The sequence below is a fragment of the Macaca thibetana genome, chromosome 7, assembly GCF_024542745.1.
Source record: "Macaca thibetana thibetana isolate TM-01 chromosome 7, ASM2454274v1, whole genome shotgun sequence".
Taxonomy (NCBI): Eukaryota; Metazoa; Chordata; class Mammalia; order Primates; family Cercopithecidae; genus Macaca; species Macaca thibetana.
The window spans coordinates 160,376,804-161,191,544 of NC_065584.1; the positions used below are offsets into that span (position 1 = coordinate 160,376,804).

An 814,741-nucleotide genomic window follows, 5' to 3' on the forward strand; every position below is an offset into this window, starting at 1 on the left:
TCCATTTGCATTTTATCTCTGGCAATGTCTAAACCAAAGAAAATCACACTTGTCTTCTCAGAAGAGGGAACATATTCAAATACCCAGAATTGCAGTTCCTGGTAAAACCTTTCAGCAGCAGCAACTGGAAACTCAGCAGAATCTTTGAGTCTAAAAAGAGTGAAATGGGCCAAGACTTGAACGGCCATGGTTGAAGTACCCCAGAGGACTGGGGTGGGAAGGGGAGATTCATGGCTATCTAAAGCTTAAGAACCACAAACCAGTTCTTTCTTACAAATCACATATATATATTTACATTGTGGATCTGGGATACACTTATCACAGTAGGAGCTGCTCAAATCAATCTGAATGCTACCCAATCTGGGAACTTCCCCATAACTGTTTGAGCCAGCATTTCAGATTATAGATAAGCTGTTTCCAGCCAGACTGGCTTTGGAAAGTTCACTCTAAAGAATGAAGTCACCTGTTGTCACTGTCCTCCTGCCCAGGATTCCTTTTGGGGCCGGGTACCATCCTGTGGCTCGTTAAGGAGGCTTCCCTCTTTAATTCTCCATGAGGCTTCCAGGGTGGTCTGGGCTATGGGGAGAACTCTTCAACTTGGGAGTAGAAAGGTGCTCCAACTCATAGTGCCCATTTTCAGAGGCCGTGTGTGTGAGTTTCTCCTTCATGCCTTCCTTCTGGCTCTTTTTGTGCTCCATAATCTGCTGGAGCTGGTGCCCAGCATAGTCTGGCTTGGTGGTCAGCGGCCCAGCTGGCACAGCTACACCAAGGACATCTGATACCATGTAGGGACGCAGCCAGCCCACCAAGGGAGTGCTTCCGGGGCTGTAGTGGGTCTGCTTGTGGTAGAAGAGAAGTCCATCTACCTATAAGATGGGGGGAAATTCAGGATCAAAATGACTTCTGGGGCCACATGTTTCTAGGAGAGCCTATACACACAAGGGCAGCTCTTGTGGTCCAACTCCTTTTTCTGGGTCACTGAAAGAGGAAAGAGTCCCAGCTTCTCACATATGCAGTTTCTCTAAATAAAGAAATGGCCTAGAAAACTAAATTTGAGAAAATAAAAACATTGGCTGGGCGTGGTGGCTCATGCTTGTAATCCCAGCACTCTGGAGGCTGAGGCAGGCAGATTGCTTGAGCTCAGGAGTTTGAGACCAGCCTAGGCAACATGGTAAGACCTCATTTCTACTAAAAATACAAAAAAATAGCCAGGCATGGTGGCACATGCCTGTAATCCCAGCTACTCAGGTGGCTGAGGCACCTGAACCCAGTAGGCAGAGAATGCAGTGAGCTGAGACCGCACCACTGCACTCCAGCCTGGTGACAGAGTGAGATGCTGTCTCAAAAAAAGAAAAAGAAAAGAAAAGAAAAACATAAATAGCACTTTTCTGTTTACAGAGTGCTTTCCTGCCCACTATTTCCCTATCTTACCCATGACGGTGTCTGAGAGAAGGGGCTGCTCATACTCAGGGAGTTCTGAGGACCTCCTTAAAACACACAGTGAGTAGGAAGCAGGAATTCAACTTGAACTCTGGTTTTCTGTCCCTAGATTCCACGGACTTTCCACCACTTAGGGGTCTGTTTTACGGTGGATGAGCTCTGTGCATGGAATGAAAAGCAGAGGAACTGGACAGGCCCCTCTGAGGCAGCAGACTGCTGTGTACAGGGGAAACAGGCTGTCCAGATGCCCTGCTTCCCTGGCTACCACGGGCTGCCTAAACCTCCCCCTAAACTGTGAGCCATATTCTGGGAAACAGTTTTTCTCAACGGGAAGACCTCCTCCACATTTTATTTTCTATGATTTAGTGACTCATCTCTAAAAAGCATTTATTGTCACTGGGGCATAAGGGTTATAAATAAAGATGGTATTCTTACCACCTTCTTAATTGACTGAAAGAAATGCTGGCAACTCAGCCTTTGCCATTTCCTCATTCGGGAAGCTGTGATCCTTACACAAAATTAAATCCAGTTCAAGCAAATGCTTGCAGTGACTAGGCAGTTTTTTTTGTTTTTTTTTTTAATCTTTTTTGAGACGGAGTTTCACTCTTGTTGCCCAGGCTGGAGTGGAGTGCAGTGGTGCAATCTCAGCTCAGTACAACCTCCACCTCCCAGGTTCAAGAGATTCTCCTCCCTCAAACTCCCAAGTAGCTGGGACTACAGGCATGTGCCACCACGCCTGGGTAATTTTTGTATTGTTAGTAGAGATGGGGTTTCACCATGTTGGCGAGGCTGGTCTTGAACTCCTGACCTCAGGTGATCCACCTGCTTCAGCCTCCCAAAGTGCTGGGATTACAGGTGTGAGCCACTGTGCCTGGCTAAGGCAGAATTTTTTTTTTTTTTTTTTTTTTTTTTTTTTGAGACGAAGTCTCGCTCTGTCACCCAGGCTGGAGTGCAGTGGCCGGATCTCAGCTCACTGCAAGCTCCGCCTCCCAGGTTTACGCCATTCTCCTGCCTCAGTGGCCGGATCTCAGCTCACTGCAAGCTCCGCCTCCCGGGTTTACGCCATTCTCCTGCCTCAGCCTCTGGAGCAGCTGGGACTACAGGCGCCCGCCACCTCGCCCGGCTAAGTTTTTGTATTTTTAGTAGAGACGGGGTTTCACTGTGTTAGCCAGGATGGTCTTGATCTCCTGACCTCGTGATCCGCCCGTCTCGGCCTCCCAAAGTGCTGGGATTACAGGCTTGAGCCACCGCGCCCGGCCTAAGGCAGAATTTTTAAGGGAATGATGGGCAAAGGAAAATGTGCTTGTTGAGCCTAGAGAAGGTAACTGCAGGTTCTGAGGCCGACAAGACTGTCGAGGACTTGGGAGCCTCTGGGGCTGTGAGACTTTTTATTTTTGAGACAGAGTCTTGCGCTGTTGCCCAGGCTGGAGTGCAGTGGCTCAATCTTGGCTCACTGCAACCTCTGCCTCCCAGGTTCAAGCGATTCTCCTGCCTCAGCCTCCCGAGTAGCTGGGACTACAGGCATGTGCCAATATGCCCAGTTAATTTTTGTATTTTTAGCAGAAATGGGGTTTTGCCATGTTGGCCAGGCTGGTCTTGAACTCCTGACCTCAAGTGATCCACCAGCCTCAGCCTTCCCAAGTGCTGGGATTATAGGCGTGAGCCACCGTGCCCGGCTGCTGTGAGACTTTCAGTGCTAAAACAGGGCGAGTCGTCAGCAAACTGGAATGAGGTAGTCACCTGACTCATGCGCCTGCTCAGCAAGTGCTCCCGTCCCCAGGGGCCATCTTCTTTGGTGATGAAAGGATTAGGGGGTTTGGACATTTGTTGGGGTCATTCAGTCACAGAAGCCCTTTCACTTTATAAGCAGCCACGACAGTCAAACCAGGGACCTGGGTCTCAGCTTGCAGTAGGAAGAGGCACACAAGAAGGATCTAGGCATGGGAGTCTTGCTCCTATCTGGGCCTCAGTGTCTCCATCGGTAAGATGAGGGAGTTGGACGAGCTGTCCACTGGCCCTTCCAGTGCCAGCATTCTGACTTATCCAGCAGGGGTGGAGCTCAGGCTCTGAAGGGCAGCAAGTACATCCTTTCTCCAGAATCAGCTTTCAGTCCCTTTCTGATGCTTTGACACAGCACAATCAAGGAATATTTTAAGACTTTGTGTAACCAAGTCTCTCTGCAGCCTATTATCATGTCAAGGCAATAAAGACAATGGTTTCGTTACCTCAAAAGGGAAATCCATAGACAGCACATCACACAGGCTTTCGGGAGTGCAAGGGAAATTCTTTAGCCCCACAAATTTAAACTGAAATAGAAATTAGAACAAGGAATTAGTACATGTTATAAATGATATTGGCCCAAGCAACTGAAAATCTCTGTCAGGCCGGGCATAGTGGCTCACACCTGTAATCCCAGCACTTTGGGAGGCAGACGCAGGCGGATCACCTGAGGTCAAGAGCTCAAGACCAGCCTGGCCAACATGGTGAAACCCCATCTCTACTAAAAATACAAAAATTAGCCAGGCATAGTGGCATGTGCCTGTAGTCCCAGCTACTTGGGAGGCTGAGGCAGGAAAATAGCTTGAACCCGGGAGGGGGAGGTTGTGGTGCGCTGTGATCGTGCCACTGCACTCCGGACTGGGCGACAGAGCAAGACTCCATCTCAAAAAAAGCAAAAAGAAAAGAAAATCTCTGTCAAAGAAGAAAAATCTGTAGTCCCAGCTACTTGGGAGGCTGCTGAGGTAAGAGGATCGCTTGAGCCTGAGGTCAAGGCTGCAGTAAGCTGAGATCGCGCCACTGCACTCCAGCCTGAGTGACAGAGCCAGACCCTGTCTCAAAAACCAAACCAAACCAAATTAAACCAAGCCAAAACAAAAAAACAAAGAAGAAGAGTTTTCAGTCTCATCCTTCTCTACCAATTCCCCTGTACTTACTCTCTTAACTACTAGGTCGTGGTTCCCAATCTTCCCCTTTTGTTTTAGAGATGAGATCTCACTGTCACCCACGCTGGAGAGCATTGGCACAATCACAGCTCACCGCATCCTCAAATTCCTGGGCTCAAGGATTCTCCCACCTCAGTTTCCCAGTATGTTGCGATTATAGGCATGAGCCACTGCACCCAGCCCCAACCTTCTTTAATCTACAAGAATCATCTGGGGAGTTTTTAAAAATTACTGATACTCGGGAGGCTGAGGCAGGAAAATGACGTGAACCTGGGAGGCGGAGCTTGCAGTGAGCCGAGATGGCGCCACTGTACTCCAACCTGAGCGACAGAGACTCCGTGTCTTAAAAAAAAAAAAAAAAAAAATTACTGATGCGGGCCAGGTGTGTGGCTCACACCTCTAATCCCAGCACTTTGGGAAGCCAAGGAGGGCAGACCACGAGGTCAGGAGTTCGAGACCAGCCTGACCAATATGGTGAAACCCCATCTCTACCAAAAATATAAAAATTAGCCAGGCATGGTGGCGCATACAAGTAGTCCCAGCTACTTGGGAGGCTGAGGCAGAAGAATCACTTGAACCTGGGAGATGGAGGTTGCAGTGAGCTGAGACTGCACCACTGCACTCCAACCTGAGCAACAGAGCAAGACTCTGTCTCAAAAAAAAAAAAAAAATTACTGATGCCCAGGCCCTACCCTGCGATTCTGACTGAACTGGTCTGGGGTAGGATCCAGGTTTTTGTTTTTTTGTTTTTTTTGAGACAGGGTTGCACTCTTTTACCCAGGCTGGAGTGCAGTGGCACAATCACAGCTCACTACAGCTTCAACCTCTTGGGCTCAAGTGATCCTCCCACCTCAACCTCTCAAATAGCTGGGACTCTATAGGTGCATGCCACCATGCCTAATCTGTTTTTGTATTTTTTTGTAGAGATGGGGTTCTGCTGTGTTGCCCAGGCTGGTCTCAAACTCCTGGGCTCAAGCAATCCACCTACCTCAGCCTCCCAAAGTGCTGGGATTATAGGCACATGTCACCATGCCTGGCTAATTTTTTTTGTTTGTATTTCTTTTGTAGAGACGGGGTTTTACCATGTTGCCCAGGCTGGTCTGGAACTACCGAGCTCAGGCACTCCACCTGCCTTGGCCACCCAAAGTGCTGGAATTACAGATGTGAGCCACTGTGCCTGGCCCAGGTATTTTTTTAAAAGCTCTCCAGTGGGCCAGGCGTGGTGGATCACGCCTATAATCCCAGCACTTTGGGAGGCCGAGGCAGGCGGATCACGAGGTCAGAATGAGACCATCCTGGCTAACACAGTGAAACCCCGTCCCTACTGAAAATACAAAAAATTAGCTGGGCGTGTTGGCGGGTGCCTGTAGTCCCAGTTACTCAGGAGGCTGAGGCAGGAGAATGGTGTGAACCCGGGAGGCAGAGCTTGCAGTGAGCTGAGATTGCGCCACTGCGCTCCAGCCTGGGCAACGGCGCGAGACTCCGTCTCAAAAAAAAAAAAAGCTCTCCAGTTGATTTTAACATACAGTCAGGACTGAGAACCACTGTATTATACTAGGTTGAGAGGTTGTGTGTTAATTCTCTTGGCCCCATGACAGCTACCACTAATAAAGGGCTAGTGAAATCCTTTTCACACCTGCAAGGGTTTTTAGACTGAAGCAGCATAACAAAGTGATTAGAACGACAAACTCTAAAGTCAGATTCCTTGGGTTTGAATCCCAGTCTGCCAATCATGTAACCTCCATATACTTCCATCTTGTAAAATGGGACAATAACAGCACATATCTACTTCATAGCGTCGCTGTGTGGATTCAATGAGATAATATACATAGAGCACTTAAACCAGTGCCTTAGAGAAAGCAGCCTTCCCCTTCCTCAATGCATGTTCCTCCAGGACCTAGATGATAATAACATCACTGAAAGTACTGATCATATTTATTCTCCTATAACTGGTTGTCTAATTCCCTTTAACATTTTTTTTTTTCCTGAGATGGAGTCTCGCTCTGTTGCCCAGGCTGGAGTACAGTGGCACAATCTTGGCTCACTGCAACCTCCGCCTCCTGGGTTCGAGTGGTTCTCCTGCCTCAGCCTCCCAAGTAGCTGGGATTATAGGCATGCACCACTACACCCGGCTAATTGTTTTTGTATTTAGTAGAGACAGGGTTTTGTTTTGTTTTTTTTTTGAGACTGAGTCTGGCTCTGTCGCCCAGGCTGGAGTGCAGTGGCCGGATCTCAGCTCACTGCAAGCTCCACCTCCCGGGTTTACGCCATTCTCCTGCCTCAGCCTCCCGAGTAGCTGGGACCACAGGCGCCCGCCACTTCGCCCGGCTAGTTTTTTTTTTTTTTTTTTTTTTTTTTTTTTTAGTAGAGACGGGGTTTCACCGTGTTAGCCAGGATGGTCTCGATCTCCTGACCTCGTGATCCGCCCGTCTCAGCCTCCCAAAGTGCTGGGATTACAGGCTTGAGCCACCGCGCCCGGCAGAGACAGGGTTTTGTCATGTTGGTCATACTGGTCTCGAATTCCTGACCTCAAATGACCCATCTGCCTCGGCCTCCCAAAGTGCTGGGATTACAGGCGTGAGCCACCACATCCAGCCCTTGTCTTTAACATTTTTTGTAAGCAATCCAAGCAAATACCAATCTGCAGGGCTAATAAAATGCCCTGAAAGTAGTTGTCACATATTTAAATCACTGAGTAGATAGCAAGATGCCTGGGGTATCACACTGGACTGTAAGACTTTGAGGAAGGCAGTCCCCTCTCTGAGCCTATGTTCTCATCTATAAAATGAAGGCACTGAATAGAGGAAGGCAATCTCTGCTCAGACACGAGAGCAGTGGTTCTTGAAGTGTGGGTGCCAAACCAGCTGTAGTAGTACCACCAGAGAACTTGTTAGAAATGCATATTCTCAGATCCCACCCTAGACCTACTGAATCAGAAACCCTGGGAGTGAGGACTAGGAATCTATGTTTTACCAGGCCTCCAGGTGCTGCTGATGCATGCTCAAGTTTGAGAACCAATGAACTAGAATTCTTTTTTTTTTTTTTTTTTTTGAGATGGAGTTTCGCTCTGTCACTCAGGCTGGAGTGCAATGGTATGATCTCAGCTCACTGCAACCTCCACCTCCCAGGTTCAAGCGATTCTCCTGCCTCAGCTTCCTGAGTAGCTGGGATTACAGGAGCATGCTACCACGCCCAGCTAATTTTTGTATTTTTAATAGAGACAGGGTTTTGCCATGTTGGCCAGGCAGATCTTGAACTCCTGACCGCAAGTGATCTGCCCACCTCAGCCTCCCGAAGTGCTGGGATTACAATCGTGAGCCACTGCACCTGGCCTATTTTTATTTTTTTTTTGAGACGGAGTCTTGACCGCCCAGGTTGGAGTGCAGTGACGCGATCTCAACTCACTGCAACTTCTACCTCCCAGGTTCACGTGATTCTCCTGCCTCAGCCTCCCGAGTAACTGGTATAACAGGCATGCGCCACCATGCCCGGCTAATTTTTTATATTTTTAGTAGCGATGGGGTTTCACCATGTTGGCCAGGCTGGTCGCAAACTCCTCACCTCAAGTGATCCACCTACCTTGGCCTCCTCATCCGCCTGCCTCAGCCTCCCAAAGTGCTAGGATTACCGGCATAAGCCACTGCACCCAGCCATCAATCATTATTTATTGAGTGCCTACCATGAGTATTATGTTAGGAGGACTTGTATGTAATAATTCGGTTCTTGTAACAACCCTGTTTTTCAGATGTTATTATCCTATTTTACAGATGGAAAAATCTAAGGGTAAGTGAGATTATTAACTTAACCTAGTAATAATTATTTTTAGTCTTTTTTTAGTTATTATTACTTCAATAGGTTTTTGGGGAAGAGGTAGTGTTTGGTTACATGAATAAGCTCTTTAGTGGTGATTTCTGATATTTGGTGCACTCACCACCCAAGCAGTATACACTGTGCCCAATTATCTCTCACCTCCCTTCCCCTTCTCCAGAGTTCCCAAAGTTGATTGTATCATTCTTAAGGCTTTACATCCTCATAGCTTAGCTCCCAATTATGAGTGAGAACATAGGATGTTAAATTAGTAATAAAAGCCAAAAATGGAATTCAGATCTACATGATTGATACTCTTCCCTTTATACCATGCTGCCTCAAAAAAGATCATTTTATACATAATGATTGTATTTAGATAACAGACCAATCCACACTACTCCCCATAAGGAACTCTGTGATCCTAACACCAGGTCTTACAGGATTGAGCTTGGTTTTCTCTCCCAGTCCTTCTTCTTCTGGTAACTTTGAATGCATCCAGTAGAATCGGAAATCAGTCTGCCACAGAGAAGGGAAACAGAAAGATTAAATACTTTCCGTTTCAAACTCTAATATAAACAAAAACACCCTATTCTATTTTTTTTTTTTTTTTTTTTTTTTGAGATGGAGTCTTGCTCTGTAGCCCAGGCTGGAGTACAATGGCACGGTCTCGGCTCACTGCAACCTCCGCCTCCTGAGTTCAATCGATTCTCCTGCCTCCCGAGTAGCTGGGACTACAGGCGCCCAACACCACACCCGGCTAATTTTTGTATTTTTGGTAGAGACGGGGTTTCACCATGTTGGCCAGGATGGTCTCGATTTCCTGACCTTGTGATCTCCCCACCTCGAGCCTCCCAAAGTGCTGGGATTACAGGCGTGAGCCACTGTACCTGCCGGGCCTCTTCATTCTTTTAAATTATTTTGCTTTTGGAAATTTAAAAAGGCACATAGAGTCCTTTGTTTAAATTATAAAAATATATTTGGTTTTAGTTACCAAATTTGTAGGTTGTGAATACATGTAATAAAATATCCTTCAGCAGAATTAAAGCAAAATATGTTCTAGATTGAATTTATGTTCTGAGTTGTAGGCTAGGTTCTGCATTTGGGCAAGATACTTAAGACCCGTGCTTCTTAACATCTCAGCTTCCGTATCTATATGTCAAGGACAGGCCAGGTGCAGTGGTTCATGCCCAGCACTTCGGTAGGCCAAGGCGGGTGGATCACTTGAGGTCAGGAGTTCAAGACAGCCTGGCCAACATGGTGAAACGCTGTCTCTACTAAAAATGGAAAAATTAGCTGGGTGTGGTGGCAAGCGCCTGCAATCCCAGCTACTCAGGAGGCTGAGGCAGGAGAATTGCTTGAACCCAGGAAGCAGAAGTTGCAGTAAGCCAGATCGCACCACTGCACTCCAACCTGGGTGACAGAGTGAGACTCCGCCTCAAAGAAAAAAAAAGGATAATAATAGTACTTACCTTACAATAAGGAGGTGTTGTAAGGGATTTAATGAGCTAATGCACAAAGCGCTTAGCAATGCACATCTTGATTGTTATTGTTTGAATGAGATGCACTTTAGAATTCTGACTGCCAACACCTAGCGTGTTTCGGAAACCTAGTGTGCAGGAATGGCTTAGAAAGAAGCAGACTATGGCAACAGGCTGCATGAAGATCACTGGAGGCCTGTTCACACATCGGCCTCGGGCCCATGGCTTCTGGTTCAGCAGGTCTGAGAATGTGCATTTCTACAACGTTCTGATATGCCTGGTCTGGAGACTACACATTGAGAACCACTATAATAAACTAATTGACAGGGAGCAAAAGGAAGTACAAAAACCCCCAAACCCACTATTATACAACTGGGACAATGATGGGGAGAGTGTTGTTAACAGGGATGGAGGCCTGTGGGGTTCACTCAGCCTCACCTGATGACTGCTGCTGTTACCTATTAAGAATCAGCAATAGTAAAATGTTGGGGGTATGGTGAAACTAAAGGGGAGAATATTGGGGCCTCTCTTCACTTAAAAAGTCTCCTCCTAGAGCTAACCTTTGAGATTTGAGGTTCTGGGTCATACCAAGGAGGCCCTGCCATTTTCAGGGTCAGGATGTGGTTGGTGAAGGAGTGGAGGTTGCAGGAGTCTAGTAGATGGTGACTTACATTCAATTCCACCTTCTCTTCCTGGGGCTGCCTGCACAAAGTGGCACCCCCACCCCCTTGCCCCACAATCTTCACTGCCAGAAATCCTCCCATACTCTGGAGAGAGATAAGGGGGTGGGTGCAGCTGCTACCAAGTCCCAGCCTACACCCCTGCCGTTTCTCTCTTTCCTCCTCTCAAGAACTGCATGTTTCTCTTAGTTCCTCCTATTTCTCTTTTAAAACTAAGCTAATTTAAACACACTCAAAGATGCAGGGAGCGTTAGATAATGTTCTTGATACACCACATCCTGTACACACCAAGAAGTTGGTCACGTACCAAACCCACATGCTGAGCTGTTTTCCCGGGAGGAGAGGAGAAGACAGGAAGAGCCATGAGGGGAGGATCCATCCCTACCTGGCAATCATAAAAAGGGTGTCCCCGCCAGCACATCACATCCAGAACGTAGTAGGTCTGGTTTACCTCACTGTAAATGCAATCTAGAATGGTGTAGTCTGGGGACACAAAGCAGAAAGTTAGCACAGAGTTCTTCTTCCAACCAGGTTCCTTCCACCACAACCTAGGGAGCCCCATCCTAGAGGCTCCAGTCCAACAATCCTCAGTGCTTGCAGCAGTCACTGGCACTAAGGACTAAGGATTCACTGGGGAGAGAACCCTGCCTGGCTACCAGCTACAGCTTCATGGTGACTTGGGGTAAGACAGCACAAGACGGATCAAGGCAAACCTTAAGCAAAGTGAGAATTCTGAAGTTTTAGATAAACTGGCACATTTACTCACCTCAGAGAGGTTTAAAAGCAAGTCATCTTCCATTTTAGTTTACAACTGCTTTTTGAGTTTCTATCATAGGCACTGTGTTATGTGGGGAATATTAACTATAAATATTCCCTGCCTTTAAGGAAATTACCATTTGGTTAAGGGGATAAGATGATCACGGAAGAAAGAACTAAGAGTTAAATTACAGAGCTCATACTAACAGCAACAGGAGTTCCAGAAAGAGAAGTCTGGAGCAGCAGGAAATGCTTCAAGGGAGAGACGCAATACAAATAAGAGTCTTCTGGGACCAGGAGGGTTTAAACAACACGGCAGAGAGGTGAAGAGAGGGCATTTCAGACCCATGTACTGATGTGGCATGAGCAAAGGCCCAGAGGCAGAATGAACTGGGCACATGAGGGGAGGCAAGTCAGCTGAACAGAAGGTGGGTATAACGAGTAGGGAAGACATGGGATGGGGGGACAAAGCCTGCATGTGAAAGGCACTAAACACCAGTAAAGAAGTCAGATCTAGGCCGGGTGCAGTGGCTCACACCTGTAGTCCCAGCACTTTGGGAGGCGGAGGCAGGCAGATGGCTCTGAGCCCAGGAGTTCCAGACCAGCCTGGGCAACATGGCAAAACCCCATCTCTACCAAAAGTACAAAAAATTAGCCGGGCGTGGTGGCGCACTCCTGTACTCCCAGTTACTCAGGAAGTTGAGGTGGGAGGATCACTTGAGCCTGACAGGTAACGGCTGCAGTGAGCTGTGATCATGCCCCTGAACCCGAGCCTGGGCCACAGAGTGAGACCATGTAAAAAAATAAAAAAGAGAAGTCTGGGCTCAGTACAGAGGACATGAGGAACTTCCAAAGGAGCCTGAGCAGGTAGAGAAGAAAGCAAGCCTAGATCTGTCAATTCCTGCCTGAATAACCATGGGTAAGTTATTTCTCCTCCATGACCTTAGTCCACTTAGCTAGGCCCAGTGGGGAGGAAGAAGCTAAGGTTACAACAATGAGAAAGGAGAAAAGGGAGTTTGGCAGGGAAGCGCCAGCATCAGTTGACTGTACCATTATAAAGCTTGGTATTCTCCAAGGGACATTTCCCCCCAAATCTGCATCTGTTGTCTCGTAATAGAAGTCCAAAGACATGCTGACCTTAATTCAGGAATTTATGGACCATCAGGCCTCATGGGACTGCATTTATTCTGTACCTGAGGAGGCTTGACCTTGAAGGGGAGGTGCTTGGTCCAGGGACCAGGATGGTGTCTACATGCAGTTTCAAAGATAAGCTTTCAGGCCAGGTGCAGTGGCTCACACCTGTAATCCCAGGAATTTGGGAGGCCAAGGTGGGCAGATCACTTTGAGGCCAGGAGTTCAAAACCAGCCTGGCCAAAATGGTGAAACCCAGTCTCTACTAAAAGTACAAAAATTAGCCGGGTGCAGTGGCGAACGCCTATAATCCCAGCTACTCAGGAGGCTGAGGCAGGAGAATCACTTGAACCTGGGAGGCAGAAGTTACAGTGAGCCAACATTGTGCCACTGCACTCCAGCTTGGGCGACAAAGTGAGACTCTGTCTCAAAAAACAAAAAAAAACAAAGATAAATTATCAAAGTGGGTCTTTAAAGCACATTACACTGTCTTTTACTGATTAATAAGTAGACACTCTATGTAGGTACCTTTTGCTGTTGAGTTTCGCCTATTGCCTCCTGGCAGAAGGGAAGAAAACCTGTTGACACAGTAGCCACTCTTGGTGTAGGCACTGGTAGAACCCTGCGTGGAGAGAAAGTTACCATTCTCATTAGACCTCAAGGTCTCCTCGCCCTCTTGCTTCCTCATTCTGCAGGAATGTTACTGGACCAAAGATGACTCTCAACAAATCCTTCCTGCAGGACAGTGTTTCAAGCTCCACTCCAGGCACAGCTGTTGTGGTGGATGAGGAAAATGGAGCAACAAACAATCCCTCCCACTACAGACTAGGCCTACTGGCATGGGGGCAGACAGTTACTCACCCTGGAGGCCACAATAAGAGCTCTTTTTCCAACAGGGCACACGACCACAATCCATTCCCGCCCCAAATCTGAAGGAACGTCAATTAACCACTCAGAAAGCATCAACTGGAAATGCAAAAAATAGTGTTAAAGATCAGCAAAGGTGTGCTACTTGAATGTCTACAATGTCAAGGCATTCATATCCTGTGTGTATATTAAAAACCCGAGTGAAAGAATGAGGGCAGAGAGTTGGACATGGTGGCTCACACCTGTAATCCCAACACTTTGGGAGGCTGCAGCAGGTGGATCACCTGAGGTCAGGAGTTCGAGACCAGCTTGGCCAACATAGTGAAATCCCGTCTCTACTAAAAAATACAAAAACTTAGCTGGGTGTGGTGGCAGGCACCTGTAATCCCAGCTACTAGGAAGGCTGAGGCAGGAGAATTGCTTGAACCCAGGAGGCAGAGGTTGCAGTGAGCAAAAATGGCACCATTGCACTCCAGCCAGGGCAACAAGAGCGAAACTCCGTCTCAAAAAAAAAAAGAATGAGGGCAGAAAAGGCTGACAGTGGCACCTCCATCCCATGTGCTCTAGGGAGTTGGTTGTGTCTCCTGCACAGCTGACAGGATGATGGGGGCCACTGACTGTGAATTTCGGCTTCTCTCCTCCATCTCCACCTGCACCCACACCATGCTTACTGCCTCACCTCCCGGGTCAGGGTGATGAACGCTCTTCCTTTCCTTACTTTGTCCATCTCCTCCTATCATCATTACTATTATGTTCCATGGTCACATCTCAGAGATGAATAAGATCCCTGACCTTGAGATGCTCTTCGACTAGACCAGCATTTCCCAAACTGATGCCCCAAATACGGTACTAAAGGATGTTAGGAAATCTGCCTTAAAAAACAAAACAACACCAAACCAAACCAACAAAAACAGTGATGTGGTGAAATTAATTTGGGAAGACAAACTCTTCCACTCAGTCTCTTCCATCTGTAAAGACTTTGTCCCATGGGCCGGGCGCGGTGGCTCACACCTGTAGTCCCAGCACTTTGGGAGGCCAAGGTGGGCGAATCATGAGGTCAAGAGATCGAGACTATTCTGGCCAACATGGTGAAACCCCGTCTCTACCAAAAATACAAAAATTAGCTGGGCGTGTTGGCGGGCACCTGTAATCCTAGCTACTCAGGTAGCTGAGGCAGGAGAATAGTTTGAACCCAGGAGGCGGAGGTTGCAGTGAGCCAAGTTCATGCCACTGCACTCCAGCCTGGCAACAGCGCGAGACTTCATCCCAAAAAGAAAAAAAAAAGACTTTGTCCCATCAATTAATCCCTCCCATTGAATCTTTCATTTCTCCTTCCCTTTAGACACTCACTCCCAGTCTTAAAAAAAAAAAACTTTTTGTGGCCGGGCGCAGTGGCTCATGCCTATAATCCCAGAACTTTGAGAGGCCAAGGAGGGCAGATCACGAGGCCAAGAGATCAAGACCATCCTGGCCAACAGGGTGAAACCCCGTCTCTACTGAAAATACAAAAATTAGCTGGGCGTGGTGACGTGCACCTGTAGTCCCAGCTACTCAGGAGGTTGAGGCAAGAGAATCACTTGAAGCTGGGAGATGGAGGTTGCAGTGAGCCGAGATCGCACCACTGCACTACAGCCTGGCAACAGAGCGAGACTCTGTCTCAAAAAAAAACTTTTTGTCACTCAGCATTTCTGCTGAGCTACTCCACTTTCTCCTAGTTTAAAACTACCTAATACTTCTTGATGCTGCCTTCCTGCTCACTCTGACAGTCACAGTCCAGATTTGCTACCCACAGTCCTACTGAAGGCCCTCAGTGACCTCTTCCCATACCTCTTCCTTTTTTTTTTTTTTTTTTTTGAATTGGCGTCTCACTCTGTCGCCCTAAGCTGGAGTGCTGTGGCACAATCTCACTTCACTGCAACCTCCACCTCCCGGGTTCAAGCGATCCTCCCATCTCAGCCTCCCTAGTAGCCGGGACTACAGGCACACGCTGTAGACTCCGTCTCAAAAAAAAATGAGCCCGGCTCATTTTTGTATTTTTAGTAGAGACAGGGTTTTACCATTTTGGCCAGGCTGGTCTCGAACTCCTGACCTCAGGTGATCCACCCACCTCGGCCTCCCAAAGTGCTGGGATTACAGGTATGAGCCACCAAGCCTGGCCTCCCATACTTCTTCCTTATCCTTCCCACTCTACTCCTTGCCCTATATAATGCTACCAGCCACATCTTTCTTCTTGACACACGTTCTCTTGGCCCCATGACATAGCACTACTCTGTTTTTCCCTCTAAACATTCCTCCACACACTCCCCCAAAATATGTAATCTTCAGGGGGCTGTTTTAGGTCCCCCTTTTCTCTTAGATGCTGTCCCCATTAGGGGTGGATCTCATCTATTTCTATAGCTTCACTTGTTACTTCTAAGAGGATGCCTCCTAATGCTCCTTCATCTCCAGACTTCTTTCCTCCACACCCACCTATATTGCCAGATGTCTGTTTGGTATCTCTTTCTCTGTTTGTCTCCTCTGCACCTAAAACTCAGTATATCCAAAATGGAATTAACTACCTTCTGTTGCCTAAGTACTTCCACCCCTGAAACACCTACCCTTCCCTTCTGTATCTCATAACCTTGTTAATGGCATCACCACTCTGTTACTGAATCTTAGATTTTAAGCATAATCTAGACAAATTAGACTACATCAAAATTTAAAAATTCTGTGCTGCCAACAATATCACCAAGAAGACAAAAAGAATGAAAGAAAATATGTGCAAATCATGTATCTGATAAGGAACTTGTATCTAGAATATATTAAAAACTCTTGGCCGGGCGCGGTGGCTCAAGCCTGTAATCCCAGCACTTTGGGAGGCCGAGACGGGTGGATCACGAGGTCAGGAGATCGAGACCATCCTGGCTAACACAATGAAACCCCGTCTCTACTAAAAATACAAAAAAATTAGCCGGGCGAGGTGGCGGGCACCTGTAGTCCCAGCTACTCGGGAGGCTGAGGCAGGAGAATGGCGTAAACCCGGGAGGCGGAGCTTGCAGTGAGCCGAGATAGTGCCACTGCACTCCAGCCTGGGCGACAGAGCGAGACTCCGTCTCAAAAAACAAAAAAAAAACAAAAAAAAACCAAACTCTTATAGTTCAATAATAAAAAGATAAATACTCAATTAAAAAATGAGGCAGGCAGATCACGAGGTCAGGAGATCAAGACCATCCTGGCTAACACGGCGAAACCCCATCTCTACTGAAAATACAAAAACAAATTAGCCAGGCGTGGTGGCGGGTGCCTGTAGTCCCAGCTGCTTGGGAGGCTGAGGCAGGAGAATGGCGTGAACCCAGGAGGCGGAGCTTGCAGTGAGCCGAGATCGCGCCACTGCATCCAGCCTGGGCGACACAGCGAGACTCCGTCTAAAAAGAAGAAGAAAAAAAAAAAAAGGGCAAAGGGTAAAGGATTTGAATACACATTTCTCCAAAGAAGACATACAAATAACCAACACGCACAAGAAAACATGTTTAACATCAGGCCAGCGCAGTGGCTCACGCCTGTAATCCCAGCACTTTGGGAGGTTGAGGTGGGCAGATCACAAGGTTGGGAGTTCAAGACCAGCCTGGACAATATGGTGAAACCCCATTTCTACTAAAAATACAAAACTTAGCCGGATGTGGTGGCAGGGGACTGTAGTCCCAGCTACTTGGGAGGCTGACACAGGAGAATTACTTGAACCCAGGAGGCAGAGGTTGCAGTGAGCTGAGATCGTGCCATGGCACTTCAGCCTGGGGGAGAGAGCGAGACTCCATCTCAAAAAAAAAAAAAAAAAAAAAAAAAGATGTTTAACATCATTAGTCACTAGGGAAATACAAATCAAAACCACAAGACACCACTTCACACCCACTAAAATGGCTATACTTTAAAGGATGGACAATAACAAGTGTTGGCAAAGCTGTGGAGAAATTGGAATACTTACATGTTGCTGGTGGGAATGTAAAGTAGTGGAGTCACTTTGGAGAACAGTCTAGCACTTCCTCAAAAGGTTAAACAGAGTTATCATATATAGACCCAGGAATTCCACTTCCAGATATATACACAAGAGAAATGAAAACATATGCTCACACAAAAACTTGTAGTACATGAATGTTAATAAGGGCATTATTTGGCCAAGTGCAGTAGCTCACACCTGTAATCCCAGCACTTTGGGAGGCCAAGGTGGGTGGATCAGCTCAGGTCACAAGTTTGAGACCAGCCTGGTCAACATGGTGAAACCCGCGTCTCTACTAAAAGTATAAAAAGTAGCTGGGTGTGATGGCGCACACCTGTAATCCCAGCTACTAGGGAGGCTGAGGCAAGAGGATCACTTGAACTCAGGACATGGAGGCTGCAGTGAGCCAAGAACATGCCACTGTACTCCAGCCTGGATGACAGAGTGAGACTCTACCTCAAAAAAATAAATAAAATAAATTTAAAAATCAAATAAAAATGGCATTATTCATAACAGCCAAAAAGTGGGAGCATCTCAAATAGCCATAAACTGAAGAATGAATAAACGAAATGTAGTCTATCCATACAGTGGAATATTATTTGGTAATAAAAAGGAGTGAAGTACTGATACATGGTACAACATGATGAACCTTGGAAACCTCATGCTAAGTAAAAGAAGCCAGTAACAGAAGTCCACATATTATATGATTCCCTTTCTATGAAATGTCCAGAATAGGCACAGAAAGTAGATTAGTGATTAGGGGCTACAGGGAAGAATGGAGAGTGACACTAATTAGTATGGGGGTTTCTTTTGGGGATAAGGAAAATGTTCTAGAATTAAATAGTGGTGATGGTTGCACAGTCTTGTGACTACACTAGGGCACTGAGTCAGGTTTATTATAGTGATCTGCTGTTTCATGGCCTGAACTTCACCCTGGCTGGTCTGGGGTGGCTGGGCAGGCTCACTTTATTCAAAAACATTAAACTACACAATAAAAATAGGCAAATTGTATGGTATATGAATTATATCTCAATATAACTGTTTAAAAAATAGTCGTAGCAGCTAATACTTGTGGGGCAGTTATGGGCTCTGGACTAGGTATTTAAGGTACATTAGCATTATTTCATTTAATCCTCCTACCAATCCTGTGTGATAAGTACTATTACTATCCCCTATTTTACAGATAAGAAACCAAAGACTTAGAGTGGTTAAAATATCTTGCTTAAGGTCAACACAGAGCCTAGCTTTGAGATCAGATCTATGTGACCTCAAAGCTTACATCCTTGACCACTTCTTATACTGCCTCTCATATCCAGTCCACTGCTAAGTTCTTCTATTCTATCTGGCAACATTTATTTTTTATTTATTTTATTTATTTTTTATAGAGATGGGATCTTCATATGCTGCCCAGGCTGGTCTCAAACTCCTGGCCTCAAGCAATCCTCCTGCCTTGGCCTCCCAAAGTGCTGGGATTACAAGTGTGAGATACTATACCTGGCCTCCCTGCATATATATATATACATATATATATATATATATGTTTGTTTGTTTTGAGATAGACTATAGTTTTGTCACCCAGGCTGGAGTACAATGGCATGATCTCGGCTCACTGCAGCCTCCACTTCCCAGGTTCAAGTGATTTTCTGCCTCAGCCTCCCGAGTAGCTGGGATTACAGGCACCCACCACACTTGGCTAATTTTTGTATTTTTAATAGATGGGGTTTCACCACGTTGGCCGGGCTGGCCTCGAATTCCTGGTCTTAGCCTCCCAAAGTGCTGGGATTACAGGTGTGAGCCACTGTGCCCGGCCCCTACACATATTTTTGAGGCCTGTTACATCTCTTCTGCCATACTCCTTCCCCTAACTCTATGACACTCCACCCTAACTGGACTGCAAACTGCTCCTGGGCACACCATATACTCCTTTCCCGCTTCTGGGCCTCGTGCTCAGCCTGTTTGTTCCCACTGCCTGGAATGCCCTAAAATGCACTGCACTTCTATATATTAATGTCCTACTTACCCTTCAAGGCTGCCTCTTCCTTCATGAACCCTTCTCTGATTTCACGCCCCCTCCTTCCTCCCTGGTTGGAATCTCACTTTTTTTTTTTTTTTAGATGGAGTCTTGCTGTGTCACCCAGGCTGGAGTGCAGTGGCGTGATCTCAGCTCACTGCACGCTCCGCCTCCCAGGTTCAAGCGATTTTCTGCCTCAGCTTCCCAAGTAGCTGGGACTACAGGCACCTGCCACCACGCCCGGTTAACTTTTTTTTGTATTTTTAGTAGAGACAGGGTTTCACTGTGTTACTTTTTGATAGCACAAAACATCTTCTACACCTATTCTAGGAGTACAGGGGCTATTTCTGCTCCACATCTATCTTCCCATGTCATAGCATAGTTTAACACAGAGCAGGTCTTTCAATAACGCTTACTGAACAAAACTGAATTGTACTTTGTCACAGAGGATGTTATCTATACTGTATTTGGGGTAAAGAAACGGGCTGTGGGAGTGCATGCAAGAACCATATTCCATTGTTTTTTATTTAGAGATGGGGTCTCGCCGGGCGCAGTGGCTCACGCCTGTAATCCCAGCACTTTGGGAGGCTGAGGTGGGGTGGATCACCTGAGGTCAGGAGTTCGAGACCCACCTGGCCAACATGGTGAAACCCTGTCTCTAGGCCGGGCGCGGTGGCTCAAGCCTGTAATCCCAGCACTTTGGGAGGCCGAGGCGGGTGGATCACGAGGTCAGGAGATCGAGACCATCCTGGCTAACATGGTGAAACCCCGTCTCTACTAAAAATACAAAAAACTAGCCGGGCGTGGTGGCGGGCGCCTGTAGTCCCAGCTACTTGGAGGCTGAGGCAGGAGAATGGCATAAACCCGGGAGGCGGAGCTTGCAGTAAGCCGAGATCGCGCCACTGCACTCCAGCCTGGGTGACACAGCGAGACTCCGTCTCAAAAAAAAAAAAAAAAGAAACCCTGTCTCTACTAAAAATACAGAAAAGTAGCCAGGAGTGGTGGCAGGCGTCTGTAATCCCAGCTACTCAGGAGGCTGAGGCAGGAGAACTGCTTGAACCCAGGAGGCAGAGGCTGCAGTGAGCCAAGATTGCACCGCTGCACTCCAGCCTGGGCAACAAGAGTGAAACTCCATCTCGAAAAAAAAAAAAAAAAAGAGATGGGGATCTCACTATGTTAGCCAGGTTGGTCTTGAACTCCTGGCTTCAAGTAATCCTCCCACCTTGGCCCCCCAAACTGTTGAGATTACAGGTATGAGCCACCACACTCAGGCCCAGGAACCATATTCTAAAGGCAGGGGAGAATTCTGAGATGACAAGATACTTGGGTTCTAGACGCAAGTATATGATAGCAGGGTAGACCTCTCTCCCAACTTGGACCCATACCCTGCTTCCTGAAATACCTGAGCTGCCTGGAACACAAGAACAGTCTCTCCCCATGCTTCTTTCCCTATGGTACCACAGCCATGTTGGTTTCCTCTCCAGATCTAAAAGGGCACTGAGTCAGGTTTATTATAGTGATCTGCTGTTACATGGCCTGAACCTCACCTTGGCCAACTGGCTGGTCTGGGGTGGCTGGGCAGGCTCGCTTTATTCAAGAGCAGCTATACTTCCCACCTGCCACCGCCTGAGTGTGAAATTTCAAAACTGGCCTCATAGTACACTGCCTGGGAAAGATTCTACCACCCAGAGAAGTGGAAGGAGTCAGTGGTAGTCTGGGCAGGCCCCATCCAGAACAGTTGTGCAGTGACAACTAAAAAAAATGACAAGGACAAGGAGTCTGTTACTATATCGATAGCTCAGGGACTTTCTGCAGTGGGCTGGCAGCCTTTGGTAACAGCATAGACTAATAGTTCCCAAACCCCACCACCCACAGACTCCATCAGTGATTCCTAGTCAGTCCATAGCACAGTAAGCCATCTCTTCTTATCATCCCATACGCTCTATGTACATTGGCATGTTCTTTGCAGTTCCTATTCCTTTTCCCTGCCTCATTCTCCTCTCTTTATGACAGCATTTATTTCAGTGGGCTTTGACTGCATAGTAAAGGGAGTGAGATTAGTTGGGTCTAATCTTCTCTGGACCACTTACTTGATTAGCATAGCGTTTTGGTAACTTCTTGACAGTGTCAATGTCCATTTCTTCATCATCTTTCTTATCTTCTTCCTCACTCTCCATCCCTGTCCAGTCATCTTCAGCCAGTCTTCTGGCATGGTTCACATAATCCAGCCGCTTGCTGGAAGGAAAAAAAAGGCATAAGGACAGATCTTTTTTTTTTTTTTTTTTTTAAGACAGGGTCTCACTCTGTTGCCCAGGCTGGAATGGTGCAATCTCAGCTCACTGCAGCCTCGACCTCCTGGGCTCAAGTGATCTTCCCACCTCAGCTTCCGGAGTAGGTGGGACTACAGGCACATACCACCACCCCTGGCTAATTTTTGTATTTTTTGTAGAGATGGGGTTTCACCATGTTGCCCAGGCTGGTCGCAAACTCCTGGCTTCAAGTGATCTGCCTACCTCAGCCTCCCAAAGTGCTGGGATTATTAGGCACAAGCCACCACGTCTGGCCAGGGCAGGTCTTTATGTCTTCTAGGAAGATGCCCTATAATGCGACACATTTAATTCGAAAGCTCCAAATTTGGGAGCAGCTTAGGGATTCTGGTGGAAGTAAGAAATGATGGAATCTCCTTTGCAAGGCTAAACCAGTGACTGCCCCCTCAAAATCCTAAATAGGGAAACCCCCTCTGAATACACTCAGTCTTCCTCAGAGTTTCCTAAGAATGCAAAATAAAATATCTAAAGAAATTTCCAAGGTTCACTAGCTGGAAAGGCTAATTTCACCCCTACCCCATCCCACCCCAGATGAGAGCTGACACCTTCCTGCCTAACAGACAGCTCATCCAAAGACCCCAGGGATGGAAGAGAAGAGCCACTGAGATGTAGTGAGAAGTCTAAAGCAAGGACAGCTTCTGGAGATTTCTGCTTTATACACCTTTTTTGTTTTTAAAGAGAACTTTTTCTTTTGTAGGGACTGTAGGTGTATGCCACTGTGCCCAGCTTATACAGCTTTCTCAGAAGCCTGGTCTTTCTCCAGTTCCTGTCTAACTTTCAAAAAAGGCCACTTAGTTTACAATTTAATATATTTTATTTATTTGTTTCCCTTTATCATTATCTTGTTTTAAAACAACACATGCTAGAAAGTTTGGGAAACTGAATAGAAAAAAAAAGAACTTTTTGGAACCTAATTGTTTCAAAGTGATTTGGAAATACCACATAACCTCCCACACTTGATTTCTTCAATGCTAAGGCAGGAATTCCACCACTGAGGCAGTGAAACCAACATAGCTGGTTTCTCTTAAACACATACATGTTCATGCTCACTACAAAAAGGCACACACCGGCCGGGCGCGGTGGCTCAAGCCTGTAATCCCAGCACTTTGGGAGGCCGAGATGGGCGGATCACAAGGTCAGGAGATCGAGACCATCCTGGCTAACACGGTGAAACCCCGTCTCTACTAAAAAATACAAAAAACTAGCCGGGCGACATGGCGGGCGCCTGTAGTCCCAGCTACTCGGGAGGCTGAGGCAGGAGAATAGCGTAAACCCAGGAGGCGGAGCTTGCAGTGAGCTGAGATCCGGTCGCTGCACTCCAGCCTGGGCGGCAGAGCGAGACTTCGTCTCAAAAAAAAATTAAAAAAAAAAAAAAAAAAAAAAAAAAGGCACACACCAGAGAGAACATATGAAAGCACAATGGTCTTTTATCTCGAGAATAAAAGAGCTGGTATATTTGTACATGTGTGAAAGAAAGTCTGCCTGTGGTTATTTCCTGAGCATTGTCTGTCATCACAAAAGAAGAAAACTGCCCAGACGCCCATCAGGAAGGACTGGCTAGATGGCATTATGAAGTATCCATTCCATGGAATACCTGGCACCATGAAAAAGGAATGATGTGGTACTTTATGAACTGATATAGAATTTCTCCCCCAAAACACCACTAAATAAATGTGCAGAACAGTATATAGTATACTGCTACTTGTGTTTAAAAAAAAAAAAAAGGCCAGGCGCAGTGGCTCCTGCCTGTAATCCCAGCCCTTTGGGAGGGTGAATTGGTCAGACCATTGAGCTTACGAGTTCAAAATTGGCTTAGGCAACATAGTGAAATTCTGTCTCTACCAAAAATATAAAAATTAGCTGGGTGTGGTGGCCTGTGCCAGTGGTCCCAGCTACTTGGGGGGCTGAGGTTGCAGTAAGCCAAGATCATGCCACAGTACTCAGCCTGGGTGACAGAGTTTAAAAAAAAAAAAAAAAAAAAAGGCCAGGCACGGTGGCTCAAGCCTGTAATCCCAGCACTTTGGGAGGCCGAGACGGGCGGATCACGAGGTCAGGAGATCGAGACCATCCTGGCTAACATGGTGAAACCCCATCTCTACTAAAAAATACAAAAAAACTAGCCGGGCGAGGTGGTGGGCGCCTGTAGTCCCAGCTACTTGGGAGGCTGAGGCAGGAGAATGGCGTAAACCCGGGAGGTGGAGCTTGCGTGAGTCGAGATCCGGCCACTGCACTCCAGCCTGGGTGACAGAGTGAGACTCCGTCTCAAAAAAAAAAAAAAAAAAAAGCTTTTATACATATATTACCACACACACTTGCTCATATATACATAGAATATCTTCAGAAGGGCCGGTCGTAGTGGCTCACATCTGAAATCCCAGCACTTTGGGAGGTCAAGGTGGGAGGATCAGTTGAGCCTAGGAGTTCAAGATCAGCCTGAGCAACAGAGGGAGACCCTATACCTACAAAATATTAAAAAATTAGCCAGGTGCTATGGAGTGTGCCTGTAGTCCCACCTACTTCAGAGGCTGAGGTGGGAGGATCACTTGAGCCTGGGAAGTTGAGGCTGCAGTGAGCCAGGATCTGCACACTCCAGCCTGAACAACGGAGTGACACCCTGTCTAATATATATATATATTTGGAAGGATACACAAGAAACTAATAATACAGGAGAGGAACTGGATAGCTATGGGACAGAAATGGGAAGAAGACTTCACCATATACTCTTCAATTCATTTATTTTATTTTTTTGAGAGAGAGTCTAGCTCTGTTGCCCAGGCTGGAATGCAGTGGCGTGATCTTGGCTCACTACAACCTCCAGCTCCCGGGTTCAAGTGATTCTCCTGTCTCAGCCTCCTAAGTAGCTGGGACTATAGGCGTGCACCACCATGTCGGGCTAATTTTTGTATTTTTAGTAGAGACAGTTTTTTGCCATGTTGGTCAGGCTGGTCTCGAACTCCTGACCTCAGGTGATCCACCCGCCTCGGCCACCCAAAGTGCTGGGATTACAGGCGTGAGCCACTGTACCTGGCCTCTTCTGTATATTTTAAATTTCAATCATATAAATGTATTACCTATTCAAAGATAACTACATTTTTAAAAATGGGGAGAGGAATGATCTGGAAATGTATTCTGCAAAGCCACCCAGAGCCACAGGGAACCAACCATCTCTGCCAAACACAACCAGTGATGCAACACTGGGCAAAATGCAGACTGTATGGAAACTATGCAGCTGTTAGTAGTTTCTTCTGATCCCTAATTCCTTAATTTATGACCCAGAAGAGGCCCATGCTGCACTGAGAATATAAGAATCGGCCCCACCTTCAGAGCAGCTCAGCCTTAAACACTCTTATCCTGCCCTATTTCCCTGTTTGCCCATCTTGGCACTTAGAATTAAGTGTATGGAAGACATTTCCTCAGATTCCCTTAGAAATTATTTGTCTTGAACTCCCAAGAGTGCCACAGAAACATTTGGGCTGACGGCAGATGGGAAGACCACACCAATACCAGCATTCAGAGTACAGAAGCCAAACACAAGCATCCCAGGAAATGTGGGGAGTGAAAGTCTGGGCGTGGCTTTCACAAGTTCCTAAACCACAGAGCTCAGTACAGCTGCCAGGAAAAGAAAGAAAAACTTAACCAAATAATTGAGCTTTCGGTTTAAAAGTTTGGTCTTTCCCTACTTCCTCATCTCCTAAGCTCTGGGTATAAAAGAAACCTATTGGCCGGGCGCGGTGGCTCACGCCTGTAATCCCAGCACTTTGGGAGGCCGAGAAGGGCGGATCACGAGGTCAGGAGATGGACACCATCCTGGCTAAACCCCGTCTCTACTAAAAAATACAAAAAATTAGCCGGGCGTGGTGGTGGGCGCCTGTAGTGCCAGCTACTCGGGAGGCTGAGGCAGGAGAATGGCGTGAACCCGGAGGCAGAGCTTGCCGTGAGCTGAGATCGCGCCACTGCACTCCAGCCTGGGCGACAGAGCGAGACTCTGTCTCAAAAAAAAAAAAAAAAAAAAAAAAAAGAAACCTAACTCTGCCAGGATTTACCCCTCCGAATCCCAATCTGTGGGCAAGAAGATCAGCCAGCCAACAAAAAGTCTACTTTGAAGGGGGACTCTGTAGAGACAAGCCTAGAGCCTTCGGAATGGTTCACAGCTCCTAGCCCAGAGAAAGAAGCCAAGGAGTTAAAGCTTCCTTACGATTTCTGCAGTTCCAGTAACCGCCGGCGGCGCTCACTCTGCTCCAAAGAACTGTACTTGGACTTGTACTGGGATAGGCGGGGGTGTGGGGCAGCTGTGCTGTTCAGATCTTGAGACACAGAAAAGCTACTAGCCAGGGCTTGACTCAACTCTTCCATCTTCCCTACAAGAAAAACGTAAGAAAATGGTTCATTCATTTCATATCATCTCCTGTATACAGGCAGTTATGCAGTTATGACATAATATGATGTCCACATTCCTGAAAAAACATTAACTTAATGCAAAATCACAATTGTTTCCATGAGAAAAAAGGAACTGAAAGGGTAAATTAGTCATATATTAGCAATAACATTATTTTCCTACAGATATTTCCTTTTTTTCTTTTTTTTGAGACAGTGTCCTCTCTATCACCCAGGCTGGAGTGTAGTGGCGCAAGCATAGCTCACTGTTGCCTCAATCTACTGGGTGAAGCGATCCTCCTACCTCAGCTTCCCCAGTAACTGGGACCACAGGTGTACACCACCACACCCAGCCAATTTTATAATTTATCAGTACAGACAGGATCTCCCTATGTTGCCTAGGCTAGTCTTGAACTCTTGGGCTCAAGCAATCTTCCCTCTTCAGCCTCTCAAAGTGCTGGGATTATAGGTTTGAGTCACTGCGCCCCGCCTTTTCTGAGCAGTTCCTCTATAGTTTCCTGAATAGCCACCACTCATTAACCAATGTAACTCTCTATGCAGTTTATTCAACTGTTTAATTGAATTAATTTCAATTAATTCAATTAATTACTTTATTCAATTGTAAATTGAATTAATTTATTTAATTCTCAACTAAGTGTCAACTCATATTATGAAAATTTAGTTCCAGAGGAAACACTGGTTCTAGGGTCCCTGGAGGAAGACAAGAGGAGTCAAAAACCCCAAACTTGCTGGGCGCAGTGGCTCACGCCTATAATCCCAGCACTTCTGGAGGCTGAGGTGGGTGGATCACGAGGTCAGGAGTTTGAAACCAGCCTGACCAACATGGTGAAACCCCATCTCTACTAAAAATACAAAAATTGGCCGGGCACGGTGGCTCAAGCCTGTAATCCCAGCACTTTGGGAGGCCGAGACGGGCAGATCACGAGGTCAGAAGATCGAGACCATCCTGGCTAACACGGTGAAACCCCGTCTCTACTAAAAAAATACAAAAAACTAGCCGGGCGAGGTGGCGGGCGCCTGTAGTCCCAGCTACTCAGGAGGCTGAGGCAGGAGAATGGTGTAAACCCAGGAGGTGGAGCTTGCAGTGAGCTGAGATCCGGCCACTGCGCTCCAGCCCGGGCGACAGAGCGAGACTCCGTCTCAAACAAACAAACAAACAAACAAACAAAAAAACCCAAAAATACAAAAATTAGCTGGACGTGGTGGCAGGCACCTGTAATCCCAGCTACTCGGGAGGCTGAGGTAGGAGATTCGCTTGAACCTGGGAGGCAGAGGTTTCAGTGAGCCAAGATCGTGCTACTGTACTCCACCGTGGGCGACAGAGCAAGACTTCAAAAGAAAAAAGAAACTCTAGCCAGGCATGGTGGCTCATGCCTGTAATTCCAGCACTTTGGGAAGCCAAGACAGGAGAATCACTTGAGGCCAGGAGTTCAAGACCAACCTGGACAATGTAGTGAGGCTATGTCTCTACTTTTTAAATAAAAAAGTAAAAAATTACTTTAAATTATATTTTATTTTTAAAAAATCTGGCTGTTACTTCCTCATAGTCTAGTTTTGTTTTGTTTTTAGGTGGGCAGAAAGAAGGTTTCAGGGTTACTTATGTGGGACTCACTTGGAAAAGAGCTAGGATGTGGAGGGCTGCTTAACAAGTAACACCAATGCGCCAGTAGTATGAAGAACTTACATAAAGTACATTAGGGAAACAAGACAAGTAGATGTCATTTTGAAAACAGACTTCCCACTTCAGGTGGACCCTAAAGAATGGGAGTGGGGAGAAAGGTGAATTCACACTTTATTCACACTCCTGTGAGCCTTAGACTATAAGAAAACAGGAACATTTGGGAGAAATCTGACTCGCACTGCTGGGCTGGCCCAACCCTCTGGTTCTAGTGTAAACCAGAGGGCACCTCCAGTGCTTAACTTCCATCCCAGGCCAGGTCCAGTGCTCTCAGCACCAAAATCAACAGGTTCATTCCAGAGCCTCTACAGTGAAAAATACAACTCCATAGCCCTCTACTTGGCCAGTGAGTTACTTTCCATTGCCCAAGTGAAGTCAGATCTTTTTCTTCATTTGAAACATTAGATTTTGTTTAATTAATTAATTTTTTTGAGATGGAGTCTCGCTCTGTTGCCCAGGCTGAAGTGCAGTGGTACGATCTCGGCTCACTGCAAGCTCTGCCTCCCGGGTTCATGCCATTCTCCTGCCTCAGCCTCCCGAGTAGCTGGCACTACAGGCGCCTGCCACCACACAAGGCTAATTTTTTGTATTTTTAGTAGAGACAAGGTTTCACCGTGTTAGCCACGATGGTCTCGATCTTCTGATCTCGTGATCCGTCCGCCTTGGCCTCCCAAAGTGCTGGGATTACAGGCGTGAGCCACTGTGCCTGGTCGATTTTGTTTAATTTAAAAGGAACTTAAAAATTGTGGTTTGCCAGGTGCAGTTGTGCTTGCCTTTAGTCCCAGCTACTCTGGAGGCTGAGGCAGGAGGTACGCTTGAGCCCAGGAGTTTGAAGCCAACCTGAGCAATATAGCAAGACCCTGTCTGTAAAATGAAAAAAAAAAAACTGTGGCTAAATTCATGTATCATGAAATTCGTCATCTTAACCATTTTTAGGTGTACAGTTCTGTAAACTTAAGTATGTTCAACACTGCTGTGCAGAACTCTCCAGAACTCTTTTTATCTTGAATAACTGAAACTCTATAACCTTTAAACATAAAAGAAATTTTTTTTTTTTTTTTTGAGACAGAGTTTCGCTCTTGTTACCCAGGCTGGAGTGCGACCCCACCATTTCAGCTAACTGCAAGTCCCGCCTCCTGGGTTCACGCCATTCTCCTGCCTCAGCCTCCCTGGTAGCTGGGATTACAGGCGTGCGCTGCCACGGCTGGCTAATTTTGTACTTTTTTTTTTTTTTCCAGTAGAGATGGGGTTTCTCCATGTTGGTCAGGCTGGTCTCGAACTCCTGACCTCAGGTGATCCGCCTGCCTAGTGCTGGGATTACAGGCGTGAGACGCCGCGCCCCGCCATAAAAGGAACTTTTTAGTAGATAAGATTAGCCTATTATCAGTGTGAATTTAAGATGTGTCTTTTTTTTTTTTTTTTTTTTTTGAGACGCAGTCTTGGCTCTGTCGCCCAGGCTGGAGTGCAGCGGTGCGATCTCGAGCTCCGCCTCCCGGGTTCACGCCATTCTCCTGCCTCAACCTCCTGAGTAGCTGGGACTACAAGCGCCCGCCACCACGCCCGGTTACTTCTGTTTTTGTATTTTTAGTAGAGGCGGGGTTTCACCGTGTTAGCAAGGATGCTCTCGATCTCCTGACCTCGTGATCCCGCCCGCCTCGGCCTCCAACAGTGCTGGGATTACAGGCGTGAACCACCACGCCCGGCATTTTTTTCTTTTTTTTGAGATAGGGTCTCGCTCTGTTTCCCAGGCTGGACGGCAGTGGTGTGATCTCGCCTCACTGCAGCCTCCACCTCCTGGGTTCAAGTGATTCTCCTGCCTCAGCCTCCTGAGTCGCTGGGATTACAGGCGTGCACCACCATGCCCGGCTAATTTTTGTATTTTTAGTAGAGAAGGGGTTTCATCATGTTGGCGAGGCTGGTCTGAAACTCCTGACCTCAAGTGATCCGCCTGCTTCAGCCTCCCAAAGTGCTCGAATTACAAGCATGAGCCACTGCACCCGGCCTGAGGCATGTCTTAATATCTTTGCAGTGCAACCAGGGATTGCCATTCCTGAGTGACTGAGGCCTCATGATGAGTGCTTGGGATTCATATGGTATGTTATTCAAATCATCCATAATGGTATATATGCTATTGTCTCTACTTTTCTGTACTTTTGTGTAAGTTTGAAATCTTTCATAATAAAAAAAAATTTAAAGTCATTATGTCTTCAGTTCATCACCAAAGTAATGACCAAATCCAAAGCACCTTTACTAGGCCTATCATGCACTATCTTGGTGTGGGCTCCCGCTCTGCCAAGAACCACACAACCTTTGAAGCTGATGTCCTGGATACTGGGGCGGTTCCTTTACCTTCCTTCAAGGCTGTTCTTGGCGAGCTCCTGCTGTTTCAACCCATTCCTTGGATGGTGCTGCCTCCAAGTGTTCGGACCTTAGCCCAAGGTGGTTTTATTCTCCACCATTATCCTCCGCCTCCAACTCCCTAAAGTACGACCCCACCAGGCCCCGCCCACGCTTCACCCTCCCTCCCTGTCTAGCCCCTTCCCCCATCCGTTCCCCCTCCTTCGCGTCTTCCCATCCGGCGCCCCCGCCTCGCGTTCCCTGGGTCCACATCCTGCCAGCCTCCGCGTATCCCTACCCCTGCTACCGGGCTCCAACCCCGGGGACCCTATCTGCTCCATTCGGCCGTGCGCGCCGCCACCGCCCCGCACCGCCTTTTTCTAGGCATGGGGTCATCTAGGCCATGCGTGATTCACCCCTGCCCCACAAAAGTCCCTGAAGGGTCCTGGCCGGACAGTACGGAATAGAAGAACGAAAACTCTCCCAAAAGGAGTCCCCGGCCTGGCTCTACCCCTCCAGATGACGCCCCGGGAGGCCAGAGTGCGGGGCCGGCCACAGGGAGTCACAGCCCGGCACCGAGAGGCAACTCGGCAGCTGGCGGGGCCCGGGCTCGAACCCAGGGACTCACCCAAACCGAGGTGACCGTCGCACGCGCCGCTGCCGCCACCGGGACCGACCAATCACCTGCCCTGGGAGAGCTGGGCCCGCCCCCCCTAGCGGCTGCCGCACCGCTGGGCCCACAGGCCTCGAGCCCTGAGTTTCCGGCTCCTCCCTACTTTGCGAACGCTGGGAGTTCCGTTGCCTGCAGGCCGTTACTTCCGCCTTCAACGGCTGGCGCATTTCCCAACGGCTAGGGTGGGGGCCCTCCTGCATTTGCTTTGCACTGTCCGGGACCCTTCCTGCAAGATGACTTGACCAGGCCGAGGCCTCCCTCCTGAGCACAAGCTCTCGGGGCTCCTTTCGCCAATGGGAGGAGGCTGATCTTGTGGCCCGGCATTCAAGGCCCTGGGTCCTGCCGCCTCCCGCAGATGCTCCCGGGTCTTAGGGCTGCACCTGGAGTCCCTTTCCCCCTCCTGCGCCCGTCCTTTTAAACGGACAGTGCCAATTGCGTGGATTACTCCTCCTAACCCCTCACACCCAAGTTTCAGACACAGACCTTCGCTCCCCCACTTGCCCTTACAAAAGCAGAAACATACCCCGATTATTGCCTGTTTGCTGCTGTTGCCAGCTTCTTTCTCACTCGGCTGCGGGCTGAGTAATGGCAGGGACCTGGCTTGATTCCTACTTAAGTAGCCAGAGTCCAGCATAAGGGATGGTGCTCAGTAGACCCTGGGTGAAGGAATGATTGAATTGGTGCAAGAGATTAGGGGAAGCGGCAGAGATTTAGGAAATTCAGTCCTACCAGGGTGTAGCCTCTGCAAGTCGGGACGGCTGAGATTACAATTTTAAAACAATATTTATTGAATGCTTACATTCATCCACACCCTGCTTCACACCCATCATCTCATTTAATTTTTTTCCTTTTTTTTCTTTTTTAAGCCAGTAGATATTAACTCTCAATCATGACACGAAGAAGTAGACACACTGAAGCTCAGAGAGGTTAAGTAATTTGGCCAAAGTAACATAACTTTCAAGGAAAATGTTTGAATTTGCTGAATGTTTGATGTATAGAGAAGTTGACTACTAACGTATGACAGAAGCAAAGTATCCACCTTTGGCACATTTTTTAGTCCAGGGAATGCTAAGATGTGGACTTGTGTATTTCATGCACATTACACCATACATTCAGACTAAAAATAACAGGAAATTAGGCTGATGAAAGGCTACTACTAGACTGGTAAAAAGGGTGCTGGGGCCCTCGAAGGCCAATTTTTTTGGACCTGAGATTTTATTTAGGTGGCTCTTTCAGTGGCCAGGCTGAGCAAATCTGTCCACTAGGGTATTTATTTGGTGCATCCACGAATAAAAGCTCATGTCTGCCTGATTTATGAGACTGACAAAAAAAGAGAAGCCCAGGGCCTGACTTCACTAGGGAATTTTGACACACAGGATATTAGGTATTTTCTTTTTTTTTTTTTTTTTTTTTTTTGAGACGGAGTCTCGCTCTGTCACCCAGGCTGGAGTGCGGTGGCCGGATCTCTGCTCACTGCAAGCTCCGCCTCCCGGGTTTACGCCATTCTCCTGGCTCAGCCTCCCGAGTAGCTGGGACTACAGGCGCTCGCCACCTCGCCCGGCTAGTTTTTTGTACTTTTTAGTAGAGACGGGGTTTCACCGTGTTAGCCAGGATGGTCTCGATCTCCTGACCTCGTGATCCGCCCGTCTCGGCCTCCCAAAGTGCTGGGATTACAGGCTTGAGCCACCGCACCCGGCCAGGATATTAGGTATTTTCTTTTTTTTTTTTTTTTTTTTTTGCCCAGGCTGGAGACAGAGTCTCACGCTGTTGCCCAGGCTGGAGTGCAGTGGCGCAGCCTCCTGGGTTCACGCCATTCTCCTGCCTCAGCCTCCAAACAACTACATCCCTTACAACCACTAATTTTTTGTATTTTTAGTAGAGGTCACATCTAATGGTCAGGACTGCACAGAAGAGAACAAAGACCCTAAACGTTGAAGCACAGAAGAGAACAAAGACCCTAAACGTTGGAGGAAAATAGACTGAGACAGAGAAAGAAGTTCCCAAATTCATGCATGGAGGTCCAGGAGAAAGGTTCTAGTTCCTCACTTAGCTGAATAACTTCTCGTATCACTGAAAAAACAAAACAAAACCAGGCCAGGCACAGTGGCTCACGCCTGTAATCCCAGCACTTTGAGAGGCCAAGGTGGAAGTAGCCCATGAGTTTGAGACCAGCCTGGGCAACATGACAAAATCCAGTCTCTACAAAAAAAAATTAGCTAGGTGTAGTGGTGTGAGTCATGATCCCAGCTACTTGGAAGGCTGAGGTGGGAGGATCACTTGAGCCCCAGAAGTCAAGGCTGCAGTGAGCTGTGATTCTGCCACTACACTCAGCCTGGAGACCCTGTCTCAAAACAAACAAAAACCAAAGCACCTGGCCCAGGGGTTCATTTAGAGCCAGTGGATGTTTCAGAAGGGGCTACCTCTGGAATCTCAGCTTCAGAATGTTGGCCACATACACACACTGTGCTTAACGGCTTTAAATCAATTAATTTAAGAAAAAAAAGCCTGACTACATGTATTTAAAAGGGCAACATTGGCCAGGTGTGGTGGCATATGCCTGTAATACCAGCACTTTGGGAGGCCAAGGCGGGCGAATCACCTGAGGTTAGGAGTTCGAGACCAGCCTGACCAACATGGAGAAACCCCGTCTCTACTAAAAATATAAAATTAGCCGGGCATGCTGGTGCATGCCTGTACTCAGCTACTCAGGAGGCTGAGGCAAGAGAATTGCTTGAACCCAGGAGGCAGAGGTTGTGGTGAGCCAAGATGGTGCCATTGCACTCCAGCCTGGGCAACAAGAGTGAAACTCGTCTCAGAAAAAAAAAAAGTAATTGCAGTTTTTGCCATTAAAATTAATGGCACCAACCTAATATAATCTTGCTAGATAGATGTGGATGTCTGCAGAAAGCTGTAAGTCTGGAGACTTTATAAAAATCAGAGATTAGCAAGTGTCGAAGTGATAAGGAGTCACACTAATAGAATTTTTCTTTGATGTAATCAGAAAAATTCAAAGAGGACAGAAGAGGGAAGAACCACTTTCTCACTCTATTATTCAATGACATTAAAGTGGAATCTGTGTATCCCTTAAAATCTTCTAGTTGCCCATGGGCAGGAGAATCCTTACCTAGAGAAGAGGAGGTTGAGAGCAGGAAGGTGTCCAGCCCAGAGAGGAAGTGGAGGGCGGTAAGATCACAGAGGCAGCTGGGACACAGGGGCAGGTAAGGGCCTGCAGGCCACAGTGGGGAGTTTGGATTTTACCTCCATTGCTGAAGAGGTTTTTTTTGGGGGGGGCTGCAGAGGGGCTTTATTTTTGTTTTTGAGACAGATCTTCCTCTGTCGCCCAGGCTGGACTGCAGTGGCATGATTTCTGCTCACTCCAACCTCCATCTCCCGGGTTCAAGCAATTCTGCCTCATCCTCCTGAGCAGCTGGGATTACAGGCATGCACCACCATGCCTGGCTAATTTTCATATTTTTAGTAGACATGGGATTTCACCATGTTGGCCAGGTTGGTCTCGAATTCCTGACCTCAGGTGATCCGCCCCCCTTGGCCTCCCAAAGTGCTGGGATTACAGGCATGAGCCACCATGCCTGTCCGCAGATGAGGGTTTTTAAATAGTTATGAGATAGCAGATTCCAGCTTTAGTGAGCTCTCACTGGCTGCTTGGTAGAGAACTGAATGTAGGCAACTAAGTGTGGAGGCCTGGAAGTCAGTGAGCAGACCTGGCATGAAAGTATGTTGGGGGATGTGATAGGAAGTAGCTGGATTAAGATATAATCTAGAAATAAAACCTGGACATTTTGTTACTCTTTTTATTGAGATGGAGTCTTACTCTGTTGCTCAGGCTAGAGTGCAATGGTGTGATCATAGCGCACTGCAGCCTCAATCACATGGGCTCAAGTGATCCTTCCACCTCAGTCTCTCAAGTAGCTGGAACTACAGCTGCATGCCACCACACCCAGCTAATTTATTTATTTATTTATTTATTTGAGACGGAGTTTCACTCTTGTTGCCCAGGCTGGAGTGCAATGGCGCAATCTCAGCTCATTGCAACCTCCACCTCCTGGGTTCAAGCAGTTCTCCTGCCTCAGCCTCCTGAGTAGCTGAGATTACAGGCATAAACCACCATTACTGGCTAATTTTGTATTTTTTAATAGAGATGGGATTTCTCCACATTGGTCAGGCTGGTCTCAAACTCCTGACCTCAGGTGATCTGCCCACCTTGGCCTCCCAAAGTGCTGGGATTATAGGCCGGAGCCACCAGGCCCGGTCTAATTTATTTTTTTAGAGACGAGGTTTAGCTATGTTGCCCAGGCTGGTTTTGAACTCCTGGGCTCAAGAGATCTTCCTGCCTTGGCTTCTCAAAGTGTTGGGATTACAGGTGTAAGCCCCATGCCTGGCCAGTTTATTACTCAAAAAATAGGGGAAATTAGCAAGAATTATACATGCGTCCTAGTCTAGTCCCCAGCCAAGACTTTCCCCTTGAGGTTTATTAGATCTGAGAGAAAATAGGAAAGGGAACAACTTCCTCCCTAACTCGATGTTGTTAAAGGCCAAGGCCATGCACTGTCTAAGTCATCCTGAGGACCAGTGCTTCTCATTGGCCGCTTGGAGACACCTTGTAGGACAGTAAAGTCAGTTATGGGCCGGGCGCGGTGGCTCACACCTGTAATCCCAGCACTTTGGGAGGCCGAGGCGGGCGGATCATGAGGTCAGGAGATGGAGACCATCCTGGCTAACATGGTGAAACACCGTCTCTACTAAAAAATACAAAAAATTAGCTGGGTGTGGTGACAGGCGCCTGTAGTCCCAACTACTCAGGAGGCTGAGGCAGGAGAATGGCGTGAACCTGGGAGGTGGAGCCTGCAGTGAGCTGAGATTGCACCACTGCACTACAGCCTGGGCGACAGAGCGAGACTCCGGCTCAAAAAAAAAAAAAGTCAGTTATGGCTGGTCGCGGTGGCTCACACCTGTAATTCCAGCACTTTTGGAGGCTGAGGCAGGTGGATCACGAAGTCAGCAGTTTGAGACCAGCCTGGCCAATATGGTGAAACCCCGTCTCTACTAAAAATAGAAAAATTAGCCAGGCATGGTGGCAGGCGCCTGTAATCCCTGCTACTCGGGAGGCTGGGGCAGAAGAATCACTTGACCCAGGAGGCAGAGTTTGCAGTGAGCCAAGATTGTGCCACTGCACTCCAGCCTGGGCAACAGAATGAGACTCCATCTCAAAAAAAAAAAAGAAGAAGCCAATTATGCTAGGAGGAAGAAGCAGACGTGAAAGGGTGGCAAAGTCAGGCAACAAAGGGAGTCACAGGAGCCAGGCTGCAGAAACTATAGCCACACGGGACCCTAAAGCTCAAGGGAGCCAAACCTCTTCCCTACTCCCACCGCACCCCACCCCACCCCCATTCCAAGGTCCCTGAGCCAGTCCTGGGTGAGAGGAATCATGAAAGTGGTTAAGGGTTAAGGTCTTGGGCCCTGGAGCTAGATGGCCTAGATCCAAATCCAGACTCAGTTACCTGCTGGCACGGTTGCCTGGGTTTGTTATTTCACCCTCTGTGCTCAGTTACCCTCTCTGTAAAATGTGGTTAACAACAGCACCTAGCTCATAAGGTTGTTACAGCGTTCATTGAGCTAATCTAGGTGAGGTGATTAGACTAGTACCTGGCACAGAGTAAGTCTTTAAAAATGCTGTTTTGTTAGTCTTTAACTTGTTATAAAATAACCTCTCCATGACTGATTTACTTATATCTACAATAAATAAATTGACGCCTACTTAGGTGAGCCCAAGAGAATCTCTTCCCTGCAGACAAAAGTGCTTGCCCAGACTTGAGGGGAAATAGTTTGCCCGGGTTAGGTACAGGCAGAGGGTGAGGATTTTAATCCAGACTTTCAGCCCTTATGGACTCCAAAATCCCTGATTTTTTTTTTTTTTTTTAGACGGAGTTTTGGTCTTGTTGCCAAGGCTGGAGTGCAGTGGCACGATCTCAGCTCACTGCAACCTCTGCCTCCGGGGTTCAAGTGATTCTCTTGCCTCAGCCTCCTGAGTAGCTGGGATTACAGGCGCACGTGCTACCATGCCTGGCTAATTTTTTGTATTTTTAGTAGAGATGGGGTTTCATCATGTTGGCCAGGCTAGTCTCAAACTCCTGACCTCACGTGATCCATCGCCTTGGCCTCCCAAAGTGCTAGGATTACAGGCGTGAGCCACTGCGCCTGACTTTTTTTTTTTTTTTTTTTTTTTTTTTTTTTTTTTTGAGACAGGGTCTCACTCTGTCACCCAGGCTGGAGTGCAGCAATGTGATCTTGGCTCACTGTAACCTCCACCTCCCAGGCTCAAGCAGTCCCCCGATCCCAGCCTTCCAAGTAGCTGGGACTACAGGTGCTTGCCCCCACACCCAGCTGATTTTATTTTATTTTATTTTTTTAGAGACGGACTCTTGCTCTGTTGCCCAGGCTGGAGTGCAGTGGCGTGATCTCAGCTCACTGCAACCTCCGCCTCCCGGGTTCTAGCAATTCTCCTGCCTCAGGCTCCCGAGTAGGTGGGATTACAGGTGCACACCGCCACGCCTGGCCAATTTTTTGTATTTTAGTAGAGACAGGGTTTCACTGTGTTGCCCAGGCTGGTCTCAAACTCCTGAGCTCAGGCAATCCACCAGCCTCAGCCTCCCAAAGCGCTAGGATTACAGCACTTAGAGCGTTTACAGCACTTTCAGCCACTGCGCCTGGCCTGATTTTAGTATTTTTAGTAGGGATGGGGTTTCGCCATGTTGCCTAGGCTGGTCTTGAACTCTTGACTCAAGCAATCCACCCACCTTGGCTTCCCAAAGTGTTGGGATTATAGGCATAAACCTGGCCAAAATCCCTGATTTTTATCCCATGGACCCATGGAATGTTACCTGCCCTGTAATTTTTTTTTTTTTTTTTTTGGGAGACAGGGTCTTCCTGTGTTCCCCAGGCTAGAGTGCAGTGTTGAGATCACAGCTCGCAGCAGCTTCTACCTCTTAGGCTCAAGTGATCTTCCCACCTCAGCCTCCCTGAGTAGCTGGGACCATAGGTGCATGCCACCAAGCCCAGTTACTTTTTTTTTTTTTTTTCCCCTGTAAAGACAAAGTCTTGCTATGTTGCCTAGGCTGGTCTCAAACTCCTGGGCTCAATACTCCCACCTCAGCTTCCCAAAGTGCTGGGATTACAGGCGTAAACCACTGCACCTGGCCCCTGCCTTATATTTTTAAGGGGTCTACTTTCACTCCTGATTTTCAGCTCATTTGCTGAATGAGTGAGTGATTTGGTTCATCTCTGCTGAGACTTTGCCCTTCCATGCAGGGAAGCAGCCTGGCCCCAGGTAGGGGGGAAATGTCCTTTACAAACTGCCCAGGGGCTTCAAAGTTGGGACCCATTCTTGGATTTTTTTTGGGTTTTGAGATGAAGTTTTGCCCAGGCTGGAGTGCAATGGCCTGATCTCGACTCAGTGCAACCTCCACCTCCTGGGTTCGAACGATTCTCCTGTCTCAGCCTCCTGAGTAGCTGGGATTATAGGGGCCCGCCACTATACCAGGCTAATTTTTTGTATGTTTAGTAGAGATTTCTTTGTATGTTTAGTAGAGGTTTCTCCATGTTAGCCAGGCTGGTCCGGAACTCCTGACCTCAGGTGATCCACCCGCCTCGGCCTCCCAAAGTGCTGGGAATATAGGCGTTAGCCACTGCACCCAGCCTTTCTTGGATGTTAAAACCAAGGTTTGTCCTAAAGATTGCACAGCTTTCCTGAGCCAGGGCTGGGGATTGTTGGGGCAGCAAAGCACCTCTAAATTTTTCTCTACTTTCCAAGTGTTGACAGCACTCTTTTATATCCTTTTCTCTAAATCAGAAACAGAGCAGAAACTAGAGCCATCTCATCCTGCCTCTTCCTGTCATAGAAGGGAGATGGAGGGAGGCCTAGAGAGAGAAGCAGCTTATGCCCCTAGTCCCACAGCAAGTCAGAGGCAGGCAAGACCCCTTTTCCCTGAAGCCCCTGCAGCCTCTCTGCCCCTCTGGTGCTGGAATAGGATGCAGCATCTGTGTGATGTTTGCTCTGTGCCAAGCACTGGGCTAGGAACAAGCCCTGTGCTTTTCAAAGTGTGGTCCCCTGACTAGCAGCACCAAAATCACCTGGGAACTTGTTAGAAATGCAAATTCTCAGGTCCACCCCAGACCTCCTGAATCAGAAACATGAAGGGGGCCGGGCGCGGTGGCTCATGCCTGTAGTCCCAGCACTTTGGGAGGCCAGAGGTGGGCGGATCACGAGGTCAGGAGATCGAGACCATCCTGGCTAACATGGTGAAACCCTGTCTCTATTAAAAATACAAAAAATTAGCCTTGTGTGGTGGCGGGCGCCTGTAGTCCCATCTACTCGGAAGGCTGAGGCAGGAGAATGACCTGAACCCGGGAGGCGGAGCTTGCAGTGAGCTGAGATCCAGCCACTGCACTCCAGCCTGGGCGACAGAGCAAGACTCCGTCTCAGAAAAAAAAAAAAAAAAAGAAAGAAAGAAACATGAAGGGAGTGGAGACAGCATTTGTTTTCACAATCTTTCCCAAGGTTCAAATGTGGCATGCTCAAGTTTGAGAACCACTGCTCTAAGCCATAGTAGGCTCACTCCCGGTGTAACTGAGTGGCTAAAATTGTAGAACCCGGAGCCAGAGGGAATTAGGTGCAACCTGCCTCCATCACTAACTCTGTGACTCAGGTAAGCTATTATCTTTGAGCTTTAGTTTTGTCAGCGATAAAATGGCCACAATAATAGTGCCCATAAGGTTGTTGTGAGGACTACATGAGACAGCACAAAGCCTAGGGCGTAGTAAGCACTGTCGGGGTAGCCATTATTAGCTAGCTGAGTGATTATTTATTTTATTTTTTATTTTTTTGAGACAGTCTTGCTCTGTTGTCCAGGCTGGAGTGCAGTTGCACGATCTCGGCTCACTGCAACCTCTGCCTCCCGGGTTCAAGCAATTTTCCTGCCTCAGCCTCCCAAAGTGCTGGGATTACAGGCGTGAGCCGCCATGCCTAGCAGATTTTTTTTCTTAAGTCTAAAGCTTTTATTCTTGTTTTATTTATTTATTTATTTATTTAGAGACGGAATCTCACTCTGTTGCCCAGGCTGGAGTGCAGTGGCATGATCTCGGCTCACTGCAACCTCTGCCTCCCAGGTTCAAGCTATTCTTCTGCCTCAGCCTCCCAAGTAGCTGGGTTTACAGACATGTGCCATCACATCCGACTCATTTTTGTATTTTTGCTAGAGACGGGGTTTCACCATGTTGGACAGGCTGGTCTTAAACTCCTAGCTTCAAGTGATCTGCCTGCCTCGGCCTCCCAGAGTGCTGGGATTGCAGGCATGAGCCACCGCACCTGGCCTGAATTTTGAGGTTTTTATCTGCTTGGGTCATGGGTGCAGGATCCAATTACTCCAAGGGGGCTGATCTATCTGCCATGCCTTGTGGGTCTGGAGGGCCACAGAGGTCCTGCCTTGTACAGTCACTTTCTTTTCCTCCATGAGATCCACAATCTTGGGAGTCCTGAGGATGTTCCTCCAAATGGGCAGACTATGCCCAGCCACCAGAGCTGGAGAGCAGGATTCTCTCTCCTTCCACTTCTAAAGGGACAGCACTGAAATAAACATGGCCTCTGGAGTCACGTGAGACTGGACTTGAAACCTAGCCTTGGACAAGTTCTTATTCCAATTGTTTCCCAAACTGAAGTTACAGATACCACCAACTACCTTGCAGAGTTGTTGGTAAGAGTGAATGGCAGCCTAGCATTAGCAGGGCCTAGATGAGAGTTCGTTCCCTTCCTAACTTGAATATCACCTTTTCCTTAAAGCCTTCCCAGTACAATGTTTGCTCCCTCCTCACACCTTTATACAGCATCCTGTGGAGACCGATCACATTGTCTAGTGCTGCTGCTTTTCTCTGCTGGTTTGTAAATTCAAGTTCAGAGACTCTTTCTGAACTCTGACACACACCAAGGGCTGGGTGTGCTGATACTGACACAGTCCCAGTCCATTGCTTACTGGCTACATAATCTTTGGTAATTTGACCCAGCTCTGCCTCAGTTCCCTCATCTGAAAAGTTGAGAATTGGATTTTCCACTTTATAGGATTGTTGGGAGGTTGAAATGGGCCAATACAGGTGGTGCACTTAAAAATGGGGCTGACATATAGCAGAAGTACTTGGTATGACATCATCCCATGATGTAGTAAGTCCCCTTCCCTACATCATTTCTTCACCAAATGCTGCCTCACCTGGGGAAGCGAACAAGGAACCCCTAAAAGCCAATCCACTGATCTCAGCATCCTATTTATTCTCCTTTTAGAGGACCTGGCCAAGCACGGTGGCTCACACCTGTAATCCCAGCACTTTGGGAGGCTGAGGCAGGAGGATTGCTTCAACTTAGGAGTTTGAGATCAGCCTGGGTAACATACCAAAACCCTGTGTCTACAAATATTAAAAACTAGCCAAGTGTGGTGGCACATGCTTATAATCCCAGATACTGGGGACGCTGAGGTGGGAGGACGGCTTGAGCCCAGGAGATGGAGGCTGCAGTGAGCTGTGCCAACTCCACTGCACTCCAGTCCGGGCCTTGTGTGAAAAAAAAAAAAAAAAGAAAGAAAAGAAAAAATAATAAAGAAATCTTGAGTAAAACTTGGTAGTCTCCCTTCTAATTCTCTATCACTGCTGTCATCTAAATTTTCAGGAACCTCCCAGGCCACTTCTAACCGCTAGATGGCCAAGCTACAGGGTGATTATTTCCTTAGGCAAGCAAACATCCCAGCCCTCTAATACGGTATTTCCTGGGGCTGGAATATCAACAGGAAGTTATGTGAGGAAGAGCTCTGCCAAAACACTCATTCCAAGGAAGGGACTGGTAAAGTGACAAATTTGCCCAATCCTGTACAACATCCTGCATCCTCCACATCTGGCCCCTGTTGCACATCCCATCCATAGGCAGGTCGCTCGCTGCTGACCCTATTCTTCTCTGGGCTCCTAGGACCTATAAATATGACTCTATATAAGAAAACCAGAGTCTGGGCACAGTTTGCTCATGCCTGTAATCCCAGCACTTTGGGAGGCCGAGGCGGGCGAATCACGAGGTCAGGAGTTCCAGACCAGCCTGGCCAACATGGTGAAACCCTGACTGTACTAAAAATACAAAAATTAGCCGGGCGCGATGGCGGGTGCCTATAATCCTAGCTACTCGGGAGGCTGAGGCAGGAAAATTGCTTGAACCCGGAAGGCGAAAGTTGCAGTGAGCCGAGATCGCTCAACTGCACTCCAGCCTGGGTGACAGAGCGAGACTCCATCTCTAGAGAAAATAAAGGAAAACCAGACAGATTAAAAAGTTGCACTTACAAAGCAGTTGGGGCATTTATTGGCATTTAAACAAGGGAGGAGATCCTGAACACTAGTCTCGCTCAGTTTATAAAAACTTAAGGCCAAACTCTCCATCATCTGTACACAGCTTAACCACGGCCAGGAGCAAGAATTGGAGTTAAACGAATTGAACCAGTCCAACTACAAGACTAGATAAAGGGAAACAGGGCGTAGGGATTTGCGGTTTTTCCTTTTAGATTACCAAGTTTCCAACACAAGAAGCCAACAATACCCCAGTGCAGCACCAACTTACTTCCCACTGCTTTCCAAGGCAGAGTCAATTAATAATCAGTAGTCCAAGTTCTAAGAACATTTCCTGGAAAACAAGGACGCATCTCCCGTGGCTCTATGCAAGGCCTGCCACTGATGAATCAAGTTCTTAAGAACCTAAGACCATCTGACACCCTTGGGGAAAGCACCCTCATAGAATCTCCAGAATCAGGCCTCAGTTTTCCCATCTGTAAAAGACAGCCATGGAAAGTGGGAGATCCGCTAGGCTTCCAGATCGAAGTCATCGCGCTCCTCATTGTACTCCAGCACGTGCCGCTTGATCTTGGACGAGTCCACCCAAGTGACAAAGTCCTCCATGCTGCGCGTGACAAGGAAGGCGGGGTCGGTAACCACATCAGGGCCCACGCGTACGTGCCCTTGCTCCACAAAGGCTACGGCAGCCTGAAGGTGCTGCGCCATGCGCAGCTTGAGGAGCACGGTGGGAAGGCGGCGGCGGCAAAAGGACGAGGCCGTGACGAAGTCGCAGAGTTCTAGCGAACCACGCGTGGGCACCAGGCCGAGAGCATACAGCTTGTCCAGCAGCGCGGCCGAAGCGCGCACGCGGAACTGGTCGCGTTCGGGCAGGTCGCGCAGGCGCCGCGCCAGTTCACGGACCGCACGGCTCAGCTGGTTGTAGCGCGTGTAGTCCTCACGCCGCTGCAGCCGGTAACGCCGCAGTACGCGCAGCTCGTGCAGGTTGTGGTCGGTGACCTCCCAGTTCAGGAAGTCCACCTGCTTCAGCAGTTTCTGCTCGTGGAACTTAAGCTTCCGCACCATGATGGCGGCAGCCGCAGCACCAGGACCCGAAGCTGATAGTGCGTTTCAGTACCCGCGCGATTTCCGCCGCGGCGCACCAAGACCTGGACGGTCTGGGACCCTGGGCCAATGAAAGAAAGGCTTAAAGTCACGCCCTCATTTTCCATTGGCCAGGGTGGGACCACGCCCCTGCACTGGGATCTCGCGTTTCTTTTCTGCGCGTTTGCATAGGGAGGGGGTAGAAGCACTGCGCGGGGGGGCGGGTCCCTAGGCGGCTACGCGGGGTTTTTACGACTGTATCCCTTTGTGCGGCAATCATTTCCTCCTAGACTTCTGTCCTTTGGGGACTTTCAGAGTCTCCCCCGCAAGAGCTGAAGAGGCCATTTCTGGGGAAGAAGGGTGACTGCGGCTTGTTGATTGGGTTTACTGTGCTAACTTCCACTGGGCTCTTGCCATGCCGTGGGGGAGCTTGCCGGAGCCGGCTGTCCTGGGACTGACGTGGTAGTCCCCGCCTCCCGCCAGCGTCAGGTCCTTCACCTGGCAGGCAGAGCGATCTCTCATTGTCACGTTGGGCTGGGTAGCACCGAACCCATGAAATCCCGATTGCCTGGCCGCTTCCTAGGCGCACATTATAATCGGGATCTATAAGGGAGCCGCCTGGACATCTGTATTATTAACTAAGGTGTCAGATGATTCATAAAACCCAGCAAGTTTGAGAAACTTGGACTATAAGTACAAGTCCAAACCCTTTAGTCTGTGCTCAAATGAATTATCCTGACATAAATTTCTGGCCACCAAGTATTGAGTTAACAAATGTAATGCTGTTTCGGCTAGTTGCAGCTGTAAGTTACATCTGGTGTAGCGCTGCAGACCTAACCCCTTTTTGCCCAGGCATTTAACTTCTCACTGATCATTTTTGTTTTGTATGCTTTTCATTGTCTTTTACAATACAATATTTCTGGGTGGGGCGCGGTGGCACACACCTGTAATCCCAGCACTTTGGGAGGCTGAGGTGGGAGGATCATTTGAGGCCAGGAGTTCAAGACCAACCTAGGCAAAAAAAGAAAAGAAAAGAAAAGATAAAAGCGAGATCCTGCCTCTGTAAAAATTCTTAAAGAATTAGCCAGGCATGGTGGTGTGTGCCTGTATTCCTGACTACCTGGAAGGCTAAGGTGGGAGGATCACTTGAGCCCAGGACTTGGACGCTGCAGCGAGCTACAATGGTGCCACTGCACCCCAGCTTGCACAACAGAGCCAGACCCTGTCTCAAAAAATATATATATTAAAAAAAAATTCGATATCTGGAAAATAATAAACATAATATGTAAATTATAAAGTATAATAAATACTCATGAATTTAGCCAGTTTAAGAAAACATCACCAGGCTAGGCATGGGGCTCATGCCTGTAATCCCAACACTGGGAGGCCAAGGTGGGAGGATCACTGGAACCCAGGAGTTCAAGACCAGCCTGGGCAACATAGTAATACTCAGTCCCTGTGGACAAAAAAAAAAAAAAAAATTAGCGAGGCATGGTGGCAGCACCCATAGTCCCAGCTACTGGTGGGGGTTTCGGGGTAAGAAGGGGGAGGATCCCTTGAAGCCAGAAGTTCAAAGATGCAGTGAGCCATGATCACACCACTGCACTCCAGCTTGGGCAACAGAACAAGATCCTGTCTCTAAAACAGAAAACTAATACAGATCATTTGCTTTTTAAAATCTAATGGTTTTTTTTTTTTTTTTTTTTTTTTGGAGACAGAGTCTTGCTCTGTCACCCAGGCTGGAGTGCAGTGGCATGATCTTGGCTCACTGCAGCCTCCGCCTCCTGGGTTCAAGCTGTTCTGTCTCAGCCTCCTGAGTAGCTGGGACTACAGGCACCCGCCACCACGCCTGGCTAATTTTTTGTATTTTTAGTAGAGATGGGGTTTCACTGTGTTAGCCAGGATGGTCTCCATCTCCTGACCTTGTGATCCACCTACCTCGGCCTCCCAAAGTGCTGGGATTACAGGCATGAGACACTGCACCTGGCCCCAGAGTAGGTCTTACTGAGAAGGTGATATTTTATAGGGTGTAAGCCATGTGTGGATATCTAGAGGGAGAACATTTCAGGAAGAGGAAACAGTGGAAATGCCTTAAGGCAGGAATGTGCCTGGCATGTCAGAAGAATAAGAAAGCTATTTTGGCTGGAGCAGAGTGGGCAAGGAGGAGAGGAAGAGATTAAAGAGCTTGTAGTCCCTTGAAAAGACTTTGGCTTTTATGTTGAGAGGCAGATACTTCGGGGTTTTGAGCAAAGGATTGACACTTATGTTTTTTGTTTGTTTTTGTTTTTGAGATAGGGTCTCACCCTGTTGCCCAGGTTGGAGTGCAGTGGTACAACCAGGGCTCACTGCAGCCTCAACCTTCCAGCCTCAAGCGATCCTCTTGAGTAGCTGGGACTACAGGCACATGCCACCATGCCCGACTATTTTTTTTTTTTATTTTATTATTATTATTTGAAACAGAGTCTTGCCCAGGCTGGAGTGTAATGGCGTGATGTCGGCTCACTGCAACCTCCGCCTCCCAGGTTCAAGCGATTCTCCCTGCCTCAGTCTCTCAAGTAGCTGGGATTACAGGCACCTGCCACCACGCCTGGCTAATTTTTGTATTTTTGGTAGAGATGGGGTTTCGCCATGTTGGCCAGGCTGGTCTCGAACTCCTGACCTCAGGTGATCTGCCCACCTCGGCCTCCCAAAGTGCTGGGATTATAGATGTGAGCCACTGTACCCGGCCGCTAATTTTTAAATTTTTTGTAGAGATGGGGTATCACTATGTTGTCATGGCTGGTCTTGAACTCCTGGGCTCAAGCGATCCTGCTACCTCAGCCTCCCAAAGTGCTGGGATTACAAGCATAAGCCACCACACCTGGTTCAGAAATTCAATTTTGGACATTTTGGGTTGGTGGCATCCATTAGACTTCTGAGGGGAGATGTCAAGGAGAAATAGATATATGAGTTAGGAGTTTTTTTTAAAAAGGGCTGGAGATTTAAAAAATTGGGCATTACTAGAATGAGTGGTATTTGAAGTCATTCGGCTGGATGAGATCATCAAAGGAGTGCCTGTGGATACAAAAGACAAGAGGACAACTCTACTGTGGTTACTCTAATGTTAAGAATTATAGGAGGCTTGCTGGGCACCGTGGCTCATGCCTGTAATCCCAGCACTTTGGGAGGTTGAGGTGGGCGGATCACGAGGTCAGGAGATCGAGACCAGCCTGGTTAACATGGCAAAACCCCGTCTCTACTAAAAGTACAAAAAATTAGCCGGGCATGGTGGCAGGCACCTATAATCCCAGCTACTCGGGAGGCTGAGGCAGGAGAATGGCATGAACCCGGGAGGCAGAGCTTGCAGTGAGCCGAGATCATACCACTGTACTCCAGCCTGGGCGACAGAGCAAGACTCTGTCTCAAAAAAGAAAAAAAAGCCGGGCGCGGTGGCTCAAGCCTGTAATCCCAGCACTTTGGGAGGCCGAGACGGGTGGATCACGAGGTCAGAAGATCGAGACCATCCTGGCTAACACGGTGAAACCCCGTCTCTACTAAAAAATACAAAAAACTAGCCGGGCGAGGTGGCGGGTGCCTGTAGTCCCAGCTACTCGGGAGGCTGAGGCAGGAGAATGGCGTAAACCCGGGAGGCGGAGCTTGCAGTGAGCTGAGATCCGGCCACTGCACTCCAGCCTGGGCGACAGAGCGAGACTCCGTCTCAAAAAAAAAAAAAAAAAAGAATTATTGGAGAGAAGAGGATGAACCAGTGAGGTAGAAGGAATATCAGGAGAGTATGTTCTCTCCAATGCAAATGAAGAAAGTGTATCCAGGAGGAAGGAGTGATCAACCAGGTCAAATGCTACCAAAAGGTTAAATAAGAGAAGGACTGAGAATAATACCATTAGGGTCCAGCAACACCAAGGATATTGATGACCTTGACAAGAATAGTTCAGTGGAGTGTGGGAGTAAAAGATTGGCTAGAGGGATTTAAAGAGAGAACAGGAGAAAAGAAATTGGACGCACTTAGGAGAGAGAGTTATTTCAAGGAATTTTGCTGCAAAGGTGAGCAGAGGAATGGGGCAATAGCTGGTGGGGAAAGTGGAGTAAAAAAAAAATTTGAGATGGAGTCTTGTTCTGTTGCTAGGCTGCAGTGCAGTGGCGGGTGCAATCTCGGCTCACTGCAACCTTGGCCTCCCGGGTTCAAGCGATTCTCCTGCCTCAGCCTCCTGAGTAGCTGGGACTACAGGCACACGCCACCACGCCCAGCTAATTTTTGTATTTTTAGTAGAGACGGGGTTTCACCATGTTGCCCAGGATGGTCTCAAACTCCTGAGCTCAAGTGATCCACCTGCCTTGGCCTCCCAAAGTGCTGGGATTACAGGTGTGAGCCACTGCACCCGGCCCTGATGCTATTGTTAAACTCAGTTTAGAGAAAGGCTATGTGGACAGAAGATAGATCACAGGGAAGAGGGGTCCTAAAAGCATGTGGGGAAAACGTATATTCAGTCTTAGAGATGCTAGGAGGAACTGTGTCTTTAGAATCAAGGCTGCCCCATGACAGGAAACAAGGTTTTAAGGTTACTTGACTAAGAGACTCGTCATACCTTTTCCCCTCTTGGAGGTTCCGGACTCACTGAGCTAACTTTCTGGTAACTGGGCTTCCCAAGGGGTAGCCCAAACTGCCTTGATCTATTGATGCAGAAATTCAGTTCTGCTTGACAGTTTTATTTCGCTGTGCAAATTAATACCTAGCCTTCTGGGGTTTGTACACAGGCCTTTATTCTGGTCAAATGCCAGACCTGCAAAGCTAGTCGGATGCACTCACTCAACCAGTGAAACTGGGTTTTGGGGCCAGAGGTCTGGGAACCATGTCCCTCAAAACAGCCAAAGGTATCCATCTTTAGCAGAACTACCTTGTACCAGTTAATCTGCAATAAGTGACTAGAGAGAGAATGAAGGGAAGATCTAGCTGGACAGGGTAGACAAGACTCCAGGGTACAGCCAGGAAAGGGGATCCTCCTGAAGCCTTTGCCTCATCTTAGGCACCTCCTCCTTCAGGAAGGTTTCCTTGATCCTTGCTCCACCCAGGCTGGAGTAGGTATCCTCATGTGCACTTTTCATGGCACTGACTAGTCACACTGGGCAGGGAGCATTTGTCTACTTGTCACAATACATCTGAGCTTTTGGAAAATAAGGATAATGTCTTAATTGTCTTTGTAGCTCAGGGGCCTGGTGCAGAGTAGATACTCAGTTAATGTTTCTTGAGTGCATGACTTGGCTGAATGAATGACTGAGAATGGATTGATTAAAGACAAGAGAGGATGGCCTGTAAGCCCCCCAGGATAGGAACCCCGACTGACTTGTGGTGTACTCCCCAGTGCCCAGCACAGTGCCTAGCAGATTCAGTGCCCAAAGTGTTCCAGATATGCTGACCGAGGATCAGATCCCACTTGCCTCAAGACTCTCTACCTGACCACCTCTCTCCTTGCTGCCCCTGGCTAGTACAGAACATCCAGTCCCGCTGCCGCACTAAGCAACACGGAACCGGGTGGCACCTAGACTTGTTCCCTGTCGCTGCAGATGTAGGGTAGTGTCTTTCCCTCCTTCCAAGCTAGTCGCCCAGGGCAGGGTCGCCCTATCTGGCTAGGGTGCTGCACCCTCAGCTGTCGGTATCTTAGGTCAGACGCCCGGAACGCGCAGGCCGTTTCTACCCCTCCGGAAAACAATCTCCGAGCTGCGCCACGACCCCGTCCCTGCGGAGCAGGAGTGAGGAATGGGAAGGTGGGAAGGCGAGCCCGCGACTCTGCTCCCCAACCCCAGCTGGCACGGCTTTTCACGCACCTCTCCCCGCCCGGCCCGATTTCCCCATCCTGGCTCTGGCGCGGTGCTCCTTGCAGCCCCACGCTTTGCAAACTTTGGGAGTTTTACTCCATTTGCGTCACGGAAAAGGCAGGAGGATGACGGAGTCCAGGAAGCGAGGCAGCAGTGGCTGGCAAGCTCCACCGCCGGGCGCTCCAACCACGGGGGCGTGAGGTGTCTCCCGGCGAGGGCAGACAGACGGAGGGAGAGCAGAGGAGGTGGCGGTCCCAGAGACCAGCCCCGGAGGCTCTCGGGCTCCCTCGTTCCCGGGTCGTTTCCTCCCTCTTGCCTCCGGGACTGAGCGAGGGCACTGGCCAGATGGGAAGCCGCGCGGAGGAGTAGGCGGGGGCTCGGCTGCAGCGCCCCGGGCCCGCGGGAGGGCGGAGCTGGCCGTCCCTGCCCCGCCGGGACGCACGGAAGTGCAGCGGAATTTGCCCGATTCTCCAGCCTGCTTCCCCCTCCCTCCTCCCTCTCCCCACCCCTCACCTCCCCTTTGGCGATCCCCTCCTTCCTCGGGACGCCACCTCCCGGAATCGCGTTTTTGTTTTGGAGCTGCCTTCTCGCTGGCTGCGCGGAGGGTCTGCGAGCGCAGGGGAAGGCAGGCTGGGGGCGCAGCCCGCCCCCCACTGGCCGGGCCCCGCAGGGCGGAGCGGAGGACGGACGGACAGACGGCCAGCCGCGCCATCTGCTCGCCGGAGCTCACTCTCCAAACTCCAAACTGTTGAGTGTGTGCGTGCACGCGAGGGTGGGGGTCGGGGGTCGTAAGTCCCGGGTGAGGAACTGGTTTCTGCTGGGGTTACCTTTGGACGGGGTTCCTGGGATTCAGAGCAGGGTCAGCGTCAGTCTCAGAAACTGCTGAGGAATTAGGCAAACAAAAGAGACCACTCAGCGACTGGCCAGAAGTCGCCCGACCGCCTCGTCGCGCCCCCTCCTTCCTCCGGGGTTGGGACTGGCCACTTCTGGGGCGGGGAGAGGGCGCCCGAGCCGGCGGGGGCTCCGGCTGCGCAGCCGGGGTCGAAGAGTTGGCGGCCTGTTGTGTAAGCCTCAGTCCTTGTTTTCCCGGCCTGGCTCGTTGTGAAGCCGGACACATCCACCCTTGGACTCGATTCAGGCGGCTGCTGCTTTTCTCCTTGCCCCTCTTGGATTTTCCGGATATTTGAAAACCCAGTGGCCCAGGAGCAAGAGGAGGAGGAAGGAGGAAGGGGCAGATCTGCAGAGGAATGTGAGAGCCTCCCAAAGCGAGAGTGGCCAAAAGAATCTGGGAGCCAGAGGGACAGCCGAGCCCTGCCTGGGTTTCTGGAATGGTGGTTTCCGAGTGAGTCTCTTCTATTTTAGAACGTTGTTCCAGTGGAAAGTGTCGAATTTTTCCCCTCGCAGGGCAGATTTCTCCAGGTCACTTGACTTTTCTTCTGGGAGTAGGAGTTAGGAGAGACTCCCCTCTAATCCCCCAGGGGCTGCTAAGGGAGGAGGCTATGGACATGAGCCCTCCCTGCTCACAAGCATATGCCCGGAGACCTGATAGGGCAGTTTCTGGGCCGTGGACATTGCTTTGAAGAGCAGGAGATTGGACAGCATCTGTGGGTGCTGAGACCCCACCTTAGGACCTGAGAGATTGAACTGTGTAAGCGCCATTCAGCTGCGAGTGCATTCTTGGACTTCCTTGTGAGCATCCCGGGTCTGGACAGGACCCTCTCCTTCCCATCTGTCTGTACCACCCAGCCCAACCATGGCACTGAAAGGCCGAGCCCTCTATGACTTTCACAGTGAGAACAAGGAGGAAATCAGCATCCAGCAGGATGAGGACCTGGTCATCTTCAGCGAGATCTCACTGGATGGCTGGCTGCAGGGCCAGAACAGCCGTGGGGAGACAGGGCTCTTTCCTGCCTCTTACGTGGAGATCGTCCGTTCTGGCATCAGCACCAACCATACTGACTACTCCAGCAGCCCTGCAGGCTCTCCGGGGGCCCATGTGAGCTTGTACAATAGCCCCAGTGTGGCCAACCCAGTTAGGAGTGGTGGGGGCAGTGGCTTCCTCTCAAACCAGGGTAGCTTCGAGGAGGATGATGATGATGATTGGGATGACTGGGACGATGGATGCACAGTGGTGGAGGAGCCACGGGCTGGTGGGCTGGGCACCAATGGGCACCCTCCCCTCAACCTCTCCTACCCTGGTGCCTACCCCAGCCAGCACATGGCCTTCCGGCCCAAGCCACCACTGGAGCGGCAGGACAGCCTGGCATCTGCCAAGCGAGGCAGTGTGGTGGGCCGTAACCTCAACCGTTTCTCATGCTTTGTGCGTTCTGGAGTGGAGGCCTTCATCCTGGGTGATGTGCCCATGATGGCCAAGATCGCTGAGACATACTCCATTGAAATGGGCCCTCGTGGCCCCCAGTGGAAGGCCAACCCCCACCCATTTGCCTGCTCTGTGGAGGACCCCACAAAACAGACCAAGTTCAAGGGCATCAAAAGCTACATCTCCTACAAGCTCACACCCACCCATGCTGCCTCACCTGTCTACCGGCGCTACAAACACTTTGACTGGCTCTATAACCGCCTGCTACACAAGTTCACTGTCATCTCAGTGCCCCACCTGCCTGAGAAGCAGGCCACAGGCCGCTTCGAGGAGGACTTCATTGAAAAGCGGAAGCGGAGACTCATCCTCTGGATGGACCACATGACCAGCCACCCTGTGCTCTCCCAGTACGAAGGCTTCCAGCATTTTCTTAGCTGCCTAGATGACAAGCAGTGGAAGATGGGCAAACGCCGGGCGGAGAAGGATGAGATGGTGGGTGCCAGCTTCCTGCTCACCTTCCAGATCCCCACCGAGCACCAGGACCTGCAGGACGTGGAAGATCGCGTGGACACTTTCAAGGCCTTCAGTAAGAAGATGGACGACAGTGTCCTGCAGCTCAGCACCGTGGCGTCAGAGCTGGTGCGTAAACACGTGGGGGGCTTCCGCAAGGAATTCCAGAAGCTGGGCAGTGCCTTCCAGGCCATCAGTCATTCCTTCCAGATGGACCCCCCTTTTTGCTCTGAGGCCCTCAACAGTGCCATTTCTCACACGGGCCGTACCTATGAAGCCATCGGGGAGATGTTTGCTGAGCAGCCCAAGAATGACCTCTTCCAGATGCTGGACACACTGTCTCTCTACCAGGGCCTGCTCTCTAACTTCCCTGACATCATCCACCTACAGAAAGGTAAGACCCAGTGCAGGCAGGAAACCCATCCTGAGTCTGACTCTCTGCTGGGCCCTGGGGAGATGGGGATGGCCTGGATAGAATGGAGCAACTTATCTTTATTTCTCTGTCTCAATCATTCATTTAACAAATGTGTTGGACTGGGCATGGTGGCTCATGCTTGTAATCTCAGCACTTTGGGAGGTTGAAGTAGGAAGATCAATCACTTGGACCCAGGAGGTTGAGACTACAGTGAGCCCGCTTGTGCCACTTCACTCCAGCCTGGGTGACAGAGTGAGACCCTGTCTCTAAAACAAACAAACAAACAAACATGTTGAGTATGAACTCTGTATCTGTGCAAATGTGCTTCTAGGTACAGGAATATTGTTGTGCACAGGCCTGGTCTCTGTCCTCATGGAGCTTGATATTTACCTTCTTGTCAATTCATTCATTTTCTCTGGATCTCATTTACCCATCATGCATGGTGTCATGCTGGGTTCTGAGAACACACAGATGACCGGGCCCCAGGCCTTGCCCTGGAGGAGCCGGTAGGCCCTTGGGAGACAGAGACCCAACCCAGATAACAAGAGCTCAGAGTGGGGGCCTGTCTTCTGCCCCTTGCAAGTTCACCTCCCCACCTTTGCAGCTTTGCAAGTTACTCTCACCACTGTGTATTCTCTCTATGAGCGTCTTGTCTGTGTGCAGGAAGATCCCTGTCCCCATTTTGCGGATGAAGGAGTTAGTGTCCACAGAAGAGTGGTTGCACAGCCTGTGGCCCGGCTGGGACTGTCCTTTCCTCCTGCCACCTCCCCAAGGACACGTCCATGTTGGCCGCTTCCCAAGCCTAGCCGTGTTTTCAGTTGTCATGACCCCCTCCGTGGGGGAGGGACAGGATGGGCCTCTGCCTGTTACTGCTGGGGCTGTCAAGGAACTGCCGGGGAAATGACTCATCCTGGGTCACACAGGGGCACCCTGGCTGGACCAGGATGCGGAATCAGGGGTCCAGAGCACTGCCCACATGGCCTATCCAACTCCTGCTTCCCAAGCCTGGCTTCTCTTCTTGCCTGAGGAGACAGCCAGTGACTGCCCCAGCAGGTACCTGAGTCCTGGGGACAGCTAGGAGGGCAGATGTCAGGAGAGAGGTGTGATCCTCCCTGGGGCTGCTGGGTAACTCGTATGCAGGGCGTGGAGCTGGCTCCCTGGCCCTTGGGCCCTGAGGTCAGGCCTGGCTTGGTGGGGAGTTTGACTCTGGGTGGGGCCAGGAGGCAGACCTCTGGACTGAGCCTGGGGAACAGGAAACATGTCACCCACCACCACCAGGGAGGGCCTGGGGTAAGCTGGCCTTACTTTCCTTTACCAAGAGGTTGACTTCTATAACTTCTCTAGCTCCCAGCCTCCTTTCTCCCCTCACTATATCCTCTTCCTCTTCCTGTTTTTTTTTTTTTTCTTTTTTCTCATCTCTACCTTTCTTCTTCCTCCTATGAACTCCACGAAACACAAACCTGAGTGCTAGTCTTGGCTCTGCCCCTAGATTGCTGTGCATCCCTGGGGAGTGCCTTTGTCTCTCTGGGTCTTAGTTTCCTGGTCTGTAAAACAAGGGAAGGTCAGGTCTTCGAGGGAGTGGGTGGGAAGGGACTCTTGGGGAGGGTCTGGTTCAGAAGCAGAATGACACCTTAGCTCTGACTCTGAGCTCTGGGGCAGGAGTAGGGCAGGGGAGATGGCCAGGCCTGCTGGGGGCCCACTGGGGCAGGTGTCTCCCTGAGCAGAAGTGGGAAGGCTGGTTCAACCAGCTCCTTAGATGGCTTGTTCCTGCGCAGGCAGCAGGAGGGGGAGCGCAATGATTAAACAGATGCTCCCATGTAGTGGCTGGGGACCCCCACCCAGAACAGAGGTGAGGGCATTAGGGCAGCCCCACACCCAGGAAGGACACCAGGGCCTCCCAGGCTGAGGGGGAAGCCGGACTGGCCTTTCTGACCCTGGGCAGAGAGACCGAACTGAGAGAGGCCATTTCTGAGTTTCGACTTGAGGTGTTTCTAAGAGTCAGGGGCCACTGTCCTCTGTGCTGATGCATTTGACCTGAAGCAGAGGCCAGCCCACCTCCTTCCCTTCCCGGGATGAACCCTACCAATGGGCTAAGCCCCCTCTGGCTTACTCTAAGTTCTGGGCTCCGCACTGCTCCTCCCAGGCCTGTGGTGTGGGGCAAGTTAGGGAGCAGGTACTGAGACAGAACTGGACAGGCTTTGGGGACCACAGCCCAATGGGGGTGATAAGGAGGGGGTCCTATGCTGGCCCTAGGGGTGGAGCCCTTCTCACAGAAAGGAGAAGAACAGTTGGGTCCTGGGCCCCAAGGATTCTGTTCAGCTTGTCTGGACATCTGAATGGGTGGTGAGTGTGTGGGAGGAAGGACAGTGGAGGCCTAGGTGGGAGTCAGGAGACCAGGATTTGGACAAACTTTGCATCTGACATGACTTTGGGAGAGATTTCTCCCCTCAGTCTCTAGGTGAACAAAATGGGACCTGAGGGTCTTCATTTCCTTAGGAGGGCTCCATGTCATGTGAAACTTACATTAAACAAATTTGTATGCTTTTCAAAAATAAAAATAAAATGAAATAAAATGGGACATAAACCCTGGCTGGAGCTGAGAGGAGCCTGGTCTTCCCACGGGCCTAGTCCCTGTAGCCCAATCCAGGGGTCTCCTAAGAGAAGGGTAACCATAGGCAGTTTGGGGCATAAAAGGGGGCCCTAGCAATAGTGATCCCAGGACAACAAGGGGAAAGTGTCCAGGACTGTCCGGGGCAAGCCGGGACCTATGGCCCCCCAACTTAAGAGCCAGCAAGAGCAGGGCTGGTCCTAAGGCTCATGACAGGTCAGGAGGGCAATGTGGTCACCTCCGTTTTACAGACGAGGTGCAGCAATGCAGATGAGCCTCAGAGCAGGAGCTGGCGCCCAATGTGTCTGACTCCGCAGCCCAGGATTTCTACTGTGTTTCTACTGTGCCCCCCAGACAGGGGAGGGGATCCCCAGGGATGGAGAGCTGAGCCAGAAGGGGAAAGAGGAGGGAGGAAGGCTTGGGTGCTCCTTCACTGGTCCCATGGGCTAGAGATAGGCCCAGGACCACAGAGCATCCATAGAGGGGCCACAGGGACAGCGTGGTCAAAGCAAAGAGGCCATTGTAGGGACAAGTTCTTGCTTTGGGGACAGATGGGTTCAGCCTCTGGGTTCTAAGCCATTATCTAGCCCTCCCTCTACCTCACCCCCCTAGGCGTAAACAAAGAGAATAATACTCTGCTGTGAGCTACCACCTGAAGGTACTTGCTGTGAGCTCATGGATAGAAAAGCAGTTTGCACTGGGCTCCGTGGCTCATGCCTGTAATCTCAGCACTCTGGGAGGCCAAAGTGGGCGGATCACAGGAGTTCGAGACCAGCCTGGCTAACATAGTGAAACCCTGTCTCTACTAAAAATACAAAAAAATAGCCAGGCATGGTGGCGGGCACCTGTAATCCCAGCTACTTGGGAGGCTGAGGCAGGAGAATCACTTGAACCTGGGAGGCGGAGGTTGCAGTGAGCCGAGATCAAGCCACTGAACTCTAGCATGGGCAACAGAACAAGACTCCATCTCAAAAAAAAAAAAAAAAAAAAAGAAAAAGAAAGAAAAGAAAAGTAGTTTTCAAGCTATAGCATGTAGCATCTGGAGCTCCTATTCTATCTCAGATACGATCCTTTCTACTATGTACATATTAGTTCAGTTAAGCCTCAACTATACTATAGGGCGGGTACTATTATTATCCCATTTTACAGATGTGGAAACTCTAAAGCACTATACCGTATGAGAGGTTGTCAACAACATCACATCTAGGGCAACCTGTCCCACTGCAGTGGGGAGACCTGGAGCCCAGGCAAGAGCAGTGGCATGCTGGAGAGGACACAGCTAGGACTAAGACTCAGACCTCCTGCTCCCTCCTGCCCCCAACCTGGGGTGGGTGGATGTTAGCTATCTCCAAGAGGTAGCGGCAAGATGGATTGAGGTGGGAGCTTAGGGAATATCCCTGGGACTCTGCAGCTGGTGGGCTCCAGCCCTCCTTTCTGCATTTCTGGGACCCAGCCTGTAAGAGGAGTGCTGAGGCAGGAGGTCCTCCTGGGTCCTCAGCTCTCAGGTTAAGTCTTAAGTAGAATGTAGGGGGGATGCTGGACAGGCCGGAGCCATGACTCCCAGCCTGTGGGGTGGGGTGCATTAGCATTAGCTGGTCCTGGCCCCAGAGCTGAGTCACAGGGTGGAGGGGTAACGGAGAGTAGGGTGGGGCCTCTGTTTCCCCCCGACCTCTGTGGCCTTTGCTCCCCATCCCTGGCCTCCTGCCTGTCTTTGGATACCTAACCATTGCAATGGGTTCATTCTTACTCTTTGGGCTCCTCATTAGCAAAAGAGACCTTTCCTTCCTTCAAGGCCATGGGCAGGAAAAGTCTACAGATGTACTTCCACTGTGCCAACTTTCTCAGGCAGGTGGAATCCAGGCTAGTTCAGTATCTCCCGTTTAGCTGGGTTCCTTCTGTGGAAGTTTAACTCCAGTTTCTTCACCCTGCTGTTTTCTACCTTTCTTGTTACAGTTCTTCCTACTCCTTGGGACCTTCTTGAATCCCTGTGTCCAATGTCTGGGGGCCCCACACACATGCCCGAAGGACCTAGCATGTACTCCCTGCAACAGAAGTGGTGTCCAACCCCCAGCTGTGGAGGACCAGGCAGGACAGAGGCTGGGAGTTCTGGGCAAGTTCCTGTCCCTCAGGGCCTTGGCCTCCTCTGTACAGTAGTAGGGTGGAGGTGGAATTGAGGGTCGGACACCTGACCTTTTGGGCCTTTCCAGCTCTGATGTCTCTTTCTGGGTCCTATCCTGGGCCTTGGGGTGATCCCCCTTCTGCTGCCCAGGGCTGGGCTGTTGAGATGGTGCAGGAGGTGGTCCAGGGAAGGTGGCAGAAGGACTGAGTGGGCTGGGAGCTGGGGACTGCAGATTTCTTTTGGGTGCTGTGTGAGCAGCCCTGGAGACTCTCTGAACTTGAGTCTGTTTGCCTGAAATGCTACTATTAGCCGATTAGCCATGCACTTGTCAACTAACATGGATGCTGTCCCTTCTAAAGGCATCCAGAATTATTCCCAGCATGTAGAGCCCTGGGCCTGATATACAGTAAGTGCTCAATGAATGCATTTAGAAAGCACTGGACAATTTCAGTCAGGGAGTGAAGAGAATACCATCTAGACGGCCCTCAAGAGCCCTCCTTAAAGGAGAAGTGGGAAAGCATGGATATTGAGCGTGCTGTCTGTGTGCAGTGGGTGCGTTTGAAGTGCTCAGGGGTGTGCTGTTCGCTGTGCCAACCCTTCCCACCTCCTAATCTTCTTTGCATGGTGGATTCCCTGTAGCCCTCGGTGACTGAGTGCCAGGCACAGGCAAACTTCCTTCTCTTCCCAGCAACTGTCCCTACTGGCTTAAAGGCAGAATTAGTCAAGTCCCTTTTAATTCAGAACTGAAATTCATTCACCAACTGCTTGTTCATTCATTCAGATTCTTCTAAATTGGGTCCTCTGCTCAGGTTCATCTCCACCCCCCATCTGTTACCTGGTTATTACACAACCTCCTCTAGTTCCCTGGGGGCTGGGATGAGGAGGGAACAGGGCGTGCATGTCTGGGAGATACACCAGGTGGCCTTTGAAGAGTTGCTTTAGAATCATAAGTGTGATGGGGGTGGGAGTGGGGAGCCAGGGCACAGGTGACATGGGGGCGGCATTCTGTCAGGGGAACTGGGAGAGGCTCCAGTGTAGAAGTGGCACCTGATCGGGACCATGAATTATGAATAGGAATCCAGGGGGCAGAGGTAGGAAAGAGCCAGGTGAGTTTGATGAACATGGGGGTCACTGCGGAATGCATGCAGGGGCCAACTCCAGAGGTGAGGGCGCCCCAGGCCAGGCAGATTGGTGTGGACCTTGATCTGTTGGTGGTGGAGAGCCAGGAAAGGTGCCCAGCTTGGAAGACCTCTTCAGATGCTGCAGAGAACCTGTCAGAGGCTGGGGCAGAGGGCAGGGAGCCGTGGGGGGACTGTTGTGGCAGTCCAGTGATGGACAGGGTTGAATCAGTTCAGCAGGCCTATATCAGGATCTGCTGTGGGCCAGGCCTTGTTCTGGGTACCAGGGACACACAGAGGTTGAGGACAGGCTGTATCCTCATTGAACTCATAGTCCATCAAGCAAGGCTGTGACTGGTCACGTGTGGGCTACTGGTGGCACTGCAAATTTGGAGGGAAGATGATGTGCTTGGTTTAGGAGGTACTGAGGGTGAGGACCTGGGGAATGTCCTGGCAGAGACACCCAGGTGGCTGGAATGTGGGTCTGGGGCTCAGGAGTGAGGTCCGAGTTGAACTGATGAGGGTGCTGTCTGCCCTCAAGGGTATAGGGAGCACATGGAGATCAGAGCCCTAACACGCTGTCCTCTGCTCTGCCTATGCCAGGCGCCTTCGCCAAAGTGAAGGAGAGCCAACGCATGAGTGACGAGGGCCGCATGGCGCAGGACGAGGCAGATGGCATTCGCAGGCGCTGCCGCGTGGTGGGTTTCGCCCTGCAGGCCGAGATGAACCACTTCCACCAGCGCCGTGAGCTCGACTTCAAGCACATGATGCAGAACTACCTGCGCCAGCAGATCCTCTTCTACCAGCGGGTGGGCCAGCAGCTGGAGAAGACCCTGCGCATGTATGACAACCTCTGACCGCGTGTGCCTAGGCCCCCTCCTTCCCCCGGGCCTGGTCACTGCAGTGTACCCCACTTTCCCAACCTCCCTATACCAGCAGTGGCTGGGGGAGGGGTCAGCAGTTGGGGAGAGAAGCGGCCTGTCCTGCCTCCTGGGAGAAGGAGCTTTCAAGGAGTCATGAGTACCCCTGGGAAATTCCCCACTCCTTAGAAGTGGGGCACAGCAGGGGTGAGAATGGAGCCAAGAGCCCTCGAGGCCAAGGCCTGGGCTGCCGGTTAGTCAGTGAAGGTCAGGCCAGGGTCTCAGCCTCCCCTAGAGCCTATTTTGCTTGCTCACCTGGCCACTGCTGCCTTATCCATTCAGCAGACACCGAGGCCTGCTGCACCCCTGGGTCGGACACTGGGCACCCAGGGCTGTAACTTGCCTGCTCTTCAGGAGTCCTCAGTGAAGGTCGGGGTTAGACATAGACAAAGTCAATGCAGTGTGACTGATGGTTAAGTGAGGGATTTCTGGAAGCTCATAGAAGGGGCCACAGCATTCCACTGGTCAGGGAAGACTCCATGGAGTAGGCAACATTCGGACAGTGTTTTAAAGGATGACAAGGGCCTGCCAGACAGTACACGGGGAGAAGGACTTTCAGGGGAGAGGAACAGCATGGGCAAAGTTATGGAGACATGCAAACATCTCCCTCTTCTCTCCCTTACTTTCTAAGCAAGTTAGGTGCGCTTTCCTTGGGGATTCTGGCCTGTGTGGTAGGAAGGGATCTCCCTTGCTCCCATGTTGCTGACTGTCCTTGCATCACCCTGTCCCCTGCAGGAGGGGGCTACAGGCCATCTCCCTCCTGTAGGCCTCTGACTACCCTCCACTTTTGGGCCCCCAGCTTCTCTCAGGTAGGAGACCATTGCAGCATCCTTCCCTCCTCGGGTTCAAGGTGCTGAGGTATAAGCCCTGGGCCCCAGATCCCTGGTGACACCTTCCTGGAGAAGACTCTCGAAAGCGACTGTATATTTGAGTTCACCAGCAATAACTCCCCACACTCGAAGCAGGTCCAAACCCAGGATCCCAGGGTCCTTGGGCTCCTTGGCACTGTCTTCCCCAGATCCCTCCTGTTGCACAATGGGAAACCTAAGAGGAAAAAGACAGGGGCCTGCCTGCCTGCCCACCCGCTCTCTGCCTGCCTCGCTGGAATGCAGGCCCCCGCTCTGGGTTGGGTTGTGCTGTCTCTGACCTATGTTTACATCCCCAAGGAGTTACTGCCTCCTCCCCACCCAGGTCAGGGTGTGGTCCAGCAGCTTGTTGTGGGGTGCTGACCTGTGTCACCACTGCCCTCCTTTCCCCCAGGGGGGTCATGGTCTCCTCCTGGATACTGCTGCTTGAATCTTTTTTCTTGATAAACCTTTTACAATTAAGATAACACAAGCATGACTTTTTCTGTTTGGATCCCAGAAAGGTGGAGGGCGGAAGAAGGATAGAGGCCTAATTGCTCCTGGGAGCCATTGGATGAGATTCTGAGGTCCTGGTGGGCACAAATTTACCACAGGACCTCAAAAGTTGGGGGGAGGGCTGTGCTGGTGGAAGGTGCCAGCAGGCAGGAGGAGCTAGAGGTGGCTGTGGACCCCCTGGTGGATCCATCCCTCTCTAGAACGCACTGTTGTCTCTAAAATGGGTGGAGTGCTGCCCAGGGGACTGGCTGTATTGCCTTGTGATCTGGGGCTGAGGGTTGTATGAGGAAGGGACAGGATGCTGTGCCCCAGGACAATTTAATAGATGGTGGCTCCTCTCCCCAAGCAGCCATGCCCTGGCCTTGCCCTTGAAAAGCCCTAGTCCACAGGAGAGAAGTGGGGGACTCAGAAGCTGTGTCTCTTCCCCAAGCTGTCCTGGGTATCCAACAGAGCAGAGGCTCCCACACTGGAAACTGAAGAAGATGCTGGCTGTGCCCTTGGGGGTGCCCTGGTCAGGATGAGCAGATCTTGCTCTTGGATCTATTCATCCACAGAGGAGAGGAGGGTACTGGTTGAGACTTGGCTCTCCTTTGGAGGCAATGGGGACTTGGTGGAGAGAGGGCTTCCGGGGTCAAGGCCGTCAGGGAAGGTTGGCTAGGCCAGGGACCAGGGAGCTTGTGCAGGAAGATGGGGAAGGTCCAGCAGGTGCGGTGGGGGAAGGGGCGGGCAGAACTCCCTGTTCAGGGCATAGAGTCCTCAGAGGAACTTCTGGAATGAGTCCCCCTGGCCCTTGGTCAACATTAGGTCAGATTTGGGACTTTCTGAGGAATTTTCCCCTCTCCACCCTGCCCCATTTTCTAACCCATCCGAGGAACTTCCCGCCCTTAACCTCTTCTCAGCTCTGCCCTCCATGTAGCCGTCTGCAGAGGGGCTCAGCAGTGACTGCTGGGCCAGGCCGGGGCAGGGCTGGTGGGAATGCTCCTCCTAACCCATGGTGCCTGGAAAGTCCCCTGCTCATGCTTCCTGCTCTGGGAACAGTGTTGTCCTCTGTGTGCCTTCCTTGAGGGGGGACCACCTCCCAGGCCTCCCATCCTCAGGGTGAAACTGTCAGTCTGATACTTTTCTCAGGAGGGACTTGGATGTAGGAGAAGCATCAGGAAGTGGGGTCTTGGGATAATGCCAGGCCTGCTCCTGGTATCCTGAGGTCTCTGGGCTGGGGCAGGTGTGTGTGTGGTGAGGAGGGAGACTGTCCTGGCCCTCCTCTCTCTTTTCTTTCTGCCTCTATGGGGGTGGGGGTATTGGGAGAACTTGGGGCTGTTCTGGGGTAGCTAAGCCCCTTTCTTAGAGATTGGGGGACCAGTGTCGGGGGCATCCTGGTGATGGCAGATGCCTGCCTCGTCACATGCCAGGCAGATGTTCCCGACTCAGCTGGACCCAGCTGCTCGTTTCCTCCCTCGCTTTGCTCTGAGGAGGCAGAAAACAAGGCCTCTCTTTCTGCCCTGAGCAGCTACCAGCGCCCAGGGTAGGGGATCCCCTGGTCACCAGTCTTGGCCCGGTACAGGAAAAGGAATCCGCTTTGTGGCCACAAGTGGGGGCTGGGGATGGAGGCAGACCTCGGATCCTGCATCTCATCACCCGCTGGACACAGGAGGGCTATGAAGCACTGGGCCATGACTGCGCCACTGGCTGGAGCAGAGCCAGGCCTGGGAGAGGCAGGTGGCCCCATCGGCCCCTGCTCTGCACCACCCCCCCCAGATGACAAAGCCATATGTCTTCCACGTGTCTACACACTCACAGACTCACGCACGTAATCGCTCAGTCTCACAACAAGCACATGCAGTCACATACCTGCCCACAGGCACATAGGCCACACAAGCATGCCTGTGTACTCACACAGTCATATTGCCACACGCTGTTACACATTCACGGCCATATCCACACATGCCTTGCCATCCATTCAAAGCACCAGTGGCTACTTTGTCACACACAGCCACACCACAGTCCCATGCACATGGTCGTAGCCTCACACAGTGACACACACTCAGGCACACACTGCCACAAAGCCATGCTTGCACAGAGCAAAGATGTCACAAGCATCTCTGTGCCTGGACTGCACCTGCACGACCTCCCAGGGCCCCCACCTCGTCAGAGATTCAGGAAAGCTTTGCATGGAGACACCACCCCTGGAGGGGGTGTCTCCAAGCGGGAGTACAGTCAGTCACAAGCACCACGTGCAGGCACACAGGCCGAGAGGTCTAGGGATGCAATTGGGATGACTAGATACCACCAAGTTCAGCTCTTTATTGCACAGATGGGCACCTGAGGCCCAGGGAGCAGTGGTGGCTGGCCTTATCACCCAGCAGGGCAGGGGATACTCTGGGTCCAGTGCCTGGCTCTGGGCAGACTCTGTGGCCTGGCCCTGCCCTCCTCTGGGCCAGGCTGCCTCGGAAGGCCCCTGGCTGAACTGATCCAGCAGAGCTCAAGGCAGCTCCCATCTCAATCTAGAGCCAAGCTGCAGTGGCCATGGGAGCTGGAGCCAGGATGCGGTGGGCAGGGCCTGGGCGGGAGGAACATTCCTGCACCATCTCCTCCCGAAGCATGTGAGGACCCGGCCCGCCCTGCCTGCCTGCCCGCTGACTCAGGCCTCCAGGAGCCAAGCCTGCTCAGCTCCCCCACCCACCCCAACCTGCTTCTCCACTAGTTCGGCTCTGGTTCCTCTCTCCATTGGCTGGGGCAAGAGGAGACGGTGAGCCCTGGCAGGAAGACCATGGGGAAAAATCAAACCTCACCACCCCCAGACATAGCTCAGAAGGGCTGATTGTGAAACCCAGCTCTCTTCAACATAGTTGAACACAAACTCTTTTTTTTCTTTTGGTTTTGTTTTGTTAGTCAAACCCCAGTGCAACGCAGTCTGTTTAAGAAGTAGTGCTCACATAGCTGTGGCCTGGGTCTGTTCAGCAGCCCTGGTAGGCAACATTTATTCCTTTTCACAGCGAAGAGAAGACTTGGCCAGAGGGAAGATGGGACCTGCCTGGATTCACACAGGGAATCTCTGGCAGAGCTGAACTCGAATCCAACTCCCTGCCATCACTCCTTAGAGTCACACTGATGAACTCATTTGGGCCAAAAGAAGGGGAGGCAGGTTTCTCCTCTAGATCAGTGAAAGAATAGGAGGCTGGTGAACCCAACAGCTGAAATGTGAAGGGTGAGAGGGTACGGTGAGTCCCACCAGCCCTGAGGGATGAAGGGTCTGAAGATGGTGCTGCGCGGTGACAGCTGCAGTGACTCAGGAGCTCCGTTTACAAAGGAACATGAGTGAGGAACATAACTTCATTTTTAAAATATCTGACCTGAATTTCTCTTTTCCTCCCCCATTCCCCACATGGTAGAAGTGTAATCTCAAATCAATTTGGGGACCCCTTTTTTCCCCAGGGATGCGTAGAACTTTTGGGGATGGCACATTTGAAGACCTTAGGGAGCCCCTAGCACTTTGCATTTTAAAGGCTGAATCCTACACTCTATCATACATATTAATATTTACCTGCATTCCACATTAAAGGGTTCAGTTTATGACTTGACAGTGTCTTGTCTTGTAGATACTTAATTAAACTGTATTAATTTTGATTTTGCCCCTTTCTGTTGGTGCTCTGCTCTCTTCCCTCCTCCCCACCCTGCCCACCCAGTGGCACACATTGTTATGGTTGCTTCTTGCAGAACTCCTGGACCTGGATGCTGCCGTTGGGCCTGCGGTGCTCGCCATGGTCCTGGTAAGCATTGGGTCCTCTGATCATCTTGCCCTGCCTCCTGCCTTTCCCCTGCATGCTCCCTTGATGCCCATCCTGAGGCTCTGTGTGTCTGGCTCCTTCTCTGCTTTTGGGCACTCAGGGCTCCCTCCATTGCCCTGTACTAAGGGGCTGACAGAGGTCCTTTCTGGGGCCTGTGGTGATCATTCCATAGCTTCCACTTCGCGGTCAAGCACAGGGAGCTCTAGGGTGCTGCTTAGACACCCCATGCCACCCTGTTTCTTCTGGGGTCTGGCTGCCTTCTTGGGGTTCTACCTAGAAAGGGGATATGAGTCCCACTGCTTCAGAATCTCCCAGCCTCCGGGGATTCTACCATCTCCCAGTGCAGGCAGCACCGTGATGGGCACTGGATGGTCGTTATTTTACAACCACCCCATGTGCAAGAGATTATTACCATCATTTTACACACCAGGAAATGGGGTCCAGCGAGGGAGGTGCTGGAGTACTCAAGGCTGGTGTGAAACAGTACCCAGGCCTGGGCCACCTGTGCTGAGAGGCAGATGGCCAGTGCCAGGGCTGGGTGTTGGAGGCTGGCTGAAGCCTGGAGGCACCTGGAGCCGCTTCTAGGCTGACCTGCACCCCCTTGCTGCCATTTGGCAGGAGTGCTCTGGGGTTGGAGCAAGGGAGTATGAGGCTCCTCCATATAGCCCTGCTGCCCCCAGATAGCAGCAGCCCCCACCCCGACCCCGCTCCTTTCCCTTCACCACCCAGAGACAGGACCGCAGAGTGGCTGAGCCAAGTGCAGATCCTGCCCAGTGCAGCCTTGCTGTAGGGATGTTTCTTAACTGCTTCATGCTTGTTTCTCCACTGAGAGGGGAGTTCCAGATGGCTGTTAGGAGGGTGACGTGAGCAGAACACATCATCTGGGCAGTGCCTGCACAGCCAGCGCCACTGAGGAGCAGCTGGGGTCATCAGCCTGAGTAGAACTGGAGCAGCTCTGGGGAGAGACAGTGCTATGAATATTGGTACCCCCACTTCATAGGTTGGAAAACTGACTGGGCAAGCCCTTTAAAGCTACACAGTGGGTAGATGGCAGAGCTGGGCCTGGAACTAACCATCCCCAGACCTTGAACCTTGCCCTGTGTTGCCACACTGCCTCCATGGGGAGCAGATTCCTTGGGGTCCCTGGCTGTCATGGTACTTGTCATCCAGGGCAGGAGGGGTCCACTGGGCCACTGATAGTTACATGTACAGGATAGCACAGCCCAAGGTTAAGAGACCCAGTCTCATACCCAATGCCTCCCATAAACAGATTCACTGGGTGACCTCAGGTGAGGTCATCACTCAGTCTCAGTTTCCTCCAACATCACTCAAGTGATGGTTATCACGATTACACATGGCCACGAGTTCACGATTGTCAACACTGTCACTGCCTCAGGCCGGCTGCATCTCAAAGCCACACAGGTCAGCCTGGTTGTGTGGGCCTGATCGCACAAGAGCTACCATTTTTTCAGTCCTACTCTGTGCTGGTACCATGACTGTTTGGAAGGTAGGAACTCCTATTGTCAACATTTTCCAGCAGACGGTGGCTCAGAGGCATTGAGTCACTGTGAGATTGCGCGGCTGCCCCATGGCAGGCCTGGGCTGAGGTCTGCCTGCACTTGGAGCCGTGCCCTTCCCACTGCACCAGGCTGCCTTTTGAAGGCTGCGGGGCTAGGCAGGGCGGGGGCCACCATCCTGCTGCAGTGTGAACACAAGTATGCTGGGAATTGAAGGGAATGGGGAGGGAGAGGGGCAGGTGGCCGTGGAGGGGCAGGTGGTGGGTATTGGGTGGAGGTGGCTGTGTTCCTTCAAGTCAGTGAGTGAAAGGGCAGAGGGCTTGGCCCACAGAGAGTGCTGAGCAAATATTTGTAGAGAGAGAATTTTCTGGAAGGCCTGAGGCTGGGGCATGGGGTCAGGTTCTGGCTGTGGAGGAGGGGGCTAGACAGGTGAGGCCATGGGCAGTGAGCTGGGGGAAGAAGCAGGACTCTGGTCTCTGAGAATAACTCAGTCAGGAGCCTCCTTACTCCAGCAGACAATATGGGGGCAGTGAGAGCTGGCAGGAAAATGTCGAGACTCCGTGGGGGCTTGTGAGTGCTGAGCCAAAAAGGGCTTTGGCCCTGGGGCTGGGCTGGGGCGTCAGGTGGAGCAGGCAGAGGTAGGGTGATGGAGTCTTTGCCTGCGTCTGGTACCCGGAGTGTGTGGGCCCACCTGTATGGTTGCGGGTACCTGTCAGTGTGTGCACCTGTACCTGCGTATATGTCCCTGTGGTGGTGCTTGGTACCTATAGTCTTTCAGCCACATGAGCTTTTCCCTGTGTTTCTCAGCCTGGAAAAGACAATTCCTTTCACCCTGAACCTCAGGCCCACCTTGGACTCATGCCTGGCTCCTCTCTTTCTCTCGCTCCACATCCCATCCACGAGTACAACCTTGTTAGCCCCCCAAAAGAGACCCCAAATCTGATGCTCTCACCACCTGGGTCCAAACCACTAGGCTTGCTTGCACTATTGCAGCAGCCTCCAAGCTGCCCTTCTGCTGCCTCTCCTGCTCCCTAATGGTCTAACAGGGGCCAGAGTGATCTTTTACAAAAACACGTGAATGTATGTATACATATGTACACATATACACATACACACACGTGCACATACACATATCTATAAATATGTATTTTTTTTTTTTAGAGACAGGGTCTTGCTATATTGTCCAGTCTGGTCTCAAACTCCTGGCCTCAAGTGATTCTCCTGCCTCAGGCTCCTGCACAGCTGTGATTATAAGCATGAGCCACTGTGTCCAGCTCAGAGTGAACTTTTAAAACCATATTATTATTATTATTATTAAAGACGATGTCTTGCTCTGTTGCCCAGGCTGGAGTGCAATGGTATGATCTCAGCTCACTGCAACCTCCGCCTCCTGGGTTCAAGCAATTCTTCTGCCTCAGCCTCCCTAGTAGCTGGGATTACAGGCATTCGCCACCTCGCCTAATTTTTTTTTTTTTTTTTTGTATTTTTAGTAGAGATGGGGTTTCACCATGTTGGCCAGACTAGTTTTGAACTCCTGACCTCAAGTGATTCACCCACCTCGGCCTCCCAAAGTGCTGGGATTACAGGCATGAGCCACTGTGCCTAGCCTTAAAACCATATTCTAAATCAAATCATGTCTCTGCTTTCAACCTCAGGGCTTCCTCCATACTTAGGAAAGTTTCCAAACTCCTAGCATAATCCACAAGGCTCCTTTCTGGTCTTGTCTCAGACCCCTCTGCCCTTCAGTCATGGAACTCCAGATCACTGGTCTGCTGGTTTCCTCTTCCACGTTTGCTCAGACCTCAGGGCCTTTGCATTTGCCGTCTCCTCTGTCTGGAATGTTCTTCCTCCCAGATAAACATGTGGTTCTCACCTCAATTAATTCAGGTCTCTGCATAAATGTCACCTCCTTGGAGAAGCCTTCCCTGACCCTGAAATCTAAAGAAACTTCCTCATCCCTCTGTTTCCTTACCCTGCCTTATTTTTTCTTCATTTTACTTATTACCAGCTGCCAATTATAAATGTGTATGTATTTAACTCTTATTTATTTATTTTTGTCGCTGCAACCTCTGCCTCCTGGGCTCAAGCGATTATCCTGCCTCAGTCTCCCAAGCAAATACAGGCCTGCCATGGTGGCTCACACCCACCACTTTGGGAGGCCGAAGTGGGCGGATCACCCGAGGTCAGGAGTTTGAGACCAGCCTAGCCAATGGGGCGAAACCCCATCTCTACTAAAAATACAAAAATTATCTGAGCGTGGTGGTGCATACCTGTCATTCCAGCTACTCAAGAGGCTGAGGCAGGAGAATCGCTTGAGCCTGGGAGGCGGAGGTTGCAGTGAGCCAAAATTGCACCACTTCACTCCAGCCTAGACAACAGAGTGGGACTCTGTCTCAAAAAAAAAAAAAAAAAAAAAAAGTTTCAAACATACACAAAAGTAGAGAAACAAATATAACAGAACCCCACATGCCCACCTCTTGGCTCCAACAATTCTCAACACTGGGTCCCTATTTTACTCCCCCGTACCCTTTGCCTTCCAGCGGACTCCAACATCACACAGTCTCATGTGTGGCTACTTCAGTGCAAAGGTTATATTTTAAATGTAGCTGTTTCTGGTCTCCCACGGTAGAAAGTAGCTTTCTGGGGAGTTGGTGTCTGTCTGTCTTGCTCACTGCTGTATCCCCAGCTCCGGGCACAGCGCCTGGCTCTCAGTAGGTGACTGAGGAGCTCTGCATGGCTGTGTCTGCAGGTCTCTGGGGAGGGCATGTGTGTAGGTGCTGGTTTGCACATGTCCACCACCATGTCAGCGAGTGTCTGCGCATGCCTTTGTGTGCGGCTGCATGTGGCAGTCCTGTGAATACGTGTGCATGTGTGTGTGTATGTTGCCACAGCAGCTGATGGCTAAATGCGTGCCTACTCCCTGATGTCATTTCCCACACCCCTGGGGACCCAATGACTCATTCTGGGAAGTGTTTCCCTCTTTCTCAGCAAGGGATGGGGTGTGAAGGGGTGGAAGAGGGGTGTGCACCAGTCTCTGCTCAGCCTTCTGGAGGACCCAGAGAGCCCCGTCTTGTCCTTCCTTACTAGCAGAGCGCTGTGCTGTCCCCACCAGTACAGCAGGCAGCCTCCTTCCTCCCTGGCATTGAAACCCAGCCAGATGGGCCAGCATTAGCTGGATGGGGTGGGGGGGCGGTGTATGACGCGTGGTAGTGGCCCATCCTGGCCAGCTCCGAAGGCTTCTAGGGTGACTGCTGGGTAATTGGGCAACTGAGGCCACTTAAGCTGGGGACAACTCGGGGTAGACGTCTGGTCCAGTGCCCCAGCAGTGCCGCCACTCCCCCGCAACAAGTTCTGCATCTTAAAGGGCTGGCCCTGGAAAGTGGGCAGTGGTGGAAGACCGTGCTCTCAGCCCAGCACCAGGTTCATTCCAGGGGCTCCTCGCTGTCGGGCCAAGAGCTCTACAGTGGCTTCTCAGCCTGCTCTCCAGTGCCCCTTCTGCCCCCAGAGGCCAGGGTCCACGTCCTCTGGCTCTGCATCGTCCTTCTCACCTCCCACCCTGCCTTAGGCTCAGCTCTCCCCCTTTTTCAGGGCCCAGCCCAGACAACCCCTGTGTTCCAGGAGGGGCCTGCCCCTTCCACCTGGGCAGTTGGGTTCTTTGGGGCTCCTCCCTCTTGGATCCCTGCAGCCAAGACCTCCCCACCACGTAGGCCAGATGGTCCCCACCCACTCCACCCCCAACCTCAGGGAGAGCCTTCCGAATCAGTGAGGTGGGTGTGCAGGAAGGAAGGGCAGAGTGGCACTGCCAGCTGCTCCCACCCAGAACTGGATCCCTTGCTGCACACCTCACTTTACTCCCTGCCACAGCCCAGTGAAGAATGTCCCTGTGTCTCTCTTTGCCAGATGGGGAACACATGCATTCGGCCATCCACAGAAGGACTGAGCATTTGTTCAGCATCTACTATGTGTCAGGCACTGAGATAGCCGCCATAAATTATGATAATAACAATAACGTCAGCTTCTACCATTTATCAAGCACCTACAACATGCCAGACCCATATGCTGGGCCATTCAATAGGAGGAACCATCATAACAGCACCAATAATAAGAATGGTCGGCCTGGCGTGGTGGCTCATGCCTGTAATCCCAGCACTTTCGGAAGCTGAGGCGGGCAGATCACTTGAGGTCAGGAGTTCAAGACCAGCCTGGCCAACATGATGAAACTCTGTCTCTACTAAAAATACAAAAATTAGCCGGGCATGGTGGTGTGCACCTGTAGTCCCAGCTACTCGGTAGGGTGAGGCACGAGAATCGCTTGAACCTGGGAAGCAAAGGTTGCAGTGAGCTGAGATCGCGTCACTGCGCTCCAGCCTGGGTGGCAGAGTAAGACTCCATATTAAAAAAAAAAAAAAAAAAAAAAACAAAAAAAACAAAAGCAAGGCATGGTGGCTCACGCCTGTGATCCCAGCCCTTTGGGAGGCCGAGGCGGGCGGATCATGCAGTCAGGAGATCGAGATCATCCTGGTTAACACAGTGAAACCCCATCTCTACTAAAAAATAGAAAAAAAAAAAAATTAGCCACGCGTGGTGGCGGGCGCCTATAGTCTCAGCTACTTGGGAGGCTGAGGCAGGAGAATGGCATGAACCCGGGAGGTGGAGCTTGCAGTGAGCCGAGATCGTGCCACTGCACTCCTGCCTGGGCGACAGAATGAGACTCTGTCTCAAAAAAACAAAAAACAAAACAACAACAACAACAACAACAAAAACAAAAAAAGAACAAAAAAAAAGATCAACATTTACTGAGCATTTACTGTGTGTGAGGGGCTGTTCTAAGAGCTTTGCCTTAACATTGACCCTTTGGAGAGAAACCTTGGTTCTGATATACTGTTTTGGTAGATCTGCACTCAGGGAGAGGGCAGAAGCTGGGCTGGGGCCCTCTGGCCAGACACAGCATGAATGCTGGAAGGGACAGGAGGAGGGCTTCTAGGCAGAAAGCAGGCACTGAGTTCCCAGGCCTGGCTCAATACTGTCTCGAACCAGTGATCCCTTCTTGAGTTAGAACAGGTGGGTGGACTTGTACAAGCTCACCAAGTGGACAGTCACTGCCTCTGCCCTCCCTCCTTCAGTTCATGGGTTCTCTCCCCAGACTCTGAGCTTCTCAGGGCAGATTAGGGAGCAGGGGTCCTGGGGCCTAGAACCTTGGTGGGGTACCTGGGCCTTGCTTCAGTCACTTGTCCAGGTGCAGCACTCACAAGGCAACCTTTCAGCAGGGCTGACTCAGAAGGGGCCTTTCTAGCCTGAGTCACTGACTTCCAGGAGTGCTCAGGCTCTGCCAGCCTCACCCACCTGCCTGCCTGCCTAGCAGCCCTTTAGGTCACCCCAGCCCAGGCGCCACCTTCCCCAACAAGACTCAACGAGGCTCCCCTGCCGCACTCTGGTTCTTGAAGGTCTCTGCCCTGGCCAGCGTGTCTGGCATCCCTGGCCCACTGCCTGGCCCCAATGTCTCTCCAGGTGCTGGGCATCCCACTGCTGAGAGACATATCCGTGGCATCTGAAAGGTTTCAAGCCTCTAGGAGGCCTAGCTCTGCCAGCAAATTGCTTTGTGACTGTGGGTGAGTCACACCTCTTCTCTGGGCCCCTGATTGAATGCAGGGTCATGTGGGTGGGGGAGAGGTGAGGGCATCTGTGGCTCTGCTCTGCTCCTTGTCCCCGAAGGTTGGGATCAGGTGAGCCATGTGAGTGGTTAGCCCAGCTGGCACAGCGCCCCACGAGCCTGGATGTTCTGAGGAGGGCTGTTGGGCAGGGGGAGGCTGAGTGTAAGGGGGTTTGGGGTCACCTCCTCCTCCTGCCCCACTTAACTTTGCTTCTATCTGTGGTGAACTCCCACGTGTGATTTGGTGAACGCGTTCTGCCCATAGGGTTCTGAGATAGACCCAATAGGCAGAACACATTCAGGCAGATAGACCTCAGGTGTCTGGGTGGGAGGGAGCCTGGGGTGAGTCTGAAGGAAGTGTGCAGTGAGCTCTGAAGTGTCTGGGAGGGAAAGATTAAACCCACCCCACAGAAACTCAGGGCCTGGGGCCAGGTCAGCCTGGGCCCTAGCAGAGATCTGGGGCCAGAGCAGCCATCGAGAGCCCAGCCAGCAACCCTGGGGGTGAGGGGAGCAGGGGAGCCAGGGTGGGAACCCAGGAGAGATCTGGGTAGGAGGGGTGGTCAGAGGCCTCTTGGCTTGAGGGCATGTCTAAGGGAAGGGCATGTGCTACTGTTCTGGTAGTAGATGTTTGCTGGACATCTACTCTGTACCTAGCATGGGCACAGTGGTGGCTGGGCCAGGCTACACACGGCCTTAGTGGAGTGTGTAGAATTGAACGATGCGTACTGCAGGGTATGGGAGTCTGGGGCCTTCACCTGGGCTGTGGCTCAATAACCCAGGAGAGGAGTAGAGTTGGTGGGGTCCCAAAAGCACTCCCAGCACCAGGATAGCCCACAGGCTGGGGGCCATAGACCAGCATTCCTTCTGTGGGCAGGAGAGACAGTGTGGCACCTCTGTGGGACAGAAAGCTCTGGGTGTCCCCTGCCCTCCTTCCGACCAGGCCTGGCTGGCAGCCTGACAGGTGGCTTCTTTCTCCTCTCCTGCTGGCTGCCCTGCTCCTCCACGGGGGGCCCTGTGCATTACACAGGCACTGACCTGTGACGTTGGCCAGACATTTCCCTTCATCTCTTCCCCTGACAGGTGAGACCAGATGGGCAGGGAGGGGACAGGAAGGGAAGGAGCAGCCAGATTGCAGAAGGTGGGGTGGTGGGGCTACTGCCCTCTTCCCAGGGTTCCGTCTTTGGGAGGTAAGGATGGGAGTGGGCTGTTTCCTGCAGAGCCTCCCCATTGGATCAGATCTGGCTGCTGGTTCCTCTGCTTCCCTCTCTTGTCCTCACTGGAGTTCCCTGGGGAAGGAACCCATGTCAGAACCCATCCCTCCAAACCTGCAGCGGATGGGGACTTCGCAAGAGTGAGAGCTGAAGTGGAATAGAAAGCCCTGGGACAGGGCTCGAGGTCTGACCCTTCTTCCAGCTCAGCCACTAGCTCACTGTGTGATCTTGGTCTGGGCCCTGCGTCTCCCATTTCAGTATCCCCTAATTAAAGGGTGAGGGGAGGACTTCAGTCAGGACTTACACTGTGTCATGTGTCTTCTACTCACCAAGGACCTTCTTAAAACAGTCTGATTCAGCTACTCTGGGGTAGGGCCTGAAAGTCTTCATTTCCAACAAGCTCCCAGGTAATGCCCGTGCTGCCAGTTCATGGACTCCACTTTGAGCAGCAAAGATTTAGGCAACTCATCGAATTTGAGTCTGCAAGACACAGAGACTGTGTCTCTTGGGCCCTTTGCAACCTCACGAGGCATCAGAAAGAAGCCTTGGGATTAGCTCCAGGCTCTGGACTAACTGCAGACCTCAGGTTGGCAGGCAGGGGAACTCCCCTAGTCCCCTGCTGAGGCTGTGTTTGGATAGAAAAGTCCCTTCTTGGCCACTGGGCGATTTAATCCAGGGCTGTTTCTGTCTCTAGGGGCTCACAGGACATCTGGAACGTGAAGGAACACAACACAACCCACCAATTATCTCGGTGGTCACAGAGGGCCCTCCAAGGAGCTGACAGAGGGCTCTCCAAGGAGCTGACGCCCTTTGTGAGGCTAGCAGCCATCAGTTAAATACTATAATTCATTACACTGAGAATAGAAATGTAACCAGGATGTAGCTGAACATGCCCAGCTTTAGCTGCCGTTTGGCTGGGCCTTCCATGGAAAGACCAGCCTTCTCTAAGGAGAGGAGGAAGCAGACAGAGGCAGCGAGCGCTCCCACTCTGGGCTTCCCCTCCCTGACCTGCTCACACCACTGGGTGAAGGCACATGTCAGGGTTAGGTAGTTATTCACTGGCATGCCTGCGGCTCTTCAGGAAGGGCTGATTGGATTCCTATCTGCATCTTCCACTGCATTTTTGGCACAACATGCCCTTGCTGTTGCCTGACCAATCTTAGCGGTAACTCCACAGGGATGGCATTACCTATGAGAGGCCCTACGGTCAGAGTGGAGCTTTGTAGAGGAGCCCAGCGGGTCTGGTTCTCTCTCTTGGTTCCACCTACTTACCAGAGCTTCCTGACATGTTACGTTCAGGAATGGGAGATCCAACCAGAGATGTCTGGAGTTCTGCCCAGGAAGAACCTCCACCTCTTTGAGATCTGGAATCCTCAGGGCCTGGAGGAAGAGGCCAGCAGCCCTGGCAGTTCTCATTGGTCAGGGGAGTTCAGTATGGGGTGGCGGAAGCACTTCTCTAGCTTCCTATTGGGGGATGAGTGTGCCAGCTCAGTGGGCTCCGTGGCTGCCAGATCAACCCGCTTAAAGGGCTGGCTTCTAGTATGCAGAGAAGGGCTCAGAGGGAGCCCTTCTCTAGTTCCTGAGAGGTGGTAGGCAGGGTTTCTAAACTGGGGTCCTGGAGATCTGGGCCCCTCTGGCAACTCCTACCCTGTCCCCTTCCCCCACCCGTGGGCTCACTTTGCAATTCTGCTGATGTCAACTTGGGTGGCTTAATGGGCAGAAAATCCTGACTCCTTTGCTCAACTAGGCTAGCTGGGACTGCAGGGGGCCCCAGGTGAGACGCATATACTTCTGAAATTTGTGTGTGCCCATGCGTATGCGTGTTTTTCTTAAGTAGGTAGGTATTTATCTCTGTGTTGTGTGTCTGAAGGTCATGCATGAGCCTGTGTTCACATACACAATGGTGTGCACAAATGCACATTATGCATTTGTGTGTGTTTGCGTGGAGAGGGTCAGGAGCTCCCAAACATTCCTGAACACTTGTACACGGGTTGGGTGTTATCTCCAGCACCTGGGAGGAACTGGCTCCTTAAAGGAGGGGGATGGTGAGTTACTTTGTAAAGTAGAGACAAGCCCCTTAAGCCCTGGGGCAAGGGATTTACATAAACCAAGGCCCCACGTTTAGGTTGGGTTCTCAGCTCTGGTGAGCCAGTGAAAGACCCTCTCCCAGGTCCTAGCAGAGCTGCTGGCACAGTGCCCTGGGTGCTAGCCCACTGTCCCGCACGGGCTCAGAGGAGCTGGAACTGTGTCAGCTGGTGCCAGCTCCCTGGGGGCAGGGCAGGCCGGGCCAGGCTTTGTGAACAGAGTGTGTTCTCAGTCCTCTGGGGGAAATCGGAGACCAGGCCAGATCCTGCCTGATGGGTCTGTCACCCTCTTCTCAGCTTACACTTCCAGTGAAACTGGTCACCCTGGGTAGAGAGTTGCTCCAGATATCAGGGCCCTGGGGCTCCAGCCCGAGCTCCCGGGAGGGGAGGCAGATCATGGGATGTGGTGTGGAGATACCCTTGGCCAGGCCCCTGTCTGAGGCTGGCCTGGGGTGCCGGAGAGACCAGGCTTGTAGAAGGAACTGAATGAGCTCACACCGAGGCCTGAGCACAGTGAGCTCGGTGCAGAGGGATCTCTGGGGCTCTGGTCACCCTCCCTGGGGAGTCCTGCTTTTCAGTGTGGCAAGAAGCGCCTTGCTATGTAATGGCCCTCTTCCCCTCCCTGACTCTTAGTCTCCCCTGGGTCCTCTGGGGGCCCTAACAGCAGGATGTACCTGGTCTCCTGCCTGAAGCCTCTGAGAGGAGGACCTAGGAGGCTGGACACTGAGATGTGAGAGATGTCACAGGAGGGGCGGTCCGGGGCAGGATGGGGAGGAGCCTTCTCTCTTGCTCTCATTCCTGGTTCAGATGTTGGGGCGCAGGGAAGAGGTGACTCTGGTCCCCAGATGCAGGTCAGCTGCCAGAGGCTGGCCAGGGCTGTCCACCCACTGACCTGGCTGTGCTCAGAGGCCTCTCACGTTTCTCTTCCTCTCTTCAGTCTACTCTCAGGGCCAGGCATATCCCCTGGGACCCAGAATTTGTCTCCATTGCCCCCAACCCTGCGACACCCTCAAGAGAGGTCTAGAGGGTGGTGACTCAGCAACTCAGAGAGGGCCTTCTGGAGATGCCGCGGCCTCAGAATCCCTCTGTAACCCAATGCTGGCCTCTCAGGCCATGCGCAGGGATGCCTGGCTTTTCTGAATCCTTGCTGCTTCCTCTGGCTTGGAGAAGCAGCACCCTTGGTCCTCCTGTTGGGAGGGTGGAGACCAGCAGAAGCCTGCCTTGTAAAAGTTTCTAGGAGGCACCTATGGTGGTTCTCCTCCCCCTCCCCCTCGGTACCACGTCCCAGCCTTGGGATCCCCAAGTCCCCCCACTCCCTTCATTTTGCTGCTGCAACCCCTTCAGAGGTGGCTGGGGAGGAACAGGGGTGTGGAGGTCAAAACTCAGGCTAATAAATCTAGGGTGGGGAGCATTTATTTTAATTTTTGTCTTGAAGCTCTTTGTAGAGGACCTAGCCTTTCCCTACTAAACTGAAGGGGTTTGGTCCCATCACCCAAAGACTGGCCCACCTGCCCACACACGTGGGGGCACAGGAGGTCTGGGAGGCCCCAGAAGGTGGAAGTTCAGAGGTCTACCTGGCCCTCTCTATCCCACTGGCTGAGGCCAGGCCAGAGGGCCGACTCCAGGGGCCCTTTGTATGCAAGCCGACGCAGACAAAAAGGCCCAGTGCACAGTTAAGACACAAACACCACACAGCTGTCCAGAACCTCCAAAGCACTGTTTATCCAGGCTCCATGGAGCCAAGTGCCCCCAGCTGCCTGCCCCCTAGTCCTCAGGGGGGCACTGGCACTGCAGTGGCCTCGGCCTGAGACCCTCCATGAGCCCCAGCCTAGCCTGCTCCAAAGCCGCTGACACATGCATGCTTAGCCCTTGCCCCATCAAGGTGGGGCCCTGGGAATGAACTGGCTGCAGACCCTCCTCCATCCCACACCCCCAGGGGCTCCATCAGTCCTTGCTAGCTCAGCACCATGTTAAATAGCTTCCTCGCAATCTCCCTTAAATAAACCCATCCCCAGAGCAACCTACCCACCCTGCACCCTGATTATATTATTCTATTGGCTTATGCCTTCTAGAGTGGAGGCGCTCTCTCCTCCTGCCCTCTACTCCAAGGAATACCATCTCTGTGAAAAACCAGGGAGGAAAGTTTTTCTCTCAACTCTGGGGCAGAGACAAAGGGTGGCCTGGGTTGGAGTGGAAAAGCCAGGAATACCCTCCTCTGTCCTTTCCCTCCCCAGGGTACTTTCTTCTCCTTGCCCTCTTAGCAGCCTGGGTCAGACGTGACTTACCCAAGGTCACAGTCCCAGGACCCAGAATCATGACCCATGTGAGAGGTTACCCTGGTTTTGACAGCCTAAACCAGCTCCAGGGCAGGACTGAACTTAAGCCTGCCTCCACCGTGGCCCCTGCAGTTCTTCAGGCTCAGAGTGAGCCGAGGGAGGTTCCAGCTCTTGATTCACTCTGTCCAGGACCCCTGGGACTATCTCCCAGGACCCTCCACCCTTGGTGTCTCCAGGTCTCTCTTGCTCTGGGGATACTCAGACAGCACCCGGGCATGGAAGCAATGGGGCCCAGGACATAGGCAAGCCTGTCCCTGGCCCGATCAGCATCTGGGCCCAGGCCAGGCCTCACACCCAGTACTGGCCATTCTTAAGGGCAGGGTTGGGTGTCCGGCAGAACTGCAGCAGCTCTGGGTCAGGCTGGCCTCCCGGAGGGGGCCCCTGGCCAGGCACAGCTGTGAGCGGGATGGCCTGGCCTGGCTCCACCTTGCGAAAGGTCTCGGTGTCACCAGCCAGACCATTGCGGGGCTTGGCAGTCAGGACCTGGACGTCATGCTTGCCCGTCTTGTTGCGTTTTCGGAGGTAGAAGAGCAGGGGCAAGATGAGCGCCAGGAGCAGAAGGACCAGGCACACGGGGATGATGACACTGAACATGTTGGCCTCAAGGAAGCCCAGGAAGCCTCCCTTGGCCACAGCAGGCACAGGGCTAGATGCCATGGGGCCTGGCTCGCCTGTGGGGGTGCTGCTCTCTGGCTTCCCTGCTTCCGTCCGGGTGGCCTCGGGGACACTGAGCAGGGCCACGCTGTAGGGCCGGGCAGCATTGTAAGGCTCAGTGGCAAAGTCCAGGGAGGCCACAGCAGGTGGGACGCCCTGTGCCCACAGCTCCAGAGTGAGACTGTCGCCTGTGGGGCTGGGGGCCCTTCCCTCTGGCCTGCCCACCTCCAGCCCCAGCCTCCCATCCTCAAGGTCCTGCTGAGTGAACTGCTCCACCAGCTGGCTGCCCCCAGGCTCCGTCCTGGCTCGGGGCACACGGACCACGCGGCCATGCCGGGGTCCCTCCAGGAGGCGGAAGCGGGGCACACTGCCTGTGCGGTTGGCCAGCTCGCCAGCATCTAGGATGGTTGGGTCCAGGCGCAGGGTAGCACCCTGGGGCCATGGCCCACCTGCCCACACGTGCAGCAGAGCCCTCACAGTGATGTTCACTACGGCTGATGCGTTGACACCCCTAGCCAGTGCCAGGACTCTGAAGTGGTCATGAGAGGAGGAGAAGTTGGTGAAGGCAAAGACCACCTCGCCCTGGTCTATCTGGAGTTGGCTGAAGGCCGAGGCGGGCCGCCCACCCACCAGGAGATGCCCGTACTTCGGTCCCTGGATGAGGCGGTATGCTGCCTCTGGCTCCTCCCTATCTGAAACCACCCGGAGCTGCTGCTGGCTCAGTGAGGAGCGCCCCAAAGCTTGGGGCACCTCCAGGGGTGCCTGCAGCTGCACCTCGATGGCGGATGGTAGGATGTCCACGGCCAGGGACATGGGCAGCGGTGGGCTGGCCCCATCAGACATGCTCAGCTGGAAGACGCCTGCCACGCTGCTCCCGTTGGCCACGAAGGCCAGCCGCCCCAAATCCACATCGGCTTGCGTGAAGCGGGTCACGGGCCCCGGGCCACCACCCACCAGGCTGAGGAAGCCGTTGTGGGGTGCCCGCTGGACCTCATACTCAATCTCCCCAGGAGCTGAGTCTGGGTCCACGACGCTCAGCTGGGCCCGGGAGATGGGGGCGCGAGAGCCTCGGGTGATCCGGAGTGGGACAGAGGCCTGTGGCTGAGGGGGCCGCTCATTTACATCCCGCACCGTGATGGCAAAAGCCTCTGAGGTTTGGGGTCCAGCCACGGTGGCCCCTGCTGGCCCCTGGAGGTGGGCACGAAAGTGGAAGCCATCCTGTTGGGTACCCCCACCGCCGTGGGCATACACTAGCTGCCCTGCAGCCAGCTGGGACTGCAGGAAGTGGGGCTGCCCAGCGTGGAGGGGCTCCTCAGACACCAATAGCTGGCCCCGGCTGGGGAACTGCGTGACCTGGAAGAGCACATCATGCTCTAGGCGCTGGGATGATGGAACGCTGGCCAAGAGGTTGGAGGCATCCAGGGCAGCCATGGTGATCTTGGCCCGCTGGCCCTCGGGGACCCAGAGACCTGGGGGTGGGACACAGGCTATGAGGGTCCAGCCCACTGAGGGAAGAGCCATGGACCCTCAGCTGGAGGTGCCCCAGGGCAAGGATATGCCTCCCCCACACCCTCAAGCCAGGTCCTCCAGGGTGGGGCTCAGGGTTCCCAGGAGGACAAGGACTGTGTCCCCGCTCTGATGCCAAAGCTTCCCCACTCACCTTCCCTGTGACTTCCCAGGTTCTGGGGGCTGAGACAGGAGCTGCTGACCCTGGCCTTGTGTCCCTTCCTCCTGGGCCCTTCCCATTGTCCCTCCCCACAATCTTGCCAGTTCACCATGCTGTTCACCTTTGTTCTTCCAGAGGTGGCTGGGGCGCTGGGGACAGGCAGCCTCAAAAGACACAGCCACAGCAAGGGTGGCAGCCACGTCCCGGGCAGGTGGTGAGGACAGCTGGAGCTCTAGGGTATCATGGGCCTCCCAGAAGGGCTCGGTGGGCATCTCATGCTCATACAGAATATTCCCAGCATAGACCTAGGGGAGACACCATCGTGGGGTGAGAGGCAGGTCCAGTCCGGCTTGTCCAGATACTGAGCACTTTTGTCTCCTCAGGCCCCACTCTGGGCTCTCCTGGCTGTGCCCAGGTCTGTGCGTGTGACCCACTCTCTCCCTCACTAACTCAGTGGGTCACATCAGGCAATGCAGTGCAGAGCTGGGCTCTGGAGCCGGAGTCTGGGCTCAAACCCCAGCTCTGCCACCCTGGGGAAATCGCCTAATTTCTCTGACCTCTGGGGAATGCTCTCTAAAGCGAGTATGATCTGTCTGTGCTGCTCTCTTGAGACGGAGTCTCACTGTGTCTCCCAGGCTGGAGTGCAGTGGCGTGATCTCGGCTCACTGCAAGTACTCCGCCTTCTTGTGCACAGGATCTCATCCCCTCTTGCCTTCTGAAGCCCGCCCACCACCTAGTTTTTTTTTTTGTATTTTTGTCTTCTGTTAGCAGGATTTCTCCTATGATGCCAGTTTCCCCCCAGATGCATCATTCCCTTCATTATGCATTTATGCTATTCTTTTGTCTCACTTACATTAAAGCTATTTAATTATTATTATTACCATTATTGAGACACCGCAGTGGCGTGATCATGGCTCACTGCAGCCTCGACCTCCAGGGCTCAAGCAATCCTCCCACCTCAGTTTCCCAAGTAGCAGGGACTGCAGGCAGGTGCCACCATGCCCGGCTAATTTCTGTTATTGTTTGTTGAGACAGGGTCTCACTGTGTTGCCCAGGCTGGTCTTGAACTCCTGGGCTCAAGTGATCCACTTGCCTCAGCCTCCCAAAGTGCTGGGATTACACGCAGGAGGCACTGCACCTGGCCAGAGAAAACTATTCTTGACTTCACGTTTTCCATCAACAACACCCCTGCCCCTTTGCTTCTCTTTGCAGCAAAACTTCAAAAAGCATAGTTCACACTCTCCCCCAGGCATTCTTGGGTCTCTCTACCCAGGATTTTGCTCCCCCATCACCATATCTCCTTTTGCCAAGGGCACCAGGGGCCTCCGTGTTGTTGGATCCAGCAGTCAGCTCTCAGCCTCCTCTTATCTGCTCAGCGGCACTGACGCCACCAAGCAGCCCTTCCTCCAAGAGAGCCACGGACTCCGGGATACTTCAGTCTGGGGTTCCTCCTGCCTCACAGATTCTCCTGGCTGTTCCTCCTCTTCTCCCCAACATCTTATGGCCAGGTCTCCAGGTTCTTTTCTGTCTACAGGCACTCTCCATGGGTCCTTGTTCAGTTTCCTGGCCTTAAATGCCAGGTGTGCTGAAGACCCCCTTATTTGTAGCTCCAGCCCAGCCTGCTCTCCCCTGAACCCCAGACTCATGTTTGCAGCCGCCCCTGCGGATATCTAGTGGACATCTCAAACTCAACCTGCCCCAGCTGCACTCCCGATCGGCCCCACCTGCTACAGTCATCCCGCTTCAGAGACCATAGCTCCGTTTTCAAGGGCTCAGACCAAACCCTTGGAACCACCCTTGCATCCTCTCTTTCCCTCAAACCACCTCATCTCTCACCTGGATTATTGTAACAGCTTCCTGTGTCCCAACTGCAGTCCCCCACCCATTACATTTTGTTCTTAACACAGCAGCCAGAGGGAGCCTTTTGAAAAGGAAGATTATGGGGCTCTTTGGCTCACATAGTGCGGTGTCTCCCCATCTGTCCACTAAGTCCTGGCTGTGACCACATCACCCCGTGACCTCAACTCCCCTCACCTCCAGTCCAGCCACACCTGCTGTTCTATGGGGCTGCCTGCAGTTCAACACCAAAGAATATTCTTCACTCCAGGAAGAAAAGAGGTCTCCTCCCACTAAAATCAAAATGTGTTCTTTTGGCCTATCTTTTGTTCCCCACCCCTTTTTTTTTGAGACAGAGTCTTGCTCTGCTGCCAGGTTGGAGTGTAGTGGCGTGATCTCGGCTCACTGCAACCTCCACCTCCCGGGCTCAAGCAATTCCCCTGCCTCAGCCTCCTGAGTAGCTGGGACTATAGGTGCGCGCCACCATGCCCAGCTTATTTTTTGTATTTTAGTAGAAATGGGGTTTCGCCTGTTAGCCAGGATGGTCTCGATCTCCTGACCTTGTGATCCACCCGCCTTGGCCTCCCAAAGTGCTGGAATTACAGCCATAAGCCACTGCGCCCAGCCTTATTTTCCCCTTTTAGGAAACACTGGGAACTATTTTTCTTCTCAGAGAAAAACAGGACTTGCACAATAGTAACATGGAAACTTAACAGGGTCTTAACCTGTGAAGACTCTAGGAGCAGAACCTGGAGTAAGGGGAAGCAGGGGCCAGAGTAAGGGCAGCAGGGCCCGGGCTAAGCAGGGCCAGCCTAAGGGGAGGCAGGGCCCAGTCTGAGGTGGGGGCAGGGCCCGGTCTGCGGTGGGGCAGGGCCTGGTCTAAGGGAAGCAGAGCCTGGGCTAAAGGGCAGCTGAGCCCAGTCTGAAGAAGAGCCGAGCTATCTACATAGGGGCTAGCACCTGTTCTAAAGGAAGCGGCTGCTCCTCTGCTTTCACTGTAAGAGGGAACACAGGCCTTTTAAGAAAATGGGAATCAAGTTTTTTGTTTAATTTCCCAAAGGTGGCCGGGCGCGGTGGCTCAAGCCTGTAATCCCAGCACTTTGGGAGGCCGAGATGGTCGGATCACGAGGTATCGAGAGACGATCCCGGCTAACACGGTGAAACCCCGTCTCTACTAAAAAATACAAAAAAATACGAGGTGGCGGGCGCCTGGGTCCCAGCTACTCGGGAGGCTGAGCCCAGAGAATGGCGTAAACCCGGGAGGCGGAGCTTGCAGTGAGCTGAGATCCGGCCACTGCACTCCAGCCTGGTGACAGAGCAAGACTCCGTCTCAAAAAAAAAAAAAAAAAATTTCCCAAAGGTTATATGTTGACAATTAACTTCAAAGTATTAGCTGCTGTGTGCAGGCCAAATAAACACATCTGTGGGCCAAATCTGGCCCAGGACTAAAGAGCTGCCAGTGGCAACTTCTGGTCCAGGCTGAATGGTAGGCAGGAAGGAAATGGAGCCCCCAGGAGTGGGAGTGGGAGCTGATGCCTGGATACAGGAGCTCTGTGGGTGGGAGTGAGACTCCTGAGCTCTGGGGAGCAAGCAGTGTCCTCCGGTGAAGGAAATCCTGGACTCGCAGGCAGAAGTTTTGCCTCTTACTCGCCATGTGCTCTAAATAAAGTTACCCTGCCCTCCAAGAGCCTCCGTTTCCTTATCTGAAAAATGGGGACACCTGACCCCTTCCCTGCCCAGTTCAGTGTTGTGGGACAGGGCTGCTGTCAAGACAATCCCCAGTCCTGCCCTCCTCCCCGAGCGGGCCAGGTAGCCCACATAGCCTCTTCCCCGCTTTCCTGGGTGGCACTGCCAGCCTGGCCTCTGGTGCCAATTCAATCTAGTCCTTCATATTGCTGGGGCATGGGGAAGCTCTGAGTAACGTGGGACTATAGAGTGCGAGAGGGTTGCTGATGGCCAGGTCCCGTGCCCTTCCCATTCCTGGGCATTCTTGACAAAGGCTCCCAGCAACCGAGGGTACACAGCAGCTGTAGACACCAGCCTGATGAATATCTCATTGTGGGGAGGGGGCCATAGCAGGAGTGGGGCTCCAGGGAAATACAGAACCTGGCCTGGGAGGTGTTGATGTGAGAAGCCCAAGAAACTATTCCACCTGTCAAAGCCACCTCCTTCCAGATGCCCAAAGGCTCCCCATCTGAGCCACTTGCTGGGCGGGAACCTTGGCTTTGCACTTGCTGAATACCATCTGCGCCTCTCAGGAGGGAGAGTGCCAGGCTCAGGAGGTCCCTGCCCAAGCAAGGGAGCTTGGAAAGGGGGCTGGGGTGTGCTCTGCCATTTTTGAGGGCTGGCGGGGGGACCCCTCTGGAGGTACTTGGGGCAGTACCGCGTGCCGTGGCTCCTGAATGACAGAGTCGGCTTTGCGCCCCACAAGACCGCTCCCTACTCAGAACTCACTGTGATCATGTGCTGGGTCCAGATGCCCCTGCAGCCTCCTGGCGGGAGCACCACATGTGCCGCTTGCCTGGGATGGCCCTTGGAAGAGTCTGCCCCGTTCTGCCCTGCTATGGAACAACCCCGTTCTGCCTTCGGGAAGAGGTGTTCATTTAAGCGATGACTGGACTGGCCCCCATGGCACATTATCACAGAGTCTGCTGCTACCCACGGCTGAGAGCTCTAGTTCTTCCTAGTGGTCTCTGAAGCTACCAGGATGGATGAACGGTGGCTTCACCCTCTTGGCCGACTCAGCTGCCTTTCATCAGCTCATCTGCCCCTAGGATCCACTCTGCCTCTGGCTGGCACCTGACCCGAGCCCCAGGCTCACACCTCTGCCCACAGGCCCAGCGGCTACTTCACCTCCAACCCTATCCCCCACCAAGCACTGCCCCTCGCCAGCTACTGGGGTGCCACTAGTGCCCCCACATGGTGCTCCCTCTCCAGACCCTTGGGTCCGGCTGTAGCTTCCTTCTGGAAGCTATACCCCAAGACCCCAGCCCTACTCTGGGGCCCTGTATCCCCGACTTTCTGTATCCTTCTCCCTCCTTATGGAACATGAACTTGCCCTGCCAGCCTGGCAGCTCCTGGAGGGCAGGACACCAGGGCCTGGACCATGGCAAGACCGGGAACGTCTGCTGCCAGTGATGCTGGAGCTGGCACCCATGTCCACGTGATGTCCATGGCACCGCATCCACCTGAGGCTGGGGGTGTCTGAGTGGTGGCTGCAAAGTGGGGCCCTTACCTCTGCCTGAGTGAAGTTCACCAGGGCCTCCCCTGTGCTGTCCTGCTGGGCATGGAACAGCCGGCCTAGCTGGGGGCCCCGCACCACACGGTAGAGCAGGAGCTGGGGGTCGGTGCCTGCGCTGGAGCTGGCTCTGAGGGTCTGACTGCTGAGTGGCTGCACGGACCCTGCCAGAGGCAAAAGGGGCTATCAGACTTTGACTGGGAGCCAGGCCCAGGCCTGTGTCTGCAGAGAGGCAGTGTGACCCTGGCGTGCCACCCTCAGCTCTGCCCCAGCTCCTGGCACCCAGGAATGCCCACGATCAGCACACCCACCTGGGCAGACAGTCAGTGTCCGGCTGCCCTCCAGCGAGAGGAGCACTTGCTTCTGGGCCGTCACTCGGAAGAAGTGTCCAGAGGAAGTGTGCTCGCCATCGGAGAGGCCGAAGCGGAAGCCTCCATCCAGGGTTCCTGGGGACAGGGGCATTGGGTCCAGCTGGCCCGAGCTGGCTCCCCATCTCAGGGCAACCCTGTGGGCAGCAGGAACCTGAGGCCCGGCCCTCAGCACCCACCTCTGTGTGAGAACAGCACGAGTCCGCCATCCAGCTGGGCCTGCGTGAAGCTGCGCACCTCGGTGCCCGGCGCCGCCCGCAGCACTACCCGTCCGTTGCTGGGCTGCTCGATGGTGTAGACCAGATCCTCGGACCCAGAGTCGCCGTCCGTGCTCCTCAGAACCTCCGCAGGGATGGGCGCAGTGGCCCCCTCCCACATCTGGGGACACAGGCCTGTGAAGGTTCTGCCTTGCCCTGCTCACCCACCCCTTCCTCCCTGGCTCTGGGCTGCCACCAGGGTTCCAATTCTGCTGTGTCTCAGGCCCTCAGGTGGCATCGAGGCTGGCACCGCTCTGGCTCCCCTGCACAAAGGGCCCTCCCCACGTTCACCTTCCCTGTCACCCCAGGGAAGGCCCCAGGGAAGGTCACCCTCCAGGCCCAGCCTCCTTGCTCTTCATCTGCCCTAGTCCTGCATGTCCCTCAAGGCCAGCTTGTGTCCCCTACCCAGGAAGGCCCCTGTTCTTACCCTCACCAAGTTCTCACCCCCAGAAATCCCCAACGTTGACCAACAGTGCTCCTTAATCTGTCTCACTGGTGGGGCAGGGGTCTCCTTTCAGAACCTCCGTGTGTGCCTGGCCAGGGCCGGGCACAGGTGGGAGTGGTGATTTTAGAAACGGGCCCTCCCTCCGGCTGAGGGAGGGGTGGGTGGTGCGGAGAGTGGGGGGCTGATGGTTGGTATGTTCTGCAGCACAGAATCAGCGCTGCGATGGGCCCAGGTGCTTCCAGAGCAGTTACGGGCCCTCGTCATGTTGGGTGAAGGGGACCCTTTTTCAGGTCTCCCACTTGCAAGCAGAGCAGGCGCCTGTTCCTGAGGTCCTGGTACCAGTCTTGCTGGGTCAATTACTTGCAGGCAGAGCTGCAGTGGGACTCACATGCCCAGGAAACAGAGCCTTCTGGCATTCCTGGGCTCCCTGCCCCGGCCCCAAGGAGCCCTCAGGCCCAGCCCTGGCAGGAGGGGCCATAATGTTGCAGGGCCGGACCCTAGCACTGGGCTTCTGGAGCAAACACAGGTAGATGGCACCACCTGGTGGCCATGTTGCCACACAGCTGTCCCAGCCTGTGGTTCCAGAGCACTGTGTCCCACTCTTCTGTGGCCTCTGCACCACCACGCTGCCCGCTATGGGCACATCCTAGACCACCAAGGCCTCCCCCGCAACCCCTGCCCCAGGTGCCCCATGTCAGAGACAGCCCAAGTCAGTCCTCTTGTGGAACCTTCAGTGGCTCCTGCTGACCCAGGAGGACGCACCCCAGAAGCTGGCATTCAAAGCCCTGCCACGTGGGCTTAGTAAAGCTATGCCCTTTCTGTTCTACCAGAACTACTTTTGCAACCATGGAGAAGTTCCATCCCATGTCTGGGCCTCAACTTCCACCTGCAGAGTGGGGCCCTTACCTCTGCCTGAATGAAGTTCTCCAGGGCCTCCCCTGCACTGTCCTGCTGGGTGTGGAACAGCCTTGTGCAGGAGTTTGGGGACCCAAGCTGTAGCCTTCACTTGCTGGGTGAAGGTGGGAAACAAGAGCTTCCGCCCTGATGCCTGCCCTTAAGGGTTTGTAAGTGATTCTGTCGGGAGTTCTGGTCCTGAGCCACAGGAGAAGGAACAGCAGAGCCACCTGTGGCTGCTCAGAAGTCTGCCTACCTTACTTGCAAGCGTCCAATAACAAAACCTCCCACCTGTGTTCTGTTTCAGCACAATCTCACAACTCTCCTTCCAACAACCCCGTGAGGCATGCGGCAGCGTCCCCATTTTGCAGAGGAGGAAACTGAGGCTCAGACAGGGGGAGCTCTGTGCTGGGAAGTAGGGGACGCTGGCCTCTTTCTCGAAGCAGACATGGGGGATGGTGCCAGGAATACTGTCACCTGCAGGCCTGTGTTTGTAGTGAGGACGGGGGGTTGGTCATTGACAGGCAGGACGGTGACAGTGAAGGCCACAGGATGGCTCTGGCGGTCCATCTCGGAGGCGTTAGCCATCAGGACAAAACTGTCTGTCAGTGTCTCGCTCCCGTCGTGCACGTAGCGGATCAGCTGCTCTTCCACCTACGGGCAGGCCCAGGGCTAGTCAGGCCCCAGCAGCACCCTTCATGTCCTGCCTTTGGGTGCAGGAGGAGGCTGACTCTTTTAGGGCTTCATTTTCCATTGGTGGAAAATGGGGACCATAAGTTCTGGCTCCAAGGAGTTGTGAGGAAGAAAAGAGATATGGTATTTAAAGCACAGGTGCTTCTGAAATGCGACTCCCCATCTCCTCTCTGTGTATAACCCCCAGACTGGGAGTACCTGGGGCTCCCTCCATTCTGCCCCCAGAGCTGGGCTGCAGCCCCTGGGCCTCTCTCACAGCCATACCTCTCTCCAGGAGAAGGCGCTGAGGGTCCTGGCTTGAGGTTCGTCCTCTTTCTGTAGGGCCCCATGCCGGGGTGGCTCCAGCACCTGCAGACCGAGGCCCGGGAGAGTGGGGAAGTAGGGCCCGGTGACACGGAGCAGTGGAGGGGCCAGGGTGAGGCTGCCACCCTCAGGGACGCTGAAGTTTTGCGCATCCAGTGGGATGGCAGCGGGCAGCACCTCCAGCTCCATGCGGACACCCTCGAGGGGAGCACCCAGGCCCGAGGCCACATCCAGTGAGAAGGCATCGCTCCAGGCCTCAGGGCGGGAGTGCAGGTACAGGACTCTGCCCGTGTCCACTGCCTCCTGGGAGAAGCTCTGCACAGGGTCCAGGCTGGGTGGCTCATCTGCCAAGACGCCACGAGACACCATCACCAGGTAGCCAGCACTCGGTGGCTTCTTCACTGAGAATACGATGTCTGCCGGCGGCACTCCCTCCTGGGCTGCCTGGTTAACAGAGGTCATGAGGACTCACGGGGCCACAGAGGGGGTCTCACAGGGGTCCACTTGGCCCTAAGCAGCCAGAGCAGGCTTGATCTTGCCTCACTTATTCCTCCAGATACCACTGCTCCTCATTTAGACAGACAAACACACATGTGGGTTCACACACACAGCAGCTAGACATGCAGCTGGTCACATTTTTTGTTTTTTGACAGTCTCACTCTGTCACCCAGGCTGGATGGAGTGCAGTGGTACAATCACGGCTCTCTGCAGCCTCAACCTCCCAGGCTCAAGGGATCCTCCCACCTCAGCCTCCCAAGTAGCTGTGACCACAGGCACGTGCCACCATGCCCGGCTAATTTTTAAATTTTTTGTGTAGAGATGGAGTTTCACTGGTTTGCCCCGGCTGCTGGTCACATGTTAATACCCACCCCACACACGGTTACAGGGGGTCAGTCACACAGCTTGAGATGCACTCCCCCGGGGAGGTGCATAATCACATATCCCCAGACTCAGTGACACAGACACACGAGTTCATCATATGCTGACACAGTCACACATGTACGTATGCACGTGTGCACACACACACACACACAGGCCCCCCTGCTCAGGATCTGTTCAGGCCTGTGGCTGGTTTGCAGGCAGCGTCCTCCCCAACCCCTGCTATTACCACCCAGGACCATCAGAGGGCGCCTCACCCCACCCTTCCTGGAGGCACAGCCGCCTTCAGCGCAGGCCCTACAGAGCTCAGGCCCCGAAGGCCACATGGGCTCCCTCACCTGACCGGCCAGCCATGAGAGGCTAAACCACGCCCAAACTCACATTCCCGTTCTATGCCTTTGCCCGAATGTTCCTTCTGCCTGGAATACCACTCCCCATTCTCTGCTCCTGATGGCCTGTGCTCTTAGAGCCCGGCCCAAACGCTGCCTCCTTCCTCGAGGCCTTCCTGACGCCAGATCTGCTGGTTTGCCATGGGCCCCAAGCTCCAGACATGCAGACCAGAAGGGTCTCCGAAATGAGCAGTGTAGGGGGGGACACGGGGGTCTGAGGAGCAGCCGCCTGTCTCTACGGTCAGCAATCCCCAAAGCTCAGGGCCCGTGATGCCCTCCCAGGGAACTCACTGCAATGCAGAATCTCGGGCTCCACTTCAGAGATTCTGTAGGGCTGGGTGGGGCCCAGGAATCTGCATGCTCAGCCACACCATGGACACGAGAGGACACGACCTCTGGAGGCACACACAACTTCCAGGAGGATGGGTGTACAGCAAGCTCCCCAGAAATTTAGAAACACAGCATATACAGAAACACATCCGAGGCACGTGCACACATGTAGCCTGGGGCCACCACAGCCACAGCCCAAGTCACATGTGTACTTGTGACACTCCGGCATGGAGGCTGGGCGGGAGGCCCTCTACCTGGCCCACACCCCTGCTCATCACCTCCAGCTCCTCACCTCCAGCTGGTCCCTTCTGATCTCAGCTGCCTCTCCCTGGAAGACGTAGATCTTCTTGTGCCGGACCAGCTTCAGTGGGGCCAGCGGGCCCTCTAGGGCAACGGTCACTTGTAGGGTGGCATCTGTGTGCACTGGCCCCGCTTCCACAGAGAAGGCCAGGGTGTCGCGGGGGCTGAGGCTGCCATTGTGGCTATAAAGAACGGCCCCATCCAGCAGGTCCTGCTGGGAGAAGGCTGTGGCTGGCTGACCAGCCCGGAGTACCTGTCCCCACCGAGGGCCGGCTGTGACGTGGTAGTGGACCTCATCCCCACTGCGGATGTCAAGGTTGGTGTCCAGATGGAACACAGCTGTGTCGATGGTGCCCTGGCCTCCTTGAGGGACCACAAGTCTGGAGCCGTTGGCCACACGGAGGTAGGGCTCCGAGGCCTGCACCTCCAGCAGCGCAGTGGCCTGGTGTTGCCCATCGGACACCTGCAGCTGGATCCAGCCACGGTCGGCCCCTGAGTGCACAAACAGGACCCGCCTCTTTCTGAGGTCCTCCTGGGTGAAGCGGTAGATGGGCCGCGTGGGCTCATCCACGGCCACGATACTGCCAAAGAGGAGGTCCTTGCGGGTCAGCACCAGCTGGGCGTCAGCAAAGCCCGAGTCAGCATCGCTGAAGGCCACGTCGTCTGTAGTCAGCAGCCGCCGCCCACCCCGGGCCACATGGAAGACGCGGCTGATGGTCTGCACAGGGGCGTGGTCATTCACGGGTTGGATGGCCACCCGGAAGACTCCCCGTACCTCCTCCCAGGCCATGTCACCACTGCTCTCACCCTGGCGGGTAGCAACAAATGGGATATCATCTTCTGTGGTCTCAGAGTCATCATGCTGGTAGACCAGCCGGCCATGCAACAGGTCTTCATTGGTGAAGGATGTCACCATAGTGGTCTTGTCCTGTGTCCCACGCCAAGCCAACCTCCCATGGCGGGGCCGCTCCATGACCTCATAGAGGTAGCTGGCACTATTGAGACTCTTGACAAAGAGGTGGTCAGCAGAGAGGACACCCTCACCACCCTCGGGCACCATGAGGAGGACATTGGTGAGGACGGGCGCGTCTGGGTCACCACCAATGTGGATGGGGAAGGTATAGAGCGGGGAGAAATATGGCGGAGCTGTGACACGGAAACGGAAGGTGTCCTCGACTGCCTCCGAGGCACGTGCCGTGGCCCCATAGGTCACCCGGCCAGCCTGTATGTCATCCTGGGTGAAGCCCTGACCGTCTGACAGCCTCGTGCCCTGAAGTTGAAGGTTGCCTTTCCTGGGAGCCTGAACCACCTCATAGTGGAAGGCTGGGGGGCTTGGGCCTGCCTCCTCCAGGCTGGCCTCCAGGTGGGCTGTGGTGAGGGTCTCCTGCTGGGTGTTCTGAGTGTGCAGTGGCTCCAGCCGCAGCATCCACACGGTGGCTCTCTGGATGGTCACTGGGAAGGACAGATTGCTCAGGATCTCCTGGCCCACCTGCACCTCCAGGGCTAGGTTCTCCACGGTGTCCTCGGTGCGGTGCTGTGGGTCGGTGCTCAGGTACCTCACGCGACCCTGCTCCACATCCCGCTGGTGGAACGCCTGTGTAGCCCACCACTCAGCACCCTCCACCCCACCTGCCCCCTGCTTCTGTAGCTCCCCGAACTGCAGGGCTCCGGTGACGCGGAACAGCACGCTCACATCCTGCCCCACGGCATTGGTCTCCACCGACAGGTTGGCGGGCAAGATGGGCATGGCAGAGCCTTGGGCCAGGCGCAGCCCTGTGCTGCGGTGGATCTGTATGGCCGGCCGGACGGCCACCACCTTCAGCGTGGCCGGGGGGCTGGCCTGTAGTCCATCGCTGACCCGGAATGTCAAGTCCTGTGCAGGGCCTCCGCGGTGGACATAGACTAGGCTGCCGGCCTCCAACTCCCGGCAGGAGAACTCGGTTGCCGGCTCCCCAGGCTGGTCTCGGCGCTGCACGGGGAGGCCAGAGGGGGTGCCAAGGAACTGGAAGGTGAGGCCCTCACAGGCAGAGTCTGGGTCATAGGCCTGGAAAACCTCGGGCCCCAGCGGCTTCTGTGTGTGTTCCAGGATCACCATGAGGCTGCCATGTGGGAAGATGATGCGGGGAGGGTCATTGACAGGGTTGACCTGGATGGGCAGGAGGTAAGTTTGGCCCCTCCGCAGGCATGAGGGCATAGGCACCCGAGCCGTCACTGACACCTCCAGCACCAGCTGGTCGGAGGTGTCCTCAGAGCCATCGTGGATGAAGCGGGCCTTGCGGTTCACCACGTCCAGGAGGGTGAACATTTTTCGTGCCTGGGCTCCTGGGATGTCCAGCTCGAGCTCGCCATGGCGTGCCCCTTGGGTCACACTGAACAGCACCTGGGATTTGCGCAGTTCAGCCTCCATCAGGTCCAGCGTGGGCTGCAAGTGCCGCCACTCAAGCCAGGCTGTGCCCCCCTCGGCCACCACCAGTGGGCTGATAGTCAGCAGCTGGGTGAAGTTGGCAAAGACAGGAGGTAGACCTGGCTCAGGCACGCATGGCTCAGGCAGCTCCATGGCAGGCCAAGCCTCAGGGGCCAGGGTGGAGAAAGCTTCATAATGGCCATAGGCATCGTCCTCATACTCCTCCTCCTCCAGCCTGCAGCCAGCCACCATGTTGCGTGTCAGCAAGGCTTCCCGCAGCCCCCGCCTCTGGCCATTGACACTGAGGTCTTCCATGCAGCCCAGCAGGGAGGCATTGGTGGCCTCTGGTGTCAGGCCCAGGCGGTGTTCCTGGAGGTGACGAGAGGCCTCTGCATCTAGCCCCCCGAGAAGGAGACTGCCCCGTGGCTCCAGGTAGCTGAGGACTCCTCGGTTCGAAGTACGCGTGGGGTACTGGTCCACGGAGACTTCCAGCTGGTGAGCATTGATATGGACACTGACCTCATGGGGCTGCCCGTCGGCCACAGGCACACTGTTGTGGAGCAATACGGTACCCTGGCCCTTCTCCACCACGGCCCGCAGGTGGCCCTCAAATATGTCCACATAGATAAAGTCCCCACGCCGGCCCCCTGCCTGGAAGGCCAAGGGTGCCTGCCGGCTCTGTGTGGTGAGTGTAAACTCTAGGGTTCCTTCATCCTGAGTGCCCCAGGCAGGGAAGGCAGCCAGAGAGTGGGGCCCAGAGAAGCCCAGGGCCACATCATCACCAGCAGAAAACTCTTCAGCACAGCCCTCATGCACGTCAGGGGTCAGAGGCCGGAGGAGACTGCGGCCATTGAGGGTGGCTGCATGGAGGCAACCCCTCAGGGGTCGGCTGGTTCCCCTCAGGTAGGGCAGGCCAAGGCTCCCAGTGCCCCCAACAAAGAGCCCATAGGGAACCTCGAGGGGGGCTCCTGGGACTGCAGAGGAAGCGTTCAGAAACCCATCGACTGACAATGTGGCCCAGCCCTCTACGACAGTCAGCACTGTAGTGTGGGGAACGGAGTCACTCAGCAGCGTCTCTGCTGGGGTCTGCAGCCTCAGCTCCTCCTGGCCTAGAACAAGTCTGACCTGAAGAGAGATGGGGAATGGAAGATGGGGGACAGCACTTTGAATCCATCATTTCCCTTATAAAAGCATAGAGCCAGGTGTGGTTGCAGTGGTGGCGTGGTGGCTCACGCCTATAATCCTAGCACTTTGGGAGGCCAAGGTGGGCAAATCACCTGAGGTTGGGAGTTCAAGACCAGCCTGGCCAACATGGAGAAACCTTGTCGCTACTAAAAATACAAAATTAGCCAGGCATGGTGGCGCATGCCTGTAATCCTAGCTACTTTGGAGGCTGTGGCAGGAGAATTGCTTGAACTCGGGAGGCAGAGGGCAGTGAACTGAGATCATGCCATTGCACTCCAGCCTGGGCAGCAAGAGCGAAACTCTGTCTCAAAAAAACAAAAACAAAAACAAACAAAAAAAAGCGTAGTGGGTTCCCCACACTTGGGGCCCCAGAGTGGAAAACCTAGGACAAGGACCTCTAGTGCCACTCCTCTTGCCGTCCTGCCATCTCTTTACTCATCCTCCAAACACTCACCAAAAAGAACTCTGGGCCAGGCCTGGATGGGCTCTGGGGACCCTGATGTGAATCAGGTGTGGTCCTCGCCCACAAGGAACTGACATACAGCAAGATGCTGTCTTAGAAATCCAACCTGTATTTAAAAATGTTTCCCCTCTTTCCTTGAGTGAGAGGTGCCAGAAATATTGTCTTGGAATCTGGATTTCAACTCTGGAATAATGGGTAACTGGGAATCCCTTGATCAGTCCCCCTCAACAGGGCAAAGTTTCTTGGGGTCATTGAAGGCAGCCAGGCTCACTGTTCAGAGACAGGCTAATTTTTAAATTGAAATTTAAATACTATATGTTCTGAGAAAAAGCTCCCTGACCTGGGGTGGAAGGAGATCTTGGGGAGAGATGGATATAGTTCTGTCTCCATGACATTGACAGCAGAAATGGCTCTGGTACAGTGCTCCCAGATGGTAGAATGGGAGGTGGCAGAGTATGGGAACTGCAGAATCAGGGCACTAAGAACTATAATTTTGGAGTCCTGGTATGGAGCATCTCTGTAGGGGTGTGGCATCATTGTACTTGCAGAACTGGACAGTCATCAGCACCAGCCTGCACCACACCAGCGTTTAACAGTGACACCCTGTGGCAATGAGAAGCAATGAAAGCAGCAAACTGATCAAGCCCTCGTCCTCTCCCCACGGGGTGTGGAAGGAGATGGCTGCCCCCAATTTTTTTTTTCTTTTCTTTTTTTTTTTTGAGATGGAGTTTGGTTCTTGTTGCCCAGGCTGAAGTGCAATGGTGCAGTCTCAGCTCACTGCAACCTCCTCCTCCTGGGTTCAAGTGATTCTCCTGCCTCAACCTCCCAAGTAGCTGGGATTACAGGCATGTGCCACCATGCCTGGCTAATTTTTTTGTATTTTTATTTTTTATTTTTATTTATTATTATTATTTTTTTGAGACGGAGTCTCGCTCTGTCCCCAGGCTGGAGTGCAGTGGCGCGATCTCCGCTCACTACAAGCTCCACCTCCCGGGTTCCCACCATTCTCCTGCCTCAGCCTCCCGAGTAGCTGGGACTATAGGCGCCACCACCACGCCTGGCTAATTTTTTGTATTTTTAGTAGAGATGGGGTTTCACTGTGTTAGCCAGGATGGTCCCGATCTCCTGATCTCATGATCCGCCTGCCTTGGCCTCCCAAAGTGCTGGGATTACAGGCATGAGCCAGCACGCCCAGCCTTTTTTGTATTTTTAGTAGAGACAGGGTTTCACCATGTTGGCCAGGCTGGTCTTGAACTCCTGACCTCAGGTGATCCACCCGCCTTGACCTCCCAAAGTGCTGGGATGACAGGTGTGAGCCACCGTGCCCAGCCTTTTTTTTCTTTTAAAAATAGAGATGGGGCCGGGTGCGGTGGCTCACGCCTGTAACCCCAGCATTTTGGGAGGCCGAGACGGGTGGATCACGAGGTCAGGAGATCGAGACCATCCTGGCTAACACGGTGAAACCCCATCTCTACAAAAAAAATTAGCCAGGCGCGGTGGCGGGTTCCTGTAGTTCCAGCTACACAGGAGGCTGAGGCAGGAGAATGGCGTGAACCTGGGGGGTGGAGCTTGCAGTGAGTGGAGACCACGCCACTGCACTACAGCCTGGGCGACAGAGTGAGACTCTGTCTCAAAAAAAAAAAAAAAAAAATAGAGATGGGGGGTCTCACTGTGTGGCTCAGGCCAGCCTTGAACTCCCAGGCTCAAGTGATCTTCCCACCTTGGCCTCCCGAAGTGGTGGGATTATAGGCATGAGCCACTGCACCCAGCCTGGCACAAATTTGGAATAAGACCCTGGGTTCTTAACTCTTCATGGTTTGGGAAAAGACTCAAGAAAGAGCCACAAGACTCCTCACTAACAAAGCTTGCGGTGTCTTGAAGGATGAAATGGAAAAATGAGGAAGCTGAGGCAGTACTGGTGCTGTTACTGTCGTGGACAGACAGTGGTGCTGCAGAGAAATTGGTGCAGTGCCACAGGGAAGCACAGGGGTCATGGGGACCCAGGAGGGGGCCTCGCCCAGGAGGAGGGGATGTCCACACTGAGACTTTAAGGAGAGGCTGGAGTCAGGCATGTGCAGGGAATGGGTGAGGCACGCACCTGGCAGAAGGAGTGTGGTGACCAAAGGCCTGGCATCAAGCGACTGTAAGATGGCCGGGAACTGAAAGCAGTTCAGTGAGGTCAGAGCACAAAGGGCCAGCAAGGGCTTGTGGTGGGAAACGTGGTTGGAGGGAGCCCGTGGGCAGAGCCAGTTCATGAAGGATTTGCCATTTCTAGGCTGCTGCTGCCCATCCCACAGTGGAGAACTTGAGACCCTAAGATAAAAGTGACTTACACAAGGTCACACAGCCAGCTGGGGTTCACTCAAAGCTAGAGAAGGAATCCCACCCTGAATCCCGCCCGGATCCCAGGGGGACGTCGCTGACCTGCAGGCGTCCAGAGTAGAGCTGCAGCAGGAGGTGGTCAGCTGGGCCTGCTGCCAGGAGAAGGAGGGCTTCGGGCTGGGACGTGGAGAACTGCAGCTGTAGGTCTATGTCGGTCAGAGCTGTGGCCACAGGCACCTCCAGGTGGTTCTCACCGAAGAAGGAAGCTGTGTGAGAGAGGGAGCTGTGGTCCAGGCTCAGATGCTTGCCTGGAGGAGGTGAGGTGCCACAAAGAGGTACCGGTGGGTTGAAGAAAGGGGTCCATGCTGGCGCACCCTCATGGTTCTGCTATATGGTGCTGTCTGTGAGTACTGCCTGGATCCCAGCATCTTCTTGGTCCTGGCACCAGAAGGCACAGCCTCACCTTGTGTCCAGCCAGACCTTGACTTTGCAGGAGGTCAGACCCAGAAATTCCCAGCAACTCAGGTCTCCTCCTTAGAGGTTCCTGGAGCCAGAGGCCTTTGCCAGCTCTGACTCACCTCCCCTGGGCCCCAGAGGAGTCTTCCTCCCGGGTCTGGGTCCCCTACCCCCCCAAAGGGAAACATCACTGGCCTGATCACCTGGCTTGGTGGTCACAGCCCCGAGGAATGGAGTTTCTGGAGAATCACCCCCAGTCCAGACTGATCCCTGCTCAGATTCCTTCTCCTAAGTGCCCTTGTGCTTGGGCTCCTGTGCAGTGCCCGCCGTGCCATGCCCCGCCTCCATGGGTTGGCTGGGGCCACGGCTGGGATCTGGCAGTGGTGTCAGCATGGCCCACCTATCCCTGCTTCTCTCTCAGGCCATTCTTCCACCTGCCATTGAGGGTGGGGGCGGGAGCTTATTAGCCTGAGTCTGAGAAGGAGCAAAGGCTCTGAGGCCAGATGGAGACCATGTGCAGGGTCAAACCAAAGTGGGCCCACACTTCCTCCATTACCCTGCTATTGCTTCCTGCTGGAGAGCTATTCACAGTCCCCGATGAGCAGTCAGATCCGGCCCCATTGTTTCCACCATGGCCAAGGAACCAGGGATGAGAACAGCTGAGCTCCCAACTTCCCCAGGCCACCACGCAGGCTGAGGCTGAAGACAGGGGCTGGAAGGGGCTGAGGATCTGCTGGGCAGACCAAAGAGGGCCTCGCCAGGCAGAAGGCCATGCCTAGGCTTGCCTGGGGTTAGTGGTTCCTATACAGGGCCCATTCTGTCCCACACCGGGACTCCTCCTCTTTTGAATTGCTGCTTCCTCCAGACAGTTTCCCCAAATTAGCCTCCCTGACTTCCAACCTGCTGCCACAATTTCTGGTCTATGCCTTTTGTGGTGATAAGAGCCAAATATAACTTTGACTTTGCCTGCAGATGTCCAGGGCTGGGGGACAGACAAACACGGGTTAAAAACGGTGATTCATCCCTGTTGGGTTTCCCTCAAACCCCGAGAGCAAGCACAGGCTGACGGCCTTGATAGGGATGATCCGGCACCGGCCCCACATGTGCTGGTCCCTGGCCAGCCTGAGCCAGCTGCCATCCGCCTGAGAAAGCAGCTTCAGCCATTGGAAGAGTTGGAGACTTGTACGCCCTAAGGGCAGCCTGTAAGAACCTCTTGGGCTGAATTAAATCCCCTCTAGTTATCTCCTCCTGCCAGTACTGCTGGCAACACCAGCACCTTGTCTGGGAAGCTAAGGGAATCAAGCGAGCCCTGCAGACCATCTGCATAGAGATGGCCCAGCAGGCTCAGCAGAGCTTGGTGCCAGCAAAAGGCAGACCAGGGAACTGCAGGTGGCGGCCACCTACCGGGGTGCCTTATTTACAAAGACATTGATTCCTAAAAGCAAAAGACAGCACACTAAAGTGAGGGAGGCCATAGCACAAGGGGTGGGGGCACACGGCCCTGCAGGATGGAGCGGCTCACAGCAGCTGCCAGGAGCTGACTATTGAATTTTCAGGAATTTTGAGAGCCAGGTGATACTGCCCATAGTGAGAATATTTATACCAGGAAAAGAGGCAAGCACTGTAAATAAGGGTTCCCCCTCCCCAAGAAAGCCCATTGCTAAACATTTACCTACCCAGCACATGTCCCTGCCACTACCCACCCTTGCACTAAAGGCATATGTAGACCAGCCAAGGCTTGGTCAATGTCAGGGCTCTGGGCCAGACAGGAACTGAATTAGATGGTTGGCCCTAACCACTGAACCACCTGCCTGCAGCCCCCTCCCAGCAGAAGACAGTAGAGCCTGTTTGGCTAGAGTGGGAGGGTGGCAGGAAGCAGAGGTACTTTCCAGAGCGCTGGGGTCTGAATGGGTCCATTGAGGGGCTGGGCCCTGCTGCTTCCTGTGGGGCTGAGTGGGAGGGGCTCACACAGGCTGTCTTGTGCTGCTGGAGCGCATAGCCAGGCAGCCCCCCATCCCAACAGAGGCCTCTGAGGCCTTGCTGGCCAGGGCTTTGGAAACTCTGACAGTGCCACTCCCTCCACCTCCTGGTTTCCTTTTTCTGCCCCTCTTACACTCTCTGAGGGGCTTCAGTTGCAAGAACCCAGAATCCCTGTCTTGGAGGTGGTTGGCGGGGACAGTTGAAGAGGGGCTTTGAATGGAGAGGGTGTGCAGGATAAAGATGTAATAAGCTAGGAGTCAATCCAGAGGACTTCCTGGAGGAGGTGACAGTGGTGTACAGTCACAGAGAGGGAGGAAGCAGCAGTCTCTGAGGACAGCAGCAAGGCCAAGTGAGAGACTGGCAGGGGTACACAGGTCCCCCTTGGGGGGGTTGAGGAGGGTTTCTGCTCTCTCACCCCCTAGAGACTCTGATTAACTTGAAGCAAGAGAAGCAGAGGGGAAAGTAGAATGGGTCAAGCCAGGCTCAGCTGCCTGCCTGGGGGGAGGGGGGAATGGAGGAGGTTGTGGGAAGACATCGGCACAGGCTGGATCGGACCTGCCCTTGACTCTCCTGGGTCAAGAGGACCCACGATTCATCAAAACACCAGTCCAGACCTACAGCAGCTCCATGGGCTGCCCTCTGAGCCAGGAGAAGGGGCCCACTTCAGGCCTCAGTGTCACCATTCTGTAAAATGGGCACATCCCTCCCACCTCTTCCCCCTCCTGACTGTAGGGATTAGTCCTGGGGGTCCCTCCCTGGTCTAGGAGTTTGCTGTCCATATGGATGTGGAGAAGGTTAATAGCATGGGGTGTCTGGAGGTGCCAAGCCTTGGGCATGAGAGGAGCAGGATGCCCCACAGGTCTGGGGGCCCGTGGGAGGGGCAGGAAGAGTGCTGCGTGTATGGGCTTCTCTCTGGAAGGTGCGTCAGTGAGCGTCCAGGGCTGTATATTAATAGATGTGTATTTGTGTGTGCCCGCAAGCATGTGGGTGGCTGCTGGGGGTGTGCTTTGGGTTTGAGTAAGGCTGTGTGTTTGTGTGTGTGTGCGCGTGTGTGGGCCGGGAGCTGCCAGGACAGAGCAATGATTGTGCCTGGGCCTGTCCTGCCCTTCGCTGCCCGCCTGCCATTACTTGGCTGGGCCTGGCTCCATGAAAGGGGCTGTGTGTTCTTGGAGGGTTCCTGCCCCTCCTGCTCGGCGCCCATAGAGAGGTTTGCTAAAGGTGGGTATGTCCTCAGGCTTCCCACCCTTCCTCCTCATGAACAGGGCACTGCTGTCTGGGCCTGAGGGTGGGGTGGCTCCATCCTTCCTGAGACCTAGGCCTGGGGGCACAGAAAAAGCCTGTGTCCTTCCCTCCCAAGTCCCTTCTCAGGGGCTAGGGGAAACCTCGGTCAAGGTCCCCAGCAAGCCTCCTCTGGCAGGGCAAGGGCTGCGCTGGCATCTCCGGGCTCCCTGGAGGCACTGCTAGGAGGAGTGTGGATGGGCCCCTGAGGCTTCCATCCTGACGCCCAGCCCTCTGTCTGACACCAGGCTCTGGGGACAAGGGGTCACCGTGAGGGGAGCATCTCTGCCCATCAGGCCCGCTTCCCCCTGCCAGGGCCCCACCTTCCCCAGCCAGCCCAGGGCCAGGTCTCAGGCACAGATGCCTCTTCCAGGCTGAGGGTTGCTGTGGGCTCTGTTCCTTCTGAGTCCTCAGAAGGCTGCCTCTGTCCCTGTATCTGCTCCATCTCTCCTTCGACTCTGGCCATCCCTGCTGCCAGGCTCTGCCTCTGCTCCCCCTGGTCTCCCCCTAGCTCTTTGGCTCCCTCTTCCCTCTGCCCCATCCTGGCTGTCTCTGGGCACATCACCCTTTGCCCTAGGACAGTCTGGAGGGCCTGGCCCGGGGCCTCCTGCCTCCCCAGCCCGGGGCCCCACCCTTCATGGGTGCTGAGTCCCACAGCGTCAGCGTTCTCTGTAGCTCAAGCCTGCGGCAGGGCACTCAGCTTCCACCTTCCAGACAGACACACTGAGGCTCCAGAGAAGCGATTTGACAAAGAGAAGCAGAAAGAGATCCAGCAGGCCCAGCATCACCCGTGTGAGCCCCACCCACCCAGGCACCCCCACTACACCCCACTCTCTGGCAGTGGATCCCTGTGTGCCCCACTCCTACCACATTCCCGGTTGCCTGGGGGCAGCCCCACAGCCAGGCTGCGTCATGGGAGCAGTAGCATTCCTGGGTGTCTGCTGCTGCCTGACTTTATAAGGGAGAAAGTCTGGGAGCCTGAAGTTGCTGGGCAGGATGGCTGGTGGAGAAGTGCCTGGGCCCGTAGTTGAGGGTGAGGGCAGGAGACCTGGACATCTGTATGTGGGGGAAGGACACCCAGTGCCACAGAAACAGAGCAGGAGGTGAGAGGTGGAATGCGTAAGGGAGACCCATTCATTCATTCACTCAATCACAAATACAGCAATGCAGTGATGGGAATCAAAGAAGACAGCCAACATGGGAGAAAGTTATTAAAACTGAGAAGGAGAAATCAAGATGCCCTCCTCCATAAAGACTGAATTCACATACAGACCGAGGCCCGAGGAAGGGGATGGAGGAGGAAAACTCGAGGGAGACAGAGAAGGCGGGATGTTGGCAGCAAGCCTGTTGCTATGCACAGGAGTGAGGAGGGGACACCCAGCCAGCCTGCTGGGGAGGGAGGGCCCTGCTCCAAGATGAAGCTGGACTTCTCCACCATAGCCCCTCGGAGTTTTGCACCACGGGTAGAGATCCTGGCTCCGGGTCTAGGCAGGCAGGGGTGAGGGAGTCTGAGGGGGCTGTGGGCTGGGGTGCTCTGGGAGGGCCAAGGCCAGGATGAAGGGCTGTCTGTCTCCCCTATGGGTGTGTGTGTGGTGGGGCGGGGGTGGGGTCGTGGCTCACCTGGGGGCTGAATGCCGGCTGTGTGAGAGCATGGACAGGCCAGGTGCGCTTCCCCAGCAGCAGACCCTCCCTGAGGTCACCTGGCCCTCTAGACCTCAGGTCAGTTCCCCTCCCCTTGCACCTCCAAGGGACTCCCCGATTTTTCTTCCACCAGCAATCTACTTTCAAGCCAGCAGGCGGGGCGTGGGCGAGTGTGTGTGCGAGAGTGTGGGTCAGTGTCACGTGTACACGTGTGTGGCGGCAAGGCAAGCGAGGAGGGGGGGTGCTGAGTCCACGGTCTGGCCCCACTGTGGGCCCTGGATACTGAGCCATAACTGGAGGCTCCCTCCCCAGCACATTGGTCTCCCTGGGCTCCTCGGGCAAGGGAGAAGCTGTCTGATGTGCTTACTCAGGTGCCAGCCCCTCTCAAACCTCCTCTCGGCAGACCCCCCAGGCTCAGCCACCCACACTGAACTGTCGCCTTCCCCCAACCTGTTACTCTGAGGGTTACAAGGGGGTAGGTTACAGGGGAGACTTAAGGTCAGTCTAAGGGGACCACATAACCTCCCCAGTGATGACATTGGGGTCACCAGGGCTCAGGCTAGATGGCTCATCGCTGGCCAGGGTGGGCTGCCTGGGAGACACTCACACACCTGCAGACCCCACAGGGCTCACTGCCCATTAGCCACTCTTCCTGGCTGCTTCCAGACTGGGATTCCACCACCCAGGGCCATTCTCATGGCCCACGGACTGCCTGCTCCTCTCCTGTCCCATGAGCTACCGAAATGTGGACAACAGTAGGTTAGTTCCAAATCCCATGGAGCTTACAACAGCAGCCGTCCTCTCAGGAGACACTGCTTTATCCCAGTGGAGCACTGGGGTGCCAGGCACCTGCTCGGGTGACTGCCTCCATGTCTAAATGCTGCAGAGACCTCTGTTGGGGTCAGGGCAGCACCAAGAACTCTTGAGCCAAGAGACACACACTCAGGTCAGCTGACCTTCTGTTTAGTGGCCTTTCCGGTCCCCTGCAAGGCCAAGGAAGCCAGGGAGGAAAACAGTTTCCTCAGCTATTGGCTGGGCCCTGACCCTGGTCACTGGCCTCAGCTGCAGTCCTCTAACCAAGCGCTCTGAGTCACCCACCTGGAGGAGCATGTACTGGGGAACATTTCCAGTTAAGGGAACCCGTCTGGAAGAAGAGTGGAAGCAGGGGCAGGTGGGGTGGGAGAAGCTGAGCTTGGTCCACAGAGGCTGATAGGGGCCGCACGCTGGGCTCCCGGCCACATGTCCCAACCCTGGGGCCTAGTGGAGCACAGAGGAAGCAGGAGGGGAAATGAGAGGTTTTGAGGGAAGAAGCAGCCCAGAGTCCACCCAGGCTGGAGGGCTGGGCCGGGGGAGGAGGAAGCGGGGCCTCAATGGTGTCTTTGTGCAGGCCCTGCTGCTCCCCAGGCCTCAGGCGAGGAGGGTGGGGTGGCTGCGGAGGGGAGTGGTTCCAAGAGGCTTTTCCCTGCCTTATAATTTTCCCCCTTGTACAGGGAGATGGGTGGGTTTCCAGGCCCCTTCCGTAACCTCCTTTCTCCCCACTTTCCTGGCCCTAGCGGATCTGGGACCCTCACCTCAGTGGACCCAGGCTGGGGTAAGGTTTCTGGCAGGGAAGAGAAGAGTGAAGGACCCTCACTTGGCACTGGGGCTGCCCAGCACCCCCCTCCCAGGCCCAGCAGGCTCCTGGGAGGCATCTCCCATTTTACAGGTGAGGAAACTGAGGCTCAGAGAGCGCAGTCCTCTGCGCTAGCCTGTGGAGCAGCGGCAGGGCTGGGACTTAAGCTCCTGCGGGTGTGGCTCCAGAGCTGGGGGCTGTGGGTGTCGGCAGGGCACATGCACCGTGTGTACACCCAGAGAGGCGTGGTGGGTTTACTTGCTGCCTGTGAATCGGAAGTGGAGCATCTGCCGAGGGCCCCAGTGGGAGGAGGGTGTGAGAGCTGGACCCCAGCCTGGGGAAGACACACTCTTTCCCTTCTTGTCCCCTGGGGCTCTTCTGTCAGGGCCGGGTGGAGGGGGCAGCGAGGAGGGGAGGGAAGCATCTGCTCTCCTTGGAAGGTTTGGCAGCCCCGCCTCTCTGGCTCTGGGGCTGGCTGCATGGGGACGGCCCTTCTGCAGGGGCTGGCGGGGGATGACTCAGTCTAGAAGTCAGTGATAAGTGCCAGCCCTGCCCACTGGAGACTTGGAGGTCCGGGAGGAGGGTGGAGAGACAGGGGGTCTGGGTAGGAGCTGCCCCCAGGAGGCTGAGGGCCAGGCTCTCTCCTGGGCCGCATCCAGGACCAGGCAGCCCATGGCTCATCTCTGAGTCTCCCCTTGGCTCTGGCAGCAGAAACCGCCAAAGACAGGGCTGTTGGGGCGGCGTCTCGGGGCTTCCCCAGCCTGGCGGGCTGGGTCTGGAGATAGTGAGTGTGAGTTGGGGTGGGGGAAGAACAGAGGAAATGGTGACTGTGGGTTTGGATGGCTGCCTGGACCTGAAATCTGGTGGCACAACTTGTGCACAGTAGCTTGTGTGCCTCCTCCTCAGTTCCCCTGTCTGAATACAGGGCAGATGCCTAGGTCAGGACTCACACCCCCAGCCCACACACAGGGCTCAGAGCCATGTGCTTCCATGCTTTCCCTGGCCTCAGTGTCCCCATCTGTAAAAGGGGACCTGGATAGAGGGACCCAGATCTGGCCTCTGACCAGCCCAGCAGACTGGCAAGAGGTGTGGCCACTACTGTGGGTACAGTAAAGCCACCTCTGGCCTAAATGGCCACAGGTCCGGCCAGACTGGAAACTCTCGAGGACAGGACCAGGGCCCACATCCCCTGCCCAGGGCGTGTGTGCAGCCAGGAGGCCCACGGACCGGTGATGAGGGAGGTGACAACAGTATCTAAGGGAACGAAAGGATCAAATGAGGTAGCATTTGGCCTGCATGAGGGGTTTTCTATCAGGCAGAGCTGTCCCACCACAGCAGGCCCGGGCACTGGTCGTGCTCCATCGGGAGGGCATTGCCGGGAAGGTGCACCAGGAAACCTCAGTGTCCTTGCTAGTGGACCTCTGAGCTAACCAGGCCCATCAGAGATCCCGAGACTGAGACCTCTCTTCCTGGGCAGGCCTGGCTCCTCCTGGAATAGGTTCCCGCCTAGCACCACCACCTGTCAACTGCCTGGAAGCCTGCAGCCTGTGGGCCCCCCGGAGCCGTGCCCACCACGGCCACACTCCCCCTGGCCCTCCTTTTCCCTCCCGGCCTCAGGCCCAGCCTCTTTGCTGATGCACCATGTCTCTCTCCCTGGCACCAACTCTCCAGGACTCCCGGCCCCTGCCAGTGTCCCTCAGATGTCCACGCCACGAACACCCATAGGAACCCCCAAGCCCAACCCCACCCAAAGCAAGGAGGACTCAGTGTCCTCTCCCCTACAGCCTGCTCCCCAGCCCCGTGAAGGTCCAACTGTCCACCGTTGCTGAGTAGACATCTGAGGGTTGCGCTGGACTCTCCTCCTCCTCCCTCCCCGTGGCCACTGCTAACTAATACTCAGGTTCCATCCTTCCTGCTCCCAAACTCTCCTTCAAATTCATCTCCCTCTCTTGCTCCCGGTCCATCCATAAGGCAACTGGCCACGGTCCTTGGTCCGGTTTAATGAATCTCCTGCCTCCCTTTGCTAATAGCAGCCCCAGTTAACCCAAACTGAAAGCCGCTCCCTCAGCCAGCCTCCCTTGCCTGGAAGCCTTTGGTGGCTCCCCCTGCTCCAGGGTCAGGACCCCACCCCCGAGTGGCACTGAAGGCCAGGGTGCCCTAGACTCTGCCTGCCAGAGTCTCCTGCTGTCTTCCACGGACACGCCACGCCTCTGCCTCACTGGATCCTACACTGCTTTTGCACAAGCCTAGCAGGGCCTGCCTGCTGCCTTCGCTCAGGATGGGCCTGCTGCCCAGCCAGCTCTTCTCTCCTGTCCGCCTGTGAACTGTCCTCATGCTCTTTCAGGAAAAAAGCCCAAAGCACCTTCTTTGTCCTTGGGGTGCAAACACACTCGCTGTGGCCCAGGGGCTGTGCTGTTGTCACCTCTCTCCATTTACACTGTGAGCCTTGGGGACAAGACTAACCTTGCTTGGGGACAGGAGGTGGGAGGAAAGGAGGGAGAGGCTGCCTCTGGGAGCTTGCCTCAGCCCTCCCCACCTTGTCTTACCTCCAGGCTCCTTTCCAGGCCTCCTCTGCCCTCCAGGGCCCCAGGGCTGAGGCAGAGGACTGGACACAATGGCCTGGAAGGGCTCGAGGGACTGTCACAGCCAGAGACTGCTTTTCTGGGCCTGTGGTGACAGTCTGGTGCTTGTTTTTAAAGAAAATAGAATCTGAGCCCCTATTTATAGCCGGAGGCCACAGCCACAGACAGGAGACGATGGGGTTTGAGGCTTACGGCCCCTGCTCTGGCTTGGCTGGGAGGTGGGGCCATTCCCAGGCCCCCCTGCCCGCCTTTCTCAACTCCCAAGGAAGTGCCTGTGGGATCCTGACACTCCCTGGGACAGGATGTAGCCGGGGAGGACCTGGTGAGGGGGCGGAACATTTCTCAGGATTGGTCCCTGGGGCCCGGAGTCCCTTGTGGGAATGGGAGGAGGTGAGGGTCTGTTATGTCTACTGAGAAGGCAGAGAGGGCCCTGGGGAGGGGTGGGGTGCTGGCAGCAGGGAGCACTCTGACTGCCACGAACCGGAACCGGGTAAAGGAGAAGGGAAGGAGAACAGAGCAGGATTGGAAAGATGGGCAGACAGAGAGACAGGGTGGGAAAGACAGACGGAAAGAGATGGAGGAACCAGAGCCAGGGGTGGGAAGGGACAGAGAGATGGAGAGAGCAGGATGGGGGGGCGGACAGAGAGACAGGGGAAAGCTCTGCAGCCCGGTTGACCCTTAGCAGGGGCAGACAGAAGCCGTGAGTGGAGACTGAAGTGTGGCTTCCGTCCCATAGAAAGTCTTCATGGTGCTCCATGCAGCGTGGTCAGAGTCTGGGTAGAGCCGGTGAGGACGGAGGGAGCAGGCGCCTCTGTGGCCTTCACCCCGGAAGGCCAGGCCTCGCCCACCCCCAGCCCCCAGGGCCCAGGGCCTGGAGACCCTCTATTCCTGGCAGTCCTGCAGGGGAGGCCCAGGCCTGTTGGAGGCAACACAATGCGGTGGGGCAGAGCCCAGATTGACCTTGTCACCAAGATCCCCAAGGACTGTCTTGGGCACGGCCAGGACCTCAGGCCAGGATCTCGAGGGACAGGTCTGGTCTCTGGCTTGTTATGGGATGAGTTCCCTAGGCCTGGAGGGCTCACAAGCTAAGGCTATGGCCTGGACTCACTCCTACTGCCAGCCTCTACTCAGACCCCTCCCTTGGCTGCGCTTGTAGGGGGCTGCGGGGTAACTGTAGCCTGGGGCATGTGTCATGGAGCCACAAGCAGTGACTCAGACAGTTAAAAAAGGAGCAGCTCTGAGTGGTGACTCAGTTGGCTCTGGAGGGGCTGGGTGGGTCTGGCTGGTACAAGATGGGGTGGTCTGGGTTTATTTTTGGCAGGGCGGGGCTGGGGCCAGGGGTGGAAGATGGGAACCGGGGGTGGAGAGGAGCCGCTGCTCTCATCCCGGGGAGAGCCCCGGGGCTCCATGCCAACTTAGGAAAGCGGCTTTCCAGTGCCAGGGAGCCCTGGCAGGCTGGCTGCTTCTCAGCCCCACTCCAGGCCTAGCCTGCCTTGCTGCTTGGCCCAGGACAAGCAGCTGGCTCTCTAGATAGAGGCAGAGCCCCCTGTCCTGTTCCCAAGAGGCTTAAGCGCAGAATTTAGAGCTGACCCAGGAGACTGAAGATTCCACTCAGAGGCCCAAATAGGGCCAGGGGTCTCCCCAAGGTCACACAGTGGGGCCAGGAAGCCCAAGGGCTGTGGCACCATCACCCAGCTGGCTGAGGTCTCTACAATATCTCCCCAACTCCAGGGCTGTCCACGGTTGGAGGGGCAGCCCCTGTCTGAGTACCCACCCCTGGAGGGGCTCAGCCAGGCTCCAGATGGGTGGCCAGAAGCACATGGGCCCCAGATGCCCAGAGATGGAACCTCGGCCAGGAGCAGCCACCTGGATTCCGTTAGCACACGTGGGTGGGGGGCCTAGCCAGGCCCTGCCCAAGGGTCTGTGGAGAAGAGTCACCACTATGGGGGTGAAGGCATTGGGAGCCTGCACAATAGGATCTCAGCCTGGGAGCTGAGGCGTGGGCCAGCTCCTGTCCGGGGTCCCTCCAGTGTCCCTGCTCTGAGCTGCACACCCCGCTCTGCAGTCACCTCAGTCACCTCCCCACACCTTCCCCTACGCTGAGCTCACACATACACCCATACCCCTGAGGGGTCCTAGCAGCCCAGAGCGGAGAGGGCTGTCCCCTCCCCTCAGTCTGGATTTCTGCTCCTCGTGATGCAGCCACCACTGCTTATATCATGAGTGCTGGTAAGAGCACCATGGTGACTCTGGCAGGTGAGCTCTCTCACGTCCCTGGGCCCTGGCCTCCAGCCCCCACCTCCAGAGAGGGACTTGCAAGGGGCTGGTAGAGAACAGAGAAAAGAAAGGCTTCTAGAGTACCCCACCCCATAAAAGGTCCTGGTGCCTGCTCATTCTCTTCTCCCCACCCACCTGCTCTGGGGACCGGGGGTTCCTGCTGTGCCCCGGCCCAGTGAGCTCCATCCTAGGGGCTGCTAGGCTTGGGAGAAATAGGCCCTGGGGAGGGGCTGTCCCCAGTTCTTCTAGCACTGGGAGAGGGGTGTGGGCCTCAGCCCAGTTAGCCAGACAGATGCAGACCCCCAGCCCCTCCCACCTTCTGAAGGGTCCTGGGCTGGCAGGCAGCCGCTGGCTGATCCCCCCTCAAGAGCCCACCTCTCCTTTTCCACGTCACCTGGTCCCACACAGACTCACAGGGCCACCTCCTCCAAGCCTTTGCCTCGGAACCTTCCTTAAAGATTCCTAAGCAGAAGCCCCACGTGGCCGGGCCGCTCCACCCTGGGAAGAAGATGCTAATAGCAGAGTGACTGCAGCCTCAGGAGCAGACGCCACTGAGCATTGATTCCAGGCACAGTGTCTTGCTTAATTCTCACAACACATAAGAGGTTGAAATTATTTATCCCCATTTTATAGAGGAGAAAACTGAGGCTCAGAAAGACAGAGTTACTTGCTCAAGGTCACGCATGGGGTGTTAGGGCTGGAATTCAATCTGAGCCCTCTAACGCCGTGTTTTACCACCCGTGCCTGGCCTCCCGCTTCCCTGTATGGGTGCCCACAGCTCAGCACTCAGAGGAGGGAGAGGTGGGGCCTGGGTCAGGGCTGAGGGGCAGGGGAGGAGCTCCCTCTCAGCTGCCCGCAGACTCCCAAAAAGGGAGATTTGCTCCTTCCTTGGCCAGGGTGGGAAGTAAGAGTGTGTGTGTGTATGTGTCTGTGTGCATGTCTGTGTATGTCTGTGTGTGTGTCTGTGTGCGTGTGTGTGTGCGTATGAGTGTCTGTGTGTCTATGTGTGTATGTGCGTGTCTGTGTCTGTGTGTGTGTATGCGTATGTGTGTGTCTGTGTCTATGTATGTCTGTGTGTGTGTCTGTGTGTGTCTATGTCTCTGTGTGTCTCTGTGTGTGTCTATGTCTCTGTGTGTCTATGTGCATATGTGTCTGTATCTCTATGTGTGTGTGTCTGTGTGTGTATGTGTCTGTGTCTCTATGTATCTGTGTGTGTCTGTGTGTGTGCGTTTGTCCGTGTCTATGTCTCTATGTGTATGTGTCTGTGTGTGTCTCTGTGTGTGTGTATGTCTGTGTGTGTATGTGTGTGTGTGTCTGTGTGTGTATATGTCTGCGTGTGTATATGTGTGTGTATGTCTGTGTGTGTATGTGTGTGTATGTGTCTGTCTCTATGTGTGTGTGTATGTGTGTGTGTGTCTGTGTGTGTGTATGTGTGTATGTCTGTGTGTGTGTATGTGTCTGTCTCTATGTGTATGTGTGTGTCTGTGTGTCTGTGTGTGTATGTGTGTGTGTATGTCTGTGTGTGTGTATGTGTGTGTGTATGTCTGTGTGTGTGTGTGTATGTGTATGTGTCTGTCTCTGTGTGTGTGTGTATGTCTGTGTGTGTGTGTATGTGTGTGTATGTCTGTGTGTGTGTATGTGTGTGTATGTGTGTGTGTATGTGTATGTGTGTGTGTATGTGTGTATGTCTGTGTGTGTGTGTATGTGTCTGTCTCTATGTGTATGTGTATGTCTGTGTGTGTCTGTGTGTGTATGTCTGTGTGTGTCTGTGTGTGTGTCTGTGTGTGTGTATGTGTGTGTATGTCTGTGTGTGTGTGTATGTCTGTGTGTGTGTATGTGTGTGTGTATGTGTTTGTCTCTATGTGCATGTGTGTGTGTGTCTGTCTCTGTGTGTATATGTGTGTGTATGTGTGTGTGTGTATGTCTGTGTGTGTATGTCTGTGTGTGTGTATGTGTGTGTATGTGTGTGTCTGTGTGTGTGTATGTCTGTGTGTGTGTGTGTGTGTGTGTGTGTGTGTGTGTGTGTGTGTGTATGTCTGTGTGTGTGTATGTGTCTGTCTCTATGTGTATGTGTGTGTGTGTGTGTGTATGTGTCTGTCTCTATGTGTATGTGTGTGTGTGTGTATGTCTGTGTGTGTGTGTCTGTGTGTATGTCTGTGTGTGTGTATGTGTCTGTCTCTATGTGTGTGTGTGTGTGTGTGTATGTGTCTGTCTCTATGTGTATGTGTGTGTGTGTGTATGTCTGTGTGTGTGTGTCTGTGTGTATGTCTGTGTGTGTGTATGTGTCTGTCTCTATGTGTATGTGTGTGTGTGCGTGTCTGTGTGTGTGTATGTCTCTCTATGTGTATGTGTGTGTCTATGTGTCTGTGTGTGTGTATGTGTGTATGTGTGTGTGTCTGTGTGTGTGTATGTGTCTGTCTCTATGTGTATATGTGTGTGTGTCTGTCTCTATGTGTGTGTGTGTCTATGTGTGTGTGTGTATGTGTGTGCATGTGTGTGTGTCTGTGTGTGTGTGTGTATGTGTCTGTCTCTATGTGTATGTGTGTGTGTATGTGTCTGTCTCTATGTGCATGTGTGTGTCTGTGTGTGTGTATGTGTCTGTCTCTATGTGCATGTGTGTGTGTGTCTGTGTGTGTGGCTAGGCCTCAGGCCTGCCTGGGTGGCCTCCAGCTGCAGGAGAGCTGGTCTGGCCCCAGCCGCTGTGCACAGGGAAGGGGCAGGGAGAAGCGGGTGTCGTGGGAATCAGTGTCCTGGTCCTACTGGTATTTATAGCTGCCCCTTCCTGAAATGTGGGTGGGGGAAGGGGCTGCTCTTAGGTGGGAACGGAAGTTGGTCTCCTCTCCCCAGCCCCCTCTATCTCCCCAGAGAGTGGACTGGCCCAGGCCAGAGGGCCGGCTCTGGCGGTGGGACGAGGCACTGTGTCCTGAGTTGGCGGTTTTCCCTGGGGCTGCTGGCTCAGGGGTGGGACACTCCTTGCCTGCTGAGCAACACTGTGTGTGTGTGTGAGAGAGTGTGTGTGTGTGTGAGAGTGTGTGTGAGTGAGTGTGTGTGTGTGTGTGAGAGTGTGTGTGTGTGTGTGAGTGAGTGTATGAGTGTGAGCGTTGTGTGAGTGTGACAGTGTGTATATGTGTGTGTGTGTGTGTGTGTAAGCGTGTGTGTGTACGCACACACATAAGAACTTTTTTTTTTTAGATGAACCCTCACTCACTCTGTCGCCCAGGCTGGAGTGCAGTGACGCGATCTTAGCTCACTATAACATCTGCCTCCCAGGTTCAAGTGATTCTCATGCCTCAGTCTCCCGAGTAGCTGGGATTACAGGCATCGCCAGCACACCCAGCTAATTTTTGTATTTTTAGTAGAGACACTGGGTGTCAGGCTGAAGAAGGTCATGGACCGGGGACAGAGGCCAGGTGAGGGTGGGGGGAGAAAGGCCTATAACCCCACAGAGATGGAGGGCAGGGCCCCAGGAGAGGCACAGTCCAGGTCATGGGTCTCAGAGCAATCTGTGGTTAGAACAGGCTCCTGGGGGTGGCGATGCTGGAGCTGAGCCTTGGAGGATGAGGAAAGGGAAGGCCGGTTGCATGGAGCAGCTTAAGCAGAAGTGGAAGGGTGCCAGCCGTTACGGGTTATTATCTGATGGCCTAGTTCTACCTGATCAGCCAGTCTGTGGGACACAGGATCACCTTGACCAGGGAGGATGATATATTTGGGGAGAGAAAGACATAGTGTAGCACAGTTGAGCATCCCTAATCTGAAAATTCAAAATCCAAATGCCCTTAAATTTTTGAGTGCCAATAGGATGCCACCAGTGGAAAATCCCACACATAAGAACTTTTTTTTTAGATGAACCCTCACTCACTCTGTCGCCCAGGCTGGAGTGCAGTGACGTGATCTTAGCTCACTGCAACATCTTCCTCCCAGGTTCAAGTGATTCTCACGCCTCCGTCTCCCCAGTAGCTGGGATTACAGGCGCCGCCAGCACACCCAGCTAATTTTTGTATTTTTAGTAGAGACAGGGTTTCACCATGTTGGCCAGGCTGGTCTCGAACTCCTGAGCTCAGGTGACCCACCCACCTCAGCCTCCCAAAGTGTTGGGATTACAGGCGTGAGCCACCACACCTGGCCTCCACACATAAGAACTTAACATAAATTTCTCTCAGGCAAAAAATTCTTTAAAAAAATCTATAACGTTACCTTCAGCCTATGTGTACAAGGTGTATATGAAACACAAATCAGTTTCATGTTTAGACTTGGGTCCCATCTTCAAAATATCTCATTATATATAACAAATATTCCAAAAGCCAAAAAATTCCTAAATCTGAAACACTTCAGGTCCCCAACGTTTCAGATAAGGGACACTCAGCCAGTGTGGCATGAGGGCCAGCAAGCAGGGGCAGGAGCAGGAAGCTGGGGCAGGAAAGGCCACACAGCCCCAGGCCTGCTGTGAGGAAGCTGGGACCATCTTCTGCTCCCGGCTTCCAGTCTCCCAGACTTGGGGAAGGACATCTTCCAAGAGCCCTTACTACCAATCTTCATGGAACCCAAGAATTCATGCGGCTCTGCATGAATTGGGGTGGGGCAAGCATCCCATAATCCCAAGCTCAGCCGCCTCCAGGCTGGCTCAGCTGGAAAGCCCTGGGGTGCGTTGGAGCACAGCTGGAAAATCCCTGGTTGGCTCAGTGATCTCTACACCCCTCTGGGGACCAGGCTGTGAGCCCTACGATGGGGGAGACCCCTGAGCGAAGCAGGTGGGATGTGTGCTCCCGGGGAGCTGCTGGTCCTGAGGGTGAAGCTACCGCCCAAACCAGGGAGAAAGAGTAGGGAGCTCACCCCCTAATCTGCTGAGGACTCGCTGTGTGACTCTGAACAAGGAGGCTCCTCTCTCCGAGCCTGGGTTTCCCCAGGATCCACTGGGCGCTGGTCTGGGGTCAGGGGTTTCTGCAGTAAGTTCCGGGAAGGGAGACAGCCTCACTGACACGCCTCAACCTTAGGCCACAGGAGAGCCACACTGAAGTGTTGAAGCAGGAGCGATGGCTGGAGGCCTGGCTAACACACGCCAAGGCTGGCAGAGCCCGCGGGCTCCTCCACAGGCTGGGAGCGGCATGGGCGTGGGGAGGAGCTGAGCAAGAGGCAGGAATGCTCAACAGGACAGGCACTGTTCCTGACGGGGCCCACCCCTGCCACCAGGCCACCTTGATGGCAGCCCTACAGCTATGACCCTACAGAGAGACAAACGTGGCTTCATTGGCAACCCCAGCTTTTGGTGGGGGCTTATTTGAAGGGGATTTGCTTAGGCTGTGAGAAAGTGGGGAGGGTTTGGAGAGGGAGAAAATGCTGGCTGGTGGGGGATGGGGAGACAGGAACAAACATCTGGAGTCCTCAGGGAGCTGCCTGTCCCTGCAGACCTCTCTCTTTCCCCTAATGGGGCCTAAGCCCACTGGTGGGTGGCTGTCCACCTGGCCTGATGTGGGGAAGCTCACTGCTGTTGGGGTGAGTGAGAACACCACGGCCTGTGTGCCCAGAGAGAGACCTGAGGCAGTCCCTGCTTTTCTCTGAGCCTCAGTTTCCTCATCTGTAAAATGGGAATGTTGGACAGATATGGTGGCTCACACCTGTAATCCCAGCACTTTGGGAGGCCCAGGTGGGAGGCTTGCTTGAGCCCAGGAGTTCGAGACCAGCCTGGGCAACATAGTGAGAACGAGACCTTATCTCTACAAAAGATAATTACCCTGGTGTGGTGGCACATGCCTGAGGTCCCAGCTACTCAGGAGGCTGAGGTGGGGAGATCGCTTGAGCCTGGGAGGTTGAGGCTGCAGTGACTTTCCTGACCTGCAGGGCTGCTGTGGGGCTGCAGGACTGACAACATGGTTAGTACGCACTATGGGGTGTCCCTGGAGGTAAGAACGCAGCAATAAGACAGCTCTATCCTCTCCCGTTTGGAGTTACGGACCCTCCAGAGAAGCGGAGAGAGCTAGGAACCCTTGCCCCACGGAGGAGCCAAGCACAAAATTATTCATACAAATTCAGTTCCTTCAAACACTCCTCATACAAACTCAGTAGGAATGGTAATATAGTAAATTTGAAACCTGCCCTAAGCCTGCAGCTGGAGGAAGAGTCAGCTCTCTCTACAAGGCTCTATTGATTTGACATATGCTGGGGCGGAGGGCATGTTGGAGGCAAGAGGAGAGCTGGATGGGGCAGGAGTCGGGGGAAAGGCAGTGAAGGAGCAGAGGGACCAGGGAGGGATCAGGCTCCAGTCCCAGACCCAGAGGCCCCTTGTTCATTTGCTCCTGGCCTTGAATAGAAGACACAGCTCAGGGTGGCACGCCGTCCCCATCCTGTGCTCACTTCCTTCCCCGCAAGCGCCACTGACCCAGGTCTTTAAGGTAGGGGACTCGGAGACAGAGGCAGTAGCCTCTGTCCCGGGATCCTGGTCCTGGCCACCTTGTCCAGGTCTGTGAGAGTGGTCGTGTGCACGTGTGTGTGCCCACATCTGTGTGCGCCAGTAAGTGTGGACATCAGGGCTATTTCCAACTCCCCCTCCCCTGCCCGCCTCTCCTGGGCAGCACGCCCAGTTCCCAGACATAGCCTATACACTTCCTCCACGAGCTCCACACGCACCCCACTCCCCTCCTGCCATCATCGACAGCCACCTGGCTCACCTGGCGTGGCCCACCCCGGTCCCCCCAGACGGGCAGCACTAAAAGGCCCTTCTTGTCCTGCCTGGGCGGGCAGGCGTAGGGAGGGAGGCTCTGTTACACTTGGCTCTAGAACAGTTTTTCTCGAGTCCGGGTGGGCTGGGCCAAGGGCGCTGGCCACTGGGCCCCGGCCTGCTCCAGAGGCCTGGGGCGGCACACAAGGTGCACACAAGGCTCAGTGCCTGTCCCGAGCACCATTGGTCCCCTCAAGCCATCATCAGAGGCAGCAGGATCTACCCTGCTTCAGTTTCTTGTACCTGGTGTCCCTGCGGCCGTGCATGCTAAGATACCCCCATCAATTCTGAGTTCCCACCCAGGTAACACACAAGCCCTCCCTGCCAGGTACTCCCCCACCTGGGTCCCACTTCAACTCCTCATATTCTGCCTTTCAAAGTCAGTGATGCCAGGGAAGAGGTGTGGGAGCCACCATCCCTGCCTGCCCTGTGCTCACTGTGACCCCCCGACTAGAATGTCACCTCTTTCCTTCTCTGCCTGTCCTTCCAGTATCGGCTCAAATCCAGTCTCCCCTGACGCCTGGCTCTCTGCTGGGGCCTCCCACACAGCTCAGAAGGAGCTGGACACTGCATCTGTCATCCACACTGTCACAGTGGCCCAAGCCCAGGCCCCCACGCAGGCTGGGAGCACCCTCAAAGCAGGGCTGGGGGCTCTTCCTGGGCTGCTGGGGTTCTTGGTGGAACTCAGAGTACTTTTCTTCCTCTCTGGGGCCTCAGTTTCCCTCTCTATACAAGTGGGAGATTGGTCCAGATGGCCTCTAGGGTGCTGACTGCCAGGCCCCCTGACCCAGATGCCTCAAACGTTGATGAGTGGAGGGAGAGTCTCCCAGCATGCCTCACTTGGATACAGGAGGACAAGGACCTTTGCAGCCAGGGGCATCCGGGAGGGGTGAGAGGGACGCTTCCCTCAGGCAGGAGCTGCCCCTACTGCAGAAATCAGGACAGGGAGCTGGACCAGGAGTGGTGACAGAGATGGGCTGCTGGACAGGAGCTCTCCCACCCCCTCCTCATTTCTGAGTCCTCCTAAAGGCAGGGGGTGGTATAACTTTATAAAACCCCACAGCACCATGCTGTTCTCTTGCCCTAAAACCCTGGTGGCATCTCCTCTGCAATAGGGCATAAGGCCGTGGGCCTCATTTTGCCATTTAAGGCTTCCGTGCCCCAGCCCAGTGGTTCTCCCTGGCCTGTGCTCGAGATGTGCCTCCCAACCAGGCTGCTGGCCTTCCTGTCTCAACACCCCTCTGCTTACGCCCACCTCGGTACCTCTGAGTCAGTGCCCCGGCCTGGAGGACTGACTCCCTTTCCATCCACCAAGGCATGGTTTGAGGACCACCTGTGTCCCGCCCCAGCTTGCCCCTGATTTTCTCCCCTCCATACTTTTCATCCAGATATTTGCTGTTTGAGATTTAATTTGCCTTTCTGCCTCCTGAATGAGTCTCAGTTCAGTCTCTCAATATCCTGTGCCCCTGAGCCTAGCACCATGCCTGCATGCTGTCAGGGCTAAGAAGGTATTTGAGAATGGCTCTCAGTTGAAGCGCAAGGAGGTGGGGGTACTGGAATCCCTCCTTGGCTGGAGGCTGGGGCCTGGATGAGCTGACTGCCCTGGTCACCTTGGATGCTCCCTTCCCCTCTCCCGGGCCGCCCAGCCCATCCCTCAGGCCCTGAGATCTCAGGGGATCTGGTCCCTGCAGGAACAGGGAGCCTGGGGATCCAGCCCTGATTCACCCCGGGGGGTCCTCCCTTGACTCACTTCCCTTCTGGGAACCATGTGATGCCCTCTTTTAGAGCTGCTTCTCCATCTGAAGGGAGAAGGGTGTGGCCTGGGCCCTTGTGAAGGAGGCTCAGGCCCTTCCTTGGCTCCATGTTGCTCTTGGGAATGATCTCGAAGGTGCAGCTGAAGCACTGAATCACACATGGGTAGTGATGATGGATGGGCCCTAAGGCCACAGTTCTTATGGCATAAGTAGAGCTGCCTTCGCTGAAGGAAGAATGCTGTCATGTCGGGGTTTCTGGCATGGAGACAGAGAGGGGATACATCCCAGCACTTCTGTGAAAGCGAACTTCCATTCAGCCTCTGCTGGGTCAGGCGTCAGTGCTGGGATGAGGAGGTGTGGCAGGGGGTGGTCCAGGGCTATCTGTAGGACAAGCCCCCGCTGGGGCACAGTGTATCTGAGGGGCACCGGCTCTGCCTCTAGGAGGCTGAGAGTGGGTGGTGGGTGGGGGGTCCTGCCTGTCAGGAAGAGGAGGAGAGAAGGAAGAGGGGAGGTGGCGGATAGACAGACGGATCCTCAGGGGAGCAAGGAGAGGGGAGAAGGGGCAGAGCTGGGGGGTGGCTGGAGGGGTGTGTGTGGGGGCTGCTCACAGGGGAGGGCAGGGTGGCTCCTTCCTCATTTCCCGCCTTGTTCTCCCCGTTCCTGGCCCGGGGCATCTGAGGCTGGAGGACCCACTTCTCACTGTCGCCGGATCCCTTTGGACCCCAACATAGTCACCCCAAACTTGCCTGGCAAACAAAGCCCGGCCAGCATTGGGGTGCCTCCACTGGTGTCTCGGGCAATCCAAACGGGCAAAGCCACGCCCTAAGCAATCTATGCCTGGGGCACCTGCCCCCGCCCCTAATTGGCCAGCCTTGGCTAGCTAGAAACCCCATAACCTGAGATAGCGGGGTCCCGTGTCCACCCCAGGATTGAACCCCTTGCGACCACAGCCAGTGGTGGGAGAAGCGCAGCCTGCTTGACTCCCCATCTACGGGCCACTTCTGGCTCCTCCTGTCCCTTTTCCCTCCCGGAGGAACCCCTCTAGTTCTGCCAGGTTGGGTCGGGGTCTCAGGACCCTCACTCACCGGTGGATGCAAGTCTGGCCAACATAGCCAGGGTCAAAGCCAAGGCCAGGGCGGGGGCTGGAGGTGGGGGCCGCGGCCCGGACTGCATCCCGGCGGGCTGGGCGGCAGGACTTGAGAGGAGCCAGTGGAGTCCTGAGAGCTGGGAGCTGAGTGGAGCCAGCGGCTCTGCTCCTGGGCGCGGGCCGGCTCCGGGTGTCCGCGCACTTAACTCCGGGGGCGGGGCAGGCGCAGACCCGCGCGCCCGCTCGGGTTTCAGGCTTGGGCTCCCCCACCTGCCCCCACCCTCAACCTTCTTAAAGGGCCCGTGCGGGGCTGCTCCTCTCCGGGGCAGGAGTGAGGGGGGCCCTTACAGCTGGGCCAGCCCCCAGCCCCACCCTAAAGACTGGGAACAAAGTCAGAGAGAGGCCCAGACACCCTGAACTCTGGCCCCAAGAGCCAAGCCCGGGAGACCCCCTCAGGGAGGAGGCATGAGCTGGGCCAGCCCCCACTTTCCCTGCTTTCTGCCTTTGCTGGAGTTCAGGAGACCCGTCCACAGGCACACTCCAGCCTTAGGAGGAAGGACAGACACCCGCCACAGGCAGCTTTTGGGCTGCTTTGCCTCGGAGGCCCCCTGGGAACTTCTCCGGACTCCAGAGGCACCGCCCAAGGTCCTGTGGGGCACTGCCCATGGGTGCAACAGTGACCTTCTCTGTCTGGAAGGGCCTCACCTCAGTCTCCCTGTCTGTAAAGGAGAGATGTCTGGATTTCCTCACAGGGCAAAGAATTCTCAGTCCCGCCATGACATTTGCCTCAAAATAACCTTGCAAGGTGGGTGATGAGCATCCCCTCCCCCATTTCATAGAGGATGAAAGTGCAGCTCAAGCTGAAAATGGCTCTTACAAGACTCCAGGTGGAAAGTAGATCCAATCTGGGGCCAGAAGCCCAGGTCTCCTGACCCCTGAATCTGGGTGTTTCAACTTCCCAAGGCTGCCTCCGGGAAATCTGGCCCTGGATTTAGCTCCTACCTAACAGCTTCAGGCTGGGGCCCTTCTGCTGGCTCCCTTCCAGGCAGCAACATCAGCCTAGTCCCAAACAGGAGAAAGGACAACGTTATTGTAGCTTCCGGTGCCTAGAGGCTGTGCCTGTTCTCTGTCCAGTCCCAATGTTACCAGGTCTTGGTTTACTTTCTCCATCCAGGTCCCTCCATCTGTCTGCTCCAGCCCATCTCTAGTACAACCCCACCTTGCACCCTCTTCCCAGCTCCTCCCTTTCACCAGTAACAGTCCCACAATGTGTACAGCACTTCATACTTTGCAACGAAACTGAGGCCTATTTTGCAGATGAAGAAACTGAGGCTGAAAGAGATTAAGGGACTGGAGCTAGTCTACATAGCTGCTGAGAGATGGGGCCAGGTCTTTGACCCTAAGTAAAGTGCTCAGGTGTGATGGTGCCTGGTCTGTGTGGGGGTTATGAGTATTGGTCTTCAAATCAGAGAGACCTGGGTTCGAATCCCAGCTCCTCTACTTGGCTGTCAAACCTTGAACAAGTCCCCTCACCTCTCTGTGGCAGTTTCCTCATTTGTAAAATTGGGTTAATGAGGATTAAATGCTTCAATGTACCTGAAGTCCCTAGCGCAGGGCCTGGCATACAGTAGGTGCTCAAGAAATGCTTATCCTTTCTCCTCTGCCTCTGTCATCCTGCACATTCCCTGTGATTCACGGTTTACATATAGCTTTACACACATCACCTCCCTTGTTGTAAAGCTTGAACTTTCTCCTCCAGAGGCTGATGCATACAGTAGGTGTGCAATAAATGCCTGCTGTAGTTGACTAAGAAACCAATTGCTGCTGTTCTGTAGGGATTTTGGCAAACCTAAGAGCTTCCATCCAGGTGCCCTAGGAGGCCTGGGATGGAGGCTGTGCTAGGCTCTGTTGCCCAGGCTGGAGTGTAATGGCGCAATCTTGGCTCACTGCAACCTCCGCCTCCCGGGTTCAAGGGATTCTCCTGCCTCAGCCTCCAGAGTAGCTGGGATTACAGGTGTGCGCCACCAGGCCAGGCTAATTTTTGTATTTTTAGTAGAGACGGGGTTTCACCATATTGACCAGGCTAGTCTTGAACTCATGACCTGGTGATCTGCCCACCTCAGCCTCCCAAAGTGCTGGGATTACAGGCGTGAGCCACCGCGCCTGGCTGTCCCTTGTTTTTCCTTCTCCTCAAGTCAGCAGGACACTTGGTCCTCATTAGGGGCTAATTACTGACCAGCTATGGGGCTGGGGTTGGGGGGTCTGCTTGGAAGACTGTGTTTGGAGGAAAAGAGCTTTCTTTTCAGGAATGAAAAAAGAAGACAGAAGGATTTTTGCTCTATGAATCAAAAATTTGGGTGAAGATCCCTACTGGCCCCATCTCCCCTTCCCTTCCCCCTCCCCATCTTCCCTGCTCCCCACCTACACAGATGTCTATGGAGCCTCCAGACAGGGCGCTCCCGCCCACAGCTGAGATTCAAGTCTGGATTAGCTGGGAGCCTCCCCCTGCCTTGTTGCTAGCTGTGCAGAGAAACACAGGCCTGGAAAATAATGGCAACCAGCACAGCGGCAGTAACCCGGCTGGCGCATCTCTGCTGGGGCTTCCCAGTTTACAAAACATTCACCTGCTCTCTTGACAACATTGGGAAGTGTATGTGTTGGCCGACAGTGTCCCTGCTTCCAGATGAGGAAACTGAGGCTCTCAGTGAAAAAGGGATGCTGTGGCTCCAGCGCACACAGGCCTGGCCTTTGCTCAGCCGTAACCTAGGGCTGGAACTCTGGACCAATGCTGGGCAGCATCATGCCAGGCAGACTGGCAGAAAGTCCAGGCCCCTGTGTGCCTTTGAAACTGACCACTGACCGCCTCCCACTGTCTTGGAACAAAGGCTGCTGGACCAGCCGTGCCTGCTCCGCAACTGTCCCCTCTCCAGCTCCTCAGCAAGCTCTCCCGAGGCCCTGAAGCCTCAGTGCTGAGCAGAGCTGACCTGGGCCTCCCTGGCATCCTCAGGTCTGGCTTGGGACTTCTCCCTTCTGCCTTCCAACATTTGCCATGGCTTTGCTTGGCCAGGCGTCCTTGGTGGCCATCCCTGATTGCCCCTAGCTCCCTGGCCACATCTCACCTTCCTCCAGCAAGCCCTCCTAACCCTCCTTCGTGCACGGTGACTTCTCTTTCAAACGATTTCCTGGAGTCCTGATCTCCGTAGCTCTCCAAGTTTCACCTGGGGCCTGCCTAGCTGGGTCAGGAGGTGTCCATGCCTCCCCAGCCAAGCATGGGACAGGGGACAGGGTGGGAGGGAGGAGGAAAGAAGGAGGCTTAGAACACGCTTAGAAGAAGGAATAAGGATGTTCCCACCCAGGGGCAAAAGAAGATTCACACTTCTGTGAAGCTACAGTGACCTGTGGTATGTGCTGCCTCCATTTCTCCAATTGTTCTCGGAGAAGAAGACAACAGAGGGCTCAGTAATACCCACCTCCCTGCCAGCAGAGTTCAGCCAAGCATGCTGGCCAGGCGCTGCTGGTCACTCCTACCCTTCTTGGTTCTTAGACTAAGAGTCCCCGCTCTGGGCAGTGGCTGTGGCTTGGCCCCACCCTTGGCCAGGGTGTTTTGCACACTGGTCGCCTGGGCCCCACCCAAGGAGCCTGTGGCCAAAGCCAGCTTGCTGGTAAATGGTGTGTGCCTGTGCCCTAGATGGGGTGGTGCCCAAGCAGGGCTGTGCTCCTGCTGCCCAGGGCCTGCCCTCAGGGAATTGGCCCTCTGCCATGAAGGTCACAGAACCTAGGCCACTACTGTGCAAGAGGGCACGGGCTTTAGGCACTGGCTCAGTGGCCCTGCAGTTTTGTGGCCAAGAGCTCCACGGCAGCGGGCCCTGGGCCTGGGCCTTTGACCTGGGGCCTCTGTTAGGAGTGGTGCTGATCCTGCTTCTGGCAGAGGCACACATAGGGCTCCTCCAAGTACAGGCAGCTAGGCTCAGGAGGGGCGGGAGCAGCCAGTCCCAACAATTTCAGTTCGGGAGCTGGAAAGTTATGTTTGCCCCCCTCAGGAGCCAGGTGTGGGGGAGGCCAGTGGAGGGCTTTGCCCTGGGCTCTGATCCACGCACAAGCCATGCTGGGAGGACAAGGGCCAAGGGCGGTGAAGGAGCCTCTCGGAGCCTTTGCTCTGCAGAAACAGGCACTCGTCTTCCATACCACGTTCACAAGGCTGGTGGCTTCAGTGGCTGTGACCAGCTGGCCACAGCTGACTCCTCTGGGGTTGTACTGTTTCTAAATATTAGTTCCTACTGTTAACCCTTGCTGTGCCACCCCAGTAGACAGCCGGCTGCCAGACAGAGCCTCTTAGAAGGAGAGTGGACAGTCCCCACCTGGATGAAAAATTTGTGAATATATTTGCTTGAGGGCTGGGTTGGGGCTCCCAGCAGAAGGGTGAGAAATACCTGCTTAGGGCTGGGAATGAGGCTTGCAGTAGATGTCAGGGGATGTGGGTCTGAGCTGGCCACTGGGCAGGGCAGTGGAAAGAATGTGGGGTCAGGAGCCAGGAGCCCGGTCCTGCCAAGCCTTTTTTTATGTGGCCCCAGACAAGTCACTTCATCTTTCTGTCCCACTTTCCTCATCCGTAAAATGTACGGTCACCGAGGTGCTTGGATGATGGCCTCCAACAGAAGTGCCGGAGCTTTATAAACTCTGAAGACCTGGTGGTTATGATGATTTTTATGTCAGGGTCCTGCTGTCTGCCTGACTCCCCGGAGTCCCTTGGAGAAGAGGCAAGACTGACAACCAAGAGACAGCTGGAGCAAGCTGGCGGGCCTGCTGTTAGCCTGTGTGGAGCTTTAGTGGGGACGCCACCCTACACAAGAATACACAGCTTAGAGTTCAGCCCCTACTGGCCCCATTGGCTGTTGTCCTTGCACAGTGAAAAGCCTTGTGGTAGCCAGCCTCTGAGATGGCCCTCGGTGAGCCTCACCTTCTGGCATTCATGCCCTTGGGTAGTTCCCTCTCATGTTGAATACAGATGACCTGTGCCGCCAATAGGGTGTTGCAGAAATGATGGGGTGACGTCCAAGATGAGGTCAGAAAAGATATGGCAGCTTTTCTCTTGCTCTCTTCTGATTGCAGCCACCATGATAGGAGGATAATTAAGTAGCCTGTGGAGGTGCCGATATGGAGAGGAACTGAGGCCTCTTGCCAGCAGCCAGCACCAACTCACCACTCATGTGAATAAGCCATCTTGGAAGTGGATCTGCCAACCCTAATCAAACCTTCAGATGAATACAACCTCTACTTTTTTTTTTTTTTTTTTTTTTTTTTTTTTAGATGGAATCTAGCTTTGTTGCCCAGGTTGGAGTGCAGTGGTGTGATCTTGGTTCACTGCAACCTCTCCCTCCTGGGTTCAAGTGATTCTCCTGCCTCACCCTCCCGAGTAGCTGGGATTACAGGCACATGCTACCACGTCCAGCTAATTTTTGTATTTTTAGTAGAGATGGGGTTTCACCACATTGGTCAGGGTGGTCTTGAACTAATAACCTCAAGTGATCCACCTGCCTCGGCCTCCCAAAGTGGTGGGATTACAGGCGTGAGCCACCGCACCTGACCTCTACTGACATCTTGACTGTCTGCCACCTCCTGAGAGACCTGGAGCCAGAACCACCCAGCAAAGTCACTTTTAAACTCCTGACCCACAGCAACTGTGTGCAACAGAAGGAGATTGCTGTTTCCAGCAATTAGATTTTGAAAGTAATTTGTGAGATTACTGATAGAAGCCAGCACATCGTAGATGGCAGTCCATTGAGTCAGACCCGGCACGTGCCTGGGGCTCAGAAAGCAGGACTCTGCTTCCATGAAAAGGAGTGACATTCCTCGATCAACAAATTCATTCATTCAACAAATATTTCTTAAGCACAGATCATATGTCAGGCACTATGCTGATGCTGAGGGCTGGGGACACAGGTGAATAAACACAGGACCCTGTTTTGGGGGAACTTACAGGCTCCCCAAAGTGACTTGGTGATTGATTGGATGTGGGAGTCAGGATGAGGGAGGTGTGCAGGACAAGCCCAGGTTTCTGGCTTGGGCACTTAGAAGGGTGGGTGGTGGTGTCATGGATTGAGATGGACAGGGACTAGGGGGTATCTCACAAGGAAATCTTGGGGCATGTTGATTTTGAGGTGCTTCTGAGAAACCCAGGTGTGCAGGCTGCTGCATATGTGAGCCTAATGCTCCTAAGAAGGTCTAGCCAGGGGGAGTTATACTTGGGAATTCCTGGGGTATCGATAATGGAATTAAAGCAACCAGAGGAGATGAGACTGCCCGGGAGAGAGGAGCGTGGTGCAAAAATGAGAGGAAGACCAGCACTGAGCCCTGAGACACCAATGTCTCTTCCTTAAAATGTTTATTTTGACATAATTTCAGACCCAGATAAAAGTGGCAAGATGATTACAAATGTTTCCCACATACTCCACCTAGATTTCCCAAATGTTAATTATTTTCCACATTTTAAATTCTTTTCTCTCGCTCTTTTTTTTTTTGAGATGGAGTCTTGCTCAGTTTCCAGGCTGGAGTGCAGTGGCGCAATCTCAGCTCACTACAACCTCTGCCTCCCGGGTTCAAGCAATTCTCCTGCCTCAGCCTCCTGAGTAGCTGGGACCACAGGCACGTGCCATCACGCCCGGCTAATTTTTTGTATTTTTAGTAGAGATGGGGTTTCACTGTGTTAGCCAGGATGGTCTCTATCTCCTGACCATGTGATTCGCCCGCCTCAGCCTCCCAAAGTGCTGGGATTACAAGCATAAGCCACTACGCCCGACCATCTCTCTCTCTATTTTTCTGAACCATTTGAAAGTAAGTTACAGACATAATGCTCTTTTATTCCTAAATATTTCAGTGAATGTTTCCTCTTTTTTAATTTTTTTTTTTTTTTAATGAGACAGGGTCTCGCTCGGCTGCCCAGGCTGGAGTGCAGTAGTGCCATCATAGCTCACCACAGCATCAAACTTCTGGACTCAAGGGAGCTTCCTGCTTGAGTAGATGGGATTACAGGCACACACCACCGTGCCTGGCTATTTTTTTTTTCTTTTTTGGTAGTGACAGGGTCTCACTGTGTTGCCCAGGCTGGTCTTGATCTCCTGGGCTCAAGCAGTATTTCCTAGAACAGGACCTTCTTTTTCATAACTGGAGTGCAATGATCAAAATCGGGAAATTAACATTGGTACAATACTTTGAACTAAACCGTAGACTTTTTTTCTCCGTAGCTTTGCCAATTTTCCCAAAAATATCCTTTATAGCAAAATAAAACACCGGCTTTCTTCTGAGTGTCTATTCATCTGGCATGGTTATTCAGTGTTTCATTGTCTTCCATGATGTTGCCATTTTTGATAAGTACAGGCCAGTTCTTTTAGGTGAATTTTGGTTTGAGTTTGTCTGTTTTCCTCATGATTAGATTCAGGTTCTGTATTTTGGTGGGAACGCCTGGGAACTGATGCCATGCCCTTCTCACTCAGCCTATCAAGAGACACATATCTGGCTGGGCACGGTGGCTTACACCTGCAATCCCAGCACTTTGGGAGGCCAAGGAGGGCAGATTACTTGAGGTCAGGAGTTTGAGACCAACCTGGCCAACATGGTGAAACCCTGCCTCTCCTAAAAATACAAAAATTAGCTGGTCATGGTAGCAGGCTCCCAGCTACTCAGGAGGCTGAGGCAGGAGAGTTACTTGAACCCAGGAGGCAGAGGTCATAGTGAGCTGAGATCACGCCACTGCACTCTAGCCTGGGTGACAGAGCAAAAGACTCTGTCTCCCCCCCAAAACCCAAAAAAACCCCCAAAAAGACAAACAGAACCAAGAGGCACACATCTATTGTGCCATCATTAGGATGTTGACTGGTATCACTTGGTTGAAGTGATGCCTGCCAGGCCTCTCCCTTGTAAAGTTACTGTTTCCTCTTTGCAATGAATAAGCATACACCAACATTGAAAGGTCAGGTTGAGGAAGGAAGCCAGGAAGCAGGGGCAGCTGAGAAACAGGAGGAAAGCAGGAGGGCGTCCTGGAGCCGGCAGCAGGGGCAGCATGAGGGAGGCGGGGCTGGCATTTGAGGCCAGTGCTGCTGAAAAGCCATGCATTAGAGGATGAAGAGTGTCCCCTGGAAGCAGCTGCCACCTGCAGGTGGCAGGCGTCGAGTTAAGCCTGGTTCGGGTGGAGTAGTGGGCCTGGAGCCAACAGGCTAAGTCAAGTGTGAGAGGGAGGTGAAAATAGAGATGACCGGAAAACGCCTCTGTGGGGGAGGTGGTCTGTGGGCTGGGCAGAGAGGGACAGGCGGTGACGGAGAAGCACGTGGGCTGGGGGACGGTTTTGAATAGGAGGGGACTTAGGATATCTAGAGTGTGACAGGAGGGAGCCAGATGAGAGGCACAAGTCCAAGGAGAGGGGTGCAATCCACAGTGTCCCGGGGGGAAGTGGGAGCCGATAACAAAAGACGCGGCGGTTCTGAGGCTGTGATGGGGGGTGCTTGTCAGAGCCCAGCCTGATGGGGCAGGTGGATGCGGGGGGCGGAAGGATGGCCAGGCCAAGAGAGAAGAGTGAGCCATGCGGGGGATGATCCCATGGGTGGGGGAGGGGAGGAGGGCAGGCTGCCCAGAGGTGGAGGTGGGTGGCAGGTGGCGAGGAGGGCAGGTCCAGGGTTCTGGTCATGAGACTGTCCTGGCAGCTTTAGCTGCCTGATGCAGATGGACAAGGCAGACCTGGGGTATACAGAGCTGGGATGTTTCAGGAAAGGGGCTGGACGAGGGGGGTGGTGAAAGCTGGAGGGGCCTGAAGGATGAGGCAGAAGTGGAGGGAGTACAGGGTCAGCACTGGGGTCTCAGCGGTGGGGGTCAGGGGATGGCCTCCCAGGGAGTCTGGTGGTCAGTGCTGTGGTGGGGGACTGGCCTGTGAGGGAGTGGAGTGGAGGGGTTTCTGAGGAGGTCTGGGAACGGGGAGGCCAGGGCATTGGTGGTGGTCCCTGGGGAGGCCCCAGCTATCGGGGTAATGGCAGGAGTTGGGGTGGGGTGGAGGTGGCCTTGTGCCATGGCTGCTAGGTTTATGAGTAGGGACCCAGGGCAGCCCTGAGGAGGTGAAGGGGACACACCTGGACACCAGGGCCCCAGAGGAATGGTGCATTTGATGGGGAGAGCACAGTCTGAGGACCAAGGCAGCCAGAGAGACTCTGAGGCACAAGGGATGTGAATGACCGAGCAGCCAGCTTCGGAGAGGGCCGAGGGCCACCTCCAGGGGCATGCTGGGTCTCCATCAGAGCTGGAAGAAAGGGAGCATTTGGAACAAATTGGAGTGGCTTGTGACCTGCTGGGGTGCGGGGTGGCCTGGTTTCCAGAAAAGCTGTGCACCAGGATGATGGGGCAGAAGCAGTGAGAGAGGAAGGCAGGAGGGTCCCTGGGACTGAAATACTTGGGGACTGCCCCCTCACCAGGAAGCTGGGGATCCCAGCCCCAGATCCGGCCCCTCTCAACACTGGGGGACCATCAGGGCTCGCAGCTTCCTACAGGAAAAGCTGACGTGGATGGGGCTGAGGACATAGCATTGGTCCTGGCCTGAGGCCACTGAGGCTGGGTCACTCCCAGCCTGGCCCAGCTCTCCTGTCCCCAGAAATCAGAGGCTCGGTTGCCCCATGGGCATGCAGGGGCACTCAGAGGGTCTGCTGCTGGCGGGGCTGGGCCCCCGTCCTCTGCTGCTCTGAGCCCTCACTGTGCCTGCTGACTGGAATGTGCTCAGAGTATGGCTTGGTTTCTATTCAATCAGAGAATATGATCCAAGGAGAGCCCTGAGTTTTGTGTCCTGGTTCCATCTCTGCTACTTTGATGTAATAGGAGACTTTGGGCAAGTCCTTGTTCCTTTCCAGGCCTCAAGTTTTCTTAACTGTGTACTGGGGTGGTGACAGACACCCTGTCTAAAACCAGCAGTCATCTGGTTCCTGAGATGGACACCGCTGACCCAGTTCAGGTCAAATTCACAGTCTGAGTTACGAACCAGTGGAGGTGACAGGCCCCAGGCCCCCAAAGCCTCCTCGGTTCTTAGGAATGAAGAGGTTGCCAGCACGTTTTCAGGCCTGGGGCTCATCTATCCCTCAGATGGGGCTGGCTGCCTTCCCTCCCCTTCCGTGTGTCCTCTCATACCGCCCCCCAACTCCAACTGCTCCCCTGCCAAGGGAGTGCTCTTGGTTACAGGCACAGGAAGTAGCCCCTTGAGGGCTCAGCATCACCCCTCTGTCCTCCTTTATTTGCTTCCCACTCCTTTTTGTATCCATTGAGCTAGACATGGATCTTTAAAGATACCACGCCCTGGGATAGGATTCTGGGGAGGATCTATCAGACAGTCACACCTTAGTGATAATTGACTTGATCTTTTGCCAAGGGAAAAACAGACTTGACAGAAGGGAGGGCATGTCCAGAGCCTGGGAGGTAGGTGGGAGAGGCAGGCGGTAGAGAGCCCCCAGGGGGCTGTGTGTGCTGCACAAACCCTTCACCCATGACCCATCCACCTTTTCCATTCCTTTCCCCAACCTTAGGGCACCCACTGGGAGTGAAGCGCTGGCTGATATGTAACGCCATCTCTCCCTTTGCCCTCCCTGACCCAGAGTCCTGGGGACCCCCAGGCCACTTGGCCTGGTTGGTGGTGGGGGACAGTGGGATAGTCAGGGTTCTATAACTAAGCTCCCAGCATAGAATTTCCACGCCACAGTTCAGGTGCCATGGCAACCAGGGGAAATAAACACTCCGAATTTCACAGTCCAAGTTCTGCCGTGACGTCATCTCCAGCTCCAGCCTGCTGGGGCCTGTGCTGGCTGTGCCCCAGACAGCCTCAGCTGCTCAAACCGGAGAACAGTCTTCCTTCCCAGCTTCCTCAGTGTCTGGGGTGGGAGGTGGGGTGTCTCAGGCAGGGCTACCCCAGCTCCTTGCCTGCTGTTTAGACCCTGCTGTAGCTGCTGCTGCTCCCTCCCCAGCCCCAGCCATGAAACCGCCCAAGGGGACCAGGAGCTCTGTGTACTTTGCACAGCAGCGAGAAAAGGAGCCATTGCCCTCACGGCAGGAGGTCAAGCAGACCCCTGTCATCATGGCCATGATAAAAGGTGAGAGCCATCCCCACCCTGGGCTTGGGCCCCCTCCCCTGTCGCCAGGACTCCTTTCAGCCTGCCACCTGCAAAGCCCCTTCCAACTTCCTTGAAGCCTTTCGGAAGACCTGAGCCTCCAAGCTGACCCTCATGGGAAGTGTTGGCTGCTGGGATTGTCCAAGTGGGTGCGGGAGGAGGGGAGCATGGGGCTGCAGTGAGGCCCGCTTTGGAAAAAGACTAGGAGCCTTTGTCCTAGCTTTAGCTTTCCTCACTTCTCTTCAATTTTACTCTCAAGGGACAGCAGACACTAATTCTTCTATGTTAGTAATGACTGACTAGTACTTTAAGTGGGAGTAGTTTAGTGCAGGGATTAAAGGTTTGGGTTCTACTGGATGATTGTTTAGAATCTTCACACTACCAGTTTGTGATATGTGGGTAGATTGATATTTCTAAGCCTCAATATTATGTGAAATGGGAAAAACAAGAGCATCTACCTTACAGCATTGTTGGGAGGCTTAACGGAAATAATCCATATCGGATGCCTAGTGGAGAACTTGGAGCAGAATAAGTTCTCAATTAACTGTAACTATTAGCTTCTTATTATGCATTGTCTGTCCAAGAGAAACTGCATTTTATCTGGAAATACTGCCTTCCCCCAAATGAAGCAGCTGGATGGATGCTGGGTTTGTGGCAGTGCGATAGCAGCAAGAACAAAGACCCCCAATATTCCCATGGTGCGCTGTATTGGGGCTTCCCCTGCCTCTGACCCGGTGGGCCCAGGTTGAGGACTGTCATGTCCATCGTTACAGGTCCGGGGCCCGCCAAGTACCTCCGGCCATCCTGCACGGGTTACATAGATCATGACATCTCCATGTTCAAGGCACCAGCTTATACCCTGCATAGCCGGCACTCAGAGAAGCGTGAGCGTCGCCACCCGAGTCATCCCCCTTGGGTTGGAGCTTTTGTTGGAGGTTGAGGGGAGAGACATGGAGCCATTCTCTGTAGCCACTGGGAATCTGAGTGGGACACTCAAGGGGCCCCCTGGGTCCAGAGGAAGCCAGCAGGGATTGAAGATGGGGCAACTCCATGGGCGAGCCTGTAGGGGATCCTGGCGCTGTCCAGCTGGCACAGCAGAGTCTCCTTTGTCTGGCCTTTGGCTGGGGCCCTTCAGCTCCGGTCGCCATGCTCTGCTAGGGTGACTTGCCATGTGGCCAGGCAGGAACAGTTAGGGGGCCAGGGGGGAAGTGGTGGCCCCCAGAGCTCCCCAGGTGGCCTAGAACCCCCTGGAAGGGCAGGAGCAGCGGCCACAGATGACCTAAGCTGCTGGGCAGGGTGTGGTGGCATGCACCTAGGGGTCTGAGATCTGGGGTGCCTGTCAGGCTTTTCTCTGGGGAGAACAGCCATCTCAGCAGGGGAAGCCTCTGGCCTGGCTAGGCCTTTTCTGAATGCCAACAGCAGCCACAGGGCTATTACTTCTTGGCCCCAATCCCTGATTGGGTGGGTGGTTGCCCAAGCTGCTGGGCAGCTGTTATTTTACTGTTCCTCTGAGCAAGTTCTTGAAAATATCAGGTCATGTGTTAAAAGTCCAATTTTACAGATGAGGAAATCAAGAGTCCCCAAACACCCAGGAGCCACAGAATCTGAAGTGGGAGGGAAATCTTGCCTGGAGGCAGGCCAGGTGCTCAGTGGGGCAGCCTTTGGGGCTGACCAGGCCCTCTCCTTGGTTGCCCTGCAGGGAACGTGGGCCACAGCAGCCCTGGGCCTTGCTATCTCTTGGATCCCAAAGTAACTCGGTTTGGAATGTCCAGCTGCCCGCAGGTCCCCATGGAGGAGCGCATCTCCAATCTGCGTAAGATGGGGTTATGGACAGATGTTGGGGGTTGGGAGGTTGGGGGGTGGAGTGCACCCTTAGGACCTGGCAGGGGCAAAGGGTCAAGACTGTCTCCTTGGGAATGTCTGGATGCCGGTATCTCCCTGCAAGACACCGACATTGCGATGCTGACATCACCATGTCTTGAAGTCAATGTTATGACATGCAGCATGTCACCAGGTGATGTTATGATGACATGGGGCTCCTGTTGTGGATGCAATATTGTCATGCAAATGAACTTACAGACTGTAGTGATCTCAGGATGTTTCTGTGTCCCGATGTCAGGATGGCCTAAGTGGCCATCTTTTTTTTTTTTTTTTTGAGATTGAGTCTCACTCTGTTGCCCAGGCTAGAGTGAAGTGGTGTGATTTCAGCTCACTGCAACCTCCGCCTTCCAGGTTCAAGTGATTCTACTGCCTCAGCCTCCTGAGTAGCTGGGATTACAGGTGCACACCACTACGCACAGCTAATTTTTGTATTTTTAGTAGAGATGGGGTTTCACCATGTTGGTCAGGCTGGTCTCGAACTCCTGATCTTGTGATCCGCCTGCCTCAGCCTCCCAAAGTGCTGGGATTGCAGGTGTGAGCCACCGCGCCTAGCCTAAGTGACCATTTGGATGTCCCTGCCCTGCTGCTGAGGTGGTCAGCCTAAGGTCACAGTGGATAACCAGGACCATCAGTTGGCTAGCAGAGAATGAGGTCTGTTCCCTGCTCTGAGAGCCCTCCCTTCCCACCACTCCCTTTCAGGCCTGAACCCCACCCTCGCATCCTGCCAGTACTACTTGGAGAAGATCCACCCACCGGGGGAACGTAGGGCTCCCCAGTACACGTTTGGCTACCGGCGCCCATACAGAGTGATGGACCCCAACCCGGCCCCCAACCAGTACCAGATGCCACTCTTGCTGGGGCCCAACACCCCTGTCAGCCGAGCTGCTCCCAGCTACAGTCTGGCCTCCAGGGACAAGAACTGGTTCTACAAGGAGGATGTGGCAGGAGGCCCTGGACCTACCAGGTACGCCCGACCTGAGCCATCCACCTATCAGAACCGCAGCCCCACCTACAGCATGGCCAAGCGCTTTGCCTACCCTCTGGACCTCACACCACGGCCTGGCCCTGGCTCCCACGAGGTCCAGCAGGTCACTGTGCACAAGCCCCACATCCCTGCTTTCACCATGGGCATCAAGCACTCACTCCACCTGTGCCCACTGGTCATCGATGTTCGTGACTGAGGCCCCTCCTGGGGCACTCACTGCCCCTCATCCCCAGAAATTATTTTTCTACACCAAATTGAGCGATTTGACCAAGATTTCTAGTAGCAGAGCCGGTGCCTGCTGAGCGTCCGGCACACAGAAGGCATTAGAGATATATTTTCATGTATTCGTTTTCTCCTTTTCTATTCACAGTTGCTTCCTGTGGGTCCTGCTCTGGGTGAGGGGCTGGGGACACTGGAAGGAATGGTACAGTCCCTGTCCTTGAAGAGTTCCATTCTGGTTCACCAGATGGGGAACCATACGTCTGTCCTCCAATGAGCCCCAGGCAGGGACTCGGGAGAGCTGTTCCAGTCCTACCACTAACAGTCTGTGTGGCCTTGTGCAGCTCCTGCCTCTCTCTGGGCTCAGGATTGCCCTTTAGACAGTGCAGTGGGTAGGCCTGGAAGAGGTCCAGGTTCCCCCAAGTTCCAGAACTGTGGGACTGTGCTGACAGGGGACAGTCCCAGAGACAGGGGCAGGGCAGGTGAGGGTGAGGGCAGAGGAGCGGGGTCCCTCTGGTTGGGAGTTGGGAGAGGAGTTTCCTTGGGGAGGGACCTAAGAGGACAAGAGGAGACTGTGCTGGGGAGGGCGAAGGTGGAGGTGAAGGTGAGAGCAAAGCATGCAGGTGCAGTGACAGGGAACTGGGGAGGTGCAGAGCGGCAGGGGCCTGGGGTGCAGGGGTGGGGCTGCTAACGAGGGCCACATGGTGGGCAGCTGGGAGGGGCCTCGGGCTTTGCCCTGAAGGTGTGAGGGCCGGAAGATGCTTTGGGCAGTGAGAGAAGCTCGGACAGGATGGGCAGAGCGGGAGGCAGCTCTCAGCCGGGCAGACTCCTGGGAAGGGTCAGCTTGTCACATGCTGTTTTTGGGGAGTCACTTGCTATGTCCCCAGCCTCAACAGCTTAGCCGGGCAGTGCCTGTCAGAGGAGCAGCCATGAATTAGCCAGGAGAGGGCAGCGTTGCCTCAATCTTCAAGCCCAGGCCTGTGCCCACCCACCCAGGCCCCCACCTGCTCTGGCTTTGCCGCTGCTGGGCGGACAGGCGCCAGCTCCTGTTGGTCTCGAGGAGGCGAGGGTCTCTAGGGCCGACATTTGTCCTTCCTCCGTTCTTGGCATCCAGAGCCTCAATTCACCTCTACTCCTGGACACAGGAAGGTGTGAGAGGAGTTCTACTTTGACCCGGCAGCTTGAGGCCAGCGAGAGGCATGGAGGGGATGTGGCTGAGGTCAGCGGAGGGGCTGGGAGGGAGGGTGGGAGCCATGGAGTGGAAGTGAGGTGGGGGCGGTGAGAAGAGCCCCCAGACCCGATGGCTCAGGCAGAGGCACGCCATTCCGCAGAGCAGAGGGAGACGGGAAGAGAGCACCGCCTCAGAACCAGTGTCTAATGGCTCATCCTTATAAACCTGAACAATTTCCAGGTTTTAATTTAAAGCAAAAATTGAGGCTGGGTGCAGTGGCCCACACCTGAAATCCCAGCACTTTGGGAGGCCAAGGCAAGCAGATCGTTTGAGGTCAGGAGTTCAAGACCAGCCTGGATAACATGGCGAGACCCCGTGTCTACAAAAAAATACAAAGATTAGCTGGGCATGGTAGCGGGCACCTATAGTCCCAGCTACTCAGGAGGCTGAGGTGGGAGGATCGCTTGAGCCCAGGAGGTCGAGGCTGCAGTGAGCTGTGATTGTGCCACTGCACTCCAGCTTGGGTGACAGAGCAAGACCCTGTTTAAAAAAAAAAAAAGAAAAGAAAAGAAAAGAAAATTGAATTGAAGACCTAACTTTGGACAGAAAGGAACAGAGGATATAATATTATTTGGAATATTTTTAGAAGCACACATACAACTAAATATTTAGAAAAGAGCCTGTGGTAAACCCCACTAGGGATGTCCTTGACTCTGGGCCCTGAGGTCCCCTCTCTATCTCACCTGCCCCCAGGCCCTGGGCTTTGCGTCTGGGCCTCTCAACAAGGCTGGCCTGGGCTGGCTCTTGGGAGGCTGCAGGAACTCAGGGATCCATCTGTCTTGTAGCAGATTAGAAAGATGTCATTTTGGCCGGGCGCGGTGGCTCACACCTGTAATCCCAGCACTTTGGGAGGCTGAGGCGGGCAGATCATGAGGTCAGGAGATCAAGACCATCCTGGTTAACATGGTGAAACCCTGCCTTTACTAAAAAACACAAAAAATCAGCTGGGCGTGGTGGCAGGCGCCTGTAGTCTCAGCTACTCGGGAGGCTGAGGCAGGAGAATGGTGAGAACCCGGGAGGCAGAGGTTGCAGTGAGCCGAGATCGCGCCACTGCACTCCAGCCTGGGTGACAGAGCGAAGACTCCGTCATTTTGCCGACAGTGCCATTTATCACGGCAGCTGCAAAAATTAGTGATGCTTGGTCTGTAAGTGTTGGGTGGGATGGGAGCTGGCAGGTGACAGCTCCCCGGCATTACCAGGTCAGGGAACTGCAGGCCAACCTCTGAATAGGGGTTTTCTGACTTAACACTGAGCCCAGGCGAAGGCCCTCTGTTGGAAAGATGAGGAAGCTGGCGCTCAGAGCCTGGAAAAAACTTTGGCCATATGACAATTGTTATTACTATTATTATTATTATTATTATTATTATTGAGATAGGATCTTGCTCTGTTGCCCAGGCCAGGGTGCAATGGCACAATCTTGGCTCACTGCAGTAGCTGGGACTACAGGCACACGCCACCACACCTGATTAATTTTTAATTTTTTTTGTAGAGACATGGTCTTGCTATGTTGCCCAGGCTGGTCTCAAACTCATGGCCTCAAGTGATCCTCCTGCTTGGGCCTCCCAAAGTGGGATTACAGGCTTCAGCCACCATGCCCAGCCCACGTGACAGATTAGTGGCCCATCTCTAAATAAAGGTCTAGGTTTCGTGTGTGACCAGGGCCAGGGCTCGTCGGGGGTGAAGTGCTTTACTTCTATTAGGACTAAGTATTACTTTTGCCTTTATGGCTCAGTCTAGGACAGACCTTCAGCCTGGCCCCAGCTGCCACCAGACAGGGGCAGGATTGGGAGCTGGCCCTGGAACTAGGACTCACTCTTGGGATGGGTTTATGGTCCCAAGGGAAGGGGAGAAGGAGGATGGAGGATTCGGAAGGAATATCTGGGGGGTGAAGATGTTCAGATGAGAGATGGCCCCACCATCAGAGGGATGCCAACTCCAGGGAAGATGAATGGGGCCTCCCTTGTGCCTCGGTTTGCAAAATGACAGGGTCATTTAGCTTGGGATCGACCTCTGGATGAAGCAGTCCCATCGCCTGACGCTGCCTTTCCTGTGGTAGTGCCCCCAGAGAGGTGACCTGCAGAAGGTCAAGCATGGCCTCCCGGGTCTGGCTGAGTGCAGCGTGGCCCCTTCTGAACAACTCAGGGGGTTCTCACTTGACCTTGCAGGAAGCCCTGGTTTGATCCTTGTAGGACTTGAATCCGTATCTTCAGGTCACTAGACCCCACAGCCCAGCACTTGATCACACACAAAGCCCCCATCCATGCATTCATTCATTCAACAAGCGTTTGCTAAGCTCCTGCCCTGTGCCAGGCTCTGGCTGGGCCCAGGGATATGGAGAGATAATCTTCACCTGGAGCCCTGGCCTCCAGGACGTCTGAGGCTGTGTCAGTGGGAGGGTGGGAATTCGCCCTTTCCCGCCACAAGCAGACGTTGGAGGGCGGATGAGGCTCGGTGCCTGGCAGGAAGCCAACCTGAGGTTCCTCCTTTCTCTCTAGGGGGCAAGACAGGCCTGACTCCATGTTGAGTTACCTCAGCCAGAGCTTGGTGGTGACATCGCAGTCCCACGAGCCTACTGGACACTGGCTGGGGTGGGGGCTGGTATCTGTTGTTCCATTGTTGCTGGAGGAAGCCCCAAGGCCAGCCACGACTCTGGTTCCCAGGACCTCGGATGATGGTGGCCCTGGGCCAGAAGCGGAAGAGGGGCCCTGCCTTCAGGGACACATGGACACACCATCTGGAGGCACACAGGTAGGGGCTGTGCACACACACATGTCCCTTACTGCACACATGTGGGGCAAGACACATGCACAAATGCGCAGACCCACACCTTACTCCACACACACACACCTGGTACCACCACTGCCTTCAAACACATGCTTCATGCTAGTCACAGGGAAAAAGCAGACACGACCCACGCTTATACCACACATGTGCACAGGCCCCACGCCACGCACGGCCACACCTCTTACTCTCCCCACCCCGCCCCGTCCCTCTCTCCCAGGCATCTCATCTCATGCACAGATACATGCCCACCCAGGCTCACTGGTGCCCCCCGCTGCCCTGGAGAAGCAAGTCCACAAACCATGAGATGCCCCGACATGCAGAGAGAGGTGGGATGGGTGATGGGAGGGAGGTCAGAGAGTACCTGCATTCCCACAGGAGAGGGGACCACTGGCTTCTGTCAGCCCTCCATCCTCGGACCTGGCCTCTGGGCACTGTACATGTGCTTGTGAGAGGGCATCTCCATGAAGACAAGCCAAGTGCCCACCCCTGCTCCCAGCACACAGAGACGCCCACCCTCGGGGCTGCTCAGGGATGGGAGGCCTAAACAGGAGCTCCTGGCACCTGGCTCCTTTCAGGGTGGGGTGGGGGGCTGGTGGGAGGACATATCCCCCTGAGTCCGTGGCCCTGCTCACTGGTGGAGAGTCGCCCGCCCCTCCCGTTCCCTCTGCTCCCTCTTCCTCTCTGCATCCACATCCTCCCAGCTGGCCTTTCTCTCCCCTAGATCCTCTCCCAGGACCAGCTTTCCTTTCCCTTTCTCTCTCTCTCTCTCTCTCTCGCTCCCTGTGTCTCTGTGACTTGCTTATCCTCTAGAATAATGATTGACATTTTCAATTACCCCCAAAGTAACAGCCGTTCTTGGGGCCTGGCAGAGGAGGGCTGCACGGGCGCGGGCACGGGCGCTGGTTTGTGTGTGGGGTCTGCAGGTGGCGGGGGTGGGGACGCCCACAGTCCCACTGTCCTTTGTTTGCTTTTTCTCATCCGGAGCCTTCATTTTTTCCTGGAAGATTGGAAGCACGTTTCCCTTCAGAGGAGGAAGGGAGACAGAAGAGAAATAAAAACTGTCATCGTCTTGTAAACACAGCGTAGCACCAAGTGGGGGCTCGGCAGGAGAGAGGGACACAAGGGAGAGGCCGGGACAGAGAAAGGGGGCCGAGAGGGATGGGGTGGGAGTCAGAGAGCAAGGTGGGAGGTGAGCAGGAGCCCCCCTTAAGGCCGGGTGGGTGGGTGTCCTGCAGGAAGGACTGATGGGAGGGGAACGAGGCGAGGCTGATCCAGGGCCATGGGGGGGGGGGGGGGGGGGGTTTGAGGAGACACAGCGTCTGCTGAGTGCCAGGCAGGCCCCGGGAGGTAGGCGCTATTCTCCGAATCCCACCCTGCGCCAGGCTCTGGGGGCGCTGAGGTGAGTGACAGATACGTCTTCGCACTCATAGAGCATAAACTCTACTGGAAACAAAGCGGTGGCTTCGTGTGTTCAGCACTTATATCAACTGAGGTTCAGAGACGGTGGGGGACCTGCCCGACGACACACAGCCGGAAGTGAGGGGACCAGGATCCCAGCCAGATCCGTGTGACCGCAGTCTCCTTTCACATCGCCTCTGCTGTGGGCACACTTTACTCTTATGTGACCTTGAACAAGTCCTCCCCTCTCGGCCATCAGTTTGCCCGTCTGGAAAGCAGCCAGCATGCTGGCTCTCTGCAGGGCTGCGGGTAGCATCAGATGTCTGGATGTGAAGGACCCTCAGCTCTGGCTCTCTGCCGAGCTGGCTGGCGGATGGAGGAGCAAAGACCACCAGGTGCTGGGGGAGGGACTGGCCGGCAGGGAAAGGAGGCCGGATCGCAGATTTACTCCCTGCTGCCGCTCAGTGGCAATAATTGGGTACTGCAGAGGGTTGGTCTGGACGGCCACCTTCAGTTGGCACAAGGGCCAGAGCAGAAAGGCGCCTCTAGGGAGTGTTGTCTGGTCCTCCCTGGCCCCATTTCTCGGATGTCCAGAGAAAGGAGGGACTCCTCCTTAGGTCATCCAGGGCAGAAGCTTGGGCTGGGCTTTCAGGGTAGGGTGCTTCCCTCCATCCCTGTGGCACTCAAGAAGCCCCCAGTCAGCTTCAGAGCAAGAGAAAGAGTTCTACATCCTCTGCTTGATGCCACCACCTCCAGGGAGCCTTCCAGGGTCTCCTTCAGTGGGAAGTGGCCTCACTCCTGCCCTGCAGTCCCACACTCAAACTCTCCTTGCTCCTCCTGCCCCACCCAACCATGACTGTCCTCCTGCCTGCAGCAAATCAGTCAGTGGAGCCCCTTGAGGCATGAGAGATGGTGGAGAGCCATTGTCACCACTCAGGGAGCATGTGCCAGGGGCCCACTCTGTCCTGCGGCTCTGCCTGCGTCCTCTCACTTGAACCTTGTAAGAGCCTTGCTAAGTTGGGGTTATTTTGAGCCCCATTTTTCAGGTGAGGGAAGGGCACAGAGAGGTTATGACTTTTACACACAGAGTGGTGGGGCAGGGACTCAAACCCAGGTCTGTCTCTTCTCTGGAGACGCGCCTGCATTTGGAGGTGAAAACTACCCCCGTGGCCGTATGACAGTCCACTGTGACTGGACACTGAAATGACCAGTCCAGGGGGCTTGTGGGCTGGGGTCTGGCTTCACCACTGTGCTGCTGAGTGACTTCCGGCAAGGCCTGTTCCTCTCTGGACCCTGGTGTGTGTGTGTGTGTGTGTGTGTGTGTGTGTGTTTTCTGGGCTACCTCAGAGATCCATTCTGGCTTTGAGTGTGGCATGTCCCATCTTGGGCAGGTCCCAAGGCTTGGGCCCTGGGAGGGAAGGGTTTTGAAGGTCATGGGGAAGGGTTGCAGATGGCAGTGTGGGAGGCAGAGTTCTGGCTAAGAGCTGGACCCCTTGGGTGCACCTCCTGCTTGCGTGTCAGTGTGTAGGGCTAGGGATCAAGGGGAGGTGTGGACTGTGAAGGCACGAGGGATCCGGCTTTGGGACAGGTATGGGGCTGGCCCAAGGGCCTGGATGCTTCTCCCTCCGCTGCCTGCCACAGAGGGAAGTTTGTCTTGCAGGAAACAGCCTCATCCATCAGCGGCAATGGGGGGCTGACAGCGGCCACTTCCCGCCAGCCCCGGCTGGAGGCAGACTCATAAATCCCACGCCAGGCCGGGCTGTAAATTCCTGTGATTCACATCCAGCCTCTTGGAGGACAGAGACATTTGGGGCTGTGGGGCTGGCTGTTCTCTCCCGGACAGGACAGGTGGGCACTGGGGAGAAGCCTCTTCATGGGCCCAGCCGTCTCAGATGGCCCCCTGAGGAGATGCGATGCTGAGCCACCTCTGCCCACGCCCAGGCCACCGCTGCCTGGGCCATTCCTGTGCCCTGGCCCAAATCACCCTGGAGGTCACGTGTGTGGACACGCTCTGTGGCCTCAGAGATCTCGTGGGGCCTGTGGCCCTGTGGCCCTGTGAGTGGAGGATTACCCAGGCGCCGAGGCAAGAGACTGAAGGCACAGACTGTTTCAGCGTAACAAAGAAAATAGAATAAGAATAGTCAAAATACAAATTAGATATAGAGATGATCATGGATAATTATCAATTATTATTATAAACATTATTAATCATTACCTTTTAATTACTAATATAACCTAGGAATAACCGGCGGGTATAGGGTCAGCTGCTGAAGGGACATTGTGAGAAGTGACCTAGAAGGCAAGAGGTGAGCCCTCTGTCATGCCCACATAAGGGCTGCTTGATGGCTCCTTGGTCAAGCGGTAACGCCAGTGTCTGGGAAGGCACCCATTACTTAGCAGATCGCAAAAGGGAGTCTCCTTTCCTTGGAGGAGTCAGGGAACACTCTGCTCCGCCAGCTTCTTGTGGGAGGCTGCATATTACCCAGGCCTGCCCGTAGTCATCTGGAGGCCTAAACCCCTCCCTGTGGTGCTGTGCTTCAGTGATCACGCTCCTTGTCCACTTTCATGTTCCTCCCGTACTCCTGGTTCCTCTTTGAGGTTCGTAGTAGATAGCAGTAGAAGGAATAGTGAAAGTCTTAAAGTCTTTGATCTTGTAAGTGCATAGAATAAAATGCTGATGTATGCTGTCTTCTCTCTCTCTGCTCCGGCTGCCTAAGAGGAAAGGGCCTCCTGTCCTGTGATCAAGTGATTTGCTTCACCTTGTCAATCACTTAGAAGATTCATCCTCCTTACCCTGCCCCCTTGTCTTACGCAGTAAATATCAGCGCACCCAGTCGTTTGGGGCCCCTACTGGTCTCTGTGTTGTGATGGTAGTAGTCTCCCAGGCCCAGCTGTTTTCTCTTTATCTCTTTGTCTCCTGTCTTTATTTATTACAATCTCTCGTCTCTGCATATGGGGAGAACACCCGCTAAGCCCCGTAGGACTGGACCCTACATGACCGGGAGGGTTGGCTCCATGAGCCCCACAGTGAGGTCTCCTGCCAATCTGCAGGGCATTCTGTCTTGGGGTTGTGAGGACACAGTGGGAGATTGGGGCCCAGTCTGTACATCTCTCATTCCAGGGAGGCCAGGGCCCTGAATCCACTGTCCCTTAGGCAGGAAGGGGACAGGGACACTCAGGTTAGGGCTGCAGCCATTTGTCGACTTTCATCAGGACTTTTGCCACACTCACATGCCACCGGAACTCTTCTTAGTGTTTTTTAGAAATCAGCTTACTTTTAAAATTTAAGTGTGTGTTTTAGCCTCGTCTTTAGCCATATTTGTGAAATCAGGGTCTGATATACTAGTCAAATATCCGCACACATGTACACATACACATGTGCACACACACACTCGCACAGACACACACATATACACATATATGTGAAAATATACACATGAAATATATCCATGAAAGTAAACACATAGTTAAAATAGCAAATGCTCAGCTCCGTGTACCATCTAATCCTGCTTTAGGTTTAGAGTGGCTCTAGTCTCCCCCATTATGGGTGATTCCTTACGAGTGATACAAAACAGGTTCAGCTGGCTCACAGAGCTGAGCATTTACCAGCCATTCTAGCCTTCCCCCACTTTACAGACAAGAAAACCTAGGTCCAGAGAGGTGCAGGGCCTGCCCGAGGTCGCACAGCACTGGGATTAGTGGCCAGCCTGCCTGACTCCCAGTTGAGTGCTCCTTTGTGGAAGCACACTCCGTGTCTGCGGTGTGCAGGGCTCCTTCCTCCAGAAGCACATGTGGACTCACAGAGGCCTTTTGGAGACAGTGGCCTAACACGCCTCCTTCCCCCCCACCTCCCAGTGCCCAGCACCCTCACTGGCCGGCACGGAGCTGGGTGTGCAGCCACTCGGCACACTGATCCATACACGTGGGCAGAGTCACAACACAGAAGCTTGCCTGCACACAGAGGCATTTGCGCCAGCTCCCTGCACACTCGTGCCTGGTGTGCTCAGAGGACCACCTGTGCTGCTCATGGAGACAGGGCTAATGTCCAGGAGACAGGAGACAGCTAATGTCCAGCTGTCATTTCTCTACCTCAGGTCAGAGAGTCTGACCCACTTAAGAGCCTTCCATGGCTCCCTACGGCCTACAGCATTGAGCCCCAAAACTCATACTCTTCAGACTTCGAAGATTCTCCACCCTATGCCCCACCCTCCCCACAGAGCTCTTCCTCATTCTGTCTCTGTTCCCTGCTTTGGCCAGCAGCTGTCCTGGATGCGGCCCACACTACACCTCTGCCCACACTGCCACACTGCAGCCTCTTTACCCAATACCCTCCAATTCCTCGCCACGTAATTCTTTCTCAGTTATGCCCCGGACTGCATTGAAGCCAGGCTGTCTTAAAGAAGCTCTCCCAGACTGCCCTTTTCACCAAGGCAGGGTCATGACTTGCCAAATGTTTTGCTTGCGTTAGTAAGATTAGAGTTGGAGCAGGCATCAAACCTTACATCCCATATGTCACACCTCACCACAGACCTGGGTGCCAAATACCCTGAAGAGTCTGAACTCACGTTGGTAGTTAGCAAAGTGCTCCTATGGCCACATCTACAGTTAACACAGCATCCCTATGGCCACTGTCTCCCTTGATCCCCACAGCCACTCTGGGAGAAAGGCAGAAAGAAATCATTTGATAGAAAGGACGCTGAGGCTCTGGAAGGGAAAGGGACTTGCCTGAAGTCCCAGGGTGAAGCAGCATCTCTGGACTCCCAGTCCAGTGCTCTTGCCCAATACCATGCTGCTTGCCTCTACCCATCTCCGTTGGTCATCAGAGCATCATAGAGCAAGCCCCAATCCTTGCCTCATTTTGATTTATGGGCGCTGGACCCACAGCCCCACCCTACAGTCATTTGGAGACAAAAACAGATGCTATTGTTCTTCCTTAGAGAATGTGGCCAGTGGAAACAGAGCACACTGGGAATCAGAGTGAATGTCCTTGCAAGAGGGCCATGGGTCAACAAGGCCAAGCCAAAAGATGCAGAACGCTTTTCCTTAGAAATCTTCGGAAGTGAAGCAGGCTTCAGACACTCCTGTCCCTGCCCCTGCAGCCAGCCCTACTATATTGGTTTAGATCCCGTAGGGTGGGGCGGGGGTGTGGGCGTGGTGGGGGTGGAGGAAAATATCAGATTGCCCATGGCCCCCAGGCTCCTGTCCTGGTCCAGGCCTGGGTGCCATTCTTACACACTCACACTCGTGTGCAAGCTCCCCCCCACACATAACACACCTTGATGATCACACAGTCACAGCCTGGTCTCTGCTCCTGTGGGCCAGTGGCCGGACACCCCTTGGAATGGCTCAAAGGAGTCAGGACTTGGAAGTGGGGACATCAGGGTAGCTGAAGGAAATCCACACAACCAGAGCAGATCGGAGTTCAGACTCTCTGACCTGAGGTAGGCTCCCCAGGGGCTGGGAGAGGAGTTGGAGGGAATGGAGGATGGAGCACACACAGAAGAAGAAAGGAGGAGGAATGCAAGGTGTAGGGCAGCTGCCAAGAGTGAATATGGAGGGAAGCGCCATGTAAGTGCTGGAAAGAAGCGGGCAGGTGGGACGAGCCCCATAGCCCCCTCCCTAAAAACGACCACCTCCGGGACTCAGTACTCCTTTGGGGGCAGGCTCCGTCAGCCCTCGGCCACTCAGGGCTCCAGCACCCACGGTCCGAGTGCCTGGGATGGAGACGGCCAGTTCTGGCTACCAGGTCCGATACTCTGGAATCCAGCCCCATTTCCCTCCTGGCCACGTCCGTCCGGCGGCCTCTCCCGCCCTATTCAGCTCCTACTCACCTGGGGACCCCGGGCGGGAGCGCGAGGGCACCTGCCAGGGGAGGGCCAAAGGGGTCGGGGAAGCCCCCTGGTGCCTGCGTCAGGCCAGGACGCTCTGCACCTGCGGCCAGGACGCTCTGCACCTGCAGCCAGGAGTCATCCACGGGCGCCCGTGGGCGTGCTGACAGTGGTCGTGTTGATGTCACCAATGGTGCTGGGCGCCTCCCTCAGCACGTGGTGCATGCGCAGCATCTGGTCTCCCCGCTGTGCCTGCTCTGTCCACTCCTCCATCAGCATGTTCTGGTTCCCACTCGAGTACAGGCTGGCCAGCAGCTCCAAGAAGATGAACTCCTTGGTCTGAGAGTAAAGGGGGAAGGAGGTTGGAACCTGATACCTTGCTGCTCTGGCCGCCCCACGGGGCCCTGCTGGGAATGTGTGCTGGACTTGGAGCCCCGAGCATGGCTTTTCAGGTGGCTTCTACACCGCTTAGATTGGAAGATCTGCCTGCCCACTGCCCTTTTCTCACTCAGATGAGGACACTGAGGTCCAGAGGAAGAGTCACCTGTCCAAAGTCACAGTTCTGGGAAGGGACTTAGGATCTATCATGCCACCAGGACACCTGTCTACTCAGTTTTTAATTTTTGGAGATAGGATCTCGCTCTGTCACGAGGCTGGAGTACAGTGGGCGAGATAATCGCTCACTGCAGCCTCAACCTCCTGGGGTCAAAGTGATCCTCCAACGTCAGCCTGTCGAGTAGCTAGGACTACAGGCACGTGCCACCACCAAGCCCAGCTATTTAAAAAAGTTTTTATATAGAGATGAGGTCTCATTATGTTGCCCAGGCTGGTCTCGAACTCATGGGCTCAAGTGATCCTCCCACCTCGGCCTCCCAAAGTGCTGGGATTACAAGCATGAGCCACTGTAATCCCACGTTATATTTCTATGGGACAACTCTGGTCTGGACCGTGCCTCCCTTTCTGAGGATGGTCCCACAAGGCTGGTTGGCATCTCCCCCAGGCCAACATGGCCACCTGGGTCCCCAGTGCCACAGGAATTCCCTACCCCCATGAGGCGGCACATGCACGTTGTTGATCATGAGGTGGATGATGGTCTTGGGCATGAGGTCCTGCACATTCTTGTTGACAATGGCCATGTTCTGAATGGTCTCCACTTGCTGCTCCAGCTGTGGTCCATGGAGTGCATGAAGCTGTCGGAGCCATTCCCCTCGGTCTTGCTGGCCTGTCATGAAGAACACAGGGCATCAGGGTACACAGGCCATGTCGCCAGGCTCCAGGCATCTCCTGCAAGGGTACCTGGAACATTGATGCAGAGAGAGAAGCAACTGGCCTAAACAGACACCCAGATCCCCACATGCTCTAAAGGGTTTCAGGTCTCTGCCCATCCCTGTATCTCTCAGGACCCCAGACTCCCCTGATTCAGCCTCATCTTGTTTCTGACTGTAGTACCCAGAGTTTGCCTCAATTTCCCAATCCAGAAATGAGAAAACAACATCTGCAGGTCCTTTGCTTAAAGATCTGACCAGAGCTGGTGCCAGGCTGCAGACGCCTGGCAGGAAGCAAGAGAAGGTCACACTCACTTTCTTCTCGTCCTGGGAGGCCCACACACAAACATTGCCACCACTGCTGGCACCAGGGAGCACAGCCAAAGTAGACACACACAGCAGGGAAAAGGGGAGAGATTGAGTGAAGCTGGGACACTGCACCCCAACTCTAAGGCTCCTCTAGACAGTGCCACAGTGAAATAGGGGAGAAAAGAGAAGGCAGTCACAGGATGAAGGGGTGGCCTACCCCTCTACACCTGTGGGCGTTTCTCATTAGGTGGAACTAGAGACTTGAGAAAAGAAATGAGACACAGAGACAAAGTATAGAGAAAGAAAAAGTAGGCCCAGGGGACTGGTGCTCAGCATAAGAGGGCACTGGTCTCTGAGTTCCCTAGTATTTATTGATAATTATCTTTGCCATCTTAAAGATAAGGGAGTGGCAGGATAATAGGATCATTGTAGGGAGAAAATCAGCAGTAAGACATAAGAATAAAGATCTCTGTGACATGAATAAGTTTAAAGGAAAATGCTGTGCCTTGATATGCATATGCAAACATCTCCATAAACCTTTTAGCAGCATTGCGCCAGCAAGTCCCACCTTTGGCCGTAAGGTGGTTTTCTCCTATCTCAGTAAACAGAGCATACAATCGGGTTTTACACCGAGATGTTCCATTGCCCAGGGACGGGCAGGAGACAGATGCTTTTCTCTATCTCAACTGTCAACAACCGCCAAGAGGCCTTCTTTCCTCTTGTACTAGTCCTCCTCAGCACAGACCCTTCACGGGTGTCAGGCTGGGGGATGATCAGGTCTTTCCCTTCCCATGAGGCCATATTTCAGACTATCACATGGGGAGAAACCTTGGACAATACCTAGCTTTCCTAGGCAGAGGTCCCTGTGACCTTTGGCAGTGTAAGTGTTCCTGGTCACTTGAGATTAAGAGAATGGTGATGACTTTTAACCAGCAAGCTGCCTTCACACACTTCTTTAACAAGGCACATCCTGCACAGCCCAAAATCCATTAAACCTTGAGTCACCACAGCACATGTCTCTTGCAAGGACAAGGTTGGGGGTAGGGTCACAGATTAACAGCATCTCAAATACAGAACAAAATGGAGCCTCTTATGTCTACTTCTTTCTATATAGACACAGTAACAGTCTGATCTTTCTTTCTTTTCCCCACAAGAAACCAGCATCATAGAAAGGGCATGCAGGAAATGCCATCTGTGGCAGAGACGGAGACACAAAACTGCCACTGGAGAAGGATGGGAGGACCAGAAAACTTAACTCTGATCTCACCCCCAGAGTAGATAGTGGGGAGGATTCCTGGTTATTTCTGAGTCAAATAAGGGCTCAGAAACATGGCATGACTTGGCATCGCTGTGGATGGTGCCCCAGGGCCCCCTAGTATCAGCAGCTTGCCCCTCCTCTCCTTGCCCTGCTGCTCACCCCAACACACTCAAGGTACACGCCAGCCCTCAGAAAGGAGGACTTCCAGCTCTTCACCTCCTCCTGTGTCTCACGGGCCAGCTCCAGCTGCTGATAATCCTTGTAGAAATTCCTGCAAGACAGGGCAGGCAGTGAGGGCAGATGGGCAAAGCCCCACCCTCCCTGGGGGCTAAGGGTATGCCTGGACTTTGGGGTCATCATACCTGAGGCAAGTCCTGGCTTGCTCATTTCCCAGCTGTGTGATTCTGGGTAAATCCCTTCCTTTCAGCCTCAGTTCCCTTATTGGGAAGATGGGTTAATAATAATTCCTGCCTTGTTATGGTTTGGCTGTATCCCCATCCAAATCTCAACTTGAATTGTATCTCCCAGAATTCCCACACGTTGTGGGAGGGACCCAAGGAGAGGTAATTGAATCAGGGGGGCTGGTATTTCCTGTGCTATTCTCATGATAGTGAATAAGTCTCATGAGATATGATGGGTTTATCGGGGGTTTCTCCTTTTGCTTCTCTCATTTTCTTCTGCTGCTGCCAAAGTAAGAAGTTCCTTTCACCTCTCCCCATGATTCTGAGGCCTCCCCAGCCATGTGGAACTATAAGTCCAATTAAACCTCTTTTTCTTCCCAGTCTCAGGTATGTTTTTATCAGAAGTGTGAAAATGGACTAACACATTAAATTGGTACCCTTAGAGTAGGGCATTGCTGAAAAGATACCTGAAAATGTGGATGTGACTTTGGAACTAGGTAACAGGCAAAGGTTGGAACAATTTGGAGGGCTCGGAAGAAGGCAGAAAAATGTGGGAAAGTTTGGAACTTCCTAGAGACTTGTTGAATGGCTTTGCCCCAGAATGCTGATAGTGATACGGACAATAAAATCCAGGCTAAGGTGGTCTCAGATGGAGACAGGGAACTTGTTCGGAAGTGGAGCAAAGGTGACTCATGTTATGTCTTAGCAAAGAGACCGGTGGCATTTTGCCCCGCCCTAAAGATTTGCGGAACTTTGAACTTGAGGGAGAAGATGTAGGGTATCTGGCCGAAGAAATTTCTAAGTAGCAAAGCATTCAAGAGGTGACTTGGGTACTATTAAAGGTATTCAGTTTTATAAGGGAAGCAGAGCATAAGTTTGGAAAATTTGCAGCCTGACTATGCGATAGAAAAGAAAAACCCATTTTCTGGGGAGAAATTCAAGCCAGCTGCAGAAATTTGCATAAGTAGCAGGGAGCCTAATGCTAATCCCCAAGACCATGGGGAAAATGTCTCCAGGCCATGTCAGGGACCTTCATGGCAGACCCTCCCTCTTGGGCCCACAGGCCCAGGAGGAAAAAGTGGTTTTGTGGGTTGGGGCCAGGGACCCTGTGCTGTGTGCAGCCTAGGGTTTTGGTGCCCTATGTCCCAGCCACTTAGCTGTGGCTGAAAGGGGCCAACATACAGCTCAGGCTGTGGCTTCAGAGGGTGGAAGCCCCAAGCCTTGGCAGCTTCCATGTGGTGTTGAGCCTGTGAGTGCACAGAAGTCAAGAATTGAGGTTTGGGAACCTCCACCTAGATTTCAGAGGATGTATGGAAATGCCTGGATGCCCAGGCAAAAGTTTGCTGCTGGGGCCCTCATGGAGAACCTCTGCTAGGGCAGTGCAGAAGGGAAATGTGGGGTCAGAGCCCCCACACGGAGTCCCTCCTGGGGCACTGCCTACTGGAGCTGTGAGAAGAGGATCACTGTCCTCCAGACCCCAGAATGGTAGATCCACTGACAGCTTGCACCATGTGCCTGGAAAAGCTGCAGCACTCAATGGCCAGCCCATGAAAGCAGCTGGGATGGAGGTTGTAACCTGCAAAGCCACAGGGGTGGAGCTGCCCAAGACCATGGGAACCCAACTCTTGCATCAATATGACCTGGATGTGAAACATGGAGTCAAAGGAGATCATTTTGGAGCTTTAACATTTGACTGTCTCACTGGATTTCGGACTTGCATGGGCCTTGTAACCCCTTTGTTTTGGTCGATTTCTCCCATTTGGAACAGCTGTATTTACCCAATACCTGTACCCTCATTGTATCTAGGAAGTAACTAGTTTGTTTTTGATTTTACAAGCTTATAGGTGAAAGAGACTTCCCTTGTCTCAGATGAGACTTTGGATTGCGGACTTTTTGGGTTAATGCTGAAATGAGTTAAGATTTTGGGGGACTCTTGGGAAGGCATGATTGGTTTTGAAATATGAGGGAGGACATGAGATTTGGAGGGGCCAGGGGTGGAATGATATGGTTTGGCTGTGTCCCCACCTAAATCTCAACTTGAATTGTATCTCCCAGAATTCCCACGTGTTGTGGGAGGGACCCAGGAAGTGGTAACGGAATTGTGGAAGCTGGTTTCTCCCGTACTATTATCATGATAGTCAATAATTCTCATGAGATCTGATGAGTTTATTGGGGTTTCTGCTTTTGCTTCTCTCTCATTTTCTCCTGGCACCACCATGTAAGAAGTGCCTTTTGCCTCCTGCCATGAGTCTGAGGCCTCCCCAGCCATGTGGAGCTATAAGTCCAATTAAACCTCTTTTTCTTCCCAGTCTCAGGTATGTTTTTATCAGCAGTGTGAAAACGGTCTAATACATCCCTCTTCAGATCACTGTGACGATTCAGCCAAACATTATCCTAAAAAAAAAAGTTAAAAGTCTTGCTTAAATATGACAAGCTTATAAAAATCAACAGAAACATTATATTAGAATTTCTAAAGTAATTTCCATTGAAATCAAGAATAAGAAAAACTGCTGCTTTCCCCAGTGTTAGTCAACATTATTTAAAACGTTTAGCTAATTAGGCCGGGCGCGGTGGCTCAAGCCTGTAATCCCAGCACTTTGGGAGGCCGAGGCGGGCGGATCACAAGGTCAGGAGATCGAGACCACAGTGAAACCCCGTCTCTACTAAAAATACAAAAAATTAGCCGGGCGCGGTGGCGGGCGCCTGTAGTCCCAGCTACTCAGGAGGCTGAGGCAGGAGAATGGCGGGAACCCAGGAGGCGGAGCTTGCAGTGAGCCGAGATCGCACCACTGCACTCCAGCCTGGGCAACAGCGTGAGACTCCGTCTCAAAAAAAAAAAAAAAAAAAAAAAAAAAATGTTTAGCTAATTAAACTGAAAAAAAAAAATTGGTATGTATATTGTACAAAAAAGGTAAAATTGCATATTTTTGTATATAATAGAGAACAGAGAAAATCTAAGATTTTAATAAGATAAATACTACAATAAATAATAAAATATGATATGTCAAATATATATATATATGTCAAATATATATATACAGCACATAAAAATTAGCCTTTCTCAGTAGGAAGAATAACTAGTCATGGATGTAAATTTATTTATTTATTTATTTTTTAATTTTTTTTTTTTTTTTTTTTGAGACGGAGTCTCGCTCTGTCGCCCAGGCTGGAGTGCAGTGGCGCGATCTCGGCTCACTGCAAGCTCCGCCTCCCGGGTTCACGCCATTCTCCTGCCTCAGCCTCCCGAGTAGCTGGGACTACAGGTGCCCACAACCGCGCCCGGCTAATTTTTGTATTTTTAGTAGAGACGGGGTTTCACCGTGGTCTCGATCTCCTGACCTTGTGATCCGCCCGCCTCGGCCTCCCAAAGTGCTGGGATTACAGGCGTGAGCCACCGCGCCCGGTGTAAATTTATTTTTTAAATAACACATAAAAGCATTATATATTGCTTAGGAATACATATAAAACCATTATCTATTATTTAGAAATGCAAAAATACATTTAAAAAATGTTTAAATGTTTGGGAATTATAAACACTGGCTTCTAGACACTAGTCACATATCTAGAAAGGGGGAAGATGAAAGAATGTCATCACATTCAATAAATATGTCAAAATGTTAAAATCTAGTAAGTATGAGATGAGGGTGCATGTTGCCTGGAATATTATTTTTTATATTTCTCTGTATATTTGAAATATTTAATAACACAATTTTAAATTTGAAATATCTTCTTTAAAATCATGGTAAGGCCAGGCGTGGTGGCTCACGCCTGCAATCCCAGCACTTTGGGAGGCTGAGGTGGGTGGCTCACCTTAGGTCAGACGTTCGAGACCAGCTTGACCAATATGGTGAAACCCGTCTCTACTGAAACTATAAAAATTAGCCAGGCGTGGTGGCATGCACCTATAGTCCCAGCTACTTGGGAGGCTGAGGCAGAAGAATTGCTTGAACTTGAGAGGCGGAGGTTGCAGTAAGTCGAGATTGTACCACTGCACTGCAGCCTGGCAACAGAGCAAGACTCCATCTCAAAAATAAATAAATAAATAAATAAATAAATGTCTGGGTGCGGTGGCTCACGCCTGTAATACCAGCACTTTGGGAGGCCTAGGCAGGCGGATCACGAGTCAGGAGATTGGGACCATCCTGGCTAACACAGTGAAATCCCATCTCTACTGAAAATACAAAAAAAATTAGCCAGACATGGTGGCGGGCGCCTGTAGTCCCAGCTACTTGGGAGGCTGAGGCAGGAGAATGGCCGTGAACCTGGGAGGTGGAGCTTGCATTGAGCCAAGATTGTGCCACTGCACTCCAGCCTGGGTGACTCCATCTCAAGAAAAAAAATAAAAATAGAAAATAAAAATAAAAATCATGATTAAAAACAACAATAGGCCGGGTGCGGTGACTCACACCTATAATCCTAGCACTTTGGGAGGCCAAGGCCGGTGGATTGCCTGAGCTCAGGAGTTTGAAACCAGCCTGGGCAACATGGTGAAACCCTGTCTCTACTAAAATACAAAAACAAAACAAAACACGAAAACAACAACAATAATGGCTAAGAACGTTTGTATATTAAGTAATTTTTAAAGACAGAAAACAAGATCTAAGCAAGTGGAGAGACATGCTGGTACTCCAGAAAGGATAGTGTTAATGTTAATTCCTAGAAAAATTAATGTATAACTATGATGCAATTCCCACTAGAATCACATTGAATTATGTCTTGGTCCATTTTGGCCACTGTAACAAAATACTATAGATTGGATAGCTACTAAACAACATAAATTGACTTTTCCTAGTTTTGAAGACTAGGAAGTCCAAGATCAAGGCACAGGCAGTTCAGTGTCTGGTGAGAGCCCATTTCGTTGTTTATTTATGGTGCTTTTTTGTTATGCCCTCAGCGGGGGAAGGGACAAGCAAGCTCCCTTGGGCCTCTTTTATAAAGGGACTAATCCTGTTTATGGGAGCTCTGCCCTGACATCCTAGCTACCTCCAAAAAGCTCTACCTTTTAATACTGTCACCTTGGGGGATAGGATTTCAACATAGGAATTTGGGGAGGGCACGAACATTCAAACCATAGCAAGTCATTTTACAAAAGTACATGAAATGAACGTAAAGTTCAAATGAAAAAATAAATGAATAGGCAAGAAAACTATGAAAATAAAAAATAGAAACAGGGAGAATTGCCCTACCAAATATTAACCTATATGATAAAGTCAGTATAATCAAAACAACATTAAAAGATGAATAAAAATGTATCCATGGATCAGAAATTGATCCCAAAATCAATGTAAGTGTATATAAGTATATATATATACTTATATTAGTATATATAATATGTAGTATATATAGTATATATAATATATAAAAGTATATATTATATGTAAGTATAATATTATACATAAGTAACTATATATAGTATATATAATATATAGTATATATAAGTATATATAATACATATAAGTATATATAATATATGTAAGTATATATGTAAGTATATATAAGAACATAAAATATAAAACATAAAGTATATATAAGGACAAAAAATATAAAAAATATTCAGTGGGAAAAGGTTAATTTTTTAAATATAAGCTGGCTATCAATCTGGAAGAAAACACGATCTCATGCCATTCATAAAAATAAGGTTCTGATGGTTTAGAAATTTAAATATAAGGAATAAAGAATATGAACATGGAATGCACAGAAGAGAAACATGTGTTTTATAATATTATGACAATACACTCAATGTCATTAGAACTCAGGAATAAGTGAACTGAATACTTTGTGGTTTTACCAATAACTTGGAATATGATGTAGTTTTTAAAAATATTGATCCAGAGTCTCACTTATTGAGACAGAGAGATGAAAAAACCACATTGCTTAAGTGTGATTTTTTTTAATCAATCATAAAACATACTATACTTAAATATACCAATTTTTATAGGTCTGTACAAGCATAAGGAAAGATATGGACCAAGGGACATCGAGCTGTTACTATTGCTTGTTTTTGGGGTGAGGATGGAAGGGACTGCAAGAAGATTATTAACGTTATTCTTATATATATATATATGTATATATTTTACTTTTTAAAATAAGTAGACTTGCTGATATAATTTAAAAATAATAATTTTAAATATTTAGGCATATTGAGAAAAGAAAACCAAAGAGGCTTTGCAGACGCCCCCGCCGTTGGGAGCCCGGTACTATCAGCCGTGGCTAACCCCACTGTGTTCTTTGACATCGCCATCGATGGCGAGCCCTTGGGCCATGTCTCCTTCAAGCTGTTTGCAGACAAGTTTCCAAAGACAGCAGAAAACTTTCATGCTCTGAGCACTGGAAAGATAGGATTTGGTTATAAGGGTTCCTGCTTTCACAGAATTATTCCAGGGTTTATGTGTCGGGTGGTGACTTCACATGCCATAATGGCACTGGTGGCAAGTCCATCTTCGGGGAGAAATTTGATGATGAGAACTTCATCCTAAAGCCTACAGATCCTGGCATCTTATCCATGGCAAATGCTGGATCCAACACAAATGGTTCCCAGTCTTTCGTCTGCACTGTCAAGACTGAGTGGTTGGTTGGCAAGCATGTGGTCTTTGGCAAGGTGAAAGAAGGTATGAATATTGTGGAGGCCATGGAGCGCTTTGGGTCCAGGAATGGCAAGACCAGGAAGAAGATCACCATTGCTGACTGTGGACAACTCTAATAAATTTGACTTAGGTTTTATCTTAACCACTAGACCATTCCTTCTGTAGCTCAGGAGAGCACCCTCCACCCCATTTGCTCACAGTATCCTAGAATCTTTGTGCTCTTGCTGCAGTTCCCTTCCATGTCTAGCTGGATTGCAGAGTTGAGTTTATGATTATGAAATAAAAACTAAATAACAACAACAAAAAAAAGAAAAACAAAGGAAAAAAATGAATTGGACTCAAGAGGTATAATGGCTATTATCCTAGAGTGGTGGTAGAAGAAAGGAAAGGATGGAGAGAGATTAAATAAATTAGTTGGTTATTGACACTTTTTTTTTTTTTTGAGATGGAGTCTCACCCTGTCACCCAGGTTGGAGTGCAGTGGTATGATCTCGGCTCACTGCAAACTCCACCTCCCAGGTTCAAGCCATTCTCCTGCCTCAGCCTCCTGACTAGCTGGGACTACAGGTGCCTGCCACTAGGCCAAGCTACTTTTTTGTATTTTTAGTATAGACAGGGTTTCACCATGTTGGCCAGGCTGGTCTTGAACTCCTGACCTCAGGTGATCTGCCCACCTCGGCCTCCCAAAGTGCTGGGATTACAGGCCTGAGCCACTACACCCAGCCTGAAACTAGTTAAGCACAGGCAGAGTTCTTGGGGCCCAGAGGGATACATGAAATATAAGGCACAGACCTTACTCTCTATTGGCATAAAGTCTGATCATGGATGAAATTAAAACACTTGAAACCATTTACATATAATGACACAAGCCCCTCCAAAACTGTCAGGTTATTCATGTTTTATATAATGGTAGTTTCCTTTTCAACAGGTGAAAAATTAAAATTTTATTAACATGTTATAGGGTTGAAAAATTGACATGTATGTTTTAGAATCAGGAGTTGTGGAAATAGGAAAACTTGACGAGACCTGAAGAAATAGATTAAAACCTGTTTGGGGATGTTTTGGAAAGTTCTAGAGCAGATGCTTTACATATGTACCCACTTTGTGGGACAGTGTTTTGCTAAAATATAAATAATTATATTTCTGTAAATGGACTTTTCCCCCGAATTTTAATAATTTAAGTGTTCTTGGCATGAAAATGTGGAGGAATATTAAACTTTGCTTTTAATTTTAGTAGCGTAATCAGAACCAACTCTACAGGAGAGAGGTGAGCTTAATTATGTGGCTGCTTGCATAGAAGCTGGGTTCCCATTGGGATCAGGTGTAAGAAAGGGTGATTGTCAGGATACTTCTCCCTCTGGGAAGCAGAGGTCAAGATAGATTAGAAACACAGCAGATTTCTTGGGGGAAGTGCCTGTGAAAGATAAAGGACCAAGGGAGCAAGAGCAGGCAGGGAAACCCTTCGGACTGTAAGTCAGGTCTGACGCCTATGAAAGAAACAAGAGAGGGAAGGAGAGAAGGGTGAGAAGAGCCTACTCTCACCCTGTTTTCCTGTGCAGCTGTCAGAAAGTCAGCCTGTTCAAGAAGAAACCACAAAGCAAAGACTTGCCATGAGACGAGTCCTGCGTTAGGCAGGAATGGTCAGGCTCTAGTATCCCTGCCATGCTCAATCTTTTAAGACAGCATGGTTTCAGTGTGTGAGTGTGTGCATGTTGCACAGGATCCAGAAGGTTCTGCAGCTGGAGGCTGTCAGCTAACTATCCTCTATGCAACAGACTCTCTTGAAGGGAGATTTGAATGGCACAAATCCAAGACCACTGCAGTTCACCCCATGTGAACTACTTTCCCCTGCATGATCAGGGAGCTGCTCCTTCACAGTTACTGTGAGCTTTGCTTCCTGGGGAGAAGCTCAGAAGAGGGAGGTCAGATGAACCTCAACCCCCATCTCCTTGGTTAGTTTTGGAGTTGCAACTGGCACTCATTTCCTCTCTTCTCCACTATGTATTCTAACTGCCCTTTACCCTTGGCTATGACCTCTGCAAGTTTTGGATGCTTACTTGGTGACGTGTCCCAGACCACATTACTGCAGGGGCTGAGTCGTGAGTAATCTCTGGCCAAAGTTGCTATACAAAGGGGTCCCTTCACAGTACAGGTGGGTATGGGAATACTAAGAGGCACCCAGGTAGGTCACCTGAGTTCCATATGTACACCATGCCTCTGCCCATTGTATAAAAATGTTCTTACTTTCACTTGCTGATCAAGATAAATTACTCCTGCCAGGATGGTGACTTCTCTTCTCACTTGCTCGTCTCTGGAGACAAAGAGCCCAAGGTGCCCTGGAAGGCTGCCTTAACCTTGTGTTCAATGGAACTCTGGATTTGCTCCCTGGCTAGAGTGCACCCACTTTGAGGACCAGGAGCTCTAACCCTACAGAGACCACAGTTTTGCAGCCAGGAAGTGAAATGTCCCCTTTGAGTCATTAGAAGGGATGAGAAGATGGTAGAAAGGAAGGCACTCCTGCTCCTGCCCCTTGGTTTCTGGGTCCATGCATTCTTCTCACTGGAGACACAGCTGCATGCGTGAGGACAGGCCTCCCCAGGTCTTTGATTCAGTGCATATGCTGCATCCTGGAGGATGACACCCGCTCTTACAGAATATTGTGTCTGGGCTGGCACTGAAGTTGGGCAGTAAGAAGGTTATTGCAGTGCTCTTTCAGGCTGGCTGCTTCTGGATGGTTGTGGTACAACAAGTTGGCCCTGTGGACATGGGCTTCCTTTAGTGTGAAGTGCGTCTCCTGTTGGATGTTATGTTGTGTGGGATTCCATGCCTGTGGATCAGATATTCCATAAGCTTCCAAATAGGGAGCTTAGCAGGCTGAGGCTCCGTGGGCAAGAAATGCAGACTTTTACCAGTATAGCTATCTACTCCAATAAGAATTAATCACTGGCCCTCCAATGAGGAAAGGGAACCAATGTAGTCAATTTGTCACCAAGTGGCAATTTGGTCTCCTCAGGAGATAGCGCCATATAGGAGGGTCAGCGTTGGGATCTATTGCTGGAAGATTGGATGTTCAGAGGCAGCCATAGCTAGATCATGGGAGTTCATGCTGTTGGGCCCAGCTCTGCTTCTGTGGCAGCTTCATTCATGGGCAGGTCATGCTAATTCTGGGGCAACTAATGACAAAGGCTGGATAACACTGGCTGCCCAGGTCATTTTTGCCTACTTGCTTTTTCAGTGCTTCTTCCTTGGAGAATGCTTTCTGTAGGGTCATCACTTTCTTCGTGCTTCCAAGAACCACGCAGACATGAATCTGCCTATCTCCTAAGAGACACGGTGTTAAATCCAGTGTCCTAAGACAGTGTCCCAAGACTATGAAGTCTTGCTCATCCAGTCTTATATTCTGGCCTCTTTGATGTAACACCCTCAACATGAAATCCCAGGAGTTCTTCCCTTGGCTTCTGCCAGTCCATGGTGGCTAATTCTAGCTGTTTTGGGATGTGATCTTTTTCTTCCATCATTAGGCACAGCATGTCCTTAGAAGTGGTATGCTGGGGTTTAGGTCTGTTTATCCATCTGGCACCAGGAGAAGAGGTAGTATTCTGAGGGGACACTTGTTGTATTGAAGAAAAGAGGCCTCTGCAGTGTTCTCCTTCCTGGGCAAAAGTCTCAACTTGTTGTGGGGTGAGGCACTTCTGCAGCCTCTAAGGGCTTGAGAGTTTGCAGAGCCACAGTCTTCAGGGGTCCTTCACCCAGATGTCCTTATCCCATGTTTCAGGGTCCCAGCTTTTCTCAACTAGGGCCTTGACCTTAGCATAGCAGACCTGCCTTGCCTGACCACTCATTGACTTTGTAGTTCTGCAACTCTATGAAATGTTGACTTTATACCGCAGCTATGCCCACTTTGCACTGTTGAACACAAGAATGCTGTGTAAGCTACCAAAAAGGACCTTTGTCTATCGTACTTATTTTTTAAATTCAGGTTGATGAAGGTAAAATCTACATAAAATTTAGATGTATACTTTGATCAGTTTTTGACAAATGTATATATTTGTGTAAGAACCATCACAATTGAGATAGAGAACATAAGCGTCACCCCACAGAATTCCTTTAGGATGCCCCTTTGTAATTAATCTTCTTTCCAACCCCAGCGCTTGGCAACCACTGATCTGATTTCTGTAGCTGTGACTTTTTAGAGGTATCATATAAATGGAATCACTCATGAGGTCTTTTGCACCTTGCTTTCTTCATTTTAACACATTTGAGATTCATTCACATTGTAGCACGTATCAGTACTTCATTCCCTTTTGTTGTGAATAGTATTCCATTGTATAGATGCATCACAATTTGTTTACCCATTTCCTATTAGGTGGGCATTTGGGTTGTTCCAGTTTTGGGTAATTATGAATAAAACTTCTAAAAACTTTCACATTCAGGTCTTAGTGTGAAGCTATGCTTTCATTTATCTTGGGTAAATGGCCAGGAGTGAGATTGTCTTTTTTTTTTTTTTTTTGACAGGGTCTCACTCTGTCACCCAGGCTGGAGTGCAGTGGCACAACCTCGGCTGACCGGGGCAATCTCCGCCTCGCAGGCTCAAGCAATTCTCCTGCCTCAGCCTCCCGCTTAGCCTTACTGCCTGGCTAATTTTTGTATTTTTAGTAGAGACGGAGTTTCGCCATGTTGGCCAGGCTGGTCTTGAACTCCTGACCTCAAACGATCCACCGGCCTCGGCCTCCAAAAGTGCTGGGATTACAGGTGTGAGTCACCGCGCCTAGCCAGACCTTGTCTTTATAAAAAAAGAAAAAAAAAAAAAAGAAAGAAAGAAAGAAAGAAAAATGTAAGGTTAAAAAAAGTTAAAAGTTAAAGACAAAGAGGGAAGAGATGTGGCTATAAAAGAATGGCAAGAGGGAGACCCATGATGATGGTCCAGTTTGAGTATCTTGATTAAGGGGGTAGTTTCACAAGGCTACACATGTAATAAAATTGCATAGAACTACACACACACACACACACACACACACATCACACAAATGAGTCTACACTGGTAAAATACGAATAAATTCTATGGCTTGTACCAATGTCAATGTTTTTTTTTGAGATGGAGTCTCACTCTGTCACCCAGGCAGAATGCAGTGGCGCAATTTCAGTTCACTGCAACCTCTGCCTCCTGGGTTCAAACGACTCTCCTGCCTCAACCTCTTGAGTAGCTGGGATTACAGGCATGTGCCACCATGTCCCACTAATTTTTCTTTTCCTTTTTTTTTTTTTTTTTTGAGACAGAGTCTTGGCACGATCTTGGCTCACTACAACCTCCACCTCCCGGGTTCAAGCAATTCCTCTGCCTCAGCCTCCCAAGTAGCTGAGACTACAGGTGCACGCCACCACACCCGACTAATTTTTTGTATTTTAGTAGAGACAAAGTTTCACCGTGTTGCTCAGGCTGGTCTTGAACTCCTGAGCTCAGACGATCCACCCACCTCGGCCTCCCAAAATGCTAGGATTACAGGTGTGAGCCACTGCACCCAACCTTTTTTTTTTTTTTTTTTTTTATTTTCTCCAGGTGGAGTTTTGCTGTTGTCGCCCAGGCTGGAGTGCAATGGTGCCAACTCGGTTCACTGCAACCTCTGCTTCCCAGTTCAAGGAATTCTGTCTCAGCCTCCCAAGCAGCTGGGATTACAGGCACCCGCCACCACGCCGGCTAATTTTTGTTTTTTCAGTAGAGACAGAGTTTCACCATGTTGGCCAGGCTGGTCTCAAACTCCTAACCTCAGGTGATCCACCTGCCTTGGCCTCCCAAAGTGCTGGGATTACAGGCGTGAGCCATCATGCCCGGCCAATTGTCACTATTTTTCTAATTAAAAGTGGTACATCATTGTTTAACATGTGATTAGCAACCACAAAAACCCACTGAATGAATATCAAAGTGAAGGTCCTGCCTGTAGGGATTCAAACAACATAACTTTTTCTTTTTTTTTTTTTTTGAGATGGAGTGTTGCTCTGTCGCCCAGGCTGGAGTGCAGTGGTGCACGGTCTCTGCAAGCTCCGCCTCCCAGGTTCACGCTATTCTCCTGCCTCAGCCTCCCAAGTAGCTGGGACTACAGGTGCCCGCCACCACGCTTGGCTAATTTTTTGTATTTTTTTTAGTAGAGATGGGGTTTCACCATGTTAGCCAGGATGGTCTCGATCTCCTGACCTCGTGATCTGCCCACCTTGGCCTCCCAAAGTGCTGGGATTACAGGCGTGAGCCATGGCGCCCGGCCAATTTTTTCTTTTAATCAGTCTTGGAAGGATAAAGGGAATTTAAAATAAATAATATTTGCACTTAAAACATGGAAAAATCATACATTATTTGCTAAGAGGTTTGGCAATAACTTGACTGTCGTTTGCCTTAAAGGTGCTTGCCAGCCTGCTCTCAGCGGGAAGACCAGGTTAGACCCTTGTGTAGGAAAATCAGATTATTTCCTGGGTCTATCTCCTGATCATTAACAATGATTGTTGAATAAGGACTACTCCTTTCCCTCATGATCAGGAAACCCTGAAGATAAATTTGTTCTGCTCTGTTTTCAAGGCTTTGTGCCCACCCAAGCCTTCAAAGAGACTGTGGCAGCCTCAGCTGATGGCTCTTTGCTTCGTATCATAAAATCCCAAGAGAAAGGTGGTGTATAAGCTTAACATTTGCTCATTTCCCTTAAGCAGGCATAATACTAATATTCACGGAGGCCTGCGAAGAGCCACTTGATGCAGAAGCCAGGTGACTATAAGTGATAGAGGAAATTTACCTGAATTGGTTCAAGATGTGTGTTGCTAGGAAACTATGTTCACAGGCGAATAATCATATTGATTCTAGGAAAATGGTGACACTAAGTAAGCAAACAGACAGGTGCAGCCACACAAACTCCATTTAGCCTTTTTATGCTCCTTAGATGAAAGGCTTGCTCTTGTTTTGTATTAAAGTCGATAGATGATCTTGAGGAAAGAGAAGAATAAGGAATGATTATTTTCTATGATCATCATATTATTAGTTAGGTATATTTACCAAGCCCTTTTGCAGACATTATTTCTAAATTTTAAAACAACTTTTCCCTTTTTGCATAGGGAGAGGTTAAGTATTTCCCCAAAGTCATAGGGCAGAGTTAGGATTTGGAAGCCAGGTCTGTCAGATTTCAGCCTGGGCTCTTGTTACCACAGCTGCCAAATGATCACATCCTGTGGTCAGAGGAAAATATTAAAATAAAATAAATGGCTGAGAGTGATGGTTCACACCTGTAGTCCCAGCACTTTGAGAGGCTGAGTTGGGAGGATCCCTCGAGGCCAGAAGTTTGATACCAGCCTGGGCAATATAGTGAGACCCTGTCTCTATAAATATTAAATTTAAACAAATAACAAGAAATGTATTTGTGGGGAACAGAAGGATGCTGAACGTGGCCTTAGATTCCATTTTTCAGGAATTGTATTTATGTTTGCAGTGAAAATATTTTCTGGTGTTTTCCTAATACATAATAGAGGAAAATACTTGGCGTCCCAATTAGATTGGGACCACACCTCCCAAGCGTGTGGAGGGCAGGGCCGTATCTCTGTTGTGTCCGTGGTGCTCTATTGTAAAATGGGTATAACAAGGCTTCCAGGTTAGGAGCCAGCAGGCTGTCATTTGTTAATTATAATGACATTGGGGAAGTCACTTAGGACATCTGAGCTTCATTGATATCTATATGGGGATCATGGCACCCATGTTGCAGACATGTTTAAGGGGTCTGAATTTTATTGCACAATCCTGGGGGTAAGACTCACATTATTTTTCTAAATCAAATTTAACCTGACTTCAAACCCTATATGTCAGGGTGGGGCAATCTTTCCTTTGGGGAGTTGGGGCGCTGCTTTTGGGATGTATGGAAAACAGAGAAAGATCTTTATTATTCAGTCCATCTGATTGCCACTGAGATGCTCGTTGTCTAAGCCAATGTTTACTAGAGTTGTCTCTCTGAAGTTCAGGTTCTACTGTCTCACAGCTGCTCCCAAGGCCATGGCTCTTGGTGGCCAGTCCTCTGGTGGCCAGGAATAGCACTGCTCAGGAGTGGGCCAAGAGCTTCCACCACCCAAGGAAATTCCCTTTGAATCCCTTTTCCTCAGTTCAGGGCAACGTTTCCCAGTGTATAGTTGCCCTGTTATTACTGCAACATAACATGGTTTCAGAGGTATGCTGAGGGAGAGACTTTTTTAAATTTCAAGAGTTATATATTTAATGTGTATTAACAATTTGAGCTAATATATTAAACCCATGATCTATAGCTTCCTTTTAAAATAACTTTAAAATGTCAGTCAATATAAAGTGAAAAATAATAATTTCATAATATTACCATCAGTAATAGCAGATATTGCAAAAATCTTGAAGAGTTACAGAGATTTCTGAGGTCTGGGAAACATTTGTTAGACACAGTGCTGTTCAATAGAAATATCACATGAACCACAAATGCAAACCACCTATGGATATGTATTTTAAAATTTTCTAGGAGCCACATACAAAAGAAACAAGTGATATTAATTTTGATAATATGTTTTAACTTGATATATCCAAAATATTATCATTTAATATGTAACCAATATGAAAATTATTTGAGATATTTTACATTCTTTTTCCTTTAATGCAAAGTTGTTGTTGTTGTTTTTGAGATGCATTCTTGCTCTTGTCACCCAGGCTGGAGTACAGTGGTGTGATCTCTGCTCACTGCAACCTCTGCCTCCTGGGTTCAAGCAATTCTCCTGCCTCAGCCTCCCGAGTAGCTGGGGTTACAGGCACCTGCCACCACGCCCGGCTAATTTTTGTATTTTCAGTAGAGACAGGGTTTCACCATGTTGGCCAGGCGGATCTACGAACTCCTGGCCTCAGGTGATCCACCCGCCTCAGCCTCCCAAAGTGCTGGAATTATAGGCATGAGCCACCGCACCTGGCCAATGCAAAGTTTTTGAAACCTGGTATACATTTTATATACCTACTGCACATCTCCTTTACACTAATCGTGTCCCAGGCACTCAACAGCCACACATGGCTAGTGGCTACTGTACTGCAGGACGCAGGTTTAGGGAAGTGAGGATAGATTCTGCCACTTAAGCCTCCAAATCCCACAATGGCTGTTGCCAAACATTTTTTGGCTCGGGTACCTCCAAAAGAGTTTTAGAAACCTATGTGCCCCCTCCCCACCTTCCTTTGCCTCACAGACACACATTGCTAGATTGATAACTATAAGTTCTATAAGATTAAGTAGTTGTTAAGGGTATAATTTGCAGTCTTGTAAATATTGACTTTAGGCCGGGCATGGTGGCTCATGCCTGTAATCCAAGCACCACTCCAGCCTGGATGACAGAGCGAGACTCTGACTCAAAAAAAATAAAATAAATAAAAAATAAATATTGATTTTAAAACAAAACTATAACAGCATTTTTAGAATAGTCAATGGAATGTAAGTATCATAGCACTCTGTTCTCTACCATCGTTCAGTTATAGAAATCATTGAGTAAAGTCTTGCTTTTCTTCATTCTTCTTCTTAAAGTTGTATTTCTATTTCTCTTTCCTCTACCTAACTTTATCTAAAGTTCTCTCATTGTCTCAAATGAGCCTCTCTGCAAAAGGAATTTATATATAAATTTAAATTTAAGAACGACTTCCTGTGACCCTAAAGCTGTGTTATTTAAACAGTACAATTATTTTGGAAACCCTTATCTAAACAATAGAAGTGGTCTTGCCTCCCGCTTCGTTCGTGTAGCCATGGATGAATATTTCAGGCGGTAACAAAGATCAGACCCTACTTTTACCCTGGGGTGTAAACTAAGCCCAATGAAGGTAATCTTCAGAACTTGTTTAAAGATGTGCTTCAGCTCCTTAATAACTATTTTTGTTCTCAATAGGTAAGGTTTTGGTTTAATCTTGACACATTAGAAGGAGTCAATCTGAGAAGCTTGGATGGGAGGGCAAGGACAGTTAAGAGTCTAGGATGAGTATGTTTCTGGGTAGTCTCTATCCCATTTTGTGAAATCCTCTCATTACTAACATCCAAATAAATGCACACTGAAATCAATAAAATCCTATACCTAAACTGATTGGAAAGCAGGAACAATGAAAAAAATATATATATGTATAAACAAGGACTTCATTTTAAATATCTTCTTCCATGAGTTGCAAGAAGCAGGGCCACTAATCAGGATTTGATGAGATCAACAGGGCTTTGTGTGCCCCAGTTTTTCAATGGGGAAATTACATAGTGGGAATGCAATTTTATTTAAAATGGACACATACAGACCTAAATAGTGGGTGGATCACAGACTAGAGAAAAAAAAGATTTCAGGGCACCTCCAATGGGACACAGGAACTAGGAGGAGGGCTACATAACAGTAAACTTGAGCCTGTTCTCTGTGCCCTCAGATGTTAATCTTCACAGCTTCCAGTTACATCCCTCTCGGATGCGAATAACGGTATTTCTCAAATTCCCATGTGGGCTGTTAATGACATGTTATAGAAGCACAAACTATTGGAAATTTTTTGTTTTGTTTTGTTTTGCTTTGAGACAGAGACTCACTCTGTCACCCAGACTGGAGTGCAGTGGCGCAATCTTAGCACACTGCAACCTCTGCCTCCAAGGTTCAAGCAATTCTCCTGTCTCAGACTCCAGAGTAGCTGGGATTACATGCATGTGCCACCATGCCTGGCTAATTTTTGTATTTTTAGTAGAGAAGGAGGTTTCACCATGTTGGTCAGGCTGGTCTTGAACTCCTGACCTCATGTGATCCACCTGCCTTGGCCTCCCGAAGTGCTGGAATTATAGGTGTGAGCCACCGTGCCTGGCCTGAAAGTTTTAAAATTGGATTTCATTCTTACTGATTTCTCAATTACACATCTTTCAATAGGCTTTGGCATCTAGAGTTAATGACAAATAACAACCGTTATTCACCAAACACCTAGAATCTGTTGGGCACAGCGCTAAGCCATTATATGTGTTATTTCAGCCAGGAGTTTGAATATCACACCTTGGAGAGAGTTTGGTGCTGAAAACTGGCTCCCACAACCTAAACGCACATGATACTGATTGAGTCTCAACTCAGTGGATTAAGTTTCAATGGGGAACATGCCCTCCCAGTGATGAGAAAAGGGTTGTCCATGAGCCATCCCTCCAACCTGGAGTAATAATCAGAAAGTAGCAGACTGAACATGGAGCCAGGAGAGAGAGGCAGCTGGTGCTGAAGGATCCTTCAACCAGACAGGAGGACAAGTCCCCAAATAGCCTTGTCTGACCCTCTCTTGTTTGCAGTTCTTGGGCAGAATGTATGGAGAATGAAACGTGCTGAGATGAGGAGGAAATGCCCAGAATACTCCAGGCTTCGTCTCTGTCATTCCTAGAAGAGCCTGCACTGCTTGGCTCAGCAACCCAAGTGGCCTCTGGGGTATAAAACCAGAGCAGAATGCTTTCAGGGTGCCTCAGCTGTGGTGCTATATTAGTCCAGTTTGTGTTGCTATAAAGGAATATCTGGGTAATTTATACAGAAAAGAGGTTCATTTGTTTTATGGTTTTGCAGGTTGTGCAAGAAGCATGGCACCTGCATCTTCTCAGCTTCTGGTGAGGTCCTCAGGAAGCTTCCACTCATAGAAGGCAAAAGGGGAGCCAGCATGTCACGTGACATAAGAGGAGCAAGAGAGAAAGGAGAAGGCGCCAGGTTCTTTTAAACAACCAGATCTCATGTGAACTAATAGCGTGAGAACTCACTCATTACCATGGGGAGGACACGAAGCCATTCATGGGAGCTCTGCCCCCATGACCCTAACACCTCCCACTAGGCCCCACTTCAACACTGGGGATCACATTTCAACATGAGATTTGGAGGGGACAAATATCCAAACTATATCAGGTGCAAAGTAGGGCACATACAGATAAGTCTGCATCTACCGTGGGCAGCCTCCCTGAGCCTTGGGGGCCAGCACATCATGGATCCTAGACTTGTTTTGGCCCTTGCTGCCTGTCTGGGAGTACTAAGTTGCTTTGCCTGACATGCTGCCCAAGTGCTGTGTCTCACCAACACTGGCAGCTGGGTTTGGGCAAAACCTCCTGCTAGATCTAGAAAACTGCTAGATCTAGGAACCTTAGTAGTAGTAGACGTTGGTGAGTGTTTAGAGTTCTCCCCTGGGATTAATAAGTACACAGAATTCCCCTGCAGGGATTGATACCCATACACAGTATTCTGCTTAACAGAGACCCTGGTGGTGCTGATGAGCACCTACTCCCCACGCTCCACCACACCTTCAGGGAGTCCAGAATATCCACGTCCATCAGAAAGTCAGGCTCTTCTTCGGGACAATATTAGACTCTCAAAATTATTATTATTTTTTCAGACACAGGTTCTCACTCTGTCACCCAGGCTGGAGCGCAGTGGCACAATCATAGCTCACTACGGCCTCCAACTCCTGGACTCAAGTCATCCTGCCTCCTCAGCCCGCTGAGTAGCTGGTACTACGAGTGTGCACCGCCAAGCTCAGATAATTTTTTTTTTTTTTTGTAGAGAAAGGGCTTCACTATGTTGCCCAGGCTAGTCCCAAACTCCTAGCCTCAAGTGATTCTCCCACCTCAGCCTCCCAAACTGCTGGGATTCCAAGCATGAGCCACCACACCCAGCCCCCTGTAAATTCTTAACTCACAGTCATCTCCATCCTAAATTTGATGAGTTTAGATCTTCTTCCTTGTGTCTTAATCATTCCATCAATTTTTCAACATATTTTTCCTCTTTTCTAAACATGTAGACAGTGTTACGTCATGTACTGACAAATAAGGATTATCAACAGACACACGTAATGCCAACGATCCCACGGCTTTCCTGGGAAGATGAGTCTCCTGCCCCTTCCTTTGCAATGTCTTCCAGATTTCATCTCCACTGTACTTATAGAAATGATGTTCTCAGCCCTCCACTCATGTCCCCCGACCGATTCTGGCAGTCAGGCCTGCCCCGGGATCCCCACAAATCTGACTGACAGAAATTTGTGTGACCTCTTTGCTAGGTTTCACTGGTTATTAGTGAATATGTGGTGTGTTATCTTCCCTTCTCTTAACTACCTTGTCTTTGGGGGCAAATGCAAAGCAATTCTGTACACCTCACCTCTCTCCATCCAAGTCAAGCCAAGGGCCAGAGTCCCCAGGTGACTATCCTGCCCTGTGGTCAGGCACACCTTCTGGCTCTGCTACAAGGCAAACTTGGTCTTTTTGTTTCTGCTAGCCTGCAAAAAAATTAACAATCAACCATTGCCGAGACCACCTCGGTCGGGGAGACCCTAACCCAGCAACGCTAGAGGAATTAAAGACACACACACAGAAATAACAGAGGTGTGAAGTGGGAAATCAGAGGTCTCACAGCCTTCAGAGCTGACAGCCTCAAACAGAGATTTACCCACGTATTTATTGACAGCAAGCCAGTGATAAGCATTGTTTCTATAGATTATAGATTAACTAAAAGTATTCATTACAGGAAACAAAGGGATGGGCCCATAATAAAGGGATGGGTCTGGCTAGTTATCTGCAGTAGGACCATGTCCTTCAGGCACAGAATGCTCATGCTATTGTTTGTGGTTTAAGAACGCCTTTAAGCGGTTTTCCATTTTCCGCCCTGGGTGGGCCAGGTGTTCCTTGCTCTCATTCTGGTAAATTCACAGCCTTCTAGGGTGGGTGTCATGCCCATCACGAACATGTCACAGTGCTGCAGAGATTTTGTTTATGGCCAGTTTTGGGACCAGTTCATGGCCAGATTTTGGGGGGTCTGTTCCCAACAAACTATCACAACCTTTATACCACATTTATCAATCTTAAAGGGATGCCTGGACTTTGAAAGCTTTTTAGCATGGTTGGCTGCCCAAGAAGTCAAAGACCAGACCAGCCAATTGTGTCAAAGTTGACCTCGTTCTTTAGAGCCATAACTAATACTTGTTTGTTTGTTTGTTTTGAGACAACGTCTCGCTCTGTCACACAGGCTGGAGTGCAGTGGTGCAATCTCAGCTCACTGCTACCCCCGCCTCCGAGGTTTAAGCAATTTTCCTGCCTCAGCCTCCTGAGTAGCTGGGACTACAGGCACATGCCACCACACCTGACTAAATGTTTTGTATTTTTTTTAGTAGAGGCAGGGTTTTGTCATATTGGCCAGCCTGGTCTCGAACTCCTGACCTTAAGTGATCCACCCGCCTCAGCCTTTCAAAGTGCTAGGATTATAGGTGTGAGCCACTGTGCCCAGCCTACATTTTTATTTAATATATTTTAAGTCACTGTGCTCAACTAAGCAGTAAGATTTGGAATCTGATCGACAGTTCTTATTTTGGGGCATCAAGGAAAATTTCCAGCTCAGTGAACAAACAGGCAGTTTAATGTGGTATAGAACAGTGGCTTTCAAACTGGCTTCACAATAAGAAATCCATGTTAAATGATAACCCAGTGCATGCACGTGTGCACGCGCGCACACACACACACACACACACACACACACACACACACACACACACACACACTCCTACATCACTGAAACAGAAAAAGCTGTGCTGCACTAGAGGAAAATGCACATGAAAGTGATTTCTTAGGAAATATTCCCAGGGAAAAGAGAGAAGTGAGAAAGTAGGAGTAGCAAGATGTCACGTAAGGGTACAACATCAAGTCAAGTCCCACGGAAGGGAATTTTGATTCATTCCCGCAGAGGGCCCAGGGAACATCATAGGTCACACCTCAAAGTCATCCCAGTGAGACGGCAAAAGAGCTGGAGTATGTCTGTCCCCACCCTCATCAGTCATTGGTTAAGGGCTGTGCCGGGAGGGAAGGGACACAAATTCTCAGGCGCTTCTGGCTCTCTTGCACCTTCCAGCAGAATGCTGGCTTCTGTGAAAGAATGCACACTGGAATTCAGCTGGTCTACAAAGAGATGGCAGAGGGATCCCAGATGACACAGGTAGAGCAGGGACAGCTTCTGCTACAAACACCCTATATTGCTTTTGTTTTCTGATATTTTTCACAGCAAAGCAAACTTTCTTGTTGCTCTGCTAACTTTGTTACCGCTCACCCATCTGCCTTCCATCTTCCAGCATTTTGTTGCTAGTTCTTGTCTGTTGTTGCCTCTTCTGTTCTCTTTATCCTTCCAGTTTTTATAAGATTGTTTTTATTCCTTTTCAGTCATTTCAGAGAGGCTTCAGGATGGAGCTGTGATAAACACATGTGTTCAGTCCACGATGTTTAACAGGGACTGCCTCCTGATTTTTCCACATGAATTACTGAAGAGTAGGTAGCAGACTGTCTTGATGCCCTTCCCCATGTCCCCTGAACTGAGCTGACCTGACCTGCAGCTGCAGTGAACTTAGGAATCCTAAGCATGCTGACGGCTTGCCCACTCAAGCACCTGCCTCATTCTGCTTCTCTGACTGAGGATTTCCTCCAGTACAACAAAAGCTTGCCCAACCTTCACAAGGCATCCTAGAATTGCTGGGGACAGAACACCCCTCAACCCATGAAGGATGAGGATCAGTGGATTAATATCCAACCATCCCATACCTTGGTGGGACTATTATAAGGCATTCTGTGTGGTTCCTCAGAGGTCCCAAATGGGAATGAGCCCAAATTGCCCACAATAATAACCCATTCATCAATTCAGTTTTCTGTTTCACCTCTCTCACTTTCCACACTCACTCACTTGCTCTACCTGGGATCCTCTCCAAGAGAGACTCTTGTATCCAAAGCTTTGTCACAAGGTTTGATTTTGGAAGAACTCAAATTAAGGTAACGGGTACTGGAAGTGACTATAGAAAGTATATTCTCAATGGTATGGTGGCAACAAAAACCCCACTGGTGGTGGTGAGTAAGGTGGTGACAAACCCTGGCACTTCGAAGATTCCATACCTACACTTGACCCATGGTGTACTTGGATGAGGTAAAGGTGAAAGAGAAGCTTAGCTTATGCAGTAGTGCTCATCCTCCTGAAGGATGTGGGGTTGTGATAGTCACAGGAATTGAAGAGTTGTCTTGTTCTTGTTAACTGCCTTAGAAGAATTGGGAAAAAAGAAAGACAGGTTTATATCATCCAACTATCCATTCAGAGCATAGCAGTGAAAGCCAAAAGGCCTCCTTGGAAGGATTTAAAGTGATCTCCATTTCCTTAGCCAGGCGTGGTGGCTCACACCTGTAATACCAGCACTTTGGGGGGCTGAGGTGGGTGGATCACTTGAGGTCGGGAGTTCACAACCAGCCTGGGCCAACAAGGTGAAACCCCGTCTCTACTAAAAATACAAAAATTAGCTGGGCATAGTGGTGCACGCCTGTAATCCCAGCTATTCGGGAGGCTGAGGCAGGAGAATTGCTTGAACCCAGGTGGCAGAGGTTGCAGTTGGCCGAGATCATGCCACTGCTCTGCAGCCTGGGCAACAGAGAGCCAGATTCCATCTCAAAAAACAAACAAACAAAAAAACTCCATTTCCTACAACCAGGAAAAAATGTTCTAAAAAATGACACTCAGGGGTTCATTGCAAGAGTAACAGAACTACAAAGCCGACTGAAGGCACAGTCCAAGCAGGCCTCTGATGTAAAAGTCAAAGCCCTAGAGGACGGAAACGGTCCCTAGAACCACTGGGGTGCAGGCAGGCATCTGGGTAGACATGCTTGAGAACCTTGAACCCCTACATTCCCTGAACCCTCCAGTCTAGAAGTATCTTGCACCCCATTAGTTGAAGAGAACAGCTTCCCACTGCCTAGAGACTCTACACTGTCCTCCTCTGAAGCAGGCACCTCCAAGATTGCTTCAAGGTCTGCCACTGCCTGCCCCCATTGCGTCTATTCCAAAAACTAGGAACAAGTCTCAGCAGGCCCCGAGCAGGGCAGCATAGCTCTTGCTGTGAGAGATGTGGCAGGTTGTATTTTCTAAAGAAGGCTGCAACAATATCTCTCATCCCATGGCCTGACAAGGGCAAGGTAATCAAGGCTCAACCACTCAGAATTGAAGGTGCGGTTATTCACTGAGCAAGCAACGATGACTAGTGGAAGTGCTAGCCAAGGATTCGGGAAATCTAGAAGAGGTGGTGGAGCAGAGGGATGATGAGTATAGATTATAGCCTTGGGACTAGTGGCAGCAGTGAAGATTGTAACTTGTTCCACATATTCTTCTATTTTCAATCATTTTTGGAGATTGCAGCCAGCTACAACCCTGAAATGTCAGTAACAAAGCAAACTCAGGGTGGGCATGAAAGGAACGAACATGGTAGTCACTATTGATACCCTGCCCACGGCCCACCTGTTAGTTCCCCTGCAGCTTGCAAACATGTCCATACACACTGACATCTTCATACCACGAGTGCCGTAACTCTGCTTCTCTGCTGAGGCCCTTCTCAGCCCGTGGTGAGAGTAGCCTGGAAGTGCTGAGGGCATAGTGCCCCCAAGGTCAACCTTTAATCAATAAGGTTCAAGAGTTAGAAGATAAGCACTCCCAACTTCCCCATCCCTCAGTGAATTCCTCCTGAGGCGTATTCTACACGGTTTCTCAGAGGCTCCCCAGTGGAAGTGAGCCCCAGTGGCTTAGGAAAATGGGACCTACTAATTAAGGCACCCCCTTCGTACTTTTCTCCTTTCTTTCTCTCCCTTTCTTCACTCTATTCCATGAAGTTCCTGGGATCACCAAATAAACCATCTGTAATCAAGTCTTTATCTCAGTCTGCATTTTGGGGAACCCAAACAAAGATGTAAGTTTTCATCATAAGTCTGCCTGTCTACATTTATTTCTTATTTGCTACAAATATTATTGGTAATTTTCTTGACAAAAGAAATATGCTGTCAGTTGATAGGCTTAAATAATACATATTTGTAGTGATACCTGCAGTAAAAATGTGAAGAGCAATTTTAAAAAGTTATTTTCATTAGTTTATGAAAAACGAAGAAATTGAACTTTGAAAAAATGCAGCAGTACATCCTAACACTGTATAAAGAGGAATATTTTCATAACTGTAGAAATGGTTGGCAGGGCTGTCAACTATCCAGGGATGATTTTGAAATTGCTGTCATTGGCCAACTACTATGACCAACGAAATCAACATTTTCACAATGCAGGCAAAATAAACATCATAAGTCAAATTTAATAGGTGTATGTTTTTCCTTTAAAAGTTGTTGAACTATCTAGGATACTCAGCCCTTTATTTTTCATTTTACAGCAGAGTTTTTACATACACAAATACACATACACACACATTTGCATTCAGACATACATGCACATATCTTTTTGTATTTTAAATATTTTCAAAGTGTAGCTCTTTAGACTCATGTATTTTAACTTTGGTAATGGATGCAGTATTCCCTTTGGAATCCAGCTTATGAAGAAATTCATGCTGAGGGGAAGTATATAGTAATTCTTTATCTCCTGCATATACTAGGAAACCCTCTAGGAGGGATATTACTAAGACAAATTTAGAAAGACCTCCACATGCAGAGACAAAAATGTCAGTGGCATACTGAGAAAGCCAGTGAGTGGTCAAAAATCAGGAATAAACAAGCTTTGCTCATTTAAAACCATATAAATATTTGTTGATACATCTTGTTTTGTTTTCACTTTTGATGGTATGTTAGTTTGTGAAACCAAATGATATCCAGATTCTTTCTTCCCATAGGCTTATTAATACCGAAATATGGCATATTTGCCTCCATATACAGGCTTTGTTGAACATCAATTGTTTCTCTCTACCTTTCTCCATTTCAAACATGTGATTCTAGTGCGAACTTCTAATTATGGACCCCTGATCTCTCTGTTCCAGTCATAGGGCAGGAACGTGGTTAATTACCTGCATCAAGCATTGTCTTTAGTGATTGTTCAAAGAGGCTATGAAAGCTAAACCAATCAGAGGCCTTCCCCAGAATTCTGAAGTGGAGTTCCACAGGGAGGAAGAGCTTTCTATTCTAGTGATGATGTCTGGAAGCAGCCGTGTACCTCCACCACATGGAGAAGGCTGGTATGAAAGAATGAAGTCGAATTGTACAGACACGTGATACAAAGTGCCAAGTCCTCAGTTCTAGAGCTGGAGAATCCCACTGGCCAAATCTGTGCCCCCTGTCTTCTGGGGGGGTAGATCATGAGGTCAGAAGTTCGATACCAGCCTGACCAACATGGCGAAACCCTGTCTCTACTAAAAATACAACAATTAGCTGGGTATGCACCTGTAGTCCCAGCTACTCAGGAGGCTAAGGCAGGAGAATCACTTGAACCTGGGAGGTGGACGTTGCAGTCAGCCAAGACCATGCCACTATACTCCAGCTTGGGCAATAGAGTGAGACTCGACCTCAAAAAAAAAAAAAAAAAAAAAAAAAAAAAAGAAACACAAGCACAAAACATATAGCATTGTTCCTTCCAAAACACCAGAGAAAGTATCAGAAATGCAAAGTCCCCAGAAAAACCCGACTGAAATACTAAGGACTCTCCTAAGTCAGCTCCGACTTGCACTGTGTGACCTTGACCTAACATGCAACTTAGTCACTCAATCTCAGTGACCACCGAATAAACAGAGATAGTAACACTCATCTTTATATTCTTACGGGGGCATCTTAAGGATTAGCAATGGATCAGATGTCAAAGCACTTTGAGCTTCATTGGAAGAAAGACAATTATCTCAACTCCATTATTATCTATTTTATGAAGTTTCAGACATGCTCATACATCTCCAATCCAGTCTTGGCCCCTCAGTAATTTATCTTAAAAATGTTAGCTCTAAGTTCTAAATTTATCTTCAAAGAATCAATATGTCAGTACGTTCAATTCTTTGCCTTCTACTTTTAAACTTAACTTCCTTGTAAAGCAACTTTTTTGATTACCTACTCCACCCTGACTCATTCTGATCATCTGCTCCACCCTGACTCATTCAGATTACCTGCTACCTGCTCCACCCTGACTCATTCTCCACCTTGCATAACCATTTTTTTCCCACCAAAGCACTCACCCCTGTCACTCTCTTTAAATCAGCCAATCGGAATTAGTTTAGCCTGCGCGGTCTAACCCTAGCCAATGGGTGAACGACACAGCACCAGGGGCCATGTGTGTCAGAGATAAGAACCCCTTCCCCTCCCTTGTCCAAGTGTGTGCTCACCATTGCTCCATCTGTAAGGGCGCACCCTTCTATAGAAGTAACTTGCCTTGCTGAGAATCAAAAAGAAAATTTTATATTCGAGTGCTATGTCTTTTGCGGCACGAAAACTTTATATATAACAACAACAAAAACCCATCTTTGCAAAAAGAAATGTATTTGCAAGGACACAAAACCACATTATTTCTAATTCCAAAAAATTGAGTCCTTAAGAATCCACCAGTAGGGGAATGGTTAATAAACTACGGCACATCCATATAGTAGCACGTATCAGAAACTGTGGTATAATAAAGGCTACCTTTGGGTGGTAATGACAGGGACGGGGCTCAAAGGAGTCAACTGGGATGCTGGAAATTTTCGGTATCTTGATTTGGCAATGGTTGCATAAGAACAAACATGAAATTTAAGATCTGTGCATTATACTATATGTATTTTTAAATATTTTAAAAATTATACTCACAAAGATTAATCACTAATGATTTAAGATAATCCTTCTGATATGAAATGAAAATAATGTATAAACACAAAACCAGCAGGGCAGAAAAACCACAGACACAGTAAGTCCCCAATTCCCTTTAAAAATGGACTCACACAGGAAAAAAGAACCAGATGGCAGCTACAAAATACTGAGAGCGGTGGAAATTGCAAACGACTTTAAATAAATATTATAAAAGCAATACAAAATTATTTTTAGGACAGGCACTGTGGTTCATGCCTGTAATTCCAGCACTTTGGGAGGCTGAAGAGGGAAGGTGGCTTGAGGCCAGTGTTACAAGAAAGGGGTCCGGATCCAGACCCCAAGAGAGGGTTCTTGAATATCACACAAGGAAGAATTCAGGAAAAGTCCGCAGTGCAAAGTGAAAGCAAGTTTATTAAGAAAGTAAAGGAGGCCGGGCGCGGTGGCTCAAGCCTGTAATCCCAGCACTTTGGGAGGCCGAGACGGGCGGATCATGAGGTCAGGAGATCGAGACCATCCTGGCTAACACGGTGAAACCCCGTCTCTACTAAAAAATACAAAAAACTAGCCGGGCGAAGAGGCGGGCGCCTGTAGTCCCAGCTACTTGGGAGGCTGAGGCAGGAGAATGGCGTGTACCCGGGAGGCGGAGCTTGCAGTGAGCTGAGATCCGGCCACTGCACTCCAGCCTGGGTGACAGAGCATGACTCCGTCTCAAAAAAAAAAAAAAAAAAAAAAAAAAAAGAAAGTAAAGGAATAAAATAATGGCTACTCCATAGACAGAGCAGTCCTGAGGGCTGCTGGTTGCCCAATTTTATGGTTATTTTTTGATATGCTAAACAAGGGGTGGATTATTCATGCCTCCCCGTTTCAAGACCACATAGGGTTACTTCCTGATGTTGCCATGGCATTTGTAAACTGTCATGGCACTGGTAGGAATGTAGCAGTGAGGATAACCAGAGGTCACTCTGGTCACCATTTTGGTTTTGGTGGATTTTGGCCGGCTTCTTCACTGCTATCAGGCCGTATCAGCCACTGTGACTGATAAGGCCATAAAGACCTTATCAACAAGGTCTTTATGAGCCGTATTTTGTGCTGACCTCTTATCTCATCCTATGACTTAGAATGCCTTAACCATCCGGGAATACAGCCCAGTAGGTTTCAGCCTCTTTTTACCCAGCTCCTATTCAAGATGGAGTTGCTCTGGTTCACAAGCCTTTGACACCGGGAGTGCAAGACCCGCCTGGGCGACAGCTTGAGACCCCATCTCTACAAAAAGGAAAAAAATTTTACAAATTACTACATCATAAAGACTCAGATAACGACCTCCTCAATAAAAAGGGGGGAAAGGTAGGAAAAAAAGGTGAAAAAAAGAGAAAAAAGATGAAGAAAAAGCTAGTAGGAAAACGGAAGCTCTCAACATGTATTTTACTCAAATGACTAGAAGAAACAGTGGCATATGGTGTAAGAGAACCCTTCCTACTTGAGAGCCTAGGAAAACTGCCCGGTCAGCTAATTTGCCGTCTGACTTGGGGCATCACACATCCCTTCTTTTTTTTTTTTTGAGACGGAGTCTCGCTCTGTCGCCCAGGCTGGAGTGCAGTGGCCGGATCTCAGCTCACTGCACGCTCCGCCTCCCGGGTTCACGCCATTCTCCTGCCTCAGCCTCCCGAGTAGCTGGGACTACAGGCGCCCGCCACCTCGCCCGGCTAGTTTTTTATGTATTTTTAGTAGAGACGGGGTTTCACCGTGTTCGCCAGGCTGGTCTCGATCTCCTGACCTTGTGATCCGCCCGTCTCGGCCTCCCAAAGTGGTGGGATTACAGGCTTGAGCCACCGCGCCCGGCCTACACGTCCCTTCTGAACCTCAGTTTCCCCATCTGTAAAACGCGTCGGTTGCGCGGGATGTCGTCGAATGTCTCTTCCCGTCCAAAGTCTGCGCTTCCAGGTAGGAGACGCAAGGAGCTCTCAACCAGGGAGAAGCGTCGGGGACTGTTCTCGGGGCGTAGCCGGGCGCGTAAATCGACGCTGCCCGGGCCCGCGGGAGACGAAGTGCGACCCAGATGCCCCAGCCCAAGCAGGGCTGCCAGCAGCTGGCTCCAGAGCCGCTATTCCCTCGCTTCGGGCTACTGAACGGGGTCCGCGCTGCTCAAGGCCTGCCTCTCCGGCTCACCTCTAGGGAGACCACGTCCCGCAGTAGCGGATGCTCTGTGTGCAAAAGCAGCCCCGGCCTCGGCCCGCCCCAAGCATTGGCACTCAAGCCTGTGGGGTACAGGGAACCCTGGGCAGGAGAGGTCCGCCCACCGCCGCGCTCATTGGCTTCCGAGAAGGGCCCTGGGAATTCTGCCTTTCTATTGGCTGAGACAGCAGCCGTCGGGGGGGGGAAGGAGTCTGGGCCCAAGGCATTGTGGGAGACGTAGTCCGCCCGGAGACAAACCCGATCGCGGTCCCCGGAGCAGGGTTGGGGCTGATAGCCTGGGCAGTGCCCGCAGGCCAGAGGCAGGAAAATCCGCAAACTGGCCGTCAGGACCCCAGTGTTGGCCAGAGCTGTGACCCGAGGCAAGCCATTTCACTTCTCTAAGGCCTCTGTATATTCGTCTATAAAAAGTGAAATGTGGAAGGACGGACTGGAAGGTCGTTTTCAGTTGCGAACCCGTGGCAAGGATTATTGTTTGGCGCCCCCGAGCAGCTACAGAGGACCCTGGGCAGGAAGGGAATCCATGCAGGAAAAATCCCTCATCGCCCAAGCCTGGCGTCTGTTTTCCAGTTTGCAGCTGTACACATGCACTCGGCCTTCGCACACCGCTTTGTTTTCGCACGTGGTATACTTGTGTTTGGAGAAAAGCTCTGCCCACCTCCTCTGCCGTGGAACTCCCATTCTTTCAGCTCCTCCTTGGTGGAGCCTGCCCTGTCATCACCTCCCTAGGCAGAGACGCTGCTCCAGCACAGCTGTTGGACGTCTTCATTTTATTTTAAAAAAAACAAAAAAAGAAAGAAAGAACACACACGCACACACACACACGGAGAGAGTGCGCGAGAGAAACAAGATCTCTCTCTCTCTCTCTCTATATATATTTATTTATATGTTTATATCTATCTATCTATCTATCTATCTATCTATCTATCTATCTATCTATAGATATCTATACTTATCTCTCTCCTTGAACTCCTCGCTTGAGCCCAGGGTCTCCTCGAACTCCTGGGCTCAAGGTATCCTCCTTCCTCAGCCTCCCGAAGTGCTGGGATTACAGATGCACCTGGCTGACTCTCCATTTTAGTACCCACCACCATGTTGCTTACTTGTCAGTCTCAGCATGGGGTGCTGGAGAGTGGGAGGTTGGCCTGTATCTTGGTGTTCCTAGGACTGGCGCTGTTGAAGAAATGGTTGCCCCAACCCTGCTTGAAAACAGGTGAGAAGCTGCCTAGAAACTCAAGTGGAAAATCTCAGAATGGAGAGAGGCACCCTTCATGGTCTGTGATGGAATAGTTGTATATTTTGCACAGAGCAATTACTGGAGGCACATGCAGTGAAATGACTGCCTTTTTTTTTTTTTTTTTTTTTTTTTTTTTGAGACAGAGTCTTGCTCTGTTGCCCAGGCTAGACTGCAGTGGTGCAATCTCGGCTCACTGCAACCTCCACCTCCCGGGTTCAAGTGATTATTCTGCCTCAACCTCCCGAGTAGGTGCGATTACAGGCATGTACCACCACGCCCAGCTAATTTTTTGTATTTCAGTAGAGACAGGGTTTCACCATGTTGGCAAGGCTGGTTTCAAACTCCTGACCTCAAGTGATCCGCCCATCTTGGTCTCCCAAATTGCCAGGAGGCATGAGCCACAGTGCCCGGTCCTTTCCCATTTTTAATTGGATTTATTTGTAAGAGCTCTTTGTATATTAAGAAAATTATCTCTTTGTCACAACTGTTGCTACTATTTCTCAGTTTGCTGTTTGTTTTCTGCTATAGAAATTTGAAGTTTTTATGCAGTCAAATTTGTTAATCTTGTCTTTTTATAGCGTCTGAGTTTTGTGTTAGAAAATCCTCTGCACCGGCCGGGCGCGGTGGCTCAAGCCTGTAATCCCAGCACTTTGGGAGGCCGAGACGGGCGGATCACGAGGTCAGGAGATCGAGACCAGCCTGGCTAACACGGTGAAACCCCGTCTCTACCAAAAAAATACAAAAAACTAGCCGGGCGAGGTGGCGGGCGCCTGTAGTCCCAGCTACTCAGGAGGCTGAGGCAGGAGAATGGCGTAGACCCAGGAGGCGGAGCTTGCAGTGAGCTGAGATCCGGCCACTGCACTCCAGCCTGGGCGACAGAGCGAGACTCCGACTCAAAAAAAAAAAAAAAAAAGAAAAAAAAAGAAAATCCTCTGCACCACTCCAAAGAAGTGGAATTCACCTGTTTTTCACTAATTAACCTCTTTAATCCAAAAAAGAGATGCAAAGTGAAGTTTAGCTAGTGAATCTTATCCACTACCCTGGTAGCATCTTTATTAGTCCAGACTGACCACATGCAAACAGCACCACCTCCAAGTCAGCCTAAGAAGTCTGCACTAAGCAGAACTCCAGGTCATAACCCCTCCAGTGATTTTCTGGGGGTGACATTTTATTAACAAAGATGGGTTTCCCCACATGTCCATTCTTACCAGTAATGGAAATTTACACAAAAGGGAAAAGATACCGGGGAGGTTGGGGATGCACAGCTGGAACTTTCCAGCAGCCCAAGAGTTCATTTACCTCTCTGTTCCTAACCCATGTCAACCCTTGACCACAAGAACTGGCACTAGCTTGTCATGAAGAGTCCTAGAGAAGCCGTCTCCTCTGTGTCTGATTCTGGGAGGCTGGTCTTTGCCAGTGTCAACTATCTTACATGAGACAGAGAAAGTCACACTTAAGACCAATATATGGCATAACGATCCTACTGAGAAGGGCCCTGGTAGCCGAGGCAGTACTCTAAGACCAGCCTGCCACAGTGAGGCAAGCCTGGAAACAAAGCCAAGTTCAAGGTTGCTCCCCCAAGACATTCCTTTCTCTATTGGCCAAACCACAGGGGTAAGAGAGGCTCAGTTCCACCAGGAAGCATTCTTGGTTAAAAGCTTGAGAACTAATCTGGCTAACTTAAGTAAAAGGGACTTATTGAAAGACTGTCAGGGAAGTGACAGAATAGAAGGAAGCTGATGGATCAGGCTTGAGAACAGTTAAGAACTGAGAAACAAAGAGGAAGGCCCCAAGAACCACAACAACAGTCTCTTAACAGAAACGGTTCAGCCTGCCCACCCCACGACCTCTGGTGGTACTACAGCCATCTCTGTTTCCCCGCCTTTCTCACTCAAATTTCCACAAGCAAGGAAAGAGCATTTGGTTGGCTGAGTCTAAGTCACATGTGCACTCCCTGGCTGCAGCAGGGCGAGAGAGGATCTGATCTGGATCCTAGCTTTTCTTACTAAGACCCCACACAAAGGCAGATTCTCCACTCTGGAGACTGAAGGTCTATTAGGCAGAAACAGTGTCACTACTTGTCTTTACACTCTGAGCAAGAAGGGACTTCTCCCCAAGGAATGCTAAACCTAAGGCATTTGGGGGCCCTTACATCATCTAGAGTTGATGAAAAATGATGTGGGTGGGGATGGGGAGAACTGCTTTCCATAATAGTTCTTTCCATAACAGTTTTGATTGGAGAGTTTAGTCCATTAACATTCAAGGTTATTATTGATCAGTAAGGACTTACTCTTGCCATTTTGCTATTTGTTTTCTGGTGCTTGTGGTTTTCTCTTTCTTCTTTCCTTTCTTCCTGCCTTCCTTTTAGTGAAGGTGATTTTCTCTGGTGGTATGATTTAACTTCTTGCTTTTGTTTTTTTGTGTGTGTATTTTTTTTTTTTTTTTTAATTTGAGGTTACCACAAGGCTTGCAATACTATCTTATCACCCATTGTTTTAAGCTAATAACTTTACACTGCTTACATAAAGGACCGAACAAGCAAAAAGAAAATGAACAAAACTCTACACTTTAAATTTGTCCCTCTGCTTTTTAACGTTTTGTTGTTTCTACTTATATCTTATTGTACTGTCTATGCCTTGAAAAGTTGTTGTAGTTGTTATTTTTGTTTGGTTCATCTTTTAGGTTTTTTTTTTTTTTTTTTTTTTTTTTTGAGACAGAGTCTTGCTCTGTCACCCAGGCTGGAGTGCAGTGGTGCCACCTCAGCTCACTGCAACCTCCACCTCCTGGATTCAAGTGATTCTCCTGCCTCAGCCTCCCAGGTAGCTGGGACTACAGGTGTGTGCCACCATGCCTGGCTAGTTTTTTTTTTTTTTTTTTTGTATTTTTAGTAGAGATGGGGTTTCACCGTATTAGCCAAGATGGTCTCAATCACCTGACTTCGTGATCCACCCGCCTCGGCCTCCCAAAGTGTTGGGATTAAAGGTGTGAGCCACCGTGCCCAGCCTCATCTTTTAGTCTTTCTACTTGAGTTGTTTGCACACCACAATTACAGTGTTATAATACTCTGTGTTTTTCTGTGTACTTACTATTACTATAGTTTTGTACCTTCAGATGATGTCTTATTGCTCATTAATGTCCTTTTGTTTCTGATTGAAGACCTTCCTTTAGCATTCCTTGTAGGATTGGTCTGGTGTTGGTTAAATCCCTCAGGTTTTGTTGTATGGGAAAGTCTTTATTTCTCCTTCATGTTTGAAGGATATTTTCACTGGAGATATTATTCTAGGGTAAAAGATTTTTCCTTCAGCCCATAACATATATCATGGCACTCTCCCCTGGCCTGTAAGGTTTCCACTGAAAGTCTGCTGCCAGATGTATTGGAGCTCCATTGTACGTTATTTGTTCCTTTTCTCTTGCTGTTTAGGATCCTTTCTTTATCCTTGACCTTTGGAAGTTTGACTATTAAGTGCCTTCAGGTAGTCTTCTTTGGGTTAAATCTACTTGGTGTCCTATAACCTTCTTGTACTTGAATATTTATAGCTTTCTCTAGGTTTGGAAAGTTCTCTGTTATTATCCCTTTGAATAAACTTTCTACCTCTGTCTATTTCTCTACTTCCTCTTTAAGGCCAATAACTCTTGGCTTTGCCCTTTTGAGGCTATTTTCTAGATCTTGTGGGGATGCTTCATTCTTTTAAATTTTTTGTCTCCTCTAATTGTGTATTTTCAAATAGTTTGTCTTCAAGCTCACTAATTTTTTTTGATCGATTCCACTATTAAGAGACTCTGATGGATTCTTTATTATGTTAATTGCTTTTTTCATCTCCAGAGTTTCTGCTTGATTCTTTTTAGTTACTTCAATCTCATTGTTAAATTTATCTAATAGAAATCCAAATTCTTTCTCTATGTTATCTTTAATTTCTTTGAGTTTCTCCAAAACCACTATTTTGAATTCTCTGTCTGGAAGGTCACATATCTCTGTTTTTCTCTGATTGGTCCCTGGTGCTTTAATTAGTTTGTTTGGTGAGGACATGTTTTCCTGATGTTTATGGATATTCAATGCCTGAGCACTGAAGAGTTAGGTATTTATTGTAGTCTTCTCAGTCTGGCAGTGCATTACCCTCCTGGCTTTCCTATGTGCCAATACACATGGAGTATTCACAGCCAGAGAGGCTCCCTCAAGCCTCAGTGTTCAGGGTTTTTACTGGAGCTTCATCACAGAGGCATGCTTGATTGTCCACGTGGATCCTCTCAGTTTTGAGTTTCCAGTTCTTCCGGGGTGGCCTAAAGTCCAGACTCTAAATCTCTTAGTTGGTTTTCCTGGCCTGGCTAAACCCCACACTAAATCTCATTATTAGACTATCCATTATGACCCAAGACCCCCAGGCAAAGATACCCCTGTTAGGCATTACATGTTTCAACAGATTACCTCCCAGGAGTCTAGGACAAAGGCCAGACCTCTTTTTGGTCAAGGTTAATTTTTATTTGAAGCTATACAACATGCCATCACTCTGTTATCCTTTCTGTTTTATCTTTAAAATAACCCTAATTGATGGGCAAGGATGTTTATTATTATAAACAAGATCTCAAGAGGGAAGACACTTGGGCAAGGTTGCACAGTTGATCCTGGACTCATGGTACAAGACTCTTTCACTCTTTGAGAGCCCCAAGTCCTGAGAGGAAGATGGAAACAAGGTGTGCATATGTGTGTGTGTGCACATGTGTGTTTGTGTGTGTAAATGTGTATCTAATGAGTATGTGTGGATATGTGTATGTCTCTGTGTGTTTGTGTTTATATGTGGATGTTTGTGTGTCTATAAGTATCGTTATATATGTGTGTATCTGTTCAGTGGTGCACATCTGGAATGCCAGCTACTCAGGAGGCAGATGAAGGAGGATCACTTGAGCCCAGGAGTTTGAGACAGAGAAAATTTCAATGATCTTCTTGCAGTTAGGAAAAGAAACCTGGGGCTGGACATAAAAAGACATAAAGCACAGCACAAAGAGGCAGAGAAATATCTAATGAAAAACAAGTGACCAAGAATTAATTAGTTCATCTACAAAGAAATATAGCACTTTAGCAGCAGAATGCAACTGGAAGATAATTTCTTTTAGAACCCTGATAATCTTTGTGAGAAAACTGTCGATCACATATATTAATTGCCAAAATGTGCAGGACTCTGTGCAATATAACTGGCTGGTAAAACCATCTTTCTAAAACTCATGCTACAAGTGGCATTCAACTCTTTCTCAACCAAGATTTCACAAACCTATCTCCAGCTTCCAGATGGTGAGGGAAAGTGTGATGAGATTTTATGATAAATTGTGCTTGTCTCTGAGCCCATCTCCTCCTATTGAAGAGAAGGAAAATGAGGCGAGCACATTACAGCCCTGCCGACAAAAGTCACAAGATAAGCAAATAATTATTATTTAAAACCAGAGAGTCCTATAATTTATTTATGAACGCCACACATTCTATATTAGATCATCCATTTCAATTTACTTGTATTCTTTGAAGCAAATTTGTAAGATTTGAATTATTCAGAAAATGCTCCCAAGCTAATAAAACACTTTAACCACAGGAAGTATCATGCCACACAATATGGTGTGGTGGTGAAGGGTGCAGGCTCTAAAACCAGAAAACACAGGTTCAAGTCCTGGCTCTATCACCTTGGCAAGGTTACATGGTCTTGTTGTGCCTCCATATCTCCATCTAAAATGTAGGGATGACAATAATAGTGTCTATTTCATAGAGTTGTTTTGAGGAAAATAATATATATAAAAAGCACTTTGAACAGCAGTTATTGCTATTTAAGTGTTTGCTATTGTTATTTTAACATTTCAGATTATAAATATCTACCCTGTTATTCAGATGACAAGCATCCCTAAGCTGATAACATGATGAAGAGCTTTTGGTTTTCTCTCTTATTTTTTTTTTTGAGATGGAGTCTCGCTCTGTCACCAAGCTGGAGTGCAGTGGTGTTATCTCAGCTTACTGCAAACTCCACCTCCTGGGTTCTCACCATTCTACTGCCTCAGCCTCCTGAGTAGCTGGGACTACAGGCGCCCACCACCACGACTGGCTAATTTTTTTTGTATTTTTAGTATAGACGGGGTTTCACCATGTTAGCCAGGATGGTCTTGATCTCCTGACCTTGTGATCCACCCGCCTGGGCCTCCCAAAGTGCTGGGATTACAGGTGTGAGCCACCGTGCCCCACCACTTTTGGGTTTCTTAATTTCCATCAGCTTTGTGAGGGAAAAAAATACCACATGAAGAAGAGCAACTGAAGCAGGCGTGAGAAGGAAGCTTGGCTTAAGATTGGAGGGTTTGAATTTATTAGGCTTTTGTCTTCCAAAAATTTCCTAAGCTCCATCGATAAGAAGATGTTCAATAGCAATCTAGCTAAAAAGGACAACAGACCCCACAAGATACTGAGTAGACATAAAAATAGAAGGGTAATAAATGAAATATGGAAAACTATACAACCAGAAAAATAAAGAACTACCAGTACCCAAAACATGGCTAAATCTCACAGGATTATGTTGAATGAAAGAAACCAGCCACAAACGTGCACATACTGAATGGTTCCATTTATATGAAGTTCAAGAACAAGTGAAACTAATTTTGTCATGTTTTGGGTGCTGCCAAGATGGGACCTTGAACAGTGTGTCCTAACATGGTGGAAAGGACAGAAAAACAAAAGAAGAAAACCGAGCTAGGTAGCTCCCTCAAGCCCTTTCATAAGGTCCCTAATCTCATTCATGAGGGGGCTCCTCCCTCATGACTTAATCATCTCCCAAAGACTCCACCTCTTGATGCTATCACATTGGGGTTTAAGTTCAACATGAATTTTGGAGGAGACATAATCATTCCAACCATAGCAAATATACTTTACTAAAAAAGAAGAAAAAAGAAAAATCTTGTCTCTAAACATATTTTAAGAGTTTATATATTTACACTCCAGTTTTCCACTTGCTTACATACATATTTTTGACTATGAGTGTCATTCTTAGCTGAGAAAAGTTTCAGTAAGTTAATTTGTTTTCTCACATTATCTATTAATATCTTATTCAGATAAAACCAAATTTCTAACCTAGATTTTAGGTTAAGACAGGAACCCACAGTCATTTGTTGCAATGTGAGAATGACAGAGATATATATATATATATATTAACTAGCAGAATCCAACTATAAAAATAAATTTAAGAGCACATTTCTCTACTAATGACTCTCCCAGACAAATCATTACTTGGATAGCAATGAATCAACCAAAAATGGAAGTGAGAACGGTTTGAGTCCTTTTCGCGATGGATGGATGTTTATGAGACTATTAAGTGAAGAGGGTTCAGAAACAAGGGGATAAATGGCATGCTAATTTGGGGTTGAATGGAGTAATGAGATGATCTTGGAAATGTAAGAATCATGCTTAATGGGACTTGTCTACTTCAATTCAATAAACCAATAAACCAATATAGTAAATTCAAAGAGACAAAGGACATGAGCACTCAGGATAAAATTACAGGAATAGTGCCGGGCGCAGTGGCTCACGCCTGTAATCCCAACTCTTAGGGAGGCTGAGGCGGGCAAATCACCTGAGGTCAGGAGTTTCTGATCAGCCTGGTCAGTGGGGTGAAACCCCGTCTCTTCTAAAAATACAAAAATTAGCCAGGCATGGTGGTGGGTGCCTACAGTGCCAGTTACTTGGGAGGCTGAGGCATGAGAATCACTCGAACTGGAAAGCAGAGGTTGCAGTGACCAGATTGCCCCACTGCACTCCAGCCTGGGCGACAGAGCGAGACTCCGTCTCAAAAAACAAACAAACAAACAAAAATTTACAGGAATAAATTTGGCAAAGAGGCATCAAAGTTGAGATAAGGGTCACTGTTCCACGTCTGACATCTTTAATTCTTGAGTCATGGGAATGGCAAGCCAGGAACAGAGTCTTCTGACTGGAAGCTAAAACCAGCCTTTGGGGTGGGTTCAGAGAGACTGTTCAGGCTCAAGATGCGAAAGCAGACGTTGCCTGGTCGAAAATATCCCGAATGCAAAAGCATTTTCAAAAACAGTGGTGCTCGGGGAAAGAGAATGCTATGTGTTTAAAAATAAATTAAAAAAAAAAAAAAAGCCAACAAACTTAAATGAATAGAAACAAGGAAGAAAAAGTGACTAGACGGTAGGGTGACCATAAGGTTATGTTTGTTGTCCTGGTGCAATTATTATGGTGCCCCTTTCACTCTCTGAAGTGTCTGGATTTGGATGAAAAAGCATATGATCACCCTACTAAAGAGAGGAAATTAGCCAGAAGACCCATGTGTCTATTTTAAAAGATATGGACTGGCCCACAGCCGGGTACCGCTGCCCAGCTGAGCGGTGTGCACCACCTCTGCCTCGCCCCACCCCGCCCTGCCCCGGTCTCCAGGAAGGCTGGAGCGGAACCCTTGGCTCCCGCGCTGTTCTCGTGCCATCTGCAGGTTTTATGGGGGAACTGCTTCTCTGCATACCACTATCCTCCACCCCACCTCCCCATCCTGACCCTGGACAGCCTTGGACTTGGCCAAAAGACATCTAGAGCACGAGAATCCCTGGCTGGGAAGTGGGCTGGACCCGACAGTGAAGTCCACGTTACAGAATCAGACGGGACCAGCTTAAACCAACAAACCTAGCTGCTCCTCTTCCTACCCACTCCTGTCCTGTCTCGTTTTGTAGACGGGAAACTGAAGCCTAATTCAGATTTTTCATTGGTAGGATTGTGAAGCATATAGCTGGAGCCTCCCAGGTGCTATTCCCCACATCTCTGTCTTTCCTCTAATAAGAAACCAGTCAGGACTGCTGGTGGCATGTGCCTGTGGTCCCAGCTACTTGGAAGGCTGCCTGGAAGGATGGCTTGAGCCTGGGAGGTGGAGGTTGCAGTGAGCTGAGATCATGCCACTGCCCTCCAGCCCTCCAGCCTGGATAACAGAGTGAGATCTTGTCTCCCCCCCTCCAAAAAAAGGGGTAGGCATGGTGGCTCACATCTGTAATCCCAGGACTTTAGGAGCCTGAAGTGGGTGGATCACCTGAGGTCAGGGGTTCAAGACCAGCCTGGTCAACATGGTGAAATCCCATCTCTACTAAAAATACAAAAATTAACTGGGTGTGGTAATGTGCACCGATAGTTCCATCTACTCCAGAGGCTAAGGTAGGAGAATTGCTTGAACCTGGGAGGCAGAGGTTAGAGTGAGCTGAGAAGACACCATTGCACTCCAGCCTGGGCTACAAGAGAAAAATTCCATTACAAACAAACAAACAAACAAACCAAACCCATAAATGGCTCACACATTGGAATTAGCAAGGAAGAGCTTTAAAGCAACTATATACATACATTAAAGAAATATCAATACTTGCTGAAGATGGTTAAAAGATAATTTAAAGAAATAATTTTGGCTGGGCGCGGTGGCTCAAGCCTGTAATCCCAGCACTTTGGGAGGCCGAGACGGGCGGATCACGAGGTCAGGAGATCGAGACCATCCTGGCTAACACGGTGAAACCCCGTCTCTACTAAAAAATACAAAAAAAAAAAAAAACTAGCCGGGCGAGGTGGCGGGTGCCTGTAGTCCCAGCTACTCGGGAGGCTGAGGCAGGAGAATGGCGTAAACCCGGGAGGCGGAGCTTGCAGTGAGCTGAGATCCGGCCACTGCATTCCAGCCTGGGCAACAGAGAGAGACTCCGTCTCCAAAAAAAAAAAAAAAGAAATAATTTTTAGTATAAGTATGTCCTAAATATGCATGGTACATGCATACTAAGTAATTATTTGTAATCAGAAAACTAAATTTAAGTGGGTGTCCTATATTTTACCTGGCATCTCTACCCCAAAGCCAAGCAGGAGAGAGTCCAGAGTGCTATCTTCCAGCAGATGACCTAGCCTAGGACAGGGCCTGACCAGGGGCAATTGTGCATTGGATGGGTTAGAGATGTTAGTCATTCAATGTGTCTAAGGTTTTGCCAGACCTGCATACAATCAATATTATTTTTATTTAATATTTTTGTCTAGAGCAACTTTATAAATTTTAACCTTTTATTTGGAAATAGAGATTCAGAGGAAATTTCAAAGATGGTACAGAGAGGTTTCATGGACTCTTCACTCAGTTTCCTCCAAAGGTTCTATTTTGGATAAATGTAGGACAATATCTAACAATGTCACATGTCTAGGTCTATGCCATTTTATCACATATGTAGACTCCTTTAACCACGGCTACAGTCAAGATACAGAACTGTTCCACCACCATGAAAATCCCCCTCCTGCTATTCCTCTGCACTCATTCCAGGCTCTTTCCCTCTACTATTCCTACTCCTGGGAACCGCTAATCTGCTTTCTGTCTTTACAATCTTCCAACTTCAAGAATACTATAAAATTTTAAAATTAGCCAGGCATGGTGGCACGAGCTTGTAGTTCCAGCTATGTGGAGGCTGAGGCAGGAGAATCGCTTGAACCCAGGAGGTGGAGGCTACAGTGATCCTGCCACTGCAGTCCAGCCTGAGAGACAGGGTGAGACTCTGTCTCAATGAATGAATGAATGAATGAATGAATGAAGGCCTGGCACAGTGGCTAACACCTATAATCCCAGCACTTTGGGAGGCCGAGGCAGGTGGATCAGTTGAGGCCAGGAGTTCAAGACCAGCGTGGCCAACATGGCAAAACCCTGTCTCTACTAAAGATACACTGACATCATGGTGTAAATACTCCACTAAAAATGACCAAGATCATGTCACTATCCTCCAGAAGGGCCAGAGTGAGACTTTGTCTCAAAAACAAAACAAAAATCAAACAAAAAAAGAACATTATACAAATGGAATCACAAAGTATGCGGCCTTTTGAGATTGGCTTTTTTTTTCCTACTCAGCAAATGCCCTTTGAGATCCATCCAAGTTGTACATGTTCCTTTTTATTTATTTATTTATTTATTTATTTTGAGATGAAGTCTTGCTCTGTCACCCAGGCTAGAGTGCAGTGGTGCGATCTCAGCTCACTGCAACCTCCACCTCCTGGGTTCAAGTAATTATCCTGCCTCAGCCTCCCGAGTAGCTGGGATTATAGGCACCCACCAACGTGCCTGACTTTTTTTTTTTTTTTTTTTGAGACAAAGTTTTGCTCTTGTTGCCCAGGGTGGAGTGCAATGGCATGATCCCAGCTCACTGCAACCTCAACCTCCTGGGTTCAAGTGATTCTCCTGCCTCAGCCTCCCAAGTAGCTGGGACTACAGGTGCCTACGACCACGCCCAGCTAATTTTTTTTGTATTTTTAGTAAAGACAGGGTTTCACCATGTTGGCCAGGATGGTCTTGATATCTTGACCTCGTGATCCATCCACCTTGGCCTCCCAAAGTGCTGGGATTACAGGTGTGAGCCACTGTGTTCGGCCACCATTTTATATTTCCACCAGCAATGTATGAGTTAGTTTTGTCTGCATCCTCGTCTCAATAATTTGATATTATCACTATGTTTGATTTGAGCTGTTCTAATAGACATCTAGTGATATCTTACTGTGGTTTTAATTTGCATTTCCCCAGTGGTTAGTGTTGAAGATCTATTCATGTGCTTTAAGCCAACTCATTTTTTTTTTTTTTTTTTTTTTTTTTTTTTTGAGATGGAGTCTCGCTCTGTCGCCCAGGCTGGAGTGCAGTGGCGCGATCTCGGCTCACTGCAAGCTCCGCCTCCTGGGTTCACGCCATTCTCCTGCCTCAGCCTCCCGAGTAGCTGGGACTACAGGCGCCCACAACCGCGCCCGGCTAATTTTTTGTATTTTTAGTAGAGACGGGGTTTCACCGTGGTCTCGATCTCCTGACCTTGTGATCCGCCCGCCTCGGCCTCCCAAAGTGCTGGGATTACAGGCGTGAGCCACCGCGCCCGGCAAGCCAACTCATTTTTAAAACCTAAATACATGTATTTAAAAAGGAAACTTTTGCTTTAGGAGGCCAAGGCAGGTGAATTGCTCAAGCCCAGGAGTTCACCACCAGCCTGAGCAACATGGTGAAATTCCATCTCTACAAAAAATACAAAAATTTCTGGGCATTGTGGTGTGCACCTATGGTTTCAGCTACTTGGGAAGTGAGACAGGAGGATTGCTTGAGCCTGGGAGGTCGAGGCACCGTGAGCCATGATTGCACCATTATACTCCAGCCCGGGTGACAGAGAAAAGCCCTGCCTTAAATAAATGAATAAAAGGAAATTTGTGATTAGTGGTTCTCAAAGTGTGGTCCCTGAAGCAGTAGCATCAGCATCACCATCACCTGAGAACTTGTTAGAAATGCAGATTCTCAGGTGCCACCGCAGACCTCCTGAATCAGAACCTCTGAGGAGGGAGTTCAGTGATCTGTGGGTTAACAAGCCCTCCCGGTGAGAATCAGTCTCATTTACTACAAATAGAAGGTAATGGTAAAAATAAATGCATCCGCATATCACCTGAAATCCTCTTGTGGGCACCAGGTTCACACACCACACTTTCGGACAGGAGTCCCACTCACAGAGGCTATGACAAGAATGCTCCTGTCCCTGGGGCTGTGCGGTGACAGCTCACACAGCTCCACGTGGCAGTTCTGAGTTTGGGAAGCGCTGATGCAGTCCTACCACAGCCCTTCCTGCCCTTCACTGGGCTGAGAAAATCCAGGCTCTGAGGAGGGCGAGACTTGCCCAAAGTCACCCAGCAACATGGTCAGTCTCCTTTCCCAGGGCCCTCACAATGCCTGGCCTGTTTAAAGCCTGCCTCTATTCACTGCTGGGTGAAAAATCCAGCTCCAAAACAGAATATGGGGAAGGATACTATCTTGTGCAGCTTATGTTTATAGCTGCAGACACATGGGGAAAAAAGTCAGAAAATACTGTCGAAGCAGCTATTTGGGAGAGAAGGGGTTTGCTGTTTTTTTTGTGTGTGTTAATTTTTCTATATTTCATAATTTTTATCACAATAATCATGTTTAGTTACATAATCAAAACTTATTAAATATAATATTAAAAATTGACATGAAGCCTGATCCAGCCATGGCCTATTATTGGCAGAGTCAGGAAGCCTTCCAGATAGAGCAGCCCCGCACCTGCCCCAGGTCACACCCTGGGCCTGGGCACATGCTAGGCCCTACATCTGGACATTCTCACCCTGTGGTGGCCTCCACATCCATACCCACCAGCACCTCCTGTGGGCGAGGCCCTCCCCTGCATCCAGCCCTGAGCACCCCCTAGCCCAGAGGGCATCTCATGGTGTGAGAGTCCGCCTGTCTGTCTCTAAAGAGAGGAAAGCTCCTTGGGACATGTGTTCCGCTTGACCATCACCCCGGCCTGGTACAGAAAGGTGGACAGTGAGTATTTGGTGAATAAATGAATGAATGATTGGAATGAATCCCCAAAATGGTAATTTCGTGAGGCCCTTCTCCAGTTGGCCCAGGTGGAACCAGTTCCACTTTTCACAGCAAAGCCAGGTGTGAGGAGCGGGGCAAGTATGTGTGAGGGGCCAGGTTCTCGAAGGTTGGATGGACACGGGGCTTGTGGCGGGTCTGGGGACGGCAGTGCTGCTGTGGGAGCCTCTAGGAGGGCTCATCCCTGGAATCCCCCCGGGTATCCTGGTGCCTCCAGCTGCTGTGTGGCATGAGAATTCCTGGCTGGTGGGGACTAACAGGGACTTGTTTGGATTGGCCACCTGGTCCAGCCCAAAGAGCTGCACCTCCAGCCCCTCAGGGAAAAACTCACTTCTGATGTGTGACAACAGCTGCAGGCAAGGGGAGGGAGAGGTGTGCTGGGCCTCAGCCTTAGAAGTCAGAAGCCAGTTCATGCCCCTATGTGGGAAAAGGATGATATACGTGGGAAAGGGATGGGGCCTCGGCTAGCTCTAGGGTCATGGGTTATGGTCAGAACCATCCCTTATGGACTCAGTAACTTGGGCTGACCCAGCCCCTCCCTGAGCCTCATCGGTGAAACCAGGGCTGGGCCAGGGCTCTCAACAACTCCCAGCTCCAACCTCTGGCTTTGTCCCAGGAGGGCAGGAGATCAGACAGAGGTGACCTAGGCTCCCCTGTTTACCTCAGCCTCCTTGTGGAGCTTCTCTCTTTCTGCCAGTGAGGTGGGTGGGGCCAGAAGGAAGGGCACTCACCTGTGGGTCTCTGACTTCTCTGCCCAGGTGTGCCTGGAGAGCCTGGTCTATACCCAGTGCTCTGCTATACCCCATGGCCTGGTTGCAACCTCCCTGCCTCCAGAACAGCCCTGGCCCAGGGAAGAAGCTGGTCTCTGCATCAAATGATAGGTAGAAAATGGAAGTGGGGATGGTAGCTCTGGAAAGGAGTCAAGAAAGAGGTGTCGTCCCAAGGATGTGGAGGTTTTTTCCAGAATGGAGCTTGACCGGTGCGGGCAAACATCAGGAGTTGGGAAGGGTGGCTCCCTCTGTGGGAGCTGGGGCGACTTGCCTGAACCAAACAGTGGTAGGCTGTGGGTAGGGCAGGCAGAGCTGGGGTGCCTGGAGCCTGGGGTCCCTGTCCTTGCAGAGGACTGGAATGCAAAACAAGTGTCCCCTGCCCTCTGGCTGGGGGACATCCTCTACTTCCAAGCCCAAACACACACCAGCTGCCACAAGCCACTGGGGCTCTTCAGAGGACCAATGGGCAGCCACACCCATGCTGGGCCAGCCTTCTGGGCCCACCCGCACCCTGGTCGGAGCCCATGACTGAGGGGACTCTCTAGGGACAATGGGGGCAGTCTCATGCTGCCTTCTTACAGGTGGATCAGTCCCTGGGATCTGGTGTTGGGCTGGGGTGGGCTGAGGATGTTCTCTGCTGGGGTGCCTGGTGGACAGCAGGTGGAACAACTACTTGGCTTTCCTGGACCCCAGGACACAGCTGAACACTGCACTTTACCCTGGATGCCTTCGGATTCTCAGGGGACTCTGCGAAGGAAGAGGGGGATGCCCCAGCAGGAGGCCAGGGCCCTGGGCCAGGTTTGCTCCCCCTAGTCCCTCCAGCAGGCACCTCCTCTCCAGATCGACATCACCTGATTCCTGGAGGCCTGGGTTACTGACCAGAGCCCCAACTCCCTCACCACAGCCTGTTCTTACATCAGACCAGCTAGTATGAGTTCGGAGCTGAAGCAGGTGGAGAGAGAACATAGGGCTCTGTAAGAGTTCTCGGCTCCCTGCTGCAGTGGGCCCCATAGAAGGCCCCCCAGAAATCTGCAGCTGCTGTAAGTCACTGGGAGGAAGCTGCAGTAGACATGTGTTTCCCAGCCTGGTAGATGCAGAGGGGTGTCCAGGCCCCCAGCGGGAGGCCCAAACATGGCCTTGGATGTGGCAGTGCAGGAATTCTAGCCAGCTCAGGGGCCCTGGGCAAGTCATTTAACCTCTCAGAACCCCATTCCTTGTCACCATAGGGCTCTTGTGTGGATGTAAAGGACCCCCAGGGCACTTATGTCCCATCAGTGGAAGCCTAGCATGGGTGGAGACCCCCGATACTGAACTCAGAGGTGGGATCCAGCCTGCCCAGCTCTCCTACATAGAGCCCAGAGCCAGCAGGGTGGGCTTCCTGGAGACACGGGTGCTCCTGCGGGCTGGGGAGCATGAGCAGGGGTCCCTTTGCGGGGGTGGAAGAGGCTGTGGTCAGTGGAGGCCATAATGAGGCAAAGCTTGGGCAGAAAAGGCATGATGATCGGGGGATTGAGACCCGACAGAGCCTGGGCTGAGGACACTGTGGCCACCTCCTCCAGGTGCCGCTCAGGCTGTGGAAGCTGAGCTAGGGCTGGGCCCCCTTGTCCTGAGTAAGGCCTCAGCAGTCTTGGAAGCTATATCCAAGGTGACTTCATGTAAGGGAGCATCTGAGCATTTTTTTTTTTTTTTTTTTTTTTTTTTGAGACAAGGTCTTGCTCTGTCATCCAGGCTGCAATTCAGTGGCACTATCATAGCTCACTGCAGCCTCAAACTCCGGGGCTCAAGCAATCCTCCCATCGCAGCCTCACGAAGTATTGTAATTATAGGCCTGAGGTACGGAGCCCGGTTTTAAATCTTAATAAATATTTGCTCCTGGTCTGCTTCCCTGGCTGACACACATGCTGACATCTTGCATCTAGACAGACATGTTTCTGGACTTGGTTCCATTTGTTCTGACGGGCTCCTCCCTCTCAATGACCACATGTTACAGTATGTGGCTATTCTTACACATTTCTGTATAGAACTGAGGGTTAATGTATTAATGTCAAAGTTCTACTGGTTTTCGAGGCTGGGTGGAATGTTTGGGTTAATTTAGTGGCGGGCATCTTGACAATATAGGCTTTCCCTCCGGGAACGGTGATTCTGGGATGCAGGTTTTGCACATTCTGGTTTATTGCTTGGCTCGCTGCCACAGAGGGATGGCACTGCTCCACACGCCATGCCCAAGAGATGTCCCACCTTATCTTTCTAAATCAAGCTGAATGTTCTCAGCTGACAGCATATCATCGGTGCTGTGGGGACTCACTCCCTCCAACCCGAGATGAAGTGAGGCAGAGACTATGGAGCAGATTCGTGCTGACTGCATTCGTCCTTCCTGACCCGCACTGCTGCTGGCTGGGGCTGTGTCTGAGCTGTTAGAGGACACTGATTTGGTGATGGGGTGGGGGGCAGTACTGGAGGGATGCCCCTCACCTTCCTCAGCTCCTCCTGTCCACCTAACACTTGGCCACCAAGGCCCCTGACTTCCAAGCCCCAGTCACCACTAACAGGGTGCTGCATGGGAACAAAGTGTAGGCACAGAACCTGGAGTTCAGGTCACTCTTCCTTCCAGTCGAAGCCTCTGCCCCTCCCAGGTGATTCCACCCTCATTCCTCCATGGGCCAAATATCCCAAACAAAGGCCTGGACAGGGGGTCTTTATCCAAGTGCCCAGAAAACACATGCAGAAAGGCTCTGCATGCCCCCTGTGGCCTGCCAGAGGTAAGAGCCTGCCCGTCAAAATGCACAGTCCAGGTTCTTGCAGGGAGGTGAGGAGGGGAGGAAGAAAAGGTCCCCTTCATTCTTTCAGAAGGAACCTAAACTTGGGGAAGCCACACCCAATACATTTCTTAATTCTGATACTTTTATAACTGGTTACAGCGGGGTCACACGCACAACTATTTTCCAACATCTTTCAATGGTCCACACAACATCCTGTACCTTCTTTGTTTTTTTATTTTTATTTTGTAAAGCCAGGGGCAGTGGTTCATGCCTGTAATCTCAACACTTTCGGAGGCTGAGGCAGGAAGATTGCTTGAAGCCAGGAGTTTGAGACCAACCTGGGCAACACAGCAAGACCCTGTATGCAACAGAGAAAAACGCTGTCTCAAAAAATTTTTTTTTAGTACAGTGGCATGATCACAGCTCACCATAGCCTCCAACTCCTGGGCTCAAGTGATACTCCCACCTCAGCAGTTGGGACTTTCAGAGCGCACCACCACATCTGGCTGATGTTTTAATTTTTGGTAGAGATGCAGTCTCACTATGTTGCCCAGACTAGTCTTGAACTCCTGGCCTCAAGAGATCCTCCGAATGTGACCTCACAATGCACTGGGGTTACAGGCATGAGCCACCATGCAGCCCCTGCAAAATCTAACTGTTCTTCAGGTGCTTCTTTTGGACCTCCTAGCTAGACTGTCATTGGCAAATACTAGTTTATTATTTTCCCACATTTATGTTAATGGATTTCCCATGTTTTATTTCTCTAGACTAGGGTTTCTCAACAGCAGCACTATTGATGTTTTGGGCTGGATAATTCTTTGTTTTGGAGCTGTTTGTGCCTCGCAGGATGTTTATCAGCATCCCCAGCCTCCGCCTGCTACATGCCAGTAGCACTCCTCAGTGTGACAGCCAGAATCATTTCAGATATTGTCAAATATCCCCAGGGGGCAAAATCACCTCCGGTTGAGAACTGCTGACCTAAAAACCTCTGGAACAATGTTAGATCATGGTAATGATAGCACATACTGCTCCTGACCTTAATGGGAATCCCTCTAGCATCAAAGTATAGCAGTACCTACATATTACTCTCTGGGCTGTTATTAGTACACTGTATTAGTCCATTCTCATGCTGCTATGAAGAAATACCCAAAACTGGGTAATTTATAAAGAAAAGAGGTTTAAGTTGACTCACAGTTCTGCATGGCTGGGGAGGCCTCAGGACACTTACAATTATGGCAGAAGACACCTCTTCACAGGGCAGCAGGAGAGAGAAGGAGAGCCGAGCAAAGGGGAAAGCCTGTTATAAAACCATCAGTTCTCATGAGAACGAGAACAGCATGGGAGAAACCACCCCTATGATTCAATTATCTCCACCTGGTCCCACCCTTGACATGTGGGGATTATTGCAATTCAAGGTGCGATCTGGATGGGGACAGAGAGCCAAGCCATATCATATCCTTTATATTAGCATACTATATCAAAGTATAATTTTTTTTTTTTTTTTTTTTCTTTGAGACAGAGTCTCAGTCTGGCTGTAGCTGGAGTGCAGTGGCATGATCTCAGCTCACGGCAACCTCCACCTCCCGGGTTCAAGCAATTCTTGTGCCTCAGCCTCCCAAGTAGCTGGAACTATAGGTGTGTGCCACCACGCCCAGCTAATTTTGATTATTTTTTTAGTACACATGGGGCTCGACCTGTGTCAAACAGGTGTCAAACTCTTGGCTTCAAGTGATCCCACCACTTCGGCCTCCCGATGTATTGGGATTACAGGCATGAGCCACTGCATCCAACCTGAAGTATAATTTTCACACTGTGAAAAGCTTGACTTTCATACAAATAATGAAGGAATAGGTATAAGATATTTTCTTTAATTTACAAGGGAGTCAGCAACATGGTGAAGCTAGTTCGAGGAGTGTTTTGAGAGACAGTGTCTGCAGTGTTCCAGGAAGGGCATTCTGAAATGCATTCTAAGATAGAGACAAAACTTGTTAATATCCTATAGGGAGGCTGGGCGTGCTGGCTCATGCCTGTAATCCCAGTACTTTGGGAGGCCGAGGTGGGCAGATCACCTGAGGTCAGGAGTTCAAGACCAGCCTGACCAACATGGTGAAACCTTGTCTCTACCAAAAATACAAAAATTAGCCAGGTACGGCGGTGGGTGCCTGTAGTCCCAGCTACTTGGGAGGCTGAGGTAGGAGAATCACTTGAACCCGGGAGGTGGACGCTGCAGTGAGGCGAGATCATGCCACTGCACTCCAGCCTGGGTGACAGAGCAAGACCCTTGAGACTGAACTCAGTGGCAGGATCCAGCCTGCCCAGCTCTCCTACATAGAGCCCAGAGCCAGCAGGGTGGGCTTCCTGGAGACGCAGGTGCTCCTGCAGGCTGGGGAGCATGAGCAGGGGTCCCTTTGGGGAGGTGGAAGAGGCTGTGGTCAGTGGAGGCCATAATGAGGCAGAGCTTGGGCAGAAGGGGCACGATGGGGGGATCTGAGACCCGACAGAGCCTGGACTGAGGACACTGTGCCACTCAGGTGGTGGAAACTGAGCTACGACTGGTTCCCCTGGTCCTGAGTGAGGCCTTGCCAGTCTTGGAAGCTGTGCCAAAGGTGGCTCCATGTAAGGGCACATCTGAGCACTTTTTTTTTTTTTTTTTGAGACGGAGTCTTGCTCTGTCATCTAGGCTGGAATGCAGTGGCATGATCATAGCTTACTGCTGCCTCAAACTCCTGGGCTCAAGTGATTCTCCCACCTCAGCCTCCCAAAGTGCTGAAATTATAGGCCTGAGTTACAGAGCCCAATTTTAAATCTTACTAAATATCTGCTCCTGGTCTGCTTCCCTGGCTGACACACATGCTGGCATCTTGCATCTAGACAGACATGTTTCTGGACTTGGTTCCATTTGTTCTGATGGGCTCCTCTCTCAATGACCGCATGTTACAGTATGTGGCTATTCTTACAAATTTCTGTATAGACCTGAGGGTTAGTGTATTAATGTCAAAGTTCTACTGGTTTTTTGAGGCTGGGTGGAATGTTTGGGTTAATTTAGCTGTGGGTATCTTGACCATATAGGCTTTTCCTCCAGGAATGGTGATTCTGGGACACAGGTTTTGCATATTCTGGTTTATTCCTTGGCTCATTGCCACAGAGGGATGGCATTTCTCCATGCGCCATGCCCAAGAGATGTCCCACCTTATTTTTCTAAATAAAGCTGAATGTTCTCAGCTGACAGGATATCATCAGTGCTGTGGGGACTCACTTCCCTCAACCTGAAATGAAGTGAGGCGGAGATTACAGAGCAGATCAGTGCTGAGTGCATTCGTCCTTCCTGACCCACACTCCTGCTGGCTGGGGCTGTGTCTGAGCTGACAGAGGGCATGATTTGGGGACAGGGCCGGGAGAAGTACTGGAGAGATGCCCCTAACCTCCCTTAGCTCTTCCTGTCCACCCAACACTTGGTCACGAACGTCCCTGACTTCCAGGCTCCAGTCACAACTAACAGGGTGCTGCAAGGGAACAAAGTGTAGGGACAGAACCTGGAGTTCAGGTCACTCCTCCTTCCAGTCGAAGCCTCTGTCCCTCCCAGGTGATTCCAGTCTCATTCCTCCATGGGCCAAATATCCTAAACAAAGTCCTGGATAGGGAGGGGGTCTTTATCCGAGTGCCCAAAACACACGTGCAGAAATGTTCTGCATGCCCCCTGTGGCCTGCCAGAGGTAAGAGCCTGCCCATCGAAATGCACCATCCTGGTTCTTGCAGGGAGGTGAGGAGCGGAGGAAGAAAAGATCCATCTCATTCTTTCAGCAGGAACCTAAACTTGGGAAAGCTAGACCCAGTGCATTTCTTAATCCTGATACTTTTATAACTGGTTACAGCGGGGTCACATGCACAACTGTTTTCCAACATCTTTCAACTGGCCATATGACACCATGTAATTTATTTTTTTCTTTTTCTTTTTTAAGGCCGGGGTAGTGACTCACACCTGTAATCTCAACACTTTCAGAGGCTGAGGCAGGAAGACTGCTTGAGGCCAGGAGTTCGAGACCAGCCTGGGCAACATAGCAAAACCCCACATGCAAAAGAGAAAAACCCTGTCTCAAAAAAAAAAAAGTTTTTGAGTACAGTGGCATGATCACAGCTCACCATAGCCTCCAGCTCCTGGGCTCAAGCGATACTCCCACCTCAGCAGCTGGGAGTCTCAGAGCACACAACCACATCTGGTTAATTTTTAAATTTTTGGTAGAGATGCAGTCTCACTATGTTGCCCAGGCTGGTCTTGACCTCCTGGCCTCAAGAGATCCTCCCAATGTGACCTCACAATGCACTGGGGTTACAGGCATGAGCCACCATGCAGCCCCTGCAAAATCTAACTGTTCTTCAGGTTCTTCTTTTGGGCCTCCTAGCTAGACTGTCATTGGCAAATACTAGTTTATTATTTTCCCACATTTATGTTAATGGATTTCCCATGTTTTATTTCTCTAGACTAGGGTTTCTCAACAGCAGCACTATTGACGTTTTGGGCTGGATAATTCTTTGTTTTGGAGCTGTTTGTGCCTCACAGGATATTTATCAGCATCCCCAGCCTCCGCCTGCTACATGCCAGTAGCACTCCTCAGTGTGACAGCCAAAATGATTTCAGATATTGTCAAATATCCCCAGGGAGGCAAAATCACATCCAGTTGAGAACTGCTGACCTAAAAACCTCTGGAACAATGTTAGATCATGGTAATGATAGCACATACTGCTCCTGACCTTAATGGGAATCCCTCTAGCATCAAAGTATAGTAGTACCTGTATACTACTGTCTGGGCTGTTATTAGTACACTGTATTAGTCCATTCTCATGCTGCTATGAAGAAATATCCAAAACTGGGTAATTTATAAAGAAAAGAGGTTTAAGTTGACTCACAGTTCTGCATGGCAGGGGAGGCCTCAGGAAACTTACAATTGTGGCAGAAGACACCTCTTCACAGGGCAGCAGGAGAGAGGAGAGCCGAGCAAAGGGGAAAGCCCGTTATAAAACCATCAGTTCTCATGAGAACTCACTCACTATCATGAGAACAGCATGGGATAAACAGCACCCATGATTCAATTATCTCCACCTGGTCCCACACTCGATGCGTGGGGATTATTGCAATTCAAGGTGAGATTTGGATGGGGACACAGAGCCAAACCATATCATATCCTTTATATTAGCATACTGTATCAAAGTATAACTTTCTTTCCTTTTTATTTTTTTTCCTTTGAGACAGAGTCTTGCTCTGGCTCTGGCTGGAGTGCAGTGGCACGATCTCAGCTCAAGGCAACCTCTGTCTCCTGGGTTCAAGCAATTATTGTGCCTCAGCCTCTCAAGTAGCAGGAACCACAAGTGTATGCCACCACACCCAGCTAATTTTGATTTTTTTTTTTTTTTTTTTTTTAGTACACATGGGGTTTGACATGTTGGCCAGACTGGTGTCAAACTTCTGGCCTCAAGTGATCCTGCTGTTTTGGCCTCCTGAAGTGATGGGATTACAGGTACGGGCCACTGCACCCAGCCAGAAGTATAATTTTCACAATATGAAAAGCTTGACTTTCATACAAATAATGAAGAAATATATATAAGATATTTTCTTTAATTTACAAGGGAGTCAGCAACATGGTGAAGCTAGTTCAAGGAATATTTTGAGAGACAGTGTCTGTAGTGCTCCAGGAAGGGCCTTCCGAAATGCATTCTGAGATAGAGACAAAACTTGTTAATATACTATAGGGAGGCCAGGCATGGTGGCTCACGCCTGTAATCCTAGCACTTTGGGAGGCCGAGGCGGGTGGATCACCTGAGGTCAGGAGTTCAAGACCAGCCTGACCAACATGGTGAAACACTGTCTCTATTAAAAATACAGAAATTAGCCAGGTGTGGTAGCAGGTGCCTGTAGTCCCAGCTACTCAAGGGGCTGAGGCAGTAGAATCGCTTGAACATGGGACACAGAGGCTGCAGTGAGCCGAGATCATGCCACTGCCTGGGCAACAGGGCAAGATTCTGTCTCAAAAAAAAAAAAAAAAAAAAAAAAAAATTGGAAAATAAAACTGTCCTCTTTGGGAGTTATCTTTTCTACTGGACAGAAATCTGTAAGTTAACTTATATACATATTCTCCAGTACATTCATAACATATTCTCTAATTTATTTCCCTACACTAGTGGTTTTCAAAGCATGGTCTCAAATTGGAAGCACCAGCATCACCTGGGAACATAGACATGCAATGCTCAGGCCCCACCTCAGTCCTGTTGGTGTGGGGCCCAGCAGTCGGTTTCACAAGCTTTGCAGGTGATGATGATGCACTCTAACGTTTGAGAACTACTGCTCTAAATAGTCAATCTTTTTTTTTTTTTTTTTTTGAGACAGAGTCTCCTTCTGTCACCCAGGTTGGAGTGCAGTGGTGTGATCTCAGCTCACTGCAAGCTCCACCTCCTAGGTTCACGCCATTCTCCTGCCTCAGCCTCCCATGTAGCTGGGACTACAGGCGCCCACCACCACCCCAGCTAATTTTTTAAAATTTTTAGTAGAGACGGGGTTTCACCATGTTAGCCAGGATAGTCTCAATCTCCTGACCTCATGATCCACCCGCCTTGGCCTCCCAAAGGGCTGGGATTACGGGCATGAGCCACTGCACCCAGCCTAAATAGTCAATCTTTATTTGTAAAACAAGTATCTATGAAACAATGCTCCAGTATGACATTAAAAGGGCACACCACCCACCTTTTAACTTTATTTCTGAATTTAAATATTCTGTCCGTCTGATGTTAAATTTGCTGTTTTGGTTTTCAAATACTCTTAAGACAGTTTTCATCTGTTCCTAATTTTATCTTTTTAAATAAAAAATGGTTTTCCTAATCTATCCATTTTTCTCTTCTTTAAGCTATTGACAGGAAGAAACAAAAGTTGAGCCATTCTGACATCTATTTTTTTTATTTTTTATTTTTTTAGTAAAGACAGATTTTGCCATGTTGGCCAGGCTGGTCTCCAACTCCTGCCCTCAGGTGATCTGCCTGCCTTGGCCTCCCAAAGTGCTAGGATTCCAGGCATAAGCCACTGCGCCCAGTCTTTTAAAAAATTTTTATTATTTTTTGTTTATTTATTATTTATTTATTTTTTGAGATGGTCTCCTTCTGTTGCTCAGGCTGGATGGAGTACAGTGGTGCCATGATGGCTCACTGCAGCCTCCACCTCCCAGGCTCAAGAAATCCTCTGACCTCAGCCTCTTGGATAGCTAGGACAACACATGTGCACCAACACAAGTGGCTAATTTTTTGTAGAGACTGGGGTCTCCCTATGTTGCCCAACCAGGTCCAGAATTCCTGTGCTCAAGCGCTCCACCGGCCTTGGCCTCCCAAAGTGCTGATTACAGGTCTTATGTTCTTAAAATTTTTTTTCGACATGGTATAGGATAGTCTAGTAACTTGACATATTGTTGTTTTCAACAGGCTAGTGCTTATGATTTGTAAAATAACTCTTCAGAAATGAGCTCAATTTTACCATGAATTGGGACACTTTCCATTTCTTTCTATTCTATAGAACAGTTTGTCATGAGCTCTGTCTTTTGAAAACTTGAAAGCCTGCAACAATAAAACCAGCTGTACCTGGTGCATGGGATAGGCATGGAATTGAGGACAGAGCTCAAACTACGATCAGTCCTCTGTATCCTCGGGTTCTGGATCCTTGGATTTAACCGACTGTGCATCAAAAATATTTGGAAAAAGTAAAACAATAAAAAACAAAAATTTATAAATACTTTATAACAGGTATTTACAAAGCATTTATGTTGTATTAGGTATTATAGTAATCTAGAAATGATTTAAAGTCTATGGAAGGATGTGCATAGGTTATTAGCAAATACTATGCCATATTATATTAGGGACTTGAGCATCGGTGAATTTTGGTATCTCTGGGGTCCTGGAACCAATATCCTGAGGTTACCAAGGGACGACTGTATTCAATTTCTTCTCTGGTTATTAGTGCATTCTCTAATCTATTTTTTTGTTGTTGTTTTGTCTTTTTGTTTTTGCCTCTTCAAGTCAATGTCGGAAACTTACTTGTTCTAGACTACTCATTAGCTCAAAGCTACCAGTAAGCTGACTACCAATGCAATCTAGGCAACCGATTTTTTCCCCATCAGATTGGCAAAAATTAAGATAAGCATCTATTGATGTTGAAGCTGTAGGGAGTTTTCCTGAGCATGTTAATTATGACAGCCCTTTTAGTTAGGCACCTAGACGATTCATCAAAATGAAATAAAATACCCCTGCACTTGAAGAAGTTATCTGGTTATTTCCTTATCTGGGTGCTGGTTATGTGAGGTCTACAGTTGATGAAAACTTATTAAGCTTTATATTTATAATAGGTACAATTTTCTGTATGTGTAGTAGATTTCAATAGTTCTAAAAATGTCTTTTGCCACAGCCCGCAGCTGTGTATAATGTTATTCGCTTAACAGTGGAAAACATGGCAATGACCTGAATCCCACTGGCTCCCAAGATCCTACCACCTTAAGTTAAACAAATGAAATAACTCCCACTGTCAGTTAAACTGGCGGTTGGCGCTGTTTTTTTTTTTTTTTTTCCAGGGAAGGATTCTGGGAGAGGAGGAGGAGACTGCCAGCGTTTAGACCCGGGCATTTCCAGGGGGCTGCGGTCCGCTCTCAACCTCACTGGACCAGCCCCCGCCCTCCCAGAGTCCGTTAGTCAAGGTTACCTGATCGTGGAATCAGCTGACCAGGCGCCACCAGAAAAAGAAATTCCCGGGCCCTGGCTTCCTGGCCTGATGATGAGGCACCAGGGGTGAAGCGAGGGGGCGGCTGCTGGAGCGGGAATGAGGGGGCGCCAGTGGCTCCGGCAAAGCAGGGAGGTCTGCCCTGGCCTCTCCGCAAACACAGTGTGTGCGGGCGTGAGGGCTGCTGGTCTGGTAGAGAAAAGTCCACCGCCATCCGGCTCCCCAGACGGGGTGGGGGAGCGGGTAAGACAGAGCGGCCCCCGTGCTCAGAGTTCCCGCGCTTCCCTGGCGGAAGGAAGGGCCCCCACCTCCCTGGGCAGGAAGTGGGGCTTGTCTGGAGCTGGGAGGCCTGTCAGGTCTTCCCCAGCCCGGAGAGGACCTCCCAAGGGCACCACCTTCCCCAGTCCCTGCTGTGGGACTTGGACACGTGTTTAGAATCAGTCTCACTCTTCCACACTGTTAGGAAGCCCCTCTGCTCTTTCCAGACCCAGAAAGTAGTAGTGTTGGGGTTGAGACTTATCCATCCATCCATCCATCCAATCCATGCATCCATACGTTCTAAGTGCCTAGTCTATACCACGAAGTGTGCTAGGCACTGGGAGGACTTGAGCTGCTGAGGGAAGGGGGAATCAGAGGTTTGAATTGGCAGTCATAGTTAAGGCTCCAGGGGCAGAGACCTAACTGCACTTTGCATGTAGTGCTAAAGATGCCATCAACTTTAAAGGCGGATGGCAGGAGCTGGCTGGCTGAAGTACAGTTTGTGTGTAGCAGGACAAGCCGCAGACAAAACTCAGACACCGAGTTAAAGCAGGAAGGGGTTTATTTGGCCGGGGGCATTGGTAAGACTCCTGTCTCAAGAGCCGAGTTCCCCGAGTGAGCCATTCCTGTCCCTTTTAAGGGCTCATAACTCTAAGGGGGTGCGTGTGAGAGGGTTGTGATTGATTGAGCAAGCAGAGGGTACATGACTGGGGGTTGCATGCTCCAGTAATTAGATCAGAACAAAACAGGATAGGGATTTTCACAGTGCATTCCTATACAATGTTTGTAATCTATAGATAACATAACTGATGAAGTCAGGGGTTGACCTTTAACTACCAGGCCCAGGGTGCGGCGCCAATCTGTCTGCCTGTGGCTTTCATTTCTGCCTTTTGGTTTTTACTTCTTTCTTTGGAGGCAGAAACTGTGCATAAGACAATGTGAGGGGTGGTCTCCTCCCTTATTCCCCCATTTTGAGACTCTCACTCATTAGTGGGAGTTCTCACTTTCATTTTCACTACCTATATCTTCTTACAAGACAGATCGATAGTGATTCATATAGTACACTTGTGCTGAAGCATTTTGGTGAACTAAGGTAGCGATGAAGCTTTTTATCATTTGAAGAAGTACAGGTAGCAAACAAGGGAGGAGTAGGCAGGTTCCTATTATTATTATAACTCCTATTATAAGAGTTTTAAATCCTACTAGCACTGGGAACCATTTTCTAAACGTGGCCCCAGGATCAAATCCATGCCACACTTGCACGGGCACAGGTGCCAGTTTTGTCTTATCTCTAACTATGTCTTCAACTAGTTGCCCTTGATCATCTATGTGTAGACAGCAATTAGTAAGGTTAAATTTCCCACAGACCCCTCCTTCACATGCTAGCAAGTAGTCGAGAGCCAATCTATTTTGATAGATGGCATTTCTCATCTGAGTTTCTTGCCGGGCCAGAATAGTCAAAGCTCTGCCGGTTTTATTAGTGATTATTTTTAAGCCAGCTTGTAACTGTATGATTTGGTTGATCATGTAAATGGGGGTCTGGTATCCCCACGAGCCATCTTGTGCCCAGGTAGCAGACCCATAATATTGTATAATTGTGTCAGGGGGCCATTCATCATCTTTCCAATTTCCTATAGCTATGCTTCTCTTTTCATGGGAAGCATAGACAGGGAAACCCAGGAGTTCGCCTGTTTTTCTGGGCAGTAGGAAGAAAGATGGTTTAATAGTGCCAATAACACAACTACCTGCCCACTGGTCAGGTAATTTGGCATAAGCTCTATGCCCACATATCCAGTATAATCCAGTGGGGGCTGTCCAGTCCTGGTGGGACTCCGGGTGGGTCCACACAATTTGCAACTTTGGGAATTTGCTAAATGGATTCCTCTCTGATTCGAACTCCCCAAGTGACTGTTTTTGTGTTTCCATTATACAGTTTCTGTCCCAGAAAACTAAGTCATCCTACAGGGTGAGTGAATTATTTTCCTTCTCTAACTATGCACTACTGTCTAATAATTGAGGCTTTTAGGACCCAGAAATTATCAGGGTGATTCTTTTGAGCCAAGAATTCATCAGGAACTGGGTCTGTAGGTATTAATTCTCTGACTTCCCATGGCCATTGATCTCCCATTACAGTTCCTCCACATACATAACATGAAGTGACATTGAGACACTGGGCTACATGCTTGGCTAATTGCAAAAACAAATTTCTTGTTTTTCCTGGAATTTCTTGTACTTGTACATCTAGTTCATCATAGAAAGTTTGAAACACTGGCTCAGGAGAGCGTTTGTAAACTTCTCCTCGAACCAAGATATGTACTCGAGGATCCAGTCTGGCCCCATCGATTCCTAGGGTCACATGCTCCCCTTTTTTTCCAGCGAGTATCAAGGGGATTGGTTATTACTAGCTCTAAGGGGTTACATTGTCCCTTAGTACAGGAAGGGCCATTTTTTCCTTTCTGAAGGTGGACTAGATCCTTTTTATTTTTTATCCAAGTGGCCTAAATGACACAAGACCAGTATCCACATTCATTTCCACACAGTCCTAATTCATGACAAATGTACTTATTTTCGGTCATATAGCCTTCTTCCCAACTAAAAGAGCCACATTCCCTTCCTAACTTACTGCTATTAATGACGGCGCAGGCGTCAAATTTCAAGATTATGCGTTTGGGCACCGCTTTTTCTTGTGTTCTGGCTAATACTTTACTTGTATCATTTATGAGTCCTCACCCGTCTTCAGTCCTTAATCTTATTTCAAAAACTGTGGCCATGGGAGGCTCAGAGGGGTCATAACACACATCTGGTTGGTCATTTCCTGGGCTACATACCTTGTACTGAGTGTCATTATATAAACATGTTCCTTTTAAAGTTCCTAGGCATTAATAGTAACTATAGAACAGAAAGATTGTTTTAACTTGTTGCCCTACCTCGGTAACCTGATGTATACACTGAGAGCAGTCCTCCATGCAGGGAAAATCAGTGGAAGTTTTTACTACACAAGTCCAAATTATAAGGAAAATGAGTCCCACAATTATTCTCCTCATGCTTCGGCCGTGCGTAGACCAGTCAGCTTCTTGGTGTTACTGGAGCAGGGCTTGTCGTCTTCCTCAGGGTCACTTCGCAGGGGTTGTCTGGGCTGTTTTACCTCCCAGGTTTTATTGGTTGCAGGCTTCACACAGCTGTGGTGGATCCAGGCTGGGATTCCTTCTACCTTTACAGCCATGGGGGTGGTCAGGATGATGGTCTGAGGTCCTTTCCACTGTGGCCACAAAGGGGATACATTCCAGTCCTTGATCCACACATGATCACCTGGAGAGAAAGGGTGAACTGGGGAGAATAAGATGATGGGACATCTCTCATTTACCTAAGTTGAGATTGTTTGTGTAATTTTATCTAAAGCCTGTAGCTGTCGCTGTAATTCAATTTCACCTAACTCTGGGGGAGTGCCTGGAAGCTCCTGTAGTATAGGAGGAGGCCTATGATACAGTATTTCGTAAGGGGAGTAGCCTGTTTTCTTAGAAGGAGTGCATCTAATTTTAAACAATACCATAGGCAGGGCCTGTATCCACTTTAATCCTGTTTGCTGACACACTTTCCCCAAACTATTTTTGATAGCCTGATTCATTCGCTCCACCTTTCCGGAACTCTGAGGTCAGTAGGCAGCATGTAGCTTCCAAGTGATTCCTAATGCCTTTGCTGTCTTCTTTACCAAGTCAGCCACAAACACTGGCCTGTTATCTGAGCCGATTCATAAGGGCAGTCCAAACCTAGGAATAAGATCTCGGACAAGCACACAGAACCTCGTAGGACTTTTCAGTTCGTGTTAGATAAGCCTCCACCCACCCAGAGTAAGTACACACAAGAACCAGCAAATACTTGTTACCTCCACATTTTGGCATTTCTGTGAAATCCACCTGAAGATCCTCAAAAGGAGCTGCTCCATAAGCTTGTATGCTGGGTGGAACAGTGGGGCCTTGTCTTGCATTGTGCTGTCGGCAAGTAGTGCACCATTGTGCTACTTCTTTGGCAAGGACTGGCAAGTGTGAGATGTAGAAGTACTGGCCTAACAATTTTTCAAGTGACTCTTGACCTAGATGAGTGGTTTTGGTCACAGCCAATATGATTGTGGCTCCCAGCAACTGCAGCACAGCTACTCTCCCATCTGGCAGTCTGATCCATCCTCCTTTTATTACTTGCCCCTCTTCTGTGTGGAAGAAGTCTTTTTCTTCCTTAGAATAGGTAGGTACCAGGTCAGGTGTTTGAGGGAGTAAGGGGGCTACTACTGATACCCGGTAAGGGGTAGATGCTGCTTTTCAAGCTTCTGAATCAGCTCAAGAGTTTCCTAAGGCCACTGAAGTGGAGGCTTGCTGGTGTCCCCTGCAGTGCATGACTGCCATCTTCTGAGGTTTCCACACTGTCTCTATTAATTATAGAATTTCTTGTTGATATTTTATGTTCTTTCCCCCAGAGTTTAACAGACCCTTTTCCTTATATAATGTTCCATGCACTTGGAGGGTTAGAAAGATATATCGAGAGTCAGTGTAGATGTTTACAGTCTTACCTTCACTGAATTCTAGAGCCCAGTTAAAACAATGAGCTCAGCCTTCTGGGCTGAAGTGCCCTGTGGCAACGGTTTGGCTTCAACTACAGCATCCAAAGTTACCACTGCATATCCTGCACATCTTTCTCCTTGTGGGTTAATGAAGCTGCTCCTGTCCACGTGTAATTCCCAGTCTACTGATGCCCATGGCTGGTCCCGAAGGTCAGGTCTGCTAGAATAGACTGAGTCCAACACCTCTACACAGTTATGCTCAACTGGGTCTTTGATATTGGAAGCAGGCTGGTGGGATTTAGGTGTTACAGGCTTCAATAGTTATGCGGAGATTTTCACATAGCAAGCTTTGGTACTTGGTTAATGTAGCATTTGTTAGCCAATGATGTCCTTTTGTATTCATCAAAGTTACCACAGCATGGGGGGCCTTTATATTCAGGTTTTGCCCAAGGGTTAGTTTCTCTGCTTCTTGTGCTAACAGGGCTGTTGCTGCCAGGGCCCTTAGACATGGAGGCCAGCCTTTGGAAACCCCATGTAGTTGTTTTGAGAGATAGGTCACTGGCCTTGGCCAGGGCCCTACAGTCTGGGTTAAAACTCCAACTGCCAGTTTTTCTCTTTCTGCCACATAGAGTGTAAAGGGCTTTATCAAATCTGGTAGTTCTAGGGCTGGGTCTGACATAAGTTTTTCCTTTAACTTACAAAAGGCTTGCTGTTGTAGAGGCCCCTGTTCAAAAGGCTCCCAGTCACCGCCCTTTGTAAACCTGTATAGGGTCCAGCCCCACAGGGTGGGTGAGTTTTTCTCCCCGTGTGCGGAGACGAGAGATTACAGAAATAAAGACACAAGACAAAGAGATTAAAAAAAAAAAAAAACAGCTGGCCTGGGGGACCACTACCACAAAGACGTGGAGACCGGTAGTGGCCCTGAATGTGAGGCTGCACTGATATTTATTGGATACAAGACAAAGGGGCAGGGTAAGGGGTGAGAGCCATCTCCAATGATAGGTAAAGTCACGTGGGTCACGTGTCCACTGGACAGGGGGCCCTTCCCTGCCTGGTAGCTGAGGCAGAGAGAAAGAGAAAGAGAGAGAGAGACAGCTTACACCATTATTTCTGCATATCAGAGACTTTTTAGTACTTTCACTAATTTGCTACCGTTATCTAAAAGGCAGAGCCAGGTGTACAGGATGGAACATGAAGGCGGACTAGGAGTGTGACCACTGAAGCACAGCATCACAGGGAGATGGTTAGGCCTCCAGATAACTGCACATGGGCCTGACTGATGTCAGGTCCTCCACAAGAGGTGGAGGAGTAGAGTCTTCTCTGAACTCCTCCAGGGAAAGGGAGACTCCCTTTCCCGGTCTGCTAAGTAGTGGATGTTTTTCCTTGACACTGACACTACTGCTAGACCATGGTCCGCTTGGCAACGGGCATCTTCCCAGACGCTGGCATTACCGCTAGACCAAGGAGCCCTCTGGTGGCCCTGCCCGGGCATAACAGAAGGCTCACACTTGTATCTTCTGGTCACTTCTCACTACGTCCCCTCAGCTCCTATCTCTGTTTGGCCTGGTTTTTGCTAGGTTATAATTATAGAGCAAGGATTATTATAATATTGGAATAAATAGTAATTGTTACAAACTAATGATTAATGATATTCATACATAATCATATCTATTATCTGTATTTATATGACTATTTATATGACTATTCTTATTTTATATATTTTATTATACTGGAACAGCTTGTGCCCTTGGTCTCTTGCCTCAGCACCTGGGTGGCTTGCCGCCCACAACCCTGTACAAAGGTTTGGCTAGTACTGCAAAGTTTGGAATCCATAATCTGCAAAACCCCACAGCTCCTAGGAATTCCCTTACTTGTCTTCTGGTTTTTGGTTCTGGCAGGCTGCAGATGACCTGCCTTCTTTCTGACCCCAGGCTGCCCTCCCCTTTCCGAATAGTGAATCCCAGGTAGTGTACCTGCTGTCTTCAGATCTGAGCTTTCTTCTTGGACACCTTATACCCACAGTCCTCCGGGTGCCAAAGCAGGACATCAGTCCCTTTTGTGCACCCAACTGCCATGGAGTGTCCCAGCAGCAGGTCGTCCACGTACAGGAGCAAGACGCAGCCTAAGTCTTTAGCAGGAAACTTTTGCAGGTCTCGAGCCAGGGCCTCCCCGAAGATAGTAGGGGAGTTCTTGAACCCTTGGGGAAGCCGGGTCCAAGTGTACTGAGTAGTGACACCTGACTCCGGATCTTCCCACTGAAAGGCAAACTGCTTCTGGCTCTCAGGAGCTATTCTGACGATAAAGAAGACGTCTTTTAAGTCCAGACAGGTAAACCAGCTGTGCTCAGCTGGCAGCAGCCCTAACAGTGTGTAAGGGTTAGGAATTGTTGGGTGCAGAGTCACTGTAGCTTGGTTGAGCAAGCACATGTCCTGTACTGGCTGGTAGTCCTTGTCCCTGGCTTAGGGACAGGCAGGAGGGGGGTGTTCCATGGAGACTGGCAAGGAACTATAATTCCATAGGCTTTCAAGCACCTTAGATGAACCTGGATTCCTCTGAGAGCTTCTCTGGGAACCGGATACTGCTTTTGTCTAATTTGGTTGGGTCCCAGGCTTAACTTCTATGAGTACGGGGGCTTGGTTGACCACCAGTCCTGGAGGATTATCCTTTGCCTATACTCGGAGCCATTGCTTAGCTAGAGCTGGTTTTATCTCTTGGCCTGGCACAGTTAGAAAAAGTCTCCATTCTTCTTCCTGGGAGACTGTAAGGGCCATGATAACTCCTGTTCCTTTAGCCGTAAAGAGCCCTGTTTTGTAAAGGAGATGGTGGCTCTCAGCTTGCTAAGCAAGTCTCTTCTGAGCAAGGGCAAGGGACAAGCCAGGCATGTATAAGAACTGGTGAACTATCTCATGTCCCCCCACTGAACAGGTCCATGGTAGACAGAAAGCCTGCTTAGTAGAAACTCCTGTTGCTCTGATTATATCAATGGTTTTCTTGGATAAGAGGGTAACCGGGGTGGTCACTACTGAATGTTCAGCACCAGTATCAACCAAAAACTTAATGTCCTTGCCCCCAACTGTAATCCTGAATGCAGGCTCCTTGTGGGCACTTCAGCCCAGTCCCCTTCAGTCCAATAACCCTTCAGCCAGATTGAACAAAGCTCCATCGTCTTTATCTAAGGTCTCTTGTTGCAAACCACCTTGCTTTTCCTTCAGTTGGGGACACTTATCTTTCCAATGTCCTATTTCCTTACAATAGGAGCACTGGTTATGTTGCAAGTGTGGGCGATTAGTGGGTATTCTTCCTGGAACCCCCCTTTCCCTCTCCTTTCAGGGGAATTCCCTTAATGGCCATGGCCAGTAAGTCGGCATTTTGCCTAGCCTGGCGTTCGCCTTCCTTACAGCTTTCTCTATGGCTTGTTGCATCTCTATTCACAAGTACTTGAGTGGCTATTTCCAGTAACTGTGAGGTATTCATACCCACAAACCCAGCCTGTTTCTGCAATTTTCTTCTGATATCTTCCATGCTTTGACTAACTAAGGTCATGTTAATCATGCGCTGATTTTCAGGGCTCTCTGCATAAAAAGGAGTGTACATATGGTAAGCCTCACACAGTCTTTCATAGAATTGCGCTGGACTCTCCTTTATTCCTTGGATGACCTCAGAGACCTTATATGCATTTGTAGCCTTTTGAGCCCCTTTCTTTAGACCTTCTATTAATGCCTCACGGTACCATCTTAGCCTCTCCATGTCTGGTCCCTCGTTTGGGTCCGATTGGGGGTCTGTTCCTGGCAGTTGAATTCTTATATATTCTTGGGGGTTTTGGTAATCGGCTGGGATGTGCTCCTCTAGCCACTTAGTTGCCGCCTGGAGCACCCTTCGCCTTTCATCTGTATTAAAGGGGTACGTGAGCAGCTGGTGGCAATCAGCCCAAGTAGGATTATGAGTCTGTTTAATTGTTTGGAGCAAGTCAATTAAAGCTTGAGGTTTTCAGTGTAAGATGGAGTATTACTTTTCCAATTGAGGAGGTCAGCAGAGGTGAAAGGTTGATACACAAAGTCACGCCTTTCCACCATGTGTCCATCCTCATCTACCCCAGTATATCACTGCTTTCTCAGGGACATTTGGATTGCAGTCTTGGGCCATAAATGAGCTGCCAAGGGAGGAGTTTCTCCCGCACCTTCACTTCCTCTGTTTTCTACTCTGGGTGGTCTAGGGGTGTGGTTATCTGGTGGAGGTGGAGGTGCTGTGGGCTCAGGGGTGGGGAGTCCTTCCTCCCGATAAGGAGGGGGTATTCCTCGTACAAATTCCTGCCATGATTCTTCTGGTGTTGGGTCGGACAGGACTTTTGGTGCCGACTTACCTCGGCAGTTGGAGCGAGAACCTTCCTTAACTAACTGTCCCTTTGCTACTAGTACTGCTGCTGCCTGTCCTCTTAACCACTGTGGGGGGTCCAAAACTAGCTGTAACCATGAATCTATATATGGGAACTGATATAGGTACCCTGGCTTACAGGTTACCCTGTGCCATACCTTTGAGACAAGGATCCTGTCCAGGCTTCCTTCTGATGGCCAACCCACCTCTAATGCTGGCCAGACTATCTCACACAAAGTTCTAAGTTTTCCTGGTGTCATGGTGACTCCATAGTCTCCCTTAAATCCCTTTTTGAAATTTTTCAACATAGTTCCTAGTGGGGTGGGCTTACTTTGTGCCTGACCCATGTTTCCTCAAGACAAAACACCACAGTCACACCACACACACACACCACAAAACAAAGAATGGGTAAAAAGGGCACACACACACTTTTACAGTTTATGCCAAACCAGAATCAAAACCAAAATCAGAGTATCAAGAAATCTAAGCCAGGTCAAAACCAAAACCAAAGTATCAAGCAATCCAAGTCAAGTCAAAAACAAAAACCAAAGTGCCGGTACAGGCACACCGTGGGTGATCAGGCCATGCTTCCACTCAAATGGAGTAGGCAAGTTCCCAAGACCAATCCTGTCAAGCAATTCAAACCAAGTCAAAACCAAAACACCAAAGTGCCGATAAAGTCATGCTGTGGGGGCCGGGCGCGGTGGCTCAAGCCTGTAATCCCAGCACTTTGGGAGGCCGAGACGGGCGGATCACTAGGTCAGGAGATCGAGACCATCCTGGCGAACACGGTGAAACCCCGTCTCTACTAAAAAATACAAAAAACTAGCCGGGCGAGGCGGCGGGCGCCTGTAGTCCCAGCTACTCGGGAGGCTGAGGCAGGAGAATGGCGTAAACCCGGGAGGCGGAGCTTGCAGTGAGCTGAGATCCGGCCACTGCACTCCAGCCCGGGCGACAGAGCCAGACTCCGTCTCAAAAAAAAAAAAAAAAAAAAAAAAAAAAAAAAAAAAAAAAAAAAGTCATGCTGTGGGTGATCAGGCCACACTTCCACTCAAATGGAGTGGGCAAGTTCCTAAGACCAATCCTATCAAGCAATTCAAACCAAGTCAAAACAAAAACCAAAGTGCCAATGAAGGCATGCCATGGGTGATCAGGCCATGCTTCCACTCAAACGGAGTGGGCAAGTTTCAGAGACTAGTCTTACCAAGTTTTAGATGTCCAGACTCCAAGTGCCCGTTCCTTCCCATTGTTCAGCCACTGCGTTGATCCTCCACGGGGACCTGCCACACCCTGCTCTGGCGAGGTGTCCCATGGGGGCAAATGCCTACCTGGGAGTGCTCTCAGGATCCACATGGCTGGGTCTGGTTGGAGTCCCCTGCAGGGATGTTCCACAGGGCAGGCTTAAGCCGCCTAAGGAGCTGCCTCGACCATCTGCCAATCACCTTGATTCCTGGTCAGGGAACCAAGAAATGTAGCAGGACAAGCCGCAGACAAAACTCCTCAGACACTGAGTTAAAGAAGGAAGGGGTTTATTCGGCCAGGGGCATTGGCAAGACTCCTGTCTGAAGAACCGAGTTCCCCGAGTGAACAATTCCTGTCCCTTTTAAGGGCTCACAACTCTGCATGTGAGAGGGTTGTGATTGATTGAGCAAGCAGAGGGTACGTGACTGAGGCTGCATGCACCGGTAATTAGATCGGAACAAAACAGGATAGGGATTTTCATGGTGCATTTCTATACAATGTATGTAATCTACAGATAACATAACTGTTTAGGTCAGGGGTCAATCTTTAACTACCAGGCCCAGGGTGTGGCGCCAGGCTGTGTGCCTGTGGATTTCATTTCTGCCTTTTAGTTTTTACTTCTTCTTTCTTTGGAGGCAGAAATTGGGCATAAGACGATATGAGGGGTGGTTTCCTCCCTTATGTGTGCCAGGAGTTGGGAGGCAAGGGTGGAGGCGTGTGTTTTCAGACAGGGAATGGCATGTGCAGAAACTTCAGGTGAGAGAGAGCATGGCTCCCCAGGAATGAATGCAATTCCCGTAGCTGGGAGAGTATCACCTGGAGGTTAGGGAAAGATGAGGCTGAACAAGTAAAGACCGAATATTCCTGGCTCTTGGATCACCACAATCAAGATAATGAACACATCCACCCGCCCCCAAAATTTCCATGTGTGAGGGGCTATTTCAGGAAGTATGATCAAGAAGGGCCAGCCTGCCAGGGTGCAATGGCTCATGCCTATAATCCCAGCACTTTGGGCAGGCTGAGTTGTGCGGATGACCTGAGATCAGGAGTTCGAGGTCAAGATGGCCAATGTGGAGAAACCCTGTTTCTACTAAAAATACAAAAATGCCAGACGTGATTGCACATGCCTGTAGTCCCAGCTACTTGGGAGGCCGAGACAGGAGAATCGCTTGAACCCAGGAGGCGGAGGTTGCAGTGAGTCAAGATTGTACCATTGCACTTCAGCCTGGGCAACAGAGTGAGACTCCATCTTTATAAATAAATAAGTAAATAAATAAATAAATAAATAGGACTGGTCTGATGAGGTGTGACTTGAGCAGAGAGTGGAATGAAATCAAAGATAGCAAGCCACACAGAGAGTGCAGCAGGCATGGCAGCGGGAGCAAGGCTGGTGTCCCTGAGCAGCAGCAGGGAAGCCGGAGTGGCTGGACTTGTGTGGGTATGGGGAAGAGGAGAGAGGTCACTCGTCTCTGTGAGGCCCAGGACTTTGTTTTATCCCCTGCTGTACCCCAACACTTAGAGTGGGAGCTAGCACAGAGAAGGAACTCAATTGATGTTTGCTGAGCAGATGAATGCCTGGAGTAGACCTCAGAGCAGGGTTTGGTGGCAGGGTGGGTCAGGAGAGAGTTCACTCAACAGCCTGGTGATAGGGGAGAACAAGTGGCCAGATGGCATCCATCTATGATGGGGACCAGGGGTCCCTGCTGGACAGAAGTGTGGGAGACACGGATCCTGGCCATACCTCAGCCTTCCCTCCAGCCTGATTACCTGCCTCCCTCCCTTTCAGAGGTTCCGGTTCTGTGGTGATCTGGACTGTCCCGACTGGGTCCTGGCAGAGATCAGCACGCTGGCCAAGATGGTTGAGTGCACAGGGTCTAGTCTGGGTGGAGGAGGGGCGCTGGGCTGGGGATTGTGGGTGTAGATGATGGTGAGTTTTCTCTGGGGTTAGGGCTTCAGTGCTCTCAGCCTGTGCTACCATGCTTTGTGACCTTGATCAGTGGCTGGCCTGCTCTGAGCCAGTCCCCAGGAAGGAGGGGTGAGGTTCGCCAGCCTGGCTGATGTAAGGACTTCCCTTCCAGTTCTCTGTGAAGTTGCAGCTGCTCTGCAGCCAGGTACTAAAGAGCTGCTGGGACGGGGGAATGATGTGAGTACAAGACCCAGCACCCCATTGTCCCATGACCTTATGACCCCCAGTGCCCTGAAGCTCTGCACTAGGCCCAGGGAGATGGGTGACCCAGCCTGTCAACCTCTCTGGGCACCACCCATACTTCTTTCCAGCCTCTCTGTTCCTTATTGCAGGATCCAGGCTAGGGGTGAGGGGCTGGTGAATAGAGTACTGGCAGCCTCTGAAGGTCTCCTTTCCTCATAGTATTAGAAGATCCTGAAGCTCATGGCCAAGTTTGGTGAGTACCCCGTTAAGTTCACAGACCCCAGGCAACCCTGGGACCTCAGCCTGGTTCCTGGTACAGAGGAGCCCCCCAACCCTCCCAGCAGCATCCTTAACTTACCTTCCCTAGTGGAGGAGCATGAGGGAAGGAAAGACATTGACAGTCCCACCTTCCTGTCCTCTGCCAGCTCCTGGTGGAGCAGTAGCAGTGCCTGTGGCTCCAGAAGGCCTGGGGGCTTTGAGCTGAAGTTAATAGGGCAAAAGGGAGTGGCTGGGGCCACAGTGAAACCCCCTGTCCCACCCACGGGTCCCTCAGAGTCAGGCGATGTGAAGGCCACAGTGGCAGTGCTGTTTCATCCTCTCCAGTGCGGCCAAGCACAGTGTCGATGGTGGATGCTTGTCCAGTGAACTGCAGCAGCTGGGGCTGCCCAAAGGTATGGGTTGTGGGTGGGCAGCTGGGCAGCCTGTGGGCCAAGGGCTGCTAGAGAGGGGGCCAGGCCCTGTGACCCTATGGTGTACCCTGCCCTGTCTGGGCCAGGAACCCAAGCCCAGCTCCCACCTGCTACCTCCAGAGCTACTCCATTCTACCCCCAGAGCATGTGGCCAGCCTGTGCCACTCTTATGAGGAGAAGCAAAGCCCCTTGCAGAAGCACTTGGGGTCTGCAACCTATGCAGTAAGTATGAGCCCAGCCAGTGTCTGCGCTCATTCTAGAAGGTTCACGCAGCATACAAAGTGCATGGGGAGTCCAGGGAGACGACTTAACCATGGTCACATGCTGAGCAGCCGCAGAGCTGGGACCTGGCCCTGGGTCTTCTGAATCCATGGGCTCTGTGATGTGTACGTACAGGATCAGACTTTGCTCTTTCCTCCTGGCTGAACCTTCCCTAGTCCCCCATGCCCCATGTGTGAGCACCCAGCTCACTCTCGTTCCTCCCTCTCCACAGTGTGGTCTCTTGCAGCATGAGTGGCAGAAGGGGCAGCAGAGACTGTGGACCCCTCAGCTGCACCTAAGACCTCTGTGTGGTCTAGCTGTCTGTCCTGGGGGAGGCTCTTGGCCACCATTTCCCCCTCTGTAAATGAGACCGATGCCTGTGGCATGGAGGGCGGGAGGCTGGTGTGAGTGCCAAGCACTTGAAGCAGGGCCCTGAGTGAGAATGGACATGGGAGCAGGGGTGTTCCTCGACTTTATGCACCTTGGGGATGGGAGCGGGGCTCCCTGTCTTGACAAGGCATTGCTTTACCCCACCCCACCTCTGTCCCAGCCCTGCAAGTCAGTCCTTGGGGGTCTAGGAGGGAAGAAACCCCTGGCTGTGTGACCTCGGGCTGGTGCCTGGCCCTCTCTGGCTCTGAGTTCCTGGGAAAGTCAGCACCCAAGGCATGCCCTCCAGTTTAGCACCTTGACAAGAAGGGCGGGGACACTGGGTTCAGGCCTACCCCTCTGGTCCAAACCCCTCAGCCCCAGCTGGAGGATGAGGAGATGCTGGGCTTTGGTGGGGGAATCTCCTTAGCTTGGCTAAAAGGCTCAAGGTGTCAAAGGCTTAGCCTGCCCCCCAGGAAGGAGCCTGGGCCCAGCCAGACAGTCACCAGGACAAGGGCAACTATGGTGAGCAGGAGGCCCAGGATAAGGAGAACCACGGCATAGCTGGAGATGAAGGTGTCCAGCGGGCTGTAGGCTTTGGGGCCAGGAGTGCCTAGAGCAGAGCAAGAAGGCTATGACCAGGCGTGGCCCCACCTCCCAGACTTCTGAGAAGGCAGAATCTGCACTCAGAAGGTGCTGCGGGACCAGATAGTGGGGCTAGGAGCATCTTGGAGGGCTCCATGAGCAGGGGAGGCAGGCTTCAGATCAGGGCATGTGGAGGAGGCAGATGGAGAGAGGGAGGAGGCCTGCAGAGGGAAGGAGGTACTGACCGAGGTCTGGGATGACCGTGTCTACCAAAAGGCCCTCTGCCTCCCCCAGGGTGTGCAGACACTGGCGCGCACAGTCCCACCTGAGGGCCCAGGCTGGTGCCAGCCTGAAGGTGGCACCCATTCTAGCGGTCAGTGGATCTGGACTGGCGGGAGAATCATCACACACTTCAGGGGCCTGCACAACCTTGCAGGACTAGGGGAGGCCATTTTTTCCAGCCTCCTGCCCTCGACCCCAGAACCCTGGTCTGAGCCCTGGGTCACCCAGGGCCACCCCAGACCCCCTAGAATTCCTCTACCACCACTTGGTCAAAGTTCTGCAGAGGTCTGAGGATGAGGGTCAGCTGGGGGATCAGGAGAGGATGAAGAGGGTCACAGCTCTACCAAACCAAGCCTTATTTCTTGTGGCCCCTGGCCTACTCCTCTGATGCCAACCTCCGGCTGGCCCAGCCCTGCAGAGTAGGTGCTCAAAGGCATCAGTAGCAGTTTGTCTCATGCTGGTCTCCCCCGAGGTCCCCCTCTGGAGCCCGGTACCACAGATCTCAGGGTGAGGGGTACAGCTCAGTCTCCCTTCCCCCTCATCCCCCTCACAGGGGCTTTGTCCACCAAGGCCCCTGACTGCTAGGGGACCCACACCCACGGCCTCCCTCTTTCTGACTGCTGGTCCTTCCACATCCTGGATACTTGAGCCCTGGGCAGAGGGGTAACGATCCCAGGACTGTCTTCGCAAGCAGAGAGGCTGCTTGGCATGAGGCCCTGACTCCTTGGGTTGAGCTCAGCAGCAGGTGTGTCACCAAGGCCCCCTGGGCAGAAGGGACTCAGGGCCCATCACTTGCCACACCTGCATGTTCCTGCTAGGTATCCACCCTGGGGACCCAGCTTTCCCCCTGCCCCCAGCTGCTGGCAGCCCCATCTTAACTCATCCAGGGTCCTGGAGGCCATGCCAGGAAGTGGCCAGCAGCTGGGAGGAGCACTTGATGTTTCTGCATCTTTTTTTATGGAGCTCCCTTGGGTGGGAGGGGCTACAGACTCAAGGGAGACTGCAGGCCACCCCTTCCCCACTCCCTGGCTGGGTGGGCTTCCAGCTCAGGCGTCTGACTGGAAGGACGGGACCGTCCTGTCACAGAGGCAGGTCTGAGTAGTCCAGGCCCAGTTTTACCCTCCAGCGGGGCCCCTCCCATTCACTTGTCCAGCTGGCTTTGCCCAAAGCACAAGCGATGTCTATGTGGACTGTGTCCCCTGTCCCCAAAGGGAGTCTGGCTCCAGTCCTGGCTTGGAACTCAGAGACCTTAGAATTAGAGGCCACATCTGGCAGGGTGGACCAGCATGGTCTGCCCACAGCCAGGGCAGGTACCATGTTGGCAGCCCCAGACCTGACACCACGGTTTCCGTGTCCCCTCCCACTTCCATCCTGCACATCACCTACACTACATGCTGTCCCTGATGAATCCAAGCTGTCAGCTTCTGTCAGCTTGGCCACGAAGTCACCCTGACCATAAGGAGAATGGTGCAGCCTGAGTTGGGGGCTAAATGGGAACGGGCCTGGTGTGAGGTGGGGGAGGAGGGGGTGAGGCAGGTGTCTGGCCCCTCTCTGCTTATCTTCCCTTCTCCCTTGCCCACAAAGGAGGCATCTTCTCCATGTCCCTCTGCCAGCCCGGGGACATAAAATAATGCCCCAGGTCTGTCTGCCCTTGGATGTAGCCCACTTACCTTCCTGTGGGACTCAGGGCTTTGTTTTGTCCTGTGGCCCACATGAGAAGCAATTATCCCTGCTCTGCTCAGCTGAGAGAGGACAAACTGAGGCAGAGCAGGGGAACAACTCTGTCATAGTCTGCCTGTTAGTGGCAGAGTCAAGACCAGCCCTTCCCTGATTGTCAGGTCCAGTGGACACCAAGCGTGAAGGCTGTATTAGCCCATTTTGCGTTGCACTAGAGGAATACCTGAAACTGGTTTATTTATTTATTTTTGAGAGGAAGTCTAGCTCTGTCGCCCAGGCTGGAGTACAGTGGCACAATCTCAGGTCACTGCAACCTCCGCCTCCTGGGTTCAGGCTATTCTCCTGCCTCAGCCTCCTGAGCAGCTGGAATTATAGCCATGCACCACCATGACTGGCTAATTTTTTGTATCTTTAGTAGAGACAGAGTTTTGAGATGGAGTTTTATTCTTGTGACCCAGGCTAGAGTGCAATGGTGTGATCTCGGCTCACTCCAACCTCTGCCTCCCAGGTTCAAGCAATTTTCATGTGTAAGCCTCTGAAGTAGGTTGGATTACAGGCATACACCTCCATGCCTGGCTAATTTTGTATTTTTAGTAGAGACAGGGTTTCACCAGATTGGCCAGGCTGGTCTTGTACTCCTGACCTCAAGTGATTCACTCGCCTTGGCCTCCCAAAATGCTGGGATTACAGATGTGAGCACCACTCCTGGCCCTGAGACTGGGTAATTTATAAAAGAGGTTTATTTGCCTCACAGTTCTGCAGGCTGTACAAGCATCTGCTAGGCTGCTGGTGAAGCCTCAGGAAGCTTTTACTCCTGGCGGGAGGCAAAGAGGGAGCAGGCATGTTGCATGGTGAGAGAGGAAGCAAGAGAGGGGAGGCATCAGGCTCTTTTAAACAACCAGCTCTCCAGTGAACTGATAGAAAACTCACTCATTGAATCACTTGAACCCAGGAGGTGGAGGTTCCTGTGAGCCGAGATCGTGCCACTGCACTCCAGCCTGGGCTGTGAGTGAGATGCTGTCTCAAAAAAAAAAAAAAGAAAGAAAGAAAAAAAAAGAAAAAATAAGAAAACTCACTCATTACCGTGGGGAGGACACTAATCCATTCATGAGGGATCCCCCACCATGACCCAAACACCTCACACTGTAGGCCCCACCTCCAGCATTGGGGATCACATTTCAACATGAGATGTGGATGGGACAAGTATCCAAACTATGTCAGAGGCCTCCCCCTCCCTCTCGTCAGAGTCTTCTGTCCTCAGTTCAGGTGCCTGCTGGCCTCCATGCCTGGCTTCCTAGGAAGTCATCTTGGCCCCAAGGGGTTGGGCAGGGCCACTAGGCTGAGGGCTGGAGCCCTACCTCTCCTAGTCCCAGCCTGGGTCTCCATCACTGGCTAGACAGCTCTGCTCACTGCATTCTCTTTACACCTGCTCCCTGCAGCCCAGGGGTCAGTCTGGGTGCAGGCCTGGGTAGAGGTCCAGGAGCAGATTCTGCCCTCCAAGCTCATACCTCCTGTGCACCATGGCAACCAAAATGCACCAGCATGGCCAGGAGCACTGGCTTGTCCCTGTAATCCCAGTGTTTTGGGAGGCTGAGGTGGAAAGTGCTTGAGACCAGCCTGGGCAACATAGCGAGACCCTGTCTCTACAAAAAATAAAACTAGGCATGGTGGCGTGCACCTGTGGTCCCAGCTACTCAGGAGGCTGAGGTGGGAAGATTGCATGAACCCAGGAGGTCAAGGTTGCAATGAGCTATGATTGAGCCACCACACTCCAACCTGGGCAACAGAGCAAGACCCTGTCTCTAAAACAAGAAACAAAGTGCACCAGCATGTGGATACCAGCTTCTCCTGGTGTGTGGACCTGACCTCACTACTTGGCTCCATCTGTGAGTGGGAGACTGCCTCCTGTCTTCCAGAACATTCCTGACACTACACCTGTGTCCCTCCTGCATTCTCTGGTGGGCTTTGTGAGAGGGCCTGTCACCTACCTCTCTGGCTGCCCTAAGACCCAGCTCAAACCTTCCCTGTCCCTGAGAACCTTTTCCTGAACAGTCTTTCCCTGAGCCACAGGCCCCCTCATTTCAGAGCTTTTGGTGGCATGAGTACAAGGATCAACTCTCTGCTACCAGCCTGAGAGGAACTGTCCCTAGGGTTGGGTCTCCGGATGGCATGTGAGGGTCTACACCAGGACCCATATACCTGTAACCTGAAGGGTAGGCCCTTGGCTGCCCCGGCTTCACAGATCCCCATCTAGCCTGACCTTCTGGGACAGGCCTGACCCCTGCATCCTTTGGTCTTGGTCCCTACTGGGAACTCTGGTTACCCTGGCTTACCTAGGGCTGACATTAACCATGAGACAGAGTTACAACTGAGACTAATGTAGGGGTACCTGGCTCAGGGTCACCATAGCCATGCAGAGCTCAGATCCTGGCCATGTTCAACCTCCACCTCCTGAGTTCAAGTGATTCTCCTGCCTCAGACTCCTGAGTAGCTGGGACTACAGGCGCATGCCGCTACGCCTGGCTAATTTTTTGTAGTTTTAGTAGAGATAGGGTTTCACCGTGTTAGCTAGGATGGTCTCGATCTCCTGACCTCGTGATCCACCCACCTCAGCGTTTCAGTGTTGAGATTACAGGCGTGAGCCACCGTGCCTGGCCTCCCCAACACCCTTCTAGCCCTGGTGCCCTACAGGGTCTACCTTGGAGCACCTGGAGCCCAAGAAGCTGCCCCTCACATTTGTGATCCCTGGGACCACCTTCCTGATCATGATGAAGGTGGACTGAAACCCGCTGAGGTGCCTGACGGAGCAGGGTCAGCCTCTGCCTCCTCCAGCCTCTCTGATGGGGAGGATGTTATCCCAGCAGTGTGAGCTGGGAGCAGAATCAGGAGGATGGGAGGTTTTCTCTCTGGGTAGCTCTGGGCTCCAGGGTGGATCCCTCTTAATCTGGCCCTTCCCCTGTGACTCTCCTTGGCCCCAGGCAAAGAAAAGGACAGAGTGGGACCTGGGTTCTTTCTCACCCAGCTGCAACTCCCCCTGCCCCCGTCCCTTCCACCAGGTGATAGAGAACCTGGCATTCTGTGCCCCATAGAAGAGTTCCCTTTCCTTCTGGTGAGGGATGGGAACCAGCTTGGGGAGGGAGGGATGAGGGGGCAGGGGGCTCTCCCATCCCTGCCTCACATTTGAAGGATGGCATCTGGGCAGTAGCATGTTTTAGGCTCGACAAGGTGGCCCCTAGGTTTATAGCCTGGCCTCGGGCAGGATGCTGCCATGCCACCTTTTCTTCTGCATGTCCTGACCTGGCACCCTACCTAGTTAAAGATCCTCAGGCCTCCTGCCCCCTGGGCATTGCCGCCACTCCCTGCCCAGGCACAGCTGTCCTTGTCCTGGACTAATCTTCAGAGATTCTTATCCAGCCCACAGCTTTGCTGGACATCACAGGCTGGGCCAGGCCCCCTGCCCAGCACTAACATCTCTTTGTGAGTCTCAACCAGACTGAGCTGCAGCTTCAGGGTCAGGGTAGGCGCTGACTTAATTGATGTGACCCAGGACAAGGGGGTTTATTGATGGTGTCACATCTGCTTAAGTTGTTGGCCTGTATTATCTCTTCGGGGCACGATACCCTTCTGTCCCATGCTTAGATGCCCGCATGTGGCCACAGTGCCTTTCCTACCTCCATCCCTACTTGAGGCCAGTGTTCAGGCACCTGTGGCTCCAGGCAGAAGGCTGAGTGCAGAGCCAGGCCGAGGCAGATGTTCTGTTGGGGCTGCAGGAGCTGACAGCCCTGACCACCCAGCCCGTGGCCATCCATTCCCCTTCACCATGGCTGACCCCTCATCCACCATCCTTCCAGGGCTAGGCCTGGGCCCAAACTGACTTTTGCCTGCCCCTGGTGCCCGTCGTGTTGTTGGCTGAGCTTGATGGTCTTGCCTGTTTCCTTGATTATCCTCAATAAGAGGTTTATAGAGCCACGTGGGGACATCACATCTCCTGTCTACCAGGTCCTCACCAGAGACAGGACTGCCTTGGCCCGGGCCTGGGATAGTCAGGGGTCACACTCGCCTGTTGGGACCTAGCTTCAGCGGCTTCAGTCTGGGCAATGGCCTGATGGGCGGCTGCCCCTTCTCCTCTGCTTGGGGGAGGCAGGAGAGGAAGGTCAGGCAGGAGATCTGCTTCCTGCCCACCTGAGGCTGGTTGGAAGCAGGGCACCCACCTGTGCCTGTCTCACCTTGCTGTAGGTGCATCGGAGACTGAACCCCTCCCCTGATCTCCTGCAGGTGCAGATTCCAGGTTTCCAATGGGTGTTGGGGTGGGCTCCAGTGCTCTCCTGGCCCTAGGGAACCCTGGGCTCCATGAGGCCTTGGCCTAGTCAGATTGTTTTCCACACTGTCACCTCCCCAAACATGGGGCTGCATGCTCTGTGCCCTTGGTGGGACATTGGAAGGAGTTCCACCTTCCAGGTTTGGATCACAGTAAAGCCTCTGCCATGGGCATGTGCTGGCCGAGACAGATGGGGTTGAACCAGCCCTGTCTCTTTGGCCTTGGGTAAGTCACCTATGCCTTGCTTCCCTTTCCCCAGCAGCCAGATGGGGATAATAGCACCTATTTCACCTGTACTCAAGTGCTCACTTGTTAGCAGGAACTGAGTCCTGGAGGAGGTGCAGGCGGAGCCATCGAGGCAGCACTGCAGCTGGACCTGGTCTGAGTCGCTGTTCCTGGCTGTGAGATGTGTGTCTCCCTCTGTTTATTCATCTGAAGGACAGGGCTGTGCTCTTCTGGGGTCACTGTGACAATGCAGCTGGCCTGTGTGAGTTGGTGGTGGCCTCCTGAGATGGTTTGAGGTGAGCTGGAGGTGTGTATTGAATGCTCCCTCATCCCCGTGGGGAAGACCCACTTAGGGAAGACTCACGTGTCTGTATGGAGGAATACAGGTTCCCTGCCCCTCAGCTGTCCTCTGTCCCTTCCCAGCCCCCTCTGCTGTCCTGCAGGCTCAGCCGGTGGCCATCCAGCTTGGTGGCCATCTGAGTGATCCACTCTTCCAGGTGGACCCTCTCTCCTCACATGGTGCATGTCCCATTGCGCCACCTCCAGACAGGCATGCTAGCCCCCAGAGCTGCCCTTCCCTGCTACCCAGCCCCCACCCCCAAGTATGTGCCACCTCCCTAAAGCCCGCTGTGTTCACCAACTGTGTTTGAACTCTGTCTCTGTGCAAGACCTCATAAAAGCCTGAAACAGCCTGGCTTGTAGTGGGCCAGGAGACCAAAACTTGAAGACAGAGTGGCAGAGTGAAGACAGAGAGACCACCTAGTCAGCCTCAGCCCCAGGACTGTGTCCATGCTGGTCCTGGCTCCAGTGAGCCAGTTGTTTCCTGAGACGCCTGTAAGAGTTCCTGTGGTGATGGAGGTGGCTGGAGAGAACAGGCTGCCATAACCCTCCCTCCCTGAGAAGGCCCACTGGGGAACATTTTAGGCTTCGGGGCATCCTGGGGAGCATCTTCCAGGGACCCCTCCTACACCCTGCCCTGCCCTGGCTCTCTAGTGAGAAATTGCAGTTGCTTGGACAGCTGGGCTGACCCAGGACAAATTCATTTATTAGGCTGGTCTTCGGGGTGCTGGGGTGGGGGCAGGGGTGCGCCAGGGATAGGAAGGAGAGGCCTGTGTGTTCCAGAAGTACAGAGGAATCTGGTGCCAGCCGCAGTCAACCCTGATGTGATGATCTGTCCAACAATCTTCTTTGATGTCTTGGTGCTGGCTGCTGTCTTTGGCCAGGTAAGCTCATGGTCAGGGCTCCTGGGGTCCCCTCACTGGGCCTGCCCACTGCCTGCAGGTAGAGGAGCCTATGGGCCAGGACTATCCTTGACTCCCCCTTCCAGGTCATGGGTTCAAAGACCATTCCTGGATTCCACCACTGCCAAGCGTCAATGGTCACAGGAGCTGCTGGGGCTTTCTGGGTTAAGACCCTTGCCTATCCCTGTGTCCCCCCCTGCAGTAGGGGGGCTGCAGGGGTCAGCCTCAGTCTCTGCCCTGGGAGCCTGCTTTACCTTGGCCTGTGCCCCCACACCTGCCCTGGAAGACCCCCCACACCCTCTGGCTCTGATCCACTGTAGAGCAGCCAGGGCACCCGTTGCTCATACCCTCTGGCCTGAGGCTGACTGGCTCTGTGGCTGGGTTCAGGGGTTCAGGCAGGGGGGTGGGCCTTCCTTTAGCAGCCCCCATTCCCACTCCGACCCCTTTTTAGTCTTCCTCCTCTTGTGGGCTGTACCCTGGGGCCCTCCCAGCTCCTCATACCAGATGCCTGTCTAAGTATCTAGAAATCAATATTTTAAATACCAACTTTGGATTGCTTCCTGACTTTTCCATACCCCCAAAGGGCCATCATTTCTCTTAGGACTGACAGTCCCTCCAGCCCTACTGGGCCAGACTAGGCAGGTGTAAGGGTGCCCTGTCCCAGCCCTCTTTGGGGCGGGCTTCTGTCCCCTTCCTGCTGCCTGGAAGCAGGACCACACTTTGGTGGCAGGAGGGACAGCAGAGATTGTGGACCCCCGAGCTGTGCCTAAGTCCTCTGTGTGGTCTAGCTGTATTGGCCATCATTTACCACTCTGTAAAGAAGACCGATACCTGTGGCATGGAGGGCGTGAGGCTGGTGTGAGTGCCAAGCTCTTGGAGCAGGGCCCCGAGTGAGCGTGGATGTGGGAACAGGGGTGTTCCTCGACTTCACGAACCTTGGGAATGGGAGTGGAGTTCCCTGTGTGGGTTGACAAGGCATTGCTTTCCCCCACCCCACCTCTGCCCCAGCCCTGCAAGTCCAGTCCTTGGGGGTGTAGGAGGGAAGAAGTCCCTGGCTGTGTGACCTTGGGCTGGACCCTGGCCCTCTCTGGCTCTGAGTTCCTGGGAAAGTCAGTGGTGTTGGAACTGGGGGACCTAAGGCAGGTAATCTCTTCCAGCCTCCTGCCCTCAACCCCAGACAGAGCTTCAGGGTTGAGGCACTGTCTGTGGAAGCCGTGGGACAAGGTGAAGGTGGGGAGAAGAGAGGCTTGGAGTTTGGGTTTCAGCAGAGGGATCAGCAGCGTGAGGGGTCACCTGTGTGTAGAGGAAAGGGAGTGAAGGCCAGGAGTGAGGAATGAGTCTGAGTGCACCCAGGATGGTGCTGTGTCTCCTCCCACATCCACCTAGCCCTGGTCAAGGGAGAAGAAAGGCCATGAGACAAAGGGGAAACTGAGTTGGGTCCACACATGTCCTTCCAGGACCTGGAAGTGCCACTGTCTGGCCCTTATGCAGTGGGAAGTGGGGGAGGGAAGATTGCCTCCCCACACCTCCTGTTCTCTGTCCCAGGTCTCCTGGCCCCCTGTGCACCTAAGTTCAGTCTCTGTCGGCCCCCAGCATCATTTCTAGGGTTGGTGGGAGGCAACTGGGAACAGGTTAGGGGTAGGTGGGGCCTGCTTGGGGGAGTCTGCTTGACTGCCTGAGCCACTTCCCACAGTAGTGGGGAGCTTTTCTGGCACATTGACTGCACCACCAAGGCACTGCCGACAGTAGCCCCCTGGGAGTGTTTGCAGAAGACCCTGGCAGAGGTGGTGATGGATCCCACCCAGAACAAAAGCAGGGTCGGGGGTCAGGGAGAACCACTTACCTGTCTGGAGAGGGTCCTCTGTGCTGCACTGTGCGCGTCTACGCTCCCAGGCTGAACACCCCATGGGAGGCCCTCCACTTCAGCACCTTGACAAGAAGGGCAGGGACAGTGGGATCAGGCCCAGCTCCCTGACCCCAAACCCTGCAGCCCCAGCTGGAGGGTGAGGAGATGCTGGGCTTGGGTGAGGGAATCAGGGGTGTAAAGGGGCCTGCTTACCCCTCAGCTTAGCTCGAGTGCTCAAGGCATCAAAGGCTCAGCCTGACCCTCAGGAAGGAGTCTGGGTCCAGCCAGACACTCACTAGGACAAGGGCAAATGTGACGAGCAGGAGGCCTAGAAAGAGAAGAGCCACAGCATAGCCAGGGATGGAGGCATCCAGCAGGTTGGGGCTAGGAGTGCCTAGAGCAGACAAAGAAGGCTATGGCCAGGCGGGGGCCCTGCCTCCCAGACTTCTGAGAAGGCAGAATCTGGGCCCAGAAGTTGCTGCGGGACCAGGGAGCTGGGGCTAGGAGCATCTTGGAGGGCTCCATGAGGAAGGGAGGCAGGTTTCAGATTAGGGCATGTGGAGGCAGCGAGCCCAAGGGAGGAGGCCAATGGACAGACGGAGGAGGCCTGCAGAGGGAAGGAGTTACTGACCGAGGTCTGGGATGACCATCTCTACCAAGAGGCCCTCTGTCTCCCCCAGGGTGTGCAGGTGTGCAGACCCTGACACACACAGTCCCACACAAGAGCCTGAGCTGGCACCGTGCTGAAGAAGGTGGCACCCACTCTGGCGGTCAGTGGGTCCAGCCTGGTGGGAGGATTATCACAGACTTCAGGGGTCTGGGCAGCCTGGGGGGCCTAAGGGTGGTCATCTCTTCCAGCCTCCTGCCCTCAACCCCAGAACCCAGGTCTGAACCCTGGGTCACCCAGGGCCACCCCGGACCCACTGCAATTCCTCCACCACCACTTGGTCAAAGTTCGGCAGAGGTCTGAGGACGAGGGTCAGCTGGGGTGTCAGGAGAGGATGGAGAGGGTCACAGCTCTACCAAAGCCTTGTCCAGTCATCCCCCATCTTCCTGAGGCCTCTTCCCCGATCCCCCCACTTCACCCATCCGGTCAGCTCCCCTGAAGTGCCCAGAACTCAGGGCTGGTTTTGTCCTCCAAGGCCTTGGTGTAGGGCTGGCCCAGGATCTGCAGCCAAACTTCATACAGCACCAGCTCTGCCTCCTCTCCTAGAGCAATGCGGGTGGAGGCGGCATCAGCCTGCTCTCCCTCTCCTGGAAGCCCTGGGGTGGGGCGCGCACCCAAGCTCTAATACTCCATCCAGGGGTCAGCCACCGCTGGTCTAACGGTCAAATTTCTTGCTGCCTGTTTTTATGTGGCCCATGAGCAAAGAATGGGTTTTATATGTTTAAATGGTAGAAAACATGGAAAGTAGAATAGTATCTTGTGACACATGAGAAGTACATGACAAGCAAACTTCCATGTCCATAAAGAAAGTTTCCCGGGAATGTGGCCACACTCAATTGTTGACATCTTGCCTAGGGCTGATTTCTTGCTACAGGGGAGGGTTTGAGTAGGTGGTGACTAAAAGCCAGTGGTCTGCAGAGCCTTAAAGAGTTTCCTTCTGGCCCTGTACAGAAAACGCTTGCTAACCCCTGCGCTGATCCATCTAATGGAATACACTGCTCACTCCGAGAGTTAATCCTAGTAGGAAATGTTGCTGGTAATTTAATAGATGCTGCTTTTATGTTTTATTTTGTCCAAATTCACTCCCTGGGAGGAGGTCATGTTGGGGCTTGTGGCCATCAAAGGTGAAGCCTCTTTAAGAGGATGCTTGGGGAGCTCTACCATCTGCTGAGAGGGTTGTGATGGGCCCTCTATGTTGTGGAATGAAGAGGGAACACTGCCTGTCTGCCGGGAGCTGGCCTTCTGGGGAGCAGAAGAGATTGTGGTTCGGACCTGTTGAGGTGGAGGCCCAAACCAATCTGGTCTCTGGGGCGGCCGACAGGGAGAGTAGTTGTGTAGGAGTGGGTGTGAGGGCAGAGCCCGAAGGAGGGCACCCCTGACTGTACCCCCAGGAGGCTGCGGTGGTGGGTGTGGGGCAGCACTGTAGGAGGACCAGCACCTTCTGTGACTGAGGGGTCCTTGGAGAGCAGCTTCAGGCTGTGTGTGGCTGGAGGGGACTGATTTGCCCTGCGCTCTCCTAACTTGGGCGTGGACCAGCTCTCCCTGTTTGGATGGCATGAGCTGGGAGAAGTCATCCTATCAGGAGGCCCCAAGAGGAGATATGGGTTTCTTACAGCCCCGGTACTGGGACAGAGCTGAGGGTTTTTGCTCCTGACTTGGTGGGACAGATCTTGGCATGCATGTGAGGACTCAGTGAGGTCCTGGGCAATCAGGGAGGTGACGGGACCCTCTCATCCCTCTGATCTTGACTGCTTCTGGCCTCTGTCCAGCTCCTTGCTAAAGCTCTATGCCCCATTCCTCTCTATGGACCCAACAGATGAGCAAGTATTGTCTGAAGGAAATTCTGCCCATTCTGTAGAAGGGGAACATTGAGGTTTACAGAGGGGAAGAACCTGCTGGCCCAGAGACACACAGGGATCGCAGCCCTACTAAAAATATACAAATTAGCCAGTGTGGTGGCACATGCTTGTAATTCCAGCTACTAGGGTGGCTGAGGCATGATGATCACTTGAACCCAAGAGGCAGAGGTTGCAGTGAGCCGTGATCTCACCACTGCACTCCAGCCTGTGCAACAGAGCATGACCCTGTCTCAAAAAAAAGTTAAAAACCATTTGTCCAGTATAAACTTTTTCAAAATATATACTCAAACATAGAAAAGTCTAGAAATGTAATCAATATTAATTTCAGGAAAGAATTCTAAGATGACTTGTTTTGGTTATCTGCATTTTTTTTCTTTTATTTTTTGGATATAGGGTCTTGCTCTGTCACCCAGGCTGGAATGCAGTGACCCGATCAGGGATCACTGCAGTCTTGACCTCACAGGCTTAAGCCATCCTCCCACCTCAGTCTCCTGAGTAGCTGGTACTACAGGCACATGCCACCATACCTGGCTAATTTTTGGATTCTTGTATTTTTTGCAAAGATGGGGTTTTGCTATGTTGCTCAAGCTGGTCTTAAGTGATCCACCCACCTCGGCCTCCCAGAGTGCTGGGATTACAAGTGTGAGCCGTGTGTGCCAGGCCTGTTTTCTTTTCTGTAATGACCATGACCATAGATTTCATGCACCAACATTTTTCTAACAATAGTATTTACAAAGTGTACTATGATAAATGTTCAGAGAAAAAGAATACAAAATTGTAAAAATCATACATAACTAGTTTTTTTGTTTTTGTGTTTGTCTTTTTGAAAAAAAAAAGGAAGAAAGAAACAAAGTATATTGTCCAGGAAGATAGTTACTTACCACTTTGTATTTCTCTGGTGAACTCATTGGGAACTCTAAAAAGTTCCAGGAGTAGAATCATGGGGTCAGAGTACCCTGGCTTTAACTTCTGGTTCAGAGAATCCTAACAACTTACATTGTCACCAGCAAGGTATTTGACTACCTGAGCCACTCTCACCTTAAAGCAATTCTTATCTGACATTAGCTGCTCAACTTTCTGCTGATACATTGACTCCAGGAGGCTCCTTGAGTTCTGTGTGTTTGGCTGGCCTCTGGTGGCCCCATTATTATTTTCTGCCAGGTATAGGTCAGTCACCTGCTCACAGACGTCATCACTCATGATATGCTGCAGCTGGAATCAAACAAAGGCAAGCTGTTAGTGAACACAGAAAACATTTCTCCGTTATACGGTTCAACGCTCCTTTGATCCAGTCATTCAACTCAAAAAAGGCTTTGGTTTCTTTTGGCTAGCAATTTTAGAAAATTAATCATACAAACCACTGTATCATTTTCTTGGAGAATAACCAAGCCAAGATTTTCAACCATATCAGTGGTCCATTGTGAAATTTTCATATCTATTTAAAATCAAAACCATAGAAAATTCAGGTTAATGTAATTTTGTTGTTGTTGTTTTGTTGCACCCAGGCTGGAGTGCAGTGCGTGATGGCTTACCACAACCTCTGACTCCTTGGTTCAAGTGATTCTCCTGCTTCAGCCTCCTGAGTAGGTGGAATTACAGGCACGCACCACCATGCCCAGCTAATTTTTGTGTTTTTAGTAGAGATGGGGTTTCACCATGCTGGCCAGGATGGTCTCAATCTCATGACCTCATGATCTGCCCGTCTTGACCTCCCAAAGTGCTGGGATTACAGGTGTGAGCCACAGTGCCCAGCCTAATGTACTGTTTATTTAAAATTCTAAGGATCTTTATATAATTTTCCATGGATCATATTTTTATTGCATTTTAAAATCATTTTCAATTTGCTTTCACACATAGTCTCCCTCATTTGATCCTCACAACTGCCCTGGGAAGCAGGTTGGAGACACAGTAGGGGACTGTTATGAGACAGATTTACACAATGCATAAGAAAGCTCACTGTGAGCTGGGTGAGGAAGGGAGCCTTGGAGAATCATGAATGCAGTATCTATGTCTATATTCCCAGACCAACTACAAAGCCTGAAATTCATTAGGTATTTAAGAAATAGCTGCTGAGTTATTACCTACAGGCGCTCAGCTGAAGAAGCAGGACTGGGACTAACAGTCAAGCTTCCTGACTCCTAGCCGAATACCTTTCCAAACACACCACCTATTTTTCTATATCTGATAGAAAGTATAGTGCTTAAGATTTACATAATGTGAACTCACTTTCAATACAGGCCAGTCATGATTGACTATCAGTAGCTTTTGTGACAAACTTAGTAAACTAGAAAGTTGAACCTTTCAGAGTTCCCATTCTCATGTCATATACTGTTTCTGTTTTGAAATAAAAATCCTTCCAAATGAAACTGTATCCATCAAAATGACAGAGAAGTGAAAATAGACACAAGAAGAAAGTAAAACAGTAATTTCATCATCAATTTGTCTATTTTGCTTTAATAGTATAAACTCCAAGCCATTCTATTTTTAGGAAGATACATTCTTTTTGAAGTGTTAGAAACCATGATAACTATTCTTAACTTTAAGTCCTAAATGACCAGTGTGTGTATTAGTAGATAACTGGACACAGCAAGGTCAGAAGGGTGACTGAGTGTGGCAGAAAGGGCAGTATCTCCAGCAACTGCAGATGGCTAAATGACAATGAGTCCAGATAATGGATTCTGATACAACCATTCAAATAATGCTTATGAGTACTTGATAACATAGGAAAAAGCTTGAGATACAATGTTTTAGAGAGAAAAAAGGGAAGGTGGAAAAAATAGATGGAAAGCATGACTTCAATCATGCATACAGATGCTTCCACTTTATACTTTTTTTTCTTTTCTTTTTTTTGAGACAGGGTCTCACTCTGTCACCCAGGCTGGAGTGCAGTGGCATCATGATCTTGGCTCACTGCAGCCTCTTACTTCCTGGGCTCAAGCAATGCTCCCACCCCAGCCTCCTAAGTACCTGGGACTACAGGTATGTACCACCATACCCAGCTAATTTTTTGTATGTTTAGTAGAGATGGAGTTTTTCTATGTTTCCCAGTCTGGTCTTGAACTCCTGAGCTCAAGTGATCCACCTGCCTCAGCCTCCTAAAGTGCTGGGATTATAGGTGTGATCCACTGCCTCTACTTTATACTTTCTAGTAGAAGTAGACTGTATTACTGATGCCCTACTCACACCCTCTTTTTGGATATCTGGCCCCTCCTCGAGTCTCTGGATAGGGCAGCACTACAAATCCAGGGACAACTAGGGAACTCCCACCCTCACTGCTAGGCAGATCAGATTCTCTCTCCTGCTCATTGGAAATGACACAGAGAGTGTTCGATAGATTTTTTGAAGAGGAGCATCTATATGGTCCAGTAACACTGGGACCAGGGGTACTGCCAGGGCAAGCCAAAGCCTCAGAGGCTGGAGGAGCCTGGAGCACATGCCGAATGTTCATCCGCAGAGCAGAGCACAAGCATGGAGTGGAAGTCCAGAGTGAAGGCATGCAGGAGAGGAAAATCACTTCCCATCCCAGGCGTTCCATGGTGTGGTCCTATTTTGAGTTCTGTACTTAGATGTCTGTGAGGTAGCCTATTGTATTCTTAATACAAATCCCACTTAAGTCAGCCTAGAATAGGCTAAGATAAATGTAATGACTTGACTTGGCTGGAGAGCAGTGGCTTGGTCACAGCTCACTGTAGCCTCAACTTCCTGGGCTCAGGTAATCCTTCCTGTTAAGCCTCCCGAGTAGCTGGGACTACAGGCATGAGCCACCATGCCCAGCTAATTTTTTGTATTTTTCTCATAAAAATATTTTTTCAGAAGAAATCTTATATATAATACATTGAAAATCACGGATTGCTTTTTCTTCATCTTTTTTTTTTTCTTCTGTGAACGTGTAGGTGTTTGAGTCTCACAGGATATGGGCTGTTTGAAAACTATTTCATTATCTTCATCATCATTCATTTCAGCCACTTCAGATTTTCATCTCTCCAAAAACGTTGATGTACAAACCGGTGTGGGCCCCTGGGTATCCACAGTCTTCTCAGGAGTACCTAAAACCTTTTTCTTCTTCTTTTTTTTTTTTTCTTTTTCTTCTTCTTACACAAAACCTGGCCTTTTGTAGATGTCTGATGATTTGTTTTTGAAATACTTTCCATTTTCTGTAAAATCAAAGAAGGAACATCATAATCATTTCCTTCTTAAGCTAATTTCTTCCTGAGTAATCCTTCTTTCCTTTTAAATCGCTCCTCCATCCATAGCTTTTGTGTAAGTGCCGATTCTGATGATACGTGTGACTGATGGATATGATGGCTGCTTAAATGGAATATTCCAGTCTTGAAAGAGTTCTTTCTGTACTTTTTCTGGTGGCATAAAATGAGTCTCCAAAAGTCTTTCACCAAACACGTAGTTGTTCATTGTTTCAGCAACTATCTTGGCAACATCCTCAGACTCAAACTACACAAATACATAGCCTTTGCTATTTCCAGTCCTTTTATTTCTGGATAGTCTGAACCTTGAAAGAGTGCCACACTGGGAGGATAAGAAAGGATCTGGGTTTTGTTCAGTAGGTTAAGTAGGTGGCACACACAGACTATTCCACGAGAAAGTTGTTCTTGTTTCTGTGTTTTGTTTTGTTTGTTTGTTTGTTTGTTTTGAGATGGAGTTTCATTCTTGTTGCCCAGGCTGGAGTGTGATGGCACGATCTCGACTCACTGCAACCTCTACCTCCTGTGTTCAAGCGATTCTCCTGCCTCAGCCTCCTGAGTAGCTGGGATTACAGGCTTGTACCACCACACCTGGTTAATTTTTGTATTTTTAGTAGAGATGGGGTTTCTGCCTGTTGGTCAGGCTGATCTCGAACTCCTGGACTCAAGCAATCTTCCTGCCTTGGACTCCCAAAGTGCTGCGATTATAGGCACGAGCCACTGCAGGCAGCCTTGACTTTGAAATGTATGTTGTACATCCAGTCAGCAGTGAACTCTGGGAAAACACCAAAGATGAGAATGAGAGAAGAGATACCTCCAATTAAAGGAGTTAAGAAGAGATGCTTGAACTCAAGTTTTAAAAAGTCACTGCGGGCTAGGCACAGTGGCTCACGCCTGTAGTCACAGCACTTTGGGAGGCTGAAGTGGGTGAACCACTTGAGTCTAGAAGTTTGAGACCACCCTGGGCAACATGGCAAAATCCTATCTGTGCAAAAAATACAATAAATTAGCTGGGCGCGGTGGCGCCTGTGGTCCCAGCTACTTGGGAGGCTGAGGTGGGAGGCCAGCTGCAGTGAACTGAGATCCATCACTTCACTCCAGCTTGGGCAACAGAGTGACACCCTGTCTTAAAAAAAAAAAAAAGTCAGCGTTTCGGGGTTTTCTGGATGAAACGTCTATTTCCATTAAAAAAAAAATAGGGTCACGACAGTATGTATTATTGACTCAAGATCATAACCAGATGCTTAGAGTAAATAATTGTACCTGTTTCAAAAACCAACCTCAGGATTGTTAAAAGTTAGTTTTATTGGATTTTTCTTTAAGCTGTGCTGATTCACTCAGGTCTGTCACTTCCAAGTCCATGTTTTACTACTTTGTAACCCTATTTGGAAGGAAAACTGCAGCTAAGATTATGACCTACCCTGAGATGAAAAGTTTCACACATATACACGACACATACCCCCACCACAGTATGATGACACAGTGACCCAACCTTAGGCAAATGGTACTACTGCCAGCAAACGCATTTTTTTCTTTATTTCTTCTAAATTTTTTCTTTGTTTCTTCTAACAGCAGCAAATGCATTTAACATTTTATTGAGATTCTCAATAGCTCCCATTTGGTTTGTATAGCAAATTGTTTACAAAGTAACTTTTTTCCATTTTTTATATTTTAATGAAAATTATGTTCTTCAGTTTTAAAGCCCCGTCCCCCTCCCAAAGAAAGATTAATAACTAACTACCAAGTAATGATTATTTAGGAAAAGAACAAAAGCAAAAACAACTTTTAAACACTTCTGGAACATGGGTAAGGGTCCAAAGTCAAGACCTTCTGGGCCCAGTGGAGGTGCTAGGCTGCCTCAGGACACCATCAGCACTTCCCCATCCACAACATCCTCAACAGCGGGGAGCCATGCGCGGACCCTGGGAGACTTCCTGTTCCACAAGCTCCCCTCTCTTTTTCCTCTCCACCCTTGCTGTTGGGCCTCCCCTCCAAATCTCCCTAACAAAGGAAGTATGGTCTTTAATACTGTTCAGCTTTGTCAGTGGAGACAGGGTACTCTAGAAAGCTGAGAGATTCCCTGGTCCAGTCTGGGGCAGGAAAAAATACGCAGTATAGCATAGATGGTTTCACTTGTCCACTCAGACACACGCTCATACTTATTCGGTGGATGTATCAGATGCTTCAAAAGTCGTGATTTGTAGTAGCACAAAAGTTGCTTGTAAAAAGGAAGTTGCAAAATGGTAAAATTTTCTGCAGCGGTCCAGGCTCCTGAGGACAAAGCTGGTTCTGCTAAGTAGTTATTTTGACATGCACAGCAACTTTCCCTGTAAGTCCTGTGTTCCAAGGGTTTCATTTAGACCACAGGAAATTGATATCAAAGTTTGTAATGCTCTCTGCTGACAAAATGTGGTATATCCATCAATGGACTTCTACTCAGTAATGAAAGGAACAAATTACCAAAACCTATTATATGTCATGGACCAACCTCAAAAACGTTAGCTAAGTATAAAAGCCAGACAGGAGAGCATGTATTGCATAATTCCATTGATTTGAAATGTCCAAGAAAGGCAAGTTGACAGAGACAGAAATGGTCTGATTTACCTCAAGAGGTAGGGATTCAAGCTCTCTAGAGTACATGTGATACATACATGAGAAAAAATAAGTAAAAGAAAAGAAATTTAAATATAACGAAATGAAAACAATACTTCTCCCTGATTATAAAGAAAATCACATTCTTTTTGTAATAATTTGGAAGACAAAATATTAAGAAAAGTATTTAATTTTGCCATGCAAAACATTCTGGTTTGTTGCTTTTTATACTTTTGTATGCATATAAACATTTTAAAAAGTAGAATCATAACATATAGTCTTTTGTCACTATGTTTTGGGCATATTTCTATGGCAGTAAATATGTCCTTGTCATCAACATTTTTAAAAGCTTGATGTATATTAAGTTAATCATTGCCACCCCTGAAGTAAATTTTCTTATATATATATTTTAATGAACTCAAGCAAGGATTTTTCGGCTGAATTCATAGAAGTAGAATTTCTGGAGGAAAATAACATAAAACAGTTTAAAGATTTTTAGTAGAAATTTTCAAATTATCCTGCAGAAAAAATTGGTTCAGTTTATACTCCCACCAACAGGGGCGGAGCTCCAGTGTCCCCCTTCCATTTGTCCTCTTTGCTGGTATTTAAGCAGAAAATCTCATTGTTTTCATTACATTTGTTTCATTTCTAGTGCTTTGGAACATTTTTTTTTATTTTTTATTTTTTATTTTTTGAGGTGGAGTCTTGCTCTATTGTCCAGGCTGGAGTGCACCAGTGTGATCTCGGCTCACTGCAACCTCTGCCTCCTGGGTTCAAGCGATTCTCCTGCCTCAGCATCCCAAGTAGCTGGGATTACAGGTGCCCATCACTGTGCCTGGCTAATTTTTGTATTTTTTAGTAGAGACAGGGTTTCACCATGTTGTCAGGTTGGTCTCAAACTCCTGACCTCAGATGATCCACCCGCTTCGGCCTCCTAAAGTGCTAGAATTAAAGGCGTGAGCCACTGCACCCAGCCTTGAATCTTTTCTATATGCTTATTGGCCATTTTTATTTTTGTGGGAAGTGCCTGTTTCTCCATTGCCTATTTTCTGGCCAACCTCCAAAGTCATATTTCACTTAATTTTTATCCTGCGGATTGAAAGCATTTAACTTAGTGATTTTAATGTAAATAGGAGCAGGACAGACTGTAATTATCTAGGTCTTGCTCTGTCACCAAGGCTGGACTGCAGTGGCCTGATCATAGCTACTGCAGCCTCGTACTGCTGAGCTGAAGCAGTTTTCCTACCTCAGCCTCCCAAGTAGCTAGGACTACAGGTGTGTACTACCATGCCCAGCTAATTTTAAAAAAATTTTCTAGAGATGTGAATTTGCTATGCTGCCCAGGCTGGTCTTGAACACCTGACTTCAAGTAATCCTCCCACCTTGGCTTGTCAAAGTGCTGGAATTACAAGCGTGAACTACTGCTCCCGGCCTTGAGCTCCTTTTGTTTGCTAGTGGCGTTCTTGGTATCTTTTCATATTTGAGGCTTTGGTGCTACTGCTGAAGTATTACTTTCACCATCCAGGGTTTACAGGTCTTTTGTTTGAATATTGAACAGATGGAAGTGTTTAGTTCTGCATCTTTGCAGGTATATAAAATGTGCCTAGGAGGACTCTGCTTTATATCCATTGAAAGTGAGAAGCAATACAGGAAGATTTTGCCTGGCTAGAGGCTGTGAAAGAATGGAGTATTCTGGTTTAATTCTATTAACTTGGAAGTACGAAGGTGAAAAAAATTCAAAACTTATATTTCCTGTTGATTACAATTTGAAAGTATAGCCATTGATTCCACTTTTCTTCTCTAGTAAATTTGGACATTCCAATCTACTTGGTGTTTTATTATGGAACTGCTAGTGTGCCTGTGACTTACATTGTGAAGATATGTTTTTAAAACTTGAGAGGTAAGAGGGTATAAATGGTGTTGTATGAGATCAGGCTGGATGAGAACTGACATTTGTAAATATACTTTTTAGACTGCATCTCTGATTGCCACTTGTTTTCTTATTTAACTCATAAAAATAGAACACATTGGATGGAGGGTGGGAGCAGGAGGGAGATTTATGTCTTTTAATTGCATGTCATTGTTTCATATCAAGACAGAACATATGGTTTCCCTGGCTTTGGACCTACAGAAGGAAACACGTTTTTCTACCTTTTGTATGCCAGAGGTTCTTGAACACCTGGAGGGATTATTGCAGCACAGATGGCTGAGCCTTACCCCAGAGTTACTGATTCACCAGGTCCAGGGTGGGGCCCGAGAATTTGCACTTATAAAAAGTCCTCAGGTTCTGCTGGTGCTGCTAGTCCAGAGACTACATTATTGAGAACCCTCTTGTCTACTAACTGTAAATGGTAGAACTCTAGAAAAAAGCTTAGTTTGGTGTGGGATAAGAAGCTGAGATTATGGAGCAAATCATGAAAGATTCAACCCTTGATCCCAGCATAGTGTGGAATTCAGGTAGCAATACACAGTGACATAACACAATTCTTGATTTTCATGATTGCAAGTCATAGCCAAGGATCAAGTGAGAAAATCAGTTTCATTTGCAAGGCTTAGAGAGGCCAGGTGATTCTAGAAAAGGAGGCCTTGTATTTGCTTTAAACTGGTAAAGAGTTTTGAGTGCTTATTAAATTGAAAGTTTGGTATTTTTCTATTTTATTTTATGGTTTAGTTTAGTTTAGTTTGAGACGGAGTCTCGCTCTGTTGCCCAGGCTGGAGTGCAGTTGCTTGATCTTGGCTCACTGCAACTTCTATCTCCTGGGTTCAAGTGATTCTCCTGCCTCAGCCTCCTGAGTAGCTGGGATTACAGGTACGCACCACCACACCTGGGTATTTTTGTATTTTTAGTAGGGACGGGGTTTCATCATGTTGCCCAGGCTGGTCTTGAACTCCTGAACTAAGGTGAACCACTGCACCCGACCCAAAAGCTTTGTGTTTTTAGAGATATTAGACATGTTTCTTGCTTTAAAAAAATCTTAACATTGTAGGAGAATAAGAGAAATGTTTTAAAAGAGAGAATTACTTGTGATTATTTTACCTTATTGGAATGTTGGATAATATAGTCTGCTACATGAATCATCAGACATACTATGAATTTTACATTTCTATAGGATTTGTGTCTCAATAGAGATAATACTGATAATTCTTGTACTCCATCTGAAGATGAAAAATGTAGGCCAAAATCATAGACCATGCATAGAAGCTGGATAATGAAGACAGATCTCGAGGAACATGTAGACACACACACACTGACACACAAATATATAAATATAAACATATATATTTTTTAAAGTTTTAAAGCAAAAGCCGGCCCGTCCCCTCTCCCGGAGTAAGCAGGCCCCACCCCTTGCCCCAAGTGGGCGGGGACAGCAGTTGCATGGGCAGCTTCCCTTGTGATGCCACAGGTTCCTATGGACACACTGCTGCCTGGCCATGCCTCCTTTCCCTTTTATCTTTCTCACTGACCAATGGGCTTGGAGCATGAAGGCCACGCCCCTTTTCTGTGTTCTATTGGAGCCCTGGTTACGCCTCCTCTGGCTCAGTCACACAGCTGACTGGTAGGTGACTGGGGGTGTTCCCTGATGTGGCCCCAACCCTGCCTCCCTCCCCACCCCGCGATGTTAGAAGAAACTCGAGAGAGCAAATTGGCAGCAGCCAAGAAAAAGGTAAAAAGCACCAGGTCGTGGATCCAAATCCAGCCAGAGATCCCCTCCAAAGACAAGACCACAGCCAGAGTCTATACTACTCCTGAGGCACACTGGACTGGGGACCCCAACCCTGGCACCTCTGGGCTCCCCCCACCAAAGTCCTGGCAGTCAGTCCCACTCCTTCAGCAAGCAGCACAGCCCCTGCCCTCACCAATGACCCCAGGGTGACTTTGGGTGGGCAACTCCTGGGGCTCCCCACTCCATACTCAGCCCTCACATCCTGCCACCCCAAGCCCAACCTCCCTGGGTTCTTTGGGCTCACCTCTCTAAGGATGTGGGTCCCCCAGCCCCAGGACCCCCAATGCCATTCATCCCTGGGTGACTTTGAACTGGTGATTCCTGGGGTTCCCTGCTGCAGACTCTACTCTCCCCTCCTGCTGACCCAAGCCCGATCTCCCTGCACTCTTTGGGCTGGCATCTCCAAGGACGTGGGTCCCAGGCCTATATCCTGCTCCACCATCATGGATCAGAATGACTCAGCCATCTCACTAGTGTGGTTCCCCCCACCCCCAGGAGGAGTGGAATGTAGTGATGTCACAATCCCCCTATGAACTGTCATTACTGCTGCAAGACCAGCCATTTCTCTTACAACCCAGTCCCCTAACCATTCTCACCCAATTTTTGGTTTCTCTGGTCACAGCACAAATTTCCAGCTGGAATGGGAATAAAGAGTATGGGACCTAAGAGGCAGAGGTTTCAGGCTGCCTTACTCCCGTCCCATAGACATTGACAGTGTGAAAAGCCTACCCTTTGCCTATGAGCTCAAAATGTTGGCAGTATCTCTGGGTGGCAATGGGAGAATGGGTTGGGTTTGGTTTTCTCCCAGGTTTCTACTCAACAGAGAGACTTTAACTTTTTTTCTGAGTTCTCCACCTCATGTTCTAATTCTCCATGGTTCTGGGACCAGACTGCACTTCAGTCAGTGGTCTCTGAAGTGACATTTGCTCATCTTCTATGGAATAGATCTTGGAAAACTGAACTTAACAGCTTGAGTCTTCCTTATATCATCTCAACTTCGGTACTTTGAGTGCCACAGGATAAATGTGGGAGATCTTTCTGAAGCATCAGTTTCCCTTGATTTTCTTGAGAGAGGAAGAATCCTTAATGTACTTAGGGATGACAGTCACATAGGTTTCTAAGAGCACACCAGACTTTTCTTTGAAATGAGACTTGGGTTGTCCTCTTTCTGATAAATTGCCAGATTTAACAAAAAAGTTGCCTTTGTCGTGAGGACACATTGATATAAAAGTTTGAGAGATACTGGTGTACTTATTCACACTAACAGACATGTGAGGATGTATGACTCTAAACCACACAGTGTGCAGTTCTTGACTACTTAATGTTTATTTTTCTACCTCTGCCTCTGGTTTTGGTCCCTGGCAGTTGCTGATTCATGGAAAACCCCAGAGCTTGGAGTCAGAAAACTGAGTTTAAGTTCCATTATTGCCCCCGCCCCCTTGTTTTTTAGCCATAATATCAATCCCTCTCAGTCACTAAGTGATTGTGACAACACCTTGTGCAGTTGTTGGTGGCATTAAATCAGATGGTGTATAAGAGTATTTTGCAAAAACTGTAAAGGAGGATGTGGCTGTAGGGGCTGGTAGTCCTCATGAGTATGACTGCTCTTCTTTCCCACAGCTAAAAGAATATCAGCAGAGGAAGAGCCCTGGTGTTCCGGCAGGAGTGAAGACGAAAAAGAAAAATACTGGCAGTAGCCCTGAGACAACCACTTCTGGTGGTTGCCACTCACCTGGGGATGTGAGTCTTGGCTGGTCAGATTTCTCGGGAAAGGGCACCCAAGGGGCAGTAGAGGGTAATTGTTGAGTTTGTTGGGTACTGGTTAAGAATTCTGGGTTTGAATCCTGCCTCTCCATGTGATAGGGATCTGACTTATGGCAAGTTGTTTGAGCTCTTTGGGCCTCTCTTTTCACATCTGTAAAGTAGGGGTAGTATTGTTTGACTTCCATTTTTGAAGATTAAATGAGATTCCTTGTTGTTGTTTTTATGTTAATCCCTAGTACTTGGCCGCTGTAAACACCCAGGACACCCAGGAAATGGCCATTACTGCTTGATTTTCCTCATCCCCAGTCTCAAGGGATGCTGGGCCAATGAGTTCAGACACTTGCCATCAGCCTGTCCCTTTAGGAGTCACTGAAAGGGCCCCAGTGTGTGGTGAGGAAAGCCCCAGGCATTAGTGGTAAGAGAAGATCTAACTTGCCACCAGCCTACTGGGTGACCACAGAAAAATCACTTCCCCTGGGCCTCAGTTTCCTCCTCTGTAAGATGATACTGGACAACATCAGTGTCTTTCAAACTTGCTTTTTAGCTGGAGCCCCCTTAGTTCAAGTGAACCCTTACTCAGGAGTCTGGTTTTTTTAATGGAGGTGGAGGTCTAGAGCTTTACCAGATTCATCGCCCATGCCCTGGGCCTGAGGAGAGGGGTCCAGTGAGCGTATTAAGAGCTGCATTGGTCAGGTGACTCTACTCTGTGACTGCATCGCTCAGGGGACTTTTCCATCTATTTGTTCCTGCCCCTGGCAAGGCAGCAGGTGGTCACTTGGAAGAATGGCACAGGCCATGGTTTTAATCTCCTCTGTTCTTCTTCAGCATTTCATTTTCCTGAACCCACATCTTCCTCCTACCCTGACTTTCTTGTTTCTCTCTAAGCCACTTCTGTCTTTCTCCCCCTGCCCTTGTTTTCCCCTTGTCACCTCCTGTAGATTCAGGACATTCTGAAGGTGCTGGTGTCCAACCTTCACCATTCCAGTGGGGTAGCGCTCCCCCATTGAACAAGTGGAAGTTGAGGCAGTGCCAGGACCCCTCTCTGGCTTACTGTCTCCAGCTGTGCATGCCCCTGAGGCTTCTCTGGTTTGGGGGATACTTTGCCCCTGGCTTATTTTTATTTTGCTGGCATTATCCTTCAGCCTGTTTATGTCTGCTTCTTCACCTGCTTGACTGATTGGGTTTTTTCCTTCCCTGCATTTTTGATCATCTTGGAAATGGTGAGACATACCTTAAAGTTTAAAAGTAGTTTGGGAATAATGTACAGAACAGGCATGTGGGATTTGGGGCTTTTTTTTTTTTTTTTTTTTTACTTTCCTTTTCTTTTTTCTTTTCTTTTCTTTTTTTTTTCTTGAGACAGAGTCTCAATTCTGTCACCCAGACTGGAGTGCAGTGGTGCAATCTTGGCTCACTACAACCTCTGCCTCCTGGGTTCAAGTGATTCTCTTGCCTTAGCCTCCTGAGTAGCTGGGATTACAGGCATCTGCCACCATGCCAGGCTAATCTTTGTATTTTTAGTAGAGATGGAGTTTCACCATGTAGGCCAGGCTTGTCTCGAACTCCTGACTTGAAGTGATCCAACTGCCTCTGCCTCCCAAAGCGCTGGGATTACATGCATGAATCACTGTGCCCAGCTCCTTGCTGGTTTTTTTTTTTTTTTTTTAACTTTCTCGATATCCATAACTGTATCCCATGTAAGTTTTTTTTTTTTTTTTTTTTTGAATTTCTGTTACCCCTGCATCATCTGCTACCCTGAAGGGTCTGGAGGTAAGAGGCCCTGGGCCGAGGTGCAGTGACCCTGCAGGCCAGCCCTCCAAGCTCCTCTCATGGCAGGGGCTGGGTGCCCCTACGCCAGCTGAGACAGCCCACACACACCCCAGCCCTAATGATTGTTCTCTCTACCTCTCCCTGCAATCGTCCTTCTACTCATCCTCTCTGCATGCGCCTCAGAGCCGGTACCAAGAACTGGAAGTAGCCCTGGACTCAAGCTCCGCAACAATCAATCAACTAAATGAAAACATAGAATCATTGGTAAGAGTTCAGTGGGGTCCCCTGATTCCGTGCTGCCAATCCTGGGTTTTAGTTTCCCCTTGGGGCTCTGAAGAAAGGGGCTGAGGGCCCCTGGTCAAAAGGGCAAATGGGGAGCTGAAGCACCCAGGCTTCACCTGGGGGGACCCCAGAGCAAGGAGCATGCAGCATGGCTCTTCTGTCACTGTCCTCTTTGCTGACTCTCTGCTTCAGACATCCCTGCTCCAGTCCTTGCCACATACGCCCTGGGGTTGTCGCCTCTAAGGAAAGTGAGGGTTGTCAGGGGCCCCGTATTTCTGCCCTGACTCAGTCCCTAAGTTGCTCTTTGTGTCTGGACAAGCCACCTCTCCTCCTTGGGCTCATGTTTCCAGAGGAGGTAGAGAGTATCAAAGATCTCTTTAAGCTCTGACAGTCTGAGATTGAAATGCCCCTAGAATGGAAATCTCAGGGCCAAGGGCTCCCGTCTGTCCTTTTCTGTCCTGTATATCTGCTTTGAAGACCCATACCTGGCCTGTATGTGCTCCGTAAATGTTTGTCAAATGAACACATCTTTCTAAATCACAAGCTGGCAGAAGGGTGGGCCTTTCTCAGACTCCGTCTCTAGAGGTTTATGTTACTGTCCTTTTGAGAGAATCCAGATTCAGACTTTGAGTTCTGTGGCTGTGGGCAAAAACCAACAAAGACCCAAATCCTCTGTCCTTGGGAGCTTGAGGAGAGTTGACCAGTTCGTTACGCCATTGGGTCTGAGAACTTTGCCTTTAAAATCCATTCTTGGTCGCTGCCTACAACTTCCTGGCTTGGGAAATAGAGTTGAGGGGGCCCCCCTCAGTCACCTGAATTTGACTCTCCCCACAGAAACAACAGAAGAAACAAGTGGAACATCAGCTGGAAGAAGTAACGTGATTTCTTTGTTTGCACACAACATGACTGCTGGGTTTGGGGGGCACTCAGATGTAGAGGCGCCAGTCCCGTCTCACCCACTCTCAGCCTGGGGAAGAAGGCTCACTCCTCAGATTCCACCCCTTGCCCACAGGGTCCCTGATAACCTGGTCCCATGGGTGTGCCTGTCCTGGGGCATTGGTGGCATGCTGGGGGCATGTCTCTTGCTGTGCCATCTCTGCCTCCCCCGGATAAGAGCTCTGTCTTCCTCTTTCTATAGGAAAAGAAAGCAAACAATGACATACACAAAGCACAGACGGAGCAGTTAGAGGTGAGTGGAGGGTGGGGAGTTTTCTCCTGTCCTCCGGAGAATGTTTCTTTCCGTCTCTTTCAGCACTTGCTTGGCTTTTCTCCCAAACGTTCAATTCCAGACAATCAACATCCTCACATTGGAAAAGGCAGACTTGAAGACCACCCTTTACCATACTAAACGTGCCGCCAGACACTTCGAAGGTGGGAATCTGGGCACCCCGTCATCCTTCACCCTGGCACTTTGACACTGGCACTTTAGGGGGACTCCTTTGGGCCCCATCTCAACCTCTCTCATTACAGAAGAGTCCAAGGACCTGGCCGGCCGCCTGCAATGCTCCTTACAGCGTATTCAAGAATTGGAGCGGGCTCTCTCTGCTGTGTGTACACAGCAGCGGGAAGAGGACAGGGTGAGTCCAACCAGCTGCCCCATCCCCTGGCAGCCTGGCTTCCCAGATGCAGGAGTGAGCCTAAAGGTCCCTTCTGCAGGATGCAGTGTCCTGCGCAGAAGGCAGCATGCTCATTTCTCGCTGCTTTTGTGTGTGGTTGTTAGAGGCAGCCTGGGGCTGAGTCAGCTGCTGTGGGTGAGTTGGGGGCACTGTGGGGAGCAAGCACTGGACACAGAGCTCAGAGGCCAAGTGCCTGCCCTGCCCTTACCTGGCTGTGGCCTTGGCCAAGTCCCAGGTGGGGTATCGGGTACTTGTACTGTGAAGGTACAGAAGAGAACCTTTACTATGTCACCATTTCTGTAGAGAGAGGAGAGGGGTGTGTGTGTGTGTGTTTGTGTGTACTATGATAATATACATAAAACATGTCTGTAAGTGTAAGCATTCGTAAAAAAGCTCAGGAGAGAGTAACAGGGTGGCTGGGAGACACTTCCCTTCTGTACCTTCTGAGTTTTGAACTATGCGAATGTATCATCCTTTCAAAAAGTGAACAAAAGATTAATTTCCCCCTTTCTATCTGTGTCCCCACCCATAGCAAGAAAAAATGGGCTTAGAGGATCGGATAGACCTGGGTGTTCAAATCCCAGCTCTGTCTCAGGGATCTTAGGCTAGCACTTAACCTCAAACACTCCATGATTTTCATCTACGCAGTAGAGGTTACCCTAGTAACTGTCTCAGATGATGGTTGTGAGGATTAAATGGGATTGTTAGCATGGTACCTGGTGAAGCACTCCATAAAGTTTCAAACACTGGTAGTAATAACAGAAATAACCATTGCATTATTATCTGATCTCTCTGGGCCTCCGTTAGCCAGCTGTAAATTCAATCTCTTTCCTTGTCCCTTCCAACTTTACTGAGTTCTTTTAAAAACCAGGCCACGGGCTTGGAAATGCCTTGATCTTTACTGACTGAGTTGTATATTGAGCCTCGCCCTAGCCCTTTTAAAGGGCACTGCCCGGGCTCCCCACATCAAAACTTCTCACTCTTCACCATCCAGTCCTCGAGCCGCAGTGAAGCAGTCCTCCAGCGGCAGTTACAGCAGACCTTAAAGGAGCGGGCGCTGCTGAACGCACACGTGACACAAGTGAGGCTTTGCAGAGGGAGGGATGTGGAGGGAAGATGACCCCAGGTGGCCAGGAGCAGGTGAGGACCAGTGACAGCCCTTCCTCACTTCTGTGCCCATTCTTGCAGGTGACAGAGTCATTGAAACAAGTCCAGCTGCAGAGAGACGAATATGCTGAACATATAAAAGGAGAGAGGGCCCGGTGGCAGGAGAGGATGCGGAAAATGTCGGTGGAGGTGAGACCTGACCCTCCAGCCCCCACCTTAGATGGGTCACTGGATCTTTCTGGGCATCTGTAAAATGGGAAAGTATAGCCAGAGGTGGTCATGGATCTGGGCTTTGTGGAGGTGGGGTCAGAGAGGGAGAGGGTAGCCTGTCCAGCCACCAGCCCCTCTCTCTAGGCCTCTTTTCCCCTGTGCTTTGGGCAGGCTCGCATGTTGAAGGAGGAAAAGAAGCGTGACATACATCGGATACAGGAGCTGGAGAGGAGCTTGTCGGAACTCAAACCCCAGATAGGTAAGATGGGGCTGGTGTGATCTGGGAGGAGGACTGGCATCAGAGGGCTGTGGGGTGGCTTAGGATGCCCCAGGGAGGTGGGTGAATGGAAGGGCTTTCAGGCAGAGGGAAAGAGGTCTGTGCCAGGAGACGGCAAGTCTTGTCATCTCCATGAGTCTCAGGTTCCCCATCAGCAAAGAGGGAGGAGTGCCCGTTGTCAGCCACCCACAGTGCTATCTGACATGGCTGGGAAATTGGCTTCCATCGGGTGCGAGGAATCATTAGCAGTGAGGCCAAGTTTGGGAAGCCTGAGAGGAGCTGTGCATCAAGAGGAGGCTTGGTTTTTTTTTTTTTGGTGGGGGGAGAGAGTGGGAGGGGAATCCAGATGCCCTCATTGTCTGCTTCCTTTCTCAGCTGAGCCCCCATCCCCAGCACCCCCAGCAGGGCCCTCTGACATGGAGCAGCTACAAGATGAGGCCAAACACCTGAGGAAGGAGGTGGAGAGTTTGGTGGGAAAACTCCAATCCCAGGTGGAAAACAACCAGGCCTTGAGTCTCCTGAGCAAGGAGCAAAAGGAGAGGCTTCAGGAGCAGGATGAGAGGCTCCAGGAGCAGGAGGAGAGGAGGCTCCGGGAGCAGGAGGGGCTGTGTGAGCAAAAGGAGAGGCTTCAGGAGCAGGGTGAGAGGCTGCGAAAGCAGGAGGAGAGGCTGCGAAAGCAGGAAGAGAGACTGCGAAAGGAGGAGGAGAGGCTGCAAAAGCAGGAGAAGAGGCTGTGGGATCAGGAGGAGAGGCTGTGGGAGAAGGAGGAGAGGCTACGAATGCAGCAGGAGGAGAGGCTTCGAAAGCAGGAGAGGCTCGCACTCTCCCAGAACCAAAAGCTCGACAAGCGGCTGGCCGAGCCACAGTGCAGCTTCAAAGATCTGGTGGGTTGCCCCACCTAGGGAGCCTGCCTTCATCCCTAGCCCTCCAGGCCTTTGTTTCCCCACCTGTAAAATGGGGCAGTGTAGCCCTCACATGACATGGTACTTTGAAAGGCACCTGTGAGCCAGAGCTCATCAGGCCCTGCTCTGATGGCTGTGGGGGAGAGGGGATGATTTTTCTAACCTGCCTCCACCCTTCCCGCTGACATGGGAGACAGACACCAAGTTCAGGGTTCTCCAGCTGCAGTGGCTGGCCACTGATTGCTTCTCTCTGTCCAGAACAATGAGAACAAGAGCGCACTGCAGTTGGAGCAGCAAGTAAAGGAGCTGCAGGAGAAGCTGAGTGAGGTGAAGGAGATGGTAACCTCTGCCCCATCCAAAATGGGCTGGGAGGCGGGCACCAGCCTCTGGGGAGGGGAGGTCCCAGGCCAAAGGCAGCTCTAGCTGGAGGGAAGGTGACCTCAGCACCCTCCAGGGTAGCCCTATACCTGTTTCTTGCTTCCTGCCCTCTGATTTTAGAGGTGGGTAGCCCTGGGCTCCTCCCAGGTCTGGACATCATCATTCCAGCTAGAGGCATGGAGTTCCCCAATTATAGGGGAAGAGACTGGTATAAGAGGTTCCTTATGCCCGGGGTGGTAGCTCACACCTGTAATCCCTGCACTTTGGAAGGCTGAGGCAGGAGAAACACTTGAGGTCAGGAGTTTGAGAACAGCCTGGCCAACATGGCGAAACCTCATCTCTACTAAAATTAAAACAACAAAAAATTAGCCAGGCATGGTGGCACATGCCTGTAATCCCAGCTACTCAGGAGGCTGAGGCATGAGAATCACTTGAGCGTGGGAGGTGGAGGTTGCAGTGAGCTAAGATTGCACCACTGCACTCCAGCCTCAGCCACAGAGTGACACTGTCTCAAAACAAAACAAAAACCCTCCTTAGATTCAAACTGGATTCGAGCCTTGGTTTCTCTGGTCACCATTCAACTACTTTCCATCTCTAAGTCTCTGTTTCTTTAACTTCAAAAGGAAGTTAGCATTTTCCTTGCAGAGGTGCTGAGGATTAAATGAGAGAATACATGGAAAGCATTAGGCTTGTAGCACACTTAGCAGATGGTGGTTGGCTCCCTTTGCTTTTCTACCAGTCTGTGGCCTACAGTTTATATGGTGGGAAGAAGGACCCAAATAAATGATATTTGAGGTGGGGAAGAAGGCATGGGGTACTAGGCAAGGGAGGAAGTTTCTTAGGCCTGGAGCAAGGGTCCAGGGGCCCAGGCATGTGACAGAGCCCCACAGTGCCCTCACTACCCTATTAATGGTCCCAGAATCTGGAAGCCAGCCACCACGTGCCCTCATGCCCAGGGCCTTCCTGCAGCTGGAGCTGAAGAGCCAAGAGTCTCAGAGTCTGCACAGCAGTGAGACTAGTACCTGGGTCACCCGCAGCAGTACGTGGCCACCTATCAGCAGCTGACCTCCGAGAAGGAGGTGCTGTACAGGGAGTTACTGCTGCAGACCCAGCTCATGGACCAACTGCAGCAGCAGGAAACTCAGGGCAAAGTGGTGGCTGAGATGGCCTGCCAAAGCTGCAGGGGACCCAGGAGCTGGAGTTGCTGAGGACAGGGGCCTCGAGGGAGAAGACCTGGCAACTTCGGTGCCTTCTCACTCGTTTTCTATTCCCTTAGGAGCACGTAGAAGCAGCCAGCCAGCAGAATCAACACCTAGAGGCCCAGTTGAGCCTCATGGCTCTCCCTGGAGAAGGTACAGGAGACCACTCAGGGGAAGAGGAGAGAGCCCCAGGGGGAAGGGGGGACTGTCAGCAGCACAGGATTGAAGGGTTGGAAGAAACCTTTAGAAGAGCTGGTCCTTATGCCAACCGGGTGTCTGCAATAAACTCGGCATGAATATGGTGACCTACTGGGAGCAGGGGGCCACCAGTTGCCTAAGGATGAGTGAACTGGCCCAGATCAGAAAGGGAGCAGTTCAGAACTCCCACACCGACTGGTAGTGGGACTTCCTGGGCAATATAGCAAGATCTTGGTTCTTAAAAGGAAAAATAAAGAACAGCAGCTCATTTCCCTCTGGGGAGGGGCTGGCTCAGGGTTACACAGTGAGGGTGGGGAGAGGCGGGCCCGCAATACCTCCCTAGTTGGGTTTTCTGAGGACCCCTCTGGCTACCTCCCCACAGGAGATGAAGGAGGTCATCTGGACGGTGAGGAGGAGGAGGCGCCTCAGCTCATGCCAAGCATCCCAAAGGACCAGGAGAGCCAGGAGGCCATGGTGAGTCTGACTGTCCCTGCCCCACTTTGCCACCTTCCTCTGTGGTCCCTCCCAGACCCCCTCATGCTCTTGGTTTCCCTGCCTTCTGATTTCTCTGGACCCTCACCCCTTCCGGGAGCCAGTGGTCAGACACCACTTCACCTGTGACCAACAGGTGCACTCTCTGAGGCCCCAAGGGAAGGGGCTGTGCTCCACCTCCCTGCCCCATTTGTTCTGTGTATGCCCCTACAAGAATACTCAGCTCTTGCCTTCATGTGGCATTTTCAACTCCGCTGGAGCCACTGCCCAGGAGGAGCAGGCACGGCTATGTGGACAGTGGAAGGTGCAAAGGCTGTGTTTCCCGCACCTGGCTCACCTGGTGGCCTCGACTTGGAAGGAGCCAGAGGCTGAGGCCCTGGCCCCAGGGACTGGGGATGAGTTTGTGTGTGGGGAGACCTACCGGGCCCTGCAGGGGGCCATGGAGAAGCTGAAGGTGAGCAAGTCCTGGCATGGGCCAAGAAAAGTGGGGATGGGGAAGGACAGGTCACTCCCGAGATGTGACCCCATTATTTTGGCTCCAGAGCAGCTTTATGGACCTCCCGAAGGAGAAGGCAGATGGGAAGGAGCAGGTGGAAAGACTAGAGCTTGGATTCATCCAGCTCTCTGGAGCAAGAGAGGGCATGAGTAAGCAGAAATCCAGGGCACGGCATGGGGAGCTGCGGGGCCATCGGAGGGGACCCAGCGTCTGAGCCCTGTCCTCTTGCAGGAGAGTACATCACCATATATGAGAGCCATGGGGCAGTACCAAACACACGGCACCAGGAGGACATCATCAGGCTGGCCCAGAAGGAGGAGGAGATGAAGGTGGAGGGCATGCAATATCTCTATGGGGGTGGGGTGGGCGTTGGCGCTGGTGCCGGCTCAGTCATGGCGGCTGAGCACCCCTCCCTTCAGGTGAAGCTGTTGGAACTGCAGGAGCTGGTGTTGCCACTCATGGGCGACCACGAGGGGCATGACAAATTCCTCCCCACTACACAGAACCTTGGTGATGAGCCAGCTCCAGGGGCCCCAGCCCCCCAAGAGCTTGGGGCTGTTGAGGAGCAGGGTGGTGAGTAGAGCCCTCAGGCGGGGTGGGCAGGCTGGAACAGGGGAGGCTCGCACTGTGCTCAGACCCCCGCCTCCCTCTCTCTGAAGATCTTTGTGAGGTGAGCCTGGCTGACAGTGTGGAGCCTGCACCCAACCCCACTGCACAGAAGATCGTGCAGCTGCTTCCTGTAATGCAGGACACCCAGGAGCACTCAGGCTTGGCCAGCAAACCCTGCGTCCCATTCTTTTACCGGGCAGCGGAGAACAGGGAGATAAACATCATCATCATCTGAGAGCTGGTCAAGAAATTTAAAATCAACAACAACGAAATGTGGTTAATCTCCTACACAATTCATTTACTTCATTTGAATGTTAGAGCCCCTCATGTTTATTTGTGTTTCTAATTTAGAGTTTAAATTTATTTATAAAAAGTTAAGGGAGAGGGATCTTTCCCTGATGTTCACTCTGGCATCCTTTAGCATTTTTGTTTTTTATCTGATAATTGTAGGTTATTAGCATGCGTATCGAGTTTGCCCTTATGTGGTGGGAGTTCAAACACACAAAGACCCACTATTTGCACAAAACTATTCTTGCTGGTTTGGAATAGGCTGCCATTCTTTTTAAATGTTATTGCAGCATGTATATTCTTTACAGAATTCAGATAAAATCTGCTTATGTTCTGCTATTATGTTTGATCGAATCCTAATCACAGTGACCTCTTCATTAGCTCAATACGTGGTTTGCCCTCAAGTGCCAACTGTTTCTTACTTTGTAATATGCCCCTGTGAGTACTGACATTTAGAGTTGTTTAAAGGCCGAGAACTGGAAACAGCTTTTCCCCTATTTTCTGTGTATTGGGGATGGGAGTGGTAACATTTTGGGGAGCTTTTTAAATCTCACAGAAGAGGAAAGTGGCCTGCTCTGGCAGGTGTGTGCAGGATAGAGTGTGTTTCATTTGTTCTGGTGCCAGGAATGAGCGCGGTACTATGGTAGTTCCCTTAGGATTTGTGCGTGCTCTGGGCTCATGAAGATATCGCAGCATGAGCTGCAGCAGTTGGACTCTTTCTCAGTGACCTAAAAGGGATTATTTCTGAGGAATGAAAGGCTCCCATCATTGACTGTGGATGTGGAAAACCTTTTCCAGCCTAGAGCATTTATATCTACAATACATTTTAAAGTCAGAGTTCATGTTACCTGTTTTAATCACGTGACTACATGTCACAGTACACAAAAGGGCACTGCTTGGCATTCTTCTTAATGTATTTAGTAAAGATCATAAGAAATCCTTTCAGAGTTTAAATGTCCCTGGAACAGGCATACAGGCTCTAGTCAAGAATGAATTCGAGTGAAGGAAAGCTGTGTGACACCTGGCATTCCTCTATGTTCATGGAGCTTCTTTGAGGCTAGAAGATTGATTTTACCATCTAGACCTCTGTGGCTAATACCTATTCTTCAACCACATTGGTTAATACGACATAAGAATTTGCTTCTTTTCTTTGAATGAAAAACACTTTAAAAATAATAACGACCATTATTATAAACCAATATATGTGAGAATATTAGTTGAAACAAAAAGGAGTTTTAGTAGATAGTATTATACTACATTTGAAAATCAAGGGGAAGTTTATGCAACTTAAAATGTTTACAAACTGCAGTGCAATCTACTGTTTGTGAAGCTCAAAGTGTTATGAGGAAAAGTGTCTATACAATCACAGAGTTATGTTTCCTCACAAAGTTCTTTACAAAGAGTGAACTATGTTTTTGTACCTCTCAGTTTCAGTTAGAGGCATATTTTGTGCCGTATTTATGTTAATGTGTCTGTACATGATGAATGAATTATTTCAGTCATACGTTGCCTAAATCATAACTTTATGATGCTTGGGAAAGAATCAACAGCTAAAACTTCATGAAGTTCTAATGTCTGTGTTCCAAAATACATCACTTTATTAGGATGTAGGGAGAGATGTATATGCGTTCCCTGGGGTGGGCATTTCTAGTTACTAGATCATCTCCATTTTTAGCATTTGGCTTCCTCATGATACTTTTATACATATGACATTAACAGAAGAGCAATAATATGATTTTACAGATGGAATAATAGATTTGCCTGCATTCACTGAAAGGGTGCAAATATTTAGTCCTTGTGACTTCAACTGACTCTTCCAAATTGTCTATTTTAGAGCCTTGAGTTAGAAATCATACCACTGTTAATTAGCCCCCTTGTTTGGTCTAACAGTTTTTCTTTATAATGCTGAAACTGGGTTTACCTGATAAACTGATAAATTATTTCAAAAGTATTTTTATAGTTCAAGTCACTTCACTTTTACCCTGATAAATATAAATGACTAGGAATGACCTTCAGATAGTGTTTAGCATCTGTAACCAATCTGACAATAATGTGTTCATCAGGTACCTATGGGTGAAATCACACACTGGCATGTTTAAGCTGAATGTCAGTCTGGAAAAGAAATGTACTGTATTAACTGAAATATCACTCTTTGTGTAGGTATTTTGTAATTTATTTTTTAAAAAAGCTAAAAAGAATAGAAATTGTATGATAATAACTTAAGTTTTTCTTCAAAGTGCACGCAGTCTTTTGCAATACCTCATTCAGCCAAGTATTTGTTCTCTTCCTCATTCAGTATAAGGCAGCTTTCAATTTGCTGAGAAGGCAACATTAGAAGGTTAGAGTTTATCAGAAACATAGAACTTTAAAGTGTGAGTTCAACTGAATAAATATGAATTTCTGTACGAAGTAAATAATTAAAATACCTATTTAAAGATTGCAATATATAACCATTTTTAAAGTATTTGATTAAACCTGATAGGTTTCCCAGAAATGAAAAAAAAAAAAAAACAACAATCAATTCCACAACCAAAGCTGATATCTAATTTAGAAAATGTGAAAATGTAAATCAGCTCTATCCACAATATAGTTTCTGTAAAACTTTGGCTTAAAGAATCATTTTAAAAGAATATAACTATGCAAAAATGTAACTGCTATCTTAATGTTTTGAAATAAGTTAAAGCATATTAAAATATGAATACTGTAGTTTAAAAGAGTGAAACTGGGGGAAGGAAAAGTAGAGAAAGAAATGCCAATTCCAATGCCAAGCTTTATTTGCTGAGTTTTCTTAGAATGACTTTTACCAATTTATGAATTCCTGTAAACAGAATGTATAATGGAAATACTGAAAGACTGTTGCCTAAAGTGCCATTATTGACTGCTACTGTGATGCTACTGCAATGCAATAAGTTAGGAAATTGTTGCAAGGGGCTGTTTTTGCCTTAAAATTTTGTGTGTCTTGAAAGCTATGGCATTAAAGGTATGAGACTGTGCAAATGCTGGGCATGCTTGGCATGAGATCATCGGTTTTTATTTTTACAAAAGTGTAACTATGCAAGTGTGTTTATTGAAAGAACACAAACTAAAGTTATGGGATAAAAAAGTTGTGGATGAAAAAGTTATGGGATAAAAAATGTGGAAAAGTTGTGAAAAAAAGTAGAATAGTGTTTCATGAAAAGTTTAAAAAAATTATTATGAACAAGAAGTTATAGGATTAAAAAAATAAGTCAAGGGATAAAAACAAAAACAAATAAAAGCAGGCCCCTGTCAGCATAAGCCTGGAGAAGCGGGGCTGGAGTCTCCCCCCCATCATATTCCTATCACCCCTTCCCTGTCACTCCTTTACCATTAGGTTAGCAAGACAAGACCCCTGTCTAATGGGGGTGGGGGTGAAAAACAGACCCTTTGCCACCTTGACCAGGGCCGAGTCCTTAAATTTCTGGATGGTGATGTTTGCTATTTAAGAGCCAGAGGCTGGTGGAGTTGGTTTGTTTGGAGGAGGCCTGATGGCCTCCCTACTCTCACCAAAGCAACTTTTCCCTCAGGGGGCTCCTGTCTTCTTATTCAGAGAGGCAGCTGAGGCAGAACAGTGGGGCTAAGTGTAGAGCAGGCGAGGGCACGGGCTGCTGGGGTGGCCCCCTTCCCCAGTGTACATATAGTATCTGTGTAACATTTTGTATATTCCAGGAGTAGGGCCGCCCCCTGTATTGTACCTAGCGGAGGTTGGAACTGGCATATGGGGAGGAGGTTCTAATCATTATTTGCATCTGGGAAACTTATTTATTGATAGCATAGGACAGAGGAAGGAGGTGGGGATGAGGTTGTGGCTCCCTGGTAATGCGACTCCCATTTATTTTGCTTTTGATTCTGGAATAAATGGATTTAGCCATACTGCTCAACCTGGTATGTTCCCGTTTCCCTCACTGGGTCCTGGAGTTTGTGCCACTGAACGAGGAGCCCAGAGTGTCTGAGCATGTCCAGCTGGGCTGTTGGGGACCTTCCAGGCCTGTTACCTGTATGCTGCCTGGTGACACCTGGTGGATTTCACGGGGACTGCCATGGTGCCTATGGGGCACAGTCCAGCCCTGACAGCCAACAGGCTCAGAAGCCTGATCTAGCAGTGGCCGGGAAGGCAGATACCAGCACCCAAGGGCACTGACTTCCATCCACCCCAGGCATCTTCCCTTCTGTCCCCCTGCCTCCCTCTCCTGTCTGCACCTGGTGACCTGTTCTGTCTGCCCCTCAGAGTGCCGGTTGCCCTGCAGGCTCCCTCCAGGCTGAGTTCATGGCCCTGCACCCTAGTGGCCAGAGCCGGCTTCCCAGGATAAGAGACAGCTAAACTCCAGACTTTCCAGGAAAAGTGTCCCTTGGAATGGGTGTGGCCTTTTCACCACTCCCAACAGCACCCTAGAAATGGCTTGGCCTTTTCCCTCCCCTGAGCTCCACAGAGAACACAGCCAGTAGAGGACACATTCCCCGTCATCCAGAAATGGGTTTGATTCTCAGCCGAGGGACAGCAGGACTGGTAGAGAGGCCACATGGCTGCGTACACAGCAACCCCATGCTTGGTGGGGGGTGGGAGAGATGGCGGAGGCTGGCTGTCCACAGGCCGGGCATGACAGGGAGGCTCACTGGAGGTGGCGCACTTTGGAGGGGCAATGTCAGGGGAGAGCTTTCTCTTGTTAGGCCACAAGACTCCACAAGGACAGCACAGTGACTGATTCCCAGCGCTAGAGGCAAGGCGGTCAGCCATGTGTAGGTGTGTGTGTGGATATATATGTGTGTGTGTGTATATATGTATCAGTATTTGTAGATATTTATAGAACAGGGCAGGGCATACCACAGAGTATTTATAGATATTTATAGAACAGAGCAGGGCGTACCACAGAGTATTTATAGATATTTATAGAACAGGGCAGGGCGTACCACAGAGTATTTGTAGATATTTATAGAACAGGGCAGGGCATACCACAGAGTATTTATGGATATTTATAGAACAGGGCAGGGCATACCACAGAGTATTTATAGATATTTATAGAACAGGGCGGGGCATACCACAGAGTATTTATGGATATTTATAGAACAGGGCAGGGCATAGCACAGAGTATTTATAGATATTTATAGAACAGGGCAGGGCGTACCACAGAGTATTTATAGATATTTATAGAACAGGGCAGGACATACCACAGAGTATTTATAGATATTTATAGAACAGGGCAGGGCGTACCACAGAGTATATGTAGATATTTATAGAACAGCGCAGGGCATACCACAGAGTATTTATAGCTATTTATAGAACAGGGCAGGGCATACCACAGAGTATTTATGGATATTTATAGAACAGGGCAGGGCATACCACAGAGTATATATAGATATTTATAGAACAGGGCAGGGCATACCACAGAGTATTTATGGATATTTATGGAACAGGGCAGGACATACCACAGAGTATTTATGGATATTTATAGAACAGGGCAGGGCATACCACAGAGTATTTATGGATATTTATAGAACAGGGCAGGGCATAGCACAGAGTATTTATAGATATTTATAGAACAGGGCAGGGCATACCACAGAGTATTTATAGCTATTTATAGAACAGGGCAGGGCATACCACAGAGTATTTATAGATATTTATAGAACAGGGCAGGGCATACCACAGAGTATTTATGGATATTTATAGAACAGGGCAGGGCATAGCACAGAGTATTTATAGCTATTTATAGAACAGGGCAGGGCATACCACAGAGTATTTATGGATATTTATAGAACAGGGCAGGGCATACCACAGAGTATTTATAGATATTTATAGAACAGGGCAGGGCATACCACAGAGTATTTGTAGATATTTATAGAACAGGGCAGGGCATAGCACAGAGTATTTATAGCTATTTATAGAACAGGGCAGGGCATACCACAGAGTATTTATGGATATTTATAGAACAGGGCAGGGCATACCACAGAGTATTTATAGATATTTATAGAACAGGGCAGGGCATACCACAGTATTTATGGATATTTATAGAACAGGGCAGGGCATACCACAGAGGGGCACAAGTTTTCAGGAACGGTCACACCTGGATGTGTCAGCTCAGCACTACAACAGACTAAGTCACAGATGAAGGGGGCTGGTTTTTGGGCTGGGGAGCCACTGTCAAGTCACAGGACACTCGCCCAGGCAGGCTTGGAAAGGGAGGCCTCCGAGAAGAGGAGGATCTGTTTAGAGGTCAAAGTGGGGCTGGGGCTCTCAGGTCCAGATGAACTTGCCTGACCCAATCAGCTGGCAGTTGGAGAGAAGCAGAGAGAAAATAGGAGAGAGAAAAGTGAGCAGAGAGATGGTGAGGCAAGCACAGAGCAGGGGTGTGCTGCGGCAGCTGTGGGAGGGTTGGGGAGGGGTGGGCGCAGGTGCAGGTGTGGCAAGGTTCCTGGAAAAGAGGGGCTGGAAGGGAAAGGGGAGGAAGATGGAGGGAGGAGCTGGAGCTTCACAGGTAGTGCCTGGGGGCTGCAGTGGCCCTCCCCAGCCCACACACACTGGCCTCTCCCATGGCACCCAAGCAGTGCACCCACAGTTCAGACCAATGCTCAGCCCCCTCAGGCTTCCCTCTTCTCTAGTCATCCTCTCTTCCAACCCACTGGCTCAGGGCCACCTGTTGCCTTGGAGAGGCCCACACGACAGCCGCCAGGTCTGATAGAGAAGGAACACTGCTTGACCCAGGATGGTGAACCTTTTAGGTTCACCTGGGATGGATGGCTGGAGTGAGTGCCAGAGGCCCCTCTGGGCGGTCAGAAAGCCCAGAACCCTCTGAAAGGACCCTGGGAGAGGCAGGAAGGGCATATGCCACTGGCCATAGACTTATAAGTCTAAGAAGGGAGCCTCAGCTGGTTGCAGGGTCTGCAGGTCACATAGGTGAGGCTGGGCCCTTCCTGTTGGGAAAAGCAGAAGACGGAGATGGGCTCTTCTGCTTTTCCCAGCAGGAAGAGGGAGGTGGGTGAGCTCGCTAGGTGGAGCTCAGCTGAGCCAGCAGGGACTGTGGTCCCCTTGGCTGAATAGTACAGGTGACGCATAGGAGCAACAGGCCAAGGTGCGTAAGCCTGCTGGCCGGCGGTACTGCTTCAGCGGGGGCCAGGGACCCTGCCTTCAGTCACACGCTAGCAGCTATGATGGTACCTGGGAGGGAGGGAAGGGGGCTGTGTGTCCCTGCCTGGCCTGTGAGGTGTGTTGTGGGATGACCATGTGTATGGGACTCTCAAGATTTTATCCTAGATCGCCATTGGATTTCTGACAGATAGAGGAGGTGGGACCCTGACTATCACCCCTGCTCTGCAGTGGATTTGGCTCTCGGCACTCCCAGGCTGGGAGCTGGATGCCCTGCCCCAGCAGCATGACTCAGACTGCACAACAGGTACAGTATGCCCAGGATGTTGCTCCTAGGCCTCTGGCTGCCTCACAGTCCAGCCCCACACACAATGTCCTCTAAGCTTCCAGCTCCTACACCATAAACCATGAGCTCTCTGCCCTCTCTGACAGCTCCAGAGAGCACCCACGTATGCCAGCTTGGGCATGGAACCTGTTCCAAGAGCTCACAGGCTCAGCCATGGAGGCTGGGGGGCCTTGGGGCTGTGGGGGCCAGCCCTGGTACCTGTGTCCAGCTTGGACGCTCTACACCTGCAGCCAGGAGTCATCCATGGGCCCCCATGGGCGTGCTGACGGTGGTCATGTTGATATCGCCGATGATGCTGGGCACCTCCCTCAGCACGTGGTGCATGCACAGCATCTTGTTGCACTGCTGTGCCTGCTCTGCTGACCCGTCCATCAGCATGTTCTTGTCTCCACGTGAGTACAGGGTGGCCAGCAGCTCCAAGAAGATGAACTCCTTGGTCTGAGAGTGGGCAAACAGGGAATGAGGTTGGGACCTGATGCCTGTGCCACCCTGGCCACCCCACCAGGCCCTGCTGTACTGTATGCTGGACTTGGAGCCCCGAGTATGGCTTTTCAGATGTGGCTTCTACACCACTTAGACTTGAAGACCTGCCTCCCCACCACATTTTCTCACTCAGATGAGGACAGAGGTCCAGAGGAAAAGTCACCTGCCCAAGGTCACAGATCTGGGAGGGGAGCCAGGACCTATCATGCCACCAGGACACCTATCTACTCAGTTTTTAATTTTTGGAGATAGGATCTTGCTCTGTCACCAGGCTGGAATACAATGGGCGAGATCACTGCTCACTACAGCCTCAACCTCCTGGGCTCAAAGTGATCCTCCAACGTTAGCCTGTTGAGTAGCTAGGACTACAGGCACATGCCACCACCAGGCCCAGCTATTTTTTAAATGTTTTTGTAGAGACCAGGTCTCACTATGTTGCCCAGGCTGGTCTCAAACTCCTGGGCTTAAGTGATCCTTCTGCCTTGGCCTCCCAAAGTACTGGGATTACAGGCATGGGCCACTGTGCCCAGTTCCACGTTATAGTTCTATGGGACAGCTCTGGTCTTGACTGTGCCCCTCTCCCTGGACCTGGTCCCACAGGGCTGGTTGGCATCTCTGTCAGGCCAACATGGCCACCTGCCTCCCCAGTGCCACAGGAGCCCCCTGCCCCCATGAGGCGGTGCATGCACGTTGTTGATCATGAGGTGTGTGGTGGTTTTGGGCATGAGACCAACCATGAGGTCCCACACGGTCTTGTTGACAAAGGCCACAGAGGAGTCCACAAGGCTCTGGGTGGTCTCCATTTGCTGCTCCAGCTGTGGGTCCATGGAGTGTATGAAGCTGTCGGAGCCATTCTCCTCAGTCTTGCTGGTCTGCCATGGAGAACACAAGGGCATCAGGGTGGCCAGGCCATGCAGCCAGGCTCCAGGCATCCCCAGGATCTCAGCCCCTCCAAGCGTACCTGGAACGTTGAGGCACAAGGAGAAGCAACCGGCCAGAACACACACCCAGCTCCCCACACACTAGAGGGTTTCACGTCTCTGCCTCTCAGGACCCCAGACACCACTGATCAAGCCTCATCTTAGTTCTGACTCTAGTACCCAGAATTTGCCTCCATTTTCCCAATCTGGAAATTGGAAAAGAACATCTCCAGGTCCCTTGCTTGAAGACCTGGCCAGAGTTGGTGCCAGGCTCCCCTTGTCCTGGGAGGTCCATACACCAACATTGCCACCACCACTGCCACCTGGGAGCACAGCTAAAGTAGACACACACAGAAAAAGGGGAAGGGTTGAGTGAACCTGGGACACTGCACCCCAAATTTAATGTGTTGATGAATTCAATTTGCTAATATTTTGTGGAGGATTTTTGCATCAATATTCATCAGTGATATTGGCCTGTAGTTCTCTGTTTTGGATGTATCTTTGGTTTTGGTATCAGGGTAATGCTAGCCTTGTAGAATGAGTTTGGAATGGTTGGGTAAGGTCTCTAGTTTTGGAATAGTTTGGGTAAGGTTGGTATGAGTTCTTCTTTAAATGTTTGGTAGAATTCAGCAGTGAAGCATCAGGTCAGGCTTTTCTTTGCTGGGAGACTTTTTATTACTGCTTCGATCTCATTATTTCTTATTGGTCCGTTCAGGTTTTGGATTTCATCAGGGTTCAATCTTGGCAGGCTGGATGTGTCTACAAATTTATCCATTTTTAGTAGGGTTTCCTATTTCTTTGCACACAGTTGCTTATTATTATTATTATTATTTTTTGAGACAGAGTCTTGCTCTGTCACCCAGGCTAGAGTGCAGTGCCACGATCTCGGCTCACTGCAACCTCCACCTCCTGGGTTCAAGTGATTCTCCTGCCTCAGTCTCCCAAGTAGCTGGGATTATAGGTGTGTGCCACTACACTCAGCTAATTTTTTTGTATTTTTAGTAGAGACAGGTTTCACCATGTTGGTCAGGCTGGTCTCGAACTCCTGACCTTGTGATTCACCCGCCTCAGCCTCCCAAAGTGCTGGGATTACAGGTGTGAGCCACCATACCTGGCCTTGCATACAGTTGCTTATAATAGCCACTAGTGATCCTGTGAATTTTTGTGGTATCAGTTGTAATGTTTCCTTTTTCATCTTTGATTTTATTCACTTGAGTCTTCTTTTTTCTTAGTCTTAATTAGGCTTAAAGTTTGTCAAAGTTGTTTATCTTTTCCAAAAACCAACTTTTCATTTCATTGATGCTTTTTATTGTTTTCTTCATTTCAATTCTATTTATTTCTGCTCTGATCTTTACTATTTCTTTTCTTCTACTAATTTTGGGTTTGGTTTGCTCTTGCTTTTCTATTTCTTTAAGATGCATTGTTAGGTTGTTTATTCGATGCTTTTCTACTTTTTAAAAATAGGTGTTTATAGCCATAAAGTTCCCTCTTAGCACTGCTTTTGTCATATCCCGTACGTTCTGGTGTGTTGTGTTTCCATTATAATTTAAGAAATGTTTCAATTTCCTTCTTAATTTCTTCACTGACCCACTGGTCATTCCAGAGCATATTATTTAATCTCCATGTGTTTGTATAGTTTTCAACATTTCTCTTATTACTAACTTCTAGTTTTACTCCATTGTGATCAGAGAAGATGTTTGAAATTATTTCATTTTTTTCTAACATTTTAAGATGTGTCGCATGACCTAAGATATGGTCTATCCTTGAGAATGATCCATGTGCTGAGGAAAAAAATGTGTATTCTGTAGCCCAAGGGAGAAGACACCCGCCCCCACTCTGCTGCAACACACAGCGCTCCGCTCAGGGACGGGGCAGTGGTGTGCTGTTGTTACACAAGGGGCTCTCTGTCGGGGAGGAACAGAGTCTGTTCTGTAGTGTTTGCCATTTTCCATGGTGCAAATATTCCATGGCTGATTTCAAGCTGCCACCATCTTCTCAGCCTGGGCTTGTTTGTACCCACCGTTGGGAAGGCTTTCCAGGTATTTGAAAGGATGTGGGTGTTGTGATCTAAACTGTATCTTTCTTAGGGGACACTCCAAGCCCAGTTACGCTACGGTTCTGGCAGACTCATAGAGGAACTGCCTTGGTGGTCTTGGACAAGATCTGGAGGAATTTTCTGAGCTACCAGCCAGTAGAGACTCTTATTCTCTGCCTGTAATTTCTCTCCAAAAAACAGTCTCTGTCTCTGCCTCTCTGTCTCTGCCTCTCTCTCTCTCTCTCTCTCTCTCTCTCTCTCTGATGGGCCACTTGGAGCTGGGGGTGGGCTGACACAACATCCCTGTGGCCACCACCACTGGGACTGCACTGGGTCAGACCTAAAGCCAGCAAAGCACTGGGTCTCACTCAAAGCTCACTGTCAATACTACCTGGCTATCGCCCATGTTCACTCGAGGCTCTGGGGCTCTTCTCAGGCCCTGATGGGTCCAGAGATGCTGTCTGGGAGCCAAGGACTGGAGTCAAAAACCTTAGAAATTTACCTGGTGCTTTATTCTAAGGCGGCTGAGCTGACACCGAAACCGTGAGACAAAGTCCTTCCCACTCTGCCTTTCCCTTTCCACAGGCAGAGGAGCCTCACCCTGTGGCCACCACCACAGGCCCACAGGGAGTGCTGCCAGGCTACTGTTGATGTTTACTTAGGGCCCAAGGGCTCTTAAGTCACTTGTGGTGAATGCTTCCAGGCCTGGGACTCACCCTTCAGGGCAGTGGGCTCCCCTGTGGCCCAGGGCAGGTCCAGAAATGCTGTCTAAGAGTGAAGGCCTAGAATCAGTGACCACAGGAGCCCATTTGGTGCTCTCTACCCCATTGTGGCCAGGCAGGCACCTAAGCTGCAAGACTTCTTCTTCTCAAGCAGAAGAAGCCTCTCACCACAGCCACCATAGCTGGGAATGTGCTGGGTCTCCCCTGAAGTCAGCATGTCTCAGAGCCTTACTCCAGGCCCATCGCATACTACCTGGGTATCACTGTTGGCTATTCAGGGCCCAAGGCTTTTGGGTCAGCAGGTGTTGAATCCTGCCAGGACTGGGTTCTTTCCTTTAGAGCAGCAGATTCCCTTCTAGCCCAGGGTGTATCTAGAAAGGTAATTCAGGAGCTAGGTCCTGGAATGGGGGCCTCTCAACTCTGACAGGTGCTCTGTCCTACTGTGGCTGAGCTGCTATCCAAAATGTAAGACAAAGTCCTCTTTAATCTTCCCCTTCCTCTCTTCAAGCAAAAGGAAGGAGTCACTTTAGTTTGTGCAAGCTGTGTTGCCTGGGGTTGGGGGAGGAGTGGTGCAACACTCCCTTGGCTGCCCTGGCTGGTGTCTCTCTAGGTCTTGTGCCCCCTGAGTCCACTGGCTCTGAGCCCAGCATGGCATTGGAACTTGCCTAGGAGTTGAAGTCCTTATGGTCTAGACTGCCTTTCAAGTTTATTTAGGGCCCCAGAGCATAATAGCCTGCCATGCCAAGGCTTGTCAAAACGCAATCCTCAAGCCTTCTAACTACTGAAATGGGTGAACCCCTCTGGGTAGGGCTGGTCTAAATGCTCCCTCCATGGGCAGGTGTCATGTGAGTTCCACCTGGTTTTGCTTTCTCCTGTGACAGAGCAGCACTGAGTTCAGTGCAAAGTCCCACAGTTGCTGCCTTCTCCCTCTCCCAGGTGCACAGATTCTCAGCACCACAGCGGCCACTGCTGGGTGAGGGGGAGGGGTGACATTGGTGTTTCAAGACTGGTTCTCCTACCCTTTTCAGTGCCTCTTTCAGCGACATGAAGTTAAACCCAGGTACTGTGAGTCCTCGGCTGATTTTTGGTTCCTATGAAGATGGTTTTCTGGTGGAGACGGTTGTTAAATTTTATTTTCCTGCAGGGGGACTGATTGGTAGAGACTACTATTCAGCCATCTTGCTCTGCCCCTCCCCACTTACTTCACTTTAATTACTTCCTAGGAGCCCTGTTTTTAAATACAACTACATAGGGGGTTAGGGCTCCAACATAAGAATTTTGGGGAAACACAATCCAGTCTATAGCATTTGGACTTGGGGAGAGGGAGGAAGAGAACATGCACAGGAAGTTCACAGTGTAAGCAACAGTATGGAGGTGGGAAAGTTCAGCTCATGGATAGGAAAAATTGATCCAATTAGGCAGGACCACAGGGAGATGTGGTGGGATGGTGAGAGGTGGGCCACATCAAAAGAACCTTGAATGCCAGGCTGAGGTGGGACACATTTCCTGTTGTGTAGAAGGTGCCATAGGGTGGTGAGAGGTGGGCCACATCAGAAAGAACCTTGAATGCCAAGCTGAGGTGGGAGGCATTTCCTGTTGTGTAGAAGGTGCCATGAGGTGGTGGGGAGGGTAACATGGTGAAAGGATATTTGGGAGGATGGATCTGGCATCAGTGATGGGTAGGGGTAAGGACTGAACAAAGCTGGAGGCCAGGAAATTGCACACATGGCCCAGAATTCAGGCTTAGGCTGTTCAAAGGTAGTTTCCACACTGAGTTCCCATGTGGATCCAAGCATGCAGGGGGTAGATGATTTGGAAAAGCAAAACCATTCTCTTCCCATCACCACACAGTTTCCCAGCTGAGCTCATCACCAGAGCCTTACAAATCAGACAGTTGACCTGCCCCAAACTCTGTCCCTAGAAGCTGTGACCCAGAGGGAGCTCTTTTCCAGCTGTAGCCCAGGGACACTGCAGCCTGAGCAGGACTGCACCTGTTCCCTCCCAGGAGCCTCATCTCTGTCTGGCCTGGCTTTGGCTCAAATGCCTTCAGCTTTAGCTTCAAAATCTGTTGGGTCAGATTCATGAGAGCTCTGGCCTTCTTTGTTTTAGGAATTTTTAAATAGTTTTTTCAGCTTGGTGGTAGATGAGCTCTGCTTGCTTACCTCTAAGAATTGGCTGGAACTCACAGAAAGCTGTTATACTCATAGTTATCGCTTGATTACATGGAAAGGATAAAAATTAAAATCAGCCAGGGGAAGAAAGGCGTAGGGCTGAGTCCAAGAGGACACCAGTCATGGAGTGTCCATTATCCCTTCCCCATGCAGTCAGAGTGCATTACCCTCGTGGCTCTGTTATGTGCCAATACATATGGAGTATTCCCAGCCAATAAGGTTCCCTCAAGCCTCGGTGTTCAGAGTTTTTACTGGAACTTCATCACAGAGGCATGCTTGATTGTCCACATGGATGTTCTCAGTTTCTAGTCTCCAGTCCTTCCAAGGATGACTTAAAACACAGACTCTAAATCACATAGTCGCTTTTCCTGCCCCGGCTAGTCCCCACCCTAAATCTTATTATTAGTCTATCCATCATGACCCAAGATCCCCAGGCAAAGATATTCCTATCAGGTATTACATGTTAGAAATCACCTCCCAGGAGTCTAGGACAAAGGCCAGACCTCTTTTTGGTCAAGGTTAATTTTTTTTTCTTTCTTTCTTTCTTCTTAACTATATGACATGCCATCATTCTGTTATTCAACATTTCTGTTTTATCTTCAAAATAACCCTAATTGGTGGGTAAGGATGTTTATTATTATAAATGAGATCTTGAAAGAAAAGACACTTGGGCAAAGTTGCACAGTCTATCTTTGACTCGTGGTGCAATACTCTTTCCACTCTCTGAGAACCCTGACTCCTGTGAAGAAGATGAAAGGAAGGTGTATATGTGTGTGTGCACATCTGTGTTGGTGTGTGTAAATATATATCTAAAAAGTATGTGTAGATATGTGTATGTCTCTGTATGTGTATTTGTGTATACATGTGGATGTCTGGGTGTCTATATGCACGTTTATGTGTGTGTGTGTGTACACATGCTCAGGGGGAAGGTTAAAGAGAAAATTGGCCAGGCGTGGTGGTCACGCCTGTAATCCCAACATTTTGAAAGGCTAAGGTGAGTGGACTACCTGAAGTCAGGAGTTTGAGACCATTCTGGCCAACATGGTGAAACTCCATCTCTACTAAAAATGCAAAAAAATTATCCATATGTGGTGGTGTGCACCTGTAAACCCAACTACTCAGGATTGCTTGAACTAGGGAGGTGAAGGTTGCAGTGAGCCAAGATCACACCACTGCACACCAGCCTGGGCGACAGAGTGAGATTCCGTCTCAAAAACAAAAACAAAAAAGGAGAGAGAGAGAAAATCAGCAGTGTGCAGTGGTGCACACCTGTAATGCCAGCTACACAGGAGGCGGACGGGGGAGGATCACTTGAGCCCGGGAGTTTGAGAGACAGAGAGAAAATTTCAATAACTTCTTGCAGTTAGAAGGAAAAACCTGGGGCTGGGCACAAAGAGACATAAAGCACAGCATAAAGAGGCAGAGAAATGTCTAATGAAAAGTGACCAATAATTAATTAGTTCTTCTATAAAGAAATATAAGACTTTAGCAGCAGGATAAAACTGGAAGATAATTTCCTCTAGAACCCTGATAATCTTTGTGAGAAAACTGTTGATCATATATGTTAATTGCCAAAACTTGCAGGACCCTGTGCAACAGAACTAGCAAATAAAACCACCTTTCTTAAACTCACTATGCTACAAGTGGCATTCAACTCTTTCTCAACCAAGATTTCACAAACCTATCTCCAGTTTCCAGATAGTGAGGGAAAGTGTGATGAGATTTTTTGATAAATTGTGCCTGTCTCTGAGCCCATTTCCTCCTATTGAAGAGAAGGAAACTGAGGTGAGCACATTACAGCCCTACTGACAAAAGTCACAAGATAAACAAATAATTATTACTTAAAACCAGGGAGTCCTATAATTTATTCACGAATGCCACACATTCTATATTAGAGCTTCCATTTCAATTTACTTGTATTCTTTGAAGCAAACTTATAAGATTCAAATTATTCAGAAAATGCTCCCAAGCTAATAGAAGAAAACACTGTAACCACAGGAAGTATCATGCTACACAATATGGTGTGGTGGTGAAGGGTGCAGGCTCTAAAACCAGAAAACACAGGTTCAAGTCCTGGCTCCACCACCTTGGGAAAGTTACATGGTCTCGCTATAACTCCATTTCCCCATCTAAAATGTGGGGATGACAATAATAGTGTCTATTTCACAGAGTTGTTTTGAGGTAAAATATGTAAAGCACTTTGAACAGCAGTTAGTCTATGTAAGTGTTTGCTATAGTGTATTTTAACATTTCAGATTATAAATATCTACCCTGTTATGCAGATAACAAGAGTCCCTAAGCTGATAACATGATGAAGAGCTTTTGGGTTTCTTAATTTCCATCAGTTTTGTGAGGGAAAAAATACTACATGAAGAAGAGCAACTAAACAGGCGTGAGAAGGAAGCTTGGCTTAAGATTGGGGGGCTTGGATTTATTAGGTTTTTGTCTTCTAAAAATGTCCTAAGCTCCACTGATAAGAAGATGTTCAATATCAATCTAGCTAAAAACGACCAATAGACCCCACAAGACACTGAGTTAGAGACAAAAATAGAAGGGTAATAAATAAAATATGGAAAACTACACAACAAGAAAAATAAACAACTACCAGTACCCAAAGCATGGCTAAATCTCACAGAATTATGTTGAATGGAAGAAGCCAGCTTAAGTTCCAAACACACACGTACTGTATGATTCCATTTATATGAAGTTCAAGAACAGGCGCAACTAACCCATAGTGACAGAGGTCAGTATCGTGGTTAACTTTGAGGGGACAGCAACTGAGAAGGGGCAAGAGGGAGCCCTCTGTGCTGATGGGAACATTCTGTATCTTGAGCTGAGTGGTGGTCACATGAGTGTGCACATACGTAAATAGTACAGAGTTGTAACTTAAGGTACATGCACCTTGTTGTATGTAAGATACTGTCTTAGTCCATTTGTGCTGCTATAACAAAATATCTGAGACTGGGTAACGTGTAAAGAACAAAAATGTATTTCTCACAGTTCTGGTGGGTGGGAAGTCCAAGATCAAGGTGCCAGCAGGTTTGCAGTCTAGCGAGGGCTGCTCTCTGCTTCCAGATGGCACCTTGAATGTTGACTCCTCCAGAGGGGAAGAATGCTGTGTCCCAATATGATGGAAAGGACAGAAAAGCACAAGAAGAAAACCGAGCTAGGTAGCTCCCTCAAGCCCTTTCATAAGGTCACTAACCCCATTCATGAGGGGGCTCCTCCCTTACGACTTAGTCATCTCCTAAAGACTCCCACTCTTAATGCTATCACATTGGAGTTTAAGTTCCAATATGAATTTTGGAGAAGACACAATCATTCCAACTATAGCAAATATACTTTACTATAAAAGAAGAAAAAATTGTCCCTAAACATGATATTTTAAGAGTTTATATATTTGAAGCTCAATTTTCTGCTTGCTTACATGCATATTTGTGACCACGAGTGTCATTCTTAGCTGAGAAACGTTACAGTAAATTTTAAAAAGTCTCACACTATCTATTAATATTTTATTGAAATAAGATCAAATTTCTAACCTAGATTTTAGGTTAAGACAGAAAACCACAGTCTTTTGTTGCAATGTGAGAACGACAGAGAGAGAGAGATATTAACTAGCAGGATCCAACTGTAAAACTAAATTTAAGGGCACAGTTCTCTACTAATGACTCCCCAGACAAATCACTACTTGGATAGCAATGAATCAACTAAAAATGGAAGTGAGAACAGTTCGAGTCCTTTTTGCAATGGTTGGATGTTTATGAGACTGTTAAGTGAAGAGGGTTAGAAACAAGGGGATAAATGGCATGCTAATTTGGGGTTGAATGGAGTAATGAGATGATCTTGGAAATATAAGAATCCTGCTTAATGGGGCTTGTCTACTTGCAATTCGATAAACTAATATACGTAAATTCAAAGAGATAAAGGAAATGAGCCCTCAGCACAAAATTACAGGAATACATTTAGCAAAGAGGAACTAAAGTTGAGATAAGGGTCACTGTTCCACGTCTGACATCTTTAATACTTGAGTCATGGGGATGGCAAGCCAGGAACAGAGTCTTCTGACTGGAAGCTAAAACCAGCCTTTGGGGTGGGTTCAGAGAGACTGTTCAGACTCAAGATGCGAAAGCAGATGTTGCCTGGTCGATAATATCCCGATTGCAAGGGCATTTTCAAAGACAACGGTGCTCGGGGAGAAAGAATGCTGTGTGTTTAAAAAGAAAAAAAGTAAAAGAAAGAAAGGAAACAAGGAAGAAAAAGTGACCGGAGGGTAAGGTGACCATATGTTCTGGTTTGCAAGGTACAGCTAAGGTTGTGTCTGCTGTCCAGGTGCAATTATTATAGTGCCCCTTTCACTCTCCGAAATGTCTGGATTTGGATGATAAAGCATATGATCACCCTATTAAAGAGAGGAAATCAGCCAGAAGACCTTTGTGTCGATTTTAAACGGTGTGGACTGATCCCCAACCTCGCCGGTGCCGCTGCCCAGCCGAGCGGTGTGCACCACCTCTGCCTCGACCTACCCCGCCCTGCCCGGGTCTCCAGGAAGGCTGGAGCGGAACCCTCGGCTCCTGCGCTGCTCTGGTGCCATCTGCAGGTTATGTGGGGAAACTGCTTCTCTCCACCCCACTACCCACAACTCCACATTCCCACCGCCACCTTGGACAGCCTTGGACTTGGTCAAAAGGCATTCAGAGCACTTAAAGCCCTGGCTGCGGAGTGGGCCGGACCCTGCAGTGAAGCCTGCGTTACAGAATCAGACGGGCCCAGTTTAAACCAACAAAGTCAAGCTCCTCTTCTTCCTACCCAACTCCTGTCCTGTCTCATTTTGTAGACGGGAAACTGAAGCCTAATTCAGATTTTTCATTGGTAGGATTGTGACGCATACAGCTGGAGCCTCCTAGGTGCCGTTCCCCACATCTCTGTCTTTCTGCTAACACTTTAAGGTAGTGGGGAAGCAAGAGAACTTAAGCTTACTAAGCTCTTACTGGGTACCGGCCAGAGTAGGCAATTTTCTCTCCAGTCTCGCAATTGATGAGAAATAGGTGATTATACAACTAGGATACAGGATCAGAGTGGGCTAGTGACGTGCTCACAGTCTCTCAGCTGAAACTGGAACCCAGGGGTCTTTGACTCTGAAGCTAGTGCTCTTTTAGGGTCTCCAGCTTCAACAATAGTTGCAAAATACAAAGAACACCATGAAAATCTAATATTGATCTATATAAGACTGTATTGCAAACAGAAACATGGAGTGTCTCCATGGGGGTGACAGCGAGGTGGGGCAATTATCTCAATTCTATGTAACCTGGGAACTCTCCAAGGAAAATGAATGAAGCATGACTGAGTGCAATTTGTCTGATAAAATCTGTCAGAACGTGGGACCTTATGCGTCCTAGGTAGTGAAGATGAGAAATCACGGTGCTGGACATTTGCTAAGGTGTTCTTTATAAAATTACTCATGGCTTCAGTGCCTCCACCTTCTTCATGACCCCAGGCAGTTTCCCCATGTCTTCATCCTACTGCCTGGCATCCTGTCCATCAAACTGTTTTTTAGAGTTATGTGTTGATAAAATAAAAATCATGGGGGAGTCATTTACACCCTAGTGAGAGTCATCTAACATTCCCTTATCTTCTCAGACCTTTTAGCTGAAGTTGGTTATGAGAGAGGCCGGGGAGGGGGAAAAGGGTCGGGGCGAGCACTCTTGGAGCTTGCACTGTTTCTTGCCGATGCCCTGGCACAGTGTGAATATGTCAATCTAAATGGAGAGCTCTATGCATGTTCTCCTCTATTCCCTTTGTCACCAATACCAACTGCCAAGGCTGAACCCCAAGAGGACTGGACTGAAGGACCTGGAGGTAATAGGAAACAGCTTGGCTTTGGATTTCAGGTCAAGTTCTGCTGATGACTTGTGTAAAATTAGACAAGTCAGTTCACCTCTCTGCACTTCAGTGACCTCATCTGTAAAAGGCTGGTCTGGACTAGATTAATGATTTTCTTTTTTTCTTTTTTTTTGAGACAGAATCTTGCTCTGTCACCCAGGCTGGAGTGGAGTGCAGTGGCACAATCTCAGCTCACTGCAACCTCTGCCTCCTGGGTTCAAGAGATTCTCCTGTCTCAGCCTCCCAAGTAGCTAGGACTACAGGCGCATGCCACCACACCTGGCTGATTTATGTATTTTTAGTAGAGACAGGGTTTTGCCATATTAGTCAGGCTGGTCTTGAATTCCTGACCTCAGGTGATCCACCCGAATCAGCCTCCCAAAGTGCTGGGATTACAGGCATGGGCCACCGCACCCAGCCTAATGATTTTCTTTAGGTTTTGCAATTGTTTTTTGTTTTAACATTATACTCAATTTTTCCTCCAACATTATTAAAGTACAATTGATAAATAAAAATTGTGGGCCGGGCGCGGTGGCTCAAGCCTGTAATCCCAGCACTTTGGGAGGCCGAGACGGGCGGATCACGAGGTCAGGAGATCGAGACCCTCCTGGCTGACACGGTGAAACCCTGTCTCTACTAAAAAATACAAAAAAACTAGCCGGACGAGGTGGCGGGCGCCTGTAGTCCCAGCTACTGGGGAGGCTGAGGCAGGAGAATGGCCTGAATCCGGGAGGCAGAACTTGCAGTGAGCTGAGATCCGGCCACTGCACTCCAGCCTGGGCGACAGAGCAAGATTCCATCTCAAAAAAAAAAAAATTGTGTATAGTTACAGTATTCAATGTGGTGGTGTGATATATGCATACATTATAAAATTATTAAATCAAGTTAATTAACATTTCCATTACCTGATATACTTATTATTATTATTATTGTGGTAAGAACATTTAAGATCTATTTGCTTAGAATAGTGTTTACTAGAGGTGAGGAAAGATAAGCAGGAGAGAGTAGCCAAAGGTTGGCTAACAGGTTAACAGATACAAGAGTACATGGCTGGTCCAGGCACGGTGGCTCATGCCTGTAATCCCAGCATTTTGGGAGGCCAAGGCGGATCACTTGAGGTCAGGAGTTCGAGACCAGCCTGGCCAACATGGTGAAACCCTGTCTCTATGAAAAACACAAAAATTAGCTGGGGGTGGTGGCTCATGCCTGTAATCCCGGCTACTTGAGAGGCTGAGGCATGAAAACTGCTTGAACCCAGGAGGCAGAGGTTGCAGTGAGCCAAGATTGTGCCACTGCACTCCACCCTGAGAGATAGAGTGAGACTGTGTCTGAAATTAAAAAAAAAAAAAAAAAATACATGGCTGAGATCAGTGGCTCAGGCCTATCATCCCAGCACTTTGGGAGGCTGAGGTGGGAGGATCACTTGAACCCAGGAGTTTGAGACCAGCCTGGGGAACATAGGGAGATCCCATCTCTGCAAAAAATTCAAAAATTCGCCATGCATTTTTAGCTACTTGGGAGGCAGAGGTGGGAGGATCACTTGGGCTAGAGAGGTCAAGGCTGCAGTGAGCTGTGATTGCACCACTGCAGTCCAGCCTAGGGGACAGAGTGAGACCCTGTCTGGAGAAAAAACAGAAAAAAGAATACAGCTAGATAGGAGGAATAGTTCTAGTGTTCTTTAGCACTATAGGGTGACTATAATTTATGACAATTTATTACATATTTTCAAATAGCCAGAAGAGTGGATTTTGAATGCTCCCAGAACAAAGAAATGATAAATTTTTGAGGTGGTGATGCTAATTACCCTGATTTGATCATTATACATTGTATACATGTATAAAAATATTATACTGTACCCCATAAATATGTACAAGTATTATGTATCAATTAAAAATAATAAAAGCAAAAAATCTACTCTCTCAGCAATTTTTAAGTATACATTATTCTTAACTGTAGTCATCATGCTGTACAACAGATCTCCAGAATTTGTAAGATTTTATTTATTTCTGATCAAAATACTACATACACAGAGTTAAGAACACAATGGTATCTGGAGCAAGAAATCCCCAGTAAAACAAAAAAAGAAGAAAAAAAAAAAGAACAAAATCATAATAAAAGGCTTATATCAAAAAGCATTTCCTCTGCCCTTTCCTTTCTTGCCATTGAGTCCTAATTCCCAGAGGCCATCACTTTAAACTCATTTTGCTATTTCCTCTGGTATTTATAATCATATTTCTAAATAATGCTTATGTTGCTATTTCTTGATTTGTTTTCTTCAGTATCTGTCTACCTCCTGGCATAGCACAGTATAGGGCTTACCTCCCTTATGAGGTCTTAACCATTTCCTTGCTTCCAATCTACCAGTTTGATTGGATCATAGTCTTATGAAATCAAAATCATTTATATTCTTGTAGCTATCTAAATATTGTTCCCTAACCCAACTCCGGCACTGAAATTGTCTCATTTATTTCCTTTTTTTCTCTCAGAGTTAATAATTGCTTCCCATTTTTTTTCCTTCACTTGTTTATATGTTTTTGTACCTATTACCTACCTTTTTTTTTTTTTTTTTTTTTTTTTTGAGATGGAGTCTCACTCTGTCACCCAGGCTGGAATGCAGTGGCACAATATCAGCTCACTGCAACCTCCATGTCCTGGGTTCAAGCGATTCTCCTGCCTCAGTCTCCTGAGTAGCTGGGACTACAGGTGCCCGCCACCATGCCTGGCTAACTTTTGTATTTTTTAGTAGAGACGGAGTTTCACCATATTGGCCAGGCTGGTCTCAGACTCCTGACCTCTTGATCTGCCCTTCCTCAGCCTCCCAAAGTGCTGGGATTACAGGTATGAGTCACCGCGTCTGGCCCACCTACCATTTTCTTTTCAGATGCTCCAACTGATTTATCAAATACCTAGTGATAATGATCCAAAAACTAAGAAACACCAGATACTGTATCAGACCTGTTATTTTCCTGGAGTCTTCCCTCTCTCCCTTGCCCTCCATCCTTCTGCTCCAATCTGGACTCAACTCTCAGCCCATGGCACGGCTGGCATCCTGGCATGTCTCTGCACTACTGTATGAATTTCCTGCTGCCTCTTCTGTGTGCATCTCGTGTTCCCCGGTTTACTCTCTCATTGTGTTGCAGCACATTTTCCAGTGGCTTCCTGAGAAAGAGTGAATGGAAGCCAAGCTTTCTGACCCTCATGTATTTTAGAATGTCATTGTTCTGCCCCAGCTCCTGATTATAGTTTGGCTGGGTATAATGCTCTAATTTAAACATAACTTCTCCTCACATTGGGAAATATTGCTCTATTATTTTCTAGTTCCCAGTGTTGTTGGGAAGAAGTCAGTGTTATGCGGAGTCTTGGCTCTTTACTTATGACCTGTGTTTTCTCTCTGGAAGATTTTAGGATTTTCCCTCTACTCTTAGTTTTCTGGAATTTCCCAATGATGTGCCTTGTTGTAGGTCTTCATTCACTGTGCTAGTCACTTGGTAGACTCTTTTGAACTTGAAAATTATGTGCTTCTGTTGCAGGAAGTCACCAGCAGGTTCATGTGAGCTGGGTAATCACATTCTTTTCTTCCAAGGACAGAGGTATCAAGGCCCTGGGAACCTTATAAATGGATGTGGGGAAAGGAGGCCTGAGGTGAATCCAACTAAGCTGTAGCACCCACTGAGCTCATGTCCCAGGGCTGGGCTCTGCCTGAGGACAATAGACATGGGTGAGACCCACTTCCTCACCCAGTCCCATGGTGGGGCTCAGGACACACATGGTCCAGGAGGCCCCCGGCCCCCAGCTACATTTACATGCACCTACCTGCATGCAGCAATCAGTGAGCCCCAGGACAACGTAGGGGAAGGGGCAGCTCCAGAGAGCAGGATAGGAGGGAGATAAATAATCATGGGGTGGGGAGTGGCCTTATGGGGAAGGGGCAAAGACAGGGCGTGTGTGTGTGTGTGTGTGTGTGTGTGTGTGTGTGTGTGTGTGTGTGTTGTATATTGGGGGAAATGGGGAGAGCATCTGTAGTTTTGTCTGCCCCCTTTTCTGGCCACTGCACCCCTTTTTTCATGAATAGTTTTTCTTCCCATCATGGACTGAGTGTCTCTGTCTCCTCCAAATTCATATGTTGAAGCCCTAACCCTCTGCGTGGCTGTATTTGGAGATGAGGCCTCTCAGGAAGTCATTAAGGTTAAATGAGGTCCTAAGGGTGGGGCCCTGATTCAGTAGGATTAGTGTCCTTATAAGACGAGACACCAGAGAGTGCACTCACTCTCTCTCTGCACAAATACAAAGAAGAGGTCACGCGAGCACACAATATGGCAGCCACCTATGGGACAAGAGAAGAGGCGTCAGAATGAAACCTACCTTGCTGGTACTTTGTTCTTGGATTTCCCAGCCTTCAGAACTGTGAGAAATAAATGTCTGTGATTTAAGCCACCCAGTCTGTAGTATTTTGGCGTGACACCCTGAACTAATACATCTCCCCACCCTACTTCAACCACATGACACTAGAGGGCTTGGCAGTTTGTGTCCCAGCTACCCAGCCAACCCAGACCAGACCAAGCAGAAACTTTCTTCTGGAATTTTCTGAATCGGAACTAATGGAGGGGAGCCCCATCCTTTCTTGGGGGCAAAGCCAGGAAGATGGAAGCCTCATGCTGCCAACAGCCTGACTCCAACCTTGTGGGGAAAGTTGCTCTAAGAGCACAAAACTAGTCTGCAGACTGAGGTGGAGACAGAGACAAGGGGAGGCGCCTGCAAATCCTAATAGCATTGGTGACTCAGAGTCCAGGTATTCCTGAGGCCCAACTGTTCCCTCTCTTGCCCGTGGCTAACTTACTAACCAATGAACTTCCCTTCTTGCCTAAGACAACTCGAATGAATTTTCTGTCACTCACCCCCAAAGAGCCCTGACTGCAATGACAGGACATGGCAGGGCTGGGCTGGCTTGGGCAGAGAACAGTGTGGGTAGAATCAGCAGTGACAGGCACACAAGAAGTACAGTTATCGCGTGGCCTCCATGAGGTCTTCCTCCAGCCCCGACTGTGAGCAAGGCTGGGCTCATACGCTCAGTAGATCAGAGTGAGGGATTTGGTCAGAGATGCCATGCTCAGGGCCATCTTTCTATGGGCCAGACTCTTCATCATCAAAGGGTTTGCCATCAGAGACAGTTTTAGTCATGTCTTGGGTTCACATGATCAATTGCTGTTCTCCTGCTTTCAGGATCTGTACACTAGGCTGCCCCACCTGAGTGTTAGGAAGCCATAGGCATCCTGGCCAGAAGTCTGGACCCCAAAAAGGGCTCCTGCCAGCCTGCTAAGGGTTCTAGAGGGCAGGACCAAGGGGTAGTGGGAGGAGCCCAGCCTGGACTGCCAAGACATGTACACCACTCTTGATTCATCTCCTGGAGCTTTTCACCCATCAAGTTTAGGTTCCCAGTGGGGCACACATAGGAAAGACAATGCCCATGTCTTCGACTAGTTTCCCCATCAGCGGTGGTCATTGCACCAAGCACCCTCCTCCGTTAAAACCGGACAGACCAAAGGCCACTTTCCTAATGGATGAATCTTCTTGATCTGTCTCACATTCCCAACAGAACTCTCTCTGTGGGATGGGAAGGTGCCATCCCAGGGGAGCCCTTTTGATCCAGCCTGCAGCCAAACCTGGTTCCCCTGCCAAGCAGGCCCTAGAGTTACACTGGAGAGTGACAGGCCTCATCTGAAGATTTCTTGCTGAGAATTGTCAGTTTCCTGAACAAGTACATCCTGGCAGTTTACTCATTTCTGAGTAAACTGTTTACTCATTTCCATTATTGGAACGCTAAGCTTGTGGAGTTATTTATATCCCACTGCTCAATGTCACTGCCAAGGTCTGATTTTTCACAAAAAAACATTTGCAACTTCTGACATAAATGGGTTAATTCAAATTAAACCCAGAAAGAGACTGCTGCTTCAGTCTCAACTGCTTGGAAATTGTGTTATGTAGAGCTTTTGTTTACTGAAAATTGTGCTTTCAGACTCTGTGCAGATTAACCCAATAGATAGAGCCAGTACACACATAGAGCACCAACAAAAGACAAGTGTGTACCTGTGTGCACACACGTAACAGAAAATCCAAAAATAAATACTTTAATTTCAGCTATCATGGAAGTTTTGTGTCATTTCTCCAAAAATGCCCATGTCAAATTTTATTTTATAATTTAGTCTTGTTTTTATTTAGAATTACTTAAGAAAAAGGGGAGCTGAGTGTGGTGGCTCATGCCTGTAATCCCAGCATTTTGGGAGGCTGAGGCAGAGGATCGCTTGAGCCCAAGAGTTTAAGATCATCCTGGGCAACATGGTGAAACCCCATCTCTACAACAAATACAAAGATTAGCCAGATGTCGTGGTGTGTGCCTATGGTCCCAGCTGTGCAGGAGACTGAAGTGGGAGATTCATCTGAGCCTGATAAGTTGAGGCTGCAGTGAGCTGTGATTGCACCACTATACTCCAGCCTGGTGACAGAGAGAAACCCTGTCTCAAAAAAAAAAAAAAAGGAAAAAAGAAAAACAAAAAAAGAAAGGAAGAGGAAAAGAAAGAAGAAAGAAAGAAAAGAAAGAAGAAAGAAAGAAGGAAGGAAGGAAGGAAAGAAAGAAAGAAAGAGAGAAGAAAGAAAGAAAGAAAGAAAGAAAGAAAGAAAGAAAGAAAGAAAGAAAGAAAGAAAGAAAGAAAGAAAAGAAAGAAAGAAAGAAACAGGAGCTCTGCACAACAATTTTGCAGTGTCTTAGGTCTCTAAAGATCTTAATGAGGACATAAACTCAGATTAGGCTGGGATCCTGGGCAATGTGGCCCCAAACACATTTATGGGAGGCCCTTCCAATATGAGTCTAGACTGAGATAGAGTGGGTCTCAGGAAAGGGGCTGATATGCCAGTGGTTCTCAACCTGACTGCACCTGGAGAGCTTGGCATCACCTGCAGAGCTTGAAAACATTCTGATGCCCAAGCCCCACTCTAGAGATTCTGAGCTAATTGGTTGGGGGACGGCCTGGGCACCAGGAGTTTTCACAGCTCACCTGATGATGGCACTGTGCAGCCAGGGTTGAGAAATACTGCCCTTTGCTGTCTCCACATTGTGTCTGCTTTAGTTTCCCCATGTTCCCCTAGGCTCCAGGATCTGGGAGAACTACCAGAATTGAGAATTAGCCCTCCCACCCAGCTACTTTCCTCCCCTGCTGGGGAATCTTTGAGCCTTCATTTTGGCTATAGGCCCCAATATAACTCATCAGCCCAGGGATTGGGGGCAGAAGTGGGGCTCCTGGCAGACAGCAAAGAATGTGGGCTTTGTAGTTATACAGATTCGCATTCAAGTCCCAGCTCTGCGATGTTAGAAAAGGATCTGATCCACAGTTGGTTACCCTGCGAAGAGAAGAAAGTGTCCCCCTAGCCGGCAGGATCTCTTTGAGACTGAAATGAGAGAAAGCTGGGGCAACAAGTGAGTTCCTTCTGCCCCATTTCTGTGAACTGGCCCTGTAGCTTCTCCTTGGTCCTTTGAGTTCTCAGCTTTAGCTCTCTTGCTCCTGCTCCTTCTCACTCTCTCTCTTTTCCATCCTGGATAAGTGCCCTGCTTCTCCCCACAGGTTAACCACCCTCCCCCATGCCCAGTGGGTGATGAAAGTCTTCCCTGGCTGGGCCAGCATCTCCCTGATACTTCCTTTCTCTCCTGCATTCAACCATGAAGAAGCCCAGCACAGTCTTCCTTTCTCCTGCCCCATTTCCACCGCTAGGTCACTGTCAGTTCTTACACAGACATCCCCAGTAGCTTCCACTTTGCCTTCTTCCAACCAGCCATTCTGGTATTGCAACCATATTCATCTTTAAAAGCCCCATATTATTAAGTCACTCTCTTGCTAAATTCTGCAATGGCCTTGACTCACCCTTGGCCTGAAGGATCTGGCCTCTGTCTATCTCTGCAGCCGCCTCTTGCTTCATTCTTTCTCTCTCACTCCCTCAATCACCTCAGATCCCTGAGGGTTCCCTCCCTCCTACCTCAGGACCTTTGCACATGCTGTTCTCTCTGCCAGAAACACTTCTCTTTGACAGTAAATGCCTTCTCAAATATCCCTTAATTGGGGTGTCAACTACCCACCTCATCAGATTAGGTCCCTCACTATACACTCTTATATCTCTTTATACTTTTTCAATTAAATAAATTTTGATCATGTGATTTATGGCCATCTCCCCTACTAGACTATAAGCTCCATAACATCAAGGACCAGGTCAGTTTTTGTTCATCATTGTAACCCCAATGCTTAGCACTGTGCCTAGCACAAACTAGGGGCCATTTGGACCAGTGTCTAGGCTGTGTAGACTTGCACCCCTGGGGAAGTGTGTGGATAAACATGAGAAATAGGATGACTGCCTCCCCAGCATGACTTGAGTGCTTCCTGGGTGTGTCTAGGCAGGTATCACATGCTGGGTGACGTCAGAGAAGTGCCCTGTTTTCCTTTTATAAGAGAAGGAAAGGTTAGAGACTACAGTCAGCTGTGGGATCATACAGTGTCTGCTCTGCTCCACTGGGCTCAAGGCCCCTGGGGAATGGGGATTGGGGATATGGGACAGGGACATGGCACATGCTGCAAGTGGTTGTGGCAGGGAGCCTTATGGAGGAACAGCAGTGAGTCAGTCCCTTCTTGGCATGGGATGCAGCCTCTGCAGGCATGGGAGGCCATATTCCCCACTCTCACACCCAGTCAGCTGGGTGCTTCTAACTTGAGCTGTGGCATTTGGCATGTAAAGAAATGCATTCCTGGTTTTCCAGCTTGGATTTCATGGTAAGTAAGGGTATGAGGTCTGAGGAGGATGAGTGTTTCAGTGGAGATATCTGGATAACTTTTAGGATAAGTATATCCCAAATATTGCATGGGATATACTTATACAAAAAACGATTTGCTGTTTATCTGATATTGTAGGTTAACTGCATGTCCTGTACTTTTCTTTGCTCAATCTGGCACCCCTAAGCTTGGGGCTTCCTCACTTCACCGTGGTGCTGTTGTGCCCTCCCTCCATTACACCACAGTAGGCTCTTGGGGCACACAGAGGAGTGAAACAAGACCCTTCCCTCAGGAAACTCATGGTATAACATAAGAGATAAGAATTTGAACAGAGATCGCCAAAGCAATGCAAACTCTATTTCTGAGAATTTGGGGTCCCTTGTTGGAATAGGACAGCTTTAGAATTTATAAGAGATCAGAAATCATGGAACAGAATAGGAAGTCCAGAAACAAATCTGAAGTTTTGTTTGTTTGTTTGTTTTGTTTGTTTTTGTTTTTGAGATGGAGTCTCACTCTATTACTCAGGCTGGAGTGCAGTGGCGTGATCTTGGCTCACTGCAACCTCTGCTGCCTGGGTTCAAGCAATTCTCCTGCTTCAGCCTCCTGAGTAGCTGGGATTACAGGTGCCTGCCACTGCGCCCAGCTAATTTTTGCATTTTTAGTAGAGATGAGGTATCACCGTCTTGGCCAGGCTGGTCTTGAACTCCTGACCTCATGATCCACCCGCCTCGGCCCCCCAAAGTGCTGGGATTATAGGCATGAGCCACCATGCCTGGCCACAAACCTGAATTTTTTAAGAACATATTGTTTTAGCATGTGATAAAGGTGGCATTAAGACCTCTTGAGCAAAGAAGAATTATTGAATACGTTTTGTTAGAGCAATTAATTAACCACCTGGAAAAAAATTAAGTTAGAATCATTACTGCTTTCAACCTCATGCCAGAAATGAATTCCAGTTGTTGTAAAGATGTTAACAAATAAAACTATAAACATACTAAGAGAAAACATAAAAAAAGAATATTTACATGATCTTGGGGATTATGAAGGATTTTCTAAGCAAGATGCTCAGTACTGTACAGAAGGTATAAAGAAAAATTGTTCTATTCATTACAAATTTGTTTTTCTCAATAATTTCTTCTGTCTTTTCATTTGTTTTTCTGGTGTTTTGTAACATATAGAAGTTTTGATTTTTATATAATGAAGTATATCAGTGTGAGTATTCCAACTATATAAAAGTACTCATCAACAAATGGGAAAAAGACAAACACAGTAATAGAAAAATAAGTCAAGGAAATATACCGGCAATTCAGAAAAGAAGAAATACAAATGGCCAATGAACATATAAAATAATATTCAATATCAATAGTAATAATAAAGAAAAAGCAAACTCAGCATTAGTGAGAGTATTAGTCCATTCTCACATTGCTGTAAAGAAATATCTGAGACAGGGGAATTTCTGAAGAAAAGAGGTTTAACTGGTTCACAGTTCCACAGGCTGTACAGGAAGCATGATGCTGGCATCTGCTCAGCTCTGGGAAGGCCTCAGGAAACTTACAATAATGGTGGAGGGCAAAGGGGGAGCGAGGCTTCTCACATGGTGGGAGCAAGAGCAAGAGGGAGTGAGGGGGCAGGTGCCACACTTTTAAATGACCAGATCTCATGAAAACTCACTTACTATCATGAGAACAGTACCAAGGGGATGTGCTAAACCATTTATGGGAAATCTACACCTGTCAGGCAATTATGTCCCAGCAGGCCCCATCTCCAACATTAGGGATTAGAAGTCAACATGAGATTTAGTGGGAACACAGATCCAAACCGTATCAGTGAGGGTTTGGAAAAATGAGCCTTTCATAATTGCTGTCCAAAGGTAAATTGGAGCAATTTTTCTAGTGGGCAATTTGTCAATACATATTGAACATCTTATATATGACCAATAACTTCTAGTATTTTATTATAAGGAAATAAAGTTGTATATCAGCTATGACTTAACTGGAAGTACTGCCTACAATGTAGCTGATCATATTTTAAAAGCTGAAAACTATACAGGTATCTACAAATAAGGTATTAGTTGAATGCATCAAGCACCATTCCCATTGTGAAACCCCATATGCAGGAGAGCCCAGGCTTGAAGCCATAGAGTATTCCTCCCCTTGCTGGGCTTACGGCCTCCCCCAGTTTCCGATATCCCTCATATTTGTAATAAGGCATAAACAATATACCTTAGCTTGAAAACAAAACAAAACAGTACACCTTTGCATTAGATCATTCTTGCATTGCTATAAAGAAATATCTGAGGCTGGGTAATTTACAAAGAAAAGAGGTTTAATTGGCTCCTGGTTCTGCAGGCTGTACGGGAGGCATGACACTGGCATCTGTTTCTGAAGAAGCCTCAGGGAACTTACAATCATGGCTGAAGGCAAAGAGGGAGCAGACATGTCACAGGGAGTGAGTGGGAGCAAGATAGAGGGGAGGTGCCACACACTTTCAAACAACTGGGTTTCAGAGAACTCATTCACTCATCACCAAGGGGATGGCGCTAAGCCACTGATGAGAGATCCAACCCCATGATCCAAACACCACCCACCAGGCCGCACCACCAGCACTGGGGATTACATCTCAACATGGATTTGCTGGGGACACAGATGCAAACCATATCAACCTTATAAAAATAAGCATTTATTTCATTTTAAACAGTAAATGCAGAGTTTTCTTTTCTGGAAGATGTAGAGCAGTGAGCTAGAAGTAATACCTTACAATAGAATAGTTCTATAAAAATAGCTACTACCAAGTGGCTTCAGAACATTTTATTCTCCTAAAGGGATTAAATATCCCCCACAGAAAATAAAAAAGTCCTTACATCCACCCCTAAACTCATTGCTTACACAGGATTCTCCTTGGAAGTGTCAAGATAAAATATACTTCTACCTAACTTTGAGATTCTTCAGCATCCATGTGGGAGTAGCAGGACTCTGTGTGGCCTGAGGGTGGCCTTAAGTGCGTGTCAGAGGAAGGGCCAGGCCCTGGTGAGTAACCTGGGGTCAAATGGTACAGCCAACTTCTAATGAGGCCACCTTAGCCAAGTTACTCACTGTCTCTGAGCCTACGTGTTCTCATCCATGAAATGGGTTTAGTCACCCAGATTTGTTGAAACGATTAAAAGAGCAAATACCTGCAAGGCAACAGCACCATGCTAACGCAGAGCTGGCTCGTCAGTTCCAGCTCTGATCTGTCCTCTCTCACCCTCCGATTGCGAGGACTCTTCTGTCCTTTCGCCACCAGCAGCAATGTGTTCCCTGGGGAGGCTACCTTCAGTTGCAAGTTTCTTTGCACTGTTTGGTATATTCCTTTCCCAGGCACCTGAGCAAGGGCCGCTGGTTATGATACACGCACTGAGGAAGAACCTTGAATCAAGAGCAGAGCTCTGACTTTGAGCTTTGAGTCCCCGGGTGTGACCTATGGCCAGTCTCTGTCTGATTTGTGCCCCTCTTTCTCATGTCCAAAATGAGAAGACTGAACCAGTTATTTCCAATGCCTTTCCTATGGCTTTAAGATGAGGTGTGTACTTCTCACTTGGAGGAGGGGTTGGCAAAACCACTTGAATTTTAATTTGAATTGAGGCATCTTGGCAGAGGTTGTAAAATGTCCACATGGTTCAAGGAAAATGATGCCTTGCCTGTACCTGGTGTCCCTTTCAGAGGTTAAAGGCCTTTCCATTATTTTGTGGCACTAAAGATCCTGAGCCGCTGCCTGCCTTTCTCCAGTTCCGTAAAAGCATCTTAATTAAGGCCAATTTCAGAAGGCACCAAATGGTCTTCAGTTTTGTTTCCACAGCTATCTCACACGGATCAAGACCAGCTTACCTGCTCTTGCAATTTGGTCTCCGTCTCATTTGTACAACAATTTGGGTTTTGTAGGTTTTCTCAGAGAAAGAATGCTGTGGTCATTTGTGTATGGGAGTGCAGTGGCAGGTTTTGGAGGGTGAATCATTTCAGGCAATGAAGCTGAACCTGCTCCATGTCAACAAGGCAACCATGGAGGGGAGCTCGGTGACCAGCACACAGTGAGTTACAGCCATGCCAAAGCTGGCAGTGCTGTGGTGCACTTGCAAAGGGCTTTGTATGGGGAGCTGCCAGAAGCTTCATGAAAGATAAGGAGGATGCTTTCTCCTCCATGGAAGCCCTCACCACCAACAGCAGTAGCAGCTAAAAGGACGGAGAGGGAGAGAGAGGCCTGCAATCCCAGAAAGGAAAATGTTCATGAATAAGGCTGCACATTGGGAGTTGGATTCAGCAGAGGCTTGGATTCCTGTGATGACTGGAGTGTCTGGTTTATATCAAAGGAAGGGATGACTCAAAAGTAATGAGAAAGGCACTGGACTGGAGCTCAGAAGATGCAAATGAATTTTGTCTCTTGTGTGACCTTGGGTAAGTCACTTCCTTACTCTGTTTCTCCATTTGTACAAGCAGACGGTTGTACTAGATCAAGAAATGCCAAATAGGTTTCATCTCATGGACTTCGATCAAGTGGTTGCTTGGAAAGCTATGTTAGAAAGGGTTCTGAGGTAGATGAGGCTTGTAGGGGAAATATGCAGCTATGGATTAGCACTGTCTGCTATGGGCATAGGTTTGGGGACTAGTGGCAAATGTTTCAAGAATTTGCTATCTCTGGACAAGATGATCTCTACAGTTACTTTTGGTTCTAAAATATATTTCGTGACCCTGTGAGATAAACAGACCTGAGTAAAACCTTGTTAAACCAACAGCTGATAACAAATTGGGGTCAAAATAAGTCAATTATCACATTTATGATGGATCAATTTTATTAAAAAATTAGAAATGTTGAGTGGCCAACTTGCAACCAAATTGTCACTTGGATTGTTTAATAAATTAGTATTTTGTTGAATTTTTTAAAAATATAACTTTCTGTAAGGAACAAGCTTCCCTTTGTTTCTGCTGGGTGCCAGAAGTGTGACTAAAATTCCCAGATGGGGATCTTCCTGGTTCAGCCTTCTCTCTGTAGCTTCTGTCTGCAATAATTTAAAGAAGGGTTCTTGAAGTCAGGACTATATGAAAGTGACAAAGGGAAGTTGTTAGGGGAGATATTGACATCTTGTCAATTTTTAAAAAGTTTATAATTTCCTACAGAGGATTTTGAGGTTGAATGTTTTTCCTTTCAGGTGTAGATAACTGGATTGATCTAATCCCTGGTTCATAACACATTCTCACCACTGGTGAAATGCAGGAGCATTTTAATATGTTTATTTATTTGTAAAAATGTAATAAGCACTATTTTTAAAGGGAACACACTATGCAAAATTAAAGTTAGGACATTGACAACTTATTATAGCTGGCGACACAGCACTTCCCCGTGTTCCTGACTCCCTATCACTTCCCCCTCCACAGGGAACCACTTTCCTGAATCTCATGTTCCTAGTTGCCTTAATAGTTCCTTTCTTCTTTTCAAAATTGTGGTAAAATGCACAAGACATGAAATTTAAGTGTGCAGTTCAGTACTAAGTATATTCACACTGCTGTGACTAGTCTCCAAAAACTCTTTTCATCTTGTGAAACTGAAACTCTACACGCATTTATAACTCCCTGTTTTTCCCTCCTTCCAAGATGCTGGCAACCACCATTTTACTTTCTATTTCTGAGTTTGACTACTCTAAATACCTCCTACAAGTGGAATCATATAGTATTTGTCTTTTTGCGCCTGGCTTATTTCACTTAACATAAGGTGTTCAATCCGTGTTGCAGCATGTGTCAGAATCTCCTTCTTTTTTAATATTATTAAATAGTATTAAATTATTAAATACTATTAAATTAATAATATTAAATATGTTATTTAATATCTATTTAACATAATTTAATATTCCATTGTATGAGTATACCGCATTTTATTTATCCATTCATCCATCTATGAACACTTGGGCTGCTTTTGCAACCCAATAGCCAAAAGGTTGCAATAGACTTTTGGTGATTGTGAATAAACGCTGCTATGAAATGTGTGTACAGATGTCTCTCTTCCCCTAGAGTTCCTTTTCACACAGTTTTTAATTTTATCTTTATATAATCCTAAAGTATACGTACACATTTCTTAAAATTTTTACTTATTTGCTTATTATTATTATTATTTTAAGAGACAGAATTTCCTATTGCCCAGGCTGGAGTACAATGGCACAATCTCAACTCACTGTAACCTCAAACACTTGGATTCAAGAGATCCTTCCACCTCAGCCTCCCAAGTAGCTGGGACTACAAGCCTGCACCACCACACCTGGCTAATTTTTCTAGTTTTTGTAGAGACAGGGTTTTGCTATGTTGCCCAGGCTGGTCTTCAACTGCTGGCCTCAAGCGACCCTCCTGCCTTGGCCTCCCAAAGTGCTGGGATTACAGGTATGAGCCACTATACCCAGCCCATACACATATTTTCCTTTCAGTTGTTTTTCAAGTTATAAAAAGTATGCTGTATGCATCCTTATAGGATTTTTTTTTTTTTTTTTTTTTTTTGCTGAATATTATATTGTTAAGATTCATCCTTGTTGTTTATAGCTGGTGTTCATTCTTTTTGACTGCTTGTGACACCACCAGAAGATAGAGATCTTGAGATCTTTTAAGAACTGCTGCTGGGAATATACATTGGTCTGACCACTTTGGAAAACAGTTTGGCTCCATCTCATAAGGTTGAATGTTCACACTCCTCACAGCCCAGGAATTCTACTCTACATTCAAGAGAAATTCTTGCCTATATAAAACAGGGGACATGTATAAGGAATGTTCCTGACAGCTCCATTCAAAATAGCAAAAACCTATTGCCCATCAATTGGAGAGTGGGTGACTAAATTGTGTTTTTTGTTCCTTTTGATTTCCTGTAGTCTTATCATGCAAGTGGCTTTCCTTGTCTCATTCCTGATTTTAGGGGAAGGCATTCAGTCTTTCATCATTAAGGATGATGTTATCTGTAGGGTTTTCATAGTTGTTTTCTTTTTTAATCAGGTTGAGAAAGTTCCATTCTAGTCCTAATTTGTTGAATGTTTTTATCATGAAAAGATTTGAGTATTTTTATCATGAAAACATTTAATCAAATGCTTTTCCTGCATTTGTTGAGATGACCATGTGGTGTTTGTCTTTTATTTTTATTTATTTATTTATTTATTTATTTATTTATTTTTTGAGACAGAGTCTTGCTCTGTCACCCAGGCTGGAGTGCAGTGGCACAATCTCGGCTCACTGCAACCTCTGCCTCCCAGGTTCAAACAATTCTCTTGCCTCAGCCTCCCAAGTAGCTGGGCTTACAGGTGTGTGCCACCACACCTGGCTAATTTTTGTATTTTTAGTAGAGACAGGGTTTCACTATGTTGGCCAGGCTGATCTCCAACTCCTGATCTCAGGTGATCTGGCCACCTAGGCTTCCCAAAGTGCTGGGATTACAGGCATGAGTTACCATGCCCAACCCTTTTATTTTATTAATATAGTGTATCACAGTAATTTATTTTTGCATGTTAAACAAACTTTACATTTCTGGGATAAATCCTGTATAACCCTTTTAATATGTTGCTGGATTTGTTTTGCCAGGATTTTGTTGCAGATGTTTGTGTCTATATTTAGGGAAGATACTGGTCTGTGGTTTTCTTTCCTTATGATGTTTAGTCTAGTTTTGTTATCAGGGTAGTAGAGGTCTCATAGAATGAGTTGGGAAGTGTACTCTCTTTTGTTTTTTGGAAGAGTTTGTGAAGAATTGGTATTACTTCTTTAAATACTTGGTAGAATTCAGCAGTGAAGCTATCTGGGCCTGGGCTTTTCTTTGAGGGGAGTTTGTTTTTTTTTTTTTTTTTTTTTTTTTGATTATTCAATCTCTTTACTTGTTACAGGTCTACTCACAGTTTTTATTTATTCTCAAGTCTGTAATAATGACCCTTCCTTTCATTTCTGGTTTTAGTAATTTGAGTCTTCCCTCTTTTTTTCTTGGTTAGTATAGCTAAAGGTTTGTCAAAGAACTTTGTTGATCTTGTTGAAGAGACAACTTTTGATTTCATTGATTTTTCTCTATTGTTTTTATATTTTCTGTTTTATTACTTTTTTCTCTAATCTTTATTATTTCAATGCCTTCTTTTATAGATGAAAACACTCTGGTTCTAAGAGGTAAAGAGAGTTGTTCTAGGAAATTAACTAATAAAACATTTGCTCTTTCCCTTTAAAAGTAAGTCTTAAGCTTTGGAGTATAAAATTGCAATAAATTGGTACAGCCCAAAACAAAAGTAAAGGGAACAAGGGGCTCCAGTGAGCCAATGCCCTGGGTCCCTGGAGGCATAGATTTAAACCTGTAGGAAATAGCCATCATATAGATTAGTCTTTTCAAATGCTTCTGTCACTGGACTGAGTCCAAAGGACACCCTCTCCTGAAACATTATAAAGTTTACTGGGGCACTAGATCAAGAAATGCCAAATAGGTTTCATCTCATGGGCTTGGATCAAGTGGTGGCTTGGAAAGCTATGTTAGAAAAGATTCTGAGGTAGATGAGGCTTGTAGGGGAAATACGCTGCTATCGATTAGCAATGTCTGTCATGGGCATAGGTTTGGGGACTAGTGGCAAATGTCCCAAGAATTTGCTATCTCTTGACAAGATGTTAAACCTGTTGGTTTAACAAGGTTTTGCTCAGGTCTGTTTATCTCACAGAGTCACAAAATATATTTTAGAACTGAAAGTAACTGTGGAGAGCATTTACCATGTGCCTGATCATGTACTAGTGTACTAATTGCATGTACTATTTCATTTATTTATTTATTAATATTTGAGTTAGAGTCTCTCTCTGCTGCTTAGGCTGAAGTGCAGTGGCATGATTATGGCTCACTGCAGCCTTGACTGCCTGGGCTCAAGTAGTCTCACCTTAGCTCCTAAGTAGCTGGAACTACAGGCATAAGCCACCAAGCCAGCTAATTTTTTAAGAAACATTTTTGTAGAGATGAGGTCTGGCTATGTTGCCCAGGCTAGTCTGGAACTCCTGGCTTCAAGTGATCTTCCTGCCTCAACCTTATTATTTCATTTACTCCTCACCATCACCCTATAAGAGTGACTGGGGGTAGGTGCTCCACACAGTAGCAATGTAGCAACCTCCACTCATAGGTGACAATGAGACTCAGTGTAGTCAAGCAACTTCTTGAAGGCCACACAGCTGGAGAGTGGCTGAGCCAGGATGAAGACCTAGGACTCTAAAGCTGTTGCTCCAGTAAATGAGAAAAGTCTCTGAGGGTTCAGGAGAGCTTCCTCCCAATAAATCTTTCTCCAAAGGTTCTAAAAACAATGACAGATCCATCTTTCATAAAGAAAACAAAACTAGCAGCCCCTTCATTTTAGGGAGGGGTGGGGTAAAGGTTAGCTAAGCTCCAGGGCATCCCATTTTAATCCTACATATTTATAAGGCAACCTGCGGCACAGCACCCCAAACCTAAAGAATCCTGCACAGCTGTCACTGTGGGGCATGGCGTGTCCATGGATGTAAAGGTTTTCCAATGTGTGCATACAGGCCAGTGGCATCACCCTCAGTCACAGGTTAAAGGGCAACTAGGTCTGGTCTGCTAGGCACCATCGTGAGAATCTGCTGAGCTTTCCAACTAGTTTATCTGTTGTTTGCAGTCAAAGATGCCCTGAAGAGAAGGGGATGTGGGTGGGAAAAGTTCTGATTTGAGGTCCTCTGATCCGGGTATGATCTCCTTCCCCAGTCTCAGGAATCAGGGGACTCCATCTCTAAACACAAGCTCAAGCCATGCCCCCCAGCCCCCTCTTCCAACTAGGTGCCACCCTCTGCCTGTCTTCCATAGACAGCCTCCAGCTGCCAGCAGTCCCTTAGGATCTGTGGCCTTAGCCTAGCTTAATTTTTTCCTCTCCAAAGAGCCATCTGTAGGGCCAGAGGCCAGCAAAGCCTAACTCATTACTGGACACGAGCTCCTTTGCCTGACTTTCAGTGATTCCTGCCTTACCCTGGGGTTTCATGTTTCTTGTCTCAACAATGTCAATTCTCATTCCTCCACAAGTTGAATCGCTCACTCCAGCTAATTGAAGCATGCTCTTCTTGACACAGATAGCTCTAGGCACATGGTTGGTGGAAAAAAAAAAAAAAAAAAAGAAGAGCATTACGTCAATTTAATTGATCAACAAAAGTGATGGCTCCACTGCAAAGTAAAGTGATACTGCCTGGTCCTCTGAGTTCAAGAGTCTTCTAGACAAGGGGCTCTGAGCTGAAACATAAGCATGCACACACATGCATCTCTCTCGTTCTGATGAGATAATTTGGATACTTGGTTGTTATCCTTGAGCATTTTCCTGCCTCATTAACACACATGTAGCCAGCACAGTAGTAATCATAGCTAATAACGGCTAAAGCTGAGGACTTTCCTGAGCCAGGCAGTGTGCTTTAAAATTTTCACATAGACTCTCGCTGAATAATTTATATTTTTCAGATCAAGAAACTGAGGCTTACTATCACCTTTGGGAAGAAAGAAAGAAAGAAAGAAAGAAAGAAAGAAAGAAAGAAAGAAAGAAAGAAAGAACGAACGAACTGAGGCCTAAAGCTGTCAAGTATTTCACAGCCAGCAAGTGGCTAAGTCAGAGTTGGAACCCAGGCAGTCTATCCCTGGGATCCTGTGCCCTTACCCATTATCCAGTGTTTGCTACACAGAACTAATGGGTACATATTTTCAACTATAGTTTAAATAGGTGACACATTTTTCACTATATTTTAAGTGGCTGATTTTCAGTTTGGGGGTATTCTACTTACACAATCTATTGAGCTGGATATTAACTGAGAACAAATAGAAACTAATGAACTCTGAAAAACATAAAACATGAGCAAGATGACGTCACTGCAAAAGACAAATCAGCACATAGCCTCCTTGTGAATGTATTTTGCTGACAGTCCACAAGCTAATAATCAGCCGAACTCAGTAGTGCTCTGTTCCCTTGGGAGACAGACAGACAGACAGACAGACACACACACACACACACACACACCCCAAGTTGGTGGCTATGCCACCTACAAGAACTCAGTAACTATCCTGGATTAATAGCTGACAAGGCACCTCATAAGGAACAGGGATCAGTTGGAAAATCAAACACCCGGATTCAGAGACCAAGAATGAAATAATGCAGTTAACAATGGCCGAAATATCCAGAAGCAGAGAAAATGCAAAGACAGCAAACTTGTATCAGGTGGTACAGAAAGACAAAAGGGGAGCCACTGGGAGAAGTAAGCTTGCTTCAGGCAGGTGTCCCATTGGGTTAGTGACTTGAGCAGGGCCAGAGAATCAGGCTGGGACTAGGGTCTAGGTCTCCTGTCTCTTGCGTCCTTGCCAGTATAGCATAAGCCAAGATGCAAAATGGAAATGAGGAAAATACATTCAGCACAGATGACAGGTTTGGGCATCTTAATACAAATAAGGCATTGAGGAATAGCTGATTTGGAAGAGGGGAGTTGCCATGGTTTCCATGCCCACTGGACTCTCCATAGAGGAAACAGTGAGGAATCAGATGTACTCCAGCTTGCTCTTCTGCCCCAGAATGGGGTTAAGAGCACAGATGCTGGAGCTAGACTGCCTAGATTCAAATCCTGGCTCTTTTTACTGCTGGCGGTGTGAACTGGGGCTATTCCCCAGCCTCTCTGTGCCTCAGTTTCTCCATTTATAAAGTGGGAATGAGGCCGGGCGCGGTGGCTCAAGCCTGTAATCCCAGCACTTTGGGAGGCCGAGACGGGCGGATCACGAGGTCACAAGATCAAGACCATCCTGGCTAACACAGTGAAACCCCGTCTCTACTAAAAAATACAAAAAACTAGCCGGGCGAGGTGGTGGGCGCCTGTAGTCCCACCTACTCCGGAGACTGAGGCAGGAGAATGGCGTGAACCCGGGAGGCGGAGCTTGCAGTGAGCTGAGATCCGGCCACTGCACTCCAGCCTGGGCGACAGAGCGAGACTCTGTCTCAAAAAAAAAATAAAAATAAAAAATAAAGTGGGAATGATAACAGTATCTATTTGGGGGCATCACTGGAAGTATTAAATGAATTAACACATGTTAAGAGCTTAGGACAGTGTATGGCAGCGCATTGAGTAAGCCCTTTCTAAGGCTTAGCTATCACTACAATCATCTCTGCTCCTTCCTGAATCTAAACTTTGTTGCTTCTTGCTGTTTTTCCTCTGGCTTTTTTAATCAAAACCTTTTTACTCAAAACCTTCTCAGTCATTCCTTCATTAGCATGAAATTTCTACCTGATTTATTGCAGGATAAAGTCAAGCTCTTGGCCTGAGGATAAGATGTCTCATGATCTGAGCAAGCCCAGCTGTCCTGCCTTACCTGCTTGCATTCTGTGTTGTCATTTGGCTTCTGTGCCTGCCTGGACTGTCACCTTTATCCCCACTCTCCACTGGCCTGTCTCCTGGCCTATTGTTCTTCCCACATTCCTCAGTTCAGACGTCACATTCCCAAGGAGCCATTTTATCCCCTTCCACCCCTGACCCTGAACACCCAGGCTGCATTAGATGTGCCCTGGGTTAGATACATATTCCTATAGCACCCCAGTTTTCTTTCTGTCCTGTCACTGATTACACTGCCTCTAATTGTCTATCTGCCTATGACTCCACAAAATAACTGGCATCTTGGGACACAAACTGTGGCTTTTATTTTGATCCTTGTGCCCTCCCAGATATACCTTCTCCTGTCCTCCATCCTGCCCTCTGTCCTGGAGGTTGACTTGTAAGGACTGCTTCTATAGGGTTCCTAGGCCCTCTGGCTTCTGATTGGTTTAGGCCAATGAGAGAAAGCCCCAGTGGGAGACTGGAGGGAGGGGAGGGCAGTCAGGGCATTTGTTCCTGAGGCTCCCTCCCTAGGGGATGGCTGTAGGCTAGCAGCATCCCTCATGGAAGTTCACAGGAGCATTCCTCAGACTATCTGGGGTGAAGAGCTGGTTTGTTTTATATTATCTCCAATGAAGTGCACCATAGTGCTTTTACAAAACACAGTGAAACATGAATTATTAAAATATTAATTATTAGAAAAATTAAAAAGCAATAACTTGCAAGATATAAGATAGATTTCTATTCCTACATTTAAAGTCATAAAGTCATATCAAAAATAGAAAATCAGGAAAAAAAGAATTACAAAAACCTACATATGTTGCTCATTGAAAGTCTGCATATAGGTGATTAACATAGAGAATTGTTGCTACATGGCTAAGTTCTTACAGGTTTATAATCATATCTAAGTAAAAAATGATGATAATATAGTAATTGCCTACATTAAATGCCCACAATACTCTCAAAGAACAATACATATATCAATATTTTAAGTTTTCGATGTGACAAATTGCTTTTTAATTTACCTAATCTAGGTTGGATTGACAACATTGATACCCACATAGTAAGATGTATATATGAATAGTTTCAACATTGAAAAATAATCACACTTATAGTAGAAAAATCAGTTTTAAAAAGTATGTTTTTATTTTTGTATCTCTATAAAAGTGAGGTGGGCCGGGCGCAGCGGCTCATGCCTATAATCCCTGCCCTTTGGGAGGCCGAGGTGGGTGGATCACCTGAGGTCGTGAGTTCGAGACCAGCCTGACCAACATGGTGAAACCCCGTCTCTACTAAAAAATGCAAAATAGCCGGGCATGATGGTGGGTGCCTGTAATCCCAGCTACTCGGGAGGCTGAGGCAGGAGAATCACTTGAAGCTGGGAGGTGGAGGTTGCAGTGAGCCAAGATTGTACCATTGCACTCCAACCTGGGCAACAGAGCAAGACTCCATCTCAAAAAACAAATAAACAAACAAACAAACAAAAACAGGCAAATGATGCTATATTTTCAAAATTTATCTATGATCATTTATTAGAAGACAGCATGATCAATTTATTCTATCAAGTGATACTTCTGGATCCATTCATTTCCTATTTGTGAATCTCCTTTTGATGAAAAATAAATTGAAAATGTTCTATCAGATTTGTAAGATGTTTGGTGTTAACTTTTAACGGATGTGCAATATCAGAATTATCACCAACTTCGCTGATAACTGTTAAGAAATGAAATGTACTACCCCAATTTGTAAAAATTCTGTTCTTCTAAGCTTGTATTTCTTCCTTGCATGAAAGTATTGACATCATTAAAATACTCAAGATCTCAAACAAGAAAATAGATCTGGCTGTCTAATTTACAGCCTAAAAAAGTGTGACCACACTGGTCTTCTATCCTGCAGAAGCACAGATTCACTCTAGCCTTCAAATCTTTTTGATAGAACTTTTCCCTTAAGTAACCATCATATGTCAGCATATAATTACAATTGTTTATGATCAGCATTCCATATTATTACAGAGTAAAGAAAACAATCTCAAACTGAACACATTAGCAAGTCTTTATAGAATTAACACTTTTTACTATGTCACCTAGCACACCGAAAGTTTAGCTGACATTCATTCATTCATTCATTTGTTGTTATGGGAGGTGGGTCAGGGAACCCAACTTTTCAAGAAGGAAAGCAGTGTATTTACTTGCATTCTGGTGCAAGGTTTTTTTTTTTTTTTGAGACAGGATCTCACTGTGTTGTCCACTGCAGCCTCGACCTCCTGGGCTCGGGTGATCCTCTCACCTCAGCCTCCTTACTAGCTGGGACCACAGCTACAAGCCACCATGCCTGGCTCATTTTGTAGCAACAGGGTCTCGCCATGTTGCCCAGGCTGGTCTTCGAACTCCTGGGCTCAAGCGATTTGCCTGCCTCAGCTTCCCAGCCTCCCAAAGTGTTGGGATTACAGGCGTGAGCCACTGCATCCAGCCCTGGTGCAAGCTTCTCAATCTGAATAAGTGTCCCAGAATGTTTCCCTGTCATTTAAGCTGCTTTACCTGGACACATTCCTACACAAAACCTAAACTTCAAACTACATTTTCTGACACTAATCACACACTTTGATGTTATGGCAATGTTGAACTGTTATGAAAATTTCTAAACATCTTTCAATTGCCATACATATCTTATCATAGACTGACAACAGTGTGAAGAGACCTGCAAGACCTGCACAGGTGTGCAAATCACACTCTGAGTAACATTGCTGTCCCTCATTCTCTTATTCCAGCTTTCAGTAATCACTCCTTCCCCTCAAGTCTTCAAGCCTAGGGATGATAAGAGCTTGGTTGCTACTAGCTCTCACTTACTGCACTATTCCCCCAACGGCTTCGCCTTTATAAATTGTTATTTTGTTCATAAATCTCCTCCATGATTTATCCTAATCTGCCTTCTGAATTTATCTTGGGAAATGTTTTCTGATATAGCCTCCTAACATAGCATCCTGTCTGGCACAGACAAGATGAATAATCCATGTTTACTGAATAAATGACCTGACATTATTTTGGAGAAATAAGATAACATTTTTCAGGAGGTGAAGATGAGGAGAGGACCCACGGCATTATATGAACCCGTGCTTCTTCCTTACATGCTCATTATCCCCTCCGGATTTGGAGTCCTAGGCCAGAGCAACCAATAGCTCACGTAACACCTTTATGCAGATTAGAAAAAGGCCTGGGCTGTGGAAGGACACAGCCCCCAAAACACATGGCTTGGAAAATACAGTGTGGGCTGGCTCTCAGCCCCCCAAACCAGGTACTCTCTGCTTGAATAACACACACAATCTTACGCAGCTAGTCTGCCCTACGCTGAGCAAACTGGCAAGTCATTCAACCTTAGAAAGGTGACCAATTAAGTATAACTTTATGAATAAGCTCATTACAGCTCAGATTTTGTGGGAATGTGATATTTTTGTCTGCAGGGTGATCTTTTTGACACTTTTCCTCCTTAGCTTCCGGAATGTGAGAAGAGAGTCCTTGCTGGCATCATTCGAATAGGTAGTATTGTTATCCAATGGGGCCACAGGATTTCTGGGGGCAAATGCTTTTTGCAGTTCTTCTAGATATAATTGTGCTGCCTTGAAGAAGACCTTTAAGACCCTGAACTGTGTGGTCTGTGACTAAGAGTAGCCCAGGAGAGTGTGCCAGGGGTGGCAGGTATTAAGACCTAGCTCTTTCTGGCTAGAGCTGGCATCACTTGCATAGAGGGTGCACTGATCCGTGGGATGAGTTGGGGAGTGGGGATGGGAGAGTTCAAGGGAGTAGGGTGGGGAAACTAAACAACTTGTCAGTGACTCGTGATTCAGAGCTTCCTGTTGTAGAGAAGTGATTTTGTTTGACATGGATTCCCAGAATGCCTGACACACCCACATGTAAGCGAGCCCCGACCCATCCCAGAGCCCATGGTGAGTGAGTGAACTGAAGATTCGTGACAGCTTCTGCCCTCAGCACTATTCTCTGCTCCCATCTGAACAGGCTTTTCCCCAACAGAAGCATCACAAGAGCTTATGAGGATGGGAAACGTTCCAGAGACTTGCATTAAATTGACCCTATAATTCTCAGGCCTGAGAGGGGAAGCTACCTCTTTTCTAGAAGCTTGACACACCTTAACTTCTCTCATTTCTTGTTTTCATTTATTTTTATTTTAGATGGAGTTTTACTCCTGTTCCCCAGGCTGGAGTGCAATGGTGCGATCTTGGCTCACTGCAATCTCTGCCTCCCTGGTTCAAGCAATTCCCCTGCCTCAGCCTCCCAAGTAACTGGGATTTCAGGCATTCGCCACCATGCTTAGCTAATTTTGTGTTTTTAGTACAGACGGGGTTTCACCATGTTGGTCAGGCTGGTCTCGAACTCCTGACCTCAAGTGATCCACCTACCTCAGCCTCCCAAAGTGCTGGGATTACAGGCATGAGCCACAGTGCCTGGCCAACTTTTTTCATTTCTTAATCTCCCAAACACATCGGTCAACTGCAGGTTTGATAGTAATGACAGGGATATCTACTTTGTAACCAAACCAAAAGTGGTAAGATGGGGAGGATGTGGGAAAGGCGAATCAAAGAGCCTGGGGAAAGGTATTACTCTCCCTTCCAGAACTGGAGTCAACGCAGAGACACCTTTTCATGTGGTCACTGGGTCATCACTAAAAGTAACGCTCACTGCATTTTGGAAACTGAAGAAATCTCAGAGACCATTACCCCTTTGTTTTAAAGACTAGGACACTGGAGCGTAATTAAATGTATTATGGCTGAAGATTACCCAGGAAATGATGAAATCAGGGTTAGAACCCAGGTCTGTGGCTGCTACTCCAATGTGTCTTCTACCATGCTATGCGGCCTCTCAAAGTAATTATATTTTCCACTTATTCGTTCATTCACCAAATATTTGTTGGGCACTGTTATGTGCCTGGCACTGTGAGGTGTGCTAGCTAGATCAGTAGCAGTGAAAAAGAGCAACATTGTCCTCATGGGGCTTAAGGGTAATGAGAAGACACGTTAAACAAATTGTACAAATAAACGATTACAAATGTGATGAATGCCAAGAAGAATTAGAGGGTGCTATTAGAGCTTATAAAAACATGCCTTACCTAGCCCAAGTGGCAGTGGTGGTGGTGAGATCCAGGAAGGCTTCTCGGAGGAAATGACATTTAAGCTGAGACTTGAAGGATGAGTAGAAGATAGTGAGGTGAAGGGTCTGGGAGATGGAAAGTGAAATTGAGGCAGAGGGAACTATTATGGCAAAAACTGCCATTACTTTTACACCAGCCTAATACAAAGGCAGGAAAGAGACAAAGCTTTGAAATAACTGAAAATAAACCTGTGGCCTAGTATATAAATGGTCTAGGGGGATGCGATGGGTTGGGAAGCAGAGTCAGACCATTCAGAGCCTGGCAAGCTGTGGTCAGGATTCTGGACTTTATCCTGAGAGTGGAGGGAAACCACTGGAGGGTTTTTAAATATGGAAGTGTTATGACCAGATTTTTCTTTCTTTCTTTCTTTTTTTTTAAGATTGAATTTTGCTCTTGTTGCCCAGGCTGCAGTGCAATGGCGCGATTTTGGCTCACTGCAACCTCTGCCTCCCAGGTTCAAGTGATTCTCCCACCTCAGCCTCCCAAGTAGCTGGGATTACATGCATGCAGCGCCACGCCTGGCTAATTTCATATTTGTAGTAGGGATGGGGTTTTGCCATATTGACCAGACTGGTCTCGAACTCCTGACCTCAGGTGATCCACTTGCCTTGGCCTCCCAAAGTGCTAGGATTACAGGCATGAGCCACTGCGCCTGGCCGACCAGATTTTTAAAAGATCGCTGAGAAGATTGCACTAGTGGGGAGCAAAAGGGAATGCAGGCAGTGACTTAGGAGGCTCCTCCGACATCTCAGGTAAGAGAGGATGGTGGCTTGGACCAGAGCAGGGCTAGTGGAGATGGGGAGAAATGAAGACATCCACAAGCATTTAGAAGGAACTTGGTACTCAGTGCATGTGAGAAATGGGCAAGAGAAGAAGGACCAAGAGTAACTGTCAGTGTTGGCATGAGAAGAGGGAAATGGGAGTGCATTCCTGGAGCTAGGGAATGCTCCAGGAGGAGCGGGCTCAAAAAGAGACCAAGAATTGGACATGTTAAGATTGAGGGACCTGGGAGACAAAGGGGAGAAGATCAGAGAAGGCAGTTGGATGTGCAAGACTTACAGTGCAGAAAGGAGATCTGCTTTATAAGTAGAAATGTAGGAGTCAGGTCGGCCAGGCACGGTGGCTCACACCTGTAATACCAACACTTTGGGAGGCCAAGGTGGGTGGATCAGCCGAGGTCAGGAGTTTGAGACCAGACTGGCCAACATGGCAAAACCCTATCTCTACTAAAAATACAAAAATTAGCCAGGTGTGGTGGCGGGTGCCTGTGGTCCCAGCTACTCGGGAGGCTGAGGCAGGAGAATCACTTGAACCCGGGGAGGTGGAGGTTGCAGTGAGCCAAGATCGTGCCACTTCAGTCCAGCCTGGGCAAAAAAGTGAAACTCCATCTCAAAAAAAAAAAAAAAAAAAAAAAAATTTAGGAGTCAGGTCACAGAGATGTTAACCAAAGCCATGGGAATGGAGGAATCCATTTAGGGAGAGAGGCTAGGCCCAGAAGAAAAGAGATAAATCAAGAAAATAAGCATATTTATTTCAGGGAGCAAAATAATGTACACCTAAAAGCATATGACGTCTTTTCAGATCTGTGCTGGTTATTATGCTATTGTTTCTCAGTTTTTAACCCAGCCTTCTATTCTTGGCTTGGGTTGGCATTTCTTTTTTGCTTACAGGGAAGTAAGGGGTGCTTGAAGGAGACTGAAAGGCTGGAGAAAGGAGAAGGATTTTTTTCTTTTCCTGTTTTTGCCCCTGTTCCCATCAGCATCACCCTAGCAGCAAGCCTTCATTTTGTTGGTGGCAGTTGATTCCAGGAGCTCGAGCAACTCCCTTTGCAGTATTTGCACAAATGTTATATGCCTCCTCAGCAGAAACAGCCTTGCTGCCCCCACATACCTATATCTTCACCACCAGGCCTTCCTAAAGATCATTTTCCCTGAGCCTGGTGTCCTTTTCCAGGAATATAGAAAAAACCTGGCCAAATGCCTGCATCCTAGCTACAAGGGAGTGTGGAGATGTGAGTTCTGACTCCTGCACTGAGGAGGTGGGACTCCTCATATGGGAACTGAGAACTGCAAAAAACTCTTGGCACAAGCACTCCATTCAAACCCCTGCACCAAGGACTTGATCAAACTTTAACATGGCTTCTGGCAGTCTAAGCCGGTGTCCCTGGGACAATCTAGCCCCATTTTGGATTTTTATCTGGAAAAGCTCAGAGCTGTCAAAAAAAATTTACTATTTGCTCTAGCCAACACCTGAGATAGGCCCCTACCTTTCTTAGTAGAGCATTTACTAAAAATGGCCTACAATTGTGAATGCTTTCTCTTTCTCTTTGAGGCATAGATGTATTATATCTCCTACAACTCAGGAGTGTTTCTCTGAAGGACCCAAAAGCCATTCCTTTGAAATGTAATAAGCAAGAAGGACTGGACCTCTGTCTCCCAGTCTCTGTGGGAGGTTAGAATCCTAACTTTGATAATTGGCAGCTAGCAGGCACAGCTGGCCTACTCTCACTCACACTGACCAACCCTTTGTCCTTTCTCACTTTAGTCCTTGTTCACATCCCCCTCTTACGCTCTCATTCTTTCTTTAAAGTACACATGCACCTCTGCACAAACTGGAATGGAGCTCCACTCTTTCCCCCTCTGTCAGTAGTTACTCAGTAAAACTTGTTTTTACCACTTTAATGAGTGGCTTTGTTTAACTTTGTCAGAACATTCCCCAAAATAAAGAGATGATTTAAAGCCTGATTGACAGCCACGAATATGGCAAATATCAATAACAGGGGTTTAACTGTTCTTTAGGTTTTTTTTTTTTTTTTTTCACTTGCTTATCTCTTTCCAGGAAGGGCACAAGAAGTCCTGCTAAAAGACATAATCCAATAAGAGTAATAAAATAGGCTAAAAAGGAAAAATAAAAACAGTACTGAGAGAAAGGGAGTGTGTTGGTTAGAGCACAAGCTAAGCTGATATAACAAAGAGACGCCAAAATGTAGTGTTTAAATTAGAAAGGAGTTAATTTCTCTCTTACATAACAGTCAGGAAATACATTCAAGACCTGGAAAGGTGACTGCTTCACCAACATGTGGTTTCCATCACTGAGTCCAGGTTGGCTCTCTGAGTCCAGGTTAGGGTTAGGCTATTCACCAAAAGGAAGAATAGGAAGCAGGAAGTGGTTGGGGGTGTAGGAGAGTGTATGTCCCAGCTTTTTAAAGAGAAGACTTGGAAGCGGTGTGCATCCTTTCCAGGCACACCTTATTGTCTGTATCTTAGCTATTTGGTCATACTTATGGGCTGGGAAGCTAGAAAAGGTAGTTTCTGATTAGGTAGCTCCATGTCCACTGAAAACTCTTACTACGGAAGGGTACAATGGTTGGGGTTAGGGAGAATAACTGAGAGACCATGAACATCCAAAACTAAGCGTCAAAGAGATAACGGCCAATATTTGCAACCTTCTATCATGGGAGGTGTGTTTGGCACGCACAGTGCAAATTGGAAATGCCAAAGGGTGAATGCCCCCAGAAGCAGCCCGTCATCAATAACGAATGGGGAGTTGGGGAATAAACACATCAGCTTTCTCCTCCAAGATTGGGATAACTGACAGCCTATAACAGCCCCAGAGTTCCTTGGAGGGACTGAGCTCCAGTAGCTGACATAGTAAATTGTTTTGCTTCCCTGTCTCATATTCCCAATCCTCTATGAGTGTTTCCTGGGGTCCCCTCAGCATTTATTTTTAGGAGAGCTCAAACTAAGGATAGCTCTGGGCTTTCTGGAAATCTAGAGAGAAACTAAATAACATAACTGCTATATTTAGAAAGTAGAAAATAAATCAGTTCTTCAATTAAGACAAAGTATTTCTGCCTCCCCTGCCCTTTCACTCTCCAGTCCAAAACCAGACGGGCCCGCGGTGTGGCTCACATCCGTAATCCCAGCACTTTGGGAGGCTGAGGTGGGCAGATCACCTGAGGTCAGGAGTTTGAGACCAGCCTGGCCAACATGGTGAAACCCCGTCTCTACTAAAAATACAAAAATTAGCCAGGCGTGATGGCAGGTGCCTGTAATCCCAGCTACTCAGGAGGCTGAGGCAGGAGAATCGCTTGAACCCGGGAGGCAGAGGTTGTAGTGAGCCCAGATTGCGCCACTCCAGCCTGGGTGACAGAGCGAGACTCCATCTCAAAAAAAAAAAAAAAAGGCAGGAAAAAAAAGTGCTACTTACCATCTGGTTCTCACATTTATCTTTTGTGGTGTTCATGTTTGTTCTGCCCTCACGCCTATAAGCTTCTTGACCTTTATTGTCTTTAGAGCTATGTGCAACTGCCTTTCACATTGTTGAAACTAAGCAAGTGTTTGAATGATGAAAATGTGAACCCTGTCTATCCAACACATCTCTTGACACACAAAGAAACCAAGGTTTCGTTATAATATGTTACTGGACACATGTTCTATAGGGAGTGACCAAAGGAGCCAGAATCAGCCCCCAGTTCCCCAACCACTTCTCTGATTTTCTACCACAAACAGTCTTTTTCCAGGTTTTATTTTCATCATCTCTAAGTGGAGCCCAAGGCTTTTAGCAGGAGAAGCATGTTTGTAAATGTTAAAAATATCCCCGTCTTGAGTGAGCCTGGTTATCTTCCCCTTGGTCCATTAGGTCTGAAGGACTGAGCTTGTTACACTTAATTTTTTATATCTTGCAAGATGAGACCTAAATGTAATAAGGGAGATGACTATAGATTCTAGGTCCCATGACTATTCAAAGTTCTATAGTGCATTAATGATTACGGTAAACTCCAAACACGAAACAAGCCTGAATTTCCATAAATTCCTCCTGCACATAGCACCACCTTGAAGCCCTGGAGGACAAGCAGGAGGAGGTCTTGATTAATACTGCAGTGGCTCTACAGAGAAGGACCACAGGCTAAATGAAAGACCAACAAATAAGCCAGAGGAGGAAACCCTATGTAAGACCTTGTAACCTAAACCCAAAGCATAAAAAGCCCTCACTCAGCTTGGTCTGGGGAGGAGGAAAAATGTTATTTTCCTAATGGAAAATAAAACATTAAAAGTGTCAGTTAAATTGGCTGTTTGTCACGGGGCCTGAAGTTTAAGTGTTTGTAATTCAACCTTGAGCGGCATATATTTTAGGTGTCTTTTTGTGATAGAAAAAACAACAGCCACATATTTATTGGGCCTTTAAAATTTCTTTGCAAAATTCCTCTCTGATTTACCTCTCTCTATCTTAAATGTCTATAAAACAATTTAAAGTCATATATTTATGTTAACTACATAACTAACCCAATACAAATATTTTAAAAAATATAAAGAAGCAGATAGAAAATTGAAATCACCTTGCTGACGAGTTGATGGGTGCAGCACACCAACATGGCACAAGTATACATATGTAACAAACCTGCACGTTATGCACATGTACCCTAGAACTTAAAGTATAATAACAATAATAAATAAAAAATAAAAAAAAAAAGAAAATTGAAATCACCTAAAAAGTCACTACCAAGAAACGACCACTGTTAACATTTTGGTGTATCCTTCCAGATATATACATAATCTCATTTAATGACTGTATTATATTTCATTGTATGGTTGTACCAAAATGTATGGTACATCCAATTCTAAGACTCTGGGTCCTTTCTTTTACTATTATAACAATAGCTGGGACTGGGCGCGGTGGCTCATGCCTGTAATCCCAACACTTTGGGAGGCTGAGGCGGATGGATCATGAAGTCAGGAGATCAAGACCATCCTGGCAAACACAGTGAAACCTCATCACTACTAAAAATACAAAAATTAGCTGGGTGTGATTGCGCACCCCTGTAATCCCAGCTACTCAAGAGGCTGAGGCGGGAGAATGGCTTGAACTCGGGAGGCAGAGATTGCAGTGAGCCGAGATTGTGCCACTGTACTCCAGCCTCACAACAGAGCGAGACCCCATCTCAAAAAAAAAAAAAAAAAAAAAAAAAAGGTGAAATAAATATTTCAAGCAAATATTTGTGGTTTTATTTCATCCATAAATATCTCTAAAAGATAAGGACTCTTGCTTTTAAAATATGATAGTAATAACAGCCTGGGCATGATCGTCACATGAGCATTTTGGGAGGCTGAAGACTGCTTGATCCCAGGTGTGTGAGACCAGCCTGGGCAACATAGTGAGACCTTGTTTCTGCCAAAAAATATTAGCTGGGCATGGAGGCATGTGCCTAAAGTTCCAGCTACTTGGGAGGCTGAGGTGGGAGGATCACTTGAGCCCGGGAGATCGAGGCTGCAGTGAGCCATAATGACACTATGGCACTCCAGCCTGGGTGACAAAGTAAGACTCTATCTCCAAAAAAAAAAAAAAAAAAAAGAAAAGAAAAGAAAAGAAGATAGTAATAACCATACTATTGTCACATCTAAAAAATATTAAACAACAATTCCATATTATCATCAAACACTTAATGTTCAAATTTCCCAGTTGCCTCATAACTGTTTACTGTTGCCCTCACTCTGGTAACTAAATCTTGATGTGCATGCTTAATTAGTTCTTTAGGACACATGCTTAGATTTGAAGTCACTGGGTAAAAGGTATATTATACCTAGATCTAGAAAGATCTAGATGTTCTCACTTGTACCTCTTAAACACTTGTATACTTGTTTGTAGCCTTAAACATTCCAAAAGAATGTTTTGTATAAATGTGACTGGAAGGATGAGGAGAAAATCTTTTATTTGAGGCTTTCATATGCTGATGACTGAGGATGTAATGCTCTGAAAGGTTCCTAGCAATTTACCACAGTAGACGCCAGGCTGATACCCCAAGCCCTCATCATCAGCATCACTGGAGTCAGGAGGGTTTCCCACTCGGGAGGAGCATCCTTTCTTCTCAGTAGCCCAGGTGATCTTCCTGAAAGTGCTGGTGTCTCTCACTCAACAATCAAGAATCTATCTGTAGAACCATGGATCTTCCTAAGAGGAAGATACATATTCCAATCCAGTGAAGTTCCTATGCCACCCTGCCCACTCAATGCTAATTTATTTGCTATTTTATATTTATCTATAATATTTACATTAAAAATTGTAGTTTATATAGAAGCAGCAGTGTGGTGGAAACAGACAGACCTGGGTTAAAAGTCTGGCTTTATCAGTTATTTATTGCGTAATCTAAAGCAAATTACTTCCCTTTTCTGAAACTCAGTTATTTAGGGGCATAATGGTAGTTTCCTAGGTTGCTACAAAGAAGTAGTAGTTTAGGACACAGGAGGTGCTCAACAAATATGTGTTGAACAAATAAATATTTTTAAAGAGAATCCTATAATTTTTTTTTGAGCCAGAAGAAATCTCAGAACATACCCTCCCTATTCTGGAAATGAGAAAACTAAGTCCAGAGAAATTCTGAAATTTCTTTTTTTGTTCATTCATTTAACAAACATTTATTATGAACTGAGTATGTGTCAGGCAAGTATGTGTTGACACTGAAGATGTAATTAGTAACATCTCATCACTGCTCTCAAGGGGTAAGGAAGGATGGACGCGGCTGTATCAAGCTGTATGTGATATTATTATAAAATGATAGAATTCTCTAGTGTTGTGCTAGATAATGGTAGGCAGTAGGTACCAATACGGTAGGCAGCAGTCACACGTGGTTACTTAAATTTAAATTAATTACAATTAAATAAAATCAAAATTCAGTTCCTCAGTGCTTGCTTAGGCAGCACATATACAAAATTCAGTTCCTTAGTCACACTAACCACTTTTTAAGTGCTCAGTAACCACCTGAGGCTAGTGGCTACCATATAGTGGCAGGCATAGAGCCTTTCCATCATTGCAGAAAGTTCTATTGGACAGTGGTGCTTTAGACCTTCTCCCCAGAATAACATTCATGTGCATATATGCCCAAAGCCATACCACTTCAAGGTGTTTACACCTTGGTCTGAAAGCCCTTCATAACACAGGCAAGAGAGAAATGATGAGTGTTGCTAACTAAAACTAAAATCAAAGATAGGAGTTTTGTTATAAGCCAGAGTCCACACTTGTGAAAATTTTAGCTTAGAAAAACTTTCTGGCTGAGTTGGCTACAGTTGAATAATGAGTCACTTGTTCATTTCAGCAGGGATGGGCTCAGTTTCCTATACCTCCTGGGTAGCGCTGTGGTTGTCTGGGCCTAGTGGCCACATGCTGATGTGTGCTCGCTTTAGACAGGGAGAGGTCCTTACCACTTCCCTGACATTTTGGTGAAACTAGATCACTTCTCTCACAATTTACTTGCAGTCTCTCTAAGTAAGGATGTTACATGGGTTTCAGCTTCAGTAGGCTATATTCACTTAATGATCATTTAGTGGGTGCTTTCTATGTCCCAGGAAGCAGGCTATGTGCTACAGACATGAAGAGGATTAAGACAAGATGTTCATAATCTCGCAGAGAAGACAAATGAGAAACCAGCTAGTCGTAACCAAGGCAGAGTGAAATAAGTGCTGTAACAGGCAAAGTACTGGGAAATTGAGGAAAAGGAGAGACTAAAATTCAATATAGGGGACTAGGGAAGGCTCACTGAAGAAGACAGCATTTGAACATGGCCTTAAAGAATATGTTAGACCAGAACAGCATGGAACATTTAATTGGGCATTCTTCCACATTTTTTAATCTTTTAGGTTCAGGAGTACATGTGAAGGTGTGTTTCATAGGTAAACTCATGTCATAGGGTTTATTGTACAGATTATTTCATCACCCAGGTATTAAACCCAGTACCTAATAGTTATATTTTTTGTTCTTTCTCTTCCCATCCTTCACTCTCAAGTAGACCCCAGTGTCTTTTGTTCCCTTCTTTGTGTCCATGTGTTCTTATCATTTCGCTCCCACTTATAAGTGGGAACATGCGGTATTTGGTTTTCTGTTCCTGCATTAGTTTGCTAAGGATAGTGGCCTCCAGCTCCATTCATGTTCCTGCAAAAGACATGATCTCGTTCTTTGTTTATGGCTGCATGCATTCAAGTTCTTGAAATCTGAAATTCTTCCACTCTACAGGCTGTGGCAGCTCTCATTTTTTCCTCTGACACTGAACCTGCCCTGTCTTCCTGGAGACTTCCAGCCTCCCAACCCATCCTAGTCTCATGGTCCTTTATGCACTTCTAGATGAGACTCCATGCTCAGAATTTTCAAGCATATTTTTTTTAGCATTTCTTTGTCCTCTGGCTTCTGTTTTTATCTATCTTGCTAATCATCAATCTTGTTTCGCTGAAATTAATGTTATTTATTCAGTATGAGGTCTCTCAATAACTCTCCAGTCTAACTCAACATTTCTTTGTGTCTTCCCCAATTCCCTACCCTAACACAATCCTCTATGGAGAGGGCATTCCTTTCTATAAGTAACTCTTTATCCCATGTTTTCTCTTCTCTTCCAGGACCCAGTAGTATGCTTTTTCTCCTCTCTTGTATCCAGTCTTCATTGCCTGTTAATGGTTCTCCCCTTAGAGGCAGATCCAGGGTTTTCAGGTCCTAAAGCTTATTTAATCTTGGGAGTCTCTTAAAAAAAAAAAAAAAAAAAAAAAAGAATACAAAATTACAAATATCAAATTAAGGGGGGAAAGTTAATACTTACTCAGAAAGGGCCTGTGCAAGTGCAAGGGGCCCTGAAGCTTATTTCACAGTGAGCCTACCTCTGTCTGTCCTATCATAAAAACCAAACCGAATACAAAAGCTTCCCTTTGCTTTGCTATTGCAAACCATTGTTCCATTTCTCTTTCTAAACACCCTGAAACTTTTCAAGAAAGTAGGCTAGCAACATTCTCTTCACTTTAACATTACTTTGACCTCATGCCCATCATTCTATTGCAATGGTTTTCTCTGAAGCACCACTGACCTCCTAATCCCTAAAGCCTATGTCCTTTTCTTGGTCCTGAATTAACTTGTCCCTTCCATAAAGAATTCAACACGAGTCATCCTCTGACTTCTTCAAATGACTCTTTTCCCACTCAAGCCCAACGGTGAGCCTTCCTCAGGGTCCCGTCAACATCCCAGGTTGTCTTCCCTCCCTTGTGACTCAATGATCACACCTATGGCATGGCTTCCATCATCACCCACCTGTGTGGCTGACCCAATTATATGTCCTTTGCTCCAACTTCCCTCATAAACTTCAAACTTAAGATACAAACTCTCTACCTAAGTTCCATCAGCACACCAAATTCAACATCTTTTTCTTGATGTGTCAATGGCATCACTCCCTCCCTGCCACCTGCTCTAGAAATTTCAAAGTGTTACTTTAAACAAATTTCCTTTCTCTCCTTCTATACTCTCATTATCTCTAAGATCTAGCAGTTCTACTCCACACTGATTCCCTAGTGTGGTTCTTTCTACTTCAATTTTTCTCACTCTTGACTCAGACTGATCCAAAGGTTCTTCATTGTTTGCAGCTGGGGAGCCTCAGAGCTGGATATGACTTGCCCCATTAATTACTGGCAGGCCAGATTTAGAATCCAGGTTTCTTGCTTCTTTTTACTGGCTGCATACTTCTAAGTCTACTATAATCCATTTTATGTACAAAGGCCAGATTAATCTTTTTTTTTTTTTTTTTTTTTTGAGACAGGGCCTCACTCTGGTTGCCCAGGTTGGAGTGCAGTGGTGCATTCTTAGCTCACTGCACCCTCGACCCCCTGGGCTCAGGTGATTCTCCCACCTCAGCCTCCTGAGTAGCTGGAACTACAGGCACGTGCCACCATGCCTGGCTAATTTTTTGTATTTTTAGTAGAGATGGGTTTTTGCCATGTTGGCCAGGCTGGTCTCGAACTCTGGACTCAAGTAATCCATCTTCCTTGGCCTCCCAGAGTGCTGGGATTACAGGTATGAGCCACCGCACCTGGCACAGATGACTCTTAAAAGTGATTACTCCAGTGAAACCCCGTCTCTACTAAAAATACAAAAAAATTAGCTAGGCATGGTGGCGGGCGCCTGTAGTCCTAGCTACTCGGGAGGCTGAGGCAGGAGAATGGCATGAACCCGGGTGGCAGAGCTTGCAGTGAGCCAAGATCGCGCCACTGCACTCCAGCCTGGGCGACAGAGCAAGACTCTGTCTCAAAAAAAAAAAAAAAGTGATGACTCTCTGCCAGGCGCGGTGGCTCATGCCTGTCATCCCAGCATTTTGGGAGGCCAAGGCGGGAAGATCATGAGGTCAGGAAATCAAGACCATCCTGGCCAACATGGTGAAATGCTGTCTCCAGTGAAAATACAAAAATGAGCTGGGCACGGTGGTGCGTGCCTATAGTTCCAGCTACTCAGGAGGCTGAGGCAGGAGAATCACTTGAACCCAGGAGGCAGAGGTTACAGTGAGCTGAGATTGTGCCACTGCACTCCAGCCTGGTGATAGAGCGAGACTCCGTTTCAAAAAAAAAAAAAAAAAGTGATGCCTCTCACCAAATGAAACTATTATACTACAGTCCCTGACATGGTATTTCAGGGCTCGAAATCTGGCCAAAAATAATATCTCAGCTTTTTCTTTCTCTTGGCCCCTTGCTGTACTCTACAATCAAATGACCTCTTGAATATCCTCTGAATATGGCCCTACTTTCATGCAAATAATTCATGGAATTAGTTTCTTCCTCCCCTGAAATGTAGTTCAGTAGTTTGAACTTCATATCACATATGATCTGATGTTGTCTTTACTTGTCTGTGTAAGACTATGGGGACTCCCTAGCAACCATTCCATCCCAACAGGTTGGAAATCCACAGTAATCCCATCTACTTCTCTGTGGTGTTAGGGGTGGGCATGTGATACATTTCTGGTCAAGGACACACTAAGGGAAGTCTGCTGGGAAGATTCTTGGAAACCTTCCCATGTGTTAGAAGGAAACATAGAAGAAAATGTCCTTTCTGCCTCTGGATATTTTCATGTCTGGATGTGAACTGCAAGAACAGCTACAGCCACCTTGTTCTTAATCCAACAAAAGAGATGGAAAGAATTTGGACTTTTGATGACAGGAAAGCTCAGATCAACCAATCCTGGAGACTGTTCTGTTTTTGGACTTCCTATTATGTGAAGTAATTTATTTCCTTATTGTCCACGGCAGATTAAATCACAGTTTTCTATTATTTGCAGCCAAAAGCATCAGGAAACAATACTTTGTTTTTGATGCTAAACATTAAGCTTCTTAAAATCAGGGACTGTATCTATGTATCTTTCTAGCCCTCTTACAGCTTGGCATGCAGCAGATAGATGCTCAAAAAGCGATTGTGAAATTAATATTTGTATATATTTCTGAGATACAGCTAGCAAAAATACTTGCAATTTAGAAAGATCTACTTTCTCATAGCAATCTAGAGGTAACAAAATAAAGCTTAGACAGATTAAATAACTTATTTAGAATATTTTGTTTCTCAAAGTCATACCAACTTCTCAAGAGTTTGTTGCTCTTTGTCTCAAATCCTTATCTGGGATTGCCATGCCTGTTAGGGTCCCAAGAAACTGAGGACTGAAGAAAAAATAAAGTGGCAAGCCACTTCTATGCTTAACCCAGCAATAATGCCAATACGGTAGCCTAGTTGTTTCTGGCTCAGAACCCAGGCCTGGAACCCTTTCTCTTCCCAGTTCCAGTGTATAATGTACCTCTAGTGCTGGGGTCATGAATCCCCATAAGTACAAAATTTTAGATGCAGAAGTATTTTCCTGGGAAGATGGATCGTAGCTTTCATTAGATTCTCAAAGGGATCTGTGAGCATCTTAGTCTTCTTAAAGGCTAGATAGAAGTTGGGGTAGAAGGTGGTAGAAGTTGGGGCATGGCCAGGAAAAGGGAGGGCTGGTTTGAATGATAGGAGACTCAATTTGTAGGCTGTGGGGAGCTACTAAGTTACTCAGATAAACTGGAAGAGAGTATTTGTCTTCGTAAAGGCTAAGGAGGACGATAACATGATACAGTATCTCAGAAGTAAATGGAAATAAAAAGTTTCAGTAGACTTAATGTGTCCCTGTGTTGTTCTCTATTTTGTCATCTAAGGGGAACAGTAGCCCAGGGACCTCTTGCAGATTAGGAAGAAAGAGACAGTTAGGTGCCAGGGTTAGGTAACTCTAGGTAAGACTGGTGTAAAAGGAAAATGCGGGGCCCCTTTCTGAAAAATTACAAATTTCAAAATGGCGACACCAGAGTATTAAACCAAGCTCGGAGCCCTTCTAAGCTGGGAGCACTGTACAACTACATAGGTTGGACGCACATGCAGCTGGTCCTGCCTCTGGCACTTATGATTGCACACACTATTCTCTGCCAAATTAGGATGTATTCCTTTGAACTGCTATGCAGTCCTTTATTCATTTTTTGAGCACCTAGAATGTGCCAGTAATTGTGCTAGTGGTGGGGATTCCAGATAAAAGCGAGCATTCAATTAAATCATATCGGGTTTCTACTATGTAACAGGTCTTGTTCTAGGTCCTGGGGATACAGCTCTGAACACATTAACACTGGGCAGAGACAAGGAATAAATGGGGAAAAGATCAGACAGCGACTGGTACCCAACAAAAACTTAGCACAGGACGATGTGACACAGGGTGACTCATTGAAATTGGGTAGTCAGGGGCCCGGAGATTATATTTGAGCTAAGATTTCAATGAAAATGGAGGGCAGCCCTGGCTCCATGGGGGTGGGGGTGGGGGTGGGGAGGGTTATCTTAAGCTTGCGAAACAGGGCAAAAGAAGGGAAGTGGGGAGAGAGAGACTATATACGGCAGAACACAGTTGGTAGCTAAGGGAAAGGATGAAATCATGGTACACCTCCAGGAAACAGCCTGCAGGGGCTAAACCATCGACTTAGGTAAATGGATGGTTTGAGAGCAAAGGCGGGAGCAGCGAATCCGGTGAGAAGGTCCTCACAGAAACCCAGGCTAGCGAAGCGGCGGCTTAGACTAGGGTGAGAGTAGCGGAGGTAACGCTGGGTGGGCCGCACCCGCGTCTCCCACCAGGACCCCGGTCAGGTTAGCGGGTGCCGGGCCGAGGGCCAAGCTGAGGAGCCGCCCCTAGGGGCTGGCGCGAGTCTGCAGCGGCGCCGACGTGGCCGGCGCGATCGGCTGCGCACGTGTCCGGCCCCAGGCCGGAGGCGGGGGCGCGCGGGGGTCTCCGGCTCCTCCCCTACTTCTGGGGCCCGGGCGCCAGCTGGCCCCGAGCCTACAGTCCGCGGGTGCGAGGAACGGAGCAGATGGGTCGGGCAGAAGGGAGCTGGGTCAAGGCGAGGAAGGGGCGACCGGGAGCGCGCGCGCTCTGGCCTCGTGCACGCGCTGAAACGGGAGCGCGCAGGGCGCGCCGGGGTGAGGGGGAAGGGGGCGGGGTGGGGGCAGCCCTTTCCCAGGCGGTAGCGGGGGCGGCGTCGCTGTTGCCCTTTTAAGCCGCGGGGCCGCAGCCTCCTGCCGCTGGAGTCGGTTACAAAGGGAGCAGCCGCCCAGCCTGCCACACAGCTACCCGCCGAGGCTTCCGCGCCCCTCGCCATTTTCCAGCCGCGCTCGACGAGGCGGAGCCGCGAGAGCGCGGCCCAGGCCGGCCCGGCGGGGCTGTCGCGGCCGTGACGGCGGCTCTGGGCCCGGCTCCCCTTCCGCGCCCCTCCCGCCGGAGATGAGGGGAAGATGTCTGTGTCAGGGCTCAAGGCCGAGCTGAAGTTCCTGGCGTCCATCTTCGACAAGAACCACGAGCGATTCCGCATCGTCAGCTGGAAGCTGGACGAGCTGCACTGCCAGTTCCTGGTGCCGCAGCCGGGCAGCCCGCACTCGCCGCCGCCGCCACTCACGCTCCACTGCAATATCACGGTGAGGCGCCCGGCCGCGGCTCCGCGGGGCAGGGCGAGGACGGAGAGGGGGCGCTGCGAGTCCCGGGACAAAGGGGAGCCTGCCCCGGAGAGGCTCCGGCTCCCCGGGCGGGGCTGGCCCGCCCCTTTCCCCCGCGACTGGCCCAGCCCAGGCCCGGTTGGGACTGAGAGAGGCTTGGGTGGGAGGAGGCGGAGGGCGCGTCTCTACGGCTTCTCGCGCGGGGCTGGCTTGGGGGCTTCTGGCCCCTCTCGGTCCCCGTCGCCTAGCCCCGAGGTGGGAGTCCGCCGCGGCCCGAGCCCTGATGGGGCCCATGGCGGCCCTCAGGCCGCCTGCTCCCGGGACCGCGGCGGGGCGGGGCGGCGCGGCTCTGGCTGTTGTTTGAGCCCAGGCCGGCGACGGGAAAGGCTCATAAGTTTTAACGCCTCATTTTTGAGTCAAATTTTCCTCGTTCCCGCTTGGTCAGCCAATTATTTTTAAGTTTGCGTTTAAGGGGAAACTGACCATGAGAATGGACTCGTTGACGGAGGAAAAGTTGGAATGCAGACTCTGGTGCTGTTTGAGCGACCCGTCTCCCCCGGGCCTGGCTGCGCGCTGCTGTGTTCTGGGAAGGCGCCTAGTACCGTCGATGCGGCAGGTGGTGTTGAGTGTGTATTCGTGTGGCCCCTCCCTTGTGTGTAAGCCTCGAAAATGGATAGGTGAAAGGAGATACGCGCCAGGGCTGCTCCCCGGAAAGATCACTTATGTCACAAAGCTGTAAAAGACACTTTTAAAAACTTACTCATTAAGCGGAAAGCTCATTAGAAACCCAAGGCTTGATAAAGGAATTGACGTATTAAGTTTCTCCATAAAAGTGTATTGTGAAGCTGTTCGTCGTGAAATTGATTTAGGATATTGGTCCAAACTGCAGAATATTCTCTTGGTTATAGTAGGCGTCAAGGTGGTGGTTTCGGGCTCGTCTTTAAACATGGCTAAAACCAAGTCTGTTGTTTTTAACTGTCTTTGGTTGAGTCAGTGGGTACTCAAGTGCAAAAAACCTTGATGTTATAATTGACCTTAAAATGGTTACCAGACTATCTGGGGAGAAAGTGTGTTCATTAAAAAAAAAAAAAAAAAAAAAAAAAAAAAACAAGCAAAAAAACCACGCAGTCAAGTGCTGTACTGAGGAGAGAATTCATTTACTGAATGAATACGTCTGAGTGTTCTGGGCACTAGTGTTGCAGAATTGAGTGGAGCAGTCCTCGCTTTCAGAACCCCATCTTCTTGGGGGAAGAGTTCAAGAAAGTGACAAATCCTGTGGTATCATCATGAAAGCCAAAGGGAGCAACTAATTTTGACTTGGGGGAGGTGCGCTTCAGGGAAAGGCTTTGATGAGAGGCTGAGACAGTTAGAGACGAGCTTCCACAGGTGAATACAATTTTGGAAGACTGGCGGAAGGGCATTTTAGACCGAGGAAACTCCACCCAAAGAAGACACGGAGACTTGAGAAAGTGTGGTTTGCTTAGAAGTAGAAAATTTATGCTTAGACTTGAGAGGCCCACTATATAGGCTGGAGAAGGGGAAGATTTTCCAAGAGTGGAAAACAAAGTGTAGTAGTTGTCATGAAGCAGGTGTTTTAAGAAGACTGGCCTGAATGGCTTCGAGGATGATTACTCTGGTAGAAGTTGAGGCATGGCCAGGAAAAGATAGGGCTGGTTTGAATGATAGGAGGCTGAATCTGTAGGCCGTGGGAAGCTACTAAGTTTACTCAGGTAAGTTGGGAGAATGTAACTGCCATCCAGGACTGGAAGTGGTTCTCTCCAGTGGGTGGCATTAGGAAATGTGGTTATCTCAGTGGGGTTGGGGTGGTCTTGTTGCTGTGCCAGCGTTTAGTGCTAGGAGTACAGGGATACCAAATGTTTTGTAACGTTCAGGCAGTCTGCCACAGCAAAGAATTATCCCACCTAAAGTGCCACTGGTGCCCCATCGAGAACCGTATTGGAGGCTGGTAAGAGTCTGCTGCAGATAAAGATAAGGAGAGATGACCTGGATTAGGCAGTGGCAACAGAAATGGAGCAAGAAGTGAACGAGACACTTTCAGTACAAGGAGGGATTTAGTGAGGACTAGTGTAATGGCACCCACCGCTAGGTAGAAACTATTAAAATTGAGGTGCTAGTGAAATATAACAGACTATCAGGAGATAATTATCATGGCAGCTGCTCAGTACAAATGTCTGCTAACTCTTAATTATAGAAAAACATCAAACGTACAAAAGTTGAACAGTGTAATGTAGCCAGCCTCAACAATGATGAACTTTTGGCTAATCCTCATCTGTACTCCGCTTTGGATTATTTTGAAGCAGATTCCGGACAGATCACTTCATCTGTAAATATTTCTGCTTGTATCTTTTGAAATTAAAGACTCTTTATTATTATTATTATTATTATTTGAGACGGAGTCTTGCTCCGTCCCCCCGGCTGGAGTGCAGTGGTGTGACCTGAGCCCACTGCAACCTCCGCCTCCCAGGTTCAAGCAATTCTGTTGTCTCGGCCTCCGGCGTAGCTGGGATTACAGGTTTCCGCCGCCACACCTGGCTAATTTTTGTGTTTTTAGTAGAGACGGGGTTTCTCCATGTTGGCCAGGCTGGTCTTGAACTCCACCTCAAGCGATCCACCCACCTCGGCCTCCCAAAGTGCTGGGATTACATGAGTGAGCCACCGTTCCTGGCCGTAAAGACTCTTTTAAACATGGATGAGTGTTTTGATAAAATCTACATGGCTTGTTCATGTCGATACCATTTGCTTTGAAGGGAAAGATCAAGGGAAAAATGGAGTTGGATTTCAAATGATTTGGTTTGATTTATGATTTGTTATTCTCTAAAGCTGTAACTCTTAAAAGGTAATGAGTTAGACTTATTTAACTTTTCCTCTTTAGACAGTTCAATTATTTATTGAGTTCTACATGCTAGGCTTTGTCTTCTTTATACTTACCAAGGAACATCCTTATGCAGTTTCTCTAATGTTTGAGAAACTAAGTTTTTTTTTACACACGTGCATGCTAGTTCCTGAAGAGTCCTGTACAGGTGCTCTGCCGGCTTTTCCTTTCAGGCTTCTGTATCAGCTGTATTTTCCCCTGTAGAATGTGCCCCCAACCTCCACCCCTTGACCCTACCCCATTTGTCTTTATATACCTGACCATCCCTTAAGGCTCTTCTGGGTCATATTTAGTTCATGCTGATATTTCCCCTTCCTCCCATCTTTAGTCCTTACTATTTTAGCTTTGGTCATATTTTCTTATGCTGTATTGTGTAAGCCTTAAATTTTTTTTTTTATGGTGGCAGGGGAGAATATTTTATAATTATGCTTTGTGCTTTTTATCTTCCACTCAATAAATGCTTCATAAATATTTATTGAGTATATGGCCCTATTCTAGCTATATTGTATTTGAACAAAAATCTTAATTGCCTTGTAAGTTAACTGCTAAGAATTTGTCAAAAGTGCAGAGATAACATCAAGAACTTGTCATGGATAGTACAAAAAGGTCTCTAAGGGCTTGAAGGAAGTGTGTAAATTGACTTCATATGAGAGTGTAAGAAATGAAAAAGACTGAACAGAGTAGATGTTTTACTCTGTAGGCCAAAGGAATTGAGCCAATTCTTTTCCTGTTTTATAAATTTGTCCTAATCTTTTTTTTTTTTGTTTTTTTTTGAGACGGAGTCTCGCTGTGTCTCCCAGGCTGGAGTACAGTGGTATGATCTCGGCTCACTGCAAGCTCCGCCTCCCCGGTTTACGCCATTCTCCTGCCTCAGCCTCCCAAGTAGCTGGGACTACAGGCGACCGCCACCTCGCCTGGCTAGTTTTTTGTGTTTTTAGTAGAGACGGGGTTTCACCATGTTAGCCAGGATAGTCTCGATCTCCTGACCTTGTGATCCACCTGCCTCGGCCTCCCAAAGTGCTGGGATTACAGGCTTGAGCCACCGCGCCTGGCCAAATTTGTCCTAATCTTAAATAATGAAGGGAAAAGCGTGCTCTTTTTCAACCTCAAGGAGTCCTTTTTATTCTTTTCTGTGAAGCCATGATGTGAAATATTGCCTGTTACACAAACTGAAGTATGGTTTTTCCATCTTCAGTAAATTAACCTGATTGCCATCTAATTCGTTGTTACAATCACACCAAAATGCAAAGCAGCTTGTTTTAATAACCTGTGCAGCCTTACTGGGAGCTAGTATATGGCTTTCTTTTAGTCCTTTTGAAGTATTTAACATAACTTGGCAACTCCATTATTCCTTTTATGGACTTTTTGGCATCTGGGCACTCTTGGTAGGGAATCACTGTTTTAGAATGAAAAATCTCCCCCAGTAAGTAAATTAGCTAGTAAACAAATGAAACTTCATTTTTTATATTACTTGCAGAGCATAAATTATTACCCTTTCTGCATGAGTGGCTGTTTGCTAGGCTGCTTTTAGTGGGACTTTTTTTTGATTGGTTAATTAAATTTCTATTCATTATTGCCAAAAAGCGCGTACCCCCAACAGCAAGATACTAAATTTTAGAAATGTTGGAGCTGTGAATCTAGGAGAAAGTGAGAAGTTTAGCTTTTATTTAGTAGTTAGGAGCTTAAGTAAATCACTTCTTTTACTGTGTTTCTGTATATAGTAGATAATATTTTTTGCCCTGCAAGAGAGCATGTAGAGGACAGCTCTTTGGCAATGATACTGTGTTCTACAAATATAAAAGTGATGGTGTCATTTGGGGCTGAAAAACACTTTATTTTGAAAATGTTTTATAACATCTTTTCATGGGAAATAAAGCAATGCTGTTAACTTCATCTTGCATTTTTCTAGTCTTTACTGTGATTAAAAAGTAGTCCAGTCAAAGTTGTACAAAGGAAATAAAGCTGGACTAAGGAGCCTAAGACTTTCTCTTTGGTTTGCCCTCCTGGGACAGATTACCTTTCCAAATTCAATTCACGGAAAAGCATTTGGAACTATCAGAACTGTCATGTTAAGCACCTAAGTGGTACTTTCATTCCAGAGGAATCATTGTTTTCATTTATCTGACCAATTTATAATATAGGGTCAAATTCCTAGTGGTTATCTATGCTCTCTCATCCCCATTTTTATACCTGTCTTTGAAAGGAACAGATACATGAAGAGGAGACTTAGGTTTCCCTTTCGTGAATAGTATATCCCTTAGTGTCTTGATTTTTTTTTTTTTTTTAATTTGGTTAAACTTACTTAAACCTGGAAAAAGGTAGTATTTGATAAATGTCAGGTAGTTGAGGGGTGGGGAATTGAGTTGAATGGAAATAGTCACTGCCAAATGTAAAGCATGACTGGAGAGCCAGAGTGATAAAGCAGGGGTCCCTTTTTCCAGATCCTTTGTAACAGTGTTATGTGATCTCTTCTAGAAGATTCCGAAAGATAATCCCGACTTGGAACCTAGGAAACCATCCAGTGGGTTTCTGCAGCTTAGGTGGTTCAGATCCTCATCAGCACCTTTGTTTTCTGTGCCTCAGTTTGCTTACAATGATGTTCTCAGTAGCTGTAATTTGCTGCTTGTGTTTGAATACTTAAGCATTTTCTTTTTGGGTTTATAAGCATTTTTATTTTAACAAGAGTTAGAAGTTTTACTCTGCTTTTGTGGGCTCTAGGTTAGCTACTTGGTTGTTTATTTGTAAAATGACTATCAGGGAACCATGTGTGCGCATTTTAAGTATCTTTTGTTGTCAGAGCAGTTAGAATTTTATTAAGGTATTATATGCTAATTCTGTCAATTTACTTCATTCTCCACCCCACATTTATTGAACAGCAAAGTATGAAAGTAATGTGTCCCATAACTAGCCTTCAGAAGAATTACAACTGCTATATCTCTGAACCTTCAAGAAGTTTGTTCATCATTTTAAAAAAAATTATGAAATCCCTGAAGATAGCTGTGTCCTACATTTGGAAAGATACAAAAACTGACCATTCTGGCAGGCAGTTTTGGTTGCTGGTGCTTGAGATAGAGCCACACAATGATCTCAGTGGATTTATGGAGAAAAATAGATACAGAAAGTTAAAGACAAAAAAAATCTTTTTCTTAAGCAGTGACAGGTAAAGAGGTTGGCTTGGTTAATCTTCAGTTGTGTTTCCCTGTATTAAGACAGTTTTTTGGTGGGGATGGTAGTGGTGATGAATTTGTTTGAAATTTGTCCACTTACAGTAATCTTTATGGTAGCTGTCACAGACAACTTCATCCTCACAGGCCTTAAAATTACTATGAAACTAATAGGATGGATAAGAACAAAGGACCTGAATAATTAGATGCTTAGATAATTGTTCTGTGTTTTCATAACTGTGGTGAAAAAGAGCGGTGCTAGAAGCACTTAAACATTCTATGTACGGGAAAACTGCCAGAATTTGTATTGGAATTTTTGAGCACCATTCACTGTTTAAAAACTGACATATTATAGGTCATATTTATTTTAAAGAGAAATAGTAGGAAAACTTATCTTTTCAAGGTAGATATAACCTTATCAGAATTACAAAACTTAAAGCATGTGAAAGATTGAAAACATTAATACATAGGTTTAAATGTTGGTCATTATTTTAGATGTCTTTCAAAGTAGATTGTGTCTTAAATATTAAACTGAACAAACCTTGAAAATGATGTAGAGTTTGTGCTGAAGGTTAAGTTTCCTAGGGTGGTGGATATTTTATAATATGGAAAACAAAATCTTCTTATTGTAAGACATTAAAAAAATTTTAGTCAAAACCAGGAGATATTACTTGTAATTCTACCACTCAGAATATACCACTATCAGAATTTTGTATCTTTCCAGTTATCTGCTCATATTTTTTCTCCGATGCTTATATATGTTCCCTCTCCCTTAAAAAAATGAGATTTTTTTGTAATCTGCTTTTTCACTCAACAATATTGTAGATCCATGTTATAACTTACTCTTTGTGTTTAGGCGAGATGAATTCTGACCACACCGAGGTGGCCAACCTTGTCCCTATGATTCCAGATCTCTCAGAACTAGAGGTCTAGTCTCAGGGAAAACCCAGATTTTCTTGGTTTAACCCACCTGACAGCTAATCACTGGAAATGGGTGGGCTGGTCGAGTCCTTTGGTTAGGTTTTGTGTCAAGAGAGGGAGGTGGAAAGATGGGAGGGAGGGAGGTAGCAAAACTGGTCTCAATGGAACTATGTAAGTTAATATAGAATGGCAAAGGGATGTTTCTTCCAAGGAAGAAATTCTAAGGAAGGAAGGAAAGTGGAAGGGAAGGCAGCAGTTCTCAAAGTTTTGTGGTCAGGACTCCTTTACACTCTTGAAAATATGTTGAGGACCCAAGGGCTTTGGTTTATATAAGATGTCTGTTGGTGTTTATCACTAGAAGTTAAATCAGAAATATTGAAAACATTAACTCTTTAAAAACTCATCATATATTGTTATAAATGCTTTTATGAAACAAAATTTTCTAAGCCAAAAATAGAATAGTAGCACAGTCTTACATTTTTTGCAGATTTCATTGATGTTTGGTCTGTCATTTGCTTTTGCATTTAATTTGTTGTATGGTATTTGCTTGAAATAATGTAAACAAAATCTAACTGCATACAGACACCTGGTTGGAAAAATTCTAGAATATTTTAATGGCCATTTTAGATAATTGTGGATTTTTTTTTTTTTTTTTTGAGATGGGGCTCACTGTGTTGCCCAGGCTGGAGTGCAGTGGTGTGATCACAGCTCACTGCACCCTCAGTCTCCTGGGACTCAGGTGTAGGCCATCTTACCTGGCTAATTTTTTGTATTTTTTCTAGAGCTAGGGTTTTGCCATGTTGCCTAGGGTTCTTTTTTGATACTCCATCAAAACTTGGTCTTTCTTGAACTTTGGATCTTTTACCCTTGCGTGATATAACATCATGCATTGGTCATTTAGATAATAATGGTTCACCGAGATCTTCTAAATGTTGATACATTTGATTTTACAGTTTCAATATACATTCATCAATATTGCCATCAATGTTATCAGGATATACTTGGAAAACAGTGGTGGATACAAGTTTTCAAAAACTAATTTTTTGTTCAAAAACTTGCATTTTATTATAGCTGTTTTATTATTGAATTTTATTATGGCCTGTCTGTTGTTTTTCTTGAAATGACAGAATCTTATTTTTTGAGGAAAATCCGAAAACAAGTTGCAATAACATTGTCAATCATCCTTTCAAGTAAAAATGGTATTCCATTAAAGTGGTTAATTCAGTTCACGACTTAGTCACACAAGGGTTTTTTCTCAGGCAGTCTGTAGGAATGCTCCTATGTACTTCCCATTTCATCACTTGAAATACTAAAAAGACATATTCAAGATTAAGATGTAGTAAAATTTTCACTGCTTTATCATAGACATTCTTTTTATTTTTGAGACAGGGCCTTGTTCTGTCACCCAGGCTGGAGTGCAGTAGCATGATCACAGCTCACTGGAGACTCGACCTTCTGTGCTCAATCAATCCTCCTGCCTCGGTTTCCCAAGTAGCTGGGACTGAAGGCATGCAACCACCATGCTTAACTAATTTTTGTATTTTTTTGTAGAGATGGAGTTTCACCATGTTGGCCAGGCTGGTCTTGAACTCCTGGGTTCAAGTGATCCTCCTGCCTTGGCCTCCCAAAGTGCTGGGATTACAGGCATGAGCCACCATTCCCAGCCTTATTGTAGACATTCTTAAATGAAACTGATCTTTTGTTGCGCTTCCTTTTTAAACCTTTCCTGTGCATAGTGAAGAATACCGTGACTACTAGTAGTTTGGTGTTACCGCCTTTATTTGTGCTAAAGTGCCAGCATTTTTATCCACCATTGTGTCTTCACCCTCACAGCATATGTCAACGTGTTAATATTCTTGTAAAAATAGTTTGGACCTGGGGGTCTGAGGGGCCCCACTTTGGGAACCATTGAAATAAGTACTTAGATCTACAGTGTATCATATCTTTCCATCTACAAGATTAAAAACATGATTTCAGTTGTTTTTCTAATTTTCTTAATATGGTTTTGAGGGGTTTCAGTCCAGAGTGACAACATATATGTTGCTTGGCTTATGCTGAAGTTTACTAGACAAATACTAACCTAATAAAATGAGATCCTAAGTGTAGTTGCAGTTTCTTTAGCCTAAGGAAAAAGAAACTTAAAAACTAAAACAGTAAAAATGGTCCAGATTGTGTATTCCCAACGTGTGCTGAAAAATTTGAATAAGAAAATGCAGTACTCAATAAGTAGTGTTCTTTAAGAACAGGATTAATTCTGAAGAGTTTCTCATTTAGCCTGTAAAGAGATTTGGGGCACAGTAAGAGTTAGAGGAATGAGAATAGTAAATAACCCATTATTGACCAGGTATATTATTAATGATGTCCTCCATCAATACAACTTATTCTTAAAAGAACATTTGTCAAAATTCTTTAAAAATATTCAGTTTCTGTGGCTTCAGCTATAAATCATAGTTCTCAAAGCAGTGTTTCCTAAAAATGTTTCTGCAAAATTGTTTTCCATGTTGTTCTGAACCTAGTTGTTCTGAAGCTAATATATAATAATAATGGTTTTCCCCCAATTTATAATAGAAAAGCATACAAAGTAACAGAGTAAATGTCTGTTAGTGGGTGAAAGCACATAATGCTTAGTTCGTTAGCTTTTTTCAAAAATCACATGTATTTAAAAAGATATGGGCCTGGCATGGTGGCTTATGCTTGTAATCCCAGCACTTTGGGAGGCTGAGGCGGGCGGATCATGAGATCAGGAGTTCAAGACCAGCCTGGCAAACATGGTGAAACCCCATCTCTACTAAAAATACAAAAAATTAGCTTGGCATGGTGGCATGTGCCTGTTATCCCAGCTACTCAGGAGGCCGAGGCAGGAGAATCGCTTGAACCTAGGAGGCGGAGGTTGCAGTGAGCCAAGATTGCGCCACTGCACTCCAGCCTGGGCCACAGAGCAGGACTCCGTCTTGAGGTTAAAAACAAAATGCGTGTGTGCGTGTGTGTGTGTGTGTGTGTGTATGTAGTAATGGCATTTCTTGGTAGTACTTCGTTTGTGTGATAGGTTAAAACATTAGAATTTTATGGTGTTTGAATTAGTTTTCTCTTTCTCTGTAACAAATTTAGCAGCTTAAAGCAACAAACATCTCACCATTTCTGTGGGTCAGGATTTTGTGCAATTTATCTTGGGTTCACTGACTTGGCCTCTCACCAGGCAGTGAAGGTGTTGGTGGCAGCTGTGATCATCCTAAGGCAGGATAAGGAGAGAATCAGTCTCCAAGCTCACTCATGTAGATGTTGGCAGGATTTATCTCACAGGCTGTTGGACTGGGCCTTTGTTTCTAGATGGCTTTTGGTCTGAGGCCTTTTATAATCCCTCGCCATGTGGGCCTCTCCATAGGACACCTCATCACATGGCAACTGGTTTCCATCAGAGGGAGCAATGGAAAAAGCAGGAGAAGGGTGACCAAGGCAGACATCATAGTCTCTTGGTAGCCTGATCTCAGAAGTGATGTTATTACTTTTGCTGTATTCTCTTTGTTAGAAGTGAGTCACTAGGTCCAGGGGCGGGAATGTTTACAAGGGTGTGAATGGCAGGAGGTGAAGGTGATTGGGGCCATTTTAGAGGCTGCCTACCAATGTTGAAGAAAATCATTGACTTCTATGAGCTGTAGCAACAGACAGTGCTATGCAAGGAGAATAGCTGTCTCAAAAGTCCGGCCTCTCACATGGTTTTTAACGTGTTGTCTTTTCCCCCATACATTTTGTTTAAATCCGTGGTCATCTTGCCATTTAGTGGTGTGGTTTAATTGCATATTTGGGTTAGTCTGTATGTAAATGTTTAACATAGGTGTCTCTGTGTTAAACAGGAATCCTATCCATCTTCTTCACCAATATGGTTTGTGGACTCTGATGACCCAAATCTGACATCAGTTCTGGAACGTCTAGAAGATACTAAGAACAACAATTCGGTAAGAAAATAAGCCAAGCTATTTTCTTTTTTCCTTATGAACATTACATATAGAAATTAAATGTTAAGAGATAATATGATATAAAAGCACGATTAATGATTATAATCTTGTAGGAATTAAAGAGTAGGTTTTTTTTTTTGTTGTTGTTGTTGTTGTTGTTGTCTTTCAAATTCTGTTTACTACCTGGTCTCTCTTTTTTATTTCCCACATGTATAACCTTAATTTCGATTATGAATTAGGGATCTCTTTTTCCCTGAAATCTAACCATTAAGCCAAATCAAGCATTTTGGGTAGAGATCACTAGCCAAGATGGGAAGCAGAAAAAAGACCAAGGTGGAAGTGAAGGAAGAGATGGGGAGAATGACACCAGAACTAGTATGAGGGAATTGCCTTTTCTTTCAAGGTCTGTAAGTGCAGCAAAAGTCAAAGGTATTCAAATATAAAGTTTTATTTTTGTTTTTAGTATATAAAGAAATATAACTTTTGTGTTACAAAAATTTTTAACACTTTTTTTCTTGATTATAAAACTCATGAGCAAGCATTGTTGAAAAAATTAGTAAAATATAGACAGGAAAAAAATATTAAAATCTCCCATAATTTCTCTACCTAATATAACCACTGTTGACATGATGGTTATTTTCTACCAGTATATATTTTTTCTTTGCTAGTAAAATACATATAACTTTATACATATGTTTAAATAGTTGAGGTCATATTCTATATTGTTTTATATCAGTTTAAAACACATTTACTGGCTGGGTACGGTGGCTCACGCCTATAATCTCAGCACTTTCGGAAGCTGAGGCGGGCGGATCACTTGAGGCCAGGAGTTCAAGATCAGCCTGGCCAACATGGTGAAACCCTGTCTCTACTAAAAATACAAAAATTAACTGGGCATGGTGGCACATGCTTGTAATCCCAGCTACTTGGGAGGCTGAGGCAGGAGAATTCCTTGAACCTGGGAGACAGAGGTTGTGGTGAGCCAAGATCACACTACTGCACTCCAGCCTGGGTGAGACTCCGTCTCAGGAAAAAAAAAAGAAAATTACTGTATTTTCCCATGATATCATAAAGTCTTTATAGAAAAATAATCCTCATTATTTTCGGCTGACATGATTGGTTACCTAAAAATATTCAGAGGAACCAACCGGAAAAAAGAGTTTTTAAGATTACTGGTTAAAAGGTCTGTTACATAAAAGTTAATAGCTTTCCACAATTTTAGCTATAATCACATAGAAGATACAGTGATAAAGTATTTTTTCAAGTATTTCAACAAAAATTAAATACCTAGGAATCAACTTAGATGTGCAGGACTTTTATCAAGAACACAACAGTTTTGCTGAGTGGAAGGAAAGATTTGCATTCTGTGTTCCTGTATGAGCAGATCTCATGTTATAAATATGTCACTTATCACCATGTCTTCATATTCGTAAATGTAATTTCTGCTGGGTGCAGTGGCTCATGCCTGTAATTCCAGAACCTTATGATGTTGAGGCAGGCAGGTTGCTTGAGCTCATGAGTTCAAGACCAGCCTAGGCAACATGGTGAAACCCCGTCACTACAAAAAATACAAAAATTAGCAGGGTATAGCCGTACATACTTGTAGTCCCAGCTACTGAGGACGCTGAGGTGGGAGGATCAGTTGAGCTTGGGAGGCAGAGATTGCAGTAAGCCTAGATTGTGCCTCTGAACTCTAGCGTAGGTGACAGAGTGAGACTGTCTCAAAAAAAAATATGTATATGTATGTGTGTGTATACATATATGTATATATAAAATACATAATACGTATATATACCCATATGTATATATGTGTATGTGTGTGTGTGTGTATATATATGTAATAAATTTCAGTACAAATCCCAGCAGATTTATTTTTGGAAGTTAACAAAATGACTCTAACGTTTAAAAGAGTAAATGATAAAAAAAAAAAAAAATAGACTTGTTCAACCAGATGTTCAATAAAATGTTGTGTACTAACCCTGTTCCAGACAGATAAAGGCAATGAAAATTTAGAACCAGAGTCATGCAAATGAGAATTTAGCGTAAGGTGAAGGTGGTATTTTAACTTAATAAGGAAAGGACAGATTATTCTGTAAATAGTCTTAGGAAAACTATTTGAGGAAGTTTGAGTCTCAACTCTGATTTTTGTCAAAATAAGTTATAGTTGGTGTAAACACATCTATTCTTAAGAACAGAAGGCTGGGCGTGATGGCTTACACCTGTAATCCCAGAACTTTGAGAGGCCCAGGCGGGTGGATCAGTTGAGGTCAGGAGTTCAAGACCAGCCTGGCCAACATGGCGAAACCCCATCTCTACTAAAAATACAAAAATTAGCCAGGTGTGGTGTCATGTACCCGTAATCCCAGCTACTTGGGAGGCTGAGGCAGGAGAATTGCTTCAACCTGGGAGGCAGAGGTTGCAGTGAGCCGAGATTGTGCCACTGTACTCCAGCCTGGGCGACAGAGCAAGACTCTGTCTCCAAAAAAAAATATTTTAAGAGTTAAGGCTGAGGCTTAGCACAGTGGTTCATGCCTGTAATCCCAGCACTTTGGAAGGCCGAGGTGGGAGGATTGCTTGAGCCCAGGAGTTTGAGATCAGCCTGGGCAACATAGCAAGACCCTCTTTCTCTTTCTCTCTCTCTCTCTCCATATATACACACACAAACACACACACACGAGTTAAGGTTTGTATGGAGAGCCATGAAGGTAAGAGGTAAAAATTAAAAGTTAGATGGACACATGTTTACATCCCCAGCAAGGGGGTTGATGGGAAAGAATGGCAGACATAGTTCTGTTACCGCTACCTCCTTTTAGGAAGTTGCTTCAGAAGATCTAAAGATAACGGTTTTATAATAGCAAAAATGAGTTACTTTTCAGTGTCTAAAATATTAAGTAAACATGTTCATAAGGTTAAATGAAATAGGATATAACATTGGGCCTAGTTTTTTAAAAAGTGAGTATGTTTACATGAAGGAGAAAACAACTCACCTCCCACTCTTACAGCCTCTGCCAGTTTATCATAGCCTAGTTTCTTAAGAGAATAAGCTGCATGTCTTCACCTTTTTTCACTGAAGTTATTATAATCTGGATTGTACCTTCATTGTTGCACTAAAATTTATCTCCTAGTTGCCAAAACTAGTGGCACCTCTCTTAGTCCCCAAATTGACCCCTCTGCAGTATTTTGATACTGTTGATTGTTCCCTTGTTGAAACATTCCTCCATTCTTAATGTCCACCAATAAAGAGTTGGTTAAATAAAAATTATAGTGTATAGTTTTACAATAGAATATTCTGTTGTAGGCAAAAAAGAAAAAAAAAAAAAACAGCCAGTCTTTCCATAAGAGCATATGCAAAGTTCTAAGATACATTAAGTGAAAAAGCAAGGCATAAAATATTGTGTATAATTGGCCCCTTTAGTATACAATGTGAAACAATCTATATGCTTGTTTATACTTTTTACTTTCCTGGTGGGTACAGGAAACTTAATAGTAGAACACAATTAAAAAAATACTGGCTTCTGTGTCAGGCTCTGTGATAATTGTGATAATCTAATGGAACTTTCATCGGGTTACTGTCTTGTTTTGATCTTATCACCCTGCCTTGGTCTCCTCCGATCTCTTCTTCCTTGGCCTACTTCTTTCTTCTCTTCTCATTCTGTGCTTTCTCCGAGTAATCTTTTACTCCCATTACTTTAGTCATGATCTCTGTTCTAGGGATTCCTAAATCTGTATTTATCTCCAGCTTCAAACCCATATATCTGTCTGTATATCATATATGTTAGGGAATCTCACTTGGAGTGCCATGGGTGTTCAAAATGATGACATTTAAATTTGCATTTACCCACCTCCTAGCACTCTATCAGCCCCGTGTTTTTCCTCGATAATTCTCCTTGTGATTGTGAGTGGGGAAAAAATGAAATAATCCAACTAGTCCCCCATGCCTAAACCTGGGAACTGTCGTAGTGTTCTTTTATATACTATCGTTCTCTGACCTCCCCCCACCAAACTAGTAATTTTCTAAGACCTGACCTTCTGAATGTCTCTTACAATTTTCTCTGTGATCTCAGTTTCTTCCTCCCATCCCTCAAATGCTTTTTTGGTGTGTGGGGGAAGGGAAGAAAATTGAAATTCCTGGAAAATGTACTACCCTGTCTTTCTTGTTGCTTGGTATGACTCCACTACCCTGCTGCCTCACTCCCCAGCACTCCTGGAGCCCCTCATGTGCCAGAGGTCAGAGTGTCTAGGTCTGTGTCCAGATCGCCTTGTGTCATCTTCATTATGCACTTAGCACACAATAGAGCATATTGGGTGGATATCAAATCCACACTGGAGCTTGGTTTCCTTTTAAGCATGAAGATTTTTGTTGGATCCTAATTTACCATTCAACCTTCCTCATTTCCATTTGCTCCATTGTCCACTTTGGGAAGGCTTATTCTTTGCTTCGTTAACCCATTCTAATCCTGTGTCGTCTTTCTTTGTCCTTTGTAAACCTGCTTCTTTCTCTTCATCTCTTTTCTTGGTCAGAGCCACCTAGGAAACTGTTCCCGACTGAGTGAAGTGAGTTGCCTTATTAGATCCCATTTGAGTCACCTTATACATTGAAAAACATTTTAAACAATGAAAACCATACTTGTACACATGATTTACCTTGCTTATTTGTTTAAAGCAAATATGCTTACAAAACAATCTGGACTTAAACATGGAAATTTACAGTTATTCTTTGCAGTTTTCCTAGTGAATTATTGTTATTTTTTAGACAGACACTTAAGAACCTACTAAGTATCAAGTGTTTTATAGGTTTCATTAATCTTTACCATTCTGGGAAAGTTTTCACTTCTTTGTTTTACAGATGGGGCAGACTCATACTCAGGGAATTAGATACGATATCCAGGGTCATCTATCAGATTGCCAGGCTCTGTCTACTAGATCACATTTGCTTCTGTACTTTTAAATGAATATGTCTAGAATATATAATTTTATAATCCATCTGTAACAGCACTGCCTGTGTGTGTCTGGGTTATTTTTTCTGTTTTTTTTTTTAATTTTTATTTTTTTTGGTAGCCTCATTAATGCATTAATGTTCTCTTGTCTGAAGTTATAAGTTTCTCAGAAAACAGGTTAGCAGTGAGAAATTGGACAATGTCTGGAACTTCCTTCTTCTGCCCTTATTGTCATTCTGCTAGGTATCAGTTGTAGTGATTATACCCCAAGCCACAGTAACTTTCTTATACTAGAGGATCCTGAAAATATTTTAAAGACTACCTTTTAAATCTGTAAGCTGCAGTTGAGCAGTAACAAACTTTTTCATTTCCTACTGGATTGATTACAGTAGTCATAACATTATTGATGTCTTCTAAGGGCTCTTTAACATAATGCTTATTTACTGAAATGTGTTTTGTAGCTTCGTCAGCAATTGAAGTGGTTGATATGTGAACTCTGCAGATTATATAACGTTCCTAAGCACCTGGATGTTGAGATGCTAGATCAACCACTACCCACGGGTCAGGTAAAGTAAAAATTCTCTAGCGTTCAAGAGCTAAAATAAATTGTCTCAAGCAAAAGTCAAACTAGGATGATTTTTCTTTTTGTTATTCAACTTGTTTAGAAGTTAGTTTCTTTTTTGTTCCTATTGTTTTGTTTGTTCTGTTTTAGGTACTAAAAATAAACTTTACATTCTTTGGAGCTGCTGGTATTTACTATACAGGCAAATAGTTGCCCTTCTCCCTACCACCACCTTTTTTTAATATTGCTGGTTTCCCTAAATGCTCTTGCTTCTTTCATTGTTTGTCTTTGGTTATTCAATTTCCTTCACCTGGAAATGTCATCTCCTTAAGTCTGTCTATGCTTTTTAAGAACTAACCCAAATGTTATCTCCTGCAAGCAACAGAAATTTCCACTAGTTCATGACCACTACTAACTTCATTCTGAATTTACCTATTTAGGCATCAGTTATTTATTTTTTTACTATAATACATGATAATTTAGCTCTTATACCACCCACTTACCACTCACCTCCCTTTCCTCAAATATTATCTTTAGTCATGTAAGTAATCACTAATTATCATTAGGACTTTGTAGAGTAAAGCCAAGTTTTCTAGAATATTTAGGATAGGATATTTCCTTTCTTGGTGCAGCTTTTAGTTTTGCAGTATCTTCCTCATAATAGTAATTTTTAATTTAAAAAATTATGTTGTAGCCCTTTCTGTGAGGTTTCCCTTTCTTCTGAAGCCTTTGGCTCCTCTTGCCCATCTTGGCAGGTTTTTCTTTGGGTTGGCTGTGCAGATGCCATCTTGAGGTTTTTCTCATCTGCTCTCCTGCAGTAGATCCATTGTTTCTTGGATCTCATGCCATCTTTTGTGGCTTACCCTTTCTCATTTTGCCTGACTAGGTAAAACCCTAAGAAAGCATGGAGCAGTACGTTTTCTGAGCTGTAGCTTCTGAAAAAATACTGTCCAGTGTTTGGGTTTTGGAGCCAGACCGAGATAGGTTTGAATCTTGGTTCTGCTACTTATTGGCTGTATGCCCTTGGGCTGATTCCCTAATTGCTCTGTGCATCAATTTTGAATTGGCAAAATGGGAGAACCAGTAATAGTATTAGTACCTATGTTTTTGGGGAACTATGAGGATTAAATGAGTTGGTACAAGTAAACCATTTAAAACAGTGCCTGGTGCATAGCACATCCCCATCAATGTTCACTTCTGTTATATTCTACCCTCCCTCATACTTGATTGATATTTTGGTTGATTATATATTTCTGGGTTGAAGATAATTTTACCTTAGAATTTCAAAGTCTGTGCTGTTGTCTTCTAACCAGTCGTGGTGGTGAAGCCTCATGCCATTCTGAGTTTCAGTCATTTATGTATGGCTTTCTCTCTGGAAGCTTTTAGGAGTTTGTCTTTTCCTTGGTGTGCTGAAACAGCACAACATTATACTTAGTGTGGGTCTTTTTTCACTCATTGTACTGAGTACACCAAATGGATAGGCTTATGGATAGGCTCTTTCAAATTTGGAACCTTGAATCTTCTCATATTTTTGTTGTTAACTTTCTCCTTTCCATTTTATTTGTTCATTTTGAAGTATCTGTTAATGGGATTTTAGACCTCTTGTCTTGAGTCTTGTATCTCATATTATTTCTGAATTATTTTTCTTTAATTTTAAAATCTAGAATATTTTTCTTTCAACTTTTGGAAATTTTATTTGGACAGTCATAACTTTAAGTTTTATTTATTATTGCTTAACCAATTATCCCAAAACTTAATAGCATAAAACAACAAATTTGCCTGTCACTATTGTATGACTTAACTGGGGCTAGTTGGACAGGTTTTCTGCTGGTCTCATTTGGCACCTCTCACTGTGTGGTTTAGATGGTGACAGGGACTGGTCATCTGGATGCTCAGCTGTAGTGGATTGTCTGAGATGGCTGCTTCGCCCACAGGTCTGCTGCCTTGGTGTTTCTTCATCTGGCCTCTCTGCGTAGCATGTCATCCTCTCAGGCCTGTTCGTGTGGCTTCTCATTCTCCAAGAGGATAGTCAGTTCCTATTTTTGGCTTCCGGAAGCACAGAAGTGGAACTGCCAGGTGTTCTTAAGGCTTACATCTGGAACAGGTCCAATATCATTTCTACCAAATTCTGTAGGTTAAAGTGAGTCTCGGGGCCCACCCAGATTCACTGTGGGATGGGCCCATCCAAGGACGAGCCCTGAGTTCTAGGAACCTTTTCTTCACTGATTATTTTTTATTCATATTCTATTTTTGTTTTATGGATGTAATATATTCATAAGTGTCTTTAAGGAGCTATTTTGATACTTTGACCCTCTCCCTAGCATCTCTTTTTTCTTTAATACTTTTTTTCTTAGTTTATTTTGGTCTTTTTTTTTTTTTTAAACCTTTCCTCAAGTATGTATTCTATGTTGCTCATCATTTGTAGTCTTTTAATTCCCCTTTTTGTTCATATTTGAGAGAGGTACTAAAAGACTGATTGGGAGCCTGGGTGTGGTGGCTCACACCTATAATCTCGGTGCTTTGGGAGGCCGAGATGAGAGGATCACTTGAGCCCAAGAATTAAGACCAGCCTGGGCAACATATTGAGACCCTATCTTTACAAAAATAAAAAATTAGGTGGGTATGATGGCACCTGCCTATAGTCCCAGCTATTCAAGAGGCTAAGGCAGGAGGATCACTTGAGCCTGTGAGGTTGAGGCTGCAGTGGGCTGTGATCATGCCAGTGTACTCCAGCCAGCCTGGGTGACAGAATGGAACCCTATCTCAAAAAAAAAAAAAAAAAAACTGAAAGACTGATTGGGAGTTCTTCGTGGCCAAGACTTGTCAACTGATAGCTTTTAGTGGGAATTTAGGCTGATTCCCAATTGTTATTCCCTACCCCTCTATCTTATCTCCTGGTGCAATCATAAATGGTGGCTGGAACTACTCCATTCCTCTGGATATGAAATCTGTGTTTTCTTGCCTGGGGTGGATGTATGTTTGCTTGGGTTCTGCTTAAGGAGATGTGGTAGAACAGTGTTTCAGGGCCTGGAAAATGTATTCTGTATATAGGCTTTTGTTAATCTGTTTACAGTGTTGCCTATCTGTCTCGCTTTCTGGGGTACCTAGTGTCTGAGTCTAGAGCCTCTTCAGGGTGCTGTGAGATAAATTTGCCTCCTTGTTATCGATATCCCCCTAACCTCCACCTTTGTGGGCTTTGCTCCATTAATTAACCATTTTCCATTTACTGTCATTGTCTAGAGGTGAGTTCTCGTCTGCTGGTAACCGCATTCCTTTTTTGTAATTGTGTGTTTATTCTTCACCGTAATTTTAGTGGAGTCTCAGGACAAAGAGCAAATGGGAGAAATATGTGTTCAGTATTCACTTTTCCTTCTGTGTTTTTTTTTTTTTTTTAATAGAGTCTCTCTGTTGCCCAGGCTGGAGTGTAGTGGCACGATCTCAACTCACTGCAACCTCCGCCTCCTGGGTTCAAGTGATTCTCCTGCCTCTCAGCCTTCTGAGTAGCTGGGATTACAAGCACATGCCACCACAGCCAGCTGATATTTTATAAACATCTATGATCACCTGGCCAGTTTTTTTTTTTTTTTTTTTTTTTTTTTTTTGAGTTGGAGTCTCACCTGCCGCCAAGGCTGGAGTACAGTGGCGTGATCTCGCCTCACTGCAGCCTCCGCATCCTGGGTTCAAGCAATTCTCTTGCCTCAGTCTCCCCGGTAGCTGGGATTACAGGTGTGCGCCACCACACCTGGCTAATTTTTTGTATTTTTTAGTAGAGATGGGGTTTCGCTATGTTGGCCAGGCTGGTCTCGAACTCCTGACCTTGTGATCTGCCCGCAGCCTCCCAGAGTGCTGGGATTACAGGCGTGAGCCACTGCCCCTGACCCCTCACTTTTCCTTCTGTAGGACATTTGCAGCTTGTGTTTTTCACTGAATATCACATGGCCTTAATGCATAGAGAGCTAGCTGGTTTTTCATGATTATGCCCATGATTCTATGTAGGAATTTAACTTGTGAATTCCTAATTTTAAATCATCCTTGCATTTCTATAGTAAACACCATTAGAATAGATATGGTAATATTTTATTTTTGGATTTTTACTTCTGTATTAAGCTTATAGTTTGTTTCCTTTTAGGCTCTTATTTCAGTATCAAGGGTATGCAGGGCTGACTTTGAAAGCTTTACATCTTTGTTTCTAAGATCTAGGATGTAGATCTAGTTTACACAGTAATTTTCAACTGGAGATTTTTGCCTCCCATGGGACATTTGAAAATATCTGGAGCCATTTTTGGTTTTCACAGCTAGTCATGGTAGGGGGTGCAGTTGGCATTTCTTGGGTAGAGAGGATGTCACTAAACATCCTACAACACACGGGAGAACCCTCCACAAAGAATTGTCTGGCCCAATATATCAATATTGCTGAGGTTGAGAAACGGTGGTTTAAATAAAACTCCAATCTGGAGGATGAGTCTTTGACTGTCTTTTTCCTTTTTCTATGTATTGGTCTCCAGATTTTCCTCTTCAGTTTTAGTAACTGTAGATTAAAAAAAAAAAATGATCGCTTTATGTATACTTCTAAGCTGTTGCATCATATTCACATGTGGCTGTATGCCATTTTCACTTCAAAAGTTTTTATCTTGATTACTTTTCGAAGGCTCGGCTGTTTTATTATATTAGTCTTGCGAAGGAATCCTCCTTTAGTTTTATTTTTTAAATCTAGTGTTTTCTTTTTCATTTTTTGCTTATGTCTTAATTCCCCTTTTTATTTTGCTTTTTCTGGTGTAGTGGATTAATGTAATTTAAATTGCTTTTTAAACAAACATGTAAGGGTATACATTTTCTTTGGGTGCTGTTTGAGTTTATTGCACAAGTTTTAAAATCTATTTTCCAAGTAATTTTATTCCATCATTCATTCACATTGCCATACTATTAAAACTTTTTATTGTGAGAGATAAAATGTATTGAAAATATGTAAAACATAAGCTTAGTGTAACACATAATTAGAGTGAATACTTGGAAACCAACACCTAGCCAGCACCCAGGTGAAGAGAAGGGAACATTGCTTGCACTGTGGAAACCTTCTGCAGGCTTCTTCCCGATCACTGTTCCTCTATACGCTTATCTTTCCTTACGTTTCTCTAGTGTTATCACTCATGTATGCATCCTTGAACAATACAGTGTAGTGTTGCCTATTGTTGAACTTCTGAAAATCATACTATATGTATTATTTCATTTTTGTTGTGCTCAACATTGTGTGTGAAATTTGTTCCTATTTTGTGTAGCTATAGTTGTTTTGCATTGCTGTATTTATTCCATTGTTTGAATACACCCTACCATTTATCCCCTTGACTAGATACAGACATGTGGGTTGTTTCCTGTGTTGTTAGGAACAGCGAATGCTGCTGTGATCATTCTTGTCTGTATTTCATTGTACCCCGTGCCAGCATTTCTCTGGGGTACATACTTAAGGGCATGAGGATCAATTTCTTCTTTTACTCAAGAGTTATCTAGGAAAAAAAACTTTTTAAAAAGCATTTTCAGGTGGCTTTTCAGTTATTTTTAGTGCATCAATATGGTCAGAGAATATGGCCTGTGACCTTTCAGCTGCATTATCAGCAATCGTTTAGATTTCACTATTGGTGTTAATGTTGTCTTTGCTTATTGTTGCTTCTTGTATTATGTCTCCTGCTCCCTGCCCCTCAAGTATATCTCTGAATAATATCCTGTTTTTTTGTTTTGTTTTGTTTTTACCTAGAAAGCATTTGCAGGGATGTGTATGGAGAGCGTCCCTTGAATACTTACTGTCTGTTATCATTTGTTCAACAAATATCTGACTCTGTATAAAGTATTCCACATTGGTGTGGAGAATCTGGAGGTGAACATACACAGACATGCTTCCTGTATTGATGGAGCTAGATACAGAATTCTGAGTTCATAATTGAGTCTATTCCCAGTTATTTACACTTCTATCTTCTGATATTTGTTACAAATGAAAAGTCTGACGCCTATCTCATTCTTACTTCTTTCTGTTTATGTTATTTTTTCTTTCTGGTAGTTGGTATGATTTTCTCTGTAACTGTAAAGTGTGGGGGTTTTACTTTTCAGTATTCCTTTTTTTTTTTTTTTTTTTTTTGAAACAGGGTCTTGCTCTCTTGCCCAGGCTAGAGTGCAGTGATGTGATCATGGCTTGCTGCAGCCTCTACCTCCTGGGCACAAGCAGTCCTCCCACCTCAGCCTCCTGAGTAGCTGGGACTACAAGTGCGCTCTGCCACCATGCACGGCTAATTTTTAAAATTTTTTTGTGGAGATGGGTTTTCACCATGTTGTCCAAGCTGGTCTCAAATTCCTGGGCTCAAGTGATCCTCCTGCCTTGGCCTCCCAAAGTGTTACAGGCATGAGCCACTGTGTCAGGCCTTCAGTATTCCTTTGGGGCATTCAGAGCCACTTAATATTCTAAAGTCTTTATTTAGCTCAGCAGCACTTATCTCTTTTCTTTCTTTTTATTCCCCTTCATCCTCTGGATGAATGTTAGATCTCTATATCTTTGATGTCCCTGAACTGTTCTCTTACTTACGTCTCTTCTGTTTTTTCCCCCATCTCCTTTTTTTCTCTGTTCTAAGGGAATGTCACTGTTTGGTTTTCTTAATCATAAATGCCTTGTTGGGTCAAGTGCATAGTACTGTGGCCCTTCTACAAGTGGTTTTTTGGTGGTGGGAGAGGGGATCTTATTTTTACTTTGTAGAATTGTGCTTGCATAGTAATCTGTTTATTTTGTGGATGCAGTATCTTCTCAATTACTACTAAAGATCCCAATTAGGTTTTAAAATTCTATTTATTTCCTTCATTAGTAATGCTTCAGATCATTTGTGCTTATTTGACTTGGCACTTTCCTTTCAGATTGCTAATTTTCTTCAGCTCACTGGTGATACATGGTTATCTCTTCATTTATAGATGAGATATACCATTGATCAGTATCCGTTGTTGATCTGAGTGTCTTCAGAATTGTCACTCTTTTCTGCTGTGGCCTCCCCCTCCTGGTTTGCAGACCTGTGCTCTTCCTGTGGCATGAGGATGGGGAGGTGGTGGCTGGTGAGCTTTCTAGCTCTTGAGCTAAAAGGAAGAGGCCGAGTCTGTTAGAAGATTTTGCTGCTGCGTTGAGTTATATTCAAACACTCTGTCTTTTCTCTCTGGTTTTGAGACTCATAGAGGCCATCAAGATAGAGTTCCTATCTAGGAGAGTGATCCTTACCAACTGTAGATGAGACAAGTACAGTAAAGAATGTCTGATTCTTCTGAAAAAAAGTGGTCCCTCCATTATTTGGATTGAATTTGTGACTTTCTCAAGCCCAGCAGTCTGATTCCATCTCCTTTGTATCTTCCAGCATGTCCTTATAGTTTTGGTTCACTAAGAGTATTCTCCTTGTATTTGTTGTTTTTCTGCTGCTGCAGCAGACTTACTCTTTTTTTGTAAAATTCTGTCATTTCAATGGGGTTTTGAAAAGAGGACCAGGCCACATCTTGAAATGAAATTCATCTTAGGACTTCCCAAGCTTAACTCACTTTTTGTTTTGATTAAATTACTTCCCCTTTTTGAGGTGGTGGGAGCTCAGCTTTCTCATTTTAAAATGAAGGATAGTAACTGGGCTGATGGTGACAGACCCGGATGCATGTGATAATCACCTCAGAGAACTTTTGAAAAACAGATTCTCTGGGTCAGCTTTGAAATTGGCATTTCAAAAATGCTCTTTCAATCACTGATGCAACCAAACTCTTTGGGACTTTTAGGCTAGGTATATAGTCTTTAGATACCCAGAATAGTTTGACTTGGAATATAACAATTTAGGGAAATGAAAAAGGGGAGAATTACATTTTGGAAGCTGCTTGCTTCCATTTTCCATTTAGTTTTTAGAAGACAATGTCTAAAGAGATGCAGATTTAAAGGAAATACAAATTAATTCTGCATAGGTATGTTTATCTACATGGAATTCTCCAGCTGACTAATCCAGAAGAGTTCTAATACCCTTTGTGATCATGGGTTTGTTTTTCTTGAGAATTATTCCATCAGAGTATCTAATAACAGATGCTTAGATACTGCTGAGACCTTTGTTGGTCTTACTTGATCTCTGGATCCTAGTTTCTTGATCTTTTACATATTCTGTGTTCTAACCTGAACTGGCCTTCATGGTTAAAGATGCATGTATAAATAGTGTCCTGGCCAGGAAGCTTATCTTTTGAACTTTGCCAAAAATGAATATGAAGGCCCTTCCTAAAACCCCATCAAATTCATTTCTGAACTTGATAAATTGTAAATTGTGTAAATTGATAAGTTGTGTCTTGTAGAGAAGTATTTTGTAGTAAAATGCTTTTAAAAAGAAAATTTGCTTTTTAGTGAGGTGGTCATTTCATAATTCTTAGTTTTGTGAAATGTCTATCAATAACACATCTGACCTTTCAAAATGTAAGACAATTGAATTTATGTAATAATTCAGGCTTTCCAAAGTTAAAAAGGTAGCTATTTTAAGGAATCGGTAGTTTGGGAGATTTTATTTTAAATAAGCCATTGATCTTAGGCACACAGCCGTACAAGTAAAATGTTTTCTTATTTTAAATTAGATTATGTTTTAACATTTTTTTCTGTTTTGCTTTGTATTTGATTGCTTTTCTTTATTCCTGAGGCATCCATTAAGTTGAATTGTTCAAAATTGTTTCATTTTTAAAAGCTGATAACTTATTTGTTAGTCAAAGCTGGATTTAAAGATAAACATTTTAATTTTAATAAACTGGTAGTGGGACTGCAGTGACAGTTGGTTGAGAGTTTGTCCCTAAAGCTATGGCACCAGTCTTTAATATACTCAGCCTGTGCATATTTGTTCTGTGTAGCCGTGGCAGATTCATTCTTTGTTTCAGAATGGGACAACAGAAGAAGTGACTTCAGAAGAAGAGGAAGAAGAAGAAGAGATGGCTGAAGTAGGTATTTTATATAAAATAAGAGTTCATAAATGTCTTCATTTTTGAACATTTGAGTAATTCTTAAATCTTTTTTATAGACTGCTATTAATGTGGAATAATTGAAAGCACATTGTATTTGGAATGGAATATAATTTCCCAACTCTGGCTTTACCTTTAATGATATGCCTTTGAGGAAATTTATCTGAATTCTTTGGATTTGATTTCTTGGAAAACAAAAGCTCTTAACATTTAGCACTAAAATTATATTTATATTTAATATTGATCACTACTTAATCTGTATTTGGTTATATTTAGGAAGAGGAACTACTGAGTTTATAAAACTTCGTTTGCATAAAAGGAGAATTTGAGAACATTTTAGGGACTACTCACCAGAAGTAGTGAAACTGTCTCTCATTGAAAAATCATCAATGAATTTTGTCTTAATCTGGTTTACACTATTTTAACAGAATACTGGAGACTGCGTAACTTATAAAGAACAGACATTTATTTTCTCACTGTTCTGAAGTCTGGGAGGTCCAAGATCAAGATACCAACATTTGGTGTCTGAGGACCTTCTTGTTGCATCCTCTCACATGGTAGAAGGCAGAAGGGCAGGAGAGCAAGCTAGTCCAGTGTGTGAAGCCTCATTTGTAAGGGCCTTAATCCCATTAGGGAGGAAGAAGCCCTCTTGGCCTAATCACCTCTTAAAAGTCCTACCTCTTAATATCACATTGGCCAACACCTGAATTTTGGAGGGAGCACATTTAAATCATGGCAAATTTAGTAGAGCTCATTCCAAAGACATTGAGCTTAGGCCAGTTGTCAGTCATGGATATAATTTTAGATGTTTTCAAGCTCTGAAACTTTGCATTTAAAATCAAACTTCAGAACAAAGATCTTTGTTTCTGCGTTGACCAAATAGAAGATATATGGATTCCATGATCTTGATTTAAAAAAAAAAAATTTTTTTTTTTTCTGTTTTGGGTCTTATAATCAATGTATGCTTTTATTTTCTTAATTTGGAAATTTTTAATCTAAAATATACTTTTAGAATGCTTCAGAACTAATGAAGCAGTGTTGTAGACTTGTTTTGGTTTTTTGAGACAGGGTCTCACTGTGGCGCAGGCTGGAGTGCAGTACTGTAATCGTGGCTCACTGCAACCTTGAACTCCTGGACTCAAGCAATCCTCCCACCTCAGCCTTCTGAGTAGCTGGGAGTACAGGCATGCCCAGCTTTTTAAACATTTTTTATTGTAGAGATAGGGTCTCATTCTTTTGTCCAGGCTCATCTCGTGAACTCCAGACCTCAAGTGATCGACCACCTTGGCCTCCCAAAGTGTTGGGATTATAGACGTGTGCCACTGTTCCTGGGTATAGGCTTGTTTTATGAGTCTGGGAGTAAAATACTCTTAAAATTGTCCAGTTAGAATAAGAATTTGTTTTAATGTTTTTATGCAGTTTAGCTTAGGTGGAATAAACTGCATGAAAACGTTAAACCTTTTCTGTGGGTCCAGTATACCATGAAGCAGCCATTGTACTAAAGTTCATGAACTTTTTCTTTTTCCCCTCACAAGCTAATAAACAAGGGGCTGCAACATTGAGGGAAAACTAGAAAGGAAGGAGAATGGACTTTGGAGATGTCAGATTAGGACAGTTGGAAAGAAGATATTCTAGGCTCCTAAAATAATATGGGAAGAGGCTCAGAACAACCTTGGACATAGTGTGTTTGGGTTCATTGGATACTTTTCTTTTGAGAAGGAGTGTTGATGTGTTGAAGTCATGAAAAAACAAGATTGGCTAGAAAAGGCAAATGGTTAAAAGTCTTGAATTCGAGACAGGTGTGTTTCTATTTGGTGTGATTTTTGATAGGAAGGCCTTAAGCACGGAATAGTGTGCTGAGGATATTTTAGAAAGATAATGTTGAATTCTGTTTGGGATGTGCTGATTAATACTCAGGGAAAGTAGTTTTGTGGATGGGAGCATGACTGAGGTTGAAGGTATAGGAGGAAATATAGGCTAAAGGCATTTGTGAGAATTGTGAGAAAAACGTGTAGGATGGAAGATTGGTGCTGAAAGGTTGCACACAGGGAGAAGGGAGCTCCATGAAGTATGGAGTCATGGGCAGAGTTTGAGTGAGAACAGAACATTAATAGGGCTTGAAGAGATGGCATTCCAAAAAGAAGGCTGTGGAGGTGAAGGCTGCAGTGAGCCGAGATCTTGTCACTGCACTCCAGCCGGGGCAACAGAGTGAGACTCCATCTCAAAAAATAAAAAAATAAACCAAAAAGGAGGCCTATTGAATGGATAGAAGGTAGTCATTAACCTGGTCTAGAAGTCAGTGAATTAGCCTGCTTGGGAAAGAAAAAAGTCGAGATGAGTATAAACTACTCCTTTAGAGATTTTGGCAATTGAAGTAGAGAAGTAAGGTAATTGCAAAAAGTTAGGATTTAAATTCTGCATAGATTTATATATGTGTAAGAACAAATAGTATGGGAAAGGAGGGAGCAGAATGATGTGAATAAAGATACTGGTCTAGGGGTATTCAAATTCTTTTTTTTTTTTTTTTTTTTTTTTTTTTTTTTTTTGAGATAGTCTTGCTCTGTCACCCAGGCTGGAGTACAGTGGCATGATCATAGCTCACTGCAGCCTCAAACTCCTGGGCCCACATGATCCTCCTATCTCAGCCTCCTGAGGACCTGAGATAAAGTTCTTTTTCTTTTTTTTTTTTTTTTTTTTTTTTTGAGACGGAGTCTTGCTCTGTCACCCAGGCTGGAGTGCAGTGGCCGGATCTCAGCTCACTGCAAGCTCTGCCTCCCGGGTTCAAGCCATTCTCCTGACTCAGCTTCCCGAGTAGCTGGGACTACAGGCGCCCGCCACCTCGCCCGGCTAGTTTTTTGTATTTTTTAGTAGAGACGGGGTTTCACCGTGTTAGGCAGGATGGTCTCGATCTCCTGACGTTGTGATCCACCCGTCTCGGCCTCCCAAAGTGCTGGGATTACAGGCTTGAGCCACCGCGCCCGGCTAAAGTTCTTTTTCTAACCTTTTTTCTAGTTATAAATGTCAATAGATGCTTACTACATAAAACTTGGAAATTAGGGGAAGGCATTAAATGTCTCCAGAGATAACTAAAATTAACTGAAATTAATATTTCAATATAAGTTCTTCTGGTCTTCCTTTTTCTGTGCTTATTTCAGCATAATTGAAATTCTTTCTTTTTTGTGTTCTGTTTTTCATTTTAAAGTTTTTCGATACAGGAGAAATTATGCTATGTTAGTATTTCAGTGGCCTCTTAATATTTTGCTATTTTTGCACATGCAGATTTTGTGTTTGCTTTTGTGGTTGCAAGGTTGAAATAGGTGTCTTTATGCCTAAATTAGTGTTTACAGTTTAAACTAGTTTCTTAGAATACAATTCTAGAAGTTGAATTTCTGGAACAAACTAAGAACACTTTGGGTTCTTGACACCTGCTGCTAAACTGTTTTAAAGGTTCCTCTTAATAGGAGATTTAGAAGATGGCTTATTTGGTAATAATTATGATTTTGTAAAGCTTTTAAATCTGCTTTACCCAGAGTCTAGCTTTTAAATAAAATATAGGATATAAAAGGTGGGAGCCTCTTGAATGGAATGGGGGGGACTTTTTCTCTCTCCCCATAGAATAGCTATATTTTGTTTCTTGTCCCTCATTAAGTCAAGAGTAATTTAATGTTATTTTGGCATAAGAAATTGCTGAAGAAAAATAGCTTGAATAAGCTAACATTTTTCTTCTTTTTGCAGGATATAGAAGACTTAGATCACTATGAGATGAAGGAAGAAGAGCCTATTAGTGGGAAAAAGTCAGAGGATGAAGGAATTGAAAAAGAAAATTTGGCAATATTAGAGAAAATTAGGAAGACTCAAAGGCAAGACCATTTAAATGTAAGTGTGTGTAGATATGTAGAACCTGGACTTTTGTGGTTAAATAATTATAGTTAATAAGGCAATTCATTAACATGCCGACCTCAGCTGCCCTCCTCCTCCATTCCTGCCTTAGTGGTGGACTCAGTCATACGTTTTTAAAAACAGGGTCTTGCTCTGTCACCTAGGCTAGAGTGCAGTGGCACATAGTTCAGTGTAGCCTTGATCTCTCAGGCTCCAGTAATCCTCCTGCCTCAGCCTCCCAGGTAGCTTGGACTATAGGCATGTGCCACCGTGCCAGGCTAGTTTTTTTTTTATTTTTAGTAGCGATAAGGTCTCTCTGTGTTGCCCAGGCAGGTCTTGAACACCTGAGTTCAAACGATCCTCCCATGTCAGCCTCCCAAAGTACTGGGATTGCAGGCAAGAGCCACCGTGCCTAGCCTTAGTCATATGTTTTGTTGCTGTAGATTACATTTCTTATCTATGGATAGCCACTTTTTACCCTGTTCATCTGCTCTTCACATCCTGGAACCACCTGCTGATCCCTGTACGTGCCCCTTTCCGGCCTGTTTATGCTGTTTTCTCTGCTTACCTTCCTCCCATGGGATCTGTATATTCAAATTCATTCTCTCCTACAAAATATAATTCAAGTTCTTTCTCCTTGGTGAAGGAGACTTTGGTCTGTCCTACTCTGACCCAACCAAAAGTAATTTTTCTCTTTTGACTTAACATCTTTTTTTTTTTTTTTAAATGAAGTCACGCTCTGTCTCCTGGCTGGAGTGTGGTGGCATAATCTCAGCTCACTGCAGCTTCCACCTCCCAGGTTCAAGCAATTCTTCTGTCTCACCCTCCCGTGCAGCTGGGATTATAGGTGTGCACCGCCACACCTGGCTAATTTTTGTATTTTTAGTAGAGACAGGGTTTCCTCATGTTGGCCAGGCTGGTCTTGAACTCCCAACTTCAAGTGATTCACCTGCTTGGGCCTTCCAAAGTGCTGGGATTATAGGTGTGAGCCACCGTGCCCGGCCACAACTTAATATCTCTTTTACATGAAGCAGCCGGATGTGAAAAGAACACTGAGTTTGGTGACAAACACACCTTTTATGGTTTCACTTTCCTCAACTCTAAAATACGGCTAGATAGTACATACCTTTTGGATGATTGCTATCAAAAATAAATGAAAATGATGTGTATATATATAAAATGTTCAGAGTAGGGAAACATCAAATGATTGAACACTTACTACTTCCTGCCTTATATTAGAGCTGTTGACCAACTCCATGAAATCTGTGTAGCAGTTAGTTTGTCTTGGGCACAGGTTCCCGAAAACAGGGAATGAATTGTTAGGTAAGTAGATGCCAAATGTTGAAAACAGGTAGATTACTCTCCCTCCTTCAATCTTATTTCTATATTAATCTAATTTATAATTTTTAGTAGAGCAAAGAAGTTTAGTCAGGCCCCAATATCTTGATTACTTAAAAAACAAAGTTTGTGTCATTTGAATTAATGATAACTGTACTTTGTGTCTTGTGATCAATTCCAGTTTGAGTTATAGTCAAAACAACTATAAATTATTGAACACCTTTGCATGACCGATACTATGCCAAGTACTTTATACTTCATATATCTTCACATTTAGTCTTCATAGCCACCATGTGAATTAGGTACTCTTCATATTTTAGAGATAGGAAAAACTTCTCTTATTTTGTAGATATGAAATGAGCTAGGAAACTTGATTTTTTCCTCCCCTTCAAAGTATAGTGCAATGTTTAAAATCTTTAATTTCACGTGACCAAAAAATAGTTCCGTTTATATTTAGTCTTACGATAAGATATCGATGTGTTTTCATCTTTAGAGATGTCCCTGCTCTGAAAAACTAAAACCAGTCGCATGTAGACACACGTTTCTCAGTGTCTTAATGTGCGAACTAGACCATCTGTGTAATATTCTTGCTTGCAGTCTTATGACTTAACATTTTTTTTTTTTTTTTATGAAGTCACTTTTTTTAATGAATGGAGCTGTATTTTAGTTAATAATGTGTCACCTTGAGTGTCTTATAGTAATTGCTGGGGTTTGGAATAGACTCATACTGAATTCTATACTATTGTGGAATCCATGGTGGTCTGGACATGTTGACTAGACTTTTTCACACGATAAGAAATAGGAAATGAACCAGACTTGTGCCTAGTTTTATATCCTCTTGAAACTTCATAATGCTTCATTTAATTGGACTTTTTTTACTTCTTAAAATGTTGAGGTTGGGTGCAGTGGCTCATGCCTGTAATCCCAGCACTTTGGGAGGCCAAGGCAGGCGGATCACAAGGTCAAGAGATTGAGACCATCCTGGCCAACATGGTGAAATTCCGTCTCCACCAAAAAAAAAAAAAACAAAAAACCCCCCAAAATTAGCTGGACGTGGTGGTGCGCACCTGTAGTCTCAGCTACTTGGGAGGCTGAGGTAGAAGAATTGCTTGAACCGGGAGGCGGAGGTTGCAGTTGAGCCACTGCACTCCAGCCTGGGCGACAGGGCAAGACTCCATCTCCAAAAAAAAAAAAAAAAGTTGAACGGTGATCCATTTTTGCTGTAATCTTTTAGATCAGGTTGAAATATCTTAAATCTTTACTTAGCTCAGCAGACCCTGGTAAACAGTGGCTTTTGTGTTTCAGGGTGCAGTGTCTGGGTCAGTGCAAGCTTCAGATAGACTTATGAAAGAGCTCAGGGACATATACAGATCACAGAGTTATAAAACAGGTAAGGATCTCTGGATCCCTGCTCTCCTTATGGTTCTTCTGCTCTTTTCTATTGTCAGATTATAAATGTCATTTCTTAAAACTGGACAGAAATGGAAATGTTTACTAGCTTTATTTTAGGAATGTGAAACTCAAATGCAATCAAGTTCCAAAAGATGTAAGAGTAAAATAGGATGAGTTTACTTGTTTTTCGGATTTTTAAAAAATGTTTTTATAAGTCCATTGGAATTTTGTCCTCTTCTTGAAAAGAGTGAACTCTTACATGTATTTTTATCTTCTGGCGAAAGCATGAGCAATATTGCTTGGAAAGTAAATAAGAGTAATACATTTCATTGTACAGAGAATGATTGCCAAGTTGATTTCTATGATTCCGCCCCCCCATTTTTGAAAGCAAGATAATCGACTCTTATTGTAGAGATAGTTATGTTATTACCTTTAAAATATGTAGGTTTTTAAAGTTTTTATTTCATTGTTTGACTTGAGTATTCTTACTCATTATGACTTGAATGTTATGGAATCTGTCGTAACTAGAGGTAAAATTCTCATATTGTTACAGATTCTAATAGTATTAAATAATGAGCCAAACTTTAATTTGAAAAGATAGCATTGGTTGGGTGCAGTGGCTCACACCTGTAATCCCTGCACTTTGGGAGGCCAAGGTGGTCAGATCACCTGAAGTTAGGAGTTCGAGACCAGCCTGGCCAACATGGCGAAGCCCTATCTCTACTAAAAATAAAAAATTAGCCGGGTGTGGTGGCGGGCACCTGTGATCCCAGCTGCTCAGTAGGCTGAGGCAGGAGAATCGCTTGAATCCAGGAGGCGGAGGCTGCAGTGAGCCAAGATTGTACCACTGCACTCCAGCCTGGGTGGCAAGAGTGAGACTGTCAAAAAAAAAAAAAAAAAAAAAAAAACAACAAAAAAACATTATGACCCATTCAAGAATTCTTAGTATGAACAAATCAAAATTAATTAGAACTTGCTTAAAAAAATAAAAACAAGGAAAAACCCTTGCTTTGTAGTGTGCAGGATAAGCCAAACTTGTTTCTGACTTATTAGAATTGTGGGTGTCCTTACAGTTTTTTGTGTAAGAAGTCTAAAAGTTTATCTGTAGAAACCTAATAAAGCACAAACATTTGAATACTGGTTTTATTTTTAAATGTTAAGTAATCATTTGTTTCAGCATTGTTTATATAGGAAAAAAACCAGATATTGGGTGGAATTTGTTAAAGCATATCCATAAAATAAACTACTGGAAAGTCATTAAAAAGATTGTGAATAGATTTAGGTATACTAACTTGGAAAAATGTCCCTGAAAGTTGAAGAGACATTATAAAACAACATACGTAGAAGGATTCCGTCTTTGTAGAAATGTATGTTCATGGAAGAAAAGTCTTAAGTACCTATGATTTTGCATAATCTTTTTTTTTCAGTCAGACTAAATGGTAAGCAGTTTTTCAACTCATTAAAGAATCTTCTCAATTGATGGCTGTAATGATCTGTTAAGGGCATAAGATACTCAGCTGCAGTGGTGTAATATTTACTATATAGCTTAGTCGTTCCATGTTTTAAGAGAAAAATTCCTAGCTTTTGTTGACTATTCAGTTTATACATTTATACTATAGTAATAGTTATATGATCAAATGAAGAGTAGCTAACATGCTCTGTATCTTAACAGGGATTTATTCAGTGGAACTCATAAATGACAGTTTATATGACTGGCATGTTAAACTGCAGAAGTAAGTGACTTTTTAATGCTAACCCACCCTTCACAATGGTAGATTATCACAGTGGAGGCTATTTTCCTTCTAACTTGATACCTTTATACTATGACTTGTACTTAGAACTTTAGACCTTGTTTCTATAGAAATAGTTCTTAGATTGTTTAAATGAGCTGTTTCTGAGGCTTAATAAAAAAGTGAGGAAGAGGAAGGACAGAAAGGAAGGACCAGCTGTGGGATAAAGTGTTTTATGGAGTTAGAGCAGGGGAACTTAGAAACAAAAGTATATTTAATAACTTCATGAGACTGTGATAACCAGTTTATATTTGAAATATATACAGCACTTTGGGAGATTGAGGTGAGAGGATCTCTTGAGCCCAGGAGTTTGAGACCTGCCTGGGCAACATAGCAAGACTTCATCTCTACAAAAAAAAAAAAAAAAACATTAGCCAGGCATGGTGGAGTACACCTGTAGTCCCAGCTACTGGGGGTGGTAGGAGGCTGAGGCAGGAAGATCTTGAGCTCCAGAGGTCAAGGCTGCAGTGAGCCATGATTGTATCACTATATTCCAGCCTGGGCAACAGAATGAGGCACCCTGTCTCTTTAATTTTTTTTTTTTTTTTTTTTTTTTTTTTTTTTTTTTTTTTTTTTTTTTTTTTTTTTTTTTTTTTAAAAAAAAAAAAAAAAAAAAAAAAAAGTTGCGGGGAGATGGGACTCAAATTGGATCTGTATATATAGAACAGTTGTAGAAAAATACGGATTTTTTTAGTGATTTAACTTTTCGTAGTTCGGTCCATGGCAAACTTTTCTCCTTGAACCCTTTGGCTAATAATATAAGTTTAATAAGAAAATTATACACATGTGACTATTTTCCTTTAGAATGACTGCAAACTCTGAACCCCTTATTAGATTAGATTTAGAGTATTATGGTCTCTTTTGGACATTTATTCCCAAGGAGCTGGAAGCTATAGTGACCTCTATTTTTCCTGGTGATAAAGAGCAGCTTTAGACCTTCTCTTTCTGGAACTTACCCTAGGTGCTCTATTTTAGCTGTCAGACTAGTTCATTTTTGAGTTTAGTTAAAAAAAAATCTCTTAACTTTTTATTTGAACTGTTTTTTTGTTTTGTAATTCTTAGGGTTGACCCTGATAGTCCTTTGCACAGTGATCTTCAGATCTTAAAAGAAAAAGAAGGCATAGAATATATTTTGCTTAACTTCTCTTTTAAGGTAAGAAAATAGTTACAGGACCCCATATACTTCCAGTGGGGGGGCGTATATTTGTACAAGTGCTTTGGAAAAAAATTTGGTAAAGTAGAAGATACTCATACCCTATGATTCAGGAATCTCGTAGACATATTCTCTGTAAGAGATGAGTAATTAGGTGTACCAGGAGACACAGGAATGTTCAGAGAAGCATCGTTTATAATAGCCCTAAACAGAAAACCCAAGTGTTCTTTCCAATAAAATGGAGAAATGTGGTGTTTATAAAATGGTTTACAGCTATGTGGGACAAGATGGGTGGATCTTGAACACAGTTGTAAATGAGACTGGACTCCAAAACCTATTTTGTACAATTTCCTTTATATAGAGTTCAAAAATAGGTAAAACTAATGTTGGTTAGGGCATGCATTCTTAGTGGAGACAATATCACCTGCAGTGGAGTGAAAATTGATCTTTGAAGTGAAAACAATCTTAGCTATTAAAATGGTCTGCTGCCCTCCAAAGGGCCACAGAACATAAACAGATAATACGATTTATCTGTGGTGTTAAAATTCTGTGGAGCGGGGGAGGGGGGGGTAAAATTAGGAAGAAAACTTCTAAAAAGGCTTCTTAGGGGGGCAAAAATGAAAAGAAAACTGAGAAACACTTAATCATGGATTCATACTTGGGCAGTAAAACTGCCCAAGAACAAAGAGGTGATTACATACAGGTTAGGGTAAGGAGTCCATCTAGGTGGGAGGTAGGGAGGTGTGAACTGAAAGGTACATCTGTGCAAGCTTCTTGGATACTGGCTGGAATATATTTCTGGACCAGGTTGGTGGTTACATGGGCACATAATTTACAATAGCTTCTTAAGGTATATCTCTATATTTTATGTACTTTTCTGAATTTATGTGTTATATTTCATAAGGGTTTATAAATTTTATTTTATTTTATTTATTTATTTTTGAGACGGAGTCTTGCTCTGTTGCCCAGGCTGGAGTGCAGTGACACAGTTTTGGCCCACTGCAACCTCTGCTCCTGGGTTCAAGAGATTCTCCTGCCTCAGCCTCCCTAGTAGCTGGGATTACAGGTACAGGTACATGCCACCACACCCGGCTAATTTTTGTATTTTTAATGGAGACGGGATTTCACCATGTCGGCCAGGCTTGTCTTGAATTCCTAACCTCAGGTGATCCGCCTGCCTCGGCCTCCCAAAGTGCTGGGATTATAGGCATGAGCCACCACACCTGGCCTAGTATTTTTAAGACGCTAAAAATAATGGTTAAAGAATAGCAGTGGTGTCTAGAACAAATGTTAATTATTATTTTTATTTTTATTTTTTTTGAGACTGAGTCTTGCTCTGTTGCCCAGGCTGGAGTGTGGTGGCATAATCTTGGCTCACTGCAACCTCTGCCTCCCAGGTTTAAGTAGTTCTCTGCCCCAGCCTCCCGAGTAGTTGGGATTATAGGCATGTGCCACCATGTCCAGATCATTTTTGTATTTTTAGTAGAGATGGGATTTCACCATGTTGGCCAGGCTGGTCTTGAACTCCTGACCTTGTGGTACACCTGCCTTGGCCTCCCAAAGTGCTGGGATTACAGGCGTGATTTAATTATGGATCTGGATAAGATGTTAGGGTTTAAAATCTGTGGATATATGAGATACTTTGATGAAAAAAAAATGCTGCTTTTGTACTTACAAAAAGGATAGTAATAATTTTCTAAAAGCTTCTTACATAGCTTTTTTATGTGTATGTTTTTCCTTGGGAATATATCTTAGGATTGAACTTCCTTGAAGTGACCCAAATGTCAGTATTATCTCTCACTTTTGTTATTGTAGAAACTGTTGTGGTTGTCAACTGGGTTGCCCTCCTAAAGTATGAGTCTAGTATATATTGACTGAAGTTGCTAATGGCTACATTTTTACTAATTCATATGGGGGAATGAATGAAGCACCCAGGCCAAAAACAAACAAAAACACACAAAAAAGGAAGGTATCTTTCTTTTTAAAAATTTAAATTATATGTCCGTATGCCTAACACCAAACTTTAGAAATAGAACCCTTTTTTTTTTTTTTCTAATTAGTCCCTGTAGCCCCCGGTGTGCCCCTCCCTTGTCACTTCCTCTTTGGGGGGTATCTTTACGGGAATATGAAATCTTGGACAGGAAACTGGAGGATTTGTGACTGCAGGTAGTGTTTTCATTATTTTTTCCTGCTCTAGGTAGAACTTCAGGGAGGGGACGATCTGGGAGGTAAATGGCTGAATTTCTATTGGATTTGTGTTTCTGGACCATGGCTCCTGATACCAGAAAGAAGGGCCTTTTCTGGGGTTGGAGTATTTCTTAAGAGGCCTGGGAAGAATGTGATTGCCTTGAGCTAACTGACCTTATGAAGAGGACCTTAAACTGAATTGCCAAGTTATTAGTATCGGGATTCACAGACTTTGGAGGATAGCAGGTATGACTCAGAAAGATTTACAGGAAAGAGCCAGAACAGTGTATATTTATGGCCTCTGATGCCCATGGTGACAACTTGAATAATAAGAAAAATGGAACTTGAGATAAAGCATAACACAAAGATGCAGGAGGGAATGCGACCTGATCAGCAACTTAGCAAATCCAACTTGCTATGCTTTTAAGGAAGTCACTTTTTGGTGTTTCAGGCAGCATCTGAATTACTGAATTGAATTCTGAGGTAGTACTTTAAGAATGGTCTATTTAGATAAACTTAGGTTCATTTAGAGAATAATTGCCGGGATTGGGAAGAGATTGTATTCCGTGTCCTGGGATAGCTGGCGAAATTGTGGATTTGGAGAGGAGAACATGGGGGTTGATGTTAGCTTGTCTTCAACTATTTGAAGGACTGTGTATATGGAAGCATTAGTTTTTATTTGTTTTTGGTGAACACAGGGCATAAAACTAGTAAGGCAGATTACAAAGAGGCGATTTTCAACTCAGTGTAAGGAAGTGATTTGTAACTATTTAGAGCCATTTGGTGATGCAGTCTTTAAAAAACAGAATGTGCCTCTTCCTTAAGAATAACTTAGACGGCTAAGATGTTAAGATCTCAGATAACTTTCTGATATCCTTATAGAGCCTGAGAGTCTGTTTCTGAGTTAATATATACTAAGGTAACTGAAACTTCATTTTAACAGTCACCCTCAACCTTTTTTTTTTCCTCGAAGAACTTTTTATTTCTGTAAAATATGGATTCCTGAGTTCCAGGGTATAGACTTTATGGAATAGAGTCCCCAGATTTTGATGTGGAAGAGTTATTCTGAACTGTTTACAATGAATTAAATCATACATAATCAATGAAGAGGTTTTGTAGTCATTAGGGATTCACATGTTTAAATTTCTAAATAATAGGAGGTTAAATGAAGTTGTACTTTACTAAGCTTTACATCAACCTCTATACCTTTCATTATGTCTGTTAAATATAGGTGAAAGGTGAGCTATTTTATTTGAAAGTAGATTATAATAACTGTCGTTAAGTTGCTATCTTGTGTCATTAAGTTGGTATCTTGTGGATAATCTTACATTTCTATTGCAAGTTAGAAAACGATTTCTTCTTATCCCTCATCTTATATCATCTTCCTCACTTCATATATTTTTATCAAGTCTGATGATCCTTGTCTTTTAATTGGACCCATTCATTATTGCTGATACTTGGGTCTGAATCTCCATCTTACAGATTCATTACTATTTGTCCTTCTTGCTTCACACTCCTTTTCATCTTTCTTTTGGATTTTTTTATTACTCTAGTTTCGTACCTCTGTCAGCATGGTAGTTCTTTTTTACTACCCTACAGTTACAATATGTCTTTGACTTGTCAAAGTCTAATATAAACTTGTAAATTTATATTTTTTCCTTTTCCTTGTCAATACAAGGACCTTGGAACACTGAGGTCATGTCCTCCCTGCCATATACGTGCTGCTGTCATCATGCATTTTAATTCTATACTTATCTAAAACTCTACACATAATTATGTAATTGGTCAATATCCATTTAGATCCACATGCACATTTGCTCTTTTTTATGCTCTTTATTCTCCACATTTTCATTGAGGATCCTCTTTCTCCTGTCTGAAAATAACCTTTAGTATTTCCTTTAGTGTGAGTCTGAAGATGAAAACAAAAACCTTTATTTTTCTTTCTTTGTTTTTTGAGACCAAGTTTCGCTCTTGTTGCACAGGCTGGAGTGCAAGTGGTGCAATCTCGACTCACCGCAAGTTCCGCCTCCCGGGTTCAAGCAATTCTCCTTCCTTAACCTTCCTGAGTAGCTGTGATTACAGGCATGCGCCACCACGCCTGGCTAATTTTGTATTTTTAGTAGAGACGGGTTTCTCCGTGTTGGTCAGGCTGGTCTCGAACTCCCGAACTCAGATCATCCGTCCGCCTCGGCCTCCCAAAGTGCTGGGATTATAGGCGTGAGTCACCGTCCCTGGCCTTTATTTCATTTTTGAAGATTATTTTCATTGAGTGTAAGTTTCTAGGGTTGGCAGTTTCTTTCAGTGCCTCAAAGATATCATTCTCTTATCCTAGCTTCCATTGTTTCTCTTGAAGTATTTATGGAGGTTAAATCTTGTGAAGTCTTTGATCAGATTTGGAAAATTATCAACAACCATATCTTCAGGTATTGGTTCTGTCCCATTCTTTTTTTGCTTCCAGGACTCTACGTATGTGATAAACTTTTCACTATCTTTTTTATTTTCTGCATTTTCTACCATTTTGTTTTTCTGACCTATTTTCCAGTTTACTGAATCTCTTTTCTGCTAAGTTACTGCTGTGGTTAAACTTATCCATTAAGCTACTAATTTCAGCTGTTGTATTTCTAAATTTTAGAATTTCCATATGGTTCATTTTTATAATTTGCATTTCTCTACCAGGCTTTCAGTCTTGTCTTTTCTTTCCTCGCTTATGTTCAACAGAGTTAACTCTATTATCTTGACCCCTTGTGGTTATGTGTCTGTTATTTGCTTCTCTTGTTTTCTATTTGTCTTTGTCTCATGTGGCTTATTTTTAGTGATAGACATTATATATGAAAAATTATAGAACTAATTTGAAGCCTTGGATGATAATCTTCTCCAGAGAGGATTTATATTTGCCCCTGCCAGGGGCTTGGAAATTAGCAACCCAGGATTGCCTCATGCAATCAGGGATTGAGATGATTCAAGCTGGCCTCATTCCCTGTCAGGGCAGTTTGCAGTTGGTTCTTCAGGGTCGCAGCCTTAGGAGTGGGAGACTTAGCAGGGCCTCTCCTCGGTGAACGCTGGGCTGCAATGTTTATCTCTCTGTGAGCTCTGTGAGGCTGTGAGTTCTAGCTCAGCTTGTGAACCTCTTCTTTTTCTCTTCTGTAATTGGAAGAAAACCCAAGGGGGGAAAAAAAAGATCCTGCTCTGTGGTGTTCCCTTTTCTTAGCCCTGAAATTGTTATGTTTTGTTCACCTTTCTAGTTTTCAGTCAGAAAATTGATCTAAATTACCTAGTCTATCATTATTGGAATGGTTCCTTTATATAGTTCTAGTGAAGTGGAACCCCTTCATGTGTTTCATCAGTTTACCATAACACTGTTCTGTTTGGGCCTGATTTTAACTTCATTTTTATTTGATTTGGTTTTCATTTTGGTTTTGAGTACTAATTTTATGACTCTTACCTATTATCTGATAATAAATGTACACATTCTTTATAGTATCTTTTAAAATCTTCTAAATAGTATAACATTAAGGATGTTCTTAAAATTAATTAAACTTGCTTATTTGCTTTTTAGGATAACTTTCCATTTGATCCTCCGTTTGTTCGAGTGGTGTTACCTGTTCTCTCAGGAGGGTAAGTTTAAGCAATTACTTAAAAAGAAAATTTTTTTCAGTTAAAAAAATTTTTTTTATGGAGACGAGGTCTCACTATGTTGTTGTGGCTGGTTTTGAACTCCTGGGCTCAAGTGATCCTCCCACCTTGGCCTCTGAAAGTGCTGGGATTACAGGCATGAGGCCACTGTGCCTGGCTTGCATTTTTTTTTTTTTTTTTAAGTGTGCACCAGAATCATTTGGAGAGCTAGTCCCAGAGTTTCTCATTCAGTAGGTCTGTGGTAGGGCCTGAGTATTTACATTTTTAAGAAGTTTCCAGGTGAAGATGATACTGTTGTTCTGGGCCCACACTTAGAACCATTGATTATAAAGCATTATATTGTTGAGAGGTAGAGTTTTTAATGATTCATACACACACGTATTTATACATATACACACATATATACACACACATATTTTTACCCTAAAAAAGCTAATTTTTTTTTTTTTTTTTTTTTTTTTTTTTTTTTTTCTTTGAGACAGAGGCTCGCTCTGTCGCCCAGGCTGGAGTGCAGTGGCCGGATCTCAGCTCACTGCAAGCTCCGCCTCCCGGGTTCACGCCATTCTCCTGCCTCAGCCTCCCGAGTAGCTGGGACTACAGGCACCCGCCACCTCGCTCGGCTAGTTTTTTATGTATTTTTAGTAGAGACGGGGTTTCACCGTGTTCGCCAGGATGGTGTCGATCTCCTGACCTTGTGATCCGCCCGTCTCGGCCTCCCAAAGTGCTGGGATTACAGGCTTGAGCCACCGCGCCCGGCCTAAAAAGCTAATGTTTTTCAAATGTAAATTGTGATTGAGGGTTTAGAGAATGTTATGATTAAAGAGTGGTCCCCACATGCCTGTGATCCTAATTGGTACTTCTAGGGATAATCATGGGAAATCTCATGGACCTATGGAACTGGCTAATTACTTCTACAGGTAATACTTGCAGTTTAGTAGGGTCAAATGGTAATTGTATTGCTGCTTCTTGTGGTTGGAAGTCTTACAGAAGAGGGGGAAAAGATCACAATTTGTTAGGTTATTTATGAAATGTTCAGTAGGCCCTCAAAGTATGAGCAGTTTAACTTGAGAATTTTCAAACACTCGGCTGACTAATTCTATTATGTGACATAATCTACATTATGGTGATTAAAAACTAAATATATCCAGCCCTTACTTTGATCATTACTATGGTTGAGATAGTAATAGTTGTATTTAGGGTAAAAATATGAGTGACTATATCAGACTTCAGAACTTTCTCCAGAAGAGCTTTGTTCCTACAGTTATTTTTAGTTATATTTGCTTTACATGTTTATATATGTGTTTTGGGGGGCTAAAATCCTGTTAAGAATCATTTCTTGTAGTCAAAATACATACTAATTTGCTGTTGATACTACAGAACTAGTTATTTGGGCATGGTGTCCATCTATAAAGCTCAGAGAAACAAAAAGTATGTGTGTTTTTTTTTAACCTTAGTATTACATATGGATATGCTGAGCTCATTTTGAGTTCTGCCACATGGTAAAGCAATATAATTTTTATTTATTTATGTATTTATTTACTGAGACAGGTTCTCTCTTTGTTGCCCAGGCTGGAGTGCAGTGGTGCAGTTATGGCTCACTGCAATCTCTGCCTCCCGGGCTCAAGATATCCTTCCACCTCAGCCTCCTAAGTAGCTGGGATGCCACCATGCCCAGCTAATTGTTGTATTTTTGGTAGAGATGAGGTTTTGCCATGTTGCTCAGGCTGGTCTTGAACTCCTGGGCTGAAGCCATCTACCCACCTCAGCCTTGCAAAGTACTAGGATTACAAGTCTAAGCCACTGTGCCTGGCCCAATATTGTTTTTTAAAATTATTTTATTTTTCTTTTTTGTTTTTAATTTTTTCTTTAAATTTTATGTATTTCAATATTGTTTAAGAGTTTACTTACCTGACATCTCCAACCTAATCTTTGCCATAGCTCCCAAAATGTTAAGCACTAATACAGTTTTTTGTTTTGTTTTTTTCTTTTTTTGAGACGGAGTCTTGCTGTCACCAGGCTGGAATGCGGTGGTGTGATCTCGGCTCACTGCAACCTCTGCCTTCCTGGGTTCGAGCAATTCTCCTGCCTCAGCCTCCCGAGTAGCTAGGACTACAGGCATGTGCCACCATGCCCAGCTAATTTTTGTATTTTTAGTGGAGATGGGGTTTCACCATGTTGGTCAGGATTGTCTCGATCTCTTGACCTCGTGGTCTGCCCACCGCAGCCTCCCAAAGTGCTGGGATTATAGGCGTGAGCTACCACACCAGCCTAGTGGTTTGTTAATAGATATTTGTTTTGAGGGGATTGCAAGGTTTTGGGGAAACCAGGTTCAAAATATCTTTTACCAAAGGACTTCTTGGAGGCTTAATGCTGTTTTCTATTTTTCCCAAAATTGTTTAATAATTTACACGATAGCATCTCAGAGGACGGTGTCCTCTGGCTTACTCTCTGGGAAATGCTGTTCTGTTGGAAATCCAGAGTTCTGAGTGATTCTCATGTGTTTGCTGCTGCAGAGCAGGAGATGCTGAAGGGATTCCTTTGTGAGCAGATGTTAGAGGTCTCCTTTTGACAGGTTGTTACAAAGTTGATCACAAATACACTATTACAGTGAGTGGAAGTTCCAGGTTGGGTGTGAAACAGTTGTTTAGAATTGTGTACAGCTTTATTTTGTTACCGCTAAAGCTTCCCTAGACTGTTTTTGGATCAGGCAGTAAAATTGCTATAAAAAGTACTTCTCTTGTCATAAAACCTAATGATAAGTTTCGGAAGTTGAATGTTAGGTAACCCAGCCAAGTATTTACATATACAAAATAAACACGAGACTGAAAAATAGTAAATTTTTAACTTTTCTCTTGCTCACAACACCAGCCTTTTACTAGCCACCAAGTCATAGTTCCTATGTTTTTCATAGTTTAATGTTAAAATATCTTTAACGAAGCCTTTACTGACTGGGGAGAAACGACATAACTATTGTGCTTTAATTTTTTTTTTTTTTTGAGACAGAATCTCACTCTGTTGCCCAGGCTGTAGTGCAGTGGCGTAATCTTGGCTCACTGCAACCTACACCTCCTGGGTTCAAGCCATTCTCCTGCCTCAGCCTCCTGAATAGCTGGAACTACAGGCATGTGCCACCATGCCCAGCTAATTTTTGTATTTGTAGTAGAGATAGGGTTTCACCATGTTGACCAGCCTGGTCTCAAACTCCTGGCCTCAAGTGATCCATCCACCTGGGCCTCCCAAAGTGCTGGATTATGGCATGAGCCACTGTGCCTGGCCAACTATTGTGCTTTAGTTGTATGTGCTTGTTTATAAAAGTGTGTATGTTTACTCAGTATTCCCATAAGCATGGGAAAAGGAAGACAGGTCATTTTTTGTTCAAAATCTTAGAGAAAAAAAATGATCAAGGAAAAGATTTGGAAGAAATTTGCAAATTCAGAATAAATATATAAAAACATTTTTATCAGCCAGATGCGGTGGCTCACGCCTGTAATCCCAGCACTTTTGGAGGCCAAGGCAGGTGGATCATCTGAGTCAGGAGTTTGAGACCAGCCTGGCCAACATGGCGAAACCCTGTCTCTACTAAAAATACAAAAATTAGCTGGGCGTGGTGGTGGGTGCCTGTAATCCCAGCTAGTCGGGAAGCTGAGGCAGGAGAATCGCTTGAACCCAGGAGGTGGAGGTTGCAGTGAGCCGAGATCGCCCCATTGCAGTCCAGCCTGGGCAACAGGGCGAGATTCCGTCTCAAAAAAAGTTTTTTTTTTATCAGAACATTTTAAAATGTGATTATAAAATTGACCAGTATAGCTTTTCAACATTTTATTGTAAGAATTCCAAGAATTTAAGTTTATGACCTTAGTTTACCGCCTAGAGTAGAGACAAATACATGAAGTTATGAATAATGCCATTTTCAATTTTAAAATCTGTTACGTAGTTTCTTAATTGATTCTTTTTTGCCACGGTGTTATTGTTCTCATTATTCAAATGAATAATTTGAATAATAAGTCAGCTTGTGACCTACTCAAATAAATCTTCTGATTCCTAATAAAGTGTTTTTCATTATACCAAATGCCAAGTGTATGAGGGGATTACAAGTACTAAGTACTCCATTGATTATCAAATGCTAACTATGGACTTAATTTATCAGAGGTTTAAAGCAGCAAAGAGTTGCTCTGGCAACAGTGACCTGAAGACTTCATGAAGTAGGTGGGATCCCAGTTAGGCAGTGAAATGTGAGTGGGGTTTGGTCAGCTGGTGGAGGTTGAAGGAAAATGATTTACATAGGTGAAAAATAAACACAATTAGGTATCTAGGAAAGAGAATGAGATACTCAAAGTATACCAGACCAGTTTGAGCTATAACACAAGGAGGGTAGGACTCATGTAGAAGAGTTGTAGGAAATAGTGCTGATGTAATATCTTGTACTTAAAACAGTTCTGTGGACTGGTCAGACCTTTTTTTTCCCCTCTGCTAAGTAAACTATCACCCTGGCTATTCATCTTTCTGTATAACTGGTTGGGAAATGGGAGTAACAGTAAAGAAACTATTGTAAAGTAAATCTGGTGACAGCAGAAGAGAATATGAGACACGTTGTGCTCACAGAGCCTAGAAGAGTGTGACAGTAGTTGAGGACCATGCTGTTGTCTTAAGAGTGAAGTGAGGAGAACCTACATTGGTTTGGTAGTCACTGGAGTGGAAGGAGGAGTGAAATGTGAAAGCTCATTGGAGGCAAAATCAAAATGGCTTGGTCTTCATAGTGAACTATTAAGTGAGGAGGAGGAATTATTTGCTGACTTGGGAAGAAGTAGAAGCTTACCATCTCAGTCAGGGTAAAGCTTAAGCATTGTGTGATTCCAGATAGATTATTGAGCAGTTTTCTATGTATTTCATATCCCACATCTTCTAGTTATGACCTTATTTCTTTATTTCTTGACATAGCCAAACATTTTTTAAACTAACAGCTTTATTGTGATACAGTTTATATATTATAAAACTCACCCTTTGAAGTGTACAATTCAGTGGTTTTTAGTATATTCAGAGTTGTGCAGCCATTACTACTACCTAATTTCAGAACATTTTCATTACTTCAAAAATAAACCCTGTACTGATAGGCAGTCACTCCCTATACCCGTCTCCCCCACCGTTGATTCTGGCAACCTCTCATCTAATTTTTCTCTGTAGATTTGCCTGTCCTGGACATTTCATATAAATAGAATCATACAAAATATGGCTTTTTGTGACTCGTGTTTTTTACAGTGATTTTTAAATGAAATATCCGAAGAGGCTAAGCTTAGGATAGTGTTTGCTGTACAACTTTGGCAACTGAACTTTTTTAAAGTTGAAAATACTGTATTACGGTGTCCATACATATCACATGTTATCCTTAGATGACCCTTACTTAGATCATTAATGTTTTTTCCCTAGTATTCTTGAACTGTCTCAATATTCAGCAGGAACCCTTTGGAGGCAAAGAGCAGTAAGAATTTGGAACACATATTGACAAAAGGAATGTCATTTAATACAGAAGTAGAATCGACCACTTTTAAATGTCGATGCTGCTGAAAGTGTATATTAAGGAAAAGTTTAGTTATCTTACTTTTTGTGTAGGTACTAGAACTGCTCGTCTTGTGTTCAACAAACATTTGTGTAGGTATTACGTACTCGTACAAATGCACTTTCTTTTGACCTGAAAATCCAAAAACTCCCTTTCTTCCTACCTCCTAAGACTCTGCATCCTCAAAGGAAGAGTAGGGTATCTTAAAGGAAAGGTGGTTGTGGTTGGATAATAGGTAAAATGTCTACTGTGTACTTCCTTTTCCTGAAACAAGTTCCTGTCTACCATCAGCATTTCCAAAATTTGAAGATCATGTGTGGTGTTAACTCATTAACCAATTATTAAGCTTTGAGCAATTGTGGAACCAAAATCTAAATGAGTACCTAGATCTTCTAATTCTGTTAAATCAGTGAGTGCACATTACGTACAATACTTTTAGCCCAGTAGGAGAGTTAAAGAGTGGAAGATAGATTTCTATGTTTGAGAAATAGAATACACAAAGAAAAAAAAATTAATCCCATGAGTCTTCTGAATTTAAGTTTTTGGAGAGTTTTTCTTTTAGGTTTTTTTCCCTTCCATTAATTTTTCACTTTGAAAGGTCCTAGGGTTTGGGCAAAGCAAGTGGGGAGAGACACTTGCTTGGATTCTCCAGGATGGGGGAGTTGAAGAGGACTTCTTTCCCTAATTTTATTATTAAATTTTGTCACTATAACAATTATTAATGTTAGTGGTCTACAGTAAAAGTTTTTAGATGCCTTCTCTGCAAAGTAATTTGGTTAGTCGACACAAGGATGCCTTTGGTTAGCTGGAGTGGAAGATGTGCAGGGTAGAGTGGTCTTGGCAAGTCTTCTGGGGGGAAATACAGCATTTGGAAGGGTAGGAAGCAGAAGGAATCTCAAACAAGGGAAAGACATGGGCAGAGCCCCAGAGGACAGAACAATTTGTGGTGGACTTGGTGTCCACATAGACCTAATCAGTGGTCTTAGCTTTTGTGTTTTCAAAATTACCACAGTTTTTGTTCTAAAACTATCATTCCCTTGATTTTTTAGGCATGATATTTATGTATTTTGAAATTTAACATAAAGGAGAAATGAAATTTTGTTTGAGAAAGATAAAGGTTAAAAAATCATTACCTAAATAATGATTTTCTAATGGGAGATTTGGTTCATCCCCAGAAGTTATCTTTGGTTCAGAGAATAGTCTTCAGGCCTAGAAAGAGCTTAAGGAATTCCAGAGAGGAGCTCCATGGTCAGAACCATTTGATTCTCACAACAGAATGGGTAAAAACAGTTTGGAACCATAAAGCCATGCAGATGTTAATAGCATGGATAGGGTAAGGTCAGTGTCACTGTCGGGAAAAACTCTTGGCTGTAACATCATGGTAGAGTTTCAGATGTAAAGAACACGCGAATGCCATTTAAGGAAACTGGTTCTTCGGCCCCTATTCTTTGGAATATTTAGGGCTAAGTTCTTAGTTACTGATATCATACAAATCTGAAAGTATTATGTTCTAAGAACCATTAGAAAAAATTGACTAGAATTTCAGAGGGATTACATTAGCGTGATAACATTAGAATTTTTAAGTTACCCATAGTCCTATATCCCTAACAACTGCTTTCATGTTATTTTCTCATCTTTACTTGTATGCATATTTTCTTGGTAATGGCACTTAGAAATTGTTTAAGGAGGAATAATTCTCGAATTTTGTATGACTCCTTTTTTCTTTTTAAGGTATGTATTGGGTGGAGGAGCATTATGTATGGAACTTCTCACAAAACAGGTGACTTTTTTCTTACGGTACTCCATTTTCACCCGCAATTTAGTGTTTTGATCATGTAAATTAGATTGTAAGTAGAAAATTCTTTAATAGCTCCTACTTTTAAAGAAATTTTAGTTTATTTTTAAAATAGTTTCTACTTTCAAGAATGAAAAGGTAAACCAATAAAATGACATTGTACTTGCTGCTGAATCTATGCTAGGATAGGCATTAAGAGTGATTTTTATTTAAGGTTCTAATTTGCTCATGTTGGGCACTTAGAACATTGGTTTGTTGTTTTTTTTTTTTGGTGAGATTCTGGAAATGTTCCAATTTTACTTTTTCCCCTTGACTATAGACTTTTTAACACTGATTTGCTGCTGTTGAGTTACATACCATTTTGTTAGGCCTTCCCAAGTGGGAATCAGAAATACTGCTGTATTTTAGAGATATTTTGTTCTTCCTGTAGGGCTGGAGCAGTGCCTACTCAATAGAATCAGTCATCATGCAAATAAATGCCACCTTAGTCAAAGGCAAAGCCAGAGTGCAGTTTGGAGCAAATAAGGTACTTTTGTTAAGAATTTTACATAAACCATAAGATATATTTTATATTTATGAGCTTTCTTCCTGTCTTGACTTAATTCTTTTTTGAGATAGTTTCATTTTCATTTGGTTTTTTTTCTTCTTGTTACAAAAGTGATCTATAGAAAATAAAGAATTATAAGAAAATTAAAGATACTAATTGATAATCACTTAATGATTTAATATCTGTTCTTTTAGTCTTTGTTATATTTGCTGTAGATAAACATGTCTACAGTTGTAAACTTATTATTGGTATGTATACTATAGTAAATTAAATTAAAAATTACATGTACTTTAAGGTTTTAAAAAATTGAGTTCATGTTATAGAACTAATTCCTGATAAGCTTTTATGTGCTAGGCTCTAGTCTTTTCATTTATTTATTTTTACTTTTTTTTTCTCTGTGCCTATTCTTACCAAGTTTTTTTAAAATCTTTTACTTTTTATTAACTCAATCCTCTTAATAACTTAAAAAGTAGATGCTATTATTATCTGCATTTTGTAGATGAGGTAACTGAAGCATACAGAAGTTAGTTAGACAACTTGTCTGAGGTGACAAGTGACAGAAAAAGGATTGGAACCAGACAGTCTGGCTGCCCTAGGCCCAACCAAGGGGAGCTGAGAGCAAGCCATGGTACATAAGGATGTTGTTCAGGCTGGTTTTCTTTTCAGTTAACATGAAACATAGGCTGTAACATTAATTTTAGGACATAAGTGAGACAGCCTTTCAAAGCCAGAGGTTTGTTACCATGACTTTTAGCAAGAATTTGTGGTTTAAAGGCAAGATGGTGCTCTCAGAAGCTTCCATTCACTATGGAGGGAATGGTAGTTGAGTTAAATAGTGAAATCCTGGAGCACACAGTCTTCAGGGCAGCTTCTGACCTATTTCTATGGTCAGCATCTGTCTTTCCCTGCTGCCCATAACCTCCACTTATTCTCACATAGAATCCCCTAGACTGTGATCACATTCAGATGAGAGAACTATTTTGTTTTTTCCAGGGTAGGAGGAAGTGAGTCACTACCTATACTAAGCAGTCCAGTCTCCTGTGTATAAATGAGCAAGGTTGGGGAGCCAAATCTCTTGGAGAATCTCAGGATTATGCAAGATGGTAAAGTGGTCTCATGTTAGTTATATCCACAGCTCTCATCAGAAGCAGACAGATACTTTTTGTAGGAAAGCATCTCTAATTTAAGCCTGTAGGATTCCCAAAGATTAAAAGAATTCACTCCAATCATAGCATTCAGGTAGTCAACTCAACATATTTGAGAATTGTCAGAAATAATAAATAATAGATATATTTCCCAAAGACAGTAAGTTTTGGAATTATCAGATACAAAACACATACTTCAGATATTAGAATTATGAGAAAATAGTTACATGTGAAATCTAAAATAAAGAAAAAAAGATGGAATCATAAAATTGAGCAAGCAGTAAGACTGCCAGGAATGATGAGGAAGACCTGAAAAGAAAATGGATGAAATAGAACTTACAGAAATAAAAAATATAGATGGGTATGGTGGTTCACGCCTGTAATCCCAGCACTTTGGGAGGCCGAGGCAGGAGGATGGCTTGAGCCCAGGAGTTGGAGACCAGCCTGGGCAACGTGGTGAGAACTCATCTGTACAAAAAATACCCCCCTCCACCCTAAAAAAACAATTAACTGGGTATGGGGTACCTGTCTATAGTCTCAGCTACTCAGGAGGCTGAGGTGGGAAGATCACTTGAGCCCAGGAGGCCGAGGCTGCACTGAGGCATGTTCACGCCACTGCACTCCAGCCTGAGTGACAGTGAGACTGTTTCAAAATAAAGAAAAAATGTAATTGTTGAAATAAGAAACTCAGTAGATTAGATACCAGAAGAGAATTAATTGATTAGATGATTATCTCAAAAAAATACGTTAGAATGTTACACAGAGAGACATGGGGATAGATGATAGGGCAGAAGTTGGTGGGGTTGGTGGGGAGAGATCAGAGTGAGGGCTAAAATATGTCTTAGTGGAATCGCAGGAGGAGATATTAGAATTATACTAGAAAGTGAGAGAAATAGAAGTTCTAAAGGTGATAGAAGCAAGTCTACATAAATCAGTCATAACAAATGTAAATGGACTAAAGTTACCAGTTAGATTAAGTTAGTAAAATCCAGCTGTTTTAATCTTTATATTTAAAATATAAAGGTACAAAAAGGTTGAAAATTTTTATAAAGGAGAGTGATAAAGATATGCCAGTATACATTAACCAAAACCAAATGATGTAGCTTTAGTATCAAACAAAATAGGATTCTGGAACAGAAAGCATTAGTAACAATTTGATGATAAGTCTGTTAATTAGGAGGACATAGCAATTTTCGTATTTTATGTACCTATCAAAATAGCCTCAAAATACTCAGGAAAAACTGATAAAACCACAGGGAGAAAGAAGTTGACAAGTCCACTATCATAGTTGGAGATTTCAACATACCCTGCATACTACTAGTCAGATAAACAGAATGCCCCTATGTAGATTTGAATAACCAGTGAACAGGCATGGTATAATGGACATAGACCTCTGTACCTAATAATTAGATATAGATTGTTCTCAAGCATTTATGGACTATGGGAGAAAAATTAATTATAAATCCATAAAATCAGAAGATTTAAAAACAGTTGGTACCATACACACCATATCATTTAAATATGAAGCAGTTAAGGTTAGAAGGCAATAATGAAGAGATTAACAAAAAGCTATGTGAATTTGGAAATTAAACACAGCTGTAAATCATGGTTTTAAAAAGTAAAATGAAATTTTAAAATGCTTAGAATTGAACCACAATTAAAATACTAGAATTCTATCTATTCCTCTCTCCCCTCTTCTTCCTATCTGGAACATTCAAGAAGCTAATCTTTTTCAATGAACACCTCAAATACTGAAAAACAGAAAAGGACAGATGTCATTCTCTGATCTTAGTTAAATCTATAAGTTAATAATAAAACCAGAAAACAGATATTTCTTTCTGGAATTTTATAATTCATGCAAACAGCCCTTAGGTCAAAAAGGCCTTCAAAATTAAAACTGCAGAATATTTACAGAATAGCAATAATGCAATCATTACTTATCAGAGACTAAAGGAGAGCTCAGAGGAATGTTCATTGCCAAATCCTTATGCCATTAAGAAAAGAATGAAAATGAATCAAGCCTCTAACTGATTGCTAGACAGAACAATGAAAAACCCTGAAGGAGGCCGGGGACGGTGGCTCACTCCTGTAATCCTAGCACTTTGGTAGGCTGAGACGAGTGGATGACCTGAGCTCAGGAGTTCGAGACCACCCTGCGGAACATGGTGAAACCCATCTCTGCCAAAAAAACAAAACATGAAAATTAGCTGGGTGTGGTGGCAGATGCCTGTAATCCCAGCTGCTTGGGAGGCTGAGGCAGGAGAATTGCTTGAACCTGGGAGATGGAGGTTGCAGTGAGCTGAGATCCAGCCATTGCACTCTAGTCCAAGTGACAGAGCAAGACTCTGTCTCTTAAAAGAACCTGAAGGAAAGCAGAATGGGGAAATTATTAAAGATATACAAGCAGAAATCAGTGAGTTAGAAGAATAGGAAGGGCTAGACCCACAGTACAGTAAAGCCTCTGCAGAAACATTTGTTTAAACTGGGCATTTGAGTACCTTGCTACTGATATTGAGACTGGGGAAGGCCAACATTCTTATTTTCTCTTTGTGTTTTGGGTGGTGGGCAGTAGGGTTGGAAAGTGACTACTTCACAGTCATTTGGGAATTTCAGGGTATATATATTTTTTATGTACAGTTTGTTTCTGAATCTTATTTTTGTCCTTTTTGTGAAAATACTAAAAAAAACACTTTTTCATTAATGTTAAGAAAAACGTGTTACTATACATTTTATGTTTAGTTTATTAGGTGCATTATGGCAGGGCTGTACTATTTTATTTGTGTGTGTGTGTTTTTTTTGTTTGTTTGTTTGTTTGAGACGGAGTTTCGCTCTCGTTGCCCAGGCTGGAGTGCAATGGTGTGATCTCGGACTCACTGCAACCTCTGCCTCCCGGGTTCAAGCGATTCTCCTGCCTCAGCCTCCCAAGTAGCTGAGATTACAGGTGCGCGCCACCATGCCCGGCTAATTTGGTATTTTTAGTAGAGACGGGGTTTCTCCATGTTGGTCAGGCTGGTCTCGAGCTCCCGACCTCAGGTGATCCAACTGCCTCAGCCTCCCAAAGTGCTGGTATTACAGATGTGAGCCACCGTGCCGGCCGGCTTTACTATTTTAAAGAGCTCTAGATGTTGAAAAAGACTACCCTGTAGAAAAATAGGAAAAGTCCTTACATAAATTTAACATGTTAAAAAAATAGGAAAAGGGTATAAAAAGTCTGTTTACAGAAATAGAAATAAATGGCTCATGAACACATTGGAGACATGCTCAGTCTCACTCAGTAATAGAAATACAAATTAAAACTGTACTGGGAGTCCATCTAGTATATTGTCAGAAATCTACAAATATTTGAAGCACTGCACTGGTGAGGCTGCATCAAGGCACTCTTACAGATGGCTGGTGGGCAGACACATTTGTGCAGTTATGTAATCTCAAAATTACTAAGGCATGTATAACTTTTGACCTAGGAGCTCTACTCTAGGACATTTTTACCAGTACTCAGCAGATATACGTACAAGGTTGCTCATGGCAACATTATAACAGCAAAATACTGACAACAACCTGATGTCCACCAATAGGGGACTGATTAAATATTTGAATATCCATGTAATAGAAATATTTCAGTGTTTAAAACAGGTATGTTCTATACTGATTTGGAACATTCTCCAGGATATGCTAGATGAGAAAAGGGGCAGATCAGTATCTGTAGCATGCAACTGTTAGTGAAGGAAAGCCGGGACAATGGCTAATAACAGTGGGCTGTACATGAATATTTTTGTGTAATCTTAAGGACATAAAAGAAATTAGTAATAGTGGTTAACTTGTGTGGAGGAAGGGGGTTGAATGGGAGGAAACTGGATGTTTAGGGTACAAGTAGGAGGGAGAGTTTTCACTTAGGATGTAGACATTTTTGAGTCTTGTGCTGTGTGAATTTATTATGCAAAAAATTCTGCGACATAATATAGTGGATAGATGGGTACCACTATGGAGAGTGTTCTGGTATATTAATTCGAAGTGAAGATATAGGTTGGTTGTATGGTGACAAAATTAATCCTAGATTTGGCTCCTTAAAAAGATTGTATATTTTTATCAAAAGAGGGCTCCTTTAGTAAGCCAGGTGCCAATTATGGGCGTTCTTTAGATTTCTAACTTAAAATGTCATTCATATGTATAGTCGTGGAAGCTTAATATTTTCTTATCTGAAAGTAATATTTTGTAGTTGTTTTTAAAATAGAAGCTACATGAAGAACGTTTGAGTTTTATTGACATCCCGATATAATCCTTTAACTTGATTCAGCAATATGGAGACAGACTCTAGAACCAGAAAGCTTTGTAGTTGTCCAATGGTAGGAAGACTTATAAAAATGAACTGTGAGGCTTGTTGATTTTTATTGGGGTACAATTTTGGTTTTGTTATTTTTATAAAATTGTAGAGAATAGTGAACTTGAGAAATGAGGCTATTAAGTTAAAATTGTTTTTGAAATGGAGAGTCAGTTTCCTGTGTTCTTTTAAGCACAGTGTGATGCATTCATAAATTTATTGTAATAATTTTCACCTAATTACACTTGATTTAAAATGTGTAATTCTCTTTCAGAATCAATATAATCTAGCAAGAGCCCAACAATCCTATAATTCCATTGTACAGATACATGAGAAAAATGGTATGTTTAATTCAATAAGTGTTTATTGCCATTTAAGAAGTTTTAGATAATGTATTAATATTTACCGTTTTATTTTTCTGTTTTTGCTTTAGTTTCTTAAAGTACTGTTACCATAGTGAAAAAAACTTGTGCTGCATACAAAAATCTTTATTTATTTATTTTATTTTATTTTATTTGTTTCTTGAGATGGAGTCTTGTTCTGTCACCCTGGCTGGAGTGCAGTGCTGCTATCTTGACTCACTGCCAGCTCCGCTTCCCAGGTTCATTCCATTCTCCTTCCTCTGCCTCCTAAGTAGCTGGGACTACAGGCGCCTGCCACCATGCCTGGCTAATTTTTTTTTTTTTTTTGTATTTTTAGTAGAGATGGGGTGTCACCATGTTAGCCAGGAAGGTCTCGATCTCCTGACTTTGTGATCCACCCGCCTCGGCCTCCCAAAGTGCTGGGGTTACAGGTGTGAGTCATCGCGCCACAAACCTTAACATTGTACTTCAATCAAAATTTTTGTATCCTATACACTTGGCCTAGGTATCTCAGAGTCAGAATCAAGATTTTTTTTTTTTTTTTTTTTTTAAAGTAGATTAATGCATGACTCACTTTACTTACTTGAAATCAATGGTTGTAGGAATTGAGTTAAAGGCAACTCTTTATAGATGGAGTTCTTGTTGTTACAACTGGAGTGCAGTGGTTGTTTATAGGTGTGATCATAGTGGACTGCAGCCTCAAGCTCCTGGGCTGATGTGATCCTCCTGCCTCAGTCTCCCCAGTAGCTCGGACTGTAGGCACAAGCCACCATGCCTGTAAAGTATACTTTACTTTGCTAGAAATGTGTCAGTTTGTGACTTAAGATTTGTGTTTTGTGCTTACTTATTTTAATGACAAAGCAAACTTGTCACTTTTTCAGTGATTGCTTACTTACGGCAATAGTATTCAAAACAAAATTTTCAAGCAGAAGAGAGAAACGATAAAATTTGAGGACAAGGCCAGGTTTTCATAATAATAATTTCTAGCACACAAAATTAGTAGATCCAAAGAAACCTGTGTACTACTTTGATACTTTATAGATCTTGGCATATTCATACTGTTCTAAAGTTTCATACTAAACAGTACGTAGTCTAATTTGCCTTTTTATGGAGAGCTTAGGTTTTTGTGGAGCCTGGGAAACAGATTTCTTATTTTTATTTCTTAAACATTACAACTGGCATTTAAAAAATATTTATAGAAAATGCTGTATTTGAGAGTGTGTGGGTATGTGTAAGCTTAGCTGTGATGAAAGAGTAATAGATTCAGAATCGGGAGAGATGACTTCTAGGGATTTTTTTAATCTTAAAAAATTTTTTTTTCTTATTTGTAAAAAATTGACACGTTATACTTATTGTGTACAAAGTTTTGAAGTATACATAATTGTGGAATGACTAAATCTAGCTAATTAACCTAGGCATCACCTTACGTAGTTATCATTTTTATGGTGAGACACTTTACATCCACTCTTAGCATTTTTCAAGAATACAGTATATTGTTAACTGTAGTCACCATGTTGTACAATAGCTCAAGATGGATTCTAGTCTGGCTTGCTACTAACTCTGATTTTAGGCATCGTCATTTAGTTACTGCACCTGCTGCGATGGCTTCCTCGTCATTGGTGAAATGATGTCATGGCTCTGATAACAGTCCAAGTTCCTTATATTCTAAATTGCCAGGAGTTTGTTTGGGGAAATAAGTACTTTCCATGAGGCTTACTTTCAAGTATAGAACTGAAGTGGAATAAAACTTATTCTTTTAGTCTAATATTCCACAGTCATCTTTAGCTAGAGATGCCATTAATACAGAGCTCTTGTGTTGAAAACTCAAGTACAATTTATTCATAGAAAATAACTTTCTGTTGTGAAATAGCAAAATGCAGTGTTACCAATCCAAGTATAAGTTTAATTTTTACAGTAGGCCGGGTGCGGTGGCTCACACCTATAATCCCAACACTCTGGGAGGCGGAGGTGGATGGATCACTTGAGGTCAGGAGTTGGAGACCAGCCTGACCAACATGGTGAAACCCTGTCTGTACTAAATACAAAACAAAACAAAAAACATTAATGGGACATAGTGGCGCATGCCTCTGTAATCCCAGCTACTTGGGAGGCTGAGGCAGGAGAATTGCTTGATCTGGGAGGTGGAGGTTGCAGTGAGCTGTTTGCGCCATTGCACTCCAGCCTAGGTGACAGAGCAAAACTCTGTCTCAAAAAAAAAGAAAAGGAAAAAGAAAAAAAATTGTATAGTAGATTTAAACACCAAAATTATGAAGAGAGACTGTAGCTAGCCTTATTACATGCCAGTTCTTCTAATTTATTTAAGAATTAAGTATTTTAACTTTTTTTTTCATTCTATTTCAGGCTGGTACACCCCTCCAAAGGAAGATGGCTAAATATGTTGACTGTTGTGTGTTTGGACTAATGTTGCTTTAAAGAAAATCTTAACCAATATGCAGACACAAGCTTTGAGTGCCCCTATTACAGCAGTACCGAAGACGTTAGTTAATAGATATTTTAGTGGATAATCTGTCATCTGACATCCAGTATGAAGTTACAGCCTTTGCATTTTGCTCATTTTAGATATCTTGGACTGAGCAGTGGGGCCTTTATTGTATTTCTCCTGATAAATACACATACTGGCCACTCCTTATCTCTTTTTCTTGAAAAGTGAACTTTTTAAAGCAGCCAAGTCAGCGTCAGGCTACTGAAGTTGAGGCTTTAGAGTAACTTTCCTATATTGAGCCCATGGGTTACAAGGATTTGCAATATATTCCATTTACAGCCAGTACAAGTTTAATCGATGTTCAATATTGGTTTAGAAAATTTTAAGGCCTTCTAAATCATAATAGCTCTTTCATGTCTAAAACTATTTTATGATATTGCCAAAAGGATAGGAAACCTACTCATTAAATTGTTAAACTTTTTAATGACTATGTGAAGATATGAATTGTTTCCTGAAGATAATACTCTTAATTGAGTTACATTGTTGTTCTTAGGCAAAGCAGTGTAAAACTATATCAGTTAAGGCTTGCAAGTAGTGATTTCCACTGGGGCATCAGAGTTTTGCTGGGCTGAATCTGCTGCTTGTTGGTTCAGTGTTTCTTATGAACAAGAGCCACAGTATAGAGCTTAAAGTTATTTAAAATACTAAGTCATCTTACGTTTCCATTTTATTAACGGGATGTTGCAATCATTTGTAAACTAATAAACTTATAAAGTGATTGGCACAAAGACTCCTTGAGCAAAAGCTGCGCAGTTAAGTAGAAAAATATACTTAATTTGGAGACTCTTACAGTAACTTTTGCCATAGTCAAAACAATGGCTTTTACATTGAAAGATTAATAGAAACTCTACGTATGTTAATTTTTGATGGAACCTGACTCAAATCAAGGTACTCTCCATTTTATTGCCTTACCTGAATCAGTCCTTTTTGGTTGGTAATAGATTTTTTTAATACACCCAAGTTTGATTTAAAAGTAAATTCTAGTTATTAAGCACTTTTAATAAGAAATCCAGAAGCACATTTTTCTGCACAAATCAGTTACAAAGTTCAAAAGTGTTTCTTATGCATTTGCTTTGAGATTCAGTTTTTAACTTTGTAAACCACATCTAAGAGACTTGTCATTTCTACATTATTGTGTGTGTTTAATTTCTTCTGATTCTATTTTGGTTAAGAGAGCAGTAAATTTTCTGGTATTCTTGTTCACTTGGTTACATTTGTATAAAGTTCTCATTGCCAGTTGCTCAGATAACAAGTGACGTGGCAGAATTCTTTAAAGCAGTAAAGTTCCTTAAGCCTAAGGCTAAATCTTGAATACATTGTTGAATTCTTTAATATCCTGATGGCAAGCAGATTGATAGCTGCACATTTGGCATGCTTTGTTTTATGGATTTTATTTTTAATTGCAGATTTATTTGGCAATGTACAGTAAATTTTGTAAACTTGCATCAAGTTTATGAATAAACCATTTAAAAATTTGGTTTGTGCTGATCATGGCAAGCAAAAAAAAGATTACTTTCTCATTTTTCCATCATAAGAAAACTCTGCTTGATGTGTTTGTAAGCTCTATTGAGTTTCTGGAATAAGATACTTAAGGAGGGAAGTGGTGAGGGGAGGCTTGGAAGACAGGCAGATTTAACAATAGAAAGTGAAAGAACCTGGAAATGGTCTGTAGAATAGTCACCTTTTCCTCAGCCTTTTTCCTCTTCCGTTCTCATTATAAATTGAAGTGCTACTTTTTCCTCATGGCTATCCTTAGTTCCCCCAGTGAAAATAATCTGCTACTTCTTAGCGTACCCATTTCTACCAAAAAAAAAAAAAAAAAAAAAGAGTCACAGCTACTCAGGAGGCTTATACCAGTGACAATGTCATACTATCCACCAGTGTGGGAAGGAGGATTTGGGAAATAGTTGTTTTCCATAAAAATATTTCGTTAATGTATAATATGGCCTCCTTACACACAATTGACAGGTTATTTCACATACAAGAAGTCCAGAGGTAGGATAACTCCAGTTGTACTGTACATCTGGGCTTTGCTCTGCTTCCTTGAGATTTTTCTATGTTGGTTTCATCTTTTGGTTGCATGTTATGTGCAGCCACCTTACTTGATTCAGAGGTAACTAAATGCCCCTGTTTTCTAGTGTCTCCTTAGGAGATGAGGAAATCTCTAAAAGCACCATCCCATCAAGTACACGGCCTCTCGCCTTTCCTTGGCTACATCAGGGCCCTGTGCCTACCCCTAAACCAATGGTGGTGAAAAGAATGAAACCATCGTGATTAGTTTGCACAATGGTTCTCAAAGCATGATTTGGGGAACACTGGAGACCCCTGAGACCATTTCAAGAGACTATTTTCATAATACTAAAACATTTGCCATTTTCACTCATTCTTTCATGTGTACAATGGAGTTTTCCAGAGGCTACATGTGATTTTGCAACAGATCAAATTCAGAAGCAAATATGAGAATCTGTCTGTCTTCCATTAAGACAGAAATTAAATATTTGCAAAATGTAAAGTGATGCCGCCACTGGTAAACTGTCCTCTCCCTGTTTTATATCAGCCACAAAGAAAGAACGCCCACTTTGAAAGACAATGGGTTGTCGTTCAGTAGCCAGAGAATGGAGAAAGGGAGCTCATGCTCTCAAGGCACCTTCTCCCAGAGGGATAGGAGGCTGGGGAGTTTAAAGAGTTAGCTGAGGGGGCGGGGGAGGTATGAAGGGCATACACAGGCTGGAGTTCCAGACAAGCAGGCATAGTCCCTGAACGTGCTGCTTCATACATCCATGTTCATGAGATGCCAGTGAGCTTGCCTTTTAGGGAAGAGGATTTTAGCATTATGTTAATGATCTAAAGGTAACCGGAGGGTGCCTCTTTATCTTCCTCTGGTATTCCACAAGGGGTCAGGAAGCTCTGGTGACATCTGGGCCATCTGGATTCCTTAAGCAGCTGCGCCTATAAATAGACTAAGGAAAAAAATTGGTTGGGCTTGTTGGCTCATACCTGTAATCTCAACGCTTTAGGAGGCGGAGGCGGAGGCAGAGGCAGAGGGATGTCTTGAGGCCAGGAGTTTGAGACCAGCCTGGGCAACATAGACCCTGGGTCTACAAAAAAAAAAAAAAAGAGTCACAGCTACTCAGGAGGCTTATACCAGTGACAATGTCATACTATCCACCAGTGTGGGAAGGAGGATTTGGGAAATAGTTGTTTTCCATAAAAATATTTCGTTAATGTATAATATCTGTTTTTTAAAAAGATGTTCTGATTTTTTAATATGGTAAATATTGATAGTCATAACACACATAAACTATTGGTCGTGTCAATATTTTAGGGTGTAAAGGGTCCTGAGGCCATAATGAGAACTTCTGATTTAGACCAAGTTTCTGCCCAAGATCTGGCGATCAAATCAGGGCTCCCTTAGGAAGGAATTGGCGGGAGGAATGGACGAACCTGTGTCTGCTGTGCTTCCATTTTTTGGTGGTTCTCAGTTTGAGCATGCATCAGAATCGCCATAAAGTTTGTTAAAACGTAGATTGCTGGGCCTCATCCCCAGTGTCTGATTTAGGAGATCTGGGGTAAGGACGGGAAATGTGCTAAAACTTAGTAGTTTCCAGGTGAATCTGATGTTCCTGGCGGGGAACTGGTGCACAACTTCGGGCGTGCTTCACAGCAGTAATCTCACTCAGCTACCTTAGAATGGCAGGTGCTATTTATGCCATTTTACTCATTCGAAACTTTAAACCTGAATATTACAACGAGTTAACTAAGTTTACCAAGGAATAAAGGCAGTGATTTTCACACACTAGGACAATTTTTTAAAAGCAAACACTGTCCGTTCAAAAATTGAGCTTATGCTATTTAAACAGGCATTGGAACTATGAAGAGCAATAAGTACTACCTAGTCTCTGCAAGGAATTTGTGAAATTAGAGAACGATGTAAACTCAGAAATATGGCGGTGCCAGGGCAGTGAGAAGCACACAGGATTTTCACTGCAGGAGGCCTCCTGGAAAGTTGCCAGGCGCGGTGGCTCATGCCTGTAATTCCAGCACCTTTGGAGGCCCAGGCGGGAGTATCGCTTGAGCCCTGGAGTTTGAGACCAGCCTGGAGAGCATAGGGAAACCTGTCACTACAAAAAATACAAAAATTAGCTGGGCGTGGTGGCGGGAGCTTGTAGTTCAAGCTATGAGGGAGGCTGAGGCGGGAGGATCGCTTGAGCCTGGGAGGTAGAAGCTGCAGTGAGCAGAGGCCGCGCCACTCCACTCCTGCCTGCCCACAGCATTACACCCAATCTCAAAAATGAAAAAACAGTTCCGAGCGTATTATGGAACGGATGGCTTCAACCTCTGGTGTGCGGACTCCAGGCCAGGATATTCACCGGCGTTGCCACGCCCACCGTCCCCGTCCGGCCGGAAGTGGCGCGGGCGCCTGCTCAGTGCGCGCCGGCCAGGCAACTCTGTGCTGGCGTAATCGGGTTCCTCCGGGCCGCCGTAGGACTGGTTCCGGCGGGCTAGTGAGGAATGGAGCTGGTGGGCAGCAGCGGCGAGCGCTGCGGCTCCTCCTCCGTAGACCCACGGAGCACCTTCGTGTTGAGTAACCTGGCGGAGGTGGTGGAGCGTGTGCTCACCTTCCTGCCCGCCAAGGCGTTGCTGCGGGTGGCCTGGTGAGAGGAGGCGGAGGCGGGAAGCTTGCCTTGTGACACGCCGTGGGCATGCCCCAGGCTGGCGGGGTGGGGAGAGACCGTGGGGACCCAGGGCTCTCCCCAGCTCCCTCGCCCTACCTGAGGTTACCCGCTACCCGCGAGGTATCTCCCAGCCGTGGTGCCCCGGGGGACTTCGCTGAGGGGCGAAGTTCCCCTTAAGGTTTTCTCCACTTCTGGCTCTCCTTCCGAACCAGCGCCCTGACTGACACCTACCTCCCCCGGGGACTTTGGATCCCGCAGGGATCTCCTGCTGCTCCAGTAGGTGGGGGTTTGTGAGCTGTGGGAGAGACGAAAATGAACGTCCGTTTGCAATGCTTTGTGCGTTTGCGTCCCCAGCGTGTGCCGCTTATGGAGGGAGTGTGTGCGCAGAGTGTTGCGGACCCATCGGAGCGTAACCTGGATCTCCGCAGGCCTGGCCGAGGCCGGCCACCTGGAGAGGCATTGCTTGGTTCGCGTAGTAGCAGAGGAGCTTGAGGCAAGTAGCAAGGGGTGTCATGCACAGTCATTTGCAGGTTGGTGGTTCAGTCTTTTGAGAACTATTTTTTTTTTTTTAATCCCAGTTTTGTTAATTCAAGGAACATCTTCTTGTGCCGGGAAAAGATTTTGTAAACATCAGTTTTAGTGACTACACGGTAAGGATGTGTCATGATTTATTTGACCGTTCATCAAATGTTGAGCCTTTTAAGTATGCACATTTTCACTATTAACAACAACGCTGTGCAGAACCTTCCCTTCACCTGCTTCCCTTGAAGCAAGTTTTTGTTGTCTTTTACCGGGAAGACAACTGGGTGTGTCTTGCTCAGTGTAATACGCCTAGAAAGCCAAGAACCAAAACTTAAAGCCAAATATTTCAACTTTCGATCCTGTACTCTTTTGCTTCTCTGGCCCCCAACTTCAAAAGGGGAGCCAACACCTGGAGAGATGAAGACTCGGACTGTGGAGTTGGAGGGACTGCAGGGTGTACCATCTCTCTGGGGAGTGGAAGGGAGCCCTTTGACAGTGAATGCCAACCTGCTGCTCTGTCACTCTGTTTACTTTAGTACGGCTTACAGACATAACTACGGTGCAGCTGTCACAATCAGGAAATTATCACTGATACATTTCTACCATTTTGTCCTCAGACTCGGTTCAGATTTTGCCAGTTGTCCCAGTAAGGTTCTTCATGGCAAAAAGATCTGTTCCCAATTGTAAGTTGCTCTAAGTAAGTCATGTTTCTTTAATCTCCTTTGATCTGGAACAGTTTCACAAGCTTTGCTTGATTTTTCCAAATCTTGACACCTAGGAAAATTGCAGGCTATTTTGTAGAACATCCATCAATTGTGTCTTTGGCAGGAAATAATCACAGAAGTGATGCTGTGCTCTTTTCACGGCATCCTTAGGTGGCATGTGATTTCCATTGGTCTCGTTATTGGTGGTATTACCTTTGATTACTCAATTAAGGTGGTGCTTGCCAAGTGTCTTCACTAAAATCACTGTTCTGTAATGATTGAGTGTTTTGTGAAGAGATCATTTGAAACTATGTAAATATCGTGTTTCAGTGCGTTTATTTATTTGTATCTGTACACTCTCGGAGTCTTATTTAATTCAGTGGGCTATAATCTGTTACTGTATTTTGGTGCTCAAATTATGCCCCCCCCCCCCAGTTTGGCTAGTGGGAGCTCCTTCAGGCTGGCTTCAGTGTCTTTTTAGAGATGACTGCATTATCTTTGAGCACTTTTCTTTTTTCTGGCACAAGATGTTCTAAGCTTGTCTTGGGTTTTACCTGCTTTGGTCCTGGAATTGGTCATTAAGCCCTGGCTCCTTTTGATGGAGTGTGGTATTTAGAAATCAAGGTCTAGACTCTTTAAGTGTACTCCTTGCCATTGAGGGATTTGCTGCTCCAAAGCCCAGTCATTAGACAGAGCCAAGGAGTGTATGTATGTATATACATGCATGTGTATGTATATACATCAGCATACACATATACACACGTTTACAACTATATGTATGTGGAAACTCATGAGTTCACACAGGTGCATCCTTTTCTAATCAAGTGCAGGATGCTTTCTAGTTTTGTCTCTGCTCATATTTGTACCTCCCTTTTGGGCAAAGGGAAACTGGTTCTCATCATTCTTAATGTATTTAGATATTACCTCAATGCCCCATATGTAACCACTCTTCTGTTTCCCCCTTCCTTGGGTGGTCTTTCTCCTTACCTTGTCTGGGCTCTGGAACTCTCATCCCAGGGAGCTGGCCAGTATCCAAAGGCAGGCTTGTAGAAAACTTTTCTTCTCTGGTGCTTTGTCCCAACTCCTGCCATTTTTCCAGAAGTTTATCATTTGGAAAAATTCAAAATGCAAGCAGGCTTTTTTCCTCAGAAGTGTTCTCTGGAACATCGTTTATAATAAGGGATACTAAAAACCGAATATTAATTTAATAAATAAAGCTATTAAATTATGAACTGTAAGTGTATTAATGACAAGAGCAAATGTTGATTTTAAAAGTGAAAACATTATAAAATTATATATTTAGTATCATCTGAATTATTAAAGACCAAAAGGGAGAGTAGAAAAGAAAGCCAAAATAGCTTTTTTTTTCTATTTAATGTTTTTAAAAAGTTTTCTCTCTGTGGTCATCGTTTTCAAATTTTTACCACAACAGGCATTATTTTTCTATAGCTTTAAGAGTTTATACATTGTGGTGGCTGTTAATAGCCAGACAGACTAAGGTATGAATTGTAGCTTTGGCATATACCAGTGGTGTGACTTTGAAAAAGCTACTTCTCTGAGCCTCAGGTGCTATCTCCATAAAATAAAAAGAAAAATAATAATTTTCCTGTGCCCTTATAGAGTTGTTGTAAGGATTAAATAATGAAAAGGTAATGCATATAACACATTACTTATAGTACCAGGAGCGTAAGTTCTCAATAGATGTCTGTTAAATATTCTTTTATTAGTATCATTATTAAAGTTCACATAGTTATAGTAATGCCCTTAGAGGAGTTCCTCCATTATAGTAAACTGCTGGTGAGACAAAAACATGAAAACTCTATCCAAATCATACGTGCTGTTTATTTGTGTTTTCCAAGTTATCTAGTGGACATGGGCACTTTTATAGCTATAAAGAAAGTTGATTTAACTTTTCTCTTAGAAATATTTTAAAGTCCGCCAGGCACGGCGGCTCATGCCTATAATCCCAGCACTTTGGAAAGCTGAGGCAGGCAAATCGCTTGAGGTCAGGAGTTAGAGAACAGCCTGGCCAACATGGTGAAACCCCTGTCTCCACTAAAAATATTAATATAAATATTTAAAAATATTAAATACTTAAAAATATCAAATATATAAATAAAAATATTAAAGTACAAAAATTGGCTGGGCGTGTTGGTGCAAACCTGTAATCGCAGCTACTCAGGTAGCTGAGGTACCAGAATCGCTTGAACTGGGGAGATGGAGTTTGCGTGAGCCCAGATTGCACCACTCCAGCCTGGGTGAGACTCTGTCTCAAAAAAAAAAAAAAAAGAAAAAAGAAAAATATTTTAAAGTCTGCCAAAAGCTTTATAAAACAACTTGCCATTTGTAACTTCTTTGAACAGTGGAATGTGGTGCTAGCTGTCTTAACTGTGCTCTGAGAACATTTCATGTTGAGACTTGTTATGTCACTTCTTCTAGTGTGAATTAGGACGGAAAATTCAGCAGTTGCTTTTCATTGGGTGCCAGGAGAGGGAGATTCATAAAATCTCAGGACCAGACTTTTAATCCTTGTTCAGGAGTAAGAAACCTGAGGCCTAAAAGCTTGATGAGGGTTATTCTGCTGGTTTGTGGCAGAGTTGCCACTAAGACCTAAATCTGTTTTTTGTTTTGTTTTGTTTTTGAGACAGAGTCTCGCCTGTTGTCCAGGCTGGAGTGCAGTGGCCTGATCTCGGCTCAGTGCAGCCTCCACCTTCTGAGTTCAAGTGATTGTCCTGCCTTAGCCTTCTGAGTAGCTGGGACTACAGGTGCACGCCACTGCACCCAGTTAATTTTTGTATTTTAGTAGAGATGGGGTTTCACCCTGTTGGCCAGACTGGTCTCACCCTGGCCTCAGGTGATCCATCCACCGTGGCCTCCCAAAGTGCTGAGATTACAGGCGTAAGCCACGGTGCCTGGCCCCTAAATCTCTTTGAGTTCTCTCTTCTTTACTCACTATACCAGGCATCACAGATTCAGATGACTTGAAGGTCAGGCAGTTGGGTGAAGAGGGTCAGGTGGCTCAACAGAGTGGTAGCACCATGGCAGACTGGAAAGGCTTGCCTCCATTTAGCCTTAGTTAAGAGGCACGTAGTCTAAGTGTTGCCAAAATGTCCAGTTTTTAAAAAGAATCTGGAAATCCACATTTTATCTAAAAATTCGGTGGAATTTTGAACATTGGCATTCAGTTTACATTTTCTGAAAATGCTGTGTGGAGCAAGGAAACTATATCTGTAGGTCTTGGGCAGCCATGGGCCCCACAGGCCATCATGCTATCTGTCTCTTTTATTAGTTTATCTATATAGAATGTATTCTGAAACATCTTGGCATTCCCCCAAATTATAATGGACCAACTTTTTTTTTTTTTTTCCCACTTAACCAATAGTGAGGCTTTGCTATATGCTAAGTACCTCATGGACCAACTTTTTTTTTTTTTTTCCATTTAACCAATAATGAGGCCTTGCTATATCCTAAGTACTTCATTTTATTCTGGTAGTAAAAAATATTTGAAAATAGCTAGCTTAGAAAAATATATTCATCATTTTCATTTAATTCAGCTGCTTTGCCACTTGTCTTTAATTGGAAAGTTTAGTTGAAAACAAGTGAGTCTGAATAAGCCCAGCTCATAGGGGAGATAGGGCACAAATAAGATTAACTAGGGGTAAGGGATGTTGCATCTGAGGTCCAGAGTACTGAGGGAGTTTAGGAAAAGGTTTTGGAGAGGAGGTGGCACTTAAAGTGTCTCTAGAGGGAAACAGTCTTAAGTTCTATAGGAACAGAGCAATAGAACACATGGGGAAGTGGGTGTGTCTGGATAATATTAATAGTAAGCTAAGGGGCCCTGAAGGATGCCTTGTTGTCAAGGCTGGAAATGGAGGCTTGGAGTATTTGATTTAATGAGCAGTGAAAAGAGGAGTGATTCCCCATTACTGAGATTTTTCTGATACTGTAATGCCTGTTCATATAAAGCAAGTGTGTCTTTTGCTGGTACTTGATGTTTTTGTTCTAAGAGCTTCAGTTATTAAGAAAATGAACTTCTTGAGGGCTGGAATGAAGAAATAATAGGTGTTTAGTAAATGAACTGAAAATGAAAGAGCACGAGTGAAAAGTAAATGAGAAGTAGATTGACTCAGAATGCCAACATTGACCTGAAAGAAGGTAGGGCACCAGCAGTTTGGATGGGGTGATACTTTTTTTCTTTTTTAATTTAAGTTCTGGGATACATGTGCAGAACGTGCAGGTTTGTTACATAGGTATACGCGTGCCATGGTGGTTTGCTGCACCCATCAACCTGTCATCTACATTAGGTATTTCTCCTAATGCTATCCCTCCCATAACCCCCCACTCCCCGACAGGCCCTGGTGTGTGATGTTCCCCTCCCTGTGTCCACATGTTCTCATTGTTCAACTCCCACTTATGAATGAGAACATGCGGCATTTGGTTTTCTGTTCCTATGTTAGTTTGCTGAGAATGATGGTTTCCAGCTTCATTCATATCCCTGCAAAGGATGTGAACTTATCCTTTTTTATGGCTGCATAGTATTCCATGGTGCATATGTGCCACGTTTTCTTCATCCAGTCTATCATTGATGGGCATTTGGGTTGGTTTCAAGTCTTTGCTGTTGTGAACAGTGCTGCAGTAAACATGCATATGCACATGTCTTTATAGTAGAATGATTTATAATCCTTTGGGTATATACCCAGTAATGGGATTGCTGGGTCAAATGGTATTTCTCTTTCTAGATCCTTGAGGAATCATCACAGTGTCTTCCACAGTGGTTGAACTAATTTACACTGCCACCAGCTGTGTAAAAGTGTTCCTATTTCTCCACATCCTCTCCAGCATCTGTTGTTTCCTGACTTTTTAATGATCGCCACCCTAACTGGTGTGAGATGGTATCTCATTTTAGTTTTGATTTGCATTTCCCTAATGACCAGTGATGATGAGCCTTTTTTCATATGTTTGTTGGCCGCATAAATGTCTTCTTTTGAGAAGTGTGTGTTCATATACCTTGCCCACTTTTTGATGGTGGTGGTTTTTTTCCTGTAAATTTGTTTAAGTTCCTTGTAGATTCTGGATATTAGCCCTTTGTCAGATGGATAGATTGCAAAAATTTTCTCCCATTCTGTAGGTTGCTTGTTCACTCTGATGATAGTTTCTTTGGCTGTGTAGAAGCTCTTTAGTTTAATTAGATCCCATTTCTCAAATTTGGCTTTTGTTGCCATTGCTTTTGGTGTTTTAGTCATGAAGTCTTTGCCCATGCTTGTGTCCTGAATGGTATTGCCTAGATTTTCTTCTAGGGATTTTATGGTTTTAGGTCTTACACTTAAGTCTTTAATCCATCTTGAGTTAATTTTTGTATAAGGTGTACCGAAGGGGTCCAGTTTTAGTTTTCTGCATATGGCTAGCCAGTTTTCCCAACACCATTTATTAAATAGTTAATCCTTTTCCTGTTGCTTGTTTTTGTCAGGTTTGTCAGATATCAGATGGTTGTAAATGTGTAGTGTTATTTCTGAGGCCTCTATTCTGTTCCATTGGTCTGTATATCTGTTTTGGTACCAGTACCATGCTGTTTTGGTTACTGTAGTCTTATAGTATAGTTTGAAGTCAGGTAGTATGATGCCTTCAGCTTTGTTCTTTTTGGTTAGGATTGTCCTGGCTATACGGGCTCTTTATTGATTCCATATGAAATTTAAAGTAGTTTTTTCTAATTCTGTGAAGAAAGTCAGTGGTAGCTTGATGGGGATAGCATTGAATCTCTAAATTATTTTGGGCAGTATGGCCATTTTCATAATATTGATTCTTTCTATCCACGAGCATGGGATGTTTTTCCATTTGTTTGTGTCTTCTCTTACTTCCTTGAGCAGTGGTTTGTAGTTCTCCTTGAAGAGGTCCTTCACATTCCTTGTAAGTTGTATTCCTAGGTATTTTATTCTCTTTGTAGCAGTTGTGAATGTGAGTTCACTCATGATTTGGCTGTCTGTTATTCGTGTGTAGGAATGCTTGTGATTTTTGCACATTGATTTTGTATCCTGAGACTTTGCCGAAGTTGCTTATCAGCTTAAGGAGATTTTGGACTGAGATGACTGGGTTTTCTAAATATACAGTCATGTCATATGCAAACAGAGACAATTTGACTTCCTCTCTTCCTATATGAATACCCTTTATTTCTTTCTCTTGCTTGATTGCCCTGGCCAGAACTTCCAATACTCTGTTGAATACGAGTGGTGAGAGAGGGCATCCTCGTCTTCTGCGGGTTTTCAAAGGGAATGCTTCCAGCTTTTGACCATCCAGTATGATATTGCCTGTGGGTTTGTCATAAATAGCTCTTACTATTTTGAGATACGTTACATCAATACCTAGTTTATTGAGAGTTTTTAGCATGAAGTGGTGTTGAATTTTATCAGAGGCCTTTTGTGCATCTGTTGAGATAATCATGGTTTTTGTCATCGGTTCTGTTTATGTTATGGATTACGTGTATTGATTTGCATATGTTGAACCAGCCTTGCATCCCAGGGATGAAGCTGACTTGATCGTGGTGGATAAGCTTTTTGATGTGCTGCTTGATTCGGTTTGCCAGTATTTTACTGAGGATTTTCACATCGATATTCATCAGGGATATTGGCCTGAAATTTTCTTTTTTTGTTGTGTTTCTGCCAGGTTTTGGTATCAGGATGATGCTGGCCTCAAAAAATGAGTTAGGGAGGCGTCCCTCTTTTTCCATTGTTTGGAATAGTTTCAGAAGGAATGGTATCAGTTCCTCTTCGTACCTTTGATAGAATTTGGCTGTGAATTCGTCTGGTCCTGGGCTTTTTTTGCTTGGTAGGCTATTACTGCCTTAATTTCAGAACTTGTTATTGGTCTATTCAGAGATTCGACTTCTTCCTGATTTAGTCTTGGGAGAGGGTATGTGTCCAGGAATTTATCCATTTCTTCTAGATTTTCTAGTTTACTTGCATATAGGTGTTTATAGTATTCTCTGATGACAGTTTGTATTTCTGTGGGATCAGTGGTGATATCCCCTTTATCATTTTTTATTGTGTGTATTTGATTCTTCTCTCTTTATTAGTCTGGCTAGCGGTCTGTCTATTTTGTTAGTCTTTTCAGGAAACCAGCTCCTGGATTCATTGAGTTTTTGAAGGATTTTTCATGTTTCTATCTCCTTCAGTTCTGCTCTGATCTTAGTTGTTTCTTGCCTTCTGCTAGCTTTTGAATTTGTTTGCTCTTGCTTCTTTAGTTCTTTTAATTATGATGTTAGGTTGTTGATTTTAGATCTTTCCCGCTTTCTCCTGTGGGCATTTAGTGCTATAAATTTCCCTCTAAACACTGCTTTAGCTGTGTCCCAGAGATTATGGTACATTGTGTCTTTGTTCTCATTGGTTTCAAAGAACATCTTTATCTCTGCCTTCATTTTGTTATTTGGCCAGTAGTCATTCAGGAGCAGGTTGTTCAGTTTCCATGTAATTGTGCGGTTTTGAGTGAGTTTTTTAATCCTGAGTTCTAATTTCATTGCACTGTGGACTGGGTGATACTTTAAGGGACTATGCAGAAGCACTCATGGATTCATGGGATCCAATTCTAATTTTTTTTTTTTTTTTTTTTGCAGAATGTTCGCATCTTACCACATACAGTTCTTTACATGGCTGATTCAGAAACTTTCATTAGTCTGGAAGAGTGTCGTGGCCATAAGAGAGGTAAATATCAAAAGAAAAGCTTTTGTTTCTGTTTTTTTTCATCATGTGCCTTCTGTTTGGAGTTCAATATTGTACTTGTCCTGAGACTTAATCGACTTTCTGAGGCTGTGGGACTGCCACCTGTAGTATGCATGAATGTATCTATCTTTGAACCTTGAGGAACCCTTTCTGCTTCAGATTGATTTCTAAACCTTGTAGTGTAATTGAAACAAATTCATTAGAAAGGTGTTTTTCTCAATTTGAGATGCTTTAATTCTCCAGGCACTTTTTATTATTAAAACAGGTTGTATGACTTTGGCTATTCAGGCCTTTTACTATATTGGAACATGAGGTCCCATTTACCAAAGTTATGTAGAGAAATGGTGCATTTTTGGCTGGCTGAGGGAAAAGGCAGAATAGGTATTCAAGATGGGCATACATAGGCCCCAAGTTAGACTTAGATAATGGATTCTTATTGTCTAATTTGAATCCAGTTAACTGTTGATGCAAATAGTAGTTATACTGCAATATCAGCTGAACAGAAAGGTACAGTAGCAAGTCTAAAATTCAGCTGTTACTGCTAAATTTGACATCACTGGGGCAAAAGCATTATATGAACAGAGAGGAAAGGCAGACTAGTGGTGCAAAAGATCAGATTTAGAATTTAAAAGCCAGGACCAAAACAGGTAAAGTGTTTGTTTTAATCAATGCTTTTAGACCTTTATTTAGAGCATTCTCGTGTCAGGTGACCTAAATATTTCCAGTATTTGCTTTTTTACTTTTTCATTGTCAGATTTGACTTTAAATGGATGATATTTAATCATTTTGCTACTGTATTTTTACAGCAAGGAAAAGAACTAGTATGGAAACAGCACTTGCCCTTGAGAAGCTATTCCCCAAACAATGCCAGGTCCTTGGGATTGTGACCCCAGGAATTGTAGGTGAGAAAAATTAGCAACTTGATGATTTCCTCCTTGCATTAATGTGGGGTCCTTTGGATTGGTGAATTATTTTTAGCTTGGAACCACATTTCTGTTTCTGGACATCTAAAATACAATAAAGTCAGTCATATTTACCATGGCTTTATATTTGCCTTATATTAATGTTTATTAAGTTATTGTGGTATTTCTCATCTCAAGGCTACCTGTATAATGCATATCCAGTAGTCATTCATAAGAGGGGAAAGATCTCATTCTGCCTCCCTCCAAATTAGGAAGTATTTGTGGGCATTTTCAGAGTTTTGTCAGTTCAAGCAGTATTGTTTCTGGTGGGTAGGGGTGAGATGGGACTGGGATTAGGAGCAAAGATGGGCCTTGTTAGGAAATTTCTGTTTCTCTGCTTTGGTACCACTCTTTGACATTTATAGCCTGAGGCTGTGCCCCTTTCCGTGCTTGATTGCTGCTGGTGAATTTTTGCTGATTTTTATTATTTTTATTATTTTTTATTCTTTTCTGTAGTTAATTGGGGGAGGAGAGATTCTTTTGAGGCAGTAATGGTGCAGTGGTTAGATACCTGGATTGGAATGCCAGCTGTACTGCTTAGTATCGTATGACTTTGAGCAAGTTACCTAACTTCACGGGGCTTCACTATCCTCATCAAGGAAGTGGGGATGATGACAATAGTACCTTCCTTGGAGGGTTGTGAGAATTAAATGAGTTGACACTTGTAAAGCATAGAGATAACACAGAAAGCAGTAAGTAAATGTTAGCTGTCATGTATTTATTGTTATTTTTTTTTTAGATGGAGTTTTACTCTTGTCGCCCAGTCTGGAGTGCAATGGCGTAATCTCCACTCACTGCAACCTCTGCCCCTTAGATTCAAGCAATTCTCCTGCCTCAGCCTCCCAAGTAGCTGGGATCACAGGCGCCCACCACCACCACGCCTGGCTATTTTTTGTATTTTTAGTAGAAACCGGGTTTCACCATGTTGGCCAGGCTAGTCTCAAACTCTTAACCTCAGATGATCCACCACCTCAGCCTCCCAAAGTGCTGGGATTACAGGTGTGAGCCACCACACCTGGCCACTGTTACGTTTTTTAGTTCTAACTCAGTAGTACTGTACTGAGAATTGTCATTTTTAATCTTCACTGAAAGAGTTTTGATCTGAATTTGAGTCTTGTACCGTGAGGTAAGAAGAATTTCATGTGTTTACAAATGAATATTATTTGTTCAGTTGCTCTAGCTTTGGTTTCTAAAGGGCTTAACATTTTTTTAAAAAAAGAACTTATTTCTTTTTGGCTGGGCATGGTAGCTCATTCCTGTAATCCCAGCACTTTAGGAGGCCGAGGCTGGCGGATCACTTGAAGTCAGGAGTTGGAGACCAGCCTGGCCAACATGGCAAAACCCCATCTCTACTAAAAAATGTAAAAATTGACCAGGCACAGTGGCTCACATCTGTAGTCACAGCACTTTGGGAGGCCAAGTTGGGTGGATCATGAGATCAGGAGTTCAAGACCAGCCTGGCCAACATGGTGAAACCCCATCTCTACTAAAAATACAAAAATTAGCCGGGCATGGTAGCAGGCACCTGTAATCCCAGCTGCTCAGGAAGCTGAAGCGGGAGAATTGCTTGAGCCCAGGAGGCAGAGGTTGCAGTGAGCCAAGATCATGCCATTGCAGTCCAGCCTGGGTGATAGAGCAAGACTCTGTCTCAAAAAAAAAAAAAAGAAGGTAAATTAGCTGGGCATGGTTGGCTCATGCCTGTAATTCCAGCTACTTGGGAGGCTGAGGCAGGAGAATTGTTGGAAACCGAGAGGCAGAGTTTGCACCACTTCACTCCAGCCTGGGTGACAGAGTGAGACTCTGTCTCAAAAAAAAAAAAAAAGTTGTTTTTTTTATGCTAATAATATTTATTTTTAGAAGAAGAAAAATTAGAAGATTCAGGTAAGCAAAAGCAAAACAATTAAGCACCTTTAAGCACCACAGAGTTAACCACTCTTATGATGTTAACCTTTATTTATATATGTATGTAAATATAAAAAACCAGAATAAAATTTTCTGTAGACTTGTAACCTACTGTGTTAGTCTGCTAGGGCTACCATAACAAAATACCACAGACTGGGTGGCTTAAACAACGGAAGCTTATTTTCTCACAGTTTGGGAGGCTAGATGTCCAAGATTGGGGATGGCCTTTCTGAAGCTTGCTTACAGCTGTTTTCTCACTGTGTTCTCATGTGGCCTTTTCTTTGTACATAAGCATGCCTGGTGTCTCTTCCTCTTTTGGATTAGGGCCCTACCCTTATGACCTCATTTAATTTTTTTTTTTTTTTTTGAGACGGAGTCTCGCTCTGTGGCCCAGGCTGGAGTGCAGTGGCCGGATCTCAGCTCACTGCAAGCTCCGCCTCCCGGGTTTACGCCATTCTCCTGCCTCAGCCTCCTGAGTAGCTGGGACTACAGGTGCCCGCCACCTCGCCCGGCTAGTTTTTTGTATTTTTTAGTAGAGATGGGGTTTCACCGTGTTAGCCAGGATGGTGTCGATCTCCTGACCTCGTGATCCGCCCGTCTCGGCCTCCCAAAGTGCTGGGATTACAGGCTTGAGCCACCGCGCCTGGCCTACCTCATTTAATCTTAACTATCTCTTTAAAGGCCTTATCTCCAAATATAGTCACATGGGGGGTTAGGGCTTCAACATGAATTTGGGGTAGGCAGTAGGGAGGGGGATGACACAGTTCAATCTGTAATATCTACCTGTAAAATTCAGAGTATATTACAAACATATTTCTATGTCTATAAATATACATTTGTCATCATTTTAATGGCTATATTCTATGATACCAGTGTAACTTTTAATCTCAATACCAGTGTGGGACATTCAGGTTTTTTCTGTTTATTTCCTATTTGAAATTATGTGATAAAATACTTGGGTATATATATACTTTATATAATTGTCAAATATTTTTAGGGTAAACTTTTAAAAATTGGAATTGCTGTGAAAGTGTATTTACTACTCCCCTAACTTTTTATTTTGAAAAGTATGGAAAAGTTGAAAGAATAATAGAATAGCATGATAAATACCCATATACCCTTTATCTAGTTTAGCAGTTGAAAAAATTTTGCAACATTTGTGTTTTCTCACTTTGCTTATACAAAATTTCTTTCTGAACCATTTGAAAGTTAAATTGCAAACATCATGACACTACACCCTAAAACTGTCAAAGCTGAAAAACTTTTACTCAGATAGTGGCTTGTTAGCTTGATGATTATCTTAGTGACCTAGACTGTGGTTATCTAGTTTTTACTGAATGTATTGATGAAACTGTTTAACTTTTTCTCTAGTGACTCCAATGGGATCAGGTAGCAATCGACCTCAGGAAATAGAAATTGGAGAATCTGGTTTTGCTTTATTATTCCCTCAAATTGAAGGAATAAAAATACAACCCTTTCATTTTATTAAGGATCCAAAGAATTTAACATTAGAAAGACATCAGCTCACTGAAGTAGGTAAGTTACTTTTATTTATCATTAACTGCTCATTTTATTGATTAATTTTGATTTCTTTGTAATTCTGGCTGGTTGGTGGATATTAGGTTCCTTTGGGAGAATCTGAATTAAGTACAACTGTTACTGGAGCTGTGGCTAATTCAAACAGATGATTCACAGAGGCCAGTATGATACACGTTTGGTAGAATTGATTTACTTTTTAAATTATTTTATTTGCATTAAAGCCCAAGAGACCCAGAGATGAAACTTTTTTCATAAATACTCTGTTGATGATAAACTTGTTTGTATTTAATTCTGAATTTTAAGGAATTCTTGCTCTAATAGTTTATTTCATTTTGCTCTATTTGTATTTTGTTAACCTATTTTTTTTTTATTCTAGTAACAAGCGTTTTAGAAGTTTTTAGAAGATGCAGGTTAGTTCTTTGTGAACTAATTAGAAAGATGGGAACAACTAAAGTGACCCTGATGAGTGTTAGGAAAGGTATGAGTTAAGGCAAGTCTATCAAGCAAGGGGTATGCTGGGAAACATCCCACAGGTAGTGTGGATGGAGCCCTGAAGTGAATTTGAAGAGGTAAAGGGTTGGCTTAATGTCTAAGCTTAGATGGGAAAGCTTAACTTAATATAACCAACAACTAACAAGTTACTCAAGGAAGGCAGCATTAAAGCCTTTTATCTATATCTGCAAATGAATTGATTGAATTCACTTAATTCATTAAAATAGCTGTTGGCATAAAAGCTATTCAGTGGTAACACCTCATTTTTGCATAGATCAGCCAGCCTGTAGAGATAAACCTCTGTTATTTGAAATGGGACTTAAACCAGGAGGAGTAAAAAATTGTGTAGCACCAAAGGTAAAATTTGTTTTACTGATGAGGAAAAAAGGGGGTATACACATTGAGACTAGTTTTTACAACTATCCCTGACAATGTGAAAAAACAAAACAAAACTTGCAAGTCGGTGAATGGGAGGGGAAGCACAGAACAAGAGGCATTAGTAGCAAAGACTAGCAGCTGGGAGCCTCTTAATAATGTGGAAGAGGGTGGTCAGGTCAAGGTAGGTGATGGAAAGTCTCAACAGCCAGCTCTGGTGTGACACAGGGTAGTGTAGCTATGAAGAATGCTGACTTAGAAATGAAATCAGTATGTTGAAGAGATATCTGCACTCCCATGTTTATTGCAGCACTGTTCACAGTAGCTGGGATATGGAATTAACCTAAGTGTCCATTAGCTGATGAGTAGATAAAGAAAATGTGGTATATATACATAATGAAATGCTCTTCAGCCATAAAGAAGGACATCCTGTCATTTGCATCAGCATGGATGAACCTGGAGGATGTTAAGTGAAATAAAGCCAGGCCCAGAAACTCCAGTAGTACATGATCTCACTCATGTGTGGAATCTGAAAATGTTGCTCTCATAGAAATATAGAGTTGAATGGCAGTCACCAGGGTCTGGGGTGGTTGGGAGGGGGTTTGGGGAGATGATGGTCAAAGGATACAAAATTCATTTTGGAGGAATAAGTTCTAGAGGTCTGTTGGACAACATGGAGACTATAGTCAGTGACCATATATTCTTTTTTTTTGGAGACAGAGTCTTACTTTGTTGCCCAGGCTGGAGTGCAATGGCATGATCTCAGCTCACTGCAACCTCTACTTCCTGGGTTCAAGTGATTCTTATGCCTCAGACTCCCGAGTAGCTGGGACTACATGCTGTTTGCACCACCATGCCCAGCTAATTTTTTTTTTTTTTTGTCTTTTTAGTAGAAACGGGGTTTTACCATGTTAGCCAGGGTGGTCTCAAACTCGTGGCCTCCAATGATCCACCTGCCTCAGCCTCCCAAAGTTCTGGGATTACAGGTGTGAGCCACCGTGCCTGGCCCATATACTATATTCTTGAAGAATGCTAAGAGAGTGACTGTTAAGTGTTCTTACTACAAAAATGGTAACTATGTGAGGTAATGCATATGTTAATTAGATTTAACCCTTCCACAATGTGTATACACTTCAAAACATGTTATACATTGATAAATACATACAATTTTATCTGTCAGTTAAAAAATAAATGGAAGGTAGTCAACCTTAAAAGATTGCAGGCTTATAGCTACTCTAGTTCTGCTACTTTCTGGCTCTCCAGTTAGGGCAAGTTTTAAAATTTTTCTAAGCCTCCATTTTCCTCATCTATAAAGTGGAAATAACTAACATTGAATTCACAGAATTGTGAAGATTAAATGAAATGACTTCCATAAAACGCTTAGCAACAGTAGATTGTAGCTAGATGCTAGTGTTGGCTTCTACCCTAGGCAGGCTTTACTGTGTGTCACACAGGCCCTTCATCTGTGGTGTGGCCTTGTAGTTTGTGGGGGGAATAGTAAGGTTTTAAGTGTCCTTAGCTCATTCAGAAGCCGCGTGCCAGAGGAGCATACATGTATCTTGGCCTGAAGTGACAATTAACGATGGCCAGTGTTTGTGGAGGTACTATATGCCAGGTACTGTGCTGCGCAGCACTTCTAATCTTCACCACAGCTTTGCCAGATAGAATTCTTAATGGAATATTTTCGATGAGGAAACTGAACTTTAATGGCAGTAGAGAGTTAAGGCTTTTAGGGTATATAAATAGCAGAGTTAGCAGAAATGTTAAAGCTATTCTAAATTAAGGATGCCAAACTTCCTTTGGTAAAAGGTCAGATAGTGCCTTTAAAACTGACCCATTGTTAAGTGTAAAGGCAAAATGAATTTGAGGAGCAAATGTGGCTACGTGCTGAGCTTATGTGATTTTGTAATATAATGAGACTTGGAGCTAACCAAGTTCAGCAAACGAAGTCTTTTTCAGAGTTGGTCAGGTGGTTAGCAAATAGTAGGTCTGAAACTCAAAGGAATGGCTGTGGCCAGACATGTTGGTTTGAGAGCCATTTGCGTGTTGCCTGGCAGTCTGTAAAAGCATCAAGTGCCATTTTGAAGGCCTTGGAGTAAGCCAGTCTAGGGCAACTTAGCCCAGATTCTGGAAGGATTTATGGCAGCAAATTTAGTACAAGGAAGGAAGAAGATGAAGAATATGTTGATGTTGACAAGATGACTATCTATATTCAATTGGCTCATAATGTAGAACTCCTACATTAATTTTATTCAGGCTGGGTATGGTGGCTCATGCCTGTAATTTCAGTACTTTGGAAAGCTGAGGTGGGAGGATCGCTTGAGCCCAGGAGTTTGAGACCAGCCTGGACAATATAGTGAGATCTCACCTCTAGAAAAAAACTAAAAAACTAGCCAAGCATGGTGGCACGCACCTGTAGTCCCAGCTACTTAGGAGGCTGAGGTGGGAGGATTGCTTGAGCCCAAGAGGCGGAGGTTGCCATGAGCTGAAGTCACGCCACTCTACTGCAGCCTGGGTGACAGAGTGAGACCCTGTCTCAAAAATAAATAAATAAATAAATAAATAAATAAAAATCTATTCACCATGTTAAAGCTGTCATAACTGGATGCAGATTCTGTCTCAGTGACATTCGGGAAAAGGCATGAAGGATACATGTACAGTCATGTGTTGCTTAATGATGGGGATGAGTTCTGAGAAATGCATCTTTAGGCAATGTTGTTGTGCGAATGTCATAGTACTTAACACAGACCTAGATGTTACAGCCTACTATACATGTAGGCTATACAGTGTAGCCTATTACCCCTAGACTACAAACATGGACAGCATGTTACTGAATACTCTAGGCAGTTGTAACACAATGGTAAGTATTGGTGCATCTGAACATATCTAAACATTAAAAAGGTACAGTAAAACATGGTATGAAAGACAGTATACCGCTATAGGGCACTTAACATGATTGGGATTTGCAAGACTAGAAGGTGGCTTGGGGTGAGTCAGTGAGTGGTGAGTGAATGTGAAGGCCTAGCCCTGTATACTACTATATAGTTTATAAACACTGTACGCTTAGGCTACATTAAATTAATTAAAACATTTTTGTTCAGCCGGGCACAGTGGCTCATGCCTATAATCCCAGTCATTTGGGAGGTCTGAGGTAGGTGGATCCCTTGAGGTCAGGAATGTGAGACCAGCCTGGTCAACATGGTGAAACCCCATCTCTACTAGAAATACAAAAATTAGCCGAGCATAGTGGTATGCGCCTGTAGTCCCAGCTACTTAGTAGGCTAAGGCAAGAGAATCGCTTGAACCTGGGAGGCAGAGATTGTAATAAGCCAAGATCACGCCACTGCACTCCAGCCTGGGCGACAGCGAGACTCTTTCTCAATAAAATAAAATAAAATAAAATAGTTCTTTAATAATAAATTAGCTAGACAAAAAAAATTTCCATTTATATCCTTATTCTGTAAGCTGTTTTCCACCTTTAATTTTTTTTTTTTTTTTTACTTTTTAAGCTTTTTGTTAAAAACTAAAACACAGACACACACATTGGCCTAGGCCTATACAGAGTCAAGCTCATCAATCTCACTGTCTTCCACCTCCACATCTCATCCCACTGGAAGGTCTTTGGGGCAGTAATACGCATGGAGCTGTCATCTCCTATGACAACAGTGCCTCCTTCTGGAATACCTCCTGAAGGACCTGCCTGAGGTTGTTTTACAGTTAACTTTTTTTTTTTAATAAGTAGGAGGGGTAACCTCTAAAATTACAATAAAAAGTATAGGATAGTAAATCATAAGCCAGTAACATTCATTGTCATCAAGTATGATGCATTGTACATGATTGTATGTGCTATACTTTTATATGATTGGCACTGCAATAGGCGTGTTTACAATAGCATCACCACAGACATTTGAGTAATGCGTTGTGATACACATTAGGCAATAGGAATTTTGTAGCTCTATTAATCTTCTGGCGCCACTGTTGCATATGCTTACTGTGTGTTTCACCACGCCTGGCTGTCCTTGACCGAAGTGTTATGTGGCGCTTGACTGTATAATCATAACCCAAGTATGTGAGGTGTGCTGTGAGAGCAGAATGGGTAGATGGCTGTAGGGGTTCTGCCAGTGGGAGGGATCAAGGAGTCTTCCTGGAGCAGGTGGATTTTAAGCCCTTGAAGGACAGGAAGCATATGAGAGATACGGATGAATAATATCACTGACTGAAGGAGTACAGAAACACAGGCACAGAGCCAGGAAATCCCAGAGCATGTCGGAGAAATAGTAATCATTTTGCAAGCAAAGGTTATGTGCAGGGAAGTCATGGGAACAAAGGGTGGGGCGTATTGAGGCCAGGCTGAAGAGCCTGGGATTAGTTCCTGTACACAGTAAATAACTGTTACTCAGATGTCATTGAGCAGAGGTGAATATGGCCCTCCTGTGTGGGGAGACACTGGAAGCGGGAGACCATTTTAGAGTCCAGGCAAGAAATAACACTAGGGCATGAGGAGTAGGGAATGAATTGGAGGAAATTAACAAATGATTAGATATGAAAGAGAAGGGAAACTGGTGCCTCAGTAATTACTTTCGAGTTTTGATCCTAGGAGACGGGGTGATGGTGGTGCAGAGACCAGAAATAGGAACACTGGGACAGGAGGAGCGGGATTGGGAGAAGAAATTGGGAAAAATCAAACCCCATTAGAGATGCTTGTTTTGGCTTTTTATTCAGTGTTGCTGCTAAAGGTCATATGGCCAAACCTTTCGTGTGCTGCCTTTTTTGTCCAGAGAGGTGACATGGCTTTTCCCTGGGCAGTACTGTGTCCTCTGTCCCCCCGAGCGTCCTGGGAATCTTTGATGAGGCCCTGATATGTAGCACTGGTTGAAGCCAGGACCCTAGTTTTGTCAGTTTATAAGAAAGAGCCAAAATCTTGAGCAGAAGAAACCCTTTTGTGATAAAATTGTTGTATTTGTTAGATCATATTTGCATTATAGTGCCAAGTATAGGAATGAGAAAACTGGAATGAAAAACAACCCCAGAATTATTGTGCTCTGTGAAACTTTCTTATAGGTGTCCTTTCCTGAGCTGCTTGATGTCAACAGTTTTGACTTATTCCAAGGCATCATTTTCTTCTGGAAATTGAAGCTTTGCCCAGCTTAAAATGGCCATCTCCGTTCTTTCACTTGCTATCTTGTGTCCTAATTTTAGGTAGAGTTGGCCTTCCATATCCATGGGTTCTGCATTCATGGATTCAGCTAACCACAGATCAAAAATATTTGAGGGAAGTGCAGCAGGAAGCCAGGTTTCTAAACACAGGAGTGGCATAATTTGATAGATCTTTTGAAAATACCAGTCTTGCTATGGTGTGGTGATCATTTTGGAGTACAAGAGTGGATGCAGGATTAACTTGATTTAGCCATTCAGTAGTGTATGTATATATTTCAGAACACCATGTTGTACATGATAAATATATGCCTTTAAAATTTTTCAGTTAAAATAATTTTTTTAAAAAAGTAGATGCAGGAGAAACATTTTACTGTTGTAGTGGTTAAGGAAAGAGGATATGGCAGCTTGGAGCAGGGCAGTGGTGAGTGGAGTTGAAGAGAAGTGGATGGATTCAAGATGAAGTTTGGGGCTGAATGGACAGGATGTGGTGACTGATGAGATGTTGGGTGTTGAGAATGAGGGAGGTGGCAGCGATGTCATGCGGGTTTGTGGCTAGTGCAGCTGTGTAGTACCATTGACTAAGGTGAAGAAGACTTGAAGGTGCAGGTTGGAGGATCAGATTATCAGTTCTGTTTTGGACGTGTTTAGAATTTGAGATGGATATATTGACTGGAGCTCTAGAGAATGGCCTAGAGGAAAGATACTAATCTGGGAATCATCAGGTAATTAATGATAATTGAAGCAAAAGGGACTAGCTTCAGTGATTTGAGGAGGAGGGCCGGGGAGGAGGCTCAGTAGTGCTTGTTGATTGTCCAGGGTTGGTACTGCTGTAATATTATTTTGACATCCCTCCCTTCTGCTAATGCAAAAGCTTTATTGAGACTACTCAGTAAGGTTCTCCTTGAGCCATTTCTTAGCTTTTGTTTTAAACAGTTCATTTGTACAGTCTTACATGGGATGTCAACATAAAAATAAAGCAGATAAAAGCAGAGCCTCTAGGTTGAAGGGTGAAGGGAGCATGTTAGGCCTTGAACCGAGGTTGCTCATTCTCCTCCACCTACACTGGAGGCATCTTTGGAACCCTTTGGCCACCAAAGCACAATCTGAAAGCCCCAGCTGCAATAGAGAGGAGAGAAGCTTCCTTCCCTGGCAGTGGTCATGCACTTCTTCCTCTGAACCTTCATGTAATCCAGGGAAGGGTCTGTAGACTCAGAGCAGTGCCTGGCGGCTCTACCTGTCTGTACCAGAGACAGGAGAGCTTGAGAAAGCAGCCCTAGCACTGCTCTGTGTTGGCAAGATGGGCTTCAGCTTGAGAGTCAGAACCTTTTTGCTCCTTTGAGAATGCTTGAGATGGTTAGTTGTATAGCAAACAGTTGACTCACACCTGGGATCCTCCCCCTCTTTTCCTTTTACAAATATCCTTCTGACTTTCTTCTAGGTGAAGCACAAACCTGTAACATTGCCTTTTGGGGCACAGTGATTTTCTGGGTTTCAGTTTCATTTGTGGAGATTCCCATTAGAAAAGCTTTCCTGTTGGTTTTTTACATTGTAGGATCAAGAGAGGAAGTTCTGAAGAATCCAGTTGCCTTTGCTCTTTGACGGAGAGGATTGGAAGTGTCCTGTGTTTTCCGTAGCTCAGTAGGCACAGTTGTTTCTGGCAGCCAGTTCTGGGGTGTGTATTTAATTTTACTTTGGTCTGGTCTGATTTAGGTTCTGTAATATGGATATAATTTGCATGTTAAATGTGAATTTTGACAGTATTGAATCCTCACAGACTTTTTAGGAGTAAAATAATACGTAACAGGTTGTTACAGGCATTAAATAAGTTAATTTCTTTTGTTGTTGTTGTTGTTGTTTTTTTGTTTTTGTTTTTGAGACGGAGTTTCGCTCTTGTTGCCCAGGCTGGAGTGCAATGGCACGATCTCTGTTCACTGCAACCTCTGCCTCCTGGGTTCAAGTGATTCTCCTGCCTCAGCCTCCTGACTAGCTGGGATTACAAGCATGGGCAACCATGCCCGGCTAATTTTTTTGTATTTTTAGTAGAGAAGGGGTTTCTCCATGTTGGTCAGGCTGTTCTTGAACTCCCAACCTCAGGTGATCCACCTGCCTCGGCCTCCCAAAGTGTTGGGATTACAGGCGTGAGCCACCATGCCCAGCCTAAATAAGTTAATTTCTATAACATACTTAGAACAGTGATCTGTACTAGTGTTCATTGTGAGATTGGTGATCTGGTGATCTAGCTTGTAGATTGTTCAGGTTCTTTCTGCTCCCTGCTTTTTCATCCTTTAACTACTCCTCTTGAATTCTGCCAGCCACCAAGCAGGATAAAAATGGACTTTAATGACTTGTCAGATTCCAAAAAAATTTGAAGTAGGACAAAGTTTTAAAATTAACTGAAGACGTCATAAAGAGTCTTGAGGGGTCATAGGCAGTACCAGGTGTGAAGCAGAGAGAATCAGTGCTGAAACTCAAGGGATTGAACTTGTTCTGCCTTCGAAGTTGCCCAGCCCTTGAGAAAGCAGAAGTGACAGGAAGCTAGTGTTAAAGAAAAAGCAGTGCTGACATCTATTCAAGACAGTGAGGCAGACTTTGTTCGGGAGACCACTGTGATGGAGTTTTGCATTAGGGGAGAGAGATCAGGCTCAACTCCAAATGCACCAACCACAGGTGGGGATTTTTAGCCAAGGAGGAGGGTGGGGGCTTGATGGATGAAAAATTCCTAAGAGGATGGGGTAATTCTTTGCTAAATTTACCTTAAAGATTATTGCTGGAAAGAACAGTTTCATACTATTCCAAAACCAAAGACATCTCTTGGTGGACAACTGCAGTAGCTAACTTGATTATAGTTGGCAATCCTACATGGCAGGCCAATTTATTCTGTTACCTGAGGTTACATTTTATAAGCAGTTTATCATCTTGAAAGGTTCACCGGGAGGTTACACTATTTAAAGTGCCTTATAAATACTTTTCTGGAATTGTGTTTAATGGTTGTGGTAAGTTCCTACTAATGTATCAACTTTTGGAAAATTCTAGAATAAAATCTGAAGTCAGATTCTATGGCAGGTGGCCCAGAACATTGGGTCCTTGATGATCCTTTACCTATGAATTGGGGGCAACCCAACAGACACATGAAAAAATGCTCATCATCACTGGCCATCAGAGAAATGCAAATCAAAACCACAATGAGATACCATCTCACACCAGTTAGAATGGCGATCATTAAAAAGTCAGGAAACAACAGGTGCTGGAGAGGATGTGGAGAAATAGGAACACTTTTACACTGTTGGTGGGATTGTAAACTAGTTCAACCATTATGGAAAACAGTATGGCGATTCCTCAAGGATCTAGAACTAGATGTACCATATGACCCAGCCATCCCATTACTGGGTATATACCCAAAGGATTATAAATTATGCTGCTATAAAGACACATGCACACGTATGTTTATTGCGGCACTATTCACAATAGCAAAGACTTGGAATCAACCCAAATGTCCATCAGTGACAGATTGGATTAAGAAAATGTGGCACATATACACCATGGAATACTATGCAGCCATAAAAAAGGATGAGTTTGTGTCCTTTGTAGGGACATGGATGCAGCGGGAAACCATCATTCTTAGCAAACTATCACAAGAACAGAAAACCAAACACCGCATGTTCTCACTCATAGGTGGGAACTGAACAATGAGATCACTTGGACTCGGGAAGGGGAACATCACACACCGGGGCCTATCATGGGGAGGGGGGAGGGGGGAGGGATTGCATTGGGAGTTATACCTAATGTAAATGACGAGTTGATGGGTGCTGATGAGTTGATGGGTGCAGCACACCAACATGGCACAAGTATACATATGTAACAAACCTGCACGTTATGCACATGTACCCTAGAACTTAAAGTATAATAATAATAAATAAATTAAAAAAAAAAAGAGCATATATATATATATATATATAATCATTACTGCACTGTCAATGTGAGATGCATATTCTACTAATGTTATGTAAAACTGACAAAATTAGCCTCACAGCTTGGAGAATTATATCTAGATGTAATTAACCAGACATGCCATTTGAATGTATCCAATCTAACTATACTTGGATTTCTATCCTGGTAGAATGCTTGTAGACTCCATAACTTAATTGTTGTGAAGGCAGGCCATTAGAGGAGCTGGAAAAGAGGAACATCGCCATAGAATTAGAATGACACACGATTAGTGAGAAGCTGAGATGATGAAAGCTTCCTCTTAGGGGAGATGGAATGAGAAGGTTTGGCCACAGTGTGGGGAAATGTTAAAAATAAGCAGAGCAGGTTTGATTTGATCCACTGAGGAAAGAAGGGGACCTCAAGTGCCCACTCCAGCCAGACATTGTTCTAGACACTCAGTACCCTCCCCATATGAGAGCCACATTTTCCTTGATCAATAAGAACAAGACAGAAATTCTGCTCCTGAGACTGATTTAATTAAATTCCTTTTACTTCACTCTAATTTTCCAGAGCAATTTTCCACCTCTACTTTTATTTCTAGTTCCCATTTTTCCTGTAATGCTAACAGAAACTTTCTTTATAGAACACTTGTTGGTTATACCCACTGACCTTTTCCTTTTATTGTTTTCAACAGCAGTATAATATATTACGTTCATTTGTTTCTTAAAAAAGCATGTCTTGGTATTAAAAGCATATCATATTCATTTGTAAAAAAAAAAAAAAAAAGAAAGAATTGGGGGCAACCCAGAACCTTTCAGGAAAAATTGGCATTGCTCCCTACTCTTCCCTCATATTTTAGGCCTTTGAGTTTTGAGTGTCAAGGAGTTGGAGTTGTACCTTCCCTCTCTTATTTACCAGTAGCACAGGTAGTCTGTTGGTTAAATACAGAGCCTTTTTGCTCTATCAGACAGACAGCCTTGGTTAAGGTGGGTTTGTTCTCTAAGTTGGGGTAGGGGAAAGTGATTTTACTTTCTAGGGTTGTGTATTGGGAGGGGGAAGTGTTCCATTAGCTGAGAACAAACCCACTAGAGAAGATGTTGAAAGAACACCACTGGAGAAGATGGTGTTAACTGGAATGTGTGACTGAGGCAAGAATCTCAGTCATTCGAGGTTTACGGAGCCAGAGGTTGAGAGTGTATCTGGGAAAAACACTAGGCACAAACGAGTGGCCGTGTACTCTGAAAAGGTTTTCAATACATGTTTTTTAAGGAGAGAAGGAAGGATGGGGAAGGATAGGCGTGAGGTGAATGGTCATGTTCCTGTGAGACTTTAGTTAGTGCTCAGTAAATCTACATTTTACATAAGATAAGGTGAACCTTTTGAAGAAAGGAAGAACCAGTTATGCAGACGTCTCAAGTAGGTGGACACATTACTGATCTCTTGTTTTTGTGCAGCATCTGGGAAGGTAAGCTTGTAATGGACATTATCAGTGTGGAATTGAACAGATTGCAGACCTAAAGTTACAATTGACATGTCCTTGTGTTATGGGAGGATGTACATCTTAAAGGTTTTGAGGCCAGCAAAGATTTTCCTTATGAATGATTTGTGGGAGCAGTCATCTGGAGATGACTAAAGCCTTTTGCCTTTCCTGGTGGGGTGGTGGGGGGTGTATGAGGGGTTGGGTCTGGCTAATGTATGATGCTCTGACACAGGGTTGTGAAGTAGCAATATTAATTTGGAGAGAGGATGGTGCTTCGCTTGACTCAGCCTCTAGGCTTAACTAACTTTCCCTTTGGCATAAAGAGTTTGGAGGTCCTGAGATTTTTTTTTTTTTTTTTTTTTTTTAATTTACATTGGGTATGTGTTTGTTAAATGAATGGCAGTGGTTGCCTTTAGAATATTCAGGTAGGATGTTCAGTGGACAATTGTAAAAGAGCATCTAGAGCTTAGAAAACAGTAGGAAAGGTTGAGATTTAGAAGCCATGAGGTTTCTAAAAGCTAAAGCCCCGAGTGTCAGGAGATGTGGGTTTTAATGTAGAGTCTGTCATTATATTGTCCTGGGGTAGTAGTCACTTCTCTGGCATTGGTAGTCCTTGTTTGTAAAATAAAACTCTAGACTTGATCTCATAGGCCTCTCCCAACTCTGAAACTTTGTTCTAATGAAGAAAACATATTCTCTCAAAATTTCGTGGGCTAGTCTATAGGGGAAAAAAGACCCTTTAGCAATGGTTTGAGGTATATGATGTCATGAAAGCAGTATTCTTTTTACTGTCCAAGTCAGTAATTTACTGTACAGAGAATTGGAAATAGACCAGAGGCAGTTTCCCAGAATAGGTCATTATTTGGTGTTAGTAATTGGTCATTCACGCATCTGCATACCCTTTGTTTCCTTAAGTAACTGTCCTCTCTGGTAACCACCTTAGGTCTGTCAAGGTGGAAGTCATGTGGTCAAATCAAATGGAAACACAAGTGTGTTAGGTATTGGATTCATTTTCCTGTCCCAAAGCACCTCTGTTTGGTAATGCTGGCAGCAGACATATATATGGCCAACAATCATGAAAAAAAGCTCCACATCACTGATCATTAGAGAAATGCAAATCAAAACCACAATGAGATTCCATCCCACACTAGGCAGAATGGCTATTAAAAAGTCAAAAAATAACAGATGCTGGTGAGTTTGTGGAAAAAAAGGAACACTTATACACTGTCGGTGGGAGTGTAAATTAGTTCAGCCATTGTGGAAGACAGTGTGGTGATTCCTCAAAGACCTAAAGACAGAAATACTGTTTGACCCAGCAATCCTATTACTGGGTATATATTCAAAGGAATATAAATTATTCTATTATAAAGACACATGCACATGTATGTTCATTGCAGCACTATTCACAATAGCAAAGACATGGAATCAACCTGAATGCCCATCAGTGATAAACTGGATAAAGACAATGTGGTACATATACACCATGGACTACTATACAGCCATAAAAAAGAATGAGATCATGTCCTTTGCAGGGACATGGATGGAGCTGGAGGCCATTATCATTAGCAAACTAACACAGAAACAGAAAACCAAATATTGCACGTTCTCATTTATAAGTGGGAGCTAAATGATGAGAACACATGGACACAAAGAGGGGCACAACAGACACTGGGGCCTACCAGAGGGTGGAGGGTGGGAGGAAGGAGAGGATCAGGAAAAATAACTGATGGAGAATGGGCTTATTACTGAGGTGATGAAATAATCTGCACAACAAACCCCCATGACACATGTTTGCCTATGTAACAAACCTGCACATGTATCCCTGAACTTAAAAGTTAAAAAAAAAAAAAAAAAAAATTCAAATTGATAGTCTATAAACAAGCTGCCCAGAGGCTCCAGTGAAACCTGGGAGCTGTGGGCAGAGGGAGTAGGCTGTCTCTGTTACACTCTGCCGCCTCCTAGTGGTAGCAGCTTTTAGTTCCTGTGTCACAGAATTTAACATTTTCCTGCTTTGGAAGGAACTTTCAAACACTAATTCGCCTTTACTCTCACCTGCTTCCCTGGAGGAGGTGAATAAAGCCTGTATTTCAGTGATGTAGTAGTTTCCTAGGCTGCTGTAACAAAGTACCCCACATTTGGTGGCATAGAATGAGAAGTTTATTCTGCACAGTTCAGGAGGCCAGAAGTCTGAAACTGAGATGGCAGTAGGGGTAGTGCTACCTCGGGAGGCTCTAGGGGAGTCTTTTTCTCTTCCTGCCGCTCCAGTTTCTGCTTCTGTGGTCACCCTGCCTTTTCTTCTTTGTCTCTCCTTTTGTATATCTTTTATTATGAGGACACTGTCATTGGATTTAGAGTCCACCTGGATAAGCCAGATGATTTAATCTCAAGATCCTTACTGACTGACATATCGAGAACCCATCTCTACCAAAAAAAAAAAAAAAAAAAAAATTAAATTTAAAATAGATCCTTTTTCCAAATAAGCTCACATGCATAGGTTCCGGAGATTGGATGTGGATATACCTTTTGCGTGGGCAGGGGGCACTGTTCACCACACTATAGGTGGTTAGCGCCTTTTCTCTCCTTTAAAAAATAAAACGTCTGTAAATTTTCACTGCTGCTAGCGCAGCTCTGTGTAAACCAGTGTTCTCTTTTGTTCCCTACCAGGAGCCAGCTTGCACCTTGGTCCACCAAGGATTGCTGCTCAGTACATAGCTGCTTCATTATTTGTGTTCATTGTATTATTTATTAATACAAATAGTCATTTGGTTTTTTAATAGAAAAAAATTATAAAGAGTTTGCATAATGTTTGTAAGAAATGAAAAACGTGATACAGAGATAGAAGAGGATATAAAATAAGATTAAAAAAATGGAAAATTTCATAGCTTAAGCCACTAAATTGCCCTTAAGGAGGAATGCAAGTTATTAACAGTAACATTTCATTTTGCAACATGTATAAAATAATTTGTTTTAAGGCTGTCTTTAACTCTTGCTCTTCATTTCTCTGCAGGTCTTTTAGATAACCCTGAACTTCGTGTGGTCCTTGTCTTTGGTTATAATTGCTGTAAGGTGGGAGCCAGTAATTATCTGCAGCAAGTAGTCAGCACTTTCAGTGATATGAATATCATCTTGGCTGGAGGCCAGGTGGACAACCTGTCATCACTGACTTCTGAAAAGTATGTCTTGTGTGTGTCTGATTTCCTCTGTGAATGAGGGGAAGTGGTCCCAGGTTTTGTCACTTTGGGGTTAACAATTTAAAAACCACGTTTAAAGAATTGCTAAGATAATAGTTCATTCCATTTTGTAGTAGACATTGGCTAAAGGGCTTACTCAACATAATTCTGCTTACAGTTGAATAATTACATTTTTATATATATTGTCCTTTAAGAACTTCTTAGTTGGACTCACATTCTCCTTAAAATTTATTTTGACATTGCCTGTTGATCTTTCCTTTGACAAATGTGGTACTCTCTGTGACCTCAATGTGTCACCTCCTCTCTAGTTTCCTCTTTTAAAGGAAACACATGGTTCAAGTGTATCTTTATGCAAAACTTCTCAGAGCTTCTAATATGCCCAGTGCATTGGAAATCTGGAAGGGGAATAGTATTACCTGTGACAGTTCCCAAATCTGTCACAAAAAAAGTCACAAAACCTTTTTTTCCACAGAGCATCTTGCAAGTCCTACTGGTTTTTGGAAATTCTGTATTAGATCTTTTGAAAGGCTTTTTCAAGCTCAAAAATTATGGATCTTTGATTTTTGTTACTAAGGCTTTTGCTTTCAAAGATAAAAATATTTGCTCTTCTGTCTTGGAAGCCATTACTTCCTTTCCATCTTGAATGAAAGTACATATCATTTTGAGTTTGAAACCATTAGGTGGACATAAATGTCATTTGTTTCCAGCAGGCAAATGAGACCCTACCCCACCCTCAATGCCTGTAAACACTAGTATTTGTTTCCCACTCTGTTTAATATTTGCATCCTAGAGTGGTGACTTGGGGACAGACTTGGAGATCAGTATCTGTAAGAATTATGTAAGTCATCCTAGTTATACTCTCTTTTCTGGTAGTCTCTGTGAGCTAGATCTGGGAAAATAGCTAAAGTTGAGGTCCCTGGACTGCCAGGAAGGAGGAAAAGAGGAAAGCCAAGTACGTTGAATCCCAGGCAGTAGAATATCAAACACTGGATTTTGTGCATACATACACCGAATTCTTGGTGACTATCTAAGTTATTTCCCCTCTTGCCTAATTTTTCCTGTATCTTTGCTGTTAACTTTTAAATTGTATACCGATAGGGCAATGGTGATTCAACATACAGTTTACCTTTGAAATGCAGGTATCTCACTCGGACTTAAAACATCTGAGGCGCTAGCTTGTTAGTACAGCAATTTGTATATCATCTACTTTTTATACCTAGTATGAGAAACACCCTCCACCCCAATCATTACTTTTCATATGACCCATTAATTTTAATGTGGTCTTCATACTCTGTCAGTGATTAAGAGAAACCGTTGAGTAAATGAGTGCTCCATTTTAATAAAGTCCAGATAACCCAACTGATCCACAACCCAAAAGGAAGGTGAATAATTCTTTGAGGCAAGATTGACAATATGTATTAACAATTCTGTACCAAAGAGGAAATGTGATAAAGTTTTAAAAGCAGCAGAGTACTTCAGAAGATAGATTTTGCCCCTCACAAACTCGTTTTACTACTAGCTAGCCTTATTACCTTAGTCACTTAACCTTTTTGCATCTTAGTTTCTCAGTAATCCAGTGAATCTTGCCCATTTTATAGATTCAGATGTTGGAAGCATGATAGAAATGTAACATACTTGTTTCTCCCCTAGTGGATGTTCACTATATTATATGCTTTATAACTTTTATCAATGTTGTATTTTCTTTTGTAAGGATATTTCATTTTTTAAAAAAACCAGGCAAATACAAAAACAAAACATGAGTTTTTACCATCAAATTAAGCTGAATTCTAGACTCAAAGCAATAAACAAGACAAAAAAATAACATATTTTCTAGTGGACTAGACATAAAGCTAAAACTTCTAGAGTTAATAGGTTTTTAAAATTATCCCCTAAGACTGGGTACAGTGGCTCATGCCTGTAATCCCAGAACTTTGGGAGGCTGAGGCAGGAGGATTGCTTGAGTTCAGGAGTTTGAGACCAGCCTGCGCAACATAGTGAGACCCTATCTCCACAAAATGTTTACAGATTAGCCAGGTGTGGTGGCATGTGTCTGTAGCCCCAGCTACTTGAGAGACTCAGGCAGGAGGATTGCTTTATCCCAGGAGTTTGAGGCTGCAGTGAGCTATGACTATGCCACTGCACTTCAGCCTCGCTAACAGAGAACCCGATCTCCAAAAAAATAAAATCACCCTCCATTATTATATTTTTAATATATGTCTTTCAGAATTTGACAGCTGAAGTGGGGGGAAAGATGTTAACAATGTAAATAATAGCAGAAGGCTTCGTTTAATGGATATCTTTGTGTATATTAATAAAATTATAACATTCCTTTTAAGGAAGTCAGAAAGGTAAGGAAACTGTCCCTTCTAATAACCAAATATGGGTTTCAGAAATTGTTATGGATGTGCATTGCCCCTTTGTATTTGTGACTGAAAAAAATGGTGGCTTCTCTTGATCTATTTTAATAGTTTGATTTTTGACCATATTTTACTCATCTGTGAGGGTGAGCCTCAGATTAACCATAGGCTGCTAAAGGCAGCAGCCTCCCATCAGTGAATCAGGAGGATTTTGCTTCTGTACTTAAAAATTTTAATGTTTCATGAGATATTGCCACTTTTCTAAATTTTCCAGGAACCCTCTGGATATTGATGCCGCAGGTGTGGTTGGACTGTCATTTAGTGGACACCGAATCCAGAGTGCCACTGTGCTCCTCAACGAGGACGTCAGTGATGAGAAGACTGCGGAGGCTGCAATGCAGCGCCTCAAAGCGGCCAACATTCCAGAGCAGAACACCATTGGCTTCATGTTTGCATGCGTTGGCAGGGGCTTTCAGTATTACAGAGCCAAGGGGAATGTTGAGGCTGATGCGTTCAGAAAGTTTTTTCCTAGTGTTCCCCTATTCGGCTTCTTTGGAAATGGAGAAATTGGGTGTGATCGGATAGTCACTGGGAACTTCATATTGAGGAAATGTAATGAGGTAAAAGATGATGATCTGTTTCATAGCTATACAACAATAATGGCACTCATACATCTGGGGTCATCTAAATAATAATTAAAGTGGCTTTCATAATATATAACTTTCTGGTTCTGCCTTTTTCAGAAAATGGAAACTTGGGCTATGTGTATTTCAAACAAAAATAACTTTAGATATATCTTTTTTGTAGCTTTGATTGATGCTCTAAGATGACGAGGGTAGTTTTTAATATATTAGATGAAGGACAACTTTGGACATAACACAGACTAGGAGTTGAGAGCTTTTGCATCAGGCACAAGCAAACTGATTATAGTTGTGTTGCACCAGATCGTGTAGCTGCTGTGTGACGTGACCTTAGTCTTCCCGCATAGGAAGAGCAAAAGGGGATTCATCAGTAGGACAGAGATTTAAGACATTCCCTGACTACCCCTGGCGTTGTTAGCTGATGTCTTTTAGCAGAATCATGAAGACCTTTTTTCTCCCCCCCTTTTTTTTTTTTTTTTTGAGACGGTGTCTTGCTCTGTCGCCCGGGGCTGGAGTGCAGTGGCCGGATCTCAGCTCACTGCAAGCTCCGCCTCCCGGGTTTACGCCATTCTCCTGCCTCAGCCTCCCGAGTAGCTGGGACTACAGGTGCCCGCCACCTCGCCCGGCTAGTTTTTTGTATTTTTAGTAGAGACGGGGTTTCACCGTGTTAGCCAGGATAGTCTCGATCTCTTGACCTTGTGATCCACCCGTCTCGGCCTCCCAAAGTGCTGGGATTACAGGCTTGAGCCACCACTCCCGGCCTTTCTCCCTTTTAATAAGGAGAAAAATATACTGATGGTTTGAGAAATTTTTCTCTGCCTTTCAGTTTTATGAATTTTTTCAGAAGTAACAATATTATTACTGACTTTTTACTTATTTGATAAAAATTAAAGAACTATTTTTGTTTTGGTCAGATAAATTGACAAGACTAATCAGTGTTTTATCATAAGTAAAACATTTTTCTTTTTTCCTTAAAAATTTTTTTTTTCACCTAGGTCTATATAGCTAACTGGTAGACCAGAGTATTACATCATCTTATTTTGGTTTTATACCAATAAAACATAGCTTGGAACTCATTCAGGTAATGTTTTGCATTTCATTGCTTTTGGATGAACAAAGGAAGGAAACTAATCCTTCATAAACAAAAACCCAGAATAGTTGGTATTTGTCAGCTAGTCATTCCTGTCATATTCCCAGTAGAATGATTTTCAAGTTTGAATTTCTATACAAATATCTAAATAAGAGATGTGCAGACAGCACCAATTTTCCCTCAATATCCATTCTTTCCTTTTTGCATAATGATAGAAGCTTTGATTTTTCAATTGGGTATGCCTCCCAGAATAAAGACTACATTTCCCAGTCTCCTGTGCAGGTATGACTGTGTTCTGGACAATGGAATGTGAGGGGCAATGATTTGTGTCATTAAAATGGCATGACCATTTATTTGCCCCTTTCTCCATCTTGTTGCTTGGAATGTGGATCTGGTAGTCAGCCATCTTGGACCCTGAAGAGGAGGCAACACACCATTGTGGAAGAAGGTAACAGAAGGATCCTGGTTGCTGTACAACCTCATTGAAGAAACGCCATTAAGTGGCGTGGACTATCCACCTCCAGACTGTTTTACAAGAGAGAAATTAGCATATTCCACCTAATACAATATGATGTAACTAATGTTACTTTTGTAACAGTCAGTGGTTTGTTCTAACAGGACAGTAGAACACTTGCAAGGTAAGTAAAGTCAAATGTATTAGCATTATTCCTCCTTTTCCTTTTTTATCACTTTTATCCCTTTTTTTAAAACTGAAAATATTTATCTTGCTATTTTTATATATATGATAAAAATACTTAGAAGATTCCTTTAATTTATGGTTATTCTAAATCCTAGTTCCTGAGGAAAGAAAAATTTGTCAAAACTTTTCATCTGTGAATATTTGTATTTAGCTCATGCTATTTAGCTATTATCAAAATACCTCAAAATTTTAGTCTTTGAATGTGCTCATATAGCACATAAGTCTAATATTTTTTAAACTTTATTGTCCCTGATATTAACCAGAATTGGTTGAATAGTAGAGGAAAAGGGATTTTTAAAACTGAAAATATGAACAAAATGAGCCTTAGAATTGAACGGGTTAAACAAATTAATACTCATAAAATGTTTTGCCACTTCTCAAAGGAGAGTCCGATACAGGATAATTTCATACAATATTTGATGTTGTTAAAGGGTTCCTTTTTATAGCTGAGCCTTTGGAGCGTGTTACGAACACTAAAATCATTTAGTCACATGGTTGCAACCTTAGTGCAAAGTAAAAAGGGAAAAAGTTGACCTAATAGAAACAGTAGTAGTACTGATAAGAATAAAAGTGATCCTCCCTGCCTCTCAGAGGCCTTGAAGTTCTGTGAGGAAGGGAAATGGTAATTTAGCCAAAGTTAAATCTGTGTAACTCATTTATTACAATTTTGAAAGGCTTGTCTTAGAAGCATTAAAGGAGTATTAGCTAAAAACAAACTAAATTCCTAGAGATGATAATCATTGTAGTCCTCAGTGAAATGAAAATAACAATCACATGAAAAAAAATTTGAGCATAAAAAAGAGAAGTAAAGGTATACCCTTAGCCTACATACTGAGCTGACAATCAGATCATAGAATGCTTTATTTAATCAAGACATTTAAAAATACTTATTTCATCTACATACTTTCAAAGCAAAATAATTTCTGGGGCCACAGTTTCCTTTGTATAAGACTTAAGCAAAAAATATATTTCCATGCCCTTTGATCCAAGTAAAATCTAAGGAAAAGGGAAAGTAAACCTTGAAATTAAGACCTAGAAATAGATCCACCCTTGCAGATTGATAAAAGTGGGCAAGCCAGTAGGCCAGTTCACATTATAGTTATCTCAGTTTTGCTTAAAGCAAACCCTAACCCTCAACCTAGGAGGCCAGATAGCAAAAGATGTGCAACTGGTTTATATTGCAAATTTAACAAAATGAACATGCAAAGAATTACAATAGAAATAAACTTTTACAAATCTGAGAACTTTCTATGCAATCTGCAGACATTTTTAAGAATATAAATGTGCTTCCATCATTTTTTACCCAGTCTGGCCCGGGCTTGCACTGCCATAAATTCAGTTTTAATGGAAACAGAAGACTCCAGATCCTCTTGATGGGAAGAAATCATGAAATTTTAGATGATTGACTTTGATTTTCATTTGTAGAAACTGGGTATGGGTTGGCTTAATGAAAATCCTAAAATAATAAAATAAGCATTAGTAATAATATCCTTGTTAAATGAACAAAGCGAACACTTACGTGATATAAAGAATGTGGTACCAGAAACTTTATAGGGAAGAATAATAAAATATTTGCAAGACCTATTATTTTTGTTCAATATATTTATATATTATATACATATATCTACCCTATGCCACAACTGAAGACAGGTTACAAGAACATATGCTACTACAAAATAGGAAACTGGCAGAAGCCAATAAGTATCATTTAGTATTTTGGTATGGAAACTTTCATTTCTTTTCTTTGAGACAGAGTTTCACTCTTGTTGCCCAGGCTGGAGTGCAATGGCACGATCTCGACTCACTGCAACCTCCACCTCCTGGGTTCAAGTGATTCTCCTGCCTCGCCTCCCGAGTAGCTGGGATTACAGGCATGCGCCACCATGCCCGGCTAATTTTGTATTTTTAGTAGAGATGGGGTTTCTCCATGTTGGTCAGGCTGGCCTCAAACTCCAACCTCAGGTGATCTGCCCACCTCGGCCTCCCAAAGTGCTGGGATTACAGGCGTGAGCCACTGTGCCCAGCCATAAGCTTTCATTTCTTAAAACAGATTTATAAAAGTTTTTGCTCTATAGTGACTGTTATCACAGCCAGCAAAAACAGGCAAGATTGATTAATTTAGAAGAAATTGAAAGAAAATATATTCATTAATGTTGCTTTTAAATGCAAATGATCAGATTGAGGAGAATTTTGAGACCATTGACATTTTTCTAATTCTCACTAACCAAAATTTAATCACTATACTTAATAAACATACTCTACTCAAGGTCTTGTAATACTAAAATTATAGGGAGGAATAAAACATAATTGACCCCAGCGACATCAGCAAAATGGGCAGACTAGGAAGCTGCAAGCTTTTGTTTCCCCATCAAAACATTAAAAAAAAAAAAAAAAAAAGCAACCGTCTGAACAAACTTTATTAGAACTTTAGAAAACAGTCAAAGGTTTACAGCAACCAAAAAAATTCCCAGTCATCTTCAGAATGGTAGGAAAATATTGAGTTTTTAGTGGCTCTTGCCCCGACCCCTCCCTGCATTGTGACAGTCTTGAAGCAGCAGCAGCCCAGTTCCCTCCCTTGAACTGGAGAAAACATAATAGACTTTTTTGGCATATTACTGTGTACATTTTTTTCTAACCTGTCTGGGGATACCTGAAGGACTGACACAAGGTCTCATCTTTTTTTTTTTGCCTAACTGGAAGGGTGGGCACTGCTTATAAAAGCTGCAAAGAACCACAGGTACATGGGGCAGGAGGTTATAGGTGGAAACATAAAATAGAACAACTAAGGCCCAGAGGAGAATCTGGGGTAAGGCTTTGGGAAATTAGGAAATTAAGAACAGTTATATATACAGGGGGCATTTAAAATGCGACATGCATATGCCCAGGGAAAACACTTGCCCAGAAAGTTTTAAGACCTAAGCTTTCACCTTGCTCTGGTCCCTAAGCTCAAAAGCAGGTCAAAGTAAGTATTGGAGGATTACCTGGCACAAAGCGAATTTGTAAAATCTAGGATAGCACCTGGCATTTGAGGGAATTTATGTCAAAATCGCTGAATATGACATAAAAAGAAGAGAGACTTCAGTGATCACACACAAAAGGGATAGTCTTTTATAAAAGTAATTTGGAAAACTCTCAAAACGAATGGATGACAGCTTTTAAAAATAAAAAAATAAATGAACTAGAAAACCATGGGGAAAGGAAAGAATCTCTTACCTAGAGTTACCATATTATAATAGTGAATACCCAATTCTCAAGAAAAAAAATCACAAGCCTTACAAAGGAACAGGAAAATAATACCCATTCAAAAGATCAAAATTAATTGACAGACATTGTCCTAATGAAGGACATTAAACTAGACATATACTTTAAAACAACTCAAATATGCCCAAAGAACTAAAGGAAAGCATGAACAAAAAATTAAAGGAAATCAGGAAAATGATAAATGAACAAAATCAGAATATCAACAGAGATAGGCATTATAAAAAAATTCTGGAGGAGAAAAGTATAATGAAATTTTCACTAGAGGGGTTCAGCAGCAAAGAATAGCAAAGAATCTATTCTTTAGAAGAAAGAATCAGCAAACTTGAGATGGGATCATTGAAAGCAGAAACAACAAATCAAGCCTCCATAGTTTTAAAAGATATATATCACACGCAAAGAAGTGAAGAAGATACAAAGCATTTTTGAACCACAACAGGATGTAGTTAGAAATCAATAACAAAAGGAAAATTGGAAAATTCACAAACTTGTGGAAATTAAACACACTCAACCAATGGGTCAAAGAAGAAATCACAAGAGAAATTAAAAAGAGAAAAATGCAGCATACCAAAATTTATAGGATGCAGTGAAAGCACTGCTAAAGGGGAAATTTACAGACATAAATGCTTACATTAAAAAACAAAAAACATCTCATGTCAACAGCCTGACTTTGTAACTTAAGGAGGGGGGAAAGACACACTAAATCCAAGGCTAGCAGATGGAAGGAAATAATAAAGATTAGAACAGATAAATTGAATAAAGATTAGAAACACTAGAGAAAAATCAGTGAAACTACAAGTTCTTTAAAAGACCATAAAGTTGAGAAGCTGCTACCTAGATAATAAAAAAGGAAGACTCAATTGCTAAAATAAATGAAAATGGGACAGCACTCTAGATCCTAGAAAAATGAAAAGGGTTATAAAATAATACCTTGGACAACTTAGATGAAATGGTCAAAATCCTAGAAATGCAAAACCTACCACTGCTGAACTATGAAAAAAATTTTAAAATCTGAATAGAACTAGAACCAGTAAGGTGATTGAATTAGTAATCAATTCTCCTGGAAAAAAAAGCGCTGGACCTGATGGTTCTCATTTGTGAATTCTACCAAATAAGAAGAAATAACCCCAAACCCTCTTAAACTTTTTCCAAAAATTGAAGAGGAAGGATGCTTCCTAATTCATTCTGATGCTGAAGCCAGACAAATATACCACAGGAAAAGATTACAGACACAAATATACCACAAGATAAAGATTACAGAAGAAAAGATTCCTTATTTTCACTGATTCAACAATTCTCAATACTAGGAAACTGAATTTAGCAGCATATTAAAAGGATTGTACAGCATAACCAAATGGAATGAATTCCTGGAATGCAAGAATGGTTCAACATACAAAAATCAATATAATATACCATATTAACAGAATGAAGGGAGAACAACCAGATGATTATCTCCATTGATCCAGACAAAGCATTTGACAAAATCCAGGAGCCTCTTGTGATTAAAAACACTCAACAAATGAGGGATAGGAAACTACCTCAACATAATAAAAGCCAGATATTAAAAGCCCACAGTAGACACCATACTTAGTGGGGAAAGACTGAAAGCTTTTCCTCTACGATCAAGACAACAATGCTCACTTTCACCATTCCTATTCAACACAATACTAGAAGTTCTAGCCTGAGCTAGAAAGAGAAAAGACATCCAAGTTGGAAAGTAAGAAGTAAAATCCTGTATGTTCACAAATGATATGATCTTTAGACAACCCTAAAGATTCCACACCAAAAAAATAAATAAAACTGTTAATTCAGTAAGGCAGCAGGATACAAAGTCAACCCACAAAAATCAGTTGCATTCCTATACACTAACAATGAACAATCTTGAGAAGGAAATTACAAGAACAGTCCCATTTACCATAGCCCCAAAAATAATATGCACAGAAATTAGCTTACCCAAGGTGGTGAATGGCTTGTACAATGAGAACTACAAAACCTTGCTTAAAGATAAAAATAAATGGAAACACATCTCATGTTCATGGATTGGAAAATCTAATATTGTTAATATGTCAGTACTACTCAAAGTGATTCACTACAATCTCTATCAGAATCCTAGGATTTTTTTTTTTTTTCCAGAAATAGAAAAACCCATCCTGAATTTCGTATGGAATATGAAGGGATCCCAAATAGCCAAATCAGTCTTGAGAAAGAACAAAAAATTGGAGGACTTAGACCTCCATATTTTAAAACTTACTATAATGCTACAGTAATCAAAACAATGTGATTCTGGCATAAAGGCAGACAGATCAATGGGATAGACTGGAGAGCCTAGAAATAAACCCTCTCGTCTGTAGCTAAATGATTTTTGACAAGGGTGCCAAGACTATTCGAAGGATAGTTTTTTCAACAAATAGTGATGGGAAAGCTGGATAACCATATGGCTAAAGAATGAAGTTGCAACCTCACCATGTGCAAAAATTAAAGTGGACCAAAGACCTAAATGTGAGAGCTAAAACCATAAAACTCTTAGGATGTGGCAATGGTTTATTGGATATGACACCAAATTCACAGATGACAAAAGAAAAAATAGGCAAATTGGACTTCATTAAAATTCTAAAATTTTGTGCATCAAAGGACACTATCAACAGAGTGAAAAGATTACCTATGGAGTGGGAGAAAATATATATGCAGTTCACATACCTAATAAGGATTAAACATCAAGAATACACGCAAAACTCCCAAAATGCAACAATAACATAAAAACCTGATTTAAAAAATGGCAAAGGATTTGGATAGATCTCCAGAGAAGACATGCAGATAGCCAATGAGCACATGAAAAATGCTTAACATTACTAAACAGTAAGGAAATGCAAATCAAAACCACAATGAGATACCACTTTGTACCCATTGGAATAATTTATTAAAATTAAAAAACACACAAGTGTTGGCAAGGATGTGGAGAAATTGGAACTCTTATTACTGATGGAAATACACAGTGGTGCAGCTGCTGTAGAAAACAGTATAGTGATTTTCCAGTTAAATACAGAATTGTCATTTGATTCAGCAATTGCATTTCTGGGTATATACACAAAACAACTGAAAGCAGGGGCTTGAGGATATATTTGTATACCAGTGTTCACTGCAGCATTATTCACAGTAGTCAAAAGGTAGATACAACCCAAATACCCAACAGATGAATGGATAGACAAAATGTGTCATATCCCTACATTGGAATATTATTCAGCCATAAAAAGGAAATTCTGCTACATACTGTATCATGGACGAACCTTTAAGACATTAAGTGAAGTAAATCACAAAAGGACACTACTATATGAATCCACTTATGTGAGGTGCCTAGACTAGTGAGATTCATAGAGACAAAGTAGAACAAAGATTATTTTTTGTCACAGGGGGCAGGAGGAAATGGGAATTTATTGTTTAAGGGGCACGGAGATTAGTGTGGGATCATGAAGAAGTTTCGGAGGTGCATAGTGGTGATTGGTACATACAACGAATGTATTTAATGCCTCTAAACTGTAAACTTCAAAATGGCTAAAATTTAAATCTTATGTACCTTTTGCCACAGTAAATTTTTAAACCACCAAAAAAAAAAAAAAAAAATCATATGGCCTAGCTATTTAAAAAAGGGGGGATGGGGTATTTAGTCATAAGACATAGGGGAACTTTAAGTGTATATTGCTAAGTGAAAGAAGTCAGTCTGAAAGGCTACATAATATATGATTTCAAAATATATGACATTCTGGAGAAAGGAAAGTTAGACAGTAAAGAGAGTGGTTGCCAGAGGTTCAGTGGGAGAGAGGGAGGGGTAAATACATGGAGTAGAGATTTATAGGGCGGTGGAACTACTGTATACAATATGATAATAGTGGATACATGGCATTATATATTGGTCAAAATTCATAAAGACATACAACAGAAAGAGGACTCTTCATGTAAATTATAGGCTTCAGCTAGCCTGGGTGACAGAGTGACTTTGTCTCAAAAAATAAAGTAAAAATGTGTCAATATTGGTTAAACAAATATACCACACTAGTGCAAGATGTTAATAAAGGCCTGGGGTGGGCAGAAGCATAGGGGAACTCTGTACTATCTGCTCAGTTTTTCTGAAAATCTAAAACTTCTAACAACAAAGTCTATTAAAATTATGTGAGCGCTTTTCATTTTGTATACTCTGTCTCAGTGGCTCACCCTTATGTGTTTGTGAAATGAATGAATGATGGGTGATGAATGAATCGGTGACGCTAGTGACACACTGAATTCACAGTGCCTACACTGGGCCAGACTGTAGAGAAGCCAGCGTGCATCCCAGCCTTGACGAGGACATAGTTGAGAGACGAGCTGTTATGTTCGGCCGGTGCACATGCTTCTGCCTAAGCCATTTACCAGCCCCAGACCTTTCCACTGCTCCAAGACTTTATTTTCACACTTCCTTAAAGTTACTATTCCTTTTTCTTTTCTGTTTTTTTTTTTTTTTTTTTTTTTCCTTTTTTTCCCATGTAACTTAGGTGGAAAAACTGGAGAAACTAAATTGTTCTGACCTAACCAGTTCTTAATGTTGCACCTAAAAAGATGAAAACTGCATTCTGAAAAATCATGCACTAAAACTTATAAGGAAAATAGTTTTGGAACTTTGTAACCTGTGTAGTACAATAACAATCCTAAATTTCCACTGGTATTTGCACCTAGAATTAGTCAATCTTTTGCAGTCAAACTTTTGGGTTTTTGTTTCTTCCTTTGAGAGACAGATCCTTGAAATCAGTCACTTCTAGTAGAAAGCATTTTCATCAATATTGAAAGAATGACACAGAGGTATCCATCAGTCAGTGCTTTTTTCTAATTGCCAGGTGAAATGTGAAATGTCTTCTCAGTTTTTTCATCAGTACTTGCAGCTTCTCAGATAACACAGGAAGAATGAGGTGGTTTTGAAGCCACTAAGCCGGCTACTCCTTGCACTTAAAGGATTTTCATCCTTTTTCATAAGATCTTCATGTATCCCTTAGGGTTTCTCTCTAGGTGTGTGAATATTTGCTTCTGGTTGCTTCAGCACATCAGCTTTCTGGGGAGAGTCATGTTGAGCCAATGTGACTTCTGAATACTGGTATCATCCCCTACTTAGCAGTTGCCGATGGACTGATGCACATTACAGAAGCACACACACCTTGCAGCAGAATGGATTATGGTTCATGATACAACAGGTTACACAAGTGCTTTATTTAGGAAATAAAGGATTAAATTTTTAATTATTTTACCTAGTGGTGTTTCATTTTCTGCCTTTGTAAAATAAAAGCAATGATTTGGTTCACTTTGACGTTTCTTCAGTGTTCTCCATGACCTATGAAAAATAATGAAGAATTAAGATGCTTTCTCCATCGCAATTTTTCTTGCTATGCACACCTACCTACATGTCTCTTATCTTCTTCACATATATAAGCCAACCCCTTCTGTTTGTGATAGGATATGTTGAGGTAAACTAACCTAGAATTATCAAAAATTTTCAGCACCCTGACAAGACTCCTCAGAACACTGAGTTACGTCGGATTCTCCCTTCAAGTCTCACGTATAAGTTCCCTGCACACCTGCCCACACCCTCCGCCCCTCCCCGTCTTTGCTCACTGCCTCTTACCCAAAGTTCTAACAAGCCTGGTGACCTCTCTGAGATATACCAGTTAGAAAAGGGTGGTTGACGGGAAAAGATTGCTAGAGTGAGTCACTGTAACAATGACAATAGCAATGACAATAATAGATGGCAAGAAAATACCGAGGAAACAAGGACTAATAAAACCTGTGGCTAATTGGGACTATTTAGGCACAAAAATTCCCTCTAGCCAACGAGCCCTGAGACTAATACCCATATCTGTGGAAGTGCAGTAAGAAAAACATGGGTTTAACCTCCCTAAACCTCAGTTTTCTCATTGTAGTGAGAATAATACCGCCTACCCCATACAGTTGTTAAGATTTATAGGAGTTAAAATACCTGAAATATTAACCATAGTACCTGGCACACATAGGCATGTTATGTGCATGATCATATCATTACACTGCTTGCTTTCCATTTCGAGAGTTGTGTCGTCAGCATTAGGGCATTATTGCAGTAGGGATGATGTATAACAACAATATAAATGCATGCTAAGACTTTAGGCTGTGGATTTATGCTAGGAATAAATTGGAAAGATTGCCTGGGGAGGCTTACATTCCAGAATCATACAAGGCGACATGAATAAACTTATCAATGAAATAAGGCTTGATGGTGTGGTGGCAAGAAGACGTCCTTGGTGAAGGAAGGTCATTAATAAGTTTTTAAAATATAATGTACCTTTATGCTATGATTTTCATAATATGAGCTAACATTATTAAGCGTCCCAGTCTTCATAATCAGCTCTTCTCATCAGAGAATCTAATTTTATTTTCATGACATGTATCTCGTCACATTTAGTAAAAGGCTTTTGTGTATGTGTGTGTGGGGGGGTGGTGATTTGTTTGCTTATAGTTATGGCCTTGCAGTTATTGAGATTGTTCAACCTTGAAAAAAATGATCAAATGAACTGTGAGCTAAGCCTAATACCTTATCCCTCTTTTAAACCTTTGTTATGATGTCTTTTTCTATTAAAAAAACAAAAACAGCAATTTAATACTTGAGTTCCTTTTTTTTTTTTTTTTTTTAAACAAGTATGTCTTTATAAACAGAAGTCAAGCTGTTTTATATGTGTGTGGATTCTAAAAAATAAAATTAAGCCCTTACCATGTCACTGAACATTCTGGGAAAAAAAAAAAAAATCAAGAGGCAAACCTTTTGGGGAAAATGCTGTTGATGAATTACAAGCATGGTACTTGTGCATTCAAGATCTAATGGCAGGATACTATTCCCAAACTTGTTTATATCAGATTTGACCCCTAGCATTAACCTTTCCAGTTAACCCCATGATCAATTTAAAATCTTTCCATTCTCTGACAATTTTTTTTTAATGGAATCTCACTTTGTCGCCCAGGCAGAGGCACAATCTCAGCTCACTGCAACCTCCCCCTCTCGGGTTCAAGCGATTGTCCTGCCTTAGCCTCCTGAATAGCTGGGATTACAGGCGCCCGCCACCATGCCTGACTCATTTTTGTATTTTTAGCAGAGACGGGGTTTCACCGTGTTGGCCAGGCTAGTCTCAAACTCCTATATTCTCTGAGAATTTCTTCATGGTTATTTAACCATCAAGCACTTTAAAAATTAATGTGGCTCCAGATATTACAAATATAGCAAAGATCTACAAACCTAACAAACGATTTAAAAGACATGTTTTTACTCATGTACAGGAGTAAAGTATGGGAACAGATTATCCCTCCTGATAAGTGATAATTCTGAGCACAATAAAACACATCAACTGATAGCATTATTTAATAATGGCATCTCTTTCAGGCTGACTGACTTTTAATTGTGGTGAAATATACTTAACAAAATTTACCATTTTAACAATTTTTAAGTTCAGTAGCATTAAGTACAGTAGTCCCTTCTTCTCCACAGGGGATACATTCATACATTCCAAGACCCCAGTGGATGCCTGAAATCACAGACAGCACCAAACCTAAATATACTATTTTTCCTACACCTATGATGAAGTTTGTAACTTGGACACAGTAAGATTAGCAATAATAATAAAGTAGAACAATTATAACAATATGACAGGATCACTACTCTTGCACTTTGGGGCCATTATTAAGTAAAATAAGGGTTATTTGAACACAAGCACTGTGATACTGCGACAGGTGCTCTGATAATGAGATGGCTAATAAGTAGCTAATGGGCAGGCGGCATATACAGTGTGGATGTGCTGGGCAAAAAGATGATTCACATCCTGAGTAGGTCAGCGGGAGATTTCATCATGCTGCTTAGAAGGGTGTGCAATTTAAAACATGAATTATTTCTGGAACTTTCCATTTAATATTTCAGACCACAGTTGACTGCAGGTAACTGAAATCCCTAAAAGCTAAACCACCAATGAGGGGTTATTATTGTACATTCACATTGTGTGCAACCATCACACCATCTCCAGAACTTTTTGTTTTCGTTTTGTTTTGTTTTGTTTTGTTTTTGAGACGGAGTCTCACTCTGTTGCCCAGGCTGGGGTGCAGTAGCAAGATCTCGGCTCACTGCAAGCTCTGCCTCCCAGGTTCATGCCATTCTCCTGCCTCAGCCTCCCGAGTAGCTGGGACTACAGGCGCCCGCCACCACGCCCGGCTAATTTTTTTTTTTGTATTTTTAGTAGAGATGAGGTTTCATCATGTTAGCCAGGATGGTCTCCATCTCCTGACCTTGTGACCTCGGCCTCTCAGTGCTGGGATTACAGGTGTGAGCCACAGTGCCCAGCCCTCCAGAACTTTTTCATTATCCCAAACTGAAACTCTACTCATTAAACAGTAACTCCCTATTCCTCCCCCGACAACCCCGGTGACCACCATTCTACTTTCTGTCTCAATGAATTTGCCTATTCTAGGTGCCTTGTATATGTGGAATCACACAATACTTACCTTTGGTGTCTGACTTTTTCACTTAGCATTTCTTCAGGATTCATCTATGTTGTGGCATGTATCAGAATTTCATTCCTTTTTAAAGCTAAATAATACTCTATTATAGGTATATACCACATTTTATCTATTCATCCACTGATGGATATTTAGGTTGTTTCCACCTTTTGGCTACTGTAAGTAATGCTGCTATTGAGGCAGGAGAGGTAGTCAAGGAAGTAACCATGTTCTTGGTTACAGGGGTGACCATACAGTCAACACAATAAGCCCAGCATTCGCATTGGAGTCCAGCTCATTCAAGCAAAGCTCTCTCCAGTAAGGAATTTCCCTGTAGGGAGCACGTGCATTTTGATTTTACTTGTCCTCAGACTGACCCATTGCTCATTATAATTGTAAAAAACACATCCCTGAGGAGAGATTTAAGATGCTAATGAGATATGTGATGTGTGAACAAACATGTACAGCTACTGGCATGTGCACCCAGAGGACCACCCAAAACATAGTTACCAGTAACAGCTCTTCCCACCTCCTCATGAGTAATAATATTAAGACTCTCAGAAAGGGAGTCTCCCTAGTGCCAGTCTTTGCTGTTTCATTCTCATGAGCAGCCTGCCCTGAATCCTCTCTCAGGGATTCTGAACCTAACTTTCAAAATATTATTTTTCCTTTGCAATAAATTTGCTGTATGCTGCATCTCTGTTGTGTGTCTCTTGTTTAAACTCTTTTAAACTGAAAAGAACCAAGGTCTCACAACAGCCATCAACACTATGAGTGTAGGTATACAAATATCTGTTTGAGTCCATTCTTTCATTTCTTTTAGATGTATACCCAGGAGTGGAATTGCTAGATCATATGGGAACTCTACGTTTAATTTTTTTTTGAGGACTTGGCATACTGTTTTCTTAAGGTGGTCGTACCATTTTACATTCCCACCAACAATGCACAAGGGTTCCAATTTCTACGTGTTCTCACCAACACATGGTTTCTGGTTGTGTATTGTTTGTTTGTATTAGTAGTAGTCACCATCCTAAAGGATGGAAGTGGTACCTCATTGTGGTTTTGATCTACATTTTCCCAGCAATTAGTGACGTTGAGTATCTTTTTTCATGTGCTTATTGGCCATCTGTATATCTTCTTTGGAGAAATGTCTGTTTCTCCAAATCCTTTGCCCATTTTTGAATTAGGTTGTTCTTTTACTTGTTGTAGTTGAGTTTTAGAAGTTCTTTATATATTCTGCATATCAAATCCTTACCAGATACATGATTTGTGAACCTTTCTCCCATTCTATGGATTGCCTTTTCACTCTGCTGATAGTTTTTCTGATGTACCAAAATTTTAAATTTTGATGTCCAATTTGTCTAACTTTTCTTTGGTTGCTTGTGCTTTTGGTGTTATATAAAAGCAATCATGGACAAATCCAATTTCATGAAGCATTTCCCCTGTTTTCTTCTCTTAGTAATTTTAGCTCTTACGTTTAGGTCTTTGATCCACTTTGATTTTTTTTTTTTTTTTTTTTTTTTTTTTTTTTGAGATGGAATCTTGTGTTCTTGGCTCACTGCATCCTCCGCCTGCCAGGTTCAAGCAATTCTCCTGCCTTGGCCTCCTAAGTAGCTGGGACTACAGGCATGTGCCACCATGCCTGGGTAATTTTTTGTATTTTTAGTAGAGACGGGATTTCACCATGCTGGCCAGGCTGGTCTCGAACTCCTGGCCTCGTGATCTGCCCACCTGGGCCTCCCACAGTGCTAGGATTGCAGGCATGAGTCACTGTACCCAGCCCTGCTTAATTTTTGTATATGGTGATAGGTAAGGGTCCAACTTCATTCTTTAGCATGTGGATATCTAGTTTTCTCAGCACCACGTATTGAAAAACTGGCTTTTAAAAGCAACTTACTGAGGTATAATCTACAATTTACAAAATTTACCTTTTTAAAGTATGTAATTCAGCTGGGCACAGTGGCTCATGCCTGTAATCCCAGCACTTTGGGAGCCCAGGCAGGAAGACTGCTTGAAACCAGGAGTTCGAGACTAGCCTGGGCTGCATAGCAAGACACAGCAAGTCTCTACAAAAAAAATTTAAAAATTAGCCAGGCAAAGTGGTGCACACCTGTAGTCTCAACTACTTGGGAGGCTGAGGCAAGATTGCTTGAGTGCAGGAGTTCAAGGTTGCAGTGAGCTATGATCATGTCACTGCACTGCTAGAGCCTTGGGCAACAGAGTGAGACCCTGTCTCAAACAAACAAAAAAAATAAGTATACAATTCAATGAATTTTAAAATTTACGGAATTGTGCAATCACCACCACAATCCCATTTTAGAATAAATCCATTACCCTAAAAAAGATCTCATGTCCATTTGCAGTAATTCCCCATTCCAATCTCATACCCTAGGCAACTGCTAATCTATCTTAATATAAATGTAAACATACAAAGTGTGGTGTTTTGCAGTTTGTATCACATAGCATAACTGAGGTTTATCTATGTTATCATATGTATGAGTATTCTGTTTCTCTTTATAGCTCAATAGCATTCCATTTATAGATACACCACATTTTATTTATCCCTTGAGTAGTGGATGGATGTTTGGATTATCTCCACTTTTTAGTTACGAATATTGCTACTATGAACATTCATATTCAAGTCATAATATGAACATGTTTTCACTTACTTCAGGTAGACATCTAGGGATGAAATTGCTGGGTGATATGATAAATCCATGCTTAACTCTTTAAGAAACCAACAAATTGTTTTTCCAAAGTGTCCGTATTACTTTACAGTCCCACCAGCAATGTATTCCACTTTCCCCATAGCCTCACCAACACTTGTTACTCTCTTTTTGATAATAGCCGTGCTAGTGTGTGTAAAGTAGCAGCTCATTGTGGTTTTAATTTACATTTCCCTAATGACTCAAGTATCTTTTAATGTGCTTGTTACCCATTTGTGTATTTTCTTTGGTAAAATGTCTATCCAAATATCTTGCCCAGGCTGGGTGCGGTGTCTCACGCCTGTATTCCCAGCACTTTGGGAGGCCGAGGCAGGTGGATCACTTGAGGCCAGGAGTTCAAGACCAGCCTGGCCAACACCAAACCCTGTCTCTACCAAAAAATACAAAACACTAGCCAGGTGTGGTGGCATGTGTGTGTAGTGCCAGCCACTCGGGAGGCTGAGACACGAGAATCCCTTGAACCCAGGAGGCAGAGGTTGTAGTATGCTGAAGTCATGCCACTGCCCTCCAGCCTGGGTGGCAAAAAATGTGTATATATATTGCCCAAACTTTAATTGGGCTGTCTTTTTATTATTGAGTTGAAAAAGTTCCTTATATATTCTAGACATGTCCTTTATCCATCTTTTATATCCATTTGCAAAAATTTTGTCCTGGTTGGGTCTTGCCTTTTCATTTTGAAGCACAAAAGTTTTAAATTTACATGAAGCCCAATTTATGAAATTTTTTCTTTTATCAGTTGTGCTTTTTGTATTGTATCTAAAAATCTTTGCCTAATTCAGTGTCACAAAGACTTTCTCTTACGTTTTCATCTAAGGGTTTTATAGTTTTAGCTCTTAGACCAATTTTGAGGGTTTTTTTGTGCATGGTAAAGGGTCTGAATTCATGTTTTTGCATGTGAATATCCAAACTGCCCCAGGATCATCTGCTGGAATGACTATCCTTTCCATACTGAATTGCCTTGGCAGCTTTGTCAAAAATCAATTGTGGGCTATCTGGATGCCAATACCACACTGTCTTGATTATTGTAGCTTTATAGTCAGTCAGGAAATCAGACAGTATGAAGCTTCTAACTTTGTTCTTCTTTTTCAAAATTATTTTCTCTATTCTAGGTCCTTCGCATTTCCATGGTAATTTTAGAACCACCTTGTCAATTTTTACAAAAACACCTGTTGGGATTTTGTCTGGGATAGCACTGCATCTATATAGGTCAATTTGAGAACTGATATCTTACAATATCGAATCTTCCAAATCTATGAACAAAATATAACTCTCTATTTATTTAGGTCTTCATTTCATTTCTCTCACCAATTTTTTTTTTTTTTTTTTTTTTTTTTTTTTTTTTTTAGTTTTCACTGGATAGGTCTTTCATATTTTTGTATGATGTATTCCTATGTACTTAATACATTGAGATTCTATCATTAATAATTCTTTTTAAAATTTCCATATCTAATTGTCATTGATATATAGGAATACAATGGACTTTTTTGAAATTTTAAGATAAGTTTATTAAGTCCAATGATGAAATCTATCAGAAGAATATTCTCCTGAAAATCATTTCTTCTTGGAGAAAAGGAAAGGAAAATCAAAACCCTCTGAGCATAGCCAGGATGCTGTGACAGTCAAGCCTCTCTACAGATGGGGACAGTCCTCTTGTCAGTGGAGTCACTCTCTGGGTCAGCAGGATTGGAGTCTGGATCATCCTCCTCATCCCCCAGCTCCAGGTCATCCATTTCCTGGAACAAAGACTCAATTACCTCCACGTTGTTTCTAGCATCCTCTAAGAACTGGAAATCAGATGGGTCAAGATTTGGATCTGTTTCAAGTAGCTGTTTCCCACTTATTTTTTCCTGCTTATTCTTTCATTTGGTTCTTTTTGATTTCCAAGAGTTCCATATCAAACACAGCTTCTCAACTTAAGAAATGCTTAACTGTAAACAGGAATGCCATGAAATAATTGCTCTATGGTTTCTTCTGCTTCTTCTTGTTTCTCGCCCAAATTTTAATTGGATTGACTTTTTATTTTTGATTTGAAAGAGTTCTTTTCATATTCTAGATACATGTCTTCCTCCCTTTTGGCTTTTATCTATTTCATTTAATTTTTCTTGCACAGCTGCCACTTAAGATCATCACCACACCAAGATTTCTTCAGCTTGTAATGCTAAGAATTTTTAAATGTCTGAGACATTGTCTTCTAGATTTTCCAAGAATGTTTCATAAAAAGGAGTTTCATTTGGGTATTTCTCACTGTCTGTAAACTTGAGGGTAGTCTGAACAGTTTCATTATTTTCTCCAGCCTCAGATATCACAGTAATGGTAGAGCTGGGTGGGTTTTCTTTTTTTTTTTCTTTCTTTTTTTTTTTTTTCTGAGACTAAGTCTCACTCTGTTGCCCTGGCTGGAGTGCGGTGATGCGATCTCAGCTTATTGCAACCTCTGCCTCTTGGGTTCAAGCAATTCTCCTACCTCAGCCTCCCGAATAGCTGGGATTACAGGCTCCTGCCACCATGTCCGGCTAATTTTTGTATTTTTAGTAGAGACAGGGTTTCACAATGTTGGCCAAGCTGATCGTGAACTGCTGACCTCAAGTGATCTGCTCCCCTTGGCCTCCCAAAGTGCTGGGATTACAGGCATGAGCCACTGCACCTGGCCAGCATGACATATCTTTATTCATCCCTTTACTTTTAACCTCTTTGTGTCTTTATACTTAACATATTTTTTGCAGATAGCGTATCACATTAATTTTTATCCAATTTTACAATCTCTGTCTTAATTGGGTGGCTTAGACTTTTTACAGGTTGCTCTAGAGTTTCTAGCATACACTTTTGACTTATTACAGTTTCCCTTCAAGTGATGATGTACTGCTTGACATTTAGCATAAGAACCTTACAGTGGGGTATTTCCCTTGCTACCTTCCTAATCTTTGTATTTCCTTATTATACATTTTGCTTTTATGTATGTTGTAAGTCCCATACTATGTTGTTGTGATATTTCATTAAATGGTCGATTATTTCTTAAGGAGATTTAAATAATAAGAAGAAGATCTTACATATTTACCCACGTAGTTGTCATTTCCAGTGCTCTTCCTCCCTTTATGTAAATTCATATTTCCATCTGATATTGTCCTTTTGCCTGAAGGACTTCCTTTAATATTTATTTAGTGCGGTTCTGGTGATGATAAATTCTTTCAACTTTCATATGCCTGGAAAAATCTCTATTTTGCCTTCATTTTTTCTAAATAGTTACTGGTTTTTTATGGCTTTGAGATACAATTCACATACCATAAAACTCACTCATTTAAATTGTACAATTCAATGGCTTTTAGTATATTCAGAGTTGCACAACCATCAGCACAATCAAATTTATGACACTTTCATTCCCAAAAAGAAAGCCCACATCCCTTAGCCATCACTTCCCAACATCCCCCCATTTCCTCCAATCCTAGGCAAACAATCTACTGTCTGTCTCTATAGATTTGCTTGTTCTGGGCATTTCATATAAATGTTATCATAAAATATGTGTTCCTTTATGACTGGCTCCTTTACTTCAGCATATTGTTTTCAAAGTCCATCCATGTTGCAGCATATATTACTACTTCATTTCTATTTCCTGCTGAATAATATTCCATAGTAGGAATATAATACATTTTATTTATCTATTTATCAGCTGATGGACATTTGATTAATTTCTACTTTTTGGCTAATGTGCTATGAACATTCATGTACATTTTTTTTTCCTTTTTTCACCCTCCCCAAAGTTTTTTTTTTTAGAGATGGGGTCTTGCTATGTTGCCCAGGCTGGCCTCAAACTCCTGGACTCAAGTGATCCTCCACCTCGGCCTCCCAATAGCTGGGACTACAGAAGTATGCCACCACACTTGGTTTCATTATGGTTTTGATCATCATTTCCTGATGGCTAACGATGATTGTCTTTTCATGGGATTACTAGTCATTTGTACATATTATTTGGAGAACTCTTTTCCAATCCTTTGCTCATTTTTAAAATGAGTTGTTTCTTCATTAAGTTGTAAATGTTGTTTATATATTCAAATACATATATGTATTTCAGATCATATGTATAAGTCTCATACTTATGATTAAAAAAATTTTCTCTCAGAAGTAGATTGTCTTTTCACTTTCTTGAGGGTATCCTTGGAAGCATGAAAGTTTTTTGTTTTTAATGTTGATGAATCCAGTTTACATATTTTTTATTTTGTTGCTTGTACTTTTAGAATCATAACTCAGAATCCATTGCCTAATCCAAAGTTATGAAGATTGACACCTATTCTATTAAGAGTTATATGGTTTTAGTTCTTACATTTAGATCTTTGATCCATTTTGAGTTAATTTTTATATATGATATGAAGTAAGGGTTTAAATCCATTCTTTTGTGAGTGGATATCCAGTTTTTCCAGCACCATTTGTTGAAAAGACTATTATTACCCCCCACTGAATTGTCTTGCACCCTATAAAAAATGCATTTACTATAAATGTAAGAAGGTATGTCTGAACTCTCAATTGTATTCCATTCATCTATACGTCTATCCTTATGCCAGCACTACTTTGCCATGATTACTGCAGCTTCATAGTAAGTTTAGAAATTAGGAAGTGTGAGTCTCCTAACTTTGTTCATCTTTTCCAAGATTGATTTGCCTATTTTGCCTTGTGTTTGAAAGATATTTTTGCTGGATGTAGAATTATAGGTTTACTTTTTACAATACATTGTTTGTTGTTCCACTCTTTTAAGGTGTGTTATTTCTGAAAAATGCCTGCTGAAATCCTTAGCTTTATTCTCTGTCTGTAATGTGTCTTTTTCTAGCTGCCTTTAAGACTTTATCACTGGTTCTGAGCAATTAGATTATGATGTGTCTTGGTTTATTACTTTGTCACTCAGGCTGGAATGCAGGAGCACAATCTTGGCTCCCTGCAGCCTTGACCTCCTGGGCTCAAGCAATTCTCCCACCTCCCAAGTAGCTGGGACTACAGATATGCACCATCATGCCCAGCTAATTTTGTTTCTTTTTTGTAGAGATGAGGTCTCACTATGTTTCCCAGGCTGGTCTCAAACTCTTCAATTCAAGTGATCCTCCTGCCTCAGCCTCCCAAAATGCTGGGATTACAGGTGTGAGCCAGAGTGCCCGGCCTTTGTTGAACTTTTTATATGGGTGAATTGATCATTTTTATTAAATCTGGAAAAATTTTTGACTCTTATTTCTTCAGATATTTTTTCTGTTCCCTCTTCTCTCTTATCTCCTTCAGGGACTCAACATTATGCCACCTGCAGTTGTCGCACAGCTCACTGATGCTCTTCTCATTTAAAAATTTTTCTTTCTGCATTTCTTTTTTTCTTAGTTTCTATTGCTATATCTTCAAGTTCACCAATATTTTCTATTGTGTGTAATCTGCTGTTAATACCATCCAGTTTTTGTTTTGTTTTGTTTTTTATCTCAGACACTAGTTTTCATCTCTGGAAGTTCAGTTTGGGTCCTTTAAAAAATATATATTCTATGTTTCTACTTAACTTTTGAATCTATGTAACACATTTATAATAACTATGCTTACCTGGGATTTCTAACGTCTGTTTCAATTTCAATTTCCTTCCTTCCTTCCTCCCTCCCTCCCTCCCTCTCTCCCTCTCTCTCTCTCTCACTTTCTTTCTCTCTTTCTTTCTTTCTTTCTTTCTTTTTTGAGACAGAATCTTGCTCTGTTGCCCAGACTGGAGTGCAATCGTACAATCTCGGCTCACTTCAACCTCCACTTCCTTGGTTCAAGCGATTCTCCTGCCTCAGCCTCCCGAGTAGCTGGGATTATAGGTGCCCATCACTGCCTTTTTTTTTTTTGTATTTTAGTAGAGATGGGGTTTCACCATGTTGGCCAGGCTGGTCTCGAACTCCTGACCTCAAGTGATCCACCTGCCTCGGCCTCCCAAAGTGCTGGGATTACAGGTATGAGCCACCATGCCCAGCTTTCGGTTTCTTAATATTTCTCATTTTGAGCACATTTGCTGCCTCTTTGGAGGTTGGTAATTTTACTGGATGTGAAACATTATTAATTTCACCTGTTGGGTACTAGATGTTTTCAGCATTGTTGAGCTTTGATCTAGGATATAGTTATTTGGAAACAATTTGATTCTCTCAGCTCAGGCTTTTACAATTTATTAGACAGGACTGGAGCAGTGCTTAATCTAGGGCTAGTTATTCCCCACTATCAGGGAAACACCTTTCTGTGTACTCTACCCAGTGCCACGTGAATAATGAGATTTTCAGTCTCAGTGGGAACGGACACTTTTCCTGGCCCTGTGTGAATACTGGGTACCTCTAATCCTTCAGGTGATTTTTTCTACAACCTCAAGTATTTTCCTGCCACACATGCCCTGATTAGTACTCAGTTGAATACTTGAAGATCTCTGGAGTTCTCTCTTCATACAGCTCTCTTTTTTCTAGGACTCTCCTCAGCACAATATAGTCACCTTGATCTTTTTGGACTCTTAGCTCCATCATCTCAACTCGGAGTCTGCCAAACTCAGCCTGGGGTCCCCAACCTTGCACAAAAGCCTGGAAATCCTCTCCAGGCAGTAATCTAAGGCAATCATTGGCTCACCTAGTCTATTTCCCATCTCTCAGGGTTCATGGTTCCTTTGATGACTGATAGCAATGTCTTCATAATTTTTTTTTTTTTTTTTTGAGATGGAGTCTCACTCTGTTGCCCAGGCTGGAGTGCAGTGTCGTGATCTCGGCTCACTACGAGCTCCGTCTCCCAGGTTCACACTATTCTCCTGCCTCAGCCTCCCGAGCAGCTGGGACTACAGGTGCCCACCACCACGACGCCCGGCTAATATTTTTGTATTTTTAGTAGAGACGGGGTTTCACCATGTTGGCCAGGATGGTCTCGATCTCCTGACCTCATGATCCACCCACCTCGGCCTCCCAAAGTGCTGGGATTACAGGCATGAGCCACCGCGCCCAGCTGTCTTCATAAATTTTAATGCTTCATATATTTTGTCCATTTTTTGTTGTTTTAAGTAGAAGGAAATAAATCCAGTGCCTGTTACTCCATCTTGGCCAGAAGTCTCAAGACAATTTTAAAACATCAATTTGTCTACAAGTTACCCAAAGATTTGCTGATCTCTACAGGCAAAACTCTTCTTCCTCCCCATATGCTAGCTCATTTCAAAATATTTCTGAGAAACCGGTCCCTTATATCTGTGTAGCACATTAGAGCTAACACCAGAATTTAATATATTGAGATAACATTGTTTTCTTTGGGAAAAAAATGTGATTTGTGTCATACTGATAATAAATTCATTTTTATGTAAAAAAGGGTACCTGGCCAAAAAAAACAAAAACAACAACAACAACAAAAAAACCCATAGAAAAATTTAGGCTCAGGCTTTTTTTTCTGGATAGATCTAAATACAAATCCCTATATCTAACAACAACAGTCTCGTCTAGGGTTTTAAAATAAGCATTTGTTTTGAGTTTACTCACTGTGGTGGGCACTGGTACTGCTCGTCTCTACCAGGCTGACATCATACTGGACTGAACTGGCTCTCTGAAAGTGGCCCTTCCTGACACTAGAGAGGAGAGAAACATAAAAATGGAAAATGAGTAATAGGAAAACATGTCAGAAAACCTAGAAAGAAGGTTGTTTTTTTATTTTCCCTTCTTCCCCCTTTTTACAACACATCATGGCATTCAAATGAAAGTACAAACTTGACTATTTGATGGTTTATTTTCTTTCCACAACTACCTGAAATTGTCAGTGGTGCTTTAAAACTGTTCCCACTATTTAACACATCCATTAGTGCATGTAGGTCATCATTCAGATGCTGATGATGCCGCCTGGTCTTTTTCCTTTAAGACAACAGCAAAGCTGCTGTATATTAGTGCAATTTTTGTGCCCTTTTTAAAGAGGTTAGCTTTCATTATCAGTTGTGACCCTTATGTGACATGGAGTAGCTTTAGTCAACTATTCTAGTAATGGCATTTTAAAAAGTAATTTTGGACATTTTTGAGGTAACAGTACATCAGGTTTTTCAGTCATTTGATCAACTAATATAGGTTGTAATTTATGTAATCATGATAGATTTTGGAATGTACAGTTGATTTCATTTTTTTCAATATGTCTATATGCAGTTTTAGCTTACATTAATGAAAATGAATTCAAAACTGCTTTTACCATTGCAAAATGATGTGTATTTTCTAAAAGCAAACTTGCTCCTATTCCTGAGACACTATTGATTCTAGCCCAGATTTTAGCATTAGTGGGGTATCATTTTGGACCTCATTCAATGATGGCACTAATTAGTTACTAAAGTTCAAAAGGCCCTCAGTTTAAAGCAATTTCAACCACTAATGGACCAAAAACTATTACAGAAAACAATTTCATTCTTGAAAGCGCATTTCCAAGTTCACATGGTCACTACAGAACAGCCTAGATCTTATGTAACGCTTTCTATTTATCCTGTTTTCTAGCTTTCTTTTTTTTTAATTTATTTTTAACTAACTGGTTATTTTTAATTCCATTTTTGTCCTTCTGCTAATTTGGAAATTATACACTTTGATTTTCTATTATGTGTTACCCTAGACATTTTAATATTCATCTTAAAATATCAAGATCAAAATTAACTTATATATTTATCCTCCCCCCCATACAAAGACCTTAGTACACTTCAATTACAATCCTTTCAACTTATTTGCTATCATGTGTTTTAATTCCTTTTAAAAAAATACATAGGATAATATTATTGTTATAATTTATACAATATTTGTTTTGATATTCACATATTAATAGCTTTCTCTGTTCTTTCTTGCATTTCACACATGCCATATAGGATCAACTTCCTTTTCCCTGACATATATCCTTCAGGCAGAAGGTTTACTGAGGGATAACTCTCTCAAAGTTTGATTAAAAGTTATCTTCATCTTACCCTCATTCCCTGAGAGATGTTTTCACTGCCACAGAAATTTGGGGTTAACTGCTTTCTCTCAGCATATTGAAAATATCACTGCTCTGTCTTCTAGTTTTGCTTCTTTCCAACTGAGAAGTCAGCTGTTGGTTTAATTGTTGCATCTTTGACGATAATCTGCCATTCTTTTCTGCTTTTGTGATGTCACCTTTAGAACTGGTGTTCTACAATTCCACTATGTTGCACTCATATGTAAATTTATTTTTATTTATCCTGTTTTAGATTTGTTGGGCTTCTAACATCTGTGGGTAACTTTCATCAGTTCTGAAAAGGTCTCTGCCATTACTTTTTCAAACACTGCCTCTGCCCCAGTCTCTCTTTTCTTCTGGAATTCCAATTAAACATAAGGTAGGCACACACTCTGGTCACCACGCTTCTTGACTTCTCTTCAATATTTTCCATTTCTTTTTCTCTTAGGATTACCCTCTGGGTAATTTTTTCCTATCTATTTTCCAATTCATTAATAAATTTATTGTGTTTAAACTGCTGTTTAAAGACATATACTAAATTTAAAAAATTTATTGAACTAAGATATGTACTGAATTTTTAAAAATTATATTTCATTCATTGGAGATCTGTTTTGATCTTTGCCAAATTTGCTTATTTCTTTTTTTTTTTTTTTTGAGAGGGAGTCTGGCTCTGTCGCCCAGGCTGGAGTGCAGTGGCCGGATCTCAGCTCACTACAAGCTCCGCCTCCCGGGTTTACGCCATTCTCCTGCCTCAGCCTCCCGAGTAGCTGGGACTACAGGCGCCCGCCACCTCGCCCGGCTAGTTTTTTTTTTGTATTTTTTAGTAGAGATGGGGTTTCACCGTGTTAGCCAGGATGGTCTTGATCTCCTGACCTCGTGATCCGCCCGTCTCGGCCTCCCAAAGTGCTGGGATTACAGGCTTGAGCCACCGCGCCCGGCCCAAATTTGCTTATTTCTAAGCCCTCACTTATTTTATTTTATTTTCCTTTTTTATTTTTTTTGAGACGGAGTCTTGCTCTCTCGCCCAGACTGGAGTGCAGCTCACTGCAAGCTCCGCCTCCTGGGTTCATGCCATTCTCCTGCCTCAGCCTCCCGAGCAGCTGGGACTACAGGCGCCCGCCACCACACTCGGCTAATTTTTTGTTTTAGTAGAGACGGTGTTTCACCGTGTTAGCCAGGATGGTCTCAATTTCCTGACCTCGCGATCCACCCACCTCGGCTTCCTAAAGTGCTGGGATTACAGACGTGAGCCACCGTGCTCGGCCACCTCTCACTTATTTTTTGATACATATTAAACATACTTATTTTATAGCATGTGTCTGATTCTTCCAATAAATACAGATTTCTGAATATCTTACCCTACTACCTATTGTTTCTGCTAGTTTTAATAAATTGTGCCTCTTTTATTCTACTTTTGGTAATCTTTTCATACTGTGAGATGCTTTTTAAGGTAAAGGATAAAAGTAGGCTCTTCAAGAATTGATTTGTATTTGTTTCTGCCAACCATCTGATGACATTACCAGCCTAGACTATTTTATATTCTTAACTTTTTACCCCAAGACATTCAGATAGTGTGAATTCAGGATGGAGACCCATATAATGTTTGTGATTGGAGGTTTCTTTTCTCTTGTATTCAACACCACCTCTTGTTCTTATATATATACTCTTTTGCTTCTATTATACCTATACTTTCACTCAAAAGGTATTATTTAGCCTGCGACAGGGTACTTCAGACTAGAAATATTTCCAAGTTCTGGCTCAAGTCTGCAGAGCAGCTATGGCTTAGAAGGACTCCTTTCTGAAACTTTGCTGCTCTGGGGCATTGAACACCTGTAGGGTACAATATACTATGCCCTTCACAAACTCAATGGGTTAGCAAAGGAATTTCATTTGGGGGCAACTACAACAATATTAAAGTTCCATTAATTTGTTTATTTATTTATCTTGTTAAGAGACAGGATCTTGCTCTCACACCCAGGCAGGAGTGCAGTAGTGCAGTCATGGCTTACTGCAGCCTCTCATTCCTGGGCTCAAGTGATCTTTCCATCTCAGCCTCCCAAGCAGCTAGGACTACATGCATGTGTTACCACACCTGGATAATTTTAAAAAAGTTTTGTTTTGTACACACGGGGTCTCACTATGTTGTCCAGGCTGGTGTTAAACTCCTGGTCTCAAGTAGTCCTCCCACCTTGGCAGGATTACAGGCATGAGCCACGGCACCTGGCCCAAATCCTATGGATTTAATATCACACAAATCACTCTTCACAATTCCCAGTGGAATAGTAGATATTCTTATAAATCTTTTGGTCACTATGTTAGATATGTATTTCTGTCTCTTAACCTTATGGTCATATGGTTGAATTGCATTTCCTGACACTTGGATATATTATACATCTCTTATTTTACATATATGTAAATAATATAAATATATAAACATACAAATAAATATTATCTATTTAATCTATCCATATAAAATAAGAGACGGGGGTCTTGTTCTCTTTTCCAGGTTGGAGTGCAATGGCATAATCACAGCTCACTGCATCTCAAACTCCTGGGCTTGCGGGATCCTCCTGCTTCCATTTCCTGAGTAGCTGGGAATACAGATGTGTACCACCATGCCCTGCTAATATTTTTTATTTTTCATTTTGTAGAGACAGGGTCTTGCAATCTTGCCCAGGCTGGTCTCAAACTCCTGGGCTCAAGCAATCCTCTCATTTGGGAATACAGGCATGAGCTACCATGTCCAGCCACCTCTTATAATTGAGGAGGACCATGAAACTCCTTCTGGCTAGTGAGTTATGTCAGTAGTGATGTGTGTCACTTCTGGGACAGATCATTTCAATTTAAGTGTGAGAACTTCCAGAGCTTTCTTTTCCCTCTGTTATGACAACCAGCAGCACTCAAGATGGTGTTTGCTCCAACAGTTTGAGTCCTTAAGTGACTATCATTAGCAAAGCCCTGCTTGCCAATCCATACTAATTACCTATAATAAGTGAGAAATAATCTTCTGTTTATTAAGCCACTAAACTATTAGGGTTGGTAGTTACTGCAGCCAAACCTAGACTATCCTGACATATTAATGATAATGAATTAAACAGAATTCATCATCCAATCAATAACAGATGGAAACTATATCTCCAAACTGGCACCAGAGTGATTAATGAGGGAAGTAGGTATTGGTCTTCCCCTTACCATATTTGACTGACAAAATGTTTAGAGGGATAGAATAGATCATTATTCAGCTTTCCAAACATAGATACATTTAAAGTCAAGCATAAACCTAATTCCAAAGATGGGTATTCTGGTTATCTACTTATGCATAACATACCACCCCAAACTTGGGGGATAAAAAAACTTTGTCTCATGATTCTGTGGGTTGACAGCTGGGCATCTTTTGCTTGGGGTCTCTGTGTAGTTGCAGTAAACTGGCAGCTAAGTCAGGAGTCAATTAAAGGTTCGAATGAGCTGAATGTCTGGGATGGCTCATTAAAATGGTGGGCAGTTGAGGCTGACTGTTGGCTGGAAGTTCAGCTGGGGCTAGTTCTTCCTACTGTTTAGGCTTCTTACAACATGGCGGCTGATTCTATGAGGCAGCATCCCAAGTATTCTATGATCAAGGCAGTCATAGTGCCTGCGTAGATTCAAGGAATCTATAGCAATAGACTCTACCTCTTGAAGGATGAGTGGCAAGGTCACACTACAGAAGAGTATGTGGGAATGAGAGATATCCTATGGCCATCCCTCAGAAATGCAATCTGATACAATGGGCTTATATTTAAACTTTTGTATCTGAAGTAGTCAGATGCTAAAATTAGGAGAAATAAAATCTACCAGATTGCTTAAATGATATGTTTTGGAATAAACTATTTAATACCACATATTTTTAAAAAGCTGATTTCCTCCAATTTTTAATTATTCCTTGATGTAAAGTAGTTAAGAAATCAGGATCTAACAAGATACTATTTTACCTACATGTTACCTTTCTTAGCATACAAACTTCTCAAGCTCACTTGTCTCTCTTTTATGATTACCTTCAGCTCCATTTTCACAAGTATCTATGATAGAATTCAGTATGAGTTTAATAAAATTAATGATGACAGTTATGCCAGATAACTCCTGGACTTACTAAATTCTATGTTTACTTACTTTTACAAAATTTCAAAAACAATTGAAAATCAAAACAAATGAATGAAAGTAATCTTCAGTGCATATAATTGCTTCATGCAAGTAGTTTTTTCTTTTGTCTCTCTTGTGAATTACCAGTTTCCCCAAATTAATTGCCTTTTTGTCTGTCTCTCCAAATTGATTTAAATATCTCTGAAGTTAGGAAACATGTCTATTTTGTTCACTATTGTATTCTTTATGCCTAGCACATAGTGGGCACTAAGTAGCTGACCCTGCATATTAACCATATGTCTTAAGCTTACATGTACAGTATTGCATAAGTTGTTCCTTTTCTTTCACATACAAAATTTACTTTAAATACACCTAACCCAAATATTCAGGTACTTCTGGCATATTTGCTATAGTGAGTATGGGTCTACCTTAATAGTTTAGATAAGTCAAGGTAAATATTGACAACAGTAACAAAGAATAAATTGAGACTGCTTATTAAGATCCTTTCAAAAATGACATTAATAACAAAAACTGTATTAAAGAGATAACTAAACATAATGCAGTATCTGGAAAAATATCGAGAACTAAGGGCATATTAATTATTTAGTGGAATAACTACTTTATGCATTAGTTTTCTCAAAAGCATGTTTCTATTTTGCTTACCTGCAAAGGAAGTAGAAGGCTCCAATGATAAGTGTTATTAGGACTGCCAACGCCATGAAAGCTTCAAACAGGTTATTTTTAGTTTGGATGCTGGAGCTTGGGAGAAAAACCTCTTCACAACGAGCTCCTGTATAGTTTTCAATACACCTACAGAATACAATTTTAGATAAAGAATTGCATTCTGTGTTTCATTAGCTAGTTTGGAAGAAAAACAGTTTCCAGATGACGTGAAGAAAAAAGGAGACTAATTTTCAGATTGTGAACGTGGAATAGACAGGTTTTCCTATAATGCTCACAGATCTACAGTTACAACAAAACAAATGCAAATTTGTTATAATAAAACAAATTTTTACTATCTTCTTTTTCCAGTTTTCCAATTGCTTAGGAACTCCAGAGAATTACAGAGTATGCAGTGTTTTTATCTTCTAGATTTTCAATCATATAAATGTCCATACTTTATCAAAAATTTACTTTTTGTTGTATCTGGTATAATGATCTAAATGCATTTTTCCTTAAAACTGCTAACTGATTATTCCAACCCCATTTATTAAATAATCAATCCATGACCTACTGTTTAACAGTGCCTCCTTTAACATATGTCAGATTTACATAAATAACAGCATTTATTTCTATTCTTCAGTGATCTATACCATCTAATCTGAGGCCTTTGCCACACTGTTTCAATACTATTACTTTATAATATATTTGAATATCTGGTAGTTCTACTCCTTATTACTTTTTTTTATAGAATTTTAAAAATATTCTCCACTGCCAACCAAATATTTTATAGCCAATTACCTGTAGCTCTCTAAAACTATATAACAAAGAACCATAATATTTGGTATTACCAATCATTCCTTTTTCCTTGTTAATATGTTCAAAGGATTATAAAACAGAGATTGATATAAATTAACAAGAATGACACTGTTTGGCACCAGATCAATTTCAACATAGTAGCATTTAAAATAAAAAACACTTTAATATTAACGAATATTTATAAAGCAACCCAAAAAGTTATGAAGTCAAGTTGGACAACACTATACTCAGCAATAATTCTGTGTAAAAAAGTGTATGTGTGTATAAAACCAGTTTGTTTTAACCAGATTTTGTCAAGAATAGAAAGGTTGATTCTACTAAATTAATTCTCTTCCTTATTCCTTTCCAGTTTAGGTAGGTATTTAGAAATTTTATCTCTGTTTCTTCCACCTTAGAATAATAAGGATACAGGCCTAGAAAATCAACATGTGAATTAACTACTAGCTTTGACAACTAATGTGATAGTCTAATAAAGCAGTATACAAATAAATAAGAGAAAAGAATATCAAGATATAGCACAAAGGATCAATTTGAGTTAGATGAGCATATTAAAGATGTTTCATGAACTTCAAGTCCTACTCAATGTGAGGCAGTGATGTGATTGGTGATAGCTTCCAGGGGAGGTATCAGTTAAGCAAAGCAGCAGTCTAGATTCTCTTAAACTACCATAAAGATAAGATTAAGGGGACATAGGGAAAGTAAGGATAGCATATCAGTGCAAACTTAAATGAAAGTAAAAATATTTTGGAGGGCCAGGCACAGTGACTCACACCTCTACTCCCAGCACTTTGGGAAGCTGAGGAAAGAGGATCGCTTGGGGCCAGGAGTTCAAGATCCATCTGGGCAATACAGTGAGATCCTGTCTTTACAAAAAGTTAAAAAATTAGGCCGGGCATGGTGGCTCACACTTGTAATCCCAGCACTTTGGGAGGCCAAGGTGAGCAGATCACGAGGTCAAGATTGAAACCATCCTGGCACATGGTGAAACCCCATCTTTACTAAAAATACAAAGATTATCTGGATATGGTGGTGCACGCCTGTAGTCACAGCTACTCGGGAGGCTGAGGCAGGAGAATTGTTTGAACCTGGGAGAATTGTTTGAACCGAGATCGTGCCACTGCACATCCAGCCTGGTGACAGAGCAAGACTCCATCTCAAAAAAAAAAAAAAAAAAAAAAAAATTAGCCAAGCATGGTTGGTACCCGTAGTCCCAGCTACTCTGCAGGCTGAGGTGGGAAGATTGCTTAAGCCTAGGAGTTTGAGGTTGCAGTGAGCTATGATCATGCCACTGCAGACCAGCCTAGGTGACAGAGCAAGACCCTGTCTCAAAAAATATATATATATATTTTAAAAATTATATAAATATATATTTAAATATATTATATAAGTATAAATATAAATTTATATTTATAAAATATAAAAAATAAAAAAGTATAATATTTAAATATATATATATATTTTAATATTTAATTTAAATATACATTTAAATATATTTATATATAAATATATATAAATAAAAAATATATATAGTGGAAATTACAATTTATAAATTTTAAATATAAATTACCAATTTTTCCATAGTTTAAGTCAGTTAAGCTGAGGAGAAAAAAGATTAGATGAAAATAATTTGTTTCTTTCTCTTCCAGCTCCAATTCCTGCTTCCCAAAAGGGAAATGGAACACACACACACACACACACGCACCAGTAGAAAGTCCACATAGAGACCACCATCACAATCTATCCATGTGCCATCACAAAATAAACACAGAGGGAAAGGGGCAGCATTCCACACAGTAAGAGAAACTGGGTGCTAAACAGTTTTCAAAAGTATCTTGAAAATAACAAAAATAAAATAAAACCCTTCTATAATTCCTCTATTTTTTAAAATAGAATTAAGTAGGCAACAATTATTTGTCACTGCTAAAGGTTTTTTAAGGAAAAAATTTAGCCATGAGAGCAATTCCTGTCATGCTTTTAAAATAACTCTCAAGTTTTTAAATAATGTTAAAGATGGGGTTCAGTTTCCATTCTCGAAAAAATAACCAGAACCATAGATAAGTAATCCTGAAATGAGATAGTATAATTATTTTTGATAAGGAAGATCTCTTTTAAAAGCTATAAACTCATTACTCATTACTTCAGGCTGTTCAAGTAAGATTGAAATTCAGGCCGGATACAGTGGCTCCTGCCTATAATCCCAGCACTTTGGGAGGCTGAGGCAGGAGGATGGCTTGAGCCCAGGAGTTTGAGACCAGCCTGGGCAACATGGTAGAGACCCCATCTCTACAAAAAATAACAAAAATTAGCTGGCTGGTGGCGCACGCCTGTAGTCCCAGCTACTCAAGAGGCTGAGGTGGGAGAATCACTTGAGGTGAAGGCTGTAGTGAGCCATGATTGCACCACAGCACTCCAGCTGGAACAACACAGTGAGATACTATTTCAAATAAAAATAAAAGAAAGAAAGAAAAAAGAGGCCGGGCGCAGTGCCTCACGCCTGTAATCCCAGCACTTTGGGAGGCCAAGGCGGGCGGATCATGAGGTCAGGAGATCAAGACCATCCCAGCTAACACGGTGAAACCCCGTCTTTACTAAAAATACAAAAAAATTAGCCAGGCATGGTGGCAGGTACCTGTAGTCCCAGCTACTTGCAGGCTGAGGCCAGGAGAATGGCGTGAACCTGGGAGGCGGAGCTTGCAGTGAGCCGAGATTGCGCCACTGCACTCCTGCCTGGGCGACAGGGCGAGATTCTATCTCAAAAAAAAAAAAAAAAAAAAAGTAATTCAAAGAAGAAAAGATAAGCCAGCTTATATGACTAACCATAAATGTTTTAACTGGACAATAAATACTTTGAGTTGGAAGGAGTCAAGGGAGTGGTGTAAATACAAGTTTGTAATCAGATCAGGGTTTATGCAAATAGAAAAAGGCATACAAAGTAAACCAAGCAACACTAGGTTGTTCTATTGTCTTACAGCTGGGATAAAGCAATCACGTGCTCTTGTGGGAAAGTAGAAACCTGATGGTAATTTTAAGCAAATCAAAGGATAAACAATCTTATCACTGTTAGGTCAAACCAGAACCTAGGGAAAGGCAAAGACAAATTCAAATATTACATTACTATCCAGGAACTGGATTGGCTAATCTAAAAATGAATTTTAAAATTTCAGATATTTACCAAACAAAAAAGTAAACACTGCCTACCAATGACTGTGTACAAGGATTCTACTTTTAAAGCTCTAGCTCATTTATGAAAATGTTATGACTTCGGTGATGACACAATTATCAAATTTGAGGCAAACAGAATTAATCGACTCCTTCAAAAGTAAATGTGGGTTAAGTGGATATAGACAACTGGTAGTACTAGCACAGCATTTACACAAAACACAAAGAGGTCATGTTGCACCAGCATTTACCCAGAACTACGTAGCTCTCAGTCTTTATGTAAGTAACTCTCTTGCTAAATTACTTCTGGACCTTACTTCTGCACAGACTGCCAAGTAGCAAACAGTTGTGCCATCTAATGAGGTGAATACTAAGCAATAAGGGATCACCCATGTTTTCCTGGAATTGAAGATGGACGCTGGAATAGGTACAAATACTCCAGTAGGTGAGAAATTCCAGAATTCTGCAAGTTACACAAATTTGTTTTCTGGCTGAAGACCGCCAATTATCTGCTCCCAAACACAGAAGCTACGTTGAATACATTGACATGAAATACATTCATTCGATTCTATGGCACTGAAGGAAGCTGTTACAACATAGGAGGCCTTTCACATGAGTAAAATAACTCAGTTTTTAGTCACGTAAACAAACAGCACCATTTAGCTCCAAGAAAGATTATTGGACTGTGAAATGGAAAAACTGGTGTCTTCACCCTATTTCCATGCTTGTTGGCTATATGATCTTGGGCAAGTCACTTAAGACTCTGTAAAATCAAAATAACATCACGTGCTTTTAACTATTTCCTAAGGCTAGTGTCAGAATCAAGCAAGAATGTCTGAAAGTGCTTTGAACACTGAAACACACTATACAAGTGTGTTTACGAGGAATAAAATACCTAAGAAAAATTATAACTAGAAAAGCTTAAGAGCATGGTGATCAATAAATGTGCTATCATTTCTCAGGAAAAAAAAAAACCCATGTTTACAATATTATAAAAGACTTCGCTAACCAAAGGGAGATGCAATGTCAGTGCCACTTCACTTGGGCTGGTCTATCCTGGAAAGAGAAAGTCTAATATTGGCATACGTCAAATTTGGCTTCCACTTGACACTCTGTGTCAATCAAAGTTCAATTTGCAACTTACGAAAAATGGAAAAAAATAAATAAAAAATAAAACTATTAGACGTGTTCAATAAAACAACACGGGCTTGGATCCCTTTAATAAGTCAGCCGGGCGCGGTGGCTCACGCCAGTAATTCCAGCAACATGGGAGGCCAAGGTGGGCAGATCACAGGGTCAGGAGTTCAAGACCAGCCTGGCCAAAATGGTGAAACTCCATCTCTACTAAAAATACAAAAATTTGCCAGGTGTGGTGGCAGGCGCCTGTAATCCCAGCTACTCAGGAGGCTGAGGCAGGGAATTGCTTGAATCCGCGAGGTGGAAGTTGCAGTGAGCTGAGATCATGCCACTGCACTCCAGCCTGGAGACAAAGCGAGATTCCGTCTCAAAAAAAAAAAAAATCCACAGCCATATAACAACACACAAATGTAGCCAAAATCCTATGAAACCCCTACCAGATTTTTATAGGCCAAGAAACAGTGAGAGAAGACGACTAGCTTCTGACTTTTGCATCTTTTATTAGCTAGTGCTATAAATGTAACTTTATTAAAGCCTTTATTAGATTCTTAATATGTAGAGATATTTAGCTAACATTCAATCTCACAACATTTTTGTTGTTTAACATCACATTTATATGACATTAGCACCATTAAAAACTGATAATTATTAGTACGTCAAATGTATTAGTAAATTTAAGTCCAGTTATGAAACAAAATCTTAGATTTTTTTTTTTTTTTTTGAGATGGAGTCTCGCTTTTGTCGCTCAGGCTGGAGTGAAATGGTGTGATCTCAGCTCACAGCAACCTCTGCCTTCTGAGTTCAAGAGATTCTCCTGCTTCAGCTTCCTGAGTAGCTGGGACCACAGGTGTGCACCACCACACCCAACTAATTTTTGTATTTTTAGTACAGACAGGATTTCACCATGTGTCCAGGCTGGCCTCAAACTCCTGACCTCAAGTGATTCGCCTGCCTCGGCCTCCCAAAGTGCTGGCATTAGAGGTGTGAGCCATCATGCCTGGCCGCAAAATCTGATTCTTTTAAGATTGACTGTTACCCAGATAACTTATATGCTGAAATGAACTACATATTGTATCTAACGAACTACATATTGTATCTAAATGTACTACATGTTGGGTATAAATAAGTTTTCATAGAGAATAATCCATATTTGTCACTAGGAAGGATATTGTTTATAATTTCATTGTGAGGGACTATAATTTCTTAGCTTAAGTAAGTCACTGAAAATTGGAAACATTTTATTTACTAAAACTAGCTAAGGCACAGTGAATGAAGAAGCATGTTGAACAAATGGTGAGAGTAAGCAACAGTAGTGTAAACGCCTGACCCTCATTACTGAGTGTGTGCATTCGCTAGTCTTCTCCAATGGAGACTTTTTGGGGAAAACACCCATAGAATGCTGGTTGAGTCATGAAAGTACTGAGACAAAACTTTATAATTCGTTGATTTGCTTAATGTTGTCTTTTTTCTCCATATTAACAAAATATATGATTCAAGTCTTTACTCTCCTTACTTTGCTGGCCTCAAAAAATGATCAGGGAGGAAATCTAAAACTGACCTAAAAAATAAAGTCTAAGGCTGGGTGCAGTGGCTCACACCTGTAATCCCAGCACTTTGGGAGGCTGAGGTGGGCAGATCACATGAGGTCAGGAGTTCGAGACCATCCTGGCCAACATGGTGAAACCCCGTCTCTACTAAAAATACAAAAATTAGCTGGACATGGTGGTGGGTGCCTGTAATTCCAGCTACTCAGGAGGCTGAGGCAGGAGAATCATTTGAACCCGGGAGGCGGAAGTTGCAGTGAGCCAAGATTGTGCCACTGCACTCCAGCCTTGGCAACAGAGCAAGACTCCATCTCAGAAAAAAAAAGTCTAGTGCTGGGTACACTGGCGTGCAGCTGAGTGTGTAATCTCAGTTACATGGGAGGCAGAGGTGGGTAGTTGGCTTGAGGCCAGGAGTTTGAGACCAGCCTGGGCAACATAGCAAGATCCCTGTCTCAAAACAAACAAAAATAAGTAAATAAAAAGTCTATTATATTAAAAAATCAGAAGAAAAAGTAAAACTACAAACAAAAAGTACATATATGTTTTTCTTAGTTTATCATTTTATGATACATATAGACTTGTGTATACAAAGTATCTATACATAGAAATTGTTATGTGTCAATTTTTCCTTTCTTAAATTTTAAGTAACAATTTCAATAAACATAAAATTATGTTTAAATATTATAAATAATATGTTAATGGGCCTTTCCATTGTAGAAGTGTTTCACTGTTCATGTTTTGGTAAAACTTTAAGGGTTCAGGACCATAAACCAGGAACAGCTGGAAAGACTTACACTCTTAAATCACCAGACACTCAATTAAACCACAGTTCTCAACGGACAGTATTCATGCTGGCATCTTACCTTCCCAGGCTTCAGGTCTCAACAACCTTCTAATGCAGGGAAAATCTCATGCCCCAACTTGGAATAAGACAAAGAGAAGCCAGCATCAGTTCACTTCCTGACAAAAGAAGTTAAGTATTAGAGCTGGGCAAAAGTCACAGTTGTTACTCTGCATGGTATTCCTATGTAGAAAATGAACTCTTACTGATGACATAATGGAGTATTTGCCAGCTGCCTTCCAAAGAAAATAATGGATGATAAAGACAGTAATCAAAAGGATAACCAAAATTTGGAAGCAAATGCATAATTTGGTATAACTTCATTGTATAAGAAGGAAATGAAAAATCTTTAGAGTATACGTTGCCTTTCATTAGCCTTCAGCTTCTTTGAACAGCAATGAGCTAACCTGAGTTAGCTCTGAAAGGTAGTTTCTACTCTTGGATATGTGACACAAATCAGTAAGACAAACTCAGGTAAAGAAAAGTAGACCTCAGAGAGAAGGTAAGTATGTTCCCATAGTCTCATCACCATATCCTGCCATGTGTGCTTATTGTAAGCACAGTGATCTGGCAAAATGTGAGGGTTAAATAAAATTTATACTCTTTTTAAGTTTCATTCTAAGCATGGTGAGGTCAAGAAAGATGTATCAGTTGTTACTGCCAAGAACACTAATAAAGAATCTTTATCAGAAGTAAGGTTACTAAAATAAAAAGTGTTAACAAAATGCATAGCTAAACAGAAGAGTTGTTTCATGCATTTTAAACTGTTCTTTTATTATAAGCTTCAAGGCTGCTATTTCCATGCTTTAAGGTGTTTCTAAAGATCAATCTAATTCTTGATGTTTAAAAGCATATGGTATAGTGCCAAAAGTCAAAGTAAAGAGGACTTTGTTCTAATTAATATCGCAGAGACATTCTGAACTTTGTTCTTTGAACTACAACCTTCTACTAAATTTACAGATGAAAAGGCAGAAGTCTTATCTAATAAGGGTGCCAAGAGCCAGTCTATCTTAACCATTTGATCTTAAGAAAGCCTTAAAAATTTCTGGGATTAATAAAACAATTCATAAAATCCTGGCAACTCCTTTTGAAAACTGAGTTTAGTAAAACACATAGCAAGCTCCAGCAAAATTGCTGAGAGACCAAAATACAATTGAGACAACATGTCCAATGTAGAAGCACAATAAATGTTGGTTTTCAAATTATAAGTGAAACTCAACCTTAATCATTTTACTTTCATATAACTAGCACTTCATATATTATATGTTTGTACTCTTAAACTGCTTCTCTTAAATAGATTTCAGTCTTTGTTTTATCACCTGACAAATTATAATTCCACCTGTTGAAGGCTGGGGCTGCTACTATTGTAGACAGGGGACAGAGCTGGGTCTCAGCCTAGGCAGCAGGGACGGTCCCAGGTCTGAGCCTGTGACTGTATGGGCAGGTATTGGTTGGGAATGACCCTCAGGGAGGGCCCTGGTGAAACCAGACCTTACCAAGTCACTCTGGATAATTATTCCAATGGTAATTCTTTACCAAGTTAAACCTCCTCCTATCACAGAGTTTCACCTCCACACTGTGCAATGTTTGGCTCTGAAGTGATCCTCTGGATGGGTCACAAGATGCATGGAGGAAAGTGAGACAGCAAGAAAAGGCCTCATCTAGCTCGGGATGCAGGGATAGGTGAAGACAAACTGCCTGCCCCCATGCTTGCTCTGAGAATCTCGTAAGTTCCAGCTGAAATGTTAAAAGATTAGGCCTGGCTGACCTTGTGTCTAAGTTGGCCAAGAAGTCAAGGATTGCTTCCTGGATTGTTCTCTAAAGAAAGACTGAAGCAGACAACAGAAAAAGATGACCAGGTGTCCTGTCAAATGCACCTTTCTGGGTTATCTGATTCTATAAGTACCTGCGATTTTCACTGTCTTCGAGCTATTTTACAACTCTGTAAATTGTAGAAAACTTATGCTAATGCAAATGAATTTTGTCCAGTATAATACAACAGATTGCCCTGTGGATACCAACTAGTTTCATATCTATTTGTAAATTCATTTAAACATGTCTGATTACCTGTACATATATGTGTGGTTTGAATTCTCCTTTAAGCCAGTTTTTACATCTATTGGTTCCCTCATTAATCAGTTCCTTATTAACTGTAAAAACAATAAGGGTTTTAGTTTTTATAGTTTGACCATCTCATGATCTTTGTAGAAGGTGATATAGATCTATCCCTATTGGGTGGGAGATGACAGAGAATCTGGTTATACTTTTAAAAAAATTGTCTATTTTCTTTTAGCTCAAATCAATTAAATATGTTATGCCCACTGGGAAGGAGAATACCTCTTTGATTTTGGGCCAGAGAGATTTTGTGTTTCTGTGTTTACTCTTGACTTGTGCCAAACTTGTACACATGAAGCTGTAAGCTCTGTCTCTATGGGTCCAAAATTCAGAAAGGCCTATCCCTCTCATTATGTGAGGTATAATATCCTATCTACAGAGGATATTATTAATTACAGTATAAGGTCTCTTAAATTCAAGGAGCTCTGTTCTTATTGATTTATAGAGATAAATAAGTTCTTATGTAATTTGAATATTCTTAAAATTCCCAGAAAAAGGAAATTGGACTTCTAATGCTTTAAATGTGCTAAACTCAAATTCTTCTCACCAAAACTAAGAAACGTTTTTTAAAAATCTAAGTTCATAATAACAGTAAAATTATGAACAGTGCCACAATAAACATATGTGTGCCTGTGTCTTTATAGTAGCATGATTTATAATCCTTTGAGTATATACCCAGTAATGGGATTGCTGGGTCAAATGGTATTTCTAGTTCTAGATTCTTGAGGAATCCCCACACTGTCTTCCACAATGGTTGAACTAATTTACACTCCCACCAATAGTGTAAAAGCATTCCTATTTCTCCACATCTTCTCCAGTATCTGTTGTTTCCTGACTTTTTAATGATTGTCATTCTAACTGGTGTGAGATGGTATCTCATTGTGGTTTTGATTTGCATTTCTCTAATGACCAGTGATGATGAGCCTTTTTTCAAGTTTGTTGGCCAAATAAATGTCTTCTTTTGAGAAGTGTCTGTTCATATCCTTTGCCCACTTTTTGATGGGGTTGTTGGTTTTTTTCTTGTAAATTTGTTTAAGTTCTTTGTGGATTCTGTATGTTAGCCCTTTGTCAGATGGATAGATTGCAAAAATTTTCTCCCATTCTGTAGGTTGCCTGTTCACTCTGATGATAGTTTCTTTTACTGTGCAGAAGCTCTTTAGTTTAATTGATCCCATTTGTCAATTTTGGCTTTTGTTGCCATTGCTTTTGATGTTTTAGTCATGAAGTCTTTCCCAAGCCTACATCCTGAATGGTATTGCCTAGGTTTTCTTCTAGCATTTTTAAGGTTTTAGGTCTTACAATTTTAAGTCTTTAATCCATCTTGAGTTAATTTTTGCATAAGGTGTAAGGAAGGGGTCCCGTTTCAGTTTTCTGCATATAGCTATCCAGTTTTCCCAACATGATTTATGAAGTAGAGAATCCTTTCCCCATTGTTTGTTTTTTGTCAGGTTTGCCAAAGATCAGATGGTGGTAGATGTGTGGTATAATTTCTCAGGCCTCTGTTCTGTTCCATTTGTTTATGTATTTGTTTTGGTACCAGTATCATGCTGTTTTGGTTACTGTAGCCTTGTAGTATAGTTTGAAGTCAGGTAGCGTGATGCCTTCAGCTTTGTTCTTCTTGCCCAGGACTGTCTTGGCTATACAGGCTCTTTTTTGTTTCCATATGAAATTTAAAGTAGTTTTTTCTAATTATGTGAAGAAAGTCAATGGTAGCTTGATGGGGATAGCATTGAATCTCTAAATTACTTTGGGCAGTATAGCCATTTTCAAGATATTGATTCTCCTATCCATGAGCATGGAATGTTCTTCCATTTGTTTGTGTCCTTATTTCCTTGAGCAGTGGTTTGTAGTTCTCCTTGAAGAGGTCCTTCATATCCCTTGTAAGTCTTATTCCTAGGTATTTTATTTTCTTAGTAGCAGTTGTGAATGGGAGTTCACTCATGATCTGGCTCTCTGTTATTGGTGTATAGGAATGCTTGTGATTTTGCACACTGATTTTGTATCCTGAGACTTTGCTGAAGTTGCTTTTCAGCTTAAGGAGATTTTGGGTTGAGATGACAGGGTTTTCTAAATATACAATCATGTCATATGCAAACAGAAACAATTTGACTTCCTCTCTTCCTATTTGAATACGCTTTATTTCTTTCTCTTGCCTGATTTCCCTGGCCAGAACTTCCAATACTATGTTGAGTAGGAGTGGTGAGAGAGGGTATCCTTGTCTTGTGCCGGTTTTCAAAGGGAATGCTTCCAGCTTTTTCCCATCCAGTATGATATTGCCTGTGGGTTTGTCATAAATAGCTCTTACTATTTTGAGATATGTTCCATCAATACCTAGTTTATTAAGAGTTTTTAGCATGAAGGGGTGGTGAATTTTATTGAAGGCCTTTTCTGCATCTATTGAGATAATCATGTGGTTTTTGTCATTGGTTCTGTTTATGTGGTGGATTATGTGTATTGATTTGCATATGTTAAACCAACCTTGCATTCCAGGGATGAAGCTGACTTGATCGTGGTGGATAAGCTTTTTGATGTGCTGCTGGATTCAGTTTGCTAGTATTTTATTGAGGATTTTCATATCAATGTTCATCAGGGATACTGGCCTGAAATTTTCTTTTTTTGTTGTGTCTCTGCCAGGTTTTGGTATCAGGATGATGCTGGCCTCATAAAATGAGTTAAGGAGGAGTACCTCTTTTTCTATTGTTTGGAATAGTTTCAGAAGGAATGGTACCAGGTCCTTTTGGTACCTCTGGTAGAATTCGGCTGTGAATTCATCTGGTCCTGGGCTTTTTTTGCTTGGTAGACTATTAATTACTGCCTCAATTTCAGAACTTGTTATTGGTCTATTCAGGGATTCGACTTCTTCCTGATTTAGTCTTGGGAGGGGGTATGTGTCCAGGAATTTATCCATTTCTTCTAGATTTTCTAGTTCATATTTGTAGAGGTGTTTATAGTATTCTCCGATGGTACTTTGTATTTCTGTGGGATCAGTGGTGATATCCTCTTTAGCATTTTTATTGTGTCTATTTGATTCTTCTCTCCTTTCTTCTTTATTAGTCTGGCTAGTGGTCTGTTTTGTTAATCTTTTCAAAAAGCCAGCTCCCGGATTCACTGAGTTTTTGAAGGATTTTTCGTGTCTCTATCTCTTTCCGTTTTGCTCTGATCTTAGTTATTTCTTGTCTTCTGCTAGCTTTTGAATGTGTTTGCTCTTGCTTCCCTAGTTCTTTTAATTGTGATGTTAGGGTGTCGATTTTAGATCTTTCATGCTTTCTTCTGTGTGCATTTAGTGCTATAAATTTCCCTCTAAACACTGTTTTAGCTGTGTCCCAGAGATTCTGGTACGTTGTGTCTTTGTTCTCATTGGTTTCAAAGAACTTCATTATTTCTGCCTTAATTTGTTATCTGCCCAGTAGTCATTCAGGATCAGATTGTTCAGTTTCCATGTAGTTGTGTGGCTTTGAGTGAGTTTCTTATTCCTGAGTTCTAATTTGGTTGCACTGTGGTCTGAGAGACTGTTATAATTTCCGTTCTTTTGCATTTGCTGAGGAGTGTTTTATTTCCAATTATGTGGTCAATTCTAGAATAAGTGCGATGTGGTGCTGAGAAGAATGTATATTCTTTTGCTTCGGGATGAAGAGTTATGTAGATGTCTATTAGGTCTGCTTGGTCCAGAGCTTAGTTCAAGTCCTGAATATCCTTGTTACTTTTCTGTCTCATTGATCTAATATTGACAGTAGGGTGTTAAAGTCTCCCACTATTATTATGTGGGAGTCTAAGTCTTTTTGTATGTCTCTAAGAACTTGCTTTATGAATCTGAGTGCTCCTCTATTGGGTGCATACATATTTAGGATAGTTGGCTCTTCTTGTTGCATTGATTCGTTTACCATTATATAATACCCTTCCTTGTCTCTTTTGATCTTTGTTGGTTTAAAGTCTCTTTTATTAGAGACTAAGATTGTAACCCCTTCCCTTTTTTTCTTTCCATTTGCTTGGCAAATATTCCTCTATCCCTTTATTTTGAGCCTACGTGTGTCTTTGCATGTGAGATGGGTCTCCTGAATACAGCACACCAATGAGTCTTGACTCTATCCAATTTGCCAGTCTGTGTCTTTTAATTGGGGCATTTAGCCCATTTACATTTGAGGCTAATATTGCTATGTGTGAATTTGATCCTGTCATCATGATGCTAGCTGGTTATTTTGCCTGTTAATTGATGCAGTTTCTTCATAGTGTCAATGGTCTTTACAATCTGGTATGTTTTTGCAGTGGCTGGTACCAATTTTTCCTTTCCATGTTTAGTGCTTCCTTCAGGAGCTCTTGTAAGGCAGGCCTGGTGGTGACAAAATCTCTCAGCATTTGCTTGTCTGTAAAGGATTTTATTTCTCCTTTGCTTATGAAGCTTAGTTTGGCTGGATATGAAATTCTGGGTTGAAAATTCTTTTCTTTAAGAATGTTGAATATTGGCCCCCACTCTCTTCTGGCTTGTAGGGTTTCTGCAGAGAGATCTGCTGTTAGTCTGATGGGCTTCCCTTTGTGGGTAGGTAACCCGACCTTTCTCTCTGGCTGCCCTTGACATTCTTTCCTTCATTTCAGCCTTGGTGAATCTGATGATTATATGTCTTGGGGTTGCTCTTCTTGAGGAGTATCTTTGTGGTGTTCTCTGTATTTCCTGAGTTTGAATGTTGGCCTGTCTTGCTAGGTTGGGGAAGGCCTCCTGGATAATATTCTGAAGAGTGTTTTCCAGTTTGGTTCCATTCTCCCTGTCACTTTCAGATACACCAATCAAACATATGTTTGGTCTTTTCACATAGTCCCATACTTCGTTCTTTTTCATTTTTTTTCTCTAATCTTGTCTTCATGCTTTATTTAATCAATTGATCTTCAATCTCTGATATCCTTTCTTCCACTTGAATGATTCAGCTGTTGACACTTGTGTATACTTCACGAAGTTCTCGTGCTGTGTTTTTCAGTTCCATCAGGTCGTTTATGTTCTTCTCTACACTGGTTCCTCTAGTTAGCAATTCCTCTAACCTTTTTTCAAGGTTCTTAGCTTCCTTGTATTGTGTTAGAATATGCTCATTTAGCTTGAAGGAGTTTGCTATTACCCACCTTCTGAAGCCTAATTCTGTCAATTTGTCAAACTCATTCCCCATCCAGTTTTGTTCCCTTGCTGGCGAGGAGTTGTGATCCTTTGGAGGAGAAGAGGAGTTCTGGTTTTTGGAATTTTCAGCCTTTTGGCACCGGTTTTTCCTCATCTTCATGGATTTATCTACCTTTGATCTTTGATGCTGGTGACCTTTGGGTGGGGTTTTTTTTGTGGACAGCCTTTTTGCTGATGCTATTCCTTTCTGTTAGTTTTCCTTCTAACAGTCAGGCCCCTCTGCTGCAGGTCTGCTGGAGTTTGCTGAAGGTCCACTCCAGACCCTGTTTGCCTGGGTATTGCCAGCAGAGGCTGCAGAACAGCAAAGATTGCTGCCTGTTCCTTCCTCTGGAAGCTTCACTCCAGAAGGGCACCTGCCAGATGCCAGCCGGAGCTCTCCTGTATGAGGTGAGAGAACACCTGTTGACCCCTGCTAGGAGGTGTCTCCCAGTCAGGAGGCATGGAGGTCAGGGAGGTCAGGGACCCACTTGAGGAGGCAGTCTGTCCCTTAGCAGAGCTCGAGCACTGTGCTAGGAGATCTCCTGCTCTCTTCAGAGCCACCAGGCAGGAACGTTCAAGTCTGTTGAAGCTGTGCCCACAGCCGCTCCTTCCCCCAGGTACTCTGTCCCAGGGAGATGGGAGTTTTATCTGTAAGTCCCTGACTGGGGCTGCTGCCTTTCTTTCAGAAATGCCCTGCCCAGAGAGGAGGAATCTAGAGAGGCAGTTTGGCTACAGCAGCTTTGTAGCACTGTGGTGGGCTCTGCCCTGTCCAAACTTCCCAGCAGTTTTGTTTACACTATGAGGGGAAAACTGCCTACTGAAGCCTCCAGGTGCCCCTCCCCGCCACCAAGCTCAAGCATTCCAGGTCAACTTCAGACTGCTGTGCTGGCAGTGAGAATTTCCAGCCAGTGGATCTTAGCTTGCTGGGCTCTGTGGGGGTAGAATCCACTGAGCTAGACCACTTGGCTCCCTGGCTTCAGCCCCCTTTCCAGGGGAGTGAACGGTTCTCTCAGTGGTGTTCCAGGCGCCACTGGGGTATGAAAAACTCCTGCAGCTAGCTCGGTGTCTGCCCAAATGGCCACGCAGTTTTGTGCTTGAAATCCAGGGCCCTAGTGGTGCAGGCACCCGAGGGAATCTCCTGGTCTGCAGGTTGCGAAGACCGTGGGAAAAGCATAGTATCTGCGCCGGAATGCACCATTCCTCACAGTCCCTCAGGGCTTCCCTTGGTTAGGGGAGGGAATTCCCCGACCCCTTGTGCTTCCCGGGTAAGGTGACGCCCCACGCTACTTCAGCTCACCCTCTGTGGGCTGCACCATCTAATCAGTCCCAATGAGATGAGCTGGATACCTCAGTTGGAAATGCAGAAATCACCTGCATTGATCTCCCTGGGAGCTGCAGGCCAGAGCTGTTCCTATTTGGCCATCTTATCACTTCTTTCTTTTGGGAACATTCCCAATCTTCTCTTCTAGCTTTTCTTTTTTTTCTTTCTTTCTTTTTTTTTTTTTTGAGATAGAGTCTCACTCTGTTGCTCAGGCTGGAGTGCAGTGACGTGATCTCGGCTTACTACAACCTCTGCCTCCCACGTTCAAGCGATTCTCCTGCCTCAGCCTCCCAAGTAGCTGGGAATACAGGTGCCTGCCACCACACCTGGCTAATTTTTGTATTTTCAGTAGAGACGGGATTTCATCATGTTGACCATCTGGTCTCCAACTCCTGACCTCAAGTGATCTGCCCACCTCAGCCTCCCAAAGTGCTGGGATTACAGACATGAGCTACCGTGCCCAGCCTCTTCTAGCTATTTTGAAATACACAATAAATCTAACAGTATTTTTGTACCCATTCACTAACCTCTCTTCATTTCCCCCACATCCACCCACTACCCTTCCCAGCCTCTGGTAACCATATTCAATTCTCTGCCTCCCTGAGATCAATATTTTTTGGCTTTTGCATATCAGTGAGAGCATGCAGTATTTGTCTTCTCATGCCTAGATTATTTCCCTTAACATAATGACCTATGGCTCCATTCATGTTGTTGTACATGATGGGACTTCTATTTTTTATGGCTGAATAATATTCTATTGTGTATATACCTACATTTTCTTTATCCATTCGCCTGTTGATGGACACTTAGGTTAATTATGTATCTTGGCTATCGTGAATAGTACTGCAATAAACATGGGAGTGCAGACAACCCTTTGATATACTTTTTTATTTTTTGGGATATATACCCAGCAGCAGGATTGCTGGATCATATGGTAGATAGAGGAACCTCCATACTGTTTTTCATAGTGGCTGTACTAGTTTACATTCCCAATAGTGTACTACCATTCCCCTTTCTCTATATTCTCACCAGTATCTATTACTTTTTCTTTTTGGTAATAGCTGTGTTAACTGGGGTGAGATGATATCTTATTGTAGTTTTGATTTACATTTCCCTTATGGTTAGTGATGTTGAACATTTTTTTCATCTGTTGGCCACTTATATGTGTTCTTTTAAGAAATGTCTATTCAGATTATATGGCCATTTTTTTTCAATTAGCAATAACTGCACCTCAGATAAACCTCATTGGCTACAATACTGCCACTGCATAAAGCTATATGTCCATTTTTTTCATCAGATTATTTGGGCTTTTTTTTTTCTGCAGAATTGTTGGAGTTCCTTATACATTCTCATTACTAATTCCTTGTGAGATGGATCACTTGCAAACATTTTGTCCCATTCTGTAGGTTGTATCTTCACTCTGTTGACTATTCCTTTGCTGAGCAGAAGCTTTCTAGCCTGACGTAATCCCATTTATCTATGTTTGCTTTTGTTGCCTGTGCTTTTGAGGTCTTACTAAAAAAAACCTTTGCCCAGATCAGTGTCCTGAAGCATTTCCCCGTATGCATTCTAATAGTTTCATAGTTTCAGGTTTTACATTTAAGTCTTTAAAATCCATTTTTGTGTATGGTGTATAGATAGTTAATAGCATTTGCCTGTGGTTATATCAGCAAAACTCATTGTACTATTCTTTTATCTCCAAATTGAGTGAATTTTGACCTCTCTTTTTCTGTAGTTGGGCTGTTTTAATGACATTTATTTGAACATATGGGTTTTGAAGAGAAGCACACAAACAAGATAATTTTATCTTGGTGCCTCTTTAATTATTATTTGTCAAGGTCAAAATAGCTAAACTTAGAATCTGGTTTAAAAGTTTACATTTTATTGAAAAGGTTACATTTCCTGCTTTAATCATAACTGAACTGCGTAAGACCAGTAAAATGCTGACCCCAAAAAAGTTGTAAACAATGATCATTCATTGGTTACCCAACTATGATACAATTTATTTTCTGGATATTATATTAAGAGCTTAACTTGAATAAGAAGTCAAACTGAATATACTGTATTTTAATGTTTAGTTTTTGTATGTCAAAGTAAATTTACTAAATTATGCTTTCATAACATAAATTTCTTGACTCCTATATATGCCCATTCTCAATTAATTTAATTAATTCTTATTAAAACAAGACAAATTACAAAGAGTTCATCTGAAACTGTACTGCAAATGGTAACTTAAGCTTCTTTGTTAGCTTTTATATCCTACAGCCACCACATGGGAGACTTTCAGAATTATTTTATTGGTAAGTCAACTAACTTACCATGTTTTCTTGAAAGATGTTTGTGGCTGTATATAAAGTATCTAAATATTACCTAACTTTTATTGACTGTTTTTACTATTTTTCACCTGATAAGCTTTTAGCATGTTCAAAATACATATATGAGAAAGAATTTGGCTTAAAAAGGTCTACAACCTAGAATTGAACAAGAACCATGTTCAGTAGTAAAAAAGTTCATTTCAGAATAAAAATAAATGGAAAAGAAAGCATGTCAAGGAATTTTACAAAGCACACAAGAAACTTTCAGCTTCTCCAAAATGTCTGGACTCCAGAGATAGGGAAAACAAAAATGGAGATTAGTGAAAGCAGAAATAATGTGGGTGGGTTTAAAAATACTGGGAAAATTCAAAATGAATACATTTTTTTCTTTGAGGATTTTTTTTTTTTTAACTGATGTTAGTTTGTACAGGTTGAGTATCCCTAATCCAAAAGTCTAAAATCTGAAATACTTCTGATCTCAAGCATTTAGGATAAAGGATACTCAACCTGTATAATCAAATACAGTAAACCAGCAGAAAGTATAAGGAAGAATACACTCAGTATGAATGTCAGGCGTAATCTAGGGTATCTCCAAGCCAAAAGGTAAAGTATTTCAAAGTTTTCTTTGGCATCCTTTCACCTCACTTTTCAATTTTCTGTTGCCACATAGCATCCAGAGCCCAGAGTCCCAAAGGTACTTAGGACACCCTAGTGCAGAGATATCAAGGCAAGGTCTCATGTTCCAGATCACTCTTTGCCTCCTACATCCCCCAGAGACTTCACTCAGTTCTAATAAATTCATTTCTACTATTAAGTATTACTCACTAACATTCATTAGTCCTGTAAGAAAAAAAAATAAATGGCAAAGGTGGGGGGAAAGAGATTTTTTAGAGTGATAAAATAATTCCAAGGTAAATAGAAAGAAGGAATTAATAAAGTAAAGGAAGAAATAAATGAGTTAGAAACAGAAAAAGAGAATGAAACCAAAATACATAAATCCAAGAGCTGGTTCTCAGTAAAATGAAATGAAATGAACTTGAGAGAAAGCACAGTTGGTGAACTGCAGATGGCCACAAATTCTTTGTCACTCCTCTCACTGAGTGCTGGGGTCTACTTCCCCTCGCTTTGAATCTGAGTGGCACTATGACTTGCTTTGACAAGGAGAATGTGGTAGATGATGCTTCATAATTCTTAAAGTTAGGCATTAACAGATCAACAGCTTCCACTGTCGTCTATTAGAATACTCCCTTTTTGTCTCCACGTATGAAGTCTGACTATCCTCTGGGGAGAGAGACCTGAATCTACTTTAAATGTTTCAGATCCTGCCAAACACCCAGCTGAACACAGCTCCTGAGTAACCCTTGCCAATACCACGTGGAGAACAACCACCCAGCATCACCTGCTTGAATTCCCAAGAATTCTGAGTAAATTATAATATGGTTGCTATTTTAAGCCACTGAGTTTCGGGGTAGTATGTTACACAGAAACAGATAATCCTGGAAGTAAGGTTCCTAGAAGTAAGGTGTTTGTGTAACTAAAAACTGAAAAATTTGTGGCACTGGATTTTCGACCAAGCAGTAGGTGGAGGCCTAAGGGGCAGTAAGGAAACTGCTAGTAGCGGCTGCAAGTACAATGAGGAGATTGCTATTGAAGGCTGAATGCAGCCCTGTGAGTGACCCAAGATGATACCACATGGAGTGGAACTGCCTAGGTGAGACCAGCCCAAATACCTGTTCCATAGGATTATGAACAAATCGAATGGTTGTTTTTGAAGCTACTGATTTTTAGGGTTGTTTTTTATGCAAAATAGATAACCAAACTACAAGCGAAGATATGCCAGAGGAAATTTAACCACAGAAATGGATAATATGTTTTTAAATCAGAAAAGAGGCTATTTTGATAAATTCTTTACCAATAAACTTGAAAACCTGGATGAACTGGATAATTCTGCTTTTTTAAAAATATAATTTACAAAAAAAAAAAAATCACCCCCAAAGAAACAGAAAGTCTAATACAGACTGATTTACAGAGAGGAAAATTCAAATAGATCATTCTCCATAAAACAAATTTAGGAATTATTGCTAAGAAAACCTAGATCCAGACAGCTTCATAGAGAATTCTACCAGACTTTAAACATTAGATAATTCTAATGCTAAACCGTTCTAAAACTTAGACAAAGGAGAAAAATATTCAAACTCCTTCAATGAAATAAGGATATTATTGATCCCAAAACCTAACAAAGATTGTACCAATAAGAAAACCATAGGTCATTCTCATGAATATCAACACAAAAACCCTCAATAAAATACAGTAAGAATCAGCAGACCATAAAAGAATAGTAAGTGGGTCGTACTCCAGGAATACAAGAATGATTCAAAATCAGGACTAATAATACAATTCATCATGTAGATACAGTTAAAGAAAAAAAAAAAACATGATCATGTCCTTAGACTCTAAAAAAGCATTTGATAAAATTCAATGACCATTCTTGATTTAAAACAATAAGTGGAATGTGAGAGGTTCCACTTCTGGGTATGACTTGCTAAGATGCTATAGAATGACCACCACTTCTAGCTCCCTGCAGAAAACTATAAAGACTTGGACAAGATATGAAAAACAATGATCTGAAGGTCCAGGAGAGTGAAGATATAAAGACAGATTCTGGAGGGGAGGTCATGCTATATTTGGAGGAAGTACAAGTAAATTCCTGTTTCTGCAGCTTTTAGCCTGGGGCTAAGCCACCTAGTGAGTACAGCAGCTATGGGGGCCTTGCATGGAAGAACTCTTTCTGATCTGAGGAACTAGGAAAAAGAAGCTATGAAGCCATGAATGCTGAAAGAAGAGGAGAATCCTGGGCAAGCATGAGTCAAAGAAGGGATCCCCAAGCTCAAGCTGTCTCCCCACATATCTAACGGAAACCTGAACCAGGGAGGATCAGACAAATTTACAACAGACCACCTAAAAACAAAACATCTGAACAGACTGGACCTTCTACATAAGAAAACATGTTTGCAGTAGAAGCCCAGCCAAAAAAATTGCTTACTAAACAAAGGAAACCATGCTTATCAGAAAAATAATAGCATTTAGAATATCCATAATCTAATATTCATAATGTACAGAAACAATCCAAAATCACCAAGTATACAAAGAACCAAAAAATTAAATGTTCTCAAGAGAAAAGAAAATAAATTGAGTCCAAACCCAAGACGAACCAGATATTGGAACTAACGAACAAGAATCAAGCCACTAATACAACTATCCTCAATGAAGCGAAACATATTTACAATGCATAAAAAGTTTTAGCAGAGAAATGGTAAGTCTCAGCAGAGATACAGAAACAAATAAAAACACTGAGATCTGAAAACTAAAGAAAACCCTCTATAGAATGGAAATATAGTTACTTCCATAGCATGATAAAATATGTCTATCCCAGCCAAAAATTAGCATCAGATTTCCTGGAAAAAGTAAAGACATTCCCACCAAAGTTAAAAAACAATAAAAAGTAAAAAACACTCACTGCTACCCCTATTATTTAATATCGTACTGAAGGTCCTAACTACAATTATAGAAGATACAGAAATAAAAGGCACAGCCATTAGAAAGAGGTAAGTAAAACTATTACTATTTATAGATTATATGATTATAAATCTTGAAAACCCAAAGGAATCAAATGAAAAACTCCTACAAATAGTAACATAACTCAATAAGATAGCAGGGGGAAATTAACATAAAGAAATCACTAGCTTTCTTATATACAGACAATAATTAGAAGACAGGCAGAAAAAGCCCCAGTCACAACACAAACAAAATGATGAAATAACTAAGAATAAATTTAAGAAATATGTAAAACCTATATGAGGGAAATTCTAAAACATATTCTAGGCTAAATAGATTCAACTTAATAAACATATAAATTCTAAATTAATTTATGAATATAAATGTTACACTAATATGTATATGAGGAAAGCTTTAAAACACATTCTAGGTGAAATAGATTCAATCGTATAAACATATAAATCCTAAGTTAATTTATGAATATAAATGTTACCCCAATACCTAAAAACAAAAATGATAAAAGTTCCTGAAAAAAATACAGGGCAGGAGAGCGATGAATAGGCAGAGCACAGAGGATTTTTAGGACAGCGAAAATACCTGGTATGACAGTATAATGGTGGCTACACGTCATTACATTTGTACAAACCCATAGAATGTACAACACCATGGGTGAACCCTGAACTATGGACTTTGGTGATTATGATATGTTGTTGCAGGTTCCTCAGTGGTAACGAATATAGGATTCTTGTTGGCGGTGTTGATAACTGGGGAGGCCTTGCATGTGTCAGGGTAGGGGGTATATGGGAAATCTCTGTACCTTCCTCTTAATTTTGCTGTGAACCTAAAATTGCCCTTAAAAAGGGGTCTTTTTACTTAGAACCAACCCAAATGTCCATCAATGAGAGACTGAATTAAGAAAATGTGGCACATGTACACCATGGAATACTACACAACCACAAAAAAGAATTAGTTCATGTCCTTTGCAGGGACATGGATGAAGCTGGAAACCATCATTCTCAGCAAACTAACACAGGAACAGAAAACCAAACACTGCATATTCTCACTTATAAGTGGGAGCTGAACAATAAGAACACATGGACACAGGGATGGGAACATCACACACTGGGGCCTGTTGGGAGGCAGGGGGCTAGGGGAGGGATAGCATTAGGAGAAATACCTAACATAGATGATGGGTTGATGGGTGCAGCAAACCACCATGGCACGTGTATACCTATGTAACAAACCTGCACATTCTGCACATGTATCCCAGAACTTAAAGTATAATAAAAAATTGTTTTAAAAAATTGGCAAATAATTTTTTTTTTTTTAAAAAGCATTTTGTTTTTTGTTTTTGTTTTTGTTTTCTTTTGAGACAGAGTCTTGCTCTGTCACCCAGGCTGGAATGCAGTGTTGCAATCTTGATTCACTGCAACTTCCACCTGCCAGGTTCAAGTGATTCTTGTGCCTCAGCCTCCCATGTAGCTGTGACTATAGGCACACACCACCATGCCAGGCTAATTTTTGTATTTTTAGTAGAGACTGGGTTTCACCATGTTGGCCAGGCTGGTCTCGAACTTCTGACTTCAAGTGGTCTGCCTGCCTCAGCCTCCCAAAGTGCTGGGATTACAGGCATGAGCCACTGCACCAGGCCAAAAAAGTCTTTAATTAAACAAAAAGGAAAAAAATAAGGGTAAATTCCATTATAACTCCCAGGAAGACTCAATGGACTCAACACGTAGTTGTATCCACAGTAATGATTTATTACAGCCAGAAGATACAAAGCAAAAACTATAAAGGGAAAAGATATGTGGGATGAAGTTTGAAGGAAATGAGGCTTCCAAGCTTCCAAGACTTCCCTCCTAGTGGAGTCACACAGAACAAGCCTAATTCCTCTAGTAATGAATTGTGACAACACAAGTGAAGTGTTATCTACTAGGGAAGCTCATCAGAGACTCAGTGTCCAAGATTTTTCATGGAAACTGTTCATATATGTATCTTCTGTCTCGCATATACCAAAATTCCAGACTCCCAAAAGGAAAGCAGGTATTCAGCATAAACCACAACACTTATACAGTTTAGGCATATGGAGACATCCTTATCATTTAGGACAAGTTTCATTTAAGTATAGAGAACTGTATGCCAGCTAAGTTTCTAAACACCAGCAAGGGCCAGCTTCGCAAGGAGGCCTTTCTAAGGATAGCAGTCTAAGACCTGCTGTGTCAACTCTATTCTCCATATCTTGAATATAAAAAATCAAATTATAAGTCAACATCAAAAACCCACAAAAGACTGATAAAGTATGGAAAAATAAAAAATAAAACTTAATTATGGCCAAAATTAATCAAGAACAAAATCATAAGACAAGTGACAAACTAGAAGAGAATGTTTGCAACTCATATCTCAATCAAAAAGATAATATAACTTTTAATAGTATCTTTATTATATAAAAAATTTCTACAATGGCTACTATAAGAATACAACTTAACAGAACAACTAGGGAAAAACTGTTGACAGAAAAGGAAACACATATGGCGCAACCTCACCTATCAAAAGATTGAATTAAAGTAACACTGAGATACCATTTCTCATCTATCAGATTGGTAAGAACCCAAAGTTAGACCACATACGCTGCTATCAGCTTGGTAAAAACCCCAAATCAGATAATGCTCTCATCTATCAGATTGGTAAAAACCCAAAGTTAGACAACATACTCTGCTAAGAAATGACGCACTTTCATATATAGTTGGTAGGAATTCACATTCCTACCCGGGACAATTTGGCAATGTCTACCAAAATTAATATGCATATACCCTTTGACCCAGCCAAATTCTTGGGATTCACTTGCACCCTAAAAAATGACATACATATAAGGTTATTAATTGTTGTATTTGCATTAGCAAAAGATAAGTAACAACCCAAATGTCTATCAGTAGGGTTAAATACAGCCTATTATCTGCATAAAATACTATGTAGCTATAGTGAAGTACTCTGTGGATTGACATGAAATGATCTCCAAAATATATTCTGAAGAGAAAAAGCAAGGTAGAAAACAGTGTAAAAACTGACAGAATATAAGATTTCAAGTTGGTATTGGCTTATATATGCACAAATATATGTTAGAAGGGGGTGGAAATAATTTTTACTATAAATCTTTTATTATGACTTGATTTTTGGACCATATAAATTTATTATCAATTTTTTAAAAAATTGTAATTAGATGAGATATGCATATTATCATTTTTTGTGTGTCCCAAGTCTTTCATTTCTTTGCCAGACAATGGTAACTATCTCAGAGGCAAAAATCAGATTAAGGATATGGCCTTCCCAAACTAAGCCTAGTTTCAGATGGGCTTAAATAGCCCCGGCATTAAGTTGAAAGGGAAGGGATGAACAAATAAGAGAATATTAATGTAAAAGATCTAAATCTAAGTTTAAAAACTATTTATTTTTGATACTTAGCTGTGTTGCTTATATATGGAACTGAGTAGAAATAGGGAGCTCTCTAGATGCTAGAATGTTTTTGAGTGAATTGCATTACCAAAGAAACCAAAAGCCTGGCCTGCAAATCCTGTTCAAATCCTAAAGCAATCCCTAGGCCCCCAGATCACAACAGCAGGAAGTGAGCTATGAAAGCTTTGTGGTCTCCAAGAAAGACATACGTTTCAATCACTAACTCAGATGTGGCCTTGGAGAAAAATGATTAAGGATGACAGAGCCAGGAATCATGGAGGTAACGGAGTAAAAAGCTGCTCCCAAAGGAGCTGCCAGAATGGCTAACTAAGGGATTTAATTCACTTCAGAGCAAGGCGTTTTCACAATTTTTGTCAAGGAAAATATGATAATTGCTATGAAGCAGTAACTTATTTCATGTTTTTCTGACTTGATTAGAATTATTCCATTTTAATTTTACCATTATATACTAGCATTACAGACTTGAATGTTGAAATCATAACTCCAATGTGATGATATTATGAAGAGGGGCCTTTCGGGGGTAATTAGGGTCATGAGGGTCAAGATGAGATCAGTGCCCTTATAAGAGACAGGAGAGACTTGCTTCCTCTCTCCCTCTCTCTGCCATGCAAGTATATAGCAAGAAGGTGTCCATCTGCACACCAGAAAGAGGGCCCTCCCCACAAACCGAATCAGCCAGCACCTTGACCTTGGATTTCCCATCCTCCAGAAGTTGGAGAAGTTTCTGATGTTTAAGCCATCCTGTCTATGGTATTTTGTTGTAGTAGTCCAAACTGATTAAGGCACATGGGGTGGTGGGGGTCGCTAGTAACTTTTAGTGAAATCTAAGCCTGCTGGAGAAAACGATAAATTACCCAGAGATTCTGGACTTCAAATTGGATGGGAATTTAGGTGAGAAGAATCTGAATACATATTTGGATGGTCTGGGGGGAAAAGATGTTATTCTGTTTCCCAAAATAAATTTTCCCTTTCTACTAAGCAATGGGATCTACTGGAAATTGTTGCCCCAGAATACAGATAACCACTGCCATGTGAATATGACACTGCAGAGTCTGACACACATACCACCTCTTGCCAATTATAAGTGCTGTTCAAAGAACACTCTCAGACCTGTTGCCAGCAAGGAGCTTTTAGGCTCACCTTACTCAGGTTCACAACAATCCCATTAATGTTATCAAGGTGCTGACATCTGTGACATTCAAACACTATCTAGATGCTTCAGTAATCAAAAGCAGGAAGGTACACATGAATTTTCAATATACACTGTGGATGCCATCTAGGAAGCATGTTTCAAGAGCCATGACAATATAGACAGGTGTTCTAACATTCTCAAAGTGTTTCCACTACCAAGAAGATTCAGACACTTGACATTTACCTGGACATTATCCTGGATATCAAAGTAGCTCAGAATGTGAACCAAGCTTTGTAATAATTTGTGAAGACTGAGAAGCTAGTTGGGAGAAGTTCTGTAGTTACGGAACTTGTGTCAGAGGATGCTGACCTCAAAGAGGCTGACTGTTATACAACTCTTTTTTTCTTTTTTTTTTTTGAGACGGAGTCTCACTCTGTCACCCAGGCTGGAGTGCAGTGGTGCGATCTCAGCTCACTGCAACCTCCACCTCCCGGGTTCAAGCGATTCTCCTGCCTTAGCCTCCCAAGTAGCTGGGACTACAGGCATGCACCACCATGCTCTGATAATTTTTTAGTAGAGATAGGGTTTCGCCATTTTGGTCAGGCTGGTCTTGAACTCCTGACCTCAAATGATCTATCTGTCCACTTCAGCCTCCCAAACTGCTAGGATTATAGGTGTGAGCCACCGCACCCGGCCTACAACTCCTTCTAAGGTTCTTAGTTTTGTGTTTAAACATTTCACAAATTTCACAGGTGACAAAGTTGCTTAGGATGTGAAATATCCTGAGTCTCTTGATAGATACACATAGGTCTTTGCTGAATGAAGAGCCCTTTATATTCTACATGTCACACTGGATATTAACTCTGTGTAAATGGCATAAAATGGATGATGCCAAGGAACTAGAGATATTAAGGTTGATCTGAATCAACAAGGAAAAGTCAACAGGAAAGAGACAGGAAGTGGGTATAGAGACGGCACTACAAAGACCCTGAGGAATAAAACGAAGGTATGAATTTATCCCACAGGGTGGCAAAAATAGAATCCTGCACCTTCCTTTTTTTTGAGACAAGGTCTCACTCTGTGCCCAGGCCGGAGTGGCAGTGGTGTCAAAACTCACTGCAGCCTCAAACTCCTGGGCTCAAGCGATCCTCCTATCTCAGCCTCCCACGTAGCTGGGACTACAGGCACATGCCATTATGCCCAGCTAATTTTTAAATTTTTTGTAGAGATGGGGTCTCACTATATTGTCCAGGCTGGTCTTGAACACCTGAGCTCAAGCAATCCTCCCATCTTGGCTTCTCAAAGTGATTTGATTACAGGCATGAGCCAGCACACCCAGCCCTGAATGAATTTTTAAAGTTTATAGTACTGTTCCTGCTTCAACTCAAAGCAATGTGGATGTTGTGGACTTATGCAAAGAATGTTGCATTTCTAAGCTTTCTTCATTCCTTTGTGTAGATCTGTTTCCATCTGGTTTCAGTTTACTTTCCCTGACAAATTTCCTTTAATGTGGCCTACCGATGATGAATGCTCTCAGTCACTGCTTGTCTGTAAAAGTCATATAATGTGAAAGATCCTGAGTCTATTGACTTTTTGGCCATTACTTCTTCAAATGCTTTTTCTGCCCTCTCATCTTTCTGAGATACCTTAACACACATATGTTAGACCTCTGTGACTGTTCCTTAATATGAAAAAAAAAAAAATCTGTTTTATTTTGGAAAGTTTTTATTGCTATGTTGTTCATTAATATTTTATTCTGCAGTATCTAATTTGTTAAGCCCATCCACTGAACTTTTCATTTCAGATATTTCATTTTTCAGCTTCTAGAAATCTCTCCATTTCATTCAGATTTTCCTTTAAATTCTTTACATATTTATAATAACTGCTTTAAATCTCTTGTTTGCTAATTCCATCATTGCTGACATTCCTAGGTCTGTATCTACTGATTGACTTTTTTCTCCTAATCACATTTTCCTGCTTCTTTGTATCTAGCAATTTTGCATTGCTTGTTGAACATGAATCTTACGTTTTTGAGTGCTAGATTTTTGTTGTCTTTGTTTAAAGAGCATTGAACTTTGCTTTGGGAGACAAAGTTACTTGTAAATCAGATTGATTCTTTTAAGGCTTGGTTTTAAGCTTTGACAGGGTACAAATGGAGTAGCATTTAGGCTGACTTTTGCTCTAATCCTGAAGAGTGACTCTTTGGTTCTCAAGTGAATACCCTGGGTGTTTACCAAGGATACTTCACTCTAGCTGGTCAGAATGTAAACACATCCCAGCCTTGCCTGAGCTCCGGGGTTGTTCGCCTTCGAGCTTCCCAGAAGTTCTTTGCGCAGCACTGTGGCATTTGACACTACACCTGTCTAATGTAGCATTTGACAAGATAATAAAAAGGGATCTCTATACAGATTTCTGGAACTCTTTCTCTTATACAGCTTCCTCTCCTCTGGTAGTCCATCCACAAATTTCAGCCATGTCAGCCTCCCTGACTTCTGATCTCTTTCTCCTCAGCTCAGCAAGACCAGAGTGCTCTGCTTGGTGGACCCATCTCTCTGCACCACGGTCCGGAGTGTAACTCCAGGAAAGGAGCCTGGAAGATTAGAGGGATCTCTAACTTGTTCTCCTTCTCTCAGGGATCACTGTCCTGCACTGCCTGTTGTCAACTGTCTGAACAAAGGGTGTTTCATGTATTTTCCCAATTTTTATAGATGTTTTAGACAGTAGAGCAAGTCTGGTCCAATTACTTCATCAAGGCAGAAAGCAGAAGCCTCTATTATAATTCTTTTGATATCTGTAGGATCATCTGTATTCTTTCATTACTGATGTTGGTAATTTTCTTACTGTAGTTGGTAATTGTTTTTTTCTTTTTTTTTTTTTTGAGACAGGGTCTTGCTCTGTCATCCAGCCTGCAGTTGCAGTGGCACAATCATAGCCCACTGTACCCTCTAACTTCTGGGATCAAGTGATCCTCCCACTTCAGCGTCCTGAGTAGCTAGGACTACAGGTATGCACCACCATGCCTGGCTAATTTTTCAAATTTTTATGTAGAGACAGGGTTGCCCAGGCTGGTCTGGAACTCCTGGCCTTAAATTGTTCCTCTCACCTCAGCTTCCCAAAGCGCTGGGATTACAGGAGCGAGCCACCACACTCGGGTGATAATTTTCATATATTCTATTAATCTAGCTATGAGTTTATTAATTTTTATATAACCTTTTCAAGGTATCCATTTCCAAATATTAGGAGTTTTTCTAGACATCTTGTTAGTTATTTCTGCTAAAATTTTATCATGGTAAGAGAACGTACTCCATGGCAGGGGTCAGAAAAATGTTTTCTGTAAAAGGAAAGGGCGAAATAGCAAATATTTTAGCTTTGTGGGCCATACAGTCTCTGTTGCAACTACTCAACTTTGTTGTGTGAAAGCAGGCATTGACGATATGTAAATGAATGAGTGTGGCTTTGTTCCTACAGAATTTTAATTGTAAACACTGAAGTTTGAATTTTATGTACATTTTCTGTGTCAAAATATTTTTTAAAAAAATTTACAAATGTAAAACTATTACTAACATCATACAAACACAGGTGATGGGCAAGATTTGGCCCATAGGTCATAGTTTGCTGATCTTTGTCCAATAAATTTTCAATGATAAAATTTATCAAGACTTTTTTATAGCCCAATCTCTGTCTTGGTGAATATAACGCATACATTTAATGGAATGTATACAGTTTTGGAGGATAGGTTTTTCTATCATTATCAATTAGGTTGAGGCAGTTGACAGCGGTTCTTCATTCACTATGTCCTTAGTGAATTTTTTTTTTTTTTTTTTTTTGTCTAATTGGTCTATTAACTACTGAGAGAGGGATGTTAAAATCTCCCATTAGTGGATTTATCTGTTTCTCCCCTTACCAAATGTTTCATGATTCTAAAGCTCTGTTATTAGGTACATATATGTACCATTTATGATTGCATGCCTTCCTGATGACTCCCTCCCCTCCCTGTTTCATTCTCTCTTTCAATATACAATCTGTCTTTAGTTGGCAAGTTTGGTTAATTTACATTTAATAAAATTAATATGTTTGTATATTGGTCTACCATCCCACTGTTTCTCTTTGTTCCATTTATTTTCTGAATCTGGGTTTCTCTTTTCTTTTCTTGCTTAACTATTGTTTTTAGAATTTCATTCTCATTATCTATAAACATTTTAGCCAACTCTGCATTATATTTTTAGTGGTTATTCTAGGGCTCACAGTACACATTCTGAACTGCACAGTCTACTTAGGGTTACTATTATATCACTTCACATACAATGCAGAAATTTTACAACTATGTTGTTTTCTTTACTTCCCTTCCCTTCAGGCCACAGTTGTCATGTGTATTGCATCTACAGTCTATATTATCCACAAAACAATGTCACTATTTTTGGTTTAGGTACTCATATGTACTTTATCTAAGCTGAGATTTAAGAGACAGTTTTATATTTACACAAATTTTTACTATTTCCAAAGTTCTTCATTCCTTTCTGTAGACTCAAGTTTCCATTTGGTATTATTTTCCCTCAGCTTGGAGACCTTTCTTTTGCATTTCTTCTAGTATAGGCTTGCTGGTAATAAATTATCTTAGTTTTTTCTTATCTGAAAATGTCTTTATATTGCTTTCATTTTTAAACAGCCTTATTGAGATGTATTATTTATATGATATAATTCACATACTGTACAATCTATCCATTTAAGGTATACAATTTAATGTTTTCAGTATATTCACAGGGTTGTGTAACCATCACCAAAATCTAACTTTAGAATGTTTTCATCTCTTCTAAAAGAAACACCACGTCCATGAGCAATCAATCGCCATTCCCCACCCCACCACTAATCAACTTTCTGTCTATAAATTTGCCTATTCTGGACATTTAATATATAAATTAATATGTGTAATACATTTAAAATGTGTAACAGAATTACACATTTGGGGTTTTTTTGCATATGTCTTCTTTGACTTAGCATAATGTTTTTATGGGTGATCTATGTTGTAGTAGTATATAACAGTACTTTATTTTTATTGATAAATATTCCATTGTGTATATATACTACATTTTATTTATACATTCATGAGTTGGACTTTTTTTTTTTTTTTTTTTACTATTTTTAGCTATTATGGGTAATGCTTTTATTATTGTCTTCAACCTTGAAGGATATTTTTGCAAGATACAAAGTTTTGGGTTCATAGTTTTTCCCTCTAATCACTTTAAATATTTTCTTCCACTATCTTTTGGTCTCCATGATTTCTGATAAGAAATCAGTTGCCATTCATACTGCTGTTTCCCCATATGTAATGTGTCACTTTCTCTGACTGCTTTCAAGATTTTCTTTTTACATAGTTTTTCCTCCTGCCATTTGACTATGATGTGTCTAAGTTTGCTTGGTGTTTTTTGAGCTTAAATCTGAAATTTTGGCTTTCCCTAAATTTGGAAAATTGGGGGTTATCATTTTATTAAATACTGTTTTTTTTCTGCTGTGTTTTCTTTTCTCCTTCTGGGTTCCCAATTACAAGTATGTCAATCATTTAACATTGTTTGACAAGTCACTGAGGATTCGTAAAAAAAAAAAAAAAAAAAAAAAATCGGGGCGAGCACAGTGGCTCACGCCTATAATCCCAGTGGTGGACAGATCACGAGGTCAGGGGTAAAAGACCAGCCTGGCCAGCATGATGAAACCTCATCTCTACTAAAAATTCAAAAATTAGCCAGGCATGGTGGTACATGCCTGTAGTCCCAGCTACAGCTACTCAGGAGGCTGAGGCAGGAGAATCACTTGAACCCAGCTGGCGGAGGTTACAGTGAGCCGAGATCGCGCCACTACACTCCAGCCTGGGTGACAGTGAGACTCCTTCACAAAAAAAAAAATCTGTTTTTCATACAGATATTTTCAACAGAGCTTCAAGTACACCTATTCTTTCTTCTGTTTCCAATCCACTGTTAAGCCCACTCAGAAATTTTTTATTTCAGATGTTATTTTTTTGTTCTGGAATTTCTATTTAATTATTTTTCCATATTTCCTGTTTCTCTGCTGGGGTTTCTCATTTGCTCACTGATAATAAGCAAATTTTCTTGAGAATAAATCCTTAAGATTTAAAATCATTATCTGCTAATTGCAATATTTGGCTCATCTCAAGGTCTGACTCCACTGATTTTCTTTACTTGAGTATGGATCACATTTTTCTATCTTCATATGTCTAGTCATTTTGAATTCTAACCCAGACCTTATGAGTGACATGTTATAGATTCTAGATTGTTACATTTCTATAACTTGGCTTAATTGAAACTCTCTCTCTCCTTCTGTTGCAACAATTGAAATATCTGTTTACTTTTCTTAGCCTTACCTGGGCTATCTAGAGTCCTCTATGCACACAAATTCAAGGCCACCCAGATACTTGGGCATATAAAGACATAAAGAACTCAGGCTCACACTCTGTGGCTCTCTTCAGGACATTCAATTTCCAGCTGTGGTGACTGCCTGCATATTTCTATCACATTTTACCACTATGTGTTGAATTGATGAGGGCCTGTCCTCAGGCAAAAAGCCATAAAAATGGGAAACTCACGCAGTGACATTCCCTTCTTCTGTGTCAACTACTTTTGTTTCTTCCTGCTTTTAGTCATTCTCCAATGCCTTCAAATAGTGTTTATACTTGTACAGAGTTTATTATTATTTGTAAAAAGGAGATATATGAGTATTTGATTATGAGCTACTCCTGCTGTACCCAAAGCAAGTTGTTTTAATCAGAACTTATATTGATAATGCTCAAGCATGAAAGTTCTTACAGAATTTAAAAATCTATGTGCTTTCACTAAGAAGAATGGTATATTAGCCACAAGAATCATATTTCTGAAAGTCAGGGCCTAGAAGACACTTAAACTAAGCAACACAACAATATATTTGTAATACACTTTGTCTTAGTCTATTTGCATTGCTGTAAAGGAATATCTGAGGCTGGGTAATTTATGAAGAAAAGAGAGGCTGGGCATGGTGGCTCATGCCTGTAATCCCAGAACTTTGGGAGGCCAAGGGAGGAGGATTGCTTGAGCCCAGTCTGGACAACATAGGAAGTTCAAGTCCAGTCTAGACAACATAGGAAGACTCTGTCTCTACTATAAATTTAAAAATTAGAGGGCATGGTGGCATGTGCCTCTAGTAGTTCCAGCTACTCCAGAGGCTGAGGTGGGAGGATTGCTTGAACCAGAGGTGCAGAGGCTGCAGTGAGCCATGACTGCACTACTGCACTGCAGTCCAGGAGTCGTCTCACTCCAGAGTGAGACCCTGTCTCAAAAAGAAAGAAAGAAAGAGAGAGAGAGAGAGAGAGAAAGAAAGAAAAGAAAGAAAAAGAAAAGAAAGAAAAGCAGTTTATCTTGGCTCATGCTTCTGCAGGCTATACAGGAAGCATGGTGCCAGCATCTGCTTCTGGTGAGCCCTCAGGAAGCATACAATCATGGCAGAAGGTGAGGGGGAACCAGTGTATCACCTGGTGAGAGAGGGAACAAGAGAGAAAAGGGGAAGACTACAGACTCTTTTAAACAGTCAGATCTCACATGAGCTAATAGAGCAAGAACTCACTCATTACCATGAGGAGGGCACCAAGCCATTCATGAGGGGTCTACCCTCACGATACAAACACTTCCCACCAGGCCCCACCTGAAACACTGGGGATCACACTTCAACATGAGATTTGGAGAGGATACATATCCAAACTATATCACACCTCAACTATATTTAGACTGTGTATTAAGTACAAGTGGGAAACTGATGTGATGTCTAATACTTAGAGCTGAAGAAAATAAGATTATATAATGCAAATTAAATTATAAAGTCAATGAATCAGAGCAGAAGGAAGCAAAGTTCCTTTAAATAATAGAGACTAGCTGAATATGCATTAACATATCTAAAGAAGGAGCTGTCAGTCTGAGGAGTTGGTCGGCAAGGGACACTCACAGAAAGGAAAGGCACAGAGGCAAACATCAGCAGTGCCTATCTAAGCACTGTTAAGTAGACAGTGAATTGTAGCCAGAAGACCTCATGCATCACAGTTCTAAGTTACATTATCTCTCTTGTGGAAATAAATGCATCCGACTAATTACAGATACACTGTTAAATTACATAATTCTTGTTGTTTTCTTGTTTTCTCTATACCCATTAAAATATTCTGATTACAAATTTGGCTTCCTACACATGTCAGTCTACAGAGAAAAAGAATGCCTGACTCACATCAACTCAATTCTGTGTCAGTTATATATCATCATACATTAACAAATTGAAGTATCCAGCCTGGGCAACATAACGAGGCCACATCTCAATAAATAAATAAAAATGCTTACTTTAGACGCTAGCTCTGTAAGCCTAATCAACATGTATCTGCTGTGAGAGATGAGATCCCTCACAATGTACTTCATTAAACTCTTAACAGTCCACACTGAGGGGAGACCTCAGACTGTGATAATACCATGGTCACACAGTAGTCCATGGGGCTATTTATTCCCTAGATATACTAACTTCATTGAGTAGTACAAATCTTTTAACTACAAGAGTTTGAAGTTCAATTATTCACATTATTAAATAAATGAGCCTTGTTTTTTAATAGAGCATATGTGTTTAGTTATAGAAGACAGTGAAATAAAGAGATACAAAAGAACACACTTTTGAAAGGTCAGGAAACTAGATAATAGTTCCTGACATAAAACCTCTTAGAGTAGCAAAGAAGAGATTCGGTCACAAAACTGGAAAAAGTGCCAAATTCCTATTTATAACCATTTATTTGTATAGCAACTAGTGACTTGCTTAGATCATTCGTCTACTAATGATAGTACTAGATCCCAATATTATATTTATTATTACTACATAGTCTTGGTAGGAATCAGATGAAATGGCTGTTTCAGAATATGAAAATAAAATTGATTGTAGATCAAACCTTGAACGTTTTCAGTGAAATGTATTATAGGAATTATATCATAAAGATCTATAAATATCAGTATTACACATTGCTACTTGATGGCCAGAATTAGCTCTATATTTGGAATTTTCTTCTAACACATACTGGTTGAGAAACATTGTAAGAAGGATGAGGTAGGTGTCAATGGGAGAAAAATTATTTTAATAGTATTTTTAAGGCTTCTCATGATCTTCTCCCCATCTGAGACTTTTCACACTCTAATACTTAGTAGACTAAGAGAAGTTGGAGATTTTCAGAGATCTGATATGTTATAAATTTAATGAGAGAAAAAATATGTAAACTAAATAAGGGCAAAAATCATTTCAGTAACATTTCTGTATAAAATTACAAATAACTTTTTATGAGATAATTCATCTCCTAATTTTCTCTAATATGAGAAAAAATTTTTTGGTACTAATTCAACTCCATTAATATTTAATATTTAAAAATCTGTATTGCAAAGATATATATTGCAAAGATATTCTTCATAGAATTTCATCTCATCTTCTCACCCTTCTTTGCTTGGTATTAAATACCCCCTTTGTTTTAGTGATTTAGATTTCCAAATCCTTTTCCATCTTGGTTTTTCTCAAAAATTCACTCAGGAAACATTTTTGAGTAATTTATTAAATTACTCAAAATTTATTAAATTCTATGATATACACTAGATGTAGAAGATTCAAAGACAAGAGAATTATTCAGTCCCAAGGGGCTTAGATTCTATCAGAGAACAACAGACACATAAACACTAAGTATAGTAGAGAGATATATAAGATATATAAGATAGAAATATGTCTGGGTACAGTGCGGGCATATAATAGTCAACAAAGTTAATACTAGCTGCCTTTAAATGCAAACGTACAAATACTGGTGACTTCATACAATGACAGTTTAATCCTTGCTCACATTACAGTCTAATGCCCAATGCCAGTCAGGCAGCCCTTATCCATCTCTTGGCCCCGATACCTGGAGAACATGGCCTCCAAGGTCACTAAGGCAGGAAAAGTGAGAGGTGGAGTTTTTCAGGAGTTGATTTTTCAGGGCCAGACTTGTGACTGGCTTGCATCCCTTTTGTCCATACTCTACCATCCAGAACCCAATCACATAGAACCAGTCTAACTGTAAGTGAGGCTGGCAAATGCAGAGGACCACATAGTTATTGGACACTAACAGCCTCTGCCACAGGGCTGAATGGCTAATTCTACCCAGAAAAGCTTCATAAAGGATACAAAGCTTGACTTGGGTTTCAGATCACTCTGCTTTATCAAATTTTATCCTAGATAATGAGAAACCCAAGAGAATTAACAGAAAAATTATTATAATGATAATAGAAGTCAACAAAGTAGTGGGGCATTCATTCACTCAACAGATAATTACTGAAAACTGACTCTATGCCTGTTCTAGAAGCATGGAAAATCTCAGTGAACAAAAAATAAAAATTTCTTTCCCTGTGGGACTTATATTCTAGCTTGGGGAGATAGAATGTAAAGTAAGTTATATAGTATGTTGGTAGATGGTAAGAAAGGAAGAGAGGGAATAGGAGAAGAATGGGTTTTACTTTTTAAAAAGTGGTCTAGGAGGCATCATTGAAAGATTGATAGTGAAGACTAAAAGGATGAAGGGGAGTTAGCCATGAGGATATTCATTTAATAAATATTTATTGAGTACTTACTATGTTTCAGGTACTGTTCTAGCAGTAAACATATAGATAAAAACTTCTGCCCTTACAGGGCTGACATTGTAATAGGAATTATGATATATAAACTGAAATGTAGGCAAGACTGGGTAGGTGCTATGCATCCCCTCTAAAAAATTCATGGTGAAACATAATTGTGCTGGCATAAGGAGTTGGGGCTTTCTTCACCATCATGAATGGACTAGTTCTTTATAAAAAGGCTAAAGGAAACTAGCTTAGGCCTTTTTATGCTCTTCTACTCTTCTGCCATGTGAGGACACAGTGTTTGGCCCTTTTCACTCTTCTGCCCTCTGCCATGTGTTTTCAGCATTTGCCCCTTCTGCTATGTGAGATTGCAACAAAAAGGCCCTCACCAGACACCAAAAGCTGGTGCCTTGATCTTTGACTTACCAGCCTTCAAAACTGTGAGAAATATATTTCTACTGTCTATAAATTATCCAGTCTCAAGTACTGTTACAGCAGCAGAAACAGACTAAGACAGTAGCCATATTAAAAAAGATAAATCTGGATCTATATCTTAAACCATATACATAATCCAAATAGAGACTGGGCATAGTGGCTTATGCCTATAATCCCAGGACATTGGGAGGCCGAGATGGGAGGATCATTTGAAACCAGAAGCTCAAGACCAGTATGGGTAACATAGTAAGACCTTGTCTCTACTAAAAGTAAAAAAAATTAGTTGGGCACAGTGGCACACATCTGTAGTCCCAGCTACTCAGGAGGCCAGCCTAGAGTGCAATGGCATGATCTTGGCTCACTGCAACCTCTGCCTCCCGGATTCAAAAGATTCTCCCACCTAAGTCTCCCAAGTAGCTGGGATTACAGGCGCCTGCCACCACGCCTGGCTAATTTTTGTGTTTTCAGTAGAAATGGGGTTTCACCATGTTGGCCAGGTTGGTCTGGAACTCCTGACCTCAGGTGATCCACCCACCTCAGCCTCCTAAAGTGTTGGGATCACAGGCATGAGCCACCGCACCTGGCCAGAAAGTCTTTTAAAAGTATGACTCAAACTTGAAGAGCTTTTAAAAAAAATTGATAGATTTGACTGCAGTAAAACCAAAAAACAACTGCATGGAAAACTAAACACCATAAGCTAGGTAAAAGGAAAAATAAGCTATAAATAATTATCTATAATTAATATTATAGACAAAAGGTTAATCTTTCTAATATAAAAACAATATGTAAACAAATACATTATCAAAAAGATTTTAATTAATATTTAAACAACTGAACTATGCCCAGCTTTCCTCATCACTAGGAAAACAAAAATTAACACTGAGATACTATGTTTTCATCTATCAGATTTGAAAAACTCCAGAAGTTTGACAAATCTGTTGCAAGGTTATAGAAAAACAGGTACCCAAATATATTGGTGAGAATTCAAAATAGCACAATCCTTATGGACAGCAATTTGGCAACATATATTCAAGTTACAAATGCATTTATCTTTAACCCAGGAATCTCACTTCCAGACTTTATTTTACTGATATATAATTATAGAATTTCATACATGTGCAGATTTATGTGCAAGGTAAAAAATGAGCTGGGCACAGTGGTACACATCATGTGTACTGCTGCATTTTGTGTGCAATATTCATCAATAGAGGCTTGGTTAAATACATTATGGTATATTCACACAAACAGAATACCTTCTAGTTGTAAAAAAGAATTGGGAAGCCATATATTAAAATGAGTAGATATCCAGGATACATTGTTAAGAAAAAAGAACTACAGGATAGTACATATAGCAACACTACCCGACAGAAATAAAGTGTCTAGTTTTAAATTTTTCTTAATTATTTTTATCTCTTTTAGAGACAGGGTTTTGCTCTATTGCCCAGGCTGGTGTACAGTGGCATGATCATGTTCACTGCAGCACTGAACTCCTGGGCTCAAGCAATCCTCCCACCTTAGCCTCCCTATCGGCACACACCACCACACCTGGTATTTTTGTTTTGTTTTGTTTAGTAAAGATGAGGTCCCACTATGTTGTCCAGGCTGGTCTCAAACTCCTGGCCTCAAGCATTCCTCCTGCCTTGGCCTCCCAAAGTGCTGGGACTACAGGTGTGAGCCACCATGCCTGGCCCCAATTTTTGCAGCCACATTAAAAAAAACCAAAAAGGGTGAAATTATTTTTAGTAATATATTTTTACTTCAATATATCCAAAATATTATCATTTCAACATGTAATCAATATAAAAGTTACTGAGATAGTTCACACTTTTTTTCATATTAAGTTTTCAAAATTTAAGGATTATTTGATGCTCATTGCACATCTCCATTCAGTTCTCAGTCACACTAGCCACATTTCAAGTGCTCAGTAGCCACACATGGCTCCTGGCTACCATATGGGACCACACAAGTATACAATGTTTGTTCTTTGCTTCATTTGACAAATACTTATTGAATGACTTATATATTAAGAACTATTCTACTAAGAATGGGAGGTTAAAATATGCATTTGTATTTCCTCGAATTTGCAAAAAGAAGCACTGGAAGTTTAGATAAGGGCTTACTGCTTTCTTATAGTACACAGGGAGGAAAAATGTTAAGAGACAGAAATGAGAGAAATATACATCAATGTATCTTTTGGTTTTGGTTTTGATCTTTGAAAAATGTGAACATATTATCTATTTAAAACTTGCCATAGGAGGGGCCTACAACAAACATATAACAAGTATCCTCCTCCCAGCTAGATTTTTGTCAGATTTTGAACCTGTATGGAACAAGGGGCTACAAAGCTTAGCTCAAAAGCTCCAAAGTGCCTAACTTGAAAGTGGAGAAAACAAAGACTTAGCCACTCAATCAAAAGCTGGGTTGGGCCAGAAAGGATAAATGAAATCTCCCAGATGAAAAAAGGAGCAAAGAACAGACAAAATAAACAGAAAACAAGAAGAGAATAAAGTTAAACCCAGCTATTTCTAAAACTGTGTGAAATGCAAATGGGCTGATCACTAAACATACGTGATAGCACAACAATAGTACAAAGGGAAAAAAGTGATTAAGGATTTAAACTGTTAGAAGATACTTGCATTTGTTGAGGAAGAATGAAAGTACTAATTGAGGGTAGACTGTAATACATTAAGAATGTATATTGTAATATCTAGGATAATTACTCAAAGAGTAATGTGTATAACAAGAGATAATGAAGAAAATAAAGTGGGAACTTAAAAAATAATTAGCCAATAAAAGGGCAGAAAAGAAGGAATGCTAGAGGAAAATGCTGGTCAACAAGCAAATGGGACAATGAGAAAACAGCAGCAAGATGGTAGACTTAAACCTAGCCATATCAGTAAGTTTATTAAATGCAGATGGACTAAATTGACTAAATCATACAATTAAGAGATAGAGACTATCAGATTGAATTTTTTAAAGACCTGTCTATATGTTTATTAAACACATACTTTAAATATAAAGATACAGATAGGTTAAAAAAGGATAGAAAGAGATATACTGTGTAAAACAGCAACAAATAGAAAGCTATACTAATAGCAGAGAGGTAGACATTACAGCAAGAAGTAATACTAAAGATAAAGCAGAACATTGTGTAATGATAAAAGGGGCAATTAAACAAGAGCACATCAGAAGTCTAAACTTATGTACATGTAATAATTAACATAGCTTCAAAAAATATAAAGCAAAACTGGGGAAAGGAGAAGCAGGCAATCTACCATCATACTTGAAGTTGTTAACATACATATAGTAAGTGATAGAATAATCAGGCAAAATATCAGTCTGGAAAGAGAATGTTTGGATAGCATTATTTACCAATGTGACTTAATTGAAATTTATAGAATGCTACACCAATGAATTGCTCCTTTTCAAATATGCCTAGAACATCAACCAAAATAGATTCCATGAAGGGCCATAAAGTAAGTCTCAATAAATTTCAAAGGAACAAAATTGTAAAGAGTATATTCTCTGACTATAATGGAATTAAACTTGAAACCAATAATAAAATATAACCAGAAAATCCACAAATGCTGAAAATTGAGCAATACACTTTCATAGAATTAACAGATCAAAAAAACTTCAAAGGATGTTAGTAAACATTTGAATTAAACAAAATGAAAATATGACACATCAAAAATTGTGAGCTGCTATTAAATTAATTCTCAGAGGAAAACTTATAATTTTAAAACATTATGTTAAAATAGATGAACATAAGATAATGACAACTGTTGAGTCGTCTAACAGAAGGAAAAAAGATGAAAGAAAAGTGAACAGAGCCTAAGGGTCCCATGGGACAACATCAAACGGACCAACATACCTATTGTCAGAGTTCCAAAAAGAGAAAAAAGAAAGGGATAGAAAGAATATTTAAAGAAATAATTGTTTAAAACTTCCCAAATTTGATGAAAGACAATATAAATATCCAAAAGGTTAATGAAATCCAAGTAAGATGAACTCAGAGAGACCCATAATGAGACACGCTACAATCAAACTTTTAAAAACCAAAGAGAGAATCCTGAAAGCAGCAAGAAAAGTGACTCCTCACATAGAAGGCATCCTCAACGAGATTATCAACAGATTTCCCTGATCAAAACTATGCAAGCCAGAAGACAGTAGGCTGATAAATTCAAATGGCTAAATAAACAAACAAAAACAACTGGAACCAAGAATCCTATATTCAACAAGCAGTCCTTCAAAACTAAGAGTTTTTAAGGCATTCTGAGATAAAAGCTGACAAAATTCATTATCACTTGACCTGTTCTGTAAGAAAGACTCAGGGAGTCCTAGGTGGTGAAATTAAGATATCCATAAAGATAAATACATGAACAATTTTAAAAGCTAGTATTACCATAAAAATAGTTTGTAATCCCATTTTTATCTTCTGCATAATTTAAGAGATTAATGTATTGAGCTGAATTCTTAGTTTATGTTTTGTAGCCACAATATACAAAAATATAATTTTGTGACAATAAATGAAAGAAGTGGGGACAGAGCTATAAAGAAGCAGTTCTTATATGTGATTTAAGTTAAGCTGGTATAAATTCAAATTAGTGTTATAACTTTAAAAAGTTAAATTTAATCCCCATGGTAAATGCAAAGAAAATAGTTATAGAATATACACAAAAGGAAATGATAAAGGAATTTAAACATTTTACTACAGGCTGGGTGCAGTGGCTCACATCTGTAATCCCAGCACTTTGGGGTGCTGAGGCAGGCAAATCACCTGAGGTCAGGAGTTCGAGAACAGCCTGACCAACATGGAGAAATCTTGTCTCTACTAAAAATACAAAATTAGCCAGGCATGGTGGCCGTGCCTGTAATCCCAGCTACTCGGGAGGCTGAGGCAGGAGAATCATCGCTTGAATCCGGGAGGCGGAGGTTGCGGTGAGCCGAGATAGCGTCATTGCACTCCAGCCTGGGCAACAAGAGCAAAACTCCGTCTCAAAAAAAAAAAGAAAAGAAAAAAAAGTTTTACTGCGAATAAATCAATTAAACACAAAAGACAGTAATATAGAAAATGAAAAACAAAAAAGTGATAAGGCATATAGAAAATAAATAACAAAATTACAAAAGCCCCTTCTTATCAGTAATTACTTTAAATGTAAATAGATTAAATTATCTAATGAAAGACAGAGATTAGAAAAATGGACGAAAACACGATGCAACTATGTGCTGACTAGAAGCATTTTAGATCTTAAGGCACAAATACAGTTGACCCTTGAATGATATAGGGATTGGGGCACCAACCCCCATGCAGTCAAAAATCCACATACAACTTTTGACTCCCTCAAAACTTAACTACTAATAGCCTTCTGTTGACTGGAAGCCTTACTAATAACATAAACAGTCGATTAACACATATTTTATATGTTGTATGTATTACATACTATAGTCTTACAATAAAGCAAGCTAGAGAAAAGAAAATGTTATTAAGAAACTTGTAAGGGGGCTGGATGAAGTGGCTCATACCTGTAATCCCAGCACCTTGGGAAGCTGAGGTGGGAGGATCACTTAAGGCCAGGAGTTTGATGCTAGGAGTTTGAGACCAGCCTAGTCAACACAGCAAAACCCCATCCTCCACAAAAAATAAATTACCAAGTGCAGTGGCGTGTGCCTGTAGTCCCTGCTTCTTGGGAGGCTGAGGCAGGAGGATCACTTGAGCTCAGGAGTTTGAGGTTGCTGTGAACTATGATCAAGCCACTGCACTTCGGCCTGGGCAACAGAGCAAGACCCTGTCTCTAAAAAAAAAAAAAAAAAAAAAAAAAAAAAAGGGCCAGGTGCAGTGGTTCACACCTGTAATCTCGGCATTTTGGGAAGCCAAGGTGGGTGGATCACCTGAGTTCAGGAGTTCAAGACTAGCCTGGCTAAAATGGCGAAACCCCGCCTCTACTAAAAACACAAAATTTAGCTGGGTGTGGTGGCACACACCTGTAATCTCAGTTACTCAGGAGGCTGAGAGGCAGGAGAATCGCTTGAACCTGGGAGGCGGAGGTTACATCACACTACTGCACTCCAGCCAGTGAGACTCCGTCTCAAAACAAAAACAAAAACAAAACATGAAAGAAAGAAAAGAAAATTGTAATGAAGAGAAAATATACCTCTTACTATGCATTAAGTGGAAGTAGATCATCATAAAGGTCTTCATCCTTTTCATTTTCATTTTCATGTGGAGTAGACTGAGGAGGAGGAGAAAGAGGAGGGGTTGGCAGGCAACATAACACAAAGTATATCTAATGTAAATAGTGAATGGTTCTAGTTAAAATGCAGACCAAGGAAGAAATGGCCACAAAGGTAGTTTGAGGGCCAAATGGTAGAAGGCTGAAAGAGCTAGGCTAAAAAGTGAGGTATTACTTCATGAGTGGTAGATGGGTAGGTGTGAGGGCTGTCACTGAAGAGTTTTTTTGTTTTAGCTGGACAGATGATGATAATTAGGCTCTGGGAAAATTGGTTAGGAACTATTTCTATAGACAAAGCAAGGAATTAAGAAACTCTGAGCTAGTATAATAATAGTAAGAACAGAAAGGACTAGAGAGATGAGAGATACAGCAAAGGTAGAAATATGATTTGACAACTGGACAAGAGGGCAATGACAGAGTCAAATATAAGTCTGGGGTTTCTCAGTGACAAGATGGTTGAGATGTCATAATAGAAACAAGAAATGCAGAAAACAGTATGAAGTGGGATGGAAAATGAGTTTATCACTCTTAGCTATTGCTATTACAGCCTATAGGGCTACATTAGAAATGTGCTCCTAAGATAATTGGAAAGCAGTTATTTTTATAAAATATGAATTAAAATACATCTGCCATTCAATGTCACTCAGCCTTCAGGCACTATATTTTTTTCCTTTTCTCTCAGCCGCCCTTTCGTTCCCTACCCCACTCCCCTACTTCACTTCCTTCCAGGGTGTTTAGCAACTCCAGAATACATCATTCACATTACAAAGAGGGTGCCAAGACACAGAATCTCCTGCTGTTGTGGAATGTGGTGACCTTGCTTCATTCTCTATCCATCATGAACCCATGTGGCATGGTTTCAACTACTCCGTAATTACTACTCTTACATTCTGATATTAGGAAGAAACTATATACATTTTTACACCCGCTGTGGGTTGCCAGCAAACTTGGCCATTCTCTATCATTGGTAACTTTTTGAAAATACACTAAAAATGCATCTATCCAAGGTACAAAAGCAGGATGACAACCTAGGTTTCTTTCCATTTTAATGAATCTCCAAATTCCAGCATTCTTAGTTCCTTCTGTCAACTTATTCAGTGAGGTATAACAGATAGCTAGTATACAGATAGACATTAAGTGCATAGCTTGATGGACCAAGCACTCTGCCCACAATGCCATTAAATCAGGTACAAATACAAAAGCATAGGAAAACACCCTATAGGTTACAGAAGAAATCATAATGAAAAAATGTTTAAACCTAAAACTGAACAACAAACTATAAAATTTTTAGGGTAAAACAGAAATGTATTTGAAAATTTTAACATTAAATACAGTCTATTAGAAAAGAAGGCTAAAGGTCATTGAGCCAAAGAACAAAGTTAAGGAATCATGCTACCTGATTTTGCTCATTATAAAGCTACGTTTATCAAGACTGGTATTGGTGAAAAGACAGGACACATAGATCAACAGAAAAGAATAGTCCAGAAATAGACCTGCACATAAATGATCAAGTGATTTTTGACAAAGGGGCAAAGGCAATCCAATGGAGAAAGAATAGTCTTTATACCCATGTAGCCATCATCAAGATCAAGACACAAAATATTAGTATTTAAAAATTATTAAATGCACTTCTTTTTTTTTTTTTGAGATGGAGTCTCACTCTGTCGCCCAGCCTGGAGTGTAGTGGCGCAATCTTGGCTCACTGCAAGCTCTGCCTCCTGGGTTCACGCCATTCTCCTGCCTCAGCCTCCTGAGTAGCTGGGACTATAGGCATGTGCCACTACGCCTGGCTAATTTTTTGTACTTTTAATAGAGATGGGGTTTCACCATGTTAGACAGGATGGTCTCGGTCTCTTGACCCTGTGATCCGCCCGCCTCGGCCTCCCAAAGTGCTGGGATTACAGGTGTGAGCCACCATGCCTGATCTAAATGCACTTCTTCTGATAAGCATTCTTGTTTTATTTTATACACGCTACATGCCATATCACCTTAGAAAGAATCCAGAATGAACATATTATAAAGTTAAGTGAAACTTGGGAGTTGTATTCAAAGGTGACATCTTTCTTCTTCCCAGCTATATGACCTTTGGCATGTCACTTAATTTCTCATTTTCTCCTCTTTTTTTTTTTTTTTTTTGTATTATTTTCTAAGGTCTCCCCTGCCTCCTTTCTCTAAGATGTTTGTGAGAATTAAGTGTTGAGCAGAGTCAGCAACAAAATTTGGGGGGGACTATCTATGGAAATGTTCTATATCTAGATGTGATAGTGGTGGTGATTTCACAGGTACAAACATTTGTCAAAATTAATCCATTGCGCACTGTAAATGAATGTAGTTCATTATACATAAATTATATCTCAGAAAACAGATTAAAAAACCAAAAGAGTATACTCCTGAGGTACATCATGAGTGTTAAGTAATTGTTAATTTGTTCCTCCATTCCCTTCCCTTTACATATTCACTAGAGAAGAAAAACACCGGGGCACTATTCCCCATGTGAAAAGCCCTAAAATCTTCTTGAGATAGTTGTGAGGTTATTTCTTTTTGTCTCCTCTCCTCCATACTACATCCCAGTATCTTCAACTTTTCCTATGAATTTTACTTTTCTGTCCTTTTATGTACAGTAAGATCTTAAATCTAGATTCTATACTTCTCAGTTTGGTTAAAGAACAAAAAAGAGTAATTCACATGTGTTACAAAATATCTTTAGATCTTAAGTGTTAGCTCCACAGTATACGGCAGTACTACGATGTTAACTCATATACTAAAAAGAGGTTTATTATTACACACTTAAATCCTATTCAACCAACTCATAGGAATCAGGCTACAGAAGTACTATTTTGAAGTTTTTTATGGGTCACTGGCTGTATCTGTACTCCCGCAGTGAATTATATTATTTTAAAACAATAGTGGCTAAGATACCATTCTTTTTTATTTGCTACCACTATTAGAAAAACAATGCTTCTTTTGCTTTTTAACATATAAAGTGTAAGTTTTGGTGCCAACTCTGTTATCATGTGCTTATGTATTAAAAACTCAAAATAAAATATCTCATATTAGGTTTTTTTGATTAGCAAATTCCCTAGCTATTTTGCCAGGAATATTAAGCACAGACTGCCTTCCTTAAATTGCTAAAATCAAAGAGTTCACTAAAAGGGATTATTTTTTAACAATATGTCTAGGCTAGGAACTACCATTACCAATTTTCAAAATAAACACCTTGATTAGTGAGATTTTTATTGTGCTATTTGTTTTTGTTTTGTTTTAAAAGGATAAATTTTCCCTACATAAATACGAATAATATGCCTCATACCTTTTCATCTTACACTTTTTGTTTACTTTTTATCACTTCTCAAAGAAGTTAGTAGACAATAAAAAAATAAAGTTAACATCTTCCCTTAGTCCATTTAACTCACCTACAAAATGGGCTGGGAATAGTAGGTATCACATAACAAAGCCCCCCATTCAGGCAAAATGACTTGTGACTGGGACCACAGGGCTCTTCGTGATCTAAAACACATACATATATAAAATAGAGAAAAGCAAATTAAAGTTTTGCTAATGCAACAAGGAATAGGAATAACTATCTTAAACTGAAGTAGCAATTCTGAAAATCAGAATGAATAATTTTTTTTTCTCAAAATGAAAGACTTAATTCTATTCCTTATTTGACAGACTGGGACTTCTATGTCTTTAAGAGAAAAATTATGTCCTAAAGATATGGCCATTAACTATAATGGGTTTAGACACTAAATAACAGAAATAAGGAATGCCTATATTAGTTAGATTAAAAGGAGGTGATTAGGATCTTAGAACAAACAGGGCCTTTCTCACTTACTACAGAGATTTGGCAGTATTACCTAGAGTTTCCCTGTCCCAAGAATTTATTTAGATTCTTGTTTTTCCTATTAGGTCTCAAATACATTAATATCTGAAATTGCGTCTGGGAAAGGATTTAGATAATTAATTTTTTATTTCCAAAGTTAACTTTAAATGTTCCTATATGACAATCTAAATGTCAGAAACCAAAAATAATCTTATAAGGTGTTGATTTGCAAGGTGATTTTAGGTAATAGCTACTAACTATAAAGACATATCTAAAGTTACAAAGAAAAATTAAAAAGCTAAGTCATAGCTTGATATACAGCCAAATCTTTTAGAATACTAAGAAAATAAGCCTCTACTTCTCTCTTGCTTCTTGTCTCTCTTTCCTCTTTCTTCAGCCTCATCTTCTTTCTTTATCTTTGACCTTTCCTTTATCTGTCTTTATCTCTCTGCCTTCCCTTTCTCCCTTGGTACCTCTGCTTCCTTCCAGCCTCACCCCCAAGACCTTTTATAAAAAATCCCTGGCCACCAAAACCATTGTATAGAGAAAATTAGAATAACAGAAGGATTCATTGAATCATTATACTAGTAATTTATGAAGAGAAAATTGGTGAATATTTTATCTTTCAGCCTTAAAGGGGAAATTATATTGCTTTAATATTGTACGTTGTTAGTTCTTAATTGTTTCTGTCTAGGAAATGACCCAGAATCATCCATTGGGAATAAGAAAATGGCATTACTCCCATTGGGACTCCAATTTGACATTAAAATTAGTATATTAATTTAAAAAATTATCTAGCATTTATGTGCTACTAAGATATCAATGCTTGCTAAGATATAATTGCTATGAGTCAGATATCTCCACAATCAGATTTTCAAATTTTAAAACTTTTGTTTTACTTTAGAATTGAGAAAATCCTGTTTCAGCATCACATTATAGCCCAAAGAGTATAAAAATGAAAAGAGGAAATCAGAACTACAGAGAACTGGTGAAAAAGAAAGTAAAATCAACCAAAATGAATTCTTTGAGATTTTTTTTTTTTTTACACAATGCCATGCTTCTTCCTAATCAAACAACTTTCAACAAGATTATAAAATTTTTCAGGAATAATTTGGCTAAAAAATAAAATTAACATTATATCAGAATCAAAGGAGTCATCATATATGGTTTTCCACTGAGGGTGGAAAGTAACTTTATCACAGCTAAAATTAGTGTCCTTGTTTTAATCAGATTATAGTCATACATATCTCAACACTTGGCATTTATTTTATCAATAAAGAAAACTCATCTAAACCTGAATCACTATTTCTGAATCTACTTTTATTCTGACTTCTATTTCCTTTACTATTTGAGCTGATTTCAGATATAGAACAAGCTAGAATGTATCAGGTTATAAAACCAATAAAACATATATGTCTAAAATAAAATAGTTTTATGTCATAAAGGAAGGTCTCTCAAAACCAAATATTTCATATTTGAAATATTAATTTCATATTCACATCTCTTCCAATGATGTTGGAAGGGAATAATACAGCCTTGTGTTAATATACATTTTTGATCGTTGTTCTATTGCTATGGAAACATATTGACAAAAACATATAAATGTATAAGAAATTACCTGTTGGCATCTTAATTTGTAAATAGTTTCATTCTTGGTCAAGAGATTAGGGTTGAAAAACAGTACCTAAAACATTTTAAAAAATAATAATTTAGGGAAAATGGTCTTCTTTTAAGGGCATTACAAAATGTCAAATATTCTAACAGCAATATTCTTAAATGTTGAAAATAATAAAGACATTTATATACTAGGGACAAATTTTAGTTACGGCATTTTTAGATACCTATTACATTTCAATAAAAAATATGAACAAAACTAAAAGATCAATAACATACTTAATATAAATCATTGCCTAAATAATGTAATTTAATCTTAAATATCTCTCTGCAGAAAAGTCTAATAAGGCTTATTTTTAGTAAACATTATTAACATAGTAGAGTACTACATGGAATTTTACATGAACGATATGAGACAGTAAGTAAAACTGAATGAACTGAATTGACTTTCTGCTTTTTCATAAAGCTTATTTACAATCTCACTCTTAAGTCGAATCAGTAACTTCCACTTTTTCAATTTACTGAAAATAGCCAAAATGTACTACAGAAAAATCTTCAATTGCATTTCAAGTTTTTGCACTTTTATAGAACCTTTAAAACTTTTATAAAAGCACTTTTAAGTTTACCATAGATTGCACATTACATTTATCAATCCATGCGAACCTTTCTTTTAAAAAATGTCCAGGGCTGATAGGTGCAGCAAACCACCATGGCACACATGTAATAAACACACTATGTAACAAACCTGAACGTCCTGCACATGTATCCCGGAACTTAAAATTAAATTAAAAAAAAGAAAATGTTAACCACAGAAACACAAAAAATGTCTGGCATCTGGCAAAGCAATGTAGCTAATAAGACACTCTTACATATGAAGTTTCCTGCTATAACAGAAACAAAAGAATTCAAACATATATCTGAAGAGGTGAAGCATTTATACTTACATTATGATTACAAGCTCCCAATTCTGTTCTATAAAGAACACTTCTGACCTAAACAGAAAGACTCTAACAGAAATCTCAATCTACTAACACAGTTGTAATATCAAGGTCTTCTCTCAAAGCCAACAGCTCTTTTCTTAGACAAGCAGAGAGGCAGAGAGAGCGAGCAAGCAATCGAGAGAGAACACACACGAGCAAGAACAGGCAGGAAGGAGAACATTAAATCTATTTGATTTTTTAAAATCACTGACTCATACTGTTTCTTTTTTCCAAACAAATAGGACTTACCCTCAATAAAAACTTACATTCACACACAAAATAAATTTTGTTGGACATGCAGTGTTTCAAAAGTTTTTGAATACTGCAGACAACAGCAGCTGTGACTTGCATTTTATAACATGTCAAAAATCTGATTTATATGGCTGCAGTGTGCAGTGTGGGCGAGGTCACGCCAGACCAAGGTGTGCACAGAGGTCAGGCACTGGCCAAGGGAGCCACCCCTTCAATTTACATGTTCAGAGTTGCAAATGGAGCAGAATTTTATTTAGAAAAGGAGTTGTACTAAGGGGCACTTCCAAATCACTGTCCAAGTTTTAAAGGTAAAAACCAAAGCACATTCTTCAGACTCATTACTTATCTTTGCTTGTCTGAATAATTCAAGACGTAGTGTAAGTTTGGGAGAAAATAAATTTTAATGTGGAGCTAATGGGTAAGTGTTTCACAAATTTTTAAAAAATATTTTTCAAAATTTATGTTTTATGAGGTTTTATCTTACAAGCCAGATAAAATTTATATAAATAATGACCTGAAGAACTTATAAAGCTAAAAGAAGGTAATAGCTATAACAAAACTTATAACACCAAGTTCAATTTGAAATGAATAAAATCATTGAACCTGACTAATACCAATGACAGTATAATGCCTGAATACTATGGCAAAGTTGTTAAATATAGTGATGAAACTTTTAAAAATAATAAACAATTTAAAAATATTGACTAAACTGTAATTTTGTTTAAATGAAGTATAGAGATCTTCATCATATAATTATCTAAAGTATGCCAAACATTTAGATGGTTATCTTTTCTAAAATGACAATTACTACTTGACTGATGTAAAGCCCAAACTAATATGTTTGTTTTGTTGTTTTAAGAAAATATTAAACTCAAAATCAAATACTCTAAAAACAATCTGTTCATTAGGAGAATGGTGTGAACCTGGGAGGTGGAGCTTGCAGTGAGCCAAAATTGCGCCACTGGACTCCAGCCTGGGCGACAGAGCAAGCCTCCGTCTCAAAAACAAAACAAAACAAAACAAAAAAAGCCAATCTGTTCATTATTACATTTTTAAAATTATACTTTAAGTTCTGGGATACATGTGCAGAATGTGCAGGTTTGTTACATAGGTATATGCGTGCCATGCTGGTTTCCTGCACCCATCAACTCATCATCTACATTAGGTATTTCTCCTAATGTTATCCCTCCCTTAGCCCCCCACCCCCTGACAGGCCCTGGTGTGTGATGTTCTCCTCCCTGTGTCCATATGTTCTCATTGTTCAATTTCCACCTATGAGTGAGAATATGTGGCATTTGGTTTTCTGTTCTTGTGTTAGTTTGCTGAGAATGATGGTTTCCAGCTTTACCCATGGTCCTGCAAAGGACATGAGCTCACCCTTTTTTATGGCTGCATAGTATTCCATGGTGTATATGTGCCACATTTTCTTTATCCAGTCTATCATTGAGGGGAATTTGGGTTGGTTCCAAGTCTTTGCTATTGTGAACACTGCCACAATAAACACACGTGTGCATGTGTCTTTATAGTAGCATGATTTATAATCCTTTGGGTATATACCCAGTAGCGGGATTGCTGGGTCCAAAGGTATTTCTAGTTCTAGATCCTTGGGGAATCAACAGACTGTCTTCCACAATGGTTGAACTAATTTACACTCCCACCAATAGTGTAAAAGCATTCCTATTTCTTCACATCCTCTCCAGCATCTGTTGTTTCCTGACTTTTTAATGATCGCCATTCTAACTGGTGGGAGATGGTATCTCATTGTGGTTTTGATATGCATTTCTCTAATGACCAGTGATGATGAGCTTTTTTTCATATGGTTGTTGGCTGCATAAATGTCTTATTTTGAAAAGTGTCTGTTCAAATCCTTCACCCATGTTTTGATGGGGTTGTTGACTTCTTTCTTGTAAATCTGTTTAAGTTCCTTATAGATTCTGGGTATTAGCCCTTTGTCAGATGGATAGATTGCAAAAATTTTCTCCCATTTTGTAGGTTGCCTGTTCACTCTGATGATAGTTTCTTTTGCTGTGCAGAAGCCCTTTAATTTAATTATATCTCATTTGTCAATTTTGGCTTTTGTTGCCATTGCTTTTGGTGTTCTAGTCACGAAGTCTTTGCCCATGCCTATGTCCTGAATGGTATTGCCTAGGTTTCTTTCTAGGGTTTTTACAGTTTTAGGTTTTAGGTGTATGTCTTTAATCCATCATGAGTTAATTTTTATATGAGGTGTAAGGAAGGGGTCCAGTTTCAGTTTTCTGCATATGGCTATCCATTTTTCCCAACACCATTTATTAAATAGAGAATCCTTTCCCCATTGCTTGTTTTCATCAGGTTTGTCAAAGATCAGATGGTTGCAGATGTGTGGTGTTATTTCTGAGGCCTTTGTTCTGTTCCTTTGGTCCATATATCTGTTTTGGTATCAGTACCATGCTGTTTTGGTTACTATAGTCTTGTAGTATAGTTTGAAGTCAGGTAGCGTGATGCCTTCAGCTTTGTTCTTTTTGGTTAGGATTGTCTTGGCTACACAGGCTCTTTTCTGGTTCCACATAAAGTTTAAAGTTAGGTTTTTCTAATTTTGTGAAGAAAGTCAATGGTAGCCTGATGGGGATAACAATGAATCTCTAAATTACTTTGGGCAGTATGGACATTTTCAAGATATTGATTCTTCCTATCCATGAGCATGGAATGGAATGTTCTTCCATTTGTTTGTGTCCTGAGCAGTGGTTTGTAGTTCTCCTTGAGGAGGTCCTTCACATCCCTTGTAAGTTGTATTCCTAGGTATTTTATTCTCTTAGTAGCAAATGTGAATGGAAGTTCACTCATGATTTGGTTCTCTGTCTGTTATTGTTGTACAGGGATGCTTGTGATTTTTGCACATTGATTTTGTATCCTGAGACTTTGCTGAAGTTGCTTATCAGCTTAAGGAGTTTTTGGGTTGAGACGATGGGGTTTTCTAAATATGCAATCACGTCATATGCAAATAGAGACAATTTGACTTCCTCTCTTCCTATTTGAATACACTTTATTTCTTTCTCTCGCCTAATTGCCCTGGCCAGAACTTCCAATACTATGTTGAATAGGAGTGGTAAGAGAGGGCATCCTTGTCTTGTGCCGGTTTTCAAAGGGAATGTTTCCAGCTTTTGCCCATCCAGTATGATATTGGCTGTGGGTTTGTCATAAACAGCTCTTATTATTTTGAGATGCATTCCATCGTTACCTAGTTTATTGAGAGTTTTTAGCATAAAGGGGTGTTGAATTTTATCAAAGGCCTTTTCTGCTTCTGTTGAGATAATCATGTGGTTTTTGTCATCGGTTCTGTTTGTGTGATGGATTACATGTATTGATTTCTGCATGTTGAATCATCCTTGCATTCCAGGGATGAAGCTGACTTGATCATGGTGGATAAGCTTTTTGATGTGCTGTTGGATTCAGTTTGCCAGTATTTTATTGAGTATTTTCACATCGATATTCATCAGGGATACTGGCCTGAAATTTTCTTTTTTTGTTGTGTCTCTGCCAGGTTTTGGTACCAGGATGCTGCTGGCCTCATAAAATGAGTTAGGGAGGAGTCCCTCTTTTTCTATTGTTAGGAATAGTTTCAGAAGGAATGGTACCAGGTCCTTTTGGTACCTCTGGTAGAATTCGGCTGTGAATCCATCTTGTCCTGGACTTTTTTTGATTGGTAGGCTATTAATTACTGCCTCAATTTCAGAACTTGTTATTGGTCTGTTCAGGGATTTGACTTCTTCCTGGTTTAGTGTTGGGCAGGGTGTATGTCCAGGAATGTAACCATTTCTTCCAGATTTTCTAGTTTATTTGCATAGAGGTGTTTATAGTATTCTCTGATGGTAGTTTATATTTCTGTAGGATCAGTGGTAATATCCCCTTTATAATTTTTTATTGTGTCTATTTGATTCTTCTTTTCTTCTTTATTAGTCTGTCTAGCAATCTATTTTGTTGATCTTTAAAGATTCATTGATTTTTTTGAAGTGTTTTTTGTGTCTCTATCTTCTTCAGATCTGCTCTGATCTTAGTTATTTCTTGTCTTCTGCTAGATTTTGAATTTGTTTGCTCTTGCTTCTCTAGTTCTTTTAATTGTGATGTTAGGGTGTCAATTTTAGATTTTTCCTGCTTTATCTTGAGGGCATTTAGTACTATAAATTTCCCTCTGAACACTGCTTTAGCTGTGTCCCAGAGATTCTAGTACATTGTGTCTTTGTTCTTATTGGTTTCAAAGAGCTTCTTTATTTCTGCCTTAATTTCGTTATTTACCCATTAGTCACTCAGGAGCAGGTTGTTCAGTTTCCATGTAGTTGTGCAGTTTTGAGTGAGTTTCTTAATCCTGAGTTCTAATTTGATTGCACTGTGGTTGGAGAGACTGTTATGATTTCCGTGATTTTGCATTTGCTAAGGAGTGTTTTACTTCCAATTATGTGGTCAATTTTAGAGTAAGTGCAATGGGGTGCTGAGAAGAATGTATATTCTGTTGATTGGGGGTAGAGAGTTCTGCAGATGTCTATTAGGTCCACTTGGTCCAGAGCTGAGTTCAAGTCCTGAATATCCTGTTAATTTTCTGTCTTGTTGATCTGTCTAATGTTTACAGTAGGCTGTTAAAGTCTCCCACTATTATTGTGTGGGAGTGTAAGTCTCTTTGTAGGTCTCTAAGAACTTGCTTTATGGATCTGGGTGCTCCTGTATTGGGTGCATATATATTTAGGATAGTTAGCTCTTCTTTTTGCATCGATCCCTTTACCATTATGTAATGCCCTTCTTTGTTTCTTTTGATCTTTGTTGGTTCAAAGTCTGTTTTTATTAGAGACTAGGACTGCAAACCCTTTTTTTTTCTTCCCATTTGCTTGGTAAATATTCCTCCAATCCTTTATTTTGATCCTATGTGTTTCTTTGCATATAAGATGGGTCTCCGAAACATGGCACACCAATGTGTCTTGACTCTTTATGCAGTTTGTCAGTCTGTGTCTTTTAATTGGGGCATTTAGCCTGTTTACATTTAAGGTTAATATTGTTATATGTGAATTTGATCCTGTCATTATGATGCTAGCTGGTTGTTTTCCCCTTAGTTGACGCAGTTTCTTCATAGTGTAGATGGTCTTTATAATTTGGTATGTTTTTGCTGTGGCTGGTACTGGTTGTTCTTTTGCGTGCTTAGTGCTTCCTTCAGGAGCTCTAAGGCAGGCCTGGTGGTGACAAAATCTCTCAGCATTTGCTTGTCTGTAAAGGGTTTTATTTCTCCTTCACTTATGAATCTTAGTTTTGCTGGATATGAAATTCTGGGTTGAAAATTCTTTTCTTTAATAACATTGAATATTGGTCCCCACTCTCTTCTGGCTTGTAGGTTTTCTGTGGAGAGATCTGTTGTTAGTCTGATGAGCTTTCCTTTGTGGGTAACCCCTTTCTGGCTGCCCTTAATATTTTTTCTTTCATTTCAACCTTGGTGAATCTGACAATTATGTGTCTTGGGGTTGTTCTTCTCAAGTAGTATGTTTGTGGTGTTCTCTGTATTTCCTGAATTTGAATGTTGGCCTCTCTTGCTAGGTTGGGGAAGTTCTCCTGGATAATATCCTAAAGAGTGTTTTCCAGCTTGGTTTCATTCTCCCCTTCACTTTTAGGTACACCAATCAAATGTAGGTTTGGTCTTTTCACATAGTCCCATATTTCTTGGAGGCTCGCTCGTTTCTTTTCAATCTTTTTTCTCTAATCTTGTCTTCACACTTTATTTCATTAAGTTGATTTTCAATCTCTGATATCCTTTCTTCCACTTGATCAATTTGGCTATTGATACTTGTGTATGCTTCACAAAGTTCTCGTGCTATGTTTTTCAGCTCCATCAGGTCAACTTATGTTCTTCTCTAAACTGGTTATTCTAGTTAGGAATTCCTCTAATCTTTTTTCATGGTTCTTAGCTTCCTTGTATTGGGTTATGATATCCTCCTTTGGCTTGGAGGAGTTTGTTATTACCCATCTTCTGAAGCCTACTTCTGTCAATTTGTCAAACTCATTCTCCATTCAGTTTTGTTCCCTTGCTGGCAAGGAGCTGTGATCCTTTGGAGGAGAAGAGGCGTTCTGGTTTTTGGAATTTTCAGCCTTTTTGCATGGTTTTTCCTCATCTTCGTGGATTTATCTACCTTTGGTCTTTGATGTTGTGACCTTTGGATGGGGTTTCTAAGTGAACATCCTTTTTATTGATGTTGATGCTATTCCTTTCTGTTAGTTAGTTTTCCTTCTAACAGTCAAGCCTCTCTGCTGCAGGTCTGCTGGAGTTTGCTGGAGGTTCACTCCAGACCCTGTTTGCCTAGGTATCACTAGTGTAGGCTGCAGAACAGTAAAGATTGCTGCCTGTTCCCTCCTCTGGAAGCTTTGTCCCAGAGGGGCACCCACCAGATGCCAGATGGAGCTCTCCTGTATGTGGTGTCTGTTGACCCCTGCTGGGAGGTGTCTCCCAGTCAGGAGGCACAGGGGTTAGGGACTCACTTGAGGAAGCAGTTCTCCCTTAGCCGAGCTCGGATGCTGTGCTGGGAGATCCACTGCTCTCTTCAGAACCCGCAGGCAGGGATGTTTAAGTGTGCTGAAGTTGCGCCCACAGTCACCACTTCCCCCAGGTCCTCTGTTCCAGGGAGATGGGGGTTTTATCCATAACCCCCTGACTGGGGCTGCTGCCTTTTTTTTTTTTTTTTAAGAGATTCCCCTGCCCAGAGAGAAGAAATCTAGAGAGGCAATCTGGCTACAGTGGTTTTGCTGAGCTGCAGCGGTCTCCACCCAGTTTGAACTTCCAGGCGGTTTTGTTTACACTGTAAGGGGAAAAACACCTACTCAAGTCTCAGTAATGGCAGACGTCCCTCCCTCCACCACGCAAGCATCCCAGGTCAACCTCAGACTGCTGTGCTGGTAGCAAGAATTTCAAGCCAGTGGATCTTAGCTTGCTGGGCTCTGTGGGGGTGGGATCTGCTGAGCTAGACCACTTGGCTCCCTGGCTTCAGCCCCCTTTCCAGGGGGGTGAATGGTTCTGTCTCGCTGGTGTTCCAGGTGCCACTGGGGTATGAAAAAAAGCTCCTGCAGCTAGCTCGGTGTCTGTCCAAACAGCCACCCAGTTTGGTGTCTGCCCAAACGGCCGCTCAGTTTTGTGCTTGAAACCCACAGCCCTGATGTCGTAGGCACGTGACGGAATTTCCTGGTCTATGGGTTGCGAAGACCATGGGAATAGCATAGTATGTGGGCTGGAGGGCACCATTCCTCATGGCTTCCCTTGGCTAGGTGGGGAGTTCCCCAACCCCTTGCACTTCCCTGGTAAGGCGACACCCCACCCCGCTTTGGCTCGCCCTCTGTGGGCTGCACCCACTGTCTAACCAGTCCCAGTGAGATGACCCGGGTTCCTCAGTCAGAAATGCAGAAATCACCTGCCTTCTGTGTTGGTCTCGCTGGGAGCTGCAGACCAGAGCTGTTACTATTCAGCCATCTTGCCTGCCACCCATTATTACATATTATCTCCCACATTCAAAGGCAATTTTTACATAACTATAACCATTATACAGACATATCTCATTATATGCATTTTATTGCATTTTGCAGATACTGTTTTTACGAAAGGCTTGTGGCAACCCTGAGTCTGTTGGTGTCATTTTTCCAACAGCATGTGCTCACTTCATGTTTCTATGTCACATTTTGGTAATCCTTACAATATTGCAAACTTTTTCATTATTATTACATCTGTTATGGTGATCTGTGATCAGTGATCTTTGATGTTACCATTGTAATTGTTTTGGGGCACCATGAACCATGACTGTAGAAAATAGAGAGAACTTAATCGATAAATCTGCATATTCTGAATGCTCCATTGACCGAACATTCCCCTATCTCCCCTGGCCTCTCTATTCCCTGAGACACAACAATATTGAAATTAGCCCAATTGATAACCCTACAATGGCCCCTAAGTGTTCAAGTAAAAGGGAGAGCTGCATGTTTTTCACTTTAAATCAAAAGCTAGAAATTATTAAGCTTAGTGAGGAGGTATGTAGAAAGGTACGATAGGCCTCTTGCACTGTTAAAGGAAATTAAAAGTACTATTCCAGTGAACACACAAATGATAAAATGAAACAGCCTTATTGCTGTTATGGAGAAAGTTTTAGTGATCTGGATAGAAGGTCAAACCAGCCACCACTTCCTCTAAGCCAGGGTTGTCCAATCTTTTGACTTCCGTGGGCCACAGTGGAAAAAGAATTGTCTTGGGCCACACATAAAATACACTAACACTAACAATAGCTGATGAGGAAAAAAAATCGCAAAAAAATCTTATAATGTTTTAAGAAGTTTACGAATTTGTGTTGTGCAGCATTCAAAGCCATTCTGGGCTGCATGCAGCCCATGTGCCAGGGTTGGACAAGCTTGCTGTAAGCCAAAGCCTAATCCAGAGCAAGGCCCTAACTCTTATAAATTCTATGAAGGCCGAGAGAGGTAAAGAAGCTGCAGAAGAAAATTTGAAGCTAGCAGAGTTCATGGGGTTTAAGGAAAGAAGCCATCTCCATAACATAAAAGTGCAAGGTAAAGCAACAAGTGCTAATGTAGAAGCAGCAGCAAATTATCCAGAAAATCTGTCTAAGATCATTGAAGATGGTTACACTAAACAACAGATTTTCACTGTAGACAATACCAGCTTCTAGTAGAAGAAGATACCATCTTGGACTTTTATAGCTAAAGAGAAGTTACTGTCTGGCTTCCAAGCTTTGAATGACAGGTTGACTTCTTGTTATGGGCTAATACAGCTTGTGACTTTAAGCTGAAGCCAACACTCATCCATCATTCTGAAAATCCTAGGGCCCTTAAGAATTATGCTAAATCTAATCTGCCTGTGCTGTATAAACAGAACAACAAAACCTGGATGACAGCACATCTCTTTACAGCATGGTTTACTAACTATCTTAAGTCTACTGTTGAGGCAAGACCCTCCCCCAGCAAAAACATTACAACTCACTGAGGGCTCAGATGTTTGTCAGCATTTTTTAACAATCAAGTATTTTTAAATTAAGGTATATACATTATTTTTTAGATACAATGCTATTGCATACCTAATAGGCTATAGTATAAACATACCTTTTATATGCATTGGGAAACCAAAAAAATTTGTGTGACTCACTTTATTGTGATATTTGCTTTATTGAAGCAGTCTGAAACCAAGACCCACAATATCTCAGAGGTGTGCTTGTACACATACACACACACATAAACCATTTTAGCGTATGGTGTTTGAATTTCAAAATGACGTTTTCATGAAACAAAATCAGTATCTTTTATTATTTTATTTGAACCGTGAAGCTATGATGCTGTCTACTAATATGAAAATGACTACTAAACTGTATATGGGAGATAATCTGTGACTTCATGACATTCGAGATGTATTTATTAAGAGACATATTGTGATGATTTTGTATTATTTTTTGCACCATGCAAATAAGCAGTCTTTAGGATCATGTGATTCTAAAGTAGAAAATCTATAGATTTTCAAGCTAACTTTTCACTCTAAGTCAGTGGTCCCCAGTCTTTTCGGCACCAGGGACTGGTTTCATGGAAGACAATTTTTCCATGGACTGAGGTGGGGGATGGTTTCAGGTTGAAATTATTCTACCTCAGGTCATCAGGCATTAGATTCCCATAAAGAGCACGCAATCTAGATCCCTCACATTTGCAGTTCACAATAGGGTTCACGCTCTATGAGAATCTAATGCCACCGCTGATTTGATAGGAGGTGGAGCACAGGCCATGATGCTCACTTGCCTGCTTCTCACCTCCTGCTGTGCAGCCTGGTTCCTAATAGGCCACGGTCCGGTACTGGTCTGCAGCCCGGGTGTTGGGGACCCCTGGTCTAAATGAAAGACTTGATCTTTAAAAACTATTTTTCCATCCACCTATCAATAAACGTGTACTAAGTGGCCTACTACCCTTTTAAAAAAAAGGATAGTCTCTTGCTGGGTGAGGAATGCCAGATACATAAACAAGCACAAAAATGTTTTTGGCTGATTCATATAAGCATATTTTGACTTACAAAAATGAGTTTCACGTGATTAAACCTAATATTCTTACAGAGACATATGTATGTTACTATATTTACACACACACACACACAGACACACACACACACAAATTCTTAACTGTTAATGGAGAATCAGAAAAAGATTCCAAGAGGTAGAATGAATAAGAGTTTGTAAACAGAGATGAATGAACATTTCAGACAGAGGTAACAGCATGTCCAAAGGCATAAAAGAAGGAAGATCTAATGTATTCAAATAATTGCAGGTAGATCACAAGCCAGGAAATGTATAGTAGTGTGTGTGGAGTGTGTATGTTCGTAGGAGGGTGGGATGGTGGTGAAAAGAATGGCAAGAATAGATAGTGTAAAACATGCTGGATCCAGATTGTAGGCTTTATCTTAAAGGCAATGGGGAGCTTTGAAAGCTTTTTAGCAAGAGAGTGACATGATTACATAAACATTTTAGAAAATTCATTCTGATGGCAGTGTGGAAAACAAATTGGAATCTTCTGAGAACATGGTATCAGAGAAAGCAGTTTGGAGGCTATTTTAATAATAGTGAAGAAATAAGGCATAGGAATTAGGACAAAGAGAGAGATAATTAAAGACATACTTAGGAGGTACACCCACAGTAAAGCTGAGCAGGGTAAGAAAAAAATCAAGAACAACTTTCAAATGTTGCTAAAATTAAATAACTAAAGGAATAGCTATTAGGGAAATTCATATTAAAATCACAATGAGGTGATGTCAGCAAGATAGCTCACTAGAGACACCTGGCACCCATACTCCCCACCCACACAAGAAAGGACCAACGCAATGAATAAAGAGCTAAGATTTCACTAGAGTGTTGACCAGAGAGTGCTGGAGTACAGTAGGGAAGTGGGGAGGTACCTATAGTGATTGGAAGTCCAGGAGGTACCTACAGTGATTGGAAGCAACGGAGAGAGACACCTAGCCTCTGTGGCACTGTCTACCATGCCTGCATAGATTGATTTGGAGACAGGAGAGAATTTCCCTTTCAGGGAAATGGTAAGCAGAAGAATCTCATCAGCTGCTATTGCCACTGCAAATGCCCACAGTCCTTACTATAGGTGAATCCCACATCATCCCAAGCCCCAAGTCCAGTTTGGAGAGCTGCTGGGAATTCATGCAACTACACTGGATTATGTAGTTGCACGGATTATGAGCACAAGGTGTGCACTCCCCAACCCCCACCTATCCTGTGAGCCACACTGCTGCAGCACAGTGCCATCTTGAAATTAGAGCCACCTCTGGAATGCGTCCTCCTCTGGGACCAGTAGCCATTGCGCCTCTCCAGCACTGGTGGTTCAGCTTCATTCCACTCAGCCCATAGATGGCTGATGCATAACCCCAGCTGTGCAAAGCCTGGGTCCAGGATGGGTTGCAAATCTGGTCCTACACAGCAGGGAAACCAATTCCCACTGCCCGCACTTCCAGCTGGAGGAATAGTCTAGCAGTCCTACCCAGGGTGAACCCACTGCTGAGCCAGCTAAACTGCTGCACACCCTCCCCTAAGTTAAGCAAGAAAGGACTTGGGGCTACCAAGTAGTTGACAAGCAACCCCTTGGGCTGTCCACCAAACAGATGGAGCAGCTACAAGCCTAGGACCTGAGAAACAGCCCTGCGGCACCCACCCCTCCTGCTGACACACCTCTGGCCTGCCCAAAGGCCCCACGCCTGTAATCAGAGCCTGAGAAACAGCTTCATGGGCTACTCCTAGTTCACCTTCTCCTAGGCCTCCAAGCTGCCAACCATGTAAGTCTTGGGCCTAAGAAACAGCTCTGCAGGCTGCCCCTGGCTAGCATGCCCCCAGGCTGACTGAGTAGCTGTATGTCCACTTCCTAGGCCTGACAAACAGCCCCGGGGGCTGCCCCTGGCAGACACACTCCCAGACTGAGTGGCTGTGTGTCCATGTCCTGGCCACATCTACCAGACATGCACCCAGGCCACCCAATAAACCACCCATGTCCTAGACCAGAGAAACAACTCCAGGAGCAAACTTGAACAGACATACACCCAGGACAACTGAGAAGCCATGCATCTGCATCCCAGGCCTAAAAAACAGCCCCGTGGGATACCCCTGACAGACATGCCCTCAGGCCAGCTGAATAGCTGTGCACCCATGTCTCAGGTCTGAGAAATAGCCTTGTAAGCCATCCCTGGCAGGCATAACCCCAGACTGGCTGAGCAACCAGGTGCCTGTGCCACCAGCCAGGGTAACAACTCCAAGGCCCCGACCCCAGCAAGACTTCAAGTTGTCTGACTCACTGCGTGCATACTCGCACCCTTGACCTGAGAAAAAGCTTCACTCTCAGCAAAGCCACACCACCACTGCCAAACTCTCTCATCCTAGATTCCTGAGACACTCATAAATGTTAGTAGTGTAGATTACAGCTGAAGAAACTACCTGGAGACTATACTACATGTTAATCTAGACCCAAAACCAAGGCACCCCACCAAACTGACACCCCAAGACCCATCTATATGTATAAGTCTTTCCATAAGAAAATTGGAGGGGGCAATTTTTCCACCAAATGCATAGAAATTAACGTAGGCAAAAAAACCCAACCAAACAAACAAAAAACATAGGCAGAAAAAGCAGGCAAACATTATACCTTCAGAAGAACACAGTAATTATCCAGTAAGAATCCAGTCATAAGGAACTATATGAAATACCAGGAAAAGAATTCAAAATAGTACTCTTAAGGAAACTCAGTGAGATAAAAGAGAATATAGATAGACAGGGGCCAGGCACAGTGGCTCACGCCTGTAATCCCAGCACTTTGGGAGGCCGAGGCGGGCAAATCGTGAGGTCAGGAGATTGAGACCATCCTGGCTAACACAGTGAAACCCGGTCTCTACTAAAAATACAAAAAATTAGCCAGGCTTGGTGGCGGGTGCCTGTAGTCCCAGCTACTCAGGAAGCTGAGGCAGGAGAATGGCATGAACCCAGGAGGCGGAGCTTGTGGTGAGCCGAGATCGCGTCACTGCACTCCACCCTGGGCGACAGAGCGAGACTCCATCTCAAAAAAAAAAAGAGAGAGAATATAGATAGACAACAATGAAATTTTAAAAATTCACTATTTAGATGAGAAATTCAATAAAGAAATAGATATCATAAAAAAGAATCAAACAGAAATCCTGAAGCTGAAGGATTCAATTAATTAAATAAAAAATACAATTGAGGCTGGGCACAATGACTGACTCCTATAATCCCAGCACTTTTGGGAGGCCAAGGCGGGTAGATCACTTGAGGTCAAAAGTTCAAGACCAGCCTGGCCAATGTGGTGAAACCCTGTCTCTCCTAAAAAATACAAAAATTAGATTGGCATACTGGTGGGTGCCTGTAATCCCAGCTACTTGAAAGGCTAAGGGAGGAAAACCGCTTGAACCCAGAAGATGGAGGCTGCAGTAAGCCAAAATCGCACCACTGCACTCCAGCCTGAGTGACAGAGTGAGACTCTGTCTCAAAAATTTAAAAAAAAAAAAAAATTGAGAGCATCAGTAAACAGACTAGATCAGCCAGAATAAGGAATTTCTGAATGTGAAGATAGGTCTTTTGAAGTAACACAGGCAGCCCACCCGCTACACACCCAAAAGAAGGCCTCCAAGATGTATGAGACATCATTAAGTGAACAAATATTTGCATTATGGGCATTCCAGAAGAAGAAAAGAAGGAGAAAAAAGCTAGTATTTCATTAAATATGTTTTCTGCATATTTAATGAAATAATAGCTGAAGTCATCACAGGTTTTGGGAGAGAGACAGATATCCAGATCCAGAAAGTTCAAATAATCCCACATAGATTCAACCTAAACAAGTCCTCTTCAATGCACATTATAGTCAAATTATCAAAAGTCAAAGACAAAGATAGAATTATAAAACTGCAAGAGAAAAGAATTAAGTCACATGTAAGGGAATTCCCATTAGTTTGAGTGGATTCCACAGCAGAAACCTTATAGGCCAAGAGAAAATAGGATATAATCAAAGTACTGAAAGAAAAAAACTATCAGCAAAAGTATTATACCCAGCAAAGATATCCTTCAGGAATAAAGGAGAAATAAAATCTTTGCTTCCAGCCAAGCAAAAACTAAGGGAATTCATCACCACTAGACTGGCTATATAAGAAATGCTCAAGGGAATCTTACATATGGAAGGGAAAAGACAATTACCACACTAATAAAAACATGAAACTATTAAACTCACTGGTAGAACTGATATACAAAGGAGAAAGAGAAAGGATTCAAACAATTTCATTACAGAAAACCAACCAACTACAAAAATAAATAAAAGAGAAACAAAGGATACACAAAACTACCAGAAAACAAACATAAAAACAGAAGGAGGTCCTCATCAATAACAACCTTGCATGCCAATGGATTAAATACTCCATTTAAAAGATATAGATTGGCTGAAAGGATAAAAAATAAAAACAAGAGGCTGGGCGTGGTGGCTCACGCCTGTAATCACAGCACTTTGGGAGGCTGAGGTGGGTGGATCACGAAGTCAGGAGATAGAGACCATCTTGGCTAACAAGGTGAAACCTCGTCTCTACTAAAAATACAAAAAATTAGCTGGGCGTGGTGGCAGGCACCTATAGTCCTAGCTACTTGGGCGGCTGAGGCAGGAGAATGGCGTGAACCCAGGAGGCGGAGCTTGCAGTGAGCTGAGATTGTGCTACTGTACTCCAGCCTGAGGGACAGAGCGAGATTCCGTCTCAAAAAATAAACAAATAAAATAAAATAAAACCAAGACCCAACTATATACTGCCTATAAGAAACTCCCTTTATCCATAAAGACTCACACAGACTGAAAGTGAAGGGATGGAAAAAGACATTCCACAAACAAAAACCAAAAACAAGCAGAAATATCTGTATTAGACAAAACAAGACTTCAATTCAAAAGTTGTACAAAGAGAAAAAGAAAGACTTTATATAATTATCAATGGATCCATTCAGCAAGAGAATATAACAGTCTTAAATATATATATGCATCCAACACCAGAGCACCCAGATAGATAAAGCAAGCTGTACAAAGAGAAAAAGAAACATTATATAATCAATGGATCCATTCAGCAAGAGAATATAACAGTCATAAATATATAGATATGCACACAGCACCAGAGCATCCAGATATATAAAGCAAATATTATTACATTTAAAGGGAGAGACAGACTTCAATACAATAATAGTTGGGGACATCAACACCCAGTCTCAGCATTAAACAGGTCATCTAGCCAGAAAATCAACAAAGACACACTGGATTTAAACTGCACCATAGGCTAAATGGACATAATTTTCAAAACGTTTCACCCAACAACTGATTTTTTTCATCAGCACATGGGACATTCTCCAAAACTGACCACATATTAGGACACAAAACAAGTCTCAAACTTTTTTAAAAATTGAAATATCAGTATCTTATTTTACCACAATGGATAAAACTTCAAATCAATAATAAGAGAAACATCCAAAACTATACAAATACATGGAAATTAAACACCACCCTGCTGAATGGCCAATGGATTAAGAAAGAAAATAAGAAAATTAGAAAGTCCCATGAGACAAATGAAAATAGAAACACAACATACCAAAATCTATGGGACACAGCAAAAGCAATATTAAGGGGCAAGTTTATAGTAATAAATGTCTACACAAAAAACTAGAAAGATTTCAAATAAACAATTTAATGATGCATCTCAAGGAACTAAAAAAAAGAAAGAAAAAATCAAACTCAAAATTAGTAGAAGAAATAAAGATCAGAGCAGAAATAAATAAGATTGAGAGAAAAAAATACAAAAGACCAATGAAATGAAAGTTGGTTATTTGAAAAGATAAACAAAATTGACAAATCATTAGCTAAACTAAGAAAAAAGAGAAAACCCAAATAAAAAAATCAGAAATGAAAAATGAGACATCACAACAGATATCACAGAAATACAAAGGGTCATGAACAAATACATGCCAATAAATTTGAAAACCTAGAGGAAATAGATGAGGTCCTGCCTATATACAACCTACCAAGATGGAACCAAGAAGAAATGGAAAACCTGAACAGATCAATAACAAGTAATAAAATTAAAACAGTAATAAAACAGTCTCCTAACAGAGAAAAATCTAGGACCAGATGACTTCACCATTGAACTGTAATGAACCTTTAAAGAATTATTAAAAGTAATTATCCTCAAACTGTTTAAAAAAAAAAAAAAAGTGATTCCAGCTGGGTGTGGTAGCTCACGCCTGTAATCCCAGCACTTTGGGAGGTTGAGGCGGGTGGATCACTTTAGGCCAGGAGTTTGAGACCAGCCTGGCCAATGTAGTGAATCCCCCTCTCTACTAAAAATACACAAATTAGCCAGGTGCGATGGCCTGCACCTGTAATCCCAGGTACTTGGGAGGCTGAGCCAGGAGAATCACTTGAACCCTGGAGGGGAATGTAGGTTGCAGTGAACTGAGATGTGCCACTGCACTTCAGCCTGGGCAGCAGAGCGAGACTCCTCCTCCTTCTCCTCAAAAAAAATAAAATAAAATAAAAAAGTGATTCTATGAGGCCCGCATAACTGTGATAGCAAAACCAGATAAGAACACAACAGAAAGAGAAACTACAGGATAAATCCCCCAATGAACATAGACATAAAAGTGCTCAACAAAATACAGGCAAACCAAATACAAAATACATAAAAAAGATAATACACCTGATCAAGTGGGATTTATGTCAGGAATGCAAGTATGGTTCAACACATGCAAATCAATCAATATGATACACTATATCAACAGGATGAAGGAGAAAAACCATATGATCATGTCAATAGGTGCAGAAAAAAGCATTTGATAAAATGCAACATCCCTTCATAATTAAAAACTCTCATGAAATTAGGTATAGAAGGAAAGTACCTTAACAAAATTAAGGCCATATATGATAGACCCACAGCTAACATCATACTGGATGGACTGGAAGAAGACAAAGATGCCCACTCTCACCACTGTTATTCAACATAGTACCGGAAGTGCTACGTAGAGCAATTAGACAAGAGAAAGAAATAAAGGGTATTCAAATTAGAAAGGAGGAAATCAACCTGTCCCTGTTTGTAGATGACATGATCTTCTATATAGGAAAACCTGAAGACTCTACCAAAAAACTCTTAAAACTAATAAATGAATTCAGTAAAGTTGCAGAATACAAACATCGACATAAAAATCAGCAGTATTTCTATACATGGATGATTAACTAAACTGAAAAAGGAATCAAGACAATCCCATTTACAATAACTACAATAACATAAAATACCTAGGAATAAATTTAACCAAAGAAGTGAAGGATCTCTACAATGAATACTATAAAATGCTGATGAAATAAATTGAAGAGGACACAAACAAACTGGAAGATATGCTCATGGATCAGAAGATTTAATATTGTTTAAAATAATCATACTACCCAAGGAAACCTACAGATTCAATGCAATCCCTATCAAAATACCAATTACATTCTTCACAGAAATAGCAAAAGAAATCCTAAAAGACGCAAAACAGATAAAGCAACCCTGAACAAAAAGAACAAAGCTGCAGGCTGGGTGTGGTGGCTCATGTCTGTAATTCCAGCACTTTGGGAGGCTGAGGCAGGTGGATCACGACATCAGGAGATGAAGACCATCCTGGCTAAAATGGTGAAACTCCGTTTCTACTAAAAATACAAAAAATTAGCCGGGCGTGGTGGCACACACCTGTAGTCCCAGCTACTCGGGAGGCTGAGGCAGGAGAATTGCTTGAACCCAGAAGGCAGAGGTTGCAATGAGCCCAGATTGCACCACTGCACTCCAGCCTAGGTGACAGAGCGAGACTCTATCTCAAAAAAAAAAAAAAGAAAGAAAGAAAAAAAGAAAAAAAAAAAGAACAAAGCTGCAGACATCATGCTACAACTTCAAAATATACTACAAAACTGTAGTAACCAAAACAGCGTGGTTCTGGCATAAAAACAGACACATAGACCAATGGAACAGAAAAGAGAACCCAGAATTAAAGAACCCATGCTTCTACAGCCACCTGATTTTTCACAAAGGCATCAAGGACACTCATTAGGGAAAGGACAATCTCTTCAATAAATAGTGCTGGAAAAATTAGATAGCAATATGCAGAAGGATGAAACTACTCCCCCACCCTCTAACCTTATACAAAAAGCAACTCAAAATGGATTAACAATCTAAATGAAAGACCAGAATCTATGAAACTACTGCAAGGCAACCTAGGGGAAAGACTTCAGGACACTGGTCTGGGAAAAGATTTTATGAATAACACCTCAAAGCACAGGTAACAAAACAAAAATAAACAAATTTGAATTTCTAATTTAAAATCTTTCCACAAAGGAAACACTATGCCTGGATGGATTCATTGGTGAATTCCACCAAACATTTCAGGAAAAAGAGAGAATATTATACAAATTATTTTAGATACTAAAGAATGAACATTTCCCAACTCATTTTTCTGAAACCAACATAACCTTGATGCCAAAACTTGACAAGAAATTAAAGAAAAGAAAATTACTATCAATCCTCATGAACATAGACCAAAAAAATCCTTTAAAAATTAGCAAATTAAATCTAGTGATATAGTAAAAGGATAATATATCATGACCAGCAGGGTTTATCAGCATGGTTGGTCTAATATGTGTGAATTAATACAATTCACCACATTAACAAAATAAAAGATAAAGATTATATTGTCACCTCAATAGATTCAAAAAAGGCATCTGATAAAACTTCAATACCCATTCATGAGGGAAAAAAGTCTCCACAAACTAGGGGAACTTGCTTAAGCTTATAAAGAGTATCTACTAAAAACCTAAGATTAGCATCATATTTCACATTGAAATATTGAAAGCCTTTCCCCTAAGATTAGAAACAAGGCAAAGATGTCCAATTTCACTATTTCTATCACCATTATACTGGAGGTCTTAATTAGCACATGAGGACAATACAAAGAAATATAAAACATAAAAACGGGCTGGGCACGGTGGCTCATGGCTACAATCACAGCACTTTGGGAGGCCGAGGCAGGTGGATCATCTGAGGTAGGGAGTTCAAGACCAGCCTGGGCAATGTGGTGAAACCCCATCTCTACTAAAATACAAAATAAATTAGCCAGGCATGGCAGCATGCTCCTGTAGTCCCAGCTACTTGGGAGGCTGAGGCAGGAGAATTGCTTGAACTCAGGAGGTGGAGGTTGCAGTGAGCCAAGATTGTACCACTGCACTCAAGCACTCCAGCCTGGGCGACAGAGCAAGATTTCGTCTCTCCAAAAAAAAAAAAAAAAAAAAAAAAAAAAAATTAGCTGGATGTGGTGGCGCATGCCTGTAATCCCAGCTACTCGGGAGGCTGAAACAGGAAAATCACTTGAACCCAGGAGGTTGCAGTGAGCTGAGATCGTGCCATTGCACTCTAGCCTGGGCAAAAGAGTGAGACTCTGTCTCAAAAATAAATAAATAAATAAATAAAACCCAAAAAAATTGGAAAGGAAGAATAAAGCTGTCATTATTCACAGATAAATGCTTTCCATGGTGAAAGAAAATGAGCATATGTATGGCATACATTACTCAAGAAAAGCCAGCACAGAGGGTAAACAAGAAGTAGACAGGAGAATTACCCAGTAAAAAGACTTTATATGCTAGGCACAGAGCCACCATGCTAATAACAATACATTCTTAAAAATAAGAGTAATTTAAATCAAGAAAAAGCTCAAGCTTTAAAGTTTGTTTCAAACCACTTCAATAGAGTGTTCAAATGCCAGTAGAAATAGACCAAAAAGATTTTCCAGTCAATTGGTTGAAAATACCCTTACCATACATTTAAGAATTGCCTTAGATGCTGAGTTTGCAAGTCTTACAATATCGTTAGTTTTTGTGAGGCCTGACTCAGGGTACATCAGAAAAGAAAAGCAAAATATTGTGTATAAAGCCACCAAGAAAACCACATAGAGACAACAGATCTCAATATACCCCAAATCACGTCTTAGGCATTTAGATAAATAACAGAATATTCAGTGTCAGGAGCTTTCCAATTATTTTTAAAAGCTTTTGGTTTTAAAATTTAGCATAAACAAAATGAAAAAACTTCAGACTACTTTTCTAGGAAAATTATTTTGATCACAACTTGTCAGTATGTGAATAAGTAACAAACATAAAGTCTTAAAAACGTTATTTGAAGGCCAAATATAATTTTTCTATAAACTACATCCACAGAAAAATGTCTATCCTTCTTTGCCCCATATTTTCCTTTGGTTGTTGTTCGAGCATCTCCTTGTGATATAAAAAGCTGGCACAAATGGCTATTACCATGAATTAATTTTTAGAAAGGTAAAAATAGAAAAGTAAAATCTTAAACCTCATATGATTGAGTCAACAATTGGAACAAAAAATTTTCTGAAATGATGAAAACATTTAAAAGGACAACTGAAAGTAAAAGTAGATGTTCTGATAAAAGGCAGAGTAAAATAGCAGTTTGGAAGTAATAAACATTTCCTAGCAGTCAGTGATGCAGAACTAAAATACTATCTTATTCAAAAGCCATGACTACATTGAACCTATCATACTGGACTCAGCAATTTCTTTCTGAAGACTTTTATTAGGTTGTAAAACTTTGTAGCATTTCTTACTGCATGGGAAACCAATTTTCAGAAGATATTCCCTAAATACATTAAAGTGCAAGTCTTAGCTATGCAGATATTCTACTCCTAAAAGTAAAACGTAAAGTGGGCTATGTATCAAGAAGATGTCTGTCAATAGTAACACCTCAATAATGCAATTTTACATGTGAATTGAATCAGCCTATTGTAAAAGTTTTTTTGTTTTGTTTTGGTTTTTTGTTTGTTTGTTTTCCCCAAAAGCTTTTCCCGGCCAGGTGTGGTGGCTCACGCCTGTCATCCTGGCACATCAGGGGCCCAAGGCAGGAAGATACCTGGGGGCCAGGAGTTCAAGATCAGCCTGGGAAACACAATGAAATCCCATCTCTATTTCAAAAAATAAATCAATAAGGCTTGCCCTTACTTCATATAACCATTATTTACTAATAGGACATCATGGTTTAAAAATAAAAATGTACCTGACATTGTAGCATACAAAAGAGACTTTTATAATGTATCAGTTTAGAAAGTTTTAGGTTGTAAGTAACAGTCAACCCAGTTCACAATAGCATAAACAAATATGGATAAATTTCTCACAAGACACAACATCTTGAACAGAGTAACTGCTAAAGTTGGTTCACTAATCAATGATGTAATCAATATTTTCAGTATGTTTTCTCCACCATCCTAAGTGTGTTAACTTTTTGTATTCATTTTTATTGCCTAATGGTTCCAAGATGGTCACTTCAGCTTTAAGCATCACATCTAAGGTCAAACCCAGAAAAGGGGTTACACCCCAGCCCTGTCCTACCCTTTTATCAGAAAAGAGGAAAGTCTTCCGTGAAGTCCCCCCGCAGACTCATGAACTAGAATTGTATTACATGGCCACTGTAGCAGTAAGAAAGTTTAGAAAATCTAGTATTTAACTTTTCTAATATTTATGGTAAAAGTAAGGAATAGATATTGGATTAGATAACCAATAGCGTCTGTCACAGTCCTCAACCCAACATGCACATGCACACTTCTTGTCACACCTATGCATTAAACAGAACATACTCATTCTCTCCTCAAGAAAGACAACCCTCCTATCTCATCCAATTACTGCAAATAGCTTTAAACAGAATCCCTGGGTGATTTTCTATCTGCTATATCAAGTCCAAATATGGCAATTCCTGTCTGACCATCTGAATAGCTAAAAGGTATCGGTCTCTAGGCCATCCTCCTTTGTTAATATAACTGTGAAAAAGAAAGGACAGAGTAAGCCCCTTAAAATTCCCATTCAGAAAAGGGAATAATGGGAAGCACACAGTTGTCAACAGCTCACAATCCACACTGTATCTTAAAGACAGAAACGGCAGATTCTTTGGCAGGCAGTAAGGTAAATTCCTTGGTTAGTCAATCTGCTAGGTCCTGGTATAAGTCTCAGGAGCATCTGCTTTGTCATTGTCCTCTTTGGCCACATCTAAGGTAGTTTCTAAACAGACACCCTTCCCAGGGGCTCCACAGCTTTTGTAGCCCACTTCACACTGGTTTGACTTAGAGTGGTGGATATGAGAATTGCCTGGAGGGAAAAACTTCTGTTTTGTTTGCTTCACATCAACTCCTTGTGTGAATAACCTAAAAAAAAAAAAAAAAAAAAAAAAAATTCCACAGTAGAATGTTTCACCCTATAATGGGTGAGTGACATTGGGAGAAAAATCATTGTGTCTACTTTCTTCATCTATACATGAGGGCAGAGTTAGAAGGGGACACAATGATAATGCCTCATTCAAAGGGATATCTGAGTATCAGATGAATTTATACATGTAAAATGCCTGGAACGTAGGAAGGATTCAACAAGTGCTAGCTATTATCATTACTTTTAATTGGGAAACTTAAATAGTGTATGACCACCTAACTCCTACCAAATGGGGAAAAATCCAAGGCCTTTCCTCTAAGGACTAGAACCAGATAAGGATGTCCACTCTCACTACTGTTATTTGACATAATACTGGAAGTCCTGGATGGAGCAATTAGACAGGAAAAAGAAATAAAGAGAATCCAAACTGGAAAGGAAGAAGTCAAATTAGCCTTATTTGCAGATGACATGACCTTATACATAGAAAAACCTAAAGACTCCACCAAAAAAAAAAAAAAAAAAAAAAAAAAAAAAAAAAAAAAAAGTTTGAGCTGAGAAACTCAGTAAAGTTGCAGGAGGCAAAAATCAACATACAAAAATCAATACTATTTCTATATGCCAAAAGCAAACAATCTGAAAAAGAAATCAAAAAAGCAATCTTGAGGGGTAGAGCAAGATGGCAGAATAGAAGGTCCTACCAATCATCCCCCCTGCAGGAACACCAAATTCAACAACTATCTACGTACAAAAAAAGCACCTTATAAGAACCAAATATCAGGTGAGCCTTCACAGCACCTGATGTTAACTTCACAGTTCCGAAAGAGAAACTTAAGAGAGTAGGAAAGAATTTTGAATCATTGATGCTACTCCTCCCCTATCCCATCACAGTAGTCAAGTGGTGTGAAGAAATCTGCGTGCTTGGGGAGATTGAGAACACAGAGACTGTGAGACTTTACATTGAACTCAGTGCTGTAACAGTATAAAGCAAAACTGGGCTGAACTTAGCTGACACCCAGCTACAGAGGGAACATTCAGATAAGCGCTAGCCAGAGGAGAATCACCCATCACAGCAGCTGGAACTTGAGTTCTAGCAAGCTTTATCATTGTGGCCCGAAGTGCTTTGGGGCTCTAAATAAACTGTAAAGGCAGTCTAGGCCCCAAGAACGGCAAGTTTTAGTGTTGAGTTGGGCTTGAAGCCAGTGGACTTGCCAGTCATGAGACTTACTGAGACACAAGGCTGGGCATCTAAGGGAGTGCTTGCACTACCCCTCCCCCAACCCCAGGCAACACAGCTGTGACTCCATAAAAGTCACAAAAGAGCCACAAGCTGTGTTGCCTGGTGTTGAAAAGGGGGTAGTGCAAGCACTCCCTTTCCACCTGAGAGGAAAGGAGAGGGAGAGTAAAGAGGAATTTTGTCTTGCACCTTGGACACCAGCTCAACCACAGTAGGATACAATACTAGTCAGAACTGTAAGGCCCCCATTCCAGTCCCTAGCTCCCAGATGACATTTCTAGACACACCCTGGACCCAGAGGGAACCTGATTCCTTGAAAGGAAGGACCTATTCCTGCCAGGATGCATTATCTGCTGGCTAAAGAGCCCTTGAGACCCTGAATAATCAATAGTGATACTCAGGTAGTACGGTATGGGCCTTGGGTGAGACTCTGAGACACACTGGCTTCAGGTGAGACCCAGCACATTCCCACCTGTGGTGGCTATGGTAAGAGATTCCTTCTGCTTGAGAAAAGCAGAGGAAAAAGTGGAGACTTTGTCTTGCATCTTAAGTACAAGCTCTACCACAATGTGGTATAGCACCAATCAAGCTCTTGGGGTCCCGGATTCCAGGCCTTGGCTCTTGCATGGCATTTCTGGACATGGCCAGGGCCAGGAGGGACCCCACTTCCCTGAAGAGTGAGTCCCAGGCCTGGTAGCATTCACCACAAGCTAACTGAAGAGCCCTCAGGCCTTAAGTGAACACTGGTGGTAGCCTAGCAGTACCCCCTGTGGGCCTTGGGTGGTAGTGACCATAAGGTGAGGGTCTTCTGCCTGTGAAAAGGAGAGGGAAAAGTGAGAACTGCTTTTGATGGTTTGAAAGCCCACTCAGCCACAGTGGAATACAACACCAGGTAGACTTCTAAGGTTTTTGACTCCAGTCCTTAGCTCCCAGATGGCATCTCTGGACCTGCCCAAGGCCTGCAGGAACTTGCCCCCTGAAGGGAAGGACACAAGCCTGGTTGGCTTCACTAGATGTTGACTGTAGAGCCCTAGGGCTTTGAATGAACATAGGTGGCAGCCAGGTACTGGTTACAGCGGGCCTTGGGCAAGACCCAGTGCTGTGCTGGATTCAGGTCTAACCCAGCACAGTCCCACTGGTGGTGGCCATAGGGGTGTTTGTGTCACCCTACTTCCAGCCAGAGGTGGCTCAGCACAGACAGAGAAACTCCATTTGCTTGGGAGAAAGTAAGGGAAGAGAATAAGAATCTCTGCCTGGTAAACCAGAGAATTTTTCCAGATTTATCCAATATCACCAAGATGGTACTTCTACAAGTCTGCAAGAACCACAGCATTACTGGGCTTGAGGTGCCCCGTAATGCAGATATGGCTTAGATCTTAGATCACGACACTCAAAGTCCTTTTGAATACCTGGAAAGCCTTCCCAAGACAGGTGGATACAAACAAGCCTAGACTGAGAATACTGCAATGAATACCTAACTCTTCAATGCCCAGACACCAGCGAATATCCACAAGCATCAAGACTATCCAGGAAAACATACCCTCACCAAATGAACTAAATAAGCTGCCAGAGACCAATCCTGAAGAAACAAAAATACATGACCTTTCAGACAGAATTTAAAATTGCTGTTTTGAAGAAACTTAAAGAAATTCAAGATAACACAGAGAAGAAATGCAGAATTATATCAGATAAATTTAACAAAGAGATTGAAATAATTGAAAAGAATAAGTAGAAATTCTGAAGGTGAAAAATGCAATTGACATATTGAATAATGCATGAGAGACTCTAATAGTAGAACTGATCAAGCAGAAGACAGAATTCGTGAGCTTCAAGACAGGCTATTTGAAAACACAGTTAGACACAGATTAAAACAAAATAAAGAATGAAGCACACCTACATTATCTAGAACATAGCCTCAAAAGGGCAAATCTAAGAGTTATTGACCTTAAAGAGAAGGTAGAGAAAGGGGTAGAAACTTTATTCAAAGGGATAATTAGAGAGAAATTCATAAACCTAGAAAAACATATTAATAACCAAGTACAAAAAGGCTGGCTGGGTGTGGTGGCTCACACCTGTAATCCCAGCACTTCAGGAGGCTGAGGCAGGTGGACCATTTGAGGCCAGGAGTTTGAGACCAGCCTGGCCAACATGGCAAAATCCTGTCTCAAATACAAAATCAGCTGGGTGTGGTGGCACACACCTGTGCTCCCAGCTACTTGAGAGGCTGAGGCATGAGAATCATTTGAACCTGGGAGGCAGAGGTTGAGGTGAGTCGAGATTGCACCACTACACCCCAGCCTGGGCAACAAAGCAAGATTCTGTACCCACCCCCCTGTCAAAAAAAAAAAAAAAAGTAATAGCCTTTAATGTAAGTGGACTAGACTCTTCAATCAAAAGACAAGGTGGCTGAATGGATAAGAAAAAAACAAACAAAAAAAAACAAACCAAAAAAAAAAAAAAAAAAAAAAAAAAAAAACCCACAAGACCCAATGATCTGTTGCCTATAAGAAACACACTTTACCTATAATGACACACATAGACTGAAAATAAAGAGACAGAAAAAGATATTTCATACCAACAGAAACCAAAAAAGAGCAGGAGTGCTATACATATATCAGACAAAATAGATCCCATGACAAAAACTTTAATAAGAGACAAAGAAGGTCATTATATAATAATGAAGGGGTCAATTCAGCAAGAGAATATAACCATTTTAAATATATATGCACCCAACACTAAAGCACCCAGATATATAGAGCAAATATTTGAGCTACAGAAAGAGATAAACTCCAATATAATAATAGCTGGAGATTCAACACCCCACTTTAAGCATTGGACAGATCTTCCAGGCAGAAAATAAACAAAGAAACATCAGACTTAATCTGTGCTATAGACCACATGGACCAAATAGATACATACAGAACATTTAATCCAACAGCTACAGAATACACAATCTTTTCCTCAGCACATGGGTCATTCTCAAGGATAGACCATATGTTAGGTCAAAAAACAAGTCTTACAATATTTTAAAAAACTGAAATAATATCAAACATCTTTTCTGGCCACAATGGAGTAAAACTAGAAATCAATAATGAGAGGGATTTTGGAAACTATACAAACACATAGAAATTACATAATAGGCTCCAGAATGACCAGTGAGTCAAAAAAGAAATTAAAAAGGAAACTGAAACATTTCTTGAAACAAATGATAATGGAAACACAACACGCCAAAACCTATGGAATATAGCAAAAACAGTACCAAGAGAGAAGTTTATAGCTATAAGCACCTACATTTAAAAAGTAGGAAAACATCAAATAAACAAGCTAATGATGCATCTAAAAGAAATAGAAAAGCAAAAGCAAACTGAACCCAAAAATCAGTAGAAGAATAAAGAGCAGAGATAAAATTGAAATGAAGAAAATACAAAAGATCAATGAAATAAAAAGCTGGTTTTTTGAAAAGATAAACAAAACTGATAAACCTTTAGCCAGACTAAGAAAAAAAGAGGAGACACAAATAAATAAAATCAGAGATGAAAAAGGAGACATTACAACAAATACTGCAGAAATTCAAAGGATCATTAGAGGCTACTATGAGCAAATATATGTCAATAAATTGAAAAGCCAAGAAGAAATGGATAAATTCCTAGATATATACAACCTACCAAGATTGAACCATGAAGAAATCCAAAACCTAAACAGACTAATAACAACTAATAAGATCAAAGCCATATTAAAAAGTCTCCCAACAAAGGAAAGCTTGAGACCAATGACTTCACTGCTGAATTTTATCAAACATTTAAAAAATAACTAATACCAATACTACTCAAACTATTCTGAAAAAGAAAGGAGGAAGGAATAGTTCCAAGCTCATTCTACAAGGTCAATATTACCCTCATATCAAAACCAGATAAAAACACATTTAAAAAAAAAAAAGCTGTAGTCCAATAGCCCTGGTTAACACTGATGCAAAAATCTTCAACACAACACTGGCAAACCAAATTCAATAACATACTAAAAATATCATTTGTCATGACCAAGTGAGATTTATCCCATGGATGCAAGGATGGTTCAACATACATAAATCAATGTGATACATCATATCAATAGAACGAAGAACAAAAATAATATGATTAATTCAATTGATGCTGAAAAAGCATTTGATAAAATTCAACATTTCATTGTGATAAAAACTCTCAAAAACCTGGGAATAGAAGGAACATACCTCAACATAATAAAAGCTATATATGACAGACCCATAGCTAGTATCATACTGAATGTAGAAAAACTGAGTCTTTCTTCTAAGATCGGGAAGATGACAAGGACGCCCACTTTCACCACTGTTATTCAACATGGTATTGGAAGTCCTACCTAGAGCAATCAGACAAGAGAAAGAAATAAAGGGCATTCAAATTGGAAAGGAAGAAATCAAATTATCATTGTTTGCAGATGATATGATCTTATACTTGGAAAAACCTAAAGACTTCATCAGAAAATTTAGAACTGCTAAACCAATTCAGCAAAGTTAGAGGACACAAAATCAACAAACAAAAATTAGTAGCATTTCTATATGCCAAAAGTGAACAATCTGAAAATGAAATCAAGAAAGTAATCCCATTTACAATAACTACAAATAAAAAAAAGTATCTAGGAATTCATTTAATCAAAGAAGTGAAAGCTCTCTACAATGAAAACTATACCAATGCAAGAAATTGAAAAAGACACAAAAAATGGAATGATATTTCATGTTCATAGATTGGAAGATTCAATATTGTTAAAATGTCCACACTACCCAAAGCAATCTACAGATGCAATGCAATCTCTATCAAAATACCAATGACATTCTTCACAGAAATAGAAGAAACAATCCTAAAATTTATATGGAACCAGAAAAGACCCAGAATAGCCAAAGCCATCCTAAGCAAAAAGAACAAAACTGAATAAATCACATTACTTGACTTCAAATTACACTGCAGACTTATTGTAACCAAAACAGCATGATACTGGCATAAAAACAGATACATAGACTAATAGAACAGAATAGAGGACCCAGAAATAAATCCATACATTAACTCATTTTTGACAAAGGTGACAAGAACATACTTGGGGAAAGGACAGTCTCTTCAATAAATGGTGCTGGGAAAACTGGATATCCATATGCAGAAGAATGAAACTTGACCCCTATCTCTCACCATATACAAAAATCCAAATCAAAATAGGATTATAGACTTAATTCTAAGATGTCAAACTATGAAACTACTAACAAAAAAATTGGGGAAACTCTCTAGGACATTGGAGTAGGCAAAGATTTCTTGAGTAGGCTGCGCACAGTGGCTCACGCCTGTAATCCCAGCACTCTGGGAGGCCAAGGTGGGTGAATTATGAGGTCAGGAGATTGAGACCATCTTGGCTAACATGGTGAAACCCCGCCTCTACTAAAAATATAAAAATTTAGCCAGGCGTGGTGGCAGGTGCCTGTAGTCCCAGCTACTTGGGAGGCTGAGGCAGGAGAATGGCATGAACCCAGGAGACAGAGCTTGCAGTGAGCCAAGATCATGCCACTGCATTCCAACCTGGGTGACAGAGTGAGACTCCATCCCAAAAAAAAAAAAAAAAAAAAAAAAAGGTTTCTTGAGTAATACCCCACAAGCACAGGCAACCAAAGCCAAAATGGACAAATGGGATCATATCAAGTTAAAAGGTTTCTACACAGCAAAGGAAACAATCAACAAAAGGCTTCTCCACAGCAAAGGAGATACTCAAAAAAGAAACAATCCACAGAATGGAGAAAATATTTGCAAACTGCCCATCTGACAAGGGATTATAACCAGAATATACAAGGAGTTCAAACAACTCTATATGAGAAAAAGCCTAATAATCTGGTATGAAAATGGACAGAAGATCTGAATGGACATTTCTCCAAAGAAGACATACAAATGGCATACAGACATATGAAAAGGTGCTCAACATAACTGAACATCAGAGAAATGCAAATCAAAACTACAATGAGATATCATCTTACACCAGTTAAAATGGCTTTTATCCAAAAGACAGACATTAACAAATGCTGGGGGAGATATGGAGAAAGGGAAACACTCACATACTGTTGGTGGGAACCACTATGGAGAACACTTTGGAGGTTCCTCAAAAAACTAAAAATAGAGCTACCATATGACCCAGCAATTGCACTCTGAGATATACACCCAAAAGAAAGGAAGTCAGTACATCGAAGAGATATCTACACTCCCATGTTTACTGCAGCACTATTCACAAGAGCTAAGATTTGGAAGCAACCTAAGCATCCATCAACAGATGAACAGATAAAGAAAATTTGGTACATACATACAATGGAGTACTATTCAGCCATAAAAAATGAATGAGATCCTATAATTTGCAACAACATGGATGGAACTGGAGGTCCCTATGTTAAGTGAAACAAGCCAGGCACAGAAAAACAAACTTCGCATGTTCTCACTTATTTGTGGGAGCTAAAAATTAAAACAATTTAACTCATGGAGGTAGACAGTGGAAAGACGATTAACAGAGGCTGGGAAGGGTGGAGCAGGGGGCTGATTGGGAGACGTGTGGATGGTTAATGGGTCCAAATTACTTAGAAAGAATCAATAAGACCTAGTATTTGCTAGCACAATAGGGTGACTATAGTAAAAAATAATGTAATTGTACATTTAAAAATAACTAAGAGTATAATTGGATTGTTTGTAACACACAGGATAAATGCTTGAGGGGATGGATACCCCATTTACCCTGATGTGATTATGCATTGCATGCATGTATCAAAATAGCTCATGTAACCCATAAATATACCATGCTCCCACAAAAATTAAAAATAAAGCAATTTCATTTATAATAACTACAAAAATATATAAAATACCTAGGAATCAATCTAACTAAAGAAGTGAAAGATCTATACAAGCAAAACTATGAAACTCTGATGAAAGAAATTGAAGAGGACACACACACAAAAGGAAAGATATTCCATGCTCATGAATTGGAAGAATTAATATTGTTAAAATGATAAAACTACCCAAAGCAATTTACAGATTCAATGCAATCTCTATCAAAATGTGAATGGCATTCTTTATAAAAATAGGGAAAATTTTCTTAAATTTATACGGAACTACAAAAGACCTAGAATAGACAAAGCAATCCTGAGCAAAAAGAACAAAGCTGAAGGTATCACACTACCTGACTTCAAAATTTACTACAAAGCTATGGTAACCAAAACAGCATGGAACTGGCATAAAAACAGACACATAGACCAATGGAACAGAATGGAAAATCCAGATGTAAATCCACACATTTATTGCCAACTCATCTTTGACCAACGTGCCAAGAACATATAATGGGGAAAGGTTACCAGATGCAGAAGAATGAAACTAGACCCCTAGCTGTCACCACACACCAAAACCAAATCAAAATGGATTAAAGACAAATATTTAATCCCGAAACTATGAAACTACAGAAGAAAACATTGGCGAGATGTTCCATGACATTGGTCTGGGTAAAGATTTTTGGGGTAAGACCTCAAAAGCACAGGCAACCAAAGCAAAAATAGACAAATGGGATTACATCAAGCTACAAAGCTTCTGCACAAGGAAACAATCAACAAGTTGAAGAGACAGCCCACAGAATGGGAGAATATATTTGCCAACTATCCATCTGACAAAGAATTAATAACCAGAATATATATGGAGCTCAAACAACTCAATAGCAAAAAAAACCATATAATCTAAAGTTTAAATGGGCAAAAGACTTGAACAGACATTTCTCAAAAGAAGACATACAAATGGTCAACATGTGAATGAAAAAAACATTCAACATGACTAACCAGAGAAATGCAAATCAAAACCACGATGAAATATCATCTCACCCCAGTTAAAATGCCTTTTATGAAAACGACAAGGAATAAAAGATACTGGTGAGGATGTAGAGAAGGGAAAGCTCTCATACACTGTTGGTGGGAATGTAAATTAGTATAGCCTCTATGCAGAACAGTATAGTGGCTTCTCAAAAGCCTAAAAATAGATCTACCATATGATCCAGCAATTCCACTACTGAGTCTACATCCAAAAGAAAGGAAATCAATATATCAAAGGGCTATCTGTACTCCCATGTATATTGCAGCACTATTAGCAATAGCCAAAATATGAAATCATCCTAAGTGCCTATCAATGGATGAATAAAGAAAATAGGATATACGTACACACTGGAGTATTATTCATCCATAAAAAAAGAACGAAATCCCATCATTTGCAGCAACATAGATGGATCTGGAAGCCAATTATGTAAGCAAAATAAACCAAGCACAGAAAGACAAATATCATGTTCTCACTCATATATAGAAGCTAAAACAAAGTGAATCTCATGAAGACAGAGAGTAGAACAGTGGTTACCAAAGGCCATTAATGATAGAGGAGAGGGAAAAAAGGAATATAAATGTATTTATTACCACTAAACTGGACACTTAAAAATGGTAAGGATGGTAAATTTTAAATGTATATTTTATCTCAAAAAAAGTGAAAAAAAATAGTGTATGGTTGCGGTCTCTGCAAATGTAAAATGATTTAATAATAAAGATTCACTTTATATGCTAAATATGAAATAACACAAATTCCCCAAATTAATAATTCATCAAGAATTACAGTTTCAGCCCGATGCAATGGCTTGCAACTACAATCCCAGCTACTTGGGAGGCTGAGGTACAGGATCACCTGAGCCCAGGAGTTCAAGACCAGCCTGGGCAACGTGGTGAGACCATGTGTCTAAAAAAATTTTTTTTTACTTAGCTGACTGTGATGGCACAGGCCTGTAGTCCCAGCTACTCCAGAGGCTGAGGTGGGAGGATCCCTGGAGCCCAGGAGTTCAAGGCTGTGGGGAGCAATGATCTTGTCACTGTACTCCTGGGTGACAAGAGAAACCCTGTTTCAAAAAAAAAAAGTAGTTTCAAAAGCTGGTTGGAGGCTGGGCACAGTAGCTCATGCCTACAATCCCGGCACTTTGGGAGGCCAAGGCAGGCAGATCATTTGAGGCCAGAAGTTTGAGACTAGCCTGGCCAATGTCGTAAAACCCCATCTCCACTAAAAATACCAAAATTAGCCAGATGTGGTGGTGCATGCCTGTAATTCTACCTACTTGGGAGGCTGAGGCAGGAGAATCACTTGAACCCGGGAGGCAGAGGTTGCAGCAAGCTGAGATCAGGCCACTATACTCCAGCTTGGGCAACAGAACGAGACTCTGACTCAAAAAAAAGGCTGGTTGGTGAATATGATTTATAAACTCTGAGGCTACTGCCACATGGCAATATCAAACTTTCCATTCTTTGCTGCCAGAAATAGTCTTGAATTATGCATGTCTCTACAAAATGCTATAGCTCTGTATAGAAATGTAAAGGAGAAAAAAATCACAGTGCTCCCCACCCTCACTACCCTAAGCACTGCCTCTCATACATACCTTGGTCTTTCTAAAGATTTCCCATGTCCTTGAAGCCTAGAAACTCAGTCTACAATTAATATCCAAATAGGGGCCGGGAGCAGTGGCTCATGCCTGTAATCTCAGCACTTTGGGAGGCTGAGGTTGGTGGATCACCTGAGGTCAGGAGCTCGAGACCAGCCTGGCTAACATGGTATACCCCGTCTTGACTAAAAATACAAAAATTGGCCAGGCATGGTGGTGCATGTCTGTGGTCCCAGCTACTCAGGAGGCTGAGGCAGGAGAATGGCTTGAACTCAGGAGGTGGAGGTGCAGTGAGCTGAGATCATGCCACTGTACTCCAGCCTGGGCAACAGAGCAAGACTAGGTCTCAGAAAAGAAAAAAAAATCCAAATAGGATATGTCTGTCAACATTGTTCCAGGAAAACTTCTCTGAAATAAGAGGGTCAATCAGCCTAGTTACTTTTCATATGTGTATGCTCTTCTCAGGCCTGGGGTAATTATCATGCCCTCCCACCCACAACACACATACATACACACACACAGACACACACTCTCTCTCTGACCATTTTCCTGAGTATATTTCCTCAGTATATATAATTGGTCATCCTTAACATCTCCTTGCTTACAAAGAAATATTATCTTAAAGTTCCTAATTTTTCCTCAACTTGTATCTATTTTTTCTCCTACTCAAATATTTCTTTCATTTCCATTTTATTTGCTCACCCCATATGCACAAGCCTCTTTTTCCTTTTACCTCCAACTCTCCCATCCTCACTCTCAAACTCTCCTATCCACATTCACTCTATATCCAATTCTTCAACATTTCAGTCATTCTTCCCCTTCTGCCCTATTCGTCAACCTTATCTACTGGAAAGTCTATTTCTTTGAGGACAAACCCTTTTTATTCTAAATTTATTTTTCACTTCTGTGCACTTCACTCTAATAAAAATCTGGTTCTCTTTTAGATTACAAGGTGCCTTTTTCAATAAAACCACTTACTTCACTTAATTTCTACTCTTTCTCTAACTCAATAGGAAGAATAACACCCCTTTCCTTGCTCCCACATGCCATTTTCAGATTACCATACTGTAGTCTATTTCTCGTTGTTTGAAATCTCCACCCTATCCCACATTTTGGGGAACCATTCTTAACAATCCCACATGAACACACTGTTCTTTAAATCTGTCCTCCCATCCTTCTCTCTAGTCTTGGTAGAGATGATACATTAAGAGTCCACAATTCAATTTCTGTCAGTGGTAACATATGTGTACTTGGAGAGTATTACAAGAGCCAAGAAAAATTAAATATGTTAATGATGGTCACACGGCCAAGAATGGCATAAATTGGATAAGACCTATGACTATTTCTATGCTCCTAAAATAACTATCATTCTCCATAGTCTTAAAGTTCTATAAGTTTACCTATTCTATCATTAGAAATATATCATGTTAGCCTTAGACATAAATAACCGTCTGCATTTCAAAGTAAGCCATAGCATCATAAGGTTAGAAGACCTCATGATGGGTGTATAAGCGGTAGATAAGCTTTTCTCAGCAGATATTCACTACTTGGAAAGTCTTCTAGAAAGAGGATTCTACAATTTCCAAAAGTAAATAACTACAACCTCAAATATTCTTAATTTCAAAATCTTTGATTTTTCTAATCTACTTTTTTCCTGCTGTTTTTCCCTTGTAGAGGTTAGAAAAGAACAGGCACCATCCTCTGTATGACAGCATCTCATCTACTGGAAAAGCATTATTGTTGCCCCAAGCCTTCATTTCGTTTTTGTTTTTGTTTTTTTTGAAACGGAGTCTCACTCTATTGCCCTGTCTGGAGTGTAATGGCATGATCTTGGCTCAATGCAACCTCCGCCTCCCGGGTTCAAGCAATTCTCCTCCCTCAACCTCCCAAGTAGCTGGGATTACAAGCACTCACCACCACACTCGGCCATTTTTTAAAATTATTTTTATTTTTTTGTATTTTTGTAGAGATGGAGTTTCACCATGTTGGGCAGGCTGGTCTTGAACTCCTGACCTCTTGATCTGCCCGCCTTGGCCTCCCAAAGTGCTGGGATTACAGGCGTGAGTCACCATGCTCAGCCTAAAACTTTAATTCTATTCACGTTATTTTTAAATCACAAAGACCAGACTTAAACTTAACCAGCAACAGCACTTTGTTGTTTCTATTTTTCTAAATAAATACATATAATTGAACATACTTCTTTTTTTTTTTTTTTTTGAGACAGAGTCTCGCTGTATCGCCCAGGCTGGAGTGCAGTGGCGCGATCTCAGTTCACTGCAAGCTCCACCTCCCGGGTTCACGCCATTCTCCTGCATCAGCCTCCAGAGTAGCTGGGACTACAGGCGCCCACCACCATACCCGGCTAATTTATTTTTGTCATTTTAGTAGAGACGGCGTTTCACCGTGTTAGTCAGGATGGTCTTGATCTCCTGACCTCATGATCTGCCCACCTCAGCCTCCCAAAGTGTTGGGATTACAGGCGTGAGCCACCGTGCCTGGCCTAATTGAACATACGGTCTTCTCAAACAGAATTGAAACCCATAAAACTAACATTACAGAATTTTCCATATTGCAGAGACTACCTTATTGTCTCTTAGTTAAATCAAACCAATGATCTAGGATTATAATTAACAAATTATGGCTACATATATAGCCCCAAAACATTTAAAAGAATGAATACTTACCTGATCTGTCCTTGGATGAAAATTTTTCCTCTAAATTGCAGAGTAGAGAGGAAACTGGTTCTCTTTTATGGTTCACACTATTTCTTCTGCTTTAATAGAATTTGTGGCCACTATAAAGAAAGAAGCAAGAACAGAATATTTATATAACAATTTTAGTAATACACGAAGAGAAGGAAAGTAGAATATATATGCAAATTTCATATGAATGTTTTTCTTTTACTTAGTGGTACCTCAAAGGACTTTTTAGTAAGAAGCAGAAGTTTCACTTTGTCGACATGTTTAATTTTTCTCCTTTTCACAACTTTTTAAGTCCCAGAAAAACTACTGTTACTATTTCCAAATAAAAGGCTAGGAGTTGGGTTAAGAGGGAAATATAATTTTACTAAAAGATTAGACAGTGGTGAGGAGCCACTTCATACTATGCAAACACGGATTTTGGAAGGACGAGGAATTATATTTCTTTTATTATGAAAGTTACTTTTTATGTTTTGTGTTCCCCAAGAAAAAAAATGTTACAGGTATTATCACAGATAGAAGCCTAATATGGCTTGTCATTTTAATAAGGTGGTAGTCTTTGTGGGAAAGAAGAGGAAAAAAAGTAGTATATGATCTATCTTCCATTTAGAAAGTTAATTTTCTCAAAGAGCTTTTACTTTATTTGGCACTAAGATCAAGGCAATAGCTCAGATTACCTTAATCATATCAAAGTGGCATATATTAATACAAATTTTTATTTAAGTCAATAGAATGCAACAATCAATTCTTCAGAAGTTTATGGGCTTTCTGTAGTCAAACAAATAACGAACATAAAAGGTTTAAGAATAATTTTTTGTGTAACTACAAAACATAAAAAATTTATCTACCTTCAAATTTGATGCTGGTTCTTTATTTTTCTGATTCACTTTTAGTCTGTTAGAAAGTAAAAAGATAAATTTTCTCCTTTATGTAAAGATAATCATAGAATCATAAAAATTTAGAGTTAGAAAAAAACTTAGAGAACTTCTAGATAGAGTAAGCACAAGTCTCTCTAAATTAGAGACTTTCATTTATTTGCCATACTCAAAGTTACAGAATGAACTGGAGCTGGAACTCTGGAATCCAGAATGCTTTTCCTACTACTTAATGATTCCTCAAATTTATTTAGGCACAACTTTGTGTACATACGTGAGGCAGTGAGGCACCAGTGTTGAATTTAAAGTCTCTGAATCAGACTCCCCAAGTTTGAATCTCGGTTCCTTACTAGCTGTGTGATCTTGAGCAGGCTACTTAATCCCTCTGTGCCTCGGTTTCTTCATCTGTAAAATGAGATTAATAACTAGAACTCCCCAATGGGACTGCTATGAAAAAATAAATTAGTATATATAAAGCACATAGAATGTGCCTGACATATGGTAAGCATTCAACAAATGTCAGCAAGTACTAGGATTCTTTTAATAAACACATGGATATGTACTTGCTAGGTTTTATTTATTTATTTATTTATTTATTTATTTATTTATTTATTGAGACAGAGTCTTGCTCTGTCGTCCAGGCAGGAGTGCAGTGGCACAATCTTGGCTCACTGCAACCTCCACCTCCCAGTTCAAGCAATTCTCCTGTCTCAGTCTCCTGAGTAGCTGGGACTTCCAGCGTATGCTACCATGCCCAGCTAATTTTTGTATTTTTAGTGGAGACAGGGTTTCATCATGTTGGCCAGGCTGGTCTCAAACTCCTGACCTCAAGTGATCTGGGATTACAGGCATAAGCCACTGTACCCGGCCTGTACTTGCTAGGTTTTAAAATAGCCTACACTATTTTAATTATATTTTAATTTAAAATTTAATATAATTTTAATTATTATAAAATAATTATACCACAATTGGAATAGTAGATCATTTTTGTGTTTTCAATACATGTATATGCACTCGCTGATATTCCATTTTGGCACATGAATTGTGTAGCCAAAGGAATGGGTCTTCATAGAGTACATGCAAAATTCCAAATATTAAACACATAACTGAACTCACTTAAAAACTGAATACCATTCACTTGGTGATCATTTGGGCCCATTAACATACTTAGAACATCTGACATCCAGAGGGATTTTTTTTTTTTTTTTTTTTTTTTTTTTTGAGACGGGTGTCACACTGTCACCCAGGCTGGAGTGCGGTGGTGCAATCTTGGCTTACTGCAACCTCTGCCTCCCAGGCTCAAGCCCTCCTCCCACCTCAGACTCCCAAGCAGCTGGGACCACAAGTGTACACCACCACATCTGGCTAATTTTTAAAATATTTTTGGTGGAGAAGGGGTTTCACCACGTTGCCCAGTCTGATCTTGAACTCCTGAGCTCAAGCGATCTGCCCGCCTCAGCCTCCCAAAGTGCTAGGATTACAGGTATGAGTCACTGCACCTAGCCAGAGGGATCATTTTGTTTGTTTGTTTTTTGAGATGGAGGTCCGCTCTTGTTGCCCAGGCTAGAGTGCAGTGGCACGATCTCAGCTCACTGCAACCTCCGCCTCCCAGGTTCAAGCTATTCTCCAGCCTCAGCCTCCTGAGTAGCTGGGATTACAGGCGCCCACCACCACGCTCAGCTAATTTTTGTATTTTTAGTAGAGACAGAGTTTCGCCCTGTTGGCCAGGCTGGTCTCAAACTCCTGACCTCAGGTCAGAGGGATCATTTTTTTTTATTACCCCTTCCTCTATGTGATAAAATTATTTTTCAGTAATAATCATGAAATGAAACAATAGGAAAGAGACAGTGGAAATTGTCTTTTATTCAACTCCACTTATATACCAATAGAAAATAAAGTAAGTATTATAGTACAAAAAAGGAAATTGTAATGAAATTATCATTTTCAAAAAATAAAAAACACATGCCTACATACTGATTTGTTTGCAGTACGAAATAACATTATACCTCTTACTTTCTTGATGTCTTTTTTAGTTTTGAAGCAACTATTAACAATGAAAAAAGAAAAAAATCAAAGTTAAATGTATTATTTGAATTCAATTATTCAAGACGGGGCCGGGCACAGTAGCTCATGCCTATAATCCCCAGCACTTTAGGAGGCTGAGGTGGGTAGATCACTTGAAGTCAGGAGCTGGAGACTAGCCTGGCCAACACGGTGAAATCCTGTCCCTACTAAAAAAATAGAAAAATTAGCCAGGCTTGGTACCAGGCACCTGTAGTTCTAGCTACTCGGGAGGCTGAGGCAGGAGAATTTCTTGAACCGGGGAGGCGGAGACTACAGTGAGCCCAGATTGTGCCACTGCACTCCAACCTGGGCAACAGAGCAAAGCCCTGTCTCAAAAAAAATTATTCAAGAGGATACTTCCATGAAACAAAAATATTATACCTCAAAGTTTGCACTATGTTTCACTCTTAAATTTTATAAACAAACACTCTAAGTGGTCACATACAACAATGTTGAAGTAATCAAGTTCTGTTTCTTCATCCTTACAATCACTGTGCTACCATTGTTTACAAAGAATCTACTGTTTAAATGCAGGAATATGGACCATCAGGGTTGCAAACATGAACTGTGCCTAAAGTCTTGAATTACTCTGAACTTTTATGAGTTTACTTGGAAATATATACAATAACTGAGTCCATGTTTACTGAAGGACAATTGTATGAGTGGGAGTTCTCTAAATTAATTTCCATGTAGAGAACACTGTTTATTTTAAAAAATAATTAAAATATGGTGATTTAAAGTTTAAATTTGTATAGTGGCCGGACGCGGTGGCTCACGCCTGTAATCCCAGCACTTTGGGAGGCCGAGGCGGGTGGATCTCAAGGTCAGGAGATCGAGACCATCCTGGTGAACATGGTGAAACCCCATCTCTACTAAAAATACAAAAAATTAGCCAGCTGTGGTGGTGGGCGCCTGTAGTCCCAGCTGCTCGAGAGGCTGAGGCAGTAGGATGGTGTGAACCCGGGAGGCGGAGCTTGCAGTGAGCAGAGATTGCACCACGGCACTCCAACCTGGGTGACAGAGCCAGACTCTGTCTCAAAAAAAAAAAAAAAAAAAAAAAATTCATATACAGAAATAGTTTAAAATCCAGATCCATAAGAGATTTTTCATGGAGGACTATTTTATTATTGACACAGTTTAGAATTACTGGTACATAAAAATTACTGGAAATAAAAAACAGACTTTTAGTGCGTTTATTGTAGTTTAAATTCTTCACAGATAATGAGAATTACTATTGTCCATACCCAAGATCTACTGTTCTTATTGCCTCACTCTTAGTATTCCATTCAAGGTAAAATCTGCTCTAAGTACTCTTTGAAGAATGGGCTTGCTGCATTAAGTATTCTTAACCTACTTATGAGAAAACTTTACAATTAATTTTTATTGAGAGCCTACTGAGTCCATGGTATTATGTTTCGTATTGTATCCACACAGACTGCATGCACATGAATGTCACTAGTCAATCATTTTTGCTAAAGCCATCTCAGCAGGATTTTTTAAAAAAACAACTTAGCGGCCGGCCGGGCGGAGTGGCTCACACCTGTAATCCCAACCCTTTGGGAGGCCAAGGCAGGCAGACTTGAGATCTGGAGGTCAGGAGTTCGAGACCAGCCTGACGAACATGGAGAACACCCATCTCTACTTAAAAAAAAAAAAAAAAAGTTAGCTTAGTGTGTTGGTGCATGCCTGTAATGCCAGCTACTCAGGGAGGCTGGGGCAGGAGAATCACTTGAACCTGGGAGGCAGAGGTGAGCCGAGATCATGCCATTGCACTCCAGCCTGGGCAACAAGAGTGAAACTCCATCTCAAAAAAATAAATAAATAAAAATAAAAATAAAAAATGACTTAGATATTATTGTATGTACTCAAATTTAAAATAAATACCACACAAAGTCACATATATTCCATTTTTCAGGCTTTTACCAACTCAGATTGGCTTTCTACCTGTACATTCCAAATAAGAGAGATTATAACATTTAGAAGAGCTTTCAAAATATTAACATTTACATCATATTAACAATTTAAGGACTTTGGGCATTATTCAAATTTTCACTAATCACATGGCATCAGATTCATTTGTTCTATTTTCACAAGCAACTATCCCAAGAGAACAAAAGCTTTAACTCTGCTATCAATCTTTTTCAGACATTCACAGAATCAACATCATCTCTATCCTCCCATAATCTTGCAGCTACATACATGTACAAATGTTCCATTTATGTGATCCTGGTACTCTTGAAAAGGTAGTCTTTTTAACTAAAAGAAAATCTGACTTACCTCAAAAGGTATCTTGGTATGGGATAGAATGCCAACTACAGCCACGTTAGAAACAAACAGGTATGTCTGGCAAGAAAGTGATATACCAAGCTTAAACCCACAGTTCCACCACTGCTTTACAACTCTTATACTTTCCTGTTGCTACTAAGCTCCTTTACTCACAAAATTCCCTCCCATTAGTCACCTGCAGTGTACTGAAGCAGCACCTGTACTATTTATAGCTCCAGGATTCCCCCACCCTCTCCTGTCAATAAGAATCACCTGGGGCAGTTAAAAATAAAAATCACAAGCCAACCCCCTCATATTAGATTTCAAGGGGTTTGAAAGGAGGCTCCAGAATCCATTTTTTTTTTTTTTCTAATCAGCTGAATTTATGACTCACAGAATCTGATTTTAAGCAAGTGTTCCCAAGTGAGTCTTATAAGCCAGGTAAGTTCAAGAATAATGCTCCAAGTGAAAGTGAGATCTGTGGCAGATCTTCACAGTTCCTCTAGATTGATCAGCCTCAAGGGCTATCTGAAAACAAGAGAAGGCCCAGTTTGAAGAATGCAGAATGGCGTCTTGTCCACACTTAAGTTTTCAACACCCTAAAAAATTTATCAAAGTTAGATTTTAGTTTGGGGAGGTGCTGTGAAGTAGGACATCACCAGGGGGCAGCATACAGTTGACAAATTATACATGTTTTGGGATTTTTGACTTCACAGTACAACATGAAATGGTTGCACCTACAATTTCCATAAACTCGGATTACTCAGAAAAGGAAAAAACCCAGAACACCTAAAATACATAGGTAAACGTTATTAGCATGTAATTTTCAACACAATGGCTATTATATTATAAATAGCCATTGTAGAAAAAAATGTTTCCTTGAAGTAGCATGAACCCGAATTCAAAAATATTTTATTAGAATACAAAGATTCCTGGCAGAAATTTGAAGTGGTCTTCAAATTTCTCTCAGCAAGTTTCAAAATACTTGTCATAGTCAGAGTTAATTAGCGTTTCAACTGGATGCTTCTCAATAGTTTCAATCAAATCTTAAGTAGAGTTCTACTAAGGGGCAAAATGGAGTGGATAACAATTGGGGCAAGGTATGCCAAAGCTTTTTCTAAATAAAGTGTAGGTAGTTAAAATGCTGTCACCGACTGTCAGAAAACTATAGCTTCCCTCCCATGCATCCTCCATTAATTTTTCTTAACCCATCTCCACTTTCTCTTTTCTAGTCCGCATTTCTTCCGTCTAGAAATGTAGAAAAATCCTTTGGCAACCCAGGTAGCTTCTACAAGTATCATCTCCAAGTGTTTCTTCCTCTGAAATTCCGCCATTAGAGATTAGAGTTGAGGAGGAAATGCCGAAAGGCGAGGGAGGATCTGAAGAAATTTTACATTTTCCGTTTGCCAAAAGAAGATACTTCCTGTATAAATATTGCCGTATAATTCAAGACCCAGGGGCAATTCCAAGAGGTGGTTTTGATGTCCTTCAACTCTACCATTTCCATTATGTCCATTCTAAAAAAGCTACGGCAGAAAGAAAAGACAAAGGACATTCCTGGAAGGCCAACTGGACCTAACCAAATAAAAACACTTTAGAAGAGGTACAAGAATCAGAAATCAAGGCTATCTGCAGAGCCAAAAGCCATTCTGAAACTTCGTGTCCCAGAAACAAGGGTTTCCCATCTTTTCAAATATTTTAACATAAAAATGGCAACACCCTATAGGAAAATGGCTATATTTTTAGCAAGAATTGGTGAAGACCAACGATAACAAGCTACTATGAATCTAGAAGCTGCTTAAATGGCCGTATTCACAGCAGACCCTGCAGGCACTAATTAGAAAGAGTTGTACACATTACGTGTGACGGCTTTTTTTTTTTTTTTTTTTAACGACAGAGAATATCTGTGGGTGCATCCACATTGCTCAATGACTCCGCTTAACCCACCGGGTAACTGGGAACCATAGCCCCAGGACAGGCTTCTCCACCGGGGCGAAGCTGCCTCCACGGGGCGCAATGTTACTCTTTATGCATCAAGCACAGATACACATACAGCACATACGCAGGTCGACAGTGTATCTGTGGTACTGGAATTTCATGGGGAAAGGAGATGGGGGCGTGTAAAAAGCCCTTTTAAGAGTCAGATAACGAAAAAGAGAAAAAGAGGAGAAACACTGTCCTACAATGGTCCTGAGCTGAGGCCATCAAATGAATGTACTGACAGGTATTTTTCTCGCAGGCAGCCGACTGAGAGTCAAGGGGCTCTGACTGTGCTATGACTCCGGCCACACAGAGAGACGCGTTTTCCCCTCGGTGGCCTCCTAGCGTAGGGGGCACTGCGTGCCGTCCTCTCCCTCACCGGGCGCCCCGCGCTGATGAAATGGAGCAACTGGGAAAGTGCTCTGAAAACTGCAAAGCGCTGCGCCAAAGCGACGGGAGGTTCCCATTCTCAGCAGTACGAAATCCCCCGGGGGTCCTCCCCGTGAGACGCCCTCGGCCTCCGCACTTGTTGCTTCTGCGCCCCGCCTGCCTCCCTGTCAGACCCACCCTTCGCGGCCCCCTCGCCTCTCCACACGCTCGCACTCAGGTCCCGAGCCTGCCCCGCGACCCCCTCACCCATGCCACGAAGCCCGCGCTCTGCGTGGCAGCCCTGGAGATGGACGAGCCACCGCCTCCGCCCCCTGCCCAGCTCTGGCCGCCAGCCCCTGCCCGCCGACGCCGCGGTTTCCTAGACAGCCGCGCCACCGTTCCGCAGCCTCGGGAGCGCGCGCGCGCGCGGCCGGCGGGAGGCGAGGGCGCAGGCGCGGGCCCGGCCAAGCCGCCGGCGCGAGGCCGCGCGCGCGCCCCCGAGCGCGGTGGGCGGAGGGGCGGAGGGAGCGGCAGGGCCGCGAGGGGGCGGGGGGGCGGAGAGGGGAGCCCCGGGAGCGCGAGCCGAGGCCGGCGCCGCTGCAGAGCCGAGCGAATCCCGAGCCCGGGCAGCAGGTATGTGTCCTCGCAGCCGGCCGCGGCCGGAGCTTCCCTTGCCTCACTGCCCGAGTCCTGTGGTCGGGGCGGGGGGTGGGGGGACCGGTCAAGGTTTGCAGGATGCGTGCTTGGAAGGGGCTGGGATCTTGCCGCTGACCTTCATCCCCCTGGCCGGGGGAGCCAGGCGAGGGTGCGTGGGGCAGCCCAGGGCTTCAGCTCCAGCCTGGGGACCTGCTTCTTGTCACATGCTTCTTATTTATTTTTGCAAAGTGCCCTGGTTCGGGTCCAGCTGCAGATGCCTTACCTCCCATTCTTTGCCTCCGTGTGCCATCTTGCATTTATTAATAAAACATGCAAGCTGGAGGGGGGGGTTACTGCTGGGGGGAATCCCATTGCAGTATGGCAGGCGGGCGCCTATTTTCGGTTTTCAGACGTGGTATAGAGGTGGAAATCCCACACCCTGAGGATTTGTGGCTTGCTTGGTCGTGACCACTTCCTAGTGGGCTTTCCCGGTTTGTCGGGAGGTGCTTCAGCGGCAGGATGGGCTGTCTGGAAGGGATGGTGGGTTTTCACCGTCAGGCCAGAATCCCCTTCAGGGGATAGGTGCAAGCTAGGGCAGGCAGTTCCCTGCTTGCTAACTTGCCAGGGAGTCTTAAACCTAGAAAATTGTCTCCCTTGATGGCCGAGAAAAGGCCTTCAGCAGAATTCCTGGGACTTACATACTCAAACTCATTACGGTTTTGCATCTGAACATTACTAAAGCTAGCCACCTGTTGGAAGTCAGACCCCATGAAAGCCCCCATAATCTAGCTCACCCATCCCTGTTTCACAGTCACCAATACTGAGCTAGCAATAGGCCCATATGGGTTCCTTCTATCCTCTTTAATGCTGCTTGGCTTTTGTTTCTTTTAAAATAAAACCTACCTATGATTTGATGCCCTATATGTTAGAGGTTGAAATTGTATGATTTGTTTATGTTCCGTACACCTGTCACATCATATCCTAAAGACTGAATTTCTCTTCAGGGCATGTGTTTATTTCCCTGGCTTTTCACCTTGCTTTGAGCAACAGTGGGGAAAGTGGGATGTATATAACTGCTTGCCTCCTCCCCCAAATACCTCAACCCTAAAATATTGTGACGAAAAGAATAGTAACAGCTAGAAGCAAAAAATGAAAATGGTTATCACAAGATGTTGGGATATGACAGCTGAACCGTAATTGCTTCTAAAATGTGGTCACAGTGCCACATCTAATCACGAGAAGGACACGGTTCTAAAATGTTCACATGTATCAGGTACTGAGCTAAAACTATTTGTGTATGATCTCATTTAGTCCTCATAACAAACCTCTTGTGTCCATGTTGAAGATGAACAAGCTAGGACTTAGAAAGGTTAACTGACTTGCCCAAGGTCACACAGTCAGGGACAGGGTAAGGATGCAAACTCAAGCGCATGGGGATACTGGAGGTGAGGAGCCCTGAGGGGGCTTTTCCTCCAGGTGTGGCTGCTCCATGTACCTTTTCATTAAAATCAAGCTTATGCATGAGCACATTAGCTTGGATCCGATTTTCCATTTCATAGATTCTACACCAACTTTGTGGCTTTCCAGTAAGAAAAGCTATTTTTTCACAATGGGTCGGTATGGAATTTTTTGAGGTGGCACTAAACCTATAAAAAGCGGGGTCCAAGATGTGCTTCCATTTAATTCTCCCACACAAGGAGTTGAGTTTAAAAAGTTGTTTCCCTCCAGATTTAAACTCATAAAATGTATATGCATTAAATAGAATGAATCACTCCCATTTTCCATTATTGCATCCCACCCTACCCTTCTTGCTGCCCTGCACACTGTCTTCTGGTCTTACTGCCAGTCATCAGAGCAACATTGTCTATCACACTTGCCTGTGAATGCCTTAATGGGAGGAAGAAATCCATACCAGCCATGGATCACAATCCAGTCTCTCTATGATTGTAGCAATTATGCATTCAAAGTTCTTGGAATCTGTGCATTCAGCTATGGATGTGTATTTAATCATTTTTTAAAGTGCATTATTATAATGCAGGTATTGGATTACTGGATTTTGTTAAACATTCCTAGCAGTTCTCATGGACTTAGAAATTGCTGTAGTTGCATCAGTGAAAATTCACCCAGTGGGGCTAATAGCTTTTCTACTCAGGTCACATAGTTGAGATAGTGGTGAGAAAGGTATAGGTGAATAGAAGGAATTATTTGGAAAGTATATCCCATGCAAATAATAACTTTTAATTATAAATTGATGAATAATATTAAGTAGAAAATATGACTATCTCTTTTAATTCTATAAGCTCTTTTTTTCTTTGTCAGTGTGATTGGTTTTAGAGTACCATGATGTTACAATTTTCATTACACTGTGTTATTTTGAAACAGTATAGCAGTTTGTACATAGCATTCTTGCCTCCTGGGAAACACTCAGTTTAGGAAGAGCACATTCCCTGGTGTTTACAGAAATGCTGAGACAGGATCTTTCTGTCTTGGGGATTTCCAGTCTATGATCAGATAAACTCAAGAGGAGTCCTGATGTTACTGGGCAAGAAGCAGAAAACCAGAGGTGCTACTTGATTTCTGGGGAGGAAATGAATTTTCCTATGGGGAGCATCACTATCTTCCTCAGTTGGGAATCTCATGATTGAAGAGTTTGAGAAACTGACTAGTCTGCTGTCTTCCATTCAAGCAGGATTTCATTTAATGCAGAGCTGAGAAGGCTTTATCGTGCAAAGGCCAATTCAGGAAATGTAAAAATGTTTCTGGACTACTTTTTTTTTTTCTCTTGAAACATATATTTAAACTGGGGAAGTCATATAGGAAACTTTTAACGCTTAAGCATTATTTTTTTTAATTCCCTTCATGAGAGTTGTTTGGGAGAGTGGGAGAAAAGTTTTCCAAGCTATGAAACTCACATGTCTTGTGGTGACTGATTATAATGAGTATTTTAGTACATTGTTGAATAAGACACTAAGAACTGGGATATTTGTTTTTCCTTGATCGACCTTGTAAGCTACTTCATTGTGAAATGTGTTTTTTCTTAAAGTATTTCTTAATTTAGTATTCTTTAAAATGAGATTTTTTTTCAGTTGTTGACAATCTTGAATCACAAAAGAAGTTTCCAGATTACTTTGAAATACTTGATTTTCATCAGTCTCTCTTTCTCTGCTTGGCAGCCATAGTAAGGGTTTTCATTTTCTTTAGAAAGTGGTTCACTTTCCATCATCTTTCAAACAGACCCAGTGGGAGTTCACATGTTAACCAAGCATACCTATCCCAGGACCTTCTCCTGTGGTCCAGGTGTCATCTAAGAACCTAAGGCTCCCTTTGGCCCTTTTTGCACTCAGTTTCCCCATAGAGAAGATGTAAGAGTTGGATCACACCAGGTGGGCTTGGGTGCAGGGTGGGATGGAGGTTACTCAGGACCAGGAGGTCAATTCTCCTGCACCAGCACAAGCCTATATTGTGATTTCTGCTTGCCAGTGTAATATGTGCTCATTGTAAAATGTTCAAACATTACAGAAATATAGAAGGTAGAAGCTCAGTAGTCCAACTTTTTGGTAATCTTACCCTTCAGCACTGACCACCACTAACAGTTTGGTGTGGATTCCTCCAGATATTTGAATGCAGAAACTAAAATATTCCTGTTTTCCAACAATACATAGATGTATACTGTTTTGCAGTTTGTTTTCTTGCACTTGGACCTCTTGGAAGCCCTTGAATGGCATACTTTTAGACATCTTTTACTCAATTGCATTGGGAGCTAGATGAGAGGAGCCCTGTAAACCAGGGGAAGAGGAGAGGAGCTGATGTTTGGTGGGTAGGAACATGTCATGTGCTGTGTCCTGTGATAGGAAGTTTCACATCCCATATTGCAGTGACCACCCTTTATGGTCAACTGTTTATATATAAGAATGGGGGAGCCCAAGGTAAATGACCTAAGGGGCAGAGCTGACATCTGAGCTCAGGTCAGCATAGCTCAAACTCTGGACTCATTCCCTTTTGCACTCTGACTGCAGGATGAAGCACTCTCTGCCCCATAGTTCTCTGGCCTCCCGTCCTATTCTGGTCCATCCACACTGGCTTCTTTGCTGTTCCTCCTGCCCCCAGGCCCTTAGCACTAATGGTTTTCTTCCCTGGAATACTCTTCCCACAGGTGTCTTCATGGTCCCTCACCTCATTTCAGCTTTGCTCAAAGTCTAACCACTCCTTTAAAAGTATCCCCACTCCCACAGCATCCTATTCCTTCTCCCTGTCTTGCTTTTATTCATAGCACCTTCTAGCATACTATATTAATTAGTTGTTAAGTTTATTGCCCATCTCCCCCATGGAATTAATGCTCCAAAGGGCAGGGGTTCTGTCTATTTTGTTCACTCCTCCAACTCTGGTACTGTAAAAAAAGAACCAACAAATCACTATGGCATCCTTGAATCTTTCCAGCTTCCCACACTTTTTGTTTTTGTTAGTCCTTACTGTTCTCTGTAGTGAGCAGTGAAACCTCTAAAATGCAAAAACTTTATGTATTGTTTGGGGGAAAAACAAGAAAGTGGAGAAGAATCGGGAAAGATCTGGCTTACTCTTGAGCTGGTGTTGGGGAGAGAGGAACCTGTAAAGATGGGAAAAAAGTCACCTGAGGGTTGGGATGTGTGATGAGGCAGCAAATGGTATGTGGGGAGATGGCCTGGGATGGAGAAGAAATCTGCATGGGTTCCCCTGTAATGGGGATGCATAATGTTTTTGAAGAACTTCCAAAGGAGACTCTGGATTCCTTCAGCCAACCATCAACTGTCCCAGTGGCCTGAGTCACTAGAAAGGAAAAGGAATCTATGGTCATTCCTACTGGCTTTTCACACAGACAGGTAAATCCTTGCAGTGCCTGCATTATTAGCCTGTTGCATTTTTTAAACATTAAATACCTGTTGGTGTCATCCCTGTTTGAGCCAGGGTCTGAGAGTTCATTGCCAAAGCACTTACCCAATGTGTCTGAGAAGCATCACAGCCTGAGATCTCTTTGGCATAAGCAGTCCCAGGAAGGACTCTACATATGTCTTTCATGCATCTATTGTTTGCAGTAGTTTTTGAGCTGCAGCAAAATCATAGGCACTTTGGGGACTGATTCATCTGTAGAACACTTTAGAATGGACTACACTGGGATGCTAAAGGGCGTTCATGGTTTTCGGAAGCCTGGGAGAAACTGCTCTTCAGCCTCGGAGAGGCCTCCTCTCTTCCTCCCGGATGGCTCTAATTGCTGCCCTAGGCAGTCTGAATTACCCGCCAGGAGAGGATTTCCCCTTCAAAAAACACAGCCCCCCTAAAACTGCTTTTGATTTGTAATAGAAACTACTTAGTAGCTAGGACAGAGGCTGATAACTCCTATTCCCAGAACTCATTAAAACAAGGAATTTTAATAAGTATTTTTGCCCTTTGCAGCCCAGGTTTTTGGAAGTCCAGGCAGCTGTTCTCCAGATTTCACTGTCAAGCCATAACACATGCAGTGCTTCAGCTTCTTTCCCTTGCCTCAAAACAGGTCTGAAGCAAGTTATTTTATCTATGATTATCTCACACTATCCCACCCTGGTTATACAATTGCCATTTTGTCCAGCCAATACAATGCATAAGGCCAATTAACCTTCTGCCCATGACAGTTTCCTTTGAAATAGTCAAATCTTTGTATTTTACCTGAATTTGATGCAGGACTTTTAAAAAACAAGTTCTATGACACTTGCTAATTCTCCTTTAACTATGACTCCTAAAATTTGTTAGCTTTGCCCATCAAAACAAAAGAACAAAGTGAAATATATTGCAATTCCTCAATAAATAAAAGGTTTCATTGTTTTGGGAGATAGTCTCAAAAGAAAAGCTTGGAAATTTCTCTCCCATCTCTCCCTGTCTTTTCATTGTCAGTTTCTACACAAGGTTCTATCTACTATCACTCCCTTTCTTGATGCTCTGCAAGGAGCTCCTGCCCCCACCCCTCTACTGAAACAGAACTCTTAAAGGTCACCGGTGATTGCCTAATATAAATCCAATGGCTGTTTCTCAGATTTCGTTCATGATGGCTCAGCAACATCTGACCCCATTGACTTCCTCTACTCCTTGAAATGCTGTCTGTCGGCAGCTCCTTCCTAGCGGTGTCCGTGTCTATCTAGTCTCTCCTCTGCTGTCATCCTTCCTGTTCTATCAAGAGGCAGTCTGAAGTGGTTAAGAGTGTGGGCTCTGCCTATGATGTGAATCCTGGCTCTGGTACTTGCAAGAGTAGCTTTGAGTAGGTGATTTAACCCTCGTACCTCAGTGTCCTCATCGGTAAAATGGGGAGAAGAATAGCTATGGCAGAGGATTAAATAGTATGCTTAGTAAAGGGTAAGCACCCAACAAATGCTATTTTTTTAATCATATAACTTCCTGTGTAGATGACTGTAACTTCAGGATAAAACCCTAATGCCTCCCTCTGGCCAACAGGACCTCTAAGATCCAGCTCTCATTTAGTTTGCTTATACCTCAGACCGTCCCCAGTATGTGTCCACTTCTGAGGCTTTGTCCCTTTGCACTCCCCACTCAACCACCCTCACCTCTTCCTATTCTGCCCCTCCTTCCCTGGCCAGAGGAGGGAAGAATGCCGAGGGCGGCCCCTGCCCAGAAACCACCAAGCACAGCCTGCTTTGTAACAGAAGACAGCCTCCCTTGGGCATGGAGCCTATCTCTCTCAGACAGAGTATGAATTACTTAAGGACACCAGCTGTGATTTATACTTTTAAAAAATGTCTTCCTCAGCATTTAGCACTATAACTTTACACATAGTGGGAATTTAACTCATATCTTTTAACTGCCAAAACATTATAGTTTTACTTGGCCCTTCCAAAATCCTTTTTCCTCCTAAATTGAAACCTGTATTGATCAGTCCTGGAGCTCATGTAAGCTTGATTTGGGATAATTAAGTCAACACCACAGGGAGAGTTACCCATGTCAGAACCTTTTTGGAACTAGGAGGGATATATAGAAATAATTGAATTAATGGGAGCACAGGGAATAATTTAATGCTTTTAAAAAGTAGCTTGAAATCCTACCAACCTATAAAGCTGTTAGAATTGTTAAGAAGTGTTTATAAGTTTTTTTCTATACACTCTACTCTCAGAATAAAATGAGCTGTAAAGCTGTGAGTAGCAAATCTATCAACCCTTCAGACCTTTCTGTAGGCCTGCTCCTGAGCCACTGTGTTCTAGTCCTGCTTGCTTTCTCCTTCCTGCCCTGGTGAAGAGGACATTGAAGCTGGATGAAAATCAAAGGAAGGGCTGCCTACTTAAAAAAAAAAAAAAAAAAAAAATTAACCCCTTTATTGGCGTTGTGAGTTGGCCTGGCAAAGACAGCCTAAGTTTTCATCGGCATCTGCTGTGTGTGTCCCTGGGGTCATGAAGAGTGCCAGAGCTGTGCTGCCAGTATAACAGCTTCCCACCCCACAACCCTGGAAGCCACGAAGGACCATATGCTTTGCATCTTCAGATTCTGTAGCAGAGTTTCTCAACTTCAACACTGTTGACACATGGGGCCAGGTAATTCTTTGTTGCAGGGGCTGTCCTGTGCATTGTAGGATATTTAGCAGCATCCCTGACCCTTACCCACTAGATGCCACTGATACTACCACGACTACCCCCCAGCCTCAGTGGTGACAACCAAAAATGTCTCCAGAAATTGCCACATGTCCCCTGGGGCACAAAGTCACCCCCATTTGAGAACCATTCTCCATAGGATCAATACAGAAAACTCAGCATCTTTCTAGTTTGTAGAATACAGAACTAAGATAGTTTGGGTCAAATGAAGATGAAGATTGGGTTATAATATACCTGAAAGGTAAATTTGGGTTTGAAATTACACAGAGAAGGAAAATTTAGAGTCTATAAGCAGTTGTAGGTTATGTCATAAGGAGATGTAAACAAATTACAGAAATGCAGACCATCTTCTTACTCCTAAAGGTCTCAGGTCTAGAGTTGTATCCCCTCCAAAAAAATATATATGTTGAAGTCCTAACCCCCAATGTGACTTAGTCCTGACCCACAATGTGACTTACCAGGAGATAGGGTCTTTATGAGATAATAAAGGATAAATGATGTCGTAAGGGTGGGTTCCTAATCTGATAGTACTGTACCCTTATAAAAAGAGGAAGAAAGATACATATCTCTCTCTCCTGCTTCCATGTGAGGACACAGTGAGAATGTGGCTGTCTGCAAGCCAGGAAGAGAGCCCTTACCAGAACTTGACCATGCTGGCATCCTGATCTAGGACTTCCAGCCTCCAGAACCGTAACAAAATAACTTTCTGTTGTTTAAGCCACCCAATCGATGATATTCTGTTATGGCAGCCTGCACTAACTAATACATCTAACATCCTTGTTGTACAGATGAAGAAACCAGGTCCAGACAGGTAGACTTGCAAGAGGTTAAGCTACTAATGAGTGGCAGGGCTGGAACGTAGCACTTATGCTTCCTGACTCCTAGCCCAGTGTACATTCTCCTTCCCACACTTTCTCCAGTCATATGATCCTCTTATTTATCATCTCTAGATCCTACAGCACATCACTTCTGTGAGCATCAGGGTCCTTATGCTTGCCCTGTTTATCTCAGGATTGTTGCAAGGATCAGTGACATAGTAGAAAAAAGATAGTTTAAGTTTCCAAACTACAAAATATTTTACAAACACGTCATACTCAACTCAGATTCGGCCTAGTTGGCAAGAATCTATCTGCCTCTGGAAATTGTAAGTCTAGTCAAGTACGTAGCTCTGTGAGGTCACACTAGGCTAGGTCGACTCATGGGTGGGTTGGCTGTTGGCTGTAGGAAATAGATCAAAGGACAGAGAAGGCAGGAGGAGATAGGGCCTAGTTTGGTGATGAACCACCTCAAGCGAGATGATTGCTCTTCTCTTTGGTTGAGTTGTAAAAGCTGAGGTTGATATGAGTTTGCATAGTAAGAAGAATGTTCCTCTTAAAAAGGACAGACTATCAGAGCTGGAGGACACCTTAAGAGCTCAAGGTACCAGCCAGAGTCTCTGGTGTTAAGCAACAGAAACATACCCGGTGGGCTGGGCGTGGTGGCTCACACCTGTAATCCCAGCATTTTGGCCAGCCAAGGCAGGTGGATTATCTGAGGTCAGGAATTTGAGATCAGCCTGGTCAACATGGTGAAACCCCATCTCTACTAAATACAAAAAATTAGCGGGGCATGGTGGCACATGCCTATAGTCACAGCTACTCGGGAGGCAGAGGCAGGAGAATTGCTTGAACCCGAGAGGTGGAGTTTGCAGTGAGCCAAGATCATGCCACTGCACTCCAACCTGGGCAGCAGAGTGAGGCTCCGTCTCAAAAAATAAAAAAAATAAAAAAAATAAGGAAAGGAAAAAAAAAAAACAAAAAAACCTACCCTGAGGAACTTCAGCAGTAATGACAATTTATAAGCTATAAAATATTATACAATCGTAGGCCGGGCGCGGTGGCTCAAGCCTGTAATCCCAGCACTTTGGGAGGCCGAGACGGGCGGATCACAAGGTCAGGAGATCGAGACCATCCTGGCTAACACGGCGAAACCCCGTCTCTACTAAAAACACACAAAAAAAATTAGCCGGGCGAGGTGGCGGCGCCTGTGGTCCCAGCTACTCGGGAGGCTGAGGCAGGAGAATGGCGGGAACCCGGGAGGCAGAGCTTGCAGTGAGCTGAGATCTGGCCACTGTACCCCAGCCTGGGCGACAGAGCGAGACTCCGTCTCAAAAAAAAAAAAAAATTATACAATTGTAAATACCATTCTCAGATCAACTTTTTTTTGCATTTATTGAGTATTATGCAACCTTTATTGCATTTATTGAATAGTCATAATATTGAAGTAGATCAGGAAGGAATGTGTTTATCTGGGAGTAAGAAAATCTGAAAAACAGTGGCTTAAATAGGTGAATGTCTTATTTTCCTTGTGTAATAAGTCTAGAGGCAGGAATCCAAGGCTTGTCCAGCTGCTCAGGGCTGTCATCAGAGGCTGAGGTTCTATTTAGCATTTTGTTCATGGTCATGGATGGCTGCTTCACCTCCAGGCATTTCATCTGTGTTCCAGTTAGGAAGAAGGAGGAAGGATGAAGATGAAGCATGAAAGCCTTTTTCCTTCCAGGTTTTGCCTTCATATTGGAGAAGGGACTTATTTCTTTATTTTATTCATCAGAACTGTATCACATGACTACCTCTGAATGCTAAGGAGTCTGGAAATGCAACTATTTTGCTTTCTGGCCTCTAGAATAGAGGGTGACAAGGAAGAAAGGAATTGAAATGGGAGCTGTGAGCCAAGCATGTTTATGACAGAAGAACATGGGCACTTCTGCAGAGTCATAAAGTCTTAGAGAGCCAGCTCAGAAAGTAAGTGTGGCTAGGCACAGCTTAAGAGCCCTGGGCACTACTTTAGTACTCTGGGCTACCCACTCCCAGTCAACATTGCCATACCTCTGGAACTTATTCCACCACAGCTAGGCTTTTCCATTCTTATTAAGGATTCAAAGTTCTTGGCTGAGCCCAGGTCACATTTCCATGCTATAACTACATGGCAAGGGTAGGGAGAGAGACAGTATGTCCCCTCCCTCTTGGGCTTCTGTAATGGGGAAGAGGGGACCTTGCCAGCCACCTATCTTGATGTTCCTCCAAATACAGAGAGTCCTCCAATGCTAGGCCACCAAAAATGACAAATATTTACCTTCCCACTATTTTACAGATGTGGAGCCTGAGGCCCAGAAACAGGAAAGGGCTCAGTCAGTGCCACATAGTCGGTGAAGGACAGTCTCAGGAGTTTGTCTTATCCTGACACACCCAGTCTGGTTGGTCCCAGGAAAGCAGCAACTTTCAGTCTTTTCCTTAGGCTCCTTGACGCTCCGTATGATAAAGGGGGTTGTCTTGGGAGGCAGCCCCTCTTTTTTCCAGAAGTTCCTGGGTAGATCCCTTGCTCCCCCAGGAACTTCCAGCAGCTGCTTCCTCTTTGTGTAGTGCCAAGGCTTTACAAAATTAAGAAATGCCGGCCAGGTGCGGTGGCTCCCGCCTGTAATCCCAGCACTTTGGGAGGCCAAGGCGGGCGGATCACGAGGTCAGGAGATTGAGACCATCCTGGCTAACGCAGTGAAACCCCATCTCTACTAAAAACACAAATACTAGCCGGGAGTGGTGGCGGGCGCCTGCAGTCCCAGCTACTTGGGATGCCGAGGCAGGAGAATGGCGTGAACCTGGGAGGCAGAACTTGCAGTGAGCCGAGATGGCGCCACTGCACTCCAGCCTGGGTGACAGAGCAAGACTCCATCTCAAAAAAAAAAAAAAAAAAAAGAAGTACCTCCTCCCTGCAGACAACATTCAGGATTCCTGTCACGGGATGTCAAATGGGATAGTTTGTGAAGATGCTAGGTGGTAAGTATTCCTGCCTTCTGAAGAGGAAGAGCTGGGCACAACCCCACAAGATCTATAGAAAGACTGGTGAACTGTTCTGGCCGCCATTACCCACCTACAGCCTGTGTGAAGGAAAGATGAGGCATTCAAGGAGAGTTGAGTCACTGGGCAGAGTGTGAGGGAAAGTACCATCGTTTGTCCTTACTTCTTCCAGTGTGGGCGGGAGAGGGCTGTTTCTTCCCAGCCAGGAGTGAGGGCTCCAAGAGCACGTCTCCATTTGGTGCCCCTAACTGAGACCCGGTGGAGATTCTCGTAAGACCTCTTGAAAAACCATAGCTGCGTCCCATGAAACATTCAGCATTTGGACACTTGCAACCCAGAGAATGCTGTCAGCCAAGGGAGAGCTGCAATCAAGTGTGAAGACTTTTGCCCCTTTACTCTACTCTTTGGCCCCCCCACCACCCCCACCCCAGGCCCACCACTGACCCTGGAAAGCAAGAAGCAGTGGGGGACAGGGAGGAGGAGAGAAAGAGCAGGCTTCCTCCCCTTCCCCACTGCAAGACCTCAAGCTGTGCTCAGTCTCATCCAGGGCAGGGGGAGGAGCTTTGAACTGTGTGTCAAGTTAAAGATTTGATTTAGACCAGATTCGGCTTTTTTTTTTTTTTTTTTTTTTAGAAAAACACCTGAAAATTAACCTTAATTGAGGTTCTTGAAATTGTGAGTAACCAGAAAGCTATGAAATCTGTCAAAGTTATCATCAAGGGGCAGGGAAGAGAGAGCCAGCAGGGCCAGTTTGAAGACAAAGGTTGGAGTGAAATAAATGTATTTCCAGTTGTAATCACATTCAGATACTTACTAGTTACTCTCCTTTTCCAAATATGACATTCCAAGTTTTGAAAAGAAGCACTGGACCAGCCGGGCATGGTGGCTCACACCTGTAATCCCAGCACTTTGGGAGGCCGAGGTGGGCGGATCACCTTAGGTCAGGAGTTCAAGACCAGCCTGACCAACACGGAGAAACCCCATCTCTACTAAAAATACAAAATTAGCTGGGCATGGTGGTGCATTCCTGTAATCCCAGCTACTTGGGAGGCTGAGGGAGGAGAATTGCTTGAACCTGGGAGGTAGAGGTTGTGGTGAGCTGAGATTGCACCATTGCACTCCAGCCTGGGCAAGAAGAGCAAAATCTCTGTCAAAAAAAAAAAAAAAAAAAAAGCAGCAGCAGCACTGGACTAAGGCCTCAGGACTTCCTGAGTCTAGTTCCACCTTTTTCACAAACTAGGAGTGAGCCTCTGGACAAGTCACTAAGTCACTTCACTTTTCTGGGTCCTGGCATCCTCTTCTGTCCAGTGATGGGATTGGGCTCTATGGTTTGGGTATCCCAGAATAATTTCTCTACTTTTTGTTCTTTCTTTTTTTTGAGACGGAGTCTTGCTCTGTCGCCAGGCTGGAGTGCAGTGGCACGATCTCGGCTTACTGCAACCTCTGCCTCCCGGGTTCAAGCTATCCTCCTGCCTCAGCCTCCTGAGTAGCTGGGATTACAGGCACGCACCACCATGCCTGGCTGATTTTTGTATTTGTGTTTTTAGTAGAGACAGGGTTTCACCATGTTGGCCAGGCTGGTCTCAAACTTCTTACCTTGTGATCCACCTGCCTCAGCCTCTCAAAGTGCTGGGATTATAGGCGTGAGCCACCACGTCCAGCCTTCTTTTTTTTTTTTTTTTTTTTTTTTTGAGATGGAATTTCACTCTTGTTGCCCAGGCTGGAGTGCAATGGTACGACCTTGCTCACTGCAATCTCTGCCTCCCAGGTTCAAGTGATTCTCCTCCCTCAGCCTCCCAAGTAGCTGGGATTACAGGCATGCACCACCACGCCCAGCTAATTTTGAATTTTTAGTAGAGATGGGGTTTCACCATGTTGTTCAGGCTGGTCTCAAACTCTTGACCTCAGGTGATCCACCTGCCTCAGCCTCCCAAAGTGCTGGGATTACAGGCTTGGGCCACCTTGCCCAGCCTTTTTTTTTTTTTTTTTTTTTTTTTTTTTTGAGACTAAGTCTCGCTCCGTCGCCCAGGCTGGAGTGCAGTGGTGTGATCTCGGCTCACTGCAACCTCTTCCTCCCAGGTTCAAGTGATTCTTCTGCCTCAGCCTCCTGAGTAGCTGGGATTACAGGTACCTGCCACCATGCCTGGCTAATTTTTGTATTTTTAGTAGAGATGGGGTTTCATCATGTTGGCCAGGCTGGTCTCAAACTCCTGGCTTCAAGTGATCCACCCATCTTGGCTTCCCAAACAGCTGGTATTACAGGCATGAGCCACCACGCCCGGCCAAATTTCTCTACTTCTGTACACAGTGCAGTTCCTTAAAACAGCAGGACAAAATAATTCACACAGTGAGCTGGCTTTACAAATTGTACTTCGGTTATATTTGTTGGAAGAGTCAAGCATAGATGAATGGCATTTGGCAGAAGAAAACCTTAGTATATCTGAAACCCTTAATTATACACCGTAGGCAGCTTTGTAGCTTGGTCTGTGTCAAAAGACACCACACTATCAAATGACACATTGTAGAAATATTCAGAATTTTGCAAGAGCTTGTTCATGAGTGGCATGATTGGCCTGTGTCAGACAGTTAACATCCGCATTTCCACCTGAGTCTGCATTTGAAAACCTGAACTCTCCTGGCCTCTTGTCCAGTTCCTGTGGAGATGAGTCCATTGAAATTGACCACACTCAATGGAACGTTTGAGGCCTGTAGTTTGAGGCCACATGTTTTATTTTCAGATTTTGTTTGTAGTCGAATACTATTGCCACACTAGGTGTAAGTTTTATACACAGCTTTTCATGTGTTTTTATTGTATAAGGAATACATGAAAGTCACACATAAATTACATAATTCACATAATGCATAAATTAGAAATGCTTTTTTGCATTAAGGAAAAAAAGTCGTCTATAATCTTACTACCCATAGATAATTATTATTCACCTTTTGTGCCTGTCCTTTCAGACTGGTTATTCATATGCACATATCTGTATATGAATGATGTTTTATTTTTCATTTTTAATTGTGGTGAAGTACACATAACATGCAATTTACAGTTTTAACCATTTTAAAATGTATGGTTCAGTGTTGTTAAGTATATGGATTTGTGCAGTCGTCACCACCATCCACGTCTGGAATTCTTTTCACCTTGCAAAGTCAAAATTGTACCCATTAAACACAAAAACTCTACTCCTTTACAGCTTTGCCCTATCCCCACTTTATGATATTGACATCTCAAATTAATACTTATATAATATTGTATTTTATAATATGTTTTAATGTATTATATGTCCTCTTTGCTGAGGACAGCAAAGAGGCCTGTGGAATGAGAATGTCGAGATTGAGGGGATAGGAAATAAACTGGAAAGGGAGAATTTAGGGCCTTGTACACCATGGTGATGATTTGAATTTCATAAAATTTACTGAGACACTTTTGGAGTATTGACAGCAGAGGAGCGGCATGACTGAGATTGAGAAGAGTCACTTGACTGCGATGTGGAGGTAGACCACATGGGGAGAGGAGGAGACAGGAAGGCACTTAGGGAGCTGTTTCAGTAACCCAGGTAAGAGATGGGGTAGCTTGAACCAGGGTGATGTCAGTGTGGGGCATGGGGTTGGACTCTGGATATATTTTGAAAGTGGAGCTGATAGGATTTGCTGATGGATTGGTTGTGGGGTGAGAGAGAAAGAAAGAAGTCAAGATTAACTTCAAGGTTTTTGGCCTGAACAATTGGAGGGATAAAATTGCCATTTATTCCAGTGGAGATGGAGGAGGAGCAGATTTTAAGTAGGGGAAAATAAAGAGTTCTGTTTCAATCATGCTACATTTTACAATCTGTGAGACATCTAATTGAAGATGTCAAGTAGACAGTTGGATATGCAAGTCTGATGTCAGGGGAGAATATGGGGCTGGAGACAGAAATTTTAGAGCCAGGGTATGTGGATGACATTTTGAGCCATGACATTGAATGAGCTCACCTAGGCCCTGGGAGAGAAGGTAGATGGAGAAGAGAAAGGGGCTGAGTAATGAGCCCTGGGGCATAGCAACAGTTAGAGGTCAAGAGGAGGAGGAAGACCCAGAGGAGGAAATTGAGAAGGAGCATTCAATGAAAGGAGAGGAAAACCAAATGGTGTGGTCTCCTGAAAGCCAGGCAAAATAGTGTTTCAAGGAGCTGTAAGTGATAGGTTGTGTCTAATGCACCTAGGAGGTTGCATGTTTTACTTGTCAATATGAAGGTCATAGCTTATGTTTGAGATGAAGCTTCAGACACCAGGGTCTGTGTCTACTTAATGATATGACATGTTGGGGTCTCCTCAATCAGACAATTCTCTCTCATTTTGTTGCTTCATTAATTCAGCAGACATTTATCAGACACTTTCTACGTGCTTCACACTTCTAGGCACAGAGAGTAACCAAAATGAATCACACCACAGCCCTTGCTTTTAAAATAGGTTAGGAGTCCGAGACTTAGATATATAGGAGTGTCAGATCTGAGTCTCGGGATTCTTAGGATTCTTTTCTCATCTATCATATACATTTTTAAATTGGGGCTGTATTTTGTCTACACAAATTATTCACCACATTCTGGAGGAGAATGAAGAGAAGGCAGTTTTTTGTTTGTTTGTTTGTTTGTTTGTTCCCCTTTTGAGACACGGCTTTTCTCCGTGTCCCAGGCTGGAGTGCAGTGGCACAGTCATGCCTCACTGCTGCAGCCTCCATCTTCCAGGACCAAGCAATCCTCCCTCAGCCTCCCGAGTAGCTAGGACCACAGGTACACACCACCATGCCTGGCTAATTTTTTCATTTTACTGTAGAAACAGGGTTTCACTCTGTTGCCCAAGCTGGTCTCAAACTCCTTGGCTCAAGTGATCCTCCTGTCTAGGGCTCCCAAAGTGTTGGGATTACAGGCATTAGCCACTGTGCCTGGCCAAGAAGGCAGCTCCTCAAGCCTTCTAACATTCCATCCTGAAGATCTGTGCCTTATTTCTTGATAGCAAATCACCTCTCCTGCTTCTTGATTATCTTTCTAGTTATCGGTTATATAAGAAAACTTTCTCTTCTAACTGAATGTTAAATATCTCATCTTCCAGGAGACAGACATCTAACTTTCTAAATACATTAACCCAATATAAATACACTCCTTCTCTTGGACCCTCAAGCAATGGGTGCTTCTTTCCTGCCTGAGAATAAACAACAGTATTGTTGATGTGGGCTCTGGCCTATGCTTAAATATTCACGCGGTCCCTTTACATTCATAAACCAACAATTTAACAAAATTCCAACAATATGCTATATTACATCGTCGAGTCTTATTTGAGAAAGAAAATCCCACTCAGGAAGAGTTTACCAATTCCTAGGCAGAAATGATACCCACAGGCAGAGCAAGAAGACCTCATAGTTAGGCAAGATCATGAGCAGGTGTGGAGGGTAAGGAACGGTTATGAATGGTTCCTGGGAAGGTCGGGCATTAAGTGGGCTTCAAAAGGAAAAGATTTGAACAGGTAGGGCAAAAGATAATTATGCAAGAGTATTTGATAGCATATTTAAAGATGATGCTGATTGTGATTACAATTTATAATAGGCTGGCCTGAAAAGATGGATTTTTTTTTCATCCATCTTTTGGAAAAGATGGATTCATTGCCAGAAGTAATTCATTTTTAACCATGCACACATGAAATCCAGTCATGTATTGAGGGGACTTATGATATAAAAACTCTGAATAACCTTTTTTTTTTTTTGAGACAAGGCCTCACTCTGTCACCCAGGCTGGAGTGCAGTGGCACAGTCTTGGCTCGCTGCAACCTCTGCTTCATGGGCTCAAGTGATTCTCCAGCCTCAGCCTCCCAAGTAGCTGCGGCTATAGGCACATGCCACCACACCTGGCTAATTTTTGTATTTTTTATAGAGACAGGCTTTCGCCACGTTGTCAAGGCTGGTCTTGAACTCCTGAGCTCAAAGTGATCCATCCACCTCAGCCTCCCAAAGTGCTGGGATTAGATGTGAGCCACCATGCCTGGCCCTCAGATAACCTTTTAGAAGGATGTCGATTATGCGTAGTGATGGTGAGGTGCCTTTGAATTTGGAAATAAGCTTGCCTTAATTTGCCTATTTATTTTCATTCATGTGTGAGACATTGAAGACATATCAACACGCATACAATCCCAGTCCTCAAAATCCACAAATGGTGGTGTGGTAAGTCAAAAGCTGGTCCTGTACAAGATATCCACAGAAATCCCTGGAACCTGTGAATGTTACCTTATCTGGAAAGGGGGTCTTTGCAGATGAGCTTAAGTTAAGGATCTTGAGATAAGATAATTCTGGATTATCAGATGGGCCGTAAATACAATCACAAGTGTCCTTATAGGAGAGAGGCAGAGGAAGATTAGCTTCAGAAGAAATTGTGGCAGCAACGTGACCGTGGATACAGAGACTGGAATGATGAAGCCACAAACCGAGGAGTTCCTAGAGTGACCAGAAGCTGGAAGAAGAAAGGAGTGGATTCTCCCCTACAAGCCTTGGAGGTAGGCCCTCACGACACCTTGATTTTGGACCTCTGGCCTCCAAAACTGTGAGAGAATAAGTTTCTATTGTTTGAAGCCACTAAGTTTTTGGTGATTTGTTTTAGCAGCCAAAAGAAACTAATACAGATGGTATTCATTCTTATGGGAGTAAACACATGGTAAATGTGGATTTGAAAGAACCCAATACTTTAGCCAAGGTGACCTTCTTTGTAAGGGAGGGAAGTCCAGAACACAATTGTCATTTAGTATCCATTTGTTTAACATCCTGTTTAGAGAAAAACTGTGTGGGTGGAAGAGGGGCAATTGACCTGAGAACACAGAGAAGAGAAGCCAGAGAACTACAGATTTGCAGCGAATGTCACCGACTCTGTCAGGCCTGAATTTTGTGGTGGTGGAGACAAAAGCTTTGTTGTGGTCCTGGAGGGGTCACTGGGCTTCCCCGTGGTCTGGATAGATCCCCTTAAGGTGCCCTGCCTCTTTGCTTTGATTCCATGCGACTTACAGTCACGGAGCAGCTTCCAAGTGTTCTGACCCGGGGCCCTGGCAGTGAATATGAGCATTTTCAATACTGGAATAAAAGCCTCCTCTCTTTCTCACACACATACAGATGAATACATTTTCAGCTTGATTTTTATTTCTTGTGAGTCTGATTAGCACAACCTACCTAATCATGCTAAGTTTGACTCAACCTTGAGTCTGACAAAACTTGAGGCCACATCCTGACACTTAGTAACTATTTGCCAAGCTAAAGCCACACAATGAAAATTGATACACAGCCTTTGGGTCTTCCAGATACTATCTAATGTCACCATTGATCTCTCTGTGCTACCTCAAGGGACATCACACTTCTCCCTCAATTCAAAATCTGGGAAATGTGTTTATTCAGCAGTTTTTTTCTGGGCATTTACCTATGAGGGTGAACTGAGGAACTGCCAGGGCTGGAGAGTTCCTTCCCTAGAGGGAAGAACAACCTCAACTCCTGTGTGAGTTTCCTGTGGCTGCTGTGTTAAAACACTACCACAAACTGTGTGGCTTAAAACAATGGAAGTTTACTCTCTCACAGTTCTGGAGGACAGAAGTCCAATATCAAGGTGCTGACAGGGACGCACTCCCTCCATAGGCTCTGGGGGAAAAGTCTTCCTTTTCCAACAAAGCCAAATTCCTTGACTGTGGCAGCATAAATCCAATCTCTGTCTCTGTCTTCCCGAGGCCCTCTCTTCTCTGCCCCACCCATAATCACTCTGGGTACCACCCAGGTTATTGCCATCTTGGCATTCATATTCTGAGCTCAGAAGGTCACAGGGGATGTGCTTGGTGGCTCACGCCTATAATCCCAGCACTCTGGGAGGCCTAAGTGGGCGGATCACTTGAGGCCAGGAGTTTGAGACCAGCGTGGCCAACATGGTAAAAAGCCATCTCTACTAAAAATACAAAAATTAGCTGGGCATGGTGGCACACCCCTGTAGTCCCAGCTACTTGGGAGGCTAAGGTTGGAGAATCACTTGAATCCCAGAGGCAGAGGTTGCTGTGAGCTGAGATCATGGCATCTCACTCCAGCCTGGGCAACACAGCAAGACTACATCTCAAAGAAAAAAAAAAAAAAAAAAGTCACAGGAAGGCAGGTCTCCGTGTTACTCTTCTTCCTTATAAGGATACTTGTCGTTGGATTTAGCGCCCACCCTAATCTAGTATGACCTCAACTAATTACCTCTGTAAAGATGCTATTTTTAAATAAGATCACATTCTGACCAGGCGTGGTGGCTCACGCCCGTAATCCCAGCACTTTGGGAGGCTGAGGCGGGCAGATCACAAGGTCAGGAGTTCAAGACCAGCCTGGCCAACATGGTGAAACTCCATCTCTACTAAAAATACAAAAATTAGCCAGGCCTGGTGGCGTGTGCCTTTAGTCCCAGCTACTCGGGAGGCTAAGTGAATCCGGGAGGCAGAGCTTGTTGTGAGCCGAGATCATGCCACTGCACTCCAGCCTGGGACAGAGCGAGACTCCGTCTCAAAAAAAAAAAAAATCACATTCTGAGGTTTTAGGTAGACATGAATTAGGGCGGTGGGGGGTGGGCAGTGCAGGGGGACATGAGTCAACCCACTATAGGTCATAAGTCTGGAAAAGATGCTAAGACTAGAGCAAATCTTGATTATGGTAAGTAAATATGAGGTCAACAACAGCACAGACTAAATAGACCTCAATTTGTAAGTGCAAGAGCTATAAGATAGCATAAAGCTTGGCAGTAATTGAGAGGCCACCTTATTTGTGTCAGCAATGACTTAACAGTGATGTTTCCTTTTAAGATCCTTAGACCGGGTGTGGTTGCTCACACTTATAGTCCCAGCACTTTGGGAGGCCAAGGCAGGCAAATCACTTGAGGTCAGGAGTTTGAGACCAGCCTGGCCAATGTGGTGAAACCCCGTCTCTACTAAAAATACAAAAATTAGCCAGGCATGGTGGCAGGTGCCTGTAATCCCAGCTACCCAGGAGGCTGAGGTGGGAGGATGCAGTGAGCTGAGATCGTGCCACTGCACTCCAGCCTGGGTAAGAGAGCGAGACCCTGTCTCAAAAAAAATAAAAAATAAATCCTAAAGGCACCATTTCTTTTTTTGTTTTGTTTTGTTGTGAGACAGTCTCTCTCTGTCACCCAGGCTGGAGTGCAGTGGCACGATCTTGGCTCACTGCAACCTCTGCCTCCAGGGTGAAGCGATTCTCCTGCCGCAGCCTCCTGAGTAGCTGGGAATACAGGTGTGCACCACCATGCCTGGCTAATTTTTGCATTTTTAGTAGAGATGGGGTTTCACCATGTTAGTCAGGCTGGTCTTGAACTCCCGACCTCGTGATCCACCTGCCTCAGCCTCCCAAAGTGTTGGGATTACAGGCATGAGCCACTGTGCCCTGCCGAAGGCACCATTTCAAACTGGGAACAACTACCTGTCCATCGAGCCCTCCTGCCCTCCTCTCATTAGGATTATTTCAGCAGACTGCTTTCTGCAGATGGAGCTAGTTCCCATATCACCTGCTGTTCTTTGCTGGAGCGGCCACCTGTCTCCTGGCCCAGGGCCCTCACAGCTTTGTAACTCTCCATGGACACTCCATGGATTTTTTTCTTTTTTTTTTTTTTTTTTTTTTTTTTTTTTTTTTTTTAGGACACAGGGTCTTGCTCTGCCACTGAAGCTAGAGTGAAATGGCATGATGATAGTTCACTGCAGCCTCAAACTCCTGGGCTCAAGCAATCCTCGCAGCTCAGCCTCAGAGTAGCTAGGACTATAGGCGTGCGCCACTGTGCCCAGCTAATTTTTTTTTTTTTAATTTGTAGAGATGAGGTCTCATTTTGTTGCCCAGGCTGGTCTCCAACCCTTGGCTTCAAATGACCCTTCCATCTAGCCTCCCAAAGTGCTGGGATTATGGGCATGAACCACCGTACCCAGCACCCTGGGGATGATTCCGAAGGCCCCTTTCTCTACTGAGATAGATTTTTCTTCTAACAGCTGCCTCACCTATAATCACTCTCTCTGGTTACCACTCAGGTTATTGTCATCTTGGCACTCAGGGGTGCTGATACTATTTTTTTTTTTTTTTTTGAGATGGAGTCAAAAAAAAAAGGTCACAAGAAGGCATGTCTCCATGTTACTTTTCTCCCATGCTATTGACTATGGACAAGTCATTGACCTCATCTTTAGTTAGCTTAACCTGTGATGCACTCCAGTATTCCTTTCTTATCCTTCCCTTTCCAGTAAGAGGATAATGTGTTCTCTGCCAGAGTATTTACCTTCTGCATCCCCAAACTGCCTTATTTTTTAGTTTATTCATAGGAAACCCTGGAGGTCACATTATGAAAATTAAACCCACCCTTAAGGCAAAAACTGCCTGTATCACCTTGCACTGTGCCTAGGCTCGCTAATGATGATGTTTCAGCCATACTGAAGCAAAACATCTAAAGCCAATAAGAAGGGAATCAAATGAATAGGCTCCCAAGTTGCCCTGGCTCCTTGTGGTTGAGTCCGTTGGACCTAGGTTCTAGTTCCAGGTCAGACACTCACTGACAGTGTAGACCTGGGCAAGGTTCTTCACCTCCCTGAACCTGAGTGTCCATGTCTGTAAATTGGGTCTGTATACTTTGAGGTTGTTGTGAAAATTTGGTGAGATGGTGAATATATGAGAAAGCTTCCAACACTACCAGTTACATGGTCACCACACTGCAAATCTGCCCACCATGATCATGGGGACAATCCATGGTACAGCTGGAAAACAGTCCCTATCTGATGGCATCATGCAGATTCAGGAAAATGCCCCCTGGACCACATGACTGTAACAATGCTTCTCCCAACAGTAGTGTTTTTTCCTCTAGAGCTTTCCCTATTTTCCCACCCTTTTCTCTTACCTCAAAGGAAGAGTCATTCTTCCTTTTCAAAACTAATGATCTTTGTATTCTCAATTCCATCCCCCCCACCTATGTCAGAACTGTGTTTCCATGCTTCATCTCTTCATCCTCTATTGGCTGTATTGCCTGAACAAACTCAAGTCATGTCTTTGCTTAAAAACACTCTTCCCACAACCCTGTAGCCTGCTCAAAATACATAGAGTCCCTTTTTCCTTTAGATGTCAAATTTCTTGAACACTTCCAAACTTTATTAATTCAACAAATGTATGTTATGTATGACTGTTTTCATCCATTTTGCATTGCTATAAGGGAATCCCTGAGACTGGACAGTTTATAAAGAAAATAAGTTTCTTTGGCTCATGGTTCTGGATGGCACTGGTATCTGCTTGGCTTCTGGTGAGGTTTTCAGTAAAGGTTTTCACTCATTAACAGTGGTAGAAGTGAGGGAAGAAGGGAAAATGTATTCCAAGAGTTGGTCAGGTAGAGAGAAGAAAATAATATATTATAATGCTTTCAACAGGGTATTATGATGGAGTCAGGCCCTGTATGTTATTGGAGCACAGAATTGCAGCAATTAACTCAGGCTGGGGGGGTGGTGCAGATGTGAAATAATCAGTAACACCTCTGATAGGATGCCTTTACTCACGGCAGAAGGTGAAGGGGAGGCAAGCCTGGCACATGGTGAAAGAAGGAGCAAGAGAGCCACCAGGCTCTTTAAACAACCAGCTGTGGCATGAACTAATAGAGCAAGAACTCACTCGTTACCATGGGGAGGGGACCTAGCCATTCATGAGGGATCCACCCCCGTGACTCAAGCACCTCCCACTAGTTCCCACCTCCAACACTGGGGATGAGAGTTGGAGATGACAAACATCCAAACTAGATCAATGGTCACGTGCTAGGTGCAATGACAAGCAATGGGGAGCCGTCAGAGGTGCTGATACTATTTTTTTTTTTTTCTTTGAGATGGAGTCTTGCTCTGTCGCCCAGGCTGGAGTGCAGTGGCACAATCTCAGCTCACTGAAAGTAAGGCTAATACTATTAACACCAGTTTTCCTGCTCCTTGGTCTCGAGCAAGGTAACGACCAAATTCTTAGCAGCTTCTAGTCTGGCGCTTGCCTGGCACTCATCCCTCAGGTGAGGCCCATCAGTCTTTTTTCTTCAGGCTCACCGGCTTAATTGCTGTTTCTCGAACAGTCCCAAATTCACTTCCACCATAGGGAGGAAACATACTTCACCCACTTAATTCCTGCATCTCCTTTAGCTCTCATTTCAAACATTATTTCTTCAAGGAGGCCTTCCATGCCCTCACCCCCATACCATCTAGGCCAGATTCTCCTTTTGTGTGCTGGTAGACTCATCACTTCCTTTCTTCAGAACAGTTAACTCAGTTTCTAATTCTCCATGTGTGAGTGTAATTACTTGATTGTCTTTTCTGCCCTACTGCCTACACTCTCATGGGAGCAGGAGCCGTGACTGTTTTAATTCACCATCCTGTGTACATCACCCAACATAGCATCTGTCCAGCATGGGCCATCATCAAACAGTGGTAGAAGGAAAGGAGGGAGGGAAAAGAGTATTCCAAGAGTTGGTCAGGTAGAGAGAAGGAAATAATGTATTATAATGCTTTGAGCAGAGTATTAGGATGAGGTCAGGCTCTGTATGTTATGGGAGCACACATTGTAGCAGTTAACTTGGGGTGGGGAGTGATGTAATCAGTAACACTCCGAAAAGATGAGCAGCCAGGCATGTGGTCGCTCATTACGGGAATGACACCAAAGTGTTGGGTTGTCTGAGGCAAGTGGATCACCAGAGCCCAGGAGTTCAAGACCAGCCTGGGCAACATAGTGAGACCCTATCTTTATGAAAAATCAAAAAAACTAGGTGTGGTGGTACATACCTGTAGTCCCAACTATTCAGGAGGCTGAGGTGGGAGGATTGCTTGAGCCTGGGAGTTAGAGGCTGCAATGAGCTGAGATTGCACCACTGCTCTCCAGCCTGGGCAACAGAACAAGACCCTGTCTCAAAAAGAAAAATAAAAGAAAAGAAAAAGAAAGGATGAGTAGGCATTAGCTAGGCAAATAAGGAAGAAAATGGCATTCTGGCAGCAGGAAGGTTTATACAAAGATGTGAAAAGACTTCATGAATTAAGGGAACTAAGTGAGGTCAGCATGACAGGCATGAAGGGAACATATAGAGAAATAGCAAGAGATGAGTTTGGGCAACTGGGACACAGGTCATGAAGGACCTTGTCTATTTCTGGTGGAATTTGGACATATTTAAGAGCCAGAGATGAAGTGTTTTTTTTTTTTTTTTTTTTTTTTTTTTTTGAGACGGAGTCTCACTCTGTCGCCCAGACTGGAGTGCAGTGGCACGATCTTGGTTCACTGCAACCTCCGCCTCCCAGGTTCAAGCAATTCTTCTGCCTCAGCCTCCCAAGCAGCTGGGACTACAGGTGCATGCCACCACGCCCGGCTAATTTTTTGTATTTTTAGTAGAGATGGCGTTTCACCATATTGGCCAAGCTGGTCTCCAGCTCCTGACCTCATGATCTGCCTGCCTCGGCCTCCCAAAGTGCTGGAATTACAAGCGTGAGCCACTGCACCCGGCCCAGAGATGAGTTTTTAAGTAGGGAAATAGTATGATCAGATTTGCATTTTCTTTTTCTTTTTTTTTTTGAGACAGAGTCTCACTCTGTCACCCAGGCTGGAGTGCAGTGGCGTGATCTCAGCTCACTGCAACCTCCACCTCCCAGGTTCAAGCTATTCTCGTGCCTCAGCCTCCCGAGTAGCTGGGACTACGGGCATTCACCACAACACCTGGCTAATTTTTTTTATTTTTAGTAGAGACAGGGTTTTACCATGTTGGTCAGGCTGGTGTTGAACTCTTGACCTCAGGTGATCCACCTGTCTCGGCCTCCCAAAGTGCTGGGATTACAGGCATAAGCCACCGTGCCTGACCCAGATTTGCATTTTCAAAAGAACTCTTTAGGCAACAGAAACTCTCACACATGGCTGGTGGTGTTATAAAATGGTATAGCCACTTTGGAAAGTGTTTGGCAGTCTCTTATAAAGTTAAACATACACCTACCCTACAAACTGGCAATTCTACTCCTAGGTATTTAACTAAAAGAATTGAAAATATATGCCAAAAAAGACATACAAAAATGCCCACAGGCCGGGCACGGTGGCTTACACCTGTAATCCCAGCACTTTGGGAGGCCAAGGCAGGCAGATCACCTGAGGTCAGGAGTTTGACACCAGTCTGGCCAACATGATGAAACCCCATCTCTACTAAAAATACAAAAAATTAGTTGGGTGTGGTGGCACGCACCTTTAGTTCCAGCTACTTGGGAGGCTGAGGCAGGAGAATTGATTGAAACTGGGAGGTGGAGGTTGCATTGAGCTGAGATCGTGCCATTGCACTCTAGCCTGGGCAATGAGAGCGAAACTCCATTTCAAAAAAAAAAAAAACTGTCCATAACAAATTTTTTATAAGAGCCAAATTGGAAATGATCGAATTTTTCATCAACAGGTGGAAAAAACAAACTATGGGATACCCATACAGTTGGATACTACTCAGCACTATAAAACAGCAAACTACTCATAAATGCAGTAACCTAGATGGATCTCAGACATTACGTTGAGCTGAAGAATCCAGGCACAGAATAATCCATGCCATAGGATCCCATGTGTAAACAGTCTAAGAACAGGCAATGCTAAGCAATGGTGATAGAAATCAGGACAGCAGTTGCCTCTGGGTGTCAGAGGCTTAACTGCAAAGTCCCTAGAGAACTTTCTTCGGTGATGGAAATGTTTTATATCTTTGTTACTGGTGGAGGATGTTCGGGTTCTTGGTGTCTTGAACAAAGAATTGGACAAAATGCATAAACAAAGCAAGGAAAGAATGAAGCAACAAAAGCAGAGATTTGTTAAAAATGAAAGTACACTCCACAGGCTGGGAGCAGCCCGAGCAAGGGGCCCAAGGGCCTGGTTACAGAATTTTCTGGGGTTTAAATACCCTCTAGAGGTTTCCCATTGATTACTTGCTGTAATCATGTATGTATGTAAATGAAGTAGTGGCCCATGATCAGTCTGATTGGTTGTGGGAGGGGACTAATCAGAGGCTGAAGTGAAGTTACAAAGTTACAGCCTATGCAAAGGTCTGATTTGTTGCAGAAAGCAACCAATCAAAGGTTAAAGTTAAGTAACAAAGTTATACTCCTATGCAAATGAAGACTTGGCCCACAACCAGCCTGATTGGTTGTAGGAGGGGAACATTCAGAGGTACTTCCAATTTTTCATCTGCCATGCAGAAAAAGGGAGCAGGTTGTGGGGGTGGGGGGGCGTGTTGCAAAGGGAGTACCTTCTGGTCCTTCTGTTACCTGGGCATGGAAAGTTGGGGCTTTCCTTTTGATTTAGTTCTAGGAAGTCAGCATGTATTGGCCTTAGGTTCCCTGCCTCCAGTCTCTCTTCTCCTGCCTCATCTTGACAGGGTTGGTGGTTATTTTCAAATCCATCAAACTGTACACTTAAAATGCGTGTATTGTATATAAATTGTGCATCATTTTTTTAAAGTACTAGAGAAAAAAGACTTCTTTGGAAGTGGTATGGAGAAGGCTGAAAGAGGGGATTGAGACTGGACATGGGGAGATTATAATAATGCAGCTGAAAATTTTTAAGGCTAGAATTTAAGCAGTGGCAGTGGGGATGGAGAAAGGGGATGAATTTCTAGATTGAGATGACAGAATTGATAAGGCTTAAGTGATTAGAGAAGAGGAAAGGGTTAAGAAAATTTGGTGTTATACCCTTTGGTAGTATAGGTATATTTGGTGAAAATTGGGACACAGGTTTTAGGGGGAGATTTTTGGTGAAGGATATGAGTTTCAAAAATATTGAGGTTGTTGCACATCTGGGCATCTACAGGTCCACTGGACAGAACTAACAGCTGTGGGTCTGAGACTCTGGGAGAGTCCTGGGCTGGAGATAAGGACCTAGAGTCATCAGGAGGTAGGCATCATTGAAATAATCATGAATGGGAGCGTGTATGGATTAAGCAGAGACAAGAGCTAAAAACAGAACCTGGAAACCTTGACATTTAAAGGGCAGTAGGGAACACACAGCCCTTGAAGGAATCCTAGGAGACCTTAAAATGTCACATCACAGAAGCCAAAGAAGGGAAAAGTGATGAAACAAATGTGAGGGGCTGATGTCAAATGCTGTGGAAGTCAAGTCAAAAAGAACTGCTCCCTCACCACTCCCTCTCTCCTAAGCCCCCCTCAAATCTCAGCAGCTGCTTTCTCAGGCTACTGGAATGTCTTTTCCTGAAGGTGCGCAGAGATTTCCAAGTCTCCAGATCCAGTGATCTATTCACCACCTCATCTCTTACAACCTCTCTGCAACCATCAAACAGGTTCTTGAAATTTTCTCCTAGGCCTTTGTGACTACAGGGTCTTTGTTACCCTCAAAGCACCCTCAGCATGGCTCTTCTTCCTGCCTCCTGAACATAATCTTTCCCCAAAGTCCTATCCTCTTTTCTTCCTCAACATCTACTGAAGTGTCTTCTAGTGGTTAGACCTATGCTAGGTGCCCATGATACCAATAAGTAAAACATAAGCCCAGCTTTTAAGGGGTTGATGGCATAGCCATAGAGGAAGATGAAAATAGATGGCAGTAAAACAGTGTGATGAAACGTTATTAGCAGGGTACTCTGGGAGTGTACAGGGAGCAGCTGGGCCTGAAGAAGTTAGGAAAGAAACAGTAAATAGAAAAGCATCAGCCAGGCCTAGTGGCTCACACCTACAATCCTAGCACTTTGGAGGGCAAGGCAGGAGGATCCCTTGAGCCCAGGAGTTCGATATCAGCCTGGGCAACATAGGGAGACCTTGTCTCTATTGAAAAGAAAAAAAAAGAAAAAAGAAAAAAATGTGGTTGGGCACGGTGGCTCATGCCTGTAATCCCAGCACTTTGGGAGGCCGAGATGGGTGGATCACGAGGTCAGGAGATCGAGACCATCCTGGCTAACGCAGTGAAACCCCGTCTCTACTAAAAATACAAAAAATTAGCCAGGCATGGTGGCGGGCACCTGTAGTCCCAGCTACTCGTGAGGCTGAGGCAGGAGAATGGCGTGAACCTGGGAGGCGGAGCTTGCAGTGAGCCGAGATCACACCACTGCATTCCAGCCTGGGTGACAGAGCAAGACTCTGTCTCAAAAAAAAAAAAAAAAAGAAAAAAGAAAAAAAAGACTGGGCATGGTGGTTTATGCCTGTAATCCCAGCACTTTGGTAGGCCAAGGCGGGTGGATCACTTGTAGTCAGGAGTTCAAGACCAGCCTGACCAACATGGTGAAACCCCATCTCTACTAAAAATACAAAAATTAGCCAGGCATGGTGGCACATGCCTGTTATTCCAGCTATTCGGGTAGCTGAGGCATGAGAATCGTTTGAACCCGGGAGGCAGAGGTTGCAATGAGCCGAGATCGTGCCACCGCACTCCAGCCTGGGCAACAGAGCAAGACTCTGTCTCAAAAAAAAAAAAAAAAAAAGAGGAAAAAGAAAAGTATAGAGTCTTCAAGAGGAAGTATTACAGGGTGTGAGCAGGGGCAGTGATCTTCAGAAGTTTCTTTTTTTAATTAATTAATTTATTTATTAATTTATTTTTTGAGAGGGAGTCTCGCTCTGTTGCCCAGGCTGGAGTGCAGTGGTGCGATCTCCGCTCACTGCAAGCTCCACCTCCCAGGTTCATGCCATTCTCCTGCCTCAGCCTCCCAAGTAGCTGAGACTACAGGCGCCTGCCACCACGCCTGGCTAATTTTTTTGTATTTTTAGTAGAGACGGGGTTTCACTGTATTAGACAGGATGGTCTCAATCTCCTGACCTCGTGATCTGCCCGCCTCGGTCTCCCAAAGTGTTGGGATTACAGGCATGAGCCACCGCGCCTGGCCCAGAAGTTTTCTTAATAGCTGAATTGTAGAATTTGTGGGGTTGAAGGGTGAGAGGGAGGGCTGGAAATGGAAATGGGGAGAGAGAAATTGCAAAAGGTTGTGTATGATACTAATAAGTTTAAACATTCTATGAGCAGGAGGGAGGTAGCTAGGGTCTTAAATAGGGAAAAGATGTGGTCATGCATGTTTTGTTTTGGGACAATCACTAACTGAATGAAGGATGGACTGACAGGAGAGGTGAGGGCAGAGGTGAGGGCAGAGGCGAGGGCAGAGGGGCCAGTTGAGAGTTGTTTCAGTAATCCAAGTGAGAAATAATGAGGATCTGAATTAGGGTAGCAGTGAGAATAGAGAAGATGGTGAAACTTCAGAGACATTTCTGAGAGATTTGAGAGGATTTGGCAACTGGCTGCGGGCTATAAAAGAGGGAAAGATTGAGGATGACTCCATGGCTCTTAACTGGGAAGATTTGGGTGGATGGTAACTTCACAAGACAAAATAAAAACCACAAGCATGGAAACAGCCTTTGGATGGAGGTAAGATAATCAATTAAGATTTGGACTGAATAATTTTGAAATTTGTGTGTGACATTTAGTGCTTTGTGTCATTAGATAGTTGGTGGCTGAAATCATAGTGCTAGATGAGCTATTTCAGAAAGCCCATTTATGAGAGAGACCATCAGTGGGTAGAGATGGGACATCAGAATTATCAGTATTCAAAAGTTGGGAAGAGGGCCAGGCATGGTGGCTCACTCCTATAGTCCCAGCACTTTGGGAGGCTGAGGTGGGTAGATTGCTTGAGGCCAGGAGTTCAAGACCAGCCTGGCCAACATGACGAAACCCTGGCTCTACTAAAAATACAAAAATTAGCCAGGCATGGTGGTGCACACCTGTAATCCCAGCTGCTCAGGAGGCTGAGGCAGGAGGATCACTTGAACCTGGGAGGTGGAGATTGCAGTGAGCCGATACCATACCACTGCACTCCAGCCTGGGTGACAGAGAAAGACTGTCTCAAAAAAAAAAAAAGGAGATAAAGAAAAAAAGGTTGGGAAAAGGATGCAGAACCTCAAAGGAAACAAAAAGAGAGGAAAACAGCAAAGGATTCAGTGTCCCAAGAACCAAGGGAATTGAAGTTTTAAGAATCAGAGGGTTATCAACAGTGTCAAATTCTATAATAAATGGGTAGGTTAAAAGTGTCTATTGGGTATGGGAGCTAAAACAATTTTAGCTCATAGAAGTAGAGAGATTAAAATTGTGACTATTAGAAGCTGGGAAGCATGAGGAAGAGGGTAGGACAGGGAGAGGTTTTCTAACAGATATAGCTACATGGATGGAATAAGTTCTAGTATTCTATAGTACTGGTGGGTAAATATGGTTAACAGTAATTTATTGTATATTTTCCAAAAGCTGTAAGACAGTATTTTAATATTCACAACACAAAGAAATGATATATGTGTCAGTGATGGATATGCTAATTGCCCTGGTTTAATCATCACACATCATATACATGTATCAAAATATCACTGTGTATCCTATACATATGTACAATTATATGTCAACTAAAAATAAAAGAGAAAATAATGTCCACTGGGTTTGGTAATTAGGAGATCCTGGCTAACATATCAAGATCATTTTTATTGGAAGGTAGTGAAAGCCATAGTGTTGAAGTAAGAGGAAAAAAATTGGAGAAGGCATGATGCAAACCAAATTGCTTTCAGACATGTAAAGACTCAGAAGAATTTTCTATATAATTTTACTGAAAAAAATTACCTGAGGGTGTACTCCAGCAAAAATAAAAGGAACTCAACAAAGAGGAAGACATGGGACCTCAGAAAAAAATGGAGCTAGGCCAGGATGACAGTTATGCAGCAGATCCACAGAATAATGTGTCTTAAATTGACAGTTTAAGGGCCAGGAGTGGTGGCTCATGCTTGTAATCCCAGCACTTTGGGAGGCTGAGGTGGGAGGATATCTGGAGCCCAGGAGTTTGAGGCTGCAGTGAGACATAATCGCACCACTGCACTCCAGCCTGGATGACAGAGTGAAACCCCATCTCAAACAAAACAAAACAAAAATTATCAATTAACAGAAAATTTGGGGATCTTGATAATCTATCATAAAATGAAGAAAACATTTTATTTCTGCTTCCTGTTTCTACTTTCTATAAGAAGTAGGCAATGTGAAACCTCAGAAGGATAAAGAAAAACATATGGAGGCTGGGCGCAGTGGCTCACACCTGTAATCCCAGCACTTTGGGAAGCTGAGGCAGGAGGATCACTTGAGCCCAGGAGTTCAAGACCAGCCTGGGCAACATAGTGAAACCCTGTCTCTACAAAAAATACAAAAATTATCCTGGCATGGTGGCACGTCCCTATGATCCCAACTACTCTGGAGGCTGAGGCAGGAGGATGGCTTGAACCCAGGAGGTCAAGGCTGCGGTGAGCACTGACTATACCACTGCACTCCAGCAAGAAAAGAAAAACCTATGGCAAAAGTCATGGATCAAATATGAAACAGGCTAAAATATAGTATCATGTTGAGCAGTATGATGGAGTATAAGAAAAAAAGAAATCTATATACCTGAACTTTCTCCATCCAGCGACATGGATATAATGAAATAGTACTTTATCCCTTTCTGTTCTGATTTAACCACACTACCTGATTCTGCAGTGAATATACTGTAATTATAGTATCAATGCTGCTTATTGGTCTTCATGTTTTAGATTCAGTTTAAGAGCAATTTCCCAAAGCATGCTCAACTTTGTATAGTTTCAGAACAGAACACAAATTATTTAAAGCTCGACATGTAACAAAATATTGGTACAGCTAATCAAAGTTGGAATTTTGAGAAGGATATTAATAATCTAATAGCCGGGCGTGGTGGCTCATGCCTGTAATTACAGCATTTTGGGAGGCCAAGGCGGGCAGATCAGCTGAGGTCAGGAGTTTGAGATCAGCCTGGCCAACATGGCAAAACCCTGTACTAAGAATACAAAAATTAGCTGGGCTTGGTGGTAGGTGCCTGTAATCCCAGCTACTCTGGAGGCTGAGGCAGGAGAATTGCTTGAACCCGGGGGGCAGAGATTGCAGTGAGCCGAGACTGTGCCACTGTACTCCAGCCAGGGCAATAGAGCAAGACTCCATCTCTAAATAAATAAATAAATAAATAATATAGCTAATAGTCACTGAATCTATACTATGTTCTAGTCACTATTCTAAGCCTTTTATGGATTATTGAATTCATGGCAATGCTATGGTTAGGTTGGTTAGGTGCTTTTTTTTTTTTTTTGAGACTGAGTCTCGCTCTGTCACCCAGGCTGGAGTGTAGTGGCACGCTCTTGACTCACTGCAACCTCTGCCTCCCGGGTTCAAGCGGTTATCCTGCCTCATCCTCCTGAGTAGCTGGGATTACAGGCATGCACCACCACACCTAACTAATTTTTGTATTTTTAGTAGAGACAGCGTTTCACCATATTGGTCAGGCTGGTCTCGAACTCTTGACCTTGTGATCTGCCTGCCTCGGCCTCCCAAAGTGCTGGGATTGCAGGCGTAAACCACCACACCCAGCCAGGTGCTATTTTTATTTATTTATTTATATATTCTTTTTTTATTATTATACTTTAAGTTCTGGGATACATGTGCGGAATGTGAAGTTTTAATTACATAGGTAAACACGTGCCATGTTAGTTTGCTGCACCCATCAACCTGTCACCTACATTAAGTATTTCTCCTAATGTTATCCCTCCCCTAACCCCCCATGCCCCAACAGGCCCCGGGGTGATGTTCCCCACCCTGTGTCCAAGTGTTCTCATTGTTCAACTCCCACTTATGAGTGAGAACATGCAGTGTTTGGTTTTCTCTTCTCGTGTTAGTTTGCTGAGAATGATGGTTTCCAGCTTCATCCATGTCCCTGCAAAGGACATGAACTCATCCTTTTTTATGGCTGCATAGTATTCCATGGTGTATATGTGACACATTTTCTTAATTCAGTCTATCATTGATGGACATTTGGGTTGGTTCCAAGTCTTTGCTATTGTGAATAGTGCCGTAATAAACATATGTGTGCATGTGTCTTTATGGTAGCATGATTTATAATCCTTTGGGTATATACCCCGTAATGGGATTGCTGGGTCAAATGGTATTTCTAGTTCTAGATCCTTGAGGAATCGCCACACTGTCTTCCACAATGGTTGAACTAATTTACACTCCCACCAACAGCGTAAAAGCATTCCTATTTCTCTACATCCTCTTCAGCATCTGTTGTTTCCTGACTTTTTAATGATCGCCATTCTAACTGGCGGGCGATGGTATCTCATTGTGGTTTTGATTTGCATTTCTCTAACGACCAGTGATGATGAGCATTTTTTCATATGTCTGTTGGCTGCATAAATGTCTTTTGTTCATATCCTTTGCCCACTTTTTAATGGGGTTGCTTGTTTTTTTTCTTGTAAATTTGTTTAAGTTCTTTGTAGGTTCTGTATGTTAGCCCTTTGTCAGATGGATAGATTGCAAAAATTTTCTTCCATTCTGTAGGTTGCCTGTTCACTCTGATGATAGTTTCTTTTGCTGTGCAGAAGCTCTTTAATTTAATTAGATACCATTTGTCAATTTTGGCTTTTGTTGCCATTGTGCTTGGTGTTTTAGACATGAAGCCTTTGCCATTACCTATGTCCTACTTGGTATTGCCCAGATTTTCTTCTAGGATTTTTATGGTCCTAGGTCTTATGTTTAAGTCTTTGATCCATCTTGAGTTGATTTTTCTGTGAGGTGTAAGGAAGGGGTCCAGTTTCAGTTTTCTGCAGATGGCTAGCCAGTTTTCCCAATACCATTGAATAAACAGGGAATCTTTTCCCCATTGCTTGTTTGTGTCAGCTTTGTCAAAGATCAGATGGTTGTAGATGTGTGGTGTTATTTCTGAGGCCGCTGTTCTGTTCCATTGGTCTATATATCTGTTTTGGTACCAGTACCATGCCATTTTTGTTACTGTAGCCTTATAGTGTAGTTTGAAGTCAGGTGGTGTGATGCCTCTAGCTTTGTTCTTCTTGCCCAGGATTGTCTTCGCTATGCAGTCTCTTTTTTGGTTCCGTATGATTTTTAAAGTAGTTTTTTCCAATTGTGTGAAGAAAGTCAGTGATAGCTTGATGGGGATAGCATTGAATCTATAAATTACTTTCAGCAGTATAGCCATTTTTATGATATTAATTCTTCCTGTCCATGAGCATGGAATGTTTTTCCATTTGTTTGTGTCCTCTCTTATTTCCTTGAGCAGTGGTTTGTAGTTCTCCTTGAAGAGGTCCTTCACATCCCTTGTAAGTTGTATTCCTAGGTATTTTATTCTCTTTTAGCAATTGTGATTGGGAGTTCACACTCACGACTTGGCTGTGTTTGTCTGTTATTGGTGTATAGAAATGCTTGTGATTTTTGCACATTGATTTTGTATCCTGAGACTTTGCTGAAGTTGCTTATCAGCTTAAGGAGTTTCTGGGCTAAGATGACAGGGTTTTCTAAATATATAGTCATGTCATCTGCAAACAGAGATAATTTGACTGCCTCTCTTCCTCTTTGAATACGCTTTATTTCTTTCTCTTGCCTGATTGCCTTGACCATAACTTCCAATACTACGTTGAACAGGAGTGGTGAGAGAGGGCATCCTTGTCTTGTGCTGGTTTTCAAAGGGAATGCTTCCAGTTTTTGCTCATTTGGTATTATATTGGCTGTGGGTTTGTCATAAATAGCTCTTATTATTTTGAGATACGTTCCATCAAAACCTAGTTTATTCATAGTTTTTAGCATGAAGGGCTGTTGAATTTTGTCAAAGGCCTTTTCTGCATCTATTGAGATAATCATGTGGTTTTTGTCATTGGCTCCGTTTATGTGATGGATTACATTTATTGATTTCTGTATGTTGAGCCAACCTTGCATCCCAGGGATGAAGCCGACTTGATCGTGGTGGATAAGCTTTTTGATGTGCTGCTGGATTTGGTTTGCCAGTATTTTATTGAGGATTTTTGCATCAATTTTTGTCAGGGATATTGGCCTGAAATTTGCTTTTTTTGTTGTGTCTTTCCCAGGTTTTGGTATCAGGATGATGCTGGCCTCATAAAATGAGTTAGGGAGGATTCCCTCTTTTTCTATTGTTTGGAATAGTTTCAGAAGGAATGGTACCAGCTCCTCTTTGTACCTCTGGTAGAATTCGGCTGTGAATCCATCTGGTCCTGGGCTTTTTTTTGGTTGGTAGGCTATTAATTGCTGCCTCAATTTCAGAAGTTGTTATTGGTGTATTCAGGGGTTCGGCTTCTTCCTGGTTCAGACTTGAGAGGGTGTATGTGTCCAGGAATTTATCCATTTCTTCTAGATTTTCTAGTTTATTTGCGTAGAGGTGTTTATAGTATTCTCTGATGGTAGTTTGTATTTCTGTGGGTCAGTGGTGATATCCCGTTTATCATTTTTTATTGCATCTATTTGATTCTTTCTTTTCTTCTTTATTAGTCTGGCTAGCAGTCTATCTATTTTGTTATTCTTTTCAAAACACCAGCTCCTGGATTCATTGATTTTTTGAAGGGTTTTTGTTGTCTCTATCTCCTTCAGTTCTGCTCTAATCTTAGTTATTTCTTGATTTTGAATTTGTTTGCTCTTCCTTCTCTAATTCTTTTACTTTTGATGTTAGGGTGTCGATTTTAGATCTTTCCTGCTTTCTCTTGTGGGCGTTTAGTGCTATAAATCTCCCTCTACACACTGCTTTAAATGTGTCCCAGATATTCTGAAACATTGTGTTTTCATTCTCATTGGTTTCAAATGACATCTTTACTTCTGCCTTAATTTCATTATTTACCCAGACGTCATTCAGGAGCAGGTTGTTCAGCTTCCATGTAGTTGTGCGGTTTTGAGTGCGTTTCTTAAGTTCTAATTTGATTGCACTGTGGTCTGAGAGACTGTTTGTTATGATTTCCATTCTTTTCCATTTGCTGAGGAGTGTTTTACTTCCAATTATGTGGTCAATTTTATAATAAGTGTGATGTGGTAGTGAGAAGAATATATATTCTGTTGATTTGGGGTGGAGAGTTCTGTAGATGCCTATTAGGTCCACCTGGTCCAGAGCTAAGTTCAAGTCCTGAATATCCTTGTTAATTTTCTGTCTTACTTATCTAATATTGACAGGTAGGTGTTAAAGTCCCACTATTATTGTGTGGAAGTCTAAGTCTCTTTGTAGGTCTCTAAGAATTTGCTTTATGAATCTGGGTGCTCCTGTATTGGGTGCATATATATTTTGGATAGTTAGCTCTTCTTGCTGCATTGATCCCTTTACCAGTATGTAATGACCTTTTTTGTCTCTTTTTGTCTTTGTTTAAAGTCTTTTATCAGAGATTAGGATTGCAACTCCTGCTTCTTTTTTTTTTTTTTTTTTTCTTTTTTTGCTTTCCATTTGCTTGGTAAATATTCCTCCATCCCTTTATTTTGAGCCTATGTGTGTCTTTGCACGTGAGATGGGTCTTGACTTTTTATCCAGTTTTCCAGTCTGTGTCTTTTAATTGGGGCATTTAGCCTGTTTACATTTAAGGTTAATATTGTTATGTGTGAATTTGATCCTGTCATTATAATGCTAGCTGGTTATTTTGTCCGTTAGTTGATGCAGTTTCTTCATAGTGTCGACGTGCTTTACAATTTGGTATTTTTTGCTGTGGCTGGTACTGGTTGTTCTTTTCCATGCTTAGTGCTTCCTTCAGGAGCTCTAAGGCAGGCCTGATGGTGACCAAATCTCTCAGCATTCGCTTGTCTGTCAAGGATTTTATTTCTCCTTTGCTTATGAAGCTTAGTTTGGCTGGATATGAAATTCTGGGTTGAAAATTCTTTTCTTTAAGAATGTTGAATATTGGCCCCCACTCTCTTCTGGCTTGTAGAGTTTCTGTAGAGAGATCTGCTGTTAGTCTGATGGGCTTCCCTTTGTGGGTAACCCTACCTTTCTGGCTGCCCTTGACATTCTTTCCTTCATTTCAACCTTGGTGAATCTGATTATGTGTCTTGGGGTTGCTCTTCTTGAGGAGTATCTTTGTGGTGTTCTCTGTATTTCCTGAATTTGAATGTTGGCCTGTCTTGCTAGGTTGGGGAAGTTCTCCTGGATAATATCCTAAAGAGTGTTTTCCAACTTGGTTCCATTCTCCTCATCACTTTCAGGTACACCAATCAAATGTAGATTTGGTCTTTTCACATAGTTTCATATTTCTTGGAGGCTTTGTCGTTCCTTTTTATATCTTTTTTCTCTAATCTTGTCTTCTCTCTTTATTTCATTAAGTTGATCTTCAATCACTGATATCCTTTCTTCTGCTTGATCGATTGAGCTGTTGAAACTTGTGTATGCTTCATGAAGTTCTTGTGCTGTGTTTTTCAGCTCCATCAGGTCATTTATGTTCTTCTCTATACTGTTTATTCTAGTTATGAATTCGTCTAACCTTTTTTCAAGGTTCTTAGCTTCCTTGCATTGGGTTAGAACATGCTCCTTTAGCTCAGAGGAGTTTGTTATTACCCACCTTCTGAAGTCTACTTCTGTCAATTCATCAAACTCATTCTCTGTCCAGTTTTGTTCCCTTGCTGGCGGGGAGTTGTGATCCTTTGGAAGAGAAGAGGCGTTTTGGTTTTTGGAATTTTCAGCCTTTTTCTGCTGGTTTCTCCCCTTTTTTGTGGATTTATCTACCCTTGGTCTTTGATGTTGGTGACCTTCAGATGGGGTCTTTGAGTGGATGTGCCATTCCTTTCTGTTTGTTAATTTTCCTTCTAACGGTCTGGCCCCTCTGCTGCCGGTCTGCTAGAGTTTGCTGGAGGTTCACTCCCGACCCTGTTTGCCTGGGTATCACCAGTGGAGGCTGCAGAACAGCAAAATTGCTCCTGATCTTTCCCCTGGAAGCCTCATCCCAGAGGGGCACCTGCCAGATGCCAGCCAGAGTTGTCCTGTATGAGGTGTCTGTTGGCCCCTACTGGGAGGTGTCTTCCAGTCAGGATACACGGGGATCAGGGACCCACTTGAGGAGGCAGTCTGACCCTTAGCAAAGCTTGAACGCTGTGCTGGGAGATCTGCTGCTCTCTTCAGAGCTGTCAGGCAGGGGCGTTTAAGTCTGCTGAAGCTGCGCCCACAGCCGCCCCTTTCCCCAGGTGCTCTGTCCCTGGGAGACGGGGATTCTATCTATAAGTCCCTGAATGGGGCTGCTGCCTTTTTTTCAGAGATGTCCTGCCTAGAGAAGAGAAATCTGGTAGTCTGGCCACAACAGCCTTGTTGAACTGCAGTGGACTCCGCCCAGTTCAAACTTCCCAGCAGCTTTGTTTACACTGTGCGTGTAAAACCGCCTACTCAAGCCTTAGTAATGGTGGACGCCCCTCCCCCCACCAAGCTAGAGCGTCCCTGGTCGATCTCAGACTGCTGCTGTGCTGGCAGCCGGAATTTCAAGCCAGTGGATCTTACTTTGCTGGGCTCCGTGGTGGTGGGACCCGCCAAGCTAGATTACTTGACTCCCTGGCTTCAGTACACCTTTCTTTTTTTTTTTTTTTTTTTTTTTTTTTTTTTGAGACGGAGTCTCACGCTGTTGCCCAGGCTGGAGTGCAGTGGCGCGATCTCGGCTCACTGCAAGCTCCGCCTCCTGGGTTCACGCCATTCTCCTGCCTCAGCCTCCTGAGTAGCTAGGACTACAGGCGCCCGCCACTGCGCCCGGCTAATTTTTTGTATTTTTAGTAGAGACGGGGTTTCACTGTGGTCTCGATCTCCTGACCTTGTGATCCGCCCGCCTCGGCCTCCCAAAGTGCTGGGATTACAGGCTTGAGCCACCGCGCCCGGCCTTCAGTACACCTTTCAAGGGGGGTGAACGGTTCTATCTCACTGGTGTTCCAGGCGCCACTGGAGTATGGAAAAAAAGAACTGCAGCTAGTTCGGTGTCTGCCCAAATGGCCACCCAGTTTTGTGCTGGAAACCCAGGGCCCTGCTGGGAAAGGCACGGGAGGGAATCTCCTGGTTTGCAGGTTGCAAAGACTGTGGGACAAGCTCAGGATCTGTGCCAGAGTTCCTTAGGCTCAGTCCCTCACAGCCTCCCTTGGGTAGGGGAGAAAATTTCCTGATCCCTTGTGCTTCCCAGGTGAGGCAGTGCCCCACCCTGCTTTGGCTCGCTGTCCGTGGGCTGCACCCACTGTCCAGCGAGTCCCAGTGAGATAAACCATGTACCTCAGTTGGAAATGCAGAAATCACCCGCCTTCTGCATCGACCTCGCTGGGAGCTGCAGACAGGAGCTGTTCCTATTTGGCCATCTTGCGAACAATCCTTGCTTGGAAAAGGTGCTATTTTTAAACCCATTTTCCAAGTAAGCAAACTGAGGTGTGAAGAGGTGAAGTAGCCTGCCCAGAGTTATGGAGCTGGAAAATGGAAGCCTTGAGATTGGCACCCTGGTTGTCAGGCCCCAGAGTGTACAGGTGTGCTCTGCTGTTCTGCCTTCATGGGAAAGGCAGGGAGACGTATTTGGGTGCCAACAGCATGTATTAGTCCATTTTCACAGTGCTGTAAAGAACTATTCATACCTGAGACTGGGTAATGTATAAAGAAAAGAGGTTTAATTGACTCACAATTCAGCAGGCTTAACAGGAATCATGGCTCGCAGGCCTCAGGAAACTTACAATCATGGTGGAAGACAAAGGGGAAGCAAGCACATCTTACCACCACAAAGCAGAGAGAGAGAGAGAGAGAGAGAAGGGAGGGAGAGAGAGAGAAAGTGCTGTACAAATTTAAACCGATCAGAATTCATGATAGAACTCACTCACTATCATGAGAACAGCAAGGGGGAAATCCACCCCCATGATCCAATCACCTCCCACCAGGTCCCTCCCTCAACACATGGGGATTACAAGTTGAGATGACATTTGGGTGGCGACACAGAGCTAAACATATCACTGCCTCATAGGACATTCTAGAGCGCAGGAGATACTCACCCAAATTGATGTAGTAAGACAAGTGAATTGTAAAAGTAACCCGAGGTGGTTTCCTCTGCAGGTCGGACTAGAGATGGGAGACTGGGAGAAAAACTTATATTTTCTGTTATTTTATATACTCCTGAACCATTTGAATTGTTATTACTATGTACATGGATTACTTTCATAATTTAAAAATCCTATCCCTCCTTCAAGGCCTTGTTAAAAAGTTTCCTCCAAAAGCTTCTCTAATTCCCTCACTAAAAAATGGGTTCTCCATCCTCTGAGCTCCCATGGAATTTGATTTCTCCTCTCCTTAAAACCCACTGCTTCTGACTTTACTATAGGTGCTCTTGAAAATGTCTTGAGGACAGTCTTTGTCAGATTTTCCTGGCATATCTCCATAGCCTTGGCGCCATGCCCTGCCTGTGGTAGGTGTTTGGTCAATGTTGAATGAGCTGGATGAGTGGATTTTGCTAATGCCAGACTGTATCCATTTCCTTCAATTCAGGGAACTCGGAAGACACGGCTTAGGTATATCCATGTGTCAGTCATTTCACTGCCCCTGGGAAGGAAGGAAATGGAAAAAGAAAGAAGTGTAGAGTGGACACTCTGCCCCATCCACCTGTAAAGACAGAATCACAGAATATCAAGACTGAAATGGATCATAGAGCATTATGTTCAGCCCCATCATTTTTATAATACAGGTGAGGAAACTGAGGCCAGGGAATGAAAAATACTTGAGGCCAGGCACGGTGGCTCAGGCCTGTAATCCCAGCACTTTGGGAAGCCAAGACAGGCAGATCACGATGTCAGATCGAGACCATCCTGGCTAACACGGTGAAACCCCGTCTCTACTAAAAAATCCAAAAACCTAGCCGGGCGAGGTGGCGGGCGCCTGTAGTCCTAGCTGCTTGGGAGGCTGAGGCAGGAGAATGGCGTAAACCTGGGAGGCGGAGCTTGCAGTGAGCTGAGATCCGGCCACTGCACTCCAGCCTGGGCGACAGAGCAAGACTCTGTCTCAAAAAAAAAAAAAGAAAAAAAAGAAAAATACTCGAAAGCCTACAACTAAATTTCCTGTTCAATTGTAGGAGTTGTATCAGCTTAGGTTTTTAGGTAGTTTTTCCTCATCACCAAAGCAATATGTGTTTAATGCTTACCTTGTTTTTTTGTTTTGTTTTGTTTTGTTTTTTCTATATTCTCTCTATATTTCTACCTGTACCTGGTTTTGAGCTTTTAATGGTGGTCCTTGCAAGTAATGTTGCAAGCTGGCACAGATTTTTTTTGGATGTCAGTAGATGATGGCTGGGTGAATGGATGGATGAATTAGTGACTTTCCCAGGATCACATGGCAGTCAGCAACAGAGCTGGAACTCAGCTAACCATCTTGTTGAGGGATGTCAAGTAGCTGAAGTACCTGGTGCAAAGGAGCTTCAGAGTTGCCATGACAACTACAGTAGTCTTCTAATTTCCATCATCTGAGTAAGGATCACGACCAGAACTGTATTTACAGGCACAGAGGTTAAAGCCCAACGGAAGAAAGGACTCTGCAATAAGCAGTTTGTTGAGAACACCAGGATTGGTCTGAAAGATGGGCCGAGATAAATCATCCAGAGGACACTGTTATCCAGGTAGTGCCCTGTCCTGAAGAGATACAGGAGGTAGACACAGGTTCCAGAACTGGTGCAGGCTCTGACTCATTGGGAGACTTTGGGAAGGTCACCACTCTGGGCTTTGGCTTCTTTACCTATGACGTGATATAGTCGGACTAGTTCCTGCATCATATCCAAGGATTCTTCTAGTAGGCAAATGCTCTAACTCCACAACTGAAAAATGTCAGTATCTGGAAAATGCAATCCTATTGCTCCTAGGATTTCAGCCTCAGACCCACAAAGAGGGGTTACAGCGCTCCCACCTCCTTTATCACCTTCAGACCGCACTCCCCTCTCACAGCTAGAGCAGAGGGAGAGCACCCTGCAGGCAGGTCATTTCCCCATGCCCGACCAGTTACCGACACAGGTTGGGGGTGGATGCAGGTGCTTGGAGGTGGCTTGATATGCTTCAAGGACTGCCCTCCATTGGACGGGGCACTTGGCAACCACTCCAGCTATGCATGGCAAAGAGCAGCTTCCCTAACTGGAATTAGGGGTGTGCCTTCCTCCTACTGCATACAGATGGAGGCTGTGGGAGGCCAACAGTACTGGGAGAAGCCACCGGGGCTGGAGGGTTAGGTGACTGGGCAACCTGCAGCAATTCTTCATCTGCCCATATCCAGGCCCCTAACATTATGTCCCCTAGTGTCTTCATGAGCCATCTACCTCTCCATCCTCTCTACCTTCTTATACTCTTCCTCACTTATACCTCATTCATTCAGAAACTATTTCTTGAGCACCTGTTGTTCTTGGTGCTACAAAGACAATTGTCTTGAAATGAAATCCCTGCTTTCAAGTAACTTACATTCTAGTGGGGAAGATCATAAATAATTATCATAAAAATGACAGAGATGGTGAGACATGTTCTGAAGAAAAATAAAACTGGGAGATAGGGAATATGGGCAGGGGTGGCTGCTATTTAATTAGAGTGGTCAGGGGAGGCTGACCTGAAGATGTGAAGGAGATGAGAGAATGTAAGCCATGAACACCTGAGAGAAGAGCATTCCAGGTGGAAAAAGGTCCCAGAGAAGGGAGTGTGCTGGGCATGTTGGAAAAATGGACTCAGGCCGGGTGCAGTGGCTCATGCCTATTATCCTAGTACTTTGGGAAGCCACGGTGGGTGATCTGAGGTCAGCAGTTCGAGACCAGCCTGGACAACATGACAAAACTCTGTCTTACTAAAAATACAAAAATTAGCCAGGCACAGTGACATGTGCCTGTAATCCCAGCTACTCAGGAGGCTGAGGCAGGAGAATAACTTGAACCTGGGAGGCGGAGGTTGCAGTGAGTCAAGATTATGCCACTGCACTGCAGCCTGGCAACAGAGCGAGACTCCATCTCAAAAAAAAAAAAAAAAAAAAAAATTAAATTAAATTTAAAAATGCTGGGCGCGGTGGCTTATGCCTGTAATCCCAGCACTTTGGGAGGCCGAGGCGGGCAGATCACAAGGTCAGGAGATCGAGACCATCCTGGCTAACACGGTGAAACCCCGTCTCTACTTAAAATACAAAAAATTAGCTGGGCATGGTGGCAGCAGCTGTAGTCCCAGCTACTCGGGAGGGTGAGGCAGGAGAATGGCGTGAACCCAGGAGGCGGAGCTTGCAGTGAGCCGAGATCATGACACTGCACTCCAGCCTGGTGAAAGAGCGAGACTCTGTCTCAAAAAAAAACGGTATATTTGGGAGTCATCGGCAAATAGACCTGCACTCTCCAATGTGGTAGCCAGTAGCCACGTATGGTTCTTTAAATTCAAAATGAATTAAAACTAAATAAAACTTAAAATTCAGTCCCACAGTCCCACTAGCCACATTTCAAGTGCTCCATAGCCACATATGAGCAGGGGCTAGCCTATTGGACTGTGCAGACATAGAACATTTCCATCATCCCAGAAAACCCTGCTGGACAGTGCTGATATGTCTTGAGATTCGGTGAGATTTCCAGGGCAATGGATGGAGAAACGTGAGCATTTAGAAGTTGGGGGCCGGGTGTGGTGGCTCACACCTGTAATCCCAGCACTTTGGGAGGCCGAGGCAGGTGGATCACAAGGTCAGTAGATAGAGCCCATCCTGGCTAACACGGTGAAACCCCGTCTCTACTAAAAATACAAAAAAAAAAAAAAAAAAAAAAAAATTAGCCAGATGTGGTGGCACGTGCCTGTGGTCCCAGCTACTCAGGAGGCTGAGGTGGGAGGATCACTTGAACCCAGGAGTTCAAGATCAGCCTGGGTGATATAGCAAGACCCCATCTCAAAAATAACCAAATAATAAATAAAATTGATGATTCAAGGAGTGAAGAGGGACAATTGAGAGACCTATGTCCTTGAGAGGGAAAGGTAGATGGGATCTAATCCCCAAGCAGCAGAGTGGTACTTGGCTGGAATACAGAGAACTCACCCATAGGGCAGAGGGGAGGCAGAGTCAATGACCACGCTGCAGATAAGAGGGAGGCTGTGATGGGGGAGCATGTGGAGGTTTGCTTGTGATTGCCTCAATTTCCCAGGGGAATGAGGAGGTCATCGGCTCAGAGTGTGAACAGGGGCATTGGATGTGTGAGGAGAGAGGAGAAGGTGTAAAGTAGTCATCTAGGAAAGAGGGAGATTGGTGGGATTAGGGGATGGCAGTGGCATTGCTGGGCTGTCCCACAGGCCTGATTGAAGTTTGTGTTCCTGCCAGAACCAACTTCCAGAATTCACTGTTTTACCTCTGCGTACTCACTTATGCAATCTTTTCTTCCTGAAAGTTTCAGCCAGGCGCGGTGGCTCATGCATGTAATCCCAGCACTTTGGGAGGCTGAGGCAGGTGGATCACAAGGTCAGGTCCAGAGCCTGTCCTTAAAATAGAATATAGTTTAAGACCAGCCTGACCAACAGGTGAAACACCGTCTTTACTAAAAATACAAAAATTATCTGGGCGTGGTGATATGTCTTGAGATGCGGTGAGTTTTCCAGGGCAATGGATGGAGAAACGTGAGCATTTTGAAGTTGGGGGCCAGGTGCGGTGGCTCACACCTGTAATCCCAGCACTTTGGGAGGCCGAGGCGGGTGGATCACAGGGTCAGGAGATAGAGACCATCCTGGCTAACATGGTGAAACCCCGTCTCTATTGAAAATACAAAATATATATATATATATATTAGCACGGCTGCAATCCGAGCTACTCAGGAGGCTGAGACAGGAGAATCGCTTGAACCCGGGAGGCGTGGGTTGCAGTGAGCAGAATTCGCGCCACTGTACTCCAGCCTGAGCGACAGAGCGAGGTTCCATCTCAAAAAAAAAAAAAAAAAGGACAGAAAAAGAAAGTTTCATTCCACTTCACTACCCCCTTGTCAGCCCCACAAACCATGGTTCTCCAAGGCACAGCCTGGGATCCACCTCTGAGGCTTCCCTGGAACCTCCTCCCTTTCAACTGCCTGATGTCTCCATACTTTGCTCGTCCCTTTCTCAAATGCTGATCATGTCGCTTTGTCATTATTTGCTGACATGTCTGTTACTCTAAGGCAGGGATTAGAAAACTTCTGTAAATGGCTAAATAGTGAATAGTTTAGGTTTTCTGGGACACATGGTCTCTGTCACACTATTCAATCTGCCATTGTAGGACAAAAGCAGTCTGACAGTATATAAACGATTGAGCATGGCTGTGTTCCAATGAAACACTGCTTACAAAAACAGGCAGTGGGCTGATTGTGGCTTGTGGGCCGTGATTTGCCAACCGCTGCTCAAAGAGATGGCAGGGATGATGTCTCCATTATCTCCATAGCCCCCATACCTGGTGTGGGATCTGGGTACCAGGTAGGGTCTCAGGAAATGTTTGAATGGATGAGAGATGAATGGATGTGCTAGAGTAGGTGGTTAGGCCTGCCAAGATATGTACATTATAGAGAGCGTTCCCTCCTATGTACAGGTTCCAGCAGATTTGTCAATGGCCAGTTTTATTACAGTAACATTGTGTACAGGGAAGGTTTTCACATGGAAACATTAGCCCGGATATCCAGGAAAGATCAAAAGTGGCCTCACATTCTACTGCATCCATGCTAAACTGCCACCCTGTCTAACCAACCTCTCTCTCCGGGTTCCCAGGTACACAGGCCCCCAGTTTAGTGGGATCAGGCTTTTCACAAGCAAGCCCTCTGTGTTCATCCTCCCTCTGCACTGTTTCTGTGTTCCCCTCTGCCTGCCATCCCCCAGCCCCTGCAAAAAGAATAAGTACTCATCAGGTACCTGCCACATGCAAGGCATGGTGGGAGAATCAAAGATCCCCACTGAAGGAGCTCACAGTCTGGTACATCCCACTGGGCGTGCCCTCTCCCTACCCATGTCATTCACAACTGACTGACTTAACCACCCCCAACCCATCTGATTTCCCCCATCCTTTCTACTCTTTTTAAAATTGACAAATAAAAATTATATATATTTATAGTATACAACATAATGTGTGTTTTTAATTTGTTTTGTGTTTTGGTTTTGGGGGTTTTGGTTTTTTAGAGACAGGGTCTTGTTCTGTCACCCAGAGCTAGAGTGCAGTGGCGCAGTCACGGCTCACTGCAGCCTCAAACTCCTGAACTCAAGCGATCCTCCTGCCTCAGCCTCCCAAGTAGCTGGGACTTCAGTGCTTGCCATCACACTTGGCTAATTATTTTATTTTTATTTTCATAGAGATAGAGTCTCACTATGTTGCCCAGGCTGTTCTCAAACTCCTGGCTTCAAGCGATCCTCCTGCCTTGGCTTCCCAAAGTGCTGGGATTACAGGCATGAGCCATCATGGCCGGCCTACAACATGATGCTTTGAAACATGTATACATTGTGGAATGGCTAGATCAAGCTAGTTATCATATGCATTACCTCACATATTTATTTTTTGTTTGTGTGTTGAGAACACTTAAACTCTAGTAATTTTCGAGTATACCATCTATTGCTATTAACCATAGTCCCATGTTGTGTTCTTTTTTTTTTTTTTTTTTTTTTTTTTTTTTTTGATTTTCGCTTAGTCGCCCAGGCTGGAGTGCAGTGGCGCGATCTCGGCTCACTGCAAGCTCCGCCTCCCGGGTTCACGCCATTCTCCTGCCTCAGCCTCCCAAGTAGCTGGGACTACAGGCGCCCGCCGCCTCGCCCGGCTAATTTTTTGCATTTTTAGTAGAGACGGGGTTTCACAGTGTTAGCCAGGATGGTCTCGATCTCCTGACCTTGTGATCCGCCCGCCTCGGCCTCCCAAAGTGCTGGGATTACAGGCGTGAGCCACCGCGCCCGGCCTGTGTTCTTTCCTACTTCTTCCAAGTCCTGCTCTCTACTGGGCTCTCTTGGGTATGAGTTGATGGTGGATATTATCTTCCCAACCACATGTAAACTCACAGAGTACAAGGACAGTAGAGTATGCTTTCGTTTATTCTAGACCATCTCTGTCCCATGGAAATATAACGTAAACCATGTATGCCATTAAAAATTTTCTAGTTAGCACATTTTAAAAAGTGAAAAGAAACAGGTAAAATTAATTTTAATATCTTTTATTTAATCAATATATCCAGAGTATTATTTCAACATGTAATCAATAGAAAATATTATCAATGAGATATTTTGCATTCTTTCATTCATACAAGGTTTTCAGTTTCCAGTGTGTATTTTACATGCACAGCACATTTCAGGTGAGCTAGCCGCATTTCAAATGCTCAGCAGCCAGGCGTGGCTAGTTGCCCTCATACCAGAGTATGTCACTCACACAGGGCACATGGTAAATGTCTAATAAGTGACTGCATTTAGTACTTCCCATGAGGTGCTTTACACTTACTTTCTAATCCTCATAGCACCCTTATGATAGAAACTGTTATGCCCATTTTCCATACGAGCAAACTGAGAGTTAAGAGCTTTCTTGCATAGGCCGGGCGCGGTGGCTCAAGCCTGTAATCCCAGCACTTTGGGAGGCCGAGGCGGGCGGATCACAAGGTCAGGAGATCGAGACCACGGTGAAACCCCGTCTCTACTAAAAATACAAAAAATTAGCTGGGCGCGGTGGCGGGCGCCTGTAGTCCCAGCTACTCAGGAGGCTGAGGCAGGAGAATGGCGGGAACCCGGGAGGCGGAGCTTGCAGTGAGCCGAGATCGCGCCACTGCACTCCAGCCTGGGCAAAAGCGTGAGACTCCGTCTCAAAAAAAAAAAAAAAAAAAAAAAAAAAAAAAGAGCTTTCTTGCACCCAACTAGTAAGTAAGTTATAAAGCTCAGATTTGAACCCAACTCTGAGTCCAGAGCCTGTCCTTAAAATAGAATATTCGAGCCCTGGAAGATTCTTTAGAAAATTATTCAACGTGTCAGCTCCATAAATATCACTTGTGTTCCCAGCACCTAGTCATGTGTCAGCCATGTCTCAGGGGCTCAAATATAGTATTTGAATGAATTAATCTGGTCTCACATTACAGATGTGGAAATTGAGATCCAGAAAGGGAAAGAGACTTGTCTAGATCACTCAAAAGGAGGAAGTCTGCACTAGAACCCACATTGCTGGTTCCTACTCTTATTCCATATCCTTCTGTCATCCCAAGAAACACAGGAGTTCAGCATCTGAAGCTTTCTTTGCTTTGGGGGAAACATTTTAGCAGGTGCCCTCTTCCCTCTGTCCGCAACCTCAGAACTTGCCATACATCGTCCTTTTTCATTCCCCTCCTCTCCTTTCTCTGGCTACCCAGCAGCCTAAAGGGTGGCAGAGCAGCTGAGCCTGGCTACGTGAGGCTCCAAGTGAAGCCTGCACAAACAAGCAAAGCTCATTGCACATGGACACCACCCCCAGTTTCTATCTCAGGGTCATGCTCTGTCGTGACAACTTGAGCCATTTCCCTGGCAGGAGGGCAGCACGAATCTCCAAGAGGGTCATGCTAACCTGCAGCCAGTGGCTGCCTGCCATGCCTGGATGCCTGGCATTGGAGCCTGGTTGCTGAGGCACCCTCGGGCTTGCTTAGCGCCCAGCCAGTCAGCAGCCTTCCAGGGAACTCCCAGCAGTCTCCTCCAGACAGGGTCACAAGAAATGTCATAGATTGTAGAAGCTTAGAACTGAAAGGGAATTTAAAGATCATTCATCCCAGCACTTTTCAAACTGTAATGTCTTATAAATCTCCTGCGGATCCTGTTAAGCTACAGACTCCTGATTCACTGGGCCTGGGATGGGGTCTGAGGATTTGCATTTCTAATGAGCCCCCAGGTGATGCCAGTGCTGCTGCTAGACCTGGGACCACACTTTGAAAAGCAAGGATCTAAAAACTCAAGAAATACAGAGGACTTGTTTGTGAAGGGCCTGGTCCACTGAACTGGGGGCCTGTGCACCTGGGAACCTAGAGGAGAGAGACAGCTAGACAGGGTAGCAGCGTAGCATTGATGTAGTAGAAGGCGAGGCCATCTTTGATTCTTCCTGGGTATCCAGGCTCATGTTTCCATGTGAAAACCTTCCCTTTACACAATGTTACATCCTTGTCAGCCTTTTGTTAGAGGTGAGAAAACTTAAGTGTGGGGAGAGATTAATTAAATTCAGGGTACAAGTCTCCTAAGTAATAACTATGGCACTAACTGTGTTTACTATCTGTAGAAATTTTTGGCACTCATCATACACTACTTTAATATCTTCTTCTTCCAACTAGACTGTTGGAAGCAAGGCTGTATCTTACTCTCCTGTGTATCTCCTTTTGGTCCCACTCGAGAGGCCACATGAGCTGTGGAAAGCACATTACCTGGGACAGGGTCACCTGAGGTCTTTGTATCAGATGTTCCTGGGATCAGAGGCACAGTGGAATGAGCCCCAAGTTGAAACCAGAAAGACCTCAGCAGGTAGCAGACCTGAAGTGCAAGGTGAGGCTGGAAGTGGAAACAGAGTGCAGGAGTTGGCAAGCTGTCCACAGGGTTGGGTAGAGTTGTTCTGAACTCAGTCCATGGATTGAGAGGGAAGGCTGCTGGCTCACCTCGTTATGTGGTGCCCAGGGCATGAGAAAGAGGCAGTGGGGCCATTTTCAAGCAAGGAGCCAGACCCAACACCAGGTTCCTCCCAAGGCTCTAGGATTTGTTGAATAAATGCACAAAGAAAGGCCAAAAAAGACATAGCAGTGATACTTAAACATTTTTAAAGACTCCACGTGCTCGGCAACGGTTACACACTTTCTGGCACACTTCAAAAGTGGCAATAGCCAGGTACAGTGGCTCGTGCCTGGCGTCCCAACAACATGGGAGGCTGAGGCAGGAGGATCGCTTGAGGCCAAGAGTATGAGGCTCCATGAGCCATAATCCTGCCCCTGCACTCCAGCGTGGGTGACAGAGTGAGACCCTGACTCAAATAAATTTAAAAAGTGGCAACGACAGGCTTTTCTTTTTTCTTTCTGTCTTTTTTTTTTGAGACAGGATCTTGCTCTGTTGCCCAGGCTGGAGTACAGTGGTGTAATCATGACTCACTGCAGCCTCAGCTGCTGGGCTGAAGCGGGAGCCTGGCTAATTTTTAAAATTTTTTGTGGAGACGAGGTTTCACTGTTTTGCCCAGGTTGGTCTTGAACTCCTGGCCTCAAGCGATCTTCCCACCTTGCCCTCCTAAAGTGCTGGGATTACAGGTGTGAGCCACGATGCCTGGCTAGGTTTTTCTATTTGAGTTAAAAGTCAACTTTTCTTTTTTTTTTTTTTTTTTTTTTTTTTTTTGAGATGGAGTCTTACACTGTTGCCCAGGCTGGAGTGCAATGGCGCAATCTCGGCTCACTACAACCTCTGCCTCCTGGGTTCAAGCGATTCTCCTGCCTCAGCCTCCCAAGAATCTGGGATTAGAGGTGCACGCCACCACACCCAGCTAATTTTTTTTTTTTTGGTATCTTTAGTAGAGACGGGGTTTCACTATGTTGGCCAGGCTGGTCTTGAACTCCTGACCTTGTGATCCACCCACCTTGGCCTCCCAAAGTGCTGGGATTACAGGCGTAAGCCACCGCACCCAGCCAAAAGTCAGTTTTTCTTTAGATCAAGCTTGTCCAACCTATATCCCACGGGTCTCACGCAGCCCAGGACAGCTTTGAATGTGGCCCAACACAAATTCATATAAACTTTCTTAAAACATTATGAGACTTTGTTGTGATTTTTTTCTTAAGCTCATCAGCTACCTTTAGCATTAGTGTATTTTATGTGTGGCCTACGGAAGCCAAAAGATTGGACACCCCTGCTTTAGATGTTAATAAGTTGGGTTCTGTTCAGAGCAGACACAAAGCCAAGCTCAAGCCCATAGACACGGACTGCCAAACAATGTGGCCCAGTAGATGCTGGAGGTCAAAGATCATCCAGGTGTATCTGCCTGCTGTGGTGCTTATTTTTCCAAAGGTAGGAAAAGAATATGATGAAAAGACAAGCCACAGTCTGGGAGAAAATATTTGCAAAACACACATCTGATAAAGGAATTATGTCCAAAATATATAAGGAATTCTTAAAACTCAACGTAAGACCAACAGTACAATTAAAAAGTGAGCAAAAAATCTGAACAGACACTTCACCAAGGAAAATATACAGATGTCAAATAAGCATATGAAAAGATCTTCAGCATCATATCAACAAGGAAATGCAAATTAAAACAACAATGGGATACTATTACACCCCTGTTAGAATGGTTAAAATCCAGAACACCAAAGATGCTGGTGAGAATGTGGAGCAACAGGAACTCTCATTCACTGCTGGTGGGAATGCAAAATGGAACAGCCTCTTTGGAAGACACACTTTCTCAGTTTCTTTCTTTCTTTTTTTTTTTTTAGATGGAGTTTTGCTTTTCTTGCCCAGGCTGGAGTGCAATGGCACGGTCTCAGCTCACTGCAACCTCCGCCTCTTGGGTTCAAGCGATTCTCCTGTTTCAGCCTCCTGAGTAGCTGGGATTACAGGTGTGCACCACAACGCCCAGCTACTTTTTGTATTTTTAGTAGAGACGAGATTTCAGCATGTTGGTCAGGCTGGTCTTGAACTCCTGACCTCAGGTGATCCACCTCGGCCTCCCAAAGTGCTGGGATTATAGGCATGAGCCACCGTGCCCGGCCCAGCCATGTACTCTTGTGTCTGTTAACCTGTTAGCCAACCTTTGGCTACCCTCCTGCTTATCTTTCCCCTCCTCTAGTAAACACTATTCTAAGCCAATAGATCTTAAATGTTCTTACCACAATAAAGTGATTCTCCTGCCTCAGCCTTAGCCTCCCAGGTAGCTGGGATTACAGGCACCCGCCACCACGCCCAGCTAATTTTTGTATTTTTAGTAGAGATGGGGTTTCCCCATGTTGGGCAGGCTGGTGTCCAACTCTTGACCTCAGGTGATCCACCCACCTCGGCCTCCCAAAGTGTTGGGATTACAGGCGTCCGCCACCGTGCCTGGCCAACACTTGGCAGTTTCTTACAAATCTGAACATACTCTTACCATATGACCTAGTAATTACACTTCTTGGTATTTACCCAAATGTATTGAAATTGATGACTGCACAAAATCCTGCACATGATGTTTATAGCAGCTTTATTCATAATTGCCAAAAACTGGAAGTTACCAACATGTTCTTCCATAGATGAATGGGTAAGCAAACTGTAATACATCCATACAATGCAATATTGATCAGGAACAAAAAGACATGAGCCATCGAGCTATGAAGTGATATAGAGAAACCTTAAATGCCTATTTTTCATTTTAAGTGAAAGAAGCCAATCTTAGAAGGCTACATACTGTATGATTCCACCTATCTGACCTTCTGAAAAAGGCAAAGCTACAGAGACAGAAAAAAGGTCAGTGATTGCCAGGTATTCAGGAGGAGGGAGGGAGGAATGAATAGGTGGACCAGGGGATATTTAGGACTATACCTCTACTGTTCTGTATGATACTCTGATGGTGAACACGTGACATTATGGATCTGTCAAAACTCATAGAAGTAAACAACACAGAGTGACCCCTAATATAAACTATGGACTTTAATTAATAATAATGTATCAATATTGGTTCATCGGTTTTAACAAACAAACGCAACATGTTAAAAATAGGGGAAACTGTAGAGGGTGGGGAAGGGTATCTACGGTAATGCTTTGTACTTTCTGCTCAAGTTTTCTATGAACCTAAAATTTCCATAAAAAATAAAGTCTATTAATTTTTGTAATGTGCTACCAAATTCCAAGAGAAGATCAGTTGCTAGACAATTGCTCAGCCACGTTTTTCCTTAGGCACAAAGGTGACCTTACACATCTGCTGCAGATGACACCTCCACCCAGCTGTCCCCAGCACAGCATTGACTCGTCGAGAGCTGTCCTTTGAGTCTGATGGATTATTGAGACTTTTTGAATGCAGGAAGCACACTCAAGGGGCCATCTGAGGGCCTTGCATTATTTCTCTGCCTTTGAAAAGCCACTAAACTAAATTTGGCAGATAAAAATGTGCCTGAGAGATTTCTTTCTTAATTTCTGATTATGAGCCCTGACCTTAAGGAGCTTACAGTCTAGAGTAGATGGTATGTGAACATAAACCACCATAACACAAGGTAAACTATGATTCATAGTCTGGGAGAGGTACAGTTGAAGTGGGCGGGAGAGAGAGGAAATCCAGCCCTTCCCACTGGCCTCAAGTGGAAGCAGTGACACCAGGTCTGAAAGTTTGGATTGGAGGACCAGGTAGGAGTGGGACTCCTACCCACTCCTATGAAATATGTTCCGGGCTAGGCGTGGTGGCTAACGCTTGTAAACCCAGCACTTTGGGAGCCCAAGGCAGACGGATCACGACATCAAGAGATTGAGACCAGCCTGGTCAACATGGTAAAACCCATCTCTACTAAAAATACAAAAATTAGCTGAGTGGGGTGGCAGGCGCCTATAGTCCCAGCTACTCGGGAGGCTGGGGCAGGAGCATTGCTTGAACCTGGTAGGCAGAGATTGCAGTGAGCCGAGATCACGCCACTGCACTCCAGCCTGGTGATAGAGCGAGACTCTGTCTCCAAAAAAAAAGAAAGAAAGAAATACGTTCCAAGCAGAGAGAATTCCATAAGCAGAGGCAGAGAGGTGAAAAACTGTGTGTGCACATGCACTGGGAACAGATAGGTGGCTGGAGCACAGTGTAGGAAGAAGGATAAGGAATGGCTTAAAAGGCTGGGGCCAAATAGTGGAAGGCTCTGAATTCCTGGCCAAGGAATTGAGACAGTGTTCAGCAGGCAGTGGGAACCTCTGTGGGTTTGAGTCAGAGAATGAACAGATCACACTGCGCTTTGGAAGAGTCACCAGGTGGCAGCGTATAGGATGTGCCTGTAGCAAGATGCCCAGCAGTAAGAACACCCATCAAGAGGCTGCTTCAAGGCAGTTACAAGAACCCAGACAGTTGGAAGCTGTCTGTTCTGCCTCTGCACTCCCATGGCCCTTTGTCAGTACTTCTCTTAGATACTTAGCAATTTTCACCTTATCTACATTTTTAATTAAAAATAGTTGTAGTTCATTATAAAGGAAAATTAGACAGTGTAGAAAGATATAAATAGTTGTAATCCCACCATCCATTAAATAACTGCTGTTGACACTCAGGGTCTGTCTGTCCTTTCAGGTATCTTTTTATAGGCCAGGCACAGTGGCTCATGCCTATAATCCCAGCACTTTGAGAGGCCAAGACAGGTGGATGGCCTGAGCTCAGGAGTTTGAGACTAGCCTGGGAAACATGGCAAAACCTCATCTCTACAAAAAGTACAAAAATTGGCTGGGTGTTGTGGTACATGCCTGAGGTTCCACCTACTCGGGAGGCTGAGGCAGGAGGATCACTTTAGCCAGGAGGTGGAGGCTGCAGTGAGCCAAGATTACACACTGCACTTCAGCCTGGGTGTTAGAGCGAGACCCTGTCTCAAAAACAAAAACAAAAAACTCAGATATCTTTCTATATACATCACACTATATTGTTTTGTTTTGCTTTTATAAAAGATAACATACTTTTAGAACCTACTTTTTCAAGTAGTATTGTATAGTGGACATCTTTCCTTGCCAATATATCTAGATTTTTTATAGTTGGTTTTTTTCTTTGTTTTTTTAAATTGTGGTAAAATGCACATGAAATTTACTGTTATGACATTTAGCACATCCACAGTGTTGTGCAATCATTACTACTATTTAGTTCCACAACATTTTCATCACCCACAAGGAAACCGCATTAAAGTCACTCTCTCCCACCAGTCCCTGTCAACCACTAATCTACTTTTTCATCCATTCTATTTCTTATAAATGGAATCACACAATATGTGGCCTTTTGTGTCTGGCTTTCACTCACCGTAATGTGTTCAAGGTTCATCATGTTTAGATTTTTTAATAGAAATATCCCTTGTTGGCCAGGCACAGTGGCTCACGCCAATAATCCCAGCACTTTGGGAAACTAAGGCAGGAAGATTGCTTGAGCCCAGGAGTTTGAGACCAGCCTGGGCAACACAGTGAGACCCCATCTTTATTTTTTTAAAAAAGAAATATCCCTTGTCTTTTTAACATAAAGCACGCTCATAAACAAAAACTACTGAGAGCTCCCCTCAAGAATGCCACTTCCCTAATTTTAACTGCTGTTAATTACCTAGGATCTAGCCATCCAGACAGTTTAGATGGTTGGGAATTGACAGGGAACTGTCAAGTTGCTGCTTTCTTCCAACATATTCTGTCTCCTTCCCTTTCCCATCACCTGATGTGAACTTGGGAAGATGTCTTAGCTTTTCTAGTCACTTTCAGGACTTAGGTTCATTTTCAGATGTTAAAACATCCCATCTAAATCAAAACTTTGGCCTCTCATCCCACTGACAGACCAGCTCTTCTGCTGTGGCCCCACGCTGTCTGCTCTCTGGCTCCTGAAAGGTGCTTTTGTAAGTTCCCTAGAAACCCAGCGCCTGCGTCCTGCCCACTCCCAATGCCCCTGGGGAGGGGGTTGCATGCCCCATTCCACTGGACATTCTGCCTAACTTCTTGGGGCTGCTTTCATTTCTCACTTTTGGCACCGTGTCTCTGGGACTCCCCTGGCCCAGGAGGCCACCTTCTTGGGTGGGGGCCTGTCAATATGCCCAGTTATTCACTTGGCCTGTAGGAAGGCCTTAACTAGACAGGGCACTTTTCATATTTGTGGCCATCCTGCATCATTTGAATGTCCCTTCTATATTTGGGGAAATTCCCACATTTAGTCCGTCTACCCGTGTGCAGCCAGGATGCAGCTATGTGACCTCTGCCAACCAGATGAAGCTGTGTGCCCTCGGATTTGGAGAGAGATGTTGGTGTCAGGCAGTGACAACAGTGATGTTTTTACTGGAGCAGTGCTCAGCAGATGCTTGGTGTTCCCGACTTTCCATACCTGGCTTTCTTGCTCCCCTGCCCTGCCCCCCGCATTCAGTGTTCTTTAAAAATTTATTCTCTGTTTAAATTAATGAGTTTAGTTTTCACTAAGAACTAACACCACATCCTTGCTTAGCCTCGCGGTTACAGGCAGCTTGTACCCACTGCAGCCCTCTCTCCTCGCCCTGCCATCGCCCACTGTGCCAGCCAGCCTGGGAGTCTGGCATGGGTTCTTCTGCTTACGCACGTCCCCAAGCTCCAGGAGACACACACGAAGCTTGTCTAAGATCCTGCTCCCTATTCCTCCGCAGTCTCGTAGTGTGCTGGGCTGATGAGGCTCCGTAGCTTACCCAGAGGCAGATGCCAGACTCCCATGCTGCACACAGCCTCACCTAGCTTGAGGGAAAAGGTTTGCACCCCTCCCTCATCCTCAGGGAATGGAAATGCTCTCAGTCTTTACTCCTACGAATCTCCTTCAGAGACACCATCCTGTCCCTCCCCTTCTTTTCTTCCCTCCCCTCCCCTCCCTCTCCTCACTAGTCAATCTCTAGCATTCTCTCCTGCCCCCATCAGGAGTGGGGGTTGCTGGACCACCTTGACCATCATCAGTGTGTTCCAAATAGAGATGGTCTGGCATCTCTCTTTAACAAGCGTGAGCTCTTACCACCTTTGTCCTTATCTTTAGGACATCTACAAAACTCTAGGACAACAGGAAAAGTCTCATTCCAGATCCTGTCTCACACATATTTTCTGTGCATAGGGATTGTCAAACATATGTCATCTTGTAACCTGCTTGTTTATTTCCTGTTACGTTACAGACAACTTTTCATGTTAATGAGAATGGCACATCCTCATCCATTTTTAAAAACCAGCCATTTTGTTTGAAGTATAATTTACAAACAGTAAAGCACATCCTTGTTCAGTGCACATTTGGAACCATCACCACAATCATGATATAGAATATTTCCATTATTCCAGAAAGCTCCCTCATGTCTCTTTGCAGTCAGTCTCTCTCATCCCCCAACTCCAGGCAGCCATTTCACCTCATCCTTTTCAATAACTGTACAATAATTCCATAATGTAGAAGTTCCTTAATTTATTTAACTTGTCTCCTATTGATAGACATTTAGATGGCTTCCAGTTTGTGATCTTATTGATTCCTGAATTCAATATTTATGGAATACCTAATATGTGTTGGGTGTGGTGCTATTAGAGCAGTGATCCAACAACCTTCTGTATGTGCCTATATGTATTCTTTAGCTTATTTCCTTAAAATGTTCCCTAAAAGTGGAATTGCTGGGCCAAAGAGCATGCGTGTTAAAATAATGTTGATAAATATTGTCAAATTGCCCTCAATCAAAATTGCAACAGTTTACACTCCTATCAACAGTGAATGCGAATGACCGCTTTTCTCACATCACCAGCACGAGGTATTATAAATCTCTGCAGTCCATTAACAGAAGAATGATTTGAACTTATGTGTCTTTGATTACTGGTAAGGTGGACCCTCTTAGCGTCTGTAACTTTCATTTGGTTTGTGGAAATCACTGCCCCAGGAGCCAGTTTCCCTCATTCTCACCCCTCACAGTGAAGCCATGGCCAGGCTCTTTCCTGGGGTCTGTGTCCACTGAGCTGGGAGAACATCTGGTCCTATAGGAAGCTGGAGAGAGGTCACCCTTTGGTTGTCGACAGCTTCCTACTTCCACTTGAACAGTCACTTTAGAGAAAGTCCCCCAAGAATGGTGTTAGCCAGTCAGAATGGCTATTAAAAAAAAAGTCAAAAAATAACAGATGCTGGTGAGGTTATAGAGAAAAGGGAACACTTATACACTGTTGGTGGGAGTGTGAATTAGTTCAGCCATTATGGAAAGCAGTGGGGCGATTCCCCAGAGAGCTAAAAGCAGAACTACCATGCAACCTAGCAATCTCATTACTGGGTGTATGCCCAAAGGAATATAAATCATTCTACCATAAAGACATATGCACGTGAATGTTCATTGCAGCACTATTCACAATAGCAAAGACATGGAATCAACCTAAATGGCTATCAATGGCAGATTAGATAAAGAAAATGTGATACATATATACCATGGAATACTATGCAGCCATAAAACAAGAATGAGATCATGTCCTTTGTAGGATTATGGATGGAGCTGGGAGCTATTATCCTTAGCAAAGTAATCCAGAAACCAAATACTGCATATTCTTACTTATAAGTGGGAGCTAAATATTGAGAACACATGGACACAGAGAGGGGAACAACAGACTGGGGCCTACCGGAGGGTACAGAGTGGGAAGAAGGAGAGGATCAGGAAAAATAACTATTGGATATTAGCCTTAGGGTCTGTGTGGTGAACTAACCTGTACAACAAAGCCCCGTAACACTAGTTTACCTGTATAACAAACCTGCACATGTACCTGTGAACCTAAAATAAAAGAGTTTTTAATTTTAAAAAATTAAAAATAAAATTTTAAAAAGTATGGTGTTCATCCTGGTCTCGCCTATGATTGGACCACTTAGAAAGTGGGTCAGAGGGGCCGGGTGCGGTGGCTCGAGCCTGTCATCCCAACACTTTGGGAGGCCAAGGCGGGTGGATCACTTGCGGTCAGGAGTTCGAGACTAGCCTTACCAACATGGAGAAACCCCATCTCTACTAAACATACAAAATTAGCCAGACGTGGTGGTGCATGCCTGTAATTCCAGCTACTTGGGAGGCTGAGGCAGGAGAATCGCTTGAATGCAGGAGGCAGAGGTTGCGGTGAGCCAAGATCGCACCATTGCACTCCAGCCTGGGCAAAAAGAGCAAAACTCCATCTCAAAAAAAAAGAAAAAAAAAAAAGATAAAGAAAGTGAGTCAGAGGAACAGATTGCAGAGCAACTGGGGCCATGACCAGGGCTTCTTGGCCTGGCTCAGCCCTGCAGCCTTGGGATGCTGCTCGTCGTAGGGAAATGTGAATGGCCACAGTGTGCCACCTGCTCTCCCTTAACCCTCAGAAGACTTCCCTCCCCCTCTGAATTTGGAGGTCTCCATGGGATCGCTCTTTGTAGATCCTTAGGTTGTTCCTCTCTTGATGGATGCCGTGGTCTTCATCACCCCATTCTCTGCTTTCACACCTGAACTCCCTCTCCCATCCCTTTGCTTCTTCCTGGTCATTCTGGCCCATGACTGGAAGGGAGAGTTTGTAAGGTGGCTCTAGACTCCCTGATCTCCTAATGTTCTTTTTTTTTTTTTTTTTTTGGAGACCAAGTCTTACTCTGTCATCTGGGCTGGAGTACAGTGATGCAATCTCGGCTCACCGCAAGCTCCGCCTCTGTGTTAACCAGGTTGGTCTCGATCTCCTGACCTCGTGATCCACCCGCCTTTGCCTCCCAAAGTGCTGGGATTACAGGCGTGAGCCACTGTGCCTGGCCCTGATGTTCAGTTTTTTTTTTTTTTTTTTTTTTTTTTTTTTTTTTTTTTTGAGACGGAGTCTTGCTCTGTAGCCCGGGCTGGAGTGCAGTGGCCGGATCTCAGCTCACTGCAAGCTCCGCCTCCCAGGTTTACGCCATTCTCCTGCCTCAGCCTCCCGAGTAGCTGGGACTACAGGCGCCCGCCACCTCGCCTGGCTAGTTTTTTGTATTTTTTAGTAGAGACGGGGTTTCACGGTGTTCGCCAGGATGGTCTCGATCTCCTGACCTCGTGATCCGCCCGTCTCGGCCTCCCAAAGTGCTGGGATTACAGGCTTGAGCCACCGCGCCCGGCCAGTTTTTATTCATTTGTATCTTATGTTTTAAATGTTCAGTGTTGATTATCGTACCATAGACACTTTATTCGGTGCTAAGCACTCATAGTTTTCCATGTTTCCCATGGAAACATGGGAAAACATGGGTTTTTTGTTTGTTTGTTTGTTTCTGAGATGGAGTTTCGCTCTTGTTGAAACTCACCGCAACCTACACCTCTTGGGTACAAGCGATTCTCCTGCCTCAGCCCTCCGAATAGCTAGGATTACAGGCATGCACCACCACGCCTGGCTAATTTTGTATTTTTAGTGGAGACAGGGTTTCTTCATGTTAATCAGGCTGGTCTAGAACTGCCAACCTCAGGTGATCTGCAGGTGATCCGCCTGCCTCGGCCTCCCAAAGTGCTGGGATTACAGGTGTGAGCCACTGTGCGCAGCCGGATCCATCAGGGTCTCACACTTGATGCATAAATTTGACAGGGTGTATGGTTTTTTTTTCATTGACAAGCTGTTATTAAATCGACTTTGTACCTTATACGATGGCTTCTCAGAGACGAGGTCATCACGTGCCATACCACCGTGTTGTATACCAGGATCAACTGAAACACTGTGGCAGTGCCTGAGGTGGTCAGTCATTTTGTCTTTATTTACACATAGCAAAACTGGGCTCTGACTAAGAGATTTGCCCAGTTTTACAGCTGCCAAGTCTGGGACCATCTCCACACCCACCTCCCACATAGTCTGGGTTGCTTATTAAGCGAGCCCAAGCAGGTATTTTGATCAGTTTGGATCTTAGAGTGGTTTTATTATGTTTCCTGACCCTGAACACAAGCCCTGATGAGAATATATCTGCAGTTTGCTTTGAATTGAGGGGAGATAAGAAAGGGCCACTGAAGCTCTAGGAATAGACTCAGGGCTAGGAACTTCTGGAGGTGGAGAAGGCTTTTGTGGGAGGAGACAAGCTGGGAATGGCAGTGGGTCCACAGGAGGGTAAGCAGAAGAAGAGGAGACTGGAATGAACTGAGGCCTGGAGGTGTTTGTAAAAAGAGAACTTGGTTGTGGTTCTTGAAGGAGGCACGTGAAAGTAGAGGCGATTTCAGGTGGGACAGTTACTTAGGCCAGTGATTCTCAGGTGGAAACACAGGTTCCTGATCTCCTTGCTCAGAATCTCTAGGATGGCTCAGGAATCTGTATTTTATATATGCTCTCCAAGTGGTTCTCAGGCCTGCTGCAGCTGGAGCCACTGGTAGACACCATTGGCCTCAAGGCCATAAAGCTAATGCTTTTTTATGACCCTTGCCACTGAAGGGATACATGGTTCAAAGTAAGGCCAGGTCACTGCACCCCTGGGAAGATCCACAGCCTTTTTTGATTGTGTGGCCCACATTGACCTTCTCCTGGCTTAATCTTGTCCCATCTTTTCGGAGCCACTCAGCTGGCCTTCAGCACATATCATCTTCAGTCATTATTTACATTGTACTGCCTTGGGCCCTCCATTCCAATGAGATTGAAAACTTGAGGCCAGGTTTGGCTCATGCCTGTAATCCCAGCACTTTGGGAGGCCGAGGCAGGTGGATCACTTGCAGTCAGGAGTTTGAGACCAGCCTGTCCAACATGGTGAAACCCCGTCTCTACTAAAAATACAAAAAATAGCTGGGCCTGGTGGGCACCTGTAGTTCCAGCGACTCAGGAGGCTGAGGCAGGAGAATCTCTTGAACCTGGGAGGCAGAGATTGCAGTGAGCTAAGATTGCACCACTGCACTCCAGCCTGGGCATCAGAACGAGACTCTGTCTCAGGATAAAAAAGAAAGGAAGGAAGGAAACTTGACAGCAAGGGTTGCCTTAGACTGCTTTGCATCTTAGTGCCCAGCCCTGAGCTCTGCACTTTCTAGGATCTCCGTAAATGCCCATTACCTAAGGAGTCCTAACCAATAATATAGCCATCAGTGATGTAGAGACCTTGGTTTGCTTTCCCTCCAGTTTCTACCCTTTTGGAAGAAATGATGTTGGTTAGAAGAAAGGAAGATCCTCCCGGCATCCCAGGAGATTTATGTAGAGTGTCATCACGTAGCAGCAGCATGCAGGGGGACAGCTCCGAGTGGGCAGCCTTCCATGAAGACATGGGTTCTTCAGAGAGAGGTATTAGTGAGTGGCACTTCCTCAACTCCTAGCTTAAAGCAGGCCCTACCTGGTGCCAAGGAGCATTGTGCCACTGGTATTCAAATGAAGCACTGCCAACACTTTAACCCTCGTCATCATGCAGAGACCTGTGATCTATGAGGGGAGACTGACTTCCCTGGGAATGAGGACAGGAAAGCACTACACCGGAGGGGCAAATCCAGGAAATCCTGGTGCCACTTTCCCAGAGCTTCTAGTACTATGTGGGCACTAACCTATATATTGATATACTAGTCATTAAAAGCGAATGACTCTTCCTAAAATTCTTCTCCTTTCATAATGATTTTTATCTACTTGGTCGGGAATGCTATCAGATTTAAGCCTGCCATATTTGTACCCACTCTACTTGCCAGCTTGTGAGTCCTGGAGTGTTGGGAGGGGGAGGGCATGCAAGGAAACCCAAGGTTTAATCTCAAGGTTATGCTATTGGTTTAGTTTAGGGGGTTAGGGTTTATGGCAAAAAAAAAGAAAAAAGGAAAATAGGGTCCTCAGGGGGACTAGCTGTTGCTAAAACAATTCATAGAAATATTGTGATGGGGGCCAGGCACGGTGGCTCAGGCCTGTAATCCCAGCACTTTGGGAGGCTGAGACAGGCGGATCACTTGAGATCAGGAGTTGGAGACCAGCCTGGCCAACATGGTAGAGCCCTATCTCTACTAAAAATACAACAATTAGCCAGGTGTGGTGGCGAGCCCCTGTAGTCCCAGCTACTCAGGAGGCTGAGGCAGGAGAATCGCTTGAACCCGGGAGGTAGAGGCTGCAGGGAGCTGATATCGTGCCACTGCACTCCAGCCTGGGCAATACAGCAAGACTTGGTCTCAAAAAACTAAAAAATTAATTAATTAAAAAAGAAAAAAAAAGAAATATTGTGATGGGGATAGTTCCCTAGCTGGCTACATATTTTCTTTTGTGTAAGGATATCTGTTACTCTTTTTGCTTTCACCATTGTCCTCCATTTTTCAGATTTTTACTATAGTGCTCTGTGGGGAAGAGGGTATAATTAAGCAAGTATTTGGACTTAAATAGTCCACAGCCACCCTTCAGAGCTTGTGATTAAGATTCTCCCCTCAGAAGGGAACTTTCCTACTTTGCTGTGAAGTGTGAATTGTTAAAGCCCTTTAGAGAAAGCAATTTCATTTTAACTATTAAAATTTAAAATACATTCTCTTTAGCCCAGTAATGTCACTACTGGGAATCTATTCCATGCAAATGAAAATACCAGTATATAATGAAATGTGTACAAGAATGTTTCTAATAGCATTTTTCACGGTGGCCAAAAAAAAAAAAATCTAAAAAGAAACTGTATCAATAGGGCAATTTTTAACTAAATTATGGATCGTTCGCACCATGGAATATATTATATAGCCATTAATTAAAGAATGAATTAGAGTTTTACTACCTCACTTGGGAGAGGGGGATTTCTACAAGATACTGTCGAATGGAAGAAGCAAAAAGCAGAAAATTGTGAATAATATATATTAAAAATATATAATGAACTATTTTTGTACATAATTATATAAGCACAAAGAAAAGTAAGGAAAGATAGGCTGGGTGCGGTGGCTCATGCCTGTAATCCCAGCACTGTAGGAGGCTGAGACAGGTGGATCACTTGAGGTCAGGAGTTGGAGACCAGCCTGGGCAACATGGCGAAACCCCATCTCTACTAAAAATTAGCTGGGCATGGTGGCGTGCCCCTGTTGTCCCAGCTACTCAGGAGGCTGAGGCAGGAGAATTGTTTGAATCTGAGAGGCGAAGGCTGCAGTGAGCCAAGATCATGCCACTGCACTCCAGCCTGGGTGACAGAGCAAGACTGTCTCAAAGAAAGAAAAATAAGCAAAGATATACACTGATTAACATTGGTATGTGTTTTTGCATGCGTATGTATATTGAGGGAGTACAACATGAGGCAGGTAACATGGGGAAGCAGGAAAAAAAGAAAAACAGATTCCACTAAAACATGAATTTCATGATAATTTATATAAAGCTGTATATATGCATGTGTGTATATATCTGAAAAAGGAAATTAGAAAATATATAAATCTTCCCTAATTGGAAAGGATGTCCATATATATTACTGAGTGATAAAAGCAAATTGCAGGGTTGATTTTATTTTGTTAAACACAAACCCACAAATATCAGCCTATAAATAAGAGTATATGCTTGCCTAATTCTGAGCAAGGATTTCTGTGCCTGGGTATTGACATAGGGACCTCAAGTGAGGATGGAACAAGGAAGGTGAAAGGTTAAGATGGAAGCTGCAGAGAGGTTTAACTTTTATATATATATATATATATATACATATACACATACACACACACACACACATATATACACACACACATAATACAAAGATATATATATATATCAATATATGCAATACGAAATGTGTTATTTTATGTGTTGCAGTGGACAATTGTCTATAATGTATCAGTGCTCTATTGCCACAATAATCTCACATAACCAACCATCCTAAAAACTTGGTGGGCTTAACAAAACAAGCCTTTCTTGTTTTGTTTTGTTTTTTTGTTGTTGTTATTTCTTTGAGATGGAGTCTTACTCTGTCACGCAGGCTGGAGTGCAGTGGTACGATCTCAGCGTACTGCAACCTCTGCCTCCCAGGTGCAAGTGATTCTCCTGCCTCAGCCTCCTGAGTAGCTGGGACTACAGGCATGCACCGCCATGCCCAGCTAATTTTTGTATTTTTAATAGAGATGGGTTTTCACCATGTTGGTCAGGCTGGTCTCAAACTCCTAACCTTAAGTGATCCGCCTGCCTCGGCCTCCCAAAGTGCTGGGATTACAGGCATGAGCCACCACACCCGGCCAAAACAAACCTTTAACAGGTGGCTGAAGCAAGGAAGGAGATTGTGCCTGCCAGCGTGAGGAATCATTAGTTAATCATTAGTTACAGAAGTTTACAGCTCTCAAAACTCTCCTTGGTAGTCTTTCACTATTCTCACTTCTTTGATGTAAATGTCTATCTATGCATCTGTCTCTACCACTAGCCCATGAGTTTTTGAGTGCTGTGATCATGTCTCATTTATCTTGATAACCTCAATGTTTAGCATAGTTCCTGGAACACAGAAGGTGCTAATAAATGACTGAAGAATAAATTGAGAAACAAACCAAAAAGCCCTTTATTTAGATCATGAGTCTGTGAGTCAGTGATTTAGGCTAGGCACAGCTGGGTGGTTCTTCTGGTCTTGGCTGAGCCTCTCTCACACATACCTGGAGGGCAGCAGTTGGCTGGCCTTAGTTGGGGTGATTGGGGCAATGACCATGCTCCAGCAGGCCAGCGTGGGTATATGCTATCATGATGATGGGAAATGTGCAAGAGAGGGCAGGCCCAATCATGTGAGAGCTTTCATGTTTTCTTACAATCTACTTGGACAAAGCAAGGAGATTTGCTTGGTCAACCAAATGTCCAAGGCCAGCCATCGGGTAAAAGGGAAATGAAAAATTACATGACAAACGGGACATTGATACAATGCAGGTAAAAAATGGGATCTATTTTTTTTACAGTCTTACCATATGTAGTATGAAAAGTGTTGAAGAAAGAGGACTTTTTCCCTCCATTTACCAAAGAATAGTTACTTGCCTGGTGCCATGTAGTAGTCAATGGCAAAGTTAATTATATCTGGGTTCCTAACATATTTTAGTTAATAGCATGTAAAGCAAAAGATTCATTTGGAAATTTGCAAAGTGTTTGAAACGTGGCATTTATACTTACAATTTGCTTGATTGAGGGGAGGGTTAGAGATACTGGGGCAGCCACTGCAGCCCTAGCTCATTGGTGGTGGTTCTCAAAATCATAGATATTTGAGTTCCCCAGAAACTGCAGAATTCTGGAGGGAAAATGACAATAGGCTGGGGCTGAGGATTGCTTGCTAGGTGGCGTTCTTTTCAGCCTAGCCCAGCCAGGGGCGAGAAGCCAGTGGATCCTTTGTCTCAGTGGGGTCACTTACAGAAGTGTTTGTTAGGGAAGCTCAAAAGTGGAAAAAAGATATTGAGGGGAAGGGAAGAATTACGATAATTGTCCTTTTGGCTTTCTTAAAAGAGTAACTGAGGCCGGGCGCGGTGGCTCACGCCTGTAATCCCAGCACTTTGGGAGGCTGAGGGGGGAGCGGATCACCTGAGGTTGGGGGTTCGAGATCAGCCTGACCAACATGGAGAAACCCCATCTCTACTAAAAACACAAAATTAGCCAGGCGTGGTGGTGCATTCCTGTAATCCCAGCTACTCGGGAGGCTGAGGCAGGAGAATCGCTTGAACCCGGGAGGCAGAGGTTGCAGTGAGCTGAGATTGTGCCATTGCACTCCAGCCTGGGCAACAAGAGCAAAACTCCGTCTCAAAAAGATAATAATAATAATAATAACTGAGTAATGATGGATGATTTGATTTTGCGTAATCTTTTTTTGTGTTTCCCATGCTGCATGAGACCATTAGTAATTGATAGACTACGTCACTAAGTAAGTGAAAAAGAGGAAACCATAGAAAGTTAAAGGGGTCCACGAGAGACCTTGGCTCACCTAGAGATGAAAGCCACTGTGGGCTCTCTGCCCATTCATTTAGCAGATTTGCAGCTAATAATTTTGCAATAGTCTGGAGATTGGAGTGGGAGAATGCTCAGGTGTGTTTGATTTTCTTCATTTTAGCTCCTTGTTAATGGAGTAAAATATTAGGCGGTCAAGGTAACAACAAGGATGACCAGCATCTGTTGTACAGAAACCTTTCTCATCAAGCACAAGAAATACAACCTTCTCCTCCTGGGGGTGTGGAACATGATGTCCATGAAACATGCCAGAGCTCAGTGGCTTCTAAAGCAGCCTTTATGATGTCAGAACTGAACCTCACGTGCATGCAATGCTATCTCCACGTAAAAGAACCCCAAGGTTTTGTGAGAGCACATGCTGCCAGCCACTCACCAACATTTGGCCAGTCTTGTTTAGAGACTCAGAAAGCTTATCTCAGCTGAGCCTCAGAACCACATCAGAAGTGTCCAAACCTGGTCTGGCATACAATTAGTTACCTATGCCATAGTCCCTCCATGCTTCTTCCTTGCTAAGAAAACCGAGATTATGTTTATGGAAACAATATGCCTATCCCCAAGGGATGAACCTTTTTTTTTTTTTTTTTTTTTTTTTTTTTTTTTTGAGACGAAGTCTTGCTCTGTTGCCCAGGCTGGAGTGCAGTGGCGTGATCTTGGCTCACTGCCACTGCAACCTCCGCCTTCTGGTTTCAAGCGAGTCTCCTGTCTCAGCCTCCCAAGTAGCTGGGATTACAGATGCAGGCCATCATGCCTAATTTTTGTATTTTTAGTAGAGAGGGGTTTCACCATGTCGGCTAGGCTGGTCTCAAACTCCTAACCTCAGGTGATCTGCCCACCTCAGTGTCCCAAAGTGCTGGAATTACAGGCGTGAGCCACTGTGTCCAGCCCCAAGGGATGAATCTTGACTGAACTAGGCTCATATAGCACCCCTAACCCCCTTGGCCAGCTGTCTATTGGCCCAGGCTCCTTTGCAGCCCTGTCCTAGCTCTGCCCAGGGAGACATCAGGAAATGTGTCTGGAGAGCTTAGAAAGATGCCTCCTGAATAAAAGATCAAAGCCTTGTAAGGAGAAAGCCTTTGATTCTTTCTTCTTGTTTGGGAGTGGGTGTGAGGATGTGCAAGCTGGAGCTGCAGCAGCCATTCTGCAACCACAGGGAAACAAGCATAAGAAATCCATTACATACAAGATAGGGGCATGGAAGGATGAGAAGAGCTTGGGTTCTCTGTACACTGAAAACTAGAAAACATTTTTGAAAGAAATTGTAGCATGCACAAATAAGTAGAACGATATCCTATGTTCATAGATTGGAATAATTCATATTATTGAAATGTCCATACTGCCCAAAGCAATCTATAGGTTCAATAGAATTCCTATCAAAACTCCAACAGTGAGTTGGGTACAGTGTCTTGAACCTGTAATCCAAGCTATTTGGGAGTCTTAGGCAGGAGAATTGCTTGAGCCCAGGGGTTCCAGACCAGCCTAGGCAACATAGCAAGACCCCCAACTCTAAAAAAAAATTCAAAATTATCCAAGCATAATAGTGCATGCCTGTTGTCCCAGCCCCTCTGAAGGCTGAGGTAGAAGGATCACTTGAGCCCAGGTGTTTAAGGCTACAGTGAGCTATGATTGTGCTGCTGTACTCCAGCCTTGATGATGGAGTGAGACTCTCTCTAAACAAACAAAAATTCCAATGGCGCTTTTCACAGAAAAAAAAATTCCTAAAATTTGTATGGAACCACAAAAGACCCCAGATAGCTAAAGCAATTTTGAGGAAGAAGAAAAAAAGCCAGAGGCATCACACTTTCTGATTTAAGCTATATTACAAAGCTATTGTAGTCAAAACCACATGGTCCTGGCATAAAAACAGGCTGACCAATGGAATAGAACAAAGAGCCCAGAAATAAACCCATGCCTTTGTAATCAACTAATTTTGAACCAAAGTGCCAAAAATACACGATGGGAAAAGGATAGTCTCTTTAATAGAAAAACTGGGAAAACTGGATATTCACATTAAAAAATTAAACTGAATGCTTATCTTGCACCATACATAAAAATCAAAACCCCTATAGGAAAACATATGGTGAAAGCTTCTTGATATTGGTCTCAGCAATGATATTTTGGAGCCAAAACCTCAGGCAACAAAAGCAAAAATAAACAAGCAGAAATGACATCAAATAAAAAGTTTCTGCACATCAAAGGAAACAAAATGAAAAGGCAACCTACAGAATGGGAGGAAATATGTTTTAGCAATATATCTGATAAGGAGTTACCAGATAAGGAGTTAAAAATCCAATAGATATAAGAAACCCATACAACTCAATATATAATATATAAGGAACCCATACAACTCAATATATAATATATAAGGAACCCATACAACTCAATATATAATATATAAGGAACCCATACAACTCAATATATAATATATAAGGAACCCATACAACTCAATATATAATATATAAGGAACCCATACAACTCAATATATAATATATAAGGAACCCATACAACTCAATATATAATATATAAGGAACCCATACAACTCAATATATAATATATAAGGAACCCATACAACTCAATATATAATATATAAGGAACCCATACAACTCAATATATAATATATGAGGAACCCATACAACTCAGTATATAATATAGAAGGAACCCATACAACTCAGTATATAATATAGAAGGAACCCATACAACTCAGTATATAATATAGAAGGAACCCATACAACTCAGTATATAATATATGAGGAACCCATACAACTCAGTATATAATATAGAAGGAACCCATACAACTCAGTATATAATATAGAAGGAACCCATACAACTCAGTATATAATATAGAAGGAACCCATACAACTCAGTATATAATATATGAGGAACCCATACAACTCAGTATATAATATAGAAGGAACCCATACAACTCAGTATATAATATATGAGGAACCCATACAACTCAGTATATAATATATGAAGAACCCATACAACTCAGTATATAATATAGAAGGAACCCATACAACTCAGTATATAATATAGAAGGAACCCATACAACTCAGCATATAATATAGAAGGAACCCATACAACTCAGCATATAATATAGAAGGAACCCATACAACTCAATATATAATATAGAAGGAACCCATACAACTCAATATATAATACATAAGGAACCCATACAACTCAATAGCCCTGTTTAAAAAAAAAAAATGGGGCTGGGCATGGTGGCTCACGCCTGTAATCCCAGCACTCTGGGAGGCCCAGGTGGGCAGATCACCTGAGGTCGGGAGTTCAAGACCAGCCTGGCCAACATGGTGAAACCCTGTCTCTACTAAAAATACAAAAATTAACCAGTCCTGGTGGCGTGCGCCTGTAATCCCAGCTACCTGGGAGGCTGAGGCAGGAGAATTGCTGGAACCCAGGAGGCAGAGGCTGCAGTGAGCTGAGATCGCACCACTGCACTCCAGCCTGGGTGACAGAACCAGACTCCATCTAAAAAAAAAAAAAAAAAAAAAAAGCGGGGGGTGGGGGCAGGTGGCAAAGGTCCTGAATAAATATTTCTCCAAAGGAGAAATGGCCAACAGGTTTATGAAAGGTGCTCAACATCACCAATCATCAGGGAAATGCAAATCCAAACCACAATGAGATATCACATCACACCTGTCAGGATGACTATTATAAAAAAGTCAAAAGAGTTGGCAAAGATGTAGAAAAAAGAGAACCTTGTATATTGTGGTAGGAATGTAAATTGGTACAGCCAGTGTGGAAAACAGTATGGATACTCCTCAAAAAACTCAAAATAGAACTACCATATGATCTAGGAATCCCACTGCTGAGTATATATTCAAAGGAAAGGAAATCACTATCTTGAAGAGATATCTGCACTCATGTTTATTGCAGCACTATTCACAGTATCCCAGATTTGGAAGCAACCTAAGTGTCCATCAACAGATGAATATGTGTGTGTGTGTGTGTGTGTGTGTGTGTATAGATATGTATGTGTATATATATGTGCATATATATATATATATATATATATATATATAGTGGAATAGTATTCAGCCTTTAAAAGAGCTCAATAATTTTGCCACTTGCAACAAGATGGATGAACCTCGAGAATATTATGCTAAGTAAGCCAGTCACAGAAAGACACTGCACGATCTCACTTATATGTAGAACCTTTTTTTTTTTTTTGTGACGGAGTCTCACTCTGTCGCCCAGGCTGGAGTGCAGTGGCACGATCTTGGATCACTGCAACCTTTGCCTCCCGAGTTCAAGCAATTTTCCTGCCTCAGCCTCCCGAGTAGCTAGGATTACAGGTGCCCACCACGCCCGGCTAATTTTTGTATTTTTAGTACAGATGGGATTTCACCATGTTGGCTAGGCTGGTCTCGACCTCCTGATGTCAGGTAGTCCGACTTCCTCGGCCTTCCAAAGTGCTGGGATTATAGGCGTGAGCCACTGCACCCAGCCTATATGTAGAATCATTTTTTTTTGTTTTTTAAAAGTTGAACTCGCCGGGCACGGTGGCTCACACCTGTAATCCCAGCAGTTTGGGAGGCTGAGGTGGGCAGATCACAAGGTCAGGAGATCAAGACCATCCTGGCTAACACAGTGAAACCCCGTCTCTACTAAAAATACAAAAAATTAGCCGGGCGCAGTGGCTGGCGCCTGTAGTCCCAGCTACTGGGGAGGCTGAGGCAGGAGAATGGCGTGAACCTGGAAGGTGGAGCTTGTAGTGAAGCGAGATCTGGCCACTGCACTCCAGCCTGGGCGACAGAGCGAGACTCCATCTCAAAAAAAAAAAAAAAAAAAAAAAAAAAAAAAAAAGTTGAACTCATAGTAATAAGAGAGTAGAATGATAGTTACCGGGGGTTGCAGGGGTGGGTGGTGAGGGAGAAGAGGAGATATTGGTCAAAGGGTACAAATCTTCAGTTATAAAATGAATACATGCTGGAGACCTAAGGTATTAGGTTTGTGACTAATAATGGTTAATAATAACCACCAGAGTGACTAATAGTGGTCAATAACAACATATTTTATGCTTAAATTTGCTGAGAGGAAATCTCAAGTATTCTCATTACTACCAAACAAAAAAGATAATTATATGATGTGATCGATATGTTAATTACCTTGATTGTGGTAATCATTTCACAATGTATACATATATCAAAATGTTACAGTTTATGTCTTAAATATATACAATTTTATTTGTCAGTCATACCTCAGCTATGTGGGGGGGAAAAAAGAGCCTGGGTGCCACTTCTCCAGTTCTGGAATCATCTACCTCTAGTCCTTTTTATTTTATTTTATTTTTTAATTTAAGACAGTGCCGTGATCTGTTGCCCAGGCTGGAGTGCAGTGGCTCAATCATAGCTCACTGCAGCCTCAAACTCCTCGTCTCAAGTAGTTCTCCCACTTGAACCTCCAGAGCAGCCGACACTATAGGTGCAAGCCACCACACCTAGCTAATTTTTGTATTTTTAGTAGAGATGAGATTTACCATGTTGGCCAAGCTGGCCTCTAACTCCTGATCTTAAGTGATCCACCCACCTCGGCCTCCCAAAGTGCTGGGATAACAGGCATGAGCCACCACACCTGGCCTGAATTTCAGTCTTCACTGCCTAAGTCACTACCAGGTATTCTGTTGTTTGCAAACAAAAGTATTTCTAACTGATATACCCTATCTCTGGTTCTTCAGCTTGGTCAGCATAGCTTCTGCTAATTCCAACACAGTAGCTTTGCAACCAGTTAACTTCATCTGCAAAATAGGGATAAAAATAACTACCTTGAGCAAACTTTCTGATTCAGTAGATCAGAGTGTGGTCAGTGGGTCAGCAGATGAGTATCCTCTGGGAATTTGTTAGAAATGTACATTTTCGAACACTCCAGACATACTAAATTAGAAATTTCGTGGGCAGAGCCAGCAAGCTGGTTTTTAATAAGCCCTTCAGGTCATTATTCTGGTACATGAGAAGGTTTGAGAACCACTGATACAGAGGGTCAAGTGGAATGGTTGCATGTCAGAAACACCTGGGGAACTTAAACAGGGTCTCAAACTTCACCTGCAGAGTTCTGATTTAGCATTTCTGCAGTGCACCTATGAGTTTCTATTTCCCCAAAGATCCCCAGGTGATTCAGAGTAAAACCAGGCATGGGAAACACTGAAATGGGTATGAAAGCAGGTCATGTGTGCCATGGGGCCGTCACTCAAGTAAGAGGTGATGAACAGACTTGGGGGTCTCTGGGACAGGTGAGTGGAATTCTGGCTTTTTTCAGGGGACTGACTACTTGATCTAAGTGGCCTTGTTCAGCCCTAAAATTCCAAGGATGTTAGCTTAGGAAGGTTGAACTTGGCAGATCTCACTGGAACACATATATGGGTAAATACATAGACTCATGACCAACAAGTGGAAGAGACTGGAATTTGACTAAAGTCTTAAAAGCAGCCTTCCCACCCACCCAGTAAATCCAAAACAGGTTTTATTTTCTACTTTTACCAGGTTTATGAAACAGCAGGTTGGCACTTTGGATGTTCATTTTTAGAGTGCTAGACTATGCCTGCTTCATGCTAGGCTTGTGTTTTGAGGGTTATTTTGTTTGGGAAATATTATTTTTAAATAACAAACAGGCTTAGCATTCCCATCGTCATAGGGAATTTTGCCTTCTAAAATGTGCTGCTTGTTATGGATTAAAACCTCCAGCTGAAGCCACCTGCTCATTGTCCATCTAAATATGATTTTATCTTCTTTTCCTCCCTCAACTTTGCCCTTGTACTGTTGAGGCCAATCGTTTCTTACCCTCTCCCACATCTCCTTTCCAGGAAAGTGCTGCTGCTTTTTCAGGGAATCTGCTCCTTCACTCAGCCTCTGCTGAGTGAATGAATGAATCCCTGGAGCTGCTTAAACAACCATAAGCACCTTGTTGATCATTTTGGAAGATACCAAGATGCTAATTTATTATTTTGAGAACAAATGAAGGGGAGAAAGTTAAGCATTTTCCTTCTTTCCTTATATAAACCTTACCTTAGGCTAATCAAATAACTGAGGAGGGAAAGTCTGTCTGAATAGAAGCTGACCAATGAAAAAAAGGACAATAAAATTAAAATATCACCATTTTGCAAACCTTAATGAATTAATTGATCTAGGAAGCAATTATCAATGGCTGTTAGTATCATAAAAAGAGGGACAAGAAGACAGTATGTGTCTCCTATTGAAGTTATGGTACCACCTATGAAATCTTGCAAAAAAAATTGAAGCTGAATCTGATTAACGTCTATAAACTAATTAAAATTTATAGGAAATATAGGGGACAGAGGAACATGTTGGAAAAATGCTAAGGAGGCTGGGCGCAGTGGCTCATACCTGTAATCCCAGCACTTTGGGAGGCCGAGGCGGGCAGATCACCTGAGGTAGGGAGTTCGAGACTAGCCTGGCCAACATGGAGAAACCCCATCTCTACTACAAATGCAAAATTAGCCGGGTGTTGTGGCGCCTGCCTGTAATCCCAGCTACCCGGGAGGCTGAGGCAGAAGAATAACTTGAACCTGGGAGGTGGAGGTTGCAGTGAGCTGAGATCACACAATTACACTCCAGCCTGGGCAACAAGAGCGAAACTTTGTCTCAAATAAAAAAGAAAAAAGAAAGAAAACTGCTAAGGAAATACAATCACCATAATCCAGTCTGTGGGAAACATTATGAGACAAATGACCCAGTTTTTCCAATTAATTGCAAGGGAAAAAATGAGGTAGAGGAAGGGGAAACCTGTAGATTTAATGAGACCCAAGAGTCATATTAATCATAATGTGTGGCCTGTTTGGCTCCTGATTCAACAAACCTTAAAAAAAATATACAGGACAAATGGGGGAAATGTGAACAATGTCCGGATGTTTAATAATATAAAGAAAATACTGGCCAGGCATGGTGACTCACTCCGGTAATCCTAGCACTTTGGGAGGCCAAGGCGGGAAGATTGCTTGAGCCTAGGAGTTCGAGACCAGCCTGGGCAACATACTGAGACCGCCTCTCTACAAAAAATACAAAAATTAGCCGGGTGTGGTGGCTTGTGCTTTTCAGCTACTCTGGAGGCTGATGTGGGGGGATCACTTTTAGCCCAGGAGTTCGAGGCTGTAGTGAGTTACCATTGTACCACTGCACTCCAGTCTGGGCAACAGAGTGAGACCCTGTCTCCAAAAAAAAAAAAAAAAAAAAAAAAAAAATGCCAGATGCAGTGGCTCACGCCTGTAATTCCAGCACTTTCGGAGGCCGAGGTGGTTGGATCACTTGAGGTCAGGAGTTTAAGACCAGCCTGGCCAACATGGCGAAACCCCGTCTCTACTAATAATATAAAAAAAATTAGCTGGGCATGGCGGCACACGCCTGTAATCCCAGCTACTTGGGAAGCTGAGGCACAAGAATTGCTTGACCCAGGAGGTAGGGGTTGCACTGAGCTGAGATTGTGCCAGCGCCCTCTAGCCTGGGTGACAGAGTGAAACTGTGTCTCAAAAAAAAAAAAAAAAAAGAAAAGAGAAAAGAAAAGATTGTTGACTTGGGGATGATGATAGCTTTGTGATTATTTCTTTTAAAAGGAATCCTTCTCATCGTTACCCTTAGAACTACATATGCAATACAGGTGAATGAAATGGCATCTAGGACTTATTCCAAAGCAGTTGTGAGCAGTGGAGACAGGCAGGGATACAGAAAAAAGACTGCCTGTGAGCTGATAACATTGACGTTGGGTGGTGGGGAACTAGAGGTCCATGATACAATTCTCTACAATTGTATATATTTGAAATTTTCCTTCCTAAAAAGTTACATTTATTTATTTATTTATTTATTGAGACCGAGTCCCGCTCAGTCGCCCAGGCTGGAGTGCAGTGGCGCGATCTCAGCTCACTGCAAGCTCCGCCTCCCAGGTTTTTGCCGTTCTCCTGCCTCAGCCTCCCGAGTAGCTGGGACTACAGGCACCCGCCACCACGCCCAGCTAATTTTTTGTATTTTTAGTAGAGACAGGGTTTCACCGTGTTGGCCAGGATGGTCTCGATCTCCTGACCTCGTGATCCACCCACCTCAGCCTCCCAAAGTGCTAGGATTACAGGCTTGAGCAACCGCGCCTGGCCAAAAGTTAAATTAAAAAAAATTTTTTCAAAATCTGCATTTCTTTTTTGTATGTTTTATATTGGCTATATTAATGTGGTCATTAATGTTTATTATTTATAAATAAAGATTTGTGAATTTTTACTTGTTCTTCACTACTAGAAATGTGCAAAAAGTTTGGAGTTTTGTATTTTTTAAATTTGCCTGCCCAGAGAGACAGGAAGGTCCATGAAAGTAATGACCTTCCCATTATATTCCCCACAGGGCTAATACCTTGTGTAGCATGTAAAATACTAATCTGGGGCCAGGCATGGTGGCTCACGCCTGTAATCCCAGCACTTTGTGAGGCTGAGGTGGGTGGGTTACCTGAGGTCAGGAGTTCGAGACCAGCCTGGCCAACGTGGTGAAACCTAAAAATACAAAAATTAGCTGGGCATGGTGGCAGGCACCTGTAATCCCAGCTACTTGGGAGGCTGAGGCAGGAGAATTGCATGAACCCGGGAGGTGGAGGTTGCAGGGAGCTGAGATCACACCACTGCTCACTGCTCTCCAGCCTGGGTAACAAGAGCAAAACTCTGTCTCAAAAACAAAACAAAACCAAAAAACCTCATTTGGGAATACAGCTTGTTGTTAAAACACCATTCTGGAAAGAAGGATTGCTCATCTGGCTTCCCGTTTATGGATATCTCAATCCTGACTTCATTGTCAGTTGAGTTTAGACACTCTATGTGATCAGTCTTAGTACTCAGAAGACTTTATTAACTTGAGGTTTTATAAAGAGAACATAAAAAGATTGAGACTGATTAAATCTATGTTTTGGAATTTTATAAGACTCAGTATAAAATGGATTTCATATCCCAAATACTATAGAAGACAGTTCTGTTTTTCATGCTTAGACCCTCCTTACTAAGAAATACTAAGGGAAGGTGAAGCTCTAAGTAAGATGTGGTTACAAAACATCTGTCCATTTCTCCTTGGTGTTGGCTCTGAGCGTTCGTCCCTTGCTTCCACTGCCCCACAAACATCTGGTGTGGATATGGTTGATGGCTTCCTCTTTGGAGGCCCTTCTGCTTTTAGAGAGCTCTCTATCTCTGTTAATTCCAACTGCTCTAAGTTCAGACTTCCCCAGGATTTCCTTAAGTTTCTTTAACTTGAGCACTCTCTTTTCTTAATTACACATTGCTTAAAGGAACTTCCTTGCTCCTTTAAGAACCTGGGTTCTGAGTTATTTTGTCTGTGTATCTTCTGCTGGGCTGCCCTGTCTCCCAGAAGACTTCTAGATGGAACTGTAGCACTGGTTGATAGAAAAGTATATGCTGTTTACCAATCCAATTTTTTTCTTTTTTTTTTGAGACGGAATCTCGCTCTGTCGCCCAGGCTGGAGTGCAGTGGCATGATCTCAGCTCACTACAAGCTCCGCCTCCCGGGTTCCTACAATTCTCTTGCCTCAGCCTCTCCAGTAGCTGGGACTACAGGCGTCCACCGCCACACCTGGCTAATTTTTTATATTTTTAGTAGAGACGGGGTTTTACCGTGTTAGGCAGGATGGTCTCGATCTCCTGACCTTGTGATCACCCGCCTCGGCCTCCCAAAGTGCTGGGATTACAGACATGAGCCACCCACTGCACCTGGCCTACTCATCCAATTTTTAAGAGGAAATACTATATTCAGCCATCTAAATGTGTTGGAATATACTCAGGTTCAACAGACTATGCCCTTTTAATTTATTTTAAAAAAAAATTATTATGGGTAGGGCACAGTGGCTCAGCCTGTAATCCCAGCACTTTGGGAGGCCAAGGTGGGCAGATCACTTGAGGTCAGGAGTATGAGAGCAGCCTGGCCAACATGGCAAAACCCTGTCTCTACTAAAAATACAAAAATAGCTGGGTGTGGTGGCACATGCCTGTAGTCCCAGCTACTTAGGAGGCTGAGGCATGAGAATCACTTTAACCCAGGAGGTGGAGGTTGCAGTGAGCCAAAATTGCGCCACTGCACTCCAGCCTGGGAGACAGAGCAAGACTCTGTCTCTCAGATAATGATAATAATAATTATTATTATAACTGGCCAGACACAGTGGCTCACACCTGTAATCCCAGCACTTTGGGAGGCTGAGGTGGGTTGATCACTTGAGCTCAGGAGTTTGAGACCAGCCTGGGCAATACAGCAAAACCCCGACTCTACCAAAAGTCCAAAAAATTAGCTGAGTGTGGTAGTATGTGCCTGTAGCCCCAGCTGAGGCTGAGGTAGAGGGTCACTTGAGCCCAGGAGGTCAAGGCTGCAGTGAGCCACGATCGCACCACTGCACTCCAACCTGGTGACGGAGTGAGACCCTGTCTAAACATAAATAAATGAATAAATTAAGCTGGGCACGGTGGCTCACCCCTGTAATCCCAGCACTTTGGGAGGCCGAGGTGGGCGGATCACCTGAGGTCAGTAATTCGAGACCAGCCTGATCAACATGGAGAAACCCCGTTTCTACTAAAAATACAAAAAAAAATTAGCTGGATGTGGTGGTGCATCCCTGTAACCTCAGTTACTTCTGGAGGCTGAGGCAGGAGAATCGCTTTAACCCAGAAGGCAAGGTTGCAGTGAGCCGATATTGCACCATTGCACTCCAGCCTAGGCGACAAGAGTGAAATTCCATCTCAAAAAAAAATAAATAAATAAAATAAATAAATAATAATAATGAAATCCAACACTTATATAGTACTTACTAAGTGTCAGGCACTATGCTAGTGTCTTACAGGCATGACCTCATGTAGTTAGTTCTGTTATTATCCCTATTTTTCAAGTGGGGAAACTGAGGATAGGGTGTAAGTAGCTCACTCCAGGTCACAGAGCTGGTAAGTAGGAGTGAGGCTCTGACTGTGGCAGCCCAGCTCCAGGGTCTATTCTTTCTGCTCTCGGAATGAGCTGAGAGGAGAAGAAGAGAAAAGCCTGCACGAAAAGACAGAACTACCGGAAGGGAAAGGGAAGTGGGAGAAAAAATACATGGAAAACATTTGAGATTTTTTAGACAAACCTTATTTTGAAGCCTCTCAAAGCTGCAGTATAAAGGGACACTGTTTTGGGGAGCACAGCCGTTTAGTGGGAAGAACTGTGGATAAGAAGTCAGAGAACCTGGGCACTAACCTGGCTCTTCTACCATCTCTGTGACACAAAAAAGTCATTTTGTCACTCTGGCCTTGTTTCCTCATCTAAAAAAGAGAAATTATGCTTATTATTACCCTTCCATAGGGTAATTGTAAGAATCTATTCAACATTACTTTGAAGAAAAGTGCTAGATGGAAGAAAGTTCTAAGGACTCCCATTTTTAGATGAGCTTAGGAGGACTTTGGTTTGGCATCTGAAGGTAATAAGTTCCTATTTTTGTTTTCAGGGCACTATATTTGTATGTGTCTTGTAGAACCCACGCTTGGAAATGCTGACAGCAGGCTTCAGGACAGCTGAGCCCCACTAAACACCAAGAAAACCCATGGCTCTGGCTGCATCTTTCAACATGACCAATCCACAGTAAGTAATGCTGGGATCTGCTCTCTGGATCCAGAACTGTGGCTATAAATCTCCCAGAAGATGAAGATCTTCTAATTTAGGCAACCACTATGTACATTTCCTTTAGCAGGAGGCCACAGAAAATGGAGAAACCTTTCAAAAGCAAGACTCAAGACAAGATTAGGAAGCTCTGAAGGTGAATTAACAAAATGGGAATTGCAAGGAAATTTAGAAATCTAAGAGGGTTTCTAAAACCAGGCTTTATGAAACCTGGGGCAGAATTCTTAAGGGAGAATTGCTTTCAGTTCCCAAAACCTGAGATGCCATATGAACCAACCACTTAATCTTACCAAGCACCTGCAAGGTGGTCACTTATTTTGTGTTTTGCAAGTGGTTGGTATGAATACTAAGATGAAAACAGCACTCCTATTACACCGCACTGTCCTGGCCTATTTAGATACGGGCCTGACTGCTCTGTCATCTGGAGTATGAATCTGTTATCTATTGACACAGTAATGCTGTGTACAACCAACCATAGAACCTTAGTAGAATACAACAAAAAATGTTTATTGCTCACATGTCTGGGGTACTCAGCTAGACAGTTCCTCTGATCTTGGCTGGGATGACTTTTAAATGTGGGTCATAGCTGGCTGTCAGCTGATCTAGAGGAGGCTGGACTCTGCTCCATGTCTCTCATCCTCCAGTAGGCTAGGCTGCTCACCCTCCCATGGGTGATGTTGGAGGTACAAGAGCACAGGCGGAAATTCACAGAGCCTTTTCATGCCTCTGCTGGTGTCTAACTTGGCTCTTCTACCATCTAACATCCTGTTGGCAAAAACGAGTCACATGGCTGAATGCTGAATTAAGGGTTAGAAAAATACATTCTTTCTTTTGATGGAAAGAGCTGTGGAGTTATATGCCAAAGGGCATGGGCTCAAGGAGAGGTAACGAATGGAACCATTAATACATTTTGTCTACCCTACCATTCTTTGTATCTAAGGAAAGGGTATAGGCTAAATATAGCCTATACACTGTGGGACCTTCACTTCACCAGAAGAGGCCTTGTCTCTCTGCTGAGATGACCACCACATGGCCAGAGATGGTGCCAGGCCACTGTGACCACTGATGGGAGGGGAACGTGAGACAGAAATGTTGGAAAGGCAGAAATAGTTTGTTCGCACTTCTCAGAGCCATATCCTGTTAATTTCTCTCCATGAACACCTTATTAATCAGAAAGTTCTCTCTGTTTAGTTCAGCGATCCATAGTTTCCTTGAGTCGTCCAGAAGAAAAGAGGGAACAAATTCAACCCGGCATCTGCTTTTTGGGAAACATCTAGGGGAGCTGGGATTCCCCCCATACACACCCACGCTTTTATATAAATTGTTGAGAAACATTGAAACCTCATATTCTATGACTGTTTCGTTTAAAGATCTTGAGTCATTTTGTAAATGTCATGCAATGATGAGTACTATTATCTGTGCTTGACAAGTAGCAAAAAGCAAAGGTTTAAATAAGGCCTACAAATAAGAATCGGGCATTAGAAATTACTTGGTGAATTCAGGTGGTCTAGGCAGCCAGTCTGTGGCATTCAAATAAGAATCTCACTTTCCCCTTAATTATCGGATAATCCAAGCAAAAGAGAAGTAGGTAGATTAATCTCTGAACTTACTGGATAACTGCAGCTGTGTTTTGTTTTTGTTTTTCTTTTGAGACAGAGTTTCACTCTTGTTGCCCAGGCTGGAGTGCAATGGCCCCATCTCAGCTCACTGCAACCTCCACCTCCCGGGTTCAAGCGATTCTCCTGCCTCAGACTCCCAATTAGCTGGGATTACAGGCATGCGCCACCACATCCAGCTAATTTTGTGTATTTTTAGTAGAGACGGTTTCACCATGCTGGTCAGGCTGGTCTTGAACTCCTAACCTCAGGTGATCCACCTGCCTTGGCCTCCCAAAGTGCTGGGATTGCAGGCATGAGCCACCACGCCCGGCCTGCAGCTATGTATTGTTGGTTAGATTTCAATGGTTGTTGGAAAAGTTTAGAATTCAGAGCTCCCACACAAGTATAGGGACTTGTCACTCCAGAGCTCCTCCAATCTTCTCCATATGTCTGTTATCCATGTCAGATCATAGAGTGAGAAGGAACAGCCCTTAGGAATATTCTATTTTACCTCCTCATGTTCTGATTGGAGAAACTGAGGTTCAGGAGGAGCCCTGCAGAAGTTGGCATTCAAGCCAGCACCAGAGCCCAAGAACAGTTTACAGCAGACAGGGCTGCCATCTCAGTATGAAAACTGGGCCCTCATTATCCTGGGCACTGACCCTCAATGTTCCCTCCAATATTTAAATTTTACTCCTTGCCATTATACTATTGTTCCTTTCTAACTTTCATTGTTTGGACAAGGGCTCACTCTTGTGCCTACAGGATGAGATAGGGTCAAGGACATACTGGACAGACCAAAGATGGTGCCCCAGGAAGCTAAAGGAAAGTTTTCTAGTCCAGCATCTCTGGACAGGGTTGCTGTGGGTGTTTGGGCAGGACAGTTTTTAGTTGTTATTGACACATTGCAGAATGTGTAGCGTCCCCAGCCCTACTTAAATGTCAATAGCAATCACCTGTGGTCATGGTGGCAACTAAAAATACCTCCACAAATTGCCAAATACCCCCTGGTAGATTGGGAGGTGGTACTGCCCTGGCTGAGATGCCCGGGAATGCCACTGGAGTGGTCAGTTATTGGCCGTGCCCAAGGTGAGCCTGACAGTAACACAGGAAGAGACCCACAACCCCTCAGACATTGGATCAAGTGACTCCCATCCCCTATTCCCAACCTTAAGAAGAGACATATGGTAGGACCAGTTCAAGTAGGAAGGGAGTGGCTACCAGGGACAGCTGGAGCCTCCTGTCCTCACCACCCCAAGGCCCACTAGGTCTCTGCAAGTCTCCATGTAGGCTCCTCTATCACCACAGTACATCCAGTTGTGAACAGAAACCTGTTTTCTCTACTGTGGAATAGAGAATAGAAACATTTCGAAACACCTTTACAAAGAAACTCAGGAGACAACTTAAAAGAATATCTTACTCCCATATAGAGTCCAGTGACCCAGAGTCCTAAAAGTCTAAGCCATCGTTTTGCTGGCTGGCAGTTTATCCATCTGGGTCTTTACCTCCCCTTCATGAAGGACCCTGCCCCACTAAAGCTCATATTTTCAGGTCTGAGCACTTCCTCTTCCCATTCTCCCATTTTTCCCCAACCACTGAAAGAGATGGGACTGTTAGGGCCTCAGTCCAGTCCTCGGGTGGCCAAGAGGGAAGAGGGGCAACCTTAAGCTTCCTCAGCCCTGCACCAGCATAGCAGCATTCTCCTTCTTTTCCTTGAGGAATGGAAGAATTTTTTGGCCCTTGAAGATGACTCTTTCCCATTGTTCCTCCTCTCCAACCCAGGCCTGCCATAGAAGGAGGAATTTCTGAAGTTGAGATCATCTCCCAACAAGTAGACGAAGAAACCAAGAGCATTGCTCCTGTGCAGCTGGTGAACTTTGCCTATCGGGACTTGCCTCTGGCTGCTGTCGATCTCTCCACGGCGGGCTCGCAGCTCCTGTCAAATCTGGACGAAGATTACCAAAGAGAAGGGTAGGTGCTGGGACCATTGAGCTAGCTAAGAAGTCCCTGGGTTAGGCCGGGCGCAGCGCCTCACGCCTGTCATCCCAGCACTTTGGGAGGCCGAGGCAGGCAGATCACCTGAGGTCAGGAGTTTGAGACCAGCCTGGCCAACATGGTAAAACCCCATCTCTACTAAAAATACAAAAATTAGCTGAGCGTGGTGGCGCAGCCCTGTAATCCCAGCTACTCAGGAGGCTGAGGCAGGAAAATTGCTTGAACCCGAGAGGCGGAGGTTGCAGTGAGCTGAGATTGCACCATTGCACTCCAGCCTGGGCGACAAGAGTAAAACTCTTGTCTCAAAAAAATAAAAATAAATAAAAAATTTTAAAAAGGCCCTGGGTTTATATGGATATCTTCCAAGCAGCAGCAGCCAAGATGAGAGATGCTAGCTAGTGAGACAGCAGAGATTCACAGCAGACCACTCAGGCCCTTTTCCTACTCACACATTACTTCCTCAGAAAAAGGTAGTGGGCACAGAAAATACCTGCCAGACGACCTCTTAGGTGACCTCTTAGGAGAATCATAAAATTTATTTTAGGACTGAGGCACTCCTTAATGACCCATCCACTCCCCTCTTGGGAAGAAGGAGACCCACAGTGATTTGGGACTTGCCCAAGGTCACAGAGCCCATAAGGGATGGACTTGAGCTGCACTTTCTCTTTATGAAGCAGACTCTCACTAGGAAGCGACCAGGAAGAATGTACCCTGCATGCAGGAACATGCTTAGGATGTAAGGTAATCTAGAGAATTCGGCTAGGAGCTCTGCAGACATTAGGGCACTCCCTTTCCAGGGAAGGCATGCAGAATATGCGGGTCTGCAATTCAAAAAGGTGGTCCTTACCTCTTCCTACTTAATTTGTCAATCAGCTTGGATGCCTTCATTTCCCAATTCACTTCTCATGAGCCTGGTCTGTCTTACAAACATACTTCCTGAAGGTGAGTGGTAGAGGGCAAGAGCTAGGTGGGGCAGGGGAGACACACCAGTTTGATGTCCTCATTTTCATGGGGCTTGGTGGCGTAGCTGAAGGCCAAAGAGGGGTAGGAACAGGTCCTAGGGTCACACAGCAGATCAAACTTCTGACTCTGACAAGGGCTTTCCCTAGCCTCACCCTGTGGCTCTTAGACACAGCATTGTAAATACTGGTAGGACCTTAGGAGCCAGTTCTGGACTTTTCTTTCCTGGGTGCTGGTAAACACTTTGGAACATGCTGGCTGCTTTGAATACAAAAATGAAGGGTTGTCAGGTATTTTAGAAGCAAACGAGGAGCCTTAGCTAAAGCTAAATTTGTAGAGCTTGGATCCCCTGGGCTTGTTTCTGGAAGGAGCTTCCCACTTCCTGAGATAAACTGCCTAACAATGGTGAAACCACATACCTTTTTTTGCAGAAACTACACCCCAGTGGCTTTCTCTGAAAATGTAACTTTTCCAAGTATTGTGCATATTGTCATCAGGACACTGGGAAAAAAAGGATAGGCAAGCAGATCGGAGGCAGCTAAGGGACACCTGCAGTGGCAGCGCTGTCCTGAGCTCTGTCAGGTCCTTACCATCTTGAAGGCTGGGCTAAAACCTGAGGCTCCTGGGCCAGGGCCAGCATCATGCACATGTGACCTGTGCAGTAGCACAGAGCCCCGTGCTTAGAAGGGCTCCAACACTTGGCTAAATGCTCTGCGGCTGCTGTCTTGAAATTCTTAAGGAGCCCCACATTTTCACTGGGCTCTGCAAATGATGTAACTGGTGGGGTCCTTCTCTGAGCACCCAGCAAGTCACTGCGTCACTGCTCTCTGGTGGTCAAAAGCAGTAGTGCAGCCTTCTAACATGCCCTAGCTATTTCGGAGAATTCATTTCCTGCCCTGGCCTGAGCCTGTTAGGCCCTTTTCACGTGGAGAGTAGGATGGTATGGAGAGAAGTGGAGAAACCTCCAGGGATTCTGGTTCGGAGCAAAGCAGTGTCCACATGTGCCCGTGTAGGTGTTATCGCACCGCGGGTGGACCTTGCTATGGGTGTTCCCCCACCAGGTGTACCACACTGTGATGTACCCCTTTCAGGGGTCCTGCGCTGTGGTGTACCCCTTTCCAGGTGTCCCCTGTGTATCACTCCCTAGCCTGAACCCCAAGGCTGGCAGAGGCTTTGCCTTATCATTCAATTTGCCTCTAAATTGAGGCTTTGCAAGGTTTCTTTCCAAACAAACGAATCCAAATGAAGCGCCTGCAAGGCAGAGAGGCCCTTGATTTGATTTGAGTCTCCAGGTGTGCCCAGAAAAGCTGTTACCATTGGGTAAATAGGAAACAGCCCGGGGAAGGGATTTGCCTCACTGCTGGAGCTCTCAGCTGGGGGCCCCGATTGGCAGCCAGAGGGCTTCCTGGAGGAAGGAAGCGCAGGCACAGGACCAAAGCCAGGGGAAACTGAAGCGAAGCAAAATCCCACTGCGAGGGAGGAACGACCTCTCTCCGCCAGGCCTCTTGGCTCTTGCTGCATATCCTGGGGTTTTCCCAAAATGTCCAACCTGGTCCTTTCTGGGGCAATATAAAACAAAAGGAAGAGTCCTCATTTACAGCTCTGAGCTTGGTTTCAGTCTTGTCCAAAATGCCTCTTCCTACAAAGGCCAGTGTTATGTATAGGAATGAACCTTTTCTGTAGGGAATGAAGAGACCTCAGGGACTGCGGCAAAAAAGTGCTCCGTGGCCCCACTGCCCGCCTCCCAGTGCCCTTGAGCTCTGTGAGGTTTCAGGGCTTTTCAGTTTCCCTGAATCTGAGACTGTTAGAGCTGGAAGAGACCTAAACGCATCCATTCTAAACATTCTCAAAGACAGCAGGGCCCAGGGAGTACAAGGAGCTTGCCCAAGGTCACACAATGACAGAGACCGGGGCAGGGCATGCTAGTTCATGCCTGTAAGCCCAGCAATTTGGGAGGCTGAGGTGAAAGGATCACTTGAGCCCAGAAGTTCAAGACCAGCCTGTGCAACATGGCAAAACCCCATCTCTACAAAAACAAATTAGCCGGGCATGGTGGCACGCACCTGTCATCCTAGCTGCTCAGAGGCTGAGGTGGGAGGATCACTTGAGCCCAGAAGGTCGAGGCTTTAGTGAGCTATGATTGCTCCATTGCACTCTAGCCTGGGCAACAGAGTGAGACCCTGTCTCAACAACAACAAAAAATGACAGACACAGGAAGAGAGCCCAATCTGTATGCTCCTGATCCCTTGATCCTGGCTAGCAGCACTGGGCTTCCATTTCTCAGCCATCCCTTTCCAACATCACGGTGACTGTGGGTAACATGCATTGCCCATCTGATTCTGCTTCTAGCTACCCTGTCCAATGCCTTTAACTTCTGTTTACTTTTTTTTTTTTTTTTGAGACAAAGTCTTGCTTTGTACCTCAGGCTGGAGTGTAGTGGCACAATCTTGGCTCACTGCAACCTCTGTCTCCCAGGTTTAAGTGATCCTCCCACCTCAGCCTCCTGAGTAGCTGGGATTACAGGCGTGTGCAACCATGCCCCAACTTTTTTTTTTTTTTTTTTTTTTTTTTTTTTTTTTTTTTAGTAGAGATGGGGTTTCACCATGTTGCCCAGGCTGGTCTCAAACTCCTGACCTCAAGTTATCTGCCTACCTCTGCATCCCAAAGTGCTGGGATTACAGGCGTGAGCCACAGTGCCTAGCCTCAGTATACTTTTTTTTTAAAGCATTTTTTAAAAATGTGGTAAAATACATGTAACAAAATGTACCATCTTAACCATTCCTAAGTGTAAGCATCAGTGGCATTAAGGACATCACACTGTTGGGTAGCTATAACCAGCATGCATCTCCAGAACTCTTCTTGCAAAATAGAAACTCTATACCCAGTAAACAATAGCTCCCTGTTCCCCCACTCCTCCAGCTGCTGGAAACCACTACTCAACTTTCTGTCCCTTTGAATTTGACTACTCTAAGTGCCTCCTGTAAGTGAAATCATGCAGTATTTGTCCTTTTATAACTGGCTTATTTTGCTTAGCATAATGTCCACAAGGTTCATCCATGTTGTAGCATGTGTCAGAATTTCTTTCCTTTTTAAAACTGAATAATCGTCCACTGTGTGACTATACCACACTTTGCTTTTGCATTCATCTGTCAATGGACACACCCCACACTGGACTGTTTTTTCTCAAATGTGTCCATATTTTAGCTATTGTGAATAGTGCTGCTATGAACATGCCTGTACAAACATCTCTTCAAAACCCTGCTTTCAGGCCGGGTGCAGTGACTCACGCCTGTAATCCCAGCATTTTGGGAGGCCAAGGCAGGCGATCACTTGAGGTCAGCTGTTTGAGAGCAGCCTGGCCAACATGGCAAAACCCTGTCTCTACTAAAAATACAAAAATTAGCCAGGTGTGGTGGCGCACACCTGTAATCCCTGCTACTTGGGAGGCTGAGGCAAGAGAATCACTTGAACCTGGGAGGTGGAGGTTGGAGTGAGTTGAGATCACACCACCACTGTACTCCAGCCTGGGTGACAGGCTGTCAAAATAATAATAATAATAATAATAATTAATAATACCCTGCTTTCAGTGCTTTTGGGTATATATCCAAAAGCGGGAATTGCTGACTCACACGGTAATTCTATTTTTGACTTTTCGAGGAACTGCCATACTGCTTTCTGCAGTGGCTGTTGCACCGTTTTACATTCCACCCAACAGTGCATGAGGGCTCTGATTTCTCTTTGTCTTCACCAACACTGGCTATTTTCCATTTTGTTGATAGCAGCCTTCCTAATGGGTGTGAGGTGGTTTGGTATGCTTTACATCCATGAAAATCCTGCGGGGTGAGGAAGAAGGAGCAGTCGCCTTGATGGGGGTCAGAACCTTATCTTGGCCGAGCTCCTTGACTTGCCTAGAAGCCCTTTGTCCCTCAGATAGCTGCTTAGCAGAGCCCAAATAGCAGAGCTGTCTGCTGCTCCTCTCTTCACCTCTGCACTCAGGCTGCTGAGGGCTCAGGGAGGAAAATCATATGACTGTGCAGACTGGGTGCCTCCCTGGACTCAAGGTCTCCAGCCACGACTTGATTCTCAGTTTTGCCTGGCAGTCCTCCTCTGTGGTCCTGCTTAGTCCCGAGGTGGCCAGTTCTGATTGCTTGTGTCTGCCTCAAGTCCCCTCTTTCTTGCCCTCAGCAGATGACCTCCTCTCCTAGTACCCTCAGAAGGTAGACACAGTCATGGATGGGCTGCACCGCACCCCTGTCTCTTCCTTCCTCCCTTTTAGGGCCTGCCCCATTCCTTGAGCTCTGATTGCCTTCCCCTCCCACCTTCTCAGGCACCTGCTCCATCAGTTACCTCCTCACCCCATGTCATCACACTCCAGTCTCGTGTCCTCCTCTGACTCCACCTCCCTGCTAGGTACCATTACCTCTCTTTTTCTTTGAAGTCAAACTTCTTGAAAGGCTGGAGACACTTGCCACCTCCCCTTCGCCCCTCCCATTCATGTCTCAATCTGCTGCAGTCCAGCTTCAGCCTTGTCCACACCACGGAAACTGTTCTTAAGGGCATCAGCCACTTCCTTGTTGCTACGATCCTTATCTCTGTCCAGCATTTGAAACTGTCAGGCACTCCCTCCCTCTCCAGCCTCCTTGTGTCCACTGTTATAACCATGATCTCCTGATTTTCTTTTTTTATTTAATTTTTTAAATAGAGACAGGGTCTCACCATGTTGCCCAAGCTGGTCTTGAACTCTTGGGCTCAAGTGATCCTCCTGCCTCAACCTCCCGGAGTGCTAAGGTTACAAGCGTGAGCCACCATGCCCAGCCCCTCTCCTGATTTTCCTCCTCCTCCTCTGGCTGTTCCTTCCAGGCCTTTTAAAAATTGTTTGAGGTTCCTCTGCTTGTTCTTTCAATGTTGGGTACTTTGTTTTCTGCCTTTGGCCGTTTTCACTCTACTAATTTTACACACTAGGTAATTTCATCCATTCCCATTACTTAAATTAATCTCCTTCAACTGATAACATTCAAAGTCGTGTCTCTAGCCTAGATCTCTCTCTCTCTCTCTCTCTCTCTCTCTCTCTCTCTCTCTCTGTCTAACTCCCAACTTATATCCAGCTACTTCCTGAACATATTCACAGGGATCCCAAATGTATCTCAGAATCCTGGTGAGTGTCTGTGGAATGATCTATTCTTTTGCCTCTGAGTTGGCTGCATACTTGAGAGGAGAAATGTTCTTGTCTCACCCAAGTCATTGCTAAAAACTGCCTTTTCAGTGACAGCACTCAAATCCAGCCTGAGTAACAATGGCCTGCCTGTCCTGGCCATCTCAAACCCAGCAAGCCCCAGACTGCACTGTCTTTTCTCAATATGTATTTTCTATGACCCCTAACCAATAGAACGTAGACCTCACCCACCCATCACTACCAAAATGAGCAATATGAATTTTGGCTCATTAACAAGCACCTAAGTCTCCTTCCTGCTGCAACAGGTACCAGTGGGTTCCAAAATGCCCCAAAGCTACATGAAGCCTGCTGTGGTCACCTCTAGTCACCTATAGTCAACCGTAGTCATCCTGGAGTCTGTGTTCCTCCTCCCTTGCTCTGGCTCCCTCTTGACCGTGTCCAGTGCCCATGAAGCTATTGCTGCCAATGGTGTCCCTTCTGGGAGTGCCAGTGCCAAGTGGAGGGGCTTCAGAAACCCAAAACCCATGCAGTGTGAGCTCCATGCAGAGTGAGGAAGGAAAGCTACCCCCATGACAAGCCTGTACCATGCTGTCAATGTGTTGCTTACCTGTACCATGTTGTCAATGCACGACTTATGGCCCCAGCTCCAGTCCTATGTGCCTCTGGCCTTCACCACTCTACACCCAGGTCTCCAGTTCAACCCAAGAAGCTGGGCTGGCACATCATGCCTGCTGTATCATCTGCCTCTCCCCCGCTGCCTCTACCCCCACCCCCAGCCAGGTGCCTCCCGCCCTCAATAGTGATCACTCAAAAACCTTCATGCGTGTCCACAGAGGTGAACAGACACTCGGGAGAAGGGGAGAAGCGGAACAGGGGAGGTATCTGCACCCCAGCTGAGCTGCCCACAATGCCCTGTTACGTGGATAACCTGAGGGGCCAGCTTGATGTCTTCTCCCTCATGCCTCATACTCCATCATCTCTAAGTCTTATAAATTTCTACTGCCATCATAATATCTCTTCTTTACACTGTTCTCATGAAGAACTGGTAACTCCATCAGCCAGTTGTTTTGGACTGCATGTAACAGAAAACCCACCTCACACTCACTGGGCCAGGTACCACGGAGTCCAGGGCAAGGGTGGCTTTGAGATTGGTCCAGAGACTCAGCAGTGCCAACAAGAACCAGATTCCTTTCATCTCTGCACTCTGCTGGCCTCAGTGTCGGCTTCATCCTTATGCTGTAAACTTCATCCCATGACGTCTGAGAGCCATGTGACCCCCAACATGTGGAACCTGGACCTCACCAACCCATTACTACTAAAATGAGCCATATGTGTACTTCGGCTCATCTACAAGCACCCCAGGCCTGCTTCCTGCTGTGACAGGAACCAGCCATTTCCACTGGTTCCTTCCGAGAGGGCTGCCTGTGGTCATCAGGCCACATCTTTCCTCATTCATGTCTGGCAAGTGAAAGTGGCTGCCCATCACTCTCTTCTAGGAGCAACAAAGAACTTTCCCAGAAGCCTCCAGCAGCTCTCTCCTTCATGTGTCTTTGGCTAGAATTGGGTCGCGTGGCAAGGCACAAGGGAAAATCCATGAGCCAATCAGGCCTACCCCTGGAACTGTATCATTTCCCAAAGTACATTACTGTGACTCCAGTGGGACGGGGTATGTGAACATTAGCAAGAGAATCATCCACAGCTTTTAAGGAAGTCAGTTCTCCTTTCATAGCCTTCAGTCTCGAATTAGCTCTTAATTTCATCCAGCCTCTCTAGACATTGTTTGGATTGGGAAAGCTCTGCCTTCTTAGTCTGTTTCTTCAATGACTTGGTCAGTTGATGCTTTCATTCCAATGCAGTTGGACCAGTGTCCATTGTCCTGGTGGACAGTGCTGGGGCTTTGTGTTTGCACATAACCAGAGCTCCTGATTTCTTGTTCTCATTCTGTGATGTTCTCATTGGATGTCATCCCACTCAAGGGTGGAAAAGTGAGGTACAGAAAAATGAGGCTCTCAGTGAGCCAATCATCTGTCTTTGGAAGAGTGACATTGAGTTTGCAAGAATCATGGTGCAGAATGGAAGTTCTGTTTTCTCTTAACCAAGTACATTAAAGGTCTGGGTAGTTTTCAGGGTCTGGGTGAGACCAGAGGCAACAAAAGAGAAAAATCAGAGAGACCAGAGTCTCCACCCTAGAGAGGCCCACAGCCCCGCAGGAGAAATGGTGGTGCAAGGTGGGGGTCATCATCCCCACTTTATAAATGACACTCTGTGGTCACATAAAGATAAAGATGCTCCCCATCTTTTTAGTGAAAAGAGGGTGCAAAGATGGTCATGGGTGAGAAAGTGGGATAGTCTTTGTCAAAAATAAAAATAAAGTAAGAAATGAAAGATATTCAGTGTTTAGTAAGACAGTTATTTATATCTTAGGGTTCTAAAAAGCCCAGCCTGAGAGGTCAGGGCTGGACTCCTAGGCATGGGAAGCTTGGAGGAAGTTTGGGTCTTGGGCGGACATAAATGGATGTTATTACTTAGAGATGATGCCAACAGCACATTTCTGCCAGAACTTTACACTCAGAGGAAAAAAACATAATGGGGGCACAGGGATATTTTTTGAGATGTCAGGTTAGAAAAATAAGACAGACCCAATATAGCAAACATCTCTAAATAAGGACTGAAATAATTTTAGATATGCCAGCGAGCAAAGACTGGGGACAAAGAGAAGGGAGGGGTAGGGACCTACTAAGCCATAGCCCAAAATACCCTTCTCTCTTCCTGTACTGTCTGGCTTGAGGGCCACAGCCTCCAGAAAGTCTTCTGTCCTCCAACCCCACCAGACTAGGTCCTCAGCTCAGTGTACCCATAGCACCTTGCCTACCTCCATCACCACACCCAGGGGTGACACTGAGCTCTGCTCCTCTCTTTACAAGTCTGTCTCCAGTACCAGGCCAGGGGCTTCCTCACCGTGGGGATCAGATCACTTGAGCCTGGAAGAGGGGTGTTGACTGATCAAGGAATGACTTGAATGAATGAATCAGTGAGTGAATGGGTAGGGCTGCATGCAAATAAGCATTAGAAGAGAAGGGGAAGCCCAGTTCCATTTGGAGGGAGTTGGGAGCTGGTCCCTAGATCTCTGTGGAGTTGGGAAGGAGCTGCAAGGGAGGCCCCAGGCTTCTTATGCCTCAGAGGTTACTGCTATGGTTGTTGGCTGGCTCACGTCTGAATGTACCTGCTAATTCCGTGCCTTCTCCACAAAGTCACCCTAGAGAAGGAAATCAGATTTGCCTCAGAACATGCCAACTTCACTTAGTAAAGTTTTAACATCCTGGAAGAGGAAGGAAAAGCCTTTGGGGGCTCAGGGTTATGAGGCAGATTGATCCCCGCCATGGCCATGCAGCTGCAGAGTCTGGAAGTTCGGCATCACATGATTTCGGATGGCTTTGCATCCTTTTTTTCTCAGGGAGGAAAAGAAAGGAGCTTCAATAATCCACTTTCTTGATGCCAGTGAGATCTGTCTATAATAAAACACCACCCCTTTCTCTGGCAAGCCAGCTGTCCCTGGCCCCCAAATTGACCCTGTGACCCCTCACTCCCTTGATATTTTTAGTAGGCTTCAGCTTCCAGGAGAATTCTTGATGCCCCAACCACAGAATAAAAGTTTAATTTAGACGAAAACATTTTTCCTGATGAGCACTGGTTAGCTGTCTTTCCTGTAGTCCAGGAACCCCAAAGAAGTTTCCTTGATTAATAAATCAATTAAGGCCGGTTGCAGTGGCTCATGCCTGTAATTCCAACACTTTGGGAGGCTGAGGCCTGCGGATCGCTTGAGGCCAGGAGTTGGAGACCAGCCTGGAGTGTGAGAACCCCTCTCTACAAAAATTTTAAAATTAGCCAGGCGTGGTGGTGTGCGCCAGTAGTCCCAGCTTCTCAGGATCGCACCAATGCACTCCGGCCTGGGCAACAGAGTGAGACCCTGTATTAAAAAATAAAAATAAAAAATAAAAAAAAAGGAAAAAAGGCAATACATTCAGATGTATTATTTCTCAGCAAAATATCCGCCCCCTCCCCCCACCTGCTCGCAAGGAGCAGGGTGTACAGCGGCGGATGACCGCTAGATGGCGGCGGAGCGCCTCTGACCACCTGGGTCGGGGGCGAGTCGGGGACGTTTCCTGGAGAGAGGGGAGGAAAGTTGAAATGCGTGGCCACGTCCCGCAAGGAAAAGTTAGGTGAATTTGTGGTGCTGGGATGGAATGGGAGTCCCCAATCATCTGCGGAAGCACCTGAATACTGACTTTGGCCAACTAGAAGGAGGGAGATCTTGGCTGACCCAGGATTTGCCAAACCACAGCAAACCTGGAGAGAGCTGGTGGGTGGGGTGCCGATTTATTCCCTCATTCTCACCCGGTAGGAAGCTGACTGCCCCCAAGCAGCCCTGTCCTCCAAGCACAGCACAAGGAGATTCTCAGACTTGAGACCAGTTTCCAGAATTGAGGACCTCAGGGTGGCGGAGACCTTATAGGCACTTCATCCAACAGCACCGCACTGCCACCCCCAAGTCAACCTTGAACCCCTTGCCAAGGACTTGGGTGACTGCTTGAGCACAGCCCACCTACATGGCAGCCCTTCTGAGATGTGTGGTCAGTGTCCTTGGTCTCCCCAAGAAGGGGCAGCCAATCCATGGTGTGCGTTGGCCACTGTGCCCTGAGGTGGGCAGGGGTGAGGTTGCCAAGTGTATGGCCGTTTCCGTCACCCCCTCACCCCCCACCCTGAACTCTTGCCACCACACCCTACTGTTTCCCAGGGTTGACATTTCTGAGGATGCAAGAAATCTGAGATTCTGGGACAAGCAAATGTCAGACTCTGGTGACCCCAGCTGCACACAACCCTCCTCCCTCTCTCCCCGCAAGGCAGCAGGGCTAACCTTTAGCTCTGATTGCAGAACTGAAGCTGCCTGTATGGAAACTTCCATTTATTTAGCTCTCCCAGAGCGCTGGGAGAGTCACCTCTCACCTCCACCTTGAGAGTTCTGTTTTCGTGGTGTGTGTTTATGAGCCCGCGTCTCAGAGTCTGTGTGCTGCTGTGGCTTGCGCCCTGGAATAGGGTACAGGGAACAAAGGGGAAGCTTCAGTGTTTTTCCTGTGTTTCTGGCTCTCCCTGGGTGAGAAAGAAGCCCCACTAACCCTTTCAGATGGTTTGTAAAAGGGTGCCCCGTAGGCATTGGGTTGATGGTTCTCACAGATTGAGATGATGCGTCTCTTTAGAGGCATCATACACAGTGAGCCCATTTCTTTCCTGCCTTTTTCCTCCCCTTGTTTTGCCTTTTGAGTGTCCTAGAACTAGGAATGCATTGGATCATCAGAGTTCATGTATAAGGCTGTAGGCTCCGTAAGGATGAAGGCTCTGATCACCCTCATGGGCCCAGTACCCAATACAGTGCCTGGCATTTGGTGGGCATATGAGAACCATGCCTGGAATGGAATGAATGTGGAAACTTACTGTGTTTATTCATGCCCCTTCTAATGACTGTGTATCTAAAATCACCATAGTAAATCGTATGATAAACACTGTGTTATGGGCTTGACATATGTTTTCAATATTTTTAAATTTCACAACAACCCTGTCAAAGCAGATTATCTCCATTTAGGGGATTAGGAAACTAAGGCTCAACGATTCCAGTCAGAGTTCAGTCAATGGTGTGACTGTGATTTGGAGACAGTAGTTGCCAGCAACAGCCAAACAGATGGAAAAGTCTGGCTTTCCCCTCCATGAAAACAGAGAAAAAGGACTTGCCTTTTATAGCAACTAGATGAGTTAACATTTGTAAAGTGCTCACAACAGCTCCTGGTGCACAATATGTATCTTAACTGTTTGTTTAATCAATAAGTCCATGTCAATGACAGAAGTTACATTTCCGCCTCATGGCTTTCTCCAATATTTTAATCATCTGGAATAAATATAGTAAAGTGGGACCCAGGAGTTTTGCTGACCATCAAAACCATTGGCAAAGTCAGCTGTGACACCCAGGGCACAGGTGTTCAGCATGCTAGAACCGGCGCGAGTGGAGCTAGGCGGGGCCTCAAATCACCTAATCCTGGGGCTTTAACCTGGAGCCTGGGTATCCTTAGATGATCCATTGGTGAGATTCAAGGAGTTCATGTACTTCCTGGAATCTTATGCACAGTGCTGTGGTTTTATGCATTTTGGGGGTGTAGGGGCATAGCTTGTATCCACTGCTGGAGAGCTCTGCAGTCCAGAAAGCTTCTGAGCCCTTGGTCTAGCAGTGCCTTCCTGAAGGCAGAGTGACAGCAGCTGGGGAAGCCCAGGGCCCCAGGCTTCAATCCGGCTCCTCCTGCCAGGCAGCTTCCAGTCTCATTTTGATCACCTCCCTCAGCCCCTTCCTTGAGAACTTGAAGGATGAAAATCTCAAAGTAGGGCCGACAGGATTAGCTAGTTTGGCTACCTTCAGGGAGATGGGCTGATGCTGTGACTCTCCACTGCCTGTGAGCTCCTTTTAGGACACCTTGAGGGTATCCACGGTCCCCCTGCTCTGGCCACTCCCCAGCTTGCACCTCAGGAGACTCAGTGCAGTCACTCCCCTCCCCGCCACAGCCAGCCTGGCAGCCACTGCAGACCAATTGCATAGTGGATTGTGGTGTGGGAGAGGCCAGTCCCCACAGGAGCAAGCTCAGCCCTCCCCATCCTAGCGCCACACGGCTCTACTTCCCCTTCCAGATTGGGGCTGCTTCAGTGCCAGGCTTGGGAACGCTGCCTGACGGAGCAGTGGCTTGAGCCAGCTCCTTCCAGGTCACCCCTGTGGCTTTATCGCATATGAAGCCTCCGCTGGAAGTTTGTCATTTCACTTTCATGTTCTAGATTTTTTGAAATTTTTATGCAAACACCTAAGACTATGAAGCAGAAGCAACAAAGGTACTCAGCCTCCCCTCCCACCCCAGGATTTCTCTGAGGCCTCAAGAGTGACTATGGTAGAATACTTGCCCATCTGCCAGGACATACCATCTGCTTGTTGGTATTTGCAGACTCTGGCAGCCCAAGCCGGGCCCCTGGAGCTGTCCCCTCACTACAGCAGCACCAAGACAGGAAATTGGGAAACGCCTGCCCTCTCGTGGCAATTCTGGGGATAACACCACCCTGAGAAGCAGCCCTGGGGCCTTCACGGGCTGATGCTGAAGACAGAAGGAAAGCACCTTCTGTAATTAAGCAGTCAACGCTGATTTCCCCTTTGGCCCACTAAGCCCCTTGAGTCATTACTGAACCACTCAGGAATCTTTTGAAACTGGTCACATTCTATTTTGCTGCTAAAACACAGTCTTCTAGGAATGTCCGAGTCATCTGAATTTCAGATGAAATTTTACTAGCAGCTTGAGATTTTCAAATACTGGTCAACCAAAAGCCTGCAGCTTCAGCCCAGCCTCCCAGCCCCCCACCCACCCTCGAGGGCCCTGTTCTGGAGCCCTGGGGTCTGTGGTCTTGCAGTCTAGTGCAGCCCTGCCCTCTGTTTCTGCTCTTCCCGAAGAAGCCCAGAACCTGTCTGGACTCTCTTCCCCTACCCCACACACACACAGCCTGCCTGCACCATTTCCTTGATGCCCCAGGGCTGCTCGACCATGGCTTGCCTTCTTTTGTCTCATCTCTTCTGCTCCCAAACTCCCTTTGCCATGCCCCCTTTACCTTCTGAGATACCTGTTACCTCTTATTAGGCCACCAGAAGCATTTGTTCTCACCCAAAGCACCTGGGATCTCATTGAAATGCAGACTGAAATTCAGCTAGCACTGGGAAGGGCTGAGACGCCGCATTCCTAACAAGTGCCAGGTGATGCTGCTGCTGCTGCTCTGTAGATGCCACTGAGTATCGACGACCCGGAACAGCCGTTTTCCATCCACCTTGATTGCACACTGGAGTCATCTGAGGAGGCCTGGGTCCTCACACAGGTTGTGGTTCAGGAGGTCTGGTGTGCAGCCTGGGCATTGGAGTTCCTAAGAGCTCTCTTGGATGCTCTAGTGTGCAGCTTGGGTTGAGATCCACTGACCTGGAGGCACATCCCACCCCCAGTCTCCATGGTCCCTGTCTCCCTGCTCCAACGCAGCCAGGCCTCACCAGACACTGTATCCCCTGGATACCATCATTTCCTTGACAGTGGTCTTCTGTCGTTCCACTCTGTCAAGTCCACCCCCATGTGCCTTGCCCTCAGGCCACTGAGAGGAGGAGGTGCACAGAGCAGGATGCAAGTGACACCCCCAACAAGGAGGCCTGCACGAACTCACTCCCAGACTGACATGGTGGAGGGGCAGGTCGCTGAGGGCAGAGTGTGGGCAGGGGACAACTGAGCTGGCATGAGAATAAAAGGACAGGACCAGAGCAGCGTGGCACAGGCGCGATTGTGCGGCTGCCTCAGGGTTCTTGGGTGCTGTGTGTTGGCTGTGCCAAGGGCTGTGGCTGCTCCAGCAGCATCTGTTTAGATGGTGGTGGGTGGTGAGTTACACCCACTGCCGAAGGGGGAAGCCCTATCCTCCTCCGGGCCCAGCTCCTGGCTCCCATCACCCTGGTGTTTCTCATGCTGGAGTTACTTCGGGGCTGAATAGAATTTTACCAGAAACAGTCCCTATGTAGTGTACATTTCAACCATGTACACTAAATCGCTCTCCCCTCACCCCCATTAGCTTTCTCCCATGTCACTTTCTCACTGAGGCCTGCTCTGACCACCATAATGTCAACTCATCCTTTACCCGTCCTAATCCCTCCACCAGCTCTGTGTGTCTTCCTTATGGTACCGTCGCCTTGTAGCACACCATAACCTGTTGTATTTATTGCCTGACCGTCTCTCCCACTAGAGCGTAACCTGCCCAAGAGCAGGGATTTTCGCCTCTCTTGATCACACTGCCTACCTTAGCTCATGGTGGGGGCAGCGTTCATTTGACTTCAAGGCCGTCATCTCCTGCCTGGCATTCGAATCCTGCCATCTGCCCGGTCCTCTACCTGACTCTTCCCTGAGGCTGAGGAGTGTGCTCTGGTGGCAGGGCCAGGCCAACTATGGGCTGACTTCAGACCACAGGTAACTCCAGACGCCCATCTCCTGCAGCTTCTCGCTAACCACCTGTTGTGATTAGTAAGTTTCTCTAACCAAAAAAAGGAAAAAGAAAAAAATGACATTTAAACAGCAATATAAATTGGCTTTTCCTCCCTTGGAAGCAGGTCATGATCTGAGTCTCCTGTCAATAGGGAACTGAATATACACGGAACTAGTGCTCCTGCATACAATGCTTCGTTTCATTCCCTACTCCCTTCGGGACCCTCCTCTGGGGTAGAAGGAGCAGTATCTTAGGGATGTCCAAGGCACGAAGGTGAACAAATGCCTGGTGCCTTCTGTGGAATGTGAAGATGAGGCTTCCTGCTGGCCAGCCCAGGCAGATGGCCCTGGCAGCTGCCCTTTTTATTCATAACTGCCTGAAGGTGCTTGGCTCAGATTTCAAATGACAATGACATGGCATCAGTTTTAGGGGCCACAGACACAGGAATGGGCATTGGGGAGAATGTGGAATTGGAACCGGGTGTCCTTGGGCCCTAGAAAAGACCATGCTAGAGCCGTCAGGGAGGAGTGAGCAGGCAGAGGGCAGGGGAACCGGCTTCCGGAGGCGCTGAGGTGGCTGGAGGCTGAGCGTGAACTTGGTGCGAGAGGTGTGAAGGATGAAAATGGGGCTGGCGGAAGGGGAGACAGGAATGTCACATCCTGGGAAAAGAAGCAGGGGGAGTAGGTGATGCCGGAAGGAAGAATCAGGAGGTGAGGAGGGTGGCCAAGTGATGATAGCCAAGGATATCTTAAAATGCAAAGGCTTGTTAATGGACGGGAGCACCGTGCCGCTGGCACTGCTGTGGGCAGCAGCTTTAGGCTTCTGTGAGCCTCCAGCCCAGCAGGGCCAAAGCTGTCATCCGAGCACCTGGCTTCCCTGGCCAGGTCCTTCCCTCCTGCCCCTCTGGACAGATGGCCTTCCCATGCGCTTTTCCCCAGCTTATCCTGGCTTTCTGCCTGCATCCCAGGGTTCCCATGCTTCTCTGATCAAATCACAGTCGCCCTCACCAGGCCCCCTCTGGACCCCTCGGCTCTTGAGTTTAGGGCTGCCAGCTTTAGCAAATAAGAATACAGGATTCGCAGTTAAATTGGGATTTCAGATAGGCAACAGATCATTTTTTAGTATGAGTCTATCATACGCAATGTTTAGGGTACACTAGAAAATTGCTCATTGTTTATGTGAAGTTGGGATGTTTAACTGGACATCCTGCGCTTGATCTGGCAACCCGCCCGAGCTCCTCCCAGTTTCAGTCTGGGGTTTCCTCTGCAGCCCCTTGCGTGAAGATTGGCCCCTTGTGCCAGCATGAAAGCAGAAAGAAGTGGTTTGCAATGGACTTTGAAATCCACTTGCAGTGCGCGACGAGGGTGTTCATCGATGGCCTTCACCATCTGGCCCCCACAGACCATTCTCCTGTTTTCTGCTTGTCCCTTAATGAAAAACCCTCTCTTTTGACCTGGCTGGTTTCCTCATCTCTTGCCCCATACTCTTGGACCTGCAGGGCTCACGTCCACCCCCACAGCCCCATCCAAAATGGCCTCTTCCTCTTCCTCCTTTGCCTGTTGATGTCCTCCTACCTGTCTTTCTGGAAGCAGCTCCCTGAGTTTGGGGACTGAACACCAGTCTTTGCATTCCCCACAGAGTTGAGGACGGGGGGCCTATCATTCCCAGAGGTGTTAGAAAATATTCAGAATGACGTGAATAAGCCCAGTGCCCCACCAGGTTTCTTGAAGAGCTGTGAACTTTGTCTGTCCTTCCAATGGCAGGGGACTCCTTCAGGCTTTCCCTGGATGGAGTGTGAGGACGAAATCTCCTTGAAGCATTCACGTTATTCCTTCCGAGAGAAGGGGGCACCTCAGGGCAGAGCCCCCTTCACAACCCCGTGTTCAGGCCATCACATATTTTATCATCGTCGTCGGCATCATCACCAAAATCCATTTCAGCTGCATTGTCTTTACAGGGCCGATCAGTTTCCTCGTTTAACTTTAGTGACCTGTGAGTTCAGGAGCGTTATCCCTGTTTACACATGGGGAGGCGGAGGCGGAGGCCACAGTGGTGAGGAGCCTTCACGCGGGGCCCCAGGGTGGCCGAAGGCAGAGCCAGAAGCGTGGCCTCCCGGGCTGGTGCTGTGGCTGCCACTTCAGGATGCCTAGTTCTTCCTCAGCAAGGGAGGCAGGCAGGTCCTGTTTGTGCCTAAACTACCAAACCAGTGCGGTTTGAGCTCAGCTCCCCCATCCCTGTATTCCCCAGACCCCTCAGAGGTGCCTTTCCTGTGCTCCTGAGAGAAGGGTGTCCAGTGCCCTGCGGAGCCCATCCAGCTCAGATTCCGTGACCCCTCCCACCTCCAGACCTGCTCAGGAAAGCGTCTGTCCGCAGCAGCCTCACCTCTGCTGTGATGCCCAGAATCATATAGTCAAAGGTTTCCCTGAAAGTCCGTGGAACTCTAGTCTCGCCAGATTCTCACTCTGTGATAAAGGGTGTCACGGTCCAGCAAGTCTGGAAAGCCCTGATTCTGCAGTCTCTTTGGGACCATGATGATGCATAAGAGCATATTGAAGGCCCTAAAACGCCCCACAGAGAAAAATAGCCATTTAACTTCATTGGACCCAAATTTCCCAAAACATACCCAATCATGGAAACTTTTGCATCAAATAACAACTATGAACATTTTGTGGAACTAGTGTTCCACGCAGCCTACTTTGAAAAACAGCGATCTAGTTCAAATCTTCCTTTTTATAGCTGAAAAATGGAAAATCCATTCAGTGATTCATCGAGCATTTATTAAAGGCAAATTGAGATGCTCCCAAATGCCAGAGCCCATGTCACCGCATTCTGAGCTGCACAGAAGTGCAGTAATAACACATTGTTTCCACGCTGCACTTGCCGCTTAGGCCGACTGTCCACTAACCCACCAGATGTTGGTCTCATACCCTTTTCAACTTTGAGAAGACTGAAGCACAGAGATGCATGAGCTGCAGGTTTGCATATAAGCCCGGCTGTGAGCGGTAGCTCATGCCTGTAATCCCAGCACTTTGGAAGGCCGACGCGGGTGGATCACCTGAAGTCAGGAGTTCGAGACCAGCCTGGCCAACATGATGAAACCCCATCTTTACAAAAATACAAAAATTAGCTGGGCGTGGTGACATGCACCTGTAGCCCCAGCTACTTGGGAGCATGAGGCAGGAGAATTGCTTGAACCTGGGAGACAGAGGTTGCAGTGAGCTGAGGTTGTACCACTGCACTCCAGCCTGGGCAACAGAGTAAGACTTTGTCTCAAAAAAAAAAAAAAGAAAGAAAGAAAGAAAAAAGAAAAAAAAATGGCCAGCTCTATTTCTTAATGAGACATTTTCACCCTTTATGATGCTCCCCAGCCTCTTGAATAAGGTTGTGTTTCGCCATGAAGCCTAGAGCCAGGGAGAGAGCCCAGGAGGAGTGACGCTGGTGGGTTTGAGAGCAGGGCTTTGACTGGGGCCCACCCTCTTGTCCCCTCCCATTCTTAGCCTCTCTTCTCCCCACTTTTGTCCCCGCAGGTCTAACTGGCTGAAGCCGTGCTGTGGGAAGAGAGCAGCCGTGTGGCAGGTATTTTTGCTCAGTGCAAGTCTCAACAGTTTCCTGGTAGCCTGTGTAATATTGGTGGTGATTCTCCTGACTCTGGAACTTCTAATAGATATAAAGCTTCTCCAGTGTGAGTAGCAAGAGAGATACATATGCCAATACATATGATGTCAATATTCAATGTGCATCTGCATTCATCAGGGGTCCCCAACCTGCAGGCCGTGATCTGCCCCCGCCGATGCTGCTGCCCAGCCTCAGGCCCCAGGGCTCATGGGGATGGCCACTGGGGAGGAAATACATCTGGCAGCTTCTCTCTCTGTCACCCCCAGCCTCAGTTTGCCCCTCTCTGCCCAATGTGGCCTCTGCAGTCCTCTCCCCAGCATTCCATGATCAGAAACTGATGAGATGAAAAACGTTGGGGACCCCTGTATGCATTTTTTTAATTGCTCCCATTTGGGATTTTCCAGGTTGGAATTTTCTGTAGTCTAAAGAGAGTTCCCATTTACGGAGGCATCTCAGCTTGTAGTAACTACTTACGACAGCGACCACAATGATAAGATTCCTGGTATTTTTATCCAGCTGTGAGTTGGCAGTGTGATTTATATGTATGGTGATAGTTTTTAAAGAATTTTCCGCACATTTGACACTACAGTAACCCTGTGAGATGGGCGAGATGGATATGATCCCATATTATAGATGAGGCAAATTAAGATTTGGAGAAGTGAGATACTTGCCCTAAGTAAGAGGTATTGGAGCTGGGACTTCAAGGCACCAGGTCATTTAACTGCTTGGCCAGTTCTCTTCCTCTTGGTATTTGTCCTAGTTTCACGTTAAACCTTGTCTTCCACCTCTTCTGTCCTGGATGTCCCATAGTGACATTGCTGTCTGAGTGGAGGATCCACCGCTTACCCCCACCAGGCCTACCCTGTGCTGTTTGTCGCACCAGAGGGGCAGGGGCAGGTATCTTGCCTCTTGACTTTGGATAACTTAGTGGTTTCTGGTGCAGTTCCTGGTTACCTGTATTGCCCTGACTCAAAAGGTAGATCCTTCAAATGCAAATTTAAAACGAGGCACAGGCCAGGTGTGGTGGCACATGCCTGTAATCTCATTTGGGGAGGCCAAGGTGGAAGGATCGCTTGAGCCCTGGAGTTTGGGACCAGCCTGGGGAACATGGCGAGACCCTGTCTCTACAAAAAATGTAAAAATTAGCCTGGCATGGTGTCACACGCCTGTAGTCCAAGCTCCTCGGGAGGCAGAAGTGGGAAGATCGTTTGAGCCTGGGAGGTCGAGGCTGCAGTGAGCCATGATCACGCCACTGCACTCCAGCCTGGGTGACAGAGTGAGACCCCATCTCAAATAAACAAATTAAATAAATACATAAATAAATGATAATAATAAAAGGTACAATTATCAGCTCCAAAGAGACTTCTTTTCCTTCCACTGGCTAAATCCAGGACTGTAGATCCAGTCACCCCCAAACCCATTCAGATGTCTTGGGCTTCCTTTCTCAAATGCCCTCAACTCCTTTATGGGATCCTGTGAACTCAGGGTCTGTCCAAGCTCCCTCCAAGTCACATGAGCCTTCTCTGCTCTCTGAGAGAGGATGAATGGTGAGCACAGAATTGCTTTTGTCTGATAAGCCTAGTTGGGTTTTATGCAGCTGGTGGCCCCTTGGTTCCAATTAAAGGATCTTCCAGCATAAAGTGACCGGTACTGGTTTTACACTCAACCTGTCTTCAATTAAACCATGTTGTATACTTTCCCTCCCACTCACCCGTACTGTCTGCTTTTTATGAGACCTGCCCATAACGGAGCCTTTCTTTGCCCGTGGCGGATTGTCCTTGGGGCCCTCGGCTGCTCGGGCTATGACAAGGTATTGAGGAGAACTGAGAACCCAGCCGACACTGGAATTTTGCTTAAAATTAAGTATCCAGGAGATTGATTTTGGTGGGAGATCCAATAGCAGCTCATAAAAGGCATCTTAAATTCCATAAAACGCACAATCAGAGATTTATTGCTCTTCTAAAGCAAACCGTAAAAAAAGGCACAGGAATTCATTTGAGAAATAATGGGGAGAGATTTTATGTTTTCAGAATCATCTGGAGGTCTTCTTGGAGTCACATGGGCCTCAGCCTCTTCGTTCCCACTGGTATTCATGTGGCCTGACTCCAGGCTCATCTTCTAAGGGTCGCCTTGGCCCAAAGCCAGGGGGCCTCAGAGTCTCCCACCTGGAACCTGGTTTTGCAGCTGTCTTCCCCTGGCTATGCTTTGTGACCTGACTTCTACCCACCCCCAGGGTCTGCAGATCCCAAAGCTTCGGGAGAGGTTGTGGGTTCCTCTGTTTCAGTCTGGCCCTCCCCGCTGAAGGCACTGGGCACTTTCCCTTGGCCCTGGGGGGTTTCTGAGCAATGTGCCAAGCAGGCCTGGCGGCAGCTCACAAAGGAAACAGAGCAGGCATGTTCTCAGCAGCATTCCTGCCCCTTGCCCCATCTCAGCTCTTCCCCAGTATCCCACTAGTATTTCTTTTAGGCCTCTGGGGAGCCCTCTACCCTCTGGGGCAATCCCTCCCACCCAGTCTCCATCAGAGCTCACCTGACCCTTGTCCTAGGCCCCAGCATCCTGCTTTTGGCCTTGCTGGCTAAAAACCATGCCATGCCAGGGTTCGAAGGCTGGCCGTGGCTTCACGTATTTTAAAAGGGCTTTCCAAAGAAAATGCCTTAACTCTAAGGAGTGGCTGGTGAAAGGTGGGGCGGGAACCCTCAGGGGCCAATGGCTCCTCTCACTCCCACTCCAGAACCTGGGGGCAAGCAGGGCAACGTAGAAGTTTAGCAGACCCCATCCCACTGGCTCTGCTAATCTAGGGAGGGAGGCAGACACCTCTGCCCCAAACCTGGCTCCCCTGCCAGTCCTCACTGCAGCCTTTTCTCCAAAACACCCTGGCCGACACCACCGTCTCTGCCACTCGGTTTCCAGAACGAAAAGTCACAGTAAGCTCATTTAGAGTCCCCTGACTGTGCACAGCACTTTGGGGGTGAACTGTGGGCTGGATGTCTAAAAGCCCATCCAGCCTCGACTGAAGCTGCCTAACAGCCCAAAAGCCGTGAATGTCTTCCTGAGCCCCTTCTGGAGGGTTTCTTTCCTACAGTCTGGCTACAGCCGAAAGCCCACCAAAGACCAAGCAGGAGCTCAGAGAGGCGGCCCGTGGGGGAGAAGGAAGCAGCCCCTTGGGTTGGAGGCAAGAAGAACAGCATCGTTGTCTCACAAATCTCCTACCGCCTTCACTGCAGACGCCAGCTAAAGCTGCCCTTGCTCTCTGACCCAATTTCCACCAGATCTAAATGTTCACGCAGGCGGGCCCTGGGGTCCCAGAGGTCTGGATGGATGCTGCGAAGCCCCCATAGCAACGCACCTAATTCCTTGCTCCTCAAATTTGGTCCTTATCCTGTCCATTGCAGTTTCCAGCGCGTTCCAGTTTGCTGGCGTGATTCACTGGATCAGCCTGGTCATTCTGTCCGTGTTCTTCTCAGAGGTATGTAGAGACTGTGGCCTTGTCACCTCCTTTGTTGGGTGACTCCTGTCCTGGGAAAACCAACGTCTACTTCTTGAAATGGTTTCTAGCATCAGGTCCCCCGCTAGCCTTTGAGGCTGCTGGGAGGGAGATACAATACAGATAGCTGAGCTCTGTTGGGGGAGATGGTACAGGGAGCCCGACCCAGCCAGGGGGGTTTGGCGCAAGCAAAACCCTGGGAGGAACCCCAGCGGATGAGCAGGTGTTCTCCTGGTGAGGGGGTGCCGATGACGCTGGTGAAGGTGAGACTGAGTGTGGCATTGAGGGGCAGCCAGTGTTGGATGCGGCCAGTAAGGAGCAGGTGGGAGGTGAGGCTGAAGCCGAGTGCCCACACAGGGAAGCTCTTGGGACGCTGTGGCTGTGGTCTTGGGCCCACAGTTGGCCGGACCCTTGGGGCCGAAGCACGCAGGGGGTGGGGGAACCGGGTCACAGGGCCAGGCAGTGGACCTGACCTGGTCCTGCAGGGGCCCCGGGTCTGATGGGGCCGAGAGATATGCCTCTCAGTGTGAGTGCGAGGCTGTGTTTCCGAGATGGGGGCTCAGGGAGCATGGACCCCCGTCAGCGTTGCTGGAGTCGGCTAGTAGAGACCAAGTGCGAATCTCTGTGGTGAGGGGAGGGGAAAGTTTACGGAGATCTGGAGATCCGCGGGCCGCTGGGCTTGGTGCAGAAGCTGACGTGCCTGGGGAGCACATTCCTCTGTTTTTGCATGGGGGTGAGTGACACTTCCTTTGAGCAGTTCCCAGGCTGTCCTAGTGAGACTCTGGCCTGCATCTGGGTGTGGGAGGAATTGGCTTGGGCTTGCTGCAGGCAGGGCTTTATCCTGTCCTGTGCGCACTGGAGGTTCACTGAAGGACAGGAGAGTTTCATGTAGAAAACTGGTTTTTCCTAACAGCCTAGGACTGGCCCAAGTCAGCAGGCCACTGTGTCACTCCACCCTCCAGCATCCCATCCTTGCTATGGGTACATATTAGCCCATGCAGAGTCCCGTGGGCCTTTCAGCATGGCTCAGCAAACCCTTGGGGAAAGGCAGGAACGAGTGAGGCACAGCGCCTTCTGGGAACACACGCACAGCTCACACTAACGGGAGCTGCTCTACCTGAGGCACGGGGGCTCTGGGACCCCAAGACCGGGGGCCTTGAAGGGAGGAAGGATGCTGTGAGAGAGGGTGGCATGGGCAGAGGCACTGAGGTAGGGAACCTTGGGAGTCAGGAGTCCCAGCATCCTCTTGTGGGTCCCCTCTGGTCTACCTAATGGCTCTGCACTCTCTGTCTCTCTCTCCCCCCACCACCCTCCCTAAAAATCAGGAGGGAGCTGGGCTTTGGGTCTTGAGTCTAGAATCCTGACTCCGGGTGTGGGGTGTGGTGGGCCGGGCAGCAGGCATTCCAAGCATGGAACATTCCCTTTCCCGGGCCTTGCCTCCTGCAGCCCATGGAGCTGGCCAGTGAGCCTGGGCCTGAGGCTCAGATGGAGGGGGCAGATCCCAGCACTGCCCTCCCAGGACGGGTCCTAACTGCCTCCCTGAGACCATTGTCCTGGAGGTACCTCTGCCTGCCCCCAGAGCAGAGGGCCTGCTCCCCCACTTACAGCCCCCACGTGGGTCCTGCCCTCCCTGGCCCCTTGTCTCTGCCTGGCCAGGATTCCCTCCCGCAAACACATGGGCCATGGCCAGATGTCTCCTTGATGCAAACCTTGGAAAATGTGCCATGTGTCTGTGACTGCCAACAAAAATGTTTAATCAGTTGCTGCGGTTCTTCCCCTCTATCCCTCTGCTTTGGTTTTATTGGCTTTTGCAGAATTTATTGCCCAGCATTAATTTGGCATTCCCTTCCCGTCACTGCCGGAGACGAGCCACCTGAAACAGACAAACCCCTGTGCACAGGAATCGCAGCCTCAGAGTCCCCCACAGGCACCCCCAAACCAGGGAAGGGGCTGGGTCCTCCCACAGCTGAGCGGGGAGAGCAGGGTCTGTAGGAGGCTGAGGAGGAAGGGCTGGCTCTGTTACCTTGACCTTGTCAAAGATGGTGAGGGAGTGGAGCCAGGCGACAGGTAGCAGGGTCCGGCCCTGCCAGTGCCCTCTGCCCACCATGAATGGAGGGCCGGTGCATGGGGATCGAGTGACGAATGAATGAGGTACAGAACCTGCAGGAATATACACACAGCTCACACCACACTAGCAAGCGCAAATTTCCGTGGTCTTGCTGCGTGCCCACAAGAACCATGTCAGAACCTTGTTACTGGAAGGGTCTCATGGAGGTCCCCTGCCCCCAGACAGTTTGGAAACATGCGAGCATGTCTGTGCCCCTCACAGTGACTGGGACGCCTAGTAGGAAGGGCCAGGATGGTGGGTCAGCCTGCGTGTTTGCTCACCATACCAGTGGTGTCCTTTCAAAATACTGCACAGACAAGGAGAGCAGCCTAGGGTTACGCAGCCAGTTAAGACCAAAACTGGACCCAGGGCTCTGGGCTCCTAAGCTGGTCTCTTGCCCCTGACTGCATCCTTCGGAGACCCTGAAGCTGGCAGGGTGGGAAGGGACCAGGGGTCTCTGGGAAGAACCTGAGAAAGAAAGTCTGACCGAGCGATCACTCAGACCATAGACCCAGGATGACTGGCACCCCCTCCTCAGCTGGGAGAAATGAGTGCCACCCCTTCAGGTCTGCCAGTTCTTTCCTGGTTAATACCCAGGGATGTGGCTGTGGGCCGAGGGTGGGGTGGCACTCTAAGCCTCCTTGGCCTTAGGGAGTGGACATTACTCCACAGGAAATTCCAAGAAGGTCACCCCGCCGGGGCTCCTGCTGTCCTGAGCAGTTCTCCACCCCCCCTCGCAGCTGAGCCTTAGGGCAGTCCTGGAAGGTGGGTAGGACATTTTATGAGTTGTGAAACTGAGGCCTGGAGAGGTGTGGAAACCTGCCCAGGGCCTGCAGGAATGGCAGGTGGGCCCAGGCGCAGGCCTCTGGGTGGATGAGTGGGCCTCTGCCCACCCCAGAGCTCTGCAGGCCGCTCTGGGAAGACGGGCTACTGTGCTCTGTGCTGGCCCCAGGTCACAGAGCTAGGCCCAGAGAAGGGGAAGGTGAGGCTGGTTTGGGCTCCATTTGAGGACGTCTGTTCAAATGGGCCAAGCTGTTTGACAGTGAGATAGATGCTGTCAAAGCGGTGAGAGTGCCCCTCATCAGGCAGGCTGTGCAGGGGTCCCTGCAGGGGTCCAAGGTGAGAGTGGATGCCTGTGAGACTCCCTGGGCCCCAGTCTTCCAGGTCACGCAGGGTCACTGCACTTCACGTGGCCCTTCAGCACCAAGAATATACAGAGCCTTGCAATCCAGATGGAGAATTGTGCAAAAGTTCTTCCAAAGCACAGCCCTGCCCTTGGCTGAGGCCAGGCCCAGCTGGCCACTTGGAACTGGGAAGACTGCTGCTCCTCCCCTGAGACTGCAGGAGTCCTTGGGGCCTCCTGGCCAAGGCCAGGCCACCCTGCAGCAGGACCCAGTGTGGGCTGTGGGGTGTTGGCCCCATCCCTGGGGTCTGGAAAGGCCCAGGCAGCCCCAGCTCTTTCCCTGGGAGAAGAGAAAGTGGAGCCACAGCTGGCCTTCTAGACAGGAGCCTCAGGCAGTGGTGGCAGCAGCTACTGACTCTCCTCTCCCTCTCATCCTCCTCCTTCTGTTGAGGTGAAATTCTCTTCACATAACCATTTTACAGTGGACAATTCGGTGGCATTTAGTACCCACACAGTGATGTGCAGCCGTCACCTCTGCCTGATTCCAAAGCACTTTTATCACCCCCAAAAGGAGACCCCATACCCAGTAGCAGTCACTCCCCCTGCCCCCTGTACCGCCACCCCTGCCAGCTAGTAATCTGCTTTTGTCTCTGTGAACTTAACTCTTCCAGATAGTTCATGTAAACATAATCTTACACTATGTGGTCTTTTGTGACTGGAGTCTTAGCATGTTTTCTCAGTTCATCCATGATGTAGCACAGCACACTTTTCTTTTTTTCTTTTCGAGACAGGGTCTCACTCTATCACCCAGGCTGGGGTGCAGTGGTCCAATCTCAGCTCACTGCAGCCGCAACCTCTTTGGCTCAAGCGATCCCCTCACCTCAGTCTTCCAAGTAGCTGGGATTACAGTCGTGCACCACCACACCTGGCTAATTTTTATATTTTTTTTTTTTGTAGGGACGGGGTTTCGCCATGTTGCCCAGGCTGGTCTCAAACTCCTGAGCTCAAGTGATCCTCCCCACTTGGCCTCCCAAAGTGCTGGGATTACAGGCAACAGCCACTGTTTTTCTTCTCCTTACCAGTGTGAGACTAGTGACAGTGTCAACTACCACACAGATCTTCACATTTCTTATTTTGGCCTTGTAGTTGGATCCTGGAATCCACGTCTTCGTCTTGCCATTGTAGTTTAACCCCAGGGAAAATTTGTCCAAGAGCAGATCTGCTTCTTAAGGAAGTGCCAGGGGTCAGCCTCCAGCACCTGGTACCCATGGTGGCTGTTCCTTAGACCAGCCTGCTCCCCTGAGCCACACACCACCCTACGCCCCCAACCTGGGGGTGTAGCTGGCAGTGTTGGGAGGCCGCAGGCTCGGGGCTAGACATGGCTGCTCCCTTCTCCCTGGCTGGTGGGCCCCATGTGGGGATGGCTCTGCAGGGCACAGGGGTGTCCAGCCCCCACTCTGCTCACTAAGAGGTGAGCTAGGGATCTTCCTCTGCCTTTTAAAAATTTGCACAAAACCAGCTTATAGACTAACAGCTACTTCCGCCTGCATCTCCCAAGGTTTCCAAACTCTAGCAACCTCATCAGGCTCCTCTCCAGGGAAATACGCTGATTCTGCTGAGGGGAGGGCCTCGGCCTCAGGCCGCAGGAAGGGGCAGGAGCCCTTTCTTCCATTTGGCTGAGGCAGGGCCTGGACCAGGTGCAAGGCTTGGGACTTCCCCCTCTCCTGTCCTGCGGCCTGAAGCCTGGACCCCTTCCTTCAGAGAAGACAGCGTTTCCTTCCCTTGGAAGAGATGAGGGGAGTCCCTTCTTGAGAGCAGGGCTTGACCAGGAACAGAAGATGAGGGCGCCTGAGGCGGAAGGCAAGAGGGGTCCAGGGACCAGAAGGTTCACCAGCCACTCTTCACACCTCAGTTTCTGCGTCTCTCAAATGGCATAAAAACTGTGCTCCTAATAAATACTCAATAAATGGCACCGTCCTTGAGTGTTTGCCAAGGCTCTAGCCTACACTGCTTATCAGAGCAGCCTCCTGAAGGCAAAACTGGGATGAAGGAGGCTGAAAACCCTTAGCCCCAGGTGGGAAAGGAGGTGACTGAAGCTGAGGATTCCGGCTCCGTCAGATGCTCCTTCAAAAGCCCTTTGCAACTTTTAGGGGCCTGTATTGCAAGGCCACGGCCCTGGGGCTGGGGCTGGGGGTGGGGCAATCCCTCATCATCACTCTGCTTTTTTAGTGAGCTGTGTGCCTCGCTGAGCTCTGGAGCAGCTCTGGAGGTGGCTGCACACAGGCGTGGATCTGCTTTCAGCCCAGATCTGTCCAGAGATCCGGCCAGTGTCAGGTGGTTAGTAAGGAACAGTCAGAGCCAGAAAGAGGACCAGACTCTTGACTCCGCATCTAACGCCCTTTCTCATTATTGCTTGTGGACCTGTGGTCTCCTGTTGTAACCTGGAGCAGGGTCGCCTTACAGGTCCCTGTGGTTCCATCGGGTGCTCCAGGGGAGTTTGTTTAAAAAGCGTATTCCGGGGCTTGTGCCCAGAGTTTCTGATATCCTGGCTCTCTACAAGAGTCCAGGAATCTGCGTTTTACATAAACCCCCAATGCTGCTGAAGCGGGGTGTCCTTGGCTGCACATTGAGAAGCACAGGCAGTCAGTGGGTTAGTCCAGCCCGTGTTTTCTGAGGTGTAAGACTCTGCTTGGTCTGTGTGGGGCAGGGCAGTGAGGCTGTGTCCCTGCCTCCGTGGGCAATGGGTCTCGGCAAAGGTGTCGGGAGGGGAAGGATGCTGCGGGGGGGAAAAGCCAGCAGGTGGCGTGTTTCAGAACCAGGGTCACTCTGGCCTTGACCCTAACCTGGAGCCACTGCTTGCCCATCACTAGCAGGAGGCCTGGCTGGGAGGTGTTTTCTGAGCCCTCTCCACAGCGGCCTCTTGCTGTTGTGTTTCCATGGGCTGAGCTAGGAAGGAAAGGCTTCCAGAAGAGTGGGGCTTGAGCCAGGCCTCCGAGGATGGGTCCCCTGTGGACGGGCCAGCACAGAGGGAAGGCAGCGGCTGGGATTCTAGCTGTTTCACCTGTTTCCCTGGCACTGCTCTGGTTCATGAAACCGTCCAGTCTCTTTCCTTTGTGGGGCACAGAGGCTCTGGGTGCACTGTCTGCTGCCTCCTCCTCCTGCTCAACCACTGCTGGCTGAGTCCCATGCCTGGCCAGCTCCCTCCACCCCTCACTCCTGGGCCTCTGCTTTTTCGGCTAAGAAGAGTGTTGTTTCTAAAGAAGCATGATGATTCCTCTTATTTGAGGATCCTAAAGGAGTCAGATTAATAGGGACAGAAAGTAGAATGGGGAGAGGTAGAATAGGGAGTTACTGTTCAGCAGGTACAGAGCTTCAGTCTGGGAAGACGAGAAAGCTCTAAAGGTGTATGGTGGTGATGGCTGCACAGCAATGTGAATGTACTTAACACCACCTGGACACTTCAAAAATGGTTAAGATGGTTTTGTGTTATGTGTATTTTACCACCATTTTAAAAGGAGAAGGGGGAGAAAGAGGAGGAGCAGTTGCCATAGCAGAAATTATATTTGCACCAGGCCCCGTTCCCATCTTCCCAGCCTGGACTTTTGTTTTGGACACTCCAGAATTGAGAGTTCAGGATGGATATGGCTATTGTAGCATTTCAGAGGAGACAAACACTAAGTTTCAATCTCAGCACAATTAGAGGAGTTGGGCAGCAACAAAAGAAACCATATCATTATGTAGTGTGTGTGTGTGTGTTTTTTGAGACAGAGTCTCTCTGTCACCCAGGCTGGAGTACAGTGGCATGATCTCAGCTCACGGTAGCCTCCGCCTCCCAGGTTCAAGCAATTCTCCTGCCTCAGCCTCCTGAGTAGCTGGGATTACAGGTGTGTACCAACACGCCCGGCTAATGATTGTAGTTTTAGTAGAGACGAGGTTTCACCATTTGGCCAGGTTGGTCTTGAACTCCTGACCTCAAGTGATCCGCCGGCCTCGCCCTCCCAAAGTGCTGAGATTGCAGGTGTGAGCCATCATGCCTGCTTGTTACGTGGTGTTCTTACACAGCTGAGTACACTCTGCAGAGCCAGAAACTTCTGGGTCCAAATGTTGCCTTCATTCCTGATTGCTGTGTGGCTATGGGCAGCTTCCTTAACTTCTCTGGCCCTTTCTGTAAAATGAGAATCACATGTTAGGAGGGCTGACCCAGGGTCTGGCACTCAGACATATAGTAGATGGCAGATATTATTCTCATAAATAATTGGAAGAATTACAACATGTAACCCACCTCTCTGGCAGAAGGAGAAACTGAGGCCCAGGGAGAGGATTTGACTGGCCCAAGGCCACACAACCAGCCCATTATTGAGCTATGATCTCAAGACATTGTGGCCCCCCCCAACCCAGCTCTCTTCCCACCCCTGCAAGGTGTCTTGCAGTTAAGCATGGGGCCACCCACCCAGACGCCGGGAAGTTATAGAGGAGCAGACTTCGGGCTGCCATGTGCTCCTCTCGGTACTCAGAGAAGGAGACATGACTGTCCCCGATGAGCATTCACCTTCCCATCCCTTCACAGAAATCAAGATTGTCCTTCACGAGAAAGAGCTGGATTTTACCAGCCAAGCCTTTCTGTGGCATAACAGCTGTGGGTGATGATCCTCCGGGCAGCTTTGCAGAGTTCAAAAAGCTAGGCTTATACTACAGGCATGAGGGAGAGGGGCACCATCTGGTGTGAATCACTGTGAATTAAAGTCATCTTGGCTCAAGGAAGAGCCTGCAGACAAATGTACCGGCATCTTACGGGACCAGCATTTAAGAGGCTTCTTTGGAGAAAGATGTCCTCTTGGTGAGGAAACCGCTCCTGAAGGCAGTACCATTCAGGAATTATTCATTCATGCACGCGTTGTTCATCTGTCCACAGTGCATAATTGCCTGGTGGCTGCTGTATGCCAGGTGTTAGGGATAAAAGAGAGAACACAGACCAGGTTCCTTGAGCTTCCACTGGGGGATGGGGAGGGAATCAGCACAAGGTACAAGGAAGTGCTGTGGGAGGGTGACTCCCAGGGACCATAGGAACACTCAGGAAGGAGGCACCAGCTGAGCCGGGGAGTCTGCAAGAGCTTCACGGAGGTGACGTTTAAGCCAGAAGGACAGGAAGGGGAAAGCCCTGCTGGCTCAGGCACAGGCCAAGCTGCTGTAACAAGAAAACCAAAACACAGAGGCTTAAACAAGGCAAGGTCCATCTCTTTCTCATGGAAAAATACATTAAGTGGATAGGTAAGGCTTGGGGCTGTTGGGGACCCAGCAGGCTTCTGTCTTGCAGCCTGGCCCTCCTTGGTTGAAGACGGCACACCATCACACTTATGCACCCAATTCTAGGCCTTGGGAAGATAGAAGGAGGAGGAGCCTAATTCATTTAAGGGCACAACCTAAAAGTTGTACTTGGTGCTTCTGGTTGCTAGCCATTGGCCAGAATGTAGTCACATGGCCACTCCCAGCTGCAAGGAAGGCTGGGAAATGTAGTCTTTAGTTGGGTGGCCATGCTGGAGCTTCAGTTATTGTACAGGAAGGAGGGAAGAGATTTGGGGTCAAGGAGTGGAGAAGGGCGTCAACTGCAGTTTTTGCCACATGCAAAGACAAAGCCATGAGAGAGAGAGCTTGTATGTTTGAAGATTCGTAAGTGGTTTGCAGCATGATGGGAGTGGCAAAAGATGACACAGGTGAGGCAGGCAGGGTCCTAAGTATCCTTCCGAGGGATTTGGAGTGTATTCTGTATGTACAGGGAGCACTGAAGATGGCATCAGGAGTGCCCAGGGGATGGCACAGAAAGGGGGGGTCTGAGCCTGCAGGCAGAGGAGCCAGCAGGAGGTGTGCCCACCACGAAGGCTGGAGGTAGGGCACTGGCAGTGGGAGTGGAGAGGGCACAGGGGCTGAGAAATGCTTAGGAGATGGCGGAGACCTTTTCCTTTTACTGAATGAGGAAGCAGAACTCTGAATGCTGAGCTCTGGAATCTTCTCAGCTGGACGAGGACCTGGAGAATAATCAGTTTCTCACTTCCTTTCCTCAGACTGTTCTACGGATTGTGGTGCTTGGGATCTGGGATTACATCGAAAACAAAATAGAGGTAAAGACCAATGTCCACCCCCAAAGCCCTCACTCAGCCATCCTGGAAGCTGGAAAACATCATGTCCCATCCATCCCAGGGTGGACACCATCAAAAAGGCTGACTCCTTCTCCCACTTGACCTCTGTGGCCGCACATGTTGGGTGGGGCAGGGAGGGGGAACTGAGACTGTTTTCAGCAAAAGAATGTTCTAAAACATTTCTTTAGAATGTTAAAAGGAATGCAGAATTCCTTGAAGTTCTGCAAAATTTTACAATTTGAATCAATTTGAAAAGCTTTTGAAATGTGTTTTAAAACAAATACATTCACCCTAAATGGAAAGCTGAGTGGGAAACTGTCAACGTGCTTCTCAGGCTGGGTTTCCTTTCTGCTTCCTGCCGCGAGGGTGGGGCGTGGTGGGTGGGACGAGGTCAGGGAGGCCCGGCTGTCACTGGCAGTGTTGTGCACACAGGCAAGGCAAGATGGTCAGGATCTGCTGCCCATTCCTTCCTCACCTCTCCATCTAGGTTTCAACCTCTTTGGCTCAGTGCTGGGATCTGACACAGTGGGCCTGGCTGATGGATGGCTCAGAACACGGCCAGGCTGGAGCAGGCAGATGGAAGGGCGGGGCCCAAGGCTTCATTGTGCAGTCTGGGCCCCCTTCTTGCCTAGCCCTGCCTCCGTGGAGGGTTAGAGACTCTGCACTGGACAGAGCTGAGATGTGGGCTCCAGGCTCCTGTTCCCCCCGCGGAAGGAGACACCCTGAGCCTGCCTTCAGCCCCTGCTCTGCCAGGGAGGGATCCAGCTTGGCCTCTGCCCAGGGTCTGGGATACAGAATGCAGGCCTTATCTTGAGAAGGGGCAAGACAGCCCAAGGCCATCTGAACTAAGGGCTGGAGATGGGCTGAGGTCGCTTGGAGGACAGAGTGCACTCAGGAGAACATCTAGGAGGAGGAGGCCCCTAAAGACTCAGGAGGGTCAGGAGGGGCCACCAGGGATGGGGTGGCCTTCTGGTGGGGCCCCGGGCTGCTGGAGAAGTTGAGCAGCACCAGCTGCTTTGCCTGACTGACCCCTGGTCCCAATCACTCGGCAGGGCCCAGGGCACTGAAATGCACCTCCTCTCACAGGTGTTTGACGGGGCTGTGATCATCCTATCTTTGGCTCCAATGGTGGCGTCCACTGTGGCCAATGGACCCAGGAGCCCCTGGGATGCCATCAGCCTCATCATCATGCTCCGGATCTGGAGGGTGAAGAGGGTCATTGATGGTGAGTGGCCCGAGGGGGATGTGGTCAGTGGGGCTGCTCCAGAAACTGGGCTGTCAACTGAGAGGAGACACTGTGTGATGAGGGTACGCCCTGCTGGCATCAGAGTGGAAGGTGAAATTGTCAGCAGGGAGAGGGGCCAGCTGTCCCTGCTCACTCACCGTCACGCACACTGCCCAGGTGTTGCATGCACACGCTGAACTTCCCAACTCCCATTTGGGGGCCATGTGTTCATTCCCATGCAGCTGTTTACTGTGAGCCTAGAGGGCCAGCCTCCGCGAAAGCCCTTAGAGCAGGGCCTGTCGTTCTGGAAGGAGCAGACTTTTTTTTTTTTTTTTTTTTTTTTGAGACGGAGTCTCGCTCTGTCACCCAGGCTGGAGTGCTGTGGTGTGCTCTCAGCTCACTGCAAGCTCTGCCTCCCAGGTTCACGCCATTCTCCTGCCTCAGCCTCCCAAGTAGCTGGGACTACAGGTGCCCACCACCACGCCCAGCTAATTTTTTGTATTTTTAGTAGAGACGGGGTTTCACCGTGTTAGCCAGGATGGTCTTGATCTCCTGACCTCATGATCTGCCCACCTCGGCCTCCCAAAGTGCTGGGATTACAGGCGTGAGCCACCGCGCCCGGCCAGGAGCAGACTTTTACACCCTGAGTGTCTCAGTGCACACCTGCTGCTGGCTCCCCGATGGCCTCCAGCCTCACCACTGGCTCTATCCAGGTCATCTAGTCAAGGCCTTGCTCCCTACAGGCTCTGTCTCACCTTTGAGTCCACCAAGGGCAAGCTGGGTGCCCATAAGCCCGTTGACCTGCAAACAAGTAGAGAAGAGAGATGCTGGCAGGGGCTGGCCTTTGGCCTGTGCTTCTGTCATCTTCAGTGACATGCCTTTCCAGCCCTGGGTCTCCATTCACAGAAAGCATCTGGTCCACTCCTTTGTCATTGCTTTATCATTGCCTCCCCACTGGGCCACCCTTGTCTGGAAAGCTGTGCCCTGACCTGGGTGGCTCCTGTGTTTCCAGAAGGTGGTGACAGACCAGAGTATGTGGCCCAGAGGACCTGGGATACAGAAAACCCACCCCTGGAGAATGGTGCAGGATACTCGGGGTGGGGGGTAGCCCAGAGGATGATGACACAGGCAGGTCACTGAAGTCATCTTACAGAAGAGGGAAGACTCAAGTTACTGGGCTCCAGAGGGTGGTCCTTGGTCCCTGAGGACAGGAAGAAGAGGCCCACGCCACATCAGCCAGATAAGGAACAGAGCCACTCACAGTGGGCTGGTCAGCCTCCAATAGAGGTCCCCCTAGCGTGACCAGGAGGTTGTATAGACAGTGGTTCCCAGGATGTTTTGTTGGTTTGGTTTGGTTGACAGCAAAGCCTTCTTCAGCAAAATCATACCCAATCTGCAAAAGAGATTGCAAGTGGAGCTGCTTTGGTTGACTTGGAGTGGAGGAGCCTCACAGCCCACCTCCTTGTCTTCTCCCTTGCCCTCTGAGGCACCTCTAAGGAACTGCCAGGCCTTCTGGAGCACAGTTTTTAAACCACTGGGATAGATGCCACGGTCTTTTCCAGCCCTGAATTTTGATTGCAGATGATAGAAATTGTAGCCATGACACTATTCCACCAGCATTTGCCCAGCAGGTGCAAGGCAGAAGCTGTCATCCTCAGGGTGGGCTCCCTCTCCTTGGGCCTCACCCTGTGTTCCACCCTGGGAAAACTGTGGGATTTGGTCCTGAAAAAGATGCTGACATCTTGTCAGGGGTCCCCTAATAGGGAATCTTCATCAAACTGGAATGTGTTTGGGTCTCACTTTAGAAGCCTTCGGAAGGCTGGGGAGGCTCTGGGAGATCACCTGGTTCACCCCCGTCATTTGACAGATGGGGGAACTGAGGCAAAGAAGGATGAGGGTCACTTGGTGAATCAGGCTCAGGACCAGAAGTGGAGCCTAGGACCCCTGACACCCACCAGCACTCTTTCGGTTGCTCACTCCCTACAGTCTGCTCAGGGCCCTGTTCTTGGGCTCTGTCCATGAGAACATCCACCCCGCTCAGGGTAGGAACAGCGCCTTCTGGGTCTTTCTTCCAGCTGTGGACAGCTGCACACCCTCAGACTAATGGATTTTGAGAGCCCCCTTTGTGACACTCTTCCCAACTGTCCCGCCCTTTTCCTGACACGTCAGGCTTCGCGGAGCCACCGGGAGCCTCAGGAGAGAGACATGCTGGTGAACAGATGGACGTTAATTTACTACTCTTGCGAAATAACCCTGGGTGTGAACTGGCTTCAGCAGAGATCTGAGGAGGCGGCGGCAGGCCTCCGGACCTGGAGATGGGTCTCAGGGACACATGGCCAGCCCGCAAGTCTGCAAGCAAGCAGAAAAGTCCCAGTGTCTCTTCTCTGCTGGTTCCTGCAACTGCCAGGAAACGTGTGGAGGTGCAGAGACTGCAGGTGGAAAGGAGACTGGGAGAGAGGAAACGTGGAGGGTTCTATAAATCAGGGGCAAGAGAGTCATGTGACCGGGGCTTCTGAAGAGTCAGGAAGGGCTGGTGTGGGAACAGTGTGAGGGGAAAGGCTGTGTCAAAGTCAGGAGTAGACACTGAGACTTCCCAGGAGCCCAGAGCTACTCTGAGCCCACAGAACCACCAAGGGAGGTGTCCATGGGACTACTGCTGGCTGTTGGAGCATGGGGCCCTCAACCTCAGAGGTCAGGCTTTCTCTTCTGGGTCTCACTATACCAGTTATAAATAGGATCATCTGAGTAACAGAGACTCAGAATAACAGTATCTTAAACAACAAAGAAGCTTATTTCATTCACGTGAAAGTCTGCAGGCCAGGCATGGTGGCTCATGCCTGTAATCCCAGCATTTTGGGAGGCTGAGGCAGGCAGATTACCTGAGGTCAGGAGTTTGAGACCAGCCTGGTCAACACAGTGAAACCCCGTCTCTACTAAAAATACAAAAATCAGCTGAGTGTGGTGGCACACACCTGTACTCCCAGCTATTCGGGAGGCTGAGGCATTAAGAATGGCTTGAACCCAGGAGGTAGAGGTTGCAGTGAGCTGAGATAGTGTCACTGCACTCCAGCCTGGGTGACAGGGTGAGACTCTCTCAAAAAAAAAAAAAAAAAAAAAAAAAAAAAGTCTGTAGGAAGGTGGCCCAAGACAGATATGGCCCTGACTACAGTCACTGACTCCCTGTAGTCAAAAGCCCAGGCTCCTTCTGTTTTTCTGTTTTGTTGCTCTGCTGCACTTAGCCTACTTTTCAAAGTCACCTCATGGTCCAAGATGGCTGCTTCCATGCCAGCCATCACATTCTCATCCTAGCCAAGGAGAAGGAGGAAAGGAAGAAGATAAAGAGTCAAAAGGAAGGCCCACTGCCTTCTTATTTTAAACATCTTCATCCAAATATAATTCACATGCCATAAAATCCACCCATTTAAAGTCCACAATTCAGCCAGGCATGGTGGCTCACGCCTGTAATTCTAGCACTTTGGGAGGCTGAGGTGGGTGGATCATTAGAGGTCAGGAGTTTGAGACCAGCCTGGCCAACGTGGTAAAATCCCATCTCTACTAAAAATACAAAAATTAGCCAGGCGTGGTGGCGGGCACCTGTAATCCCAGCTGCTCAGGAGGCTGAGGCTGGGGAATCACTTGAACTTGGGAGGTGGAGGCTGCAGTGAGCTAAGATCACACCACTGCACTCCAGCCTTGGTGACAGCAAGATTCCATCTCAAAATAAAATAAAAGTTCACAATTCAGTGGTTTTTAGTATATTCATAGAGTTCTGCAGCCATCACCAAAAAATCTAAGTCTGGAGTGGTTTCATCACTCCAAAGAGAAAGCCCACACTCATCAGCAGTCACTTCCCATGTCCGCCTCAGCCCTAGGCAAGCACTGAGCTGCTTTCCGTCTCTATGGAGTTGCCTGTTCTGTTCCATTATATTTCATATAAATGGAATCATGCGACATGTGGTTTTTCTGTGTCTGGCCGCTCTCATTTAGCATCCTGTGTTTGAGGCTTATCTGTGTTGTGGCTGGTGGTGGTACTGCATCGCTTTTCATTGCCAAGTAGTGCTCCACTGCATGGCTAGACCACAGCTGATGCATCCACCGGTTGATGAACATTTGGGTTATGTCTACTTTTTGGCTATTAGGAATAATGCTGTTATGAACGCTCATGTGTGAGTTTTTGTGTGGACACATGTTTTCCTTCCCCTAAGGTTCCTAGGAATGGAATTTCTGGGTCACATGGTCGCTCTCTGTTTAACACTCCGAAAAACGGACAAACCGTTTCCCTAAGTGCTTGCACCGTTTTCCTTTCTGCCAGTGTGTGCAGGCTCCAGGGCCGCCCCATCCTCACTGGCCCCAGCTCCTTTGTGAAGATGGCTCCTGCAGCTGCTGCCTGCCACCTACACTAGCATCCTATGGTCCAGAGGGTGGTCTTGTGGCCACCCATAGCTGCAAAGGAGGCTGGAAAATAGTCTTTATTCCAGGCAGCTGTGCGCACAGCCCAAAAGTATGGGTTCTAGCACTATGGAAAACAGGAAAACAACTACCCTGGCCACTATGAGTAAAGGTTGTAGCCCTCTGTACTTTCTGGATGCTGTCGGGTACCTGGACATTTCTCCCTCTAGATCCACAGAACTGGCCCAGGGCCTCGAACCTGCTGCTGGCTAAATGCTGGGTCAGCCCTTCCCCAGCTCAAGCCCTGCCACTGCTGAATTCTTTACAGTGCTGTCTCTGTCTTCCAGCCTACGTCCTGCCAGTGAAGCTGGAGATGGAGATGGTTATCCAGCAGTATGAGAAGGCCAAGGTCATCCAAGACGAGCAGCTGGAGAGGCTGACGCAGATCTGTCAGGAGCAAGGGGTAATGCACCGCCACTTTCGGCTCTGTCCATGGTCTTGCTGGGGACACTGGTAGTGCCTAAAGCCACGGGTTGCTAGAGCTGCAGGGGCACCAGAGGTCAGGGAGTTCCTCCAGCCCCTTGTTGGACTCATGGGGAACCTGAAGCCCAGAGAAGGGGGCACATCTCCAGGGTCGCTGATGTACAGCCCAGCTAGGCATAGACTCAACCCTGACTCCCAGGCCAGGGTTCTTTCCACTGCAGCACGGTGACTCTTCAGCTCCCCGACCTGAGCCTGCCAGGTTGCCCCCTCAGTTCATCAGCGTCTTCTCGGAGACATGGTTGGTCTCTTAAGCCAGCGGCTAATTCTGTCTGCTGAGGGTTGCTGGGCACCATAGTATGTCCATTGCCATGCAGGACGCCCAGAGCCCCAGAAAGGTGCTAGCGGTGCTCTCCACCCTCCAGGAGCCGTGATGAAGACTCGGAGAGGCAGGTGGTGGGCCCTGCAAGGATGGGCTCAACAGAGGCAAGGGGGACTGGCAGCTGGGCCAGGAGCATCCTGTTGGGCATCCAGAGACCTGCATTCAAGGCCTAGCCCTGCGGCTCCCACCCCTCCAGACTCCAGCCAAGTCAGGCCACCCCTCTGCCCTCAGTTCCTTCCTCTGTAAAATAGGGTGGCTGCTCCCATGGGAGTGGGACAGAGGAGTTCAGAGGAAGGGGATTGGGGTGCTCAGGAGGGGGTGGCTGCTGGAACCCACAGCAAGGCTGAGAGCTCTGTAGAAGCGCAGCTCTGGGTGCGGGGAAGAGTCTGGTCCCAGGCTGTAAGGTGGGAATGCTACTGAGGGGACTGGCAAGGTGGTGGGAATGTGGGGGATGGGCCAAATGATATGCATGGTCATTCCCATTCTGCCCCATGGATTCTGGGGAGGGGACAGGGCCACTGCCCCCAACTACACAAGCCAGAGACACCAAGCCTATGGCTCTCCGTGCCCAGGGCCAGGCGAGTTCTTCTCGGGCTGTCTTCCAGCCCATGTCCTGCCAGTGAAAGTGGAGGAATGCCCGTGGCCTCATATTGACATGGGCACTGAGTCCTTCTGGCTTGCAGTGCAGTAAGGATGGGCACCCCTGGGCTCCCTCTTCCTCCCCCATTGCTGGGTGCCCAGGCAGTCTCCAAGGGGGTCTCAGGGCTGAGGTCTAACCTGGCGTATGGGCCATTATGTGTCCGCCCGTCCCATCAACCTCCTGTCTCATGCGTCTGGTGCATAAACACCCTGATTGTGCCAAGTGGAGTCACCTGTCATTTTGACAAGCCCTGTGCCATGCCACCTCTTGGGATTTGGTTGCATGGTGCCCCTTGCCTAAATCCCCGCCCCTTGCAAGCTTTGACCGTCTAATTCAAGTCCTGGCCTCTCTACAGAGCGTGTTCCCCCCGTCAGCAGTCTCCGCACCCCCTCCCCCGCCCCCACAGCTGCCCTCACTTGTCTGCATTCACAGGGCACTGAGCACTCACTGCCATGGTCAGTGCTCCTTTATACCTGGGGCAGCTCTTCCCACTGAAATGGATGCCCCCTGAAGGCAAGCCTTGTCCAACTCACATCCATGCCCCAGCCCCAGCCAGCACTCCGCGCGTTGCAGGTCTTGGTAAATGCATATTCAGTGTACCTCTTGGCTCCCTGACCAACCCCAACCTCTCATAGTTTTGGGGTGGGGGACACGTCTGTGGAATGTCACTACAAAGTGATCCTGGGAAATGTCCCCACAGGAATACACACACACTGTCTTCAGAATCATCTCCTCGGAATGTCTGTCAAGAAACCAATCTTTTTATATGCTTTGGGGACACTATGACCTTTCGTTTTGCACAGAATGCCTGTGCATGACAAGAGGGGTCATCAGGGGACACGGCCTTCAGGGGCATGTTGTCCAAGGTGTCCTGAGAGCAGGGCAGTCTATGGAATCCTAGACTAGGAAGAGAAGCATTCCCACCCTGAGGAGCTGGCATCAGCTTCATTCATTCTCTCGCCGTATCGCGTGGTCAGCCAGCACCGTCCAGAGCTGCTCTGTGCTGGGCTTGTGCCGGGCATGCAGATGCCACTCAGGACAGGGTGTGGCCGTTGTCCTCACGGGGCTCTGGGTGACTCAGGGGGTTTAGCAGCCCATAAATAGGCAGTGGAAATCTGGTGCAATGCCTGCATCACACAGGCACGTCCCCGGCTCTGCAGACCAGGGTGGGGAAGGCTTTCCAGAGACGCTGATGTGGAGCAGGGCCCCGGGGAGAAGGCGGAGGGAATAGCGTGGGGTGTGGGAGTGGGTGCAGTGGGCCATGTAGAGGGTGAGCAGAGCGAGGCAGCAGGAGGATTGGGGACAGGCTTGGGAAGGGGCTCTGTGGCTGACCAGAGAGTTTGGGCTTTATCCTGCTGGGACAGAGGAAGCCTGGAGAATTAAAAGCAGGACTGGGGGATCTGCTCAGATGTGAGTTGTTGATGGAGCCTTCTGGCTGCTGTTGGAGGCTGGATGGAGAGGGCAGGGTGGAGATAGGAAGACTGGGGACAGAGGCTGGAGAAGAAGGTGAGAGAAGCTTGGCTTTAGGCAGAGGGGGCTGCAGGGAAGTGGGGAAAGGAAAGCGCAGGGTGTCATCCAGAAAGCGGCTGGAAGCCGATGAGGCAGTTCTCATTCTGCTGTCAAATAGGAAAACAAATGCTCTACTTCACGGCAGTTGGCAACGTGAAAGACATGGACATAGGGCTGCATCTGCCCCTCATAAATTTGCAGCCTCCCAGCCCCACTGGGAACGCGCTGACCCTGCCACACGCCTCACCTCAGCCACACATGTGCCACGTGGCCAGGAGAAAATCCTAACAGCAACCCCACCTCCCAGGGTTTCCACCATGACCTCTGTCCAGAGCCCCCCGGGGACCCCAGGTTGCTGCCGTCCTGATTCAAGTCACTCTCCACATGTGGCCTCCTTCCCGGGGATCTCAGCCAGAGGGAAACTCCCTTGCATTCTGCACAGGAAAGAACCAATAAATAAAGACAGATTCCCTCCAGGTAGTGACATCTGGAAAAGAGATGAACAGAAACAAACCATTTTAATTTAAAAAACACCTGAACCCTGTCATCTTAGTTAAGACAGCAGAAAGGGCCAGACAGGCTGGACTCCCAGCGGGGCCGCTGGGGACAGTAGGGGGCTGCCTGGCCAGAGGGACCAGGAGGGCTGCTCTCCTGGAGTCTGTGGTGCCCGCTCCACAGAGCGAAGCAGACAGACGCCTCGCTCACGCTGTATTTTCAGGCCTGGTTTCAGACTTGACTGGGTAACAGATACTCTGGAGGAAATGAGACCGCGGGCCCTGGAATGTCAGGGATGGCTAGACCTTTGGAGACAGCAGCCCGTGGAATGATTGAGAATAGACTTGGTTCTAAATAGACTTCGAGCTGGCTTTGAACCCAGGTATGTCTCTCTTTAGAACAATTACTGGCCTTGTGGCTTTGGGCATTAATGGGACATCTATAGGCCTTGGTTTTCCTAATCTGAAAAATGTGTGTAGTAATAGAATCCTTGAAGGATGGTGATGAGATCACGTGACCTAAAGCCTGACATGTGATGGGTAGCAACTAATGGGAGTCCACCAGCCCCACCACACCTGCCCCACACACCCATTTTACAAATAAGAAAACTGAGTGGTGGCGGCTCACCCAGGCGGCACACAGCTAGTCCAGGGGGCATAGAACCAGGCGTCCTAACTGTGAACACTGTTCTTTTTCAGCCCATCATGTTCAGCTTCCTTTTTCCTACTTATGGTACCTCTTAGCACTCGGTGAAAACATTGATCAGATTATGCATGGGGTATCTTATACTGCAGGCACAGACCTGGCTCCCCTCAGCGGTCTCAATGGCACCCCCAACCCCATTCCAGGACAGTCTAGTATTCTTTGTGATAAACTCTTTCTCTCTCCTTGCTGGAATTCTCAGAGTATAATGAAGCTATTTCCAAACTGAATTCACGTATGCTGCCTGAAAAATTGACATTTACCAATGAAATGTGTTAGGGTCCAAGTTTAAATACAACACCTGGCCTGGTGCAATGGCTCACACCTGTAATCCCAGTGCTTTGGAAGGCTGAGGCAGGAGGACTACTTGAGGCCAGAAGCTTGAGGCTGCAGTGAGCTGTAATGACGCCACTGCACTCCAGCCTGGGCCACAGAGCAAGACTCTGTCTCTTAAAAAAAACAAAAAAACAAAAAAACACTTTGCACTCCCTTGCTCTCTTGCTGGGATTTGTTTGTACAAGTATTTGCCACAACTTCACCGAGCTCTTTTTTAAAAAAATAAACTTTATTTTTTAGAACAGTTTTATATTTACGAAAAAATAGTGAAGCAGGTGCAGAGTTTCCCATATCACCTGTGCCTGGCTACCCATTATTAACATCATACGCTAGTATCATTTGTTACAGTGCACAAACCCACATTGATACGGTACTCAGATTTTCTTAGTATTTAATCTTTTATGTCCTCTATTTGCTCCACATTCAGTCAGCATGTCTCCTTAGGCTTCTCCTGGCTGTGGCAATTTCTCAGACTTTGTTTCTGATGACCTGAAGGGTTTTGCGGAGCACTGGCCAGGTGTTTTACAGGATGCCCCTCTGTTGGGATTCATCTGATGTTTTTCCCAGGGTAAGCCTGGGGTTGTGGGTTTTGGGAGCAAGACTGCAGAGGGAAAGTGCCATTCTCATCATGTCACATCAAGAGGACACGCTGGCCGCGTGACTTCTCACTGTGGTGTTACCTGGATCACCTGGCTGGGGCAGCATGTGTCAGGTGTTTCCACTGCACAGTTACTCTCTGTTTCTTCATCTTAACTTTCTTTTTTTTTTTTTTTTTGAAACAGAGTCTCACTCTGTCGCCCAGGCTGGAGTGCTGTGGCGCGATCTCAGCTCACTGCAACCTCCGCCTCTCGGGTTCAAGAGATTCTCCTGCCTCAGTCTCCCAGGTAGCTGGGATTACAGGCGCCTGCCACCACGCCTGGCCAATTTTTGTATCTTTAGTAGAGACAGGGTTTCACCATGTTGGCCAGGCTGGTCTCGAACTCCTGACCTCAAGTAATCCACCCCCCTCACCCTCCGAAAGTGCTGCAATTACAGGTATGAGCCACCGCACCCAGCCCATCTTAACTTTTTAAGAAAGATTACATTGCTTCTTACTGTGACCCTGTGGAGACTCTCAGGTGAGCCTGTTGGCCAGTTTCTTGCATGAATATCTGATTCATTTCATCTTCTGTGCTACATTTCTTGCCACAGGCCCACACCCAAGGTGCTCATTTCTTGCCACAGGCCCACACCCAGGGTGCTCCAGAACCACCTTGTATAACAGATGAAAGGCCCCTGGGAGGGCAGCTGGCCCAATCCAGGATTTGGCACATGGGGCATCTGAGGCTCAGAGAAGGGGATGGGTGAGCCCAACATGGCACAGCAGTTATGAGGCCAGGACGAAAACAGGTCTCTTGTCGCTCATTCCAGTGCCTTCCCTCCTGGATTGCACTGGCCCTCTGGCTTTGACAGGGAGACAGGCTTCACTACTTCCCTCATTCCTTTGATCTCTTCTGGTTGTGGGCACACCCCATCCTTAACAGATCCCTACCTGGGGAGGGGTGCCTAGAGCATCCCGGGATGGAAGGAGGACTCTCTGCTGGTCAGTCATACCATTCCAAAGCCCTGGCAATGCCTTCTGCAGTCCCTTCCAGATTCCCCACTGCTGTGATAGAAGCACATGGCCTCTGACCCCTGAATTCAGCAATTCCTTAGGTGGAAGTTCTTTTTCATTCTTTAATTTTTTTATTTTTTGGTGAGGGGTGGATCCTGGTCAGAATTTCATTATGAGTTAGGCTTGCTGGTACACAGATGGATTCCAAAGTCGCGATGCTAGAGGCTGCCCTTCAGAGAGACGGTGTAGATGCCTGGTCTGTCTTTCTGTCCTGGCTGCTTCAGAAACCAAAGCCATTTTAGATGCAGTGGTTAAATCAATGCAGCAATATACTCTTCTGACCCATCTCACAAAACCACCTCTGAGATTTTTATGTACCTCCATGCGCGGATCTCACTCTAGTTCCGAAACACATTCTGAAGTTTCTCTTTCCCCTTTAAGCCTGGTAACAGCTTTTGGTACAAAATAGTATGGTTTGACCTGGCCCACTGTGGAAGTTAGTTTCTCTTCTCTGAAGCTGTCCTTCCTCAGCACAATTCACCCTGAGATCATTGGCAAAATATTGAGGGATGAGGCTCAATCTGGGGTGACTCAAAGTCCAGCCTCCAAGGAGACCAGTGGGACCTGTGAGCCCCTTAGGACATCCTTAGACCTTGGGAAAGGTGAGTCCCTTGTCAGGGAGTTTGGAGAAGTGGAAAGAATCCTCTTATTCAGGGAGCCAGCAAGCCAGATTCAAACCTCAGCTCCACCAGTGACCAGTCGTCTCCCTTTTAACCCCTGAGCCTCAGCTTCTCATTGGGAAAACTGGCAGTAACAAGGCCTACATTATGTGGATGCCATATGCATCAAATTAAATCTGGTCCACTGGAGGCTCTCAGTAAGGGTTAAAAAAAAAAAAAAAAAAAAAGACCAGGCGGGTGCAGTGGCTCACACCTGTAATCCCAGCACTTTGGGAGGCTGAGGCGGGCAGGTCAGGAGATGGAGACCATCCTGGCTAACATGGTGAAACCTCGTCTCTACTAAAAAAAAATACAAAAAGTTAGCCAGGTGTGGTGGCGGTTACCTGTAGTCCCAGCTACTTGGGAGGCTGAGGCAGGAGAATGGCATGAACCTGGGAGGTGGAGCTTGCAGTGAGCTGAGATCATGCCACTGCACTCCAGCCTGGGTGACAGAGCGAGACTCAGTCACAAAAAAAAAAAAGAAAAGAGAATAAAATGCTACTAAATGTATCTGTATGATGGTTGCTCATTCACAAATGCACTGTCATGTTTTAGCTCATTTTTCCCTTGATGGTGAAAGTTGGCAGGCTGGGTACTATTAATCCCTTCACATGGAAAAACTGAGGTTCAGAGAGGCTGTTCTTTGCCCAGATCCTGCAGTTTTTCATGGAGGGGCTAAGAAAGGAATCCAGGGCTTCAATGTCCATTTCCCTGCACCAGAAAGAGGAGTCTACCTGAGTCACTGATAGTTAGGGTGAGTAATACCAGTTGTTGCATCTGGCAAATCCAGAAACCTGTGTCCTAACATAGGAGGAGTACATTTGTCACTCTCATCATAGTCCAATGCAGGTTGCAATGGGTCAGGGTGGGGGAGGGACCCTCCGTTCCACACAAATCACTCAGGCCTCCAGGCTGCTCCCATTTTGTGACTTTTTTTTTTTTTTTCAAGATGGAGTATCGTTTTGTGACCCAGGCTGGAGTGTAGTGACATGATCTCGGCTCACTGCAACCTCTGCCTCCCGGGTTCAAGCAATTCTCCTGCCTCAGCCTCCCGAGTAGCTGGGATTACAGGCATGTGCCACCACGCCTGGCTAATTTTTGTATTTTTAGTAGAGACGAGATTTCACCATATTGGCCAGGCTGGTCTCGAACTCCTGACCTCAAGTGATCTGCCCACCTCGGCCTCCCAAAGTGCTGGAATTACAGGTGGGAGCCACCAAGCCCAGCCGATCCTTCTTCCTTCAAGTCCTCTGAGTCTTCTCCAGTCAGTGGATAGGAAAATGAGGCTGGGGAATTGGGCACAGCAGGTTTTTATTGGCCAGGACTGAAAATGGTGACATTGCTCTGCCCCTGTTTTTTTGGCAAGAGTCAGTTACACAGTACCAACTAGGGGCACCAGATGCTGTCAGAAGTGGTCTTTGCGCCCAAGAAGAAAACATCACCTGCACAGTCACCCAACCCATAAAACAAGGCCAATGGGCTCACAACATTCCCTACCCTTTCCCCGGTTCCAATACAGCAGGCGGCACAGCCACACTTACCAAAGTCCTTCCTGGAGGAATGCCCTGTCTCCCTGGCCTGTTTCCTGAAGAAACAAGATGATAATCTTGACCCTGCAAATTGCAGGCATTTCTGCTGGAGGAAGATGTGGGGAGAGGAAGCTGTCATGCCCCTCCCTCCATCCCCTTCACTGTCTTTCATGTGGAAGAGCCAGAGCAGACGTAGGAGGTGGTGGGTGGTCTGATTGGGAGCCAGGGCCCATCTCCCCATCCAGGGCTGTCACTGGATCCCATTGCCTGCTGGTTTTCTGGACCCGTGAGAGAATGCCAATGGCTCTGTGTAGGTCCCTCGCCTTTGAGGCTGGGCTAGCAGCTCTGAAAAGGGGCCAAAGGGCAGGAATAGCAGGAATAGAGCCGTGGTTCCATGCTGGCTCCAGGGATGGGGCTTGAGGCTGGCTCGTTCCAGAGAGCTCCTTCTTTTCCTACAGAGGCCACAAGTCCCCGGCTCAGCACAATAGCCTTTGTTACCTGGATTATTCAGGATCTCCACTGTGGGAAGTGAATTTTTTTTTTAAGATGGGAAGTGATTTGTAAAACAGCCGATAGCTTTAATGACAAGCCTATTTAGCTGATAAAATTAGCCATCAGAGGAATAACTTATGTTATCCTTTTGCCATAATTTAAATTTATGGCCAACTACCAGGCATCTTCACAGTGGATGGAAAGGGGCCAAGGTCGATCTCAGCTTTACTCTGCTCCTAAATCATTAGTTTGCAACTGTCTCCTGATTTTTATTGTTACCAACAATGGCGAAACTAATGGAAATAAACATTGGATGCTATCCTAACAGCAGATGGGTTTGAAGGCAGGGCAGTCTGTGCAGACAGCACTAATAGGATGGAGCAGATATACTGCTATTACATTAGATACCATCGAGCTTCTGGCCAAAGTGTGCATTGATCAGGACAAGGCCCATGTCAACTGGACTCCGCAACCAGACCATTAAAGGTGGAGAAGCGCTGGGTGTGCCTGTCCTGCCGCCCCGGTGAGTCTGACCCCTCCTGATCTTGCATTAAAAGCCCGGCCCCGATGGAAAGGCCCAGCCCTGATGGAAGGGGCCTGACTCACTCCAGTAATGCATACTGCGGGCTTCCCTGTGGATCCCAGATGATCTGAGCAGGTTATCTGATTAGAAATACTTAGCTAATGTTGTGCACTAAATGGGTATGTGACTGCACTTTAATTCTTCCCAAGCCTAGGGATGGTCTATTTTTTCCCACCGGGCCCATTTGCCAGTGGAAGATTTGCTTCATCAAAGCCACTGTGCACCTTCTTTTCCCAAGGTACAGGCCCGTGTGAGCCCTGGGGAGCCCCGTCCCGTTGTGTTTCTTCCTGCTTTCAGCAGTTTTATTGCAAGGTGCTTCCATGTGGGTTTCTGTGGGGTTTTTTGGTATTTATTCTGCTTAGGAGTTTCTTAAATTTGTGGCTTGATTTTTTTTATTAGATTTGGGAAGTTCTTGGCCATGCTTTCTTTATTCATTGCACCTGTCTCCTGTCTCATTCTTCTCCTCTTGGAGCTCCAGTTGTACCTGAGGCTGTTTGGTTATGTCTCATGTTTCTCTTAGATCTTACTCTGCTCCACTATTCATTCTCTCTCTCTCTCCCTCTCTCCTTTTTCAATGGCTGTAAGTTTTGATATTTTCCTATAGACCTGTCTTCAACAAGCCTACTATGTCCAGTCTCCTGTTAAACCCATCCAACCAACTACTCAATTTCAGATACAGTATATCGGGGTTCTAAAAGTTTGATTTGATTCTTTTTATAGAGTCTAACCCTCTGCTGAAACACTACACTCATTTTGTCTGTCTTTCCCCCATATTTTTGTTAACATATTAATTGTAGTTATTTTGAAGTCCTTGTCTGTTCACTCAAATATTTACCCAGGTCAGCTTCTATTAACTGCTTTATGGCTTGATAACCAATCATGTTTTTCTGCTTATTTGCATGATGAATGCTTCTCATGGTGTGCTACACATCATTGATGATGCATTTTAGAGGTTGTGGATTCTGTTATCTTTCTCTGAAGAGATGGTTCTCTGGGAATGGGGCATTTTGGCAGGGAGTAGGGGATGGCTCTCAAGACAGTACTGAGCCTTAACTGCACTTACACTTCATTCCCTCCGGGTGGCGTCCTGGAGCTGGTACAGAGCTCGTCATAGACTTGGGAGTTCAGTGAGTCCATTTGCCTTATTGGATACACAGTGAAACCGAGGCCAGGGGAAGAAAAGAGGTTCATCCAAAGTCAGGGCGAGGGAGGAGTGATGGGCCAAGGGCTCAGCCTCCAGCCCCTGCTTTTCCCTCTGGTGACTTCCTGTTCTCCTGGCCCCTGCTACCATCAAGCTGCCCTGGATTCTGTTGGGCTGAGTCACTTCCATCTTGCCCATAAGGCTGCAAGTTCCCTGGTGCAAGGTCTTGGGGGCTGGAAGCCAGGGGTGTAGGCTGTGGCCCCTGCTTTGCTTCTGAAGCACCATGTGGTCCTAGCCTTTCCCCCACCCTCCCTCCCAGCACAAGAGGCTCCTTCCCACCTCCGGGCCTCAGTTTCCCATCTGACTCATGAGGCCCTGATGTCCTAGGGCCCCAGGGAAACACTGTGGAGGCACATGTGGCCATGATAAGCATAGGAGGAGCCAGGAGCCCAGCTCTAAGGGTCCCGCTAGCACCTCCTGAAGCCCCCCTGGGCTGTCCCAGCCTGTGACTGGGCTGAGAGCCATTTGGCCCATGTGTGCTTCCCCTCTGAGGAGTCAGTCATTCCTTCTCAGGGCGAGATGGACAGCATCCAGCCACCCCACACCCTCTGGGTGTGAAGCTTGCCAAAATCTGTCCCCAAAGCAGGTTGTCCTCTCCCTCATCCCCATTCCAGTCCATGCCATGTGCTGATATTGCACCTGCAAGGTAGTCTCTTATCCGTCCTCTTATCTCCGTCTCCACTGTCTCCACCTTCATCCATACCTCCTTGTCTCTGGCATGGACTGCTGCAGTAGCCTCCCAGCTGGCATTCCTATATCCACTCTGGCCCCATCCAATCTGTTATCCATTCTGCAGTCAGCATAGTCCTTTCAAAATGCTCGTCTGGATCACTGTGCACCGCCATTCCCACCTCTCTACCCTTCTCTTTGGAGGATTCCAGTGGTTTCCAGTTGTTCTTTAAACATCTTACTGTGGCTACAGGCTCTGCCTAGTGGGGCCCCGGCAGAGCTCCCCAGTCCCTTACCTTCTGGCCCTCTGGCCCGTGTACACACCACGCCTCCCCTGCCATAAGTACCACCCCAGGGCTGTGCTTGGCTCTCAGAGGCGACTTGTTCCCTGCAATGCAGCTGACAGCCCCCATTTCTGGGGCTATCCAGGTTTTACCTGCAAGCCGAGGAAGGCATTTTCATTCCAAAACCCATAACAGAATGTTAACATCGCCCCACCATGGTTTACTTGACTTCCTACTGAATGAATGAATGTGAGAACTGCCACACACTTGGAGTTCATCTCTTTAGCTGAAACTTGCTTCTGTGTATGTGCCTACATCTGCACATGTGGGCCTGGGGCTGGGCAAGCCCTGGCCTCTGGCTGTCTGGCCTGAATTCCAGCGGGACACTCTTGGGCAGCTCCATATCAATTACAAGCCATCAATAATGCATCCCTTCAGAGCGGCCAGGAAGCCATTAGCTGGCCTGCAGGCCTCGATGAGTGGCCTTGGAGAAAGTGGGCTGTGCCCATGGGAGGTTCAGATCAGCAGGGCGGGAGGGGCTCCCAGCCCTGGCAGAGCTTGGGAGGGTTGCCTCGTGGGCCCTCAGTCGCCCTGAGACCTTGCTGCCAGGGGGGTGGCTTGCCTGCTCTCAGCCTGCACATAAAGGCCACCCTATAACGAGCCAGCCTCGCTTTCTCATTCTGTGAACCTCCAGCCACCTTTGAGTGTTTTAAGTGCTGGGTTGTCGAGGTTCAGCGTCTGAGCCCAGTGTGAGCCCAAAGTTAGGGCTGAGTCTGTGACCAGCATCGGGCTCAGTGTGTGAGCAGGGTCAGGGCTCAGTGCATAGCCAGCATGAGGCCTGGGTCTTTGTCTTAGCTGTGGGACAGGGTGCAGCTCAGTTGGTGGTTGGAGTTAGGGCCCAGTCTAAACCCAGGGAGTTGAACAGGCTAACTGGTTTCCTGCATTGATTTGTTCATATATTCAGCAATGTTTATTGAATGCCTCTTGAAGGCAACAAAACAGACAAGACCCCTGTTGGTTCACAGATGATATTCTCCTGGGTGTGGAGGGTGGCAGGGGTGCGCTGGAGCTGTCACTTGCTCACAAGAACCCATTGTGCACATTTCCCCCAAGGGCGTCTTGTTGATAGCTTGAAATCAGCCATGCTAGAAGTATGCCTTCCCCCCCAACCCCACCCCACTGGAACACCACTGGGGGCTGAACAAGAGGTAAACTGATCATCCTTTAAAAATGGCCGTTTGTTTTCACGCTGCTAATAAAGACATACCCAAGACTGGGTAATTTATAAAGGAAAAAGGTTTAATTGACTCACAGTTCAGCAGGGCTGGGGAGGCCTCAGGAAACTCACAATCATGGCAGAAGGGGAAGCAAACACGTCCTTCTTCACATGGCACCAGCAAGGACAAGTACCAAGCAAAAGGGGGAAAAGCTCCTTATAAAACCATCAGATCAAGGCAGGCAGATCACGAGGTCATGAGTTCAAGACCAGCCTGGCCAACGTGGTGAAACCCCGTCTCTACTAAAAATACAAAAATTAGCTGGGCACATGTCTGTAATCCCGGCTACTGGGAGGCTGAGACAGGAGAATGGCTTGAACCCAGGAGGCGGAGGTTGCAGTGAGCCAAGATCATGCCACTGTACTCCCACCTGGGTGACAGAGCAAGACTCTGTCTCAAAAACAAACAAACAAACAAAACCAAAATCATCAGATCTTGTGAGAACTCTATCATGAGAAAGCATGGGAGTAACCACCCCCAAGATTCAATCACCTCCCACTGGGTCCCTCCCACGACACATGAGGATTATGGGAACTACAATTTGAGATGAGATTTGGGTGGGGACACAGCCAAACCATATCATGGCATGATCACAAATATTTATCTGATTTCCTTCCCCAAACCCCAATGGAATGATAGTAAAGAACAAAATTATAAATGCATAACAATTAAGAAACTATCTCTTGGACAAGTACAGTGGCTCACAACTGTAATCCCAGCACTTTGGGAGGCTGAGGAAGGTAGAGGATTGCTTGACTCCAGAAGTTTGAGACCAGTCTGGGCAACATGGCAAGACCCTGTCTCTACAAAATACAAAAATAAAAAATTATCCAGGCGTGTGCCTGTAGTCCCAGTTACTCAGGAGGCTGAGGTGGGAGAATCACTTGAGCCCATGAGTACAAGGCTGCAGTGAGCTGTGATCACACCACTGCACTTTAGTGTGGCAGACAGAGTAAAACCTTGTCTCCAAAAAGAAAGAAAAAGAGAGACAGAAAGAGAGAGAAGGGAGGGAGGAAGGGAGGGAGCGAGGGAGGGAGCGAGGGAGGGAAGGAAGGAAGGAAGGAAGGAAGGAAGGAAGGAAGGAAGGAAGGAAGGAAGGAAGGAAGGAAGGAAGGAAAGGAAGGTCTCTGTCCATCATGACAAACCTTGTCTCAAAAAAGAAAAAGAGAGGGAGACAAAGAAAGAGAGAAGGGAGGGAGGGAGGGAAGGAAGGAAGGAAGGAAGGAAGGAAGGAAGGAAGGAAGGAAGGTAGGTAGGTCTCTGTCCATCACAACAAACCTTGTCTCAAAAAAGAAAAAGAAAGGGAGACAGAGAAAGAGAAGGAAAGAAGGGAGGGAGGGAAGGAGGGAGGGAGGGAGGAGGAGGAAGGAAGGAAGGAAGGAAGGAAGGAAGGAAGGAAGGAAGGAAGGGAGGGAGGGAGGGAGGGAGGGAGGGAGGGAGGGAGGGAAGGTCTCTGTCCATCACAACAAACCTTGTCTCAAAAAAGAAAAAGAGAGGGAGACAAAGAAAGAGAGAAGGGAGGGAGGGAAGGAAGGAAGGAAGGAAGGGAGGGAAGGTCTCTGTCCATCACAACAAACCTTGTCTCAAAAAAAAAGAGAGGGAGACAAAGAAAGAAGGGAGGGAGGGAGGGAGGGAGGGAGGGAGGGAAGGAAGGAAGGAAGGAAGGAAGGAAGGAAGGAAGGAAGGAAGGAAGGAAGGAAGGAAGGAAGGAAGGAAGGAAGGAAGGTCTCTTTAAGTCTTGTCCATCAGGACAAAGAGGAAAGAGATTTTAGTGAATTGGGGGGAAATGGAGACTAGACAAGAAAGTTGTAACTGATTGAACAGAGTGGAGAATGGTCACTAAAGTGCCCACAGAGGAGGACAGTGAGGGAAATGGGGTACTTTTCCCCTCGGAACCCCTGAGAGTCTGGGAGGAAGGGGGTGTAGTGTGAAGCTGACACAGGGTGGGGATGGCTAAAGGTCTACATGCATAATATTCGAGATCCCAAGATGCCCTTCCAAATCCTGCATGGCCAGGAGACTGAGTTCCCCCACCCTGCAAGAGTCCAGGGGTTTGTCCTCGGGAGAAAATGAACCAGGGGGCTCTGCATGTGGGCACTGGGTTAGGCAGGGACTTGGGGAAAGGTGGAGGGCTGAAAATGAGGATTAAATGAAAGTCTTTCCCCCTAAAAGTGGGACCCTCTGCCGTATTCCTCTGCCCTACTCACAGCACAGAGGCAACCAAAATTATAGCCTCAGGCAGTAAGCTGAAAACCTGTGCAGTCCCAGAGACCAAACCTGTAGACACTGACATTGGGAGGCTGTCCAGTGCCGGGTTGGTTCCTGGCCACCCTGTTGTTCATGAATGCTTTTAGTTGTGTGTGTGTTTTACTTTCACAAAAGTAAAATCAATAAAACATTAAAAATACAATATCAGAAGGTGATAAGTGCAATGCAGAGAATTCAGATAGGCTGATGCAACTGAGTGCCTGGGGGGCTGTCCTAGGTGGCAGATCAGGGAAGGCCCCTCTGAGGGGGGCTACCATGTGATCTGGAACAGAGGGAGCAGCTGAGAACGCGGCCCTGAGACCAGCGCGTGCTTGGTATCTTTACAGAACCAGAAGAAGGATTGTGTCTTGGGGTCAGGTCACGGGAGAGAGGATGAGACGAAGTTGGCCAGGTGGGCAGGGCCAGATGGTGTAGGTGCTTTGTAAGCCAAGGCTGAGGAGCTCGGGCTATCTCCCAGGTCGGGTGGCGAACCATCGAGGTTTATGGACAGGAGTGTCATGATCTGACCTGGGTGTGGGAGAGTCCCCACGAGTCCTGTTGGAGTGATGGCAGAGGGACCCAGAAGCCGCGGCTGTAGGGGCCAGAGCTGGCAGTGGAGGTGGAGGGAGGCGCGATAGCTGCTGGACTTGGGGGATGGATGGGATGTTGGGGTGAGGGAAAGCGAGGAAGCAAGGAAGGTGATTGCATTTTTGGCTCCAGCTAAAATAAGATGAAAACACTTGAGGAACAGGTTTGGATAGACAGTGAAGAGTCCTGCTTTGACCAGATTGATTTTGCAACTCCTGTGAAAGTGATACTGTCGTGGAGGCATTGGTGGTGAGAGTCTGACACCTCAGTTTGAGGGGTCAGGGCTGGAGAGGTGCATTTGGGCGGCATTGGTAAGTAGGTAACCTCCTAGGCAGGGCGCCCGGGCGTGGTACTCGCTGTCCGCCCTCCATACTCGCTCCGTGCAGAAGCGGTGCAAGGCGTGCGGGGAACACTAGGTGGCGGTGAAGGCCCTCCTTCCTGCGAGCCCGCGGCCCGGACCTGCAATGTCAGACCCAAACTTCGCGTTGGCCCTGATGTCTCAGGAAGACCCTGGCGTGTGAACAGCCATCTCAGCCACAAACCCAAGAGGTATCTGGAAGCCTTTCCAAGAAGCTTTCCCCAGCAGAAAGTAAAACAAAATTAAAATGTGTGCAGCTTTTACAAGGCCAGCTTGCTGCCTGGCCACCCTATTTGTTCATGAATGCTTTTAGTTGTGTGTGTGTGTTACCTTCATAAAAGTAAAATCAACAAAACGTTAAATACACAATAATATCAAAAGGTGGTAAGTGCAATGCGGAAAATTCAAATAGGCTGCCACTCCACCTGGGAGGAAGCCCTTAAGAGGAAGCAACCCAAGTCCTCAAAGAGGTGAAAACCCCATTTTACAGAAAAGAAAACAGGCTGGATAGGTGATGGGACTTGCTCCAGGCCATAGGGCCAGGAAGCCACACGGCTTGGACTGAACCCGGTCTGGTCCTGGGTGCCTCCTCGTGGAGGAGGGAAGTGGTTGTTGCTGGAAGAAAATGAGCCAGTGTTCAAACAAGCGGGCAGTGACGCCAGGATGGGGTCCCCAGGAGGGGACGCGGGCCCTGGGTGTCCCGAGGTTTCCGGTTCTTCCTTAGTCATCAGTGTAAGGCATCTGAAGGAGGCTTTCATGTTGTCAAGCACCCTTTGGGGTCACACATCTGTGCGGAGAGCTAGAACTGAATTTGCACCCAGGGCTCCTGACTCCCTGTCCAGTGGCCTTTCCACAAAGGAAAAACGTTGTGTTTCCTCACCCGGGCATCCGTGAGATGGGGGCCAGACTGCAAGGCACCTGAGACACAAGATCGCACAGGTTGGAAAAGGCTCCGCAACCTTAAGAAGATCTTGCGAACCGCGATGCTGGGAGATTCCTAAGGAATCATCCAGCCGCAGGAGGCTCAGCCCAGTCCTCCCCACTCCGCCCCCATGTGGGAGCAAAGCGCCCAGAGGTCAGGCTGGAGGTCCCCGCCAGCTGATCCAGCCCAGCCCTTCTCTCTCCGCAGTTTGAGATCCGACAGCTGCGCGCACACCTGGCGCAGCAGGACCTGGACCTGGCTGCGGAGCGCGAGGCGGCGCTCCAGGCTCCGCACGTGCTCAGCCAGCCGCGCAGCCGCTTCAAAGTGGTGGAGGCCGGCACGTGGGAGGAGGAGACAGCGGCTGAGAGCGTCGTGGAGGAGCTGCAGCCCTCGCAAGGTAAGCCTTCATCTCCACCCGGCCCCAGAGTGCCATGGCCAGGGGTGCCCCTCGCCCCCCTCTCGCGCCCCGGGACCGTGTGCAGAGTGGGTGGGGTTCCTTGCCCCTCCTTAACTCGTGATTGGGGGACACCCTCAGGTCCGTAGCCTTGGTACTGCCTGTCAGAGCCCAGGAGAGTATGTAGTCCAGCCACCGACCCAAACTAGAAATGACTCGTCCCCATTTCATGCCTGTGGCCACTGGCGTGCGTTGTGTGCGGTGTCTTCCCTGTCCTCACGGCAGCCAGAGGAGGAGGTGTGACTTTCCTGTTGTATGGCTAAGAAACTGAGACCCAGGAAAGCCGTCCAAAGGCGTATCGCTAATAAGTGGCAGAGCCAGGCTTCCAGACAGAGGTCTGGGGCTTCCTACTGGAATGCCACCTACTGGGGCCCAAATAAGTCCAGGCCCGGGGCCACAGCAGCCCAGAGCCTGAGCCTTGCAGACGGTGAGAATTCATGGGACAGTGATGTTAGTGGAGATGGGAACACTAGCCACAGTCCAGGGTAGGGTCCTGTATGGAAGGGAGTTATTTCTAGATTCAAATCCCAACTCTTCTATCAGCCAGTTATGTGATGGGAGTCTCTTGGGGGCTCAGTTTTGCTAGCTGTCAAATAGGAGCAGTACTGAGGCTTCCTCACAGGGCTGCTGCGAGGCTTAGAGGTTTCGGGAATTGCACGGGGCCACCCAAGCCAGGAAATGGTGGCGCTGGACTGTGAATTCGGGCTACGGGACCCAAAACCCCAGCTTCATCCAGGAGCCACTCTTCCTTGGCATGCCGTGTCCCCTCCAGGGCAGTGAGGAGACAGCCGGGCAAGTTGAGCAGGTCGGGAGGCAAGAGGCCTGAGCTCCAGTCTCTGCCACTCCCCAGCTCCGTGACTGGAGGCTTCAGCGTTCCCTTCTGTAAAATGGACTCCTAGCTCAGTTCGTCTGCCTCACAGGACCTATGAGGAACCGATGGCTGTGAGAAAGCTCTAAGGGCTGTAAGGCACTGCAACACACTGCAAACAGCTTTTGGGAAATGAATGGTCGCTTTTTTTTTTTTTTTTTTTGAGACAGGGTCTCACTCCTGGAGTGCAGTGGTATCATAATAGTTCACTGCCACCTCAGACTCCTGGGCTCAATTGATCCTCCCACCTCAGCCTCCTGAGTAGCTGGGTTCATAGGTGTACACCATCTCACCCAACTAATGTTTTTATTTTATTTTTGTAGAGATGGGGTCTTGCTATGTTGCCCAGGCTGGTCTCAAACTCGGCCTCAAGTGGATCCTCCTGCCTCAGCCATTGAAAGTGCTGGGTTTACAGGCATGAGCCACTGTGTCCAGCCACTCTTTTGAGAGATCTTCAGATCTTAGAAACATAGGATCTGGGGGCTAGAGGGGACTTCTGGGTCCACCCCTTCAGCTGATGTGAGAATCCCCTCTATAACTCCCTGCCATGAGCCGTGCAGCTGCAGCTCGCCCTCCTCTAAGAATAAGTGCTTCATATCTCCCTGGGGAACCCACCCCACCTCCACACGGCTCTGCCTGTAAGAAAGTTCTTCCTCAGACTGCACTGAGGCCTGGTCCCTTGCTCCTGCCTCCCTGCTGGCCATGGGTTTCACGCACAGGCAGTGCCATCCCAGCTGAGACCGTTTAGAGATTGTTTCTCCTCCAGGGACGTCACCTGCATTTCCACAGTCAACCTTCAGGGGACGCGCTCTCCAAGTTCTTGCTGTACTGCCTCCTCCCAGAGCTCTCCAGTGTTTTGGTCCCTCTCAGAGTAACATCCACAAATGAATGCAGTTACTGGGGTGCTGCAAGCCCAAGGCAGAATGTTGAGGGGGGCACTCTTGCTTTTTTTTTCTGGACCCGGGACCCCCACGATGCAGCCAGAAGGCTCCTGAGTTTGTGGGGACCACTTGGCTGAGCTCATAGCTGACCCAGCCTTATGTACTCCCCACACAGCTCATCTGAGCCGTGTGTCCCGGCAGTCCTGCCTTGGGCAACAGGCTTTTTGTAGCCTCGTGCAGAACTTCGTAGAACTTCGTAGTCATCAGTGTTCATCTGTAGCTTGTTTGATTCCTGCCTTTACTCCAGGGCTTGGTAGGTCCTGATTCACAACCCATTGCCAATTCCTGATTAATTGAAACAGTCCCCTTCTTCATCTTCATCATTCAGCCTTTATTATGTCTGGACCTTGCCCAGCTCCCTGCCCTCTGCAGTCTCCTCTCCCCTCTGCAGTCTCCCCTACCCCACCATACCGTGATTGTTCCAAAAATCTTTCACACCACTCCCCGACTTCCGCCTTTCCTGGTTCCCTGTGTCCCTCAGGAAAAAGCCCACGCCCCTTAGGCTGGTGGATTAGTTTGCTGGGACGACCATAACAAAATGCCACAGACTGGCTAGCACAAACTCCAGCAACGTATTGTCTCACGGTGCTGGGGCCGGAACCTGAGATCAGGGTTGGGCATGGATGCTTCCCTCCGGGGGCTGGGAGTGAGAATCTGTCCCAGGCCTCCCCCTGGCTCCTGGTGGCGGCTGGCAGTCCTCGGCATCCATGGCTTACAGTAGCATCACCCTGCTCTGTCTTCTTCATCTGCACATGGCGTCCTCCCTATGTGCATGTCTGGATCTAGATTTCCCCTTTTTATAAGGGCCCCAGTCATATAAGGACCTCATCTGAACTAATGACATCTGTAACCGCTTTCTTTCCAAGACCACATCCTGAGGTACTTGGGGTTAAGGCTTCAACATATGAATGAAGAGGCGGTGCCCATTCAACCCTTAAGAGGGGGCAGGCACATAAGACCCCTGATGATCTTGCCCCGGGTTGCCTCCTCAGCTTGCTTTTCACTCTAGAGGAATGGAACTTTTAGTTCTGTAAATGTTCTGTGCGGTCTCTGAGTCTCTGCATGCTGTTCACAGGATGGCCCAGCCTGCCTACCAGACTTCTCTTCATGCTTAGAACCCATCTTAGAGTCAGCTCCCAGATCTCCACACCCTTCCCTGGCAACCTTACACCGACTCCCAGGTCTGGATCCTGCTCCGCTGCCATAAGCGTTTATGTGTGTCTCCCCTCTAAACTTACTTCAGGGCCTGCCTCAGCCATTTCTCCATAGTTTGTTGCATTGAATGTAATCTTCAAGCCGGTAACTGATCAAAGAACAAAATAAGGCTCTCTGACATCACTTGTCCTGCTGTGAAGCCCTGCGTCTTCTCTAGGAGCTGAGGCCAGTCAACAGTAGTTCACCCCAGAGACCCCACACTTGGCTTTCAGCCCCAAGGCTGGTGCTTGTGGAATCTGCCTTCTTATTCTTTTTGAAAGTTCTTCTGGAAGGTGGGAACAACTTTTGCCCACTTTGCCTGGCTTTCTAAGGATGAAAGGAGCAGATTTACAATCTCACAGCCCATTTCAGGATCTTCGTCTGTTACAGCCTCCTGACTCTGCCCACAGCCAGTCTTGAGGCTGCACCTCACCTGGGGCTTGGGCCTGCCCCGTGATGTTCTTTCTGCAGGTCTCAGCACTCCCGGTATGGCTGCTCTCCGCGACACCTCCTCTGTCTCTCTCATCAGGGTCATTGGCTTTAGAGCTAACAGCATAGCCCTTGTCCCTCAGCCAATGACCTACAAGAGCCTGAATGCCAGATGCCACATTTGAGCCCACAGGGGAGCCAAGATCTGGACTTGGAGGTTCCACAAACAAACCAGCCTTTAAAATACTCCTGCACATTCTAGGAGTGCTCTGAAACTTTCAGTCCTGCCTGGCCCTCCTGCTCCTCCTCTCTCTGCAATCCCCATAGTGGGCAACTTCCAGGAGGAGGAGGAGGAGGAGGAGGGAGGCAGGGGCAGAAGGGAGAAATCGGGTCGGAGTCGAAGGCCACTTGGGGAAACTGATTGGCTATGTGTCACCAGCAGGATGTCACAGGGTCTGCAGTGTCCCTGCTCACCCTTCTGGAAACTAGGGTAGGGGATATCTGGATAGGGCAGGCCCAGGCCTCCCATAGAGGTGCCAGACATGCACCCCAGGAGCAGGTGCAGATGCCTCTCCATCCAGCCCTGCGGTCCCCCCTGCCCACTCTTCCCTGCTTCTGGGGCATCCCCTGGGTACCTCCCAGCTCTGTGGATGCTGCCTGCCCCAGCCTAGGCAGCTCCCTCCGCACACTGTTTCACAGCCAGCCCCAGAGCATCAACAGCAAAGCCAGTGCCTCCAAGGCAGAGGGCAGAACATGGGGCTGGCGAGGGACACGTGTGATTCACAGCCTCGCATGGTCCAGGGACACAGGGCATCCCCCAGCTGATCTCTCCTTGACCAGGAACTGTGTCCAGGGAGGGATTTTCATGACATTAGAAATTATGGCTGGACAAGCTGAGAGCACTGTAGGCCACTCTGGAGATGAAGTAAGGGCAGTGCTTGTTGCTAACTAACTGTGACCTTCAGGCCAGCGAGGCTCTGAGGCCCACCTCATGCACAGGACACAGACAATCCAGGGATTAACCTACAGACATGAGCCGTGAGTCACAGAGCCTCGGGAGGGCCCTGTGTTTTGCAGGGTGGGGGAGGGCAGCCCAGGAGGGCGGGGTGCCAGCCCCAGCCGTGAGGAGGAAGCGGCTCCACAGTCTCAACAGTTGCCAGCAGGTCACAGTCAGACAACGCCAAGCAGCTTCTGTTTAGACTTGCTCTAGCACAAATCATTTTTAAAACCTAGGCTGCAGAGTTCCAGGCTTTGGGGCCTGCCAAGTTCACAGTGCCCCTGTGTAGTCATTAATACTTCTCTCCCAAATTTATTAGTCTTGAAGCTCGCCCATAACTTATGAATTACAGCCCCTGGTGGGAGTGCCACGGATTTCACCATATATCACAGGGAACCTTCACGTCCCCTATGCTGTTGCAGCATCCAGAGACACTGCTGCAGGGGTGCATGTGGCCAGCCTGCTCTGTGCCTGCCCTCCACCAGGCAGCCCCAGGGGAGGGAGCTGAGCTGGCACCAGTGCTTGTCCTTGGAGAGGAGCGGGCCTGGGTGATCATGAAGGCAAGACTCTCCACTGGCCTCCAAATGTGTGGCCCTGACCGGGACATCGGGGACCCCAGGAACCCCAGGGCTGTAGGACTAGATCTGAAAGAGCCTCACACAAAGTAGCACTTGAAGCAACCGGAGGGACATGGGTTTAGGACTCAGGTCTGGGTTTGAATTTCAATTTGGCTTTGAACAAGTTACTTCTGTGATCAGGGCTGGCTTCATGGACGCATGACCTGTGTGGTCACACAGGGCCCTAACTTTGGTTCACTGCTCTGCTGTTACCCTCTTGAAATTCTTAATACTTTTTAAACAAGGGACCTAGAAATTATGTAGCTGGTCCTGTCTCAGTCTTAGTGTTTCAAAAATGAAATAGGTGCAGAAGTTCTTCACTGAGAAGGATTGAGCATTTAGTCATATGTGCAGCTCTCATCCCTTGTATACAGTAGGAGTTCAGTGAATATTAGTGCCCTCCCTTGGTGAGGGCTGCCAAGCCATGGAAGAGCAAGTTGGAGTTTGGGAGCAGGGGCCCAAACCAGGAATCGGGGCCTTGCCTTGGGCTTTGGGGCCTGGGTCTGCACAGGGCATGTGGTTGGCGCCTCATGCCCCTCTGCCACACCAGAGTCCACGCAGCCTGACCAGTCCCCACCACCTCCAGGAAGCCTGGCCCAGCTGACTCACCACCTTTTCTCTCCACCTCTGCCTCCTGGCTGGGCAGGTCGGGGGCTCCACCCAAGGGGTAAAACATACATAACGAGCGTTGGCACCACTGCACTTGACGGGCTTTAGGAGGATTAGTCAGGTTGGGTTTGCAAAGTGCTCACACCCTGGGAAGAAAGGCGCCGGGCAGCAGAGAGCAGCTGCCACAGAAAGCACTGAGACTTTGGAGCCAGGGGTTCAGGGAGGCAAGGGATGGCCCTGGGCTAAACATTCATGATCTCAGTGACTCTTACCAGTTCACCAGCAGGGTAGGCATTTGCTATCCCCATTTTATGGGTGAAGAAGCTGAAGCTCAGAGTGGCTAAGGGATCTACCTAAGGCCACACAGCACGTGCCCTGCAGAGCTGGGTTGGCCCTGGGTCTGTTTTGTTCTGAAGCCTGTGTTTGTGCCCATTCTTTCCTGCCCCTCCAAGGGCTGCACAACACGGTCCTGTGGGTTCTCCCTGCACGTCTCTAGGGCTCCTCAGGGCTGAATCAAAGCAAACCCCTGGGGGCAGGGGCTTATTCTTAGATGGAAGGTGGGCAGCCCCGTGTGAGGCCAACAGTGTCCGTGAAGTCTGATCTAAGACTGGTCACAGGGCCAGCGTTCCCTCAACTGGTCACAGACTTGGTGGAAATCAAGTTGTTAGTAAGAGAGAGGCACTAAAAAGTGCCAGGAACCAGTCACCAAGATGGATGCCACAGAGGAGGATGGATAAACCGAGTTCTATTTTGGACATGTTGAGTCAGAGGCAGCTGGAGGCCAGCCAGGAGTTGTCCAGGGACGGTCGGCCAGACCAGTCCGAAGCTCAGGAGGGATGTCTGGGCTGAAGGTCACCTGGCTTAGGTTATTTTTATCAACAGCTTGCACGAAGATGTGAGCCTCCTCAATTATGTAGACAACATAGAGAAAGCAGAACGATCTAATACCTTGGTGGGCTGAGCCAGGACTCAGGATGTCTCCAGCAAGCTGAGCCTCTGGGCTGAGCCCAGCAAGCTGACATTTGCCCAGGGTGATGAGCCCTCCTTGGGGGTTACATGAGTACAGGGTGGGAAAGGCCTGGCCTGGCCTCAGCTCCTGCAGACAAGACCTGGGCGTCCATGCTGGCCACAAGCTCCACATGAGTTGGCAGAGGAGGGCAGTTTCTGAACACGCTCGGAGGATGTGAGGGTGCATTAGGGCAGTGTGATCACATCGGATCTTGGTGCACTTGGCACAGTCTATTCAATAATCACGGCCTTGCAGCACAGGGGCAGGGAGATCAGTGTGTGAAGTGTGGACCCCTAGGTCTGGAGCTTTGAGAGTAAACACTAGTCCCTCCCTCTGTCCCTCCTCCAATTCTGGTCACAGCTGGAGTCCATAGTGAAGCCTTCAGGGTGGAAAGGCTGGGAAACCAGGGAGGGGTAGAGAATGCACGGGGGCTTTCCAAGGAAAGGAGACTTCCCAGGAGGGATGTGAGGGGCTTTTTAGGTGGTGGAAGGGCTGTCATAGAGACCGTGAGTAGAAATAGGCTTGTCCTTGGTACCTGTGTGGAAGGCAGGACCAGGACCTGTAAGCCTCACACATAGTAGGCACTTCCTGATTAAATGCTAATGGGCCGTTTGACCAGGAGTTGACATGCCGGGAGGCCCTGACTGTGCTCCCCGCAGGCAGGGACTCCTGGGCTCAATACATGGCAAAGGGTGGGCTCACTGTGACTCCACTGAGCACAGATGAATGAGAAGCTGCCCAGGAGCTGGTGACCAGAGCTGCTCCACAAAGAGGCAGGCACGCCCTTCCTAGAGGTGTGCAGGCTGTGGTGGAGACAGCCCTCTCAGGCTGGCATCCAGGGGACTCCTGCACTGGGGACTGGCCAAGGTGCCTCTAGTCCCTTCACACTCCGCTGTGATTCCGTCACCTCTTGGAACTTCAGAACCATCTGCCTGGCCCCATCACAATCTGAAAGAGCCTCACCGGTGCCATGGGGGTACAGATGAAGAAAGGCCCAGAGAGGGGATGGGACCTGCTTGAGCCCCCATGGCAGGCCAGTGGCAGCACAAGGACAAGAACTCAGCATCTGGGATTTTCTCATTTACCCTGGCCTCCTCCTGCAAGTGGCTCTTGGGTTAAAGTTTCGCTGGTCTGTGGATACTTCAGCTGAGCTCATTGTCCTACTCACATCACATGGCCCTCTGGAGTCCCTGCAGGTGTGGTCTCAGGATAAAACCAAGATTGACCAGATCCTCCAACCTGGCCCATAGGGCCTGGAGGTCCTGAGCCTCCAGCTTGCAGGGATCAGTTACCCCTGGCTTCCCAGGGTGGCAGCCAGGCTAGACAGCATTGGCAGTACACACAGCATACGGATGCCCAGCTGCAAGAAAAGTGTAGCTGGCTGATGAGGATCAGGGCCCGGAGCCAGCCCGGGGCCCTCCCTCCCTCAACCCCAGCATTAGTGCAAAACATACCTCTGACTGCAGGCATTTACAGATCAAAAAGGGCCAGAAAAGCTTTTAAGAGCCAGGCCCTGCTGTGCTGCCTCCAGCCTCCCAGGGTCAGGGCACACTGGCTTCTGCAGCTCACAGGTGTGCCTGGGAAGGGCTCTCAGAACCCAGGGGGTCTGCTGATGCCATTCCTCAGAGAAGCTCCTGGGGGTGCAGACTCGGGCTCTAGGGGCAGCCCTGGAGCACTTCCAGACTTCCATGGGAGAGAAAGGACAGCCCTCAGCCCTCCCATGCTGAGGGCTTTCTGGTGCCTGACCCCACCCTAGGCATTGCAGTCTCTGGTCTTCCTGCCACAACTTTGGGGGTGGCCTCTCCCAATCACACCTGACCAAGTTCAGACCTTCCTGTGGCCCCTCACTGCCTTGCTGCCCTTGGAACAAGGCCTAGCTCTTAGGATGGCTTTTGGGGTCTCCGAGCACTTGGCTTTCCTCCCACTCTCAGGCCACTCTGAAAATCTCAACTCTCCTCCCATTCCCTCCCTGCTTCTCTCAGTAGGTGAACCAAGATTCCTTATTTATTTGAAGACAGGGTCTCACTTTGTCACCCAGACTGGAGTGCAGTGGTGTGATCACAGCTCACTGCAGCCTCAGCCAGCCCTCCCACCTCAGCCTCCCTAGTAGTTGGGACCACAGGTGTGCAACACCATGCCCAGCTAATGTTTAAAATTTTTTTGTAGAGATGGGGTCTCCCTATGTTGCCCAGGCTGGTCAATATTTAAGACCCTATTCCCATCCCCCTTGACATGGACAGCCTTTCACCTCCCCTTCTGTAATTTGCTCAGTAATTATGTACTGAGTACCTACTGTATGTAGGAACAGTGCAGGTGGTGGAGATCCCCAGCACCCCACCTCCCCAGGTCTGTTCCTGTACTGCAGGGAAGGCTGGAGCCGTCAGGTGGATCGAGCCCCGGGGGGCTGTCTGGATGGCAAATCAGCCCTGTGGCTGGCCGTGTATTCCTGCAGATGGGATTTCAAGGCTTCTCTACCGAGGGCAGTGTTTCCGGTGCCCTTGAGAAGTTCAGGCAGTGAAGGCTCAGGCCATCCAGACAAGGAAAAGCCCTGAGAAGTTATTTCCACACCCCTTATCTCAGAGATGGGGAAACGGGACCGAGGGGAAGGGGTCTGTCCAGGTCAGTACTAAGGCAGGTGCTTCATCAGAACCTGGGTCCCCCAGCACCCAGTGCAGTCCAGCCCCTGGGGCAGGTGAGACAGGCAGTCCCCATGGAGAACCAGGAGGCAGCTCCCATCACACACACCAAGGGCTTCTGTGAGACAGAAGCCTTCTGTTATGGCCGTGGGGGTGGGAACAAGAGTATAAGGGGAAGAGAATGAACTTGATGCACTCACCCTTCTCTGTCCCCACCTCTGTAGAAGCCATGGTGAAGGACGACATGAACAGCTACATCAGTCAGTATTACAATGGGCCCAGCAGTGGTAAGTCTGGGTTGGGGCTGTTCTACATGTGCCAGAACCCCAGCAACCCCTAAACCTGAGGGCAGAGACAACTCGGCCTGGCTCTAGAGCATGCCCATCACCTGGTGCCTGTGAACCATAATTGCAGGCAGTGCTCAAGGTTAAAATATCAGAGCTTCAGCTTCCAGCAAAGTCCAGCACTGGAGCTGGGGGTGCCCAGGGGCTGAGCCTGCAGGTGCCAGGATAGGGGTGCTCTGTCATCACCCATAAGAACTGCATATGGAACCCTGAAATGGGAAGGGGGTTAGAATCCAGAACTACAAGTGACCTCAGTGCCCCCCACCTCCACACCTGTCAAGGTGGGCACAGTGGAGGCTGAGGTGCCACAGCACCCCAGGGTGTGAGAAGCAGCAGACCTCGGGTACGTCCCTGCTGGATGTTCTTGCACTTGAAAAAAACCTCAGGGAAGCCCAGTGGTTTTTACTTATGGGAAAGATTGAATTTTAAAATAATGCTGAGGCCTTTGGTGTCTGTTTCTCCATAGCCCACTTTCCAGTTCAGGGTTCCACATGCAGTTCTTGAGTTTGAATTTCACAGCCCCCAAAACCTTGTATGCTCCATTGTAAGGCTAGAATATTATGTTGGGCCATGTGAATAATGCATTTGAATTTTTGGTTTTCCACAATTTAGCCTCCCTAAAGCCTCATCCCTCTTCTCTCCTCCATCAAAGCCTCATCCAATATGCTGGTTTCAAAGACCACCGTCTCCAGCCCAGACCTCTCTCCCAGTCCTCCACAACTTTGGGGAGAAACCTCCCCACCCTGCACCCTCTGTAGGTCAGCCCCGTGGTACTCTCACCTAGAGCAAAGAGCTCTGAGCGTCCTGTGACCCTGTGATGCACGCTAAGCAGGCTCTGATCATCCCATTTCGCAGCCCCCACCCCTGCCAGTCCATCTGAAACGGAGTCATTCCTCAGACCATGGAACCCAAGTTCCCTGCCCTGGCACACCGTGCTTCCTGAGTTAGGATGGGCTAGGTTAGGCAGCTGTGGCAAATAACCCTGTGTCTTGATGGTTTAAATAAAGCCACAAAAGCCCACTGCAGGTTGGCTGGGGGCTCTGCTCCCAGGTCATCACCGTTACTTCAGCACCCAGTTGACAGAACAGTCACCATATATTCTAGAACATTTGCCAGGGTAAAGCACCGGCTCATAAAGCTTCTGCCCAGAAGTGCCAGAGGTCACTTCTCATGGGTGACTGGCCAAAGCATGTCACATGCCTACACTTGAGTTTAACAAGATGGGGAGGCATAATCCCCCTCAAAGCAGGGCAGTGATGTTGGAGAACTGGGAGGGAGTTCTACCAAGGCCTCCCTCCACAAAGGCATGGTGCCCTACAGCCTAGCCACACTCACTGCCCACCGCCCGGCTCACACCTGCCCTCTTCAGGGCCCCCAGGTGTGGCAGAGGTTGAAGTGTGACCGAGATCCCCTCCTTCCTTGCAGACAGCGGTGTCCCAGATGCAGCTGTGTGCATGGTCACCACGGCCGCAATAGACATCCACCAGCCCGACATCTCCTCGGACCTCTTCTCTCTGGACATGCCCCTCAAGCTTGGCGGTAATGGCACCGGCGCCACCTCGGAGAGTGCCTCCCGCAGCTCGGTCACCCGGGCCCAGAGTGACAGCAGCCAGACGCTGGGCTCTTCCACAGACTGCAGCACCGCCCGCGAGGAGCCATCCTCTGAACCGGGCCCCTCTCCCCTGCCGCTGCCACCCCAGCAGCAGGTGGAGGAGGCCACAGTTCAGGACCTGCTGTCCTCCCTGTCAGAGGACCCCTGCCCATCCCAGAGGGCCTTGGACCCAGCCCCCCTCTCCCGGCCCAGCCCAGCAGGCTCGGCCCAAACCAGCCCCGAGCTGGAACACAGGGTAAGTCTGTTCAACCAGAAGAACCAGGAGGGCTTCACTGTCTTTCAGATCAGGCCTGTCATCCACTTCCAGCCCACTGTTCCCGTGCTGGAGGACAAGTTCAGATCTTTGGAATCCAAAGAGCAAAAGTTGCACAGGGTCCCTGAGGCCTAGAGCCTGCCATGGGCTGGGTGGGAGGAGGGGAGACAGCCATCTCAAAGCTCTCCTGGGACCCTGGAGGCTGCCAAGGGCCACATGCGGGGCCTAGGAGCCCACCTGGCCTCCCTCAGGGTGCTGCCTGCCTCCAGGGAGGCGACGCCAGGCCAGGAGGCCACAAGCTTCAGACCTCAAAGCCCAGAGCTGGCGCCTCTTCTCACCCTGCTCAGGGGAGGGTGGTGCTCGTGGCTGGGTTTTCTTTTTAACCATTTTTACAAAAACCAGCCTGTGGCCCAGCTTCAGCAGGGTAGAGTGCGGGGGGCCAGCTCAGCCTCTTCCGTTGCCTTCGTTCCTGACGCCCACCCTGGACTCTAGGGAACAGCACTGTGAGCAGGGGCTGTCCAGCCCCACCCCTAAGCCGTCTTTCCCAGGAATCCTGAGTGGAGTCCAACACAATCACACGGAGACCACCATCTGAGCCTATGTCATTTGTCCTCATTTTCTCATTCCAGCATGAGCGTTTCTGAGTCTCTTCAAGACAAATCTAGTTTTCACCTTCACAGGATATAAAGGGATCAATCTAGAGGTGGGTGGGAGGGTCCTAGGGGGCAGGGGGACAATCATTTTCCAACCTTGGCTTTAATAATAAAAACCAGCTGCACTGAGAGTCCCAGTTGGTGGAGGTTTTCCTTTGGTTGCTAACCCAGGTGAAGCGTCCAGAGTGGTTTCCAGCCAGGGTACCACCATCCATCCAGTTAGAGATGCGTATGGCATCCCAGACTTCCTCCTCGTCCCGTGAGCCGTCGTGAATCCTGGTCATTCCACCCTCCAAATTGCTTGTCCCTGGCCCCCATCACGGCCTTGCTGAGACCCAGGCCCCTTGCTGGACTGGACTGCAGCTGCCTCCTCTTTGCACAGCCTCTGGTTTCACCCTTCCCAGTGCATCTTCCCAGGCAGCTAAGCCTCAGCGCCCCTGCTTAAAAGCCTCCAAGGGGTTTTGTGTGTATGACCATCATGTTTTCTTTTATATGGCGGGGGAGGGGAGTAGAAAGACATAATTTTTTTTTTTTTTTTTTTTTTTTTTTTTTTTTTTTTTTTTTTTTTTGAGGCGGAGTCTCGCTCTGTCGCCCAGGCTGGAGTGCAGTGGCGCGATCTCGGCTCACTGCAAGCTCCGCCTCCTGGGTTCCCGCCATTCTCCTGCCTCAGCCTCCCGAGTAGCTGGGACTACAGGCGCCGCCACCACGCCCGGCTAATGTTTTTTTGTATTTTTAGTGGAGACGGGGTTTCATTGTGTTAGCCAGGATGGTCTCGATCTCCTGACCTCGTGATCCGCCCGTCTCGGCCTCCCAAAGTGCTGGGATTACAGGCTTGAGCCACCGCGCCCGGCCTTTTTTTTAAATTTCTTGAGGCGGAGTCTCGCTCTTGCCCAGGCTACAATGCAGTGGCACGATCTCGGCTCACTGCAAGCTCCGCCTCCCGGGTTCACACCATTCTCCTGCCTCCCCTGAGTAGCTGGGACTACAGGCACCTGCCACCACACCTGGCTAATTTTTTGTATTTGTAGTAGAGACAGGGTTTCACTGTGTTAGCCAGGATGGTCTCGATCTCCTGACCTCGTGATCCGCCTGCCTCGGCCTCGCAAAGTGCTAGGATTACAGGTGTGAGCCACCACACCCGGCAAGAAGACATAATTTTTTAAAGGCCTCCCACTGCCTTGAGAGAACGTTGAGTGTGACTCAGCCCCTTCGTGAGCTGGCTTTCTTGCCCCCCTGGCTGTCCTCCTATGCCTTTGTCTAGCCTGTTCTTTCTCCCCTCTACCTTGGTCTGGGTTATTCTCACCATGTGTCCTGCCTGCCCTCACCACTAGGCTGGGTGTCCTTGGGAGCTCCTATGACCCCCCTGGACTCACCTGACAGTGCAGCACGCCGCTGGCTTGGTCAGCACCTGCTTCCTTTCCTGCCTCCCAGGGTGGTCCTCAAGAGCAATGAGCGGGCCTAAGCCCCATTAGAACCCCACAGGCCTGGGCATGGAGCCACTTGGGAAGGATGGCCGAATTGGAAGAAAGGGAAGGAAACTACCACGTGCTGGCAAAGAGCACCCTCCTGATTCACGGGGTGATGAACAGTTGTCAAAAAAAGTGCTAAAGGTGGCAACATCCAACTGAGTCACTCTTGGGGTGTAATTAGAAGACCTACCAAGGGGAAACTTTTGCAAAGGGCAAGAGTAGCTGTCCTGAGGCATCACCAGCAGCATTGTCATAGCATCCATCACTGGGCACTGGGCCAACGTCCCTACCCACATGGGCTCCTTTAACCCTTCCAGTGATGCTATGAGGCAGGTATCACTAACCCCATTTTACAGTTGAAGAACCTGAGGCTCAGAGAGATTGAAGAAACTTTCTGAGGTTGAACTCTAATGACAGGCCCTGCAACAGGCCCAAATCTGCTGGCACCATGCCAGGCCCTGGGGTTCCCAGGTTTAGAGCTTTGGGAAGCAAAGCAGTCACTTGGCTTTTGCCACTTGATGGAATGGAGGGTATTACTTGGTTTGTAAGCTGTAGGGCAGAAGCCAGTGGGCTCGGTAACTGGTGATCTCCACCCACTGGACTAGAAATGGCCACCCTCCTCCTCCAGGCTCACCTTGCTGTGCTGTGACTGGCTTTCTGCAGAGCTCCATCGTCCCAGCTCTGGGGCTAGTGCTGCTACCTCACAGGCACATGAACCTGGCCCCATGCCAGGGGGAGCTGCAAGCCCGGCTGCCAGCACTAACGTCTGCTGAGGACTCCTACTCCAGGGAAGAACCACAGGATGGGGAGGGATGCCATGGGGAAGATGCTAGGCAAGTGGTGGCTGTTCTCTTCAGTTTGTCCTCTAGGAAATGGGTCTCTAGAGAGCTCCACTGTTTTTTTTGTTTGTTTGTTGTGTTTTGTTTTATGGGCACTCCACTTTTTTTTTTTTTTTTTTTTGAGACAAGGTCTCACTCTGTTGCCCAGGCTGGAGTGCAGTGGTGTGATCTCGGCTCACTGTAACCTCCACTTCCCAGGTTCAAGTGATTCTTCGGCCTCAGCCTCCCAAGTAGCTGGGGTTATAGGCGAGTGCCACCATGGCCATCTAATTTTTCTATTTTTAGTAGAGATGGAGTTTCACCATGTTGGCCAGGCTGGTCTTGAACCCCTGACCTCAGGTGATCTGTCCGCCTTGGCCTCCCAAAATGCTGGGATTACAAGCGTGAGCCACCGTGCCCAGCCTTTTTTTTTTTTTTTTTTTTTTTTGAGACAGGGTCTTGCTCTGTTGCCCAGGCTACAGTGCAGTGGCATAATCCTGGCTCATGCATCCTCAACCTCCCAGGCTCAGATGATCCTCCCATCTCAGCCTCCCAAGTAGCTAGGCCTACAGGCGCACGTCACCATGCCTGGCTAAATTTTGTGTTTTTTGTAGAAATGGGGTCTTGCCAAGTTGCCTAGGCTGGTCTGGAACTCCTGGGCTCAAATGATCTGCCCATTTCAGTCTCCCTAAGTGTTGGGATTACAGGCATGAGCCACCGGGCCCGGCCAGAACTCCATGTTTAAAAGCGGATTTCTTGGGGTATTTACAGGTTGCTGTGAGATGAGACCCTGCTGAGCACTTGTTGTTCAGCCTTCATGTTGTGTTTGAACTGCCTCACAGAGGCTGGGGACAGAGATAACAGGGGGTCCCCAAGTCCAGAGTCCACAACAGTCACAGCGTTAAGACAGTACACACAGACGGAGGAATCTACTTACCTGCCTGGGGACATCTGAAGGCCTCACAGTGGAGGAAACATTTAAAGGTGATTTTAAAAGAGTAAGTATACCAGATCAGCTCTTCCGTTTGTCGTTGAAGAGGAGAGCAGTCTTTAGGGATAGTTTCAACGCTGAGCTACAAAGCTGGCCCACTTCCAGAGAATGTGAGCAGGGAATTTTGATTGTCTCCCTGACTTGATGTCAGTTGTTAAACCACTTAAAGGGGAAAAAAAAAGGAATGTCAGGAGGAGGGTAGCGGGACAACAGTGCAAGCAGAGGAACAGCAGTGAGCTAGGCAAGGAACAGGGTTTGGGAACAGGAAGAAGTTTGGTGTCAGGAAGAGGATGGCATGGGTAGGAGGGGGAAGAGACCACATGAGAGCAACCTGGAAAAGGACAGGTGAGGCTGCTCGCCAGAGGCCTTGGACGCCAGGCTGACCCAGATGTTCTCCCTAGAGATAAAGCACTATGGAAGGGCTCCCACAGAGTCTTCTGGTAGTTGCAGAGAAGCATCCAGAGGGAGGGGCCCGTGTCCAGAGGAGAGGGAACAAGGCTGCACACGGGCGGGCAGGATGAAGGTGGCGGTGGTGGAGGAGACGCTGGGGACACCTGACTGATGGGACTCGGGGGAGCTGAGTGTTGGAGGAGATGCCACCATGTCCAGTCTGTGGTGTCTGAGCATGAGACATCAGGATGGCTGTGCCTGGCACCAATAGCATAGAGAAGGATGCCAGAGCCAGGAACATGGCAGTCCTTTCTGCAGACTCAAGAGCCCTTCCTCCAGCCCATCCCACAGCAAGTCCTAGGGTAGGGCCTGGGGGCCTGGAGTGCAGGAGATGGACGTAAAAGCTTCGCCTTTCATGGCTCCCCTGGGCACCATATCCTACAGTTATGGCTGGCAGGCAGCTGGGGGCTGGGGGAGATGGAGCCTGAGCACTCCCTGGGAGGTTTGCAGCTCTGGGAAATGGCTCCCTGTTCTCCTCCACCCTTTTAGAGAACCCACTTTGGTGGCCCAGAGGAGCCATTGGGCTGTCCCTGAAGAGAGTGTCTGGTAAAAGCCACTGTCTCCTGCTAGAACAAGACGGTGGTAACAAAAATGACTCCCACGTCTGCATTGCATGTTGTGACAGGTGCTCTTCACAGGCTTCCCTCCTTAGCACAGCCCTGGAAAGTGGGCGCTATCTTCCCTGCTTTACAGAGGAGAAAACGACAGCCATGGATTCATTCAGGGGCTTGCCCAAGGGCACATAGCTAACTAGTGAGCTGTAGTGGCAGGATTCAAACCCAGGTCTGGCTGGATTATATGCCATGCTAGATGTGAGATGAGCTGCCCGGAATCAAACCAGGTGCCACCAGGAAAGCCAAAATAAGAAATCAGGACTCAGAGCCAGCAGTATTGGTGACTGGTCCACAGGGGAGCTGGACCAGAGTCTGCAGTCCCAGCCCAAATCCCAACCAGGATGGGGCAGCCATAAGGCCTTCCCTGAGTGGCACAACAGGCCCCTCTCCAGCCAGCCCTGGGCAAGGTTCCCAACCCAAAGTGTGGCTTTTCAGATCAAGTCCCACAGACAGGAGTGTCGGGAGGGAACCTGTGTGGCTAGAGGCTAGTGGTCTGGAATTCTCTTTAGCATGGTGGGTATCCACCTGAAATTCAACTCAGGAGCTCCTTTCTCCCTCTGAGACAGCTCTTGACGGAAGCCAGAGTCGAAAGAGCACGGCTCCCGCCTTGGTGCTGTCGCCACATTCCTCCCTGGTGCTATTCAGTTACCTCTAAAGAGAGAAGACAGAGTTGGGGTCCCACTCTTGGAGCTGCTGACAAGTTATCTGGGCCCAAGGAATCCCTCTCACTAACAAGCTGACAGTACCCTGTGCCCCACTCAACACTTGTGCGGAGTTGCTTCACAAGGACCCCCAACAACTCTGGGGGCTGAAACAGCCAAACCATGGACATCTCAGGGCTGGAGAGAGGTCTGCTCATCCCACTCCCCCACCCCTGCCTCCCACCTCAGGTGCTGCTGTACCTATGCACAGGATGTGGCAGAGACTAATTCTCAGCCCAGCCCTGCTTCTGGTTTGCTATGAGGCTCCAAGCAAATCCTTAGACCTGCTTCCCCCCCGTGTACAACAGGAATGATCTTGTCTCTCCCACCCTGAGAGCTGCTGGGATAGCTAATGATGTAATAGAAGGGAAAACCCTTTGAGAATTTTTCAGGGGAAACACAAACAGAAAGCATCCTTATTAATGAGAAGCCTGGGGTGTTTCACTGCCAGCACACACTCAGCACTTGTGAGGTCGGCTGCCCAGGAGACGCTCTTGCTGCTGCTGATAGTCTGGTGTGAGAGGGTGGCAGTGAGCCCTGCCCCTAGTCCCATCAGCCAGTCCAGCCACTGTCCGCTCCTGAGTGCATCCCTGCTTGCACATACCCATTTGTTCCATTCCTGTAGTCACTCTGAATGAGGTAAGAGAGCACTGTTATCCCCCAGACAGGAGGCACCTTATCTTCCTTCCTCTCCCTTTGGTCAGTACTACTGGAGTACTACTGAAGTACTTGCCAAAAACTTGTATTTCCCTAACATTAACTAAGTGAGGACTTCATCACTATTCTGAATATCTTTGACTCCACTGCTGAAAAGTTTGGTATTCTCTCCTGGTGAATAGTTAATTATCCAAGGAAAATGATGAAACATTTGCTGCTAAAATTTATAGCAAGCTATCAGGACACAGTGCTGGCATAATTTTATGCAGAGCCCCAGGCTGCAGCATAGGGAAGCAGGCTGCCTATTCATCCTGAAACAAGCAAATGAAATTGACTACCCTGGAGATCAATCAGGACATTAAACACTGTGATGGATGTGGCAGAATTCTTCAGTGTCTGAGATTTATGGGTCACCCTTCACCAAGCACTCTAGGAACCTCCCCAACATCAATTAGGCCTCATAACTAGCTATGCTCACCTCCGCCTCCATTGATTAAAGAAGGGGTAGGGGGTTCTGGGACGTGCACTGTGCTAAATACTACAAAAGGCCAATGAGCAGACTGGATCCAGATTGCAGTACGAAGACCCCTGCTTCCCTGAGCAAAGAGTGGTTCAGAATGGAGGAGTGTCCGGCTAGAAGGGGACTCAGGCATTGGAGTCTAGACCTTGAATTTTCCAGAGAAAGCAGCTCAGTGTGTCATGTTCCTGGGTACTCCTGTTCCTTGTCCATGCTGGCCTGCCTGGAATGCACTTCATCTGGTTGATTTTGCTGCTCCTTCTCAACTTGGTGAGGTCGTCATATCTTGTTGCCCTGCACTGCAGCCCACCCCAGTCAGGCTAGATTAGGTCCATCCTCTGCACTCCCATTGAGGCACTCGGGATATGGCATGTGGTTGGGAGCAGACTGGCCTGTGGTCACTATTTACTAGCCATGAGTCCTTGGGCAAGTGTTTTAAGCTGTTTTCTCATCTGAAGAAGAGTTGCTGATAATCCTTGGCTTATAAAGCACTTTCATGTATGTCACCCCATCAGTGGGGGAAAGAGTAGGAAACATTCAAGAAATCAGACTCTCGGGAGGAGGTAGTTTGCCCCAGGTCAAACCTACACCTTGTAAGGTTATAAGACGTAAATGAGACAATGTATGTAAAGGGCTCAGCATAGCATCCTGGGCATAAGAAGCCCTCAAAAACAGTATTCACCGTCTCCATCTACTCACCTTGTAGGACACCCACCAATACACTCATAGGTTAAAGCTTGTTATCTAGAAAGATCATCTAGTTCATGTCGCCATTTTACAGATGATGAAAATGAAACCTGAAAGGAGGGAAGGTGCCTCTGGGGCAGTAACAGGAACAGGATGAGAATCCAGTCCACCCAGTGGTCCCCAGGTCCCAGACCCAAATGTCCCCTATACTATAGCCCACGCTGGGAAGGAAACACAGCTGGAGGTGAGCACACAAAAAGAAAGCACTCACCCTGTCTTTAACCACATGTCCAGTTAGTTGTAGGAGATGAAGAAGGCAAAGGTCACGCAGATAAAGCCACCCCAGGGCCTCCCTCTCACCAGTCCTGATGCCACAGTAAGTAAATGCCAGCTTATTTCATAGAAAATCCCTAATTCCATCGGTGTTCCTTGCTTCCAATGACAAGCCTGCTGTTTTGAAGCAATGCAAACCAGAGGATATAGTCCTGGAGAGAATGGGAGGACCACAGTCTAGTAGACAGGCCAAGTTTTCCAGACCTGGAGTCCAGTTCGGGTCCCACATCTCACCAACTGCCTCTGGTCATTACCTCTCTGCTCATTTCTTCATCCAGAAGGTAGGCGTAATGATACAGACTTTAGAGGTGGTTGTATTAGAAGAGTATGTAATGTACCCAATACGCAGGGAGTTCTTAATAAGTAGTATTTGCCCAAAGTTCTGGTTTGTGTTCCAGTTCTATCACATGTGTTGTGACCTGGGGCAAACTGCCTCCTCTCCTGAGAGTCTGAGTTCTTGAATGTTTTCTACTCTTTCCCCAACTGATGGGGTGACATACATGAAAGTGCTTTATAAGCCAAGGATTATCAGCAACTCTTCTTCATTTGCTCCCCACAAAGATGTTTTTAAAACCCCAGAGCTATAAGAAATTGTGGCAGTGTATCATCCTACATGGACTTTTCACAAGGTTATCAGTCAAGCCTCCTTTAGCTCAGCAACAGCTAACCAAATCCATCTGTTACAATCAATGGTATTCTCTGGGTTTCCCAGCCTTTTCAGTCCACTTTTATGTAAACTCAAACAAAAACCCTTAGTGAAAGACAGCGTGAAATGCAATCAAGCTGACCCTCCCTTTCAGAAACAGAGCAGAAAGTGCACCTAGGGCTGGGGTTTCCAGCCTTCCAGCCCAGCAGACATGCTCGGGCTCTGGAGGCAGCAGGGCTCCCACTGCTATCCTGGGAAGAAGAGCCCTGCCCAATGCCAGCCTTGACGACAGCACTGGACCCATTTTCACAATCTCCAGGAATCCATCCCCAGCCAAATCCATCTGAAGCCAGAGGATTCAGCCCCTAATGGCTTCCATCTTTTCCTCCCTCCCTCTGTCCTGCATATACCACCAAGTTATAGGCCTTCCTCAAAAACTGTAAATGGCTCCCTGTTGCCAGCAGTGTCTTAAGACTTGTTCAGGTGGCACAGGAAGTCATACAGTTTTTATGGGACACTCTTAATACACTGACATATCTAACAAACAAGGAACAATTACCAACTAGCAGAAAGTATTTTAAATATTCAACAAAATCCCTGATATATCCCAAGACAAAAACGAAAGCTGTGGTGGGTCAGTGGCTGCTTTCTTCAGATCCACTTGGTACTGTCCAGTCACCTTGGAATCTGCTCACATTCTTAAGAAGAAAAGGGGTAGCAGCTACCAAAGGTTTACAAAGAAGTATGCAAGAAAGACTTAAGACTGGGAAACTGCTGTTGATAAATTTTTCCTGCAAATCAGGAAAAGTCCTGTATGGTGTAACTTTCACAGTACCATCGCAGGTCCAATGGAAATGTCAGTGTTCCTTAAGGGGAGAACCACTGATCTCTAACGAAAATGGCCTCCTCAGCCTGTCAGTCAATGTCCTCTCCAACCTGGCTTCAACTACCTACCACCCTCACTCCCCTCCCCGACCCCAGTGTTTCTGCCCCTCACTGCCTCATGCACCTGAGCTCTGATATCATTTGCCACTTCTGCTCCCATACACCAATTGAACGGCCGCTGCCCGCTGAGGAATGGCCATGCCAGCCTCCTGAGGAGCCTTCTCTGTATATGCTGTCCATCCTGAGACCTACTTTCTGCTTTTACTGATGTCTCATCTCATCTTTCCTGGTAGCTGTAAAATCCTTCAGGACAGGGGCTGTGGCTCCAACAGCCTGTACTCTCAGAGTCTGGAAGGATACTGTCCTCTCTGTCAAGACCACAAGCTACTTTGGGGCAATGGCTAGACCATACTCTTGTAGGTATTTTCTTCAGAGTCCCAAACAGCACAGCTGGTGAGCCAGAGAACCCAGCAGGGAACATGTCCCTACAGAATTGCTGAGAGAGAGTGGGACCTGGGGGAAAGCTGATGCTGTCTCAACTACTAAGAAGCTGGGCCCAGGGCCATTACTAGGCCTCAGGCCTTCTGCAAGTGAATAGGCCATTAGCTTCAGCTCATGGACCTGCTTGGCTCTGCCCTCAGAGGGCTGCCTTTCTAACAGGCCTATTTCTGCCCTCCCAGGGACTCTGTGTTCTGCCAAAATAACCAGGCCACCAAATTCCCAGAGGCTGTGTGAGGTTAACCAAAGACATCAAAGAAACGAGGGAGGAAGGCAGGAAACCTATATGCAAGCATTAAAGAAAGCTACCCCTAACACCTTTCCCCCATACTATTTCTAGAGCTATTGCTCTGGGTGCTAAGGCTGGACACAGGGGCAGAGTCAACAGGAACTGTTTGGTTTCCAAAAAAAACAGATTAAAAGGGCACATTATATATATTTCCCTCTTGCATGTATAATAGTTTTAACAACTTGCCTCCACCTCACATGGCTGCCTTTTTATGGTAAGCTCTAAGTAAGCACTCAGAGGGACTTTTGAGTTGAATAAAATCCCACTGGAGGGACTATTCCAGAACGCCCATCCCTCCTCAACCAGGGTCCTAAATGTGCCCCTCCCACCCAGCATGAAGTACTTAGTGCTCTTTACCTGAGGGTGCTGTGCAGTCGCACTGTCCCTTGAGCTGAGGTGAGGGAGAATCACATCCTTAGTGAAGTTACCACTCTGAAGCCAGTCTGCCTGGTTTCAAATCCTGACTGTCATTTATAAGCTGTCCGAATTAAGGCAAGTTATATCATCTCTTTGAGCCTCAGCTTCCCCATCTGTAAAAGACGGATAATAATAGCATCTAACTTACAGGGTGCTATGATAACTGAAGGGGTTTAATATGTATAAAGTGCTAGAACAGTGCCTGGTATATGGTAAGCATTATACTTAATGCTATGAGGATGATGAGCTGTAAATACTAGTCCAGTGAACAGCTGCTTGGGGCTGAGGCAGTGCAGCCATGACAGGAGGGAGCAAAGAGAAAAAGACCAACCAGTTCAACTCTGAGTCAAGGAACTATGCCAAGGCATCACCTGGGATGTCCCTCCCTGAGCCAGCACACCTTCTACTGGGGGTGCCTCTGCAGCCATCACCTTTGCCATCTCTCATGCCCCCCAGTTATAGCATCCAATAGGGATGAGGGATAAATGGAGAAAATCCTGAGCAAGGTTAGCCCTCTTAGGAAGAGCCTCAAAGATAAAAACAAGACATAGGAATTACTCTCCCAAAGGTGATTCAAGCCATGTGGTCTTGGCCAAGTCACTTTACCTTCTTCACTTCTCTGTGCTTCAGTATCTCCATCTATACAACAAGGGGTCTGACCAGATGATCACTGGGTTCAGAGATTCTAGGATTCTTCGATTCTAACAGACATTACTTGCAAAGAGGCATCATTCTACTGCTCTCCTCTCATTAAAAAAAGAATGAAATACCAAAGATACAACTTTTAAAAGTGTTTTATAGCAACTGATTGTGACACAAATCAGAAAGGGTTCACTGGTCAGCTGGGGAAGGGCCCCAGACTGGCCACACAAAGGCACTCTAGCCACCTCCATCACTTACCACTTCCCTTCTCTTCCCTACTGTCTGCTTGATCCAGGTCACTACTACCACTTCTGCAGATCTGATTCAGGAGGGCAGCCCTCTTTGTTCTACTCACCTACCTACCCAAGCCTTCCTGCAGGCCTGTTCAAAGCCTCACCAGCCTCTGCTCTTGGGCCTGCATCCACACCAGCTGCAGCCCTGGTGACACTCTTGGACCTCAGCTGTGCCCTGGGGAGCAGAATGAGAGTGCCAGAGGTGACTACACAGGCCTGGGTGCTTCCTAAGAGAGCCCAAAAGAAGCCAACAGAAGGCAAAAGAAAGCATAGAGCATTCTGTTCTGCACAGAATTTTGAACGTTTATAATAACATCAAACTATCTGTTTGCATCAGAGGCCATGCTGTCTCAAAGCAGCCCCTCCTCCACTCTCCCTCCTTTACAGACAAAAAAGTCCTATAAACTGACAAAACCTTAAAATGAAATGGAAAATGAAATTTACCTTAAGCCAACTAAATACATGGAGCTGGGTCAGGTTTTAGTCAGGTCTGCTTCTGTCACATTAGCTATGGTTTTCTGAAGACTGGAGTATGTTTAAGATAATATTCGTGCTTTATAGCCATGCTTTTAAACTCTGTACTTGCCAATTCAGTTACCTCCTCCTATGAGGTTTGCCCTTCAACAATGAGATTAGTTAGGTTGATTAGGCTGGTGGAGACAATCATGTTTACAATCTTCCTAAAACATAGAGCTCTCCATGAACAAGAAAGGCAAAAATAATAAATAAATAAACAAAAGTTTTTTACTCCTTTTCTTCAATTTTCTCTAGAGGCTAGGCATATTTCTGATAGTTTTAAAGCTGTGGAAAAGTTTTATTATAGATTTTATTACAGAATTTAAAAATTTCAAAAAATAACTGCTTGGAACCACAAATAATTCAAAGGAAACATAGTAATCCCATAAACAAGCATTCTGGCATCTGTTAGAAAATTTTCCTCAAATTATGAAATGTAGCTCTCCATGCTTTCCAATGATTGTTATAGTACCCACAAATATCTGTGATTTCAGTGGAATACTTTAACGTAATTTTTCTTTTTAAGGCATGATCCTGATTCATTTTTTCTTCAATATCTCAGTCATTTCAGGAACTACCTGCAAATAAAAACAAAAAGTAATTAAGCAACTAGAGCCTTCACTGTGATACGGTCACAGCTCCGTAAGCAGTACAGGGAGGCCAAAAGAAACAACACGAATCACTGTTGAGGCACGAAGGCCCCCTCCTCTCCACCAGGAACCCCCTGTTCTCCAGTAGTCTCTCTTCCCACCCAGGGAGACTACCCAGGACCCAGGACCCAGGGCTGGCAGGGCCTACAGCCCACTCATTGCCTAGGTGCCTTTTTTTTTTTTTTTTTTTTTTTTTTTTCGTTTTTTGAGACAGGCTCTCACTCTGTCACCCAGGCTGCAGTGCAGTGGTGCAATTATAGCTCAATGCAGCATCCACCTCCTGGGGTCAATCAATCCTCCCACCTCAGTAGCCACCAATCTGGCTAATTTTTGTAGAGACAGGGTTTCGTCACGTTGCCCAGGCTAGTCTCGAACTCCTGGGCTCTGGTGATCTGCCTGCCTCAGTCTCCTAAAGTGTTGAGATTACAGGCATGAACGACTGCACACACTGCTACCTTTCGGCTTTTTGACCCAACCACAAATTTCAAGAAGGCATCCTAGAAACAGGAAGCCCAATTTTTCTTGTCTGGGTGAAAAGTACTGTGTATTTACCTTCGTATTTTCCTTGGCATTCTTCCCACCCTTAACTGCATTCCTGACTTCCCTTCGAAGTCCACACCAAAGTCTCTAGCTTGCTGCAGTTATGACCCCTGCTAACCTCCTCTAGTACTTGTTCTCTCACTGTTCATTCATTCATTCATCCATCATTCATTTCACAAACATATTGGTTGCTTTTTCAGCAGCATACTACTATCATCTGGCACACAGGAATGTGCTACATGCTGAACATTCAATATCATCATGCTTTATTAAAATCAAGACCTTGGCCGGGCGCGGTGGCTCAAGCCTGTAATCCCAGCACTTTGGGAGGCCGAGACGGGCGGATCACGAGGTCAGGAGATCGAGACCATCCTGGCTAACACGGTGAAACCCCATCTCTACTAAAAAATACAAAAAACTAGCCGGGCAAGGTGGCGGGCGCCTGTAGTCCCAGCTACTCGGGAGGCTGAGGCAGGAGAATGGTCTAAACCCGGGAGGCAGAGCTTGCAGTGAGCTGAGATCCGGCCACTGCACCCCAGCCTGGGCGACAGAGCAAGACTCTGTCTCAAAAAAAAAAAAAAAAAAGACCTTGTGTGCTAATGCAGTGGCCAGTCAGCAGACAGTAAGAAACCACAGCAAGGGGAAATGGCCTGAGTTGGCTCCCATTTTAAAAAGGATTAATTACTAACCCTTAGTCGTGGCAGTACAGTGGCTGCAACTGGAGCCTCCAGTGTAGAGCTGCTTTGTAACTGCTTGGACAGAGGAGAGCTGTCTGAGGGAGCTGCAGGGAATGTCACACAGACACTCTGAAAACTGGTCCAGCCACTTGTGCAAAATATCAATTACCCAGTCTTCCAAGGGGCTTTCGGCTGCCTTAGCTCACAAAGATCCCAGCTGAACTCGCCACTGATGAATATAGCCTCTCAATTATTTAAGAGAGCTACATTTCCATTAGGTGGAAATAATGTGTTCGTACAAAATTTATTAAGGAAATTGTCGACATGTTGTTTCTTCTGAATGTCACTTTGTCTCCAGCCTATTAAAAGGCCCATGTTTACCATGGAGCCAGCAGGCATTTGCTCAGGGGTGGCATTAAGTGCTGGCACCACTTCTCCCAGTTTTCCTCAATGGAGAGACCATGAGCTCATGCCAGTCACACGGATGACATGCTAACTGAGCTTCACACAGGACCTGTGTATTTCATGAAAAATAGGATAAAGCCCAACTTCTCTTACCACGAAGTGAAACACTAATTTGGTTTAGAATATATAACTTTTCAAAATTTTACCAAATATATCCTTACCACACTCTCGACGAAAGGGTTGAGAGGATTTTCTCTACCATCTGTATCTTTTTTTATTAGATCAACCACACACTTTTTTTTTTTTTTTTTGAGACAGAGTTTCGCTCTTGTCGCCCAGGCTGGAGTGCAATGGCGCCGTCTCGGCTCACTGCAACCTCTGCCTCCCAGGTTCAAGCAATTCTCCTGCCTCAGCCTCCCAAGTAGCTGCGATTTTAGGCATTTGCCACCATACCCAGCTAATTTTTTTTGTATTTTTAGTAGAGATGGGGTTTCACCAAGTTGACCAGGTTGGTCTCGACCTCCTGACCTCAGGTGATCCACCCACCTCGGGCTCCCAAAGTGCTGGGATTACAGGCGTGAGCCACTGCAGCCAGCCCAACTATACACTTTTCAAGCATACCACATGATGCCTTATTTAGGAAAAAGGAAATGTTAACTCAGGTTCATTGAGTGTCTGATGGCCTGAGCACACTGAAAGATCTTCTTATTTCTATTCTCTTTTAGATATTGCAGAGGCAACTCCCTACTCAGTAAGACCCAATAAAAGTCACCTAAGTTTTTTTTAAAAAAGACAACCTACTGATATAAATCACAGTACAAGTATGTTTCACTCATTCACTTAGTACTTCCTCAAGGTAGTACTAAGGCAAACAGAGAAGCTCTCTGTCACTATGGGAGTAACAGAGGAGTTCTGCCTCCTAGTTGGCAAGAACAGACAGAGGCCTATGAATCACCCAATCAGAAGTGTGCTCATCTTATACTGGAATGCAGGAGAAGGAGAAGAGAATAGCATTAAAAGCTCCAAATTCGAGTCCTGAGGAAGATCAGTGTGGATTAGGAAAATTCAGAACATCAAACTAAAGAAAAAAAGGATTCTAGGCAAAAAAATGAGGCACAGACAGAGATAAACAACTGCAGGTTCCCGAGATAGTAAAGAGATTGTAGTGACTATAGGGGAGAAGAGGAAAGAAAAGAAGGTTTAGAAAGATAAGTGGTTTGCCGAGGTCATTCAATGCGAACAGAATAGTCTCTTTGAACAGATAGGTGGTGCTGGGACAACTGGATAATCACATGCCAAAGAATGAAGATGGACTCCTACCTCACACCATATACAAAAATTAACTCAAAATGGATCAACAACCTAAATATATGAGCTAAAACCATAAAACTCTTATAAGAAAACAGGGGTGAATCTTCATGAGCCAAGATTTGGCAATGGATTCTCAGATATGATGCCAAAAGCACAAGCAACAAAATAAAAAAAAGATAAATTGGACTTCATCACAATCTAAAACTTGCACATCAAAGGATATTCTCAAGAAGGTGAAAAGCTAACCTACAGAATGAGCAAATGTTTGGAAATCGTATCTCTGATAAGTGTTTAGTATCCATTATATGTAAAGAATTCACACAAGTCAACAAAAAGAGAAACAGTCCAACTGAAAATGGGCAAAAGAGGTGGATAAACATTTCTCTAAAGGAGATATACGAATGGCCAGTGAACATCTTTTCATATGCTTATGTGCTTAACATCACTAGTTATTAGGAAAACACAAATCAAAGTCACAATGAGATACCACTTCATACCTACTAGGATGACTAGAATTAAAAAACAGAAAATAACAAGTGTTACTGAGGATGCAGAAAAACTGGAACCCTTGTGCACTGCTGGTGGGAACGTAAAATCATGCAACTTCTATGGAAAGCAGTTTGAAGGTTCTTCAAAAAGCTAAACATGGAATTCATATGACCCAGCAATTCTACTCCTAATTATAAACCCAAAAGAACTGAAAGTAGGGGCTTGAGCAGATACTTGCAGTCTTGGCTCACTGCAACTTCTGCCTCCTCCCAAGTTCAAGTGATTCTTCCACCTCAGCCTCCCGAGTAGCTGGCCACCATGCCTAGCTAATTTTTGTATTTTTTGGTAGAGATGGGGTTTCACCATGTTGGCCAGGCTGGTCTCAAACTCATGACATCAAGTGATCCAACCACCTTGGCCTCCCAGTGCTGGGATTACAGGTGTGAAATCACCGTGCCTGGCTGGCAATGGGTTTTTAGATATGAGACTTCAAGCATAAGCAACAAAGAAAAAATTGGTAAGCTGGATTTCATCAAAATTTAAAACTTTATTTTAAAACTTTTTCTTCCCCTTTTTCATAGGCATTGACAAAATTTAAAACTTTCATGCTTTAAAGGACACCATTAAGAAAGTGAAAAGACAACCCACACAACGGGAGAAAATATTTGCAAATCAAATACTCAATAAGGGACTTATATCTATGATATATAAAGAACACTAACAACTCAAGAACAAAAAGATAATGTGATTTAAAAATTACAAAGGATCTGAATAAACTTTCTCCAAAGAAAATATACAAATGGCCAATAAGCAGATGAAAAGATACTAAAAGTCATTTGCCATCAGGGAAATGCAAATCAAAATCACAATGAGATACCACCTCACACTCATTAGAAGGGCTATATTTAAAAAGACAGACAATAACATACATTAATGAGTATATAGAAAAACCAGAGTCCTCACACATTTTTGGTGGGAATGTAAAAGGGGGCAGCCACTCTGAAAACAACCTGATGGTTATTCAAAATGTTAAACTCAGAGTTACCAGGTGACCCAGCAATTCCATTTCTAGATATCCATCCAAAAGAAATGAAAACATAGGTCTGCACAAAACCTCATACGTGAATGTTCATAGCAGCATTATTCTTAATAGCCAAAAAGGGGAAAAACTCAACATGTCCATCAAATGATAAATGAATAAACAAAATGTTACATACCCCTATAATGGATATTATTTGGCAAGAAAAAGAAAGTACTAATACAGGCTATAACATGGATGAACTTTGAAAACCTTATGCTAACTGAAAGAAGCCAATCACAAAGATCACATATTACATAACTCCATTTATATGAAACATACAGGACTGGCAAATCTATAGAAACAGAAAGTAGATTAGTGGTTGCCAGGAGCTGGGGCTGGGGTCTGAGGATGCAGAACATAAAACAGGGAATGAATGCTGATAGGTATGGAGTTCTTTTTGGTGTGATGAAATGTGTGATAGTGGTTGTGTAACTGTGAAAATACTAAAACCCACTGAATTGTACATTTTTAGATGGTGAGTTTTATGGTACATGAATTATATCTCAGTAAAGCTGTTTAATATTAAACAAAAAATAGGTGGTGCCCTATGCCCTATCACAGTAACTACAATTATAATATTTACCATTTACTGAGTACCTACTATGTACCTGGACAGAACAGGCAGGCTAATGTTTATCACAGGCTCTATTAGTATTAGGTGCAGTATAATTTCATTTCATCTTCATTAAAGAGGTAGTGTAATATTTACATTACTTACAAGGAAGCTGACGTCCAGAGATTAAAATCTTAGCCAAGATAGTTTAACTAGTATGCGGCCAAGGCAGAATTGGAATTAAAGCTCTTAATTACTATAACATATTATTTCTAAGGCCAAAAAAAAAAAAAAAAAACTTGTCCTTCATAACTAATGGTTATTGAAGGGTCAAGCAAAACAATGAATGTAAGAGAATAAAATGTTATGCGTATACATTTTTACTCCAGATACGGTTCTACTTGGTGAGCAAAATATCACCTAGGGAATTATTAGTCTAACAGCTGTATATACATGCTACACATGATGCAATTTGCAATTTAAATTTTTCACACGAAAATTAGGCTAAAAAAGTCCTTTTCGTACGCTATTATTTGACTTCCATTTTCTTTAGATCATAATCCAAAATAGATAATGCTAATTCTCACCCATAATTTGTATAATTGTATTTCTTAACATTATATAAATATATTCTTATATATTTCTTATATAATTACAATACATAAACTACAAAAAATAACAAAAATTATATTAAAAATATAAAAATATATAACATTAAGAAATATTATACAAATATTGTATTTTTGATTTTTTAAAATCAAAAGTATTAAATATTTTATTTTTAAAATATTTTCTTTAAATATTTGATTTTTTAAAACTGGGGTCGCCCCAGTGAGGAGTATATTCACCAAACCACTTTGTCTGCACTCTTCTGTCAGAATTACTACAGTATTCACCTACAATGTGCTCATTCTGATTTCAGCTGAGAAAACGACTTGATGCGTACTCTGTAGGTTCCTAGAGTCTGTCAAAGGTGCGATTCTTTTTACTGCACCTTATCCAAGGTACACAATAGTAGTAGTGAGCCACTCAGCTGTAGTACCTGCTGAGCCAGAGAGGCAGAGAGATGAAAGAGAGGGGGAACAGAAGCAGGACCCTGGCTTAGTTGTGCCCATAACCTGCTGATTGTCCCAAATCACATCTCTCTGGAACAGGCAACTTAAAAAGAATGTACCTGGCTTGTGTTACTCACACAGTAACAAACAGGAGTCTGCCATATGTTTAGTATTTTTATAATCTGTAGTTTTTTTCCCCCAAACTGATTTTTTTTTTTTTTTTTTTTTTTGAGACAGGGTCTTACTCTGTTGCCCAGGCCAAAGTGCAGTGGTGTAATCATGGCTCACTGCAGTCTCAATCTCCTGGGCTCACGTGATCCTCCTACCTCAGTCTCCCCAGTAGCTGGGACCACAGGCACATGTCACCAGACCTGGCTAATTTTTGTACTTTTTGTAGAGATGGGGTTTCACCATGTTGCCCAGGCTGGTGTCCTACTTCTGGACTCAAGTGATCCACCTTTCCTCGGCCTCCCAAAGTGCTGGGATTACAGGCGTGAGCCACCGTGCCCGGCCTATTTTTATTTTTTTGAGACAGATTCTTGCTCTGTTGCCCAGGCTGGAGTCCAGTGGCACCATCTTGGCTCACTGCAAACTCTGCCTCCCAGGCTCAAGTGATTCTTGTGCCCTAGCCTCTCGAGTAGCTGGGATTACAGGCATGCATTACCATGCTTGGCTAATTTTTCACATTTTTAGTAGAGACAGGGTTTCACCATCTTGCCCAGGCTGGTCTCAAACTCCTGAGCTCAGGTGATCCGCCCACCTCAGCATCCCAAAGTGCTGGGATTGCAGGTGTGAGCCACCGCTCCTGGCCATGTACTTCAGAACTTCTAAGCTGTATGAGATAGTCATTGCCTTAATACAATTCTAGCTAAAAGCAAATAAACACAGTATCTTTGTCTGAAGCTCTCTCTAGTCCAAAGCGGGCTTCCTAAAATACAAAAGGAGCCTGAGAACCTGAAACTGGAAGTCAGCTGACTAGATGATTTTTAAGGCCTCGTTCCACTTCACTGTCTTAGGACTCTTTCTCACTGAGATACCTCTGTGTCCACACACACACACACACATTCTCATGCCAAACCTGGGAGCTGCCCTTAATGCAGGACCACAATGTGTGTGACCCCATTCCATCAACAATGACTACAAAGAAGCTCCTGCCCTAAGGCAGGTGTCCATTGGAAGAACACTGAAAATTTCCAACTGCTTAACAGTTTATCTTATCATGAAAGCTGCCATGTGAGTTTTAACACATAGTACACAGGCAGACAGAAGAATCTAACTTAAACAAAATTACTTATAAGTTTATTAAAATATTCTCTTGAGGAAAAAAGGCAATACAGTAGACATCTACTTGCAAACATGGATAAGGTTCAGAAAGTATTTAATTTTGCTTTTAAATAAAAAGAATATTTACCCCTCTATTCATACCAATAGTAAGGAACTGAATTCTTACTACTTGAACAAAGTTATCATTATACAGAGAAAAAAAATTCTCTTTTTCATATCAGCTCCCCTTCCCACTGGAACATCTTAGTGGGAAAATAACTGACCTTACTGTTTGTTCTTACACACTTGGGCCAGGCAACACGAGCAGATGACCTACCTGAACCCCAAATACCAGATACAGAGCTTCAGGGTTACTGAAGAGGGGTAATGTTTTTCCCAAGACAAGATCTAAGCTCTACGGCAGGGGCCTTCTGAGGGGAAGTATGCCCAACACTGAGCCAGAGCAAGAGCCCCATCCTAGTCTTTGCATGCAGTCTGAGCCATCATGGAGTAATTGGCTCCAGGGTCCTATTTCCATCCTTCACTGAGCATGAACATATACTTCAAAATACAAATGTGCTCTCCAAGCACTGTCACTAGTTCCTCTAGATCATGTGCAGTGCTGGTGAAGTCACGGAAATAGGCCAATCCTCTTGCTGATGGGACCACCTGTAGCTCTGTTCTCAGGCTACAGCCTCTCCATGAGGCCCATAGCCCCTCACTGTGGTTCTACGTGAGGGGTTCCTTACCCCAGCAAACCCACTTCTCCTAGGGTTGGATTATATTTTCAGAGTGTCAATTCCTGCATGAGTGATTTCTGCATAAGATAACCTAGAAACGTGTAGGCAGACCCAGGGAAAAGAGACCAGGCCATGACCTTTAAATGTGGCCAAATGAGTATCAAGTGCTCATCATCTGTAATTCACTAATTAATATCATGAAAGTAATTTTTCTCATGGGAAGGTCAAATATGGAGTTAACGGCAAGAGAGAAGGAACACTCAAAAGTGGAGTGTGAGGAGTGGGAAATAAGTGCTCTCCCTACACTCATCAGCTAAGGAAGGCCATTAACCCACAAACACAGCAAGCAGAGCATTCTTATTGAGTCAGATAAGCTGGATATGAGTGCCTACTCTACCCTGAAAAGCTCTAGCATTCTTGGCAAATTCCTGAATAAGGGGGTTTGATGTTAATTTCTTTAGGGTACCTGCCAAATATGATTCTAGGTTATAAATTACTTGAATCACTTCACATTGTGCATTAACTTAGCACATGAGATGCCAAAAACCATGTGAGTATTTTTTTTTTTTTTTTGAGACAGAGTCTCACTCTGTCACCCAGGCTGGAGTGCAGTGGCACAATCTCTGCTCACTGCAAGCTCTGCCTCCTGGGTTTACGCCATTCTCCTGCCTCAGCCTCCCGAGTAGCTGGGACTACAGGTGCCCGTTACCACACCTGGCTAAATTTTTGTATTTTTTAGTAGAGATGGGGTTTCACCGTGTTAGCCAGGATGGTCTCGATCTCCTGACCTCGTGATCCACCTGCCTTGGTCTCCCAAAGTGCTGGGATTACAGGTGTAAGCCACGGCGCCCGGCCGCCATGTGGATATTTTAAAGACAATTTGGACTCTTTTTTAAAAGCAAAGTTATAATGCTCTATATAAACAACACATATCTAATCTTAGAGCAACTTAACCTTTAAGTAGGTCAAAATTGTGTACATATATTAACAGTATATATATAAACATAGACACACAAACACATGATGTTTTCTTTTAATAGCTTCGTCCCTGACCAATTCTAAGAGTTTCTCGGATGACAATCCAGATAATAGCAGCTTACCTTAAATAAATCTGCAACTATTCCATAATCTGCCACTTGGAAAATTGGAGCTTCTGGGTCTTTATTAATAGCCACAATTGTCTGTGAAATAAAAACAAAGAGTTTTGACTTTTACCAAGAAAACATTCTACACAGACTGATAGTTCCATTTTAACTTCCCTTACAATATATTAACATTCTTAAAATGTCTAAAAATAGGATTTGATGCATCTGTGTCAATATTGTAAGTTTATCAGAAATTTCTGGGTTGGAATGTAATAAAATTCTCTCTTACCCACAACTAGCCCATCTCAGTACTAAAGATTTAAAATCATTTTTTCTTTAAAGTTCTTCTTTTGACTTACCAAAAAAAAACTGATTCTAGGTGAAAAAGTAACAAATCCATACCCAAATCCACAGCCTTTGTAGTGCAAACTATTTTGTCCTTCATTTATTATTTAAAAATTATTATTCTGGAGGATAGGTACAGTGGCTCACGCCTGTAATCCCAGCACTTTGGGATGCCAGGATGGGCGAATCACCTGAGGTCAGGAGTTCGAGACTAGCCTGGCCAACATGGTAAAACCCGTCTCTACTAAAAATACAAACATTAGCCAGGCATGGTGGCGTGTGCCTGTAATCCCAACTACTTGGGAGACTGAGGCAGGAGACTTGTTTGAACCCGGGAGACAGAGGTTGCAGTGAGCAGAGATCGTGCCACTGCACTCCAGCAGTGAGACTCTGTCTCAACAAAAATAAAAATAAAAATAAATAAAATTATTCTGGGATATTCTAACAATATGAAAGCTAAACTATCTTGTCAGCCTGTTATTAAGGGACGTTAAACAGCTTTAAGTCCTTATGTACATAGCAAATAGATTAATAAAACAAGCAAATTACTTCTATCTCTTATAAAAGCTATCAAACATTTCTCTTATTTGCTATAAAAATATTCTTAAATGCAGGCCAGGCGTGGTAACTCATACTTATAATCCCAGCACTTTGGGAGGTGGAGGCAGGAGGATAAGACTGTGGATTAAAAATAATTCAAATCTCTAGAAGTAAAATTAAGTTTCTACCTACCTGGCACTGTATGTGGTGAAAACAGCTGGTATTAAAAAACACATTAAGTATTTTGATGTAGCATGACTCAAAATACAGGCTACATGATATCCAACATCTGTGTATTTCCCTTAGAGGGGTTCCTCAGAGAGATGTGCAGAATATGCCAGAATGTCTAAGATTGGAACATGGTATAGTCCAGGTAACTGCTAATCCAGAGAAACATGCTACACACATTAAGACGCATGGTCAGAGACAATAAACAAATTTCAAACATGAGCCTCAAATTCAAAGGCACAAGAACAAACATTTTGAATAGCAGATGTTGATTTGCATTGACGTGTTTGTCTTTTGGGAATGTGTAACCTGCTTCATGGCAATAAGCAGAGATTTGTTTAGTTATTGATGGTAAATTATTCTCCTAGAGGCCACTTAGACATCTGGGAGTTTAATCATCCATAAGCTTTCTTCATTGTACTATGTAACAATTGTTATTTTCATTATTACTTTGAGACAGAGTCTCATTGTGTTGCTCAGGCTGGAGTGCAGTTGTACAATCAGCTCACAGAAGCCTTGATCTCCTGGGCTCAAGTGATCCTCCCACCTCAACCTCCTGAGTAGCTGGGACCACAGGGGTGTACCACCATGCTCAGATAATTATTTTATTTTTTGGAGAGATGGGGTTCTCACTATGTTGCCTAGGCCAGTCTCCAACTCCTGGGCTCAAATGATCCTCCTGCCTTGGCCTCCCAAAGTGCTAGAATGACACTGAGCCACCATGCCTGCCTTAAAAGTTATTTTTAGAGAGAGAGCATATAACTGTAGGCAAGGAACCACTACAGTATTTAACAAAAAAGATGTGGGCTGGTTATTGTTCTTCGGATTATTAAAATAGTATTTCTAAATAATCAATTGTAAAGAACTATGATAAAGTCTTGCTCGTATCCAAAGCTCTCTCAATAGCTCCTTGCAAGCTCAAGTTCTTCCTTCTTACAGAGCTTTGAAACGCATAGATTGTATTCAACCATATTATTATTATTATTTTTTTTTTTTTTTTTTTTTTTTTGAGACAGAGTCCTGTTCTGTCGCCCAGGCTGGAGTGCAGTGGCGCAATCTCGGCTCACTGCAAGCTCCGCCTCCCGGGTTCACACCATTCTCCTGCTTCAGCCTCCCGAGTAGCTGGGACTACAGGTGCCTGCCACCACGCCCAGCTAATTTTTTGTATTTTTAGTAGAAACGGGGTTTCATCTTGTTAGCCAGGATGGTCTCAATCTGCTGACCTCAGGTGCTCTGCCCACCTCGGCCTCCCAAAGTGCTGGGATTACAGGCGTGAGCCACCGCACGTGGCCTCAACCATATTACTATATATTAGTTCAGAAATTGCTTTCATTAGATTCATTTGATTTAACAATCAAATCTTGAATTCCTTCAACTAAACCAGAATTCTAATTAAAATTGCAGCTTGTAGGGAATGCAGCTGTCAGATTTAAACCATTCTAATATCCCATTTTAGAACTTAAAACCAATATAACTAAAGACTGTCTCCTATGCAGATAATGGGGCTATGACAACAGCGGACGACACAGACAACAGGACGGGACAGTGACAACAAGGGCTATGCCTTTTTCATTTAAGCATTCCCAGCTTCTAGTATAAGGAACGATCTTAATAAACATTTGTTGACTAGATGGAGATACAAAGTCTTGGCTGACCCCCAACACCAGTCTCCTTACTTCAACTGTTCCCTATTTGCTCTGACGTACACTACCTAGTGTCTTTCCCACAATCCAGCCCTGTTGGCGTGGGGTGAGAATTTTCACTGGTATCTTCTTGACAGGCAGAATCTTTTATTTTTAGAGAAGCAGAATTCTAGCTATGTCTGAACTGGGCTGGCTAAAAATATACTTTAAGGCTGCTGATGCTGGAATTTCTTTCTTTTTATTTATTTTTTCTTAATGCAGCAATCACATTTTCCCTATTGGCACTGCTGTTTTCATAGCTCAGTAAAGAAACTTACCATCCAACTGTAAAATCTGACTGGTTTTGGGCCAGTTCATTTAGAAGCTACAAAGAGGTAGTGCATGCATTTCAAGTTAGAAGAAGTTAAGCCTGTTAAAAGTTTTATTATCTTTTATATCAAGCTTCCATCTGAATGGATAAATGCAGGAATGTCAGAGGCATCTCTGACTTCATGAAAGACAAGTTCATAATTCAAACCATACATTATTATGCATGAATTAATGTGTCATATTCTGAAATATATGTTCAGAGTCATTACACAGGACTTCCAGAGTAGTCCAAGTAGCAAGTTAAAATCAAGTGTTTCCTGGCCAGGCACAGTGGCTAACGCCTGTAATCCCAGCACTTTGGGAGGCTGAAGTGGGTGGATCACGAGGTCAGGGGATTGAGACCATCCTTGCTAACACGGTGAAACCCTGTCTCTACTAAAAATACAAAAAATTTAGCCAGGTGTGGTGGTGGGCGCCTGTAGTCCCAGCTACTTGGGAGGCTGAGGCAGGAGAATGGCATGAACCCAGGAGGCGGAGCTAGCAGTGAGCCAAGATCAGGCCACTGCACTCCAGCCTGGGCGACATCAGCCTGGGCAACACAGCAAGACTCCGTGTCAAAAAAAAAAGGGCAATAAGTAGAGGAAGGAAACACTTGACTTTTTTTTTTTTGAGACGGAGTCTCGCTCTGTTGCCCAGGCTGGAGTGCAGTGGCGCAATCTCGGCTCACTGCAAGCTCTGCCTCCCAGGTTCACACCATTCTCCTGCCTCAGCCTCCCGAGTAGCTGGGACTACAGGCGCCCTCCACCACATCTGGCTAATTTTTTTTTTTTTTTTTTTTTGTATTTTTAGTAGAGACTAGGTTTCACCATGTTAGTAGAGATTAGGTTTCACCGTGTTAGCCAAGATGGTCTCAATCTCCTGACCTCATGATCTGCCCACCTTGTTCTCCCAAAGTGCTGGGATTACAGGCATGAGCTACCACGCCCAGCCCCATACTTATTGTACTTTTGATAATTACTGAGATACTGAGATATTAAGATGGCCTGATGCTCCAACCCAAAATGTGTTGGTTATACTTTGATAACAACCCAAGAACAGGGGCCCTGCTGATATATGAGATTGTGACGGTTAGAGGACCAAAGTGAAGCAGACAGAGAGAGAATCAGGGATCAAAACCTCAAAAATAAGTTAGACGTTCAGAACCTCATCAAATTGTTTAAGCCTCACATTTTCTATCCACAGATTGTCACAGCTGAAGGGCACCTTAGTAATTGTCATTCAATACCCACATTTAGTAGACAAAGAAACTGAGTTTGCAGACAGCACTCATCATGCATTAAGTTAGCAGTGGAGCTATAACTCAGGTTCAGGCCTCTTTCCATGACACAGCACTGCCTCTGTGACCAATAATTTTTAAGGCAGTGAACGGTAGCTTTTATTTCTTTTGGTTCCCAGATCTATATTAGTGTGAATGGCTTGACTACATGCACTGTAACTACATGGAAACATACAAGGTAAGCCAAATCCTAAAATGCGGAAACGTTTTCTTTTAGCATCACTGATGTATAATTACCTTGCTGTCTTTCATCCCAGCTAAATGTTGGATGGCTCCAGATATTCCAACAGCAATATAAAGTTCCTGAAATAAAAGAGTTCACGTTATTAATACGTATTTATGTTATATAATACTTTCCAAAGTGTTTGCTATTAGCAGTTTAAGTCTTAGGCAAAAGTCATGTTAAATAAAACAGAGGCAAAATGTATTGCTTAAATTATGCTTTCCTTTTTCTCTGATCTCCTTAACCTACAGTTCTCTTTTTCCTGTGAATTTCTATAGCAGTGGTGGTATAATAAATATGTGGATAATGAGGACTACTGAACATTTACTATGTGCCAGACACAGTGTTAAGCATTTTACATCAAGTGTCTCAATCTCACAATTACCTGTAAGGTAGCATTTTTCATCTGTGGCACTCACTTGAAAATCACTGCACAACCCATACATGCTGTACATACCCATTAACAATTAACAACATACACACATTGTATATTAACATATAAACACATATACTCAAATATATTAAAATAAATTTTGACTTAGTTGTTTGGCTTAATTGTTCGCCTTATCACAAAAAGATAATTGTTAAAATGGTAATAAAGATATGTTTACTAAACTTTGTATTTAGAAAAACCAGAAATACAAATCACTATCAAGAGATTTTAAACACACACACACACACACACACACACACACACACACACGTTCTCTCTGAATAAAAAATAACAAACTTCTCAAAGGCATGGGCTGAACCTTTGTGTTTCCAGAGCCTAGCAAAAAGGCCTCCAATACCATAGTTTTTCGGTAAATGTTGATATTTGTACCTCTTCCTGCCCCTCTGCCCTCAATAATTACAAAGGGAAAGACTGACACTGTTCTGTCTCCTTATCTAAAATTTTTACAGTACCTATGTTTGAAAATAAAAACACATTTCCATTATGAAAATTTTTAAGCACTTTAATAAGTGCTTAATTAGAAGAGCTTACCTGCTTCATTTTGTTTACCAGGTATAACTAAAGCTTCAATTGAAAACCTTTTCCCACACAAAAAATGAACAAACAAGTCCTGGCCTGGGTAGGAGGTATAACTACCATGTAACCAGACTGACACTAAGGTTTTGTCACAACTGACAGTAAAGTCTCTCCTCGATATGAATAATATGTGGAAGGCACTGAAGGTGGTTTTGTTATACTTAGTTTTCTTATTGGGCAGATACTGCAAAAGCCAATGACAGTGTCAAGGTGGTCCCACCTTGTTTTCTGCACTGCTTATGATCTCATTTAACAATTGCTCAATCCAAAATAAGAGAGCATTTCAACTAGGATCTGGAAATAATGTTATTGCCTCCTAATGTTATGATTTTTCATAGCACCGAAGTGTATATGACCACATACAAGTCAATTCAGGGCCTTACTTTTTCCAGTTGTAAACAGAAGAGGTACAGCTCCAGCACTGGTGCTTGTAAAGAAAGCTCCCCAGGATACTCTGATGTATAGCCAGAGCTGGAGAACCACTTAATAGGTAATCCCTCAGCTCTTTGGCAGCCTGAATCTTAGAACTGTCCAGCCCCCTGCAGTACTCCCTAGGCCTGATCTTTACAAGCATAAAGTGTCCAACTGCTCCTAGAGCAGCACCATGTAACCTGGAAATGGAACCAATCTAGTCCCCAAAGTGAGTTAATTATCTAAAAATGAGATGAGCTTGTATTTTTAATCAACTTGTTCTATAGTTACCAAAAGCCTGAAGAACAATTTGGGGTAAGACTGTGTCTTAGGGTGGGGAGGAATGCTGCAGAAAGTATGGATGAGGATTAAAAAGCAATTGCATGCTCTGTGATTCTACCTTGAATGCATCCAGTGTGTCAATTGTGATCCTACACAGTCGGACAATGCAATAAGGCCCTGACATCATACTGTCTCTCACACATGGACACTAGCATAAGTAGTAAACCTCTTCTACTACTTTCTACTTAAGATTTACAAGTAATTCAATAGTTTTTTTGTTTTTTTTTTTTTGAGACGGAGTCTCACTCTGTCACCCAGGCTGGAGTGCAATGGCGTAGTCTTGGCTCACTGCAACTTCCACCTCCTAGGTTCAAGCGATTCTCCCGCCTCAGCCTCCTGAGCAGCTGGGACTACAGGTGTATGCCACCCCACCCGGTTGATTTTTGTATTTTTGGTAGAGATGGGTTTTCACTATGTTGGCCAGGCTGGTCTCGAACTCCTGACCTTGTGATCTGCCCACCTCGGCCTCCCAAAGTGCTGGGATTACCAGCATGAGCCACCGCGCCCAGCCTTCAATAGATAATTTTAAGGTCACCTCAGTTTATTCTGACTAGCATTTCATTCATGAAGGGACATTTGTTAAATTGTTAATCAAAATATACTAACGTTCATATTCAGAAAAACCCGGCAAACAAATTCTAACATAAAGATTTTTAAAGCAAGCTATTTAGCTAGATACCATTCTTCTAGGTATATTCTCAAAGTAAGCACTGGAAAAGACCGATCGTCCTGTAAATGAGTCTTTCTGTCATACACGTCTACAGTAAATTCAAGTCCTACTGTATTATAAAATGCTAATGTGCATTATAAAATGCTAATGAAAATGTTGATTCACTCTGGCAGTAAACATAAATATAATACAAATGAAAATTACTTAAAACCCACTGTGTCCCCAAAAATGAACTCCATTGACTTTACCTGTAAATGTCACTAAGGAAATAAGAGATTCTGGGCCAAAACACGCTGAAGGCAGGTGCTCCAGGGCCATTTCTACCTTTCTGATCACAATAAATAGTCCAAATGGATCCACATGACCAACAGGGCTTTATTTTACTGTCTTGCAAACATGGTCCTCTGAATAAACATAACAGCACTGAGACTATAACCCAGAACAAGTCCAGGGATTTTGGCTGCTGCTCTGAGGCTGATAGCTCTCTCAGGCAGGAAGAGAGGCTTTTTTCCTTCTTTTTAAAAAACATCTACAGGCAATTAGACTAATATCTTAGTCTAATTCCTCATGGTTCAGAAAGCATTTTTGTATTTCAATAATAATAATAATTAGTATATACAAAACTCAGATGCTAATTTATGGGGCACGTCAGATACTGCTTCACAACATAACAAGACAATCCCTTCCCTGAGGCACTTTCCTTTTAAATCAGATAGTAAGATAACTCGGAGAGAAAGTGAGAGATGTTGCCAGGGAGTACAGCAATTAAGGGTTATACAAGGTGTGGCAGGGGACTGAGGGGATTAAAGGAACGAACAGAAACAGAAAGGAGGGATAGTCCTAGAGATAGGCCTCGTGGCTTTAGAATCTACAAGAGTGAGAATTTAGAAGAGAATGGATCAACCCAGGTGGCTGATAGCAGTCTGTGTTGATCACTCTGTGATGCCAAGAACAGGGACTGTGTGGAGAAGTAAAGCCACAGGATGGGAAGAGGACCAGAGTTTATTCTGAAATATAGAGAAGGGATAGCACTTAACCTTAACACAAACAATGACTGGCAGAAAAAAACCACAAATACCTCTTCCTTTGCCAAAACCTATAGACTCACTCAAAGAACTCAGGGGCTGAGGTCTAAACTAGTTACAGTGGGCTGAGATAGAAAGGGAAGCAGGACTGAGATACTGCTGCATCTGATGCGGTTTAACAGGTTTACCGTATCACTGTGGTTAAGAACCTAGGTTCTGTAGCCTCATTGCCTCCATTCAGATCCCAGTTCTGCCATCTGATAGCTGCATGACCATGGGCCATTCATTTAACCTCTCTATGCCTCAGATTGCTCATCCAAAACACTGGAATTATAAGAACTCCTGCTTTATAGGGTTACTGTTGAGGCTCCAGTCCTTAGCATAGTATCAGATTTCCCAAGAAACCTTGATGTGTCACTCATGGGTTGAGATTCAAGTATTTATTTTCTCAGCCCACTAGGTGGCCAGGTGGGCTCCTGGGGTAGTCTCAGGACTACCATGTACAGCTGAGCAGGCTGCACACTGAATAACTCAAAAGGAGGGCACCACTCATAACAGTCACTATAGCCGTGTATTTTTATTACAGTAACTTTCCAACAGATGGCAGTAAAGTAACTTGAGACAGGAGTACTTACAAAAGAGTTGTGTGGACTAGAAGTACTGGGTGGCCAGAATCCCGTGGTACAAATACTACAACTGTCTAAGTGTACCATAACAGGAAAGAGTTGAGCAGCACTGGGTAACTGATTTTACTGTTGTCGATGTTCTTACTGTACCTTACAGGTAATATAAAGATGACTAATTCTCTGTGTCCTGTCCTCAAGAAGCTCACAGTCTAATAATTACAGGCTATGGCAAGGTCACAAAAATCTGTAATCCAATAAAGGAAAATGGAAAAGAGGTGTGATAGAGCTACAGTCCCTCATCAGCCCCTCACTTTCCTACCTGCCACTGAGAAATGGAAAAGCCATTAGGAGCAGAAAGCAGATTAGGGGACAGTATAACCCTAATCCTAACCCTAACCCTAATCCTAACCTTCCGTCAAACAGGGGCCCACTTTTGCCATCTATCCCCATCTTTTCCTGCTCCCTTAGTCCTTTAGACAAAACAAGCTTTTAAAGCAGGTTTTAATGGTCCTGGATTAATGATAAAACTGCATGTCTGAGAATTAGAGGGATGATTGGAATGAAATCTTTAGACTGTTATAGAAATTTGACCAACCTGTGGATTCAACATGGCTAGTGTTCTCTGGTGGATGATTGGGTTTTTGGCTGCTTTCTTCAGAAAGTAAGTATATACGAACATCATTCCTGCTTTACCCAAAACACGTGCCCAAACCTGGAATTCTAAGATGTATTATCTGAGCTCTGCTTTTCCAGAATTTCGTGTAGAAGCTAAGGGGAAAAATGTCCTCTGTTACACTGCATTTTCGCACATCACTGTTAAGCCCCAAACAGAGTTATTCGATATATCTATACTTACATATCTTGTAAGCCATATATTTAATGTTAAATTTTCTAATGACCATATTAAAGTAAAAAGAAACAGGTAAAATTAATTTTAATAATGTAATCTCAGGTCAGACTAACTATATTTCAAGTACCCAATAATCACATGTGGCTTAGTGGTTATCATGTGGGCAGCACAAATCCAAAATAATCATAGAACAAACTAAAGAGCCTTCTTGTAAACTCCACTAGGGAACTGTGGACCATGGTCTGACAACACATCTAAAGATAGAATGGCAATGTCTTATGTGTTTGTGTTGCTTCTATTGGCTCAGAACAAGACCATTTACATGTTATTTTATGCTCAATGAGAACGTGAACCAAAAAGAAAAGTCAGCAGTGTGGCAGAGCTGAAGACTAGCATTAGAGGCAGCAAGATTAAACAAGAGAGTAGCCAATATAGACAGTCACAAATAGATGACAAAAATCTATCAAATTTCAGGTAGTATGGCCCATTATAGGAAAAACAAAAGCGGATTAAAACTACTGGTTTAATATGATGAGTTTACACTCTGAAAAAGCAACTCTCTATCAAATTTTGTTCTCCAGTAACTTATATTTATCTCTTAAAACTCTAGATAGACCTGAAAAATATTTCCTCAAAAACTCACAATTCTAAAAAAGATGTAAAAAGTATCTAAATTATGTGAGTCAGAAAAATTAAAATGGAAATTTAAAAATACATGGAACAAAACACCAAAAAAGGGAGGGTATATCAGAACATGTGGGATGCAGCTAGAGTGGTATTTAGAAAGAGTGACTGATTGATTTTGAGACGGAGTCTTACTCTGTTGCCCAGGCTGGAGTGCAGTGGCACGATCTCGGCTCACTGCAACCTCCACCTCCTGGATTCGATTTTTGTGCCTTAGCTTCCCGAGTAGCTGGGATTACAGGAACGTGCCACCTCGCCCGGCTAATTTTTATATTTTTAGTAGAGATGGGGTTTTGCCATGTTGGCCAGGCTGGTCTCGAACTCCTGACCTCAGGTGATCCACCCGCCTCGGCCTCCCAAAGTGCTGGGATTACAGGCATGAGCCACTATGCCTGGCCATTACTTAGAAAGATTTATAACCTCAAATGCATATTGGAAAACAAGGATGATGGAAAATTAGTAAGCTCAGATCTCAACTCAAGAAAGTTGAAAATGAGAAGGTAAAATAAACCACTACGTTATTCAATTGTTACAGTTAAATAAATAAGAGCTGGGTTCAGATCCTGACCCTCCCACTTACCAATCTGCATTCTTGAGCAAGTTATTCAATCTCTCAAAGGCTCAATTGCCGTTATGTCTAAAATGGAGACAAATACCTGCAGCTAATAGGATTGTTGTGATGATGAAAATGAGGTGCACATAAAGTACTCAAAATATTTCTATAATGCTATTATTTCTAAAATGATCACCAAATCTCTAAACTAGAAGGCATTTTTAACGTTAATAGTTCTAAACAGAAAAGGAGACAGCCAACTGTCATAAATTTCACTTTAAAATGGTAACTATTACTATCTATATATCTATAGTCAAGAAAGTTGTTACTAACTTGATACAATTCTTCCAGGGGAGTGTACTGGGGAAAATTTTCTTTGATAGCTGTTAGTTTCTTCTTATAATTTAGTACTGACCATAAAGTTAGAATTTCTGCCCAGCTTCCTAGCCAGTGCTTGCCTAGGAAGCTGGGGTGATTTCTTTACAGATTTCTAACACAATCTTTGTGCAAGGATACATATCCCAGATGCAGGTACTAAGACATATCAAGTTGATCATATTAAAAATATAATACATATGAAGTTGAAATTATGTGAGTTTATGATATAAACTCATAAATTCACATTTTTCTGGAATTGGAACAGTATTCTGCCTACAGCAACTTCAGATCTGCTTTACTTTAAACAAAGCAGAATGGAGAGATTTAAACGTTTACTTTTTGTTTATATGAAATATGAATACGAGTAGGGTGGTTAAATCTGGAGCATTCAGAGCACAAATACCATGCCAATATTGTTTCCTCTCTTAAAAAATCAGGTTTTAAACTTCTTTTCTGCCAAAAGTGTTCCTTTCTAGATAGAGGTAGGGAAGGAACATGAAAAATTACATTTCTTTAAATAAATAAAAATGTAAACACATCATGTAAGTGGTTCTATCTAGAGTTCAGAGATCCAATGTTATGTGTGCTCAAAAAAACAATACCCCTAAGACTTCCTCAACCAGGACAAGAGTTTTACAGTATGGCAAATGCTTTCTTAACCTTCTTTCCTCAATAGACTACACAGCCATAACCTTAAACAGCAACTGTTATAGCTAAAACATAATACACATATACATATACATAACAAATGCCAGGTTAGGAGTTAAATGAATTTATCATAGCAAATAATGAATGTGTCTTTGGGAAGTAGATTAACCAAACTATATTTTCTAATTATTGGAGCCTCCTGTGCATTAATATTGCTATATTTCATCCTGCTGCTCACTTAAAAGGCCAAACTATTTCGTTTGCCAAATCCTGTTTAAGTCTCTTCGTTTTTTGGAAGAGGCCCCAAAATTCAAAGCAAAACTATCTGTGGCCCTTTTCTCAAACAGCTCTCTGCCTGTATTATGAAATTCTCAGGTAGGATTCTGGCTAAACTGAGTTTCACATGAAGGGAAGATTTTACCCATACTCTTGGTTTAAAGCTCAAATTATATCCCATCCATCAGACAATGCCGCTGTACTAAGATTAGCTCCTGTTTTATTAGAATTCAAGACAGCACACTAGTCATCACAGCTACATGTACTGTCTATGTTACGCCAGTAACTATGCTGTACTTTATACACATGACCTCACTTAACTGTAACAACTCTATAGGGTAGAAATGATTCCTATTTTATAGAAGAGAAAGCAGAGGCTCAGGCAGGCTTGCTGAGTTGTCCAAAAGTATACACACCTAGTAAAAGGCAGGTTCTCCCTCCCCAGCTTTACTGAGGTATATCTGACACATAAAAATTATGTATATTTAAAGTATACAATGTGATGTTTTGATATAGGTAGCCATTATGAAATAATTACCACAATCAGGCTAATTAACGTATCTATCATATCAGTTACTTTTTGTGGTGAGAACACTTAAGATTTACCCTCTTAGCAAATCTTAAATATTTAATCCACTCTTATTAACTATAGTCACCATTCTGTACAATAGATCCCCAGAATTTATTCATCCAGGATAACTGAAATTTTGTATCCTTTGACCAGCATCTCCCCATTTCCCCCACCTCCCAGCCCCTGGAAGCCACCATTCTACTCTCAAAAAGCAGGCTTCTTAACCTAGGCTGACTCTAAATTCAGCACTTTTTCTCTACCACATATGACTCAGTATTATTACTATATTGGTAATATGCTTTAGCTGAAGTTACCAATCTGTTAAAACTCCATGAAGTATATTTATCTTAAAGAAAAATCCCTAAAACAAGATGAGACCTGGTGAAGAGCCAACTGAAGTTTGTATATATAAATATATATATAAAGTATTGTCAATTTTAACTAACATTAGCTTTTACTCCATGTTACTAAAAGTATCAGTTTGTACGTTAGCTCTGGGTCTCCTTATCATGAATAATGACAAGCTACACTGTTTAGATTTATTGCTCTATCAACCACTTGCACGTCAATTAGAAAGCCTCTAATGCACACCCACCACCCACATGCACCAGCTGGAAGCCCTTCAAGGAGACTGACTCACAAAAAAGGCAAGGCACTGAAATTATTTTTGTTGCTGTTGTTGTTGTTTCTTTAATTTATGTAACCTGCACTGAAAACTAATACTTTTCAGCTAAAGATTTTGACTTGGCTTTCAATGAAGTCAATATCTGGTTCAAAATAACTGCTAAAGGGAAATGTCTAGAGGCAAAGCCAGAAAATGCATTTGAAGAAAAGCAGGGGCCCTCATCTAGCCTCTGAAGATTTTTCACATGAATGGAGATTCCATGGCTCAGTAGATGGAATTGTTTCTTTTTAGTAAGAGAATATGTAGCCAAAGATTCTTTGAAATCTTAAATTCAAATTAATTCTTAGATATAAGGTCCTCCATATTCTTTTAACCAGTCTATCTTTTCTCCCAGGAGGTACAGGGAACTAAGTAAATGTCTTCTTCACCTCTAGTCTAATATGTCCAAAGCAGGTGGGATGTATATCACTAGCATACACTTCCATTATGTACCTCATATCTTGTTCAAAATGTAAATTTAATAACCCAGTTGCTCAATACAAGGTTAAAAGAATTTTTTTAAAACAAGGACATTAACTATATTGTTAAATGCAATTCAAAAATGTAAATGTAAACCAGAAAAAAAGTGAAATTTCAACCTTTGGCGTCTTAGTAATGTTTTTTAATTGCAGATTTCAATTGTGCAAGATGTACAGGACCTGAAACAAGTTTTTGTTTTCCTTAAGAGAATAGTTTCACATTAAAATATAACTTCAGCTGTGCTCAGAGGCTCACGCCTATAATCCCAATTATTTGGGAAGCTGAGGCAGGAGGATTTCTTGAGATCAGAAATTTGAGGCTGCAGTGAACTATGGTCATGCTGCCATACTCCAGCCTGAGCAACAGAATAAGACCCCATCTCTAAAAATATTAATAATAATAAATTAAATATAATTTTGATATTTATTTTATAATTAAATGCTTTGCATTTACTTAATTTGCTTCTATACCAGTTCAGAGCTTTTCCATTGTGGGAAAATACACTTTAAGTGTACCTGAAATTATGAAAAGCTAAGTATAGTATTATATGTTTACCTAAAACTATTCAGACAGTTAATTTACATTGAAATATTTGTGTATATGACATCAAAATACTTGAACATGTAATCAAGTCTATTACAAAGCTTTGCATTTTAGCAGGTCAAATAAAAACTTTATTTGAAGGCTGGGTGCCCTGGCTCATGCCTGTAATCCTAGCACTTTGGGAGGTCGAGGTGGGAGGGTCGCTTGAGGCCAGGAGTTTGAGACCAGCCTAGGCAACACAGCAAGACCCCATCTCTACAAAAAAACAAATTAGCTGGGCGTGGTGGGACACACCTGTGATCCCAGCTACTTGGGAGGCTGAAGCAGGAGCATCACTTGAGCCCAGTGATAGGTGACAAAGTGCTAGCAGCCCTCACTCGCAGCACCTCCTCGCCTCAGAGTCCACTCTGAGGGTGCTTGAGGGGCCCTTCAGTCTGCCGCAGCACCGTCGGAGCCCCTCTCTGGGCTGGCTGAGGCCGGAGCCCCCTCCCTCTGCTGGCCGGGAGGTGTGGAGGGAGAGGCCTGGACGGGAACCAGGGCTGCGCGCTGCACTCCAGGGCCAGTGTGAGTTCGTGCGGGGCGCCCACTCAGCGGGCCCCACACACGGAGTGGCCAGCAGGCACCACTGGCCCAGGGCAGTGAGGGGCTTAGCACCCGGGCCAGCAGCTGCGGCGGTTGTGCCAGGTCCCCCAGCAGTGCCGGCCTGCCGCGCTGCTCTCAAATTTTTGCTGGGTTTGGCTGCCTCCCCGCAAGGCAGGGCTCACGACCTGCAGCCCGCCATGTCTGAGCTCCTCCTGCTGCAGTGGGCTCCCAGGGGTGGCCTGAGCCTCCCCTACAGGCGCCGCCCCCTGCCCCGTGGTGCCAGGTCCCATCTACAGCCCAAGGACTGAGGAGTGCAGGCGGGGCTCAGGACTGGTGGGCAGCTCTGCCTGCAGCCCTTGTGCAGGATCCACTGGGTGAAGCCAGCTGGGCTCCTGAACTGGATGGGGACTTGGAGAACTTTTATATCTAGTGGAGGGATCATATGTGCACCAATCAGCACTCTGTGTTTACCTCAGGGTTTGTGAATACACCAATTGGTACTCTGTATCTAGCTAACCTAGTGGAGATTTGGAGGACTAGCACTCTGTGACTCTGTGTCTAGCTCAAAGATTGTAAATGCACCAATCAGCACTCTGTGTCTAGCTCAAGGTTTATAAACGCACCAATTGGTACTCTATATCTACATAACTCTGTATTTAGCTAACTAGCACTCTGTGACTCTGTGTCTAGCTCAAGGATTGTAAATGTACCAATCAGCACTCTGTCAAATCGGACCAATCAGCTCTCTGTAAAATGGACCAATCAGCAGGATGTGGGTGGGGCCAGATAAGGGATAAAAGCAGGCTGCCCTAGCCAGCCAGCAGCAACCCACTTGGGTCCCCCTCCACACTGCCGAAGCTGTTCTTTTGCTCTTTGCAATAAATCTTGCTGCTGCTCACTCTTTGGGTCCATGCTGCCTAGGAGCTGTAACACTCACCACGAAGGTCTGCAGCTTCATTCCTGAAGCCAGCGAGACCACGAACCAACCAGGAAGAACGAACAACTCCAGATGCGCTGCCTGTAAGAGCTGTAACACCAGTACCACGAAGAGCTGCAGCTTCCCTCCTGACAGTGAGACAACGAACCCACCAGAAGGAAGACGCTCCAGACACATCTGAACGTCTGAAGGAACAAACTCCGGACACACCATCTTTAAGAACTGTAACACTCACCGCAAGGGTCTGCGGCTTCATTCTTGAAGTCAGTGAGACCAAGAACCCACCAATTCTGGACACACCAGGAGGTTGAAGCTACAGTGAGATGTCATGGCACCACTCCACTCCAGCTTGGGTAACAGAGTGAGGCCCTGTCTCAAAAAAAGTTTATTTGGCCCAGCGCAATGGCTCACACCTGCAATCCCAGCACTTTGGGAGGCTGAGACGGGCGGATCATGAGGTTAGGAGATTGAGACCATCCTGGCCAACACGGTGAAACCCCGTCTCTACTAAAAAATACAAGAAATTAGCTGGGCGTGGTGGTGGGCCCCTGTAGTCCCAGCTACTCGGGAGGCTGAGGCAGGAGAATGGCATGAACCTGAGAGGCGGAGCTTGCGGTGAGCCAAGATCGTGCCACTGCACTCTAGCCTGGGCAACAGAGTGAGACTCTGCCTCAAAAAAAAAAAAAAAAAGTTCGTTTGACTATCAAATTTTTTTTTTGAGATGAAGTCTCGCTCTGTCACCCAGGCTGGAGTGCAATGGCGTGATCTCAGCTCACTGCAACCTCTGTCTCCTGGGTTCAAGCGATTCTCCTGCCTCAGCCTGCCGAGTAGCTGGGACTACAGGAGTGTGCCACCACACCCAGCTAACTTTTGTATTTTTAGTAGAGACAAGGTTTCACCATGTTGCTCAGGATGGTCTCGACCTCTTGACCTCGGGATCCCCCCACTTCAGCCTCCCAAAGTGCTGGGATTACAGGTGTGAGCCACTTCGCCCAGTCAACTATCAAAATTTTTTATCAGAAAAGTTTTTTCTTTTTTTTTTTGAGACAGAGTCTTGCTCTGTTGCCCAGACTGGAGCGCAGTGGCGTGACATCTGCTCACTGCAAGCTCCGCCCGCCAGGTTCATGCCATTCTCCTGCCTCAGCCTCCCAGGTAGCTGGGACTACAGGCGCCTGCCACCACGCCCAACTAATTTTTTGTATTTTTAGTAGAGACAGGGTTTCACCGTGTTGGCCAGGATGGTCTCGATCTCCTGACCTCGTGATCCACCCACCTCGGCCTCCCAAAGTACTGGGATTACAGATGTGAGCCACTGCGCCCAGCCAGCAAAATTCTTTAATTGATTCAAGTCAAAACATGCTAAATTATATATTTCTAAGAGAATTTTGGAGTTGTAAGGAACCTTTGAAATTATCTATGCTATCTCTTTATTTCATCAATGATAAAAATCAAGGCCCTGGGAAACAGAACTGCTGCTTGAACCTAGGTCTCCTGACTTCCAAGTAGTATTCTTTCCACTCACCAAACTGCCTCTTTTCCCAAATCACTAAGAGCTGGCCATTGCTTACACATAGCCTTTCTTGACATTTAATCGTAACTTCTATGTCAAGAAGTTTATGAGAGCTACAAAGCAACCAGAGGAAACCAATTTGAAGGTTCCTCAAAAAGTTATACATAGAACTACCATATGTCTCAAAAATTCCAATCCAAAGTATACATTCAAAAGAACTGACAACAGGGACTCAAACAGATACTTGTATGTGAATGTTCACAGCAGCATTATTCACTATAGCTAAAAGGTGAAATAAAACAATCTAAGTGTCCATTGACAGATGAATGGATAAGCAAAATGTTTACAGATGACTGGACCATAAAAAGGAATTAAGTTCTGATACATGATACAACATGATGAAATGTAAAAATGTGCTAAATGAAAAAAGTAATCATAAAAGGACAAATTGTTTGATTCAACTTTATGAAATATCTAGAATAAGCAAATTCATAGAGACAGATAAGCAATTACAAGGGGCCAAGGTAGAACGTAATAAGGAGTTATTGTTTAATGGGTATAGGATTTCTATTTGGGGTGATTAAAACTTTCAGAAATAGAGTAGTGATGGTTGCACACTGTGAATGTAATTAAAGTCATTTAATTGTACACTTAAAAATCGTTAGAACAATTGGGTGTGGTGGATCACACTTGTAATCCCAGCACTTTGGGAGGACGAGGTGGGTGGATCACTTCAGGCCAGGAGTTTGAGATCAGCCTGGCAATATGGTGAAACACTGTTTCTACTGAAAATTCAAAAATTAGCTAGGCGTGGTGGCATATGCCTGTAGTCTCAGCTACTTGGGAGGCTGAGGCAGGAGAATTGCTTGAACCCAGGAGGCGGAGGTTGCAGTGAGCCGAGATGGCACCACTGCACTCCGGCCTGGGCAGTAGAGTGAGACTCCATCTCAAAATAAATAAATAAATAAAAATCGTTAAAACGGAAAATTTTGTATTTTACCACAATAAAAAACCACTAGAAACCCTGACAGAAACCGTCACAGAATTTCCCATGTTCAAAAAACTTCATTCTAGAATCTAGTGGTAATTATTAAAAATTATTAACATACATTTTAAAATGATAAGGAAAACCAGGTACAAAATTTATAGAAATTCACTGTACTGTCTTCAAAATTTTTCTTTAAATCCAGGCTGGGCACGGCAGCTCACGCCAGTAATCCTAGCACTTTGGGAGGCCGAGGCGAGCGGATCACAACGAGGTCAGGAGTTTGAGACCAGCCTGGCCAACATGGTGAAACCCCGTCTCTACTAAAAATACAAAAATTAGCCAGGTGTGGTGGTGCACACCTGTAATCCCAGCTACTAGGTAGGCTAAGGCAGGGCCTGAGCGACAGAGCAAGACTCCATCTCAAAAAACAAACAAACAAACAAAAAATAAACAAAGCTTTTTTCTTGAAATCCAAAATCATTCTCAAAATTATTATTATTATTATTGGTTTTTTCGAGACAGAGTTTCACTCTTGTTGCCCAGGCAGGAGTGCAATGGCACGATCTCAGCTCACTGCAACCTCCGCCTCCCAGGTTCAAGCAATTCTCGTGCCTCAGCCTCCTGAGTAGCTGGGATTACAGGCATGTGCCACCACTCCCAGCTAATTTTGTATTTTTAGTAGAAACGGGGTTTCTCCATGTTGGTCACGCTGGTCTTGAACTCCCAACCTCGGGTGATCCGCCCGCCTCAGTCTCCCAAAGTGGTGGGATTATAGGCGTGAGCCTCCGCACCCAGCCCTCAAAATGTTTATTTAAGAGAAAGCTATCTGAGTTGTGAAGTTCAGACCAAAGACTTATGAAAAACTCATTGAAGCACCTTCTAAAATTATAAGAATTGGAGTAGAACTTGTAATATGGAAAATAGTAATGCCAGTTAAAAATAAATTTACTATGCAACCTAAGATCCTCTAAAATAATCTCACTTTAAGGAAGTGGAGTATACCCTCCTGCCCCAAATACTATTTCCCAAATTTCCTTTCAGACTAAATTTGGTTAATATTAATATATAGTTAAATGATGTTATTAAACTCTTCTTCTCTACACCTTAGTGCTTGTATCTTTGGCCTTGAAGTGAACACAGTACTGAATTACATACGCTAAATGACCAATTATCCATTGAATCAACATTTTCTAGTACAGTGCCTCATGTTCTTTGACATTCATGTGCCCATCATATAATGAGAAAATATATTATTTTTTATACGAAAAAATATAAAAAACTACACAGAATAAGAATAGAAATTTAGAATAGTTTTATTTCTTTCAAGTTACCACACCAACACAGCTACAACAAAGATCTGCTTTCTACTCTCATTGATTTTCATGTCAGCTGTTAAATTAGATTCACTATCTACAAGACATGTCAATTTATCATTATTAGTGGCATGCTTTTAAACAGTTACCATATATATGTAAAAAAGAATTCAATACTCTCTCTGAAACTTACAATTTTTAACTTTATATAATAAAATGATAATGGATAAAGAACTTCACTGATATTGGACCTCTGGAATAAATGTTTAGAGAAATCAGTCTAGTAAAAATTAGCTGAGAAGACAAACCAAAGATATAATTAAAACTCCTAGTTTTTTGGCAATTAAGTTTTTAACTATTGTACAACCAAATAGTTTATATATACAAACCACAGTTTATAAATTCTACAACTTCTTCTTTGTCATTTTAAACTTGACTGTGTGGGCTTTAATCATCCAGGCCATGTAATTACCTTTAAGAAGCATGCTTAGGGTGTTTTCTGGACTACAGGTCCATACAGCATTTCTCTCTGTCCTCTTGGGAACAAAACATCAATTGCTTTCAGCTAAATGCACTCACATATGAATATTTCAGTACAATTTAATGCTTCTATACCAACCCCAAAGGAACAGAGCATCAATTTGTGAACACAATTCTCTTGGAGTTAAAAGCCAAGCTAGATAATGCAGTATGAAAGCAGCTGTCAATCTTCAGCTTTTTAGCAAGTTAGAAGGGCAGCCCATAAATTCAGTCCCAGCTGTATACAAGTAAGTCTATAAAGTTTGTTCCTACACAGACACTTCAACAATAGTGAATTTTCAAAAGAGAATCCAGAAACAAAATTATCTTGATACATTTTTCAAAAACTGCTTATTCATCTGCTAACTTTAAACTGACTTCTATTCACTTAGTCTCACCATTATGAATGGACAGTTGGTCTGTTAGTAAAATACCAAAATATACACAAAATAATCTACTCCCACTAAGAAGTTGCACTAAGCGTAAGAACACATTTCCCTGGCATTAGATAACAGATTCTTTAATAACTGCAATATGCTTATATGTTCAGATGGTTAGGAAGGAAAGGTGAGCACCATCAAAAAAGCTAATAGAAGGCAATCTAGAAATAAGTATTAAATGGAAACTACCACCAAATATGCCAATCCTTAAAAGGCCATAGAAATTAAATGCTAGTTGTAGCATAAATCTGAGGCTCTATGAAGTTCAACAAATATTATTGTGCTAACAAAATCCAGTAAGTGTGTCAAACCTCAGGTAAAGAAATAAGAATTCAATGCCTGTTCCTAATTTCAAAACAAAATAAAACAAAATCTCTTAGAAAACAAGGATTTATGACAGTACTGTAAAAATGGCTAATATACAGCACTTACTATATACCAGGCAGTTTTTAAGTGTCATACAAATATTAACTCATTTAATCCTGTTTTACATATTAATCGTTAAGATCATTTAATCTTTAATACTGCAGTATGAAGTATGAATTATTATCACCATTATATAGTAGAGAAAACTGTCCTACAGAGCGGTTAAGTAATTTGTCCAAAGTCACACAGCCAGCAAGTGGCAACACCAAGAGCTGAATCCTGACAACCTGGCTAGAAAGTCTGGATTCTTAACCATTCTATGACACTGCCTATTATAGGTAACTTTTTAAATCTGATAAAGGGTATCCACTAAAAACAGACAGCCAACATAATACCTGTGGTGAAACAATGGAAGAATTTCCTCAAAATGAAGGACAAGGATGTTTATCCTCACCACTTCTGTTCAACAATGCCACAGCTAACACAGTAAGAAAAGAAAATTGGCCAGGCACGGTGGCGCACGCCTGTAATCCCAGCACTTTGGGAGGCTGAGGCAGGTGGATCACGAGGTCAGGAGATGGAGACCATCCTGGCTAACATGGTGAAACCCCGTCTCTATTAAAAACACACAAAAAATTAGCCGGGCGAGGTGGCAGGCGCCTGTAGTCCCAGCTACCTGGGAGGCTGAGGGAGGAGAATGGTGTGAACCCAGCAGGCGGAGCTTGCAGTGAGCCGAGATCACACCACTGCACTCCAGCCTGGGCTATAGAGCCAAGACTCCGTCTCAAAAAAAAGAAAAGAAAATTGAATAAAAAGATGAAGCAAAATTTCATTATTCATTATTCCCAGAAGATATGGCTATGTACAACATCCAAGAGAATCTACAAATTAATAAGAATAATATATAAGTATCAATTGCATTCCTATATATCTACATACTTTTATAACAAAAATTATAAAACTGTGTAAACAAGTGGAGAAATAAAATCATGGTCACAGAAGACCAAATGCTGCAAAGATTTGGACTCTTTCCAAATTAATCTATACATCCAATGTTCCTCACTTGAGGAATTTTCACTATCTGAATATATGTTACAATATGTACTTTTTAAACCCAGGAGTCACTATTCAAATTAAAAAAAACAACTATCAAGAGATTTGCATGAGTGCACATTTAAGGTGCTTATGAATCTAAGAGAGACTGTCCAGTCTACTCAACAGCTGTATCTCAGCTATTCTCCTGACAAGATCATATCTTATGCTCACATTCTATAACCATGAGCAAAAGGAACACAAGGAGACATACATTTTTAAAGATATTTTTCATCTAATTGTTTTATCTAAGACTGCAGACAATGGTTCACAGCCATCTATTTCTGGACCTCAGGAGTGGAGAAAACTGTCCATCACTTCTTCGAATCCAATAGTGAGCCCTTTGCTAGATTCTTCCCACACATTTTGACTCACGACTGAATGGCAACCATGATAACAGCCCCTTCTCCCACTTCTCACCAGCAAATCTACTCAGGCAACACTTTAATCAGTACATTATTTTTTTTACATGGTCTTGGTTATTAGCTAAGAGTTATTTGCAGTTCATCATGTATCTTTAACATATTTTCTCATTGCTTAATTACATTATGGTACATGTTTGGGGCAGTATAGAAGAAATATCTGATACTGTACAGTTTCCACACTATTCTGTCCAAAAACATACCAAATAATGAGTGTAGTAAATGTTAAGTAACTGGTGTTTTACATGCATAATGCAGATTTTTACATGAACTGGGATTCTTATAAAAGTGTTTAAGATTTTGTAACTGAGGGAAAATTATTTGAGGTTTCGATTAGACTGTGAACCAGTTATTAATTCTCCCTGTTAAGATAATAAAATATAGGTCTGAGTTCTCTGAAGCTTTAGTAGCTATACAATTTTTGTAATAGTCTAAATCTGGATAATGAGTTATACCTACATTTCTGATCAATATTTCAACTGTGAAGCTTGACAAATGAATTCTAAAACTGTAAAGAAACGCAGGGAACCAATAGCTAAAAACATTTTGGAGAACTGAGAAGGGAAATACTGCCCAACCAGATAACTTTATTATAAAGCTTAAATGTAGTATGGGTACAGTAATAAATAACTGGCCAATGGGACAGAATAGACAGCCCAGAAACAGACCCCTGCATACATATAAACTTGATATGTAAGAGATGATGCTGCACATCAGTAGAGGAGAGAGGGAATGTGTATTAAATGGTGCTGAGGTACCTGATTAACTATATGGGGGTAAATGTAATACTCACTTCACATTAAACATAAAAATCAAATCAAGTAGATTATAATTATAAACCAAAATGTGAAGAAGGACAAAATTTTTAAAAACTTTTAGAAAAAAATACAGGTGAATATCTCTACAATCCTATCTTAGGAATGATTTCTTAAACAAGACACAAAAAGTACATATCAAAAAGGAAAAAAATAAGTTGAACCACATTAAAATTAATGCTCTATCAAAAGGTATTATTTTTTAAAATGGGAAAGACAGACATAAATGAAAGAAAATGTGTGCAACACACATAACCAATAAAAGATGTGTATCCAGAATACATAAAGAACTTCCAAGAATCAGCCTGTCCAACATGGTGAAACCCCATTTCCACAAAAAAATATACAAAAATTAGCCAGGTATGGTGGAGGGTGCCTGTAGTCCCAGCTACTCGGGAGGCTGAGGTGGGAGAATTGCTTGAACCCAGGAAGCGGAGGCTGCAGTGAGCTGAGAGCTGAGATCACGCCACTGCACTCCAGCCTGGGCAACAGAGTAAGATCCTGTCTCAAAAAAAAAAAAAAAAGAACTTCCAAGAATCAATAAAAGATAATTTAATAGAAAAATGAGCAAATGGTATTAACATTAAATATTCAAAGGGGAAAAAACCATAAATGGATATTTCACATATGAAAAGATATCTCACTAGTAATCACAGAAAAGCAGATAAAAAGCATAGTGAGATTTCATGCCCATCAGGCCAGCAAAACTTTTTTTAAATTGTGCTAAAATATATATAACATAAAATTTACCACAGTAATCTTTTTTTTTTTGAGACGGAGTTTCGTTCTTGTTGCCCAGGCTGGAGTGCAATGGTGCGATCTTGGCTTGCCACAACCTCCACCTCCCAGGTTCAAGTGATTCTTCTGCCTTAGCCTCCAGAGTAGCTGGGATTACAGGCATGTGCCACCACGCCCAGCTAATTTTGTATTTTTAGTAGAGACAGGGTTTCTCCGTGTTGGTCAGGCTGCTCTTCAACTCTCGACCTCAGGTGATCCACCCGCCTCGGCCTCCGAAAGTGCTGGGATTACAGGCGTGAACTACCGTGCCCGGTCCATGGTAATCATTTTTAAATGTATAGTTCTGGGACACTAAGTACAGCTACCTTGTTATGAAACCATCACCACCCATCTTCAGAACTGCCGTTTATCTCAAGAACTGCAAAAGTTTTTTTAAAATTGTAAATAACCAAAGTTCAGAGAGCTGTTAAAACTGTTAGTAAATATAAGCTGGAGGCCGGGCGCGGTGGCTCAAGCCTGTAATCCCAGCACTTTGGGAGGCCGAGACGGGCGGATCACGAGGTCAGGAGATCGAGACCATCCTGGCTGACACGGTGAAACCCCGTCTCTACTAAAAAATACAAAAAACTAGCCGGGCGAGGTGACGGGTGCCTGTAATCCCAGCTACTCGGGAGGCTGAGGCAGGAGAATGGCGTGAACCCGGGAGGCGGAGCTTGCAGTGATCTGAGATCCGGCCACTGCACTCCAGCCTGGGCGGCAGAGCGAGACTCCGTCTCAAAAAAAAAAAATAAATAAAAATAAAAAAATTAAAAAAAAAAAAAATATATATATATAAGCTGGAATAACCACTTTGGAAAACAATTTGTCAAAATCTGGTAAAGCTAGATTCTCTACAATTAGCAATTTCACCCCAAGGCATATTTCTTTAATAAAACACTAACATACAAGGAAACATTATTAATAATCTTCATGGTAACATTATTTGTAAGAAATTATTGACTACTTAAATAAACAACCATTAGTAAAAAAATAGGTAAAGTGTGATAAATTCATATAACAGAATACCATACATAAATGAAATACAAATGAAAAAAATGCTACCTGCATTAACACAGATGAGTCTCACAAATACAAGATGAATTGAAAAAATAAAGAACATGTATAGGACATTACTATTGATAATTTCAAAAATATACACAATAACATTATATATCAGTGCTCCCCAACTTTTTTATACCATGGCACACAGAAAATAACATTTGTATCATACACAAACAAGGCTGGTCATAAAAGCCACTGTTCCAAAGGCTGAGAGGATCAACATCTGGTATGCCTCTAAATCATTCATCATACTCATATTGAAAATCTTAGCTACATACTGCTTAGGGATCTGTAGATATGTAGTAAAAGTAAAAATGAAATATCTTGAAACAATAATAAATTTAGGATAATGGCTACTTTTTTTCTTTTTTTTTTCTTGCTCTGTTGATCAGGCTGGAGTGCAGTGGCACAATCATAGCTAACTGCAGCCTTCATCTCCCTGGCTCAAGTGATCCAATTCATTCAGTCTTCCGAGTAGCTGGGACTACAGGTACATGCCACCACACCCAGCTAAATTTTTTTTTTAAGTAGAGAGGAGGTCTCGCTATGTTGCCCAGGCTGGTCTCAAACTCCTGAGCTCACATGATCCTCCTGCTGCAGCCTCCCAATGTGCTGGGATTACAGGTGTGAGCCACCCACTGTGCCCAGCCAGTAATGGTTACTTTTGAGGGGAGGAAAAAATGTGTATTAAAGGAAGAGTACACAAGGGTTTTCAACAGTACTGTAATATTGTTTCTTAAATTCAGGGATGAAAACATTAGTGTTTATTATTTCTATATAAATTATATATTTATATTTTCATAAATTTATATATAAACTTTTAAATAAAAAGAAAAGAATGGGAAGGAAAAGGAATACAGCAAACCTAAGCTACATTTTCAAGCTTAGCCTAGCAAGAGAGGTGAAAGGGGCAATAGGTAATGGGGAAAAGAAGCTGCTGGGCAGATACAGGGTTTTCTTCTTAAGACTATAGAAAAGGGGCCAATAGAGAAGGAGAGACTCTGATCCGGAGGATGGAGTAACTAATAGAACACTGTCTCAAAGAAGGTACAAAATGATGGGGCCCAGAGGATAAGCAGACATATTAGCAAAATTAAAAAGGGAGGCCCTCTTTTTTATCTACATGTAGATACGCTGGATTTTTGTATCGCTTTGCTTATGTAGAAAGTACAATAAGTTTACTTGTGAAGTAGAAGGAATGGTCAGTTTCTGAGAATAAGATAATGATACCAAGTAAGGGGTTTTAAAAGGGGTGGCAATTTAAAATAAAGTAGTTGAAATACTAACAGATGACAAAAATCAGAATTCAGTTCCCACAGACACAGTTGTAGAGAACTATCTGAGGCTATGCAATTCAACAATTTTCTCTGGACAGTAGTTCTGATAATGTGCTCAGGGCTCTAGTCATTCTGCAGAGGTGTCGTACAGACTCTCTCAGGAAAATGAGACAGGGTGAGAGCTGAGCTAGTAGCACTCTAGATATACCACCCCACTTCAACTCCACTTTTTCCCATATTATACATGGGGCTTCCTGATAAAATTTCCTTTGAAGAAGGGTTCTACAACTAGATCACTAGTCACTACCCTAGAATAAGCCTGAACAGCAGATACAAAATCACATAATTTCTGCCTCTCACGAAAATGTGCTTAATATTAGGCAATTTGCCTACACTGAGGGACATTATTAAAAACGCAGTCCTATGAAACCACTATCTTATTTACAGTAAAGGTATTGTTGAGGATGCCAATCAACAGAGCCTTCTTTATAAGGACTCAAGGGATATATCTCTCTCTCTGATCTTGATACCAGGCCAAATGATACTTCCCATGTGCCATTTAGTTTGCTTTTACGTTGGGACACTGTAAATCAGGGCACTGATCCTGTTGTCCAATATGAATTGGCTTCTAAAAACCAAATTTACAGCCCACATCTAGCAAACAAACAAGACCATATAGAATCTTTTTTTATTAAGGTCACTTTATTTTTATGTAATTAAAGACAGGATCTCACTTTGTCACCCAGGCTGGAGTGTAGCGGCACAACTACAGCTCACTGCACCCTTGAACTCCTGGGTTTCCTTCTACTTCACTAGTAAACTTATTGTACATTCTACAACTCAGCCTCCAGTGCTGGGATTATAGGCATGAGCCACCTCACACAGCCAGAATTTTTATTTACACTCTCTCACCTCATTTCAATCTATCTTTCTAGCCTTTATCTTTCACCTGAATTTTCTCAGGATGACTCAAACTGCTACCCACCATCACTACAGATAAGGCAGAGTTTGGCTGCCACAGGTAGAGACACAGCGGGCAGGGACAAGAACACTGAGAAAGCCTCACTCTGAGGCCCAAGTGCAGAGGATCTGCCTAAGACTGAGACTAAATAAGAACCAAGAACCATCCCTTACCACAACCATATAACTTAAGACTAAACAGATGACAACGAAACACAATACTTGGCCCTAAAGTGGATTCTGTATTAGGCTAACTGATAAAACTGGAGTATTCCATTAGAAAATAAAAACTCGGAATCAGAATATGAAGTGACAAAATTGGAATATGGCATATAAATGTGTTTTGGTTATATAAGAGAACATTTCTATTCTTAAGAAATACATACAGAGGTCTTTAAGGGTAAAGGGCTATAAATGTTACTATCAACTAGTTCAGAAAAAATGTATGTATACACACACACACACAGAGTACATTTTTTTTTTAAAGAGACGGGGTCTTGCTGTATTATGCAAGCTGGAGTGCAGTGGCTGTTCATAGGCATGATCATAGTGTACTACAGTCTCTAACTGCTGGCCTCAAGCAATCCTCCCACCTCAGTCTCCTGAACAGCCAGGACTATAGACATAGACATACATCACGGTGCTCAGCTATACCGCTTTTAATTTTCAACTTTTTATAAGTCTGAAATCATTTCAAAATAAAAAATAAAGAGAAGTCTTTGTTACAATAGTAAGCTATGAATTGACTAGTGTTTTCCTATCACTGGGTCTGAATTCTTACAGGGAGCATGAATCCATAAGCATACCAGGAACTGTTCTATAATCTTTCATATTCACATGTAAATTATTGTGAATGACCCAAAAAAGCATTTAAAAAACAAAATTCACAGCATCCTTTGACTATTACATATGTTTTTCAAATTATTAAAATATTATTTTGTGAGGATAACCAAATCTGACTTTATGTGCCCTTACTTTATGAAGTAGGGAACTTTTTACTACTGATCATCAGAAACAGCAGTGCTGATGATGCTTTCCACAGCTATTACAAAGTGGCAAAAAAACGAGAGGATCTTCCAACAATATAAGTTGAAAGGAAAGTAGAAAACGAAATCAAGCTTTAAGAGATTCAAGAAGCTTCAATGGTAGGGAAAACAGACCCAAATTAAATAAGGATAAATGAAAGTACTGTGTTCAGCTTTAAAAACAAAGAAATACTGAATTATTACTAGACAAAGGAGATGTGGTTTAATAGCAGGCAATTCAAGTGGGGGAGGAGAGATTCTGGATGGCCACAAGTGTAATTCTTGCCAACAGTGGGATATGGCAGCCAAAAACCTAATGCATTATTAAGTAGCATTAATTAAGATATTATTTAGGGAGATAATAATCCAACTCTGCACTAGTCAGAGCACAAGTGAAGTAATGCATTCAATTCTGGGCCTCAGGACTCCTGGCTTACAGTCCTGAGGGAATAGCTGTATCAGACCAATCCTCCTGCTGAGAACAACTACAAAACCTGGTTAAAACACAGATAGCAACTGTTTAAGTACAACGGAGATCAACTTAGACAGGCAGCATTGAAGGAGCCGGGATTCTGTAAGGGAGGGAGGCACACTGAAATGAGCCCAGCATATATCTCTATTTCCTCCCTTGGGGCATTTGCAGATTCCCCACGGGGATAAAAGCCAATCCAAAAAGGAGATACTTTGGATAGAAATCTGCAGTTACTGGTTGAGTAAACACACAAAAGACAGTATTCGTGACTGCCAAACCAGCTGGAAAGTGAGGGAAAAATTCCAGAAGAAGAGAACCACAGGGAGAGAACCACAAACTCTGCACATACACTCCACTCAAAACTCTGGCTGATCCCCGCATTAGGCATGTATGAGGTGAGCTCTATACTGTCAGGCTAAGACTAAAAGAACTGAACATAAGGAGATTGAGTCTGGAATTTGAGTTCAGCCAAGTTAACTGCCTGCTAAAACACAAAGTTAATATTCTTAATAGGAATATAACAGAATCCATAATCTCTACAACATATTCAGTGTCTCTACAATATATTACAAAACTATTAGACAACCAGCAATTCTCCAAATATGGTCAGGATAACCCTGAGAGCCTCAAGACCCTTTCAGGGATTCTGCAAAGTCAAACCTATTTTCATAGCAATACTAAGATGTTATTTACCACTTTTTTCTTTCATTCTCTCACAGTGTACAGTGGAGTTTCCCAGAGGTGCCAGGACTTTTAAAGAAACCATCACTCTGATGGCTAACAGAATGTATGCATCTCTATTTTTATGTTTCCTAAAAGTTTTTACGGTATAGTTGGTTTTAGGTATAAATTTGTGTGTATATAGGGATTAACTTAGTTTGTTCTCAGGACAGTACAGCAGTGTGTGTTCTTATAGTTATAACTGCTATAATTTCTACAATTTCATTATTGTTCAATAAACCAATGTTTGAAATACCAAAGGTTTCCTTGTGCCTGCAAGGAAACATAAGAAATACACTCTGTTGTCTTACATGGCAATAACATTTACATTTTTTTAAACTTTTATTCATTTTTAAATTTCTCTAAAACTATTCTATTTTTATAATATTTATACTGAAATAGAGAAGACTAACTTTCTCAACCCATAGCTGCAACAACCATGTCTAAAGATGCTGAAAAAGATGAAACCAATAGCAGAGTTTTCTAACTTATGGAAAAGAGAAATATAGTCTAAAAATACTGTGTAAAATAAATGAAAATATGATAAAAGTTATCTTTCTCTTAGCTTTACAGATGCTAATAATTTACCTTACTCTATCTCATGCAAAGGAAGTGATGACTATTTTGAAAACAAACATTCAGAGTTCAGAGAAAACTAAATAGGATTTTAACATAAATGTCATGAGTTTAAGAGCCAAAAGCTATTATTTTAGCTTTTCAAGCAAGAAAAGAAAAAGGTCACTGAAGCATCTTAAGTTATCATATTTCATTGGTTAGAGAAGTATAGTTGCTAAGAGACTAACAGAGGTGACATTGCTGAATTCCTGCTTTGAAAACTCAGGAAAACAAACTATGGCACTGTCACATTCCAGTGGTACAGTAACTTGCTGAATAAAATATTTAGCTGTAAACATGAAGACAGCATCTCATCTGCAAAACTGTACTTTTGCCTGACAAGTCTATAGACATGACTGCGTTTCCTGCTTTACTTCTATTGTCTAGTACTGATATCAAGTAATCATTGAAGAATATTTTTACATGAATCCTTGGCAATGAACACAAGTGGTGATGAAATACTCAAAGTGTTAAATAGCTTTTTGGAATCCCATGGTTTATTTTGGAAAAACCGAATTGACATTTGCACTGATGATGTGAAAATGACAGTGGGTAACACTGCCTTAGTAGCAGTTTCAAGGCAGTGGCACCAAACTCACTGCGTTCTTCATGGCCACATACTCACAGTTGTTTGTTTTGTTTTGTTTTTTTAAAGCCACTTTCACCTAAGGTCCTTGATAAAGCAGTAAGAATTATTAACCTTGGCCAAGCATGGTGGCTCACACCTGTAATCCCAGCACTCTGGAAGGCCAAGACAGGTGGATCACATAAGGTCAGGAGTTTGAGATCAGCCTGGCCAACATGGTGAAACCTTGTCTCCACTAAAAATACAAAAATTAGCCGGGCATAGTGGTTCACACCTGTAATCCCAGCTACTCAGGAGGCTGAGGCACCAGAATCACTTGAACACGGGAGGCGGAGGCTGCAGTGAGCTGAGATGGTGCCACTGCACTCCAGCCTGGGCAATAAGAGTGAGACTCCATCTCAAGAAAAAAAAAAGAATTATTAACGTTATTAAATCTTGACCTTGGAGTACATGTATCTTTAATATTCTGTGTGACAAACTGTGAAGAATGTAGAAAACACTTCCACTTAATACCAAAGCACAATGGGTTGTCTCGAGGGAAAGCACCTGTTTAATAGTTTGAGTTGCAAGCTGAACCAGGTACTTTTTTCATGAAACACAATTTTTACTTCAAAGAAAATCTGACAGACATTTGCATTTTTTGCAGGTATCTTACTGTGAATAAAGTGACCTCATCAATTCTGAAACAACAACTGAAAGTATTTCTTATCAAGGACAAAATTTGAACTTTTAAGTGAAAAATCAGAATTCTAAAACACTTGTACCGATGACTACGAGCTTTGAAGATTCTTCTAACAAGATGAGTGATGCACCACATAACAACATTTTTTGGTCAACAGTAGACTGCATATATAAGGGTGGTCCCATAAAATTATAAAGAATCTGAAACATTCCTATCGCCTTAGTGATGTCATAGACGTAACATCATAGCACAACATATTAACTTTTCTATGTTTAGATACACAAATAACATTTTACAATTGCCTACAGTATTTAGTACAGTAACATACTATACAGGTTTGTAGCCTAGCAGCAATAGGCTACCCCATATAGCCTAGGTGTTCAGTAGACTATGACATCTAGGTTTGTGCAAGTACACTCTATGATGCTCACACAATAACAAAATCGTCTAATGACACATTTCTCAGAATATATCCCTATTGTTAAGTGATGCCTGCCTATATTAATGAATGTGACTTTTTTTTTTTTTAAAGTCTTCAATTTTATTTGTTTTAAACAGCAACTAACAGCTTGGAAATGTCCCTAACAGCTAGGACCCGCCCCATGCATTCCAGAGGTTCCCCCACCAAGGCTGGGGTCCAGGTTCCAGGAACTCCTCCTCATTAGGCCTGATTTCTCTCTGGAGACTTGGGACAAAAAAGCCTGTGCAGTTAGAGGGGAAGTTGGCACTAAAGGTCACCATTTAGAAGAGTTGGGCTCAGACACAGCTGCCTTTGCTAGTCTTAGGATATTCTGAGATTTGGTAGCGTGCTCAGATTGTGGGCATGGAGAGGGGCTCCTGAACTCCTCTCCAGCCTCACTTGCTCCTGGGCAAGCCTCACAGCACCCTTTCCTCTTGCTGGCTCAACATGCTGCCTTTGGAAGAGCGGTACCTGATAGTCTGGGTGCTCCAGCATGCCTTTGTGTGACCCGGTCAGTTGCAGGGAAGCATGCTCCCCTCAACTTTTCCTGGCCTAGGCGGGGTGTGGAATCAGAAAGGTGATAAAGATTCAGACCTGAGATACCCACCCCTTACCAACCCTCACCTAAAAGTGAGTATTACAAGGACATCATTTTGTGACTTGGAGGGGCAAACCTGGGTATTTAAATCCAAAGGTGGTAACAGCTGGGCCCCCAGGCTGGAGGCAGCTCAATGCATGCACTTAAGCAGCAGGGGCAGCTCAGCAGGACGGTAGGGCCCACAGGGCTGGACCTGGACCGCCCACTGCCATCCACACGCATAGTAACCATGGAAACATAACCACCCTGCTCCTGCCAGCTGCCTGGGTTCAGACAACCAGGACTGGCCCACTTCCATCAAGCCAAATCCTAAACTGATCAGGCTGGCCACAGAGTGGTTGCAGGAAGAACTGGGATTGGGTGATTTGGTCAGTCCAGGCTTCCCAGCACAGCTTGGGAGGACTACCACAGGAGCTTCCACACCTTGATGTCTGGGCTGGGGTCAGACAGGGCTTAGGCAGCCAGCATAGAGGCCATCAGAGCTGGCCAAATGGTCCCGATGCCCTCTGCCTGTGAGCTAACAGCTACTGTGTGGCTGCTGCCCTTGCTGCTGCAGCAAAAGCCTCTGTGTCTCATTGAGGGGACTCTGGCTGGTGCTCTGCCTGCCCTGGCTGCTCAGCCAGTCCTCCAGGGGTGAGGATGTATCAATAGTCACTGGGAGTGCCACCCACTGCTCCCATGCCACTGCCATCCCCAGCTCCACTATAGGGCTGATCCCCGCCAGGCAGCTCCAGGCTGCCTCCTGCAGTGGGCTCCTCGGCTCTCTTGATGTTGATGTATAAGGGGTCCTGGCTGGCGGATAGCACAGACAGCTGGCCCAGAATGCTCTCCAGTTTCATTCGCAGACAAGTAAAGCTTGGGCGCTGCTTGGGGTCAGCACTCCAGCACTGGTACATGAGATCATACAAAAGGTCATCTGAAGGCCTAAGCAGCCCTTGGCTTGGATGGAGTGGGAGTGTAAGAAGTCCTCCATACACTCTGGAAGTTGTTTCAGGTGGTTCCCGCCAATGAGGTAGTTGTAAATCTCAGCGTTTTTGATGCCAGCGTATGGCGTCTGCCCACGTGTCATGATCTCCCACGTGGTCACTCTGAAGGCCCACACATCACTGTGCACAGTATACAGGTTGTCAGACAGCTCTCCAGGGCCAGCCACCTGACAGGCAATTTGGAGGCACAGCCCTGACGATAGTAGTCCCCGCTGTAGATCTTCCAGGAGAGTCCAAAGTCAGCCACACACACTGTCATGTCCACTGCCAGCATGCAATTCCGAGCGGCCAGGTCTCAGCGGATGAAGTTCCGAGAGCTCAGGTACTCCATGCTGCAGGCAATGTCCACCATGAACCGGATCAGGGTAAAGGGGTTCTCCCCAATCTGGGAGGTGAGCAGGAAGGTGTGCAGGTCCCCATGCTTCATGAACGGCAAGATGACCATGGGGATGGGGTGACAGCCTTTAGCCCTGCTCCAGAGGCTCACCCCAACAAGTTTGGCCACGTGTGGATGGTCAAACTCCTTCATGCAGGCTGCTTCCCTGAGGAACTCTTCAATGTCGCTTCAGGCAATGACGTCAGCTTTCAGCATCTTTCACAAAGGAGCCATCCTCCTGCTTCAGCTGGGCCTACCGCACTGAACCACACTCTCCTTTGCCCAACATCTGGCCAGGGTGAACTGCTGCTCTGGGCTGAGCACATCCTTGTTTTTCCTTTAGTCCACTGTTGATGCTCAAGCTGTCCAATGTGGCCTCGATGCACTCGGGCCTTTCTCGATTGAAGGACTGGGCTGCCCGGAAGTAAACAGATGGCTCTCCCCGGGCCATGACACAGTCAAAGCCTTGCCCAAACCGTGTCTCTTTCCGTCTCTTTCGAAGCAGGATGAGGGCCAGGGCAGCAGCCGTCACCAGGGCCGTTAGCACACCAAGGACCACAGGTACCCAGGATGTGCGGCTGTGAGGAGGGCCCTGCTGGCCTGCATGGTCATGAGAAGAGACCACCAGTGGCTGACTCCACGGTCCACAGCCAACTGCACTGGAGACGCACACACGTATGATCAGGTTCTTTTGGGTATCCCAGCCTGTCAAATTGGTCCTGCTCCCTTCCACTGTCAGCTCATCCTGGGTTCCACTGTCTTGAACCCAGGACAGTTTACAGGGTCCCAGGGGGCCTTCCAAAGGGCCCTTGGGGATCACTTCTTCCCACTCCAAGATGAGGCCTGAATCTGTGCAGATGGCATGGGGGTTTTGGGGAGTGCTGGCTGCGGCCAGACCCTTGGTCTGAAAGGGCACCCAGTCAGCATAGGGAGAGGGCCCCAAGGCATTGGCACAGTGCACCCTGAGGCTGTAGCTGATGGCAGGCACCAGCTCCCGGAGCAGGCAGGTAAAGGGGGCCACAGGGACCACAACAGCCAGGACTTTCCCAGCCTCCTGGGGCCTGTGTTACCTGAACTGTACAGGACTATAGCAGGGCTCAGCCATCAGCACTTGGCATCCAGGCCACACTAATGTTGCTGCTGGAAAGCTTTGTCACGGTGATGATGAAGGGGGCTGCAGGCAGTGCTTGAAGGTGAACAGTGGCTATGCGAGAAGAGGCCAGGCATTTTAGGTTGTGAGCTTCACAGGAAAACATGGGTGCTCTGGGTCACCCCTGTTACATTTAAAACAGATGGAGAGGGAGCGGGTCTCCCGATCTTGATAGTTTCTCTCCACCAGACAATGGTAACAGCTTCAGGGGGACCCACAGCCTTGCAAGACAGTTGGAAAGGGGCATTGGGTGGCACTGCCAGATCTTTTGGCTCCACTGCGAAAAGTGGCACACCTTCTACCATGAGCCACATTGGCTGGGAGATCTTGGTTTCGCCCCCATTCTCCACCTGGCACCAGTACTGGCCGCGTCAGAGCGCTCCACTGACTTCAGGCTGAGGAAGTCGATCCAGTGCTGCTTGCTGACTGGGGTGTACAACTGGTCCAAGTTCTGGATCACAGGCCCATCCTTCACCAGCTGGATGTCAGGCTCCTCCATTCCCTCCACGCTGCAGTTGAGCTTCACCAGCTGCCCCTGAGCCACTGTCAGCTTCACCAGGGCTCTGTTGAGCTTCGGACCTGCAGCCCCAGACCTGCAGCAGCAGAGAAGCCAGAGCTGCCAATGGCAGCCCCAGCGGCGGCAGCAGCAGCGGGAGCCCTGGCTGCCCCATGCTCCGCCTCAGCGCCATCTGTGGTGATACCACACCATGCCAGGCCCGGCCCGCGAGCGAGCAGGGAGGAGGGCTGAATGTGACTTTTTTTTTTTTTTTTTTTTGAGACAGAGTCTCGCTCTGTCTCTCAGGCTGGAGTGCAGTGGCCGGATCTCAGCTCATTGCAAGCTCCGCCTCCCAGGTTCATGCCATTCTCCTGCCTCAGCCTCCCGAGTAGCTGGGACTACAGGCGCCCGCCACCTCACCCGGCTAGTTTTTTGTATTTTTTAGTAGAGACGTGGTTTCACCGTGTTAGCCAGGATGGTCTCGATCTCCTGACCTCATGATCCACCCGTCTCGGCCTCCCAAAGTGCTGGGATTACAGGCTTGAGCCACCATGCCCGGCCTGAATGTGACTTTATATTGACAAATATGTCAACATTTGGAAGATCTTCATAACTCAGTAAACCCTTATTTTCTAAATGAACAATGCATAATATTACAAAGTGGTAAAATATTCACTCAGGCCAGGTGCAGTGGTTCAAACCTGTAACCCCAGCACTGTGAGAAGCCAAGACAGGTGGATCACTTGAGCCTAAAAGACCAGTCCTGAAATGATACAGATTTTGAAATTAGTACACAAGGATTTTAAAGTAGGTATTATAACCTACACTCAAGGATGTAAAGTAAAATACCTGTAATGGTCAAATAGATAAGAAATTAGAGAAATAAAAATTTTAAAAACAACCAAATGCAAATCTCAAACTAACAAATATAAAGCCTAGAATAAGAAAGTCCCTGGATAGGTTTAAAAGCATATTAAAATAATACAAGAGTCAGTGGCCCTGAAAATGGACCAAAAGAAATGATCCAAGCTATAGAGCAGAGAGAAAAAACAGGAAATAGAATCAACAGAACTCCAGCAATCGGGGAAAGAACATCAGGATATCTAAAATATGTGTAACTAGAGTCCCAGAACAAAACTGAGAAAAAAAAAATGAAGCAGAAAAAACAGTAACATAGAACGTCCCAAATGTGGTAAAAGGCATACATTTATAGATTTAAGAAGCTTGCTATCTGAAGCAGGACGAATACAAAAAGACACACTCCTAGGTATATCATAATCAAACTTTTTTTTTTTCTTTCTGGGGGGGGACGGAGTCTCACTCTGTCACCCAGGCTGGAGTGCAGTGGTGCGATCTCAGCTCACTGCAAGCTCCACCTCTCAGGTTCACGCCATTCTCCTGCCTCAGCCTCCTGAGTAGCTGGGACTACAGGCGCCTGTCACCATGCCCGGCTAATTTTTTGTATTTTTAGTACAGACGGGGTTTCACCATGTTAGCCAGTACGGTCTCGATCTCCTGACCTCGTGATCTGCCTGCCTCGGCCTCCCAAAGTGCTGGGATTACAGGCGTGAGGTACCGCACCCGTCCTACCATAATCAAACTTCTAAAGATCTATGATAAAGATAAAATCTTGAAAGCAACAACAAAAAAACACACAGAGGAACAATACAAACAATGGCTGAGCTCTCATTAGAAACAATGAAGACCAGAAGACAATGGAACTCAAAGTGCTGGGGGGAACTCTACCTGAAATTCTATACCTAAGAATAGATGTGTCAGGATGGCCCAGTAGGCACCAGATTCAAGCTATATTTAAAAAAAAACTTTCAGGAATGCAAGTGTAGCCAGGTGCAGTGGCTCACGCCTATAATCCCAGCACTTTTGGGAGGTCAAGGAGAGTGGATCACTTCAGCTCAGGAGTTTGAGACCAGCCTAGACAACATGGTAAAATCCCATCTCTACCAAAAATACAAAAAATTAGCCAAGTGTAGTGGCACACACCTGAAGTCCCAGCTACTGAGGAGGCTGAGGTGGGAGGGCTGCTTGAGCTTGAGAGGTGGAGGTTGCAGTAAGCCAAGATAGCACCACTGTGCTCCAACCTGGGTGACAGAGCAAGACCTCAAAAAAAAAAAAAAAAAAAAAATATATATATATATATATATATATATGAAAGTATAATAAATATATTTTTTCAGATTGGTGAAAATAGAATTCATTACCATCATACCAGTACTACGAAATATAAAGGACATGAAATGACCTAAGAAGGAAACTCAAGTCTTCAGATGGAACGAAGGCTACTAGAAATGGTAAATATATGGGGGTAATTTTTTGGGGGGTAGGGGGTGGGGAGACAGAGCCTCACTCTGGCACCTAGGCTGGAGTGCGGTGGCTCAATCTTGGCTCACTGCAACCTCTGTCTCGCAAGCTCAAGCGATTCCTCCACCTCAGCCTCCCAAGTAGCTGGGACTACAGGTGCACACCACTATGGTTAGCTAATTTTTGTATTTTTTTTGTAGAGACAGGGTTTCCCTGTGTTGCCCAGGCTGGTCTCTAACTCTTGGGCTCAAACAATCTACCTGCCTCAGCCTTCTAAAGCACTGGGATTACAGGCATGAGCCATCATGCCCAGCAGGGAGTAAATTTTTATTAAAGTGTACCTTTTTTCATATTTTAATTTCTTTAAAATACACATGAATGCCTAACATAAAAATTACGGCGTTGTACTGTGAGGTATAATGCAGATGACAAGTAGAGCATTAAGGTGAGAAATAAATGGAACCACAGTTGACCATGGATTTGAAATGGGCAGGTCCACTTATCTGCAGCTTTTCTTCTGTCTCTGCCATCCCTGAGACAGCAAGACCAAGCACTCCTCTTCCTCCTCAGTTTACTCAACATAAAGACAACGAGGATGAAGACCTTTATGATGATCCACATCCACTTAATGAACAGTAAATATATTTTCTCTTCCTTATAATCTTCTTAGTAATTTTCTTTTCTCTAGCTTATTTTACTATAAAAACATAATATATAAATACACAACATATAAAATGTGTGTTATAATCAACTGTTTATGTTATTGGCAAGGCTTCTGGTCAACAGCTATTAGTAGTTAAATTTAGGGGCAGTCAAAAGTTATACACAGATTTTCAACTGCATAGTGGGTCATTGGCCCTAATCCCCATGTTGTTCAAGGATCAATTGCATACGGTTCCAACATTTTACACGAATTAGTACAATATTAACTCTCTGTAGACCGTGAAAAGTTAAATGTGTTGTAATCCCAATAGAAATAACTAAAAAACAAAATAATGCAAAGAGGTATAGTTAAAAATCCAATAAAAGAATTTAAAATAACTGGTCCAAAATAGGGCAGAACAGGAGAAGCAGAGAAACAGAACAAAACAAAGTGAGTATACGAACAAAAACAGATGGGATTAACAGGATACAAACAGCAAAATGACAACTAAACCCAACTGTAAAAATTATTATGAATGATCACTTCCAACCAAGATGTAGTAACAGGAATTGAACGTACCCTTTGCCTGAAGTAACTGAAACACTGGACAAAACTTAAGAAACAATTGCTTTCTGACATTGGATATCAGGCAGCACAGATCCGAAAACCAGGAGAAACAAACAAGATGAGCCCAGTCAACTTAAGCAAGTTTCCAGGATACAGTTCATATTTAAAAGCACAATCTGAAAGGATCAAACTGTTTCTAAATAACTTCCACTGCATCCTAGAACAAAGCCATAAAAAAGAATAAAATCACATTAGCTGCAGCAACAGGGATAGAACTGGAGGTCATTATCTTAAGTGAAATAAGCCAGGCACAAAAAGACAAATATCACACCTTTTGACGTATATGTGGAAACTAAAAAATTAGGTCGCATGGAGGGAGAGAGTAGAAGGCCAGATAACAGAGATGGGGAAGGGTGAGTGGGAGCATGGGGGAGGATGAAGAGAGATGGGTTAAAGGGTACAAATATACATTTAGACACAAGGAATAAATCCAGTGTTTGACAGCAGAGTAGGGTGACGTTAGTTGACAAAAATATACTGCACTCAGGTGATGGACATCCTAAATACCCTGACTTCATCACCACACATTATATACATGTAATAAAATTTCACAGGTACTCCATAAATTTGTACAAATTTTAAAAATCTGAAATTTTAAAAATTTAAAGAAATATATATGGGAATACAAAAATATCTAGCATTCAGCAAGGGAGAATTTGCAATGTCTGGCATCTAATAAAAAATTACCAACGCATGCAAAGATGCAGTTAAATATGATCCATAATGAGAAGAAAAGCCAATTGATATAAATCCCCAAATGACAAGGATGAAAGAATTTGTAAATAGGGATATTAACAGTTATTATAAGTATGTCCCAGATGTCCAAGAAGGTAGAGAAAAGATTATAAATGTTAGGTAGCAAAATGGAAGATATAAAATGGTCCAAATCAAACTTCTGGAGATAAAAGCTATAATGTCTGTGATAAAAATATACTGGAAGGAATTAGTATAATTCCTGCAGAAAAAGAAAATTCGTGACTTGAAAATACAGCAAAAGAAACTATTCAAAGTGAAATACAAAGAGAAAAAAAATAAGAAAAAAATAGACCATTGATAAGCTGTGGAACAATTTAGGAGACCTAATATATATGCAATTGGAGCAGAAAAGCTATTTGGATTTTTTTAATTAAATCATAATCAAAAAATTTGCAAATTTGATAAAATTAAAACCCTACAGATCTAAGAAGCACAAAAAACCCCAAGAACAGGAAATAAGAAGGAAACTACAAGATGTATAAGTCAATTGCTTAACAAGTGATAAAGAGAAATTCTTAAAAGCAGTCAGAGAAAAACATAAATGACCTTAAAGCCCCAGCAGAAAAATCAGAGCTGAGGCTGTGCGCGGTGGCTCATGCCTGTAATTCCAGCACTTTTGGAGGCCAAGGCGGGTGGATCACCTCAGGTCGGGAGTTCGAGACCAGCCTGACCAAAATGGAGAAACCCCGCCTCTACTGAAAATTCAAAATTAACTGGGTGTAGTGGTGCATGCCTGTAATCCCAGCTACTCAGGGGGCTGAAGCAGGAGAATCACTTGAATCCAGGAGGTGGAGGTAGAGGTTACGGTGAGCCGAGATCATGCCATTGCACTCCAACCTGGGCAACAAGAGCGCAATTCCCTCTTAAACAAACAAACAAAAAAATCAGAGCTGGTCAGAATGGATTAAAAAAGCAAGACTCAACTATACATACCTATAAGAAACACATTTTAAATATAAAGAAAGATATACACTGAAAAGGACAGAAGAAGATACACTATACAACGAGTAAGCATAAGAAATCTGAAGTGTCTTTATTAATATCAAAGTAGACTTCAAGACAGAGTACTACCAAACATAAAGAGGAAAATTAGATAATAATAAAATAGTCAATTTATCAGGAAGACAGATCAATCATGAATGAATGTCCCAATATGAGAGTTTCAAAATATATCAAGCCAAAACTGACAAAACTAAAGTGAGAAACCGATAAAACCACAATCATAGTTTTTAATACCTTCTCCCAGTAAGTGACAGAACAACTAGACCAAAAAATTTGGTAAGGGCATAAAAGATGCAGAGTAGGAGTTGGCAAACTTTCTCTCTAAAGGGTTAGATAATAAATATTTTTGGTTTTGTCAGCTATAAAGTCTCTGTTGTTAACCACTCAATTTTTCTTTTGTAAAGCAAAAGCAGACATAGACAAAGAAGTATATGAAAGAGGGTGGGCGTGCTGGCTCATGCCTGTAATCCCAGCACTCTGGGAGGCTGAGGTGGCCAGATTGCCTGAGTTCAGGAGTTTGAGACCAGCCTGGTCAACATGGTGAAACCCTGTCTCTACTAAAATACAAAAAATTAGCCAGGCATGGTGGTGTGCACCCGTAGTCCCAGCTACTCAGGAGGCTGAGACACGAGAATTGCTTGAACCCAGGAGGCAGAGGTTGCAGTGAGCTGAGATCGCAGCACTGCACTCCAGCCTGGGTGACACAGCAAGACTCCATCAAGAAAAAAAAGGTAGTGTATGAATGAGTATGGCTGTATTCCAATAAAACTTTAAGTACAACAAGCTACAATCCAGACTCGTCCTGTTACCTAACACTTATAGAAGATTACATCCAACAACTACAGAATACATGTTCTTTTCAAATGCAAAAGGTATGTTCACCAACATAGAGCATATGCTGGATCATAAAATAAGTCTCAATAAATTTTAAGAGTGAACTATTATAAAATATGTTCTCTGACCACAATGAAATTAAATTAGAAACCAGTAACAGAAAGACCTCTGGGAAAAAACACAAATATCTAGAAATAAAACATTTCTAAATTAGAAAATATTTTGAAAAGAAAGATAAAACTGTATCAAAAGCTGTGAGCTGCAGCTAAAGTACTGTGAGGAAAATTTATAGCTTTAATATTTATATTTTAAAATAAGACAAATACAAAATTAGTAAAGTTCTACCTTAAAAGCCAGGTAAGCCCAAAGTAATTAGAAGAAAGAAAATAAAGAGCAAAAATCAATAAAATGAAAAAGAGACAACAGAAAAAATAAAGCTAAAAGTTCATTCATTGTTGGTACAGTTGCTCTGGAAAAGTTTGGCAGTTCCTCTAAACCAGGGTGTCCAATCTTTTGGCTTTCCTGGGCCACATGGAAGAAGTAGTCTTGGAACACATAAAATACACTAACGATAACTGATGAGCAAAAAAAAAACAAAAAACAAACAAAAAAAAACTCATAATGTTTTAAGAAAGTTTATGAATTTGTGTTGGGCTACATTCAAAGCCATCCTGGGCTGTGGTTTGGACAAGTTGCTCTAAAGGTTGAACACAGAGTTACCATGTGACCCAGCAATTTCACTCCTAGGTATATACATAAGAGAAATGAAAACATAAGTCCACACAAAAACTTGTACGCAAGTGTTCATAGCAGCATTATTCATAATAGTTAAGAAGTAAAAACACCCAAATGTCCATCAAATGATGGATAAATAAAATGTGGTATACAATGGAATATTATTCAACAGTAAAAAGAAGTGCTTTGACATAAATGAACCTTGAAAACATCATGCTAAATGAAAGAAATTAGTCACAAAAGACCAAATATTATATGATTCCATTTACATAAAATGTCTAGAATAGGCAAATCTGTAGAGACAAAGATTAGCAATTGCCTAGGACTAGGGGAGTTAGGAAGAAAATAAGTATGGGGTTCCTTTCACGGGTGATGAAAAAAATATTCTAAAACTGATTGAGGTAAAGATTGTACAACTCTGTGAACACCCTAAAAGCCAATGAGTTAAACACTTCAAACACTATGCATTGTATGGTATGTAAATTATATTTCAATAAAACTCCACCTCCCAAAGTGCTGGGACTATAGGCATGAGCCACTGTGCCCAGCCAAAGCTATTATTTTTGAAAGTTGGATCACTGAAAACATTTTTTAAAATTTTTATAAACTCCTAGCTACACTAATGAAGAGGGGAAAACAAAAAAGGGAAAAACACAAACTAATAAGAAATGAAAGAGGAAGTATCACTCCAGATCTTATATACAATAAAAGAAAAAAGGCAATATAAACAACTTCATCTAACACATTTGACAATTGTGTTAGAAATGGCTCAATTAGCAAAACTGACACAAAATAAAATGGAAAATCTGAATAGCCTCAAATCTATTAAAGGAACTGCATTCTTTGTCAAATGGTCCAAGAAAGAAAATGCCAGGCCCATATGGCTGCACTAATGAATTATAACAAACATTTAAGAAAAAAACAAAACACCAACCTTACACAAACTCATTCATAAAGCAGGAAGAAACATCTTCCAACCATTTTATGAAGCTAGCATAATGCTGATACCAAAACTCCAGTTATTTTTTTAAAAAGACAATTACAGCACATCCTGATAAAGGCAGATTCAAAAATTCTTAACACAGTATCAGCAAATCAAAACCAGCTATATATTAAAAGGATAACATGATGAACTACAGTTTATCACAGTAATTCAAGGTAGTTTAACATGAAAATCAAACAATATAATTCATCATATTAACAGAATAAAGTGTTGGGAGAAAAGCTGAGTGTTGGGAGAGAAGCTGAGGTAGGGCTTGCATGTCTGACATAATACAAAAGAGTCTTGGAACATGTCCAGGGTCCAGAGTCTAAAACCCCTCCTGGCCTTTGGAATGTGTCGAGACTTGCTGGCTCCTGGCTTCTAGCACTCCCATTATCTCAAGTAGCTATATGTTTCAAAGAAAATGCTACATCATCACAGCTGTAGCTCATTTGCTTGATACACCACTTCCTTTCAACCCCCACATCCTTACCACCTGTTTCTTTGATCACCAATAAATAGTGTGGGCTCCCAGAGCTTGGGGCCTTCACAGCCTCCATACTAGCATTGGCCCCCTGGTCCCACCTTCTCTCTTGTCTTTTCTCATTTCTTTGACTCCGCCGGACTTCACAGCCCCCACGGCCTGGTGTTGGGTCTGATCACCCTAACATTTGTGGTACCAACATGGGGCAACGAAGACCCCAGTGAAGGAACACTAGAGTACGTCAAAGTGGAGGACACATCGTCAGAGGACACCTGAGGACGACTGAAAGAAGCTTGGCGGGGAAGCTGAGCGCTCAGAAGAACCAGGGTAACAATGGGACAAAGTAAAAGCAAACATTCTGCTTACTTGAATTTCTTAAGGCATTTATTACGAAGGAGAGTGAAAGTTAGTACTCAGAATGTATCACTCTTTAGTACAGTAAAGCAGTTTTGCCCATGGTTTCCGGAACAAGGGACTATGGAATTGGATGAATGGGAGAGAACTGGAAGAGATTTTAAAAAGGCGTATAAAGATGGAGCAAAAACTCCAGTTTCCATTTGGTCAAAGTGGGCGCTAATAAAGGCAGCTCTTGAGCCATTTCAAACAGATGATGAGGCGGATTCAGATGAGGAAGGGGACAACAAGTGTAAAAAACTTCAGATTCTGAGTGTGAGGAACAGCTAACTGAAGGAGATTAAAGAAAAGAAAGGAAAACTTAAAAAAGTATGTTTTACTAGCACGTCAGCTCCACCTGCTGAATTAAGTGAATGGCCACCTCCTCTCTCCCCCTTACTGGGCAAGAAAATGAATTAGCTGAAAAACTTACTGCTCCTATAGTTGCAACATTAAAACCTGGAGCAACTGGTGGTGCTATACGAAATTCTATTTAAAAAGCTAGAGCTGAGGGAGACCCTGAAGCATGGCAATTTCCAGTTACTATAACCCAGCAAAGAGGACAGAATATAGCTAATTGGGCCACTTTTCCTTTAAGTTTTAAAGGAATTTAAGCAAGCCATTAGTCAATATGAACTGAACTCTCCTTTTGTGCAAACTTTGTTGAAAAATGTGGCTCTTGATAATAGGTTAATACCATATGATTGGGATACTTTAACAAAATCTGTTCTCACTTTGTCCCAGTACTTGCAGTTTAAAACCTGGTGGGCTAACTAAGCTCAAACTCAGGCAAGGGAAAACACACAAGTGCAGCCACCTGTGCCTGTTTCCGTTGAACAGTTAATGGGAGTTGGCCCTTAATTGGGGTAGATTAGAGAATCAAGCAGTAATGGAGGATGTTGCCATTGTTCAGCTGCGCTCTGTGTGCTTACGGGCATGGGAAAGGATAAATGTTACAGGAGAAAAATATCCTTCTTTCAGTTCTGTCTGACAAGGACTTAAAAAACCATATATTGATTTTATTGCTTGGCTCCAAGAGGCTGTGTATAAAGCCATAATTGATAAAACAGCTCAGGATGTTATAATACAGCTTCTTGCATACGATAATGCTAATGCAGAGTGTCAAACAGTTATTAGACACCTGAGAGGGAAGGCTCATTTAGCTGAATATATTAAGGCTTGTGATGCCATTGGAGGTAACTTACATAAGGCTACTCTTTTAGCTCAGGCTATGGCTGAATTGAAAGTAGGAAAGAATATGCCCTGTTTCTCAGGCTCTTGGTTTAATTGTGGGCAATTTGGACACACAAAACAGGAACATAGAAAAGGATATCAAAAGGAAAAACAACTACCATCAACCAACAGAAAAGTCTCGGTGTATGTCCCCAGTGTAAGAAAGGTAACCACTGGGCAAATCAGTGTCATTCTAAATTTAGCAAAGATGGACAACCTCTTTTGTGAAACAAGAAGAGGGGCCCACCTTGGGCCCCTCAACAAACCAAGGCATATCTGGCACAGCCAGCGCCCTTACAAACCATAGAACAATTGTCCCCCGCCACAGCAGGTCCCCTGTAGACCTCTCCAGCACAATTCCTGTCTCCTTACTTCCTGGGGAGCCACCAAAGAAGGTCCCCATGGGAGTTAGGAGACCCTTACCCTCAGGAACAGTCTATTACTTGGAAGGTCTAGTCTAAATTTAAAAGGTATCACTGTGCATATGGGAATAACTGACTCTGATTATATCAGAGAGATACAACTAATTATTAGTTCCTCAACTCCATGGTCTGCCTCCCCAGGAGAATGAATTGCTCAGTTGTTGCTGCTACCCTACATAAAACTAAGCAGCAGCACAGTGAAAAGAATAGGCGGCTTTGGTAGTACTAATCCAGCAGGAAAAGCTTTATATTGGGTTAATCAAATGTCTGACAAAAGACCTATTCATATAGTAACTATTCAGGAAAGGATTTTGAAGGACTAGTAAATACTGGAGCTGATGTCTCTATTATTGCTTAAATCAATGGCTCCAACACTGGCCTAAACAAAAGATTTCCATGGGTATCGCTGGTGTAGGGACTGCCTCAGAAGTTTTTCAAAGTTCCTTGATTTTACCATGTCAAGGGCGGGATGGCCAGGGACCATCCAACCTATTATTACACCTATTCCTGTCAATTTATGGGGTAGAGACTTATTGCAACAATGCAGTGCTGAAATATCTATTCCTATGGATCAATATAGTAATAATAGTGGACAAATGATGAAAAATGCGGGATATTGCTCGGGAGAAGGACTAGGAAAAAATAAAAACAGCCAATCAGAACCTTCAGAAGGATAAACAGGTCAGACTGGATTGGGGTATCATTTTTAGGAGCAGCCATTGTTGAGCCTCTGGCTCCCATTCCTCTTGTTTGGCTAACTGCCAAACCAGTTTGGGTGGAGCAATGGTGGCTGAAACAGGAAAAACTGGAGGCTTTAAAAGAACTGGTGCAGGAACAATTGCAAAAGGGATATACAGTGACTACTTTCTCCCCTCGTTAATTCTCTTGTATTTGTCATTAAGAAAAAATCTGGTAAATGGAGAATGCTAACAGATTTGAGGGCTGTTAAATGCTGTAATTCAACCCATGGGCATGCTACAACCAGGGCTGCCCTCCCCAACAATGATTCCAAAATACTGGCCTCTTATAGCAATAGATCTAAAGGATTGCTTTTTTACCATTCCTTTAGCTGCCCAAGATTATGAAAAATTTGCTTTTACTGTTCCCGCCATAAATAATAATGAACCAGCAGACTGATACCATTGGGAAGTACTGCCACAAGGCATGTTAAATAGCCCGACTGTCAAACTTATGTTGGCAAAGCTATTAAGTGAGTTAGAGAACAGTTTAAAAAATGGTATAGTATCCATTACATGGATGATATTTTGTGTGCAGCTGAAACTAGGGAAGAATTGATGTTGTGCTACAAACAGAAAAGGCCGTAAATGTAGCAGGGTTAATTATAGCCCCCGGTAAAATCCAAACTTCTACTGCCTTTCAGTATCTAGGAATGAAGGTAGAACAAAGGGCTATTAAGCCTCAAAAAGTTCAAATTTGGCCAGGCGCGGTGGCTCACGCCTATAATCCCAGCACTTTGGAAGGCTGAGGCAGGCAGATCACAAGGTCAGGAGATAAAGACCATCCTGGCTAACACAGTGAAATCCCATCTCTACTAAAAATACAAAAAAATTAGCCACGTGTGGTGGTGGGCGCCTGTAGTCCCAGCAACTCAGGAGGCTGAGGCAGGAGAATGGTGTGAAACCAGGAGGTGGAGCTTGCAGTGAGCCGAGATCGCGCCACTGCACTCCAGCCTGGGAGACAAAGCGAGACTCCGTCTAAAAAAAAAAAAAAAAAAGTTCAAATTTGAAGAGATAATTTAAAAACCTTAAATGATTTCCAAAAATCATTAGGAGACATTAATTGGATTCATGCAACTTTAGGCATTCCTACCTATGCTATGTCTCATCTCTTTTCTACTTTACAAGGTGATTCTAACCTTAACAGTAAATGCTCCCTGTCCAAAGAAGCATTGGAGAAACTTCCATTAATTGAGGAAAAAAATTCAGCAAGCACAAGTAGAACAAATTAATCCGATACAGCCATTACAGTTTTTAGTTTTTCCTACTAAGCATTTGCCTACAGGAGTTTATAGTTCAACAGGATGATCTGGTTGAGTGGCTTCTTCTACCTCACAATACAACCAAAACGCTCACTCTGTACTTAAAATAAATTGCTTTGCTAGTAGGACAAGCGAGGCTGCCCACAACAAAGCCAAGGGGATATGATCTAAATCAGATTATGGTTTCATTAACAAAACAACAAATTCAACAAACCTATATTAATTCCCAAGAATGGCAAGTTAATTTGGCCAGTTGGCATTCTTGATAATCATTACCCTAAATCTAAGATATTTCAATTTCTATAATTAACATATTGGATATTGCCTTCTATTATTCAAAAAGCCCCTACTGGAGTGGCCATTACTGTTTTTACTGATGAATCTAGTACTGGAAAATCCTCATTTGCAGGACCTCAACAGCAAGTTTTTCAAACTGACATTGCTTAAAGAGCTAATCCAACTTTAAAAACTCAAATACAAAAGTAAAAGGGAAGGGACCAGGAATATAAGACACCACATATGCAATTGCATTTAGCTTTATTAACATTAAAGTTTTTAAATTTACAAAAAGATCAACCCATGACTGCAGCTGAACAACACCTGACAGGACAAAAGGAAAATAAAAAGGCTGGACAAGATATAGGATGGAGAGATGCACATACAAAGAGCTGGGAAAAAGGAAAGATAATTATATGGGGAAGACGATTTGCTTGTGTCTCTCCAGGTGACAATCAGGTGACTGTATGGGTGCCCACCAAACATCTGAAGATCTATCATGAGCCACAGCATCTAGTGGACCCACCTGTACAGTGCAAATTGAAGGTTTAAGGATTGCTTTTTTTGCTATACTATTGCACAAGAAGGATAAGCCTTGATTTGCTTTCTCTATGCCTTCTGTTAATCAGAAAAAGCCTTCTTCTCATTACCAATGGTAACATTTACCCCACGGTAATTAACCAAAGAGGCAGAAGCTGTTACAAATGCTTCAGCAATGGCATGCCTCCCAGCTACAGCAAAATAAAAATAAAAAAGCCTTTGCTTCTGTTTCAGTAGATTTACTAACGTAGGGGTAAGGGCATGTTTGTATTTTTGCAGGAGATGAACACACCATGTGGGTGCCCTCAAGATGTGTATGACCATGGAACAGGAGACTACAGGGACCCATGGATCCCAACCATGGACCGGGTTTCCCCAGTATGAGCCATAAGCCAGTTGAATCTGAATACAAAGATGGAACAAGGACCAACCAGAGTCATGCTGACATCAACCCCCATAACATGGGACAGATCAAGAAAACCACACAGGAAGCTGAGAAACTGCTGGAGCACCAGGGTGTTTACCTTTTGCTGGGATTCAGAGGTACAATAGATGCTTAACGGACCAATGTTTTCTGACTGAATTCCTCTCTACCCTAAATACAAAAGACCCTAATAGGTAGGCAGGAATATCATCGCCCCTATTCAGCATGAAGAAGTTACAGAAGACAGACCTCCATCCTTCTGCAACCCTTAGAATTAAGGGTCCCCTTGTAAAAGGGAAAGGGGAAATATGCAAGAAGCATTCAAACCAGAGCAACTCCATTTTGAATAAGGGCTAAAAAAATGAAGCTGGATCACCAACTGGCAATTAAGGGCTGCACAGCCTGCAACTGCCTTGCTCAATTAATTCAAAAACAAAAAGAGGATCTTTTGGATTCAAAGTTGTGTTATGTTACTCTTACATGCCATCTGGAGGACAGAGATGAAAATCTCACCCTCGATACTGTAAAACTATAAGAGCAGGTTTTTGAAGCCTCTCAGGCTCACTTGAATCTGCTCCCTGCAACTGATATTTTCAACATGATAGCTGATGGGTTGTCTACAATCAATCCTCTTAAATGGATTAAAGCCACTGGAAGCTCTACACTTGCAGATTTTGTTCCAATAATTATGTGCTTGTGCTGTCTCCTTTTAGTCTGCAGATGCGGAAGCCGCCACTGGAAAGAAAGCCACCCTCAAGAACAAGCAATGATGGCTGTGGTGGTTTTACAAAAAAGAAAAGGGGGGCATGTTGGGAGAAAAGCTGAGTGTTGGGAGAGAAGCTGAGGCAGGGCTTGCATGTCTGACATAATATAAAAGAGTCTTGGAATATGTCTGGGGTCCAGGGTCTAAAATACCTTGTAGCCTTTGGAACCTGTCTAAACTTGCTGGCTCCTTGCTTCTAGCACACCTATTATCTCAAGTAGCCATATGTTTCAAAGAAAATGCTAAACCATCACAGCTGTAGCTCATTCACTTGATACATCGCTTCCTTTCAACCCCTACATCCTCACCATCTGTTTCTTTGTTTGATCACCAATAAATAGCATGGGCTCCCAGAGCTTGGGGCCTTGGCAGCCTCCATACTAGCATTGGCCCCCTGTTCCCACTTTCTCTCTTAACCTGTCTTTTCTCATTCCTTTGACTCTGCCGGACTTCATAGCCCCCACGGCCTGGTGTTGGGTCTGATCATCCCAACAAAAAGCTATCCAATCATCTCAACAATTGCAGAAAACATCTGACAAAATTCAATACACATTCATAAAACTCTCAGCAAATTAGAAACAGAAAGGAATTTCCTCAATTTGATACCATTAAGAAAATAAATAGGTAAGCCACAGACTGGGAAAAAATATTTGTAAAACCCATATCTAACAAGAAACTTGTAAAGGAATATATAAAATATGTCAACTCAATAATGAAAACAAGCAATTCAATTAAAAAAGGGGGCAAAAAGATTTGAACAGGCACTTCATAAGGAAGATGTTTAAATGGCCAATAAATACAACAGTGTTCATCATCATTAGATGAGCATTAGATTAATTGCAGGGAAATGCAAATTAGAACCAATAACATCCACCAAAATGTATAAAACACCAAATGGTGAAAATGAGGAGCAACTAGAACCCACATAAATAGTTGGTATGAGTGTAAAATTGTGCGGCCACCTTGGGAAACAGCTACCTAGACAGATATGCCAGAGTCCAAGTAGGGTGGGGAGGGTATCTATACAGGAAGACTGTTCGGTTCCAGGTGTTGGAGCTCAAGTGAGGCAAAAAGGGCGTCTGTGCAGGGTAGAGTACTGGCAGTGTCTTAGGTTTCTCACCATAGGAGAAAGGCATATACAAATAGGAAAAGGTAGAAAACCAGAATTAACCCTGTGGTATGAGACCAGAATTGGAGATATCAGTGGACACTCACGGTTTTCAACATATACAACTCATATAGAAATAAAATGTAAATGTGTTTGTATATGTATATAAATATATATATGCATATATTTGCCTAGACATACACATGCCCACACACATTCTCTAGCTTTTTTCACTGAGATGTCATGGGAGCAGTGACATCTCAACAGCAATGAGCGTAACTAGCATTGAGACATTGGCTTCTAAATACTTTTCTTCAGCAAAAGGATCCAGGATTCCTTGGAGAAATGACTGGTTCCAGAGATGGGATAGGAAAAATACAAAATGAGCCTGGAACATCTTGTCTTCAGGAAGTAAAAAAAGATTCAAAGAATGATGAAAACACGTCAGAAAGACACAGAGGGCCTCTCACTAGCCAAACATGGGACAATTCGTACATCAATAATAATGACAACCATAGATTTTTGCCCATTGAATAAAATAGGTACCATAAGTCCATACTGATATAAATAAATGAATAAATCAAAAGTTTATGGCTGGGCATGGTGGCTCACGCCTGTAATCCTAGCACTTTGGGAAGCCGAGGCAGGTGGATCACTTGAGGCCAGGGGTTCCAGACGAGCCTGGCCAACATGGCAAAACCCAGTCTCTACTAAAAATACAAAAATTAGTTGGGTGGGTTGGTGCATGCCTGTAATCCAAGGTACTCAGGAGGCGGAGACATGAGAATCATTTGCACCCTGGAGGCAGAGGTTCCAGTGAGCCGAGATCACACCACTGCACTCCAGCCTTGGCAACAGAGAGAGACTGTCTCAAAAAAAAAAAAAAAAAAAAAAAAAAAAGTTTGAGGAAAACTGGGATATTTACATCATTTCAAAGTACCTCCATATAAAATATGTATTACAATGGGAAAAGTAACTTTACCATGGAGAAGTTGGCACATACTGCCTTAATCAAAGTGAAAATCACTAATGAAAGACCAAATGAAATTGTATACCATCTGATAGGATGAGGTATCACTTCTGTGATATTCCTGTTCAAGATATATAACGTAAATTGAAGACATTAGACAAATCCAAATTGAGGGACATTCTATAAAACAGCTGTCTGGTAATCTTCACAGTTCCCTCATGAAGTGAAGACTGTGGAACCATTAATATTTAAGATTGAAGGACACATGACAGTTAAAATGTAACATGTGACTCTGCACCATATCCTTTTGCTATAAAGGACATTTTTGGAATAATAGGCAAAACCTGAATGTCAGGGTCTGATGCTTAGATGGTATTATGTCTCAATGTTGATATCCTAATTTAAAAAGTTGTATTGTGGTTATTAGGAGAATGTGCTATATAACATATTTGGGGATGGTCACAGCAACTTACTCAAATGGCCCATAAAAATAAAGGTTTTTTGTTCTGTAAGTTTTCTGCAAATTTGAGATATAGTTTCCAAAAATAGTTTCAGATCCTTAACAAAATGTACATAGATAAATTATGTGTGTATATGTATATATGTACATACATGTGTGTATATATGTATGCACATATATATGCATACACATATGTGTGTGTGTGTGTATATACACATATACACACACACCCACACACACCCGAGTTAATGAATCAAAATTCTCTCGGAGGCTGTACAGTTTATGTCAAAGTCTTCAAAGCATTTAATACATTTCCTTATGAAAAAAAATTGCAATGGTTCTATATCCGTAAGAGTAATACTGAATAATGCTGATTGTATGCCATTTATTTTCAATATAGGAAAGGATACCACCAGCCACTCCCTGCCACTCTTCTATTTGATAACTACAAACGCTCTCTGTCAGTCAAAATAAGTCTCTGTCACTTCAGTGTATATCTTTGAATTTCCTCTTTTTTTGGGGGTGGACACAGTCTTGCTCTTGTCGCCCAGGCTGGAGTGCAGTGACACAATCTCGGCTCACTGCAACCTCTGCCTCCTGGGTTCAAACAACTCTCCTGCTTCAACCCCCGCAGTAGCTGGGAGTACAGGCACGTGCCACCACGCCCGGCTAATTTTTTTGTAGTTTTAGTAGAGACAGGGTTTCACCATGTTAGCCAGGATGATCTCAATCTCCTGACCTCATGATCCGCCCGCCTCAGCTTCCAAAGTGCTGGGATTACAGGCATGAGCCACCGTGCCCAGCCTGAATTTCTTGTAGACATATTTTTGGTTAAGAAGGTTGTGAGTCTGCTGATCTTTTATGAAATCAGGCCTACAGATGTCTACTCATGTAAAATTGAAAGATTTCCACAAATAATGTGTGTGCCAGTCGGGCATGGTAGCACATACCTGTAGTCCCAGCCACTCAAGAGGCTGAGGTGGGAGGATTAATTGAGGCTAGGAGTTAAGAGGCTGTGGTGTGTTATGATCATGCCTGTGACCAACCCCTGCACTCCAGCCCAGGTAACATAGCAAGACCTTTGTCTCTTAAAATATATATGTATATGCATGTGTGCTAGAGCTCATTAAATGTCAAGGAAGGCTGCTCAAGCTCATCCGCTCAATAAATCCACTCTCACAGCCTAATTCAGTATGACAAGCAAACAGGCCACATGATGATGTGACTTAATTTATGAGTAGTTCTAGTATGTATTTAAAGCTTTAAATCTTCTTTTCTGACTTCAAGTAAGTTGAATAACACAAAACATATTAACCATAAGAAGAAAGACTGGTACATTAGACTATCAAAATTAGGAATCTCCACTCATCAAAAGAAAATGAATGGGAAGCTCTAGCATGGGAAAAATACAACACACATCTGACAAAGAATTTTTATATGGGTTATATAAAAAACTCCTACAAAGAGAAGATAAAAAAACTCAAGTTTTAAACAGGCAAAAGACTTGAACAAATACTTCAAAACAAACTTCAAAAATAAGCCTTGAAAATGTTGACTACAGTATCTTAAAATTGTGAATGAATATCTCATAGAATAAAGCACTGGAATGTATGATTTTTTTTTTAATGGACAAGACTACATATTGTTTTGAAATATATAAAAAACATGTTTTCCTGCATACTATACAAGTTTAAACCGGCTGAGACTCCTATTCACTGAAAATCTGTATCACCTAAGAAATATAAACAGTCATTATCAACTGTTAGTGATTCAACTTTGAGACCAAAATTTCCTGCTGTTCCTTTTTAAGTTTTAGATAGGCTTAACTGAAGAATATTCTAGTATCACTTATCTATGTAAAACAGAATTTTCTGGAATTCATACTATAAGACAAAATACAGAAACAAACTTGGTGTTCAGGAAGATGTAAGACTAAAATTGTCATTCACAGCTCCCAATTTCAAAATTCTGTGTTCATTAAAATAGGTTCATTGTTCTCACTGAATTTATACTCTCTAAAGGCTTTATGGCAAATAAGTGCTATCAATGTGAACTTATAAATTTGAGTTGATAAAATGCTGCTTTTATCAATGTTTTATTTGATATAATATGACTTAATTTGATAAAATGTTCCACTGCTTTAAAATACTTGAAAAATAAGCTGGATTTAAGAACTGCTAGGTATTTTACCGAGACCAAGAACTACACAGACCTTGTGAAAATGACATATTCACCATGATGATATGATACTGGCTAACTGCTCAGGAACACTGAGTAAGATAAATCACTGAGATCACTGTTCAACAAATACATACAGTACTTATCCCTATAACATTTGGCACAGCATATTTTATCGCAACACTTACCGGTGCTACTATTTTTCCTGTCTGTCCAACTTGCATGTCATTGGGAACAAAGCCAGCATCAACAGCAGCACGGGAAGCACCAACTAAGGGGAAAAATTATTTGTCATTTTTTTCAAGCTCTACTATTCAGCTAGTTAGGATATTCCCTGATAACTGTAAACAAAGACATTGATTTAGAATTCTAAGTACTAGTATATTTTATACAGAAAGCTTCAAGGAAAAACTTCTTTTTATACCCAAGTATTTCAGATTTTAATTTAGGCTTAACTCTTCTGCATGCTTTATCAAAAAGGCATTCATAAACTTTACACTATAATGTTTAGAATGTCATTATATAATGCTCCTTTAAGTAACAACTTCACAAGTTTTGAAGAAAGGTCTTACAATATTACCTCTTGTAATACTATAAAGAGAAGATACTGGATAAAGAGTTACAAATAACAAGATGAAGGTTTAACCAATATTTGCTATCAAATTAATAAATAAAATTTAACTGGCTTTCTATTATCATTCAACAGGAGTCAACAATGAGCCCTATACTTGGAGTAAAACAACCTCTTCCCCAGCAGGAGTCAAGAATGAGCCTCAGGCCTCTTCATCTCAAGCTGAAAAGGACAGAGGGAGCCACAGACAATACAGCTGACCACCTCCAAACACGCACAGCCTCACCACCACCATCTTGAGTCAGCCAGGACTAATTACACCCTGCCCTTCATTTATGTCTGTCCCCACAAGTCCCAAACTCAAAGGTTATCCTTCATAACCTATACACTGATCCCCATAATGCTCTGCATGCTCCCTAACCTGCACCCATCTCCCATATTCCTGACCCTTACACTGTGATTTCTGGAATACAGAGCCCAATATCAGCAAAACTTAAGTTATATTAAGTTTTATTGAAATGTAAGTTTTAGAACTTAAAACTTAAGTTTATTAAAACTCAGGTTTTATTTACGTAATAAAACTTAACTTTAAATTGGCTCCGTCTGAAATTAATATAGCTTACTCCTGTTTTCTTTCAATTAGCACCACCATGGTATATCTCTCTCCACTCATTTACTTTATAGGTATATGTATTTTTATATTTAAAGTGGGTTTCTTGTAGACACCATATAGTTGGGTCTTACTTTTTCATCCACTATGACAATCTTTATCATTAATTGGTGCATTTACACTACTGATGTTGAAAGTAATGACTGACATAGTTGGATTAATATCTACCATATCTGTAACGGCTATTTGTTGCCCTTCTTTTTTCCTATTTTTGTCTTCCACCAACTGAGCATTTTAAATAATTCCATTTTGTCTCTTTTCTTAGCTATTAGTTGTATTTTTGTTTTACTTTAGTGGTGGTCCTAGAGTTTGCAATATTCATCTACAATTAATCCAAGTCCACTTTCAAATAACACTTCACTACTTCACAGGTGGTACAAGTACCATTAAATAACAAGATAATCCTAATCCCTATCTCCTGTTTCTTACATGGTGATTCATTTCACTTATATATGAGCACATAAGTAATTATAATACATGAGCATATGTAATTGAATACAATGTTATTATTTTAAACAAACTGTTACCTATTAGATCAATTAAGAAAAATAAAACTTATTTTACTTTCACTCATTCCCTCTTCAATGCTCTCACTTGCTTTATATACATCAGAGTTTTTGACCTCTACCATTTCCTTCTCTCTAGAAGAACTTTTAACATTTCTTGCAAGTCTATGACATATTCTGCCAATTTTTGTCTGAGAAAGTCTTTATTTATCTTTCATTTTTAAAGGATAATTTCACAGGGTATAAAATCCTATGTTGGTGGGTGTTTTCTCTCAGTACTTTAAACATTTTACTACACTCTCTTCTTGCTTGCATGGTTTCTGAAAAGAGATTGGATGTAATTATTATCTTTGCTATTCATAGGTATGGTGGATTTTTCCCTCTGGCTTCTTTCAGTATTTGTTCTTTATTTTTGATTTTCTGCAGTTTGCAAATGATAGGCGTAGGTGAAGTTCTTCTGGCATTTATCATATTCAGTGTTTTCTGAGCTTCCTAGATCTGTGGATTGGTATCTGACATTAATGTGGGGAAATCCTCAGTCAGATATTGCTTCTGCTCCTCTCACCTCTTCTGGTATTCCCATTACACGTTATACTCTTAGTAGTTGTTCCACAATTCTTAGATATTATATTACAGTTCAGGTTTTCTGTTTTTTTTTTCTTCTTCTGGTTCTTTTTCTCTTCGTTTTTCAGTTCTGGAGGTTTCTACTGAGATCCTAGAGCTCAGAGATTCTTTCCTCAGCCATATCCAGTCTACTAAGAAGTCCTTAAAAGGTATTCTTCATTTCTGTTACAATGTTTTTTATCTCTAGCATTTGTTTCTTTCTTGGATTTCTAGCCCTCTGCTTATATTGCACATCTTACTTGCTCTTTATTCATTAGAGACCTTAGCATACTAATCCTAGTTGTTTTAAATTTCCAGTCTGATTATTCTAGCTGAGGGGTTCTGATGCTTTCTCTGTCTCTTCAAACTGTCTTTTACCTTCTAGTATATCTCGCAATATTTTCTTGATAGCCCAACATGAGATACACGGTTAAAAGGAAGAGCTGTCATTAAGCCTTTATTACATGGTGGTAAGGTGCTGGGGGAAAGGAAGCATTCTATAGTCCTATGTTGAGGTCTTGGTCTTTTACTAAGACCATACCTCAATAAGACCATATTGAGACTGAACTTTACACATGCTTCTCAGTTCCTCTCTCTCCCTTAGGTGGGACAGGATGGCTAGAATGGCTGAAGTTGAGTATTTACCTTTCCTCAGGTCAGTTAGGCTCTGATAAAGCCCCAGCAAATTAATCTCTGGTTAAACAGTTCCTCCTGAAGGAGGTCAGACCTTGTTAAGAAGAACAGAATGCTCTGGCATATTTTAAAGTGGTTCCCTTTCCCCTCCCCTTATTGGAAGCATGAGGTGATTTTTCTCTAATTTTCACCATGAGGAAGAGCTCCTGAAGGTAAAACTCACAAAAATGTTGGGAGCCCACACTGGATACCCCTAGAGTTTTTTGTCAAAAAAACAAAAATCCAGAGTCTCACTCTGTTGCCCAGGCTGGAGAATATTGGTACGATCTTGGCTCACTGCAACCTCCATCTCCAGGGTTCAAGTGATTCTTCTGCCCCAGCCTCCCAAGTAACTGAGACTACAGGTGCATGCTGCCATGCCCGACTAATTTTTACATTTTTAGTAGAGATGGGGTTTCACCATGTTGGCCAGGCTGGTCTCGAACTCCTGGCCTCAAGTGATCTGCCCACCTCGGCATCCCAAAGTGCTGGGATTACAGACATGAGCCACCGTGCCCGGCCCACCTGGAGTTTTTAACATGGAACCTCCAGCAATTCATCAACAAGAGTTCAGGTTCCCCTACCCCACCACCAGCTCCTGTGGAGGTTGCTACTTTTGGATTTCTGCTCTGGGAAGTTGTGATTATCTGTGTTTGCTTGTTGGTTTCTCCAGTTTGGGGGATGGACAGCAGTTTGCCATGCAACCTCGCTTCTCCTATGGATGTAAGATGAGTTTTGCTTCGGTTTGTTCAGTTTTTCACTTGTTGTTAGGACAAAATGGTGACTTCCAAGCTTCTTATATGCCAGACTGGAAACCGAAAGACCTACATTAGTCTTATCTTAATTCCTGGAGATTTCAACACTTGGAGATTTGAACAACTCTCCTCCAATGAGCTTGCCCACCACTCTACCTCAGCCACACCCATGATCATATCCTAGACATTTTCTTTACCAAGATTGCTCAACAGTCTCAATTTTCAGCGTCTTTCTGACCTCCTCTTTCCAGCTGACATTCACTTCCAACATTCCTCTGACCCCACAGTAATCTACAATTCTATTCACTCTCCCCCATTGTCCTGTTGTTTTTGCCCACTTTAAATTCTATGATCAATCATTCTAATCATTCCTTTGCTATGCCTTCAACTTCCTTGTTCTCCTCTTACATCACCACACACTCAGAAAAACCTCCATCTCTGGCTGATTAAGCAACCTTTCCACTTTTTCCGTATCTCTTCTCCTGCAGTTCAGCATTACTGGAGAAAAACATCAAATATCCAACCATGTGAAGTATATTTTTCTCTAAATAAATAAGCCTTAATTCCTGGCAGTTATACTAAGTTCCCCTAGTCCTTTCATTAGCCCACTGTTTCCTAAACTATAATTTCATGTATTTTCTTCTCTCTTCAAACTTCCTATACCTCTTTAGCATCCTCATTCTCAACTGATGACTTTGCTTCTTATTCACTAAAAAAAATTGAAAGGATCAAAAGAGAATTTCCACATGCTCCGAGTAACACATCTACCCACCACCTGCAGCTATGTCCACATTCTCTCTTGTCTACTTAAGGACATCACTCCAGTAATTCTGACTTTTCCCTCAGGGGAGAATTACTGGAGTGATGGCCTTGAGTGAAATGAAAAAGTATGTGAAGGGGAAAAAGTATGACTACTTTTCCCTCTCCTGGAGCACTCCCATCAGCACAGAAGCATGTTATCACCTGTCCCAGCTTTATGAAGTCTCTCTGTTGGCCAGACTCCTCTTCTAGCTACCATCCATTTCCCTGCTTCCCTATATAGCAAAATCCCTCAAAAAAGTTATCCGTATTCACTGTCTCCAACTCCAGGCCTCCCACTCTATCTCTAAAATCCTTTTCATTAAAATATAACCTACATACAGAAAAAGACAAATGTGCTGCTCCAGAGCATTATCATACAGTGAACACAACCATGTAACCACTACCTATGACTAGCCTTTTATTTTTTATTTTCTTTTCTTAGACAGGGTCTTGTTCTGTCACCCAGGCTGGAGTGCAGTGGCACAATCACAGCTTGCTGCAGCCTTAACCTCCTGGGCTTAAGTGATTTCTCCTGCTTCAGCCTCCCAAGCAGCTGGGACCACAGGTGCATACCACCATGCCTGGCTAATTTTGATATTGTTTGTAGAGACGGAGTTTTGCCATGTTGCCCAGGCTGGTCTAAACTCCTAGGCTTAAGCAATCCTCCCACTTTGGCCTCCCAAAGTATTGGGATTACAGGTACAAGTCACTGCCTGGCAGGACTATTCTTTTAAACCCACTCTAATGAGACTTTTGCTTCCAACACTCCACTGAAACTGCTTAAAGTAGCCAGTGATGTCTAAGTGGTTCAATCCAATAGTCACTCTTCAGTCTTTACCGTCCTTGACCTGTTAGAAGTGTGTGTCACAGTTGATCAATTTTTTCCTCCTCAATGAAACACTCCACATGGGTTTCAAAACATAGCCTCTGCCCTGGTTGTCTAGACTAACTTACTACTCCTTTTTGGTCTTCTTTCTCCTTTTCTCTCTTAGCTCTTAATCATACAGTGTTTATGGCTCAGTCCTGAGACTTTTTTTTTTTTTCTCCTTAAGAGACAAAGTCTCATTCTGTTGCCCAGGCTGTAACGCAGTAGCTATTCACAGGCACAGTCATAACACAATACAGCCTCAAACTCCTGGGCTCAAGAGATCCTCCTGCCTTAGCCTCCTGAGTAGTGGGGACTACAGGCTCACACCACTGCACCTAGCCTGGGACCTCTTTTTTATCTATACTCCCTCCCTTGGTAATTTCATCCAGTCTCATGGCTTTCAATATCATCCAAATGAACTGATTCCCAAATATGTATCTCTAGCCCAAACTTCTCCATAGAACTCCACACTCCTATACCAACTGCTTAATTGACTTGTCTACTCAGTGTCTGTTATTAGACATCGCAAAAATTAACATGCCCAAAACTGAACTCCTGATCTCTCCCTGGAAACTGCTTCACTCGAGATATTCCTTATCTCAGCTAACTGTAACTCCACCCTACCACTCACCAGGACAAATACTTTCTCTCATAATCCACATCCAATCTGTCGGGAAATCCTTTGTCTCTACCTTCAAATATATATCTCAAAACTGACAATTTCTCCCCACATCGACTGCAGCTACCCTGGTCCAAACCATGAGTATCTCTCACCTACATGACTGATATAGCCTGCTAAATGATCTCCCCATTACTGTACTTACCCCCTACAGCTTATTCTTAAAACTGCAGCCAAAGTGATCCTTTAAAAATGTGTTAGATCATGTCATTCTTCTGCTCAAACCTTGAAATGGCTCCCCATTTCATTCAGAGAAAAGTAATCTCTTTACAATGTCCTATAAGGCCCTGTGTGATCTGTCTTGTGTTGCCGCCCAGTTTTATCTCTTACTACTTTCTCTTTTGCACTTTCCATTCCAACATTGGCCTTCTTCCTATTCGTCAAATAGGCCAGATGTGTTCCTGCCTTAGACAGGCTCTCTGCACTTTACTGGTTGCTCTGGTCTGGAGCACTCTCCCCTAGATCTCCTCATGGGTCGCTTCCTCACCTCCTTCAAACCTTTGTTCAGGTGCCTCCTTTTTTTTTTTTTTTTTTAGAGTGTCTCTGTCACCCAGGCCAGAGTGCAGTGGCACAATCTTAGCTCACTGCAACCTCCACCTCACAGTTCAAGTGATCCTCCCACCTCAGCCACCTGAGTAGCCAGGACTACAGGTGTGTGCCACCACACCCAGCTAATTTTTGTATTTAGTAGAGGTGGGGTTTCAACATGTGGGCCAGATTGGTCTTGAACTCCTGGTCTCAACTGATCCACCCATCTTGGCCTCCCAAACTGCTGGGATTCCAGGCATGAGCCACCACACCCAGCCAAATGTCTCTTTCTCATTAAGGCCAAATCTGGCTACCTTATTTTAAACTTCAATCTTGCCCTCCAATTCTCACCCCCATTACCCATTCTATTAGTCTCCCTAACACTTACGACTCTCTTTTGTTTTGTTTTGTTTTTTTTTTGAGACAGAGTCTTGCCCTGTTGCCCAGGCTGGGGTGCAGTGACATGATTTCTGCTCACTGCAACCTCTGCCTCCCAGGTTCAAGCGTTTCTCCTGCCTTAGTCTCCCAAGTAGCTGGGACTATAGGCACGCACCACCATGCCCAGCTAATTTTTGTATCTTTTAGTAGAGACGGGGTTTCTCCATGTTGGCCAGGCTGGTCTCAAACTCCTGACCTCAGGTGACTACAGGAGTAAGCCACCACACCTGGCCCATATTATATTATTTACTAATTTATTGTGTTAGTGTCTGTAGTAGGCAAGAAAATGGCCCCTCCAAAGATGTATTCATGTCCTAATCCCCAGAACCTGTGAATATTACCTACGTGGCAGCAGATATGATATAAAGCTAAGGATCTTGAGAGGGAGTTTATCCTGGATTATCTACGTGGGCCCTAAATGCCATTACACATATCTTTTTTGTTTTTGAGACGGAGTCCCGCTCTGTTACCCAGGCTGGAGTACAGTGGCACAATCTCAGCTCACTGCAACCTCTGCCTTCTGGGTTCAAGGAATTCTCCTGCCTCAGCCTCACAAGTAGCTGGGATTACAGGTGTGCGCCACCACACCAAACTAATTTTTATATTTTTGGTACAGACGGGGTTTCACCATGTTGGCCAGGCTAATCTCGAACTCTGGACCTCAGGTGATCCGCCCACCTTGGCCTCCCAAAGTGCTGGGATTACAGGCATGAGACACTGCGCCCGGCATGTATCCTTATAAGAGGGACACAGAAGGAGATTGAATGCAGTCCCACAGAGAAGATGATAAGAAGACAGAGGCAGAAGTTGTAGTGATGTGGCCACAAGCCCAGGAATATCAGAGTACCCATCAGAAGCTGGAAGAGGAAAATAACAGATTATCTCCTAGAGCCCCCAGAGGGAGTATGGCCCCTGATAACACTTCAACACACCTCTGGCCTCCAAAGCTGTGAGAGAAAAACTTTGTTGCTTTAAGCTACCAAGTTTGTAGTAACTTATTACTGTAGCCAAAATAAACTAATAGCACCTAAAATAGTACCTGGAATACGGCAGACACTTAATACTTGTTCAAAGAAAGAATGAATGAAAATAAACCCTGAAATACTACCATCTGATTATACAGTGTCTATATAATGCCTTTATTCTGACAAAACTATTACTGTTTCTATGGGTACACATGTTATGTAATAGAAATGCACAGGAAAACCACAGAAAGTTACAGGAAAACCCTGGAAAGTTATATGTAAAACTCTTAAAAGGAGGGTGAGATGATAGAATTGGGACATTTTAATATATATTCATCGTAGTGATTGTATAATTCAAAAATAATCAAATGTCTTTAAAAAGATTTTTTTTCGAAACAGGGTCTCAATTATGTTGCCTAGGCTGGTCTCAAACTCTTAGGCTCAAGCAATCCTCCTAACTTAGCCTCCCAAGTATCTGGGATTACAGACACATGCTACCACGCCTGGCTTAAATTTTTTTGGTTTTTCAAAAAACATCACTCTCTTCTCATCAATGCACTTTTAGCAATAGGTTCTACCTTACCTATAAATGGTTAACTACAGTTTTAAATTTTTAACTATGAACTTAAAAACTTTAAATGTATTTCTATTTGTATAAGATTTATATTAAGACCACCAAAAAAAGATGAAAAACCAGGGTGTTCCTGAATCTGAAGTAGGCACTGAAACTAACATTTCATTATTTTGTCTTTTATTATTATTTTTGATACAGGACCTCACTCTGTTGCCCAGGCTGGAATGCAGTGGCACAACCACAGTGCCCTGCTGCCTCCACCTCTCAAGCTCAAGCAATCCTTCCACCTTAGCCTCCCAAGTACTTGGGACTACAAGCACACACCAATATGCCTGGCTAATTTTTAAATTTTGTAGAGATGGGGTCTCACTACATTGCTAGGGCTGGTCTCAAATTCCTGGGTTCAAGCAATCCCCCTGCCTCAGCCTCCTAAAGTGCTAGGATTACAGATGAGCATTACTGTGCCTGGCCCATTTCATTATTTTTAAAGTGAAGAAAAAAACCTACTAAGATCAGGCAAATGTAAGGGATACTAGGAGGCCTTCTCCTCACTGAATGCTATATACCATTTGCTTGGAGGCTTAAGAAAAACTGGTTCAAAGAGAAAAACTGAAAAATCCAGAAAGTAAAATAATTTGTAGGGTTGAAAGACTTACACAAAAAGGAAATAATGAAGAAAAAATATTTCCAACAAAGAGGGAATATCTTTCTACTAAGGAAAATAACTTTACCTGCAGCATGTAGTTGATCTGCTAAGTCATACAACAACTTAAAGTTCTCGCCACTCTTCAAGCCTCGACCTCATTTAAAAAGATGAAAAAACAAAACAAAACAAAAAAATTAGGCAAACATCAAATTCATTCTAGAATAATTTTGCTATTTTATATACTGGAGTAAATTTTCATATTATGTAACTGCCATATTAAGCATGTCACCTCCTCTATAAAACCTTTTCTGACCTCTCCTATCACACTCCTATACTTCTATAAAGCATTCCACATACTATAATTAACTAGTTAACTAATTATGTAATTAATATGAGTTTTTTTTCCCACTAGAATAAAAACTCTTTAATTTCAGGATCTATATCTATCTTGGTCCTGCCATATCTCAACATTTAGCAAAACTCTACATATAATAGATGCTCAATAAATTTCTCTGAATGACTGCATAAAGTTATTATTTGAATGGGAGTCATCTCAAGGACTTTAAACTCCTCGAGAGGAAGAGCATTCTGCCTTTTCATCTGTTTCTCCAGCACTTGGCAATAAGCTTGTCATAGAACAGATAACCAATATACATTTATTGAATAAATAAATGAATAAACAAGTCAGGGCCTGGTGCTTTTTGTTGTATAAAATACAAAATTATTATTATTATTATTATTATTATTATTATTATTTAGACGAAGTTTCACTCTTGTTGCCCAGGCTGGAATACAATGGCACGATCTCGGCTCACTGCAATCTCAGCCTCCCAGGTTCAAGCAATTCTTTTGCCTCACCCTCCCAAGTAGCTGGGACTACAGGCATCCACCACCATGCCCAGCTAATTTTTTGTATTTTTAGTACAGACGGGGTTTCACTATGTTGGCCAGGCTGGTCTCCAACTCCTGACCTCAGGTGATCCACCCACCTCGGCCTCTGAAAGTGCTGAGATTACAGGTGTGAGTCACCGTGCCAGGCGTAGTGGCGCATGCCTGTAATCCCAGCTACCTGGGAGGGTGAGGCAGGAGAATCGCTTGAACCCAGGAGGTGGCAGTGAGCTGAAATTGTGCCATTACACTCCAGCCTAGGCAACAAGAGCAAAACTCCATCTCAAAAAGAAAAAAAGAAAAGAAAAAACAAGTCAGATATATCACTTCAAAATATTAAATGATTTTTTCTCAATGCCACTTGCAACAGAAGGCTGTCTGAAAGCTTATTTTGTTGGATGTTTAATTTGCAAGGATTTAAAAAGCATAGCAGTCCTTATTTTTTCAAAAAGTTAGTCAGTGGGCCATAAAAAAAATCATTGTTCTTAAAGACAAGGAGCATGATGTACAAAAATAAGCATGTCTTATGCAGTATTAACAGTTTTGATATTAAATGTTAAGAAACTTTCAAAGAGTTATACACAAAGACATGGATAACTCTGGAAATCTTTCCAAGTGGAAAGAAGGGTAGGAATTACACACAAGATGGCCCTGAAATTCCAGCCAGTTCTATCTATAATTCAGAAGCCAACCATACTCTGCAGAATACATGGAAGTGCATCAGTAAGACGGTACCAAATGGCAAAGCTATGGAGATGAGATTTACACCATGCTCCCCCTGGTGCCAGTGACTAGTTGTGCAACAGAAACCCCAAACTGTGTATTATGCTCATAATTTCATTTTCCTAATTGGTTAAATGGGAATAATACCCAAAACTTCCCAACTTCTTATATTTGAAAAAGATTTGTGTACCTCTAAAATAAATACTAAAAAAAAAAAAAAATCAAAGTATTTTAAGTTTACATCTTTTAAGATTAATATTTCACTTACCACCAGATACCACCACTTTGGCACCTGTTAGCTCTGGTCGATCACTTTTTGTTAATTTCTGGTCAAGCCACTCTGATATTTCCACTGGTGAAGTACTTGATGCTGCATACATTAACACATATAATAAAACAACGACTATGATTTCAAGTTCTATAACAATAATTATTTTCAAGAGAAACACACAAGTATATAATTCCATGAAATTTAATTAATGTGAATTTTTGGTGCTCCTAATTAATTCTCTCCGATAATGGAAAGACTTAAGGAGACTAAATTCCAGCCTTTGCCACATTAGTTGTATGACTTGAGAAATCATTTAATTCTCTGAGTCTGAATATGGAATAACTTTCTTTCTATGAGGTCCAAATGAGACACTATATATGTTAAAGTGTAACACCCTCCACATGTTTACTGTTACATTCTTCTGTTATATTGAATCACCCAAATATAATAGGAAACAGCGACAAGAGTAAAAAAGCTTAATCTTAATAGATCCTGTCTCCCACTCCCTTGATCTACCAAAGCAACTATCCTAGTACCAAAGATAATGTGAAAAAAGATGCAAGTTATATATATTTATTATTTTTATATAAGCTTAGGAATATCATTTAAATTGAACTTTCAAATACTATGCATTAGAAATGTAAGCAGAGGTAATCTCTCATTATAATACAGTCTATGAATTAAAAAAATAAGAAAAACCAAAAAACTCCAAATGAACACTCACCCTTTTCTGAACTGGCAGTACCGCCACTTGTTGCTGCAGCTTCAAAAGATGTTCCACGGACAGAAAACACTTTCACTTTCTCATCACACTTCACTGTACATAGAGCATTTCCTGAAACATACAATCTATTTTTTAAAAGCAACAACAAAAGGCAACAAAACGAGCATTCCTTTGAGCTTGGAATTTACTTCATAGACAAGGCAAGAAATAACTCTTGACCAGTTGTCTTCTAACTCTATTAAGTATAGGAAAAAGTGGACCATAACAGTGAAGAAACATATCAGTAGACATTTGTATAACCCTGGATGTCTTTAAAAGCAGGACAGGTACTACCATGCCTAGAAGGAAGAAACTGGAACAGGCACCCACACTAAGAAGGTACGCTACACCCCTAAAAGGAATATGAACAAAGCTTCCTTCTCCAAAAACAATACAATCAGTAACTCAAAACTATGAGCTGCAACAACTTAATAAGAATGTAGCTACTATGCATGCTGAAGGAGGAATATCTTGAAAACACAACAGGTCATAAAGAACAGGTATGGATGTGCCAAGATTTTAAGAGGATTTGAGACACTCTGGATTAGCTATCACATTAACAGTAACCCAAACCATGACAAAATGTTTTCCCACAAACATTATGGAAGATGAAAAGTCTAATTTGAGAATTAGCCATTTATAGTGAAATACACAACTTTAATCAGAAAAAAAACGAAGAGTTCACTGCCTTCTCCAACCCCACTAGAGACCAGTTTGCTAAGCAAAAGATCAATCGACTGAAGAGACACTGAAATGAATTTATTTTCTTTTTTTCTTGAGACAGGGTCTTGCTCTGTTGCCCAGGCTGGAGTGCTGTGGCATGATCACAACTCACTATAGCCCTGACCTTCTGGCTCAAGCAATCCTCCCACCTCAGCCTCCCAAGTATCTATGACTACGGGCACATGCCACCATGCCTAGCTAATTATTTATTTATTTTTTGAGATAGGGTCTTATTATGTTGCCCAGGATAGCCTCGAACTCCTGAGTTCAAGTAATCCTCCCACCTCAGCCTGCCAAAGTGCTGGGATTATAGGCACGAGCCACTGCAGCTGGCTAAAATGAATTTCTTAATGCTGATGGAAATGAAGTAGAAGAAGTAAAGATTGAGAATACTATTTTTTTTAAGTTTTGCTTTTCCAGGTACCACTTACAAAATATATTAAATAGTGAATCTAATTTTTATTAACCACTAGGAAAATACCACTCTACAAACTCAATAAACAGGCAGGAAATCGCTGTGCTTGAGATCCATCAAAGAGAATGCCATGTCAAGGGCCACCAGCAATTCTAGACTAAAATTTTCCTCAGAAACCTTTAAGATGGTCCACTTAAAGCAATTGTATGGCTTGATTTAAAATTTACCTTCAAGATTAATTTATGCTTTTCACTAAAATTTAACATGTCGATTAATTATCTTCCTTGAGTACTCACCTGCATAAATAGTTCTCACAAATGTGTCAGGTGACTTGATTGCAATGATGTCAGAAATTGGGGCAACCTCAAGTTTGGCTGCTACTCTGGGCAAAAGGTTCTAAAAGCAAAATAAGCAGTGAGTTACACACATACACAGTGATGGATGACTATATATGATCAGTAATGACATATTCTAAATGCATATTCTGTAGAAATTTTAATTCAAATATTTTATATTTCATGTGCACCTTTGGATATACAACTTCAAGCACAGCTTTTTAAATAGGCTTTGAGATTGAGTACCTACCATTACTCTAACTACATTAAGAGTCATATGAGTTTCACAGTATTAAGCCACCTTAATGCAACATATTGAATTATGACATATGAAATTTACTATAATAAACATCAATTACCAAGTGTGACAGTTGTGGACTATTGAATTTAGATAAGAAAAGATAGAACAAATTTAGAAGGGTGGTAAAATTCTCAAATACTGAAAAAGATTATGCTCGTACATATTAACTTAACGTATATAAAAACATTCAAAGCAGACATTTTACCTTTTGTTTAAATTGATATTGCACAAAAAAAGAACAAGGCCAGGTACAGTGGCTGATGCCTGTAACCCCAGCACTTTGGGAGGCTGAGTTTGAGACCAGGAGGCCAGGAGTTTGAGACCAATGTGGCCAACATGGTGAAACACCATCTCTACTAAAAATACAAAAAATTAGCTGGGGATGGTGGTGTATTCCTGTAGTCCCAGCCACTCAGGAGACTGAGGCATGAGAATGAGAATTGCTTGAACCTGGGAGACGGAGGTTGCAGTGAGCTGATACCGTACCACTGCACTCCAGCCTGGGTGACAGAGCGAGACTCTGCCTCAAATGAAAAAAAAAAAAAAAGAAAAATAACACTAACCTGAAGAACAGTCTGTGTAGTACGTATTTAAAAAGCAACAAAAATAAATTAAAGGTGTGTTCTTGTGCTAGTACTGAAATAGATGCATGTGCTAACTTTGTCCTTAGTAGCAGGAACCCAAGTCACAGTTCCCCAAGTCCCAGTTACTTCTTCTTTTTTTTTTTTTTTTTTTGGAAACAGGGTCTCATTTTGTCACCCAGGCTGAAGTTGCAGTGGTGCGATCATAGCTCACTATAACCTTGAACTCCTGGGCTCAAGAGATTATTCTGCCTCGGCCTCCTGAGTAGCTGGGACTACAGGCACATGCTACCGCACCCAGCTCATTTTCTTTTATGTTTTGTTTTTTCCTGTAGAGATGGGGTCTTGCTTTGTTGTCCAGGCTGGTCTCGAATTCCTGGCCTCAACCGATCCTCCTGCCTTGGCCTCCCAAAGTGCTGGGATTACAGGCATGAGCCATCATGCCCATCCTGAAGCACTTACTTAATCTAGTTTAAAAACCAGATTTGTCAGTATTTAAAGTTAGCTTCAGTAAGTAACCCTCCTCCTGAACCACCTTCTTTAACTGTTCAGGAATTATTACTGGAATAGTTACTTGGCTGAACAGATTATCTTACAATTTTTATGTTATGCAGACTTTGCCTCTTTTTAAAGTTTTAGAAATTTCTAAATTGCTCAAAATTTAATGTCTTTTGTATTTTCATTATCCCTTGTCTTAACATATCTTCAAGAAATTTTACCATGGTACTTAAAAAGTATGTTTTCCTGAATCTGGTCTTCCATCTAAATGTCCTGAGGGTGGATGGTACACAAATATCTATCCTATTAAAAATATATCCCATCCAACAGGCTGCCTGCATGGTTTCTGGGAAGCAGAAGCAATAATTGAGTTCTTTTTGTGCATACAAAATGACATTTTAAAATTCTAGTAGACAAGTATAAAAGTGTGTTATCTCAAAACCACAGCTGGTGAAGGACTATCATACAGCAAATTGTTTGGCTTCTTCTGATAGACATTTCTCATTCAAAACCCATTTACAGGCCGCACGACCAGCTACTATTATATGACCCTTATTCTCAAAACTCCCATCTGTCACAACATAGCAATCATGGCCAGAGTACTAAAATCTAGCTAATGACAAACACCCTTTCATGGTCTAACAATCTGTTAGGTGAACTGTCATCATAGAAAGAAACTCAAGGCTCATGAAATTATTTAAATCATCCAATATACAATCACAACTCTCAGAGACAGAATGGTCCACAAAGATTTTTTCACCCATCAGACTGGGGGAAAAATGTTAAAATGTATACTACCAAGTGTTGGTAATTAAGCAATAGGTATCAAATTTTTTAAACCACATAGCATTTGACTCAGTGATTTCACTTCTAGAACTCTAATGTAAATAAATTCCAGCCGATGTGTACACAGATACACGCATGAGCATGTTTTCTTGCAGCAAAGTATATAAATGCAAAAAACTGGAAACAAGTTAACTGTCCTTAGCTAAATATAGAATCTTATGCAGCCACAAAAAAGAGAGAAACATTATGAGCCAAAGTCATACTCTTTTTTTTTTTTTTCTTGAGATGGTGTTACTCTGTCACCCTGGAGCACAGGCTAGAGTGCAGCAGTGTGATCTCAGCTTATTGCAGCCTCAACCTTCTGGGCTCAAGCAATCCTCCCACCTCAGCCTCCCAAGCAGCTGGGACTACAGGTGTGCACCACCATACTCAGCTAATATTTATTTCTTTTTCTTTTTTTTTTTTTTTTTTTTTGTAGAGATGAGGTCTCACTGTATTGCCCAGGTTGGTCTAGAACTCCTGGGCTCAGACGATCCTCCCAAAGTGCTGGGATTACAGGCGTCAGCCACCGCACCCTGCCCAAGTCATACTCTTAAGTAAAAGCTACTAGTCACAAAACAATTCATGCCATATTATTCCATTTTAGAAGTAAAAAATATATAGCTGTACATGTACTGTAATTTAAAAATCCACAGAAGGAGGCCTAAAAGAATGTACAATTGTTAACAGCTATACTCCTAAAGAGGGGAGGGTGAGTTGGGAATAAGAAAGCAGGACTTTGACACCTTGCTCTGCACACTGCTGTACTACATGCATTCTTCCTAATAAGGATGTATTCGTGTATAACTTATTTCACAATTTTTAAAAGTAAAAATAGGCTAAGCACAGGGGCTCATGTCTATAATCCTAGCACTTTGGGAGGCTGAAATGAGAGGATGACTTGAGGCCAGGAGTTTAACACCAGCCCGAACAACATAGGGAGACTACATTTATACAAAAAATTTAAAAATTAGCTGGGCATGGTGGCATGTACCTGTAGTCCTAGCCACTCAGAAGGCTAGGATAGGAGGATCGTTTGAGCCCACAAGCTGGAGGGTATGTTGAGCTACAATCGTGCCACTGCACTCCAGTCTGGGCAACAGAGTGAGGCTGAGGCAGGCAGATCACGTGAGGTCAGGAGTTCAAGACCAGCCTGTTCAACACGGCGAAACCCCGTCTCTACTACACATACAAAAATTCGCCAGGTATGGTGGCACACACCCATAATCCCAGCTACACAGGAGTCTGAGGCAGGAGAATGGCTTGAATCCAGGAGGTGGAGGTTGCAGTGAGCTGAGATCATGCTGCTGCACTCCAGCCTGGGCAACAAAGGTAAGACACCATCTCAAAAAAAAAAAAAAAGTAAAAATAAAGACTAAAAATGACACCTTATTAAGAATGGAATAAAAGAAAAGAGAGCTAAGATAACACTCACGGCCACAGAGAGCAAGAAAAATCCACGACACATTCCTTGTCTTAGGCTCCCATTACACTCTTCCACTCCATTTTTAACTTTATGTAGACTGCTACCCATCTGGTAACACACTCATTCTTCAGACACATCACAATGCACATGATCAGATTACGGCTTTCTTTACCTTAAGGATGTCTTCAACCACTACACAGCCCTTTCCAAATTCCTCATGTAGATAAAATTTGGCTTTTCTAGATATCCATCAGCCACCCAAATAAACCATCTCTTAAAACGGGCTACTAATACAAATGACTCTTGTTCGTTTGCTCGCTCGCTCTCTCTCACATGCAAGCAGAATTCATCATTACTTTTAAACGCAGAAAATTTTAAAATAATAGCCTAATTAGAGTTTTCTCCACAACTTAATTTGAAAACCTGGAAATGGTAGTTTTTTAACAGAAAATTATGACAAAATCTTGAAAGAATAAATTTTAGCAAAACTACCACATCAATTCAGATAAATCCAGATTGGCTATATAAACAGTCTGTTGCACACTTTCAGCACAATGAAATCTAACCCCTTCAAGCAGTGACATCAGATTCCACATTCTCAACCTTCTCACCTTTCCGAAGGCAGATGCTCCAGCACAGATGTGTGTGTAATTGAATTGCTTCTGAGTTGCCAAAATCAATGGTGTCAGTTCCTCTGAGAATTAAACACATTTGATAAAAAATATTTTGGAATACTTTCATAATCATATATTCAAGCATAATTTACACATGACATATTTTTCCACTGGAAAACCTCACCTGCAAGTAGGCCTCTGTACGCATCATGCTGAGCCACCAGAACTTTTGCTATGCCTGCTACTTTACAGAGATCTTGTGCCACCTGTGATTAAAAGATAAGTTCCTAATTATCCATCTATCAGAAATATACAAATAAAGCCACCACTATAAATATCAACAGATCATAAAATCTTAATGGCCAACTGTAAAAATTACTCTTATTAGCAAAAGGGCCAGTTAAGAATTAAAACATATTCTGGCCGGGCACAGTGGCTCAAGCCTGTAAACCCAGCACTTTGAGAGGCTGAGGCAGGTGGATCACTGGAGTCAGGAGTTCGAGACCAGCCTGGCCAACATGGTGAAACCTCATCTCTACTAAAAATACAAAAATTAGCTAGGCATGGTGGTGGGTGCCTGTAATCCCAGCTACTTGGGAGACTGAAGCAAGCGAATCACTTGAACCCAGGAGGCGGAGGTTACAGTGAGCCAAAATCACACCACTTTACTCCAGACTGGGCAAAAGAGTGAAACTCCGTCTCAAACAAACAAACAAAAAAAGGATTAAAATATTAAAATACATTCCTTAACAAAGAAAATCTAATGCCAATAGATCTTACTACTGACTGACCTCACACTGTCCAACTACCAAGCATTTCAACAAATATTCCTGCCTTGAAAAAGAAAAGTGCTAATTGACAAACCAAAATCAACATGGCTCTTTATTCAAATTTAGTTATAAACTGTGCTTTTTACTTTTGGTTCAATCCAAGTGTTAAGTTCAATATCCTGGAAATGGTGAAAATGAAGTTCTCTTAGTAACATCCCATTGTCAACCACTGAGTTCCTGCCCACATACACACATTTATCTATGACAAAGCTAAATATTTCCTATTTTAATTCTTCATTTTTCCTGTTTAGAATCAGAATGGGGTTCTGAGAAAGCTTTGTGATCATTCAGATTTTCTATATTCAGAAGGCAATTAGATTTCCCCTTTTAAAGTATCTTTATTACATCATGGCTGGTTTCCACTTTAGCTAAGTCATATCAGTCATACTATCGTCTTCTGTCTCCTTGTTTACCTCCAAACTGATTCATTGATTCACTGATGAGTAGGATTAAACGGCTGTGCCTTCTGCTACCCTCATATGAACTGTTAGCTTGCAACAATATTCCATGAAGAAAGGACGCACTGCAAAAATACCTCTCCTAAACCAAGTGTTCACCGGCATACCATTTTGTACTACAGAGGCCCTCTATTATGGATGCAGCAGAATTTAGCTTCTCAAACTTTAAGAGAATTCCCAATTAAGAAACTCAGTTAATCGCAATGTAGCTGCATAGCAGCATGGGATAGAAAATGGGGCAGAATTTTCCCATTGAAACTCTCTTGTTTTTACTGGCAAAAACTGCTGGCATTATACAGAAGAATAACTTGCTGTTTATGACAAATAGCTGAATAAAATGCTATAAAGCTGAACTCTATTAATGATCTCTTCATATAGGTATTAGTTGTTTTCTTTAAAATTAGAACATGACAGGTTAGGATTGTAACTGAGTACAGAAGATGATTTCTATTTGATTCTTCTCAAAGTAGTATAAAGCATCAAAGTATTTTTAAAGTAACATTACAATAATTATTTTAAATCACAGCAAAACAAACAACAAATCACAAATTCCTACATATCCAAAAACAGGGAAACCAAAAAGATGGCTTAGCCATCATATACTGTGGCTAATACATACATACAAATAGATAGCTTAGCCATCACACATCACACATTGTGGCTGTATCAACTATGTAAGATTCTATAGTTGTTAGCAGGAATTGGGTAAAGAAACCCACATAACTAAACATAAGCCCACCATAATATGTTCTTTTAAGATATCAAGTTCACGTAAAAAATCAGAAGCAACATCAGCAGTATGAATCTGCATTCTCACATGCTCTGAATTATTGTTATTTTTAATATATTTTTTGAGACAGTCTCACTTTGTTACCCAGGCTGGAGTGCAGTGGTACAATCTCTGCTTATTGCAACCTCTGCCACCCAGGTTCAAGTGGTTCTCGTGCCTCAGCCTTCCAAGTAGCTGGGACTACAGGCACGCACCACCACACCGGCTAATTTTTATATTTTTAGTAGAGACACGGTTTCACCATGTTGCCCAGGCTGGTCTCAAACACCTGACCTCAAGTGATCCACCCACCTCAGCCTCCCAAAGTCCTGAGATCACAGGCATAAGCCACCATGCCCGGCCAGCATCACTTATTTAATAAAACATAAAATCCTCAAAACATACTCCCTTCAGATTTATTCCTCTGTGAAGTTTAAGCCCCCAACTACACACTCAGCAACTCCTATACCATGTGAGAGGGAACTGGTGGCTCAAGCTATGTAAGCTTAATTGAAGCACTCATCTACATTGCAGCCTAGTGGCACAGACCCTGCAAATCATATCCTAGCACCTTTCTAGAGGGTTAGTGTCCCAAGCTGTTATCATCTGATTTCAACAACAGCAACAACAACAACAACAACAACAAAAAATAACAACATCTTTTAGTACCAGCTAGAGTTTGGAAAGAATAGTACTTAACATTCAAATTCTTCTACCAATTAAAACATCCATATTACATTGTCCAGATTTACCACTTTCAGGAATTAGAAGCAATTAGCAAGTATATTCATCAACACAAAAAAGAGATCAGTTATTAACCTCTAAGGGGACTCAAATATTATCATTCTACTTGGTACCTGATGGCACATGATGGTGCCAGTGGAACTAAATCAAGTATTCTACCTCATTTCAAAAGATAAAATACTTAGTGAGGAAACCTTTTAGTTCCTTTTTCACACATGGTAATGGTTGTGACACTGGCCATTTAATGAGGATTAGAGCCCAGTTTGGGTTACAGTCCTCAACATAATTCTCTGTTGCCATCTTTTCCTGTCTCTTGATGGAGATTATATTTGCTATGGCTGACCTTAAAAATTTCTCACCTTGTCACATTTGGTTCCAGCTACTAAGCAGGACACTTCACCTCCAAGGCGTGTGGCTGCAGTAATAGTATTTAAAGTAATGGGTGCTAGGGAATCATTTGCATGCTCAGCTATTACCAGGGTACTCTGAAATCGTAGCAATGAGGCCTAAAAAGAGAAAAAAGGAAAAAAAAAAGGTAAAGAATGTTATCACAGGTTTTTTTTTTTTTACTCTAATTGTTAAGGATGTAAGCTTTAAAGAAAACTATTCCATACACAATACTGTTCTATAAATTTATTTATAAAATACTTGTTCAATATTGAAAATCTAGCTATTTGTGTCTACCACTGTACTACTAATATTCTTTTTTTCTTTTTTTTCTTTTTTTTTTTTTTGAGATGGAGTCTTGCTCTGTCGCCCAGGCTGGAGTGCAGTGGTGCGATCATGGCTCACTGCAAGCTCCGCCTCCCAGGTTCATGTCATTTTCCTGCTTCAGCCTCCCAAGTAGCTGGGACTACAGGCGCCCACCAACACATCAGCTAATTTTGTTTTTGTACTTTCATGAGAGATGGGGTTTCACTGTGTTAGCCAGGATGGTCTCCATCTCCTGACCTCGTGATCCGCCTGCCTCAGCCTCCCAAAGTGCTGGAATTACAGGCGTGAGCCACCGCACGCAGCCTACTAATATTCTTATCTAATAAAAATAAGAACGCAAATTAGTCTTCTATTGTTAGGAAAAGTGTTTAATTACTTCAAAACAACTTTCCCACTAATCTACATCTGATAAGAAACTACTATATAACTAAATGTAAATTTCTTAGACAGAACATATTAACTACCTAACTAGGAACTGGTCAAATTCTACTACCAATTACATTTGGTTACATACATACTGTACTCCTACAGTACAGGAGTACAGTATAATCAGAAATAATGGGTGTGAAATCAGTCACAAAAGTTGATCCCTATTGCTTCAGTCAAAACGCATTCAGTACCAAAATAACTGATAATGGAAATGTGTTTTTAAAATATGACACTAAACAGCAATTTTGCCAGGTTTTGACTGTTCAAATATGCTTCTGGATTCAAAAAAGGAAGCTTGCAGACAGTATACTGGAACCAACCAATATCCAGCCCTATCTAATGCAGACGATCAAGAAACCACCAATCACTCATGGTCATGTGGAATAATTTCAAACACAAGGAACACAGAGATGAACAAGAATGGTCCCTGTGCTCAAATATTTCACAGGAAATTAGACTTGTTCACTTACAATTATAAAATAGAACAGTTTTTCAAATAATGAAGAGATCCAAAATGTTGAAGGCTACAGATCATGAAGCAGAGTCAAGTGGGGAAGAAAGGAAGGAAGTTCAGGTGTTCCTATCATGTGAAAAGATGAGGAATGGCATCATAGGCATGAGGAAAAAATAAAATACTGGAACTATTCTTGTGGAAAATGGCAAAGAAAAGTGAGAAAAAGAGGAACTGTGGATCAAATGGTGTGGTTGTGTGGCTTAATTCAGCAATAACCTTAAGCTCTGGAGTTGGAGTGAAGAAAGCATAGCATGAAATTTACCCAGAGTTGGAAACTTAAAAGGAGGGTATGAACTGAAGGAAAGTCAGGACAATTCCTGGAATGAAATGAAAGTTCTTAGAAAGCAAATACCAGCCTGGTGCGGTGGCTCAAGCCTGTAATCCCAGCACTTTGGGAGGCCGAGACGGGCAAATCACGAGGTCAGGAGATCGAGACCATCCTGGCTAACACGGTGAAACCCCGTCTCTACTAAAAAATACAAAAAACTAGCCAGGCAAGGTGGCGGGCGCCTGTAGTCCCAGCTACCTAGGAGGCTGAGGCAGGAGAATGGCGGGAACCCGGGAGGCGGAGCTTGCAGTGAGCTGAGATCCGGCCACTGCACTCCAGTCTGGGCGACAGAGCGAGACTCTGTCTCAAAAAAAAAAAAAAAAAAAGAAAGCAAATACCACACCTGTTTGTATTTTGTATCCCCAGAATCAAATACAATGTTTCTTTTCCAATGAATATCTGCAGAATTAATTATATGGTACCTTTTCTTTTTTCACTGGAAGAGCACCATATTTTGGAAAGGACTTTGTAATTAAGACTCAAAGTAAGTTATTACTTTGGGTAATAAATAAATAATTAAATAATTAAATAAAATTAGGTAATTAAAAATAAAAAATTTAAATTATTACTTAAATCACATTTCACAAGAATTGCCAGTAACAAGCTATTTATCACCAATATATATCCAACATCATATTTTTGATTATGTTTCACACATCATTTGCTATAAAAATTATGAGATTTCCATCACCATTTGAAGAATAAATCTAAGATTTGGTGGCAGAAGGCCCATACTTGCTGTAAATTATAGTTCTATCATAAGATAAATTACGTAGTTATCCTAAGGAACTATCAAGCTTTTAGAACTTCCAACTGGAGATTATATACTTTTTAAAAGATTTATCAAAATTAGATTTATAAGCATAAACAACAAAAGAATATATTTAAGAACCCACTCACTCAGTCCATCTATCTGATCAATTTTTACTAAGCATTATATACATCATAAAGGTACTCTATTTTATTGACTCCTTTATAATTTTTAAAATATTAAACTTCCTTCTAATTCAATGTTTTACATTCCATTTCTCACATACCACCTAGAGAGAAGCTATAGCCTCTAGGCCCGGTTATGTGGCTAATTCAAAAATAATGGTTGCGTGGAACTAGAGCAGAAGAAATTGGCCTGAACCTTTAAAATGGTATTCTACAATCTAAAGCCCATCTGCAAATTTAGGAGGATGAATCAGATTAGAGGTTTTGTTTTTTTGTTTTTTTGTTTTTTTTTTGAGACTCTCGCTCTATTGCCGAGGCTAGAGTGCAGTGGCGTGCTCTTGACTCACTGCAACCTCTCCCTCCAGCGTCCTAGCGATTCTCCTGCTTCAGCCTGCCAGGTAGCCGGGATTACAGGCATGCACTATGACGCCCAGCTAATTTTTGTATTTTTAGTAGAGAGTGGGGTTTCACCATGTTGGCCAGGCTGGCCTTGAACTCCTGACCTCAAATGACCTGCCTGCCTCAGCCTCCCAAAGTCCAGAGATTACAGATTGAGCCACCGCGCCCAGCCAAGATTAGAGATTTTCAAACTGCATCTATATAAGGTTCTAGGAAGCCATCTCAGGAGCCACCGCATGGGGTAAGGTAGGGACTAGGCATCTACAGCTGCTAGAATGACCCCCTACCCAACTTTGCTTTAACCAGATTAACCAAACTAACATTGATGGAGCACTGTACTAAGCAGTTTTATACATAGTATCTTATTTAAAATTCCTACAAAGTCTATGATGGAGGTACTAGTATTACCCCGACTTCACAGATGAGGAAACTGGAGCTTAGCAGCTACACAGGTAGGAAGCCGAGTCAGGTTATTCTAAGTCCAGGTAGTCTGACTCCAGAGTTTGAGTTCCTAATTACCAGCACAAATCAAAGCACCACCATTTTTAGCTGTTTTATACATGGGTCATTCCTGTAAGATTTCACTTGGCAAACATTCTCGTGCTTAAAAAAGAAAAAAAAATAGCATTGTCAGAAAGAAAAATACAATCTCAAAAGACCTCTTTCCCTACTCTAAAAATTCTATAACTCTAAAATCCTATTTTAAGTAGAAGAGTAGTATAGAATATGACTAAAGAGTAAAAAAAAAAAAAAAAAATGCATGCCCAGTATTGAAAAGGTTTTAAAGGGAACAAATTTTCATTTTATTATTTTATAACCCATTGCCTCTCTACACTTTAGGATCGATCCTCTTTTAACAACAGTTATGAGAGGAAAAGGAGCCAAATTCTTAAACATTTAAAGATAACTACTGAAATACTTAATGAGGTAATTGCCTCAAAAGGAATCTCAACCTCTTCAAACACTGCTATTTAAATAAAAATTAACTATGCAGGCCCATGTCACCCATAAATTCTTAGCCACCAGCCTCACCTAGGCTCTCAAAACTGCCTAGCAATGCTACCACAACTTCCTTGTTGGCACTCTCACCCTCCACAGCAATGATTTCAAATATCCTCTCCTGATGTTTCTCTTCTTTTTCTTTTTCGGAAACAAGGTCTCCCTCTATTACCCAGTCTTGAGTACAGTGGCACAATCATAGCTCTCCGCAGCTTCCAACTCCCAGGCTCAAGCATTCCTCCCATTTCAGCCTCCCAAGTCACTGGGACCACAGGTACATGCCACCATGTCCAGTCAATTATTTATTTTTTGTAGAGACAGGGTCTTGCTATGTTGCCCGGGCTGGTCTTGAACTCCTTGGCTCAAACGATCCTCCCACCTTGGCCTCCCAAAGTGCTGGGATTACAGGCATGAGCCACCATGCCTGCCTCCTGATGTTTCTTAAACAGCCAACACATTCTGCCCCCTAATCTTAGAAGGCAACCTCACCTCCTACTTCACAATGACAGCTGAAGCCATTAGGGTGGACCTAATTTCCTTTCCTGATACTCAACATAGAAACTCCTGTCCTTGCCCTATCACAATGGAAGCCGCTGTGGATCCTTTCTCCTGGGTCTAATCCCTTCATCTGGGATCTAGATTCCACTCTCTTGCATCTACTCAGAGACTTTCTGTAATCTGCACTTCCCAGTCATGTCTCCAGCTTCTCCCTTTACCCTGGTTCCTTCTCATCAACACTTAAACATGATTGAGCCTCTCCCCATTCGCAACAATCCTGCTAAAAAGCCACAACCCCACATTCCACTCTAACTTCTCTAATTCCTCATTCTCGTTCACTCCTCAATTACTTGCATCTGGTTTCTGCCCTCACCCAAATTACCAACAAACCCTTTTCAGGCTTCACCTTACTTGTTATCTCAGCAATGTCTGAAGTTACTGACTACTCCCTTCTGCCTTCCACGGTTTAACTTCACCCCTATATAAGAATGGCTCAAATATTTTATATATATAAATCTCAAATGGGGTTCAAATCTCTTTCCTGACTGCTAGACTTATAATAAGGTTACATCCGTATATCTAAGTGCTTAACTTGCCTGTCTCATCAAACACTTTCCATCTCAGCAAATTTAAACCTTAACTCATGTTTTCCCTCTGTTCCTCCAGCCCCTATACTGCTACTTCTCCAGACTTCAAGCTGCCCAAACCGTGATCAGAGAATCATCTCTGGGTTTTCTCTCAACCTTACATCTAACCAACCACTCAAGTCATAACAATTCTTCCTTTTAAAGAGAGCTACTCATAAATCCATTCACTTCTCTCCATCGTCAATGCCAATATTCTGGTGCAGGCTATTATCCTTCTCCTCTATTATCCCACACAGTCTCCCACCCCAGCTTGTTTCTAACCTACAATTCTGCTTCCTACCAATCCATTTCTCCCAGTGATCTTTCCATGACACAAATCTAACATGTTATTCTCCCCCGCTTAAAACACTGCTGTTGCTTCCTGCCTCCCCTGGATATGGTAAACTAGACTCCTCAGGTTGGTTTACCATGTGTTTATTTTATGGCCTGATCTACCTCCCTAACTATATATCCCTCGCTCCATTTATGCCTTATTTTCAGATACTTGAACTTGCCCTGCTCTCTCAGACTTCCAGCCTTCCCACACATTGCTCCCTCTGCCTAGTGGACCTCTTTCCCTGTTACCCTACTAAATTCCAATTAATCATCCTTAGGTTTTCTGCTGGAAGGTCAATTCCTCCAAAAAGCATTAGTACAGTTACAGTGGTAAAGAGTACAGGCTCTGGAGCCAGCCACGTTGCCCAGGTTTGAATCCCACCTCCACCATAACTTCTCAGTACCTCAGTTCTCTGACTGTAAAATGGAGATGATGATAATATTAATATCTCATAGAATTGTTGTGAGGGTAAAATTAATAAATGTAAAGCTCTTGGAATGATGCCTGGAACATATTAAATCCTCAATAAATGTTAGCTACACATAAAAGCTTTCTTTGGACCATCTCAGACTAGTTAGCTTTGCTAGCACCAACATGGTACCCTGTAATTGCCTTTGTTACAGCACTTATCATACCTGATTATATTCACCTGATTGTCTTGTCGTCCCCCTTTGATACTGAGTACAGGAGTAATGTCTGATATTTCTTTTTTTTTTTCTTTTTGAGGCAGAGTCTGGCTCTGTCGCCCAGGCTGGAGTGCAGTGGCGCGATCTCGGCTCACTGCAAGCTCTGCCTCCCAGGTTCACGCCATTCTCCTGCCTCAGCCTCCCGAGAAGCTGGGATTACAAGTGCCCGCCACCATGCCCGGCTAATTTTTTTGTATTTTTAGTAGAGACGGGGTTTCACCATGTTAGCCAGGACGGTCTCGACCTCCTCACCTCGTGATCCACCAGCCTCGGCCTCCCAAAGTGCTGGGATTACAGGCGTTAGCCACCACGCCTGGCCACAACGTCTGATATTTCTTACCTCTATAACCCTAGACTCTAGTAACCAGCACAGAGCTGACTCCCAATAAGTGAACTGAACATTGTTTTTAAAGAACTCTTCATTGGCCAGGAGCAGTGGCTCACGCCTGTAATCCCAGAATTTGGGAGGCTCAAGGATTACCTGAGGTCAGGAGTTCCAGACCAGCCTGGCCAGCAGAGTGAAACCCCATTTCTCCTAAAAATACGAAAATTAGCTGGACGTGGTGGCACACACCATAGTCCCAGCTACTCAGGAGGCTCAGGCACAAGAATCATTTGAACCCTGGAGGCAGATGTTGCAGTGAGCTGAGATCGCACCACTGCACTCCAGCCTAGGCGACAGACACTCCATCTCAAACCAAATAAAAAAACAAAACAAAACAAAACAAAAAAACACCTCTTCATCAAAAGAATGAGAAGACAAGCCATAGACTGGAACAAAATATGTGCAAAAGACATATCTGATAAAAGACTTATCTAAAATATATAAAGAACCCTTAAAACTCAACATAAGAAATGAACAACCCTATTTAAACAACGGGAAAGGATCTGAACAGGTACCTCACCAAAGAAGATGGCCAAAAAGCATATGAAAAGGTGCTCAACATAAAGATGCTCACTAGGAAATTGCAAATTAAAATGAGATACCACTACACACTTATTAGAATGGTAAAAAAACAAAATACTGACAATACCAAATACTAGTAAGGATGTGGAACAACAGAAACTCTCATTCGTTGCTAGTAAAAATGCAAACTGGTACAGCCACTTTGGAAGACAGTTTGGCAGTTTCTTACAAAACTAAACATAATCTTACCATATAATCTAGCAACTGCACTCCTTTGTACATACCCAAAAGAGTTGAAAACTTAGGTCCACACAAAAACCAGATGTCTACAGCAGCTTTATTCATAACTGCCAAAACTTGGAAGCAACCAAAATGTCCTTCAGTAGGTGAACAAATATTCATACAATGGAATCTTATTCAGCAGTAAAAAGCAATGAAAAAGACATGGAGGAACCTTAAATGCATATTACTTAGTGAAAAAAAAAAAACAGTCTGAAAAGGCTACATGCTGTCTAATCCCAACTATATGACATTCTGCTAAAAGCAAAACTACAGAAACAGTAAAAAGATCAGCAGCTGCCAGGGATTAGGAGAACAAAGCATAGAGTTCTTTTGTTTTTGTTTTTGTTTTTTTCTGGGGGGAGCAGGAGTGGGGGCAGTGAAACTGTTCTGTATGATATAATAATGGTAGATACCTGTCATTATACATTTGTCCAAACCCATAGAAAGTACAACACAAAGAGTGAATCCTAATGTAAACTCTGGACTCTGGGAAATGCTGATGTCAATGTAAATTCATTAATTGTAACAAATGGACAACTCTGGTGCTGTATATTGACAGTGGAGGAGGTTGTGGGTGTGTGGACCAGGAGGACTCTCTGTACTTTCCACTGGATTTTGCTGGGAAACTAAAACTGCTCTAAAAAACAGTCTATTTTCAAAAAATGTTATTTTTAGAGACAGTGTCTTGCTATGTTGCCCAGGCTGGCCTCCAACTCCTGGGCTCAAGGGATCCTCCTGCCTCAGCCTCCTGAGTAGCTAGGACTACAAATGTGTACTACAACACAGGCTAAACTCTATCTAAAAAAAAAAAAAAAAAAAAAAAAAACTTCTGCCAGGTGTGGTGGTTCATGACTGTAATCCCAGCACTTTGGGAGGCCGAGACAAGTGGATCACCTGAGGTCAGGAGTTCGAGATCAGTGTGGCCAACATGGTGAAACCCCGTCGTCTCTACTAAAAATACTAAAATTAGCTGGGCGTGGTGGCGGGCACCTGTAATCCCAGCTCCTCAGGAGGCTGAGGCAGGAGAATCGCTTGAACCCGGGAGGCGGAGGTTGCAGTGAGCCGAGATTGCACCCTTGCACTCCAGGCTGGATAACAAAGCAAGACTCCATCTCAGGAAAAAAAAAAAAAAAAGAATTTAAATATAAGACCTCAAACTATTAAAATCCAAGAAGAAAATGTAGGAAATGGCATTCTGGACATAGGCCCTGTCAAAGATTTCATGATGAACGCTCCAAAAGCAATTGCAACAAAAATAAAAATTTACAAGACAGACCTAATTAAACTAAAGAGCTTCTGCACAGCAAAATAAACTAAACTATCAACAAAGTAAACAGACAACCTACAGAATGGTAAAAAAAATTTGCGAACTATGCATCTGACAAACGTCTAATAACCAGAATCTATAAGGAACTTAAATCAACAGTAAAAAACAACCCTATTAAAAAATGGGCAATGGATATCAACAGACACTTCTCATATGTGGTCAACAAGCATATAAAAAATGCTCAACATAACTAATCATTAGAGAAATGCAAATAAAAACCACAATGAGACATCTCACACCAGTCAGAATAGCTATTACTTAAAACTCAAAAAACAACAGATGTTGGCAAGGTTGCAGAGAAAAGGGAACGCTTATACACTGCTGGTAAGAATGTAAGTTAGTTCAGCCACTGTGGAAAGCAATGTGGCGATTTCTTAAAGAACTTAGAACATTCGACCCAGCAATACTATAATTGGGTATATACCCAAACGAATATGAACCATTCCACCATAAAAATACATGCACACATATGTTCATGGCAGCACTATTCACAATAGCAAAGACATGGAATCAACCTAGATGCCCATGCAGGGGATGCACTGGGTAAAGAAAATGTGGTATATACACACCATGGAACTACACAGCCATTAAAAAGAATGAGATCATGTCCTTTAGAGCAACATGGACGGTGCTGGAGGTCATTATCCTAAGTGAATTAATGCAGGAACAGAAAAACCAAACATGGAATGTTCTCTCTTGTAAGTGGCAGCCAAACATCGAGTACATAGGAATACAAAGAAGGGAACAATAGATACCCAGGCCTATTTAAGGGTGGAGGGTGGGAGCAGGGTGAGAATAAAAAAAAAATACCTATTGGGTGCTATGTTCATTACCTGGGCGGCAAAATAATCTGTACACCAAACCCCCAAGACACACGATTTACTCATAATAAATCTGCATAGATACCCTGCAAACCTAAAATTGGCCCAGAAGTTTGAGACCAGCCTGGACAATATAGTAAGACCCTGTTTCTATGAAAGATAAAAATTAAAAAATTAGCCGGATGTGGTGGCGCATTCCTGTAGTCCCAGCTACTTGGAAGGCTGAGATGGAAGGATCATTTAAACCTAGAAGGTTGAGGCTGCAGTGAGTCAAGATCACGCCACTGCACCCCAGCCTAGGCGAGAGAATAAGACTCTATCTCAAAAAAAAAAAAAAAAAGTTGGGGTAAAAAAATACAGCAATGATAAATAATTTTAGACAAGACTAAAAAATGAAGTGATGTTTTTATCTAAAGAAAATCCTGGGCCAGGCATGGTGGCTCACGCCTGTAATTCCAGCACTATGAGAGGCCGAGGTGGGCAGATCACGAGGTCAGGAGATCGAGACCATCCTGGCTGACACGGTGAAACCCCGTCTCTACTAAAAAATACAAAAAACTAGCCGGGCGAGGTGGCGGGCGCCTGTGGTCCCAGCTACTCGTGAGGCTGAGGCAGGAGAATGGCATGAACCCGGGAGGCGGAGCTTGCAGTGAGCCAAGATCGCGCCACTGCACTCCAGCCTGGGCAACACAGTGAGACTCCATCTCAAAAAAAAAAAAAAAAAAAAAAAAAAAAAAAAGAAAAAAAAAAAAGGCACCTCAGTGTGCAAACGTAATTTCACAGATACCCTTTTAGTGTTTTCCAACCTTCTAACAATATAAAACCTCTCCCAAACACCCTCTATGTTCTGTAACAATGACCACACTTAAAATAATGTGTTTCTTCCTCAATCTGTTTGCATCACAAGGGCAGGGACTAGGTCTGTCTTGTTCTCCACTGTGAACTTGGTATCTACTTCTCTGGCACACAGCTGGCCCTCAATAAATAATAACTAAATGAAAACTTTTCTTAAAATTATCAAAAACTAAAAAGCAACTGTTTCCTCATTGATAATGTAATCATCTAAACATGTGTAAGGGTAACTAAACAGTATATAAACTGTTACATCACTAAAACAGACACCCCATCATGCTTTTAGAGAAGTTCTCTATACTGTTTAGACTTGGTTGCAAATAGTAATATACGAAGTTTTCTTTCTCATGCCAGCCACATACCCATATAAAGTTGACTGGCCTTTATGAGATAGTATACTTCTTGTGGGCAGGATTTAAAGAGATTATCACCCTCTCTGCACCCTTTCAAAGCCAAACTTCTTGAAAATAATTTCCACAGACACCAACTCTATTACCTCACCTTCCATTTTTTCAATTACTCACCCAAACTGGCTTTTACTTCCACAACACTGAATCTAATCTTTCCAAAATCACCAAAAACTTCCTTATGGCTAAGTCCAATGAACACAGTTTGGTCCTTCTCTTGTTCAACTCAATAGCTTTTTTTTTTTTTTTTTTTCCTTGTGGGGGTGGGTGTTAGAGAGTGGGTCTTGCTTGCCATGCTGCTCAGGCTGGTCTCCTGGACTCAAGTGATCCTCCTGCCTCAGCCACCTGAGTAGCTGTGACTACAGGCACATGACACTGTGCCCAGCGTCAGCCTCATTTTTGACATTGTTTTTGCTTTTCAGTTTTTTAGAGTTCTTCCTGTAACGTGAACTGTATATTCACATAAACTACCACAGATGCCAGAAGAAGAAAAAAAGCTGGAATCTAACTCTCTACCCTTACAAACCCACTCATAACCTAAAGTAGTAAGAATGATTTTAACCCATACCTCCGCCCCAACCATCTTTGGAAACTAGATGTAATGAGGGTATAGAGGGCAGGGGAGGGTTTTCTGCTTTTTTTTTTTTTTTTTTTTTGAGACAGTCTTGCTCTGTCGCCCAGGATGGAGTGCAGTGGCGCAATCTCAGCTCACTCCAACCTCCACCTCCCGGGTTCAAGCGATTCTCCTGCCTCAGCCTCCTAAGTAGCTGGGATTACAGGCATGCACCACCACGCCCAGCTATTTTTTGTATTTTTAGTAGAGATGGGGTTTTACCGTGTTGGTCAGGCTAGTTTCGAAATCCTGACCTCGTGATCCGCCCACCTCGGCCTCCCAAAGTGCTGGGATTACAGCCATGAGCCACCACTCCCAGCCAGTTTTTTTGCTTCTTAATTAAAAAAAGAAAAACAGGCCGGGCGCGGTGGCTCAAGCCTGTAATCCCAGCACTTTGGGAGGCCGAGACGGGCGGATCACGAGGTCAGGAGATCGAGACCATCCTGGCGAACACGGTGAAACCCCGTCTCTACTAAAAAATACAAAAAACTAGCCGGGCGAGGCGGCGGGCGCCTGTAGTCCCAGCTACTCGGGAGGCTGAGGCAGGAGAATGGCGTAAACCCGGGGGGCGGAGCTTGCAATGAGCTGAGATCCGGCCACTGCACTCCAGCCCGGGCGACAGAGCCAGACTCCGTCTCAAAAAAAAAAAAAAAAGAAAAAAGAAAAACAGCAAGAATAAGCTATAAAATCTTTCTAAGTCATACCCAAAAGGATAAATAATGTATAAAGTCACCTAGCCCGATTTTATCATACATTTTGTAATTTTAAAAATGTATATTGTATTTCTGTACTTTAAATACTTCCTTTAATCTTTTTAGTAATAAAATATAGCAGTTTTTAATCATAACCATAAATGTTATATAACATTGACTGTAATACTGAAAACACAGTCAATTTACTTCACTTTAAGAACAGACAGGCTGGGCGCGGTGGCTCACGCCTGTAATCCCAGCATTTCGGGAGGCCAAGGCAACTGGATCATGAGATCAGGAGATGGAGACCATCCTGGCTAACACAGTGAAACCCCATCTCTACTAAAAATACAAAAAATTAGCCAGGCGTGGTGGCGGGCACCTGTAGTCCCAGCTACTTGGGAGGCTGAGGCAGGAGAATTGCATGAACCTGAGAGGCGGAGCTGGCAGTGACCTGAGATCGCACCACAGCACTCCAGCCTGGGCAACAGAAAGAGACTCCGTTTCAAAAAACAAAACAAAAAAGAACAGACAAGACTCTTAGTAGACACATTGGCAGGCATCATAATTTTACTGAATTCACCTTATGCAATAAATTTTCTTTTAGAATCACACCAAAATTGGCTCTCTTTCTTCTTTCAGTAGAAATTAAAATTTCCATACAAATTACAGACTTCAATCTTATTCATCAATACTAGACAGAAAAGTGTCATGTTGCTTCACACCAATTTCTTAGCTTTTCAATCCTGATATTCCTTCCCACTTGACAATAAACACAGTAACAAGGGTACTCAAATGACCTTGAAACTGTTGTTTCACTCACCACATAAATTTTTTTGCATCTTCTTATTCTTCAATAAATCAATTTCAAGAGCAAATTAATAAAATAGTAACAATAATTAGGATTAATATCCCTGCAAGAATATTAACTAATTGCAAATGCCTACCTATTTTCCTCTCGGTGTGTTCTCTAGCTCTTTATTATAGATACAAAAACTATCTTTGTTAACAGATGACTTTAAGGACCACTGCCACACACACAAGGATGAAAGACTTTACTCAATGGCACAAATCAGTCAGAACTAAAAATGGAACTTAGATACCAAATGCAAGTCATTGAACTTATATTCTAATAGTTTAACAAAGTGATTTTTAAAACTACATAAAATTTACCAACCTTTTTTTCTTTTTTTTTTTGAGACAGCGCCTCACTCTGTTGCGCAGGCTGGAGGGCAGTGGTGCTATCTGGGCTCAATGCAGCCTCAAACGTCCAGGTTCAAGCAATTCTCGTGCCTCAGCCTTCCAAGCAGCTGGGACTACAGGTGTGCGCCATGGCGCCTGGCTAATTTTTTTTTTTTTTTTTTTTTTTTTTTTTTGCTAGAGATGGGGTTTCGCCATGTTGCCCAGGCTGGTCTCGAATTCCTGAGCTCAGGTGATCCATCCGCCTCAGCCTCCCAAAGAGCTGGGATTACAGGTGTCAGCCATCACGGCTGGCCCCATCTTAACCATTTCTAAGTGTATAGTTTAGTAGTGTTAACTATATTCACATTGTTAACAGTTTATGGTAACCTTTAACTATAATTCCTAACTTTATTTTTTTTAATATGGTTTTGGAAATGTATCCTCTTCCTAAATGTATTAATGGTTAGCTACAGAACAATTTTTTTTTTTATTTCAAGAGTAGGGATTTAAGATAAGCTATTTTGACTTTGTGATATCATAAACATATATATGTAAACAAACAAGAGTCAGATTGAATGTGCCCCACTATACAAATGAGACAACGTGAGCATAAGGTAGAAATGTATTATCCTAAATAAGGATCTATGTATCCATAAATCCATAAATATGCAAGAAGATAATGTTCTTCCTTATAGTAGAATAGCTAAAAAATGTAGAAGGTATCATGGAAATAGAAAATCACCATTTTGCATCACAGTAATCATTTCTCAGGTAAAAATCATCAACAGATGCTAAGACTGGGTAAAAGTCTGATGAGAAATAGAAGAGTCACATAGTCTCAATGTATCTCCTCATAAATTAGTTAAAAATTACAAAAGGAGGAGTATTAACTTGACAGTGCAGAAACCTGGCAAACAACACATTGGCTAAGTAACTAAAGTTAGCATTACCACTAATGGGATAAACCAACATTAAGTACCTCCTAATATGATGCACGGGGAACACAATACCACTTTTGTGATATTCTCACCAAGAATACATAACCTGAATCCAATCATGAGGAAACACCAGATAAACCCAAATTGAGTGACAGTCTGGAAAATAGAAGGCCTGTACTCTTCAAATACACCAATGTTATCAAACCCAAAGGAAGGCTGAAGAACCTTTCTAACAGAGTAAGAGAGACATGATAACCACTTGACATCTAGAGTATCTTAGACCAGAATAAGGAAAACTGCTACAAACTGTACTAATGGGACAACTGGCAAAATTGAACATCCAGAGATTAGAAAACAGTATTTTATGGTGAAACTTCCAGATATTGCCAATTACAGTGTAGTTAGAAAGTGAACCTCTTTGTTCTTTTAAAATATCACTGAATTATTTAGGAGTAAAGGGTACATTTGCAACATACTTTCAAATAGTTCAGACAGATAGTATTATGTATGTATGCAGAAAGATAAAGCACATGTGTCAAACTGCTAACAGGATGGGAAAACCAGGGGAAGGGTTTTGAGATTTCTCTGTACTATTCTTGCAACTCTTCTATAAGTGCAAATATTTCAAAATTTAAAAAGTTAAATACAGCATGGAATACTATGCAGCCATCAAAAAGGATGAGTTTGCGTCCTTTGTAGGGACATGGATGCAGCTGGAAACCATCATTCTTAGCAAACTATCACAAGAACAGAAAACCAAACACCGCATGTTCTCACTCATAGGTGGGAACTGAACAATGAGATCACTTGGACTCAGGAAGGGGAACATCACACACCGGGGCCTATCGTGGGGAGGGGGGAGGGGGGAGGGATTGCATTGGGAGTTATACCTGATGTAAACGATGAGTTGATGGGTGCAGCACACCAACATGGCACAAGTATACATATGTAACAAACCTGCACGTTATGCACATGTACCCTACAACTTAAAGTATAATAATAATAAATAAATTAAAAAAAAAAAAGTTAAATACAGGTATATGTCCCTATTAATTTATGGGTTCACTTTAGAAGTGTTGCTACCATTTCTTTTATGCTAGAAATTCAAATCTCTCCAACATTCTTAATGACTTTAAAACAGCTATTCTACTTAGCTTGACTTCAAATTTTAAAAATAAGTCAAGGTCAAAGTCTTTGGCAAACCACAATGAGTATCTGGAAGTAATGTCTAAAACATTAGCCAATGATGGGGATAATAAGAATTACTTAATCATTCTATTTTTTTCTGTTAGCTCTACAAAGTTACTGAGTCCTAAATTCCATCCCCCACCACAATTATAATTTCACTTAGGCCAGACTTGTAATCTGTCCACAAAACTGTTTTCCAACTGCTGCATAGACCAGCATTCTTCTGGCTCGGGTTCCCAGAATTTCCCCAAATTCATGACTTTCACTTGTTTATGTCCAGATCCCCTAATGGGAGAAAATACGTCCTGAGGGGAAGACAGGACACTAACCTGAAAGACATGGGTTTGAACTCTTTAGGGGAAGGCAGGGTCAGACTTTTTATCAAACAAGGAATACGCACAAGAAAAAAGATGTCTACAGCCAGGCGCGGTAGCTCAGGCCTGTCATTCCAGGACTTTCGGAGGCCGAGGCAAGTGGATCACTTAAGGCCAAGAGTTCAAGACCAGCCTGGGCAATACGGCGAAACCCCGTCTCTACAAAAAAAAAAAAAATTAGCCAGGAGTGATGATGCACACCTGCGGTCCCAGCTTCTCAGGAAGCTGAGGTGGGAGAATCGCTTGAACCCGGGAGGCGAAGGTTGCAGTGAGCCCATATCGTGCCACTGCACTCCACTCTAGCATGGGCAACAGAGTCAGACCTTGTCTCTTAAATAAATTAAAAAAAAAGTCTAATGTCTACAGACATCTAGAAAGAGCTCCAGCTATGCCTCAGAGAGAAAAATCCCAGGAGTGGATGGGAAAATATTCATGCACAGAAAAAAAAAAAAAAAAGGAGAAAAGGTACAAACCATCAGGTAAGTTTCTGACCCAGGTTTACCAATCTTGTTTCTCATTTCACCTAAATGTAAACTTGGAAAACTACAGAATCCACAATATAAATTATTGTTACTCGACTGGTGCCTGGTCAGTCTCCAAATAGTACTCTCCCACATCATGAGAACAAAAATGTTTCCTATCAGTCCTTCTCACAACAGAAGAGAAAAACGTGGTTTGTCACTAATGAAACACTGAAAATGTACCACTGTCACCAGTTAAGCTATTTAACCTACAATCTGCTGGTTAAAAGCAGGTCAGCCTGCAGCATATAAAAAGACGTCTGCCTTTCAAAACTGGCTAAAGCTGTCAAATCGGATCACAGGTTTTACAAATACAATCGCCTCAACTCAGCCCTGCTCCATAAACCAGAAAGCAGAGCCAGCTTCCATAACTGGCCACGCCGCCTCCCACCCCCCCGCCCCACCCCCGCCCTTGACAGTGAGTGGGTCGGAGCGGCCACAATGCGCCCAAAGTGTTTAATTCTTCCAGAAATGCCGGCCTCCGGGAGGAATGCAGGTTTGAAACTGTCCCCAACAGGGCATTCCCCGGCGACATTTTGCTCCCTCGGGTGTGGAGCAAGTGTGGAGGGCCTGGCGGCCCGAAAGTGTCCAGAGTGACCGACAAATGTGGGAAGCGTCAGGGCAGAGAGTGGGCTAGAAGGGGCAGCAGACGCTCAAATTCACACCATTCGGAGTCACCCTGACCCCCAACCTCTGACTTCTGCCCCGAACTGGCGGCCCCGAAGGAGTCCAGGGCAGGCCCCAGAACTTTGGACCCAAGTCCCAGGCGGGGACCGGCCTGTGGGCGCGTAGGCTGGTCGGGTCTGAGGGAGCGGTGAGGTTTGCAAGACCCTATAGGGACGGCGGGTTGACGGGGGACCGTCCCTGGGTTCGCCTTCCCAGTCCGGACTCACCGCCCGTCGGAGCTGCCCCGGAGCCGCAGCTCGGAACATGTTCTCTGCTTCCGCCGCAACCTCGGCCTCACAGCAACCCCGTGCCCGGCCAACTGGCGTCGCCTCAGCCAGTCACCTAATGCTCGCGAGACGCGCGAACGAGATCAGACGCCCTAGGCTGGGAGCGCGAGCCCGCGGTTCCCGCCTGCCCATTGGGCGGCTGCGCAGCCAATAGACGGCGGGAAGTTAGGGGCTAGACTGGGAAGTGGGGCAAAGGTGAGGCTATTCCCAGGGGACCTTCGAGTAATCCCGGGCCGCGGAGCTGCAGAGACAAAGCTGGCCACCCGCTGATGACCGAGCTCAGACTGTACTGTCTCACTGCCCCGCAATGGGCAGCATTACTAGAGTGAACTGAAAAACTGAGCTGATCTCGGGGTAAGGTATGAGTGGAGCCTTGCTAACTCCAATTAGATACCTTTCCCATATGCCCCTATTTCCCCCTGTATTTCCCCATGGTAGCAATTGTCACATGGGTTGTAATGACCTAAGTACTTGTCTGTGTCACCCATCTGACTAAAGATCTGTAAGGGCAGAAAGTATGCCCTACTTTTAAATTTTCTGTCTACCTGCGACACCTAGCACAATTCCTGGCCCTCACTAGGCATTCAATCAGTATGTGTTGAATGAATCAGCAAATGAATAAATGACTGCTAATGAGTCTGGACTTTATCACGAAATTTTTAAGAAAGGAAGTGGTATGTTCAGAAATTGTCTTAATTCCCATTTCAGCAACAACCTACCTTTCCAATGTTATCTAGTCTATCAACAAATCCCGTTAACTCTACCTTCAAAAGATAACCAGAATCCAGCAATATCCTCCAACACCCCTTTGCTCCTCCGCCAGTACCACCTTCACTCAGGACCCTGTCATCTCTTGCCTGGATCATTGCAAAGCCTCCTAGCTGGTCTTTATGTTTCTACCCATGTTTCCAGAAGCCTCTTCTCCAAACTGATGGACTGATCATGACCTCTGCTCAAAGCCCTAGGGTGGCTCCCTCTCCTCCCACTGCCCTCTTCTCTGACTGTGCCCCAGACACACGGGCCTTCTTGAGCACACAAGCCTGCTCCTCTCAGAGCTTTGCACTCTGGCTGTTCCCTCTGCCTGAAATGCCCTTCTCTTGTTACCCACATGGCTTACTTCCTCACTTCATTCAGGTCTCTGCTCAAAAAACACATTTGCAGAAAGGCCGACCTTGGCCTCTCTACCTAAAATGGCACCCATGCCACTCCCAGATGCCCTATCACGGTGTTTGATTTTTCTTCTTGGCATTTATCACCGCCTAACAGGATGCACGTGTTTGTTTGTTTATTGCAGATCTCCCCGCATTGGAGTGTAAATTCCCTGGAGCAAGAGCTTTGTCTGAACCAACAATCTCTCTAAGGGCCCAGTGCTTTAGCTCTTCCCTCTGTCTGAAATTCCCTTCCCCATCTGACAGGCCTCTTTAAAACCCAGATCAAGTGACAATTCTTTTGTTTTGTTTTGTTTAAGACAAAGTCTCTGTTTCCCAGGCTGGAGTGCAGTGGTGCCATCACAGCTCACTGCAGTCTCGAACTCCTGGGATCAAGCAATCTTCCTGCCTCAGCCTCCCAAGTAGCTGGGACTACAGTCATGTGCCACCATGCACAGCTATTTTTTTTTTTTTGTAGGGGTGGGGTCTCACTCTGTTACCCGGGCTGGTCTCGAACTTCTGGCCTCAAGTGATCCTCCCACCTTGGCCTCTCAAAGTACTGGGATTACAGACATGAGCCACCATGCCTGGCTCAAGTGACATTTCTTTTGTAAGCTCTTTCTCAATTTTCCAGGATGAATTAATCCTTTCCTCTTCTTCACTCTTCTAGCTCTATGAACAAGGAGGTGAGGACCCATCTTAAACTTAAGTCGCACCCACTGTGAACATGTCTGAACTCATGTTACAGACAGAGCTGTGGACCCCTGCCCCCCAGTCAATCTGCCTGTGGGAGGGGCAATTTAGTATTCCATGTCTCACTGTATTTGCCTCCTAACCCAGTCCCGCACTGGACTAGAATCTGAGACCTATGGGAGTGGAAGGAAGAGGGAAGGGTACTTTTGGTTCCTACCAAAAGGATATTTTACTAAAAACCATGTAAAAGACTGGGCTACAAACTAACCTCCTTCCCTGCCTCCCCACCCATGACAAAGCAAAACACAAGGGGAGAGCGGCTGCCCCGCCCCGCCCCCACTGGGCAGATTCAGCAGCTCCCAGGCTTGGGCAAATCAATAGCAGCTGTGCATGGCAGAGGCTTGTTGCCCCTGGGAGTTCCTGGTAGAACAGGTCAGAGCTGAGGGAGAGGCTGAAAATGGGCAAAGTCTGTGACACCTTGTTCTGATCACACATGACTTGTTCTGATCACACATGAAATGCCCCCTGAGTCTTTGGGATGAAGGGATATCAGAGTTCTACAATCACAACCACATCATGTACCAGAGAAATGTGTGTGCTAAGACATTTCTATTAGAGGATTTTCCCTAGAGGTATACAACTTTCCTACTCCGTTATGAGCTGCTTTGGTGGCAGGACCTATGGTTTCCTTTTATTTACTTATTTTTATTTTATTTATTTTTGAGACGGATTCTCGCTCTGTCGCCCAGGCTGGAGTGCAGTGGCGCGATCTCAGCTCACTGCAACCTCCACGTCCTGGGTTCAATCGATTCTCCTGCCTTAGCTTCCCGAGTAGCTGGAATTATGGGTGCCCACCACCATGCCCAGCTAATTTTTGTATTTTTAGTAGAGACAGCGTTTCACCATATTGGTCAGATTGGTCTCGAAACCCTGACCTCAGGTGATCTGCCTGTCGCGGCCTCCCAAAGTGCTGGAATTACAGGCGTGAGCCACTGTGCCCAGCCTATTTTTCTGGTTCTCATTTTTAGACGTTCAGCGAACATTTATAGAAATATGTGTCCAATGGGCTAGGTGCAATGACTTACACCTGTATCCTAGCACTTTGGGAGGCCTAGGTGGGCGGATCACTTGAGGTCAGGGGTTCAAGACCAGCCTGGCCAACATGGCGAGACCCCCCCTCCGGTACTACTAAAAATACAAAAATTAACCAAGTGTGGTAGTGTGTTCCTGTAATACTACCTACTCGAGCGGCTGAGGCATGAGAATCACTTGAACCTGGGAGACAGCGATTGCAGTGAGCCAAGATTACACCACTGCACTCCAGCCTGGATGACAGAGCAAGACTCCATCTCAAAAAAAAGAAAAAAGAAAAAAAGAAAGTAAATATTTGTCCAAAGAAGAAAGGGCAGAAAAGAGAGGGTGGAGGAAGGATTCAAGGACTGCCACAGCCAACCCTTGAAGATGATTCCAGCATATTTGGAGCAACACCTCTTTCTCTTCCACAGGTCAATTTCAGGAGCGACTCCTCCAGGATTCCTGCTGGAAACTTGGAAGAGAAAGGTCCCTGGGACAAACTATAGCCCCAGCTGCTGCAGGTCTCTGGGGGTCACAACTGGTATTCATCATCTCCTTCCTCAGTATCCATTCTAAATCTCCCCCTCGTGCAGCTAGCACCTCCCCTGGTCTGAGTGGCTAATGCCTGCCTCATGAACTGAGAATCTCAACCCCTGACCAGCATGCCCTTTCCAAGCCTGTTTATTGTCATAATTGGGCAATGGAGGACTCAGAGGCACCCAAGTGGATTACTCTTAGCCAAGACGACTCCCCTTCTGGTCTTCTGGTACAAGGTGCCCAGGTGGCAACTGTAGCTTGTAGCTCAATGGGACTCTTGCTGTATCCTCTGGTGAAAGATTCTCCCATTGGGGACAAAGACCTCTAACCTTGCAGGTCCCAGCACTATATAAAGGTTTTTGGTTCAAGGAGCATCCTTGAAGATGAGCCCACCCTTATCAAGTGCTACCTCCAAGCTACTGCTTCCAGTGGGCCTTCAGCAGCCATTCCGATATCCTGTCAAGCTGGCAGGGTCTGGATGATCCAGCCTGTGAATTGCTTAGGGAATCCTCTGATCACGGACTCATTTCTGCACCTCCATTGCAGTAAATTGGGTCCCTGGCCTGATGGGATGTTATGTGGGATCCTGTGACAGTGAATCAGATACTCAATAAGCCCTCAAATAGTGGTGCTGACTAAGGTCCTGAGGACAGGAAAGGTGAATAGTACCCAGAATATGTGTGTTTTCTTGACATGGTGAATCTCGACTTTTTTCAGAGGAAAGGGGTTCCATGTGGTTAGGATGAATCTTGCCTTTTCCCAGATAGAAGGGGTTCCATGTGGTCAACTTGCACCATGGAGCCAGCTAGTCTCCTGGAGGAATGGTGTCATATTGGGGGCTCATTCAGCAGCAGCAGTAGCTCAATCAGCCTTTGTAAGTGGGAGCCCATGCTATTAGGCTGCTACTGCCTCTGTCTCTGCCACTGTAGTCATTTCATGCATGTGCCCTTAGTACCAGCACTGGGTGGCTGATGACAGAGGCCAGCTAAGGTCAACTGGCCCAGATATTTTTGTCTTCTTAGTTACATGGTGGCTTTTCAGTGGTGGGTGGTTTCTGGTGGGTGTTACCATATAATACAAAGATCTTCATACTTGGTGCCCACTCCAGACATCTATCCTCATGCCCCTACCCCAACCTCCCTGTTCCCCATCTTCCATTGCAACCTTTCTTCTTCCAGGGCCCTGGCTAGCCAGGTAGGCCATTCCTCACTGCCACTGAGTACATAGATATTCTATGCTTGAGATGCCTCTCTGTGCAGGAAGAATGGATGGCCAAGTGCACCTCCTGAAGCTCTGCCCATGGGGATTTTCCTCCACTGTTGTCTTTCTTTTTTTTTTTTTTTTTTTTTTTGAGACGGAGTCTCGCTTTGTGGTCCAGGCTGGAGTGCAGTGGCCGGATCTCAGCTCACTGCAAGCTCCGCCTCCTGGGTTTACGCCATTCTCCTGCCTCAGCCTCCCGAGTAGCTGGGACTACAGGCACCCGCCACCTCGCCCGGCTAGTTTTTTGTATTTTTTAGTAGAGACGGGGTTTCACCGTGTTCGCCAGGATGGTCTCGATCTCCTGACCTCGTGATCCGCCCGTCTCGGCCTCCCAAAGTGCTGGGATTACAGGCTTGAGCCACCGCGCCCGGCCCACTGTTGTCTTTCAAGGCTGTCCCTAAGTGGGGCTATAATGCAACTGCCATCTATTTTCAGCTTGAACTCACATACTTAGCAGACCCTCCATCGACCAAGTACAGGATTTTTCCTCCTCTTGTCAGCTGGTCATAAAGGATCCTGCATACAACCAGAAGGGTGCACCAGGGGAGGGGTGCCAATGTAGTAGTGGTGTTCATGGGGGTCTAGGCTGCCAGCTCATGGAACTTGCTTGTACCTTCTGTTCTTACTTGTGTTAAGTCCCAGATGTACCAGTTCCACCCTAGGATGCATTGTTACTGACTGCCTGGTGTTGTGACTCGGTGGGTTTGACAGAACCCAGCTCATGATGAGTAATTCCTGGCATATGGTCACTTGGTGTCTGTGATCAGGCCAGTAGCACACCAGGAGTTTTTCTCAAAAGGCACATAAGTCTCCACTGCAGATGGTGTGGCCTTGCTCCAATACTGCAGTGGCCTGTGTTGTCATTCTCCCAGTAGAGCTTGTCATCCTCCCAGTAGAGCTTGTCATCAACTCCACACAGCGTCTTTTCCTACCACTAACACTAACACCATCTATGGAAGCACAAATGACCAAGTAGCAGACTGCCTGGACCTTGCTGTATAACCTTTTTATGCTCTGAGCTCCAGTTAATGCTGGGAGCCTTTTATGTCACCTGCATTGATGGCATGGGTTGGAGCAGTATTTCCAGATGTGGAATATACTGTGTCCAGAACCCAAAGAGGCCTATCAGGCCTTAACGCTTCTTTCTACATGGTGGGAGGTGCAAGATGCAATAATTTATCTGTTTCTTTGGATGATATATCCTGGCATGCCCTAACTCTGGACCCCTAAACATCTTATGTGGGAGGCCCCTGAATCTTTGCAGTTTTTAATCTCCTACCCTGTAGAATACATGTGTCATCCAAGGCCTCTAATGTGCTATCCACTTTTTTCCACCCAGCTGAATCAATATAATGTCATTGATGTAAAAGATCAATGCGATATTCTACAGTATGTCCAGATGGTCCAGACCTCTTCAGGCTATATTGTGATTGATAGATGCTGAAAGTTAACATAGCCCTGGGGCAAAACTGTGAATGTAGACTGTTGTTTGTTCCATGTGAATGCATACTGTTTCTGATTCACTTTTCTCCTAGGGCTAGAAAAGAACCAATTCACCAAATCAACGTCCACATAAAATGTACCCGGGGCTGTGTTAATCTGCTCTAGCAAAGATACCAAAACTGGTGTGGTGGCAGCAACAGGGCTACTACTTCTGTGAGTTTGTGATAGTCTGCTGTCATCTTCCAGGTTCTGTCTGTTCCTGGAGGGACAATACTAGTGAGATAAAGAGAAAAATGATCCTTGAAGGTTAGAACCTTGAAGTTTGCCTCATTGTGTGCTGTCAAGAAGGTCCTCTAGCTTTTATACATGGTTCTCAATTGCCTGTTAATCATTCCTACTCCTTTATAATTTTTTGTCAAGGGCATGAAGCTTAGCAATTGCCACCCGATGTCATTGTCTTTATTAGTTCCCCCATATTACCTTCCACAAGCATCCCATCCCAATTTGCCACTAGTGCAAGTCTTAACAATCAGATACCAGCTTATGCCAAAGGCTTGTTCCAGCTACCAGCAGGGTTGAGGTCCTCAGTGCCAGTCTGGGAAAGAGTAATACAGCTCCAAACCCCCATCTTACAACCTGTTTTCTCAACCACTCCCACACTCCTGCTTTCTCTTGGATGCAGGATCGAAACAAGTTCAGAATACATTATGATAGTTAGGGGTGCCCTTAGGAGCCACACTTGTGTGAGGGATGAGATAGCAGAACTGGGCAGAAGCAGTAGCTGGGCTGATATGCAGGCCTGAACAATAATCCAGTGGAATGTGAATTATTCTGTTTTTAATTGTGTTTTTTAATGCAATAACAGTATAGCTGTGCTAAAAGAATATGGTATTTTCCCAGCACTTTGGGAGGCCGAGACGGGCGGATCACGAGGTCAGGAGATCGAGACCATCCTGGCTAATATGGTGAAACCCCGTCTCTACTAAAAATACAAAAAACTAGCCGGGAGAGGTGGTGGGCGCCTGTAGTCCCAGCTACTCGGGAGGCTGAGGCAGGAGAATGGCATAAACCCGGGAGGCGGAGCTTGCAGTGAGCTGAGATCCGGCCACTGCACTCCAGCCTGGGCGACAAAGCGAGACTCCGTCTCAAAAAAAAAAAAAAAAAAAAAAAAAGAATATGGTATTTGTTGACAGACTAAGCACTCACCACAGTATTTCCAACTCACAGGAAAACAACCATCCAAAAAATTAGAAAATTTAAAATGAAATATATATTCTTTTTGTTTTTTTTAAGACAGAGTCTCGCTGTCTCACCCAGGCTGGAGTGCAGTGGCACGATCTCGACTCACTGCAACCACCGCCTCCCAGGTTTAAGCGATTCTCATGCCTCAGCCCCCTGAGTAGCTGGGATTACAGGTGCATGCCAACACACCCAGCTAATTTTTTGTATTTTTAGTAGAGACAGAGTTTCACCATGTGACCTCAAGTGATCCACCCACCTCAGCCTCCCAAAGTGCTAGTATTACAGGCATGAGCGACCACCCCCAGCCAAAAAGCAACATATATTCTTATGTGATGTATTTAGAATATCAGGCTGGGCATGGTGGTTCATGCCTATAATCCCAACATTTAGGGAGGCCAAGGTGAGTGGATCACTTGAGGTCACATGGCAAAATCCCATCTCTGCTAAAACAAAAATTAGTCAGGCGTGGTGGTGCTTGCTTGCCTGTAATCTCAGCTACTAGGGAGCCTGAGGCAGGTAAATCACTTGCACCTGGGAGGCAGAGATTGTAGTGAGCCAAGATCATGCCACTGCACTCCAGCCTGAGCGACAGAGCGAGACTATGACTCAAAAAAATAAAATAATATTAGGCCAGGTGTGATGGTTCATGCCTATAATCCCAGCACTTTGGGAGGCTGAGATGGGAGGATCACTTGAAGCCAGGAGTTAGAGATCAACCTGGCCAACATGGCGAAACCCCATCTCTACAAAAAGTTAGCCAGGCATGGTAGTGTGCACCTGTGGGCCTAGCTACTTGGGAAGGTGAGATGGGAGGATCGCTGGAGCCCAGGAGTTCAGGGTTACAGTGAGCTAGGATTGTGCCACTGTACTCCAGCTTGGGCAACAGGGTAAGACCCTGCCTTAAAAAAAAAAAAAAAAAAAAAAAAAAAAAAAAGCACGGTCTTGCCTTGAGGGCCTTTGTACTTGCTGTTCTTTCTGTTTAGAATGCTTTTGCTCCAGATCTTCTACGTGATTTGCTGCCACTCTTCATTCAGGTCTTAGCTTCAGTACTACTATACCCTCTGGAATAGGCTTTTCCTGACCACCTTTCATATTTCTTCCATTCCCTTACTATGTTTAATTTTTCAGAGCCAGGAGTTTGTTCTATTCACTGTTGTATCCCTGGCACCTAGAACAATGTCTGGTACCTGCAGATACTCAATGCATACTTCATGAATGAACAAATGAATGAGTGGATGACCAGATGAGCAGATGCACTTATAAAACCTCAGATTGGCCTGCACTTCTCTCTCCCCATTCCTCACCCCTCCGGCATTTGCTGCTTTTGTTTGATTGATTTTTTTAAATAATCTTTATTAAGATATAATTCACAAGCCATACAAGCTACCCATTTAATGTATATAAATCAATGATTTTTAGTATATTCAAAGAGTTGTATGACCATCACCACAATGTCTGAGAATGTTTTCATCACCTCAGAAAGAAACCTCTGACCCTTTAGCTATCACACCCGTCACCCCAAGTCTCCCAGCAAAGTATTGTCAAGGATGTAGAGAAATTGGTACCCTCATACATTGCTGGGGATCCCACATAAATGGTGCGGCTGGTTTGGTAAACAGTCTGGCAGTTCTTTAAAATGTTAAACATAGAGTTACCATATGACTCAGCAATTCTACTCCTAGGTATACATCTAAGAAAATTGAAAATATATGTCCCATTAAAACTTGCGCACAAATGTCCATAGCAGGCCGGGCGTGGTGGCTCACGCATGTAATCCCAGCACTTTGGGAGGTCAAGGTGGGCAGATCATTTGAACCCGTAAGTTCGAGACCAGCCTGGACAACATAGCAGAACCCCATCTCTACTAAAAATACAAAAATTAGCCAGGTGTGGTGGTGCATGCCTGTAATCCCAACTACTCAGGAGGCTGAGGCAGGAGAATCACTTGAACTTGGGAGGCGGAGGTTGCAGTGAGCCAAGATCACGCCACCGCACTGCAGCTTGGGCGACAGAGCGAGACTCCATCTCAAAAACAACAACAATAACAACAACAACAACAACAACAATGAAAACCCCAAATATCCATAGCAACATTATCCATAATAGCCAAAAAGTTAAAATAATCCAAATGTCTAACAACTGATGAATAGATAAGCAAAATGTGTTATATTCATACAACAGAATATTTTAATTCAGTAATAAGAAGGAATGAAGTACTGATGCATGCTACCACATAGATGAACCCCGAAAACAACTTAAGTGAAAGAATCCAGTCACAAAAGACAACATATTGTATTCCATTTTTGTGAAATATCCGGAATAGGCAAATCTATAGACACAGAAAGTAGATGAGTGGTGCTTCGGACTGGGAGGATGGATGGAGGGATGGGGAGTGACTGCTAATGGGCACGGGCTTTCTTTTGGACATGATGAAAACATCCCAAAATTGATTGTGGTGATAGTGATGCAACTCTGTAAATATGCTAAAAGCCATTGAATTATACACTTTAAATGGGTACATTGCATAGGATGTATGTTATTTATTTATTTTATCTCAATAAAACGGATACGCAAGATACACGTATCCTGTGAGGGTGGGGGATGTTATGATAAATTCTCTCTTTTACATTGTCTTTAAAAACAAAAGGTAAATCATCTAAAAAGGCCAGTGCCTTAACTGTTAATAATTACAAAGGCCTTGTAATGTGTCTCACACACCAACCTTGACCCACCAGAGTTTCAGGATTCTGTGAATGAAAACTGCTACTTTACACCTAATTTAACGTGCTCAACACCCTGCAGTTCTCTCTATTATCCATCTGCATGGCTCAAATTACACTGCTTTCTATAGCGGCTCCAGAACTTCTGAATAGGTGGGGAGGTGCAGGGATGTGTTTGGAAGCTGCATGTGCACAGCAGACCCACTGTTGCTACCAACCATTTGGAAGCTGATGGAGATCGGACCCCAGGGCGCTGCTTCTAGGTGACCCCTTCTGCCATTTCTGTACGGGCCATGTAGAAATGGGTCTGTATTTCTAAAACCTGCTTCATATTTTCAAAGCCTGTTTGTGTTCTCAATAAGCAATTATTTTGCAATGACATTGTGCCTTTCTAAATACCGCAGATGAAAATGGACCTACCTTTTCAGCAATGTCTGCCAACAGTTCTTTCTTTGTGCTAAAAATAACCATAGATGATTTTGACTGTGCCCCTTTCCGATTCTCCTTTCAAGTTATCTCTTCCCTTCCCACATGTTGTCATTTCTCTATTTGCAAATCATGACCGTGAAACCTCGAACATTTATGGGTTACACAAACAGCTTCCCATGGTATATTTTTAATAATTACTACTCTTATTATTACCAGATGTTGAAATCCCAAATGATAACAGAGTGACAGACTTTAATGGTAAGATTATTTGAGCAAGAGAAGTGTGATTATTTTGTTTTTTCAGAGATAGCAGGTGCCTGACCTGGGTTTGTATCCAGTTTTTTCTGTGTTAAGCTGAGAAGTTTTATAACAGTTCCTTAATCTCACTGATTTTCTGTGTCTTCATTGAGAAAAAAAGTGAGGCTAGGCTGGGTGTGGTGGCTCATGTCTACAATAGCAGCACTGTGGGAAGTAGAGGTGGGTGAATTGCCTGAGCTCAGGAGTTCAAGACTAGCCTGGGCAACATGGCGAAACCCCGTCTCTACAAAAATTACAAAAATTAACCGGGCTTGGTGGCGTGTGCCTGTAGTCTCAGCTACTCTGGAGCCTGAGGTGGGAGAATCACTTGAGCCCAGGAAGTCGAGGCTACCCTGAGCTATGATTGTACTACTGTACTCCAGCCTGGGTGGCAGAGCCAGACCCTGTCTCAAAAACAAAAAAAGAAAAAAGACAAGAAAAAAAAGAAAGAGTGAGGCTAATACCTTCTTTATAGGGTTTTGTTTTTTTGGGTTTTTTTTTAGACCTAGTCTTGCTGTGTCACCCAGGCTGGGGTGCAGTGGTGTGATCTCGGTTCACTGCAACCTCTGTATCCTGGGTTCAAGCAATTCTCATGCCTCAGCCTCCCAAGTAGCTAGGAGTACAGGTGTATACTACCACGCCCAGCTAATTTTTGTATTTTTGGTAGAGACAGGGTTTCGCCACATTGGCGAAGGCTGGTCTCGAACTCCTGGTCTCAAGCAATCTGCCCACCTTGGCCTCCCAAAGTGTTGGGATTATGGGCGAGAGCCACTGCGCCTGGCCTCTCACAGGGTTTAGGTGAGAAATGTGTGGGGTTGTATGTTTTATTAGTTATCTATTGCTGTGTAACAAATTATCCCTCAAATTTAGCAGCTTGAAACATTTATTATCATACACAGTTTGTGAGGGTCAGGATTCATGGAGTGGCCTAGCTGGGTAATTCTGGCTCTCATGAGGTTGCATTGAAAACATTGGCCAGGGCTGTGGTCTCTGAGGACTCGAGTGAGACAGGAAGTCTCATTCCAAGCTCACTCATGTGGCTGTGGCAGGAGGCTTTAATTCTTTACCACATGGACCTCTCCATACGGCTTCTTTCAGAGATAAAGACAGAAAGGGGGTGGGGAGTGAGGAGACCAGGTCTTTCTTTTCTCTTTCTTTCTTTCTTTCTTTCTTTCTTTCTTTCTTTCTTTCTTTCTTTCTTTCTTTCTTTCTTTCTTTCTTTCTTTCTTTCTTTCTTTCTTTCTTTCTTTCCTTCCTTCCTTCCTTCCTTCCTTCCTTCCTTCCTTCCTTCCTTCTTTCTTTCTTTCTTTTCTCTTTCTTTCTTTCTTTCTTTCTTTTTTTTTTTTTTTTTTTTTTTACACAGAGTCTTGCTGTGTCACCCAGGCTAAAGTCACCCAGGCTGGAGTACAGTGGCCTGATCTGGGCTCACGGCAAGCTCCACCTCCCGGGTTCACACCATTCTCCTGCCTCAGCCTCCCAAGCAGCTGGGACCACAGGTGCCTGCCACCACGCCCAGCTAATTTTTGTATTTTTAGTAGAGACGGGGTTTCACTGTGTTAGCTAGGATGGTCTCCATCTCCTGACCTCATGATCCGCCCGCCTCGGCCTCCCAAAGTGCTGGGATTACAGGCATGAGCCCCTGTGCCTGGCCAAAGCTGCAGTCTTTCGTAACCTCACTCAGTAGTTACCAGCTTGGGCAACACAGTGAGGCGAGCACCTGTGGTCCCAGCTACTCAGGAGGCTGAGGGGGGTGGATCACTTGAACCCAGGAGCTCGAGACCAGCCTAGGCAATAGGGCAAAACCCTGTCTCTACAGAAAATACAAAAATCCTCCGGGTGTGGTGATGTGCACCTGTGGTTTCAGCTACTTGGGAGCCTGAGAGGTGGGAGGACCACTTGAGCCTGAGAGGTCGAGGCTGCAGTGAACTGTGATCGCACCACTGCACTCCAGCCTGGGCAACAGAGCAAGATTGTGTCTCAAAAAAATAAAATTTAATTTAAAAAGGAGTCCTTCATAAAGATGGCAATAATAGATAGTGCGGACTACTGTGGGGCAGGGAGGGCGGGACGGAAGGGTTGAACAACTGTTGAGTACTGTGCTCACTACCTGGGTGATGGGATCGGTTGTACCCCAAACCTCAGCATCAAGTAATATACCCATGTAACAAAACTGCACATGTACCTACCCCAAATCTAAAATAAAAGTTGAATAACAAAAGGAGTCCTTGCTAATTTAAGGTACCGACATAATCCAAGTAATTCACACTTGGGAAAGTAGGGGATTCCCCTGCCCTGCAAAATGTGACAATTACAAGTTGGCGGACTCGACAGTTCACAGTTTAGAAGCTGAAAACTTACATTAAGCATCCCAACTGGAATGAAGACAGCCATTATAATCGTCTGTGAGAAAAAGATATACTAAGTAAATTGAAGGTATCCACAATTGTGCATGGGTGGTTTTATTTTCCAAAACTGTTCTTTCAGACATTAGCTGCATCCATGGGTATACTAACAAATAAGCTTTTAAATTCCCAGGCTCTTTATCTCTGTGTGAAAGCAGCTATTTGACAATGACTCATACACTTTGTTAATTTTATGGATGTTTAATATAATCTACATATAGACATGTATGTACTATAAAAAGGGTGACCTCGAGTTTAAAATATTTTCTAATGTAGTCTGACTTCTCCTGGTTTGTCCCAATTAGTGAGACTTGACTTTATTGATATTTCACTTGTACTAAAATATTCATATTTCAGGCTCTTAGAGGAGACATGTATGATTCATGGGATTAATGGCAAAGGAATTTGCCTACATTATCAAATTAGTCTTGCATCTCGCTAGCCTTCATAATGCTGAAGTGAAGCTTCGGATTTATATACAAATATTGAAGTATTATTCTGAGCTTAATAAAACATGCATATCTTTCCAATATACCCAGGGATGGAAATGGACACCAGAACTTTCTCTGATGCTGAGGCATCTGCAGGTGCCCAAGAGACACTAAGTGAAGTCTCAGTGGATGTCTGTCTTTCCCTCTAATGCCCTTGGATGGCTTTTTTTCCAGGGCACCTGAAGACTTTATGGTTCAGTAGCTCAGGGTCGAACTTGCTCTCCTCTGCTAGTTCTGTGGAGAGATAGGAGGGGAGATTGATACCATCCCTGGCTTCTGGCCTCACAGATTGTCCCAGACCCTCCTCTTCCATGAGGCAGGGCAGGGATTTATGTCTCTTGTTCGAGGCTATGTTCTCAGTGCTTAGAAAAGAGATTTCAGGCTGGGCGTGGTGGCTCACACCTGTAATCCCAGCACTTGGGAGGCCAAGGCAGGTGGATCACTTGAGGCCAAGAGTTCAAGACCAGCCTGGCCAACATGGCGAAAACCCATCTTTTGTATTTTGTAAAAATACAAAAATTGGCCGGGCATGGTGGCTCACACCTGTAATCCCAGCACTTTGGGAGGCCGAGGCGAGTGGATCACGAGGTCAGGAGATCGAGACCATCCTGGCTAACACGGTGAAACCCCATCTCTACCAAAAATACAAAAAATTACCCGGGTATGGTGGCAGGAGCCTGTAATCCCAGCTACTTGCGAGGCTGAGGCAGGAGAATAGTGTGAACCTGGGAGGCGGAGCTTGCAGTGAGCCGACATCACACCACTGCACTCCAGCCTGGGTGAAAAAGCGAGACTCTGTCTCAAAAAAAAAAAAAAAAAAAAAAATTACAAAAATTAGCCATGTGTAGTGGCATGCACCTGCAGTCCCAGCTACTCCGGAGACTGGGGCATAAGAATTCCTTGCACCTGGGAGGTGGAGGTTGCAGTGAGCCAATATCATGCTACCGCACTCCAGCCTGGGTGATCAAGTGAGACCCTGTCTCAAAAAAAAAAAAAAAAGAAAGAAAGAAAGAAAGGCTTCAGTGTAGAATCCCGTGGTTAAATGTTGGTGTATATTATTCATAAGTACTTCCATAGGATAATTTCTAGCCAAAGGTTTGCTGGGTCAAAGAGATTAGAGTTTTAAGGCTTTGGCAAATTTTTCCATACTGCTTTTCAGAATGTTGTATCATTTGACACTCCTTGTAACAAGCTATGAAAGGGGCAATTTTCCCAGAGTCTACCAACATTGGGAATTTTCAGGTTTGGGGTTTAAAAAAAAATCCTTCAGTGTGAGAGACTGAAAATGGCAGTTCACGATGCTTTAATTTGCTTTCCTTTGATTATTATGTGGTGAACACACCCCGAAGTGACCCCCAATGTCACATCTTTGGGTAATACCCCCACGGGAATGTCTATGACTTGTTTAGAAACAAGTTTGTGGTAATTGCTATGCAGCATAGATAACTAATATAACTAACGAAACTACAGGTTTTTATGTGTAATCGATCATATTTTTTCTTCTTTCTAGCCCATTTTTCCATTAGTATTAGCATTCATCACTTTCCTATTGATATTTGAGTTCTTAACACATTAAGGCTTGTAAGGGTATCAACCCCTTTGTCATAAATAATAAACAGCCATTGCATTTTTGTTGTTGTTGTTTTTGAGACAGAGTCTCTGTCACCCAGGCTGGAGTTTAGTGGTGTGATCTCAGCTCATTGTACCTCTGCCTCCCGGGCTCAGGCTAACCTCCTGCCTCAGCTTCCCAAGTAGCTGGGACTACAGGTGTGTGCCACCATGCCAGGCTAATTTTTGTGGTGGCTAATTTTTGTATTTTTTTAAGAGATGGGGTTTTTCCGTGTTGCCCAGGCTGGTCTTGAACCCCTGGACTCAAGTGATCCACCCATCTCGGCCTGTGCTGGGATTACAGGTGTGAGCCACCATGCCTGACCAGCCATTGCATTTTTTTTTTTTTTTTTTTTTTCTGAGACGGAATCTTGCTCTGTTGCCCAGGCCGAGTGCAGTGGCATGATCTCAGCTCACTGCAACCTCCGCCTCCAGGGTTCAAGAAATTCTCCTGTTTCAGCCTCCAGAGTAGCTGTGATTAAAGGTGTGCACCACAACGCCCAGCTAATTTTTGTATTTTTAGTAGAGACAGGGTTTCACCATGTTGGTCAGGCTGGTCTCAAACTCCTGACCTCAAGTGATCCACCTGCCTCAGCCTCCCAAAATGCTGGGATTAGAGGCATGAGCCACTGCACCCGGCTGCAGAGAACTTGAACATTTATTAGCACCGACTGGTAGAGTGCATGTACCTATGCTGACTGGTCTAAGCCAATAAGATAATCCCAATTCTCTGCCAGTGATGGTTCAGAAATGGCACATCTAAGCCAATTTGGGCTAATGGAACAGAAAAGAGGTTTCCTGGGGGATTCTGAAAAGAAGCCAGCTTCTCCAAGGGAGCATATGGTCCTGGGTATTTTGGCAGCCATTTTGTGACCACAAGAACTATCCTTAAAATGAGACTACATCTGTGGATAGTAGAGCAGAAAAATAAAAAGGACCTGTTGACATCACTGAGTCACTGAGTCATTCATCTCTGGGGTCTGCCCTACCTCTGTGCTTATTGTTTGAGCCAACTCATTCCTGGTTAATGCCACTTTTTTTTTCTTTTTTCTTTTTCTTTTTTTGGAGGCAGAGTCTCACTCTGTCATCCAGGCTGGAGTGCAGTGGCGCCATCTCAGCTCACTGCAACCTCTGCCTCCCAGGTTCAAGCAATTCTCCTGACTCTGCCTCCCGAGTGGTTGGGACCACAGGCATGTACCAGCATGCCCTGCTAATTTTTTTTTTTTTTTTAAGTAAAGGCAGGGTTTTGCATGTTGGCCAGGCTTGTCTCGCACTCCTGGCCTTAAGTGATCCACCTGTCTTGGCCACCCAAAGTTCTGGGATTACAGGTGTGAGTCACTGCTCCAGCCTAATGCCACTTTTAGCAGGGCTTTCTCTTAGCCAAAAGCACTCTGCTGGTATGTGAGGACCGAATGAGATAAATGCAGTCCCAGCCAGCACCCAGCACATAGCAGTTGCTTAGTAAATGATAGCACCTTCCCTTACCCTCCACTCTAACCCAGGGTCCTCCCTGTGTCCACAGCATGCCTGCATTCCTGCCTTTTCTCCCAGCACTCTCCCTCCTCCTACACAGGCCACATTTGAAGCCTTCTCACCTTTTAAGACCCAACTCCAACTCCAAGTCCTTCAGGAAGCTTGTCTAGTTCATGCGGAATTCTCCCCACTTACTGCCTTATGTGGTTGCCTGTGCTTTCCTGAATCTGGGTCTTCTCAGTCAGAGTGAAACTCCTTGAGGGCCAGGACCATTCTTCATGCAGCAGTTGGCCGCCTTTCCTGGGCCTCGCTCAACCTCTTGACTCTTGTAATGTTTGGTCAGTATTTGGTGATGGACCTATAAGCCATTAATCTTTTCTCCCTCTTGATTTTTATAAGCTGTGGGTGCCGGCATTTAGCTGAATAAGATTCATTCCTCCAACGGCAAGAGGAGCATTATTACTTTGTTCTGAAGGTCTTTACAAGTATAAGGCATGTCTAAAGCTGCTATAAATAATTTATATTGTCTATAACTCAAGCTGATCAAAATAGACCTCATCACAGTGATGCGGCAAAATCTGGTACAAGCTGCTTTTCTCCTGCCTCCAAACCAATTACACATTCGGAGCAGATGAAAATCTGACTGGATTCCCTCTTGAATCGGATTAATGCCCCGTCTACAATCACATAAATCACAATCTGTCCATGATTAGACATCGGATAATCCCATTGGACAAGAGGTGACAACCCAGATTCTATTATCTCATTTATTATCTATTTTTGGAATTTACCAGTAACTCTAACCTCCAGGAGATGTTTCCCAGTGAAAGAGGATCTGCTGGAGATTCTTTTGAGAAATGGTTGCTTGAGGACTTTGGTTAGAGCTGTTGCAAGGTGATGAATACACAAACTAGAACAGGAATGATTGGTCCTCGTTATAAGAAAAAACCACACATACATTTAGCTTAAGAGTACATGTTGGAGAGAATAAATGGCATCCTTAAAAGCCTTTAAAAGGACAATAACTTTATGACGAGATAATCTCATGTTTGAGAATAAGGTGTTTTTCATTTGTTTTAATATCATAAAGGCAAGCATCTCTGATTGATAAAGGGGATGTAACCAGCCCGCAAAGTCTGCAAAACCTAAATCCACACACATCTGTGCAGGACAGAGGAGCTTATTACAATCTTCAGTTTTCCTACTGGAAAAATTTGTATCTAGAAATACTGCTAAAGAGAAATGCAAGGTGCACATGGGTCATGACAGTTCTGATGCCATGCTCATGGTTACTGACTCGCGGGTGCTGGAGCATTGAAGCACAATGAAAAACCTGAAGTAACTCCCACTCTGGGATGATACAATTCACAAAGCAGGATTGTTCCCTGGAATCTTTCTAACCGGATCTCAACCCAGATGTATTTTTCAATATATTTAACAACATCTGTAAGTTACAAGTGAGGGGTATTCTTTTCCACCATCCTCTGGATTACAAACAGAAATTCTTCCCTTCACCCCATGTCAATAGTTTGAGATTAATTTATCACCCATTCACACCCTCCCCTAAACCAGGCTTCGCCCTGTCCTGCCCCTTTCTGGGGAGGAGAGGGGAGCCACTCATCAAGTCAACATGCACGCTATCCTCCTGGGTCCCGTCTCCTCCTGGCCCTCCTGACGCATGTCCTTGTTGCTTGTCTTGCTTGTCACATCTAAGTGTTCCTCTTTCCACGGCATAGCTGTGTTTGTACCATTTCCCCACTTAAATCTCTTCAGCCAGGCAAGGGGAGGTTTCCCCTTTTCCAAGAGAATCACCTCCAAGCTCCTCCAAGCTCCTCCCACTTGAGCTTCCCATGCTCACCCAAACATCTTTTGCGCCTGCTGCTTCTTCCCTGGCCGTCCCGCCATGTGGGCCTGCCTTGGGTGGCTATGGGTTCTCCCAGTGTCCGTGACTCTGCTTGTGCCACTGCCCATAGTCACCCCTGGCTCCAGCCTCTCCTAGCTGCCCACATTTCCCCCCAAAAGCACTTGACTCACACACTGCCTTCTTCTGTCTGCCAGACCATTCCCTCTTCCTAGGAGACCTTCCTGCTCCTTTCATGTCTGGAAGAATCCAGCTCATCCTCAATGGCTTGGAAGAGACACCAGAGGCTCCTCACCCTGCTCTGTGCACTGCCTACCCTTTGTGTCCTGTGGTAGCTCCAGGTCATGGCTCTACTGCAGCCTCTTCTCAGTGCTGACCTGCGCCTTCCTGCTTCTCTTTCCCGTCTCTACTACTGCCTGTCTCAGTGAAGGGCACTCGTCCATCCAGGGCCTCAGCTGCAAACCTGTCCCATTTGGCAAGAGGCTGGCCTCTCTGCAAAAAAGGCACCCAGTCCTGCTTCAGGGAATTCATTCCCTTTGGAGCTCATTCTGTCCCTCTTTCCTTCCCTTTCTTTCTCATTTTGCCCAGGACCTGGATCTTGGCAAGAGGAAAAGTACTTCTAGAAGAAAGCAGAACACTAGAAGGTTAAGACCCATGGTTGGGAATGCCAGTGCCTTTGGCCAAACTGCTCAGAACCACACCCAAGTCACACTAGCCAGCCTGGGTTCCCCCTTCTGGAAAGATGAGGAAAATGCAGCTTTCCCCCAAAGTCACTGGGCACAGCTCCTTCCCATGGCCTCATCCCCTCCTAAGATCTGGGCTTGGGAGGGTATCCCTGGGCTACCCTCAGAATGTGATTTGGAAAGAAATGACAGTCTCCATATATATATATGGAGAGAGATATATATATAAAATTATAAAAATATATATATAATATATATATATATGTATTTTTTTTTTTTGAGACGGAGATTCTCTCTGTCACCCAGGCTGTAGTGAAATGGTGCTATCTCGGCTCACTGCAACCTCCACCTCCTGAGTTTAATCAATTCTCCTGCCTGAGCCTCCCGAGTAGCTAGGATTACAGGTGTGCATCACCACACCTGGCTAATTGTTTGTATTTTAGTAGAGATGGGGTTTCACCATGTTGCCCAGGCTGGTCTCGAACTCCTGAGCTCAGGCAATCCACCCACCTTGGCCTCCCAAAGTGCTGGGATTACAGGAGTGAGCCACTGCACCCAGCTCCATATATATATATTTTTAAAGGGTTAATTTTTCTCCTCCTTGTGTAATGACCCCATGTGGTCTTTTTATCTCCTCCCCACTGGCTACTCCCCATTGATACCCTCAGGACAAGAGTAGTATAGATTATGGGTTGGTTTGTTTTAATACAGAATCACCTTGGCATACGTCCATGATAACCCAGGTGACAAACAAAACTATTCCCATCTGGACACACTCAAGTGCCACAGGTTCATAACCAGTCTCATGGACAGCTGTGGGGTGTGGGATTGAGTCTCATGGATGGCTGTGGGGTGTGGGTTTGAGTCTCATGGATGGCTGTAGGGTGTGGGATTCAGTCTCAGTCACAGTCCCATCTCTTTCCTAGTTGTGTTAACTTTGAAGGCTATTGGTTTATTTATTTCTCAGCAGCTGAAAGATGATATTAGGACCTGCCTCAGAGGCAGGGCCAACTTCACAGAAACCCTGTATATGGAGGGGCAGGACACACTTGGTTTGATGCTCTGCCATTGCTGTCTTGAATTTTTATTTTTATTTTTTTGAGACAGAGTCTGTGTCTGTCCGAGGCTGGAGTTCAGTGGCGCTATCTTGGGTCACTGCAACTTCTGCCTCCCGGGTTCAAGTGATTCATGCCTTAGCTTCCCGAGTAGCTGGCACTACAGGCATGTGCCACCATACCTGGCTAAATTTTGTATTTTTAGTGGAGACAGGGTTTCGCCATGTTGGCCAAGCTGGTCTCAAACTCCTCACCTCAAGTGATCCACCTGCCTCGGACTCCCAAAGTGCTGGGATTACAGGCGTGAGCCACCACCCCAGCCATTGAAATTCTTAATAATTTTTTAAACAAAGGGTTGTGAATTTTTATTTTGCAATGGGATCTGCAAATTACGTGGCCATTCCTGCTCAGGAGATTGGTGGGCACTTTAATGAGACCTCATACTGCTGCTTAGCCCAGAGCCCCAGCTACAACACGTGCTCAGTAACTTCGGGAAGAGAGAAGGGGGCTCAGGAAGGAGGGAGAGGGGCCCAGCAGTGCCTGTGGGTACCTGTTTGCTCAAAGGGAATCTGGGGCTGGGGAGGCAGGCAAGGCTGGGGAGAAAGCATAGGTCTTGGATGTCAAAAAGCCTGAAGCCTGACCTTGACTTGCCAAGTTTCCTCCCTGCCCCCAGGCCTTAGTTGCTTCTTTGAAACATGGTGCTCCATCCCCATCCCAAAAGCAAGTTCTCAGACACCTGTGGTGGGTGAAGTTGTGGATGCTGAGGCTGTCTCTTGCCTGCTGTATTCAATGTCTCCAACTACCTTTGGAGAAAAGTAAAAGTCTTTGGGAGTGGGGCAGAAGGAGAATGGAGGGGGATGGAGACTGGAGCAAGAGGAGAAGCCTGGACCAGTGACTTAAGCTGGGCAGCAAGGTCTCAGCCCTGGACAGCAGAAGTTCATCCACAGGGACTCCAGCAGGAAGAGGTCTGGCCTGGGTCAGGGGACCTGGCTTCTGGCTCCATCTCCATCACATGCTGGGTAACAGGTCACCAGGCCTCATTTTCCTTTCTGAGTGAGGACTGACAGTGAGGACTGATGCTCCCACACTAGCAACAGCCTCCTCTGTGTTGGCTGGACATTGTGCATGGGGCTGTGCCTTTGTGAGTGATGTGGTAGAGGTTTTGGGGAGAAAAAATCAGGGAGACTTCTCTGTGCTTCTGAACTCTCCCCAGTACAGGCTAGTTTTATGGGATCAAGCATAGCTATGGAGCTCAAGCTGCTATTCCTGATAAGGAGAAAGTGCTCTAAGACCCAGGATACAAGGCACCCAGGTCTCCTGCGTGCCAGCCTGGGATGTGGAGAGCATGTGGCCCCTCCATACCTGAGAAGGGAGCAGCCAGGAGGCAGAGAACCAGGGCAGAGCCACATCCATGTTGCCTATGGCCGTGCCCAGCAGGTGCAGGTATTTTCTTCTCTCATCTCAGTGCTGGTCTCCCAGGGGTGGCTGTGACCAGAAGTCACACATGGAGTGATTTTGAAATGGATCTCTGGTTTTACAGCTCCAGAGATGTGAAATGGGTGAATGGTGGAGCTACACTCATGTGGCTCTTCAATGGCACAGTGAAAAAAGCAAGCAAGATGGAGCCAGACAGCCTGGGTTCAATGCCAGATCTGATTTAATCTGTGACCTGAGGCAGTAACTTCCCCTCTCTGAGCCTCAGTTTCCTCGAGGATTGGAGGGGCCCAGTACTACCCACAACATGACATTACTTTTAAGACCTAACAGGCTAACAACAAGGGCTTTGCACATGGTGGCCCTGAACAAATATTTGTTTTGACCCGGCTTCCCAGCATCCCAGAAGAGGCAACCCTCTCCAAACGCCACCTCCCTAGTGGAGTCTCTAAGGACAGGGTTTTCTGAACGGGAAGAGTTTCTCTGGGCAGTAGAGGGTTAAAAGCTGGGCCTATGATTCCTGCCTGGAGCTGCCCCCTCCCCGCCAGCTGTCTGAACCCCTGAATTATAGATTTGTTTGCTCCTGGCCTGGCGAGCAAGACCTAGTAGGTACTGGGAGCCAGGCCTACTCCAGGGTCACCTGAGGGTAGGGCCACTGGGCCAGATGCACCTCCTCGCTCTACATGCAGACACACAAACACCAAGAGTCCCCTCCCAGTTCTGACTGCGCACCCACATTCACAGATATAACCTGTACACAAAGTCTATGCACAGACTACACATCTCCAAACCCCATCTACACAGCAGACACACACAGAGCAAGCACACATCGAAATACACAAAGAAATCATCAGATGACACACCCTGAGACATACTTAGAACTCCCCTCCCCACCCAGACACATGCAGGCAGGATGGGCAGAGGCTCCCGACATAAGGATATAGCCACAATCATAATTGTCATAATTAACACATATAGAGTACTTACTCTGTGCTAGGTGTTGCTCTAAGCCCTTTCCAGAGGACAGTTTATTTAATTCTTACAAAATAGAGATAGCTACAATTATTAT

At 45.0% G+C, this 814,741-nt stretch overlaps 12 protein-coding genes and 4 pseudogenes across 28 annotated transcripts; 7 read left to right on the top strand and 9 right to left on the bottom strand.

The window, feature by feature from the left end:
• Positions 1–266: 266 nt before the first annotated feature.
• On the bottom strand, positions 267–214,547 carry SNUPN (snurportin 1). Of its 2 annotated transcripts, none has more exons than XM_050799892.1 (10): positions 214,544–214,547; positions 30,451–30,496; positions 25,608–25,770; positions 21,176–21,320; positions 13,096–13,200; positions 12,763–12,856; positions 10,733–10,830; positions 8,628–8,705; positions 3,666–3,746; positions 267–866 (listed from the first exon to the last, which is right to left on the bottom strand). In XM_050799892.1, exons 3-10 carry the CDS (start codon positions 25,763–25,765, stop codon positions 543–545), a joined length of 1,083 nt encoding a protein of 360 aa, XP_050655849.1. In that variant the 5' UTR covers positions 25,766–25,770; positions 30,451–30,496; positions 214,544–214,547; the 3' UTR covers positions 267–542. The 2 variants fall into 2 exon arrangements, with proteins under 2 accessions (XP_050655849.1, XP_050655850.1); XM_050799893.1 differs by lacking the exon at positions 214,544–214,547 and adding an exon at positions 29,835–29,913 and having other exon boundaries at positions 30,451–30,567.
• IMP3 (IMP U3 small nucleolar ribonucleoprotein 3) lies at positions 41,868–43,095 on the bottom strand. Its single transcript, XM_050799912.1, has one exon. The coding sequence runs from the start codon at positions 42,943–42,945 to the stop codon at positions 42,391–42,393; it is 555 nt and encodes a 184-aa protein (XP_050655869.1). The 5' UTR covers positions 42,946–43,095; the 3' UTR covers positions 41,868–42,390.
• On the top strand, positions 49,177–60,117 carry SNX33 (sorting nexin 33). Its single transcript, XM_050799848.1, has 2 exons — positions 49,177–51,998; positions 58,468–60,117. Exons 1-2 carry the CDS (start codon positions 50,528–50,530, stop codon positions 58,719–58,721), a joined length of 1,725 nt encoding a protein of 574 aa, XP_050655805.1. The 5' UTR covers positions 49,177–50,527; the 3' UTR covers positions 58,722–60,117.
• On the bottom strand, positions 75,790–116,910 carry CSPG4 (chondroitin sulfate proteoglycan 4). Its single transcript, XM_050799821.1, has 10 exons — positions 116,732–116,910; positions 95,457–95,620; positions 88,973–92,509; positions 87,044–87,526; positions 86,564–86,740; positions 84,670–84,868; positions 84,434–84,568; positions 84,120–84,286; positions 79,170–79,353; positions 75,790–78,851 (listed from the first exon to the last, which is right to left on the bottom strand). Exons 1-10 carry the CDS (start codon positions 116,817–116,819, stop codon positions 77,017–77,019), a joined length of 6,969 nt encoding a protein of 2,322 aa, XP_050655778.1. The 5' UTR covers positions 116,820–116,910; the 3' UTR covers positions 75,790–77,016.
• Positions 125,215–403,780, top strand: FBXO22 (F-box protein 22). The gene is made up of 8 exons (XM_050799880.1): positions 125,215–125,224; positions 372,557–372,726; positions 373,102–373,240; positions 381,577–381,664; positions 382,489–382,584; positions 385,918–386,082; positions 400,524–400,689; positions 403,339–403,780. Exons 2-8 carry the CDS (start codon positions 372,584–372,586, stop codon positions 403,754–403,756), a joined length of 1,215 nt encoding a protein of 404 aa, XP_050655837.1. The 5' UTR covers positions 125,215–125,224; positions 372,557–372,583; the 3' UTR covers positions 403,757–403,780.
• On the top strand, positions 127,503–131,067 carry ODF3L1 (outer dense fiber of sperm tails 3 like 1). Its single transcript, XM_050799900.1, has 4 exons — positions 127,503–127,841; positions 128,633–128,743; positions 129,559–129,672; positions 130,440–131,067. Exons 1-4 carry the CDS (start codon positions 127,724–127,726, stop codon positions 130,919–130,921), a joined length of 825 nt encoding a protein of 274 aa, XP_050655857.1. The 5' UTR covers positions 127,503–127,723; the 3' UTR covers positions 130,922–131,067.
• On the top strand, positions 213,758–214,662 carry LOC126960031 (COMM domain-containing protein 4-like; annotated as a pseudogene).
• Positions 226,803–232,997, bottom strand: LOC126959310 (uncharacterized; annotated as a pseudogene).
• Positions 238,555–252,185, top strand: LOC126959991 (golgin subfamily A member 6C-like). The gene is made up of 18 exons (XM_050799842.1): positions 238,555–238,691; positions 240,372–240,491; positions 242,466–242,546; positions 243,399–243,437; positions 243,703–243,753; positions 243,854–243,935; positions 244,035–244,141; positions 245,175–245,261; positions 245,369–245,476; positions 245,669–245,756; positions 246,150–246,658; positions 246,935–247,003; positions 248,331–248,406; positions 248,834–248,925; positions 249,486–249,588; positions 249,671–249,768; positions 249,859–250,012; positions 250,099–252,185. The coding sequence occupies exons 1-18, from the start codon at positions 238,608–238,610 to the stop codon at positions 250,281–250,283; spliced, it is 2,133 nt and encodes a 710-aa protein (XP_050655799.1). The 5' UTR covers positions 238,555–238,607; the 3' UTR covers positions 250,284–252,185.
• LOC126959311 (putative GED domain-containing protein DNM1P34) lies at positions 258,016–259,157 on the bottom strand. The gene is made up of 2 exons (XM_050798192.1): positions 258,951–259,157; positions 258,016–258,216 (listed from the first exon to the last, which is right to left on the bottom strand). The coding sequence occupies exons 1-2, from the start codon at positions 259,155–259,157 to the stop codon at positions 258,016–258,018; spliced, it is 408 nt and encodes a 135-aa protein (XP_050654149.1).
• UBE2Q2 (ubiquitin conjugating enzyme E2 Q2) lies at positions 310,502–369,544 on the top strand. Of its 7 annotated transcripts, none has more exons than XM_050799886.1 (13): positions 310,502–311,051; positions 321,899–322,000; positions 327,399–327,503; positions 336,401–336,460; positions 340,217–340,357; positions 343,004–343,088; positions 344,763–344,823; positions 345,943–346,033; positions 351,777–351,835; positions 359,136–359,184; positions 359,630–359,725; positions 365,481–365,547; positions 367,930–369,544. In XM_050799886.1, exons 1-13 carry the CDS (start codon positions 310,872–310,874, stop codon positions 367,959–367,961), a joined length of 1,128 nt encoding a protein of 375 aa, XP_050655843.1. In that variant the 5' UTR covers positions 310,502–310,871; the 3' UTR covers positions 367,962–369,544. The 7 variants fall into 7 exon arrangements, 6 of the variants coding, with proteins under 6 accessions (XP_050655843.1, XP_050655846.1, XP_050655844.1 ...); XM_050799888.1 differs by lacking the exon at positions 310,502–311,051 and adding an exon at positions 311,249–311,685; XM_050799889.1 differs by lacking the exon at positions 327,399–327,503 and having other exon boundaries at positions 310,521–311,051.
• Positions 403,781–404,218: 438 nt separating the features above from the next.
• On the bottom strand, positions 404,219–527,901 carry NRG4 (neuregulin 4). Of its 5 annotated transcripts, XR_007727689.1 has the most exons (11): positions 527,738–527,901; positions 525,134–525,199; positions 521,067–521,197; positions 520,766–520,811; positions 519,903–520,012; positions 482,999–483,064; positions 480,971–481,064; positions 433,713–433,859; positions 427,484–427,563; positions 414,021–414,103; positions 404,221–406,951 (listed from the first exon to the last, which is right to left on the bottom strand). XR_007727689.1 is itself a non-coding variant. In XM_050799917.1 (10 exons), the coding sequence occupies exons 6-10, from the start codon at positions 483,006–483,008 to the stop codon at positions 406,911–406,913; spliced, it is 372 nt and encodes a 123-aa protein (XP_050655874.1). In that variant the 5' UTR covers positions 483,009–483,064; positions 519,903–520,012; positions 520,766–520,811; positions 521,067–521,197; positions 525,134–525,199; positions 527,738–527,901; the 3' UTR covers positions 404,219–406,910. The 5 variants fall into 5 exon arrangements, 2 of the variants coding, with proteins under 2 accessions (XP_050655874.1, XP_050655875.1); XM_050799917.1 differs by lacking the exon at positions 414,021–414,103 and having other exon boundaries at positions 404,219–406,951; XM_050799918.1 differs by lacking the exons at positions 404,221–406,951; positions 519,903–520,012; positions 520,766–520,811; ... (1 more) ...; positions 525,134–525,199; positions 527,738–527,901 and adding an exon at positions 484,241–484,696 and having other exon boundaries at positions 411,705–414,103.
• On the bottom strand, positions 450,950–451,057 carry LOC126960497 (uncharacterized; annotated as a pseudogene).
• Positions 527,902–527,923: 22 nt separating the features above from the next.
• Positions 527,924–677,969, top strand: TMEM266 (transmembrane protein 266). 4 transcript variants are annotated; one of them, XM_050799853.1, is made up of 12 exons: positions 528,018–528,103; positions 545,900–546,056; positions 607,159–607,292; positions 610,712–610,900; positions 629,666–629,820; positions 633,146–633,219; positions 642,527–642,583; positions 643,688–643,826; positions 648,563–648,678; positions 665,430–665,619; positions 675,201–675,263; positions 676,746–677,969. In XM_050799853.1, exons 3-12 carry the CDS (start codon positions 607,255–607,257, stop codon positions 677,318–677,320), a joined length of 1,596 nt encoding a protein of 531 aa, XP_050655810.1. In that variant the 5' UTR covers positions 528,018–528,103; positions 545,900–546,056; positions 607,159–607,254; the 3' UTR covers positions 677,321–677,969. The 4 variants fall into 4 exon arrangements, with proteins under 4 accessions (XP_050655808.1, XP_050655812.1, XP_050655810.1 ...); XM_050799851.1 differs by lacking the exon at positions 545,900–546,056 and having other exon boundaries at positions 527,924–528,103; XM_050799855.1 differs by lacking the exon at positions 545,900–546,056 and having other exon boundaries at positions 528,012–528,103; positions 607,186–607,292.
• An 11,566-nt stretch (positions 677,970–689,535) lies between these two features.
• ETFA (electron transfer flavoprotein subunit alpha) lies at positions 689,536–791,907 on the bottom strand. 2 transcript variants are annotated; one of them, XM_050799896.1, is made up of 12 exons: positions 791,763–791,907; positions 774,659–774,805; positions 771,683–771,764; positions 771,496–771,578; positions 767,215–767,314; positions 765,742–765,852; positions 765,015–765,116; positions 763,221–763,289; positions 754,048–754,130; positions 703,749–703,814; positions 699,126–699,206; positions 689,536–689,839 (listed from the first exon to the last, which is right to left on the bottom strand). In XM_050799896.1, exons 1-12 carry the CDS (start codon positions 791,799–791,801, stop codon positions 689,801–689,803), a joined length of 1,002 nt encoding a protein of 333 aa, XP_050655853.1. In that variant the 5' UTR covers positions 791,802–791,907; the 3' UTR covers positions 689,536–689,800. The 2 variants fall into 2 exon arrangements, with proteins under 2 accessions (XP_050655853.1, XP_050655854.1); XM_050799897.1 differs by lacking the exon at positions 774,659–774,805 and having other exon boundaries at positions 791,763–791,900.
• On the bottom strand, positions 724,289–734,907 carry LOC126960032 (tyrosine-protein kinase receptor TYRO3-like; annotated as a pseudogene). The gene is made up of 2 exons (XR_007727692.1): positions 732,669–734,907; positions 724,289–732,612 (listed from the first exon to the last, which is right to left on the bottom strand). The product of XR_007727692.1 is annotated as a tyrosine-protein kinase receptor TYRO3-like (transcript).
• Positions 791,908–814,741: the final 22,834 nt, after the last annotated feature.

Bases quoted from the DNA above. Each gene is read 5' to 3' on its own strand.
- IMP3 (XM_050799912.1), bottom strand. From the start codon at position 42,945: ATGGTGCGGAAGCTTAAGTTCCACGAGCAGAAACTGCTGAAGCAGGTG.
- NRG4 (XM_050799917.1), bottom strand. The intron at 433,860-480,970 runs GTGAGTTAAATG...TGTATTCTGTAG, and splicing joins ATTCCCAGCCCATTTTGTAG to GTGTATTGAAAACTATACAG. The intron at 427,564-433,712 runs GTAAGCAAAATA...CTCTAGTGTCAG, and splicing joins GCCTTCTACTTCCTTTGCAG to GAAGGGCCACTTTCAGAGAG.
- TMEM266 (XM_050799851.1), top strand. From the start codon at position 607,255: ATGGCTCTGGCTGCATCTTTCAACATGACCAATCCACA. The intron at 665,620-675,200 runs GTAAGCCTTCAT...CCACCTCTGTAG, and splicing joins GGAGCTGCAGCCCTCGCAAG to AAGCCATGGTGAAGGACGAC. The intron at 675,264-676,745 runs GTAAGTCTGGGT...CCTTCCTTGCAG, and splicing joins TTACAATGGGCCCAGCAGTG to ACAGCGGTGTCCCAGATGCA.
- CSPG4 (XM_050799821.1), bottom strand. From the start codon at position 116,819: ATGCAGTCCGGGCCGCGGCCCCCACCTCCAGCCCCCGCCCTGGCCTTG. The intron at 95,621-116,731 runs GTGAGTGAGGGT...TCTCTCACACAG, and splicing joins GGCCAGACTTGCATCCACCG to CTTCCTTCTTCGGTGAGAAC. The intron at 92,510-95,456 runs GTCAGCGACGTC...ATCTCTCTTCAG, and splicing joins TCTACTCTGGACGCCTGCAG to GTCAGACTTGTTCTAGGCCA.
- ODF3L1 (XM_050799900.1), top strand. From the start codon at position 127,724: ATGAAACCGCCCAAGGGGACCAGGAGCTCTGTGTACTTTGCACAGCAG. The intron at 128,744-129,558 runs GTGAGCGTCGCC...GTTGCCCTGCAG, and splicing joins TAGCCGGCACTCAGAGAAGC to GGAACGTGGGCCACAGCAGC. The intron at 129,673-130,439 runs GTAAGATGGGGT...ACTCCCTTTCAG, and splicing joins GGAGCGCATCTCCAATCTGC to GCCTGAACCCCACCCTCGCA.
- ETFA (XM_050799896.1), bottom strand. From the start codon at position 791,801: ATGTTCCGAGCTGCGGCTCCGGGGCAGCTCCGACGGGCG. The intron at 771,765-774,658 runs GTGAGAAATTTT...TTTTAATCACAG, and splicing joins CTGGAACCAAATGTGACAAG to GTGGCACAAGATCTCTGTAA. The intron at 765,853-767,214 runs GTGAGTACTCAA...TGTATGTTTCAG, and splicing joins TGTGAGAACTATTTATGCAG to GAAATGCTCTATGTACAGTG.
- SNUPN (XM_050799892.1), bottom strand. From the start codon at position 25,765: ATGGAAGAGTTGAGTCAAGCCCTGGCTAGTAGCTTTTCTGTGTCTCAA. The intron at 10,831-12,762 runs GTACCTACATAG...TTGTGTCCCCAG, and splicing joins GCGAAACTCAACAGCAAAAG to ACTACACCATTCTAGATTGC. The intron at 3,747-8,627 runs GTAAGACCTGGT...TTTCTATTTCAG, and splicing joins AGAAAACCAAGCTCAATCCT to TTTAAATTTGTGGGGCTAAA.
- FBXO22 (XM_050799880.1), top strand. From the start codon at position 372,584: ATGGAGCTGGTGGGCAGCAGCGGCGAGCGCTGCGGCTCCTCCTCCGTA. The intron at 372,727-373,101 runs GTGAGAGGAGGC...TTGCGTCCCCAG, and splicing joins GCGTTGCTGCGGGTGGCCTG to CGTGTGCCGCTTATGGAGGG. The intron at 373,241-381,576 runs GCAAGTAGCAAG...TTTTTTTTGCAG, and splicing joins TAGTAGCAGAGGAGCTTGAG to AATGTTCGCATCTTACCACA.
- LOC126959991 (XM_050799842.1), top strand. From the start codon at position 238,608: ATGTGGCCCCAACCCTGCCTCCCTCCCCACCCCGCGATGTTAGAAGAA. The intron at 243,936-244,034 runs GTGGGAATCTGG...CTCTCATTACAG, and splicing joins TGCCGCCAGACACTTCGAAG to AAGAGTCCAAGGACCTGGCC. The intron at 246,659-246,934 runs GTGGGTTGCCCC...CTCTCTGTCCAG, and splicing joins AGTGCAGCTTCAAAGATCTG to AACAATGAGAACAAGAGCGC.
- SNX33 (XM_050799848.1), top strand. From the start codon at position 50,528: ATGGCACTGAAAGGCCGAGCCCTCTATGACTTTCACAGTGAGAACAAG. The intron at 51,999-58,467 runs GTAAGACCCAGT...TGCCTATGCCAG, and splicing joins CATCATCCACCTACAGAAAG to GCGCCTTCGCCAAAGTGAAG.
- UBE2Q2 (XM_050799886.1), top strand. From the start codon at position 310,872: ATGTCTGTGTCAGGGCTCAAGGCCGAGCTGAAGTTCCTGGCGTCCATC. The intron at 327,504-336,400 runs GTAAAGTAAAAA...TCTTTGTTTCAG, and splicing joins AACCACTACCCACGGGTCAG to AATGGGACAACAGAAGAAGT. The intron at 359,185-359,629 runs GTGACTTTTTTC...TTCTTCCTGTAG, and splicing joins TGGAACTTCTCACAAAACAG to GGCTGGAGCAGTGCCTACTC.
- LOC126959311 (XM_050798192.1), bottom strand. From the start codon at position 259,157: ATGCCCTTGTGTTCTCCATGGCAGACCAGCAAGACTGAGGAGAATGGC. The intron at 258,217-258,950 runs GTGCATGCACCG...GCCCACTCTCAG, and splicing joins CACACCTCATGATCAACAAC to ACCAAGGAGTTCATCTTCTT.